The sequence below is a fragment of the Bos grunniens genome, chromosome 12 (assembly GCF_055505025.1).
Source record: "Bos grunniens cultivar Pamir isolate PY7600 chromosome 12, Bosgru_T2T1.0, whole genome shotgun sequence".
Taxonomy (NCBI): Eukaryota; Metazoa; Chordata; class Mammalia; order Artiodactyla; family Bovidae; genus Bos; species Bos grunniens.
This window is the reverse complement of record NC_141176.1, coordinates 18,786,214-19,939,646: the sequence shown is the minus strand read 5'-3', so window position 1 is coordinate 19,939,646 and position 1,153,433 is coordinate 18,786,214. Positions and strand designations below refer to the sequence as shown.

The 1,153,433-nt window shown below is 41.0% G+C and overlaps 16 protein-coding genes, 7 long non-coding RNA genes and 2 pseudogenes across 133 annotated transcripts; 13 read left to right on the top strand and 12 right to left on the bottom strand.

The window, feature by feature from the left end:
• Positions 1-57,845: 57,845 nt before the first annotated feature.
• LOC147361479 (uncharacterized) lies at positions 57,846-59,572 on the bottom strand (the record flags this gene model as incomplete). The annotated part of the gene is made up of 1 exon (XM_086330773.1): positions 57,846-59,572. A coding segment is annotated over one exon (618 nt), but the record flags the coding sequence as incomplete, so codon positions are not given.
• Positions 59,573-59,991: 419 nt separating this feature from the next.
• LOC147361477 (uncharacterized) lies at positions 59,992-155,751 on the top strand. 5 transcript variants are annotated; one of them, XR_015137973.1, is made up of 8 exons: positions 106,570-106,949; positions 112,849-112,939; positions 120,086-120,149; positions 131,370-131,432; positions 147,385-147,504; positions 150,400-150,594; positions 152,603-152,669; positions 153,210-155,751. It is a non-coding gene; the product is annotated as an uncharacterized LOC147361477 (long non-coding RNA). The 5 variants fall into 5 exon arrangements; XR_015137974.1 differs by lacking the exons at positions 106,570-106,949; positions 131,370-131,432 and adding an exon at positions 59,992-60,129; XR_015137972.1 differs by lacking the exon at positions 131,370-131,432 and having other exon boundaries at positions 106,564-106,949.
• Positions 65,864-184,658, bottom strand: KCNRG (potassium channel regulator). 8 transcript variants are annotated; one of them, XR_015137968.1, is made up of 6 exons: positions 184,367-184,658; positions 183,714-183,825; positions 169,475-172,950; positions 88,624-88,745; positions 87,795-87,911; positions 65,864-66,650 (listed from the first exon to the last, which is right to left on the bottom strand). XR_015137968.1 is itself a non-coding variant. In XM_086329142.1 (5 exons), exons 3-4 carry the CDS (start codon positions 170,050-170,052, stop codon positions 88,661-88,663), a joined length of 663 nt encoding a protein of 220 aa, XP_086185268.1. In that variant the 5' UTR covers positions 170,053-172,950; positions 183,714-183,825; positions 184,367-184,658; the 3' UTR covers positions 87,542-87,911; positions 88,624-88,660. The 8 variants fall into 8 exon arrangements, 4 of the variants coding, with proteins under 4 accessions (XP_086185268.1, XP_086185267.1, XP_086185269.1 ...); XR_015137966.1 differs by having other exon boundaries at positions 87,795-87,895; XR_015137969.1 differs by lacking the exon at positions 65,864-66,650 and adding an exon at positions 77,342-78,293.
• Positions 95,674-106,545, bottom strand: LOC147361478 (uncharacterized). Its single transcript, XR_015137979.1, has 2 exons — positions 106,211-106,545; positions 95,674-96,481 (listed from the first exon to the last, which is right to left on the bottom strand). It is a non-coding gene; the product is annotated as an uncharacterized LOC147361478 (long non-coding RNA).
• LOC147361476 (cysteine-rich protein 1 pseudogene) lies at positions 164,059-164,579 on the top strand (annotated as a pseudogene).
• On the bottom strand, positions 171,707-184,658 carry TRIM13 (tripartite motif containing 13). Of its 3 annotated transcripts, none has more exons than XM_086329137.1 (3): positions 184,367-184,658; positions 183,714-183,825; positions 171,707-172,950 (listed from the first exon to the last, which is right to left on the bottom strand). In XM_086329137.1, exon 3 carries the CDS (start codon positions 172,943-172,945, stop codon positions 171,722-171,724), a length of 1,224 nt encoding a protein of 407 aa, XP_086185263.1. In that variant the 5' UTR covers positions 172,946-172,950; positions 183,714-183,825; positions 184,367-184,658; the 3' UTR covers positions 171,707-171,721. The 3 variants fall into 3 exon arrangements, with proteins under 3 accessions (XP_086185263.1, XP_086185264.1, XP_086185265.1); XM_086329138.1 differs by having other exon boundaries at positions 184,378-184,658; XM_086329139.1 differs by having other exon boundaries at positions 183,944-184,489.
• A 2,700-nt stretch (positions 184,659-187,358) lies between these two features.
• On the top strand, positions 187,359-190,920 carry LOC147361473 (uncharacterized). Of its 2 annotated transcripts, XR_015137978.1 has the most exons (3): positions 187,359-189,346; positions 189,484-189,578; positions 190,619-190,920. It is a non-coding gene; the product is annotated as an uncharacterized LOC147361473 (long non-coding RNA). The 2 variants fall into 2 exon arrangements; XR_015137977.1 differs by having other exon boundaries at positions 189,346-189,578.
• Positions 190,921-216,392: 25,472 nt separating this feature from the next.
• SPRYD7 (SPRY domain containing 7) lies at positions 216,393-236,473 on the top strand. Of its 2 annotated transcripts, none has more exons than XM_086329145.1 (5): positions 216,393-216,728; positions 222,386-222,502; positions 224,933-225,099; positions 229,584-229,686; positions 233,998-236,473. In XM_086329145.1, the coding sequence occupies exons 1-5, from the start codon at positions 216,623-216,625 to the stop codon at positions 234,093-234,095; spliced, it is 591 nt and encodes a 196-aa protein (XP_086185271.1). In that variant the 5' UTR covers positions 216,393-216,622; the 3' UTR covers positions 234,096-236,473. The 2 variants fall into 2 exon arrangements, with proteins under 2 accessions (XP_086185271.1, XP_086185270.1); XM_086329144.1 differs by having other exon boundaries at positions 233,477-236,473.
• Positions 236,474-239,460: 2,987 nt separating this feature from the next.
• Positions 239,461-246,860, top strand: LOC147361471 (uncharacterized). 2 transcript variants are annotated; one of them, XR_015137980.1, is made up of 2 exons: positions 239,461-239,599; positions 244,651-246,860. It is a non-coding gene; the product is annotated as an uncharacterized LOC147361471 (long non-coding RNA). The 2 variants fall into 2 exon arrangements; XR_015137981.1 differs by lacking the exon at positions 239,461-239,599 and adding an exon at positions 239,838-239,962.
• Positions 246,861-291,989: 45,129 nt separating this feature from the next.
• Positions 291,990-389,857, top strand: KPNA3 (karyopherin subunit alpha 3). Its single transcript, XM_086329133.1, has 17 exons — positions 291,990-292,123; positions 341,415-341,459; positions 364,037-364,126; positions 364,317-364,346; positions 364,436-364,488; positions 364,608-364,703; positions 367,604-367,689; positions 368,559-368,645; positions 369,005-369,174; positions 370,261-370,305; positions 379,683-379,814; positions 380,734-380,862; positions 383,994-384,098; positions 384,197-384,268; positions 384,428-384,590; positions 386,494-386,588; positions 387,293-389,857. The coding sequence occupies exons 1-17, from the start codon at positions 292,055-292,057 to the stop codon at positions 387,389-387,391; spliced, it is 1,566 nt and encodes a 521-aa protein (XP_086185259.1). The 5' UTR covers positions 291,990-292,054; the 3' UTR covers positions 387,392-389,857.
• On the bottom strand, positions 325,511-326,480 carry LOC147361470 (deoxyribonuclease TATDN1 pseudogene; annotated as a pseudogene). Its single transcript, XR_015137964.1, has one exon. The product of XR_015137964.1 is annotated as a deoxyribonuclease TATDN1 pseudogene (transcript).
• Positions 389,858-398,422: 8,565 nt separating the features above from the next.
• EBPL (EBP like) lies at positions 398,423-427,347 on the top strand. Of its 3 annotated transcripts, XM_086329136.1 has the most exons (5): positions 398,423-398,694; positions 417,761-417,817; positions 419,378-419,447; positions 425,004-425,142; positions 426,793-427,347. In XM_086329136.1, exons 1-5 carry the CDS (start codon positions 398,524-398,526, stop codon positions 427,031-427,033), a joined length of 678 nt encoding a protein of 225 aa, XP_086185262.1. In that variant the 5' UTR covers positions 398,423-398,523; the 3' UTR covers positions 427,034-427,347. The 3 variants fall into 3 exon arrangements, with proteins under 3 accessions (XP_086185262.1, XP_086185260.1, XP_086185261.1); XM_086329134.1 differs by lacking the exon at positions 417,761-417,817 and having other exon boundaries at positions 398,436-398,694; XM_086329135.1 differs by lacking the exons at positions 398,423-398,694; positions 417,761-417,817 and adding an exon at positions 413,640-413,854.
• Positions 427,348-445,305: 17,958 nt separating this feature from the next.
• On the bottom strand, positions 445,306-451,316 carry ARL11 (ARF like GTPase 11). 2 transcript variants are annotated; one of them, XM_086329130.1, is made up of 4 exons: positions 451,033-451,316; positions 450,890-450,961; positions 450,525-450,605; positions 445,306-450,242 (listed from the first exon to the last, which is right to left on the bottom strand). In XM_086329130.1, exon 4 carries the CDS (start codon positions 450,222-450,224, stop codon positions 449,646-449,648), a length of 579 nt encoding a protein of 192 aa, XP_086185256.1. In that variant the 5' UTR covers positions 450,225-450,242; positions 450,525-450,605; positions 450,890-450,961; positions 451,033-451,316; the 3' UTR covers positions 445,306-449,645. The 2 variants fall into 2 exon arrangements, with proteins under 2 accessions (XP_086185256.1, XP_086185257.1); XM_086329131.1 differs by lacking the exon at positions 450,890-450,961 and having other exon boundaries at positions 449,234-450,242; positions 451,033-451,254.
• Positions 451,317-457,852: 6,536 nt separating this feature from the next.
• On the bottom strand, positions 457,853-458,366 carry LOC147361466 (PIH1 domain-containing protein 1-like). The gene is made up of 2 exons (XM_086330771.1): positions 458,030-458,366; positions 457,853-457,959 (listed from the first exon to the last, which is right to left on the bottom strand). The coding sequence occupies exons 1-2, from the start codon at positions 458,364-458,366 to the stop codon at positions 457,853-457,855; spliced, it is 444 nt and encodes a 147-aa protein (XP_086186897.1).
• Positions 458,367-475,223: 16,857 nt separating this feature from the next.
• Positions 475,224-545,428, top strand: RCBTB1 (RCC1 and BTB domain containing protein 1). 35 transcript variants are annotated; one of them, XR_015137940.1, is made up of 15 exons: positions 475,224-475,312; positions 494,207-494,282; positions 494,396-494,565; positions 495,086-495,236; positions 503,935-504,101; positions 507,507-507,665; positions 510,572-510,679; positions 511,157-511,299; positions 512,289-512,479; positions 516,520-516,646; positions 519,264-519,415; positions 523,516-523,646; positions 531,054-531,217; positions 531,497-531,676; positions 543,426-545,428. XR_015137940.1 is itself a non-coding variant. In XM_086329109.1 (14 exons), the coding sequence occupies exons 5-13, from the start codon at positions 504,078-504,080 to the stop codon at positions 531,192-531,194; spliced, it is 1,176 nt and encodes a 391-aa protein (XP_086185235.1). In that variant the 5' UTR covers positions 475,224-475,312; positions 494,207-494,282; positions 494,396-494,543; positions 495,086-495,236; positions 503,935-504,077; the 3' UTR covers positions 531,195-531,217; positions 543,426-545,428. The 35 variants fall into 35 exon arrangements, 22 of the variants coding, with proteins under 22 accessions (XP_086185235.1, XP_086185218.1, XP_086185214.1 ...); XR_015137943.1 differs by lacking the exon at positions 543,426-545,428 and adding an exon at positions 532,444-533,311 and having other exon boundaries at positions 494,419-494,565; XR_015137942.1 differs by lacking the exon at positions 543,426-545,428 and adding an exon at positions 532,444-533,311 and having other exon boundaries at positions 494,399-494,565.
• Positions 541,257-575,867, bottom strand: PHF11 (PHD finger protein 11). Of its 12 annotated transcripts, none has more exons than XR_015137955.1 (13): positions 575,230-575,867; positions 568,465-568,586; positions 559,559-559,666; positions 553,960-554,093; positions 551,264-551,496; positions 549,339-549,373; positions 549,071-549,142; positions 547,797-547,852; positions 546,879-547,066; positions 546,438-546,486; positions 545,343-545,474; positions 543,927-543,998; positions 541,257-541,996 (listed from the first exon to the last, which is right to left on the bottom strand). XR_015137955.1 is itself a non-coding variant. In XM_086329114.1 (13 exons), the coding sequence occupies exons 2-13, from the start codon at positions 575,321-575,323 to the stop codon at positions 541,857-541,859; spliced, it is 1,197 nt and encodes a 398-aa protein (XP_086185240.1). In that variant the 5' UTR covers positions 575,324-575,449; positions 575,581-575,704; the 3' UTR covers positions 541,257-541,856. The 12 variants fall into 12 exon arrangements, 8 of the variants coding, with proteins under 8 accessions (XP_086185240.1, XP_086185241.1, XP_086185246.1 ...); XR_015137954.1 differs by having other exon boundaries at positions 546,879-547,061; XM_086329114.1 differs by lacking the exon at positions 551,264-551,496 and having other exon boundaries at positions 546,879-547,061; positions 575,230-575,449; positions 575,581-575,704.
• LOC147361464 (small ribosomal subunit protein eS28) lies at positions 570,170-570,524 on the top strand. The gene has a single exon (XM_086329129.1). It carries the CDS (start codon positions 570,206-570,208, stop codon positions 570,413-570,415), a length of 210 nt encoding a protein of 69 aa, XP_086185255.1. The 5' UTR covers positions 570,170-570,205; the 3' UTR covers positions 570,416-570,524.
• A 7-nt stretch (positions 575,868-575,874) lies between the features above and the next one.
• Positions 575,875-618,915, bottom strand: SETDB2 (SET domain bifurcated histone lysine methyltransferase 2). Of its 19 annotated transcripts, none has more exons than XM_086329080.1 (16): positions 618,188-618,874; positions 614,952-615,305; positions 609,138-609,354; positions 608,096-608,221; positions 606,695-606,760; positions 602,803-602,899; positions 598,631-598,853; positions 598,290-598,536; positions 593,380-593,496; positions 590,172-590,341; positions 587,925-588,144; positions 587,314-587,413; positions 585,859-585,952; positions 583,430-583,755; positions 579,697-579,785; positions 575,875-579,134 (listed from the first exon to the last, which is right to left on the bottom strand). In XM_086329080.1, exons 7-16 carry the CDS (start codon positions 598,683-598,685, stop codon positions 579,017-579,019), a joined length of 1,536 nt encoding a protein of 511 aa, XP_086185206.1. In that variant the 5' UTR covers positions 598,686-598,853; positions 602,803-602,899; positions 606,695-606,760; positions 608,096-608,221; positions 609,138-609,354; positions 614,952-615,305; positions 618,188-618,874; the 3' UTR covers positions 575,875-579,016. The 19 variants fall into 19 exon arrangements, 18 of the variants coding, with proteins under 18 accessions (XP_086185206.1, XP_086185212.1, XP_086185201.1 ...); XM_086329086.1 differs by having other exon boundaries at positions 579,697-579,780; XM_086329075.1 differs by having other exon boundaries at positions 598,290-598,507; positions 618,188-618,868.
• A 71-nt stretch (positions 618,916-618,986) lies between these two features.
• On the top strand, positions 618,987-736,915 carry CAB39L (calcium binding protein 39 like). 7 transcript variants are annotated; one of them, XM_086329127.1, is made up of 13 exons: positions 618,987-619,036; positions 628,137-628,285; positions 628,916-628,990; positions 647,428-647,565; positions 660,762-660,902; positions 664,519-664,683; positions 670,409-670,527; positions 679,589-679,757; positions 684,715-684,774; positions 689,918-689,983; positions 700,715-700,858; positions 732,397-732,567; positions 736,717-736,915. In XM_086329127.1, the coding sequence occupies exons 5-12, from the start codon at positions 660,801-660,803 to the stop codon at positions 732,553-732,555; spliced, it is 984 nt and encodes a 327-aa protein (XP_086185253.1). In that variant the 5' UTR covers positions 618,987-619,036; positions 628,137-628,285; positions 628,916-628,990; positions 647,428-647,565; positions 660,762-660,800; the 3' UTR covers positions 732,556-732,567; positions 736,717-736,915. The 7 variants fall into 7 exon arrangements, with proteins under 7 accessions (XP_086185253.1, XP_086185254.1, XP_086185251.1 ...); XM_086329128.1 differs by lacking the exon at positions 647,428-647,565 and adding an exon at positions 623,642-623,710; XM_086329125.1 differs by lacking the exons at positions 732,397-732,567; positions 736,717-736,915 and adding exons at positions 623,642-623,710; positions 709,861-712,152.
• Positions 732,751-763,939, bottom strand: CDADC1 (cytidine and dCMP deaminase domain containing 1). 2 transcript variants are annotated; one of them, XM_086329111.1, is made up of 10 exons: positions 763,749-763,939; positions 762,600-762,697; positions 757,985-758,059; positions 754,755-754,932; positions 751,460-752,029; positions 747,380-747,429; positions 744,311-744,480; positions 742,493-742,682; positions 739,938-739,998; positions 732,751-736,091 (listed from the first exon to the last, which is right to left on the bottom strand). In XM_086329111.1, the coding sequence occupies exons 1-10, from the start codon at positions 763,828-763,830 to the stop codon at positions 736,018-736,020; spliced, it is 1,548 nt and encodes a 515-aa protein (XP_086185237.1). In that variant the 5' UTR covers positions 763,831-763,939; the 3' UTR covers positions 732,751-736,017. The 2 variants fall into 2 exon arrangements, with proteins under 2 accessions (XP_086185237.1, XP_086185238.1); XM_086329112.1 differs by lacking the exon at positions 757,985-758,059.
• A 35-nt stretch (positions 763,940-763,974) lies between these two features.
• On the top strand, positions 763,975-772,154 carry LOC147361459 (uncharacterized). Of its 4 annotated transcripts, none has more exons than XR_015137960.1 (4): positions 763,975-764,215; positions 766,440-766,611; positions 769,430-769,566; positions 771,438-772,154. It is a non-coding gene; the product is annotated as an uncharacterized LOC147361459 (long non-coding RNA). The 4 variants fall into 4 exon arrangements; XR_015137962.1 differs by having other exon boundaries at positions 766,440-767,269; XR_015137961.1 differs by lacking the exon at positions 771,438-772,154 and adding an exon at positions 770,169-770,695.
• MLNR (motilin receptor) lies at positions 770,711-773,702 on the bottom strand. The gene is made up of 2 exons (XM_086329113.1): positions 772,624-773,702; positions 770,711-771,820 (listed from the first exon to the last, which is right to left on the bottom strand). Exons 1-2 carry the CDS (start codon positions 773,510-773,512, stop codon positions 771,450-771,452), a joined length of 1,260 nt encoding a protein of 419 aa, XP_086185239.1. The 5' UTR covers positions 773,513-773,702; the 3' UTR covers positions 770,711-771,449.
• Positions 773,703-781,810: 8,108 nt separating this feature from the next.
• On the top strand, positions 781,811-787,011 carry LOC147361457 (uncharacterized). The gene is made up of 2 exons (XR_015137935.1): positions 781,811-781,987; positions 784,156-787,011. It is a non-coding gene; the product is annotated as an uncharacterized LOC147361457 (long non-coding RNA).
• A 3,440-nt stretch (positions 787,012-790,451) lies between these two features.
• FNDC3A (fibronectin type III domain containing 3A) lies at positions 790,452-905,392 on the bottom strand. Of its 12 annotated transcripts, none has more exons than XM_086329054.1 (27): positions 904,907-905,044; positions 890,956-891,116; positions 883,986-884,123; positions 865,191-865,266; positions 839,231-839,307; positions 826,214-826,451; positions 823,240-823,509; positions 822,095-822,153; positions 820,559-820,716; positions 818,587-818,646; positions 817,239-817,377; positions 815,067-815,120; positions 812,678-812,802; positions 812,131-812,305; positions 810,469-810,555; positions 807,788-807,926; positions 807,200-807,268; positions 806,295-806,413; positions 804,818-804,923; positions 804,555-804,730; positions 803,077-803,190; positions 802,234-802,383; positions 801,855-802,138; positions 801,541-801,753; positions 799,090-799,256; positions 797,776-797,903; positions 790,452-792,967 (listed from the first exon to the last, which is right to left on the bottom strand). In XM_086329054.1, exons 2-27 carry the CDS (start codon positions 890,956-890,958, stop codon positions 792,653-792,655), a joined length of 3,639 nt encoding a protein of 1,212 aa, XP_086185180.1. In that variant the 5' UTR covers positions 890,959-891,116; positions 904,907-905,044; the 3' UTR covers positions 790,452-792,652. The 12 variants fall into 12 exon arrangements, with proteins under 12 accessions (XP_086185180.1, XP_086185183.1, XP_086185181.1 ...); XM_086329057.1 differs by having other exon boundaries at positions 890,956-891,113; positions 904,909-904,984; XM_086329055.1 differs by lacking the exon at positions 904,907-905,044 and adding an exon at positions 904,353-904,610.
• A 90,434-nt stretch (positions 905,393-995,826) lies between these two features.
• On the top strand, positions 995,827-1,151,980 carry LOC147361455 (uncharacterized). 7 transcript variants are annotated; one of them, XR_015137933.1, is made up of 5 exons: positions 995,827-995,965; positions 1,017,168-1,017,237; positions 1,138,948-1,139,009; positions 1,139,408-1,139,508; positions 1,151,730-1,151,980. It is a non-coding gene; the product is annotated as an uncharacterized LOC147361455 (long non-coding RNA). The 7 variants fall into 7 exon arrangements; XR_015137929.1 differs by lacking the exon at positions 1,151,730-1,151,980 and adding an exon at positions 1,147,896-1,148,158; XR_015137930.1 differs by lacking the exons at positions 1,138,948-1,139,009; positions 1,139,408-1,139,508; positions 1,151,730-1,151,980 and adding exons at positions 1,046,420-1,046,495; positions 1,062,002-1,062,204.
• Positions 1,151,981-1,153,433: the final 1,453 nt, after the last annotated feature.

The window sequence follows — 1,153,433 nt, the reverse complement described above, 5'->3', positions numbered from 1 at the left end:
TCAAGCCAAGGTCAAAGAGTAAATGAGAGCAAAACATTCAAAATGATATGAAATTTTCATTCACCAGAATTCTGGGGCAAGGGTAGTTTATGTTCACAAGGAAACCCACCAGAGCTAGAGAGTACACATTCTAGAGGAAATGAGTGTGTGGTGTGGGAGAGCACACCCAAAAGTGCACTCCGCATGGAACAAGAGAGATTTTCACCATTGTCTTGAGAGAGAAGCTGGTGGAAGGAAAAAGGTGCAAAAGGAAATTTTAGGAAGCTTTCTGTATGATTTCACTATGTGAAACTGCTATATTGATATATTTTAAAAATAAATCTTAAGGTAAATATTTACATTATTGTTCAAGGTTTCTTGAGTTACCTTTTGTTGAAGGTTGTACTTACAAGAGATTAGAGCTATGCAAGGAAGCCTGGCTTTATGTGAGTTTCATTTAGACAAAGCCCATCTTCAGATTTCAACGTATTTCCCAAGTCCCTGTCAGGGAAGACCTTTCCTTTTATTATAACAACTGATGATCCATGATAAAGAGAACATGAAAAGATAGAACTCTGGTGAAATCTTAGCTTATTTTTAAGACTTTTAGTGTCTTGTGGCATAGGCATTCATCAATCAACTCTAAAAAAGCAACGTGGAGCTTGTCCGATGTTTTAACTCAGGGCATGGCTCTAAGTTTCCTCCATTATGTACCAGATCAACAGTAAGGTTCTATAGACTCTATACAGCACATGTAGAGAAGGCAACAAATACCAGCTCCAACTATATTCTCATCACCTAGGAAGACTAGAAAATATTTTACATTAAAAAGGGAACACAGGGGCTTCCCTGGTAGCTCAGTGGTAAAGAATCTGCCTGCCAATGCAGGAGGCACAGGTTTGATCCCTGATTTGGGAAGATCCCATGTGCCATGGAGCAACTAAGACCAAGTACCACAACTACTGAAGCTGCGCTCCAGAGCCCAGGAGCCACAGCTGCTGAGCCCTTGTGCTACAGCTACATGGCACGAGGAACCTCTAGGAAGCTTGCAGCCCTAGAGCTCATGCTCCTCAACGAGAGAAGCCACCGCACTGAGAAGCCCACTCACCGCAGCAAGAGAGTAGCCCCTGCTCACCACAACTACAGAAAGGCCTGCGCACAGCCAAAAGATAAATACACAAAAATTATTTAGAAAAAAAGAAAAGGAATACAGCATGTTACCAGCCTGAATTATATCACAAAAGGCACCAGAAAGAGAAACCAGACGTTACTATAGTGTAATATCTTACGGGACAGATTCTAAAATCAGCTGCTGCTGCTAAGTCGCTTCAGTCGTGTCCGACTCTGTGCAACCCCATAGACGGCAGCCCACCAGGCTCCCCCATCCCTGGGATTCTCCAGGCAAGAACACAGGAGTGGGTTGCCATTTCCTTCTCCAATGTATGAAAGTGAAAAGTGAAAGTGAAGTCGCTCAGTCGTGTCCAACTCTAAAATCAGCACTTAGGGTTAAAATTACATAGGATCAAGATGACCCTAGAAAATCCCTAAGGAGGGCACCATGTAAGGAACACACAGTCCCTCAGTTCAGGCCAACACACCCGGATTTTCCTCCAAAGGTAAAACAGATGACCACGGTTTTGGTTAAAATCAGAGACCTGGCTTCTGTTTAGGGACTATATGGTAACAACAATATGTTATATCAATCAATATCAAAACCCCACTCAACAGGAGGAAAAATTCATAGCACGAGCAGCACACGGGAACTAAGACAACCGAGGGAAGGGCAGGCTGTCTTCAGTCATCTCCTGCATGTCCCAAGGCAAGCACTCACTGCGTGAGGAGGGAGCAAAACTTTCTAAGTATAATTCTATTTGTTTAAACTAAACATACAGTTGATATGATTCCAATCTATTCAGAAGAGAAAACATAGTGGGAAAGAAGACACATCAAAGTGGACTTGACCCTAATTAAAGCACTGAATTTGACCCGACAGCTGAAGACTCAGCGTCACTCACACTAAGTTTGCATGAATGTTTAGTCTCGCCAGCAAATACACTTTTTTGAAATCCAAAAGATACCGAAGTTTCTTTGAATTCTCAGAATTATCCTGAAGGTGGAGAAAAGAGAAACCACCTCCAGAGTAGACCCTGGCCCAGAAGAGTTTAAGAGAAGTCACGCTCTGTTTTCCACTAACTTAACAGAGTTGTGGCCCCATGAAAACCAGCCATGACGCAACATGACAGACACAAAGCATGTTCTAAAAAGCTGAGAAGCAAGAGAAGAACACTTCCCAGTCCCAGAGTCACCGGCATGCGAGTTATCCAAAGATCGCCGGAATAAGATGTACTGTGAACACAGCTGATTTTAAACCCCCTGGGTTACAAAGCATGAGAAGCCCATCTCGGATATTCTATGAAAGCCCTGTGGCCACTGATGACCATCCCACCTACCCAAGCATCTGGACAGGAAAGGCTAAGCTACAGCCAGTTGTCTATGTCTGCATTTGAGAGAAGCTGCATAGGGATCTGATTCTTTTTTAAGTTATATTAATAGTTTAATCATCATCATCATCATTATTACAATTACCACTAATTATCTCTTTATTCCCACTGTCCACCACAAAGCCCAGTATGCAGTAGACTCAATCAAATAGAACTGTGGTTAACATATTAACTATGATTCGTCCAGAACTCTGCTGTCCAATACAATAGCCACCGGCTATATGTGGCTATTGAGCACTTAAGACTGTGTCTAGTCAAAATTAAAATGTTCTGTAAGTTTAAAATACACATCTGAGGTTGAAGACTTAGTATAGAAAACAGAAAGCAAAATATCTTATAAATAATATTTTATATTGATTACGTGTTTAAATGATATTATTTTGAATCTTTCAGGATAAATAAAATGAATTCTTTTTTTTTTTTAACTTTACAATATTGTATTGGTTTTGCCAAATATCGAAATGAATCCGCCACAGGTATACATATGTTCCCCATCCTGAACCCTCCTCCCTCCTCCCTCCCCATACCATCCCTCTGGGTCGTCCTAGTGCACCAGCCCCAAGCATCCAGTATCGTGCATCGAACCTGGACTGGTGACTCGTTTCATACATGATAGTATACATGTTTCAATGCCATAAAATGAATTCTTAAAAACAATTTTGCCTGTTTATTTTCACTTTTCAAAATGAGATTGCAGTAGAACTACCATATAATCCAGAAATTCCACCTCTGGGTATTTACCTTAAGAAAACAAAAACACTAATTGAGAAAGATATAGGAATTTCCTGGCTGTCCAGTGGTTAGGACTTGTGTTTTCACTGCCAAGGGCCCAGATTCAATCCTAGCGGATCTGATTCTGAAGTACCCTCATTTTTGTGTCCTTTAATTACCATCAGTCAAGTCCAGCCTAAGAATTCGATTCCCAAACCAGTCCTTGTCTCTTCCCCTGGGTTAGAGAAGAAAAGTCAGGACAACGATGGGACTAGCAGTGATGAGGGCGCAAGGGATGAAGAATTAGGGTCTGAGAAGATAAACAGAAGTGGAGGCTGCCACTAGAGAGGCTGAGCCAGCAGTAGCATGACTGCTGCCCTCGGCTGCCCCAAGCTATCCATTCAGCAAACACTGGTTGAGCGTCTATTGTGTGCACAGTACCCTGCCATGCATTTCTCATGTTTGACTGTCTTAAGAGGGGATTGTTTTCAGTGTCTTTTTTATTGACACCTCCAGTTTACTGGCTAAGTAAGCAATGACCTTCCCTTTCCTTACGGCAGGCCACAGTTCTCACCCCACCTTTATGCAGTCAGGCTCCTGACCCCAGAGGCAATGAAAAGAGGCCAGACACAGCTGTAAGCCAGGGGAATTGCCTCCAATATGGTTGGAGCTTCGAAATCAAAGCAGGGACTGGGTTCACGAAGTGTTCAGTGGTAAAACAACGCTTCATTTTCACTGCAGATCCCTGGAGGAACGTATTTAGCACAGAAATTTGAGAACACTTGGATTATTCACTAGAGCTCAAAAAGGGAAGCCAATGAGGGTAATTTACAGTATTACAAGAGATTTTCAAGTTCAGAGATCAAGGATGGAGTCTATAAGATTGCAACACAAGTTAACATAAAGCAAGGGTTGTATGCGGTGAGGCTGACAGAGGATCCACTTCATCTTCTGAGGGAAGAAAGATGCCTGCAATCCAGTTGCCATTTCTCAAAAAGACCGTTTCCTGCCTGCAGTTCAGGAATTGAAGAAACCGTTGTTCCTAAGCCACAGAATTCATCTTTTCCTTGATCTAGCATAAATGTGCCCATCTGTGACAATGCACTTTTGGGCAATTAGAAAACAAGATCAAAGACAAGGAAATCCCAGTCACTGTCTTCTGAAAGCTCTCCTCAAGACTGAGACCATGGTCTTTGCTCTCCTTGACACTGTTTATTGATTTTTCTTTCTTTTCTGTTAAAAACTATAATTATTAAAAGAAAAATAAAGTAACCATGAGCATTGATAAGCTATTGTCCCGATGTACTTGTACCTGCATGAGACAAAGCTGAAAGCAGATAATTTAAAATACATTATTGACTAGAGATGAATTAATATGTCTTTTGCTATTTGAACATTTTTGACCAGAGATGTATCAATATGTTTTTAGAGAGTGATATAATTAACATCACCATGAGCAGTTGTTAGAGTTTAAAATTGATCAAAGATTCATTATACAATTCATTATTGTCATTATCATTTACATTTTGCTCCATTATGCATATATTGTATATATTATATACATATATTATATATGTTATATATTATATATTATAATATATATTGCATATATTATATATTATAAACATATATTATATATTATATATATTATATTATTATATATATATTGCATATATTATATGCATATATTATAAACATAAGATTTTCAAAAATGACGCACCACAAAATTTTGAGTAAAGAAGACTTTTTCAGTGAATTTTATGCAGATACTTTCTCTGCTTGACATATATACTAGTATCTCAGAAGATGACAGTTCTTCAAAATATAGTTCTGATTCAGACAATATGAATACTAGGCCAACAAAAAGATAAAAAACCTTAGCGACTGATTCTGATACACGAGGTGAAAATGAAACTCACAGTGTTGGAGGATGCTCCTTTGCTTGTATAGACGAGTGGATTGAAGACAATATTTCACAAAAGTTAGGAAACTTGACAGGTATGTCAGGTGTAACTATGGTATGTAATAACCCTCAAAGTGTTGGGCTCCCAGGTGGCACTAGTGGTAAAGAACCCGCCTGCTAACGCAGGCGACGTAAGAGACATGGGTTTGATCCCTGGATCAGGAAGATCCCCTGGAGGACGGCATGGCAACCCACTCCAGTATTCTTGCCTGGAGAGGAGGACAGAGGAAACTGGGGGGGGCGGCTACAATTCATAGGGTCGCAAAGAGCTGGACACAACTGAAGCAACTTAGCACACATGCACACAACTCGTAAAGTGTTAGTGAAATAATAGAATTAATTTCTGGCCAGCCAACATAAAAATCACTGGCCACAGGCATTAGTGTCTGCAAAAATCCCCCAGTCAGTAATGAGTTAAAAGCTTCTAGACAGGGACTGCAAGAAAGGGAGAATAGAAAGCAGAATCCAACTCCTTTCTTACCTCAGTAAATGTTTTGGTCCAAAACCATCCCTCTCAGTTAGTCTGGTTATTTATCTCATTAAATGAAGCAATAAGCCACAGTAAAACCATCAAGCACAGCATAAAATAACTTATCAGTATTATTACTCCCTGGCCTTGAATCTAAAGAGGAAGAATAACTTAACGGTGCTAATACTGAGAAACAAAGAACTGCCAGCTGTCTAACTAGAACCTATAGTTTATTTACCATCCGATTACAGCAGAGGAAAAAGACATCTTAAGCCCAGTCCAAAAGCCTAAAACAGAGAGTTTGAGGTAAAGAGAAAAGGAGCTTTGGGATAAGAGATGAGAGGATTCCAACCCCTTAAATATGGATTTCCGTGGAAAAGACAAAGGAAATATAAAAACAGAGCAGCCGGTATCAGAGTGGGAAGGACTGGGAAGTAGGGAGGAAGCATCCACTGTGAGAACTGCTGAGGAATGTCTGAGGGACACACGTCCAAGGTGCCAGATCTGCACCCTAACTCCCATGCCGGCACACAACTCCTTCCACACACACATCCAGAAGTAAGCAGAGGCGACCCTGGCGGAACACCATGAGCACATCCTTTGAGGAGGGCCAGGGCAGCCAGAGGGCGGGCAGACACATGAAGCGAGTCTGCCTCAGAGGGGGGCCGGGGTGCTTGGTGGAAGAGCGCAGGTCCTGGCAGACATGGTCGGTATGAAAAAATTTCCTCTGCCCAGAGATAACGTGGCCAGTTGTGACAGCCTAAGACCCTGCCTCTTTGTCACCCTCCACGCTTGGATGCTGGGTCTCTGTGTAAATTTACATCCAACAAGGTTTTCCTGTTCCTATTATTTGAACAGGAAGGATTTGTGCATCTGAACCAGAAGGAAATTCACCAATTCTGTACAGTTCTACTGTACACAAATTCTACCAATTTCTGACAGATCCCTCCTCAGCTCTTACTTTATTATAAGCTAGTAAGGTGGCTCAGACGGTAAAGCATCTGCCTACAATGCGGGAGACCCGGGTTCCATCCCTGGGTCGGGAAGATCCCCTGGAGAAGGAAATGGCAATCCCCTCCAGTATTCTTGCCTGGAGAATCCCATGGATAGAGGAGCCTGGTGGGCTGCAGTCCATGGGGTTGCAAAGAGTCGGACATGACTGAGCGAATACTCTTTAAGCACACACACACCATTGTCTACGTGTGTGTTAGTTGCTCAGTTGTGTCCGACTCTTTTGCAACCCCATGGACTACAGCCTGCCAGGCTCTGTCCATGGAATTCTTCAGGCAAGAATACTGGAGTGGATTGCCATTCCCTTCTCCACACCATTGTCTATAAGAATAAACAAATAGGGACTTCCCTGGCAGTCCAGTGGTATGACCTCTCCTTTCAGTGCAGGGGGTACAGGTTCAATCCCTGGTAGGGGAGCTAAGGCCCCACATGCCTCAAGGTCAGAAAACCAAAACATATAACAGAAGCAGTAGTATAACAATTTCAATGAAGATGTTAAAAATGGTCCACATTAAAAAAAATAAGGGAGAAGGCAATGGCAACCCACTCCAGTACTCTTGCCTGGCAAATCCCATGGACGGAGGAGCAAAAAAATAATAACAGAATAAACACAGTAAAAGTCCTTCTAGCCAACCTGCCCTAAAGACTATATATTTAACAGGCATGAAAGTCCTATACATACAAAAGACATAGAGCTCTACGTCCTCGGGAAAACATACAGGCGGACACCACAGCATCTTTAGTTCTCACAAGCCTGCAGGTTTCTTCTCCTACCAATTTCATGGTAGGCTTTCCAAGTATCAATTGGTAGTGAAGTTGTGCCATTTGTACTTACTATAATGATATAATTCAATTAAATATTGTATGAGCTGGTGAAATATGAGTAGAGAGTTACATCTGAAAAAGCAAATCAAGTTACTTTAAATAATCAATAAAGATGAGTTTCTAAGAAAATCTGCTCTTAAATTGGCTGTGAGTGATACAACTATCAATGACAGAGAAGTAGCATAAAAGTACACAAGGACTCTGCACTCATCACATCACAAGTATCTTCAAGTTCTTGCTCCTGTTTAAAGAAACTGAAACCAGAAATCATAAGTAATTCATTTTGAGTATGATTTATGTAAGAGAGATGATATGAATAATTAGCAGGCCCATTTTCAAAGAAAATGCCTTGACCTTATACTAAAAGGTTGGCTAACTGAATGTATAGGGCTATATTTTAGTTTAAAAGATGCATCTGCATCATTTTCTGAAGTCAGTTCCATGAGGAGAGACACCAGTTCTATTTTGTTTACTGTTGCATTGACAGCACTTATCTCAGGGACCAACATATACCAAACATTCAAAAAATATTTGATTCATAAATAAGTGTTGAAGATGAATATTCTACATCTAATATTCTATCTATAGGTCAGGACCCAGGTAGGGGAGAGCAGTGGATATAGGCTGTGAAAACTGCACCTGATTCTGTCTGTAAGAAGGAATTCATCGAAGACGTCTGAGCAGTTGAGTAACATGACTGAAGTAAGGAGTAGGAAGATTAACCTGTCTGCAATTAGTAGGATATGTTAAAACAATCTAAATGTCCTGTCCGTTGATGGATGAATGGATAAACAAAATGTAGTTATATACATAAAATCTGTGTGCATGTGTTCAGTTATGTCCAACTGTTTGCCACCCAAGACTATAGTCCACCAGGCTCTTCTGTCCATGGAATTTTCCAGGCAAGAATACTGGAGTGGGTTGCCATTTCCTTCTCCAATATACATACAATGGAATATTACTAAACCTTTATAAAGAAGGAAATTCTGACACATGCTACAACATAGATGAACCTTGAAAACATTATATAAGTCAAACAAGCCAGGCACAAAAGGAGAATGGATATACTAGGAGTTTGCATTTTTCCACATGACTGGAGCAAAACATTTGACATGTACAAGATTAGAGTTAGAGTGGTTACCAGACGGAATATGATGAGGAGACATGGCAACTCGGATAGAGTTGGGACTTGGCACTAGCGTTTGAATGAGTCTAACTAAAATGTTCACAGTCATTCATGGAGTTAAAAAAAAAAAGAGGAGAAACTGATGACAAGATGATCCAAGAGGCTGATTTATAAACAAAGGGTTTAACAAAAAGAAAACGTCAAAGTTTTCAGCCTGGGACTGGAAAGATGATGGTACCATTAAGAGAAAAGATAGGACCAACAGAAAGAAGTAGTTTAGAAGTTAAAATGATTTCCCTCTTTACACACAAAGTTGGAGGTGAGAAAAGAAAAAAAGCAAGATGGGAAAGTCCAGTAAATAGTTAGAGGTTTCAGTAAGAGATTTAAGTAAGTGATACAAAAAAAAGACAGCTAGTTCAGTCTACCAAAGGATGCTGAGGACATCGCCCTCACTACGTAGTGGCTGGTGAATTAATAATGACCTCCAGGTAAAAGACCCATATGGGTACAGCGAACATACTGCCTCCTTTGCCAAAGACTGATCACTACCACAGAAACAAGCTATTGAAAGGTTATGAAAAAACAACAATGCATACATCCCCTGGTCTAAAATCAAGCACATTCTATTTAGATTATAATATGCTGAAATAATTTTTTGAAGGAATTGCTGTGCTGTGCAAGCCGTGTCCAGCTCTTTGAAGGAAATAGCTATTTTATTTAGTTTCCTTTCTCTATCAATTTTGGCAGGGAATCTTTGCATTAAGCTTCCGGCATAGCAGAAAGAGAGGAATCCTTGTAGTCAGACTGACCTGGATTCAGTATCTCTGCCATGTACTGTCAGTGAGAAGCTAAAGTAAATGACCACCCCATATCACCCCATCCAAATTCAGGTTCTCATCTGGATGTCCTGTCAGGGTTGGGGGTACTATGGGTAAAATGTGTAGCACGTACTATTTAAACAGTTCATAGTTATTTTAATGAAATATCCCCATTGTCTATACATCTTCTAGAATAAAGAAGATGAGGGTCTGAGTTTGAATGTGCCAATGCCAAAAAAACTTTGGGTAGTGGAACATGAACTTGGCATCCTCTGGGCCAAGGAGATGTTCAGATTTGATGTTTATTTGGTTCTTCTTGTGATTGTTTTGGGAGGTTTGGGGAAAATGGGTGTCAAAAACGTGAGAAGGTGTTTGAGAAATAATTTTTGAGACAGATTTCCTTGGGTGGACTAATAGAACCAAAGGAGAAAACTTTAGAATCTATACTCTCAACTTTTCAATCCAGTTTTCTGAATTACTCATCTGAGATTTCTTAGTCTAATAGCAACATACATTCTAGCACCATAATGTATGAAGGATTGTCAGTATCCTATTCTTTGGCATTATTATTATTCACCTAGTCATTCAACAAACAGGTACTGATACAGAATTAGAGTAGCAGGAATGCAAAGAGGAATGCCACGTTTCCCATGCCTTGGAAGAACCCAGAGTCTAGGGCGGAAAAATAGAACAGATGAAGCATTGCTCCTGTCCAGACATTAATACTCTTACCAAGACTCCTGGTGTAAGTCTCCTGATAAAAAAGCCCACTTGTAGAGTCTACCGCAGCTTTTAGAAAAATTTGGTCTTATTATCAGTTGATAATTGCAAACTATTACAACCAATTACTATATCCTTGGTTAACCGATGCATATGTAATAATTATAATTATCACTTTCAGTGTATGGAGAAAGATGGGTGGTAGCAGTTAGCAAGAAAGGAAAGAATGAGGAATGAGCCGTCAAGTTACCAAATAATTCTGAAGCTCCGCTCTACTTAAATATGTATTCTTCAAACAGTATTCTTTGAAGAACCGAGAATTGACAATACTACACAGCCGCTCCAGCAGGAATTGTTGCGACTTTTACTATCTATGCATTTCAATCGACATGTTAAAAAGGACCGACTCATTCTGCTCACTATTATTTCATAACTATACCCTTTTTTCCCCAGATATCATGCCAGCTCCTTAAGGATAAGAATTATGTCTTACTTTCCTTTTGAGACTCCTATGAGCCTAGAGTAGGTTTGAATAAATGCTTGCTTAACCTAATTAAAATAAATTATGTATGGGCCTTGAAATCCTGTGTCGGTTTCATTATATTGTAGAACACTGCCAAATTAGTAATTAAACATGCCACCCTTGGTTAGTACCAGATGATTTCTCTTCGTTGTTTTTTAATATCCAAAGTGCTCCTTTTCTCTCTTATAGCCGGTTCCTACAACTTTGGAATTTACAGTATTTTCATATTTCCATAATGACACCTGCTGGTAGGAGAAGAACGGATGAACTGCAGGAATTTTATTCAACTAGCTGTAGCCAGTCATGCTGCAGTCTGAAGTAACTAACATTCCTGAACATACAAAGAGTAGAGCTCAGTGACTTCAAATACTCAAGCACTAAAAATTTGACAATATAAGGTAAGTACTATTTCTTTTCCAACCAGAATTAAAACTTATCCCAGTAACCTCAGCTCAAAGCAAAACTGCTGCAATCGAGAGTAGTTATTATTAAGGGCCTTAAAATTATCAATTAACTTCTGTTCCATAGTCAAAATTTAAAATATGGCTGTCTGAAACAATCATTCTTTTAAATTTTTCTGTTGTTTTATATGAGTAATTAATAGATCAAGGTTTAAGTGGCCCAGAAGACAACGAATGGGGCATTTGTCTCTGGTAACCTGCATGTCTTGTCCGTTGACAGAGCAAACCCAGCAACCTCTGGACACACTGCTGGAAGCTTAGCATTAGCCCCAGGTCTCCTACAAAACCCAATAAAGAGATATGGCTGCATGGTCCTATCTTCTGATCAGGGCCACGGTGATGTCTGCTCACGCCCGCAGTCCTCCGCACACCCTTGCCACAAGGTGTACATGGATAAATATTCTTAAACAAGTGTGTGTCTGTCTGTGTGTGTTTAGCAGCCAAATAGACTAGATCCCAGGTAGATCTCACCCAGACACCATGATGTCAACCAGATTAAGTGGGTTGACTTTGACAACCTGAGTGAGTTTATTTCACTCAGTAGTTCAGAAAACAGGAAAATTAACCAAGATAGTCTCAAACAAATTTGGATAAGCTATATGCACCCAGCTTTCTTTAATATGCAGAGGGTAAACAAATAATCCATTAAAACATGTATTACATAGACTCTTTCTTACTTGACCAACAATTCCTCTTCATTAGAAATCAGTCATGTATGACAGTTACAGGGGGACAGAGGTAATCTCAAAAAACAAGTTTTCTTTCTAACTGCCAGCAGGTTAGAGTCCACACTGCTTTTCACTCAGCTGAGAGTCTACTTGTGATTTTTTGGTCTTTACAAGTATGCTAATTTCTCAGACGACCCTGGACTTGCTTATGTAAGAAAAGATGGTTTCTTTTACACCAAGAAGGAAGAGCTTATCAGCAAAATGTGTGAAGTAGACCAATTTTGATTTCCCATTTGAAAAATATTCCCCTTCTTCAAAAATATCATGCCAAGAGACATAATATTCATGCTTATTAATCAAAAGCTGCAGTTTTTTTTTTTTCAAAAAGGGAAACCCTTTGGGCACTTTAAAAGTCTTTGTTTTTAATTCTACTGTATATAGATTATAAATCGATCCGATAGATACTATGAACAGCTACTATGTTAGCCCTGGTAGGAACTGCAAAAAAAAAAAGGTATTCTTGGATCTTGCCCTTGAAGAAAACAGTTCACGGTCCAGCATGACAGACGTTAGTCAGTCTGCTCTGCGGGCTGACTGGTACCCTGACAGCAAGTCAGGATGCAGCAAACTCTGTGTTTCCACTTCTCACTCCCACCACCCAGAGACTGTCTGCATGTATGTGGCTGAAGCAAACCTATCAGGAGGGTTGTGCTGTTTGTTCCAGGGCACACCCCAGAAAAAAGCTATTTGATCATGAGGACACCCCGCAAACTGCAAATCCCAGTTCCCAGATTCCTATATCTCATGAGAACCTAACACATGGTTTGGGGCTTCGCTTATCAATATTTTTTGATTGACAGATGAAGTTTTTAAGAAAAACTTCAGTGATTCAGAATCATCTAATCCTTGAGCCATATCAAACAAATATGAGAAAGAGTGTGTGAGTGTGCAAGCGTGTGGTATGTGTGTGTATGGTGTGTGTATGTGTGTGTGTCAGACACACTGAATTGGAACTTTCAGCCCAATACTCTTCACAACTGATGAAAGCACTTCATTCTTTGCTTATACTCAGAGAAAATATTGTTGTGATTCATTTTGTCTCAGGCTTGTTAAAGACAGGAATCACAGGGGAAACCCCAGAACTCTTTTTAATATCCTTATATCAAAATTCATTTTGAAAAGACAAAATATTTCCTCCCCTGAGTCCCTGACCTCAGATAAACCCATGAACCATTCCAGAGAGAGAGAGGGAAAAAGGGGAAATGAGATTTATTGAGTGCTGATCACATGCCCCACACTGTGTTAAGTATTCTTTGAAGTCTTACAACCATCTTGTGAAGAAGGATCATCCAAACATTACAGCTGAGGAAACTGAAGTTCAGAGAGGCTAAGAAACTTGCTGAAGCCACCAGCTTGTAGGTGGTAGAATCAAAGTTTCTCCTTCTATTTCAGCATGGAGCCCCGCCCCCGCCCCCCCCCCCCGCCACACACACACACACACACGTACTCCCAGATCCCACTGAACACACACACATAGGAGTGAAGGGATGGAGCAGAGTGGATCCAGGCTCTACAGGGCCTAAAGCTCATACGAACATTGTGACCCTGTCAACTCCAAACTGACACTTGCCATCTACCTCAACAAGGGGTAAACCATGCTGCTGCAGCTGCAGATCCACAACACCCCCTGCAAGGAGTTCAGGGTGCAGAGAAGAAACGAGGCATTCTGTCCTCAGGGAAGGGGGAGGAGGGACTGGCAGGACAGGTCTTCAGATAGTCCGATATTTTCCGGAGCTGATTTTATGAGCTCAGTTCTTGTGTCTCCTCCTAGAAAAACACTAAAATCCTTCATGGTGATGACTGCTCCCTCATGACTAGCAGAAATTTTCTGAAAAAAAAAATGTGTCTGATTTCATGGGCTCCCCCTTCACCAAAATCACATATATACTGACCGTCTCCCCTGCCTCTTTGTAGCAGTTTCTCAGAGCCATCTGAGGTGCTGTCTCCTAGGCTGCAGTCCTTCTTTTGCCCCAAATAAAACTTAACTCTCACATTGTGCATTTTTTAAGTTGACACCCTCTTTAAGGAAAATAAAATACAAGATTCAATACAAAAATGAATTATGGAGAATGAGTAATTACACATGTTACAATTTTTTAAGCTTTTTTTTTTTTCCACATGGACCATTTTTAAGTCTGTATTGAATTTGTTACAATATTGCTTCTGTTTTATGTTTTATTTTTTTGGCCACAAGGCAAATGGAATCTTAACTCCCCAACCAGGGATCCAACCCACACCCCCTGTGCTGGAAGGCAAAGTGCCAACCACCAGTCATCCCACCAGGGAAGTCCCTACAATTCTTTTAAACAATGACAAGTACCACAAATAATTTCTTTCAATTTCCACTTCTGGATTTCAAGACACATACATCTTTCTGGTCACATCTGAATTTTTGTATGAACAATAATACTGGCAAAAAATACAAAACTAATCTGAAATTAAGACAGACACAAGAACAATTCTAACGTTTCTACATTGCATTGAGTTATGTAACAGAAAAATTGAATTCCTCTTATGCCACGTACTGTGGCTTGTGTGTGAGATGTGTGCGATGAATGTGTGTGAGAGTTTTGTCACCTGAACACTAGTTTCTCAGAGTGTTTCTCTTGCTTTGGTGGCAGTTTTGTGCATCTTTCCCCACAGAAACCAAGTTTTGTTGGGACAAGATGCAATAGATACAAGAAGATGAGACCCAGAATAGGATGCAGGAAACATGCACCTTCTCCCACAGACATTCTTGCTGTACTGCCTACAGCCTGCGCCCTACAAGCACAAGTGTTCTAACAAAATCTATTCCACACTATTCATACACACAGTGAGTTCATAATTGGATACTCAACATAATCAACTATTTTCCAGACAAGAGAACATCAATCTTCTTCTCACAACTTTATGTCTGCTGAAGGTAAGAATTTTCCGCAACTGAACTCAAACCTTGCTTCCAACCTTCTTTTCCCTCCACGTGCCCCTGTACTTCCTGTGATGACTGCTGGAGGACTGGCTCATAGCCTTAGGACCTCTGGTGCTCACCTTGGCTCCCCATCCATGCTGGTGAGCATCCAAGGTGGTAGGAGTATTCATAGAAGCCTTTCCTCACCTAAAGTAAAATAAAGTGAGATCACTCAGTCGTGACCTTTGCGACCCCATGGACTGTAGCTTATCAGGCTCCTCCACCCATGGGATTTTCCAGGCAAGAGTACTGGAATGGGCTGCCATTTCCTTCTCTAGAGGATCTTCCCGACCCAGGGATCGAACCTGGGTCTCCTGCATTGTAGGCAGATGCTTTCCCTGAGCCACCAGGGAAGTCCCATCTAGTTCCTCACCTAGTTGGTTATAAAAGGGACTGAAAACTACATAAAACTATCCCACTAAATGATCAATACTTGGATCCCCAATTCAACTTCCTCTTAGCCAGATCCAAAATACACCCATCACTCAGATGGCAGCTGACAAATGGTGACAGAGAGGAAGTCAGAGTAGAAAGAGAAGGTGATCTTGAGTAACTGCATTTAAAACATCTTGCTTTGCAGGCTTCGCTGGTGGCTCAGTGGTAGAGAATCTGCCTGTCAATACAATACAAGTGGGCTCAATCCCTGGTCCGAGAAGATCTCACATGCCACAGAGCAACTAAGCCCGTGCATCACAACCACTGAGGCTATACTCTAGAGCCCGGGAGCTGCAATACTGAACCATCGTGTCACAAATACTCACGCCTTAGAGCTCATTCTCTGCAACAGGAGATGCCACTGAAACAAGAAGCCCACACACCACAACCAGAGAGTAGCCCAAGCAGCAACGAAGACCCAGCACAGCCAAAAAGAAATAAATAAATACTGTTTTTTTAATCTTGCTTTTGCAAAACTTAGAAACACACATAATCCTGTGGACACACTGGTAGCAGCTTTTACAGAGCTTTCATTATTTGATTGCTGGAGCCTGGCCGCTGGTATGAAATAGACCGTATTATAGAAAAACAGAGTTGGAAGAGAAGCAATCCAAAGATAGGACATTGATGAGTCTAACAAAGCCTCTGGGTGTCTCTATACACCTGTAAGACTTGGTTCAAAGTAGACGACAAGTAAGGAAAGAAGAGTAAAGGTCCAGCAATCGTCCATGCTTCAGTGATTTTAACTCATCATTGACCAGAGAAATGTTTGCAAAAAGTAATGCCTGTGGTTGGCAATTTTTATTTTGGTCAGTCAAAAATTAATTATGTTATTTCTCTAACACTTTGTGGGTTATTCCATTCAATAGTACTTGTACACCTGACACACCTCTAAAGCCTTCTAACCTTTCTGAAATGTCGTCTTCCATCCACTCTTCTGTAGAAGCAAGGAAGCATTCTCCAGCACATGCATTTCACTTTCACTTCTGTATCAGAATCCATCACTGGGGTTTTTTATCTTTTTGTTGGTCTAATAGTCACATCATCTGAATCAGAACAATATTCTGAAGAACTATCATCTTCTGAGACATTCTGACACATGTCACTTGGACAATCAGAGAAAGTATTTGCATAAAATTCACCGAATTCTTCACTCAAAATTTTGCAATGTGTTATCTTTGAAACCTTTTATGTTTATAATACACACAGAGTTGGAACAAAAACCTAACGAAGCCAAATGTGAATGATAATGACAATCACACATTGTATAATGAACTCTTGACCAATTTTAAGCTCTAACAACTTCTCATGGTGGTATTAATTGTATCACTCTCTAAAAACACATTGACACAATGGAATATTACTCAGCCATTAAAAGGAATACATTTGAATCAGTTCTAATGAGGTGGATGAAACTGGAGCCTATTATACAGAGTGAAGTAAGCCAGAAAGAAAAACACCAATACAGTATACTAACGCATATATATGGAATTTAGAAAGATGGTAACGATAACCCTGTATGAGAGACAGCAAAAGAGACACAGATGTATAGAACAGTCTTTTGGACTCTGTGGGAGAGGGCGAGGGTGGGATGGTTTGGGAGAATGGCATTGAAACATGTATAATATCATATGTGAAATGAAACGCCAGTCCAGGTTCAATGCATGATACAGAATGCTTGGGGCTGGTGCACTGGGATGACCCAGAAGGATGGGATGGGGAGGGAGGTGGGAGGGGGGTTCAGGATGGGGCACACGTGTACACCCGTGGCGGATTCATGTTGATGTATGGCAAAACCAATACAATATTGTAAAGTAATTAGCCTCCAATTAAAATAAATAAATTTATATTTAAAAAATTATAAAATAAAAACATATTGATACATCTCTGGTCAATAATGGAAGCATAGTCAGCCAGCGAGATTGAGAATCCTCCCTAAATGTTGCCTCCACACTCCACTTTTAAAAAACTTCAGGCCAATATGGTACAGTTCAATAATTAAGATTACCTTTTTGGCCTTTTTTTCTCCCAGAGTGGTAGTTTCTTATCTTCCTCACAGGCATGTAAGGATCACTTTGTAGAAACCTTAGCAGGACTATTGTCTCACACATTATTTTTAAGAGTCTGCTAGAGGACTTCCCTGGTGGTCCAGAGGTTAATAATCCACCTACCAACACAGAAAACATGGGTTCGATCCCTGGTCCAGGAAGATCCCACATGCTGTGGAACATCTAAGCCTGCGTGCCACAACTACTGAGCCCCTGCTCTAGAGCCTGGGAGCCACAACGAGAGAAGCCACCGAAATGAGAAGCCCAGGCACTGCTAGGTACACCCCAGTGAAGACCAGCCCCTGCTCGCAGCAACTAGAGAAAGCCCGTGCGTAGCTATGAAGAGCCAGTGCAGCCCCAGATAAACAATTCATTAAATTGCTCACAAATGTGTATACATATACATATATATATGTATAAATATATAGAGAGAGAAAGACAGAGAGTCTGCTACAGACTGAAAGTTTGTGGTTGTTGTCTTTTTCCCCCTCTTGTCAGCTTATCAAAGCTTACATGTCTAATTTCAGGGGAGGCAAATCGGTTTCCATCAGATTGGAAAAACAAACATGATCCCTCACAAAAAGTGTCAAGTCCTTTTATTCCATTTGGTATTGTGTGAAGAGCTGATCCTTCAAAGGGAAATATCCATTAATTTCAGCTCCTAATGACACACAAAACTGACCCCACAGGACTTGAGGGCTTCATTTATATGTCTTATACAAACAATGCCTCCCTCCCCTCCTGTTGCTACCTGAATTTGGTGTGATGGCCTACGGAGCTTGGGAATGCCTCTCTTCCCACAGATATTCTGCACGCAAATCTCACAGTCTTGCAGACTTCTCCTAACTGCCATAACCCAAACGCCTAATGCAAGCTTTTCTGACAGTTGTGAAATTGAAAAAAAAAAAAAACAACAACAACTTGCCATGCTTGCTTAGGACTCTACAACAGAATCACATCACACTTCCTCTTGCCATAATGCTGGTTCACAAAAGAAAGGGAACACAAAATGTATTTCCTGTCTACTGTCAACCAGAAACACACATACATGCTTCATGCATACCCTTTTGAGGAAATACTGTTATCCATATTTTTTAGATAAGGAAACTGAGGCTCAGAGAGATTAGAACATTTTCTCCAAGATCTTGTAGCTGTGAAGCAGCTGCGGGAGTATTCAAACAAAAGCTATCTGACATCTTTTTCTCTTAATTTTTTGTTTATTTTTGGCTGCACTGGGTCTTTGACACTGCCCAGTCTTCCTTCAGTTGTGACAAATGGGGGCTACTCTTCATTGCAGGGTGTGAGCTTCAGTAGTTGTGGCACATGAGCTTGGTTGCTCTGTGTCATGCGGGATCCTCCCAGGCCAGGGATCAAACCTGTGTCTCCTGCGTCAGCAGGCAGATTCTCAGCCACTGGACCACCAGGGGAGTCCAGCATCTGACATCTTGTGAAGTGGTGCCTACAGCGTGGGGAGACCATGGGCTCTGGGCTTAGCTCATGGCTCTGCACAGAACAGCAGTGTGACCTGCTGTCTCAGTGAGACAGAGACGGTGCCTCTTTGCTTGTCATAAAATAGGGGTAAGAATAGCACCCACCCAGGTTGAATGGTGGAGGGTGGAAAAGGCCAGCACTTCAAAGATATCCAGTAACTTTGCTACTTTCTCTCCTCAACTTTCTTGGAAGCAGAGGCAACACCTTTTTTTCTTATCTTGCACGCACCCAGCCCTTAGTAATTATGTGTGAAAATGACTCCTGTCACGTCTAGTGCTTTTTGGCATTTTCCAAGGCCACGCTGGTATCCCCATGCTCCAAATATTAAAACTCTCATTTTAATAGACTGATTGGATGAAACACCTCACACGACAATGCGAATAAAGTATGAAATGGATGTGAGAAGCATTTTGCAATTTATTGAACTATCAGTTCCAAAATCTTTTTAATTTTTTTTAAAAATTTACTTGTATTTTTACTTTTTTGGCCACCATCACGCAGTAGGGATGAACCTGAGCCCCCTGTAGTGGAAACGCAGAGTCTTAATCACTGAACTGCTAGGGAAGTTCCCAGCATCTCTTTCTCGTTAAAAAATATATTTTAACCCAGAAGAATGTAATAATCAAGTTGTCACACATTCTGAGCAGCATCAGGCCCCTACAATAGGCATGAATGGCTAGTAAGTCAGAATTACATCCAATCCAGTGCTGCCCAGCTTCTATGGTTTTAAATCAGCTAGCTGCTCAGACACTAACCTAAGAACATGAATGCTGAAGCTAGCCTCTAGCCATAAATAAAGGCTGCACCAGTGTGAGAAATAGGATTGGGCCTGCAAAGACACATTTTGGCAAGAATTGGTCCACTTCTCCCCATTTCTACTCCAAATAGCCTAGTCTAAGCTACCATTATCTTTAGCCTGGAATTCTGTAATAGCTTCTCAGAGGAGCTTCTCCTCATCCTGCCCTTTCATCGATTCTCATACTGCAGCCATAACTTTTAAATACCAAATCAGACTCTGTCAGTCTCCAAGTCTCCCACAGTTCTTAGAATCAAAACTAAACCCTTTTGTTAGTTTGGAGAACAGTATGGAGGTTCCTTTAAAAACTAAAAATAGAGCTACCATATGACCCTGTAATCCCACTCTGGGCATATATCTAGGGGAAAAAAAAAAAACACCATGATCCAAAAAGATACATGCACCCCAATGTTCACTGCAGCACTGTTTACAACAGCCAAGATACGGAAGCAACCTAAGTGTCCATCACAGAGGAGTGGATAAAGAAGACGTAGTACATACATGCAATGGAGCATTACTCTGCCATTAAAAAGGATGAAATACTGACATTTGTAGCAACATGGATGGACCTAGAGATTGTCATACTGAGTGACATAAGTCAGACAGAGGAGAAATATTGAATGACATCCCTCATATGCGGAATCTAAAAAGAAATGAAAGAAAACTAAATCCTTCATTATGACCTATAAGGCCTAATGAGATCTGGCTTCTACTTATCTTTTTATTCAGTGAATGAAAGAATGTGTAAGATATAGCAATGCTCCATTTATCTAGCACGAAGTTCAGAATGTCTTGTATACGATAGGTGACTTCATTGCTCTCAATTAAACTTTATGGAACCGGGGCACTTTCCTGGTAGCTCAGACGGTAAAGCGTCTGCCTGCAATGCGGGAGACCCCGGTTCGATCCCTGGGTCAGGACGATCTCCTGGAGAAGGAAATGGCAACCCACTCCAGTATTCATGCCTGGAAAGTCCTATGGACAGAGGAGGTTGTTGGGCTACAGTCCATGGGACCACAAAGAGTTGGACATGACTGAGCGACTTCACTTTCACTTTCAAACTTTATGGAAGTCCATTGTTCCATGTCCGATTCTAAATGCTGCTTCCGGCTTAGACAGAGAAAATGGCATGTAGAGAGCCATGAAGAGTTGGGAAAGAGAAACTAGGAATCTAGGGAAAAGTAGATACAACCACTAGGAGGAAGAGAGAAAAAGAAATCAGTGAAACGATAAAGAATGGGGCAGGGAGGTGAGAGAAGGGAGGAAGTAAGGGGGAAGCCATATGTGGCTCTTGTCTCTCCCTGCCTGAAACAGCTGCTTAACTGGAAAAAACAGAAATTAAAGTAAGTCCCTGTGACCTCAGACAGACCTGTGCATCCAGGAATGATCTGCAGTACCTAGAAGAGCATATATGTGTACTCAGTTCTCTGGGCTGGTGGACAGAAAGAAAGAGCTACTGTTGGTTAATATTCCACCATCACTACCTTCATCTGCATTTCTGAAAATGAGTTTCCTGTCACTCCCCAAATTTCCATAGACATTGACTCACAAGAGCAACAGTGCATGAGCCAAGAAGTAAGAGGTGAGCCAAGAAGTAAGAGGTGAGCCAAGAAGTAAGAGGTGAGCCAAGAAGTAAGAGGTGAGCAAGCCTTCTTCCATTCTTCTCATCCCCTCTCTCAGAGGGCTTGAGTCACTAAATGAGAGGAACAGACTATAGGTATATTAGCTATTTAAATAATCCCACTGTTCCTTTCTCTAAACTACTAACTCATTAGGAATATATGTATTACATGTTGTTGTTGTTTAGTTGCTCAGTCATGTCCAACTCTTTTGCTACTCCATGGACTGTAAGCCGCCACTCTCCTCTGTCCATGGGATTTCCCAGGCAAGAATACTGGAGTGGGTTGCTATTTCCTTCTCCAGGGGATCTTCCTAACCCAAGGATCAAATCTGCATCTCCTGCATTGGCAGGCAGATTCTTTACCACTGAGCCAACCTGGGTTTCCCCATATGTATCATATACTATCTTATTATTTCCCTGATTCAAGGATGCCTTGTCTCTAATACCAAATGGTCTTACCCAAATGTGGAATCTAAGGAAAACAGAAAAAAAAAAAAAAACAAGCTTACAGATTTAGAGAACAAATTAGTGGTAGCCAGAGGTGGAGTATGGTGGACTGAATGAAATAGATAAGGAGGATAAAAAATACAAACTTGCAGTTATAAAATAAATGTCATTAGAATATAATAAATAGCATTGAGACTATAATTAATAACACTGTGTCACATATTTGAAAGCTGCAAAGAGCATAAAAGGTTTCAATATAAGAAAAAACAATTTTGTAACTACATATGGTAACAGAGGGGCTTCCTTGATGGCTCAGCAGTAAAGAATTCGCCTGCAGTGCAGGAGATGCAGGTTCGATCCCTGGATCTGGAAGACCCCCAGAAGAGAGCATGGCAACTCACTCCAGTACTACTACTGGGAAAAATCCCATGGACAGAGGAGCCTGATAGGCTACCATCCATGGGGTTGTAAAGAGTCGGACATGACTGAAAAGTGACTGAGCACGATGGTGACAGATGTTGACGAGAATTACTGTGATGATCATTTGCAATAAATACAAAATAAATACAAATATATAATCATTATGTTGTACACCTGAAACTAACATAATGTTGTTTGTCAATTGTACCTCAATGCTCTTAAATAATAAAAATAAAACAACCCATCTTTTGAAAAAGTGGGCAAAAATTTTGAATAGACACATTACAAAAAAAATAAATAAAAGATACCTTTTCTCTCAATAAATTATAAGTTCCTTGAGGTATTCTCTTCATTTCTATGGTATTCACCATAGCACTCAGCACACAGTGTCAGAAACACAGCAAACATTCAAGAAAAAATCATTGCACTAAAATGTCATTTAGTGTTCTGTTGTCTTTAAAAATCTTCTCTCAAGAACATAAGAATTTACAGTCTGACATTTGAGAAAAAAAATTAAGAATTACAGCTAAAATGTCAACAGTAATTCCAATAAATCAATGCACTCAACTTTTCTGGAAAAAAAAAAAATCAAAAAACAATCTGTATAGCTGGTCTACCACAGCAAAATACATTCTGATACCCCATTATGTGAGCAGTACTAATAATAGCTCATCCCGTTGCCATGTAAACACTGAAGAGCTAGCCCATCAATAAATGTGCTGGAAATGCTGATCCAAGTCTAAAAATATCACTTCCTTTTCTCTTCAAGAAGCAATTTTCCAGGTTTATACAAATACGCAAGAAGGATACTTAGGGCATTCCGTGCTCCTGTAGAGTCATAAACTCTTGTAGATTCATTAACGACATCTCCCAAGCTCTTCTCACTCTTGTCAGGACTGGACTGGGTTGTCACTGTCACTGCTGATCTACTTAATTCTCAAAAATGCAGCAGAATCTATGGCTGCAATGACTGACCGCTTGTTCCCCTTGGACCTGTGGCAGAAATCATTAAATGATGGAATGCCTTCCCCTGAGTCTGGACTTGGCTTCAGAACTTCTCCTTGAGCCAGCACCCCAACCCAAGCAACCTCAATCAAGCAGAGTAAAGACTTGAGATGCCTTTTCCCACACACAGGCAAAGGTCTTCTAATCTCCCATGAAGAGCTATTGTAAAGACCAAATTCCAAAAACATATAGTAAAAATGGAAAATAGAGTTTAAAAAGAGATTTTTAAAAAAACAAAGAAAAACAAAAATAAAAGCATAAAAAACAAACTTTAAAAATTGAAAGAATAATAGTAAAAAGAGCAACAGAAAAAGAAACAAAAAATAATAGTAATAACATTAATAATGTCTTCCTGATGTTCAGCTATCAATGTCCTTGCCCCCACAGTGAGTCATAGCCAATCCCTGCAAAGTGGCGATGGCATGAATGGGGATATTGGGATTGACATATATACACTATTCAGTTCAGTTCAGTTGCTCAGTCATGTCTGCCTCTTTGCAACCCCATGAGCTGCAGCACCCCAGGCCTCCCTGTCCAACACCAACTCCCGGAGCCTACGCAAACTCATGTCCATTGAGTAGGTTATGCCATCCAACCATCTCATCCTCTGTTGTCCCTTTCTCCTCCTGCCCTCAATCTTTCCCAGCATCAGGGTCTTTTCAAATGAGTCAGCTCTTCGCATCAGGTGGCCAAAGTACTAGAGTTTCAGCTTCAACATCAGACCATCCAGTGAACACCCAGGACTGATCTCCTTTAGGATGGACTGGTTGGATCTCCTTTCAGTCCAAGGGACTTTCAAGAGTCTTATCCAACACCACAGTTCAAAAGCATCAATTCTTCCGCGCTCAGCCTTCTTCACAGTCCAACTCTCACATCCATACATGACTACTGGAAAAACCATAGCCTTGACTAGACAGACCTTTGTCGGCAAAGTAATGTCTCTTCTTTTTAATATGCTGTCTAGGTTGGTCATAACTTTCCTTCCAAGGAGTAAGTGTCTTCTAATTTCATGGCTGCAATCACCATCTGCAGTGATTTTGGAGCCCAAAAAAATAAAGTCTGACACTGTTTCCACTGTTTCCCCACCTATTTCCCATGAAGTGATGGGACCAGATGCCATGATCTTAGTTTTCTGAATGTTGAGCTTTAAGCCACATCTATAAGTAAATAAGTGAAAGTCACTCAGTTGTATCTGACTCTGCAACCCCACGGACTGTACAGTCCATGGAATTCTCCAGACCAGAATACTGCAGTGGGTAACCTTTCCCTTCTCCAAGGGATGTTCCCAACCCAGGGATCGAACCCAGGTCTCCCACATTGCAGGCAGATTCTTTACCAGCTGAGCCACAAAGGAAGCCCAAGAATTCTGGAGTGGGTAGCATATCCCTTCTCCAGCAGATCTTCCTGACTGACCCAGGAATCGAACCGGGGTCTCTTGCATTGCAGGAAAATTTTTTACCAACTGAGCTCTCAGGGAAGCTCAATTATCTGTAAGTTGATAACTAATGAGAACCTACTGTATAGCACAGGGACCTCTACATAATGTTCTGTGATGACCTAAATGGGAAGGAAATTCAAAAAAGAGAATGCATATGTATATACATATAGCTGATTCACTTCGTTGTACAGCAAGAAACTAATGCATTGTAAAGCAACCTCAATTAGAAAAAAAGATTTTCTTTTCTGGAAAAATTATAAAACAAACAAAAAGACCAAACTTCAATTCAGGTTGTAAAATAGGTTGCATTTGTCTTCAGGGATCTTTAACCTCCTTATCAGATTTACTCCATTGTTTCTGTCATCCTCTACCCCAACAAAGCCCCCACATCTAGCACGTGTATGCTAAATCAAGCTGCCAAATTTCTGTGCTTTGTGCTTACCCCTGGCCTCCCTTCCACAAACGTTATTATATTCTCAGGACCTTTATTCCTCCAACTTCTTTTCTATTAACACCTGGATATCTAGCATCCTACTCCTCCCGGACCTTTCTTTCTTAGTTCCATAGATAACTGCTTAGTTAGTCAGACAAAATCACCTCAGTTAGTGTGCTAACACTACAAAGGGTTAGTTTGAGTTTTAGCAGGGTTCTTCTTGGAAATAATGCCCTGGGATGGGGTATTTTTAGAGCTTGGTGTTAACTAATGGGGCAGGTTTTAGAGCTTAGTGTTAACTGGCTGGAAGAGAAATTTGGGGGCCTGCTCCCTCTCATTCCTCTTTGATTTTCTGAGTGCACTCAAGAACCGTTTGTCAATCAGTCACTGCCCTTGGTCTTTTCTAGATCTATTTCAGCAAGTCAACTTAACCACTGCATAAGTACATAGCCCATGATAGGATATATAATACTAGGTAGCTATTAAAAATCATGCTCTAGCACTGAATTTGTTTAAACAGTAAACATTTGTTAAATTACTAATGTGCCAGCTATTGTGTGAGACTGTAGGAATAAAAAAGTGGATACAATACACTGCTCTCCAAGGAGGCAATCACTCATGAAAAGAAACTACAATGAAACAGTATTGATTATGATCCATGTTCTAACTAGTTATAATTTTGGCACAGAGGAGAAACTGATTCAGGGAGGGTGGTATGTCAGGGAGGTCTGAGCAGAAGTGATGATTCTTACAGGTACATATGTGCATGCTAAGTCACTTCAGTAGTGTCCAACTCTTTGCGCCCCTATGAACTGTAGTCTGCCAGACTCCTCTGTCCATATGATTCTCCAGGCAAGAATACTAGAGTGGGTTGCCATGCCCTCCTCCAGGGGATCTCCCCCATCCAAGGATCAAACCTGAGTCTCTTGTGTCTCCTGCATTGGCAGGCGAATTCTTACCACTAGTGCCACCTGGGAAGCCCCAGTTCTTACATGTAACTCTACTCTATCCTCTGTAATGACCTATATGGGAAAAGAATCTAAAAAAGAGTGGTCTTATGTATATGTATAACTGATTCACTTTGCTATACAGTAGGAATATAACACTGTAAATTAACTATACTCCAATAAAAAACAAATTTTTAAGAACCCAACCCAGGAAACATGTAAAAATTCCTAAGAAAACTTTAAGTGATTGGAAATTTTAAAAAGCACTTGATTTCTGTGGTCTTTGGGCATGTGCTACCTAGAAGACTTTGCTAGCACCTTCCCCCATCCTCTCCAATTTTAAATCCTGTCTCTATAAGCATCAACCTGCCAGAAGCTGAATAAATTAGCTATCCAATACCACTTAGAATAAGTGGCTTAATGTTTTCACCAGATCTGAACAGGCCTAGACAACAAGGAGTGGGTAAGGATGAGCATGTATTTTCATTTCTTTCATAAGCCTTATTCTCTGTGGACTGGTTGTTTCTAAAACTACACAGAGAAAGCTTTAACTGCATGAGTAATTTTTGTTTTGTGGTATATTATTCTTCACTTTCAATCATGCGACTCAAAACTGACTTACAGGATTACAAGAGAGTAGTATAAAGTTTCTAATAGAATTCAATGGCCCTTAAGTAAAAACATGAACACCATCAACTGCCGTTATCCTGTGCAATGGCAGAAAACTGTCAAGCCCAATTATGTGAAAACGCCAGAGAACTGTTCAGACAAGCTCCTCACCAAGACTTGCCATTGCTCATACGATGCAGGATGCTTAAGATCAAAACTTTAATGATGTTACATTGGTTTTCTGAATATAAAACAGCTTTTCAAGTCAGTTCAAGGTAGCATTCTCTGCCCTGGTACATGTATTAGGATAAACATTCTAATAGTTACTCCTAGAAGGAAGATCATAGAAGCTACTTTCCAATCAAGATCTGTACATTTCAGGTGAAGCTGGAGAAAATTTTTGAGGTAAATTCACTAACGAAGAGTGATTTGAAAATGCAAAATATTTGAGACACACACGTGTATCCCCAGCTATCCATCCTGTTTTATTAAATGTAAATCCATTTCTTTGTATACTTGTTCAATTGAAATTTAGGAAAACTATTAGATTAATATTTGGCATATAGTAAATGCATTAAAAAATGTTTGATAAATGAATGACTTTTTACACATTCTAAAGAGTGCCAATAGATGTAGAAAATTCACACATGGAACCATATCTCATTTTCCTCAAAAATGTTATTACTACTCTTCCGTGTTAATTACTCTCCTTAAGGAAGTTTCTCTTTTTGAAGTGTTTTAAGGCATTTATCTTCCCAGAAATGAATTAAATATTAGTTAAGCATCTGCACATTTATAGTATTTAGGTATAGCATCTATTTTTTCCCTATTTTACAGGTTTCCTAAAATGTAGCCTGCCAGTGTTAAGTCATTAGCAGACAAGGATAAAAACTCACAAGTTTTGTGCTTTAGTTTATCTCATAGTCTGCTTCACAGCCCAACCAGGTCTCATAATGAAAACCCCCCTCAGCCAGTGCCTCCAGCACTTAACTTTTCAAATACAAATGATTTGGCCAATATCACTATGATTTAGAAATGTTTTCCTCCCTGTTGGTCTCAGCCATGATCTCCTCTGGATATAGTTCAATTAGATGCCTTTTCACTTTTTTCACAAGCAGCCTGTTTTTGTAAAAGTTTGAAAAACTTTGAAAAAGTACTATAAAACGTTTTCACTGTCAATAGGAAAAAAAAAATGGATTGCTGGAGGCAGACACAGCTCCCCGTAGAGCTAACCTTTTGATCCTGGAATCCTTTCATGCACTTAAGTCTTCTCTAGAGTCAATGGGAGTGTTGTGTATGCAAGGGCTGCAGGATCAAGTTCAGTCTCTTCTTTAGTACTCTGTAGCCAAGTGGGGTAGCCAGCTGAATCTGGTTTAGTTAAAAAAAAAAAAAGAAACTTTCCTGATGCTTTGAAGTTTTTTGGGCGGTGTAATAATATCAGGATTTGTAGGAGGTTATTTTGCATAATCCTTAATAAGATATTCTTATGGCTTCAAAAAGTTAGTGGGATAAGAGATGCAAGATGAAGTATTTTTTTTTTAAGTTTTCTGTAGAAATGACCCAAATGCATTTCAGGAAGATGTATAAAGTATAAGACTGTCCAACTGTGTGTCTAGGCAGGAATGCACCTAAAACCATTCCTGAAAAGATGGATTTCTACCCTCTTTTTAAAAGAAAGAGATATAATATCCCTCAAAAAGTCTCCATGAAGTAGAATGGTGGTTGCCAGGAGTCAGGGGAAAGGGAGAATGGGAAGTTTTTGTTTAGTGGGTACAGGGTTTCAATTTTACAAGATGAAAAGAGTTCTGGAGATGGATGGTGGTGACAACCACACAACAATGTGAATGTATTTAATGCCACTGACTTAACGCACTTAAAATAGTTAAAATAGTAAATTGTATGTTATGCATATTTTAATGACAATTTTAAAATATATTTAAAATTTAAAACTGACTCAATGGACACGATTTTGAGCAAACTCTGGAAGATAGTGAAGGACAGGGAAGCCTGGCGTGCTGCAGTTCATGGGGTCCCAAAGAGTCGGAACACCACTTAGCAACTGAACAACAGCAAACACTTATACAATTTAGAATCAGGAAAATTGGAACTCTGTTAACTGGACAGTTCCTCCATAGTTTGCATTCACTTGTTCATTTTTTTCCTTTTAACTAAGTGCAAAATACTCTGATGAGCAAAAGCAGTTTGCTGGAGGATTCTACTATGTGTAATGGATTAAGTATCCCTGTGACTAATGCAGTTATTTGAATTGAAACAAAGCACTCTTTCCTTTAATCCTTATCACCCTAAACCCACAAGTACTCACTGATGAGGATGTTTTTCCAAGCAAGGCGAGAGGGCTGAGCAAGGTGTGCCAAGTGGAAAAGGGAGCTGAAGAAGAGGGAAGTACAGGGGCACATCCCAAGCTGCAAAATCTCTCTGCTGGAAGTGAGTTCACTTTATTATTACCAAGAAACCGAGCTTCATTTTCTGGCATGTTGGTCTGGAAAATTAAGAAATTAAACTAACCCCACTGGACATAACCTACCTACTGTTTTTAAAAACAAGCACTTTATTATCACTCTGTGGAAGGGTACTAAAACCCTTGTGATTTATTCATATTGGGAATTCAGCAGCAACTTCAGTCTGAAAAAAAAAAATAGCCTCACTCAAAAAGTGATTGTCTCAACACTATATATGAAATTAGGAGGGAGTTTCTCTCTAATTAAATACACACACACACACATTACAGAACCCTGATGATAAAGCTGAAAAAAACAAACAGAAGAAAAGTAAATTTTTTTCAGCAGTTGGAAATAAAGTGTTATTTTAATATGCATAAATAAGAAACTGATTTTTCCCCACTTTTTTGGAACCCAGATATTAAACAACATAATCTTTGCTCCAGATGACTGCTGTCTCTTTAATAAATTCTTAAAACTTCAATTGTGGTCCTCAAAAAGACACTACATTAAGAAGTAAAATCTCCAAATTCTCTTCTTTGCTATCTCTGACAAATGAGGACTATGGGTCTATATGTTCACTTACCAGTATACCTGACTAAAGAAAGTATTTTGTCACCTGTTTGGGATACAGTTTAGGATTATAAAATTAGATGACTTCAGCGGAATAAAACAGGTCTCTCTCTTTCAAGAAAAACCACTGGACAAAGAACACACAATGAATAATGGCCAATAATTATGCAAAGACATATTCATATTCAGTTTTGCTTGTGATGTAAGCCGTGCAAATAAATCCAGTAGAGCAATTTTTCTATCAAGAAGGCAAATTTTAAAAGACTGACAATCAGAGCATACGGGAGAATGTGTGAAAACAGATACCTTTGTGTACTATTGATGATGGTATCAGTTCAGGTCAGTTCAGTCGCTCAGTCGTGTCCGACTCTTTGTGACCCCATGAATCGCAGCACGCCAGGCCTCCCTGTCCATCACCAACTTGAACAACTTGAGCATAAATTTAGTGACTCAGCAAGTTTATCACTATCAAACTGTAAAATATTTCCATCTTTTGACCCAGCAATTCTAAGCAATTTGACCCACTTCTAAGAAGTTTCTTTAAACAGATCATTGTACATGGGAACAAAAATGATACAAAAAGATATTCATTGCAGTGTAATTTACTATAGTGAAAAATTGGAAATAAACCATGTCTATTAACAGGAGATTGGTTAGGACTGCTCTGGCGATCCAGTGGTTAAGACTCTGTACTTCCAATGCAGGGGGCATGGGTTCAGTCCCTAGCTGGGGAAAACTAAGATTTCATGTGCTGAGTGGCATGGCCAAAATAATAATAATAATAATAATTAAAATTAAAAAACAGGAGATTGGTTAAATAAATTATTGTTCATCCATTCAACAACTATTGGTTAAGGGCCTATTGAATGCCAGGCAGCATTCTATACACATTATATACATAAGACATCCAGTAAAATAATGATGAGATCTGTAGTTATTAGTATAGGAAAAGATTACAAAGCAGTTTTTTGGTATTATTTCATTTATGTAAAAGGGCATGTAAAAGTACATATTTATATGTGAACATAAGTATATTGAGAAACATCTGTAAGGATGATCACGAATGTGTTACCATACTACCAGCATTATCTCGGGGTCTTTTTTGTTGTTAACCTCCATACTTTCCTATACTGTTTGAATATTTTCTAACAAAGCTACTTTATTTTTATAATCTAAAAATATTAGGAGTATATTCATTTTGAAAGGATCAAAAGAGAACCATCGGTACAATTTAATCATATTAATATGCAGAAGAAAATACCAGACAGCCACAGAATTCCAGAATCCAGCTGCAGTCCTAAGAAGTAAGATGAAAAAGCAGATGCTTGCCCACAAGGATGAGGTAAATAGGGATGAAGCACAAGGGGTCCATAGAACTCAAATGCACAATGCAGCTGAATGTACTCTACTAAACTAGAAATCCAGGCCAGCAAAGTCCCCAAAGACTATAAAGCCTAAAAACTAGTAACAATAAACATATCATACACAGGGCTTTTATATAACTTGCATGTTATTCGTGTTGAAACGATGGTCCTTTAGCAGTTTATAATACTGCTTTTTAACTTGATATATCATTCTTTTTTCCTTTAAAAGTGATCTCTCATGAACCCTCCCCTTCCCTTTAATCCTCCAAAACAGTGTTTAGGCTGGGCAGGTAGGAAATGTATATCTTAATTAAAAAGCTAAAATATTCTTGCCTTTACCTGCCTTTTCAGTATCTTAGACAAAGTATCAATGTATATCAACAATGCAGCCATATTCCAAAATAATTCCTTTTTACCTTCATGAGCAGAATCAACAGGATGTGAATCATAAAAACAGATAGAGAAACCATAACACAGAATAATATACCAGAACTCCTGCTAGAAATTCTCCCATGAATCTACTGCATCTGAATATATGAATAGCAGGCCATATGAATAAAAGGACAGGAACATATGAGCCCGTCAGATCTATTAACTGTTAGGGACCAACATTCACAGATATCTCATGTTATATGCATATTGCAGTTACTTAAAAGTCTGGGCTTCTCTTGTGAGGTGTTCTAAGTATTCAACTTGGGATTTTTTTGTTATTGTTATGTTGCTCTTTACTCTTACTGGGTTACTTTGCATTTTTATACCTTGTACTACACATGCATCATAAAACACCAGCTTTCTGAAACCTGTATAAAACTTCTGCTCCAGGTCTTTAAGATGGAATCAAATCCCAACAGTAAGCAAATACCTTGCCTTCACAGTTTTTACGATAAAAATTGAAAACGAAACTTGAAGACGTTTAGTTCAAACAAAACAAACAAGCAAGTACTATAGTCTGGTGTCCTGGGCCAACTCTGAGTTCTGAACAGCAAGCTTTCTTGACCACAAAGAAGTCTTAAGAATAAGTGTATGTGTGCACAGGTGTCAAATGCTATCATGAACCCAGAAGATGTATCTAACAGTCTAGCTCTGCTCAAAAACTGTATCAAGATAACCCACCAGCAAGTTTTGAAGAACTGAAAAAGTATTCTGTAACATATGACCTTTCCAATTAGAGAGAGGGCACATACGGACTACTGACCAAACCCAAGCTTCTGGCTGTCGCTGTTAGCAAAGCTGAAAGACTTGCTGACTTAACTAAGTTACCTGGGCTGGAGGCATCAAGCTTTCTCTGACTTCTTGCCCTTACTTCCTCATTTGTTATATTCTTTAGATGAAAAAAATCCAACTTTAAGCAGCCTGCTGGTGTTCCTGAATAAATCAGGTTTTATAGACCTAAATCGGAGAAGGCGATGGCACTCCACTCCAGTACTCTTGCCTGGAAAATCCCATGGACAGAGGAGCCTGGTGGGCTGCAGTCCATGCAATTGCTAAGAGTTGGACACGACTGTTGACTTCACTTTCATTTTTCACTTTCATGCATTGGAGAAGGAAATGGCAACCCACTCCAGTGTTCTTGCCTGGAGAATCCCAGGGACGGGGGAGCCTGGTGGGCTGCCATCTATGGGGTAGCACAAAGTTGGACACGACTGAAGTGACTTAGCAGCAGCATAGACCTAAATATCTTGCAAGAACAAAGAAAATTCAGCAAGCCCTAAGACTATTAGGCTGACCAATTAAATTTTTTTGGATGCTGACCATGTTAATATGAATAGGTCTGGTTACCCTTATCGGGGAGAGAAAGGAAAGAGTTCAGGTTTCTGGACTTTGTATTGACAGTTCCAAGCTAGGCAGTGGGGTGGGAAATTGAGCACAAGTCCCGCCTTGCCTGCCAAAGCGTGTCCATCTGCAGTTGCTTCTTTATGAATCTTTGTGAATGGGGCATTAAAGGCAATGACTAAAAGAGAAAGAATAGTTCGTGTTCATTAGTCTGATGCTGCACGGTAAAATGTTACTTTCATTTTCTTTAAAGACATTTTTGTAAAATGATGTCAGAAGGAAAGTTTAAAACACAGTTTTAATCTCAAAACTTCTTAAAACAGTTGAAAGAGAGAAATCTCTAGGCTAAAAATGCAGTAGTATAATCTTTCATCTGAAGTGTTCAGTTTACATTTGATTGTGTATGTGTGCACGTGTGTGTGGTCGTAATCAGTTATTAGTATTGATTCAACCTCTTATTGTAATTCTATAGCAATAACTGTGTTTGAAGCAACCAAGAATATTTTATTAGCCAGTATACAAAATTTTAGTACTTAAAACTGAATAAATATTGTCAAATCTCTTAAGTTGTGTCTAAATGATAAAATAAATTTTTAAAAATAGAAAAATTCAATTCAGTAAAAGTATCATCCTAGCAGTTTGGTTAAAAATAGCACACTGAGTTATTTTGGCTAATGTGATTTTACTTAAATTCTTATGGTAATACGTGTAGTATTTACTACTGTCACGGCAATGCAATTTAGGGATTATTAATAAGCTTAGAAAAACTCTTCCACAGTTTTAAATGAGATAGCCACTCCAAGATTTCAAGCAAGCCTACAAATCTAAAATTCTAATAAGTTTATTAACAAGAACTACATGGAACGCTTCTTTGGAGACACACACATATTTCTGTATTTCAAAAATTTTAAGAAAGAAGCAGTTTTAATGAACACACAGAAATTATATTGCTGAGGAAAAAATAGTATTTGAGGCAAAGAAAGAAAGAAGAAAGGAAGGAAAGAAAAAAAGAAGTTACAAGGGTCCCTCACTTCATAGACTTTTCCCTTATTCACTCAGAATTCTTTGAAGGGGGCTAATGTATATTTTTGCCTGTGACAAGGCAGCATTCTTTACCTCCTTCCACTCCTGGCCCAATCACTACTTCCCACCAAGTAATAATTAGATACCAAGAAAATCAAGCCTGTGGCAGTGTGAACACTGGCTCAGCATCCGCTAAAACAGTTGAAGGCAAGAGCTAACCTGGCACTCTTCCATACCTTGTCAGACTGAGGTCCAGCTGGCTTGGTGTAGGGACCAGCAAGGGGCAGATCATCTGGTTGATTCTCCAGGGCCCTAGGCAAGACTCCACCTCTTTAAACCATTCCTCCCACATCAGTTTCTGACTTATTTGCAAACATCTCCAGAAAGAGATTTCACGGTAATCCATTCCAATGCTTAGCAAACCTCACTTTAGGGAAATGCTTCCCTGTGTTCAACCTAGCTCCCCTCTGCTGAAGTTAGAGACCTTTTCCTTTTGTTCTCCTCTTAGCAGCAAAGAGAACAGCTGGTCACCAGTTTCCATACAATAACCCTTCATATGCCCGAAAAGTTTTATTAAGCCACCCACAAGTTTTTCTCTTCTAAGCAAAAATAATCCTGGCTCCTTTAACCCTCATATAGTCCTATTTTGTCAAACTTTTGATTAATTTCTTCTTTCATCTGTATTCTCTTCCTGCTATAACTTATACAATAAATTCCTAGAAAACAGAAAGTGAAATCTGATAACATATACACACTGTGTGTGCTGTGCTTAGTCACTCAGTCGTGTCTGACTCTTTGCAACCCCATGGACTGTAGCCCACCAGGCTCCTCTGTCCATGGGGATTCTCCAGGCAAGAACACTGGAGTGGGTTGCCATTTCCTTCTTCAATGCATGAAAGTGAAAAGGGAAAGTGAAGTCGCTCAGTCGTGTCCGACTCTTAGCGACCCCATGGACTGCAGCCTACCAGGCTCCTCCGTCCATGGGGTTTTCCAGGCAAGAGTACTGGAGTGGGGTGCCATTGCCTTCTCCAGAGTTACGCACTACTATATATAAAAGATTGAAGACAGAAGGAGAAGGGGGCAACAGAGGATGAGATGGTTGGATGGCATCATCGACTCAGTGGACATGAGTTTAAGCAAATTCCAGGAGATAATAAAGGACAGGGAAGCCTGGTGTGCCACAGTCCATGTGGTCACAAAGAGTCAGACACGACTGAATGACTGAACAGCAACAAATATATAAAAGTTAATTAATAAGAACCTACTGTATAAACCAAGGAATTCTATTCAGTGCTCTATCTATAATGATCTCTATGGGAAAAGAATCTAAAAAAGAATTGAGATATATATATATATGTGTGTGTATATATATGTATGTATAACTGATTCACTTTGCTGCACAGCAAAAACTAACACAACATTGTAAATAAACAGTACTTCAACAAAAAATTAATTAAAAAGTAAATAAGAAATAAAAATGAAATCTGAAAAGTTGAGTCCATTAAAGTGGACTGAGGAGTGAGTTTGAGGATTGTAAAACAAGGTGTGGGGATGATCAGAAGGGGTGACAGACAGAAAACTGGAGAAAGATACTGAAATGTAATTCCTAAAGCCAAGATAGTCTTAGAAATGTCTTAGTCATTCTAAATTTTCCACCAATATTTTTAAAATAAACATATAAATGTTCCACAATTGCTTATAGAGTCACTGCATTTTCAAGACTAACATTGGATAACTTTTCATTCATGTTGCAAGTTTTGTGAATGTCAGTCTTGGCCAACACTTGGAAAACATGCTGTCTGAGGCACCCTTCCACACCATGCTAGACTGCAATTAAACAGCTAGATAATATCAGCTGTCCAAAAGAATGCCAATCTCCAGTAACTCATCAGCTAGTAAATACTGAATGCAAATGTTAAATCACACACTGAAATGCATGGTTTGACGCTATCCCAATCTTTCATCAAGACAGATAGCATGATTGATGCCTGACATGATCATTCCTTGTCCTAAGGTGGTCGATGTGCCTTGCAATTTTGATCTAAATCCCAGATGGCAGAAAATGTGAAACTGTTTCTTAGAGCACCCTGGGTGTGTCTCAGAGAACGTGCCATACTTAGTACCCCGAGAGTTCTCTTTACAAGTCTTTTTCTCAATTTTTATTAAATAAGAATACAGTAAATGCATTCAAGTATACAAAGTTAACCTTTTTATTCTTGATTATGACAGGATACTTAAAAAAAGAAAAGCAGTTTTTGGAAAATTGAAAATGAAACCTGCCTTACTTTGTGGCCTCAATAAAGTGAAATAAGGAGCTTCCCTGATGGCTCAGTGGTAGAGTCTGCCTGCCAGTGCAGAGGACATGGGTTTGAGCCCTGATCCAGGAAGATCCCACATGCCGTGGAGCAATTAAATCTGCGCACCACAACCACGGAGCCTGTGCTCTAGAGCCTGGGAGCCGCAACTATGGAGCCCACGCACTGCAACTCCTGGAGCCTGTGTGCCTCGAGCCCCGTCCTCAGCAATAAGAAAACCCACTGCAATGAGAAGCTCACTCACTGCAGCTAGAGAGTAGCCCCCGCTCTCCACAACTAGAGAAAAGCCCTCTCAGCAACAAAGACCCAGAATAGCCAGAAATAAAAATAAATAAAATTATTTTAAAAAAATAAAGTGAAATACAGATTATGTACACTTTGTCAAGACGCTGCTTCTATCATGCCAGTTTTGACAAAGTGTGGTGTTCTGCACATTCTTGTTTCTCAAATATCACATTTCTGCCTCAGAACTGTTTTTTTCTTAAGGTGTAATTTTTCCCAAAATAAACGTGGTTCCATTTGTATTCCCCAACTGTAAATCCAATTCTGTTCTCAAGAATCAGTAAGGCAGGGCACTTTAATAGTTGTATGCACACTCCTGCATCCATCAGTGAATTGTGTATGTGAAAGTGTTTTTGGAATGTGTCTTTAATTTACCATACTGTTGTGTGGACACGTTGGTCGGTCACTGGTTGAGAAGGTATTGAGCTACTCCTCAAAAACAAATTGTTGCCATCTGTAAAATAAGTGACTAAAGATATTAGTTCAACAATGAAATTCAGGAATTCAAAATCTTTGAGGCAGAGATACTTTTAATATGCAAATTTGGCTTTTTCCCCCCTCCCCACTTCCAATCTCAGCATACTGAAGAAGGATCAAACAGCAATAACTGCAAAGATGAGTTCATACCTCCCTCGGGGAAGCCAGCGGTGAAGTTCTCAAGAGGCCAGCGCATCTGCAAGGCATGCAGAGCCCAGGGGTGCCAGAAGTAGGGTGGGCTCCTTCAACGTGTGCCTTCCGGTCAGACCCCTCTGACTCCCACCGCTGTGAGTTTAAGGGAGTAGCACAGGAGCTGACACATAGTCAGAGTCAAGAAATCTGCACATGTATACCTGTGATGGATTCATTTTGATATTTGGCAAAACTAATACAATTATGTAAAGTTTAAAAATAAAATAAAATTAAAAAAAAAAAGAAATCTTTGCTGAATAAATGAATGAAAAAATAAAGTCACAGATTCTAAGCTATATCTCACTGGTACCAATATTTTACTATAGTGGAGAAACTCAGGCAAAGAAGAAGAAAAGGCCTGTCTGTATGGGCAAAACTGAACTTGGTGGTTAGGGGTTTTCTTTTCCCACTTGTATTTTGACCACCGAAATTAGTGAAGATACCATGGAGTGTTAGGACCCTAAACTGAATTGCTCATTCACATGTTATTTATTAGTTGCCTATCCTGTTATGGGGGCTTCCCTGGTAGCTCAGCTGGTAAAGAATCCGCCTGCAATGCAGGAGACCCAGGTTCAATTCGCGGGTTGGAAGATCCCCTGGAGAAGGGATAGGCTACCCACTCCAGTCTTCTTGGGCTTCACTGGTGGCTCAGACAGTAAAGAAACCACCTGCGATGCGGGAGACCTGGATTCGATCCCTGGGTTGGGAAGATCCCCTGGAGAAGGGAACAGCTACCCACTCCAGTATTCTTGACTGAAGAATCCCCATGGACAGAGGTGCCTGGCAGGCACAGTGCATTGGGTGGAAAACAGTTGTACACAACTGAGCAACTAAGCACAGCACAGCGCAGCACGTCCTGTCATGAGCTACGTTACCTGTCCAGAGTTATGCGGGTTATTTAATTCCTCCAGGGCCAGGAGTCAAACACAAGTATCCTGGCTTAGGGTTGAACCTGCTCCCCATTACACCACGACCTCAATTCCTTTGTGACTAGTTACTGCATTCCATTGTCATAAACAGAACCCCCATGGAAGAGTGCTATATTAAAATGTTGTTGGCTGTGTTTCAAAACATTGCCCATTTGGGAGCTCTCTTTTCTAGGAAAAAGGCATAGCAATAACTCCAGTGTATCTCCAGTCACAAAATCTAAAGACCAGGAAAATATTCAACTAAAATGTAATGCATTTTTTTAAAGACTGAATGAAATTGTGGTTTGCAACTAATGGTTACAGCTTGCTAAAACTTAAGTGCTAATGTGTGTTGTTCAATGCAAATAAAATATGGTTACCTTTACTGTTAATATTTTTAAAAGGCTTTGGATCTTGGTAATTTTTAACTCCAATGTATTTAAATTGCTATTCATTACACCGGCTCTCCATTGGTCCCCTGGCCCTCCAACAATGACCCTTCCTCTAGGATAAAGTGCCCTGTCCTCCAGTCTTGGACTCTCTTTCCCTTCTACTGACAAAGATTTTTAGAAGCTCAATCAAACCAGAATCTAGTTCTAAAATATGAATGACAATGTCCTTTAACAGGTTTCATTTCCAAAGGACCTTATATTTTAATAGAAGAGGAAACCTAAGCCAGCCAATTTCAAAATTTAAAAGAAGAAATATATAAATTATTAATCTATGAGTCCTTCATACTAAATAAAAATAGAAATATAGCATAGTAAAACTTAAAATTCCCAAGCGTCTTTTACAAAGTCTCAACAGAAGAATCAAAGATGATCAAGACACCAGAGATTTTGAATTGCTTTTTTTTTTCCTATACTTTTTGTTAACTGACACTTTTTATTTTATTTGGCTGCACCACAAGGCATGCGGGATCTTAGTCCCCCGACCAGGGATCGAACCAGCATCCCCTGCATTGGAAGCACAGTCTCAACAGCTGGACCGCCAGGGACGTCCCTTTTTTTCTTTCACTTTGAAAAGAATGTCCTGAACTAAAATTGAGGTAAAAAATGGCATAGTGATGATGAAATATTTGCTTTAAATTTTGACAGGTTCTGAATTGGAAATGGACAAAGCTTCTCATATATGGTTTTCAGGAATATAAACCAAAATGATCTTTCTGTAGGAAAACTGTCAACAAGTGCCAAAAATCACAGGGCCTTCCTGGTGGCTCAGACATTAAAGAATCTGCCTGCAATGTGGGAGACCCAGGTTCAATCCCTGGGTTGGGAAGATTCCCTGGAGAAGGGAATGGAACCCACTCCAATACTCTTGCCTAAAGAATCCCATGATTAGAGGAGCCTGGCAAGCTACAGTCCATGCGGTGGCAAAGAGTCAGATACACTGAGTGACTAACACAAATCAAAATGACCTTTCTGTAGGAAAACTGTCAATAAGTACCAAAAATCACATTTGACGCAGTCATTTTACATCTAGGAATTCATTCTAGGGAAATAATCAAAGATGACCCCAAAATTTGGGTATAAGATATTTATAAAATAATTTAAAATCAACCACAATGTCCATCAATAGGAGACTGATTAAATAAAATTGGTCAACCCCATGGATGGAATCACTGTGAAGTCACTGTGGTAGGGTAATTCTGGCTATACATACTCTAGAAAATATCCACCCCGTTGACCATTTTGAAATGTATAGAAATACTGAATCACTATGTTGCATACAGGAATTAGCATAGTGTTGGAGATCAATTATATTCCAAAAACAAACAAACTCACAGAAAAAAAGAGACCAGATTTGTGGTTACCAGAGGCGAGCATAAGGGGAAGAGAGCCTGGATGAAAGTGATCCAAGGGCACAAACCCTAGTCATAAATATACACTAGGGATGTAGTATACAACATGATAATTAACACTGCTTATGTTACATACAAAAGTGATTAATAGAGTAAATCCTGAGAGTTCTCATATCTCAAGGAAATCTTTCCTATTCCTTTACTTTTGCATCTATATGAGATGATAGCTATGCACTAAACTTACTGTGAAGATCATTTCACAATGCATGTAAGTCAAATCATTATGCTGTATACCTTAAACTTTTACAGTGCTGTGTGTCAATTATACTTCAATAAAGCTGGAAGAAAAAAATAAAGAAACCATGCACCCATGATGCTGCCAGAAAACTCACAAAGTGTAAAGTGGCTTGAGTGAAATGACCTTATTCAGAAAAAACTCACATACACATACATTTATATACTTACATTTTTTAATGACCATAAGAATATACCCCAAGCTTTAAATAGAGTTACCTCCAGGGAATATGATGGAGACAAAGTGAGTCGGCAGTGTGTGAAGAGAGTTTAATTTTCTGCTTTATGAAACTAGTTATTGCTTAAATCTTTATATCTGGCAAATATCTGTTTTATAGTTCAAACATGAAAATAAACAGATTTCAAAAATTATGTTTCAGAATAAGGACATGGGAAGCAACTCACAATGTTTTCTCAAGTGAAAAAAACACAAAACAGCATAACCAATGTAAAAATACTTTATAAACTTTGTAAAAATAAATCATATATGGCATAGAATGTAAGAGAAATAAAAAGAGCCGAAGGAATGAAAATATATCAAAATATTATTGGTTAGTTCTGAGTAGTGATATTAAGATTCTTTTTTTTTATTTTTCTGAATTTCATAAATGTTCTGCAATGAACACAGCATAACAGAAAAAAGTAAATGTTATTCTTAATACATTAAAATTTTTTTCAAACTGTCAGTTCAATAAGTTAATGGTATTTGCTTTTCTAATGCTAAGATGTATACACTCTGCCAACACTGACACTCACTTTAAAAGCTAAAGCAGTGCTATTCTGAAGCTTGAGATGTCAAATTTCTACAGATAAGCATCCTTGTAGCTCACTACAATGTGCTTGTTCTAATAAAGACATAAAATATTAGACAAAAGAAGTGACCTTACGTGGCTGACCGACATGCAGCTAGCGTAGCTGAGGTCCAAAGAGTTAAAGTGGTTTTCCAAAAGCTCAAATCTTTTCGTTTAATGGAAGGACTGAGACGAGAATTGATTCTCCCAGTCCAGTGTTTTTCCATGACATGAGACTGCTATGTTTTTGGATGAGAATCACTAAAACCACAACAAAAATAGCACTTTAAGAAATATACAGCAAAAGGGCAAATGTGTACGTAGTTTCAGGGAGAACTGTTAAATCCAGCAAAACTCCAGGTTCCATTCTCAAAATGCCATTGGCCTTTCTGAGAATTCTATCTAGGAAAAAAAAAAAAATGATTAGATCGGACCTAGAAGAATACTTACAGGAAACTTGATTTTTGTTTTAATAGTAACACAAGTCAAAGCTTAAATGAAAACATCTGGTTTCACTTTCTTTACTGATTATGATAGCTAGAGATTCTGAGACATCAAGCATGACTCTGTCATTTATTTGATATGCAAATAAAGTTCTTGGCTTGAGTGTAAATCTCATACTTTCAGTTGTGCCCCTTGTAGCTAATTATTTTTTATATCCCCCCTTGGGTCCAAAAAAGTTAGAGGTAGAGTTAGTCATTAAGAAATGCATCCTTCCCACAAAATGCCTACAGGCACTATTCCCCCCTACCAAAAAAAAAGTAGACTTTAATTAATTAGAATCCAGATCACTGGGATAACTGCCAATTCTACTTTTTTCCCACCCTTCCACAAAGGTTGTGACCCAGATCTCAGGAGGAAAGGCCAAATTTGGGGGCAGGGGGTAGAGACAGGGAAGAGGCAACCACATGGCAGAGGCATCAGATTATACCACAGCAAGGAAACAAGTCACTCGTTAGGAGCTGAGTACCGTGCTAAATGAGGGTCAAAGATTACCAGGTTCAGATGAGAAACTTGGGGTTGTTCCCAAAGGGATCAGACCCCCGGAACTGTTCTCACACTGCCTGGCTCTCACCAAACACCCTCTACACATACACACACAAGAGAACAAACAAAAACATCCAAAACTATCAGCCCTCTCATTAACCAGATAGGTTTGGGCACTTTCACCCGGCTAGTGAAAACCTTGCTTTGGTTCTGTGTATCACAACACAAAATGAGTAATTCTGGATCTCAGTGATGAACTACTACTTTTGGGACTTGTTGCAACACATCCTCATACTTTGAGAGCCTTAGGCCTATCTTTTTCTCCTAGTTGGGATCTGTGCCTATATTCACTGACAGTCACAGGGTACAAGAGTATGACTGTGCATTCATTCACATCAGGCAACATGACATTTCAGAAAATGGGGGCCTAGAAGGGCCCTCTTCCTCAGTTTCTATTTCACCAGACCTAGATATAAAATGGATAATTCCATCTGAACCAGAAAGAGACACTGAGAAGAAAACCCAGATAATAGAGTACAAATACCTTTCCATAGTCAGTCACAGTCTCACTTCACAATACTCCTCAATTTAGTGTAAAGGAGGAAATGGCCAAAATATTCCTTTATTTATTTAAGCAAACAGATACTAAAACAATGGGGGGAAAGAAATGACCCACAAATCACAATTAATTATTATTTAACTTTTAAAAAATAAACTAACCAGTTCATGTAGCTAGAATTTTTAAAAATATGTCCTTCAACCTCCTTTTATGAGATAAGGGCAAATGAATAGTATTTCAACTGGCAACAGGATATTATAATAGGCAACTGCCAGCTTATACCAACTAAATTTGTATGTATTAAGCCCAGTCCCCACATTTCCATGTCTGATGCTGCACAATAGCAACTGTTGCTTATAACCCATTGAAGTTCACAGTAATAACTGTGATGTGCTAAAATGGCTACTAAATAAATCAACTAGATTAAATCCTATTAGTATCATCATGCTGCTCGAGAGAACCCATATTTTTTCTCAGATTTTAATTGATCATAAACTGGCAAGCCACATACGATAGCAAAGTCCTATTAGTTTAAAATAGCCCCGTCCTGAACATTTAAAACCACACTGACTTAACCCACTACGAATATGACAAGTAAAACAGAAAAGAGACCAAACCACACTGACAAACCAGGAAGCTCTATTCACTGCACTGTCTCATCATCTAATATTACACGCTGAAATATTTAAGAATGTCCCGACTTTTACATCTGTCCAGATCTCATATCCGTAAATAGACATAAACTATTTTCCAAGTGCAGAAATCAAGCTAGTTTCTTTTATTCTAGCTTCCTGAGAATTCTGACCACTACTCCCCACCTCCCTCGACTACTCATACATTTTCACCACTTGAGACATTGCAGGGTGAGGGAAAGAGAAAGAAAGAGAAGTCTCATGACTTCTGAAATTGGAAAGAGGAATTAAGTTCTAAAAAGGAGAAAGAGAGTGGCAGTTTTGCTTAATGCAAGGATTGAGTAGAATATTGTTGTTTAATTATTTTTCAAAAGATACACTCCAGTGTAACAGATAACTGAAGTAATTACTTTTTTATTTCAATGACAGTACTTTTCATTTCTAAGATTTATAATCAATTCTATTTTGTATTTACCTATTTTTTTTCATTTTTGTCTGGTGTCGATTAATAATTTGTTGGTGTTTAAAAATGGGGAAAACAAGATACACTCTTTTTGGCCATCTCTTTATTTGATTTATAAGAAATGAAACTGTAATGTAATGAAACTTGACCACACAAAAATCACTTTGCTTCACACACCTGACAACATCCTACCCCCCTTGCCCCCCAAATCATAGCTCGAGTGATAGAACCTCCTTTGTACTCCTAAGTATGAAGCAAACTAAATGTTAAAATGAAGAGTCTAACACGGTGGAACTGGGAAAAACACAAAGTGGAAATCTATCCCACTTGCAAAACTAAGTAAAGTATATGTTAAGGAAATGGGTAATTCAGGGAACCAGAGTATTTAAATAAATTCCCAGATGTTTGTGCTACTGTCTGAACATTTTAAAAAGGAAAGAGCTTTTCATGACTTCACGACTCCTCTCATTCTGAAGATGATTTCAAAGGCCCCAGCATTCAGCAGAGAAAGTCTGTTCTCAGAGCCGTCAGGTTCCTGCTGCGTCTCGGGAACCACGAAGTTTCCAAGAACCCACAGAGAAAGCTCAGGCCTGAAAAATGTCTAATTTTGACCTCCCAATCCCCAGGTCTGTGTTTAAATAATTCACGATTAAGGTGGATTTATGAAGCTCAGATAAAGTCACATTTCATATTTCCCCAATCGATATTTCAAAACAAAACAGTACTTTTAACATTACCTGCATGGACAGGACAGTCATAAATCCTCACACCTTCCCCTGCACCTCACATGCCTCCACTGGGAAGCTTTAACTACCTCTGGCATGCCAATGGATGTGGTTAAAAATCAAGCAGAAAACGCCCAAGTGTGCACACTCAGCTACATGATGTTCACTGTCTAAGACTGAAAAAATTTTTTCTCAAACAATTTTCACCCAATTGAGCTTGCCTTTCTTGCCTGTAAATTGCAATACTGCCAAGTTACAAGTTAAAGGTTCTGCCAATTTTTTAGTTTCGCAAGCAAAAAAAAGAAAGTCAGTGTACTTTCCCTAAATGGGTAATGTGTGTATATTGAGTTAACACTTGGTTATAGCAGTATACCACAACTACATATGGAAATCTTGTTCAAATTTTCCAAAATAACACACACACACACACACCACTTTTGTGTACAGATCATTAAAAAAAAAGTCAAACCCAGACTGAACTGAGAGGACTGGGAAAGATATTGTTTGTAAGCTGTAAGTGATAATATCCACTGCCATCATTGATGCAATTTAGGCAGAACAATTTACCACCCTCCCAGAGCTTTATTCTAATGTGACTCATATCACACATGTGGTCAAATGACTAGTTTCAACCTCCACACAAACAAATTTAACTTCTAGAGAAGTCCCCAAAGCAAATTCACAGCCAAAGACAGACTCAGTTCAGAAGTGGTGGTGGTCATGGTGGAAGAAGTTCTTCTGGGGTAATGTCCCATTTAGGCCCAAGCATGAAGCTCTGAAATCAAGATGAAAACACTCAGAACACCCTGCAGGCATGAGGCAGCAGCCAGAGCCAGCTAATCAGCCTTCCTCAGACAATGCTGCATTTTAAGAAAAAGCAAAATATTGAGATAGATTTTTAACTGTAAATATCTGAAAAATATCTATACTACATCCAGAGCTTTAATACCCTCCCTTTCTTCCCAAAGTTAGGAGAGTGGTGTGCTCACTATCAAATAACCAGTACAGACCATAAATAGCCAGACTGTCATTATAGGGTGAGTAGCAAGAACTTGCATCCATTGTCAGCAGGAGTCCAACCATTCCGGGGGGTCAAAAGCCTTATAAAATATGCATTCCTTAAATACTGAGACACAGACACACAAAGATTAAAGGATACTCAGTGTCACGCTCTCCAGACTAGTGAAAAAATGGAAAGCAATCCAAATGTTCAACAATAAGAAATTAGTTTGATAAAATGTGATACTTTCTTCCATAGATTATAATGTAGAAATCTAAAAATGATGTTATAGAAGAATACTTAATGACATAGGAAATATTCATGTACATTATTTAATGATAAAAGCAAGTTTAAGATACATTAGGATGTGATCCTAATTTAAGAAAAAAGACTACTGTATAGGGCTTCCCTGGTGGCTCAGTGGTAAAGGGTCAGCTGCCAATGGAGGAGACATGGGTTTGAATCCTGGTCCAAGAAGACCCCACATGCTGTGGAGCGGTCAAGTCCGTGCGTCACAACTACTAAACCTGTTCTCTAGAGCCCATGAGCCCCAAGTACTGAGCCCATGGGCCCCAACTACTGCAGCCCAGGCACCCTAGAACCCCTGCTCAGCAACAAGAGAAGCCACTGCAATGAGAAGACTGTGCACCACAACTAGAGAAAAGCCCACACAGCAACAAAGACCCAGCAGGGTCAAAAATAAATTAATTTAAAAAAATGTTTAAAGACTACTGTATAAAGATACGCTTAGAATGATAGATACCAATAATAGCATTATCTCTGGGTAATGACAGGAAAAAGTGATTTTTTATTTCCTTCTTTGTGCTTTACTGTATTTTCCAAACTTTTTACAGTGAAAATATATTATTTTCATCATCAGATAAAAAACAAATTTTATTTTTAAACTTAATCACGTGAGATTCTTACAGAGAAACGGTCTCCTTTTCCTTTCTGTCCTGCTACTGCCACCGTTGTATACAAAGCAGCCTGCATTCGGCCAGGTTTCCTGACTTCACCTGGTTCTTTTCATGACTAAGTCAAGTGGGAACAGTCCTAGAGGAAATTAGACTGTAAAAACCAAATGCTTCATAAATTCATGTTCAAAGAAGGCAAGCGGGACCATTACGTGGCCAAAAGAATTTGCAGATAAAAATGAGCCACTACATGGATTATTTACTTTAGTCTTTACTGATTAAAAAAAAAAAAAATTGGCAAGATTTGCATTTCTCAATTACATTTTGAAACAGAAATGATGACATTTTACTCATTTATTCACTCAGTCATTGTCTTAGTCCATTTGGGACTGACACAGCAGCATACCAAATGCTGGGTAATTATAAACACAAGAAATGTATTTCTCACTGTTTTGGAGACTGGGAAGTCCAAGGTCTTGGTGCCAGCAGAGTCAGTGTCTGGTGTAGGTCAGCTTTTTGGCTCATAGACAGAAGTCTTTTGACTGTAGCCTTGCCTGATGGAAGGAGCAAGGAAACTCTCTGGGGTCTCTTTTACAAGGGTACTAACCCCATTCATGAGGGCTCCACCCTCATAATATCATCTCCTAAAGACCCCATCTCCAAAATACCCATACATTGGTGTGGGGTTAGGTTTCAACAGAGGAATATGACAGAGAGGATACATTTAGTCCATAGGAGTCATCAAACACTGTGCACTTATGTGCCCACACAGTGCCAGGGCTTGGAACACAAGCCCAGTCCTTGGCTTATGTCCCTCACAAGCTGCTGAATTCACAGCTGCACTTGCGGTTTTCAGAGAACCCACCTCTTCCTCACCCATCCTTTTCTTCAACCACAGCAGTTCTTTATACGTCAGCCTCCCATTACAGTTTCATTGGAATAAAAAGATTCCTTGACCTAAAAAAAAATAAAAGAGCATTTGGAACTCTCTACTCTTATTTAATCAACTAGATGGAGTTGAGTGGCATCCACTCACAAATTTTAAATGAACTCACGGGTAAAACTATCAGCCAAAATGTTCCCCAATATAATGTGTTATAATTGTATGTCATCATCATCATCTGTTTTGAAAATTTCCTGTCAAACTTTCCTATGCTTTAGCACACTGAATTCCCTAAGTGGGTTTGAATTCTTAACTTTTGATTGTAAGGTATAACCACATCCCAGTTAGGCACTGGGGGACTATTTTCCTTTAGGGCACTTTGACTGTAATCAAGTGGTCTAGTTATTTTCTCCAAATTCTGGTCTAGAACTAGAATAAGAGCTATTGGAGAATTTGTTTAAAATGAAGCGTCAGGCCCCACTTCCAGAAAATCTGGTTCTACAAAAGTGAGTGGGATTTTATGTTTTTAATGAGCCATTTCAGTATTCTTGCCTAGAGAATTCCATGGACAGAGGAGCCTGGTGGGCTACAGTGCATGGAGTCACAGAGTAGCACATGACTGAGCAACTAACACTTTCACTTTCACTTTTCAATTAGCGGCCCAGGTGTCTTCTAGATTGACAAATACTTTGGGGAGACAAAGGTTCTAGCCTTGGTGAGGGAGGTGCAGAATATTGTTAGATCTCAAGAGACCTTGGGCCTCTCTTCTAGCACATTTTCATAATCTACTGCTTATATGTTCTCTTTCACCCACTAGATTTGAAGCCCCTTTCTGAAAAGTAACTTGCCGCAGTTTCTGTGTCTACAGGCTCAAGGCAATTGTCTATGTCCAATAAACGTTTGGCATTACAGTAATTAATAAAACAAAGAACAGCAATAATTCATCAGATTCTGATCCTATTAGGCTAGAAGCTTTTTTTTTCCATCAATAGATTATTAATAATAAACTTGCTATTAGAGTTTATATTTTTCTCTTGTGAGAGTCAATTAAGCTAAACAATTAGGATTAGCTTTAAGAAAAAAAAAAAATTCTTACAGTGCTTTTGAGTTTTAAGAGTACTCCATGAAGTAAACAGGATAAGAATAGTTATCCAGCTGTTTTAGTTGAGGACACAGGCCAAGGAGGGATAAAATGACTAGCAAGTACTCACAATTTTTAGTATTTGCACAGTCAAAAATGCAGTGTGTTTTAGTGAAAATACATACTCTTCATTGCTGTGTTTGAACTGGAGCTCTGCCATTCACTAGCTGTGTAATCCTGAACAAATTATTTAAATTTTCTGAGCCTCTATTTTTTGTGCAGATACACTACACACAGGGGCAAAGAGCAGGCTTGTCTGAAGGAGTAAATATGTCTAGGAGAGTGCTGGGCGCATCAACCCAGGGAGAGTGACCTAGAAACTACTAACTGGGGAACAAAAAGAGAGTTTCCATTTAAATACAAGATAGAAGACTATACATATGTGTTTCTCTGTATAATAAAACCAAGTTAATACATCAGCATCTCTTTATTCTGAAATTTTTCCAGCAAACAAAGATGGTAAAAACAAATTAATCACATGTGTGAATTCAATCTGTATGAAACATTCCTACATATTGTAATCTCCTTAATTTTTATATTGGCAACCCTGTAATAATTAATAGATACTATAAGTTCACCCAACCCTATTTTTTTCCACAGGGATTGAAAGCCCTCAGATGTGAATTCTCTTAATATGATTTTCTTTTCAAGGCTCATCACCTTCCGGGTTGGAAAAAGACCTCATGAGAAGAGTAAACAGAACACAGACTTGAAGTTAGGTAGCTCTGCAACTTACTTGCCAAGTGACCTTGCATAATAAACTCACTAGGCCTCAGTTTCCTAATCTATATAATGGAAATATAAACACCTACTTCATGGAGTTGTTATGTGGGTTAGAAAAGGCAATGTATGTGACGTGCCTATGAAACACAGTAGGCACTCAAAAAGACCGTGATGCTGGGAAAGATTGAGGGCAGGAGAAGGTGACGACAGAGGATGAGATGGTTGGATGGCATCACCGACTCAATGGACGTGAGTTTGGGTAAACTCTGGGAGTTGGTGATGGACAGGGAGGTCTGGCATGCTGCAGTCTATGGGGTTGCAAAGAGTCGGACACGACTGAGCAACTGAACTGAACTGAACCTGCCCCTGCCAAAATGCTATGAAAGGATTCAGTAGCTCCAATTAAAGGTACAACATCTAGGTATTTTCATAATTAAGCATGGGAACATTAATGTAACATTTCTTAAACTCTAGTTAGTTGCAAGACTTTTCCTTTGTCCCTCTAGAGCAGAGTCATTAGCTTCGAGTGGTCCTGAGACTCCCAAATGTCAGGAAGGCTCCAACATTTTCTGAGAGGAAAAGGACTGTGTCAATCCATGAAAGCTTTCTCTTTCCTATGAATATTATCCAAATTTCTCCATGGGACTTCTCTGAACTACTCCAAGCTAACTGCCCCCACTCCATGATCTGGTTTCTGAGAGTTTAAAGCCTGCCCTGTCTGCTGCCCTTTATATATCAGAGATGCAGAACAGCTTGTATTTATTTCTCTGTATCTTCCATTGGATTGAAAATTCATGTGGTTAGAACAGTGTCTTCCTCACTATTTTAGGGTTCACCTCAAATATAAATTTTCTAACTGCAATATTGTCACAAAATTTTATATTAGATGAGTTCTCTTAAAATCAGTTTTTAAGGGGAATTCCTTGGAGGTCCAGTGGTTAAAACTCAAAGGCCCACGTTCAATCTTTGGTCGGGTAACTAAGATCTCACAAGCCTCAAGGCATGATCAAAAATAATTTTTAAAAAATTTTAGTTTTAGGGGCTTTTTCTTTTCAAGGTCTGAAATATTAACTATGCGGCAGAATAGGCATAGATATGTTTTATTTATCTATATATGCACTTATATTGGGCTTCCCTGAAGGCTCAGATGGTAAAGAATCTGCCTGCAATGCAAGAGACCCAGGTTCAATCCCTGAGTGGGGAAGATCCCCTGGAGGAGGAAATGGCAACACACTCCAGTATTCTTGCCTGTAGAATCCCATGGACTGAGGAGCCTGGCAGGCTATGGTCCATGGGACCACAAAGACTTGGCCATGACCCAGCAATTAATAGTTGCACTTTCACTTGCCTCAGCAGATGGTAGCACAGAATACCAGGCCCCTTAATAAAATAGAAGTGAATCTTTCAAATCTTAACACCAGAAGGGAAATGTAGAGGGCATCTGATCTAAAGCAGCACCAAGGCCTCCGCAGCATCATTTCCTGTGCCACCACCAGGAGGGCCCAATGATGCACTGCTCTCCCTTTAAACTCCTCTCTTGGGTCCAGGCTAATCACCCACCCAGTCCTCTTCTCTCTATGTTCCAGAAATGTTGAATTTCTTGTTGCTGTTGTTCAGTCACTCAGTTGTATTAGACTCTTTTGTGACCCAATGGACAGTGAAGCCTGTCAGGCTCCTCTGTCCATGGGATTTTCCAGGCAAGAATACTGGAGTGGGTTGCCATTTCTTTTTTCTGAACTTCTTACAAACAGCCCTAAATCGTCCTGCTCCCTTCATCATATATGCGCCCACGTGTCCCTTTTCACAGCATATTTTAATTGCCTGTTTTTTCTCTATATAGAGAAAATTGGATGGTAAGCCTTGTGAGGACAGGAACTGTCCTATTCATTATCCCATTCCTGCTCCAGGCATATAGTAGGCTCTCAATAACTATCTGTTTAAACGAATGACATCCTTTTGGCAAGATTTTCAGAAACACTTGACTAAAGAGTAAACAGAAAACAAATGGGAAGGGATTAAAATACAAGAAACAGCAGGAAAACAGAGATTTGCCATCCTGGTTTGGTCTCTGGGAGCTGGGGCTTTGCCCCACCCACCTTTAGACTGGGCATATCCACCTTGTCTTCCTAGTCCAAGCAGCAAAGCTCCACAGGCCTCTTTTTCTCTGGGAGGAGGCTGCCCTTACCACCCCCAGCCCTCCACACACAACTCGGGCCCTCCCCCTCCTCGCCCTGCCTCCCTGCTGTCTTCCAGGTAGGCCTCTCACTCGCATCAGACATCTGGCAGAGAAGCCCACTCCCCGCACAGTGCCAGTACCGGACCTCCCCAGCAGGCGCAGCAGCGTGTGGGACACACAAGGCCCCAAGAAGGAGGCACAGACCTAACGGGGCGAAGCGTGAACAGGCCTGTGGCCAGCTCACGTGAGGTTAAAGAGGAACAGCTCAAATTCACTTCTACAGGCAAAAAAACCTAGAGAATCCTAAGAAAGCAGTCGGCCTGGAGTTCACCGCAGATCTGGGAAACTTGTGTCATTCTTTTTTGGTGGAAGCAGAAACCTGACTCTAAACTAACCCCTGCCCAGCGGCCACTGGGGCCTGGAAATACCCCTGTGAATTCTCCGCGTCTAGGCCGGGGCTTGGGGGTTCCCTGCCATCCGGCCATCTGCAGGGGCCTCCCTGAGAACCAGGTCGGCCGCAACTGGACGACCTGCGGCCAGACTGCGGCCCGCACCCCGAAAGCAGAGGCCGCCGCGTCGCCCGGGCTGGGAGCGCCTCGGGGTCGCTCGGGCCATGCCCGGCGTGGCCGCTGCAAACTCTGACGCTCCTGCGACCCTCACCCAGAACGCCTCCGCTTACCCTCCGGACCCGTGGGAACAGAGAGCGCCTCTCCGCCCCTTTCCCCTCCCCTCCAGACTGGCCTGCGCCTCGAAGTTCGAGAAGCGGTTCCCCCTGCGCGCCTCTCACTCCAGGCCGAGCTAGGAAGCGCCTCCGACTTTGCCGCGGCGCCGGAGCCCGCGTGGGCTGCCCTCGGCCGCCGCTGCTCTGTGACCCCGGCTCCGCGCGCGACGCCGTCCCCGCTGCCCCGCGCCCCTCAGTGCGAGGCCCGCCCGGGACCCCGGGGGTCCTGGGAGCCCTGGCCCGCCCGACCCCATGACCCTCCAAACCAGAGAGCCCTGGAGTTATTCCGGGCCGCGGGGGTGGTGGAGCATGAGGGCTCCATTCACGTCTCGGTTTGCAACAGTAAGGACCTGTCCACCCCAGCGAAGGCCAGCCAGTGACCCCGCCGGCCCTTCAGGCGCGGCGTCCAGTTTGCGCGAAGTCCAGTAACCATCAACTGCTACGTTCTGGGAAGGATTTTGAGTAGGTGCGGGGCTGAGCCCCAGACAGCAGCTCCGGGCCGGACTACAAATCTTTTTTATCCGATCTGACCTGGATCCGTGGCTCTGAACTTAAAGTGACCTCGGCGGCTCGCCTTGGGCTCTGCACGAGCGGGAACCCCGGTGCAGGGGAGGGGCTTGCAGACCACTGGAGGACAAGTAGGGGAGTATTTGTATGGTGGGCTTCCGTACGGGGTATTTTTCTAGAACGAGATGTATAGATCTCAAAAGTAAAGACCTGGTCCCGAAGCACGACCGCGCCCCTAGGTCTCTCCACAAATCGCCCCTAGCGCTCGTCAGAAGAGGAGACTGGTGCCCCAAGTTTTCCTCCAGCGCGGCGCGTTGAACTTGGGCGCAGCGCTGCAGAAGCGCACGCTGTGCCCACGCGCTCACCTCGGCGCGAGCCACGGACCAATTCGGCGCCCAGGTTCTCCGGCTCCGCCGACGGGGCAGCCCGGCTCCAGGAGGCTGAGACCTGCCACAGACATCAAGGTCACCCGTCGTGACCCCCCTCGTCGTCATGTAGGAGAAAGGGCCAAAGAGCTGCTCGGGACACTTTTTAAAAATACTTAACAATTTGAAAGATGAGCCTGAAAGCGGTGACTAACGTGCGGGAATTCTCTGTTGTTTAAAGAGCAGTGCAAACTTGCTAGGAAACTCACTACGACGTGACTGTTTACTCCGGGCGAATGGGCCCCAAAGGAAATATGCCCGGACCAGATGACCGGGCGAGATCCCCAACGCCAGCCGCTCCCGGCGACTCTCCTCCCGAGAGTCAGACACCCGGGAGGGACGTGCGGGCAGGTGGGTTTCCTTCGCCCGTGAGTGCTACAGCCTTCTTTTCTATTTTCTCATTTTATTTTTTTAAATTAAAAAGAGAGAGAGAGCGCACAAGTCTTAAAAGTGGATAGCCGAGCAGCGTCCGGTAAAATTTGCGCTATGAAAAATATGAGGTCTAGATAGATTAGTGTGTGGGTGAAGGCTGCTCTAGCAGAAACGCGAGAAATGAGCAGGAGCCCACAATTTTCGTTTTTACTGTAGAAATCGGTAAACGAAATCGAATGGTAATGGTTTGCCTATTACGGCCACTGAGAAAGTTCGAAATAATTTAATGTTTCGGATTTATACGTATGTAATCACTATACTTTTTATTTTGTCTAGCTATTTCCATTAAGTTTTAATAAGCTGTTAAAGTTCCCTGGGTAAATTTTGTGAGGGTTTTTTTTTTTTTTTTTTTTTTGAGTGAGTGGAGATTTCATGAACCAGAAGCGAAGTTTGAGCATAATTTCCTTAGCCACTGGGAAGTCTGTATCTCCTGCCAAAATTTCCAAGGATGTGGAGAAGAAAAGAAGACGAAATACTCATTGAGTACCTACTATGCGCAGACACCCTGGTAGAACTGGCTTTACAAATTTTATTTCATAGTAATAATTGTTGATCACTAGGTGCTCTTTTCAAAAAGACCAAACCCTTTCTTCTGCATCCAAGACCTCAAGTGGACAGCTACCATAATTTTATTTTATTCGCAAGAATTTCGTTTTTATTACTTCCTTCTTCGAAGTGACATTATTGCCAAGGTTAATGGAGAGATCCATGTTTAATGATATTAAAGTCTGTTGGTTTAACTGATTACAGCGTTTAGTGCTAATCCTGTGGGGGAGGGGGGAGTAAAGGTGAGTCAGCACTCACCGAATTTCTCCTAACTCTTTAGGTCCGTGTAAAAATAAAGAAATCTTTATTATGTTTGGCAGGAGAGGGAACTTGTAACTAGGAAGAGAGCGCCGTCACTGAAAGCAATGGGGGGTGGCGAGGGAAACATGCAAACCAACATTTTTCCGTCTCTGTGGATCAAAGGAACCGAAAACATGACTCGTTTTGTAAGGACGACGCAAACACTGTGGCTTATACTGACCATTGACAGAGGCTGAGTTAGACTAGAGGCTTCGTGTGTTACAAAGGATATGATGAAGTTGAGTATCAGGAGCTTTAAAAAAGAGAGAGAGAGAGAGAGAGAACCGAGTTGACAACCAGATGAAGTGGGAAAGAAGGGGAGGAGAATACACCCAGGAGCCTGAGCAGGCAGGTAAATCATCAAAAATTCAGTTCCTGCAACTAATGAAAAAACCAATCTCACTGTACTCCAGGGGAAATGGTTCGCTGACGCAAGGCTCGATGGTGAGTCTATTTGTCGTGCTTCTTTTCCGGACTATCAAAAAAAGTTATTTCGAGATTCAGCCAAATGTTTTGACTGGGAGACTGAAAACGGGACGAGGAGTTTCCTGCCGTTACGTCCGAGCCCGCAGCTGGGCCCAGCGCCGAGCGCGCCCCGAGCCGCGCGCCTGCCGCCCCGGGCGGCTCAGAAAGGGCACTCCCCGCTGCCCTAGGAAGAAGCGAGCCCGAAGTCAGCCGGCGGGGGCTGCTCGGTTTCCCCGCGGGACCTAAACTGCAGCCTTCCTCCGGAGGAACGCTCCTCTAGTTTTGTTCTGGAAGGGGAAATGGGCTCAGCTCTTGGAGAGCTCTCAGGATTCCCTGTCGCTGGACAAACCTGGAAACTTTGGGAAGTACTATACTGAGCTTCTCCGGTTCCTGAGTCCCTTTCTATCTTCGTTTCCAGGGCTAAAGGGCCGCTTGCCGAGGAGGGGTGCTTCTTTAGTTTTATTTTTTTTTTCCACGTAGACTGGAGAAGCGCCGCCGCCCGCTCCGAAGGCGACTTGCCGACCTCAGCGCCCTGGGCTCGCGCGGCGCACCGCCCGCCCCTCCGCGCCCGCCCGGCCCCGCTCGCGGAGTGCGCGCGAGGGGGAGTATCGTCTCCTCGGGCTGGAGCTCGGTGCCAGGACGCTTTCCTGACATAACCCTGCCCCAGGGCGGGCCAAGACGGGCACTAACCATTGCTTAGCTTCCCTACTGCCGCTCAGGTCCCCACTACGACCGGCAACTGCCTTGAAACCCACCCCCAGTGGCAGACACTCTGGCCTCACACCTCCCCTTGGTCCCCGCTTTCCCGGCCCTTTCCGGGGATCCCACACCCTCACCCCATTTCTCCCGCCCGTCGGGGGCGAACACTGGCACCTCTCCTCGCGCGCATTCCGCCGCGCCATTTTAACCCCTTCGACGTTTCCGCTGCGGAGGGGGCGGAAACGGAGGAAACCCATCCTCCCCACCTCACCCCACCCCGCCCCACCCGCGCGGGCCCTCGCCTAAGGCAGCCCGGAGGGGATTGTGAAACAACCCGGTGGCGGGCGGGGGTGGGGGACACGCTACCTCCGGGCTCTCCAAATTTTGGCAAAATCTCGGGAACACTGGTGCTCCCCCAGGACAGTTTTCTTCGCTTCGCGGCAAGCGCGAGGTATCCGAGTTTCTCGGCACCAAAGGCGAAGAGCCTCTCCCTTTCCCCAGCCCCTTTAAGGACATCTGATCTTCAGTCTCTTAACTTTCTCCTCGGGTCTAACAGCTTCGTCAGCCGCGGAGAGCGACCCCAGGCGAAGCCGGAAAGGGAGAAAGCCAGGGTGTGGGGCTCATCCAAACCCGGGCGCCCCGAGGTTGGCTGAGGCCCTGCGGGCTCTTGAGCAGGAGGAAGCCCCGGGGGATCTGAGCGGGGCACGTTGCCGCGCCTGAAACAGGCGTTCCCTTTTCCAGATCATATTCCCCATAAAATCTAAAGCCAGATGCATCGCTTGGGCAAGTTCCCATTTCACCGCGAAAAGCACGGATTTGTTTCCAAACTGGACTCCAAATCGAGGTTTATGGTGCGGGTTCCAGTGGCCTGCGCAAGGTTGGGGTTTCGATGCCTCAAGGGACTGCCTGGGCGAATAACGTTTTAGATACTCTACCCCAGGCAAAGCATCATTTGCGAATGCGGAGATTTAATTTTAAAAAAAGGCGGGTGGGGGTGGTGCGAAGTAAACACAACTACGGGCTTTCAAAGCCGTGTGTGTACTTTTTAAGTGAGGTGGAGTATATAAAAGATCAATTTCATCTATAGACGCCCAGTTTAGCAAGATAACCTGATGGAATCTGTTTCACAGAAATAAGTTACAAGGGGGGAAACTTGCAAGAAAGTGAGAACAGTGGCCACATATGAAACCAAAGGGCGAGCATGGTGAAAGCAGGCATTTTAATCACCCTGTTGAGTCAAAAAATAGCTTTTGCTGAGTTGGCTTTTTTTTTTTTTTTTTTTTAAGAAATAGACTCCTTCCCAAAGTAATAGCCTTTGAAATAGGGTCTGAAATAGGGTCTATTTCACCTGCAAGTTTCCTCTCATTGTATAAAGAAATTCGGGTGGAGTGGGCCATGTTTTTCACAGAACTTTCTGGTATTCGCAGTTGTGGTGAACAGGAAAGGAATAAAAACGAACATAATTAGTCTGGGATTGACTACTGCCTATTTCCGGTATAACATCAGCAGGAAATTAAGACTGCCTTCCCGAGGTTCGCTTATAATAATTCAATTTTGCATCTTTTAAAAGTATAGCCGTTTTTTAGTCCTTTGGTGAAATGAATAACCAGCGATGCAGGACCTAAACAATGCACACAAGCACACAATTCCAAGTCTACTTATTTAAGGAGTGAAAAGGTGCGGCGCGAAAGCGCCCCTGCACGGGTTGAGGTGTCACGGCTGTGGGCTGCGCCGTGTATTAGGTGCCAGTGAGAGAAAGCACAGACCCAAACTACTCACACAGAAAACTGTTTCCACGTTTGACTCATTTAGGATCAAATGGTATTTTTAACACTTGCCAAAACCCACAGCTATTGCGACAAGAAAGGTGCCAGGCAAGAATGAAGTTAGTTGTTTATTAGGGCAAGGTGGGGCTTTTCGCACTTTTGGCTACATAAGTGTACCCGAGTGACAGGGTGAGCATCTTGCAGGCCACTGTCCCCGTGTTGGTTCATTGCAAGGGAAGGTAGGGGGAACGGGACGCCTTTTAGCAGATCAGACTCTGGCTGTCACCCGTGGGGGGCGGGGGGGGGGGGGCGGTGGTTAACTTCACTTCGTAAAGATACTCATCCTCTTCTTAACTGAAGAAGTCTGAGGCCGCGAAGGCCGCCCACAGAGGCCGCGCCTTGTCCAAATCTGCTCAGGCCGCCTTTGTCCCCGCAGTGACTACCGAGAGGGAGGGGGGCGGGCGCGGAGGTTGTCACCAAAGTTTCCTCAAGTCTTTATACGGCCAAGAACTCTGGGTTTTGCGGGTAAGCAAGCTGCCTATCCAATCTGAATGGAGCGACAATTCCGTGGGCCTCCGGTCCCCGGAGGCCTCCGCGCGCCCTCGCCCGCCCCGGCCTCTCCCCCGGATCAATCGCCAGGGGCCAAAGCTCGCCCCCGCGCCACACTCCTGGGCCTCTGGGTCCCCTCCGCTCGGTCCCAATAAGTCTCGAATTTCAACCCAAGACCCAGGCCAAACTTTCCCTTCGGGGCTGGTATATTCTCACACGCGGACGCCTTTCCCAGGGGGAGGAGGAGCGATGGCGCTCCGGGCAGCTCCCGGGGACCCTGCGGGGACCACCCGCCACCCGGTTTCCACGCAGCCCCCGTGCCCACCCTTGCCTCCCGACCCCAGACCTTGACCTCCCACGGCCGTGCTCAGGGAAGCCGCCGCGACTGATGCGCCCCGGGTGCTTTCGTTTTGCTTTCGCTCCCTTCTCTCCGCAGCTGGGACGACTGCGGAAGAACAAAATGGGGGTGGAAAACTCGTGTCCTGACAAAAGTGATGGGGACACCGCTGTTCCGTCCCAGGCTGGGCGGGGAGAGGGGGAGGCTCAGGCTGAGGCCTGGGTACCCTTGTCCCTTGCATGGGCGAAAAGGGCCAGGAGGCCCTGGCTTGTTTTTTTCGTGTAAAGAAACGTGATTTGTAGATACTGAAGCAACAAAGTTGGCGCGGAAACGAATTCGCCTGCTTAGGAGGACTGTGTCTTGCAGATACAGACGAATAGGCAGGGTAGAAAGGCCGGAAGAGGGGCGGCCGGAGCCTTTCACTAAATTGGAAGGAAACCGAGAGAGAAGGTTCGAGAGCCGGGATCCGGCTCCCACCCCAAGCTCTGAGTACCATCAGGTGTGAGGGGGCACTAACGCCCCGTCCCATTTGCTGCTCGTCCACTCAGCTCTGCGCTTTGGAAAAACCCAGCAACCACTGCACAGGCTCGCTTCACTTTATCTCGCCTCTCTCTTTATGGTGAGCAAAGCACATGTATCCTGAACTGATTAACTCATGGCCTAAGGTCTCCCGCTTAAAAAAAAAAAAAAAAAAAAGCCAAACCTGGGAAGATTTCTTAAATAGAGGCAAACTTGTTGCTGCCCCGAGTGGCCCGTGCGAAAGCTCTCCTAGGTTTGCACGCGCCCAGCGCAGGGCCGGGAAGTGCCGCTGCCGGGCGAGGGCCGGGGCAGAGTCCCGCCCTCCTCCCCCGGCGGCCTGCACTTGAGCCGGAACGAGGGTGAATGCGAGGGAACAGTCTCTCCAAACTCCTTAGAAAATAACTCTTGCAGACTGTTTACCACACTGTCCAGCTGCCCAGAAAGGTCCGACGCGTTTCCTGCACTCGTCCCAGCTCAGTTCGAACTTTTCTCCACCCGTGATCTGAAGGCTAAATTATTTTTATTCCGACTCTGAAAAGTTAAACTAAGATCTAAATAAATCACTAAGGGAAATGACCGGAAGCTGCGAAGGTAAATTACACTCAAACCAGCTACTTGCACTTGTTTTTTTTTTTTTTTTTTTAAATAAGGCCTTCCTCTAGTATTGACCGCCCTCCTTGTTTACATCTAGTTCAGGAACAGAAGCTTTAGGCCAGCAAGGGAGCTCAGTTTCATTTCGGGGCGTATGGCGGGGCCTATCACTTCGTCATGAGGTTTGAGAAGAAAGTTCGAATGTTTTTTGTCACAGATCTAACTTCCAGTAACTCCTCAGAAACTCCAGTACCCTCACGGCGGCTCAGATCTGCAAAACTCCTCGGTCCGCAGATGTCCGGGAGGCAGTTAAGTTGAGCTCGCGCGACGCCCCGCTGCACCTGCGGAGGAGGCAGGGCGTCTCCGCGCGTCTCGGAACGGCCGCACCGTACTTCCCGCGCTCCGCCCGCCAGCCTTCGGGCGGCCGCCAGCCACCCCGGCTTCCCTCGGTCACCCGCCCGCAGCCGATCGTGCGGGGGAGAAAAAGGGAAAGGGGGACTGGCATCCTCTCGTCTGGGGAAGCGGGAGCGCGAGGGCCCAGTCAGGCCCCCGGCTCGCAGCGAGGCCCGAACGCGCGCACACTCGGCGACCAGGGCGGTGGCGCTCCAGAGAACGGGCGGGGTGGTGGTGGCGGGGAGGTTTGAGGAGGGCGGAAGCGCCGAAGGCTGGCGAGCACTCTTGAGAGTCGCGGACCCCGGGTTTCCCCGGGTGACTAGGGTGCGGGTGCCCACGCTGTGCGCGACGCCTGGGTCACTGGCTGGAGCCCACGAGCCAGGCGCACAGCTGAGCTAGGCGGCCGCCGCCACGGAGCCTGGTGGGCGGCGCGGAGCCCCGGGGAGCTGGTTTTCCCGGGCGGGCACGTGACGGGGTTGGCAGCGCTCTGGCCCGGGCAGGGAGGAGGGGGAGGCGGCGAGCGGGAGGCCGGGGGCGGGCGGGCGGCTGGCGCGCTGTGTACTTAGGTCGTGTGCTGGGGCTTTTCTCTCCCAGGAGCCGGCTGGAGGAGGGGAGGGGGGAGGGGCCACCGCTCCGCCTTCTCCTTTTCGCAATGTTGACGCAATCTATAAATAGTGGAACAAAAGGACCAACTTCCTCGGAGCTTTGCTGAAACTGCACAAAAAAATCGAGCTGGGGGGTTCCCTGATCCCTGGCGATGGGGCGGGGAGCGCGGCGCCCGGGGGAGGGGGCGGGCGCGGCAGCGCGGGCCCGGCCGAGGGGGGACACCTGGCTGAGGCATTGCCGCCGCCGCCGCCGCCGCCTCTCCGCGCGAACCCAGGGCTCCGGTCCCTGCGCGGGCTCGAGAGCTCGCCCGGATCGGGGGGTCTTCCTCCTCCGCCGTTGACAGGTCAGTCCGCACCGCCCCTTTCTACGCTGGGTTTACTCTTCCCTCCCCCAAGCCTCTACTTTTAGAAGGGAATAAAGGGGGAAAAAATTAGAGCGAGGCGCAGCAGTGACAGCCACCCAATCTGGAAGCCCAGCAGTGCACGGCGGGGTGGCCGAGGGGCTCCGGAGACAGTCAGCGCCTGGCCCCCCTAGTCGTACAGCCGGTGGCCGCGCCGCGGCCGGAGACGAAGCCAGGACTAGCTTGCGCCGCCCAGGCGGCGAGGAGTGGAGGCGGGAGCGCCGCGGGGGCGCGGGCGGGCGAGCGAGCGAGCGATCGACGGCGGGCTCCCTGCTGCAGCTCCTGCCTGGGATACCGAACCCCCAGGGACGACGGGCCAAGACCAGGGGGCTCTGAGCCCAGCTCGCCCCCTCGGACCTCGGACCTAGCGTCCCCACCTCGTCCCGCGCAGCTGCCGTGGGAGGGCTGAGCGGAGAAGCGCTGTCGCCGCACGCCACCGCACACCCCTGGCTCCGGTGCCCACGCGACCCGCCGCGCCGGCGATTGAGGGGAGGGGGGGCGAGGTGAGGACAGAAGGCAACGCTTTCCTCCGGGGCGCCCGGACCCGAGCGCGAGCACCCGCCGCGCCGCCGTGGCGGTTACACTGGGCGCGGGGGAGGGGGCGGAGCTGGCGCTGTTGACAGCCGCGCTGGAGCGGGGAGGGCGAAAGCTGGGGAGAAGCGAGTGGGGGAGGGAGCGCGCGCTCGCGCGCGCGGGGTTCGGCTGGGATGGGGGGGGTCACGTGATGGGCAGACGCCCCCGCTACAGGCTGACAGTAGGGGTGACGTCACCATCCCCTGACTGCAGGGGGTGGCACTTCCGTTCCCCCCCACCAGCCCCCAAAGCGGCGGCTGCAGCCATTTCGAAGTGTGGGAGTGGGCGGGCGGGAGACGGGCGGAGGGGGTTTTCGTTGCCACCCCAGCTCCTGACTGCGTCCCCAGCTGCCCGGAGCCCCGGGCCCGGGCCCAGAGCGGTGGCTGAGGCCGCCCTCCCCCGACGCGCCCCATTGTGTGAGCGGGCGGGCCGGCACCGCGCGGAGGCTGGTGCCGGCCCCCTGCGGCTCCCAGCTCCGGAGGGGGCGGGGACGGCCCCGGACGGTCAAGGCCAAGTCTTGCCGGGTCCCGAGAGCGCCCGGCGCGCTCCTGAGGTCCGACTCTGAACTCCAGGCTGGGACATAGGCTGCCGTGCCCGCGTTCTCCGACAGCCAGGTGTTTGGGGACCCCGCTCAGCGGCGCAAGCCTAGCGTCCAGCCTTGCGGGTGTGTGACAGGCGTTTGTCACCGTTCTGGAGGACTCGATTCCAGCAGTCGTTATAAAGCTATTTGGGGAAACTCCGGGTTTTGGTGACTCAGCGCGGTAAGCGCTATTTATAAGTTGATGCGTTAGTAGCAGGGAAATACACTTCGCTCAGATCCGTCCACCCGAGGAGGGAAAAGAGCTCTTGTTTCGAGGCAGCAATTAAGGCTTTACTTTTTCTGAACGAGTAAAAGGGTTGACTTTGAAAAGCCTGTGCTGTGAGAGAAAGCAGACCTCACAAGTACACAGTGTAAAAAAGTAGGAGCGTCTTCCTGGGTAGATGGAGAATTTTAAGGACACTTCACGATGTGTTAGACCTTTTTTGGGGGCGGTGATGTTGCGTGAACCAAGGAGAAACAATTCAGATAAATGACCCAGCAATCCTAGTAGATGGCAGAATATCAGAACTGTTTATTAATTTCAGTATTTGTTAAATACACCATTTGTGGCTGGGCGTAAGATAAAGGAAAATGGGATGATGCTGAAAATTCCTGTAGGAAATTCTCTTAACAGGAAGGTGTCTGTTGTATTTATCATCAAAACTCTGGGGCAAATATAAATTACATGTTTGCTACCCAATCTCTCTCTCCTAAGAAAGCACTACAAAAGTGTATACTACAGCCTGGAATGATTGTTCAGTGTAAGTGCTGCACAAACAATTTTATTAGTCACTGCTTGTTTTACAGGTTTTACTTCACGGTTTTATTTTCTTCCCACCTCCACCCCAGTTTGGAAATCCAAGAGGTAGATGCTAAGAGAAAGAGCAGTTGCTAGCCTGGCTTCAGGAAGGCAGGAATTCACACCCAGCTTGCTTGGCCTGAATAGCTTTCTGTAGGTAGCTGACCTGAGGTGCTTCTTAAAAGAAAGAAGACAGTTTCCTGGATGGGCAGAAGTTAGACCAGCTAAGGAAAGAGTTTTCCCAAGCTGAATAAGCAAAGTAGCAGGTACAAAGGCCTGTAGTGAACAACTACAGCCAAGTAAGAATGGGTGGGCTGTGAAAAGGGAGAGAAGGGAGGCTGGACGAAAGGCCAGGTCACACAAGACTTTGTAGTCCAAGCTGGGGAGTTTGGAATGTAGCTTGAGACCTACAAGTTTTTAGCTTTTGGGGGCACGCATACCCTTTTGATGGAAAAGGCAATGGCACCCCACTCCAGCACTCCTGCCTGGAAAATCTCATGGACTGAGGAGACTGGTGGGCCGCAGTCCATGGGGTCGCAGTCCATGGGGTCGCTAAGAGTCCGACACGACTGAGCAACTTCACTTTCACTTTTCACTTTCATGCATTGGAGAGGAAATGGCAACCCACTCCAGTGTTCTTGCCTGGAGAATCCCAGGGATGGGGGAGCTTTGTGGGCTGCCGTCTATGGGGTCGCACAGAGTTGGATACGACTGAAGCAACTTAGCAGTAGCAGCAGCAGCAGCAGCAGCAGCATACCCTTTTGAGAACCCAGGGAAAGCAATCTGGTCTCTCTCCAGAGTAAAAAGCACCTACAGACCTCAACTACAATTCAGCATACAATCTCAAGTGTTTACTCTGTGTGTAAATGATTGGGCCTCAGGATTTAAACCTACAGAAAAGGGAAAACCATAAAAGGATTTTGTTTTTTTAATGGAGATGCATGGTCAGGTATGAAAAGAATACAGGTCCTTGAAAAAAATTACACCAGTTGGGGTCCTGGAGACAGGAAGATGGAAAACAAAATAGCCTGTGATCTAACAATCAACTAGGACCACTGCTGTATACCCAGTGGCAGTGGGGATAGGAGAGGCGTTCAAGAAAGCTAATTTGAAAGAGTTGGTGGAATGGGAAAGTGACTGACAGATCAAGGGATCCCCATTCTGGTTTGGGCTGTGGACTGGGAGGAGAAATGGGCCTCTGGTGCAGGAGGAAGAACTCTGTTTTGCTTCCTTGAAAAGGAATGAAAAGCTGTGGCTGAAAATCCACTGAAAAGGCTGTGTACCCTTCCAGCGAAAAAGCACCTTCCCAAAGATTTGAATTCAGAAGGGACATGAGGGCAGGAGAGGATAAAATCTTGCTTTCCTCTCTTTTTAAAAACTGTGGATAGCCAGAGAAGAAGAAAAGGAGAGATAGATGGAATCAAGCTTTGTTTTTGCCCTGCTCAACCACTAGACCTTCAAAGAAAGAGACATGAGCTAGCATGAATTCCCATAAGGGTGGTATTTGTTTCTCATGGCCCTTCGAAACCACACTTAATCATACACAGTTAGTACCCAGAAGTGCTTAAGATCTCAGTCTGGCTAGGGAAACAACAAAAAGTGAGGGGGAAGGTTTCCCAGTTGTCACAGCTAACCTGAGCTAGAGATTTAATGGAAGCAGGAACTCAGATACAAAACAAACCACCCCCAGAACGTAATGGTTTTAAAAACAACACTTGCTCATGAATATGCAGTTACGGGTAGGGCTCTGTAAGACAGCTTGTTTCTAGTCCACAGGGAGTCAGCTGGGGCAGCTCATAGGCTAAAGGCTTGCATCATCTGAAGGCGTGTTCACTTTCCCATCTAGCAATCCCTGCTCACAGATGGCTAGGATCTTAGCTAGGGCTTTCAGCCAGAACACCTGCACATGGCCACTCCCTGTGGTCTGGGCTTCCTCACAGCATGGCTCTGGGCTCCAAGGGTCCCAAGACAGAGCCAAGTGAAGCTGTAGAACCTAATCCTAGAAGTGCTATCCATCACATTCTGTTCATCTGAGGCGTAGCACTTAAGCCATACAGATTCTAGGAGAATCAGACTCTGCCTTTTACTGGGAAGAGCGTCAAAGAATTTGCCATGTGTTTAAAATCACCACACATTTTAACTTCAGATAAACAGATTTAAACAATACGTTGTATATAAAAACTCTTTAAACATATCAAATAAATATCCTTTTTTGATATTAGAATGGAATATAAAAATCCAAGTATTTCATCATTACAGCAAAGCTAACTGAGAGCCAGTCTGAGTGGGCAATCTCATAATCTTCCCCCCTTTTTCTCCTGCATGACCATTCCCCTCCCCTCCAGGTCAGGCCTCCATATACAGACTCCTGTCTCTACAAAGCTAGGTAGGACACTCCCAGTGGCTGCACTTTTCAAAGAGATGATCAGGTCCTAAAAGTTTTCCACTGCCTCCTTAAACTGTCCCTAACTGGACATTACTGGCTCATTGGCAAGACCATCAGTGACTTCTCAAAGTTTAAAAGCAAAATGCTATGGAGATTATTCCATTAAGTAATTTTATAATAAATTCATGTTATATAATTAAGACAGAATGACAGTTCTTAAAAAGGGTTATACATTTTTAGATATCAAGATCTTTTTTACTTGGGCTTGTTGATTCATAAAACTCAGTATAATTCTAAAGCGATGGTTGAGGTTTTAGGTATAAGAATCTGCATGTTTCCTTGAAGTGACAGAAAACTTGATTATGACCATACAAAATTGGAATAGCTCTTCTTTCACTTTTACAATGCCTACTGCCTGAACTGCATGACATACTGTTATTTGGTTGGTAAAGGAGCTTAAGAGTTCTCTAAGGAACTGAAAATACCTTTCTCTATTTGATCAAGATAAAATAGTCTTTTCTTATAACCTGGTATCTTTTTAAATTCTCCCAAAGCTGATATTATTACAGTTTATATACCTTTGATGTTCTCATAGAAAACTTCATGACTTAAAGAAGGAATAGTGCTTAGGCTGTTTTAATAATTCATACTCTCCTAAGGGGTGTGCTCTATACATTTAGGTAATTTTGCATAATTATTTATAGTTCTATTGGGTCAAAATCACACTGTGAATTCATGATGTACAGATTTTAAAATAAGCACATTTAGGTAATGAGCAAATGTACATTTATGATTGCTTTGTGTTATATTTCATAATTTTTGAAGTAGCAAGCACTTTTAAAAAGTAAAATGAATCAATATCTTTGTTTTTAAACTTCCTTATATGGCAATGATAAAAAAAAATTTGACAGTGTTCACATTAAACTAATAGACTTTGTTATCAGGCTCCAAACTGTTCCTAATTCTCAGTGACTTCATAGCTACCATGGAGGCAGCCCAAAGGAGCTTAAGTAAACACTTTAAAATTACGTAATGCAGTTCCGAAGGAGGAACAACCCCAGCCAAACTGTGCCATATAGTTTTACAGATGCAATTTTGCTGTTTGCCAGAATGCTTATTAACCTATCCACAGAATGACTTCATAGCAGAGATAACAAGTAAGGAAGCTGGAAGTGAGCCAGTCTGTTTCTAGGCCTCTTGAATGAAGGCAGGGTTGTGGAAATTATTTCAAAGTAGTTATCCAGAGAATGTTTTTCTTAACCGTATAGACTAAGTATTTCGAAGCATTCTGAAAAGTTCTCTAGTAAAAATGGCACCTTAAGCAATAAATTCAATATGATTTCCGTAAATAAAATACAAGTTTTTATTTTACAACATAATACAAGATGTTGCTGGTTGATAGTAATATTGCTCTACTACTACATTAAGAAATGAAGACTACATGTGTCTCTTCCCTCTTGGACCTCCCTCCACTCTACCCCTACCTCCAATCCCAGCCATCTAGGTCATCACAGAGCATTGTTTTGTGGTCAGAATATGGCCTGTACAATTTCTCCTTTCTTGTACTGTGTTGAACTTCCTTTATGCCCAAGAAATAATTAATTGCATATATATTTAATGGAAATGTAAAAAGAAGCAGTATTCTCCATTTCTATAATGGAAAATCAATTTATATACCTATTAAGCTTCTTAAATGATCATAATAAAACTTTCCTGTTTCTAAAAAAAAAAAAATTAAATACAATCTTACTTTTTATTAAGTAAAATAATTTGGATCCTTTTTTATGTTCTTTTTTCCTCACCTTTCTATGTGTTCAAAATATAATTTATCTTAAATGCTGCCAAAGCCAATAACAAAATATATTTTCTTCAATATCTTGGCAAGGCTCTATAAAGAACTGTAAGTCCCTAAAATGGTAAAGTTATTAATATGAGTGTATGAGCAAAATGCAACTTTATCTAAATTACAGAAAGAGTCTTTCCATCAGATTGGCAGAGACTGAAAATAAGTGCTAATAACTGTTACTAAGAATGTAATTTACACACCCATCTATTACTATATTACCTTTCTGGAGTCAAAAATGTCTAAATCTTTGATACAGTAGTTTCACTTACAGGAACCAATCCTGAAAAAACAAAAAATCATATGAAATCAAAGATTTATATATGCTTATGACAGTATCTCTAGATGGGAGACCATCTGAATATTCAATAGTAAAGGAGTGATAAACCAAGGTACATCAATCTAATGGCATTTTTGTAACCACTAAAATACTGAATACCACAGAGAAATGCTAATGTTTAATTTAATGTACAGATAAATCTTTTAGGTTATAAAACTATTTCTCCTCAAGGGTTGGGGGAAAATATACCAAAGTATAGTATGTAATTATGGTAATTTTTACCTTTTTTTTTTTTGCATTTTCTAAAATGAGCATATATTTTCACCATCAGAAAAAAATCATTAAAAGATTTCTTCCCAAATACATAAATCAAATGACACATATTTACATTCTTATAACACTAAGATATTTAATAGTCATACAACAGTTACTTTTTACATGCATCTTTTTATTTTGCATATATATAACAACATCTGCCAGTGAATGATCTCTGTTTCTAAAACTATATCAGATCAGATATAAGCAAATAGAGAGTATTATTTGAAGGGTATAACTTGAGGAGTAATGTTTGGTGGAAAAGTTTATTTGGGGAGAACTTTGGATAGTCAAAATCCATCTGGAAAGCCATAATGGCTGGACCAATTTTATATCATAACTTTTATAACAATATTTTTTATTTTCAATTGTGGTAAAAAAATACAGTTAAACACATAACGTAAAATTTACCATCTTAACAATTTAAAAATGTACAGTTCAGTAGTATTAAGTGTATTTGCAGTGTTGTATATAATAGTATTTTAAGGATAGTGTTTCTATTGGTTTCATAAAAACAATACATGTTCTTTTATAAATAATTCAAACAATATAGAAAGTTACAGAAAGATTTTTAAATCTCTTCAGATCCCAGACTTTACCATCAGTATTAAGTGATCATCATGGCAGGCATATTTCTATGCACTTATACAAATAAATAATCTTATTTAAGATGAGAATGTGTACACTTTTAAAATATTTTAAATATTAAATTTAAACTTATTTGAATATGGTAATACTATGATAAACTGAAGGAACTGCTGAACTTCCAGAAAATTTGTTTCTTTGCAACAAGAGATCTTATTTCCTAAAATATCCAGTTTAAAAAATTAAGAGTTTGGAGACTTTTTTATCTGTATGTTTTCAATTTAGAGACACAAGTTGACTGCTGTGAAAAAATATATTATTTTGGTCATTATTTTAAGTGAAGGTTTTAATGTTTCTGTTTTGTAACTTTAACTTCCTTTGGTCATTTGGTCATGACCTCTATTTTAAAATCCAGTGGTCACAACACACCTCAATTCTTAATTCCTACTTACTAATTTTGATTCATCACTTATCTGCTCTTCAATAAGTAGTTTTGTTCTTTTTCCTACCAGGGATTCATGGATGCTGTATTTGCCTTTCTCAGTCAATTTCCGAATGACACTTATTTAGATATCATAGTTTGGGGTCTTGCTGGCTTTGCCTTAAAACTGCAAACAATTTTTGCTTTGAATATTGCTTAGAGGAAGTCTAAGGCCAGCATGATTTCCTCCCTCTTACATGTTACTTAGTTTTCTAGCCTAGAGGTCTGAAGTTCTTCCTTCATTCTTCATTGTTAATAGCTTAACCAGTATATATCTTGATAACGAATATTTATGTCCCTTTTTCTTTGAATATGTTATTCTGCATATTCAGTTCTTTCATAATTTTGTGGAAATTCTCTTCTGTTAATCTTTAAGTGGTTTTTCTGATTCACTTGTTGCATTATGTACTCAGGGAGTGGAATCCAGCTATATTGTGTTGTCTTTGTCTCAGTTGCATACTATCTTCTTTGCAATTACCTTGGTCCACTTTTCTTCTGCATTTTCACTGCAATTCACTATTAAATTCATTTGTCAACTGGAATGTATTGAGTGCCAGCACCAGTGGTAAATGAGATCACATCCCATCCTTAGTATGAAGCAATGGAGCTTTTACTTGAGAATAGGGAAGGGAGAAATAAATATAACAAAATCAGGTAATGATCATAATAAGAAACCCAAGTAAGGAAAGGGAGGGTTGTGGGCAGGAATCATGCATTTTAGATAATGCAGTGAGAGCAGGTCTCTCTGAGATGACACTTGAGAATAAACGTGAATGAAGCAAGGCAGTGAGCTAGGCAAAGACCTGGGCAATGCAGAGGCAGAGAAGAGCAAGTGCAAAGGCCCCATGGAAACGCAGAGTGTTCAAGACAGAATGATAAGAGCCAGATGAGAAATCAGAAACTGGTGAGAGATGAGATCAGAGAATCACACTAGGTCACAAAAGAGGCTGGAGGCCTGAGAGAGGAGGCTGAATTTTGTTCTGTGACAAGGAGAGGGGGACCATATGTGCTTTAGAGCAGGCATCCCAAACCTCTGGGATCTAATGCCTGATGATCTGAGGTGGAGTTGATGTAGTAATAATAGAAATAAAGTGCACAGTAAATGTAATAAACTTGAATCATCCCCAAACCACCCCTCACCCCTGGTCTGTGGAAAAATCATCTTCCACAAAACTGGTCCCTGACGCCAAAAAAGTTGGGGACCACTGCTTTAGAGGAGGCACTCTGGCCTTTTGCTAAGTATTTCAACAACAGTAAATTGAGCATAAAAAATTGATCAAGTGTTGTCTAACCGAAAAAGGAAAAGGGGAGCACTAAGATAAGAGAGTAATAACTTCAGGAAGTCATCTAGTCCTGGATTAACCGAGGAAGACCTGAAGTTACTAGAACCCAGCTTCCCAGTTGGTGCTAAGGTAAAGAACCCACCTGTCAACACAAGAGACGTTAGAGATGCGGATTTGATCCCTAGGCCGGGAAAAGCCCCTGGAGAAGGACATGGAAACTCAATCCAGTATTCTTGCCTGGAGAATCCCCATGGACAGAGGAGGCTGGAGGGGGAACAGTCCATAGGGTCGCACAGAGTCAGCCAGGACTAAAGCGACTTAGCTCGAGCACGAATGCACAGGAACCAGAAGCAGGGACTCACAGAGCTGGAACCCTGGCCTGGGGTAGGAGGTGTTGCCCACTTACTAGTAGCTCTGAGAGGGTACGCTGAGGCTGCTTCCAGGAGAGTGGAAGATGGTTGAAATTTGGGGCTAACTGCTGCTGTCAGGTGAAGGTCTACAGTGGGCAATGCCGGCAGGTATGGAGAGTCAACGAGGAGGAGCACGTTCTTTTTCTGTCTTCTTACTTTTAGTCTTTTATCTAATGCCTCTTACAGACTATAGCAAGAATTCAGCTGAAAAAAGTAAAAATGTAGCTTGCAGAGGCCCAGCCACAGCAGCACAAAGCAGAGTAGGGAAGGGTTTATTGCTAAAAGTTAACAGTCTAATAACTAGAACAGAGAGAAATTCAGGATGACCTCTAGGTTTCTGTCTTGAGCAACTGGATGAAAATAACGCCATTTATTGACATGGGGAAAACTCAGGGAGAAGTAAACTGAGAGGAAAAAGAAAATCAATGTTTGGGTATGTTATTGCCAATTTACTATGTAAATACAAACAAATGCAAAATTTATCATTTTCCCCAAATCTATTTCCTTTAGCCAGACTATTCAGATCTCTCATTCATTAATCTTTGTATTCCTTTGCTTTTGTTTTTTAATTTCTTCAGTTTTTGACTGGAGGATAATTGCTTTACAATGTTATGTTGTTACAATGTTATAACAACATGAATCAGCTGTTAAGTATACATACATCCCCTCCCTCTTGAGCCTACCTCCCACCCCCACCCCCACACCCTCCACCCCCACGCACCCCTCATCACAGAGCACCAAGCTGATATTTCCCACAAGCTACCTATTCTACACATGGTAGTTATATATGTCAAGGCTACTCTCAATTCATCCCACCCTCTCCTTCCCCACCCCGTGTCCACAAGCCCATTCTCTACCTCTAACATGTTTGTTTTGAATGAATTAATTTTGAGGTCCTTATTAGATATATGAGTGGAGTTCCTGGGAAGGGAGTTGGATATGAGTTTGGAGCTCAACAAAGGTATTAAGGATAGAATACAAATTTAAGGAGTCCTAAAAAAACAGACAAACAACATTTTAAAACCAGAAAAACTGAATAAGATGACTCAGGGAGGGGCAGGGAATGAAAATTGATAAAGAAAAAAAGAGGGGTGAGGAATATGCATGCCTGGGAGTCCCAAACATTTGGGAAGAAGAACATGATCTGGCAAGAAGGTGATTGGTGATCTCAACAAGAGCAGTTTAGGTGGAGCTATGGACACAATAATCTAATTAGAATGGATTGAAGAGATTATATACAGTGAGGAAGTGGAAACTGCAAGTACAAACAACCTTTTAAAAGTCTACTATAAGGCACAGCAGAAAAAAATGGGCTCCTACTCACCATGAAAGCAGAGGGGGATATGAGATCTAGGGTGATAGTATTTTTAGAAGGGGAAGTAGTATAGTATGTTTGGAAGTGGTGGTTTAGTCGCTAAATTGTGTCTGACTCTTGGACCCGCCAGGCTCCTCTGTCCATGGGATTTCCCAGGCAGGAATACTGGAATGCGTTGCCATTTCCTTCTCCAGGGCATCTTCCTGACAAGGATCGAACCTGTGTCTCCTGCATTGCAGGTGGATTCTTTACCGCGGAGCCACCAGGGAAGTACTGATTGGAATAATCAAATAGAGAGAAACTGAGGATGCAGAAAATGGAGGGGATAGTCACGGGACACAATCCTTGACTGTGTAAGAACGGGTGGGCTTCAGGACACTAGTGGAGGGGCTTGCCTTACTTAAGAGCAGGGCTCGCTAACCCTTTACAGAAGACAGTTTATTTGAGTACAGATGAAGGCAGGTCGATAGGTACAGTGTGGGAAAGATGAGTTTATCTTGTGAGAGCATCTATTTATCAATAAAATCAGAGTTTGAAGTGAGGAGCAGGGAAATGTGGGAGACGTAGGAGAGAGGAGAGGAGGCACCATCATCTTGATGAACTGACTAGAGGATGTGCTCCAGCTGCCAGTCTGTTTTTGGTGATTCTGATTTCCAACCATGCTTATTTCATTTCTTGCTGTTCCAAATTTATTTATTTTGAAATGACAGTATTACTTTGGCCTTCACTGGCTTAGGTAGCAGACATTTTCTTTTTCTTGCTACTTCTGGTAATGCTTTTAAAGGAGTTTTTATTGTTCTTTCTTTTGCACAAACTGTTTTGTCAGGTATTTGGGGAGGAAGATTTTGTGATCTGCCTTCACTCCCCCATCTTTATCCGAAAGTCTAGAATGTTTTTAAGTAGACTGCACTTCATGTTTTTTCAATTCACCCTATATATAGTAATGTGACATAAGAAATCATAGTAATATTATATATTGTATTATTATAATAGCCACTGTTTACTGAATGCCTGTGTGCCATGTACTATACTGGGCATTTACATACATGATTTCTAAACCATAACAACCCTACAAGGTAGGTATTGTCGCCAGTTATTTCCACAAGAAACCTTTTTTACTGGTGGTGTCAGATCACAGAATCTTACTTAAAACTCATAGCTAGCCAGTATAAACAAGGTAAGAACCAATTTTTCTCCCTTTGTGTCTGTAAAAAATTAGCACTTAAGAGGCTGTTCTTTTTGAAGTACAAAATAATACTTTGCAAAAGCGCACCACACAAACTAAGGGAGATTTTATGGACAGCTTTTTGACACCAGACTATATCATTAATCTCTTGGTGGGAGAGTTGCTAACTGACAGATTCAAGGAACTTGGTAAATCAATTGAGGTGTCCCTTCTCTAACCATATCATCAGCAAACATACTGAGAGCCTGCTATGTTGAAATAACTAGTAAATTATACTAAACCACTATAATTTTACAAGTTATAGGATATGTATCAGTGTTTGTTTTGGAAACTCCATTATTTGGATTTAAGTAATATCAAACTTTTCTTCTGGCAACAATATTTATACTCATGTGATGATACTGAAAACATATCACTGGGACATAAACATATCTATGCCAAGTAATAGGTTTCTTTTTCTGATTATAAAAGTAGTACAAGTAAAGAAAAATTTGAAATTATGTTTAAAGAAAAAATATTTTTCTTTATTTTAGGGAAATATAGATAAAATAACCAATAATTCCTTTATTTAAAGGTAACTGACTTACAGTTGACGTATTTCCATGAAGTTTTTTAAGCATATGAAGTTTAAACTTTTTTCCTCAGTCGCTGACTTTTTTCATAAAAACTTATCAGAAATGCTTCCTCAAGTCATTTAAAACTCTTAAAATTTTCAATGGCTGCATAAAGATCCTTATGTGGAGTAGGGTTTCGTTAGGTGGTCACTTACACTATTTTCCTTACTTATAAACAATGTTGCTGTGAACTTTTTATGCATAAATATATTTTAGCATTTCAGATTATATCTTAAATTAAGATCAATTCTTAGAAATAGACTACATGGCCAACATTTTTAGGCTTCTTCATCTATAAAAATTTTGCTGTTAAAAAAAAATCTCTTAATTCTCTACATACATATATATTGAAAATAAGCCTGAGGGAAAAATGTATGAGGCCTACCTTTTAAAATCGAGATTAATATTTAAATTTAGGCTCAGTGTTTTTGTTTTGCTTTGTTTTTAATATCTTACCTTTAAGGAAAAATCCACTCTTCAAAATATTATTTACTTCTTTTCATCAGGTTTAAAATTTACACAATTTGAGATAGGAGTTTAAATATTTACTTTTTTCAGCCTAATGCTTCTATTTTTCAAGGTATTACCATTTCTTTTTTCCTATTTCCAAATATGTTCTCCCAGCAGTGTTGCCTCCAGACTCATCAGTTCAGTCTCACATTTGACATTGACATTGACATTGACAAGTTGCTCAGTCATGTCCGACTCTTTGCGACCCTATTGACTATAGCCTACCAGGCTCCTCTGTCCATGGGATTCTCCAGGCAAGAACACTGGAGTGGGTTGCCATTTCCTTCTCCAGGGGATCTTCCTGACCCAGGGATTGAACCAGGGTCTCCTGCATGTACACCACTAATTCATGGTATAAGTGTACACATGCATCTGTGGATAAAAACCTAAATAAAATTACAGATCATGGTCATTCTCAAATCTAGCAAATTTGGCACAAGAGTTTAAGAGTACCAAAATTAATATTATAAAACAGTTCAAAGGTATTAGACTGAAATGCAGAGCTATAAATGGGGCACATTCACCCAATTCTAAAATTAATTTACAGTGGTGAAGGAATCACAAAATTTGGAAAAACCTCCAGAAGAAATCAAAGTAAATAAGGAGTACTACTTTTTAGTACTACCATTTATTAATTCACTTGACTAATTAAAGATGTTCAATACTTACTGAACATCTTTTATATGTCAAACAGTTGCTAGGAGGGAGCAAAAAGATACAGGCCTGCCTTCCTGGAAGATATATCCTAGTGGAAGAGACAGGCAAAAGCAAATGAACAAATAAGTAAAGGTCGTAAGTTGTAATCTAGTCGCTTCTGTTACTCAGTATTATTCCTGTAAGACAAAGAAGTGATCTGAGTTTCTACCCCCCAAAATTTTTAAAGCAGTACTAAGTTAAAAAACTGAAGATTTAGAATTATTAAGAAATGGATCTCTACAGATATTTTATGACCCTTGTTTATGATTCATCTTATTTAAAATATTTTAGATATTTTATGACTCATTCCCTTGTACCCTACACACTCCCTTGCCAAAAGTATCTAGTCTGACTCTACCTCAGTTGTAGCATATTACAGTAGAAGGTGTGTGTATGTGCTCAGTCACTTAGTTGTGTCTGACTCTTTGTGACCCCATGGACTGTAGCCTGCAAGGTTTCTCTGTCCATGGAATTTTCTAGGCAAGAATACTGGAGTGGGCTGCCATTTCCTTCTCCAGGGGAATCTTCCCAACTCAGGGATCAAACCCACGTCTCCTGCATCGGCAGGTGGATTCTTTACCACTGAGCCACCTTTAAAAATGTGCCAAATTTGGGGAGCAAGGAAACCCAGGTTTTAGCAAGTAGCAATGCTGATACTGAGATCTTTGGTAAGATGTTTAATTTTCTGGTGTCAGTTTCCTTTGCAAAATGATGAATTTTGACTAAATGATGGCTAAAATCCCTTTTGGCTTTAAAATTCATTGTCTATGCATCTGTCCTTAAAACCTTTCTTCTGTTATGCTCCTATTTATACTGGGGATGGGGGAGGAAATAGCATGAAGAATACAGAGGTTGGAAAGAATAAGATTGATTCCTGTTTGATAGCAATAAAGAATCTATCTATAGTTTATAATGATCATTTCCCCATGTTATTTAATTTTTTAAAAACATGTTTATAACATCTGCACGACATTCCAACAAATGGATATACCAAAATTTATTTATGTATGCCTTCGTTTTAAAAATTGTTTTCCTAATTTCTGCAATTATCTAAAGATATTTAAAATCCATACTTTACTGGTACTCAAGAGTATGGCCGGCTCTCACTATGTCTTGTTCCTTTTGCAGAAAATAAAGTTACTGTGATTCCTTCTCATCTACTCCAGCCTATACATGGCTTTCTCTTAACATAAAAACTCCACTTCAGACAACGATCTACAGCCTGTCCTTTCTCCTTTCTAAAACAGCATCACCCCTGAGTGAAGGCCGTATTTCTGCAGCTCTCCCAAAGAAAAAGAATGTGAATTAAAGCCAATTCTGTGCCTGCATCAAGTCTGGATAATGTATATTTTTAGTTTTAACGAAAGCTTAGATCCATGAGATTAAAATCCCTACCAGCAGACAAACAGGTAAAGATTCATTTTTGTCAGCTATAACAAAAACATGATTTAGCACTAAGTCACATATGACTTAGTTAACTCTGGCAAAAGTTAACTGTGACTTGGGTGATTGGCCATAATCCTGAACTTGTTAAAGCATTAATTGTTATGTTGAAACATTAGAATGTAAGTATACAATTTGAAGTAAAACTTAAATTTTTAGCTGCTAAATTCAGCAAACAACTGCACAATCTGCTATTTAGGGTTGCTTTTTTTTTGTAATATGGTATATATTATTTCAATAAATGTCAAATTCTGCACTGCTTTGATACTTCATCCACAGAGTAAAGGAATCAGAGAGGTGACAAAGTGCTTTATAATTACTCCAAAAAATATCCTGAGTGAGTTAAAAATCTTTCCAATTTAATAGTTTTTGTTTGGGAAAAGAGTAGAACCTCTGTTGTACCTCTTGGATTGTGAATTGCCGCAAGTTAAACATCTTTTTTATAATTTTAAGTTACTTTTAAGCACCTATATAGTATCAGTTTGGAATCTGAAAGAATACTCACATTAACAATTATTTCTACCAATAGCTATGGACATTGTAGTTACAGATAGTAGAATTTTAGTGAAGGGATCTTTGGGGTCATATAATCCAGCTCTCATCTTACAGATAAGGAAAATGAAGCCCAGAAAAGTTTTTATAATTTGTAACAGTAAGCTTGGCGAGCAGAGGGGAAGAAGGCTCCTAACACACTCTTCTGGCCTAATGCATGCCAGAGGGTAACAGGTTTTAAGAAAGTCTGTAGTTAGCTACAGTTGAACAACTCTAGGAAAAAGACCTGCTTTGGTTCCTAAATACACATTTTCCCCTTAAGATTCTTACTGGATGATCCATTCCACCTTAATTTATTACCACAAACACAAAAGGGAAGTGTCTTTACACAAATTAATGCGCCTACAAAATAAAACCCAAGAGAGAAGCTGGAGTTAGTTTGGCAGAGCTACAGTGTTACACAATGTCTGGGGAGGACCTTTATACATATCCATATGTATACATACTGTAGCCTCTTAATTGTGCTTAAGGAAATGGCACTGACATACATTGTGGGTGTAAACGTTGCCCGCAGGAGTTGTACATCACACATGGACACTGCAAATATAAGTTTTGTATATTGAATTAATTAAGGAAGGCTAATTGCCAAAACAGATCATCAACACCAAAATATATCATGGCTCAAGGACATTTCTTGCTAAAATAAACAAGCACTACAGTAATTACTTTTCAAGGTCTTTCCATACCGTCGCTTTCAGAATCAAAGTTCCAAGGTCACCCTAAGGGTCTTTTCTCTTTCAGCCTGTAGGAAAGTGAGTTTTTTAGGGGAGAGTCTTCCCAGGTGACACCAGTGGTAAAGAATCTGCCTGCCAGTGCAGGAGATACAGGAGACGTGCATTCAATCCCTGGGTCGGGAAGATCCCCTGGAGTAGGAGGTGGCAACCCACTCTAGTATTCTTGCCTGGAAAATTCCATGGACAAGGAGCCTGGAAGGCTACAGTACATGGGGTTGCAAAGAGTTGGACCATGACTAAAGCACACATGCGTGCGCAAGCACACACACACACTCCAAGTAGACCATGACTAAAGCACACATGCGTGCGCAAGCACGCACCCGCACACACACACATACACACAGACACACACACACTCCAAGTAGTACATGTTAACTTCCATTCTCATTCTATTGGCTGTAACTTAAGTCACATGTCCACAGCTAACTGCACGGGAGGCTGGAGATAGACTTATGTGTATGGCCCAGAAGTGAGAGCATGGATTTTGATACTAGTTAACAGTCACTGCCCACTTGGGTGCTCACTCTCTCCACATATATACATACACAAATTCTAAAGTCGTCACCAAAATTAAATTAACTCATATAATTATGCTTCAAATAGAATAAGTTAGTAGTGGAAGAAAAGGCCTTCTACTTAAGAATTAGATTCATCTCTACCCTTTCCCTCCTTCAGTTCAGTTCAGTCGCTCAGTTGTGTCCAACTCTTTGCGACCCCATAGACTGCAGTACGCCAGGCCTCCCTGTCCATCACCAACTCCTGGAGTTCACTCAAACTCATGTCAGTGATGCCATCCAACCATCTCATCCTCTGACATCCCCTTCTCCTCCGGCCTTCAATCTTTCCTAGCATCAGGGTCTTTTCCAATGAGTCAGTACTTCCCATCAGGTGGCCAAAGTATTGAAGTTTCAGCTTCAATATCAGTCCTTCCAAAGAATATTCAGGACTGATTTCCTTTAGGATGGACTGGTTGGATCTCCTTGCTCTCCAAGGGACTCTCAAGAGTCTTCTCCAACACCACAGTTCAAAAGCATCAATTCTTCAGCGCTCAGCTTTCTTCACAGTCCAACTCTCACATCCATACATGACCACTGGAAAAACCATAGCCTTGACTAGACAGGCCTTGGTTGGCAAAGTAATGCCTCTGCTTTTGAATATGCTATCTAGGTTGGTCATAACTTTCCTTCCAAGGAGCAAGCGTCTTTTAATTTCATGGCTGCAGTCACCATCTGCAGTGATTTTGGAGCCCCCAAAAATAAAGTCTGTCACTGTTTGCACTGTTTCCCCATCTGTTTGCCATGAAGTGATGGGACCAGATGCCATGATCTTAGTTTTCTGAATATTGAGTATTAAGTCAACTTTTTCACTCTCCTCTTTCAGTTTCATCAAGAGGCTCTTTAGTTTTTCTTCACTTTCTGCCATAAGGGTGGTGTCATTTGCATATCTGAGGTTATTGATGTTTCTCCCAGCAATCTTGATTCCAGCTTGTGCTTCATCCAGCCAGCATTTCTCATGATGTACTCTGCATAGAAGTTAAATAAGCAGGGTGACAATATACAGCTTTGATGTACTCCTTTTCCTATTTGGAACCAGTCTGTTGTTCCATGTCCAGTTCTAACTGTTGCTTCCTGACCTGCATACAGGTTTCTCAAGAGGCAGGTCCCTCCTTCAGGCAGAACTAATTGTTAATTAATGCAAAACAACAGTCAACTGAAATCTCAAAATGAGGGAAAAAAGCAAATGTTTGCAAGAATTACCTTTTTTATACATCTATTGTATCAAGACATATATATGTATGAGATATAGAAGGAGGTTGGCTTGGTTTCGTTATCCCATCACCTACTCAAATTCAGGACTAAGACTTACAACTGGGCTGTTTGTTTTAAAGGCACAAAGCCATCAAGTTCCCTTTTAATTATGAATAAATGATGTCTGAAGATATTCAGCTTTTTTTACACAACACAGATAGTAATTCTATAAATAGTAAATTTAGTGTGGTTTTTTTTTTTTTTGAGTAAGTTGCCATTTTAATCCTCAAAACTGTTCCCAGTTAGTTTTTCACAGAAGCACTGCATGGCTGCACTTCTGAAATCATAAACAGGAAGTATGATATGTAAATGTCAGTAAAACTAAAACTCAATCCTATGGTTTGATATTTTTCTTCCTCTCATATTACCACGTTAATGTCTGATTTTATGTGTATTGTACTTAGACCAATTACATGAAGGCAAACAGTAATTCATTACCTGATCAGTTTTATTTGGCAACCTAACTGTTTTGGGGGGCATGGAAAAAACACGTGGAATAACCTAAATGTTGTTCATTTTCATGGAGGAGGGAATGGAAATGACCGGAAAACTGCTGTTGATTTTGCATTGTTAGAAACTGCTTTCATGCATAGGTTGCACAACTTTATTGTTGCCAGAAGACAGCGTAGATGGAGGAGGAGGCCAGAGAGTGAATGAGTCTTTAAATACTTGAAAACCTATTACAGAAAGCATTTTTACAGTGTGCACCATCTTATTCCGATCTTCAGTAACTCCTTGAATGTGTTTCCCTACATTAATTCTGTTGTGAGACAACTAAGGAGTTGTTTAAGTAGTGCAAAAATTCAGGATATTATCTCTGACTTCCCTATGAAGAAACTATGGTTCTTTCTATAGTTAGTATTTTCTATGTAACACTATTTCAGTGTGTCTGCTACCTGAACTTTTCTATGGAAATTCCAAGAAAAAGATTAAAATTGACCAGTCCAGTTTGTGTATTACCTTAAATATTTCTGGAGAAATGTTACCAACATATAAATGCTGCTGTAAGTCTAAAATGTTTTTCTTTAGGAAACCATTCCTGACCTTGTTCTTAAACCGAACACTGAAGGAATGAATTTACTCAAAGTCACACAATATATGAGAGAAAAAAAAAAACACCCAGAACCTATGTATCTAAACTTCCTTTCAAGGCAGATCACACAGACCTAGAGAATATGTTTCACAAGGAGGCAGCCTGCCTACCTACTGAGGGTCTACCTTTCTGCAGCACACGAGGCCCTGCTGAATTGCACATATGGTATTTGACACTTGAGGCATTATCTTCTAGTTGAAAATACAACATACATAGAATAGATACAGGAATATGTGAAATGTAACATAATAAGAATATACTAATCAAGTACAAGCTACAAATAATTGCTATGGGGATGTGGAAAAGTAACTTAAAACTAGATGGCTAATGGACAGAAGTTTAGTGGAATCAGAAAATCTTACATAGATGTTTTGAAAGTGCTGATGGGTTTGGATTCCCAGAGAGAAAAAATAACCATTCATTTACTCATCAAATACCATATTTACAAAGTGCTTCCTGTATGTTATATGCTAGGCACTGTTCAAGGCACTAGAGATGCAACACTACACAAAACTGCTACAGAGCAGGACCAGGCAGGTCATCTCACAGACATGATGGGAACAAGAACACAAATATGAGAGTAGCGAGAAATTAAATACTGGGTCTGAAATACTCAAGTAAAAAGTGTTAGTCACTCAGTCATATCCGACTCTTTGCAACTCCATGGATTATAGCTGGCCAGGCTCCTCTGTCCATGAAATTTTCCATGTAAGTATACTGGAATGGGTTGCCATGCCCTTCTCCAGGGGATCTCCCCAACCCAGGGATCAAACTCAGTCTCCGGCACTGCAGGCAGATTCTTTACCATCTGAGCCACCTATGTGCTTAAAGTCTCCAGCACTGCAGGCAGATTCTTTACCATCTGAGCCACCTATGTGCTTAAAAAAAGTGAAGTTGCTCAGTAGTGTCCGACTCTGTGACCTCATGGACTGTAGCCTACTAGGCTCCTCCGTCCATGGAATTTTCCAGGCAAGAATACTGGAGTGGGTTGCCATTTTCTTCTCCAGGGGATCTTCCCGACCCAGGGATTGAACCCAGGTCTCCCACATTGCTGGCACACACTTTACCATCTGCGCCACCTGGGAAGCCCAAGTATTTATGTGCTTAAATACTAGGATGTTTCTAAATGGGAGAAAGATGTTTGGTGCGCCTTGAACTCCTTTTGTCATTATGGTCAGAACGAACTGCTTTCCCTTCTCAGTTGGTCAGCTCTCTTAGCCTCTTAGATATAACTTTATTACAACCAGAATAACACAAGTCAAATAACTACTACCTACATAAAGATTCCCAGCTGAAGTGTGCAGAGAGCAAAAAGGGAAAGAATGGCTAGTGGAAGTTCAATTTTATGGCTCCTTTTATCTTTCCAGTGGTTACTATCATATATTATCAGTCTCTTGCCAGAAACATCTCCCACTTGGTGTTTGTCTGAGTTGTGATTCAATTCCTGAAGGTTCTGCTCTCCTCCTTTCAGGTAGAATCGCTGAAAGGAGACTCCATGTAAATTCCTTTTTGCTACTGATACTTAAACAGGTTTTCTTTATTCATCCAGCAATACTTCTTTACAGACTGTTTGATGGAAAGTATTCTGTGTTTTATGTAAGCTAGTGGGGAAGAGGATAAGATGGGATGGGGGACTAGGGAGACTACAAGAGGCTGCAATACAAGAGGCTACAATATAAATGACAATTAAGAGCTTGGATTAAATGGGCAATTTTCAAAATGCAAAGGAACGTATTAAGTACCAATGTAGAGAAGTACTAGAAGAACTAACAAGTGTAGCAACTGTTTACCTATGGGAAGTAAAGAAAGAAAGACAAGGGTGCCCACTTTCACCATTACTATTCAACATAGTTTTGGAAGTTTTGGCCACAGCAATCAGAGCAGAAAAAGAAATAAAAGGAATCCAAATTGGAAAAGAAGAAGTAAAACTCTATTTGCAGATGACATGATCCTCTACATAGAAAACCCTAAAGATTCCACCAGAAAATTACTAGAAATAATCAATGACTATAGTAAAGTTGCAGGATATAAAATCAACACACAGAAATCCCTTGCATTCCTATACGCTAATAATGAGAAAACAGAGAGAGAAATTAAGGAAACAATTCCATTCACCATTGCAACGGAAAGAATAAAATACTTAGGAATATATCTACCTAAAGAAACTAAAGACCTATATATAGAAAACTATAAAACACTGGTGAAAGAAATCAAAGAGGACACTAATAGATGGAGAAATATACCATGTTCATGGATTGGAAGAATCAATATAGTGAAAATGAGTATACTACCCAAAGCAATTTATAGATTCAACGCAATCCCTATCAAGCTACCAACAGTATTCTTCCCAGAGCTAGAACAAATAATTTCACAATTTGTATGGAAAAACAAAAAACCTCGAATAGCCAAAGCGATCTTGGGAAAGAAGAATGGAACTGGAGGAATCAACCTACCTGACTTCAGGCTCTACTACAAAGCCACAGTTATCAAGACAGTATGGTACTGGCACAAAGACAGAAATATAGATCAATGGAATAAAATAGAAAGCCCAGAGATAAATCCACGCACATATGGACACCTTATCTTTGACAAAGGAGGCAAGAATATACAATGGATTAAAGACAATCTCTTTAACAAGTGGTGCTGGGAAATCTGGTCAACCACTTGTAAAAGGATGAAACTAGACCACTTTCTAACACCATACACAAAAATAAATTCAAAATGGATTAAAGATCTAAACGTAAGACCAGAAACTATAAAACTCCTAGAGGAGAACATAGGCAAAACACTCTCTGACATACATCACAGCAGGATCCTCTATGACCCACCTCCCAGAATATTGGAAATAAAAGCAAAAATAAACAAATGGGACCTAATTAACCTTAAAAGCTTCTGCACATCAAAGGAAACTATTAGCAAGGTGAAAAGACAGCCTTCAGAATGGGAGAAAATAATAGCAAATGAAGCAACTGACAAACAACTAATCTCAAAAATATACAAGCTACTCCTATAGCTCAACTCCAGAAAAATAAATGACCCAATCAAAAAATGGGCCAAAGAACTAAATAGACATTTCTCCAAAGAAGACATACAGATGGCTAACAAACACATGAAAAGATGCTCAACATCACTCATTATCGGAGAAATGCAAATCAAAACCACTATGAGGTACCATTTCACACCAGTCAGAATGGCTGCGATCCAAAAGTCTACAAATAATAAATGCTGGAGAGGGTGTGGAGAAAAGGGAACCCTCTTACACTGTTGGTGGGAATGCAAACTAGTACAGCCACTATGGAGAACAGTGTGGAGATTCCTTAAAAAACTGGAAATAGAACTGCCTTATGATCCAGCAATCCCACTGCTGGGCATACACACTGAGGAAACCAGAAGGGAAAGAGACACGTGTACCCCAATGTTCATCGCAGCACTGTTTATAATAGCCAGGACATGGAAGCAACCTAGATGTCCATCAGCAGATGAATGGATAAGAAAGCAGTGGTACATATACACAATGGAGTATTACTCAGCCATTAAAAAGAATACATTTGAATCAGTTCTAATGAGGTGGATGAAACTGGAGCCTATTATACAGAGTGAAGTAAGCCAGAAGGAAAAACATAAATACAGTATACTAACGCATATATATGGAATTTAGAAAGATGGTAACAGTAACCTGGTGTACGGGACAGCAAAAGAGACACTGATGTATAGAACAGTCTTATGGACTCTGTGGGAGAGGGAGAGGGTGGGAAGATTTGGGAGAGTGACATTGAAACATGTAGAATACCATGTAAGAAACGAGTTGCCAGTCCAGGTTCGATGCGCGATACTGGATGCTTGGGGCTGGTGCACTGGGACGACCCAGAGGGATGGTGTGGGGAGGGAGGAGGGAGGAGGGTTCAGGATGGGGAACACATGTATGCCTGTGGCGGATTCATTTTGATATTTGGCAAAACTAATATAATTATGTAAAGTTTAAAAAAAAATTAAAAAATAAAAAAAAAAAAAGAAAGACATAACCTAAGATCGCAAGTTTGAAGGTTCCAAAATATGTGTTATCACCAACAATAGCCAAGAAATTTGGAAAAAATAGCTTGAAGGAAAAAATGAAACTAATGTCAGATCTAAGCAGGATATCACTAGAAGACAGAGGACTCAAGCTTTCCTGATAACCTATTGGGCCTGTTGATGTACATGTGAAAATCAGTATTATATAAAAAACAGATTGAAACCCTATGGGCTAAAAAGGGAATGCAATAAACAACATCAAATGGCTGTGTATGATGAGGTAGCAATTTCAAAAGAAGTAACCCGGCTTTGGAATCTTTCCTTCAGGTCAAAGATGCCCTTTACTAAACATTCTCTCCTTTTTAGCAGACCCCTTAGTGAGTGAGAATAATAAACTTAATGAATAAAATTAAAAGACTTTGTTTCCCTGGATTATCTGTAGATAGTAAGTAGGCAGAGCTAGGATTTAAGTCCAGATCTGTTTGATTCCAATGCTACTTTTCTTAACTAATAATCTACTTTGCCTCCAAAAGTTATCTAAAAACAATACATAAACAAACAAATAAAAATTGTTTGGCTATCCTAGATCTTTTGCATTTCTATATGAATTAATTTTAGAATAAGCTTAACTTTTAAGCCTACTAGAATTTTGATTTGAATTGTATTGAACCTTTAGATCAATTTGAGAACAGACATATTAATATAAACCAATGAGTCAGGTAAATCTCTCCAGTTACTTAAGTCATCTTTAATTCTTCTTAGCGCTGTTTGCTCTTTTCAGTTTTTAGGACTTTAGTGCTTTTTTTCAGATTTATTCATAAGAACTTATTTTTTATGCTACTGTAAATGCTGTGTATTTTTCACATTTCCATTTTCAATTGTTTGGTGCTAGAATGTGGAAATATAAATGATTATTATATATTGATTTTATATCCCACTGTCTTGCTAAACTCAAGTTATCCTAGTAGCTCTTCATCAGTTCCACCAAGTGGAAGAGATGCATGATTTATTGTTGTTTAGTTGCTCAGTCCGACTCTTTGTGACCCTATGGACTGCAGCCTGTCACGCTCCTCTGGCCATGGGATTTCCCAGGCAAGAATACTGGAGAAGGTTGCCATTCCCTTCTCCAGATCTTCCCAACTGAAGGATCAAACCCGCATCTCCTGCATTGCAGGCAGATTCTTTACCACTGAACCACCTGGGAATCCTCCTAGATGGATGATTATATCAGTTTTATTTCCTCTTTTCCAATCTAAATTTCTTTTTTCCTTCCTGATTATACTGGTCAGAACTTCCAATACTGAGTAAAAGTGGTAAGGGCAGAAGTCCTTGTATTGTTCCTAATCTCAGGGAGAAAGCATGCCATCTTTCGTCAGTAGATATAAGGTTATTTCACGTTTTGTGTAGATACCTTTTATCTGACTGAAGAAATATCCTTGCATTCCAAGTTTGCTGAGTTTTTTAAAATCAGGAATGAATACTGGGTTTTGTCACACATTTTTTCTGCATCTGTTAAGATGATCAGTTTTTCTTTTTTAGTTTAAAATGGTGAATTATACTCATTGATTTTTGAATGTTAAAACCAATCCTACATTCCTGAGATAAACCCAATAATAATACTATCCTTCTTATATATGGTTGGATTTTATTTGATGAAATTTTGTTTAGGATTTTTCAATTTATGTGTATGAGGAAGACTGGCCTGAGTTTTCTTGTTATGTCTTCATAGTGTTTGAGTATCAGGGTAATGCTGGCCTCCAAGAACAAGTTTGGAAGTATTCTCTCCTCTTCACTTTTCTGTAAGAGTTTATGTGTAACTGGTATTATTTTTCTTTTCCTAAATGTTTTGGAAGGATTTGTCAGTGAAGCCCTATGCACCAGTTTTCTTTGTAGGAATGTATATATATAAAGTGAAAAGTGAGTAAAGTGAAGTCGCTCAGTCGTGTCCGACTCTTTGCGACTCTGTGGACTATAGCCCCCAGGCTCCTCCATCCATGGAATTTTCTAGGCAAGAGTACTGGAGTGGGTTGCCATTTCCTTCTCCAGTATATAAATTATTTATTTATTTGGCTGCATCAGGTTCAGTAGTTGTGGTGTGGGCTTAGTTGCTCTGAGGCGTGCGGGATCTGACTTCCCCACTAGGGACTGGACCTCTGTCCTCTGCGTTGCAAGGTGGATTCTACCGCTGGACCACCAGGGGAGTCCCTGTAGGAATGTTTTAAACTAATAATTCAACAGAAAAATTACAATTCAGGTTATCTATTTCTTCTATTATATCTATTTCTTCTTGAGTAAGCTTGGTAATTTGTAATCTTTCAAGGACTTTGGCCATTTCATCTAAATTGCTATTGTTGTTTGCCTAAAGTTGTTCATAATATTCCCTTATTATCCTTTAAGTACCTGTAGAATTTGTAATGATGTCACCTCTCTTATTCCCGATTACCAATCTTCCTGATATGTGTCTTATCTTTTTTTTTTTTCCCCGACCAGTCTGGCTAAAGGTTTATCAGTTTTACTGACCTCAACGAACCAAGCTTTCATCACACAGATATTCTCAATTGATTTTTGTTTTCCATTTCATTGATTTCCACTTCAATCTGATTTATTTCGTGATTTTTTTTTTTTTGCTTCTTTGTGTTTAATTTGCTCTTCTTAAGTTGAGGTCATTGCTTTGAGGGTTTCTTTTTTTGGTATACTCTAATACAGGCATTTCATTTATTCAGAATTCGATAATGTATTTTTATTCTCCTTCAGTTCAAAACACTTTCTGATTTCACTTTTGAGTCCTTTAATCAATAGATTATATTTGTTTCAAAATATTAGGGATTTTCCAGTTAGCTTTCTGTTACTGATTTCTTATTTAATTCCTTTGTGGCCATAATATACTTTGCATGATTTGGCTACTTTAAAATATACTGGGACATATTTTATGACCTAAAACAGAGATCAGAAAAATTTTTCTGTAAAGGGTCAGGAAGTAAATATTCTAACCTTTGCAGGCCAAAAACTCTGTCAAAATTTTTTTGTTTTTCCAAGAAACCTTTCAAAATATGAAAACCATTCTTAGTTCACAGGGCAATATAAAACCAAGCTAGATTTGGCAGTACGGCTGATAGTTTGCTGACCCCTGGCCTAGAATATGCTCACTCTGGGTAAACGTTTCGTGTATACTTGAAAGGGAATGTGTATTCTGCTATTTTAAGTGGAATGTTCTAGGAAGTCAATTAGGTAATATTGCTGGATAGTGTTATTTAAGTTTATTACATCCTTGTTAGGCTTCAACTTTTTCAAGCAATTATTAAAAGAGGCATACTGAAATCTCTGACTATAATCGTAGATTTTTCTTTTTCTCCTTGCAGTTCTATCAGTTTTTGCTTCATATATTGTGAACCAACTGTTATTTAGGGAATAAACATTTAGGATTGTTATGTATTGCTGATTAACTGGCCCATTTATTATCATGAAATGACACTCATTATCTCTTGTAATATTTTTCACTTTGAAATCTTACTTCTTTTGCTATGTTAATCTGGCCACACCAGTTTTCTTTTGACTAATGTCAGCATCAGCATAGTATTTTCCATCCTTTCATTCTTAACATTGTTTTGTATATAAAGTGTTTTGCTTTTATCCAATCTGATAATCTTTGCCTTTTAATGAGGATTTTTAGATCACTTACATTTAATGTGATGATTGATATGCTTAGATTTAAGTCTATCATCTTGCTGTTTTCTGTTTGTTCTATTTACCCTATGTTCCATTTGTTTATTGTTCCTTTTTTCCTTTTTCTGCCTTTTTTCAGATTGAATTTCTTATGGTTCCATTTTTTCTCATTTGTTGGCTTACTATCTAATATTGTTTTATTATTCTACTGGTTGTTTTAGGGTTTATAGTCTGTATATATAACTTATCAGTCTACTTCCAAGTGATATTACACTACTATATGTACAGCAAATATCATACTCTTATTTTTCCCTTCCTGGACTTTATGCTATTATTGTTTTCATATATTTTACTTGTGCATGTTGTAACCCCCATAATGTATTATTTTTTTTAAAACAGTTGATTATCTTAAAAGAGAAGTAAATAGAAAAAAATCTTACGTAGTTACCTTTTCCAGTGCTCATCATCCCTTTGTGTAAATCTGTCTTTTCACCTGGTATCATTTCTCTTCTGTCTGAAGGACTTCTTTAACATTTCTTGTAGTGTAGTCTGTTGAAATTTCACTCTGTGAATTTTCAGTTTCTGTAACACTCTCAGTTTCAATGTGGGTAAACATTAATTAATCGATTCCCTGCCATATACTACTATAAATAGCCTTGGCTAAACTGTAGGAGAAAGAACTGAAAACGAATGTATTGTACAACCATGAAATAGCCTAGAACCTTGCCTGTACAAGTCCAGCTTTGGGCAATTGGAACTTTAAGTATTCCAGGGTTTTAAAAGTTGAATAAACTTGGATCATCTTCTAAAATATCTATTTTACTCAGAGATTTTGAAAAAAATTATAAGTATTATCTTTATATTAACCATAGGACTATTATGGTATATAATGTACTTTCATTTTAAATTTAAGACACAGTGCAAAACTAAAGAAAATTAAAAAAAAAAAAAAAGAAAATTCTATCTTGGGAGCCAGATTTTGGGGCAGGTATTCACTCTTCTCTGCTATTAACCAAACTTTTGTGGAAAAGTCTGAGGAGCAGTGACTTTGATATTATTCGTGATTTTTTAAAACCTTTCCTAAAATTGGATGCTGTCAACAAATGTAGGTTATTCATAGAGATTTTTATTTAATTTGAATATGTATTTCTAAATTGACCACTATATCCTGTTATTCAGCTCATGAATCATTTCTTATTGTACTCATAAAAAGTATACTTGATTCCAAGTTTTTAAAACACCCATCACTATTCCCATGAAGGAGAACTTTTACTTACCAGTTCTCACTTTGGCTGGTCAGTGTGCCTGCATCAATCAGAACCTGCAACATTGTCCAATTTTCTGATTCCAGTCCAGGATAGAGTAAGAATGCACATAAACAAGCCTGTTAGAAATAGGCCTAAAATAAAGATAGAAAAAGTGTTAGTCGCTCAGTCACGTCTGACTCTTTGAGACCCCATGGACTGTAGCCCACCAGGCTCCTCAGTCCATGAAATTCTCCAAGCAAGAATACTGGAGTGGATAGTCATTCCCATCTCCAGGGGATCTTCCCAATTCAGGGATCGAACCCTGGTCTCCTATATTGCAGGCAGATTCTTTACCATCTGAGCCACCAGGGAAGCCCAAAAATAAAAAGGCTCATTATGAAGACCTACCAGAAAATCCAATTCTAAGATTGCATTCTAAGTAAATAAGTCAAAAATTTAATTATTTTATTGTTCCTTTTAGCAGTAGAGAAAAATTGGCAGGAATCAATAAAGACTCCCAAATAAGAAACTGCTTATTTTACAACCTAATATTCTATAACAGAATACTTATTCAGTCATTAAAGTATATTATAGTTGAATACCTTTTCCTCAGAAATACATATGAACAAAAAACAGGTGTGAAAATTTATTCACTCCAGGTACTCCCTTAACACCTGCTTTTTACCTTTTATAATCTCAATTCTCAACTATTCCATTTTCCTTCAAACCACAATCTTTCACGTACCTTCACATCATTTCCTATCCAGCCTAGATTCCCAGGCTCATCAATCTCTCCTGCTTATAACCTTGCTCCCTCTCCCATTCTTTATAGCATGTATTATATTTTTACTCAAGCTCACCTATGTGTTTATCTTTTTTGTATCCTTTATCAAAAAAAAAAAAAAATCAAAAGTATCAGCCATGAATCTCCATTTCAGTCCCACAATTTAAGTTACACATGTAACCATCTTTGCCTCCTCTCTAATCTCAGAGGAAGAAGTATTCTTCCTTTTCTTTTCCAGCTCAGTTCCTCTACTTACACCCTTGATCCCGTTTCAGTATTGAATATTTCCTCATCTCTTAAGGTCTTGCTTTACCTTTATCCCTCCTATTTTTTTTAATCCCTTCTCTTTTTAATCTCTCCTCTCTGCTGTCTCTTCCTCACATTTTATAAATATGTTAAACTCTTTTCACTGTAGAATCTCCTCCATCTTTTAACTTCCTCCCTACAACTATCATTCTTTAATTCTATTTTGAGTAAGAGATGAAAAGTTTTGGAAATTCCCTGGCAGTCCAGTGGTTAAGACTCAGCGCTTTCACTGCTGGGTCCCTGGGTTTGATCGCTGCTCAAGGAACTAAGATTCCTCAAGCTGCATGGCGTGACCAAAAAAAAAAAAGAGAGAGTGAGAGCTGAGGAGACTTGGAATAATATAAATTTAATATAACCTCTCTCAATTTTAATATACTTTTAAACTCAACACAAACAGAATTCTGCCTCCATCAGTACACTGAATGTGCACTGCAAACATTCTGGCAAACAATACTAATAACAAAACTGCCGTCTTGTTTTTCAGTTTATTCCACTCGTGTTTACTGTCTGACCCTCCTGACTTCTTTCCTTCTGAATCTTCTCGCCCATCGGCTTCACAAGCACAGCTCAGTTGGTGCTCCCTTCCCTTCCTCTGCTATTTCTTATCGGTTCTTTATCTTCCTCCTCTTAATTTGTCCATTTATAATGCTGGTTCTCATTTCCTCTCCATAAATTCCATCTCTGTGAGCAATGGCATCCCCTGATTTTAACTATCACCTATTTAATGATATCTGCCTTCAGCCAGGCCTTTCTCCTCAGCCTGAGACACACAGATGCCGAGCTCCCTAGTGAACTTCTCTAAGTGGATACCCCACTGGCATTTAATCTTCCATATTCAGTATGTCTTCACTGAGTTTCTCATCTCCCTCCCCTTTCCTAGTTTTCCATTTCACACTTTTACATATATACACATACATAGAAGCCCCATTCCTCCTCCATTTGTCTCTATTCCAGTAAAACTGTACTGTACAAACAAGTTGGGGACTAGGGAGTCGTTCAAGACTCTTATTTCTATTCCAGGCATAACATCCCAGCACAAAATCTCATTATTTCCCTCCATGGCTATAAAACTACACAAAAATACTTCCATTTATTTAAAAAATAAAATAAAAGCACATTTTCTAACACTCCCTCTAGTATTTACACTATGGAACAACAATCATGTTATCTTAGTAGCAAACCATGAAGGTTTTATGTTGTTATTTAGTCACTAAGCCATATCCTTATCCTGGTGGGCTGCTGTCTATGGGGTCGCACAGAGTCAGACACGACTGAAGTGACTTAGCAGCAGTAGCAGCAGCAAGCCATATCCAACTCTTTGTGACCCCATGGACTGTAGCCCACCAGGCTTCTCTGTCCATGGGATTTCCCAGGCAAGAACAATGGAGTAGGTTGCAATTTCCTTCTCCAGGGGATCTTCCCAACCCAGGAATCAAACCCAGGTCTCCAACATTGGCAGGCAGATTCTTTACCACTGAGCCATCAGGGAAGCTCTATGAATGTTTATATAGAAATATATATAGCTGGCACTACTTCCAGAAAGCCTTGTTAATACCCCTGTACCTAATGGTAGTTAGCACACAGCAGTTATTGCTTAACTCTCTGTTCATTTTTGAATAAAGTAAATGTGACATATTTGAAGTTATCTATAGTAATGATTAAGCTGCATTTTACACAGTTCAATAAATGACAGGACTCATATACTATTTTATACTTAGGGAGGAAATGTTCAAAAGTAAGTTCCCAGATCCAGTTTTAAGGGCAAATAAAAGTTATACATAAAGTATCTTTACATCAAGTAATTTAGAAGAAGCTTTGAACTTTATTATAATTAACAAAGCAAAGAAGAACTAAAAAGCCTCTTGATGAAAATGAAACAGGAGATTGAAAAAGCGGGCTTAAAACTCAACATTCAGAAAACTAAGATCATGGCATCCGGTCCCATCACTTCATGGCAAATAGATGGGGAAACAGTGGGAACAGTGACAGACTTTATTTTGGGGGGGCTCCAAAATCACTGCAGATGGTGACTGCAGCCATGAAATTAAAAGACACTTGCTCCTTGGAAGAAAAGCTATGACCAACCTAGACAGCATATTGAAAAGGAGAGACATTACTTTGCCAACAAAGGTCCGTCTAGTTAAAGCTATGGTTTTTCCAGTAGTCATGTATGGATGTGAGAGTTGGACTATAAAGAAAACTGAGCACCAAAGAATTGATGCTTTTGAACTGTGGTGTTGGAGAAGACTCTTGAGAGTCCCTTGGACTGCAAAGAGATCCAAGCAGTCCATCCTAAAGGCAATCAGTCCTGAATATTCATTGGAAGGACTGATGCTGAAGCTAAAGCTCCAATTCTTTGGCCACCTGATATGAAGAACTGGCTCATTGGAAAAGACCCTGATGCTGGGAAAGATTGAAGGCAGGAGGAAAAGGGGACAACAGAGGGTGAGATGGCTGGATGGCATCACCAACTCGATGGACATGAGTTTGAGCAAGCTCCGGGAGTGGGTGATGGACGGGGAGGCCTGGTGTGCTGCGATTCATGGGGTCACAAAGAGTCAGGCACAACTGAGTGACTGAACTGAAACTGATATGTGCTAACATTTTTCACATCTAAGGATTAAACTTTAGGAATCTCAATTTTATATAATAGGAAAGGAAACTGAGTATAAGTAGAGATAGATGAAAGGACCGTTAGATTTAGCTACATGCTATAAGAATTTCTTGTCAGGAAAAGGTTTCCTATCTACTATACTCTATCAGTGGTTTTGCAGTTTATTAGAAGTACTGCAGTTAAGTCACACCAGTTTGGGGTTGTTTTGCCAACAGCATAAACATCTAATTGTAAAAACCCCGTGTTTATAAAAATACATTTTCCAAAAGGGGAAAAAAGTTCTTTGGTTAAGTATATGTGTACTACTTCTCTACATGGAACACTGACATGAATTTAATCTTCTGTTTCACTTCAAACATTATTTTTCTTTAAGGGTTTCTTTAAAATTAGCTATGTGGTCTGTATATACCATCCAAGTTCACTGGGTCAAAAGTTAACAGTATGGGGTCATCAAGTAAATTAAATGTTAACAGCAAAAATTAAAGGACTTAAATTAAAAACATAGGGCCTAATCCTATGATGAAGAAAAGTAAGGAAAAAGTGTTCCCATAAGAGCCATAAACTGTTCACCTATTTAAAATAAATTACTTCTTCAGAGCTGCCTTAAAAAGTTAATTTGTTTAAAACACGTAAGCATTTCTTTGCCAAAAGAGAACATGAGGCATTTTATTCTCCTTATTTCCCTATATATTTCTTCTATAAGAAATAATTTTTTACATATTAATAATAGAAATGTAGTATGAAGCCGAACTGGTCACATGGCCTCAGTCATATCTCCTAGAGCTCAGAGAGTTCTAATTTGACTTCTGTTTACTAGAAATGAGTAAGAAATGAATGTCAATAGATTCTTGTCCCCCTCAACTTCTAGGAAAAGGTTCTTCCCAAGTCAAGAAAGCCTCTGAGAAAGCCATGAAATTTTTTTACTCATTGTAAAGTTTACTTATCGTGTGTGCCTACTCAGTCGTGTCTGACTCTTTGCGACCCCATGGACTGTAGCCCACCAGGTTCCTCTGTCCATGGGATTTTCCAGACAAAAATACTGAAATAGGTTGCTGTTTCCTCCTCCAGGGAATCTTCCTGATCCAGGGATTAAACCCACATCTCCTGTGTCTCCTGCAATTTCTTTACCACTTCACTCAATGTGAAGTTTATTTATTAAATCTCTTCAATTTTTCTTTGACACAGAGTCAAGAATATACCCATTTTTATTATTTACCAGTCCTTTGTATTATTTAAACTGTTCCTCAAATACATACATTTTAATGGCTAGACAAAAAGTTTACCAACCCCTGTATATTTCAGGCCATATATGGTATAAGATCTACCATTTGGGGTGTCACTTTTTAAGATGGGCTCTGTTAAACTGGAGAATAACCAGAAAAGGAAACCAAGAGTATGAAGTGTTTAAAATCATAAGCCACTAAAGAAACTAAGGATGTTTGGAGAGTAGAGGTTCAGTTGTCCTCATGGTTGAAAACACTAATGGTCGTACTTAAGGGGTTATCACATATAGATGGGAGTGAATTTGTTCTCAGCAGCTCCAGGGGGCAATTACAAATAGGTGTGCTTTAACTAATAAAAGTCTATGATTCCAAACATGAATAGGCTAACTTTCCTTTACTATGAAAATTTAAATTATTTTAAAACAATATTTCAGAACACTATATTTAATATATCATCTGAGGTCAACACTTTCACACTAATTATTTAGAAGGTAGATAACTGAAACAAATGGGTTTATCCCTTTCCAAGTATCCTTATTGTAATGGGTTGGGAGCAGGGTAATTCATACTTCTTTAATAAATATTACCACTAATAACTGTCAGTTCAGTTGCTTAGTCGTGTCCGACTCTTTGCAACCCCATGAATTGCAGCATGCCAGCCCTCCCTGTCCATTACCAACTCCCGGAGTTTACTCAAACTCATGTCCATCGAGTCAGTGATGCCATCCAGCCATCTCATCCTCTGTCGTCCCCTTCTCCTCCTGCCCCCAATCCCTCCCAGCATCAGGGTCTTGTCCAATGAGTCAACTCTTCACATGAGGTGGCCAAAGTATTGGAGTTTCAGCTTTAGCATCATTCCTTCAATGAACACCCAGGACTGATCTCCTTTAGAATGGACTGGTTGGATCTTCTTGCAGTCCAAGGGACTCTCAAGAGTCTTCTCCAACACCACAGTTCAAAAGCATCAATTCTTCGGCGCTCAACTTTCTTCACAGTCCAACTCTCATATCCGTACATGACCACTGGAAAAACCATAGCCTTGACTAGACAGACCTTTGTTAGAAAAGTAATGTCTCTGCTTTTGAATCTAGGTTGGTTAGAACTGTCCTTCCAAGGAGTAAGCGTCTTTTAATTTCATGGCTTCAGTCACCATCTGCAGTGACTTTGGAGCCCAAAAAAATAAAGTCTGAAACTGTTTCTACTGTTTCCCCATCTATTTCCCATAAAGTGATGGGACCAGATGCCATGATCTTCGTTTTCTGAATGTTGAGCTTTAAGCCAACTTTTTCACTCTCCTCTTTCACTTTCATCAAGAGGCTCTATTTCTTCTTCACTTTCTGCCATAAGGGTGGTGTCATCTGCATATCTGAGGTTATCGATATTTCTCCAGGCAATCTTGATTCCAGCTTGTGCTTCATCCAGCCAGCATTTCTCATGATGTACTCTGCATATAAGTTAAATAAGCAGGGTGACAATATACAGCCTTGACATACTCCTTTTCCTATTTGGAACCAGTCTGTTGTTCCATGTCCAGTTCTAACTATTGCTTTCTGACCTGCATATAGGTTTCTCAAGAGGCAGGTCAGGTGGTCTAGTATTCCCATCTCTCCAAGAATTTTCCACAGTTTATTGTGATCCACACAGTCAAAGGCTTTGAATAGTCAATAAAGCAGAAATAGATGTTTTTCTGGAATTCTCTTGCTTTTTCAATGATCCAGTGGATGTTGGCAATTTGATCTTTGGTTCCTCTGCCTTTTCTAAAACCAGCTTGAACATCTGGAAGTTCACAGTTCATGTACTGCTGAAGCCTGGCTTGGAGAATTTTAAGCATTACTTTACTAGCGTGTGAGATGAGTGCAAGTGTGTGGTAGTTTGAGCATTCTTTGGCATTGCCTTTCTTTGGGACTGGAATGAAAACTGACCTTTTCCAGTCCTGTGGCCACTGCTGAGTTTTCCAAATTTGCTGGCATATTGAGTCCAGCACTTTCACAGCATCGTCTTTCAGGATTTAAAATAGCTCAGCTGGGATTCCATCACCTTCACTAGCTTTGTTCGTAGTGATGCTTTCTAAGGCCCACTTGACTTCACATTCCAGGATGTCTGGCTCTAGGTGAGTGATCACACCATAGTGATTATCTGGGTCATGAAGATCCTTTTTGTACAGTTCTTCCATGTATTCTTGCCACCTCTTCCTAATATCTTCTGCTTCTGTTAGATCCATACCACTTCTGTATGGACATGCCATTCCTTTATCGAGCCCATCTTTGCATGAAATGTTCCCTTGGTATCTCTAATTTTCTTGAATGAATTTTAATTCAGTCCTACAATCTGCGGCCAAGAATACAGAAGCAAAACAATTTCTCATGTAGGGAAAAATCCTAACAGAATCAGAGTTGAAAATATGTATGCATCTGTCCTAAGCCACTTTCAGAAACTAGGGCTCAAAACCATGCAAAGCAAATTTCCCCAAACAGAAGTATATCTCCTGATCCATGTGTAAATTTTCTCCCATATAACTAACATGGATATACTCTAAAAAGAAACTACTCTAAAAGTAGTTTCTGTTTTTTGGTTTTTTTTTTGCCTTTGATGACTTTTAAAGGGTCCTCCCCAAATATTTATGTATAATAAAGTACTTATAAACTGATACCTAATTAACTAAAGCATATACTTATGAACCATTTAAGTACCTTCTGAGGAGGACTGTATCATTGTTTAATCAATTTAGTTACAGGGAAAGACTATCAAAGTTACTTCACAGAACAAAAATATTATCAATATCTTAAATAAAAAACATACTTGCATTTTAAAAAGGGAATGTAAATGGGTGAATATGTGGGAAGAACTCATCACATTGCCAACAAATTTCAGTGAATGTTGTACAGGTTTATGACTGGAGAACTAGATGCTATATCTAATGAAACAGCTGTTGTCCATTTTGAGGTCTGACACTTCACAGACCTAAAAAAAAGACAAACAGTACTTTCAATGAATTCGTTAAACAAAAAAGTACAGAAAATTACCTAGATTTGGTATTTTTACCAATATATACAATATTTTATCAATGTATGTATATATACAAATATATATACACTCATCTGATTAGAGGCTTAATTTAAAATTTCCAGGTAAATATTAAATTTGAAAAATTAAAAGCTAATAGTAGAAACTAAATAGCCATGGATAGATATATGACACAGATAAGAAACATTTTCAAAGTAGCCATTATTGTTAAGCCTTATTCTCTTTTCTTTTTTTTATGAACTTTTTATTTTGTATTGAAGTATAGCCAGTTAACAGTACTGTGACAGTTTTAAGTCAACAGTGAAAGGACTCAGCCATACAGATACATTTATCCATTCTCCCCCACCGCACCCCATCCAGGCTACCACATAACATTGAGCCGAGTTCCATGTGCTATACAATAAACCTTATTCTTTTTGCCTTATTATAATTCTTCTAGTTTACTAGTTATAATATTCCTAACATTTTTTAGGGAAAAATTCCTAAGCATAGCTATTTTTAGCATGTTTTAAATATATGATAATCATCAAGTACAAAACAGTCTTAGAACACTTTGTCCATAAGAGTTACTCAAAAAACATCAATTTATTTCAATTAGAAAACAGACTTCAGGATGGACATGTGCACACTACTATATTTAAAATGGATAACCAATGACAACCCACTGTATAGCACAGGGAACTCTACTCAACTCTGCTATGTTTATGGCAGCCTAGATGGGAGGGGAGTTTGGGGAAGGATGGATCGTGTATGGCTGAGTCCCTTCACTGTTCACCTGAACTATCACAGCACTGTTAATTGGCTATACCCCAATACAAAATAAAAGGTTAAAAATAAAAATAAATTTAAAATAGAGCTTTTACAATCAATATAGAACAAATATTTAATATTTTATATCCTTACCATTTTAACTCACAGATTAGAAGAACACACAGAACATAAGAGAGTAAAAAAAAAGGTAATTCTCAATTTGTTCAGGTGGCAGAATAATTGGTGCTAAGTACCATTCATTCCCATTAATCTTTATTAGGAGACACAAGAGACCTGGGTTCAATCCCTGGATCAGGAAGATCCCCTGGAGTTGGAAATAGCAACCCACTCCAGTATTCCTGCCTGAAAAAAATCCATGGACAGAGGAGCCTGGCGGCCACCATCCATGGGTTTGCAGAGTTGGACACGACTGAGTGAGTAAGCAGAACTGTGCTGCAGACACAGACAAGGACATGGTCTAGGCTGTCACGAAATTCTCAGAACCAGGAACTACATCTCCACGTGTGCATACTCACTACCACAACCACATATCAACACACGCAAAGTCACTGTTTACATACAGCATTCAATATTTTCCTATTTGCTGCTTTAACAATTACCATAAATTTAGTGGCTTAAAACAACAGAAATGTATTATTTTTACAGTTTCAGAAGTCAGAAGTCCCAAATGGGTCTCAGTGGGCTAAAATCAAGGTGTAGATAGAGCCTCTAAGGAAGAAATTTGGAGCCTCTCTGGAGCCTCTAAGGAAGAATCTGCTTTCTTGGCTTTTCCAGCTTCTAGAGGTTGCCTTCATCCCTTGGCTTGTGGCCTGCTGCTATCTTCAAAGCCAGCAATGGCTGGTTGAGTCTCTCCCATCTTACCACTCTGACACTGACTATTCTGCTTCCCTCTTCCACATCTAGAAAAACTGTGGAATTATATTGGGTCTACTCAGATAATTCAGGATAATCTATTTTTAGGTCATGTGAGTAGCAACCTTAATTCTGTCTGCAACTTGAATACCCCTTGCCACATAACAACATATTCACAGATTCTAGGGATTAAGATGTGGACTTCTTTTGGAGAACTAGTATCCTGCCAACCATATAAATGAACCATTTTCCTCTGCTTTTCTTCAGGAACTCCATCGACCATCATCTAACTCTAATAAAATTACATGCAAACAGTTCACACGTGCACACAATTCCAGAGACGGGGGGCCCTGCAATTATAAACATATTCTGAACGTTTAAGAATCACTGGACTAGCTCATAGAATATCCATGTTCCAGAGAAGGATCGTTTGATAGTATCAAAATGCCAAATTTTAGACTGGCATTTTAACGTGTATATTTTTAACTTTGATCAGAAAACCTTGATATGGGTTGAAAGTTTTTTCTTGTATTTCCCCTCTATGTATTTTTTAAAAGTAGTTCTAATCATCCTAATTACACCTCTACATCTTGCACTTATAAACAGTTTTCCAGTTGGTATGCATCATTTTGTGATGATGCTGATAGTAAATCCAGTCATTTCCCCACAATTTACTTAATAATCTTACTACTATTGGACATTCCAACCCAATCCTCCCTTTCTGCTACTTAGTACTATATTTAATATTCTTGGCATCTTCCTGTATAGATCTTTTCCCATAGTTCAGATTTATTTCATCTAGATTCCTGAAATTCGAATTTCTGGCAGGAAGATGAATATTTCTATCACCCTTTTTATTATTGCTAAATTACTTTTCAAAAGGCCTGCTTTAACTTACATTGCCACCAGCCTTTCCTCACTCATACCATCAATATGAGGGGTTTTTTAAATGGCTTTTGTGCACTGAAAAGAATATTCAGAGGTCATTTAAATTCTTATCAAAGTTATGAATTAAAAAACTTAGTTCTTCCTTGACTTTTAAATTCAACTTGAAGCTCTGGTTAGTCTTTGTAAATTTTACCAGCAATCACTTTCAAGGAGGCTTTTAAAGGTCTCTTGAATATTTAGCTTTTAGAATTTTATAACTTCTATAACTTCTGCTTTCCTTAAGTACTTAAAGCTGGATTAATAAACAAAACCTCTCCAAGAACTTATTTTAAAAAGAAAAACAAGAAAAACCTGTATTTATTTTTCTTCTTTCGCTGTGTATTTGTTAACCGTTCTGTTTTTCTTTAGACCTCTTATTAACCCTTTATCTGCTTTATATGTTAAAAAATATTTTTTGATTTGTCATGTGTCTTTACCATTTATAGCAAAATTTTTCCTGTGTATATACATTTTTTATGTAGCTAACAATGTTCTCCAAGATTCTGTGTTGAACCTTTCTATCATTCTACATACCTCCTGCAGTGATCTCATTCAATCCCACAGTTTAAACTACCATCTACAACTACAATTAGTCAAGTTGTAGTAAATAGATAAAATACTAGTAAATCTACAGATAAGAGCGCACACCAGAACTTCCCCTAAAGTTCCAGACTTCCAAATCAAAACACCAATCCTAATATCCAGTTATCTCTCCAGAGGATGAGAGGATTGTACTTAACCCAGAGGCATATAAAAATCAACATTTCACACGTCAAAATCCATCAAACCTGTTCTGTTTTTTCCTATCTCAGGAAATGGTACACCAGAAACCAAGAAGCCCTACTACCATGCTTCCTTCTCTCTCTCCTCCATATACAAAGGCTCCTAAACCTCTCTAGTCTTAGCTTCAACTTTCTCCATCCTAGCTTACTCTGCTTTACCATATGGGCATTGAATTTACTGGTCCTTTTGGCACAGGACATTAACATATGCTCCTTTTTTTCCAATTTTTTGGCCTACCTAATTCCTAAGTCTCAGTTTAACTGTCCCTCCTTTGAAAGTGTTAGTTGCTCAGTTGTGTCTGACTCTTTGAAACCCCATGGACTGTAGCCCACCAGGCTTCTCTGTCCATGGGATTCTCCAGGCAAGAATACTGGAGTGGGTTGCCATTCCCTTCTCCAGGGGATCTTCCTGACCCAGGGATCAAACCCCAGTCTCCTGCATTGCAGGCAGATTCTTAACCATCTGAGCCACCAGGGAAGCCCCCCCCCCCACCCTGCCCACTTAGAAAGGCCTTATAACTCCAGTGTTAAGTCCCCATTGTGTATGCTTTCATAGCATCCTATATTTTTCATGGCATCCTGTACTTATCACAATGGTAATTTGTATGATTATTAACGTAATCCTCTTTTCTCTTAGTAGACTACACCACAGAGAGAGGAACTGTGGCTGTTTTTCTCACCCCTAGATGCTCAGGACCTTAAATAATACATAACACAGTGTTAAGTCGCTCAGTCGTGTCTGACTCTTTGTGACCCCATGGACTATTGCCCACCAGGCTCCTCTATTCATGGAATTCTCCAGGCAAGAACACTGGAGTGGGTGGCCATTCCCTTCTCCAGGGCATCTTCATGACACAGGGTCAAACCCGGGTCTCCTGCACTACAGGTGGATTCTTTCCTGACTGAGCCACCAGGAAAGCCCTACATAACAAGAATAGATGCTAAACACTTACCTGTAAATAGTTACACATTAAAACTGGAGAAGTAAATCCAGTTTTGTTTATACTTCATTTCACCATCATTTCTAATCTGTGCTTCAAGTACTTTTTATCTCTTGCCTGGATACTACTAATACCATAGCCTCTGTAGGACTTTCTATCACTGCTCTTGCACTTTCTAATCTGTTCTCCAGTACCCTTGTTAAAGTGAATTTCTAAAATATAAATCTGATATTACCTATTGGTTTCAGATTTTTCAGTTGCATCAATATAAAAGTGACATGTAAGGAATGGTGCTGCTGCTGCTAAGTCGCTTCAGTCGTGTCCGACTCTGTGCGACCCCAGAGATGGCAGCCCACCAGGCTCCCCCGTCCCTGGGATTCTCCAGGCAAGAACACAGGAGTGGGTTGCGATTTCCTTCTCCAATGCATGAAAGTGAAAAGTGAAAGTGAAGTCGCTCAGTCGTGTCCGTCTCTAGCAACCCCATGGACTGCAGCCCACCAGGCTCCTCCTTCCATGGGATTTTCCAAGCAAGAGTACTGGAGTGGGGTACCATTGCCTTCTCCGGTAAGGAATGGTAGAATCTACTAAATGATAATGTAGCAGAGAAATTCAGAATGAGATTGTAAAACTAACATAGTAACTCAGATGCTTCTTACATGTTAAGTGGAAAAAGACAAAACTATTTCACATTGTGACCTTATAAAATTATATTTATAGACATTTATTAAGGGAACATGAAAATTGCATGTGAATTGTGATTTGACTTTATTCAGAACTTTATAAATTGCTATATCTTCTCAGTTATAATAAATTTAAAATTAAGCCCATGTTATTAACAGATACATATATTAGTATATGCATATTTTAATGTGCATATACACATATATATTTCCTAACTCTGTCTCCTAAAAGGTCCAAGAAGCAGCAATGAACCTAACCTTGGTCTCTAAGACCATCTTCACTTAGAGGAAACAGGGTTATTTAGAGAAAAAGCTAACTCCAGGGTTATGGCAGGAGCTAGAATTGAAACATCTTACTATACCGGAAAGCAAGTAAGTATTCCCAGAAAATGATGTAGGCACACCACAAAGGCATGCTGCTGCTGCTGCTGCTGCTAAGTCATTTCAGTCGCGTCTGACTCTGTGTGACCCCAGAGACGGCAGCCCACCAGGCTCCCCCGTCCCTGGGATTCTCCGGGCAAAGAACACTGGAGTGGGTTGCCATTTCCTTCTCCAATGCATGAAAGTGAAAAGTGAAAGTGAAGTCGCTCAGTAGTGTCCAACCCTCAGTGACCCCATGGATTGCAGCCTACCAGGTTCCTCTGTCCATGGGATTCTCTAGGCAGGAATACTGGAGTGGGGTGCCATTGCCTTCTCCGCCACAAAGGCATAGGACCCAGAATAAAGGTGCTCCCACTAGCTGAATCTAGGACAATTCAAACACCAAAACTAATTAAATACAGACTTTAAAATAGAGGTGAAAGGTCATGATGTGTGTGACTTACCTTGAAATGGTTCAGAAAAAAATGTACAAAATATACACATACAAATATAGATAGAACACAAGGAAACAAAATACAGAAGTGGAAAAACACAGGAATTCATAAGTTAATTGCAGATAATAAACAGAGGAGAAGAAAGGGCCCTCTGTTTGCAGTAGAATGCTGTGGACTGACTGGTCAATATCAAAGGACTTAACAGATTTGTTGAATCATGTTACAACCATCATTGTAAAACTATATTGGCAGTAACATATCCTAAATTTAAATGGGAACTTTGATGAGTAAGATGTATCTTCAAGTATTTTCCGACAGATTGGTTATTTGCCAGGAAGAAAAAAAAAAACCCAATAAACCAAACATTGGAAAATTCTAGCCACATAAAGACCAGATAATCAAAATAAACATCATCGGTGAGGGACATATGGCTATCACATGCTTCCAGAAGTGGTACTCAGAAGGACGCAATATCACCTGTGCCATAGTCTAGTTAAGAATGCAAAACCTCAATTTAACTTAATGAGGATGCATCAGACAAAAAACAAAATAAGGAATGTTCTCTCTAAAAGGAGGGTGGAGGGAGAAACTATATTTAAGAATGTCAAAGTCATAAAAAATAAAGAAAGGCTGTGAGAGTGTTCCAGTAAAAGAAGCTAGAATCAAGACCCACTAAATGTAGTACCTGACCTCAGATTGGCTCCTATATTGAAGGTGGAAGTGCTACAAGGACCAACCTACAAAATGCCTGTATCAATGGTAGATTGAAGTGTTTTTTCAATGTAAATTTATGAAGTTGATAGGAAATACAAGTATTTAGGGATCAAGGGCCAAGATGTATGTAACTTAACCTCAAATGGTTCAGAAAAAAATTGCATATAAAGAAACACATATATTTGGAGAGAGACAGAGAATTTGCAAAAGAGAAGTAAATGATACCAGTGTTCTCTGAACTATTTCTATTTTTGCAACTTTTTGTAAATTTGAAATCATTTCCAAGTAAAAAAAGTTTTTTTAAAAAAATTAAGTCCACCTCAGAAAAACAAGACCAACAGGAAAATAAAAGCTATTTATGTAGCTTTTACATCTGTGCAATTTGCATCTATGCAAATTGTTTTTAAAACACCACCAGAGTATACTGAGTTTTCAGTTTACTGTTCACAGTGTTTTAAGAGGCTTCATTCTTCCTTAAAAGATGAACAGACCTGTAACTTTCACAGTTTATCTAAATAAGCTAATATGTTGAAGCCAACATTCCATCAGTTGCAGCGTAGGCTTAAGAAACAGCAGGAGAGAAAAAAAAAAAAAAAAAAGCATTGAAATTACAAGACCTCTGCTCTCCACACTACCCATATTTACCATTCATTTGCTGGTGATTGCATGGCAGTTTCCAAAGTAAAACCTCAAATTTTAAATTATGACTTCAGTTTTATGACAAGTCAAGAAGAGTACGCAGAGAAACAAACTAGGTGGGTGGAAAGGGGTGGGCGTAGGTTGGCTAACTCTTCACTGTATTGAAGATGAAAGAAAGCTGCAAACTTCCGCCCCAATTGAGTCCCTAAATAATTGAGTCCATTCTTCTCATCAAGTGTATCACTGTGTGAAGTATTAAAGTTCAAGGAAGGTGTTCTTAACTAGTTTTTTACCTGTGAATCTGAAGATCTGAAGTAAAAGTGCTTTTTTTTTCTTTGCTTTCCAGTTCGGGAATTTGCACCCCCTTGTGGTCAAACATAAAATTATTCATTTTCAAAACCATTTTTTTTTTTTTTCCCGTTTGGTTTTTTTTTGTTCAGGCATAAGAACCAAGTTACTTGATTTTGTTTTCTCCCATGTTAGTGAATCAAGAAACTTTAATGAAGGATTTTAAAATCCTTTTTTGTTAAATAGGATCTGAAACAAACAGGACTTAATTCTTCTAAAAGTGACCTCTATATAAACTTTAGTCTGTGCAAAATGGAGACAATAATTACACCTACCTCATGAGTTACTATGAAGATTCAAGGAGAAAATGGATATACATGCTTAGCTGACAAACAGTACCTAGTAGGTACTCAATAAATGTTATTATTTATTAATATCAGCACTTTAGAATTCTCCTGACAGAATAAATCTTAAAAGTGGATGGACTGGATAAAAATTGTACCAATTCATGATGTTCTAGTACAGTCTTGCAAATGAGTTCCCCCAAATATACCACGTATCCAGACTGCAGCTAGTTGATTCTCTCCACAGGTATATTGTTAAATTACAAACAATATGTATTTATCTCTAGATGATATAAATTTGGATGGTTTTTATAGAGTGGCCTGATTTTTCCCCTTTTCTCCCTTTAATAATTAGAGCAGTAAAACTATTCCATTTTCATAGGTTACTCTTATGGAATGGCAAAACAAATTAACATCTTTATTCATCTGACAGAAATTATCACTCCATTTGGCAAAAATAATTTGCCTGGCTGATTTATCATTTTAAGAGGCTCTTGAACACAAATGCTAATTCCTAATGGCCCTAACTGTAATCTGGTCTTTGAAACACCTCTAAAGAAACCATCTTCAAAGATTAGTGTTAATGACTGACCCACAACAATAGCTAACATTTACTAATATACCATGCACTGTTCAAATACCTTTAATATATTAGCTCATTCACATCCTTAAAACAACTGGATGAAGTATTAGCATTAATCCTTTTACAAAAGATCAAACGGAGAAAAAAGTAACTCTTGAAGGGTCACAAACCTAGTAAATAACAGATGAACTCCAACCCAAGCAGTTTGGTTCCAGAGTTCATTCACTTAACCAGTGCACAAAAAGTACCATAGAGATGTAAGTCACATACTATGCAGCCATGATACTACTTGATGATGTCAAATTATTAAATTATTAAAATCCATTTCTCTTCTGATTGTACCTCAGTAACGCAAACCATGCTACCTTCTCCCATTTCCTTCCTTCTTAGTACTTGAGGCATTTTCACACTCGTCTAATTTTAACTCTCACAATGATGTATGTCTTTGTATACTCAAAACATTTATGATTCATCACAAGTTGTTTTACAATAAAAACTAGGAAAAGGTGTAACAATGCCCCAGATTTTTAACTGTTGGATTCTTTAGAGAATTCATAATAACTTGGGATCAGGAAAAAAGCAACCAGTTTTAAAATAATCTTAAAATGTAATCATTTAAGATCAAAGGGAGTCTTTTTTTTTAATCTTAACTAGCCTGGCAACAGGTGAAATAATTCTCTCAAGCAAATGAATAGTTAAAAGGTTTTTAAAGAAGGTATTTAATATTGACAGCTTATCATCTTTTACCGTCCTACCACAGTGCCCAGTTTTTTTGACATTGGATAGATCTGCCGAGGTCTTGTGCTTCTGTTTAGTAGTTTTAAGACTTTGAGGAGAGTTTCTTAATCTGAATCTCAGGTATCCTCTTGTGTAAAATAAAGATAATGCCTACTTCACAGAGCTGTTGTGGGCAATAAACATGATCATTCCGTAAAGCGTTTAGTTAGCACCATGGCAGCCCAGAGTAGTCAATACAATGTATCTAGTTGTTATTACTTTACCAATGCGTGGCACAATAGAAACCCATCTTTGCTAGATTAAGCTCCCTTACCAACCTTTGAAAAAATCCCACTAAGTGATCCCCAAAACTGCCCATAACCCATTCACCTTTCCAAACTCCGGCAGAATGCTTAAGAACGAGAAGACAGTGAGAGACTAGATTCAATCAAATGTTGCACAGCAAGGTAGAGAATGACCCGGCCTCCAGAATCTGACAGATGCGGGCGGACTCGTTCACGTGCTTGCTACCTGTGCTACCTTAGGGAAATTACTTAAACTCTTTGGGCCTTGGTTTCCTGGTCTGCAAACGGAAAATAATAACAGTACCTACCTCACAAAGTTGTTTTGAGGCTTAAGTGCGATAGCTCCCGTAAAGCGATGACTTACAGCAAGAGCTCTGCAAACAGGCGGGGCTGCTCTAAAGTACACGTGTATCCATACACACGCTCCCAGACACATTCCGTTGTTAGGAGTTTAGACCCTGGCAATAAGCTGTTTCTCTTTTCACCTAAGCTGTACCCCTGTTTGTTTTCGTCGAACAGTAGAATAAATGTCTACCGACTGATAATGTCACCTATGGACCCTCAGGCCCACAGTCCCCACGGCCCCTCCAGCCCCGCGGCTGAGCACAGGAGCTGCACGCACGCGCAGGAAAAGAGGTAGGACTACCGCGGCTGAGGAAGCGAAGGGAGATCGGCGACCACGCGAGGATTCTGCGCATGTTCAAGGCGAGGGGGGTAGGAGTAGGAGTTTGCGCATGAGCAGAAGTGTCGGGAAAGCTAGCGTAGTGGGGGTTAGGAGGCGGTATTGACAGCTGTGGAAGTAGCCCGCGTTCCCGGCATGCCCCGGGGCGGCGGGGTTGGCTCTAACGAATTTGAATGAGGAGCCTCAGCGCTTTCGGCGCCATTTTCGAGTGATGCCTGATCTCATCAATCTAGCGGCAGAGACGGAGTAACCTGTCCGAGACTACAGCGCCTTTAAGACTCGGCCGAAAAATCACTAAAAAAATCCCAAAAATTTACTTAGAGCAAAGGGCACTTGGCGGAGCCTCGTCAGGGTTGGCGCAGCGGGTAAGAGCCTGTAGAAGTAGCAGAGCGGGACTCGGGAGGTGGCAGTGGTGGGACCGGCAGGCGGTGGGGGGTGCAGGGAGTGGGGCAGTGGGTCCCCTTCATTTTAATCGCAAAAAAAAAAAGTGCAAGGAGATAGGGTTGGGGGGTAATTGGGTTGTCTGAGTGGGCGGCGGCGGGCGGGATGTGGCGGGAGCGCGGAGAGTCGCGGGCGTGGGGGGAGGGGAGCTGCAGTTTGAGCGGGACGCGGACGCGCTGCGGCTCAGCGGCCGCCGCCCAGCGGATCTGTCAGCGGGACCCCCGGCCGGGGCCGGGGCCCCGGCGCGCTGGGGCTCGGCCGGCCGCGGCTCCTTGACAGGCGGAGGGGGACGGGCGCCCCCTCCCCCGCCGTGGGCGAACCGAGCCGTCTTTTATCGCAGTTTCCCCGGCCCGCGGCGGCCGTCTTCCCGTGACAAGAAACTTGAGGTCGGGGGAAAATTGAGGACCCGGCGTAGCGGGTGCCTCCGGTCCGACACGCGGACAGTCCTCCCCGCGGGACCCAGCCGTGTGTATTGTCGTCTGTGACGCCAAAGCGGGAGATGCCCTCGCGATGTGAGTCTGTCCACGCCGCCCTCCGGCTCCGCGCCCCTGGGTCCCGGCAGGGGTAGCGCTGACCCGGGTCTGGCTTTTCCAATTTGGGCAAGATGGGGCGGGGGCAGGCTTTTGAGGTTTTAGCGGGCTCCTAGGAAAGATGCTGGACTTTCGCTTTTTGCTCGGGATTTTGGTCGTTTGCTCTCACGGTGTCGTCCTTTCTTGGGGCGGGGGGGGGGCGGGGGAGTGTTCTTGGGTGAGATGAAAGATGGGGCTTCGACCTTGCGATTTCCTTCTCCCAGCCGCACGTTTCTTAGAAGACTTTTTCCTTCTCCAGCCTTTGAAACATGTCGCAAGGGGAAAAAGGCAATCTTTGAAACTGTTGATGTTTTCCTCCCGAAAAGTCTTTCCCCGGAGAACTTAACGGTAATTTTGCAATCCCCACCTTTTCTTGGGAGCGCTCTTGACTTCGAGGCGGAGGGGAAAGGGCTGTTATTTGCCTTTCCCTTTAGTGATTTTTTCCTCCTCGTAGTTTCTACCAATTTTTGCTCGACTGCACTTGAATGATTTGAGCCAGTGACGGCTTTAACTTTAATACTTTATAGGTAGATAATGGCCTTTGTAAAATTCCTCATTAAAAATGTACTGGATCTTAAATCCTTTTCTGCGCTGAAGGCACCCTAGATTAACCCTTTGCTGGTGTGATGTATTGCGTATGGGGCGCGCGACTCTGGGTTGCGAATATGCAGGAGTTGATTTTTGCAGCAGCTATTCAATTGTTCGAAAAAGAGGAATAACGCTTTCAGTCACACACTTCTTAGGACTGCCTGCCTAAAGTTTACCTCCCCCACCCCGCCCCTGGAATTGATGTAACGATTGATTGAGTTCTTATTTCTGTGAAGATTGGGGGACCCGCCCTCACTTAGAATCTTTCCCCGAAGAGAATAGGAGAGCGCAATGTGATGTTTTTCAAATGGTGTCTAACGGAGCTCCCAAAACACCGAACTTGTTACCCCCTGATTGGCTGGAAGGAAGCGGGACTGGGGGGTTTGAATGTTGAACACTAGATTATAATTCTTGACTTTCCAAAAAATTACACTTTTAGAAAACCACGTAATGAAACGTTAAGACGAGGAATTCAAAAGCTGGTGTGTAGTATTTTTTTCGTCCATAAAGGATTTTCGAGTGATTTTTAAATGTATATTAAAAGTAAAACCTAGAGAAGACAATTTTCGCAAAATTGTAATTCTGCTGGCTGAGATTACAAGACTTTTATATATTTGCCCCTGTTCTCTATTGGTTAAAAACTGAGTTTGGGTGTTTTTTTTGTTCCTCTGACAGAAAATTTTCATCTTAAGCTACATGTATTTGTCAGATGCAGATTACGGAAGAATTGTTTCTTTTATTTCCATGAAAAGAAACTTTAATTTTCTTAATGTTAAGAACGAGCTTTTCCACATTTCCCACAGAAATTGAATACATTTTTTAAACGTTTCACAGATAATTTTAAATATATAGGTTTTGCTAATTTAGCCATTGCAATTGACTTAAAACCTTATTTACAAGAAATATATGTTGCTTAATTTAGGCAATACAACAGGTAAGTAGCACAGGTGCAGTGTGTATGATTTCATTCATAAATTCATTATGAAGAAATGTATAGCATACAACACTGTGGATGTGTTGTATTTGATTTTCAGTTGATTTTTGTTTGATGTTGCTTGAGACAACCGTCAATGTATTTCTATTTATTACAAAGCTTGTCATTCCGTTTAATTGTATCTTGATAAAAGGCGGGTGTGGTTTACAAAGAAAATCAGTTAACTCACTGATAAACAAGATAGCCATAGATGGGTTTTGAAATATTTTTTAATAGAAATTTATACTTTTTATGACTAGTAATTGAAATTTTGAAACTTAAAGAGTTTGTATTCTCACATTAGGTCAAATATACATTGTTAGAAAATATTCAGATGAAAAGATCCTAGGACTTTTTTTATAAATCTCTGTAAATCTATAAATATAATTTATGTTAATAAGTGGAATAGCTGAATTTATAAATCATACTATTTTATATTGCCTTCAACACAGGGATTAGAACGACACAACCTATGTTCATTACTTTTTTTCAGAGCTGTTTATTTTGAATCATCTGTTGAAAATTTCATGAGATGCTAATTATCCTCTCTAAAATTTGCTTTAATGAAATTGTATGAAACTCTATTTCTATTTTTAATGTAATTTTACCTAAAATACCAGAGTCAGTAGGTTTTGCTGTTTTAGGTTTTGAGCTTTAATTTTCATTCAAATTGTTATGTGACTTGTAGAGTTTTGAGGGTGGGGTGGGGAAAGACTTTATAAATTTCGCCAGGCTGGTTAAATTTAACCATACTGTTTTGGTTTATGGGGTTTTTTGTTTGTTTTAGGAGGTGATAGGTGCGGGATTGTTACATTTAATACATCTTGAAAAGAAGTGAAGAGATTCCTTTATTGTAAATACTACACTGAAGCTTGAGAACACACTAGCACCTAAATAAAATCCACAGCATTCACAATATTTTCCCATTTACATGGTGCTAGTAAGAGGAAGATTTTGGTTTTAGGCTTGTGGGCATGTAGATAGTAGTTTCAACAGATGTATATTAAGTATATTAACTATATTTCTCTGCAAAAATGGACAGTTCTAATTTATTTTTTACTGTAAGGACTAGAAAAGTCTTACATTACCACAGGAAAACAATGGTGAGGAAAAGTGTTGATATGTCATTCAGCTCTTTTTAAAGCTATGTTTGAATGTTTTGGGGCAGAGGGAACTAGAGAAGGCAAGGTCTTCCTGGTAGCATTGATCTTCATTTGTTTGCCCTTCATTCTGTTTTATAAAAGTCCAGTTTTAGACTTTGTGTTAATGCTGATAAGTTGTCTTAGTTGTACATTTACAAAATGTAGCCTCAGGTGTTTGTGTGTAACACAGCTTTTTTCCTAATCAAATTAATAATCACTTTTAATGTTCATCTAGAGCTAAGGATGAAAATTTCAAAATAGCTTTCATATTCTGGAGCCCTTCTTTCATCATGCTTTGTGTACTGCGTTTTTGTTTGTTTTTGGTTTTGTGGAGACATACATATTTTTATCTTTATGTAAAGCAATATGTAGTAACTGTTCAGAATGTCACAAAATAACTTCAATCAGAAATACTAGTCAGTTGATTTGGTTTACAAAAAGAAAAAGAATGCCCAGTGACTATATTAGATATTTCTTCTACATGATACATAAGCTTTCTCCAGTTAAAAATATCAGTATAAACTTACACACGATTTTGAAATTTTATTCTATAAAAAATTTGTCTACTCTAAAATACTGGCCTAAAATTGACTGTCCTTTTTTTTTTCCTTTTGTTAAATGAAGCTTGAGTAATCGTCACTGATTTCTCTTTAACCCTTTTTTAGAAGAAACAGAGTATGTGTCTGATTATAACTAGAAAACACCATCTTAGAAAGAATTGTCAGAGTATTACTATACATGTAGTTTTACTTTGTTTTAATTCAGCAAACTTAGAAACACTATGTGCCAGGCAACAATTTTGGCATGTTGTTAAAATTCAGACTATGACTTTCTGAGATTTGGTAGCCTCAAATCCCTTAAGACCAAAGGAAATCAATAATAAACTACCACTTTTCTTTCAAATAAGTGTCAAAATGAGATTAAGCCACTTTTGCATTTTTTACAAGTGACAGTACTAGAACTTTAAAATCATTATTAATATTAACAGAAGTAAATCAGTTGTAGAGTATCACATTACTAATATGTGTTTATGGATTTTTCTTATTAATTGCATGAACAAATGACTCTAGAACCTTCCTAAGAACACTGCTTTCTGGTAGGGAAATGATTTTCTCTTGCCTTTTTTTTTCTTTGCCTGTTTTAAAGATACTTTAAAGCATCTTTCTTTTAGAAGGATAAGTTTAAAGTAGTAGAATTGATATTAAATAGATATGTGAATTTTAGTCAATATTTTTTATCAAATTCTGAGACATTAAATACACTTTTGTTTAATCCTGTCCCATTTCACTAAAGAGTCTTTGTACTGGAAAGACTTGTAGGTTCAAAGTGTAAAAAGCTGTATTTTGTAATAGATTTGAATTTTACTATTTCAAGATTTTTTAACATCTTTTTTATCATAAACATTTGGTTTAATATTTGTCTTCTGTCTGAACCTCTTTGTACTTTATTATTTAGTATTTTTTCTTTCCCTGCTATTTAAAATCTTAACATTTGGCATGGAATACATATTGGCTTCTTCTATTATTCTGTGATTTTTAAAATTAAGATAGCTTCATTTTCTGTATACTCATATATAGAAAACTGTATCTTTTGAGGAACACTATGTAGAAATTATTCTAGTATTTTTAAATGTCATGGTTTCAGGATTAGTGTTTGCAAGTTATATATGTGTGTTTTTTGTCATTAAACAATCAGATATTTGGCTTCAGAGGATTAAAGGATTGTTTTATTTTAAATAAAAGTGGAAAACTCAGTGTTGTGGTTCACATATATGTATTATAAGCCTTTAGTAATTAACTAATATTTTTATACAGTTGATCATCACTAAGTTATTAAGATTCAGGTAAAACAAATGAAAACACCCTTACATACATATAGTTACACCACCTCTACTTGGACACATTAAACAAAACAGTAGCTCAGCATTCATCCACTTATTACTTACAAATATTTTAATATGTCTTAAAAGTAAATGCTAAATTTTCTTCTGTTAGATTGTAACATCTTAAAACATTTGGAAACAGCAGTGTTATTATTCAGTCAGGCTTGACAAAAGACTAAAGTTAAAAATAGTGGTAATTTCTGTCATTAAAACATAATTTGGGAAGAAAAGTAGTTAAAATTTTGTCTCTATCCCTTGAAAACTTTTTAAACTGTGTGGATTTTATGAGTTTAAGAAGCATTGACAAACTATATTTCTATTTTCTTTATGGAGTCATCTTGACCAGTCCCCTAACAACTACCTACATAAATACACACACTCATCTACACTGCTTTCAAAATGAATGCCCTAAAGAGAAATGAAAGCAGAAACATATTAATCTGATTTGTTTGAAGAGGCTTCGGATGATAAAGCATATCACAGGTGTTTCTAATCAAGATATTTCTATTTTTAAAACGTTATTGTCAAGTTAGGGTTTCTTTGAACATAGGCAAAATTGGGGTTGTTTTGAAGATCTTACCTCTGTGTTCAGGGATCAACTGTGAAACTGCAGGAGGCGGAAATCTGTTGAGTGTCTTCATGCTATAATACATGACATTTTTATTGCAGGTTTTGACCTTTAGGAGAGAGCCAGTTCTGGAGAACAAGCTAACTTCTTTGATTGAACATATAATGCATTGGAACATAATAGGAGATTAAGGTACACTAATGAATTTTAAAAGCATACAATTTTATATCCAATATAATTGAGCTAGACAGTTTATAAAGCTAGAACTTTTTGCTAAGCTAAAATCAATAAAGATTTATTAATAGATAGAAATCATCCAGTGAAGTGGCCACAGTTGAGTTCTCTTGATTTATTAAAACTTCAGGTTTTTTTAATGTATATATAATTAATGTTCTTATCATTTGGTCTTTAGTCCAACTCCAAGTGAATTTACTTATTCTAAAAATGAATGTATATATATTTTTTCTTTTTTCTTCTTAAGGTTATTATGACATTGTTATATGTAAAAGACTTAAATAGTGGATTTTTCATGTTATAAAATGGTAGATTTAAATCAGATGGAATTTGGTGCTTTGCTTTGCTCTTTGACAGGTATAGTAGTAGATGGAGCTGCAAAATCAGATAATGAGAATATTTTAAGAGATTTGAAGTATTCCAAGTACTGTCCTAACCAAAAGTGGCAATTTGGTTGAAACTGAAAAACCCACTTTCCTAAGCAGAAACTAGCCTCTTACTCATAGGACTCTGAGTAAAATACTTAAATTGTTCATATCAAAAGTTGCAAACGGTTTAAAAATAAACTGTAGGATTCCAAAACTTCCAGTGACTTGTTGTCTTTACCTCCAAAATACTTTATCACAGATAAAATGATTTATACTTTTCTAGCATGTTTATTTGCTTTGAAAGAAGATTTATTTTATAGTTTTAACTGAAATTTTCAGATACTTACCTAATAAAATTTTGGCTGTCTTCTGAATTGTAGTCTGGTGTAGTGATAACTCATTGAACAGTATTACAGTGTATTCTTTGGTTAATTTTTGAGTAGTAAAGTATTACATGAAAAATTATTAGCCATAATGTTTTTTAAAATGCTATTTGCTAAATAAAGTGAGGTTTACTAAAAAAAAATTACACACTAATTTTTTTTTTAATTTTTTCACCTAAAAAATGCTTGCTTTATGTATTTAAGATACAGGAAATTACAAAGTAAGAAAAGTGTAATTTAGTCTTAAGAGTGAAGTGTATTTATCATATGGTCCTAGAACTGTTTTTATCTTTAAAAAGTGTTTTTTAAAAAATGTTTTAAGTATATTATCAGATGTGTGTTTTAAAATGTTTGAACATTGAGATACATATCAAAATAAAAAATCAGATATTTCTGTTTCATTTGATAATCCAGGAATGTGAATCTGTTAACAGTTATCTTTAAGTAAAATGTTAAAATTTGATAGAAATCAGTTTGATATAAAAGTGAAGTTCAGATATTGGTGTCATTGTACTGTAAAGTGGTTGCTTGAGATAAATACAAGATGCAGAAAGTCTTTATAACTTTACTTTGAGAATGTGAATTTTTAAAAAGCAGCTTAATTTGGATAGAATGAAAATGACTACAGTTTTTTCTCCTTTAACTTAACCAGTGTATTCAAGGTGAGAGAATATGAAAATGAAAAGTAAAAAATACAATTTCTGGGGAAGAGTGAAAAAATATAATTATCTAAGAGGGAAAAAAAATCCAAGTTCAGCTTATCACCTTCAATCAAGATATCTTTATACACAGCCTTAAAGGGGGGAAGAGAGACAGCTTTTGAGTTTATATTGTGAAAAAGATGTAAATCCACACAGTTATTCCTAATTTAGAGAATTTATGATTTGTGATCTCTGAAATTGTCAAAACTTACTGTTTGGATACAAGTATTCAGAATTAGAAAACTGTCCCATCTGTATAGCTTATAAACTTCCAAATTTTTAGCTTAGTTAAGAATATCTAAAAGAATTGTGCAGATATTAACCGTTTTATTTGGTCAGTTCTTCAGAGTAAGAAACTTTAACATAATTAGTAGTGTGTGTTACTTTAGGAGACAGGTTAATAAGGGCTTTTACTGCTGTATGTGATTGGCTATCCTTTAACTACCCCTGAAAGGACATTTTGTAAGAATTTTGGCTGTTTTAAATTTACAAACCTGGTTATCTATCTAAACCTTAACATGTAGTTCTTTATAACAAGATAAGATGAAAAGGATTTATCCTGTTATATTTTTTCAGTGATTTGTCTTATTTGTGAAATATTTATATTTTTGGTTAAATGCATTTTCAGGATTAAATAACGTTTATTTTAAGGAAAATCCTTAGCTTTTCATAAAATACAGTTATACTGTCAGTGTTCTAGTTTTATTGAAAGAGTTATCCTTAGGGGAAAAGAATATTTGGATAAACTAGAATAGAGGCAATTTAACGTATCTACATATGAAGGGACTTGAAATTATTCATTATTTGTTACTGATGTATAATGCTGGCATATAAGGATAACTTATATTTTAAAAAGTTTGTCAGCTGTAACCATTTTCTTTGAGGTCTACCATGTTGCCAAGGATTCATTAAAGAGTAGATAGAATTTCTTAATGAAAAAATTTTTAATGTTTATTTGAAGTAGTTTTTGTACATGTATGTTTTCTTTTTTGACTAGTAAATAGATCCTTAATCTGTTTGTTTTCTTCATATAGACCTAATGTATCAGAATTGTATTTTCTGATGAGTATTTTCAAAAAGCACTGTTTAATTAATGTCTGGACTTAACTTTTTTTTAATAGCATTTTGAAGTAAAATTTCAGTTCTCAGCACCACAAACCACTTTTTATATTTCATTAACATATGTGATTTGGCTTAGTTTTACTTTCCTATTTTCATGGTTAGAGTCACTTGGAAGAGAAAAATGCAGCCTGATTCAAATGTAGTTACTAAGACTGATTGGGTAATAGTTTTTTTAATTTATTACTGTTTCTAAATGTCTTAATTTTTTAAAATTGTTAATATTTGCTGTTATTCTTTTTTATTGAAAGCTTTCATACTAAACAAATATATTTAATAATTTTGTTATCCTGTGATCCTCAGAATTTTTTTAAATTAATTTTGTTATTAATATTGTTATTGAGCTGCTGCTAAGTGGAAAAATTACTTTTTCTCTTTTGATAAAAATTAAGATTGAGGTTTTTAATAAAGTATCCAAATTGTAACTATTACTTTATCTTATACTTTTATTTTAATCTCACACCTAGCCTTCTTGACTAGCTATTTAAACTTACCAGCCAATTCTTGCATCTAAAAAATTTACAAATGTCCTAATTTTTCTGACTTAAGTATTTTTCAGAATCAGAAATACTTAAGATGTTAAAGAATAAAATTTTTTTTTAAATTTAAAATTATGAGTCCGTAAATAGAATCACATTTAAGTTTAAAGATAATTTGACAGAACAAATATTTCTGTTAGTCATCAATTGATATTATGTACTTACTAAGTTTTTAGCTTTGTATTACACATTCAAAGGTTAATTACATGTGGAAAGTTTTTTTAATAATTGGAGTTTTTGTAAAAGCTTCTGGGGTAAAATCTTACTTGCTAATAGTATCTGATGTCAAACATATGATGCTGATTAGATATGTGGAACCTGGGAGACTGGAGCTCTTTATAGGCATAATATAATTTCATCTCTTGATTAAAGTTTAGATACTTTCTTATATTCTAGAATAACGGGTAGGGTAGATATTCTTTATGAATTCACCCTGAACCTTGTTCACACTCTTCTGAGAATTTTGATAATTAAGCAGTTAAATCTAAACTAGGAACTGAAGTGTCATTAAGGAAAAAAATTAATGATGTATGTAGATACATTACAGGTTCCCTTTCTAATCAAAACACCGATTTTGTCTTTAATTCTCTCTCCATCCCACTTTTTAAAGAAAAAATTGCTTCTTACTAATATTATCATGTAGTGATACAGGCAGACCTGCTAGATAGGTTGAGCTGAACCAGTTTTTCCTTCTGTGTGCTAAGTTGCATGTGCTTTTCTCAGCTTGCTGCTTCAGTAGCAGCAACAGTGAATAAGTATCACCAACAGCCCTTGTTCTTGCTCTTCACAGTTTGGAGCAGGGACTGGGAGATTGCTGCTGCTTGTCAGCTGTTGTACAGAATAGCATCAATATGTAATAATGGTGGCCAATGGAGCCTGCACCCACCAGCTTTTACAGACAATGTGGGAAGGGCCCAACTATCAGTGAAACCCATATATAGTAAAATGAATACATTCTTTGACGAAAAGGTATTTTCTTCCCAAAACAACTTAAAGAGAACAGTTAGAGGCTTATAGTTCTCAAGACATTGTATTTTACTATTTACTCTGGTTTTATTTTATTTTATTTTATTCAGTTATTTACATGTGTTTGAATGGAAAACTGTCTTGATTCTGAAAGTATTTATGGTATGTTTCATGCTTTTCACTTTTAAGCTGGTAAGCTAGAATAAATTATTAATGGTTGTTGATGACCCAAGTTAGGTAATACACTGAGGAAAGAAAAGTTGACTGTGGTGTCATAGGAGTGTTTATTTCACTTTGGGACCATATTCTAAGCCCATAATGCCTATATTTTATAGCCCAGTCTAAACAAGGCCAAATTTTTTTTTATTTCACTGTAACTAAAAAGAACAACAAACTGTGTTGCTTGGGCATTGTGTATACAGACAAGGTGGGCTACAGGTGGAAGCCCATAAATCTTTACTTTTTTATATTAGTAAAATAATGTCTTATATCTGAAATTAGTATTTGGGAAGTTAAGATAATTCTCAATCTTTTGGAAATAAGACTGTAATTTCAAGTAGTATAGAAGAGTTGTTTTTACTTTTAATTATTTGAATTTGCAAATGTATATAATCTAAATGCTGTGTATGTATTTTTCTCTTTTGTTTCCAAATTCAGTAGGTTGTAGCTAAAGGGAAGTGAATATTGGATTTCTATTAAAGTTCAGATTTCACTTGTAACATTCTTGGAAAACTTATAAATGAAGGTTTTAGCATATAAGCCTAGTGCCCCAGTTCTTAAAGTCCAACATTTACATAGCATTCATTCTTTTGAAAAGATAATCATGGGGTGTCTTTTTGTTTGGTTGGTTGATTTTTGTTTTTTTTTTCCCCCTAATACTACAGTGTTTCATTAGTATGCTGATGTAATTTAACAGATAACATTAATTACTGTTACCTATCCTTAACCAAAAAAGTGTGTTACATAATGCTTTATATTGGAAACATCTTGTTATTACTGCTAATTACTGTGTAAAGTGTCTGTGAACTACCTATACCAGAATAACCTAGAATAAAGCATTTTTCCAGATGTGTTGAACCAGAATCTGTGGAGCTGGACTTAGGGATCTGTGTTTTTTTCAAGTGCTAAGTGAGATGTTTTGTCGGGGGTTTTTTTTTGTTTTGTTTTCAGAAGTATCACATGTGAGAACACTGCCCAAAATTATTTAGGGGAGGATTCTTCACACCAATGAGCCATTTACATTATCTGCTTTTTTTTTTTCCCTCTAAGCTCAAAAACTAATTAATGAATCTTATCATTTCTTACACAGTAGCTCTAAATCAAGTCTTGGTATTTCTTCCATTGTTAGATTATTCTTTCATATCATGAAAACTTTATTTTTGTTCAAGTACCTTGGGCCAAATTTTAAGTTTGTTTGTTGGTATATTTAGTATACTTCTGTTTAACCTGTACTTGATGAAAACAGAAGGAATTGATCACTTGAATTTTTTAAATTTCCATTTAGGTAGTAGCTGTTTATCTTAAATGTACTTCTAAATATGTATTGGAGAAAATTCAGAAAGGGAACCTTTCATATGCTGCTTGTGGGAGCATTTGGCAACACCCTGCTAAAGGATGAAAATATACATAGGTTTTAGCTCAACACTTTCATTCCTACATGTTTTATATAAACTCAGACATTTGTAGTAAAGGCTTATTTATTTTTACTTTTAATAGAAAAAAATTGAAAGCAATGTAAATGTTAAGCAACAGAGAATGGCAAATTGTGACATAGTCATGTGATGAAAAATGTTTGTTATCCAGCTATTAAAATGAGAGCCATGTGGATCACCACAGATGAATGTCTTCTAATACTTGAATTTGTAGTAATAGTGTAAAAGGATGCATAGGAATTAAATACCAAATTCAGGATTATGATTATGTCTTAGAGAGGGAATGGGATCCAAGGTATGGTACAAAAGGGACTCAGCTATATGTAAAGTCTTTTATTAAAAAAAATAAAAGCAAAGTAAGCATGACCAAATATTAGAATTCAATACAGCTTCATTGGAAGGCCAAGGGTGGGATATGGGGATTCATTTTACTATTCTGCTGACTTTTCTGTGGATTTGAAGTATTTATTTTTCAGATAAGTTTTTAATATGTACAGTCATGTTTGGTGAAGATTCTCTATAGTAAGATGTACAATTGGAATTCTGCATTAAGAACATGGATTTGGGTTTATTGTATTCTGTGTCTTGTAAGTGTTTAACAGTTAGTTGGTGTATAAACTACAACTTATAACCATGGCCCACAGAAATCAAACATTCTAACCAACTTAAGCTGCTAGGATATTTTAAAATTCTTTTATTTTTAAAGATGAGCTCTACTGTTTCCTTTCTTTGCCTGCTGGCATTTAATCTTCCTACTCTTATAACTAAAGGACGACCATGGAAACAGTTTCTCTTTTTTTATCACTACTCTTTCATTTACTCTTTAATTCAAGCAATTTCATGACTCTGTTTTCTTTGGTTTTGACCATAGATCATAGCATACTGTTTTCAGAAATTTCTTCATGCATCTTAAGCTCCAACTTAAGCTTAGTATTTATAGTGTATTACAGTAGAATTCTTGGAATTGGGTAATATATGGATTTGTACTTTTCATGTGTATGTGTGTGAGAAAAAGAGATTGTTAAGTGTGGAGGTATGGTACTGAATTTATCTTAAAATATCTGCAATTATATGATGTCCTCCAGAAGCCTCAGTGTATTCCAAGTTAGACATTAAAGTATGAGTTTTAGTTACATTTACAGATTCAACTTTTAAACTTCAAGAGGGTAATAGTAATAGAGAAATGAATTTTAAAAATTAGTGATAGTACTCTGAAATGAAATACTAATATATAAATGCTGCTAGGTATTTCTAACCTGTATTTGTCCTGTGCTACATAAGGACTAAAAAACGATGATTGTCAACTTGCTGAAAATTTTCTAACTTATATAATGTGATCAAAGTTTTTTGAGGCTTTCTTGGTTTTTTTTTCCTAGGTTATTAATAAAATGAAGACCATAGTATAACAAGCCCCCTACTTAGCCCTGCAGTTCTTACCTTGTAAGTATTAACTGACTGCCCTCCTACCATTGCTATAAAAAAGTTACTGTTTGGCATTATGCTTTGGTTTATTTCTGAATTTTTTCCTACTGTCCTAGAATGATAACTTTCTAACTTTTTCTGGCCCCCAACATGTTGAAGTTTGATACTAACTTTCTCCATTTTAGAGCACAAATAATGCCATTGCCTTGGGTAAGTTTTCTGTCTTGGAAAGGATTTTACAGCTCGGCCCTCCCATCTCTATATCTGAGAATCATAATTTTAAACCCTTTTCCTTCAAAGGAACTTACAAATAAGTAGTAGTCTACTTATTGTCATCATTATTCAGGTTTACTAACAGTTATTTTGTGGTTTTAGAAATTGGAATGTCCTCTCCACCTGAGAGTTATTTTCATTTATCTTACATTTCACTAGATTATACTTCTGACTTCTTGTGACGTGCTTAAAATTTAGCTGTTAAACTTCAAGAGGTGGGAAAAACAGGAAGGCAATCCCTTTTCCTTCCTTTTATATATACACATGTGCACCTCCTTCTTAGAATAAGAAACATTTTTACCTTGATTCATTTTACTTTTGGGAAACTTACAAATGCTAAGGGAATAATTCTAATAGATTAGCTAAAATTAATATCATATCCCTAGAAAAACTGTCGAAAACAAGGTTATGATAAATGCCCAATAATGTCCTTGAATTTGAGACACTGAAATCAGTTACCAAAAAGGTTAGTTATCATGTATTCCTTCAGTTAATTTTACATTTGTAAACAAAAAATTCAAGTGCTCCTGTTTTTTTTTCTTGATATTGAGGGATGGCCCTATTTAAATGAAAACTAGTGCTTCAGATGCTTCTCTTACATTACCTCATACCATTGCATTAATGACCCAGTAAATAACGTGTATGTGTCAAGGAGTGACTTTTTATCATAGATCAGGCATTGAACTCAGTAAGTAGTTTTAGGGTGGGAATGAATTAAATATTGAAAATATAATAATAAGTCAGTTTGAAGAGTAGTAGCCAAATGCCATAGATCACTTCTTTTTCTAATTTTTTCCTTTTATATTTTTGTTTCTGGAAAACTAGAATGGAAACCTTTGCAAATCCCCAAAGAATCCTATATAATCCAGGCTTGGGTTTCATAATTGGTCCCTTGGAAGCCAGCTCAGCTTTTTCTTCAACTTAACTCTTAGGAAAAGAAATCTTTTCAATTGGTATTGCACTCTTACTGTAGACTGGAGGGCAGTACACTTTTCAAAAGGCAGTAGATAGCATTTAATTTCCAGTAGATTTGTAAGTACTGATGATGTCACATTCTTAAGCTCATTTCATCTGTTTTATTAATTTCTAAGCAAGCAGCTTTTCTTGGATACTCTCCAGCCTCTTTTAAAACACAGGTCATTTGCTATATTTCATAGTTGGAATGCTTTCTCTTGTTTCTTTAGGTAATATGCCTGGAGTTCCCTTTAGTCTTAGATACTAAAATAGTGATGTTTCCAATTAAACTATACCCAGAAAAATAGGCCCATAGTGACAGTGGTCATTGATTCTTCATGGTGGTGTGTGTATTCCTTCTCTCTCTCATGTTTATTTTAATGCCATTGTTTCTTTAAGGTATTTTTTTTAGCTATTTACTTGTGGAACATAGATGTTCCAGAAGTTATGGAATAGTATTGTTTCATATGTTTGATACTGTAAAAAATGATAGTGTTTTGGATTCATTTCTACAAGTTGAGTAGAGATTAAATATTTTTCAAGTTTGGTTTTCAGTTTTAAACTCTTAAACTTCTGTTGCTTAACATAAAATATTCAGAAATAGTCACACTTCGTCCTACTTTTTTCCTTTCTTGAGCTATGTTTTTGATTTTTATATATTTCTGTTTTGTGAATTTAAAATAATATATCATTTGGTGCAAAATAAAATAGCATCTTTAGGTTCATTGTCAGCAGTTAATATTATTGCTTCTGTCTCTTTAATCTACCACAAAAAATTTTGACCTTGACTTCGTAAATTAGGAAGATCTCCTGGAGTAGGAAATGGCAACCCACTCCAGTAATCTTGCCTGAAGAAATCCCATGGACAGAGTAGCCTGGCAGACTACAGTCCATGGGGTCACAAAAGAGTCGGACACAACTTAGCAACTAAACAACAACAAATACCACTCATGAGGAAATTTTAATTATCTTGAATAATTTTGCAATGTGAATATTTCTGGGAGATGTGTGCCAAAAGAGGAAAAAAACAAATTGCTCTTTTGGCACTTGGATTAGTAAAGGATATTATAATCTGAAGCAGAAAATGTTATAGGGTGCTAGGTACTGTCAGAATTTGGTGGTGAAGAAAGATTTGCAAACTTAATAATATCATCAACTGATATTTAGTAAACATCAAATCTAAACTTTTAAAGCTATATATATTGTTTTATAATTTGTGAACAGAGATAGTTCATGATATGTAACAGCCATTTTCCAGTCATTGTTCAAATAACTTTTTGAGAAGCAGACAATGCTTAACCAAATACCAGGTGTTCCTGTTCTCAAATTTTGTTTATTTGACATATATATGTTTAAGAGAATGGGTTAAATTTGAGCTTTAATGATTAAGGCAATGCTGTGTTTTTTATCTCGCTAGAATTATAGCTAAAATTTGAATTCTAACGCCAAAACTATAGAAAGGGAGTAAATACATTGTTCTCCCACCCTGAACAACTTCTCAGCTCAAGATGGATGACTCAAAGAAGAATAATAGAAAACATACTATTTATGAACTGACTTTGGATGTTTTCTTAGGAAATGAAGGCAAGGCCGAATTTAATAGCACAAGCCTTGATTTAAGTAAGAAATAAGTACACAAATCTAATGAACTCTATTAGTATAATAGCTAAAATATTAGCATAATAGGGATTTCAAGTTCTAAGCATAAATATAGTAGGTAACATCCCAGACTGTTCTCTGCAGTTTTACCACTTGCCTATTTGTCTGAAATTTGAGTCTACAAAATTACCTCTCTGTAAAAATAGGAATAAGTTGAATGCAGATTGACATAATCGTATATCCAGTTGTCTGCAATCACACGACTTTTTGCCTAGACTGTCAGTTGTACTCTTCCTGTTACTTCCGATAAATTTATTAAAATTGCTTTCAGTTTTATTTTCCTTAATTTGGTTCTACAAGTTGTTTCTTATGCCTCTGGAATTTGGTGCTCTATAGTCAGAACTTAAAATTGGCAGTTTGTCCTCCAAATCCTTAATAAGACAGGTTAGTAAAATGCAGTGAATTTTTTTATAAGTCAGTTTTTAAATTGGTCTGTATTCATCTTACTTTAGCCCTCAGAATATTAGAATTAGAACCATAATAAATAGACTTCTTCCTTAGTGTTATAAATTGTATTTATATCTGTAATAACTCTGTGATAATAGAAAATAAAAGTCTTGTAAGGGAGCAGGTTTCAGTTTAGCATATAACTTAATTTTGGGCCCTGATTTGTCTTCTAAAAATAGTTTTTGTATTTTGAGCTAAACATTCCCACGTCCTTACACTGGTTCTCACAATATGAATTCTAGACCATTAGTATCCTGAATATTTCACTTTGGATCTGCCACATTTGGGCAGTATTTCTTTAAAAATACTGTCTATAGAACTGAACCCAGCATACTCAGTGTGGTTTGAGGTACAAAATACAGTATGTGTCTTATGAATAGGATACTTAAATTATGTATCCTGATTCCACTTTCTGTTTGTCATCAGTACTGTTGGTTCATGTTGAATTGTAGGCCACTAAATCCCTAAGTCTGCCAGAAGTGTATTTCAAATCCTACTGTAAATTTGGATTCAGCAGGTTTTTGTTGAATACTTGTTCACTTCTCGATGTGCTCATTAAAGTTTAAGATTTTAGAGTCTTAACACCAGGTTCATGAAGTAGCCATTAATAGGTCCGTTTTACAAAGAAGAAACTGAGGCTTTGTGTACTAAAATATTTTATCCAAGATCTTGACTTATAAGGGACAGAGCCAGAGTTCCATCTTGAGTCTTCTGGCTCCAAATTGACCGTTCTATTTAGTTGCTGCCTCAATAAATTACTTCTAACTTTATCAATGAAATTGCTCATTTCATTGATAAAGTTAGAAATGTAGAAATTGACCAGTGACTTCTACTGCAGGATGATTTAAGAGTTTAGGAGATATGTTTAGAACTTTTTAATATCTTTGTTAAATACAATAATGCTTTATGTAAAAACTATATGAATTGAATTTAGAGCAGTGTCAGAAAGTAAATGTACCTAAGCAAAAATATTAATGAAAACAAAATATGAGAGGTGAGGGGGGAAAAATCATTAACTTATGTTAAAATGCATAATTTTTGTTCTTTTGAAATTCTTGTTGTCTGTTATCTAATATTAAAAGAAAGCTAATTTAAGTTATGTAAATATTTCCATTTACTCAGATTCATTTTCAGATTGACTTAAGCGAGACATTTATTTTACCTCACCTTTCAAAATGACTTTTTTTTCTTAGAAGATCGTAAGAATGAAAAGTTGATACCTCAAAAGCCAGTAGAGATACTTAAGAGCCTGCAGGCCAGAATACAAACAACCAGACTTGGAACTGAGAACTATTGTGTAAAGATTAAAGGACAAGAACTGACTGGTTCTGTTTCCTGAATTTTTTAGATTTTTTTTGGTTCTAAGTTTAGTCATCAGAGTTCCTTTCGTAACTGCTTGGTGAGGATGTAGGCACTGTGATGTTTCCAATGGACTGGGATATAGGAGTGGAGGAATGGCATGGTTTGTACCAGCAAGCATTGCCACATAGCTAGTCTTAATTTGCAAGGAGGATAAGTATGAAATAATGAAACCAGTTATCTGCTCAGCACAGTATTCAGTCCTGGGAGTAATTGTCTGGATTTAAAACTTATTATAAATGGATAGTTCAGTTCTTCAGAGAGGCTGAAGAATCCACTAGAGAAGATAGACTTAAGTTGTCCTTAAATGTATGAATAAATGGAAGGGGGTTTAATAAGTATTTTAGCCTCCGTTAGTAGGTTTGATGAAGATTCAAAGAGCAGGTAGGAATATTCTCCTTAGTGGGGGAAAGAACTGGAAAATAATTTATTACAAGCATCTGAGTTCTCCCGGGAGCCTTCACATAGTGGGAGAGGATAGTCACTACTCAAATGATGAGTAATTGTGTTTTTTCCACTTTCTACTCAACTGGTGACCACAGTAGCATCAGGCTTGATTGGTCTTTTGTCTACTCAAATAGTTTGTATGCTTCTCTACTTATAGGGACCCCTTTCCCCTAAGTATATAGGCACCATACCTAGAACACACTAACAAAATTATTAATAACCTCTTACTGTAATGATACCTAGCTTAAAATTTCTGGTTATTTCAAAAATATCCACGTAAGGCATTTGGTTGTCACGGCTCTTAAAAGAAATGTTTTAACTTGAATTGTGGAGTGTTTTCATTGGTGAAAAATAGGAAACACTGGAGAGGGCCTGGTTATACATTGACACTAGGCAGAAAAATGGGAGAAGGCAGTGGCACCCCACTCCAGTACTGTTTCCTGGAAAATCCCATGGATGGAGGAGCCTGGTAGGCTGCAGTCCATGGGATCACTAAGAGTTGGACACGACTGAGTGACTTCACTTTCACTTTCCACTTTCATGCATTGGAGAAGGAAATGGCAACCCACTCCAGTGTTCTTGCCTGGAGAATCCCATGGACGGAGAAGCCTGGTAGGCTGCAGTCCATGGGGTTGCACAGAGTTGGACATGACTTTGGCAGCAGCAGCAGGCAGAAAAGTACACACTCCACTTGGGAAACCACAGATACATTCTTGAATGTATGAGTTTTAAGAAGTTGTGTTAGGTAACCAAAGACAGAAAGTCAGGCTGAAACACAGTTGTAGATATCTTGTACCTAGACCTCATTTTAAGGTATGAAATTATGAATGGCAAAGAAATTGATGAACTATAATCTCAAAGAAAGAGCCAGTTAGTTTTATTGACCAACTGAATAGATTGACAGAGGATAAAAAAAGAATAGTAATGGGTAAATATTCATAATTTGAATGTAAAAGAGTAATGAAAGAAAGTTAAGATAAACAGCATATTTATTTGTGTTCTCATCAAACTTTTTATATTGCATTCTTTGGCTGACATGGTATATTTATAATTCATATCTAGGGAGTAGAGAGAAGTCAAAAATTAAAAACTATTTAAAAAACTAAGGATATATAAGTATATAAGGATACTATTGTTAGTATAATGATAAAATGATAATATTTTGAGAATACTATATATATGGGGCTTCCCAGGTAGTGCTAGTGGTAAAGAACCTGCCTGCCAGTGCAGGAGACATAAGAGACACAGGTTCAATCCCTGGATCAGGAAGATCTGAAGGAGAGCATGGCAACCCACCCCAGGATTCTTGTCTGGAGAATTCCATGGACAGAGAAGCCTGCAGGGCTACAGTCCATAGGGTTGCAAAGAGTCGGACATGACTGAAGTGATTTAGCGTGCATGCACTATATGTATATATGTATACTTAGATATATATATAGTTCTTGTATAAATACATATATCTCCTGACTTTTTTGGAATAAATTATTTAGATTGAAATCCACTTCATACACAGTTTCTAGGTAATCATTAATTTCTTCATTGGAAAAAGGTGGCAACAGTACAACTTTATATTCACTTAAACTGAGTTTTCTTTGAATTATAAAACAGGCTTTCTGGATTATATTGAAGCAATATCTAAATATTGCTTCATTTCAAACCTGTTCTCAACACTGAATTTTAAATGTATCTTATCTAGTTAATAAAATCTTTGTTTTTAAGCATTTGTATCCAAAAAAAACAAGAAAAGCAAATTTTAATCTGTTGTCTGTGAATTTTATTTTCTCCAGGTATAATCTATATATCATACCACTTGTGTAGTATTCCACTGTCCTGAGCAGGAGAGTCAGTCTGTGCCCCAGGGGCTAAGTATCACCAGCTCCTTAGAGGTTTATATGCATAATCTGAAGCATACTTGAAGTAATTACTATTATAAATTGTGTTAATGCCAGATTAAAAGTAGAACTATTTGAAAAATCTAAAGTATTTTAGTGACACATAAAGAATATATATAAACAACAAAGTAATGTAAATATTTCCATGACACGTATTAGCATCTGAATGTCCCTAACATGTGACAATAGAACCCAAAAGTAGGCAATTATTATAAATGGAAAGGAAAAAATCAGAGCTTATCAGCCTAAGAGATTATTGTTGCTGTTGAACACAAGTAAAGAGAAATGTACCTTCCCCTGCTGGAATTGCTTCACTGGAATCTTTCACTTTATTAATGTGTTTAAATAAAGGATTTCCATATTTTTCTGGCATGTGGAAAGAAATGTTTTCTAATATTTTAAGTTTTTCAGGCTTTCAAATAGAAAGCTGTGGTTTTTAATTATCTCAGAATTAAAAATAGATAGGAAAAGATCGTGTTTATTAAAACATCAGTGATAAAATTGCAGTATTTTCACAGAAAAGTAGTAATGTTAAGAGGTGAAATTGAGAGAAATTGCAGAGTTGGTTTGCTGATAGGAATGATCCAATAGAGAAAAAAATTAAAGATGTAAGGGAAAGTGCTACAGGAATATCTTTAAGTTATCAACAGAGGATAAAATCTATGAAAGGGGCAGGATTGGTTGTATGAACAGTGATTGTTCATCCATAATACAAACAAGAAAGAGTTACATGGGCACAGGCACATATATCTGTATTGCTGTGGTGGAAATTGGCAGAAATTCTCTTCTGATACTTCCTGTTTTCTGAATGAAAGTGAGGATGAAAGGGAGATGTTGGAGGTTTGAAGGGAGAGACAAGACACCTGTCTGATGTTTTTCTAGAAGAACGAAAGGACCAAGATTACCAGATATCTGTGAACCAATTTTAGGTATAAAGAATTTAGAAAGTAAAATTATTTCTGTTCACAGATGACATGATATATGTAGAAAAACCTTGATCCTAACATACACACACACACACACACAAACCTGTTGCAATAAGCAAAATCAGCATTCAAAAATCAGTTGCATTGCTATGCACTAACAATGAATAATCCAGAAAGGAAATTAAGAAAACAGTTCCATTTACAATAACATCAAAAAGAATAAAATGCTTAGGAATAAAATTAACCCCGATGATGAAAGATTGGTATACTGAGAACTATATAACATTGCTAAAAGAAATTTAAAAGATACAAATAAATGAAAAGATATCCCATGTTCATATATTGGGAGTCTTAATTTTGTTAAGATGAAATACTACCCAAAGTGATCTACAGATTCAGTGCCATGTGTATCAAAATCTCAATGACATTCTTTGCAGAAGGGGACTAGCCAAAATTTTGGAAAAAAAGAACAATGTTGACGCTCTCAGAGTTCCTGATTTCAAAACTTGATATAAAGCTATGGTAACCAAGCAGTATGGTACTGCTGTAAAGTCAGACATATAGACCAGTTGGAATAAACTAGAGAAACCCCTAAAAGTAAACTAGAGGCCCCAGACCCCTTGTACATATATGTTCAGGTGATTTTCAACAAATGTGCTGAGACCTTGTGGAAAAGGGCAGTCTTTTCAACAAATGGTTTTGGCAAAACTGGATACCCAAAAGAAAAATTAGATACCTCACATTATATACAAAAATTAACTTAAAATGGGTCAAAGACTAAATGTTATTAGAACTAAAACAATAAAACTCTTAGAAGAAAACAGGGGGAAAGCTTCATGACATTGGACCTGTATTTCTTGGATGTGACACCAAAAACAGAGGTCTTATGCAAAAGCTAAATTGGGCTTTCATCAAAATTTAGAACTTCTGTGTGTTAAAAGATACTGTCTATAGAGTGAAAAGGCAACTGACAAAATAGAAAATATTTGCAAGTCATGTGTCTGATAAGGGTTAAATATCCAGAATATATCAAGAGCTTCTGCAACCAAAAAGATAAACAAAAACCTCAGTTAAAAAATGAACAACAGACGTGAAGAGACATGTGTTGGCAAAGATGTAGAGAAATTGGAACTTTTGTACAGTGCTGATGAAAGTGTAAAATGGTACAGCACTATGGAAGACAGTATGGCAGGTCCTTAAAAAATAAGAATTGCTATATGATCCAGTAATATATAATGGGGTATACACCCAACAGAATTGAAATCAGAACTCAAATAGCTATTTATATACCATGTTCATAGCAGCATTTATCGTAATAACCAGAAGATAAAGCAAATATCCATAGATTCAGTTCAGTTCAGTCACTCAGTCGTGTCCGACTCTTCCCCATAAATCGCAGCACGCCAGGCCTCCCTGTCCATCACCAACTCCCACAGTTCACTCGGATTCACGTCCATCGAGTCGGTGATGCCATCCAGCCATCTCATCGTCTGTCGTCCCCTTCTCCTCCTGCCCCCAGTCCCTCCCAGCATCAAAGTCTCTTCCAATGGGTCAACTCTTCTCATGAGGTGGCCAAAGTACTGGAGTTTCAGCTTCAGCATCATTCCTTCCAAAGAAATCCCAGGGCTGATCTCCTTCAGAATGGACTGGTTGGATCTCCTTGCAGTCCAAGGGACTCTCAAGAGTCTTCTCCAACACCACAGTTCAAAAGCATCAATTCTTCAGTGCTCAGCTTTCTTCACAGTCCGACTCTCACATCCATACATGACTACTGGAAAAACCATAGCCTTGACTAGACAGACTTATGTTGGCAAAGTAATGTCTCTGCTTTTGAATATGCTATCTAGGTTGGTCACAACTTTCCTTCCAAGGAGTAAGTGTCTTAATTTCATGGCTTCAGTCAGCATCTGCATTGATTTTGGAGCCCAGAAAAATAAAGTCTGACACTTTCCACTGTTGCCCCATCTATTTCCCAGATTAGTGGATAAATAAACTGTAGCATTTACCCAATTGAATCTACTCAGCCATAAGAAGGACATAAAGTCCTTATAAAGGACATATGCAATATGGATGAACCTTGTTATGTTAAGTAAGTCAGACAGTAAAGGACAAATACTGTATGATTCCTTTTATACAGAGTACCTAGAATAGGCAAATTCAGAGAGACAAAAAGCAGTGGTAGTTTCCAGGGGCTGAGGTAATAGAGAAGTGAGCAGTCTTCAGTGGGTACAGTTTCAATTGGTTCTGGATGAAAAGGTTCTGGAGATGGATGGTGTGATGGTTGCACAACAAAGTATTGTACTTAATGCCACAGAAGTAAAATGGTAGAATTTATATTTAAAAGTAATTTTTAAAAATGATAAGTGAAGACATTGTAACTGAAGTTTTTTAAAAGGTTCATAAAACTGTTTACAATTTGCAGTATTCACACTTACATTTTTCAAGTTTGGCACACCTGGCTTAGTTTCAAATACATAGTTTTAGGGGAATTCCCTGGCAGTCTAGGGGTTAGGACTCTGTGCTGTCACTGCTGAGGCCCCAGGTTCACTCCCTGAACTAAGATCTCATAAGCCATGTGCAGGCCAGAAAGAAGAAATTAGCTACATATACTTTTAATGGGAAAAGATTCACAAAAAATGTGAAATATGTGATGGTTATGCTTTGTATATACAATTAGATATTATTAGGGAGGGGCACATTTCAAGTGCATATCACCTGTCTAGAATAGATGTAGTATGGCTTTAGCATAGACATTTTAGTGATTAGAAAACTGGAATAAAAGAAGTTGCCAGACCTTGAGCTAGAGTGGTGGTAGTTTTATGATATCTTTCTGAGAGAAGTAATTTCATATGTATGTGGAAACTGTTTAGGAGTATACTTCCTTATCTGGTGAAGAGTGAGAACCAGAGAATAGGAAAATCAACAACCACAGGTTTCCTGTTTTATTTCTCATCTCTGGATACAAAATGAACTTGTTTTTCCAAGACTTCATTTATTAAAGTTATTTCCTATATAAAATGTTATCCAGCTCTAACAGGATAACTAATAGATAAATATTCAAGGTAAAATAATATTTGAGTTTTTTAAAACAAATTGAAAGAAAGTTAGTTTTAGGCCTCCTATGTATTTTTACTGTATTTATTACTAAATATTTCACATGATCTCCTTTTTTCTCTTTAAAAGTATATTTGCATTTGACTAGCTTAAGTTTATTGAAGCTTAGCTTTTGTGTGTCATTTCTTATTTTTCCTTTGACATGAAATCTTACCTACTTGATGAAGATGTCGTTTGAGAGGTGTACTGCAAGGAGTTAAATGCTGTTTGTAAATAATGCTTTTACAAAGGTAAAGACCAAATTTTATGAATTCGCTTCTGTTTATAAAAGAAAAATATAACTTCATATATTTTAATGCATTCAAAAATTTGACTATTTAACTGTATTGACTTAGTAAGTTGACACAGGAAAAAAAACGATTTTCTGTTTCTCAATTATACATCTTTGTGTTCCTAACTTACAGCAGTGTTCTTCGCATGTATTTGGCTTTCCTTAAATATTCAGTGTAGGAATAAGTTTTATTATGCTGCTCAAAAGCGTCCAAGAAATAACTATTTATATCTGCTATGTTAATATTAGAATCTTTAAACATGGGTTTTTCAATGTATTTATCCTCTTTTTCTGAAAGAAAAATTTTTTCGTATCTTTAGGTGCTCATGTGTTTAAAAAAAACAAAACCTTGGAGTAAAGTAGCAGCACATAATGGTTTGTGGATTTTGAAAAGGTGCAGGCCATATTGTGCTGCCTCAAAAATACAAGGATCTGATCTTCTGAAGAAAATATATTTCTTTTTATTCATAGCTTTTATGATAGCAATGTCAGCAGTGCCTTAGCAGCACGTAAATATTGGTGTTAAGATTCTAAAATTATCTCCAGTATTAACTGTGCTGCTGAAGTAAGGTTGGCCATACTCTACAGTCATATTTCAGCGTATATTAATATTACCAATGTATTTTCAGCTTTATTGATAATTAATTTTCAGTATTATAGTCTTGTTATATTTCATACGATTGAATAAAAATAAGTTAGTACTAACTTTTAGATGTGTATTAAAAGTGTTGTGTAATTTAATAATTGTGTTGAATGCCATCAAGAGTTTATTGAAAGCTCATACAGATTCAAATAAATTTGTTTTAATGTATATTTATATTCAGTTTAAATATTTTTATATTTAAATATTTTTACTTCAGAACAGAAATACTACTTTTCCCTTTCTCTACTTAAGTGAAATTAAGACATTTGCTTATCTCACAGATAAATATATATTGTAAAAAACACATTTTGAACAGAACTTAGAGGATAATTTTTAGTAATATATATTCTGTTATAAGGGAAAGGGGAAAGTATCCAAATATGTGAATTAAATTCCTGAAATCCTATGTTTCAAAGATGCACTTAATCATAACTTTAAAGGTAGTAAAGACCTTACAAATGACCAGTATATTTGTTGGATAGCTCAAGAAATGGAAACTCAAGTAATTTGCTACACTTGCAGATTAAGATATTAAACCTGTGTCTTCTGACTTTATACTGTCATATTGGTTTTTTCTTGTTTTTACTAAAAAATTTTGTTTATCCTTAGCCACACATTCTTATTTGTAAGTAAAATAAAAAACATGAAGGCCTTGTTTGGTCTTTTAATATCTAGTATTTAACTTTAGCATAAGACCTACAAAAATTGTTATAGTTACTAATTTTATAGATGCAAACAATCAAAATTTTAATTAAAATTTGAAGGAAAATGTTTTCTTTACCTTGTTCCTTATTTGTTGATGTTTAATAAGTCATTAAACTAAAAATTGATGTTCAGGATAAGAAGAATGTGTTTGTGTAGGTACCATACTCCTGGTCTTATTTTCTACAAAGAAATATCTCACTCCTTTAAATTGTAACCCAGCAGAAAATCTATAAAATACAAGCAGTTCTTAGAAAATCATTTCAATTTTAATTGTCTATTTTGGAAACCCTTAAAGTATTTCAGATGTAACTTAAGGAATTGTGTTTGAGCATCTTCTGTTTAAATTGTAATTTCAAGGTAAAGAAAATTACTTATTATAAGAGAGTTCTCATTTTTAAGAAAAGTCTCACTTTTTCTCAGCAAAATTTTCCCCCAGAATAAAGAAGTAATACACTACATTGGCTAGAATCAAATGCCAGCTTTTACATGGAAGTAATACTGCCTTAGGACTTTTAAAAATCATTCACCAAGCTTTTAACCTGTTTCCTTTATTTCATCTCAGCCATTTCATGAAAGACTGTTACAAATATACAATTTTTGGTTCCATTAAAAATATTTCAGGAACTAATATGTAGATACTTAGAAATATTTATTGAATGAGTTGCAGAGTTGTTCTGTAACCCCTGGAATTAGATTTCTATTTTGATTTTATTTTCCTTAATGTATTTGAAGTCAGATTTTAGAAAATTGTATTTTGTCTAATCTGCCTTCTAAATGCATTTTACTTTTACTAAGTAAACCTTTATATCTAGGTGCTCAAGATGTGAAAAAGGATCATTTGGGGCTAAATAAAAACTTGAATCCTGAGAATGGATTAAAGAAAAAATTGAAATATTGGGAGAGTAAGAAAGTATAGAAAAACTGTTGCATTGAAATTTATTATAACAGTATGCAGCTCCTTTCCAGTCTCTTAATAGAGAACAGGAAATAGCCTGTCGATACCTAATGAAACACTCATTTAGGTAACTCAACAGGACTTAAAGTCTTATTTATAAGGGTTAATATACTTCCATCTTTGTGTAATTTTGAAATACGAAGAGCAAATGGTAAAATGAAAGTTACACCCTTTCATGTTAGTGTTAATATGGCCATTTATTTTGCAGAGAAGAAATAGTTATATATGGGTGTATATTAAGATTTCATTTTTTCCGTCTTCTTTGGGAAAAAATTCTAATCTTTTTTATTCAAGTTTAAGTTGATGCCAAATAATTCCAGTATTGAGCATCTTAAATCTGTTACTTGGATTATGGATTGAGTTTGGCGCTAACTCAGAGGACTACAGGCAAGTATTCAGGAGATAGCCAGAGGGATATTTTAGTAGGTGAACAATTTATTTCACATACTGTGTTCAAATTCAGGTATCTTAAGATCCCATATATGTAACATAGAATTGAAAATTTGATCATAGACTAAATATCATATTTAACAGTAAAGATTTTCTTCAATTAGTCGTGTGTCCTTTTAATTGTTAGAATTAGAAGTGTTTTTAAACCACCAAGTATCATTAGTGGTATCCTTGGTTAGTCATAACTGGATTAAAAGGATTATACTTTAATAAACTTTGACCTCTAAGTGTTTTTATTTATTTAGAAGTTGACATTCTAAATCATTTTTTTTTTCCTTTTGCAGGTGGATATTACTAGCCCTTATTCATGGAAAAAGTTTTATGCTAAGTGTTGTTTTTCATTGAGTATTAGCAAAAAGGAGAAAAATTAATATCCTAATCTTTTGAGATTAGATTTGGCTGTAGTAAGTAATATTTAGACCAGTTATTGGGTTGGCCAGAAAGTTCGTTCGGTTTTTTCCATACGCTGCCTCTAGTAGCACTTAGTTGTCTTTAAACTTCATTTGAAACAACTTCCCTAGATTGTATTGTATACAATTGTCATATCAGAGTGCATTTGAAAAGAAACTTAATCAAAATTGGCAAATTTTTGTGTAGCTATTTTAATATTGAAGATGGAAGAAAACATTTTCAGCATATTGTGCTTATTTCAAAAAAGGTAAAAATGCAACTGAAACACAAAGATTTGTGCAGTGTGTGGAGAAAGTGCTGAGGCTGATTGAATGTGTTAAAAGTTTGTGAAGTGTCATGCTGTAGATTTTCTCACTGGATGATGCTCCATGTTCAGGTAGACCAGTTAAAGTTGATAGTGATCAAATTGGGAACAATCAGTGTTATACCATGCAGGAGATAGCCAACATCCTGAAAATATCCAAATCAAGCATTGAAAATCATTAGCACCAGCTTGGTTATGCTAATCGTTTTGATGTTTGAGTTCCACATAAGTTGAGAGAAAAATCTGCTTGACTGTATTTCGACATGTGCGATTCTCTACTGAAACATAACGAAAACTGTTTTTAAAACAAATTGTGATGAGTGATTAAAAAGTGAATACCATACAATAATGTGGAATGTAAGAGATCGTGGGACAAGTGAAATGAACCATCACCAACCACACCAAAGGCCAGTCTTCATCCAGAGGTGATGTGTATATGGTGGGATTGGATGGGAGTCCTCTATTATGAGCTCCTTCCAGAAAACCAAACAGTTAATTCAAGGTACTGTTGCTAGTTAAACCAACCGAAAGCAGCACTCAACGAAAAATGTCCAGAATTAGTCAACAGAAAATGCATAATTTTTCATGAGGATACTGCAAGACTGCATGTTTCTTTGATGACCAGGCAAAAACTGTTGCAGTTTGGCTGGAAGGTTTTGATTTATCTGCTATATTCACCAGACATTGCACCTTTTTGTTTTCCATTTAAAGTTTTTACAAAATTCTCTTAATAAAATTTCAGTTCCCTGAAAGGCTATGAAAGACAGCTGGAACAGATCTTTGCTGAAAAAGATAAAAAAAATTGGGGAAGAGGAAATTATGAAGTTGCCTGAAAAATGGCAGAAGGTAGTGGAACAAAATGAGGAATACATTGTTCAGTAAAGTTCTTGGAGAAATGAAAGATGAGTCGTTTTACTTTGAAACCAAAGGAACTTTTTTGGCCAACCCAAACACTTGCATGTCTGGAAGACCATCATCAGTACATTTCCAGCTAAACATTTTTATTTTCTTACCTCTTATCAGGGATTTCTTATTTTTGTTTGAGCTCCTTTAATGGAGAATTAATTTCTCCAGTAGAATTTAAGAATTTATGTTCTTACCTGGTTTATTTATAAAATGTATCCCAGAGATTTCTGATATCTTTTTTTTTTTTTTAGGCTATTTGCAGTGAAAAAAATGTTGGCAAAATAAATAAGTTTAAACTTGCTATGTTAAAATTACTGTGCAGTGTGATAAATTAGTTGATGAGTTTTTGTTTGTATTATACTGAAACTAAATTCAACATTTATAACTTCTATATGGGTCTGTTTCTTGATTATTAATACATGGGATTCATATAAAAATACATGAATAATACATTTATATTAGCATATTGATGAGTATAGGTTCCCCTTAATTCTGTTTAACTTCAATAATCTGATACTATATTCTTATTATAAGAATATATTACTTATTAATAAGAATTATATTATTCTTATGATTACGTTCATGTTTTGCAAAAATGTAAACTGCCTAGAGAACCTTGTTTATGCTATAGGGTTAGATTTTGAGACACTAAATGTTCTTCAATTTAATTAACTTGTTACTAAAGTTATTCTGTATATCATTTTATAATTTAACCGCTTAGCATTAATTAATCTTTAGGAAGTAATTTTAAAATCACTCCAAAGTTTTCTTATTTCCACATCTCATTATTTTATAATCTTTAGAAATGCTTATATTTATGAAAGTAATATTTTCAGAGATATTAATTCTTACAGCACCACTAAAACTTTTTTTTTCCCTTTGGACTTTAATACATATGCTAGTAAACTATAGGATAATTTTTTGTTTTTGTTTTTGTTTTTTAAGTTTTCATGTGATCACTTAAATGCCATTTTAGCGTGAAACAACAAAGCGTTGCCCTATAGTTAGAAGTAGAGAAAGAGTAGGTACATCGTTTCTTAAGATAATTTGTACATTTTCACATAGTCTGTGCAGATTTTTGTATTGTATTTCCATAAATGTCTTTTCTGTCTTATGTTTAACAAAGAGCATTAAATAGATTTGAAGCATTTATATAGAGAGGACTACAAATTTTATTACAGGCACTGAGGATCAGCACTGAACAAAGCAGATAAATTCCAGCCCTTATAGAGCTTACAATTTTGGGAGTGAGGCATGAGTGATAGAATACATAAAAAACTGATAGGTGCTAATATGTGGTATGTCAGGTGGTGGTAAGTTCTATGAAGAAAAATAAAGCTAGGGGAGTGGGAGGAATGGGTTAAACAGGTTTGGAAGGCAGGAAGGCAGATGTGTTTTTCAATAGTGTGGTCAGAAAATTCCTCACAAAGATAACATTTGAATGAAGACCTAAAAACTAAAGGAGCAAACCTCTAGGTTTCTGGGAGAAGAGCCTTTCAAGCAGATGAAATAACACCTACAGAGACCTTGAGGCCGAAACGTTTTTGGTGTTTACTAAAAAGAGCAGCAAGAAGGTTTGGATGGCTATGATCAACTATACAAGAGAGAATAATAGCTCATAAATTAAAGTTTCTAGGAGCCAAATTTTACGGCTGTTTAAGCTCTTAGCTTAACATACAGATTTAGTTTTCCTTCCTTTAAAACTACCTTGAGGGTTATGTGAGCCTCAGCCTATTTGACCTTCGTAGGTAAGAGTATTTTTTTTAGATCTGACTCAGAACCTCCATCTGAGACCATTTAGAATGTAAAATGTTTAAATGGTTGGTTAATAGGTATACGTGTGATGATCAGGTTTTTATGAACTGTGTTTTTTGTTTTTACTTGCTCAGTTTAGCCTAGTCAAAGCTTAGCTAAATGAGTAAATGACATATTTGTAATGTACTCAAACGAACCAAAATTGATTCCTCCATTCTAGTAATTGCCCCCATTCTTCTCACTTATTCCAATTCTGTTAGCATTTTAGCTAAGGACTTACTTGCCTGAAAGTGTTCATCCCCTATGGTATGTCCCACTAATTTAATCTTCCTAATGCACTGCTTTTGCATATAGGATAAAATTCAGACTTATTGTACCTCATAATCTTGCCCTAACCTTCTTGAAGTTTTTCCATTTTTTTCAAGCAAACTAGTCCTGCTCCATCTGTTTTTCTGTCTCTAATTTCAGTGCTCTTATTTATGCCGTTTCACCACCCCAATTCTTCCCCAATTTATTCCTGTACAGTTTTTAAATGCACTATGCTGAATGTTCCATGAGTTTAATAGTTTGGCATTATCCCTCCTTCCCATGTTACAAAAAATTTATCCCTGTAGCTCTTAACCTTTTTCTCTCACTTAACAAAGAAATACAGCATTTCTATCATTAATTTCACCTCATTTATTCATGTATATATACCTTTTATAAATGTACTGACAAGATGAAGAAAAATATTTAAACTTAAGAAACAAAGTGAAAAAAATTTAAACTTAAAAAGCAGGTAGACTAAGACATCCAGAATTTCAGAACACCCAAAGTTCAAATATTAATTTTATGCTGACAAATGATACAGCTGATTTTTTTCTCAGTTATATGAAAATATATATACTACATACAGTGTGGACTAGTCATATTTCTAGGATTTTAGCACACTAAAAGAATTCTTAAAAGTATGGATTCTCTATTTCACTTTGCTAATATGGTAAGCGCTGTTGATAGAGCCATTTAAGAAGTAGTCCATGTGTTTGTTGTAGTATTGTTTATAATATTAGAGGATTGGAAGAGTTCTTAAAGTGTCCAGTAATAGACTGATTAACATGCTGAGTGGAATACTGTGCAGCTATTTAAAATAATGTAATGAGTATTTAATGAGCTAGAAACTTCCTGGTTATGTGAAAAACGTTACCACATAGTATGAATCATTAGAAGAATACATATGCTAAAATGTTACTACTGGTGTATTATGGTGTGAGGTAAATCTTGTTTTTTTATATTATAAATAAACATGTATGATTTGGGGGGTGGTATTGGGAAAAGATTCTTGAAAAATCAAAATACTTGAAGCAGCCTTACCACTTAATCACCTGCTTTGGAAGTCCATAAATGGAAAACCTAAGTTCTTAGGGGTTCAGGAACTTGAGAAGTGATAATGAAGAATTAACTATTTGGGGAAGAACTAAACAGGTAATTTCAAATATCAAATAAGTTTAAAATCTGCCGCGGGGGAGCAGTCTACTCTGTTTCTTGAAAAGCTTTGCTGTCATTTCTCCCGTCTTCCAGCCCCCAAAACCTGAAAAGGTAAGTATAAGAAAAGGAGTGGCTTTTAATTTTGGAACTATATTAATAAACTAAAGAAAAACAAATCTGGTTTATAGAGATTTAATAGCACAGCGAAACTGACTTTCTGATCTTAAAAGGATTTTGTCTTTTAAAAAGTTTTTAGCTTTTTTCCACCATAGAACTAATGTATAGGCATAGAAACCTCAAAAAAGGCAAAAAATTCTGTTTAAAAATTATATTTTTATCATCCAGTGAGAATTACTATTATTAACAGTATGTTATTTCCTTCTAAATGTATAGTTGGATTAGCAAATTTATTTCCTAATTTGTAACTATGCCAGGAGCTGGAAAGAACATCATGCTCTAGAAGAGAGACGAGATAATGCTGCTGGCTCAGAAAGTTTTTCTTGACGTTTATCTAAAATACAGTTGACCCCCAAACAATGTGGATTTGAACTGTGGGAGTCTTTATTTTTCTCAATAAATACATGCTACAGTATTGCACGGTCTACAGTTGTTCGAATCTGAGGATGCAGAACATAGGTGTAGAGGCCAACTAGAGTTACGCAAGAGGCGCTAGTGGTGGAGAACCTGCCTGCCGGTGCCGGAGGCGTGAGAGACATGGGTTTGATCCCTGAGTCAGGAAGGTCTCCTGGAGAGGGGCATGGCAACAACACTCCAGTATTCTTGCCTGGAAAATCCCGCGGACTGAGAGGGGAGCTTGGTGGGCTACAGTCCATGGGGTTGCAAAGAGTCGGACACGACGAGTGGCTTAGCACACGAGCACGTACATGGATTTTCAGCTACAAGGTGGGTCAGCTTCCCTAACCCCCTTGTTGATCAAGAGTCAACTATATAGGTAAAAACCACCAATCTTATCATCTCTTCCATAATATTTTACTGTAAAAATGCTTAAGTTTTTGAACTTCCTCAAGATATTTGAGGAGAAAATGCATCTTGTTTGCCATCTGGCTTCCTCTTCCACACCTGCCTGTCATCCCCAGTACCTTTCCATTGTTTGAGAGCCTTTCTGAGACAGGGGAGGTCATTGAAGGATTTTAATTGGGAGAGAGAAATAATTACTGAAAATTGTACTGTTCAAGATTTGCTGAAGAAAGTCTAAGACCAGTATAGTAATTAAGTCCTGTGCTGTTTATACCCCAATAATTACATCAAATTTATCAAAAAGCTGAGCTGGTGTTCTAAAATTATGGGATTCACATTCAGTATTCAAAAAACACTTAAGAAATTTGGATTGAAACATGACTGGTTATCAGAATGTAAACATGACACGATATAAATTCATAATGTATGACCTGTTACAGCAACCCGTTTAGAGAGCAAAAATTGTCTCAATCTGTTTTTCTCACATTTCAGTATTTTATAATTTAAAACTCTTAAAAGTAGTTTAGATTTAGAATATGACAATTTAGCTAATCAATTAAACTTGGAAGTTTAAAATCTGACAGAGGAGGGGTGTTTGTCTCCAGAACTCACCTGCTACAGGTGTCAAGTTAGACCCTCTGTTGTGCTAGTTTTGTCACCGCTTTAGTTGGCATTGTATCCTTGAAAAAAGGGAAAGCACCCAAAAATGCTCAAGTTCATCATAAGCCCTCAGGCCAGTTTTTAAAATACAACTCTTTAGGTGTATTTAGTTATAAAACTCAAGGAATTTGGATTTTTAAAAATTGATGACTAAATTTACACGTAGTTATACTCTTCAGAAAACATTCGTGATGAGTTTACTTCTCTATTTCTCAAGATATTAAATTCTTTTAAGACAGTAATAAAGGGAATTGCAGACGTTTTTGGGGGTAACCAAATTAGTATGATTTGGAATTTAGGTAAAAGTCCAACAAGTTTCAAAACTAGCATGAAAATTCTTCATTTATTTAGGCTTATAATTTATTGCTATATGCTAATAAACATTTGTTCCCCCAAACCACTGTTGATTTAAAGTCTTGGTGCGTGTGGCTTGCGTAGACCTCATGCAGAGGTAGCAAATGTCCTAAGGGGTTCTTGAAGGTATTGAGAAGCTTGCTTGAAGAACAATATTGAGACCTTTTTATTCTGTATTGCAAAATACAGAAGGGCAAAACTGAGGAGATGGAGTTTCAAGGGGGTGCAAATGTAAGCTCCTAAGTAAGGATTTTCTACCAACTATTGAAGTGTACATTATGGAAATGGACTGCTTTACCAGAGACCCCAAGAGGGATGAAATTGGAGGGAGGAGTAGGATTTAAACATAACATTTGAGATGAAGAAAATCAGTACATCAGCTTGAACAAACGTGCCTTTAAGAGCACATGTGCTAACTATCTTTGACTAAAGGACCCTAGGGAAATTTCTGGATTCTTTTTAGGACAGTTTTTACTGAAAACCATTATCTTAACTGAGTATATAAGAAAAGTTGAAGATCAAGATTTAGAGAAATGTGTCTCACTTGTCTTAAAACTATGAAAATGTTAACAATGAGCTACTAAAGTTGGAATATAAATTTTAAATACTAAAAACAAGTTGGCATTTGTTTTCAAGAAATACTTTATCAAGGCTGTTGAATAAATCCAATATAGAACTGGATCATTAAGTTTTCATTTTCCTCTTAAAACTTCAAAGGAGAATAAAGTTGAAGACATTGGATAAACAAGAAGGGGCCAATTCTAGAGAAATTCTTAAATCACAGTTTTGAGAGGGCAGTTAACTCATAGTGTCAATGGAACATTCTTTGATGTTTATTTTCTAGGGTGCTTGGATTTTTCATAAGACTGCAGAGCCATAACTTGGGCTTAGAATCACTGCTTTTGGAATTCTTTATATGTAGCTTCAACTGGAGATTTTACTACCTTACCAGACACATAGGTGCTCAGTTATTAAGTGGAGTGTTCCTAGGAAGATCAGTCTCACTCTGAAATCAGCACTGGATTGAGTTGTCATCTGTCATCAAACATACAGGAAACAATTCTGTAGTATAGTTGCTAGTCTTTTGAGCCCACATCATAGTTGAGGCTTGAGTAAATAGTGCTATGAATTGGCTGAGATGATTTTTACATCTTTTAATGCTGGCTTCTTAGTTTTTACAATTCAATTAGCTTTCAGACTACTATGGTTCTCTTCCAAATTTATAGAGAGATTCTTCATAGACAGTTAATACAATAAGTAACATCAGCCCTTGCACACTTGTTAATGTTTATTTGTCCCTCTGGGAAATAGGCCAGTAAATTTTTATTTTGAGTGGTTATTTTAGTAAAAGTAATCCAAATCAAATCAAAACATTGAAATATCTACCCCTTGGGTTGTAGATATGATTTCTTTTTAACTGCATATAGAAACCACTCAAGCTTTAGGTGCTAATAGTGACAGAAATTACTGACACATTGTTTTTATCCTTTGCCAGAAACTTTTACATTTAAAAATCCTTTCAATTCTCATAAACCACCTAATGGAGGAGATATATTGTTTCTCCCATGCTGTAAGGAAGCTGAGTCACAGGGAAATAGATTGCCTGCTGCTGCTAAGTCACTTCAGTCGTGTACGACTCTGTGCAACCCCATAGACGGCAGCCCACCAGGCCCCACCGTCCCTGGGATTCTCCAGGCAAGAACACTGGAGTGGGTTGCCATTTCCTTCTCCAATGCATGAAAGTGAAAAGGGAAAGTGAAGTTGCTCAGTTGTGTACAACTCCTAGCAACCCCATGGACTGCAGCCTATCAGGCTCCTCTGTCCATGGGATTTGCCAGGCAAGAGTACTAGAGTGGGGTGCCACTGCCTTCTCCAAGTAGATTGCCTACTGTCACAGAACTAGTTGAAGGGGGAGTCAGAATTGAAGTTCAGTTTGATTGCAGAGCTCATACTGAATGAACTACAACCTCTGTCCTATAGTTAACAAGAGATAGAGGAGACAAAGTGGAAGTTAAGCCCTAAAAGGCTCAAAATGACAGTTACAATTTCTGAAGAATGTTAAGATAGATTTGTATGTGGAAGTACTATACTAAGCACAAATTAACTTCTGAAGTACTCCATGATACTGCTACTATCACACTGCAAGGACACATTCTCTGAGAGTGGTGTTCTGGTAACACTGGACCTGGGTTTTTGTGTGTCAGCCCTTAATAGCAGTGTCCAGCTCTGAGAAAACTGCCCCACCTAACTGTCCACAGCAAGTCTGCAAATCTATAGGTCATATTTGGTTGTACTGCTATTAAGGCATCCTAGCATCAAACAGCATTGTTATCTCACTTAATGTGTCTCTTGAGAAGCTAATCAAAATCTAAGAGAAAATAGAACTTTTGTAACTAGAAGGCTGCAGAAAAATTATACATTTAAGTTGTAAACTTATTTTGCAGATTATCCTAAGCTGTGAAACATACCATTTTCTTTGTATTTCATGTCAATTTAAAGGGCTTCTGGCCGGCTTTATCATCATTAACTTCATTCTGTCCTATAGAGCAATTCTAGGCAGTATCACAGGTTCTCACTGAGCCTTCAGAAATACTCTGGGGTATTGTCTCTGAAGGGCGACCTCCTCCCACCCTCTTCACACACACACACACAAAATTAACAACTCCCTTTTCTACTGTCATCCCTATAGTCATTTCATTATTGCTTATGTTACATCATATTGTGATTATTTCCCTTATTTCTCTATGATTAGCCTATAAGCCTAATAGGCTTGAGCCCAGACTATCTTAGCCCATTTAGTGAGCCCATAATCTCATGGAGCACTCAATATCATGTTAATTCCCTTCATAATTGTTGAATGCATTGATAGCAATAATGCATGATACCAATATTAGGATGACTACTCAAAACAACTGGCTTGTTAGATAGCCAGAAGTTAGATCCTTTCAGTAGAATTTTCCTAAGATCAATTAGATCAAATGTATTTCCAGATCACCAGTATCACAGTTTCATTGAAGGATCACAGGGAAAGAGAAATGAGAAACATGAAATAGTTCTTCCCAGCTAATAAGGTTTATATTTTATACATAAAGTAAGTCTATGAAGGCTCTTTATCTCTTACTGAGATGATGCATTAGTTAAGGCATAAAGAATTTCACAGAGTGTGTTTTGTCTTCTAGGTAATAAACTTTGACAGTATACCTGATGTAAGTCTTAGGAAAACTGTGTGGTAGGTTGAAGTGGCTTCTGAGATGTTCTTCCTGAAGTGTTACAAGAAAGCATTATGGAGGTCAGGAATTCCAGTTAGCTCTGTTTCCATCTCAAGATTTGGGGTTTTATAAAATATTAAGTAATTTTAAAAGTATTAAAATTATTTGATGGCTATTTTCCCCACTTTATCATTCACCTGACTGACCCTACTCTCCATTGCTTAAGACAGCCAAATCCAAATCAACCTTGCTTACACCAATGAAGTTATATTAGTTTGTATGTAAGAATTCAACCATAACAACTATTTATGACTGTCTCTGTTCCTCATCAAGAAACAGTTTTCACTTTCATCTTTGCCACTGAGGTCATAGGGTGTGACCTTTTTTCCTAGCACTGTCTTCGTGTTCTTTTCTTGCTGATCTCCCAGACTCTAACTTTAACCAGCTTCCTGAACACACAGTACTCAGCCTCTAAATGCTGCCTGCCTAAATTCATGGCATTCAGCTGCTTGACCCTGAATTGGGAAATCATCTGACTTCTGGACTCTACATTCATTTGGAGGACCCAAATATATTCCCAAATTAACTGAAGTTCTAGCCTTATAATACTCTGCTTGCTCTCAGATTGATTTTGCATAATGGTCTCTCACTCTTCATGGTTAAAATGCCTTCCAAACTAGGCATGACCTACCAAATATTGGGGTGTTTTATAATTAACAGACCTGTTCATCGATAATATTCCTGATAGGTCTGCACTCTGAGATTTATTTTTAAGATGTTTTCTAAAATTAATTGCTCACTGCCAATAATACCCTCATTTTTAAATAAGGAAAAAGCCTAAGATACTGTTGCATTAGTTTAGGATTTTGACATCAAGATTCTAAATACAACACATGGCAACCGTTAGTTACCTTTAAATAGATAACTGCTCAATGGAATTTATCCAGAGACCTGCGAAAGGAAGCATGGGAATGATGAAATCAGCATATAACCTTGTCTTCAATCTAGTATGAAAATTCCTTATTTTGGCAAAGTTTACTTTTCATCTTGTTTCATTTCCTGTCTTAGTATGATAACCTTTTTATATGAAACTGCTATTTTAAATTTTTGTAGTTTTCATTTGTTCATGTGTAGAAATGTGTAATTTTATTATTTGTGATATCTGATGTATTTCAAGTAACAATTTCCTTATGCATATAAGAACTTTAAAATTAAACTGAAAACATACCTGACATGGAGTAGATTTCCCATAAACATTTAAATTAATATTGAATCAATCTGATTTGTTTAACATGGTGGTAAGTCAGAATTTTTAGAATTCTGTTATCAACAGTCTTACAACTTTACAACCTCTGTTTTCTAAATGTTTACTTTTAATATTCAGTAGTTTTGTATTTAATTTCTCATAGTTGAAAATATGAAACTTCTAGAAACAAAATTTTTCTAGAGTAAATCTTTTTAGACTATGTGTTTGGTTCTGTTACTGGCTCCTAAGGAAAAGAAATTGCAATAATCTAAGTCTTTCTAAAAAGAAATAATTCAGGATTAGGATTCCTATAAGAATTAAGAATAAAAAAAAAAAGAATTAAGAATAATGTAGAAAATCAAGAAATAAGTTAGGGGTGAAAATGTCCATTAGATTAATTTGATGATTCTAGACATGAGAATCTGTAAGTTATTTTCTCTCATTTTGTCCTCATTTTTAAGTCTCAAACAATGAAACTTCCATCACTTGAATCTCATTCAGTAATGTATGTAGCGCTATTTATTCATTCAAGTTATTTTATTCAGAGGCATTTGCCTCTGATACTAGTCTCTTCAGTGTCATCAAAATGAATTTGATTTAGATGATAATTAAGCATGTAGGAGAAACATAAGTTTTCCCACTGATTTGAAGATCATGAAATGAAGCAGAACAAAAAGTTATAATTTAGTATAATAAAGTTCCTATTTGTGAATGTTGTCCTAAAGAAGTGTTTAGTATCGCTTGGTTATTTTGCCAGGGGAATGACAATGTAAACAGAAGCTTAAACTGTCCTATCCTAGAGAAGTTAAATGTGGTCATATTCAAATACTTAAAAATTGGCTTGGCTTAAAGTTGTGTGACCTTAAGTAAATTGCTCTCTTCAAGTCTCACTGTAAATTTTAAGTAAAAGGTCTGTCTTGTCCTTTTTTTTTTTATATATAATCCTAGGACAGAGTCAGTCTACAATGTATTTTATAAATAATTCTGTACACTAACATGTTACTCATTAATCTTGCAGACTTAGGTAGAAACCTCAGTTATCACCTTAGAATTTTGGATATTATATATTTACCTTTTCCATTCTAGAAAAAATTTTAGATTTTTTCCCCCACACTTTTGTCAGATTGTATCCTTGACTATATGAAACATAGCCAACAGAAAGAAAAACAGCTCCATGGAAACTTGGAGAAGGAGAGGCACACACTCATTCTTATTTTTAAAAAATAAAAAATTTTAATGTTTATCAGATACAGCATTTAATTGAATTAATGGGACAATATGAAAGTACTGGATATTTATTCAACTGGTGTTTACAATGACCTTAAACCTTGTTTGAATATTTTGTAAAGCAGTAATAAAAATTATAAAATTTCAGTATATTTTGTCTTAAGCAATATGCTGAATGTTAAATTTTATGTAAGGATCAAGTCATATAAAATATTATAATAGGTATAGAAGTTTCAAGAGTAGTATTTAATGTGTTTTAAGCCATAATGTCCAAAGGGTGTTTGGTTATAATTTTTCTTAAAGTTGACTTTTTTCTTGAAATAGAGTTCAAGAGACAAATTCAGGTGGATTCAATTTGAAGAATTCCAGTTTCCTTTAAGCAAAATTTCACTTTATTTCAAACTAAACAAAATTACATTGTATTTGTAATTTGACAACACACTTGAAATGTATACAGTCTAAAGGATTCAAATTTCAAACCTTTTGATTTAATCTATTGGCTGTAAGCAAGGCCACAACCAAGTATTAATACTTGTAAATCTCCTATTGCAAGAAATTGTATCAGAAGGAATTGGATTATCAAGAATGGCTGCTATGTTTTGTTCTGGGCTGTGTGGCATGAAGGATCTTATTTCCCCAATCAGGGAACCCATGGATCGAACCCGTGCCGCCTGCAGTGGAAGCGCAGAGTCAAAAGCACTGGACCACCAGGGAAATCCCAAGAATGGCGACTGGTTTTGATCATGGTTATGTACATAACATGTGTATGTATGTTATATACCTTACCAAAGTAGAGCAGGACAGTTTTATTCATATGCAAATCTATTTTTGAATAGTGTAAAAATCTGACATGGTGATAATTTGAGGTCTATGCTGCTGCTGCTGTTAAGTTGCTTCAGTCGTGTCCGACTCTGCGACCCCATAGACGGCAGCCCACCAGGCTCCCCCGTCCTTGGGATTCTCCAGGCAAGAACACTGGCGTGGGTTGCCATTTCCTTCTCCAGTGCAGGAAAGTAAAAAGTGAAAATGAAGTCACTCAGGTGCTCAACTCATAGCGACCCCATGGACTGCAGCCTACCAGGCTCCTCCGTCCATGGGATTTTGCAGGCAAGAGTACTGGAGTGGTCTGCCATTGCCTTCTCCGTGAGGTCTATAAATAAGAGTGAATATAATTTCATCCCATCAAAAAGCTATTAAAATAATTCTTAAAATGCCTTAAAAGTTTTCTGTTTACATTTTTCAAGTGAGATGATCTTTTATTATTAAAGACCTATTCTATGCCCAGTACTTCACAATAGTCTAAAAAAGATGGTCACTGTCTGCAAAGAACTTTTAGCCTAGCTGGTAATATTGTACTGACTTACAGGAAACAACTAGAGAAGAGTGGAGTGTAAAGTCTGTCTTACGAACTTGAAGTGGGCAGTAGAACCTCAAAGAAAATGTGGATCTAGACAATGGAAAAGACTTCTTAGAGGAGGTGGAAAATAAGCTCCTATCTATTGAAAAATAGATAGGATTAACTCAATGAAATGAAAGAATTGGAGACTTAGTGCAGAAAACATGAAGAAAGTCATGATCAGGTAAGGAAGAGTAGTTGCAGTTTTAAAACAGATTGGTTCTTGGGGAGATGGTAGGGAAATAAGTGTACATGTTTGAGATTGTTTTCCTTCCTCTGCATAATGTGCCCTAATTTCTAATTGAAGAAAATGAGAGTATTCAGATTGCCTGCAGTCTCTTGAAAAATAAAAATGTGATCTGAAGGAAAATAAAACATGAGTTGTAAGAAATATTAGAAGGAAGCCTAGGCTTAAGTTAGATCGGATTACCCTAAACATTGGGCAGTCTAGGCCTTTAATTCAGCAAATCAAGTGAGAAATCTTGAGAGGAAGAGGTTGCATGGCCAAAAGCCTACTGTCAGGGATACTTTTTGCCCAGTTGAGATTGACTTTACCACTACAGAAATGATTATGAGTTAATACTGCAGTAGTGTTGTTAAGCCAAATAAAAACATTACTCCTTTTCCAAACCTCTAATTTTCATCCACCCTTAGCTCAAATTATTTACTCTTAGGATGTGCTTTCCCTCATCTTTAGCTATCTAAATATTTTTAGGGTATCTAGCCCCTGCATGAAATTTTCCCAGTTCACTTTTCTCTTCATACAGAAATATTGTTTCTCTCTTTTTTGCTCCTATACCTGCCCTAGAACAATTAATACATCCTTCTTTATGGGTAGAGGGTTTTGTTTTTTTTTAAACACATTAGCACAGATTAGTTTATTTGGCACCTCTCCCAGGTAACATCCTAACCCAGTTAAAATGCCTAAGAAGTGATTCTAATGAAATCTGATCATGGGACGGTCCATCTATTTTATTTTTCATTATATACTCTGCAAGATGCTTGATAAATGCCAATTGATTGCTGAAAATCAGTAGTAATTTGGAGACAGTGTGTTCTGGAAAGGCTGAATACCAGCTACATAAATATAAAAATGCCCAGGCTCTTACCTGGTAATTTAGAAGTCCTACGAAACTTTGAGGCTATTAGTGATCTAGCTGATCATCTAAAACTTTCCAAGAAAGTATAATTTAACCGTATCCTATTGGCTTTTATTTGTTGTCTCTGAGGAGATGGACTTCCCTGGTGGCTCAGCTGGTAAAGAATCCTCCTGCAATGCAGGAGACCTGGGTTCCATCCCTGGGTTGGGAAGATCCCCTGAAGAAGGGAACAGCTACCCACTCCAGTATTCTGGCCTGGAGAATTCCAGGGACTAGTCCATGGGGTTGCAAAGAGTCAGACACGACTGAGCGGCTTTCACTTCACTGAGGAGATGAGGCTCTCCCAGTGGCTTAGCAGTAAAGAATCCTCCTGTAATGCATGAGATGCGAGTTTGATCCCTGGGTCAGGAAGACCCCCTGGAGACAGAAATGGCAACCCACTCCAGTATTCTTGCCTGGGAAATCCCATGGACAGAGAAGCCTGGCGAACTACAGTCTGTGGGGCCTTAAAAGAGTAGGACACAAAACTGAGCCACTAAGCACACGTGCACACCCTGAGGAGACGGGAGATGCAAGTAGAATGAAAAGTCCTTACGTTAAAAGATACTTCTCAGAAAAAAAAATTCCGAGAGCCAGCATTACTATAATCACAAAAATAACTATTGAACATCTGCTACAATGCTTTAAAGTGATTAGAGTTAATGGTATGCTTCTGAATCCCTCTGCTTACTAGAGCTACTTTATTGACTGAAATGGGTTTTCTTATAAACTTTCTTGGACAATTTTATAAAAGACTATCCAAATCACTTGAAAAAAGCTTTCAGAAATAAAAGAAAAAATTGTGGATCAAATATGGAACTTGTTTGTTTTCTGCTAGGACATTTAAGTTATAATGTGATAAGGATTTATTTTTATGTACCCTTAGAGCTTTTATATAAAACCTATAGGACATTTTTGTCTGATTTCCAAAACCTATATATAAATTACATTTTTTTTGAAAAGTCTAATGTTGCTTTTGGGTTTGATTTGGCTTTGAGGGAGGTTGACATATTTACCAGACATATTTAGCCAGCAGTCAGGAATTCAACCAGCAATTAAATAATGATTCCCATGGTGAAGCAGTTTCCCCTTTATACTGATTTGCATTATGACCTGTTTTCTAGGCACTTATTTTGACATCACCACTGCCCCCATCAAAAAAAAAAAATCGTATCTTGTGTACCTAGACCATGTGGAGAAAGGACTGAGACCAGAAGCAGAAAACAGACATTGTCCATACAGAGCAAAGTGCCAGACAACAGCTCGTTCTAGTAAAAGGCAATAAAGGCCACATGTGATGATCTCCTCAGTTCAAAACTGTAAGTAACTAGGGAATTGCAGGGGCATTAGACAGATGTCTCTGCTGACTCAGTAAAAAATGTCTTCATTTTGTAATTTGTGGCCTGTACGCTTGTAAATTAAGATGCTTTGAGTTGTCAAGTACTGGACTTTTCTGGTTTGTGGGTAAGATCCTAAGCCAAAATAGAATGCAGTATTCCCCCAAAAGTAACTTGGGACCTTTGCCTTAAGACCCAAGGCAAAGGTCACATGAATTTAGATAACTAGGTTAGAACTAAGTCACTGGGCCTTGGCCTAGATATTAGGCAAATTAGGGGACTTTAGTCTTGATAGAGCAAGGAATAGGGAGATGTTATGGCCTCTTGAAACCAAAATAATAAAAACATAAAATAATGGAATTTTTAGAAATTAAATCCAGCTCTACTGTATACAGAAGGATTCTAAGAAAGTCTGTTGGCAACAAAACTGGGCATGTGACTACTGTGGTGATCTAGGACTGAAGAAAACCTGAACAGAATACTGACAATGAAAATGGAGATAAGAATAAATTTAAGATATTTCAAAAGAAAAAAATTGCACAACATCGTTATGAGTTGAATAAAAGTGGGTGTCAAAAGTAACGTTTTCTGTCCTGGAAGACAATGATAGTATCACTGAAAGAAGAGAGTTAAGAAAAACTAATTTGAGAAAGAAAGACGTTGAGTCCCATTTTTGTAATATTGAATTTAAAATGATATCCAGGCATTCTTTTGGAATTGCTTTGATTAAAAGTCACTGAATATACAGAACTAGAATTCTGTGTAAAAGTCTGGCTGGAGAGGCAGTGTCAGTTACCCATTCAAAGCTGATACGGGTAGACAAGCTAACTAAAGATCTTTATTAAAGCCAATATATCCCTTTCTTTTAAAAAGAAATACATAAACACCTACATTTATGTAAAAAAAATATTTGGGTATGTAGTCTTAAATAAACATTTCCAAAATGAAATTAAAACCTTTTTTTTTTTCGAGTGTCATATCTCAAGCTTCTGCCTTTAGGAAAATTCCTACACTTGTATCAGTTATGAAAGTCAATAACTAAAATGTGTTCATATTCTTGAACCTTCCCTTTTCTTCTATTCACTAAACAAAATCTTTCTCACTGTTACACTGAAGGAATGAAATTGAGAGCTTAAAGTGTAAACAATTCAGTCAGTTAAAACTGTAAAATTGACATAACTTTAATTTCTCAAATGGAAAAGCATGTAATTAAATTGTGGGAAATGTGCTGGTCTCCAATTTCAAGAAACAGTGCAGCACAAAGGCCTGGCATTCTGGCTGAAGAATTGTAATAATAAACAGAAATTTGAAAACCAGGAAGACAAGTTTTCCAAGACAGCAACTGTGGCATTTCAAAAGAGGTATAACAAGAAATTCCAGAAGATGGTCAAAATAGGTTTAGATAATTGAGATTCCTTATTTAAATACTTGTTTTTGATGGAGAAAAACAGTTAAGAGGAGATTAAGCTAAGAGGTTGAAAACATTTTCTCCTTTCGCCCTAAATTGGGTTTGCTTCTGAAGAAAAGCGTTAGCCAAAATAATCAAATAGAGATTCAATACTGCTTAAATTGCACCCAGAAATTTAAAAAGTGACCAAGCAAAAAAAATTTTTTAATTAATTGAAAGTAGTAATCTGGTTTTCTAGAAGTTAGACCTTGCTTTATAGGATTCCTATTTAGAAAGTCAAAGTGTCTTGATTGGTTTCCCAAGTAATTACATGCCCATCATGAGACAGAAATATATTACTCTACATTTTAAATTTCTAATATATTCTACTTTAATGATATGTAAGGAAACCTAAAGTATTAACATGTGCTTCCAAAATAGCCTTTTAAAAACTCAGTAATATGTCTTCTGAATATACTAGAATCTTTTAGACCCTTTTACCTAAATCTTTGAACCATTTGATTAATCCAAATTCAATGAACCTATGTCTTCAAGTCAAGTTATCCAGAACTGGGAACATTTGTTTCTATGTTTCCATCCTAGTTACATCTGACTTACATGCCAGGTCTGATGACTTCTACTATCTTTTCATGACTTCTAAATTATGGAGGTAAGTCAAGATTTAATATTGACTGTAGTCATGTAACATTCATTCTGAACTTGTATTCCTTTAATATATTTAATTACTAAGCATTCTTGTAGCATTACACTTTCATTAGCATATTATGGTATATCCTAGTTTGGCTTGGCTATTTTAAATGTATAATTTTGCATAACTTTCAACTACTTAGTACTTCTATATACATCTATATATATCTATATACATCTCGATTTTTGTGTGGTTACCCATATAAACTTCTCATAGACAAATACCATGGGTTTCTTTCTGTAGTCTTTAACTTGAATCAACTCATTCAGACTCTTCATGTAAAATATCACTTGTCTTTGAATCTACTGTAATTCTTGTTTTTCCAAGTGGATGTTTACTGAGACTATAGTGTTCCAAATTTTTCACTTGAGTTCAGTAAGAGTGTTAGATGTCTATCACTGCTGTTCAGTTGCCAAGTCGTGTACGAGTCTTTGCAACCCCATGGACTTTTGTTAGCTGCCTCCTGTACAGTATTACAAACCTCTGTCCATTGTTCTTCAGGGACTCTGTTCACTGGATCTAATCCCCTGAATCTATTCATCACCTCCACTGTATATTCACCTCCACTGTTTGGCACTGTGGGGGAATATAAAGACCAGTATGAAGCACAATCCCAGTCCTCATCTTAAAAGAATTCATGGAACCGCAGACATTGCAACCAGACTTTCTTGGGGCGTTTTTACAAGAAGGGTAAGATAAACCTCTCCTATTTGGCTTCCAACTTGGGAACCCAAAGATACTCACATTCTTACCAGAGTGTGAAATGAGAAAAGTAACATGAAATACAAACACTTGGTGGTGTGTTTTACTCAACTGGCAGAGTAAAAAAAGCCACTTTAAAACAATGATTTCTGGATTTGAGGTGTTGGTGTGAAACCTGAAGGTACAGAAAACTCTGTGATTAAGTCTTAGGCATATTTCAGTTTGGGGAATTAAGTCCTATTTATTCTGCTGTACTTTGTTGCTTATTTATTGTGTGTCATGCTTAATACTCATTTCCCATTCACCATGTAAGGGGTTAGCTTTTTATCTATTAAAATATTTGAGGGGTTGGATTGACCTCATTGCTTAGATAAATATTAAGGCATTTTCTAAGCTTAGTAATTTTGAGATGATGAGTCTTTTGGTGAAATTTGTACCAAACTTTTTATCTCTAATAGATCCAATGGAAGACCTAACAATTCAAAAAGTGTAGTTCAGGGACAAAGCTGGTGAGCAATTATGTTTTTATGATATTGTTGATATTCCAGAAATTAAGTAACTTATAGTAATATATTTTCATCTCATCTCTTTACTTCTTAAACTTTTGCTTAAAACACTAAGTTTGATGTTACACTGGTGTTTTCCATGGGTTCAATAGCTCCAGGAAGGTAATAAAATTTCCCAAATTTCCTTTTAAAAATTTCCTCTTACTGCCTTCTGCATTGCTTAATGTGCTGTTACAGAGTAAACTTCCCCAACACAGAAGAAAAATAACAGTAGAATATGGGATATTTAAAAGTCTTAGCAAGTCTTTTATTATTTCACCAAGGTCTCTGGTAATGTGACCATTTCTGTTGTTCATGATAGAAAACCAGTACAAAGATGTATATAACTGAGCTGATATTTGTTAGATATAAACAGCATACAAGACAAATTAGAAACAGCTTACAATTCCCTAAGTCATATATTTCTCAAACTGCTTTCCCTTGACCATTTATATTACTTCAGACTCCTGATTTCACGTATATTTTGAAGTGAAAGTCACTCAGTCATGTCCAACTCTTTGTGATGCCATGGACTTTACAGTCCATAGAATTCTCCAGGCCAGAATACTAGAGTGGGTAGCGTATCCCTTCTCCAAGGGATCTTCCCAACCCAGGGATTGAACCCAAGTCTCCCACATTGCAGGCAGATTCTTTACCAACTGAGCCACAAGGGAAGCCCAAGAATACTGGAGTGGGTAGCTTACCCCTTCTCCAGTGGATCTTCCCAACCCAGGAATCGAAGCAGGGTCTCCTGCATTGCAGGTGGATTCTTTACCAACTGAGCTATTAGGGAAGCACTTCAAATTAAGTTTGACTTTAACATAACTCAGAATTCTTTGCAATTATGACTTGTATGTTAAATTCAAGAATAAAATTCAACACTAGAGCTCCTTTTCAGAAAATTTTTTTAGGAAGAACTTCCAGCCACTTAAAAGTTTACATTGTTGAGATTCAAGAATAAGCTAAAATCCTTAGTGCCTTATCAGAAACGAAACTTTAGGTGATAGAAAGAGGCTGAAACAAACGTAAGTGGGAGAATGAGGGAAGCCCAACTAGATGGACAAACCATGCTTGGTGATGATTCTTCCCTATGTATCTGAGATGGACGGTTACGAGTCTGTGATTTGATCACCAGAGTTTTCAGTTTGGTTGACCAACACAAACTTCTGCCATTATTTTCTTATAATTTCTTATGATTTTCTTATGATCAGTTCAGTCAAGAAGTTAAGTGATACCCATATGAATAAGTTAAAGTCTTCTATTTCCCCTAAATCAGGCAAGAGTTTGAATTTGTCTGTGGTGCATCTAACACATCCCTGTTTGCTTCCAACCGTGTGCCTGCCGCCCTTTCTAAAACAAGACCCAGTTTTTTGTGCATGTTGATGGCTTACTCATCATGCCCCACTCTTTGTTGGAGTGAAGACAAGAGACTTACTGAGATAATCTTGACAGACATGGCTCCAGATATCATCTTTAAAATATTTACTAAAATAAGAAACTCAATCCACTCTGAAAGTACACTTTTCCTAGTCAATAATATATAATTTTTAAATTTTGATAATTTATCTCATTCTAAAAACCGCCGGATTGTGAACCCATGTCTTTTGAGGAACTATTTAATTAAAAGCCTAAGTTAATTTAAACCCATCGTCAATGTTATGACTTGTAGTAAGCTCTAGAAGGGAAGACCTTGTTTTGCTCCTTGCGGTATCCTCAGTGTCTGGAAGAGTATTTAGCATACAATGTCAATAAATATTTTCTGACTGAATTAATTAAATATATGTATTTTACATGTTTTCATGGGTAATGTTTCTATTCAGTTCAGTTCAGTAGCTCAGTCGTGTCCAACTCTTTGCAACCCCATGAATTGCAGCACGCCAGGCCTCCCTGTCCATCACCAACTCCCGGAGTTCACTCAGACTCACGTCCATCAAGTCGGTGATGCTATCCAGCCATCTCATCCTCTGTTGTCCCCTTCTCCTCCTGCCCCCAATCCCTCCCAGCATCAGAGTCTTTTCCAGTGAGTCAACTCTTCGCATGAAGTGGCCAAAGTTTGGAGTTTCAGCTAAAGAGAACATTTTATTTCTCATCTCAAGCTAGTTTCTACAAGTTTAATGACTAAGAACACATTAATAGCAATTTAAACATTTCCTGTCTTATTCTTTGCCAATCTGTAGTCACAGTATTTTTGCTTCACTATTCTTTTAACCAGTTATCAGTCTTTAATAATCTTCTCAGCAAAGCACTATAGAAAATTAAACAGTGTTACATATATAGCCATGCCAACTTTACTCAGCTAGTTAAATCACACATTCCCCAAAACTTAGCAGAATGGAAATATTGTACTCTAGAATATGCTAGTGAGAAAACCAGACCAGACATATCCCCAAAACTAAGATGGCAGACTAAAACAATTAAGTTGACTTTTCTGCGGTAAAGAGAAGAGTACTACCAAAAACAAAACACTCATTCATAAGGCTTTTTTTTTTTTCTTATTTGGGTCATTATTTTCAGTTGCTAACTTTAACATTACTGGTCTTGAAGTATTTTTCTCTTTTCCATTATACATAACCTCTTGAGGTACTACTAGGAGACTTCTGAAAAGATCTTTCTTCCCTATAGCTTGGTACACAAATCTATAAATAATTACTAGAAGTTTCTGGAATGTAATTCCTTTGCTAAGTGCAAGGATTTCACAGGAAAGATGGTAGGGTAAAATTTGGATCAGTATGAGATAATAGGCCATCCTATGCCAAAGCAGTCCCCTAACCCTGGTATCTACACATAATCTTTCAGGCATGGCTTTTCTTCCCTTTTTAAAAAAGACCTACCTGGTCTGGTGAAAAGTAAGTCTTCCTCCTACATTTAAACCACATTCACTTAGTTCTTTCTCCACAGGTGACCATATCTTTGCTGAAAATTCCTGAATATATATATATGTGTGTGTGTGTGTGTGTGTATTTTTCTACAAATGGAAACTACATACTGTACATAAAGTAGAAATATATTTTTTTACTTTATACATTGTCTTACACCTTGATTTTCAACTTATAAATGTTTGATAATCCTTCCTTCTTAGTTTATAAATTGCTGTCTCATTCATTTTAAAGGCTGCACAGTATTTCACTGTGGCCCATAATTTATCCATTGTCTATTGATGAACTCTGAGTTTATTTCTAATTTTTGCTGTTATGATGATACAGTTTCTCACTTGAATATAAGTTCATTAAGAATAAGGATTTTTGTTTTACCCTTGTTTTAAATCTGAAAACTTAGTGTCCAGCAAATGTTTAACAGATGTTTTTGAATGAATGAGTTTGTACTTTTTAAAATGGTGCTCAACTGCTTCCACTCAACATTTTTTAACCCTTTTATGTGCAAAGTACTTGGTGCTCTATTTTTTATTATTTTTTTTTAGTGTTTAAATTATGAAATTATGACACATTTACAGGAGACTTAGAAAAAGAACAAGTTACATATCAGTTCAGTTCAGTTGCTCAATCGTGTCCTACTCTCTGCAACCCCATGAACTGCAGCACGCCAGACTTCCCTGTCCTTCACCAACTCCCGGAGCTTGCTCAAGCTCATGTCCATTGAGTCGGTGATGCCATCCAACTATCTCACCCTCTGTCGTCCCCATCTCCTTCTGCCTTCAATCTTTCCCAGCATCAGGGTCTATTCCAATGAGTTAGTTCTTTGCATCAGGTGGCCAAAGTATTGGAGTTTCAGCTTCAGCATCAGTCATTCCAATGAATATTCAGGACTGAATTCCTTTAGCATGGACTGGTTGGATCTCCTTGCAGTCCAAGGGACTCTCAAGAGTCTTCTCCAACACCACAGTTCAAAAGCATCAGTTCTTCAGTGCTTAGCTTTCTTTATAGTCCAACTCTCACATCCATACATGACTACTGGAAAAACCATAGCTTGGACTAGATGGACCTTTGTTGGTAAAGTAATGTCTCTGCTTTTTAATATGCTATCTAGGTTGGTCATAGCTTTTCTTCCAATGAGCAAGCATCTTTTAATTTCATGGCTGCAATCACCATCTGAGTGAAAAAGTCTGTCACTGTTGCCATTGTTTCCCTCTATTTGCCATGAAGTGATAGGACTGGATGCCATGATTTCAGTTTTCTGAATGTTGAGTTTTAAGCCAGCTTTTTCACTCTCCTCTTTCACTTTCATCAAGAGGCTCTTTAGTTCTTTGCTTTCTGCTGTAAGAGTGGTGTCATCTGCGTATCTGAGGTTATTGCTATTTCTCCCAGCAGTCTTGATTCCAGCTTGTGCTTCATCCAGCCTGGCATTTCACATGATGTACTCTGCATAGAAGTTAAATAAGCAGGGTGACAATATACAGCCTTGATGTACTCCTTTCCCGATTTGGAACTGCCTCTGTTGTTCCATGTCCAATTCTAACTGTTGCTTCTTGACCTGCATGAAGATTTTTCAGGAGGCAGGTAAAGTGGTCTGGTGTCCCATCTCTTTAAGAATTTTCCAAAGTTACATATAGTTCCACTATATGTTATAATTATTCTTTTAAGTAGATAATTAAGATTTTTAGTTGGAGCTTCAGTATCAAACTCTCAAAAATTAATAGAATGAACAGACAGAAAAGTAGAAGGATATAGTAGACCTGAGAAATACTATGAACCAATTCAACATAATTAAGATTTATACAATTTTCACACAACAGCAGGATACAAATTCTATTCAAGTTCCCATAGACTATAAACCAGGAGACACTGGAACATATTCAGGGACATAAAACAAGGTACAAAAATTTAATGGTCTAAAAGTATTGAAATCATACAGAGTCTGTTCTCTTACCACTGAAGAATTATGTTAGAAATCTATATATATATATCAAGGGGGGTTCCATGGTGTAATGGTGAGCACTCTGGACTCTGAATCTAGTGATCCGAGTTCAAAAAATCTCAGTGGGACCTTTCCACCTCGTTAGAAATCTATATCAAAAGATATTTGAAAATAACCCTCATATTTTCAAGTGTAATGTAACAATTACCGAGAGATCTTTGACTTAGCCATTGAAAGCCTCAATAAAGTTAAAAGACTGAAAAAACACAGAAGGTGATTGCACAGAAGAAAGCATTTAAATGAGAAATTAATAGCAAAATGAGTAACTAATATCAAAGATACTTTGATAACTCCATGTGTTTGGAAAATAAATGTCCACTTTTAAAGGATGAGTGTATCTAAGAAGCCATAACAAGGAAAATTAGAAAATATGTGTAACAGAATAAAAATGAAAAGAGAATTTGTTGCATGCAACTGAAGCTGCTCAATGCAACTAAATACAATATGGAATCTTGAATAAGGAATGAAACCAAATAATGAACATTAGCATAAAATTGTGAAATTTAAACAAAATCTGTACTTTAGTTAATAATACTATATCACATGTTAATTTCCTGGGTGTTTTATACAACATAGTATTTCTCTATATTCTCAGAATTGAATTAGAAGTTTCAAGCTTCATTCAAAAAAATTTCTTAAAGCACTAACATAGTAAGCTTTCTAGGCTTTTAGCAGTAGTACTAGATGCCACAATAAATGGAACTATCTAACCTTTGAGTGAATATAAATTAGGAACCTAGCATTCTATTCATACTTATTCAAACAATTGGAACCAATATGTCATAAACTTTTTAGCCAGGCAAAAATTCCTAAGTTTTCTAAAATATGTATATTATATATATTATATAATGTATGTATATTTTATATATATATATACAAAAGAGCTTTTCTACTATACTTGATAAAGGCTTGAGAAAGAATAAGAGATGGAGAAGTTAGAAAACATAAACTAAATTATATGGGAGCACTGAAATAGAAAAAGTGAAACAAAACTAGATAAAAGATCATATAGTTGTTTTTAAACATGGCTGCTCATTAGAATCACATCTAGAGCTTTAGGGGAAAAAAAACAATACCTGGGCATTTGTATTTTTTTTTTTAATTCCAAGATAATTCTAATGTGCATCTGGATTTTAAAAAATGATTACAGGTTTTTCTATTAAATGGTAGTTTTAGTGAGATAGAATTCTACTATTTCCTGTTGACCAATCATGATACAGTGGTATTAAGATGAGTAATAGTTACATAATCACAATAGTAAAAGATGTTTATCAGTTTTCAATCAATAACCAGACAAAAAATTAAAATAATTGCAATTGGAAGCCATAATGGAAGCATGATAAACCTAACAATATAAAATAATTACAAACAATTTAGCAAGTAAGTAGAGTGATGTGATAACTGAAGGTGCATACATGCACCTGTTTTCATCCACCCAGCCAGTCTGTGTCTTTTGGTTGGTACATTTATTCCATTTACATTAAGGTAATTATATATATGGATGATTTTATTACCATTTTCTTAATTGTTATGTTTATTTTTTGTAGGTCTTTCCCTTCTCTTGTGTTTCCTGCCTACAGAAGTTCCTTTAGCATTTGTTGTAAAGCTGGTTTGGTGGTGCTGAATTTTCTTAACTTTTGCATGTCTGGAAAGCTTTTGATTTCTCCATCAAATCTGAATAAGAATCTTGATGGGTAGAGTATTCTTGGTTGTAGGTTCTTCCTTTTCATCACTTTAAATATATCATGCCATTTCCTTCTGTCTTGTAGAGTTTCTTTCAAGAAATCAGCTTATAACCTTATAACCTTATAAACTTCCCTTGTATATTATCATTTTTCCTTTGTTGCTTTTAATATTTTATCTTTGTCTTTAATTGTTTTCAGTTTGATTATTATGTGTCTCATTGTGTTTCTCTTTGGGTTTATCCTGCCTAGGACTCTTTGTGCTTCCTGGACTTGGTTGACTATTTCCTTTCCCATGTTAGGGACATTTTCAGCTATTATTTCTTCAAATATTTTATCAAGTCCTTTCTCTCTCTCTTCTATTTCTGGGACTCCTACAGTGTGAATGTTGGTACATTTTATGTGGTCCCAGAGGACTGTTAGACTGTCTTCAGTTTTTTTTCATTCTGTTTTCTATATTCTGTTTTGCGGCAGTGATTTCCACCATTCTGTCTTCCAGGTCACTTGTCTGTTGTGCTGCCTCAGTTATTCTGCTCTTGATTCCTTCTAGTATATTGTTCATCTCTGTTTGTTTTTTAGTTCCACTACGAACTAAAAAAGTTCCTCTAGGTCTTTGGTAATGGAGAAGGAAATGGCAACCCACTCCAGTGTTCTTGCCTGGAGAATCCCATGGACGGGGGAGCCTGGTGGGCTGCTGTCTATGGGGTCACACAGAGTCGGACACAACTGAAGCGACTTAGCAGCAGGAGGTCTTTGGTAAACATTCTTGCATCTTCTCCATTCTGTTTTTGAGATCCTGGATCATCTTCACCATCATCATTCTGAATTCTTTTTCTGTCTATCTCTACTTCATTTAGTTGTTTTTCTGGGGTTTTATCTTGTGTCTTCATCTGGGACATAACCCTCTGCCTTTTCATTTTGATTAACCCTCTGTGATATGATTTTTGTTCTGGCTGGCTGCAGGATTATAGTTCTTCCTACTTCTTTTGTCTGACCTCCAGAGGATTAGGCTAACAGGCTTGTGTAAGCTTCCTGATGGGAGGGACTAGCAGTGGGAAAAACTAGGTCTTGCTCTGGTGGGCAGGGTGTGCTCAGTAAAACTGTAATCTGATTGTCTGCTGGGTCTGTGCTCCCTCCCTATTAGTTGTTTAGTCTGAGGAGACCCAGCCCTGGAGTCTACAGGCTCTATTGTAGAGTTAATGGTGACCTCCAAGAGGGCTCAGGCCAGGGGCAGCACTTCCAAGGACTGCTGCTGCCAGTGCCCCAGTCCCTGTGGTGAGCCACTGCCAACCCACACCTCCACAGGAGACCCTCCAACACTAGCAGGTAGGTCTGCTCGGTCTCCTGTGGGGTCACTGCTCCTTTCTCCGTGGGCCCCGGTGCATGCAAGATTTTGTGCATGTCCTCCAAGAGTGGAGTCTCTGTTTCCGCAGTCCTGTGGAAATCTTGTGACCAAATCCCACTGGCCTGCAAAGTCAGATTCCGTGGGGATTCCTAGGCATTTCGCTGGATCCCCAGGCTGGGAAGCTTGATGTAGGGTTCAGAAGCTTCACAACAGTGGGAGAGCTTATTTGGTATTATTGTTACCCACTTTGTGAGTTGCCCACTCAGAGGACTATGGGATTTGATTTGATTTTGATTGCATCCCTCCTGTCTCATTGTGGCTTCTCCTTTGTCTTTGGATGGGGGCTATGTGTTTTGGTGGGTTCCAGTGTCCTCCTGTTGATGGCTGTTCAACAGCTAGTTACAATTTTAGTGCTCTCATAGGAGGAGATAAGTGCACATTCTTCTACTCTGCCATCTTGAATCAATCCCCTCTCTTTATTCTCTTTCATTTAATGATTTCCTTTCTAGATGTTTATCCTAATATTTTAAATGACATATATATATGAGGATTCCTACAAAAGGACTCATTAAATCAAAGTAATATATGAACATTGAATGTTAATATTAATAGAAGTTATATTCAAAAGCTTTCCACCAGAGTAGGTGATAATTGTTAACAAAGGTATTTCTTTGTTTAGCACCAAGTGTTTAGCACAATGCTTTTACACATAGTAGAATTAAAACTGAGTGGATCAAGCTCACATTCAAGTGAGAAAAATTTGTTTTTATGATGGCATGTAAGTCTATACAGAGAAAAGGGCTGCTTTCTACACCTAGGAAAAGAGGAAAACAGGCCTCCAAGAAGAGGTGCAATTGAAAGTGGGTCACCCATCTTCCATCATTATCATCACTGATAGTTATAGAGTGACTTCCATGTGCCAGGTAATGTGCTGAGTATTTTACATTATCTCCTTTAATTTTCACATATCCTGTAAGGGAGATATATTATCCTATCAGTTCAGTTCAGTTCAGTTCAGTTGCTCAGTCATGTCCAACTCTTTGCGACCCCATGAATCGTAGCATGCCAGGCTTCCCTGTCCATCACCAGCTCCCGAAGTTCACCCAGACTCAGGTCCATCGAGTCAGTGATGCCATCCAGCCATCTCATCCTCTGTCGTCCCCTTCTCCTCCTGCCCTTAATCCCTCCCAGTATCAGAGTCTTTTCCAATGAGTCAACTCTTCACATGAGGTGGCCAAAGTACTGGAGTTTCAGCTTTAGCATCATTCCTTCCAAAGAAATCCCAGGGCTGATCTCCTTCAGAATGGACTGGTTGGATCTCCTTGCAGTACAAGGGACTCTCAAGAGTCTTCTCCAACACCACAGTTCAAAAGCATCAATTCTTCGGCGCTCAGCTTTCTTCACAGTCGAACTCTCACATCCATACATGATCACAGGAAAAACCATAGGCTTGACTAGATGGACCTTTGTTGGCAAAGTAATGTCTCTGCTTTTGAATATGCTGTCTAAGTTGGTCATAATTTTCCTTCCAAGGAGTAAGCATCTTTTAATTTCATGGCTGCAGTCACCATCTGCAGTGATTTTGGAGCCCAAAAAAATAAAGTCTGACACTGTTTGCACTGTTTCCCCATCTATTTCCCATGAAGTGGTGGGACCGGATGCCATGATCTTCGTTTTCTGAATGTTGAGCTTTAAGCCAACCTTTTCACTCTTCTCTTTAACTTTCATCAAGAGGCTTTTTAGTTCCTCTTCACTTTCTGCCATAAAGGTGGTATCATCTGCATATCTGAGGCTATTGATATTTCTCCCAACAATCTTGATTCCAGCTTGTGCTTCTTCCAGCCCAGCGTTTCTCATGATGTACTCTGCATATAAGTTAAATAAGCAGGGTGACAGTATACAGCCTTGACGTACTCCTTTTCCTCTTTGGAACCAGTCTGTTGTTCCATGTCCAGTTCTAACTGTTGCTTCCTGACCTGCATACAGGTTTTCTCAAGAGGCAGGTCAGGTGGTCTGGTATTCCCATCTCTTTCAGAATTTTCCAGTTTATTGTGATCCACACAGTCAAAGGCTTTGGCATAACAGAAATCAATGTTTTTCTGGAATTCTCTTGCTTTTTCTATGATCTAACGGATGTTGGCAATTTGATCTCTGGTTCCTCTCCCTTTTCTAAAACCAAGGATATTTATTTATTATCCTCATTTGATAGATAAAAAAAAGCTGAGGCACAGAGAGTGACTTGCCCAAGCCATGTAGCTAGTAAATGACTTAGTTGGGATTAGACATCAAGCAGTCTAGTCCAGCGTTCTGGTCTGTTCCCACCCAGCCATCTGTCCCAGACTCAGCGCCTCCATGCCCGTGTGCCCCAAGTGTGACATGGAGGTATACTTTGGTGAGTGGGTGACCTCCCTGGGGAAGGACTGGCATCAGCCTTGCCTGAAGTGTGAGAATGTAGAAAGACACTGACCTTGGGGGAGTCATGCAGAACATGAAGGCAAGCCCTTTGGCAACCACCCCTGCTACACAGCCATGTTTGGACCCAAAGGCTTTAGGCACAGTGGAGCTAAGAGCCACTCTTTCAAGTAGACCCAGGTTTTGAAGATCGTATCTTCAACTGCCTGCTGGGCTGGTGCCCTCCAGGCTGATAGCAGGCCTTCCCCACAGGCACCTGGGGCTCCCCTGCAGACCCTCATCCCCTCAGTAAACCCAGATATTTGGGAGGGGGGAAGACATCAAGCAGTCTGATTCCATAGCCCCATATTTTTTTTTTTTTTTTGCTACATTGGGTCTTCATTGGTGCACATGGGCTTTCTCTAGTTGCAGTGAGTGTGGGCTACTCTCTACTTGTGGTGTACAGGCTTCCCATTATGGAACGTAGGCTCTGTAGTTGTGCTGCGTGGGCTTAGTTGCTCTATGACATATGGGATCTTCCGGAACCAGGGATCAAACCCATGTCCCCTGCATTGGCAGGCGAATTCTTAACCACTGGACCACCAGGGAAGTCCCTCAATAGCCCCTTCTTGAATGCTTTATGTGTTCATGAAGAAGAGAAAGGGAAAAGAGGCACTGACGGTAGAAAGAACATTCACCAAAGCACCAACTGCACCATGTTGTTTAGAGAGCAGCAGGTAGTCAGTGTGGCTTGAGCATTAAGGTACGCTTGCCCAAAGATGGCTTGGTGGAAGGCCAGAAAGATAGACTGAGCACATATTTGACTAACATATGTTCCCTATATATGGAATTTCCAAACAGGAAGATGGCTATTGCTCTGGCATGAGGGTAGTCTCTGATTTCAGTGTTTTGTTCATGGCAAGAGCGTCAGGCTTTTTTATCCTTTCGAAACTATAGCATTCAGTTCTGTCTTCAGAGGATACTGTTCTGGTGCCGACCAGATGGAAGCCTTCCATCAGTAAAGTGTCAATCAGTAAGCCAAGAACATTAGTTCCGTTGGCCAGTTTTCGGTTATCAGGTTTTATGGAGATATACCTAGGACACACAAAAATGTTCAGTTATGAAATATCCCTTTAATAACTAGCAAAACTAAATATATGTTTGATTTATAACTTCAAATAAAGGCATAATACCACTTTTATCAGGTTTTTTTAAAGACTTCATTTATAAATCTAAGCCAGTAATTTCAGGCTACTGAAAACAGAGACCCTACTGTAATCTCCAAAGTCATTTTAATTCCACATTTAGGAATATAGCTAACACTGATGAAGTCTCACTACGCAATTATTTCCTGGAGCAAACAATTTCATCAAACAATTAAATTAGCTTTTGATTGTTATATAATTTAACTATTTCCAGTTTTTCTTTTTGACTTGCTAAATATTGTTTAATTTAATTAATTGATTCAATCATTTTGATGAATACTTGATCCTTTTACAGTTTCCCCCTAGATTTAATTTTACTCATTATCAGCACTGACATTACAAATTTTCTCCTGTGACTTTCTGTTATCGAAAGCATTTTTTCAGGTGAGGTTTTGCAGATATTAAATGTCAAGATTTTATTGTCAATTTTTCTCAATAACTATCCATAGTTGAAGAGCAAAACAAAGGATCTAAAAGGACTCTAAAGTCAAAGTGACAAAACTTCCTATTTCCTAGAAAATTCAATAAAATCAATACACATAAATCAAGAAAAAATATATACCTTAACTTTCAGATTGTGCTGTGCTTAGTTGCTCAGTCATGTCTGACTCATTGTGACCCCATGGACTATAGCCTGCCAGGCTCCTCTGTCCATGGGGATTCTCCAGGCAAGAATTCTGGAGTGGGTTGCCATGACCTCCTCCAGGGGATCGTCCCAACCCAGGAATCAAACTGGGTGTCGTGCACTGCAGGCAGATTCTTTAGCATCTAAGCCACCAGGGAAGATTTCTTTAATAATGTCAACATAATAATACGTTGCTTTAATAATGTCAACATAACATATCCACAAAGATACAGCTATATTGCCCCTTATCTACCATCCAGGATGTTTTTTATGTCTTTGTGTCCTCCCACATGACATGAGTCTGAACAAGCTCCAGGAGTTGGTGATGGACAGGGAAGCCTGGCATGCTGCAGTCCATGGGTTCACAAAGAGTAGGACACGACTGAGCGACTGAACTGTCCTCCCACCATTTGTTTATGAAATGTGGGGGAAAAAAAAAAGGCTAACTTAAATTAGTTCCAGGCTGCCACCTAAACTGTCTGTGGTTTTATGGGATAAAAAGAGCCTTGGGGACACCGCTAGCCTCCTTTTAATTATGATTGATAGACTGGTTACTGTAGTTCACATTTAGAAACTCGTTCTAGACAAAAGAATTCAATAATGTAAGAATTATGAAACTACAAAGTACATACCCAAAAAATGTTTATGTTTAATACAGCAAATTTTTAACATTAGTAAATGATTTCATCTACCCACAAGCCCCAGATCTTGATTGTAGAGCCTAGAAACATTTGTCAAAGAAAAAATGTTACAGAACATCTGACAAAATTAAGATGCAAGTAGTATTGTTGTTCAGTTTCTAAGTTGTGCCCAACTCTTTTGCAACCCCATGTACTGTAGCCCTCCAGGCTCCTCAGTCCATGGGATTTTCCAAACAAGAATACTGGAGTGGGTTGCCATTTCCTTCTCCAGGGGATCTTCCTGACCCAGGGATCGAACTCACGTCCCCTGAATTGGTAGGCGGGTTTATCACTGAGCCAAGTGGAATGTACTTGCAAGAAATCACTGGGCCTAAATATCAGATTCCCTAAGATGCCAAGTTGAGAAATGGAAGATTTCAAGGCACAAGAAAAAGAGAAAAGAAACTAATGAGAAATGGAAAATCAAAACTTCTTTTAAAAACTTAAAAGGCAACTACGCGTCTCCATTTGAGCTAGTTTAAAAAGGAAAAAACAGATAGAATATGCTACCAAAACTCTAGAGTCCTGTGACCATAACTTGAGCTTGATAATGTGGTATCATGAATGGCCCTCTGCAAGATGCATGCCAAATATTTTTAGTACTATGAACTTAAGAGATAATAACTGAGCAACTTGCTAGGTTACCAAGACCTCAAAGTGATAAATCATATTAGTAGAACATAACTGAACAGCTGGATGATATATCAGGCTCTGAGGAGCCATTCAGGCTTACTTCTCCACTTTTCACCTTCAAAAAGAACGTCTGAATGGACATATTCAGACCAAGGAGTGAGCAGGAAATAAAAATGATTGCCAGCTAAGTGGGATATACCTAAGGTGGGCCTCTTAAGACCAAGAATTTTCATCTGATGACGTAAACTCCCAATAATGTCACCAGATTTGGGTTATCTCGGTTCGGTTCGGTTCAGTTCAGTTCAGTCAGTTGTGTCCAACTCTTTGCGACCCCATGGACTGCAGCACTGCAGCCAGGGGTCCCCGTCCATCACCAACGGCTGGAGCTTGCTCAAACTCATGTGCGAGTCAGTGATGCCATTTAACCATCTCATCCTCTGTTGTCCCCTTCTCCTCCTGCCTTCAATCCTGGGTTATCTACCTCTACTTTGAAATTGTAGTTACAGAAAAAAAAATCACAAACTACTTATCAGCTGAAAAAATTCTAAACTTCAAACACTGAAAAGAATACCAAATATGGTGATGCATTTAAAAATCTAATTTTAAAAATCGCTTCTAGTTTTAGAGTTATCTATTTTGGAATTTAAGTATAATGCCATTCTCTTATTAAGATGAAAAAAATCTGATTTGTAAAACAAACACTAAACGAGAAGGGAAACTACTGTCACTGTACACACACAAATATCCCAACTTGAGTTTGTTTTTCAAGATTACAAAAAGATTAATTTCAAGATTACATTTTCTCCAAATGTGTAGTTTTTAAAGATCATTTAGTATTTCCAGGATATCTTCTTACTTTGCATGTTTCTTCTTGAAATCAATTATACCATTTTTCCTTATGTTTTTAACTTTTTAGAAAGGGATCCCCAAAGATCTTAATCACACAAATTTTTAAATAAAAACTGGTAATTCCCCTTTTGTTTATTTTAGTGTCCTACCAATTGTGCACAGAGCTATCTTAAAACATTTTGAGGTGAAGATAGCGTCTTAGGTTTTCTCCACAATCAGCATGTTAATTTAACTGGATCCCTTTCCCCAAAATGACATTTCATGAAAAATAGATTATAAAGTGTGAAAACTTAAGAACTGTCATACTGCCCAGGGTTTTTAAGCTGGTATGCAGGACCCTGGGGTATGTTGTGGGAGAGGTAAACGTTCATTCCTGGTGTCTACTGCAAAAGTTAATATCCCAAAATATCTACCTTTACCCCCAAAAAAGTATATTTTATTTAAATACTATCAGTAAAGAACATATACAGACTTTTTCTCCCTCCTGAAAATTCAAGCCAGCTTTCACAGTTAGTAAAATAATAGTGGGACCACATTAAGACATTTTTAAGGGGGAAAAGACGTGTCCGTGACAGTAGAGTGAAAAGCAGCCTGAGGGTCCAGCCAAGAATAACAGGGGGAGAAAGTGAATAACTGACTCAGAAGCAACTATCCTTAATATACTGACAGCCTATCCCAATATTTTGAGTTGTGCAAGAGTGCCAACGATGTAACAGGAGACCAGATTTGCCATGGGATATATCTGCCTTAATGGTGTTTAAGAAATAAAGTGAAATAGAGAAAAATTAGTAGCCAAATCAGAACGGCTGAAAGAACAAATACACATAGAGTGTAAGGAAATCAAGACAAACTGTTGAGCCTTTACTATACGCCAGCAACCAAAAGAAACCCGTAGGATAGAAAAAGGCATCTCATTCCATGGGGGTGGAACATAATCTATGAAAATTATTTCCTCCTACAACTTGAATGACCATAGACCCAGTTTTCCCTGAACTACTTTGATTTATTCCTGTTGTCCCATGTAATAACAATTCTTTCTTTCACTCTGAAAAGTACCCCAATCTGGACAATAATTATCTGGTCATTCCACCCAACTCTACTGATTCCCTCCCCTACTCCAAAAAAAATTATTTTCAGTCATCATTTTTTCTAAGAAAATTCAGGCATGAGAAAATTTCAGTTTTGAGGAGAAACATTAGGAACTGCTATAGAACAGAGGCTTCAAAGTACAAAATACCTGATTCTTGTTTGGTTGTCAGTAGTGCTGTCAGAGCCGCATTGGAAAACCAGGTCATGGTAAGATGGTCTTTGTGGAGGCAGTGGAAGTAAGGTCATCTGAGGGAAAGAGTTACTACTTGAGGCTGGTGCGGAAGGTTGTTCTATAAACACTGTAATCCTCCCAGTTAGCATCTCAATTGTTTTGCTGCAAGAGCCAAACACCCTGAAGAAAGCCTGAGTATTTCGGCTTAGGAAATGTACCTCCACAAGAGCAGGTCTTGGCTGTAACTTGTGTTCTTGGTTTAAGAGGTCCACCAGAGGATTGAGTTCATAGAATAGAGCCTCTCTCTGAAGTCTAAGATGGTCTGAAAAGTCAGTGGGTAGTAGAAGTTGCTGAGTTCTCAAAAAATCTAAGATGAAACTAAATAAAACACCATCTCTGTCCACAAAAATCTGGCCATCAACCATCTTGAATTCTTTGTCTCTGCCGTCTAACATTCTCATCAACCGAGAGCCAGGAAACTGCTGTAAGGTGGAAGACTGTGTGGTGAATACCTTCCCTCCCACGTTCAAAGTGACCAGTTCCTGACCACTCATTCTTCTCTTGCTTCCAAGTGAAGGCCACAAACCATCAGACACAGCCTTAGGAACCTGTAAATCAACCTTAACCACAATGTTAGTTATATATGATTAAGAAATCCAGGGGAGGGGAAAATAACAGAAACAGAGACCTAAATTTCCAGGTAACTACTGTTAAAGCAAATAGTGTGTCCATAGCCGTGTTTACAAATTTGAGAGTTGCTTGGGAACCTGCAGTATACAAAGTGAAAAAGCAACAGATGAGAAACTGGATAGTTCAAGGAAACTGCCAATTGGCCTGAGAACAGGGGACAGGTACAGTATCCCATCTAAAAAGAAAAATCCTTCATAAAAACCTCTTATAAATATGTATTCAAATATATTCTGGAACCAGAAAACCATTCAGCCTCTCCACACCGCGTATCTACTCGAGTCCTCATGGCAGAGACACTTTATAGAGAAACATCTTAATTTCTTACGACCCCTGTAGAAATTTAGTGGCTAAATTCTAGATTGACCGTTGGGGATGAGGCAGTCATTACCTCAATCAGCAGCTGAAGGTGACTCCTCTTCTCATAACTGCAAAGATTCTTCTGTACTTGAAATTTAGTTGCCACCTTTTTTGCCCATCCCTGCTTGTATTACCTCCTCTTAACCAAATTAATGTACTGGGGTGAACACCCTCTGGGCTGTCAAGGAATGTCTTGCCCCTTGACAGAAATAAGTTTGACTGAAAGAGGTTCTAAGTCACTTCCTGTTTTCATCTGAAGCCTAAACAAGGTGAGAAAAATTACGTATTTTTCTTCTGTGGGAGATAGGGCATCTTTACCTCATGTGAGCAGCCAGGATAGTACTAGTGTTGAGCTGGTTTACTTTGTAATAGCTGATAGACTGCTTCATCTACTGTCAAGTGAGTCTCACTGAAGTTCTTTAAACAAGTGGACTGGTTGGTTGTACAGTTGCCATTATATTTTGGAACAACACTTAGTTGCCAGTAAAAAGGAGGCCTTCCCACTTCCTGCTTTTGCCATGTGTTCTTTTTAACCCATGCCTTGTCTTACACAGTCACTAACACTTCTGTAGTTTACCACCAAATTCCTTTGGTGATAAATTTACAAAACCTAAAAGCAGATAAAAGGCAAACTGAAATAAATCTCCACCCTCCTAAAAATGTCAGCTTAGCATAAGAAAATGCCAGTTTTTGTTTACATGAGATTTACATTGTATTGAAAAAGGAAATCAACCGTCTGCAGAAAAAGCTGCAAATTCAATCCATCTTATCTTATTCCTTTTTTAAAGAATGTTCACTCTCAAAAAACAAAAAAGAGTTGTTTTACAAGAGTAGTCTTTATTACATGCTTAAAAACAATCATTACACTACCTCATCAATACAGTATTAAATCATGTACTCTCTTACCCCCTCCTTTCATAGCACAAACATAACCGATACTGGGGATAGGATGCTAATTTCAAAAGCACCTTAAAAAGGAAGGAGGGCTGGAGACTAAACTATTAAATTTCACTTTTATCTTTATGCTACCTAATTTCAACATGTATAAGACATTATTTTTGAAAGGAATATTTTTAGAGGGCGATATCTGACTGGAATTTTAACCAAATCTGAACTACCACTCTATTCTAACAAATTTCTAACAAAAGACACAGAACTATGTACTTGAAACAGATTTTATAATAGTTTATATTTGCACACAAATTCTGCCACATTGTTCAGCACCACCAAAGTAAAACTCTTCAATCTTTCACTGAAAATGAAAAGCCCATCTGTCAACTGTTCCCAGTAAAAAACTGATTGTTCTACAAAATCAGCTGATCTAGTCAGGTAGGAACTAAAGTTTGAAAGATTATCTTTCCAAGTTGCGATTTCATCAAATAGAGACCATTCTAGGAACATGGTGGGACTGAAGAAAATGAGAAGGCCAAGCAGAATGACCACCACAAATAACGGATAAAGTCTCCAGGGAATCTTGCTAATGAACGTGCCAGTATCTTGAGGCAAGGAAAGTTTATCCACGTCCACTAGTTTTATGTCTTCCCACTGACTGGTATCAAAGTTCTTCATCAAAGGGCTTGAGGGCAAATTTGAGGGAGGCAAAGGAGTTTCCTTGATGACTTTTATTTTCTCCCTGAACTCCTGCATCTGCTGCAGAAATATGATGGGTTCTGACACATCTTTGAAAGCCTCAGCAATGTTAAAGGCCATTCGCTGTTCCTGCAAGATGGTGTTGAGTTTGTTGATCTCTGGGTCATAGGCCTGCATCACTGCAAGTTTCATGGTCTCAAAGTCAGACAGGATTTCATTCTTCTTCTGATCTAACGTGTATTGTAACTTCTCAAAAAACTCCTTCACTTTATCCGAATCTTTAGTCAGCAACTGTAGAGACTTCCTTTTGCTAGTTTCCAAGGTATCCAAGCGAGAAAGGGCATCTCCCCGACGCCAGGTCTCAAAGCTCTGGAAGAGGGACTCAAAGGCGTCCCTTTCCTGAGCGTAGGCATCTTCGATAGAACAGAAGACGTGCTTGGTGTGCTCACCCCGAGTCGCACAGATGCCACAGATCAGCTGCATGTCAGTCAGGCAGAAAATGTTGAGAGGCTGTCCCAAGTGTCCTTTGCACACTGGCATTTTGGGAGAGACCTTAATCTTGTTATACTTTTCCACAATACCCTTCAGGGAGTAATTAACCTGCAGGCTGTTGACTCCCGTCGCTGAAGTTTCCTTCCGGCACGTGGGGCACTTAAATGGAGAGGATCTCCACAGGGAATTCCGCACATTCCCCTCTAAGATCCCTTCTAAGCACTTTTTGCAAAAGTTGTGTGAGCAAGGCAAAACTCGGGGATCATCAAACAGACTGCAACAGATTGGGCACGTGAGGTCTTCTTCAAGCAGCTCCATCACATCTACCAGAGAGAGAGAAACATTTTATTTTACACTGGGAATCCCCTCCATTTGGACTATGAAATAATTAGAAGAAACTATCTTCACAGCCATTAAAAAATGCTCTTGTCACAGAAATAACTGGTCAAGCAAAGAAAATAAGAGAAATTTGGGACGGGAATGCACACCAAAGCAGATTTCATCTGCTGGGACTAGAACACACTCCTTATCAGTGGGGCTCCCTGCACACAAGGCCTTTGTGTGGGCTTTCCAACAACAGGCATTGGCTGAGACAGGGCGAGGACTGGGACAACTGCAAGTTGAGCCAGCAGGGCCCAAATGCTTGTTTTAAAACAGAGCTGACTACTAGCTGTCAGAAACAAAGCCACTCAGTGTCTGAGCAGAATGAGCTCTTTAGTCTGGGCCCACAATTATAAAATGGTATGCTATTTAAAGAAAGAAGCAGAGATATAAATCCAAGCATGTTCTCTCACAGAGACTTTTATTAAAAACTGGCACATTTTCCTATTTCAAAGGCAAGATTACAATTATTAAAATCAGGGGTAAAAACATAAAATGAGAGAGCTGCAATTCATTCTTCCCTAGAGAACTAAATGGATATTTTTTAAAACCACTGGGACAGTAATCAAAGCTGTCTGCACTGTCTGGAGCAATCAGTTCTCAAGGTGCAGTGGGGAGAAACCTGGGCGACCCTAAGGCTCTTCCAGGGCACCTGTGAGGACAATACTATTTTCATAGTAATACTGAGATGCTATTTACCTTTGGCACAGTGTTGACACTGTGCTGTTAAAAAAGCAATGGTAAGCAGACACAGCTGTGGCCTTAGCAAGAACCAAACAAGACCACAAGTAGCCCCAAACTGGATTCCTAATGTATTCTTCACCACCACACACCCACAGCTGGGGCAAAGGTGAGGGCAGCCAGTTTCAGTTTAGAATATTCTTGATGAAACGGTAAAAATTATTCATTGTACTAAATTTATGTACATGTCTTTTTAAATCTTTCATGTAACAAAATATGAAGTAACCACAAAGTATTTCTATTGCATACCAGCAGATACTGTCTGAAGCAAAAGCAATTAGGCAATTTAGCCACAAGCTAATCAGCTGCTTTTTCCAGGGAACGCCATTTTTATACTTGAAACAATGAATGACAAACTGTGGGTGTGGAGACTATCTGGCAGACATTTTTCTGAAAACAAACAAAATGAGCCCATCACTTCAAGGGAAACAAATGACAGTTTCTCGCCAATGATAAAAAGTTGAATTTTTAAGTGAAAACTGGATTTTGGCAAACATAGTTGCCACTTAAGAGCTTGACAGTTTACCATTAATTAAAGACTTTTCCAATGAAACAACTGGTAATATTAACATGCGTATTGTTTTACGACAGAGATCTTTGTATAATGAAATATGTCGCTGTTTGGAGATCTACTGGAGAAGGAAACGGCAACCCACTCCACTGTTCTTGCCTAGAGAATCCTGTGGATGGAGGAGCCTGGTGGGCTGCTGTCCATAGGGTCGCACAGAGTCAGACACAACTGAAGCTACTTAGCGTGCGTGCGTGCATTGGAGATCTACATTACACAGCGAATTAACTGGTTCAAATCACCAATGCATGTTACAGGTCATGCCTGGGTAAAAGATCAAAAGACCAATATGTTAAAAAAAATATGATTTCAGATTTCATACTTCAACCAACTATTAACAAACTACCACTTGTTGAGTTTTGGTATAGTATCAAAGAAGAGTGATAGTTTTCCGAAAAGGGCATTAAAATATTCCTCCTTTCACCAACTACGTATCTGTCCCAAGCCAAATTGGGATTTTCTTTGTGTATTTCAACCAAAATAACTGATTGTAATAGATGTAATGCAGAGATACAGAAAAGATTCCTGTTGTTGTCTACTAAATGGCGATTCTTGACAGAGATCTCTAAATATGTAAACCAAGGCCACCCTTCTCACAATTGTTCTGAAAAGTTATTTTTCACAAATTACTTATGTTAACATGTGATAGGTTTATTGTCATTTTAAATGAATTACCTTAAATTTTTTTCTCAGTTTTAATTTCAAATACACATGTAAATAAAAGTTCTTGGGAGCCTCAGCTTTCAAGTGTAAAGGGGTCCTGAGACCAAAATATTTGAGACCTTTGAACTAGAGAATACTAATTCTCATTTCAAGTTTATTCTTTTAAAATGTATATTTTAAAACTTTTATCCCTAAAGTTTTAGAAACAAAAATAGCACTAAATATGTCCCCATTCAGTTCACTAAGATAAATATATCCTTCAGTATTTATCACATTACCACCAAAGTAATGTACAATTTATGAATAATAAATAAATAAAATAGGGTCTACTAATTTCTATGTCGAGGAACCAGAGATCAAATTGCCAACATCCACTGGATCATGGAAAAAGCAAGAGAGTTACAGAAAAACATCTATTTCTGCTTTATTGACTATGCCAAAGCCTTTGACTGTGTGGATCACAATAAACTGTGGAAAATTCTGAAAGAGATGGGAATACCAGACCACCTGATCTGCCTCTTGAGAAATCTGTATGCAGGTCAGGAAGCAACAGTTAGAACTGGACATGGAACAACAGACTGGTTCCAGATAGGAAAAGGAGTACGTCAAGGCTGTATATTGTCACCCTGTTTATTTAACTTATATGCAGAGTACATCATGAGAAACGCTGGACTGGAAGAAACACAAGCTGGAATCAAGACTGCTGGGAGAAATATCAATAACCTCAGATATGCAGATGACACCACCCTTATGGCAGAAAGTGAAGAGGAACTAAAAATCCTCTTGATGAAGGTGAAAGTGGAGAGTGAAAAAGTTGGCTTAAAGCTCAACATTCAGAAAACGAAGATCATGGCATCCGGTCCCATCACTTCATGGGAAATAGATGGGGAAACAGTGCAAACAGTGTCAGACTTTATTTTTTTGGGCTCCAAAATCACTGCAGATGGTGATTGCAGCCATGAAATCAAAAGACGCTTACTCCTTGGAAGGAAAGTTATGACCAACCTAGACAGCATATTCAAAAGCAGAGACATTACTTTGCCAACAAAGGTTCGTCTAGTCAAGGCTATGGTTTTTCCAGTGGTCATGTATGGATGTGACAGTTGGACTGTGAAGAAGGCTGAGCGCTGAAGAATTGATGCTTTTGAACTGTGGTGTTGGAGAAGACTCTTGAGAGTCCCTTGGACTGCAAGGAGATCCAACCAGTCCATTCTGAAGGAGATCAGCCCTGGGATTTTTTTGGAAGGAATGATGCTAAAGCTGAAACTCCAGTACTTTGGCCACCTCATGCGAAGAGTTGACTCATTGGAAAAGACTCTGATGCTGGGAGGGATTGGGGGCAGGAGAAGGGGATGACAGAGGATGAGATGGCTGGATGGCATCACTGACTCGATGGACTTGAGTCTGGGTGAACTCCGGGAGTTGGTGATGGACAGGGAGGCCTGGCGTGCTGCGATTCATGGGGTCGCAAAGAGTCAGACACGACTGAGCGGCTGATCTGATCTGATCTGAATCTCTATGTCATCTTATAACCAAAAGTAAGTAAACACTTTTGACAGTAATTTTAAGAATCACAATTGGACCTACAATGTAGAAGACTTAAAAAATAAGCTGAACTTGCAGGACTAATTGGTTTATGGTCTTCGGTTGTAAGAGATATTTGTATAATACATATATATGTGGAACTGGGGCTTCCTTGGTGGCTCAATGGTTTGATCTCGGTCGGGAAGATCCCCTGGAGAAGGAAATGGCAACCCACTCCAGTATTCTTGCCTGTGAAATCCAATGGATAGAGGTGCCTGGTGGCCTACAGTCCATGGGGTCGCAGAGTCAGGCACAACTTAGCAACTAAACAACAATGTAGAACTAAAGTAGAGTATTCTGTCAGAATGTAGTGTTACATGGCAAAAATGGTGATGAGCTTATTTTTCTGAAAAATCTTTTGTGACATGACAAATCATCTTCGAAAAGCACTGGAAAGAGAATGGCTTCAGAGACTGAGGTCAGTGTGCTGAAAGGTTATCAAGCAGTTATAAAACACTCTCTTTAGAGCAAAGAAAGAAAACTTCATGACCCTCCACCACTAGTCCTGGTTCCATCACCTCCCCTGCTCTCTAACATGTTTCACCTAGAATTATATTTTGGAGTACGCAGTAGAAACAGGAAAGTAGCGGCGGCAGCATTCAATAAAGTAAACCTAATTTACTTTTCCTTGCCAGGTTAATATTTCCAGAGAATCCTATCTAAGCATGTTAAATAACTAAAAGGAAGAACAAAGGATACCAAGTTTTGTCATGAGAAGGAGAAAAAGAGACCCAAGACAAAGAAACTTCCAAGTATGATCAAAAAGAAAAAAGGAAAATGTCACACACAGGAAAATTTAGAAATAATAGTCATCCCAAAGCCATAATCAATTTACAGCTCTTAAAATGAACCAGAGAAAAACGTTATTTGGAAAGTCCCTTTTCTAAAAAAATTGCATCAAAACCATAATAGAACCTGTTATTTCACTTTTAGTGATACAACTTATAAATTTTAGTTCATAATTTAAAGATTTTCATTTTAATCCACATTAAAACAATTTTATTGTCTTAGCTTTATACTCAAAACCTTATGTCAAAACTCTGTGAGCAATTCCCTAGCTGACTTTCAGAGGAAACTGAGATATATTAGCCTAACAACCCAAGAAACCATGGCAAGTTTGTTGCCTTTAAAGTTTTAAAGGAAAACAATAAGGTTTTTAGCCTAACTAAGAGAAGGGTATGCTTAACAGTAAAGGAACTTACAGCTTCTTTTCTTAAAAGTGTGCTAACACATAAAAATCTAAATAAATCACCTGAGCTTACTTCTTTGACAAAACTAAAATATACATCCCCCTTTTAGGGGGACAAATATAGATGTTAAGAAACTTTATTATGTGAACAAAATTTTTGTTCACCAGTCATAAAATTTCAACTTAACCAATCTCAAACTAAGTATATAAAGGCAAACAAGTTTTCCAAGATTCATTTCTTCTTTTGAATTAAAAACTTCCCAAGTTGTTTATTTTGGCTGCTCCACACAGCTTGTGGGATCTTAGTTCCCTGACTAGGAATTGAACCTGGGCCTGTAGTAAGGAAATCGCAGAGTCCTAATCATCACACTGCCAAGGAATTCCTAAAAATCTCCCAAGTTCTATACCAACAAAGAAAGTAGCTGAGTATATAACTAGTTACCTACCACCTCCTCTGGTTTTCAACTTCATTTGTCTACTATATTTATACTTTAAAATATACTTTTTAATTTATGGAGAATAAAACTCCTTTTTGTACATAATTCTATGAGTATTGACAAGTGCAGTTGTATAACACCACCACAGATTTATTTTTAAGCAAACTTTCAAAATATCCACTCAAGGAAGACTATAAAAACTGTTTGATCAATACTACCTTGAGTAGGTATATATTAATAGCAACAAGAGTCTTTAATACACCAACCAGAATACTTTTAAAAGATAGAAAAGCTAACAGTTACAAGCTTCCCTGATGGCTCAGACAGTAAAGAATCTGCCTACAATGTAGGAAACCCAGGTTCGATCCCTGGGCTGGGAAGATCCCCTGGAGAAGGGAATGGGTACCCACTCCAGCACTCTTGCCTGGAGGATCCCATGGACAGAGGAGCCTGGCAGCTACAGTCCATGAGGTCGCAGAGTTGGACACGGCTTTAGACTAACACAACCCAAGGGAAAGGAGTCATAAAACACAATTAAAGTTGACTTCTCCCTCCTGGAAGCCTTTTTGTTTTTATATGCTCAACTCAAAATGATTATAAATGAAGAGGTGTTCATTTTATTCACTCTTAAAAGGTAATTTTAATAAAACCTTTTAATTAAAAGAACCTTTTCTATTAAATCTTGGCACTTCATTAGTTGACAACAATATAAAGTTCAAAATAATAGCCATGATTTTTTCCCCAAATCCCATTAGAGAATAAAAAGATTATACCTTGTATCTTAGAAATTTAAACCTGATTTCCATCCTGCTTTGATCTTTGAATTCAGAGATTTCAAAGCAGTATCTAAATACCTAACAAGTAACTAGATAGAAAATACTGAAACTCACTTCACAGACAAAACTAAATTATGTGAACTCTACTAAACAGCCAATCATCAATCAACCTTATTTTGGAACAAAGTATAGAATAAAAGAGCTCACCTTTTAAAAACTTATGTCCTCTAATCCCACTAGTTAATTTTATTTTCAAATAGTATACTGATAATTTAGTAAGAGATCCACTAAATGGTTTCTTGAAACTTACTGAAGATGTATTAACAATAATTGAGTCTAGGTGGAGGATGTAAGGATATCTATTGTAGTGTACTTTTAATTTTCAGTATATTTGAAAATTTTCACAAAAGTTGGAAAAAAAAACTCAACAGTGAGACCAGTTATAAGAAAATCATATTGTGCTAAAAAGGTAAAACTTTAGAAATACTAGCTGACTATGATAAGCCTCATAAAGAGCTTAATCTGCTGTAATATTTTTTTATCTTTTATAAAATTAAAAGTATCTTATTGGAAATCTCTGGATCCAGGCCTATGAGTAGACTGACATACTCATTTTTGCTCTCAATCTATGACCCTGGACAAACCACTTACACATGTTAAACTGTGTAAAACCTCATTGAAAAACTGTTTTGAAAGTTATCTAAGATATGAAAACTATTTACCAAGTTGTTTTTTTTTTAAGTACTCTTTCAGTATGTTATTAACACTTCATTCTGGCTTTTAGAGACTGTGCCAAAACATGATCCAAACAGGATAATGTGAGATTAAGAAAAAAACAAAATTTCTGATAACTTAAAAAAGGAATATGAAAATTAATATACCAAGTATAGTATCTAAAATAGCTTATCTAATTGTTACATGGCCCTTGCAAACACCGTATAATTTACCTTTGTGTCCATATAAGACATACCTTTTCTGGCACTGTCCTAGAACAAGTGGCAGTAATAAGTAAATAAGTAATAATAAGTAAAATTTCCCCCACAGTATTTCTAATAGGATTCCTGATTAGGGCAAAATAAACCTAGTACAGAAAGTCTAGCAGCTTAGAAGCCCTGCCTACTCACAATGTTCACAAGTTTTTGGACTAAGATGACATCTCAAAACCCAAAAACTAGGTCATTACCTTCATAGTCCAGACAAATTTGGAAAAAATTAGTTTTTTCCTTTCCTTCATTCTCTTCTCTATGCCACTCTTTTTCCTTGACTCCTTTGTTTATTCTTCTTTTATCTCATCTTCCCCATTCTACTTCAAGGAACATAATCTTTTTGATTTCCTCTTATTCCCTCCTTATCTCACACCTTCTCTTTCTTACGTGATAGTCACCCAAGATATTATTCTGTAATCCTGTTAATCAATAGCATTAAATCAATAGTTCTAGGACTATGAGCTAGATCAGGTATCACTATCCTATTTATGAACAACTATTTAGAAATCTATGAGGCCATCTAATGGTATGGAATCCCAGTCTCTCCCACCCAGATGAAATCAATTAGAATAAAATGAGGGTCTGAATTTCAAGGAAACATAATATATGGCCTAAATTATTCTCCTAGTCTGGTACCAACCAGATTCAGATTATTTATCTTTACCTGTTAAGAGTTAAAATTAACTTAAATTGGACTACCAACAAAGGTTTTATGAACCAGATGTGTCTGGTTTCTTTTCTCCCAAATAAATGTAAAGAGGTTTAAATGAAGGTGAAAAAATTTTAGAACAAATCTTCTTTCGCAACAACAAACTTGGCAATCACTAGCCTAAATTATTATCCCCAACTGATTGGTATCTACTAAAAGTTTTCATTATCTAGCCCTGCATTTGAGGTTAATGCCAGCTTTCAGAAAAGTACTGTCAACTCAGTACACAGCAAGCTAGATCTGGTAAGTGAAATCACGTAGTGTGTAATACTGCGCCAAGAGAAAAAGGGTTATTTTGTGGCTAACTGATCAGTACTACCTACCAATAAAATTGGTCTGAACCAAGTTCCCTTTGTTCAGTGTAGAATTACATACACATTTTATTCTAAGTAAAACTCATCTAGAAAATATTTCAAATAGAAAGCTGATTATGCTAAACTTTAAGCAATTTCCAGGTTGGCTATATTCTATCCACTATGCTGACACTCCGCCCTCCTATTCAGTATATGCACATATTCAGGGGAAAAAAGAAAGAGCTCCTCTGGGAATTTTAAAGGGTTGGCCAGGCTATTGCCAAATAGGATACACTTGTGCTTATTCCACAGGAAAGACAATGATTTAAACTACTGGCAAAAATTTTCAGTTCCACTCTTCCTTAGAAATGTATCTACATCTATAATGCAAATGAATTAGAAAGCATCCACATTAAGGGAATCTGCTTGGATTCCCTCAAGGGCTTAACTGGAGTGTAACTATTCTCTATGTCAAAGGACACCTGTTTTTGGTTAACTGTTAGGGGTGCTATTCCTCTAGTACCTAAGAGTTTCAAGGCAAGGTAATGACAGTAGCAGTGTCTTTCATGAATACAAAAATGGATAATCCAACGATCTAATGCTGTTTTAAAAGATGAAATATTAAGTAAAAAATCAGTTCCTGCCCTAAATTCCAAAATATAGCACATTTACAGAGGTATTATCATACAAGATGTGATAAATGCCTTACAAAAGGACATAGAAAGCTGACACCATACTAATGTTGGAGAGGTTATCCATACAAGTGGATTTTGTTTTTCTAAAATTGTAATTTGTGATTACAGAAAATTCAGGAAATATAGGGAAAAAATTACCCATGGTCATATTGCCAAGAAATAACCATTATTATTATTTTGGTGTATTTCGTCTAACATTATTTTGGCATATTTCTTCCAATCTTGTGTGTGTATGCACACCATATTTTAACAGAACTGGTAGCATAACATAACTCTGTGTCCACTTTTTCCACTTATTTTATTACTTGCATTTCCCCTATTGTTCCCCTATTCTTTTAAAAGATGATCATCTATCTTATGGATATGCTATTTCCTACTGTTTAATTTGGGGGGATTATAACATTTTAATGAACAATGTAGCAAAGTCTTAGTCCAACACTCTAATTATTTCCTTAGATGGTTCCTTTAAGTGTATTGTCAGGTGAGTCAAAGAGTAGAAACATTCTCAAGGCTCCTGAAAAAACTGCCAAGTTTCCCTCTAGAAAAGAGTACACCACTTTCTGCACTCTGACCAGTGATGTATGATGGTGCTCCACCTCTCCAAGTAGTTCCTGACCTTACAACAGAACCATACTTTTATAGAACTTAGTTAAAAAAAAAAAAAACAAAAAGAAGAAAAAGGCATACTTTACCATACCTACCTAAGTTTAAAGTATAAAACAGTTTATGGCAGTTAATATTAGTATGTGTCTGCATATCACCAATACATAGTATATGGTGCTAAAAGTTATGGGATAAGAATAAAACAAATACTGGGCTTAAAAACATCTTGGCAGTCATTTAGCTAAACACCTAACTTTACAAGTGAAAACAGAGCCCCACCCAACCCTGCAACTGTACACAGCAAGCAAGGCATAGGACCTGAGTTGCCCAATTATGAGACCTTAGCACTATCCGAAAACTGGGTCAAGAATTCAGGATCCTCACTCATTAAATGGAGACATCTAATCATGAGTTCCCTAAATCCCTTCTAAAATGCTATAATTTTTACAAAGTAGGTTGTAACAGATTCTCCAGTGAAGAAGGGTAAAGAGCACTGAAACTGCATCTAACTACCTAGTTTTCCAAGCACTAGTTCTCCCCTTCATGGAATCAGGATTTTTACAATACCTACCTCATGTTCTTGGAAAGATTAAGTAATGTGTGACAATCTTGTAAACTATTGACCTACATCAGTGTAAGGTGATTTAATTAACATATGTGTGTAGATACTGTAAAAACTATAACTACACATTTAGTGTTATGTTAGAGCATGAGTGTATAAACCAAGAAAAGTCTAAGACAGTTGGACTCTTTTGAACTATAATTTTAAGGGAGGGCAAAGTGTTACATAGCATAGTAGGTGCAAAGCACCGTTGATGGAGATGGGCATAGCTGTGGGCATAGCTGAACAGCTGTGGCAGAAGTTAGGGCCAGGTAACCAATACATGTAGAGAATAAAAATAACCTGGTGTTACAGAAAGACTTGCCAGAGAGGCTTAGTATGTCAGCTGGTGCAAAAAAAAAAAGACAGTATTTTTAGGGAAAGACAGGAGAGTATGAAGAAATAGATCTTCTTACTGTTCAAGACACAAGTATAACCAATTAATCAACAACTCCATCAAGTTCTACCAGAGGGACTGGCTATGTAAAAGAAATTCTGCTTTTAAAATACCTATTATATAAAGGTCTCTAGGGTCAGAAAACTCAAGCCCTATCGTACAAACCCAAGCAGTGACACAGGAAGTGGAAAAAAAAAAAAAACAACCCTATTTAAAAGCAAAAGTGGTTGTAGCCTCTTTTCCTTTACAATACAAATCTTTGGATTATGTTTCAAATAACTGTCATATAAAGTGTCTAAGTATTTAATCTATTTTTCTGGGTTTTGACAAAATATGAAAAGAACAAAGACCATTTATGAGGATGGGAACACATACACTCAACAGAGTTCGATTTTGAAAGGTTCTGGGCCTGAAGACATTGGGTGCTTTTCTGCTTAATGTAGGGAAAAGTATTGTAGTTTACCTCTGTCAATGCAAGCCAGGAGTATTGGTCAGGTTACTGTTTCCCAAGGCAAAGCAATCAGGTTTTGGTTTGTTTTTTCTTCAGATCGTGACTGGTAATCAAAACGAGGCTACTGCAGAGAAAGAACAAAGAAAGAAGAGTGTTATGCATTTATCTGCACAGGATCCTTAGTCTTGACCCTCACTTTTTTTTTCAATCATCCCCCACAAATAAAGCCAGCCGGCAAGGACCTGGTGAAAAAGCCATGAGCCTGGGATAGCCTGGCGATCTTTTGTGCTAAGGAGCTTCACGGCTAGGGCGCCCTCCCCCGGCACCAGGCAGCCTCCCCACGTTCAGTGCCAGAGGGTGGTGGTCGCGCGCTCCGACTCTGGTTCATGGTCGCCTCTTCTTTTGTAGGCGATCCCGAGGAGCCTGCGGTGAAGCCAGGAGCGCTTGGTAGCGGAGCAGGTTTCCTGGAGTCCGGCCACACTGGCCCGGCCCCCGGCCGCCCACCCGCACGCCGTTCCCCCCACCTCTGGTAACCGGGCCCGGCTGCTCTCCGCGGAGACCAGAGCGCAGACCGAGCTCTCCGCCAGCCCCCACGCACGCAGGTGCCCGCCCAGCCAGGGCAAGTCCCCACCCCGCTTCCCCAGGAGAAGCCGGCCAGCGCGTACTTATCTCGGACCTCCGGGGCCGGTGGAGGGGAGCCTCCGGGAGCCGCGCAGTGGACAGTCCTCCGGCCGCGGGTACCGCGCGTTTACGAGGCGGGAACGGCTGCAAAATGGACTCGCGGCGCCGACGGGCCCCGCCCCGACGCCCTCCTTCCCCAGGCACTTCGGTCCGCCTCCCCCGCCGAGCCGCGCCTTTGTTCCGCCTTCCGCGGCTCGCCTTTCCCCCGGGGAGGGAGGCCGCGGGTGAGGGCAGGCGGGAGCCCTTCCGGTATCTCCAACCGCCGCCTGCAACCGCCTCCGCGTGCGGCGCGCGGCGCGCGGGGCCGAGGGGCGGGCTCCCAGCGGCGCGCTCCTCTCGCTTCCTCAGGGCTGCGCGCGCCCGCGGAGCGCCGTGCCCAGGGCGCCGGGCCGGGGACGCGGAGCGCGCGGACCCGCGGGCTGGGCCCGGGCCGAGCGCGGGCGACGGGAGGCGGCGTGGTCCCCGGTGGAGCCGCCTGGGAAGGAAGCCGGCGCACAACGAGATGGTTGGGTTTGGATTGTTGTACTTTTTTTTTTGTTCGTTGCATTTTTAGGAACAAAAAAAAAAGCCCAACCCTTCACACCGCTTCATCTGCATCTCTCACGACCAGAAGCTCGCCTCAGCGGCTTGGGGGAAACTGAGACGGCTGTCCGCCTGCACCCCACAACCCGGGGTGGGTGGGACGGGCACTTGCGCTGAGACCAAAGCCAGGGCTGTAGCCAAGGGCTCCAGCCAGAGCACAGTCAAAATACTTAACTATTGCCGCCCCCGTCCTCCCCATCTATTTCTTTGCAGGCTTTAGGCTGAACACGAGGGACCCAATTCAAGGTTTCTTTTTAGAGAAAACACCACTGTCCTTTCTTTCCTTTGGAGAGAAAGAACTTAAATACAATTAGCCGCTAGTCTGACTCAGTATTCTGACGTCCAGCCCCCTGTATAGGGACATTGTCTAATAGCAAAGGCGTTAAGCACTTTCAAACGATCAATTACAAGATTACAAATGTGAAAGAATGGCTTCTCCCAAACTCGCAGCCTTGAGGGATGTGAAGCAAGGACAAAAAAAATCACAGAATATCCCCTGGGGTTGAGTTTGTCTGTGCACTGGAAGTCTGTGCTTTGGAAGTAGAATTCCTGGAGAAAAGGGTTGGTGCTTGGGCCCAGTAACTAACACTGCTTACTTAGCTCAATCGCTATAAAAAGCTCCTCCCCACTCCAAAATGTCCAGTTCCTGACCATGCTTAGGTCCCATAAAACCCAGTTTTGTGTGTATCTGTTAAACCCAATTTTGCCTTTGAAGAATATGTTGCCGTCAAATATAGTCACAATCTGAAAGTTGAGAAATATGATTTATTCAGTGGGAATTTTTAGGACTTCAAGCCTGGGAGACAGCATCTCAAGTGACCCTGAAAGAACTGCTGGGGGTGGGGGAGGGTAGGGAGGTCAAGTTATAGAAATTTGCAACAAGGGGCAGGTAGTCTGAACATCAGAAGAATTGTTGTGAATTAAAGAAAACCAAGGAATTTAGTGTTTTCTACATACCAAAAGATGCAAGCGTCTGGGCTCACTGAAAATCATTCTTTTCATATGCATCTCAGCTATCTGGGGCCATATCCTGTTTTTTCTCAATGCTCACCATAGGGAACAGCTGCAGCCCAATGACTGCCCTGCAGCAGGTATTATTTTCCTTCCTGGTTGCCCTGGATGGCTGGAATCACTGATAACTGTGACATCCTTGTTTATTGATATGGCAGGAAATACTCCATTTCTCAAAGAGTTCCTATATTTATGGCATTTTGTCTTCATAAGAACACTGTGGAATGGCTATTGTGATCTGCAACCTATAGATGAGGAAGCAGATGAAGTGATAATTCCAAGACAAAAAACAGGCAGAACTGAGTCTCTGAAGTCATATTCCAGGTACACAGTCTTTCTATAGCAAGGTAACTGTCAGTACGAAAACTGCATCCCAGTCTCCTACTAAATAAGTGTTATTTTAAAAACCCCTGTTTGTATAAACATTTTCAATTACCCTAATATTAAAATGATAAAAGAGTGAAAAGTTATTAATTCATAAATCAGAAATGATCCTTATGTAATTATATGATACTCATGTGTATCTGGTTGGTGGTGGTGATTTAGTCGTTAAGTCATCTCTGACTCTTGCGACCCCATGGACTGTAGCCCACCAAGCTCCTCTGTCCTTGGGATTCTCCAGGCAAGAATATTAGAGTGGGTTGCCATTTCCTTCTCCAGGGGATTTTTCCCACCCAGGAATCGAACCTGGATCTCCTGCATTGCAAGCAGATTCTTTACCAACTGAGCTGTGAGGTAATCTCTCTGGTTAGTGGTAGATATTAATAAATAAACTTCTGGCCAAGTAAATGAACACATTGGTTAAATCTGTGTAGAAATGCTTGATTGTCTTAAAAATTAACTACTATGAAAGCATTGTGTATTAAACTCTCAAGTGTAGAAAAATAGGGAAGGAAGAATAACCTATTTTCCCTCCCATGGTCCTAATTTTGTAAAATAGACAATCAGGCAATCACTACATGTAGTACTACTAGAAAAAGAGAATTACTGTTGGATTAAAACCTGCATACACAGCACCATCTTTCCTGGAAGAGTACAATGTAACTAGATCCCACTGGAGATAGCACTAAGGGATTGTCAAAATGCTTGTCACACTGGAATTTCCTTCTATTGACTGTTTTTCAAATAATAGACTAAGCTTAAGATTGGAATTCTTATGTTAGCATAGCAGTAAGATAGAGTCTTATGTAGGTTGATCTTTCATGAAGAAAAAGTATTTTTACAGGTAGAATTCCTTTCTGGTTTTTTTTTTTAGTATTTTTATTTATATTTACTTTTTGGATTTTCGTTGCTGCATGGGCTTTCTCTCGTTGCAGTTGAATGGGAGCTACTCTCTAGTTGCGGTGTGCAGGCCTGCGGTGGCTTCTCTTGCTGTGGAGCTGGGGCTGTAGGCACACGGGCTCGGTAGTTGTGGTGCATGGGACTAGGTGCCCTGCAGCACGTGCGGTCTTCCCAGACCAGGGCTCAAACCCATGTCTCCTGCATTGGCACGTGGATTCTTAACCGCTGGACCACCGGAGAAGTCCCTAGAGTTTCTAATGTTATGTATTTGAAATATATAAATAGTCTTATATTTTGTGATTTATTTCATGCTGTTGCTTTTGTCCTGAGCCTTGGCGAAGTTAAAATTCACCAGCATTCCTTACACCTTTCAAGACATGTGATCAGATGTTAGATAACAAAAGGGACAGCACCAAATTTGGTGTACACGAAAGTGTAAACTGTCAAGAGCTGGGAACATCTAACAGTTAAGACTGGAGCAGTTATGTGCAGGCGAGGGGCGCTGGTGAGCCTCCTTGGATATACTGGAACATTTCATTACTATTCTATCCTTCCCTTCCCAACAGCCACCGAAGTCATGAATGCAAGCCCCAACATTCCCCAGCAAGAATTCCTGGCAATACAAGGCACTGACATTGCAAGGTGTAGCAAAAAGAGCAGTGACTTTGGAATCAGTTCTGCATCCAAACTCGAGCTCTGCCATATACAAGTTGTTCAAATTACTAAGCATCTCTAAGCCTCAGTTTTCTCTTCTGTAAAATGGGGGTCACGTTTCACTTGATTGGGAAAATTAGATAATGTACAAAGCAACCAGCATGGTATCTGACATATAAGAGGTGCTTAATAAACAGCTGCTACTGCCATATGGAAGAAGAAAACCATGCCAGTTTTGAATAACAGTTACTTTGGATTTGTGAGCGTCAAGCACAGCAATCTTAAACAGAGGTAAACTACCTATACAGTAGAGGAAAGTAAAGCGTTAGTTGCTCAGTCGTGTCCGACTCTGAGGAAGCTGGCACCATAATTTCTGCTTTTTTACACCCAGTCCAGGATGGCCTTTTAAAGGCACAGATCTTTCTACTGTATCTTCTTCCTTGTGCTTAGGGAAAGGAGAAGAAAAAGAAAAAAAAAATACCACTTAATGAAAGGAAGACTTTGCAGTGTTTTTTAAAGCTTTACAATTTCAGTGAAATTGTTGGAACATCCAAAACATTCCATTAAAAGGAAAAAAAAATCTACCTGTAAACATACATTTATCACCAGAGACAGAAACTTACCTAAGACTTGGGTGAAATTAAAGGAATTAGTCCTTGGTTGGAAGAGAATTCCAGGCTCCATGTATTTCAATTGCACAGTGAAGATGGTTTATTAAATGGAGCAAACACCAAGACCAGTTAGCTTTGGGAGAGAATGAGAGATACTTAAGCAACAGTAAACTTAGCTTGTAGTTGTGCCATTTCTTTAGATGGAAAGATAATTTATAAGAATAAAGTAAAATGTCAGAGGTAATTAAGATGATATTAACATTTATGGGCTTCCCTGGTAGCTCAATTGGTCAAGAATCTGCCTGCAATGCAGGAGACCCCGGTTTGATTCCTGGGTCGGGAAGATCCACTGCAGAGGGGATAAGCTACCCACTCCAATATTCTTCGGCTTCCCTGGTGACTCAGCTAGTAAAAAACCTGCCCGCAATGTGGGAGACCTGGGTTCGATCCCTGGTCAGGAAGACCCTGGAGAAAGGAAAGGCTACCCACTCCAGTATTCTGGCCTAGAGAATTCCATGGACTGTATAGTCCATGGGGTTGTAAAGAGTCAGAAAGTGAGCAACTTTCACTTTATAATTTTATACTCAGGACTGTGCTGGGCACCAAAGGCAATAAATGAGGAATTTCCCGTTGGTTGAAGACACAAGTCTTAAAAGCATGAACTAGTATAGTAATAGTGGCTGCTTAGGAGCCGATGTAAGTGGTGAAAACAAGATCAGAGGAAGGCCTGGAAGCATCATAAAGATTTCAGAGGGGAGGTGGGAGTCCAACAGAACCTTTAAAGATCACAGGATTTGAAGATGAGAAAGAGGAAGAGCATTAGAGGTAAGGAACACTTCAGGGTGGGAATGAACTTCACTGATACTAAGTCAGTGAGGGGCATGGCTTAGTTTGGGGGAAAAAAAAATTCTGAGGCCAAATTGTGGAATCTTCTGATGTCAGAGTTGAACTTCATTCTGTAGGAAACGGGAAGCCGCTGGATAATAGTATATGGCACTAACAAGATGAAAACAGAATTGTAGGAAGACCCATCTGATAACAGGAGCCAAGACCTAAGGTAGAAGAAGTTTCCTTTATTTTAATACTTTTGAGGTTATTGAAAATTATAGATTTTTTAAAAATGCAGTTAGGTACAACTGAGTGACTAAACAACAGTAACAATGTATATAAAAGTACAACATATGTTAAAAAAAAAAGGCAAGTACAACATGTGTGCCTAGGTTAAATCCCATTGAACCATTTAATTTCAAATATATTGCTTATTAAAGTTCTCAACTTGTAAATAAAATGGAAGAAGAATTAACCATGACAAATATCCTCCTAAAGTCCTCTGAGGGGAAATTATATGTGTATATATATATATGTATATTTATATGTCAATTCTATATAATTTATCTTACTGTAATGACCTTAACTATATTGTATGACTAATGTTAGTATATTGTAAATATTAATTACACTTTAGAGTATTCCACATTAGAGCTTTAAAAATCATTACTTTGAAGCATAATGCTCTATTTTGATATTTTAATAATGATTACATTCAATTATGTTAATTTTTTATAAATTTAATTCCCATACATGTAGAATTTTTTTCTTGATAAAGAGTTATTTTATGGGGGCCTTAAGAAATGATTCATTCAGGTAAATATTTGCAGTTTTTAAGAGAACTTGATTTGCAGAAACTGTTCAGTTTGGAATTTTTGTGTTGAGTTCATTAATCATCATGTGCTCTAGTTTTCTCTTGAAAATGTCAGTTATAATAAGAAATAGGAAACTACTCTCACTCTGTTCTATGAGACATTTTTAGAATATGTCTTCCACAAATAAGGGTACAATAGCTTTATATTATAGTTTTAAATAACTGGTAGATTTCTATAGTTCCAACACACTTTCTTTATCTCAAGTAAAGGCAGTAGTACATCTCACAGAACTTTGGCTCTGAAGATCTAAATTTATCAGGTACCTACCTATATAGCACTGCATGAGAAATACATGCTTCTGTTTTTTAATGAGTCCAGTTGAGTCTCTCTGATATCAAAGCATGTAGTAATAAATGCCTTGTCAAAAATGTATTTATCTTATTGGTTTCCCTAGTGGCTCAGTGGTAAAGAATCCACCTGTCAATGCAGGAGACAGGGGCTCGAGCCCTGAATCGGAAAGATCCCACATGCCATGGAACAACTAAGCCCGTGTGCCACAACTACTGAGCCTGTGCTCTGGAGCCCGGGAGCCACAGCTGCTGAAGCCCACGTGCTCTAGAGCCTGTGCTCTGCCGCAAGAGAAGCCACCGTAACAAGAAGCCCGTGCACCACAACTAGAGAGAAGCCCACGCAGCAACGAAGACCCAGCATGGCCAAAAATAAACATAAAATTATTAAAAAATATATATATACACATATTTATCTTATAATGGTCTTGTTGTTTACAACACTATCCTGGTTGTGGCTAGAATGTGGCCAGGTCTCCAGGAGCTTGCGCTGGATCTAAAGCAGCCCACACTCCTCCCAGTCACGGCAAAAGACACAGACAGTCCAGAAGACGCATGAGACTTGTCAAACAGTAGGAGCCCAGGGTGGGCATTTGGGGAAGGTCACTGACCTCTGGGTTGTGAAATTGAACGGACAGTTTTTTCAGTTCTCATTTGCTTTGGTCTCTTGGCAGTTCTCACTGACTCTTCCTTAAAAAGCCCTCTTTCCCTGGCCTTTAGTAACATCATGTTCACACCCAGTTTTTCTTTTTCCAACTCCTGCTGGGTTGTCCTTTTGTATCCAGAATGTAAGTTCTAGAATCCTTTGAACATTCAGGTTCAGGACACTCTCCAGACTTCAGCTATCACCTAATGACTCTCACGTTCCCTGCCAAGCAGAGATCACAAACCGATAACCCTCAGTCTCATCTTCTTAAGTTTATATACACTTTAGGGAGGTGTGGCCCTTTTTCCTCTTCCACAGTCCTCCTCTCTGCAAGCGTTTGAGTTAGCCCTTGTGTTGCTCAAGGTTCCTTCTGTTCTTCCAGATTCACAGTTCCCACTCCCCCAGTTCCTTGTCTCCCTAACAAATGCCCCTCGCTGGGCCCCACATTCCTCCTCCTTGTCCTCATCCTTCAAGCACAGCACAATTGACACATCCCAGGTTAGGTCTCCAAGATTTTCCAGGCCAATGTCAGATCCCTCTTTTTTTTTAATCAAATTAACTTATTTTTGGCTGCACGGGGTCTTCATTGGGGCACATGGGCTTTCTCTTAGTTGCAGCAAGCAAGCGTTACTCTCCATTGCAGAATGGGGGTTCCTTCACAAGAAAAGCCACCGCGATGAGAACCCCAGCACCGCAACTAGAGAGTAGCCCTCGCAGCAACGAAGACCCAGCATAGCCAACATTTTTAAAAACAAAAATTTTTTAAGTTGTATCACAATATACAAGGATGCATATTTTTAAATATAACATGTCAATCGTAGAAATACATGCTGTCAACTGCTAGTTGGGGATGAAACTTTCCAATCTGTCTTCCTCCTTTCCCCAGGAAGGGGTTATGATGAGGGGTGAGAGCTGAGACACTTGAGAGGCCTTGCCTGGCCTGGAATCCAGAATCTTCTAATCACCAGCAGTGGCACATTTAACAAATCACTTATTCTGGTCTTCAATTTCCTCATATGTAAGACAGAGGTAATCACAGTCCCTATTTCATAAAGTCATTTGAGTGTAAATTAAGGCCATGCCTGGGAAGCACTTGGCTAGTATGGAGAAGCACAGTGCCCAGATGTGTTCAGTTAGCGTTTATCATCATTGTTGTCATCTTTATTATTGCAGATATGAATCTAGACATCTCTCTCTCTTCCTATAATGAAAGTGTTACATATAACCAGGGCCACCTCAGAGTAGGGGAGGCTGACGGGTTTTCTGCACTCTCCCATTGGTGTGCCGATGAACAGTTAACATTCAGCTTTGGGCAAGGATAGGGGGTGGAGAGCCATACTTTATACTCTTTGCCATTTTCCATGTTGTAAATTCTCCCACCATGGCTGATTTCAAGCTGTCAATGTGAGTTCAGTGAACTCACATTGGGAAGAGTTATCAGAATTGGGAAGAGTTATCAGAAGAGTTGGGGAGAGTTATCAGAATCAGTTCTCAAGTCCTATGAGCCTGCTTCAATACACCCAACAGAGAATTTATCATCTTTTCTGCTGCCTCTTCGTTCACTGCTGAAACTAGGATCTGATCCATCTCAGGCAGAGGACTAGACATACCTATCTGATGGGCTCCTGCAGAGGTAAGAGTTTATTTATGCCTGGAAGATAGAGGAAGTCTTCAGATCTGAAACCCAAGCAGGGCTCAGACCCAGCTTACCAGGGTGCTCATAGCAAATGACACTTTCTCATTTGTGATGTTCCCTTTGTCCCTGGGAGATCTTGCGTGTGAGTGTGGGTGTGGCCACAGTCTAGGGTAATATACTGTTGTCTTTGGTCATGTGGCCATAATGCCTTCTTAAGAGCATCAGCACCTTACTTATTTTTTTTCTTTATTATTTACTTTTATTTTTAGCTGTGCTAGGTCTTCATTGTTGCTAGCGGGCTTTTGCTAGTTGTGGCAAGTGGGGGCTATTCTCTAGTAGTGCTGTGTGGGCTTCTCATTGCAGTGGCTTCTCTTCTTGCAGAGCATGGCTCTAGAGTGCAGGCTCAGAAAAGTTTAGTTGCCCCAAGGCATATGGGATCTTCCCAGACCAGGGATTAAACCCATGTCCTCTGCATTGACAGGTGCATTCTTAACCACTGGATCACCAAGAAGTCCCACCTTACCTATTTTTAAGTTGTAGTATTTTGCATTGCACTCTTTCTATTGATACTTAAGATGTTCAGGTAATCATTTTATCATCTTTCCACAGTTTTATAGATACCTTCTGATGGCTGCATAATTCCATTAATACACCTAACTGTTGAGTTTATGAAAGGAAAAAGAACCAGGAGGCAAAAACCAAGAAAAGGAACATAGATGGAAGAAAAAGAAAAAAAAAAGAATCTCAAGAACTGAGTATATTCATAACTCTTGACAAGAAAAGTAAGTTGAGCTCTGGAAAATAACCCTCAAATCTTACAATTAGGTTTCTAATGCTTTCAGGAAAAGAAGGTTCACCTCTGGATGAGGGGCAGAGGTGGGTAGGAAGAGAGTAAAGTGCCTTACCTTGTGTAGAAGGCGCAGTGGAGAAACCGAGGCTGGAGTGGTTCACTGACCTGCTGAGGGCCACACAGAGCAGATCGCCCAGCCAGGCTTCACCCCACCATATTCTGGAGTGAATGAGAATTAAGGAAGTACATACAGGAGGTATGAACGATTCTTTCTGGAAGTAGGATGGGGAAAGAAGAGAAAGAGCAATAACTAAATAGAGTATAGGGACACGGAATCACTGCTTTTTAATAATAAATATAGGGCTCACTGGGGCTTCCCAGGTGGCGCTAGTGGTAAAGAACCTGCCTGCCAATTCTGGAGATATAAGAGACATGGGTTTGATTCCTGGGTCGGGAAGATCCCTTGGAGGAGGGCATGGCAACCCATTTCAGTATTCTAGCCTGGAAAATTCCATGGATGGAGGAGCCTGGCAGGCTACAGTCCGTAGGGTCACACAGAATCAGAGACCACTGAAGTGACTTAGCACACACAGCATGCATAGTGCTCACTTCCTCCTAAGTTGCATTGAAAAAGATCCCAGTGAGGGCAGGGCCAGAAGCAGACAGACCACAGAACCCTAAACCCTGTCCTGGAGATGTGTCTGTATTGGAAATCTCACCCTGATTGTCTTTGCTCCATCAGAGCCTCCTCAGATTCATCCCTCCTTTGATAGCTGAGGCCCAGACGTGAGATGACAAAAGGCATTTCTTAATATCTCGTGGCACAACCAAGTCAAAGCCAGAAAGCTTAAATGGCTTTTCTCAAGGCAAGAGCAATGTTTCCTGACCTTGCCGGTCACAGAAACTGTCCCAGACTCTCATTTAAATATACAGAATGTCAAGAGATTTGGATTCGGGTCTATGTTGGTGGAGGATGGGAGCGGGAGCTGAAAGTAAAGTCAGTTATCCTTAAATTCGGCAGTTTTGGGTATCACTGTACTGGCAAGTAACAAAGAGAAATAAACACAGTGGCATAAATCCCCATGGTTCGGCTCACAAGAAAAGGCTTACTCATAACCATGCTGGGGGTCCTCACCCTGCCTCTGTGGTCTGATGCTACCTTGGCACATGCTGGCTTAATCTCCAGCCCAATCTGGGCACAACAGAGGGAGGTTCGTTGCCAAAATTATAAAGTGGCAGGAGAGGAGGGAAATGGGGCTTCTTCTGTTCCTAATCTTTCGAACTGACTATTCGTTCCTAACCAGCACACCAATCCAGACAAGGCCCGTCCTTACCTACCTTGGGTCTCCCTGGTTGCTCAGCAGGTAAAGAATCTGCCTGCAGTGCAGAAGACCCGGGTTCCATCCCTGGGTTGGGAAGATCCCCTGGAGAAGGAAATGGCAACCCACTCCAGTATTCTTGCCTGGAGAATACCTTGGACAGAGGAGCCCAGAAGGCTACAGGACATGGGGTGATAAAGAGTTGGACATGACTGGGCAACTAATATCGCCTACCTCATCCCCTTCTTCTCTGTCCCTCCAGCAGGCACTGGTGGTGGCAGCCATCCCCTCCTACAGGCTTCTCAGTCTTCGGGAGGGTGACCTGGGAGAGTCCCAACCTACTCCTAAGAGCCCAGAGTTCTCTCAGGTTTGGTGTCCGCTTTTATATTCAAAAGGGCCCCAGTGTGGATGATAAATTCCTTGTTCATGCTGCCTGTGAACAGAGCAAGAACAAAAACACAAGTGCATGAAAGCAAGAAGGAGTCTGCTAACAGTTTACAATGACTTCCATTTATCAAGCAAATCACTCAGTCATCTCAATTAATCTTCACAGCCACCCCATGAGGGAGCTCTGGGCACAGGGGTTTTTGCAGATGAGGAAAGTAACAGGGTTAAATGACTTGACCGGGGTCACCCAACTAGGAAGAGCAGAACTGGATTCAAACATCTATCTGTGCGACCCCAGCTTATGCTCTAAAAGGGGACTGCCTGCCTCCTCAGGCCATGTGGACACCAACCCACCGATTTCTGAATGTGTTAAGAAACAGAACTTTACCCAGAAAGTTGGTCGGTTGGTTTCAACATTAAAGGAGCTCTCTCAAGTTTCCTATTTTTCATCTTACATTTGCAAGTAGAAATCTATTTCTGCAGCTGTGTGTATAATTCAACTCTTGTTTCTGTAACCTAATTTGAGAGAACACGTCCAAAAGCAGCAATGACATCTACCAAAGCACAGTTTGACTCAAGTGGATCCAACCAATTTGCAAATGGAAAATAACACTGAAGAATAAGTTTTAAATCACAAATGTGGCTGCTTCAAGTCATCCTTCGTGAAACTAAAGATGTAAGTGTAACCCAGAAAATGGTTCAAAATCTTTGCTTTACATATGCATAGTTTAGTCTTCTAAACCAGTTGCTCTCCCAGAAAAGACAACTTAAAGTTGCACCCTTTGCTTTCACCACCAGATTGTCTGCAGTTTCCCTTTCTTTTTTCCTTTTAAAAAAAATGGGTATTTTTTTCATTTTTAATTCCAAAGCACTGCCTTTTAAAATATACACGTATATATGTATTTTTTGCCTGCACCAGGTCAGAGTTGTGGCATATGGGATCTTGTTCCCAGACCAAGGATCAAACCCAGGCCCCCTGCATGGGGAGCTCCAAGTCTTAGCCACTGAGCCACCAGGGAAGTCCCAGCAAAAGCATTGCTTTAATGCATTTTCTTTGAAAAAAACAGACAAACTTCGATCAATACCCCAATTTCAGACCTGTACATTGTACACTGTTACTGGCTTGTTTTAGTCCTTCTGTTTTTCTATCCACTATCTGCTAGCCTACATATTTCTTTTTTTCTTTTAATTGAAGTTTGGTTGAGTTACAATATTATGTTAGCTTTAGGTGTACAGCACAGTGTTTCGGTATTTTTGCAGATTATGCTCCGTTATAGGTTATTACAAGATAATGCTTATCGTCCTACATATTTCCTTGATTATTGCAAGCTCTGGACAGAAACAATTCGCCCAGCATTTAGAATAGTGCCTGGCACGTACGTAGTGAGTGCCAAGTCTCTTCAGTCACGTCTGACTCTTTGTGACACTATGGACGGTAACCCGATAGACTCCTCTGTCCAAGGGATTCTCCAGGCAAGAATACTGGAGTGGTTTGCTATGCCCCTCTACAGGTGATCTTCCTGACTCAGGGATCGAACCCATGTCTCTTGTGCCTCCTGCATTGCAGGCTGATTCCTTACTGTTGAGCAACCAGGGAAGCCCTCAATAATTCTTTGTTAAATGAATGAAGGCTTTGCTCATGGCAACCAGGAACCAGATCATGTAGGGCCTTGTAAGTCCTCCACTTTATCTTAAATGTGAAGGAAAGTCGTTGGAGAGTATGTGGTCTGACTTACAGTTTTAAAAAATTACTCTAGGACTTCCCTGGCAGTCCAATGGTTAAGACTTTGAGCTTCCAATGCAGAGGGCATGGGTTAGTCCCTGGTTGGGGAGCTGGAGAACTAAGATCCCGAATGCCATGGGCTGTGGCCAAAAAATAAAAATAAAATTAATTAATTAAAAAGACCATGCTGGCTGTAGTGTGGAAGAAAGATTATATCGGGTAAGAGTGACCTGGGGGCAGTTAGAGGCTAATGCAACATCCAAGCAAGAAAGATAATGAGGACTTGAGTTAGGGTGAAAAAAAGGTCAGATTTTTAGATATATTTTGGTGTTACAGATGGCAGAACGTGTTAATAATGAGCGTCTGGGAGAGGGAAGAGGAATTGAGGATAACATCTACGTTTTTGGTCTCAATACTTATTCTTCTTGAGCCTGTTTCCTCTTCGGTAGTATGAGGATAATTAGAGCATCTCTCTGTTGGGATTATTGTGAGAAAGAATAGAGGACCTTGATGGCTCACACAGCACATGGTAAACCCTCAGTAAATGTTAGCTCTTCTGTTGCCTTAAAGATAAGCATTTCCTAGGATTGCAAAAATATGCACCCCACAGAGACTGAGGGAAAAAAAAATTGTTTTGTAGAGTGTACCCTCCCCTCCCAAGGGACAGGTATTTATTTAACAGAATACTTAGCATCAGTGTTGGAATGGTTTACTTGTGCACAGATTCCTAGAAGAATTCCTCACATCTCAAACGGCTCACAATTCTCCTTTAAGTAGTGCTGTCCATTTAACATTTAGCAGAAAGAGTAAATAAAAGGTGAAATTACAAACCTCTGCTGATTAAAAAATCAATCAAAATATAACAAAAAGTACATCTGAAATAATAGTGATTAAAAAAAAAACAAACTATTTGCTGCATTTTAATACATCAGAAACTAAAATACCACACTGTCCGGTTCAGCACAGGACGCCTGGCAACCCTCTTTGTCAGTTGTAACTTTCTGCAAAGCCAACAACCAACTCTTTTTGGCTGCATTGGCCTGTCCTTATTTCCCCCTGGAAAACTGTTTTAAACTTAGCACAGATAACATTTTGCCTCTATTACAATTAGCAGCTTCTCTCAACGGGTCACCTGGCTTGGCAAGTGCTTGTGGGGGGTGACCCAGTATCTTCTTTCAAAGCCTCCCAGTGGTGGCTTCCAGGTAACATGTGAAGAGATATCTGTGGGGAATTTAGGGGTTCCTTCATGCTCCTCAGGGACTTTCCTGCTGGCATCTTCTTCTGCCTCAGCAGATCTCCCTGATTATTGGTTATCTGAGCCCTCCACCCAACTAGAGACCAGCCTTTCTTCTTCGCAGACAGCCTCTCAGCCCTGCCCCCTCACAGCCAAGGCCTTTCAGGGACCCTTTTCTCTTCCTGAAGATCTCCACTCAGTCCTCTCCTCAGGTGAGACCCTAGGACATTTCTTCCATGTTTTCCTGCTTTATTGACTACTATTTATTTATTGACGTACCAAAGCCTTTCACTGTGTTGATCACAACAAACTGTGGCAAATTTTTAAAGAGATGGAAATACCAGACCACCTTATCTGCCTCCTGAGAAACCTGTATGCAGGTCAGGAAGCAAGAGTTAGAACTGGACATGGAACAACACACTGGTTCCAAATCGGGAAAGGAGTACGTCAAGGCTGTATATTGTCACCCTGCTTATTTAACTTATATGCACAGTACATCATGCGAAATGCCGGGCTGGATGAAGCACAAGCTGGAATCAAGACTGCTGGGAGAAATATCAATAACCTCAGATGTGCAAATGATACCACCCTTATGGCAGAAAACGAAGAGGAATTAAAGAGCCTCTTGTTGAAGGTGAAAGAGGAGACTGAAAAAGGTGGCTTAAAACTCAGCATTCAGAAAACTAAGATCATGGCATCCAGTCCTATCACTTCCTGGCAAACAGATGGGGAAACAATGGAAACAGTGACAGACTTTATTTTTTTGGGTTCCAAAATCACTGCAGATGGTGACTGCAGCCATGAAATTAAAAGATGCTTGCTCCTTGGAAGGAAAGTTATGACCATTCTCGACAGTATATTAAAAAGCAGAGACATTACTTTGCCAACAAAGGTCCATCTAGTCCAAGCTATGGTTTTTCCAGTAGTCGTGTATGGATGTGAGAGTCAGGCTATAAAGAAAGCTGAGCGCTAAAGAATTGATGCTTTTGAACTGTGGTGTTGGAGAAGACTCTTGAGAGTCCCTTGGACTGCAAGGAGATCCAAGCAGTCCATCCTAAAGGAAATCAGTCCTGAATATTCACTGGAAGGACTGATGCTGAAGCTGAAACTCCAATACTTTGGTCACCTGATGTGAAAACTGATTCATTGGAAAAGACCGTGATGCTGGGGAAGATTGAAGGCAGGAGAAGGGGTGACAGAGGATGAGATGGTTGGATGTTATCACCGACTTGATGGACATGGGTTTGAGCAAGCTCCGGGAGTTGGTGATGGACAGGGAAACCTGGCATGCTGCGGTCCGTGGGGTCACAAAGTCAGACACGACTGAGCAACTGAACTGAACTATTTTCTTGCTATCCTTCTACCCAAGTAGGGGGAGCTGCCTCTTCTGCACTCTTGGAGCTGCTTTGATCTGTCCAGCGACAGCCCCTGAGAGCTGGGCCTGACTGCCCCAACTTGGGCTTCAGCTGGATCCTAGTGGCCTCTCACGGGGCAGGGACCCCCCTACTTCTACTGGCTGACCCTGGAGTCCAGATGTCCCACGTGGCCTGGACAGACTATCCTTGATCATCTTTCCTGCCAGCCACTCCCTGCAGCCCCCACAGACAAGCCGAATACAACAGTGGCTGGCTCAGATAGAGACACTCAGGAACAGGGGAGGAAGCTGATGAAGAATCAGCTCCAGAAAGAAAGTTGTGGTTCCTCTGAAACAGCAGACTACAAGGGGGCAGTTACATTTAAAGTCCTCCAAGCACATGATTCTCCGAAGATTTGGGCATTTGAATTTGGGGTTTCTGTTTTGGGGTTTTTTTGTTGTTTGTTTGCTTTTTTAGCCGCGGCACACGGCATGTGGAATTTTAGTTTACCTGACCAGGGATGGAACCTGCGCCCCTGACAGTGGAAGCCCGAAGTCCTAACCACTGAACCACCAGGGAATTCCTGGGGTTGTTTTTTAATTTTCCAAAATGAGAAAAAAAAGATTGTCAGATGACTTTTCTGCACCCTGGAAACCAGAGCCTCACCTGGAATCATAATGTAAAGCTTCAGACTCAATCTGGTGGACAGGTTCATGATAGATTTCCCCTAAAAAAGATATTATTAAAGGCCAACTTCAAACCTTTTAAAAAGTACCTATGAAATGTGATCTACATTCATGATTAAGATAGTGTTTTCAAAATTTTATGAATTTTATTTAACAATTATTATAGTAATTTTTTATGTACCAAGTATGATCCTAAGAGCTTTACAAAATTAACCTATTTAATCCTTAAACTAATGAAACATTTACTATTATTAACCTCATTTATAGGTGAGAAAATTAAGTCACAAAGAGGTTAATTAACTTGCACAAGGTCATACAGCTAATAAGTGACAGAACCAAGAATTCAAACCCAGTGACCCTGTATGCTGAGGTCACTAGGCTATGCTGCCTCTATTAAGGGCCTGAAAAATAGATAGATAGGTAGATGTGCTGTGCTGTGCTGTGCTTAGTCACTCAGTCACGTCTGACTCTTTGTGACCCCGTGAACTGTAGCCTGCTAGGCTCCTCTGTCCAGGGGATGTCCCAAGAAAGAACACTGGAGTGGGTTACCCTGTCCTCCTCCAGGGGACTGAACCCAGGTCTCCTGCATTGCAGGCAGAGATGGATAGGTTTTTAATATATATTTATCATATATAAAATATATACTGTGTGCTCAGTAGCTCAGTCGTGTCCGACTCTTTGCAACCCCATGGGCTGTAACCCACCAGGCTACTCTGTTCATGGAAGTTTCCAATGGAATGGGTTGCCATTTCCTACTCCAGGGGATCTTCCTGACCCAGGGATCGAACGCACATCTGCATTGGCAGGCAGATTCTTTACCACTGAGACACCTGGGAAGCCCCATAAAATATATACTATATGAATATATTTTTGTGTATAAATGTTATATTTTATATAGGTACATGTGTGTGTGTGTGTGTGTGTGTATGAGAGAGAGCAGGATTGTAAGTGCAGTTTTCCAAATGGCCCTCTTTTGGGGTGTTTTCAAAGCATGGCTAAAACCCAGAAAACTTCTATATAATTTTTCTGTAGCTACATCCTCTTGAGGAGACTAGGGGACTGGATTCGTAAACGTTGGCTTCTCCTCTGACAAACGAGGTGGCTAAATCAGAAGAACTAGTTCGTCAAGTGAGTGTAAGAAGCGTCCAAATGCAAAATTATTCAAATTTCCTAGAAGGCTGACCAGGTAATTTTCCTCTTTAGATCTGACTCTGGGAGGTGTCCTGACTCAGTATTTCGGTAAGCTAACTCTGGACACACTTCCAGATGACACCACCCTTATGGCAGAAAGTGAAGAGGAACTAAAAAGCCTCTTGATGAAAGTGAAAGAGGAGAGTGAAAAAGTTGGCTTAAAGCTCAACATTCAGAAAACGAAGATCATGGCATCTGGTCCCATCACTTCATGGCAAATAGATGGAGAAACAGTGGAAACAGTGTCAGACTTTATTTGGGGGGGCTCTAAAATCACTGCGGATGGTGATTGCAGCCATGAAATTAAAAGATGCTTTCTCCTTGGAAGGAAAGTTATGACCAACCCAGATAGCATATTACAAAGCAGAGACATTACTTTGCCAACCAAGGTCCATCTAGTCAAGGCTATGGTTTTTCCACTGGTCATGTATGGATGTGAGAGTTGGACTGTGAAGAAGGCTGAGCGCTGAAGAATTGATGCTTTTGAACTGTGGTGTTGGAGAAGACTCTTGAGAGTCCCTTGGACTGCAAGGAGATCCAACCAGTCCATTCTGAAGGAGATCAGCCCTGGGATTTCTTTGGAAGGAATGATGCTAAAGCTGAAACTCCAGTACTTTGGCCACCTCATGTGAAGAGTTGACTCACTGAAAAGATTCTGATGCTGGGAGGGATTGGGGGCAGGAGGAGAAGGGGACGACAGAGGATGAGACGCCTGGATGGCATCACCGACTTGATGGACGTGAGTTTGAGTGAACTCTGGGAGTTGGTGATGGACAGGGAGGCCTGGTGTGCTGCAATTCATGGGGTTGCAAAGAGTCGGACACGACTGAGCGACTGAACTGAACTGAACTCCGGACTATTCTTGTGCCTTTTGGACTAAATATAATGCGAGTTTGTTCTGCTCAATAGTTCATATTCTAATACTTATGTGCAGGTTTAAGTTTAAATTTCTAGGGTCTCACGCCTCCGGATTCACCAAAAAGGTAACGCTCGAGTAAACAAGTGGGGCGTTCTAGCTACTGGTGCAACTGCGCCCCCTGCCGGCACTGGGCCGGCAAGCCGGCCTCATCAGGCGGCCTCTGCAGCTTCCCCCAGCACAGCGCAAACTTTAGCCCTTCCCCTCTTTTGCAGCTTTCCAACCAAGCCAAACTGGCTTAGCGCTGCCCCGAGCTAAGCACAAGTGCACTTAGCGCTGAGCATCTAAGGTAAATCAAAGCCTCGCAGCCTTAAAGTATCTCACGGTCTATCGGGGCACACCCGAAGCAGCCCATTAGAATGCAGCTGCAGCCAGCCTCCTGCCCCATACGATCACAACCACAAGTGGCACGCCAGAGCCTGAACCAAACAGCATAGTACAATGCCCTTTTGTTGGAAAGGAGGACTATGACTCACCCCATCATTTTCTGTGTGCGCAGAAACCACGGCCTGCACAGGAGCGACCAGGCCAATCGGTCGGTGCTTCGCTGAAGCCCCAGGTTACCTGGAAGCTGTCCCATAGCGAGCTCTCTAGGGTGGGCGCCAGAGGGACTGCACAGAAAACTCACGATTAAGGTTAACAGGGGCCAGGAGGAGATCTATGCATTCGGATATTAAATTAATAAGTAACAAGTGCATTAAAAATATGTGACCAAGACTTCTGATGCATTAATAACAAGATGCTAGCTTAGCTTCCCAACTAGACTTTGTTGGATTTTTTAAAAACAGAATTTTATCTGTTTGTGTTTTTCAAACTAGGCCAAGAGGCCTCCTCAATTTCTAAAACACAAAAATTCTTTCTGTTCCTCTTCTAAACCCAAATCAGACTCTGGACACACCCAGGAGCTCACTGTGTCTTTTAGTTAACTCTCTGTCGCCTTTCACTTGAGAGAAAGTTCTGCCGGTAACAAAACCTGCTATACTAGCCAAGAGGGAAAAGGACTTGAAGGAAGAGGAAGAACACATTTTTAATAATTGTTCTCAAATCATATGAGGATAAAAAGTAAAAGAAGTTGAGAAATATGCCACTCCATGCAGGAGTCACTCTGGACAAGTGTTTCCAAGCTATGGCCTATAGGTTAGCCATCATGGCAACCAAAGGAGAATGTAATTACAAATGAGGACCTGTGAGGAGTGTCTAAGACGGTTCCCACAAAGGGTACAGTGGAGAAAAAAAATCTGTGCAAACAAAGAAAGGCAACACTGGAAACTCATGAGAGCAGAGAAGAAGAAAAAGGTGAGAAGGGAGAGAGAATGAGGTGGGAAGCAGAGAGAAGGTGTGAGTGTGGGTAGCCACGGGCAGGGTGCATCAGTGTGAACATCTCACATTTATAATTTAATGTAAGTAATGCGTGGCTTTGTAAAACAGCAGGCAAGAAAAGAAGAACTTCAGTGTTCTCATACACATAGAGTAAATATGTGAAAATGCAGACAGTGCAGAAGAGTATAATGTAGAAGTGAAAGTCTCTCCCCCACCAACAAACAGCTGTTAATGGTGGAGCAGAGGTGCAAGGGGTGGGGACAGGCAGGAGGCCAGGCAGCCCTGAGACAGCAGCTAGAGGCCAGCTCTGGACATTGTGGTTTAAACCGAAGGTTTTCAGCTAATGGCTTCACAGGAAGCCCTTACACAGGATTCCCCCACCCCTAAAAATCCTCGCCTATTTCTCAGCAAATGTGAGAACTGTGGCCAAAAACAACAGCCACCTCCCTATTTGATTTAATCAGAAAAAAACCAAACACAACACCTCTATTTTTATGCATGCCTGAAATGTTAAGAATGTACCTGTAGCAAATTTGAACAGAGAGCATTAAGCTTTGTTATGTACTTAAACTGAGAGAAGGTGTGTATGCCGCTAAGTCACTTCAGTCATGTCCAACTCTGTGCGACCCCATAGACGGCGGCCCACCAGGCTTCCCCGTCCCTGGGATTCTCCAGGCAAGAAAACTGGAGTGGGCTGCCATTTCCTTCTCCAATGCATGAAAGGGAAAAGTGAAAGTGAAGTCGCTCAGTCGTGTCCGACTCTTCGCGACCCCATGGACTGCAGCCTACCAGGCTCCTCCGTCCATGGGATTTTCCAGGCAAGAGTACTGGAGTGGGGTGCCATTGCCTTCTCCAGAAGGTGTGTATGACAAATATACAAATGTCACTCTCAGGACCTGGGTCAGGTGGTGTGTGGTAGTAAAAGCTGACCAATTATGTCATATTTATATCTCTGTCCTCTGTCCTAGTTCATAGGAGGTGACAGTGGGAATGAAGATGAGGCTGGAGAGGAGGAGGTGGTGGAGCCATGTCTTATGCCTGGTGATAAATTAAAATGCTGAATTTCCACAGGTATGTTAGGATTTCACACATCCCATAGAGAGGTTAAGATAGCATTTTCTCATATAGTGTTAACATAAAATAGTTAATCCTGAAGAACAATTAACATATTACCTATTAAATAATAATAATGCTATTTATGTAATAAATCATGAATAATAGATATTTATCAGAAACAGTCTCCTTTATACAGTTATAAATGAGTTCTAGTTGTTATTTTAATAATAATCCTTTATATAATAATTCTTTATGAATTATTAAAGTACCAGTTTGACCTTTACCTGGAATATCTAGCAAAGTTAGGACTTGAATAGTCCTCACTGTATTGTACATACTGTATCTCTATATAGTTTCTGGGGCTTCCCCGATGGCTCCCCCAATTGTAGGCGGATGGTAAAGAGTCTTCTACAGTGCAGGAGACATAGGAGACACGAGTTAGATAAGAAGATCCCCTGGCGGAGGAAATGGCATCCCACTCCTGTGTTCCTTGCCTGAGTAATCCCACGGACAGAGGAACCTGGTGGGCTACAGTCAATGGAGTCACAGAGAGTCAGGCCCAACTGAGCACATGGCACATAGTTTGTTAGTTGGTTGATTTATAACCTGCTTTGTTGAACAGGAGATTTAAGATTGCCCAGTGCCTTTCACATCAGACATGCTAAATAGTCTCCAACTGCACGCTGTTAGGCTGTATAGAACTATATATATCACCAATGCAATGAACACTAACTTGGGCAAACTCCGGGAGATGGTGAGGAACAGGGAAGCCTGGCACGCTGCAGTCCATGGGGTTGCAAAGAGTCGGACATGACTGGGTGACTGAACAACCACAAGTATATACAAAAAATATATGCCAATTAGAGTGATCATAATGTTAGATGACTATATTTGAATACTATTAAATACTAAAACACATGGTAACTGAAATGGTTTCTCTCTCTCTATCACACACACACACACACACACACACACACACATTGTTTTTAACCCCATAGCTTTTCTGAACAAAAACAGAAGAAAAATGCAGAAAATATAAAGCCAAGCTGGAGTAGGTCCTATGCAGTGAGCTCTTTGGGGTCCCTAGCAGAGACATACATCCCAGTCTGTTCACAGTCATCCAGAGTAAGACAGCTCAACAGGGACGTGAAGACTTGAGAAGATTTAGTCTTCTCAGCGTCGTCCTTTCAAAGAACTATCATCAGACTCCTTTTGATTCTAAAGAGAAAAGGATAATAACACTGTTCTTCTTAGGGAGCTAATTCTCTCTGACTGAAGTAGTCAAACCACATAGCTCTTTCTGTTTATTTACAGTGTTGTAATTGTATAACAGGATAGAAGTACCAATGCATTCAATAGATAGAATACTCTTTATTTAAAATAGGGAAGGATTTCCTAGAGGAAGCATAAAATTAAGAATGTATGATAATTTTGTAAACTATCCAGGTGTAATTACCATCCAATAAAAATAAAATATTTCATAATACTCTTAGTTTTCACTAGATATTGGTTTATAAGTCATGGTTCTATTGTTTACCTTGTCACAATAAAGTCCTTAAAACCAATATTCTTTATTTGTTGATATGTACTAAGTGGAAATCTTTATAATCCTGGGATTTTATGTGCAAAAAGCTGCCCAGGTAGGCCCCAGCTCCGGGTGTGCAGTACGTACAGGCCGCAGGAGCATCCTTGTGATCCAGGGGCCTAGGTTGGCTGGATCTTTCTCAAGGGACCCAGAAATAACACAGCTAAAAGTGGAGAAACAGAAGCTAAGATCTCAGCTGATAAGATGGGCCTTGCATGAGGTCAGAGGACAAGTAGTCATCAGTAAGAGAACAGTAGTGATTAGAACTGGAAGTTGAGAAAAAGAACAAGGCTTTATGAGGGCTAAATCAGCTAAAACAGTTCAAAACTAAGGCTCTGAAGGACAAAGAGTGTAAGAATATTCCCCATCCCCTGTTTTTAGTCACTGGTTTAGGGGATGATTTAGGGGGTTCCCAGGTGGTGCTAGTGGTGAAGAACCTGCCTGCCAATGCAGGAGACATGAGAGATTCGAGTTCAATTCCTGGGTCGGAAATATCCCTGGAGAAGGGCAGGGCAACCCACTCCAGTATTCTTGCCGGGAGAATCCCACGGACAGAGAAGCCTGAGGGGCTAGAGTCCATAGGGTTGCAAAGAATAAGACATGACTAAAGTGACTTAGCGCACATGCAAGCATTACTGATTTAAATTTACACTGAGAAATTCATGGCCACAAGCAACCAAAATGATGGTGATGATGGTGGTGGCGGCATGATTGGTGTATTTTCTCCCTGAGTTCCAGACGTGTGATGCAACAGCTCTTCATCAAGAGTTGGTTGCTTGTCCGGTTTGATTGAGAAATCACTGTCACAAGCATCAGAAAAACTCAAATAGTGCATTCTCTCCACGGGCCTACATGGGAAGTAGAAGGTAGCCCAATGCACAAGGAATCCAGTGGCATAAGATGATGACAGTTTAAGGGTCCACCTCTCTGTTGGAGTATCTTACTCCCCTACAGCATCTGCTTTAGAGCTGGATTTGCCACTGGGACCAGAAATGCTGGCTGTTAGTCCTTTGGGATCTAAAGCTGAAAAAGGGAGAATCAAGGGGACTAGGAATTGTTTCTGCATTCTAGGGAATGTGGAAGATTTTGCAGTTTCTTTTTTGTAAATTGGAGATACGACACCACCACCACCATCACCCGGCCCTCCCCCCTCCCCCCACCAAAAACAAAAACAGAAACTCCTAGGCTCTAGGAGTGGAGTCTTGTAGCACTCAATGGATAATGTGGTCCTGTCAGTTTTAGCCTCAGCCAGAGATGAAGGAACTAGCATTTCTGATAGAATTAAGAGATCGAAGATACTGTTTACTGAAAATAAGCCATGGATGGAGGATTCAGGGAAACAGGGACAAAACTGTATCCTCTACCTAACAGGGCCGGGTTCGCAGAAGGTGAAGATAAGCATTTGAAAACGAATAAACAAATAGATAAACCAGAAAATCAAAATACAGGTAACTAATTTTAAGTAATAAAAACCCTGAGAGATCAGAATCCAGGAAATTAGATTCCGTCTAAAAGGCTATCGAGCCCGGAAATCAGAATACAGGTCTAATCATTACAGTGGCTTCTTTTGTGTTTCCTGCTGAACTAGGATGGCATGAAATTTATAGATTTTTTTCCCCAAAACATTTTATTATGAAAATTCACAAATTTACAGCAAAGTTGAGAGAATTTTATAGTGAATACTGTGTAATTACCACCTGGATTCTACCATTAATATTTTACTATACATGGGTTTTTTCAGTTCAGTTCAGTCACTGAGTCATGTCTGACTTCTACCCCAGGGACTACAGCACACAGGCCTCCCTGTCCATCACCAACTCCCGGAGTTTACTCAAACTCATGTCCATTGAGTCGGTGATGCCATCCAGCCATCTAATCCTCTGTCGTCCTCTTCTGCCTCCAGTTTTTCCCAGCATCAGGGTCTTTTCAGTTCAGTCAGTTCTTCGCGTCAGGTGGCCAAAGTATTGGAATTTCAGCTTCAGCATCAGTCCTTCCAATGAATATTCAGGACTGAATTCCTTTAGCATGGACTGGTTGGATCTCCTTGCAGTCCAAGAGACTCTCAAGAGTCATCTCCAACACCACAGTTCAAAAGCATCAATTCTTCAGTGCTCAGCTTTCTTCATAGTCCAACTCTCACATGACTACTGGAAAAACCATAACTTGGACTAGATGGACCTTTGTTAGCAAAGTAATGTCTCTGCTTTTCAATATGCTGTCTAGGTTGGTCATAACTTTCCTTCCAAGGAGCAAGCGTCTTTTCATTTCATGGCTGCAGTCACCATCTGCAGTGATTTTGGAGCCCAAAAAATAAAGTCTGTCATTGTTTCCACTGTTTCCCTATGTATTTGCCATGAAGTGATGGGACCAGATGCCATGATCTTCGTTTTCTGAATGTTAAGTTTTAAGCCAACTTTTTCACTCTCCTCTTTCACTTTCATCAAGAGGCTCTTTAGGTCTTCTTCACTTTTAAAATTTTTATTCATTCATTTATGTATTTTTGGTTGTGCTGGATCTTCATTGCTGTGCACAGGCTTTTCTCTAGTTGTTGAAAGTGTTCTCTAGTTGAGGTGCTTGGGCTTCTCACTGCAGTGGCTTCCCTTGTTGCAGGGCTTAGGCTCTAGGGCTTGGGCTTCGTAGTTGTGGTGCACTGTTTACTTGCCCCTTGGCATGTGGAATCTTCTCAGACCAGGGATTGAACTATGTCCCCCACATTCACAGACAGATTCTTAACCACTGGACCACCAGGGAAGTCCTGCATGCGGTTCGCATGCATGCTAAGTCACTATAGTTGTGTCCAACTCTGTGCAACCCTAAGGACTGTAGCCCACCAGGCTCCTCTGTCCATGAGATTTCCCAGGCAAGAATACTGGAGTGGGCTGCCATTTCCTTCTCCAGAGGATCTTCCTGACTCAGGGATCAAACCCGTGTTTCTTTATATCTCCTGCATTGGCAGGTGGGTTCTTTACCACTAGTGCCACCTGGGAAGCCCAATATAATCTCTGCTGCTGCTGCTGCTAAGTCATGGCAGTCGTGTCCGACTCTGTGCGACCCCATAGACGGCAGCCCACCAGGCTTCCCGTCCCTGGGATTCTCCAGGCAAGAACACTAGAGTGGGTTGCCATTTCCTTCTCCAACGCATGAAAGGGAAAAGTGAAAGTGAAGTTGCTCAGTCGTGTCTGACTCTACGTGACCCCATGGACTGCAGCCTACCAGGCTTCTCCGTCCATGGGATTTTCCAGGCAAGAGTGCTGGAGTGGGGTGCCATCGCCTTCTCCGAATATAATCTCTATATACCCTCAAATGCTGAAAGATAACACTGGAAGAACACCTGCTTCAGAAGCAAATAGTCCTAATATCTGGTTCTAGCACTTACTAGTTATGCTTTTGCTTAAGTTACTTAATCTTTCTGAACCTCCATTTCCAGATCTTATAAATGCAGATCATAATTTTTACAGTGATGTTATGAGGCTTAAAAACAGATGAGAAACATTGGTGTCTTGGTGATTAGTATTAACTCACATCCAGTTGCATTAACCAGAATAGTTTACATTTTTTATTTTCATGTGAATTTCTTAGATGAACATCATATATGCATATGTATAGTAAATATATTCATATATGAAAAATCTTAGTTGGCTATTATTTCAAAATGGCTAATATATAAAAGATATGGTAATATTCAGTTGATTATTTGAAGTTGTGTTCCTAACTTTGCTCACAAATAAAATACCCATTGTGCCAATATGCCTTTCTAGTGAAGTAAAAAAACCATCACGTACATTTTACAGGAAATATTGATAAAGTTAGCAAATTATATAATATTTCTAATATTTAAAGGAACGTTGTTATAAAGCCATCATACTCTGATTGGAATTAGAATAAATCTTCTAATTAAAAGGACAAAAGTCTTGTTGTCCTTTATAGAATGGCACAATCACAAAATGTGATTGTTTGAGCCACATAATGTTGGAGAAGAATTTATTTCTTTATCATTGCTTATTTCATTAAGCAATGATACAGTTTTGATATAAACCATTAAGGTAGTAAGAGATGTCAAAAATCACCTTTGTGATGAATTATAGTAAATATATTATAAGCAATATAGTCAATATATTATGGCAATATATTATTATTACATAATAATATGTACATAATTACATAATGTATGTATAATAATATACACATAAAATATGTATATATGTACACAATATACATCACATAATTATTACATATATTACATATATAATACAATTATATATGTAATTATATAATAAATACAATTATTACATATATTACATAATATACATATATTACATAATAATATATTGACTATATTATATAATATATTAATATATTATTATAAGGGGCTTCTCTAGTAGCTCAGATGGTAAAGCATCTTCCTTCAATGCAGGAGACCTGGGTTTGATCCCTGGGTTGGGAAGATCCGTGAAGAAAGAAACAGCAACCCACTCCAGTATTCTTGCCTGGAGAATCCCATGAACAGAGGGGCCTGGGAAGCTACAGTCCATGGAGTCCCAAAGAGTTAGACACGACAGACTGACTAACACTTCACTTTACTTCACTATATTATAAGCATATGAAAGTAACCTATGTGATTATGAAGTTTTACTGACTATATATAGAAAAAGAAATGTCATTTAAAAAATTATTAACAATAGATATATAGGGATTATCAAATGGTGGAACCCTTAAAAATCATTTCATAGAAAAAGTATATCCTTTTGCAATGTTATTGTGTATGCAGCATATAACATACTAAGCTACTTTGATTAGCAATCAAAGCAGAATTTATAGCTAACCTAAAATGTAACACTGGCTCCTTCAAGTAATTCATTCCAGTGTTTATCAACAAAGCTTATTAGCCAAAAATCCCAGTGAAAGAGTCCATAAATCAATGAATGTGGCCGTCAATGCTGAGAGATTTCTTGAACAGATACAAAAGACACTCACCGAAAAGGAAAAAATTGATAAATTGGATCTAATTATAATTAAGAACTTCATCAAAAGACGCCACTAAAAAACGAAAAAAGAAAAAAAGCCGCAGACTGGAAGATGTTACTGATGCAAGTTCACAAGTGGTGTGCCCAGTGCACAGCGAGGCCAAACAAACCCAAAATGTTAGAGTTTGGAGCAGAGAAAGTTTTATTGCAGGGCCATGCAAGAAAAACACGTGGCTCGTGCTTATAACCCCCCAGACTCTCCTGGTTTGGGGGGAGAAGCTTACATGGGCAAAACTTGGGGTGAGGGCTGCTGGGTATGAGACTTTCTTCTGATTGGTTGGTGATGAGGTAACAGGGTGGTGCTCTAGTAATCTGGTACTCTCCCTGAAGTTGCCAACCTCCACTGGGTGGGGATTTTGGTTCGGGTAGAACTCAAAGATATTGTTACCTATACCTCTTGAGGAGGCACCAGGGTCTTGCACTATAATTTTCCAATTGTTCCTCCTTTGTTTCTACATCCCCTTACTTCCCTGATTAGCAACTGTTTGAATCTGCTCTTTGGTATTCAGGAAGGTCTAGGAGACAGAAGCCCTTTTCCTGCAAATAAGAAAACAGGGGACATAGAAAGGCTTTTGTGCGCAGGAGGGCCCCACAAGGGTCCTGCTTGCTTTCAAGATACTCATAATATCTTATATCTGACAGAAGACTTTTATCCAGAATATATTTAAAAACTCTTACAAATTAATAATGAATAAACAACAATTCAGTTGTTTAAAAAAGGCAGACTTAAATAGGCACTTCATGCTCAAGACAACCTGCTTTATCTTCCACAGAAGAGAAGGGGATTAAGGTACACATCTTCTAGGTTGAAAAAAAAGTAAAAGTGTTAATTGCTCAGTCATTTCTAACTCATAGTGACCCCATGGACTGTAGCCTGCCAGGCTCCTCTATCCATGGGATTCTCCAGGCAAGAATACCAGAGTGAGTTGCCATTCGCTTCTCCAGGGGATCTTCCCAATCCAGGGATTGAACCCTGGTCTCCTGCATCGCAGGCAGGTTCTTTACCATTTGAGCCACCAGGGAATCCAGGTTGAAAGATTTTGGTAAATCACATTTTTTTTATTCCCTGGCATCTTATTTATATAGCACATGCTATTGTTGTTTTTTTTTTCCTTCCTTTTTAATATTAAAAAATTGTTCTGCTTTATCCCCTAGTATTCATATTTTCCTGTACTTTTATGAAATACCTTTTTTTTTTCTTTTTTATAAGTCTGAAATTATTTCAAAATAATAAGTTTTTAAGGAATGGCCTGGTTGGACATTTTTTTTACCTAATTTAAATTATTTTTCAATTAGTTTTTCAATTAGTTGCTTGCTCAAAATGAAATACCTTTATTTTACCCCATTTTATTTTCCCTTCCTATGTCAGATCTCTTATATTTCCCATCTGCATCCTGGCTTAAGTGTCTTAGAAATTTAAAGTACTAAATGTCCTTTTCTTTGGGCCATTTAGAGACATCCTATGAAGGACACTGCTGGAAAATATTCAGTGGTGCTGCTGACAGCAAAGCTGCAAGATGACTAGTGTCCGTGTGTTGCAAGTGAAAGTTTCTCCGTGTTATTTGTCTTGTTTTTGGTTGTTGGATATAGGTAATACACCTTATAATTCAGCAAACCCAGATGGGACGAGTGCAACTAATGCCAGGTGCATTTAAACATCAACTTCTGAGGTAAGGAAGAGAAGGAAGTAAATGAAAACAGGGTATTGACTCTTAAATGTGACACCCTAGGGAGGCTGTTTGCATAGTGGTTAAGAACACAGACCAGATTTGCCTGCATTTGAATCTAACTTCCTTTATTGACTATGTGACTCTGGGCACATTTCTTATCTTTTCTTTGCCTCAGTTTTCTCATCTTTAAAGTTGGAGGACAGTTTGACCTCATGGGGTTATTACAAGGATTAATTTAGTTTATTAAAAGTACTTAGAACATTGCCTGGCAATAGTAAACACCACATAAATGTCAGTTACTATCACTCAAAATTATAATAATGAATAGATGAAGGCTCCAGAAACATTTTTAGTTTTTAGAAGTCTGAGGTTTTTTGTTTTTTTTTTTTGTAGTGTTTTTGATTTTTAAAAGATCACCAATGGGGCTTGGATTACTCCAAGAAAAAAAAAGTATGGCTTAATACACTGATAAATGAGTTTTTAAGAGAGAAACCATTTTGTATGACCCAGTACAAGGAGTAAAGTTGACTCACAGGAGATGTCTGGCTGGCATGAAAACCATTAAAGAAAATCCTGAGCACGATGTTGACCTCAACTCAGAAACACATGCTTTACATTATCATCCTATCACTTCTTGAGCTCCTGGCATGTGTCGCTGAAACAGACAGACTTGTTTTTGTAATTTTTTTCAAGTAGTCATTCTCTGTTATTGCTTTTGATTTAGATAAATGACCTTCTAACTAACTATTGGGAAACCTTTTGTAGACTTTATTTGTGATGGTTATGTAAAGTGATAGCTGCGAAAGACTGTCAAAATCTCTCCTAACAGTGTGCTTTTCCAAAAGAAAGGCCAATTTCTTTGAAAGTAATAATGAAAGGATAATAGAATCCCAGATATAAGAAGGAATAAGGTCTGTGAGCTCATGGATGGCATTCATCTCCCAAGACAGGAAAGTCTGTCTCAGGAGCTAACCGGTTTTGCTTGCTTCATACCGCTGAGTACACTTGAGTAGCTACAACGGGAACAAAGTACACTGGGCAGTGCCCCAGCAAATGACTTTTCTTGCCAGGAAAGACTAGGGCAATTCTGCCTCTACAGTAAAGGCTGATTCACAGCTGTATAAGAGTCTGGCTTTTCACTGAAGATGTGACTACCTTGAATGGCCTGAATGTTCATTATATGTTCAGTATATGTACTACTTTTAATAGGGCTTCCCCGGTGGTTCAGCAGTACAGAATTGGCCTGCAATGCTAGAGACACAGGAGACGTGGGTTCCATGCTCTGGGCTGGGAAGATCCCCTGGAGGAGGGCATGGCTACCCGCTCCAGTATTCTTGCCTGGAGGATCCCATGGACAGAGGAGCCTGGTGAACTACAGTCCACAGCATCGCAAAGAGCTGGAGATGACTGAGCACGCATGCACGCACGCACTACTTTTAATAATATTTCTGAATATTTTACCTTATAACAACTCATTTTATTTTATTGTCTAAACACATGAGTTATGGCTGCTTATGGCCAATTCAGAGATTAATGAAACATACAAAAATAAAGTGCACACCTGCCTTTCGAACTGAGAGCACATTTTAGAGGATTGTAGCCTTAATTGCAAGAGTCAGAACTTCAGAATTTGAAGCAGCATGATCTGGTGGAGCAAATACAGGCTTAGGAGTCAAACTGATGGGCTTTGAATCCCACCTTATTTATTTCCTAGTCATCTGTGTCTACCCAAATTATTTAACTCCTCCAAGCCTATTGCTTCATCTGGAAAGTAGAGGCAATATTCACTCTCAAAGGTTTCAATAATTCAATTAGATATACATGTGAAAGAGTGCCTGCCTCACACAGAGACAGAAAATTTTTGTCTCTGCAACATTCTTTTCAACTCCCCACTCCTTCCCAATGGGAAAAAACTAGAACACTAACACTTCTCAGAATATTGGTCAAAGTTTTCAGTAAAAGAAAATTTCACATGTAAAGTGACTACCAAGAAAATAGTTTATAGGCAGTGAGGGGTTCAATCATCATCTTGATTATTAATCCTACCATAATAAATCTCCAAGTACAAAGTGCTCAGTTGCTTCAGTTGTGTCTGACTCTTTTCGACTGTGTGGACTCTGGCCCTTCAGGCTCCTCTGTCCACAGGATTCTCCAGGCAAGAATACTGGAGTGGTTTGCAATGCCCTTCATAAGTGTTATAATGAAAACACCATTTGTATAAACATCAGAGACACAGGCCCCTGAAAATTTTCTCCATTAAGGATATTTGTACTCAGGTCACCAAAATGTTGTGTAGAGGAACCCATTACATTGTAAGAGGGTATTCTGCGTCGGAGTTTCCAGGACTTGAAGCCTAGGGAAGCCTTCAGGAAGGAAACCTTGTTTGGGAACAGAGGTTTGAGCCAGATTAATTTCAGGTTAATTCTAGATAGTCATCCCACACCATCTCCAGACGCCAAGTGGGATCTGAAGATGGAAAATAGATCGGGGCAGGTGATCTACGTAAGCACGAAGATGACGGGTAATCACCAAGGGAGATTCCTGTGTGGAAACAGGAAAGAACAAGCGGTAGAAACTGAATACTTCCCTCGGAGGCCCCGCATTCTTCCCACTACCTCCAGGTTCCCATCACACTCATCAGAACCCCATGCCCAGGAGGAGGATGAGCTTGGAAGAGGCAGGTCAAGGATCGCCCTCCCACCCTGCCCAAGGGGTCCCTCCCAGAGTAGCCTCCTGAGCGACTGCGACCGCGCGGCACCCGAAAGTCACGACGAAAAGCTCATCTCTGTACCTAAAATGCAGCAGGACCAACGACTCAGAGCGCAGGATGTATATTCACAATGCAATCATTAACAGCCATTAATCCTGGGCCCTGTGCATCGGTTTAGGATTTGAGAACACTCTTCAGAAACCAGTCACGGTATGGAGGGTGGGGGTGGGGGCGCGTCAGAGGCTCTCGGGTGGAGGCATAGTTTTCTCAGTCCTGGGTGCGCGGGGACAAGCTTGGGGCTCTTCTAAATCGGCTCCCGTTCCCCAGCCAGATTTGCCTCTGTCAGCTCATCTCTAAAGATAATGTTTAAGGTGAGGAGAGCACAATTTTAAAGATACAGCACCCCAGGACCCCTTAGCGTACAGTGAAATCGGCCAAGCTCACGCATCCCTCAGTTATCAGGACACACAAGCTGGCTTTGCAAAGGAAAAAAATCCTCCTACGCGCCAGCGCGCGCAGTCCGGCTGTCCTCCGCCAGGCCGCCACCCGCTTCGCCACGCCACGCTACGCCACGCCCCTAGCCCCGCCCCCGCCGTAGCCCCGCCCCCAGAGCTCCGCCCCGCCCCGCACGCTGGTCTTCCGTATCTTCCGCCCAGGCAGGCTTCTTTTCATCCTGCGCTGCGCCCGCCCCGCCTGGGGCGTCGCGGTACCCGCCTCCGCGCTGCGCACACACCTCCCCCATCCCCGCCGCACCTACTCCGGCGCTCGGGCGCGGGCGGGAGGCGGAGCGGAGGGGTCGGGGGCGGTGTCGCCTCAGCCCAGGAGCTGCAGGCACCGGCAGCGGCGCCGGAGGTCCCCGAGATATGGCCGCCTCGGTGTTTTGCTGCCTGCGGTGCTGCAGAGATGGCGGGACGGGCCACATCCCTCTGAAGGAGATGCCGGCCGTGCAGCTGGACACGCAGCACATGGGTAAGGGCCCTCCCTTCCCCAGACCCAACGGCCCACCCCTGGTCGGGCGCGGCGGGTCGGGGGCAGCCGGGGGCGTCTCGAGGAGCCCCGCACGCGGCCGGGCCCCTGCGGGCTCCGGGCGTCGTCCCCTGCCCCTCGCCCTGCGACGCTGCCGAAGACCCGGGTCGGCGTCGCGGATCTCCTCCGGACTCCGGCCGACCGCACCTTGGCCTGGTGTATTCAAGCAGCCCGGTCCGCTCCTGTCTTGGGGAGATACGGGCGTCTGGACCTTACCGTTCCCACAGGAATCTCTGGGGCGCCTCCTCCCGAGACTCGTCAGACGTCCCCGGCGTGGGACGCGGGGGCGACTCGGTTCTCCTATCCCGCCGTCGAGCTTCAGTCAAATACGCACATGTTGAGAACACTTAGCTGTCCTGGCTCCTTCCTCTGCCCTGACAGCTTTCTATTCGCCCGTCAATTATCGGTTGTTTGCTCTCACCTCCTAAAGTCAAGACGAGGCAAGTTGCAAAAGCCTAAAGTCACAGCTTAGCTCAGGACATGTCATTTCAACAAAAACCTCCCCTGTGCGGCTCCTCCTGAGTCATGCTTAGAGGTGGTGTAATTTCACCTGGCTGGCTTCTTCCTAGCAGGTCAGGCTATTGCAGAAATAGCGTGTTGCTTCTTCCCATCTATGGTTTTTCCTTTGAATTTCAAATGAGCCTATAGCTTCTCCTTCTATAACATTCTCCTCTTCTCCTCTATAGCCTCTCGCCACCTTATTATTTCTTTTTTAGACTTGTCCCATGTAGTTCCATGCTTCTGGAGTGTGTTTCTAGGGGATGACATTTCCCACTGTAATTATTTCAAAGTACTGTCTTTTTGCCGAATTATTCTCTTCTAAATATACATCTGCACTTTTAGTTTTCCCCATATCTCTCTTTGACTAAAGGACAGTGCATTGAAATAACAAAGGGAATTCTTAAATATTTGTAGCAAAACCCTCTCCTGCCCAGATTCTTTATACTCTGAAAATACTCTGCTCATTATATTTTTCTTTTTTTCACTTTCTATAGCATGTACTAAATAACAAATGTGATAATTGTTTACCACTTTGTATGTGGGTTTTTACTTTTCATTCTTAGATCTCCCAAGTGTAATATAGAACCCCAATACATAACTATGTATGTAGGTGTACGTATATCTCCTTGAATTATTTCTTATTCATCATCACTTATAGACAGAGGTCCAAATTCTGTGATTTCTCTCAGGAAATGTTTCCATTTCATGTATTCATTCACTCAACTGATATTTATTGAGTGACTGTCAGATGGCAGGCATTGTTTTATATGCTGCTGCTGCTGCTGCTAAGTCGATTCAGTCGTGTCCGACTCTGTGCGACCCCATAGACGGCAGCCCACCAGGCTCCCCCGTCCCTGGGATTCTCCAGGCAAGAACACTGGAGTGGGTTGCGTTTCCTTCTCCAATGCATGAAAGTGAAAAGTGAAAGTGAAGTCACTCAGTCATGTCCGACTCTTAGCGACCCCATGGACTGCAGCCTACCAGGCTCCTCCGTCCATGGGATTCTCCAGGCAAGAGTACCGGAGTTGGGTGCCATTGCCTTCTCCGGCAATGTGCTAGGAACACAGTAAAGAAAAATCACACATAGTTTCTTTCGGGAGGTTATGATCAGCTTTAATTCTTTCTGTCTCTTCTTCCAAACTCCTGGATTACTACAATCTACTCTTTAAAGTATGACTTCCCTGGTGGCTCAGTTGGTAAAGAATCTGCCTACAATTCGGGAGACCCGGGTTCCATCCCTGGGTCGGGAAAATCCCCTGGAGAAGGAAATGGCAACCCACTCCGTATTCTTGCCTGGAGAATCCCATGGATAGAGGAGCCTGGTGGGCTGCAGTTCATGGGGTCACAAAGAGTCGGACACAACTGAGCGAATACTCTTTTAAGTATTTGTTTTCTCTGGTCTCTTCTCCACGGAGAGCTGGTCACTGGTACTCGTTCCACTATGTTCTCCTTTTTCCAAAGCTGCCCCGCATCTTTCAGTAGAGTAATATCATCCCCTGATTTTCTTCCTGCGTGGAAACTTTTTCTTAACCTGTCTTCCAAAAACTTCAAATTCTTCAATCACAGAAAAAGCCTGATTTTAGAAAACAAATAAGAGGAGAGGCTTATCAAGTTAGGAGTAGGTTTCAAGCATGAATTGATCTTAAGTTGAAATATGAGAAGCCCACTGAGTGAATATGCATGTATTTGGATATGTGAAAGGTTAATATGATTGCTTTTTTTTTTTTAAGTCTCTGTGTTTCATATGCAAATAAGTGTTGTCTCTTTCAAAGTTGTCACTTATATTGGTAATGCTACATCACCTAAAGTGATTTGAAATTCCTCTTGGAATTTTCTGTGATGTAGTTTTTATAAATATCTTCTTTTTTACCACAGCCTCCATATTTAATTGTGATTTGGTTTTTTAGAAATACAGAACTTCCCTGGTGGCTTGGGTGATAAAGAATCTGCCTGCAATGTGGGAGACCCGTGTTTGATCCCTGGGTCAGGAAGATCCCCTGGAGAAGGGAATGGCAGCCCACTCCAGTATTCTGGCCCCGAGAATCCTATGGACACAGGAGCATTGTGGGCTACAGTCTGTGGGGTTACAAAGAGTTGGACATGACTGAGTGACTAATACTTTTTAGAAATGAATGTCTTCCAAGGTAGCTTCCTTGAAAGGGATGTTATTCATTTAGAAATGTCTAATGCTTTTTAAAAAATACTCTTTGGCTATGTTTATATATTTTCTGACTGTACTCAAATTTTCCTTGACTCTCTAAACAGTCTTGATAATAAAACTGTACAAATCACACAGATCCAAATATAGGATATCTTTGTACTTAAAAAAGAGAAATAGAATAGGCTTGAAATAATTCCCTAATGATTCACAAGCAGTGTAGAATGTTCTCTGAATATATCCATCTTTATGTATAGAACATCTCAGTACCTAGCAGAATGCCTTGGAGATAAGAAATGATATTGAAGTAAGAACATAATAGCGTATTCAGATTTGGTTGTTTGGGTTCAACTCAGAGTTATATGTAAGAACCATAAAGTATTGCTGGGTTTAAAAAAATACCATGTATTTTCATAATTCTTGAAGTGTTTTTTCACTTAGGGTGCTTTCAGTTACAAGCAGTAAAACCTACAACTCAAAAATTGTTGAAAAATGAAGGCAATTCATCGGTTTGTGTAAATTTAAAAAGTAAAACGCAGCACTAGCTTCAGAAAAGACTCAGTGCTGCCAAGGACTGGACTCTTTTATCTCTTTCCCCCATCAGCTGTTGCTTATTCGTGAAGGCTGGCGTCCATGACAACTTGCAGCCTCTCCCTGTACTATCGGCTTCCTCATGTGAATCCAGCAAAAGCGATAAAATCTTTATCCCTTCATTCTCTCTGCAAAAGTCTTGAGACTATCTCTGATGGTAGTGCTTAGGTCACATAACCGTTTTTCACTCAGTCACTGTGGCCAAGAAATGTGGAATGCACTGATTGACTTAACCCAGGTCAAAGCTGTAGCCCTGAAGCCAGAGATTGAGTCAGCTTCCTTGGAACTGTTTTGATCTCCAGAGAGAAGTTCGTTGGGAAAGAGAAAACAGATGCTACATGTCCACGACAAGTACTTAGCAGAGCATATTCATTCATTTCCGTATCAGTTATTTGTCGAGCGTCTGCTGGATGCCAAGCACTCCATGGTCTTTGCTATTAAGGAGGAGCTGGGCCCTGGTTGCTCACCAGCAACTGCTGGAGATCTGTGAGGCAGCTAGATGTAAATTATGTATAAAGACACTGTCCCAGAATTTGCAGTTTAGCATTTTGTAATTAGGGAAAAAAAAGGATGCTAATGAATTTTTAATAATCATATAATAGGATCTCGTGGACTTCCCCAATGGCTCCGTGGGTAAAGAATCCAATTACAATGCAGGAAACCCAGGACAAGCAGGTTCAATCCCTGGGTCGGGAAGATCCCCTGGAGGTGGAAGTAGCCACCCATTCCATTATTGTTGTTCCATATATAGAAAATTATATAGACAGAGGAATCTGATGGGCTACAGTCCCTGGGACTGAGCATGGACATAGTGCAATACAAAGGATCTTCGTTTTACCTTCTATAAGAGTGTCTTTAATCAGCCCATTTAGAATTGTGGTAAAGTCTTGAAAATGTGGTATTTCTCATGTGTATTTGTCCCAAATAATTTTTTGTTCAAGTATCAATTCAACGGTGAGTTGAGAGACCTGCCTCTCTGTTAGTACATTTGTTACTATTTTCTAGTTTTATTTTACCCCCTCTGGAAAGAGGAGTTCCCTACAGTTCCCCTAACCAGATCTGCTTGGTTTGTAAACTTATTAGCAGAAGAGTTATACTGATTACAGATCTTGGGAGTCTGTCATGGGATAGTTATGGGATATTTCTTACAGATAAGCATTTTGTTAAATTTCTTCATATTCTCTGATATGCTTTCCTAAATCAGTGTTTGGAAAAGAATGGGTATTGGAGTCACATGATCAAGAGATTGTTTTTCTCACTCTCATCTATCAAATGTTATTTGAACTAAACTAAGATTTTCCATGAGAATAAAATGCATTTAATGATGTTGAAACCTTGTTTACATCTTTTCAATGTGATTAACAGCAACTATTTTACAGATATTTTTAAGATCCTAAAATTGGCATTTTTCCATGTCAGCTATTTCAAGAACATAGATGTATGTTTCTTTCCATGGTTCATTACTCTTCAGTTCTTACTTGACCAATGCACTTGCATAAGACCTTGTACATACATTCATTCAGCTTTTATCAGGTTGTTTTTTTTTGGATTGAACTGAAAATTGTACTGATTGCCCAGCTTCTTTTAAGTGTTTCTGTTTTTATTTAAATCAAGAAATTTATGCCGTCATCAAATTGATTCACTGGCTAAAATGGAAGAAAGTCTACTTCAGGGAGTTCCCTGGTGGCCTAGTGGTTAGGACTGTGGGCTTTCACTGAGGTGGACCCAGGGTTCAGGGAACTGAGATCCTACAAGCCGCACAGCACAGCCAAAAACAAAAACAAAGTCTATTTCTACCTTAAAAGTGTTTAAAATATTCAGTATGTATGTTAAAAAAATTCAGTATAATACAAAATTACTGTTTATTTGAAACTAATTAAACAAAATTTATAGCCACAAATTAATATTAAATATAAATGTTCTCCCAGAAAAAAGTGAATTAAATATTTTAAATAATTTATCATTATTTCATATTTCAAAGTATATATAGCCTTCCTATTTTTTGGAGACTAAGAGTTAAAAGTGAAACAGAAATTAACCTTGAGGGACTTCCTTAGTAGTCCAGGGGTTAGGAGCCCACCCTGCAACGCAGGGGACACAGGTTCCATCCCTGGTCAGGGAACTAAGATCCCACACGCCATGGAGCAACTAAGCCCGTGGGCTGCAACTAGAGAGTCTGGGCTGCAGTGAAACATCCCACATGACGCAATGAAGATCTGTTGTGCCACAGCCAAGACTCAATACAGCCAAATAAGTAAACAGTAAATCAATAAATATCTTTTAAAACTTAACCTTGATTGTTGGGTAAGAGAATACAAAACTTTACACAGTGTCTGTATTTTTTGTTTAGGAACTGATGTTGTCATTGTAAAAAATGGAAGACGAATATGTGGAACGGGAGGTTGTTTAGCCAGTGCACCTTTACATCAAAACAAAAGCTACTTCGAATTCAAAATCCAATCCACAGGTTGGTATAATGGTACTTGACTGTTAATACTCTGAATGTGAGGAGGAATCTTCAATATACGGAAAAGATTAATGAGGTCATTAAAAAAAAACAACTCTTACTTAAAGCCATTTTCACTCACATCTTCTTGTGAGATCCTGGTTTCATTAGTTAATTTAGTTATATTAAGTTCAGTTTTCTCATCTATAAAATGGATTACAGGAGCTGCCCTTCCTGCTTCATAGGAGCTGTATGCATGAAAGTGTCTTAACAGCAGTATGTACTGGTTCCATTTAACACACAAGCATTATTACTAATATGGTTAATTAGCGGGAGCTAGATGAACCATTTCATTTGGTCAAGCTTGTAAGGTGTAGACTTTTGCTGTTTTATCTTAGGATAAAATTAATCTTATGATCCTAAGTTTTTCTCTTAACTCTTGTTAAGATTCCCTGATTCAGTGTCTTCTGAAGCGATTGGCAGATTTAGAATTTTGGTAGAAGTCTAAAGTCTCTTTAAAATTTTTTAAATACGTACACCTGAAGCTAACACAATACTGTAAATCAACTATGCTTCAATTAAAATTTAAAAAAAATTTTAAATTATGAAGTTTCTTGTATGGCAGTTCTACGTGAGTATTATAATAGTTATTATTAGTTAACTTGTGGCAGTTTTGAATATGGGGGAATTTTTTAAGGCTTTATTAGAAAGAAACCTGTAGTAAAATATGGCATGAGTAATATAGGTACAGAACAGTGAAACTAGAGTGGAGTAAATTAATTCTGCTCTTAAATGAAAAAACATAAAATATTCCTCTGGGACTTGTTTTTTAAATTGTTTTAAATACTGATTTTTCTTAAGTGTGTAAAATAAATATAAATCTGTCCTCCATTCCATTCTTTTGTAAGTTAACTCACTGGCTGCAAAATGTCTCTGGTTACCGTAATTTTCTCAAGTATAACATACCTTTTCTCAAGAGAAGTGAATATTTCCTTGAGCCTTAAATGTAATACAGATTTCTTTGTGGATTTTCTGTAAAGGATGCTATCCTCAAAGATATTTCTACAATAGTGTGTTGGAGTTTGAGGCTTTGATCCCTCAAGGAAAGCTTCAGGCAGTGTGCCACAGGGTGTCATCATGCACAGTTCCTCAGGAGGAAGAGGACGCTGTAACCCTGTCTAGAGCTGTTGTCATGTGAAATTAGTATCATCCCCTACTGGCACTCTTGTCTCACCTTGGAGGATAAATTATAGAATCAGATTATTTAGGAGGCCAGGACAGTGAAGTCCAGACATGCAGCTTTCTGATGGCCTCACTCAATCCAGGAAAATGGATTGACAACATGGTCTTCAAGCATTCTTTAGAATTTCCCCTGATTTTGATAAAAACCAAGAAGGAAACAGTTTGAGATGTAATCAGGAGCTTACATATTCTGTTAGACTGAAAAGAAGAGAGCTGGTCTCTTTAAAAGTCAACTTAGACCAAACGGTTTTAAACTCATGGACTTAAGGTATTGGATAAGAAAATGATTTTACATTTTATCATTAATTTTCTCTTCTCCATAGTATTGACCAGGTCATATACATTATTGGTCACGTATTACAGATGCAAAAACTAAAGAAGTAATTTCCTGCTTCTCAGAGGTGGTGCTTGAAATAGAAGCCGAGGCTATTTAAATTCAATGTGTGGCTTTTTAGTAATATTTTGGGGGAATAATAATAATAGTAATGACAATAGCTAGCATCTTTTTAAAAAATACTTCCTCTGTGCTTTACTTATCCATTAAAAAAAAATACAGTGTTCCAGTTATTTTACTTGGATGATCTTGCTGTATCTTCTGATAACTTTAAGAGGCAAGTACTATTAGACTCGGAGAAGGCAATGGCACCCCACTCCAGTACTCTTGCCTGGAAAATCCCATGGGCGGAGGAGCCTGGTGGGCTGCAGTCCATGGGGTCGCCAAGAGTCGGACATGACTGAGTGACTTCACTTTCACTTTTCACTTTCATGCATTGGAGAAGGAAATGGCAACCCACTCCAGAGTTCTTGCCTGGAGAATCCCAGGGACAGCGGAGCCTGGTGCGCTGCCGTCTGTGGGGTCGCACAGAGTTGGACACGACTGAAGCGACTTAGCAGCAGCAGCAGCAGCACTGTTAGACTCCATAGTTTGCAGGTGAGGAAACAGAGGTTACGTAACTTGCCCAAGATGACATAGCACAAGCAGGATTTAAACCAGGCAGTACAACTCCAGAGCCCACTTTTATCTCCCAAGAGATGTAGTACATCATTTGCAAACTACTTGAAGAAAAAATTTTTTTAAGATTAACAAAAAATAATTTAGTGATCATATGCCACTTTCTTTATAAACAATTTACACTGTCTTTTAAAACAACAACTTTCATATTTGTATTCTTCAGATTTGGGGAGCATTTAAATTATTATATTTTTCAGGAATCTGGGGTATTGGCGTTGCAACTCAGAAAGTTAACTTGAATCAGATCCCCCTTGGCCGAGATGTACACAGTCTGGTGATGAGAAATGATGGAGCCCTATACCACAACAATGAGGAGAAAAACAGACTGCCAGCAAACAGCCTTCCACAGGAGGGAGACGTGGTGGTGAGTTTCCTCGTGGACTTGTTTTCCACCGTGAATTATTCAACCTGAACTGCTTTTAGTATTTCTAGTTTTGCCTGGGAGTTTGTGGTCCAAATTCCAGAGCACGGGGATTGGATCTAATGAGGTAGTTCATTTTCCAAAGAGCCCTTGATGTCAATGCTGCTGTCTTACATAACTGCCTTCTTTCTAGAGCTGCACTGGCCAGGAAAATCACCACCAACCCTTATTTCCATTTAGGAGAGTTTATGACTGGTTGGCTGCCAGTCAACATCTCCTGCCACTCTCACATAAAAGAAACCTTGGCCCACAATTTTAAAAGAACGCTGACCCTTACGTTAGAAAAGATTAGGTATTTTTGCAGCTGGAGATCTCTTAGAGAAGACATTTATTACTTAATTTGTTAGGAACTTCTGTTAAAGAATTACCACATTTTTATCAGGAGTGTTGGTCCTTGTTAAACTTAACCTGGTTAAACTTCCTTCACTTTCAGAACTCTTTCAAGAACTGGCTCAAAATCCTAAGGGTTGATTGTGGAAAAGTTTTTTTTTTGGAAAGCAGGGGATAGAAGGAGTTACATAGTATGAAGGCTTCTCGGTTTTTATTCCCAACTAGATATATTCAAGTCTTTGCCAAAGCCATCCTATTGAAAATGTAATCCAGAGATCCCTTTCTGTCTTTTTCAGATACTTCTCACAGTGTTTTCCAAGAACCTTATACATTGAATTCAGGCCATTAGCTGTTGAGAACAGAGTTCTTGGGTCTCCTTTAGCAAGAGTGTCCTTATACACAGAGCCTTGGGTTCCTTGCTCTTATACCAAGTTGAAAGGAATCTAAAGAATGAGAGTTTCTAATCCTTGATAACAGACAAGGTAAATCCAGGTTACTGAATTAAAGAAGTATACACTATTTGGAAGAAGATGAAAAATAATGAGGAAATGAAAGCTTTTGACTATGATCTTTCTTCTCTTCAGTTTAAAAAAAAAATTGTGAAGAACAGTTTTTAAATAGGTAAATTATAGAAAGTGTTTTTTCCCCCCCAAATTAACTAAAGAAAACAAGGAAACCAAAGACATCAACCGTTTTTAAAATCTGCTTTTCCTCGTTCTTCCTTTTAAATAGTTGGTTCTGCATATATAGATCATTGCCAGATGCCCGTAATGTGGAACACCCTATTCAAGGGGTTATTTCATGAAAGAGAATCTTGAAGTCAGGTTGATGCTGTCAGCCTGCTTATACTAAAAATGAAATTCAAACATAAAGGATAATCCGGGTAACTCCCAGGTGGGTAGGACTCTGTGCTTCCACTGCAGAGGCCCCGGGTTCCGTCCTTGGTCAGGGAACTGAGATCCCATGTACCGCATGGTGAGACCAAAAGAAGAAGAAAGGATAATCAGTAACAAAAGGTTTTCTTTGTTGATGTACTGACTTGTACTGTGTGTTGTTATTTCCTTCCTGTCTCGTTCCTTAAGATGATTGGCACTTCATATCGACAGACTTAAGAATGTCATTTTTAGTCTGTCAGCATTATTAAATTAGACTTTGAGTTTTTATGCCCATTCTGATAAAAGGAGGGCTCAAAAAGATGAAAGATGAGCAGAATCCTGAAAAGTAAAGCAGTATCCCACGCTAATGGCTGTATCTTCCTAGTTTAAACACTTGCAAACAAATTTCACCAAATTGCTGACAATAGCGTAGGAAAGCTGGAATGAATTATGACAGTAAAAACATTCTCATATGTGTAGAATTTCAATCATATACCATTCTCTGAGGAAAAATCAAGAAAAATAAGCTTTCAACATCCAACCAAATGATTATGTTTCTGTAATAACCATACAGGATCAGCAGGGCCTACTGCAGCACCAAGGAGGCACACCTGAGACAGCCTATGCTTATTTTTACCTTTTGTATATAGTTTTGAAAAGTACAGATTACATTTTTAAGTTGCAGTTTTCAGTTTAATTTCAGAGAAGGTGAAATAGGTGGTACTATTATTATCATTTTACAGACCAGAAGTTAAGTAATTGCTTATTCAGAGTGACCCCAGGATTACAGTCTAATTTCAGAGTCTGTTCACCAAACCTGCAAATACTGATAAATCCTTAGAACACATCGGGTTTTTGGTATCATTATGAGAGAATCAAACCTAACATCTAGAACAGATAAAAGGGCAGATTAAGGGAATTCCCTGACAGTCCCGTGGTTAGTACTCCGTGCTTCCGCTGCAGGGGGCACTGGTTCAGCCCTGGTCAGAGAACTAACATCCCTCGGTGTGGTTTCTCACATCCTTCCTCACGTCTTTCTTTGGTATTGTCTAGTTGGTTTGGTCTAGTCGCTCAGTCGTGTCCAATTCTTTGTGACCCCGTGGGCTATAGCCTGCCAGGCTCCTGTGTCCATGGGATTTTCCAGGCAAGAAGACTGGAGCAGGTTGCGATCTCCTTCTCCAGGGGATCTTTGATACTGGGTATTGGGTATTGTCCCCTGGAGAAGGGAAAGGCTACTCACTCCAGGATTCTGGCCTGGAGAATTCCATGGACTGTATAGTCCATTTGGGGTCGCAAAGGGTCGCACACGACGGAGCGACGTTCACTCACTCACTCACTCATGGGGTATTGATGCTGGAGGGTGGGGTTGAGAACTTGCAATAGGTTATGCTGCCACCAGGTGGGGAAGGTGCCCAGATCATAACCTGTTAGTCTGAGCTGCTGGATTTCCAGTAAAGAGGGTTACATGCTGCTTTTTATGTAATCAGGTTTTTAAAATGAAAACAGGTTTCTTCACTAAAAAGCGAATCCTGGCGATCACTTTATTATTTAAAGTATTTAAAGTATTATTTAAGGTATTTAAAGTATTTATTATTTAAAGTATTATTTACATATTATATTTAAATACATACACTGAAATAAAGCAAAAGCAGTTTTATTTATCTTTCTCAGTGTTTAGTCTAACCCTGGCTTTGCTAAGATTTGAGGAGAATCTTTTATAGCACTTAACCTGTTGACTTATCTGGGCCTTTGCTGTCTTAACTGGAAAGTGAAGGATTTAAGACTAGATCATCTGTATGGTCTTTTTCTATCTATAAAAGCTTTTAGGTTCATATAATTTATCCACAGTCAGAAATCCTTCAAGTGGTTGCTTCTTGATCTATGATGATTTCTCTATTGAAAGGTCTCTGTTGTCATTCTTGAAAGGAAAGCTCTCCGTCTTCAGCTAGTAAATACTGTACAGAGTTTTAAAGAGAGTTTTAAAAGTGTAAAAGTCTTACAAGCTTTGAATTGCATGGCAATTAAGAATAAGTTTTCCAAAGCCATACTGCATCAGTTTAAATTCCAGCTCTGCCACTTCCTAACTGTGCAACCTTAAATAAGTTATTTAACTTCTCCTATGCTTTAGCTTGGAGAAGACAATGGCACCCCACTCCAGAACTCTTGCCTAGAAAATCCCATGGACGGAGGAGCCTGGTGGGCTGCAGTCCATGGGGTCCTGAAGAGTTGGACACGACTGAGCGACTTCACTTTCACTTTTCACTTTCATGCATTGGAGAAGGAAATGGCAACCCACTCCAGTGTTCTTCCCTGGAGAATCCCAAGGACGGGGGAGCCTGGTGGGCTGCCGTCTATGGGGTTGCACAGAGTCGGACATGACTGAAGCGACTTAGCAGCATGCTTTAGCTGCCTCATCTGTAAAGTGGAGATAATAAAAATACCTAGGATTAAATGAGTAAATATGAAGTGTCTAGGGTTTGGTACATAATACAGGTTGTTTTCCACAATGTCAATAATAATAATTGTAATTTTGTACCATTAATAATATACAAAGTAATATATTTTTATTTTGCTGTCTTTTTAAAGTCTTTTGAGCTGTTGTTTTTCTGTTTTCCACTTGATACTAATTATCAGTTACATGCAGTTGTAAATACCCACCTTACCTTAGTAATACATTTTACATATTTGAAACCAAGGTAAAGAGATAGAGAAATATATTATTTCTTTTTGAAAATAAATTGTATAAAGACAGTTCATCACAACTGAAAACAATGATAGGTAATAATCCCTAATGGTGAAAACTTCACTGTTTCCCCCCTTTGTTATCAAATTCTACATAAAGCAGTGTTTTCTATGTGAGTTTAAAAGGTCTCTCTGTTTACAGTATATAGTACTTATATCATCTTAATATTCAGAATATAAAACCCAGATTATCTGAATAAAATACTAGGATTTAGTTTGACCCCTCGAATGTGGACTCATGGGATTTTACTTTCCCCTCCCCCCACATAATCACCATTACTGTTTTTTTCTAGCTCAATTCAAATAGATTTCTACCAGATTGTAAACCCTTAATAAAATCTGTTATGGGAAAAAAAAATCTGTTGTGGTCTTTTGCTTAGTTTTTTGTTTCCATGCTCCCCAGTTAGTGCCTTCTGACTGTTCAGGTTTTTATGGAACATACATATTTTTCCTCTTTTTAATATTTACTTTGCTTTCTAGGGTATTACATATGACCATGTAGAATTAAATGTATATTTGAATGGAAAAAACATGCATTGTCCAGCATCAGGTATACGAGGGACAGTGTATCCAGTTGTTTATGGTAAGTGAAAATATTTCTAAACATTATTAAATGTATGTTAACTTTTGCTTGGCATTTAACTTTGTAACTATCATTCAGAAGGCTGGACAAATTAATAAGGACCTTTGTATATGGAGTATACTCAGTAGGTTATCACAATCCCTCTTTGCAGGACTAAGGAAAGTTTTTACTTCCTTTGTATTAAAAAAATCAACTTGCTAAATACAATGATTATTCTTAAATATGCAATAGCCATATTCCCTTTTAGATCATTTAATCTTATATTCCAGAAAGTTTCAAAAACTTTACAGAATTTTCAAAAAGGTATGCCTGCTAATTGTTAGAAAGGGTTAGATGAACAGAAAATGTAATTGTAAAGAATATTTTGAAAGTAGAGATGGGAATTCCGTGTAGATTGAACATTGGTTACCTTTACAAAATCGCCTAAATGTTAAAACTCTTCTACTTTCAAAAGAAATAAAAAATGAAGAAGAGAGTGATAAAGGCACTGTACTTATGTGTGTTTCCTATAAAGAGAGACACCTTATTTTTTAGGGATACATATAAAATATTTTAGAATAAAATGATATAATGTCTGGCATTTGCCTCAAAACAATATAAGGAGGGGAGGTGAAGAACAGAGGACTGACTGTAGGGAGGAGAGGAAACCTGTCTGGCTATTAGCCGACAATTGTTTGAAGTTAAGTAATGGATACATGAGGGTTCATTATTCTGTTCTGGTTACTTCCACATGTTTGGAATTTTCTGTAATAAAGGTAACTGAGTAGAGTCATCTCTAAGTAACCCTGTTCTTAGAGGTATACTTGTACAGAAACTATACTTACACATACATGGCTTAGTTCAGTTCAGTTCAGTCGCTCAGTCATGTCCTACTGTTTGCGACCCCATGAATCGCAGCATGCCAGGCCTCCCTGTCCATCACCAACTCCCGGAGTTCACTCAGACTCATGTCCATCGAGTCAGTGATGCCATCCAGCCATCTCATCCTCTGTCGTCCCCTTCTCCTCCTGCCCCCAATCCCTCCCAGCATCAGAGTCTTTTCCAATGAGTCAACTCTTCGCATGAGGTGGCCAAAGTACTGGAGTTTCAGCTTTAGCATCATTCCTTCCAAAGAAATCCCAGGGCTGATCTCCTTCAGAATGGACTAGTTGGATCTCCTTGCAGTCCAAGGGACTCTCAAGAGTCTTCGTTACTCCATTACTTAACTTCAAACAATTGTCGGCTAATAGCCAGACAGGTTTCCTCTCCTCCCTACAGTCAGTCCTGTTTTTCACCTCCCCTCCTTATATTGTTTTGAGGCAAATGCCAGACATTATACCATTTTATTCTAAAATATTTTATATGTATCCCTAAAAAATAAGGTGTCTCTCTTTATAGGAAACGTACATAAGTACAGTGCCTTTATCACTCTCTTCTTCATTTTTTATGTTATCAACTTTAAATCAACAAGTGTATGATTTTTCTGCCTGTGGTATTAGTGGATTGTAAACCATTTTCTCATTTAAATTACTTTAAATAATTAAGAATTTGAGCCATAACAAAAACTAATGGTTAACTTTTTTATAGTAACTTACCAGAAAAGTAACAGACTTTGTTCAGAGTGGCAGAAAAGTATACAGTAGCAAATATAAATATTTAATAATTTGATATAACAACCAAAGCCTGTGCTTTAAAGTTTTCATTTATCTTCTTTTTCCCTAAATACTACTTTTCAGTCCTTCTACCTTCTTTATCTTTGCATGAAAGGTGAATTTTTAAACTTGATATAAGTTAGTTTGCTTGCAATAATTGATAACCCTAAAAGTAATGTCTTTATTTACTTAAATGGAAATGGTAGCTTAATATTTGAAACAGTTTAGTCTGAGAAATAAATATCAGTAAAATTTTAGACTGAGTTACACAAATGAAGATAGCAAATGAGATTTTTATTCTAAATTGTTTCTTTGATTTGGCATTATTTTTAATGCAGTGAAGTTTATGTAGTAATATATTTTATAAATTGAAATTGATAGCCAGATACTATCAAAGATAAAAATAAAATTCAAATTCCCTTGAGTGAGTGAATGAAATCACTCAGTCGTGTCCAACTCTTTGGGACCCGATGGACTGTAGCCTACCAGGGTCCTCCATCCATGGGATTTTCCAGGCAATAGTACTGGAATGGGTTGCCATTTCTTTCTCCAGGGGATCTTCCTGACCCAGGGATCGAACCTGGGTCTCCTGCACTGCAGACAGACGCTTTACCCTCTGAGCCATCAGGGAAGTCCCAAATTCCCTTACCCTTTGCCTTCTATCCTATACCGAATCCTAATTCTTTCCACTTGTTCATACTGTCAGTCCTTATATTCAACCTGTGGAGAGACAAAACTGAGTAACAGTGAAGAAAAGTTTGTTCATAGTTAGGACTTCCAGCTTCATCTAAGTTCTCTGTGTTTTTTACATCTCTGCACCTTCTAGACTTTCATCGTTCTTGAGTTCCCTGTTCATTTTCTGTAGATCCCTCTTCCACTTTATAGAGAAACAGTCCATCATGGTGAACTCCAGCTTCCCTCCCCCACCTCTTAAAGGTTTTCTCTTCCCATCTTGTCTCCTTCCCATACCATTTTAGAGGAAGTGGTGCCCTTCATGTTTAAAAAACTCAGTCTAGATTTCAAACTTCCCAATTCTGGGACCTTATTGTCAGTTATTTTGTCTGTATCTCATGTCATCAACCTCGTTCTTCAATGCCTGTAAGCATTCTAAATCATTCTTATTCCAATATACTCTCCCTTAAACTTGTACCCCTCACCAGGCCTGGGTTTACCCTTCTCTATATGCCTGCATTTCCTGTAAAATAGCTTTTGTCTCTGTTTATATTGTATCGTCAACTACTGTGGCTGCCTTACACCACTTCACTGAAACCACCTGTGTTAAAAATTACTAGTGATGTCATGAATGTCACATCTAGTGCTTAACTTTTTTCCTGCATTGATAATGAAATATAAATTATTTAGTAATGTTCGTTAAACATATATACGCAACTTAACAAATAACTATAAAGTGAAACCCACATCATCACTATACTCAAGATAATGAACATACTTGTCACCCCTAAGTTTCCTCCTGCCCCCTTGCCATGCATTCTGCTCCCCTCTCCCCACCCTACCCCCTTGTAGTCACTGTCTGCTTTCTGTCACTACAGATTATCTTACGTTTTTAGAGTATTCTATAAATCATACAATTTGTATTTTTTTAATCTGGCTTCTTTTACTCAGTGTAATTAAGACTCATCCATGTTGTAACATGTACCAAGAATTCATTGATTTTTATTACCAAGTAGTATAGTTCATTGTGTGGATACATCAGAATTGATTTTTCCCTTCTCCTATTGTTGGATATTTAAGTTGTTTCTAGTTTTTGGCCATTACAAATAAAGCTGCTGTGACTATTCATGTATAAGCCTTTGTGTAGATATATGCATTCATTTCTCTTGGATAAATACTGATTTAAAAAAAGGAAAACAAAAAAACATATAGAAGCTGAATAAGGCCTGCAGGCTAATTAACAGTATTGTGTCAGTGTTAGTTTCCTGGTTTGGACATTGTACTGTAGTTGTGTGAGATGTTACCACTAGGGGAAGCTGGACGAAGGTTACCCAGGAATTTTTGTATTGTTTTTGCTACTCTTTGTGAATCTATCCTTTTTTAATAAAATATTTTTTAAGAAGTAAATTATCTTAATGTATAAAATTGAGAAAATACAGGTAGGTAAATAAGGAAAAACTCAAATTACCTATATTTATATCATCTAGAAATAATCATCGGAGAAGGCACTGGCACCCCACTCCAGTACTCTTGCCTGGAAAATCCCATGGATAGAGGAGCCTGGAAGGCTGCAGTCCATGGGGTCGCTAAGAGTCGGACACGACTGAAGCGACTTCACTTTCACTTTTCCCTTTCATGCATTGGAGAAGGAAATGGCAACCCACTCAAGTGTTCTTGCCTGGAGAATCCCGGGGACGGGGGAGCCTGATTGGCTGCCGTCTATGGGGGTCGCACAGAGTCGGACACGACTGAAGCGACTTAGCAGTAGCAGCAGCAGAAATAATCATAATAATATTTTGATGTATTTCCGTTCAGTGTTCTTGACAGATTTTATTCTTCACTGTGGCTGTTTTTAACCAGTAGGATCATGTTTTGTAACCTGGATAGCAGATGTGTTTCTTCTTCTTGTGTGTTAATTTTATGGCATTATGCAAACAGTTTATAAGTATTACTCATTCAGTTTAAGGTGTTTGCTTCTAATTTATTTTCTTTCTTTTTCTGTCTCTAGTTGATGACAGTGCAATTTTGGATTGCCAGTTCAGTGAATTTTATCATACTCCTCCACCTGGTTTTGAAAAGATATTATTTGAACAGCAGATCTTCTGAATGTATTTGTTTTTGAAACTTGTATTTCTGCACTGTTAAAAGTGTTTACCATTTAATAAAGCTTTACCTGACGTATAAATGAAAATATATTCTTAAAAATATGCTTGTTAATATTGTCTAAGGAACCAGTGTATACACTATACCACCCTGAAGTTGTGATTTAAAATACTTAGGTTTTGTGATATGAAATCAGCATTTGGGGTGGTTTATTTAACTCTTATTTAAATAAATATAACTGTGGGTTTAATTAACAATATTAAATGGAAATATGTGTATAGATATTTAAAAGGGAGTCTTTCTTAGTGTAAAATATTTGTATTGATAGAGACAGTTGGGTGGGTTTTGTGGTCATTCTGATGTTCAGACCTTATTAACTGTTTTAAGTCTGCAGTCCAATAATTTTGTGTCTCAGTGTCTTTTTTATATAGAGTATAACAAAGTGACAAATTTATATTATTGGCAACTTCAGTTTTGGCAATTTATTTACTGTAAAATGTACCACTTTAAAAATGTTAATTGCTTGTTTTGTTTGTATGCCGTTGTTTTTAATTTCCTTTGTGAAAGGAGATAAATGTGGTAGTAATTATTGGAGCATTTTGTTGAAGACCATCATGCTGTGTTACTTCAATACCTGCGTAAGTGGTGGTTGACTGGTGACCGTGTACACAGCAGACGTTTAGAATAGTATGATGCCTTCAATTTAAATGGAAATGAGGTTATTCTTTTAAGGATTTTAATTTAAATGTGCATTTTTCTGTAAGGAATAATAAAATAATAGTAATTAAGGACTATTCAGTACTATATTAAATACACGTTCTTCCTGTTTTGTTTAATTATACTGTAAATTCACTTTGCCCTTGATTATTCAGAAGTTCAGAAGTAAGTGAATCCTCTCCATGACCCTGACTGAGCCTTTGCTTAGTTTTCAGGAAGAATTGCTATCCTTTAAATACTACCCTACAAAACTGAACAAATCACTGTCCATATCTTTGGGACAGTCTCCTTTCCAGATAGGCCAGGCCAAGGATACATACATTTCACTCATTTATCACATGAAGCAGTATGTCATACCAGAAAAACATGGCTTAAGAATCAAAGGAGACCTGAATTGTAGTTTTGCCACCGGGTCCCATTATCTCTTCAGGCAATTTCCTCAGTTTCTCTGGATGCAGATTCCGCATTTATAAAAGGGATAGTCAGACCCTATTGGTAAGATTCTGTAACTGGTTAAAATTCATATGCAAAACACCCTCGTCATCATCTGCACGTGATGAGGCAGCGTCTTTGTTGACTGCGCTCAGTGGTTTTCACAGTGGGGCCCTTAGACCAGCAGCGTCAGCCTTACCTGACAACTTGGTAGACGTGGACACTCAGGCCCCCCCAAACCCATGGAATCAGAAACTGCTGGGGACGCACGCAGGAATCTGTTGGAACAAGCCCTTGAGGTGATTCTGATCCACGCTAAAGATTGAGAACCACTGCTCAGGAGAGAATTCTTTGAGAATGATTGCCTACTATAAATTTTCTAAGGATTTAAGACTATTGTTGACACATAGACAAGAGAGTCCTGCATGATATTTATTTATTGTTTATTTGATAGATAAAAGTAGAACAATTGTTTTTAAAACATAGATATATTTGAGTAACATATTTACATAAATCCCAGATTTAACTCTGTAGATACACAGAATTGAACTAACTTTATTATTTATGTATTTTTGGCTTTCTGACCTTGTAATTTTAATTAGTAAAGAACATGGTTATTTCAGAAAGAGATTTAATATAACTACTGCTTGCTTTCTTTATAATGTTACCTACCTCCGAATTATTTTTTTAAGAGCTAACCTTTTTTTTTTTAATGATCGTGTTCTTTTCTCAAGACTATCTTTGCTACCTCTAATCACACTGAATAGATAACAGTACTAAAATCAGTATATGAATTACATCCATGACAACAGTTTGATGAAGTCTAGATGTGCTTTTAACCTCTAGCTATCTAATTTCTCATAGGAAAATTACCTGTAACCTCAGTCTTACCTTGAGAAAAACATCAGATTCCTAAAGGGGCATCCTACAAAATATTTGAGCAGTAGTCCGCACTGTCATGGTCATCAAAATCAAGGGAAAAAACAAGTAAATGTAATGTGCACACCAGGAACAGAAAAGGATGTTAGGTAAAAACTAAGGAAATCTAAATACATCATGCACTTTAGTTAATAATGTATCACTATGTTTATTGTAATAGATGAACCATAAAAATGTAAGATGTTATTAACGGGGGAAATTGGAAGAGGGGACATATGGGAACTCTGTACTATTGTCTCAATTTTTCTGTGAATATAAACTGTTCCAAAAAATAAAGTGTATTTAAAAACCTACATTCAGCTAGAAGAAAATTAAAGGCTTTCTTGAAGACAATAGAACATTAGTATGGTATATACTTACAGCACAAGTATTCAGTGATAGCTAAATATACACATAGATGGGACATAAAACATCCTTGTATTTTAACACACAAAAAAACCTGCATTTGTTCCTGGCTGAAGAAGCTGTCCATTGTCTTGATTCTGTTTTTCACAGAAATCCACTTGTTCACACTGATGTAGCTTTTTATACTTACACTGAAAATTAGTCAGTGATTTATTATCCATGTTATTTTTTCAGTGATTTAAACATTGCAAGAGACTTGTAATGGCATATATGTGAAACAATGAACATCTCATAAATAAGTTTACAGTATTAAAAGCCAGAAAAAGATACTGGCTTTTAACTGCTGTCAGCTCACTGGTTGAGATTATTTGAATATATTTCCCACTTGGATTACAAGCTATTATCATTTAAGAATGATACAAAATATACTTTAAGGCTTTTAAAAATCATTAACAAAATCAGAAACATGTATGATAGTGTTGCTCACATCTTTATTTTTTCTTTTAACTGCATATTTACTTAATGTAAGTCTAGGTATGGACCAGCAAAAGCATAGCTGAAAATGTGAGTGCAATCTTACACTATTCTTGATAAGCTACATTAAATTAATAATTTCTTTTGATAATGTAAAAACACTAGATACTGTGAGAAGAAAATTTATAATCAAAACTGTGGGAACTTTCCTGTACATAGTACTCATAGTGAAAGTGAAAGTCGCTCAGTCATGTCCCACTCTTTGCAACCCCTGGAGAATCACATAGATGGAGGAGCCTGGTGGGCTGCAGTCCAGGGGGTCCAGAAGAGTCGGACATGACTGAGCGACTTCGATTTCACTTTTCACTTTCATGCATTGGAGAAGGCAATGGCAACCCACTCCAGTGTTCTTGCCTGGAGAATCCCAGGGACGGGGGAGCCTGGTGGGCTCACTTTACGACTGAAGTGACTTAGCAGCAGCAGCAGCAGCAGACTCTACAGTCCATGGAATTTTCCAGGCCAGAATACTGGACTGGGTAGCCTTTCCCTTCTCCAGGGGATCTTCCCAACCCAGGGATCGAACCCAGGTCTCCCGCATTGCAGGAAGATTCTTTACCAGCTGAGCCATAAGGGAGGCATAGTACTCATAAGTGGAATGTAATTAACTACCACTTATATTAATTTGCAATATTTATGCAATCTGATAGAGAAATACTTTGGAGCTAAATGGGCTGTTCTCATGAATGAGTGGAAATAGAATCAATTAATTGTCATCCAGTAGGATATGAATAGGAGAAGGCAATGGCACCCCACTCCAGTACTCTTGCCTGGAAAATCCCATGGACGGAGGAGCCTGGTAGGCTGCAGTCCATGGGGTCGCTAAGAGTTGGACGCGACTGAGCAACTTCGCTTTCACTTTTCAGTTTCATGCATTGGAGAAGGAAATGGCAACCCACTCCAGTGTTCTTGCCTGGAGAATCCCAGGGACGGCAGAGCCTGGTGGGCTGCCGTCTGTGGGGTCGCACAGAGTCAGACACGACTGAAGCGACTTAGCAGCAGCCAGCAGCAGCAGGATATGAATATCCTTCAACTTGTTCTTTTAAAAAAACCAGGACCAAATTATTGAAATAATATAAACAGCAATGTTAGATACAATTAGCAATATAAATGAATCACATACCATCCAAGATTTCTATAGAAATTTGAAGGAAAAACTGTCCCAGTATTGGCTGAAATGCATAATCTGTAAGTCCATAGGAATCATTACAATGTAGTCATTCAAACTGAATCATTTATGTGTTGTGTTTCATAAATACTCAAAGGCAATATTCTGTGCCCTCAAGGAACTCTGCTAATTGTAATTCATTCATAAGTATGGCTCTACAATACCCAAGATGTACTAGTAAAATTTTTCCCGTAGAGCCATACTGATGAATGAATCATTTCTTGTATCATATTTATGAATGAATTACAATTGTATGTATAATATGATCCACAGTCCAGTAGGTGGGACCTCGCTCTTTCACTGCTGGGGCCTGGGGTTCAATCCTGTCAGGGAACAAAAATACATTCCTCAAGTGTGGCATCGCCAAAAAACAAAACCCCAAAGGCTTATGCATAGGAAAAAATATATACTATACACCAAAATGGGAATAAGATTACAGGGAACTAAGTCTTTCACTGCAAATTTATCTGATAATTTTTTTTTTTTTTTACAATTAACATACTATTTGGGAAAAAAAAATAATTTTAAATAAGAGAAAAGTGACTGGAGGAAGCTCTGTGCACTAGAGAACAGGGGATTTTACATTCACACTGAAAAAATCTAAAAGGCTACAGTAAAATCACAACTCAAGTACAGGATATAATGTGTTTCGTGACAATTCATCTTAAAAGATGCAGAAAGTCTAGTTGATGCCATGCCTGGCACCACTATAGACCGGGTCCCCAGGCCCATGGAAATAAGTGAGCAGGGAGCCACACGAGGAGTAGACCAGTTCCAGCAGACACTGCACTTGAAATCAAGGACAGGGAGAAGCCAGTGAAGGCCACCGGACTGCTGAGCAGCTGCTTAATTAATCCATGCATCCATGAATGAATGGTCATTGAGGATGTTGGTAATGTTGGAAGACTATATTTAATCCACTGAGCTATTGAAACCAAAATGACTTGTGAAATACTAGTCATTTGAAGGAGACTAGAAATAAAGCCCCCCAAAATCTAGAGTCACATGTGTCATTCTCACACATGTATTTCAGCAGACAATCATAGATGTGTTTCAGATATCTGATGGTTCATCTCTTTAAATAATGGGTAAATTTGTTTTCTGTTGTCCTGCAGGCAGAGTTATTAGAAGGTAGAGGGAAGCAAATTTCCATTTAAGATGGAAAAGAACTTGCCTATTTAGTTGACTATTGAAACTGCTGCCTTGCAAAGAAATGAACTTCTGGTCCCCGGAATTGTTTTAACCGGTGTTTTTAAGATGTAAGTTTTGTCCTTATTCAGGTATGGTGAGCAGGGGACTACTGCCAGTGAAAAAAAGATAGTTTGTTACTGTTCCGAAGAGGAGAGGGCACGCCATGCCACACAGGGACCCACAGGTAGGCAGAAGGAGCATGGGGAGGTGTGGGCATCAGCCCGTGTGGTTCCCATGGGCAAGGCAGGGTAAGCACACTCAGGATTGTGTGCTGTGTGTGCTCAGTCGCTCAGTCGTGTCCAACTCTGTGTGACTCTCCAGGCTCCTCTGTCCATGGGATTCTCCAAGCAAGAGTACTGGAGTGGGTTGCCAATTTCCTTCTCCAGAGAATCTTCCTGACCCAGGGATCGAACCTGCATCTCCTGTGTCTCTTGCATTGCAGGTGGATTCTTTACCCACTGAGCCATCGGGGATTGGCTAGTGTGAAGAATTTCAGCAGGCTCTGGGGTATAGGGGCTGTCCCAGCTGTCTGGTACCTGGCCCTGGGGTGAGTAGGACAAGGGAATATTGATTGACATGAATGTAAGAACCAGTTGGGAAAGTGGGGCTCTGGATTGGTTGGCTTGCAAATGAAAGGCAGACTCCTGGGGTGAGTTGTTTGCTGTCTCCAGGAATTAACTAACCCTGGGTGAAGCAGTCCCTCCTCTGACAGTAAGGCTCCAGGAAAGAATCAGGAATACAGAAATAAGAAAATATAATTAATACAGAGGCTAGAGGATTATCCCAGAGACCTCATAAATATGGCTCCTCCTGGGTTAGAGACCAAATGAAATGCTTTCTAAAACTCTGTGATTCCGATTCACTCAGACTATTGCTGAGTCTCCAGACAAGTTAAACTGAAAGCAAGAAAATAGGAGATGTGGAATCTCCAGGGATCATGTAAGGATTCGTCACATTAAAATTTATGTTAATTCTGGAAAGCGGTACTGCTGTGTGCTCAGTTGCTCAGTCAGTCATGTCCAACTGTGACCCCCATGGACTATAACCCTCCACTCTCCTGTGTCCATGGAATTCTCCAGGCAAGAATACTGGAGTGGGTTGCCATTTCCAACTCCAGGAGCTCTTCCTGACCCAGAGATCAAACCTGCGTCTCCTGCGTCTACTGCGTTGGCAGGCAGGTATCTTAGCACTGAGCCACCTGGGAAGCCCACCCCTAACAGTAGAGGCATCCTGTTTGTCTTGGATGATTAAGTGCTTCCATTACTTCTGCCACTCTGAGATCCAGTATCCTCAATAGAATCGGAGAGACTATCAGTGGTGGTATCTTTTACTGACTTACCAAGGGGAGCAACCACAGAGCTCTCCTTTGAGAGAACTGGCAGGGGCTCCACTCATGAAAGCATTCATTCAATGCTTTCGCGAAGCAGATGCGCTCTGGGCCTTGTCATGGAGCAGGACTGAACAGCAATGTGATGAGAACAGTGAAGAAATATTTTGTACCATCTTCTGGGCTCTGTTGACAGTTGAGTAACTTTTCCCTAATATTATGGGCTGTTTAGATGTTGTAGACTTTTTAGAGCATGGCAGAAGATTACAGAAAGATATTAGGATATTTCTTGAATCAAAGCCTCAGGAGGGCCAGATCTTCAGCTGCCTTTATCCATGTCTTTTCTTTTTAAGATTCTGTCATCATTATGCCATGTTTCCCATCCTCAGTCTTGGGTCTCCCCATTCACATTCTAGAAAAACAAGCCAGTTTCTCTTCTGTTTTATCAGTTTTCCTGGAGCCTCCACTGACCAAAGCCAAATTCAGTTTCAGATTCAAAGGCATGCTTTTAACTGGCCTGCTTAGCAAGTATTTTGAAGAGCAAAGAACTTTCACATCAGTTTCCACAAATACATCCAACATCATGCAATAAGCTGGGAACAGTGCTTGGGGAATTACCCAGTGGTATGTATAAACCTGAACAGGCTGTACTCACAAGGAAAAATATGTGATTTATCTAAGCATAGTAAATACTTCAGAGCTTAGATATCAGAAAAGGAATGTCTCATGTAAACAGTAGCAGTGGCTATCCCTATAGCAAAATTTCTAAGCATGAGAATACATCAGATTTTTCTAAAGAACATTTGCTTAGTCATAGAAGAGGGAAAATTTTTGAAAAACATATTGCCCTTTTTTTTCTCATGTCCTTTTCTTTACCATAAAATTACTGTGCACTGAATTTCAAGACCAAGGCCATATCATTAAAGCTGTCGAATTTTGCAAATTCATACCATGACAGTTTGGTGTTCCTCTCCTGGCAGACTTCTCTCTGGCCAGGGATGGAACCCAGGAACGCTGCACTGGCGCACTTAGCCACTGGACCACCACGGAAGTCCCAGCCACACCTTTAAAGGAAAAATGTAGTCTTCCATGCAGTCAGGTGAAACAGAAATGTGCTCTGTCAACTCTGTCTTCACTTTCGCCTACAGAATGTGGGGCCCTTGAAGTGCCTGGCATATATCGTTTTTAAACCAGCTCCGTCATTTCAAAAGCAGATGGTAGGAGTATTTGCCGAGAAGCACATACCTGAAACATTACGTTTTGATCCATGAGCGGTGAAGATTCCGTTTGCCTGTTCTCTTCCACTTGGATTTTGGGCCTTATTCCTGTTGTACCCCCTGATTAATACTTATTTTCTCAGGGTTGTGGTTTCGTGGCTTTTGGATGTCACTTCTTCCCAAGTGACTTGCTCTCCCTGCATCTCTAAGAGGATCCCAGCAACTTATGCCCTTCCTTTTTCCTTTTCCCATCTACTAAGTGGCTCAGACGGTAAAGAATCTACCTGCAACGCAGGAGACCCAGGTTCGATCCCTTGGTCCCGAAGATTCCCTGGAGAAGGAAATAGCAACCCACTCCAGTATTCCTGCCTGGAGAATTTCATAGAGGAGCCTGGTGGGCCACAGTCCTTGGAATTGCAAAGAGTCGGACACGACTGAACAACTGTGACTTAAGTTAACTGCGCTTTAACCTGTTGGTCTTTGAGTCCCTGGATTCCTTTGTTTCAGTCAGTGGAGCTTCCAACCAAATTGGCACACTAACTCCCAAGCAAGCCAACCTGCATGCTAGTCATAGAGTTAACTTGGAAATACTGTTCTAACTTCCAGACCTTTATGAAAATGAAAGTGAGTTAGACACTCCTGTAGATAAACCATCTTTATTTTGATTAGTATTTTGCTGGTATATCCTTTTGCATTCATTTACATATAGCCTTTGCATTTTCCTTATGCTTTAGGTTCATCTCTTGTTAACAGCACATACTTGGATTTTTTAAAAAATCCAATGGTCAGTCAGTCTTTTTCTTAAACTGATTAATTTAGTTCATGTATATTTGCTGTAATTATTTATATATTTGGACCTGCTTCTGTGATCTTAGTATTTTATTTCAGTCTGACTCACTTTTTCTGTACTTCCTGTTAACCCTTTCTTTAATAAGTATATATTCCCCCTGGTGACTCAGATGGTAGAGAATCTGCCTGCCATGTAGGAGACCCAGGATCCATCTCTGGATCAGGAAAATCCCCTGGAGAAGGGAATGGCAACCCGTTCCAGAATTCTTGCCTAGAGAATCCCATGGACAGAGGATCCTGGTGGGCTACAGTCCACGGGAATGCAAAGAGTTGGACACAACTGAGCGACTAACACTTTCACACCCCTAATAAAAGCAAGGCTTTACTATACACTCATATCTCTTCATCTCTAACCCCAGACCTATATTACGTTGCTCTGTGTGTGCATGCTACTTTGCTTCAGTCGTGTTGGACTCTTTTGTGACCTCGTGGACTGTAGCCCACCAGGCTCCTCTGTCCATGGGATTTCCCAGGCAAGAATATTGGAGTGAGTTGCCATTTCCTTCTCCAGGGGATCTTCCCCACCCAGGGACCGAACTCGTGTCTCCTGCAGGTTACACTGGTACATTGGCAGGAGGGTTCTTTACCACTAGCACCACCTGGGAAATCTACATAGTGTTACTACCTACACTTTAATGCCAGTTTATGGGAAATATATATTCTTTTTTTCGGAGAAGGCAATGGCACCCCACTCCAGTACTCTTGCCTGGAAAATCCCATGGATGGAGGAGCCTGGTGGGCTGCAGTCCATGGGGTCGTGAAGAGTCAGACACGACTGAGTGACTTCACTTTCACTTTTCACTTTCATGCATTGGAGAAGGAAATGGCAACCCACTCCAGCGTTCTTGCCTGGAGAATCCCAGGGACGGTAGAGCCTGGTGGGCTGCTGTCTCTGGGGTTGCACAGAGTCGGACACGACTGAAGCAACTTAGCAGCAGCAGCAGCAGCAGCAGCTATTCTTTTAAGTCAAACAAATTTTACCTGTATCTCTTGCAGCACCTACAAGATTTTCTCCCCACTTATTTTAAGCTCTTTGTCCAAAACAGTTTCCAGTGTAGTCTTTTTGTGAAAGAGGCTGGTTCTAATTTCTGTCCCCTCAATATTTTGAAAATACCACTCCACTATTTTCTCTCTCTCTCTCTCTTTTTTTGGGGGGGGCATGTGGGACTTTTCCCTGACAGGGATTGAAACCATGCCCCCTGCAGTGGAAGCTCAGAGTCCTCACCACTGGACTACCAGGGAATTCCCTCCACTATTTTCTTAATCAGTTGTTGCTATTGAAAAATTTGATGCCATCTGACTTCTCTTTTTGAGATATTCTCTTTCCCTCTGCTGTACTTTAGAATTTTCTCTGCTTCTTTGAAATTCTTAATTTTACTGTAAAATATCCTGGTGTGGAATTTTTTCATTATTTCTCCTCTATAACTCTTTCAATCTTTCATCATTTATAAGTTACAAAAAATTATCTCAATTTCTCCTCGAACACTTCTTCCTCTTCATTTTATTTTTCCTCTCTTTCTAGGACTCTTCTCAGTCACATGATAGTATTCAATACTTCTACTTCTATCTTCCAAATAACCTAGCTTTTAAAAAATATTTTATATCTCTTTGTAAAATAAAATTTAAAATATTTTATATCTCTTTCCTCCTTCCTTCTGAAAGATTTCCTTCACCTGGTCTTCCAAGTTGCTAATTTGTTCTGCAGCCCTATCCATTCTGTTATTCATCCACCTGATGTGTTCTTTTCAACTATTATTGATATATTTTTCACATCTAAGATTTCTTATGTTTGTTTTCTTGTTTTTGTTTATATTGCCATATATTCTTTTATCTTTTTTGAAGGACAGTTTTGCTGGATATGGCTTCCCCAGTAGCTCAGATGGTGAAGAATCTGCCTGCGATGCAAAAGACCCATGTTTGATCCCTGGGTCGGGAAGATCCTCTGGAGAATGAAATGAAAACCCACTCTAGTATTCTTGCCTGGAGAATTCCATGGACAGAGGAGCTTGGCAGGCTACAGGCCATGGGGTTCCAAAGAGTCAGACATGATTGATAGACTAACACTACAACTACTACTAATCCAATATGACTGGTGTTTTTAAAAAAGAGGAAATTGGGGGACAGACATGCATACTGAATGAAGACAGTCATCTACAAGCCAAAGAGAAAGGCCTGGAAAAGATCCCTCCCTCAGGGCCCTCTCAGGAAGAACCAACTCCATCTTATTTCAGACTTCTGTCCTCCAGAATTGTGAGATGATACATTTCTGTTGTTTAAACCACCCAGTCTGGGGTTTTTTGTTATAGGAGTCTTAACAAATGGCCTCCCTGGTGGCTCAGTGGTAAAGAATCCACCTGCCAATGCAGGAGACACGTTCGATCCCTGGGAAGATCCCCTGGAGGAGGAAATGGCAACCCACTCCAGTATTCTTGTTTGGGGAATGCCATGGACAGAGAAGCCTGGTAGGCTACTGTCCGTGGTTTCATAAACAGTTGGACATGACTGAGCGACTCAACAACAACAACAGATTAACACAAATCTCAACTTCGGCATGTTTCAACTGTGCAAATACCTTCTTTTAGGGTGCTTCAATTGCCTCACCCGAAAAACAGAGGATAAACCTTCCCTCGCAGGGCTGCTGAGAAGTTTAAACAAGATAAGGCTAAGTGAAGAGCACCCAGTTCCCACACTGGAACAGAGTAAATGCTCGGTAAATATTACTTGAGTCTTTCCTTCTTGAACAAACCAAGTATTTCTTTCAGTTTACCCGACTGTGGTCAGCTCAGCAGCCGGGGGATGCAGCCTGGTACCATCGAAAGAATCCGCTCGAAGCCCTTGGAAAACACAGAAAAAGGCTTTGACAGCTTTGGGCGGCCCCTCTTCACCCTGTGCCTTTGGCCAGGGGTGCCCCTAAGGTTTCTATTTCGCCCTGTGCAGGAAGAAACCTGTTCCGGAGGACGGCCTCTAGGGGGCGCGCTGTCTTCAGAGCTCGAGCCTGGACTGGCCCCTCGAGCGAGGCAAGGTGGCTCTGAGACCTCGCGGAAGGCGCGTCCCCCTTCCTCCCCGCGCAGTTTGCTCTCAGTAACTCCGGGAACCGGAAACCCCCTCATTTTCCAGCCCTTCGATGAGCGCGCACAGATGCCCCGTGTGCTATATCCCTTACTCTGGACAAACCTGTCTCACAGCTAAGTTAATGCTCAGAGAGGTTAAGTAACTGGCCGAAAGTCACGCAGCCAGCGGACTAGAACCCATCTCTTCCCGACTCCAAAAGCAGCAAAACATCTTTGTGGCCCAAGAAGCGCCAAGTGTTCAGTTCTCCAAAGGGAGCCAGGTGACTTGCAGACCTAATCATGGACCCACCAAAAGACCCCAGGGACAAGAGAACCAAAACAGCCTTTATTAACACTGTCCTTTTCTCCTTGGAGCTTGCTGTTGCTTCTGAAGCCCTGTGTCTCTGCCTCTCTCTCTACCTCTCCAGTGGTGATTTTTTTTTTTTTTTTAAGCTGCCCTGACTCATTCTGAAAGTGAAGTCATTGGAGGTTAATTCCTTTTCCTTCTTTTCTCCTCAGATGGTTGATTTTCACAGCCACTCCAAACGAGTGTTCAGGACAGTGTAGGAGCAAATGTTTTAACTGTTTATTGCCTCCACTGAAGGAGTCAGGACACATTAAAAAACAGCAGTAGTGACTGCATGTAATTGATGGCTGATGTCTACACTGCTGGGCAACAGCAGGGTTTTTCCTCTGAGACATAGTCTCCCATGCCAGAAAAAATAACCAGTGTAACATGATGTTCCTTGACACTGAATTTGTACTCCGAGTCTGTCCAGGTGATATTCTCCAGCTCCTTCGGGCAATTGTTCGTTCACCCACCCACCCATCCATCCTGCCAACAGTTGGGAGCCCAAAGCACGCACACCACGGAGCCCTGAACCTTGACGGTATCTGCCTACAGGACCATTGTGATCCAGCAGAGCAGCGCTCACGGGAGAACTGACACCAAGCCCATATTCAGAAAACACTCTTTAATGAAGGCCATGCTCATGCAAAAGATGTCAGTTCTTTCTGGACTTTTTGTTGTCTGGTCTTGTGTCAGTTCTTTTTTTAAGAGTATAGGAGTGGGACTTCCCCGGTGGTTCGGTGGTTAAGAATCGGCCTTGCAGTGCAGGGGACGGAGGTTCAATCCCTGGTTGTGGAACTAAGATCCCACGTCCCACGTGCCTTGGGAGCAACTAAGCCCGTGCACTGTAACTAGAGAGTCTGTGGGCTGCAAAGAAAGATCTATCATGAAGCAAGGAAGATCCCGAGTGATCCAACTAAGACCCAATACAGTCAAATAAATAAACAAATTTTTTTTTTTTTAAAGTATAGGAGTGAAGAGAGGAGCAGCTGGGAGGCTGGAATTCTGTTTCTCTCTGTTACACTCACCAGTCCCAATGTGGTCTTGTGGACAAAGCCCTGGCTTTTTGTGTTTGTAAAGCAAGGAACACAGGCTCCTTTCTAACTCTGCTAGACTCTCATGTCACAGACTGGCATCATCAACTGCCGCAGCCTCCAAACAACTTTAGTATCTCTTCTGCCCACAGCAGAGTTCACAAGCCTAATGCTCTCTGTGTGCAAGAGGTACTGCATCTCAGTGAACCCCTGGAAAACAGACTCCTGGGCCAAGACAGCCTGCCTGCCCCCCATCCTTTACTATGCATTTATTCTGTAGGTTAGTGGACTCAGGGAGGCCAACCTGCCTCGGAGGCCCTCCCCAGGCTCTTGTTCAAACATGCCACCATCAATATCTAAGTAAAAGTGATTGGGTGTCATGGAGAGCAAAGACACTTAGAAGGTGCTTGAAGGTCATAACAGAAGAGCAGAAAGTCTTCAGAACAATCCTGGTGCCTTGGAATCTTGACACATAGACACCAAAATGTCAATTGAAGGGAGGTAGAGGCTGGAGCTCACAGAAGTGAGGTAACTTGCTGAAAAGTGACTAGAACCCAGGGACCTAACTCCTCTGGATTCCAAACTCAGTGCTGTCTCTATCAGGCCACCAACTATGAGTGTGAAATACTGACACTTAGCCAGACCGTTGGAGCTTCCCTGGTGGCTCAGCAGTAAAGAATCTCCTGCAATGCAGGAGACCCCAGTTTGATCCCTGGGTCAGAAAGATCTCCTGGAGGAGGGCATGGCAACCCACCCTAGTATTCTTGCCTGGAGAACCCCCATGGACAGAGGAGCATGGCGGGTTGCAGTCCAGGGAGTCACAAAGAGTTGGACACGACTGAAGCAACTAAGCAGCTGCAGCAGCAGCAGCCAGACTGTTAGAGAGCCACGGATGACACGTCACATGACTCCCATCCCATGGGGCCCTGTGCAGCAATCCTGCATGAAGGCATCTCCAACTTCCTGCTGAGAACTACTGTGGTTTTTACCCACAACTTTACTTCCCACCAAAACCTCCCCAGAACACATTTGCCCTGTGTCACGGGCAGACCTGAACTTTTGATCTCACCAGCAAATTGGCGTCTCCACCCTTGCCTTTCTTGTGCAGAAGACTCCATCTGTGCTTTCCTTTCTCCCAGAAACCTGCCCCTCAAACACACATCCCTTACTCTGTCCTGGTCCTTCCTCTACCAAAATACGGCTCCATCCTCTCTCTCTCCACTGCCCTAATCAAATCACCATGTTCTTTAGTCTGATTTCAACTGACATCTAATCACTGGGAGAGTTTACATTAAAACTCAGGTTGCAGGGCTCCCAACCCTAGAGTTTCTGATTCAGGGGCCCAAGAATGTGCATTTTCATAAGTTTTTGGTGAAGCTGAAGCTCCTGGAGTCCACTCTTTGACAAACTGAGCCTCCTTCCAGTCTTCTCTGTATAGCAGTCCGAGAAGTCTTTGTGTGAAAATCACTCAGTCGTGACCGACTCTTTGAGACCCCATGGAGTATACTGTCTATGGTATTCTCCAGGCCAGAATACTGGAGCGTGTAGCCTTTCCATTCTCCAGGGGATCTTCCCACAACCCAGGGATCGAACCCAGGTCTCCCACATTGTGGGCAGATTCTTTACCAGCTGAGTCACAAGGAAAACCCAAGAATACTGGAGTGGGTAGCCTATCCCTTCTCCAGTGGATCTTCCCGACCCAGGAATCGAACTGGGGTCTCCTGCATTGCAGGTGGATTCTTTAAAAACTGAGCTATGCAAAATCTCATTTGGATCATGTCACTTTCTTTGCTCTGTTAGTCTGGTCAGGCCACTGTAACAAAATACCATAGACTGGGTCACTTATAAACAAAAAAATTATTTCTGACAGTTCTCAAGACTGAGAAATTCAAGAACAATTCTGTGTCTAGTAAAGGCCCACTCTCTTTTCTCTTACCCTCTGTCTTTTCTCTTACTCTCATGTGTGGAAAGGCCAAGGGAGCTCTTTTATAAGGGCTCCAATCCCGTTTAGGATGTTTCAGGTGACTCAGTGGTAAAGAACCTGCCTGCCGATGCAGGAAATTCGGGTTCGATACCTGGGTCAGGAAGATCCCGTGGAGAATGGAATGGCGACCCATTCCAGTATTCTTGCCTGGGAAATCTCATGGACAGAGGAATCTGGCGGGCTACAGTCCATGGGATCACAAAAAGTCGGACATGACTTGGCAACTAAACAACAACAATCCCATTCATGAGAGTGAAGCCTCATCACCTTCTGAGGGCCCCAGCCCTGAATACTGCCACATTAAGGGTTAGGATTTCCACATATGAATCTAGGGGGGACACAAACATTTGGTCTATATAGCACTTGAAACTCCAGTACTTTGGCTGCCTGATGTGAAGAGCTGACTCAATGTAAAAGACCTTGATGCTGGGAAAGATTGAGGGCAGGAGGAGAAGGGGGCAACAGAGGATGAGAGAGTTGGATGGCATCACTGACTCGATGGACACGAGTTTGAGCAAACTCTGGGAGATAGTGAAGGACAGAAAGCCTGGTACACTGCAGCCTATGGGGTCACAAAGAGTCAAACACAAGTTGGCCACTAAACAACAACAAACTGGTCTAAAATCCTTCATGGTTCTCATCACGCTTAGGAGAGGGAATTATGTCTGTATTGTGTCCCTGGCCAGCTGCTGGCACAAGTTCCTTCAGAGTCCATGCCACCAGACTAAACCCCTGGCGCCCTCCAGTTGCCTTCACGTTCAGCCTCCTTGTTCCTTAAGAACTTGAGTACTGAACTCACCATCTTCATCTTCACCAACCCCTTCCGTCACTATTTAGGGAACTTTGGCCTCTATGTTCCTGACCTCCTTACCTCGAGTGGTCTATAACTTTCCACCCTGGTGGACCTTGTCGTCAAATGTAAGTCTCGATTTGAAGCCCCCGCTTCTTGAGCACCTTTTCCTCTCCTTCTCGCTTATTAGTTCTAATGCTCCCATCCCAGCAATTCTCTGACGTCATCAAGGCCCCTGACACTGGCCTTACCATTTTTTCATCCCCGTCATAGCTTAGTTTTTCATGTCCTTCCTGACTCAGCTTTGGGTAAATGGCATATTTTTTAAGAGCACTTCCTCATAAATACCACTAATGCTCGGCTATCCCCTGCTCTATCCCTGTAGCCAAGCAGCCAGAAGAGAACACTAGCTGGGGTGAGTGTTCTCACTTTAATTCCTGGCCACAGACCCCATCACACTGCCCACAAGTCCGATCTATTTCCCTTCCTGGATCAACAGCACAGACATCACTTTTGCACATGCAGAAGCTCAGGCCCCACCCAGACCTCCTGAATTAGGATGATCTAAACTTTAACAGGAGAAGGCAATGGCACCCCACTCCAGTACTCTTGCCTGGAAAATCCCACAGACGGAGGAGCCTGGTAGGCTGCAGTCCATGGGGTCGCTGGGAGTCGGACACGACTGAGCGACTTCACTTTTCACTTTTCGGTTTCATGCATTGGAGAAGGAAATGGCAACCCACTCCAGTGTTCTTGCCTGGAGAATCCCACAGACTGAGGAGCCTGGTGGGCTGCCGTCTATGGGGTCGCACAGGGTCGGACACGACTGAAGCGACTTAGCAGCAGCAGCAGCACTTTAACAATGTCCCCAGGTGATTCATTTCTGCATCAAATGTTCAGAAGCACTGCCCTGGTGGTTTGTTTTCTGAAATTCATTCATCATCTTTCTCTTTCTCCTCAAACCTCCTGAACCCCAGTGGCCCATCACTCAGCTCACAGTCCACTGAGAATGCTGGACGCAGTCGTATGAATTCAGCTGTCCATCACATCCTCAACCTGCTTCCATCTGTAGGGTCCCAGCTCTGTAGGGGGACTTCCCTGGTGGTTCAGATGGTAAAGCATCTGTCTACAAAGCGGGAGACCGGGTTCAATTGCTGGGTCGGGTGGCCTCCAGATTTCATCCCTTTCGCTCCCGTATCCCTGAATCATGAGATGCGTGTGCTATGTCACTTCAGTCGTGTCCGTGGACTGAAGCGACCCCGTGGACTGTAGCCCGCCAGGCTCCTCTGTCCATGGAATTCTCCAGGCAAGAATACTGGAGTGGGTTGCCATTTCCTCCTCCAGGGGATCTTCCCGACCCAGGGATGGAACCTGCGTCTCTTACATCTCCTGCTTTGGCAGGCAGGCTCTTTACCACTAGTGCCACCCGGGAAGCCCGCTCCTTGGCTACTGGACATGTTCTCATCCTGTGATCCCACATCCTGCTCCTACCGCCCACCTCTTAGCTTCCCAGCAAATCTCTCAGATTCCCTTTCCTGCTATGTTCTCATGGCTCACTCGTTCTCTTCACTTAGGTCTTTGCTCAGCCACCCTTTATAAAATCTCTCTCACACACACGTTTTGATTATTTTTATAATGTTTGTCTCCGCTGGCTGTGTTCTCTGTTTCTTTACTGTCTGTCTCCCCATACTGGAGTCTCAGCTCCAGGGCATGGGGTCTTTTTCTGTTTTGTCTGTGGCCGCATCCCAGGGCCTGACAGTCACTCATATTGCATAAATGAGTAGGAGCTAGGCTGGAGTGTCGCACACCAGAAAGAGACAGGCTACCAAGAAGGGCCCTGGAAGCCCAAGACCTCAGGGACCCCTTCATTTGACAAGAGGTGATGGGACAAATAATATGTCATTTTCTGCTCTTCATTGCTTTCTTAGGACTGATTTGTTGCAAGGATATAGAAATGTACTTGTCATCTCCAGTGAAAAGGAGGGAGACAGTTGTTATAAGATAAGCAGAGTCTCACTGAATCCCGGAGGAGAATTCAGAGGGGCCTCAACTGGTGGAAGGTCAGCAGGTGGTCCCAGTAAGTCTCCCCTCCCTATATTCCCATCCTGGTGCACGGTCCTCCTACACCAACCAGGCCTGACGTGTAAGGAACGAACAGGATCGTGGAAACAGCGGTCTATGTGTGTGGCTTCTGAAGTTAGATCATAAAAGACACTGTTTTAGGTCACTCGCCCCAGGGGAAGCCAGCTGCTGTCTCCCGAGGACACTCAGGAGTTCCCGGGGAGTGGGGGCTGGAGGGTCAGTCCACACGAGGAACCTAGGCCACAGCTGGTGCTACTCAACAACCTCCAGAGCAGCCCTTGGAAGCGAACCCTCCAGTCCTCCCCGAGCCTCTGTCTCTGCCACTCCCTTCTCTGCTGTCTCGCTTTCTGTGGGTAAATGCCCACAGAAATGTTTAAACCAGTCTCCCTCTTATCTCTGCAGGTGAGCCTTCTTCCTGCTTACCTTGTGACATACAAATGGCAAAAAAAAAAAATAGTTGCCAGTTGTTGGTCTACTCCATGAATAGGCCAGCTTTTACTCTAAAGGGCCAGGTGGTTAAATAATCAGACTTTGCAGATCCTGTTGCTTCTGTTACAACTATTTAACTCAACTCCACGTCTGTAGCGCAGAAGCAACCATGGACAATACCTAAGTGAATGTGTGTGGCCGTGTGCTGATAAATTTTATTTACAAAGTCAGGGGCAGTGAGCTGGATTTGACTGGAGAGTTGTGGTCTGCCAACTTCCAGTCTTCAGGACATCACCGTTCCAGGGCCCAATACCATCTGATGGGCTAAGCCTGAGGCTGGTATCCCCTGTGTGTGAATCAGTTTTGGCCGAATAGCAACAGTGAGACCAGATGAGTTAAGGGAGGAACAGATTTTCTAAGAAAGAAATGGTGCTGATCAGCAAATAATGTGCATCTTTTAGCACAATCACATTCAGTCAGTTCATTAACTGACCATCTGCATCGTGCTGAGCAACTTTGATTGGATATGGGAATATGAGTGATATTACATGCCCCACAATAGGAGCTATTATGTATCTCATGCTTCAAAGTGCCAGGCTGGCCATTAAGTACTTTATACATGTTGTCTCATATAACCCTCAAAGCAAAAATGTGAGGAAGTTAAAGCTCAGAGACATTAAGTAACTTATTTAAGGCCATACAGTAACAAGGGAGCCAAGCTGCCCTTGACTGTAGAAGCCAGAGCTCTTAACCATTATGACTTGGGCTGTTCAATGCTGCCTCTCAAGTTCCTTGAATTCTTGCCCTCTGAGAAGAGCTCGTAGTTGCCTTGGACTTTTTTTTCTTTTTTGGTAAATTCTCTATTTTTTTGCAAATTAGTTTTGAATCCTTTGGGCTGTTAATAAAACCAATTATGTAATCATGCCCTCAATTGTTAATAGAGTGACTCTACAATTAAAAGTGACGTTGAAGGGGGCCCTGTTAGTTGGGCAGAGCCTGCACCTGGCCAACTTCCTGGCATGTGGGATTTGTGGGTCACTTGCAGACTGGCTGTCCTTGTGGCCTGCAGCTGCCGTGGCGTCTCACAAAGGCCCGTTTAGGAGCTTTGTTGAGGAGGCTGGGGATCCCGCCCCAGTTCATTTCTCATTGTCTCCCTAAACTCTCAAAAATTGCAACATGAATAGACATTCTAATAGTTCACTTGCATTATTTTTCAGCGAATTAGAAAGCAAATTGCAGTGAACTAAATATGTAATTTCCCAGAAGAGGCTCCCTTATTCTTTCAATCATGGAACATTTACATTTTTTTTTTTTAGCTGCTTTTTCAGGGAGCCAGTTAGCCATATTAGAATTAAAATCTTAGAGATTTACATCGTTGTTTTCCTATTTAAGTTCCAAATCCTCATTAATAATATCTACTAAGAAAAAATATCCCAGAACACTGTTATATTTGTAATAATAGCATTTTTGTTTCATAATTCTGAAGTTACATATCAACGTGTGTGTGTCAGTCGTGTCCAACTCTTTTCGACCCCATGAACTGTAGCCTACCAGACTCCTTTGTCCATGGGATTCTCCAGGCAAGAATACTGGAGTGGGTTGCATATCTTCCTCCAGGGGATCTTCCCAACCCAGAGATCGAACCTGAATCGCCTGAATTACAGATGGACTGTTTACTGCTTGAGCCATCAGGGAAACCCCTGCAAATCAATAAAGAATTATACTATATCATTTAACTTTTTTTTTTAAGATTTGACCGTGTAATTGTGGTTCTGTTTCAAAAACTAGAGGTTTTGTCTTGTAGACACTGGTAGATTGAAAAACCTGGTGGGGCTTCCCCAGTGGTCCTGTGCACTTCCACTGCGGGGGGGCACAAGGTTGATCCCTGGTTGGGTAAATAAGATCCCACATGCTGCATGGTGAGGCCAAAAACCAAAAAGCGCCAAAACACCAAGTCTTCTCTGGAGTAAGAACATTCCCCCAGAGCCTTAAAAGTTATCTCTCCTTGTATAAACGAGGTCCTAAACTCAATAAAATAATAATAATTGGGGAAAAAAGTGCTATGCTAAGTTGCTTCAGTCGTGTCCAACTCTGTGTGACCCCATGGACTGTAGCCCACCAGGCTCCTCTGTCCATGGGACTCTCAAGGCAAGAATACTTGAATGCTTTGCCATGCCCTCCTCCTGGGGATCTTCCCCAACCCAGGGATCGAACCCATGTCTCTTAAGTCTCTGGCATTAGCAGGCAGGTTCTTTAGCAGTAGCGGCACCTGGAAACCTCCCCCACCTTACACCCTCTTAAAATGCTGCCATTGCCACAGAAGGAAGCCAAAGTTTTGAAAGGTAAGCGGTCACATGGAGAGAGAATCCCAGCTGACAGCCAGCACCAAGTCCCCTGACAGTGAGGCATCTTAGGTTAGACCTGCCCACCACACTCAAGCTACTTGATGCCCTTGCCTGTATGAATCACTTGGGGGAAACAGAAGAATCACACAGCTGAGCTCAGCCTAAATTGCAAAAGTAAGAGCAAATAAATTGTTGTTGTAAGCGACTATGTTTTGGGGTAGCTTGTTATAAATGGATACAAGCAAACGTGTGTGTGTTTGTGTGTTAAGTTGCTGCAGTCGTATCTGACTCTTTGTGACCCTATGGACTATAGCCCTTGGGATTCCTCCCTCCATGGGATTCTCCAGGCGGTACTGCAGTGGGTTACCATGCCCTTCTCCAGGGGATCTTCCTGCCCCAGGGATTGAATCCACATCTTTTAGGTTTCCCGCATTGGCAGGTGAGTTCTTTACCCCTAGCACCATAGCAGACACACTGAAATATTTATGGATAAAATGACATATCATCTTGGATTGACTTAAAAATAATCTGGTGGTAGAGATAAGTTGGTGAAGGTATAGTTGAAGACTAGCTGTGAATTAATAATTGCTGAAGCTAGATAATAGATGTTTAGGGGAATTCACTGCTTTATTCTCTCTCCCTTTAAAATTTAAAAAATATTTGGATATGTTTGAAATTTCCCTGATAAAAATTTTTTTAAAGTAAGTCAGTTTTTAATACTTCAAACCAAATAGAAAATTACCTATGTAGTATATTATAACTTAAACTAATTTAAGTCTCGGGCTCACCTGCATTGGGAACGTGGAGTCTTAACCACTGGACTGCCAGGGAGGTTCCCTAAACTTAAACTTTAATGTTGAATATTAGAAGACTTCATGTCAGATTTCATAAAAAAAAAAAAAAAAGTAGGATCAAAACCAAAGAAATTAGGCTAAGAGGAATATAAGGTGCAAAGAAAGGGCAGGAAACTTAAGCTGTCGGTTCTTGTCATCAGAGGCTGAATGGGCGCTGTAAATGTGCATGGCTGCCATGTTTTTTAAGCCTTTATTGAATTTGTTAGGGCTTCCCAGGTAGCTCAAATGGTAAAGAACCTGCCTGCAGTGTGGGAGACCTGGGTTCAGTTGCTGGGCTGGGAAGATCCTCTGGAGAAGGACATGGCAACCCACTCCAGTATTCTTGCCTGGAGAATCTGATAGACAGAGGAGCCTGGCAGACTACAGTCCATGGGGTCTCAAAGAGTTGGACAGGACTGAGTGACTAATGCTTCACTTGAATTTGTTACAATATTGCTTCTGTCTTATGTTTTGGTTTTTTGGCCCATGTGTGATCTTAGTTCCAGACCAGGGATCAAACCTGCACCCCCTGCCTCAGAAGGCGAAGTCCCAACCACTGGACCACCAGGGGAGTCATGGCTTCCAAGTTTTACAAGTAAATGTTAAGAAAGAAGCATTGATGCAAACTATTTTGCAGTCACCTGTGTGTCAGACTCTATGCTGAGAACTGGAGTTGTATCAGAGGGCTCATCCCAACCTTCCTTATCTGCCCTTGGACACACTGTAATTTCTTTTTGTGAGAAACTCAGTGCCCAGGGTCTGGTCAGGTGCACACACAAGTGAGGTGGCTACAAGGCGAGGGCTGTGGAAAAGCGGACTTTCTTCTGTCTTCTTTACTTTCACTATTTATCTTCTCTATGCCTTATATGCCCCTCATTTTCTGCATTGCTGTTTTCTTTGGTATTTAGTTTTTTCTTAAACGGAAACATTTAAACTCCTTTCTCATTTCTTTTGTGTATATTTTTCAGCTATTTGCTTTATAGTTGCCATGGAGATTACATTTGACATCCTGAAGTTATAACACTTTAATTTGAATTTATGCCAGTTTAACTCCAACAACATTTAAAAAAACTCTGCTCCTTTCCATCTTCATCCCACCACCTTTTGGTTGTTGATGTCACAGAATTTATACATTGTAGGGGTGGTGTTCATTCACTCAGTCTCATGTCTGACTCTCTGCCACCCCATGAACTGCAGGACACCAGGTTTCCCTATCCTTCACTGTACCCCAGAGTTTGTTCAAACTCATGATCGTTGAGTCAGTGATGGCATCCAACCATCTCATCCTCTGTCACCCCCTTCCCCCTCTTGTTTTCAATCTTTCCCAGCATCAGGGTCTTTTCCAATGAGTCGGTTCTTTGCGTCAGGTGGTCAAAGTATTGGAGCTTCATCTTCAGCATCAGTCCTCCCAGTGAATATTCAGGGTTGATTTCCTTTAGGATTGGCTGGTTTGATCTCCTTGCTGTCCAGGGGCCTCTTCGTTCTGTAGCTGACCATGATGTAATTATTTAATATTTCTGGTTATTTAATATAACATTCATGTCATAGTCAGAGTTTAATTTTAACAATTCTCCTCTAAGGACTGTTGACTTGTAATCTTGAAACCATGCATATTTACTGCATTTTTTAAGATATTTGTGGTAAAGAATGTGCTTCACTTAAAATTATCAACACCATGGTTTTTCTAGAAGGTTGAATTTGTTTACCAGCTTCGTCATGAATATCTGCTGAGTAGTCCTTACTGATCTAGTTCCAGTGTAAGTTCAACAGAAAGCTTTTGTAATTAGATAGGCAAAGTATCTCAGAGTATCCTTCTTGTCTCCAAAGGGAATTTTGCAGCAGCAAAAGTAAAGTAAGTCAGTGGTTCTAATAGTTATTGTTAAAGCACAAATCAAACTCAGATCCATCTACATCAGTGTAGATAGTTTGTGTGAGATTGCTCAAGAAGGGTGAAGAATGAGAGGAAAAGAAGGCCTTGAGCAGAGCATGAGGAACAGAACCTGCGAAAAATCTATTAGAGACCTCTGTGCCTGCCTCAAATCCTCATGGCCCATCCTTGCTTATAAACTTCAGTCATTTCTGCGGCAAACAGTCAGGCACGTAGGTCCCAACAGCCCCTCCCCTCGGCTGCCAGTTGAATCTTTGGATTTCTATGGGGATGGAGGTGAGGACTGCCACCACCCATGGCATGCCTGTGGGGACCCACTGAGCCAACCAGATCTGCGTGAAAACTTGGAGGTACAAGGAGTTACCCATCTTTAGGCAAACTTGGAGCCTCTGGAGGCAGCCTGACAGTTCTGAGGTCCATTCTCCCTAGCAAGTCGGTCTCCCTAGCAAGTCGGCCTCCCCAGCGGGGCCAACTCCCAGTTGTCCACAGCAGTGACTGGCTTGACAGCCACTCTCTCCCAAACCCCACTCTCATTCCTTGGGGCCACTTTATTTTTTTAAGAATTTATTTATATATATATATATATATATCTATTTTTATCTTTGGCTGTGCTGGGTCTTTCCTGCTGTGCCCTGGCTTTCTCTAGTTGCAGCAGATGGCGGCTACTCTCTAGGTGAAGTGCTTGGGCTTCTCATTGTGATGGCTTCTTTTGCCATGGAACACAGGATCGAGGGCACGCCGGCTTCAGTACTTGTGAGGCATGGGCTTAGTTGCGCCCATGGCATGTGGAATTTTCCTGGACCAGAGATTGAACCAGTGTCCCCTGCATCGCAAGACAGATTCTTAACCACTGGACCACCAGCGAAGGGAAGCCCCCTCCTTGGGGCCACTTTACAAAAAAAAATTACATGTGTATCTGTCTCAGGGTCCAAATAGGTTAAGTAGAAAGCACCATGTATTCTATTCTAATGCATATTTATTTATTTTGATGGCACCACAGGGCATGTGGGATCTTAGTTCTCCAAACAGGGATAGAATCCGTGCCCCCTGCAGTGGAAGTCTTAACCACTGGACTGCCAGAGACGTCCCAGTACTGTGTTTTTTAAACAGAAAAAATTTATTCAGAGAAATGGTTTCATGCATGATAGAAGAAGCTGAGAAGCCCACAGGGGTCGGGGAGAGGGCAACAGAGAGACTGCAGTCTGAAGACATTGACACCTCTGGGCAGGAGAGACAAAGTACTGAGATGATGGCAGCCGGGTCTAGAAGACAGAGCATCACAGTGGGCCTGTCCAGCAGGAGCTGGGGCCCTAGAGGATGTACCTTTGCTGCCAGAGGTGCTGCCCTCCACTTGCAGCAGGCAGAAGCTGGCTGAGCTAGGAGCCAAGGAAATGCAGCCTTCAGGGGTCAGCTCACTGCAGCAGAGAGAAGAGCAGGGGTAGGCAAAGAGGGGAGGCAGGACAGACCGATTTGGACTGCCACAAAGGAACTGTCAAGGAAAGTCAGCAAAAGAGCCTGAGACTGAATGGCCAGGGAAGCCTAAATTGCTCCAGTTTCTTTTTTTTTTTTAATGTGCTTTGTAAGATTAAAAGAATCTTCCCATATGTTTCTTGCTGCCAGCTGAGGAGGCCTGGGAGCCACAACAGTCCAGTGATGGTGAGCATATCGAGTGCCTAGGTCTTGGTCTATAGTATGTATGTAGCATTCTTCAATAAGAAGTAGGGCTCCTCAGAGAAATGGCTGATTCTTGGACTCAAGCAAGAGCTATACAAGGTGAACCTGGAGCATGTTGTAGGGCTGGAAAGTAAAGTGTCAAAACAAACCTGGGACTTCACTGGTGGTCCAGTGGTTAAGACTTTGGGCTTGCAACACAGGGGGCCCATGTTCAGTCCCTGGCCAGAGAACTGAGATCCCGCAGGCCATGTGGCATTGCCAAAAGATTAAAAAGAAAACAACACACACACAACAAAATAAAACAAACTGCATGATGGTGTGGGTATGTGAAAGGGACAAAGGAGTCAAATGAAAGAGCCTCTAGGGACTTCCCAGGCGGTCCAGTGGCTAAACATCTGTCTTTTAATGCAGGGACACAGGTTGAATCCCTTATCAGGGAACTAAGATCCCACGTGCTGCAGGCGACTCAGCGTATGGACCACCACAACTACTAAGTCCGCGTGTCACGACTAAGACCCCGTGTGGCCAAATAAATCAATAGATCCTTTCTTAAAAAGTAGACTTCCCTGGAGGCTCAGACGGGAAAAACATCTGCCTACAATGCCGGAGACCCGGGTTCGATCCCTGGGTTGGGAAGATCCTCTGGAAAAGGAAATGGCAACCCACTCCAGTATTCTTGCCTGGAAAATCCCATGGATGGAGGAGCCTAGCAGGCTACAGTCCATGGGGTTGCAAAGAGTCAGACAGGACTGAGCGACTTCACTCACTAATGGCCAAAGTTGGAGCATTTGAGCAACAAAATAAAGTGGCACTGGATTATAACCCAAAGTATAAAATAAATATCCAGGAGTCTGTACTGATGTAAATACGTGATTGAGTAAATAGACACGGGAGTGGAGAGACACATCTCCCATGCGGAGAATTCCTCCAAAATTAAGTAGATACTCAGCCCTCCAGGAGGTGGAGCTTAACTCCCACTCCTTCAAAGTGTGCTCAACTCTGACTTTCTTCCAAAGGGTGCAGTGTGAGAAGGGTGGGGGTTGGGGGGATGAGCACCTTTAGAATGGAGAAACCTGGCAAACACTGCCTTCACCAGGTGATCAAGGTCAACATCAACGGGGATAAATCCCATTGAGAGTCTGTATGCTTGGTATGGCGTGATGAGAAGGACACTTGATCTTTCAGTCTTCTTCCCCAAAACCCATAACTCCTGTCTAATCAGAAAAAAAAAAAAAAAATTCGATGAATCACAATTGAGGGACATCCTACACAAGAGCTGACCAGCACTGCTTAACAGTTAAGGTCATTCAGGTCAAAGAAAGTATGGGAAACTGTCACAGCCAAAAGAAGCCCAGAGAAATGTGGCAACTACGTGTAATGTCAGATCTTGGAATAGAAGAAAGGACATAAGGTAAAAACAAAGGAAAATTGGAATGCCGTATGGACTTTAGTTAATGATAATGAATCAGTATTGGTTCATTAGTTGTGACAAAATGCCATATTAATGTTAGATGTGAATAGTCAGGAACACTAAGCACAGGTCATGTGGGAGCTCTTTGTACTATCTTTAGATATTTCTGTAAATCGAAACAGTTCCAAAATTTAAAAATTAAAAATAAGGCCCGCCTAAGTGTAAAACTGTGTATCAGTTGGTTCTCCAGGTGTTAATTGAATGCCTTGTCTCGACAGACCAGGGCTGTAGGATCTGATAACATAACAGATTCCTTCCCTCAGTAAACACACAGTCTGGTATGATGCAGGTTAGGCTAAGTCCTGTCTTTGCAACCCCATGGACTGCAGCACACCAGGCTTCCTGGTCCTTCACCATCTCCCGGAGTTTGCTCAAGCTCATGTCCATTGAGTCAGTGATGCCATCCAACCATCTCATCCTCTGTTGCCCCCTTCTCCTCCTACCCTCAGTCTTTCTGAGCATTTCTCAATCTTTCCCTATGCATTTCTCAAGTCTTATTTGGGTAACAATTTTTTCTTCTTCTGATTCAATCTCTCCTTCCTCTAAATTGTTTTATATTTCTATTATCGCATATTTCTATTATTTTATGCCTTCTATGTATTTCTGTATTGTTTTATGCCTTCTATGTATTTCTATTATTATTTGATACATACCAAATTTAATATATATGAAATTTGATATATACATATGTGTGTATATATATATATATATATTTTGGTATATTCCAAACAACATATATATATTATTTGGTATATACCAAACAATATATCTATTTTTTGGTATATTGTATATATTGGTATATATCCCAAATCATATGTCTATTATTTGGTGCATATGTGTGAGCTCAGTCGATTCAGTTGTGTCTGACTTTTTACTGCCCCATGGACTGTAGCCTGTCAGCCTCCTCTGTCTGTGGGATTCTCCAGGCAGGAATACTGGACTGGATTGCCATGCCTACCTCCAAGGGGATCTTTGCCACCCAGGGATCGAATCCTAGTCTCCTGCATGGCAGGCAGATTGTTTACCACTGAGCCATCTGGAATTCCCTATTATTTGGTATATATGTATTATTGGTATACACCAATATTTATCTATTATTATTTGGTATATGCCAAATTTGATATATAAACTCCAGAGAGAGACTTTCCAAGCATGAGGAACCTCCCCACAGTAGAGGAAGGGAGCAGAAAGGAACACAAAGAAGCAGAGGCAACCCAAAACAGAAACAATAGGAAACTCAGTTATGCCAACTGCTGCCAAGGAGAAAAAAATCAGGGATTAGTGGATATAATTTGGACAGATTGCAAAAGAACACAAGACTGGGAGGCAGAGGCTTTAATGATTTGAGTGAGGACTTATTCTCCTGAACACTAAGTTCAAATAATAATGATGGTGAAATCGATGATATAAGACTTAGCTTATTGGGTTACATCTATTTGAATCACCATCTTTATTTTTCTCCTCATTAGTTTTCAGTTTAGATTATTGGAAACTCACTTTACTTTGAAAAGTGTCCCTTTTGCAGGGGGGGAGATACCCAAAAAGCGACAGAATATGAAGCCCCATGAGGCTTGGCATATCTTTGTATCTGCAGTGCCTGGCTTAATACTCAGCTCTCTTGGTTCAACCCTAATCCTTTTGACCCTTTTTCCTCAATCATATTTTGCTGCCTGCTCTTCCATCTACTAAGTTAGGAGTCAGAATTGATGGAAGAGATACACAGAAATGTGGGAAAATCTGTACAACACTCCGGTAATATATTTGAAAATGTAGAGGAAATCCATGACTTCCTAGTAAAATATAAGTTACCAAAATTGATCCAAAAAAAGAAGAAAATCTAAACCAGTCAATACTCACAGAAGAGAGTAAAAGAGTGATTTCAATCTAACCTTTGAAAAAGCAGTGGGCTCAGGAGATCTGGGTCCTATCTACCCTTTAATACAGAGTTATTGCAAAGTAGCCAGTGATGTTACTGGCCTGCAGTTACTGGAACCAGTTACTGGAATGTGACTGAAAGAGTCTTCTGAGGATACCCAGGGATGACTATTTCACAGAGAAAAAAACTAAAAGTCTCAAACATTTTATGAACTGATCATAATCTTAAAATACAATCAAGATACCCACCCCTCCCTCCTGAAAAAAATAAAAAGAAGAAGGGAAGAGGAGAATTCTCGGTGCAAGAGACCCAGCAGGGAACACGGCAGAGACGGTATAGTAGACTGTGTTCTAGAAGAGGGGGACTGACTGTAGCATACAAGCAAAGCACTGACAGACACTGAGAAGTTTAACTGGAGCAACGCGGTGGAGAGTTCCAGGGGTGAGGGCGAATCTGCTTCAACTGCTATTAATGTATACTTTTTTAATCCTCTGCAAATCTGCACCCTTTCCCCCCCAATCAACCCACAGTTTAGCACTTCCGTCTCAGATTGTCTCTGAAGCCCTTTTGTTACCAGAAAGTTGGGTTTACCTCTTGATGGATATTGAGCCGATAGACACAACCAAGCCAAAGAGTGGGAGAAGGAAGGACTTATGGTTACCTGCAGCAAATAAGGCTTCCCGGTGGTACTAGTGGTAAAGAACCTGCTTGCCAATGCAGGAGACAGAAGAGATTTGGGTTTGATCCCTGGGTCAGGAAGATCCCCTGGAATTAGAAATGGCAACCCGCTCTAGTATTCTTGCCTGGAGAATCCCTGGACAGAGCCTGGCAGGCTCCACCCCGTAAGGCTGCAAAGAGTCAGACATGACTGAAGTGACTTAGCAAATAAGAACCCTTTCCCAAAGCAATGTCTCCCCAACAGCAACACTGAGGAGGTTTTAAACTAAGGGTATATGCATATTCATAAGTGGGCTTGAGCAAAGGACCTGGTGGCTCAGATGGTAAGGAATCCGCCTGCCAATGCAGGAGACCTGGGTTCGATCCATGGGTTAGGAAGAGCCCCTGGAGAAGGAAATGGCAACCCACTCCAGTATTCTTGTCTGGAGAATCCCATGGACAGAGGAGCCTTTGTGTCCATGGAATTGCAAAGAGTAGGACATGACTGAGTGACTAAGCAGGCAGGCAGACACATGCATATTCATCATGCGGATTGAGCAAAGAAGAATTCAGCACAGAATTGGAGCAAAAAGGTTGACAGTGTCTACGCGTGAGTTGATTGAAGTCCAAAGGGTCAACATCATCATTCTGTCCTCCATCTGGGTTCAGTTCAGTCCATCTGGGTGGGGGGCCTTAAATCCTGCAGAATTTAAAGGTATATTGTTATGCATATTCCTTGAGGAACAGGACACTGCCCCAGGGCTGCCCGATTTTTTCTTGACTTTTTCTCCCTTCTTTGTACCTCCCCTCTCCTAAGATGATTAATTACTGAGACCTGTTCAAGGGCAAGCTTTGTGGCCAGGCTTAGATCCCAAAATGGCTCTATGTCAAGAAAGCCATTCCTGGTTCTCTTTCTTCAAGGATCCTCTCATCTATCTCTTACACTAGAGCACAAGACTGCTTTAGCCCTCTTCCTATCACATGATAATTGCACAAAAATGGCTAAGTTCCACAAAGGCTCTCATCTGACCCTAACTATAGCACTGAAGCAGCCGTTAGTGTTTCCCGTTACCAAGGAAGACACCGGTTCAATTTGCCCAGGGCCGTTGAACTAAATAATGGTGGAGATGAGATGCTAACCTGGGTCTTTCCTACTCAGTAACTCCAGGTCCCTAGAAACGCTGTTGATAGGAGGGGTAAAGTGAAGAACAAGCCATGAGCCACCAGTGATTTGGCTTCAGCTAGTATCTTTCCCGCCTTTTCTCTTGATCTTTCTCCATTCAAAGCTAATGGCCATTTTGGTTTTAACACGATTAAAGCAATTCTAGAATGAACTACCAAAAAGTAGCAACTGAGAGAGGTTGCTTTCCAGAGTAAGATTTTATTAGGATTAAATCCCAAATTCAGGCAGACCTGACACTGTGGTTTATTCATCTCCCAGAGAAGGGAGCAAGCTCCTCTATTTCCTGCTCCTCACCAAGAAGGCAAGAATTGGAAATGAGATGTTGCAGAGGTGGGGACCCAAAGCCTCCAGCCCCTCACTTTGCTGGGCTCTGATCCCCTGTGCCATCTCCCCAGCCCCCTCAAGAAGACAGGCAACCTTTGTTGAAGATTTGCATGGTGATGCCACAGCCCTCCAAGACTGCAGCGGAGACTCCTTGGACCGCCTCCAGAACTGGAGGTAAGTGCCCTGGGCATTCTAAACCAGCACATTCTCACTTCCATAATGGTGTCACAGCTAGGATGTAATTCCTAAGTGTCAGGGAACTTAAGTACTTCACAAATTCTTTCAAGCGTGATTGTCTCTAGGTGTCTATTGACACTTTTTCCAGTCTCTTTCTCCCAAGCCCGCCCCTGGCTTTAAAACCTTCCCTAGATCAATGTATCCCTCTGAAAGCCTTCCTACCTTCGATTCTCATCTGCAAGTCCTCCCAGGAAGGCCAAGATCAATCAATCAATTGGATAGCATTGACTTTCTAAATGCTTTCTTTAGTTTGTTTTTTTTTTAATTAATTTTTGAATAGATGATTCATGTACATTCCAATAACTGCAAAACAACAATAAGGTATGTAGGGAAATGCATGTTTCTTTTCTCTCTCTGTACCAATCTGTCACAGATTCAGAAACGTTCTGTGCCCTTCTTTTTCTTTCTTTTTTTTCCTGTTGTTGTTCAGTTGCTCAGACGTGTCACTTGCCACCAGGCAAGGCTTCCCTGTCCTCCACCACCTCCTGGAGCTTGCTCAAACTCCTGTCCATCGAGTCAGTGATGCCATCCAACCATCTCATCCTCTGTCGTCTCCTTCTCCTCTCGCCCTCAATCCTTCCAGCATCAGGGTCTTTTCCAACGAGTAGGCTCTTCCCATCAGGTGACCAAAGTATTGGAGCTTCAGCTTCAGCATCAGTCTTTTCAATGAATATTCAGGGCTGATTTCCTTTAGGATTGAAGTGGTAACATAATGAATACTCTGTTTTTCACCTCAAATGCCTAGGGGACAGGTCCAAATCCATTCAGGTAGATTTGTCTAAAGGAATTTGTGGCTGGAAAACATTGTATTTTATGGATGAACTTGTTACCAAACAAAGTTCATGTGCCCAGGATACAGTGAGGTCAAACAGACTGAATTATGAGAGTTTGGAGAAAGGTTTATTGCAGGGCTAAGCAAGGAGAACAAGTGGCTCATGCTCAAAAACCTTGAACTCCCTGATGGTTTTCGGGGAAAGGTTTTTATCAGCAGATTTTGGGGTGAGGGCTGCAGGGTGTGTGGCTTTGTTCTAATTGGCTAGTGGTGACGTAAGAGGGCGGGGCACATTTTTGATGGTAAGAGGCTCAAGGAGATAGCTCTGGTGAAGGGACAGGCTGTCCTTTATTTGACATGAAACTTCATTAGGCTTGAAAGCAGAGACATTACTTTGCCAACAAAGGTCTGTCTAGTCAAAGCTATGGTTTTTCCAGTAGTCATGTATGGATCTGAGAGTTGGACTATAAAGAAAGCTGAGCGCCAAAGAATTGATGCTTTTGAACTGTGGTGTTGGAAAAGACTCTTGAGAGTCCCTTGGACTGCAAGGAGATCCAACCAGTCCATCCTAAAGGAAATCAGTCCTGAATATTCATTGGAAGGACTGATGCTGAAGCTGAAATTCCAATACTTTGGCCACATGATGTGAAGAACTGACTCATTGGTAAAGACCCTGATGCTGGGAAAGATTGAAGGTGGGAGGAGAAGGGGACGACAGAGAATAAGATGGTTGGATGGTGTTACCGACTCAATGGACATGAGTTTAAGTAAACTCAGGGAGTTGGTGATGGACAGGGAGGCCTGGCGTGCTGCAGTCCATGGGATCTCAAAGAGTCAGACACATCTGAGCGACTGAACAAAACTGAACCAAATGGTCCCCTTTCCCCTTGCCCACCTCTTTATTTCTGGAGCCTACAGGCACTTAGGCCCAAGAAAACGGGCCAGGTGGGGAACTGGAGGTGTTCCACTAAAGGAGAGATTTGTCTCAATCTTTCCCTTATTGCTCAGTTGGTAAACAATCTGCCTGCAATTCAGGAGATCCTGGTTTGATTCCTGGGTTGGCAAGATCCCCTGGAGAGGGATAGGCTACCCACTCCAGTATTCTGGCCTAAAGAATTCCATGGACTGTATAGTCCATGGGGTCGCAAAGAGTCGGACACAACTGAGCAACTTTCACCCTCACCCTAACCTGTATCAAAGTGATCATTGTTTTCAATTATTATGAATTCACTTTAATTGACCTTTTTGTGCCCCGAGGAGAAGCTGAGGCAGTCAAAGTTGGGGAAAAGTGGGGTCGAATGAAGATGCGAGGGGGAAGTCTCCTAGGTAGGAAGGCTGACGGTTCTGACATGAAGGACAATAAGAAAGTGGGGAGAAGTGGATATGAGGTAGATTCCACCTAGAATGACTAGGGCCCCAGCCCCACAGTTACTGCCACACCCCCACTTTAAGGCAGCCCATTCCCCTGCACCTGTCAGCTCTGAAGCCACCCTTCTTGCCCTTGACACCCAAGTGAGGGGGCTGCCCTGGAGTGATATTTCCTAGGAATGAAAAACACTTCCCTAACCCTGCCTAAGGGAATGCTCTGGTTTCCATGCTGAGATGGCCTGAGTGTTGCCCTGAAGATCAGAGACACAAAGCTGCATGCCCCCCATTCCGGCCCAAGGAATATTGGGGCCATATTGTTTGCCCCTCGTCCAGTAAAATGCACCTGGAGAAACCTTTATTGTTTATGATTTACTTCAAGATAAATCTCCCTGGGGACTAGTGTGTGTGTGTGTGTGTGTGTGTGTGTGTGTGTGTGGTGGTTTTGATTTCTCCTCTAGGCATGGCTAGTTACTCTCTTTAATCCACTGGTCATCCTACTTGGAGCTTTCTCAGTGGCTCAGTGGTAATGAATCCACCCGCAATGCAGGAGACACGGATTCGATCCCTGGGTGGGGAAGATCCCCTGGAGTAGGAAATGGCAACCACTCCAGCACTCTTGCCTGGAAAATCCCATGGACAGAGGAGCCTGGTAGGCTATAGTCTATGGGGTCGCAAAGAATCAGACACGACTAAACGACTTCACTCACTCCAGTATTCTTGCCTGGAGATCCCATGGACAGAGGAGCCTGGCGAGCTACAGTCCATGGAGTCGCAGAGTCAGCCATGACTGAAGTGACTGAGCACACATCCTACTGGACCTATCCTACTTCCTTTTAAGGCAGTTGCTCACCCTGTCCTCCTTGAAACACTTTCTTTTCTGTTTTTAATGTACTGAAGGAAATCCACGTTATGTTTGGAGCTCTTTCCTTTGTAATTGTACTTATCTAGTTGTTTCTGGCTGTGTTGGGCCTTCATTGCTGCTCCGGGCTTTTCTCTAGTTGCAGCAGGCGGGGAGCTGCTCTGTGGTTGTGGCGCTCTCAGGCTTCTTGCTGTGGTGGCTTCTCTTATTGCAGAGCACAGGCTCTAGGGTGCATGGGCTTCAGTAGTTGCGGCTCCCGGGCTCTAGAGCACTGGCTTAATAGATGTGGTGCACGAGCTTGGTTGCTCCACAGCTTGTGGGATCTTCCCAGAGCAGGGATCAAACTCCTGTCGTCCTGCATTGGCAGGTAGATTCTTTACTACTGAGCCACTAGAGAAGCCTGGAACACTTTTAGGACCACACATTCTCTGCAGTTTCTGGCCGTCTGCCAGGGCACTCCTGGACCTTAAAGCACCGAAGGATCAGTCCTCAACCTTCATCCCCCATCTGCCTCATCTCTTCGTGTTGTCTCAGGGCTTTAAGTACCGTCTCTGTACCGAGGACTCCCACATTTATCTATACAAGCAGGACCTCTCCTCTGAACTTGAAACCCTTCTATCTAATTGCCCACTTGACAGCTCCAGTATCTTATTGGCTGTCAACACCAACAGGATTTGTCCCTCAAAGCTTGCTTCTCTGGTTTTCTCCCCTATTTTAGTAAATGGCAATGCCACTCTGAAAGTTTTGGTTTGTACCAAAAAAACACCCCAAACAAAACCAAAAATGATACAACCCTGGAGAGTCATCCTTGACTCCTGTCTTTCGTATAACCTGTCTCACTCAGCTTATAAACCACAGTCCTTCCAGTGGCCCATGAGTCTGACAAGTGTGTGACTAAATTAGTCCTGTTTCCAGGGCTATTTGATCAGAAAATAATGGGGTAGGGTGAGCTTATATTCCCCACAAAAATCTAATTTTTGGAGTCTACAGATGTTTTCCAGAGGCATCCAATAATTGAAAGACTAGATGGCTTAGGTCGGTCACAATAGGCTTATTTCCCCTCAGTTCATTTCTTCAACAACTATTTACTAAGCAGCTACTCACAGCCAGACCCTGCTCTAGATGCCACCGATACATCTCTGAACAAAACAGAACTCTGTTTCTCGATAAAGGACAGAAATGGTATGGACCTAACAGAAGCAGAAGATATTAAGAAGAGGTGGCAAAAATACACAGAAGAACTGTACAAAACGATCTTCACGACCCAGATAATCACGATAGTGTGATCACCAACCTAGAGCCAGACATCCTGGAATGTGAAGTCAAGTGGGCCTTAGAAAGCATCACTACGAACAAAGCTAGTGGAGGTGATGGAATTCCAGTTGAGCTATTCCAAATCCTGAAAGATGATGCTGTGAAAGTGCTGCACTCAATATGCCAGCAAATTTGGAAAACTCAGCAGTGGCCACAGGACTGGAAAAGGTCAGTTTTAATTCCAATCCCAAAGAAAGGCAATGCCAAAGAATGCTCAAACTACTGCACAATTGCACTCATCTCACATGCTAGTAAAGTAATGCTCAAAATTCTCCAAGCCAGGCTTCAGCAATACGTGAACTGTGAACTTCTAGATGTTCAAGCTGGTTTTAGAAAAGGCAGAGGAACCAGAGATCAAATTGCCAACATCCGCTGGATCATCGAAAAAGACAGAGAGAGAGTTCTAGAAAAACATCTATTTCTGCTTTATTGACTATGCCAAAGCCTTTGACTGTGTGGATCACAATAAACTGTGGAAAATTCTGAAAGAGATGGGAATACCAGACTACCTGACCTGCCTCTTGAGAAACCTATATGTAGGTCAGGAAGCAACAGTTAGAACTGGACATGAAACAACAGACGGGTTCCAAATAGGAAAAGGAGTACGCCAAGGCTGTATATTGTCACCCTGCTTATTTAACTTCTATGCAGAGTACATCATGAGAAACGCTGGACTGGAATAAACACAGGCTGGAATCAAGATTGCCAGGAGAAATATCAATAACCTCAGATATGCAGATGACACCACCCTTATGGCAGAAAGTGAAGAGGAACTAAAGAGCCCCTTGATGAAAGTGAAAGAGGAGAGTGAAAAAGTTGGCTTAAAAGCTCAACATTCGGAAAACGAAGATCATGGCATCTGGTCCCATCACTTCATGGGAAATAGATAGGGAAACAGTGGAAACAGTGTCAGACTTTATTTTTCTGGGCTCCAAAATCACTGCAGATGGTGACTGCAGCCATGAAATTAAAAGATGCTTACTCCTTTGAAGGAAAGTTATGTCCAATCTAGACAGCATATTCAAAAGCAGAGACATTACTTTGCCAACAAAGGTCCATCTAGTCAAGCCTATGGTTTTTCCTGTGGTCATGTATGGATGTGAGAGTTGGACTGTGAAGAAGGCTGAGTGCCAAAGAATTGATGCTTTTGAACTGTGGTATTGAAGACTCTTGAGAGTCCCTTGGACTGCAAGGAGATCCAACCAGTCCATTCTGAAAGAGATCAGCCCTGGGATTTCTTTGGAAGGAATGATGCTAAAGCTGAAACTCCAGTACTTTGGCCACCTCATGTGAAGAGTTGACTCATTGGAAAAGGCTCTGATGCTGGGAGGGGTTGGGGGCAGGAGGAGAAGGGGACGACAGAGGATGAGATGGCTGGATGGCATCACTGACTTGATGGACGTGAGTCTGGGTGAACTCCGGGAGTTGGTGATGGACAGGGAGGCCTGGCGTGCTGCGATTCATGGGGTCGCAAAGAGTCGGACACGACTGAGCGACTGAACTGAACTGAACTGATGTATAAAATAGTTAACTAATGCGAACCTACAAAAAACAGACAAAAGTCTCTGCCCTCTTGAAACATGCATTCTAGTGAGTAAACAGACAGCAGATAAAATATCAACTAAATTACATAGAATTAGTCAGCACGTCGTGGGAGAAAACTCAGACAGGGAGAAGTGTGGAGAATACTGGGGAGGGCAGGGGTTCCGTGTCCCATGTTGGATGAGGTGTTCAGAGATGGCCTCACCGAGTAGGTGACATTTGAATAAAGGCCTGATGGACATGAGGAGTGAGCAGTGGTGTTTGGAAGAGTGAGTGACAAGCGTGGGAAACACCGAAGGCAAAGAAAGGGCCCTCGGCAGGAGGTTCTCTGTTCTTTTTAGCGGAGGCAGGTGTGCCAGGAGTGAAGTGAACCAGGGCAGTAGGAGGAGATGAGAGCAGAAGTGGGGCCTGTCTGGCTCTGGCCATGGAAAGACCCACTCACACGGCAATCCCAGGAGCAGGAAACACTCCATCACCCGGCATGTGGCCACTCAACTGTGGTCACTAAAGGGAAGCAGGGCTTCTGTGGGTCATCACTGATTCCAGATCTGGGGCAAGAAATGAGCATTTTGTCCTTCTAGAAAGCAAGGAGGCTTTCAGAGATGACAGTTGTTGTTCTTCAGTCTCTCAGTCATGCCCGGCTCTTTGGACCCTGTGGCACGGCAGGCTCCTCCGTCTATGTGATTCTCCTGGCAAGAATACTGGAGTGGGTTGCCATTTCCTTTTCCAGGGGGTCTTCCCAAACCCAGGGATTGAACCCTGAATCTCCTGCATTGCAGATAGATGCTTTACTGCTGAGCCACTGGGGAAGCCCTTAGAGATGACTGGGTTGTATCCAAAAGACTCAGGTCAGGAGCCAGTGAAGTTAAAGAGACTCTCAGCATTCAAAGATGAAATAATTTGAGCATCTCCAATGGATTGAGATTCATCAAATATATTAAAATTTGTGAGTTTATAATTATACCAGGAGAAAAAAAAAACCTCCTCATAGGTCACCTTTACAGGTTGCTAAGGAACCGACTCATCACTCTGAACGCTGGTTTAAAAAGGGAAAGCTGAGCATTTGCCTAGTTTTTTCTATATGAACTATATCTCAGGATAGCTGAATTGTTGTTGAGGAAAAGTTCTTGTTTCAGAAGCTTTCCAGCTAGTAGATGAAGGAGGAATGCTGGGATTAGAATACCGTATGTCCCTAATCGCTAATGAGATAACAGATGTAAGCAATGATCATCAGTGCCTGTTAAAAACTCTCAGGGGAAAAGCTTATGGGGCACTTTTAAATGGACGGATCAAGCTGGCAGTGCCTGGATTCACTCGCCAATCCTAGTATCACAAAAGATGAGACAAGCAGACACCACGTGATGCTGATGCGACGCAGTCAGAGGTTCACAGCACCAGCTATAGAGTATCCTTGTCAAAAAATGGACCCTGAGATAGTTACGGACTTTGGGAAGGTCCTGTACACACTGCCATATTTAAAATGTGTAACCAGCAAGGACCTACTGTGTAGCACAGGGAACTCTGCTCAGTGTTGTGTGCCAGTGGGAATGGGAGGGGGCTTTAGGGGAGAAAGCATACCTGTGTATGTATGGCTGAGTCTCTTCACTGTTCCTGTGAAACTACCACAGCGTTATTAATCGGCTCTACCCCAGTACAAAATAAACAGTTTAAAGTTTGGGGGAAAAAGAAAGGGACCCTGATCTAGTCACGATGTAACCAATACTTTTCAGGAAATGCAGGGCTTAGGGAAACGCGTTGAATGTTGCCACAGGGATGCAGTCAGCAAAATGCAGAATGTAGGTAACTGCAAAGTATCCCAGTTTTCCCAACAAATAAAAGGAAAGAAGAAAAGAAGGCAGGACAGTTTATTTAAGTGACAAGAGACGTAGAGGATATTTAAACTGACTGCAATGTATGGACCATAAAATACTAATTTTAAAAAGCTGTTAAAAAATAATGAGAAATTTCGAGTATCTGAACACTGATTGAATATTTGATAACATTAAGGCTTTTTAAGGTATGATGATGACATTATGGTTATGATTTTTTTAACATTTATGTGTTTATTTGGCCGCACCAGGTCCTAGTTCTGTCTTCACTGTGGTAGGCGGGATCTTTAACGGCAGCATGTGAGGTCTTGTTCCCTGACCAGGGATCAAACCCCGGCCGCTTGCATTGGGAGTGTGGAGTCTTAGCCATTGGACCACCGAGAAAATCCCAACGGTTATGATTTATTCTGAGTCCTTATCTTTTAGAGACACACTACTAAAATATGTGTGGATAATATGATGTGAAATCTGGGACTAATTTCAAAATAATCCAGTTAGATATAGGAAAGTAGGATTTCCACATGTCAATAATTGTTGAGGCTTGGCAGTGATCCATTACATTATTTTCTCGGTTTTGTATTGTTTGAAAATGTTCCATAATACAAAGTAGAAAAGGAAGGGGGGACCATGTACAGAGGAGTCATAAAGAAAGACTTTCCATGACACATGGGGATAATAATCCCTATTTTCTAACTGCAGTGCCAGCACGTAAGTCATCTCCAGAATTTATTATTGTTTAGTCGCTCAGTTGTGTCTGACTCTTTGCAACCCCGTGGACTGTTGCCCACCAGGCTCCTCTGTCCATGGGATTCTCCAGGCAAGAATACTGGAGTGGGTTGCCATTTCCTACTCCAGGGAATCTTCCCAACCCAGGGATGGAACCATGTATCTTACGTCTCCTGCATTGGCAGGCAGGTTCTTTACCACTATCACCACCTGGGAAGCACAATTCAGCTTTAGTAAATGTTAAGTAATATTAAAAGCAAATGAACAACAACAACAACAAAAACCAAACAGCATTACTTTTCTCCTGGAATTTAAAAAAAAAAAAAGTTTTGACCAAACCTCCAGAAATGTTCCTTAAGCAAAATATTTTAGTTTTCCCACCCTGTATGTGTGCTTTCATGCTGAGTCGCCTTAATCCTATCTGACTCTGTACACCCCTGTGGACTGTCGCCCACCAGGCTCCTCTCTCCGTGGGGTTTCCCAGGCAAGAATGGAGTGGGTTTCCATTTCCTCCTCCAGGGGATCTTCCCAACCCAGGGATCGAACCCTCATCTCTTACATCTCCTGCATTGGCAGGCGGGTTCTTTACCACTAGAGCCACCTGGGAAGCCCCCCTGAGTATGTCAATAATAGCATTTATAATCAGCTGCAGTATATATCTTTAATGCTTTTATTTTACACCCCTGCTTCCAGATATTTGTCTTGAATAAATCCTGCAGCATAATGAAGTGCCTCAAAATCACAGATTATTTTTCATTCCTTTGCAATTCTCTACACTGTTGAAATGCTACTGGCTCAAGCACGGCCACTGATTAAGGCTGGTGTCGTCAGGTTCTGTTGTATTTGACTCCACTCATGTTAAACCACTGGCTGTGCTGTGCTGTGCTTAGTTGCTCAGTCATGTCCAACTCTTTGCTAGTCCTGGTATTAAAAATAGCCCAGATTTATCTTTCAGGATTATCACCTAACTTTGACATGTCTACTGTGCTTCACAGAAAGAGCTTCACATAAAGAAAAGTGAGGCAGGTTTGGGACAAGAATTGTGTTATTTTGCGGCTATCATTTATCATAGGTAAAGTATGGTGATTTAATGAAGATACTCTCTCCAATAGGGCTTCCCAGGTGGCGTGGTGGTAAAGAATCCCCCTGCCAATGCAGGAGATGCTAGAGACGAGGGTTCAATCACTGGGTCGAGAAGATCCCCTGGAGGAGGAAATGACAACTCTCTCCAGTTTTCTTGCCTGGGGAATTCCATGGACATAGGAGCCTGGTGGCCTACAGTCCCTGGGGTCCCAAAGAGTCGGGCACAGCTTACCAGCACGCAGCCATGCCTTCTCTCCAATTCTAGCTTAAATTTCGTCTGGAAGAGCCCAGTAGGTTCTGTCGGCAGGAAAAGGGCTCTCTGCTTCTGCTTCTGCAGCGGCCCCTACTGGTGCTCTAGTGCAGAGTGGCTGAGACTTCTTTTCCTTGCCCTGGGAAAGAAAGGATGTTCTGTTTTGTAAAGTACTGAGGGACCTAGATGGGTCAACACTTCTCTATTAATATAAAATGAGATTATTCACCAGCTGTTGTTTCACTTCTTTCATCAGAGCCATTGAAATGTTTGCAAAATAGCAGAGGGTTTCTGATGGGAGGAATCATTGTTCAAAAGCCAGACCACCCAGAGGGCACTTCATGTAGTAGGCTTTGCACCCAACCTTTGCAGAAATTCAGTAATGTATTAAAGAGTTTTTTATGATGGGTCTGTGCCATGGGGAAACCACAGCTCCTTCCTTTTTCTTCCCACTGACTTCTTTTTCCCTGTTATTTCCCCCTTTTTTCTAGTATGACCATGTGTGTGCATGTGTGGTAAGTCACTTTAGTCATGTCCAACTCTGTGAGACCCTATGGACTATAGCCTGCTGGTTTCTCTGTCCATGGGATTCTCCAGGCAAGAATACTGGAGTGAGTTGCCATGCTGTCCTCCAGAGGATCTTCCCGATCCAGGGATCAAACTCACGTCTCTTGAAACTCCTATATTGGCAGGCATGTTCATTACCACTAGTGCCACCTAGGAAGCTCTGTGTTGCCTGCTGCCGCTGCTGCTAAGTCGCTTCAGTCATGTCCGTCTCTGTGCGACCCCATAGACGGCAGCCCAACAGGCTCCCCCGCCCCTGGGATTCTCCAGGCAAGAACACTGGAGTGGGTTGCCATTTCCTTCTCCAATGCATGAAAGTGAAAAGGGAAAGTGAAGTCGCTCAGTCGTGTCTGACTCAACGACCCCATGGACTGCAGCCCACCAGGCTCCTCCATCCATGGGATTTTCCAGGCAAGAGTGCTGGAGTGGGGTGCCATTGCCTTCTCTGTTCCTTCTCCATAGGTCTCCCTAAAAATCTATGGAAAGGAGTTACTAGATAAAGTAAAAACAAGTCCAGTTAAAGAGATAGTAAATGTTTGGATATAAACTTTGTCTTTTTGAGTCCATCTCATGACCTACTGTGTTCTTGATTTTCATAGACTCATAGAATGTTATCCAGGATGGGAGGGAGGAGACCAGAGAAAGAGATACACAAGGAGAAGCATGCTCCTCAGGCTCCATGTGCACTCGAACCATGTGGGCATCCTGGCTTCCCTGGCGGCTCAGTCGGTAACGAATCCGCCTGCAAGGTAGGAAACTGGGGTTCAATCCTTGGGCTGGGAAGATCCCCTGGAGAAGGAAATGGCAACCCATTCCAGTATTCCTGCCTGGAAAATCCCATGGACTGAGGAGCCTGGCAGGCTCAGTCCATGGGGTTGCCAGGAGTTGGACACAACTTAGCAACTAAACCACCAACTACCTACCAGGTCTGGAGAGGGGCCTGAGAACCTGCATTTCTGAAAAGCAGTCAAGGGGATAGACAACTCTTTGAATGCAAGTGTCTGAGTTCAGTGGTGTTCCCGTTTACATTTTTCAGTATGTCTGTAAATTTGCCCAAGATTTAGAAAATACAGCCCAAACAGATAGTCAGAGTGGCAAAACTATTCTCCCTAAAACTAAATTCCTTAATAAATACTTTGTTGTAAAAATACGTGTGAGAATAGAGCATCATTCAGTATCCATTAAAAAAAAATGGTTCTCCTCTCCTTTCTACTGATGGATCATTCAACCTCGATGGCCATTTCTGTTGCTTTTCTGTTGAAGTGTAAATACAGGAAGCCTATTCTGTACTTGGATCCAGTGTGCTAACCTATAACTACCTTTCCCGTGAAATAATACTTTCCAAGAATGAGTTTCCTAGACACATCTTGATCACGTACGTGACAGGGAAGGTCAGGATCTGGGTCTGTTAATTAGGAGCTGAATGACCTTGGACAAATTGCTTAACCTCTCTGATTCTTAGTTCCTGCACCTAAAACAAGAAAGGAGAGTGGAGGAATTAAAAATTTAAAAAGAACATTTTTTTTGAGTGGAAAAATAGGACTACCTATCTCACAGGATTATTGTAAGCTTTAAACAAGATTATGTATGCAAATTACTTGCTGCATTATTTGAAGTAAGTACATGAGCCACGTGAAGTGTTCCATAAGCCGAGTTTCAAGACAAATGAAACCCTGAAATTTACATTTAGAATTGCTAAAATGTTTTCCTGTAAACCATTTGGAAGGAAATCTTTCCAAAACATTTCCCACCCCCCTACCTTGTGTTACGGACTTCCCCTGGGGCTCAGTGGTGAAGACTTCTTTGCCTGCAATGCAGGAGCCGCAGGAGATTTGGGTTCGATCCCTGGGTTGGGAAGATCCCCTGGAGGAGGTCATGACAACCCACTCCAGTGTTCTTACCTGGAGAATCCCTATGGACAGACGAGCCTGGTGGGCTACAGTCCATGGGGTCGCCAAGAGTCGGAGATGACTGAAGTGACGTAGCGTGCACGCACGCACCTTGTGTAACGGTGTATTCCGAATCCAGTTTAGCTCTTCCCTCGTGACTCAGGGTCCTGGTTTTGAAAGTGAGTGACCGCCCTGTCCCGGAACACAGGCATGGCCTCAGCCGGGGCGATGACGCTCTTGGCCCTTCTCACAGCCACCCTCCTGGCCCTTTCCCCTGCTAGCACTCCCGCGCCTTCTGTTCATACTTCCACAATAGCTCTTACCACATGGAGACCAAAATATCTGTCTATTCAGGTTTTTGGCCTCAGACCCTGTTGCTCGGGGCCAGGGCCAGGCCTTCAGTAAGTGTTTGCTGTTGAACGAAGAGCTCCCTAGGCCCCACTTACAGGGTTGGATGTCAGGAACTCAGAAGCATGGCTTGTGTTCATTTATTCAGACACTTTAAAACGCCTCCATGTCCTCAGCCAAGAGCTGAAAGCGCTGCTCTATTTTATCTTTTAAAGATAGCCAGGGAGGGACAGAAATTGTATTCCTCCTTAAAACCTTGTGATGGTTTTTAATTATTGCAGGGCCAAGAAGTTATTTATCCTTCTGGTAAATTTTAAACCGATTCTGTTTTTTTGGTTCTTTGAAGATGCTTCCCTGGTCATTCAGCAGTGAAGAATCTGCCTGCCAAGCAAGAGACGTGGGTTTGTTCCCTGGGTCAGGAATTTTTCCTGGAGAAGGAAACGGACAAGCCACTCCAGTATTCTTGCCTGAGAAATCCCATAGTCAGAGGACCTGCTGGGCTGTAGTCCATGGGGTTTCCAAGAGTCGAACACGATTGGGTGACTGAGCACTCTGCACGAGGCTGCTGCTTTCATTGGCAGCAAGGCCACTGAAGCCAGGCAGCCCGGGATTCGAACACTGATCTGCAGTTTGACTCCTGTTTGAAGCCTGTTTGACTCCAGGCTTTGATGCTGAATTTCCAAATCTGTACGAGGTTATAAAAGTTTGCTGAATGGCTACGTGTGTGGAGATGGCAGTAAAGATATTTCCAGAAGTCCTCTTAGGGAGGAGTTTTAACATTTTCTGCTTTGAAAATCCCACTAGGGTTAGGGGCAGGAGTAGGACTCTAAAGAGCCTCCCTGCGTAATACTAGACTGCTGTGAACTAGAGTTGCAGGGAGCTTCACCTTTTAAACAGTCGGGCATTTTACTTTGCAGAGCACAGAAATGAGCAGGATACTGAGCTGCTTCGTATGGACAAGACTGGTGGTTAATTTCTCAACAACAACTCTCCCTCCCCTTTGTCCTTACTGCCAGAACCGTCTTTCCAACTCTAGAGGCTAAAAACACCAGTATTAGTTACTACAAGCCTGTGACTCAACCCTGGTGGATGAGTTTAAAGATAAATCTTCTGAGATATTTCTGGGAAACGTTTTCTCTTCTGATTTAGGGTGGGAGGCAGGGGATGTGGTGAGAAATGCCACTTTTTCTGCGTGTACGTGTAGTTATATGCAGGTAGAATTCCTCCAGCCATGGCAGCCATCTTGTGACCACGGGCAACAACTCTGAGGATGAAAACTTACATTCTGTGAATGGCAAAGGAAAACGGCAGGAAGCCCCTGGGCTGGTGCTTGATGACATCGTTGTGCTTCTGAATTAACCAAAGCTAGAAATGATATTTCCAGTGATAATAAACTTTATTGTTTAAGCCATGTTTATATTGCATATTCTGTTACCTGTTACTTATTCAGTATAAAATTGAGGCGGCTAAACCTTGGAGATGGGAGAAGAAGAAGGAGACTTGACGGTAGCACAGCAGGAAAGGACATCAGAGAAAAGCCACTTCTGTTGAGACTTCTATTGGATGTGCAGTGTAGAACTCTGTTTCATGTCTTTGGGGAGGCATCAGCAAATTTATATTGCTTGCGAATAGTTTTGGTGCTAATGGATTGTTATGGGGGACTTGAAGAAGGGTTGAAATCTACATCAAGAATGGTGCGTGATGGTAAATTCCCTGGTGATCCAGTGGTTAGGACTAGATGCTTTGAAGGAACTAGGTCTGGGAACTAGGATCCCGCAAGCCCAGTGATGTGGCCAAAAAAAGAAAAAAAGAGTGGTGCTTAATGAAAACAAAGACCTGGGAGTAGCCTTCATACCTTACATAACTTCTGGGTTGTGTAGGGATTAGAGATCCATCTGTCAAGCATCTAGAATGATGCCTAGAACTTGGACATATATAATAAATTATATCTATAAATTATAGATAAATTATAGATATAATAAATTTATTAAATTATAATAAATTATGGACATATATAATAAATTACAGATGTTATTATTACCTTGTATTTTTAGTTTTAATTTTACTTTTTGACTGAGCCACGCAGTTCATGGGATCTTAGTTCCCCTACTAAGGACTGAACCCGGGGCCCTTGGCGGTGGTTACGGAGGTCTAACCACTGGTTTGTCATTGTTGTTTAGTTGCTAAGTCGTGTCTGACTCTTTTGAGACCCCATGGACTGGAGCCTGCTAGACTCCTTTGTTCATGGGATTACCTAGACAAGAATACTGACATGAGTTGCCATTTCCTTCTCCAGGGGATCTTCCCTACCCAAGGATCAAACCCACGTCTCCTGTTTGGCAGGCAGATTCCTTACCATTGAGTCGCCTGGGAAGCCCCTTGTGTGTAACTGCTGGACTGCCAGGGAATTCCCACTAGTGTTATTATCTCAGCTCCTATATATGTATCCAGAAAGGAGGCAGAAATTTGATGCTCTTGGGTGGGGCTGTAGTGGAGGGCAGACTACGTGGTCGGCTTTGAGAAGAAGGTCTGTGAAAACAACAAGGAGCTGAGCGTCCCTGGCAGGAGCCCTGGCAGGTGCGCAGGGAAATCCCACAGCAGAGCTACTGTGACCCTACAGGTGGGGCAAAAGGCTGAATGCAGAGGCTAGAGGTGGAGGCAGATGGGGCGTTATTACTCAATGGGTGTAAAGTTTCAGTTATGAGAGATGAAGACGTTTGGGAGATCTGAACACAGCAAGTGCACCTAACACTATTCTGCTGCACACTTGAAAACGGCTAAGATGGTAAATTTCGTGTTATGTGTTTCTTACTACAGTTTAAAAAAAAAGGAGGGGAGGACCCCAGTTACTAGAACTAAAGCCTACAATCAGAACAGGCTCAACAGAAGCCTGACAATTGTTTGGAGAGAGGCTTCCTGGATTTCCCCTGATTAGTAAAGGACGGGTTCCAGAGCTTACCCTCAAGCTGCCATGTAGAAGTCAAGTTTCCTCAAGAGTGGAATAATACTTTAAGACTCTCTTGTTTCTACTCCAGGGGATCTGGGTTCCATCCTGGTCCAGGAACTAAGGTCCCGCATGCTGTGTGGCATGGCCAAAAAAATAAAAATTAAAAATAAAGGGTGGTATAATACTGTGTGGGCTTCCCAGATGGTGCTAGTGGTAAAGAACGTACCTGGCAGTGCAGGAGACACAAGCGACGTGAGTTCGGTTTGTGGGTCAGGAAGATCCCCTGGAGGAGGGCATGGCAACCCACTCCAGTAACCTTGCCTGGAGAATCCCATGGACAGAGGAGCCTGGTGGGCTACAGTCCACAGGGTTGCAAAGGGTTGGATACAACTGAAGTGACTTAGCAAGCAAGCAAGGATAATACTGTGCATGTGTGTGTGTGTGTGTGTATCTATACATATAATATCTCCTTCTCTCTGTGCTTTTGTGTGCGTGCATGTGTGTATCTCCTTACCTTATTTAACCTCTCAAAAGGGCCTTGGGTGTCAACCTAATTTATCTGGACAGCTATGGGGAGCCTTCAAAGCTAGGGACTTGCTTTGGTCATTGTGTTCTGAAAGGACGTAGAATAAATACCACTCGAACTGAGGCTCTAAAGGTTATTGTGGACGTTTGCACCTACTTTCTTGCTCTTCTGTTCTGGCACAGGACTGGCACGTCTCACATAGGAGCTACTCCTGCAACCTTGGTCCCAGATTGTGAAAAGACACGGAGCAGAAGCAGAGCCTTTACCAACGTGGCGGCAGACATGATACCAGAGTAAGGAACACTGGTTGTTACAAGCCACTGGAAGTCAGGGAGTCCTTTGTTACTATGGTAAAGCTGACTGATACATCTGGACAATCACCTTTTGCGAACACACAGGATGGAGAAAAATAATGAATTGTTGTTTTAAGCCACTACATTTCAGGGTCGTTGTAAGGCAAAAATAGATAATCGAAGCATTCTATAGAGAAGGAAGGCTAACTTGATCCTAGGCAGGGTAGAAAGAGAGAAGATAAATTTGAGGAATATTAAAAGAGTGTGTTTGAACTCTTTTGATCACTAATGATAAAACTTGAGCAAAAAGAAGAATCTTATTGGCTAGAGTTACTGAAAAGGAGTGAGGATCAAATGATGTCATGGGGTTGTTTCTCTCCATCTCTTGACTACCTTTCCTTGGTTGGATGGGTACCCTGGACTCTGAACAGCGGATTCCAGCAACTCTGAGTACAGCTTCCACAGCCTCATGTCTTCCAAGGTTCAAGTTCAGTTTTCTACCGACCTTCTTGTCTGATCCTGCCCACAAAGGTCCTGAGATTCACTCTGAATAGACTGACTGAGGTCAGAGCCCACCCCTGAGACGTTCCCTATGACAGTGGCTGCAGAAAAGGATGTATTTGTTATGGGTCTTTCTGTTGAAACTCAACCAGGTTTTTTTGAAAGGAGAATTTATTCAATGATATAACTTAAAAAAAAAGAGAGAAAATTTCATGAACGATTCCAATTTCAGGTGCAGTTTGAATTAGATCCAAAAGAATGTGTCCAGGATTTATTTCTTGACTTTTAAAAATTATGGCCAGCTGAGATACTCTTCCTATAGAGGATTTTGAAAACCAAGGAGAAGTGGGTTTGATGACAGTAAGAGGCTACCATCAGGTGTTTGTTTTTTTATTTTTTGGTCACACTCTAGGGGTGTGCAGGATCTTAGTTCACCAGGGATCGAACCCACACCCCCTGCAGGGGAAGCAGGCAGTCCTAACCACTGGACCACCTGGTAAGTCCCTTGGAGTTCTTCTTCCTAATTGATTTCTACAAACAACCATAGCTGTATTAGTCTTGCTGTATGATCACAGGTTTGTGTATAGTAAGGAATTGTTTAAGTTCATTTGTGTTCCAACTGCCCCCAGAGGCAAGATTGTAAAATGAATCCAGATTGCCTGAGCTTAGATCCTGGCTCTCACACTGAGTAACTGTATGACCTAAGGAGAGTCTCTACTCTGTGCCTCAGTTGATCTGTCTGTAAAACGGGATCAACCAAAATCAACCCTGAATATTCATTGGAAGGACTGATGCTGAAGCTGAAGCTCCAACACTTTGGCCACCTGATGCGAAGAGCCAATTCACTGGAAAAGACCCTGATGCTAGGAAAGATTGAGTACAGGAGGAGAAGTGGACAACAGAGAATGAGATATTTGGATGGCATCACCGACTCAATGGACATGAGTTTGAGCAAACTCCAGGAGACGGTGAGGGACAGGGAAGCCTGGCAGGCTGCAGTCCTTGGGGTCACAAAGAGTCAGACATGACTGAGCAAATGAACAATAAAAATGGAAAATGGTACTATCTACTTACCTTGTACACTTGTCAGTTATATATGTAAATCACTTAGGACAGTGCTTAGAACATGTTAAATGTAAATGTTAGTTGCTCAGTCGTGTCTGACTCTTTTGAGACCCCCATGGACCATAGCCCACCAGTCTCCTCTGTCCATGGGATTCTCCAGGCAAGAATACCGAAATGGATAGCCATTTCCTTCTCCAGAGGATCTTCCTGACCAAGGGATTAAACCCAGGTATCCTACATTGCAGGCAGATTCTTTACTTATTCTCATTTCCATAGTAAACAAATGAAGTAAACTAATGACGACAGGTCTTCAGAATTATGGCTATTTCAAATGGCAGGGCTTGGCTCGGTTCAGATTTTCCTTTGGTAGTAAGAGACTGGAATTATATCTGCTCATACTGTGGGTCAGAAGACATTCTTATGGTATTTTTCTACGTATTTTTAATGTATTCATCTGTCCCATCCCTTTCCCCATTAGTTGGGTTGTCTAATGTTACAAGAGAGAAACAACTCATTAGACTTCCCGGGTAGTCCAATAGGTAGAAGCCCGCCTACCAACCCAGGGGGCGCAGGTTTGATCCTTGCTCCAGGAAGATCCCAGGTGCTGCAGGGCAACTGAGTCAGTGCACAACTACTGAAGTCCGTGCTTTAGAGTCCGTGCTCTGCGAGGAGAAGCCCATGCACCCCAGTGAAGAGTAGAACCTGCTCACTGCAACTAGAGAAAGCTTGCTCGAAGCAGTGAGGACCTGGCACAGCCATAGGTAAATAAATACATTTTTTTAAAAAGAGAGAAATAACTCATTTTATTGTGCTCCTTTAATATGAAAGAAAACCTAAGCAAAGCTCTACTGAAGTCTAAAGAGAAACAAACTAAAGATTTAATTAGAATATTTTTCAGTCTAGCTTTGAACAATAAGGACCAGTTATTGTCCCCTATCTTTTTATCTTCTCATTGCATAATCTCACTTCTCCTTTTTCTTTTTCACTTTGAGAAGCTTAGAAAAACCGGAATTTCCAAATGAGTGTGACGTTAGCAATTCATATCATGATGAGTTGTAAGTTACTCATAGCTTCTCCTGGTTATTTTTGTTTGGGTTGGTCTGTGTAGTTGTGGTTGATAGAACAATTGTTCTGTGAGTCTGGAATTATCTTGGCTCTAGCAGCTCGCATTCCTATCTGTAATGTGTCCCTCTGTGAGAGTGGCAGGGATTAAGTTCTATGGGGACATTATCCACAGCTCTCGGTTTTGGAGGCTGTTATAGCAGGCTCCATATTGATCTGAAAGTAGGGCAAGTGGATGGGGCTGGAGAGAGGCTTAGATAAGTTGAAGTACTTTCAAAAGTCCTAGAGTGTGCAATTTGCATGGGTTTTATCCCCAAGCTAAAGGGTGGTGGGGAGAGGGAAGTGTGAATTTTGTCTCATTGCTCTGGAAGGCAGACTTGGATCACCAAGAGGATTCTGTTCAAATGCGAACATCTGCTGAACCTGTTCCTGAATTAAATTTTAGGGATGGTTTGGGAATCAGAAATCTCCTGGGTCAACTTATGGGTTTAAATAGCTACCCACATCTTAGGTTTCTCCAGGGCAATTCAACTTGTTTTCTCTTACAAAAGTTGGATGTCATAAATGAAGAAACAAAAATATGTGTCTGAGGACTTCCCTGGAGGTCCAGTGGTTATGACTGCGCTTTTACTGTAGGAGACGTGAGTTTGACCGCTGGTCAGGGAACTAAGATCCTGAATGCCTTGTAGCACAGCCAAAAATTAAAAAGAAAGAAAGTGTGTACTGTGATGTTTTTAATTTTTAAAATCTTTTTAAAAATGTATTTAAAATTGGAGAATAATTGCTTTACAATGGTCGTGTTGGTTTCCGCTGTAGAGCATGAATCAGCTCTAAGTATACATATATTCTTTCCCTCTTAATTTCAAAAATCTTTTTGAATAGCCAGCAAGATTTATTGAATATTCTTGGCCTGAAGAAAATATTTGTTGGTGTTGAATTAGAGTCTCAAAAAACTTGTATTTTTGATCCCTATACACTAATACTTTTTTAAAGCAATTAAAATGTGCTGGGCATTAACTGACTATGGGTGTAGGTATTAATATTTCTAGCTCTATAATGTAAATAGCTGAAGCTTTGGAAGTTTAAGAACTTTCTTGCGATCACAAGTCTAGTAAAAGATGGGAATTGAACATGTTTGCTGCATGGTGCTAAGCCGGTTCACTCACGTCCGTCTCTTTGGAACCCTACAGGCTCCTCTGTCTATGAGATTCTTTAGGCAAGAATACTGGAGTGGACCCACCAGGGTCCTCTGTCCATGGGATTTCCCAGGCAAGAATGCTGGAGTGGGTTGCCATCTTCTTCTCCAGGGATCGAGCCAGAGTTCCCTGTGGCAGCAAGCGGGTTCTTTACCACTAGCGCCACCTCAGAATTTCGAACAAAAGTCTGTCTGTTGCTAAGTCTGCGTCCTGGAATTTTCTGTGGTAATGTTCTATGTCTCTGTGTTCCAGTCTGGTACCCACAGTATTGGTGGCTTTTGAGGACTCGAAATGACATTTGTGTGACTGAGGACATCAGTTGTTTTTTTAAAATATTTCTTTATGTATGGCTGTGCTGGATCCTTGTTGCTGCGGCTTCTCTAGCTGTGGCAAGCAGGGGCTGCTCCCTAGTTGCGGGCTGTGGGCTTCTCACTGCAGGGGCTCATCTTGTTGCAGAGCGTTGCCTCTAGGTTGTGTGGGGTCAGTGGTTGTGGCGCACGGCCTTAGCTCCCAAGCAACTTGTGGAATCATGGGATCGAACCCTTGTTCCTTATTTTGGCAGGCAGAGTCTTAACCACTGAATCACTAGGGAAGTCCAGAAATCAGTTTCTAATTTTATTTAATTTTAATCAAACAATTAAATTTGAATTTAATAGCCACCTGTGTCTAGTGGCTACACATAGCTGTAGGACATCACATTGTTTGGTCTATAAACACAGGCTACTGTGGACTCATGCATAGTAGATCTGGACATCGAAGACAGCAAGTGAGCAAGTAGTTGGAGAAAAAAAATAACCTTTTATGCAAATCAAAGTCATTTAAATTGCAGATTTTAAAGGAAGGTAGACCTCAAAGTTAAAAAACTCACAAAATATAAGTAGGGAAAACTTCTTTTGGAAAGCTTTGATAGTATATTTTATTTTGTTGTTGTTTAGTTGCTAAGTCGTGTCTGACTCTTTGCGACCTCTTGGACTGTAGCCCTCTAGGCTCCTCTGTCTATGGGATTTCCCAGGCAAGACTACTGGAGTGGGTTGCTGTTGCCTTCTCCAAGGATCTTCCTGACCTAGGAATGGAACCTGCATCTCCTGTATTGGCAGGCAGATTCTTTACTGCTGAACCAACGGTTATTAATATATTGGCAGTGTTGATTATAAGGGATATCAGTTCAGTTCAGTTGCTCAGTCGTGTCCGACTCTTTGCGATCCCATGGACTGCAGCATGCCAGGTCTCCCTGTCTATCACCAATGCCTAGAGTTTACTCAGACTCATGTCCATTGAGTTGGAGATGCTATCCAGCCATCTCATCCTCTGTTGTCTCCTTCTCCTTCTGCCTTCAATGTTTCCCAGTATCAGAGTTTTTTCAAATGAGTCAGTTCTTCCCATCAGGTGGCCAAAGTATTGGAGTTTCAGCTTCAGCATCAGTCCTTCCAATGAATATTCCATCTGATGGAAGGGCTGATTTCCTTTATGATGGACTGGTTGGATCTCCTTGCAGTCCAAGGGACTCTTCAAGAGTCTCCTCCAACGCCAACTTGGAAACAGGGAAGAAGTTCTGCCTAGAACTGTATTCATACTGCAAGATTCAGTCCTCTAGGTGTTTTCATTTAGGGAATCATGAATAACCCAAATATCATAGTAAGGACAGAGGAGTATGTTTACAGTCAAACAATTTAACCAAGCTTTTTTGACTTTTACTTTCAGGCTTCTCCTACCTCCAATTATCCTGTTTTCCATGAATGGTTTTAGAGCTGAATATTTACAAATTGGAGCCTTTGCTGCTCAATATTAACAAATAGGCTAGGTCTCCTACAAAGAGTGATATACAAACAAAACATAGATGCCTACTTAGTGAAAGTCTACGTGATAGCCCCTTTTCTATCTGACCCCTGGATTTATGGTTGTTACGAAAACCTTGGCTTCTTTGTACACTAGTGCTGAGTCAAATCCCGGAGGCAGAGTTTTGGGTGAAGTAGAAAAGGATATCTTTATTGCTTTGCCAGGCAATAAAGTTTTTTTGATTACTTAATTAATTTGGGTGCACCTGGGATTTGTGGCAGTGGGATCTGGCTCCCCTTCCAGGGTTGGAACTCCAGGCCCCTGTCCCCTGCACTGGGAGTGCAGAGTCTTTGCCATGCACCATTAGGTAAGTACCACGTGAGTTCCTTCTTGGATCTGTTGTGTTTGTGTTGCCCTTTGGATATTGTCACCTGACTGTCCGCTGGGAAGGCAGGCAGTGGGTCAGAGGAAGAAGGAGAGTGTGACCGACTCTCCAGGCAGAGTGCCTTTCCCTCCTGTCTCTGCTCTGCTGCCTACTCCCCTGTCCATTAATGCAAGTACCTGATGAAGACACTGTATGGGAGGTGGTGGACATTCAAAGTATGTTTGGAACAGAAATCCATTTGAAAGAAGAATTGTCAAAAAAAAAAAAGTTGTCAGAAGTTTTAGGACAAAGAGGAAGAGTAGAATGGGGGAAAAAAGGAGATGGTGGCTGACAGAGAGACGCCCCAAATTTGAGTCACTGGTGACAGTCATTTCCCAGAGAGTAAGGACTTCAGTGAAAGGACCTCTTGATGAAAGTGAAAGAGGAGAGTGAAAAAGCTGGCTTAAAACTCAACATTAGAAAAACTAAGATCAATGCATCCAGTCTCCATCACATCATGGCAAATAGATGGGGAAACAATGGAAACAGTGACAGACTTTATTTTCTTGGGCCCCAAAATCACCTCAGTTGGTGACTGCAGCCATGAAATTTAAAAATGCTTGCTCCTTGGAAGAAAAGCTATGACCAACCTAGACAGCATATTAAAAAGCAAAGACATTGCCAACAAAGGTCCGTCTAGTCAAAGCTATGGTTTTTCCAGTAGTCATGTGTGGATATGAGAGTTGGACCATAAAGAAAGCTGAGTACTGAAGAACTGATGCTTTTGAACTGTGGTGTTGGAGAAGACTCTTGAGAGTCCCTTGGACTGCAAGGAGATCCAACCAGTCCATTCTAAAGGAGATCAGTCCTGGGTGTTCACTGGAAGGTCTGATGTTGAAGCTGAAACTCCAACACTTTGGCCACCTGATGGGAACAACTGACTCATTTGAAAAGACCCTGATGCTGGGAAAGATTGAAGGTGGGAGGAGAAGGACAGAGGATGAGATGGTTGGATGGCATCACTGACTCGAGGGACAGGAGTCTGAGCAAGCTCCGGGAGTTGGTGATGGACAGGTGTGCTGCTATTCATGGGGTCGCAAAGGGTCGGACACGACTGAGTGACTGAATTGAACTTGTTCTCAAGGTCTGTTCCAGTGTGGGGTGGAGCCAGGACAGGGAAAAGAAGGGAGACAAAAAGTGGGCGAGGGTCTGGCTACCATGCTTCTTTACACAGACACATTCTGAAGCAGAAGTCCAAAAAGGCAGGAAATTTAAATTCAGACTCAGACTTCCAGTAATGGAAGCACATTTGTCAAAGTTTAGAGTATATTTTAAGCTTGGAAGCTGGATTTTTACCTTTAAAATTGTAGACATGTGATATATAGACTTCTGTTTGGGATCTTGTCCTTGTGTATTAGGAATCAGCAGCTTATAAGGGTCTTCCTGCTGTGAGCCTTGACACCCATCACACATTTGGGGGATAACTTTTTTTATTGTCTGTCTACTCTGATAGCTCTGAAGTTATGTGAAGGCAGGATACCAGGCTGTCTTATTTACAAATATATCCCAGTGTTAGTGCAATGACTAACACATGGTAAGTACTCACTAAATATGCCTAAAACTCTAAAATGATGACTTACATGGTTGGTGATAGCAAGTAGGGTGAAGAGAAGAGGCAGAAATGGGCAGAGTAATTGGAAAAGAGAAGTTTTTTCGTGCTGCGATTCACGGGGTCGCAAAGAGTTGGATACGACTGAGTGACTGAACTGAACTGAACTGAACAGAGCTTGAACAACAGTGTGCAAGTTTCCCTTCAGTCAGAGAAGTGGCAAACGTGCAACATCTACTGCCTTAAGAACTAGAGTAGCAGTAATCTATTTATTCATTCTAAGCTTTTGGTGTTTTTTTTTCCTCCCCATCAAATGCGTGTTTGGACCATTTGGCCCACAATGTGAGGGCCTGGAGTTTTTAAGTGACTTATTCCCTAAAGTGCATTAAAAAACATGAATCTACATTTTAAAACAAAGGAAAAAAGAACCCAGCTTTTTGGTTTCCCTTGAAAAATTGGACCTTTGGCAAGCCTGACCCACAGTCCAATATGGCAAGAATGGTCTGAAGCCTTTAAATAAACCTGTGTTTATCAACAGGCCAATATCCACCATTTACAAAAATGGCCCAGACATAGCCAGGCCAACAAAGGCCTCTGAATTCATGACCTCTGAACCTCAGGTTCTCTGCTGCTGCTGCTGCTAAGTCGCTTCAGTCTTGTCCGACTCTGTGCAACCCCATAGATGGCAGCCCACCAGGCTCCCCCGTCCCTGGGATTCTCCAGGCAAGAACACTGGAGTGGGTTGCCATTTCCTTCTCCAGTGCATGAAAGTGAAAAGTGAAAGTGAAGTCGCTCAGTCATGTCCGACTCTTAGCGACCCCATGGACTGCAGCCTACCAGGCTCCTCCGCCCATGGGATTTTCCAGGCAAGAGTACTGGAGTGGGGTGCCATTGCCTTCTCTGCTCAGGTTCTCTAAGTCTCCTTTATTTTGAAAGAGTATCTTCTTCAATCTTTGCATGGTTATATTTCTCCCAACCTTTGAATGACCTCAGTGTCAAATGTTGCTTGTATCTGCCAGAGATTCTGAAACTAAATTATTTCACATACATTCAAAGAAGGACACCTGCTCCAGAAAGCAACTATTAGTGTTATGGATTCAAATTTCCCTTAATCAATTCCTATGATGACTCTAAAGGGAGATGCTAGACTAGAGAGTCTATGGATCAGGGCTCAACTACTTCTTGAATGCTGATATTATGTATGGTGGTGAAGCAGAGGTATTCAGTTCAGTTCAGTTGCTCAGTCGTGTCCAACTCTTTGTGACCCCATGAATTGCAGCACACCAGGCCTCCCTGTCCATCACTAACTCCTGGAGTTCACTCAAACTCACGTCCATCGAGTTGGTGATGCCATCCAACCATCTCATCCTCTGTCGTCCCCTTCTCCTCCTGTCCCCAATCTCTCCCAGCATCAGAGTCTTTTCCAATGAGTCAACTCTTCGCATGAGGTGGCCAAAGTACTGGAGTTTCAGCTTTAGCATCGTTCCTTCCAGAAAAATATCTATTTCTGCTTTATTGACTATGCCAAAGCCTTTGACTGTGTGGATCACAATAAACTGTGGAAAATTCTGAAAGAGATGGGAATACCAGACCACCTGACCCTCCTCTTGAGAAACCTGTATGCAGGTCAGGAAGCAACAGTCAGAACTGGACATGGAACAACAGACTGGTTCCAAATAGGAAAAGGAGTACGTCAAGGCTGTATATTGTCATCCTGCTTATTTAACTTCTATGCAGAGTACATCATGAGAAATGCTTGGCTGGAAGAAGCACAAGCTGGAATCAAGATTACCAGGAGAAATATCAATAGCCTCAGATATGCAGATGACACTACCCTTATGGCAGAAAGTGAAGAGGAATTAAAAAGCCTCCTGATGAAAGGGAAAGAGGAGAGTGAAAAAGTTGGCTTAAAACTCAACATTCATGGCATCTGGTCCCATCACTTCATGGGAAATAGATGGGGAAACAGTGGAAACAGTGTCAGACTTTATTTTTTGGGCTCCAAAACCACTGCAGATGGTGATTGCAGCCATGAAATTAAAAGACGCTTACTCCTTGGAAGGAAAGTTATGAGATATTGGGGATACATAAATACAGGAACTGCCAGGGTGGAGGTTGCAGAACGGGGCCCGGGACGATGGTGAAAAAACAGACGCTAGAGGGCTAATCAGTTCAAGTAATTATTGGTTATTCATGACGTGCCAGGCACTGTATTAACAGACGGCTTCAGCAGTAGACCCACCACTGTCGCTACTTTTATTGCGCTAATTCCGATGCGGCAAACCAGGTAACACACACACATAAACACACATATAACATACATATGTATGTGTAATATGGAGATAAATGCTAATTATAAAACCAAAGCAGAGCAAGGGAACAGCAAGTGAAGGTGGGTGCTGTCGTAAGTGACCCCGGCCAAACAAGCAAAGGAGCAAAGGAGGAACCGTGGATCCGTTTCTAATTTTCTTGGAAGCCTCCTTCGAAGCCCCGCCCCCTCCCTCCCAATAAGCGCAAGAGCCGTCTCCGGGGAAGCTCCTCCCACGCCCCCGCCCAGAGGCGGTCTTGGGGGCGGAGCCCCGCGCCCAGGCTCTCCAAGCGCCCCGCGCAGAAAGCCGCGCGCTTAGGGTTCCCGGCATTCTCTGGGTGCTTTTGCAGGCTTAGAAAATTACCGCCGCCGAAGAATGGCATGCTGGGAACTGTAGTTTCCGGCCGCAGCCTCGCGTCTGAACGGGCAGTAAAAAGCCGCCAAGTGTGGCTCCATTCGTGGCACAGGACTGGCAGCTCCGAAGGGTTGTAGGAAGGGCTCTCTGGAGGGTGAAAGAGTGGGAGGGGAGATCACCCCGAGAACCGTCAGGCAAGTCCAGCTGGCTGAGCATCCAGGCCGGAGGCCGTCACGTGACTCCAGCCCCCTCCGGCGCCCGCGGCTCTCTTCAGCGCCGTTCCCGCCCCGCCCCGCCCCTCGCGTCCATCGGCCCGAGCTTCCCCCGGCGCTGCTGCCACCTCGCGCTCGGAGGCGTCACGGAACGTGCTCGCCTCTCCCCCTCCCCCGCCCTTCCCCACTCCCGCCCTCCCCCACCTACCCCTCCCTCGCCAAGACTCGCCGCCGCCGCCGCCGCAGCCGCAGGAGTAGCCGCCGCCAGAGCCGCGCGCAGCCATGGCCGAGAACCCCGGCTTGGAGAACCACCGCATCAAGAGCTTCAAGAATAAGGGCCGAGATGTGGAGGTGAGTGTGCTTCCGCGGCGGGGGGGCCCGCCCGGCTCGCCCGCCCGGTCGCGCCGGCCCTGAGGCGGCGGGGAGGGGCGGGGGGCCGGCGCGACCGGGCTGGTTCTCGCCGGCCCGCGGTGTGTCGGAGTTGGCCGCCGCCTCCCGTCCCTGCGGCCGAGGGGCCGGGCGGTGGGAGGCGGGCCGGGCTGCAGCCGCCACTGGCGGCTGCCCGGTGCGGAGACCGGGAAATGCCGGGGTTTTCGGCCCCGTCACGCGGGCGCGGCCTGCTGTCGGCGAGGAAGAGGTGTGGAGCTGAGGCGGGGTCTGCGGGCCGGGGCCTCGCGCGCCGGGGATGCTGCGGCCGCGGTCTTTCGAACGCCGCGCTGAGGGGGCGGCGCGGCTCTCGCCCGGCTCGCGGTGCAGTCTCCCGCCCGGCACGGCCCCCTCAGAGCCTCCAGCGCTGCCGCACATGGAGCCTCGGCTCCGCCGGTCCCCGCGCCTACCTTCGGCGAGCCGGGCCCAGGCGGGCGGTGGCGGCCCGCAGAGGGGGGTGGGGACCAGCTGGGTAACCGACTTGTTTGAGGGTGGCGGGTGGGGGAGGGTAGGATGCGCCAGGACCATTTTCTTATAACCCGGTGCGGTTCCCCGGAGCAATCGTGCTGAGCTTCTTCCAGTTCGTACTCTCGTTAACCGCTGGCATTTGGAGCATGCCGAAGGTGGACAATAGTTTCCCGTCTATTGTGTGGAGGGCTTTGGAAGAGACGTTGTTCCGACCTCCGATCCCAGGACCTGTTTTCTTAGCCTTTTCTTGTAGCGGAGGGGGTGTGCATAGAAGGATCATTCCTTTGATACGTTGTACTGAAATAAAGAGGCTTGGAGGGCCTCTTGCTGTAAGCTGGTAGAATGTCCAAGTGGTTGCAAAACTGTAAACATTCATCGCGGTCACTCAGTTCGTTGCTACTCAGCATGTTGCCATTGTCTCATTAAGGTGACATTAGCAGGTACTGTTTGCAAACTCGGCTTCTGCAGGCAGCGCTAGAGGTCTCTCTGCAGCTACTGAACGCTGTGTAGTGTGGTGCACAAACTTCCCTGGGACTCTGACCTCTGGATTTGCTAGGGGGAAGGTGTTTCAGGTCCACAGCCTCCTTTTCTAATACCAGGTGACACAATTTGCAGTTTTGTCATTCTTGCTCAGAGGCCAGAGTGACTTAAGAAAGTGTGCATTTTATCCTGTCTTAAAGAGAGAAGGTGGTGGTGGTGGGGATACGCCATTCAACGTTCTGTTTTGTAGAAAAACAGAAAACTCAGGCTATTTTTCGGAGCTGTCAAATTAAATACTAATTAGGAAATACCGTGGAATTCCCATTTGACTGAGACAAATAAAGGTCATCTATGTCTGTCGTGGTCATGATTAAGCTTCTTTTATGAGAAATACTTTTAAGCAAAAGTGAAAGTTAGGAATAGCAACAAGAAATTTGGGGACTGCTTCTGATTTTTGGTCCACTTGATGATAGGAGTTAATTTTGAACTTTTCCCATCAGTATTTGTTCTTGAAGCTTACACCAGTTATAGAGCAAAGCTTAATGTAGTTTGAAACATTCCGGTATTGTTTGGTATTGTTTGTATCGAAGTAATTAACAATCTTTCCGCTTTTGGGTGTTGGTGCAGGTTTTGTCTTTTTTTTTTTTTTGCCTCTGTTGCGTTCTGGGAACTCAGTGATAACCTAGAAAGGACTCCTGCACATAACAGGCACGGTAAATGGCTGCTGATGATCAGACTGTGACCACTAACTTCTCAATGCGTGAAAAAGATGCCTGGTTGCTAACTAAGCCTTCCAGCCTGAAAGTATTGATCACAGCATTACGATTCCCAGGATACAGGAAGGAAGCTAAGGCATGAAGTAGCAGACATTGAAAGGGTAGTTCCACATGGCAGGCACTTTACTAAGAGCTTCATTGATAACCGCTTTTAGTTCTTAGGACAACTTTGTGAGCAAGGTGTAGCATTATCCCCACTTCACAGAAGGAAAGTACTTAAGATGACGAAGCTCAAGACTGCTTGTGCAGGCTGCACAAGGTCATGGAGTGGGTATGAGCGTTCATTCATTGTCTGTTGGGTATATAAGGTTGCTTAGTCTGTACCTCAAGGAGTTTACTTTGACAGTTCAGCAGGAGTGCAGGGAAGTAAACCGATCACTACAGTGCAGTAACATCAGTAAGTGTATGCTGAGAACGCGTGAGAAGATCCTGACTTGGAGCTGAGCAGTCAAGGGAGATGTTCTGTTGATTCCTAGTGGATGGATGGGAGTGAGTAGATCCTGAAGGATGCAAGAAAGTTGGCCTGGGAGAGGGAGAGGGCAAGGAAGGGGCGTTTCAGACGTCAGGGAGCAGTAACTGAAGAGTCCCAAGAATGTAGGGCTCTTCAGTTACCATTGTAGCTGGACTGCTAAGAGAGAGGGATGCTAGAAATGTGACTAAAGGGTGATCTGGGGTCAGATCTGCTCAAGTGCCTTTATTGTGGAATTTGGTACAACTGACACTAGACACCTTATCTAGTTTAGTCTTATCCTTTTTAGAAACTATTACCCTAGAAACTTAGGTTGCAACTTAGCTCTGTGACTAAATAGTAGTGATTATCAGTCTGTTTAAAAAACAGTGAAATATACTTTGATGAGCTATTAATCATTCCTATCTTTTCTCCTACAGAATAGATAAAAGATAAAACATTATAGATTATATAGCCAGCCAATACACAAGTTAAGATGCTAGGTGCAAGAATAAAACACATATTTTCTTTAAAAAAAAAAAAAAAAGTGTGGAGTTATGCCAGGGAATTGTGACTAGGGAGGAGGTTGAAGAACGCAGTTTCATAGTCATTCAATTGGGAATGGCTTCATAGACGAAAGATTGGGAAATTTTATAGAACGGATGTGCTAAACTTGCACTGGACACACAAGGAATTAGTGAATAAAGATCTGGGTGAAAAAAAGAAAAGTTAGATGAAGGAGGGAAGAGATGGGACTTTAAGGTTGCCTGTCGGAGCAGGCAATGGCACCCCACTTCAGTACTCTTGCCTGGAAAATCCCATGGACGGAGGAGCCTGGTAGGCTGCAGTCCATGAGGTCGCTAAGAGTCGGACATGACTGAGCGACTTCCCTTTCACTTTTCACTTTGACGCATTGGAGAAGGAAATGGCAACCCACTCCAGTGTTCTTGCCTGGAGAATCCCAGGGATGGGGGAGCCTGGTGGGCTGCTGTCTATGGGGTTGCACAGAGTCGGACACGACTGAAGCGACTTAGAAGTAGCAGTAGTGGTTTGAGAATATTTTTGTGGCAAAAAGTTGTTGATACGAAACTTCTTGATAAGGAAATCTGAAGAAATTTCAGAGTAGGGTTAGGAGGTGTAACATGATAACAGCCTGGAAAAAGGGCAGAGATAACTAGAATAAATTTTGGAGGAAAGGTACTGTTACCCATATGTATGGAGGAATTTGCCAAAAAATTAAGATCGGGGATGGTCCTAACATGGAATGAAGATTTGAACCTCCTCCCCTTCCTTTCTCTTCTTTGTAAAGCTCGGTGGAGAGAGAGGAGATAAAGGTTATCCTGAGCTTTATAGATGGAAGTCGGGGAGGGAAGGTCAGCAGTTCAAGGCTTGAGTGGGGGGAATGGATTTTGTATCTAAAACTAGGAAATACATAATGAATTCCATTTAGTGAATACTTATAAATCAGACTTGCAGGTAATTGCCACCTGGGTCAAATGTTCACTTCAAGGATGTGATATTTTAATCTGTGACAGAAACGAATGATTATTTAAAAATTCTTAACATTTATTGAATGCTTACAGTGTACCTGTTCAGTTCAGTTCAGTTGCTCAGTCGTGTCCGACTCTTTGCACCCCCATGAATCGCAGCACAACAGGCCTCCCTGTCCATCACCAACTCCCGGAGTTCACCCAGACTCACGTCCATCGAGTCGGTGATGCCATCCAGCCATCTCATCCTCTGTCGTCCCCTTCTCCTCCTGCCCCCAATCCCTCCCAGCATCAGAGTCTTTTCCAATGAGTCAACTCTTCGCCTGAGGTGGCCAAAGTACTGGAGTTTCAGCTTTAGCATCATTCCTTCCAAAGAACACCCAGGGCTGATCTCCTTCAGAATGGACTGATTGGATCTCCTTGCAGTCCAAGGGACTCTCAAGAGTCTTCTCCAACACCACAGTTCAAAAGCATCAATTCTTCGGCACTCAGCTTTCTTCACAGTCCAACTCTCACATCCATACGTGACCATAGGAAAAACCATAGCCTTGACTAAACGGACCTTTGTTGGCAAAGTAATGTCTCTGCTTTTGAATATGCTATCTAGGTTGGTCATAACTTTCTTTCCAAGGAGTACCTGTACCAAGTATCAATTCTTTATATGCATTATTTAGTCTTATGAAGTATGTATGTATTATTATCCAAGGAAGCTTGAGGCTTAACAGTTCTCAAGTAGTTAGCCCCAGGGCCTTGGATGGTTTATGTGACTGTGTGCAACTCTTTGTGACCCCATGGACTGTAGCCCACCAGGCTACTCTGTCCATGGGCTTTTCCAGGCAGGAATACCGGAGTGGCTTGCCATTTTCTTCTCCGGGGACAGTCCCAATCCAGGGACCACTGCGCTTCAGGCAGAACCTAAACTTATAATGAAGCCATGTGACACTAAAGCCATAACTCTTGCTTACCGTGCTTTACTGTCTCTTCACTGAGTAGAACCTAAGACATGACTTGTATGATGCACATCTGAAGGTTAATAAATGGGGAAAATAATTAGGAAATCTTAACTATACCAGAGAAATCCCTGTTCTTCCCAACCCAGGGATCAAACCCAGGCCTCCCACATTGCAGGCTGAGTCTTTACCAGCTCCAGCTTTACCAGAGCCACAAAGGAAGCCCGAGAATACTGGAGTGGGTAGCCTATCCCTTCTCCAGGGGATCTTCCTGACCCGGGAATCAAACCAGGTTCTCCTGCATTGCAGCAGATATTTACCAGCTGATCTATCAAGGAAGTCCTTTTCATTATTTTAAAACCTTGCTAATAAATTTTTTTGACATTCAATGTATCATTTTGATTTATTTACCTTTTATTTTTTTTAACTCTTGCAAAGTTTGCCTATAGTAAGAAGCTAGTTTGTTGGTTTCACTGAAAATAGTAACTCATGTTCTTGGCCTTACCACTTAAACTTTAGGCTTCTGTTTCTTTTGTTTATTTTAAAATAATTTTTTAATTGGAGGATAATCACTCTAAAATGTTGTATTGGTTTCTGCCATACATCACCATGAATCAGCCATAGGCATACATGTGTCCCTTCCCTCTTGAACCTGCCTCTCACCCCATCCCATCCTTCTAAGTTGTCACAGAGCACCAGGTTTGAGCTCCCTGCATCATACAGCAAATTCCTTCCTGCTATCTGTTTTACGTCTCATAACGTATATATTTCAATGCTGCTGTTGGTTTGTCCCCCCTCTCCTTCCCACATTGGGTCCACAAATCTGTCTCTGTGTCTGCGTCTCCGTGGCTGCCCTGCAGATAGGTTCATCAGTACCATCTTTCTAGATCCCACATATATGTATCTGTGATATTTGTTTTTCTCTTTCTGATTTCACTCTGTATAATAGGCTGTAGGTTCAGCCGCCTCAATAGAATTTACTCAAATGTGTTCCTTTTTATGGCTGAGCAATAGTCCATTGTATATATGTACCACAACTTCTTTATCCATTTATTTGTTGATGGACATCAACCTAGGCTGCTTCCATGTCCTAGCTATTGTAAATAGTACTGCAGTGAACATTGGGGTACATGTGTCTTTTTCAGTTATGGTTTCCTCAGGGAATATACCAGTAGTGGGATTGTTAGGTCTTATGGTAGTTTTATTCCTGTTTTTTTTTTTTTTTCAGGAATCCCCATACTGTTCTCCATAGTCGCTGTATCAATTTACATTCCCACCAACAGTGCAAGAGGGTTCCCTTTCCTCCACACCGTCTCCAGCATTTATTGTTTGTAGATTTTTTGATGATGGCCATTCTGATTGGTGTGAGGTGATACCACATGATAGTTTTGATTTATATTTCTTTAATAATGAGTGATGTGGAGCATCTTTTCATGTGTTTCTTAGCCATCTGTATGTCTTCTTTGGAGAAATGTCTGTTTAGGTCTTCTACCCACTTTTTAATTGGGTTGTTTGTTTTTCTGGTATTGAGCTGCATAAGCTGCTTATACCTTTTAGAAATTAATCCTTTGTTAGTTGTTTCATTTGCTGCTGTTTTCTCCCGTTTTGAGGGTTGTCTTTTCACCTTGTTTAGTTCCTTTGCTGTGCAAAAGCTTTTAAGTTTAACTAGGTCCTATTTGTTTATTTTTGTTTTTATTTCCATTATTCTAGGAGGTGGGTTATACAGAATCTTGCTGTGGTTTATATCAAGGTTATACAGAATCTTGCTGTGGTTTATATCAAGGAGCGTACTGCATATGTTTCCTCTAGAGTTTGATAGTTTGTTTATTTAATCGGAGAATAATTGCTTTACAATGTTGCGTTGGTTTCTGTCACACAACAGTGTTAATCAGCTATAAATATACATGTATCCTTTCCTTCTTGACCCTCCTTCCTTGGCTTCAGTTTTTAATATTAGGGCTAAATAAATATTTTCTTATCCTCAAATTTAACTAGCACTAATAAACTTGTTTCTTTCTTTGAAACCTCTATTGGCAAGAGACATACCTGCCTAACTGTTCAAGCTTAAAATCCTTATCCTCAACTTTGATTCCCTTCTTCCTTGCCTTCACTTATCTGTTAGTCGTCTGACGAGCCCTCATATTTTTGTCTTTGTTTTCAGTCTTAATACTCTGCCCTAGTGTCGGCCGCTGTCGTCGTCACCTACACAGCTGTGGCAGTGCCCAGGTTCCCCTGGGTCTTCCTCCCCGGTGTAGCTTATGGATTGATCTTTCTGAAGTCTTTCTGTAGCACTTTTCTGGCAATTCATCCCATTGCATTCAGGATAAAATTTAAAGTCCTTAGTATGCTACACTTAATTTTACAAAAAATCTTGCCTTTTCTGCCTTACCTACCACTTCTTATACTTCCTATACATTTTGTACATTTGTATACATTGCTGTATACTTGATTTTGCTGTCTGTTTAGTGGGGCTCACTCTGACAAACTCTTTCTTCACTCAGACTCCTCCATACTGTGATACACCAAGATTGCAGTTCCTCCAGATATTATTATAGTTCCAAAAAAACCCTTCAGCAATTCTCCACAGGGTCTTTCTTGACCAGTAATATACTTAGTACTATTATTCTCTATTTTTTTCCTTCCCTCTAGTGCTTTTCTCTGAGTTTTCCTTTACGTCTTTAGTATAGACTGCTGTGACGTACAACAAATTCTCTTGTGTGTATAACAGCTGTTAAAGTGGTGTCTGTCAAGAAGCCCACTGAGTCTAGGGACCTTGGGTTATGACTGGTCATTTATTGACTAGCACGGACAATTTATTTAATAAGCACTCTTTAAGAAAGATTAGATAATATAGTTGGGAGTGAAAAGTACAGTCTAAGATATTAATAATTTCTTTTATTATTGACTTTATGGCATTAATACTGTTGTCTGACCCTCCATTGACAGTCTGTTCTACTATAATATATTTCTGTAATGTAAACTAGTTCATATTTGAATGTTAAAGAGGAATGATGTTAGTTCATGCAAAATTCATGTAGGCTAATACTTGATTTTTACCAGCACATGAACAGTTTAGCCCTCCCAAATAACAGGAGTTGAACACAAGTAGTTGAAGTACAGAAACAGTTGAACATAGCAAGCCCAGGAGTATGCCTGTTGGCTCCCATGTGTTCTGTCTTAAAGGTGCTTATTGTTCTAACTGTCTTGGTGTATTTCCCTCTTTCTTCCTAATTTTGCAGAACATGAAGTTTTTCAGAACTCTATATGTCCTATAGCAGATACACTATAATACACTATAATTATCTTTTCTTGAATTCACTCTCTGGACATATAACCTCTCCTGGTCCTTCTGCCTCATTGATTATTCTTTTCGGGTCATCTTTGCCAACTCTTCTTTCTACTCAGAGTATATGCGTGTCTTGAAGTTCTGTCCATAACTCACTTCTCTATGGACTTTTTCTTGTCCACATCAGAAGTTGCCTTAGTTTTAACCACCATTTCATTGTGGGGAGTTTAAATCTGTTTTAATAATCTACTGGAAATTAATCATATGAGCATCACATCAGCTTCTTAAGCTCAAAGTGTTTAAAGCCTTTGCTTTTTTCTTTTTTCTGTTTATGGCATCATCACTCTCACCGTGACCTGAACTTGAAATTTGAGAGCTTTCCTGGACTCCTTCCTCATCTTCTACGTTCAGTCAGATGCCAGTCATGTAGCTTGATTCTCTGCTGTCTCAGGATTTGGGCCCTGCCTCTATTCCCCTGCCTCCAGCCTACTTTCAGCCTTGTTACTTCGCATCTAGCAGTTTAAAAGTTGCTTACAAAGTGGGGTTCTTGCTTCAATTCACGAGGCTTTTCAGTGAGCCTGACACCTGATTATTTCTCCAGGTTCCGTGTCCGTTCCTCACCCCCCCAGCCCCACGCCTTTAAGCTCTGGCAGCACTGAGCTGCTTATGCGTAATCTGGACTCCTGCCCTCCCCTGCTTGCCCTGCTATTTCTATTCTAAGGGCTATCCTGCTGACTGGAGTCTCCTTCCCTGCCTCCTGTTGCCTGGCTAATTCCCACCCCTCCTAAATACTCATCTCTTCTGAGAGGTCTTTCTGAATCTCCCTTCATCCTCCAAGGTTGTTAGCAACCTTTCTTCCCTCACTGTGCTTGGAAAATTTTTTTTTTGTTTTTACTTTTTTAATGTTTTTATTATGTTTTATTTGTTTCACCTCTGTGTACCTCCATTGCATTGGTTGGAACAAAATAAACATTAAAATGTCTCCTGAATGAGAACATTCATTGTAATTTTCCTAAAGTATGTTTTCTTTTTTTTAACTGAAGCGTTCAATCTTACTTCCCCACAAAAGCCCAAACTTTTAATTTGATAGGTTAACTCCAATACTGTGGCCACCTGATGTGAAGAACCAACTCACTGGAAAAGACCCTGATGCTGGGAAAGATTGAAGGAGGGAGGAGAGGGGGACGACGGAGGATGAGATGGTTGGATGGCATTACTGACGCGATGGAAATGAGTTTGAGCAGGCTTCAGGAGTTGATGATGGACAGGGAGGCCTGGCGTGCTGCAGTCCCTGGGGTCGCAAAGAGTCAGACATGACTGAGCGACTGATGTGAAAAAATATTGAGAGATTAAGACACATGCATAGTAGAATTTTCTTATACATCAGACATGATAATTTATAATTTATTCCCAAAGACTTTGGCTACTTCTCTAAAAGATAATGCATTCTTAAATAAATAGCACATCACCCTGACACAGTTAATCATTTCCTGATAATGGCTAATGTAATCCACATTTAAATTTCCCCAGTTGTCCTTTAATTTTTAAAAAAAAACATTTGGTTGTTAGAACCATGCCATGATTATACAAGATCTGATCACATTTGGTTATGTCTCTTAAGTCTCTTTTAATCTAGAACAGGCATCTCCCACTGTGCTTTTCATACATAATATAAAATTTACCATTAATATATATACACATAAATATAAAATTTATTGTTTATATATACATAATATAAAGTTAACCAATTTAGTGTACCTTCTGTGGCATTAGGTACATGTACATTGTTGTATAACCTTTCCCACTGTCCATCTCCAGGACTTTTCATCTTCCTCAACTGGAACTCTGTCTCCGTTAAACAGTAACTGAAATTTCCCCTCTCTCCACTCTCTGGCAACATCTCTTCTGTCTTTATGAATTTGACTGTTTTAGGAACCTCGTATAAGTAGAATCATATAACATTTCTCCTTTTGTGACTAGCTTATTTTACTTGGCATAATGTCTTCAGGTTGATCCATGTTGCAGCATGTGTCAAAATATCCTTCCTTTTTATGACTGATTAGTATTCCATTATATGGACACACCACATTTTGCAACGTTTATCCACTGATGGATTCTTGGATTGCGTTTATTTTTCCGCTGTTTTTCCCCACCATTAAAAAAAAAATGGCTTTAATTTGGTGAAGGAAGAAAATCAGATCCATTTTCTTATATTTAGTCAAACCACATGAAATTGCCATTTTTACAGTTTGAAGCTGCCAAGTATCATCAAATTCCTATGGTTCAGCTTATTAGGCTGTCCTAATTACTGGCCACAGTGGGCCCCTCCCACAAGCTACAACTGTCTAGGAGCAACTTTAGTGAGGCCATTCAGCCAACCTTCAGCGGAGTGGTGGTCATCAGGCAGAGAGTAAGGCACATATATTTAGGCTTGGAGAAGCTGTGAGAATAAGTCAAGTTCACACAGTTAGTGGAGAAACTGGAACATGAACACACAGCGTTTGGTTCCATGATATCTGAACCATGGTATACATGTGTCTCTAGCCAGTCACATGTATCTAGCCGTGAAGATATCCCATGTCCAAGGTAAGAGAAACCCAAGTAAGACGGTGGGTGTTGTGAGAGGGCATCAGAGGGTGGATACACTGAAACCATAATCAAAGAAAACTAGTCAGTCTAATAACACGGACCACAGCCTTGTCTAACTCAGTGAAACTAAGCCATGCCCATGGGGCCGCCCAAGATGGGCGGGTCATGGTGGAGAGGTCTGGCAGAATGTGGTCCACTGGAAAAGGGAATGGCAAACCACTTCAGTATTCTTGCTTTGAGAACCCCATGAACAGTATGAAAAGGCAAAATGATAGGATACTGAAAGAGGAACTCCCCAGGTCAGTAGGTGCCCAATATGCTACTGGAGATCAGTGGAGAAATAACTCCAGAAAGAATGAAGAGACGGAGCCAAAGCAAAAACAGTACCCAGCTGTGGATGTGACTGGTGATAGAAGCAAGGTCCGATGCTGTAAAGAGCAATATTGCATAGGAACCTGGAATGTTAGGTCCATCAATCAAGGCAAATTGGAAGTGGTCAAACAGGAGATGGCAAGAGTGAACGTTGACATTCTAGAAATCAGCGAACTAAAATGGACTGGAATGGGTGAATTTAACTCAGATGACCATTACATCTACTACTACGGGCAGGAATCCCTTAGAAGAAATAGAGTAGCCATCATGGTCAGCAAAAGAGTCCGAAATGCAGTACTTGGATGCAATCTCAAAAACGACAGAATGATCTCTCTTCGTTTCCAAGGCAAACCATTCACTATCACAATAATCCAAGTCTATGCCCCAACCAGTAACGCTGAAAAAGCTGAAGTTGAACGGTTCTATGAAGACCTACAAGACTTCCTTTTAGAACTAACACCCAAAAAAGATGTCCTTTTCATTATAGGGGACTGGAATGCAAAGGTAGGAGGTCAAGAAACACCTGGAGTAACAGGCAAATTTGGCCTTGGAATACGGAATGAAGCAGGGCAAAGGCTAATAGAGTTTTGCCAAGAGAATGCACTGGTCATAGCAAACACCCTTCCAACAACAGAAGAGAAGACTCTGCATGTGAATATCACCAGATGGTCAATACCGAAATCAGATTGATTATATTCTTTGCAGCCAAAGATGGAGAAGCTCTATACAGTCAGCAAAAACAAGACTGGGAGCTGACTGTGGCTCAGATAATGAACTCCTTATTGCCAAATTCAGACTTAAATTGAAGAAAGTAGGGAAAACTACTAGACCATTCAGGTATGACCTAAATCAAATCCCTTATGATTTATACAGTGGAAGTGAGAAATAGATTTAAGGGACTAGATCTGATAGAGTACCCGATGAACTATGGATGGAGGTTCGTGACGTTGTAGAGGAGACAGGGATCAAGACATCCCCGTGGAAAAGAAATGCAGAAAAGCAAAATGGCTGTCTGGGGAGGCCTTACAAATAGCTGTGAAAATAAGAGAAGCGAAAAGCAAAGGAGAAAAGGAAAGATATAAGCATCTGAATGCAGAGTTACAAAGAATAGCAAGGAGAGTTAAGAAAGCCTTCCTCAGCCATCAATGCAAAGAAATAGAGGAAAACAACAGAATGGGAAAGACTAGAGATCTCTTCAAGAAAATTAGAGATACCAAGGGAACATTTCATGCAAAGATGGGCTCGATAAAGGACAGAAATGGTATGGACCTAACAGAAGTAGAAGATATTAAGAAGAGGTGGCAAGAATACACAGAAGAACTGTACAAAAAAGATCTTCACAACCCAGATAATCATGATGGTGTGATCACTCACCTAGAGCCAGACACCCTGGAATGTGAAGTCAGGTGGGCCTTAGGAAGCATCACTACGAACAAAGCTAGTGGAGGTGATGGAATTCCAGTTGAGCTATTTCAAACCCTGAAAGATGATGCTGTGAAAGTGCTGCACTCAATATGCCAGCAAATTTTGGAAAACTCAGCAGTGGCCACAGGACTGGAAAAGGTCAGTTTTCATTCCAATCCCAAAGAAAGGCAATGCCAAAGAATGCTCAAACTACCACACGATTGCTCTCATCTCACACGCTAGTGAAATAATGCTCAAAATTCTCAAAGCCAGGCTTCAGCAATACGTGAACTGTGAAATTCCAGATGTTCAAGCTGGTTTTAGAAAAGACAGAGGAACCAGAGATCAAATTGCCAACATCTGCTGGATCATAGTAAAAGGAAGAGAGTTCCAGGAAAACATCTATTTCTGCTTTATTGACTATGCCAAAGCCTTTGTGTGGATCACAGTAAACTGGAAAATTGTGAAAGAGATGGGAATACCAGACCACCTGACCTGCCTCTTGAGAAACCTGTATGCAGGTCAGGAGGCAACAGTTAGAACTGGACATGGAACAACAGACTGGTTCCAAATAGGAAAAGGAGTACGTCAAGGCTGTATATTGTCACCCTGGTTATTTAACTTCTCTGCAGAGTACATCATGAGAAACGCTGGACTGGAAGAAGCACAAGCTGGAATCAAGATTACCGGAAGAAATATCAATAACCTCAGATATGCAGATGACACCACCCTTATGGCACAAAGTGAAGAGGAACTAAAGAGCTTCTTGATGAAAGAGGAGAGTGAAAAAGTTGGCTTAAAGCTTAACATTCAGAAAAGTAAGATCATGGCATCTGGTCCCATCACTTCATGGGAAATAGATGGGGAAACAGTGTCAGACTTTATTTTTGGGGGCTCCAGAATCACTGCAGATGGTGATTGCAGTCATGAAATTAAAAGATGCTTACTCCTTGGAAGGAAAGTTATGACCAGCTTAGCATATTAAAAAGCAGAGACATTACTTTGCCAACCAAGGTCCGTCTAGTCAAGGCTATGGTTTTTCCAGTAGTCATGTATGGATGTGAGAGTTGGACTGTGAAGAAAGCTGAGCACCGAAGAATTGATGCTTTTGAACTGTGGTGTTGGAGAAGACTCTTGAGAGTCCCTTGGACTGCAAGGAGATCCAACCAGTCCATCCTAAAGGAGATCAGCCCTGGGATTTCTTTGGAAGGAATGATGCTGAAGCTGAAACTCCAGTACTTTGGCCACCTCTTATGAAGAGTTAACTCATTGAAAAAGACCCTGATGCTGGGAGGGATTGGGGGCAGGAGGAGAAGGGGACGACAGAGGATGAGATGGCTGGATGGCATCACTGACTTGATGGATGTGAGTCTCAGTGAACTCCGGGAGTTGGTGATGGACAGGGAGGCCTGGCGTGGCTGCGATTCATGGGGTTGCAAGGAGTCGGACACGACTGAGCGACTGAACTGAACTACTGAGTATGTCTTTCTTTGTGGTGTTGATTAACTTGTTTTTCTTATTTCTTACTACCCTCTGAGTTTTCTGGAAACTGGAGGTTAGTTTTAAAGGCTTAATTATCTTTAAGCATTCTTGATTTTAAAAAACTCGTCAGTTGGTGATGCTGCGTTATATATTCCAATAGTGATGTTAGACTGATCAGGTAGTTCGGATGATAATGAGTAGTTTTATGTTATTATGTCAGAGTTACCATAATTGGCGAGAAGAATTTTAGTTGTTTGGGTGAAATATGATAAAGACTTGAATGTCATTTGAAATGAAAACGTCTCCTGACTTTTTGGGTAGTAAAGGAGTTAGAAAATGTATCTAGAGAATCTCACTGCAAGGTCAGTGATATTCTTTTTCCATGATGACAGCACTCCTACATTCACTTTTTTTTTTTCTTCTTAATATAAGGTTTGGCTGTATTCTCATTTCCAAGTCTCTGTTCCTTTACTTTGAAAGTAAAACAGTATTAAATAGTTAAGGACAATGTAGCTATCCTTTGTGGTAGTTTTGCCATTAAGAAAAAAATTGTCACAGCTTAGGATACCAACATAAACAATTAAAACATGGTAGAATAAATCATGACTATATTTACTTGGAATTAATCATTCCAAACTGTTGAGTTTTAGGGGTTATGAGTTTTTTTTTTTTTTCCTTAGAAAAGTTTTTTTTGGCTGTATTGAGTGGCACGTAGGATCTTAGTTCCCTGACCAGAAATTGAACCCCGTGCCCCCTTCATTGGAAACTCTTGAGTCTTAACCACTGGAGTGCCAGGAAAGTCCAAATTCTATTTCTTTACATGCCAGGTTTTTTTTTTTTTTTTTTTAAATACTGGTGTTTCTAAAAATGTTCTATGCATGAAATTCTAGGCAAGTTCGGTTTGGTAGGAGAGACTGGCATCTAAGTATATATATACCTAGTGTGCAGTGTAAGTTCTGTGATACAGGTACAAAATTTGCAAAGTACTATGAGAGCATGGAGAAAGGGAATGACTTTATCTGGGGAAATTGAGTAAGGTTACACAGAAGATCGCTCTTGAGCTAAGTCTTGGAGGAGGAATTTGCCAAGACGTAAAGAAAAATAACATGAATAACAGTGATTACATCATAAAGTGTTAGAAGCGTGGCACGTTCAAGCACCAGTTGGTTTGGTGATCTTACATCTATTCCCCCTTCTTCTGGAAACAACATTCTGATTTCACCTTTGAAGCTACTCTTCTTTCATTGGATACCTCTTGGTGGAAGTTTTAATCGAAAGCTCCTGCTTCCTTTGGTTAATTAAAGTGTTTCACTCTTTCTGGATAACACAAAATTAGCCAATCATATGCTATCCCCTGGCATGTCTGGTACTGGAACCTAAGTGATTTATCCTAGTGAAAGTATTGTGAAGAAATCTTCCATTAATTCCTGCCACCTACATCTTTGGAGGTGCTTTCATCCTGATTTGTTCATAGATCTCATTCTTTAGCTTTTCCTTTGGTTCTTTGAATTTTTCTGTATTTTTCCAGTAACTTCTCTTCTGTCTTTTTGCTTCTCTTTTATATCTTAAATTAACTGAAGTTGTTTTTTTTTTTTTTATTGTTCGTAACATATCTAATTTAAGGCGATGACTGTCCTGGTTTGGTTAGGACTGAGGGAGTTCTCAGGACACGGGACTTTCAGCGTTGAGACCAGGAAAGTCCTGGGCAAACCGTAACAGATTGGGTACTCTAACTGAAACAGTTTAGGAGTAGGGATAAGGAGTTTCGGGAGTCAAACATTGTTCAGATGGAAATAGTCAGTATGTAGTTGAGAATCACCTGTGCAGAACTAGCTTGCTTCACTTATTTCAGTCAGCAGTTATCTGACTTCTGAACTGTGAGGGATAAAACGATGAAAATATTGATCATGAAGTATTGTTGAGCATTTACTGTGTACAGGGGACTCTGCTTGTAAGAATAATCGTAAATAACCCTCACAAGATTGCCATTATACAGATGAAGAAAACGAGTTAAGTCATTCATTTAAGAAGATACAATTAGGATGAGGCAGAGCTTGCGTTCAGTTTTAGATTTCCTAACTGAAAATCCTGTGCCCCTTAATGACCATTCTCCTACTTTGCCTCAGGGTCCCTGCTCAAGGAGACTAGAACGGAAACTGTAAAAGCAAACAAATGATTAAAATGAAGTTAAATGGAGAATACACTGGGCACACAGGGGACGAGTGTGCGTGAGTCAGAAGAGGCTTCATGGAGATGGCTGCTTAAGCTGAAGCTAGAAACGTGTGTAGTTATTTGGTAGTAAATCTTGGGTGGTCCTGAAAGTAATAGAATCATATGCTCTGGGGAACTAAACTCATTTAGTATTTCTTACAGGTGGAGTGATTAGAAAGCTGGAAAAGATAGGCTGGGGCCAGATTGTGAAAAAGGCTTCCCTGGTGACTCAGTGGTACAATCCGCCTGCTAGTGCCAAAGACCCAGGTTTATCCCTGGGTGGGGAAGATCCCCTGGAGAAGCAACCCACTCCAGTATTCTTGCCTGGGAAATTCCATGGACAGAGGAGCTTGGTGGGCTACAGTCCGTGGGGTCGCAAGAGTTGGTCGTGGCTTAGGGACTAACAACAGCAAGATTGTGAGAAGGCTTTATTGTGGGGAAAATTTTACATGGGGTGGTGAGTTTTGTGCATTGAGAAGGATTGCTTTATTTGTACCATAGGTGATGGATTGGTGAGAATGAGAAGAGAGCTTGGAAGGAATAGGTAGAGAACTCTCAGGGGTCTCAGAGAAGGATTGTCTGACTGATAGCACTGGCATTGGGTGGCAAAGGCAGGAAGTTGTCAGGACTATTTACCTTCTAGAAGAGAGGTTAGTAAACTTTTTCTGTGAAGGGCCATAATGTTGTTAAAAGCCTAAATACTTTGGGCTTTGAGTGCCGTGATGTTTATGTCACAAGTGTTCAACTCTGCTGTGAGCATGGAAGCAGCCATAGACGATAGGGAAACAAAGCTTATTTACAAAATCGAGTGGAGGGCTGATTTGGCTCACAGGCCCTAGTTTGCCTACCCTCTATTCTAGGATGATGTGGCAAAAATTTGGAAAATAATTCAAATGGTGATTAGAGTGTTTAAGATAATGTATTAATATATATGGGCTCATAGGGATAAGAAGAAAAGAGGACTTGAAGCCAAGAACCCCAGGAACCACATCATTTTAGAGTACTAGTGAAATTGCCACTGAAGAATGAGTCTGCAAGAGACTTCCAGCAAAGTGTGGCATCAGAACTTTAGGGGACAGGAGTCTCCTGAAGGAAGAATATCAGTTGCAGTATTAAATGCTGCAGAGGACAGGTATGATGAGGACCTGAAATAAGCTGTTCATTGTCACTGGAGACTAGTTAACTAAGTGGAAAACTCCGAGAGTGGTGGAGGCTGGGAGCTGAATTATAATAGGGTGAGAAGTGAGTTAGAGATGCAGTAGTTAAAATCAGTCAGTAGAAACTCAATTTAAGAAGCTTGGTGCTCATGGGAAGGAGGGACCATAGGTCATCTTGAGGAGTCAGTATGGGAAAAGAATTATTTTTGTTGTTTCTCAGTTTTTGAGAAGTGTGGGATTGGCTACTGTTTGTAGGCTAAATGGAAGAAACCAGAGCAAAAGAGATTTAGGGACCTAACTAGCTAGAAAAGGAATAAATGATTGAGTCTGGCATACTGGGGAGCTATTAGGAGGTGAAGTAATAGATACAAACTGTGGTTAGGTTTGGAAGGGCTCTCAGTTGGAAAGGACTTGGAGAACTAGAGCTAGAAGTGAGCGTGGGCTGCAGTAGGGCGGAACAGATTATGGCTGATGGCCTGTGTTTTCTTTGACAAAGTTACCTCCAGAGAATAGAGTCTAAGAGAGGTAATACTTGAGGTTAAAGATTTTGGGGGAGTGCAGACTACCTGGCAATGCAGGCCTAGCTGAGATAAGTACAGTCATCCCTTGGTATTGCAGGGAATTGGTTCTAGGAGCTCCCTGAGACACCCAAATCCGTGAATACTCAAGTCCCTTTGTAAAATGGCGAACGTAGTGTAATGAGTACATTTGGCCCTTAGAATCCAGGCAGACCGATGGTACTAGAGTGTATTTTGGTAACAGTTGTGAACGGTTTTCAGTTGATTGTGTCAGATTTAGCTACGAAAGCATCCTGAGTTATAGTTAGAATTGTTAGTTAAGCCAAATATAAAGTGTAGAAATCATACTCACTTGAATCATTAAAAAACTGAACTAACAAGATGCAGAAATTGAGTCTGAACCATTTTTCCCACAGATATGGAAGCTGGGGGTGTAGAGAAGTAAGGAATGTTGTTCACTCACCTAGCTGATAACCAGGTTTTCTGATTCCAGTACTTGGGTAACACAACATGCTTAAAAACAAAATCTGTAGTTTAGAAAACTTGAAAACATACAATAGTAGAATAGTTTATGGAACTCCTGTATACCACCTTAAAACAGTTAATAATTTTTGGCCAGTCTTGTTTCATTTATATTCTTACCCACTTTTACCCTTCCCTGGAATATTTTGAAGCAAATTCCAGATACCCTGTTTTGTTTATCAGTACTTGACATGATCATGAACTCCTTATTGGAGAATTCAGGCTTAAATTGAAGAAAGTAGGGAAAATCACTAGGCCATTCAGCTATGACCTAAATCAGATCCCTTATGATTATATAGTAGAGGTGATGAATAGATTCAAGGGATTAGATCTGTTAGAGTGCTTGAAGAACTATGGGAGTTGATAACATTGTACAGGAGGCAGTGACCAGAACCATCCCAAAGAAAAAGAAATGCAAGAAGCAAAGTGGTTGTCTGAGGAGGCCTTACAATTAGCTGAGAAAAGAAGAGAAGCGAAAGGCTAAGGAGAAAGGGAAAGACATACCTATCTGAATGCAGAGTTCCAGAGAACAGCAAGGTGAGATAAGAAAGCCTTCTTAAGTGAACAATGTAAAGAAACAGAGGAAAACAATAGAATGGGAAGGACTAGAGATCTCTTCAAGAAAATTGGAGCTACTAAGGGAAAATTTCATGCAGAGATGGGCTCAATAAAGGACAGAAATGACACGGACCTAACAGAAGCAGAAGAGATTAAGAATAGGTGGCAAGAATACACAGAAGAAGAGGTGGCAAGAATACACAGAAGAATTATACAAAAAGATCTTAATGACCCAGATAACTGCGATGGTGTGATCACTCACCTAGAGCCAGACATCCTGGAATGTGAAGTCAACTGGGCCTTAGAAAGCATCACTACAAACAGAGCTAGTGGAGGTGATGGAATTCCCATTGAGCTATTTCAAATCCTAAAAGATGCAGCACTGTGAAAGTGCTGCACTCAGTATGCCAGCAAATTTGGAAAACTCAGCAGTGGCCACAGGACTGGAAAAGGTCAGTTTTCATTCCAATCCCAAAGAAAGGCAATGCCAAAGAATGCTCAAACTACCACACAATTGCACTCATCTCACACGCTAGCAAAATAATGCTCAAAATTCTCTGAGCCAGGCTTCAACAGTACATGAACCGTGAACTTCCAGATGTTCAAGCTGGGTTTAGAAAAGGCAGAGGAACCAGAGATCAATTCTCCCCTACCAGCTGGGTGTCCTAGAGTTCAACAAAGTTCTGATGTCACCTATCTGGAGATAGCCTCAGATTCAATAGGCTTCCCTGGTGGCTCAGAGGTAAGGAATCTGCCTGCAATGCAGGAGACCTGGGTTTGACCCCTGGGTTGGGAAGATCCTCTGGAGAATGGCTACCCACTCCCATGTTCTTGTCTGAAGAATTCCATGGATAGGGGAGCCTGGTGGGCTACAGTCCATGAAGTTGCAAAGAGTCTGGCACAACTGAGTAACACTTTTACTTCACTTTCACTTCCAGTTTCCACAGGTCATTGATTTAGTACAAGACTGCTCCCCACCCTCATCCCTGCCTGTTTTCTAATCACCTGGCCACAAAACTTGTGTTGGAATACTTTGGCATACAGAACCCAGAAAAACATTTTACTTACTAGATTATTGGTTTCGTATGAAAAGATATAACTCAGGAACAGCCAGAGGTAAGAGATGCATTGGGAAGGTCTGGGGGAAGGAGCAGACCTTCCATGGTCTCTTCTGAGAGACCCCAGCTCCCCAAGTGTTCACCAGCCTGGAAGCGGTCCAGACCCTGGCTTTATATGAGAACATGATTGATTAAATCATGGACCATTGATGATGGTACTGGATCTCCAGCCTCTCTACCCCCCTCTGGAGTTTGGGGGGTGGGGCTAAAAGTTCCAACCCTCTAATCATCCGTCTGGCATCCAGCCCTCAACCTTAGGTTACCTGTACCTCATTAATATGACTAAAGACACCTTTACTGCTCTCTTCAGTCTTCATTTGTGTCCAGCTCTTTGTGATGCTATGGACTGTAGCCCTCCAGGCTCCTCTGTCCATGGGATTCTCCAGACAAGAACACTAGAGTGGGTTGCCATGCCCTTCTCCAGGGAATCTTCTGACCCAGGGATCGAACCCCCATGTCTTTTGTCTCCTGCATTGGCAAGCAGGTTCTTTACCAGTAGTGCCACCTGGGAAGCCCACTTAATGCTCTCTTTATTTAGGAAATTCTAAGAGTTTTAGGAACTCTATACCAGGAACAGTAGGTAAAGACCAACTATGTATTTCATATTATAAAATCACCATATCATAGTCAGATATATTATTATACTTAAAGAGCCCAGAATAATAATTATATACTCAGTTAAAAACACACTTTTGATATGAAATTTCAAAGTAAAAATACCCAGTATTATACCACAGATTTATAGACCAAAAGGAACCTTCTTGGTCAGTTGTTTGGGGTTGGGATGTGACAGGAAATTAATAATATTTTTAATAATTTTTTTTCCTCTTTTCAACTAAAAAGTAAAGTAGAGGAATAATCCTGTCTGTCTCAAAATAGGTTGATAATAGCAGGTGTTACGGAGAAGGCAATGGCACCCCACTCTAGTACTCTTGCCTGAAAATCCCATGGACGGAGGAGCCTGGTGGGCTACAGTCCATGGGGTCGCTAAGAGTCGGACATGACTGAGCAACTTCACTCTGACTTTTCACTTTCATGCATTGGAGAAGGAAATGGCAACCCACTCCAGTGTTCTTGCCTGGAGAATCCCAGGGACGGGGGAGCCTGGTGGGCTGCTGTCTATGGGGTTGCACAGAGTCGGACATGACTGAAGCGACTTAGCAGCAGTAGCATCAGCAGCAGGTGTTAACTTTTAGCTTCCAAAAATGGTATATAGATTATTATGGAATGAGGAAACTTTATGGAAAGAAAGCCTTTTTCATATTTTCAGTATTTTAATAGTGAATATTTTTTTAAAATGAAAATGACTCCAATGCATCTATACATCATATGAAAGATGTTGAAACACTTTGTGTCTCTGAAATAGCCTTTGATGTATTCTGATTTATTATTCCTTGACTGCAAACACACACACACATTTTCTTATTAAATATAGAAGCATTAAATCACAGAGTCAAGTGGGACAGCGGTGAACTTGGGTTATGGCCCCTTTCTTTGTTGGAATAGTGTATGCTCGCTCTTTGCATTCCCTATCTCAGAATTGCAGAGGGAAAGATTCAGTATTCCAAACATCTTTGCAGTGTTTCCAGAGGATATTCGGGTTGACACTGTTGTCATTTTTCTTTAGTTAGGATAGCAGCAGAGAGACCGAGATAGAAAGCTGAACAGAGTATGGAGGAAGGTAGCTGGACAGGCATTGAAATAATTAGGTTCCTCTATAAGTTCCTCTCAAAAATTCAGATGTGCAGGAGAAAAGTAGGTAGCCTGAAAAGGATGGTCATGTTGGCTAAGTGCTGGTCTGTACATAGACAGTACAGATGCATTCGTAGATGGGAAACAGCCTAGATGTAGATACTGCATGATGTGTGTAGCAGAGAGCCATGGACTGTGCTGTACGTGGACTGTGGTATCTTCTTGGAAATTGAACTAATTTTGTTAACTTGAATCTAGTTCCGTGAGTGTCATGTGTATGTATATCTTAGTTTTGGAATAATGTATAATTAGGAGTATTTATTGAGACCTTTTTTCTTTTTAAACTTTGCAAAAATTAATTTTTAATAACTAGCAACTGGTGTTTTAAAACATAAGTAGAATATTTTGGGAATGGTGCTGTGTGATATTAATTTGTGTACTAATTTGTATTAGTAGTTAATTATTCACTTGTTAGTATATTCTACTTACTATTAAAAATTAAATACATTTTAAAGGAGAAAATGAAACCTAAATCATGATTCTAAATATTAAGGCTCTCATACTATTTAATAATAAAATGAAAATTCATTCTTGTATGAGAATAAATTCTCACTGCCCAAAATCCTTTGGTATGAGTGACAATTTAAAATGCTTCCTAATCTCCACACACAATTTAAAGTTACTGTTATGGTCTGTGGCTGGTAGCAGCAGTATTTTCAGTATTGTGCTGAATTCTGGGAACATTGTTTTTGATTGGAATTAAAGAGTTGATACTTGGATGTTAAGAGTTTTATAGTAAATGGGCATTTTCTTCTGTTTTCTAAGTTTTATGATTGTAGGGCTCATGCAAACTAACATTTTTGTGTACCCTTTGAAACTTTGGGAAAGTGGGATAATTGAGTGTTGAGCTAAATTAATCAAATTTTGGAATACAGAAGGAGAAAGTACCTGGAGCATACACTGATTATGGTAGTGCAAACAACATTGTCAGTGAATATGACTCAACACAAGTTCAAATTTAATGTTAGTTATTCAAAGTGAAGTGAAGTGAAAGTCACTCAGTCCTTGGAATTCTCTGGGCCAGAATACTGGAGTGGGTAGCCTTTCCCTTCTCCAGGGGATGGTTATTCAAACTACCTTTTAAAAGCAGTTCTAAGAAAGATTTATTTATTTATGGCTGTACTCAGGCTTTCTCTAGTTTTGGCAAGCAGGGCCTACTCCCCAGTTGCTGCCCAGGGCTTCCCGTCACAGAACATCGGCTTTAGGGCACCAGCTCAGTCATTACGATGCACAGGCTTAGTTGCTTCTAGGCATGTGGGATCTTCCTGGACCAGGGATCTAACCCGTGTCTCCTGCATTGGTAGGTGGATTCTTAACCACTGGACCACCATGGAAGCCATGCTTTTTTTTTGGTATTATGGAGTAGAGGGAAGTAAAACTGGATGAAACAAGTTCTCTGCCTTCAAGGGCAATTTAATCTAAGAAATAAATACAGCTGTTGGTAACTATAAGATTTTGATTGTTTAATAAAAGTGAAGGTGGTTTGGGTACACAGGAGGGACAGGTGAATGCTGGCCTTAAAAGATTTGACAGAACTTCATAGTGGAGATGACATGAATGTTTCCTGGTTTGCACAAGATGTGTAGGTTAGATATATGTTTAGCAGAAAGAGTTTTTTTTTTTTAATTAAGCTGATTTCTTGATGACAGTGTACCTGTGACCCTCCCTCTAGTTTGTTGCAGTGGCCCCGAGTGTCAGCATGGCGGTCTGTTCTCTCAGTGTTTCTGGTCTGTTGTGTTGTCCTAGGGGTGCCAGCTAGGGGTCTGGGTGGTGGAGCCCTTGTGGCTTGTCCCTTAATCTCACTGCTTCACAAATATGTTTTGTGTGTGTGCGTGCACGTGCCCGGGGGTGTACGTGCCATTATGTGAAGGAGGCTGGGAAGCACTGTTTTAGATTACTTACTATTCCTCTTCTGGTAAAGAGTTCTCTGGTATATAGTTTTGCTTTTGTGAAAACAGCTAGAATAGTTTCGTAAGAAGAACACATTCTAGATAAATGATATTAGGTACCAGTGCAGACAGAATCTTCTAGTAAACCAGGTATTAGTTCCATGCAGTGATTAGGGGGCCCTAATTCCCAGCTTTGTATTTATGAACATGATGGCATTAAGTGAAGATTTGATGTTTGTGGGCATGGCCACACTTTAAATAAATGTGACCAAATTACAGTATACCTCCATGTGCTTTTCTTCTGGTAAACATAGTAGGTATTGGACCTATTTCTGAGAAAACTATACTCCTCTCAGCAGGACAGGTACTTCTCAGGAAGGGAAGTTGGGCAGATTTGCTTATGGTAGGGACAGCCTTGAGAGGAAGTCCAGAGCTCCTTTCTAGTAAGAGGCAGAAAAGGGAGAAGGAAGCAGAAGGGAAAATTCTGAACTTACAGCCTGGAAGAAAGCAGGCATCTGGACACCCAGTCCTAGGTTTTACGCCCTAGTTGTGACTGCCTGGAGCTGTTGCATTCAGGATAGAAGTGTAGATTTTGGGGGCTAGTGTGACTTGAAATACACCCCCCTTATTAAAGAGGAGAAATTGGGGTCCCAACTTTCTTATCAGTGAAAGGGACTAAGATATGGTAGCAAAGGGATAGTTTTGGTGCTGCAGACTTTCAGAGTACAGTTACTTGTTGCTTGTTTTGTTTCTTGATAGTGAAGTAGAAGATACCTGGTGTCTGGAGGGTAGTTTAGGGATCTTGAGAAAGATTCGCCACCTTCCCAGTCTTCTTACTCAGTTCCTCCGCCTGCTGCTGCTGCTGCTGCTAAGTTGCTTCAGTCGTGTCCGACTCTGTGCGAGCCTATAGACGGCAGCCCACCAGGCTCCCCCGTCCCTGGGATTCTCCAGGCAAGAACACTGGAGTGGGTTGCCATGTCCTTCTCCGCCTAGTAAACTTCAATAATGTGTCTTTGGCTATATAACAGTACTGGTTAGCCATTTAAAGAATAAGAAAAGATTAAAGAACAGACCATACCAGCACTCTTTTAAGCTGGACTGTTGTCTTTTGGTGGGATAAAATATATATCAGAATTTATGGTTTCTCTGCAGCTAGGGAGCCAGCCTACATTCAGCCTGGAAGTTGTTCTTTTCCAGCATACATGTAAGGAGCTATTAATGGCCTTTCACCATGAAGATAATTTTATGTGCTGGTATTTAAATTCTAAGTAGTTTGTTTTTAATTACTATTATAGAAAGATGAAATATTTCCAATTTTGAGCACTCCCTCTAGACAGGAAAGAAACAGGGAAGTCCTTTTATTCCAAAATTGGGATGAGGAAATAAATCTATTACTGGTAATGTGCAGATACCAAAAATAGTCTTAAATCTCCTAAGAAATTCAGTAATAGAGGTATCAGAGAAAGACTATAAAATAAATATTTTTAAATGAATGAATCATATAAGAAAGAATCAGAAGCATTAGGGAAAAAAACCCAAGATATTACCAGAGTAGATCAGGCATACTTGAAAAGGACTTAATGTAGCTAGAAATGAAAGAGGTAAAAAAGAATCAGTGATATTAGGTACTCAGTGGACAGAAGTGACAGGATTTAAAATTGGAAATGCTTATTACAACCTATAGAAAAGGGAAAAAGGACATACATGACTGCTTGCTTAGTGATACAAACTGTGCCAGGTTCTTCTGTTAATGTTTATCTCATTTAATTCTCAGAACCACTTTTTGAAGTAGTTTTAATATCCCACTTTTAAAAGAGTACTGTCGTTTACAGATAAGGTAAAAACAGTAGATGAAGCAAGATCAGTGAGCAAAATGATGAACTCTGCTCTGAATATGCTAAGGAATTTGTGGGGTGTTTGCTGAAGTGATCCAGAAAGACGCTCAGCTCAGGAGAGAGATCTGGAATTAAAGTTTTAAGCTGCTTCATTTCCCAGGGTTATTGGACTTGCAGAATATACCAAAATCTGTTTATTTCCTAACACAATTGTTTATTTAAAGGATGATGGCTAACGGGAACTATAGTTGAAGGAATTACTCAAGTCTGACATCGAAATTTACTGTCTGTTGGCCACCTTTCCTTCTGTGAAAATAAGCCTCCTTTCAGGTATTCCCTCCCTGCCCCCGTCGTACATTTTATTCATTTCTCATGGGTAGCTGCTTAAAAAAAATTTAGTTGTGCATATAAACTGTCATCAGATGATGAGAATAGTTTTTAATGTTATTTTAAACTAATCTGATGTTTTCTCGGGGGATTATGCTTGAAATGAGGTCTTCACATATGATTAGTAGTACTGTTTTAACAGTTGATCAATCAGAGTACTGGTTCATTAATTAAGACTGTGGTACTGGTATAAGGAAAAACATACAGATCAATGGAATATAATTTAGACTCCAGCAATAAACTTACATTTACAGTAAATGGGTTTTCAACAAGGGTGCCAGTGCTGTTCAACAGGGGGAAATGGTCTTTTCAACAAAAAATATTGGGACAGCTGAGCTGGATATCCTCAAATCAAGGAATGAAGTTAGGCCTCTGCCTCACACTCTTAGGTGGATCAAAGACCTTTATGTAAGAACTAACATATTAAAAAAACTTCAGGAGAAAAAAGGTAGGTGTAAATCTTTGTGATCTTAGATTGGGCATTAGTTTCTTGATGACAACATCAAAAGAACAAGCAACCACATAAAAAATAAACTGAACTTCATTAAAATTAAATATTTATGCTTTAAGGGAGATCATCAAGAATGAAAACAAGCCCACAGAAGGAAAGAAAGTATTTGCAAATCCTCTCTGATAAGGGACTTATATCAAGAATATATAAAGCACTCTTAAAACTCAATAATAAAAGACCAGCCCAATTCAAAAGTAGACAATAGACTTGAATAGACATTTCTCCAAAGGAAGTGTGGCCAGTAAGTAAAAAGATGCTAAACATCATTGGTCACAGTGAGATGCCACTTCATGAAACCCACTAGGATGTCTAAAATAATAAAAGCAGATTATAACAAATGTAGTTGAGAATGTGGTGAAATGGAAACCCTCATCACTGTTGGGATTGCAAATTGGGCTTCCCTGGTGGCTCAGATGATAAAGAATCTGCCTGTAATGCAGGAGATGAGGGTTCAAACCTTGTTTAAGGAAGATCCTCTGGTGAAGGGAATGGCTACGTACTCCAGTATTCTTGCTTGGAAAAGTCCATGGACAGAGGAGCCTGGCGGGCTACAGTCCATGTGGTCACAAAGAGTTGGACATGACTGAGTGACTAACACTGTCTCTTATAACTGCCGTAGAAAACAGTTTGGCAGCCTCTAAAGGTTGAACCGGAGAAGGCAATGGCACCCCACTCCAGTACTTTTGCCTGGAAAATCCCATGGACGGAGGAGCCTGGTAGGCCGCAGTCCATGGGGTTGCTAAGAGTCGGACACGACTGAGCGACTTCACTTTGACTTTTCACTTTCATGCATCGGAGAAGGAAATGGCAACCCACTCCAGTGTTCTTGCCTGGAGAATCCCAGGGACGGGGAAGCCTGGTGGGCTGCCGTCTATGGGGTTGCACAGAGTCGGACACGACTGAAACGACTTAGCAGCAGCAGCAGCAAAGGTTGAACATTGAGTTACAGTATGATCCGGCAAGTCCATTCCTAGTTTTATACTTCAAAGAAATAAAGACATGTTTCTCCACAGAACTTACCTGTAATAGTAAAAAAGTAGTGACTGTGAAACTCGTTGTGTCCGACTCTTTGCAATCCCATGGACTGTACAGTCCATGGAATTCTCCAGGCCAGAATACTGGAGGGGGTAGAAATAATCCAAGTGTCTCATCAGCTGGTGAGTGGATAAATAAAATATGGAATATATCCTTATAGTGGAATGTTATTCAGCAACAAAAGGAAAGAAGTACTGATAAAGGGAAACAACATAAATAAACCTTGAAAACATGCCAACTGGAGAAACCACCCACCAGAAAAAAAGCATATACTGTATAATTCCATTTATATGACCATTTATATTCCAGAAGAGACAAATCTTTAGAGGCAGAAATAGGTTAATGTTGCAAAGGACTGAGGTGAGAGTTGTGTAGAATCAGGAGGTGACTGCTAAAGGAAATAAGGTTTCTTTTTGTAATGATGAGAATATTCTAGGGACTTCCCTGGTGGTCCATTAATTAAAACTCTGTGCTTCCACTACAGAGGGCCTGGGTTTGATCCCTGATCAGGTACCTAAGGTCCTGCAGGCCATGTGGTGTGGCAAAAATTTTTTTTAAACAGGAAAATGCTCTAAATTTGATTTTGGTGATGGTTGCACAACTCTGATTGTACTAAAAACTGTTGAATTTGTACACTTTAAATGGCTCAGTTATGGGCGTGTGAATGATATCTCAATGTTGTTGTAACCACCACCACCAGAGGAACAGTGGTTCCACTGTGGAACCTAGACTGTATGGAGGCAGGCGGAACAATATACTGTACTATTTTAAACACCGGACAAAAACACTTTCCTATAAAGATTAACTGGATGTTTCCTAATACAAATGTTCATAACCTTGCTGAAAAGTTACACACCATACATGCTTCAGAATTCATCAATAAACAAACCCAGATGATTCAGAGTTAATAATATAAAGTTGGTAATTGAAGCCATGGAATATAATATTCTAGAAGGGGTTTGTAGAGGAAGTAGATGAATGGCCTGCAAGGTTGTAGACAGAGCCTACAGGGAGAACTCCATAGAGGGACAAGGGAAGGAGGCCATGGAGGAGGACGGCACGGAAGTCGAGGGAATAGGAATGAATGGGTAACAGTGTGCTCCTGCAGAGGCGCCACAGACGGATTTGTTTCACGAATAGAAGATTGCTGATGGTGTTCGCAAAAGCAGTGTTAGTGAAATTTTTTTGGAAGCTGGCTAAGTGAATGGAGTGAAGAAGTGGAAAACACTGTATACTGTTCCTTCAAGAATTTTGGCTAAAGAAAGACAGTTGTCAAAAGAAAATGTAGATTCAGGAAGAGCTTTTTTTTTTTTTTCAAATAAGATGAGAGAGACTTGAACAAACTCATGATGATGAGAAATAGAGCTTGGAAAAATGGACAAGGGGGTAACTGATGAAGAAAGACACTGTGGTTGTGATAGGATGAAAGAAGAATGTTCAAGGATGCAGTTGATTGGGGATGGAATTGAGATTTGGAGGTGCAGTGCATGATAGGAAGTTGAGAGAATTGCTACCATCTCATGGTTCCTGTTTTCTTAATAAATAGAGAGCCTGGTTTTCTTCAGAGAGGAAGGAGAATAAGGAAAAGGGGTCTTGTGGATAGTAGCTTTTTTGTGCAAAACTACCTAAGGAAGGCTGGAAAACTATCCAAATAGCAAGCGTTGGGAGTTTAACTGAGATTAGAGACCTGGAATTGATAATGCCCATATTGGAGGCTGAGGTTTGTTTTCTTTTTTTTTTTTCTCTTTCAGCGCTTACTAGCCTGGCTTTTGGAGTAAGACTTGAAGTGAATCAAAGTTAGCTTTTTAGCGGGGCAAGAGGATAGAAATTCAGGGGGCAGAAGTGTTGAAGAATGAGGACTGTGTAAGAAGGAAGCAAAACAGGAAGGGGTTAATAAAGTGGGGGAAAATCAAGGGCTGAGGGTCTAGGTAATTTTTGTGGATCTAAGTCAGTCTGTCCAGTGACTAATTAACGGGAAGTTGTCTAGTACCTTAATTGGATCTGTGGAGTGTTTTGCTGCCAGGGTCAGAGATTCTTCAAATTAGAGGTCAGTGTACATAGTGTTTAAGGGGAAGTCTACCCATTTCATATTAAAATGTTGAATATTCCAGAGTTTATGAATGAAGTGTAAAGCATCCAAAATTTATCCTAATTTGACTGGCAGATCTGTGGTTGGTTCTTGATGAAAGGATTGCTGGAAACTTAGGAAAAAGAAGAACTGGTGAGCCCCAGGAACAGGCTGTTAGAAGGGTTGTTGAAGATACCAGGAATGTGGTCAGGACTTGGTTTGGAGAGGAACACTAAACCAGCTTCTCGTCTTTGCTGATTATAAGGGCACTGGTGACATGAAAATGGGCACAGAGTGGCGTGGTACATGGTGTAAGTTCTTCTCCACAGCTCCGCGGAAGCAGTGGTCTTGAAGTGTGTGCAGGTAGATGAGACTGACTGACACATGTGGGACATGGGGACATCGTTAATAATGACGGTAGCTAATGTTCTTGCGGGCTGTCTGTGCCAGGCACTGTCCCCATTATGCAAACTTTTAACATGAACTTATTTGTCGATGTAATCCTATGAGGCATTGTTATCATCATTTTATAGATAAAGAAGTTAAGATGGAGAGGCCAGTAACATTTCGAAAATATCATCCAGTTTGCATGGGGGAGCCTGAATTTAAACCTGGACCACTGACTCCAGAGCAGGTGTTTCTAACACTGTGCTGTGCAGTTATAGGGTAGTGCTCCAATGTCATTTGTATAATATGTATTTAGTGTGTGTTGAATAACTTACATGAAACCTTAGAGGAAAATTGTTTGGTATGATATGGATGCTTTCTAATTTAGTGATAATTTTGTTCGTTATTTTCTGAGAGAATTAAGCAAGAGCAGTGGTTAAGAGTGTGGTTCCAGCAGCATCAGCATCAGTATCATCTGGGATCTTGTTGGAAACAAATTCCTAACCCTTACCCAGCCCTGCTGCTTGAGAAACCTGGGAGCGGAGCCCAGCAGTGTGTTGGTGTTTGTTTCTGGCCTCACTGAGTCCTCACTGTGGCGCTCAGGGCGGTGAGCGGGGGCTGCTGTCTAGTTGCCATGTGGAGGCTTCTGATTGCGGAGGCTTCTCTGTTGCAGAGCACGGGCTCCGGGGCCTGAGGGCTCAGGAGTTGTGGTGCAGGGGCTTAGTTACCCCAAGGCATGTGGGATCTTCCCAGAGCAGGATCGAACCCCTGTCTCCTGCATAGGCAGGCAGATTCCCAACCACTGGACCACCAAGGAAGTCCCAGTTTGTGTTTTAACAAAGCTAGTTTATTTTACTGGAGGCTAAAAATTTGAGAGCTACTAACCCAGAGCAGAGCATCGTATCAGAAGGTAAATTAGAATTTGAATTAGCCTTAAATGATACTGAGATTGTCAGTGTTTTCTGGATCACATTCTGAGGATTGAAATCTGATGTGGATTTATTAGCATTAGATAGTCCCTGGTGGCTTAGACGGTAAAGCATCTGGCTACAATATGGGAGACCTGGGTTCAATCCCTGGGTCAGGAAGATCCACTGGAGAAGGAAATGGCAACCCACTCCAGAACTCTTGCCTGAAAAATCCCATGGACAGAGGAGCCTGGTAGGCTACAGTCCATGGGGTTGCAAAGAGTCGGACGTGACTGAGTGACTTTACTTTCACTTTTCACTTTCATGCTCTGTGATTGCAGTTTGATATGTTGATTCTACTGGTCACAAGTGAAATGGAAGCAAAATGTCCGTGGATCACAGCTGTTGACAGCTCACAATGCTTGGTTGTATATCATTAGTGCTATTTTCTTTCCTTTAAACATTTTAAAAAATTGTGTAACATTTGATATACAAAAATAGATAATGTAGATATGTTTTGAAGAAATAATAAAACAAATATCTGTGAATCCAATACTAAGTTTAAGAACTGGAAACAGAAGCTATCTCTCTGATCACATCCCTAGCTTTCTATCAGAAGTAAATCCACAGTCTAAGCAGTGACATTCTTGTCTAGTTCTTCTGTCGCTGTACTGCCCGTGACTGGGCTGAGGGACTTGTACCCTAGACTTTGGGCCTCTGTGTTGTAATGAAAGTGCATGTGTGACTCCAGAGCCAGAGCATGTATTTCATTCCGTATATATACACACATATACAAACATATATAAAAAGTAATCCACTGTCATAAATGTGTGTAATTCATTACTTTGCTTTTCCTGATTATCGTACATGTCTGTATCCTGAAATAACATAGTATTTACTTTTGCTTGTTTTTTTTATAATATGAAATATTCATACTGTATAATGTGGAAAATAAAAAATTTTTAGTTGTTTTGTTCATGTAACGTTAACAGTTCTAGATTCATTTGTGTAGCTGTAGTTCATTCATCCTCATTGCTGAGTAATGATTGCCTCACAATTCATTTATTTTCCTTTTAATGAACATTTGAGTTGCATTCAGTATTTTTGTTTCTTGCTATTATTATAAACCAATGATACCAGAAACCACTTACATTTATCTCATGATGAGTATATGCAAGAGTTTCTGTAGGATTTATACCTTGAAATAGAATTGTTGTGTACTTTAGTATTTTCATCTTTACCATATTTTAAAAATGCCAAATTTTCTCCCCAAAATGATTGTACCAACTCACCAGTTGCTCTACATCTTCATGAACACTTGGTGATATAATACCTACTAATGTTTTGGCCACCTCATGCGAAGAGTTGACTCATTGGAAAAGACCCTGATGCTGGGAGGGATTGGGGGCAGGAGGAGAAGGGGACGACAGAGGATGAGATGGCTGGATGGCATCACTGACTCGATGGACGTGAGTCTGGGTGAACTCTGGGAGTTGGTGATGGACAGGGAGGCCTGGCGTGCTGCGATTCATGGGGTCGCAAAGAGTTGGACACGACTGAGCAACTGATCTGATCTGATCTGATCTGATTCATGCTCCAGGTTTCTTTCCAGCTTGGCTTCTCTTTGCACTTTCTGTGTGACATCTTTCAAAGACCAGAAATACTAAATTTTAATGGAGTTATTCTTTTGATTTTAACATTTTTGTGTTCTACTTAAACTTTTCTCCACCCAGGGACTGTAAAGGTATTTTTCTTTAAAAACTTAAAGTGTTGATTTTATAAATTTTCAAACCATCTGGAATTGATTTTTCTGTATGGTGATATAGTAGGTATCCAGTTTCTTTTTTTTCCCTCACATGGATAATTATTTGGCTCAGGACCATTTATTAAATGGCCTGTCTTTTTTTTACTAGTAGTCTGCAATACCATCTCTATCATACCAAAGTCTCCATGTATGTTTGGGTTTATTTGAGGGATCTCTTCTTTTGGTGAATTTATTTTTTGCTTTAATCTGTATATACTTTTATATCTTGAAAAGTTAAAATATTGTAAAATTACAGCTAAACATCATTAATAGAAGTAGCTTGGTGTAAATGTCCAGTGTTCACACATCCCCAGCAGTATTTTATGTGGCATACAGGCACACATTCTAGTGTGTGTAGTGTTGTTGTTCAGTTGCTAAGTCGTGTCTGACTCTCTGTTAGCTCAGGGACTGCCGCTCTCCAGGCTTCCCTGTTCTTCACTATCTCCCTGAGTTCGCTCAAACTCATGTCCATTGAGTCAGTAATGCCATCCAACCATCTCATCCTCTGTTGCCTGCTTCTGCTCCTATCCTCAATCTTTCCCAGCATCAAGGTCTTTTCCAGCGGGTTGGCTGTTTGCATCAGGTGGTCAAAGTATTGGAGCTTCAGCTTCAGCATCAGTCCTTCCAATGAATATTCAAGGTTGATTTCCTTTAAGATTGACCATTTTGATCTACTTACTGTCCATGGGACTGTCAAGAGTCTTCTCCAGCACCACAGTTTGAAAGTATCAGTTCTTCAGCACTCAAGCCTTCTTTATAGTCCGACTTTCTCACATCTGTACATGACTACATTATAGTTTGTTTGGATCAGTATTCATATAAGTTCTATGTTCTGTGATTGGTTGACATGTCTCTTAAATCTCCAATCTGTAGGTTCCTGCTCCATTTCTCAAGCCACCACCCCTCCCCCTTTGCCTTGTTGTTTGAGAAATGGAGTTGTTTATCCTGAATTTTGCTTGTTGCAACTTCTTTTTTTTTTTAATTGAAACTTAAGTTTTATCATGATATTTTATATACATGGTGGGAAAATGGGAGACACATATCAAGTACATATCAGGAAAAACTATTTTAATAGTGTTGTTATATAGTGTATTGGCTAGTTCCAGTGGATCTTCATCTCTTACTGCTGACTTTATCTCCAGTATTTGAATTATGTGGCAGGGTTCATTTCTGTCTTTCAAACAGTGCCCGTTTTCCCACTTCTTTTTGGTAGGAAATGAAGTTTTTATATATTTTGATCCAGCATGTGTACTTTTGACTCCACACCAAGGTGCATCAGTCTCAATCATTAATTTTTCACTAGGTATTGATTTATAACTTCCAAATCAGCCTCAGTTTTCAGTGAGCAACCATTAAACCCTATATAGAGACCCAAGTCCATCAAAGCAGCTGCTGCTTCCTTGGTACCTTCAAATGAATGCACCACTCCACCTACACACCGATCTCTGTTTCTTCTCATTATATCCAAAAATTCAGCATGTGAGTTCCGACAATGGAGAAACATGGGTAATTTCGTTTGTTCTGACAGTTCAAACTGTTTTTCAAAATACTTGAGCTGAGTATCTTTGGAACAAAACTGTAGTCGGTCAAAATCAAGTCCACATTCCCCTATGGCTACAACTTTCCCTGTTGCTTTCAGCAAGATTCAGCAACTCCATCAGGTAATGATCAGGGTCATTCTTTTCGAATTCATCACATCTTGTAGGATGACACCCAACGGTGCCGAAAAACATATCATTTGTTTATGCCAAATGCAGTGCATCTTTACTGTCTTATAGATTTCCACCTGTAATCATAAACTTTTTAACACCAATCTGAACAGCTCTCTCTTTTCCGTCCTTTAAGTCATCTTGATGCTTTTGAACCACCCTATAAATTCCTCTGAACGTAGGATCTGTCAAGTTGATACCAATATCCACAAATTTGAAATGACTCATGACTGCAGCCCCAGGTTCTCCTCGACATGGTTGCAACTTCTTGATGTTTAGTATGTCCTTCTGTTCTTTTCATTTCCTGTAAATTGGTTGTTAAATGTAAAGGCTTGGTATGTTTTATTTATTAATTAATCTCTTTGCAAAGATTGATTTGTATGTGGTATTATATACTGCAAAAGAAAGATCTTGAGATAAAATTCACATACATTTTCACATCTGCTCAGTGGCTTTTAGCATATTCGTACTAAAAGTTGTACAGCCATCTCCATACCCAATTTCAGAATATTTTCATTACCACAGAAAGAAATAATATGACCTTTAGGAGTCATTCTCCATTCTCCACCCCCCTTCAACGAATCCGCTTTCCATCTCCATAGATTTGCCTATTCAGGACATTTATATAAATGGAATCATATAGTATGTGGTCTTTTGTGACTGACTTATTTCATTCAGCATAATGTTTTCAAGGTTCATTCATGTTTTTAGTATGTGTTAGTAATTCATTCCTTTTTATTGCTGAATGATTTTCCATTGTATGGGTATACCACATTATATGTATCCATTTGGTGGGGCGTCTAAGTGACTTCCACATTGTGGCTATTGTGGATTGAGTTGCTGTGAACATTCTGGTACAAGTTTTTGTGCAGGCTCTGTTTCCATATCTCTTGGGTATATACTAGGAGTACAGTTGCTAAATCATGTGGTGATTCAGTATTTAAATTTTTGAGGAACTCCCAGACTGTTTTTCAGACTATTGTGCAATCCCACCAGCAGAATGCCAGAGTTCTGATTTCTCCACATTCTCACCAGTACTTATCTGTCTTCTTTATTTTATCCATTTTAATGAGTATCTCGTGATTTTGTTTTCTATTTCTCTGATAGCTAATTATGTTGAACATCTTTTCCTGTGCTTATTGGCCATTTGTTTATCTTCTTTGGAGAACTGTTTATTCAGATTCTTTGCTTACTTTAAAATTGTGTTGTTTTATTATTGAATTGTATGGGCCTATTCTGGGCTTCCCTTGTAGCTCAGTCGGTAAAGAATCTGCCTGCAGTGCAGGAAACCCGGTTTCAATCCCTGGGTTGGGAAGATCCCCTGGAGAAGGAAATGGCAACCCACTCCAGTGTCCTTGCCTGGAAAATCATGGACAGAGGAGCCTGGAGGGCTACATTCCATGGGTCCCAAAGAGTCGGGCACAACTGAGCGACTAACACTTACTTATTTTTTCTAGATACATGTCCCTTATCAGATATATAATTTGCAAATCTTCTGTCTCATTCCATGGGTTGGCTTTTCACTTTCTTGGATAATACATAATTTTTATTGTTGTTGTTCTTTAGTTACTAAGTCATGTCCAACCCCATGGACTGCAGCCCGCCAGGCTCCTCTGTCCTTGGGATTTCCCAGGAAGAACACTGGAGTGGGTTGCTATTTCTTCCTCCAGTGCATCTTGCCGACCCAGGGATTAAACCTGCTTCTCCTGCACTGGCAGGTGGGTTCTTTACCACTGAGCCACCAGGTGGTGGTGGTGGTGGTTTATTCGCTTAGTCTTGTTGAACTCTTGCAACCCTGTGGACTGCAGCACTCCAGGCTCCTCCGTCCATGGGATTTTCCAGGCAGGAATACTGGAGTGGGTGGTCATTTCCTTCTCCACTGGATCTTCCCAACCTAGGAATCGAACCCAGGTCTCTTGCACTGCAGGCACATTCTTTACCGACCGAGCTACCTTTTTCCTGCAGGGAAGCTCATAATTTTTATTAGGTGATGCATAGTGAAGGGCAGGAAAGCCTGGTGTGCTGCATTCCATGGGGTCACAAAAGTTTTGAACCCGAGTTAGCGACTGAACCACAAACAACAGTGCTGGATTATTTCATTTCCTGATATTAGCAACCGTTGATGATCACTGCCTAGATCCATTAATTTGTTAATTGTAAAGTGGTGTATTTGAATTCTATAGTTCCTTCTTTGTAAGAATTCTGAGATTGAAGTTAATGTTCCTTCAGCTCATTGAAGATACTAATTTCACCGCTCTGGGGCTTCTATTGCTTTTCAGAAGTCAGCTTTGTCATGAATACCTTGAAACATGGATGACTCAGTTGGTGGCAAATTTAGTTATTATTGTCCCAGAGCTATTTTTTTCTAGTTTTATCACTACTTGACAGGTCAATTTTATATCCTTACGTAGTCCCCTACCTCCTCCCCAAATAAAATTTATACATTTGCTTCAATTACTGTATTTAGAAGGAGCAAGTATATAAATACCTGTATTGCAGAGGATTTTAAAAACAGGTTTATGTTAGTACGGTTTATATCCAGTATAATTTACTTACTGTTAGTATAAAGTTTGATTTTTAGTAAATTGTTCAGTTGTGCAGCCATCACAAAAATCTAGTTTTATTTATTTTTTATTTTTTTTTTATATAGGTCTTTAGTTTCTTTAGGTAGATATATTCCTAAGTATTTTATTCTTTCCATTGCAATGGTGAATGGAATTGTTTCCTTAATTTCTCTTTCTGTTTTCTCATTATTAGTGTATAGGAATGCAAGGGATTTCTGTGTGTTGATTTTATATCCTGCAACTTTACTATAATCATTGATTAGTTCTAGTAATTTTCTGGTGGAGTCTTTAGGGTTTTCTATGTAGAGGATCATGTCATCTGCAAATAGTGAGAGTTTTACTTCTTCTTTTACAGTTTGGATTCCTTTTATTTCTTTTTCTGCTCTGATTGCTGTGGCCAAAACTTCCAAAACTATGTTGAATAGTAATGGTGAAAGTGGGCACCCTTGTCTTGTTCCTGACTTTAGAGGAAATGCTTTCAATTTTTCACCATTGAGGATAATGTTTGCTGTGGGTTTGTCATATATAGCTTTTATTATGTTGAGGTATGTTCCTTCTATTCCTGCTTTCTGGAGAGTTTTTATCATAAATGGGTGTTGAATTTTGTCAAAGGCTTTCTCTGCATCTATTGAGATAATCATATGGTTTTTATTTTTCAATTTGTTAATGTGGTGTATTACATTGATTGATTTGCGGATATTGAAGAATCCTTGCATCCCTGGGATAAAGCCCACTTGGTCATGGTGTATGATCTTTTTAATGTGTTGTTGGATTCTGATTGCTAGAATTTTGTTTAGGATTTTTGCATCTATGTTCATCAGTGATATTGGTCTGTAGTTTTCTTTTTTTGTGGGATCTTTGTCAGGTTTTGGTATTAGGGTGATGGTGGCCTCATAGAATGAGTTTGGAAGTTTACCTTCCTCTGCAATTTTCTGGAAGAGTTTGAGCAGGATAGGTGTTAGCTCTTCTCTAAATTTTTGGTAGAATTCAGCTGTGAAGCCGTCTGGACCTGGGCTTTTGTTTGCTGGAAGATTTTTGATTACAGTTTCAATTTCCGTGCTTGTGATGGGTCTGTTAAGGTTTTCTATTTCTTCCTGGTCGAGTTTTGGAAAGTTGTACTTTTCTAAGAATTTGTCCATTTCTTCCTCGTTGTCCATTTTATTGGCATATAATTGTTGATAATAGTCTCTTATGATCCTTTGTATTTCTGTGTTGTCTGTTGTGATCTCTCCATTTTTGTTTCTAATTTTATTGATTTGATTTTTCTCCCTTTGTTTCTTGATGAGTCTGGCTAATGGTTTGTCAATTTTATTTATCCTTTCAAAGAACCAGCTTTTGGCTTTGTTGATTTTTGCTATGGTCTCTTTTGTTTCTTTTGCATTTATTTCTGCTCTAATTTTTAAGATTTCTTTCCTTCTACTAACCCTGGGGTTCTTCATTTCTTCCTTTTCTAGTTGCTTTAGGTGTAGAGTTAGGTTATTTATTTGACTTTTTTCTTGTTTCTTGAGGTGTGCCTGTATTGCTATGAACTTTCCCCTTAGGACTGCTTTTACTGTGTCCCACAGGTTTTGGGTTGTTGTGTTTTCATTTTCATTCGTTTCTATGCAAATTTTGATTTCTTTTTTGATTTCTTCTGTGATTTGTTGGTTATTCAGCAGTGTGTTGTTCAGCCTCCATATGTTGGAATTTTTAATAGTTTTTCTCCTGTAATTGAGATCTAATCTTACTGCATTATGGTCAGAAAAGATGCTTGGAATGATTTCTATTTGTTTGAATTTACCAAGGCTAGCTTTATGGCCCAGGATGTGATCTATCCTGGAGAAGGTTCCATGTGCGCTTGAGAAAAAGGTGAAATTCATTGTTTTGGGATGAAATGTCCTATAGATATCAATTAGGTCTAACTGGTCTATTGTATCGTTTAAAGTTTGTGTTTCCTTGTTAATTTTCTGTTTAGTTGATCTATCCATAGGTGTGAGTGGGGTATTAAAGTCTCCCACTATTATTGTGTTATTGTTAATTTCTCCTTTCATACTTGTTAGCATTTGTCTTACATACTGCGGTGCTCCCGTGTTGGGTGCATATATATTTATAATTGTTATATCTTCTTCTTGGATTGATCCTTTGATCATTATGTAGTGACCTTCTTTGTCTCCTTTCACAACCTTTGTTTTAAAGTCTATTTTATCTGATATGAGTATTGCTACTCCTGCTTTCTTTTGGTCCCTATTTGCATGGAAAATCTTTTTCCAGCCCTTCACTTTCAGTCTGTATGTGTCCCCTGTTTTGAGGTGGGTCTCCTGTAGACAACATATGTAGGGGTCTTGTTTTTGTATCCATTCAGCCAGTCTTTGTCTTTTGGTTGGGGCATTCAACCCATTTACGTTTAAGGTAATTACTGATAAGTATGATCCCGTTGCCATTTACTTTATTGTTTTGGGTTCGAATTTATACACCATTTTTGTGTTTCCTGTCTAGAGAATATCCTTTAGTATTTGTTGTAGAGCTGGTTTGGTGGTGCAGAATTCTCTCAGCTTTTGCTTGTCTGAGAAGCTTTTGATTTCTCCTTCATACTTGAATGAAATCCTTGCTGGGTACAATAATCTGGGCTGTAGGTTATTTTCTTTCATCATTTTAAGTATGTCTTGCCATTCCCTCCTGGCTTGAAGAGTTTCTATTGAAAGATCAGCTGTTATCCTTATGGGAATTCCCTTGTGTGTTATTTGTTGTTTTTCCCTTGCTGCTTTTAATATTTGTTCTTTGTGTTTGATCTTTGTTAATTTGATTAATATGTGTCTTGGGGTGTTTCGCCTTGGGTTTATCCTGTTTGGGACTCTCTGGGTTTCTTGGACTTGGGTGATTATTTCCTTCCCCAGTTTAGGGAAGTTTTCAACTATTATCTCCTCAAGTATTTTCTCATGGTCTTTCTTTTTGTCTTCTTCTTCTGGAACCCCTATGATTCGAATGTTGTAGCGTTTAATATTGTCCTGGAGGTCTCTGAGAAAAATCTAGTTTTAGTCTACTTCCATTAACCCCCAAATTCCCTTCCTGTCCTTTTCTGAAATTATCTACTTTTATTGTAGAGATTCGTAACCTGGAGTTTATAGAGGCTTCCTGATGGCTCTAAAACCACATGAAATTATATGCAAACCATATGTCATATAGGGCCTGTGTTTTTAAAAAGGCAAAATTTTAGTAAAGTATTAATTATACGAGTACATTTTAGAGTTGTCTGGGGATATACAAATTACTGTGTTGAAGGTTACAGGAGATAGTATGACTGTGCCACTAACTGGATGCACATTTAGCTTCATGATTTTTTTTTTTATTACTTGAAGTTTCATTTTGTCATACACATATATAATTCATTTTCATACATTCTGAAGTCATATGTAGCCTAATTTCCTTGAGCTCTCTACCTTATTTCTTCCCTGTTCCCATATATTTATGTGTGAAATAGTCCTAGGTGATTCTTTCTGTATACTTTTTGATATTTTATAGGTTTGTATTTTTGTTATGGTGGCTAGTTAGCTTTATTTGGTTTCTTCTCTTTTAGTTATTATCTATTGATTCCCTGTTATGTACAGTTCGGAAATTGATTATGACTTCTCCCCCTCCTCCTCCTCAGCATCTGATGTAAAATATATCTTTTTATTTTTTAGTTTTTCTTTGTCTATCTATTGATCTTTTTTCTTTTTTGGTAGTTTGTGGCTGTACCGCATAGCTTATACGATCTTAGTTCCTGGACCAGGAGTCTAACTCACGCCCTCAGCAGTGTAAGCATGGAGTCTTAACCACTGGACCACGAGGGAGTTTCCTTTAAAGGTTTAAAAAAATTGACCTTTATTTTGAGATAATTGTAACATCATATGCAAATGTAGAACGTAATACGGAGAGACCGTTTATTCAGTTTCCTCCAATGGTAACATATTGTAAAATATTGATATATATACAGTCAAGAGCTTCTCCATCTTCAGCTGCAAAAATTGTAATCAACCTGATTTCGGTATTGACCATCTAGTGATGTCCATATGTAGAGCCGAAGATGGAGAAGCTCTATACAGTCAGCAAAGACAAAACTGGGAGCCGACTGTGACTCAGATCATGATCTCCCTATTGCCAAATTAAGACTTAAATTGAAGAAAGTAGGGAACACCACTAGGCCATACAGGTATGACCTAAAGGAAATCCCTTACAATTATACGATGGAAGTGATAAATAGATTCAAGGGATTAGATCTGATAGGTGCCTGAAGAACTATGGACGGAGGTTTGTAACATGGTACAAGAGGCTGTGATCAAAACCATCTCCAAGAAAAAGTAATGCAAAAAGGCAAAATGGTTGTCTGAGGAGCCCCTACAAATAGCTGAGAAAAGAAGAGAAGTGAAAGGCAAAGAAGAAAAGGAAAGACAGCCATCTGAATGCAGAATTCCAAAGAATAGCAAGGAGTGATAAGAAGACCTTCCTCAGTGATCCATGCAAAGAAAGAGGAAAACAATAGAATGGGAAAGACTAGAGATCTCTTCAAGACAATTAGGGATACCAAGGGAGCATTTCATGCAAAGATGGGCACAATAAAGGACAGAAACGGTATGGACCTAACAGAAGGAGAAGACAGTAAGAAGAGGTGACAAGAATACACAGAAGAACTATACAAAAAAGATCTTAATGACCCAGATAACCACAGTGGTGTGATCACACCTAGAACCAGACACCCTGGAGTGTGAAGTCAAGTGGGCCTTAGGAAGCATCACTATGAACAAAGCTAGTGGATGTGATGGAATTCCACTTGAGCTATTTCAAATCCTAAAAGATGATGCTGCAAAAGTTCTGCACTCAACCTTCCAGCAAATTTGGAAAACTCAGTAGTGACCACAGGACTGGAAAAGGTCAGTTCTCATTCCAATCCCAAAGAAAGGCAATGCCAAAAAATGTTCAAACTACCACATAATTGCACTCATTTCATATGCTAGCAAAGTAATGCTCAAAGTTCTTCAAGCCAGGCTTCAACAGAACGTGAATCCTAGAGATTCATCCAGGCTGTTGCTTGTATCAATAGTTCATTCATTTTTTAAAAATGTGTTTATTTTGGCCACACCACGTGGAGTGCAGGATCTTAGTTCCCTAACTAGGGATCAAACCCAAACCCCCTGCAGTGGTAGCGTGGAGTCTTAACCGCTGGACTGCCAGAAAAGTCCCTCATTTCTTTTTATTGTTGGGTAGCATTTTGTGGTATGGATGTACCAAAATTTCCTTTAAACTACAAAGGATGTCTAGGTTCCAGGTTTGGGCTGTCATGAATGAATAAAGCTGCTACCAACATTTATGTACATTTATGAAATATAAGTTTTCATTTCTTTGGGATGAATGTTTAGTAGTTGCTAAGTCCAGTGTATTTGCATGTTTAATTAAAAAAAAAATGATTTTCCAGATACTGCTTTACATTCCACCAGCAGTGCCTGAGTTTCTCTACATCTTCCTCAGCGTTTGGTATTGTCTCAGTTGTTTAATTTAGCTGTTCTGGTAGGTGTGTAATAATATTTCATTTGGTTTTAATTTGTATTTCCCTAATGGTTAATAATATTGAACATCTTTTCATGGATTTATTTGCCATCTGTATATCCTCTTTGATGTAATATCTCTTCATTTCTTTTGCCTATTTTCTAATTTAATTGTTCTAATATGCTAAGAGTTCTGTATAATAATGTCATTGACAATATTTAATTTTCAGTTTCTACATGGAAGCTTTTCATCCTTTCCACATGGAAGCTTTCTAAGAGTAAAATTTTAAAATTTTGATAAAGTTCCATTTATTGGTTTTTCCTTTTATGGATCATGCTTTTAGGGAAAAGTCTAAGAATTCTTTGCCTAGTTCCAGATCCTAGTTTTAAATTTCAACATGATCAGTTTGTATGAGGTATGAGTCTTCAAGTTGAGGTTCATATACTTGTCTGTTAACATCTACCTCAATACCATCATCTGTTGAAGAGTCTAGCTTTCCTCTGTTGAATTATTTTCATGCCTCTGTCAAAAGGCGATTCAGCATGTTTGTGCAGGTCTGTGTGGTTGGTGTTCTCTGTTCTGTTCCTTTGATCAGTGTATGGATCTCTCCACCTGTATCACGCAGTGTTTATTACTGTAGCTATATAATAAATCTGGAAGTTAGATAGACTAATTCCTCCCACTTTTTTTCCCACGAAGTTGTTAGCTATTCTAATTACTTTGGCTTTCTACATAAGCTTAGAACCGTATTATCGGTATTTGAAAGGAATTGTGCTAAATCTGTATATCATTATGAGAAGAATTGACATCAGCTTGAGTCTACCAGTCCATGAACACAGTATGTCTTTACATTTTTAAGATTCTTAAATTCCTTCATCAGTGTTGTTTCATTTTAACATCTGTATCCTGTACATGTATTGTTAGGATCATACCTAAGTATTTTTTTTGGAGAAATTATTAATGATATTCTTTGTATTTTTCATTTTGATGCCCATGTGTGCATTGTTAGTTTATTGCTGGAGGAATGAGGCTCCCTGACTTCAGACTCTACTACAAAGCTGAAGTAATCAAAGCAGTATGATACTGGCACAAAAACAGAATATAAATCAGTGGAATGGGATAGAAAGTCCAGAAGTAACCCCACACACCTGTGGTCAATTAATCTATGACAAAGGAGACGGGAATATACCATGGAGAAAAGACAGTCTCTTCAGTAAGTGGTGCTGGGAAAACTGGACAGCTGTGTGTAAAAGAATGAAATTGGAACATTCTCTGAGGTAGTTTTGATGCCCATGTGTGTAGACATACAAACTGACTTTTGTGTTTTTATCTTGTATTCTGTGACCTTGTTGAGCTCATTTATTAGACCTACCCTACATAGAGATGTCCAGAGGCATTTTTCTTTTCTTTTTTTGAAATCCATTAGTCTTTCTAATGTATCTTGGTATTGGTTTTTCTGGATTGATTTCCCAGTACTTTGTGTGCTTTTTCAGTATTTTATTTCAGGTCTTTTAGTTTTAGAATTTTTCTTTTTTAATTATTGTCTTGTTATTTCTAATAATTTTCACCTTCATTTCTTTTTTATTAAAATTTTATTTCCTTGCACATTCTGTATCTCTTGAGCATTATCTGTTGTGTGATTGTTTGTGGCCAGGTTTTCTTTCTGAAATTTTCAAAATTTTCAAATTCTTTCATTTCTGTTACCTCATTTTTTAGTTTTTCTGAATAATAATGTTCTTCCACGTTTTCTGTCGTTCTCTAGGATATAATTTTTACCTGTTGTTTTTACCTGTTTTTACCTGTTGTAATGGGTCATTCTGTTCCTTGTGTCTTATGACATAGAATTTGACCCCAGTCCTTTCATGTTGTTCATTTTATGATACGTTTTCCTGAGCTTTTCGGAGTGAGGGAGGGGTCAGGGTAGATTTTCTAGCCATGCTACTCTAGACCCCCTTCTTTTTTTAAAAATGGTTTTATAAATATATATATATATATATATATATATATTTCTATTTTCTGAGATCTGGCTCTTTTTCACTCACCCACTTTCATCTGGATCCTCTCTCTGTTTTGCCCTAGTTGTGCCTGTCTTAATCACTTGGAATTCTTCTCCCAGAAATTTCGTTTCGGTTACAGGGCTTTTCCCAGGAAGGAGGACTTCAGCCTCTTGTTTGAGTCTGCTCTCATCATTTCTTAGACTGTTTCGTCCCTTTCATTTGCAGCTATCCTCAAACTGCCTTTCTAAATTCTAGAGATTCGTGACTTGGGGTTCTCCTCCTTCAGTTACCCAGTTACTTCTGCCCATTTCCTTCAGCAGATATGCTAAGAGCATGTCAGTCCTATAGTTGGTGATTTAACCAGATTTAACCTTCTTGTATTTGAGAATTCATGGGTGTGCCTTATCACCCATTGTTGTAGATTTTGTCCGTTGGGTTTTGGTTTGACTGTCCTGGTAACTTTTTTTTTTTTTGGTGAAGTGAAAGATTCTAGATTAAAAAAATTCATTGAAAGATTTTATTCAAGAGAATTGCAACACAGGTTTGCATTAAAAAAAGAATGCTCTGGCTACATTATGGAAAACTGGTTCAGTGCATAGGAGACTAGTTAGGAGACTAGTAATGATCCAGTTGACATGATGGTGGCTTAGTAGTCTAGGATGGTGGCGGTAAGGCTGGAAGGTTTGAATCCTATTTTGTTGACCTTGTTGGATGTCAGAGAATTGCAGAGTGAGTAGACAGGGACGATCTACCAGGATTGGGGCTCTTGAACTGTTTGGGTGGTTGCACTGTTTCCTGGTACTGGGGATATTCATGGAAGCGTAGGTGGTGGGTTTTTCTGTGGGGGAAGATCAGGGAGCAGATGTGGTATTTATAAGCGCTGAGTTTGAGGCCTTGCAGTAATCTGTCCCCTATCCCTAAATTTACACATAGGCACACATATTTTAATTCTTCATTGAGCCCTTTCCTGACCCTCTGATCATGTCTCTTTCTGATATAGAACTTTATTATTTATTTTCCTATCTTAACAATTAACACATTTGTATTACTGCGTGTTATTAGCATCTTTTCCCTAGACCAGCTGCTGGCAAACTTTTCTTAAAAGGACAGGTAGTAAATATTACAGGCTTTGAGGGGCCGAGAGACAAAAATAAAGGTATCATATAGACATTTACTATCCTTTATACTGTAATCACTTAAAAATGTACAAACTATTCCTGTGGGGCCCTGCAAAAGTAGACAGCTTGCCAGAATTGGCCCACAGGCTACGGTTTGCTGACCACTGTACTAGACTATTGGAGAAGGCAATGGCACCCCACTCCAGTACTCTTGCCTGGAAAATCCCATGGACGGAGGAGCCTGGTAGGCTGCAGTCCATGGGGTCGCTAAGAGTCGGACACGACTGAGCAACTTCACTTTCACTTTTCACTTTCATGTATTGGAGAAGGAAATGGCAACCCACTCCAGTGTTCTTGCCTGGAGAATCCCAGGGACGGGGGAGCCTGGTGGGCTGCCGTCTATGGGGTCGCACAGAGTCAGACACGACTGAAGCGACTTAGCAGCAGCAGCAGCAGCAGCAGCAGCAGCAGCAGCACTAGACTATAATTGCTATATTTGCCTCCTAGTTGCAGGCATGTTGTGTGGAGCATTTAGGTTGGATTTAGTAAATTTCTGAAGAAAGAGTGAATATTGTACTTACAGATTTGAAGCCCAGGCGAGAGAGCAGAATAGATACTTGGGAGTGGTCTTCAAATTGTAATTGAAGACGTAAGAGTAGATGAGATCACTTGGTAAGAATGTAAGGAAGGAGAGGCCCTAAGATGAAGCCTTTTTCTATAACTTAAACAGAGTGGAGAGTAAATGATGACTAATTCAAAGGTACTTGTGCCATAGATGATAGTACCTATTGCTGACTGACCTAAGCCATTTGGCCGTTTACACCCATAGGTTCTTTTGGATGAATAGAAGGCCTTTAACTGTATAAATAGGTGAGGGTAATAGGCGATTTTCCTTAGAAATTTTACTACCAGTGAGTTATACTATTATTATTATTGTTGTTTTTGGCCATGCTGTATGACTTGTGGGATCTTAGTTCCCCAATCAGGGATTGAACCCAGGTCTTCAGTGAAAGTGCTGAGTCCTAACCATTGAACTGCCAGGGAATTCCCAGTGAGTTATAATAAAATAAGCCTTAGACAGAATTTGCTGTTAATTCTTACACAAGTGTGTCTTGGCGAGCAGTCACAAGAAGTCATGGAGCTTGTTTTATGAGGTTAGCTCTTTTAGATCCTGAACTACCACCTAGCAATAAAACTTAACCCTGAAGGAGACCTGGGTTCGATCCCTGGGTTGGGAAGATCCCCTGGAGAAGGAAATGGCAACCCACTCCAGTATCCTTTCCTGGAAAATCTTATGGACAGAGGAGCCTGGTGAACTGCAGTCTATGGGGTCGCAAAGAGTCGGGCACGACTGAGCGACTAACACTAAGACACCAGGAAGATCTGACTAGAATTAGGGAACAAAATCTTTCAAGATGAGGTGGGCCACAGAATCACTTAGACTCAAAAACTTCTCTGTAGGGCTTGTCAGATTCTTAAACTGCAAACAGGTAAGACTCAAGGCACTTGTACAGTATACCTAGTTAATCCATATGTCTTGAACAAATCCAGTTCAGCAATAAAAAATCATTTCCAACATCTCTTACGTTAATTAACAAACAAGTGTCTAAATTCAGAAGTTGATATTCGAAGCACTTACTAATTGGGAATTAACTCCTGATTTGGGCACTTCACATGCTAACTAACCTCCTCTGAAGTGTAGATTCTTCATTTATTTAGAGTATTTTAGAAGTTAACCCACCACTTCTAGCCTTGTTGAAGTAGTATTTTGATGGAAATTACAGTGTGGCAGTAACTTGATCATATTTTCGAAGAGATAGGCTGCCTGAAGCTTTTTTGTTGTCTACTATCTTGTTTTTTTAATTAATTAATTAATTAATTTATTTTTGACTGCGCTGGATCTTCTTGCTGCCTTCAGGCTTTCTCTGCTTGTAGAGAGCGGTGGCTACTCTCCAGTTGCCGTTCATGGGCATCTCTTTGCGGCGGCTTCTCTTGCTGCAGAGCACGTGCTCCCGGGCTTCAGTAGTTGCAGCACATGGGCTTAGTTGCTCCGCTCCAGGTGGGATCTTCCTGGACCAGGGATCGAACATGTCCCCTGCGTTGGCAGGCGTATTCTTAACCACTGGACCACCAGGGAAGTCCTTGTGTACTCTCTTTAAACAGTTTGTAAACAATTGAGTGTAGTAGTTATTACAATCAGAATACCTTTCTCTTCCAGTTTTAGTTAACGGTTGGATTAGGCAAACAGTTTATACAGGCAGATTTTGACTATTGGTAGTTTTTCAGGTGAATAAAGACAGCTTTCTTTATAGAGTGATCAGATAACACTTCATTAATATTTGTATTTGCTCAACATTTATTATAATTTGTATGATTAGTCAATACATAAAGCATTCTCTGTATTAATAGTGTTGAAGCCTAAACCCAGAAACATTAAATATAGAATTATATTCAGGGCTCTTTCTTTTTAGTGTTGAACCTTATTAGAAGTAATAGTTTTAGCAGTTTCTCTTTCCATCACATCCAATAAATGTTACTAATTTGAATTTTGTTTGGCAGTTTCCTTTACATTAAATATATATCTGTCTTTAAGCATGAGTTTATATCTAGATTAATATTTCAGTGTATTTAACAAAGTTTATAATTTGGGTTCCATGGGATTCTTTTTCCTACAAAGAGATTAATTTATCACTGCAGTTTAAGAAAACTTGACAGAGGCACAATAACAAAAGATCATTAAATAGAATAATATTAATAACATATTGCATCTAGCAGTATATTAAAATAATAATACACCATGACATGTGGCCTTTAATCTAAAAATGTAAACATTTACTGTATTTGTATATGTAATCAAATAATCCATTATATCACTGTGTTAAGGGGAGAAGGGATATATGTGCTGTCCTTAGTCGCTCATTCATATCCGACTCTGCAAAACCATAGACTGCAACACACCAGGCTCCTCTGTCCATGGGGATTCTGCAGGCAAGAATACTGGAGTGGGTTGCCATGCCCTCCTCCAGGGGATCTTCCCAACCCAGGGACTGAACCTAGGTCTCCTGTGTTGCAGGCGGATTCTTTACCAGCTGAACTACCAGAGATATCTAGTTATTTTAATAATTGCTATTAAGACATTTATGAGAGAGCCTCTTAGTAAACTTAGAAGGATACTTCTTTATCTTTTGATACAAAATACCTGTCTAAAGTTTATTTTCATTTTTATGTGATTTTTAAGGTCATAACTGACTAATTTACTTTTTTGAAACATCAATTGTTTGAGATAGACTACATTAGTTGCAGGCATAAAAAATTGGTTCTGGCTGACTTAAAAGCAAAATCATATTGGAAGACTATGAGGTAGTTCATCGACTGAGTAGAGACACCAGGTAACTAGGAATATAGCAAGTTCAGAAATAGGCATGGCTCACTGCCTTGTCCAGATACTTCCTTTGGTAATTAACATGCTTTTTAAAAAAATTTCCCCCTTTCTATTTTGCTCTGAGTTCAGAGTTACAGGGAAGAGTTCTGTTGGCAGAGTTGGAGCTCATGCTGTTGATGCTAGGAGAGAGTGAGATGATTTTCTTTTTTCTTTTTTTGGAGATGCTTTAATAGATGGTCCATCAAGACTACACAGTGGAGAGTATATAATTCCCCATAGAAACCTGGGTGCAGTTAGGACAGGGGCATGGGTCTTAGGCAGCTGAGCTCTGTCTCCCACTCCCCACAGAACTAAGCAACAGGTATCCAGTAAAATAGATAGGAGTTTTGACTTTTTAGCTTCCTATAGTTCATCATTTAAAGTCTAAAACTGATTAATCCTTAATCTTTAAGAATAAAATCTAAAAAAAATAAATGCCAGAGACCTTAATTTATACTAGCAGTATCAATATTTAGATAATGAAATTTTTGTTTTTCTTACAGACAATGCGAAGACACAGAAATGAAGTGACAGTTGAATTGCGAAAGGTAAGAGTGATTTGTGTTTAATTAAAAAATAGATTTTTTTCTGATGTTAAAACTTTGTATAACTTGAATAATGAAAATACTATGGCAGATTAGTGGGCATCCCTAAAACTATACAGCATAGAAACATATGGTTAAATAATTTATGATGGTATACATTTTTAGTACCTTCCATTTATTGAGGTGTTAGGTACTGTGTGAAGTACTGTCCCACTGTCATTGAAATTCTCATAACATCTGGTAAAGTTAGATACTGTTTGTTAAAGACATTTAGAGAAATAAATAACAATAGAATAACCTTATATTCTACCAGTTGGATGCAACTGCTGTTAAAAATTTGTTTTGTTTTCTTCCATTACTTTTGAATTGCCCTTGATTAGATTGTGTTTTTATGCAAGCACATTTTATTTTTTTAAGCACATTTTATTTTAAGCAAATTTTAATTATCAATTAAGTAAGTACACATAATAAATTCTGTCTATATACCCACGTACATTTAAAAAATAGATTTGAAACTTCTAAATCTGTGTGTTTGTCTTAGGTTAGATTTTCCTCATCTGATTCACTCCTAAAACTCACATATTATCTTAAATCTTCCCAGTTTCAGAGAAAGACTATCTTGATTCAGAGAGTACACACTCTCTTAGTGAGTCACTAAAATTAAATGGACTTCCCTGGTGGCTCAGACGTTAAAGCATCTGTCTACAATGCGGGAGACCTGGGTTCAGACCCTGGGTTGGGAAGATCCCCTGGAGAAGGAAATGGCAATCCACTCCAGTACTATTGCCTGGAAAATCCCATGGACGGAGGAGCCTGGTAGGCTACAGTCTATGGGGTCGCAAAGAGTCGGACACAACTGAGCGACTTCACTTCACTTAGTACATTTATTTACTCAGTAAGTCTTTAATACCCACTTTGTGTCATGAATTTGTACTCAGCATTGATATTATGCTACTTGGTATAGTATATAGTTCCTGAGATCCATTCTTCCATACCCCTTCTGACCCATTTTTTATTAAATTTGAAAAATACTTGCTAATCTCAGTTCTTTCGACTCCTTAGCTTCATGGATACTCAGAGATTAACCTCAGTGATTTGTCAGTTTTCAGATCGTTGGGTCATTTGGACCAGAGAACTGAACTAAGCCTTAGCTTTTAATAAAGTGAGTGAGGTGAGCTCCTTGCCAATCTTAAACACTTTGGACTTAGCTTCTTTTTCTTTTTAACTTTTTATTAGCACATACATACAAAATATCAACACAACTTAAGTGTACAGCTTGATGAATTTTCACAAAGTGAACACATCTGTATCCTAAGGCCCCTTCACAGTTAGTGCTATGCCCCAAGGTAACCATTACCCTGATTTCTAGTGTTATAGGTTATTTTGCAGATTTTGAACTTTATATAAATGGAATAGTATGTGTCCTTTTGTATTTGGTTTTTCATTCATCTTGTGAAGATCATTCTCTGTAGGAGAGCCACTAGGAATAAAATTGAAATTAAATAATTATTCATTTTTTGTTAGCTCTTCATATTACATCAACTCTCTCCCCAGATATAAGCCTTCATTTTCCCTTAACTTTTCATGCTTGGAATACAATTCTGAGACTTTAGTATTGGTCTTGGTATTATTCAGAATTCGCTCCTGTTTTAAGCTTTTTAGCTCTTCTGATACGCTTATAAATCTAAGCTTTTATATTTACTTGGTGATTTGTTTCTCTTATATTAATAGTTGTGCTCCCTCTGTATTTAATTTATAGAATTAAAGTTTCTTCCTTGCCAGAGTACATCTTTTCTTAATATCCACCTTGGTTTCTTTGGAGATCACTTTTTTTTTAAACTTTTATTTTATATTGGAGTACAATTGATTAACAATGTTGTGTTTGTTTCAGCTGTACAACAGAGTTATTCACTTAAACATATACTTGTATCTGTTCTTTATCAAATTCTATTCCATTCAGGTTTTTAAGAATACTGAGCAGAGTTCCCTGTGATATACAGTAGGTCCTTGTTGGTTGTGTGCTCAGTGGCTTTAGTCCTGTCCAACTCTTTGCAACCTTGTGGACTGTAGCCCACCAGGCTTCTCTGTTCTTGGGATTTTCCCAGCAAGAATACTGGAGTGGGTTGCCATGCCCTTCTTTAGGGGATCTTCCTGACCCAGGGATCAAATCCGTGTGGTGGTTGTGGTGGTGGTTTAGTCTAGAGACCTCTTTCTTAGCTCTTCATTTTTTCCCTTCTGGATAACATTATTTCCTTTCTAATTACTCTGATTAATTCCTGAAAAAAATGCTTGTAGGATGATCAAAATAAAATTAACTGAAGAAATTTCAGGCAGTTCCTTATTTCACATTTCCGAATTCCTTGAGTAAGCAGCAGAAAGTGACCCCTTCCTGAAACAAAGCATAGACTTCAAAGCTTAATTGATTTTGATGTACTTCTTCAGAGGTGTGAAGAGCCCTTCAAAAGAAGATTCTTCCACTGTTTAAGGACAAAGTGTCTGTCTTTGATTTCAGCCTTGTTATCTCTATTGCTCCATTGAGGAGAAAATCACAGCATTCTTATTACTGACACTGAGATTGTTGAAAATACAAGGGAGCTAGTTCCCAGTTTCTTAGATTAGCTCTACACGTTTCTACTAGATGGTCAGCTTTTAAATTGAATATGTTAACCACACTCCTCCCATCCAACCCCAGCTTCCCTCACCCCAGTACTCCTAGGTCTCTTCCCCAGCCCATCTCAAAATGCTTAGTCAGATTTTGGACATGTAGTTGAAAGTGTTAGTCACTTCATTGTGTCCACCTCTTTGCAACCCCATGGACTGTAGCTCCTCTGTCCGTAGAATTCTCCAGGCAAGAATACTGGAGTGGGTTGCCATTCCCTTCTTCAGAAGATCTTCCCAACCTAGGGACTGAAGCTGGGTCTCCTGCATTGCAGACAGATTTTTTTTTCTACCGTCTGAGCCACCAGGGAGGCCTGGCATGCTGCGATTCTTGGGGTCGCAAAGAGTCGGACACAACTGAGCGATTGAAATGAACTGAACTGAGCCACCAAGGAATCGCAGACATGTAGTTGGTAAATGAAAGTGAAAGTCACTCAGTCATGTCCAACTCTTTGCAACCCCATGGACTATGCAGTCCATTCTCTAGGCCAGGATACTGGAGTGGGTAGCCTTTCCCTTCTCCAGGGAATCTTCCCAACCCAGGAATTGAACCCAGGTCTCCTGCATTGCAGGTGAATTCCTTACCAGCTGACCACAAGGGAAGCCCAGGAATACTGGAGTGGGTAGCCTGTCCCTTCTCCAGTGGATCTTCCTGACCCAGGAATCAAACCGGGGTCTGGAATTGTGATATCTTAAATTTTTACTTAAATTTACATCGCTTATTGAAATTTTACGAAAAACACTTTAGTTATAGAGTAGTGCTATTCAGAAGACCTGATCTGTGACAAGTCAGGGAGCTTGTCTCAAAATAGTAAACAAATCTAAAGCAGAGGAATGGATCAGTGAGCTGGAAGATAAAATGGTGAAATTAACTTCTGAAGAGCAGAATAAAGTAAAAAGAATGGAAAGAACTGAGGATAGTTTCAGAGACCGCTGGGACAATATCAAACACACCAACATTCGAGTTATAGGGATCCCAGAAGAAGAGAAAAAGAAAGGATATGAGAAAATTTTCAAAGAGATTATAGTTGAAAATTTCCCCAGCATGGAAAAGGAAATAGTGAATCAAGTCTAAGAGGCACAAAGAGCCCCATACTGGATAAACCCAAGGAGAAATATGCCAAGACACATACTAATCAAACTAACAAAGACTAAACACAAAGAAAAAATATTAAAAGCAGCCAGGGAAAAGCAACAAGTAACATACAAGGAAAGCCCCATATGTTTAACAGTTGATCTTCCAACAGAAACTCTGCAGGCTAGAAGGGAATGGAAGGATGTATTTAAAGTACTAAAAGGGAAAAATCTACAACCAAGATTGCTGTACCCAGCAAGGATCTTATTCAGAATTGATGGAGAAATAAAAAGCTTTACAGACAAGCAAAAGTTAAGAGAATTCAGTACCACCAAACCAGCTTTACAGCAAATGTTAAAGGGACTTGTATAGTCAAGAAATACAAAAGAAGAAAAAAGATCTACAAAATCGACCTCAAACAATTTAAAAATGGCAATAGGAACATATATATCAATAATTACTTCAAATGTAAATGGATTAAATGCTCCAACCAAAAGACACAGACTAGCTGAATGGATCCAAAAACAAGATCCATATATACGCTGTCTTCAAGAAATGCACTTCAGACCTAAAGACACATATAGACTGAAAGTGACAGGATGAAAAAATATATTCCATGCAGATGGGAAGCAAAAGAAAGCTGGAGTAGCAATCCTCATGTCACACAAAATAGACCTTAAAATAAAGAATATTGCAAGAGATAAGGAAGGACACTACATAATGATCAAGGGATCAGTCCAAGAGGAAGACATAGCAATTGTAAATATCTGTGCACCCAACATAGGAGCACCTCCATACACAAGACAAGCACTAACAGACATAGAGGAGAAATTGACAGTAACACAATAATAGTAGGAGACTTTAACACCCCACTCACACCAATGGACAAATCATCAGAACAAAATTAATAAGGAAACACAAGTCTTAAATGATACAGTAGATGAGATAGATCTCACTGATATCTTTAGGACATTCCATCCAAATGCAGAAGAATACAAGTGCACATGGAACATCTCCAGGATAGACCACATCTTAGGTCACAAATCAAACCTCAGTAAATTTAAGAAAATTAAAATCATATCAAGTATCTTCTCCGACCACAATGCTATGAGACTAGATATCAATTAACAAGAAAAAGCTATAAGAAACACAGGGGAGATTAAACAATGCGTTTCTAAATAACCAGCAGGTTACTGAAGAAGTCAAAAGGGAAATTAAAAAAATTTCTAGAAACAAATGACAAAACACGACAAAACCTATGGGATGCAACAAAAGCAGTTAAGAGGGAAGTTTATAGCAATACAATCCTACCTCAAGAAACAAGAAAAACATCGAATAGACAACCTAACTTTACACCTAAAACAACTGGAAAAAGAAGAACAAAAAACCGCCAAAGTTAGTAGATGGAAAGAAATCAGAAAGATCCAAGCAGAAATAAATGAAAAAGAAATGAAAGAATAAAGATTAATACAACTAAAAGCTGGTTCTTTGAGAAGATAAACAAAATTGACAAATCCTTAGCCAGACTCATCAAGAAAAAAAGAAGAATCAAATCAACAAAATTAGGAATGAAAAAGGAGAGGTTACAACAGACAATGCAGAAATACAGAGGATTATAAGAGACTATTATGAACAACAATATGGCAATAAAATGGATATCCTGGAAGAGATGGACAGATTCTTAGAAAAGTTCAATCTTCCAGGACTGAACCAGGAAGAAACACAAATTATGAACAACCCAATTACAAGCACTGGAATTGAAGCTGTGATCAAAAATCTCCCAAAGAACAAAAGCCCAGGACCAGATGGCTTCACAAGAAAATTCTCTCAAACATTTAGAGAAGAGCTAATGCCTATCCTTCTAAATCCTTCAAGAAACTGCAGAGGAAGGAATACCTCCAAACTCATTCTACAAGGCCACCATCACCCTAATACCAAAACCAGACGAAAACAACACAAGAAAACTACAGGCCACTATCACTGATGAACATAGATGCAAAAATCCTCAACAAAATTTTAGCAAACAGAATTCAGCAACACATCAAAAAGCTCATACACCATGATCAAGTTGGGTTTATTCCAGGAATGCAAGGATTCTTCAATATACACAAATCAATCAATGTGGTACACCATATTAACAAATTGAAAGATAAAAACCATAATGTAATCTAAATAGATGCAGAAAAAGCCTTTGACAAAATTCAGCACCTATTTATGATTAAAACTCTTCAAAAAATGGGCATAGAAGGTACCAACCTCAACATAGTAAAGGCAATATATGATAAGCCTGTAGCAAACAGAATTCTCAATGGTGAAAAACTGAAAGCATTCCCCCTAAGATCAGGAACAAGACAAGGGTGTCCACTTTCACCATTATTCAACATAGTTCTGGATGTCCTAGCTACAACAATCAGAGAAGAAAACTAAAAGGAATCCAGGTCAGAAAAGAAGTAAAGCTCTCACTGTTTACAGATGATATGATACTATTCATAGAAAACCCTGAAGATAGTATCAGAAAATACTAGAGCTAATCAGTGAATTTAGCAAAGTTGCAGGATACAAAATGAATACACAGAAATCACTTGCATTTCTATATACTAACAATGAAAAATCAGAAGGAGAAATTAAGGAATCAATCCCATTCACCATTGCAACAGAAATAATTAAATATCTAGGAGTAAACTTACCTAAGCAGACAAAAGAACTGTTCACAGAAAATTGTAAGACACTAATGAAAGAAATCAAAGACAACATAAACAGATGGAGAGATACTCCATGTTCCTGGGTACGAAGAATCAATATTGTGAAAATGACTATACTACCAAACGCAATCTACAGATTCAATGCGATCCCTATCATTACCATTGACATTTTTCACAGAACTGGAACAAAACAATCTCACAATTCATATAGAAACAAAAAGACCCTGAATAGCCAAAGCAGTCTTGAGAAAGAAGAATGGAGCTGGAGGAATCAACCTTCTTGGCTTCAGATTATACTACAAAGCTATAGTCATCAAGACAGTATAGTACTGGCACAAAAACAGAAATACAGACCAATGGAACAAGGTAGAAAGCCCAGAAGTAAACCCATGCACTTATGGGTACCTTATTTTTGACAGAGGAGGCAAGAATATACAATGGAGCAGAGATAGCCTCTTCAATAAATGGTTCTGGGAAAAGTGGACAGCTACATGTAAAAGAATGAAATTTGAATACTTCCTAATACCATACACAAAGATAAACTCAAAATGGTTTAAAGACCAGAAACTATAAAACTCTTAAAGGAAAACATAGGAAGAACACTCAGTGACATAAATCAAAGCAAGATCCTCTTTGACCCACCTCCTCAGTTCAGTTCAGTTCAGTTGCTCAGTCGTGTCCGACTCTTTGCGACGCCATGAATTGCAGCACGCCAGGCCTCCCTGTCCATCACCAACTCCCGGAGTTCACTCAGACTCACGTCCATCAAGTCAGTGATGCCATCTCATCCTCTGTCATCCCCTTCTCCTCCTGCCCCCAGTCCCTCCCAGCATCAGAGTCTTTTCCAGTGAGTCAACTCTTCACATGACCCACCTCCCTAGAGTAATGGAAATAAAAACAAAAGTAAACTAGTGGGACCTGATTCAACTTAAAAGCTTTTGCACAGCAAAGGAAAGTATAAGTAAAGTGAAACCCTAACCCTCAGAATGGGAGAAAATCATAGCAAATGAAGCAACTGACAAAGGATTAATTTCTAAAATATACAAGCAGCTCACACAACTCAATGCCAGAAAAACAACGCAATCAAAAAGTGGGGAAAAGACCTAAACAGACATTTCTCCAAAGAAGTCATACAGATGGCTAACAAACACATGAAAAGATGCTGAACATCACTCATTATTCAGTTCAGTCGCTCAGTCATGTCTGACTTTTTGGGACCTCATGAATTGCAGCACACCAGGCCTCCCTGTCCATCACCAATTCCTGTAGTGCACCCAAACTCATATCCATCAAGTCGGTGATACCATCCAACCATCTCATCCTCTGTTGTCCCCTTCTCCTCCTGCCCCCAATCCCTCCCAGCATCAGTCTTTTCCAGTGAGTCAACTCTTCACATGAGGTGGCCAAAGTATTGGAGTTTCAGCTTTAGCATCATTCCTTCCAAAGAACACCCTGGACTGATCTCCTTTAGAATGGACTGCTTGGATCTCCTTGCAGTCCAAAGGACTCTCAAGAGTCTTCTCCAACACCACAGTTCAAAAGCATCAATTCTTCGGCACTCAGCTTTCTTCAGAGTCCAACTCTCACATCCGTACATGACCACTGGAAAAACCATAGCCTTGACTAGACGAACCTTTGCTGGCAAAGTAATGTCTCTGCTTTTCAATATGTTCTCTAGGTTGGTCATAACTTTCCTTCCAAGGAGTAAGCGTCTTTTCATTTCATGGCTGCAGTCACCATCTGCAGTGATTTTGGAGCCCCCAAAAATAAAGTCTTACACTGTTTTCACTGTTACCCCATCTATTTCCCATAAAGTGATGGAACCAGATGCCATGATCTGGTTTTCTGAGTGTTGAGCTTTAACACGCTAATTATTAGATAAATGCAAATTAAAACTACAATGAGATATCAGATATCACCTCGCACCAGTTAGAATGGCCATCATCAAAAAGTTTACAAACAATAAATGCTGGAGAGGGTGTGGAGAAGAGGGAATGCTCTTGCACTGTTGGTGTGAATGTAAATTGATACAGCCACTATGGAAGATGGTATGGAGATTCCTTTAAAAACTAGGAATAAAACCACCATGTGATCCAGCAATCCCACTCCTAGGGATATACCCTGAGGAAACCAAAATTGAGAAAGACACATGTATCCCATTGTTCACTGCAGCACTATTGGCAGTAGCTAGAACCTGGAAGCAACCTGGATGTCCATCAACAGATGAATGGATAAAGAAGTTGTGGTACATATACACAATGGAATATTACTCAGCCATAAAAGAACACATTTGAGTCAGTTCCAATCTGATGGATGGACCTAGAACCTACTATAGAGAATGAAATATTCAGAAAGAGAGACATAAATATCATATTCTAATGCATATATACGGAATCTAGAAAAATGGTACTGAAGAATTTATTTACAGGGCAGCAGTGGAGAAACAGACATAGAGAATAGACTTATGGACTTGAGGAGAGGGGAGGAGAGGGTGAAATGTATGGAAAGAGTAACCAGGAAACTTACATTACCATATGTAAAACAGATCAGTTCAGTTCAGTCACTCAGTTGTGTCCGACTCTCTTGTGACCCCATGAACCACAGCATGCCAGGCCTCCCTGTCCATCACCAACTTCCAGAGTCCACCCAAACCCATGTCCATCAAGTTGGTGATGCCATCCAACCATCTCATCCTCTGTTGTCCCCTTCTCCTGCCCTCAATCTTTCCCAGCATCAGGGTCTTTTCAAATGAGTCAGCTCTTTGCATCAGGTGGCCAAAGTATTGGAGTTTCAGCTTCAACATCAGTCCTTCCAATGAACACCCAGGACTGATCTCCTTTAGGATGGACTGGTTGGATCTCCTTCCAGTCCAAGGGACTCTCAAGAGTCTTCTCCAACACCACAGTTCAAAAGCATCAATTCTTCAGTGCTCAGCTTTCTTCACATTCCAACTCTCACATCCATACATGACCACTGGAAAAACCATAGCCTTGACTAGACGGACCTTTGTTGGTAAAGTAATGTCTCTGCTTTTGAATATGCTGTCTAGGTTGGTCATAGCTTTCCTTCCAAGGAGTAAGCATCTTTTAACTTCATTGCTGCAGTCACCATCTGCAGTGATTTTGGAGCCCAGAAAAATAAAGTCGGCCACTGTTTCCCCATCTATTTTCCATGAAGTGATGGGACCAGATGCCATGATCTTTGTTTTCTGAATGTTGAGCTTTAAGCCAATTTTTTCACTCTCCTCTTTCACTTTCATCAAGAAGGTCTTTAGTTCCTCTTCACTTTCTGCCATAAGGGTGGTGTCATCTGCGTATCTGAGGTTATTGATATTTCTCCCAGCAATCTTGATTCCAGCTTGTGCTTCCTCCAGCCCAGCGTTTCTCATGATGTACTCTGCATATAAGTTAAATAAGCAGGGTAACAATATACAGCCTTGACGTACTCCTTTTCCTATTTGGAACCAGTCTGTTGTTCCATGTCCAGTTCTAACTGTTGGTTCCTGACCTGCATACAGATTTCTCAAGAGGCAGGTCAGGTCTGGTATTCTAATCCCTTCAGAATTTTCCACAGTTTGTTGTGATCCACACAGTCAAAGGCTTTGGTGTAGTCAATAAAGCAAAAGTAGATGTTTTTCTGGAACCCTCTGTCTTTTTCGATGATCCAGTGGATGTTGGCAATTTGAGCTCTGGTTCCTCTGCCTTTTCTAATTCCAGCTTGAACATCTGCAAATTCATGGTTCACGTACTGTTGAAGCCTGGCTTGAAGGGTTTTGAGCATCACTTTACTAGTGTGTGAGATGAGTGCATTTGTGTGGTAGTTTGAGCATTCTTTGACATTGCCTTTCTTTGGGATTGGAATGAGAACTGACCTTTTCCAGTCCTATGACCACTGCTGAGTTTTCCAAATTTGCTGGCATATTGAGTGCCGCACTTTCACAGCATCATCTTTTAGGATTTGAAATAGCTCAAGTGGAATTCCATCACCTCCACTAGCTTTGTTCATAGTGATTCTTCCTAAGACCCACTTGACTTCACATTCCAGGATGTCTGGCTCTAGGTGAATAATGACACCATTGTTGTTATCTGGGTCACGAAGATCTTTTTTGTATAGTTCTTCTGTGTTTTCTTGCCACCTCTTCTTCCTGTCTTCGCCTTCTGTTAAGTCCATACTGTTTGTGTCCTTTATTGTGCCCATCTTTGTGTGAAATGTTCCCCTAATATGTCGAATATTCTTGAAGAGATCTCTAGTCTTTCCCATTCTATTGTTTTCCTCTACTTCTTTCCATTGGTCACTGAGGAAAGCTTTCTTTTCTCTCCTTGCTATTCTTTAGAACTCTGCTTTCAAATTTGTCTTTTTTCCTTTTCTCCTTTGTCTTTCGTTTTTCTTCTTTTTTCAGCTAATTTGTAAGGCCTCCTTAGACAACCATTTTGCCTTTTTGGGTTTCTTTTTCTTGGAGATGGTCTTGATCACTGCCTCCTGTACAGTGTCCGAAACCTCCGTCCATAGTTCTTCAGGCACTCTGTCTATTAGATCTAATCCCTTGAATCTATTTGTGACTTCCATATATTTGTAAGAGATTTCATTTAGGTCATTCCTGAATGGTCTAGTGGTTTTCCCTACTTTCTTCAGTTTAAGTCTGACTTGGGGCTTCCCTCATAGCTCAGTCAGTAAAGAATCTGCCTTCAGTGCAGGAGCCGTGGGTTCGACTCCTGGGTTGGGAAGATCACCTGGAGAAGGAAATGACAACCCACTCCACTATTCTTACCTGGAGAATTCCATGGACGACGCAGAGTCGGACACAACTGAGCAACTAACACTTTCATTTTCATTTTGCAATAAGGGGTTCATGATGTGAGCCACAGTCAGCTCCCAGTGTTGTTTTTGCTGACTGTATAGAGCTTCTCTTATCTTTGGCTGCAAAGAATATAATCAGTCTGATTTTGGTATTGATTATCTGGTGATCCCCATATGTAGAGTCTTCTCTTTTGTTGTTGGAAGAGGGTGTTTGCTGTGACCAGTGCATTCTCTTGGCAAAACTCTGTTAGCCTTTGCCCTGTTTCATTTTCTAGTCGAAGGCCAAATTTGCCTGTTACTCCAGGTATCTCTTGACTTCCTACTTTTGCATTCCAGTCCCTTATAATGAACATCTTTTTTGGGTGTTAGTTCTAGAAGGTCTTGTAGGTCTTCATCAAACCATTCAACTTCAGCTTCTTCAGCATTACTAGTTGGGGCATAGACCTGGATTACTGTGATATTGGGCTGCCCTTATAGCTCAGTTGATTTATCATCTGCCTGCAATGCAGGAGTCCCGGTTCAATTCCTGGATTGGGAAGATCCCCTGGAGAAGGAAATGGCAACCCACTCCAGTATTCCTGCCTGGAGAATCCCATGGACAGTAGATCCTGGTAGGATGGCGAGAGTTGGACACAACTTAGCGACTAAACCACCACCATCACTACCACTGTGATACTGAATGATCTGCCTTGAAAACGAACAAAGATCATTCTGTTGTTTTTGAGATTGCATCCAAGTACTACATTTTGGACTCTTTTGTTGACTATGAGGGCTACTCCATTTCTTCTAAGGGATTTTTGCCCACAGTAATAGATACAATGGTCATCGGAGTTAAATTCACCCACTACAGTCCATTTTAGTTCACTGGTTCGTAAAATGTCAATGTTCACTCTTGCCATCTCCTGTTTGACCACTTCTAATTTACTTTGATTCGTGGACCTAACATTCCAGGTTCCTATGCAGTATTGCTCTTTACAGCATTGGACTTTCCTTCCATCACCAGTCACATCCACAACTGGGTGTTATTTTTTCTTTGTCTCTGTCTCTTCATTCTTTCTGGAGTTATTTCTCCACTGATTTCCAGTAGCATATTGGGCACCTACCGACCTGGGGAGTTCATCTTTCAATGTCATATCTTTTTGCCTTTACATATTGCTTATGGGCTTCTCAAGGCAAGACTACTGAAGTGATTTGCCATTCCCTTCTCCGGTGGACCACATCCGACCGTCTTGGGTGACCTACACAGCATGGCTCATAGTTTCATTGAGTTAGACAAGGCTGTGGTCCATGTGATCAGATTAATTAGTTTTCTGTGATTGTGGTTTTCATTCTTTCTGCCCTCTGCTGGATACAGATAAGAGACTTCCTGATAGGAGAGACTGACTGAGGGGGAAACTGGGTCTCATTCAGATGTGTGAGGCCGTGCTCAGTAAATCTTTAATCCGGTTTTTTGTTGATGGGTGGGGCTGTGTTTCCTCCCTGTTTTTTGACCTGAGGCCAAACTATGGTGGAAGTAATGGAGATAATGGGTGACCTCCTTCCAAACATCCCCTGCAGTCAGTGCCCACCCTGCAGCAGGCCACCGCTGACCCACGCCTCCGCTGGAGACTCCTGGACACTCTCGGGCAAGTCTGGGGCAGTCTCTAGCTGAAAAATGGCAGAACTGAGTTTTTAAGCATTGTGCTATAATGCCTCTTAATGTAAATATTTAAGTTTTTTGATGTACTAAGTGGCCGTTCCATGTGGTTCAAACAGTTGTCAGAAAACAGAAGATCTAAGAAGTATTAAGTACATATATGAGGCAACAGATTAATAATGGATTTCTAAAGGAACTTTAAAATGGATCTAGTCTGTGTGTATGTGTTTGGAGATAAAGTAGGTATTGCAACTAGGCCAGTTTCCATATCCTCTGAGCTCCCCTCCCACTTGATTAAAGAAAAAGATACCTTTTATAGATGCTGAACTTACTATAGCACAGTCTCTAAGAGGGTAAAGATCTCTAAGTGACAAGCAAAAGGACAGTTGAAGTTGCTGGTTTTGGTGATTAATCACATCACCAGCAATCTGCCCATGGATTGATCATCTTAACTTTGGTTGTACATATTTTTTGTTAAGAGTAAAGTATAATTTCATGCCCTAGGATGCCCAAAATGAACTTTGTTAAGATGATTTTAATTTGGCAATGAAGGTTGTTACTTAATTCTTGATAAAAGAAGCAACTTACTAAGAAGCTGTTGTTCAGTCACTAAGTTGTGTCCGACTCTTTGTGACCCCATGGACTGCAGTACCCCAGACCTCTGTATCCCTTAGTTGTTATAACTGAGAAGCTATAACAACACTAAACTTGGGTATGCCCAGATATTAATAAATGTAAGCCAGAATTGACACAATCACAAGGAGAAGTTTGTCCATTGTTGGAGAACTTTTAAATACACCAGTTAATAAGAGATAGGTAAATAACTTAATTTGAAGTATTAGATATCTAATATACACATATGAAGCACATGCATATTTGAATATTGCTTTTGTGAATAGTATGTAGCCTTAGTTGCTGCACTGTGCCGTGAGGTACCATGGAACTCTAGTGAATCAGAGGAATACCTTTGGATATTCTAAATTTTTATGAGAAACACAGTGACACTTAACATTTCAGATACCACAGAATCATTCATTACCACAGAACTGAAATAGTTCATAATTTGACCACTAGATTGCACTGTGTTTTTTTCAATTACATATTTTGTCTAAGTGAAATAAAGATATTTTCTTTAAACTTATGCGTGCCTTGGCACACCTCCCCTCCCAAATTACTATTAACTTGTTTGGATCTAACTATTTGATAAAGAAAACTGTTGGGTATTGCTTTTGGCTTATGCTATGTACTGAAAAGGTTTTGGAAACTGTGTTATAAAGCAAATGTCAGCTAATTTCAGTGTTGTACAGACTTTGTTCTCTGATCATGAAACAATTAAATGAGAAATCAGTGAATGAGAAAGTTACCAAAATCTCATAATTGTTGGGGAAAAGTAAGCACTTCTCAATACCTTGAGCATCAAGAAATCCTAATGGAAGTTAACTAACACCAATATATGACCAATAGGAAGATGTTACATGTCAGAACCTGTGGAATTGAAGAGTTACCTTTATAGGAGAAATTTATAGCAGGTAGAGGGGAATGAACAGAATTTAAAAGACATGTTAATTCATATGTAGCATTATTTTTTAAAAATATTAGTACATTACTTCCCTGCATAGTATAGATCCCCTGGAGAAGGGAATGGCTACCCACTCCTGTATTCTTGCCTGGAGAATTCTATGGATAGAGGAGACTGGCGGGCTACAGTCCATGGGGTTGCAAAGAATTGGACACGACTGAGCAACTAACACTTTCACTTTCACATCACTTAGTTTTTACTGCATGACAATACTCTTGAGAGTCCATTGGCTAGCAAGGAGATCAAACCAGTCAATCCTAAAGGAAATCAACCCTGAATATTCATTGGAAAGATTAATGCTGAAGCTCCAGTACTTTGGCCACGTGATGTGAAGAGCCAGCTCATTGGAGAAGACATTGATGCTGGGAAAGATTGAGGGCAGGAGAAGAAGGGGGCGACAGAGGATGAGATGGTTGGATGGCATCACCAATTCAATGGACATTAGTTTGACCAAACACTGGGACATAGTGAAGGACAGGGAAGCCTGACATGCTTCTTCTATCCATGGGGTTTCAGAGTCGGACATGACTTAATGACCGAACAACAATGAACCACTCCGAAGCCTAGTGGCTTATTAACAAAATAGCCATTTTATTCCACTGACAATTCTTTGGGTTGGCAGAGTGGTTCTTCTGGTCTGGGCCAGTTCACCTGGTCTCTGCTTGGGCTCCTTCACTCAGCTCTGGTCAGCTGGTGGGTTAGCTAGTGACTGGATGATCTAAGATGGTCTCATAGAAGTTTCTTACTATTGACTGAGACCTTAGTTGTCTTCCACATAGCCTCATCCTGCAACAGGCAAGCTCACAGTTGTTCACCTGGTGGCTCTAGAATTACATAAGCAGCAAGAGAGGACATGCTTGGATGTGGAGAAGCTTTTCAAGTTCATTTACTAAACTCAAGTCCATTGCCAGAGCAAGTTACATGGTCATACCTGGAATAAATACAGGACCAGATTATCCAGAGTCATGGATATGGGAAGGGGAATGATAATCATTTTCTAAAACAACCACAATTTGAATATGAACAATTTTATGCCAGTAAATTTGAAAACTTAGGTGAAACAAACAATTTCTCAGTGGAGAAATTTAAAATAATTTACCCAGCTTACTTAAGAAGAAATTTAAAAATCTGAATAGATTTTAAAACAATTAATTAAATCAGTAACTAAAAGTGTAACCTCTCTTATCGCCCTGAATAGAAAAAGTACTCACAGAGAGAACTCCAGCAAACATTCAAGGGACTGACAATTTCAGCCTTAATGATTTCAGAGAAGGTAGAGGGAACATTTCTCAACTCATTTTATAAGGTTAACAAACCATAACACCAAGTACCAGGCAAAGACAGCATGAGAAAAGATGTATATAAGCTAGTTTCACTTATGAACATAGGTGGGAAAAAATCCCTCATAAAGTATTATTAAATTGAATCCAGTAATGAATATACATACATATTTAAATTCCAAGACAGGTTTATCCCAGGTTATAAGTTGAACATTAAAAAGTTCTGAGTTTAACATTAAAAACTCACAATTTACCACATTTATAGATGAAAGGAGAAAATTATGTGGCCATTTCAATCGATTTTTTTAAAAAGCACAGTTTAATAAAATTGAGCACCTATGTGTGTCTGAAAAAGAAAAAGAAAATTTAGCAAATTAGAATTAGAAAGGAGCTTCCTTACAGCAGACATAATATATAATGGTAAAATGCTATCCTGGATTGGGCATCTGTGTACAGAGGAGGATTTAGTTGTGCTTATGCTTTTGTATTACTTTTGTGCCTGAAATACCTGGGAGAGTAGGAGGAATAGGGGGAGTAAGATCCCTGAAAGGCCTTTGGAAGCTTAATTATTCAGACTCTGGTAAAGTTAGAGAAAACAGAGGATGAAAATAGAATCAGGGTTAGAATAATTTTTGTTTTGTTTATCTGTCAAATCAGTCAACTTTATTGAAACTTTTTAAATGGCTTAAATTCCAAGAAGTGTTAAAAATTACCATATAATAGATGTTGTTGTGAGCTACACAGTCAAAGGCTTTCTTGTAGTCAGTGAAGCACAAGTAGATGTTTTTTTGGAATTCCCTTGCTTTCTCTATGATCCAACGAATATTGGCAATTTGATGTCAATTTTTTGGGCTCCAAAATCACTGCAGATGATGACTACAGCCATGAAATTAGAAGACACTTACTTCTTGGAAAGAAAGCTATGACAAACCTAGACACTATATTAAAAAACAGAGACATTGCTTTTCCAACAAAGGTCCATATAGTCAAAAAACCTATGGTTTTCCCAGTAGTCAGGTACAGATGTGAGAGTTGAACCATAAAAATAACTTGAATGTCAGAGAATTGATGGTTTAGAATTGTAGTGCTGGAGAAGACCCTTGGAGTCCTTTGGACAGCAGGGAGATCACACCAGTCAGTCCTAAATATCTGATGAATATTCATTGGAAGGACTGATGCTTGAAGCTGAAGCTCCAATACTTTGGCCACATGATGCCGAGAGCCGACTCATTGGTAAAGATCCTAATGCTGGGGAAGATTGGAAGCAAAAGGAGAAGAGGGCAGCAAAGGATGAGATGGTTAGATGGCATCACTCACTCCATGGACATGAACTTAAACTCCAGAAGATAGTGGAAGACAGGGAAGCCTGGTGTGCTGCAGTCCATGGGGTCGCCGAGAGACAGACACAACTTAGTGACTGAATAACAAACAATAATGGATTTTAGGGTTAACTGTGTTGTAAGTCACAAAGTGAAAAGCGTACATTTTTAATTTGGAAAAAATTTCATACTTGCAGTTTGAAATTCAGAGTTTCAAGAATAGTACCAAAAACATACAGCACTCAGCACCCAGCTTCCTTGATTCTTGGCATTTCCCCATATTTGCCTTATTCTTACTTTCTCCCTGATAAATAAATATATATATTTATATAACCCCCCCAACCAGTTAAGTTGTGGCATGGTGCCCCCTTACACCCTTAGTACATTATTTTCATATATCTTCCAGTGTAACCACAGTTCTTTTTTCAAGTTCACATAAATTTTTATCTAATCCATAGACTGTCACTCATACTTTGCTAGCTTTTTCCAATAATATTCTTTTATAAATCCAAGATCCAGTCTAGGATTAGACATTGCAATTAGTTATATCGTCTTTTAAGTCTCCTTTGATCCAGTAGTTCTTCAGTCTGTATCTTTCGTGACAGTGTATTTGAATATATAGACTGATTTTTTAATAGAATGGCCAATTTAGGTTTGTCTGACTTTTCTCAGATGGTTGTTATTACTACTATTATTTTGCCCAGGAGTACCACCAAGATGATACTGTTTTCTCAGTACATCGATGAGAAGGCATACTGTGTTGATTTTCATTTACTCTTTTTTCCTTTTAAACTGTATTTGAAATTAAAAAAAATTTCTTTTTCTTGGCCTGCAAGGAGATCAAACCTGTCAATCCTAAAGGAAATCAGTCCTGAATATTCACTAGAGGACTGATGCTGAATCTGAAGCTCCAATGCTTTGGCCACCTGATGCGAAGAACTGGCTCATTGGAAAAGACCCTGATGCTGGGAAAGATTGAAGGCAGGAGGAGAAGCAACTGATAGCTGATTCACTTTGCTGTATACCTGAAACTAACACAACATTGTAAATCAACTGTCAGTTCAGTTCAGTCTCTCAGTCGTGTCAGACACTGCAACCCCATTGACTGCAGCACGCCTGACTTCCCTGTGCTTGCTCAAACTCATGTCCATCGAGTCAGTCATGCCATCCAACCATCTCATCCTCTGTTGTCCCCTTCTCCTCCCGCCTTCAGTCTTTCCCAGCATCAGGGTCTTTTCCAGTGAGCCAGTTCTTCACATCAGGTGGCCAAAGTATTGGAGCTTAAGATTCAGTATCAGTCCTTCCAATCAGTGTTCAGGACTGATTTCCTTTAGGATGGACTGGTTGGATCTCCTTGCAGTCCAAGGGACTCTCAAGAGTCTTCCCCAACATCACAGTTCAAAAGCATCAATTCTTCGGCACTTAGCTTTCTTTATAGTTCAACTCTTACATCTGTACGTGACCACTGGAAAAACCATAGCTTTGACTAGACGGACCTTTGTTGGCAAAGTAATATCTCTGCTTTTGAATATGCTGTCTAGGTTGGTCATAGCTTTTCTTCCACGGAGCAAGCGTCTCTTGATTTCATGGCTGCAGTCACCATCTGCAGTGATTTTGGAGCCCCCCCAAAATAAAGTCTGTCACTGTTTCCATTGTTTCCCCATCTATTTGCCATGAAGTGATGGGATCGGATGCCATAATCTTAGTTTTCTGAATGTTGAGTTTTAAGCCAACTTTTTCACTCTCCTCTTTCACTTTCATCAAGAGGCTCTTTAGTTCCTCTTCATTTTTTGCCACATGGGTCATGTCATCTGCATATCTGAGGTTGTTGATATTTTCCCCGGCAGTCTTGATTCCAGCTTGTGCTCCATCCAGCCTGGCATTTTGCATGATATACTCTGCGTATGAGTTAAATAAGCATGATAACAATATACAGCCTTGACACACTCCTTTCCCGATTTGGAACCAGTCTGTTGTTCCATGTCCAGTTCTAACTGTTGGTTCTTGACCTGTGTAGGGATTTCTCAGGAGGCAGGTCAGGTGGTCTGGTATTCCCATCTCTTTCAGAATTTTCCACAGTTTGTTGTGATCTGCATAGTCAAAGACTTTGGCATAGTCAATAAAGCAGAAATAGATGTTTTTCTAGAACTCTCTCTCTGTCTTTTTCAATGATCCAGTGGATGTTGGCAATTTGACCTCTGGTTCCTCTGCCTTTTCTAAATCCAACTTGAACATCTGGAAGTTCACAGTTCACGTACTTTTGAAGCCTGGCTTGGGGAATTTTGAGCATTACTTTACTAGTGTGTGAGATGAGTGCAGTTGTGCAGTAGTTTAATCATTCTTTGGCATTGCCTTTCTTTGGGATTGGAATGAAAACTGACTTTTTCCAGTCCTGTGGCCACTGCTGAGTTTTCCAAATTTGCTGGCATATTGAGTGCAGCACTTTCACAGCATCATCTTTTAGGATTTGAAATAGCTCAAGTGGAATTCCATCACCTTCACTAGCTTTGTTCATAGTGAAGCTTCCTAAGGACCACTTGACTTCACATTCCAGGATGTCTGTCTCTAGATGAGTGATCACACCATTGTTGTTATCTGGGTCATGAAGATCTTTTTTGTATAGTTCTTCTGTGTTTTCTTGCCACCTCTTCTTCCTGTCTTCGCCTTCTGTTAAGTCCATTAGGTTTCTGTCCTTTATTGTGCCCATCTTTTCATGAAATGTTCCCTTGGTATCACTAATTTTCTTGAAGAGATATATTTGCTGTTTAAGATTTTATTTTCCCCCATATAGGCCATTACAGAATTTTGAGTAGAATTCCCTGAGTTATACATATTTTTCCTTTACTCGATTATAATCTTTGCCGTTTGATCAGGACATTTATCTGCCCAGTTTTCTCTCTGTAAATTAGTAAGTATTCTGTGGGGAGCCACTTGAGACTATAAAATATCAGTGCATTATTTTCATATTTGTGAGATGCATCAATTTGAAAATAATGTAGAATTAATTATTTGAGTACATACTAAAATGTGCTGTGATATAATTTGAAGTTGGTAATCTCTTAAGCATTAACATACATGTAAATATCTAGTTTAAACATTGTTACTTATACATAGCGCAAAAGTAAATATCATGCATATAACCCAGTAAGCCTCATCTGTCTCTAGTTTTTCTAATTGATCTGAGTTTTAGCATCAGTATTAATACATCTTCAGTACCTTTCTGTTGTAATCAAACTCTTGTGTAAATATTGAAGACCAGAAGGTAAAGCCTTGAACGTTTTAAATTGAAAAGAATCTTAGATATCATAGTCTTTTTATCTATTTTTACTTAATTCTGTAGACAAACTAAAAAAAAGAAAAATTGTCATTTACCCAGTTATATATTAGGTAAAATGGCACACTGCCATTACAAAGAGTTCAAATCCCATAAAATGTAGAAATAAGAGTTTAAAACTGAGGTAATAGCAAGTAGATGACATTTTTGCTAGTGAGTTCCCATTCCTGCACTCCCAATAAGTGGGATACATACAAATCTTAACATTTGAGCAATAAACCCTCATTAAGCTGGCTTCTTAAAAAATGCATTGCTTCAGGCAACCATTAGCAGTAAGTTGATGAAAGCTAGTATACTGGTTGAAATATATTTGCTAGACCTTTATAATAAGAGAAGGAAATCGCAAGCTACTCCAGTATTCTTGCCTGGAGAATCCCAGGGACACAGGAGCCTGGTGGGCTGCCGTCTGTGGGGTCGCACAGAGTCGGACACAACTGATGCAACTTAGCAGCAGCAGCATAATAATTTAAAATTTGAATCTTTATTACAAATTAGGAAGCACAGTATTGGTGAAAACAGTTGCTGCCTAATAAATTGTGTCTGTGTAAGAGTGCTGGCCTTTAAACCAGTTAATTTTGTTACCAAATCCAGAATGTGGCCTGTCATTGATTTGTAATCAGTTCAGTTCAGTTCAGTTGCTCAGTCATGTCCAACTCTTTGCGACCCCATGAATCGCAGCACACCAGGCCTCCCTGTCCATCACCAACTCCCGGAGTTTACTCAGACTCACGTCCATCGAGTCCGTGATGCCATCCAGCCATCTAATCCTCTGTCGTCCCCTTCTCCTCCTGCCCCCAATCCCTCCCAGCATCAGAGTCTTTTCCAATGAGTCAACTCTTCGCATGAGGTGGCCAAAGTACTGGAGTTTCAGCTTCAGCATCATTCCCTCCAGAGAAATCCCAGGGCTGATCTCCTTCAGAATGGACTGGTTGGATCTCCTTGCAGTCCAGGGGACTCTCAAGAGTCTTCTCCAACACCACAGTTCAAAAGCATCAATTCTTTGGCGCTCAGCCTTCTTCACAGTCCAACTCTCACATCCATACATGACCACAGGAAAAACCATAGGCTTGACTAGATGGACCTTGGTTGGCAAAGTAATGTCTCTGCTTTTGAATATGCTATCTAGGTTGGTCATAACTTTCCTTCCAAGGAGTATAAGTGTCTTTTAATTTCATGGCTGCAGTCACCATCTGCAGTGATTTTGGAGCCCCCAAAAAATAAAGTCTGACACTGTTTGCACTGTTTCCCCATCTATTTCCCATGAAGTGATGGGACCGGATGCCATGATCTTTGTTTTCTGAATGTTGAGCTTTAAGCCAACTTTTTCACTCTCCACTTGCACTTTCATCAAGAGGCTTTTGAGTTCCTCTTCATTTTCTGCCATAAGGGTGGTGTCATCTGCATATCTGAGGTTATTGATATTTCTCCCAGCAATCTTAATTCCAGCTTGTGCTTCTTCCAGTCCAGCATTTCTCATGATGTACTCTGCATATAAGTTAAATAAGCAGGGTGACAGTATATAGCCTTGACGTACTCTTTTTCCTATTTGGAACCAGTCTGTTGTTCCATGTCCAGTTCTAACTGTTGCTTCCTGACCTGCATACAGGTTTCTCAAGAGGCAGGTCAGGTGGTCTGGTATTCCCATCTCTTTCAGAATTTTCCACAGTGTATTGTGATCCATACAGTCAAAGGCCTTGGCATAGTCAATAAAGCAGAAATAGATGTTTTTCTGGAACTCTCTTGCTTTTTTGATGATCCAGCAGATGTTGGCAATTTGATCTGTGGTTCCTCTACCTTTTCTAAAACCAGCTTGAACACGAAAGTTCACGGTTCAAGTATTGCTGAAGCCTGGCTTGGAGGATTTTGAGCATTACTTTACTAGCATGTGAGATGAGTGCAATTGTGCGGTAGTTTGAGCATTCTTTGGCATTGCCTTTCTTTGGGATTGGAATTAAAACTGACCTTTTCCAGTCCTGTGGCCACTGCTGAGTTTTCCAAATTTGCTGGCATATTGAATGCAGCACTTTCACTGCATCATCTTTCAGGATTTGAAATAGCTCAACTGGAATTCATCCATATTATCCTTATAAAGAGATTTAGTGTTTATTTCACAGTTGGCTGATAAAGTTGAAACAATTTTAATGATGTTTTCATTAGCAGCAGCCTTTAGAACTTAACTATTTTATTGGTTGTCTTTCAGAACAAAAGAGATGAACACTTACTGAAAAAAAGAAATGTTCCCCAAGAGGAAAGTTTAGAAGATTCAGATGTTGATGCTGATTTTAAAGCAGTAAGTTAACGTTGCTTATAAGGTGTTGTAAAAGTAATTTTTATAATAACTAGAGAACTTTATTCTCAATCTTAAGACTAATTTTACAATGATAATTAGGGTATATTGACTCTTTAACTTCAGTAAATACATTAATTAATGTAATTTTGCTATTAAACTCTGTGCTGAACTATCTTTTTTTCTTTTTAAGCAAAATGTAACACTAGAAGCTATATTGCAGGTATGTTATTATTTTAATATTCTCTTTTTGAAGTATTTTGAAATTGATTTTTTTTTTTAAATTTCTGAAATTTACACTTGGTGTTGCAGAATGCCACAAGTGATAACCCAGTGGTCCAGTTGAGTGCTGTCCAGGCTGCAAGGTAAGGATGAATTTGTCCAGAGAGAGAATTATGTCACACCTGGTCTACAAGTAGTACATTGTTACTTTTGTTCATAGTTTGAAAGTTATAGCAGTTAATTTCTCATACTTCTTTTCTAGAAAGCTTTTATCCAGTGACAGAAATCCACCAATTGATGACCTAATAAAATCTGGGATTTTACCAATTCTAGTGAAATGTCTAGAAAGGGATGATAAGTAAGTATGGATTTGACTCCCTGTTCACTTTTTTCAGCCAACTGAAAATTTGGGATTATTAAACTAATGGGTTCCATTGGGTTTTGCCTTATCACATTTTTCATTTGTCATGTATTTTAATGTAATTTTCTAAATACTGTGATAATACTCTGCAGACCTAAGTGCTTTTCTTTTTAGTTTATGAAGTATGTGTGTGTATTTTCTAGGAAAATTTTAACGTCTGTTTATTGTCTGTTCTAAATTGTCTCAAACATTTATAGTCTTCCTTTGTTAGTTGGCTTTTTCGTCAGTAATGTTTTAAAACAACCCAAATAGTGTTTGAGTCATTCTTTGCTTATGAGTCTATATATAGATTAACCTCATGACTTGAGTCAACATGAATGGTTTCCAGAACTGAGTAGCTCTTTCTTTCCCTGGGAATATTCCAGCTGATCCCCTGATACTCTGTGAAGTCTTTAACAGAACTCCAGCCATGATTAGTTGTCTATCATCATGGTTTTTATTTGTGGTAAATTAAAAATAAGAGGGCAGATTATAATTTCCCAAAATAGAAAGAGAAAAACACCACTTGGTGTGTTTTGAGGTACTGGCCCCATTTCTACTAGTGTTTGGAGAGATCTTGGTGTGCTAGATCTTAAACCTCATCAGTTTGAGTTAACTGGGTAGAATGTAAGTCTGAACCCCAAAATACATTGAAACAGAGGCTCATTTTTCTTTTAAGGAGCATTTAGACTAAAACTTGGGGGTATTTTGCTAAATATTGTCTATGAGATTTTCAGGTGACTAGATTAAAATAGTAGCATTATAAATGTTTCCACTAAGAGTTTTTATTATTTTAAAATAGTTCATTCTTTTTCTATTACGTGCCACAACCATCTCTCCAAAAGCCCTTAACACTTTTTAAATACTATCATATATATTTTCTATAAGATTTATTTAAGCAAAAATAAGTTTTATTTTAGTTATAAAAAAAAAAATTGCCTCTACCTTTAGGGCCCCCTTTCTTTTTGGCTCGAGCTGCTTTTCTTTTTTCTTCTTTTCTTTTCCATTTATTTATTTATTTTGCATTTTTGTCTTTGTCATGGGCTCATTTGTATGGGTGTGTCTGTGAAATGTAGCTTGTATATATAACAGAAGAAGAGTATGCTGAAATATATACAGACATGTGTAACTACCACTGAAGGTAAAAATAGAAAATTTTCAATGGTTTCAGTCTGACTTAATCGATTTGTTATGGGAAATTGTGTCATAATATAAAAGACCGAGACTGGAGCCGAATAGACCTTGGTTTAAATCTAGGGTTTGCGGCTGACCTAAACCCAAATAGCATTTGATGCTTAGGTACCTAATCTATAAAATGTAGGTGGTTGCAAGGAATGAAAATAATATATACAAAATACCACATAATACCAAGCATATAATAAATGTTTTTTATTGTTTACTTACTGCGCTCATTTTATTACTTATTTTCTCTATCTTATCTCTCTCTTTTTAAATTATATCTTAGAAGACTTTCCCTAGCTTTGTAATTGTATTTTCTACATCTTTCTGTTTTCTCATTTCAGGCCCTCATTGTCAGTATTTTGCCAAATCATCTGTCCTAGTTTAATAACTCTTTCTCCTTCCAGTCTGAAACAACATAAACTATCTCATCATCTTTGATCTTATCATTCCTTTATTTCTCCTCAACTTTGATACCCTCTTATTTCTTGCCTTTTGCCAAAGTTCATCATGTATTGATAGTTCTTGTCTGCTACTTCATTGTCTGGTCTGTTCCATCTTTTTAACCTCACTGCTTGCTATTATCACTGACATTTTTTCTTCTTAAAACCTTTTCCTTCTCTGATCTCTCTAATCTTTTGATATTAACAACCTCACTCTGTTTCTTTGATATTTATAGAGTTTCTTCTAAGTTCCTAACCTTTGGCTTTCCTTGGTTTTTGCCCTTTCCCACCTCCTCCCACCTTGGCATTCTGTTTGAAAAGAAATGATGTTTTTCAGCTATCTACCCTAACTTAACATAGATAATTTCTTCTTAACAGATTTTTCCTCCATCAGCCTTTGACCGTTTTTATCTCTTCTTCATGGACTTCAACATTGTTTTCTTTACTTCACTTTTCAGTAGCACTCTACGCTTGGTATGTCTGTAGAATGAATTCTAAGTCCTGAAGCCTGAGATTTGAGTCCCGCTCCACACACACCACATTGTGACTTGCCCTTGCAGTTCTACCCCGTGTCACAGCGTTGCGTACCTTCTTGGCTTCAGCTCTCGTGGTCTCTATGTTGTCACTTGCACGCATCATGATCATCCCAGCCATGGTGGTTTTATTTGTATTTCCAGTTGTCAGTGCCTTTCTTTCTTTATCACTCTTGGAAAACCTAGTTCAGTTTTCACTTTCTTTGTGAAGTCTTCCATCACCATTCTGGGTTATAATGATCTTATCCTTTCAGCAAAATTATGTAGCCTTGTAATATCACTGGTATGTGAAGCAGGTGATGTAGTGGAGTCAGAGCTTTAAGACCTGTCTAGAGGTTGTGGCAGTGATTCAAATGAGATGATGAGGGCTTCAGCTACCACAGTGATATTTTGGATGTCACTATAAATATAAAAAATATTTAAGAGGTAAAATTGATATGACATATTGGTTAGATATCTGTGGGAGAGAAAGGGGTCAAGGAAAATAATGACTGGCTAAATGTTGCAATACCAATGAACCTGAAGAAGTGAGTTTATATTGACTGACTTTGAGAGCAAATGAGACATTCAAGTGGAAGATACTCAACAGGCAGTTGGACGTAATGAGGCGAAATTCAAGGACAAGGTAAAGGAGATAACCATGTAATCTGTGGGTCTTAAATGGTAGTTATGTGTCTAAAGATTTTTTTTTTGTTTTTTACAGTCCTTCATTACAGTTTGAAGCTGCATGGGCATTAACTAATATAGCATCAGGAACCTCTGCACAGACTCAAGCTGTTGTACAGTCTAGTAAGTAAATTAATTTATTTACTTGCTGGACCTTCTGTCATTTGTATGAAATGTGCTGAACAGGAAAATCTGTAGAGACAGAGAACAGAGTAAATGGTTGCCTAGGGCTGGGGGAGAAGGTAAGAGGATTTTCTGGGTATGGGATTTCTTTTGGGGGCAGTAGAAATGTTGTCAAATTAGATTGTGGTGATGACTACACAACTCTGTATAAACTCTAAGAACCTTTGAATTATACACTTAAACAGATAAATTATATCTCAGTAAAGCTGTTAAAAGTTTGAGTCAATTTTAATTTAAACATTCAATAATACAGGTCGTGCAGAGATACAGCTAAAAATCCTAGAGGTAGTATACAACATACTGAAATTTTAGGAAAAAGTGATCTGCCTTATACTTAGTTCTCACCTGAAATGAATATGATACCAGTCTTTTGGAATTTGAGTTAGTTCATAAATTATGTGTAGAGTAAGAAGTATAATGATAAATTATCTTGAAATATAAGGTAGGCTTGATATGGGTATAATCAGTTCTTTAATCCCATATCAACAATTGGAATCATATTGACTAAAGTATTCTAAGGTAGAAACCTTTTTTTAATGAATTGCAGGAAAAGCATCATGCTGTTGTTTTCATTTAATATAATCGCAGTTCTAGGTACTGTCAATAAGTCTGTTGCTTGAGACTAGGGGAAACAGTAAAATGTAGCATATTTAGGGTAAAGGTATTTGCTACATTTATTCATTCACTGAACTATAATTGAGCAACTCTAGTGTACCAAACTCTGTGTATATTTCATCAACTTATTTAGGCTGAAACCTGTGAACTCTTCAACATTTTGCAGTATAAATGTTAGTTTTTCTTTCTTATAGATGCCGTACCTCTTTTTCTAAGACTTCTCCATTCACCACATCAGAATGTTTGTGAACAAGCAGTATGGGCTTTGGGAAACATTATAGGTAAGTTGAAATTAGGTTTGAAAACACTCCAATTAAGTATCTTAATTAACTTTTTTCCTACATTGGCCATTACATACTATGTTTCCTCTAATTGTAATGTGGGTTGACTATCTTCTTGCTTCATAAATATTAACTTAAGATTGTACCTCTTTAGATGGATATGCAATTTGTTATCCAGGACTGGTAGGTTAAATTTGTGTTCCCCAAATCAAAATCTGGAGAATTAGCAACAGTTGATGCCCTTGACTGATGGTGAGGAAACATAGAACATCAGTGTCCCAACATGAGCCATTGCATACATTTCAGACTTTCTCATCCTGAATGTAATTTTTTTTTAAATACAATTTTCATTTCTGTAGGTGATGGTCCTCAATGTAGAGATTATGTCATATCACTGGGAGTTGTCAAACCTCTTCTGTCCTTCATCAATCCCTCCATTCCCATCACCTTCCTTCGGAACGTCACATGGGTCATTGTCAATCTCTGCAGGAATAAGGACCCCCCACCGCCTATGGAGACAGTTCAGGAGGTAAATGAAGAATTGCAAAGGCCAGATGGTATATTTTCCCTATGTTTATGCTTTAGGTTTTCATGTACAGGGAATGAAATAACGCATATACTGATTTCATTGCAGGTATGAGATATTTAAGTAATGTATCATAACTTAATTTTTGACTTCTGTGAGACTTGTGGCACCTGACCAAATACAGTCCACCTTAATTTAAGAAACCATAAATTCAAGCAGAAAACTACAAAAGAAGAAAATAAAATCTCAGTTTTATTACTACATTGAGTTGTTGATTTAACACTAAAAAATAAGGGATGGCTGCTGATAAAACTAGTGTACTTATATGCAAATGTTCTAGAGTTAAATTGCTGTGTTAAATCTGCTAATTAAAGCAGAGTAAAATCTTTGCTCTTTACATCTGATTTGTAAATGGATCTGAGTATTTTAAGTTTTATAAAATCCTATGTAACCTTTAATCACTTGACTGTATAGAGAAATGTTGACTGTGAATCTGTAATCCTTATGATTAGCATCATTCACCATCTTCTGCCTCCTCTTGCCCGTATGGAAAGGGTACTTAGTAATTCCCCCCACTCCCTCACAGATTTAAAGAAGAGATTTGAAATGTCTGCATTCAACAGACTTTATACTGGGCATACTTTTCTTGACTAAATCTGAGGTCAAAAACTTCAATTTGACTCAAGTAGTTCATTAAATAAAATCTTAGTTTTAAGCAGGTAAGTGGGACAGTGAGATCAGTTTTAAGAATGGCTTTTTAAAAATAACTATATACTCGCATCTCCACTGTTTCCAGTAGACATATGTCATAAAGAATGTTATTGAAAACAAATGTTTTTCCTTTAAGGTACATTAGTCTCTGTCAGACTTAACTTGATTATTTTAATTAAACATTTGAAATATTTTTTGGTGTTTCAGGTTGAATGTATTGTATTTTAGTTTTCCTAATAGAGATTCAAAAAACTTAATGTTGTTTTTCTTGCCCTCAAATAGTATTTACTGCTTTTTAAAAAAGTCAACAGTTACTTGTTTTTGCAAAGACATTTTCGTCCACTCTAGAGTTACTTATCATTTGTTTTCTTTCCTCAGATTTTACCAGCTTTATGTGTCCTTATATACCATACAGATATAAATGTAAGTAAAGCAGAACCTTAGTTTTGGAATTTGGTTCTTAATGAGACTGAAAGGGTTATTTATTCTTATGCTTTTAATAAGTGTCACCATATATCCTAATAATTTGTCAAGCTTCCACAGTGTATGTGGAAGAAATGTATGTTCTGTTTTCAGAAATAGGATTAAGGTTAAACTGAGTTTATATCTTAAATCATTCAGATAACAAAAATACTAACATTGGAGAAATTATCACATATGTAGTTAATTTAGTTATTTATATCATAGTATTTTTAAGTATCAATATTTATAAAGTGGTAAAAGCTTTATAAAGCTCCTTCATACTTAAAAAATTTTTTTATTTGATTTTTGTAATTGGTAGTCTAGATATTATTATCCCCATTTTTAAAGAATAAGAAACAGCCTCAGGGAAAGGTTAAGTGACTTATTCAAAGTTGCGGAGCTTATAAGGGTCAGTGTCGATATTTAAAACAGATCTTCTGATAACAGATCTTGTTTACTTCCTATGAAACCATACTAAATCCTAGGCTATAACCTTTTGAGCTACAGTATTGAAGAATATCAAGTATCGCTTTAAATGCAAAGGTATCTTTAGATTATTTGTTCATTATATGAGGTTTAGTTAAGCACTTACTGTATATATTCTGGCATAGTTTGTTTCAGGCAGTCTGAGAATTCTCCTGATTGTAGCAAGGCTGAATGTCAATTCTTCCACAAAGTAAAACAATGGATAAATTTTAGAGAATTCAGAACTGACTCTAATGTTCATCCAGCGTGAATTTGGCTTCTAATATTTCAGTTAAGATCTCTTCCCATTTGTATGTTTGTGTTTTTGTGTATCTTTGTTTACACATAATATTTATGTGTGTGGGTGTCAGAATTATGTGTGATTTATCATTGAGATGAAGAAAATACATCTTTGTTAACATTTCTCAAGAAGCAATATATAGTTCCTATATACGTACTGAACCACACATTTCCCTAGTTAATTTTAGGACTTTAAGTTCTTAGGAAGGAATCTTTTTTTTTTTTAGGAAGGAATCTTTTAAAGGTAACTGAAGTAACTTTTTATTTGTGAAGTGTTAGCCTGAACTGTCATAACAATTAAGTGAATCCTGTTTAGTTATATACTGTCCTGTTTTCAAAATGGATATAAAAGTGACTTAGCAATAGACATAAGATAATAAATACCTTAGAAGAAAGGAGGAGGAGGTAAAATTATTTTTTAAAGTGTATTTGTTGTTACTGAATGCTAAACTTAGTCCTAAGCTTTCTGAAAGCCAAAATTAAAAGGAAAATAAGCAAGATACCTGATGTTTCCACCAAGACTTCCCCTCCAGGACATTAGGGAATTGATTGTAGGTGAATAAAAGCTTCCACCACCTATTGGTCTTGTTTATTTGAAAGCTAGAGGTATTAAAGTAATGAAGTTCTCTAGTTTTAAGTATATTTATCGAGTTTAACAAAATAGATTGTCTCACTTAGGCAGAATTGTGCAAAGAATTATAGGCACAAAAATGAAGAAGACGTAGAGACTCTGTCCTCTAAGATGTCAGCATTAGCAGCAGGTAAAAAGAGTGAACGAAATGGGCTTTTGTCAGTTGCTTGCTGTACTAAATCTATTTCTGTAATCTCCTTTGATCTTACCAGCACCCTTATGAGATAAATTTTGTTCTCTTATTTTACTAGTAAGGAACTAGTAAGGAAATTGAAACTCAGTAAAGTAAAATAACGTAAGGGTCATACGATGAATAAAAGCCATGGCTGAGAATTAAAGCCGAGTCAAGGCCTATGCTGTTTTGTACCATGATCACATAAGGATACAATATGTGTGCAAACAAACAAGAAAAGAAAACAGAGAAATCACCAAAATGAATTATCAAAGCACATGTTCTTTCTGGCAACCAGAAAGCTTCACTGAGAAAGTAACTTTTGAAATAAGCATTATAAGGAGAAGGATGGTGGTAGAAGTGTTGTTAGAGGTGAAAAAAGATAGCATTTATTAAGGGTTTTAAGTGTGCCAGGCACTGTTTTTTAGCACTTTTTCATATATTAATTTATTCCTTAGAAAAATCGTGATTGGTTACTAAAATTGTCTTCATGTTACAAATACGGTTAAAAAAAAAAAAGGCTAACTAATTTGTGTGTAGTCGTACAACTAGGATGAGAAGGATTTTGTCAAGTTGAAAAAGTTGTTTCAGGTACCAGAGGAACTATATTAAGAATTAAAGAGAATACATGAGCATGTGGAGAATCCAGGTGGTTAATAAACCGAAACATTTGCTTAAATTACAGAGTTTCGTATCTTGTGTTAGGGAGTTTGGACTTCTCTTGTAATCAGTGCAGAGTAAGTAAGATTTTCAAATAGAGGAGTGATACGTTCGTGTCTGTTATAGTCAGACACTTTGAAAGCGATAAGGAGGATGTGGAATAGGGCAGGTTTGAACATAACCTGGCCTATTTTGCTATCATGGTAGGTTTGAGGGACTTGATGAAGATATGAACCCAAAGTGGTAATGGGTAGGAAAGATAAAGTGAGTAGAACTTCAAGAGGAAAGAATCAAAGAGGAGAAGTGAAAAAGTAAAAGAATAGCATTAAAATAAAGACTTCATTTGTGAGACTGTCATTTGTGAGACTGCTGGAGAAGCTGTGTTGGGGTGTAGGGAGAACTAGGTGGCTTATGGACATTAATATGCTTATATGACATTAGAAGAACTACGTACTGACTCTGAGAACTAAAGAAGAAATCTGGACTGATTCAGGTCAATCTGTGTTCATTTTCTTTCTAGTTATTGTTCTTCTTAAAGTCAGCGTGCAGTTGCAGTGATTCTGCAGCATTTGGTTTTCAAAAAGCATTGTCCTTTTTGAAGTTACTCATCCATGGTTTGATATGTCCAGACAATTTTGAGTGTTACCTAACATTTGATACAGATCTACCTTGCTTTGCTGCTGGTACAAATGAAATCAGTCAGTTGTGGCAGATTGGTTATATGCTGAGACATGATGGGTAGTGACACCTGATCATATGTCAGGGGTCCCTGAGACCACCTTCAAGTTCAGTGATTTGCTAGAAGGAATCATTGAAAAGCTTTTACACTCATGCTTATAATTTATAGCAAAAGAATACAGATTTGTTTAGGGGAAACTGTCCTTTCCCTCCTGTGTAGGAAAAAACCCCAGCTCTTCCCTGTGGGTCTGTCTCCTATGTCTCTCCTTTACTGCAACACAGAACACTTCACTTCTCATACTTCTGGTCGCCAGATGTGTTGCAGTAGGGATTTGGGGGGAGATTCCCCACAACACCAAGTGAGTATCTGCAATCCACTGGATATCCTACAATTTAATTCAGTTCCAGCACTAACCAGAGATAGTGTCAGATCTCACAGGTCAAGGACTCAGTCCCACGTGGTGGCCACCTCTTCCCCTAACCCACAGGCACACTTCAGTTGCCAGTCACAAAGTCAGACCGGTGCTTCTGACCAGCCAGCTTTAAATTGGAGGTTTAATGAATAGAACCAAGACCCCCTCCTTGGGTTCTATTAATTTGCTAGAGCAGTTCAAAGAACTTAGGTAAACAGTTATATTTACTAGTTTATTAAAGGGTGAAGCTCTGTACAGTCATCAAAAACAAGACCAGAAGCTGACTGTGGCTTAGATCATTAGCTCCTTATTGCAAAATTCAGACTTAATTTGAAGAAAGTAGGGAAAAACCACTATACCATTCAGGCATGGCCTAAATCAGACCCCTTATGATTATACAGTGGAAGTGACAAATAGATATAAGGGATTAGATCTGATAGAGTGCCTGAAGAACTGTGGACAGAGGTTCATAACATTGTACAGGAGGTGGTGATCAAAACCATTTCCAAGAAAAAGAAATGCAACAAAGCAAAATGGTCATCTGAGGAGGCCTTACAAATAGCTGAGAAAAGAAGAGAAGCAAAAGGCAAAGGAGAAGGGGCAAGATATACCCCGCTGAATGCAGAGTTCCAAAGACTAGCAAGGAGGGATAAGAAAGCTTTCTGAAGTGAACAAAGCAAAGAAATGGAGGAAAACAATAGAATGGGAAAGACTAGAGATATCTTCAAGAAAACTGGAGATACCAAGGGAACATTTCATGCAAAGATAGGAATGATAATGGACAGAAACAGCAAGGACCTAATAGAAGCAGAAGAGATTAAAAAGAGGTGGCAAGTATACATAGAACTGTACAAAAAAGGTCTTTAAAAGTAATTAAAATACCTCAGGAATGCTGAAGACTTCATTGACACATGATTAATCTGATTACTAGCTGAAAGGAAAAGAGTATAGTCATTGACTGTTAGTGACTGTAAAAGCCAGGCATTTAACCATAGAAATCTAGAAAATGGGCAGGTGGCGGGGGGGAGAATATTAGATGGAGGAGTTGTAGAATAGCAGAAGCAGTTCAGATGGGAAAAGGCAATGAAAGTTACAATTACAAATATTAAAGCAGCTGTTAGTCTGCTTACGTAGGTAAGGAAAGCAAACTGCTGAGAACAAAGAAATTTGAATAGTCTGATAATCATGTGCTGTGAATTCAAATTTTTAAAGCATTTTAAAAATGAGATTTTCATTGAAGGTCCAATATATTATCAAAAAGAAAAAGGGTGACTAGAAGAGTCTGCAGTTTCAGGGGACCTGAGACCTAGCCGTAGCTTACTTTCTCCCACTAGCCTCTGAATGTTGTCATGAGATCCCACCAAAAACCTTGAATTGATTTCAGCTTAGAAAACTTAAATATTTCATTTTTCTAAGCTACTGTGTATTAGGTAAAAAAACGATTTTCTGCTAATAGAAGGGAGCTATAATGGAGGGAGCAAAGTTAGATTTCCTTTAGCAACCTCCTAAAACATCACAGGCCAAGGCAACCAGTATTTTTATGCACAGTATTCCATTTTGTGGCTAAGGTTAATTCAAATATCCTACTTGGGGTAGGCAATTAGTCCATTTCTTGAATTTTGCAAGTATGAATAATGTAGCAGGGATTAATCTTATGTATTTTCATGTTGCTGGAGGTGTATTTCAGGGTAAATTCCTAGAAGCAGGATAGCTAGATGAGAGAGTGAATGCACTGTAATTTTTGTTATGCACTACCAAATACCCTGCATAAGGCGGTGCCATTTGCATTCTCAGCAGAAATACATAAAAGTGACTTTCTCCTTAGCCTTGCCCATAGAATGTACTGTCACATTTTAAATTTTTGTCAGTCTGTGAGAAACGGTATTTCATTTTTAGTATGTGTTTCACTTTCTATAAGTGAAGTTGAACTTGATTTTGTTGAAGAGCCATTTTTGCATCTTTTCAAATAGCCTGTTTATCTTTTGTTGCTCATTTTTAATCAAATTTTTCGCCTCTTTTTCTTAGCGTATAAGAGCTCTTTATGTTTTAAGGACGTTAGCTCTTTACTTTTGATATATATTTCAAATATTTTCCTAATTTGTCCTTTGTCTTTGATATATTTTGCCATGCAGATTTTTTCTTTTTATATAGTCAAATTTATCAGCCATTCCTTTTGTTGATTTAGATTTTTATTCCTCGGTTACAATGTTTTATCATGTTAAGGAAATGTCCGTAAAATCCCATTTTGAGTGTTGACCTCAGAAATGAGTGTTGGAATTTTTCAGTGTCTATGGAGATGATTATATGATTTTCTGTTTATATCTATTAATACGACATACATAGATGTTCCTAAAATTGAATCATCCTTGCTTTCCTTGAATAATTCCACTTGATTATCATATATTATTTTCTTAAGGTAGTATGAGCTCCTGTTCACTAATATTTTATTCAGAATTTTTATATCACTATTTACCTGAATGATATTGGTCCACAGCTTTTTTAATGGTGTCTTCATTATTATATTTTTACCACATTTAAAAAACATTATTCTTCATTTATTTTCTGTGCTCAGCCTAGGGTCTGTCTGATCTTTGCAGACTTGGTAGCTTTTCCTGTTGAAGCCTTTTGGGTCTGGATACTTTGTGGGATTAGTTCCTTGATAATTTTCTCTCGCTATTGAAATTGGTTTAAGTTCTCTTGTCTCTGCTGTGGTCAGTTTTTTGTAAGCTGTTGTCCTAGGAAATTATTCATTTCTTCTCAGTTTTCAACTCTGCTTGTATGTAAGTATGCAGAATAATTGTAAGATTTTTTTGAGGGGTTTAATTTACTGTTTCAGGGTTATTTTCTTCATCATTTCTTATTTTGTACATTTGTGCTCCCTCCACCACTTTCTCTAATTAAGTTAACAAGGACTTTTCAAAGTTTTGTCAAAGAATCAGGATTCCAGTGTTTTAATTAGATCTGTGGTTTTTCCTGTTCTTTACTTCATTTCTTTCTACTATTGTTTTTGTTGTTTCTTTTTGCTTTCTTTTGGTTTACTCTGTTCTTTTTCTAGCTTTTTGAAATCGATTTTCATTCTTTTTAAGTTCTGTCATATACATTTTTAAGGCTGTGAACTTGCCTTTGAACACTGCTTTACATAAATCCCGTAGCTTCTGATATATGGTATTTTCATTATAATATTCTAGAAAATTTTTTTGTATTTTTTAATCCAAGAGTAAGACTCTTAAATTTCCATACAGTATTTCATATTTATTAATATCTAATTTTATTGCCTTGTAATAATCTTATAGTATTTCTGCTTTATGTAATTGATGTTTACTTTGAACCTGATTTTTTTGTGCCCTGTCTGCATGTTATATTATCTATTATCAAGGTTTGAATTTCAGTATATATTTATAAAATCTGTATCCTCATTTTTTTGTCTACTTGACCTCATACTGACAACAGTGTAAGGTCTTTCATCAGTATATTTTTATTTTTTCTTGCATCTTTTTAGTTTCACCTTTATAGTGATATTTATAGGGTTATTTGGTAAATAGATGTCTTTAACAGTTATATCTTCATTGTAAATGGTGGGATTTTTAGCTTTATAAAGTAGCCTTTTTTATTCTTTGTAATGATTTGTAGAATGAATTATACTGGTCAGCTAATAGGCTTGTAGTCTCAGCTTTCTTATAATTTACTTGGTGTGCCTTTGCTTGTCCCTTTATTTTTAGCCTTTCTGAATGACTTAGGTGTGTCTCTTGTATACAGTATAGAATTGGGTTTTGTTTAGGATCGAGTTTGAAAGTCTTTTTCTTGTTGCAGGTGAGTTAAGCCTGTTGATGTTTGGTTTCAACTCTGTCCTGTTAAACTTTGAGTTATAATTTCTGTGTTTTATTTTCTACTTAGTGTTCTTCTCTCTTTTAAAAATTTCTTTTGGTATTTAGGAAAGTTTGTTTTTCTCGCAATGTTACCTTTATACTTAAACCTTTTATAAGTCCCCCCCCCCTTTTTTTTTTACTATCTGGTTTGACAAGTTTCAGTGGTATTTTTTGACTCCTGTCTTTACCCATAGAATAAGTGACTGGCTTATTCTACTTTCACTTTTCTCTCACCTCATTCTCCCATTTTTGAATCTAGGTTTGTGGCTTTTGCCCAGTTTGGGAAGTTTTCTGTCATTATTTCTTCAGATACTTTTTCACCTCTTTCTGAAACTCTACATCTTTTGTTAATCATCCTACATGTTCCTAAAGCTCTCTTCATTCTTTGCCATCTTCCCCTTCCCCCCATGGATGATTTATATTGATCTGTCTTTGAGTTAGTTGATTTTTTTTTTTTCTTTCTCTTCTACTTCCAATGAGTTTTAAATTTTGATTATTGAGTTTGTTAATTTTAAAATCCATTTGGTTCTTCCTTATGTCTCCTTTTTATTTGCTGAGATTTTCTATACTTAATGTGTTCACAATTGCTTGGTAAAGAATTTTTATGACAGTTACTTTGAAATTCTTGTCAGATAGTTCCAACATCTGCGTCATCTCAGTATTGGCATCTGTTGACCACCTTTTCCCTTTGCAGTTTAAATGATCCTGGTTCTTGGTATGATGAGTTATTTTCAGCTGTAGCCCACATTTTGGGTGTTGTTATGAGACTCTGATTTCTATTTAAATCTTGCTACCTATTAATGCCAGACTGAGGAGTAGACAAGCTCTGCTCCACACAGCATCTTTTCATACCCTCCAGTAAGGAGGTCTTCCTTGTGGGGGTAGGATGGTAGATGGATACAACTCTCGGGCATACCTTCTGTCCTCTCATTTTTGAAGTTGCAATATTTCTATTTTTCTGAAACATATATCATTTAAAAAGTATTCTTCCACTCTTATCTTCCCATTTGTGTTCATCTTTGATCTACAGTGAAATATTTCTTCACTTATTTCTTAGTTGAAAGAAGCTCATCCTCTGGTAAGGGTGTCAGCAGATTTTTCTGTAAAGAACTGGTAGTAAATATTGTAGGCTTTTTTGAGCCACATGGTCTCTGTCCCACTAATGTGGAGTAGCAAAGGATATGTTACTGTAAGCTCTTCACTCCCCTCTCCTCTTCTCTGAAGTCTCACATAAGCTTAAGACGGGAGGTCCAGACAAAGGACAGAATTCATTTTTTTCTCTTCTTACAGGTAATTTGACATTTGTAGCATTCTCAGACTCCTAGTAATGTTGAAGGTGTGGGCTATGTGTGGTTTTACATGCCCTTATTAAATAGTATATTTTTTTGAAGGATGCATGGAGAGATTTGAATTGAGACGGCAGTATTTATTTTAGAGCAACAAATGTCTTATAATAGGAAACATCTCTGGATTTCACATGAGATCAGACCTGTGCTTACATTCCTCTGTCAAGACACCAAGGAAAACTACTTATAAGCTCTCTGACTTTGAATGAGTCAACAAACCTGAGCCTGGTTTTTGTTTATTATTTGCAAACTTAGATGAGTGTAGTGTATGGTTTATACTGTGTGCTCTTCTGCTGGGACATTTTTCAAGAGATTTGCAAATAATTAACTTTTTTCCCCTAAAGTTAAAATGCCAAGTCATTTATCTGTTTAATAGTCTGAAAAATTACATTGTTAAACGTGTTTGAAAACTACTAACATGGATAAATGATCTTTGGGGGCTCTTCTAGACTTGAAGCAGCATGGCATACTGGTTTCATTCTGTATATAAAGTATTTCCTTATGATTATTGGGTATTCAGTTTGTGGGAGCAGGAAGAATTCCTTTTCTGCCTATTTTTATCTACTTAATATATAGATGTGGAAGTTGGGGTAGAAGTTGGCCCGGACTTCTGTGCCTCATTTTTGTGAAGAGTGACCTGAGGTAGCCATTGAGAAAGTTTTACCTTGTATCAGCTTAGCAGATATTTTTGCTACCAAGCTAAAACAAAATTTAATTACTTTTTATGTCACCGTCTCCTAAGTGTGTTATGTATCTTAAGTATTCAAACAAATACATTAAGTGGCCATTCTTTTTTATTTCCTGCAGATTCTCGTGGACACTGTTTGGGCACTGTCTTACCTGACAGATGGAGGTAATGAACAGATACAGATGGTTATTGATTCAGGGGTTGTGCCGTTCCTCGTGCCCCTTCTGAGCCACCAGGAAGTGAAAGTTCAAGTAAGTGTTAAGTATTTTTCTTACTTGTATAAAATTTGTACTTTCTGTAACCAGTTAACTTATACAGTCAGGCTTCAGTTCTATCTGTATGCACATTTCTTCAGTATTTCTTCTGCTATTTTACTGAATCTGATTTTGTTGATTTCTAAATCTTTATCTCATCCAGATTCTTTGCTGAGTTTCAGACTCATATAGCCAATTGTCTTTGAGTCCTTAGACATAACTGCCAAGAACCTCCTTCAGTAATATTGTTATTATTTCAAGCAGGCAAAAATGAACATACCGTCTTCTCCCACAAACCCACTCCTCTTCATATATCCCCTATTAATGGACAGCATAGTCCAAGCTAGGAACCTTGGTATTCTTCCTCTTGTCTCCGCTCCATTTCAAAACCTGTCAGTCCTTACTATATAGCTTTCACATCTGGCTTCTCCTTATATCTAGAGCCACTCATTTAGTTCAAGGTTTATTTTCTTTTCTCTGGATAACTGCATTTCTTTCTCTTTCTCTCTCTCCCTAATTTCTCATCACATCACTGATAGATCTGTTCATCCCACTTCTGCCAAAATGACTTTAGATAGAAATCTGTACCCATTCCAGGCCTTTATTAAAATCTTTCTGTGGTGCCAGTTTACTAATAGATAAAAATAGCTATGAAAAAAATGGACCTTTACATTTTTTTATTTTAATCTTTTCTCCAACAATTTTTCACATAATTTTTCCTATATAATTCCAGTTTTCACAAAACTGTTGTTTAAAATTCAGAATTGCTTCTCAGTTCTATAAAATGCTTTGTGTAAGTATGCAGTAAGTTTTAATCATTCACCGCTTGCATTTTTACATTTTCTCAGGATTATAAAAAACATAGAATCAGTTTCATCATAAACAAATTTATGGAAAATATTTTATCCCCACCCAGACAGCAGCACTCAGAGCGGTTGGCAACATAGTGACAGGTACAGACGAACAGACCCAGGTTGTTCTCAACTGCGATGTCCTCTCACACTTCCCAAACCTCTTATCACACCCAAAAGAGAAGATAAATAAGGTAAGGCATAGAACAGCCCCATCAATGCATTTCTTTCTCTTTGTATATCTCATTTTTAACTACCTTCTTGTTTCGATTGCTTTTCATTTGTGATTCTCTTCAAACCACTCTGGTTAATTTCACATCACCTCTGCAGTTATTTTCTTTCAGTTCTTAATTGCCTGCTGTAAGTGCTGCCATGATCATCACAGAATAAAATTATTTTCATTTTAACCAGTGTTTTTATTTCAGTATATTGAGCAGTAGCAATGATCAACAAATTAGTAGCCACTAGGTGGAAAGAACATATGAAATTTTCCATTGGGAGGCTATTATCTTTTTCTTTTGCTGGTGTTTTTTATAAACAAATAGATCATAATTTAATTTCCCTACAAAATTAGACTGAATGTAAAACTACAGTGCCTAAATTAAAGGATCATTAAAATTGTTTTCTGTTTGGTTTTTGTTTTTTTAAGATTTTAAGCTTACGATATAAACTTACTGTTAAACATGTGCTGAAGTACTTTAGTCTTCTTGTCTAGCTTATTTCACATTGCATGTTTTCAACATTCATCCATGTTGGAGCTTGTATCAAAACTTCATTCCTTTTTATGGCTGAATAGATACTGCATTGTACCTATATACCGTATTTTGTTTATACATTCATTTGTGGATGTACACTTTTGGATTGTTTCTACCTTTTGGCTCTTGTGAATAATGATACTGCTGTGAACATTGGTTTGAGTCCTTGCTTTCAGTTCCTTTGCGTGTATATCTTTATGAGTAGAATTGTCCAGTCATATGGTAATTGCATGTTTAGCTTGTTGAAGAGCCGTCAAGCTTCTTTCCATAGCAGTTGCACCATTTTACATTCCTGTAAGCAGTGTTATGAAGGTTCTAGTCTTGTTTTATATATATATAGTTTATTTATTTATTTATTTGACTATGCCAGGTCTTAGTTGCAGCAGGTGGGATCTTCAGTCTTCATTAGAGCATGCGGGATTGTTCATTGTGGCATGTGAAATCTAGTTCCCTGACCAGGGGTCAAATCCAGGCCCCCTGCATTGGGAGGGCAGGGAGTCTTAGCCCCTGGACCATGAGGAAAATCCCTCCAATTCCTTTTTTTAATTATTATTGTAGCCATCCTGCTTGTTTTGATTTACATGTAGTATCTGCCTGAAATGCCACCATTCCTCAGACTAACAAAACTTCTATTTATATAGTTCCTTAACTAAAATTTGATAGTTGAATTTTTATAGAAAAGTGTGTAGTCAGAAATCACATTTTGTAGGTGCTTTTGTTCCAATGAGCTTCCCTGGTGGCTAAGGTGATAAAGAGTCTGTCTGCAATACTGAAGACCTGGGTTTGATCCCTGGGTCGGGAAGATCCCCTGAAGAAGGGATCTTCTGAAGAATGGCTACCCACTCCAGGATTCTTGCCTGGAGAATCCCATGGACAGAGGAGCCTGGTGGGCTACAGTCGATGGGATCGCAGAGTCGGACACGACTGAGTAACTAACACTTTCACTTTCAACTTGTTCCAATGAAGGGAAAGAAGCCAGAGTCTTTTAGACTCCAGGCAAATATACGTGATTTTTACAGCTGAATGTATTAGTATTCTGTAATGGGAAGCAAGGCTGAGAAGTGAGGAAACTGGACAGGAGTAGGTAGAGAGGTTCTGGCCTGGGATCTGATATACTCTGAGTGAAGGTATCATAGGGGAAAGGAAAAGGGTTTCTATAGATAGATATCTCCTCAGCTTCAGCAAGGAGGTAGTTGTTGCAGAAGTTTTCCACCTTGAGTGTTTGTGTTATTTGCGTGTTGGTTACATCATAGTTCTTTGGAGGTGTAAGTTAACAACTTGTTTTTTTTTCCCCCTCAACCTTTTAGTTTGAAAATTTTCAAATGTGCAAGAAATTTGCAAAAATAGTGTAGTGAAACACCCTTGTACTCTAAAACACCAGTTAACCAGTTATTGATATCTCACCACAATTGGATGGCAAAAAAGTGTACAGTCTTTTTCTTTATTTATTATTTAGGCCATGTGCCAGGGCTTGTGGGATCTGAGTTCCCTGACCAGGGATTGAACCAGGCTGTGGTGATGAAAGTGCTTAATTGTAATTACTAGGCCTGTGGGGGCTCTCCTATAATCTTTCAGTTGTAGAGGAAGAAGAAGATAGTACTTTAACACTAAACTTAGAAATAAACCTGTTTGTTCATGACATAAAGCTCTAAGGTTACAATAAAATTTGTCATATAGATCATTCTTAGACTAGTTAGAGACTTAAGTTCTAATATATTTTGCAAATAAGTATTTTTACAATAAAGCAATTCGTCTTTCTTAGAAGTAGTTTTAACAAAGTATGAGGAAATTCTATCTTCTATTTATTTCTGTCATTTGTCTTTTAGAGCAGGGATCCCCAGCCTCTGAGCCAAGGACTAGTACCAGTCCCTGGCCTGTTTGAAATTGGGGCTGCATAGCAGGAGGTGAGCAGTGGGCAAGCGAGCAAAGCTTCATCTGTATTTACAGCTGCTCCCCATTGCTTTCCTTACCGTCTGAGCCCCACCTCCTATCAGAAGAGTAGTGGCCTTAGATTCTTGGAGCTTGTACCCAGCTGTGAACTGTGCATGCGAGAGATCTAGGATGTGAACTCCTTATGAGAATTTATTGCCTCTTGATCTGAGGTGGTGGTGCTCAATAAATACAATGCCCCTGAATCATCCCAGTTGCCACCCCTGTCTGTGGGAAAGTTGTGTTCTACAAAACTGGTCCCTGGTGCCAAAAAAGTTGGGGATCACTATTGAGAGGGAGCTCATGAAGCAAAAATGTGAGGTCCTTGCGTAAAGATTTATTGTCTGTTTTATTCACTGCCATGTCACCACTGCCTGAAACAGTGCTTAGGGTATAGTCCTAAGCATCTGTATTATTGAAGGTTATGCTAGGTAAATGGGCCAAGGTATTCTGCTTAAAAGTTTCCTAATAGGTTTAAAATGGAAGATACTGTATTGCCTAATCACCTTTAGATGCATTTGCCTTATTGTAACTGAGATGGTTTTGTTATTATGTATGTAAACCACATTAAAGTAAGAGCATAAGCACATTAAAGATACAGTTTTTCAAATAAAGGTGCCTTGTATTTTATTTAATTATAGGAAGCAGTGTGGTTCCTTTCCAACATTACAGCAGGCAACCAGCAACAAGTTCAAGCTGTAATAGATGCTGGATTAATTCCTATGATTATTCATCAGCTTGCCAAGGTCAGTCATTGTTATGAGTTCATTATGTCTGTTAATATGTTATAACCAAGACTTTTTGAGCAAAAAATTCATTTCAGCATTTCTTTTTAAATCTTTAGGGGGACTTTGGAACACAAAAGGAAGCTGCTTGGGCTATTAGCAACTTGACGATAAGTGGCAGAAAAGATCAAGTGAGTCTGGAAAAAAAAATCTTATGATTGTTAATACTGGGAAGTGCACTTCTCTCTTGTGTTCAGGAGTTTCTGATTGTTTATAAGCCCTGTCCTGTATTCCTTTGGAGGAAGAGGTAATTATATAAATAAGAGTATCTCTTCTCTTTTGTTGTCTAGGTTGAATACCTTGTACAGCAGAATGTAATACCACCATTCTGTAATTTATTGTCAGTAAAAGATTCTCAAGTTGTTCAGGTGGTCCTAGATGGTCTGAAAAACATTCTGATAATGGCTGGTGATGAAGCAAGCACAATAGCTGAAATAATAGAAGAATGTGGAGGTAAGAGGGTTGATTAAAGAAAAACAGTTGAGCTGTGCAACTCTGAAACATTAGTTCCTTTAAAGACAGTTAATTTGAAAGAAAAGTGCTAGGATACATTGCTATTAATATCGTCTGAGGATGTTGCTGTTCTTTATTTGCTATGTTAGTAATCCAGGAAGATTTTCCAGAACACAGCTGATTGTGAAAGTCACTCCATAACCTTCTTAGAGTTTTACAGTGCTTTTTAGGAAACACAGTTACTCCTCTTGAAGTCATGTTGCATAAGATTAAGTGAAAACAAATGTGATAGCATCACTGAATATTCAGACAGAAAGTGTTTTCTTAATAACAAGAAGAAAATATCCTAGAGATGTTAAGGAGTCTTGTCCATGGTCAGAGAAGTAGTTTGTGGTAGGAGCATAGTTAAAAGCCAGGTCTTCATACTGTACTACTATTAATTCACTTTTCATTTTGTTTTTAAGATGTCTTATTAATGCATATATATAGAATTTAGAAAGCTGGTAATGACGATACTATATGCAAGGCAGCAAAAGAGACACAGATGTAAAGAACAGACTTGGACTATGTGGGAGAAGGCGAGGGTGGGATTATTTGAGAGACAGTATTAAAACATGTATATTACCATATGTGAAACAGATGACCAGTGCAAGTTCAATGCATGAAACAGGACACTCAAAGCCGGTGCCCTGGGAGAACTCAGAGGGGTGGTGTAGGGAGGGAGGTGGGAAGGGGGCTTCAGGATGGGGGGGGCACATGTACCCATGGCTGATTCATTTCAATGTATGGCAAAAACCACCACAGTATTGTAATTATCCTCCAGTTAAATAAATTAAATTTTTTTAATTAATTCAAAATTAAAATAGGAATAAATAAAATTAATGGAACTAATTTTTTTTTAAGATGTTTTACTTTTTAAATAATTTGAAACAAGCATTGTAGTCTGATTCAGAACAATTTAACCCAGAAAGTTTGAGCTATAAAATTGTTACTCCAGCTTTTTATCAGTATAGTTGCTTCTGTCTATGAGATAAATACTTATAATTAGGGTACATAGTTACTTAGCATTTTATGATTTTATAAAGCACTCTATATACATTATCTTTGATACCCATTTTCCCATTTTTCTGGTTTGGATGTTACTATAGAAAAAAGTTAAATTTTTTTATATAGTAACTTAGGTTTGTTACTATATTATATAAAAAATTTTAAAAAGCAATTATTTTGAAACTACTTCAAAATAACTTAGCTAAAAAGACATTAAAGGAAGAATAGTATTGAGGATTTAATGGAGTTGCATCTGATATATGGAGTAAATATTTTGGGAATATAAATAAAGGCATTCTACAGTTAACTATTCTGAAAAAATATTCCCAAATTGATGTGGCTATATAGGAGATAAGCACCCTATTTCTTTTTTTTTTTCCAAGAAATCACTTCTGAATTTAAAGTTTTGTCTTCTATTTATGTCAATCTTTGAGTAACATTTGGAAAACAAAAAGATAAAAAAATTATTGTATGCAGCAGTATGATTATACTAAAGGAATCTTAGGCTGGGGGAGATCTTGATTCTAGTCCTGTCACTCACTCGCCATGTAACCTGAAACAAACCCCTTTGTATCTGTGCCACACTCCCATATCTGTCAAATGGAGAGTTTAGGTGATTTTTAAACTGCCGGCCTCAGGGAACAGGGTACCTCAAGGGCTTCTAAAGAGGCAGAAATTAGTGGGGTGCTGGTTCTCTAACCAGAGCAACTCAGGATTTTATCTGTTTTTTAGATGAACGATCATCTTTGGAGGGTGGTAGGGAGGGTGTTTTTAGTTCTTTAAGATGTTTCATGATTAAATGATTTAAGCACAGTTTCTTTATTAGTATGTATTTAATTATTTTAATTATTATCAGGTTTGGAGAAAATTGAAGTTTTACAGCAACATGAAAATGAAGACATATATAAATTAGCATTTGAAATCATAGATCAGTATTTCTCTGGTGATGATGTAAGTATATATTAAAGTATAGTGTGTCTACATGTACATTAAAATCTGTACGTAAAGTAAGTTTACTAAGAATTAATTTTCCTTGACTAAATTGATACTGTATTTCTGTCACCTTTGCTTTTGTAATTTGTTAAATGGGAAGAAGTAGTAATTATAGAAATGATGTATGTTCAAATAGGTAAAATAAATCTACAGATACAGGAACTTAAGAATGGGGCAGTTTTTCAATGTTCAGTTTTAAATTGTTGAATCTCTTGTTATTCTTGTCTGTGCTGGGTCTTTGTTGCTGTGCAGGCTACTCCCTAGTGGTGGTGCACGGCTTCTCATTGCGGTGGCTTCTCTTGTTGCACAGCACAGGGCTGTGGGGCACGTGGGCTTCAGTGGTTGTGGCTCCTGGTCTCTAAAGCACAGGCTCGGTAGTTGTGGCACACGGGCTTAGTTGCTGCACAGAGATGGGATATTCCCACATCAGGGATAGAACCCATGTCCCTTGCATTGGCGGGCAGTTGGTGTCTTTACCTTTGAGCCAGCAGTGAGGCCCTAAGTTGTTAAATTTCTTAATAGCATTGTTGGTTTTCTTAAAATATTTTTAGGTAATAAAAACATACACACAGAATTCTTCCCTGAGAAGTAAATCAACTCTGCTTACACTGTAATGTATAGTATCTTAACATAATGAAAATTCTTTTTCTTGATTCTTGTAGATTGATGAAGATCCTAGCCTCATTCCTGAAGCAACCCAAGGAGGTACCTACAACTTTGACCCAACGGCCAACCTTCAAACAAAAGAATTCAATTTTTAAATTCAGTTGAGTGCAGCATCTATCCCACATTGAATACGAAGCACCACCAGATGGCTACCAAAATGACAAGAGCAACAGCAACCGAAGGCTCCAAAACATACATGCCTCTTTGTTTTGATGCTTCTGAAGCAAGCCATGTCTCAGTCACTTTGCAGTTGCCGAAAGTCACTATCCACATGGACTGTAAATGCATATGCATGATTTCCTAAACTATTTTAGAATTCTCCTTAACAATCTTGACTACCCTATTTTCCCCCGTTCCCTGGTGCCACACGCTGACATCTGCAATCTCCATTTTAGAATATTCCATAGTGGTGGCATGTCAGCTGCCCACTTGATACTCCTTTGGAAAATGGTGCGCTGTGGATCAAGACACTTTGGTATGACACATACACGCGTTGGAAGACTTTAAAGAGGTGCAGTCTGATCTGAGCCTCCATCATTGTCCTCCACAAACATATTTTCATACTCTTTATGTGGAAGAATAGATTTTAAAAGTACAAGCCAAATGATTTTCATTGGTGGAACTGACACAAACAAAAAGTAACTTAAAAAAAAAGAAACTTGGTTATTGATTAAACAGATAAGTTTTAAAAAACTGTGCTTCATCTACCAGTAATTGATGTGTTTATTATCTGCCTCAGAAGCCAGGGTTGGAGGAAGGACTTTAGCTATGGATGGTAACGCTTTCGCCATTATACCTAATTTTTGAGAACAGCAAGCCCTATTTGACCACTCACTTCAGCCTGTGTGTTCCTGCTGTTTTGAAGTAATCAAATGCTGTGCATGGTATTTTACCTGAGCTGCAACCTGTTACGGACTTGAACTTCTGTTTAAGTTGAAAGCAAGAATCCCTGACCATAAAGAAAAAATAAATAAATGAAACCCAAAACCACAAAGGTCTAAAGTACCCATTGGTGATATTTAAAAAGAAAATCTTGCTTTCAGCTTTCAGGAGTTAACATTTTTCATTTTAAATTGATAATTGGATATGGTTGATTTATATTGGGTTTAAACTGTGGAGCTTTCATGTTTACTGTAATTTAGTCTTAAAATATTTTTTACTTAGTAACCAGTGCTTTTGATAATGTGGTTGGCAACAAACCAGCAACTATTAGAAGTGTCATAAAACTTCATTCTTTGAGTATTGGAAAGTTTACTCAGATCCTACTCTAAAAGCATATTCACATATAAAAAGATGTAGACAAGGATCTGCCTAGAGGAGTAATCTGCAGTTATTTAGCATAAACCTGATTTGCAGTGATCTTCAAGTAATTCTGAAAAATCTGGTATTACTGTGTAAAGTCATTGCTTTTGGTAAATTGTCCGACCCAGTTATTAACGAAAGAATATGGATTTGAAAATTTTTAAACTGAACAGTTTGTGCTGTCACAGGAATGGTTTTGTTGCTATTGTTTACTGGGTATAATTTCCCAACGCGTTGATGTGAAGGGATAGGAAATCTAAACTAATTTAGTTGTCCGATGGGAGGGGGGTGTATTTACTGTGATGAAGATGAGACACGTGCCATCAGAGCTTTGTGAATCAGCGGGGTGTTTTCACTGGTAAACAACACATAGCAGGTGTGCATTCATTACAAATATATGTATCTGCCAAGGTGGAGCCACTTTAAAGAGTGAGTTTTGTCTTGTATCTAAAGTGGATACAAGCGTATGTTTAAAATGCAAGATTTTTACTTGCTAGAGAATCTGTTTTAATATAGTGGTTTGGCCTCTGATTATTTATAGGTTTTATAAATTTTAGAATCAATTTCTCTTTAAGGTGGCTCAGACTTTTCAACTCTTGTGCACATAAAATTGAGTTGAAGTTCATTGTGCCTTTTTTTCTTTATCCAAATTTTGAGTTAAAGCTTCATATGGTAACTGCATCCTGTTCAGACACCATGGGCTAAATTTTTGAAACTGTGTGGTGTTCACTAAAAGTAGGAGTAATAAAGTCAAAGCTAATTAAGGTCACAAACTTCGGTGAAACCCTTAAAGTCCAAATCTTCTTGATATTGTGAATTATACCCCTTCCAGTTTACTTCCTTGGACTCCCCATAGTTACTGACAGTTACCTTTTAAATTTTGCACACATTGAGACTGAATTGGGCCTCTACTGTGCCGACTCCTATTTCCTCTTGTGTTTTAAGTGCAAACTAACATAAGTGAACATTAGCATCAAGTAGTGCAGACGTCCGTGTGCATTGGCTTGATCCAGTTTGTTGTGACCTCTCGGTTTGGAATTGGAATTGCACCATTTCATAGACAAAGGAAACTAAGTATATTGCTGCACTTTTACGTTTTCAAAACAGTGTTGAAAATTTGCATTGTTTTTATTTTTTTTAAACTCAGTTAAAAAAGACTAAAACGTTCTTTCAAAAGAGGCATCTAAATGTGTTCCTAATTTTGTATATGGGCTTAGGTTTTGTAACCAATAAAAAAGCTGCTATCAAATATGATAAAACATCGAAGAACTTATTTTTGAAAGTATCTGAATTTCCTAGTTTTGTTTTCTATGTGGTTAAATTTAAATTTGGAATTATTTTCCAAATATCGGCCCCAGTGGAGGTGAATCATGAATTACTTTCACTGTATTTTAATATCTCCTTTCCACTGGAGCAAACTAGGATGACCAGCAACAATGCTAGATTTAAGAATATTGTGTAACATAAGAAGTACCAAAGTCTACACTGATTTCCAAAGCTGCTGTAGACAGTGACAGAAACAATAGAAACTTCTTGTTGCACAGGCTTGAGGCCAGAAGTCAGGGTGGTGGCTGGGGCTTGCTCTCTCGAGGGAAGGATCTTCATCTCTTCCTGCTTTCGGTGGTCCTCAGCTGGTAGCTGCCTCTCTAGTCTCTGCTCTCGTCGGCACAGGGTGTTCTCTGTGTGTCTCTGGTTTAAATGCCGTAACTCACAGAAAGCCATTTCAGATGATTGTGTAATTGTGACTTTCATGAAACAAAAGCTGAAACTTAAGGCTTATCTAATCTTTGAAAACCAGAACTTTGCAAGATAGTAATTGAAGTAAACCTAACAGTTTTAACCTGTTAGATAGAGGTTGTGGCTCTAAATGAAATCTTGGATTATTTAAAAGAACAAAGGATCAGCCAAACTTTACTTTTGTATAATGACACTCCAGATTATTTTTGAACAAACTCAGTGTATGAGAAAATAAATTACACTACTCCTATTTAATCTTGCCATCATGTACTTCACAAGGGTTGTCCTTTTGAGAAGATTATTGCTGGTAAAAATTTATGGATGTCAGTTGTCTAACAATGATGGTTATGAATCTTCTTAACCCTAGTTGACCTGGGGGTTTAAATCTATTTGGAGAAGGGGAGTATAATTTCTGTACGTTTTAAGGCATATATAGGCCAAGGAGTGCTGTCTTTAATCTACCACTCATTTGTCCAAAGTGTAAAAGGAGCTCTTCACATAAATGATGTATTTTGTTAAATAAATGAAAAACACTGGTAGAATGATTCCCAAAAGCACAGCATATAGATGAGGCTCTATCTATACATACTTGTATACGACTGACCCTGGAACAACATGGGTTTGAACTGTGTGGGTCCACACATATGTGGGGTTTTTTCAATAGTAGGTACTGTAGTACTGCACGATCTGCTGTTGGTTGAATCCTTGGATGTGGAGCCACTTACACAGAGGAACTGCTGTATGGAGAAACTCTGTATATGGAGGGCTGACTATAAATTCTAGGCAGATTTTCAAATATTCAGAGGGTCAGCACCCCCAACCCGTGTTGTTCAAGGGTCAGTTATATAGATGGACTCAGTACTTAAGACAAAGTGTTTAGGAATAGGAGTATTCACATCCTTCATCTTGTTCAGTCCCTAAGTCGTGTCCGACTCTTTGCAACCCCATGGACTATAGTGTGCTAGGCTCTTCTGTCCTTCACTATCTCCCAGAATCTGCTCAAATTCCTGTTTGTTGAGTTGGTGATACTAGCTAACCATCTCATCCTCCGTTGTCCTTTTCTCTTCCTGACCTCAGTCTTTCCCAGCATCAGCACTGTGCTGTGCTTAGTCACTTCTGTCATGTCCAACTCTTTGCAACCCCATGGACTGTAGCCTGCCAGGCTGCTCTCTCCATTGGGATTCTTCAAGCGAGAACACTGGAATGGGTTGCCATGCCCTCCTCCAGGGAATCTTCCCAGCCCAGGTCTCCTGCATTGCAGTCAGATTCTTTACCATCTGAGCCACCAGGGAAGCCCAAGAATACTGGAGTGGGTAGGCTATCCCTTCTCCAGGGGATCTTCCCGACCCAGGAATCATTTGGGTCTCCTGCATTGCAGGCGAATTCTTTACCATCTGAGCCATCAGGGAAGCTTCCCTGGTAGCTCAGGTGGTAAAGAATCCCTCTGTTACTCCCCAGTAAACTCAATTTTGCTGGCTGATGGCATAACCTTTAACTCTGTGTTCATTAATGGGTTGACTCGGGATTTTTTTTCAAACTTTCTCAGCATCAGAGTCTTTTCCAATGAGTCAGCTCTTTGCATCAGGTGGCCAGAGTATTGGAGTTTCAGCTTCAGCATCTGTCCTTCCGATGAATATTCAGGATTGATTTCCTTTATTGACTGACTGGTTTGATCTCCTTGCAGTCCAAGGGACTCAAGAGCCTTCTCCAGCACCACAGTTCAAAAGCATCAATTCTTCGGTGCTCAGCCTCAGCCTTCTTTATGGTCTAACTCTCACATCCATACGTGACTACTAGAAAAACCATAGCTTTGACTATATGGACCTTTGTAGGCAAAGTAACATCTCTGCTTTTTAATACACTGCCTTTTTCTTCTAAGGAACAAGCATCTTTTAATTTCATGGCTTCAGTCACCGTCTGCAGTGATTTTGGAGCCTAGGAAAAAGTCTCACTGCTTCCACTTTTTCCCCATCTGTTTGCCATGAAGTGATAGGAATGGATGCCATGATCTTAGTTTTTTGAATGTTGAGTTTCAAGCCAGCTTTTTCACTGTCCTCTCTGACTCTTATCAAGGGGCTCTTTAGCTCCTCTTCGCTTTATGCCATAGAGTGGTATCATCTGCATATCTGAGGTTGTTGATACTTCTCCCAACAGTTGTGATTCCAGCTTGTGACTCATCCAGCCTGGCATCTCGTGTGATGCACTCTATTTACCCATGAGATCCCTCAGCTAACTTTAACGTATATCAGGGTTTCTCAGACCCTTCAGTATTGACATTTTAGGGAATTCCCTGGTGGTCCAGTGGTTAGGACTCTGCACTTCCACTGCCGAGGGACCAGGTGCGATCCCTGGTCAGGAAACTACGATCCTGCAGGCCTTGAGGTGTGGCCAAAAAAAAGAGAAAAATGGACATTATAGGCTGGGTAGTTTTTGATTGTGGGAGGCTGTCCTGTGTATTGTAGGGTGTTTAGTTGCATCGTTAGGCCCTGCCCACTAGACATTGTAGCACCTCTGCGCTTCCCATTCTGGACAGTGAAAAATGTCTCAAGACACAGCCACGTGTTTCCTGGGGGCCAAAACTGCTTGTTGTGTGAACGATTGGCCTAAATCAATTTAGCTAGGAAACTTCACTCAAATGAGAGCCTAAATCATGCCTTCTGTTCTATGAACAGTGCCAGGTCTTTCCCCCACCCCCCACCCCCAGAAACAGAAGATAAAAAGCGGAAACCTCCTCCCCACCCCCACCAAAAAAAAAAAAATGTGCCTTTTCTTCAATCTCAGTTTTAGGAGAAATCAGCACATTTCCCAGATCCCACATGAGAAGTCCTGGCAGTCCTGAGCCTATCTACTGCAAAGGGCTTAGGAGGATGGGAATGTGGAGTAGTTACTCTCTTGCATGCATCCTGTGGCTAAAAGAAGTTGTGAATGTGTGCGCACACCACTAGGGAAGCCCAGTTCGACCAGTTGCATCCAATTCTTTGCCATACTGTGGACTGCAGGCCACCAGGCTCCTTTGCCCATGGAATTTCCCAAGCAAGAATACTGGAGTGGGTTGCCATTTTCTCCTCCAGGGGATCTTCCCAAGCTAGGGATCGAAACAGCATGCCCTGTGTCTCCTGCATTGAAGGTGGATTCTTTACCACTGAGCTACAAGGGGAGCCCTAAAAGTTGTGTGAAACAGCCAAATGTGTGGATTGCCCTTTGTTTTTTCAACACTTGCCTGTAGCAATGTGTTTGAAACATTCTTAGTTGAAGAGCTTGAAGTTTTCTGGGAAAGCTGGGGTTGGAGCAGAGAAACCCCTAGCATAGTTTGTAAAACACCGCTTTGAAGCATTGTGAGAGATTGGCCTCATCAGGATACTTCACAGGTTTATTAAAAATGATTAAAAGCAGGGGATCTATGGCTGTTCTATAAAGTATGTGCTCCCTGCAGGGCCTTCTGCAACATCCGTTTTCCCAGCCCTGAAGAACTGCCTACCATCTGCCTTCTTGAGTAATTCTTCTTTAAAACTGTGGTTCCCGGAGATAAATGGGGCCTTGTGCCAAATGATGTGTGAAGCCTCAAGGGAAACCAGGCATCTTCACAGCGCAGTGGTTTTACTTGATGTAAGAAAGACAGTTTTATGGTACTACAAACCTAGGTGTTAGTAAAGGACACATTTTGCATAATGTTTTAAAGACAAAATCAGGTTTTGTTTTTGAGAAAGACCATTTTGTGGACACATTTCTGCAGGCTAGGAGTCAGAAGAGTTGGAGAAGCAAAGGCACTCCCAAGTAGATCTACTTACGGACTAGCTTTCATTGTGACTGTCTTAATATTGAATAGAAGTCCCCACTCTTAAAGAACCATCATTATAAATGAACTGTTCTTGATTTTGAGTATAGACTTTAATTATTCCTGTATAGCAGACGAGACAGATCTCTTTTTATTAACTTCCTTTCTCAACCTGAACACTCCATGCATTTCAGCCATCCTGCTTTAAAGTCCTTCCTGGACCTGGTTCCTCTTGGCTTCGTGCATACCAAGGACCCCGTGTATAAAGTGTGCTTTGGCTAGTTTCTGGGTACAATGGAATGGGAACATTCCATTATCTGGCCATTTAATTCTGTTAACATGGAGGAGACTGTTTCAGTTACTTTACCAGCTTCATCATCATTAGATTTGTGATCAGGTAACAGCCTCAGTTCCCTTTGTTTTCAGCTCTTTTTAATCCAGTAGTTTGGTGTTTACAGTTTTCAAACCTTAATAGAATTTATAAATTTCACTTTATTTGATTTCAGCTCAGTTTTCTTCATAATAAGAACAGATTCCATATCTGTATGCATCCTTTCCATGGCTTCAGTCATTTTTTTATAAATAAGAGTTTTGAAACTAAGCCTTTAAGAACATTCAAATACTTCTTGAGCATCCTATCCCCTGCCAGGTCCCGTGCTAGGGTGCAAGGTCCACACACACAAATAAAAGTAAAAGCTGGGACAAATGTTATACAATGATACGTAATAGAGGGAATTGGCCTGGTTAGGAAGGTGATAATCAGGCTGGCAGTGAGTTGTCAGTAAATGCCAGCCTCTGGCATGAATGCTTAAGAAGTACCAACTCGGCCCTCAACATGTCTGTGATGAAGATTCTTATTATCAGGCAGACAGAAGTTAAAGTCTCCAAAAATTACACAGCTGATAGTGGTGAAGGAAAAGCAGGAGTTAATTGGGCAGATTCACTGGAAAAGCTTTTGTGGCAGACGGAACAGTACAAAGTAGGAAGAAGCATGGGAGTCCAGGTAGCGAAAGGAAGTACAGCTGGAGCCAAAATGATAGTGAAGGGGAGGGCTGCCAGGGCCAGGGGAGGGCTGAAGAGATAGGCAGGTGCCAGACCCCCACCTGTAAGGCATATGAAGAAGTTTTGATATTCTACAAGCAACGGTAAATCATCTTCATTAAATAAGAGTGATGATAGAAGTATTGTGTTTAATAACAATCATTGGCTGGTAGGGCAAGCACAGGAAATGTACTTTGAGTTTAGTAATGTGTACAGGTTGAAATAGTGAGTGTGAAGCCCTGAAGCAAGAGGTGGTGAACAGGTTGGTCCATGAAGTGGTTGAAAGAAAGTGTCCAACTCTTAGTGACCCCATGGAGTGTAGCCAGGCTCCTCTGTCTGTGGGATTTCCCAGGCAAGAATACTGGAGTGGGTTGCTATGCCCTTCTGCAGGGGATCTTTCCAACCCAGGGATCGAACACGGGTCTCTGGCATTGTGGGCAGATTCTTTACCATCTGAGCCACCAGATGGAATCCAAAGATACTGGCAACTGAAACAGGAGCAAGCGAAGCTTAGATCAGGAACTGGAGGAGAGGAAGATATCAAGGATGATTTCTGTGTTTCTGGGTTGCTATAACTGATGAATATTAAGTGGCATAAAAGATAATAAGCAACACTGAGGGGGAGTTCCCTGATTCATTGGTTAGGACTTGGCGCTTTCACTGCTGTGGCTGAGGATCAATCTCTGGTCGAGGAACAAAGAACATGAAAGCCTCACAGTGCAGTCAGAAGAAAAAGGAAAAAGCAATAGGAGAGAGTCAGACGCATGCAGTAGAGGGTGATGAGTTCAGTTCGGGTTGAGTGGAGTGGAGACACGCAAATGATGGTCAACGCTGTAAATACTGGTCTGGGCTCAGAGGAGAGGGCCAGTGCTAGAGATCTGAATCCTTGTTTTGGGGATTATTAAAACAGGAAGTGCAGGTCATCCCTGGGTATCCATGGGGCAATGGTTCCAGAAGCCCCTGTGTGTACCAGAATCCATGGATATTCAAGTCCCATTAGTTTGCCCTTCCTATCTGGATTCAAGGGCTGACTGTTCAGTTCAGTTGCTCAGTTGTGTCCGACTCTTTTCGACCCCATGGACTGCAGCATGCCAGGCCTCTCTGTCCATCACCAACTTCCAGAGCCTACTCAAACTCATGTTCATCACGTCGGTGATGCCATCCAACCATCTCATCCTCTGTCGTCCACTTCTGCCTTCAATCTTTCCCAGCATCAGGGTCTTTTCCAATGAGTCAGTTCTTCGCATCAGGTGGCCAAAGTACTGGAGTTTCAGCTTCAGCATCAGTCCTTCTAATGTACATTCAGGAGTGATTTCCTTTAGGATTGATTGATTGGCTCTCCTTGCAGTCCAAGGGACTCTCAAGAGTCTTCTCCAACACCACAGTTCAAAAGCATCAATTCTTCAGCTCTCAGCTTTCTTCACAGTCCAACTCTCACATCCATACATGACTACTGGGAAAACCATAGCCTTGACTAGATGGACCTTTGTTGGCAAAGTAATGTCTCTGCTTTTTAATATGCTGTCTAGGTTGGTCATAGCCTTTCTTCCAAGGAGCAAGCATCTTCCAGTTTCATGGCTGCTGTCAGCGTCTGCAGTGACTTTGGAGCCCAGAAAGATAGTTTGTCACTGTTTCCATTGTTTCCCCATCTATTTGCCATGAAGTGATGGGACTGGATGCCATGATCTTAGTTTTCTGAATGTTGAGTTTTAAGCCAACTTTTTCACTCTCCTCTTTCACTTTCAAGAGGCTCTTTAGTTCTTCTTTGCTTTCTGCTATAAGGGTGGTGTCATTTGCATATCTGAGGTTATTGATATTTCTCCCAGCAATCCTGATTCCAGCTTGTGGCTTCATCCAACCTGGCTGACTGTAGTTGTCTGTTAAGCATCTACTCAAGGGTCAAAAAGCAAAGGCCTTGGGGACACTTCACTTGTGGGTTCTGGCCTCGGCCCAGTCACTGAGAGTCCTTAGACAAGTTACTTAAATCTTATTTGAGCCTGTTTCCACATTTGTAAAATAGGAGGACACACACAGGGTCCAAGGGTTGTAAAGAAACATAAAATACCACATGAGCTGGCTCAGCTGTAAAGAATCTGCCTGCCAATGCAGGAGACAGGTTCCATCCCTGGGTCAGGAAGATTCCTCTGGAGAAAAAAGGCAACCCACTCCAGTAGAACAGAGAAGCTTGGTGGGCTACAGTCTCTGGAGTGGCAAAGACTCGGACACGACTGAGCAACTAAACAGCAACACAGTAAGTACAACATAAAACACCGCAGGTAAACTATCTGGTACCAAACTGCTGTGACCTACTGCTCCTCTCGCCCATACTTATGGTGATTTTGGATCTTTAAGGATAGTGTTAGAGTAAGCCATAATGTCTACTGATGGTTGCTTGCAAGGGCTTAATTAGAATATTTTGTCCCTAAAATTCTACCCCCCCCCCACCCTCTACTTCCTCCCTTCCCCCACTGCAGGCTATTGGCAAAATTTCCAACAGCTAGACTTCACTTCTTGGCTTAAGGCTTTGAACCCTGTTAACGATCACACTGCATCAAAAGGTGTGGCCCTATCGCCAGCCTTTTGGGCGTGGTCTGGGAATAGGTGGCTTACGTTTACTCCTTGGAAGGAAAGTTATGACCAACCTAGACAGCATATTAAAAAGCAGAGACATTACTTTGCCAACAAAGGTCGGTCTAGTCAAGGCTATGGTTTTTCCAGTGATCATGCGAGAGTTGGACTGTAAAGAAAGCTGAGCGCCGAAGAATTGATGCTTTTGAACTGTGGTGCTGGAGAAGACTCTTGAGAGTCCCTTGGACTGCAAGGAGATCCAACCAGTCCATCCTAAAGGAGATCAGTCCTGGGTGTTCATTGGAAGGACTGATGTTGAAGCTGAAACTCCAATACTTTGGCCACCTGATGCGAAGAGTTGACTCATTTGAAAAGACCCTGATGCTGGGAAAGATTGCAGGCTGAGAAGAAGGGGAGGACAGAGGATGAGATGCTGGATGGCATCACTGACTCGATGGACCTGAATCTGCGTAAGCTCTGGGAGTTGGTGATGGACAGGGAGGCCTGGCGTGCTGCAGTCCATGGGGTAACAAAGAGTCGGACACGAGTGAGTGAACAGAACTGGGGATAGGTCTGGTTTCGGCAGTTAAGAAAATTGGTGAGCATGTACCTGAGTTGAGAAAACGTCTGGCTCTGCTGTCTAGGTACTCCGCGGGGCAGCGGGGCGGGAGGCGGAAGCCTTCTTCCGCCCCACCCCCTCGCCGCGCAGCCCCGCCTCCTCGCCGCGCAGCCCCGTTTTCCCGCTCCCTGCTCGCGGGGCGATCCCAGTCCAGGTGCGGACAGTCTGCGCTGGGAGTAGGAAGCATGCACGCGGGCGGGGAGCTGGGCGCCGCGGCGGGCGGCTCGCTGCTGCTGTGCGCCTCGCTGCTGGCGGTGGGCTGCGCGCTGGGCCTGCGCCTGGGCCGGGGTCGGGGGGCGGCGGACCGCGGGCTGCTCGCCTGGCTCTGCTTCAACGCCCTGGTGCATTTCGCGCTGGTAAGTGAGTGTCCTCGCCTGGGCCCCGAAAACGCGGGTGGACGCCGCCTCTCTTGAGACCCTTCCCTCTAGTTTCCAGGAAAGAACGCGGACGCCAGGGACGCCTTGGCCGCCCCGGGCCCTATGGCGGGAGACCCGGGAATCACCTGGAGGCCGTGGTGCCCGTGGCCTTTGGCCAGATACTGCACCTCTCCGAGGTCCCAAGGCCGTAGCGCAGCTTCCTTGGTGGTGCCAGTTTCTCTACCAAATTAAAACTAAACCAGGAAAAGCCGAACATTGTTATCCCTCTATGGTGCTCTTAGTCGGATTGTAAGCTGTCGAAAGGCCTTGGCTTGCTTGACTTCGTAACCTGCACATAGATGTTTAAGATAATTGAGAGTTTTTGAATGACCCAGAGGCAGTAGGGAGGGGTGACGAGGTACGCTGGGGCCTGAACCAAAACCCCAAACCCGCTCCCAAATACTAATCACCATTTATTGGGTAACTACTGTATGCAGGCCCAGTACTGTGTTTAAAATTTCTGACCTGCGAAAACCCCATAAGTCACTTATTAATGTCCCCATTTTACAGAGAAACAAGCCCTGCAAAGTTAGATGACTTCACAGTGCCACACAGCTGGCGTGATTTTCGGAATAACTTTTATTAGTCTGACTCCAAAGCTTGCACTTTATTTCATGCCAGGCTTTAGGAAACTTGTCCTTAAAACTTCAACTCACTTTTTGTTTTTAAGGGAGTCTATTGAAAATGCCCCACTTCCCATGCACACACTCTTCTTAAAGCCTCTTGTTAAACTAGGCAAAATATCTTTTTCCTTTTTTTGCCAATTTGACCTTGGTTAAATCTAGGCAAACCCAAAGCTAATGTGAAGCCAGGGTCTCTACAATCGGTTCTCCTCCCTATCTGGTGGTTTCAATCAACGGAGGATAGAAAATACAAGAAAAAAAAAATTTCAGAAATTTCCAAGATGAAATTGCCCCCCTCTGCAACTCCCCCTCCTCACCCACAACTAGTTACATGGTATTTACCTTGTATTTACAGCTACTTATGTAGCATTTACATAGTGTTGGGTATTAAAGGTGAGCTAGAGATGATTTAAAGCCTAGGGGCTGCTGTCCGTTTATATGCAAATATTACACCATTTTTACAGAAGTGACTTGAGCATTTGTGGGTTTTGGCATGCGTGGGAAACAGTCCTTGTCTGAGGGAGGACTGGAATATAGAGAAAGAGCAGAGTTTTGGATAACCACCTAGGGCTGCAGATGTTTATCAGTTGGATATATGCACATATCAGATACTGCTGGAGGGAATGACGAAATTCCTTCTTTCCTAATAGTCAACTTGTGGAGGTTGTAGACAGTAAATAGTTCCCTCAACTCCTTTATTTATAGAATTGATTTTTTTTTTGCTGCGCGGGGTCTTAGTTGCAGCACATGGGATCTTCGGTCTTCGTTGCAGCATGCAGGATCTTTAGTTGCGGCATGCGGGATCTAGTTTCCCGAGCAGCAATCAAACCGTGGCCCCCTGCAATGGACCACCAGGGGAGTCTCTAAAGAATTTGTAAGCCGTTGCTGAACACAAGGTGTCCAAGGAACAGGGGCAATAAAACAGGTTACAAGGCCCACTTAAAGTGTATTATATTTTAGACACACAAAAAGGGTATTAAAACACTAAAACATACACCCACATGTTCACCACCTGGTTTAAAATTAAAGTCTGCTTTACAAGCACCGACTGCCAGGAAACACTGGATACATCTCCACTTGGCACCTTGAGGTGTAGCCCCATGTATGCCCCACTCTCCTCCTTTATTCTGAAGGAAATTCTTCCCCCCACCACCACCCATGGACCCATCTTGTGCTGTTTACCTGTCTCAGCTGCAAAACATCCCACTGTTTGAGTGTACCATACCATACATACCTTGAAGTGAAAGTGTTAGTCGCTCAGTTGTGTCTGACTCTTTGTGACCCCTTGGTCTATAGCCTGCCAAACTTCTCTGTTCTTATAATTCTCCAGACAAGAGTACTGAGGTGGGTTGCCCTTCCCTTCTCCAATGGATCTTGCCAACCCAGAGATCAAACCCTTGTCTCCTGCATCTCCTAATTGTAGGCAGATTCTTTGCCATCTGAGCCACTGGGGACCTGAATACATTCCTTGAATACATACAATAATCCCTTAATTCTAAAAGGCACTTTTTTTTTTTGATATGTTACAACAATCAGTGGCATAATTACTGTGGGTTATTTTATTGATGTATTAAAATATATATTTTAAATTTATATATATATATATTTAAGCTTCCTTATGGCTCAGTCAGTAAAGAATCTGCCTGGAATGCAGGAGACCCAGATTCGATCCCTAGGTCAAGAATATCCCCTGGAGAAGGAAATGGCAACCCACTCCAGTATTCTTGCCTGGGAAATCCCAAGGACAGAGGAACCTGGTGGGCTGCAGTCCATGGGGTTTCAAGAGTCCAACACGATTTAGCCACAAAACCACCACTAAAAAATATTTATTCATTTGTTTGAATGCACCAACTCTTAGTGGCAGCACCCGGAGTCTTTTACTTGTGGGATTTGAACTATTTGAGCAGCATGTGGGATCTAGTTCCCTGACCAGGGATCGAACCTGGGCCCCTTGCATGGAGAGTGCAGAATCACAGCCACTGGATCACCAGGGAAGTCCCTGATATTTTATGTCTCTGGAATTAGGTTGTATCTTTCAGTTGATAATGAAATATGATAAAAGCACACCCATTAATAATGTCTGGTTAAGTTGACTATTTACACACAATGCTTCAACCAGCGTCTTGGTACACATATCTTAGAGACTGTGAGAAGGGCTCTTAAGTGGTTGAGGCCTACCAGGCAAATGCATGTCCATATTATCTTTGAGATGATTGGGAGTTTGTTGTGAGAATACCCAGAAATGTGGGTGGAGCTAAGATTTGAATAGAAAGACTGAAGGAGGTCTGAAACCCCAGCTCACTGCTTCCCACTGGAACCTGAGCTGTCTCTCCTCACCCCTTTTGACTTGACTTCTCAAGTTGAGGCGCTGTCTGGGTCTGTTGGCCAGCATAAAATGCCGAGCTCCCCTGTTGCACAGAGATTCAACCAAGCATTGCCAGAGATGGTTCAGCTCCCTGATGTCCAATCAGACACTGGTTACCTGGGGCTGCAGCTCGGACCTTCAGTTCATCGGTTATGGCCGGGATGGAGGGCTGGTTGGTTTCCTGTCTGATGGGAGCCACGGTGACATCCATGAAGAAATCAGTGGTTTGGCTCACCATTGCTCAAAAGGTGCTATGGGTGTTTCTTGCCCTGGTGCTTCATGGGTTTTCCCTCATCTGTGATCTAAGTATAGCATTCTAGGCATGGCCAGGGGGCTTCCCAGGTGGCACTCATGGGAAAGAATCTGTCTGCCAATGCGGGAGACACAGATCCAGGTTCAGTCCCTGTGTCAGGAAGATCCCCTGGAATAGGAAATGGCAACCTGCTCCCATATTCTTTCCTGGAGAATCTCATGGACAGAGGAGCCTGGTGGGCTACAGTCTATGAGGTCGCAAAAAGCTGAAAACAACTGAGTGACTGAGCACAGGCGTGGCCAGAGCTGGAGGCAGGGTGTGTATGCCTGTTGGGGGAACATGTGGAAGTCCAGATTGATTAGAATGGAAGATTTACATAGGGTAAGACTCTAGCAACACGTGTCCAGCTGATATCTGCAGACCTAGCTGATTATCATCGGCTTTGATTTCTCTTTCTTTGTCATGACTATAGTCCTCTGTCAGTATTTATGGTGGATTGCTTCCATTACCCCCTGGGATACTCAGATCCACAAATTCTTAAGTCCCTTAGAAGGGGGACAAACTGGAAAGAGAACTTGAATTACAGATAAGGCTTAGAGTTTTATTCTGTGGAAGGAAGCCATGAAGTGTTTCAATCAAGGAAGTAAGGTGGCCAAAGCGGATCTTTCAAAACATAATTTGGTGGTGGTGTATCACGTCACAGGGTAAGGGGGCTGAGATTTTACCTTTTCGGGTGAAGTTAGCCTTGTTGATTGCCCAAGCTCCACAGGGCAAGGCAGTGAGGGTCAGATGGTACTTGCACAGGCTGGGGGCACATTACAGAGAGGAACACCCCCCAATTAGGTTCCCATCTTCTGTGGAGCTGCTGGTGACCTGCTCCTACTTCTCTCTAGAGAAAGACCTTATCTTTACTCAGGAATGTAAACAGATCCTCTCTGAGGAAGAGGAGGTGAGGGCTTTATCTTCACTACCCTGAAACATCTCAGGAAGGAGAGGTCTCTAAGCCCTACTACTCTGGAATGTCTCCTTACGTGCATATTCTTTTTTTTTTTTAATAGATTTTTTTTTTAATATGTTAGTTTTTCTTTTTAGAATAACTTTATTTATTTTTGGCTGTGCTGGGTCTTTGTTGCTTTGCAGGCTTTTTCTCTAGTTGCAGTGTTAGTTGCTCAGTCATGTCCAGCTCTCTGGACAGTCCGACCCCATGGACTGTAGCCTACCAGGCTCCTCTGTCCACGGGATTCTCCAGGCAAGTATACTGGAGTGGGTTGCCATTACGTTCTCCAGGGGATCTTCCTGACCCAAGGATCTTGGTTGTGGCGCGTGAACTCTAGTTGTGGCATGTGGGCGCCAGAGCCCGTGGGATTTAGTAGTAGTTTAGTGCTTAGGCTCAGAAGTTGTGGCACTGGGCTTAATTAATCCACACCATGTGGGTTCTTAGTTCCCTGACCAGGGATCAGACCCACATCCTCTGCACTGCAAGGCAGATTCTTAACCATGAGACCACCAGGAATATTCTTAAATTCGTGTGAATGCCTGTGCTTAGACACCCCAGCCAGACATTGCAAGAATAGGAGATCTTTATGGAAAATTGTCTCCTAACAGATGCAGAGTGGATTGGAAAGGATAGTTCAGGGCAAGAAGATCAGCTAAAACCGATTGCAGTATTTTAGGAATGAGAAGAAAGCTGAGCTTGGGTGGTGATGAAAGTTAAAATGAGGAGAAAAGCGAAATACAAGAGACTTTGCAGGGAAGAATTTTATGAGTCAGAGTAACCAGTTATATATACATCGGGAGTAGAGATGATCTTGGGGTTTAGAATTTGGCTGGCTTGGATAATGTTGATAATGTTAACAAGGACAAGAAAGTCTGATTTTAGAACTGTGAATCTGGGACTCCAGGGTGTAATTGAGGGGAAATGGTTGGAAGGCGCTGAAAATGTAAGACCCGTTGGAGAGGCAGAGTCAGGGTGGAACAGAGAGTTGGAAGTTCCTCACTGGACTGGAGGAGCGTAGGAAGCCCTGGGGAGAGTGACTTCCGAGTAAGAGAAAACAGAACGGTGAAAAGCCTGGGGATGACAGCAGAGTCTTTTGATATTGCTATTGAACAATCAGGAAGAGGAGGATCCAGGAAGAATCTTGGGGGCAAGGCCAAGAACAAGATATAGTGCTGGGTCCTGGGAGCTAAAGAAGGGAATTTCAGCATCACCGTGAAATGTGCAGCACTGTTACAAAAATAAAAAGTTCAAAAAAGGTGAAGGCTGAGCCTTCTGGAACCAGCCGTCAGGAAGTGGATGTAGATGGCATTGCTTGAATGGGGGCACCAGCAGCCAGGGGCAAGGGCTTAGCAGGTGGGGCAGAGGGGAAGTATATGCCAGACTTGCAGGAGATTTGGTGGTGGAAGGAAGGACAGTGCAGGAATGTGCCGACTTGAAGAAAAATGGACAGACTTAAGAGCTGTGAGTGTAAGTTGCTTTTTTAAAAAATTTGTTTTATATATAGAGGTATTTTTTTAGCTGCACTGGGTCTTTGTTGCTGCGTGGGCTTTCTCTAGTTGCAGAGAGCGGGGACACTCTCTAGCTGGCGTGCGTAGGCTTCTCTTACTGGGGAGCTCGGGCTCTAAGCTTGTGGGCTTAGTTGCCCCACAGCACACGGCGTCTTCCCCGACCAGGGATCGAACCCATGTCCCCCGCATTGACGGATGAATTCTTAACTGCGGGACCGCCAGGGAAGTCTGTGAGTCTAAGTTTTAATTCAGGGACCTTACTGAGGACTGTGAGTGGCCCAGGAGACAGTCTCTCAGGAGCTCAGAAGAAGCTGCCCCCAAAAGATAGGGGAAAAGAAAGAAGAAAGAAAGTTAGTCACTCAGTCGTGTCCGACTCTTTGTGACCCACCAGGCTCCTCTGTCCATGGAATTCTCCAGGCAGGAATACTGGAGTGGGTTGCCACGAAAGAGCTTATATATGGGTTTTGGCTAGGGAAGACATGCAGTCAAGCACACATCCTCGATAAAAAAAATCACTGCTGGTCACAAAAAACAAGATAGCTCAAGGTAACAGTATCAGTGCTTGTCCAACCATACATGTGAAGATGCTTGAATCTGGGTTCATGAGAATTCCTCCTGAGATGTGCATCCTACAATCTCTGGGGCCTGTTTTTCTGAAGCACAGTGTGTCTCATGCTGCATTTCACCCCGAGTTCTTCTCAGGGAGCGCGGTCCGTCAGCAACTGCAGCGGCTGTTGACTTCATCCTCACAGAGCTGGGTGCTGATCAACACCCTTTATTCTTCCTTGTTTACAAAGAAAAGTTCAAAAGATGCGGCAAGAGCCAGGGACTTGGGGTTTAAGGTGGGAAGGTCTGAGCACATGTGTGAGCAGGAGCCTGGTCCAAGGGAGGGTGGACGGCAGAGCTGTGTGCGGGCCCACGTGTTGTCTGGCGTTGCCCGGCCGCATGAACCGAGGGGAATCGGATGGGCCTAACTCTGCCACTGGTCCTCTGCTCAGACCCCTAGGCTAGCCATTCCCACCCTCTCATGACTGTGGAGCAGCACTTGGGCTTGTCCATCAGGATGCAGGACGGTTGTCACGGAACATCTGGGCTCTGTAGTCTCTCCATTCATTCTGCCTTAACGCCCAAGCGTCGTCTTTCTTCAAGAAATCCTGAGGCTGCTTACCTCCCTATTAATGGTGTATTTTGAACATTACCCTTTTCTGTTTCACGTTGCCATCTGTTCTTTGCCTTCATGGCAGTAACTTCAGCTTCTGATCTTGGGACTTTCTAAAATTGTCTTCCTCCCACTACTTTGTCATGAGGTCTGAAGTTGCCTTTTAATTGGCCGTCTGTTGCTGGCTCCTGTTTTCCTTTCCATTTTTGGCATCATTATCTTCATCAGTTTCGCTCTAAGATAGATATCCTCTCTGGTAAATGAATTCATAGTCCTGTGCGGTTTGGTAAGCCTGGTGAATCACAGTGGGTTTAGCTGTGTGTTAAGAGTAATGGTTCACTGGTTAATTTTGTGTGTCACCTTGACTGGGCCATGGGGTGCCCAGATATTTTGACAAACGTTATTCTGGGTGTCCTGTGAAGGTGTTTTGGTTGAAGTTAATATTTACATCGGTAAAGCAGAATGCCCTCCGTAACACGAGTGGGCCTCATCCGATCAACTGAAGGCCTGTCGTCCAGTTGCTCTGTCGTCCCGACTCTGCGACCCCATGGACTGCAGCATGCCAGGCTTCCCTGTCCTTCACCATCTCCTAGAGTTTGCTCAACTCATTCCACTGATTCAGTGATGCCATCCAGTGATGGCATCCAGTGATGGCATCCAGGATGCCATCTCATCCTCTGTCGTCCCCTTCTCCTTCTGCCCTCAATCTTTTCCAGTATCAGAGTCTTTTCCAATGAGTCAGCTCTTCATATCAGGTGGCCAAAGTATTGGAGCTTCAGCTTCAACATCAGTCCTTCCAATGAATATTCAGGATTGATTTCCTTTAGGATTGACTGGTTGGATCTCCTTGGTGTCCTGACTGGAACAAAAACCTGGTCTTCCCTCTAGTCAGAAAGAAAGCCTCCTACCTGGGAGACATTCACGCTGGGACATTGGCTTTTTACTGCCTTTTGACTCAAACTGAAACAAGGGCTTTTCCTGAATCCCAAGCCTGCTGGCCTTTGGACTAGATCTGTACCATTGGTTCCGCCTCTTCTCAGGCCTCTGCTTGGGTTAGAGCTCCATTGGCTTTCTTGGGTCTCCAGCTTGCTGACTCAACCTCAGGTCGTGGGACTTGTCAGCCTTCGACAATTGCTTAAGCCAGTTCCTTATGATAAATCTAGGTAGATATATAGACATACATACACATAACTTTAGGTACAGATATAATCTCCTGGTGGTTCTGTTTATGGTGTCAAAGCCTAAAGAATAGCGCCCAGAATGAGCCACTATCCATTATTTAGGGTGGTAGACAGTCCTCGAACTTCTACAGATCAGGATTCAGTCTGTTTTCTGACATGATGAAGAATGTTCCTTAGCAATTGGGATGGCTGTCCATGTAGCCACATCTCAGAATGACGTATTGTTCCTCCTTTCCACAAAATCTGAGTGCCTGCTGGGGAACCTGTGTCTAGATACAAACAAAATAGATGACCCTTGTCCTCTCAGAGTTTATGGATTAGCAGATTTTTTCTTATTATTTCATGTGGAAAATAATATTTGTTAATATAAATATTAATAATATTTATTAATGTCACTCGATATGAGAAATTTCTCATATGAGAAATTTCCTTTGCAGATAAGGGCTAGGAGAAGCTTAGTTTCTTTTTAAAAAATTGGTCTCTTTCTCTCTGATGGCAAGAACAAAATAAATGTTTCTCCTTTTCACTTTGGCTGCTTGGATGCTCAGAACCATATTTAAGCTCTATAATAACAAAAGATAGTCTACATATAGATGTTTTTATTGTCCCTGATCCAAATTCTTATGTATATTTTACCATTTAGTGGAATGTTTTTTGTTGTAATTAACCTAAAATCTTTTGTAAAAGGAGAAAGCCTGTAAATATTTCAAAAAGTTTTAATGCAACTAAACTTACTTCCTTTGAAATAAAAATATTCCAGGGAAATATCTTTTTTCTTTTATAACACTAAACACAATTTGTAACTGTTTTGACTTCTTCTATCTCGAGAACCTGGCCTGGTGCCTGGTTTGTAGGGGCTATTCTGGAATATTTGTTCATACTGAATGAATGGAAGAATGATTCTTTGCATTTAATTTTTAGCAGCATCTACCATTTGCATTTTAAGCCTCTGATTGCTCAGATATCTAAAATGTCAGTTCTTGGACTTCCTTCGTGGTCCAGTGGTTAAGACTGTGCCCTCCCAGTGCAGGGGTCATGGGTTCGATCCCTGCTCAGGGAACTAAGATTCCATATGCTGCTAAGTCACTTCAGTCGTGTCCAACTCTGTGCGACCCCATAGACGGCAGCCCACCAGGCTCCCCCGTCCCTGGGATTCTCTAGGCAAGAACACTGGAGTGGGTTGCCATTTCCTTTTCCAATGCATGAACGTGAAAAGTGAAAGTGAAGTCGCTCAGTCATGTCCGACCCTTAGCGTGGACTGCAGCCTTCCAGGCTTCTCCGCAAGAGTACTGGAGTAGGGTGCCATCGCCTTCTCCGAAGATTCCATATGCCACAAGGCAAAAAAAAAGTGGTTAAAATGTCAGTTTTTTTTCTATGTCAGACAGTCTTTTAAAACAAAATTTGTTTAAATTATTTATTTCCACAATAATTGTAAAAAAATAACATATCTACAAGGAAGAAAAGTTAAAATTACCTAGAGATAATTATTGTTAGTATTCTTAAAAATAGTCTTCCAGAATTTATATGAATATATATATCCATACAAATATTTTTCAGGATCCTTTTTGAAAAAATGGGATCATATTATTCATTCTTTGTTGCTTTTTTTCCATTTAGCTGTGTTCAGTGGCCGTCTGTATGAGTCTGTTGAACTATTATTAATACCTCATAAATTTAAATAACTGCTTAGGATTCCATTATACTTCATGTATAATCTTTTTCACCAATCCTAAATTGTTGGACTTACAGGCTTTTCCCAGTTGCTGGCAATTACATAGAATGTTCTCTGTATATTTTTATGCACTTGTCTTAAGTGTTTACCCAGGATGAATCCTGAAAAGTATAGTTGCTTGCTTTAAGGGAAGCTAAGAGCTTCCCTGGTGGCTCAGTTGGTAAAGAATCTGCCTGCAATGCAGGAGACCCGGGTTTGATCTCTGGGTTGGGAAGATCCCCTGGAGAAGGAAATGGTCACCCACTCCAGTATGCTTGCCTGGGAAATGCCGTGGACAGAGGAGCCTGGCGGGCTGCAGTCCATGGAGTCACAAGAGTCGGACATGACTGAGTGACTAAACCAAGGGAAGCCAGTGTTTGAAGATCCCAGAAACATGATCCCCATTTGTAGTTCCATCAGCTGCTTTCCCCCAGTCGTCCAGTAGGAGATAGCAAGATTGTGTATCAGGTACCTCTCAGATCTTCTTGGCTTCGTCTGATCCTTGACCGTTTGCTCTGCTTCTGCCACCATGACGGCAACCAACTCCAGCTTCACTGGGTCCCATCCAGGCACCTTCTGCTTCCAGCCCCTGCCCCAGGCCCCTCACATGCCACTCAGGTGTGGGGTCCTGGGGTCCCACTCGGCTCCCACATCCCTACCCACGGGCTGAACCTTTGACAATGATTTTTGGGAACCACAGGATAAATTCTTCCTTCTCACCCAAGAGGAACTCCCCAAAGAAGCAATAGTTCATACAGTCTTTGGACAAGTATAAGATTGAGACATCAGTTAGCTTGTTACTAAGCAGCTTTACTAAGTTGCTAAACCCACTAAGGTAGCCTCCTACCTGATTCATGCCTCTCCTTGGTCCCATTTCCCATTTCTCCTCCTCTGCCTCCTTGGGATAGTGATCCCCGTAAAAGTAGAACACAGTATAATACTTCCTCGCTTAAAGTGAGGTCATGAGCATGGACTTTCTCCCAATAATGACTGGTTCCTTATAAAGGAGGGAATTTGGACACAGGGCGAGAACGCCACGTGAACTTGAAGGCATCGATCAGAGTGAGGCTCCTTCATGCCAAGGCACACCAAAGAGTACCGTCAAACCCCTGGAAGGTATAGGGGAGAGGGGCAGGAGACAGAATCCCCCTGCAGCCCTGGGAAGAAACGGCCCTGCTGACAGGTTGATCCTGCACACCAGCCTCCAGATGAGGCACAGTTCAGTGCTTGCGGTTTTAAGCCACCCGATCTGTGGTACTTTTCTGTGGCAGCCCAATCCAACGACTGCACCATGCTTCCTGGCAGCTTGACTTTATTCAGAGTGTCGACTTGTTCTGGGCCTCTCCTGACCTCTCCTACGTATTCATTGTCAGAATCAGATTGGCTTCACGCCCTCTTTCTGAATTGGTGCTCTCGGAGAATAAGAATGTTGTCACGGGCCCAGCTCGGGTCTGTTCAGGTTGTGATGTTTTGCAAGGGCTGCTTCGTAGGCCAGCCGCCAGCCTGTGCGCTGACTGCCTCCTTGTCGCTCCCGATCCTTGGATCCGGGCACCTGCAGCCGAAGGAGCGGCTGTCGCGGTGCAGACCCTGGCCCAGTCCGTGGCGGGCACAGGGTGCGTTGTGCCCCACACATCCAGAGGAACGCCCGGTACCGCGTGTGGAAAGTGAGAACGTTGCCATAGTCTGGGAGTGGCATTCAGGAGCCAAGTAGCCCAGTCTCCCCCTGAAATAGGACTTCTCTCATAGTCCAGACAGATGTCCTTGGGTCAGCCACCTGTGCTTGAGAACGTTCAGTGGGTGCCATCTTTCCCAAATAGAATAGCTCTAGTTACAAGAAAATGTTGCCTTATGTTGAGCTGAGACTAGCCCCCTTGAGATTTCTTTGGGTCCTACTTGTGCCATCTTCTGTAGCCCAAAGGGAAGCTGAGCTGCAGCTCTGCCGTTTCCCACGGCGTGGTTTCCTGGCTCTTTTCCGCCCTGTCACTCACCTTCACTCACACCACAGGCTGCCTTTCAAGTGCTGGTTACTCGGTGCTGTTCCAGAGGAGCTCTGACTCAAGAAGCCTGGGGCAGAGTGGGAAGGCGGGGGGAGCACGGGCTTTGGGGTCCGACAGGTGTGCTGGTGCGGCCGGCTCTGTCTTTTCCCACCTGTGAAATCCTGGGCAGCGCCCCTTTTCCCGCTGGAAATCCTTTCTGTGATGCAGAAGGGAAGGAAGAAAGATATGTGCGTTATGAAATAATCGTGGTGCTTTAGTGACTCAGTTGTGTCCGACCCTTCGTGACTCCATGGACTGGAGCCTGCCAGGCTTCTCTGTCCATCAAATTTTCCAGGCAAATTTGGAAACTGGAGCAGGTTGCTGTTCCCTTTTCCAGGGGATCTTCCCAACCCAGGGATCAAACCCAGGTCTCCTGCATTGCAGGCGGATTCTTTACTGACTGAACCACCAGAGTATGTGCATTAAATATGTGTGAGACATACACGCTGAGGAGGCTTTGCAGAGCATATACAGAAAAACCAGAATTCTCACTATAGTGATTTCCCCTCTTTACTGCTGCTGCTAAGTCACTTCAGTCGTGTCCGACTCTCTGCAACTCCATGGACTGTAGCCTGCCAGGCTCCTCTGTCCATGGGATTTCCCAGCCAAGAATACTAGAGTGGGTTGTCATGCCCTCCTCCAGGGGATCTTGCCAACCCAGGGATCAAACCTGAGTCTCCTGCAGCTCCTGTATGAAAGGCAGATTCTTTACTGCTGAGCACTGGGGAAATTATTTCATTGTTTACTCGTACTTGTATTTTGCATTAAACTCTTTTGGCAGCAAAGAGAAATAAAAAGCAAAATAATGTTTTTTGTTTTTTTTTTAAGGGAGGGAGGGAGAAAGGAAACTTTCTTTCTGGGTTTCCTTATTGTGTTAGTCTCTTTAGGCTGCTGCAACAAAATGCCACACACGGGGTGGCTTATAAACAACAGAAATTTCTTTCTTACAGTTTTGGAGCCTGAAAGTCTGAGATCAGGACCCAAATTTGAGATATCTACCCCAAATTTGTAGACATAAAGTATGGAACTAATATTTTCTTCGAATGCTTGTTGAAAGAATTAAATAAACTTGGTAATTTAGGGCAGGTCTCCTCAAACTTGACTGTGCCCAGGAATCTCCATAAGTCTGGACTAGGGTCTGATAGTCCACACCAGCTCCCAGCTGGTGCTCGAGCTGTGGTCCGTGAACCATATATGAATAGCAAGGATGAAGGGCACTGGGCACAGTGCCCAGAGCTTAGCAGAGTTCAGTAAATGTTCATCCTTCCTCTGTCCCTTTTGTGACCCCTCCTCACCATCCTTCTTACTTGGATTAAGTTTTAATTTTCATCCAATCCCTAAGTAATCATGTGATAATACACATGTCCAATAAAGATGAGCCTTGGAAGGTTTCAAATCTAAGAAGTAACTGCCTCAGCAAAGGAGGGTATATTCTTTAAAGGGGAGAAGTGGTTTTTAAGTCCTAAAGCAAACACTAAGCTGCCATGTTGTAGGAACAATAGAACTTGTGTGGCTGTGTGGTACCCCAACTTCTGAAAGGGCCAGCATGGTCCATTGTTAATGTCGGGCAACAGCCCGCCTGCTAGGACCGAATGGAATGGTTCCATCGAATGGAAGTCATCGCCTCATTAAGCGGATGACAGCTGGGCAGCATATATTTATGAAGTCAATAAAGCCTTGTCATTGAGGGGCTGTAGGAGGCTGAAGCAGCTGATCCTTCCAGAAACAATGATGTGTGCTGTTGCCATGACATGGAAAAATCAAGTCCGATTAGGCTGAGGTTTTATGAGTCAGATCAGTAAATGCTAATACATTTTGACAGGATTTACGTATTGATTCTATTCTTACTCCACTTTATTCTCCCACTCTTAATGCATTGCAGTTTTTCTGGCTCTTCGTTCACACACTTTTTTTTTTTTAAACCTTGCAAATATATTTAACTATAAATTCAGGCTTTACAAATACAAACACAAATTACAAGAAGAAAATGTATGTTCTCTTATTTCTATAAAGCCTATAAAGGCTTATAAAATTTTTTCTTTAAGGGTGAAATGAGTAAATTGAGCATTCTTTACCAATTGGTCATTGAGTTATAAATAGCAGAAACTTGCCCAGCTCAAGCATGTTTCTAAAATCTGAGCTTTGACTTGTAGCTGTCTGAAAGTCTATAAAATGCATTGTTAGAACTACATGTCTGGAACACATTAAGTGAAAAATGAGACCAGCCTTTTTTTTTCCCCCACTTCAAGGCACGTGAGATCTTAGTTCCCTGACCAGGAATTGAACATTGGAAATACAGAGTATTAACCACTGAACCGCCGGGGAAGTCTTGCCTTTGTTTCTTAATTTATTTGCCATGATTCATTTTAGCTTTTAAGTTGATTTTGTTAGCAGCTCAATTAGACAGTATAGTCCAGTCCCATTTTAGAGCATTTAATATGAATTAAATGGTTTTTAAACCAAAATTCCTGATACATTGAACTTAAAATCTTTTAAGTCAATAAACATTGTGGAATTGTCCTCATCACCCTCTAGGTTGATAGTAGGAAAACTAATGGCAGGGAGAAAGTATTTTAAATATTTGTAGCTATGTAATAACATATACATGAAGAATTTCATGAAGGCTACTGTGGAACTCAAGCAGTGATGTCTCTGGGGGTGAGATTGGGGATTGGGAAAGAAAGAGACTTTTACCTTTTACCTTATAGCTTTTTGTAAATTTTTTTTAACTTACAGCACGTATCACTTCAATAATTTTTAATTGTTAAAATGGTAAAACAGCAGCCCACATTACCAGAAAGGATGTCGGAAGAGTAAAGAAAAGTGTGACGGAAAGTCAGCATGCTGTGGGGGTTGGGAGCACCGATGTGGGGCAAGGACAGGTGAGTTGTAACAGGAAAAGAGCCCTTATCAGGGTGAGCCCTGGCAGTAAAGACCTGGCCTGCCAGTACAGGAGATGCAAGAGATGCGGGTTTGATCCCAGGGTCGGGAAGATCCCCTGGAGGAAGGCATGGCAATCCACTGCAGTATTCTTGCCTGGGAAATCCCACAGACAGAGAAGCCTGGTGGGTTACAGTCCATGGAGTCACAGAATCGGATGCAACTGAAGCGACTTAGCATGCACACACAGAGTGAGCAGAAGCCCACTCTGCAGCTTCTCTGCAGACTTAACTGGACAACACGGAGAATTCACTCAGCGTGTCACCTGGAGCCAGGAGGACAGGGGGCTAGCATGTCGATGGCTGTTCTTTCACCAGAAGGGCACAGGTAATTTGAAAAGGGTGTGCAAACACCATGACCATTTTCCCTTTCTTTTTGCGATCATGGCCATTGGCTCTCCTTGCTTTTTATCCTTGGTGTGTGTGTGTGTATCCGTGTGTGTGTAGGACACGTTGAGGCTGGTGAGAAGTGTGAGGGCAGAGGACCTCTGGGACCATGGGGTCCTGAGTCAGGAACCCAGAAACGCAAGGGACAGCAGTTCATTTTTGACAAAGTGCTGTATGTTGTTGTTGTTCAGTCAGTCATGTCCAACTCTTTGCAGCCCCATGGACTGCAGCACGCCAGGCTTCCCTGTCCTTCACCATCTCCGGGAGTTTGCTCAAATTCATGTCCAATGAGTCAGTGATGCTGTCTAACCATGAACAGTATGAAAAGGTGCTATATATATTTTTTTTTAAGTATTTATTTATTTTATATATTTGGTTGTACCAGGTCTTAGCTGAGGCACATGAGCTCTAGTTCCCTGCCGCTGCTGCTGCTAAGTCGCTTCAGTCGTGTCCGACTCTGTGCGACCACAGAGACAGCAGCCCACCAGGCCCCGCTGTCCCTGGGATTCTCCAGGCAAGACCACTGGAGTGGGTTGCCATTTCCTTCTCCAGTGCATGAAAGTGAAAAGTGAAAGTGAAGCTGCTCAGTCGTGTCCGACTCTTAGCGACCCCATGGACTGCAGCCCACCAGGCTCCTCTGTCCATGGGATTTGCCAGGCAAGAACACTGGAGTCGGTTGCCATTGCCTTCTCCGCTAGTTCCCTGACCAGGGAGCAAATCTGGGCCCCCTGCGTTGGGAGCGTGCAGAGTCCTAGCCCCTGGGCCACCAGGCAAGTCCCATGTATCTTTTTTTAAATTAAGCCCTACTGTGAAAAATTTTAAGCAGGCACAGATGTAGAGAGACTAGTGTAATGAGCAGGTTTGGTGTTTTCAAATTTTGCTGCACTTGCTTCGTCACTTTTTTCTTTTTCTCCCTCCCTCCCTCCCCCCGCCCTTCCTTTTTCTTTCATTATTGCTGAAGTATTTTCAAGGGAACCCAGACCTCCTGTCCTGTTGCCCCTACATCCTGAGTGAGTTTCTCTGTAAAAATTCAGGCTGTGCTCCTTAGGGGACAGGTGTCTGCCTCTCAGACAGTGGTAGGAATAATTGCACTCACTCCGAAATTCTTGACGACAGCCTCAAGCCCAGTCAGTCAGTCAGGGAGTCTGCCCTGGGGGCTGCCACGAGCTTGGCCTTCCCATGACTGATGGCTGGTGGCAGGTGAGGGACGCACAGCCCACTCCTACTTGAAAGGCTGGGGCTTAAAAGGCTCTGACCCCACAACCCTCCAGGGGCCCCCTTCCTCCGCGCCTGGCCCTCCACTGACGGCAGTCCGCCCGGGCCACCGCTCAGTGAGGTCAGTGGACCAAGTGCCGCACTCAGGGCTTCCAGTCAGTAAGAGACACTCTGCGAAAGGTGAAGATCTAGCCTAATTCTGCTCATGACTCTCTCATTCGTTCAGTTCTTCATTCATCAAACATCTGTTGAGAGCTTTACTCTGTTGCTTTCTATTGATGAGGGAGTTGAAACTCAGAGAGGTCAAGGTAGCAGGGAATATAAGAAATAAAATCTGCTGTGGTTTTTTTTTTTTTTTGGCTCACTCACCCAGATCTCCAGCCTGCAGCACAGGGCGCTTACCCCTCCACCTGTTCAGGCCCTCCTTCCCAGTTAAGCAACACCCTACTGATGGCCTTTGCTGCTTACCAAGCACCTTTCATCTGGTCCTTAAAATCTCCAGGTAGCTGTTGAGCTCAAACATGAATTTTAGTTCTGGCTGGCTAGTTCTTCACCATATAGTATGATTAAAGACTTTTGGAGCTGATAACCTTCCAAGTTTATTCTGCAAGTTAGTATAAATTTCATCTTCCAGAGCCTGGAAATAATTTTAACAGGGAAGAAAAAGCGCTTTGTGGTTCATTTGATATAAAATACGAATTCATGGGAGGAAGTAAGTCTGTTTCCATTCTCTAAAATTCTACAGGTAATTTTGGCTCTTGGCAAATAGTAACTAGTGTTTCCAGTGACTTTGATCTTGATCTTAGATCCAGGTCCCCATCCTGCATTTACCCACAGAATTCCTCCTGAGGAAAGAGCCAGACAGGATGTCAGGGTCCCGGTTTGCAGATGGCTCCAGTTGAAGAGGTTGCTCGTGGAAGTCATGAGATCAACAGTCTAATTTTGGGAAGTCCTTTATCTCACAGATAGGTGGACTGAGCCCCACAGAGAGTCATATTCAGCTCAGCCTCATTGCCCCTACTGGCCAGTCCAGCAGATGTATTTTTGTCTAGAAAGTTCCCCAGTCATGCCAGGGAAGAGATGTGGACTTCCTACGGCTCTGCTAAAAATAAAAAAATCAGCTGGTGAGAATAAGGAGCTACAAAGTAGACAGGGAGTACTTCTTGTTTAAAAACATTATCTCGTGTAATTTTTTTTATCTCCTTTAAGGACTAGGATTTTCATATATGCTCTGAAATAAACCACACTTACCTATTAGGTAACTTACAGAATGTTAAGAAAAGGGAAAATATAGAGCTTCCCTGGTGGCTCAGTGGAGAAGAATCTGCCTGCCAATGCAGGGACACCGGTTCGGTCCCTGATCCAAGAAGATTCCACTTTGCCGTGGAACAACTAAGCCTGTGTGCCATGGGTGCTGAGTCCATGCACTGCAGCTACTGAGGCCTGTATGCCTAGAGCCTGTGCCCCGCAGCAAGAGAAACCGCTGCAGTGAGAAGCCCTCACACCTCAAGAAAGAGTAGCCCCTGCTCGCCGGCAACTGGAGAAAGCCCGAGCACAGCAATGATGACCCTGCACAGCCATAAATAAATACATAAATAAATCTTTTAAAGGAAGAAAAGAGAAACCAGCTTCAGGCCTCTGTTCAGCAAAGAATGGAATGGACAAGAAGCTGTAAGATTATGTTAATGAGATGGGGAGAAAGTAGGGTTTCTTCTCTCAATTAGAGAAAAAGAAAGGCAATTACAAACTGTGGCATAAACCAAAATATAAGAAAGTCCTGGCCCAAAGTCGAAGGAAACTAAAATGTAGCATGATTTTGAGAGATGTATGAAGGTAAGAAAGAATATTCCATTTGCCACATTCTTCTTAAGTGACAGAAATACTGATTTGTAGAGTAAGAAGTTGTGGCCTCTTCCAATGAACACTGTTTATATAATAGCCATATTGTCAGTAGAGCATTGATTGACTTTTCAGCTTTGAGAATCTACTTACAGATAAAATGAGGAAGACAAATACATTTACAGAACAAGAATGGAAATACGATCAATCTCAGCAGTGTACAAAGTGAACAGAGATTGAGAGAAGTGGGGAGGAGTGGGAGAGAGCTTGCTGGGGGTTCTCATACTCGCCTGATATCACAGAAGTCCATATACTGCACAGCACTGATGAAGGAGTCGGGTGAGGTTTGAAGCTTATTCCTGAAGTTACAAATTCGGGATAACTAACCGAAGAATTAAAGAGAACTCGGCTACAGTCCATGGGGTCGCTAAAAGTCGGACACGACTGAGCACCTTCACTTTCACTTTTCACTTTCATGCATTGGAGAAGGAAATGGCAACCCACTCCAGTGTTCTTGCCTGGAGAATCCCAGGGACGGGGGAGCCTGGTGGGCTGCCGTCTATGGGGTCACACAGAGTCGGACATGACTGAAGCGACTTAGCAGCAGCAGCATGTAGCTGTTAAAAGAGTTCAGAACACGCCACTCCAAATTATTGCCACTTTGGCATGTTGAGGATTTTGAACAGAAGGCAATTGAGAGCAATAGATGCGGAAGGGCACTCTGATCTCCCCGCTTTCTAGCTCAAATCAGGTCTTTGAATTTCCCTTGAGAAAGGTGCTCTCCCTTTACCAGGAGGAAAAGAACATTCATTTCACTGTGGACTGGGAGTCAGTGCTGAAATGGTATTGTGTAAGTAGCCCGACTCAAATAACCCTTGTCTTCTGTTAGTTTCTCCCCATGTATTTCCTGGGGACAGTACTCCTCAGCCCAAGCCCCCTGGTCTCTTCACATCCCTGCAGTTACTGGTCTTTGGGTAAAAAGGCGTATGCGTTTTGGGGCCTGACAGCTTATTCAGGTTATTTTCCTTTTGAAGATTCCCATGTACATGTCAACATAGTAAATCAAATGTGTATGCTTTTCTTTTTAATCCATTTATGTCAATTAATTCTTAAACCAGCTTACAGAACCTAAGAGGGGAGGAAGAAGTTTTTCCTCCCCTACATTATCAAAAATTGGATGGAGGGAAGGGAAGGGGAAACTATAATTTATATCGTAATTTTTCAGGATGGGCAGTTAATAGTGGGCCTTCCCCAGTAGCTCAGCTAGTAAATAATCCACCTACAATGCAGGAGACCCCATTTAGATTCCTGAGTCGGGAAGATCCCCTGGAGAAAGGGTAGGCTACCCACTCCAGTATTCTTGGGCTTCCCTGGTGGCTCAGACGGTAAAGAATCCACCTGCAGTGTGGGAGACTGGGTTCGATCCCTGGGTTGGGAAGATCCCTTGGAGGAGGGCATGGCCACCCACTCCAGTATTCTTGCCTGGAGAATCCCCAGGGACAGAGAAGCCTGATGGGCTACAGTCCATGGGGTCTCGAGTCGGACATGACTGATCGACTAAGCACAAAAAAATAGAAATAGTAATATAAGTATAAAGATAGTTGCCAGAACTACAGTTAGAAGTGGTTAAAACTGGTAGCCTCTGGGAAGTTTTGTACTAGAAGTGAGCTTAGGGTTTAGGCAGAGACACTGTTCTGATGTCATATAAGTGATTGTTTTGGTAAAAAGAAACCAAAAAAAAGTTGTATTGACCAGCAACAAAATTTTTTTAAAGGAACAACATAATCAGATATCTTAGAGAATCCTAGTTAATCCAGTTTTTGAAATCTTAGGCAAAGGAACATTTCTCTGATGAAATGCTAAATATAATTGCAGAGATTTCCTTACCCAAAATTTTAAATATAGCCTGTAAGCATTTTTAATTTTCCTGAATTTGCCCTTACGCAAGAGGAAAGATCTAGTTCCTGCTCTGATAGTGATACTTAAATACCATGTTTGTTAAGAGAGATCTTGGGGTTTTTTGGAGGTGAGATGCAATGAAGTACTCTGAAGTACTTCTGGATTAATCCAGAATTCAGCTTATTTACTATAACATTTAGACTCTTGGACAAAATTTTCAGCTTATTTTTTTTCCCCATCTGAACACACCTCTGGTTTTAGAATGCCAGTCACTGAAAACTAGCACTTACTATATGAACATTCACTTCGGATGGATTCATTTCCAAGGTCGGCCTTCACCCGCCCCTGCCCATAAACACTGGGATTGCGCGGTGCGGGGCTGAGGGTGCTGGCCGGGACGTGTGCTCCTGCACGCTGGGCAAGGGGTGCTGCCCGCACAGGGGTGTGCCTTCGGTGCCATCCTTTGGGTGTGATGCTGAATTAGAGCATGTTTTCCTTTTCTTCTCTCTAGGAAGGCCCTTATGTCTACTTGTCTATGGTGGGAAACATCACAGACTCAGATGCCTTGATCGCTTCATTGTGTGAGTAGTGTAAAATGCTGGCACTGCCACATGTGGGGGGTCAATTCCAAGTACGGCTGTCCATTAAATGAGTACCTATATCCCACGTTGTATGATTCTGTTTGCATGAAATGTCTGGAAGAGACAGATCTATGGAGAGAGATGACAGATTAGTGGGTGCGTGGGGGTGCAGGAAGGGAGTGGGATTTGGCCAGAAATGGGGAATGACTAACAGTGGGTATAGGTTTCTTTTGAGAAGTAGAAACTAACGTAAAGTGAGGTTGTGGTGATTCAAATCTGGGAAAGTACTAAAACTTGTTGAATTATACACTTTAAACAGATTTAAGAAAAAGCAGACCTGGCACATGGATTATATCTCAATAAAGCTGTATTTTAAAATGTTTGCAGTGAGTACAGATTGAGGAGTCTGCAGTATTTAAACTGGGTGTTTTCCATACTTTTAACGTTTATTTGTATATAAATGTATATATATTGTACAGGCTTCCCAGGTGGCTCAGATGGTAAAGAATCTGCCTGTAATGCGGGATACCTGGGTTCCATCCCTGGGTCAGGAAGATCCCCTGGAGAAGGGCATGACAACCCACTCCAGTATTCTTGCCTGGAGCATTCCATGGACAGAGGAGCCTGGTAGGCTACAGTTACATATATGTATTCTAGTAGATAATTTCCAGAACTCTTCCTGCTCTACAGAGATATTAACTAGTTTTCCTTAATGATCCAGTGGTCAAGAATCCACCTTCCAATGCAGGGGACACAGGTCCGATGCCTGGTTGGGGAACTAAGATCCCATATGCCTCAGAGCAACTGAGTCCATGTGCTGCAACACAGACCCAGCACAGCTGAACAGAAGGACACAGATTGCTTGGGGTTCTTATTAAAATGCAGATTCTGATTCAGAGGGTCTGGGGTAAGGCCTCCTGGATATTGATCTGTGGACTGTCCTTTGATTTTGGTTCACCAGGATGTAGAACTTGTTAAAGATGGTAAGGAAGACTTTATTCCACAGAGACCACAGCAGTGGGAAAGAGATTGGCTCAACCCTTAATACAGGGACATGTGTTCATGTTCAGTCACTCAGTTGTGCCCGACTCTTTGCAACCCCATGGAGTATAGCCTGCCAGGTTCCTCTGTCCATGGGATGCTCCAGGTCAGAATACTGGAGAGGGTGGCCATGCCCTCCTCCAGGGGATATTCCCAACCCAGGGATCAAATTCACGTGTCTTACATCTCCTGCATCGGCAGGCAGGTTCTGTCCCACTAGTTCCACCAGGGAAGCCCCAAAATGGAATTCTCCTGGGCAAGAATAATGGCGTGGGTTGCCATTTTCTTCTCCAGCGGATCTTCCCAACCCAGGGATGGAACCCAGGTCTCCTGCATTGCAGGCGGATTCTCTACTATCTGAGCCACCAGGGAAGCCCTAAATACAGGGATAGGTGGAGATTTATAGGCTGGGAACAGGGTCGGAGTCAGTGGATGGAAAATTATTAAGAAGAAACATCAAGGCTTGGGGACTGATGATAGACTCAACAGGATCCTTGCTAAAGGCAGGCCAGGGTATTGATATAAAGGGTGGGGGATGAGGAATTAGATTTGATATCAGGAGTGATTGGTAATCTACACTCCCTGTTTATAGCAGCAGTATCTATTATACAGCAGCCAAGACATGAAACAACCTGAGTGTCCACTCACAGATGAGTGGATAAACAACCTGCATTGTATTTATCTGACTCTTCAACCCCATGGACTGTAGTCCGCCAGGCTCCTCTGTCAATGGAATTCTCCAGGCAAGAATACTGGAGTGGGTTGCCATTCTCTTCTCCAGGGGATCTTCCCTTCCCATGGATCGAACCTGGGTCTCCTGCATTGCAGGTGGATTCTTTACCACCTGAGCCACCAGGGAAGCAGAATATTATTCAGCCATAAAAAGAAGGAAATCCTGCAGTTTGTGATGACAGACTTTGAAGAACATTATGCCAAGTGATAGAAGCTAGACAGAAAAAAATGAAAACGACAATATCTCATTTTTATGTGGAATTTGAAAAACCGAAACTCATTTTAGAGAAGGATCAGATTTGTGGTTACCAGAGGCAGGGGCTGGGGAGAGGTGGAATTAGATGAAGATGTTCAAAAGGTACAGACTTCTAATTATACAATAAATTCTTACTAGGGATGTAACGTATGACAGAGTCAATACAATTAACACTGCGGTGTGGCATTTATAAAGCTGTTGAGAGGATAAATCACTAAGGTTACTCAGCAGGATTCTTGGGCTGAGCCCAGAACCCAAGGTGCTGGGGCCTTTTGGAGAAAGGGTTTCGGAGGAGGCTGACCTGAGTTTGGTTAAGAAAAAGAATCGCCGCCCCTCGCGTCCTTGTCTCTGCCCTGTGGCAAAGGCCGCAGCGTGGCTTTGCTCCTGGATGCCTCCTGCAGCTCTGCCTGTGCGTCTTTCTCTAAACCTCTGCCCGGGCCTGGCGGTCAGTCACAGGAAAAAGGACGAGGATCACATTAGGTTTGTTAATGCTCTGCTTGTCCTTTCCCTCCCTTTATAGGCGTTGAACCTGCAAAGAGATGGTCAAAGTTAAGCGGTAGATGAGAGGCCAGAGGTCTGGTCCACTGGGGCGGGCAGATAGCAGGACCTGCCGCTCCCCCCGGCCCCCACTTTCACATGCATGCACGCGCGCACACACATATCCTGTCTCCTTCAACTTGCTGAATTACCTTTAGTTTCAGACACACCAAGCGCGCTCAGCCCCAGGCTTTTGCTCAAACTTTTCCCCTGAAACACCTCTCCCTCCCCTATTCAGGGCTCGCCTCCTATGATTTAAGACCTGAGATTTTTTGTTTGTTTCTCCATTAAATGCACTTTATTTCTGTAATTCAAATTATTTCTTAGCACAAGTTCCATAAGAGGCCGTTTGATTTAGGGAGTGAGAGCTGTGTTTCAGTTCATACACACTTCCGCAAGGTGGGGGCAACTGACGCACCACTCGAGGGTCTATGTGGGGCTCGTGTTAAGTGACCCCCTCCTCTAACTGGCCCTTGAGACTGGACCGGGAACCTTTTGGGACAGAAACAAATGGTGGGCTGGCCACTGATCTGTGGGGTGCTTATCCTCACTTCATCGCCTTGATTGCTGGCGGTTGGACGGCATCCTCGACTCGATGGACACGAGTGTGAGCAAACTCCGGGAGATGGTGAAGGACAGGGAAGCCTGGCATCCTGCAGCCCGTAGGGTCGCAAAGAGTCAAATGCAACTGAGCAACTGAACACCAACAGTGGAAGGTCTGGGAGTAAGAGAAGAGCCTGAGATTCAGATCCAGGGGTGCGTGTGCCTTGACTCCTGGCAAAATCCAGAGGCCCTCAAACACCCTCAGCGCACAGCCCCTCCCCACCCTGCTTGCCCGTATAATGGAAGTCTAGACAAGCAGCCCCCACCCCCACCCCCTCCCGGCTCGCAGACCAGCACGCCGCCTGTGTGTCCCTAAGGAGCCGGCTTCAGTGCCCTGCCAGCGCTCAGAACTACTCCAGCAGGCCAGCCACGTTGCCCGTGGGAGCAGGGCTCAGCCACCCTGAGTGCACAGCCCGCCCCCCACGGCCCCCCCCTCCCCTTTCCCTCTGTGTCCTAGTACGGCCCCCCTGTGGCCCCCCGTGGCCCGTGTCCTCCTCTCCGAGCCTGCGAGTCTCACATCACCGAGGAGCCGCCGTCAGCCTCATCCGTCCAGTGTCGCCCGCCTGTTGTGTGCTGAGCCGCCCCATGAGCCCAGGGTGGACTCTCTCCCTCCCCTGTAGGGTGAAGAGGAGGTGATCCGAACCCCTCATCTCCTGGTCTGTGCAGTGCCTCCCTGGCCCCATTCTCTGCCCCCGTCACTTACTGCGTGAGCCACCAGCAGGCAGACTTTGTGTTCTGTGCTAGGCATTCTTGAGGTCTAGCACAGAGGCGTCTATATGCTACTTCCTGGTGGTCCAGTGGCTAAGACGCCCCACTCCTGATGCCCCGGGTTCAATCCCTGGTCAGGGAACTAGATCCACATACTGCAATTAAGAGTTCCTGTGCTGCTCCTAAAGATCCCGAGTGCTGCAACAGAGACTGAAGATCCCTTGTGCCACAGCTAAGACCCAGCACAGCCAAATAAATTTTTTTTTTTTTTTTAATGAATGAATAGGGTTATTTTTGTGAATGTCTGAATACCCACTAATCTCTTCGCTCCTAAAGCACTGACCTTGCACTTATGATATTTTCTTAGATTTTGGGTACGCTAGGAGCTGTATCCCACCTGTTGTATCTGTGTTTAAAGGGAAAACTTTTACTTTCACTGTTAGCTGTTTTCCGGTGAGGTCACGGCTGGCAGTCAGCTCAGGACAGGCTGGACGCCTCTGCCAGTTGTGTCTGCCTCTCACAGACTCTCCACTCAGCGTGTCTCTCTGTGTTATCTCATTTAATAGCTCACTCTGTTTACTGGCCTGTCCTTTCCCTGAGGACAGCCTTTCATCAGAAACCTCTGTCCCCAGCCCCGGAGGGACCCTAACTCTAACCATTAAGAGACTGTTGTTTTGTGCTGTTCAGACCAATCAATCAGATCATGTAGCTAATTTGGGACCATTCATAGCTTTCCTAAGTTATGTGAGAACCGTAGTTGAAGCAAAGAGGTGGGGGCTTTGGGGTATTTTTTTCCCCCACTGGTTATGTGAGATCTTAGGACCAGCATGTATTACTTTGGCAAACAGAAAAAGAAAGAGATAAAGACAGAGAAAAAGAGGAGGGAGAGGAGGAGGAAGAAAAGAAGAGAGAAGGAGGGAAGGAAATATGACTTCATGCAAGGCCCGCGGTCCAGGCCTTGCATGAAGATTCTCTGACCTCATGGTGCTTTCTGGAAGAAACCATCCTGATAATGGGGTCTGAAAAGATTTCTTAGTGCACACCTACCCCCGGGTCAGCACAACTGGGGCTTTTGTGGTGGCTGTTGTTAGTGAATACTGTGTCTGTAGCAGACTGAAATGCCCTCTTTGTCCATTTCAGATTCATTCTGTAGTCCAGGCTGTGTTGCTCCCCTCCCCTCCTTGCTGGCCCCTCAACACTCAATTCCTCTTCAGTTATTAATAAACGTGTTTTTATAAACATTTCCTGAACAGTAATTTTCCCACGTCTGACTAATATAAACTTTATATTGAAATTTTAAAGTTAGGAATTATAATGCATCTACCAAGATAATTATTAAAGATTACTTTGCAAAGTCTGACTGTGTCGGATTGGTTTAGAATTCTGCTGCTTATGATGGAAAAGGAGGAGGTGAAGAAGCCACACCTGTGAAAGCACTTTGGAAAATGCAAATCATTTTACAAATGTAACGTGATGTTGTTATCATCACTTGTGTCCGGTGGTAATGGGTTTTTGTCTCAGGACCCCTCTTTCCTTCCACTAAGGCATCATGAAGACTGTAGAGAGGATGGCAGTTCAGTTATTCTTTTTACCTCCTCCAAATGTGGTGGGGGGAGGTCATTTCCACCAACTGTCCTAAAAATAGTTGCCAGATGAGTAACAAAGTGTTTTGTTTTTAGGGAAAGAATATGGCAAAGCTGATGCAAGATGGCTTTATTTTGATCCAACCATCGTGTCTGTGGAAATTCTGACGGTCGTCCTGGGTGGATCTCTGGCACTGGTCCTCGTTTATGCCATCGTCAAAGAGAAACATTATCGGTAAGTGCTCTTCCCTATCCGGCTGGAAAGAGGAGAAACACCAGCTGTCCCGATGCCAAAGTGACATGTGGAGTGGATGACGACCACCGTTCTTTGTTAGACGAAAAGTGGAGTAGAAAATCATCTGATATAGCTTAATTTCGGATCGGTCAAAATAAAAAACACTAGAAATATGATGGTAGTGACAACCTCGATCCTGTATAGACAAGCACAGTGTTAGCAGCTTTGAGTGATTGGCCACCAATATTGTGGAAAATCAAAGAGTAGTTATTTTCATCCTCTGCCCCCAAATCATTCTAGAAACTTCTCTTCCACCTGTCACAAAGAGAAGTCTCTTATGTAATTCTGAGCTGGACATGCAAGATAGCAGCTTACAGAAGGTATGAGGAAGGCAGAAGAGTGGGGAGATGGAGGAGAAAGACGGCAGATTAGCCATCCATCAGTCAGGCCCTGAAACTGTGGGCTCCGCCCCCTCCCTCCATTTCCTTCCTGTCCTCCTTAGGGACAGGGTGACCTGGGACGAACAGATTGCTTTCCCGGGAATGAGTCCCAGGGAATGGTTTTAGACTCCTGTCAGCTGGGCACAGTGGTATTCCATTTCCACCATCTTGTATCAAAGAAGCCTGTGTAAAACTTTGTCATGAAATTTCAGACTTGAAAGAAACCTCAAAAGTCATTTAATGCACTTGCCCTCACCCAATTTTACATAGAGAGTTGGCAGGAAAAATTTCCTTCTGGGTGCCTTGTAGTTGTTCAGTCACTCAGCTGTGTCCGACTCTTTGTGACCCTGCGAACTGCAGCGTGCCAGGCTTCCCTGTCCCTCACATCTCCTGGAGCTTGCTTCTGGGTGCCTTACATGTCCACGATCGTGGCTGTGGGTCTGCCACGTTTACCCATGCGTTTGTTATTTCAAACACTTTCACACATATGCATGGCTGAATATGCACCAGGCGCAGTGCTTTATCTGCACATCTCATTTAATCTCCACAATATTATTCGAGATGGTTGTCGTTTAGTCGCTACGTCATGTCCGACGCTACAGACCCCATGGACTGTAGCCCGCCAGGCCTCCTCTGTCTGGGATTTTCCAGGCCACAGGATTGGAGCGAGTTGCCATTCCCTCCTCCAGAGGATCTTCCCGACCCGGGGATTGAACCCCAGTCCCCTGCATTGTCAGGCGAATTTTTTACCACCGAGCCACCAGCGAAGCATTATTCAAGGAGGGGACTATTATTAGCCCTTTTCCAACAGGGGAGATTGGAGCTCATAGGTTCACATCCAGGTCTCTCTTTCGTGACTTCACTAAACTTTCCAAGATACCCAAGAGACCTTCTTTAACTCCGAGCATAATCTAGAGAGGGTGCTGTTGCTTCTCCAAGGAAAGTGTTTCTTCGTCGTGTCCGACTCTTTGTGACCCCATGGGCTATAGCCCGCCAATTCCTCTGCCCGTGGGATTCTCCAGGCAAGAATACTGGAGTGGGTTGCCATTTTCTTCTCCAAAGGAAAGCATGGGTCTTCATCAGTGATCAACTTGCCCCATCAAGGGAGCTCCGTGCGAAACCTGAGTTCCCACTTCAGGGAGGTGTTCTGCTGTGGGAGATGATGTTGGTACAGCTGGCAGTTTCATCACTGTCTCTTTCTCTCTAACAGGCATTTCGTACAGATTACCCTGTGCGTGTGTGAATTGTATGGCGGGTGGATGACCTTCTGCCCAGACTGGCTTATGGGAAGCCCCAACCTCAACACCAACAGTTGGCTCTACTTTTGGGTCTATCTGGTATTTTTCAATGGTGTTTGGGTTCTGATCCCAGGACTGTTACTGTGGCAGTCATGGGTAGAACTCAAGAAAATGCATCACAAAGGATCTAATTCACGCAAAAAGTTTCAGTGAATTTTCAAAGTCATAAACACTGTCAGCTTGCTTTATGAGATTGAATCCTTTTTTGTTGGGCCAAAATGTAATGCATTCCAGTCTGCGCTTTTCTTTTTCTATTGTCATTTTGGAACAACCTAATTGATTTCAGTGGAATCAATTTCAAATGGACTGTAAGCTTGATGAGTTTTTGCTGTTGTTGTTTTTTCCAGTTAAATGGCAATACAGGGAACAGAATAAGTTTTAAACAGAATAAAACACATTTAATTATATCCTTTTATGGCTAACATTAATTGTTCTACATTAATAAAGCCAATTATCGTGAAATGCCATAGAGCATGTTATATTAATTTTTTATTTCAAAGAACTTGTTGTTGCTTCCACTTCTGATCTTCCCACCAGTCTTTTGGTTACTAAAGTGAAACCAGAAATGAAATGAATGCTTCTGTTTTGTGTTTGTACTGTATCAAATTTGTGAAGCCAACAAAAAAATGACAGTAGAAGGAGTTTATGAGTGGGTTAACTCCTCATGGGTGAACACTGGGGTTTCACTAACAGCTGATTAATTTATATCTGTTCTCTTGCAAGGAGGAAGATTTGAAATAGCTTACAAAAATACGATAAAAAGTAAATCAGGAAATAGGAACATAGGGAAAGTAAGAGTGAGAAATAAGATGAAGGTAAAGTTAATATGCAGAAAGGCATGCCATGACGTCGTGTGTCATTGATACAAGTGACACATGGATTTGACATTTGCCTTCAGTACCAAGAGGGAAACACTACCACACGCTGTTGCAGGAAACACTTTTTTGGCAAATGTAGCAGTTCTGTCGGAGGCGGAGGGCGGGTACTCACCTTAACTGGTTCAGCACCTGCTTTTCTTGGAGCCTCATAGCTCACGGATGTATTCTCTGCCTAGGAGGCTTGCCTGGCACATATGTACGCCGGGCACTGGCTCGGCCGTCGTGGATGCTGTCACTCAGCTCAGCCTTCATTCCGCCTCTGCCTCGGTTTCCCCTTATCGTGCAGAGAGCTGCAGTTATGGTCCTGGAGGCCAAATTGGTTTCACCTTTGGAGGTATTTGTGAGAGGTTTGAAGGGTGAAACATGGAGACCATTTTCAACTGTTCCTTTTCGTTGTTGTTTTTCTGTTTTCCGGTGACAGGGAATGTCTATGGAATTCTCCTGCTTAAAATACCTAGAGTAATCGCTGTTTTCTAGGCTTATATCTTGAATGATACTTGACTACGATATTTGTTGAATACTGAATGAATATGGGCAAGTATGCTTGAGGAATATTATATTAGCACATTAAAGACTTTAGAAGTTCTGCAGTAAAGAAGCGAGATTAATTTGTTAAGCCCAACTTTCCCCAACATATATCAGACCACTTTAACAAGTGGGATGGTTGTTTCATGGAACATCAGGTAGGGGGAAGCTCTGAGTAACACAGTCCAATTTTCGTGGGATTAAAAACAAACCAGTAAATAATTAAAGTACCATTTAAAAAAATGTCATTTGGTATAGCATTCTAATATTTAGGGGAAAACAGAAAGATATTCAAGTCTTACACAGAAAACAAAGACAACTATGAAACACTGAGAGAAGTTAAATAAGACCTAAATAAGCAAGAGAGATATGCCATGTTCATGGATTGGAAGGCTTAATATTGTAAAGAAGGCAGTTCTCCCCAAATTGATCTATAGATTCCATGTAATCCCAATTAAAATCCCGACAGATTTATCTGTTTGCCATTTGTTAAATAAGTTGATTTTAAGATATTTTATGGCACTGCAAAGGGCCAAGAAGGCTAAGACAACGTTGTGAGAGCTCAGAGCCAGAGGACTCACTCTACTAGACATTAAGTCTTAGTATAAAGCTGCAGTAATTACGGCAATGTGGTGTTGGTACCGGAAAACCAGTGAGTAGACAGACCCATGAAGCAGACTAGAGAGACCAGAGACAGACCTTCCTGTATGGACTCTGGATTTAGGACGAAGGTACCACTGTAGAGCGATGGGGAAAGGATACTCTTTTCAGTAAATGGTGCCAGGTCAGTTGCATATCCATGTGGGGAATATGAATTTTGATCCTTACCTCACACCATGCATAATATCAACTCCAGGTGAATTGTTGATTTTAATATGAAAGGCAAATAATAAAGCTTCAAGAAGAAAAAATAGAATATATCCTTTAAAAAGATCCAAAACCAGTGGTAAGTTTGACTATTTTAAAGTCAAGTGTTGATACTTTGGATTATCAAAATCCACCATTAAGAGAAAAAAAAGGAAGCCAGAAGGTGGAAGACATTTGTAGTACATATAGCTGACAGAAGACCCATCCCAACGAGTAAATCAATTAGACAAAGACATGCAATTTAATAGAGAAAAGTTGATGAGATAATCTGACTAAATACTTCACAAAAGAGAAGGGATTTGGGGGAATGATAATTAAGGCCACAAGATGTTGCTGTGTGCTGCTGTGGTTGGTCACTCAGTCATGTCTGACTCTTTTCAGCCCCATGGACTGTAGGCCACCAGGCTCCTCTGTCCATGGGGATTCTCCAGGCCAGGATACTGGAATGGGTTGCCATGCCCTCCTCCAGGGGATCTTCCCAACCCAGGGATCAAACCCAGGTCTCCCACATTACAGGCGCATTCTTTATCTACTGAGCTACCGGAGACCTGTTAAAATGGCTAAAAATGAAAAGACTGACAATGATGAGTGTTGGTGAAGACGCAGAACCACTGGACTTCTCATACCCTGCTGGTGGAATGTAAAGTGGAAAACTGTTTTGAAGTGAAACTGAACGTGTGCATGCCCTAAAACCCAGCTTAGGTATGCTTCACAGAAGTGCTTACTCTGTGCACCAGAACGGCAGCATCATTCATTATAACCCTAACCAGAACCAACCTAAATGAATAAACTGTGGTATATACATATAATGGACTGTAGGTACATACAGTGAAAATTGCAATATGAAAACTTAACAACCTACTTCTCATAATAACATGGATACATTGCACAAAAATAGTTATAAGTAAAAGAAGCCAGAGCAAGAGGGTACATATTGTATGATTCAATTTCTGTAAGCTTCAAAAGCAGATAAGTAGGGGAATTCCCTGGCGGTCCAGTTGGTTAGGATGCCTTGCTTTCACCGCTGAGCTGGAGGGTTCAGTTCCTGGTCAGGAACTAAGATCTCACAAACCACACAAGGAAAAAAGTATTAAGAAAAAAGTGTAAAAAAAAAAAGAAAAAAGTGTATACATGTCAATTCCCATCTCTATGTATAAAAGAAATAACTAATGAGAACAAAGAACTCTATCTACATAGAAGGAAATCCCAAGAAAGAGGGGATATATGTATGTATATAGCAGATTCACTCTGCTGTACAGCAAAAACTAACATTGTAAAGCAACTATATCCCAATAAAAATTAATTTTTAAAAAAATGGATAAAACTGTGGTGTTGGAAATCAGGACAGAGGTTGCCTCTGGGGAAGAGGGTGGAGATAGTGATGGGGAGAAGTCACGAAGGGGCTTCTCAGATGCTGGTAATGTTTTATATTTTTCATTTGAGTGGTTGTTATAATTTGTGATAGTTCATTCAGCTGTACCTGTATGAATGGTGTACTTTTCTCTATGTATGTTACACTTCAACTTAAAAAGTTTATTTGTTGAGATTACTGGTATAAAGACCTGAAAAATGTCTCTCCCAGGTCCTCGTGAAGAGAATGCTGTGTCCTTTACAGCAGTTTGAGAACGACTAGGGCTGTTCTAACAGTGTCCCCAACATGGCTGAAGGCAGGATGCCAGAGAGAGTCTGAATCAGCCTTTCTATGAGGGATTACTAGTTGTTTCCAGTACTTTGCTGTCTGCTGATCTGGCTCAAGCCACGGGTAAACAGAATAGAGAAAGATGGACGGGCTTACATATCATGCAGGCAGTCCTAAAAATACTGAGCTTTTGCTGAGTATTGGATGGGAGAGAAATGGAGGTTATAGACTCTGACAGGACCTTGGGGGACAGATACATTTTACTGCCAAGTAAGGACCTGAATCTTTCAGCCCTTCGGTGAATGGGAAGGATTGGTGTATCCCTATGAAGTCTGAACAGGTCACTGTGACAGGGAGCTAGGGGCAAGGTGACACAGGTAATACTGTATTTCATTAACTCTAAGATAGATATTTTCCACCCACATTTTAGAAATGAGAATGCATTTTACAGGTCATGTGTCATAATTGAGTTGGCCGTGTTTTTTGTTTCAAAAATATAATCATCTATAATTGATTGCATCTTGAAAGTGAAAGTCGCTCAGTCATGTCCGACTCTTTGCGACCCCATGGACTGTCCAGTCCATGGACTTCTCCAGGGCAGAATACTGGAGTGGGTAGCCATTCCCTTCTCGAGGGGATCTTCTCAACCCAGGGATTGAACCCAGGTCTCCCACATTGCAGGTGGATTCTTTATCAGCTGAGCCACCAGGGAAGCCTTATGGCATCTTAAAGTCAAATAAGTCACTACCTTCAAATTGTTCCTCTCTTCAATTGTGAATATGTCCAACTACTTGGATTCAAATATGTCTTAAGTCTAAATTTTACTTCGGACCTTAGGAATCATTTACTCCAATATCTGCCCCACCCCGCAGCCCCGTTCCATCACATTTGTTCCCTAGGAGCTGGCCACAGAAGGCATATTTTGATGATTTGTCTATCAAATGATTTGCAATGAGTTATGAATTGCTTATATTAAAGGCAGCTAGATTCCTGCAAACCCTAACCCTAACCCTTTCTCAGTGTTTACACCATAAATTTCCTCTGCGCACTCTTCCTTTCCAAGTAATGCTGAGGCAAATATCAGCATAATCCATCCAAAATCAGAGTCTAAATGATGATGTTTTCTTGTATTTAATTATGTCAGTTCTACAATCCTAAAGTGCTAGCACTGAGGCTTTAGGAAAAGTCTACAGGCTGCAGCATTGTTCAGTCGCTGAATCATGTTCGACTCTTTGCAACCCCACGGACTGTAGCCCGCCAGGCTCCTCTGTCATCCACCATCTCTGAGATTGCTCACGTCCACGTCCATTGTGTCGGCGATGCTATGTCAGTTCAGTTCAGTTACTCAGTTGTGTCCGACTATTTGCAGCCCCATGGACTGCAGCACCCCATGGGGTCGCAGAGAGGCTATCTAACCATTTCATAAAACTTTGTCCAAAAAAGGCTTGACGGAAACCAAAATGCACAAAGTTTGGAGAAGAATCCTTTGTTTTCTTTCTTTTCAAAGTATTCTTAAAATCCATGTACCGTTGTTCATTATGAAAGCTTGGATCTAAAAATAATTTATAATGAGAATAATTGGATAAAGCTTTGAATGAGAAAGGTTAACTGTTGCTGTCCTTACTCTTGTAAAACTCCCTCAAGGTCAATAAACACCCTGGCAGGCCTCCTCTACTCACTGTCCTTTTAGAAACTCTACATCTTTCCCTTTCCACTGCCTTGACAGTCTGGCTGACCCAACATAACAAAACCACTGCTTCACTGTAGGATGCAGATTACATCCATTAATTCATATTAAGGTGCTGGTAACTGATAGTGGTTGGATGTATCATCCTTCCCAGATGTTTTTGCATTAAAAAAAATACAATTGATCCATGCCTGTTGATAAAAATGGAAAATCCAGATAAGCAAAAAGAAAAATAACCCCCAGTATCATCAGACAGAATCGCTATTACAAATTTAGTTTCCATTTCTCAAGCTGTTGCCTGTGCATGTATTAACATCGGTGGGAGAGGATACTTTTAACATGTGAAGAAGGGTTTTAACCTCCCCGCTCCCTTCCTCTCTCTCTCTTGCCCCAGATTTATCATCCAGGAACTAGCAGTATACTATACTTGTCCACACAGAACCAACTGGATAGAATTACAGAACATGCCCCCATCCTTGAGAAATTCATGCGCTCACAGAGGCTGATAGGTAGCAGTTATCATTTATTTTTGGAAACCAGTTTCCTTAGATGTTTATGTCCACACAGATCAAGTTGACATCTTAAAATATTGGATTGGCCACCTCCCAACTCTTCAAGGGAGGGATCAAGTGTGCTGAGCGTGCTGCAGTGCTGGGTTTTAGGTGTTTAATCCCTTCCCCTTTGGAAGCCTCTCTCAGTCCCCCAGTCAGAAGAGGAGGACTCTGCATACTTGTAGCCCTTGTCTGTGTCACTTAAGTGGCCTCGTATTGTTTTGTTATTTTTGATATCCACCTTCCCAGCTGCACATGGGCCCTTCAAGGCCACGCTTAGAATCTTAGAATCATATATTGTTTAAAGGGGCCTTGAGCGGGGAGTAGGGGAGGATGAATTGGGCGATTGGGATTGACATTTATACTCTTCTATATATAAAATAGATGACTGATGAGACCCTACTATGTGGCATGGGCAACTCTACTCAATGTTCTGTGGTCACCTAAATGGGAAGGAAATCTAAAAAATGGATGTGTGTATATATGTGTGTGTGTGTGTGTGTGTGTGTGTGTGTGTATAACTGAATCACTTTGTTGTACAGCAGAATCTAACACAACATTGTAAAGCAACTATACTCCAATAAAAATGTTTTAAAAGGGGGGTGGGGCCTGGGTAGGTTCAGTTCACACACAAGGAAACTAAGGCTCAGAGAGGTTGGATAACCTGCCCAAGTCCACATAGCTTTTTAGTGAACTAGAACCTAGGTCACTTAAAAGTACTTTTAGGGACTTCCCTGGGAGTCCATTGGTTAAGTCTTCACCTTCTGATGCAGTGGGTGCAGGTTTTATCCCGGGCCTGGAGCTAAGATTCCATGGGCCTCCTAGAAAACATAAAATGAAGCAATTTTGTAACAAGTTCAACAAAGACTTAAAAGATGCTCCACATCAAATAAGTACTTTTTCAAGTCCAACCTGTTAGACATGTTGCTGGAAGCCTGCAAGCTATGAAAACCGTTTAGCTGTGTGGATTTTTTTTTTTAAACATTTCCAAATTTTAGTCCCAGTTTTTTTTTTTTAATTTTATTTTATTTTTTAACTTTACAATATTGTATTGGTTTTGCCATACAAAACCAAATGAATCTGCCACAGGTATACACGTGTTCCCCATCTTGAACCTTCCTCCCTCCTCCCTCCCCATACCATCCCTCTGGGTCGTCCCAGTGCACCAGCCCCAAGCATCCAGTATCGTGCATCGAACCTGGACTGGTGACTCGTTTCATATATGATATACATATTTCAGTGCCTTTCTCCCAAATCATCCCACCCTCTGGATTTTTTAATGGTCAAAAAAATTCAACCTCAGTACATTTTTGATCATCTGGGTCTATTCCTTATACTTGAGGAGCCTCTCAATTTCATTGTTCTGTGTTTTTAGTTAAAAAAATAAGTATTTTGTCTTGGCCTCTCGTTTTCTGATTTGCTGTTTTGTGCTGAAAGGAACCATGCACAGATTTTTGGCATTTCTTGGTTACATTCTGGGAGTTGGACTGCTTTTGGTCCCAGGGCTGCTGGAGGTGGGGTTGGTGCGATCTAATCACTAAGAACTGGAAGCAGGGTCTCACTCAATTGGGTCGCAGGAATTGGGTGGGTCTCATGTGCGTCTGAGCGCCCACAATTTGAACTGTCTTGGTAAAGTCATTGCCTGTAGGGAGACGGGACTGCAAGTTCATGCTCCCTGCAACAGCGACATCTGGCGGCCGTGGGGGTAATTTGAGAGGCTGATCTGTGGGTTCTGACGGGATGCCCTGATTGTATTTATTAATAGTAAAGCAATTGTCACTGTGGAAGCCACTGCCCTTTCCCAGGGAACCCCGTTTCCTCCCGTGACACGCCCACCTCTAACCACCCCACACCCAGGACGCACCTGCAGCAGCTTCCTGCCTCCTGGGGCCCCTCTCCTCCTAACCCCACTGACTGCCTGGGTGCGAAGAAGTGGACTTGGGCCATCTGGCAAGGGTCAGCCGCCTGCGGCCATGGTAGGCCAGGCCTGGCCTGCGTTCTGGAGCTTGAAGGCCAGTGATTTACTGCCCGCTTGGGCATCAGGTGGCTGGGGTATTTTTAGTGTCCCACTCTGGAAAGTGTCAGTAGTTCACTAGCCCGAAGTTCTGTGTAGAAAGGGTTCCGTGATCATGATTGAAATCTGTACACTCTAATCCTGCCTGCCTTGCTTTTGTTGTCGTTCAGTCGCTCAGTCGTGTCCGACTCTGCGACCCCATGCCCTGCAGCATGCCAGGCTTCCCTGTCCTTCACCATCTCCCGGAGCCTGCTCAAGCTCATGTCCATTGAGTCGGTGATGCAGTCCAACCATCTTATCCTCTGTCGTCCCCTTCTCCTGCCCTCAATCTTTCCCAGCATCAGGGTCTTTTCCAATGAGTTGGCTCTTCGCATCAGGTGGCCAAAGTATTGGAGCTTCAGCATCAGTCCTTCCAATGAATATTCAGGGTTGATTTCCTTAAGGATGGACTGGTTTGATTTCCGTGCAATCCAAGGGACTCTCAAGAGTCTTCTCCAACACCACAGTTCTTGCTTTAGAGCCTGGCTATTCCTGTCATCATATTAAGGGCTTTGAGATGTCCTGCAGTGGAGAAACCTGTGTAATTCCATTAAACCTAGCACCTCCCAAGCTTGTTGGACCATGGAACCCTCTTTTCAGGCCAACAGCTCTTCACAGCCTTCAGAACTGGTGGTTTACAGATCCCAGCTTGGGGAGCGCTGGCCCACATGCCACAGCCACGTCGTGAGAGCTGTCAGCTGCCTTGACTCGTGGCTGCATCGGCACCCCAGATGGCATCTCCTTGGACGCCAATTGCTCCCAAAAGTGAACCTGAGCTCATCGTGAGTCAGCCCCGCCTGGACCATTGCCCCAGTCCTAATCCCGCTCCGCCCTAGCTCTCCACCACCTCCCAGCCTGCCTGGTAGCTGAACCATTGGGAGGCAGCAGGGGAGAGAGGGGCCCCCCACGCCTCCACATCTGTTGCAATCCTCTTCCTCGTGTCCCCCTCCCCCCCCCCGCCCCAGATCAGCACCCAGAGGGCGCTGCTTGCTTTGAGGCCAGAGCCCCTTAGACAGCAGTCTTGCTTTTTCTTGCTTTCTGCCTTCTGAGTCCTCATCCTGTGTTCCCCAACATCTGCTGGGAACGCCCTGGGCCTGGGAAAGAAAGTGAAAGTGTTAGTTGCTCAGTCACAGCTGACTCTTTGTGACCCCACGGACTGTAGCCCGCCAGGCTCCTCTGTCCATGGGGATTTTCCAGGCAGGAATACTGGAGTGGGTTGCCATTCCCTTCTCCAGGGGATCTTCCCCACCCAGGGATCAAACCTGGTTCTCCTGTACTGTGGGCAGATTCTTTACTGTCTGAGCCACCAGGGGAGCCCCTGGGCCTGTGAGGAGCCTTTTATTAAGTGACTCAGTCCCACAGTCCTGACTTGGAAGACTTCAGCCCTGGCCACCCTGGCTGGCCATTCTGAGAATGTATTACCCTTTTTTTTTTTTTTTCCATTAAATCCAAGCAAGATGTGAACCACAGCCTTTGAATCTGTGAACTGGTCCTTTATCCCTGGTTTCCCTCCTCTTCATATCCCCAGACCCCCACGTTTTTGGTTGAGTCCCTCCCATTGGCAGTCCCATTCCAAGCAGAGATGGTTCTTCAGGAAGAGCGAAGGTGGTCTGAGTGTGGTTAAATCCCAGGGGTCCTGCCAGCTGAGGTGCATGCCCCCTCTGCTGCGTGCTGTCTTCCTCCTCTCTGATTTGATCAACATTGTATACGAATCTCTGTTTTAAGTCCGTTCTGGGATCTCTGGCTTCCAGAACCCATTGCCTGCTCTCCATTCTTAACTAAAACCTACTCTCAGCATAGTATCTAATCTGTATGTTCACATTAAGTTAGAATCAACTGAACACCCACAAGATGGAAGAGAGTTTTATGGCCAGGCACTCCTCCTGGGAGCACCAAGGAATCTTAAGAATTCCAAAAAGCAGTTTCACACAAAACTGAGAAGTAGCCATTATCACTGCATCTTCCCTCTCAACATCCATATGCCCCGGGCGTGACCACGTTTATGTCAGACTGTCCTCTGTAAAAATGTCAAAGCACATGCCAAGTTTGTAGGACATTTGTCATCCACCACCCCTGTCTGAGGTTAGTTCTTTTCTTAGCTCGTAAATGATTGAAGACTCAAGCTCTTTTTATGATTTGACCTTGGGATACTACCCTTGAGCATTATTTTATAAACCAGTGAAATCATGGTATAAAACTATAGATAGGTGGTTTCCAACATTTAGTGCCTGTATTAGTCACCCAGCACGGCGGGGCAAAAACACACAGCAATCTTCTTAGTGGCATGCAGTGGTAAGCGTTTATCTTCGGAGCCCTGTAGGGGACCAGGATCTGGCTGATCCCGACTGGCCTCAGCTGGCCGTCTCTGCTTGGGCTGCAGTGGCTTCAGGTCTCTGGACTACTTAGTAGGTTTTTGTTTGTTTCAAAATTATTTTATCTTTGGCTGTGCTGGGTCTTTGTTGCTATGCTCAGGCTTTTTGCCAGTTGCAGTGAGCAAGGGGTACTTTCTGGCTGTGGTGCGAGAGTTTTCTCATTGCGGTGGCTTCTCTTGATGCAGAGCATGGGCTTAGGAGGGCGCAGGCTTAGGAGTTGTGGTCCATGGGCTTAGTTGCCCCTTGTCATGTGGGATCCTCCCAGAGCAGGGATCGAAGCCACGTCCCCTGCGTTGGCAGGTGGACTCTTAACCACCAGGGAAGTCCTTGGCGGTTTTGCTCTCCATGCCTCTCCTCCTCTCCTCCTCGGACAGCAGGCTAGCTGAAGCTTGTTCTTCTGATGGCAGAGTCAGCAGAGGGAAACCCCCACGTGCAAACACTATTCAAACCCCTGCTTGTGTCTATCTGCTGACAGCCCATTGGCCAAAGAAAGTCACATGGCCAACCCCAGTGTCGACAAAGGACACTCCATCCACGATGAAGCCATAGCAAACGTGTGGATGGAGAAAGGAGTGAAGAGTCGGGGCCAAAAATACCACCATGCTCACCGGTGGCACACAAGAAAACGATAAAGGGCTTCTTCGGCCAGTTGCTGCTAGCAGCGTTTTGTTGCAAAGGTGCTTCAAGGAGCCCAGCCAGTCCTGAGAAACTTCTGGAGGTTAAACAGCTCACAGGCTCCCTGTGGTCAGAGAACCAGGTGACCACCCTGCTTAATCCAAGTCAGCTTCTGGTGGGAGAGGGCAGCCCCGGAGGGCAGATGAGGAGGGAGCGGTCAGCAGAGGTGTAGAGAACAGAGCAGACAACCAAAGAACTCTTCCACAGCTCAAGGGTGTGAACCTGTGTGCTCTGAGGCATTGAAAAGCAGAGGAAAGCAGAGGGCAGAGCCTTTGGGCCAGCCAGGTGAAGGTCAGCGCTAGCCGAAATCTGGACAAGAAGGAATACCAAATAGGCAGGGTTAAGACCCTTACTCGAGCCCTACAGTTAGTTGGGTTTAGATGCTTAAGTGGCTGACTTTATTTTTTGGGGCTCCAAAATCACTGCAGATGGTGATTGCAGCCATGAAATTAAAAGACACTTACTCCTTGGAAGGAAAGTTATGACCAACCTAGAGAGCATATTAAAAAGCAGAGACATTACTTTGTCAACAAAGGTCCATCTAGTCAAGACTATGGTTTTTCCAGTAGTCATGTATGCATGTGAGAGTTGGACTATAAAGAAAGCTGAGTGCCGAAGAATTGATGCTTTTGAACTGTGGTGTTGGAGGAGACTCTTGAGAGTCCCTTGGACTGCAAGGAGATCCAACCAGTCCATTCTGAAGGAGATCAGCCCTGGGATTTCTTTGGAAGGAATGATGCTAAAGCTGAAACTCCAATACTTTGGCCACCTCATGCGAAGAGTTAACTCATTGGAAAAGACCCTGATGCTGGGAGGGATTGGGGGCAGGAGGAGAAGGGGACGACAGAGGATGAGATGGCTGGATGGCATCACTGACTTGATGGACATGAGTTTAAGTAAACTCCGGGAGTTGGTGATTGACAGGGAAGCCTGGCGTGCTGCAGTCCATGGGGTCGCAAAGAGTTGGACATGACTGAGCGACTGAACTGAACTGAAACAAAGTTATCCGTGATGTTCTGGTTGCTCTTGCCTTATTTAGTATTTAAAATTTAGTTTTCATTTTTATAAAAATCATACAGGTGTCTAGTTTAAGAAGTGAAATAAAACCCAGAGGCCTATAATGGAAAACAGCAGTCTCCTGCTTGGGGCTTCCCTAGTGGCTCAGACAGTAAAGAATCTGCCTGCAATGCAGGAGACCGGGGTTCGATACCTGGGTTGGGAAGCTCCCGTAGAAGAGGGCATGGCAACCCACTCCAGTATTCTTGCCTGGAGAATCCCATGGACAGAGGAGCCTGGCGGGCTGCCGTCCATGGGGTTGCAGATAGTCGCACATGACTGAGCCTCTAACACACAGTCTCTCAACCAAGTCTTAATTACTTCTCCCCAGAAGCAGCTGTTTTAGCTGTGTCTTGTCATATTTTCTCTCTATTTTCCCCCAAATTTATGTTGCTGTTCCTTGATTTTTCAACCTTACAAATCATCTGTTTTCCTACCTTGGAAGAGAATTATTTAACCCTCTCACACTCTCCCCCATGCTCCACCCACACACATATTTTCCTTCCTCCATCCTCCCAGTAGAGCCATTTTGGTTAAATGAACATTATAGTACTTATATTATTATGACTTCCGTTGAGTATACTATATTTCCTTATGGTGCAACTTTTGTTTCCCCAAGAGGTTTTTTTTTTTTTTTTTGGTCTGTTTGCTTGGTTTTCTCTTGATAAATGCTTATCAATAATACAGCCCTAAACTGTCAGAGCTGCAGATTTCACTGATGCGATCGAATAGATAAGAGGAAGCCGTTGGGTTTTTTGGTAGGTTTATCTGCAACATCCTTCTGGGAACCACGCATTCTCTTGTTTCCCTCTATACTAATTGCTCTGGAGGCGGGCACAGAGCTGGTTTCTCAAAACTCCTCTGCTTCCCTCTGGTGGTGAATCTCACAGTGCCTGCATCCCTGATCTTCATTCAGGTTATTCTCTTGAAGGAGCGTGAAGACCAGTACCCTTCCAATAAAAGACGCACACATTCTCATTTATCTGAAAATGACATTCTGTCCTCATAAATGATTGATAGCTTGATTGAGTGTAAAATTCTAGGGGGAAATAATTTTCCCTCAGAATGTTTTAACTTTCCATTTTGAAATAATTTTCAACTTAACAGAAAATTGCGTAAACATTACAGAGTTCTAGCTAACGCCTTTACCCAGCTTCCCCTGATTCTAAGATCTTACACAGCCGGGATGCACGCAGAAGTCTACATCAAAAGAAAAAAGAGGCAACTAAGCAATTAACTTCAGTCCACTATGGTAACAAGGTGGCAGACTGTGGATCTCACCAGTTTTTCCAATAATGTCGTTTTATTTTCCAGGATCCAATCTAGGACCTCACGTTATACTGAGTTGCTACATCTTCTTAGTCTCCTCCATCTGAACCGGTCCTCAATCTGTCTCTTTCATGATCTTAACAATTTTGAAGAATACTGGTCAATTATTTTATAAAATGTCCCTCGGTTTGGATTTTTCTGATGTTTTATCATGATTCGGTTGAGCTTATGGACTTTGGGCTGAGAATGCCACCGAGACGACGTGCCTGTCTTCCTGCCTCATGTCAGGGCTCCATGCTGATCTATACTCACTACTCAGGATGCCCACCTTCATCACTTGGCTAAGTAGTTCATGCTCGGCTTCTCATTCTCATTATTATTTTTCCTTTTATAGTTAGTAAAAATATTGGTAGACATTCTCGAAGATAACACAAATATCCTGCTTGTCCTCAAAGTTTCACTTATCAAATTTTAGCACCCACTGGTGAATCTTACCTATAAATAGTTATTAATATAATGTACTTAATAGTAGTTTTCTATTTGCCTCATTCCTCTTACAGTCATTAATGAAATTCTGTTGTAAGATGAAGCTGTTTCTTCTCCTCCATGCATTTAGTCATTCATTCAGTTATCTGTCTCAGCATGCACTCAACAATATTTCTTTGATCCTGGGGGTTATCATACCACTTTATTGTTCAAATTGCCCTCTGAATATTGAAGGCTTTGTTCCATTATCCTTCCGGTTTCAGTATTGCTGTTAAGTTTAATGCTATTCTGGTTCTTGACCTTTAGAATGTGGCCTGTCTTTTTTAGGATGTTCTGAAATTGAACAGTATTGTGCTCATGTTTATAGCATGCATTTGTATCGGGCAACTCCTTCGACTTTTTCAAGCTGGAAACTCACGTGTTCTGAAAAATGTTCTTGTTTTATTTATCTGATAATTCACCCCTCTGCTTTCTCATTCTCTCTGAGTTTTCTGGGACATCATTATCCCGATGCTAAACTTTGAGACTAATCCCCTAGTTTTCTTATGTTTTATTTCCCAATTTTTCCTCCTTTATCTTTTTGTTCTACTTTTTAGGAGATTTCTACTTCTACTCTGTCTTCCAACTTTGTATTGGATTTTCAGTGTAGATTTCCAAGAGCGCTTTCTTGGTTTCTAAATTTTTATTTATAGCCATCTTGCTTCATGGATGTGAGATCTTCTCATATTTCTAAGGAGATTTATCATTTGGGGGAAGTTTTCTTTTACTTCCTGCAATGATCTCTCTCTCCTCTTTCCTCTGAGTTTTTTCCTTTCTCTCTCTCATACTGGAGACTTTTTCTCAGATGTCCTGTCGTCCTTTATTATCTGTTCTATTTGAGTAAGGCATTATCACTTCTTCCCACTGGAGCGATCCATCACTCACTGCCTTCAGCAAGAGATGGAGCTTTGCTTCCCCACTAGTGAGATAATCAAACGCTGTCCCCTGATGAGATGCAGCATGAAGTAGAGAATATCACCTTCCTGTGTCACCAAAAACATCTGATCTGAATCTCATCGCACCTTTAGACCTGACTTCACTTGACAGCATTTACAAGTGATACGGGGACCAATTAAATGATACACGACACAGTCAGACACATCAGCTCTGAGACGCTTCTTTAATGAATGACCTGGTCCCTTCAAAATATCACCATCGTGGGGCAAACAAATGGAAGGAGGGCTGTTCTAGGAAGGAGAATAAAGAGACATAATAACCAGATGCAATGATATTCTAGGGACAGTGTGGGAAATTTGAATATGGATTGAATATCGGAATGTATTTGGGAACTATTTGAAATTTTCTCAGGTGTGATAATGCATGTGGGTTAGAGCTGATGAGATCCTTATTCTTTGAATAGAGATACTGAAATACATATAGGTGAAATACAATGTCTGCAGTCATTTTCAAATGGTTCAGAAATATACTATATGTACATACCTTTATCTAAAGATGAAGCAAATATGCCAAGGTGTTAGCAATTGTAGTACTTAAGAGGTGGGCATATGGGTGTTCATTATAGTATTTTTTTTTCAGCTTTTCTGTATGTTTACATTTTCCATAATAAAAATGTAGGTGGAGGAAAGAGAAAGATACCAGAAAGCTTCCAGAAGCTCGTGTGAGTCCTGGCTCATGGGAGGCAGGGCTGATGAACTGGTGAGCCAGCTGGTTCATCCGGGGACCTTCAGATGCCAGTGCTGTATCTTCTCTCCAGCCAGCCAGTTCCGAGAGAGGGGCTCCCAGTTCCCACCTCCCTGTGTAAACCTCGCTGCCAGCCCCTGGGAGCTGGAAGCGGGAGGGTCCAGGCAGCCTCACTGGTCCATTCACACACTTTCAAGGAATTTTTGAATAGATGTCTCATCTCATCCTCAACTGGTAACACCTCCAGAGAATAAACTGAAAGCATCCAGTTGTCCAGACTGAATAAAATAGCAAAGGAGGCTGAGGATATGTCTCTCCATACAGACTTTCCACAAATTATGTTTCCTTTGTTGCTTCATGAGAGCCCAAGTCCTGAGATGTCCTGGGGTTTGTGTCAGAAGGACTTGCTTGTGTGAGGCTGTGTAGACCAAGGTTTCTGGGCCACACTTCTGCAGAGGTTCAACTTCTGCTGTGTGACCTGGGACAAGTTGTTTAACCTCTCTGTGCCTCATCCCCCAAATCAGGCTGGAAACTCTCACATTGTTGGGGGATTATGTAGGTTAATACACCTTCAACACTTAGACCAGGGCAGTACAGAGTGAGTCCTTCGACTGAACACACACACACACACACACACACACACACACGTACATACATCCCAACCCCCAGCAACTTATATTTCCACTTTCTTTGGTCTGTGAATCACTTTCTATCTTCTGTAATCTTAGTGCTACCTCAAGCCTGCCAGATTTGCTTCTGCTTTCTTTGTCCCTGTGGGCTTTGGCGTTTAAAAGAAAAATTCCTTTATTGTCCCTCCTGTCAGGTATGGGGAGACGGTAGAGTCACATGTCTATGCATTTCACAGTGTGGAACCACAAGTCTCAACAGCTTGCTTGCTTTCTCTGTCTCTCCTGAAGCAGCGCCCCCAGGTAGTACATTCGTCATAGTCTGGCCTGAGCTCAGAGTGTAGCAGGCAGAGCCGGGGGAGAAAATGCCAGGCTTCTTACTCAGGTGTCGATCCAGCTCCTAAAGTTCTGTCTCGAAAACGCTGAGAAGCGCCTCGGGATGAACCTGCTGGTTGCATGTCCCATGAGCTCCTTTCTGAAATCCCCTGAGTCACCAACACTGACTGAGGGGAAGGAAGGGTGTGTGATGGGTCCACCCTGGAGCTTGTGTAAAAACCTCGTGACCCGTGGCTGTGACAGAACCTGACAGCCAGCCAGCTGCTCCGCCCCACTGCCCAGAGCTCCTGATTCCTGGGGATCACCTGATCGACCCAGAGAACTCAATCTTGTCTTCAAAGTGGTAGAAAGGGGCACCTCTGCACATGACTTCCTTGAAGAGTTTGGAATGCTGGTTTAATAGAATTTCTCCCCAGGCAGGATAGTTGTTGTTAAGTCACTAAGTCATATCCGACTCTTTGCAACCCCATGGACTGCAGCACGCCAGGCTTCCCTGCCTTCACTGTCTCTCAGAGTTTGTGCAAACTCGTGTCCATTGAGTCGGTGATGTTAACTAACCATCTCATCCTCTGTCACCCCCTTCTTCTCCTGCCTTCAATCTTTCCCAGCCTCGGACTTTTCAAATGAGTTTGCTCTTCTCATCAGGTGGCCAAAGGATTAGGCCCACAGAATTTTGATCTTTTTCTGCTTGGGTCATGACGTTGTCCTTTTACACACAGAAGCCCTGCTCAAAGTGTACGATGTGCTAAGTTGCTTCAGTCGTGTCCAACTCTTTGCGACCCTCTGAACTGTAGCCCACCAGGCTCCTCTGTCCTTGGGATTCTCCAGGCAAGAGCACTGGAATGGGTTGCCATGCCCTCCTCCAGGGGGTCTTCCTCCCACTCACTCAGGGACTCTCCCATCTTGGCTCAGCCTCTGCCACGAGAGGCGTGGCCTGAACAGTCTCATCATTCCTGCTGTCTGACTTGCATTTGTCTGTCTGTGGGGGCGGGGGCTTCTGTGTGGGGCCCCACTGGTCTTGAGTTGCATCAGGTGGGCTCTGAAGCAAGACAAGTCTTTATAGAAGTAACTGCACCGCATGACCTGAGGTTGCAGCTGGGACGCTGCGGGTAGCGGAGGATGAGAAGGAAGGCAAGATCCCGGCTCACCCATGTGCTCAGATGGGGGGCCTGGCCCACTTTAGAGGACACAGCTGCCCCAAGCCCCCACAGGAGGAGGTGAGTGCAGAGATCCTTGAGGATGGACAGCCCCAACCTTAAAACTCAGCAGAACCCAACCAAAACCCAACTCCTATGGTTTGTAACTTTCACCGAAGGATCGCTTCTGTCCAAGAGGGGAGGCAGAAACATCTTCAGAATCTGAGTCAGAGGGGCTCCCCTGACGACTCATTGGTAAAGAATCCACCTGTCAGTGCAGGAGACATGGGTTCGATCCCTGGCCTGGGAAGATCCCTCCTGTCTCGGAGCAACGAAGCCACAACTGTCGAGCCTGTGCTCTAGAGCCCACGATCCATAACTAGAGAAGCCACTGCAATGAGAAGCCCGTGCACCGCGACTAGAGAGTGACCGCTGCTCACCACAACTGGAGAGAAGCCTGCGCAGCAAGGAAGACCCAGCACAGCCTAAATAAACGTAAAAATCAGTGAGTCAGAGAGGGAGAAGCTCAACCCATATTCAAAGAGGTAATCGGCTCTCCAACGTGAAATAAATCTCACTGTATACAGTGTTTGCAGAAAGAAAAAGTTCATTTTATATAAGAAGGCAATAGACATGTGCTTTTCAGTCACATCAGCTCCTGCACCTCCTTACTCCTGCTCATGGGTTAATGGAAGGCAGGTGGATCTTAAAGGTGTGGGTGATTTGAAACACGCAAAATACCTCTCCCATAAGGAGAATACCTTTTAAACAACAAAATAAAACAGAAGGTACAATTTGTTTTTTCCTAAGGTTCCCTGTGTTGTAGCTCTGTGGTGTAAGTACATGTATATACCCATATGTGTATCTGAGCAGAAGAGCAGGAGGGAAGCCCCTCTGTCTGCCCTCTCCACGTCCCTGGTGGGCTCCGGCTTGACTTGGGAGGGGAGCCAAAGGCTGAGGCCATCCGACTGGCCACACTGCCCCACCTTCCAGTTTCCAGCAGCCAGGAGAGTAGAATTCCCAGTCCTACCGGCAAGATTCTAAAGGAAGAGGGGGTTCCACCCTCCCTCCAGACCCGCCATGGTTGGAATGGAAGCAGGGGGAAAGATGGGAAACCTGGAGAAGGCAAAGCCAGCCACCACCTGTGTGCCTTAGGCCATCCTGCTCTCCTCTCAGCCTTTTCTGGGACCCTGGCAGGTGCCTAACAACATGGCAGATGTTTTCCACTATGGAGTCATAAGTGTTGAGTAAACTGTAGTCAGAAAAAATGTTTTAATGTAGCCTATCATTGAACATTAAAAAAAGAGAGAGAAATCCAGGTGGTAGAAATGAAGGGGAAAAACCATAGCCAAAGCAGTTAAGTGAAGCCTGGAGTCCAAGAGCATCTTAGAGAAGCCAAACCGAGATTCTAGGGACTGGGCTGCAGTCGTAGCATCTGCATGGGGATGGGAGATGTGGCCTCACTCTTGTTTGGAGGGGAGAAAATTTTGCTCTGAGATCAACAGAAAAGCAAGAGCATTAAAGTGGCACCCCCCTCTTAAAAGGGGATTAGAAAAGTCTGCTCACCAGCTCAGCCAGCCATGTGAAAGCAGATGGTCTTATCTTGGGATATGAATGCAAAGAAAAGCAGTCGTCTGTCAGAAACTTCATCTCTGGGGCCTGGCTTATGAATTAGTAGAGTTCAGATTTCTACTGCCTGGGAGGTCTGTGAGCCCCAAGCGGAGAAACTAACATGATATCTGGTCTCAAACAATCAAAAGCCCCAGCATCTAGTAGACAGCTGATGGGAAACCCCTCTGTGTAGAAACCCTGTCACAACCCAGAGCACAAGGCAGTCACACGGGAAAAGCACACCCTGCTGAAGATGAGCTCACCATGAAAACAGGACAAATCACGTGAGGAGATGAGCTTCCATGAACAGAAACCAGCAGATACCTCCAGGGGGTCCTGGGTGCCCCAGGGTCTGCAGATAATGACAGTGTGAACAGAGCTATAAACACATTCAGACCCAGCAGAGCCCAGCGGTTCTGACCCCTTCACAACCTGCTCCTCCCGTGTCCACCTTCTCAGTTCATTCCAATCCCACCTGCCACATAGGCTCAAAACCTTGAATGTCTTCGAGTTCTTCCTCTCTCAGCCTTTTCTCTTAAAAGTGGCTCTGAGTGTTCTTGTCTTCCTCTCCTCTCCTCTGTGACTGTGACAGGCACCCACCAGGTTTCCCTGCCTCTCCATTCCCAGTGTTCCCACTTCTCTTTGTTTCACCCCTACACTGCCACTAAATTAGCCTCTTAAATGGAAGCCAGACAGTTTCACTTATCTGAGACCAACTCCTGATGATGAAAATCTAAGCCTTCTCATGTGTGTGTGTTAGTCACTCAGTCATGTCCAGCTCTTGGCGACTCCCTGGACTGTAGCCCATCAGGCTCCTCTGTCCATGGAATTCTCCAGGCAAGAATACTGGAGTGGGTTGCCATTTCCTTCTCCAGGGGATTTTCCCGACCCAGGGATGGAACCTGGCTCTCCCACATTGCAGGTAGATTCTTTACCATCTGAACCACAAGAGAAGCCTTCTCAACTTGGATCTGAAATTTCTCTCCATTAAAAAAACAATAATAACATGTATTCATTTATTTGGCTGTGCCAGGTCATCGTTTCAGCATGTGGGATCTAGTTCCCTGACCAGGGATCGAACCTGGGCCCCCTGCATTGGGAGTGTGGAGGCTTGGCCACTGGATCACCAGGAAAGTCCCTCCTTTTGGTTTTGTTTCCTTTTATAATACATACCACCTCCCACCCCCAACCTCCTGTTTCTGTTTTGTTTTGGGTTTTTTTGGCTTATTCCTCATGCCTCCAAACAATCTCTTTCCTCTGATTAGACTGCTCCCCCATCTCATCTGCTAATCAAATGTCAACCTTGGCTTAAACCTCCTAGAAGCACAATGTCATGGAAGAACGCAGGCATCATCAAGGGCTGGAACATCTGGTTCAAATTCCAAAAGTGTCACTTAAGAGCCGTGCCTCAAGCAAGTCACAACCTCTCCGAGCCTCAGTGTCTAATTCTATAAAATGGGAAGGATACCTACTTGGCAGAATTGGGAGAGTTAGAGATCATCTCTTGTAAGGGACTGAGCACAGAACTGGCCCCAGCACATGCACAGTAAACTCCCATCCTCACCTTTTCATGGGAATCATGTCCTCTGCTTCCCCACCCAGAGCTCCCTGAGCCTGGAGACCTTGTTCCCTTTCTCTTTGCATCTTTGTACTTTCCTGAGTCCAACACAGGAAGTCTTGAAACACATCAACTGGCAAGAGGTAGAAAAAGCCAGGCACATCTAAGCTGCTGTTAGAAGGGGAGACTTTGGGTAGAGAGACCTCTCAGACATCAGAGGGGTGTCGAGGGCCAGTTGTCACATGTCATTCCACAGAGGGCAGAGCCACCGTCAGGAGCTCTTAGGAGGCTGATGGAACCCAAGAGGGAAAGAATATCCAACATTTAGAGCTGTTTAACATGAGAGCCGGTACCAAATGGAAGCAGCTTGCTATTAAAAAACTCAGATTATAGGAAGTATTCCTGGGTTGGATGAAGGATAAGAACAGATTGGTGCTTCTTACCTTAGGGAGTCACAGGTGCCTTTGAAAATCTAATGAAAGTTTCTGATCTTTTTGGAAATAATTTCAGGAGCTTCATGGATCTTAGGTAAAGATCACCCCCCGAGGACCCTTCTAGGATGCTATGTTCAACTTCCTCTTTCCCTGTAAATAGGGAGAGGTACACTGCTGCTCTTCATATCTTCAGAATTCACGCCTCCCATCTGGAGACCCTGCTTCATATCTAAAACTCATTGCCTTTTGCCACTAATTCCATGCTCGACATATTTTTGATTAAGTGAATGAATAAATGGATGAATGAAACTGATTAATCTGATCTTTAAGGGAATCTATACATGACAAGGAGAAGAAAGAGAAGGAAAACAGAAGGAAAACAACAAAGGGTTCTGGAAAAAGACCAGCACAGGATAACAAAAAGGTGGAGAAGGGCTGTGCATCCATGCATTCACGTTCAGTCGCTTCAGTCATGTCTGACTCTTTGCGACCCTATGGACTGTAGCCCGTCGGGCTCCTCTGTCCATGGGATTCTCCAGGCAAGAATACTTGAGTGGGTTGTCACGCCCTCCTCCAGAGAATGACTAGTCAAGGTCAGAGAAGGTGATTGATTTTGGAAGGTCTGAACTCCCAGCCTCTGTCCAGGGCTGAGTGCCCCAGCCAGCTTCTAACCCGAGGTCCTTTGGAAGCAGGCTTGACTCTGCTGGCCCTGACTGCTTGCGATTTAGGGGGCTACTAAGGACAATCACTCATAAGATTGTGAACATGTCCAAGTCTGATATTCTGATCTGATTTTGAAATCTCTTTCCCTCTGTGAATTTAGGTCTTAATTATTCGGCAGCCACTGGTTCTGTTATTATAGTTTCTCAGTTCACACGTGGTAATGATGAGTTACTAAACGAATTATGTTGAGGTTTTTTTTTTTTTTTTTCTTTGTTGTCGTTTAGTCGGTAAGTCATGTCCGATTCTCTTGTGAGCCCATGGACTGTAGCCCGCCAGGCTCCTCTGTCCACAGGATTCTCCAGGCAAGAATACTGGAGTGGGTTGCCACTCCCTTCTCCAGGGGATCTTCACGACCCAGGGATCAAACCCATGTCTCCTGCGTTGCAGGCAGATTCTTTGGAACCACCTGGAACACTTAGAGTCAAGAGTAGCTGATTCGCAACATAAACACCGGTGACAATAAGTCCCAAGACTTAAATATTGTGTCTGAGCCTAGGAGGGTTCCTTGTTTGATAAACAGAACTTGAGGTTCTCTCCAGGATTAGCTGGTGTTCCAGTCTGTAAGAGCAGAGAAGACAGGCTGCTCTGCCCAGATCGAGGCTCTCAGGTCTCCCGACGGCCGCCCCCTGCACTCACCTGGAGACTCCGGGGGCTGCGGTAGCTCAGGAGACGCCTCAGGCTCCCCAGGGCCTCGGGCAGCCCCTCGCCGGTGAGGGCACTGCAGGCCCGCAGCTGCCAGCAGAGTCCCGGGAACCTCTGCAGGCCTAGCCTGTTTCGGATCTCGGGCAGCGGCAGGGCGTGGGGTGCCTCGTGCTTGTTGGCCAGCACCAGGAGAGGGACGCCGTCCAGGTGGGGGTCCTCCAGGACCTCCGTGAGCTCAGCCACTGCCTCGGGCAAGCGGGCCTCGTCTGTGCTGTCCAGCACAAACACGAGGACGGCCGTGCCCTCCAGGTAGTCCTTCCAGCTGGCCCTGAGTGGGCTCTGCCCCCCGACATCCCAGAGGGTGAGGCACGCCTGCCCGGGGGCCTCGAGGGGCTCCACGTTGAAACCCACGGTGGGCAGGGTGTCCACCAGCTGGTGGCCCTTCAGTTTGTACAGGAGCGTGGTCTTGCCGGCCGAGTCCAGGCCCATCATCACCACCTGGGCTTCCGCCCTGTGGCTTCGGGAACTCACAGACCCCATGGGGGCCACTGCCAGACCCTAGGGGAGAAAGGCCAGGTGCAGTCGTCAGAAGGAACACAAATCCGTGTGGGCCATGGGAGAAGGGCTTCTACACCCAAGGTAATGTCCACAGTGTCATCTTTCAAACCCAGGGAAGTAGGGCTGTGTGAGTCAGCATCAGCTGACCTATCTCTGGGGATCGGGGGGAGGGGTACCTGCTGCAGAGAAGAGACCAGGGTCTCCCCCTGAAGACATGGAACGTCAGCTCCCATTCCTATGTAGTTAAGGCAAGGAGGCACAACCCACTTCTGTTAGACAAACCTGGTTGAGTAGAAGTGACTGAAGGATGTCTTCGATTCTTGCTGGTCCGTGGCTTCGAGCCTCTGGTGTCCACCTGGAAGCCTAAACCCCAAAGGGAAGTTATCTCGGGGCCAGTGCACTGAGAAAAGTGGGCAGGGGGCTGGTGGTGACTTCTGCAGCCTTTGGAACCACTGCGCCCCCGCCCCACCCAGGACCAGGCTGCCACCCCATTAAAAGTGCCTATTTATAAATCCTGCTGACTGGAGGCAAAGGAACCGGTCAGAGCAAAGTGGTTTCCTCCAGTGGCTTACCCACATAAATTACCTCCAGAACATTATACACGTTTTTGAAGAATCTCAAGTGTTAAGACCAAGACCTGTCCCCACCTTAAGTCCCAGGAAACCTTGGCTGGAACAGGGGAAGGGACATCTCAGGCCCAGGAATAGATTTCAGCTGCCCTGTGGAGGAAAATGAGATGCCCTCAGTTCAATCCCCAGGCCAGGGGTAGAAGCGTTAAAATGACAATTACCTCAGAGTTACTAGGCTGCCCCTCTGTGTGGTCCTCCCAGGGCAGCTGCTTTCAGTCCTGAGAGGCTAGTATAGTGTGAGAGGATGGGCCGGTTCCCCTTTTTCTTCTTCCTTCCCCTGGGGGGCGGGGGCGGGGCCGGCTCTGAGCCCCTCCCCCGACGCCGGGGCTCCCAGGAGCTTGGCACCCTGGGTGCCGCCAGGATGCCCTCTGCCCTTCAGCTCTGCCCTAGGAGCCCCGGCGCAGCTCCCGGGTCTCTGCAGCTCAGACTCCGTAGGCAGGAGGGCGGGCGCCTGGCTTGGAACCGGGTCATGTTCAGCTGCTTCTCTCCTGCTCCTCCTCTCAGGATCTCAGATCCCCTCCAAGCAGAAAGCTGAGAACTGGACCTTTTCTTTCAGCTCATGCCTCCCTGTGCTTCTGGTGCCTGGAGATTCTTTCGTTTGCTTGGAACCATATGTGCTGAAGAACTGCCTAAATAGTATTAAAACGGTCTTAAAAAATAGGTCTAAATTCCATATATATGCGTTAGTATACTGTATTGGTGTTTTTCTTTCTGGCTTACTTCACTCTGTATAATAGGCTCCAGTTTCATCCACCTCATGAGACAGCAAAAGAGACACTGATGTATAGAACAGTCTTTTGGACTCTGTGGGAGAGGGAGAGGGTGCGATGATTTGGGAGAATGGCATTGAAATATGTATAATATCATATATGAAACGAGTCGCCAGTCCAGGTTCTATCCACGATACTGGATGCTTGGGGCTGGTGCACTGGGATGACCCAGAGGGATGGTATGGGGAGGGAGGAGGGAGGAGGGTCAGGATGGGGAACACATGTATACCTGTGGCAGATTCATTTTGATATATGGCAAAACCAATACAATATTGTAAAGTTAAAATAAAATTTAAAAAATAAATTAATTAAAAAAATAGGTCTAAAGTGTTGAAAGTAAACCTATATATATAATATATATATATTTAAATATATAAAATATAAAATTATATACCTATAATTTATATAATTATTATAGATATATAATTTTATGGTTTACCTTATATGTGAAAGTGTTTAGTCACTTAGTTGTGTCTGACTCTTTGCAACCCCATGGACTGTAGCCCACCAGGCTCCTCTGTCCATGAAATTCTCCAGGCAAGGATCCTGGAGTGGGTTGCCATTCCCTTCTCCAGGTTTAACCCAGGGGTTAAACCCGAGTCTCCTGCATTAGGGGCAGATTCTTTACTATCTGGGCCACCATATATATATGCATATATATATATAAATGAGTTTGAGCAAGCTTCAGGGGTTGGTGACGGACAGGGAAGCCTGGTGTGCTGCAGTCCATAGGGTTGCAAAGAGTTAGACATGACTCAGTTACTGAACTACTACTACTATATTAAAGTTAGAAGTTTAAAATTTTATTTAAAAATTATAAAGTTAAAATTAAGGACGATTAAGCAGCTTTGGAGAAGGGGATGGCACCCCACTCCAGTACTCTTGCCTGGAAAATCCCATGGACGGAGGAGCTGGTAGGCTGCAGTCCATGGGGTCGTGAAGAGTCAGACATGACTGAGCGACTTCACTTTCACTTTTCACTTTCATGCATTGGAGAAGGAAATGGCAACCCACTCCAGTGTTCTTGCCTGGAGAATCCCAGGGACAGGGGAGCCTGGTGGGCTGCTGTCTATGGGGTCACACAGAGTCGGACACGACTGAAGCGATTTAGCAGCAGCAGCAAGCAGCTTTCTTTTTTTCCTGAACAGTGTCACTATATTTTTCCCAGTAGAAATGATGCCCCCAGAAAATAGAATTTTCAAAACATTGGCCGGTCAGAAGCCCTTGCTTCTGTAGCAGATCCTGATTTGGATCTGGAGCATCAGTGATTTGGCTCTCATAATGGGTGACAACTCTGCTTTCCGGTACATTCTTTCATTAAAATGTCAGGAACCAAGCTGGGGGTTGTGATTCTCTCATCTTACCAATGAAGAAACAGGCTCAGACGGGATAAATAATTTGCTCATGATCTTGCTGAGGTTTATAATTCATCTCTTTCTTTTTTATCACATCGTGTTACTCACCAAGGAAGTGCTTTGTAAATGGCAAGCATCTTATTGTGATGACTGATATCATCAGGCTGCTATATTTAATAGGAGGAAGCAACTGGGAAAAATCAGAAAGCTAGGCAGCACTGTGTTGTTGAGGTTACTGTTGTTTTGTTCGTTTGTGAGTCTGTGGTGTGGCTACCGTGGTCTTGCATGGGCTGTGTGTGTGTGGTAAGGGGTACCACACCTTCCTTGTATCAGGAAGGAAATACTCCCCCAAAGCCTCCCAGTCAGTTCTGACATCTCATTGTCCGAGAGGATGAAATGACTTGGTTTGGCCAGGCAGGGTTCACCTCTGAACACACTGTCTCTGTTTCTCAATAGCTGAATAAAGTTGCACTAGTCTAAGCAAGAAGGAAGTGAGAATAGTGTTCAGTGAGCAGCAGTGTCTGCTGTATTTCCCCAGCATTCCATGGTAGAAGGTTGTCTTCTTACAGCACATGCTTTGTTCCAAGATTGTCTTTAACGAGAATTATTAGTGTGTGTGTACGGGGGTGGGGGGAGGGCATGTCCCAGGTGCTCATACTTGGTTGCTTAGATAGCTCAGTCGTCAAGTCCAAAGAAAAGAAATCAAAGGAAATGCTGCAGTAATTCTTGCTTGCTGTCTAGCAAATGAGAGACAGCAGAAGAGTGAGCCTGGAATCGTGAGGCACCATCATACAGTAGGAAGAAGGCAGATTGACGAACTAGAGATCTGAATTCGAGGCCCAGATCTGCTACTTCTATCTGTGTTGCCTTGGGTCAGTTATTTAATCTTTCTGAACCCCATTTTCTAATCTGTAAAGCAAAAAGGTAGGACTAGGTCATCTCTAAATTTCATTCTGCTCTAATATTCTATAAATACAATTCGATTTTTTGAACTTTTTTACATTGGCGTGTAGGTGGTTAACAATGTTGTGACATTTTCAGGTGGACGGCAAAGGAACTCAGCCATATATATACATGTATCCATTCTCCCCCAAATTCCTCTCCCATCCCGGCTGCCACAGAACAGATTCAATGCAACACTTTATTGAGCAGCTATGAGCAGTGCTCTGTATACTCTATCAGGTTTTTTTTGTTGTTGTTTTTTTGACTGTACTGTTCAGCATGTGGAATCTTGGTTTCCTGACCAGGGATCAAATCCAGGCCCTTGGGAGTGAAAGCATCCTAACCACTGGACTGCCAGAGAATTCCCCAATTAAAAAAAGTAAATCTTTCAAAATGCATCTGCATGCTTTATGAATGGGAGAGGTCAATGTTACTCATGCTTATGGAGACTAGGATATCATGTAATAGAATTAGATACAGAGTATAATATTGTAGACTCTTTAAGTGTCTGTATTTAGCATCACAAAGTGTACTTTGAGTTATTATCACTTTGGCTGACTTGTGTTTTACATTTACAGCACAGCTCATCTTCCAGACCTTTTCCATGTTTCTAGTTTCCATTTTACTGAAAACACCATCTCTCCACCATGGTGGAGCTGGGGGAAATTTTTGTGCCTGTCTCTCTTTGCTCTCTCTCGCTGGATCTGAACAGAAATAGTATCTTGGCAGTGGATCTTTGTCACTTAAAAAACACACAGGAAAAGGAAACAGCAGTGGGTGGTCTGCTCTTTGAAACTGAGAAAGATCTGAAGAATGTTAGCTTCGCACTCAAGCTCCTTCAGCTTCTGCTTTTACAATATTTGCAGGAAGTTTCCTGACACCGTGGCCAGAGGCTGTCTTGTGAAAACACACAGGAAGGCTAATGTGGAGGCCAAGAGAGACGTGTGTGATGAGCTTCAGCCTTGGTCCAAACAGGAACTGATGGCAGGGAGGTTTTGCTACTTTTCTTCTAAGGTTGTTTTAATATGCAAAGTAGGCCGTTGGCAGCAGCTGCTATTCAATCAGCCACATTTCCTGAACTGGAGAGTGTATTTTTAGTTGGCAAGAAAAAAATCACTTGATTAGGAAGGAGTGTGGAAGGTCACTTCTCAGAAACTCCAAGCAGCACTTGAGACTTTTCTCCATTTCCCAGATGACTTCCTGTCACTCTGGGCAGCAAGCAGCAAAGTGTTTACTTCGATTTTCTTCTTTTTATTAAAAAGCATTACATAAGTGATGATGAATATATTCTTCTGTATGAGAGTCAAACAATATAAAAGTCTACAAGGTGTAGCTCCTAAGTTCAACCCCCAAATCACTACTCCCCTTCTCAGAGATCATTAGAATCCACAGTTCAATGTACATTTTTGCAGTTATCCTTCTATGATAGGCTTATGTATTTTGGAGCACATGTCTATTTTATTACTTATTTTTGTTTGGTTGGGCCTTTTGTTAAATGTAATTGTGATGTCTGCAACTTATTTATTTCATCTAACAGTGTGTCTGTGATTTCTTCATGTTGGTACATGTACCTAATTATCTGCTAGTTAGTCCATATACCTAGTTGTCTACCTAATTATCTTCTGTTATTATTTTAAATAAGAATTTGTTAAATAATGAGAAGGCTGTAAGAAGTATAAGACTAAAATGCAGGAGAAATTATGTGACTCTGAGATTTGCTTGTCAAAGGAGAATAAGTGGCTTGGAATATAAATATAACAAGATTGGCCATAAATTGAAAATTGTGAAGCTAGGTAGATCAGGGGTATATGGTATTAGTCTTTGCATTTTACATACATTTGAACTTCTCCATAGTAAAATATAAAAAAAAAATAGAAGAGGTATAAATTATATATAAAATTATGTAAGAGATATAAAACCTCTGATTCTGCTATAGCTCAGAAGCTTCTGGGACCTTGTCCGTCCCACAGTTTTTTTCTGCAAGAATTTGAAAGTTGCCCTCTCTGGAAGCCTCTGTTACCTGGGCAGATGCACATTGCCCTTGCTTTTCCCTCATTGTGCTTTGTAAGTACACCCCTGAACACACACAGCATAGTCACTCATATACTCACACCTCAAAGGAAACATCGTCCTAAACTGAAGTTTTTTTAAAAAAGAGGTATCACTGATTAAGCCCCTCACCTGTATCATATATGACATCTACATTAGTTTATGAAACAAGCGCAGATCTCACTAAGAAGGAACATAGATGAGGGCTCCCAGGGAAAGATGAGCCATGGAGTTTCTGAACCTGACTTTAGCTCCCTTGGGAGTTTTGTAAGAGCCCCTTCTGGGGCAGCTGGTGGGCACAGCCCTTTTTGGGAAGCATACGGCTCACTGTGGTTGGGGTAGCTGGCAGGCCTTAAGTGTGGGTCAGTACTGGTTATCCGTGGTCACTGGGAATGGACTGCTCTGTAGTTTTAGTTCTCAGGAGCTGGCGAATCAGAATACCTCTTGGGGTGCGTCCTCAGGGAGTGTCCTCAGCTGATCCTGGCTTCGGGGCATAGAGAGAAGAGGGAGAGACTTCATCAGCACACATTCAAGGCCTAGCAGCTACAGACGCGAATCTGAGCCAGGGTGGCCTGGGAGCGTTTTCCTCCAGGTAAAGAGAGTGTGATGACTGCAGAGAGCTTGATGGAAACAGCCCTCACTGAGCCTCTAAGAAACGCCACCTCGGTTGAAACTGGTCACTCTCCACATGGTCCGCACATCCTCTGTGAGATCCCCTTGAACTCACTCCCGTGTTCGTCCTCTGCTTTGGATTCCAGGTTTTCCCCTTTCTTGGGTCAAGTCACTCTGTTGTCTTTGATGGAGCATGTTTTCTTGGATGTGTGGGAGGTACCATTTTATGAGACCTTGAATCTCTGAAACTATTTTACTCTAGCAACCAATTTGACAGTGTGTCGATGGGTATGAAAGTCTAGGATGGAATTATTTCCTCTCAGGACTTTTTGTTTTGTTTTGGTTTTGGCCACATTGTATGGCATGTGGAATCTTAGTTCCCTGACCAGGGATCAAACCTGCGCCCCTTGCATTGGAAGCCCAGAGTCTTAACCACTGGACCACCAGGGAAGTCCCCCTCTTGAAGGCGTTGCTTCTTTATGTTCCAGCATCCACTGTCACTGTTGAGAATCTGAAACCAGACTGACTCTTGATCCATTAAGTGTGACCAAGACCCATTAAATGTGACTTTTTTTTCTCTCTGGAGATTCATAAAATCTTCTCTTTGTTCCAGGAATTCTAAGATTTCATAATCACGTGTGTTGATATGAGTCTCTTTTCATCCATTACACTGGAAACTTAGCAGGTCCTTCACTCCGCTACCTACTCCTAGAAGTGAGTTACTCTCAGTTCTGGGACATCTTCTTGATTCTCCTCTCCAGTTTTTATGTCTCTTGCTGGAAATCCTATTATTTAGTTGTTGAGCTCTGACTTATTCTCTAATTAAAAAACATATTTCCTTTTCCACACCTTTGCTCTTTTTTTGGCCATACCACGTGGCATTGGGAATCTTAGTTCCCTGACCAGGGATGGAACCCGTGCTCCCTGAAGGGGAAGCTCGGAGTCTTAACCACTGGGCCACCAGGACAGTCCCTTACACCATTGCCTTTCCGTTCTACTTCCAGGAAGATTTCTTCAACATTATCTTTTAACCCTTCTGTTATATTTTCTGGTTTTATCTATGATTTTTTTTTTTTTTTTTTAATGAGTGACTTCACTTTCACTTTTCACTTTCATGCATTGGAGAAGGAAATGGCAACCCACTCCAGTGTTCTTGCCTGGAGAATCCCAGAGATGGGGGAGCCTATTGGGCTGCCGTCTATGGGGTCGCATAGAGTCGGACACGACTGAGGCGACTTAGCAGCAGCAGGAGGTTAGAGATATGCCTTGGGGAAAAGGATCAGATAGGGGGTTGGGGGCGCGGGGGAACAAGTTTCTAGGTTCTGAGGGAGGGTGATCCCGGGTCCTGGAATCTTTGGTCCTAGGGAAGAAAGGATCATGGGGGGGTTGGCGGTGGGGGGTAGATTCCTGGGTCTTCTCAAGGCACTGACTTGCATCCAGTTCCGCATGTGGCTCTCCCAGACTCATGGGGATGCGAAACCAAGCCTGGTCTTCCTCCAGCATATGAAGCAGCTCATCCTCAGTCAAGTCAGCTGGTGGAGGGATGGAGGGAGAGTGACAGATGTTGATGAAAACCTTCCCTTCAGCTGAGTTGGTCTTGATGCAGAAACCAGGTTGAGGCTGTATCTGTGTGGATTCCGGTCTGCTTGTCTGGGCTTGCTGGAGCTCCTTGGAGGCCTGCAGCAGCAGCTTCTCAAAACGCCATGTCTCAGCGCCCATCGTCTCTGCATCGTTCAGCTCCGGCACCAGCATCTTCGAGTCGGCCATGGCCCTGCAACAGACCTAGGCGTCCTCAGCAACCCTGAAGTGGGGGAACCTTCACCGGGAACCGAACTCTGAGGCCTGCTTCCCGGCCCTCAACCGACTCCTGACACCCACAATTCTGTACGAAGATCTGCGAACCTGGCCTGAGACTAATTTCACTCAGACCAGATACTGCGTCAAACCTCTCGGGAGCCAGTATCTCTAGACTAAGTCTTTATCTATGATTTTTAAAAATATTTTCAAGGGCTCATTTTTGTTCTCTGAATTTTTGAAAATAGCGTGCTTATTTTGCATCATCTCTCTGAGTTTCCATGGAACCAAGCAGAATGAAAACAGGAGACCCTGAATCAGAAGACAAATGGGGTAACAAGCAGAGGGGTCATGTTCTTATTTTTTGAGTTGGGGTCTGATTCCTTTAAGGGAGCATGCAGTCTGTTTCCTAGCAGGGAGCCTGCTTCTACCTGGATCCTGTTTGCCACTTTGGAGCAGAATGCTGTCTTGTCAGTATGCACAATAATTGCATGGGGACCAAGTGAAGGAGCACAGAATGCTCACCAACGTAGCCTGTACGGTGGGCTATTAGAAAAGTCTCAATAATTATAAAAGAACTGGGGGCTTCACTGGAGGTCCAGTGGTTAGGAGTCTGCACTTTCACTGCCGAGGGCCTGGGTTCAATCCCTGCTCTGGGAACTAAGATCCCACAAGTTGTGCCTTGTGGCCAAGAAAAAGATGATAAAAGAATTGAAATCACACTGAGTGTACTCCTTAGTGTGACCACAGGGGAAATAAGGTAGCATTCCAGGTGGCTTAGTGGTAAAGAATCTACCAGCCATCATTCGATCCCTGGGTCGGGAAGATCCCCTGGAGAATGAAATGGTAACCCACCCCGGTACTCTTGCCTGGGAAACCCCATGGACAGAGGAGCCTGTCAGGGCTACAGTCCACGGGGTCACAGAAGAGTTGGACACAACATAGTGATTGAACAACAATAAGAAAGTAATGGACTGATACGTAGAAAAGCGCCCCCCGCCCCGACATTTTTGGAAATTAAATAACACACTTCTGGGACTTTCCTGGTAGTGCAGTGGCTAGGAATCAGCTTGCCAGTGCAGGAGACACGAGTCTGCTCCCAGATCTAGGAAGTTCCCACATGCCGAGGAGTAACTAAGCCCCAGCACCACTACTTCTGGGCCTGTGCTTGTCAGCCTGCAAGCCGCAACTACAGAAGGCCACGAGCCCCAGTCTGCTCAGCAACAAGAGAAGCCACCAAAATGAGAAGCCCGTGCACTACAATGAAGAGTAGCCCCTGCTTGCTGCAACTAGAGAAAAGTCCGCGCAGCAGTGAAGACCCAGTGCAGCCAAAAATCAGTAAATGATTTTTTAAATGGAAAATAAATAAATAACATACTTCTAAAACACCCATGGACCACCTAAGAAATTGCAAAAGAAATTAAAAAATATCTTGAGCCAAATGAAATACAGTATATCAGGATTTGTGGGTTACTGCAAAAGCCTTGGAAAACTCTTACACTTAAATGCCTATATTAGAAAAGAAAGAAAGATGTACAAATCAGTGATCTGAGTGCCAATCTCGAGAGAAAAAAATAAAAGCAAGCTAAATACAAAATAAGTAGGAGGAATAATAAAATAGAATGGAAATCAATTAAATGGAAAAAACAGAAAATTGAGAAAGTTGAAAAGATTAATAAAGTCAATAAATTGCCGATAAGACTGATGAAGAAAAACAAAATTATGAGGAACGAAAAAAGAGACATCACTGTAGATTTTAGACATTAAGAGAAATGATGAGAATTTTTTCTAACTTATTTTTAATTGAAGGATAATTCCTTGGACTGAAAGGAGATCCAACCAGTCCATTCTGAAGGAGATCAGCTCTGGGATTTCTTTGGAAGGAATGATGCTGAAGCTGAAACTCCAGTACTTTGGCCACCTCATGCGAAGAGTTGACTCATTGGAAAAGACTCTGATGCTGGGAGGGATTGGGGGCAGGAGGAGAAGGGGACGAAAGAGGATGAGATGGCTGGATGGCATCACTGACTTGATGGACGTGAGTCTGAGTGAACTCCGGGAGTTGGTGATGGACAGGGAGGCCTGGCGTGCTACGATTCATGGGGTTGCAAAGAGTCAGACACAACTGAGCGACTGAACTGAACTGAATTGCTTTACAATGTTGCGTTGGTTTCTGCCACACATCAACATGAATCGGCCATTGGTATACATATGTCCCTTCCCTCTTGAAGCTCCCTCCCACCCCATCCCACCCCTCTAGATTGTTACAGAGCCCTGGTTTGAGTTCCCTGAGTCATAGAGCAAATTCCCACTGGCTGTCTATTTACACGTGGTACTGTATATGTTTCCACGCTTCTTTCTCCACTCGTCTCACTCTCTCCTTCCCTGCTGTGTCCACAAGTCTGTTTTCTATGTCTGCATCTCCATTGCTGCCCTGCAAATGGGTTCATCAGTACTGTCTTTCTAGATTCCATAGATCTGTGTTAATATACGATATTTGTCTTTCTCTTCTGACTTACTTCACCCTGTATAATAGGCTCTTGGTGCGTCCACCTCATTAGAACGGACTCAAATGTTTTGATGAGGAGAATATTATGGACAACCTTATGCTGATAAAACCAACAACTTAGATGAGTTGAATAAATACTATTTAATGAATAAGCTCTCTTTTTTTCCTGGCTAACTTAAGTATCACCTTTGCTGCTGCTGCTGCTGCTAACTCACTTCAGTTGTGTCCGACTCTGTGCGACCCCATAGACGGCAGCCCGCCAGGCTCCTCCGTCCATGGGATTTTCCAGGCAAGAGTACTGGAGTGGGTTGCCATTGCCTTCTCCGAAAGTCTCTATCGTATTCTAATTCATATATTGACATGGAAACCTGGGTTTGAATGTTTCTGCCTTCTGTATTCCATTCCATCATTTGATTTCTTCCAAGAGCCAGAGTTCCAGGGAACAAGTAGGGAGCTGTATCACCCTTTCTAACCCAGCCTGAGAAGTCACACTAGGCCACTTCTGCTTTTTATTGGTTACAAGCAAATCATAAGCCTACCCAGTTTCCAAGTGAGGATACACAAACTCCATCTGTCCATAGGAGAGGTGCAAAAACATTTGTAGCTTTTTTTTTAAATCCATGCTATCTTTAGTGGTAATACATCTAATGTTTTCATTCAGTATAATATTTTCTGTCAGTTTTGCACAAATATCCTTTTAGTAAAAAATGGAGGACCTCCCAGATTAGATTATGGTCAAATATATACATAAAAATGGTTATCATTTGTTTTTCTCATAGAGAAGTTAGTGTAATTCACAGAGAATAGGTTTTTTTAACCATCTTATTTATTTATTTATTTATTTTTGGCTGTGCTGGGTCTTTCCTTAGCTGTGGCACATGGGGGCTACTTGCCAACTCTGGTGCTCAGGCTTCTCGTTTTGGTGGCTTCTTTGTTGCGGAACACATGCTCTAGGTACACAGGCTTCCGAAGTCGCAGCTCGTGGGCTCAGTGGTTGGCGCTCCCTGGCTCCAGAGCATGCAGGCTTCAGTATTTGTGATATATGGGCTTAGTTGCTCCAAGGCATGTGGATCTTCCCAGAGTGAGTGAAGTCGCTCAGTCGTGTCCGACTCCTTGTGACCCCATGGACACCAGGCTCCTCTGTCCATGGGATTTTCTAGGCAAGAGTATTGGAGTGGGTTGCCATTTCCTTCTCCAGGGAATCTTCCCGACCCAGGGATCGAACCCAGGTCTCTCACATTGTAGACAGACGCTTTACCGTCTGAGCCACGAGGATCTTCCCAGACCCTGGATCAAACCCAGTTCTTACCCACTCTACCACCAAGAAAGTCCTAAACAACTTTAGGACTTTTTTTAGATATCACTTTTATTTTGATAAATGCAGGGACAGGTCAGGGAAATGTCTGCTTGGCGAGTTACAACATATAAAGCTTGTATATTGCTAAAACTCTAGAAAATGGTGAACTCTGTCTAAATTCTGGCATTCCTTCTTCCTAGGGATGTGTTATCCATATTCAAAGAGTCTTTAGAAATCCCCGTTGCATGATCGGGAATTCTGTCTTCTAATCTGGCTCATCGATTCACTTCTGAGTTGTTGTTGTTCCCTTGCTAAATCGTGTCTGACTCTTTGCAACCCCATGGACTGTAGCACACCTGGCTTCCCTGTCCTTCACCATCTCCCAGAGTTTGCTCAAACCCAAGTCCATAGAGTTGGTGATGCCATCCAACCATCTCATCCTCTTGTCATCCGTCCCCTTCTCCTCCTGCCTTCACTGTTTCCCAGCATCAGTGTCTTTTCCAATGAGCTGGCTCTTTGCCTCAGATGGAGTAGACTGAGATTAATCTTCCTAGTTGTTAAATTTGTTTCTTTGTTTGTGAACACCAAAGTAAGTAATCCTCTTGTGAGAATGCCTAGGCCACGTTTTAAAAGTTGGTCACCCCTGTAGTAGGATCAGAAATATTGCAGTGGTTTTTAGAATTGGGTGAAGAAATGTATCCTGAAATTAAAAAGTACTTAAACCTATAGCATTGACAGAGGTGAGTGTGAATTTCTTATCAAAAGCATCATCAAATCTAGGTTGGTTAAATAAACTAGAAGCAAACACAGTAAATGGGAATAAAGCGTTTAACAAACGTTGAGTTTTGGCCCATGCCACACGGTGGCAGGCTTACTCTGTGTTATGCTTCCTGCTCATGAAGCAAATCTCAATGTTTGGATTTAAGTCCAGGAAACCACATCTTCCGGAGAAGGCAATGGCACCCTACTCCAGTACTTTTGCCTAGAAAATCCCATGGACGGAGGAGCCTGGTAGGCTGCAGTCCATGGGGTCGATAGAGTCGGACACGACTGAGTGACTTCACTTTCACTTTTCACTTTCATGCATTGAGGAAGGAAATGGCAACCCACTCCAGTGTTCTTGCCTGGAGAATCCCAGGGACAGAGGAGCCTGGTGGGCTGCCGTCTATGGGGTCACACAGAGTCAGACACGACTGAAGCAACACAGCAGCGTAGCAACCACGTCTTCTAGGAAGTTAACTTTTAGAAAGAATGGCATAAGTTATTGATTTGTCAAGACTATGTTTTCTTATAAAATGTTCTTTACAACCTTCCACCTCTAGAGGACATTCTGCCTCTAGACCTCAGTTTCTTCATCACTAAAAGTATGGGTTTGGATTACTTACAGTTCTAAAATCATCCTTTTCTTTTCTTTTTTTTTAAGTCTTCGTTGGATTTATTCAATATGGCTTCTGTTTAATGTTTTCGGGGTTTTTTTGGCCACTAGGCATGTAGAATCTTAGCTCCCTGACCAGGGATCCAACCTGCACACCCTTGGAAGGCAAAGTCTTAACTGCAGGACCACTAGGGAGGTTCTAATCAATTGCCTTTTAAACAAATTTAGATACCTTTTTTATTTTGATAAATGCAGGGAGAGGGCAGGGAAATGTCTGCCCTTTTATAACCTCTCTTAAAACTAAAAATAGCCTAAACATTCTTAATTTCATCCATACTGCAGTTAACTTGATAAGGAATATAGCTTTTCAGTTAGATTGCCTAGATTTGGATTTGAGTTTGTCATTTATACTGTTCATGGGGTTCTCAAGGCAAGAATACTGAAGTAGTTTGCCATTCTGGAAACAGTGACAGACTTTCTTTTCTTTGGCTCCAAAATCACTGCAGATGGTGACTGTAGCCATGAAGTTAAAAGATGCTTGCTCCTTGGAAGAAAAGCTGTGACCATTTTAGACAGCATATTAAAAAGCAGAGACATTACTTTGCCAACAAAGGTCCATCTAGTCAAAGCTATGGTTTTTCCAGTAGTCATGTATGGATGTGAGAGTTGGACTATAAAGAAAGCTGAGCACTGAAGAATTGATGCTTTTGAACCGTGGTGTTGGAGAAAACTCTTGAGAGTCCCTTGAACTGCAAGGAGATCAAACCTGTCACTGCTAAAGGAAATCAGTCCTGAATATTCATTGGAAGGACTGATGCTGAAGCTGAAGCTCCAAAACTTTCACCACCTGACACAGAGAACTGACTCATTGGAAAAGACCCTGATCTGGGAAAGACTGAGGTGAGAGCAGAAGGGGACGACAGATGGTTGGATGGTATCACCGACTTGATGGACATGAGTTTGAGCAAACTCCGGAGTTGGTTATGGACAGGGAGGCCTGGGGTGCTGCAGTCCATGGGGTCGCAAAGAGTCGGACACGACTGAGTGACTGAACTGACTGAACTATGTCATTTATTAACTGTGAGATAAGGGACCTGGCCTATCAAATTCCAGCTTCCTCATCTTTAAAGGACTATAAATTATACTCCTTTCGGGTGGATTTGTTAGGATTATATGGGGGGAAATGTATGTATGGCAGAGACTGGGCAAACTATTCATTAAATCATTCTTTTTGTTCCTGGGCAACCAGCTAAACCACATTTCACATCATCACCTGCAGTTAATTGTGGTTGTATGACCACATTCTGGCTAATGGAATGTAAGAGGAAGAGGTTCCTGCTACTTCTAGGCTCAGCTCACAAAACCTCCCATTGTGATCTTCACTGTTCTTTCAACTTCTGCAGTTTCCAGGAAGCTACTTCTTAGATGGCAGAGCCATCACCTTTAGGAAACGGAAGGGAACTTGGTCCTGAAATGGCGTGGAGGAGCGCTTCATGCCTATTACCAACACTCATTAAGGACTTTACGTGACTGAGAAATAAACCTCGATTTTGCTCAGCCACTGATATTTCTCTAAACTGGCAGCTGTCATTAACTAAAATAGCACTTAAAGCACTTATCACAATACACCTGCTTAATTAATATTCAGTTCAGTTCAGTCACTCAGTCGTGTCCGACTCTTTGCAACCCCATGAACCACAGCATGCCAGGCCTCCTGTCCATCACCAACTCCCAGAGTCCACCCAAACCCATGTCCATCGAGTCGGTGATGCCATCCAACCATCTCATCCTCTGTTGTCCCCTTCTCCTCCTGCCCTCAATCTTTCCCAGCATCAGGGTCTTTTCCAATGAGTCTGCTCTTCACATCAGGTGGCCAAAGTATTGGAGTTTCAGCTTCAACATCAGTCCTTCCAGTGAACACCCAGGACTGATCTCCTTTAGGATGGACTGGTTGGATCTCCTTGCACTCCAAGGGACTCTCAAGACTCTTCTCCAACACCACAGTTCAAAAGCATCAATTCTTCGGCAGTCAGCTTTCTTTATGGTCCAACTCCCACATCCATACATGACCACTGGAAAAACCATAGCCTTGACTAGACAGACCTTTGTTGGCAAAGTAATGTCTCTGCTTTTTAATATGCTGTCTAGGTTGGTTATAACTTTCCTTCCAAGGAGTAAGCGTCATTTAATTTCCTGGCTGCAATCACCATCTGCAGTGATTTTAGAGCTCAAAAAAGTAAAGTCTCACACTGTTTCCACTGTTTCCCCATCTATTTCCCATGAAGTGATGGGACCAGATGCAATGATCTTCGTTTTCTGAATGTTGAGCTTTAAGCCAACTTTTTCACTCTCCTTTTTCACCTTCATCAAGAGGCTCTTTAGTTCTTCTTCTCTTTCTGCCATAGGGTGGTGTCATCTGCATATCTGAGGTTATTGATATTTCTCCTGGCAATATTGATTCCAGCTTGTGCTTCTTCCAGCCCATCGTTTCTCATGATGTACTCTGCATATAACTTAAGCAGGGTGACAATATACAGCCTTGACATACTCCTTTTCCTATTTGGAACCAGTCTGTTGTTCCATGTCCAGTTCTAACTGTTGCTTCCTGACCTGCATATAGGTTTCTCAAGAGGCAGGTCAGGTGGTCTGGTATTCCCATCTCTTTCAGAATTTTCCACAGTTTATTGTGATTCACACATTCAAAGTCTTTGGCATAGTCAATAAAGCAGAAATAGATGTTTTTCTGGAACTCTCTTGCTCTTTCGATGATGCAGTGGATGTTAGCAATTTGATCTCTGGTTCCTCTGCCTTTTCTAAAACCAGCTTGAACATCTGGAAGTTCATGGTTCATGTATTGCTGAAGCCTGGCTTGGAGAATTTTAAGCATTACTTTATTAGCGTGTGAGATGAGTGCAATTGTGCGGTAGTTTGAGCATTCTTTGGCATTGCCTTTCTTTGGGATTGGAATGAAAACTCATCTTTTTCCAGTCCTGTGGCCACTGCTGAGTTTTCTAAATTTGCTGGCATATTGAATGCAGCACTTTCACAGCATCATCTTTCAGGGTTTGAAATAGCTCAACTGGAATTCCATCACGTCCACTAGCTTTGTTCCTAAGGCCACTTGACTTCACATTCCAGAATGTCTTGCTCTAGGTGAGTGATCACACCATCGTGATTATCTGGGTCATGAAGATCTTTTTTGTAGAGCTCTTCTGTGTATTCTTGCCACCTCTTCTTAATATCTTCTGCTTCTGTTAGGTCCATACCATTTCTGTCCTTTATCGAGCCCATCTTTGCATGAAATGTTCCCTTGGTATCTCTCATTTTCTTGAATAGATCTCTAGTCTTTCCCATTCTATTGTTTTCCTCTATGTCTTTGCATTGATCTCTGAGGAAGGCTTTCTTATCTCTCCTTACTATTCTTTGGAACTCTGCATTCAAATGGGTAGCTTTTCACAGCTATTTGTAAGGCCTCCTCAGACAGCCATTTTGCTTTTTTGCATTTCTTTTTCTTGGGAATGGTCTTGATCCCTGTCTCCTGTACAATGTCACGAACCTCCGTCCATAGTTCATCAGGCACTCTATCAGATCTAGTCCCTTAAATCTATTTCTCACTTCCACTGTATAATCATAAGGGATTTGATTTAGGTCATACCTGAATGGTCTAGTGGTTTTCCCTACTTTCTTCAATTTAAGTCTGAATTTGGCAATAAGGAGTTCATGATCTGAGCCACAGTCAGCTCCCGGTCTTGTTTTCGCTGACTGTATAGAGCTTTTCCATCTTTGGCTGCAAAGAATATAATCAATCTGATTTCTGTGTCGACCATCTGGTGATGTCCATGTGTAGAGTCTTCTCTTGTGTTGTTGGAAGAGGGTGTTTGCTATGACCAGTGCGTTCTCTTGGCAGAACTCTATTAGCCTTTGCCCTGCTTCCTTCTGTACTCCAAGGCCAAATCTGCCTGTTACTCCAGGTGTTTCTTGACTTCCTACTTTTATTAATTAATTTTATTATTTTTAATTTATTTTATTAATTAATATTAGATATTATTAATATCATGACTCTTAATAATCGACCAGGTGGATTCAAGGGAGGAAGGGGAAGGTTCTTCTGGGAAAATGTCTTTTCTTGGCTCCAACACTTTGTGATATTTTAATGCTTTTGCTCATGCCTATTCCCAGTTTTCTCTAATGAAATGCTATCTATCTTAAAGTCCAGATTAAATGTTGCATATTCAGTCAAAGACTTCCAAGGCATCCTGGTTGGAAATGATCCTAGTTACACTGAACTGTAACATTTATACAATACAAGCCTCTTCACCTTTGCTGTCTTCTACAGTAGGATGGCATCACCGACTCGATGGACGTGAGTTTGAGTAAACCCTGGGAGTTGGTGATGGACAGGGAGGCCTGGCATGCTGCAGTTCATTGGGTCGCAAAGAGTCAGACACGACTGAGCGACTGAACTGAACAGTAGGGTTTGGCATCCCTGGTGGCCCAGTCAGTAAAGAATCCACCTGCCAATGCTGGAAACATGGGTTCCATCCCTGGGTCAGGAGATGCCCTGGAGAAGGAAATGGCAACCCACTCCAGCATTCTTGCCTGGGAAATCCCATGGACAGAGAATCCTGGCAGGCTACAATCCATGGGGTCGTACAAAGTCAGACACGATGTACTCACTGAACCTCTACCACCACAGTAGAGTTTATTTTCAGGTGGATTTATATAGCTTCAGTTCAGTTGAGTTCAGTCGCTCAGTCGTGTCTGACTCTTTGCGACCCGATGAATCGCAGCACTCCACGCCTCCCTGTCCAACACCAACTCCCGGAGTTCACTCAGACTCACATCCATCGAGTCAGTGATGCCATCCAGCCATCTCATCCTCTGTCGTCCCCTTCTCCTCCTGCCCCCAATCCCTCCCAGCATCAGAGTCTTTTCCAATGAGTCAACTCTTCACATGAGGTGGCCAAAGTACTGGAGTTTCAGCTTCAGCATCATTCCTTCCAAAGAAATCCCAGGGCTGATCTCCTTCAGAATGGACTGGTTAGATCTCCTTGGAGTCCAAGGGACTCTCAAGAGTCTTCTCCAACACCACAGTTCAAAGGCATCAATTCTTCGGCACTCAGCTTTCTTCACAGTCCAACTCTCACATACATACATGACCCCTGGAAAAACCATAGCCTTGACTAGACAGACCTTTGTTGGCAAAGTAATGTCCCTGCTCTTCAATATGCTTTCTAGGTTGGTCATAACTTTTTTTCCAAGGAGTAAGCGTCTTTTAATTTCATGGCTGCAGTCACCATCTGCAGTGATTTTGGAGCCCCAAAAAATAAAGTCTGACAATGTTTCCACTGTTTCCCCATCTATTTCCCATGAAGTGATGGGACCAGATGCCATGATCTTCGTTTTCTGAATGTTGAGCTTTAAGCCAACTTTTTCACTCTCCTCTTTCACCTTCATTAAGAGGCTTTTTAGTTCCTCTTCACTCTGCCATAAGGGTGGTGTCATCTGCATATCTGAGGTTACTGATATTTCTCCCGGCAATCTTGATTCCAGCTTGTGCTTCTTCCAGCCCAGTGTTTCTCATGATGTACTCTGCATAGAAGTTAAATAAGCAGGGTGACAATATACAGCCTTGACGTACTCCTTTTCTTATTTGGAACAAGTCTGTTGTTCCATGTCCAGTTCTAACTGCTTGCTTCTCCCTAATTAGACTATAAACTACCTGGTAAGAGAGACTGTGTTTTTCTTTTTTCTTTTTTTTTATTTTGTATTTCCACCAGGAAAGAGTAGAGTATTGTGCAAATAATTATTGATACTTGACTCATTGGTGAAAAAAAAAGCCCCAAGTAGTAAATGAGATTCCTTCTAGCATTTTTTTTTTCTTTTGGCCACTGTGCAGCATGTGGGATCTTAGTTCCTGGACCAGGGATGGAACCTGTGCCCCCTGCATTGGGAGCATGGAGTCTTAACCAGGACCACTAGGGAAGCACCCCTCCCCAACATGTTGGTATGTATCTTTCATGGAGTTTTATAAGAATGAAGAACAACAACTGAGCACTAATTCATTGTTGAGGGACAAGAGTGGCAGATGTGGGTATTTTATGGTCAGTGGTTTTGGTTAGAGGAAATTTATAAAGAATAAATTAGTACCTGATTTTCCATTTTGAAACAAGGATGATTTTATATATACTACTAGTTAAACTTATTTTGGTTATTTGTGGGGGTTTTTTGGTCATTTATTCTTTTTTTCATATTTGCTTAAGATGTTTTCCTTAAAATTTTTTAAAGTTATAGGTGAAATTAACATTGTATATGTATCATAAGGAACTTAGAATATTTAATTCTGAATCCGCCTTTCATCTTCAATTTGATTGCTGTGTAATATTCTAGTTTCACCCTGTGCTTTATCCTCTAAAAATTAGTAATTTTCTTTAAGTATTGTTTACTTAGATTTACCAATGTAATCTACTAATTTCTTTACTCATTATTGATTTTTGTATTCGAATCCTTCCTCCTCGATTTATTTTTCTTCTTTTTGCAAGGGTCTGTGAGTGGAAAATTTGCTTAGTCTTAATTTGAACGCGTCTGTAGTTTTTTATCTTTATTATCTCCCTCCTCACTGTCAATTATCACCTGTGACGGTTTAGGTGACTTACCCAGTGGAGGGACTCAGACTCTCAAAACTCATGAGTTCCTGTTACTGTTTATCACGCCCTTCTCAGGCTGTACCCACTGCTCATGTCCATTTGTCGTCAGAATTTCCCAGGACAGTAGTAAGAGAGGTTCAAGTTGATTATCTGGGTGCCCCAGTACAGGCTTCCCTGGTGGCTCAGACAGTTAACAATCCGCCTGCAACGTGAGACAGCTGGGTTCGATCTCTGGGTTGGGAAGATCTCCTGGAGAAGGGAATGGCAACCCACTCCAGTATTCTTGCCTGGGAAAACCCACGGACAGAGAAGCCTGGCGGGCTACAGACCATGAGTCGTAAAGAGCGACTGAGCAACTAAGCACAGCACAGCACATTGTGTAACAGCAGAACATAGCTCCACTGCCTCTTGGTGATTAGTTACCCTCACCAGGACCTTACTCTTGCCTGCTGGTCCCTGACACAGGGGCCCAAAGTGCCTGAGCGGTGGTGTAGCTTAAAGATCATTGAAGACTCTTGCTGTGTTCCCTGGTAGAAATGTTCCCCCTCTGGGAACCAAGACCTGGGAACCAAGCCTGTAGTTACAGTTGTGAGGATGAGAAAGCAGAAATTCCCCACATGGGTCACCAGAATCAATGGTAAATAGGGCCACTCCCTATTGGATCTCATTTGATCTCATTTCCAGGTTTCCTATTGAGGATAACAGCACCACATAATGGTGATCGATTTAGAGCATTTTACATCCTGGAGGGGGTAGCACCCTGTCCTCATAGGGTATCATCTCCAAGATGGCAATTCAGCCAAGCTTTTGGCCGGCTGTTCTGTTGTTGACCAGGCCAGTCGCTTCAGGGTGCTATACCATGGGATAGGTCCACTGGATTCCATGCCCTTGTGCCCACTGGCCCGCCTCCTTGGCTATAAAGTGGTTCCTGGATTGGATTTCATATTTAAGAAGCTCTTTCATCTGACTAGGGACAAGGAAGCAATTCTAAACAGTGTGTTGGGTCACTTGTATACGCAAAGGTGATCTTGTGTGGGAGTGGTGTTGACATCACGAGAGCAGCAGTCTCACGCCTGGTCTCATGGCTGGTCCAGGGAGCGAAGCAGGTTTTATCTTTTTATGCCACCTGTTCAGCAAAGCATCTGCTTCAGCGCAGGGGGAGATATGAATCAGGGGAGCCATCTCCTTCAGCCAGGGCTAAGGTGCTTGTTTATTTAACGTGTTTGCGTGAGGGTCACAGGGAATTCGTCTGGTTCCTGGGGTGAGGGTGAAAGGGAATTAGAATTAAAATTCTTTTCCAGGTCTCCATTACCACTTCTTTCAAGCTTTTCTCCCCATTGTTTGCCATGTTTTTTCATCCCAACTGTAAGAGCAGAAATTATCCCCAAGGTAGTTTGATAATAAGGACTGAGGTTGTAGAGCTTGTTGTCACTGATCACATTCACCTGCTTGGTTAAGCTCATTGAAGAATCTCCCTCTAGATAAATTCTACCTTTTATTACATTTGCACAATCCTAGAAATTATGTCATCTCAAGTCTCAAAAACAATGATGTTGTTTTGAGAATGCCAGACAGATTTTCTGACTGTGTATTATATAAACAGGTAAGCAATCTTATATAGTGATCTAAATGTTCCCTAGTTAACCTTTATAAGAGTTGGTGGTTCTCTGGTTTATTTCTCTGAATCTTGACTAACCACGAGAAGAGAGAGGCAGAGAAGAAAAGGCGGAGACTATCTGAGTGCTCCCAGCTGTTTTCATTCTCTCAGGAGAAATAATATTCAAGTATTTAAGGAAGTAAGTGAAATCCCTTTTAATTTTGCTTGCTGAATATCAAGAACTTCCCAGTGACCTGTGAAAGACACGCGTCCACCTAGGGAACCTTTAGAAGACTTCCTTGGCCAAGAAAATTGTGTAAGAGGTGCATTTAGTCATGCATTAGATAGCCCAGCTGAAGGAAGTGGGGCTGGTTTGGCTGACCCACGCCTGACCCAAATGACACTTGGAGTAGAGGAGCACAGTGGAGGGGGAGCGGGTAAACAAAAGATGGTGTTCGGAGTTTGCATTTACCGAGAGATTAACTTTTGAAACGAAATTCTGCAGCCTCCGAGAGTGCTTAGAATGGCTCTCCTACGTCCCATCCCACCTTAACCTTACATTAACTATATTTCATTAGTTTACTGACAGACACTTCTTAACAGCATAGTCCTATATTAGCACAAACACCGGGATGGGGTATTCCCCGCTGCCCCCACCTCTGGAGATAAGTGCCCAGTTTCTTCCTTAAAGAACTACTGGTAAATGGAGTTCTTTTGCCCTGCAGGCAAATTTAGAGGGCCCTAAGATAATTTCTTTTGGAACAAGTAATTTTGCTGTTTTTAGGTAACAGTTACAGAGAGCTTTTGGAGCTGGAAAAAAAGAAATCACCCAGCAACAGAGCACAGGCTAATTTTAGGTGAAAAGACTATAATTTGTCTGATGGTAACTTACTCAATCCAATAAATAGTCCTAATAAATATCTGATTCTTTCAAGTACCTTAACGTTAACCTAATTAGGTGTCCTTTGTTCCAGGTGTAAACAAGGTCATCAAGTCCAGCTATGCAGGGTGACTCCCTTTTCTTAAATAAATAACACAGTTTCAGGCCTCCCTATCTTTGAACACATTGCTCTCTCTTCTGGAAGGGCTTTCCTTCCCTTCTTCATCTAACTACTTCCTGTCCACCTGAATTTGGTCAAACTTTTTTCTTAACCCCCTGTCTAATTCTTGGTGCCTCATTTGTGTTCATTTAGCATTCCGTATCACACTTTCATCTTGGACTGGAATAACCAAACTACACCTTCTTTGAGATCCACAAGCGGTCTTACTAAACTTTTCATTCTCCAAGATTCTGCAAACACAGCATCTGGCCCATGATAAGCAGTGAGTGCTCAGGAAATATTGATAACCCAAACCCCAAACTCCCATTTTTTTCTCAAACACGTTTTACAGAGAAACTGACTTCAGGGTCTTTGAGGAAAGTAGACCTCTTTTAGAATACTCACTGAGTGGCTGCTACCTTGGGGTCAAGCCACTTCATTCAGTGCAGATTGAGGGTCTTTATATAAACCTTCACTCCGTGGTATTGAGGAGCTACCACACTGATCATCACTCAGGGGATACTGAGGGCATCAAAGTAAGCCCAGAAGTCTTGTTTTAAAAGAGTTTATAATCTAGGAAAGAAGACAGGGATAATTTACTTCTTACCAGAATTGAATGGAACCTTCCTGAGCAATGTGAGATTTACGTATCAGAATAGGTACACTGTCCTAGAAACTACAGCTGACACCTCTGCCTGAACTTCAGTTGCTGCTTCATCAGGGGGAGGATGCAGGGTAGGAAGACAAGAGTGGGTTTTGACCTGGATTTTGAAAGATGAGTAGGAGACTGATACATACTGATACAGGTTGTTAAAGATAACAAGAACTGGACGGTGGTTAAGGAAGTAAGAACAATAGTTTATTCAGCAACTACTGCAAAGCGGAAAACAAACCTCACTATAGAACTGGACTGAATTCCCTTGTGGCAATAGCTTGTGATCAAAATCTGTTTTTACTTCTTTAACTACTGCTGGGCTCTGGTTTTCTTTATGGGAGAAGAGGGCATTCAGGGAATCTCAGACTGAGGCCAAAGAATGAACAAACAAAGAGGAGTAAAGCAACTTGGGGAAAACAGTAAGTAATCCAAAGAAAATTGAGCAGTCAAGGGAAGCAGGAATTCTCTGCAGCCAGAGCATGGAGTCGTGTTGAGTTAGCCCTGGAAGATGAGGAAAAGTAGGCATCTATTAGTAGATTAGCTGAGCTGTTTGGTGATGCTTAAAAAATGGTATGTTTTCCTATTTAAACGGGAAAAGTAAGTTTGAACAAAATTGCTTGGAAAGTTATGTTGTGCCAAGAAGTTGGGACTTTATATTGTGGAGCCAGAGAGTTTCCCCAGAGCTGCGCAGTACTTTATAAAGGTGACTGCACTCTCCATGCCTTTCCAGGTGGCTCGGTGGTAAAGAATCCGCCTGCCAATGTAGGAGATACGAGTTTCGGATACCTGGGTGGGGAAGATTCCCTGGAGAAGGAAATGGCAACCCACTCCAGTATTCTTGCCTGGAAAATTCCATGGACGTGGCAGGGGTGGGGTGGGGGCTACAGTCCACGGGGTCACAAAGAGTTGGACAGTCTGGACTACTGAGCATGCACGCGCGCACACAAACCACAGACCTGGTCACAACGGATGACAGGCTGGATGGAGCAGCAGATCGCATACTCACTTTCGGCCTCAGGTTTTTTTTTTTTTTTTTCATTTATAACAAAAATAAACAAAGAGACATTTGCCATCTTAGGTCCCTTCCCATCCTGACAGCCTGCATCCGAGGTACCTCTGCCTTCCTTCCATTACCGGGGCCCTGTACCTCCTCCCTCCCTGCTTCCTTCTGATCTTGGTGCAGGGGCTACTTTCTCTATTCCTGGGCCTTAGGTGCTTGTCCACCGGTAGATTAAATGAGAGACTGATGTTCGGGTTTGGGGGGGGCGGGGGATAGACTTCTCTGGCCTTTTGCCCCTGGCAGCACCCCTAAGTAATGCCCCCGTGGGCAGACGCGCTTTGGGGCCGGGAGAAGGGTTTCCAGCCGAATATGCTCTTCCTAGGTCCCTTTCGGGTGGCTGGACGGTCCCCTCCCCACGGCCAATATCCAGAGCGAGGGCGGCGGGAGCAGAAAGGCAGGACAAAGCCGCTGACAGTGCCGGCAGTCCCCGAGCGCGACAGGGACTCTCCGCAGAGCCTGGGGGCCCCACTCGGCTTCTCGGGGAGCCCCCTGCCCGCTGGCCCGGGCCGAGAGCCTCGGGGCTCCCAGCCCGCCCGGATCGCGGATTTGCCCGAGGCCGGCGGGCGGCGGCGTCACGTGAGGCGGCTCGGGCCGCGTGACCCGGCGGCCCGGCCCCCGGCGCCCCCTCCAGCTCCGCCCCTTCGCCCGCCACTCGGTAGAGGTTCTCGGGCCCCGACGTCTCCGAGGTCCTGGCGGCTGGGCCTGGTGGGACGGCGCGCGGCCGCGGCTGGCTTCCCAGGTACCCCGGCGGGGCGGGGAGGCTGGGCGCGGGCCCGAGCGCACGGAGGCCCCTTCCCCTCGCTTCGCCTTCCCCGAGGGCCCGGCCGGCGCGCCCCGTTCCTCCTGCGCACTGCCCCCGGCCCGGGTCCCCAGACCCCCGGTCCATCCGACGCTGCGGCCAGGCGGGTGATGGGGCGGCCGGCTCCGCGCCGTTAGTGCCTCTGCTAGCGTTTCATCCGAGGAGGAGGAGGGACGGGGTGGGGGAGAAGCTCTGGAAAGTTTTCCCGGGTCCCTCTCTTTCGGGAGCTGCGGAGACGACGTTTTGCTCGGAGCTGAAGTCTGGCAGTGCTCTGGGCGCTGGTCTGCGCGAGAGGAGACCTCCCCTCTGACTCTCCCGGTCCTCCCTCGGCCCTTGCCAAGATCTTCGCATCTGCTTCTAAGCCTCAGTAGGTCGCCATACTCTGCACCGTCTCCCTTTCCTCCGCAACACGGAGTCCACCAAAGGGGTTTTATTTAATAGGGACTTTGGTCCAGGAGTGCGATGAACTGAGTGAAAAGACATTTCTCTAGTCCTGCCTCGGTTAAGCTGCCTGCTTTATTTAAGATGACCGTCTAGGCACTCTCTATTCTGCTCTTGTAAGTGACTTTTTATGTTTATTTGCACGTGAGACACTCCAAAATCATCTGCTGCAGAACTCTGCATCTGAGGATTACAGTTTTATAAAGCAGTTTCATAACACTTAAGAAAACCCAGATTCATAGTCTTATTTGGTTTGGGCTTATTCTTTTTGGAGGGAGGATTATAGCTCTCGGAGGCAAAAACTGAGTTTCTGAAGCTGGTGTGTGTTGTAGACTAGAACATGGAAGTATCGAGGTGTATAATGCTGAAAGGAATGGGGAAAATGATTTGAACCTGACAACAGTGTGTGATGTGCTTTAAATTTTAGCAAGTATCTATTTGTAGTGAGCACAGGTGAATTTCATCTCTTTGGACTGCCATCAGGGTTGAATAGGTATATTTAGAGTCTGTTAATATGGCAGTTAATCTGTGGAATGGATCTCTTTTAATCCATTGTGCAAATACCAGTCCATTTATTAATACTTCTAGACTAGTCCTTTTTTCCTACCCTCCCTCCTTTCTGTTGAAGAGGAAGGGTATTCATCTTTAAAGAGATTTCTTCTGCAGTGATTTTTATGTGATCCAAACCATCAAGTTCTGAGAACTTCAGAAAGCAGGTAGCTATAAAAATCAGTGCTATCAAGTTTGCGGCTTAAAAAAAAATTCTTTAAAATTGTTTAAAGAGTTGCCTCTGTGTTCTATGTCCAACAAAAGCTTGGCTTCATTTTAATAATCAGCAGTTCAAGCTGGGAAGTCCAAGACAGTGTCTTCTTTTATCTGAAAGTCAGAGTGGGGAAAATGAAACAAGGGAAGTGAAAGACCTTCATTATCATGATTACGCTGCTCGTTCTGTGTGTACTGCATTAAACAGTAAGACAGGCAGGGAAAACAGGGTTTGGACCCTCAAGGAATGTCGAGTGCAGACAGACATTGAAGAAGAATGTACATCACCTGTAATTCATATCATCTAAAGAGAACAAGTTAATATTTGGGGTGTAAGTCCTTTAAAAAAAAAAACAACTTTTTTTGAAGTCTAGTTGCTTTATAATGTGGTGTTAGTTTCTACCATACAGCAAAGTGAATCAGCTATATGTGTACATATATACCCTTATAAGTTCTTTTTACAAAAGAGGTATATTGGATTGCTCTGTTCAGATAGTGAGATTTCATATTGTAAAAGGTACTGTGATACTCAAATTGAGTCCATTCCTGAGCCTAGACGAGCCCGTAGCAAAGTTGAGTAGCCAAATCTATTTGATTCTTAAGTTTGGATAGAAAGAGTTAAAGTAGCTGAGGTGACCTCTCTTCATATATATATATATATATATATTTAGTATAGATATGTTTTAAAAAAATGAGATCGTACCCATGCATACGTAATATATTGTAAGTTGTGAAATGACTTCAGAAAATGATGAATCCCATCCAGGGAAGGTTATACTCAGACCATTCCTGAAGTCTGATGGTCTGTCTCCATCCCACAGTCCCAGAAGAGAAGATTCCATGGCTTTTGTGAGCTTAGCATCCCAACGGGGAGAAAAGAATATTTTTGCCCCAATATTCTTTTTGATGCTTAAGAAAAAGTTTGAGTTTTGGAAATAAATAAAGTCTGTACCCTGTCTGGTGCTTCAATCCTGAATTCAAGTGGTATCTTGAAAACATTCAGTAATGCTGTCTACAGCTGTGGAAGTGTTGCAGAGGTGACTGCCAGCAACTTCTCCCATCCCTCCACTACCGTCCCTCCTCCCCTCAAGAGACGGAGTCTGTTTCTGCTCCCTCTGAACCTAGGCTTTCCATGTCACTTGCTTTGACCAGTAAATGTGGTAGAAGTGCTGTGAGTCAGTTCTGGACCTAGTCCTTAAGAGCCTGGCAGCTTGAGCATTTACTCTCTTGGGGGCCAACAGCTGGTATAGAGGCTTGAACTAGACTGGGTGGAGAAAGACCACCTGAGAAGGTTTATGTGAAGGAGGCCTGGCCTGTTTCAACCCTGGTTAAGCGCCCAGTGCCTGCGATCCCAGCTCAGCCCACTTAAAACACAGAATTGAGTGAAATAACAAATGGCTGTTGTTTTAAGTCACCGAGTTTTGGGATGGCACGTTACTCAGCAACAGATAACTGAAACAGCGTAGCACCTCGTGCAGTGAAACCCTGGGTATGGATCCGGTTCACGTGTAAGGCCGTCCCAAGATGGGATCCACGAGCACACTATTGTGGTCAACATACGCAGTGGCATGCTTTAAAGATAAGTCTCTCAATTAATTACATCTTTATTTCATATTACATAGGGATGCACTAGTTGAATTAAGTACAGTTTAATGAAGACTGTGGCTATGTCTGGTTGCTCAGCTGGTAAAGAATCTGCCTGCAGTACAGGAGACCTGGTTCAATTCCTTGGTTGGGAAGATCCCCTGGAGAAGGGATAGGCTACCCACTCCAGTATTCTTGCCTGGAGAATTCCACGGACAGAGGAGCCTGGTGGGCCACAGTCCATGGGGTCGAAAAGAGTCGGACACGACTGAGCCACAAAGCACAGCACGGCACCTGGCTGGCTATGTCTTGTACTCTCCTAGATGATGGTTAAGTCAAAAGACAGTTTCTTTTGTGTAATTGGTTGTTATTTGTATATATGATTGTTATTATCAGTCTTAACACTTGGTGATAGCAGTGTCTGACATGTTTCAGAGGAACTGCCCATTGCTGAGATGTCGGATGTGTGGTGTTCCTTGAAGTTTGCCACTTGATGAATGTAGCATCATCATCATGATTGTAGTCCTAAGTGCAGATGTAAGATCTGCTGCAGTGAACACAAGTCTGGAAAGTGTTTTGCTTTCAAGGGTCAAGGAGAGTGAATTGTATGCAAGCTGTCATTTCTAATGAATATGATATAGGACTTCAAAAAAGCACTGATGGATTTTACAGGGGCAGTTCTTACTGCCTTTTAAAAAAATTATTTATTTATTTGGCTATGCAAGTTCGTAGTCTTGGCATACAGGATCTTAGCTGTGGCACATGGAATCTGTTAATAGTCCCCTGACCAAGGATGGAACCCCAGCCCTCTGCACTGGGATTGGGAAGTCTTAGCCACTGGACCACCAGGGAAGTCCCATTATTGTCTTAAAAAAAAATCATCTGAGCAGCTTTTCATTCCAATTCTGATTCAGTTAAAAACAAAAAAAATCCGAAAAACCCTCTTTTCTGGAGAAGAAAATCTCATTGGAGATCAGATGAGTGCTTTTATAGACTTATAGTCTCCACCTCCACTGGACTCTGTATAGCATCTTTTTAGGTTTCCCTGGGCAGTGTTCTTTTCCATCCTCCCCCCTCCCCTGCCCCTTTTTAAAACATTTTTTTAATTTTTTTGATGTAGACCTTTTTTCAGAGAAGACAGTGGCACCCCACTCCAGTACTCTTGCATGGAAAATCCTATGAATGGAGGAGCCTGGTGGGCTGCAGTCCATGGGATTGCTAAGAGTTGGATACAACTGAGTGACTTCACTTTCACTTTTCACTTTCATGCATTGGAGAAGGAAATGGCAACCCACTCCAGTGTTCTTGCCTGGAGAATCCCAGGGACGGGGGAGCCTGGTGGGCTGCCGTCTCTGGGGTTGCACAGGGTCGGACACATCTGAAGCGACTTAGCAGTAGACCTTTTTTTTCCCCTTAAGTCTTTATTGAATTTGTTACAATATTGATTCTATTTTATGTTTTGGTTTTTTGGCGATGAGGCATGTGGGTCCCTGGCCAAGGATCAAACCTGCACCCCCTGCATTGGAAGGTGGGGTCTTAAGCACTGGACCTCCAGGGAGGTCCTACCCTTATTTTTTATTGGTTTGCTCCATCTTTTGTTGCTACCTCCCCTCTTACTTTCAACAGAAAGCCTTCCCTCTTCGTTCACAGGGAGAATTTATGAAAGAGAATGCGCTTAGATAAATATCAAACCCACAATGAGATACCACCTCACACCCACTAGGGTGATTATGATGACAAAGACAGACAATAAGATGGAGAAACTGGAACCCCCTACATTGCTGGTGGAACTGGAAAATGTAGACTCTCAGTAGCCAAGAGAGAACAGTAAAGAAGGAAATTACCTCCAACTTTTTAAATTCCTTTTCATCAGATCTGTCCTTCACTTTTCACATGCTCTCAAACCGTTGCAGCCTGGCCTTATTCACTCACGGCCTCCCTGAGGCGGCTTCTTCTTAGAGTTGCCAATAATTTTTGGTAAATGGAACAGACGTTTCTCAGTCCTCACCTTGTTTGGCCTCGCAGCAGCATTTGACCCAGACACTGCCTCCGTTGTGTCCCTAGGCTCCTGTGACTCTTCCTGTGGTTTTCCTCCTGCTCTGCCTCTTCCTCCCGCCTCTGTCACGAAGCCCTGCTTCTCCCTTTGCTTTTGGAGTTCCTTTGAGTTCTGTCCAGGACACTCTTCTCTTCTTACTCCACACGCTTTTTCCTGAGTGATCTCGTGCCAGATTTCCAAGTCTCCAATCCAGATCTCTTGCTTTTTAAAATTATTGTTGTTATTTTTTGAAGTAGAGTTGATCTGCAGTGTTAGTTTCAGGTGTGCAGCAAAGTGATGTGGTTATACATTTGTGTACCTGTCTATACAGCTCTCTTTCTTGATCTTTAGATTTATGAATCTGTCTATTCTACATACCCACTTTGATATCCCACAGGTAGCTTAAATGCCCAGAGTAGAATTCCTCATCTCCCCCTGAAACTTGCTGTGTTCTCTCCCATCGTGAGTGGTTGTTAAGGATCCCTCACTGCCTGAGCCGAGTGCCAGAGTGTGAGCCTTGGCTCCGCCTTTCCCTGATGTAGCTTCCTCCTCCCATTCAGTCAGTTGCAGAATGCTTTTGAATCTGTCTCTGGGTTGTTTTCTCCACTTCTGTTTACCTGGCATAGACTTCCATTCTTTCTTCCCTGGTTACCGCAGCCACCTTAGGCCCTGGGTGTGTCTCCTCCGTCATCCCCATCTAGTCTCTGCATTCTGTCGAAGTTTCCTTCACAGACACACATCTAATCATGCCACTTCCATGCTTAAGTTCCTTTGGTGGTTACTTGTTGCTCTTTGGATGGACTAAGCTTTTTGGATACACTATACGAAGAGCCGACTCATTGGAAAAGACGCTGATGCCTGGAAAGATTGAGGGCAGGAGGAGAAAGGGATGACAGAGGATGAGATGGTTGGATGGCATCACCAACTTGATGGATATGAGTTCAAGCAAGCTCTGGGAGATGGTGAAGGACAGGGAAGCCTGGCCTGCTGCAGTCCATGGGGTCGCAAAGAGTTGGACACGACTGAGTGACTCAGTAGCAACAAGCTTTTTGCAGCAAGCATGGCCACGCTGTGGTTAGCATCTATTTCTGTGCCTTGAAACCACCCCCTGCTGCCCTGATTCCATGAAGTTCTGCTGGGGGCGAGATTGGCTCTGTGTCTTGTTTACCTAGAGGACATCCAGTAAACACTTACAGAGTGAATATAGTGTGCTTCTGCCCATCCATTGCTGGGATTGTGGTTTGGCTTTAGGCCATCACAGGGCACAGGGATACTCTTCACGCAGTGGAGAGTAGTAGGTGAAATCATTTTAGAGATGTCCCCGGAGGAGGGGTTCATGACACCAGAAATAGATTTGAACTTGGGCCCATCCATTTTTTTAACTATTCACTTGTCTATTTTTATGCAGCCTATTTTGCTAAGTCTGCATGCTTGGTGCAACAAAGAATAGAAGCATAGAAAAAAATTATTTGTAGTCATGGAGATTTCTGGTTTCCTTTTGAAAATAAAAGTATGTCATAAAAGCAGCATAACTTCCGAACCCTAAAGTTATCCTCTTTTGTTGCTAGTGCTGTGTCCACTTGGGTGGTTTGCTTTGCTAACCTGAGTATGTGGCTTCTGTAAAATGATTTCTTCACTTACAATGAAGGGGCTGTCAGATTCCCAGGTGTCCTAGAAATGCCTCAAGCTTCTGTGCAATGACATGATTGCAGCCTCTTGGAGGATGAAGCTTAAGAATCGCTTCCTAGGCCATTATTGCACATTGAACTTCAAATCAGGTAACCTGTTGGTGGGTGAGAAGTAACAGTTGTCTTCTTCAATGAGTAATGGACTTGAATGAAGCTGATGAGGCCAAAAGGAATCGCAGTAAGTGTTAGGAAATTATAAGAGAGCAGTCATGCGGCCTTTCAGTGAAGGTAGGAGGATTACCGTGTCACCTGCACAGAGGCGTCTTGATGAGGGCTGGCAGAAACCCCTTTGGAGAACACTTCATTCTTAGGGTCCCATAGTCTTTGTGGAATTTGTCAAGTATTTGGGGCATTCTTTCTTACTCTCATTCTTGAGTGAGTGAGAGTCATTCAGTTGTGTCCGACTCTTTCAGACGCCATGGACTGTAACCCACCAGGCTCCTCTGTCCATGGGCTTTCCCAGCCAAGGATACTGGAGTAGGTTGCCATTTCTGTCTCCAATTTTCATTCTTGCCACACAGCAATACTGCAGAAAAGAGAAGGAACGACAGTTGTTCCAGCTGTTTCAGTATCAGTGTCTCAGCCAGTCTCTGAAACTTTGCTGTTTTGCAAGACTTATGTCAGAGAATAGACGAAATAGTTTTAAAGTGTATTTTTTAAAGGGTGAAGTAGTGAAAAGAATACCAATTTATCATTCTATAATTGTTTTTAATTTCTTATTAATTTGACTTGAATTTTTTAGCCAGTGCCCTTTCTTTCCCAGGATCAAGGCACCTGGGAAAGGTAATTATTAGTGTTTCTTATGTGTATTATTTTGTTGTATAAGAGTTTTGTGTGCAAATAAATTTGTGAAAGTGTGGGTTAAATGATTTTAAGTAACTTTTTTTTCACAGAAGTAAAAGATACTTACCAGTTTTCATCAATTAATAGCCAGACAAAAAAATAAAAGGTAATTACAGTTGCAAGCCATGATGGAAACATGATTAACCTAACAGTATAAAATAATTACATAACAAAAGTGTTTTTTTATTTAAAAGATTTTTGAGCTCATTCTCTGGAGGCTTGTCTGGACCTGGGAAATACGTTTGGTGTCGAGATCAGTGTTGTAGCATCTGCTGGGTCTCAAAAAGCTCATCAGAATAAGTGCAGAAGAAAACAGTAAGAGTATCATGTGGCTCTTCTGTAACTTCAGAGGTTTTCTGAATTGCTTGTGTTGTAGCATAGCTACAAGACAACAAGTTATAATAAAATTGTGCTTCAGAAAACTTTACCCCAAGCCCTAGAATTCCTCTGTTAGAAAGTCTTCCTAGAGTTGAAATACAATGTACTCCAAAATGGGGAAAGATGGCCACGCCCTAAATCTTTTGTGTTCAAATGGGAACTTACACCGATGACAAAAGGAGGCTATAAAAAAACACTTGTTCCTGCAGGAAACCTGGATGAGCTTCACTGAGGAAATGCTTTCATGTTGTCATATGCTGGAGAGAATTTGACTTTTGGAACTTCATATAACTGGTTTCTCGGAGATGTAATTTTTATATAGTTGTAACTGTTGTGCACATAATTTTTTTCCATTTACAGGTATCACCTGGCCTGTGTGTTGGCATGTTTGTCTCATTGCTTACTTACTTCTTCCACTTATATTTGCATTTTAGTTTTCCACTTACTAGGATTGACTTTCCGTTAGTCCTAGAGTTTCTCAGAGGCAGGGGTCATAATTGTATTGCTTTATGATTTTCCCCAGAATTATTGGTATGTGGGGTCAGAAGAATGAATATATATTATCATTTTGTTGACATTATCAAATGGTAGTGCTTTTTTGTAAGACATCGTAGACTTTATCAATATCTCATTAACTATAAATAAAGCCCTATTTTAAGATGGCCTAACAGCTAAACTTGGAGAAGGAAATGGCAACCCACTCCAGTGTTCTTGCCTGGAAAATCCCAGGGATGGTGGAGCCTGGTGGGCTGCCGTCTCTAGGGTCACACACAGTTGGACACGACTGAAGTGACTTAGCAGCAGCAGCAGCTAAACTGATAATTAAAATCATTACCCATCCAGTTTATGAAAATAGAGAAACCTTTACTTGGGATCTTCAGTTTGTATTATAAGTGCTCTAAAGTTTTTTCAATTAAAAAATCATTTTTCATATTTGCCATGACTGTTTCTGGATGTCGTCTAAACCTGGCTATGGCTGGTATGCTGAGGAACACATAGGGCATTTTAGATGGATTGTTCCAACACTCAGAGTCCTTCCTGTTTCCTGTGAGGATATCAGCTTCCGTGATAAAGAGTGATACAGTCTCACTTCATGCCCCGAGGATGACACCAGCCAGAGGAGTCAGAGTCTGGGAGCTAACCAGTTCTGCTGGGTGTCTCACTCTGTTATAATCTCTTTTCCTTAGCAAGCTTTCGGGTGAGCAGAAGACGGGTTGCGGGGGTGAAGTCCCATCTGTGACATCAGTCTCTTTTGTGCTAAATACATCTGGGTAGAGTTCGGGGGGTGAGGTCTTTGTGGATGCCGAGGGCTGGCTTACAAGGCGACCCTAAATTTCTGGTATCGTTTAGTATTGAGACCATTATTTGATCAGAAACTTTCAGTATGAAAGTTTTCCTGTATTATTTTCCTCCATTTCCTGTTTTTAAAAAAAACTCTAAACATTTTCAAATATATTTTTGCTAGATCAGTAAAACAGTGCCTTCCCGTACCTTCCCTTAACACTCGGTTCTTAGGGGGATCAGAAGATTGGCTGCTGCATACTCCTCAGTCTCCAGGTCTAATGCAGGTTTCTGTAATTGGAAGGTCTGTGTCTCTCCTCTTGATTGAATTTGCGTTCAGAGTGCAATGAAACAACCTTTTCTTCCCCGTGCCACCAACTCTGAGGGACAGTGCCAGTTGCTAGGAGAAGCCAGCCCAGGGAATGTGATACAGGTCTGTGGTCCTAGTGCATACAGAGTCAGTCTGTGGCAACACAGGATGTATATTCGTGTTTTTTTAGGATGTATTTTCTAGTGGCAGAGATAATACAGAGATCTGAGTGGGTTGGCATATTATCCTTTGAGAGTGTGAAAGTCGCTCAGTCGTGTCCGATTCTTTGCGACCCTAGGGACTCTACAGTCCTTGGAATTCTCCAGGCCAGAATACTGGAGTGGGCAGCCTTTCCCTTCTCCAGGGGATCTTCCCAACCCAGGGATCAAACCCAGGTGTTCTGCATTGCCGGCAGATTCTTTACCAGCTGAACCATAGAGGAAGCCCTTGAGAGGGTTAAACTCTTTAATAATCTCTGTTTCCATTTGTCTTTTTTGTTCTTTCATGTTTATTTTATATCCATATAGCCAAAAAAAAAACAAAACATTGATTCACCTATTAATGTACAATGAATGATAATTCATGCTGAACATATCAGTGCTATTTATGAGAAAGTATTTCCTAAAGAAAATAATGGCTAAAAATAATGTTGCAAAAAAAAAATCACTATCTTGTTGAACTTCACGAGTAACTATTTAGCGTAAAGGGCATGCTAATTACAACTCATTCTTTATGATTATCAGTCAAGTCCTGGAAGGACACGTTCATCATAGCATTTAGTTTGGTCTAGTTTGAATTGCTGTAAGTACTGGAAAGTTCTAAGGTTATATTTCTTTTATGAGTAGAAATGTTCCATTCACAATTTCCCTAACCTGAGCTTGCTTTCCCGAGACAGAATTATGACTATACTTTTCCTAAATTATTTTTTAGTTCTGAAACTCTTCTACATTTAACTTTTAAAAATAACATGCTTGAGTTTATTAATACAGGCTTGGTAGAAGCCCGTGGGACCTTTCTTTGATTTTTGAAAATTGTGGTTAAAATATGCATGACATTAAATTTAGCATTTTAAAACCATTTCTGAGTATACAGTTGAATGATATTAAGGCCATTCACGTGGTCATGCCAGTGTCACCACTCTCAGTCTCCAGAAGTTTCTCGTCATCTCTCCTGAAATTCTGTATCCTATTTACTAACACCCCATACCCACCTCCCCCAGGCCCTGGCAACCTCTTTCTACTTTCTGTCTCTGTCAATTTGAGTACTCTAGGTATCTCATGTAAGTGGACACATACAGTATTTATTCTTTTGTGTCTAGCATATTTTACTTAGCATAATGTCTTAAGGGTTCATCCTTATTGTGTGTTAGTATTTCATTCCGAGGCTGCATAACATCCCATTGTATACATGTTTATTCATTCCAGTGGGAACATATTTTGTCTGTCCGTTCATCTGTTGATAGACATTTGAATTTTCTATCTTTTGGTTGTTGTGAATAATGTTGCTTTGAACATTAGTGTACAGCTGCCTGCGACCCTGCTTTCAAATCTTTGGGGTATACCCTAGAAGTGGGGTTGCTAAATCATATGGTAATTCTGTGTTTGATTTTTTGAGAAACTTCCATAATGTTTTCCATGTTGGCTGTTCAGTTCAGTCGCTCATTTGTGTCCGACTCTGCGACCCCATGGCCTGCAGCACGCCAGGCCTCCCTGTCCACCACCAACTCCTGGAGCCTATTCAAACTCACGTTGGCTGTAGCATTTCATATTCACACCTTCTACACTTAAGTTTATATTAAAAATTCATTTTACAGATTTGCCAGAAGCATTCTGTCCCCCTAGGTAGTGAATTGAAGGTACAAATACCTCTTAAAACTTGTAACAGATTAGGATAAACATAGTTAAGATAACTAAATTTTTATTTTCATTTAAAATGCTTGTTTATTTTTTATCACAAAATATGTATTACAGAAATTTGGAATATAGTTAAGCAAAAAAAAAAATCACCTCTATCTTTCTAGAGAAGTACATTATACATGATACTTAAAAAATTGTATTCTTGTTCTATATACATTATACTTAAAATTGTATTCACATAGTACGTATTGTTTTATTATATAAGTCTTCCAGAGTACTTCTGGGTTTTGTGGGTTTCTTGGTTTGTTTTTGTTTTTCTCTTGGAAATAAGCACATAGTGTAGCTTTTGGTCAGCATCTTGCCTTGCAGTGCCCACTAACGTAGGACGGAAAAGCACTGGACTGTCGGCCTTAAGACACCTGGTTGTCACGGTTGTTCGGTTGCTGAGTTGTGTCCAACTCTTCTGAGACCTCCTGGACTGAGCACACCAGGCTCCTCCGCTGTCCCAGAGTGTGCTCAGATTCATGTCCACTGAGTCAGTGATGCTATCTAACCATCTCATCCTGTCATCCCCTTCTCCTTTTGTCTTTAGTCTTTCCCAGCATCAGGGTCTTTTCCAATGAGTCGGTTCTTCGCGCATCAGGTGGCCAAAGTGTTGGCACTTCAGCGTCAGTCCTTCCAATGAATATTCATGGTTGATTTCCTTTAGGATTGACTGGTTTGCTCACCTTGCAGTCCAAGGGACTCAAGAGTCTTCTCCAGCACCACAGTTCGAAAGCATCAGTTCTTCAGTGCTCAGCCTTCTTTATGGTCCAGCTGTCACATCTGTACATGATTACTGAAAAAAACGATAGCTTTGACTAGACGGACCTTTGTCAGCAAAGTGATATTTCTGATTTTTAATATGCTGTCTAGGTTTGTCATAGACAAGGAGGAGGTAATGGCAACCCACTCCAATATTCTTGCCTGGAGAATCCCACGGACAGTATGAAAAGGCAAAAAGGACAGCCTGGCTAATCACCGCTGAATACTTTACTAAGGTACATACTATCCAGGGTGGCTTAGGTTGAGTGGACCTAGTGAACCTAATGTGTGTGAAAATTCTTCCCTGTTAGTGTCACATCTTCAGTACATTCATTGGTAGAATAACTTCACAAGTTGCTATTTGAAGCATTTAATTTGTTTTTGAAAACTCCAGAGTGATGATTTAAATGAAACATAGTTAAACTGTTTATGTTCCTCTACAGTGACATCCATACAGTTACATGAAAACTGTTAGTACCTCTGCTTCACATTTAGGCACAGTTAGTAGATGTCATAGGACATCAGCATTGTCCTAACTAATGCCGCTTTTCCTGTGATGGATCCTTGTATTTCCCAGTCATTAAAAGTCACAGGGTTCTTCATTCTGGTAAGTGCATGGGTGCTAAGTTGCTTCAGTGATGTCTGACTCTTTGTGACCCTATGGATTGTAGCCCATCAGGCTCCTCTGTCCATGGGATTCTCCAGGCAAGAATACTGGCGTGGGTTGCCTTGCCCTCCTCCAGGGGGTCTTCTGACCCAGGGATCGAACCCGTGTCTCTTAGTCTCCTGCATTGACAGGCAGGTTCTTTACCACTAGCGCCATCTGGTATGTCTGATACAGATTTCATAAAAAGTTAAGTGGTTAATTTTTAGTGATTCTGCCTGCTTTGGCTTTTTTGATTAACACTTTATAGTTTTGTGATAGAGGGTGGAATGTTAAGTCTTTGAAGTTGATAGAATTATGCTTCTTAGTATGATTTTCTTAATAACCAGTGAAGATACCACTGCCCCCAGGAAGAAGAGTAATTAAATGTCTCACCACAGTAATCTAACTAATGATGACGATGGTCATTCTGAGCTAATCAGAAAATTCTAGTGGTATTTATATTTGCATTGCGCTGCCTCATTAAAGACACACCTCGAGCCCAAGCTCAGGACTGATTTGTGTCATGGGCAGCACAGGACAAGTGCTGGGTTTTGATAGCTCCACAGAGCTCTTAGAGAACCTTGTTTCGGTTCTGAAGATTCCCTGTTCGTGTTATCAGTTGGCCAGGTTGAGTCTAGTCTAATGAAGACCCACTCCGTGCCTTGGTCCACAACCCAAGGGTATTCTTTGTGTCACATGCTCTTATGACCTCTCTGAGGATGAAGGACACATGTAGTCTTCAGGGCCTGCCTTCTCAGTGGTTTTGGGGGGAATGAAGGTTCCAGTGACATTCCCAAGGTTTAACCAGGTAAATCCAGACAGAGGCATTTTGGGGAGTTGGGGGATGGATTTTTATTTTTATTTTTTTGGAGGTAAATTTCTTTTATATTTGAGGCATTTTGAAAAGATGCTGGTGTACATGTCTGAGACAAGGTAGTCAGAAGGAAGCCGTGTTGGGAGCAGTTCAGCCTTTGAAGGACTGATTGATGTTCTCTGTAAGAAGAGTCTCAGGAGTGGGTGTTGAATCCTGACTGCCCCGTAACCTGGGGAAGTCATTTCACCTTTGAACCTCTCTCATTACCTGGTGAGCGTGGATTATGGTCTCTTCCTTGTGAGGATATTGTGAAGATTAAATGAAATAATGCCTGTGAAGCTACCTAGCACAGAGCAGGTCCTTGATCCTTATTAGTTTCTGACTCCCTGCTCTTGCTGGTTTCGTTACCAGGAGTAAATTGCTTGCTTGGCTAGTGTCACTGCCTTTGTTTTCTCATGTGTTCAGAAATCCCTGGAGCTTATTCTTTGCATCTTGAACTGTAGATTTTTACAGAGCAGCTTTTTGGAAAACCCAGGCTTAGGAAGGTTATCACATCCCATGGATTGATTAAAAGTAAACCTGGGACTAGAACCCAGGCCTCAGGGCTCCAGTCCTTTGCACCAGGCCAGGGTTATTGGTAATGCTTTCTGCTTTTCTGAGGAGTGTGGGCATGGAAGATATATGCTTTGACTTTTTTATTGACTCTCAAGTTACCAGCATTTGGAGCAGTATCTCATAAAGCTTCAAGTCATTTAGCATGCATAAACTCAGTTCGTATAATGAGCTATCATTATGCGCGTTAGCTTGATTTTTTTTTTTTTTTTTTAGCAGATCACCAAACCCTTAGGGCAGAGCTGCCTGTAAACTGATTAATGACTTCAGAATAATTGCACTGCTGTCAGGAAATTGTATGACTTTGAATGGTCGTATCCTTTTGTGTTATAATTTTAAAGGTGGTGAATCATATTTTTGGCTGATATAATAATTCCCCATTTAAAATGTAATTGTATGTTACCATAAAGTATTAAATTTTGACACAGTTTGATATAGGTTTTGATTTAGTTCATATTCTAGAAGAATGGTGTTTGGATTTTCTTGGAATTTATGTACCTATATCCCCACTGTTTCATTTCTTGTGTTTTTCTCCCCTTATTTTGTAAGAGGCACAAGGCAGACCATTTGGGGGGGCATCCTTCTGTTACTTCTAAAAGCCTTTAAGACTGTCTTCTTAACATGCAAAGAACGCTTCTAAATCAGGAACTAAGAAAAGAATGACAGTCCAGTGGAAAAAATAGTGACTTTATGTAATAGGATGACACCTGGTCTCTTAATCATATGAGACTGAGAGGTGAAAGGTGCACGCGCTGGCTCCAGGTGGCATGATTTCAGGTCCTGAATCTTCATTACTAGTTTGAGCAAACTCTTAAAATCCCTTTGTCTCCATTTCCTCGTCTGTCAAGTGAGGATTAAATGAATTAAAAAATGTAAAATAACTTGGGACAGTATTTGGCACACAATACTCAAGAAGTGTTAGCTGTTGCTATGATTGTGATTATTTAAAAAAAAATTATCCCAACCTCACTCATCCTATGAGAAATTCAAGTTTAAACAAAGCTGAGACACATGAAAACACACTGTGAGCAAGGGTGCAGGTGAAGGGTGGTGCCGTACGTGGATGATTCTTTTATATTAATATATTGGTAGTGCTTTCAGTTCAGTCGCTCAGTCGTGTCCGACTCTTTGCAACCCTATGAATCCCAGCACGCCAGGCCTCCCTGTCTATCACCAACTCCTGGGGTTCACTCAAACTCACGTCCATCGAGTCGGTGATGCCATCCAGCCATCTCATCCTCTGTCGTCCCCTTCTCCTCCTGCCCCCAATCCCTCCCAGCATCAGAGTCTTTTCCAATGAGTCAACTCTTTGCCTGAGGTGGCCAAAGTACTGGAGTTTCAGCTTCAGCATCATTCCTTCCAAAGAAATCCCAGGGCTGATCTCCTTCAGAATGGACTGGTTGGATCTCCTTGCAGTCCAAGGGACTCTCAAGAATCTTCTCCAACACCGCAGTTCAAAAGCATCAATTCTTTGGCGCTCAGCTTTCTTCACAGTCCAACTCTCACATCCATACATGACTACTGGAAAAACCATAGCTTTGACTAGACGGACATTTGTTGGCAAAGTAATGTCTCTGCTTTTGAATATGCTATCTAGGTTGGTCATAACTTTCCTTCCAAGGAGTAAGTGTCTTTTAATTTCATGGCTGCAGCCACCATCTGCAGTGATTTTGGAGCCCCAAAAAATAAAGTCTGACACTGTTTCCACTGTTTCCCCATCTATTTCCCATGAAGTGATGAGACCTGATGCCATGATCTTCGTTTTCTGAATGTTGAGCTTTAAGCCAACTTTTTCACTCTCCACTTTCACTTTCATCAAGAGGCTTTTTAGTTCCTCTTCACTTTCTGCCATAAGGGTGGTGTCATCTACATATCTGAGGTTATTGATATTTCTCCTGGCAATCTTGATTCCAGCTTGTGCTTCTTCCAGCCCAGCGTTTCTCATGATGTACTCTGCATAGAAGTTAAATAAGCAGGGTGACAACATACAGCCTTGATGTACTCCTTTTCCTATTTGGAACCACCATATCTACTACTGCGGGTAGGAATACCTTAGAAGAAATGGAGTAGCCATCATGGTCAACAAAAGAGTCCGAATTGCAGTACTTGGATCTCAAAACGACAGAATGATCTCTGTTCGTTTCCAAGGCAAACCATTCAATATCATGGTAATTCAAGTCTATGCCCCAATCAGTAATGCTGAAGAAGCTGAACGGTTCTATGAAGACCTACAAGACCTTTTAGAACTAACACCCAGAAGAGATGTCCTTTTCATTATAGGGGACTGGAATGCAAAAGTAGGAAATCAAGAAACACCTGGAGTAACAGGCAAATTTGGCCTTGGAATACGGAATGAAGCAGGGCAAAGGCTAATAGAGTTTTGCCAAGAGAACGCACTGGTCATAGCAAACACCCTCTTCCAACAACACAAGAGAAGACTCTACACATGGACATCACCAGATGGTCTACATTGAAATCAGATTGATTATATTCTTTGCAGCCAAAGATGGAGAAGCTCTATACAGTCAACAAAAACAAGACTGGAAGCTGACCGTGGCTCAGACCATGAACTCCTTATTGCCAAATTCAGACTTAAATTGAAGAAAGTAGGGGAAACCACTAGACCATTCAGGTATGACCTAAATCAAATCCCTTATGATTATACAGTGGAAGTGAGAAATAGATTCAAGGGACTAGATCTGATAGATAGAGTGCCTGATGAACTATCGATGGAAGTTCGTGACAGTGTACAGGAGACAGGGATCAAGACCATCCCCATGGAAAAGAAATGCAAAAAAGCAAAAATGGCTGTCTGGGGAGGCCTTACAAATAGCTGTGAAAAGGAAGAGAAGCGAAAAGCAAAGGAGAAAAGGAAAGATATAAGCATCTGAATGCGGAGTTCCAAAGAATAGCAAGAAGAGATAAGAAAGCCTTCCTCATCTATCAATGCAAAGGAACAGAGGTACTGGTTTAGCAGAGGACGATTTAAAATAGCTGTTAAAGGTAAAAGAGCTATTAGATTTTGACCCTGCTGTTCTACTTTTAGGAATTTATCTTAGAAACATACATTAAAAAGACATGTATGTATGCAAGCAGTAGTTTTCAGTGTTGTTTATGTTAGCAACAGACTGGAAGTGACTTATTTCTGGTGGGAGACATTTAAATTGTTAAATTCATATAATGAAATGTGCTTTTGGAACCACTGAAGAGAGATGACGTACATGTGTTAATGATTCCAAAGATGTACTATTAAGGGGAAGGGGGAAGCTTTTACCCCCACACCCCCACACCTGCCATGTAAGTCTGCACTGTCTCTGGAAGGAATTAGAATCAACTGTGGTAGCAGTTGCCTTTGAAGAGAGGGTCAGGGAGGGGTGGTAGGGAGATTGACTTCCCTGTATCCTTTGGTACCATCTGGAACAGAAAAATGTTAACATGCCTAAGTGTTAGTTTTTCCCCTCTCTGAAGTCCTTTATGTGCTCCCACCAACACACACACACACACGTGTGTGTGTGTGCATGTACATATACCCTCATGCACACTTTTCAGAACAAATGTTAGTCCAGGGGTCCGACTGTGCAGTGATAAAAACCAGCCTGTGCTGGTGGTGGTTAACGCTTACTGAATATGCACTGTGATCCTTGGGGCATTGCAAGCATCTTACTCTTCTCATCCAAGCAGGTGCTGATGAGAAAAACCTCCCTGGGTGGTGGAAACTGAGGCCCTGGCTAAGTAAGCCCAAGACCCAGGGCTCTCCTATAGTTGCTGGCAGAGGTGCTGGTGCCAAAAAGACCTTGACTCATGAATCTGTTTTTAGAGATCTAAGAGAGTGAGTTGGAAGGACCATCAAGAGTTCTGAAAACTCATTAGAAAACCCTGGATGTGTCTGTCAACTCTTTGATTCTATTTCAGTTTCCAGAGGTGAGAGCCAGAATGGAAACTCACCTGGCTTGATAGATTTTTGTGCTTCGTGCAGCCCCCTGGAATCTCTAGAAATATTTTTGAACCCTCAGAGAATTGGAGCTAAGACCAAGATTCTTTGTGTGAAACTTCTTGAACAGATCAAATGTGTTTTACGGAAATTGGTAGATATCTCTACCTTGTATAGGATGCTCTTTAAGCTGATTGCTACTTGGCCTGAAGGCTGTAGTTATCAACTCTGACACCATGATGAGGGTGAATTGGCTTATCCTTGTGCGTATAACATTTCTCGGTGTGAAATGCAATGTGGTCTGTATATATGTAGAAAAGGTAGTCATATAAATTATGCATCGAATATGGTACTTTTCTTTTATGGTTTCATCCAGTAAATCTTAGGCTACTGCTTCTTCATATTTTTGCCACTCCAGGCTGTTGAGGGATGTTCCATTTCTATCAGTAAACAGTGCCTCATTGGGGCAGTGGTTTTTCTACAAGGGACCCAGGGGTCTTTTAGGGTATCCTGGGGGCAGTAGTGGAGAGTGGGAAGGTAGAGATAAATGATCCTGATTTTTATAACACACACACACACACACACACACTCACACTCACACTCTCTCTCACACTCTCCTAGTTGAGATGAGAATTAACTCTCTTAGATGAATATTGTAAGCTTTAACTTTATCTCATCACCCTGGAGGCAGAAATCCCTGATGAGACCTTGATTTCGCTGGTTGGCATGTCTTCTCTTTGTTTATCTGCTGTCAGATTGCACGTAAAACATGCCCGTGACCAGTGAGCCCTGACTTGTAAGCAGGCACGACAGACAGCTGGTTCTAGCCCGTGGTTCTTCTCGTTTCAGGAAAAGGCACAGCTTCGAAGGTGGAGGAAGGATTGGACACGGTGCTGGGGAACGTGAGCCGTCCATTTAACCGAAAGTAGGTGGTTTATTCCGAAATCAGCTTCTGTTTTCCTCTTTATCTTCGTGGTCTTTTTCTGTTTCGGTGAGTGGCTGTTTAATCTCTTCTGGAACCCTCTTTGTTTGTTACAGCAGAGATGTCGGCTCCTTTGTAGGAATTACTTGAAGCCAGAGTCATGGTGGACGTGGGAAAGTGGCCCATCTTCACTCTGCTGTCGCCTCATGAGATCGCGTCCATCCGGAAAGCTTGTGTCTTCGGCACCTCAGCCAACGAAGCGCTGTACGTCACTGACAGCGATGAGGTGGGCCTCTCCCAAACCCCAGAGCTTCCTTCTAGGGCTTTCCGGGAGGTTGAGTCTGCCATGTGCAGACTGAGAAAAGGAGGGCAGAAGGAGAACCTGAAATCCAAAAAGATGCTGTGTCTTTGATGTAATTTGTCTTTTCCTTCAGTTTCTTGATTTAATACCCCTCATCCCTGCTGCCCTTCGAGTTTCATTGCTTGTTGTTGCCCAGTAGCTTAGTCACGTCTGACCCCCTGACTGCCACACGCCAGGCTTCCCTGTCCTTCACCATCTCCCAGAGTTTGCTCACACTCATCTCTATTGAGTCAGTGATGCCAGCCAACCATTGAGTTTCACGGTACAGCCAAGTATTATAAAACTTAAGTAGGCAGCAGCGGTTGCATTTTAACAGCCGTATCAGTCTCTACCTATTTGCTGAGCAGTCAAGCTGAGCTGAAGCACGTCTTATGTTCAGGGTGGAGAAGGGACCCTTTGTGTAGCTGAAGGCCAAGTGACTCAGACAGAACTGTTTGTCTCCCAGGTCTTTGTATTTGGACTGAACTACAGTAGCTGTTTAGGAACTGGAGATAACCACAGTACACTTGTACCCAAAAAGCTGGAAGCCTTATGTGGAAAGAAGATTAAGAGTCTTAGTTATGGGAGTGGACCCCATGTTCTTCTCAGCACCGAAGGTAAGTGGCAACAAGTTCAGCTTCTTCTGTTTGTGGGAAATCGAGCGGTTAATTCTAACCTAAGAGGAGGTAGGGCTGTGCCACATACTGAGTTTCGAATGCTTTGTTTCTTAATTTCTGAGAGGAGGTACATAAAGCAGGTGAAAGTTATTAAACACTTCAGGCTCCCCCTTGGAACAGCCGTCGGATGACTTTGATTTTAAGCAAACTTCTGAGGTTTTAGACGACTTCTGTAAAGTTGTGGAAGATGACCCGCAGCAGACGAAGTGGTCCGTCAGCCCAGTTTTTCAGTGAGTTTTATTGTAGCATGGCAACGTCCAGGTTTTACTTGGTACGTTTTTAAAAACACAGGTGATACTGGTTTTACTTTACTAGTGTCATTTCCGTATCTTGAACTCAAGAAGCCTCAGTTCATTTCCTGGCATTCATGTGGCCGCCATATAGAAAAAAGCTGGGGTAGATTCTTCCTGCCTCCCTGAGACCACCAGAGAGGCCTCTGCGTTCTTCCCAGGCTGTTGATCTGCACCGTGGGTGCCCGGAACTCTCTGAGTCTGTCATGCATAACCTGGCTTCTTCCCTTCACGTTTTAGGCGCATGAGTTCCTGCTCTCTAGCTTTTTGTTGGGTAAACTAGGGTGCACGCGGGTGCGTTTGCGTCTCTGCCTTTCTGTCTCTAGCCTGGGGAATCACGGCTTCCTTGGGTGTAACCACCGGTCTTAGTATTGAGCTTTTTAGTTGCCTTTGACTGCCGTTGGAATCCAGCCGGGTTCTCGGCATCTTCCTCAGGCTGTGAGGTCCAGATGTGAGCATGACTAGTAAGAGTGTAACTGGCGTGGAGCATAATGAGGTGATTATTCCGCCTCTGAGTTGTGTGGTCCTGCCTTCTGGCATCACGTGGGCCCTTTCAAGCAGCTGCTGCTTTGCTGGCTGGCTCAGCTTGTCATCCATTGTGACCTAATGGTTTAATGTTTTCCTAACGCATTAATTTTTTAACGCGGCAATTGACTTCCTACCATAAAGTACTGAAGCGTTTTTTTTTTTTTTTCCCCAAGAGCAAGCATATTAAAACATATGCATGACCTTGGGAGACTTAACTTTTGGAATTATTTTTAGAGTTCAGATCCTGCAGTTTTAAATATCTTGAATGTTATAATTAAGATATAAATAAGCAGAAAGCACAAATATAAGTAACTGATTTTCTTGTGGGAGTAGTCTTCTTTTTGTTTTTAATTCAGTTTTGATTGTTGTAATACATTGTACATATATATGATACGTGATATATAGCATGTCTAATGTATGTATAATATATACATTTGTGTGTATTTTGTATCTATTTCAAGTAGTCATATAGTTCAAAAACAATTTAACACTTTAAACCATCAAACGTTGTATGACTTTTAGTAAAAACCAGCACGCAGCTTCATCCATCCTTACTCTTAAAAACCACTCCTTTTTAACTCCTTCAGGTGTGTTTTTCTGACTTTTAATCTCATGTTTTTAAGTTAATATGCTTATGCTGTTGGTTTTGAATGTTCATTTTAGGCCTTCTCCTGTGACTTTTTGTAGCAGCAGAAGGAATTGGCACTCTCTCTGATGAGCCTGATTAGCCTTCCGTCTGCTTACCCTGTCAGTATAGTGATGTCACCACGTGTCCACGTTCAGTTTTCATATTCCCAGGACTCAAACAGTGTTATTCACAGCTGAGCCATTCTCCTTTCTTCCACAGCTGTCTGCTTTCCTGGGCTTACTTTTCTCCCCATCTGTCATTAGCACGAGCTGGAAGTCCACTGTGTCGCCGCGTTGCTTCTGGGCACCTCTGAGCCCGTCAGGCCACTCCAGGTCACCCCATCCCCCAGCTCCAGCCTGGACTGGTCACTCTAAGCTGCTGCACACCTTTTGTCCTAGATCTTCATTTCACCATCATCCTTGGAAGTCTCTTCACCTTTGTCCTTACTGAATTGCTACGTTTTGTTTACCGTGTCTTCCTCCTTGGATTATACCCTCATGTGGGTGAGACACATTTTCTCATAGCTTCCCAAGAAAGGGATATGAGAGAAGTCTTTGAGACACCGTCTTAAAATGCCTTTATCTTCCCCAGGCAATTGATCCCTGACTTGTCTGCACAAAAAAGACAAAACAACAACAAAACAGCATTTTCCATGCCAATCCTTTAATAGTGTTTTGAGCATTTGCCTCTACTACCTGGTAGGCAGAGCTCAGTCCAGAGTAAAGGGTCTCTTCCTGGTAGGACCCATTTATAGCCCCCGAGGCTGCTGGCATTGTTCCAGTGTAATCCCCTTGCCAGCTCTGTTCGGGGGAATTTTCCCCATAGCCTTGTAGTCTCTCTTGTTGACAGAATGGTTCTTGTGCCTGCATTTTGTGGCTCTCAGGTGCAAGAGGAAGATGTCTAGATTCAACCTGTCTCTTCATCTCTGCAGGCCCCAACACCCATTCATTTCATGGCCCCAGGAGGCCACTCCAAGAGAGTGCACCAGACGGTCACTTGGTGGTTCCCATCACCTTCTCGTGATGGGCGTGGACACGTCCTACTGTAATGTGCCTCTTTAATTCCCAGAGTGATCGCATAGGGCCATGCCCCATGTGGGCATCCCTTTTCCAGTCCAGTTTCCATTGCCCATCCACCTGACCACACAGCCAGGCCATTGGTTGCAGCCGGTGAGTTGGTAAAGACCCAACCACAGGGGCTTTTCCGATTGCTCAGTTCTTGCGTCACTGCTGGGAAAACAGCCTGCAGTTCAGCCACTGAGCTGATTGTTCTTGCCTCCTTCAGTCAGTCTTGCCATCCACTGGTTTTAATGTGGCCACTTTCCAAATGGGAGAGTGTCCATTTGCCTTGGAACTGCGTCTGTAAGGCCAGCAGCTCTTGGTTGCTTGGTTAGAGCTTCACGGGGCACGTCCATAAGGCAGTGGGTTCTAGCAGCTTCTCAGCCGGCTCCAGAGTTGGTCCTCGATGAACAGGCTGCCTGCTTCATGATACAGCAGGCACCTCCCCACCTTACCCCAGCAGTATGCCCCCCCCCGGGTAAAACATTTCTGTAACCCTCTGGGCGCTGCCTTCCTTACTAGAGTGCTTCTCCAACGCCACCCAAGATGATGTGGGTATCTCAAGTTTCATGATTATTTTATGTCCTTCAGTCTTGAGGAATCTCAGTTACCACCCAGGCAACTGATTTCCTCTCAAATGGTGAGCAGCATCTGGGAAATTTCTGGTCTGAAATCCCAGTGGTCACTGCTGGGAGGTGCTCCAGGTTGGCTGTAAGCTCCTGGTGCAGAGTGCAGGTGGCAGATACTCTCAAGGTCATGTCTGAGTCAGTGCCTTTCCACCTTTCAGCAATGGGAGAGCTGCCACCCTCTGCTAACTCAGACATACCTGCTCTCATGCAGGACCCCACTTGGATCCAGCTGTCTTTTGGGCAGTCTTACAGATGGGGCTTCCTTGCTGGCTTAGTAGCGAAGAATCCACCTGCCAAGCAGGAGATGCAGGTTCAGTCCCTGGGTCGGGAAGATCCCGTGGAGAAGAGAACGGCAACCCACTCCAATATTCTTGCCTTGGAAATCCCATGGACTGAGGATCCTGGTGGGCTACAGTCCATGGGGTTGCATAGCATCGTACACGACCGAAGTGATTTTAAAAAGCCTGCTGTTAGTCCCCAGAAACCATCTGCCTTTCCCGCAGGCCACTGGGCAATCTTCAGTCGTTCAGCGAGTACATTGACCCCAGCGCCCCAGCTTGAATTACAGTGGTGAGCTCTTCTTGTCCACCGTGTGTTCTCTCTTTAAACACCTGTTTGGGCTCAGGCAGTTCTAGGGGTTCCCAGCCAGTGCCCAGTTAAAACTGGCCTGAGGGTGGATTTCCACACCTCATGTTTTAGGTAGGGGAAGCAGTCCCCAGTCAGAACTAATATCCATCCAGTAATACCTTCAGGTAAGAGAGACGGGACCACCTCACTCGGAGTCTGTTCCAAAACCCCACTTTCCATCCAGACTGTCACTTGACTCCTGTCCGCTGTTGCCCGTCCGCATCCTCCCATTCTAAGCTTGGCTGTTAAGACTTTACCCGCAGGCTGTGGAAGCACAGTGCGCTGGTCCTCTCTCCCCCTGGCTGTTTCACCCACACAGGTGCTTATGCCTTTGGGTGCCTGGCCAGCGGTGGGGCCAGAAGATCCTGGCCTTTAGGTCAGTTTTTATCGTGATCATCATTCTTATCCTCGCCCCAGGGCATTCCGGATCAATTTTCTTATCTTAATCATTACCTTCTAGCTTTTTGAAAAGTGAAAAGTTGCTCAGTCGTGTCTGACTCTTTGTGACCCCATGGACTGTAGCCCACCAGGCTCCTCTGTCCATGGGATTCTCCAGGCAAGAATACTGGAGTGGGTTGCCATTTCCTTCTCCAGGGGATCTTTCCGACCCAGGCATTGAGCCCATTGGGATTGAATACAGGTGTCTCCTGTATTATGGACAGATTCTTTACCATCTGAGCCACCAGGGAAGCCCTTCTAGCTTTTTAAATGCCTTTAAAACTGGGATAAATAGAGTCGACTTGTTTGGGGCCCTTAGGTGTTAGAGACCAACATGGGGTCCCTTTGGTCTACCAGACTGTGACAGTGCCATGGGCATCCCTTGGCTTCAGTTCCATCAACATCCCTCGTCTGGCACGGCTTAGGCTCGGCCCGGGAGAGCACGACCACACCACATCGATCAGTTGAGCCAAGGTGGAGCAGGGGGGAGGCATGGCGAGGACAGTCACCAGAGGGGCCGATTTAAGCCTCACCGGCAACCTCTGCCCCCCACCTCGCCTCAGGTGAGAGCGGCCCATGACCCCAAGAGGAGAACGCCTGACACGTGGAACGGAGCCCACAAGGCGGGGGTCGCGTATCAGCCTTCACTGGGTGCCTGCAGCGGGGAGCGCACAGGGTAGAAGACCCACGGCGCCTCGCCCCGCCGCCCTCGGGTCGCCCAGAAACCGGAAGTGGCACCACAAGTCGGGTCAGCCAGACACACCACACAGGAGCTGGCGCACAGGCCCAGGCGGGTGGCTCCAGTGGCAAGGGCCGAACCGGGCACCAGCTGGCGGCCCAAAGGCCCAGAGCCCCGCGTACATCCAGAGACCCAAAGTCCTTGGCGGCGGACACCGAAGGAGACCGTGTCAGCAAATGCCTTTAAAACTGGGATAAATAGAGTCGACTTGTTTGGGGCCCTTCGGTGTTAGAGACCAACATGGGGTCCCTTTGGTCCACCAGACTGTGACAGTGCCATGGGCATCCCTTGGCTTCAGTTCCATCAACATCCCTTTTATTGATCCCACTTGGTAATTGAAGACTTTTATTCTGCTGGGTTGGGTCCCTTGTTGCTCTCCCTTTGTCTTTCTCCATTTTCATAATTCCTTTCATGTTCTCTGTAAGATCCATATGAGGAAGTTGAGATAGCATATTGGATAAGGCATCTCAAACGATTTGATTTTGTATTCAGAGGTGAATACCCCAGGTATCGTAAAGCCAGTCCCACACGGCTTGCATATCAGCTGCTTCATCTGGGATGTTCCATTTGCCATTAGTAGGGGAGTTGGGAAATCCGTCTTCTCAGGATAAACACACTACTGTGGCTTTTATCCAGTCCACCACCCTGGTAGTCTCCTTGGGAATAACCTCCTGGGTCACGCACAGCCACGTGTGATGGTTCAGTAGAGAGCAGTGGGTCCTGCCTCAACCCACACATGCTCCTCCAGCCTGCAGCCTTGAAAACCACAGACACAGCCCTTATGTCAGTTGCACACACAGCCTGTGTCAGTAAAGGTTCCTCAGGAAGCCCATGACATCAGCCCTCAGAATGAGCCAGTTCCTGCACGCTGTACTCCCTGCCTTCGGTTGTTTCTTGGTTTCCCCTTCCCCTGCTGCTGCTGCTAAGTTGCTTCAGTCGTGTCCGACTCTGTGCGACCCCACAGACGGCAGCCCACCAGGCTCCCCCGTCCCTGGGATTCTCCAGGTAAGAACACTGGAGTGGGTTGCCATTTCCTTCTCCAATGCATGAAAGTGAAAAGTGAAAGTGAAGTCTCTCAGTCCTGTCCGACTCTTCACGACCCCATGGAATGCAGCCTACCAGGCTTCTCCGTCCATGGGATTTTCCAGGCAAGAGTACTGGAGTGGGGTGCCATCGCCTTCTCCACTGCTTCCCCTACGTTAACTATTTTCTCAGTTGACTCAGAGGTAGTAGAAGTAGTTTCTGTTAATCCTACATAATTTTCTCGACAGCTTTGAGGCAAATGGCTGAAGCTCAGATTGACCCAAATCTGAGCTTGAATCAACATCAGGGGCCCAACCCAGCACTTACTTTTATTTTCATTTTGGCTGTTATATATGAAATAAGCAGGGAATTGTTCATTTAGCGTGCTGCTTATTTTGCATTTCCTTATGTATCTGTTGAGCCAGTTCCTTAGGAGTTGGCTCTACTCCCATTTCTAAATTGCGTTGGTAACTTTGACCTTTAGTAACTGATCACAGCATGGCTGCAGTTTCGTACCATGGTGACTAGGTAGCTATCCGGGAGTCAGAGTTTCCTCATTCTTTGCTCTTTAATCTCTTTGTCTTCAAAAAACAAATGTCTGTGAGCCATTTGCAGGCTATCCCATTCCTGATATCAACTAAATAGAGAGTTCTTGATTGCAGTGTGTGTGTGTGAGAGAGAGACAGAGAGAGAGAGAGACAGAGAGAAGGTGTTCATTAATTCCTAGACCCAATCTGTGTATGTATATAGGCATTCCCACACCAAGAAGTTCAGTTCAGTTCAGTTCAGTCGCTCAGTCGTGTCCGACTCTTTGCGACCCCATGAATCGCAGCACGCCAGGCCTCCCTGTCCATCACCAACTCCTGGAGTTCACCCAAACTCATGTGCATCGAGTCGGTGGTGCCATCCAGCCATCTCATCCTCTGTCGTCCCCTTCTCCTCCTGCCCCCAATCCCTCCCAGCATCAGAGTCTTTTCCAATGAGTCAACTCTTCGCATGAGCTGGCCAAAGTACTGGAGTTTCAGCTTCAGCATCATTCCTTCCAAAGAAATCCCAGGGCTGATCTCCTTCAGAGGACTGGTTGGATCTCCTTACAGTCCAAGGGACTCTCAAGAGTCTTCTCCAACACTACAGTTCAAAAGCATCAATTCTTCAGCGCTCAGCCTTCTTCACAGTCCAACTCTCACATCCATACATGACCACAGGAAAAACCATAGCCTTGACTAGACGGACCTTTGTTGGCAAAGTAATGTCTCTGCTTTTGAATATGCTATCTAGGTTGGTCATAACTTTCCTTCCAAGGAGTAAGCATCTTTTAATTTCATGGCTGCAGTCACCATCTGCAGTGATTTTGGAGCCCAAAAAAATAAAGTCTGACACTGTTTCCCCATCTATTTCCCATGCAGTGATGGGACCGGATGCCATGATCTTTGTTTTCTGAATGTTGAGCTTTAAGCCAACTTTTTCACTCTCCACTTGGACTTTCATCAAGAGGCTTTTTAGTTCCTCTTCACTTTCTGCCATAAGGGTGGTGTCATCTGCATATCTGAGGTTATTGATATTTCTCCCGGCAATCTTGATTCCAGCTTGTGTTTTTTCCAGTCCAGTGTTTCTCATGATGTACTCTGCATATAAGTTAAATAAGCAGGGTGATAATATACAGCCTTGACGTACTCCTTTTCCTATTTGGAACACCAAGAAGTAGTGCTTAGATATTATCAGGGTGTCTAGGAATTGCACACAATTCTGATGCTATCTACGCAGAGATACAATCAGATTGCACAGGTAAGAGGCTCAGTCCCACAACACCACCCTCCACATGAGATGCTGGTCTTGAGCCCAGGTTGTTACCTGGGCTTCTGATTAACCTGCTGCAAATCCCAGGTTCCCTCCATCTCTCCTCGGGCTTTGTGGGTTTTGTTTTTGTTTTTGTTCTCCACCATGCCATGTAGCATGTGGGATCTTAGTCCCCGACCCAGGGGTCAAACTCAGGCCCCCTGCAGTGGAAGCGCAGATTCCCAACCACTGGACCACCGGGGAATTCGTGCTTTGGATTGGATTAATTTGCCGGAATGACTCAAGGAACTCCAGAAAATCGATTTACTCACTAGGTGACTGATTATTATAAAAGGATATGAATCAACAGCGTGAATAAAGGAGCCTCCATCCTTGTAAGGCTTGGTGTCTAACACAGTGGCATGTGTAAGTGTTCTGGTTCTCCAACATGGAAACCCTCTGAAAAGGGGCCAGACAACTGTCCCCTGAGGTTCTTAAGGAGGCTTCCTTATATAGTCATGATGGCTAAGCCATCAGCATTGGCAGTTGATTCAGCCTCTAGCCCTCTCCGCTCCGACCCACTTACCTTGTGGTTGGTTCTCCTGGCAACAGAGATGCCAGGAGATAATGTTCTTGTTATCAAAAGACACCCTCATCATTGTCAGCTCTAAGGAGATTCCTCCGGTTTGGGGAGCTGTGAGCCAGGGACTGTGGATGATGACCAAGTATACAAGAGCAATGTATTTTTGTAATCTGGATGACCAAATACATATTTCTTACAAATCACAATGTCACTAAAAGAAGTAAAGGTTAACACGAGTTGTACAGAGTCTGGGAGGAAAGTTCGGGGTCGGCTGTCTCTTCTCTGAGCTGACTGTGTGTGTGTGGCCCTCCTTGTGTAGATGGAGTCGTGTATGCCTGGGGCCACAATGGCTACAGCCAGCTTGGGAATGGGACGACCAACCAAGGCCTGGCACCCATCCAGGTCTGCACCAACCTCTTGATCAAGCAAGTGGTTGAAGTAGCTTGTGGCTCGCATCATTCAATGGCTCTGGCAGCTGATGGAGAGGTAAGTGCCCTGCTCTTATGCTTTATTGTTACTTTTATTTATTTTTAATTTTGGGGGGCCATTCCTCAAGGTATGGGAGATCTTAGTTCCCTGACTGGGTATCATGCTCCCTGTAATGGAGGTGCGAAGTCTCAGCCACTGGACTGCCAGGGGAGTCCCTCGTTCACTTCCCTGTAGCTCGAAGGGTAAAGAATCTGCCTGCAATGCAGGAGACTTGGGTTTGATTCCTGTATTGGGAAGATTCTCTGGAGAAGGAAATGGCAACCCATTCCAGTATCCTTGCCTGGAGAATCCATAGACAGAGGAGCATGGTGAGCTACAGTCCATGGGGTTGCAGAAAGTTGGACATGACTGAGCAACTAACACACACAAAAGACATATAAAAGTTACCGTCTTAACCATTTTTAAGTGTTCAGTTCAGTGACATGATGTATACTCACGTTGTTTTGCAGCCATCACCACCATCCATCCACAGCACTTTCATCTTGCAGAACTGACCTCTGTGCCCATTAAACATGAACTCTCTCCTTTTAGTTCCAGCCCCTGGCAACCCCCATTCTGCTTTCTAAGAATTTAACCCCTCTAGGTACCTCATATGAGTGGAGTCACACAGTACTTGTTCACTGTGACCGCCTTATCTCACCTAATATCCTCAAGGTTCATCCATGTGGCCACATGTAGTGGATTTTCATCCCTTTTTAAGGCTGACACTGTTTCATTGTTTATCTGTTTTGTTTATCCATTTGTCTGTTGATGAACATTTGGATCATTTCTACCTTTGGCCATGTGAAAGTGCCTTGCCTTTTTTTTTTTTTTTAAAGACCATATTTGTACTTGAACTGAATATCATGTGAACATAGCTGCCCTGGATACATAGCTAAAACCACCGTGAGAACAAGCTCCTTCTCTAACACAGCCTACGTTGTGTGGTCTGGAGCATTCTTTTGAAGACAGTAGACTGAATTCTTAAGGCAGTTAAGTCTCTTGCTTTTTGCTCAGATTACAAATCAGATGTGTATGACAGTGTTCTATACTGTCGTTTTTTTAATGACCTCTCCCCGCACCCTACCCCCAGGTCTATTTTGTTTTTCAGTAAATGTAGTGATGTCATAGCATCACTACCAACATTCCAGTAGGTTCTGTACAGCTTGATTTCCTGTCCCCCCCAGCCAAGTTCCACGCATATCTTAAATGTCACTCATCCCGCTGGTTCTATCATCTGGTGTCTTGTGTCATTTCGTTCCTCTCCATCTCTATCACCTTAGGTCGGGCTTGGCCATCTCCTGGACTGTTGCCGTGGGCTCTTCTGTTTCATAGCTTTTTTTTTCTTTTTTAAAATATTTACTTATTTATTTGGCTGTGCCGGATCTTAGTTGCAGCATGCAAGGACTTTAGCTGTGGGATGTGGGATCTAGTTCCCTGACCAGGGATCAAAGTCAGGCCCCCTGCACTGGGAGTACAGAGTCTTAGCCACTGGCCCCCCAGGGCAGTCCCGATCCCATAGCTTTTTCATTGGTCTACACTGTGCAGTGTAACTTCTCTGTCCACTGTGTCTTCGGAAATAAAAGTCAGATTCTGTTGTTCCCTGTTTAGTCCTTCAGAGACTTTAGAGTGATTTCACTAAGTGGGGTGAGCAGCTCGGTGAGATAAAGGTTTCGTGGCTGTGATGTGCTGGAGCCAGGCCTTGCACACAGCCCTGCTGCATGGAATCTACTGTTCCCAACCTGTTTCTTGGTCAGTGGAACCCCAGTCCCCATTTTTTTAAAAAACAAACGGCAACTGCATTGGTAGAGAACTTGGGCTATTTGAAAAGAAGTGCAAAAGAATGACGGTTGAAATTAGAACTTGCTAATTGTGCAGCGTGCATTCCTGGTTTATTGTAACCTTAAGCATATGCTACTCTGGGAAACTGGTAAATATAAATATTTACACTAGCTAGTCCTGTGAATCCAGTTAGTGAAGTGAAGTGAAGTCGCTCAGTTGTGTCCGACTCTTTGCGACTCCATGGGCTGTAGCTTATCAGGCTCCTCCGTCCATGGGATTTTCCAAGCAAGAGTGCTGCAGTGGATTGCCATTTCCTTTTCCAGGGGATTGAACCCAGGTCTCCCGCATTGCAGGCAGACGCTTTACCGTCTGAGCCACCAGGGAAGCCACTTAACAGGAAGTAATTACTTCGAGGGTTTTTTCTTTCTGTGCCTGTGAAATTAACCTGTGCCACATGTACTTTTTAAGATATCAGTGTGAGTTTCAAGACAGTCCATGGGCAGCCTCAGACATGTGATCTTAGGTAGAAAATGCTGACAGAGGAGAGAGAACAGAGACTCATGGAAGCCAGAACTCAGGATGTGTGAGGACCGCTTGCCACAGGCAAGTGATGGGGTGAGAGGGGTCCTCACAGATCTTCCTAGTGATGGAGGAAGTTATCTCCTCTGCAGCCAGCATCTGCCCTTGGCTCATTCTCTCTGGCCACACTCTTGTTTGACAGGCTCAGTTAATAATTAACTTGAAGGGATTTTTCATTTTGTTTTTCATCTTTAGCTTAGAGATCCATTTGTGTCTGTCTCCATTAGAAATATGGTTTTCAGGCTGTGGCTGATCACAGGCAAAAAGTAAACAGGATGCAGTTGAGGAGGGGAGCTGCTTGGAGATGACAGCCAGTGAGGACTCAGAAAACATTATCAAGCACAACTCAACATTCTAGAGCAGCAGTTCTACAGTTAAAAATAATTAAAAAAAAAAAAAGAATTTCTTAACAACCCCATGTCATTCCTGTAGGGACAGGCATCTCCTTAATACTTGTGAGTGTGACTGTGTTAGGAAGTGGAACTGTGATTAATAATTGTAATGATGGTGGGCTTGTGTCATCAGGAAGGGTCTATAGTATCGCCCACTGGTGATTAATGAGATAGAGGAAAGTAAGTATTGTTTGAAGGATTTCCATGGGGAAAAAAAAAAAGACTACACCCAAAGAGTTAGGCTGATTTTTGTTCATATCACTGATACTTACGTGGCACATACCTCATTTCCTTTGGATGCCAGATTTAAAAACCATAAAGAGCTACTAAAATTGTAGTGGCTGTGTAACAGTGTGGAGAGCGCCGCTAGACTGCTTGGGTTCATACTAGTAGTAAATCGTATTTACTAGCTGTGGAATCTCAAGCAAGTCACTTGACCTCTCTGTGTTCCCGTCTACACGTATACACTGGGGATGATAATAGTATTAATACCGACCCCAGGGTCATCTTTCAGGCTTCCTGTGAGGGTTCCTGTGTGTGAAGCACTTAGGACCATTGGCACGCTGTAAGGACTCATTCAGTGGGTTTGTTTTGTTTTATGATGATTATCGTGTGTTAGAATTTTCACCCTTACTCTTCTTTCTTCCTCTTTTATCCTTCTCTTGTGTAGGTATTTGCTTGGGGCTATAACAACTGCGGCCAGGTGGGGTCAGGGTCCACCGCAAACCAGCCAACTCCTCGGAAAGTGACAAACTGTTTACATATTAAGAGGGTGGTGGGCATCGCCTGTGGTCAGACCTCGTCCATGGCTGTTCTGGACAATGGTGAGGTGAGCGGTCTTCGCAACCCCCTTTCTCCTGTCCTTTTCTTTATGAGGTACGGGCTTAGATCATGGAAGGAAGAGTGCTCTGATTTGATGGCTCCATGGATAGTTAACTGATAGAGGTGCAACCACAGGCTGTTCGCTCCTCATTATGAATTTTTAAGTTCCAAGGTTTATCTGCAAGCAGAAGTTGAATGTGTTTTTGCCAGATTCACATAGCCCGATGCTTACAGGCATTTGTTTGTGATTTAATGTAGTAGATGAAAGAAGTTGACGTTACCGCTTTCTTCTAATGAAAGAGGACTCTTTTTTTTTTTTTTTTTTTAAGTGAAAGCTGGTTTATTTAGAGAGATAGACATTCCATAGACAGAATACAGCCTGTCTCATCGAAACACTCTGCAGACCGAGTGCGGGCCACCTCGGAAGGTGAGAGGCCCTGTGCGCTCTTTAAAGTTAGCTGACGGTGTTTATAAGCACTGATGCTAATGGGCATGAAGGCTCTGTGCCTGCCGGTGTCTGCAATGCTTGCCCCTAGGAAGAAGCAACTTGCAAATGCAGAATTTTTCATCCTGATGGTTATTAGCTACTTTTAAAAAACCCACCTTTCAGTGATCCTTGACCACGGTCACCTTTGAGCTGATGGTTATTTCTATAAAATTGTTGGTTGCAGCTTCTACTTAAATGGACCTGTTACCACTTGTATGTGTCCCAGTGCACAAACTTTACTCCAGGATACTTCTCTGAACGCGAGTGTACGGCATCCTGCATTGGGGTGTGAGGGTGCTGTAGAGTTTACTGAGTGCTCAGCTCTGTTAGCTGACTTTCTGAATCAAGCCTGATATTATGCTGGATGACTTCTGAATTCCTTGGGATAGTCATCTAACATCCTCCATCCCAGTATTTTCCACTTCTTTCTTTATTTTTTGAAAAACTTTTTTAATTTTTAAAAGTAAATTAAATTTAAAAATTATTATGTGATTAATTCAACAAAGGAAAACAAATAAGACATATGAAATAAAAAGTGAATGCCTTTCCCTCAGTTTTTTAATGGCTTGATGTATATCCTTTTGGACCTTTCTCTATAAATAGTTACATATGGGTGAGTATAATTACCTACTGCTTTTCTCTGCCAGTCTGCACCTTTTCTGCTTTAACAGCATAGATGTTTTACCTGGATCCATTGGCAGACCATTTATAGTTGCTTCCATTATAACCATTATAACAGTTGCTTAATTTTCTTTGTATGGATGTTGGTTTTCCATGACCCATATCCAGAACTCTTCTGATGGGCATTTCAACTTTTTTTTTTTCCATATTTGGCTATTAAAAACACTGTTGCACTGATTTTCTCTGTTACTGTTTGTGTGTATATCTTTGTACACACAAGTATTTCTACAGAATAATTTTCTAGAAATAGGGTACATTTTTTGATAGCTCTTGCCAAATTTCTCCCCAGAAGGTTCAAATCTGTTAGACTTCCAACACTAAATGTGCTTTTGGCCATATCTTGCTAGCACCCTGAACTCCTTGTCTCCTTTTCCCCTTGTCACAGGGATGTGGAAGGCCCTCACCCACGCCCATTTGCCCTGCGTTGCCCTGGGGTGTGTTGCCACCACACCTCGTGTTTCTGATCTGAGCCAGGCCTTCTGTCTGTTCCTGGCCAGGACTTCACCCTTTGCACACTGGCTGTTCTCAGCCTTCAACAGTCACTGTCAGACCTGTGCCCGGCTCTGCTGCTTTGAGCAGAGTGAGGGAGAGGCAGGTTCAGGAGATAAGCAGGTGGGCTGGCTGGACCCACCTTGGGTGGTGGTGGGGAAAAGACCAGAAGGAAAAGTAAAGGCCAAGGGATGAAGGGCCCAAACACAGACCAAGGAACGTGAAATGCATCCATGGATCTGCCACTGAAATATTCCAAAGCAGAGATTTGAGCAGAGTGACCCCTCTTGCTGCAGGTGTCTGAGGGGTCCCCACATTCTCCTGTGTCTCCTCCTTACACCTCTTTCCTCTGTCCCCTCTCCTGTGGTCCTGCCGTCACTGCCTTCGCTGGACCCCCATCAGAGCTCACTATCTGCCAATGGGAGATGAGTTTATGTCTTTGAGGTCTTTCTGCCTCTGGTCTTGCTCACCACAGTCACCCTTCATGTTGCTGCCTGCAAGATAGCTCCAGAATACAACTTTAATCATGTTAATCTCTGCTTTGGAATATTTCAGTGGCAGATCCATGGATGCATTTCACGTTCCTTGGTCTGTGTTTGGGCACTTCGTCCCTTGGCCTTTACTTTTCCTTCTGGTCTTTTCCCCACCACCACCCAAGGTGGGTCCAGCCAGCCCACCTGCTTATCTCCTGAACCTGCCTCTCCCTGGGATGAAGGTATACCTTCATCCGCATCTACCCTTTAGCCAGATCTGAGCATCTACCCTGCTCAGATTTCTGCTATCTAAAAAAATCTTTGCTTAACTTTCTTCCTATGGCTAAGTCCTTTCTCCTCTCTACCTGTAGTGCCTTGATTATATCTCTACCCCAGCACTTGCTGTCTGGCTGCAGAAGAATTGCGTATGTCCATCTCCCCTGTTCACCTGCTTCCAAAGACTTAATTCCTAGTACTTCTCAGAAAATCCTGAAATACAGTCAGTGATTAATAGTTGTTAATGAGCCTTAGGTTCCTCTTGTAGCAAGCAAGAATTAATGACTCGCCCAAGGCTATCCAGCTAGTAAGCTCTGGAGTAGAAGCTGCCGGATTCTGTCATCCCCATGCCTGAAACATCTGTTTGGAGATCAGTTGTAGGACCTCATTCACTAGAATAAGAGTGTTGGAAGTGAAAGAAATCTCTCATTTGTTTAGACGGATTTCATTTTTATCTCTTTCCTCCTACCAGCAGTTTTAAAACCCTCTTCTCCCCCTTTCTCTAAGGTGTATGGCTGGGGCTACAACGGCAATGGTCAGCTCGGCTTGGGAAACAATGGCAATCAGCTGACCCCCGTGAGAGTGGCAGCTTTGCACAGTGTGTGTGTCAACCAGGTATGTGTGGTGGGCTCCTAGCTGCTGCTCCCCGTCTGTCTTCCCTGCTCTGACTTGGACCATTGTGAGAATTTAGATCCCGGACCAGGGATTGAACTTGTTCCTCCTGTAATAGAAGCATGGAGTCCCAATCATTGGACCAATAGGCAAGTCCCAGAGAGTCACTCTTTTAACCAGACTTGGTGAACAGTACCCTGTGCCTTCATCTGCCACATTTATATTCTCCCTAAATTCCCATGAGGAGAAGCAAGACCATGGTGCTGGCACATTGGTCTTGATAATTTGAAAAGCTACTGGGAAAAAGCCAGTAGTCTCAGGTATAGGCTTTTCTAATGCTTTTTTAATGTTCCAGAGAATGTCAGTCCACATCTGATGATGAATTGGCATTCTGCAGGAGCTGGCTGTAATCTTTAAGTAGATGTTTCCCCTGCCCTTCCTGTTCTCCTGTTGATGGTAACCATGTAAATTTACTTGCAGATTGTCTGCGGCTATGCACATACTCTAGCACTAACCGATGAGGGCTTGCTCTATGCCTGGGGAGCTAACACGTATGGGCAGCTGGGAACTGGCAATAAAAATAACCTGCTAAGCCCAGCACACATCATGGTGGAGAAAGAAAGGTAACTTGGCGGTACCATGTCTTGGGATTGTGTGTGCATGGGGATTTGGGCCTGTGTGCTGGAGCGCTGGTGTTTGGCTTTGTAGCTCTTCGTTCGTTAACGTTCTCATTGTGAACGAGAGTACTGTACCAGTCAGCGTGAAGGTGAAGTTGACATGATTCTCTTGCAGCTTTCTCAGATGACCACCCGACATAACCACCGAAAGGCATTCATGCATTTTGGTGTATTGCCTGCAGACTTCCTAGTAGGGTCTGTCACCATGTTGAAATTTAAAACCTATTATTTTCCCTTTGAGCCAACTAAACTTTTAAATAAATAAAATCTGCCCTTGAAAGGCCATTATCTGTTTTAATATTGATTTGATTTAATGTGTGTTACTGGAATAGATGCTTAAGTGTTTGTTGAGCCATATTGTGAGTTCTTGCCCACTAAAGCTTTAGGATGTTGACTTCTAATTCTGGGACGCCACTTAAGAAGCATGCAGAGAAATGTAGTAAGTTTGGCTTGATGTCCCTTTGGATTGGGATATTCAGAGTCCATGACCCCTGGACCACTGCTTAGTCAGCCTAATGAGCATTCTGAGCCCCGATTGGGGGAAAGAGAGAAAGTTGTATGTGTAAGGAAATGGTTTATTGAATACAGGATTTTTTGCTACTGGGTAAGCCCCCAGAACTGCCAGGACATTTTTTTCAGTGTCTACTTTCCTCATTTACTGTGGTTGCTAGTCCGTTTTCCCAGGTTTTCCTCAACAGTATGCATTACTTGTCCTAACTCAGAATGAGCTTTGGGTGAGAACAGGGCACCAGGATGAGTGTAACCCAGAGCTGTTGCTCCAGTCTTTTGGTTTTGTCCGTATGACCTGACAGCTAACTTTCCTGGATCCTGGGCTCTTTGAGATGTTCGGAGCACAAAACTTTTACTTACCCTGTGTGGTGCGCTTGGGCTTCTGCGAAGCAAACATAACGTGCGTTTTTCTTAAAACTCTCCAGGGTGATAGAGATCGCGGCCTGCCACTCAGCGCACACGTCGGCCGCCAAGACGCAGGGCGGCCATGTGTACATGTGGGGCCAGTGCCGCGGCCAGTCGGTGACCCTGCCGCACCTCACGCACTTATCCTCCACCGACGACGTGTTCGCCTGCTTCGCCACGCCCGCCGTCACGTGGCGCCTCCTGTCTGTGGGTGAGAGAGAGCTCCGGCTGCCCGCCCGGACGAAGGGCACCGTCAGCGGAGCGCTGTGCCTGTGCGTCTGCTGGCTGTGGGCTCCGTCCGCTTCAGAATGCTTTATCCTCCTTTAGCTTTAAAACCCTTCCCCAAATTAGACTTGCATGATACTGTTTATTAAAATGCTATGGAATATTATATGAATTTATTATTTCCTCCTCTTGGGTGTTTTCAGTTTGAGGTGAAATTCACGTACAAAAATGAACCATTTTTAAAGTACACAATTCAGAGGCATTTACTGCCTTCACCATGTTGCTGAGCCAGCATTTACATCAAGCTCTGCAGCATTTCATCACCTTAGAAGAAACCCCTATACCCATTACGCAGTCACTCCCCATTCTTTCTCCCCCCCAACCACTGGCAGCTACCAATTTGTTTGTTTTGTTTTGTTTCTATCTATGGATTTACCAGTTCTGGATGTTTGCCTTAAGTGGAATCTTACCATGTACAACCTTTTGTGTCTGACTTCTTTCACTCAGTGCTTTTGAGACCCATCCAGGTTGTAACATAATACGTGTCAGTGCTTCTTTTTATGACTGAGTAGGAGAAGGACATGGCAACCCACTCCAGTGTTCTTGCCTGGAGAATCCCAGGGACGGCGGAGCCTGGTGGGCTGCCGTCTATGGGGTGGCACAGAGTCGGACACGACTGAAGCGACTCAGCAGCAGCAGCAGCAGTGTTGTGTTATATATATAGACCACAGTTTGTCATCTATCTGTTGATGGACATTTGGATGGTTTCCACTTTTTGGCTATTGTGAATACTGTTGTCTTGAACATTCATGTACAGATATTTGAGTGTGTACAAATATTCTTAAGTGCTTTTGTAATACTGAATTTATTATATAATTTAACGTGAACTTAAAAAAAAAATGAAGAACTTGTTAACTTTGTGGAGTTAATTCCACTTTTTTTTCTCCTTTTTTCCTTTCAACCAACCTCAAACTTTTTTTTTCCTTGGAGGAGAGCTAAGGAGAGATATTATGAAGGATAGTGGGGGACTTACCTGGTAGTTAAAGACTCTGTGCTACCACTGCAGGGGGCCCAGGTTCGATCCCTAGTCAAGGAACTAAGATCCCACCTGCTGCACAGTGTGGCCTGAAAAAGAATAAAAGGATAGTGGAATTCAGGGTGATCTTTGGTTACGTCATCTGTCCCTTTTCTGAATACTGTCTTCCTTCATGGGCCTGTTGTTGATCGAAAATGTGAAGCTGTCATCAAGCTGAGTAGCCATTAGCAGGATAATCTTGGTCTCTTTTTATTTCTTTTTTGTACCTTTTAGCCAGTGTATTTCTTTTTTTTTTTTTTTTTTAGTGTATTCTAAATGTATTTTTTCTAAATTGTTCTTTTGTTTATAATGCAGAGGGAATAAAGTGAGCCAGGAAACCCTGTGCTTGAAAATTAATACAGCTGTGACAGCATGGGGTTTGGTTGCTCAGCAGTTGATACTGAAGGTCTTGTAATACACGTCCAGCTCAGGTGCGTCAGGCAGCTGGGGCTGTCCCATCAACAGGTGACCAGTCTTTGTGGTCATGGGGAAAGATGTTTAGGAAAAGTAAAGCTGCTGCTCAACTTAAAGAAATGGAACCTTTCCAGATTCTCTAACTGTAATTCAGTGATTGTTTGCAGTGAATGTTGTGATTAGAGAAAATTTAGTTCATAGGACGGGACTCCTTGGCCATACTCACACATATGTATAGACCTGTACACATTTTCAGAGTCTCATATACCTGCCTAACCTGGACCTGTTTATGAAAGGGTTCTTGCATCTTAAAATCCTCATCTTGAAAAGACATTCTTTTCAGACCAAATGTCCTACCATTTTCTATTAAGTTTGGAAAAAGTACAGTCACTAAGTATATCTCCAGGTGACCTCTTTTCCTGTCCACCCTCTAAACGTCAGAAGTGTTTGCTTACTCACAGTTTCTGATCTCAGCAGAGTGCTGGGAAGAAAGTCAGAGGATGAATGGGTACCTCTGAAGAACAGTTTCTTCTCTGGAGGGTGGTACTAGTTGCCAGAAACCAAGGTGGTCCAGCCCTTAGGACGAGATGCAGGAGTTGAGGCTCTGAGAAGAACTGTGTTCTGGGTGGGGAGGGTGGGTAACAATCTAGGCTCTTGGACTCTTTGCCCATCTTAGTTATTTCCCATCTTTTCACTGGGGATTCAGATTACAGGGTCAGGTTTTTGAAAGAATATCCATCTTTCCTCCACAGCCAAGAGAGCTCTGCATCGTCAGGGTCAGAGGGGAGGCTGTAGGTTAGAGTAACAGGGCTTAGGCAAATGGTATTTCCTTAGGAGGGTCTGATAACAGAGCTCATGGAAAGCTCGTTGTTAGGTTTCAGCCTAGCTTTTAGCAGTTGCCCCTCTGTAAGAGTTGCCCTGGTGACAGCAGCTGCTGCGTCCTGGGGGAAGTCCTCATTTTGGGGAGTTGGAAATGGGTCTCCTGCCTCAGTAGTACCTTCATTCAGCAGTGCCAGTGAGGGTCTCTGGAATTTTTAAGTTTCCCTGTTAGCCAGCTGCTTCTCCTCTTTTCCTTTGTTTACACATGTAAAGCACAAGAAAGTATTGCATGAGTTTGTACACACGCCTTTAGTTTTCATGATAACACAGTTCTACTTACATGTAAGAATTAAATGTCCTTGCACCTTTTTATCAGGCAGTGTGACCACGGTTTAGTAAAGCCACTCCTCTTTTTTTTTTTTTTTTGCCACTCCTCTTAAGTACACATTCCTACTAAGTAAATTTGCTCTGCTTTCAGATAGTGTGTGAGGATTATTGTTTGTGCTGCATTGATTTTTAATGTTAAGAACGATGTTTAGATGCCAGGTAGGGAGGGAAAAGGGTCACCCTGGGAAGGAACACTGCTCTAGCGTGACCACTCAAGTGAGGAATGTGTTTCTTAGGACTCCTTGAATTGAATTTACCAACTCCTTGAAACTACCCTAAAAGCAGAGCAGAGGTGTCCAAAAGTGCTTCAGTGGAGGAAAACTGATCAATTCTCACCCTTAGATGAACACTACTCAAACTTTCGAGAGAAGAGTTTAGGTAAAATGACAATCTATAACCTTTTCTTTTCAAAAAGATTTTTTTTTTATGTGGACCATGTTTTTAAAGTCTTGATTGAATTTGTTACAACAGTGTTTCAGTTTTATGTTTTGTTTTGTTTTTGTTTTTTTTGATTTTAGTTTCCGAACTAGGGATCAGACCCACACCCCCTGAGCTAGAAGGTGAAGTCTTAACTTCTGGACCAGGGAAGTCCGCAGAATATACATTTTTAATGTCTAGCTTAGTTTGGAAGACCGGTTTTTGGCCTTTCCAAATATACTTTTTTTTTAAATTAATTTATTTTTTTATTGAAGGATAATTGCTTTACAGAATCCAAATATACATTTTTTTTCTTATAGTTTAGAAGGCAATGGCACCCCACTCCAGTACTCTTGCCTGGAAAATCCCATGGACGGAGGAGCCTGGTGGGCTACAGTCCATGGGGTCGTTTAGAGTCGGATACAACTGAGCGACTTCACTTTGACTTTTCACTTTCATGCATTGGAGAAGGAAATGGCAACCCACTCCAGTGTTCTTGCCTGGAGAATCCCAGGGACAGGGGAGCCTGGTGGGCTGCCGTCTATGGGGTCGCACAGAGTCGGACACGACTGAAGCGACTTAGCAGCAGCAGCAGCAGCATACACTTAGCGACATTTGGGTATCACCAGCTGCTGAGACCTTCTCATCTCGGGGACATCAAAAGCTATCTCCTGTGTCTGCAGTACCTTCATTCAGTGCTGACGACGGCCCCTGGAGTTTTTTGTCTCCCTGTTAGCCTATGAAATTTAATTTAATTTCTATGACATTGATTTTAATACTGGAAAGTTGATTTGTCGAGTAAGGGGTGAACTCTTCTGAGAAAAATCTAATGGAATTATCCATCGTGCTAGTCAGTATCTTTGTGAAGTCTTTCAAAGCTTGAGCACCTGTGTTAATGTGCTTGCTTCCTTCAGAGCATGAAGACTTTCTAACAGTTGCAGAGTCACTGAAGAAAGAATTTGACAGTCCAGAAACTGCCGATCTGAAGTTTCGAATTGATGGGAAATACATCCATGTCCATAAAGCTGTTTTGAAAATCAGGTATTTTCTCCTGAGTTTAGAGTCATCAGTAACCTTACTCTTTTGCAGTCTCCGTTTCCTTGTTATCCCACACAATGGAGACTAATAAGAACTAATCTTGGGAGTAGAGTGAAACAGCACACTTAATAATTTTGCATGTAGTATCAGTCCACTCGTTATTGAAAAGTTTTGCGTGTATGTTTGTGTGTGTGTGTGTGCGCACGTGTACACTCATGCGCCTTTTAGAAAAAGCATAATGTGGGAGTATTTTTCTGTATTGTTTGTTAAATGAAGTAGCTCATACATAATTATTTCCATCAAAAAAATTGTATATAGCTTTGAGAAAATACAAAGGCCCATCAGTGAAAAGTGTATATGTCTTCTTTTAGTTAAAACTTCCAGAGAAGGCAGTGGCACCCCACTCCAGCACTCTTGCCTGGAAAATCCCATGCACAGAGGAGCCTGGTGGGCTACAGTCCATGGGGTCACAGAGTCAGACATGACTGAGCGACTTCACTCTCACTTTTCACTTTCATACATTGGAGAAGGAAATGGCAATCCACTCCAGTGTTCTTGCCTGGAGAATCCCAGGGACGTGGGAGCCTGGTGGGCTGCCGTCTTATGTGGTCGCACAGAGTCAGACACGACTGAAGCAACTTAGCAGCAGCAGCAGCAGCAGTTAAAACTTCATTTTCCACAAGCAGAAAACTTAGGAATACTGGACTTTCTGGTCCTGAGAGACAACTAATTCCCAGTTGAAGAAATGTTCTCTAAATATGGTACATGGCAGGAGTTCTTTGTATAAATGTGAGGGAACTTTGTATTAATTAATAACTGGATGATTGCTCACTGAGGCTGCCATTCGAGAGAGAGGCACATAAAATCTGACCATTGAGAGTTAAACTGGCCATTTACGAGTCTTTTTTCAAAATTTAGTTTAACATCTATTTACAAAATAACATGTTTTTAGGGAACTAAAATGCTATGTCATTCATTGCTTTAAAGGAGTAAGTGTCTACACCAAAGTAGTAATTGAAAAGGTGAAGGGGAATTGTTTCTGTCTGAAGACCTGTGGTCAGCCCGTCGGATTTTCCTGCATAGTGTTCTGACTGCGTTCATCTATTAACCCTTGCCTGCTGCTGCTAAGTCACTTCAGTCGTGTCTGACTCTGTGCGACCCCATAGACAGCAGCCCACCAGGCTCCCCTGTCCCTGGGATTCTCCAGGCAAGAACACTGGAGTGGGTTGCCATTTCCTTCTCCAAAGCATGAAAGTGAAAAGTGAAAGTGAAGTCGCTCAGTCGTGTCCGACTTTGGCGACCGCATGGACTGCAGCCTACCAGGCCCCTCCATCCATGGGATTTTCCAGGCAAGAGTACTGGAGTGGGGTGCCATTGCCTTCTCCAGAACCCTTGCCTAGACAACTGTAACTTTTTCCCTCCCAGATGAGGTAATTTCCTTTGTAAGTGGAGCCATTCTTTCAGTATTCTGAATGGATATTGAACATATATTTGTGTTTTTCTACTGTAACTCATTTTAAAAAGGATTTGAAAATATGATTTAAAAAAAAATCATGAAGTATGTTATACTTTAAGAAAATCAAATATTCAGAAATCAGTTCCTCATTTAGGTGTATGTGTACATGTAAATACAATACAAAAAGACCTGTTTAGTTTTTCTTCAAATATGTGACTATCCTAGTGAGTGTCACAAATAAATTGGTAACAGGCTTGGAAGAAGAAGGGGAGCAGATGAAAGAAAAGGAACAAAGTTGGGATGGTGGCTGTTTTGAGGATGAGTCAGAAAAGAAGGAAAGTTGTCATGTACGGTAATGGAATAAAAATCCTTTTGAACATAATCCAGTTAACTTTTAAAACCATTTTAAGAATGTGCCGATTACAAAAATGGTGATTGCAAGAATGTGCTGGTAACATACAAACACTGAATCATTTGAGTGGTATTGATACATATCACGGAGAAGGCAGTGGCACCCCACTCCAGTACTCTTGCCTGGAAAATCCCACAGGCAGAGGAGCCTGGTAGGCTGCAGTCCACGGGGTCATGAAGAGTTGGACATGACTGAGTGACTTCACTTTCACTTTTGACTTTGATGCATTGGAGAAGGAAATGGCAACCCACTCCAGTGTTCTTGCCTGGAGAATCCCAGGGACGGGGGAGCCTGGTGGGCTGCCGTCTATGGGGTTGCACAGAGTCGGACATGACTGAATCGACTTAGCAGCAGTTAGCAGCAGCAGATACATATCAAAAGTTTGAACAGTCACTTTTGAGTTTCTTTTGAATTTCATTGTTTGAAATGCCCTTCTGTATAACATCTTTTAAACAAAACAGGTAAGCAAAAGCCTTAATCTGAATGAGGTCTGTCAGATGCAAACAGTGGTACTTGTTGAAGCGCTGGCTACTTTGAGGCTATGTATAGTTCTTACTGTTTTACTAGGCAATACCTTAAAGAATGAAAGTGAGTGTATGTAAAAGGTGAATATAAAAACCCTTGCATGTGGAATATATTTTGGTTTTTGTACGTGGAATGAATGTACTACTCAAATAGAGTAACCATCCCTGTAGTACTTGTTCATGCTTGCTCCCACCGCCTTAAGCAGGTGAGTTTTGCTGTTGTTTCAGGTGTGAGCACTTTCGATCCATGTTCCAGTCTTACTGGAATGAGGACATGAAGGAGGTGATAGAGATAGAGCAGTTCTCCTACGCCGTGTACCGTGCCTTTCTCCAGTACCTCTACACGGACGCAGTGGACCTGCCCCCGGAGGACGCCATAGGTACCAGCCGCGCTGGGACTGGCCACGGCACAGGGTCAAAAACATGTCTCCCAACTCTTACTGGGCTCACCTTGTGACTCAGCTGGTAAAGAATCGGCCTGCAATGCGGGAGACCTGGGTTCGATTCCTGGGTTGGGAAGATCCTCTGGAGAAGGGAAAGGCTACCCACTTCGGTATTCTGGCCTGGAGAACTTCATGGACTGTATAGTCCATGGGGTCGCAAAGAGTCAGACACAACTGAGCGACCTTCCCATACTCTTATAGTTCAATTAGTTGCTCAGTCATGTCCGACTCTTTGCCATCCCATGGACTGCAGCACACCAGGCCTCCCTGTCCATCACTAACTCCCGGAGTTTACTCAAACTCATGTCCATCGAGTCGGTGATGCCATCCAACTATCTCATCCTCTATTGTCCCCTTCTCCTCCTGCCTTCAATCTTTCCCAGCATCAGGGTCTTTTCCAGTGAATCAGTTCTTCGTGTCAGGTGGCCAAAGTGTTGGAGCTTCAGATTCAGCATCAGTCCTTCCAATGAATATTCAGGACTGATTTCCTTTAGGATGGACTGGTTGGATCTCCTTGCAGTCCAAGGGACTCTCAAGAGTCACCTCCAACACCACAGTTCAAAAGCATCAGTTCTTTGGTACTCAGCTCTCTTTATAGTCCAACTCTCACATCCATATGTGACTCCTGGAAAAGCTATAGCTTTGACTAGATGGACCTTTGTTGACAAAGGAATGTCTCTGCTTTTTAATATGTTGTCTAGGTTGATCATAACTTTTCTTCCAAGGAGCAAATGTCTTTTAATTTCATGGCTGCAATCACCATCTGCAGTGATTTTGGAGCCCAGAAAAATAAAGTCTGACACTGTTTCCACTGTTTCCCCATCTATTTCCCATTAAGTGATGGGACCGGATGCCATGATCGTGGTTTTCTGAATGTTGAGCTTTAAGCTAACTTTTTCACTCTCCACTTTCACTTTCATCAAGAGGCTTTTGAGTTCCTCTTCACTTTCTGCCATAAGGGTGGTGTCATCTGCATATCTGAGGTTATTGATATTTCTCCTGGCAGTCTTGATTCCAGCTTGTGCTTCTTCCAGCCCAGCGTTTCTCATGATGTACTCTGCATATAAGTTAAATAAACAGGGTGACAATACACAGCCTTGACGAACTCCTTTTCCTATTTGGAACCAGTCTGTTGTTCCATGTCCAGTTCTAACTGTTGCTTCCTGACCTGCATACAGATTTCTCAAGAGGCAGATCAGGTGATCTGGTATTCCCATCTCTTTCAGAATTTTCCACAATTTATTGTGATCCCCACAGTCAAAGGCTTTGGCATAGTCAACAAAGCAGAAATAGATGCTTTTCTGAAACTCTCTTGCTTGTTCCATGATCCAGCGGATGTTGGCAATTTGGTCTCTGGTTCCTCTGCCTTTTCTAAAACCAGCTTGAACATCTGGAAGTTCACAGTTCACATATTGCTGAAGCCTGGCTTGGAGAATTTTCAGCATTACTTTACTAGCGTGTGAGATGAGTGCAATTGTGTGCTAGTTTGAGCATTCTTTGGCATTGCCTTTCTTTGGGATTGGAATGAAAACTGACTTTTTCCAGTCCTGTGGCCACTGCTGAGTTTTCCAAATTTGCTGGCATATTGAGTGCAGCAGTTTCACAGCATCATCTTTCAGGATTTGGAATAGCTCAACTGGAATTCCATCACCTCCACTAGCTTTGTTCGTAGTGATGCTTCCTAAGGCCCACTTGACTTCACATTCCAGGATGTCTGTCTGTAGGTTGGTGATCACACCATCGTGATTATCTGGGTCGTGAAGATCTTTTTTGTACAGTTCTTCTGTGTATTCTTGTCATCTCTTCTTAGTATCTTCTGCTTCTGTTAGGTCCATACCATTTCTGTCCTTTATTGAGCCCATCTTTGCATAAAATATTCCTTTGGTATCTGTGATTTTCTTGAAGAGATCCCTAGTGTTTCCCATTCTGTTGTTTTCCTCTATTTCTTTGCATTGATCGCTGAAGAAGGCTTTCTTATCTCTCCTTGGTATTCTTTGGAACTCTGCATTCAGATGCTTATATCTTTCCTTTTCTCCTTTGCTTTTCGCTTCTCTTCTTTTCACAGCTATTTGTAAGGCCTCCCCAGACAGCCATTTTGCTTTTTTGCATTTCTTTTTCTTGGGAATGGTCTTGATCCCTGTCTCCTGTACAATGTCACGAACCTCATTCCATAGCTCATCAGGCACTCTATCTATCAGATCTAGGCCCTTAAATCTATTTCTCACTTCCACTGTATAATCATAAGGGATTTGATTTAGGTCATACCTGAATGGTCTAGTGGTTTTCCCTAGTTTCTTCAATTTAAGTCTGAATTTGGCAATAAGGAGTTCATGGTCTGAGCCACAGTCAGCTCCTGGTCTTGTTTTTGCTGACTGTATAGAACTTCTCCATCTTTGGCTGCAAAGAATATAATCAATCTGATTTCGGTGTTGACCATCTGGTGATGTCCATGTATAGAGTCTTCTCTTGTGTTGTTGGAAGAGGGTGTTTGTTATGACCAGTGCATTTTCTTGGCAAAACTCTATTAGTCTTTGCCCTGCTTCATTCCGTATTCCAAGGCCAAATTTGCCTGTTACTCCAGATGTTTCTTGACTTCCCAGTTTTGCATTCCAGTCCCCTATAATGAAAAGGACATCTTTTTTGAGTGTTAGTTCTAAAAGGTCTTGTAGGTCTTCATAGAACCGTTCAACTTCAGCTTCTTCAGTGTTACTGGTTGGGGCATAGACTTGGATTACTGTGATATTGAATGGTTTGCCTTGGAAACGAACAGAGATCATTCTGTCGTTTTTGAGATTGCATCCAAGTACTGCATTTTGGACTCTCTTGTTGACCATGATGGCTACTCCATTTCTTCTGAGGGATTCCTGCCCGCAGTAGTAGATATAATGGTCATCTGAGTTAAATTCACCCATTCCAGTCCATTTCAGTTCGCTGATTCCTAGAATGTCGACATTCACTCTTGCCATCTCCTGTTTAACCACTTCCAATTTGCCTTGATTCATGGACCTGACATTCCAGGTTCCTGTGCAATATTGCTTTTTACAGCATCGGACCTTGCTTCTATCACCAGTCATATCCACAGCTGGGTATTCTTTTTGCTTTGGCTCCATCCCTTCACTCTTTCTGGAGTTGTTTCTCCACTGATCTCCAGTAGCATATTGGGCACCTACTGACCTGGGGAGTTCCTCTTTCAGTATCCTATCATTTTGCCTTTTCATACTGTTTATGGGGTTCTCAAGGCAAGAATACTGAAGTGGTTTGCCATTACATACAGGATGGATAAACAACATCCTACTGTATAGCACGCGGAACCATATTCAATGTCCTGGGATAAATCATAATGGAAAAGAATGTAAAAGAAAATATGTTGTTCAGTCAGCAAGTCGTGTCAGATTGTTTACAACCCCATGGACTGCAGCATGCCAAGCTTCCCTGTCCCTCACAGGGAATATGCATTTGTCTCATGATATGCTCCGGGAGATGGTGAAGGACAGGGAAGCCTGGCATGCTGCAGTCCATGAGGTCGTGAAGAGTCAGACACAACTGAGCAACTGAGAAACAGCATGGTAGAGTATATAAGTGGATAACGGAGTCGCTTTGCTGTGCAGCAGAAATTAGCACAACATTGTAAATCAACTGTACTTCAATTAAAAAAAAATTCAGGAAGTATATATAGATATCACAGTTAATAATTATGGACACAGTTAATTTATGACTGTGGTCTTATTTTACTCTTTTAATCTTGAAGTGTAAGTTGCTAATGAATTAAGCGTATCATTTTGGAAACACAGGACAATTCGATTTTTTCCTCTTCCTTTGTACTATAGAAGAAATTGTATAAATGGAGTATAGGAGAGGTGTGTTTGGGAGGTGGGGAAGGGTCGAACTTAGAGAATTTATTTAGTAAGATTGAGAGTACTGTTCCCTAAGAAGCTCCTGCTGACTTATCTGTATAACTGTCTTCACCAAAATGAAATGTCTGTAGATGGTTGGAAACTATTATGAGCTCCATTAAGCATCCCATACTTTACTTTCAGGTCTTCTGGACTTGGCGACATCCTACTGCGAAAACAGGCTGAAGAAACTTTGTCAGCATATCATCAAGCGAGGAATCACCGTGGAGAACGCCTTCTCGCTGTTTTCCGCTGCGGTCAGATACGACGCAGAGGTAACGTAAACCAGCGCACGCAAACACGCCGCCCATAACTCCCCGGGGGCACCTTCCCGCCTTTTTTTCTCATGGGACAAGGAACATGATGAGTGACTTCACTTCTGTTTAGGGAATCACTGAATGGACTGACCCCTAAAAAAATGAAATCTGGCTTGCTTTATTCTCTGTTCACAGCTTCAAAAATGGTTCTTTCTCCTGTTTCTACCTAAGATAGGAAACTGGAGTCCCAGCAGCCCCACTGCAGGTTGGAATATAAAGAGCCACATCTCATGGGACTAGCAGACGGCATGTGATATTTCAAGTATTTCTCCAGGCGAGCGTAATATATTTTTTCTCAGGACCCACTGTGCTTTTGCCCCACTGTTGCCCTGTCATAAGCCAGGGCTGCCCTGTGATTTATCCCTGTGTTTGCTCTGAAGTTCTGTCATCATCTAATTGTCACTCACGGTTATTCATGGATGAAGAGCCTGTTCTGGACTCCTTTTTGTTCGGTGGTTTTTTATACGGGATTGATTCATGGATCTCTGGAGAGTCCCTGAGTGAATGGGCTGTTGGGAGCCTGCAGTTCTTTGTGTGCATTTTCTGGAAGTGAAGAGCCATGGTACCATCAGAATGTCAGCTCCCTCTGCGAAGGAGCTGTATCCCGTTCATCTGTGTGCCTTGTGCCCAGCACATGGGTGTCCAGTGTTTTTGAACTGAGTGAACACGTGAAGGATGCATTAAGGATAATTAGGGAACTGAAGGCTGAGATGGTTGGTTTCATGTCTTCATGGAGAATAAAAGTCAAAGAGCAGTAGCTTTGGTTGAGGTGTCTAGCTAAGGTTTGCACCTGAAATGACACAGTCAGTCTTTCATTTTATCATCGTGTGACCAGGGAGATCACCTGGTGTCAGAGAATTTACCAGACTCATGCAAAGATCTGCAGCTGCGGCCTTGGAGATGTGTTGGAGGACAGACTGCATCTTTGCTGCATTTGGGGATCAAAATGGACCATTATGTCTTGGGTTTTCAAAATGCATCCTATTTTTATTTCAGACTATATTATGATTATAAATATTTGATGAGGTCAGATATAGCTGATTTTCTCTGTGGCCTTTTCAACAGATGGGATGATGATCAAAGTAAATCATTTCTAATAGGAAATGGATGTCTAGTTTTTTTCCTACCCTTTCTTTGTCATCATGAACATCTCTATTAGCAACGCTGTTTCTTCAGATTTTATTTCCTCCCAGTGATACAATTTTAAATTGGTCCATGACTTTTCACTTCTTTTGGCGATTGACTTTGAACCTTCTGTGTCTCTCCATACTCCTTCTCAGTGCTCATGAGGTCTGTGTTCTTGGGATAAGGAGCTTGCTGACCAAAACCAGTCAGGACCACCTGTACTGTGCTGCGTTGCTTCCGTTGTGTCCGATTCTGTGCGACGCTATGGACTGTAGCCCCAGGCTCCTCTGTCCATGGGATTCTCCAGGCAAGAATACTGGAGTGGGTTGCCATGCCCTCCTCCAGGAGATCTTCCCCACCCAAGGATCCAACCCGCGTATCTTTTGTCTAACCTGCATTAGCAGGCAGATTCTTCACCACTGGGAGCCAGGACCACTGGGGCAGCAACTCGACTCTCGTTGCTGGAAAGTTCTTTCTCACCTTCAGCTAAAATCTACCCCAGAAAGTTTATGGAAGATGCCTTATGCCTACCCAGGCCAGGTCATTTCCTTCACTGGTTTTCACTTTTCTGATATAAAGTGCATTAGAAGCTGTCCCTTGTTTGAGACCACAAACATGCGTCACCAGAGTCTGTCCCATTGCGGGCGTGTAGTTGGCACTCAGAAGTACATGCTGAGTTAAGTGAACGAATGAATGTATTTGAAACATGTCACCATAAAGTTGTACTTTAAACAAAATTGTTAAACAATAACTCATAATCCTGTAAATTTTATGTATTCAATGTAGAGAAATTAGAAAATAGAAGGCAAAAAGCCTTCTTTTTAGGTTGAATTATTTTTTATTCTGTTGGGAGTTATATAATTGACTAATGTACCTTTACGTTTTATTACCTTAATACTGTAGAATGTAGAAATATATACATTTAGAATATAAAAATGAAGCCCACTTACTATATCTGTTAGTTGATTGGAAGCTGCTGCTAAGGCAGATTGGAAATTAGCTGCAAAATCTGTTATTTTCAGTGATTCAGCTTAGGGACCCTATGTGACTTTTCTTTCATTCTGTGAAAATGGGAGGGTGGAGACTCCCTGCCTCTCATATTTCTTCTTTTTTCTATAAAAATTACTGTGGTTCCTCCATGCTTCCTTTTGACAAGAGAATTTTGAAGCAAATGTACATATGTTAAAAGAACAAAAATATATTGACTCAATAGTTGTGAAGATTTTTGAAAGTAAGCTAATTGTTGTGGAACCCTTATATTATAGATGCATTGTCAAATTTTCTGCAAATTTTTAAAAAGTAAAGAAGGACTTAGAGAAAGAAGACTTACATATTCCTATAGTACAAACCTGAATGAGTGTTGATATCAGGGGAGAAAATGTGTATAAAACATTGTCTCGTGATAGTCCTGATCATGTTTTAGGTATAAACATTTTGAAATGCTTCTATTTATACTGTTTCTTTTCAGGAAATTTTTGTTTTCTGTGTCTGGTTGAACATTAGAAGAAACAGTTGGAGAGTTTTTTGTTTGTTTGTTTAATCAGATTAGAGAACTTTCCAGAAAATACTACTTTCTGAGCAGCTATGTCTTAAAATTTTGCTTTTGGTGGGTAGAAATAAATATGAGCCAAGAATCTAATTACAGAATTGATTTGGGGACATGATTTTTTTAAAACTTAGTGCTAATGCCAGATGGTCAGCATTTACTTCTTTTCTTAGGAGGTTAATTAAACATTTTTTGTGATCAGTAGACTACAGAATATTTTTTGAGTGTATGTTCAGTCACTCAATCATGTCTGACTCTTTGTGACCTCATGGACTGCAGCTTGCCAGCCTTCCCTGTCCTTCACTATCTCTCAGACTTCGCTCAAACTCTTGTCCATCGAGTCGGTGATGCCATCCAGCCATCTCATCCTCTGTCGTCCCCTTCTCCTCCTGCCCTCAGTCTTTCCCAGCATCAGGGTCTCCTCCAATGAGTTGGCTCTTCGCATCAGATGCCCAAAGTATTGGAGCTTCAGCATCAGTCCTTCCAGTGAATATTCAGAGTTGATTTTCTTTAGGATTGACTGGTTTGATCTCCTTGCAGTCCAAGAGACTCTCAAGAGTCTTCTCCAACACCACAGTTCCAAAGCATCAATTCTTTGGCCCTCAGCCTTCTTTATGGTCCAACTTGCACATCCATACATGACTACTGGCAAAACCGTAGCTTTGACTCTACAGACCTTTGTCAGCAAAGTGATGTCTCTGCTTTTTAAAAATTTTTTCCAATATGGTGAGACACTGAAATACTTTCTAAAAAAGGAAATCAAAACCCACTTTGATATGGAATGTTTTTGTACTTGATGTACAGTTGATCCTTGAACAGTGCAGGGGTTAAAGGTGTATAATTTACAGTCGACCCTCCGTGTATGTGGTTTGTCCAAATCCCTGGAGTCAGTCAACCTTGGATCCTGTAGTGCAGTTAGTATGTGCTGTTGAAAAATATCACCCTGGCAGAGTAGTCCTTCTGCAAAATGTCTTAGCACTCATGTATTTTAGCCTTGGGCTGTTAACACTGGATAATAACTCCACTGAAAGCTGCAACATCATTTTAAAATGTGGGTTTTAAGACTGTCGATCTTCCATGTTTTGTTACTAAAGAAAATCTGTGGAAAGAAAAACCAAGTTATTTTCAGAGTGTGTACAGTGATTGGAATAATGCGATGTTTAAAGATTGAGAATGAATTTATAAATGTAGATCTTCCTTCCTAATTAGAACAAATCTGCTATTTGATCTGCTTCAGAATCGCTTTATAATAATTCCACCACAGACAGTCATAAACATGGACTTTGCTTTCTGAAACACCAAGACTACCATATTATGAGATTCCTTGAATTTACACCCTTGCCCACTTTCATATTCCATAGGCTTGAGAAGGCGCTTAGGAACTTTTCTTACCTCCTGGCCAAATACTCCTTGTCCTTCTTAGAATTTTTTTTTTTTTTTTAAGTCCAGCAGTTCTATTATAGTTGACTTATTAGTTGGGTAAGAGTTGCATTTTTTCCCCTAGGTAATTGAAGATCTGATCATTTGCATATTGAGCTGAACAAATCATGTAGGTTCTTATACTATTTAAGAGTTCTCAGAAGGGCATTTTTCTAATTTTTCTAATTCACATATCACCATCAGCAGCACACGGGCTCAGGTTGCTGATTGAATCTGCTTGACTGTGCAGCTCTCTGGTTCATGGAAGTGAACATGCAGATTTTAATTCCTCTGTTCAAGTGCGTTCAGCGCTTCCTTTTCCGAAGATCTGCCTTAACCACAGTTTAATTAGTTATTTAGACAACTCAGATTTAGATTACTTTCAGTATTCTTTGGAGAAGGCAGTGGCACCCCACTCCAGTACTCTTGCCTGGAAAATCCCATGGACGGAGGAACCTGGTGGGCTGCAGTCCATGGGGTCGCTAGGAGTCAGACACGACTGAGTGACTTCACTTTCACTTTTCACTTTCATGCATTGGAGAAGGAAATGGCAACCCACTCCAGTGTTCTTGCCTGAAGAATCCCAGGGATGGGGAAGCCTGGTGGGCTGCCATCTATGGGGTCGCACAGAGTCGGACATGATTGAAGCGACTTAGCAGCAGCGGCTATATTCTTTAGTTAGCCTTTCGGTGTTTGAAACTATTAAACATTTGTTGAATGCGGTTGACCCTTGATCAACGTGGGTTTGAACTGCATGGGTCTACTTATACATGGATATTTTTCAATAGTAAATACTACAGTACTGTTAGATCTGTGGTTGGCTGAATCTGCAAATATGGAGGGCCAACTATAAATTATACTTGGGTTAACCCCCATGTCGTTCAAGGATCAACTGCACTGAGAAATCTCACCAAACTAAATGGAGGGGAAGACAAAGCAATTTGATAAAACTATTTTCATAGAGTTGTGAACTGACAATTTAGAAGCCCCATTTGTATACCTGGGGCTTCCCTGGTGGCTCAGATGGTAAAGAATGCCTGCATTGTGGGGGATCCAGGTTTGATCCCTGGGTCTGGAAGATCCCTTGGAGAAGGGATTGGCTACCCACTCCAGTATTCTGGCCTGGAGAATTCCATGCACAGAGGAGCCTGGTGGGCTACAGTTCATGAGGTTGCAAAGAGCTAGACATAACTGAGCAACTAACACTTTTCACTTTGTATGCCTGTGCTATATAAAAAAGTTCTTAACAGTTTATACCCCAGGTAATCTATACAATTAATAAACTGAATAAACTGGCTTTTTCATTATACTACAAATATCTTTAATTCCAAATTAGCAGATACAGGAGTGGTTAAGTTTTTTTTTTTTTTTGACTTTTTATTTTGTATGGGGTAATAGTAGAAGGGAGTGGCAGAGGATGACATGGTTAGATGGCATCACCGACTCAGTGGATGTGAATTTGAGCAAACTCCAGGAGATATGAAGAACAGAATAGCCTAGCGTGCTGCAGTTCATGGGGTTGCAGAGAGTTGGACACAACTTAGTGACTGAACAGCAACAACAAATAGCCGAGTAACAAGAGATGCTGTGATGGTTTCAGGCGGACAGTGACGGGACTCAGCCATACGTGCACACGTATCCATCTCCCCCAAACTCCCCTCCATCCAGGCTGAGAAGTGGTACGGTTTTGCAGTGTCAGAATTTAATTTCACCTTTGAACTTGAAATTGTATAATTAAAATTTAAATACCTAAAGATCCATATCTGATACATGACATGGTTTGAAGGACTTTTTATGCTGTGACTGGGTCCTTCTTTCTCAGATATATGTAGATAATAAACTAGTTATGTATTTTTGATAAATTAAAATGTGACTTTCATCTTTCTATGGGATGTAATTTAGTCCCTAGAGCTGTTTATTAACCATTGAGTTATAATACCAGGAGTAGTGCTTTTTCCTGAATAACAATGTGAGAGAGAATGTTTTATGTTGTAGGGCATTCAGCTGTCCATTTAGCTCACCAGGAGTCTCTTACTTCAAAACAAAACAAAACAAAGCCATGGATCCAGAGACTGCGCTAACAATCTAAGTGTGTTTTCAATTATCTGAGAATAGAACTCTGGCGGCAGCTGGCTGAGAGACTTCAGATGTGGTTTCTCTCTTCCTGGTTATATGACTGGAGAGGGTGCTTCTTTCAGCAAGGGACAGAGAGACTCGTAGAATGAGGAAGCATTTGTTTGCAGGGGTCTGAAGGGGGCATTTCTGTGTGGAAAGCAGCCCTTCCCCCACCCTGCCTGATATTCTCATTTGGTGGGAGCTGGGATGCAGGAAGCCAAGACCCTACAGTTTAACTGTTGTTGGGATCCTGGTCTGGTAGAACCCTGAATATTGACCTTCAGTATTGCTGGCCAGGTTACAGAAAGCGAGCTGTCAGACTTCACCTTTGTGCACGTTCCAGGTTACCTAGTTGATGTAATAAATGTATGTTCCAACGTTTGAAGGAACAAGGTCACAGTAGCATTTTGCTGGGGTGAAAGCATGTCTTAGCACAGGCACAAGTTGGCTCTTAAACTCTCAGTTTGCCACTTGTGTGTGAGACTTGCGCTGTGAATGTTGGTAGCTGGTGACCCTTCTCCTCTGATTGACCATCTGAGAAATTAGTGTGGTGGGAATTATAGTGTATTACTCCTTGTGGCTTTAAAAATGAAGACATTTTTATATAGGAGAGCATGAAAGTGATTTTAAGGTCTTTGGAATTTTTATTTAATTTTTTTTAATTGTTTTTTTAGAATTTTTATTTTTAATGTGTCACTTTAGGTTGATCATTTCATCATTTTTCTGTTTCTGAAAAGTCTTTTCTTCCCTTGAACCAAATGACCCACATCTTAATGCTTTTCCCTGATGCTTGAATGTAGTAAAACATATTATATGGACTTAAGTTGCTTTCAACTTTTTAAAACCATGTCTTCGAGTGACTGGATTATGTGATAATTGTGAAGAAACTGCAGCCCTACATCCCACAACTGTGTGTGTGTTTTGAAGAGTCAGACCTGAGTAAGGGAACCATTGCTTTTACTGTGTGATGAGAAAATAGTTGGTATTTTTTCTGCCTTGTACCTGTGGTCATGTGTTTGCCTAGTATGAGGTTTCTGGCCTCAAATCTCTTCTAGGGGAGGGTGAGAGCTTTGGGGTGAGGGATCTGGAGAGAAGGAATTCAATCAAAGTTAATTAAAAAAAGGCCTCTTCTTGTTTTTATTTTTGTTGTGTGTGTCCAGGATTTAGAAGAATTCTGCTTTAAGTTTTGCATCAATCATTTGACAGAAGTCACACAGACTGCAGCATTTTGGCAAATGGATGGCCCTCTCCTAAAGGAATTCATTGCTAAAGCCAGTAAATGTGGAGCCTTTAAGAACTGAAGCCCAAGACTGCTGGGTTTTGTGTGAGTGCTCTGGGGCTGGTGAAGGCGTGTCGTTTGTGCTCTATGAGGGATGTAATTCTGCAGGTAAAAAATAACAAACCATCACATGTCTTGCTCACATTGGGATACAGTTCTCTGTGTAGGGATATGTGAAGAGTGCACGGCTCTTCCTGAACCCATTTTAAACTATTTCCAGATGTGTGTATTTTGAATGTGACCTTAACATTTGGCTGGGACATTGTAAAGGGGTGAAAGTTTTGCTGGTTGGTTGTTTTTTTGTTTCTGTTTGTTTTTGATTAGAGGAACTTCTAAAGTTGGAAGCGGACGTTTGTGGCAACTCTCCTGGCTCATGTATCGGCAGCCCTTTTGCTCCCAGGAGTTGGGATAGTGCACGAATTGTGAGAGGCGTAGAGGCCCCCCCGCCCCCCAGAATGAAAAGTGCTGACTTGGGACTTGGCTGAGAGCTGCATTAGTCACCAGGTCTGTGGCCTCACTTTGAAGGGATAGTTAAGATCGTTTGAGGTTTTGTTTGTGTTTTTGCATCATTGATGACTTTTTTTAACTTCAAAATGATATTCAATTTAATATAAACCTATTGAAATGGTAATTACACAAAGCCGAATTTCTCAGTTAGTCAGGTTTCTCTTAAGGCCTAAGTACATGCAAGAGTAGTAATGTAGAACTATCTATGAAAAATTAATAATGGAAGAAACTTCACTTGGGTGAAGGTGAATATTTTATAAATCAGAGTCTCCACTTCTAACAGTGTTTTATTAAGGTTAAATTTGAGAACCCAAATTTAAATGCCCCCACCTTTTCCCCTATAAATGCTAATCATGTAAGAGGATAATAGTGATATATTCCTCATTCTCTTGCTTCCTAAATCATGGTTGCTGAATCATCAGATTTGCTATGTCTGACTCAAATAAGTAGTTCTTAAACCCAAGTTTCTTACAGGACTTAACAGAGTTTGTTTTGATTGGTTTTTATCTGTGCCAAATACCACCATACATTTTGCTTATTTGAAATTTCACCAGCTTTCACATTTGACTTTCCTTTTGGTCGTGTTAGGTATAATATTTAGCACAACTTGACTTTGAAGAAGGATCTGAATTAGGGGCGGGTGGTCTGGTTATGAAACGTGGCTCTGGGAGTAAGAGTGTTCAGTGTGTGTCTTTGCAGCTTGCTTCACGTGTCTGTGGAGCTTGCTTGGAGAGCAAGCCTTTGTTTTTCTCTCTGGCCAACAGACTCATTTCTCTCTGTGGAAGCTCCCCTGGTGAACTGTTTGCTGTTTGGAAGGTCTCCCATCTGAATTGAGACTAGATACATTTTCAGACTCAAATGAACAAGAGGGTGAAGAGATGCTGCAGCTACTGTTTTTAGCAAAGTTTCTGTGTGTGTTGGCGGGGGAGGGCCCAAAGATGGGAATTCATTGATGGGGGCAATAAACACAAGCCCAGAAATCCCAGCCCCCTTTCCTTGACCGTGTTGCAAGTGATCAAAGCCCAGTGAGTTACTACGTTAGGATTATTACTGCAGCATGATAGAATTTTCTTACTAGGTCGAGAAATGTACATTAATTTGATTATTAGCCATGATGGGTAGTATTTATAACAGTCAGTTATCCGGGCAAAGCAAGAACTTCAGTGTGTTTACTATTGCTCTTACTTGAAAAAAAACACTTTAACAAAAGCACAAATTAACGTAGTATATCCATTTCCATAGATAGTTCATTCAACAAATATTTGCCGAGTTCCTAATAGGTGAAGAACCACTTCTCAGATTACTGAGTTATTTGTATGAGTATGTATTCAGTGAAGAGAACAGGAAAAAGTCCTTCAGAAAGTACTTGTGTGTATGTGTTTTTTTTTAAATTATGCTCTCTTATTTTTCTACCTGGTTTTGTTAATCACGTCAGGAGATAAAAACTATTCTTTGAGTTGTTTTCTTCATCAGACATAATTATGAAAGCCGAAATATTTGTATTTCTTAAAATAGCCCTAAAATATACTCTTGAACTTCTTACTGGAACATCTGATACTCTAGTTATACAGGTTGTATTTATGCAGTGTTTAGAGTGACATGTTAATAAATAAAGCAGTCTGTTAAAATGGGCATCTAGAGTTATCTTTTCCCTCTCAAAAATCAATAATATGCAGCCTTAAAAAGGAAAGAAATTCTGACACATGCTGCCACTTGGATGAACTTTGAGGGTGTTATGCTCAGTGAAATAAGCCAGTCACAAAATGACAAGCCCTTTATGATCCCACTTACATGAGATCCCTCGAGCAGTCAAGGTAGATGGTTGTTGCCAGGGGCTGGGGGAAGGGGTCCGAGGGGTGATTACATAATAGGTTCAGAGTTTCAGTTTGGTAAGATAAAAAGTGTCCTGTGCGCAGATGGTACACAACAATGTGAATGACTTAATGCTGCTGGACTTAACCATGGTTAATACGGTAATGTGTATTTTGCAATGAAAAATTTTAAAAAAAGCAGTACTCTGATTCTTGGATATTAGGCTAAAAGCAGGTACCACTGTGAGCATTTCCCTGGTGGCTCAAAGGGTAAAGCATCTGCCTGCAGTGCGGGAGACCCGGGTTCGATCCCTGGGTCAGGAACATCCCCTGGAGAAGGAAATGGCAACCCACTCCAGTATTCTTGCCTGGAGAATCCCCATGGACAGAGGAATCTGGTCGGGCTACAGTCCCTGGGGTCGCAAAGAGTCGGACACGACTGAGTGACTTTCAACTTCACCACGAGCATGCTGTGTCTCAGCTATGCCCCAACCCCAGAAAATAGGCTCTAGCTTTATTCCTGCTGAAAGACACTACAGTTGAGCCATCACAGCGAAAAAATATTAATATATCCGGATCCTTTGGGGGACTAATAAATGAGGGGTGAGACATAGTCCCTGTCCTCAAGGAATGTGAAAATTGTTAGGAGAGAAGAGCGAGATTTAGGAGTAAACACCGTAACATTTAGAAACAGCTTCTCGTAAGTCATTGAGAAGAAACCCCGTCAGGTTAGTGTGAGAAGTACTCGTTCTGAAGGCCCTGTTGGTGCGGCACGGGGGCACACACACTGTCCTTTTAGCCCATTTCCAAAACAGGTGAGCGGCCCAAGCAACGGCTTAGAGGTGGGGGCTAACACGCCTTTCAGAACGTTACCGTAAGCAAGCTCGTTTGGTCAGAATGGAAAAAATAATCCAGGGCTCCTCAGGCAGCAGTGTTGGCAAGGGGAGGCCGTGTGGACACGTGTGGTGTTTGTGTGTGTGTGACGTGGATGAGAACAGTTATTTCCCACGATGCCAGGCCCTGTGCTTCACAAATACTTTGTTTTTGTTTTCTGGCTGCGCTGAGTCTTCGTTGCTGTTCGAGGGCTTTCTCTAGTTGCGGCACTCGGGAGCCTGTTACTCTTAGGTGCGGTTGCACGGGCTCTCATCGCAGTGGCGTCTCTTGTTGCAGAGCCCGGGCTCCAGGCGTGCGGGCTTAGCAGTTGGGACACTGGCTTAGCCTGGCGTGTGGAATCTTCCCTGGCCAGGGATCGAACCTGTGTCCCCTGAACTGGCTGCTGCTGCTGCTGCTAAGTCGCTTCAGTTGTGTCCGACTCCGTGCGACCCCATAGACGGCAGCCCACCAGGCTCCCCCGTCCCTGGGATTCTCCAGGCAAGAACACTGGAGTGGGTTGCCATTTCCTTCTCCAATGTGTGAAAGTGAAAAGTGAAAGTGAAGTCACTCAGTCGTGTCCGACTCTTAGCGACCCCATGGACTGCAGCCTACTAGGCTCCTCCATCCATGGGATTTTCCAGGCAAGAGTACTGGAGTGGGATGCCATTGCCTTACAGCAGGCAGATTCTTATCCAACGCACTACCAGAGAAGGCCCCTATGTTTTCTTTTTTAATGCCCACATTTTTGTACCATAGACTAGGCAGAATTAGGCTCAGATTAAATAATTTTTTCAGCAGTAAGCGACTGCAGAAGTGCAAACCCAGGTTCTGTTTTCACTTGTCCAACATTTGCCACCTGATGGCTGCCTCGTTCTTGTTGCTCTGTTGTGCTGAGTTACCACTGTGAGTGACCAGTGAAATCTGAAAGTAAAGTGGAGGCCAGAGGGTTTTTTAGAAATAAACGTCATGACATGAGAACTGTTCCTCAGATAAGCTTTGCTGTAGGATGTAAGATCGGGGAGGCAAGCTGAAGTTACAGCAGCATCTAGACGGGGGCAAATCTTTCTTCAGCAGGTCTAAGGTGGAGCCTTGGCTTTTTTATTCAGGTATAGTTGATTTATTTATTTATTTATTTTTTCCAGTTTCAATGGATTTTTTTTTTTTTCCAGTTTCAATGGATTTTTTTTTTCCAGTTTCAATGGATTTTTTTTTCCAGTTTCAATGGATTTTTTTTTCCAGTAGTTGATTTATAAGATTACTTTTAGATATACAGCATATTGATTCAACATTTTTATAGCTTATACTCCATTTATAGCTATTATAAAATCTTGGCTATATTGTGGTACAGTGTATCCTAATAGCTTATTCATTATAAAACATAATAGTTTGTAGCCCTTAATCCCCTAATGCTGTGTTGTGTCCAGCCCCTTCCCTCACCCGACTTGTAACCTCTAGTTTGTTCTCTGTACTTGTGAGTCTCTTTTCTGTTATAGTCACTAGTTTGTTTTAATTTTTAGGTCTCACATGTAACTGAAAACATACAGCATCCGTCTTTTTCTCTGACTGATCTCACTTAGCGTAATACCCCCCAAGTCCATCCACGTTGTTGCAAATGTCAGAATTTCCTTCTTTTTGATGGCTGACTAGGACACACCCACACCCCACATCTTCATCTGTTCATCTGTTGATGAACACTTAGGTTTCTTCCATATCGTGGCTAGTGTAAATAATGCTGCTGTGAATACTGGGGCATTGAACCCGGGCCACGGCAGTGAAAGCCCAAGTCCTAAGCACTGGATCACCAGGGAACTCCCCTACTTATGGTCTTTTTGAGGATAGCCATTCTGACAGGTGTGAGGTGATACCTCATGATACTTTTTGCATTTCCCTGATGAGTTAGCAGTGTTGAGCATCTTTTCATGTGCCTGTTGGCCATCTATCTCTATGTCCTTTTTAAAGAAATGTCCCTTTTGGTCTTCTATTTCAATCAAGATGGGTTTTTTTTTTAATGTTGAATTATATGCATCATTTACATGTTTTGTATATTAACCCTTTATCACTCATATCATTTGTAAATATTTTCTCCCATTCAGTAGGTTCTTTTTGTTCTGTAGATGGTTAATGTGTCTAGACTGCTGTGTCTAGATCAGTGTTTCCTTATAGATTTCCTGTCTGGATAATCTGTCCATTGATGTAATTGGGCTGTTAAAGTTCTCCACTATTATTGAGTTGCTGTCAGTTTTTCCCTTTATGTCTGTTAATATTTGCTTTATAAATTTAGGTGGTCCCGTGTTGGGTGTCTGTATATTTCCATTGTTATATCTTCTTTGATCCCATGATTGTTACGTAATGTCCTTCTTTACCTCTTTAACAATCTTTGTTTTAAAATCTATTTTGTCTGGTACAGTATTGTTTTTTGATTCCAACTTGCATGGAATGCCTCTCCTTCTTTTAACTTTGTCTCCGTGTGTCTTTAGATCTGAAGTGACTCTCTTGTAGGAAGCATGTTTTTATATCCATTCAGCTAGTCTCTGTCTTTTGATGAGAGCATTTAATCCATTTACATTTGTAATTATTGGTATGTTTGCAATTATTGCCGTTCATTAATTGTTTTGTAGTTCTATTTGTAGACTGTTTTTGTATTTATTTTTGTTTTTTTTTCCCCTTCTTTTGTTCTCTTTCCCTTGTGATTTAATGATTATTTTTAGTTTATGTTTGAATTTCTTTCTCTGTTACTGTTTTTTGGGGTTTTCGTTTATGGGTACCATGAGGTTTTTGTATAGCTGCTGCTGCTGCTAAGTCGCTTCAGTTGTGTCTGAGTCTGTACAACCCCATAGATGGCAGCTCGCCGAGCTCCCCGTTCCTGGGATTCTCTAGGCAAGAACACTGGAGTGGGTTGCCATTTCCTTCTCCAATGCATGAAAGTGAAAAGTGAAAGGGAAGTTGCTCAGTCGTGCCCGACTCTTAGCGACCCCATGGACTGCAGCCCACCAGGCTCCTCCACCCATGGGATTTTCCAGGCAAGAGTACTGGAGTGGGGTGCCATCGCCTTCTCCTTTTCTATAAGCAGTCTATGTATATGTATATGTGATTATTTTAAATTGTTGATCTCTTAATTTCAGATGCATTTTAACAGCCCTACAGTTGTACTCTCCTCCCCTCATGATGACTGTTTTTGACATATATTTTGAATCTGTTTGTCTTGTCCGTCCCTTCTTTTTGTAGGCATAAATGATTTTTACTGTTACTTTTGTCTTTTCTGGAGAAGGGCATGGCAACCCACTCCAGTATTCCTGCCTGGAGAATCCCAGGGACAGAGGAGCCCGGCGGGCTACAGTCCACGTGATCACAAAGAGACAGGACTGAGCAGCTAACACTAACGCTTTCACTTTTTGTCTTTTATCCTTCCTGCTAACTTTGTTCATGAATGATTTACTGTCTTTGCTGTATGTTTGCCGTTATCAGTGAGTTTTTTCCTTTTATAATGTTGGTGTTTCTAGTTGTGTGGCCTTTTCTTTTCCACTAAAAAGTTTCCTCCAGCATTTGTCGTAAAGTTGGTTTGGTGGCACTGAACATTTTTAGCTTTTGCTAGTCTGTGAGACTTTGGATTTTCATCAGATCTGAACGAGAGCCATGTCAAGAGGAGTATTCTTGGTTGTAGGCTTTTCCCTCTCATCTCTTTAAATACGATCATGCTACTCCCTTCTGGTCTGCGGAGTTTCTGCTGAAAAGTCAGCTGATGTCCTTATGGGAGTTTCCTTATAAGTAACTTGTTGTTCCCTGTTGCTTTTAATATTCTCTCTTTATCTTCTGTTTTTGCCATTGTAATTACAGTATGTGTGGTCCTCTTTGGGGTGATCCTGTTTGGGACTCTATGCTTCCTGGACTTGGGTGACTGTTCTCTTTCCCAGGTTAGGCAAGTCTTTAGCTTCTGTGTCTTCAGGTGTATTCTCGGGCCCTTTCTCTCTTCTCCTTCTGGATTCTCTATAATATGAATGTTAGTGTGATTGTTACTGTCTCAGTGATCTCAACTGCCCTCTTTCCATTCTTCTTTTCTGTTCAGTGGCAGTGATTCATTCCCACTACTGTCTTCAGCCCATGGACCTGTCCATCTATATCATCTTAGCCTGCCATTGATTCCTTCTAGTGTGTTTTCATTTCAGTTATTATATTCGTCATCTTTTGGTGGTTATGTTTTCTCTTTTTTAAGAACTTCTGATTTCTCACTGTTCATTTATTCTTATTCTCAGTTCTTTAGTCATCTTTATGATCATGACTTGGAACTCTGCCTCTGCTTCACTCTAGGATTGTATCTTTCATCTGGGATGAAGTGTTCCTCTGTCACCTCATTTTATTTAACTTACTGTGTTTATTTCTGTGTATTGGGGAGGTTGGTTATGTTACCTGACTTTGGAGAAGTGGCTTTTGGTAGGGGGTGCCCTTCTGTGTGGGTCTTTCTGCTGTGGCAGGCTGACCACTGAGGGCTGTCTGGAAGGTGTGGCTGGCCTCTGGTCTGATGGGTTGCCAGGCCCTGCCTTGTACAGAGGCAGCTGACCACTGGTTGGCAGGTGGATCACGAGGCTGTGGAACTCTGCGAGGCTCACCCAGGGGCTGGTGCTGGCTCATTGGAACCAGGAATTGGGTCCAGGAGATTCTGGAGCTGGTCCTGCCCCCTGGTGGCTGAAGCCAGGTCCTGGAATCTTGCTTCAGGGCCCTGGGGTCCCAGAACTGGTGTCAGACCCCTGGTGGGTATGGTCAGTTCCTGACACAGCTGGCTACAGGGTCTGGGGTGTCTTTTTTTTTTTTTAAACCTGTGCTGGGTCTTAGTTGCGGCATGAAGGATCTTAGTTGTGGCATGCAAACTCTTAATTGTACCATGCAAACTCTACTTCTCTGACCAGGGATTGAATCCAGGTCCCCTGTATTTGGAGTGTGGAGTCTTAGCCACTGGACCACCTGGGAAGTCCTGGGTCGGGGTGTCTTGAAATTGGGTTTATCTCCTGGTGGGCGGGGCTTGGGCCCATCTGGTCCAGGGACTGGTACTGGCCTGCTGGGGGGTGGGCTGTGGTTGTCCTGAGGTGGGTGAGGCTGGTCCCCAGGCTGGAGCAGGCTCACTGGTGAGTGGGCTGGGGCTCCGGGGAGTCTGGGGCTGATGTCTGCCCACTGGTGGACAGAGCTGGGTCCCAGGGTGATCAGGTCTGCTGTCTCTGCACCGGGGCCTGGCCCTGTGGCAGGCAGGGCTGTGTCCGGGGTGGCTCTGGGCTCGGGGGTCTTAAGGCAGCAGGTCTGCTGGTGTGTGGGGCTCTGTCTGAGGTATACCAGTTGTTCTGCCTGAGGTATACCAGTTGCTGCTGCTGTTTAGTCGCTGTATCCAACTCTTGCAACTCCATGGATTATAGCCCGCCAGGCTCCTCTGACTGTGGAGTTCTCGAGGCAAGAATACTGGTGTGGGTTGCCATGCCCTCCTCCAGGGAATCCTCTCGACCCAAGGATTAAACCCACATCTCCTGCATTGGCAGGTGGATTCTTCACCACTACGCCACCTGGGAAGGCCAAGGTCTCCCAGTACTGGTACCTGTAGGCTAGTGAGCAGGGGCACGGCTCTTACTGAGGCTAAAGCTAGAGGATTCCAGAATGGTGTTGGCCACTGGTCTACCAGCAGTGTCCACATGGTAGAATGAGCTCCCAGAAACGCCGGTTCTGTGTTCCAGGTGAGCTCCAGTCGCCTCCCAGCTCTCAGGGAGACACTTCACAATGAGCAGGCAGGTCTGTCCCAGGCTCTTTTCAAATTCCTGCTTGTGCCCTGGAGCATGAGTTCCTGTGTGCAGCCTTTAAGAGTGAATTCTCCGTTTCCCCCTGCCCCCTGGGACTCCCAAAGGCAAGCCCCACTGACCTCCAAAGCCGAATGTCCCAGAGGCTCAGATCCATTGTTCCTTGGAGAGAACCTCTCTGTGGGTCACTCACCCCCAAGTGTTGGTCTTGACTATATTGTGTGTTTGCACCACCACGTATCTGGTCATGGTTCTTTCTTTTTATCTTTAGTTGTAGAAAAGACCGTTAGGTACCTTCGGTCTCTTTGATCCATAGCAATACATAGTTGTGTGTGTGTGCGTGTGTTCACTCAGTCTCTCTGATCCATAGTAGTTCTTGGTGTGTGTGTGCACACATGCTCAGTCGTGTCCGATTCTTTGTGACCCCAGGGATTGTGCCCTCCAGGCTCCTCTGTCCATGGAACTTCCCAGGCAAGAATACTGGAGTGGATTGCGACTTCCTTCTCCAGGGGGTCTTCCAGTCCAGGGATCCAACCCACATCTCTCGTTTCTCCGCCATTGGCAGGCAGATTCTTTACCACTGTACCAGCTGGGCAGCAAGTTGTAATTTTGGTATGCCTGTGAGGTGAGGTGAGCTCAAGAGTCTTTCTACTCTGCCACCTTGTAATCTAAAGTATATATACATACATATATATTTTTTTGGCTTCTGTAGTTTGTCCTCTGATGATTCTGATGTGTAGCCAAATTTGGACACCACTAAGATTTTGCCCCCGGTTATTAGTGACTTGGGCTGGGGTTGCCACTACAGCAGGGATGGACATGTTCTTCACTTACGTCCTGCTCTTCAACAGGTATTTTTTGAGTGTATTATGTGCCAGATGGGACTCGGATCAAACTCATGCTGAAATGTAGCACTGCTGTGGATCAGATAGTGTGGTAAAAAGGTAGAAACGTGAATGTGAAGTTTTCAGAGGTCAGACATGAAGAGGACATAACATCTGAACTGTATATTGTTAGGTTGAGAAAAACCTCCAGAGAGGCCGGTTTTAAATGTTTATTTTGAAGATGATATTGTACTCACGTGGTGACTGTGGATGAAGAGAAATTTCAAAAGCAGACAGGTTTGGTAATGTATAATATAAAAATTTATTATATCAAAGAGGCATTATGGACTGGAACTAGTCTCAAAAGATAAAAACAGTTTATCCATTTAACGTTTACTGAGCATGCTAGCTGCTGGAAACGTGACAGGGAGAAAAACAGGAATGGGAGTTTCTGCCCACAGGCTGCTTACACGCCAGCGGTCTGATGTGCGATACAGTGGCTTACACTGAGAAGAGACGTGAGCAGAAAGGACGATCTCGGTGAAGACCTCACAGCAGAACGTGCAGAGGCCCTGGGGCAGGAGGACCTGGCGTCCACTTGGCTCACCGGAGTGGGGGAGGGGAGGAGGCCACTAAAAGATTTTTAAGAGCCATGGGAAGCATGGTCTAATTTACTCAAGTAGACTCTGAGGAATATCTTACTAGTGGGAGAGAGGTAGAAGATGACAGTAAGGAGGGGGAGGCAGATGTACCCATCAGCAAGAACAGGTAAGAGCGGGCAAGGACCAGAGACTCCCCGGGGGCCTGGTGCTGAAGGTGTGTGGCTTTCACAGGCCGGTCTCCAGCTTTCACCCTGTTTGCAACTGTGCTCGATTCCTGGCTTAGGAAATGGTGCTTCTTAAGAAGACAGGGAAGAATCTGAAGTGGAACTTGACTGAAGCCCAGAGCACAAGGTTTGTTTTAAGTCCTGGAGTAGCTCAATCTCTTCCTTCAGCTGCCGTCGCCTCTCTTCAGATTGATGAATTTGATTCTCTATCGCTGTGAGAAGGAAGGTATTCAGGTTACTCAGTGCTTCTGCACATCATGTACTGCTTCTGGCCACTTCTGAAAGTGCTCAGTGCACAGCCCTGTGCCCCAGTGAAAAGGGCCCAGTGTCTTGTGAATTTTCATGCCTTTGCTTCCTCTTCTAGTTCAGGATCGAATTCTAGTATTTATCACACTTAAGGCGGGTCCATAATTCTTGAAAATTTTGTATACAATTAGAAAAGGTAGCTTCTGTATATCTTTGAGGACTTGAAAGCAGCAACTGTATAACCTTCATGCTGCACATTATCCATTTATTGGGAGAGGATGTGGTTAGACTACCGAAGGTAAGGCAGATCTTTCAGACAAATGCATCCTAGTTTTAATGTTACATAAAAGCTTCTGGCTTTATTTAGAAATAGGAGTGCTTTTATTGTGGCAACTTAGAAGCTACTTTAGTTAGGCTTTATGAATTTATAATACTACTCAATGGCAATGTCATTTTTTTAAAACGTGAAAATGGAAGAATATTAAAATATATACATACATAATCTGTTCTTAGAGTATCTGTATATCTGTAGTTAACTTTCTGGAACATTGGAAAGGCTGAATTAAGCATGAGAGTTACCCCTTGGAGCGTCAGAAGTTAAATCTTCTAAGTTGGTTCTCATGCAATTCCAAATAGTGTCTCCTCCTAACAGTGTCTCTTCCTGGTGCTCACACCCCGCAAACAATACACTGTACTGCTCCCAACTGACTCACCTGGGTGCTGACATGTGCTAAACATGTCACTTTAATACGAAAGAAAAATAAACACAAACGAAAGTCAAAATACAAAATAAAGCGGTGCTTTCAAAAAAAAAAGGTACTCCCATTAGAAGTATGCAGACAGTCTCAAGAGACTGGTAAAAAAAAAAAAAAACACCATTGTTGGTAAATTAAAAACAACATTTTCCTGTCGATTATAAATGTAACACAAAATTCAAACAGAAATGTGTATTATGAAAACAAAAATGAGAAAGGCTTGTGCATACTGAGGGAGGAGTATGAACTAATATTTTCTTCACAGGGAAAGTATTTTAATATGTTTGCTGAAAAGACAAATACATCTCCGGAAAAGAACAGAGTGTAGGCCATTGTTTGTTTTCAACTTCAGGGGGAGCCCTCTGCCCCAAACCCTGTGCCCTCCGCGCCTGCCTGGGATGTGCAGGGCACAGCCTGGCCAGCTGTGTGTGGCAGCCTTGGTGGGGAAGTCAGGCAAGACCCATCAGTGTGGAAACTTAGCCTCTTTCAAAGGCATCTGAAACAGTGGTGAAAGGACCACTGCTCAGTGTTTTATGGAAAAATTATGTCTCTGTTTCCAGCAGGTTTTTTCAAAAATTTCTTGGCGGTTCTTTTTTGATGAACTTTAGAATTGATCACAACTTTCCCTCTCCCCCATTAGATTTGAAGATTAATGTTGGCAGAATTGAAATGTATACACATCACACCAAGTGAGAGGGAGACGGTGGCCTCATGATTGATATCACAGCCTCACCCACTCCTGCTGGTGTTCAAACATGGTGCCCAAATACTTCATTCTGCGGTCAATTTTTTTTTGTTGTTTCTACTTTTTTAAATGAGTTTTTTTCTGATTAGGAAAGTATTTTGTGTCTGTATTAAATGTGGAAAATACAGTGAGCACTAAGACAAAAGAAGTTACTGTAATCCAGCCACTTACGGGTACCTGCTGTTTCCATCATGTGCGGTTCTTCTGTGCACGTGTGTCTCTGTGTATATGTGTGTTCCTTCTGGGTGAGGGCTCATGTTTGTAATGGGCTTTTTAATTGAATGAAACTGAATTGAACATTCTTCCAGAATAGGACTTTCATCACCTGACTAGTGTTATATTATTTTCAGTATGGAAGTATTTATGAACTCTGCTGCTCAGTTATAACTCACATACCTGCTTGAAAGTTTACAAGTGTGTCTTCAAACAATCTACAGTCAAAAAGTGAAGTCCCGATTTCTTCATAGTCTGGAGAGAGAAAAACATTTTCAGTTTTATATAGACAGAAACACCTCACAGAGTAACCCCAAATAAGGAGCAGCACACAGAGCGGGCACCCCTTGCAGCCTGCAGCAGCAGCCTCCCCAGGGAACTTGCTGGAAATGCAAACTCCTAGCACCTCACTGGATCAAAAAGGAGCCACCGTGTTAACAAGCCCCCCAGGTGGTCCTAAGGGGCATGCTCAAGTTCACATGTGCTTGATCTAGAGACAAGAATAAGCAAACAGAAGAATTTAGTGCGTGATCTTTGGCAAATGTTTGCTTATAACTTCACTTTTTGGTTTTGTCCTATGGAAAAAAAATCCCTTTCAAATAATCATATATTTTACATTGTTCCCTAAAATATAGTCAGGCTTTTCCTTTTAAGACAGCTATGCTGCTGACCACCTGTGCCGTCAAAAATCCAGGCTAAACTTTATAGCCAGCCCCCCAAATATGCAGTTCCTCGATCTGTGGTTTTGCATCCACAGATTGGGTAGTATTTTATTGTGTAGTATTTACTGAAAAAAAAATCAGGTGTAAGTGGGCCTGTAAAGTTCAAACCTGTTATTTAAGTGTCAGCTTTATTTACTCACTCACTCCTTTAGGCTTTCCCTGATGGTGGATGAGCGTTACTAGATCATACATGCACAGCACTTTGGGCCTCCCTGGTAGCTAACTGGTAAAGAATCTGCCTGCAATCTGAGAGACCTGGGTTCGATCCCTGGGTTGGGAAAATCCCCTGGAGAAGGGCATGGCAATTCAGTCCAGTATCCTTGCCTTTAAGCTCCTAACACAGCTTATAAGAAGGGTACGTGGCTATATACCTGCGTGTACAGATGGAACTTAAGCCGCCAAAAGAGCTGTTTCGGAAAGGCATCTTTAAACCCAAATCAACAAAAACGTTAAAATCTCTTTCTTTTATGTTTTATAGTTTAAAAAAAAAGGCAACTAGCTTTTTAATGAACAGAATCTGAGTCAAATCAAAACTAACATAATGAATGCCGTTCTCAGATCTTAGTAGTGAACATGCTCAGTTGCGGGGAGGGGGCAAGTGTGTGAATGAATCTAGTTATGAACCTCTGGGAAAAAACATTAAAACTTCCAGGGCACCAGGCTATTTTTTTTTCTTTTACTACATTAATGAGTTTGTGAATTACTTACATCCTGTTGACTTACAGAGATCTGGATGAATAAACTTTATTAAAGAATGAGATAAAGAAGGAAAAGAAGAAACAGCATAGAAAATGTGTACTTTAGGGGGGTGTTTGTTTTGTTCACGATGTAGGTCTGTGAGACATCTCTGTATGTAGAAAATTTGTTACTTCAGTACCTGATTCTGCAGTGGTCTCATCCATGAGTCTTTCCTGAATCAAATGAAGTTTGTCTAATATTTCTTCAAATAAAGCGTCAAGAAGCCCTGCTTCTTTACATTTCTTGAGAAAAGCAGCTTTCACAATTGCGTCTAAGAATAAGAAAAGAACTTTAGAAGGACGTGGTGCGTCTCAGGGCAGCCATCCCACACACACACACTCCTTCAGGCTTTCCCTGATGGTGGATGAGCGTTATTAGGTAATACATACACAGCACTTTGGGCCTCCCTGGTAGCTAACTGGTGAAGAATCTGCCTGCAATCTGAGAGACCTGGGTTCGATCCCTGGGTTGGGAAAATCCCCTGGAGAAGGGCATGGCAATTCAGTCCAGAGGGGCCTGGCGGGCTACAGTCCATGGGGTCACAAAGAGTTGGACATGACTGAGTGACTAAGCACAGCACAGCACCTTTATCTTTTCTTCTAATTTCACCATAGCTCTTTTTTTTTCAAGCTGAAACAATGAAATGTTATAAAAAGGGAAAACAACTTCCCTGCTTAGAATAATGATGTAAATAGAATTTTCTAAAATTTAGCTTCAAATCTTTGAGATAATAGTCTCATTTTTTTTCTGTCACAATTGACTGTTTATCATTATGGAATATCTATTTCCTTAACTGGATACTGGAGTGGGCAGCCTTTCCCTTCTTCAGGAGATCTTCCTAACTCAGGGATCAAACCCAGGCCTCCTGCATTGCAGGTGGATTCTTTACCAGCTGAGCTGCAAGGGAAGTCCATTTCCTTAACAGAAAGGTAAAATTACTGGCTCAGCCTCCTGGGGTGCGGGGAGGGGATCACAGGGTGAGGGGCGGCGTGTCACTGGATGAACTCGGGCAACCTGGCTTCTGTATCCTTTCCTAATCTTGAAGAGCTGTGGACCATCCCACCCTGTTACCTTGATCTGTTGAGATTTTGATGGAGTGGATAGTGATGACAGAAGATTTCTACTCTCACAGTTCACTACTACAAGTCCAGAAGAATAAAGTAGGATACCAACTCTAAAATTCACGGTAATAAGTACTGTAAGCCATATTTGTTACTGAAAACTTATAGCAAACCTGTGTGTCTGCCGTCCTTTTCCTTCTTCAATGCCATTCTCTCAGGTGGCTAGGAGAGAAGAATCAAAACTACTTTACACTGATTTTTTTACTGTTGATACTTAATACAGTAAGTCCTCTACATATGAACAAGTTCCAGTCTGAGAGCGCATTTGGAAGTCCAATTTGTGATTCCAACAGTTAACCTAGGTACCCAACTAACACAATCAGCTATACGGTACTGTAATAGGTGTAGAATACTTTTCACAAAAATAATAAAAACATTTTTAGTGTTACAGTACCTTGAAAAGTACAGTAGTACAGTATAACAGCTGGCACACAGGGGCTAGCTGAGTGGAAGGAGGAGCTACTGACTGGAGAAGGGAGAGGAGGTGGGAGATGGTCTAGAGCTGAAGGGTCGGCAGTGGTAGGAGGTGGAGGGCAAGCCGCAGCTTCACTCACGCCTGAGGTTGAGGGCACAGGTTCTGGTTCCTTGCTGGATTCAATTCTATCTACCCTCTTGAAAAAGCGATCCAGTGTTGTCTGGATGGGAGCTCTCTTTTTCTCGTCACAGGTGACGGGGCAGCACGGGACTGCGTTCTGAACGGCTGCTGCAGCCTTCGCGTGCCGTTCTACGTTCGGGTCCTGTGCTTGAAATAAAGATACTGTACTACTGTAGTCTCTGTACTGTAAAGTGCACAGCAGAACCACCCCCTGTAGAGGGTGCACACAGGTGACAGTGTACGCCAGACAAGTAACCGGCTTATGTGACTGGACGTGCCAACACACGTCCTCGTCTTTGAAAGGGTGCAACCTGAAGGTTCATATGGAGGGGACTTACTGTATTGCATAAAATGAGAAGTTTTATCAAATTCAGTGATATGCCTATGGTGAAAGTCACGTCTATAGGCATAAACATCAAATGTATTTTTGTGTTGTCTAACAAAACCTTAAGAGGTGTAATAAGCCCCTCTTGTATAAAGGGTGAGAGGTGAAGGCTACTGGCTCATATTAATTTAGCTTATATGAGCTACTGCAAATCCCCAAAACATTTTCATATGCTTTACCCATAACAGGAATCCAGAAAATTATGAGTCACGTATTAGGGCAAATATGGATCCTGTAGCTGGGAAATACTTGGCTAGGTAAGGATGTTCCATGTACCATGTGCGCTCAGATCCTCACTGATTTGGTACCAGGGCACGTATTACAGGAGCCACGGGATGGTCACCTGGAGGTTATGTGCTTGCACACCCAAGACACATCCGACTTCTCTTTTGTATTCATCTTACCATCTATCATTGTGTCACCCAAAATTCAGAATGGTTTAAAAGACTGTATGGAGAAAATTAAAGCTGTAATAAAATGAAGTCAAATTACCTGTACATGATGACGTTTACTTCTTCCTCTTTTTCTTTTCACTCCTGAAAAGCAGGCTGAAAAACAAATTATGTAGACACTGGAATTCGTAAAGGAAAAGACTAATGCTTGACTGCATAAAGTGTACAATGTCAAACTTGGATATGTCAGACTTAAGACTAAATGTCTGCAAAACAAACGACAAAAGGGCAAATTTTAAAATATAAAAAGACCATGTGAATCAATATGAAAAAGGCAGCGTAGGCAGAAAAAAGGCAAATGGGGAGCTCTGGAGAGGAGGGTTCATTAAACAGAAAAACAACTTAGGTCACAGGACTGATCAGAAGATAGAGAAATACACTCAATTTCACCCAAAGTAAAGATATTCAGAGGAAAACAATTTTTCACTGGACAGATTAAGATGAAGATGTTTAATATATAAAGTTTGCAAGGATTTGGGTCATCGTGTGTACTGCTGGTGTGGCCTCTAGAAGATAACTAGCCAACAGTTAACCCAGAGTTTCACTCTGCATACGCTTTGACCCAGCTATCTACTTACAGGAAGTCAAACAGTATGGTTACATACCTGCACAAGGATGATTCCAGAAGAATACTACAGTATTTAATGTGATAGAAAAAGCTGGAAACAACTGTTTCAGCTATACAACTGAGTAAGATACACAGTGGAAGACTATGAAGCCTATTTTAAAAAATGAGGTAAGATCTACTCACAGCCACTGACAGGGAAGAATCTCTAAGATACATGAAGTGAAAAAAGCGAAGGACAGTAGTAGATATGTTTGTATACACAGAACACTTTTGGAAGAATTAAAAAAAAAAAAAAAAGGTTTCATCCAGGGAAAGGATTCATTACAAATGGTATTACAATTTGCTTTTGGAAACACATTATGGTCATCTTTTCCTGTCAGTAAACATTGATTGACAGTATTTTTTATAGTATATCTGATAAGTTGAAAGGCTAATGGTTGAAGAATGAGGGTAACTCATAGGTTTAGAGAGCATTGTTTAACACCGCACAATGCAGCTGGCAGGACAGGGAACTAAGCCTTTACCCAAGGGCTGACTCCCATGAACAGACAGCATTCCGGTTAAGTGTCGGCAAGACGGCTGTTCCAGCAGAACACAAAGGCTACCTAACTCTAAGCAGCCAGGACCCACTGTCCTCAGAACAGAAATGCTAATCATGCATTCTTAGGAAAATCGCATTCAGGGAACATACAGCAATTGATACTCATTTTAGAAGACGAATAGTCACAAAAGCCACAGCTTTTTACCGTGTCTTGGTTTGGTCTGCTCACTGTAGTGAGAATGGAAGACACCAGACAAAGGCTTCACCGATGGTAGATCTAGTTACAGAGAGAAATTTAGTCCATTATATACTGCACACTGCACAGGGACCAACAGCTTAATTTTAAAAGTATTTAACATTTTAACTCAAAAACTTGTATTTTAACTTACTGAGGCCAGTACATCAGATTATTCCATGTCTTACCTAAATGTTTACCTTTTTTAAACCCACAACACTGAATTTTAGATACTTACCATTTTGAGGGTCAGCATGTTGTTGGCAAAACACTCTGAAAACATGAAATTTCAGAGAGTCAGATATTTTGATTTATATTTTTAAAGTATTACGCCTATTGCTTTGTAACTTAAAAGGGAACTAACCTGTTTTTCATGAGGGCTTAACCCTAAGTATTTATTTTAAAAACAAAATTGCTGGGCTTCCCTGGTGACTCAGTGGTAAAGAATCTGCCTGCCAATCCAGGAGACACAGGTTTGATTCCTGATCCAGGAGGATCCCACGTGGCCTTGGAACAACTAAGCCTGTGTGCGCCACAACTACTAAGCCTGTGCTGTAGAGCCTGGGAGCCGCAGTTACTGAGGCCATGTGCCCCAACTGCTGCAGCCTGCTTACCCTACAGCCTGTGCTCTGCAACAAGAGAAGCCATCACAGTGAGAAGCCCCCGCTTGCCACAACTGGAGAAAAGCCTTTGCGGCAAAGACGACGCAGCACAGCCATAAATAAATAAAATCATTAAAAACAAAACTGCTGGGATTTCCCTGGGTTGTTGAGTGGTTAGGACTCTGTGCTCCCAATGCAGGAGGTGAGGGTTTGATCCCTGGTCAGGAAACTCAGATTCCACATGCTACATTAGCATGGCCAAGGGAAAAAACCCCAAAACAAACAAAAAATCGCTGCTCAAGCCTGCATTCGTGATTGACACACATCAAGTGCAGATGGAGCCCATACCAGCGTCCCTGGTGCCCTTGAACCACGTGGACCATCAACATGTTCTCTGCAGGGGTGAGTGCTGATGACATATTTTAAACATATGTTTATTACATAGGGGTCAGTGGGATTTTACTGTATAAAGATCCTGAGCAATCCAACAGCTAAGGCACAAATTTTCATCAGACTATACGAAGTTGCTTTTCCACAATAAGCACAAAATTGGACTTCCCTGGTGGTCCAGTGTTTAAGAACCCACCTGCCATAGCAGGGGACACGGGTTATTAATTCCTGGTCCAGGAAGATCCCACGTGCCACAGGACATCTAAGCCAGCATGCCACAACTACTGATCCTGTGCTACCCCAGCCCACGTGCTCCAACTGCTGAGCCCATGCGCCCAGAGCCCGTGCTCTGCAACAAGAGGAGTCACCGCGATGAGAAGCCCGTGCACCGCAATGAAGAGCGGCCCCTGCTCTCCACAACCAGAGAAAAGCCTATGCAGCAACAAAGGCCAGGCGCAGCCAAAAAGAAACAAGAAACTGAAACTGCAAGTTGCATGCATTAATCTGCGGGGCGAGTAGTTCTCTAACTCCACAGACATCGCCCCCAGATCTTTGATCTTCACAAGCCTGGAACTGATCAGCCATAGAAGAGAAGGAAGAAGTGCAGCTGCAGCAGAGGGGTGCTCTGAGTGAAGGAGCTGCCCTGGCCCCGGTTTTTTCTGCAGCCTCTGTTCCTCCTCTGCCCCCAGATCTTTAAGGTGCTGACCCCCAGATGCAGGGTCCCCCGCGCCTAGGAGAATGTATGAATTCTTCCCATCTTATACCAGTGCCCGCCTCCTCCATGCAGTTCTCCCAGCAAACCACCCCCCATCCCCAATCAGTATTAATCTCCTCATCCTTCGGATTCTGGTATCTCTGAGCACTTTTGTTTGCCAGGTATACTTAATTTTTTATGGAAAATTTCAAACAGAGAGAAGTGGAGATGTGATGAACTCCCATGCCCCCACCCATTTTCAACAATTATCAACTGAAGGCCAAGCCAGCTTCACGCAAGTCCCCTCCTGCTCCCATCCTGCCACAGGCTGATAGTTCTGACCTTCTGGTTCTCCCATGAGGTAATGGGTTTAGTCCACATCTTGTTCCTCTTTATATCACAGCACATAACAACGGGTCTTGTGTGTGACAGGCACTCTGAATGTTTCAATTCAATAAAAAATCAATGAAAGTTCACCTGGTACTTGATAGTGTCAGTCGCTCAGTCGTGTCCGACTCTTTGCGACCCCAGGGACCATAGCCCGCCAGGCTCCTCTGTCCATGGGATTCTCCAGGCAAGAGTACTGGAGCAGGTAGCCATTCCGTTCTCCAGGGGATCTTACTGACCCAGGGATCAGACCTGGGTCTCCTGCATTGCAGGCAGATTCTTTACTGTCTGAGCCACCAGGGAAGCCTGATACTTGATAAAAACTATGACAAAAAAGGATTATTTTATGGAGTCTCTCTTCAGTGGTTCTAATATATGATCAGTATTTTTTCAGACTTTAAGGTATAGCAGGAACTTCTTTTTGTTTGACCTTGTAGCTCTGCTAATAATAGTCTTTCACAGTGGGTGTTTCAGGACTTTGGAGAAGTCATAATAAAACAAGCTCTTTGGGAAGGTAAGTAATAAAAGTGAAAGAATATTACAACCCATGGGTTTCTCTGTAAATCAAATATAAAAAATATAAAATTAACATATTCATACATTTCCTGTCTAGTCTCAAGCAAGAAAATACCTATGGAACTTGTAAAATCAGAAGTCAAATTATTTTATAAATTACTTTAGACTTTTTGGAATGTTAGGTTTGCCCATATTTTGGCATATATGGCCCCTAAGCTTAAAGAGGATGTGGTGGCAAAGAGCAAAGTCTCTGGAGCCCTTTAGCCCAGCTTTGCTACTTGCCAAAAGTGTGGCCTGGGTACAAATTACTGTCCCTCAGGGCCTCAGTCTCCTCATAATAGTATGGGCATAACAGTATCTACCTTACTGGGCTATTATATGAGTTTTAAATGAATTAATCTTTGCAAAGTACTTTGAAGTATTCCTGGCGTAAAGTAAGTGGGTTATAAAGTTAGTGTTGGAAGATTTTTATAAAATTGGGGGGGGGGAGTCTACCCTCCATATGGAATTTTAAAATATCATTTAGGAATGTAATAGATCTTAAAAAATCGTATTAAAAGTAACCCTCTGGGAGGGATAAATTAGGAGTTTGGGATTAGCATATATATACTACTATATATACAACAGATAGCCATCAGGACCCACTGTAGAGCTCAGGGAACCCTGCTTAGTATTCTGTAACAACCTGTAATGGAAAAGAGTCTGAGAAGGCCTGAGCTGAATCACTTCTGTACACCTCACACTAACACAACACTGTAAATCAGCTATACTCCCAACTATAAAATAATAATCCTCTTAACACTGATCCTATTATTCGGATACTGTGACTGAAAAAAATGTATATATTTCCCTGAACTTTAAAATGTCCAGGACTTCCTTGGTGGTCCAGTGATAAAGAATTCACCCGCCAGCGCAGGGAACACAGGTTCGATCCCTGGTCTGGGAGGAGTCCGCATGCTGAGGGGCAGCTAAGCCTGTGTGCCACGACTGCTGAGCCTGTGCCCTAGAGCCCGTGTACCCGGGGCCCGAGCTCTGCAACGAGAGAGGCCACCGCAAAGAGCAGCCGTCTCAGCAACTCGAGAGTGGCCCCCCGTCGTCACAGCTAGAGAACGCCCGTGCGCAGCAACGAAGACCCAGCACAGCGAAAATAAATAAAATGTCCGGTTCGATCAGAATCTATTCACATGCCCCCAAAGAAGTGACAGGTGTCTCCCTGGCTTGTCCACGCTAGACCATCAGTCTCTGTTTTACTCCATCTCATAACGTTAAAAAGGTCAAAACTGTTAAGACCATTATATAACTTTCTTCACCTTTATATAACATATTCTACACTGCATCTATATATGAAAGAGTTCACTTACAATGACCTGAATCAGTTAACAACTGGCTTACTGATTTCCTCTGACTAAACTGTATAATGACTTAACTGACATCTTTCATCAGAAGGAAGATCAAGTTTCTCCGGGTAAAACAAATACACTTGTAGTAGATTTGAAATACGCCTCACTGTGTAAAAATTAACACGACAGAATAACTGAAAGACAAGGAGCAGGATCTCAAAGCCAAAACAAGTTTTTCTTCAAGGACTTGATGTCTGATAACTGTACTTGCTGCCTAGTTTGTCATTTTCAGAGGCTGTAGTGAAGAGGGTGGTGACATTAGTGGGAAAATGCATCCATTTGGAGACAAGATGGTATAGTGGGGACCTGTGACTAAGAAGGCTCCTTCCTGTTTGCAGACAAGAGCGAGTGTGGACTGGTTCCCAGCCTTGTGGCCACCTGTTAGGTCACTTGCGCCCCTATGACAAGCAGCACTTTCTACCAGGAAAGACACGGTGCAGGGAGAGCAAACTCCAGACAAAACCAACCCTGCTTTCCTTCTTACAACTATTGTTACTGTTTAGTCGCTAAGTTGTGTTCAGCTCTTGGTGACTCTGTGGACTGTAGCCCGCCAGGCCCTCTTGTCCGTGGGATTCTTTCTCCAGGCAAGAATACTGGAGTGGTTGCCCTGCCCTCCTTCGGGATCTTTCTGACCCAGAGACTGAACCCACTTTCACGCACTGGCAGGTGGGTTCTTTACCACTGAGCCACCTGGGAAGCCAGGGATGGTCTTTTGAAGTCAGGTTCCTAACCGGGCATCTCCCAAACCACATTCCTACTTGGAAAGAATTTGTATAAAACTAGCTTTAAAAAGTCTTCTCTTAATCTAACATTCCATATTCCAATCCACCCCTCCCCCAAATGTCGCTTTACAACAGTTTTATTAAATACTTATAAATTCCTGTACGTCCATCAGCTTGCAGAACTGCGTGGTCATTCTTGGCACAGAAAAAGTGGTAATTCTTGAAACAGGATTTTAAGTCACATCCCACGGTGGCTCCTTTTTTCCCGCAAAACGTGCATTTCTACAGAAGAGGAGATTTACTGAGTAAGCACCTGCTTTTTCAGAGTTTTTGTTGAAAATTAAAAGGCAAGAGGTCATCAAGTGCTATTTTTAAGCTGGCTGCCCTCATGTCCTCAGTTACAAACACTGGGTCCTGACACCTGGCTGCTCGTTTTGGAATTTCAGCACAACCTCAGCTAACTGGGATGTTTTGTAATGATCTGATCCTGTCCCCTCTCTTTAAGAGATTTCTAAAAAGCAGGGCTGGCAACACTGCCTGGCTCTAGGCAAGAGGTTCTGTAGGTGACACTGAGCCTGTGGCCAAGGGCAGCTCCAGGGGGTGCCCTAACAGCTGTGCCATCTCGAGCAGGCCCCTTCCCCTCTCCTGGACCTGCATTCTTCCCTGGGGATAACAGCACGTGTCTTATAGACGCTTGACTGAGGAGACATGAGAGAAAGGAAGGGAAACCTCTTTGGCATCTATGCAGAAAGGCCAAAAATGTAAAAAAAACAAACATAAAACTTCTGAAGAGTAAGTTTTTTCCTTACTTCAATTCATTTGATCTCTTGCCTCTGTATTAGTCTATTGGCCTGATAGGAAGGTGGGGTAGAGATGGCTAGAAGGACAGAAACCTAACCGTTTGGGGGAATCTGAGCCATGACCAAGGCTGGTTTATATCACGCTCTGGCTGCACGAAGTACAAGCGCAAGGTAACCACCTAGCAAAACAGGAGAAAGCTCACACAGTATCCCAAGAGCAGCACAAACAACTCTAAATAAACAAAATGCAAATATGGGAGAGCAATTAGATTGTGCGGAAGGCAGGATATGAAGTCAGAGTACAAAGAATGATCGTTTAACGTTGGGGGGGCATCTAACTAGATGCACAGAAAAGAAGTAAGAGTAAGATCCCTACCTCACAATATATTTCTCAATAAATTTCATGTGGAATAAGGCTTTATATAAAAAATAGGTTATTTTTAAAAACCTACTGAAATCTGGAAAATATGAGAAAAGAAAAAAAGTATAGTACTGAAGTGAGGAAGGCTGTCTAAGCAAGGCAGGAAACTCAGAAGCCACAAAGAAAAAGACTGATCTGACTACATAAGAAAATGTAAGCGCCACCTTTAAGGTGATAAGATACCATAAAAAGAAAAAAGGAAGACTGTTTGCTGCATAGTTGAAAACGGGTTAAGAATCTACCAACCCACAGAAAAACGGGAAGAGGCAAATCACACCAGAAATACAAACAGCTAATAAACATCAAATCAGAAGACGCTTGCTCCTTGGAAGGAAAGCTATGACAAACCTAGACAGCGTTTTAGAAAGCAGAGACATCACTTTGCCGACAAAGGTCCACACAGTCAAAACCATGGTTTTTTCCAGTAGTCATGTACAGATGTGACCGCTGGACCAAAAAGAAGGCTGAGTGCTGAAGAACTGATGATTTCTAATTGTGGTGCTGGAGAGGATTCTTGAGGGTCCCTGGGACAGCAAGGAGATCAAACCAGTCAATCCTAAAGGAAATCAACCCTGAATATTCATTGGAAGGACTAATGCTGAAGCGCCAACCCTTTGGCCGCCTGATGCGAAGAGCTGACTCATTGGAAACGACCCTGATGCTGGGAAAGATTGAGGCCAGGAGAAGGGGGCGACAGAGGATGAGGTGGTTGCATGGCATCATCAACTTAATGGACATGAGCAAACTCCAGGAGATAGTGGAGGACAGAGGAGCCTGGTGTGCAATTCATGGGGTCACAGAGTCAGACACATCTTAGCAACTGAACAATAAACACTGCCTCACCGAAAGACCACGGAGTCCCTGTTGACCTGGCAGGCTCTCTTCTAGGACAAGGGAAACAGGAGTGGATAAGGTACCTGCCATTATGAAGTAAACTTTGTGGTGGAGACAGACAATGATCAAATAAAGCCAACTTTAAAACAATGACATATGCTTTGTAGAGAATTAAGGCCAAGTGATAGAGTGTCTCTGGTTCCCTATTTCAAACTGGGTGGTCAGTGATACACAAGGCCTCCCTAAAGGGGTGACATTATAAGGGCTCCTAGTCTACATCAAAGCAGAGGTAAGGACATCGTCAGCAGAAGGCCTGTGTTCTTGTGACAGAAATGAGCTTCCGTACTGGCCAGCTTACAAGAGGGATGGGTAGTGTTGCTGGAACAGAGGGGACGCAAGGGGGAGAGTCTGAGCTAAGATCCAGGGGGCAACTGAGGGCTTGGACATATGGGCCTTATGAACCACAGTGATGAGCTGCAGTTTTATCTTCGTGCAAGGGGAGCATAAACACGCGTAAAGATGCTGTTCTGGCAGCTGTATGGAGGATGGGCTGGGAGGGGTGGGCGGGAGAGAAAAGCGGGACAGGTATCCACAGTGTTCAACAACCATCTGAGAGAGTGGGGTCAGACCCCACCCTGGTGGATGGGTGGTGGTGAGAGAGAAGAGGAGGGCGCAAGATCTATAGGGTGATGCTAATGGGCTTGATGCGGGGCTGGGGCTGCGGAGCAGATGATGGCGGACAAGCGATATGCTATTTGCAGAGGAGAAGCAGACAGCTGTGGATGGACCGTGTGCAGGTATGTGCAGGGGATGGAACTAGTTTTTTTCTGGGCCAGTTTAACGGGAGATGCAATTAGACATCCAGGTTAAGTATGTCAGGCTGGTCTTCAGGGCTGGAGATAAAAAGAGTCCAGGGATAAGAGTGGTCCTGAAGCCACGGGAACTGGATGAGGTCATGGAGGAAGGCTGTTCAGATTGATGAAGGAACCCAGCACAGGGCCTTGGGCACTCCAAACCTCACAGAGGGTGAGCAGAGGAGGAAAAACAGCCCAGGCACCTGGGAAGCAGCCTGAAAGGTAAGACATCCCAGCAGAGTATGTCCGGGACGTGAGAAGAAGGAAGTGCTGCAAGATGCAGGGCAGGGACCGGTGTGAGGGTCCTGCCGGAAGGTCACCTAAGTCAGACAAGTGACCCTGTAACTGACCAGCTTTTGGTGTATGAGGGAGGATTTTTTTTTAAAAGAAGACATGATCAGTTGATCATGTTTATATGCTGATGGGAATAATCAAGTAGAAAGAGGGGACGCTGATATGAAGGGGCAGGGGAGGAAAATGCAAGAGCCTAGTCCTCAGGGAGCGGGTGGGGGGCAGCGGCTCCAAAGCCCAGGTGCAGGGTTAGCTTTGACAGGCTGGAGGTCTGGGGACAGGGGGGTGGAGTATTTGGGAGGAGTTCTTGACTAATCGCTTCCACCTTCTCGGTAAGAATCAGGCAAAGAAATGTATACCACCAGGAGGGTACCCTAACTTCAGTGATGGCCTCCAGGTGTTTCTGATGTATCAGTGTTGTTCATCAGTTGTAACAAATGTCCCCTCTCGAGGGGCCTGGTGTTGATAAAGGGTGGGGCGGGATATGGGAACTCTCTGTACTGTCCCCTCAGGTTTTTTTGTGAACCTAAAACTAAAGTCTTATCAAAAAGAAAAACAGAACCAGGACTTCCCTGGTGGTCCAGTGGCTAAGACTCCAAGCTCCCAAAGCAGGGGGCCCTAGTTTGATCTCTGGCTGGGGAACTAGATCCCACACGCTCTAACAGTTCACACGGTGCAAATAAGACCCGGTGCAGCCAAATAAATAAATAATAAATATTAAAAAAAAAAAAAAAACCACCAAAACCCAACAGGCAGAGTCATCATCTTGGGAATGAGAAGTTGGGGTGGGGCAAGACTTAAAAGACAGATGAGAGGACATGAATCACTTCGTGTGGAGGGTGAAGTGCTGACGGTCTGTTTGAAGTTTATGGCTGTGAATCTAGGATCAGTGAGAACATCTGTGGGTTTTCTCGGGTTAACTGCTGGGCTGCCAGCACTACTGAGCTCCTGCAGACATCATACAGACGTGCTTCCCCAGGGAGGGGTTCTGCTCCGTGAGCACGGAGGGCGCCCGGTGGGGCGGGGAGGGCCGCAGGGGAGTGACGGCTGTGCTGGACCGTGGCCAGAGATCACGGAAGAGCCGCTGCAGCTGGGCTAGCCGGGAGGCCAGGACAGTGACTTAGGAGGGGAAATGGTCAGCTTCTCCAGGGGTCGGGGAAACGCAATGTAGAACTTGGTGAGACTGGCAAAAATCAACAAGGTCTGTGACACTCATTTTTGTCTAGGGCTGGGAGAAGCGCTCTTTCATCCACGAAGAACAGATGTATAAAGTGGTATAGTCTTCCTGGGGGTCATTTTGTCAGCACGTTTCAAAGATTTTAAAGGGAACTCTCTCTGACTCAGCTGTTTCTGGGACTGTGCCGCACAGTACCGCTCACACCAGCACGTAAGGGTGATGCACAAAGACGTGTACTGCGGCTTTGCTGTTCCAGTGGAAACCGGAGTCAACTCACCATCTAAGGGCAAGGGAGTGGCCTCACACCTTCTATTACATCTATATAATTCTGTGAGGTCAGTAAAGAGAATGCCAGGGAGAGTCCTATGCTTGTGGTTCTATGAACACACCGCATCTTCTTTCCGGCCTTCCATAAGCTTTTGCACGCCCTGTCCCCTCTCTCTGGAATTCCCCGTCTTCATTTTCACCCCCACCCCCAGCGCAGAAGGCTTCCTGAGCCCCAGCTGTGCTGAGCTGCCTGCTCACTGAGCGCCCAGAGCAGGCACATCTCAAAGTGCATCGGGTGCTGCGGAAACTGCCCCCGTATATGCTGACATCGCACAAGGACTAAAAGAATGTTTTCTGGGTCACTAACCTGACTGTGGGTCGTGGTGGTGCTGAGCGTGTCAGTGCTTATGCTTACTGTACTGCTGTCTAAGCTGTGAAGGGTGCTGTCACTGGGGGAGTCTCCTGCAGCAGCCCCGGGAGGGTAACTGCCCAGAGTGCTTCCTTCCCAGGGAGCTGACCCCAGCTCCAAGGGTAGATCCTGATTACGAACGGTCGCCTCTAGCAATTGGTGCAGAAAGAGAAATGTGGCCTAACTCAGCTTTCAGGAGGGCTCTTAGGCCATGCTTGGGGAAGAACTTTTTATAGACAGGAAGACGAAAGCCTGATGCTTCAGCAGCTGCCTGTGGCCACCCTAAGATCACAAAGGGACCAGCTGATGCTGTGGACAGCAGGGTGAAAAGGATGATGGGCCCTTGATGACATCATTGAGCCCCTGAATCAACCAACTCTGAAGCCAGTTTTTCCTCTGGCTAAGTGAGAAAATGAGCATTCTTTTTTTTAAAAGCCAGTCTCAGCTGGAGTTCCTTCTACTTTTAGCCAAAGCATTCTGACTCATTATCTATTGATACTTTGCTGATGAAATACATTGTAGCTTATTTTAAAATATTAATATATTCAATTGAATGTAAGTTTCCAATACAGATCCTACTTCTTTCAGCTTTCCAAGATAGATCTGTATCCCTGGTTTATTAATCAAATAGACTTTCTTTTGAAGGCATCCCCAAGGGTCTGTTCATCTTTCTAAGAAAATCATTCATACTTACCAACTTCCTTCCTCTCTTGATTTCTTTCTTTACTGATTCCACATCAAAATTTCTATCATTATTAGATGGATCATAGTCCTCACATTCCACAAGTGCCGAGGAATACAGCTGCAGATTGGGAAAAGAAAAACAATCCAGATTATGTACAAAGAAATGTTGAGAGCTACAAGTCAGAAAATGGTATCAAAAAAGTGTTCACCAGGAATGGAAGCTGACAAACTTTCGGGGTGTGTGAGCAGACCTCAAGCCACCCAGCTTTTCTCTGGGAAAAGTCCTGATCCCCGGGCATGTTTCACACTGCCTAACCCTGACCCTCAGTGGCTAACTGGACTTGGTCAAGGCCCAGATCCCAAGCTGGGCCAACCAAAGTTCCTATTCTAGGAAAGTTAAATAGGCTCTGAGGCACACAGTCAGAGAAGAGAAAGCCAGTCTACTGAGAGAGGGAAAACAAAAAATGAGGGCTACACAGGACGTCCCAGGTTCCTAAGGGCTTCTCAGCTCCTGTTTCTTGGCCCTGCCTCTGGAGCTGCCTTTCGGAGCCACAGAGGGGCTCTGCAACTCACAAAGCCTCTTATGTATTCAGGTTGGCTCGAGTTTCTAAGAGCTTCTTGAGACCAAAAGAATCCAAACTACTTCCTAATGAAAGACCAACATTACAGTATACTTAAATTATAAAGCGCATGAAAAACATTAAAAAACATTCTGACCTGACATAGGCAAAGATTTCTAATAAAAGCAGGAACTATAAAAAAGTTGTCAAGCTGGTCGGGACTTCCCTGGTGGTCCAGTGGTTAAGAATCCACCTTCCAATGCAGAGGACATGAGTTTGATCCCTGGTCAGGGAACTAAGATACCACATGCCATGGAGCAACTAAGCCCATGCGCTGCAAAAAGAGACTTCACATGTTGCAACCAAGACTCAACACAGCCAAATAAATAGATAAATATTTTTAAAAGTTAAAAAGTTGGAATTCATCAAAATTAAAAGTTTTTGCTCTTTGAAAGACATTGCTAAGAAAAAAGAAAGGCAAGCCAGAAATTGGGAGAAAATATTTGCAATTCATATACCTGACAAAAAACGTATATCTAGGGTATAGGAAAAACTGTTGCCACTCAATAAGACAATACAATTAAAAATGGCCAAAAGATCTGGACAGACACTTCAGAGAAGAAGAGTTACAAATGGTGAATAAGCACATGGAAAGATGCTCAAAATCGGTAACCCGCAGCCACAGCCACAATGAGATACCAGTACACACTCACCAGATCGGTTAGAATTAAAAAGACTGAAAAATAACCAAGTGTCAATGCCGGTATGGAGCAAATGAAATGCTTACACATTGTTGGTAGAAGTATAAAATAATGCAGTCACCTTTAAAGTTAAACATACACTTACTTTATGACCTAGCATTCCTCTTCTAGGTATTCACTCAAGAAATAAAAGTGTATGTCCACATTTAAAGAAGGCAAGAATATACAATGGAGAAAAGACAGTCTCCTCAATAAGCAGTGATGGGAAAATTGGACAGCAACATGTTAAAAAATGAAATTTGAACATCTTCTCATCATACACAAAAATAAATTCAAAATGGATTAAAGACCTAAGTGTAAGATGGGGCACCATAAAACTCCTAGAAGAAAACACAGGCAGGACACTCTTTGACAAAAAGCAATATTCTTTTTTATCTCCAAATGCAAGGAAAATATAAGCAAAAATAAACAAATGGGACCTAATTAAACTTAAAAGCTTTTGCATCAACAAACCATCAATAAGACAGAAAGACAACCTATTGAGTGGGAGAAAATATTTGCATATGATATGACCAGTAAGGGGTTAAAATACAAACAGCTCATAAAACTGAAGATCAAAAAAACAACCTGATTAAAAGATGGGCAGAAGATCTGAATGGGTATTTTTCCAAAGAAGACATGCAGATGGCCGAAAGGCACATGAAAAGATGCTCAGTATCACTGATCATCAGAGAAGGGCAAATGAAAACCTGAAAGAGATGTCACCTCACACCTGTCAGAATGGCTGTCATCAAGAAGACTGCACATAAATGTTGGTGAGGATGTTGAGAAAAGGGAACCCTGTGCATGGATGGTGGGAATGTAAGTTGGTACAGCTGCTATGGAAAACAATATGGAGGTTCCTCAAAAAAAACTAAAAACAGAACTATCATATGATCCAGCAATTCCACTCCTGGGTATGCATCCAAAGAAAATGAAAACACGAATTCAAGAAGATGCACATACCACAATGTTCATAACAGTGTTATTTACAATAGCCAAAGTGTGGAAGCAGACTAAGTGTCCATCAACAGACGGACAGATAATAAAGATGTGCGGTGTGTGACTCTTTGTGACCCCGTGGACTGTAGCCCGCCAGGCTTCTCTGTCCGGGAATTCTCCAAGCAAGAATACTGGAGTGGGTAGCCACTTCAGAAGATTCCTTCTCCAGGGGATCTTCCAGATCCATGGATCAAACTCGAGTCTCTCTCACTGCAGGCAGATTCTTTACTATCTGAGCCACTAGGGAAGCTCCTATATGTATATATAATATATACACACACACATATATATGTATGTATGTGTATATTTAGTATGCACACACACAAACGCACAATGGAATACTCTTCAGCCATAAAAAAGAATGAAATTTTGCCATCTGCAACAACATGGATGGATGTGGAAGGTATTATGCTTAGTGAAAGAAGTCAAAGACAGTACTTGTCATCACTTATATGTGGAATCTAAAAAAATAAACTAGTGATATAATACACAAAAAACACGCCTACATGAAGACACACAGTCAGATGTGCACAGCAGAGTTATCTTAAAATTCCCAGGTGGTGCTGGTGGTAAAGGACCCACCCTAATGAAGGAGACACAAGAGAAGCAGGTACCATCCCTGGGTTGGTAAGATTCCCTGAGGAGGGCATGGCAACCCACTCCAGAATGCTTGCCTGGAGAATCCCATGGACAGAGGAGCCTGGCGGGCCACAGTCCATAGAGTTGCAAAGAGATGGACACGACTGAACCAACTGAGCACAGCACACAGCATAGCCCCACAATGAAAATAATACATATGTCTATCAACAGACGAATGAATAAACAGATTAGGACAGATCCATACAATGGAATACTATGCAGAACTAAAAAGGAACAAATTACAGATACAAGAAACACCATGGAAGAATCTCCAAAGACTGTTAATGAGCAAAAGATGCCAGACACAAAGCATACATACTGGTTCCTTTCATATGAGATGAGAAAGACAGGTTCAACCTAGAGGTGCTGGGGCTGGGGGGGAAGTGGTTACAAGGAGGCATGAGAGAACCTTCTTGGGTAACAGAAATGTTCTACATCTTGATGGTGGTAGCGGTTACATTGGCAAATACGTGAATTCATACTCTCTGAACTGTACACTTAAAATGAGTGCTTTTTAATGTAAATTGTACCAACAGGGTTAACTGAACATACAAAATGAACATTAAGAGTATATTAAGATAAACATCACAATCAAATAGTGTTATTTTCAGAATGGCTTAACAGCAGAAAACAAACAAGCACATATCTTATAGTAACAAATTAAAAGGAGAAAACTTGAGACATGAAAACCAAACATATCAGAATCTTCTGCTATAAAGAAAGTTATTGGGACACTTGAACCTGAAACCTGAGTGGTCTGAGGATCAGGTGATAGTAATATATTAATGCTGAATCCCTGATTTTGATGGTTACATTGTGATTATGTAAATATCCTTGTTTGTAAAAAAGACACACTAAGTGTTCAGGAAAGATAATATATCGTGTCTCAATTTCCAATGGTTCTGTCAATGAAAATAATCAACGAACAATCTATAATAAGAATGGATTTGAGCCAAATGAAGGCCTAGCCCGGAAGTCCATTTCCCAGATTACTCTTAGAAACTGCTCCGCAGAAACACTGTTTCTAGTACAGTTTTATACCTTGTTAGAACAAAGAACATTAAACAAGTCAGCGTTACATTTCTTCAAAATTATTTTTTAAAAAAAGAAGAAAAAGAACAGACCAGCACATACGCAGTGAGTCAGTATGACCTTGGTACCTGGGAAGGGAGGTTTATCATCAACGAAGGACCTGTGTTGGCATGCCAGGAAGAGAGGCATTTAATCTTTATTTTTAACATGGACTTTTTTTACTTCTGGTCAATGTCCCCTTATCTCTAACAAATAAAGCAGATGTACAATGTATATTTGATAGGCCACAGAAAGACTATTTTAGTTAGCATAAAATTCAAGTTAACTCATGTATAAGCCAGAATGACTTTCCTGTATCTCAATATGTGAATAGTTCTTTGATCAGTTCCAACAAAAAAGATTCTTTGTACTGTATGTGCAACTTTTCTGTAAGTTTGAGATTTAAGAAAGTCAAAGTATGTATATAAAAAAAGAAAGCATCTAGCACTGTGCATGCCCAGAGAAAGAGAGGGAAAGAACCCAGAAGATCATTACAATAGATGCAGAAAAAAGCGCTTCATAATATTCAATACTTTAACTTGTAGAAAACTAAAAATAAAAGGGAGCTATCTAATTTTAATAAATTGGAAGTATTAAAAACTTAAATACAAATTTAATGATAAAACCTAGAAGCATCCCAGTAATATAAGAACAATCAAGGCTCACTAAAATGCTTCTAATCACCAGTATAACAAATGTTCTAGAAAAATGTGGTAAAATAAGAAAAAGAAATTAAGAGGCCCAAAAATTTATAGGAAAAAAAAGTCTTCATTTATAGATGAGGACTGCCCAAATAAAATATCCAAGTAAATCTGATTTTTAGATGCAAGAATTTGGCAAGATTTTTGGATGAGTTAAAAAAAAATCAATAGTGTTTGTGTATATCAATTATGTTGTCTAGTTGCTAAGTCACATCCGACTCTTGCAACCCTGTGGACTATAGTCTCCTCTGTTCATGGGATTCTCCAAGCAAGCATACACTGCAGCAGGCTGTCATTTCCTCTCCAGGAGATCTTTCTGATCCCCAGATTGAACCTGCATCTCCTGTATTGGCACGTGGGTTCTTTACCACTGAGCCACCCGGGAAGCCAGTATACCAATAATAGTCCATTTTAAAAATGTATTAACAAAAACAAAACAAAAACCAATGCAGGAATAGACCTGACCCAAAGTTCTGACAAAAATTGTTGGGCATTTTTGAAATTCATAAAAGATGTGGCTAATTGGAGAGACAGCCCTGTTAATGGAAAGACATATTGTGAGGGTGTCTATTTTTCCCAAATTTATCTATAAATTCCATAGAATTCCAGTTAAAATTCCAATAGAAATTTCTGTGAAACCTGATAAGCTGATCTCAAATTCAAAGTGCAAAAAAAAATAACTAAGGCTTATCGTAAAATCATAGTAATTAAGAGCACTGTACCAGCTCAGGGATACATAAGTGACCAATGGAACAGAATGGACAGCCAAGAAAGATATCTGTGCCCATATGACAATACTGTTAAGAGCAACAGGTAAGGATGAAGGTTCAAGAACTAGACATCTAGGTGAGAGTCCTGGCTCAGTCACTTACAGCCCCGCGACCTTGGGCAAGTCACTTAATCTCTCTGTGCCTCAGTTGTTCCACCTTTAGTTTGGGCGTAATTACAAAACCTCCGTCTTAGAGTAGTGGTGAGGGTGAATAGTTAAGCACAGGTAAGCTCCCAGAGTATTACCTTACACACAGTGGACACCAAATCATAATAACAATAACCATTATTATGACTACAGATCAGTAAGGAAAGGATAGTTTGTTTTTTAATAACAGTGCAGGAAAGTGAAAGTGTTAGTTGCTCAGTTGTGTCCGATTCTTTGCCATCCCATGGACTGTAGCCCACCAGGCTCCTCTGTCCATGGGATTCTCCAGCGAAGACTGGAGTGGGTAGCCATTTCCTTCTCCAGGGGACCTTCCCAACCCAGGGATTGAACCTGGGTCTCCCACACTGCAGGCGAGATAGAGCTGGGGGAAGTAGTTAATCACATGGAAAAAACAAAAAAAGTGAGAGAGTCAATTCCTAGGTAGGTTAATAAGAAGTCCAGGTTACTCAAAGAGGAGAGAGGGGGCTGGAGTGCCCAAAGAGGAGAAAAGGACAAATGTTTTTTTCTACACTGCTTTGTCTTAGTCAATATAACAATGAATCTTGCTCAAAGACATGTTTCTCCTTAACAAGAACCTTCTGACTAATCTTGTTATCTTAAGATGTATGTTGTGGGAGTGCATCTGTAAGACCCTTTATTATAATAAGGTATATAGCGCCCTTGCAAAGACCAGTGAGCGGGGTACTCTCCACCCCCCTTCTGATGTCTGTGTCAGAAGCTTTCTCTGTCCCTTTTTCATTTTAATAAAACTGCTACACAAAAGCTCTTGAGTGATCAAGCCTGGCTCCTGGTCCCAAAGCTAAACCATCTTCAGATACCAAGAATCTGGCATTGTTCACCATAAGCTGTCAAAAGTAGATCCCTGTTTTATATGGTAATCCAGATAAATTCAGTTGCATCAAAAATATCACTTCCCTTAATTATTTCAATCTTTCCTTTAGCTTTCTAATTTGTTGTTGTTTAGTAGCTAAGTTGTATCCAACTCGTTTGTGACCCACAGACTCTAACCCAACAGGCTCCTCAGTCCATGGGGTTTCCCAGGCAAAAGAGGGAGTTGCCATTTCCTTCTCCAGGGGATCTTCTCAACTAGGGATCAAACCCACATCTCCTGCATTGTCAGATGGATTCTTTACCAGTGAGCCACCTGGGAAGCCCATAGCTTTCTAATTTACCTCAGTCCTAAATGAGCTGTTTCTAAATCCAAAGGCATTCTTATTATCAACAATAAACTGATTAGCATAAGTTAAAAAAGAAACTAAATGAGAACACAATTTTTAAACTTTTTGGGAAACAGAACCTTAATATGGAAAAGAAATTTTTAGGGTGAAAATCCTACAAATTATAAAGGAAAATGATGAATGTTAATTACATTACAAGCTTCCATGCAACAGGAAGCACCATAAATAAAATCAAAAGCCAAATATATGATAAAGCATTGAATGTATTTTTATGTAAATATATGTAAGTGAAATTAAGATCTCAAAAATAAAATGTAGTCTCTGAACAGAAGTCACAGAATCAACAAACAGAACTGCAAAAAGAAAGCAAATAGAACCACATAGAAGAAGCACAGCAAGGGAGGTGCAAGCCCACTATGTCATCCAGGAACTGCAAATACAAACAAGAGACTATCTCACACCCATCTGAAAGGAAAACATTAAATTTCATAGCATCATGACAGACACCAAACCACAGACCCAAGGAGGAACTGTGAAGAGAAAGAAAAGAAAAGCTACAGGCTGGGAGAAAATACATAAAATATATCTGTCAAAGGACTTCTATCCAAAATACAAAGAGCTCTTAAAACTTAACAACAACAAGCTAATTAAAAACTGGACAAAAGATCTGAACAGACAACACCAAAGAAGATACACAGATGGCAAATAAATACATGAAAAGATGTTCAAAATCTCGTGTCATCAGGCCACTAATGATTCAGATACAAACAACATGAGCTCACTCATTTCGGGTGGGGATGTAAAGTGGCACAGCCACCGTGGAGGACAGTTCGGCAATTTTCTACATAATTACGCACACTTTTACCAGATCTAAATAAATAAATAGATCACACAGCACTAAGTGTTGACAAAGAAGAAGTGGAAGTCGAACTTGGCGCAATCCCTTTGGAGAGCAGTTTGGCACATTTCTTGAGGCGCAGAATGCACTCTTCCTGAGCCCAGCAGTTCTGCTTTTTGCTAAGTGCCCCCCAGATCAGAGGAAAGCTCCCATGAATTAGGAGACCTATCCAGGGATATTCATGGCAGCTGGTCAGTCACATAAAAAACTGGAAAACCCCAAATGATCATTCACTTTAATAGTGATTATACGGACTTCCCTGGGGGTCCAGTGACTAAGAATGTGCCTGCCAATGCAGGGGACTTGGGCTCGATCCCTGATCCGGGAAGATCCCACACGTCTTGCAACTAAGCCTGTGCATCACAACGGCTGAGCCTGCGCCCTGCGGAGCCTCTGCTCTGCAACAAGAGAAGCCCCGGCGCTGAGAAGCCCACGTACCGCCAACTAGAGAGCAGCCCCTGCCTGCTGCAACTAGAGAAAGCCCAGGCGCAGCAACGAAGACCCAGCACAGTCAAAAGATAAGTAAATACTAAAGAAAAACAAAATCATTTTAAAAAGACTAATTACAGTCATAAAATGGAATACTGTAACATTTAAAATTAAAGATTAGAGCTACTATCAACATGGATAAGTCTCACTAATCCACAGAATTTGATAGAAATTCTGTAAAGTCCAAGAACATATAAAACAATATCATATTATTGTTTAGAAATACTTAAATATGTGGTGGAAGCATAAAATTAAAAACACAACATAATAATAAGTACCAAATTTGTGTTGGTGAAGGAATGCCACGAATGGGACAGAGAAGGGAGAGTCCTTAACTATCTACGTTGTTTTTCCTTAAAAAAAATAAAAGCTGAAGTGAGTATCATATAATATCATTTAATAAGTCTGGGGTAGACATTTTATAAATGTCTATGGGTATCTGTTACATTTGAAATATTTAAAATATCTTTAAAGAAGCTTCTTCACCATAATTCCTTATGTTTGATCAGTTATAAATAAAACCAAAAGTAATCAAAAAATATTACTATCTGAAACTTTAAAACGAGAAAATATGCTCCCCAAATCCCCACTTAAAAGCCCAAACCATGGGCAGCCAATGTGTTGTTTTTTGTTGTATTCAAAGTACATTTATCTATTTCAGGATGTCCTTCCCTGAAGGACTCATGTGTGTTCAAACTTACCAAACAGTTTTCATGAGCAGCTATATTCTCTGACTGTGCAAAGTACAGGACACTACACTCGAGGTCTTTGGGGCAGAGCGCGCATATCCTTTTTTGCAACCTTTCTGCAACCTGGAAGACACCTACAAAGTAACATCCCTCATGAGAAATGGAAAAGTGGAATTCCTTGGTCTGTAACTCCTCCACCCATCTGAAAGGAGAGGGCTGGGCACTTGTTTTTAGAAGAGAGTCTTAGCTCCCAGGGAGAGAAAATTCGGGACCCAAGTAGAAAAGCACCTTTGCAATTATTTAAATTTTACTTTTGCATTTTTTTAATGGCTTAATGAAAAAAAAAAAAAAAAAAGAAAATATTTTATTTAAAATGTCCAGGGACTTTCTAAAAACTAAATAAATAAAAGATCTAAACATGAGGGACAATGGGGTTCCCAGATGGCGCTAGTGGTAAAGAACCCGCCTGCCAAGGCAGGAGACATAAGAGACACGGTTTGACTCCTGGGTCGGAAAGATTCCCATGGAGGAGGGAATGACAACCCACTCCAGTCTTCCTGCCAGGAGAATCCCATAGACAGAGGAGCCTGGTGAGCTAACAGTCCACAGGGTTACAAAGAGTCAGACACGACTGGAGACACTGAGCACACACAGACATGAGGAAACCCTTTGCCTAACAAACTTTAGTAGGAATTTAAATACAAAGTTCTCACATCACTTTCCTGCCCATAGGAAGTTCTCAATTATAATCATTGACATTATAAATCAATTGTATTCAAGAAATAATGCTCTAACCACCTATAAAAAAGAATTTAGATTCTTATATTATATTCAAAAATTTGGGGTGAATTAAAGAAGTAAATGAACAATGTACTTAAATGTGATGTAATCTAGCATTATAATAAATTAGGAGAGAAAGATACATGATAGGAAGCAGATTTTTTTTTTAAGAGAAGAATGAAGAAGGGAAAGAAACAGAGAGCGAGCTAGGAAGAACAGGGAAGAGTCAGAGACGGAGAAAAAAGCCAGCTGTTCCCAACAGCCCAGTTGGACGTACCAGTGGGAGACAACCTTTACTCTCTAATCTATTAGTTTGCTGTTAATTTGGCCACAAGCATCCATGTAGTATTTCTTCGCCCTTTCCAATGCTCATCCTCTTTATTCATCTGGTTTTCCATAGCAGAAAGCACTTTCAATTTTACCTTCAAATTTCAGTTCTGAAACAAAACTTCATTTAACGGTGAAAGGGTTTAATTTAGATGAGGTTAAACTGCTTAAGCACTTCTTAAAAGTCTTTTTGGTTACTCCAAAGTGGAAGATCTCGCGGCACCTCTCTTAAATCAGACTTTGCATCTCACACTGTCCAAAGACCTCACTTTGGAGCTAGCATTTGTTTCACGTTCAGATGAGTTTCTTCTTTAATTATCATCTGTTTCCTGGATTGGAGTTCTGCTTAGTGGGGCTACAGATGAGTGATCCTCCTGCTCCTATCAACCAAGAAAACAGGAGTGGGGGAGACTGAGAGAAAATGCCTCAGATGAAATGCAACCAGCGAACTGCTGCTTTTCATTCCTCTCCAACTACCACTGAGTTGGGAGCACCTCTTTGTACAAGAGTCACTGTGTTGAGGACTCTAGACCAGTGCTGACTGTAGAAACACCATGTGAGCCACAGGTGCAAATGAAGAATTTCTAGAAGCCTCATTTAAAAAAGCAAAGGGGGCTCTCCGCCCGACTGCCGCCGCGCCGCCATCATGGACACGAGCCGTGTGCAGCCCATCAAGCTTGCCAGGGTCACCAAGGTGTTGGGCAGGACCGGTTCTCAGGGACAGTGCACGCAGGTGCGCGTAGAATTCATGGACGACACGAGCCGCTCCATCATCCGAAACGTGAAAGGCCCCGTGCGCGAGGGCGACGTGCTCACCCTGTTGGAGTCAGAGCGAGAGGCTCGGAGGCTGCGCTGAACTTGTGACTGGGTGCTGGCTGTCTGGGTTGTCGCCTTGGCCCAGCAGGATGATCTGCTGTTAATAAAGTGTTTGTATCGTATGTAAAAAAAAAAAAAAAAAAGCAAAGGAGGGACTTCCCTGGAGGTCCCATGGTTAACACTCTGTGCTCTCCATGCAGGGGGCATGGGTTTGATCCTACTGGGGATCTAAGATTCCACATGCTGCATGGCAGGTCCCCCTCAAAAGGAAGTTGGTGAAATTAATTTTAATAGGCTTTATTCCATCAAATATATCCAAAATACTACCCTTTCAACATTTAATCAATAAAACAATTAATTCATCCTTTGTACTGAGTTTTGAAGTCCAGTGTGTTTAGTGCTTACTGCACGTCTCAACTGGACAACCCACATTTTCAATGCTCAAGAGGCAGAGGCAGACAGTGGCTACCGTATGGAAGATATGGTACAGATGGAAGAAGGTACAGCAGAGGATATAAAAGAAACATGAGACAGAACTGTTGACTGCAAGAAGCTTACAAGGTAAACAAGGAGACGCAGTAGCAACTAGGAAAGTAAAATAACAGAATACCTGGCACAGAGTAAAGTAGCTGTTGAGTAGGAAAGACCTCACTTTGGAGCTAGCATAAAATACATGCTATGGTAAGAGGAGGAAATGCTCCCTATAGGATGGGGTGCTAGCAAGGACACGGATTTGAGCCGGTACAACCTGGAGATGAAAAGGGGAGTCAAGGTGGGAGGGACGTTGCAGACAGAAGCACAGACGGGGGAAGAGGCCAAGAGGTCTGACTGGGAGACAGCCCATCAGCGGGACTGAAGAGGAGAGTTCGTGCAAAGGAAGCTGGAAAAGAATTTGAGGAACAGATGGTGAAAGGCTGCCAGGAAGGATTTTTGAGGAGGGGAATAACATGATGAAAGAGTTGTCTTAAGCTCCATTTCAGTACAAGGAGAGAAATACAGTGCACCTGGACAGAAGGCTGGATGTCATAATGCTGTCTGTTCTATCTCAAGTAAGGGCAAACAAAAACATGCTGCCTGCCATCAAGCCATCAGCCACTGCAGCCAAACCCCCCCCCCCAAAAAATGGGGTGCCCTCAGGGGAATTCAGGATGGTGAAACCAGAATACTTGCTCTAAATACCTACAATGCATTTCTAAGGAATAATTTCCATGAGCCCAGATTCTTGCCTCTTCCCATACTTAGAAAAGCTCTAAAATCATTAACTTGAGATTTTGTTATTAGCAGTAGTCTTCTGATGTTCAACCACATGTTTGTTTTCAGCAAAATCTACATATCCTGGCTCCTCCCTCACCTCTTCAAAGCAGTTCCTGACTCTGGCTCCCAGGCTACAGTCCTGAGTAAGGTCCCCACATGAAACAAAACTTGCAATTTTTAGGCTGTGTTTTTCTTTGGTTGACATAAGTTTTAGATTTAATACCATTTCAAGTTAAATCTCAAGAAGGTTATTTTAAAGAGGTTTAAAAATGTATTATTTGGAAGAATAAATGATTATGGGCAGTGAACAAAACTTAGGGAAAAATGAGAGAGTGTCTGTCTGATTTTAAGACGTACTATAAAGGTACAGCTGGGACAGAAAGTTAGATGACTGAGTCAAAAAAGAATACAAAGTGCAGAGAGAGATGAATCATCATCTCTAATTATGAATATAGGATATCACAAGGTGGCATTTGCGTTTCTTCTCTGGCACTGACATCCTTAGCCCATTCTTCTACTGGGTTAGTCACTATTTCCTTCCTCTTTCCTGACTTATAAGAGCTGTACTGTCTCCTGGTTTATCCAGGCTCACCATCACACATAGGAATGACTCCCAGCAGACATGTTTGTACTATGTGACTCTTTCCCTATGCAGCTGACAGTCCTAGAGGACCTACCTGCCCGTCCCAGATATACAGAATTCAGAATAGAAGATTTTAGTTCAGACTGGGCTGGCTTCTTGAAGAAGGAGATGTAAAAAACTGAGAAGCTGTGAGTGTGGCCATCTTCTATCCCATTAGCAGGAAAACTGGACCAAAGAAAGAGAAGAACAAAGCAGATATGCTCAGTGCTGTCAAAGTTTATGAAGACTTTTCAGGCCCTGGTTCCTGGCTCTTTCTGGAAAACACAACAGCATCCATGCTCCTGCGATGAGTCTGGTCTCCCTGCTTTCCAGTTATAAGCATCCCTTTTGCTTAAATGGTATCAGGTTGATTTTGCACTATTTGTAGCCAGCAGGCCCTAGTGAACACTGCCACTACCATGGCCTGATCTGTGTGTGCAGGCACATGTGCACCTGAGAGTGAGCTCTGGCAGCAGTGTGGAAAAGTGGACTGCCTTGCCCTCACTGTCTTTTATCTGGTCCAGTCTGATAAGCTCATGTCCCTCCTCCTGCTTTCCCTTGTCACACCTCCACTTCCTTCTTCACATTGCTGCCAGAGAGGGCTATCTACAATGTCCACTGTCCATGTTTCTCTCTTGCTAAAAACCCTTCTCTATCACCTGGAGAATAGAAACCAAGCTCTTTACATGCAGACTCACTGGCTTCTTCAGTGCGTGATGAGCACCTATTATGCATCCTTTTAGGCACTAGAAATAAAGCAGGGAATAAGATGTGAATTTCAACACTCATGAAACTTACATCCTAGTAGTAGAGACAGACCCTCAAACACATTATTTTCAGGTAGTAGTAAGTGTATGAAGAAAAGCCGAGCAAGGGAAGGAGGGTGAGATTGATGAGGGACGGGGGACGGCTCTTCTAAACAGGGTGGGCAGGCAAGGCTGTCTGTGGAGGTCACCGCTGAGCAGAGATTTGAATATGGTGGGGGTTTAGAGGACTCACAAGGCAGAGAGGGGTGGCAGGCATCAAGATGGGTAGGGACGGGATCAGATCAGGACACGGGGTTCACGGTAGCCACAGTAAGATTATTCTGGAAGCAATGAGACTACTGGAGGGCTTTGAGCAGGAGAATCATATTTGCTTTTTGTTTTATAAGGTCCTTTTGGCTACCGTGCAGTCCTGTCTGTACGAGAGGCTAGAGTGGAAGCCAGGAAACCCACAGTCTAGGCCTGAGATGATGGTGGCTTGGATGGTAGTGATAGAAGTGGCAAGAAGAGGTCAAGCTTGAGATACATTTTGTTGACAGAACTGACTGGTCTGCCTAACACGTGAGGTGGGAGGCAAGGAGGAAAGAGCGGCACTGAGTGTGGCACTAGGGTCTTGGTCTGAGCACCTGGGTGAACGGAAGGGGGAAGGCTGCTAGTGGTTGAGTAGGTCTGGAGAATGTGGGTGTGTACAGGCAAACAGGAGTTTGAGATCACTCCAGGCATTGATTAAATTGGTTATAGGAGTCTGGAGTTTGGGGGAAAGGTCGAGAAACAACCTCATCTCCAGTAACTCATCTTGCATTCTGTATGATCACTAGTGCTAGTGTTAAGTCACTCAGCTGTGTCCAACTCTTTGCGACCTCATGGACTGTATGTAGCCCACCAAGCTCCTCTGTCTACGGGATTCTCCAGGCAAGAATACTGGAGTGGGCAGCCATTCTCTTCTCCAGGGGATCTTCCCGACCAGGGATCAAACCCAGGTCTCCTGCATTGCTGAAAGAGTCTTTACCGTTTGAGCCACCAGGGAAGCCCACTAGCTAAATGCTCGCTGGCTAAAATGAAATAGTCAACATGTTGCTTCACTTGTGGCTGCCACACTTGATGTTTTGTGGCTGGCGCCTTTATTCGAGTCTTCATCTCTGGACTGCCCTTTCACCCTTTCTACCCCTGGGTGACTGACTCTTGCCTTTTAAAACGAAGACAGGGTGTCCCCTGAACACCAGGCTGAGCTGAAGGAGCCCCTCATTTGCGCCTCTGTGGTTCTCAGCAGCTCACACACGAGTTGCCTATTAGATTCTCTAGGGCAGGGTCTGCCTAGCTCATCACTGTATTCCTGGCACCTGGTCCTGAGCCTAAACTGGGAAGAAGGTCTACACGGGTTAGAAGACCCACACCTGTTGAACTGCAAGAAAGCTGCCCCCTCAAGAGGCTGCTGTCTCACTTAAAGACAGGGCCACAGACTTGAACTACTAAATGGAAAGGAGGGCATGGTTCCAAAACATTACATTCTCTGTGAAGTTTCCAAACTGCTTCCTGAAACCCAGCCAGCCCCACCCCCTCTCCCCGCCCGGCTTCTCCGGTGGCTCAGCGGTTTAAAAATAAATAAATAAATAAATAAATCCGCCTGCCAATGATCCGCCTGCCAAGATACCCTGGAGGAGGGCATGGCTACCTACTCCAGTATTCCTGCCTGGGGAATCCCTTAGACAGAGGAGCCTGGCGGGCTACAGTCCATGGGATCACAAAGAGTCGGACGCGATTTAGCGACTAAACAACTGATCCTGAGACCCAACTGACCAGTCCCTTCAAAAGGGGTCCACCTCCAACCTAGCTCCCCCGTCCCCCGGGCACTTCTCCGACCGCATTGTTTTAAAAGCGGGTGGAGCCGCGCTGGGAAAGGAAACCCACAGGCTTTTCTTTCGCTTTTCCCAGCTGGCTGCATTCCTAGCGCTGTAGGACCGCAGTAATGGGCTGTCCCATCTGCAGTGGGGGAGGCAAGGCACACGGTAAACGGAGGCAAACGATCGCCCCTCCGAGAGGCCCCGGGTAGTGGTCTGGGCGCGGGGCCGCCGGCGGTGGACGCCCGGGGGCCGCGGGGCAAAGACTTCAGCGCGGTCTCGGAGTGGGGGCTGGCGACTCCCATAAGGCGGCGACCGGAGAGCTGCCCTGGGCCCCCACCGAGCCCCATCCGACCGCCCCCGGCGCCGTACTCACCGGTCGGGAGCGGGACTATGTCCCGCGCGGCCTGGGCCTCGGACCAGCTGGCGCCGCGGGTCGACTCGGGCGCGGAAGGCCCGGCCGTGTCCATGTCTGCGCGCTGCGTCCCCGCCGCCGGAAGTCCGCTTTGGCGAAATCAAGCTGATGGATTTCCCCTACCGGGGAAGCGCACCGAGGCTTTGCAGACGGCTTCTCTACCTCCGAGTCTGAATTCGAACTGCTTTAAAAAAAAAAACGAATCACGCCAGGCGCTCCCCACCCTGTGCCCACTTATCCGATGGTCGGAGGAAAGGTGGCCGAAGCCCCTGGACTCAGCTGGAGAACTGATGGGTCTTCCTGAGGGATTACCCGTTATTTTCAAAAAGCCGTTATCACGTGGGGCTTCCCTGGCGGTCCAGTGATTGAGACTCCACACTTCCACTGCAGGGGGCCCGGATTCAATCCCTGATTGGGGAACTAAAATCCCACATGCCATGTGGCACAATCAAAACTAACACTCCACACCCCCCTCCCCCCCCCCCCAAATATTAACAGTGCAATGCCAGTTTCCAGTGGTCAGCCATTATTTCACTCACACACACCCCAAGTTTGGGCTGAATAGGTCTATCATAAGCGGAGGCAGAATTAACAGTACAATGCCAGTTTCCAGTGGTAAGCCTTTATTTAGCACCCATAATGTACACAGCACCATACAAGATGAGGTTTCTGGCGCACGGAACAAATACACAAAAGAACATAGACGCGGGTAATTAAATCGCAGTTACAAAATAAGTTGCTCTGTAAAAAAGAAACATGTAATAGCTGGTGGTTTGCTGAGGCAATCAAAGGAAAAACTTCTTGAAGTCTTGTTTTTTTGAGCAGGTTTTGAAGAGAGGAAAGGAGGCAAATTGGGGATAGAAAAGAGAAAGTGTTAAAAAGGATAACTTAGTCTTGACCAACACACATGAATTACAGAAGCAGGTGTGTGCAGCAGCAAAACGAGAGAAAAGGGCAGGCTCTGGCAGCAGTGCTTTGCCTTCAAGCGGTAAGACTGACTCATTGCCAGGCCAAAAAGTCCTAAAGAGACTGAAAAAGAGATTGAATAGCTCAGCTGGGCCAAGTGAAGCAGGTGAAGGGCCCCTTCCCCCATTCTCAGATCATAATCTCAGCTTTTCAGTGTTCCACTCTTGAGGAGGAGCAGACTGCCAAGATCACTAAGGAGAGCCTAAAACCTGAAAGACAAAGACCAAAGGAAACAGAAAAACAGAAACCTTGCAGGTCACAGAATATTCAGGAAGAAAATATAGGCATGAATGCCTGTGTGTGATGTACTATATAAATAGTATTTTCCAAGAGATAAGATACTGCAACCATGAACCAAAAATAGGATACTATTGAAAAACAAAATGTTCAGAGAGCTCTAGAAATAAAAAAATGAGACCCCCCCCCTCAAATAAACTAAGAAACCAAAAAACCCACCACAATAGACAAATTGGAAGATTACGTTGAGGAAATCTCCCAGAAAGTAGAGCAAGAAGACAAAGCTGGAAATTAACAGAGAAGGTAAGAAAATCAGAGAACCAATCCTGGAGGTCTACTGTCTGGGTAACAGGAATTCTAGAAAGAGAGAACAGATAAGTTGTCATTAAAGAAACACTTCAAAAAAAGGACCCTAAGAACAAAGTTTTCAGATTGAAAGATCCCACCAAGCACCTAGTATCAGGTATAATAATAGACCTTTACTGGGAACAGAACGCTGGGTCAGAGAGATTGCTGTAAGGTTCGAGAGAGAGAAAGACTGGTCACAAATATAAGAGAGAAAGAATGGCCTCTGACTTCCAACAGTCACTCTGAAGGCCAGAGGTGAAAACATTTTCAGATTTCAAAGCAGCAACACTGGAATGTAGTAGGTATGTTCAAAATTGGGTATGAAAGCTACTCACGAACTCTCTGCCCTGCCAAAACAGCAATCAAGTGTAAGGGCAAAAGAACATGTTGAAACATATAGTCTCATTTTTTCCCTTTCAAAAGGTATTGGACGATGTGCTTCACCCATAAAGTGAGAGTCATTCAGTTGTGTCCAACTCTTTGTGACCCCATGCCCATATGTGGCAGTAAATTAATGAAAGGAGAAATAAGGGGATTTAACTAGAAATAGACCTGACGTTGGAAAAACAAAGGGAATCTCTAGGATGCTGACGGGAGATGACAACTGGGAACCAGTACAGATGAAGGAGATCAAGATGTCAGATCTCTGTACAAATCTCCCATACTTTTCAAGTGTCATTTCATTTCAGTGCGTTGCCTAAAATTCGTGTATCTTTACTGTGACTAAATTAACTTCTCAGCTTTCCCCATTTGTCTATGACTGTCGGGTTACAATTTCTTGCTCACTTTCCTAGCTCTTTGGTTTTCCACTCTCTAAACTACCTTCAAGTTAAATTTTTATTTATTTCAATATTTTTAAGAAATTAAATCCGGTACAAACTTAGATTCTTGTTTGAAAGGTGCTGCTGCTGCTAAGTCACATCAGTCGTGTCCGACTCTGTGCAACCCCACAGATGGCAGCCCACCAGGCTCCTCTATCCCTGGGATTCTCCAGGCAAGAATACTGGAGTGGGTTGCCATTTCCTTCTCCATTGTCTGAAAGGTAACCAAAGGTAATTAAACCCAGAAGCAAGCTAAGAAAAAAGAAAAAAACAAACCCTAAAAAACCCAGAACTACTTCAATTACTCCTTTTTGAGCTAGTATTCCTATGCTGGTTCCAAGGGTGGGGAGAACTTCCTGACAGCCAAATGTACATCTTTGTTATAGATAAAGTTAGTTTTAACTCTTGGAGGCTCTCACCCCCTTTTCACTAGATGATCATGGTCAGGAAACCTACAGCAGAGTAAATCTTTCCCTTTTTCTCTAGGAAAATAATTTGCACATTATGCCCAGGAAACTCCAACGGTCTGTTTCAGACTTTTTCAACAGAATTGTTTACAACAATTCTTACCCAGCACCATCTCTTCTGGCAATAAATAAGCCACATCTGACTATTCTCTCAAGTTTCCTTTTCTTACGGTTCTACTCTGTTTAGAACAAAAATATTTCAGCTCCTCCAAGTTTGTATTCCCTCTTTTCCTGTGTTTGTATAGAAGGAGTGAAGAGAATCTGTGGAAAAGAGGTTTCATTTCAAAAAATGTGCCAAAACTTTCCCCTAGGAGAGTTTTCTCTTCTTTCTCACTCAAGTGGACTGACGGGACATTATTTCATGGAGCTTATCCAATTAATTTAAAATACTTGGAAGTAATTTGCATAATATTAATATTCTTCAGGCTCTGATGCCCAGCTTATGGCTCACAATGGTAAATTATTTGCCAGGAATTAAACATAAATAAATTTTGCAGGTAAAGAGGTGAAATTTGGCCCTGTGGGGCCCTGAAAGTCAAAGATAATAATTACAAAAGCAGTAAGAAGTGCTGAAATTAACTATGACATTTGTTCTTTTGAATACATAATTTACAAATAAGTTACAAATTATATAGTGGTATTTCATATAAAATATATACATCCATTCTACTCATGTATAGTTGAAGAGCAGTAAGAATAAAGAGATAGACTATGCGTATGAAAATGTCCCTATTTTGTTCCAAGCATTTCTAAGTAATGAAAATAAACTCTCCCAATAAGGGTAAACTGAGAGGAATTCTCTTGACAGATCGTAATGTAAATTAATTCCACTGACCACAGGGGGTTCTTTTGCATGGCCCTAGGTTCAGCTTGATCAGCTGATTTCATGAGCAGGTATTAACTACAGATTTATAATATTTTTCTTCTGCATTTATTAACCCCACATTGGCAGAGGATTTCTTTCTCAGGCATAGTCCCAGCTTCATAACCATAATCCCATGTTAGTTCTGTTCTTGCTTTCACATACCTAGAAAGTAGAAATTTTAAAAATAATCATAAATTATCCTGAATGAACCACATTTGATTATAATCAATTTTCATATTAACATCATTAACCCTCCTCAACAATATGGTTTTCTCTCTCCAACATCCACTACTTAGGAATGCTCTTTTTATTTGAGTTTTATTTCAAATCTACTAAAATCCCAAATAAGAAGAAACTTGTCAATATCCACAAGGGAGGAAGTGTGTTTTTAAAAAGAGTGGGCCCCAGCAATGCACTGAGGCCCGGGGAAGTAATCGGGGGTAGTTTTGACTTAAAAGATGTAGCATTCTGCATCATTTATTCTCTGAACTGAACTGGCTGAGACCTGCCATTTTTAGCCTTTTTGGACATTAATTCTAAGAGGAAATAAGAATTAAAATTTCAACTATTTAAAATTTTATCGCCTCTAAACAGTTTGGGATGACTGAGTATTCTAGGGTACCAGAGAGTTGGGGCTATAGCATATATCTTCTTTTAATATTTTTGTACTGTTATTTTTATAGTCACAATTTCAAAATTAATCATATTAAAAAAATTTTCAAACCTGTTGGTGAAGAACGCCACCAAGGGAAAATTTCTGTCATGTGTTTCTACAAAAACATTCTGTACCAAAAGATTTGGGCAACAACTATGCTGTCAACAAAAATAGACAAATACATGTTAGATATAGCATAAAGCCTGATACATTGTTCTTTGAAGCATTAGAATACCATTCTGTTTCCAACACATCTTATTTTTTTTTTCTGACTAGTATGCGAAATATCATAGCTCATTACAATTTTGATGGTAGGAATTCATTCAGAAAGCCGTTTTGACATTCTTACATCTTGCCAGTAGAAATGCAAAATAGTAAAAACTCCTATTTATCATTATTATAAATGCATTTATCTTTTGATTCAACAATCCAGTATCTGGGAGTGTATTCAACAGATATATCTGCATATGTATCCGCATAAGATAATTTACTGAACATTGTTTTCAACAGTAGAGGTTTTGAAGCAATGCAAATGTTTATCTAAAGAGGATTATTTAAACTTCTGGATAGCCACACATTGGAATCATATGCGCCTATAAGCAAAAAAAAACGAGGAGCTCTGTGTACTCATACAGAAAGATCTCCAGGGTATATTGTTAACTTAAAACACAAGGTGTAGGACACTGAATGTAATATGCTCTTTTAGCTAAGGGGTAGGAATAAGAACACATCCTTACATTTACTTGTATTTGCATAAAGAAAAACTATAATAATATACCAAAAAGTAATAAAAAATGATTTTACTATAGAGGGTGAACAAGGGCAGAGTACATTATTTTTAAAACAAAACAAAAAGTTTAATATGAAGAATATGTTATGACCTGAATTTTACATCAAACAGATCCTTTGGAAAGGGTATCTATGTAAGTAATTGATTTCTCTGCTGAACACAACCATTATTTATTGTTTTTCCAAGGCTTCTAACATGGTGATAACTATCTCCTATCACCACCATTTCAGTGTTATTTTGCTGCACATGAGCTGTTATTGCTACACAGTCATCTATCACCAGATTCATAAAGGGATCGAATCCCAGGAATATTCCTCAGACACACTGACCACTGTTAGATTTCAATGATAACTTCCCATCATCCATACATTTTTTTTCAGTTTGAGCCTGGTAAGCTTTACTCAGGGTACCTACTTGGCAGCGTCAGAGCTGCTGTGAAACAATTCTGTTTGTATTTTCTAAGGTGTTTTATTTAAGTTTTTAAATCACGAGAATGGATTATCTATGTAGAAAATTAAATTTAAAAAGACAGAAAAGCCTTTTTTTCTCCCCCTATAAACAAGGGGGGGATCCAGCTCGTGAGACCAACCATATCATTCCAGTGCAGCCACTATTCAACGTAACTGACTGAAAAGAAAGCCACTACCAGTCCTTTGCTAGGGATCATTCTTTACTCATCTCCTGGCTCTCCTGGCATGTTTAGTAGCTTCCAGCATGTTTGGCAATAGTGTAGAAGTAGTGAAAGTGCAGGAGACCCAGGTTCGATCCCTAGGTCAGGAAGATACCATGGAGAAGGGAATGGCAACCCACTCCAGTATTCAGAGAGGATTCTCTTGTTAACCAAGTGTCCTTCTAACTGGGAGAGAGAAAAAGAAAAAGGCCAAACAGATTTCTCTAGCAAGGAAAAAAAGTTCTTTGGTTTCAAAGATTTTCTGACTTGAGAGTACTTTTTCTTCTGATGGCACATGAATTACATGTAAGATTATCATGAAACATCAAACCATTCAAATGTCACATTTTAAAGAGGTGTTGAGGGAATTCCCTGGTGGTTCAGTTCTTATGACTCTACTTTCACTGAGAGGGCACAGGTTTGATCCCTGGTCAGTGAACTAAGATCCTGTGAGCCAAGTAGTACAGCCACAAATAAATAAATAGGTCTTGGGTTTAGCAAAGGAAATACATAAAGGAATCTTGGGCTATGCATGCTTCCCATTATTTTAAGGGAAAAGTCAAAGCTGCCCATCCCACTAACTGAACCCCGCAGAGAGTAAGAAGAGCTCTGATACAGAGCAAAGAGAAAAATTAAGGCCATATCCAGAGATCAGTGAACCTGAATGGACCTTTCCAAAGGATATGCGGAGGCTATCATAAAGTTCCCGTCCTGCTTCCATGACTCCTTGTCACCCTCCTGGGTAGGATAAGTCAGAACAAAGTGGAGCCCAGAGAGGAGGAGGAATGCAGGTGGCTTCTGCACGGTCCAGCTGGCCAAAGACAGGACAGTCTATACAGACACTGAGACTAGTGGTGAAGGTATTTTTCTTTTTTCCCCAGGAAAATTTCTGGGACTATACATTCTTTGAAAAGCATGTATGATGGTAGGAGGCAGGAGAGACGAGACTGGCAGTCTGATGGGAAAATCTAACTCCAATTCCACCCTACACAGTAGTTATGGCCAATAATACAAAGTTTCCCTCTCATCATGAAGATGCCAGGAGTCTTAAGTGTCAATGAACCTTGTGAAGTGAAAGTTGCTCAGTCGTGTCTGACTCTTTGTGACCTCACTGACTATACAGTTCATGGAATTCTCCAGGCCAGAATACTTAGAGTGGGTAGCCTTTCCCTTCTCCAGGGGGATCTTCCCCACCCAGGGATCGAACCCAGGTCTCCCGCATTGCAGGCAGATTCTTTATCAGCTGGGCCACAAGGGAAGCCCAAGAATGCTGAAGTGGGTAGCCTATCCCTTCTCCAGCAGATCTTCTCGACCCAGGAATAGAACCGGGGTTTCCTGCACTGCAGGCAGATATTTTTCCAACTGAGCTATCAGGGAAGCCCAATGAACCTTAAATCAGAGAAATCATAAATATTCCTCTATATAAATGAAAATAAGTCTCATTACATATATCCCAAACATATACAGAAACAGCAAATGACTATGGCTTAGGAATAAAAAAAGAGTAAGATAGTAAAATGCAATATTCTGATAAATAGTTTTCTGTACTAAGCCACTGCTGCTGCTGCTAAGTCGCTTCAGTCGTGTCTGACTCTGTGCGACCCCAGAGACGGCAGCCCACCAGGCTCCTCCGTCCCTGGGATTCTCCAGGCAAGAACACTGGAGTGGGTTGCCATTTCCTTCTCCAATGCATGAAAGTTAAAAGTGAAAGTGAAGTCGCTCAGTCGCGTGCGACTCCTAGCGACCCCATGGACTGCAGCCCACCAGGCTCCTCCGTCCATGGGATTTTCCAGGCAAGAGTACCGGAGTGGGTTGCCATTGCATTCTCCAGTACTAAGCCACTAAATCAATCAAAATTTAGTGAGAGCAGTAAAACATAAGTGCTCCCAACTAAATTTTTTTAATAGAGGCATTTCTGAATAAGACATTCTATTATATGACACAAAAGAAAAACTTATTCTATGTGCCCCATTGTTTTTTTTTTTTGAAGGAATGCATCTTAAAAGCCTTTCAATAAATATATATATATATTCTTACTTATAATTTCTTACAGTTTCTTTAAGCAAATGTTTACTGTGTGCTAGATACCATTTAAGCACTTTATATATAATACATTTAATCTTCACAACACTCTAGACAGTTATTAACTCCATATTATTGAAATGGGAAATACAGCCTGGAGAGGTCAAGTAAGACGTCCAAGGCCATGTAAGTAGAGGCCTGGGATTCTAATCCAGGTAGTGTGGCTTTGGAACCTGTCAGTCACATTTTCCTCATGATTTTGTGAAGAAACCTAGGGAAAAAATGTGTTTAGATATAGGAATCTCAGCCCACATACTCACATTAAGGAAGCGGCCCACATTTCCTTCTTTTGTGGCATCCAATAGAAACACATTCCCTTTATTGAACTTCTCTAGAGAATCAGATGAAGCATCCTTGGTTTCATTCGGTAACTCTTTACCACAAAAGACCTGCTGGTTTTGACATGCTGGAGATTTTTCCTCTTGGGGCTTTTGTATTTGAACCTCATTCTTGTTATCCAGTGTGACTGCTTGGTGACATGTGTCCCCTGGCGGAGTGTCTTCTCTACACTTGGTTATATCTATCACATCGGAATCAATCACAGGGTTGTCTTTACAATCTTCAACTTGGTTTGAGCTTGAGTCCTCTAATAAACATTTTGGAAGAATTGTCAGGGAATACAAATGGCTGAGCAATACTGCTGAGAGTAACAATACTAATTAAGTGCAAGTTGTGTTAATTATTGCTAATCCATACAATGTATTAAGGTACACAGTACTTCAATTTTACAAATGAAAACTCTGAGCTTCTGAAGGCTTAAGGGATTCACTCAACTAACTAGCAATAATAATGAGAATCAGAAATATCTGATTCTGAAGTCTACCTTCTTTCTACTACCTAACAGTATCTTTTTATGAATCTGTATACATGTTGCTTCCTGTTACTATAGTTAAGCTCTACTCCTTACAAATTGACTTCTCTTCAACTTTGGACTCTGCATTTAAATATATATATATTTTTTAAATATATTCTAAACAGCTGTAACAGAGAGGGTTTAGGGAGCATTTTAGGCCTTTATGATACCAATGAAAGGCTGGGGAGACCCTGATTAAGAGTCAGCCGCTCTAAGGCCCAGTAGCAACAACTACCGCTATGGGTTTTGTATATGTGTTGTTGCTAGATGATCATTCAGTAATTACACTTTTACAAACAACAATACTTTAGAAGATGAACTGCTTATTTTTCTTATCCAGTAATGCAAATAATTTTCCAAAATATTCAAAAGTATGAATGCCTGTCAAATGGAATAAGTAAAATTATTTATTGTTAAAAAGTCATTTGTGCCTCCCAATTCAGTGGCAGAAAGAAATTATACTTTTCTAAAATTAATGTTTTTGATGTAATCATCACTGTTTCTGGCTGCTTTTTCCTATCATAGGTTACTTGCAGTAATATTAATAACTGATTTTTTAGTGCCTGCTGTATGTACTATAGTGGTCAATGAAAACAACAAAAGAACCAAGAGCAATAGTTCTCAGATGACTTTCATACATTAATGGTGATATATGAGACTGTTGTCCCAAAATACACATCTTTGACATAAGAACTATTTTGAGCTAAGGGCAATTTGAGCTAAGCAGTAATACAGGAAAAGCTCTCAGTCCTCTCCTCTCTCTGCCTAAAAACAGGATATAAATTTACAAAGGTGTCCCTCTTTCTGTTAATACTAGGAAGGTGGGGAGTTGGGCGTGTATATGCCAAGGAAGCCCAAAGGGAGAAGAGGCCACGGTCAGTCAGTTCTTCACAAAGGGCCATGTCTCAGCAACATCTCCCCACTGAGGGGTATACTGAGATGTAAATGAACTCAAGTCCAGTTTTGTCAGGTTTTAATATTAAATTGGCTTCCCTTGTGGCTCAGCTGGTAAAGAATCTGCCTGCAGTGCGGGAGACCTGAGTTTGATCCCTGGGTTGGGAGGATCCTTGGAGAAGGGAAAGGCTACCCACTCCAGTATTCTGGCCTGGAGAATTCCATGGACTGTATAGTCTATACCATGGCAAGACTGGTAACACTGAAAGATGAGCACTCAGGGTAGCAATATTTTCACTTTTTGCTAAGCATCCTCTGGGGCAGCACTGGCTGGAATATTGCAGGAGAATGTCATGTCTTTATTTTTAAAGGAGCCTAAACAAAGAGTCAGGAAATGGCTGCGCTGGGCAGGGCTTCCACAGCCAGAGATGGCCTGTGAGTTGTCCACGCTATTCTCCTGCCCAGCATCAGGTCACAGTTGGCATCTAGACCAGGGGTCAGCAAACATCTTCTGTAAGGGGCCAAACAGTAAACACTGTGGGCCACCATCTCTGTGTGAGTATTCAGCTCTGCCACCATAGTGCGAAAGCAGAGACAATACTAAATCAAAAGAGTGTGGCTATCTTCCGATACATTTAGCAACACTGAAAATATAATTTCCTGTAAGTTTCGAGTGTCACAAAGTATTATTTATCTTCTCATCTCTTCTCAGTTATTTTAAAAGGTAAAAATTATCTTAGCTTACAGGCCATACATAAACTGGTGGTGAGCTGGATGTGGCCCATAGATCACGGTTTGTCGACCTCTGATCTAGACGTAGAGAAAGCCCTGTGATGAATGCAGCATTTTTGTAATAGTGTCTGAAAAAATGAGCTATGAGTATTGAGCATGAGAGACAAAAAGCAGAAGAGGCAGACAACCACAGAATGAAACAAAGCCTACTTCTCATTTCCTTGGCTTTAGAGTTCAGATGTACTTGAGCTGGATTAAGTTCCCCATTATCTTCTGAGGTGACAGACTCTGAGGAAGTAAATCCCTTAAAAGAAAACAAGGAAGATGTCTTTACTTTCTAGGTTAGGAAAAAGAATTTAAGTTAACAGTAAGGCCTCTTTCATCAAGTATCAATCTTCATAGGCTGCAGCAATTAGATTAGTTTTCAAAGACTCAAAGCTGATACCCTGAGGAATCTCTGACAGGATGGAGCCCTTTTAGCTGTGTTCTACTCCCAGGCACTTTCATGAGCCACAGCTATGACAATTATAAGGACTGTCAAGACATTCTTGAGGCATTATAAATTCAAAATAAAATACAAATATATCCGTCGGTATACCTCAATTCTGATACCAGATGATAAATTTGGCTTCCACTATAAGATGTGCAAAGATTAAAAACACTCTTTGGGTAGTTACTTGAAAGAAAAGGCTAAAGGAGCTGCCTATGTCCATGAGTTGAGGACACTGCAATCACTTTATATGGTAATGATAACTTTCAAAAAGGGGTATTAGGTTTAGCACAATGCTTGGCACGGAACACATTTGACCATTATTATTCTTTTCCATGGACTTCAACGTTCAACATGTGTTGAGCACTTAGCTGGGTGTCAAGCATTGTGCTACACTACGTTTCTGACATTATCTCATTTAACCCTCTTAATTCTGACATAGAAATTATTATTCTAATTTTTCAGAAAAAGAATTGTAGACAGAAGACGTTAACCAGCTAGTTAAGGTGCAGTGTTGGAGGGCAAACCAGGTCTATGTGATCTCCTGGCCCAATCTTCGCATAATGATGTGGTATTAAGGAGTTATCTTCTGTATGTTACTAGGCAGAGGGCAAGTATTTGTGTACCACCTACGTTAGAATTTTTTTTTCACCAACAAGCCATGAACTACCATTTTGTCTGCCTGTTCTGTTTCTTGCATCATTCTCTTAAGTTATAGTCTCTGACTAGCTATTCTTCTCAGGACAGACTGCAAAGTGTATCTTCACAGGCTATCATGTAAAGTGCTGCTTTCTGGATGACTCTCTCATTAGACTGCTTCTGTTCTTTCTCCTACATCTCACAACCATATCTCCTCAACCTAAATTACTCCATCCTTCTTTCTTATGTAACACTATCACTTTAGCTTCTTCCATGAATTCTTACACTGTATAGCTCTAAGTCTCAGTAGAATACACTGTCAGATCATGATCAACATTCTCCTTCTGTATCTAAGTTGGGAACATGCCAACCGTTACTTAGGATACAAAGTCATTAAAAAACATAGTCCTAACACTTCAACAGCACCACATTACAAAATAATAAAAGAAATCCTACACATCATTAACTAACACAAACAATTTGAATTAAGTAGTAATGTTCTCAGAAGGGCACCATCTATGTTTTACAGTTTTTACCATATTTTTCCCATTGTGTTGAATAATGACGGTCTTGGTTTTAGGACTTCTTATGACAGAATGATATCGAATTCTTGAAATGCTGTTATATTTCATTCCTCTGAAAAGGAAAACAAAGTTATTCTGTAAATCACTAAAAATGCTCTTTATTGTGCCCCGAAATATAGACAGCATCACTGTTATGTAAATATTCATTAGAAATTAATCTAAGTTATAACACCTATGCCTACTCCTCACTAGAATAGTCATATTTTAAAGCCAATCATTCTGGAAGTATATTTAAAAAACGAAGAAAACCTTTGCAAATAAAATGGTTATAGAAAATAAAAACAACTGCCAAAGTCATGACATCCATAAACAATCTGATTAAAGTCAAAGTTTTTAAAGATGAAGTTCCACAGATGGAAACTGAGAAAATACAGTATGTTGGTTAGATTTTTAAATTTAAGTGCCCTAGATTTCTCAGTGTGAAATTTACAACTGGGAAGCAAACTGATATACAGGAGATACAGAAGTTGGAGTGGAAAATAAGAAAGAAGAAAAAGAACTACTCTTAATTGGTATTAAACAGTATAGGTCAATCTTGACTGGGTTCCTATGATCTCACTCACGTAATAGGCTCTTTGGTATTATTATGGAGCTTAGGTGGATACTCCTGAGTCTCCATACTTCTAGGACGTGCTTCCAGTTCTATTGGGATAACTTCAACCTCACAATCTGCAACTTCTATTTTCCTCTTTCTGGAAAACATATTTTTCATAATATTCTCTTCTTTTCCATTTTCATCAATAGCATCAGGTTTCTCAGTGTCAGATCTGCTTAGTAATCTTCCTAAAAGAAAAAGTAAAAGAGCTAAATATGACAAAAAGTAATACAGTTACTAAGCAACAAAAGGGCATCTCTTCTGCTCTATTAGAACCGTGTATGGAACCTCATTTCTAGAATGAAGAGAAACATTAATTCATCCAAGAAAACTACTGTGAGAAATAATAAAAGACCAAGAAGAGACTTCGTATCTTCCAGTACATGAAAAAACGTAGGAACAAGTATTTGTCTGAAGTGGAGTATCACAGAAGACAAGAGATTCAGCTACAATATAAAACAATACAGATCAGAAAGCACTCTAGAAAATTAGAGAGGTGAACTCTAGTCTTACAATTATAGCTTTTGTGTCTAGTTATGAACGCTTTATCATTTAAAAACTTTATTTATAAAGTGATGTATTTAAATCTGTGGTGATATGTGCCTGTTCTCTTCTTAAGCCTTAATGTAATCAAAATGTTAGTCTGAAGTTTATGCATTTTCTTTCAAGGAACTTAAAATTACAGTTAATAAGTCAAAATTAACAGCTAGATTAGAGAGATACCCTTAGGTGCATTTTCTAGCAATGCAGATAAAGTCAGTAAATGATACTTCCTGGACACCATCTGGCATTTTATGGTAAGCTAACTTTTATCAAAGAGTTATTCTGAGAAACATGAGAGACAAATGTCCAGGCAAGTTGTGCAGTATTTGTGTCTGTAAGTGGGATGTGGCAGGGATCCAGCCGTGACCGTTCTGAACTCTGAGGATTCTTGCCCTCACTAAAGTGAACCTGGAATTCCAGATGAGGAGGACTGCTCTGGTCCCTGCTGCCTGGCACATCTCCTTCAGACTGCCTTGACAGCCACATTTCACCAACCTTTCTCACTTCGTGGTACACACACAAAGTGAGGACTTTTGCCTAACACTCTGGGGTAAAAGGAAAAGACTACTAGAGATGGACCTGTCTGGGCTGTGGGCTATAGCCTGAAAGAATCAGTAATTTGCATAACCGTTAACACACAGAGAATTGATGCTTTTGAACTGTGGTGTTGGAGAAGACTCTTGAGAGTCCCTTGGACTGCAAGGAGATCCAACCAGTCCATTCTGAAGGAGATCAGTCCTGGGTGTTCTTTGGAAGAAATGATGCTAAAGCTGAAACTCCAGTACTTTGGCCACCTCATGTAAAGAGTTGACTCACTGGAAAAGACTCTGATGCTGGGAGGGATTGGAGGCAGGAGGAGAAGGGGATGACAGAGGATGAGATGGCTAGATGGCATCTCCGACTCGATGGACGTGAGTTTGAGTGAACTCCGGGTGTTGGTGATGGACAGGGAGGCCTGGCGTGCTGCGATTCATGGGGTCGCAGAGTCAGACACAACTGAGCGACCGAACTGAACTGAACTGAACACATGGTGGGGAGGCTTTGCTCAGAACATGGGCAACTCTCTATAGAATCCCTGAAATGGAGTGAACTGCCTTGACTGATTTGGAGAAGGCAGTGGGGTAACCCACTCCAATACTCTTGCTTGGAAAATCCCAGGGACAGAGGAGCCTGGTGGGCTGCCGTCTACAGGATCGCACAAAGTCGGACACGACTGAAGCGACTTGGTAGCAGCAGCAGCAGCAGCCTTGACTGAATCATCACCTAAAGGTATTCATTATAACATTAACTTTTGTTAAATTCTAATAGCTCAAGATGTTGACGAAGACAGTCTCTGACCAATAATCTTTACCTTAGTAAATCATTTATTTTTCTATTTAAAAGTTTTCTTACTTTACCCCGAAGCATCTGCAGCCACAGAGACCAAAAACACATCTCATGCAGTAACCCAAGTTTTATCCTTTAGCCTTTCTTTTCTGGAACACCTGGTACCTCTTAACGCATGTCATCCCTTCAGTGCTCAATTTCCCAGTCACTTGCCTTCCTCTGATACTCCTCCTATATTGTTGCTCTTATCCTTGCTATAAGATCTCAGTAGCCTTGACTAGTAAAATGGAGATTCAGAAATGTAGATCTTACCACAGCGTAATGTGAAAGTAAACCTTTGCTTTACCTGAATAAATGCAAACAAACGTCCCTCTGTCAATGTCATCTAGACAGCGCACTCCCCATCCCTTCTTCTCAGTTTTGAACACTTGTAGCCTCACTTGAGGTCCATGCTGGACAACTCGGTTTTGACATATTCGTCGATCACACTTGCATAATAGGCTGCATTCATAAATGCTTGTCAATAAAATATACAAAAGAAAATCAATTAGACAAATTAAAAGCAAAAGCACTTTCTATTGCTACCTCGCTAATAATCACTGAGGGAAAGAGACTAAGCGTGAAGGCTCCCAGGGCTAGACTGCCTAGTTCCCATCACAGCTCCAGCACTCACTAGCTGTGTGCCCATGGATTTAATCTCTTTGTGCTTCAATCTTCCATTTTTAAAATGGGGATTATATGGTACTACCATGCAATACAGATTATATGGCATAGGGTGGTTTTGTGAAGATTAAATGAATTGGGTAAGTCAGACAGAGAAAGACAAGTATCACCTGATATTGTTTACATGTGGAATCGAAGAAAATGGTATAAATGAACTTATTTACAAAGTAGAAATAGAGTCAGAGATGTAGAAAACAGACTTAAGGTTACCACAGGGGAAATTTGAGGGGGGAAGGGGATAAATCGTTAATCAGGGTTGACATATACACACTGCTATATATAAAATAGACAACTAATAAGGACCTATTGTATAGCACGGGAACTCTACTCAGTACTCTATAATGGCCTATATGGGAATAGAATCTAAAAACAAGTGGATAGATGTATAACTGAATCACATTGCTGTATAGCCACAACTAACACAACATGGAAATCAACTACATTTCAATAAAATTTAATTTTAAAAAAAGATTAAATAAGTCAGTATTTACAAGGTGCTTGAGACAATGCCTGGCACAGAATAAGGGTTAGCTCTTTTAAAATGTCTCCCAATGTCTAAGAAGGGAAAATCTAGTAAGAATACTTTTCTGTTTGTCTTTTAGCAATAACCACCTTGAAAAGACGAAAATTCCCAATTCTCAAATGACCTCTGCACAGTATATGTCTTAATGGGGAAATGTCTACCCAAAGTAAGCTAACCCAACAGGGGTAAGAGTCAGAGGAAAAGCAGATGAGTGTCAAGTACAGTCTGCATGTTACATGTGTGCACTCTGACTTCCATTTCCAAAAATGATATACAGGCTTTAAAAAAAATTCTTTAATTTAGATTTTTGGTATAAGAAATTAATTCCAGCTGAACTATTTAAAATCCTAAAAGATGATGCTGTTAAAGTGCTGCACTTAATATGTCAGCAAATTTGGAAACTTGCCAGTGCCACAGGACTAGAAAAGGTCCGCTTTCATTCCAATCCCAAAGAAGGCCAATACGAAAGAATGTTCAAACTACTGTACAAATGTACTCGTTTCACATGCTAGTAAGGTAACGCTCAAAATCCTTCAAGTCAGGCTTCAACAGTACAGGAACCAAGAACTTTCAGATGTATAAGCTGGATTTAGAAAAGGCAGAGGAACCAGAGATCAAATTGCCAACATCTGTTGTCGGAAAGCAACAGAATTCCAGAAAAACATCTACTTCTGCTTCACTGACTGTACCAAAGCCTTTGACTGTGTGGATCACGACAAACTGTGGAAAATTCTTAAAGAGATGCGAATACCAGATCACCTTACCTGTCTCCTGAGAAACCTGTATGCAGATCAAGAAGCAACAGTTAGAACCAGATATGGAACAATGGACTGGTTTCAAATTGGGAAAGGAATACATCAAGGCTGTATATTTTCACCCTGCTTATTTAACTTATATGCGAAGTATATCATGAGAAGTGTCAGGCTGGATGAGTCACCAGCAGGAATTAAGAATGCCAGGTGAAATACCAACCACCTCAGATATGCAGATGATACAACTTTAAAAGCAGAAAGCAAAGAGGAATTAAAGAGCCTCCTGATGAGGGTGAAAGAGGAGAGTAAAAAAAGCTCTCTTGAAACTCAAAACCCAACAAAGATCATGGCATCTGGTCCCATCACTTCATGACAAACAGATGAGGAAAAAGTGGGAACACTGACAGGCTTTATTTTCTTGGGCTCCAAAACCACTGTGGACAGTGACTGCAGTCATGAAATTAAAAGATACTTTCTCCCTCAAAGGAAAGCTGTGAAAAACCTAGACAGTGTATCAAAAAGCAGACATCACTCTGCCGACAAAGTCTGTATAGTCAAAACTATGGTTTTTCCAGTAGTCATGAATGGATGTGAGAGGTGGACCATAAAGAAGGCTGAGGGCTGAAGAACCAATGCTTTTGAACTGTGGCAAAGAATTGATGCCTTTGAATTGTGGTGTTGGAGAAGACTTGAGAGTCCTTCGGACTGCAAGGAGATCAAACCAGTCAAATCCTAAAGGAAATCAACCCTCAATATTCAATGGGAGGACTGATGCTGAAGTTGAAGCTCCAATACTTTGGCCACCTAATGCAAAGAGCCAACTCAATGGAAAAGATCCTGACGCTGAGAAAGACTGAAAGCAAAAGGAGAAGGGGGCAGCAGAGGTTGAGATGGTTGGATGGCATCACCGACTCAATGGATATGAATTTGAGCAAACTCAGGGAGACAGTGAAGGACAGGGGAGCCTAGTGTGCTGCAGTCCATGGAGTTGCAGAGTCGGGAACAACTTAGCAACTGAACAAGAACAACAAATAAGAAATTAAGCATTCAGTTCAGTTCAGTCGCTCAGTCATGTCCGACTTTTTGCGACCCTATGAATCGCAGCACGCCAGGCCTCCCTGTCCATCACCAACTCCCGGAGTTCACCCAAACCCATGTCCATCGAGTTGGTGATGTCATCCAACCATCTCATCCTCTGTAGTCTCCTTCTTCTCCTGCCCTCAATCTTTCCCAGCATCAGGGTCTTTTCAAATGAGTCAGCGCTTCGCATCAGGTAGCCAAAGTATTGGAGTTTCAGCTTCAACATCAGTCCTTCCAATGAACACCCAGGACTGATCTCCTTTAGGATGGACTGGTTGGATCTCCTTGCAGTCCAAGGGACTCTCAAGAGTCTTCTTCAGCACCACAGTTCAAAAGCATCAATTCTTCGGCAGTCAACTTTCTTTATAGTCCAACTCTCACATCAACAATATTTATAAGACTAAATAGGCCACAATGATAAAGCACCCTCCTTCAAAGATATAAACACCCTGCAACAAATCCACAGCGTATCTTACCCAGTAGGTATCTGTCTCTCTAGTCTTTTATATTTATATCCAGTGGTTATTTTATTATTTGACAAGGGGCAAGTCTTGGCATTCCTTGCTGTCAGTTGAAGACATGCACATTTTGTTCTAGGAGGAAGACAATGTATGGAGAAGTCAGAATAAAAAAGCATCAAGTTAAGAGACTCTCTTGACAAAAGTATAAAGACTATAATTGTATTTAAAACAGTTGTTTGGCGCATGGACAGTCGAGACTTCTTCCCTAAATAAAATACACCTCTTTGAAAGACAACATTTACCACAAGTTCATAAATAAACTGCCCTGTACCTCGACTTGCTCATGAAATAGTTAACTATGAGTTTTAACATTTCAAAATGAATTCCTTTCATTTCCTATTCAGCAGAAGCTTCATTGTGAGAATTCTCCCAGGTCCGCCCTCCTACAATGGATAAACTTAAACATGTCAAGCTCAGAAGAACTTACATAGTTTTGTGTATGTTTTATATTATCTCTGTCTCCAATGACATAAAAATAGATTGAGGAGACTGATGCCATGCATCCGGCTATTTTTCATAGCACTGCTAAGCAGTAAACATGAAAACCTAAAAACAAATTTCCTCTCTAACTACTGAGATGACTATCTAACATGACAGGGACTTAACACTCTATAGGCGTAAGGAACCTGGGCGTCTCAGTTACAAACCTGATGTGTGACTACTGGTTAAAAACCTCTGACTCTCATCTCCTGTGTTAAATGGCAAGTAACTTAGATTGTTTCGTCTATGATTCACTTCAGTATTTTTCTGTATATATACAATACATGTCAGAGTGGTAACTACCGTTTGCAACAGAAAAAATAAGCAATATATTGACTGACTTGGATTCTATTTACAGATGTAGAAATCTATTGTTGCTTTTTCAATATAAGTTTGTTTGCAAAGTTTACAAAGTACAGACAACACAAACAATAACAAACACTCATTTTGACCAGACAGAATCAGCTGTCATCGTTTTGTCTAGTCCTTTCTCCGATGTATATACAGCTGACCCTTGATCAGCACGGGTTTGAACTACACAGGTCCACTTATATGTGGATATTTTTCAATAGTAAATAACACAGTACTACCTCATCTACAGTTGGATGAAAACTTGGATGTGGAATTATGGATGCGGAACCACTTATGTGAAGGGCCAATTATGTTACATGTTGTGTTTTCGAGGGCTGGCACCCCTAACCCCTGCATTGTTCAAAGGTCAACTATAATTTACAACATATATACTGTATAAATGATCTTCTTTAAAAAAAAAAAAGATAAAACTAAGCTCTTAAGAGGTTTGGTGAGGCATCCTTTATACTTTTGCATATATATTTACCCACAAACAATACAATGTATTGTTTTAAAAAATTACCATAGCTATTATCCTACAACTTGTCTTTTCATTCAATATAATGCTTTTGAGATCTACCTTCTTAACTTTTCCACAGCATTTAGAATCACAATTAAACTGCTTCTAGTTTTCAATACAACAATGCTGCAACATCCTTATTCTTATGTCCCTGTCTAAGCATCTTTTGGGTAGCAGCTTTCAAATATTTTTGACTATGACTCATAGCAAGAAATGTCTTACATTTCTAAGAAAAGATCCTACAAGAGGCATGCATATTTATATGTGTGTATATGTAAAGTAAGAAATAGCAGTCACATATAAGTACCTTATCACTGTACTTCCTGTACACATGGTACTTCCTGTACAATTTAATTTTTAAGATTCTAGTTACAGCCCTTTAAGTGATTTTACATCCTACTAAACTTAGAGCTTAATGATGCTAAAGCTGAAACTCCAGTACTTTGGCCACCTCATGCGAAGAGTTGACTCACTGGAAAAGACTGATGCTGGGAGGGATTGGGGGCAGGAGGAGAAGGGGACAACAGAGGATGAGATGGCTGGATGGCATCACTGACTCGATGGATGTGAGTCTGAGTGAACTCCGGGAGTTGGTGATGGACAGGGAGGCCTGGCGTGCCGCGTGCTGGGGTCGCAAAGAGTTGGACACGACTGAGCGACTGAACTGAACTGAACTGAACTGAAACTTAGAGCTTGGAAAACAATGCTCTAGGTAGAAAAATACTATTGCTGAAAAACAGGAGTGCATATCTTCAACTGCTGTGTAATTGTTTGAACACCCTCTTAACACCCCCACCCCCTACCATATAACTGGCTTGTTACAGAATTCTAGTTTTATATTTATTTTCCTTCAGCATTTTAAGCTAATATGCCTTTTTGTCTTCTATTTTTGATAAAAACTGCCCTGTCAATGTATTTTTTCTCTTTTCCATCTGCTAGCATATTTATTCTTTGCCCTAGATACTTGCAAAGTTGCATCATGATATATTTAAATGTAAGTTATCTTATTTTCCCTTCCTAGTACACAGTAGGCTTTTTCACTCTGAGGACTCCTATCTTTCTTCAGTTCTGGAAAATTCTCAGCTATTGTCTCTTTGAATGATGCTCTCTTCTCAGAGGTATGTTGGAATTTCTCATTGACCTTTCATATTTTTTAACCTCTAAGTTTTTTTTCCTCATATTTTTATCTCTTTGCATTCTGGGAGAACTCTTCAGTTTTGCTTTGCTATTCACTGATTGTTTCTCCAGCTATACCAATGCTACCACTTAGTCCCTCTACTTAGTTTTTTATTTCCATAACCATATGCTTTATTTCCCGTATTTCTAAATGGCTCTTTTACTTATACAGTATAGTTAAAAATAATCACCTCCTCATTCCATGGATATTAATATTTTATCTCTTTGGACATTTTAAACATACCTATTTTAAAGTCTCCTTCAGTCACATTCTACATTTATCTCTGATTCCTCAGGTGTGAACTCTGCCATTTGTTGGAACTTAGGCTGCCTTCATGATCCTAAATGCCTCTGTGTGCTCTGACTATGCGAGATTACACTTCTGTACAGGTTACTCCTGGGTGTTCCTCTACACTGGCTGCTCTGGATCCGACCTATGGGTTTTACAGCTCTAAGCCTGGTTGTTATCAATACAATTATACAATTGCAGGCCCTGTTATTAGCCAACCTCCTAGCCTTGGGTAGGTCCCTGTTTCTGCCCCCTTTCCCTGAGAGCTCGGTGCCCACTCTCCACCATGCATGAGACACGTTTAATTCCCATTCCCGTCAGGATTAGAATCCCTGGCCACAGTGCTTGTGTCCAATTCCAGATTCCCGTGAGCCTCAGCTTTTGCTTATTTTGTGACTTCTCTTGTAATTTGTGACCAAAAAAACGAACATATGTATGCTGGTGGTGCACGTTACATGGGGATTAGTTTCTATGGTCTAAGGCAAAAATCACACACCATCAAAATTATTCTTGAAAAACACCTTGTTAAACTAACCATAAAGTTCAGTAAACACTGTCCAACCCAACAGTTAGTTTTTTCCTTTACACTGAAGGAGACTGGGCTTGGCCAGATGTAGACAGGTTAGAGGCAACGCTTAAAAACAACAACCTATATTTAAACAGAATAAAACTTGGCACAGTGAGAGGTTTCCTCTATGACAAAACCTAAAGCAACTGGGCCAAACTGTATTTATGTACCTCATCTCACACTCCTAACTGACAGGATGGTTAAAAACTACTATCTATACAATTTAAATTAATTCTGTTTATCTCTCTCATGCATTTTCTTTTTCCTAGTATAGGCAGCTACATTTGCATTAAGTTAAATGTACATATTGCCTAGGAAATCCCATGGATGGAGGAGCCTGGTAGGCTATAGTCCATGGGGCTGCTAAGGGTCAGCACGACTGAGCGACTTCACTTTCACTTTTCACTTTCATGCATTGGAGAAGGAAATGGCAACCCACTCCGGTGTTCTTGCCTAGAGAATCCCAGGGACAGAAGAGCCTGGTGGGCTTCCGTCTGTGGGGTGGCACAGAGTCGGGCACGACTGACTCGACTTAGCAGCAGCAGCAGCAAATGTACATATAATGCAACTCTGTTCTACCGATGCAAACCTACAAATACCAGTAAATTATACACCTTTAAAACAAAATGGTTTTCAAAGTCTTGATATATTAGAACATGTTTTCATTTTTTTATGGAATGTCAATTTTAGGATCAGGACAGGCACCATTAACTGTCTAAAAAAGGAGCAAGGAAAAGATATGTGAAAAGTAAAACATGACATATAACAGTTAAGAGCATAGGAGAAGGAAATGGCAACCCACTCCAGTATTCTTGCCTAGAGAATCCTGTGGCCAGAGGAGCCTGGTGAGCTGTTGTCCACAGGGTAGCATAGAGTCGGACACGACTGAAGCGACTTAGCATGCATGCTTGCACTGGAGAAGGCAATGGCAACCCACTCCAGTGTTCTTGCCTGGATAATCCCAGGGACGGGGGAGCCTGGTGGGCTGCCGTCTGTGGGGTCGCACAGAGTCGGACATGACTCAAGTGACTTAGCAGCAGCAGCAGCAAGCAGCATAGGTTCAAATCCTAGTGCTTAAATTTGTTGACCTTACATTTGGTTTCTCAACTTCCTCATTTGTAACATGGAAATAATATTAACTACTCCATAAGACTTTGTGAGGACTAAACAAGAAAATAGAGGGAAAGCACTTGTCACAATGTTTGGCACAGTTACACAACATTAGCTCTAATTATTGCTATTAAGAGTTACAGTAACAGATTAAGGGAAAAACTTATCTCTGCAAGAAATAATTCCCAAATAAATAAAATAACAGGTGAAGAGTTTCCTTCCTATTGCTAAAGAGAGAGTGCATCTATTTTCAATTCTTGATGAACTGGTTTTAGATAAGACAGACAAACAAACTGATACACAGCAGCATTTCTTGACAAGTGCCCCTACATTCAGAAGATTTTTTTGAAATGCCATGTTCTTCTACTCACATGTCTATGCAGCCCTCAGAACAGTCACATGAATCAGTAAACATGTTGGAAAAGCTGTTTAGATAATATGCTCGTGGCCACATAGTCTTTCTGTACTTAAACTGTGGAAGTTTTCTATTGTCAATTTCATTACAGAAAGAAATGGGCACCGATTCCACGCCATTGCTAATATCCACATCAGAAACAATTTCTTCTTCCTTTGGGTAATTCCGAGTCAACTGAGCATAGGTATTGAAAGAAAAGTTATCTGTAAATAGAAAGTTACACTCTGTCTCAAGCAGGTAACGAAAAACTTCCTCCATGTTTCGCAGACTCCTTCCACAAGGGGTTTTATAACTCACGTGGAGTGCTGAAGAATGAGAGTTTGTCTTCGCGTGTCGTCTTTGGAAATGGCATTTGATTGGTAGCTGCAGAGGGTTTTCCCCCTTGAAGGTAAATGGCATTTTCATCAGACAGGAGCCAGAGCACTGATGCTTTTGGTAAGATAAATTTAAAGAAGATTCTTTTTCTCTAAAGTCTGCAACTTTATTTTCCATAGGGGGAATTTCCTGGTTTTCTGTAGATCTGTTTAAAATTAATTATTTATTAGAACCTCAAATTTATAGCACAATTCCCCATATTCAAAAAAAAACCACTAAGATGATATTTAATTCCTATATTAGTTTCTTCTCAGACAACATGAAAATAAGCCAGACCCTGAAATAAAACATCTATGTTTTGCAGTTATAGAAAGTTATGTAAGTGTTTTTTTTTAATCTTCTTCTGAGCACCTAATACATGGTATTTTTTTTCTAGCACCACTTCTTCAATGAGTGTCCAATAATTCAGTTCAATTCTGGCATTATCTACCTGGAGTCAGCATCAGATTCCACAAATTAAAGGGTTCAGTCCCATAAAACTGCCCCCAATCCAGATGCGAAATGCAATTTCCAGGTCACCACACTTCTGACCAATCCATGAGTTCCCACAAACTCCTCCTCTTTGTTAATGGGCTGGAAAGACTCACAGACTTCAGGAAAGCACTTTAACTACTATTACCAGTTTATAATAAAAGATGCACTCAGGAACAGCCAAATGGGAGAGAGGCATGGGGCAACGTAGGTAAGAAAGGGCATGGAGTTCCCATATGCCCGGTCCAAATGCACCCCCCTCCCAGCACCTCAAAGTGTCTGCCAACCAGGAACCTCCAAGAGCCCTGTTGCTTTTTATACTGGTTTAACTGCTTAAGCATGAAAGATTACATCACTTGCTACTGGTGATTATCTCCACCTGCAGCCTTTCTCCCCTCCCTGGACGCTGGGAGGTAGGGCTGCAAGGGCATCAAAGATTTCTTGAATGCCTGCTATGTGCCAGGTGCTATGAAAACAAAGATGAGAGCTCTGTGATCAAGGAACTTACATTCGTGGCAGAGAATTAAGTATTTATAATAAAGTATAAATGATTTTATGAATAATGCCATGTTAAATAATGTTATGGAAAGACATCTAATCTTTTATTTTTCTGATTTTAAGGTTTCTAATTTTATAATTAATTTTTAGGTTTGAGAGTTCAATTTCATCTGGAGTTTATATTGATGTAACATGAATATCTAACTTAAATTCTCCAAATGATATCCAATTGTTCTAGAGTCTTTTACTGAATACTGTAAAGAGTCCTTTCACCTAACTTTGACTTACTAGCTTAATATCTTTAAGTTTTTATAAATACACAAAAATGTTCTCTTATTTTCTAGACTCATTCTGCCTTTCGATTGAATTCTTTTTTTTTCTTTTGGCCATGCTGTATGGCGTGTAGATCTCAGTTCCCCGATCAGGGAAAGAACCCATGTCCCCTGTACTGGGAACATGGAGTCTTAATCACTGGACAATCAGGGAATTCCCTAAGTAACAAATTTTTAAATGAAAAACATGTATTTTCATTTTCTAGTTGCTGGAACCATCCTGAAGCCTAGTTTAGATATTGTGATTTCCTTCACTAGAGCTATGAGCAGCAGCACAGTGGCCCTAACTCTATCATCTTAGCTTGAAACTCTTAACATTTTCTAAAAAAACATTATAACGTACGGATAATCCAGAAAATATTTCTATAGTGCTCATTAAAATCATTGGTTTTCTGGTAATGGCTTCTTTTTAAGAACACTATTCATCATTCTCTTCTTTTTCTCAACCATTTGCCCTTTTCTTCTACATTTTGGGTAATCTTATAGATTCCAGACTAAACCTTTGGGTTCCTTAATAGCAACTTGCACAATGAATACTTTCTTAAAAAAAAGTTTGGGGTAAAACTGATCACTATACTACTATTTACATTAGGTAATATTTAGAATGATCTATCCATCCTTAAAGGAATGAATAAATAAAATGTATTTTCACATTACGGAAATCCAAACAACAGTTAAAGGGAATGAAACAGATCTATAACACAGCAAGCAACATGATTAGATCTCAAAACTAATGCTGAGTAAAGTAAGAAGGTACATATATGAATATTTATGTAAAATTTAACAACTATAAGTAACAGCACTAAATATTACTTATGGCTATGTAAATATTAAAAAAATGAACTAGAGAAATAACTGATGACAGTGACTGCTCATAAAGGCAGAGAGGAGAACAGAACTTTTTCAGGGTGAGAAGTCAGGTATGGCTCAAAGAGACTACAGTGTTTTGTTTTCTTTTAAAAAAAGACACTGGAAGCAAATACAATGAAATGTTAATAGCTGTTAGTTCTGGCTGCTGTTAGTATAGTTTTTGCTATACTCTTTTATATGTTCTCAATCTTAAAAATTCTCAGATAGTAAAAAATATTGAATGAGAATGCAGCTAAAAGATCAATGCAAATCTATCATATCCATGGACTACAATGCAATAGCACCTAATACATTAAAAATGAGGGAAGAAACAAAAAAAAAAGAGGTAAGGTTATGATTTTCCTTAAATAACTTCAATCTATCTTAGTAGTTTTTAAATAATACTGGGGTACATTCCATAGTAAAAATATAGTCTATTATGCATTTTTTGCTTTGTTCTTCCATTTTGCTTTGTTTTTCCATTTAACGTCTATCTTCTTAGCCTAGTCCATTTTAATAAGTTTTTGATTTCTTTATTTACTTTGGTATTCAGTATTTCCTTCTTTTTTAAAGACTGTGCCTGGAATTACTCTTTCCTTATTATTAAGTGCCAAGTTCCTTTCTACCACTTTTTCTTATAAAGCATTATAGTATATTCTGAGCTAGGAGCACTACTATTTGTCTACCTGGGATATATATACCTTTGGCTTTATTCCGTACTTACTGAAATAAATTCTCTTAAGCTCTCATAGCTTTGTTCTTTGTTTTGTTCTAGACTAATTTACTCTTGAGTGATTTACATAGCTACGGTGTGGCTCAGAGGGTATAGTGTCTGTCTGCAACGCAGGAGACGTGGATTTGATTCCTGGGTCAGGAAGATCCCCTAGAGAAGGAAACAGCAACCCACTCTAGTACTCTTGCCTGGAAAATTCCATGGATGGAGGAGCCTGGTAGGCTACAGTCTGTGGGGCTGCAAAGAGTCGGACACAACTGAGCAATTCCACTAGGGTTGTATAACCAGTAAACTAAGTGTTTCATTTCCCTTTTCAACTTGATTTTGAACTTTAAAACAAATAAATTATGTTTCAAGCTGGGTTCTGTGGCATTCTTTTCAACAAAATGTCATCAATTTATTTCTCCTATTTTTGGGGAAGGGGAATATGAAATACTGATGATTCAAGAAGTTCTTTGTTATGAAGGGATTAACTCAGCATATTTTCAAGAGAAAAAATTGTATCTGGGGTATCCTTAGTTCTAAAGTTTATTAAAAGATTTTATTACTTACAGATTTAACAAATAACCTATGTAGAGAATTATGAACCTACATAAAATACACAACTTTTAAAACTTTTCCAGAAGGGTAGGGGAAATGGATGGTTAGAGAGTTTGGGATGGACAGGTATACACTGCTATATTTAAAATAGATAACCAACAAGGACCTATTGTAAAGCACAGGGAACTCTGCTTAATGTTATATGGAAGCCTGGATGGCAGGGAGTTTGGGGGAGAATGGATACATATATATGTATGGCTGAGTACCTTTGCCGTCCACCTGAAACTTTCACAGCATTGTTAATCGGCTATACTCCAATACAAAATAAAGAAGATTTTTTAAAAAAAACTTTTCATGGGAAAGAATCCTTTTTTAATATATTTTCCCCTGGTGGCTCAGACAGTAAAGCATCTTGCTTACAATGCGGGAGACGTGGGTTCGATCCCTGGGTCGGGAAGATCCTCTGGAGAAGGTAATGGCAACCCACTCCAGTACTATTGCCTGGAAAATCCCACGGACAGAGGAGCATGGTAGGCTACAGTCCACAAAGAGTCAGACACGACTGAGCAACTTCACTTTATCTACTCTTAGGTCAAATGATTAGCAACAGTAAATCGCTTTCTGGGAGCAAAAGCACTAACAACATAAATAAATTTAACTTCTATACATACAGAGAGGTGTAGTCTTTTGGAAAGAAGTCTTCATATGATGTCGAGGGCAATGAACTTGACTTGTTTTCTTCTGCGTTCTTGGTCACAGATCTATGATCTACATGAAAAAATTACGAACAAGTTAAAAATGAGTCACTGTAATATCTAACTAATAACTCTATTAACTAGAGATATAAGGAGCCCTTAAATCTGAAACCATTAAGGTTTCAAAATTGAGGCAAAAATTAGGTATCAACATTTTCAAAAATATTAAGAAAATAAGATAGGATAAAATAAGACATAGAAGAAATTTCTACTGCAGAAATTCTAATTTGGCCCAAACTTTATCTGAATTTTAATCATCCTTTAAAGCAAACATCAAGTATCCCTATTTCTGCTTGTATTTTACAGAAAAAATAGTGTAACTCTCAGAGACTCTATTAAGGTCGCAAAATAGGAAGCCTTTACGTTTCTCTTGCTTTCTCATTATTCTATTACTTTCTATTTTTGTAGAAGAGGGAAAAGTATTTGGGCTGCTCTTTTTGTCTTTTCATTTGTTCATTCATAGTTCTCTTAGTCTCCCCTGTATCTTTCTGCACTTAATTTCATCTTGAGCCAGGATGTCCCTGGTTCATTCTTGTCGCTGTGTTTTCCAACTTCACCTATTCTTACTCTCTAACATGACTTCACTACACAAATAAGCTATGCAGTTAATGAAAAAAAGTCATAGATTTCCTGCTCTTATTTTGGAAAAAAAAAAGTGAATATGCAGAACAGTCTATGTTTGTTTTTTAAAAAATTGTTTTTAATCATGCTTTTTCCTATGCAGTGGTAGACCTTAATAAAAAAGTGATTCTTTTCCTGCCTTATTATTAACTTGCACTGGTCCTTCAGTGTAGACCAATCTTATTAAACAGAAAAAAAAAGTTTAAGAAAATAAAAGAATAGTTTAAGTTATAATCCAGGGTCATGTGTGTAGATGCATGTGTCGCTTCAGTCATGTCCAGCTTTTTGTGACCTTAGGCCACCAGGCTCCTCTGTCCATGGCATTCTCCAGGCAAGAATACTGGAGATGAATACAAGAATATTTGCCATGCTCTACTCCAGGGGATATTCCTGACCCAGGGATCGAACCTGCGTCTCATGCTTCCTGCATTGGGAAGCAGGTTCTTTACCACTAGTGCCACATGGGAAGCCCTAATCCAAGGTCATCCTTGGCTAACTGGAAAGCAAATATCCCTCTTTAGTTACTGAGGTAAAGAAAGAAGATTTAAAATCTGATAGATGAAGAGAGCTACAATAACTGATTAATAAATAAGTTTCGGCCAGTGGCTAAGACTCTGTGCTCCCAATGTAGTAGGGGGCAAAAGTTCAATCCCCGCTTGGGGAAGTAATAACCCAATGCCACATGGCACAGCCTTTAAAAAAAAAAGTAAGTTTTTCAAATTAAGAATTTCTGATTTTTCCCAGGAAATTTCTTTGAATGAGCCATATAATGCCATACTAACAGATAACAAATATAACAAAGGTATATAAGCATAGTCAGAAACAACATTTACCAAAAAACATGGAGATTTTATATTAACCATTAGATAAGAGGAGAAAGGAGAAATAATTTCTTTCAAAAAAACAGTATCCAGTTCTTTGTATAGGGATCAGATCAAATCAGATCAGATCAGTCGCTCAGTCGTGTCCAACTCTTTGCGACCCCATGAATCGCAGCACGCCAGGCCTCCCTGTCCATCATCAACTCCTGGAGTTCACCCAGACTCACATCCATCGAGTCAGTGATGCCATCCAGCCATCTCATCCTCTGTCGTCCCCTTCTCCTCTTGCCCCCAATCCCTCCCAGCATCAGTCTTTTCCAATGACTCTGTATAGGGTCATTGTATAGGGACACAGCAAATATTTATAGAATTATACACAAGCAAAGAAAAATCAAACGTAAATTAGTGGTTTGGGGAGTTCAGGCTGGATCTGGGATGGCTTGTTTTGACCTCAACACCAAGTCCTTTTGTTTCTCCCAGTCTTAGTATTCCTTTTAAAATAAATACTAATATGAAACCTAAAGTTTAATAAAGTTACTATGAAGTGTTTAACCCCTACATTTGCTAGTAATGTCACTACATAATTCCCTGATTACTTTAAAAACATTTGCTAGCTCTACCACTAGCAAACATATACTTCTATTTTGATAAATTTATTATACTTCAGATGAACATATAAAAATATGAAACTAGAATACTCTGCATTTCTACTAATGAAATCATTACTTTAAAAGAACCAAGACAAAAACCCAACTTACTTTCTTTTACTGGGGAAGATTATTTAGAAAGAAAAAAGCTGTTTAGAATTATTTCTTCTTACCACCTCTTGCACTTATAGGGTTCTCTCTTAGAAAACTAATCTAACCCCTTAAGGGTATGTTGATTCTAAGTACTACTGTAGGCCACTGGGAGAAAGACTGTTTTCTTGAAAGAATGTACTCTCTTCTGAAACTTTACATTAGCGACTGAAACTGAAAACATTTCTGAATAACAAAACCTTTCTTTAAAATAAACTGATGCATATACACAATGGAGTATTACTCAGCCATTAAAAAGAATACATTTGAATCAGTTCTAATAAGGTGGATGAAACTGGAGCCTATTATACAGAGTGAAGTAAGCCAAAAAGAAAAACACCAATACAGTACCGCATATATATGGAATTTAGAAAGATGGGAACGATAACCCTGTATGAGAGACAGCAAAAGAGACCAGTCTTTTGGACTCTGTGGGAGAGGGCGAGGGTGGGCTGATTTGGGAGAATGGCATTGAAACATGTGTAATATCATATGTGAAACAAATTGCCAGTCCAGGCTCGATGCATGATACAGGATACTCGGGGCTGGTGTACTGGGAAGACCCAGAGGGATGGTATGGGGAGGGAGGTGAGAGGGGGGTTCAGGATGGGGAATATGTGTACACCTGTGGCAGATTCACGTTGATGTATGGCAAAACCAAAACAATATTGTAAAGTAATTAGCCTCCAATTAAAATAAATATATATTTTAAAAAATAAAAAATAAACTGATGATGTTAAACCATATTTTCAGAGATTTAAAACTCTAAGGCTCCAAATTATGACAGTTAAAATGATTACAATCTGTTGAAAATATTTAGCAGTATTAAAATTTAGAAAATGTACTTCCTCAACGCTTTAGCAAATTGGTGATAGTCTAAGATTTATAAGCTAGTGATTCTGATAACTTTTTAATTAAAAAGTTTTTAAATTGAAGGATAATTGATAGACAGTGTTGTGTTTGTTATATAGCAATGTGACTCAGTTATATACACACACACACACACACACACGTATGTTCTTCTTCATATTCTTCTCCAATATGGACTATTATAGCATATTGAACGCAGATCCCTGTACTACACAGTAGGACCTTGTTTTTTACCTACAATAGCTTCTCAATTTTTCTTTTTCTAATCCTAGTACATCATCTTTGTTCAATTCCTTTAAAGTTGATACACTGATGTTCTAATAATAATCTAGAAATGAAAAAAGTTTCCATCAATTTATCTATACCAAAATATATCTTTCTAGCACTGTTCTTTACACAAAGCAGGTTTACAATGGTTTGGAGTCTTGGATTCTGTTTGTGCTTCTTATAGGAGAAGCTTTTTTGAAGAAGAGATACATTTGTTCTTCCTGAGAGGTTTAATAGAGTGTGCATTTCCTATCTCTGGATGGGCAGGACTTTTCATTGACTAGGAACACATGATTTCCATAACTTACCTATATGGATCCTGCAGTTTTATCTTAAACTGTCTTTGCTTAATGCAACATAATTAAGGCTGGCTTGCTTCAAAGCAAGAAAACAGCAGAGAATATTGTAGGTTAGGATTAGAAATGTACATACCCTTTATCAATGTTGAATTGTGGTTTATAATTGCATCTTTTACTAGAATCATTGCTTGGATGTATTCTGTTAAGGAAGGGAAAAAAGAATGAAAACAATCAGCAGCAGCATCACCTTTATTCAAGATGTCAGCTCCTGTGCTATGCAATTCACTGACACATACTTTATCTCATTCAATCTTTGGAACTCCTCTGAGAGGTTTTTATGAGTATCTACTTTAAAGACAAAGAAATTAAAAAAAAAATAAATAAAGACAAAGAAATTGAAGCTTAGAGGTTAGTAGCTTACTGTTTACTTCAGGTCAATCAGATAGGAAGAGGTAGAAGTGAATTCAAACCTAGATATATTAGATTCATGAAGGAATGAGAATATTAAAATGAAAGACAGTATTAATTTTGTAGACAAACACACAACAGATTAATGTCATAGAATATCCAAAAAGAATTAAGAATATCCTGGGGAAAACAAAGAATAGGAGGGGGGAAATTTTGCTTGAAAATCATGTATTCTGATGGAATGAAGGAAGTTTCCATATAAAAGTCTATATTCTACAACTACCTGGGCTGAAGACAAACAGAAAAAATAAAAACCTGGATGACTGAACTGACTGCCTACGTAAAATACAAGGTTTGCTCTCTGAAGACTACTAACGCAAATGTGTTTAAAGCAGGCAAAACATATCCATATATGTCTAAGCTGTCTCTGAAAGATTGGGTGATGGATAATCTGTTGTATTTTTCTGTATGTACCAAATGTTCTACAAGGAGCACATACTAGTTTTGTAATACACCCCTTCCACCCCCGCATAAAGATAAAGTGAGGAAGAGAAAAGTAGCCTGAAATAAAGAGAGATTTATTTATCTATTCATAATTTATTATTCAAAATAATCATCTTCATCCACTTTTACAAGTGTTCATGCTATGCTATGCTAAGTCACTTCAGTCGTGTCCAACTCTGTGTGACCCCATAGACGGCAGCCCAACAGGCTCCCTCATCCGTGGGATCCTCCAGGCAAGAACACTGGAGTGGGTTGCCATATCCTTCTCCAATGCATGAAAGTGAAAAGTGAAAGTGAAGTCGCTCAGTCGTGTCCAACTCTTAGCGATCCCATGGACTGCAGCCTACCAGGCTCCTCCGTCCATGGGATTTTCCAGGCAACAGTACTGGAGTGGGGTGCCATTGCCTTCTCCGACAAGTGTTCATAGTATAAAAATGAGTTTTTATAGAAACAGAGCATATACACAAAAAAAGCAAACAGAACTGATGTTAGGTTCTTAGAAAACAAAAGAAAATATTTTGACTTTTAAAAACAAATAGCAATACTGGAATTAGAACTAAACTGTATTACCAGTGGGTAATATTTAGCATTAAATGTGTTGAAAGTTTTTATTGCTTCATACCTTTATTTGTGGCAGACCCATCTTTGATCTTTTGTTTCAGTGACTGCAGCACATTTTGCACTTGTTCAAATATGAAATCCACTTTCCCATCATCTTCCAGCTCCATCCAGAAAGTTTTTGCATCACCTAAAGAAAAAACAGGTGAATAGCCTAAGAGCTCAACAGACATAGACTGTAAATTTTCTAAGGCACATGCTATTAAAAATCCACCTGGTTTCTAAATAAAATCAAGATTTAATTGGGCTATTACTTTCCTTCAGGAAAAAGATTTTCGTCACTGTTTCTTCTTTTCTCTTTTGGCCACATGATCTTAGTTCCCTGACCAGGGACGGGACCCGGGTCCTTGGCAGTGGAAGTGTGGAGGCCTAACCACTGGAGTCCTTGGTCACTATCTCTTTAGAAAGAATGAAAAACAAAGAAGATGACCTAGGCATCTCCCTTATTTCTGCTAATGAAAAAAAAAAAAAGTGTTGAAAACGTTAGTGAAACTATTTCTTGACTGGAAAACAGAAGGAATGATTTCATTCTGGGGTGGAAGCGCGCGTACTTATGGACAACTATACATTTAAATTTTTTCAAGGATGTAACCTCCAATAAGTATGCGAGTGGATGGTTTCAGAATGAAACATCTCAACAAGTGTTGAAATAATGAAATATCTAACACTGATGCTTTTAAAAATATCTTGGCTATCAACTTTTTAATAGTTATGTTGACTGAAGAAAAACAATCTAAAAGCTGCAAATTATATTTTATTTGGGGAACTACTGAGGACTACAGTCTGGGAGACAGCCTCTGAGATAGCTCTGAGAAACGGCTCCCAAGAGGTAAGGGAAGAGTCAGAATAAACAGTTTTTGCTGAGAGGTAAAAATAAAACATGCAATTAAAGACTGAATGATTACTGCCAATCACAAAGAACAGACGTCTCAATTTAACGATGTTAGTGCTTTTTTACGTCTAGGGAGATACAAGAGGCTGGGCTCACTGAAATTATTCTTCAGATATGCATCTTAACTATCTACGTCAGTATCTAGTTTTTCTACCTTCTGAATTCTCCTCAGGGAGTGCCACTAGGGGCGCATGTAGATGTTGGCTTGATGGCAGGCAGCACTCATTATCTTCTGAAGTGGCAATGTTTTTTGTTCACAGTGACATGAGGCAAAATAATGTTTAAAGCTTTTATAAAGTTATATAGATAAACCAACATTTCAGATGCTCAGCAAACTAACACTGTAATTAAAAATTTCCATCCTTTCACAGCTGAAAACAGAAATGTGAGAAATGCGATGAAAATAAACTGACAAAAGTCAAATCTCACACCATGTTTAAAAGTAATAAAAATACCCAAAATGTTAAACACAAATTATTTCTAAAATAGATAACATTAATGTATAAAATGCTTAAAATGAATTGGACCTTAAGCAGAGGAGGAAATGCACTGTAGACAGGTCACTTGAGAAGCCACTGGGAGGATTAATGAGCAGACAGCACAGTAAGTTGACCAAAAAATACATTTTCCTTCATAAAATTTAAACCCAGAACCTCCCAGTTAGTAACGGTGGGGAATTCTTCAAAAGAGGCTTAGACTTCAAAGTCCCAATTCTCCCTGGCAGTCATCTTACCCAAAGGGGACCTCTGGCTAATGAGGGCCGCTGCTCTCCAGCAGCCTCAGGAGGAGCACTGCTTCCCTGTTAACTCTCTGGCCTATTGTGTACTACACAAGACTAAGCCTACTTTTAATTCCCCAAAGCACAGTTCAGACAAAGGTTTCAACACTTAAAAAAAGAAACACAATGTGAAAAGGCAAAAGGGATGAGAAATGATGTTTTAGAGAAAGGTAGGGGCTGTTACAAGGAGGGCCTTGTGTGCCATACTAAGCAACCTTATTTTTACATGGAAGGCAATGGGGAGCCACTTAAGAGGCTTAAGCATCTTATCATTATGTCATTAATTTGTTTTTAAAAATCTCACTCACGGGGCAGTGGGAAAAGGGAGTCAAGATTGATTTCTCTGTTTCTGATTTGGTCAACCATATGTATAATACTGGTATTATTTGCAATAGTGAATAAAGGTAGAGCAACAAGTGAGAAATTCAAGCAGCATAGTTAAAGTGGATATGTAGGTTCCCGAGTAAGATCTGGTCCAGCTATACAAATTAATTTTGGAGTCAATAATACAAAAATTCTTGATTGAAGCCACAAAGGAGATGTGATTAGAGAGAATGCGTAGAACGAGAAGGGTTTTCTGTAAAACATCAACATGTAAGTGATGAGAATAAGAAAAAGGAATCATGGAGACTGAGAAGAAATATAGCAGCAGATACTTGAGTTGAAACTCAAATCAGCAAACTAATACTGCTGCTACTCGCCTCTAGAAATGAAGAATATCATCTTACAACTCCACTGTCTATCCAAGCTTGCTCCATTATTCAGCTAGATATTAAGATTTATTGCAAGAACATAATCATGAAGAGGTATGCACCACTGCAAAGAAGGAAGACAAGCAAACTATACAGTTATACTGTATGTCTTCTAATCTCACATGAGCTAGAAAGTCTTTGTAAATAGGCAACACTTATGAATCACATTGACCTGAGCTCATTTAGTAGATGAATATTTATGAACTGCTTACTAAACACATTGATAATGACCTAGGTACATGTATATGTATGTATTTATATTTCTCCATCCATTCCTTGAAGAGCTTCAGGGCAGTGGTCCAGAGAATCTCTAAGACACCTTCGAGCCTGTTATCAGCAAACTATAGTTTATGAATTCTTGGATATTGGGGCTTCCTTGGTGGCTCAGATGGTAAAGAATCCACCTGTGATGTGGGACACCTGGGTTTGATCCCTGGGTGGGGAAGATCCCTTGGAGAAGGGAATGGCAACCCACTCCAGTATTCTTGCCTAGAGAATCCCCATGAACAGAGAAGCCTGGCAGACTATAGTCCATGGGTCAAGAGTCGGGACATGACTGAGCGACTAAGCACAGCATAGCACAAATCCTTTCAGACAATACACTAGGTCAAACTATTTTAATAGTAATACATTATTTGCCTTTTTCTTCCCTATACTGACATTAGCTGATGGTTCAAAAGCTCTGGTGAATAAAAGTGCTGGAGCCTTAGTGTGAATCAAGGCAGTTGCACCAAACTACCAGTAAGCCATTGTATTGTTTACCACCAACTTCACTTAGGGTCCTTGATCAGATCAGATCAGATCAGATCAGTCGCTCAGTCGTGTCCGACTCTTTGCGATCCCGTGAATCGAAGCACGCAGGGCCTCCCTGTCCATCACCAACTCCCAGAGTTCACCCAAACCCATGTCCGTTGAGTCAGTGATGCCATCCAACCATCTCATCCTCTGTTGTCCCCTTCTCCTCCTGCCCTCAATCTTTCCCAGCATCAGGGTCTTTTCAAATGAGTCAGCTCTTCACATCAGGTGGCCAAAGTATTGGAGTTTCAGCTTCAACATCAGTCCTTCCAAGGAACACCCAGGACTGATCTCCTTTAGGATGGACTGGTTGGATCTCCTTGCAGTCCAAGGGACTCTCAAGAGTCTTCTCCAACACCACAGTTCAAAAGCATCAATTCTTCGGTGCTCAGCTTTCTTTATAGTCCAACTCTCACATCCATACATGACCACTGGAAAAACCATAGCCTTGACTAGGTGGACCTTTGTTGGCAAAGTAATGTCTCTGCTTTTTAATATGCTGTCTAGGTTGGTCATAACTTTCCTTCCAAGGAGCAAGTGTCTTTTAATTTTATGGCTGCAATCACCATCTGCAGTGATTTTGGAGCCCAGAAAAGCAAAGTCAGCCACTGATTCCCCATCTATTTGCCATGAAGTGATGGGACCAGATGCCATGATCTTCGTTTTCTGAATGTTGAGCTTTAAGCCAACTTTTTCACTCTCTTCTTTCACTTTCATCAATAGGCTCTTTAGTTCTTCACTTTCTGCCATAAGGGTGGTGTCATCTGCACATCTGAGGTTATTGATATTTCTCCTGGCAATCTTGATTCCAGCTTGTGCTTCCTCCAGCCCAGCATTTCTCATGACCATGGAAAACCATTTTTACTTAAAAGAAACACTAATAAAAATTATGGTTTTCTGACTGGGTGTTTGGTACACATTTTCTCAAACTTGAAGTACAAAAGTAATGGCAGTCATTGCTAATGATAAAATTCAAGCTACCAAATTAAAATTGAAAATTTAGAAAACTTGTATCTGCCATAAGTTTGAAAGGTTCTCACTAATTCATCAATTTTTGATGATTGATAGCAATATTAAGAAATGTAATTTTAAAATATTGTGATTAAATGTGTTAACATTTGGAAAAATCTGCATAATTCATTGCACCAATGTTTTCCAAGTGGCCAATGCATGATGTTATAAAATCATACACGTGTAAGAGACCCATTCAAAGTGCAAGACAAATCCATGGATTTTAGTGTAACAGTGTAAAGAAAGCTCACTGATAGGAATTCAGATTCCACACTATAACTAACCTTGAAGGAATGACTACTTGTTGAGTTTTGTAGTTGTATCAAATAAAAATTTCCATCATCATCTGAGAGGCTATTAAAAACTTGTCTGCGTGAAGCTTCATTTTCTTTATATATTTACCCCAAAGCCTCATATCACAACAGACTGAAGGCAGAAGCAGATATGAGAATCTCTCTTCTATTAAGCCAACTATCAAAGAGATTTGTAAAAATAAAAAACAGTGGTTTTCTCACTGATTTTTTTGTTTCAGAAAATAGTTCTCTCTCACATAATTTATATTAACATGTTGGGTTTATTATTTTAAAAACATAGGTCAATTACCATTTTTGAAGCTTCTCAATTTCTTAATATAGTAAATATGAACAGATATGAACCACATAAACAAAAGCTACTGAGGGTTTTAAATACTTTTAAGAGTATAAAGTAGTCCTGAAACCAAAAGAAGGCTTGAAACCACTGGTCTAAATAACTGTCCAGTGAATTAGGTACTACAATCTTTGTAACAATTCACCTATTACACACATGTTAAAGGGTGCTGAAACCATTCTGTACGCTACTGTAACGGTGTATACATGACATTATGCATTCATCAAAACCCACAGTACTTGAAAGCACAACGAGGGAAGCTTAATGTATGCAATATCATTTAAGAGGTCAGGGATCCCAGGAAGGCATGTATACACAACTCTGCTGAAGGGCTGGGTGGAAAAGATGCTGATTGAAACAACTTTGGAAATAAGTGGACTCTGTAAAACTACCGGCAAAAGGAACTTGCACAAGCACTGAGGTTTCCGACCTCGGAATCAGTATATACTTCTGATACTGCTATACATATATATGGGAATTAAGCAAATAAACAAGTGGATAACAGATAATGGGAATTTACGGATAAGCAAGGAGACTAGGTTAGCATACCCATGTGGTAATGGATTAGAGCCAGAAACATCAGTATAAACTCATGTTTAACTTAGTATAGTTAGAGATGGTTACATACAGAAATATTTATAGATACGTGCAAATACAATTTATATATATCTTGCTCTGTCAGTTGAGAGGGCCTATAGTCAAGATACCCCAAGAGCAACAAACACACCTACTGCCCAGATCTTGGTTTGTAATACCATCCTCCAATAAAAGGAACCAGGTAGGCTCATTCAAGAAACGGCTCATTCTAGGAAGATGGCAGGAAATATATGAGATCAACTTGGAGCATCTTTTAGTACCAGAAAATAAGAAAGTGCTAAAAACCAAAAACAAAGAACAAAACAAAAACCAACTGCACTGATGGGGTATGTCAAAGGGGGAGGAGCCTGACTGAAAGAGCTCCAATGCCCAATCCTGGGATAATCTGAATAACAAAATAAAAAAGTACTGGATTATAACCCCAAATATAAAATATGTATCCAAGAATCTATACTGATATAAATACATGACTGAATAAATACATAAATTGGGGAGAGGAGACCAATCTCCCTTGCAGAAGAATTCTGAATAATAGTGTGAGTATCCTGCTCTCAAAGAGGAGGAGTATGACTTTCCACTCCTTAAGTATGGCTGTACATAGTGATTTCCTGTCAAAAAGTAAGTAGGGAAATGGAGGGAAAAAGAGAGCAGTAATTTACAGTGGAGAAATCACTGAACATGATGTCAGCCAGGCTCAATATCAACAGGCGAGAAATCATGTTGATAACATGCACCCTTGACATTATGTGGTAAAAAATGACACTTTACCTCTATGGTCTTTCTCCCCCAAATAAAACAACCCCAGGTCTAATCATGAGAAAAAGAAATATCACTCAATAATTCTGATAGAGGGGCATCTTATAAAACACTTGGATACAAAATCTTACAAAAACAATATGTCTGAGAAACTGTTGTATCCAAGAGGACCCTAAGGAAACATGACAAGTAAATGTAATGTGGTATCCTGAATGGGACCCTGGAATAGAAATAGACATCGTGTAAGGAAATAAGAATAAACTATGAACTTTAGTTAACAATAATGTGTCAGTAACAATAACTGTAACAAATGTTATCAGCCAAATGTTAGATTTTAATCATAGGCAGAACTGGGTGCAGGGAACTCTGTACCAGCCTTTCAATTTTTCTGTAAAGTTTAAAGTTTTCTAAAAAAATAAAGTATAGTTTTTAAAGTACATTAAAGTACTCACTAAGCATTACAGATACATAATTAATTATAAAGTCCAAACTGTTGTTCCACGAGAATAAATCCTTAATTATAATTCAGGAAAGTCACGTGCAATGAAAAAACTTGAAAATTCGACAATTCAACTTCATTAAGTAGTCTATATACTTTTAAACATAGTTTAACAATGGTTTTTCAACCTACCATTTTTTTCTCCCATCTTTTGGCGCTGCTAACAAACATCAAATTCTTTGAAATTAACTTTATCAAAGAACTGAATCACTTTGATTGTAGAATATAACTGGAATCCAACTGTGGTCTCTGAAATTTGCAGTACTCAAAGAAAATATATTATACTGTTTTAAGCCGAATATTCTTTGACACCTGAATTTTAAACAGTGCTTGAAGAAACTTTCAGAAATGATTACTAGTCCAACTTAATGATCACTCCATGAATCCTTATCAAGTGAATACATACAGTTGTATCAGATCATCAACAGTATCTTTTTAAAAACAAAAATCAACTCCATCTTTTGGTCCATGAATACATGAAACATTCTGTAAGGAAACAATAAGGAATGGTAAATGGCATATTTGAAAATAATAAAATATATCAGAAAAAAAGGGCTGTTGTAACAATAGCTCTATCTTTTAAAATAGCATGAATTATCATGAAAAAAGAATACATATTAACTGGAAAAACATGCAAAATATCAACATTACAAATATTATAGAAAAATTCAAAACTACCTATTTAAAATATATGTTAATTAATATAAACTATCTCCATTTCATAAACCTTTAAAAACTTTTAAACGGGGCTAATAATGTTAATTACTTCAAAAGACTGTTGTGAGGCTGACTTAATTCCTTAGAATAATACCCGGCACATTACAAAGGACTCAATAAATCCTAACAGTTATTATTATTCTTTCCGTATATATACTTTAAAAACAAAATTTGAATTTTAGTATATATAAATTTTTATAATTTTCATTGATAATATATCTTGCACTTTCTCTCATCATTAATGTTTTCTTATAATATGACCTTTTAAGTGATTGTACAATATACTTTGGTCAATAATCCATTAAGTTAAATTATACTAAAGAATTTTAATAATTAAAATGTAGTAAGTTATTAAGTAAACTTCTATATCAGACATTTAGATTATTTCTATTTTTCCAATACAGTAAATAATGATGGAATATACTTTATGGCTATCCCTGATTATTTCCTTAAGATACACACTTAGAGGCAGAACTAAAGGTCAAAAAGAGGTCAGCACTTTTAGTCTCAGGATGTTAGTCAACACATGGTAAATTCTTCTCCTACTCCCACACCGAATTCACAGAAATCTTAATTTTTTAATTAAAAATATAGAATCATGCTGAAAATAAAAAGGAAATTATCTATAGACTGAGTCTGTGGGACCTCTCTGTGGAAAGCAAACAGATGGGAAGTTGCAAAGATAATGCCAACCACAAACGTACCATGGCAAAATAAAGAGCAGATTCTCTCACAGGAGATGAGTATATACAACCAAGAGTCATCAAACATCTGAAAAAAGTTACACCATGGAAGAGACTTAACAAGCCCACCAAACTGATGAATTGAATTGAATTAAAGAGAATTAACGGAGCATCCTGAAAATAATTTTAAAACAAATATTATTGTATTTAATATAAAAGAGCTAAAGAAATAACATACAATTCCGAAAAATAATTAACTGGATATCTTGGATATAAAAGTAGTTGTTAAATAAACTCAATAATTAACAGTCACAGTAACAGATTCAGATGAAGAGCCAGTTAGTAAGCTAGGAGACAAAGTTGAGTAACTCACTCAGAATACAGAGCAAAGAACTGGCAAAAAAAAAAAGGGGGGGTAAGTAGAAAGAAGACAAGGCAATAATGATCAAAAAATTCTTATAACTGGAAAACACATAGGCCACTAATGGTCCACTGAGTAACAAAATAAACTTATTAATACAAACCACTAGACAAACCATGGGTAAACTTCAGAACATCAAGAATAAAGACAAAGCCTCAGAAACTTTCAGAAAATCTAGATGATTTAAAATGAACGTTTATCAAACTGGTAATCAGACTTCTCATCAGAAATGTCGATGCAAAATGTTAAGGGAAAATAAGTCTGAATCCAGAATACTATTCCAGCCACCTTATGTTTCAACAGCAAGAGTTTAAAAACAAAAAAAGACTCTTACAGACACTCAAAGAGCCATTCAGAGACTCTGAAAGAAATGAAGAAGTACTTCATTAATAAAAACTAACCTAGAAGGAAGTACTGAAGTAAAAGAAACAAAAGTGAGCAAATACGTAAATAAAACACATTAATACTAGATTAAAAACAGATTTAAAGTGGGTTTTAATGACAAATGAAATAATGCTAGAAAATAAAACCACAGGAAACGTTTTTTTTTGGAGGAGGGACAGAAGGGGATTGTAAGATTACAGAAAGTAAAGTAAATCACACTAAGTTCCTTGTAGAGAGGATATCAATACGAACTAAATGTATGAATTGCATTAAAAATATAAAGGTGACACATTGTAAAGCAACTATCCTCCAATAAAAATTTTAAAAAATGTAAAAGTACAGTATGAAAAAGAAAACAGAACAAAGAAAACTTGGGGCTAACCTCATTTAAAAAGAAAAATGGAAAAATACAAAATACAAAAGATAGGAATAGAAACATCGTAAAAAAAGAGGATGTGAAAAAGGCCAATTATGTTAGTAATCACAAAAAAGGTTTTCTTCAGTAAATCTGCAGAATATTGTAAAGCATAGAGAAGAAAATTTAAATCTTTCATAATCTCATCATCCAGAGACTACCAATTTAACTTTAGATTGTAACAGTATTTAAAAATTTGTTCATATTTTCCCTTCTTTTTCATTTTGGCAGGAAAATAGTGTTTCGCTTCGATTTATGGTTCGTTTTCACCAATAGGCTTTTGTGAAACTGTGACCATTTCTTCTGTTATGTTTTAACAGTGATGACAGTAATGAACATTTATTGAGTATAAACCATGTGTCAGGCAGGCCTCTAAACACTTCCCGTGTTCTTACTAACCTGCGTAACAATCACGAGGGACAAACTGCAGCATGCCTGGTTTTCCTCACAAAGAGGCTAAAGCATGTTACACTGTACATGGCAAAGACAGACTAAGGAACCAAGCAGCCTGGTTTCTGAGCCCGTTTTTGATCCTTTTAATCTACCGCCTCATTCTTAACACACAGAGAACTCACTGCAGGATTTCACTTGCTGATGAGCACAATTACGTATTGTTTATTTTATTTCCTACCTATTGGGGATAACTACCTATTGGGTTGTGGTTAATGAGAGGAGCTCTGAGCATCTGCTCTCAACTCCGTGATATTGGGGAAACGATTTTATTTATTCAGCGTTTCTGTAGTCTTACCTGTGAAATGGGTCAGTGGTTAAACCACCAAGTTCTGCTTCTGGATTTTGGGCTGCAGTTCATTTTCCGCAGCCCCCATTACAGCTTCAGGTTCCCAGCTGCTTTAGAAATCACCTCTCAAGAATGTGTGCAACCGGATGACAAGAGACTGAAATGCGGGGGGTGAGAACTCAGGGCGCCCGCGGTCCCCCTCTTCAGCTCGGGACTGAACACGCGTCAAAGGGAGAAGGGAGGTCCCAAGGGCTGGGATCCAGGCGGCAGAGAGTTCCGCCGCGTTCCCTGGTCCTGGACCGAAAGAGCCTTCGGGAGGGCCACCCACGGCAGTTACATTAGCTCAGCTAACGCTTTCCACGCAGCCCGCGACAGTCGAAAGCTGCGCTCCGCCCGCCACGCTGGCGAGGCTGAGTTCCCCGCGCGTCGGACTCCTCTCCCACTCCACGCCGCCGAGAACCCGCGGCCTCAGGTGCCCCCTGGCCGGGAAGTACTTCACCGTTTACTAGACCTCACCTCAGCCAACAGTCCCGCCTCGCCTCAGCTGGGTAGGGAGGACCGCCCATATTTCTAAGGTCCTTGAACCCGAAATGGGAGGAGTAGGACATCGACCGCTCCCACTTCCCAGCCCCTAGCTCATTGGCTGCACACCCCCACCGGATTCCGAGCGCGTACAGCCTGCAACGCCTTAGAGGTTCCGAGCACGTACAGCCTGCAACGCGGCGGCGCTTCAGCGCGCCGCCTTCCGATTGGCTGTCAGAGTTCTCGGGTTGTCTCGCGCTCTCCTACTGGACCAATGCGGATATCCACAGTCGAGAGGCCGGCATCGCTGGAGTGGTGGTTCGTCTGTTTCCTCTGGTAGGTGTTTGGCTGCCATCTTGTGTGTGGCTGGGATTGGGCTGCTGGGCCTTTGGAACCTTACTCAGCGGTTCAAGCTGTAGAGATGTCCTGAAGAAGCAGTGGAGGAAAGTAGGGACCTTAGGAAACAGACCTGGAAGCTTCTTACCTCCCTGAAAGGGAAAGGTTTTCCTGGTCTGAGTCTCAGCCTTGACTGGAAAGAGAGATAAATGATGGAGGTGATTAGGATCACAGGCTTTGGTTTGTTATTGTCAGGGCTTGGCGTGGACTCTGATGCTTTAGCAGTGATCCCTTGGGTTCCAGGGAACTATTCTAGTAATCGTTGTCTGCGAAACATTCTGACAGTCAACCCTCTATACTGACAAGGAAGGTTGTCTGATGGACTGCCTGCCTGATTGAGAAAGGAACAAGACTGGTGATGGAAGAGGAGAGAGGGAGATACGACTATCTTTACGAGTCGAAAGAGACGTCTTCGTTTGATGTCGTTTGCGAGGGAGTGACTACTCAAGTGTTTTGCTTAACCTCTAAGGCCATCCTTTGGAAGCCGTGAGCCCCAGCTTCTGCGTTAGGGCAGTTTTATTCATTAGTGTACAGCCGGCACTCCTGCAGTGGTTGTTTTTTTTAAAGCTAGAACGTGGATGGCCTTTGCAGAAACAGAAAGCGAAGGAAGAATTTTGTCAAATCTTGGTTTTCCTGATTACGATCTGCTGAAGATTTGGGAATCTCAGGGTTAGCTTTGGCATGCTTGGTGGCTTCGTCCTGGGTAGGTAGAGGTTTGTGTAAAAGAAAGCATTTTTAACTCCCAAGCTCTATGAGATGGGAGGACAGAGGCAGGAATTACCTCCTTCTCCTCTTTATTATTTTTAAAAATCAAAGTAGAAAGCTTGCTTGGTTATTCATTTGAGGGGGAAATTATCTCAGATCCGAAAACCTAGCTAAAAGGCTAGTATTTTATTATTAACGTTAGCAGTTTTGATACTGAGAAGAAGCGAAGATACTGCCTTGAGTTTAGAAATCATTTATCAAGGTTAACTGGTAACCCAATCAAGTCAACAGTGCCTTGTATTTTGTGGCAGGAGTATCAAGGAGAACAGCAGTAAAATGTAAAATAAACAATTGAAAATTAATTTTCTTTAAAAATTTTACTTTTTATCCATGAATCTTAAAAACTTAAGTTATAAGAGTTCAAGTATCAGTAATTTATTATGGAGTTGATGGCTTAGGTACTAGGTGCGTAAGGAATTTTGGTATCTGTGGGGAGTTTTGGAACCAGTCCTTGGCTCTGGAGAACTATATAGGCTATCAAAGGGACTAGTGGCTAACAAACACCAGTAACAAAGTAGATGCTCAGTAAATGTTTGTGAAAGCCTTTGGATAACGATAACATGGTAATAGTTCTTGGCATATATTCAAAAATTGTTGAATGAATGAATTAAAAAATACAGCAATTGGGAGGTATGGATATACTTTTTTTTTTCAGTTCAGTTCAGTCACTCAGTCATGTCTGACTGTGTGACCCCATGGACTGCAGCACGTCAGACCTCCCTGTCCATCACCAACTCCCAGAGTTCACTCAAACTCATGTCCATTGAGTTTACTCAAACTTCTGTCCATTTTCTTTTCTTTAGCCTAACTAAAAAATAACTTTTTAGTCTGCTTTCCAGAAAACTTGACCTTCAGTTTGTTTTTCTTTTCCAATTTATACGTTAGAATAATACTAAGGACAGGTTCATAATTCTTTTTTTCTGAGGTCTGTTTTTGAGATCCTACAGTAGAGATAATGAAAATGAACCTTTTAAGTAATAATGCTCTATTTGCCATTTTTTTCTTGAAAGTATCCAGTCTCAGTAAATGATGCCAAACTTATTGCTTTCAGTCTCTTCTGCTGAAGAAAATTTATTACTCTTCTATTTTTCTTTTTAACACAACTTAAAGTCAAAATACTGTGTTTACATTTACTATAGTGCATAAATATGTTCTGTATATAAGTAATTTTAAAATAACAAATTTGGTGAGTATCTGCAGACTTTTGTTTGAAGAATATACTTCTCTAGATTTCATAATATATAATCTGAAGATCCATAGAAATGTTTTAAAATAACACTTTTGCGTGAACAATGTCAAGTGATGTTAAGTAAAAGTGATTTAACTTTGATTTAACTTTGATGTTAGAGGTTATTTTTTAACGCAGTCCCATATATACAAAGGAGAAGGCAATGGCAACCCACTCCAATACTCTTGCCTGGAAAATCCCATGGACGGAAGAGCCTGGTAGGCTGCAGTTCATGGGATCGCTAAGAGTGGGACGAGACTGAGTGACTTCACTTTCATGCAGTGGAGAAGGAAATGGCAACCCACTCCAGTGTTCTTGCCTGGAGAATCTCAGGGACGGGGGAGCCTGGTGGGCTGTGTCTATGGGGTCGCACAGAGTCGGACACGACTGAAACCACTTAGCAGTAGCAGTAGCAGCAGCATATATACAAATTTAGATTTTTTCCCATTATCAAGTGATACATAGTTTATAAAAGAAAATTTGATGACACCTTTTAAATATGTTTTGTGACTGTGGATTAGAATCTAACACGGCATTTTAAAAAGTCAATAAAAATTGTTTTCAGAACCTGTTTGGAATTCTTGCATTTGGTACTTAAAAATGCCAGAAGGTTTTATGTGTGAAGGTTTTAGAGTGATGATAAGCATTTCTTTTATATTATTATTAGAGTTGACTTAAATATTATATAGTTGCAGGTGTTCGTTGCAATTCAATATTTTTATATATAATACTTAATACAAAGTTAATATAAAATATTGACTATATCTTTTACTGAACCAAACGTGAGTCTGCTCACCTGCCATACAGCAAAGCCAGTTTATTGACAGTGCCTATGGTAAAGAACAGAGAAGGCAATGGCACCCCATTCCAGTACTCTTGCCTGGAAAATCCCATGGACAGAGGAGCCTGGTGGGCTGTAGTCCGTGGGGTCGCTAAGAGTCAGACACGACTGAGCGACTTCACTTTCACTTTTCCCTTTCATGCGCTGGAGAAGGAAATGGCAACCCACTCCAATGCTCTTGCCTGGAGAATCCCAGGGATGGGGGAGCCTGGTGGGCTGCTGTCTATGGGGTTGTACAGAGTTGGACACGACTGAAGTGACTTAGCAGCAGCAGCAGCAGCATGGTAAAGAAAAGTGCAGCGATTATTGCAGGCCCTAATAAGAAGTATGGGCAGCTCTGTTAAAAAGAGCCAGACTTCTGGGTGGTTTTCAGGGGATCGGTTTTAAAAAACAGCATTTCAAGGTGAGGGCTGCAGAATTCATGACTTTCTTCTGATTGGTTGGTAGTGAGGTAACAGAGTGATGCTTCAGAAGTCTCAATCGTCAGCCTTCCGGCCCTAGCTCATCTGGGGTCTAGTGCTTGAGGATGTAGTCACCATCCTCCACCTGCGTGGGGAGTTGGGCGGGGGGCTTAGTTCCCTGTAAAGATAGCCGTCAGGTTGTTATATCTGTCCCTTGAGGAGGAACTAAGACTCTGCTTTATCACTGATTTATTGTCATTACTTTTCTAGTTTAACTGCTTTTCCTTTGTTTCTGCATTCCCTCATTTTCATAATTAGTAACTGCCTGTGCCTGCTCTTTGGAACTCAGGGAAAGCCTGGAAGACTAAAGCCTTTTTCTACAAACACAGAAATGGGGAACATAGAGGGGGCTTTTGTACCAAGGAGGGCCCCCCAGGAACCTGCTTTGTTTCAGTACCTCCTTTTCTTTGATACTGCTTAATCTTGAGGGGAACAGGTGGGGACAAGAAAGGAAATAAAGTTCTGGTTGGAGAGATTAATCATAAACTCAGCAGAGGAACTCAGTTTTAGGGGGACTCAGTTTCATATTCTCTGTGCTATGCATTACGTTCTTGTAACTTTTTAGTTTTATACTTAGCAGTTTGTACCTCTCAATCCCCTTCACCTGTTTTGCCGCTTACCCATACCTCTCCTCTTTGGTAACCACTAGTTTGTTCTTTGTATATTATCTGTGAGTCTCTTTCTGCCTTGTTACATTTGTTTTATTTTTCGGATTCCATATATAAGTGAAAATACAAGCACTTTTTTATTTAAAAAAAAAAAAACATTAAAATGTGATAGGTTTTCCTCTCTGTAACTAAATTGCATATAACCATCCTTTTAAAATTTATTTTGAAGTACCAGAAATACTTTGATGGGCTTTGGAATTAGTTTTGACCATGTAGATGTCACTTTAGGGGGAACATTTTGAAATTTTCAGAAATATTTCTGTATTCTTCATTAATTTGATGTGTTTTACCATTATTTTTCTGATATTCAATAAGGTCCATTATGGGAATAAAACAATGTGACTAAAAATAAAAAATTATTTAAAACTTATAAAGATCATTCTATTGTATAGCTCAAAGAGCTATATTCAATATCCTGATATAAACTGTATTGGAAAAGAATATAAAAAATGTATACACATATAGCTGAATCAATTTTCTGTATGACAGAAAAAGACACATCATTGTAAATTAAATATTTCAATTTGAAAAAAGAAAACCTGTATAAAAATCAAAATGACTACCGCAGTTTGTGCTTTTCAGCTAATCAATGGAACTGATTGGATGTCTGAATCATGAGAATGTCCATTAACTACTGAAAGTGCTTCTGAGGTAAACACATGGTACATTTATACTTCACTTAAACGAAATGTTTAAATTATTATATATTTAGGGTTTTTTTAAAAGCATAGGGGAATTGAAATACTACTTCTTCCTTTGAAATCTCACTTGTTCCTGCTGTTCATTTTTGTGTAAATGAGCCCTATCTCTTAAGCACTTAACACACATGTCTCACAGCCTTTTGACAATTAGATCTATTCAATTTATGTACTACTCACCCTCTTTCATGTTCCTATCTTGATTAATGGCTTTTCAGTGGCTCAGATGTAGAACAATATTCTTTTTTTTTTTTTATGTCTGAGAGTCCAGACTTCTTTAGAAAAAGTGCAGCTTCACTCGCCCCAACTCGCCCTGTGTATGCTGGGTCTACCTGCTTGTAGTAAGACTCATATAATGGATTTCCAGCGGGAATCTGCTGGGAAAGGGGGATGAGCGGGGCCGCCATCTTCCCGCGGACTCGGGCTCCGAGCGCCGGCGGGGAATGGGGCGGGGCCGCGCGCGCGCACTGGTGCGAGGGGCGGTGCGCGCGCAGCCGAGCCCTAGAACAATATTCTTATGTCTCCCTTTTGCCCAATTTTATAATCTGTAACTTCAGCCTCCAAATGGCTTTCTTCATTTTCTACTATCACTGCCACTGTCCTGATTTATTTTAGGTCTTTTCTTTTTCTTAACATTTCATATGCCATGGTAGTATTGCTGCTGCTGCTGCTAAGTCGCTTCAGTCGTGTCCGACTCTGTGCGACCCCATAGACGGCAGCCCACCAGGCGCCCCCGTCCCTGGGATTCTCCAGGCAAGAACACTGGAGTGGGCTGCCATTTCCTTCTCCAATGCATGAAAGTGAAAAGTGAAAGGGAAGTCACTCAGTCATATCTGACTATTCGCGAGCCCATGGACTGCAGCCTACCAGGCTCCTCCATCCATGGGATTTTCCAGGCAAGAGTACTGGAGTGGGGTGCCATCGCCTTCTCCGATGGTAGTATTGACAAAGCCCATACTTCTTAACCTTAAATTTGTATTAGTTAAGACATAAGTTTGACTTCCATGACTGCACGCATGGAGAAAAGACCAAGTAAACTTGGAAAGAAAATCAGATAGGATTAGATTTTTTAGCAGTGACATTTTATGCCAGATGTTAACAAAGCATGGTGGTAGCTCAATGGTAAAGAATCCTCCTGCCAATGCAGGAGATGCAGGTTCGATCCCTGGATTGGGAAGATCTCCTGGAAAAGGAAATGGCGACCCACTCCAGTATTCTTGCCTGGGAAGTCCCATTGACAAAGGAGCCTGGCGGGCTGCAGTTCACGGGGTTGCAAAAGAGTTGGACACAACTTAGCTACTAAACAATAATAGCCCAACATGTTTTTAAAATTCAAGGAAATAAATATTCCATTTCTCACCAAACTATTAAGAATTCAGGACATCAACAAGCATTTATAAACATGAAACAACTCAAGGAATGTTGTTCCTAGGATCGCTTCTTGAAGAATATCCTGGAGAATTTCATATGTAATAGTGATTGGAATCATAATATAGTGATAGGATGGTATGTAAATGTTATATAATCTGATGTTAAAATACTACAACCTACAGAAAAAGGGAGGAGGAGGTGAGTGGAATTGCAAAGTAGAATAGTGGTCACTTGCTTCAAAGGAATGAGCTGTAAGGAGAAGGATAATGCTTGATGCTGACCGATGGGCAGAAACATGTTATAAATAAGTATACGTACTTAGATGTGAAGCACTCATAAAAGTGTTACAATACCAAGTGCAGAAGAGGAAGTTACTAATTTTATTACTGCTAATAGCAGGGAACCAAGGGTGTCTTAAAAAGGGCAGGGGAAAATGAAGAGTATTGTATAAAGCTATTACTATAGAGTTAACCCCTGATAACAAAATACACAACACTCCCCTAAATGTTAAAAGAAATACCTACCCTAAAAAGAGCAAAGAGAACAGACCATATAATGATGTGAACACATATTCTATATATTTTTATCTATACACACACAAAATGAATAGAAGGCGAAGCATTATCTCACTGCAAAATATATCAGATGTATTAATAAATGTGTATGGCTCAACTTAATGATTGTTGTATATGAAAGATACAGTTGTAAAAATCATAAAGGGAGTTAGTAAATGAATAATTTAAAAATAATAAGAGTGTAAGACATCAAATAAATGCAAATTTTTTAGAAAGCAGGGTTCATCATCTTAGTATTAAGGCAGAATTTAATTGAAAAAGTATTAAGGTGAAGGATATTATAAAATAGCCCTTATAAAGCTAAGGGCTATATTTACAATAAAGATTTTAAAAAATATCTATTTACCAAATGACACATCAATAGATATAAAGTAGAAACTGCTAGAGATGTAAGAAGGAACAGAAGCCTGCTAATAATAGAAGACTTTAACACGTGTCTCGACGTAAGTCAGGTTAAGTGGACCAGAAAAATCCTTAAGGTAGCTCTTACAGATTTGTATCAAAGTCTGAATCCATTAATAGAGAATATATCTTCTCAAGTGCACAGAGGACAGTTATAAAAATCTATATTAGACCACAAAGAATATCTTGGTTCCAGAATACAAAAAGTCAAAATTTTGATCACACATAGTAAGTCAAGAAAATAATTCAAAAATTAAAAAAAGAAAACCTGGCTCAAGGTTTTTGTAGGATACTGGTAACTTTCTAAATCCAAATCTCTCCATATATCCTTTTAGAAAACCACACAGATCTATAAGGAGCGAAAAGTAAATTACCACCACCCTTGCCTAACTATGCTATGCTATGCTAAGTCACTTTAGTCAAGTCCGACTCTGTTCGACCCCATGGATTGCAGCCTAACAGGCTCCTCCGTCCATGGGATTTTCCAAGCAAGAGTACTGGAGTGAGGTGCCATTGCCTTCTCCGGAAGAGTCTATAGATTAATCTATAAGTAGAAGGGATGGTGCCAATGATGGAGAGATTTCTCTATAACTTGTTTGTATAGTTTTGATCTTAGAATCATGTATGTTTACATATTCAAAAATAAAGAGGTAGAAAGAGAAATCTAAAAAGGAAATAAATTTACGTAACTATAAAGAATTTTGATGACGTAGCCACTCAAGAAAAGGAACAATTTTAGTAACTTTTTCTTTTAAATTTATTTATGGCTGCACTGGGTCTTCGTTGCTGCTCAAAGGCTTTCTCTAGTTGCGGTGCTCAAGCTTCTCATTGTAGTGGCTTCTCTTGATGCAGAGATGAGCTCTAGGGTGTGCAAGCTGAGTAGTTGCAGCTCATGGGATTAGTTGTCCCACAGCATGTGGGATCTTCCCAGACCGGGGATTGAACCGATATCCCCTGCATTAGCAGGCAGATGCTTAACCACTGGACCACCAGGGAAGCCCTAATTTTAGTGACTTTAGAACATAAATTCTGAACTGTACCTTGGCCCTCTGCATCTGCAGTGTCAACCAACCACAGATCGAGCATGTTCCGGGAAAAAAAAAATTCGAGAAAGTTCCAAAAAGCAAAACTTGAATTTGCCCCAATTTATAGAGCATGTACATTGTTAAATAATATAGAGATGATTTAAATTATATGTGTAATGTGCATATGATATATGCAAACACTATACCATTTTATATAAGGGATCTAAGCATCCATGGATTTTGTTGTCCATGAGGAGATTGGGCTGGAACCAGTCCCCCATGGATAACAAGAGATGACTGTACCTTAGTGGAATATATTCAGTAGTATAATTGTTGTTGCATTGCTATTTTTGAAGTATTTTATGTCTATTGTTGGGTAAAATAAGTGTTGCAAAATAAGTGTTGCTGCTGCTGCTGCTAAGTCATGGCAGTCGTGTCCGACTCTGTGTGACCCCATAGACAGCAGCCCACCGGGCTCCCCCGTCCCTGGGATTCTCCAGGCAAGAACACTGGACTGGGTTGCCATTTCCTTCTCCAATGCATGAAAGTGAAAAGTGAAAGTGAAGTTGCTCAGTCATGTCCGACTCTTAGCGACCCCATGGACTGCAGCCCAGCAGGCTCCTCTGTCCATGGGATTTTCCAGGCAAGAGTACTGGAGTGGTGTTACAGAATATTAATTCTTGAACAGAGCCACAGTAGTTTATCAGGGCTGTGACTTAGAAAATTTAGCTTGGAAAGTCCTTTGCTATATTGAGCAAAGTGGAAATGAAGTACAAAATTACGCAGAAAGACAGCTAACATAACAGAGTGCAGGTCACAAGGCAGGCTTTGTGCTAGGCACTATATATATATATATATATATATATATATATATATATATTTGACTCTTAACAGGTGTCCTTTGAGATTTGTGATACTATTTTCATAAGAGGATCAGAGATGTTGAGATTTAAACCCAGATCTATGTGATTCCAAAGCCTGTGTTTTTTCTACTACATTATTGCAGGATATATGCATCAACTATTGAGAAGAAAGAATATCAAGAGCTAAATGTTCTATTTAAACTGTAGTTGCTGCTCAGAAAATAAAGATGCCGACCCAGAGTCAGTGGTTTATACGTTCTTCATGCAAGAGCATTATACTAAAGGAGAGAGTGTAAGTTTTCTCTTATTTCTAATGGGAAAATGTAAACATACACACATGTACACGTGTACACCATCATATGGATATTGAGAGAAAAATTGTATAAAAGTTGCCATTGATGACTGAAATTAGTGAAAGATATGAACTAAAGCTATGGCAAAGCAGAAAAGAAAAAAGAATCTAGTAGTCATGGGTTTTCATGGTGCTTTTATCAGCAAAAAACCTTTCAAAGCTTCCCTTTGTGATATTTCAGAGCTCTTCTAAGCTTTGCACAACCTTTTTGTACATATTGAAGATGTGTAGTTTAGAAAATACTAGTTTAGATAAGGTGGTTTCCTCCTGTGTAAGGTGAAGGCTGATAGGGATTTCAGCCATATTAGAGTTCCTCTCATCCATACCACCCTTTCACATTTCTACTTATTTCCCCCAATGTTGAAATATTTTTATTTGGTTCAATACTACTTTTTAAAATGTCTACCAGTTAATCGGGGTAGGCTATTTTGATTTGATTTATTTCTATTGATCTATGGTGATGATGAAAATTCAATTTATAATTCTATGTACCTAATAACAATAAGAAAAAACTGTTAAAATTTCTATAAAGATTTTTTAAATTAAGTTTTTAGCTTTTCTTTTTGTCAGAACCTGTGTTGATCAGTGACTGTGGTGAAGGCTGAGAAAGTTGAAGCAAAGCTGCAGGTGATACAAACTACTAAGGTAAGCTAACATACTAGATTGGCCAAAAAGTTCATTTGGGTTTCTCCATATCATCTAACAGAAAAGCCTGAATGAACTCTTTGGCCAACCCAATAATAACTCAGTCAAGATTATAGGTGCCCTTGACAGACTTGTAGACTATCCTAACACACTAAAACAAGATTTATCAGGAATAATTATATATCCCAATTTAAATTGTACAAAGCAATTGCAGAAGTATTAAATAGATTTCCATTTCTGAGAATATGATAGAGAAAAGAAAGTGAAGTTGCTTAGTCGTGTCCGACTCTTTGTGACCCCATGGACTGTATGCAGCCTGCCAGGCTCCTCTGCCCATGGGATTTCAGGCAAGAATACTGGAGTGGGTTGCCATTTCCTTCTCCAGGGGAATCTTCCCGACCCAGGGATCAAACCCAGGTCTCCTGAATTGCAGGCAGACTCTTTACTGTCTGAGCCACCAGGGAAGATCATGATAGAGAAGACGTCCATAAAATATGTAAAAGAGTAGATTCCATATTAAAAAATCCTTTAAAATAAATGGATGAACCTATAAGAAAACAAAGGAAACTTTCTGGGGCTAGAAACCAAGCAAGTCTATTCTGTGAGGTAAACAAGCGATGAAATCACTGAATACTTTGGCGGCATCCATCAATTTCTGTTGGCATAGAAACTTGTACGTGGAGAAAAATGGAGACTTGGGGAAAATGCCTTGCGTTCTGCAAAGTGTAGGGGGCCTGTCAGAGACCATCCTGGAGAAGCATACAACTCTAGGTGGAATTGAAATCTCCCTGAGCAATTCATGGTTGCTACTGCTAAGTCACTTCAGTCGTGTCTGACTCTGTGTGACTCCATAGACAGCAACCCACCAGGCTCCGCTGTCCCTGGGATTCTCCAGGCAAGAGTAGTGGAGTGGGGTGCCATCGCCTTCTCCGGAGCAATTCCTGGTTACCAGCTCACATTTACTTGGATTTGAGGCCTTATTTTATACTATTTTCATGGTCTCTTAAACTCTACAAGTAGAGAGTTTTAATTTATAATAGACTTGGGTCTGTGACAGTTTTCAGAAACTGTCACAAATCCTCCATAGCGAGGATTATCAACCTAGTTATCAAATAATAATAGTTAAAATTCTAAAAAATAAGCTCATACACATTTTTTTTAAAATCACAAAACACAACAAGAGAGAAAAAATAAAAATACTTTGAGCTAGAGTCAGCAGAAACCAGAACTAAAACTTATCTACAGATATTTCAGCTATTAGAAGTATCCAATATATAAGATAAATATATTTAATAAAGAAAAGAGGGATTCTAAAATATAAAAAGTAACAGACTATAAAAATGGCCAGGCACACTAAAATAAGAACAAATTAGGATATCAGAAATGATAAACCCCATAATAAAACTAAGAAGTAAAGGTGTTAAACCCAGCATATAAGGCACAGTTAGAAAGAAACTATAGTTGACCTTGTGAATTTTTTTCAAAAAGTACCTACTAGAGTACTACATGATCTGTGGTTGGCTGAACCCACAAATGTGGTTACTGCAAGTACAGAAAGCTAATTGTAAAGTTAAACATAGATTTTTGACTGCATGGTGGTTAGTACCCCTAACCCTCCATTTGTTCCAGGGTCAACTGTGCATAGAAGGCCATACACAAAGAAAAAAGATACAGAAAAAAATAAAAGAAATTGTGAGATGAGTTAATAGAATAACAGGATATAATTTGTGCAAGAAAGTTAATACTAAAGTAGAAAAGATGAACTTCTCTACAGAGAGAGCATCATCCCCTTTGTAAGGAGATAAAAAAAAAAAGAACTAATTTCATTTAGTAAGTTCCCCAACTCATCACATAAAAGTCAGCACTTCCTCCTTGTCTTACTTGTTAATTCAAGACAAAGAACATAGTAGAACAGGAAAGTGATTCGTAATTAAAAAAAAATCAGTTGTAGATTTATTCACAAATATTTGCTGAGAATAAAGCAGGATAAAGCAGTGAACAAAACACACAAATTCCCTCCCTTTAGATTAACTTATGTTCTAGTGTCCTTAAAGTCAGTCAGGAAGTGAACATCAAGACAACAGCATGCTTTTTCCTTTCCTTTTCATTCATAACTTTCCTCAGCATGGGATTATAATGGAAATCCAGGAGTCTGCAGACTGTATCATATTCAGAGGATACAATAGTGTAGAGTGTGTACATTATGTGTATCAGAGCCTACATTTTTTTTAATGCCTATTTAAAGAGAAATATAGCTGCTACTTTTTAAAAAATGAAACTTCCTATTTACAAATGCTATGGTAGAAAGCTCAGTGTTTTTCTTTTTAAACTAGAACATTTATTGAGCAACTAATTATCGAAACCCTTAAGACCAACTGGATGCTGCCACAGCTCCTCTTTTGGGATTCAGTTCAGTTCAGTTCAGTCGCTCAGTCGAGTCCGACTCTTTGCGACCCCATAAATCGCAGCACACCAGGCCTCCTTGTCCGTCGCCAACTCCCAGAGTTCACTCAAACTCAGGTCCATCGAGTCAGTGATGCCATCCAGCCATCTCATCCTCTGTCGTCCCCTTTTCCTCCTGCCCCCAATCCCTCCAAGCATCAGTCTTTTCCAATGAGTCAACTCTTCACAAGAGGTGGCCAAAGTACTGGAGTTTCAGCTTTAGCATCATTCCTTCTAAAGAACACCCGGGACTGATCTCCTTTAGAATTAGGTGATGTTATTCAGGAATTCAAGCCTGAATCTGCTGTATACAACTTTTAGGTACCTTATTTAACTAGTGCCAGTGGCATTTCTTTTAGCCTTGGCACTCCAGTTATATTTTCTCTTGCACTTGGCAGGGTAGTCACATTTGCCACAGATCGATTTATGTCAGTAATAGGACTTAGAGCTATGACAGCGGTACAACATGTGTCTTATTGTGACATTTTCCGAACGACGTTCCCTTCCTCATCTCGCTTCTGATTATTACAGAAAAGAAGAGAGGAAAAAAAAGTAATCCTAAAAACAAAGAAAATTACTCTAAAATTTTCACTGTATTTCCTTCTGATTTTATCTGCATAAAAATTATATGTGTATGCTGCTGCTTGGACATGCAAATGGCTGTGTATATTGTGGTTGTTATTGTTCAGTCACTAAGTTGTGTCCAATTCTTTGCGACCCCATGGACTGCAGCCCACCAGGCTCCTCTGTCCGTGGAGTTCTCCAAGCAAGACTGTTGGAGTCAGTTACCATTTCCTTCTCCAGGTTGTATGTATATATGTAATTAAAAGTGAATTTGATGTATGTATATGGGTTTCCCTGGTAGAGCAATCAGTAAAGAAACTGCCTGCAGTGCAGGAGTCCCAGGTTCAATTCCTGGGTCTGGAAGACCCCCTGGAGAAGGAAATGGCAACCCACTCCAGTATTCTTGCCTGGAGAACCCCATGCACAGAGGAGCCTGGCAGGCTCTAGCCCATGGGGTCGCAAGAGTCAGACACAACTTAGTGACTAAACCACCACCATCACCATACTATATGACAGCTGATTCCCTTCATTGTGCAGCAGAAACTAATACCATATTGTCAAACAGTTGTATTCCAATAAAAAATGAATTTGAAATACTCATGTATTTTATCATTTAATTTTTATTTAGCATATTTTTCTTATATGAATATATGAGCCTTTCAAATGTTTTCACATTTGAAAATGTCAAATGTCATTTGTCAAATATCAAATGTCATGTCAAATGTCATATCAATTTGTTATGTCAAATGTCAAATATTTTGACATTCTATTAAATTCTGTAATAAAATGGTATCATAGCAGAATTTATTCAACCATTTCTTTTTTGTAGCTATTCCAGGCTTTCCTATCATAAATAACATTGTATTACATCACTGAATATCTGGTCATATTTCTGATTACTTTCTTTTTTTTTTTTTTTTTTTTTATATACATTTTCTCATTTTTTATTCGAAACAAACATGTTGATTACTTTCTCAGACTAGCTTTCTGTTAGTAGAAATGGTGTGTTAAAGAGCATAAACATTCTGAAAAATTGCTTCCTAGAAATATTCTTAGTGATTTTATTTTGCACAGCAGCATATGAGACTTTGTCTCACCGCATGGCGGTAGTCTATGTTTTAAAAAATCTTTCTTCTATTTCTTAGGAAGATTCTGTTTCTTATAACAGTTATGCTTCTTTTACTAAGGTGAAAACTTTCATCTACATGTTTGATTCTGTGTTGAAATGGAGAAATTGTCCAACTTTTAGTAGTTGGCACAAGAATTAGTTCACATTTTCTTTGTAAAGCAAGAGACCGTTGTGTGTTTATATTTAGTACAGATTTTTTTTCCATGTGGTCAGTAGTTATTAATAGATTGTAATTATTTCTCCTGTTCTAGATCATGTTTTAGAAGTCTTTAGATTTATGGTAAAATGTGTTTTATAAAGAAAATGGAATCCAACTATAGTTACTGAACCAATTCCATAGAGATTTTTCCATTCAGCATGAATGTTTTATTATAAGTTCTATGTATTTGTTTGCTGTCAATGGATTTGATGGAATCTGAAAATTAAATATCTTGTTTAAAAGGACTTTCCATTATTAACAAGCTTCAAAACATAGAAAGGGACACTTTGAGACAAGTTTCCCTTGACATTTTAAACTGAGTAATTTATAACTGAAGGTTTTCTTTCTCTTCATTCAGCCTTATCTTTCTTTGTCCTTTCTGTGTTCTTTTTAAATCCTGTTTTCTCCTTGGCTCTAGAGCACCAGCTTACAAATTGTACTTTTAAAGATTTATAATAGAAATAATATGATTTTCCAACATAGAATTTTTCATGTAGCTCTGATTTCAATAATTTGTAGCAAAGTGAAAGTTTGTAAAAACTTGGAAAATAGAAGATGACATACTTTATAAAAAGAGCAAACATGGGCTGAGAGTTGTTTAAAAGCTATATTGTGTTCGTAACTGACTCAAGAACTTTTCATTGAAGTATCAACTGTGGAAAAAGTAGAAAATGGCTCCAGCACAGAAGGGCAGAGAAATACGAGACTCATCACCATCTGACCCTAGTTTTATAGCACTCAGCCCATCTTTGTCGGTTATGATGCTATTGTACATTATACCTGAGGGTTCCATAACTTCTTTCTTACGTCATTCTCTGTTAGTCCTTAAACTGGAAGCTGGGAGAACACCACAGCATGTTTCTTGCCTAGATGGTTTTTGTGGTGCAGTTTTAAGTGAAGTGGTAACCATTGCACGTAGAATTGGATGTACGTGAATTACAGCCTTTAGCTTTTCTTCTTACTACATTTATGTGTTTTTGTAACCTCACTTTTCACTCTGCTCCAGTGCACATTCTGTGGCTTCACTCTTACTCTCCTGAGATGATTTTGAGTCCTTCTGAGAAAATGGAAGCAGTCATGTGCTTTGTAACTTCATTCCTCTTTACCTGGACAGTTTCTTTACTCACTTTCTCTTCCTTTTTCATTTTAGAAAGATATATATAATTCTTTGTGGGGGTTAAACTTTCCATTTACAGTCTTGATTCCATCTTCTGTTGTGGGCTTAAGACTCTTGCCTCATTAATTGTCCTCTTCTTATCTTGCATCTTCCTCCTATCTGTTCCACCCACTCAGTCTACTGAGAGTTCAAAGTTAACAACAAAAAAGCAACAAAAATCCCTTCAAGCTCTCCTTCTGTTCCTTATCAAATGCTTGGAAACAGTGTTATATGCTAGTGCCTTCATCAGCTCATCCTTAACCTCTTGCAGTCCTACTTTTGCCCTGGACTTGTTGTTGTGTGTCAGGAACTGTGAAGACTCTGACTTTTCGTTCAGTGTTCTGGGTGAGGCAGCTGAGCCATGCTACCTAGATCTGAAGCACTATTACCAGTTTCCCAGAAGGACTGGCTAGGAGTCCTCTTCCTGCTTTATGCTTTGCTATAGTGCCCATATGAGGCTTCCCAGGTGACTAGTGGTAAAGAACCTGCCTGCCAGTGCAGGAGACCAAGGAGATGAAGGTTCAAGCCCTAGGTGGTGAGGATCCCCTGGAGGAAGACATGGCAACCCACTCCAGTATTCTTGCCGGGAGAATCCCATGGACTGAGGAGCCTGGCAGGCTACAGTCCATGGACTCGCAGAGTCTGATACGACTGAAGCGACTTAGCACGCATGGTGCCATATGATCTGGTGATCACAACCTGGCTTTGACCTCTCTATCAAGAAAAACACAAAAAGGCAAAATGGTTGTCCGAGGAGGCCTTACAAATAGCTGAGAAAAGAAGAGAAGCTAAAGGCAAAATAGAAAAGGAAAGATATACCGATTTGAATGCAGAGTTCCAAAGAACAGCAAGGAGAGATAAGAAAGCCTTCCTCAGTGATCATGGCAAAGAAATAGAGGAAAACAATAGACTGGGGAACTCTAGAGATCTCTTCAAGAAAATTAGAGATACCAAGATTGCCGGGAGAAATACCAATAACTTCAGATACACAGATGACACCACCCTTATGGCAGAAAGTGAAGAGGAACTAAAAAGCCTCTTGATGAAAGTGAAAGTGGAGAGTGAAAAAGTTGGCTTAAAGCTAAACCTTCAGAAAAGGAAGATCATGGCATCTGGTCCCATCACTTCATGCCAAATAAATGGGGAAACAGTGGAAACAGTGTCAGACTTTATTTTTTTGGGCTCCAAAATCACTGCAGATGGTGACTGCAGCCATGAAATTAAAAGATGCTTACTCCTTGGAAGGAAAGTTATAGTTATGACCAACCTAGATAGCAAATTCAAAAGCAGAGACATTACTTTGCCAACAAAGGTCTGTCTAGTCAAGGCTATGGTTTTTCCAGTAGTCATGTATGGATGTGAGAGTTGGACTGTAAGGAAAGCTGAATGCCGAAAAATTGATGCTTTTGAACTGTGGTGTTGGAGAAGACTCTTGAGACCCCCTAGGACTACAAGGAGATCCAACCAGTCTGTTCTGAAGGAGATCAGCCCTGGGATTTCTTTGGAAGGAATGATGCTAAAGCTGAAATTCCAGTACTTTGGCCACCTCATGCAGAGAGTTGAATCATTGGAAAAGACTCTGATGCTGGGAGGGATTGAGGGCAGGAGGAGAAGGGGACGACAGAGGATGAGATGGCTGGATGGCGTCACTGACTCAATGGACATGAGTCTGAGTGAACTCCGGGAGTTGGTGATAGACAGGGAGGCCTGGTGTGCTGCGATTCATGGGGTCGCAAAGAGTCAGACATGACTGAGCGACTGAACTGAACTGAACTGAAGGGAACATTTCATGCAAAGATTGGCACAATAAAGGACAGAAATTATAAGGACCTAGCAGAAGATATTAAGGAGAGGTGGCAAGAATACACAGAAGAACTATACAAAAAAGATCTTCATGACCCAGATAACCATGATGTTGTGATCAGATACCTAGACCAGACATCCTGGAATGTGAAGTCAAGTGGGCCTTAGGAAGCATCACTACAAACAAAGCTAGTGGACATGATGGCATTCCAGTTGAGTTATTTCAAATCCTAAAAGATGATGCTGTTAAAGTGTTGCACTTAATATGCCAGCAAATTTGGAAAGCTCAGCAGTGGCCACAGGACTGGAAAAGGTCAGTTTTCATACCAATCCCTAAGAAAGAAAATGCCAAAGAATGCTCAAACTACCACACAGTTGCACTTATCTCAACGCTAGTAAAGTAATGCTCAAAATTCTCCAAACCAGGCTTCAAAAGTATGTGAACCATGAACTTCCAGATGTTCAAGCTGGATTTAGAAAAAGCAGAGGAACCAGAGATCAAATTGCCAACATCCGCTGGATTATAGAAAAAGCAAGGGAGTTCCAGAAAAACATCTACTTCTGCTTTATTGACTATGCCAAAGCCTTTGACTGTGTGGATCACAATAAACTGTGGAAGATTCTTAAACAGATGGAATCCCAGACCACCTGACCTGCTTCTTGAGAAATCTGTATGCAGGTCAGGAAGTAACAGTTAGAACTGGACATGGAACAACAGACTGGTTCCAAATAGGGAAAGGAGTACGTCAGGGCTTTATATTGTCACCCTAGTTGTTTAACTTATATACAGAGTACATCATGCAAAATACTGGGCTGGATGAAGCACAGGCTGGAATCAAGATTTCTGGGAGAAATATCAATAATCTCAGATACACAGATGACACCACCCTTATGGCAGAAAGCAAAGAAGAGCTAAAAAGCCTCTTGATGAAAGTGAAAGAGGAGAGTGAAAAAGTTGGCTTAAAACTCAACATTCAGAAAACGAAAATCATGGCATCCGGTCCCATCACTTCATGGGAAATAGATGGGGAAACAGTGGAAACAGTATCAGACTTTATTTTTTGGGGGCTCCAAAATCACTGCATATGGTGACTGCAGCCATGAAATTAAAAGATGCTTACTCCTTGGAAGGAAAGTTATGATCAACCTAGATAGCATATTCAAAAGCAGAGACATTACTTTGCCAACAAAGGTCCGTCTAGTCAAGGCTATGGTTTTTCCAGTAGTCATGTATGGATGTGAGAGTTGGACTGTGAAGAAGGCTGAGCGCCGAAGAATTGATGCTTTTGAACTGTAGTGTTGGAGAAGACTCTTGAGAGCCCCTAGGACTACAAGGAGATCCAACCAGTCAATCATAAAGGAAATCAGTCCTGAATATTCATTGGAAGGACTGATGCTAAAGCTGAAACTCCAATACTTTGTCTATCTGATAGGAAGTACTGACTCATTTGAAAAGACCCTGATGCTCAGAAAGATTGAAGGCAGGAGGAGAAGGGGACGACAGAGGATGAGATGGCTGGATGGCATCACTGACTCAATGGACATGAGTTTGAGCAAGCTCTGGGAGTTGGTGATGGACAGGGAGGCCTGGCATGCTGCAGTCCATAGGATCGCAAAGAGTCGGACATGACAGAGCGACTGAACTGAACTGAACTGATCAGCCTATATTTCAGGATTTTAGGGGAATATGAATACTTAAAAGCCCCCTTCCTTGTCCTACTTCTTTGGATATCACTATTTCCCCTAATACTTTTGGTTTGTAAGAATTGAAAGCGAGCCTTGACAATTAGATTACAGGTGTACGCAGGGTGCTCCTCACTGCTCTACAGTGTTCAATACTGTTATTGCACACTTCATATTCTTGATGCTCTGATTTTTGGTCATAGTGATAGTATACTCTTCTGGTTCTCCTTTCCTTCTCTGACTATGATTTCTTTAGTCACTGTTTTTCTCTATCACCACCTGTAGGTGTTCTTTAAAGGTTTGTTCTTGTCTTTCTTGTTGGTCTCTCATATTGCATTGACTTCCCAGGTGGCACAGTGGTAAAGAATCTGCCTGCCAATGAAGGAGACATAGGAAATGAGGGTTCGATCCCTGAGTCAGAAAGATCCCTTGGAGTAGAAAATGGCAACCCATTCCAGTATTCTTTGCTGGAAAATTCCATGAACAGAGGACCCTAGCTGCTAGCAGTCTATGGTGTTGCAAAGAATTGGACAAGAGTGAGCAGTTGATGAGCACACATTGCATAGGCAGCATGGGCGACCCCCGATGTATATCTCTGGCTCTATTTTCTCTCCTAGTTCTGTGTGTTCAACTGCCTCTGTAAACATCTATATCCAGAAGTCTTGCTGGCATCTCAAACTTGTTACATAAAAGCAAGTTGTTATTGTGTAAAGATTTGTTTTTTCTTCTTTGGCCCTTATTTACTTTGAAGATATTACCCATCTGCTCTCACATAGGCATGAAAACTCATCATCTTGTTTGTTCTCTCCATTACCACCTACATTTATTCAGGTGCCAAATCTATTGTCTCTGACACTCACATAGTCCTTTCCTTCCCACTGTGTAGTTAGTTTCATTGTCATCCTGCTGCTGCTGCTGCTCCTGCTGCTGCTAAGTCGCTTCAGTTGTGGCCGACTCTGTTCGACCCCATGGGCTACAGCCTACCAGGCTCCTCCGCCCATGGGATTCTCCAGGCAAGAGTACTGGAGTGGGGTGCCATTGCCTTCTCCACATTGTCATCCTGCTGCTGCTGCTGCTGCTGCTAAGTCGCTTCAGTCGTGGCCGACTCTGTGCGACCCCATAGACGGCAGCCCACCAGGCTCCCCCGTCCCTGGGATTCTCCAGGCAAGAACACTGGAGTGGGTTGCCATTTCCTTCTCCAATGCATGAAAGTGAAAAATGAAAGTGAAGTTGCTCAGTCGTGTCTGACTCTTAGTGACCCCATGGACTGCACCCTACCAGGCTCCTCCACCCATGGGATTTTCCAGGCAAGAGTACTGGAGTGGGGTGCCATTGCCTTCTCCACGTTGTCATCCTAGATTAGTGCAATTGCCTTTCATTTCATCTCCACCTATTTCTCTACCTTTTTGATTCTTTTTTACTCTTCTAAATTCATATTCATGAAAGAGTTTGATTACCTCATGGCTCTCCTTTGCCCACAAATTAACAGTTAAACTCATTAGCCTCGTATTACAAACTCTTCATAATCTGGTCCCAATCTGTTTTTCTTTTTACTGTCATTCACATAGCATTTGCTTCTGATAAACTAAATTATTGTTTGTTATTTACATCTTGTACTTCCTAAATCCTCTGTTCCTATCTCCATGTGACCAAATGGTACCCATCGTTCAGAACTGGGGTCAGTGCACCTTTTCTCTGAAACCTTCTGTGATTCCTCAAGATATAAGTATGGTTTGGCTCTCCTGAATGTTTTGGCATTTCATTAGTCTTTTCATTTGTGATTCATAACTTTTTGCCTTACACTGTAGTGATTTTTGGTACATGTATTATACCCCCTAAGAGAATGTGAATTCCTTATTTCACTCTGTATCCCCAAAGAGCATATTTTCCTCAGATGGTTGGATGAATGAATCCTATATATGGACATGATAAGAAAGTTGTAACAGGGCCTTGCGATTGTGTTCAGGGCCATTGCATATTAGTTGTATGGTTTGTCCACTGCTCAAAACTCCTGGCTAGGGAAGTGAGTAGGGCCTGGAATCCAGCTCACATTCCCCCTTCCCTCCAATCAGACTACGTGCCAGGCTGGTGCAGGGGTGCATCTGCCTGAAGAAAAGAATACTTGTTCTTTGCATGATGATGCTATAGTCTGGTTAGTCTGTGCACCTGCTTGATGCAGCTGTCCCTTTTTCTGACTCTTACCAAAGTAAGCTAGTAGCAACCCTGAAAGTACCGACAGTATTGACTGAAGTTCATTATGGGGACTACTTTGGGGACTTCCCTGGTGGTCCAGTGGCTAAGGCTCCCCGCTCCCGGTGCTGGGGGCCCAGGGTCAATCCCTGGTTCAGGAACTACATCCCACATGTGGAAACAAAGAGGAAAGATCCCACGTGTGGCAACTAAGACCTGGTGCAGCCAAATACATAAATAAATATAAAAAAAACTCTGCTTTGTGTCACATAGAAAGTATCCCAGATTTGTTTGTTGAAATGAAAGATGTGGATTAATCAAGTGTAAAATAAAGCACTGTTATAGACAGTCTCCTTGATAATTTGCAATTACTCTCAAATTCATAAATATTCTGGAACCCCTGTGATAGTTCTAGAACCTTTGAGATTTCTTGTACTATTTTACTTAGATCAATTGGCTAATATCCTGTTTCCCTTTCCCCCACCTCAGCTCTATCTTTTGGTTAGAGTAAATTATACTGGACTCCAGAGTGTCTGTACTCCTGTCTTGTGCTTTTTTAAAATGCTGCATCCAGGGAATTTCTTGGTGGTCCAGTGATTAGGAATCCATGCTTTTAATGCCAAGGGCAGGTTCAGTTCCTGATGGGGGAACTAAGATCCCACAGGCCATGTGGTGTGGCAAAAAAAAAAAAAAAAAACTGCATCCAGAATTCTTTTTTTTTTTTAATTTTAATTGGAGGCTAATTACTGTACAATATTATAGTTGTTTTTGCCATACATTGACAATAATCAGCCATGGGTGTACATGTGTTCCCCATCTGGAACCCCCCTCCCACCTCCCTCCCCATCCCATCCCTTAGGGTCATCCCAGTGCACCAGCCCTGAGCACCCTGTCTCATGCATCAAACCTGGACTGGCGAGCTATTTCAGAATTCTTTTAATTGAATTATTTTGGCCTGGTTGGTGTATAAGCCTTTTTTTTTTTTCTTTTTTGGACTGTGCTATGGCAAACTCAATGGACATGAGTTTGAGAAAACTGCAGGAGATAGTGAAACACAGGGAAGCCTTAGGGTGCTGCAGTTCAGCAGGTCACAAAGAGTTGGACCGATCCGAGAGACTGAATAACAGAAGTGTCATACAGGATCTTAGAACCTCAACCCAGGGTCAGACCCACCCTTCCTGCAGTGGAAGCACAGAGTCTTAACCACTGGACCACCAGGGAAGTCTCAAGACAAATTTAAAAGTCCTTAAACACAGAGTTAATGACTTGGTGTGTGGGTTATGTGTATCTCAGGGGCTCTTACTGTAGCACTTTGCATCTACTAAGTATTTCATGAATGAGGTTGACTACAAACTACCTGTGACCCCCTCCAAAGGACCTGCCTCATCTGAGAGTAGTCACAGAGAAACTTCAAGTTGGATGATGTACTTTTAGAATATAAGAGTTTTGTTTTTTTTCTTAATTTTGTGAGTGGATCGGTGTCTAACAGTTAACAGTTAACTAGATGCCAGGCATGTATGTATATTATATTTCACTTGATCCTCATAACTAGTGCTGGAGTGTATACAGTTGTATCCAACTTAAAGATAATATTGCTTATATACAATCTGTTTTCATTCAAGTCCGGGTCAGCCTAATTCCAAAGATTCTGTGGCCTATGAAACTAGCCACTTGATATAAGAAGAATGTTCACAATAGTTTATCACATAAAGCCCTTCAGAGGCTATATAGCTATATTCATTTATTAGTGAATAGATGTACGTAGAGATATATTTTATCCTGGCATTAGGGAAACAAGGTGGTCCTTCCTTAGACTGGCATGGTAGAGCTCACTGCTGAGACCTAAGTATTTTAGCTGCCACTGCAGCGCTGTACCAGCAGGGGGCCAGAGTAGTGCTCCAAATTGAGAAAAGGTCTGATGTTCTCAACTTTGAAAGATTGCTCCAGCATTTAGGAAATACAGCCAGTGGGCAGGATTGTCACCTAAATTCTGTAATCCAAGCTTCCTCCTTCCTAAAAAAAGCAGGACGAGATGGAAGCAGAATTAGCATGAGAACAAAAACAGACTAATGAAGCTTTGTTATCTTGCTGAAAATCTTTTAAAGCTTTCCAAATTTAGCCAAGGATTAGCAATTAATGGATAATTGGAAATGTGTTTTCATTCTATCAATTAACCCCCATTTCACTGCAGCTTGAACACCTCTAAAGCATTTATCATCTAGCATTTCCTCTATATTCTGCTTTTATGAAAACAATTTGAATATCTTTAAGCAAGTTCCAGGGAATTATGAAAAGAACTTGAGGTATCTGTGGTACGTGGATAGCATGACAAACTCCTAAGGTAGTAAATAGATTCTTTGCTTTGGGGCTTTCTTTTTGGCTTAAGACCATTGAAGAATGTTATTCCTAGGCTACGTGAATGTGTAGCTGTGGTATTAATATTTTGTATCTACACTGTAATCTTTAAGAAGAGAGAAAAATAGAGAAACAAAAGCATAAATGAGAAGCGAGGGGGGGAAACAGAGAGAAGTAAATACCACTTAAAAAAATCTTTAGTTCTCCAAATTAGCAAAATAATAGCAATAAGTTCACAATACTTGTTAGCATATTCAAATATATATATATATATATTTTATGGTGGTGAAAGTAACAGTCATTTCTGCTTTAACACGTTTTGAAAACACAGATTTGTTCCAATATGATTGATGTATTAGGAAACATTTGAACATAATGCAGATTTCTCATTTGCTTTTGTACAGTTTCATGAATGCAAAAAGCCACCCAGCTGAACCAAGCCATGGAGAAATACACAAAACACAGACATGCACACATCTCAAACACACACCAGCCATCTCTGTATACCTCATATTATGTGAGTCACATTCATCCACCTTTGGTGTTATAACTTTTCAGCTGATAACAGACAATCCTCCCATCAAGTACTAACCAGGCCCAACCCTGCTTAGCTTCCAAGATGAGATGAGATCAGGTGCATTCAGGGTGGTATGGCTATCAACAAGATAAATCCTATTTCCACTTTTGACATAATTCACAAGCTATAAGTCTAACATCCACCTCCACAAGCAAATATCAGGTCTTTTTCAAGGAAAAATGCCATATTTATTGTGGTCTTTATTTTATGTATTTGTTTATGCCATATTTATTTTATGTATTTCTTAAACCACTTGCTGTAAAAAAATGTGTTATTTTTATTAGGTTTCTACTTTAAGAGAAATAAGTATGTTTCTGATTACATTATTGAGTATTGAGCTCCAACCCAATTTCCCCCACAGTTTCTGTGGTTCTTACTGCATGATACAGAGCTGTGTAACGTGTTGATTTTTAGGAACACTTACCTTGTTTTGTAGTGAAACTGATTGTACATGTTAATTATAGAATATTTGGAAAACACTGGAATATATGAATGTAATCACCAGTGTTCTAGGACTTCCCTGGTAGTCCAGTGATTAAGACTCCATACTCCAAACGCAGGGGGCCCAAGTTCCATCCCTCGTCAGGGAACTAGATTCCACCTGCTGCAACTGAAAAATCAAAATTCCCACATGCCACAGCTAAAGATCACACATGTGGCAACTAAGACCCGGCACAGCCAAGTTAATATGCAAATAAGTAAATAAAAAGAAATATTAAAAGAAAATTTTTAATATTTTTAAAAAAATTACCAGTGTTCCAACTAACGTTAACATTTGGTATTATTTCCATATCCATATAAAAAGAAATGTTTGTGGAAAAATTAGAACAAAAATTGGGAGCTCATATTCTTTATTAAGCTTAGGATCTTGGATTTTTTAACTTGATATTATACAATAAATATATCCCCATTTCTTTAAATATTCTTAAGCAGTTTGACGATGATATTCTGTATGGATGAATGAACTCCACTCAGTATTCAGCAGGTATGCTGAATGGCCTGGGACTATGCTAATTGTTTGTACACTTGCTTCGATTGATCAATGCCCATGCTACATGGAATCCAATGATTAAATATAGTCAATCACGTAGTTTTGGACTTTCTGGGGAGGGTGTTTGCTATACGTAGTAGTGGTGGCTCAGTGGTAAAGAATCCACCTGCAATGCAGGAGGTGCGGGTTTGAGCCCTGGGTCAGGAAGATTCCCTGGAGGAGGGCATGGCACCCCAGGCCAGTATTCTTGCCTGAGAAATCCAGTTTACAGAGGAGTCTGGCAGGCTGTGTGTCCATGGGGTCACAAAGAGTTGGACACGACTGAAGCAACTGAGCACACACGGTGTAATAAATATCTCTGTATATGCTTCCTTGCATATTTGTTATTCTTAGAATGAATTTGTAGACATTGAATTAGTAAATGAAAAGGAATATGAATATTTTAAGCCTTTTACAACTTATTGTTAATATCCCTACAGGGAAAAGTTATGTTAGTTTACACTCTGTGTTAAAGTACTAGAGTTCTTGTTTTATTTTACCATCACCAACCTTAGAAGTATAATTAAAGCAAACACAAAATAAACTTTCTTATCTGTTTAGGTAACTACAGTGTTATTGATCAGGAGGGAAGATTGTGAGGAAAATAGAGGCTGACCCCTTTCCATAGAGAGTTAAATACAGAAAGATGTGGACCATGGGAAATGGAGTGATGTACAGAACTAATAAATAGGAATTTAATTAAGTAATAAGAGGTCTTTTAAAAAAAATGCATGCAAGATAAGGTGAAAGGAGGCTGTAAAATTTATGCCTTCTTGCAGTAAAACTTGTTGGCTGACCCAATGATATAAATAAAGTAGAAAAAAAGAGAAAATCTTATTTAAGACCTTCCAGATATCACTTCCAATTGCCAGATTTTAAGCCACCCTCCTCATGATATTGTAAATAAGCAAAGTTGCAGGTAAATGAAATGATCATTATCACTGAAGTGGAGTAATATGTGATTTCACAGAGTTCTACCTGGGTAGAATTTGAGTCACAGGATTTTGAGTAAAAGATAATGAACTCATATGAGAAATATGAGCAATTGTTTTGTGTGTGTGTGTGTGTGTTTAAATTTTTGGCCACACGGAGTGACATACAGGTTTTTAGTTCCCTGACCAGGAATCGAAACTGTGCCCCCTGCAGTAGAAGTGAGGAGTCTTAATCACTGGACTTCTGAAGAAGTCCCTGACCAATTGTTTTAGATTTGTCTTATATGTTGTTACAGGGCTTCCCAGGTGGCTCAGTGGTAAAAAAAAATCTGCCTGCCAAGGCAGGAAACATGGTCCCTGGATTGGGAAGATCCCCCCGAGAAGGAAATGTCAACCCACTCCAGTATTCTTGCCTGGGAAATCCCCCAGACAGAAGAGCCTGGCAGGCTACAGTCCATGGGGTCACAAAAGAGTCTGACACAACTGAGCAACTAAACAACATATACCATTGCAGGTCCTCTGGGACTTGCTTGTCTCATTTCAGCTCCGTGCAAACCCTCATGCAGGTACAATCTCACAGCTTCATCTCTCGTCCTTCTGCAAGCCCTCTGCTACCTGCCCCAAGGCTTCCCTGTGGCCACTGCTATGAGGTCTCCTCAAGGTCCAGACCCACACTTGTGCAACCCAGAAGAACAGAGCAGTTAAACTCAAGGGTAGGGGATTTAATGCCCTTTGGGGAAAGCCTTTGATCAAGAAAAGATGAGAGCCATAGGTAAATTCTTCCTCTTCCTTTTCCACCCTCCCACCCCCAAGCCCTAGGGGTGATCCTGAAATGCACTTTATATGGCTTCTAAGAGGCTCAGTCTGATAGATTTAACAGGTGGCCAGCTTGGTGAGGCATTGTCACATTGGCTGTCCTTCTTTGCTTTATTTCCCTATTCCCTCACTCCTGCTCACTGTGATTGGGTTTCTTATTAAAACAATTTGCATGAGCTTTTTGCTTCAGACCATGCTTTTGGTGGGGGCAAAAACACAGGCTACATGGACAGCAGCCAAAAGAATAGTGCCTGTAATTGACTGAAGCATATTGAATATATGAAAATTTGTGAACCTAATAGCCATAGTCAAAAGAAGAGAAGGAATTCCCCTACCAAAAAAACCCAGTCTCTCATTTGCAACCATTGAAAGTGAATATTAGGAGCCTCCTTCTCTCAAAATTGATGATCAGGACTTTCCTGGTGGTCCAGTATTTAAGACTCCATGCTTCCACTCCAGGGTGTGATCCATGGTCAAGGAACTAGGATCCCACATGCCACACAGCATAGCCAAAAAAAAGATAGTTTGCTCTATAATTATACATGTGTAATAATGAAAAAATGTTTTTTGTAACCTTTAGCTTTTAAAATTCTCACTGAAGGGGTGTTACATATCCTGACCGATAGTGCTTGTTTGTGATGAAGCGGGGAGGGATGGGGAGCATTTGGTTTGCACATTAACGGTATAAACCATTTTGTGTTTGGTGTTGTTTCTCTATGTTCTATGTAATTTCCTTTGTATAACTAATATTGATGCTAAATTTCAAAATATGCCATATTTTGAAAAATTTTTCACAAAATTACATTGAAATTATGAATACTCATTCTAACACCTCCCTTGCTTTTTAAAGAATCTTCTGAACTATAGTTAGATGCATTATTCATTGCATCACTGACCCCCTATCTCCCTTGCTTTTTAAATCTCAAGATTAAATTGCTAATATTGGTGTATTTACTTCCTACACTTTCTTATTATGACTGAAAATAGCATCTGCCCAGAGGAACTAGCATATTGGCAGATAAATCTGTTATTACTATCAACATGCCTTTGTTATTTACATTTTGAAACAAGATGGTCAGGGCAATTTAATCTGTTGACAAAACCCCATGCAAGTATAGGACTCAGAGGGGAAAAAATGTGATGAGAAAAAAATTTTGTTTATCCCTAGACTTTTTTTTTTTTCTTGGCCAAGAATTAAATTTGCCTGAACTTAATTGCTTTACGCACATTCTTGTGACATTGCATGATTGGGAGGGAGGGAGAAAAAGATGGAGCTGTGACTGTGTGGTATGTGTCTAAAAGCATGCATTAGAGGAGAGGAGAAAGCACAAGCAAGCTGGTTTGACCAGAAACAGAACTGCCTGTGACAGATTAAGAGACAAGCAAGGCTGGGAATCTGAGAGCAAGTAAAGAGAGTGGAAATTTACAGCTGCCCGGTGTGAGTGTTCAGTGAGCATTTTCTGCTAACGTTTTCCGGTGGTAACTGTTACTCTTCAAAGAGAGAGACAGAAAGTCAAGACAGATCGTGGAAAGTCTTTTCTCTGCCATGCTTTGGTAATAGGAGGCACCCTCTGTTAAATGGAAGATAAAGGCTGCTTCATCTAAAATGCTTTGAGCCCCAGAGAGAGCTGTCTTCAGCACCTCACCATGGGTCTACTTTTCGCTGCTTAGACAAGCCTGGACTTTTCTATAACATTGGGTGAGTTATCAACCAGGTTGCTTATCCTGGTTCACAGAAATGGAATTAGTATGATAAACTTTCGTTTAGTTGAGGTTTTACAGTTACTGCTTATAAATTTGTTTTATAAACCAAGCTGTTACCTCGTTTCTTTGTGCATGATGAACTGCTGTTACTAGGAGAGGTTTAAAAAAACAACAACAACTACAAAACAATACTTCTCTGTTGCCTAAGGCACTTGAATCATTACCAACTATTCTGTGTCCATGGAATATCTTATTTTGGAAATGGGTTTTTATTTACAGAGTGTTTCCAAAAATAAAACAGTGGCAGGATACCATTTTTCATGTTTCTCTTTCAACTGAATGAAAATTCCAAAGTTACCTCTATCTGTTTATTGTCAGTAAATTTAATATGATCATTGTGATGTTTGATAGTGTCAATTATTATAAATTGCAGCATTCCCTCATAATTCAATTAGGAATGTTAATGATGCCATTAATTAAAGGGATATGAAATTTGAATGTTGAATGCTTCAGTTAGACTCAAAGTTCTATAGTGAAAACAAAAATTAGATAATTTACGTCTCACACTTACCATTTGATACAAAATGAATGCACCTTTCAAATTAAGGAATAAGGAATAAGAACAGTTATTTTGTTCTCATAGATGGTACCAAACTCTCATAAAATATTGTTGTTCTGGTAAAGAACTGTTTTAATCAGTTGCATTTATGTATGTAAGCAGTAGAGCAGAGAAAAAAAGAGGAAACTCTTGAAATATGTATTCACATTCCAATAAACTTCATTTTACAATCTTAACAGAGGAGATTGTATACTAATTTTACACGTCTTTTTAAAGGCATCCATGGAAGGCATGTAATCGTTCTTCTGTGGGAAGAAGGAAGTATATATTGTTAGCTGCTAAAGTGAGTCATCGATTAAAGATGCATCTTTCTAAGCAAAGTTTCTAATCTACTCTGCCAGCCTCGAAAAAGATGTCCTTAGTTACTGATTCAAGTGAGTCCTTTAAGGCAGAACAACTTAGCAGAAGTGAAAACTTAAGCAGAATGTCAGTGAACAATTAAAAGGGTTTGTACTCGAGGTATAATGTAAACTGGCTGTACTTTCTCTAATAGTTCCTGTATGTGTTCAGAAGCCTGTAGAACAGGTTTTGTTTCATGGGTTTGTGTGTGTGTGTGTGTGTGTGTGTGTGTGTGTTTAAACCTGTTGACCTGTGTGTAAGAAAAAACTTAGCTGGTCTGTGGAAACCTTTTCCGAACTAGTATCTTGTTCTTGAAGTCAAAAGTAAATCCAAAGCAATTATATTTATATCACAAACCAAGTTTTACTTCTTTACAGAATTCCCCACACTCAGTGCTTAGACTGATAGAATTGCACATAGCTTCACAATCTTCAGAATAAGCTTTTATTTTAAACTAGTATTTCATTGATATTATCTTAGTAGTGGCACCATTTCTTAAGCCTATAGGATTGTAAATATATAGAAATAGAGAATAAGTCATCCTCAGATTCCAAGTGTTTTGTACCTTAGAAATTTATTTGTGAGTGGGTTTTTGGGAATTTAGGAACCATCTTCCCTGGGAAATGATTTAACAAATGATTGCTTGATTTTATTATAGTCTAAGATTATATTTTATTCACACTATAGAAAAACCATTGCCACCCTGAAAAATATTAGAAAATCAGTTATTGCAAATATTTGGACATGACTTAGCAACTGAACAAAAACAGCAAAAAATGATGAAACTAAATCTAAAAACAATTCAGGGTTGAATAAGACATTTTTGTTTTTCCTAAATATTAATACTTGAAGAAAAGCAATATGTTTATAAATAGCATTTCTGTGTACTTTTAAGAGCTTCTATTAACTGCACTGTTTATGAGACCTAATCTTTCATTAAAATCCGTGATTTTTCTTTTCCTTGTTACAGAAATATTTCTAGTCATTGCTTTTATACTTACCAGCCATTTCTAAGATCTAGCCCAGTATCCGGCACATAAGTAGGTAGCTAATAAATATTTACCACATGGGGACTGAACTCTTTCTTTGGTTCACAAAAATGGAACTGAGCAGTTTTTCCAACGTACCCCAAAAAGGAAAGGGGTTTAGGGGCACACAGTTTTCATTATGAGAAAGAGATGGCCCGTCAAGAATTGAATTTTAAGAAGCAGACAAAGCAATAGTAGTACAGAATAGGCCTAACTGTTAAAAGAGGAAGAAAAGACCATGGTGTCACTTAGTGACAACCCTGAATAAGTAGGGATGGTGATGAGGGGGGTAATTTACAAGCTTGGTGTCTTGAATACATGGGACATTCTGAAGTAAGGTGTCAACTTCAGACATATTACTTATTACATAAGTATTATATATCACTCTTACTTCAGCTCAGCAGATAATGGCATAATAACAATAATGGTATGCTTTGTAATTTATTATATCTGGGAAGGCAATTCCAAGTTATGATTTTGCAGTAGGGAGAGGCCTATTTGGGGTATAACAAATACAGTAGAACTTTTGTGTGAACTTTTTTAGTTTAAAATTTATATTTATTCAAATGTACCCATTTTAACAGAATGTTTCACTGAATGTTGAGAAATATATATACTCCTGTAATCTCCATCCCACTGATTTTTTAAAAAAATATTTATTTATTTATTTTTGGCTACATCCGGGTCTTACTTGCTATGCGTGGGATCTTCTCTGTGGCAAGCGAGATCTTTCAATTTGGTCAGGTTTAGTTGCCCCAAGACATGTGACATCTTAGTTTCCTGACCAAGGACCAAACCCATGTCCCCTGCCTTTGAAGGCATATTCTAAACCACTCGACTGCCAGGAAAGTACCCATCCCATTGATTTTTAAAAATGAAACTTATTGGCCCAATTATTTTCCCCCATAGATGTACTTTTTCATTGCATTATTTCTGTCTGTGAGTTGTATATGGAATAAAAGATAAAAGAATGGGAATTTCTGAACTTTCCTGAAATTTTCTTTAATGTGGCTAATTTTTTTTTTAGTTGAGAGAAGGTAACTGTGACTTAAGTTTAAATTAGCAAGCTCTATGGAAGACTTTTGGAAATGTTCCCCTTTTAACTTATCGCTGATTATAAAAGAAACCTATATGAAAGAAAAAAAGGCTCATTTTTTTTTAAAATTACTTTTAACTGGAGGATAATTGCTTTACAGTGCTATGTTGGGTTCTGCTGTACAACAAATTGAATCAGCTATATACTTTTATATATCTATCTATCCCCTCCCTCTTGCGCGTCCCTCCCACACAGCCCCACCCCACCCCTGCATGTCGTCACGGAGCGCCAGGCTGAACCCCTGTGCTGTGCAGCAGCCTCCCACTAGCTGTCTAGTTTACACATGGTGGTGTCTGTCTATACGTCAGTGCTACTCTCTCAGTTCACCCCACCCTCTCCTTCCCCTGCCGTGTCCACAAGTCCACTCTCTACATCTGTGTCTCTATTCCTGCCCTGCAAATAGGTTCATCAGTACCGTTTTTCTTGATTCCATATATATGCATTGATATGTGATCTTCATTTTTCTGACTTATTTCACCCTGTATGACAGACTCTGTGTTCATCCACCTTACTACAACTGAATCAGTTTCATTCCTTTTTACATCTGAGTAGTATTCCACTGTATATAGGTACCACAACTTCATTTTTCATTCATCAGTTGATGGACAAAAGATATGGTTTTACCCATGGAAATCCTGAGACTTTTCTTTAGAGATAAATTTCCCACTCCCTTAAGATTTTGTGGAAAACCTTTGAAGTTAGAACTGTTATTGAACAGTACAGTTGGAGATTAGACATAAAGGCCTAGAAATTCTCATTAGCTATTTCAGTTCAGTTCAGTCGTGTCCGACTCTTTGCGACCCCATGGACTGTAGCACGTCAGGCTTCCCTGTCCATCACCAACTCCCGAAGCTTGCTGAAACTCATGTCCATTGAGTCTGTGATGCCATCCAACCATCTCATCCTCTGCCAGCCTCTTCTCTTCCCACCTTCAGTCTTACCTGGTGTCAGGGTCTTTTCCAATAAGTCAGTTCCTCACATCAGGTGGCCAAAGTATTGGAGCTTCAGTTTCATCATCAGTCCTTTAAATGAACACCCAGGATTGATCTCCTTTAGGATTCACTGGTTTGATCTCCTTGCAGTCCAAGGGACTCTCAAGAGTCTTCTCCAATACCACAGTTCAAAAGCATTAATTCTTCAGCGCTCAACTTTCTTTAATGGTCCAACTCTCACAACCATACATGACTACTGGAAAAACTATAGCTTTGACTAGACAGGCATTAGCCATTTATTCCCCTTTAAAATACTTTAAAGGATACCATGAGGGCATTTAAGGCCCCAAATGACCTTTCTCCTAGCTTCTCCTTCCCCCTTTAAATGCAGTCCTCCCCACTTATATCATAAACATGTTTAGATGAGTCATTGGAGTGACTGACATTGGGTCATCTGTAGAGGTGCACACACGTAAGTTAGGAATATGAAATATTTCACTGTGTCTTAGGCAAAGGAATGCTGCCAAAATCTACTAAAAGTCTACAGGGCCTGAGTTGCCTGGGAGCAGAGCTGAATAATTTTTTTGGCTTTCTCTCCAGGATCTAAGCCAAGTACAACTCTTTAATGAAATTTCATAGCCAGAGTAACAGAAATCATTTGTTTGACTAATGCTTTGAAAAGACATGATGATCAAATATTCCACAGTTTGAACTTTAAAAAACGGTTATTTAGTCATTAAAATTTTCATTTATGAGAAGGTGTTTCCATTGTAAATGCATTTGCATGATCTATTAAACAAAGTTTGAAGAAAAAAAGAGAGAATTTTAAGGAAGAAGAAAATTAAATATTCATAATCCAGCTACCCAGAGGCAGTCACTGTTAACTTTTTAAAATTATTTCTTTCTGCATAAGTGTTGTGTATTTGTGGTTTTGCTTGCTTTTATGTAGTTGTCATTATACTCTGTATTATGGGATGGTGCTTTTAGCAGCCTGTACATTTTATTTCACATTCTTTGTAAACATTTTCATAGCCATATACTGTATTCCATCAAATCTAAGAAGTCATTGGTTGTAAGGCATACACTTTATGTACCACTAAGAAAGAAAACAAATGAACAAAAATACCCTGCCAGTTAGTATAAGGTTCCATCAATTATTAAGAGACATGCACATTTTAGAGATGTTGAAATGTGAAAAAAAAAAAAGAGTTGTAAAGATAACCATTATTAGTTTATTTTCTTAAGACAAACTGATAGAAACAGAATTACTGAGTCAGAGGTTATGATATTTAAAGGCTCTAGATCCATGTTGCCCAATCCCACCAATAAGAAAAGAGAGCCTGTTGCATCTCACCATCAATAGATAGAATATTCTCAAACCAACAAAGACACTATGTTGCATCATGAGCAAAATAGTCCTTCATTTTTAACTTTGTGTGTTCCCATTATAGAAAATAAACATGTACTATGTGTTTAACTATATTTCCTCCTTTGTGGTTTTCTAATATGTATACATTATTTCTTCATGATTTTCTTATTTGTTTTAGATCTCCTTTTATAATGATTTTAGCCCTCTGTCTTTCATAGTCATGTCACAGAATTCTCTTATTTGTTGTTTGCCTGTAATATTATTATTATATCCATGAAAATTCAAAAATTTTTAATTAAATTTGTAGCAAATTCATATTAACTGATTTGTCAGTCTTTTTTTTTTTTTTTTTTTTTGAGATTTACTTCATCACTTGTAAAATTAGAGAAATTATTTTATATCCAGAAGTTTGAAAGTCACTTACAGTCACTTCTGTATCTGGCCTGTTTTGTTCCATTGGTCTATTTTTCTTGTCTTACTGTTTTACTTATAGCACTTTATAACACTTTTAATTTCATTCCCCCGTAAGAAATCTTCCATTGTAAAATTTGTTATCCTTGTTCTTTTATATTCTTTTTTTTTTTTCTTTTATATTCTTGACTGAATTTATTTACTAAAAACTTTCTTGGATTTGTGACTGGAGTTGTAGCAAATTATGGACTTTAGGAGTAATTGACATTTTAATGATATTTAAATATTTAATATTTGATTTTTCTGTTCAAAAACAAAATGAGTTTTTCTATTCAGTTCCTTGCTTAGTTAGATGGATTTTTTCCCTCAAAAATCTGTTTATTGTTTCAGAAAAGAAGAAATATGCTCATTATAGGTAATACAGAAAAACATCAAGATGACAAATCTCATTTGGATAATATGAATTAACGTTAATTGAGCCATATTCCGGAAATGATCCTGTGGTTGTATACAGTTAAAAAGGTGGCTTGCTGAAGGATTGACTAGATAAATAGACATACCTTGTACATCTTTAAGTATATCTTTCATTTGTTAGTTTTCTGCCTCAGGAACAGTAACTATCCTTATGTTGGATTATTGCTGTCAATTTTCCATAGTGATAGATTCTTTACTTTTTATTTTGAGATAACTGTAGATAAGAAACGATACCAAGACACCCTGTGTACCTTTCATCTAGTTTCATCCATAGTGACATCTTGCATGCTAATTAGCAGTTAGTGAAAGTGAAGTAAAAGTCGCTCAGTCACGTCCGACTCTGCCACTGCATGGACTGGAGTCCGTCAGGCTCCTCTGTTCATGGAATTCTCCAGGCCAGAGTACTGGAGTAGGTTGCTGTTCCCTTCTCCAGGGGATCTTCCCAACCCAGGGATCGAACCCAGGTCTCCCACATTGCAGGCAGATTCTTTACCATCTGAGCCACCAGGGAAGCCCAACTAGCAGGTAGTGAATTAATTTAATGGATAATGATCAGGACTCTTTTTTTTTTTTTTTAATGATGTAGGCTAGAACAGATAGAATGGAAACTATCCAGAGTTCAGGTATTGTTTCATGAGACAATTATACAACCATTTATATACTCCTTTGCTCTGAGTCACAATATAAAGTGCATTTTTTACTATATGTCACTATTTTAAAAGGTGAGGGAGTTTCCTGGTGATCCAGTGGCCAAAATTCCTTGCTCCCAAGACAGGGGCCCGGGTTCAATCCCTGGTTGGTAAACTAGATCCCACATGCCGCAGCTAAACATCCCCCAGGCCTCATCTAAGACCTGGAGCAGCCAAGTAAATAGATAAAAATTTAAAAAAATAAACAATTGAAAAAAAAATAAACAATTGAAAACAATTAGATCTCAGAGAGTGAGTGAAATTCGCTCAGTTGTGTGTGACTCTTTGCGACCCCATAGTCCAGGGAATTCTCTAGGCCAGAATACTGGAGTGGGTAGCTGTTCCCTTCTCTGGGGGATCTTCCCAACCAAGGGATGGAACCCAGATCTCCCACATTGCAGACAGATTCTTTACCAACTGAGCCACCAGGGAAACCCAAATTGTGATATAGTCATAAGTGCATGCTAAGTCACTTCAGTTGTGTCCAGCTCTTTGTGACCCTATGAACTGCCAGGCTCCTCTGTCCATGGGATTCTCCAGGCAAGAATAATAGAGTGGGTTGCCATGCCCTTCTCAAGGGGATCTTACTGACCCAAGGATCAAACCTGCATCTCTTGCATCTCCTACACTGGGAGACAGGTTTTTGTTTTTTGTTTTTTTTTTTTTTACCACTAGCGCCACCTGGGAAGCCAATGGGATGCTCTGTAGCATGTAAGATAAATGTGAGATTTGTATCAATACACAAATCTCATAAACATAATGTTGGTGGGGGAAAGAAACTGACTTGTAGTACCATTTCTATAATGCTTCAAAGCACACACAACAATATCACATATTATCTGTAATATTAGTAAAAGTGTGAAAGTATGTATAGCTAGGGTACATGATAAATAGATACAGTATGAGCCAGAGGTGAATGGGATCGGAGAACTGAAGCTACCAAGGTGGTAGCTTGGGTTGTTTTAATTTTTGAGCTGGGTGGTAAATACACAGGAACTTGTTACATTGTTCTCTATTTCTTCTTCTAGATGCCCCAAATATTTTATTTAAACTAAATTAAAACACCTAGGGGGAAAAGCCGAGTTGAAGCATATTTTGATTAGCTTGGTGGTGTCTCAATCTGTTTGTGAGCCAACTGCTAGAGCCAGGGCAGTGGAAGAGATACTCGGCCCTGCCTGAGTCATGTTCTCACCCTCTTGCTAGAGTAGGTGGGTGGTGTGTGTGAGGTGGGGTGGGAAGGAGAGCAGAAAGGTCTATTACCAGAAAAAAACAGGTACCCAAAGTACCAGAGATTTTCTTTTCCTTTTCTGATTCAGTTATTTCTAATTTCATTGTTATTTCCATTCTTCTTTTTCTTTGAGATTTTTGAGGCAATTTCCTTTTTGACTTATTTCTTTTTATTCCCACATGAATGAATTGTAGATTCTCACCCTCCCACACCAAGGCTCCCTTTCAAGAACTATTTCTGGTTTTGTTGAGCTTTTGTGGGTTTGACTCCATCTCAACTTTTGGTAAAAATTTTACAAAGTGTACACAGCCTATTTGCACATAAATATGTTGGCCAGAGATTTAATTATGTGGTTATAGACTTTCCTTTCAGGACTCTAGATTCTCTCCGTGGCTTCATGACATGTAATTTTATGAAAGTCCAAAGACAATTTAATTTTGATCCTTTTTGTTGTTAGTCATTTTGTAGGAATGAGCTTTAAGAGAAAAGTGTTGGTTTCTTCTGAAAGCCACACTGAGTTTTGTTGATGTTGTTCAGTCGCTCAGTCATGTCCGACTCTTTGCAACCCCATGGTCGGCAGCACGCTGCAGCACAGTGAGTTTGGGGTCTCATTATTAGTCTCAGCTAGAAAAACCCTTTCAGTGATCACATTTAGATCTCTTTTCTACTTAAGCTGTTCTATCTTTGTTGCTTCTACTCCATGTTTCAGTTCCTTTTGCACTTGTTGGCTTCCTCTGCCTCTTTTCATTGTCATAATACGTGTTTTTATGGGATATAACACTGTATCTTCTCCATATTTCTATAATACTGGGTTGGCCAAAATGTTCATTCAGGTTTTTCCAATGCAGGATACACTACACACACACACACACACACACACACACACACACACGAGTACCTTATCTCCATCATTTTAGTTTGAGCTTTTCTGGTGTTCTGGCCAAACCCTCTGTGTGGCTGTCTCCCACTACATCGAGAACACTCTGAGGCTTACTAACTCTTGCATTTAGTAGTGCAAGGCCTCGAACCTTACAGGAACTCAGTAAATATCTTTTGACTAAATAGATATGGACTAATTGTGTACCTTTCAGTTGTCCTCAGTCGATGTTCTGTGGGGTCACTCCTGCCCTGCGCAGATCTGGATTGCCGTGCTACGTCTGCGGGTGTCTCTACACGTGTGTGTGTATTATGTGTTGCTCTTTTATCTTGACCAGTTCTCCTCTCTTTCTGTCTAGGTCCTTTCCGTTCCTACCTCCCCACCCCCAGTTATCTCTGTTCTGTCTCCTACAGAGAATGAATTCTGGAAGTAATCTTTCCAATTGGAGTCCACAGGACACTTACCCCCTTTTCTTGTACTGCTTTAAAAAAAAAAAAAACAGAACCTGTGTTGTTTGTTGTTTATTCTGTTTACTTACTTTGTAAATGGGAAAAGTACAGCAGGGCCCGTGTCGGTCATCTGGCATTTGTGTTGCTGCGTGGCTCAGTGTCACCACTAACCTGGAGGGCAAGTTGATTTTCAGTGCCCCAGATGGGGGCATTCGTCTGGGCAGTGTCTGTCTGTTGGACCTAACATGGCATCTTCTCTTGCTCCGGCTTCTTGTGTTGCTGAAATATAATGCATGTTCTAGAAACTCTGAGGTAGAATTTATGGAAAAATTACTAGTACCACGTTATCCCAGGGAGGCACCATTTTCAGAACTCCCCCTTACACCCTTTATCTTTGGCCTTGATAGATACTAAGAATTATACTCAGAATGGGTGTGGGCCAGTGATGAATAAGCAAGAGCTCACTGTATTTGGCCTATCTAATTTGAAAATATGATGCTCTATCTTTCTTTATGAATCAACCTTACAATATAAAGGTTCCTCAAAAAATTAAAAATAGACTGACCATATGGTATAGCAATTCAACTTCTGGGTACTTATCTGAAGAAAATGGAAACACCAATTCATAAAGAACTGTGCATCTTTATTGCAACATTATTTACAATAGCCAAGATAATGGAAACAACCTCAGTGCCCATCTATGGATGAATGGATAAAGACATGCTCTGTGTGTGTGAGGTGTGTGTGTGTATAGAACAGTATTATTCAGCCATAAAAGAATGAAATCTTGCCATTTGTGACAACAAGGATGGAACTTTGAGGGTATTATGCTAAGTGAAGTAAATCAGAAAAAGACAAATACCATATGATCTCACTTATATGTGGAATCTAAAAAACTAAGAAACAGAAGCCAAGCTTATAGATACACAGAATGGATTGGTGGTTGCCAGAGGCAGAGGGTGGGGTGTGGATGAAATGGTGGAAGGGGGTCAAAAGGTACCAACTTTCAGTCATAAACTAAGGAAGTCATGCTGCTGCTGCTAAGTCGCTTCAGTCGTGTCCGACTCTGTGCGACCCCACAGACGGCAGCCCACCAGGCTCCCCCGTCCCTGGGATTCTCCAGGCAAGAACACTGGAGTGGGTTGCCATTTCCTTCTCCAGTGCATGAAAGTGAAAAGTGAAAGTGAAGTCGCTCAGTTGTGTCCGACTCTTAGTGACCCCATGGACTGCAGCCCACCAGGCTCCTCCGTCCATGGGATTTTCCAGGCAAGAGTACTGGAGTGGGGTGCCATTGCCTTCTCTGAAGTAAGTCATGGGGATGTATTAAAAAATAAAATAAGGTAACTTACTTGGTACTAACAATATGTATGTGGGCTTTCTCAGAGCCTTTGGCAACATTTGTCCTGATATCTTTGTGAGTGAGATAGAAAAAATATGAGTTAAATGTTATGACAAGGTGAATTCACAGTTAGTTTAAAAAAACACTTATTAAAAACTTAAATGACATGTAAACAAGCATGATAACTTCTGAATCATAGTGGATCAGTTACCAAGTCAGAACTAGATTAGGATTTAAATACTTCATGTTTGTTTAGCAGATACGTTGAATGCCAGCGTTATAATTCTTGATCACAAACAACAAATACTGAAGAAAATTTTTGGAAGGATTCAGGTAACTCAGAGATTTGACAGAAATCCTAGGGAAGCAGATTTGGGAAGTAGGAATCTAGGGGGTGTAGTATTTAGAACCGTAACCAAGGTTATGCTGGATCCGTAACTGGTTAGAGTATTGCTGTCAGTTGCTGTTATATATTTGTGTGTAATATTCTTCATTGATTAATTGCATTATTGTTAATAAGAAAAATATGAGGAAAAATGGAGTTAACCCAGAAGTCTTTCTATAGAGGTATTGGTAAAATAAAATTTAATAAGAAATTACCAAATACTCCTAGTAATTGTATGTCTGTATAATGGATGTTGTTGTTGTTGTTCAGTCGCTCAGTTGTGTCGGACTCTTTGTGACCCATGGACTGCAGCACGCCAGGCTTTCCTGTCTTTCACTATCTCCTGAGTTTGCTCAAATTCATGTCCTCTGAGTTGGTGATGCCATCCAACCATCTCATCCTCTGTTGTCCCCTTCTCCTCCTTCCCTCAATCTTGCCCAGCATCAGGGTCTTTTCCAGTGAGTTGGCTCTTCGCATCAGGTGGCCAAAGTATTGGAGCTTCAGTTTCAGCATCTGTCTTTCCAATGAATATTCAAGGCTGATTTCCTATAGGATTGACTGGTTTGATTTCCTTGCAGTCCAAGGGACTCTCAAGAGTTTTCTCCAACACTAGAGTTCAAAAGCATCATTCTTTGGTGCTCAGCCTTCTTTATGGTCCAGCTGTCACATCCATACATGACTACTGGAAAACCATAGCTTTGACTAGACAGACCTTTGTCAGCAACGTGGTAACTCTGCTTTTTAATATACTGTCTAGATTTGTCATAGCTTTTCTTCCAAGGAGCAAGCATCTTTTAATTTCATGGCTGCAGTCACCGTCTGCAGTGATTTTGGAGCCCAGGAAAATAATGTCTGTCACTGTTTCCATTGCTTCCCCATCTATTTGCCATGAGGTGATAGGCCCAGATGCCGTGATCTTAGTTTTTTGAATGTTGAGTTTTAAGCCAACATTTTCACTCTCCTCTTTCACCAAGAGGTTCTTTAGTTTCTCTTTGCTTTCTTCCATTAGGGAAAGCCTAAAAAAATACTATAGCCCGAAAAATACTGTTTTTAGTACTCTTATAATTTGGTTTTAAAAATATATTTTTAGATATAGAGAGAAAAGTTAAGGAGGAGTATGTATAAAAGCTGATAACAGTTGTTACCTCTGGATCACTGGTTAATGGCAGCTTTTGATTAATTACATCATATTTCTGTAATGTTTGACATATTTTTGCTAATTCATGTAGAGCAAATGAATATGTTTCTCTTAACTGGAGCCTTTAATTTAGATCTTTTTCCCTAGCACATTTTTAGTATAAACAAGGTGATAATAGCTATATTTGGCTTTTTCTGCTCTATGCAAATAAATGTTCTCAAAAAGAAGAACTGATTTTTCTTTTCCCCTCCTCCTCACCTCCCCACTCCCAGCCATCATGGTAATCCTCATTTCATCAGTGAGTATGGCCAGCTGAATATTTGAAGAGTAAAAAAAATAAAAATAAACAGATTCTAAATAATTTTACATTGTAATTTTGTTATTGCTATTGAGTGGAATGTTTTAAAATATTGCTTTACCAGAGCTTGTTTATCTTAGTCTGACTTTTGTTTTACATGTTCTATTTTATCATCATTAATATCACCATATTCCTCACTCTCTTTAGTCAAAATATCTAGTTTTAAGTATCAGCTTATTCTCTAAGAATACTCCTTTTCCTATTCTTGCATAAATCTTTAATTTCTCTTATAAGAAAAATATTAAACTCTGAGTAAAAACTTTTAGGTAAACCTTTAAAAATATCTTTCTTGAAATATTTTACACTAACTTAAATTTGGCATGAAACTTAAAAATTGTTTTAGATTGATCGATTTTAATGTTCCATATTACTGAATTTGTTGGAAATATGACATTTTGGTATAACAATTTAATCATATTAAGAATTAAAATCATAATTTTTGTTGTTTACTTGTTTTTAGCGTTCTATATTGCATGAAGAGATTTCTATAGATGAAAAAATGCCTCTGTTTAGTAAATCACACAAAAATCCAGCAGAAATCGTGAAAATTCTGAGAGACAACTTGGCCATTTTGGAAAAGCAAGACAAAAAGACAGATAAGGTATGAGCTAAAACAATAATGTTATTATTAAAATACATGAATAGACCACAAGCCAATGTAAAAGCTTAATGAAGAATCCTAAACATGGTCTGCAATGCACTCTCAGGGTCTTTGTGAATACATTTAAATTGGTTTCAGGTCTTATGTCATTGATAATTATTGAATATGTTGTCTTGAACTCTTCATTCATTTTCTAGAGCCTCAGACCAACCTTGGATCCTCTAGAGTTAAGGAGTAACAGAATATTACTCAGTCATAAAAAGGAAAGGACATCTTGCCATTTGCAACAACTTGGATAGACCTAGAGGTTCACTATGCTAAGTGAAATAAGTCAGAGAAAGACAAACACTGTGCAGTTTCACTTATATGTGGAATCTAAAAAAACAATATTAAGGAGAAACAGTTATTGTCAGAGGGGAGGTGGGGTTGGGGTTGGGGGAAGGAACTGGTGAGGGAGATTAAGAGGTACAGACTTCCAGTTGCGTGGGTAGGAGAGTGTCGAGAATATAGTCAATAACCAAGTAGTGTCTTTGTATGGCCACAGATCATAACTAGACTTACATATTTTAGAAATGTATAGAAATGTAGAATCACTATGTTGTGTAACAGAAACTGACATAGTGTTACAGGTCAATTATACTTCAAAAATATATGAACAAACAAACTCAGAAAAAGAGATCAGATTTGTGGTCACCAGAGGCAGGGGTGTTGGGCAGAAGGAATTAGATGTAGTCAATCTTCCGGTTGAAAGGTAAGAAAGTACTAGAAATATAAGGTGCAGCATGATAAATGTGATTAACACTGCTGTATGTTATATATGGAAGTTGTTAAGAGAATCCTGAGTTCTCATCACAAGGAAAAAAATTTTTTTCTCCTCTGTTTCTTTAATTTTGTATCTGTATGCAGTGATGGAAAAACTTATTGTGATAAATATTTCATGATATATGTAAGTCAAATCATTATGCTGTACACCTGAAACTTACAGGACTTTATGTCAATTATATTTCAATAAAACTAGAAGGAAAAAATTCAGAATGGAAAAAAAAAAAACATCTAAAGGGTTTTACAGTTAAACATCTAACGGGTTATACTGTTAATACTTACACTGTGTATAATGTTATACATGAAGAGTAAAAAGTTTGTGTTTAAAGATCATCTGACAGTTTCTACTACGATGCTGCCTTTTTTCTCTTTTCGGCCACACCACAGCGTCATGTGGAATCTTAGTTCCCCAACCAGGGATTGAACCTTGCACTGGAAGCATGGAGTGATAACCACTGGACTGCCAGGAATACCCAGTGCAGCCTCCTTTTAATATTGTTTTAAAGTCCTACTGGGCAGCACTTCCTCATAGGAAGGTCTTTTTAGTATCTTAGATATTCCCTCAAAGGGACATTGAGTCCAACATATTCAGTTTGTCTCTAAAGTGACTGGGGCTTCCCTGGGGTCTCATCGGTAAAGAATCCACCTGCAATGCAAGAGACACAGGAGATGCAGTTTGACCTCTGGGTGGGGAAGATCCTCTGGAGGAGGAAATGGCAACCGACTCCAGCATTCTTGCCTGGAAGATCCCCATGGACAGAGGAGCCTGGCGGGCTGCAGTCTATGGGGTCGCAAAGAGTCGGACACGATTGATCACACCTGCACCCCCGCACCGACTGCATGCACGCTCTAAGACCCTTCGGTTCCCTCCTAGTGTAAACTCTAGAGATGTTCTTGCACATGTGCACCAGGATGCATTGTCAAGATTGTTCCTAGCATTGTTGTTCATAGTAACCCATCAGTGGAAACACCTCGATGTCCATCAACAGTGAAACTGAGAAGTTGCAGTCCAGCTATCAATAGAATAGTATACAACAGTGAATTTAAAGAAGTGCTGCGACATAGAGCAGGAAGAATGAGCCTTACAAATACAGTGCTGAGTGAAAGAAACAAATCATAAGAGGGTACAGGTGCTATTCCAAGTCAGCAGAACTCAGCTATGTTGTTTTGGGAAACAAACATAGATTTTAAAATAACCTGTAAAGAAAGGTAAATAAGTGATTGTCATCAAAGACATAGAAGGATTTACTTCTAGACTGAAAAGAGGGCATTCAAGGTGGCTTCTGGGATGCTAAAAATGTTCTCTTTTTTGACCTCTGTTTTGGCCACACAAGTGTTTGCTTTATAATTATTCTAAACTCTATATATGTTTAAAGTAATCTTCTATAGGTATATATCACAATTTAAGAAAACTTCTTACCTTTAATAAATTAAGGATTTCTTCAGTCATATCATGAAATGTATCTGGAAATTAATTTTTTAATTAACAACTACTATGAGGTAGTTTTTTTTAATTATTTTTGCCTTATTCTATTTCCTTCTTTAATTATAATGATTAGAGTACAATACTTGAAAGTACTAAAACTATACCTACTTTAAAATATTCAGCAAAGTGTTAACTAATTTGCCTGTTTGTTTTGCTTACCTGTTTTTTAAATTTTTTTGCTATAATTTCTTAGTATAATTAAGATACTACACAATCTACCATTTTAAAGTGTGCAATTCAGTGGTTATTAGTTTATTCAGAAGGTTGTGTACCCATCACCACCATCTAATTTCAGAATATGTTCAGCACCTCATTCTTCCCTCCCCAGGCCCTACTCACTGATATACTTTCTTCTCTGTAGGTTCTCCTATTCTTCTTCTAATTAATTAGTTTGGCTGCACTGAATCTTAGTTGCAGCACATGGAGTTTTTAGTTGTGGCAAGTGAACTCAGTTTCAGCATGTGGGAGGGCCCCCTGCATTGGAGGGTGGAGTACTAGCCACTGGACCACCAGGGAAGTCCCTCTCGTATTTTTCTTTATAATGTAGTGAGATTTTTTGCTTTTTTTTTTTAAGTTTCATAGATAACAAAGTGATCATGGTTATGTGTGAGGGATCAGTGGATTGACAAAGGTTATGGGTTTTGACAATATATGATTTTGTACCTATTCCATTTAAAAAATAAGAATCATAGGGATTTGTTGAAAATCATTAACAAAAGCTTTAAATAAGACTACTTGCTACTGATAAGTCTTCAACATGGATTGAATTTAATTTTCAAGAGTTAAATTTATAATTTATTACTAGCAGAGTTCACTATGAATATGATTTAAAGAAAGATCATTTCAATTATATTAACCAAGTAGAAATACTAAAGATCTCTCTTTTATAAATTAATTTCAGTAATATTTTCAAAAAAAACAAAAACAGTGCCTACTACATGGCTTTTGTTTGTTTGTAACTGTATTGAGTTCTTTAATCACAAATAAGCAGAAAATAGGTAACCAGTGGGAAGCTGCTGTATCGCACAGGGGGCTCAGCTGAGTGCTCTGTGATGCCCTGGAGGGCAGTGAGGGAATGGGGTTGGCGGGGTGTTGGCGGGTAGAAGGGAGGTTCAGGAGGGAGGGGATATATTGTACAGAAGAGCTCACGCAACACTGTAAAACAGTTATCATTCAGTCAATAAAAAATAATAATTATACAGAATTTTAAAAGTAAATAAGCAGGGCTCAAGAAGTGGTTTTTGTTTATTTGTAGCCTGAAATTTTTTTTTTTCACTCTTAACTATTAGCGTATATTTTGGTCCCTAGGCTTCAGAAGAAGTGTCAAAATCACTGCAAGCAATGAAAGAAATTCTGTGTGGGACGAGTGACAAGGAGCCCCCAGTGGAAGCTGTGGCCCAGCTCTCACAGGAGCTCTACAACACCGGGCTGCTGGTGACACTCATAGCCGACCTACAGCTGATAGACTTTGAGGTACACCATCTGCCAAAGGATGACAGTTGTGCTTTTCAATTTTTATACACATGACTACCAATATTTGACTGTCATTTTTTGTTACTGTTGTTGTTGTTCAGTTGCTAAGTTGTGTCCGACTCTTTATGACCCCATGGACTACAGCATCCCAGGCCTCCCTGGCCCTCACTTTCTGCTGGAGTTTGCCCAAGTTCACATCCACGGACTTGGCGATGCCATCCAACCATCCCATCCTGCTGCCCTCTTTTCCTTTTGCCTTCAGTCTTTCAGGGTCTTTTCCAATGAGTTGGCTGTTTGCATCACATGGCCAAATTATTACTATTTATATATTATTTAAAATCCCATTTTCTCCACTAAAACTTCTAAAATCACCTTAATCTTTTTTTTTAAAAAAAGCAAAAGGTATACCATAGTTAAGTTTTATGCAGCTAAGTAGTGAAGTTAATGGTCAATAATAATAAAAGATAACTTGAGTGCTTACTGAATGTTGTACAGTTTTTAAGCTCTCTTCTAGCTTAATTCTTTTCTTTTTAAGTTTTAAAAAATATTTATTTATTTGGCTTGCCAGGTTTAATTAGGGCATGTGGGATCTAGTTCCCTGACCAGGGATCAAACCCTGACCAGGTATTGAACCCAGACCCCCTGCATTGGGAACATGGAGTCTTAGCCACTGACCACGAGGGAAGTCTCTCATTTTATTCTTAAAGCAACCTGTATATGATCAGTACTATATTATTAGCCTTGATTTATAGATGAAGACTCTAAAGTTTAAAGATATTAATTTCCCCAAAGTCACTTGGTCACTAAGCGCCTAAGCTGAGATTCAAATGTAGTATCTCCCAGGCCTGTTTCTTTAATTAAAACATTTATACCAACGATTTAAGAATTTTTTTAATGCTACTAATATAGGATATTTCTCTCATTTTTTGAAAGCAGTTATACCTAATTACTGAAATAATATGTAAAACAATAATCTAGAAACATAAGGGGTGAATGTGTGTAAGCATTTTATTATCTATGGTATGTCTAACTTAGAACAGTGGTTTCTCAATGAAATGTGTGGTTGTAAGACACATTTCATGATGGAAATCTTGGTTTTGATTTGATTGTTGTTTTGCTACTACTATCAGGCTTTAGATACTGTCAGGTAAGCGCTTGGATCTCCATTAATTCTCAGAGATAGAAGAGAATGGAGATTTCTGAAGTAAATTGCTTTAGTTTTGTCACCGAGGAAGTAAAAGGAGACTCATTACAGTGATGGACCAAGATAAGGTCGGGGCTCTGGGGATGTGTGGAAATACTAGCTCACGGTTCTCTGGATGGCTTAGATGGAAGACAATTTTGGCCAACTAGAGCTGAGGAGCGGAGAAGGCAATGGCACCCCACTCCAGTACTCTTGCCTGGAAAATCCCATGGATGGAGCAGCCTGGTAGACTGCAGTCCATGGGGTCGCTAAGAGTCGGACACGACTGAGCGACTTCACTTTGACTTTTCACTTTCATGCATTGGAGAAATGGCAACCCACTCCAGTGTTCTTGCCTGGAGAATCCCAGGGACGTGGGAGCCGCCGTCTATGGGGTCGCACAGAGTCGGACACAACTGAAGCGACTTAGCAGCAGCAGCAGCAGCAGAGCTGAGGAGGAGGAATGCAGGGCAAGACTGCTCTGTGTGTTTGACTAGAAACAAGACTGTCTGAGGGCCCCCCAGGGCCCAGATTTCAATTCAGCCTCCCTTTTAGAAACCTCTGTCTTGTCTATGGCCATACCACTCTGAACGTGCCCAATCTTGTCTGATCTCCAAAGCTAAGCAGGGTTGGGCCTGGTTAATACTTGGATGGGAGAAACGTGTCTTTTTCTTCCTTCCCTGCCTTATCTGTTTCTCTAACTTTGACATTTTCTGCTCAATTATCTCCTTTCTTAGTTTTCCCTCTAGCTTGTCTTGTCTTTCTTCCTCCCCATCTTACTCCCTATTTCCCTTTTTAAAAATATTTTGTTTGGTTATTTATTTTGGCTGCACTGGGTCTTAGTTGCAGCATGTGGGATCTAGTTCCCTGACCAGGGATCAAACAAGGGCCCTGTGCATTGGGAGTGTGGAGTTTTAGCCACTAGACCGCCTAGGAAGCCCCTCCTCATTTCCTTTTTTAAACCAGACTTAATGGAATTAAAGTGTAGTTTTATCTTTGTGTTTATATACTTTCATGTTTCCTTAATTTAGTTTAAAATGAGGTATTATGGACATTTGTAGGAGCTGTGCATAGTGGGAAAACCCTTGACTTAGATTTAGAATTGTTTATGTATGGAGTCCCTGCTCTGCCATTTGGTAGTTAGCAACATAACCTCTTTGAGACTAAACTTTACCATCTATAAAATAGGAATAATATCAACTTACAGCATTGTTTTTAAATATTAAACTAAGTAAAATATATATACATATATGTGTTACGGAAGAACACTTAAATGTATATGCAAATATATAGATACCAAATAGTATATTCTCATCTTCTCTCCTTCTCAAACTTAAGTTAAATATAATCTGGTTTATTTTTGTTATAACCCTTGATGTCTGTTTCTTTGTTTATTATTTTAGTTTTAAACTTGGTTGGTGAGTGACCATAAATGGGAAACTCCCCTGCTCTTGGAAGATGGTGTTAGATTTCTGTAAATCTATTGTTTTGTGTGTTTCCCTGAAAGCAGCAGTGTATTAAGCTATTATCATCATTAATTTAGCTTGAGTTAGTGTATGAGATTAACCTAATCTGCAGTGGGATGCTGGAAGGACTATGACCAAGGTTGGTTATGTTTTGAAGACTGAGTCAAGGGTGAAATATTGTCGGGTCCGGTGACCTTGTGAAGCCTTGAGCAACCACAGAATAGACAGGCTCAAAGCGCTGGCCAAGAATTGAGGAGATGGGAGTACACCAAAGAAAAACTTGGTATGTTTCACATCTTTGTGTTGCATTGACTTAGGTAACAAAAGAGGAACAGTAAGAAAGTTTACTTCAAAATTATTTGGGAATTAAGTCATTAAGTTGCCTAAAGATGGACTTCTACATTATCAAGTAGAGTAAAATTTTACTCTCCAAAATCCTTGGGGAAAAATATTTATCTTTCTGAATATTTGAATTTTCCATGTAGCTGAAGATTAAGTTAACTCTTCAAATGGAGAGAGATAAGTAGATAAGTAGTATTTTTGTGGCTTACTTTACATTTTCTTTATAAAATGCATTGTAGACGTGCCTGTCCTCCAAAATGATGTACTAGATGTAATAATTTTCCCTGGTGACTCAATACTATCATTACAAAGGCTTGCTGTAGTGATAATTGCAGGCAGTTTTTTTTTTTTTTTCCCAGCGTTATTGAGGTGTAGTTAACCAGACAGCTCTTGACTTTGTTCATTCAGTTGTCACCTAGAACATAGTTATAAATGAATGTGATATTCAGTAGGTGAAGCCGTCCTCCTCAATCAAGCCCACAGAAAATAAATACTTATAAATGCTTCTTGGTTGAATGAATGAATGAAAAGCAGTTAAAGTTGAAAACAGTTTAGTTTTAAGCATTCCACCGATTACATACAGTATTTTCAGAAAGAATGCACCATTACGAGCATTATTAGACTACTTGCAGAAATGTACTGTCCATTTCTATGGACTAGAAGTGTTAAAGATCAGCCTGCAGGCAGCAACTTTTCTTCTCATGCTTAAAGTATCCACATTAAAAAGTGCGTTTTGCATGTTAAGTCACTTCAATCATGTCTTACTCTGTGCGACCCCATGGACTGTAGCCTCCTCTGTCCATGGGATTCTCCAGGCAAGAATACTGGGGTGGGTCGCCATGCCCTTCTCCAGGGAATCTTCCCACCCAGGGATCGAACCTGCATCTCTTCGACTGTAAAATCTTTGGTGTATTTTTATAACAGGAAAGGAAAATTATTTCTTTAGGGATGGGCTGCAGCTTTTGCCAGATAGCCTAAAAAGATGGAGCATTGCTTACAGAGAAAAACAGACCTTTTGTTTAGAAGACACCTACATGGGCTTTTTTATTCACTGTGAAAAGTGAGGTCTCCAGGCAGTGTTTGAAAGGAAAAGACTGAAAGAAAAGAGCTTAGATTCCTTTTGCAGAGTAAAATAACAGAAATTTGAGAAATGTCCTCTCATTGGCTAACTTTGATAGTAGAAGGAAATAGGAGATAGGAAAAGGGTATAGAGTAAGGGCAATTGAAGGCTCCAGAACCATGACAGAGGAAGGGGCTTAAGGAAAAAGATAAGCAGAAATGCTGAGGAATCTTTAATAATAGTGATATGTGGGGTTCAATTGGAAGTTGTTTCTGCAGTGCGCTGTAATTACCCTTAAACCCTTGATAAAGGAAGTATGTACTAATAATATGTTGAATGAAGGAGAAGAGGTGGTTTTCTACACTTGGGATAAACCATATATAAAACAGCTAGTTGAGGAAATAACTGGTTGTAGAAGGCAAGACAATGGACAAGGGTTGAGAGGAGCTAGGAGCAGGGGTTTGAAATCCAGAGCTGACCGCAGTGCTGGTGGCCCGAGGCGTTGGTTTAGATTGAGCTGCTGCTGCTGCTAAGTCGTTTCGGTTGTGTCCGACTCTGTGCGACCCCATGGACTGCAGCCCACCAGGCTCTTCTGTCCATGGGGTTTTCCAGGCAAGAGTACTGGAGTGGGGTGCCATAGCAGAGACTAACTCAGCAATCTGTGACAAACCCACTTCCTTCTTCAGAAACCAGGAGGAAAGTAGTGCAATGGGCTGAGCAAAGTACTGGAAGACCCTGCTGTGATGTGAGTAAGGGCTCATTAGAAGACAGACCTTTGGGTTACAGTTGTTTAAAAAGAAAACTCATTACTTTATAACCATAAATTTTTGTCTAATCCTTTAAGCCTTAAAGATGCTGACAGAAAAAAAAAATTACTTCAGCATATTCTTATGAGTTCCAAAAAAAAAAAAAGAGTTATGGCTGAGATTGCAAGCTTTCTGCTTTATGGGCTCAGGATCAAACTCAGAGCTATGGTTTTTGAGGTTTAGCCAGTATTCAAGACAGAGCCCTAGACTCTTTGATGTTTTGAAACACAGTGTGATAAGAGATCAAAGGATGAAAACGTATTGTATGTTAAGAGTCCATGCATTCATTTTAAAGGCAGGTGTGCCTTGCAGAAATAGGGTGGATACAGTCAACTGTTCGGGTTGAATTAGAAGGCAGCTCCAAAATGCAGAAAACTTCCTACTGTGATATTAATCACTAATGATTATTTCTTGCTACATTAAAAAACTAAAAGCAAAAAAAGCCCTCTAGAATCAGCTTCTCAATAAGCCAGTTTATGGTCCTAAGTTTTTGAAACTTTCTATCCCCTTAAGACCTTTTTCTGTTCCCCAACCCTAATTAAAAAGTGGTCCTTAATCTTTGATTTTATTACTGTAAAAATAGAGATCATAAAGCCTTTAGACACAAGCTTTGACTGTACTTCATGCATTTAATGATTTGAAATGCTTACTATGTGTGTAGGGCATTGATTTTATTTGGACTTGACTCTGGTTGTTTGTTTATTTTTGTACCCATCTTTAGACAGATGAAGTCAAAGAATGCACAGGTGGGAAAATATCATATTAAATGGACTGAGTATGTTTGTATATAAACAGCTTTTGAAATAATGTACATGCCATACAATTCACCCATTTAAAATATACAACTTAATGGTTGTTTCTTTAACAGGGAAAAAAGGATGTGACCCAGATATTTAACAACATCCTGAGAAGACAGATAGGCACTCGGATTCCTACCGTGGAGTACATTAGTGCTCATCCTCACATCCTGTTTATGCTCCTCAAAGGGTAGGTGGATGCTTTCCTTTAAAGTAGGTTTGAGTCTGGAAAAGTTGTTAAAAGTAGATAGCGTTAGCATCATTTCAGATATGATCAATTCCCTTTTGGATTCATATTTGCTATGCTTGAAGTCAGCCCTCCAAATCTATGTCTCTGTGATTGTTCAGGCTGCAACAAAATGCTTTCTAAGTAAAATTCCTTCCACCTACTGCCCCTCTTTCCTCCACTTTCCTGTCTTCTCTACCTGTTACATTATAGCTTACACTTCCCAATCCGCCCTCTTTCTGGCTGCCCACTTACCCTCTTTGCTTCACTAGTGGCTCAGATGGTAAAGAATCTTCCTATGAGAGACCCAGCTTCAGTCCCCAGGTTGGGAAGATCCCCTGGAGAAGGGAATGGCTACCCACTCCAGTATTCTTGTCTGGAGAATTCCATGGACAGAAAAACCTGGTGGGATACAGTCCACTGGGTTGCAAAGAGTTGAACACAATTGAGCAGCTAACACTTTTACATTCACACTTTACCCTCTTTACATAAAATTTAATCCCCTCATTACACAAATATACACAGACACGGATGCATACATACAATATCCTTCAATGGTTAGCTTCTATTCAGGTGACATGCTTTCATGTGGGGATAGAATAAATATCACTGTACATATATGGCACCACAGGGCAGCCAAAAACCTAAAGTCTAGTCAGGTAATAAAATCCCCGATTATGACTTTTTTATGTTTGCTCATTTACAAAGGTTTCTTGGGCATTGTGAGGCTACTGTAACTCCTAGGATCAGAAATATGGATGCAGCAAGGCTTGGGGATAGTAGCCTTTTGTCTTTTGTCTCCCCTTCTCTGTCTTTCTACTTTACCATTTTGAACTTCACATGCTATTCCATACCTAGTCCATCTCATCTGTTTTCAGTTCCCAAGTCCTTGTGCATTTTAAAATATTTAATTGTATCAAAATAATACATGCCACATAGTTTAAAAACCAGATATAGGGACTTCCTTGGTGATCTGGTGGCTAAGACTCCGCCTTCCCAATGCAGGGGGCCCAGATTCAATCCTTGGTCAGGGAGCTAGATCCCACATGCCGCAGCTAAGACCCGGTGCAGCCAAATAAATAACCAGACTCAACAAACAGCAGCTCTTTGCTTTTTCCTTCTCCATCCCTCAGTCCCATTTACCAAAGACAACCACTTTGATCTTTTTTATTTGTTCATCTGGTATTTACCTCTATATTATGAATTAGGAGCTTTTACTAAGTTTTGATTTGTCCATTTGAAAAATATATCTGTTAAATTTCTCATGGACTAGGTGACAATTTTGTTTTTCCACCACCATCACTACTCCATTTTCCTTCCCCTCACCCTCCCAATATCCTTTATCACAATTTTTTATTTCATTAAAAAGGCACATTTATATTATTATAGCTATGTAGTGTACTATTACTTTGTTTTTCCGTACAAAATATTGTTTTTACTGGAGAATTAAGTCTTTAAATTCTGGAAAGGGCAATATACTTGTATCATGTATTAGGGTAGTTTAAAAGTATAAGAAACCTTAAGCTTTATAAGAAATAGACCCCACAATGTAGTGGCCCCACTACAAGATAAATGTATTTTCACATAATCGAGAAGAACAGATGTTCTAGGTCAGCAGGGGTTCCTTCAAAGAGTGCTTCCTAAGATCACTTTGTTGATTGCCAGTTCAGCCCACAGGAAGGCAAATATACTTGGGAGAATCTATGAGCCAGGCCTGGAAATGGCTTGTATTACTCCCACTCACATTCCATTTGAGAGCACTTAGTCACTTGGCCTCTTAATTCTTAAGGGAACCTGAGAAATGTAGTTAGCGCCCAGGAAGAAGAGGAGAAAGGATTCTGCAGACAGCCTACAGTCTCTGCCCCTTAGTGTTTCTTTGAAAATGTATTCCCTTCCATATTCTCTGTCCTTACTTTCTAGACCTCCTGTTAGTCAAAGCAAAATCTCTGAGGTTGATTTCTTAATTCTTCTCTTTTCTGTTTGTCTTTTTGTCTCACTAGTCAGAAGATATTCTTAATTGTATCTTCCATTGAAGATAAACTCAACTGAACTTTCCTTTCAACTACCCTATTTTTAATTTATAAGAACTCTTTTTTGTTCTCTGATTATTCCTTTTTCTGGTCTCTTGCACTTATCTCTGTGACCTTGGGCAAGCCTCTGCAGCTTTCTACCAAGTCTCAGTTTCCTTATCTGTAAAGTAAGAGTAAAATTTATAATATTACCTTTGCACAAAATAATGTTACATTATATGCATTGTCAGAGAGATTTTCGTGTCCAGACAGGGTTCTGCTATTTACTTGCTAAGACTTTGGGCAAGTTACCTAACTTCCTTAAGTCTTGATTTCCTCACTGCAATCTGAAGACAATAATAATACCTACTTCAGTAGGTCATTATGAGTCTTTTAGTGAGGTAGTTTCTGCAGAGTTTAGCACTGAGCACATGGTACTCTACTTGGTAACTGCTAGTCTAAAAAATTATTATTACTATCCCTCTTAAGAGCTGCAGTTCACACTGAGTAAAATTTTGAACAAATATAATTAAGACCATACATAAGTGTCAGAATAATACTGTAAAGGGAAGTGTTCGTTTTCAGTTCAGGTAGATCTTCAAGATTTAATGGGATATGATCTGCATACCTGGTCATTGGTGGAAAAGGCTGAAATGATCAGTTTGTACCCCCATCTGGAGATTCTAAAATGTTAACCTAAAGCATTTGACATTATCCTATAGGAAACGGGAAGCCATTGGATTGTTTTGGGAGAAAAATATCAGATTTGTGTTTCAGCAAGTGAAGACAAATTAATAGTCATTTGAAGTTGGTTTATAGGACTTCCCTGGTGGTCAAGTACTTAAATTAATCTCTGGATTAAATTAAATCCAGAGATTAAATTAACTGCCAGTACAGGCAGGAATCTGTCTGCCAGTGCAGGGATCCCTCCGTGTTCGATCCCTGGCCCAGAAAGATTCCACATGCCATGGAGCGACTAAGTCCATGCGGCACAGCTGCTGAGCCCGCACGCCCTAGAGCCTGTGCTCCACAGCAGGAGAAGCCACGGCAACGTGAAGCCTGAGCGCTGCAGAGAGTAGCCCGTGCTTGGCGCAGCTAGAGAACACCCAGGCACAGCAATGAAGACCCAGTGCAGCCAAAAATAAATAAATTATTTTAAGTTCATCTCCTTTGAAAAAATAAAATGGAGTTAGCTTGTAAATTAGTGATCCCCTGACAATGCTGAAATATGTTGTCCTCCTAAGATATGTTGGAGAGCACATCAGCTGATGTGGAAGAGAAGTGGTGTGGATGGTTTAAAACGGTATCTTCCGCAGTGAGGTCATTATGTGAAAGGAGACGTGCAGCTCCACGAACTGCATTCTTGGAGTGGGAATTATTTGTTTGGAGGATCTCCTTTCTGTAGTTGCTGTCACTGAATAGCAGTCAGATGATGGCAACTGTCTCTATTATAATGATTCTTCCTTTATTTTGTAACCCAAAGTTTAAACTCATTCCTTCACGTCCTGCTTTATAGACACCACTTATTGAATGTTTGCTATGTGCCAGGTACTACATTCAGTGTCTTTACTTATGCTGTTTCATTTACTCCTTCTATCAATACTCTGAGGACTAGGTATTATCCTCACCATTTTACAGATGAGGAAATTTAAACTTAGAGTAAGGCTATTGCTCAAGGTTATATATACAACTGAGTGACAGTCAATTTTTCAGTCCAGGCCTGATTCTAAATTCCATTTTAACCATTAATATATCCTTAAAAAGATTTGAAGCCCTTCAGATAGGAAGGAAAAGGGAATTATAGAAGACCCTGAGGACAGAGTAGACAAAAAGGAAGCCTCAAATGGAATCACTGCACCTGAATCAACTTTCCCCATCACCATTTTCTAGGTTAGCTTGAAATGCCTGCAGTTTAGCTAGCCGTTTGGTATAAAGGTCAGCATTTTTACTGAATTATGTCTTGCAAAGTTGCTCGAAAACTTAGAACATAACTTTACTGGTGCACTCATATATCAAATAATGATGTTATTTAGGGATATGGTAGTAACATGCTATATTGGACCTAAGTTGAACCATAAAGAATGTAAGACAGAAAGAAGTTGATTCTTGTCTATCAAGGAGAATCATTTGGATATGGGATACAAAACTTGGTAAAAGGATTTGGAGCCCAAAGTTTATGAAAAGATTATTTAAAAGGACTTTCTCACTGTAGACAGACTTTTCTCCTGCCCCATGCAAATGACATTCCAGGATACTGAGAGAATTTGAGAATGAGGTTGCTAAACTGCTCTTGGTGATCCATAAGGAACCACTGCCAGTGGAAGATGTTTCAAGTCCAATATTAAAATAATAAATTTCTCCTAATAATCTTATTTTTAAAAATTTTATTGCAAAACTTTTTTCAACCATATACAAAAGATAGAAGAAAGAAATCCCATGTTCCAACCTTCATAACCATTGATATTTTGCTGTGTTTTTTTTCCTCTATCTTCCCAACACCCCTCCCTTATTTTTTTTTTTGTAGTATCATTATGAACTAGTGGACTTAGTATGTTTTCATACATCTTATATAATTGTACTTTTAATCAAGCATCAATTTTTAAGTATATATAAGATGTATAAAAAACACTAGGAAAAGTTTTATAAAGTATCTTTCAGCAAACACTTGGCCTCCTCAATATAATCAAGAAGTTTTGCTTCTAATCTAGAAACATTTGTTAACTTTAAAAATAACAAGCTAACACTGTCCACTGAAAAGGCCTAGAAGCAGTAACAACCCAATGTTAATGAGTATCCCTAGCATTCAGATTGTAGTTTCTAAGAACCATTTCTAACTAAAAGGAGCCAGAGTCCTTTGTTCAGTTCAGTTCAGTTCAGTCTCTCAGTCGTGTCCGACTCTTTGCGACCCCATGAATCGCAGCACGCCAGGCCTCCCTGTCCATCACCAACTCCCGGAGTTCACCCAAACCCATGTCCATTGAGTCGGTGATGCCATCCAATCATTTCATCCTCTGTCATCCCCTTCTCCTCCTGCCCCCAATCCCTCCCAGCATCAGAGTCTTTTCCAATGAGTCAGCTCTTCGCATGAGGTGGCCAAAGTACTGGAGTTTCAGCCTCAGTATCAGTCCTTCCAATGAACACCCAGGACTGGTCTCCTTTAGGATGGACTGGTTGGATCTCCTTGCAGTCCAAGGGACTCTCAAGAGTCTTCTCCAACACCACAGTTCAAAAGCATCAATTCTTCTGCACTCAGCTTTCTTCACAGTCCAACTCTCATATCCATACATGACCACAGGAAAAACCATAGCCTTGACTAGACAGACCTTTGTTGGCAAAGTAATATCTCTGCTTTTCAATATGCTGTCTAGGTTGGTCATAACTTTCCTTCCAAGGAGTAAGTGTCTTTTAATTTCCTGGCTGCAATCACCATCTGCAGTGATTTTGGAGCCCCCCAAAATAAAGTCTGACACTGTTTTCCACTTTTTCCCCATCAATTTCCCGGGAGAAATATCAATAACCTCAGATATGCAGATGACACCACCCTTATGGCAGAAAGTGAAGAGAAACTAAAAAGCCTCTTGATGAAAATGAAAGAGGAGTGTGAAAAAGTTGGCTTAAAGCTCAACATTCAGAAAACTAAGAGTCCTTTGTAGAAACGGCTAATGCCAGGTCTGTGTTAGGAAATGTACAGGATGGCCAGAGAGCAAGGAAATGTTCACAAACTAGTGGGAGCGATATCAAACGGACAGGGGTCATCTGGAAAAGGCCACTTTCGCTTTTGATGTTTTTCCTAGCTCTGGCTGCCCTTGTTTCTTCTATCAGGAGCAACAAAAGTCATTTTTCTCCTTACACAATATAATCTGCATTCTTAAACTGAGATATTCTTGCACAAGATCTTTGTTCAAATCATTTTATGTGTAATATTAATTTTGCTCACCACCAGATGAGATAAGTGTTCTTACACTTTGGCTTTTATTAAATTTGAAACAGATTTTCTGTGCTATTATTTGAATAAGCATGCATATAAAATAGTGTGCCTTCTCCACACTGACACAGTTAACTATACGGTCCAGACTTCCCGTGTGGTTTCCCAGATAGCTCAGTGGTAAAGAACCTGCCTGCCAATGCAGGAGATGCAGGAGACTTGAGTTCAATCCCTGGGTCAGGAAGATCCCCTGGAGTAGGAAATGGCAACCCATTCCAGTATTCTTGCCTGGAAAATTCCATGGAGAGAGGAGCCTGGTGGGCTACAGTCCATGGGGTTGCAAAGAATTGGATATGTCTGAGCTACTGAGCATGCGTGTGTGCATATGATCTAAACAGCAAATCAGAAGGAGGATATGGTTCAGTTCTATAAAATAATGGTTTACATTCATTGGAATAACTTCTATCAGCAACCTGCCACTAGTTAGTTGTTGTGGAGAACATAGTGATTTGTCATGGTCCTTGTCCTTGAGACCCTTATCCACAAGTAGAATAAAATAGATGAGGTAAATATTGATTCTTTAACCAAACCTAAGGATATTAATGTTCTTGGGATTTGAAACTTAAGGTACTTAACTTATGGAGCACTTCTTTATAGAGCAATCAATAAACTATCAAAAGTCAGTATCCTGGAGGATAGTCAGGTTGAAACATGTGAATTACAAGTTCCTTAAAGGGTACTGAGGAGAATTGGAAATTTCTTTATATATCCCAGTATATTCCTAACTGTAAGAAGTTGTCAGCTCAGAGGAATGACCGTTCCACTCTTGGGCGCAAACCACTAGGATGGAATGACCACTGTTCTGACCCAGAGTAGCATTTTGAAAAATACTCTCTTGGTTCTCAAGAATAAATAGTCTCTGCATCACAGATGGTTCCGATAAACTTCACCTAATGAAACAGGGGGAAAAAAAGGAACTAATTATACACGAAAGTTGCGAGTAGAAACTTTTTTTCTATAGTTTCCATTTGATTAGTTAAGAAATGAGAATGGCTAGAGGTCATACAGTTTTTTCTGTAAGCCAAAGTTTGTGTCTCATTAGAGACCTAGTATTAAGAAGTTTAATCAGAGTTTGAAGTTTACTAAGTTCTTTATACACCTTTGAGAAAGACATTATGCTAAGCACTCTCTGGAGACTAGGGTAAGGACAGAGGCAGGTACCAGTAAGACACAGATACCCCATGGAGATTTGCACAGAGGAGGAGAGAAAGTAACACAATGAGTAAAGCGTATCCTTAGCAATTGAGCTGTTTGTGATGAGGTAAAGGAAACAAACGTATAACCATTTATTGCAATGGGCCATACTAAAGAATGAGAAACGTGTTAAAGTGGAATTACAGACAAGCTATTTAGGAGTCTGAAGGCGGGGAGGGTGACTCTGAATGGTAGGTGATTGGAAACACTTCGAGGAGGAGGTGGCATTTGAACTAAGTTTTGAAAAATGAGAGAGAATCTTAGAGGTGAAAACTTATGGAGCAGGGCATTCTAGGTTGAGAGAAGGCCATACCCCACAGAATTAAGGGAGGTGATGGGAGATGAAATTGAAAGGTTAAGTTTAAAGCAAAATTATGAACGTCCATAAATATCTTACTAATAAGTCATTTTAGGATTTTAATTTTGTGCCCCTTACGTTTTTTTCTTTAGGTCAACAGTCTTTTTTTTTTTTTTAATCACTTCTTCAGTGCTCTATTACTAAATGACTGTTCTTCTCCTTCACATTTCAGAAAATGTACCCCTCTTTATGAAGGGGTACATCTTTAATAAAACCCACCTTATAACTCTTCCATGCATGCCAATAGGCTGATTTTCAAATTCTTCTGATAAGAGAAATTGCTAATACTATAATTTGGCATTTTTTAATATTCTACAAAGAATTGTACCTATCTGAATATATTAGCATTTAATGTTAACATGAGTTTTTCAGGGAATATTCAGATGATATTTGGGAATATTATTCCACATAAAAATGGGACAAAATGAATAAACACCGCCCTGGTTTAATGACTTCTCTCAGAGACCTTTCTTTGCTGTTTTCCCTACTATAATTATAAATTTGAAGTTGCCAAGTAGCCTGTTGCCTAAATTGTGGGAAAGAGGTTTTATTCTCAAATCTGAAGTTCATGTAAATATTCTTTTGTTATTCTTGAATCCTCAATTTCCCTCAGCCCAAATTTATTCCTCAACCTACCCCAATATCTACAAGCTCTGTTGACTCTTCCTCTGAACAATATCCATGACCTACCCACAGTCCTCTATTCTACTACCAGTGCCCAACCCAAGCCCCCATCGTCTCTAGCTGGGCTGCTGTTCCTCCTCAGTAGCTAGTCTCCCTGATTGTCCTTTAGCTCTGCAGCCCATTCTTTCCTGTTTTACAGAATTCTCCACAGGGAGCCAGAATGATCATTTTTAAAGTATCTGATCAGCTGTGTTAATTGCGTACGTTAAACTCTGCAAAGGCTTCCTCCCACATTGACCTTGGCTTACAAAGCTGCTGGTTCTTTCCTTGGACCCTTGCACTTTCAGTTCCTTTTCCTGGAATGCTCTTCTCCTTCCAGGACCACTTAGTCTAAAGTAAAACAAATTAAGGGGTCACACTGTCTAGCGTACCTATTTTATTTTCTTCAGTTTCATAGCCCTGAAGTATATGAAATTATCTGGTCATTGTTTATAGTCTGCTTCCTCTCCCACCAGACGCATTTTCACTAAATTGTGAATGCTAGGAAGGCAGTGACCTTGTCTGCTGACTGTTGTATCCCCAACAAAAGATACTGTTGTATCTTTTCTAATCGATTCCAAGATTTCTTTAAGTATGTCGAACTGTGAACATTTGATATCGCTTCAGATGCCTTTGCTACTTTTAAGGTATCCCCAGCATCTGAAATAGTGCCAGGCACAGTGTAGATATATAGTGGGTATTCAGTGAGTGGTTTTTGAATGGACTGTGACAGATGGTACCTATGCTTCCATTAACAGCAGTATTGAAATGGTTCTTTTAATACATAGTTCTCTCTCTCTCTTGTTTGTGCTTTAGCTATGAAGTCCCACAGATCGCCTTACGTTGTGGTATTATGCTGAGAGAATGTATTCGACATGAACCACTTGCCAAAATCATCCTCTTTTCTAATCAATTCCAAGATTTCTTTAAGTATGTCGAACTGTCAACATTTGATATCGCTTCAGATGCCTTTGCTACTTTTAAGGTAATTCCTTGTCCACCTCCCCGCCAACCCCTGCCAGAATCAGCAGGGTTATTTAGTTTCAGTACCTAAGTCACTTGGCTCTAAGAGGCAGTTTAATTTTAAAAACCAGAAAATTGTGTTTCTTAGACCTGAGCATAGCCAACCGTGTATGATATGGATCGTAAGAGAATTCAGTAAACAGAATACAATCTACTAGACCCGTCTGTCACATGGTGGAAAGAGCAACTCAACATGCTTGTCATGGGGCTTCCCTGGTGGTCTAGTGAGTAACAACCCACCTTGCAATGCTGGGGACTCTGGTTCAACCCCTGTTTGGGGAAGATCCCACATGACATGAGGCACCTGGGCACATAAAAAGTCTCACCTGGCCAAACAACAGTTGTGCAGTGGCTACAGATGAAGCCCTCAAGAGTCTATCCTAGAACACGTGGTAAGAGGGGCCTTGGTGCGACAAATATGAAGAAGGACATTTAACACAAAGGACCGTTCCATTTCTTTCTAGCAAATATTTGTGCTGAAATAATTAAGAAGGTGTTCTCTATTAGTAAATCCTGTAGTGCCTTTTTTTTTTTTTTTTCCCCTTTTCTATCTGATGACCTTTCACCATCATGGAAACAAGTTAGTTCCTTTTTTGAAAAACCATCGATAAGACTTCACAAATAGCTGTACACCTACAGCAGCTCTAATGAAGGGGAGAAAAGCAAATTCAATTCAGCATTTATTTCTGAAAATTTCCCAAAAGATTTTTCAACATTTAATAGAATAAACAAATGTGATAATAATATCTTGACATCATATGATCAACCCAATTTAACTTTCAGCACAATATTGAAACACAAAGATAAATTACGACAGTTTGTACTTGAGCGTATTTTTTGTTGAACTTAAGTCCCTGATAATCTAAATAACCTTAAAAAAAAAAAACTCCTAGTATGCTACTGATATTGAAAATGCTAATTTTCTACATTTTACCAAAATGCTGTGTTCAATATAATGTAATGAACACAAGTCCCTTTTTAAAAATCAATTAATTAATTTATTTTTGGCTGCACTGTGTCTTCATTGCTGTGTGTGCAGGCTTTCTGTAGTTGCAGCTAGCGGGGACTATTCTTCCTTGCAGCGTGAGGGCTTCTCATTGGAGTGGCTTCTCTTGTTGAGGAGCACAGTTTCTAGAGCAGGGGCTCAGTAGTTGTGGCACATGGGCTTAGTTACTCTGAGGCATGTGGGATCTTCCTGGACCAGGGGTCGAACCCGTGTCCCCTGCATTGGCAGGCAGATTCTTATCCACTAGGCCACTAGGGAAGTCCCACTTTTTTTTTTTTAAGTAACTGCTTTCAAAGGGATTTGTTTACTTGATTGGTTGGCTGGTTTGGGCTTTTGTTTTTAACTTCTTAGGCTTAGCCTCTTTTTTTGACCTGTAGGATGACTGTTCTTCAGTTTAATTATTGACATTTTACCATTACTGGATTATATTTCCTCATGGCCTTGTCTGCAAATTTTCCATTCCCCAGAAAGATTCCTTACAAACACAGTCTCTTCCATGCTCCCCCTCTAAGAATTGACATGGTAAAAAGTAGTTTGAATTCCATCTCTGTCTGCACCTGATTTGCTGTACATCTTTGAGCAAGTTAGTTAACCAACCCTTGGGCCTCATTTTCTTCATCTGTGAGATGAGGAACATAATTGCCTTTTTGCAGAGTGGTGCAGATTAGAAATAACCTATGTAAAGTGCGAAGCACACTCCCCAGCACACAGTAAATGCAGCTGCTGCGAGCTGCTGTGATCTTGGGTCCCTGCCATGGAACGTGTGTCTCTGTCATTTCACCCCAAGTTCTTCCAGGCTGTGCAGAATTCACTAAAATACCAACATCGATAATTTTTAGCATAAGACTTAGACCGTGCAGAAGCTAGTCCTGCCAAACAGAATTCTTAGGAGGTGGGATGAAAGAATACACTATTCTGAATACTTTTTAAAATTTTTTTTAATTTTTTAAAATTTGAATTTTAGTTTTCTTGGCAATTTCCTGGCTTTTTCCTTTTTTGGGGGGATCCTAGCTATTTTTTTCCCCACTCAGTTCTTTGATCTTTAATAATGCAACAACTGTATTTGTCTATTGTGTATATATACATGTGTGTGTGTATATATATACACACAGACACACATATATAAGATATTATAGAAAAATCCAAGTGGACGTTGTGGCCCACCCTATATATATATATGGGGGCTTCCCAGGTGGTGCTAGTGGTAAAGTACCCACCTGCCAATGCAGGAGGTGTAAGAGACACAGGTCTGATCCCTGGGTTGGGAAGATCCCCTGGAGGAGGGCATGGCAACCCACTCCAGTATTCTTGCCTGGAGAATCCCATGGACAGAGGAGCCAGGCAGCCTGCATACAGTCCATGGGGTCACACGGAGTTGGCCACAACCAGTGACTTAGTGCGCATATGTATATATGGGGCTTCCTTGGTGGCTCAGACGGTAAAGAATCTGCCTGCTACGCAGGAGACCCGGGTTCAATCCCTAGGGTGGGAAGATGCCCTGGATATGGTACAGTCCCTCCAGTTTTGTGCATGCATTATTATGTGTATAAATTTGAGGGTATATCTATGTATATATAATGTGTACACACTCACTTATTGTCTCCATCCACACATATATGTGCTGGAGGAATTTTTCCCTACCCTATTATATATTCTATTGTTGGAGTTTAAAGTTATTTTTTCCCTTAGATTTGAAGGAGCCGCTGCTCACAGAACCCCTCCTTATTTAATCTCTTTCTTTGGTGTAACACTAATGGAGGGTGAATGGAAAACCTTCACAGGCAGCACTTATCTGCCTGGTACTCTTTCCAGTGTCACCGTCGTTGCAGGTGTAGGGCCCGAGGCCACGGCAGATTGTGAGCCTCGTACTCAAGGCTGCTGGCATCGTAGGTGCAGATGGCATCGTAGGTGCAGAGCTCCATGGGTGCAGCCATCCAGAGTGCCTGCTGCAGCCCATGCAGAGACCTTTCTAACCTGAGGCAGCTCAGAAAGCCACTAGTAATGCTCAGGTGATTGGAGATGTGAAAACTGGGCATTCCAAATATTCACTTAGAAAAAGACTAAGGACTCCAAAAGTATGCTGTGGAACTAGGGGGTCCCTGATGTAGCAACTAGTTTGAATTTTGACTGGGATGAATTCCTTAGAGGGTTTTCCCATTTTAAAATCCCAGTTCCAGAACTGTACTGTTACATTCTCCTGGGGAAACGAGTACATGTCTCCATTGATAGGTCCAGTGGTCAAACAAGTTGTGATGATAAGTAATAGGAAATGAAGTTAATAGACAGTTTCATTATTTTGGGGCTTGAAATTATAGTGCAAGCTGATGAGGACCTACCGTATATCACAGGGAACTCTACTCAGTACTCTAGTGACCTATGTGGGAAGAGAATCAGAGAGTGGATATATGTGTACATATATAACTGATTCACTCTGCTGTACAGCAGAACCTGACACAGCATTGTAAATCAATTATATGCCAATAAAAATTTTAAAAAAGAAAAAAGAAAACTGTAGTGCAAAGTACTTTAAATATTTAACCTTTTATTGAAATAAAAATAAGTGAGTTTCACAACCCAGGACTCAGTGGCAACCTGGAGGGGTGGGATGGGATGGGAAAATGGAAGGGAGGTTCAGGAGAGAGGGGACATATGTATACTTGTGACTGATTCATGTTGATGTATGGCAGAAACCAGCACAATATTGTAAAGCCATTATCCTCCAATTTAAAAAATTGTTTTAAAAAGAAGTGAGTTTTACCGTTGTGGCTGCCTTCCTTTTCTCTGTGAGGTTATGTTGTGTATCTTGTATATACTGTTAATTAAATTAGAAGTTTTAATTAAATATGTATTAAAGCATAAGAATTTATTTTGGAAAACTTGAAAATTCATGTTGTTTTTAATTAAATTCTGCATAGTACCTAGGCAAGGCATTTAACCTTTAAGTACATTAAGAGGATTATCTGGGGCTTGTTTTCTTTTGACATCAAGGTGACTTAAGGTTATAATTTAGGTGTGAATTTCCAATCAAATGTTCCTTTATGCTTTTGTTCAGTTTCCTGGGAGTTACGTCTATAATTAGATCAGGCTGCTTGTCCTCAACTTTGAAAGGGTGCGTTGTGCTGCTTAGTAACTGCACAACACTTCACAGCCCACTAACCCAACAGCAGGACTAGGACAGTGCTGAGATAAATGTCACTCTTGTGGGACTTCCCTGGCGGTCCAGTGGCTGAGACTCCATGCTTCCGATGCAGGGGCCCAGATTCCATCCCTGGTCAGGGAAATAGATCCCACATGCCATAACTAAGGGTTTGAATGCTGCAACTAGAGATCCCACGTGCCACAACTAAGACCCAGTACAGCCAAATAAATATGTAAAATAAATATAGTTTTTTAAATGTCGTTCTTGTGCTTCTGAGAATCCTAGGCACCTCCATTTCAAAAGTGATTAAGAAGAAAACTAAAGGTCAATCATTGAAAAATCTGTTACCTTGTGAGATACGGTTTTAGTCCATTCAGAGTTTTTTGCTTTTAATAGTTATTAATGACATTTTAAAAGATCATCATAAGCTTTATTTGAATATTGATTGTATCATATTTACAATGTATAATTATGGGCTTGAAGAAATATAATGTAAGCTTGTCTCTTTGGTGGCGTTTGTTTCGCTAGTTAAATTATTTCTGTAATCTAACAATGATACGAATTTAAAGCACTCTGTTGTTGTTTTTTACCATGAAACAAATTGTATTTCACACCTTAAACTAAGAAATGGAAATAATTCTGGGATGTAAATGAAACTATTCTGAAATTGTTGTGCTTCAAATTAATTGACTTAGAAAATCTTAGAAGAAAAGAATAGATTTGTAAAATTTATTACCTATAATAATTTTGTTTCATTGACTGCTCTTTTTCTAGGATTTACTAACCAGACATAAAGTGTTGGTAGCAGACTTCTTAGAACAAAATTATGACACTGTAAGTAGAAGTCATTTTTAAGTCTCTATCTCATTCTTCCTTTCTCTCTCTCCTTCTTAGATCTCTTAGCACTTACTTCTATTTATGAGAGAAGTTGAAACCAACCATCCACCCACTTGGTTTATTACCTAGAAGTCAGATCATTAAGAAACTATGAAAAATAAAGGATAGCAGGAGATCAGGGCGTCCTTGTTTTTCTTATCTCTTCCTGTTGTGCTCTGGAGCTCCAGGAAACAACCAGCACCAGCTCACTTTGACCTTGACTTAAGAGCATCCACGTTGCCCTTAAGAGGCAGTGTATATGCACGTGCTAAGTCCCTTCAGTCGTGTCCGACTCTGTGCGACCCCATGGACTGTAGCCCACCAGGCTCCTCTCTCCATGGGATTCTCCAGGCAGGAATATTGGAGTGGGTTGCCATGCCCTTCTCCAGGGGATCTTCCCACTCAGGGATCGAACCCATGTCTCGTACATCTCCTGCATTGGCAGGCGGGTTCTTTACCACTCATGCCACCAGGGAAGACCCAGAATACTGGAGTGGGTTGCCATTCACTTCCCCAGGGGAATCTTCCTGACCCAGGGATCAAACCCAGGTCTCCTGCATTGCACCAGATGCTTTACCATCTAAGCCATATAGGGTACCCCACTGTTAATAAAATGAATCCTTTTACATGGTTGATAACTAGTTTCCCTGACTAGTAGAAATACCAAAATATACATCTGTCTTCCAGCTTCCTTCTCTAAGGGTGAATCCATCTCATCCTTTTGATAATCAGCCATCATTGTTACTGAACCAAACTTACCCGGCATTCAACAAAGCCAGTCTGCTGACACCGAGTTGTGGTGAAGGAAAGTCCAGCATTTACTGCAAGGCAATAAATGCTCAAAAGACTCAAATCCTGAATAGTTTTCCAAGAAAGGGTGAGGGTTGTGAGTGGACCGTCTTCTGACTGGTTGGTAGTAAGGTGACAAGGTGGTATATCAGGGGTTAACCTCATCAACCCCTTTGTTTCAACCAGTATGAGGTCTCCGTACTTGTGGTCAGTATACAGTTAACTTCTTCCACCTGGTGGGGATTTCAGTCTCTCTTAAACAACTCAAGGATATGACTCAGGATATTATCTATAGATTTTATGGAGGAACTAAAGATCCCTGACTTTATTTTTGGCTAAACTATTACTGTTTTGTCTTGCTTGACTGTTGTCCTTTGTTTCTGCATTTTCTCACTTCTCTGATTAAATTTGCTCTTTGGAACCTGGGCCTTGGAGGGTAAACCTTTCCTAGAAACAAGATGTACTTGGGAGGGTACATCCCTGGGATTGCCCTCAGGGTCCTGCTTGGTTTCATTATGTGACTCTTCTAGGAAGCTTTCCCTAACATACACCCTAACCCCCTCACCCCCAAACACACACACACTCTCTCTCTCCCTCCCATTCTTCTTTCTCACACGTTTTCCACATTGTATAATATTATTATGGTGTGTCTTTATATCTTTTTGTCTGGTTCATAAGCTCCCTGGGAGGCAGGAACCTTATCTGTCAAACACGGGTTCAGAATGCAGTACAGATTTATGTCTAGTTGCTTTGCTTCAGAATCCTGCTGAATCTCTTACTAATTATGATTCTGAACAAGTTACTGTGCCTACTAAAAAATGAGGATATTAATAATAGCTACTTCACAGGGTTGTTGTAGGAATTTGACAAGATTTAAGGTTTTGGGGATAGCACCATGGATTAATTTTTATCATGATTACTTACATCCCTAATACCTAACTCAGTACCATATATTTGGTGGTGTTAAATGAACATTAAATAAAAAGACCCGACCAAGAGCTGCTATGCTTTTGCTAAGTGTATCAGCAATAGAAACAGCATTCAGTTCAGTTCAGTTCAGTCTCTCAGTCGTGTCCGACTCTTTGCGACCCCATGAACCACAGCACTCCAGGCCTCCCTGTCCATCCCCAACTGCTGGAGTCTACCCAAACCCATGTCCATCGAGTCAGTGATGTCATCCAGCCATCTCATCCTCTGTTGTCCCCTTCTCCTCCTGCCCTCAATCTTTCCCAGCATCGGGGTCTTTTCTACTGAGTCAGCTCTTCGCATCAGGTGGCCAAAGTATTGGAGTTTCAGCTTCAACATCAGTCCTTCCAGTGAACACCCCAGACTGATCTCCTTTGGGATGGGACTGGTTGGATCTCCTTGCAGTTCAAGGGACTCTCAAGAGTCTTCTCCAACACCACAGTTCAAAAGCATCATTTCTTCGGTGCTCAGCTCTCTTTATAGTCCAACTCTTACATCCATACATGACCACTGGAAAAACCATAGCCTTGACTAGATGGACCTTGTTGGCAAAGTAACGTCTCTGCTTTTGAATATGCTGCCTAGGTTGGTCATAACTTTCCTTCCAAGGAGTAAGCATCTTTTAATTTCATGGCTGTAGTCACCATCTGCTGTGATTGTGGAGCCGAGAAAAATAAAGTCAGCCACTGTTTCCACTGTTTCCCCATCTATTTGCCATGAATTAAAGTAAAACATAGCACAGGCTTAGAGACAAAACTTTACATGATTTGTTGCAGTGTTAGTTTAGCTGCTCTAGACCAGTACTGTCCAGTTGAAACATAATGCAAGCCACTGTGTAATTTAAAATTTTGTAGTTAGCCACACAAAAAGATAAAAGGAAACAGATAACTCTAGGAAGTTATGGAATACCCTACCCATATCCTGTGTTTTCACATATCCAAATCATAGAAATTAAACTATGGCTTTCTTCTTCATAAATTGTTTGCTGCTCTTCCTTTGAGATTAAGAATTATCAATGTAATCATGAAATCAAAAGTGATTTTCATACCCTAAAATTATCAAGAGAAAATCCATGGAATCAATTAGAGATCTTTGATCAAAGTATAAAATACGAAGGGAGAAAAAGATTACTGCCAGATATATCCAAAAGCTTCAAGACCAGAAGAGACTCATATATTTTTGAATTTAGGGAACAAACTATTATAGTTTGTTAAGTATTAGGGAACAAACTATTATAGTTTGTTCAGAATTTAGGGAACAAGCTATTATAGTTTGTTCAGTAACTGTAGATGCTGGATGGAGTGTTAAAGACTCATTGTTGTTCAGTCACTAAGTAATGTCCAACTCTTTGTGACCCCATAGAGTGCAGCACACCAGGCTTCCCTGTGCTTCACTATGGAGATAGTGCATAGTTTTCTCAAATTCATTAGATGTAATATTTATAATAAATGAAAATAAGAGGACAAAGATAGCTTATGACAAAACCTGTGTATCAACTACTCATTTTTTCTATAGAATGAGTGGAATAATGTGCTGTGCAATTTGCACTCAAGGATAACAAGCAACAATTTGAGAGACCGTAAGCTCATTCTCTTTGACCCTTGTTTACCTAAATTTGTCTTCATAGTCACCTCTTGTGTAATTTAGTAGTCTCACAGATACTGAGCCTATTGCACCGACCTGAGCATTGGCTTCAAGAACTCATGCTCCTTAAACATTTCCTACTTGTTGAGTTTCTTATTTCTTTAGTAGTAAACCTGAAGCTGGAGAACATGATATATGACCTAAAATAATGAAACTGGTAACCTACTACTGCTAAGTCGCTTCAGTCGTGTCCGACTCTGTACGACCCCATAGACGGCAGCCCACCAGGCTCCTCTGTCCCTGGGATTCTCCAGGCAAGAACACTGGAGTGGGTTGCCATTTCCTTCTCCAATGCATGAAAGTGAAAAGTGAAAGTGAAGTCACTCAGTCGCATCCAACTCCTAGCGACCCCATGGATCGCAGCCTACCAGGCTCCTCCGTCCATGGGATTTTCCAGACAAGAGTACTAGAGTGGGGCCAAGCAAGTCGATAATACCTTATATGCATGTATTTACATTTTATGGTTACAAGTAACATTTACGACAATGTTTGTCTGATACATTTAGTGACCCACAAAGTCCTTGTGTTCCATGACAATCAGAATAAATAATAAATCCTTCAAGTAAAAGAAAAAAAAATTACTGTGACTTTAACATGAGCTCCATGATTTTGTTTTCTCAGTTTCTGAATTCCTCTTGGGCATTCTCATCAGTGTGCACAGCTTGTCCTCATCACTCATACCTGGCATTTGGTCTTCCAAGGACCCTTTGCTACCCTCCCCAGCCCCTAAACTCTCTTGCCTTCAGTTCTCTGCCAGGCTTGCCCTCCCACCCAAGTGGCCTCTGAGTGTGCCTGTGTGTGACCAGAGGCTGACACTGGACTTTCCCAGCTGCCGGAACTCTGTGTTCAACCGAAGGGCCTAGATTGTGTTTGATGACCAATCACACTAGGAAACGGGCCCCTGTCACCAGCGTCCCCCAGCTTCTGGGGAGAGTGGAAGTGCTCCCGAGAGGCCAGTTGGGATTCACACAGCCATCATGTGGCAGAGTGGCCCTGTTCCTCTACCTGTTCATGCTGTGAGTTTGCCAGTTTGATTCTTTATGAGTTGCTAAGTGTCTTCAATCTTTTCTCAAATTATCCAAAGACTAATAGCTACCAGCAAGACTGCATAAATGCATTTCTTTAAAATGGCATAAAATGAGTTATCCTACAGCTCATTAGATGAGTTAATAGATGCTTTCTTCAGGACTTCCCTGGAGTTCTAGAGTTAAGAATCTGCCTGCCCACGCAGGCAGTATGGGTTCCGTCCCTGGTCTGGGAAGATCCCACATCTGAGGGGCAATCAAGCCCCTGCACCAACACTACTGAGCCCATGCACTGCAACTAGAGAAAGCCCATGCACAGCAACGGAGACCCCAAACAGCCAAAGATAAAATAGATGTTTTAGTCAAAGTGATTTATTGGGAGGACTCAATTACTCCATTTTCCTACTCAATTTCTAATTTGCAGAACTAAAATAAAACAGAGGGAAGCATGTCTCTGGTGTCACCCGCCTCCTCGTCCCCCAGTGTCTCTATGAGTAAGTGAGGATGGAGAAACGGGGAAGCCTCCCCATGGACAAAGGCAATCCGCCCAGAGATACACAGCACAACTGCTGGGCTGGGCTGAAGGACTGGGGATTCACTTCCGAAGCAAACAGACTTAATGCAGAGAAATCACTGCTGGGTTTACATTCTTAATATTTCTTTTTTTTTTTTGTTAGATTTTTGAAGACTATGAGAAACTGCTTCAGTCGGAGAATTATGTGACTAAGAGACAATCTTTGAAGGTAATGTCAAATTTCTTTAGGTTAGAGTCTCCAGAAGTGGACATTCTTGTTCCTAAACGACTGGTTCAGTAGTGGACAAGTAGAACTTCCCCGGTGGTCCAGTGGTTAGGACTCTGAGCTTCCACTGCAGGGTGAGGTGTTTGATCTCTGGTCAGGGAGCTAAGATCCCGCAAGCCATTCAGCACCACCAAAAAACAAACCAAAAAATAGTGGGCAAGTAAATACAGAAAAGGTATTCTCTTTTTTTGTAACTTGAGAAGTATTTTCTATGTTATGACCGCGTATATTAGTCACTCAGTCGTGTCCAGCTCTTTATGACCCCATGTAGCCCGCCAGGCTCCTCTGTCCATGGAATTCTCCAGGCAAGAATACTGGAGTGGGCTGCCATTTCTTTCTCCATGGGATCTTCATTCAGAGATGGAACCCAGGTCTCCTGTATTGCAGGTGGATTCTTTACCATCTGAGCCACCAGCGAAGCATATGTTATGACAGTTCAGTTCAGTCGCTCAGTCGTGTCTGACTCCTTGCGACCCCATGACTCGCAGCACGCCAGGCCTCCCTGTCCATCACCAACTCCCGGAGTTCACTCAGACTCACGTCCATCGAGTCAGTGATGCCATCCAGCCATCTCATCCTCTGTCATCCCCTTCTCCTCCTGCCCCCAATCCCTCCCAGCATCAGAGTCTTTTCCAATGAGTCAACTCTTCGCATGAGGTGGCCAAAGTACTGGAGTTTCAGCTTTAGCATCATTCCTTCCGAAGAAATCCCAGGGCAGTACTTTGTAGCAAAACAAGCTAAGTGCCCTGCTTCAAATACTGTTTGAAAGTAACAGTAAAAGTATTAAGTACAGGGTAAGCACAGGATGAGGAGTGTGTGTTTGTATGTAACCAAACAGCATTTGTGATATGAGATTCTGTCTCCAATGAATTGCCTGTAGAAATGACTGTCCCTCATCAGACAGGGACCCGGCAGAGTGGAGCCACATCCATCCATGAGGGACCTCCCCTTCCTCAGTGGAGAGGTGCCTGGAGGCAGCCATTTTGCCCACATGAGGAGGGGCAGCTCCTGAGGGGGTGGGCATTGGCTGCAGCTGCATCTCTGCCCTTCAGATCCTACTCAGAGCTTCAAAAGAAGGTTTTTGGCAGATAATAATTTGATGTCTTTTGTCAAGCTGTTTATATGATGCTTGAGCTTACTAAATATTATTTTATATTATTACATATTATTATTTTATTATTTCTAAAATATATTATTTTTACATGTTGACATTATAGAACAGTGCATTTGTTTCTAAATGTTGGGTACAGTTTTAAGCTCAACAGATAAATCTATATATTATTACATATTCATATTCTATATATTATTTCTAAAATATATTATTTTTACATACTGACATTATAGAACAGTACACTTGTTTCTAAGTATTGGATGCAGTTTTAAGCTAAAGCAATAAATTAAATCTGTCTCGTAGTACACATTTGTCAGTTCACTGTCCCTGTGACTGTGTCGGCCTTGATCGCGCTCCCCTGTACCTGCGCCCTCGCTGCTCCAGCTTTACCTGTTGAGGGGGAGATCAGTGGACTATTTTCAGACAGTCATTCAGCACTCTTTACTAACTTTCTCCTTGTGGAGAAACCCATACGGCGTGATCCACATAGGAAAAACATACCGTGGGTACGCTGCTCTCTGTACTGGAGGTGAAGTAATGAGACGGAGCCTCAGGCAAAGGCCATCAATGCTGTGTTCTCCCATGTCCAGAAAGCTTGTTAAAAGCAGTTGAAGGGGCTTCCCCGGCAGGTCCAGTGGTTAAGAATCCACCTCGAAGTTCAGGGGACATGGGTTCAATCCCTGGTCAGGGAACTAAGATCCCACATGCCGTGGAGCAACTAAGCCCGCACACCGCAAGTACTGAGCCCACACTCCATGCCTAGAGTCAGTGTGCCACAGTGAAAGATCTTGCATGACATAACTAAGACCCTATGCAGCAAATAAATAAACTAATTAAAAGTATTTTTTAAAAAAGAAGCAGTCAAAGATGAGAGTACATCCTGTTGGGACAGCCATGTACTGAAAGAGTCAAGCCAGGAAAACTGCATTACAGAGGCAGAGGACTTTGGAACAGGAAACAGAGGTGACAATGCTCTAAAGGGCCAACGTATAGCTAATCGCTCAGGAATCTTCCAAGTCCTTCCTCTTTTCAGTGGGCATCTGTCAGATATTGGACCAAAGTAGAGAGGTTGATGTGAACTAAGATGCTTGAACAGATTTGGATCAAGAAAGCTGGGGTCATGGGCTTAGAGTTGATCCTCGCACCATTTCCCACAGTGATGAGAACTTGTGGCAGATTTTTCTGAGATTGACAGTCTCTAGGGCCTTCAGATCAGATCAGTCGCTCAGTCGTGTCCGACTCTTTGCGACCCCATGAATCGCAGCACGCCAGGCCTCCCTGTCCGTCACCAACTCCCGGAGTTCACTCAGACTCACGTCCATCGAGTCAGTGATGCCATCCAGCCATCTCATCCTCTGTCGTCCCCTTCTCCTCTTGCCCCCAATCCCTCCCAGCATCAGAGTCTTTTCCAATGAGTCAACTCTTCGCATGAGGTGGCCAAAGTACTGGAGTTTCAGCTTTAGCATCATTCCTTCCAAAGAAATCCCACGGCTAATCTCCTTCAGAATGGACTGGTTGGATCTCCTTGCAGTCCAAGGGACTCTCAAGAGTCTTCTCCAACACCACAGTTCAAAAGCATCAATTCTTCGGTGCTCAGCCTTCTTCACAGTCCAACTCTCACATCCATACATGACCACAGGAAAAACCATAGCCTTGACTAGACAGACCTTTGTTGGCAAAGTAATGTCTCTGCTTTTGAATATGCTATCTAGGTTGGTCATAACTTTCCTTCCAAGGAGTAAGCGTCTTTTAATTTCATGGCTGCAGTCACCATCTGCAGTGATTTTGGAGCCCAAAAAAATAAAGTCTGACACTGTTTCCACTGTTTCCCCATCACGCCATGAGGTGATGGGACCGTATGCCATGATCTTCGTTTTCTGAATGTTGAGTTTTAAGCCAACTTTTTCACTCTCCACTTTCACTTTCATCAAGAGGCTTTTTAGTTCCTCTTCACTTTCTGCCATTAGGGTGGTGTCATCTGCATATCTGAGGTTATTGATATTAGGCAAAGTTATAAAGCTGACATTTTTTTTACCCAGATATCTCCCTTCTTGGACTTTTTCCTGCTTTTCTTTCCCACTGTCCTGTCATCCCGTCCTACGCATGTGCCCTCATTCTCTTCTCAAGATGTTTTCAACCCCACCTGGTCCTGTTCCCTTGTTAATATTTGTAAAAATGGCTAGAGCAGAACCCATCAAATGGTAAGGACTGGATATATTTGCTAAAGAAAATTGAAGTAAATTTCATTAATAAATATTCTTCATCATTGTCCCCAGAGTTCAGTCTCTGGAAGGCACTGATCTACTCTAAATAAATAATTGGGACTAGAGTATGAGTTAGAGGGCTTCCCAGGTGGCTCAGTGGCAAAGACTCTGCCTGCCACAGCAGGATATGCACAAACAAAGCTAATGGAGGTGATGAAATTTCAGTTGAGCTGTTTCAACTCCTAAAAGATGATGCTGTGAAAGTGGTACACTCCATATGCCAGCAAATTTGGAAAGCTCAGCAGTGGCCACAGGACTGGAAAGGTCAGTTTTCATTCCAGTTCCAAAGAAGGGCAATGCCAAAGAATGTTCCAAGTACCACACAATTGCACTCATCTCACAAGCTAGCAAAGTAATGCTCAAAATTCTCCAAGCCAGGCTTCAACAGTATGTGAACCGTGAACTTCCAGATATTCAAGCTGGAGTTAGAAAAGGCAGAGGAACCAGAGATCAAACTGCCAACATCCATTGGGTCATCGAAAAAGCAAGAGAGTTCCAGAAAAGCATCTATTTCTGCTTTGTTGACTATGCCAAAGCCTTTGACTGTGTGGATCACAACAAACTCTGGAAAATTCTTAAAGAGATGGGAATACCAGACCACTTACCTGCCTCCCGAGAATCTGTATGCAAGTCAAGAAGCAACAGTTGGAACTGGACATGGAACAACAGACTGGTTCCAAGTTGGAAAAGGAGTATGTCAAGGCTGTATATTGTCACCCTGCTTATTTCACAAGTTGGAATCAAGATTTCCAGGAGAAATATCAATAACCTCAAATATACAGATGACCCCACCCTTACGGCAGAAAGCAAAGAAGAACTAAAGAGCCTCTTGATGAAAGTGAAAGAGGAGAGTGAAAAAGTTGGCTTGAAACTCAACATTCAGAAAACAAAAATCACGGCATCCAGTCCCATCACTTCATGGCAAATAGATGGGGAAACAGTGAGAGACTTTATTTTGCGGGGGCGGGGGGGGGGCCTCCAAAATCATTGCAGATTACATTGAAAGAAGCTTGCTCCTTGGAAGAAAAGCTATGACTAACCTAGACAGCATTTTAAAAAGCAGAAACATTACTTTGCCAACAAAGGTCCGTCTAGTCAAGGCTATGATTTTTCCAGTGGTCATGTATGGATGTGAGAGTTGGACTATAAAGAAAGCTGAGTGCCAAAGAATTGATGCTTTTGAACTGTGGGGTGGGAGAAGACTCTTGAGAGCCCCTTGGACTGCAAGGAGATCAAAGCAATCAATCCTAAAGGTAATCAGTCCTGAATATTCACTGGAAGGACTGATGCTGAAGCTGAAACTCCAATACTTTGGCCACATGATGCGAAGAACTGACTCCTTGGAAAAGACCCTGATGCTGGAAAAGATTGAAGGCAGGAGGAGAAGGGGATGATAGAGCATGAGATGGGTGGATGGTGTCACCGACTCAATGGACATGAGTTTGAGCAAGCTGCATGAGTTGGTGATGGACAGGGAGGCCTGGCGTGCTGCAGTCCATGGGGATGCAAACAGTCGGACATGACTGAGCGACTGAACTGAACTGGATTTGATCCCTGGGTCAGAAAGATCCCCTGGAGAAGGAAATGGCAACCCACTCCAATGTTCTTGCCTGGGAAATCCCATGGACAGAGGAGCCTGGTGGGCTATACTCTGTGGGGCCACAAAGAGTTGGACACGACTGAGTGACTGATCATACACACGCTCATGTATGAGTTAGACTTTTTCCTACCAGGATGCATTTACATTTACAAATCCAAGCCTCTTTACCCAGTAGATATATGATTAGTACAACCCATAATACACATTTGGTGGGTAGCAAAGGTGAGAAAGACACATTTTTCACCACCTGCTCCCCATCATCCAGCTTCTCTTCCTCTTTTTACCTGGTTCTGCAGCTGAAGACCTCAGCACTGTTCCCAGTGACACTCGCAAAGAGCATCTGACTTTGTACAGTATCTGGTATAGAAAGTCTCCTTTAAACTCTCCCCTTTTCGGGACTTCCCTTGCTGTCCAGTGGTTAAGACTTTGCCTTTTAATGCAGGTGGTGCAGGTTCGATCCCTGGGTCAGAGAACTAGTTCCCACATGCTGCAACTAAATACCCCGCATGCTGCACAGAAAGACCTGGCACAGCAAAGAAAGGCATTAAAAAAAAGCTCTTCCCTTTCAAAATGATTGTTACCTGCTCATTTACAGATGCCCCAGCCCACTCGTAAGGTCTCTTTCTTGTTCATTATTAATCCACCCACACAAACTGCATGAGCCATGATTCCTGCCTAAAATCCTTTACAGTTGACTATCTCACCAATATTTGACTTACAACGTGGTAAAACCAAGCATTGGTCAGACATTGAAAGGCACTAGTAAACGGCAGAGAAGGCATATCAAGAATGCAAGAATTGTTCAAATCATTATTGAAGATGTCCTTTTTGAATGCTAGATTCTAGGCAGAGGTATTGCTTAGATGGTCTTGTATCACTCTATTCAAGGAATGAACTCCTTAAATATTGCTTGCTCTTTTCTTCAACCGAAGAACATGGTTCTGGAGAATTCCCCCATGTGCTGGTGGGTTTTCCTTTGGGAAATTAGATCTGTGGTAGCAGTGTGTCCTGTTTTGATGTAAAAATGTTTATATCAATGTTTATATTCTGTAGTATTTTGCACATTGATATTTCATAATTTTAGAAAACAAGAGAGGTTAGATTATTGTAAGTGTATTTACTCACAGTACTGTGTAAGTAATGGACTGAAAACTAGGCTATTTTCTGATTCCAAAGTATTTGCTACCTGCTGCTTATTGTTAATCATATTCTAAATTTTTTGAACTATCTTGAGGTGCTTAGATTCCCGGTGTCAATAAAAAGTAATTAATAGAGAAATTCCTTTCACTCAGGTGACACAGCTTAGGAATCTATTTCTTATCTTCTTCAGAGGCCTGGTATTTAATTACTAGCAGGAAAGATTATAATTCAAAAGAAGCTTGGTGGAATTTTGGATTTGGGGATGGCTCTGATCAATTTTATTAAAATATAAAGTTTTTATTTTTAAAGCTCACATTATTTCTACATATGGTACATGGTTTCACTGTGTGCTTTTAAGCCTGTAACATGAAATTTAAAGAAACAGAAATATGAATCTTTTGCCATTTACTTAGTACAGTATTTCTTTATAATGCTTTGTATTATTATGAAATGCAACACTTTTACTATCAGTAGTAATGAATAGACTAATATCTAATGACTAAAAGACTCAGTGTTTTTGGCCAAGTGGTCTAACACAATTGCTTCCTTCTGAAAAGCAGTGAAATTATAGATTGATAGAATTTATATGTAGGCATCCCCATGTAATAAAAATTGAAGTGACTTTATCTGAACTTAACTCAAAATATCACTGCAATAAATATTTATTGAATGTGTGTGTGCAAAAATTTTAAATTTTTAAATGAAATTTCTCTGTGGTCAAAAGACCTTTTGATATGTGTAGGAGTATATGATGCTGCTGCTGCTGCTGCTGCTGAGTCACTTCTCGTGTCCGACTGTGTGCGACCCCATAGACAGCAGCCCACCAGGCTCCTCTGTCCCTGGGATTCTCCAGGCAAGAACACTGGAGTGGGTTGCCATTTCCTTCTCCAATGCATGAAAGTGAAAAGTGAAAGTGAAGTCGCTCAGTCGTGTCCGACTCTTAGCGACCCCATGGACTGCAGCCTACCAGGCTCTTCCATCCATGGGATTTTCCAGGCAAGAGTACTGGAGTGGGGTGCCATTGCCTTCTCCGGAGTATATTATATATGTGTATATGTTATACATATTATATTAAAAAAATATGTATCTACATAGAATTTATAGTTACACAGAAGCTATATATACATAAGTGTGTGTGTGTGTGTGTGTGTCTGTGTGTGTGTGCGCTCAGTGGCTTCAGTTGTGTCTGACTCTTTGCGACCCCATAGACCGTAGCCCGCCAGGCTCCTCTGTCCATGGAATTTTCCAGCAAGAATACTGGAGTGGGTTGCCATTCCCTCTCCAGAGTATCTTCCCAACCCAGGGATGGAACCTGCATCTCCTGCACTGCAGGCAGATTCTTCACCACTGAGACACCAGAGAAACCCATATGTGTGGGTATATATGCAGATAAATATATATGTATGTATCTGTATGTGTATCTTCAGAAGCTTCTTGCCAGTTTTACAACCTAGCATAATTTTTTTGAGAGTCTGGGAGCCATCCCCCTGGAATGTGAACATCTAGGAAGATAGCACTCCTGCCTCTCCATCACCGGAGAATTTAACCTTGGTCCTGCTCTTCAAGCTGTAACCATTTGCTTGTCAGAGCGATTAGAAAAGATTTATTATCCTCTTCATTAGTTGGATAAAAGCAGCTAGGTAAAACAAATGGCTACTTCCATGGCCGGGTGAATTCAGAGTGGACTAGGAAAGAGTGCTGTCAAGCCTTCTTATAGGGGAAAGAAAGGAAAGTGAAGTTGCTCAGTCGTGTCTGACTCTTTGCCACCCTGTGGACTGTATGTAGCCCACCATGCTCCTCTGTCCATGGGATTTTCCAGGCAAGAATACTGGAGCGGGCTGCCATTTCCTACTCCAGGGGAATCTTCCCAACCCAAGGATCGAACTCAGGTCTCCTAAATTGCAGGCAGACTCTTTACTGTCTGAGCCACCAGGGAAGGTCTCTTACAGGGGAGTGACCAGTTATCTTTCGTCTTGAGAGTTTATGTATGTACTGGATTATAACTGTTTGCCTGTATAAATGAGACAGGATTGTATGTCTTTTAATGTCTTCTGTGTAGAGTGCCTATAGCGTCATGCTCTGGATACACATATTCAGTGATGAAACTGCTTTCTTTCTTTTCTACACTTTGTGGAGAGGATTCTGTGTTGTTTGGACTTTATTTCCCCAACAGTATCCACACACCTCACACAGGTTGCCAAGGCTACTAACGTGAGCAGGATTTGACACATGCCCTTGTGAAGCTTGTATTCTAGATAAGTTTACCAGTAACTCTGTTCTGCAAAGCAGAGTAAGTACAACTAGGAAAAAGCAAAGAGCACAAAGGCAGGAGAGGAGATTCAGCTGAGGAGAAAAGTTGAGGTTGAGCTATAGAAATAGCAGGTAGAATGGTGGTTATAAGGTGAGGGGCAGGGGGATGGGAGATGTGGGGCAAAGGGTACACGCTCTGGTTATAAGATGGATGAATTCTGAAGATCTAATGTACAGCATGATGGCTATAGTTATTAATACTGTATTGTAGGTCCAGTGGTTAGGACCCCAAGTTTTCAATGCAAGGGGTGCAGGTTCCATCCCTGGCGAGTAACTGTGATCTCACATGCCACGCTTGCAGCCAAAAAAAAAAAAAATTCATAGTAATATTGTAGTGTATGCTTCAAAGTTGCTGAGAGTGGATCTTAACTAGTCTCACCACAAAAAGAGGAAAGGGTAACTACATGAGGTGATGGATGTGTTAACTCAATTGATTGTGGAAAATATTTCACAGTATGTACTCATATCGAATCTTCATGATGTACACTTTAAATGTATACAGTTTTGTCAATTACACCTTGCTAAAGCTGGGGGGAAATTGGAGCAAGGGGAGTTATGCCACAGAAGCAGAAGAATGAAAAAAAAATAAGTGAGGTGGTAGAGGGAGAGATGCAGTAGCAATGAGTCCAGTCACAGTGGGGTTTGTTTTGGATTTTTAAAAAATATTTTTGTTTATTTGGCTGCACTGAGTCTTAGTTTTGCTGTCCCTATGGTGAAAATAAAAGTTCAGCTATTTCCTGCCAGAGGGTCTTCAACTATTCTCGCTTTTGGCATTTGTTTTGAAGTATCTTAGTCTATTTGGAGAAGGCAATGGCTCTCCACTCCAGTGCTATTGCCTGGAAAATCCCATGGACGGGGGAGCCTGGTAGGCTGCAGTCCATGGGGTCGCTAAGAGTCAGACACAACTGAGCGACTTCACTTTCACTTTTCACTTTCATGCATTGGAGAAGGAAATGGCAACCCACTCCAGTGCTCTTGCCTGGAGAATCCCAGGGATGGGGGAGCCTGGTGGGCTGCCGTCTATGGGGTCGCAGAGTTGGACACAACTGAAGCGACTTAGCAGCAGCAGCAGCAGTCTATTTGGGCTGCTGTAACAAAAAATACCATAGACTGGGTGACTTAATGCACATTTATTTCTCACAGTGTGGATGCTAGGAAGTCTGAGATCAAGGGGCCAGCAGCAAGAAAGCTCCCGGGGTCTCTTGTGCAGGAGCACCAAACCCATGCATGGCGGCTCTACCTCATGTCCTGTTGGCCTGCCCAAGGCCCCACCTCCTAATACCATTGCACTGGGGATTATGATTCCAACATATAGATTTACAGGGACAAAAACCTGCAGTTCATAACACGGAGTAGTGCTGCATTTTAGGAATTATTGTCCCCAGAAAATGTTCTGTTTTGCTTTTTGATAAAAACTTGCTATACGTATTAAATTTCATATGGACTCAGGGTCAGTGAATTTTTTTTTTCTGGCTGTATATCAGGTTTTGTCATAAGATTTAGGGAGAAGGTAAGAGTCACTTAATATAGTCTGTTTTTCCAGTAAACTACCAAAGTATATTTATTGAGATAAGGGAGGTATCATTGTTGAGTCAGTTTTATTATTCTTTCCTATCTCAGTGCCTAAGGAGCAATACATTAGTGAGAATCACATTAAAGCAAGGGATAAAAATTATAAACTAATTTCTGGCTAAGTCTTGATGAAAGCTGCAGAGAGAGCTTTTGTTTGTCTGCACTGGGTCTTCGTTGCTGCGTTTCTCTAGCTGTGGCAAGTGGGAGCTGCTCTCTAGTTGGGTAGGCGGCCTTCTCATTTCGGTGTCTTCTCTTGATGCAGAGCACAGGCTCTAAGCTGTGAGGACGTAGTTGCCCCTGTGTATGTGGGATCTTCCCCGACCACGGATGGACCTGGTGTTCCCTGCTTTGCAAGGTGGATCCTTAACCACTGGACCACTAGGGAAGCCTGAAAGAGCTTTTTTTTTAAGCTGCAACAATGAATGGCATTAAAGAAAAACAAAAGACTCAGAAATGCATTAAGCACTAACTTTAGCAGGACGGTATGAAAAGTTTAAAAATAACAAGGATAACTACAGCCTCCATGCCTGTGCTTTAAGATGCACTTTAGGACTCTGATTTTTGTTTTTCTCGTCAACATTCATAACTTACATTTTGTTTTCTGGTGAGAAAGGAGTGGGATGTATTTTGAATAAAAGGACTCTCAGATTCTACTTTGATTTTGTGTTTTTCTGTAGCTGCTAGGTGAACTGATCCTGGACCGGCACAACTTTGCCATCATGACCAAGTACATCAGCAAGCCAGAGAACCTCAAACTGACGATGAACCTCCTCCGGGATAAAAGCCCCAACATCCAGTTTGAAGCCTTTCACGTCTTTAAGGTAAACAGCACCCTGCAGAAATAATGTGGACATTCCTTTTCCAGTTTCAAATGGCAAAATCCCTATTTTGGATCTTCCTTTTGACTCGAGAGAACATGAACTAAGCAGTCTGTAGGTTTTGCCTGACTTTAGGTGAAATTCTAGAGTTATTTGAGTGGATGCCTATTTGTTTCAAAAAGATTTGCTGACGAATCTGTATCTCGAAATACTTGCATCTTTTTCAGTAAGAAAATAGGTGGATACTGTTTCCCAGGAGTTACTAAGATAATTAGTGATTGAGCTAAAACCCAAACCCTGAGTGTCAGAATTTGAATGTTTCATTTCCGCCTTAAATGTTCCTTTGAACTTTAAATGAAACCGAAAGAAACACAGTGTACTACTCATTCCTTGCTTAGAAATATTTTAATGCATTTTAGAAGAACACTAGTCTATATAATACCTGCTTTTTCGAATATTTTTTCTGTGATGTAAGAGTAATAAAATCATCTCCTAGAAACTTTAAGCAGTAGATTTGTTTAAAAGTAGAGTAGGAGCTTCCCTGGTGGTCCAGTGGTTAAGAATCCACCTGCCAATGCAGGGGCCTTGGGTTCAATCCCAGGTCGGGAAGATCTCACATGCCGTGGAGCAGCTAAGCCTGTGTGCCAGCCAGGATGCCCTAGAGCTCGCGCTCCACAAAAGGAGAAGCCCCTGCAGTGAGAAGGCCGTGCACCGCAGCTAGAGAGTAGCCCCAGCTCACTGCGACTTGCGAAAGCCCATGTGCAGCAGTGAAGACCCAGCACACCCCAAAATAAATAAATAAAATCTTTTTAAAAGAGTGAAAAGAAAGTGGCGTCACTCAGTCATGTCCGACTCTTTGTGACCCCATGGACTGTATGTAACCTACCAGGCTCCTCCGTCCATGGGATTCTCCAGGAGAGAGTACTGGAGTGGGTTGCCATTTCCTTTTCCAGAAGATCTTCCCAACCCAGGGATTGAACCTGGATCTCCCACATTGTAGGCAGATGCTTTACCATCTGAGTCACCAGGGAAGTCAAATCTTTTTAAAAATAAAGTAAAAAAAATAAAAGTAGGGTAGGTGAGAGAAATCTAATCTATAATGCACTAACCGTGACTTAACTCTTGTAAAGATTTTAGTAAATTTTATTTTCCTGTGCACGTATGTAAACGTTTTTTTCTGCAGCTGAATTCACATTGTACACAGTATTGATACACTAATTTTATCACTTAATACTATACCATATGTGAACACTAATTCATTGTTGTTATATATAGCTTTTTAAAAGAGTCAGTAGTTTTACTGGTATCATAGTTTTTCACTGAGTATATGTAGTTTACTTAAATATTCCCATGTTGTTTATAGTTAGGCTATTTTCAATTTGAGGCTACAATGAGCATTTTATGTTTTGAGCTAATTTGTTTCCAATTTAAGGGTTATTTTCTTAGGATCAGTATCTAGAATAGAATTAAGGGTTGAGAGAGTTTCAACCTCTTTTTCTTTTTAAAATCTTTGTAAGGTATATTCTGTGATTGAATTTATATATATAAGTCAGAGACACAGCAATTTTTAAGGTGTGTAACTGTTGTTTTGAAAGGTAAAAAAAAAAAATTTAGTTCATTTTTCAAGCCACCAGATCTTTATTGTGCAAAAAACCACTAGAGCCATTCAAATCCCATATTAATTTGTAAATTCTATTTAATTGCATTCAGAATCCTAGCAAGTCTTTTTCTGGAACTTGACTAGCTGATTCTAAAATTTGTATGATAGAGCAATGGCCTGGGATTATCTGTGACAATTTTCAAAGAAAACAAGTTAGAGAAATCCATCCTACTATATATTAAGACTTCCTCTGGATTTATCATAAATGGAAATAATACTGTATTGGCATGGAGACAGATAAATAGAGCAACAAAACAGAGTAAAGCCCAGAAGTGAGCCTGTGCAAATATGAAAATTTGATATTTGGTAGTGGAGAAATTATAAATCATTAAAGAAGGGGTTACTGTTTCTTAGTTCAGTTCAGTTGCTCAGTCGTGTTGACTCTTTGTGACCCCACGGACTGCAGCACGCCAGGCTTCCCTGTCCATCACCAACTCCTAGAGCTTACTCAAACTCATGTCTGTTGAGTCAGTGATGCCATCCAACCATCTCATCTTCTGTCGTCCCCTTCTCCTGTCTTCAGTCTTTCCCAGAATCAGGGTTTTTTCAAACGAGTCAGTTCTTCACATCAGGTGGCCAAAGTATTGGAGTTTTAGCTTGAGCATCAGTCCTTCCAGTGAATATTCAGGACTGATTTCCTTTTTTTTTTTTTTTTAAATTTTATTATATTTTGATTTCCTTTATGATTGACTGGGTTGATCTTTTTTCAGTCCAAGGGACTCTCAAGAGTCTTTTCCAACACCAAGTTCAAAAGCATAAATTCTTCGGTGCTCAGCTTTCTTTATAGTCCAACTCTTAGATCCATACATGACTACTGGAAAAACCAGAGCTTTGATTAGATGGACCTTTGTTGGCAGAGTAATATCTCTGCTTTTTAATATGCTGTCTAGGTTGGTCATAGCTTTTCTTCCAAGGAACAAGCGTCTTTTAATGTCATGGCTGCACTCACCATCTGCAGTGATTTTGGAGCCCCCCCAAAATAGTCTGTCACTGTTTCCATTGTTTCCCCATGAACTGATGGGACCAGATGCCATGATCTTAGTTTTCTGAATGTTGAGTTTTAAGCCTACTTTTTCACTCTCCTCTTTCACTTTCATCAAGAGGCTCTTTAGTTCTTCTTTGCTTTCTGCCATAAGGATGGTATAATTTGCATATCTGAGGTTATTGATATTTCTCCCAGCAATCTTGATCCCAACTTGTGCTTCATCCAGCCCGGCATTTCGCATGATGAACTCTGCATCTAAGTTAAATAAGCAGGGTGACAAGATGCAGCCTTGACGTACTCCTTTCCCAATTTGGAACCAGTCTGTTGTTTCATGTCCAGTTCTAACTGTTGCTTCTTAACCTGTATACAGATTTCTCAGGTCTTAACCTGTATACAGATTTCTCAGGAGGCAGGTCAAGTTGTCTGGTATTCCCATCTCTTTCAGAATTTTCCAGAGTTTGTTGTGATCCACACAGTCAAAGGCTTTGGCATAGTCAATAAAGCAGAAGTAGGTGTTTTTCTGGAACTCCTTTGCTTTTATGATGATCCAGTGGATGTTGGCAATTTGATCTCTGGTTCCTCTGCCTTTTGTAAATCCAGCTTGAACATCTGGAAGTTCACAGTTCACGTACTGCTGAAGCCTGGCTTGGAGAATTGAGCAGTACTTTACTAGTGTGTGAGATGAGTGCATCTGTGCTGTAGTTTGAACATTCTTTGGCATTGCCCTTCTTTGGGATTGGAATGAAAACTGACCTTTTCCAGTCTTGTGGCCACTGCTGAGTTTTCCAAATTTGCTGGCATATTAAGTGCAGCACTTTCACAGCATCATCTTTTAGGAGTTGAAACAGCTCAACTGGAATTCTATCACATCCACTAGCTTTGTTCATAGTGATGCTTCCTAAGGCCCACTTGACTTCACACTCCAGGATATCGCGCTCTAGGTGAGTGATCACACTATCGTGGTTATCTGAGTCATGAAGACCTTTTTTTTATAGTTCTTCTGTGTATGGTTCTTAGGATAAGGGATTATTAATATAGAAAACTCCCATCCACTATATTCAGAAATAAATTATCAGTAGAGAGCTACACTTGAAAAGCAAAACATCTTTTAACTTTTAAAAGAAAAAATAAACCTTTTATGATGTTGGGGAAGGAAGAATTTTTAAAAAGAATTTGAAATCACAAAGCATAAAAGGAAATAATATTTGACATTTAAATTTAACACCTATTTGAAAAGACATCATAAACAAAATGAGAGAACAGGACAGAATGTGACACATAGAGTTGACAAATCATTTAGAAAAAAGCAAACAGTTAAATAGAAAAATGGGCAAAGGATACAAGTTGGTAACTTACAAATGAGGAAACCTGTTTTTGTTGTTTGTTGTTTAGTCAGTCAGTCGTGTTCGACACTGTGACCCCATGGCCCGTAGCCTGCCAGGCTCCTCTGTTCGTGGGATTTCCCAGGGAAGAACACTGGAGTCGGTTGCCCTTTCCTTCTCCAGGGGAAACCTGATTGGCCAACAAATAAAGGGGAAACCTGATTGGCCAACAAATAAGTAAAGATGCTCATCTCAGTGGCAATCATGGAAATGGCCATTAAAATATCAATGAGATGTCACGTTACATTTTTCATATTGCCAAAAATGTTTAGGTCTGACAATATCAAATTGTGGTAAGGCTGGGGGAACAGTAGGTCTGTACACTGTAAATTAGTGTTAATACAAGCACTTGGGAGAGCAGTTTAGCAAAATAAAGTACTGAAAGTGTCCATACTCTTCATTCCTAAAATCTCATTTCCTGGACAGTCTTGCTCACAGGCATAAGGAATTCTGTACCAAAATGTTTATTGCACATTGTTTAGCATGAAAATGAAAAAAAAAATGGGTATCTGCAGAAATTTAGGACAATAAATTGTGATATATTTATATAATAGCATATAGAATGGGTTAAAATTAATAGAGTTATATGGGATCAATGTAGATAAGTCTCAGAAACATTGAGTGGAATTAAGAAAGTATTAAAAGGATTTTATTTATTTAAAGTTTAAAAACATGAAAAACTATACTATGTATAGATTCATACATATGTAGTTAGTGTCTAAAAACCTGTATGGAAATGATAAATACCAAATTCAGGATAGCAGTCACCTCACCGGAGGGAGAATGACATCAAGAAAGAGAATGACATCAAGAAGTGTCTAATGGCCTGGAATTTTATCTGTAATGTTTTATTTTATTCAGATTCTGAAGGCACATATGGCGAAAATGATAGAGCTGACGGTGGGAACTTGAAATCTGCAGTGTTACTGCTGTGCTCTTCTCTGCGTTTGTATTATTTCATAAGGAATAAGCACAGATTGGATGGAATAAAAACAGGCTCTTGTAGGACAGGAAAACGCCTGCACAGTGTAAAATGACAGACCCTCTTAAGATCCTTCCTTTCTGACCGAGCAATTACAGAGGCTTGCCGTTGTTCTGTCATCCCAGCTCCCACAGAGTTTTACTATGCCATCGTAGGTGAAAACATGCTTCATATAATTTTGTTCCAAAATGCAGTATTATAGAAGTATTCAGTGGGTGGCAAAATAGAAATAACCTACTTCCATCCTGTGAGATCAGAATTTGGATCGTCTCATTATTGGACAGAGTAGGCACATTTAAAAATAGTCGGCCACTTGTTTACTTGCATGCGTATAAACTGGACGTGCCCCGGACCCTGACTTTCCTCCTCCCACTGAAGTGCACACTGAATTGTTTACTTGCCAAAAATAATATTTTGTTATTTAGAAGAAGAAAGTTATTTTTCAGTTTTTTCGCAGTTATTTATTAATAGTCTCTTTCCCCAAGTACCTCCCATAAGATACAGAAAATGTGGTCTAAAAATGTCTTCACCAGATTATTAATGGCCAGTTTACTAGCTTGCTTGAATCGTCCAAGGACTCGAATGAGATGCCATTTCACATTTTCTCTGCTATTGACGAACAAGGTTGTATGATGGGAAAGGACTGGCCGGAACGCAAGAGACCTGGGTGTTTGTTGTGGCCCAGTTGCCATCAGTGACTTTGGGCAAATCCATTCGGATCTGTTTCTTCACTTGCAAAATGTTAAATTAAAAAAGCTGAAGTTGGGGACTTGCCTGGTGGTCCAGGGGCTCAGACTGCAGGTTCCCAGTGCCCTGGGCCTGGGTTCGATCCTTGGTCGGGGAACTAGATCCCATATGCTGCAACCAAGAGTTCACACGCCACAACTCAAGAACTAAAGGTCCCACGTGCCACAACAAAAATCAAAGATACCACACGCGGCAACTAAGACCCAGCACAACCAAATAAATAAATAAAAATTTTAAAATGTTTAAAAGTTACAGTTAGATTAAAATGAAAAAACTCTGGGAAAGGTGGAAGGGAGGCTCAAGAGTGTGTGGATGGATGGATATATTTATACATAGAGCTGATTCATGAACAGCAGAAATAACAAAATATTGTAAAACAATTATACTCCAAGAAAAAATAAATAAACATGCATTTTTTTTTTTAAGTGTAATTCCAGGATATTAGGTTCAGGAGAAGGCAATGGCATCCCACTCCAGTACTCTTGCCTGGAAAATCCCATGCGTGGAGGAGCCTGGAAGGCTGCAGTCCATGGGGTCGCTGAGGGTCGGACACAACTGAGTGACTTCACTTTCATTTTTCACTTTCATGCATTGGAGAAGGAAATGGCAACCCACTCCAGTGTTCTTGCCTGGAGAATCCCAGGGACGGGGGAGCCTGGTGGGCTGCCGTCTATGGGCTCGCACAGAGTCGGACACGACTGAAGCGACTTAGCAGCAGGTTCAGGAGACCTTTGTCTCTATGATCCTGCCTCTTCCAGACATGCATCCAATATGAATTTAGGAATCCACTATGAGCTGGTATCTCTTTCCTTTCCCTGTTAGCTTCCTTAATAGCAAAGGACCAGACTGCCACTTTCTACTAAGCCATGTAAAGGAAGCGGGTGGTCAGTGCCTATCGGCTCACCACTCTCAGAGCTGCTGGAATTTGAGCATATGTGGTGCGTGAGTGAGAAGTCGCTTCAGTCGTGTCCGACTCTTCGCAACCCTATGGACTGTAGTCCCAGGCTCCTCTGTCCATGGGATTCTCCAGGCAAGAATACAGGGGATCTTGTGGACCCAGGGATTGAACCCCTGTCTCCTGCTTTCCTGCATTGGCAGGTGGGTTCCTTACCAGTAGCACCAGCTGGGAAGCCCAGTTTTGTCTCACTTATTGCATCTAGCCATATGCACAGAAAAAATGGGCTTCCCGGGTGGCTCAGCAGTAGAGAATCTGCCTGTCAATACAGGCGACATGGGTTCGATCCCTGTTTTGGGGAGATACTCTGGAGGAATAAGTGGCAACCCACTCCAGTATTCTTGCTTGGAGAATCCCGTGGACAGAAGAGCCTGGTGGGCTACAGTCCGTGGAGTCACAAAGAGCTGGACACGACTGAGCAACTGAGCACACAGCAAGCACTAGTCTCGTTGCGGTTTCCATTTGTGTTTCCTAGTGACCTAATGATGTTGAACTTTTTTTTCACATGCATATTGATAATTTATATATTTTCTTTGGGGAAATGTCCACTCAAGTCCTTTGCCCCTTTTTAAAAAACTTTGTGTGTATTTTTGTTGTTGCATTGTAAGAATTCTTTATATATTCTGGATAATAGACACTGGTCATATATACGATTTGTAAATATTTTCTAACATTCTTTACATTGTCTTTTCACTTTCTTGATGTACCCTTTGATGCACAAATGTTTTAAATTTTAATGAAGTTCGCTTTACCCATTTTTTTCTTTTCTTGCTCCTGCTTTTGATGTAGCTATGAAACCACTGTTAAATCCAAGGTCATGAAGATGTACCCATGTATTTTCCTCCAAAAGTTTTATTAGCTCTTATATTTAGGTTTTTGATAAATTTTGAGTTAATTTTTGTTTATGGTGTGAAATAAGGGTCCAACTTAATTTTTTTTTTTTTTTTTTTGGCATGTGGATTTCCAGCTGTCCCATGTTGAGTGTTTGCTTTTTTTAAATTATTATGAAAAGATGTTGGAGTTTGTCAAATACTTTTTCTGGATGAGTTAAAATGATCATATGGTTTTCTTTCAGTGTAATCATGTGTCATATTGACTTCCTAGAGCTGCTTTAACGAAGTACCATAGGCTAAGTGTCCTAAAACAACAGAAAGTCATTGTCTCTGCATTCTGTCGACTAAAAGTCCAAAATCAAGGTGTCAACAAGCTTGTTTCCTTTGGGAGCTTTCAGGGAAAATCTGTGCCTCTCTCCAAGCTTCTGGTGGTTGCCAGAAGTCCTTGGCACTCCTTGCCTTAGGATGCATAACCCCAGTCTCTGTCTCCATCTTTTTTGTTTTTCTTTTTAATGAAAGTTTATTCATTGTGTCTGAAGTAAAGCTGATTTTGCAGCATTTCTGCCTCCATCTTCACATGGCATTTTCCTCTGCATCTGTGTGTTTCTGTGTCCAAAATTTCCTCTTCCTCTAAGAATACTGGTATTAATAGTGGGGTTCAGGCCCAGCCTAGCCCAGTATGAACTCATCTTAATTTGATTACATCTCTGCTTCCAAATAAGGTCACATTCACAGGTACCAAGGGTTGGGGCTTGAACATTCATCTTTGGAGAGGATGCAGGTCAGTCCAGTACATGTGGTGTATTACATTGATTGATTTCATTACATTGAGCCATGCTTGTATTGCTGGGATAAATCCCACTTGGTTATAGTGTATAATCCTTTTAATATTATTCTGGACTTCATTTGCTTGTCTTTTGTTGAGGATTTTTGTATCTTCATTCATAAAAGAGACTGGTGTGTAGTTTTCTAGTGGTAGTTTTGTCTGGCTTTGGTAACAGAGTAATGCTAACCTCATATAACGAGTTAGGAATTATTCCCTTCTCTTTTATTTTCTGGAACAATTTGAAGTAGATTGGTGTCGATTTTTCTTTTAAAATGTGTAGAATTTACTGTGAAATCATCTGGTTCTGTTTGGACTTTTGTTGAGAGGTTTTTGGTTCCTGATTCAACCTCCTTATAAAAATAAAAGATCATAAGAGAATACTACAAATAATTGTACATCAATAAATGAGGTGACCTAGATGAAATGGACAAAGGCCAAGGAACATACAATCCACCAAAGAAGAAAGAGAAAATCTGATTCGTGGACTCTCATGTCACCTACACCGTGTTTTCTTCTAAAAGGGAATAAAATCGCAGGCTTTCTGTGTTCAATAAACCAAGTAAAGAATGAGACGCGGGAGGGACCGTGTTCCCAGGTGTGTGTCCCTTGACCTAGGTGTGTTTCTCGTGTCTCAGGTGTTTGTGGCCAGTCCTCACAAGACACAGCCTATTGTGGAGATTCTTCTGAAAAACCAACCCAAACTCATCGAGTTTCTGAGCAACTTCCAAAAAGAAAGGACCGACGATGAGCAGTTCACCGATGAGAAGAACTACCTGATTAAACAGATTCGTGACCTGAAGAAGGTGGCCCCTTGAAGTCCCACCAAGGTTCCTGCCACCGTCACCACCTCGTTTATTCAGTTCGTGTGACAAGTGTCATTCCAAAAAGTAGCCATTCTTGGGAAGGCTATGGAGGTGCCTGTTTTTCCTCAATCTGTCATTCAGGGTAGGTGGAATATAATCATTTGAATGAAAAAAAATCAATTTAGAATAATATATTCATTTTAACCTGTGATTATTTATATGAAATCAGAGCCATCGTATTGGGAAATTGATGAAAGCAACTTTAACCCTTTCTTAGTGAAAGGCAGCAAGGCTGTGGGCTTGCAGATGAGCCCTCAGTCACCACAAGCCACCAAGTACTGGGAACTCAAAGGGTGGATGTCACCCAGTCCTCCAAGAGGATTAAATTCTCAGAGGAGAACTGGGAGTTGGGGCAAGATGCACAAAACTGTTTTGCCCATCTGCAGTTGGACCCACAAATTTCTTAAAGCACTAAGAAAATAAGATCCAGTATTTTCAGCCATTCCACATTCTATTCCCTACCCACATCTTTTAACCATAATCATTCATTCTTAACTTCCTAGGAAACTGATATCCTCCTTTATGCCTATGACCTCACATTCCATCTCAATGAGTCTCCTCTGCACACCTGACTCATGGTACACACACACAGACACACACACACCCTACTCTGACCAGGTTAGTATGGAACCAACTAGGTATAGGCAGGACGGTCTAACAAGGATCACAGGCATGGAGGGCCCACCGGGCAGGACCTGCTCACTTAAAACTTATAACAGACGGTTAAGAACCGCAGCTCTAGCAGAAGTAATTGCTGTTTCACAGACTTCTATAGGGTTAGTGAATATTTGGAATATTTCATTCATACTTCTTTTTTTTTTTTCCATACTTCTTAATTTGGGAAAGAAGTTTTATGGTGAAAGTGTTTTTCAGAGTAAGAATCATTGCATCGAGATGCCTACTGTGTGTAAAACCACAGGTCCAGAGGGTCACACAGGGCTTTAGACCACTTATACATAAAGGAACACTGCAGTTGGAAGGACAAATGATTACATGCATGAAACATCCTCAAAGGACTAAAAAAAAATTTCACTCTAATTTCTGATCTGTCATTGTCATTTCACATCAGATTCTTCACTGAAAAGGTTTCTGTAAAAATGTTGGTCTCAAATACTCTCTTGCATACTAGGATGATCTATGAATTTGTGTTTTTTTAAAATAAAGGTCACAGTTTGTTTTCAGACATCAGGTGGACAAAGTGGAATTTTAAAGCTATATTTACAAGACATTAAAAGTATAATTGTTAGTCTGTATTTTTTTTTTAATGATTCTGTTTCCAGATCATGAATTAGTGCCTTCCATAGGAATCTTCACTTTTTACAATGTAGGGTACTGTGTTCTTGAACCAGATATTTCTCCAGCCAGAGAGGGGAAGATCCCTCTCCAGGATCCATGCTCTTGTAGATTTAGCATCTGAAGCATCACCTGGCGTGGTTTGATCCTTCTTGGCTACGTTTATCCCCGCCCCCAGCCCCAGCGTTGAATTCTGAGGCAGATGCTCTTGGGTCTGCGGGAGCTTCTTGTAGCAGTACTGACGAGTGCTGGGCCATCTGATGGCCTTCCATCTTGCATCGCTGAGGTCAGATTATTTTTATAACATTCCCTGACAGTCCAGAGTCTCTTCGAATCTGACTTTTCTGGTTTTGTTTGTTTAAAAGAGATGAGTGTAAATATTAAAAAAAAAGAAAGAAGGCCCAGCACTATTGGAAATGTATTTCTTTGCTTAAATACTGTCCCACACATCATGGGACATGTACTTTCAAGCGGAAAGCAAAGCCGTGTTAGAATTCTTTTTTTGATAAGTAAAACATATTGTATTTCCTCTGAGCTTGAATTAGCTCTTTCCTAGCAAACCCCTGTAATAAATGAAGTAGCTGGGGTTTTGCTGTGATACAAATTTGTAAATTATTAACGTGAGAAAGAGGGAGCCAAAAACTCACGGTTAAAGTACGTTTGCATAAAAGTCACTGTAAATATTGTGAGATTTGAGTTTCGAAAAGGTCATATTTAATAAGCCATTTCAAAAGCACACATTTAAATAAAGACTGACTAAATGAAAAGGTGCCACATGCTCCTTGGTTGGTTTCATCTCTCTCTGCGTGTCCTGCCCCTGTGTTCTTGTCGCCGCTCCAAACAAGGAAAGCACCAGGCTGCCCGGAGGCCCCACGTCCCCAGCTGTCCCATTCCCCGCTGTCCCGCCCCGTGAGGCTCTGTGCCCTTGACCGAGGGCTGCCTGTCAGGCAGCAGGCATTTCACAGCTGCTCCACTACAGCCAGAGTCATCCCCATTTTACATTTGAGGAAACCAGGCGCTGAGGAGTTTATCCCAGACAAAGAGGACAGAGCTGGGGAACAGAGCCACGGTGGCCAGAGGCCAAACTCCTGCTCTTACTCTTACCAGGGCTGTGAACGAAGGGCGGTCCTGGGAGTCTGCACTCATGCTATGCCCTCCCCGACTGCTGCCGGGTAGGCTTCCAGGGGTGAAGGTTCTAGAATGAAGCCAGGATGGATTGAGATCATATTGTGTTTGGATGGGGCTCTGGCTCAAGCCAGGCGTTTGCCCAAATGTTAGGATTATTATCGTGGGAGGAAAGGCCAAGAGGCACGCGGTCCTTGAGCAACCGTTCTGACTGCCAGCCTCTGTGGCTGCCCGTCTTTGGAGGGCTCTGGGGAGCAGTACCTACTGGAGGCGGGTGGGCAGCGAGCTTCCCAGTGCCTCTGTCAGCAACCGCACTAGCTGGTCCGTGTGACACACAGCTGCTCTGAGCCACAGTGCGATCTGGAAACAACATACGACCTGAAAGTGACTGGAATCATGTGAAGGAAAATGAAGTTCAAAAATCACTAGGATTTTTAAAATATGAAATGATAGTTATTTTAAAATAACTTGACGGGTCTTTCTAGTCTTAGAGGCACTTAAGATCTATATCTTTTACTTGTTTTTTTCTGTGTTATCCAAAAGAATATTGTATGTATGGATGAATCACCACCATCTTTTCATGCCTGTTCTTTCAGGAACGTTTTGGCTATTTTAATGAGGGCCCATAATGGAGAAGGCAATGGCACCCCACTCCAGTACTCTGGCCTGGAAAATCCCATGGACAGAGGAGCCTGGTAGGCTGCAGTCCATGGGGTCGCTAAGAGTCGGACACGACTGTGCGACTTCACTTTCACTTTTCACTTTCATGCATTGGAGAAGGAAATGGCAACCCACTCCAGTGTTCTTGCCTGGAGAATCCCAGGGACAGGGGAGCCTGGTGGGCTGCCATCTATGGGGTCGCACAGAGTTGGACACGACTGAAGCAACTTAGCAGCAGCATACTTAGATAAAGCCCGAAACAAAGAGAGACCTGGAAAAGCTAGACTTAGTCTTCCTAAGAAGACTGAAAAGACAGAAGAGGGCTGTGAACAAGGATGTGATTGTGTATTTTGGGTGGTTTTTTTTTTTAAATAATTTTATATATTTTTGGCTGTTCTGCGTCTCCATCGCTGCGAGCAGGCTTTCCCTAGCTGCCGCGAGCGGGGGCTACTCTAGATGCAGTGCGTGGGCTTCTCACTGCCGGGGCTTCCCTTGTGGACTACCACAGGCTCAACAGTTGGGGCACTCGGCCTAGTTGGTCTGTGGCATGTGGGATCTTCCCAGACCAGGGATCAACTGCATTGGCAGGCTGATTCTTTACCGCCCTGAGCCACTAGGGAAGCTTGTGATTTTATTTTTGACGTACAGAAAGTGCTGTTATGGGGCTTCCTTGGCAGTCCAGTGGTTAAGACTGTGCTTCAGTGCAGGGGGCGTGATTTTGACCCCTGGTTGGGGAACTAAGATCCCATATGCCATTTGGGGTGGCCAAAAAATTAAAAAATAAAAATACTAAAAAAAATTATTTTAAAAAGAAAGTGTTATTATATGACTACCTAATTAAAGCAAAGTACAGCAAAATGAGCAGCCTAGCCGGCGCTAAGCCTCTTCAGACACTCCTTTGTATCAGTCCCAGAGTTGACGGAGGAAAGCACTGACTCACAGAAAGGGTGAGTAACTTCACCCGATCAAATGGCTGCAGCAGAGCCAGGATTGAGGGCCAGGTCTGACCCCAGAGTCTAGGCTGCACGCCTGGGCCGCCTCCCTCCAAGCCTGCTCTTCAGCTCCACCCCCAGGACAGACACATCCTTCATCATGGCCCCCAGGGAAAAGAGGAAATCCTGCTGAAGGAGAACTCAGCAGGAAGATTTCAAAAGCTAGCTTCATTTCAGGGGGTAGCTTTGTTCCACGTGGTTGTCTGATGTTGGAAGAAGACATTAGACCTACATGTGGGACAAGAGATTCCATCTTGAACTTCTGGATCCTTTTGAGCAATCTCTTGACTCTGAAAAACGAAAGTGAAAGTGTCAGTTGCTCAGTCGTGTCTGACTCTTTGCGACCCACCAGGCTCCTCTGTCCATGGGATTCTCCAGGCAAGAATACTGGCATAGGTTGCCATGCCCTCCTCCAGGGCATCTTCCGACCCAGAGATCAAACCCGTGTCTCCTGCGTTGGGAGGTGGGTTCTTTACCACTGGCACCACCTGGAAGCCTGTGGTCAACTGCAGGATGGCTCAATTCACTGTAGAGCTCCCCTGGCGGAGCCCAGATTTGCAGCAGCTGAAGGAGAGGGTGCCCGGCTGGGGCTGGACCCTGACGACAGGCCCAGCCAGGAAGCCTGAGCTGTCATGGCTCCACCTGCCCAGTGAAAGGGTGGCTGCCACCTCACTTCCATTTGCAACGCTGCCAACTTTCTTTTGAGCCCAACCAGGCAGGAGAGGAGACCCTGGAAGCCTGTTGCACTCAGTTAAATGGACATGTTCCAGACTCCCCGTGTAGGTGCTGTACTGGGGGCTGTGTTCTCACATCCTCTTAGCATCTTACCCCTTGAGGACCTCTGGCTGGTTTTGCCTCTTAAATGACACAACAGGGTTGTGTGGAGTTGCTGGAACTACACAGACAGCAGGGAGAACCATACCTGGACTGTATCCCAGCTCCACAACAAGGATTCGATCTTGAGAATCACTCACCTTCATTTTCCTACCCGTAACACGGAGGGGAAAGAGCAGCTGCTTCACAGAAAGTCAGCGAGATTAAATCTGTGATGTGCCAATCCAGGGTCACTCCCATGTTGACTCCCGCAGCTAGCCCTCGGGTTCACGGCCAGTGGGAGAGGGAGTCACGCTCCAGTGTGGAGTCCGGGTGGAAGGGGCCACGGGCAGGAAACACATGTGGCCAGAGATGACAGGTGTGTGCCCTGAGCACTGAGCGTGTGGACACGGGGAGGGATCTCGGAGGGGAGCCTTCAGTGGCGCCTCAAGGGTTTAGGGCCATCATGGAGGCAGCTGGCGTTTCAGCAGGAAGTGACCTGCATCCTGCCTGTCAGAGCAGTGTCGGTCTGGAGGGCAGTGGCCTGGCCTGGGGAGTGCTGAGCGAAGGGGTGCAAGACAAGGAGGAGCCTCTAAGAGCAACTATGGCCGATCTGAGCCTTCTCTGGGTTGACCTGATTCCGGGTGCTTCACAGATACTAAACTCAAACCTTAGAACTTCCTGTGAGGCAAGAGCTCTTATGATCCAGACTTTACAAATGCGGGAACCAAGGCTGAGAGAGCGTGGGTCACTTGCCGGGCCTTGTCCGGTAAGCACGTGGTGGGGCAAGGTTCAAACCCAGGGGCCAGAGGCAGGAGCCTTGGAACCTGTGAGATAACTTAGGACTTGACATTGACTGGGCTTAGTTCCACATCCCTTCTCAAAGATCAGGGCGTTAAGAGCACGTGAAATTTGGCTAAAAGGATTCCTGGGAGGTGGCCTCTCGGGACAAATAAGAGACTGCTGTTTGAGGTGACAGCGAAGAGGAGATTCAGCTTGCTAATCCAGGTCCAGGTGCTTCTTTCCAGAAAAATATCTCCTCTAAAAAGTCACAGTCACCTGGCCCAGTGTGCCCAGTGCATAGAGATGCCATGTGAAGGACCCCACGACGCCCAGGTCAACTGGCAAACTGCAGCTTTTATGGAAGATGACAAATGACCATCTAGCATCATACGCCTTCAGGTTGGTTGGTTTGCGCTTTGGGACATGCCCACGTGACACAGAACACTTGGATAAACATGTAAAAAAACTCCCCGTGAACCAGAGACGCAGGTGTTCGATGTCAAGAAGACAACACGGTCGGATGACTGGCAGCTTCTCTTTCTTCCTGCTTCTCATCCAGTCAGTTCAGTTCAGTCGCTCAGTCGTGTCTGACTCTCTGCGACCCCATGGACTGCAGCACGCCAGGCCTCCCCGTCCATCTCCAACTCTCGGAGCTTGCTCAAGCTCATGTCCATTAAGTCCAGATGCCATCCAACTATCTCATCTGCTTCTCATCCAAGGACCTGCTGTATTTAAACCTTACCTTGCTTCAGTGCCCTTCCCCGCCCCCCACCAGCTCACTGGTTTCTATAAAAATAAAAGGAGATCTGGACTCACTGATCATCTGCTGAGAATCACATCAAGTTACATCAGCTCTGATTCGATGACTTGACTCAGTAAAACTTAACAAAGACCATAGAGCATTTAGAGTCAGTGCCTCTGGCTGAACAACGGTGGACCATTTCATACCAAAGGAATGTATCTACCAGGCCTTCTCAGGCCCATTAGACAATATAAAGGATGGGAAAGAGGAGAATTCCAGTCATGAGCCCACTATTAAACACGGTTCTGCTGCTAACATTACAGAAAAGCTGCCAGCACTTGAATCCAATTATCCATTTGCTTCTGTTACTGTTACCCTGATAGCTCAGTTTCTCTGCTAGCTCAGCTGGTAAAAAATCTGCCTCCTAATGCGGGAGACCTCAGTTCGATTCCTGGGTCAGGAAGATCCACTGGCGAAGAATAGGCTACCCACTCCAAGGCCCTTCCTTGGGTTTCCCCGGGGGTGGTGTTTGCCCCCAGGAAACCTGAAAGCAAGGCATAGTCACAAACTTTCAGGAACTGTATCATTTTAAAATATTTTTTTTATGTGCGGCATTTATTGAGCTTGTTACAAGATTGCTTCTGTTGTATGTTTTGATTTTTGGGCTTCCAGGCATGTGGGATATCAGCTTGGTGACCGGGGTCAAATCTACACTCCTGCATTGGAAGGCAAAATGTTAACCACTGAATTGCCAGGGAAGCCCCATGAACTGTAACTTCTAAATGCTCTTGGCTGGGATAGAGACTCTTTGGTGACAGTAAAGCCACCACATCTTAGTTCGTCCTGCTTACCTGTTGCTTTTCCTTATCATAAACACACACACATGCACACACATGTAAAAAAGGGGGTTCCAGAGCAGGTCAGGCTTATCTTTAGAAAGCCATCATCACTAGAAATACAGGCCAAGGCTTGAAAGAGACCCTCATATTAAAAAAAAAGTAATAAAGGTTTCTTCATTTTTGATGACTACAAAAGTCATTAAAACAGGTCAGGGCTCAGAATCTAAGAAAGATGTTACTATTTGCAGCCTGGTTTAGTGCAGTGGTTCTCATTTCTAATACAGTAAATATTTTTATTTCTTACACAGTAAACATTGATAGGTGGCTCAGACAGTAAAAGAATCCGCCTGCAATGCAGGAGACCTGGGTTCGATTCCTGGGTTGGGAAGATTCCCTGGAGGAGGGCATGGCAACCCACTCCAGTACTCCTGCCTGGAGAGTCCCATGGACAGAGGAGCCCGGTGGGCTACAGTCCACGGGGTCGCAAAGAGTCGGACATGACCGAGCCACTAAGCAGCAAACAGTAATCGATTTAACCCAAATAAATGAATCATTTGGGTCTTTAGTAACTTTTAAAATGGTTTTATTTATCTATTGGCTGTGCTCTGGGTCTTCGCTCCTGCATGGGCTGTTCTCTAGTTGCTCAGGCTTCTCATCGCCGTGGCTTCCACTGTTGCAGAGCACAGGCTCAAGAGTTGAGGCGCACAGACTTAGTTGCTCCGTGGCATGTGGGATCTTCCTGGGTCAGAGATCGAACCTGTGTCTCCTGCACTGGCAGGCAGATTCTTTACCACTGAGTCACCAGGGAAGCCCGGGTCTTTAATAAGTTTTGAGAGCGTAAAGAGGTCTTGAGACCAAAAATTCGAGAACCTCTGGTTTGGCTGAAACACGGTACATTTTGGAGTAAAACGATTTTTTAAGTTTGTTTTATCTCCCACTAGCTAGGTAACCTTAGAAATTTAACCTCAGTGGCCTTCCACTTTCTATGGGTCGAACTAATTGCCCTTGCAATTATCTGCTCAAGCATGTTTCCCTGATTACGTCTGTAGGGTTGGTTCCACAACCCCAGAACCTAGCACAGCATGACGCATGATACAGGACAGGGCCTCAGTAAATAACTGAATTGATCCGTTGATCGGTGGGGCAGATATGAGGATTACATGGGGCCATATGTGCAAAGTGCTGCTGAGGCACCTGCCTGTGGGCACGCTAAGTCGTGTCTGACTCTGTGTGACCCCATGGACCATAGTCCACCAGGTTCCTCTATCCATGGGATTCTCCAGGCAGGAGTACTGGAGTGGGTTGCCATTTCCTCCTCCAGGGGATCTTCCCCAGCCAGGGATCGAACCCAGGTCTTCTGCCTTGCAGGCAGATTCTTTACCATCTGAACCACCAGGGAAGCCCCAAGATACCTGGCACAAAGCAAGGGTCATAGGTATTCAGTAAATGTCAGATCTCTTTCCTCTCCACAAAGCTGTCCTCCGTTAATGCGCAGTTCACCTAAATAAAGTGAATATATAAAGCATTGGGTCTCAAAGTGTGGTTCCTAAACCAGCAACAGCAGTAGCACCTGAGAAATTGTCAGAGATACAAATTATTTGACTCTTAGCACTAGACTCACCCAGTCAGAAACCCTGGAGGTGGGGGCCCATGGCTCTACATTAAATATTGTTGGAAAGTATTGTAAAGGAGGAAGGTGGTTAGGCGGCTGAGAGGTGGAGTGTCCCTGCAGCAGGCCCTGGGACCGCACAGAGCCTCACCTCTCCCATAAGACGTGGGGGCCAAAGTTCTCCTAGACTAAGACGCTGCCCCCAGCTCTTCATAAAGAGGAAGGCGAGGCAATTGGGGCGGGAGAGTCAGAAGAAATGAAGTAAAGTGAAAGTCGCTCAGTCGTGTCCGACTCTTTGCGACCCCATGGACTTTTACAGTCCATGAAATTCTTCAGGCCAGAAGTGTCTGGTAACCAACTCCGCCTCTTTGGGGAGAGGTTCCACCAACCCCATCCCTGAACCTAGAGGTCTGAAACCGCCGGTGCTCTGGCGCCCTCTAGCGACCCATCGCTGTGGGGTCAGCTCTCGCCCTCCCTCCTGCCTCGGTCCTCAGCCCGGGGCCTGCTAGGGCCTTTGAGCACCTGCCAGGCTGATGCTGTTCCTCCTCTCCCTCTAAGTGCAAACAAGCGTCCTCCGGAGGTTTAGGATCTCTTGGAAAAGGAAGCTCTTTTGGTCAATACGCGTCAACCCTGAGAAGGTGGATTTCTAGAATGAACCTGCAATACTGTGTTTTCCTCCCGGTGTTTGCAAGAAGAAACAGCCCAGAGTGCAGTGTGCTTGATGGCCCCTCGCTGACAGCAGCCTCTGGAGATCAGGGGCCCAGGAAAGGCCCGTCCCCTCTCTCACGGCAGTGCCCTGGCTTGTTAGGCAGGGAGGCTCCCAGCCACAAGACCTGGGCCTCTCCGAGGGACCCTGACGCATGGGATCACCATGGCTCCTGGGAAGGTGGAGAGAGTGAGGGCTGGGCACCTGGCCTGCATCAGCTGTGTGACCTGGAATCATTTCCTGACCACTCGGTGCCTAGCTTTCCAAGCAGGACACAGAGGAGGCCCTGAACCAGAGGGAAGAGTTAGTCTCCCCAAAGAACTCCTTTCCCACGGGCCCCAAGCCAAGCACAGGTGCCACAGGTCATGAGCTGATGTGCAACAAGCCAGGGAACGCAGTCCAGCACCCCGGCCCCCGGCCCTGCCTGAGGGACCCCCTTTCCCTCTTCTGTGACAGCAACTCAGAGCTGGTCCCAGCATCCTGGGATGTCTGAACTGCACTGGTGTGGCCTTTTCCACACAGCTCGGTTTCCAGGTCATTCCGACAGGGAACAAGAGCACCTGCCCGGTGTTACAGCTGCAAGGTCCCCACTTTACAAACTGCCCCATGACTTTTACAGTTGGGAGAAGTAAACATCAAAGCCCAAGACCAGCAATCTTATGCATTGATGATGCAAGTAGAAACTGGGGTAACCTCTTTGAGGGTACTTGATAATATTCAAATTTCCTCAGAATTTTAACTTCTGGATATTATTCCACAGATATCCCTGTGAAATTATTTTGACACACAAGATACTTGTGCAGACGGCGAAGGTACAAGACTGGAAATGACTCACATTTCCATCAACAGAGACTGATTCAGTGAATTATGACAGGGCCATAAATTCAAATACACGGTTGTATTACATATGTGTATGTGTAAAATATAAACACATATGTATATATTTTAGTTTTGCACCATGTGAATGTACTACAGATTCTAGATATTAGTTTTCAAAGTACAAAGCATCACATCTACCCTTTTAGAATGGAAATTCTAAAACTGAGGAAAAAGAGATAAATTATCTGCTAGTCTTAAATAGTAGGATATGTGCACAGAACTCAGAAACTGTGTGTGTGTGTGTGTGTGTGTGTGTGAACTTGCCTAAACAGAACTGTGCTCTTGGGAACACTTCCTGGTACTTTCCTGTGAAATGAAAACTGTTATCTTGCTGATTGAGCTCATGGGGGTCATGGGATTTAAGATGACTGATTTAATCAAAAGGGTCACTTTAATTTAAGGGGGCTGATTGATCGAACGAATTTTGTGAAGAAAAATTGCTCATGCGCAGTTTTAGCTTTCTCTTTCAAATGTCACAGCTGAATCAACCAAGTCCACAGAGAAATTACATATATTTACATTTCAAAGGATGTATAGGGGAATCTTTTATTCTATCTTCAATGAAAGATCCATTCAAAAGGAAAAAACTTTCTAAAGTGTTAATTTTACAGGCCTGGCTCAGAACATCAAAAATACATTATAACTTTGTATTTTTAACTGTGCATTTATTTGGCTCTATTGGGTTGCAGCACGGGGCCTCCTCACTGGGTATTGTGGGAATCTCTCATAGCTGCCCAGAACTCTCTAGTGGCACGCAGGCTCAGTAGTCCCTTGGCATGAAGGATCTTAAATCCCCGACCAGAGAGCAAACCTTCATCTCTTGCATTGCAAGGAGGATTCTTAACCACTGGACAACCAGGGACGTCCCTAACTTTATATTTCTTATAACTTGGAAAAGTAGAGCTCTTTCTCCTTGGAAATACATGGAGAAAAATAACAATATTTCAGGCTCATGCTTGAAACCACCTTCGCAGGGTAAAGGTGTATTGACAAAAAGAGCTTCCTTCTCCAAGAGATCCTAAACGTCTGTAGGGCACTTCACGGCGCTTAGAGGGAGCGGAGGAGCGCAATCAGGCTGGCAGACGCCCAAGTGCTGGGGATGGAAGGCAGGAGGAAGGGCCGAGCGTCGGCTTTAGAGAGGACGGCCTCTAGAGGGCGCAGGGCACCAGCGGAGCCCACCTGCTTCTCCTCAGCCAGACCTCCAGGCTGCGAGATGCGGCTGGTGGAAGCCCAAGGATGTGCCCAGAGAGCAGAGGTTGGTTCCCGGGCGCCTCTGACTCTCCGGCCCAAACTGCTTGGCCTCACAGAGGCCCCTTCGGCATCCGATGGGTCACTTCCCCTCTGATCGGGTGGCTCAGGGGCTAGACGGGCTGACGGGCTGTTTCTGAAGAGGCAGGGCGCTGGACCCAGAACTACCTGGCTTGACTCTGGGACTTGCGGCTTGCCGGCGTGGGTGTTGGCATTTGAAAAAGGGGGGATGGGGGGGTGGCGGTCCTGAACGGGCAGCCTGTAAAGGCGGCGGTATTTTGGCGGGTAGGCTGTGCTCATCCCTGCGCCCTTTCTCTCGAGAGATCCCCCCCAAACTTCTTTCTTTTCCATCTGAGCCTCTCTCCTGTCCCCACACCCCTTCTTCCCTCAGCAGAAGGGTCTCATGTATCCATCTGTTGCCCAATCACTGATCCTAGACTTGGCGTCAAAAGCTATGTGAGGTGCTGGGATCAAGGAAGAGTTCCCAACTCTTGAAGTTGCGGGCTTAAGGGGCAGACAGAGCGGTGGAGCTGGGTTAGGTGACTAAAAGCCGCCCACCTGCCCTCCATTCCGGACACCTGGCGTTTAGCGCCCGGGGCGGGGCGGGGCCTGACAACAGACCCTGCAAGTGACTGGGGGCCCAGCGCCCCGCCGCCCGGAGTGGAGCTGGGGGTCACTGCAGAGCCCGAACTCCTCGCGCCGCGACTCTGCCATCCGCCCCCGCTGAAGCCCAGACCACACCTGGGGCCGCCCTCCAGGTGCGCTGGCCCGGATCCTGCACGGCGTGGGTCGGGGTTGGGGTGGGGGGCGCGAGGCCGACTTTTGAGGCGCAGGGGGTTCGCTCCGAGCTGCGGCTGCTCCTTCGGAAGAGCGGCCCCGCAGCACCTTCCGTTCAGTTCAGTTCAGGCACTCAGTAGTGTCCGACTCCTTGCGACCCCGTGGACCGCAGCACGCCAAGCCTCCCTGTCCATCACCAACTCCCGGAGTTTACTCAAACTTGTGTCCATTGAATCGGTGATGCCATCCCACCAACTCATCCTGTGTCGTCCCCTTCTCCTCCAGCACCTTAGTCCAGGGGAATGTGGGTCTCTCTTTTCGCCCCTTTGCCCTCTGCCCGACTGGCTCGGCCCCGCGTGGAATCGGGGAGCGGGCAGGACAGAGTCCGGGCTGGAGTCAAAGAGCCCCTCCTCCTGTGGGCCGGGAGTGTGTGCGGGTGGGTGCGGGGGGGTCCTGGGTCTGCACCCCCGGGGGCGGGATTCAGCCTCCTAACCTGCCCCCACCTTACAGTGGAATTTCCAGTAATACTTAATTGCCTCTCGAGTTCTCAGGCTTAAAATTGATCCATAGATTCGCAAGTCCCTTGATTTAGCCAAGTGGCTCTGTGCTCCTTCGCTGTTAGATCAAGTACCAGCGGGGAGGGGCCAGCGGATGCGACTGGAGGAGCCCCCGAAGCCCTGGGCTCAGCAGACTAAGGGCCGAGCCGCGCGGTCACAGAGGGCCTAGGGGTGGTCGAGGATGATAGTTAATTGTAAATGGAATTATTTTATTTCTTCCTAATATTTGGTCACTATTGTACTGTGATGCTGGGCAAGATTGAGGGCAGAAGGAGAAAGGGGCGACAGAGGATGAGATGGTTGGATGGCATCATCCACTCTGGACCTGAGTTTGAGCAAACTCCAGGAGATGGTGAAGGACAAGGAAGCCTGGCGTGCTGCAGTCCAAGGGGTCGCAGAGAGTCAGACACCACTTAGCGACTGAATGATAAAAGATTGTATTAATATGTAATGCAGCTGACTTTTGTATGTTGATTCTGACCCTACAACCTTATTGTACTTACGACTACTATTAATACCATTGGGGGCGGGGAGCCATATATAAGGTCACGTTTTCTGAAAACAGAAGAAGCAGCTTTACTTTTTCCTCTCCATTTTGGATGCCTTTCTATTTCTTATTTTCTGTCAGATTCCTCTGCTTAGGACTTCAGTACTGTCTGTAATAAGAGTCGTGAGTGTGGATAGCCTTATCTTGTTCCTGATTTTACAGGAAAAGCTCTGAATTTTTCACTTGGGATGGAACCCGGGTCTCTTGCATCTCCTCCGTTTGGCAGGCAGATTCTTTACCACTGCACGACCTGGGAAGCCCATATATCTGTTAGGTTTACTTTTCTAAGGCTTCCCTGATGGTTCAGTTGGTAAGGAGTCTGCCTGCAAGGTGGGAGACCCGGGTTTGATCCCTGGTTGAGGAAGATCCGTGGGAGAAGGAAATGGCTAACCCACTCCAGTATTCTTGCTTGGAGAATCCCATGGACCGAGGGGTCACAAAGAGTTGGACATGACTGAGTGACTAACACTTTTTACTTTTCGAAAGCGTTATGCAGGTCAGTGTTTTTCATTAACTTTCTGCCTGGAGATCTATCCGTGTTTACAGATGGGATATTGAAGTACCTTGCTATTCATTACTGCTCCTTTGTAGGTAGTTTTGTCATATTTGCTCTAAGTATCTACATGTTCCTGTGCTGGGTGCACATATATTTGTAATAGTCTCTTGATAATTTGACCCCTTTCTCACTGTAGGGAAACAGTCTTTGCTTCTTGTGACTGATTTGGATGGAAAACATGTACTAAGTACAGTTATTCCCACTGTCTTTTGGGCTGCTATATGCATGGAATATATTTTCACATCCTCTCACTTTAATCTATATATGTCCTTATGTTGAATTAAGTCTCTTGTAAACAGCATATTGCACGTTCTTTTTAAAATTACTGTTTTATTTTGGACATGCCGCTTGGCCTGCAGGATCCTTGTTCCCCAACCAGGGATAGTACCCAGGTTCCCATCAGTGAAAGTACAGGAACTTAACCTCTAGATCTCCGGGGAATTCCCTGTAGGTTCCTTTCTTAATTCAGTCACTTTGTGTCATTTAATTGGAGAATTCCATCCATTAATGTTTAAGCTGTTGATAAGGATTTTCATTGTTTTCTGTTTGTTGTTGTTGTTCTGAAGGAGGAAACAACAGGCTCTGTCTTGAAAGCAGTCCGCCTAGGGCCGGACTGTGGACTTTGAGCTACATGCACAGTATCTATGGAAACGACATACCAACGGGAAAACCAGGCCCCCAGAAGGAAGCACCCCAGGGCTCTCCATTGCCTAAAAGAATACCCTAATTATCTGTGTAACCAAAGAGAATCATACATTCTATTATGCTTACTGGGGTATGACCACAGGCCTACTGATAATTGTCCACTGTTAACTACCTAGGCTTAAGACATATGAATCACGGGTTAACTTTGATTTTATCTTTCTTTTTCCTTTGTTCAGACTAGTTTCAGGGAATTTGGGGTATATAAAGTTTTCACAAAAACTGGTCGGGGTCTTTGCCTAAGAGGAGACTCTGCCTTGGGCCTGCAGGTGTAATAAACTGCACTCTACTATCTGCATTGTCCTGAGTGAGTTTGTTTTCTGGGAAGCTGGCTACAACAGTTCCTTTAGGGTTTGTTTTTTTTTTTTTGATATGGTATGAATTAATTCTTTGTCTTTTGTGTAGCTATAGTAGATTTTTCCTTTGTAGTTTCCATGAAATGTATGTAAAGTATCTTGTATGTAAAATATATTTAAGTTAATAACTAACCTTTAATTTCATAAAATATTTCATGTAAACCATAAATTATCCTCAGAAAAATACTTATATATGTGTTTGTATATATATACACACACACAGACATACACAAATATCCATTACACATTTGGATATTGGTATATTTTTCTTTACATGTAAGATTTCTTATTATATTTAAGGAAGTTGTTTTTTCCTTTTCTTCAGTTATTTTTTCCTGTTTTATCTATATGAGGAGTTCATGATAATTTTATTCATATGAGCACTTTCCACATGTGGTATTAGATTTATTTTTATTTTCTTTTATACCTTTAAAATCGCAGCCTCCCTTTTAATATACCTTTTAACTGATGTGTCTATGTGAACTGTGTACGAAATACTTATGCTATAGTCTTTAAAATATTTTGTCTTATTTTCTGTAATGAATTTCCATCTGTTATTCGGACTTATTAGATATAGATCCACATGCTCTACAAATGGAGATGACTTTAATTCTTCTTTTCCAGTAGTAATTCCTTTACTACTCAAACTGTTGTTAGGGGTTCCTGTCTACTAGTAATCTTTCTGACAATTACAGGAAATTAATGTATAGGTGAACTCGTGGGTATTGGAGATTTCTTTGGGTACATAAGCGTTAATATCTTTTTTATTTTTATAATTGTTCCCTGTAATATTCTACCATGCTACTTTGTGTCTATCAAGTTGATCACATGCTTTTCCTAAATTTATAAGTCAATTAGTTATATTAATATATTTCCTAACAACCGAAACATTGGATTCTTTGGTGTTAGACTCACTTAATCTTGGTATAAAGTTTTTTCCTAAGTTAGCTTTGAAAGTGAATGTCAAAGTCACTCACTAGTGTCCAACTCTTCGTGACCTCCATGGACTGTAGCCCACCAGGCTCCTCTGTCCATGGGATTCTCCAGGCAACAATACTGGAGTGGGTTGCCATGCCCTTCTCTGGGGAATCTTTCCAACCCAGGGATCGAAGCTGGGTCTCCCTTATTGCAGGCAGATGCTTTACCATTTGAGCTACCCGGGAAGCCAAAAGTTAGCTTTATTAAGGCATTATTCATTTCTTCAAGTCTAATTGAGATATCAGCATACCACATTGTGTAAGTTTAAGGTCTACAACACAGAAGAACTGTACAAAAAAGATCTTAATGACCCAGATAATCACGATGGTGTGATCACTCACCTAGAGCCAGACATCCTGGAATGTGAAGTCAAGTGGGCCTTAGGAAGCATCACTACAAACAAAGCTAGTGGAAGTGATGGAATTCCAGTTGAGCTATTTCAAATCCTGAAAGATGATGCTGTGAAAATGCTGCACTCAAATGCCAGCAAATTTGGAAAATTCAGCAGTGGCCACAGGACTGGAAAAGGTCAGTTTTCATTCCAATCCCAAAGAAGGGCAATGTCAAAGAATGCTCAAACTACCACACAATTGCACTCATCTCACATGCTAGTAAAGTAATGCTCAAAATTCTCCAAGCCAGGTTTCAGCAACAAGTGAACCGTGAACTTCCAGATGTTCAAGCTGGTTTTAGAAAAGGCAGAGGAACCAGAGATCAAATTGCCAACATCCGCTGATCATGGAAAAAGCAAGAGAGTTCCAGAAAAACATCTACTTCTGCTTCATTGACCATGCCAAAGCCTTTGACTGTGTGGATCACAATAAACTGTGGAAAATTCTGAAAAAGATGGGCATACCAGACCACCTGATCTGCCTCTTGAGAAACCTGTATGCAGGTCAGGAAGCAACAGTTAGAACTGGACATGGAACAACAGACTGGTTCTAAATAGGAAAAGGAGTATGTCAAGGCTATATATTGTCACCCTAGTTATTTAACTTATATGCAGAGTACATCATGAGAAACGTTGGGCTGGACGAAGCACAAGCTGGAATCAAGATTCCCGGGAGAAATATCAATAACCTCAGATATGCGGATGACACCACCCTTATGGCAGAAAGTGAGGAAGAACTAAAGAGCCTCTTGATGAAAGTGAAAGAGGAGAGTGAAAAAGTTGGCTTAAAGCTCAACATTCAGAAAACGAAGATCATGGCATCGGGTCCCATCACTTCATTGCAAATAGATGGGGAAACAGTGTCAGACTTTATTTTTGGGGGCTCCAAAATCACTGCAGATGGTGACTGCAGCCATGAAATTAAAAGACGCTTACTCCTTGGAAGGAAAGTTATGACCAACCTAGACAGCATATTAAAAAGCAGAGACGTTACTTTGCCAACAAAGGTCCGTCTAGTCAAGGCTATGTATGGATGTGAGAGTTGGACTATAAAGAAAGTTGAGCACCGAAGAATTGAACTGTGGTGTTGGAGAAGACTTTTGAGAGTCCCTTGGACTGCAAGGAGATCCAACCAGTCCATCCTAAAGGAGATCAGTCCTGGGTGTTCACTGGAAGGACTGATGTTGAAGCTGAAACTCCAGTATTTTGGCCACCCGATGCGAAGAGCTGACTCATTAGAAAAGACCCCGATGCTGGGAAAGATTGAGAGCAGGAGGAGAAGGGGACGACAGAGGATGAGATGGCTGGACGGCATCACTGACTCGATGGACATGGGTCTGGGTGGACTCCGGGAGTTGGTGATGGACAGGGAGGCCTGGCGTGCTGCGGTTCATGGGATCGCAAAGAGTCAGACACGATTGAGCGACTGAACTGAACTGAACTGAAGGTTGACAGCATAATGATTTGATGAACATATATCAGGATTATCCCAATCAGTTTAGTGAACATTCAACACCTCATATAGGTATAAAATTCAAGAAATAGCAAAAAAATTTTGAGATAACTCTTATGTACTCTCTTAACAACTTTCATGTATAACATAAAGGGGTGTTAATTATATTAGTCATGTTGTACCTTAAATCCCTAGCACTTATTAATTTTATAACTGGAAGTTTGTAACTTTGGCTGCATTCATCCAGTTCCTTCTCCACCCATACATTGCATCAGTCAGTCAGTTCGGTCACTCAGTCATGTCTGACTTGGCGACCCCATGGACCACAGCATGCCAGGCCTCCCTGTCCATCACCAACTCCCAGTTTACTCAAACTCGTCCACTGAGTCGGTGATAACCATTCAACTATCTCATCCTCTGTTGTCCCCTTCTCCTCCTGCCTTCAATCTTTCCCAGCATCAGGTGATTCCCAGTGATTCAGTTCTTTGCATCAGGTGGCCAAAGTGTTGGAGTATCAGCTTCAGTATCAGTCCTTCCAATGAATATTCAGGACTGATTTCCTTTAGGATGGACTGGCTGGATCTCCTTGCACTCCAAGGGACTCTCAAGAGTCTTCTCCTACACCACAGCTCAAAAGCATCAATTCCTCGGCACTCAGCTTTCTTTATAGTCCAACTCTCATATCCATACATAACTGGTGGAAAAACCATAGCTTTGACTACATGGACCTTTTTGGCAAAATAATGTCTCTTCTTTTTAATATGCTGTCTAGGTTGGTCATAACTTTTCTTCCAAGGAGTAAGCATCTTTTAATTTCATGGCTGCAGTCACCATCTGCAGTGATTTTGGAGCCCCCCAAAATAAAGTCTGTCACTGTTTCCACTGTTTCCCTATGTAATTGCCATGAAGAGATGGGACCAGATGCCATGATATTAGTTTTCTGACTGTTGCACTTTTTCACTGTCCTCTTTCACTTTCATCAAGAGGCTCTTTAGTTCTTCACTTTCTGCCATAACGGTGGTGTCATCTGCATATCTGAGGTTATTGATATTTCTCCCGGCAATCTTAATTCCAGTAGTTTGAACATTCTTTGAGATTGGAATGAAAACTGACCTTTTCCAGTCCTGTGGCCACTGCTGACTTTTCCAAATTTGCTGGCATATTGAGTGCAGCACTTTCACAGCATCATCTTTCAGCATTTGGAATAGCTCAACTGGAATTCCATCACCTCCTCTAGCTTTGTTCGTAGTGATGCTTTCTAAGGCCCACTTGACTTCACATTCCAGAATGTCTGGCTCTAGGTGAGTGATCATACCATTATGATTATCTGTGTTGTGAATATCTTTTCTGTACAGTTTTCTATGTATTCTTGCCGTCTCTTCTTAATACCTTCTGCTTCTGTTAGGTCCATATTATTTCTGTTCTTTATATGCTCATCTTTGCATGAAATGTTCCCTTGGTATCTCTAATTTTCTTGAAGAGATCTCTAGTCTTTCCCATTCTATTGTTTTCTTCTATTTCTTTGCATTGATCGCTGAGGAAGCCTTTCTTATCTCTACTTGCTATTCTTTGGAATCTGCATTCAAATGGATATATCTTTCCTTTTCTCCTTTGCTTTTTGCTTCTCTTCTTTTCACAGCTATTTGTAAGGCCTCCTCAGACAGCCATTTTGGTTTTTTGCATTTCTTTTTCTTGGGGATGGTCTTGATTCCTGTCTCCTGTACAATGTCATGAACCCCTGTCCATAGTTCATCTGGCACTCTATCAGATAATTCCTTGATTCTATTGCTCACTTCTGTATAATTGTAAGAGATTTAATTTAGGTCATACCTGAATGGTCCAGTGGTTTTCCCTACTTTCTTCAATTTAAGTCTGAATTTGGCAATAAGGAGTTCATGATCTGAGCCACAGTCAGCTCCTAGTCTTGTTTTTGCTGACTGTGTAGAGCTTCTCCATCTTTGGCTGCAAAGAATATAATCAATCTGATTTCGGTGTCGACCATCTGGTGATGTCCATGTGTAGAGTCTTCTCTTGTGTTACTGGAAGAGGGTGTTTGCTGTGACCAGCGCATTCTCTTGGCAAAATTCTGTTAGCCTTTTCCCTGCTGCATTCTGTACTCCAAGCCTGTAACCTGGAGTACACTGCGTCTGGTAACCACAAGTTTCTCTTACTCTGAGTTCGTTTGTTGAACTATAATTGACCTATGACACTGGTAGTTCTGGTTGCCCAACGTAGCAATTAGATATTTCTGGACATTTCAAAATGATCAAGTAAAAGTCTGTGTATGTCATCTTATATAGGTAAGTATTCCGTAACTATTAACTACATTTCTCAAGTCTCATACCCAAGACTGTTGATTTGTTTGCAAGTCTGTACCTCCTGATCTCCCTCACCTGTTTCTTCCCTCCTCCCACTCCCCTCCCTGGTGACTACCTACTTTTTCCTCTGTATTTACAAATCTGTTTAGTTTTGTTATCTGTTCATTTGCTTTGTTTTTTAGATTACACCAATAATTGAAGTCATACAATAATTGTTTTTCTAAGTCTTATTCACTTAGCATAGTACCCTCTAGGTCTATTCACACTGTCTCAACTAGCAAGATTTCATTCTTTTCTATGGCCGAGTAATATCCTGTTGTGTATATGTATGTATGTATAATATTTATCCATTAATGGGCTCTTGGCTTGGCTATTATAAATAATGCTGCTGTGATTGTAGAGGTGCATATATATTTTCTTATAATTGTTTTGATTCTTTTCAGATAAATAACCAGAACTGGAATTCCTAAAATATATGGTAGATCTATTTTTAATTTCGAGAAATAGCCATACTTATTTTCCAAATTTTTCCACAGTGACTATACCAATTTCCTTCCCACCAAGAGTGAACAATGGTTACCTTTTCTCTGTTGTCATCTGTCATTGTGTTTTTGATAACAAAATATTCTGACAGCTGTGAGATGGTATCTTCTTGTAATTTTGATTTGCATTTCTCTGATGAGTGATGCTGAGCATCTTTTCATGTGCCCGTTGATCATCTGTATATTTTCTTTGGAAAATTTGTCTCTTCAGATCCCCTGCTCATTTTTTTAAACTGGGTGCTTTGTTCTATTAAAGTTGACTTTTATGAGTTCTTTGTATATTTGAGGCATCAACTCTATCAGATAATATACTGTGCAAGTAAACTTGAGCCTGAAGCCACCTAGTGGACCAATTCCAGCAGACATTTAATATGAACCAAAATACATGTGTTTTCTGTTTTCAAGCCTTTTTAAATATATAATCAGAAATAACAAATAGAAAGACACCCAAATGCTGTAGTGATGTTGAATAGATTTTAATTCTTTATCCCCAAAGATTGTGTTTTAGAAAATCTGTATTTCTCAGGTATGCCTTCCTCACCTTCATCATCTAAAAAATAGCCCTCAGCAGAAGAACACATACTCCTCTGACACAATATCTTTGGGGCTTATCCCCAGGGGAAAGATACATAATATTAGGGGGTGGCTATTTGTACTAAATGGGCTTCCCCGGTGGTTCAGCGATAAAGAATCTGCCTGCAATGCAGGACACATGGGTTCGATCCCTGGGTTGGGAAGGTCCACTAGACAAGGGCATGGCAACCCACTCCCATGGAGAGAGGAACCTGAAGAATCCCATGGACAGAGGAGCCTGGCAGGCTACAGTCCATAGGGTCGCAAAGAGTCAGACACGACTCAAGCAACTGAGCCCATTTATACTAAATACATTAATTTTTTTAAATGACTGCAGGAATTTCATGCTTAAGGCCAAAACATTACAGAAAATATGAAAGCAGAGAAGTGAACAAACATATTAATTTACCTCTGTTTATGCCCCCGAAATCATAACATGAGAGTGAAGTTTTGGCTTTCTCTGTTTTAAACATAAGCTCAGGACAGACAGAACAGAGGGCTCAGTGAGGACAGTCAGAGGCTCTGCCCGGGAACGCGCTGCGTTGCACGAGGCTGTGCTCTGCTCTATACTGTCCCGAAAGACGTTGCCCAGCAGCCCTCGTTGAATCTCGTGAGTCTGATTGACAGCCCAAACCTTGAAACTCATTCCAGTAGTGTAACCAGGATCATGAAACAAGGCCTTCAGAGTTGTGAGGTGGGCTGCGGGGCCGGGCGGGAGTGGCGGTTATTCCCAATCTAGAATTCTACACCCAACAAACTATCTAAATTGAGGGCAGAATAAAGACATTCACAGATACTCACAGCATTCAAACTGTTCCCCAGCAACGTCTGTTCTGACAGTCATCTCACCATCATGTACCTTTTCTCAGGGACCTTCTGAAAGATATGCCCGCCCAACTGAGAAAAAGTCTGGATTCTGGGGGTTCCAGATCAAGAAGGTGGAGGATGCCTCCGTCCCTGCCCTCCCCCACCCCAGGAGCGCTGCGGAGGGAGAACCCGGGAAGACAGCGGTGCGGAAGGTCCAGTGACTGATCAGCCAGGTGGGAGGCGGTCAGAGGCTCTGGGAGGCACTTCTTCAACAAGAAAAGCTTTTTAGGACACCCAGTGTGCTTGAGTAGGGAGAGAAGGTTACACAGCTGGGAGAAGGGTTTGGTTACAGGTTAGCAATAAAATATACAAAACCAAGGTCCCTGCAGCCCCACACAGGAAAAACAAACTTGAAATGCACGAAAATACATTTTATACAGAAAGTCATCACAGTACATAACGTGATAAAGCTGTGCGTAGCACTTACAGTCATAATACCAAACAATGAATACTGATGCAACCAAATTGAAAGAATATTAGGAGGATGGAGAGATGGGAAGTGTGTGCTGAGGAGAGGGAGGCGAAAGAAAGCCCTTCCATGATGGAAATTCAAAAGAAAATACCTAGAACTGAAACACTATTAAGAAACATGTGATTTGGAGACAAATACAAAGTCAATCAGCTAAAATCCTTGAGCCTGGTGGCCTCTAGGGAGGGGTGATACAGAAGACAGAGTGGGTCTTACTGTTTCAAAGAAAGGTTCATAGATCTGTTTTGCTCATTTTAAATTTGTAGGTGTAATTTTACTTAAAAAATGACTTAATTTACAACGATAGAAGTCTTTTATTACTGTCACATACATGTTAAAATCAGCTAATACGTCAACAGGTACAGGGCAAATAAGCACGGACATTAAAAACAAAACTGAAAATGTAAAGAGAGAAAAAAACCAAAGCTGATATGATTTTAGGGCCTTGTGACATCCTGAGCTAGACTTTAAGAAATCATTCACCTTCTGGACGCTTGTGCTTCCAGTTCTGCAGAGGAGTATTCTAAATAGATGAGATCTAAGTTCCTTTGAAATCTGAGTCTGTTTAAGTGCAGTAGTTGAATAGGGTAAACACATTTTATGGACGCATTTCTAAAGGGTATTCCATTTAAACAGGCCTTGTTTTCAACTGGTACTGATTATTAGGGCTTTTCACTTTTCTTATATGTAAAAAATATGTAATAATTTTAAATGATCACAGAAAAACCCCTTAATATAACACATGAAATGAAGGTTCTAAACTGTTCCTTGACTTAAGAAGCAGTAGTAACAGCCGCAGCTCAATGCTAAGCGGCCACTCTTGGCAATACCAGAACTTCAAAACATAGCTCTAAAGTGGGTTAAAAGCAGACTGCTGTGGTAGATCTGAAAGCTCAACTGTTCGTGCATAAACCGAGGAAGATTTATGAGAAGGTATATTCTCAAACTCATTAAGTAACTGAGGAAGAGAAACCCATGGAAAAGCCGAATAAAAGAAAAAGCGCTGGCAGTGATTAGATACAGGTAAACCCTCACATACCCCACCTAACAGCCGAGCGCCGAGCCAGGCCTGGGCTCACCCCACCTCCAGTCGGCAAAGCTGCTGTCCTTGGCAGTAAACAAATGTAGAGCTCTTTTTCAAATTATACATTTACTACGTCTTCCCAATCTTTGAAATTAATGGTGATGTATTTTTAAGGGCAAGTTCCGATTTCTCAGCCTGAGGGGTGACCCCTGTTGACTGTGGGTGACTAGATTTTAGGCTGCACTGTTGCTGCCCCAGGGGGCTCCTGGTGCAGGTTAGCAATCTCTGCATGAGTTCCCAATCGCTTCCCTTTCCTACTTCCCGGGGTGACCACCCATCTTCATTACTTTCTCAGATGTTCATCTCACCCCCACTGTTTGCCAGCCCACTCCCTGCAGCCCCTTCAGGGCCTCCACTTCTACGCGGCCTCCACTTCTACGCGGCCTCCACTCCTACAGGCCCTGCTTCCGTGACTCACCCGAGTGTCTGCCTGTCCTCCTATGTGTTCCTTCCACCACTGTTCCTTCAGTTACATCCACAGGGCAGTTCTCAACCTTGAAGGTCGTCAGAGTCACCTTCAGGGAATGCTGGCCACAGCCCCGGAGTTTGATTCAACAGGTCTGGGTTAGGGCTTAACAATGTGCACTTCTAACAAGTCCCCAGATGAGGCTAACGCTGTTGGTCCAGGGACCCCACTCTGAGAAGCACTATTATTAATACGTGACTTTACGCTTACATCTGTCACTAGACTGCAAGTTTCTTGAGGTCAGGGAGCATTTCTTACACGTCTCATCTCCAGGGTCTAGACAGTGTCCAGCAGTCATTCAGTCAACAAATATTTATTGAATGCCTGTCACATGCCAGACACTGTTGCAGGCACTAGATTCAGCAGTTAAAAAAAAAAATTTACACACACAACAGAGGCTAAGCGAGCTGCTGTCCAAACAGGGGCACCGGCCCACGTGCAGGGTGGCCTGTGCACTCTCCTGAGACTGGTAGGAGGCCCTGTGAGGATACGAGAGGCCCCGGGGAGAAAGTGGGCGACAGCCCAGGTGAAGCTGACTCCCCACACAGAGCCCGTCACACCCCAGGGCTGCCTGCGGGCCACTGGCCAAGTGGCTCCCTCCCTATCTCCAGGAAAGTACAAAGACTGTGCCTTCATCTTTGGGCTAATTTTCTGAAAGTTTCCTCAACAAATAAAAAATGAGAGGACTCATGAAGAAAAATCTGGAAAATAACTGAATTGACCATCATGTTCACTGTCAAGGCTTTCAGTATTCTTAAGGTTTGCAAATGTTTTTATAAGGCCTTCCATTCAGAGCCCTGAAACGCTCTCTGCTAATTATATGGAGGGGATAATGGGCAGCATTTATGAATGAATTCCAGACTAAAATATTTCTTCTCTTGTTAGTGGTTTCAAGAGTCAGTGAGATCAGAGAATAATATTGTCCGAGAATAATGCTATCTTCCTATTGCTGCCCTGAATCAGTCCAACAAGTGATCATGATTTTTACACACTGAAAGACTGAAAAAAAAAATGAATAACCCTGTTAGGAACACACTTTTATAATGGAGAGCAGGTCCACCAAATTCATTTTTATGACTCCAGGCTAATCAAGTAAATTCTGATTACCAGAAAGCTTTGGGTATAAGTGGGGCCTTTTGGTGAGTCACATATTGACTTAAAAATGGTCAGGTTGCTGTTTATTTCCCTGGAGTAGATTACTAATTATCACCTTCATAATCCAAAGGGATTAATATTTCTGAAAAGGTGTGTACTTCTCTGCTGAGATGTGACCTCCAATGAACCAGCCCCTTTGACTGGATCCCCTAAAGCTAAGACCAGGAGAAATCAATCCCTGTAGCCGACTGAATGGTCTCTTGAAATGATTGACACCTGCTTCAGTGTAAGAAAAGAACACATCACTATACTCTGGAAAACATACAAATAAATCTAAATAAAAATATTCTCCTTAGTATCATTCGTATGCTAATAATAAATTAGCTTCCTTTAAAAATTTTTTTCAACTATTTACAAAATCCATTCTTATTTTATGAGTTAACAAGGCTGGATTTTAAAAGTGCAATAAAAATTCTCAAGGCCTTCACTCCTTGTTCAGACACGACTTCTTAGTGGTTTGCAAGACGCAGCTTCTTGTTCTGGTGTGGTTCTTCATCCAGGGCTACGGATCCCAGCACGCCATCTGATGGTCAAGAATAACTTAGCGTCAGGAAAATGTCACGTCAAAGAAACGAGCATTTGTTAAAGTCAGAAGCTGTAAGATCAAAACAATGCTTAAGCTAAAGAGGAATATTTTAAAAATAAAAATGAAAAAGGGCATACTGATTTTATCTTTAAAATTCTCAACTGTTAAAGAACAGATTCTAGATAAGTCACTCACAGCTGACACAATGTACCTGACCTTTTACAAACTGGATTCATCGACAGTGTATAGACAACAATTCACAAAACTTTTTGGGAGGCAAAGTTATTACTGTTAGGCTGGAGGAGACAAAATGACCCGTCTGTTGTCCAAGGAGAGAAGGGAGTCGTCTGTGGGGCAGTGAGGTGTGAGCGGACACACCCCCCGCCGGAAGGCAAGTGGACTCATCACCTTGGTCATGTGGGAGACGGGCCTGGCTTCCACCTCGCCCCATGACCTGATTTCCCTGGCTTTCCTGGGACCACACTGTGTGCGTGTAAAGTGCACAATGTGATGGGTTTCAACACAAGCACACATCTGAGAAACCACCACCACCCTTAAGATGGTAAGTATACCCACCACCTCTGAGAGTCTCCTTTTATCCTGCTGCTTTCTGTCTTTCCAGGGATCTGCCTGCCCTCCAAGCCTCTGTGCTCACCTCGCTCTCCTAGTCTTAAGGACACCTGCATCAGGGTGCAGGGAGAATAGATCTGGAAAGCTTTCTCTCTTATTATGTAATATTGGAAACATTAAAAAAAGGAAGACTGTGTGTGATACAGATGGGAGTCCTAAAGCCTAATAATAAATTAACACTCAAGAACCTACTTTGTTGGTGTTCAGTCGCTAAGCTGTGTCCAACTCTTTCACCCCATGCTCCTCTGTCCTCCACTCTTTCCCAGAGTTTGCTCAAGAACCTACTACCCAACCCCCAAACTAGAATGTTACCACCTCTCGGGTGCCCCCCAGTCTAATCCCATCCCTCTATCCCCCTTATTCAGAGGTAACCACTGCGCTGAATCGTTGATCATTCCATTGCTTCTTAAAAATAATTTTGCCACATGTACTAACCAATACACTGCCTTCCTGTTGAACTTTACATAGAAGTTGCCTTATAATGTATTTAGTCTTCTGAAACTTGATTTTTTCATTCAGCATTATATTTCTAAGATCCACCCATGTTTAAGAATGTAGCTGTAGTTCATTTTACTTTCACTGCTTTATAATATTCCACTGTAATATTTTAATTTCCAGAGATAAATTTTTGTGCTAGTTCCAGTTTTTGCTTTTAAGAACAATGTTGCAATGAATTATCTATCTCTGTCTTTTCTACGAAACATGTAAGAATTTTCCTAGGGCATATGCTTAGAGGTCAGATTGCTGGGTCATGGAATAGACACATCTTCAGTTTTACAAAGATGACATTAAACTGCTTTCCCAAGGTGGCTGTATGCATTTTCAGTCCAACCAGCAATATACGAGTTTCTAAGGATCCACCTCCTCACGAGCACTCGGTGTCCTCAACTTGAATTCCGCAACTCTAGTAGGCACAGCAGTAGGGGTGTAAACGTTGCGGTGATTTTAATTTGCATTTCCATGACTGCTAATGAGCTTGAGCACTTTTTCATGTGCTTATTAGATGTCTGTGTTTCTTCTGTTGTGAAATACCTGAAACTATCCCGTACCCATTCTCAAATGAACTCAACCACTAATCAACCGTATATAACTGACAACCATGGACTACCTCAGCCAACAGTAGAATCCACATTATGCTTAACTCACATGGAGTGTTCACCAAGAGACCACATGCCAGGCCATAAAACACACCCTAATAAATTCAAAAGAATAGAAAGCATACAGTGTCTGCTCTCGGACCACAATATAATTAAATGACTAGTAGAAACATAACTGGAAAATCCCAAAATATATGTGGAAGTTAAATAATACATTGCTAAATAACAAATGAGTAAAAAAAAAAAAAAAACCCAAAAAACTCAAGATAAATTTTTAAATATTTTGAAATTTTGAACTAAATAAAACACGACTTATCAAAATTTGTAGCATTCAGTGGAAGAAATGCTAGAGAGAAATATACAGCAGTGAATGTATATATGAGAAAAGAGGAACGATCTAAAATCAATGGCCAGAATATATGAATCCAAATAACCAAAGTAGATTCGTGGTAGCCTGGGGCTGGAGGTAGGAGGAAACAGGGATGACTAATAAACGGGTAAGAGGAGTCTTTTTGAGCTGATGGAAAATTCTGAAATTAGGCAGTGGTGATGGTTACACAACTCTGAATCTACCAAAACCCACCCAATTCAGTACTTTAAAAGGGTAAATTTATGGTATATAGATTATACCTCAATCAAGCTCTTATAAAATTGAAAAACAGATAAGGATATTATTTACTGATATAAAAATACACACAAAAATACATTATATATTAACAAATTTTTTTAACAAGTATGTATTTGTTAAAAAATACATACAGAACACAAACCTGCAGTTCAGTGGACAGTCATAAAGCAAACACATTTAACCATCACCCAGGTCAAGAAATAAAGCACTCCCAGCAAAATGAAAGCTCTCCTCTCACCCCCTCACCACCACGACCCCTCCTCATCTCAGGACACCCCCCGACAGCACGTCTCCCCTTCCTTAGTGATCTAGGGACAGGGAATCCTGGCTACAAGACTCTTGATTGTAAGTGGCAAAAATCTCCTCTTTCATGGCTTGCCTTTGTACTCTTTTAATGCTATCTTTTGACAAACAGATGTTCTTTATTTTAACACAGATAAATGAATTCATTTTTTATGTTTAATGCTTTTTTGTGTCTTCTCCCTAACAACAGGGAATTATTAACTCACCCCCCTCGAACACTATTATTGAATACATATTCTTTAATCAGATCCATATTTTTTCATTTCCTTTTATCTTTAACCACTTTTTTCCCCCTGATAAATTTTTAAAAAGAAAGATGGAGTGGATATGTACTTTTTTTCCTGACTGCAAATTAAAATTTCACTACTTGAATAAAATAAAGCTAAGTTAGAACACAGAAAATCAGGATATTCACATAGACATTATTTTCATAAAGACTTTTATATTTACTGATTTTTCAGAGTAATCAAATCATTGTTATTATCAAGAAAATTTTACTTATTATATTGAATTTCTACTTACCTTGAATCCAAACAGAAAGATAACTAATATTTTAAAATAATATTGTACAGTAATAATTAATATTCAAAATAATATGCATGAAGAATTGCAAGGTCTCCTAAAGACTATATTGCATTAAAAATATGTGTTAATATATAAACAGTAAAACTCTGAAGACTAGTAATTCATTTATGGTAACTGTGATGACTCTTAATTAGATTATTAAAATAACCAGGATATTTCCATTCTCTGGCCAATCTGAGCTAATGTGGCTTTACTCTAACAAGAATGTACATAGCCTCATAATTTGGCCCTGGTTCCATCTGTATTAATTAGATGTATTTTTTCTTTCTAACTGCCCAAAAGGCTTTTGTTTTGGTATAGAAGAGCACTGTTGCCTATAGTCTCATATAAATTTAATTTATAAATTCAATTTGTGCATGATTATTTGTATTAAACTGCAGAGTCCATAGGACTACTCATTCATCAGCACTTCCCATGACATCTAGCATATAGTCGATACACAAGTGTTTGTGCACAAACTGAATGGCAAAAATCTAATCTGCAAAAAGAATATGCTCCACCTCCAACCACAGCAATTTCCAACACCTGATCATTATAAGTCACTATTTTTCTTTTCTTAGCAACAAAGTCAACCTCAATAAAGGACTTGTAGATACTTACTCTCTCTGCTTTCAGGCTCATTTTGCTCAAGAACACCAGTTCTTGATGGATTCAGTTGCCACTATAAAAGGACACAAACATTTTATGTATATGTTTAAGAAGGTTTTAATAAGTAGCATTTCAGCATTGTGCTTTCAAATATCAAAACAGCTTAAAACAGCAAGAAAAGTTAGTGTGTCACACCACCCAAGCCCTAATAACAACTCTGGACAACCCTGAATGATATGACTGCTGGATAAAGGATCAATATTCTTAGAGAATCTTATATATATGGTTTAGTGAGTATTTTTTAGGTGCTTTATATATTCCAGGCACTCTGGACACAAACAGAAAAGTCAAGTTGAAATCTATAAACAGTACTATTATATCTTTTGTACTTACTGCAAACTATAGCATATAAAAGTTATATTAAGTGCCAGAATTATCATTAAAAAGTAACACATGATTCTGGACAGGATCCTTTTGCTATAAAGAACTTTATTGGGACAACTGGTAGACCCTGACTGAACTCTGTGGATTAAATGGTAGCAACATATCAATGAAAATTTCCTGAGTTCTGTGGTTGTATTGTGGTTATGTAGGATAATCTACTATTTCAGGAAATACACAAGAAAGTATTTAAGAGTGACCTGGCATCATGGCAACAACTTAACTCTCAAGTATTTCTGGAAAAAAATTCTTCGTAGTATTTTTGTAACTTTTCTGCATGCTTGAGATTATTTCTAAAAAGAGAAAGGTTTTTAGGAACCAGAGTAGTTAAAAATAACCATGAGGAATTAAAGTTCTGAGTTTTCCACAAAACAATTACCACCTCAGCAGTTCTTTGGAAATATCAAATACTAGGCTAGGCTAAGTCACTTCAGTCGTGTCCGACTCTGTGAGACCCCATAGACGGCAGCCTACCAGGCTCCCCCGTCCCTGGGATTCTCCAGGCAAGAACACTGGAGTGGGTTGCCATTTCCTTCTCCAATGCGTGAAAGTGAAAAGTGAAAGTGAAGTCGCTCAAATCGCTTCTAATTTTTTCCTGATTTTTCTCATGAGAAATGCATGTGTATGTGTGTGCGCACGCACGTGTGTATGTGCCCCCTTCTTTTGTGTAATCTTAAACTATGTTCACCTCTATCTACTACTATCTACTACTGAATTTAAGTTGGCTTAAAGCTCAACATTCAGAAAACTAAGATCATGGCATCTGGCCCCATCACTTCATGGCAAGTAGATGGGGAAACAGTGGAAACAGTGGCAGACTTTATTTTGGGGGGCTCCAAAATCACTGTAGATGGTGACTACAGCCATGAAACTAAAAGACACTTACTCCTTGGAAGAAAAGTTATGATCAATCTAGACAGCATATTAAAAAGCAGAGACATTACTTTCTCAACAAAGGTCCATCTAGACAAGGCTATGGTTTTTCCAGTAGTCATGTACAGATGTGAGAGTTGGACTATAAAGAAAGCTGAGTGCCAAAGAATTGATGCTTTTGAACTGTGGTGTTGGAGAAGACTCTTGAGAGTCCCTTGGACTGCAAGGAGATCCAACCAGTCCATCCTAAAGGAAATCAGTCCTGAATAGTCATTGGAAGGACTGATACTAAAGCTGAAACTCCAATACTTTGGCTACCTGATGCGAAGAACTGACTCATTTGAAAAGACCTTGATGCTGGGAAAGACTGAAGGTGGGACAAGGGGACGGACGACAGAGGATGAGATGGTTGGATGGCATCACCGGCTCAATGGACATGAGTTTGAGTAAACTCTGGGAGTTGGTGATAGATAGGGAGGCCTGGCGTGCTGCAGTCCACAGCGTCGCAGAGAGTCAGACACAACTGAGCGACTGAACTGAACTACTGAATTTTAAAAAAAGGCTGCAGGAAGAGGTGGGTCAGGTACTTTCTTTTGTTAGCCACCAGATGGCACTATAGAACCAACTAATTCAAGGTCTGTAAGGTCAAGTTCTTCCCTGGTAGCTCAGCTGGTAAAGAATCCACCTGCAATGTGAGACTTGGGTTGGATCCCTGGATTGGGAAGATCTCCTGGAGGAGGGCATGGCAACCCACTCTAGTATTCTTGCCTGGAGAATCCCCATGGACAGAAGAGCCTGGCACAGTACAGGACAAGGTCAAGGTAAAATTCTCTCTTTAGAGATATATATTCATAAGGCAGATCCCAAGCTGAACATCTGTGACTAGGCAAGTGCTTGCACATAAAAATAAACTCAATGATAATATTTTGTTGAAACTCTTTAAAAGGGCAAGAATCACTAATTTAAAACATGCAGCAGAGTAACTTAACAACATGGGCTTCCCAGGTGGCTCAGTGGTAAAGAGTTTGCCTGCCAATGCAGGAGACACGGGTTCGATCCCTTGGTCGAGAAGATTCCCTGGAGGAGGAAATGACAACCTACTCCAGTATTCTTGCCTAGAAAATCCCATGGACAGAGGAGCCTGGTGGGCTACAGCCCATGGGGTCACAAAACAGTCAGATATGACTTAGCGACTAAACAACAGCTATCAACATAATACAAAGTATATTTGAAAAAAATGTGTATCTACTTACTGTAAATTTGCTGACACCTTCAAGTTCCCCAAATCTCATGTAAGAGATGTCTGCCTTCTTTTTTCCAACATCTACATCCCCTGCATAGATTTGTTTTATGCCTGCACCTTTAATTAAAGGTACACATTCATCACAAGGGCACTTGGTCACAAAAATCATACTTCTTTCTTCTGGCTTTATTTCTTGACACCTACAAAAATATATATACATATGAAAAAATTAGGAAGGTAGTTTCTAAAAGGGTAAGTTATGTTTTAGAAAAATCTTTGAACATTAAAATTGAGCCGTTTTGGAAACATTTACAACATTATACACAATAATGATCAAGCCTTATTCTTGCTGAATTAGTCGATGCCAAGATTTTCAGTATTTAGACAACAAAGGAAATGAAAACAGAGGGAATAATGCTTTCTAAGTAGGAAACTCTTTATAAAGCCAGAATTACGGGCCAGAACTAACGCCTTCCCTGAGAATGTGCCACATGTGATGAGACATTAAGTCATCGTGGTAGCCCGAAGGTCTATCTCTCATCTGGTGCCTGAGAGATATTTAATAAATGCTTACTAAATGGATTAATGTTAGAGTTCTGTTTTGAGTTATAGTTCCCTTACTGCTTTTACCTCACGTAGGGTAATTTAACAAACACTTGGATTTGACAAAATGAAGCAAGTAAATCTGTAATGAAGAGTTCAAGGGAAAAAAACCTGTGTAGTGAAATTTTGCACGCCGGGGTAGTTTAGGACCTAGGATAGACGAGTTGTACTTCCGGGTTCTGTGGTTTACAAAGCTCTCGTTTGTATGCTCCCCAACCAGCCTTCCGCATCCATGTCCTCAGTTTAGAGTCTCATTCTCTTCCCCTGGACCAGGGAAGCAGAATTGTATGCATCTAGCCTGTTCAAACCGTACACCTGCAACCTAAGTAATCATTACTGTAGCTCTGTCAGTGTCTTTCCATTTGTCCACTACTTCCAAAGGAAGACTAAACTCCAAGTCTCCCTTGTCAGTCCCAAGCTGGCCCGCGGTCCAGCCTAACTGGAACATCTATGTTGCTAAACACTCAAGCATTTCCTGTCTTCTAGCCCACTGCTATGCCTCAGGCAAGAATGGTTTCCCTTCAAGTAAGCATCTTCAATTGCCACATCCTACCAAAGCTTTAAAGCTCAGCTCAAATGCCAGTTTCTCCATAAAGGTTTTCCCTCACACTCCCTCTCCATTTATTGCAGCCCCTGAATTTCCACCCACTTTGTGTTGGCCCTTCCCACACAACTGACCATGTTAGGTTGAGTACAGTCTTATATCCCACACTGGACTATAAACTCCTCAGGACACAAACCATGACTCATACAGATTTGAATCTCCCAAGAGCACCCACTAAACGGTAAATGCTGAGGAATATTTGTGGAAATTATCTAAATTAACATTAGAAGGAGGTAATACCAGCGATAAGCTCTAACAAAAACTATGTTAAAGCAATTTGGTTCATAATAAAATCTATATATTCATAAATATATGCTCAGAATTTAGAAAACAAAGGTGATCTTATAATGCAGAAATATGCAAGACCCTAAGGACACACTTGAAGCAGTTTTATCCTGGAGAGAGAAGGAAGAAAGGAAAAAAGATTTGCTCTGAAGGCCTGGAGGATCCCTGACAATGGCCTCTGTCATGTAGCAAAAACCAAGTACAACCAGAGGTATACTTCTGAAAAGAATATTTCTTGGAATTTTTAAAAAGGCAATAAATTACAGCAAAATGAAAGCTAATTTCAACTAACCCTTGCTACATTTTATACAAAATACACGCAAACGGATTTCATACCTAAATGTTAAGGCATTCTGTTCAGCATGTACGATGTATCTGAATTTCCTTATTTCTCTGTCTTTCTGTTTGTCATCCATGTGCGGAAAGTCAGCATACTCGGATCCAACAGGAAAAGCGTTATAACCGCATCCTATGAAGTACATGGCGCCTGTGCCATCACAACTTCTCTATGGAAAGTGAGCAAACCAACAAAGCTGTGTTCAACATTCTGAAAAGGCATCTTACATTGTATCTTTAAAGCCTAGCATCACACTTTGTAGAATGGATTCACTTTTCCATAATACACAATAAAGTTATGGCAAACCTAGACAGCGTATTAAAAAGCAGAGACCTAGCTGACAAAGGTCCATATAGTCAAAGCTATGGATTTTCCAGTAGTCATGTATGGATGTGAGAGTTGGACCATAAAGAAGGCTGAGTGCTGAAGAACTGATGCTTTCAAACTGTGGTGCTGGAGAAGACTCTTGAGAGTCCCGTGGACAGTAAGGAGCTCAAACCAGTCAATCCTATAGGAAATCAATCTTGAATATTCATTGGAAGGACTGAAGCTGAAGTGCCAATACTGTGGCCACCTGATGCAAAGAGCCGATTCATTTGAAAAGACCCTGATGCTGGGAAGAGTTGAGGGCAGGAGAAGGGGACGACAGAGGATGAGATGGCTGGGTGGCATCACTGACTTGATGGACGTGGGTTTGAGCAAACTCTGGGAGACAGGGAAGGGCAGGGAAGCCTGGAGTGCTATAGTCTGTGGGGTTGCAAAGAGTCGGACACGACTTAGTGACTCAACAATGAACAACAGTGATAAACTGAGCCATCAGAAAAATATAGTATTGGATTTTCCTTCAGCAGGGTGATCTTGTCAAAGTTAAATTTCAAGCAGGCTGATCATCTCTAGTATATAATATCAAGACAGTCCTTCATTTTAGCAGTTAGTGAAATACCAGCTTAATTCACAAACTGTTTCACTTGACTCAGACATCCCTCCCTGATTGGTTATAAGACCCTAGAGAACAGAAACCATGTTTTATACCGTCTTTCTGGCCCTTAAAGCATACCTATTATAGTGGTCCATACAGAGCAGGTACTCTATATTATTATAAATTATTGTTAAGTTATTATATGCTCTGTGCTGTGCTAGTTGTTAGCAAATCAGAAATTCCAAAAATATTTTGAACAATTTCTGTTTGGGGTTAAAAATGTGCTATTATATACATAGTTGGAAAATCTATAATGTATTTTCCTTTCATCTTTATGTTTACTGAGCCTCTATTGTGTATATATGTGTGTGTGTATATATGTGTGTGTGTGTGTGTGTATAAATAATAGAACTTCCTACATTAAGTGGCATTTTTCTTTATCCTGGTCAGTGGCATATTAGGTGTTAATATGAATGCTTTATCAACTCTAAGAGTAAAATATTTAATAAACCAAACCTGTTCATAATAGTTTGGAAAATGCTATAAACCTCACTAAATTTCAATATATTAATATTATAATTACTCATATGATAGTATCAACAGTATCATATTTACTGTCTCCTAGCTCCATTCCTTCTCAACACATCCCCATAATTTCAAGTCCTCATCATCTTTTTTCTTAATCTCCCTACTTCCTGTCTAGCCCCACTTTATTTTTAAAATGCAAATCTGATCATTTTCCCACTTAAGATGTTCTTAGACTGCACTGTCCAATACAGTGGCCATTGGGCACACGTGGTCAGTGCAAACTGAGAGCGGCCAGAAGATGCCCCGGAGAAGGAAACAGCAACTCACTCCAGGGTTCCTGCCTGGGAGACTCACGGACAGAGGGGCCTGGGGGCCACGGTCCATGGGGTCGCAGAAGAGCCTGACACGACTGAAAGTGACTGCTACTGCTGCTGCTGCTAAGTCGCGGCAGTCGTGTCTGACTCTGTGTGACCCCAGAGACAGCAGCCCACCAGGCGCCCCCGTCCCTGGGATTCTCCAGGCTAGAACACTGGAGTGGGCTGCCATTTCCTTCTCCAATGCATGAAAGTGAAAAGTGAAAAGTGAAAAGTCGCTCAGTCGTGTCCGACTCTTAGCGACCCCATGGACTGCAGCCTACCAGGCTCCTCTGTCCATGGGATTTTCCAGGCAAGAGTATGGGAGTGGGGTGCCACTGCCTTCTCCAACTGAAGTGACTAAACAACAACAAATAAGTATAAAACACGCACAGAATTATAAAGACTCAATACTCCTCTCAAATGCAAAATATTTTATTAAAAATATTAACCAATATTTTTATATTGGTTACATGCTGAAATGGTAATATTTCTCAACAGGTGATTAAGTATATTCCTAAAATTAATTCACCTGTTCCTTATTTTTTTTAATGTGGCTCCTAAGAACTTTTAAATCATGTATGTGGCTTGCTTTTTATTTCTGCTGGTTAGTGCGATGCTAGGGCATCCCCACTGTCTAAAAGATAAAGTCTAAACTCTCCATGGTATATGAAGTTCTTCACGGTGCAGCCTAATGTTTTTGCTATTCTACTAGACATAGGACTCTGGACTCCAATGTGCCAAATCACTTGCATTTCCCCATATTCCTACGCACTACCTCTGCGTGTTGCCCTCCGAGTCCCACTAACTTGCTGTGCTGATGAACTCCTCCTCATTATTCAAGACTAATAGCAGCCGACCTCCTCCAAGAATGCGTTACTTATTTGTCCAAGCAGAGTAAGAGGCCTCCTCTATGCTCTCACGGCGTCATGTTATGATTACAGCTATATGCCCGTCTCCTTTTCACCTCCGTCTCCATCACTAGACTGTAAGGCCATGAAGGGTGGGATATGTGGCCTGTAACTCCCCACTGTTCACGGGGGCACAGAGTCTACCCTGTCCTGTGGAAGTTGAATGAAGGTTTATTAAATGAATGTATCTATCTAGAAAACTGCTGAAAGAAAGCGCAAATGTTTTTAGAACTTAATAAATAAATACCCTAATAAATATTAATCCCCATGGGTCAACAAAATGTCATACACTTAAGATCAAAATATGTTAAACAAAATCAAGTTTAAATGATTATAAAGAATTAATTTCACACTTACAGATTTTCCTTCCGCCCAGATGACTGCCCCGACTCCTGTTTTATGATCCTCTGAAAGATACATGGCATGTGACTCAGTGAAAACCAATGATCTGTTAGTTTCAGAAATAGATTTGTTTTTCCAAAAATAATAAACATGTATTTATTGAAATACACTTCATAAATGTAGCAGCAATCCTTGACAACCTCACTAATTATGGAAAAGTATGAGAATACTGTCAAGCATAGACTATGGGAGCTAGGGATGAACTAATTAAAGACAGTGTCACTGCCAACCCAGTCATAGACGATGTGTGTGCAGAGATCACTGCAGTAGCAGTGCCCACACTCGGGTGACTTCAAAGCTGTAACCAGACTTTAGGGTAACTTTACTCAATCTCCACCAAGTCAGGTTTTAAATACCTATTTCTAATAGATGATGAAAGTAAGACAGAAGTTCCTGAACTAATGGATTTGGTGTAATAAACCATTCACAACAATCAAATCTGTCTTCTCCTAGTATTTTTTGTACTCTATCAAGGAAAACACATTTCATGGATGTGTTCTTCCTATGAAAAAAGTTCAAACTCATAAACATATACCCTTATGGGCCTTCACATATATATATATATTGCTGGTAGGTACATGAAAGGAATTTTAATTTACACAAAATGATGTCCTTTCCCTGACCTTCAGAGTTTACCATGTGGGGAGAAGAATGCCAAGTTGTTGACGTGATGCTCGTTTCTAAATCAAGTGGTAGAAGTTATAAATATTAGATTAAAATTTCCCTGCAGAACCAATTGAATTACTCTGCAACAAGCAAAGCTGTATTTCTTTAAACTATTAACCTTAAACAGAAAATACAAAACCAAAATAGAAATTCTACATATTCAAAGTAAGTGATTAAGATTTAGGTCTCTTCACCCAACCTGCTTGCCTTCCTCTGACATGAAGAATTTCGTAACCAAGACTTCCGTTCCCTGCATACCTGAGTCCCTACACTCATGAAGCTCATGTCTGGTGTGGGAGGAAGGTGGTAACAAGAGTCTAAAAGCAAAGGCAGTGTGCTGGGCTATAAAGGAAAGGAGTGTGATGCCGAGGAACAGGGTGGCAGGAATGCAATTTAGAGGTGGAGACTGTCAGCAAAGGGATTTGGGGATAAACAAAGTCTTGTGCCTTCCAAGATCTTCAGAATATAACATGGTGAGAAAAGAACATAATTATGGCTTTATGCTCATTTCTAAGGCAAGTTGCAGAAGCTAAAAATGAAAACCTCTAAGTAAAACTGTACTTAATACATGCATAAATCTGGAACAAAAAATGAAAAACTCATAGAAATTCTTCAAATCCCAAGTTTTTAATTTTAAAAGTTAAAAATATTAACTTTATCTAGAGAGCTCAGGGCAGTGACTAACATATGGTAAAAGCTCAAAAAGGGTTTGCTAAATGAAAAAAACAGAGTAATATGATTTTAATGAAATAAGAATATCTATTTGCTGGGTGGGGGGGGCAGAAATTCTTCATATCAAGTCTACTTTTCCTACCACTGACACTAAGCATTCTTCATATTATTATTTTTTAGTCCAGGAGCCACCTTTTCTGTTTCAGTCTAAGGACAGACTAAATCTTGTCAAGAGGGGGAAAAAATGTGATTAAAAAAATTTTTTTCTTCTTTTTTTTTTAGAATTTTATTTATGGCTGTGCTGGGTCTTTGTTGCTGTCCAAGCTTTTCTCTAACTGCGGTGAGCGGGGGCTATTCTCTAGTTGCTGTGCGAGAGCTTCTCACTGAGGTGGCTTCTCGTTGCAGAGCATGGGCTCTCCTCTTGGCCGCCCAGGCTTCAGCAGCTGGGGCACACGGGCTCAGCAGCTGCAGCTCCCGGGCTCTACAGCACAGGTTCAATAGTTGTAGCATATGGGCTTAGTTGTCCCAAGGCATGTGGATTTCCTGGATCAGGGATTGAAGTCGTGTCTCCTGCATTGGCAGGCAGGTTCTTTCCACTGAGCCACTAGGGAAGCCTCCCAAAACATGATTTTTAAACTAAGCTCCACTGTTTAGCTAAGGTTAGTTTCACCAAGAGAATATACTTTACTACATGTCTTTTGAAATCGGAATAAAATTTCATCCATATACAATGGAGTAGGTTTCACCCAGCCCTCAAGGTTGGATGACAGATGAGGTAATTTCTCAAAAATCTTTTCACATCTGTAATTTTTATGTAAAACTTCTTTAAAAAAATTCTTTCATGTCTATAAATTGCTACCCAGGATCTGCTCATTCACAGGGTTTTCTCTGTATACCCTTGAAGGAAAGGTCAACTTGTAATCACTGAGCCAAACTCCTCGGACCCTTTGATCACCCAAAGTCAGAGGACTCTATGCTATTATTCTGGAACACAAGTGTGGTTATTTTCACTCCCAATACTGTGGTCACATCAGGGTTTGTCCAAGTGTGGTCCACAGACCAACTGCATCAGAACCATTGGATGCTTGTTCAAAAAGCAGACTCCTGACTCCCATGGAAACTCCCTGAATTAACCTCTCCAAGGGAGGCAGCAGAGTTGGGAACGTAGACTTCTCATGTGCATCGCCTCAACTGAAAGTTGAGAACCGCTGAGTTATGATTTGAAACAGTTAAGCCTTCTTGGCTATGTCACCCTACTTTCATCATCAACATTGTGTGGTTCAGGAGGAAGGCATGATTGTCAGCTTTGGAAAACACCTAGTCTAACGGAAAACAGGACATAAAAAGAAATAAAAACTCACACTTAAACCAGATAGTTAAGATTAGATGCCCTTCAGTTGTTTGGCATCATACAGTTTGTGCCTGTAGCAGAATCAAATTCTTTTAAGGTGATGATTAACCCTGTTGAATGTTGGAATCCCTTGCAGAATTTTAAAAATTCACAGGCCTAGGACACACCCACAGGGACCAGGCTTAGAGTGTCTGGGTTAGAATTTGAGCATTTGTACTGAGAACTTCCCTGGTGGCTCAGATGGTAAAGCATCTGCCTACAATGTGGGAGACCTGGCTTCAACCCCTGAGTCAGGAAGATCCTCTGGAGAAGGAAATGGCAACCCACTCTAGTATTCTTGCCTGGAAAATCCCATGGGCAGAGGAGCCTGGTGGGCTACAGTCTATGGGGTCGCAAAGAGTCGGACACGACTGTGACTAAACTTTCACTTTAAGTTTCTATGGTGACCCTGACAAGCTGCCTTTTGCAAACCTCCATTTTACTGAAATTACTTCAACCCGTGGTCTCTGTTGAGCATGTACTGCAGACCAGTGCATCTGTATGGACTTTTTCTGAAGATTTTCTCTATCCTCCTTCTCTTCTTGGAATAAATTTTAAAATTCCTACTATAGCCCACTCACCAGGCATTCCTCTGCTGCTCCTTCTGCCGGAATTTTCTTTTCCCTATTTCAAAGTCGCATTTTAAAAAGTGATCATCATTCTACTTTCAAAAATGTTATGTCTGGTAAGATGTAAAAACACTATTCTGTAACTGGAAATATAGATACCACCCTTTATCATGGTAAGGTAAAATTCCCAAGTAATATTTTCCTTCTTCACATACATACTCATGTACAACTTAATAAAGTTAAAAATGTTTGATTTCTCCCCTTGCTGTTTGAAAACATATCAGAAATTGGAAGAATCTGCCAAATTTTCTTCGATTCTACTGGTTATTTGAAATTCATATTTTAAAGATTTTTCTAAGTTTTTACTAAATATTGAATAGATATATTGAGTAGTTAAAAAAAGAGGAATAATTCTGGTTCTCTCTCTCTCTTTTTGTCCTTTCTCTAGTGGAGGGCTCATTCAACTGGGAAATGATAAAAGCAAGCAGCAGAAAGGGCTGAATTAGATCCTGATTTATAAATGCAGCATCCAATATAGGCCACAAGAAATCCTAAAACTGCTCTAAGAAAGAGTTGTCTACTCAAGGGTCTCATTAACTTCTCTATATTGGTATGAGCAGCAACACTTTAGTATCTAAGAGTCAATAAACGCTACGAGAAGTGAAATGAACACCACTTTATGTCTGACACAAATACGACCCCATCAACCCCGATTTAGGAACTAAGCGTGTAACTCACCAGTTCGATATGCCAGTAACCTGGCCTGAATCATGCAGTGCCTTGCAATTTCTTGTGGCAAACTTTGATTGTGAATTTCATTACTGTGTTCGGTGTTGCCACAATAAAATCCGTAGTGTTTAAAGTTGGGCACGCTGGAAGCTACTGCGGCCAGAAGAAGGACAAGGTCTTTCATGTTCTGCCTTAGATTGCTAAAGTACGGATTCTCACACAAGTTCTCCAAACCTATAGTCATCAGTATTTGCTTATGCATTTCTTCATTGGAAACCAAAAATATCATTTCATATTCTTTTATTCTCTCTTGTTTACATTCAGAATAAAAATCAAAGTTAGTGTCTGGCAATGTTTTGGAAATTTTTTGAATAAAGTCACATTTGTAAGAGGTCTCTTCTACAAACTGCACCATGTAACAGACCAAAGGCTGAAGTAAGACACACACGTGGGCCCGACTGTTTGACTTCAGTCTTTCCACTGCTTTGGCATCTAACTTTGCGTCTTCGAAACCAGAAGCCTCAGTGAGCAAACTTATTTCTGGGTCAGCAGGCCAATATGAAATTCGATTAACTCCAGCTGAAATAAAAAATATGAAAGTTAGTTAGCAGATGCCTGCCGAAATTAAGGGTTTTCTTGATAAATCCATCATATCATTGCAGTTGATCCTGAGGTCCCAGTGTAATAAATGTCTACTACCAAATCACCAGTAATATAGCCTGAGTGTTGGCAAACTATGGCCACAGGCCAAATCTGTCCCGTTGCCTACTTTTGTACAGCTTGCGGGTCAAGAATGGCTTTCACAGTTTTTAAATAGTTGAGAAAAAAAAGTACTTGTAACACAATGAAAATTATATAAAATTCAATTTTCAGTGCCCATAAAGATTAGTGGGAACACAGACATACCTAATCACTGACATATTCTCATTGTTTCTGTACTACAATGGATTAGCTGAGAGCTGAATAGCTGTATGAATACGATACAGCCTGCAAAGCCTAAAATACTCACTATGTGGCCCTTTATAGGAAATGTTTGCTGACAACAAAGCCCGTGGGAAGCATCTATGCAATCAATGGTTTTGCTAAGTGTGGTCCCAAAGCCCAGAGCTAGGAAGATGTACCAGAGTCCTCCAAGTAATGAAATGGCTGCTTCCAGAAATAGTGCAGCATAACTGATATTGACTAGAGTTTTGAACCTAAAATAAACAATTCATCCATGCATGAAAAATGTACTGGTACTTTAAACTCTTTCTCTGGGAAGCTCGTCTAAGAAAATATTTGAAGTAAAGACAAAAAATAAAAATTCATGTACGTATATGTTTAGTGCAGCATTGTTTAAAACCGTAAAAATAGAAAAAATCTAAATGGCCAAAACAGGGGAACAGTTTAACACATGACAGTCCTCCTCATAATAAAATATACAGTTATCCAAAACATCCACAAAGAATTTATAACGTGACGGGAGCAGGGAAGCAGGGGGAGAGGAAGAAGTGTGAACTGCTTTTACGAATACAAAATTAAAGACAAAACAACAAACTAGAAGGAACATTGTTCAGTCAACGTAGCAGAGGAATAGTTAGTCATTTTAACATGGGCTGCTGTGCTTAGTGGCTCAGTCGTGTCTGACACTTTGCGATCTGATGGGCTGTAGCCCGCCAGGCTCCTCTGTCCATGGGATTCTCCAGGCAAGAATACTGGAGGGGGTTGCCATGCCCTCTTCCAGGGGGATCTTTCTGACCCGCATCAAACCCAGAAGCAGGATCAAACCCAGCAGTACTACAGGTGGATTCTTTACCACTGAGCCACCAAGGAGTCCCATCTTTAACATACAGAGATCGAAATTCTTGAGAGCACATGTGAATTGACAAGAGAGAAAGTAAATTTACAAAAGAGAAAGCAAAACTGAATAACAAACATGAAAACAGTTTTAAATTTGTGTTTGGAACTGAACAACAAGATGCCAGATACAGAAACACATAAACGTTCATCAATTAATTAGTATTTAAAACAAAGAAACCCCTTTGCTCATGTCTCATATAATTTCCATTAGAAAAGGCATTTATTTTTTTATCATTGTGCCCAGAGGTGAATAGCCAGATGGCCCACAGGTTTTCTATATTCAAAATAATAAACATCTGAGTTGAACAAATGCACATTTCTATCTACTCCTTGCTACTACAGACTCTTACTGTGGCTTGGGCTGGAAGGTAACTGTGAAGGCCTCCTTTGAAGGAGGCTCTAGCATGTGACCACTTCTTCTGGAAGTGCCTATAGCTCAAGGGAACTCCCCTTACCACCAATCTGATCTTTACTCTCCTGCACTGGCAGGCAGATTCCTTACCACTAGCCACTTGGGAAGCCCATGTAAAAGATGCACCATTTTTTAAATAGGTAAATGGTCTGGATACATACCTAGGTGCAAAACAGAATCATAAACACAAAGATTAGAGAGGAGCCCAGTGTGTATAGATAGCTATACATTAATTCTTTGTGCTCCTCCTTCCAAGGGGTAGAGTAGTCACTGGAAGGCAGCCACCCAGCCAGGAATACAGTTCCCACAATGCACGCGAACAAAAATGATGTCTGTGACTTCCAGGCCAGGGTTTTTAAAAAACAGGTATGCTTTCTCTTGCTTTCCCTAGTGGCTCGATGGTAAAGAATATGCCTGCCAACACAGGAGACTCGGGTTTGATCCCTGAGGTGGGAAGATTCCCTGGAGAAGTAAATGGCAACCCACTCCAGTATTCATGCCTGGGAAATCCCATGGACAGAGGAGCCTGGTGGGCTACAGTCCCACGAGGTCACAAAAGAAGCAGACAAGACTTAGAGGCTAAACAACAGTAACAAAGCAACATTTTTTAAACATTCAAAGAGTCGGACACTACTTAATGACTAAACAAAAACATGCCTGCTCTCCTCTGTCTCTAGATACAGGAGAGGCCAGTAGGGATTCCAGGAGCTTACGACAGAAGATGCTGAGGCCCACACATCAACCACAGAATAGCTGGCTGCTGTTTGATAACACCTGCACTGGACTATTACATGCATGATGAGTGTCTAATATATTAAGCCACTGAAATGTTGTTGGTGTTTGTTAAAGTAGCTAGTATTAGTCTACCAGTACACTGAGGGTCACCTAACTAGTGACACAGCTGAGACCAGAATACATCTTTTCCGATTGTTCTTCTTACAGTATATCAAACTGTCTTCAGATACATATGTATATTTTAAAATTATATTAGGCAATTTGACTTGTTCTCAGATAAATGCTATTAATCCCCAACAAAGCCTTATCTACACTTACCATTTACAATCATTTTCAAACAAGCAGAACATGGCTTTCTGGAAAAATAGAGATCACAGTTTTTCAGCTTTGACCCATGTTTTATCAGAGCAATTTTCCCAGCATGTAAATCTTCACTTGAACAGTGGAGACCAACAATTTTCATATTTTTCACCACCACAAGACCAGTTCTCTTCACCTATATTAAGATATAAAATAGTAATTTATTTTATAATATCTAATGATCATCTCATGGATTATACTTGATGTATGAATAAAATGAAAGTTTAATTCTTCATCTGAACATAGTTTGAACAAATACACATTTCTCATTAGGTCCAAAAAATTTTCTGAAGGTTTAAAATGTTGACTTTACACCAGAAGTCTTCTAAATCTAGGCTTTCTTAACCAAACAAGCATTCAATTATCACAAATTTATCCTAGTAAAAAATGAATTACTTTTTACCCTAGTAAAGGGCAATAATGAAGTTGATTTGACTTGTTTCTTATAACATCTAGCCTAAGACTACTTAGTATTAAGGTTCTAGATAGTAAGAAGGAAAATTTTGGCAAACCTGTGATTTTACACATGGGTAAGTGAAGCCCAGAAAATTTACATGACTTTCTGAAAGACTCACAGATGGTAAAAGCCAGAACTAAATCAGAGGTCATCTTAAATTAAAAAAAAATTTTTTTAATTGGAATATAGTTGATTTACAATGCTGTATTAGTTACTGCTGTAAAGCAAAGTGATTCAGTTATACATATATACATTCATTTTTTTATATACACTCTTTTCCATTATGGTTTACAATAGGATACTGAATATAGTTTTCTATGCCAATTAATAGGACCTTGCTGTTTATCCATTCTATATAGATAAAAGTTTACATCTACTAACTAAAAAATTTTTAACTTATCATATTTTACTTTTTATTCTTATTTATTTACTTATTTGGCTTCAGCATGTGGGATTTTAGTTCCCTGACCGGCAGCTGAACCTGTGCCCTCTGCATTGGGAGCACAGTGTCTTAACCACTGGACCACGAGGGCAGTCCCTAAAATATTTTAAATGCTGACTAAAATAAGATAATTCTCAACTTCTTTCTAACAAATGATTCTACTAATTTTTAAGACTATGGCAGTCTAGACTAACGTGGTTAGGATTCACCTTCCACAAAAATATAGGTTATTTATAATTTTTAAAATGTTTAAAAACATATATTCAAGCTCAAGGAAAGGAAGACATAACCTCGGGTGTTAGAAAGGAGAGAGAACTCAAAGCGAGAGCAGTCAGCCACAGCCGTCTCAGCGGTCTCCCGCCCACAGTAAGGGCTGGGCTGACTTTTATTTTTCAGTCCCAAAAGCTGGGCATGGGCTGGAGGGCTAAAGAGTGGTTCCTTTAAACCTAAGGTGACCTAATTTATACAGATACTAATCAAAAAGGCAGCTGTAACAATATTACATCAGATAAAACACATTAAGGTTAAAAATCAGTTCTGCGTGTGCCACAAAATAGCTGTTTTCACAGCAAAAGATTCTGAAGGAAGGGACATAAAACTAATCCTTGGGTTCATAAGGGATTTCACAATATGAGGGGGACTTGGGCTGAGAACACAGTGTCCATTATTCCCTATTCCCTTTCAAAAGATTTTACTCTAAAGTTATTCCCAAGAGGACACGTTTGAACTCACTTTCAAGACGAGACCAAACTAAAAGAGCCAAGTTTCGGTTTCAGTTATGAGTATAAATTTCTGTAACAGTGGAAAATGAGACTCAGTGGAATATCTAAAAATCATTCTTAAAAAATGAAGCATTACTCATCACTTAATTTTTTTATTGGAACAATCTTTCAGGCTACATTTATCACTTTTTTGTTGAGAGTACTTTTTACTTTCGAAAATATCTTTTTTTCTTCCCATTTTGTTTCTAGCCAGGGCCAAAACCTCAAGTTTGAGACCAGGATTCTTCCATCCCAAATTTAAAGCCAATAAAGGCCTCTGTTGCATTCCATTCTGGGACTTCTGCTTACTCCGACTCCCAGAACTAAATCTTTGCAGTGAGTCACTGTTCTGGATCCTGATTTTGCTTCACTTCTCTAACATCTTGACAAGTCGTCTATGTAAACCTAATCACAGAGTTTTACAGTAAAACAGAAGTGAAAGAGGACAGTCTGTTTTGTATACATTCACTACTTTTTTCCTTTTTTCTTTCTTATAACTAAAAACATCTACATATTCTAAAACAAATAATTTCTATATTCTTGTTGGGCATTTTCAAGACTCACTCTCAGAAATAACCAGAAGTCTCCAGGAATGTACATCAAGGTAACTTTTTTGAACAACACAAATGTACAACAAGGTAACTTTTTTCAAAATGTGAATGTTTTGTCTCTACTCCACACCTGATGAATCACAGAGTCTCTCTGGAAAACCCAAAAGATTAAGATGGCAAGGAAATACCAGGCATATTAAAAAGAATGAGGCTCATCTGGTCAGGTCTGGGCTTTGATGTTACTCTACTTATAAGCTAGTAAGTTGGCCTGGTGCTGTTCCATAGATGCTAGCAGAAGACATCCTATGTCAGAAATGATGACTATGGTTCATGTACAGCAAGCAGGGCGAGCCTCATGTCTGCAACGGTCCCCTTGCCCACAAGGGGTCATGTGGACAGGCCTATATGGATTTCTAGACACAGAGTGAGCTAGCTGCGTCACAGGACAGGAATACTGCGCTCGGGAATTCTGCTGTGTTTTATTGAGAATAGTGCAAACCTGTTCTATGTCCCAGAGAGAGACATTACTTCAACCCTCAAGGTTACCTGCTGCAAACTCAACTCCTGAGAAATGGCCTGGGCAAAGCGAGCGAGGGCCTTGCATTCTTGCCAAGACCAGCAGGATGTGTTGGAGTTTGAGAGAATATGGAAGAGTGTTTCTCAACACATTCTATATGAACTCACATGGGAAGGTGACGAGAGTGAAATTTGAAAATGTTAAAAAAAAAAAAAAAAGAGCAAGATATAGGAACAGATTATAGATTATATAATCCTATCTGGTCTCACCTCCCCACCCCCAGCCTTTGGAGAAACATACATAGTCTTGTAAATGTATGATTTTTAGAAAGATACACAAAAACTCTCCTGGAAATGGGAATGGGGAACTTGAATATAAAAGAAACTTTTATTCTACTTTGTATCATCCCTTTTGCTTTGTTATTATGAACATGTCTTTTTTTTAAATCATAAAAATGCACCTGTTTTTTGTCAGCAGATACTCTGGCCATCTCTTCATTGTCTCCTAAGGGTCCATGCTTTCCTTCCTCCTTTTCCTAATTAAAAGCAGATTAAGGGGTGGGGGAAGGATTAGTACATAAAATGTGATTAATTCAATATTTCCTATGTAAAGAACAGGAAGTGGAGGAAGCAGTGATGTTGGTAATGAAATGATGGAGGTGTGGGGGGTGGTAGTGGTAATGCTGACTATGTACGATGATAATAATAATACCTAACAGTTACCATGTATCTGGTCCTAAATCACCTTCTTTAATTTTCCCAGCTTTTACAAAGTAGCTATGATTATTCTCATTTTCCAGATGAAGAAACTGTGGATAGAGATAAAATATCTCAACCATGGTCACAGAGCTAATAAATGGGTAAGCAGGGATCCGAGCCCCTAATCCATTGTCTTCATCATTATGCTACATTACTTCTGTCCTGGAAAGGTATGTGAGGTCTTTCAGCATAAAGATAAGGTCCCAGAGGACACCATGGGAAGAGCTGGGAGAGAAAGACAATACATGATGTATACAGAAACATGAGGGAACAATGCAGTTATTCTAAAGTCTTAATGAAGTAATATTCAGGAAATTTTAGATAAGTCTTACTTAACTGAAATTTAAAACTATGAACCAGTAGGAGAGAGAACTATTTTTAAATGACAGCCATGTTCAATAGTATTCTATTTCTATTCCAATTTTTTTTTTCAAATTTATTTAATTGGAGGCTAATTACTTTATAATACTGTGGTGGTTTTTGCCATACATTGACATGAATCCGCCCCGGGTGTACATGTGTCCCCCATCCTGAACCCCCCTCACCTCCCTCCCTAGCCCATCCCTCTGGGTCATCCCAGTGCACCGGCCCTGAGCACCCTGTCTCATGCATCGAACCTGGACTGGCAATCTGTTTCACATATGGTAATATACATGTTTCAATGCCATTCTCCCAAATCATCCCACCCTCGCCCTCTCCCACAGAGTCCAAAAGACTGTTCTTTACATCTGTGTCTCTTTTGCTGTCTCACATACAGGGTCATTGTTGCCATCTTTCTAAATTCCATATATATGTGTTAGTATACTGTATTGGTGTTTTTCTTTCTGGCTTACTTCACTCTGTATAATAGGCTCCAGCTTCATCCACCTCATTAGAACTGATTCAGATGTATTCTTTTTAATGGCTGAGTAATACTCCATTGTGTATTATTCTAAAAGTTTTAAGTACTTATGGTGTTTTTTTATTTTTTTCCTCCGAAGTCCCACTCATTTATCTAGTTTTAGACTGGATAACTAAAAATTCTTACTCTTTATACTATGTATACTTTGCTGAACAAACCTCAAGACACATTCATACAGTGTAAATATTTGACAACACAGAAAACTCAGATAACAGTTATATTCAGAAATGGTTGTAGTTAATAATTCCCTAAGGTTGGCAAAAATTATAATTTAAATGTCCAATAATAAGGAAATAGACATGTTACACTGATAGAATGGATTGTTATGCAATCATTAAGATGACAATAAAATGAGAAAAACCTAGAAGAAAACAGGTGGTAAGCTTCTTGACATAGGTTTTGGTAATTTTTTGAATCTGACACCAAAAGCAAAAGAGCAAAAGCAAAAATAAACAACTGGAAATACAACAAACTAAAAAGCTTGTTGAGTTGGAGAAAATATTTGCAAATCACATATCTGACAAAAGGCTAATATTCAAAATATATAAATAACTCACACAACTCAACAGCAAAAAAAAAAAAAATCAACAAATCCAATTAAAAATGGGCAGAAGCTGAATAGACATTTTTCCAAAGATATACAGATGGTCAACAGGTAAACAAAAAGATACTCTACATCGTTAATTATCAGAGAAGTGCAAATCAAAACCACAATGAGATATCACCTCACACCTGTTAGAATGGCTGTCGTCAAAGAAGCTAGAATTGACAAGTGTTAGGGAGGGTGTGGGAAAAGGGAACTCTCATCCACCATTGCTGAGACTATAAATTGGTTCAGGCACTATGGAAAATAGTATGGCGCTTCTTCTAAAAATTAAAAATAGAACTATAACATGAACCAGCAATTTCACTTCTGGGTATTTATCGAGAGAAGATGAAAACACTAACTTGAAGAGATATATACACTCCCGTGTTCACTGCAGCATTATTTACTTACAATAGCCCAAATATGAAGACAACCTCAGCGTCCATCAACAGATGAATGGAGAAGAAACATTGTGTGAGTATTCAATACACACAATGGAATATTATTTAGCCATAGAACAGAATGGAATCTTGCCATCTACAACATAAAGGGATCTCAAGGGCAATATGCTAACTGAAGTGAGTCAGACAGAGAAAGACAAAGACCATAAGACCTCTCTTATATGGGATCACAAAAGAAACAAACAAAAATCCCCAAGTTTTCAGAGACACAGAGAATAGGATGATGGTTGGCAAAGATAGGGGTGAGGGCGGGAGAAATTGCTGAACCACTGGCTACTCTGAAAGCATCAGACTAAGTCACCACTCCAGTGCTTATAACAGTATTATAACATGAGCATTTTCAATATTGTTAAGTCAAAAGGGCAGCATCCAGAATTAAATGATATCCAAGTAATAAAGGAAATAGAGCAAAAATATTGTGAAACAGCACAAAAATGTTAGTAGTCTCCAAGTGGTGCAATTATGAGGCATATTTTCCCTTCTATTTTGTAAATAATAAACATGTATTATTTTTGTAACACATAAAAATATTTTATTTTTAAAAAGACAAAGATTTTTAGAGTGTCAAAAGCAGTGTTTCCAATACAAGTACATATGAAATTGCATCTTAGAGTTTCTGTGGCTTACTATCTATAGCAAAAGCAAGATAAAGAATTTAATAAGTGAAACGACTTTATTACTTTAGCTTAGAGAACATTTTTCTTAATAGGAAAAAGATCTTATCAACTTTGTGAACATCGTGCAATTAATAGTGGAATTATTTATATAAATTAATGTGCCTGTCTGATGAAAAAGAACAAGATATATTTTGGGGTGTGTGTATGTGTGTGTGTGGTGTGGTGTGTATGAATGAATTAAAATGATACCAAATCTTTATATTAAAAAAGGTTCTTCAAAATTATTACTCAATTTGTAAAAAGCCCCGCTTTTAATTAATGTTTAACTGAAATACATTTGACATATAACATTGTAGAAAATTAAGGTGTGCATTAATTGGATAAATTTGTATATTATAATATGACTGCCATTATAGCAATAACTAGCACCTCAATCATGTTACACAACTATTCACTTCTTTCTAGTACTTGGAATAATTAAGTCCTAGTCTCTTAGAATGTTTGATGATTATAAAATAGTATTGTTTTCTGCATTCCCTGCGACTGTGCACTAGATCTCCAGGGCGTATTTACTACTCATAAGCCCGTACCCTTAAACAACATCTCTCCTGTCCCCTCAGCCCCCAGTAGCCACCATTCTACTGTCTCTGAGCCTGGCCGTACAGGACTTGTCTTTCTGTCTGACTTCCTCATTTTGTATAATGTGCTCAAGGTCCATTTACTGTGCTGCAAATAGGAGGACGTCCTTCCTTCTCACAGCTGAATAACACGGCAACGTAAAGTCCAGCTTTTAAACGCACTTTAAAAGGCTTAAATCTTAAACATTTGCTTCTGTCTTTTTAAGACAAATTTCATCAGCAAAAAAACCCCAAAACCAAAAAAACCAACAGCTTGGCAATCTTCTATTTTTATAAAATAATACTAAGCTATTAACAACTAGGAAGAATAAAGGACTTCAAAATCCATGAAGAAAATGAAGAACTTTCTCAAAGCCAATAATAGTAAGTGGTTGAAAAATAGGAAATAAAAATGCACAACATCTTAAATAATGTTTTATTTATAAAACATTTCACATAGGTATTGGGAGAAAACCACTCCGAGAACTATCATTTTATCATAAAAATTCCCTATCTACACATAGACCTTACACTCTTCACAAAAACTAACTTAAAATGAGTCACAGACCAAAACTATAACACTCCTAGAAAATAAACATAGGAGAAAACCTAGATCATTTTGAGTATGGCAATGACTTTTTAAATACAACACCAAAGGCATGATGCCTGAAAGAAATCAATGGTAAGTTGGACTTCATTAAAATTAAAAACCGCTCTGCAAAAGACAATGTCTCAAGAGAATGAGAAGACAAGTCGCAGACTAGGAGAAAATATTTATAATAGACACATCTGATAAAAGACTGCTCTCCAAAATATACAAAGAACTCTTAAAACTCAACAATAAGAAAACAGACAACCTGATTAAAACGTGGGCCAAAGACCTTGACAGCCAGCTGACCAAAGAAAACACAGATGGCAGTTTGAGAGGGTAACTGTTAATATTCTATTTTTAGTCTGGAAAGCGAAACCATCACAGCTATGAACTACAAGCATCACACTAAACCATGAGAGTGTTTTGCAATTTGAAGGCTTGGTGAGTTTGTTTTTAAGTGTGAAGGAAACTAGAGCAATAAAATCAGATTTCAGACCACCGCTTGTCTACAGGTTGAAAAACCATCTATGAAAAAAATTATACCTGAGATTTCTGTCTTTGGGTTTTCACTGCTGGGAAGAGTTCCATCCAGAGACTGAGCAGAGTGAAAAGGTTGACTTTAGAAAGCCTTGGTATTTCACCTACAAAAATAGAGGGCAAACACTTAAAACTTTTACTGATGATGAAAATAAGAACTAAGCTCACTGCCACCTGGGTGCTGCAGTCTGGGCTTCGCTGTTTTAGCAAGAGGCAGAGAAAAAGGCAATGGCACCCCACTCCAGTACTCTTGCCTGGAAAATCCCATGGACGGAGGAGCCTGGTAGGCTGCAGTCCATGGGGTCGCTAAGGGTCGGACACGACTGAGCGACTTCACTTTCGCTTTTCACTTTCCTGCATTGGAGAAGGAAATGGCAACTCACTCCAGTGTTCTAGCCAGGAGAATCCCAGCGACGGGGGAGCCTGGTGGGCTACCGTCTATGGGGTTGCACAAAGTCGGACACGACTGAAGCAACTTAGCAGCAGTAGCAGCAGAGAAAAAGGATTCGTGTGCAAAAGAATCAAAGCACTTTCTTATCAGAAAGTTTCAGCCTCAGCACCTTCCGAAGCTGGGCCCTCTTTCAACCCAGCAGAAAAAAAAAAAGTACAAGTGATGCACGTAGCTATGGGAATTATATATATATATATATATATATATATATATATATATATAAAGTTATGAAAAATCCTTGCATCAGAGATCACGGTGGAGCAACCTTTACTCTGAACTGTGATGAGGCGCTGCAACAAGGGCAGGGATTAGAACACAGAACTAAAAATACGGTGACCTTAAAAGGTAAGGGAGCTGAAATACAGGAAAGCGCTGCGTGCGGTTAATTTTGGAATCAAATTTTAAAAACAAAACAAAACAAAACACGGTTTAGGGAATTTTCAGGCTCGCCGATCCCCAGAAATCCCAGCTCCAGGTCCTGGGAGGAAAAAGTAAAGGGGAGTGAGGAGTGACCTCAACTTCAGAAGCCAGTGCAGCCGGGCCAGGAGATCCCGGTGACGGAGGGGGTGACGCGCCCCGGGCAGGGATGGGACACCCAGGAGCAGAAACGCAGAAGAGCAAGCAGGAAACCTGGAGTGAAACGGCAGGAGACGCGCAGAGCCAAGCGAGAGGCTGACGGCGGGAGCAGGATTCCGGGCACTCACCGGTCATACTGCCCGTCTGGGTGCTGACTGACCGTCCGGCCCCCGCGCTCTCCAGATTTTGCATCTGCCCCGCTTCTCTCATCCCCAGCCTAGCGGCCTCTGCTGCCCAGGAAACCTCTCACAGTCCTGCATGATCTTTGCCCCAACAACCCCACCTCTCGCCTCCTCCCAGCAACAGACAGGACGGTGACGGCTATCTCGGCGCGGTCAGATGACGCACGGCTTCGGCTGGCATTTCCGGGCGCCCTGTGTGACGTCACGGCGAGGCGCGGCAGCCGTGGCTTAGGGGCTATTCCTCCCTCGGCAACCCGGCGAGTAGAAGGGACACGGGGCCGTGAATCATTTGACGCTCGTGTTTGAGTTTTTAGGGCTTGCTGAATGAAGTTTGGTCGCTTGAGGATGTCTTGGCTCGAAGTCCCAAGTTGCGCACACTCGGCGAGGGCGATGAGGGTTTCGCATACATGAGGGTAGGCCCGAGAGTGAAGGAGAATTGAAGTGGAAGTCAGTGTTAATCACTCAGTCGTCTCCCAGTCTTTGCGACCCCATGGACTGTAGCCCGCCAGGTTGCTCTGTCCGCGGGATTCTCCAGGCAGGAATACTGGAGTGGGTTGCCACTTCCTCCTCCAGGAGATCTTCCCGACCGAGCGATCGAACCCAGGTCTCCTGCATTACAGGCAGATTCTTAACTGCCTGAGCCATTAAGATGGAAACTAGCCCCTATACAGTTAGTGGTCAGGGTCTCAGAGAGTTTGAGAGGCGAATGAGGTGGGAGCTGGGCGGTCCCAGGTGGTTATCCTCTAAGATTGGCCAGTCTGGGGCAACTTAGTACCAGGGACCGCCACAAGAACATTCTGCTGCTTCTTAAACACATGAAGACATTGAGGGTAGAACTGTCCTCAGGAAATTGATGGAGGAAGTGGCCCTTGGAAAATCTGAGAGGTATCAGACATTGTGGATTTGTGCTCAGTGCAATTTAGTTGTATTGTTTTATGTGTCCTAGGCATGACTCAGAATGAAGCTCCTCCCTCCCCCCAGTGACTCAGCCCATTTTCCGTCACCAACCTAAGCTGTTATCATAATTTGAAATACTTAAAAAATAGGCACAAAACCCGCTCCAAGACTATGAAAGCAAAAGCCAGCGTTATGAAAGTACATTGTTTTGTAAAAGACCGAAGAGAATTTTCAGTGTTGATGGATATGACGGTGGTTCATTGATTGTCACTGTTGTATAGTATTTCATTGTAGCTATATACCACAATTTATTTATCCATATTTGAGTCAAGAGACGTTTGCTCTATCTCCAGCTTTTTGCTATTGCAAGCAATGCTGCTTTAAACTTCTTTGTGTATATTTTCTTATGTTCATATGGATGCACTTCTTTAGAGACTATACTTAGGAGTAGAATTATTCTTGAGTTGTCAAGTTTTCCAGATACTGCTGAAAAGTTTTCCGGAGAGATTGGACCAATTTACATAGCTCTGTATCCCCACTAATTTTGGGGTATTGTCAAACTTTTAATGTTTACCAATCTGGTTGGCATAAAATGATATCCTGTGGTTATGATTTTCCCTGATTTCTACTTAGGTGCATTGGCCATACATGTGTCCTCTCTATGAAATCCCTGTTAACCATTTTTCTATTTGGTAGTTATTTCTTATTCATTTGTAAGCATTCTTTATACATCCTCGATACTCATTCTTGGGTGGGAATGTGTATGGTAAATATCTTCTCCCCATTTGTCACTTGCTTTTTCACTCAATTATTTTTTCAGTGCATAGTTCTTTATTTTAATGTGCCAAATATATGAATAATTTTCTTAGGTGGGTTTTGTATCTTTTCAAAAAGCATTTTTATACATTTATAAAGATATCTTTTATTTGTCTGTCAATTATATCTCAGTTTTTTAACAGTAACTTTTATATTTCCTCTAAAAACCATAAGTTTTTCCTTTCATGTTTATATCATCATTCATCTAGAATTTAGTTCAGTGTATGATGTTAGGTCGGGATCCACTTTCTTTTCCACTTGGATAATCAGTTAGCCCAGCATTATCTCCTTACTGATCTGCAGTGTCACCTCTGACATGTATCAAGTTTCCATATATACGTGTTTCTGGGTTCTATATTGTATATTATTGGTTTATTATACCTCTGCCCCTTAACTCCCCCCACCCCCCCCCAAAAAAAGCCACCTTATTTTCTTCAGGAGTATCTTGGTTAATCTTGACCCTTTAATCTTCCATGTAAGTTTTACTTATTTGTAAAATATTTATATATTTCTTTGGCTGTGCCGGGTCTTAGTTGTGGCATGCGGGATCTTCAGTTACACATACAAAATATTAGTTGTGGCAAGTGGGATCTTAGCTTCCTGACCAGGGATCAAACCACACCCCCTGCATTGGAAGGGCGGAGTCTTAACCACTGGGCCGCCAGGGAAGTCCTGGCAAATGACTTTTTGACCAACTTATTCAGAGAATGGGGAGAGAAGGAGGGAGAGACAGATGGAGGGGATGGAGGAAGGGAGGGAGGGTTATTATGTTTATCACAAATTTTCTTAAAAACTCAATGATCCCAGGTAGTGCGGTGCCTGTAAAGAATAGGTGCTCAACATCACTAATGAGTATCCTTCCCCGCTTTGTGTTTCATTTACTTATTCTTTGTAGATAACCCGGATCTCTTCCTTTTATTCTAGGTCCTGTTGATTGGGAACATTGGTCCCAGCAGTGTGTGTATTTGGATAGAATCCTCTTACAATAAAACATGCTGAGGTGTCTGTGCTGGATTTGTTGGTACTGGTGAAGTTTGGCAGAGACTGAATACCTGGCTTGTAGAAGAAAACCTACCTCACCCTCGGTCTTGCTCTGGTATGTGGAAGGCATACCATGACCAAGTACCATGCCTCCTGCACGCCTGGAGATAAGGTCACCGCAGGACTGACAGGGACCCTTGCTGGCCAGTGTGCCCTTGTACAGAGGATCGGCCCTCATGTGGTCATTTTAGGCAAGGATGTAACCATAAGCACCACCCTGAATCCAGAAATTGAGGTTTCCTAAAGAGTTCTTGGAAGGCAATTCCTGGCAGCACTTCAACCTCAAAGAAGCAAAGAGAAGCCAAAACAAAGTCCAGACGCCCTTCATGGCACATTTGCTTTGTTATGGAGGGCAGAGCTGCCAGAGGGAAATCACTTCTCAAGTTTTCCATATGTTGTCCCTACTGGTGTCCTCAGAAAAGTAAACTTGGTGCCACGTAGATCAATGTGCTACAAAGTAAGACTGTCCAGGGACCCTGAGGACGTCTGTGCCTCTCGAGGTGGACAGGACCGGCAGGCGTGCCTCACGAGGTGGGAAGGACCGGCAGGCCCGCCCCCTGTGATGTCCACGACCGTGCTTCGTGAGGGTCCCCATGTGTGCAGCACCGTCTGGACTGGGTTTGGGCGTTTCTGAATCAGCAGCTGAAGAGGTTCTCTGATGATTCATGTTAGAAGTCCAAGGACTGGAGGGAGGCGTAGGAAGGAGAGGACAGGTAAGGCAGGGAATAGGGAACTAATGCTGGGGGAATAGCTACTTGAATCAACTGTATAACAGTGACAGTGGTAATAATAATGGTATCTTACAGTACAGAGCGTTTTCTACCTTCCAGACTGTTGAAGCCACTTTGCATGTGTTCAGTGCTCAGTCACTCAGTCATGTCCAACTCTTTTGCGACCCCATGGACTGTAGCCCGCCAGGCTCCTCTGTCCATGGATTTCCCAGGCAAGGATACTGGGAATCGGTTGCCATTTCCTTCTCCAGGGGATCTTCCTGATCCAGAGATTGAACCCACGTCTACTTCGTTGGCAGGCAGGTTCTTTACCACTGAGCCAATTGGGAAGCCCAGTCCCTTTTACACATTCATTCACTCCTTCCAACAACCGTATGAAGTATGTATTTTTATTTTTATCCCTACTGATAGGAACTGAGACATTGAGTACCTTGATCAAGCAGACTCAGCTTGAGGGCTGGGAGAAAGATACAAATGCTCATCACTTCATTTAATACAACATCTATGATGCAGATTTTCATCATCTCCATTTTACAGGCAAGGAAGCTAAGGCCCTTGGACCAGCAACATCAGCATCATTTAGGAGCTTATTAGGAATGCAGAACCTTGGGCCCTACTTCAGACCTACCAAAGCAGAATCTGTACAGAACCACCTTTTTTTTCTTTTAAATCACCTGAAATTCTGCAGGCCTTTCTGATGTCAGTGCTTTTATTGGCCTGTGAGCTGAATCTGTGGTTCAGATGTATGACTGTAGATGATACAGTCATAAATTTCAAGGCCAAAAAGGCCATTCAAAAGTCGAGATGATTTCAACCCCATAACATGAACTAATGTTTCTAGAGTATTTTGTCATATACCTTGCTCAGTGAGTATTTGTGGAGTCAATTAATGAAACACAAACCCTTCCCCAAGGTTGGTGCCTCACTTGAAAAAAGCTGGGGGGCTCAAAGAGAGCTCTTTCTGGGGTCAGCGAGAGTTCCCAGTCAGGGCATCCAGGACACCATCTGCAGGGTAGAGGGAGGCCCAGGACTGAAATCACAGCCACCCATCACTCTCCAGTGACCCTTGACTTGAGACCTGTGAGGCCACTCCTCACGTCTTCCCATGATGCCTCTCCCTTTTACAGCTAGTGGTCAACTCAAGAGGACACTTTCTGCTGTGCTAGAGAACACTTTGGGGGTTCCCAGGTGGTGCTAGTAGTAAAGAATCCACCTGCCAATGCAGGGGACATGGGTTTGATCTCTGGGTCAGGAAGATCCCCCTGAAGAAGGAGATAGCAACCCACTCCAGGATTCTTGCCTGGAAAATCCCATGGACAGAGGATTTGATGGGCTACAATCCATGAGGTTGCAAAAGGTTAGACATGACTGCTGCTGCTGCTAAGTTGCTTCAGTCGTGTCCGACTCTGCGACCCCATAGATAGCAGCCCACCAGGCTCCCCTGTCCCTGGGATTCTCCAGGCAAGAACACTGGAGTGGGTTGCCATTTCCCTCTCCAATGCATGAAAGTGAAAAGTGAAAGTGAAGTCGCTCAGTCATGTCTGACTCTTAGCAACCCTGTGGACAGCAGCCCTCCTCCATCCATGGGATTTTCCAGGCAAGAGTACTAGAGTGGGGTGTCAGTGCCTTCTCTGTAGACATGACTAAACACAGAACAATTTTAGACCTTAGAACAACTTTTCAAATATTTTTGACTATGACCCACAATGAGAATACATTTTATGAACCATGAAAGATACCAACCGATATATAATTGCAAAAAAATTTTCACAACATAACAGTTGGCCTTACTACACATGATACACTGATTATTCTATTCACATTCCAATAAACGTGTCAGACTGCACTTATCTCACAGTCTGCCAAGGGATGAGGTGGGCATTTTGAAAGCAGGTGCCCAGCCATCCACAGGAGTGATGGAGTTCAGAGACTCCATCTCAGGGACCGAGTGCTAAGGAAGGGTGATGCTCCTTGTGACACCTGGAAACACACGTCTGTCACAGGAAAGTGTGATGCAGATCCCTCTTTTCTAGAATCTGAACAAGAAAGCTCAAAGGAGAGCTCTTTGCTTCTAAACTTTATACCATAAATAAAACATTATAAATAAAAACATAAAAGCATTATACTGTAAATTTTCCACAGGGAAGAAGCCACTTCTGACCGCCCCGGAGAGGAACTCCCTTGAGAAGAAAGACTGTGTGGTTGCAGCTCCAGCACATGTCCACTTAGTGCCACCAAACAAACGAGGGGCAGAGGCACAAGGCTGCACCGAGAGCACGGTGAGCTCCCCCAAGCAGTGTCCCCAGCAATAACTCAGAGCCTCCGACATGAACTTTTGTGATGTGTGACTCTTGGGGAGGTGGGTACAGCATGCAGTGTTTTTCTATCATAGCTGACCACAGAATCCTTTTTTCAAATGCTCTCTGAAAATCCGCAGAACACAGTTTAGGGACTGCTGCCCCAAGTGACCAGTATGCCTCCTCCACTAGTTGGATGAAGCCCAATGTAGACAGGAGGCTTCCTCACTGCTGCATGAGGGCAGGGCCAGGGCGTTAGGATGCTTCAAGGGGACTTGAAGGCATCACGTATATAGCTAATCACATGAAAAAGCATGAAAAAGGACCTGGTCAGCATGTGGAGCAGACCCTTGTTTATGGAGTCACCATTTGTAGCTCACAGCTGAGCTAGTTGTATCCTGCCTACCTCCAGGGGCCACCATTCACAAGACCCTGGCAGTGGCTGAGGCCCTTTGGAGTTCCCAGAGGCAGCAGCAGCCCTCTAAAAACAGGTTTATGTTTCAAACTGTAAAAAACGTTACACAGTTGTTGGCCAGAATATCCAGTACAGTCTCACCCTGACTGCATCCATTGTTGTTGTTCAGTCACCCAGTCGAGTCCGACTCTTTGCGACCCCGTGGACTGCAGCACACCAGGCTCCCCTGTCCTTCACTGTCTCCCGGAGCTTGCTCAAACTCCTGCCCGTTGAGTCTGTGAAGCCATCCAACCATCTCATCCTCTGTCGCCCCCTATCTTTCCCTTGACTTATGTTTTTCTGTAAGTGTAGCTTCTCAGGGTGGGAGTGGGTAAGGCTCTTAAGAGATCAGACTCAGACCTGAGACTTGAATCCATCACTACTTATCCCACCAAGCCAAGGCCAATAAGGCATATTAAAGCTCTAATCAATGTGATCAGCAGTCTCTGTGGAAGCCAAGTCCTGCTGCAGCTCCCTGCCCTCAGGCTTCAGTGACTAGGTTCTGAACAGAGGGTACTGTGCCTACAGTAAATGATTTTCTCCGAGCCTGAGAGAGGTGAGACCCCTGATCACTCGACTCTACCCAGAATTCCTTTCACTTGTTTCTAAACATTTTTGCTGCCATATGTAAACATTAAGTAATTTCTTGAATCAAAACCTCATTATCCTGGATTCCTTGTAGATGCACCATCACATTTATCTAAACATAAAACAAAAACAACACATAACACATATATCTAAAACAAAATACACCTCTGACCTCACAGGTGACAGTATTTATGGCAGCGTCTGTCTGGATTACTTGTTAACTGGAAAATGAGTGTCATATCCCGAGAATAGGAGAGTGAGGACTTAGAAAACCTCCCCAGAGCACATATGTGTGATGTGGGATTTTAGGAGGATGAAATGAACTTCCCCAAGGAGGTACATGAAAAGAAAGCCAGAGAGATTGGTACAGAATCATCCCACACCTTTGTTTAAAAAAAAAAAAAAATTCATGCTAAGTTGCTGACAAACAACCATTCTTTCTTGTTGTTTAGTTGCTAAGTTGTGTCCAACTCTTTGCAGCCCCATGGACTGCAGCATGCCAGGCTTCCTGTCCTTTACCATCTCCTGGAGCTTGCTCAAACTTATGTCCATTGAGTCAATGATGCCATCCAACCATCTCATCCTCTGTGGCCCCCGTCTCCTCCTTTCCCCAATCTTTCCCAGCATCAGGATCTTTAACAGTGAGTCGGCTCTTCCCATCAGGTGGCCAAAGTATTGGAGCGTCAGCTTCAACATCAGTCTTTCCAATGAGTATTTAGGGTTGATTTCCTTATATTGCAAAATGTCAACTACTCTTTCCAGTTCTCCCTAACAGCATCCGTTCCCCCCTCCCGATTCTTTTCTCCTACAGACCTGTTTTCCCTTAAGTCCCAGAGCCATGGGACAGGGCGCCGGGTTTGGCACTGCTGGTTGCTGACGTCTGCATGTTGGCGCTGTTCTCTGTGCAGCCAGCCCTGTCTCCGGCGGGGTTCCCTTCAGCCTCCCTGCTTCTGCAGAAACCTCTCTGTCTGGACCGTCTGGCCAGCAGCAGTTTCCAGGCCGCTGCTCTATACTTCTTGGAAATGAGGTTGTAGAGGATGGGGTTGATGGAGGCGCTCAGATAGAAAAGTTGCAGAGCAACGATGTTAAAGTACTGAGAGAAGTACATCATCTGGGAATCTTTGGTATTTATGTAAATGATTCTGCCAACGTGGAAAGGCAACCAGCACACTATAAACGCCAGAACCACCACCACTGCAAAACAAAACACAGGCACCAGAATTAGCTAAAGCATCCGAAAACAAGAGTTCCCACTAAAGCAGTAATTAACAGCGAAATAAATAAAACTCTTGCCTAGCCAGATCCCCACCCCAGAAAAACTACCAGGTTACAGACAGCATCGATGTTTGCTTTGAAATTGAATATTTGAGAACAACCAACAACAACTAAATATTCGCCTCATACATGCACTAGCAAGGCCGGACATAAACTAGAGTGATTTCTACTAACAAGTAGAAATCGTTTCTTTCCACAAACCTATTTCAGAAACATGTTCTCTATTTTCCGTTGAAAAGAAGTATGCAACGTCTGCACGATCTTTATTTATTTATTTATTTATTGATACGGGCACGATTCACTTTAGTCTTCAGATTAACATAACATTTAGTAAAGAAACTTTATCTTAACGTGAGGTATCCCGTCTTCTCCAGGGTTCTGTGAATAATTCCACATTTGTGGCATCTAAAGGACACAGCCAGTGGGCTTAAGAGCCTGCAATCATTCATCTTCAATCAGTCTAGCTCTCTGCTCACAGAAGCTTTGGAAAATAATAGTTATTTACCAGACCTGGCTATCCCATCGTCAGGGGGCTCCCTGGGTGACACAGAGCTCCTAGAAGACGGGAGATGGTTTTCTACGGAGACTGGAGGGACAAGCAGGTGGAGGCTAGGGTCGAACCACAAAAGGAAGCGTGGCCAGAAGGGGCGCCGAGGGCTGGGAGATCCGGGGAAGGGGCACCGGGCGGTTGGAGTGTTTGGAGCAGAGGCGGCGCCACTTACGCAGGACGCGGACCGTCTGCCGGTGGCCCTTCTCCCGGCCGGAGGTGGCCGGGCCTCGCAGCAGCCCGCGGCTCCTCCACAGCTCGCGCCCGATGAGCCCGTAGAGGACGCTGAGGCATAGGAAGGGCAGGAAGAAGTAGGCGGTGGTGACCCACAGCATGACGCGCAGCGCGCCCAGCTGCGCCGGGCTCGGCCGGCACTCCCGGCTGAACAGCGCGGCGGCGTCTGCTTCGGGCCCCGACGGCGGGGATCGCGGGGAAGCCAGAGAGGACCCCAGGAAGGGCGGCGGCAAGGCGGAGGGCCGCGCAGTGCCGTTTAGGTCCCGGAGCGCATCGTGGCCGGCGTCCTGCTCGACGCCCACCAGAAAGAAGAAGGGCCCGGCGGAGAGCAGCGCCACGGCCCAGAGCGCGGCGATGAGCGCGCGGACGCGGCGCCGGGTGACCAGGACGCGCGCCCGGAGCGGGCGGCAGACGGCCAGGTAGCGCTCCACGGCGAGCGCCGTCATGTGCAGCAGCGTGGCATAGGTGCAGCCCTCGCCCACGTAGAGTGAGAGGCGGCAGAGAAGCTGCCCAAACACCCAGGGCCGCGAGCGCCACAGGCGGTACAAGTCGAAGGGAAGCCCGAGCAGGATGAGCAGGTCGGACACGGCCATGCTGCCCAGGTATAAGTTGGTGGTGGTCCGCATGTCCCGGTAGCGCCCGATCAGCAGCACAGTCACCACGTTGCCGCTCACTCCGACGGCGAACAGCCCCAGGCACACGGCGGTCACAGGCACCAGCGCCCCCAGGGGGAAGGGCGAGCAGCGGCGCTCGTCGCACGGCAGCAGGGCGGCCCACGGCGGCTCCCCGGAGCCACGCGAAGCGTGGCTGCGGTTCCCGGGGCTGCTCATGGGCGCGGCGCGCGGGGCGGACGCACGGACGCGCGCGGTGTCCCCGGGGCAGGGCCGGGTGCCTAGCGCCTGGCCCCGCTGCGAAAGCGCTTCCTTCGGCGGTCTGGGCGCGAAGTGCGCGCGGAGCTCCCGCCGCCGGAACGGCTCGAGCTCCGCTGCACCGCGCGCCGGAACGCGACTCCGCGGGGTCCGCTTTGAAGGCTGAAGAGCGGGTGGCGCGCAGTCCCCGCCCCCGGCCGCCGCCCGGCCCGCCCCGGCCCCGCGGGCGCTCCCTCTCCCCGGCCCGTCGTGTTCCAGGCTCTTCCCTCCCCAACTGAACGCGGGAGGAGGCCACCCCGGACGACGCCTGCCCCGACGCGGGAAAGCGATTTCTGAGCCCCCAACCACGCAGGTTACTGCACCCAGCGGAGTGCGGGCGCTTTTTTGGGGTTGGGTTCTGAGAGGGACCTTCTGAGGGACCTCGGCTGGTGGCTGCGTCTTGACAGCTCGGGAGGGAGCCGCAGGACTAATAGCGGGAGGGAGAATCTAGAGCCCCTCCTGGGTTCTGGTAGTGGCTCGACAGCCGAGTCATCTCAGGACAGCCCCAGCCTAAGGGGCAACAGCCAGTTCTCCTCGTCTGTAAATTTTCAAATGGTGATGGAGTTGACCAAGTAATTTGAACGATCTCTTATGACTGAAATCTATGGACATGACTATGTCTGGTCATTTTAAGGGGCTTCCCTGGTGGCTCAGACGGTTAAGAATCCGCCTGCAATGCGGGACCCCTGGGTTTGATCCCTGGGTCCGAAAGATCCCCTGCAGAAGGGAATGACAACCCACTCCAGTATTGTTGCCTGGGGAATTCCATGGACAGAGGAGCCTGGCGGGCTGCAGTCTATGGGGTTGCAAAGAGTCGGACCCCACTGAGCGACAGTCACACAGGAGGAACTAAAATCCTGGGGGAAAGACTGAAAACAGTCATGAGTCCATTCATTGTGGTCTTGATGACAGTAGCTGACGCTGAGAGCTCAGAATGTGTCCGGTGCTGTGCTTTCCATTTAATTTTCAAGTCATTGGAACTGAGTTCTTTGTGGATGGACACCGTCTAGCGATTTTTTCCATCCATCCTACCGTGGTTTTAATCCTCAACTTCTTTTCCCGAGTTCCCTTCCTCTTCCTGGAACTGAAAGCAGGCTTTGCTCTAGCCTGGCTCCGCCTGCTCCGCTCAGCCCTTCAGAGGAGGGGTACCAGTCACCGCCCTCATCATCACTGTCCTCCTTGTCCTAAAGCCTATCTTTAAATCTAACCTCCTCACACTGTGCCCTCTCCAGCCCCTCCCCTCATTCATCCTCATTCTTGAGAATTTTGGTGCCAGACCTTCATTTTCTCAAGAGCTCCTGATATTAATAAAATACACACCCCTACACAATTCCTCTGCCTCTCCTTTCTATCCGTCGTCTTGTCCTCCACCTGGCCTCAGGCAGTGGCCCCTGTGAACACATCCCTTACGCCTTATCATTCCCAGGACCTTGGGGCTTGCCTTCATCTCAGTTTCAGCCACCCCAGATTCTGACCTCCACCCCCTGTCTTTCTAGCTCACTTTCTCTGATAACTTCTGCAGTCCTCCAACTGCAGGAGTTCAGTGGGACCTCCATTCAGCCTCTCCTCCACCCTGTCCCTCATGAGCCTCAACTCCACACTTACCGACTGTAACAAATTTAAACTCCAGGAGCAATATTAATGGCTTCCAGGAAAACACTCTCAATGCCTGTGTTCTTTTATTTCTGGTCTCCTTGGCCAGAGTAACCCTGGTGAAGCTGAACCCTCTGCTTACTTTGTGCAGGCTTCCAAGTATCTTGAGTAGAGTTGCATGTCTTGAAATTCACAACCTTTAGCTGGGGGCTTAGTCTTCTCCCACCATCCTCATCCTTAGCCTATTTCATTTGCTTTTCCCACCCTCCAGACCACTCTGTACATCCTCCTCTCTTCTTGATCCTCAAGACTTCCTTCCCATCCTCACACTCAGGTGGTGACCTTGTACTTTAATTCCTGGGAAGAATATAAACAGTTGGAATAGAACTACATGCTCCCATCACCACAGCCACCATCCCCCCAATCCCCAGACAGATGAATGAGTGGATGTTGTTGTTCAGTCACCCAGTCTGCCTCTTTGAGACCCCATGGACTGCAGCACGCCAGGCCTCCCTGTCCCTCACTATCTCCCAAAGTTTGCCCAAGTTCTCTTCCAATGCATCGGTGATGCCATCCGGCTGTCTCATCCTCTAATGCCCTCTTCTCCTTCTGCCCTCAATCTTTCCCAGTATCAGGGACTTTTCCAGTGAGTCAGCTGTTCACATCAGGTGACCAAAATACTTGAGCTTCAGCTTCAGCATCAGTCCTTCCAATGAGTATTCGGGATTGATTTCCCTTAAGACTGACTGGTTTGATCTCCTTGCTGTCCAAGGGACTCTCAGGAGTGTTCTCCAACATTACTGTTTGAAGGCATCAATTCGTTGACACTCCGCCTTCTTTATGGTTCAGCTCTCACAACAGTATGTGACCACTGGGAAGACCATAGCCTTGACTGTACGGACCTTTGTTGGCAGAGTAATGTCTCTGCTTTTCAATACACATACCCGCTTCCACTCTCTGGACATATGAATGACCTGAACTGAACTCTGCCCCTCGGCACTTCATTCACCTCCTCGAAATCCTAGAAATCACTCTGGAAGTTCTCTCTCACACGCATCATCAGATTTTCCTCCCTCTTCTGGATCGTTTCCATGTTTTCAGCAAAACTCAAAAGAGTTTCTGCATCCACTGTCTGCCCTTTTCCTCCCTTCCCCCTCCCTCTCTAAGCAGCGGAAATGTAATTTCTCCATCTCTAGTTGATCTGAACTCTCCCTACTCCCTCGGGTAGCAAGAAACAATTATCTAGCCTGCGTAAAGCATTGTCCGGTTGAATGAATTAGACAGCTCATCTCAGCAGTGCTCGGCCCTCTTCTCTCTGATGGCTTCCTCCTTCTGCCTCGTCTTTCCCTAAGACGGTCCAGGTGGGCGGGAAGCGAAGGTCAGGTGGCTTAAAGGGCCTTAGGAAACCAGGAGGGAGGGGGGTGCCTAGCTTTGTGTTGGTTCCTGGGGGACTGGCACTTGGTGGACTCCAGCTCAGGGTCCTCGTCCCCCTTGGTCACCAGGTGCTCTGCTGACCTGAAGGCAGAGGTCTGTGGCTCGTGAACCTGTGGTCTTTTTCTTTGACTCCTGTGATGCTCCCAGGAACATGTAGGTACCAGCTGGTAAGTACCAGCTGTCGGCTGTCACAGACTGCAGCCCCCACAAGTCTCTTTCCTTGGGTCCTTTCTGCTCCTTAGCCTCGTGGTCTGCCCACGTCTGCTGAAAGGCTCCCTCACCCATCTCCGCCACATGACAACTCTGAGAAAGACCCACTGGGGCTCAGAGCGTGTGTGCACATCAGGCTCACAAAAGCCAACTCCATCTCGTCTGTACTGCACACCTCTGTTCAGACCCTCCCTTGCCTGCTGTATTTTCTCTATGGAGCTTATGACCAACTGACCTGCTATTGAATCTACTTAGCTGTTTGTTATGTGGCCCCCTCCATCTCCCGACATCACATGCTCCGGAAGACAGGATTTCATCTTTCCCTAGTGCCCAGTACCAAGTGAGAATTCAATAAATATTTCTTAATCTCAGAGCATGAATAAGCCTCTCCAGAACAGGGCACCAGCTATTTTCTTTACAATTCCCTGCAGTTGAGAACAGTACTCTGATTACAGGGGCTGTTCAGCAAGCACTCCTTGATAATCTGGTTGGAGATAGAATACTGATACGGAGAATTTGATTCATGGACAGGTTTTTATTATGTTTTGGCTCAAGTATGACTTGGCCCCTGGGGCAGATCTGAACCCTATTATGATGGCTTGGCCTTCCATGTTTTAGGAAGAAATGGGGCCAGATATCTGAAGAATGACTAAACCCTCTTTCTGCTTTGTATTTCTAAGTCATCCACCAGCTCATGACGTTGTATTGCATTGGAGGAGAGGGAGAATTTTCAGTAGTCCAGGTGTCTGGCTCGGAGAAGGCAATGGCACCCCACTCCAGTACTCTTGCCTGGAAAATCCCATGGATGGAGGAGCCTGGTGGGCTGCAGTCCATGGGGTCGCGAAGAGTCAGACACAACTGAGCAACTTCCCTTTCACTTTTCACTTTCAAGCATTGGAGAAGGAAATGGCAACCCACTCCAGTGTTCTTGCCTGGAGAATCCCAGGGACCGGGGAGCCTGGTGGGCTGCCGTCTATGGGGTCACATAGAATCGGACACGACTGAAGCAACTTAGCAGCAGCAGCAGCAGCAGCAGCAGCAGCAGCAGGTGTCTGGCTACCCTCCTCCTCTACCAAATGTGAAGTATCCACCTTCACATTTGCTGCTTGTTGTGGCGGGGCGGGGGGTGGGGGGCAAAACTGAGCCTAGGTCTGACCCAGATCTCCCCTTGCTTCCCTGGAACCAAGGGCTGATGTCCTTAATAGGTATTTCACCCCTGGCTGGAAGCCTCATAGGCTGGAATATTCTGGGAAAAAAAAAATAGGGCGCATTTTCAAGTACCTGCATATGGTAACTCATTGAGTCTTTAACCACAGCCTTTTGGCGGTGCTTTCAGTAGTCCATTTTATAGATGAGGAGACCAAGGCACAGAGAAACTGCCTTAGGTCACGCAGCGGGTGAGTGTCAGCTTCCCAAGGCTGGAGGCACGACCTCTGTGCCAGGGCCTCTCGCTTGGTAGGCCATAGCACAGCCAGTCTTAGGAATGGTTCGTGTGATCGGCTTCTGCTTGGAAAGTATCTTTTAGTTCGTATTTTATAAACCAGATTTTTGTGGACAAATGGAAACAAGTTTTTTTTTTCAGTTGAAGTATAGTTGATTTGGGGTTTCCCTGGTGGTTCAGCAGTAAAAAATCTGCAATGCAAAAGACTTGAGTTCGATCTCTGGACGGGGACAATCCCCTGGAGAAGGAAATGGCAACCCACTTCAGCATTCTTGCCTGGGAAATTCCATGGACAGAGGAGCCTGGCAGGCTATAGTGCAGGGGGTCACAAGAGTCGAACATGACTCAGGGCTAAACAACCACCGTAGCTGATTTACCATGCTGTGTTAGTCTCATATTTACAGCGCCATCTCCCATGCTCCTGGAGCCCTTGTAGGGTTGAGTCATCACTGAGCAGGCTCCTGCCACTCAGCTTCACCTCACTCGGGAGCTGCCCTTGGGCCACAGCCTCTCCCATCTGCACAGGTACCTGGAGACTGGGCCACAGGAACCCAGCCTGGTCCTCAGGCAGAGTGAGGGGTCAGTGTGGAGGTTCTCCGCCCAGCTGTAACAGAGTAGAACCTTTGTATTCTATTACAGGTTAATCACTAAAGAGATGTTGCCTGTAAACGTAAATAGCCCACCTCTAAGGAGCCCTGCCTCCCAGGTAATGAGCGTTAAGCTAAAACACCTTTGGGTAGCTGAACCATCCTGACCAGGCCCACCTGTGAATGACTGCAGGGAGGAAGAAATGAACACATCCCCTTTGGAGGCTGACCTGGAACTGGACGTGTTTGTCTTTACTTCCTACGCTTTTAGCAAAAGAGAAGCCTGAATTCTGACTCGGGCAAGATGGCTCCCCAGCTTCTTGGTCAGCTGGCTTCCTGAATAAAGTTGCTTGATTGATTTGGCCTGTCGTGTGGTGAGTGGTACCAGCTTGGATTTGATAACAAATTTTGGTGCAGTCAGCCAGGAGCCTTGCTACTCATGGCTAGCTGGTCCCCTTTGGGGAATTTTCGGGTAAGGCCCTAGCAACTGCTGGGACCACTTGTCTTGAAAAATCTTCCCCAGAATGGCTCTGGCTGCCCCAGCGCTTGGCAGTTGGAGCAAGGAATCAGCATTTGGAGGCTGACAGGCTCCATATGGTAGGGTAAGTTGCTCTGGTGTGTACAGCCAGAAAATTTATTTCCTCTCCGTTTGGGGCTTTTCTCCAGAATAAGCCAATTTGTTTTGTATTTGAGTGGGGAACCCTGTTGGAGAAAGGAAAGAGCTGTTGGGCTTTTACCTGATTTGTGAGCCCGTTCGTTTGTTTCTTTGGGTGCTAGTGTTCATATGTGCCGTTTGTGCTTTGTCTTTTTTTTAAAAAGTTACTCACCTTTTAATTGAAGGATAATTGCTTTACAGAATGCTTTGTTTGTCTTGAATTTCTGTCTTTCAAAACGGAGAAATGTTTCAACTATCCCCGAAGAAAGTCCTCTGCAGTGCATTTTGGATCAGTGATCTGATTACAGCTGTGAACCCATGAGTGACAGGAAGATATTTTACTGAAACAAGGTGTGGCCACAGTGCCTGTTAGGATCTCCAGGAGGGGTTGAGGCAGGGTTATCTGGGCACCCTGGGCGCCTTGTACTGCTATCCTTGTGTTAATTAGGTCATTTAGGGTCTCCTACGTCATTGGCATATGTAAAGCCCCCAAGACCAAAATTGAGGGTTTATTTAGATTTTCTGATTGTCCTTTGGGTTTTTTCTTTTAATTTTGCTTGATACTCTTTCCCCATTTATAGCCAGCCCGCTTTTGTGATATTTAAAATTTTTTTTACTGATGTCAAGTGGAGGTAAGGAAAAGGAAAAAAAAAGCAAAGAGAAAACAAAGTCTTTTTTTTGTCCAAGAGTGGGATATTCCCAGGAAGAAGAGAAATCTTCCACTTGGTTCCTAAAATTACCGAAAGCTACAAATAGAAATAGATGTGTCTTTTCCATGAATGTTAGTAAGGAGTTTTGCCATCTAGACTGCTGCTGCTGCTGCTAAGTCGCTTCAGTTGTGTCTGACTCTGTGCAACCCCATAGACGGCGGCCCACCAGGCTCCCCTGTCCCTGGGATTCTCCAGGCAAGAACACTGGAGTGGGTTGCCATTTCCTTCTCCAATGCATGAAAGTAAAAAGTGAAAGTGAAGTCACTCAGTCATGTCTGACTCTTTGCAACCCCATGGACTGCAGCCTACCAGGCTCCTCCATCCATGGGATTTTCCAGGCAAGAGTACTGAAGTGGGGTGCCATTGCCTTCTCAGGATTTATTCTGACAGAAACCCAATTTGTATCCACTCTCTTTTGTAACTGATGGGTTATACAATGTTATACTTGATTCATGACTGAAATTTTGGAATGGGAGCTGTGTTTGTTTGTACATGTTACAGATGTCTGGCATTGCCAGAATTAATTTGTAAAAGAATTTAATTGACCCAAAGGAATTTAGGTTTCCCTGGTAGCTCAGCTGGTAAAGAATCCATCTGCAATGTGAGAGGCCCTGATTCGATTCCTGGGTCGGAAAGATCCCCTGGAGAAGGAATAGGCTACCCACCCCAGTATCCTTGGGCTTCTGTGATGGCTCAGAAGGTAAAGAATTTGCAATGTGGGAGACCTGGGTTTGATCCCTTCATTGGGAAGATCCCCTGGAGAAGGGAATGGCTACCCACTCCAGTATTCTGGCCTGGAGAATCCCCAGGGACAGAGGAGCCTGGTGAGCTACAATCCATGGGGTCGCAAAGAGTCAGACATGATTGAGTGACTTTCTCTTTTAAAGGAATTTAAGTGCTTAAATAAATACTCAAATATTTTTTAAAACACTGGCCAGAAGGAATTTCAGGTTCATGTGACCTAGGAAATATTCAGTATTGAATTAATGTCTGGTATTAAAGTTAGCTTAAGCTTGTTGGTTTGATTAATACAGACATGTTTTAGGTCATCAACATCAAGTATAATACTTTCATAGTGCCTAGGTTTGCTAGAAATCAAATACTGTAAGACCTTATTATTCCTATTACAGCAAGAAAAATAACAATATGACAAAGCTTTTAAGTAAATAGAGATAAATGACGTAAGAGTTTTAGGTAAACACTGTAGAAATAGCTGGGGCTTCCCTGGTGGCTCAGCTGGGAATCAGCCGGCCAATGCAGGAGACATAGGTTCTATCCCTGGGTTGGGAAGATCCACTGGAGAAAGAACTGGTAAACCGCTCCAGTATTCTTGCCTGGGAAATCCCATAGACAGGAACATGGAGGGACTGCAGTCCATAGGGTCCCAAGAGTCAGACATGACTTAGTCCCCAAACAACAAATAGGAATAATTATGTTTGGGGAATATCTATCTCAAGTAGTTTCTCTAGATTTATGTAACTTGAAATTCAACAAAGTTCAGTGAGGAGGATCCATTGAATATCTGGGTCATTTCAAATGGGATAAAATATTAGGACATTAATTGCTGGGCATGTCTAAGTTTACCTCCCTTTGCTTTCTCAGGAGAGGAAGACTAAAGCTCAAGTTTGTCAGTTAGGAAATGCGGTATGACAGTTTCCAATTCCTTGCTTCTTGGTTTTTCACTAGAGGTGAAGGTTTTAAGGTTCAGAATTGCAAGCTAACATTTCAGCATGCGAAGATACAGGACATGTGTTTTCAGCAAAGAAGGTATGAGGAATGAAAATGCGTTTTGCTAAAGCAAAAAAGGTGGTTTTGTCTTAGAGATGACTGTTTCTTTTTAATACATAAGTTTATTTTTAAAATTTTGGCTGCACTGGGCCTTCATTGTAGCATGTGGGCATCTCTTGTTACAGAGTGTGGGTTTAGTTGCCATGTGGCACTGACCAGGGATCGAACCTACCTCCCTTGCATTTGAAGGTGGATTCTTAACCACTGGACCATAGGAAAGTCCTGAGCTGACTGTGTCTGAATGGAAAAGAAAGTGAGGGATAGATTAATACAGATACAGAAATTGTAGAAGGTTCTTAGAGCAGGAGCACTGAAATAGTTTTGTGCGTGGTCAGGACTGGCTAAGATAACACTGAACTAAGAAAATGAATTTTAAAATTAATGTACAAAACCTGAATTTCGTTCTCTAAAGAGAACAAGATTTTCTTAACATATTGAACTGCTTTTGATAATTGTGCGTTTCCTTAAGTGTTCTGTATTTGTCATTGAGATACTTTTTTATCACTGGTTAAAACTTTTGATATTTCTGACAAACTGCCCAAAGATCAAATTCTAAATCAAGTTCATGTGACCTCAAGCTAAGTTTGAGGCTTTCCAAAGGGTCCCTGGAATACCTCAAATTATTGTCTCCACCTCAGAGGAATGTCAAGCTAATTAGGCTTGTTTGGTATGTTAAACTACATAAGACGCATTGTCAAATAAATGGTGATGAAATAGATTGTATCATAGAACTTCTTAGATTGTATGTATCGGTAAATTTTAATATACACATTTTAGAAAGTATGTGAGATTCCTAAAATTCTGATATATCCTGGTAAATTATAATGTTATAATTTTAGTAATTATTTTAAATTGTATGTCACAGAAGTAGCCAAGTGTCTTTTCATCCGCTTTGTAATCCTAATTGGTTGATGCCAAAGCAAAAAAGCATCTTTTTAATAGTTCAGTTCAGTTCAGTCGCTCAGTCATGTCCGACTCTTTGCGACCCCATGAATCGCAGCACACCAGGCCTCCCTGTCCATCACCAACTCCCGGAGTTCACTCAGACTCACGTCCATCGAGTCAGTGATGCCATCCAGCCATCTCATCCTCTGTCGTTCCCTTCTCCTCCTGCCCCCAATCCCTCCTAGCATCAAAGACTTTTCCAATGAGTCAACTCTTCGCATGAGGTGGCCAAAGTACTGGAGTTTCAGCTTTAGCATCATTCCTTTCAAAGAAATCCCAGGGCTGATCTCCTTCAGAATGGACTGGTTGGATCTCCTTGCAGTCCAACGGACTCTCAAGAGTCTTCTCCAACACCACAGTTCAAAAGCGTCAATTCTTTGGCGCTCAGCCTTCTTCACAGTCCAACTCTCACATCCATACATGACCACAGGAAAAACCATAGCCTTGACTAGATGGACCTTTGTTGGCAAAGTAATGTAATAGTTAGAGATGAGCAGTTGCTATTTATGGCTTTACAGTGGCTTTTGAATGACTCTGTAGCTATATTGGGGCTTCCCTGATAGCTAGCTGGTAAAGAATCCGCCTGCAATGCAGGAGACCCCGGTTTGATTCCTGGGTCAGGCAGATCCCCTGGAGAAGGGGTAGGCTACCCACTCCAGTATTCTTGGGCTTCCCTGGTGACTCAGTCATTAAAGAATCTGCCTGCAATGCAGAGACCTGGGTTTGATCCCTGGGTTGGGAAGATCCCCCAGAGGAGGGCACAGCAACCCAATCCAGTATTCTTGCCTGGAGAATCCCCATGGACAGAGGAGCCTGGAGGGAACATACAGTCCATGGGGGTTGCAAAGAGTTGGACATGACTGAGCGACTAAGCACAGCACACATAGCTATTTTGTAAAGAAGCAGGATTTCATCAGATTCAAATAGTTGTAGATAAAAAAAAAGAATTGATTAGAGATTCTAAGAATATTCATCACCTCCATTCAGTAATAAGTAGCCTGAACCATCTTCATCCTTTTTCCCACAAGATTCTGGAACTGACATTGACACTGGGGAATTGTAATAGGGAAGAACCTTTGTATTCTATTACAAATTAATCACTAAAGGGATGTTGCCTATAGGCTTAAATTATACATAAATGGCTCATTTCTGGGAACCCTGCCTCCCAGCTAATGAATATTGAGGTAAATACCTTTGTTCAGCTCACAGGAAACATCCTGACCAGGCCCACCTGTGAATGAATGCAGGCAGGAAGTAAGAAACACGTTCTCTCCAGCAGCTGGCCGGAACCAGGCAAGGTTTGACTTTATTCCCTTCCCTTTTAGTATAAGAGAAGCCTGAATCCCAACTCAGGCAAGATGGTTCTTTGGGACCCTAATCTGCTATCTTCTTTCTCGGTCTGCTGGCTTTCCAACTAAAGTCGCCGTTACTTGGCCCAACAACTGGTCTCTCAGTTTACTGACCTGTCGTGCAGCAAGCCCTGCGAGCTTGCACTCGGTAACACAATCAACAGGCTGACACCCCAAAGGCTGGGAGACACCTGGGGAATGGCATCGCGGAAAGCTCATTCTCTCATTGTCTGGCCTGGATCCAGGAAATTTGAGGACAAGGGCACCTGACTGGAGTGCCTGCATTATTCTGCACTTTGTCGTTTAGCTTAACGACTTATCTTGGCGCTCTTTCCAGATCAGTCAATGGGAGGCTACCTTAACTTCTTTTGCTATAGCTGCATATGGTATTCCATTGCGTCGGGTGTACAGTGTATTTAACTAGTCTCGCATGTTGCTCATTTAGGTCATTTCTGGTCTTTTGCTGGTACAAACGGGTCTGCAATGAATGGTGCTGTCCAGTGTGTCATGTCTGTAGATAAATATTTGTTAGTGGACGGCCTGCTCAAAGAGTGTAAACAAAAATTTAATTTCCCTTCATATGGAGTGTATAGCTTAAGCTCCACCAGCACGATCTTGTTTTTCTACAGTTATCAATGAATGGTGTGTAATCAAAGCTTTGCATTTTTGCCAGTGAGAATGAAAATGGTTTTTCTGGGTTTTTATTTTATGTTTCTTATTTCATTTCCATATTTCAGAACTTACATTTTCCTTATTAGAAAGATTAGCCCTTTTCTGGGATATTAGTGCAGATATTTCCTGGTTGGCTATTTGCTATAACTATTTTTGTTTACTGCTATACAGAAGTCTTTATTTTTATGGCATTAAAATGATCAGTTTTTGTGACTTCTATGTCTTGAGGCACAATTTGAAAGGCCACCACAAGTCCAAGATTATAAAGGAATTCTCCCATATCTTCTCATTTATTTTCATCATTTATATTTATAATCATTTGGAATTCATCCTGGTATAAGGTGTGAGATATGGCTCCAGCTTTAATTTTTAGGTGGCTACCCAGTTTTACCAATATCATTTGTTTTGGTGGTTTAGTCGCTAAGCTGTGTCTGACTCCTTGGGACCCCGTGGACTGTAGCCTGCCAGGCTTCTCTGTCCATAGAATTCTCCAGTCAAGACTACTGGAGTGGATTGCCATTTCTTCCTCCAGGGAGGAGTTGGATCTTCCCAACCCAGGGATTGAACCCATGTTTTCTGCTTGGCAGGCAGATTCTTTACCCATCGTTTGTTGACTTGTTCATTTTTACTCTACTGATTTGAGGTGCCAGCTTTATTAAGCACTAAATTCTTCTATGTACTTGGGTCTATGGGCTTTCCAGTCAGTTCCAAACAAATCTTTTCTGCTGGTATTACTAAGGCTTTATAATTTAGTGCAGCTAGTCCCCTCTCAGTGCTCTTTTTCAGCATTTTTCTATTTTTGTTTTCCCAAATGAATGACAGTGTACTTATTTACAGTAGATTTATACTATCTTTTAAAATTTGGTGTCCCTTTAAAATGTTATTGATGATAGTCGTAAACTGTGTGTGTTCTTTCTAGAATAATGTGTACTCCCTGGATCCTTTGTAGTTTTATACTTGTCACCCCTCTGAGGTAATTTTTAAAAAATTTTTTGGTTAATTCATTAGACTGCTTCACATCTCAGTTGCGGTACTCTGATCTTCATTGTTAAGTGGGCTCTAAAGTTGTGGCATGCGGGCTGTTACTCCTTGGCATGTGGAATCCTAGTTCCCCGACCAGGGATTGAACCCGTGTCCCCTGCATTGCAAGGTGGATTCTCAACCACTGGATCACCATGGAAGTCCCCCTCTGAGGTCATTTTGAGCCAGATTTACAATGATTGGAATCCATGTTGTTCATAGCATGACTGGATACTAGATTTCATGCTGGTTTTAAAGGTCTGAATCACATTTAGAGAATCATAAATTAATTCTATGAGTATTAGTACTTGAAAAAAGTGGAAGTCGCTCAGTCATGTCTGACTCTTTATGACCCCATGGACTGTAGCCTACCAGGTTCCTCTGTCCATGGAATTCTCCAGGCCAGAATACTGGAATGGGTAGCCGTTCCCTTCTCCAGGAGATCTTCCCAACCCAGGGATCGAACCTGGGTCTCCTGCATTGCAGGCAGGTTCTTCACCATCTGAGCCACCAGGGAAGCATTAATGCATGAATTTTCCTCACGATTTTTAGGTTGCTTTTCAGAATACAGGCTGTAAGGAAAAAGGTCTTATGCTACCCTATATGAACTTCTTACCGCACAGCTACTGTCATCGGTAAACTGAAACTGTAAAATGTAACTTCCTCTCCAACATCATGGGGTCATCCTAGAAACAGAGCTGGTAACTAGTGGGCAGGCCAAATCATTTAATAGCTATTAATGACATCCATAAAAGACTCCATTTTTCCAGGTACAACCCACCAACTAGAGGGGATGAGAACACCCAAGGACATCAGAGAAGTTGGAAAAGGAAGTGAGAAGTTGGTCTCTGTTCTTAAAAACGTGGACTTAATGACTAGGTCAAGTTATTTTATTGACTCAGTGTCCAGGATTCTCTAGTCATGTGCTATCTGTATATCAGTCTTTAGGAATGTCTTATAGTCCTTTCTAGAAATTGAGGTTAAAAAAGTCACTGAAAATGAACCATCTTAAAGTGAGCATTTCAGGGGTTTTTATTTTTGTTTATTTGACTGTGCCGGGTCTCAGTTGCAGCATGTGGGATCTAGTTTCCTGACCAGGGATCGAACCCAGGCCCCCTGCAATGGGGGCATGGAGTTTTAGCCACTGGACTGCCAGGGACTTTTAGCATAGTCACAATGCTGCACAACACCCACCTACTTCTGTCAAGTTCCAAACATTTCCCCAGTAAAACATCATACACGTTAAGCAGTTACTCTCCATCTCCTCCTTCCAGCTCCTGGCAACCACTCATCTTTCTATCTATATGGATTTATGTAGTCTTGATGTTTCCAATGAATAGAATCACACACGTGACCTGCTGTGTCTAGTTTCTTTCACTCAGCCTGTTTTCAAGTTTCACCCACGTTGTACTGAGTTGATCAAAAAGTTCGTTTTTCTGTTGGCACGGAGAAACCCAGATGAACTTTTTGGCCAACCCGATAGCTATATTTCCTTTTTGAACAAGTGAGCTTGTCTCACCTGTGGATGAATGAGTGTTTAAGAGAATGAGTTAAACCTAGGGCAGAGTGGGGGCTCAAAATGGGAATCAGTGTATCCAAGGATGAAATTTTGGAGGAAAGAAATTAGAGCTTTATGTTTGGTCTGAAATGCCTGTACCAGATTCTCTATGTACTTGGGACTACGGGCTTTCTATTCTTTTCTGTGTATGTGTGTGCTGGTATTATAAGTTCTTAAGGCTTTATAATTTAGTGCAGCTAATCCCCTCTCATTGCTCTTTTTCAGGGTTTTTCTGTTTTTGTTTTGTACCAGATTCTCCTAGTCTGATTTCCTTCTGTTCAGTTTTAAGAGGACTGTGAGCTGCTTTGGATGTGGTGAGGTGTTCAGCTTGACATTCAAGAAGTACTCAATAAATGCTATCATAAATGCAATTCAGTTCAGTTGAGTTGCTCAGTCGTGTCCGACTCTGTGACCCCATGAATCGCAGCAGACCAGGCCTCCCTGTCCATCACCAACTCCCGGAGTTCACTCAGACTCATGTCCATCAAGTCAGTGATGCCATCCAGCCATCTCATCCTCTGTCGTCCCCTTCTCCTCCTGCCCCCAATCCCTCCCAGCATCAGAGTCTTTTCCAGTGAGTCAACTCTTCACATGAGGTGGCCAAAGTACTGGAGTTTCAGCTTTAGCATCATTCCTTCCAAAGAACACCCAGGGTTGATCTCCTTTAGAATGGACTGGTTGGATCTCCTTGCAGTCCAAGGGATTCTCAAGAGTCTTCTCCAACACCACAGTTCAAAAGCATCAATTCTTTGGCGCTCAGCCTTCTTCACAGTCCAACTCTCACATCCATACATGACCACAGGAGAAACCATAGCCTTGACTGGACGGACCTTTGTTGGCAAAGTAATGTCTCTGCTTTTGAATATGCTATCTAGGTTGGTCGTAACTTTCCCTCCAAGGAGTAAGCATCTTTTAATTTCTTGGCTGCAATCACCATCTGAAGTGATTTTGGAGCCCCAAAAAATAAAGTCTGACACTGTTTCCCCATCTACTTCCCATGAAGTGATGGGACCAGATGCCATGATCTTTGTTTTCTGAATGTTGAGCTTTAAGCCAACTTTTTCACTCTCCTCTTTCACTTTCATCAAGAGGCTTTATAGTTCCTCTTTACTTTCTGCCATAAGGGTGGTGTCATCTGCATAGCTGAGGTTATTGATATTTCTCCCGGTAATCTTGATTCCAGCTTGTGCTTCCTCCAGCCCAGCGTTTCTCATGATGTACTCTGCATATAAGTTAAATAAGCAGGGTGACAATATACAGCCTTGACGTACTCCTTTTCCTATTTGGAACCAGTCTGTTATTCCATGTCCAGTTCTAACTGTTGCTTCCTGACCTGCATATAGGTTTCTCAAGAGGCAGGTCAGGTGGTCAGGTATTCCCATCTCTTTCAGAATTTTTTAATTAAAGTCAATTATTATCTTGATTTCCTTGAGTTTAGGGCTTCTCTGGGAGACAGCAGAGGATAGTGGTCAAGTTTGGGGGCGCTAGACCAGTCACACGGATTCAAATATCTAATCTTGGGTTTCTCACTTATTAGCCATGTGCTCTTTAGCGATAATGCTCTGTGCCTGTTTATTATACTTAATGGAGCAATTAAGAGGACTGTGAAATAACTAAGGTAAAACACTGAATACAACATCTTTAACACACTAAGTGGTCAATAGATGCTATTATGATTTCAATGGGTCATGTGGCTTTAAACTGTTTTTGAAACTTTCCTCTTGGCAAATTTCCCACAGCATCCTGTTATATATAGGATGAAAAATAGTCCTTATAACATCTAAACATCTGAAGGCACCACTGCAGACACTGAAGGTCTGCTGACCCCAACTATTAAAATCTTAGTTCTTCTTTCAACTTCTCCTTTAAGAGAGTCAGGGAGAAAACAAATGAGTAGAGGGACACGTACAGATTATTCTCAACCTGTAGTATTTAAAGGCTTTCCTGGTGGCTCAGACAATAAAGAATCTACCTGCAATGTGGGAGACCCAGGCGTTTAAAAAACACAAAGCACTACCTATGGTCACCTATGTTGATGGTAGGTGTTTAGATTCTAGGATGACAAGTGTTGGGTTTAGGAGACCCATTTCCTTTTTGCAGTCTGTTTGCGTAACTGAGCCACCATAGACATGGGATCTTCCTGCAGAGAATCTGTTGATGATGTTAAGGTAGATACACGTGTTGGAAACCAACCCACAAAATGCTTAAGCACAACATGCAACATTCCTATTTCCAATCTATAGGGGGAAAAAAAAAGCGAGGTGCCGTGGAACCGTGAATCCAGCATCCTATTCTTCTCAAGGGTGGATTCCAACTCAGTGGCTTCCATGCAGCAATGCCCCTACGTCGTTTCTCCTCTTCCCCAGCCTAACATTTTAAACTTTCTCATGGTGCCTACCATTGCAGCAATTATAGATCCTCTTGGATTTTAAAAAGCCATGTATCCCTGGATGAGGTCTGTGGGATGGAAATTTTGAGATAAATGAGAAGGGATGTTGAATGTCCCGGTACCTGTGAGAACTTTATAGTATTAAGTAGGAGGGAATGTTGAACCTTCTGGTGGCAAGCAGACCTAGTTCTGGGCCCCTGTAGGTGGGAAAGAAGGCAAAGAATGCAGGATAGGTGAGGAGAGGTCCGATTTTCTTTCCAATGGGAAGTTTACCTCAGACCCATCTTTATTCATTAGATATCTTGTTTTCTTTATATATAGATATATAATGAATTGCACAAAATCAGCTCACTAGGATAAAACTTGACCTTCTTGAATACGGATCCTCTCCTGTTGAAGATTTAATTATTTTGGGAAAACTGTTGTAAGCCAATTGCAAGAAGGGAGACCTTAACATTTCATTCTCCAAAAGAGGCAGCAAATAATGTTTATGAATACAATAAACATATCTCAAAAAAAGAATGATACAACTTTTATTTTCCATGGATTTTAAAGATATTTTTGCTACATAGTTTATGTATTTTTATGAGATTATATTTTTTCATCTGTATGAAGTTCATCCTTACACAATTTTAAGGTGATATGTTTGGTAGTGTATCTATAATCTTTAAAAAGTTTAGAGTTTTTGGAATGTACAGTATATGAGGTAAAATCAAGATTACATTAAAAATTGTTTCTCCTCTGCACTCATTTTACAGTGAGGCTCAAATGGCAAGTACACTATTAAATGACATTTACTATCAAAAATAGGAGTTCATTTGAGATACTATGAAAAACATAAGCCACTGTAACTGCCACAGTGGCACATTTTACCATTTTAGACATTCAACTATATAGAAATCTCTGGGCTATTACACTCAAACTCATTTGTACTGCCACATGTGGCACTTTTAAGAAGTTTCTAGAAAACAATCACTGTTTCGGGGGACGTTATCAGCCTACATATAAGAGATTAAATTTAAATAAAATGTAAACATACAGTATTTTATAGTGACAGATCATTCTTACCACTTGGGAAGGCCAAGTTTATCCATTTCTTTTTTGAACAAAAGTTAATGTTTTTTTTCTACAGCACAGATCATTTGACATAAAACAATTACAATACATGCCCATTCTAATAGAAGAAATTCTTCAGAGATCTTCAAAGCACAAGACATACGTCCTTTTTTTCAAAGACTGACAGAAGTGCTTAGTAATCACTAAAATGCTAACCTCAGCAACTAAAAATTAGTGATTCACTATCCTAAAATTCAAATAATAAATTAAAAAGGCTAGTTACAAGTGTTTTACAGATAACAGATGTGATAAAACAAGAATTTTAGATAGTTTCATTACAAACTGTATTATTACTGGCAGTCATGGACATCTATGCAAGATGTACAATGTGATACTTGACAAGATTCAATCTGATCATCCAATAACTCACAAATGCAAGCTTACAAAACATTAATGAATTATGTAACTGCAAAGTGCTCTAATGCAACATTAACCACATGCAATCAACAACTGGAACAGTATCCAAACAGACATTACATTAAACATTAGTTTTTCAAGAAAGAAAGCAGCTTGAAGTTTACTGGTGCAAATTAATTTTGTCTTCAGATTTGGTGCCCCAAACAAAAAGGTTAGGTTTGATTATGAATTCTGATGGTGATGGCAGTAGTTATGGGAGAAGCAGCAAAACTTACGGGAGTTCTTCAAAATTAGCCTCTACCAGATAGATGGAGTGAGAGTGTATGTGTGTGTGTGTATATATTATATATATATATTTCTACACTTGGTATATATAAAGCCATATGTACGTGCATGTCCTTATACACACACGTATAGTTCAAAGGCTCAAAAATAAGTCTGAAATTCAGGATTGATTATGAATTACTTTTAAAAAGTTAACTATCTAAAAGCCCTCTGTTCTTTTCCATGTTTTCAAGACCTGAAGATGTGTTTCTGAGTAAACATTAAAATATTTTTAGGCCAAGTAAACTGTCTGTGCTTTCTTCAAGTGACTTATCTGTGAATTCATGAATATATACTTGTAATGAAGAACTCCACATTTATCAAACAAGAAGCTTTTTTCCATGCATATTCTTTCATCCAGTTTTTGTCTGCTAAGCCCCTCCAGTTATTCATCATAATCCCACTTACCAAATTAAGACAAATGAGGAGGTAGAAATATAGCACTAGATTGCTTTCACAGCATCATCATACTTTAACATTTTTATATAGCATGTTAGTGTGAATTTTAACCATTCTGAATTTTTCACTAGGTAATAATCTTTAGAACAAACAGATCAGGATGTCACTGTTACACTCATGCTGACTGGTCAAAATATCAATTATATATTGTATTGTTGCCTCTCAGAAATTTTGTTTCACAAGAAGGCATGTCAAAAAAAAAAAGAAAACAAGAAAGAAAGAAAAAAAAAAAAAGAGCCCCAACCAAACAAAAAGCCAAAAATTGCTATTTCTGTGGCTTGCATTCTAATAAGGTGCCAGCCTCTACCTAGCAATATAAAGCATTAAAAATGGCCAAAATGATGTACTAGAGTCTCAATGCCAGTGCTTAATGCCACTGTTTTTGTAAAAGCAATACAGAAATAATTTTAGTACATGACAAAATAAAAGGTAATATTAAAAATAAAGTTATATTTTCACTTGATTACAAAGTACTGAATGATAAAGGCAATCAAAATGGAAAAGAACGCGAAGAGCACAAGAATGACGGCTGCGCACTGCTCGTCGCTGAGCGCCCGCCCGGGGCTCGTGCTTTCCACAGTGTCTCTGCTGGCGCTGGCTGGTCGTTCAGTCCTCTGAGAGATGAAGAGCACTGTCGTGCTGTAGGGACCGACGAGGTCCTGATGCCCCGCGGGGTCTTGGCACTGGCGAATGGCACACACGCGGAAACGATATTCACAGTTCAGCTGAAGGCTTGAATACCGGAATGCAGAGTCAGGACCTCTGTAAATCTGATAGCAAGGCATGAGGAAAAGAAGAACTGTATGTGAAGGCTGGGTAGAAAATCTGTGTTAAAACTGGCTAGGTTTAGAGTTATTTTTGACATGGAAGCTTGTGAGAGCCACTGCCTGGCTCTTTTAAACGAGATTTTAAAATACCTACATATTAAAGAACTCAGCTGTTTGCTGTATAATGGCAGGGGAAATCTGAAGAGTCAGGGTGTGCTGTCTGCCCTCGCAGAGCTTACAGACCAGCTGAGAGGGAAGCTGTGCCCCCAGAGTAGCTACAGAATAAGCACAGTCAGTCCACAGCATTTCTCTGGTTTCACCAGATGTAAGAAGTCAAACTTGTGTGAAACCATTCCATGAAAAGAGGAAGTGTCTGATCTTCCTCTCCCATGGTATCTTTGTAAAACTGATTTTCTGTAATGTTTCCATCAGATGTGATGAATGAAACAATAAATGAAAAAGGAGAGCTCCCTACAGGTGTCTGTGGCAAATCATTTTCTTTAAAGTGAGAGACCACTTAGAACCAAAGAATTAGATCTTAAAACCCAAATCCTCTGCTCAATCCCCCAGAAGGGCAATAAGAAGAATGGAATTCCACAGATTTTCAAGGCAGAGTGCCAGGGGCTGCAGGGACTGGGCTCCGAGCTCTGCTCTACCCTGCACATGCCGTGATGGTGTGACAGCAGTCACCCTGTAATTACGAGAATGAGGTCAACTAACATGTTACAGCATAGTGCCCAGCATATAGCGAGTGCTCAGTATACGGAAGCTCTCACTTCCATTACTGAATCCCTTCACTCATTCGCTAAATGAAAAGACCAAGACTCAGTGCTTTCCCAGTTGAGATTCCCCAGCTAGTTGGTGGCTTACAAGTAAGGTCAAGCAATTTTAGCTGCCTTGTTTGTATCTGTGTTATAAATCTAAATTTTTACATACTGGTTTGCTCCCAAAGGAGCAAGGTACGATCTTTCCCTCAATTTTGTGCCTCTAGCATATAATAGGTACTTATTAATAAAAGGCCACTATAATAGTACTATGTATATATCAAATGTATATTGGTAGACACTAAAAAGATATATAAATGAATTTTTATTGAAAAATGAATCTTTAAAAAATGCTGAATATGCCTTAGTCCTGAAGATGCAGATGAGCATTTCAGGGAGTGGGAACATAGAAATGATTTATGTCTCAGTGATGGTAAAAGGATGAAGTTAAGTAAATCAGAACACTGTATTAGAAAGCAGTGTGAAACAATATACATACAGTGGGTCAATTTAGTAAAAGTTAAAAAATATGTATTTGTCCTATAGGTACAGTGAATGATACTCATTTTTGCCTTTGAAGTTTTCTTTACTTTCCATTTGTCTCCAAATGATCACGGTAAAATGATTTGGGAAAAAGCCTCAACAAATGGCATGAGGGTGACAGGTGAGGCGATTTGACACCGGGAAGAGGACCATGTTAAGACACTAACTGGAAACTTAGGGCCACTTTACTGTGTGTATTTAAACAGTGTTTAAGGAATCCTGATCATAAGGCTGAGTGAGGGATTGAGGGAACTGGGCATGACAGGGGCTCTTGGTGATAAAAGCACAAGCTTTCAAGTGAAAGTGTTAGTTGCTCAGTTGTGTCTGACTCTGCGACCCCATGGACTGTAACCTGCCAGGCTCCTCTGCCCATAGAATTCTCCAGGCAAGAGTACTGGAGTGGGCAGCCATTCCCTTGTCCAGGGGATCTTCCCGACCCAGGAATTGAACCAGGGTCTCCTGCATTGCGGGCGGATTCTGTACCAGCTATCAGGGAATTGTTTACGGATACCGAAGAGTTTATGATAGTGATAAATTAGGACGAAGCTGGAGAGAAGAGACTGGGAAGGAAGATGATAAGATCGTTTTGTTTTAGATGTTGGGAAGATGTCTAAACAGGGAGACATCCTATAGGTAACTGCAGATACAAGACTTCGCTGAATGTGAATAAGCAAGAGTTCCCCGTGGCAGGCAATGACCACTGAGAGAAACTATGTCCCTGATGACTGCATTAAGCTCCTGGATCAACCTGTCTACCTACAGGGTTCTCTGTAAGAGGATTTATACTTTATACGCCAATTTGAATTAATTTTCCTGGTACTTGTAACATTAATGAGCTTGGACACAAGAACTGTCTCAGGTATAGACTCCCAAATGGGAATTATCTACTTTGAAGGTGGTTCTACTGTCCCCCAATATTTTTACTTCACCCTGTTATGCCACTTGAAATGCTGCTTTGGTTAAAAAGCACTTGCTTTAAAAAATGTATACACTGCTGGGAGGATCAAAGAGCCAGCAGACACTTGACTTTTGATATGAATTTTCCCAAGCAAAAAGTTTTTCTCCTAATGCCCATAAGGTCAGTTATACTGTGGAGATGAGAGTTACAATGTATGTGAGGGAGGAAGGCAAGAGTCAGGGCAAGAGTGTAATTTTAGAGAACTAGGCCAAGCCTTGGTGAGGTGCTACTGAGTGGGAAGTCTGGTCAAAGCCAATGACTGACCAAACAGGGCAGAAAAGGAAGAAGATAAACAACTCTAAGTGCGGTCTAGGGTCAGAAGTACTAGTTGCTGCCACACTAATTTGCTTTCAGACCCCTCAAACCAGCAACATTACAGGTTAAATAGGTTTTTATAGGCTCGCCTAGAAAGTCAACCACCAACTTTTAAAAAAATAATCCCCTTCTTAAAAACATCAACAGTTCCTACTGCTGTAGAATAAAGACCCACCAAGACCTGGCCTCCTCCACTCCACACTCCATTCTTGAGCCTTATTCAACTCACACTTGAGAGGTAACCAGCCCCCTCAAGAGTCCCTTCAGTGATAATCCTTTTGGAAAACATTCTAAAGTCCCGGGGTGGGGGGCGGGGAAATCATTCCTTTTTATAAAGTTATGTTTTATCTTTATTATGACCTTTTATTTGTTTGCTTACACAAAATGTCAATTATAGTATTTCTGCTTGCTTGCTAATGTGTAATAAATGGAAAATAAGAACAGTAATATTAATAATGTAGCCTCCTCAATTTCTTCATATGTAGTATTTAATACATATGTGTTGAAAATCAAGTAAATTTTAAGTAAAGTATTAAATTCCATGAATGAGATCAAACTCTTAAAAAATGACCTTCAAACTTTTGGTATTTGTCAGTAAATTATAAAATTATATAAACATTTAAAAGATTTAGATGAGCATATGTACATGCATATATATGATGAAGTTCTAAGGAAATCAGTTTTACAGTATGCTTACAATCTAAAGAGTGTTGATGGGGATAATTTAGCTTTTAAATTAGAATTAGCACTGCTGTTTCATGTAGTGATGTGTTCACATACTACTCAATATGGGATTCCTATTTCCTTTAAACATGTAGTGCAATTATATTTTCTTTAGTATTAATTTGATTTCTTCCTTGGAAGGAAACCTGCTTATCTGTAAATTATATTCAAATCCAATTATCATGTCAATTTGCAGATGACTTAATAAAGAAAACAACCACATTCCAAATTTAATCTGACCCTTTGGGGCCTTCTGTAATTTTGGTTAAGAAATTATGCTTCCATATTTAGCAAAACTTGAAAGGAAAAAATTATACCTATATTGAGAAGTAATCTATTATTAATAATTATAACAGCACAAGAATGAAATAAAATAGATGAATGACTGGTTTTTCTCCTGGGAAAAGAAAATACAAGGTAAGATACTAAATTGAAAACAACCCAGTTTAAAAGACCTCAAAAATCACGAAGTTTGACAGCAAAAAGGGAGAAGCAGATGAAATGCCTAAAAGAAATAAGGCCTTTGAGCTGCATAAAGACTTCTTTTATAAGTTATAATGAACACTGACAGCTCCTCACTTCATCGGCTATTCACTCTCTACCAGGAATCCGTCTTTGAAATTTCTTGGCTGGGAAGGGGATAGTTCCTCTAGGCTTCCATACAGCAACTCTGCACTCTAACTATGACTATTATCAACACTGTCCAAGCCTCCTCAGTGGTGTCTCTGCATCTGTCCTCATCCTACTCTAGTCACACTGACTTTGTGTCTGATCATGTAACTATTCTGGTCACAACCCTCCACTGGCTTCTCATTTCACGTGGAGTAAATGCAGAAGCGTGGCCTGTAACACCCTGCATGACCTCCATGCCACTCACAGACCCTCTCTGATTAACTCCCTGACCTCATCTATTATTCCTCCCTTTGGTCACACTGCCCCAGCCACAGTGACTTTCTTCTTGTCCATTAAATGTAACAAGCATGCTCCTACCTCAGGGCCTTTGCACCTACTGTTCCTGCTTTTTGGAACACTCTTCTCCCCATATTCACTTCCTTTGAGTCTCTGTTCAAATGTTACCTGCTGTCCTGTATGAAACAGCACTAGCTGTCCCTTACCCTAGTTCTCCCTACTCCTTTTATCCCGTTTTTTTTTTCTCCATTGTGCTCATCACTATCTAACACTGATACAGTGTTTAGTATCTCTTTTTTTCTGCTAGAATGTAAGCTGCATGAAGGCAAGGACTTTCTGTTCCGTGCATGTCCTGAGTGCCTGGCACAGAGTTCAATAAAGCCTATCAAATGAATGAATACTCTGTTTAAGTTCAGCTCATACCTAAAAGATTTTGCATCCTGATATACTGTGTAGTTACTAATCTTTGCAACACAGTAAGCACTGAACAAATGTCTTTGAATTAGGAAGATAAAGGTTAGTCAAATCTTGTACTGAAAACACGTTAAAGTGAAAAACGGTAAAAACATGTATCTATAGAATTATATTTTGACACATACCTGTTTGAACTCTGAATCTTTTCCCACCATAACCTGGAGACTGTAAATAACTGGATCACCTTTCATTGGCTGTAAACACTCCCATGTAATATCACAAATGTGATCATTTACTTTCTCTATTTTGGGGGCTGTAGAGAAGAAATATAAATAAAATCTGCTTGACTTTTCACTTGGCACGTCACACAGACATTTGTTTTAGTCAAAATCAACAGACTTTAAAACCTAGTTATAAACTTGAAGTAAGCATTAGTGAATGTTTGAAATTTGCCGAGAAATGGTCAATGGCTAACTCTTACTATCCTCCAGGCCATGCAATCTATAAGCATTACAATGCAGACTGATTAAAAGATCTGTCAAGAGAAGTACTGTTTTCACTGAGCTAAAAAGCTAGAGGTAGTTCTACAACATCTTTCATGGTACTTCAAAGAGCATAACTAGAACATGAAATTTTATAATTTAAGAAATTTCCTAAGAGAATGAGTTGAAAAACACCCCCAAATTCTTGACCACACATATGACTACCTCACTCAGTAGTAGGGTAGGTGGTGTTAAAACCAGCAATCTTCTTAAGGTTAAGAGACAACTAAACCAGATGAAGGAACGGAAAAATAACTTTGTGAAATCCATCAACATTATTAGAAGGCGTATTCAAGAACAATCTTGCTATTATGGGTCCAGTTAACAGATGGTGCTTTCAAGTATATGATCCAGGACACTGTACTAGAAGTGTTGTGATTTGTCCTCAGAGGGAAAGGAATTTTAGTTTTTTCTTGGCTAAATGCACAAAGTACAATACTTGTCAGGGTCATTGTAAAATAAGAACTCTGCTGAAATTAGTCTTAAATATATAATACATGCACAAATGTGTGAATGTGTATGTAAATTTGACTTAAAAATTCAAATTAACTGAGTATTAGGTTTTACTAAAACAGATGACCTCTCCCCCTGAAATTCAAATGAATGAAATAGCAATGACTCAAAACAACAAGAATTGTGATTTTTTAAAAATAATAATAGTGAAAATGGTAAATGGCCCTATTAGAAAACCAGCCTATCTATTCAATTTAGTACTTATGTTTATTTAAAAGATGAGTGACAAAAAACAGCACTCATTATTACTATGCCAGATAAAATAGCTTTTATTATTAAGTGAAGCTCCCAGTAAGTAGGCTTGTCTAGCTCATTTCCTTTTTATAATTTAAATTTAGACACATACTAGATGATAAATTTTAATTGTACAAAAAGTACATTATGAAAGAGCATTTAAAATTAATTTACTATTAAAAGAAAGTAACTTGAGGATGGAGAACTTACCTTTCAGGGCAGCTGGGACAGATTTTGGAGTAGTGAAAATATATTCTTGGGAAAGAGGACCTTCCCCTGCTTCATTACAAGCTTGAATACAGAATTTATAGGACGTCGACTCGTTAAGTCTTTGTACTTTGTATGTATGACATGGACCTCTGTATAAGGATACAAACCTAAAATGGAAATGACTTATGAAAAATAAACCTTGACTACCTTATGAAAAATGTTTAAAAACCACTAAAGAAGAACAGTCCGGACACTATTTAGCAGCAGTAAGTTACCCCTAGAATTTAACGCCACAGTGTTTTGCCACTCAATAAATCCTTATTTTTCATCAGATGGAAATCACAGAATTAGTTAATTTCCCAATTTGCCATAGTTTCCTGAAAATTTATTGCAAAATTTCATATCCAATCACAGTAACTGTTTCTTTTTAGGCTTCTGGTATCGCTTTGCTTCTGACTGCTGTTTTTTAATGTATACATCTTAAAAGATACTCAGAACATCACAATTTTCATTATCAATTATTTCTAACTAGAGTTACAGGCATACAGTTTGTCACATAAAAAAGGTAATTCCCTTTCCTAGGCATAATTTTAATTGATTTAGTGAGGTTTTCTTAATATTTACCTAACAGTATGAGATAATATTGTATATAATTTCCCATAAATTATCCACTTGAACTGTTCAATGCAAAGCTTAGTGTCATATATGACATACATATGCTGAATGTTCTCCAAAATTTTAATTGGCTGTTTTAAAAATTTTTGGAAATTGAGGAATGAGTTCTACATTAGAACTTACGTAGTTCTAATAGTCTGAAAATTGTAGTTAGTTTAAAATGAAGGAATACTTAATGATCGTTAGTAACACTGTTTCCAAGAATTGGATAAGCCTTGCCTTTTGAATCTCCATTTTTTTTTTTTTTAAACTGAGAGGATTAAAAAACCAGTGGCAAAGCCACTGTTGTAAAAAGCTGAACCACAATAAAAAACCTGTGGTCAGGGCATAGATGAGGTAGCATTCTGACACAATCCCACACAAATGTAAAGAGCTGTGAAAAATCAAAGGAAAGTAACTAAAGAAAGATATTAAATTGATTTATGAAACCTATGTGGTAAATTTACAATATCATAAAACACTTTAATTTCTTTATTTTCCACGAAGACCATAAAGCCATACCCCACACCCTGCAACAGTTCTCTAGATGCCAGCTAAACATTAATCATGCTTAAAGTTCTACAATATAGAATAATATCTACAATAATATCTACAATATAGACTAATATCATCTATACTTCATAGAATCTTTGTTCTATTATTTTTCAACCAAATACCAATTAAATCTGTTTCTAGTAAATCTTGCACAACCCTAAATATGAATTAATTCACCTAACAATAACAACATATATTAAAGATAAATGGCTATACCAAAAACGTGCAGCAAGGCAAAAATCTTCCTTCCAGATATAAGGTTACAAAGAGTACACAAATTCTGCCAGGAGCAAAGGCTAACATTCAGAGAGGCACAGATTTCAGGAAATAAATGATCAATACTATTTGCTCTGTGTAATGCTCTTATGATTGATACAGGATGTTTAATTCTGTACGCTATTTTAAATGTATAATTATTTCTGATAGGGAGTACTGATATACAAGTACCCTGAGTATTCCATTATTGAATATTTGGCTGACATACAAACCCAATGCAAAAAAACAAAATAACCTAGGGAAAAATTGTCATTAGTACTCTGAATCTATCAGAGATACAAATTTATTTCTAACAAATTGAGTGAAACATAAAAAACAAAAACAAAACAGAATTCTTAAAAGATTAAAGTATCAACTGAGGAAGATATATGGCATTGTTTATTTTGGATTTAATATCAATATACTGCCCTGGATTGGATTTTGAATAATTTACACTAATTACTTTGAGTAACACTATAATTCAAATGCATGATTTAGTGGAATAAAACAGCACGCATTTAATGAGATGGCAAAGGACAGAACAGAGAAGAACCTGAGTAGCCAGGGGACTGGACTATTTATCAGAGGGTCTAAGATCTGATGGTGAGGAAGTGAACTCCTGCATTCACATGGTGTTCATGCCGTGAGTGTGTGGAGGGTGAGACATAACCCTCAAGGATTTCAAAAATCTTATGCCAATCAACTGTTTACTGTAAAAACTACCTCTTGCTGGAAATCAGCATTGACGAACTTATTTTGCAGTAAAGATCGCTCCTTTCACTAGCCTGAAGACAGTGAATGGGTTAGAGAGCCAAAGAACAGATCCCCTATTTTCTTTCTTCACTATGTCTTCTGATGTTTCAAAAATGGCATACTTAAAAATTATTTATGAGAATTGTTTTTGAAAACAATTTATTTCTAGTGTTAAAAAAATTTATATACTTGAGACCTAAGAAACAATATAAAGAAGCAATTAGAAACACCCACCTTCCATTCTTATCCTCCATCTGAAGGTGGTACTGAACCGAATCTGTCGACAATGTCTTTGGGGTTCCTTCTCCCCACTTCAGTTTAAGGTTTTGGTGGCTGAAGGCAACGCATTCCAGACGAGGTGGGTCAGGAGGGAAGGGTTTTGTTTTTAATTTTATCATGTGGCTGAAAGGACCAGCTCCAAGGCTATTCAAGGCTTGAATTCGTATTCTAAGTGCCATGTTAAAAAAAAAAAAGGTTTAGTTTATGATTATTCTATTTAAAGTGTCTCTCTGGTCTAGGCAAAAATTAAGATAGTTTTTACTGTGTACCTGTATGTTGTATCTGGCTGCAGATTGTCTAGAATGTAGTTTGTAACCTTTCCCACTGTCAAGGGCTGTTTATCTCCAAAGTCTATGCTGTAGGCAAGGATTTCTGAACCATGATCACAAGGCTTTTCCCAGCTTATTGCAAGGCATGTAGATGGTGAATAATTGGGATTTTCTATATCATCATCACTTATTTCTTGAAGACAACTCACAATAGCAGGAACTGATGGTGGAGTCATACAGGCTACTACTTCACTAAAAGGGCCTGCACCCACAATGCTCAGAGCCTACAAATTAATAGAGCCCCAAAGTTAAAGACATAATTATGCAAATGCTCACAAAACACAAAACTCTAGAGTGACAAAACCCTGACCACCTTTACCTGGACTCTGCAATAATAGGTGGTTGCTGGTGAAAGTCCTTTTAATTCGTAACTGAGACCGGGTCCGCAGTAACATATCTGCATACTTCCTTCAACTCCTCCCCATTCCAATCGATATTCAGTGACATCAGTTCCATTACTCAAAGGGACCTTAAAGTTAAGAAAAGGGGATAAAGTCTTTTGTCTTAAGTTCTGATAGTGATTACATAGTTTGGGGGCAAAAATGTTATTTACCCAAGCACATAAAAAAGTGAACTGTTTTTGGATTTCTAAAAAAATGTTTAACAGAACATAAACTGTTTAATATTACATTTTTATTCATTAAGGCCACCTGAATTAAAGATCTGTCAAAAAATATAACTGTTTTCAATCAGACACAGAAATATGATTCAATCACTTTAAAGAGTATCTTAAGGTAAATACACTTTAAATAATTCTATTAAGTAATATAAATGTTAAATCATACAAGGATATTTTGTTAAATTTAAAGGAAACAGAAAATGTAATTATCATTATTGATTACTACTATATGCAGTAAGTATACTGGAGATAATAAACATGAGAGAAATAGTATACACTAATTCCTATGAATGTCTGTTCTGAACATGCACCATGGGTAAATATCTCAGTACTGAGACGGGGCACCACCATGAACAAGAATCTAAACACTTGTAAACATATACCTTATTTAAATACTTCAAAGAGAGAAAAGACTTTACTTTTTACCAAGTGGATTTAACTAGGACTTTACTCTTTGTATAATCTATGGAGATGAAATGAATAGTATCTTCATTCTCTTTTTTAATCATTTAAAGCAAATATAAGTGAAGGAAATGACAATACCTCCCAATTCACTTGTGCACAAGTTGCAGATCTGCATGTCACTTGAGGGGGCTTACACTGATCTGGTGGTCCAGGGGCTGTAGTAATATCATGTTTTTCTGAAAATGGCCCAAACTAGAAAAACAAATATTAATATCAGTGTTTTCATTTTTCACCTACCAATTGCACAGCTCTCCATAAATATTCACAGATAATTAAAATCATCATCCCTTTCCTTTAAGACTAATTAGTCATAATAAAATTCTCCTAAAAGAAATCACAGAAAGTAAAGATTTAATTAATGATCATGGAAGTAAATATGTGAGGTATTTTAAAGTTTCCTTTACTATAGTTTCTTCTCTTGCCCCTTATTCTTTCATCAATTGGTTTTTTGTAAGAATGGAGGGGAATTTAGGAATTAGGTCGAATAAAAAGAAGAAATCATGTCAAGAGTGAAGAAATGAATACCAATTAAAAGCACGAGAGATTGCAGGCATAAATTATAACTTAAACTTAAGTAACAGCTTCAATAGGGTGTAAAAATGCATTCTGTGAAAATATAGGGAACAAATATTTACTTGAGATGATTCTGACAAGTTATCACAAACCTGAAAACACAGATTAAAGACACTAGTATTAAAGATGCTACCCCGTGTCCTACAGCCTTGAGGGGCTGCCAAGATCATCCGAGTTTACTAAAGTCTGAAGTAATGGGGAAAGACTTGTCAGTTTAATTTCATGAAATTTTAATTATATTGTAGTTTTAAGAAACACAGTGCTAACTCAAAGTCAGAAGTGACTGGTTGGTCCTCAGAGAACTTTTATTTATTTATTTTTTTTCTCAGAGAACTTTTAATTCAGAGAGATGAGAGATGTCCCAGTTGAGCGGAAAGGGTTTTGGCTCCAGAGTTGGACAGAGTGACTGATGTCTCCCACTTTTTAGTGTGTGTGAGTGCTGGGGCAAGGAGTTTAGCTTTCCTGAGCCCCAGGTTCCTCAGCTGTAAAATGGAGATATCACCTATTCTGTCCATTTTATGGAGTTACACAGGTACAGAGATAATTAAAAACAAAAACAAAAAAATACACAAAACCAGAAATGCTTAGAATGTTAAGTTTTTTCCCTTTGGTAAAAAAAATGAATCACGAGTAGTTGTCAACTGGAAATAAACACTGCGTACAACCAGCCTCAAAACACTTACTTATTTCATCTTATGATCATGTTTCTCCTCTTCTTACTAAGTAAACTCCATTAGTACTGCCTGAAAGGCTCAGCTCAAGGTCAAAGTGTCACATATTAGTAATTGGAGTTTTAAAGTACTGCTATTCTGTAACTGTTAAGCTATGGTATATACTGAATTCTCATTTATCAACAGAGGCTTATTAAAAATTATAAAATTTGGAGTCACATGTTGAAAGCAAAATGGTCAAATAATGGGCACAATGACATGTTATATGAAATACCACTGGGATTCATAATTCAGTCAGCTCAGTTTTCCTACCCCCATTTTGTTAGCTGCACGTAGTCTGAAGCTGTAAGTCTTTCCAGGAAGAAGGTTGCTCACTGTACATTCTACTTCAGGACCTTGGTAAACTTCTCTGGGTTCATCTCTTTCTACAGGAGACATTTCCACCCCATAGCAAGAAATGGGTGATCCACCATTGACCTGAGGGGGTCCTAAAGGTGGAAAGATTCACACAGTTAAACAAGAGGAATATATTTAGTACCAACTTAATTATAATTTATTACCAAAATGAAAATTACCCCATCGTAACTGTATTTCTTTTGCTTTGGGTCTACCCTGTAATCTGGGAGGGAGGCATGGGCCAGGAGGCACAGCTGGAGTCTGCACAAGTAAAGATTCAGATACCTGCCAAAACAAAAGCAAAAACAAAACAAAAATGCCCCAAGCCAAATAATCAGACTGCTTTTGTTAAAGGAAAATAAGACAAACACAAAGACTGCACCAATAATTTGCATCTGAGTATCAAAAGAAAAGGAATAAAGTTCTGAATAAAATCAAATCTAATTAAATCATTAAAACACAAATTTTATATAGGCAAGTAAAATAAGGACAAGTATTACGTGCCTACTGGATATAAAGTTACCAGAAAAAAAAAAAAAAAAAAAAACCCAACAAAGAACTCTTTTCTTCTTTTCATAATTAAAAAAAAAAAAACTTTCCTCATAACCTAATGGACATTATTTTTGGTGTCCAAATGGATCTACAAATCTCTTCCAAAGAATGTTCTAACATTCTATAAATGCTATTTGCTGTATTTTTAGGAGGTTTAGACTATTTTGACCACTTGACTGTATTTTTCAACCTAAACGCTAATTTAATATTAACAAAAAATTCTTTTCTTTCATCCTAAAAATAATTTAAAAATCAGGTAAGTGTTCTCAAGTATTTAGCATCTTTCCAGGTATTTGGTATTACTTTTCATTTCTATGCTACTAAAAAAAACTTTTAGTTTTATTTTAAAAGACATTCTCTTAAAAGCACTGACACAAACTCAGTGCTATATTCATTATCTGCACAGTATTAAGGTTTATACTTAACATTTTATAAACAGTAAGGTTCACACTTAAGATTTCATATTAAAGAAAATGAAGCAATTGGATCCAAAGCCTGTTGCACAGGACTTGCAACTCAACTTCACTGTACTCCTATTTTCAACAAAATGCTCCTAATTCATTAAAAAAAATTACTTTCATTGCATTAAATCTCATTTGAAAAAAATAACAATTATGAATGCTCTAAGATACATTATTGGTTGGATTCATTAAAAATCACTCCTATTAAAAAACATTATACTTTTCCAGAACATTACAAATGTCTCATATATAATCAATGGCACATTTAAGTCCATTTCTGTCTCTAGTAAGAAATAAAATAATTGCCAAACTTTTCTGAAATAAGTATATATTTAGAATTTGTGTTTAAATAATGATTTTGTTTCTATTTCTGTTAGGTAGGGTTAATTGAGCATCATCCTAAAATTTATCTTTATAAAATTTTCTGCAATGTTTTTGTATACCTATTTTTTCCAAAGCTAAACAGCAACCAGACAACAGATATTCACTACAAGCTAAATACTACATTAGTCCAGTCTGGTCACTAAAAATTTAACCATCTGGGTTATACATTTTATGGATGTACTTCAATATTTGAGGTGGCATCTGATGATTTCATCTCATTTGACCAAACTTGAGAAAAGAGATCTACACTAAGTATTACCGCACTCTGTCCTCCATCACTGATGCAGTAAACTCGAAAACGATAGAAACAGCCTGGATTCAGTCGATCACAAAGATGTTCCCTAGTAGCGCCACTGTATATCATATCCCATTTGCTTCCTGTAAGATGGAAGAATTATGCTCCATCAGCGACAAGGTAATGTTTAACATTTTGGTATCAAGGACATGGCAGGTATCCTAGCTTCACTTCACTAAGTAAGCGTTTATGTAATTTGTCGGAAATGATTTAAGCCTGTTTTTTGAGTTTCCTGGAAATGATGTAATTTTCTTTATGTGTATAGCTTCCTAGACAAATTTGCATGGCTTTGTTGAAGTGAAATCTCTCTGTAACTCTGTACAGACTCTGACTTAGATCGATAATTTGCTTTTAATTAAACATTTTAAATGTGCTTACTGGCCCAGTAACAACATTATAACACACAAAGAATAGAAAGAACCAATACCATAGGAAGTTTAGTCTTAATTAAAAGACATCTTAATTTTTTGCAAGGAAATAGGCCATTTGATATAAAGATAAAAATGTGTGATTCAAGAATAAAGATCACTAGACAGAGAACTTATTACTAAAACTATTATAAGTTAAATTTTAGAAGATTTTTCTGATACATCTGGGTATAAATCTGAGTGAGCTAACCTTCCGAAGACTTTAGGTATACTAGAATTGAGCAATGCAAACCAATGAGGAAAAAATAAGAAAATGTAATAATGTAAGTATACAGCAGTCTTACATTTGAGTCACTGTATATCTGGAGATTACAACTTAGAGTGGGTCATAACAGGCAAAATCTTATCTGCTACAAACAAAGGAAAAAAATCAAGAGGAAAGAAAAGACATCACGTAAAATTTAGAACCATGAAGACTAAAGTTTTAATAGTTATTCTTACCGTTAGAACCTTCTGCCATTTCCACTACATATTTATTGATGGCTGCCCCTCCATTGTCTTTTGGTGGGTCTATCCAAAGAAGCAAAAGTGGCATTAGGCAGAGTATATACAATTCAAAAAATGACATAAACTCATAATAAACGGAACACCAAACTCAGGATTGCTCTAAAAGAAAGAAGAATCACCTGTAATGACTTTTTAAAAATTAATACCAGCACCTTATTTACTCCTGTTTTTACAGAAGCAGATTCTCAATAAATTTTTGTTTTAAATGAGTAAGTGATTTTAATTTCTCATGAAAACCAGAATGAGCCATGAAAACTTTAGCTATGAATTCAATACTCTTTCATCTCACACAGGCGGCCCCTGTTCAGAGTTCTACAGGTGACCCCAAGTTCTTCCTCCATCAAACCTGAACTTAGTATGTATCAGTACAATGCTCTCCATAAAGCAGATCATCAAACAGTGAGTCTTACATTTCTCACTGAGCTAACAAATCTACTCAAGTATCTTTAAAATGATCTAAATATTCAAATCATTTAAATCAAATATAAAAGTAATGACATACAAATATGCATAATATCTTACCCCAAGTTATTTTAAAACTATGTGAATGTATCTTTCCTTTAACTGAAGGTTTTACAGGGACTCCGGGTTTATCAGGACAGGTCGTAAACTCTACGACTTCACTTGGACTACTTTTACCTTCTGAGTTATAAGCAATAACCTATGATGAGAACACAAAGACATAATTAATGTCTGATACTTAATGATACTGGCTTAATGAACAAAGTGATGGGAGACAAAAAGGGTGAATCAAATGATTTATGTGAGAACTGCTTGTCTGCAAAAGGAACTCAGCACATATGAAGAGAATTCAGGTATAATCCCCTTTCGGTCAGTCCTGAAAATACAAGTGAGTCTAACATTTTGACACTAAACAAGAGTCATCACTGGAACAAGCTATATAATCTGATGATACTTGGCGAGGCTTGATTTAACTTATTTTTTTAACAGTCTTCAGGGATTTAAAAAAATGTCAGATTCTCTGAATTTCCTCTCTTTAAAAGATAAAGGTTAACTCCTCCTCCTTTTGAATTGTCCTTAATAACTTGCTTCTAACAAAGTGTGTAGCAGAAACGATGATGTATGTAGCTTCCCTATGGAGAAGCCCATGTGGTGAGGTTTTATAATTGTTAACTGAAGCAAAAATGCAATCCAACATCGTAAGAGGAAAACTGGAATAAATGTACATCTTCCTTAGATACTTTGTAAATTGTGTCAACATAAAAACTGTATTTGAAAATTAAAATGACCCAGTGCTATCAGAAGTTTTGAAAATGAAGCTAGTATACAAAATAAGTATTGCAGGCATACTGCTTACTGTCTGAGCCACCAGGGAAGCCCCAAATAAAACATAACAGATATAATTATGCACTACATAAACAAATTTCCTGATATCACTAAAATTTTCTTTCTTAGGTTCTCAAGGAGTAATAAAACTTTTCTTTTTAATAGTGAAAACACTTTACAGTGGCTTCTATCATTTATTTGGAATAATGTGTTTAAACAAACAATGGTAGGAAAATTCAAATGTTGAATTTGTCAACTAGTAAGCATCCTGTTACCTTTTTGGGAAAACCCCTGTACGAAAATGAAGGCTGGCTTATATTAAATTGTATATTAGCTAATTCAAGGCCCTGTCTGCCAAGCAATAGCAATGTGTATCACTGACCAAGTCAAAGATGGACTATATCCTAGAATGGATGCTTGGAAAGATTCAGGATTTCAGAAGAATCCTAAAGATTCTCACAGGAGAATTTTCAAAGCTTGCTATTGCTTCAAGTGAGCAAGAATGATATGTAGAGTCTCCAGGCCTCCAATGAGCAAGAATGACATATAGAGTATCTCTACTTTCCTAAAATAATTAAGTCTGAAGGCCATCAGATGGGATAGTGAGACAAGCACGTGTGCTGGGGGATGGACGAAGGTTGGGCAGAGGCAGCAGCATTCACCCTGCACAAACTCAAGTGCTCTGGATACGACTTTCGGGAAGGCTATGAGGGCAAGAGGGGTTTCATCCAGTAAGTAAAATACCGTGAACATAAACAGGGAAGAGTTTCTCACTGATGATGATGGGAGTTAGAAATAAGGAAAGTGAGAAAATCAGAATTAATCCGTGGCACTAGATCAAATGGAGGTATAGGGTGCAAACTCATGATTTTTAAAAACAGATATATATGTAGAAATATGTGTTCCTAAATGTAAAGGGTCTATGTGTGTCTACACACACACACACACAAAACATACACATGTACATCTAGTTCTTGGCTTTGTCCACTGAGAGGAGGCCTAGGAGTGGCAAAAATCCTATAGCATTAAGTATACTTACTACCCAGATCCTGACTTCTAAACGCCACTGTCTGCTTAAAGGACCCAGGTGCTCTGAGAAATGGTCAATGTCAAATTTGAAGAAGAGAAAGTAAATGATGAGAATGTAGTATGTGCCAGAAAGGAGGGGCTCAAAGAATGATGGGGTGGGGACATGTCAAAAAAATCAGAAGTCAGCTTGACAAGGGCTCCCAAAATCTAAGACAGTTTGAACCTCATAACTGATAAGTACAGTAACAAAATATAACCCACTCAGTAAACAGGAATCCATGAGTTCATACTAATATAAATGAGAAAGCTTTTCCTTTTAGTATAATGCCAACTAATCAATGTAGAAGAAATTTTAAAAACCACCACTTGGCAACCATTAATTATAGTTACTGAATGATTCAGGGCAAGAATAATCAATGGATGTTAAAACTAGTGGGTGAGACTTTGATGAGGAACAAGATATCTATACAGTATTTACAAAATACTTATTACAAAGGGAGAAATAACAACTTTAGAGCAAAGAAACATGGTAGATATCACCTTAAGTAGCTACTAGTAAGTGGACCACCACTTCAAAGAGCAGAACAGCATTACTTTTTTCTGATATACCTGCCAAAAAAGCATATTCTGACTATGTTCAATGACACCCACATTTTAAAAGATGTTTTGCTCACATTTTACAGAGTCTTGTTAAACATTAAGACTGCTTTGAACTTAAATACATAAAGTTTGAGAAGCATTATTATATAGTAAGAGAGTAAAACAATAAAGCTCACTAGAAAAGGCCAAAATATTTTAAGATTTAAAATTATGAGAATGAGGCATGTACTTAGTTTTAAAACAGAACAGTAAGAACAATAAACCTTTCAAGGGCTTTCAAAGCTTACCTTAAATTTATACTTTGTACTGCGTCGGAGATTTTTCACTGTGTAAGCAAGGTCTTCCCCATCATATTTAGGCTTAAAACCATATCCCTGGAAAGGGAAAAAAAGTCTTCATTAGACGGCTAACAGCAGAAATATGGGGAATAAGCAATATGTGAAAAGATTCAGGCCCTCTTCATCTTCTGCTGTGTGCAATGTGAGTAATGCCTGGTTGACTGTAATCTTCTCCTTGGTGTTTCTATCTTGAGAAGACAGATCAAGAAATGCTGCCGACCATTTGTAGGAGGATGAAGACCAGCACTTATCCTCAGTAAATACAGTAACCAAGGGAAGATCTTTGTGTTGAGGGAAAATCAGAGGCAGTGGTAACATCACCATCGGTAAGCTTATCCCTAAAACTAAGGTGAATTTCCCAGATGGACGTTGCAAGAATTAAACAAAACTGTAACTATTTAACATATTTAACTCTCCCTGAACACACACTTGTGTTTCGGTGAAAGATGAGTGATTGGTTGGGCTGGCAGGTTGAGATGTTATTTAGATTTGGCATTATTATTTCTAGCCCTAGGGACAATGCTTCACTTCTTTCACAATGTTATTTTTAAAAGTTAAAAAAAAAACACAAAAAACTGATATAATTCACAAACCATGAAATTCCCATTTTAAAGTATAAAAAACAATGGTTTACAGTATATTCATAAGCTTGTAAAACCATCATTTAATTCCTAGTTCCAGAATAAAGCCTAAATAAAGTACTTTGACTTTCTGGTTAGCAGTCACTTCCTCTCTTTTCTTATACACTAATATACTTTCTGTCTCTACGAATTTGCCAATACCTATATAAATGGAATCACATGATGTGTGGGTCTTTTGTGACTGTGCTCTTTTATTTAGCATGACGTTTTTAAGGCTCATTCATGTGTGGCATATGTCAGTACTCTATCCCTTTATATGGCTGAATGATATTCTACTACATGGATATAGTACATTTTGTTTATCCAATTATTAACATTAGTTGACGGATATTTCAGTTATTCCCACTTTTTGGTTATTATGATTAATGCTGCTATGAACAATGGGGTGCAGAGTTTTGTACAAACATACTTTCAATTCTTCTGGGTATATATCTAGGATGGACCTTTTCAAAGTAACTCTGAAAAGCTATGGAGCTATAGGTAACTAACAGAGGACAGTCTAACACTTGTTCAGCTCAGTGCTGTCTCACAGGAGATGAGACACTGTAACTGGGTAGTATCATGTGAGGCTCTTCAAAGTCTCTGTGGCACTCGGGGAGGCAGCATTTGCACACAGTTGGAGAATGCAGACACGCTCTTTTCTTATCTTTTACAGTTGCTTGGTCTAAGGCTGTGATGATCTTGCCCTCTCTTTATTCTCCCTAAAACATATATACTTACATGGGGTCTGTGTTGTTCCCAGGCACAAAATGCATATATACATACACACATAAAAAACAAACCCCCCTCCAACATGTTGAGAAAGCAAAAGACTGAGCTGTTCCTCACTTCCAGTCCTTTCCAAACAGTAACCAACCAAGGTTTCAAAGGGTCCGGGGAAGGAGCTAGCTATTGTGGCAGTATTTACTGTATCAGGATTAATGTCACACTAAAATGTTCTAAATATCCCATTTAAAATACATATACTTACTGAAGTTTCTTCCTCCATCTCTAAAATGTAAGAAATTCCTTCATCTGATGGCGTTCCTGAGGGTTTACTCCATTGTAAGGATAACCAAGTAACCCCAGCTTTAGTTAATACAGGACTTGCTGGCATAGATGGGGCACAGCCTGAGGTGTAATATAAGACTTCTTCACTAAAACCGCTGTTGAAACAAATGGTTTTTAAGAAGGAATGAAGAAAAGTTAATTTTCTAAAGCCAAAGAACACAGTTTTGATAAATGACATTTTTGGTGAAAATGATAAATTTGATAATGAATTATAATCCAATAATGTATCTTTGATGTGATAATATCTTTATGGTAACTAGGTCAGATACCTAACGATGAATTATTCTTTTAAAACTGCCATTTACATAATTAATTTTCTCTTATAGCTTTTGCTAGGTTAGTAACACATCTTAACCATATCAACAAAGTGATAATACACTAAGGCAGAATTTTTAGTGGTTAATTTGGACTGTAAATAATTTATACAAATGAACAGTCTAAAATACCTATATTAAAATGTATCTTACCTTGTACCATAGTCATTTTTGGCTGACAGTCTAAATTTACAACCCATTGCTGGTGACAGTTTAGTAATTTTAAATTGCTTCTGTAAGCCCATATAACACTGACAAAATTCTCCATTTCCTTTTCCCTAAAAGAAAGTTTTTATACATCACTGTACATTAATGTAAAAAGAAATCCACATTAATTCCTGACAGTAACATATTAGCTAGTATACATTTAAAGTCATCTTTGTTACATACATGTCATGAATCTCAAGAGAAGGTTGAGATAACACATCCTTTATACGATACTCATTGTTCATTAATGCAAATTAGAAAACCAAAGAGTAGGCATCTCTGTATAGCTTCTTGAACTAAACATACGATTTTAGAGCTGATGCTAAACCTCTGGCTTTTAATAAAAGAAACTCTTTCTGAGTATGGACCCCACAACTCTATGGGGTAGTGGCAGAAATTGGTTGATCTTCAATGTGAGTATCTGGCTGCTCTCCTTAACCTATGAAAAGTTTTATGCAAACAGTTTTAAAAAAGGTCCCTCCTGTGCATCTTCAAACCACCTGGATAGCTGCTAAACGTCCCTAAAGTAAACGCTGATGCTACTACTGATTAGATTTAACACTGAAAAAATATAAATAGATAGAAAAACTCCATTATATGTATTAAGATGGGAGAGAGAAAAGCTTGCAGTTCAGGACAAGTGAAGAGTTTCAGAAATTTAAGTGTTATATAAAATCGACAAATTTCTCATTTTCTACCCATTTCTCTTTATTGTGTGGTAGAGTGAAAGGATAGGGCTTCCCAGGTGGTGCTAGTGGTGAAGAACCCGCCTGCCAATGAAGGAGACATAAGAGACCCGAGTTCAATCCCTGGGTCGGGAAGGTCCCCTGGAGAAGGGCGTGGCAACCCTCTCCAGTATTCTTACCTGGACAGTCTCCTCAGAGGACCCCTGCGGGTGGGCTACAGTCCATAGGGTCACAAAAAGTCTGAAGTGACTTACACACACACACACACACACACACACACGTGAAGGGTGGTTACAGTGACCTCTGTCAGAGAAAATCTTTAGTCTGAATTTGGTTGCTTTAACTCTCATGTTAGTTTTAATAATGTTTATAGTTTATTCTATTGAGTTATCTAAATAGAAACTCATATCATCTCTAAACAATGATAATTTTGTCCCCCAGGCCAGCCACCATAGCTCTACCTCCTTTTTTTGATACTGTTTAGCTATAATTTCCTGAGTAATGTCAAATAAAGGTAGGAAAAACTGGTAACTTTGACTTATTTTTGTTTGGCTGGAAATGCTTTTATTGTTTACTGATAGTACTTCACTTAATACAAAACTATCAAATAAGGGATTACCCTTTTATTCCTAATTTGAGTTTTAAATGAAACTGGTAATAAATTTTATCAAATACTTGTCATAATTTATCAAGATGATATGGTTTTTCTTATCAAGGACTCTGATACTGCAATAGATTGCCTAATTCTGTATTCACTTAGAACTTCTGGAATAAAACTTCCTTGGGTTGGGCCTCATTACTGTTTTAATATATGGCTGGAATTTCTTCTACTCCCTCTGGCCCCTCCTCTTTGCTGCAGTGAAGCAGCAGGGCAAAAGAGAGCATGACAAATGACAGTAAAACAAAGTACTAAATAGCAAAGCCCAGGATGCTTGCTGTGGTAGGCCCCCAAAGATACCCAGATCCTGACCCCTGGGACCCATGAATATGACCTCAGATGGCAGCAGAGGATGTATAAATGTGGTGAAGGTCAGGCTCCTGAGACTGGAGAGATTATGCTGGGTCATCTGGGTGCATCCTTAATGGAATTACAAGTATCTTTTCTAGAGGAAGGCAGAGAAGGACCAGAAGATGGTCATGTGATAAGGGCAGCAGGGGGAGAAAAGGCAATCTGATGTGGCCATGAACCAAGTAATGAGGACGCCTCCAGGAGCTGGAAAAGGCAAGGCAATGGGTTCTCCTCTAGAGTCCCTGGAGTAAGCAGGGCTCAGGTGCCACCCTGATTCTGGCCCAGTGAAAGCCAGTTTGGATTTCTGATTTCCAGAATTATAAGAATAAAAGTGTTGTTCTGAGGCACCCAGTTTGTGGTAATTTGTTAAAGCAGTGACAGTAAACAAACATGCTTGCCTTTAAGGCTGATGTGAAAGAAAATATTCCATCAAGTTAATTAACCAAGTGATTGCTTTGCGGTTGGTTTAGTTGGAAAAAACTAAAACAACAGGAGGTCTGGTCAGTAACATTTTCTAAGAACACCATCAACTGACTCAAGCACCACATGAAATGAGGAAAAAATTATTAAACAGAAAGGTATTTCTGCCTGAAGGTATACATACATTTTAGGCTAATTTTAAAAGTTCAAATGTACTTACCTCATCCCATTCTAAAATAAAACTTTGGATTTTAGAGCCATTGTCACTAGGTGCCTAAAACAAACAACAAAAAAACCCCAAATGAGTACAAGTTAGTACGTTTATAAAAGGTATTGGTGATGATCTAATCTAAGGCATCTATTGTGCTATAGATGTTCTCTGGGATTTAGCCCTGAAAAATCTGCACAGAGAATACAGATATAGATGTACATCCTATAATCCTTTTAACTGCCAGAAAAGAAAGCAAAGCAGGAGGCTACTCAGATTTCTCTCAACTCTGAACAATCTCTTTTATCAAGAACTATCTTTTATCAGAAGGTTTTTTATCATCTTTAAGCTTCTGGGACAGATCCTGTCATTTTCATTAAAACTCAACTTATCAATACAATCTGCAAGTGATACCATGTAATACACTAAAAAGTAAAAGAGCAAGAGGAACTTCAAGGGTGCATACTATCTGGATCTCCACTTCTGGGCTCCATGTGTTGATTGCCTAAGACTGTTAATTCATCAATCTGTTACATTTTCAATGGTGAAAATTTCAGTTCTAGTCTTTCTCCCAGGATTTGGTCACTCTAGAACTAAAGAATTTCACCTTTCAGAACAATGAAAAATTTTATTTTTTTCTCCAGGACATTTTTTTTTGAGAGCCTATGATAATTTAAGTTTTTTCTATTTCTTTTTCCATCCTCTTTTTGGTAATTCCTTTAAATTTTATTTATTTTTAATTGGAGGATAATTGGTTTACAATATTGTGTTGGTTTCTTCCTCCAGGACTTTTGAATGTATTCCTGGATACCCATATAGATGAATACCTGTTTACAATTATTATAGCCTAGAACTTGATTCCATTTTCCAAGGTATCAGTGGTATAATTTTAACAGTGTATTCCCTTAAATGCAACTACTATGCAATCTGGGAAAGACTGTACTTAATTTTCGGAGAAGGCAATGGCAACCCACTCCAGGACTCTTGCCTGGAAAATCCCATGGATGGAGGGGCCTGGTAGGCTGCAGTCCATGGGGTCGCTAGGAGTCGGATATGACTGAGCGACTTCACTTTCACTTTTCCCTTTCATGCATTGGAGAAGGAAATGGCAACCCACTCCAGTGTTCTTGCCTGGAGAATCCCAGGGACGGGGGAGCGCACAGAGTCGGACATGACTGAAGCGACTTAGCAGCAGCAGCAGTACTTAATTTTATTCAGAAATTTACCAAGACCTATGTTAGGATTTCAGAAAATCATGTCACCAATGACAACAATGCCTGTTGTATCTAGGATCCAATTCTATCTAGTGTCTATCCACTTTATTACATCTTCTTGTGTAATATTGGGTCCAAATATTTATACACTAAAAAAAATATAAAGAAACTGCCTGTTGATGCAGGAAATGTAAGAAATGTGGGTTTGATCCCTGGGTTGGTTAGATCCCCTGGAGGAGGGCATGGCAAACCACTCACTCCAGTATTCTTGCCTGGAGAATCCCATAGACAGTTCATGGGGTTGCAAAGAGTCAGACATGACTGAAATGACACAGCATGCATTCCATTAGAAATAATTTTATTCCTCCTTTATGGCATCATATTAATATTTGGGTTAAGTTATTATGAATCTCATTTTAGGATAAAATTCAGGATACAAAGGCGTTATTACAAAATATAGAAAGCAGTTAGTTTGAGAAACACACATTGCAGTGTCATCACACATTCAGTATAAGGACTGCTAATTATAAGCCAATCTTTTCTGTTATATTTATGTTACGTAAATGTTATATTTTTATGTTTCTGTTTATTTTTATGTTTCTGTTATACATGTTATATATAACATATTTTATGTTTCTGTCATAAAAACGTCGTAAATATTTATTTTTCATAAAAATATGTCATAAAAACATATTTTATGTTTCTGTTATATATATGTTACATATAACATATATATAATTTATAACAATGTTTCTGTTACATTTATGTTACGTTTATATTTGTGTTATATAAGAAAAACTGATAAGAGTGTTATTTTAGGATATAAGGAACAAATGCCTATTTAATATATGTGAAGAGCAAGAGCAAGTTAGCTTAAACCTCCTTTTGTCTCCGAAAACAAATGAAGTTTAATAGTAAAGGGAAAAAAAAAAGGGAAACAAATGTCCAGTTGGAAACACTCTAGTCTTACCTTCCACTGCAAAGTAAGTGAATTTTTGGTCCGGTTGGCTATCCTTGGTGGATTAGGTATGTCAGGTTCACAGCTCAAGGTGGTAAAGGTTTCAGCTGCGGAAGGAGTTCCCTTTATAGAATTGTATTCTGCCTGGACTCTGTGGTGATAAAATAAACTGTGGTTTTATCCTGCAGAATCACTGTATCCTACCATTCTATAACATCACCTTTAAGTATGTGCAAGTCAGTAAAGTGCCCTCTAAATGTTCTATCGAGAAATACGCATATCAGAAATAAAGGGTAACCTTTAAAAAAAAAAGAAAAATAGAATAAACAAGTGGCTTTCATATTTTTTCTAACTGCTCAAAGAAATACATTTTAAACTATGACTGTCTCTGCAATATGTATTTATACATACGCACACATATACATCATACACACACATACACAACAAAAGTAGTATTCTGAAACAATATCCTTAATTGGGTAATATACTGATATTTTCTATTCCATCTGATTATATTAAAACAATTCTGACTATAACCCACAAAATTAATTTCATGATTCAACAGTGGTTACAATCCACAGTTTGAAAAATATTAGGTTGGATAATACTTAGGGTTCCTCCACAGGGAGTATAATTGAAGACAGTTTAATAGGATAATCTCAAGTACAAGTGTTCTTTTTAAAAATAGGTGACTGAATAAACTGTTATACGAGTCCCAGCTGGGGAGGCCCTATAGTCTAAAAAATAATTTTGTGAAATCATAATAGAAGAACTGTGCAGAGTAAAACAGTAGTATCTAAGCTATCCCAATTAAATGTTACCAAATTCTAGGAGTTTTAATATTCCAAACTCTTACAAAATAGGATGGAATAAATATACATAAGTGGAAATTATTATTTATGATTTTGCTTTGTAAAAATTTCAAAAGCTGGCACAGTCTTCCAGTGCTAAATCAGGTATTACAGATATAGTATACATATTATCTGTCAGTTCAGTTCAGTTGCTCAGTCGTGTCCGACTCTTTGTGACACCATGGACTGCAGCATGCCAGGCCTCCCTGTCCATCACCAACTCCCTGAGTTTACTCAAACTCATGTCCATTGAGTCGGTGATATATATTCATTCTAATCCCTAAGTCGTACAAACCAGGCCATTTACCCTTCAATATAACATTTGAGATAAATGTTTTTTGGGGGAATGTGTTGATAATTATAGCAAAAGAAAAATCAAAATCCACAAACTCCATGTTTTTAATCCAAAATTAATATTGAAATTATAGTCTAGACTTTTAAGGAAATCATTAAAAACAAACCCTATGCTACAATACATCACATAAAAGTAGCATATAGGAATTCCTTACTTTGCATGGTAATCTGTAGCTGGTTTGAGATCATTTAAAGTGACACTGGTTTCTTCTCCTCTGGGGGGAAAAAAGTAACATATCATTATTTGATAAATATAGCATTTTTAGAGAATGTGTTATGTATACTACAGTTTGTGGAATTTTATGAAATTATACTGCTTTTTACTTTCTTACTTGAAATTATACTTGCTTCTTACTTCGTGGTTCCCAACTGTAACCACATTCAGACTGTATCAATAAGCAATTTGCGTATTTAGGGTATATGCCACACTTAGGTATGTACCTGCATAACACTTGAAAACAAAAAAGTGTGCTAAGTAAATGGACTGTATAAGCAAGACTTTGTGTGTGTATGTGTGTGTGTGTAGTTAGGATAGCTATTCAGCTTAACTGAAGAAATAGAACCATTTTCAATTACTGGCATATAGTTAAAATACTAAGTAACACATGAAATCAAAACTGAAGTCAAAACTATCAAATTTTTACAAGGAGTCTGCCACTATTGGATTTTATTTAAAATATAAGGTGGAACTTTATTTAAAATGTTAGAATTTAATGAGTAGGTTTCTAAAAAGTGAGTCACAATTTAAGGTAAAGCATTTTCCATAGCCACTATTACATTTTCAAATATAATAGCACATATTTTCCTAATTATTTGCTACAACTATTATTTGGGCATGTAGCCAACAAGTTAGCCTGTTTTCTCTTCCTTTTCTTTTAAATCACTGTGCTCTGTTTCATTTCCTTCAGTCAAGTTTCGCTCCTCTCCACTTAATGGACTTCTTCCTCCCGTCCCCCTCCCACTTTCCTTCCAGGTATCCTGTTTCTCAAATCAAAGCCAGTGAACAGTATGAAAAAGGAAACATGTCTCACTGATGGAAGGACACCTTACTGAATCGGGGCAGTTGTAGTAGCAGCCTCAGAAAGAGACTTTAATTGGTGCAGGATAACGAGATGACTGAGGTTGACTAATGTCCCTCTTGTGTTCTCTGGTCAGGCTGCAAATGGAGATAAATTCTTTCCCTTAGGAAGCAGTCATATCAAACTAGAACAGCCATTAACACAAAAAAGAAACCTTTATGTTGATGGTCCTTTATTTAGCCCGTAGGTACCTTTGCTCTTTTAAGAAAATGAAACAAAATACACACAAGGGAGTCTCAACAAAGAGGAGGAGACCTTGTTACTAGATGGCAGTCACTGAAGCAGTTTCACTTTCCTTTCTTCCCCATACTAGCTTTTTTTTTTAAATACACCAAGAAGTTTGATTTATCCAGTGTTTTGTTAGTAACGATCATTCAAATGGCTAACCACGTCCTCCTTTACAATCTTCCTGGTGAAGTTATACAAGTTATCAATTTTACTCTTTTTCACCAGAATAAACAATTTATATATGAACAAGAACAGAAAAATAATTTATTTTACAGCTGTCAATCAAAAAGTCACAATTTTAGCCACTGAGACTTTCTAAGGTTTGTTGGAGTATAATACACTTTTGAACCAAGGAAAGAGAACATTTTCAACACACAAATGAGGAACAAGGATACTAAATTCATTTCACAATAGGACATGAGGTTGTATATGTAGGAATGAAATCCAACTCCCTAGAGGAGCAACACTGCATGAGTTCACAATGTAAGAGTTCTCCATTTCTGGTCCTGGCTTCTACATACTACAATTTATATTTATGTCTCAGGAATATGTGGATAGTGAAATATCTATTAGGGAGCCTATTGAAAAATAAAAAAGCTGAATGTGGCCAATGAAAGTGAATTATTCCAAGGGAGTTGTAGACAGAAATGTGAACCAGCTGGCATGTGGACTATTTACATTGAAATGAGAATCACCGGTCAACTTATAGATTCAAAACAAAAGCATGAAGAGGGAAAACAGCACAGAATTAGTATTAAGCTCTTTGTGATAAACCATTAACTTATATAACGGGAAGGAGTAAAACAAAACAAATACCTACACAAAAACACTTTTGTATTTCCCATCTTTTCCAGTGCTTGAGACCAGAATTTCATAACCATAGAGCTCTGGTACAGTGGTCTCATCTGTTTCACCATTTATGAGGCTGGAAGGTGGTGACCAGGTAAGAACCACTGTCCTTGCCTGGATGTCTGAGGCCTGCAAAAACATAACATTTAAAAGCTCTCTGAAACAACTGTAATGTGCACAACAAACAGCACAAAATCTAACAGGGTTTCAAGATTAAATAAAATTTATCTGTAGTTACTTACATAAAATGACTCACCAATAGAAACCTGCCCATTTGTAAATGAGATACAATCTGCCATGAAAGGGTAGATGGGTTCAACAAAGTTCAAAGACCATTTTTTTGGCTGTTTAAAACGATTACTGTAAACATCATATACAGTTGAAAGAATGGCAGAAAAAAATCACTTGTAACATACTTGAAAGGATTCATTTCCTCACTTTAGAAAGTGTCTAACAATAAGAAAAAGATCAAAACCTTAAAAGAAAAATTAGCAAAAGACTGGGACTGTCCAAAGAAATATAATTGAATCGTATTTAAAAAACAAAAATGTATCTAACTACCTTCATAATTAAACACTCTGTACAGAGCATAACTTTCTCTTCTTTTCATTTGTGTAAGTTTTTTACTGAAAAATAAGACCTCATCATTTGAGAAAAGTTATTATATTTCTTTTAATTACTAGTGAAGAACACTTTGGGGTCTTAATGGGTCTAAAAATTTAGTTTGTATGAGCATTTTACTTAATATTAATCTTTTATCTGATGGAAATATTTTTCCTATCAGAATGATAGCCTTTATTTAGGCTATTTTAAAACACACAGAAGCTTTCCAGATGGCGCTAGTGATAAAGAACCCGCCTGCCAATGCAGGGATGCAGGTTCGACCCCTGGGCCAGGACGATCCCCTGGAGGAGGGCATGGCAACCCACTCCAGTATTCTTGCCTGGAGAATCCCATGGACAGAGAAGCCTGGTAGGCTATAGCCATAGGGTTGCAGAGTTGTACACGACTGAAGCAACTTAGCATGCATGCATGTAAAATACACAGAAAATTTTATGTAGCCAGTTTTGCTGTCATACATTTTTCTGACTTTTTCTATTACATCTGCACACAAATAGTATTGGGGACTATTAACTTTCCTCTATGGTTTGATTTTAACTCTTTTTGCAACTGGAGTTAATTGGATGTATTTTATATGGAAATAACAATTTTTTTAAAAAATGATAATCAGTTGTACCTACACTCTTCATTAGATCTTTGCCTGGTCCAGTGATTTTGAATGTCATTGAGCATGTACTAAAACCTTGTTTAAAAAATGAACTGCTGGTTGAGTATTCTGCCACACTGATTAACAGCTTCGCTCTCCTTATGTCAGATCTGTATTGATCTATTATTACCGATCTCACATTCCTGACATATAGTTAAATTGTAAGTAAGCCCTGAACCTACCAAAATCCTTTGTGAATATACTAAATGTAAATGTCAAGAAAATACATGTGATACTTACCACTGGTTTGACAATGTTGGAAAGAAGTGCTTCAAAAGCTTTAGTTTCTTCATCTTTTTCTTAAAAAAAAAAAAAAAAAAAAATTGGAATAATTAAAAAAAACTTAAATGCAATCATTCTGCTCCCTTCACAATATGTCTTCTAAAACATGTAACAAGAGGTTGGTATTTGAGAATTTTATTTTCTAGTTTTTACTCCTTTAGTTCATATTCAGCAGTTTGTGGCTTTTTATAGAGTTGTTCTGCCTCAGTTTCTATTTCCCTTTTAACCATAATAACTACTTATAGTACTACTATATATAATCCTTTTAAAAAAATAAAGTACTCTCTCTTAAAAGTCCTTATTTGCCAATCTCATACCTCTTAATGACAAGTTAACTAAGCACTTGTTTCATATATGCCTTAATTGTGGTTCCCAAATAGGAATATAATTGACTTGACCATAACTTAAAACCACCATTGAAGTATCTGAAACTTTAGCTTAACTCCTCTGAAACATCAGTGCTGAAAAGAATGATCAGAAGGTCTCAAAAATATGGGAGAACATTTTAATAAATGTTTATATTACAAGCCAAGAGGCTGTGAAAGCACTAAATTGATGGGAAATAGAAATTTTAAAGAAAAGAAGTAGTGCTCAGAGTCCGTATAGTGGAAGTCACAGGTTAGAGGAAGGATCTAAGGGAAACAGAAAAGAACTTTTGAACAAAGAAATGGACAAGACTCTATCCTAACTATAACATTTACAGAGTACATAAATGGATTGGTGAACTACATAACTAGTTGCTATCAGGGAGTTGTATAAGAAGCTGAGAAGAGTAAGAGTTTTGATTAAAAACCAGTTTAGCCTTATTTAGGTTCAGAAAGAAGGAATCTGGATGAACTCTGAGTTTTCCTATCAAACAGAAATTTCCCGTGGTTAGTAAAATTTATGATATAGGTGTAAGTGTTAATTGAGCTTTCCCAAAATGTAAAAAAAAATACCCTAGTAACAATTCAGGTTCTAAAACTTACCCCTCACATTTAGACCGTATTATGCTATTAACCTACAGTTTATGTGAAGCATGATGAATGACTGAAAGGTCAGACTATATACTTTTAGTAGGTTAAATGATGATAAAAAGACAATTAGAACATATAAATAGTTACCTTCTATTTCTGTATCAACTTGTGCACCCCCTTTCCCCTTCCCTGACTTGTTCTTCACTGATCCTGTGTTCGTACCACTAGCATTCTGCCCTTTTGTAAGCCCATTATGTTCACTTATAGGAGAAGGGCATTTCTGGGGTGATGATGGTGGACTGCTCATCTTATCTTTCTGTGTTCCTTGGCGATCCTTTAATTTTTTCTGCAAACGTTCGTATGTTTTACTAGATCTTTCATCTCTAAAGTTGGACCTTCCATGTGAAGAGTGAGCATCTAAGAAGAAATAAAGTAAAAATCATTTAGAAAAGGTTGCTTTCTCCAAACACATTTATGGCAGGGGAAAAGAGTAGGAAATAAATCTATCATTATATAAAACTTATAAAATACTTCAAAGAAAAATCTTGCACAACACAAAGCTATTTCTGTGTCTCCACTAACTGAAGAGAACCAAGCTTTATGACTTGATTATAATTATAATCTTACAGATATTTATTTTCTTCTTCTTTTCTCAAGTATTAATCTCCATAGAAACAGCTTGGTCCTAAGCTATGACTGTCACAGGAGCGGAATAAGACCTGAACTGAGCTGTGTAGAGTTCTTTTATTCTACATTAATTTTAGCATCTCTTTCAACTTCAAACATCTCCTCTGACTAACAGTGGCTTTTAACAATGTAAAATAGTAGTATACTGTAATAGCTAAGATTTTTCTTATAATTTTCTCACATTAAAAAAAACTAGGTCATAATTAGGAGTAAAAAAATTTAAAGAGACTGATTTGTAGTATAAACTCATGCTATCAGAAGTATGTTTACTGGGCTACCGCACGAGACTTATCTGGGAATTTGTTATAAATGCAGAAAAACAAACCACACTCAAACCACACTCAGATCTACAGAATTAATACGCATTACTTGGGCAATAGAAATAAGTTTGAAAAAAAAGTAATATATGACATAATATGTAATATATCTACTACTTACAGGGTGTGTTGCATAATTTAAAATTTGTATTTAGAGTTATTTCTTCTACAAATTTACTAAGCTTGAATGAACAAGTACTGATTAAGTGCAAGGAAAACAGTGATGAAAAAAACAGATATAGTTCTTCAGGGGTTTACAGTTACATAAGGGAAAAAGACTTCTAAATAAACAAAAATAATCAAGTTGTGTTCAGTTCTGTGAAAGAAACAGGTTTTAGAGATTGACAAGGAAAGGTTATGGGAAGATCTCTGAAAGCTAACATCTAAAGCAAAAAAAAAAAAAACCCAAAGCAGCAGCAGCCTGCATGTAAAGGGGGGAAGAGCACTTCTGGGAGAGAGACCACCATGTGTACGGGCATTGAGGCAAGAAAGAGCTTGGTTCTGAAAAACCGAAGGTGGGGTGTGTGCATGGGAACAAGTAAGACAAGGCAGACTGAGGCCACAGAACAGGATCTTGTCCAAGGCAGTGGTTGGCAACCAGGCCCAAATGTGGCCCCCAGGAGTCATCTGGCAGTGTCTGGAGATACTTCTAGTTGTCACAGCTGAGTTGGAGGAGGGTGAGGGTGGAGTTGTGTGCTATTGGCATCTAGTGGGTAGAGGGCAGGGATCCTTCTAAACATCCTACAAAGCCAGTTCTGTCCTCCACAGTAAAGACTCATCCTTCTTCAAACAGTGCTGAAGTTGAGAAATTCTGGTCAAGGGGAAGGGTTTAGGATTTTATTCTAAATGTAGTGGAAAGTCACTGAACTCTATTAACTAGAAGAATGGTCTGATTTATATTTTAAAATGATTACTCTGGCTGAGTGTGGATGGTTGCGGGCAGGAATGACAGCGGAAAACCCACGGGAAGGCTGTTGCTCCAGGCGTCCTGACCAGAGGTGACGGGGGACTAAGTCTGAGTAGCAGTGGAGAAAAGCAGTCACATCTGGGAATCTTCTGAAAGTAAGATATCAACTGATGTGGGGGTTGAAAGAGGAGGAATCAAATTTGGTCATCTGGTTTTTAACTGTGCAAACTAAGTGGACAGCGGTACCATTCATGGAGATGAAGATGACACAGAAAATCAAGTTCCATAACTATGTTTAAAAATACTATAACTGAGATGTATGAGACACTTCAGTGGAGTTATCAAGAAGGCAGTTAGAGGAGTAACCTGGTGGCCTAGTGGTTAGGATTCCAGAGTCCAGGCTTTTAATTCCATGGCCTGGATTTAATCCCTGGCTTGGGAATGCAGCACAGTCCAAAAAAAACACCACAGACAGAAATAAAAACCTGGGGCTCAGAGGAGAGGTTTTTGACTGAAGATACAAATTAAAAAAAAAACTGTCAGTCTATGGATGGTATTTAAAGCCACAGGAAAGAGTAAGATGATTATTTTGTGTATATGTAGCTGTCTAGTCTTCCCAACAATTTATTAACTCCCTGAGGGCAGAGATTGTTTCGTTTTTTTCCCCCAGTATCTTATAGAACCTAGCAATGTTAGTTAGTGGCATCAGAGGCTTCAAAATTAAACAGCAGCATGATCACCCCTAACTAAAAAATTTCCTCAGAGAGCAGCAGGACAGACAAGTAGATCTCTTGTTTGAGTGTGTCCCCACTGAACGTTGCTGCACGATGTAAGTTACTTTCCCTTTCTGATTTTCTGTTTACTCACCTGCTTTGAAGGCTGGGCATGAAGATGACACATTTAACATGTTTTTTAAAGTTAATTTTTACTGGAGCATAGTTGATTTACAATGTTGTGTTAGTTTCTGCTGTATAACAAAGTGAATGGGTTACACATACACATATATCCACTCTTTTTTAGATTCTTTTCCCATATAGGTCATTACAGAGCACTGACTAGAATTCCCTTAACACAGTGTTTGAGTGACAGAAAATTATTGTGATAGTTACCATTTTTTGGTTTCTTTTATATAATGTGATAATAGCACCTATTATATCCAAGCAAAGACCAGCCAACTCCATAAAACAAGAATGCTTTCTAGATGTCTTACCTACATCTCCATATACTTGTGAAGACTGATACGGTGCCATATACTGCGTTGCCATGTCTCCGGCTCCAGTAACCGGTGAGTACATGTGGCGTGGTGGGGGGGGCATCATGGTTGGGACAGGAATGAAACCAGGTAGAGGAGGGTGTGGAGAGCGGTGGATGACTGTGTGACCACCAGGATGAAACTCTGGTGCCTGAGGAACCACAACAACTCTTCGAACACCATTGTCTTCAATAACCTATAAAATGAACAACAGATTAAAAGTTTCTTCCATAGGACGTAAGCAGTTTTTTCCAGATATGTGAGAGTAAAAATTATTACATCGATCAGAAGTTAATTAACAAATTTTACAGAACCAACATGAAAAGATTTTATTAAATACATTACATACATATGAATTAGCACCGAACAACATGAAGTAGTTTTTGTTATACAATGCAATATAAATCTTAAAACACTGACAAGATTGGCTAAATAATAATATACACAGTGAGTTAGGATATTTGGTATTTAGGTGTGACATGCATTTAGTGATACAGTTAAAATGTAGCAATGGGACCAAATGTCTCAAGGGACCTTCTGGTTTCAATATAACAGGGTCAGGAATTTCTTTCTTTTTGTGAGGTAGGGGAAAAATAAGATATGGAAAGAACAGAAATTGTGAAACAGCAATGGGGAAAAAAATTGGATCCAAACTCCCCAGATCAACTGTATATTGAATTTAGACATAAAACTCTTAGGACCACGACCAGAACAATTTTAATAGTTGAAGATCATGTCAAGGGAGGCAAAAACACTCCCAGTTAAGGAAAATCTCTGTGGCTCTAAGTCTTATGAGTAGAAGAAATTACACATTTCTACAAAGGGGTCACACTGTGGAAAAATATTTTTTAAAATGACAGATTTCCCTTTGAACCTCACTGGGACAAGAACAAACAGGAAGGACTAAAAAGATACAAGATTTTACCTCAAGATTAGAAATACTTCTACAAGAAGAGTTCTTTATCTTTTAGACTTAAATAATTACTACTGAAGTATAACAAACAGCTAATAACAGAAAATGATTAAAATGTAAAGTAGTAACTTAAAGGCAAATCCTAATATTTTCGCATTTTACTATCGAAGAGTAAGTTTTACTACGCCTAAACGAATAGCAAATTTTGTTTATAAACAAATGTGCTTGGTAAGGATGTTAGAAAACACAGTTACTTGGATACAGATAAGCCTAACTTACAAGTTAATTACTGCTTTAGGAAGAATATAGTTGCTATTAAATAGGTTATTAAACTTTCCCTGATGAAGTGTGAGATGACTTGTGAGATAACACGGAACCAGAAAAGCAAATGAATCACTGTCTTGATACACTCGGTGAAGACTACAACGTTTGTTTCCAGCACAATGGAGACCTCATATCCCATGTCTCCCTATTTAACCCAGTTCTGGATTCAAGCCTGGACAACTGCCTATGACTGGTGGAAACAACGTCCTATCTGGAACCCTAGCTGAAGATAATCTGGAATCTGTTTACCATTTTTCAGCCTCTAACCTATAGGAAGGGACCTGAGAGGAAGTCTGAAATGGATTCTGAGCGAGCCAAACCACAATGTCTGCCATTAACATACCACTTTCACCTTTATCAACTGTCTGACTCACAAATCTTAAATGACCTCCACTGCTGACAGGACTGCATGGTACACACTCTTCAACCTAGCGTTCCATCTGGTTCCAACCTCTCATTATAGCTGTCATCTTTCTTCCACACCAAGCTCTGAACCCTTCATTCCAGCCAGGCTGGTTTACTAAAACACCTATCTTCATACTTAACCTGCATATTTCTTTATCTTGTACCTTGGCTTATGCCATCTTCTCTTCATTTTACTTTCCCCCAGTCTGTACCTATGAGAGTCTCATCTATCCTTCCAAAGCTAGCACTAACCACCTCCATTCATTAAAACAAAATTTGTTTTTGAACAAGAAGATAGTGGTAAGTTAGGAGAGAAAAAACCAGTGACACGTTTGTGTGGGCACACACACTAACAGGGGCAGACGAACATGACAGCAAGTTAGTCATTTAGCACGCTGCACGGCAATAAACACGACGGGAAAAAACCACACACCAGGTGAGGGGTATCAGAAGTACCGCAAAAGGGGGACGGTCATAATAGAAAAGAATGATCAGGATAGGCCTTATTGGCAAAGTGAAATTTGAGCAGAGATGTGAAGGAATTGAAGGAATTAGCCAGGCAAAAATCTGAAAGACTGTTCTGGGAAGAGGGAACAGTCAGAACAAAGCCTTTAAAGTAGGACTGGTTAGGAGGAAGCCAGTGTGACTGGATCAGCGTAAAGGAGGAGAAAAGACAGAAGCAGATAAGATCAACAGATACAAAATGGTAGAGATGATGGCCAAGTCAGGCAGGTTGTACTGTACAGGCTATTAAAGACTATATGTACTCAGTGAGGTGGAGGACCATCACAGAAACAAGTGGTTTTCATTGAGGGGTGATTTTACTCCCTAGAGCAACAGTCTCCAACTTTTAGGAGGACTGGTTTTACGGAAGACAGTTTTTCCATGGACTTAGGGTAAGGATGGGTTTGGAATGATTCAAGCGTATTACATTTATTGTGCACTTTATTTCTATTATTATTACATCAGCTCCACCTCAGATCATCAGGCATTAGATCCTGGAGGTTGGTGACCCTTGCTGTAAAGGACATTTGGCAGTATCTGGAGTCATTTTTAGGGCTTCCCAGGTGGTGCTAGTGGTAAAGAAGCTGCCTGCCAACGCAGGAGACATAAGAGACGCAGGTTCAATCCCTGAGTTGGGATGATCCCCTGGAAAAGGGTATGGCAACCCACTCCAGTATTCTCGCCTGGAGAATCCCCATGGACAGAGGAGCCTGGTGGGCTACAGTCCATAGAGTTGAGTGTGAATGAAGCGACTGAGCATGCTTGGAGTCTTTGGTTGTCACACCTGGAACTGGAGGTACTATTTAGTGAGTAGAGGTCAGGGATGGCGCTAAATGCCCTACAACACAGAGGACAACCCCCCCACCCCCCCATAACAAAAAATTATTGGCTTACACTGTTTATTGTACCAAGATTGAGAAATCCTGATATATCTTTACATTTACTAGGGTTACTCTGGCTGCTGAGTTGAGGATAGATTGTAGGGCAAAGCCAAAAATGGGGAGATCATTCAGGAAGTCATTGTAGAAATCTAGGCAAGAGATGGTGGTGCAGGGTGCAGGGAGTGCAGGGAGTGAGAAGCTGCCCACAGTTAGCATATCTTTAAAGGCAGAACAACAAGCTTAGCTGATAATTCCACTGGAGAAGTGTGGAAAAGTTTTGGAATCATGGTATTTCACCAACAGTGAAAGGGAAAGCTATAGGTTAGAACAAGTTACTTCAGCAGAGTAGGGAGAAGATCTGGAGTTTTAGGTTTTGCATGTGTAAGTTTGGTAAGTCTGTAAGTGGAAATGTTGAGTAGGCAGTTAGATAATAGTGGCCTGCAGTTCCAGAAAGATAGGAAAGGACAAACGGGTAAGGGAGGAAGAAAACTTAAGAGTGTAGAGTTTGGTTATAGGTGGCTCCGTAGCGCAATGGATAGCGCATTGGACTTCTAGAGTTTGGTTAAGTATATCAGGGAGAATGGATCGATTTTGTTAAGTGTCGATGATAGGTTCAATAAGATGAAGACTAAGGACTGACCGTTGGATTTAGCAATTTGGAAGTCATAGGGACCTTGATGAGAGCAGTTTTAGCATAATCATAGGGGCAAAGCCTGAGTGGAGCGGATTGAAGAGACAAAGTGGGGAGGGGAATTAGAGAGCTAAATTTTCTCACAATTTTAGAAAGTTTTCCTATAGAAGGGAATATGTAGGGTGGTAACTGACAGTAGAAGAGTCAAGCAGCTTAAAAAATCTGTTGCTGTTTTTAGTGGGAGCAATTACAACATGCTGATATACTAATGAGCATGATCCATCAGAGAGTAAGAAACTGTGATGTAGGGGAGAGAGAGAGAGCTAGAGTAATGTCCTTGAGCAGGCAAAAGGAGAGGACAGTCAGGACTCCAGCTGGGGCACAGGATTTAGATAGGAGCAGAAAAGTCTGATCTAGATGAAAGAGAAGTACAGACTGATGAGATGAGAAGGTAAAGAATGTAACTTCAGATGCTGAAAGAGATGTGGGGTTAGCAGTCTGTAGTTTCCTTGACTGCTCTCTGTGAACCCTTTCCTAGATACCAGAATCTCAGTGTTCTCTCTTTCCTATCACTTCTACTACATTTATTCTCTATCATCTGTTTGGTATCCCTAACACTGTAGTATTTGTTAATTTTCCAACATGTCTTACTCTATAATTTAACTGTAAGTTTCTCAAGGGACATGTGTTAACTATTTAATCCTCAAAACAATGCTAAAATAGGTAGCATTATTATTTCCATTTTTTTTAGACAGGGAAACTGAGGCATAGAGATGTTAAATAACTTGCAATGTCACACAGGCAGTAAGTGGAGGAACTAGTAACTGAGCTCAGATAAACTGACTTCAATTCCATGTTCTTATTCACTTTGTTAGCACAAAATCGACAAATATTTGCCTCCTAGTGCCTTTTTAAATTTCACAAACACAAGTGAGATCTCATCAGTTAAAAAAGAAATGGCTAAATTGCTTATGAAATTAAAACCACTTTTCTGCTGAATAAGAACATTTCAAATATACAGATAAGCTGAGGGAAGGGAGACTGGGGAGTTAATTGTTTTAAAAGGTTGTGAAATGAGATTTCAACAAGAAACCTGACTTAAAATAGTCTGGAAGCCCCGAAGAGGGGAAACTCTCATGCACTACTGTTTGCTGTCCCTTGCAGACTCTAGCGGGAATCACATACCTTGCATTTCCCAACCGGAAGGAAGCTTACTTTACATACCCCAGCTGGAGGAAGGAAAAATTTTCTCCTTGCTTAGTATGGCCAATGAGAAACTACCACAACTAGCCTAATCAGAAGCAGCCATAACCCTCAACTCTCTTTCCTCCAATGGACTTTGCTCAAAAACCACCCCTTCCCAACTCCCCTCTTTTCGTTAAGAACGGTCCTCTTCTTTATTTTGGGAACTTGCCTATGGTTTGCCATAGTTTGCATGTCCCGCACTGCAATTTCTCTGCTATTCATGAATAACATCATTTTGCTGTTAACTATGTATTTTATTTTTAAGGTTGATAAGGTACAGAGTTCAGTTTTGCAAGAAGAGTTCTGGGGATGGATGGTAGTGCAACAGTGTGAATGTACTTAATACCACTGAACTGAACCTTTAAACCAGTTATATTTTTAATGTGTATTTTACAATTAAAAGAAAAAAAAAAAAAAACTAAGATACAGAGATTAAAAAAAAAAAAAGAGCCAGATCAGGATCAAGAGGGTGTGGAGAACTCCACCACTTCAAGAAATCATCTGAGCAGCCAGTAATGTCAGAGTGAAGCCAGAGACCTCAAACTATCCGCCTAGTCTCTAGCTGCCAAGAAATAGCCAAGACAATGAATTTTACACCAACAGGGTACAATGATGGCAGAGGTTAAGATAAAATCAACAAGTTCTAAGAAGGAAAAAAAGGTAAAATATAATCCACAGTCTATGTTAAAAAAATTAAAGACGATGAGATAAATGGAAATATCAACACAGTTTGACCACCTAACCACATACACCATGCAATATCTAATTAGACAAAAGCCCTGTTTTGTTTCCTTCACTGAACACAGACGTAATTGAGAGGGGCTGCAGAGAAAGGAGGTTGTGTTTGCTATCTGATATTTTATATTGTGCTCCAGAATGGACATTCCATGACAGATCTGTTCTGTATCCTGTTTTCTCCCCAATAACTGGTACGGTACATGTAGTGTATGACAGATGCTCAAAAGTTTGATGACTGATATGACCGGAAATAAATGCTATTGGTTCTACTCAAATCTCCCACCCCCCTTAACAATAGCTAACTACTAGGGTTTTGTGACCTCTTTAATTCCTACAACCTTTGCTTCCCTGCTACTTCTAGCAACCTACTTCTATCGCATCATTCTGAACAACTCCAAATTTAAGCTATTGAACAGTATTACAGATATTTCTGGCCATTCATCTAACAGATTCATCCAACATCTAACCAAGCACACAGCAACGTAAGCGACTACAACCTTTCTGTCCAGCTCTTACTGTGTCTTTTCATCCTCATCTAAACCTCTAAATCCCCTTTCAGTCTCTTACACTGCTGTCCATCTGTTTTGGTTGTTCTTTCCAGGAGAGACAAAGACTGAGATGAGACTTGTTTGTACAGTCTTTGAAAGATTTACTAACCTCATTGCTGTGTGCTGACATAAAGGCTCAGTGAAATACCAAGTCCAGCTCAAAGGAGTAATCTGAAACTTTTCATGATGCTGACACAGGCCCTTTCCCCATATTATGAGATCTCTCTCATCACCATAACAACCCACATTCCATAAAAAACAAGGAGCCATTACAGAAAGGCAGAAGGAAGGAACTTTTGGTATTACCTTTCAGGAGTCCCATTCAGGTTAAGTCTACATTATTTTCCTGATAATTCATTAACTTCATCACTAAAATATCAAGTGTTATTCTGAGCTGCAATGCCCTTAGGGACTACAAGTTGTTATTATTTGCCAGGAAACTAAGTTCCTTCTACACCTGTCACCATATGCTTTCTGTGTCATCATTTGTTTTCACTGTTTTTGTTTACTGTACTGTTTCTCCCTTTGGTGTCTGAGTTCAGCTGGCACATATTTCTGTCTCTATGCAGTATGTCAAATCACTCATAAATTTCCCTTTCTTATTTGTTAAACTGTAATAATCAAGTTCCTTAAGGTTATGTCTAAAATTATGTCTGTAATTAGAGAAAAGGCTAAGGGGAAACATACTAAATGTTTACAGAAGTGTCTCTGGGTTATAACACTCAATGGAATTTTTCCCCTACCCTTTTACATGTTTTCCAAGTTTTCCATACAATAATGATCAGAAAATGTACAACTCTATTTGTTCTTTATCACTAAATACATTTCCCAGTGGCTTGCTTGCAAAATTAATATTCCTTGACATTTAAGCTTCTGGTGAACAATTACATTTTCAGTTCAGTTCAGTCGCTGTCGTGTCTGATTCTTTGTGACCCCATGAACTGCAGCACACCAGGCCTCCCTGTCCATCACCAACTCCTGGAGTCCACCCAAACCCATGTCGATCGAGTCAGTGATGCCATCCAACTATCTCATCCTCTGTCGTCCCCTTCTCCTCCTGCTCTCAATCTTTCCCAGCATCAGGGTCTTTTCCAATGAGTCAGCTCTTCCCATCAGGTGGCCAAAGTATTGGAGTTTCAGCTTCAACATCAGTCCTTCCAATGAACACCCAGGACTACTTTATGCATAAAATTTTAATTAACTTTAGGCTCCCCCATCATATTGCAAGTACCTGATGATTAATAAAAATTTTTTAAAAATGATGATCCATTTTTCTGATCCAATAACAAAAGCTATGCAACTAAAAAATTAAGACTGACTATTTTCATTACAGCTACATAGAATGCTGAAGTATCAGAGAAATAGGGTACAAATATAAATTAACAATATTATAGAACTCTTAGATAAAAGAAGCAAAGAAAGTATAACAAAATTGGCAATTTTAACGGCAACTTTGGGCTTTGCAAATTGCAAATGAGAAAAACAAAACCAATGAATCCCCAAATTACCTAACATATAATACCCTGTCTGTTATTCTCAAAAATCAAGTTAAAATATATGTGAATTATTGATAAGTGCTTCTAAACTTGATGGCATTCATACAAACAAAAAATTTGAAGGTTGATTTATCCTGGGTAAATCATGATTTCTTCATTTCTACTTAAGTACTTTGTTAAATCTTGATCTTCATCTAAGATTATTATCTTTTGAATCTTTAATTTTTCGGCCTCAATATGCTCTTTGGTTTGTAGCATGATTACTTCCTCAGTGGTAGAGCTAGAGAGTCCCAACACTGGATTTCAATTTTTTAAAATTATTTATTTTTAATTGGAGGATAACTGCCTTACAACATTGTGTTAGTTTCTGCCATACTGGATTTTAGTTTTTGCAGTCCTTGCTTGTCTGACCAAATGTTTTAGGATATTTACATTTGCTGAATCCTGTTAGTGTATGTACTGAATTACATGATGGTATAGCAAAAAACATTGCTGGGAGGGATTGGGGGCAGGAGGAGAAGGGGACGACAGAGGATGAGATGGCTGGATGGCATCACTGACTCGATGGACGTGAGTCTGAGTGAACTCCGGGAGTTGGTGATAGACAGGGAGGCCTGGCGTGCTGCGATTCATGGGGTCGCAAAGAGTCGGACACGACTGAGCAACTGATCTGATCTGATAGCAAAAACATTACTTGACCCTCCTTCGACCACTGGCCTTCAGCAACAGATACACAGAAGGCAGGGATGGAGTTGATTAAACTGCTGCCCCAAGGGGAGAACAGTGTACAGAAGTCTAGAAAGAGACTGCAGATGACAGCTATTCCTGGATTTAGTGTGTGTGCTCCTTAGTTCCCACTGAGCCGAATACAACATGCACCTTATAACAGCCATCCATGTGTCTTAATGTTTGGTTCAACTCCCAGCTTTATTTTTGCTAATATAATTATGTTTGCTTATGCGTCAAATTTTGGACAATTACCAAGCTCTTAGCTGTGCCGAGAACTTGGCTCTTGGTAAGTATTTTCTAACATGAGAAATTGTGTATGTCAGGCAATAGGGGTTGTACTTCAAAGGTGATGTCAAAATGTTAGAATTCATTCTTACACACTAGGTACTTAAATTATTTCAATAATGATGAGAATAGATTTTTGTCTTTGGATTACCACTGTGTGCTTAAAAATGGTACATTTCCTAGAGACAATGATTACTGTTAAAGTTCATTCACTTATTTGACAAATATTTATGAAATACATACTGTATTTGAGTTACTACAGAACAAAAATAATAAAAGGTACCTCCATACACTCAAGGAAATTAAAATCCCGTTTAAGGAGAATATATAGACACACAATTATAGTATCAGGTACGTATATGTAACTAAAGAATGGTACAAATAACTTGATCTAGGTTCTCAAAGATGGGTAGAATTTCAAAAGGCAGAAATGAGGGAATGAATAACATTTCCCGGATAACAGCATTAAGAAAACCATGGAGAAAGAAGAACATCAAGTGAGCATATGAGTAGTCATGTTTGGCTGAAAAAATAGATAGGTGATTACATTTATCAAAAGAAGGGTACAGAGACAAACCAGAACAGAACCATGTTAAGGCCTTATGTGTCAAGAAATCTAGACCGCACTGAGTGGACAAGCCAACTAATGAGCACAGAAGTGAACAAATTCAAGAAGTTATATAGGAAGATTATTTTAGTGGCTCTTGCCCTAAAAATACAGCACTTCGGACTTCCCTGGTGGTCCAGTGGTTAACACTGTGCTTCCAATGCAGGGGGTGTAGGTTTAATCCCTGGTTGGAGAACCAAGATTCCACATGTTGTGTGGCATGGCAAAATAAATTTTAAAAAAGATACAGAATCTTAACTTGGATGACCATTTGATTGATTTACTAGTATTTATTGAGCCCTTAATACATGACAGGCACTGTACTCAGCACTGAGGAAATAAAGATGAATGAGAATTCTGTATGATCTAGTCTTACTATCTCTCTGACCTCATGTTTACTATAATTGTGCCTTAAGGACTCAGTCCAGCCGCAACGGCCCCCTTGTTCCCAAGCATGCTCTCATCTTAGGCCTTTTGCACCAGCTGTTTCTGTTCCCAGAATCCTCTTTCCCTGAATAAATGCATGGCTAACTCCCAAATGTCCTTCAGGACTTAGTTCAAAGGCACCTTTCCAATGATGCCTAGTCTGACAACCCTATCTTAAAATGTAACTAGCTCCGTTTTCTTTCTTTTCCCCCCATTTTACTCACCACCTAATACATTATACAATTTACCCATTTATTATGCTTTTTGTTTCCTTTTTCCCACAGAATGTAAACTACAGAAGTACAGAGGTCCTTGCCTCTTTTTATTCAAGCACTGAGAGTCCCTAACATGTAAGAGCACTCAATGCATATCTGTTGACTACTGTTAAATACAGGAACTGTATGAATTCATAATCTTCTCTTCTCAGGAAAGAGAATTTATTAACTAAACAATGTGAAAAATTTGTTAAAAGAGGGATATACATAATGTGCTATGAGAACCCAAACAGAAAGGCATGTGAAAAGGTTCAAGGAAAGTTAATTCTAGAAGGTCATAACTGAGTGAATTGAGAAGAGTAGAAATTTGCCATAAAAATGAAAGGTACTGTTAGCTGAGAGAACAGCAGAATTCCTACAACTGCCTTTGAATAATGTCTTAATCATCTTTATGTCACTAGCACCCAATACAGAGCTTGGCACATGATGCCATTCAACGTGTTTGTTAAACTGAGCTATGCTAGAGAGAAAAAACTATGTAATCCTCTTTAGGGAGATGGAGAAAGGTCTGAAAAGGAGTAAACAGAGAAGTAGGAAGAATCAGGATAGCATTACTTCAAGAAAATCTGGGGTAATCTGGGGTAAATCATATGAATGTTGTTTAGTTGCTAAGTAGTGTACAATTCCTTGTGACCCTACAGACTGTAGCCCGCCAGGCTCCTCTGTCCATGGGATTTCCCAGGCAAGAATATTGGAGTGGGTTGCCATTTCCTTCTCCAGGGGATCTTCCTGACCCAGGGATCAAACCCAAGGCTCTTGCATTGGCAGGCGTACTCTTTTACCACTGAGCCACCAGGGAAGAGTCAAATGTTCAGAGGTCAAAGAGGACTGTTGCTGTTCACTCACTCAGTCGTGTTGGACTCTTTGCAACCCCATGGACTGCAGCACATCAGGCCTCCTTATCCTTCACCATCTCCCAGAGCTTGCTCAAACTCGTGTCCATTGAGTTAGTGATGCCATCCAACCATCTCATCCTCTGTCGTCCCCTTCTCCTCCTGCCTTCAATCTTTCTCAGCATCAGGGTCTTTTCTAATGAGTCAGTTCTTCACATCAGGTGGCCAAAGTATTGGAGCTTCAGCATCAGTCCTTCCAATGAATATTCAGGATTGATTTCCTTTAGGATTGACTGGTTGGATCTCCTTGCAGTCCAAGGGACTTTCAAGAGTCTTCTTCAACAACACAGTTCAAAAGCATCAATTCTTGAGTGCTCAGTCTTCTTTTTGGTCCAACTCTCCCATCTATACATGACTATGTTTTTAACAAATGTTTAGAGGTCAAAGAGGATTATGCTGGAAGAAGGCTTTGGTGTAGTGTATACCAGAGAGTAGATTTAGTAGGATAAAAAAGGCAGGCAGGCTAAGGAGTCAGTGTGCTAAACAAAAGCAGAAATAATGAGCGGATTATTCTTCTGGAAAGCTTACAAAGTACTTTCAAATATGAAAGAAAGTGAAAGTATCAGTCACTCAGTTGTGCCTGACTCTGCGAACCCATGGACTGTAGACCGCCAGGCTCCTCTGTCCATGGGATTTTCCAGGCAAGAATACTGGAGTGAGCTGCCATTTCTTTCTTCACTTTCAACTATGTTATCTCATATATGTTATCATCTTATCTTACAGTGAGGACACTGAGGCTCAAGGAAGTTAATCTGTCCAAGGCCATGCAGCCAGCAAGGGTTTTAAACATGATATGGATCCAGCTTTTTGACTCTAATTCTCATACTATTTTCATTCTCCCCAGCATCATGGTCCTCTTTTGCTGTCATTCATATAGTGGGGTAGGCGTCACATAGTGGCCAGTGAAACTACCACGATAGCCCACCAGTATTTTGGCATAATCAGGGAGGATATAAGAGAGGAATTTTCTGAAGAAAAGTCCAAGTATAGGGGCTTCGCTGGTGGCTCAGTGGTTAAGAATCTGTCTTATTATATTAAGATATATCTTAATATAATTATTATATATTTAATATAATCATATATACATTAATTATATTTAATATATTAATATATTCTACTAAGATTCTGCCTTATTATAATGCAGGGAACATGGGTTCAATCCCTGGTCTGGGAAGATCCCACATGCTGCGGGACAGCGCATGCAGCCTGTGTGCTGCAACTACTGAAGCCTGTGCCCCTGGAGCCCGGGAGCGGCACCAGGAGAAGCCACTGCAAGGAGAAGCCCGCACATGGCAGCGAGCAGCAGCCCCACTCACCGCAACTCGAGAAAGCCTGCGTGCAGCAACGAGGACCCAGCACAGCCATAATTTAAATAAATAAATACATCTTAAAAAAATTTTCAAGTATAAATTCAGTGCTAGGATAAGAAACTGGCTATTTCCAAAAAGCTTTTGAAGCAATGAGTGCTGACTATGTAGGATCTCAGTAGCAGATATTGACATCTATAGATTTCACAGTTTTACTAAGTTTGCCTGTGCAAATAAGTAAGCTAAGTCAGAGCTTTTCAACTTGTATGTAAGAAAGAGCTACAGGTATGTGGTAATACTGATCCCCTTAGCCCTTAGGGTTGTAGGTCTACAGGTCTAAATTCTCTTGTACAGACCAGAATGTGCCATGCAATGATCATGGGCACCTGTGAACAAGTGTAAAAAAGAAGTTGGACGCACTGGCTTGGATTACTTTTAAGTAAATGGTTAATTTTAAAATGTTAGCATGGGTGCCTTTAAACCTTATGATATTAATTATATTATTCATATATCCAAGGAGAAAAAACTCTAAAATTAATTCTTTATTATAATTCACCACCCAAAGACAAGGCCAAATGATGAGTGCTATTAACTTAGTTTTTCCTCCTTTCCAAATAGCACTGAATGTGCTAAAATATTTGAAATAGATTTACCAAAGATATACTATACTGGGTAATAAGCTTTGGCACCTAAATTTTGTTTGCATTAAATAGTAACGTTACAATCACTCACACACACACATATAGACAAAAGTAACACAAAACATACCTGTGGGGCATAGCCAGGAGGCACATAAATCGGAGGCACAGAACCATTTGGGGACATCATTGGAACCTGAGCAGGACCTGAACAGATCACAGAAATCATGTATTAATCCTGGGTTACTTAACAAGCAAAAATGGAAAGCAATTTGAATTACATTTTGAATTCTTCATTTTAAACTAAACCCTTAAACTAATAGTGTATAACCATGAAAGGAAATTCAGATGATTCGCCTGCTAAAATAGAAATGTTTATCTTGTAAAGGGCACTGACTTCTCTTTACCTACAGTTGTGTTTTTCAAACCTGCCTGGTGATCATAACAGTCACCTGGGGAGATTTTTAAAGCACACCTTCTCTGGCAGTCTAGTGGTTAGGACTCTGCACTTCCACTGCAGGGGCTGCGGGTTCAATCCCTGGTCAGGGAGCTAGAGATTCTTGTTTAGTATGCTTGCAGTGTGGATCTTGAATCAGTGTACTTACAAATGTCCCAGGTAATTCCTGTGCAAATTGTGCAAATTAAGAAACAATGACCCACTGGAAAATCAAACCAAACTTTGCATATAAAATCAATGAAAAATACAAAAGGCAAAATTTGAAAAAACAATACGAAAAATCAAGAAAAAGTCAAGAGGAAGCAGCAGTAAGAGGAAGAATAGTTAGAAATTTGGAACTTGTTTTCTAAGGGTTAAAAATCTCTTTTAACCCTGTAATGCGTTAAGTCATGCCTTTAGGGGCTTGAGAACGTTACAAAAAAGGAATATACGAGTATTTACCCAAAGACACCTTTTTTGTTTCTTACACTGAAAAGTCCTTTTAAAAAAAAAGAAAACTCAGCTTGTCTTATTATACATTTCCTTTCATTTTTATAGTAATATCCTTTCCCAACAACTTTTTAAAAAGTTGTTTCATATCTAAGGATATATTTCTACTATGTATTTAGTAAACACTGAAGTATATGTATTTTTTAGCAACTGATGTAATGAGCTTTAAGAAATATGCTCTGATGCTTCTAAGAACAAGTAAGGCCTTCTTTATTTTCATATCCTTGGAAAACAAAAACAAAATTTTTCTACATCTAAGTCAACATTACCTATAAATTTACTAAACAATACTTGTGAAGTGCTTTACACCTCTAGGCAAGAGAGGCTTCATCCAAAACTCACCTTTCAACTTCTATATGCTGGACTCAAGAAATGACAGCAGTTTTAAAGTTATGCTAGTTTACTTCTGTTAGCTAATTTATAGAAACTATAGCAAGCTAGCTTTCTGAATCCTGAGGTCTGGCTTAGAGATTATTCACAATGTGTGAAATTTAGCTGAGAACCAGAAAGAGAATTCACTGAAAACTATTATCTATAATCTTAATAAAGGAAATTACTTTATTGTGTTTCTACTGTATGTGCCAGAGACTGGTTCCTTGCATATGTGGTCAAGTTTAATCCCTATTTCAAGTTATCAGAACAAGCTTTTGTTTTTTAGCCATCAGAGTAAAAAATAAATTATTACCAATTACATTTAAACTTATAAAACTACATAACTGCTTTGGGTTGCTCTTCTTTCACGAAAGATATGAATATATAAACACTAAGTAGTTGCAATTCAAACCATAATATACTTTGAAAGCTGCTAAGTGTTTATAATTTAGTAGTACAAAATTCTACTTTATTCTTTAATTATATCTAAGTGTGATTACTGAAGAGAGCTCAAAACAAACCTAATCTCAAATAAACCAGCAGTAAACCCATAACTAGTTGCAGTCCAGGAATAATCATTAACTCATATCCCTATGAAGTAATCTTTTCACTTTAGCAAGTGAATTTTCTAACCCTGAGGGAAAATGGTACAAGGTTATATTTTTTTCTTAAAAAAATAAAACAAAACACAACAAAAAACACACACACTTCATGTATAGCATTATTTAATATCTAAAATACTGGTGTGAAGTAACATGCAACACAACCTATAAAACTCCCATTGTATGAACAAAATAAATGCAGGTATTTATTTTGTTGCTTAGAACTACAATATTTACAGCACCATTTCTGTTGCTATTCCTGTCTATAGCAGCAAAACTTCAAAACCTACTTGATGATGCAGTTCCATCACCTCCTTAGTTCCAACAATACTTTTTAATTTAGGAGGTATGAAAAGATTAACTACAATCTCTTGATTAAGGGCAGTGACGGAGCTCCTGTCCCAGAGAAGAAGCTAAGTCTGTTACAGACTGTACCATTAAACACACATCTGGCAGGAGAGTAGCTGTATCTGAACCACTGTAGATCCACCAAGGAACTCCTTAATAATATATACGATTTGAGCAAAATCTACCACAAATCATATACCTATTGATTTTTAAGGGCATATTTCCTTTTCTAAAATCTTGCATAAGAGTAAACAACTCTATTTACCAATTGCCTTAAGAAATTTGAGAAGCCTCAATTCCTTAAAAATTGCCATCAATGATTTAGTAAAGACGGTATTTCATCTAGTAAAATGTCAACTCTTTTTAAATTTTTTCTTTATTAGCAGACATTAGCAGACATTTGATTAAAAAACAAAACAAAACGAGAGATCTGTCTGGGTTCAAATTCTTAACATGCAACGGGCTGCTGACGTGCCACACATTCTCTCACAAGCAAGCTTTCACAATGGCTTCCAAATAATCTGATGCCAATTTGCAGATTTTAGTTGTAAAAAGAAAATCCTAGTAAAGGCTCTGGAAAGGAATATTCTGTGGAATATAAAATCAACCCAGCTCTAAACAGAGTCTAATCTTTTTATAACTACATGGCCACAATGTAAAATTTTTACAGAGACAGATCTGGCATCTATTGAAAAACACACGGCATGACTTCAGAGTAATACAATACTTGCTACGTTTTTAAATAAAAGCAGAAGGTTCAAAACCAGTAAATCTTACCACTCATTTTGTTTTTACAGTAGCAGCAGAGAACAAGAAAATCCAACAAGGAAACAGCGTAGTACACGTTAACAGCTTTAATTGGAGAACCTCGGCTGCTGCTTTTTTTTTTTTTTTTTGCAAAGCTACGAGGAAAAGAGCCTTTGACCGAGTCACGTGACACTGACCACGTGACCTGCAGTGACCCGCGGAAAAGGAAGGGGGGTGGGGGGAAAGCAAGCGTTCCCTCTGGCAGTGTTTGGCATACAGTTAAAAGATTTCTACCGATTCTGCCCCGAATTTGAAATTTTTCAGACTGCTTTATGAACCAACTCAAAAGCTCATCAAGATATTCATGGAAACATAGATATCTGATGTAAAATAATTCCCTTTGTTCTCATTTTCCTCTTGTAACTAATAGGCCTGTGTGCTAAGTCGCTTCTGCCATGTCCGACTCTGCGACCCTATGGATTGCAGCCTGTTCTGCTCCTCTGTCCATGGGATTCTACCGGCAAGAATACTGGAGTGGGTTGCCACGCCCTTCTCCCGGGGATCCTCCCAACCCAGGGATCGAACTAGCATCTCATTAGTCTACCTGCATTGGCAGATGGGTTCTTTACCATTAGAGCCACCTGGAAAGCCCTAAACACTATCTACTAATTCAAATTTTATTACCCCAGCCGGCTGCTTTTCATTTATAAATTTTAGGACACATATAACACTTATTTAGAAGATTCACTCCTAAATGTCCTTGTGTAACTTGATGCACTCTCCATACTCATCCCTTAAAATTCTTGTGTGTATTGTGGGCAACCCTTATGGAAAGCCCACAGTACACAAAAGAATTATATACAGAATACAGGCTTGATCAACTTGTTCCTTAAGCATGGGATTTCTATTTCAGACTGGCATTTAACATCTCAAGTTAATAAACACTACCTTTTTTTTTTATTACTGGTTTTACTTTCTTTTCTTCTGATTTTTTCTTGTTGTTTCTAAAGGTTTAACCTGGACACTAATACAGATACTTGGTAGATGGTATTCTCACTCATGCTCATGAAATCTGAAAAGACAGGTCATGATTGGGGCTTACTTTACTCAAGCATGTGTAGAGACCAGGAAGAAGACTAAATGTTCAGTTATAAGAGAGGGGAATAAGACTGTAAGAACTTTGGAGGGCTTTTCATTACTTTATGGTGCTGTGTAGTTAAGGAAATTTATTTATAGCTAATACAAATATACAGGTAATGATAATGAATGTGATTTGTAATAAATTGAACAGTGGAAAGAAAGAGGATTTTGGCATCAAAAGATGTAAGTTTTAATAACAGCATCAATGTTTATTAGCAAGGCAATTTACTGCTCTTCTCTGAGACTCAGTTTCCTTCTATAAAATGGTTAAAACAATCAACTTCATAGCATTGTTGTGAGAATCAAACTAGATAAATTTAAAGTACCAAGTACACTGGCTGGCACCACTTAATAAATGATAGTTATTATTATAAGAATGGTCACTATGGGGCTTCCCAGGTGGCTCAGTGATAAAGAATCTGCCTGCCAATGCAGGAGACAAATGAGACATGGGTTCAATCCCTGGGTCAGGAAGACACCCTGAAGTAGGAAATGGCAACCTGCTCCAGTATTCTTGCCTGGAAAATTCCATAGACAGAGGAGCCTGGCGGGCTACAGTCCACGGGGTCGCAGTCAGACATGACTGAACACACACACACGTTTGAGAAAGTAATAATGGACAGGGTACTATTCAATGTTCTACATGTGTTAACTCAATCCTCACAATAATTGAAATAGGCATCACTTATAGGTAAGGGAATTGAAGCAGAATGCAATTAAGTAACTTGCCAAGAGCACACAATGAGGCAAAGCCACGATCATTTTAACAATAAGGCAATATTTTAAACATATATAAACCATGTTCAAAGACTCAGTCTTCCAAAAAGCTGGAAAAGAACTGGCAAGGGATAGCCTGGAGGTTTCAATAAATAGATGCCAGACATTTCAGAGGAGATAAGACACTGAAGTATCATTCTCACTAGTGGGGAAGGATAATTATTACCTTCTAAGTCTCACTAAAAGGCAAAGCTGCCCTGAAGAGCATAGCTTAATACCTAAAAGTCTTCTGGTCTCAACAGAATCTTCTCATAAATGTTGGATTCAGGCTCCCAGTAAATCCAACCATGCCTCTGATCTTTAGCCCCTAAACAAAAAGCAAGTCCCGGCAGCCCACTTCCTCATTTTGGCTCATGTTCTCACACAGCTGTGTTTCCGTTTCTTGACTCTTTCTTTAACGGATGATCTTCTCATTTCTTCCCATTGTGCTCACTGGAACATTTTCCTTGTTATAAATTCCCCTAGATCCTCAACCTTTTCACAGAACACCTGCTCATGGGCTTTCTTTAAATGAAACCCAGCTCGCCTCCAGGACAGCTTTTCCAGTAGCTGGTGGGAGCAGTGGCTTCTCATTCTCTCCTGAGGCAGGCTCCAGACACCCGGAGGGCTGCTTCCCAGCGCCACTGCTGTTACTGTTTCATGCTTCAGTTTCTTTTCCCTTGAGATCATGCCATAGTAATACAGGGTAACACACCACCCTCTGCCCCTTCTCACTGCTGTCATTTATTGAGAACTTCCGCATCATGTTCACAGTGTTTTTCCCAGCTCTTGCCCATCAGCAAGACGACTTCCGTGTCCAAGAAAACCTAACTTATACCTTTCTTGAACTCTTCTGTTTTGAGTAATGCATGTTCAATGATATATCTTAGAATTTATCACTTAGAGTTCCACTACAGGATCTCATCTTTGAAATGTTAAAACTTTCATATTTCAGTCTCTGGTCACTGTATCTATCATCTCACAAGTTGTCTTTCTTCTACGACATCAGGTCTTCCTCATAGTGATCTCCTATTTCTCCTGATCCATCTGTGTCTTCATGGCCTGATCTTTTTTCCCATCCATGTCTTCCTTTTACCTTGCCTTCACTAAAAATACCCAATTTTAATAAACCAGATTTAATTATTTTCTCATAGACCTGAACTGTAGAAATCAAATGTTATGTGGGCTGGCATGTTTATGAATTTAATTATATCCAACCTTAACTCAGCCATCAGCACTGCTCAGGAATCCTTTCATGAATTTATTCCTGGCTAATAAACTTATATGCTGTTTTCTACAGGGATTATCAGAGATCCCCACCACTCTTTAAGGATGTCCCCCAATTCAACCTCAACTACATACCTCAGCATAAAATTGAACTCTTTCAATGTTGTTTACAAACTCTTCTCACCTCTTCTATTTTCAGAAGAATCATTGTCCTTTCACACTGTATTAAAGCTATCTCCCCCCTTCTAGTCTTGATCTGATCTCCACTTCCTCCTCTACTGGGGTCTGCTTCAGTTCAGTCGCTCAGTCGTGTCCGACTCTTTGCGACCCCATGAACCGCAGCACACCAGGCCTCCCTGTCCATCACCAACTCCCAGAGTCCACCCAAACTCATGTCCATTGAGTTGGTGATGCCATCCAACCATCTCATCCTCTGTCGTCCCCTTCTCCTCCTGCCCTCAATCTTTCCCAGCATCAGGGTCTTTTCAAATGAGTCAGTTTTTTGCATCAGGTGGCCAAAGTATTGGAGTTTCAGCTTCAACATCAGTCCTGCCAATGAACACCCAGGACTCGTCTCCTTTAGGATGGACTGGTTGGATCTCCTTGCAGTCCAAGGGACTCTCAAGAGTCTTCTCCAACACCACAGTTCAAAAGCATCAATTCTTCAGCGCTCAGCTTTCTTTATAGTCCAATTCTCACATCCATACATGACTATTGGAAAAACCACAGCCTTGACTAGATAGACCTTTGTTGACAAAGTAATGTCTCTGCTTTTTAATATGCTGTCTAGGCTGATCATAACTTTTCTTACAAGGAGTAAGCGTCTTTTAATTTCACGGCTGCAATCAAAATCTGCAGTGATTTTGGAGCCCCCCAAAATAAAGTCAGCCACTGTTTCCCCATCTATCTGCCATGAAGTGATGTGACCGGATTCCATGATCTTACTTTTCTGAATGTTGAGCTTTAAGTCAACTTTTTCATTCTCCTCTTTCACTTTCATCAAGAGGCTCTTTAGTTCTTCTTCACTTTCTGCTGTAAGGGTGGTGTTATCTGCATATCTGAGGTTATTGATATTTCTCCCAGCAATCTTGATTCTAGCTTGTGCTTCCTCCAGCCCAGCGTTTCTCATGATGTACTCTGCATGTAAGTTAAATAAGCAGGGTGACAATATGCAGCCTTGACGTACTTCTTTTCCTGTCTGGTTTACCACCAGCGCCACCTGGGAAGCATGAGGTCTGTCTTCAGTACCCTCCTAACAAGATTTGGCTCTATCCCCTCACTATCCTCAACTACAGGTGCAGTGGTGAATACATTTTTCATTTTCCCTTTTGTACCTGATTATATGACAATTTTAACAAACAAAAGGCTCATGGTTTTTATTTTCTCAACACTGCCTCAATGTTTGCAGAGGGTTACTGGAGGCCTGGTGACACCAAGTGGCCATCAGGGGCATGAGCAACACATACTGCTGTGGCCACCGGCAGGAGACTGGAAGGAGTTCTGTCCTTAGCCCTCCTTATCAAAGACCACTCTGCTCTACTACTAGGTACCTTAACCGCCATGCTTGACCTGCTTCTGACAGGGGTCACGAAAAGAAAAATGGTTTATTCTAGTTGCCTTTAAGTATAATCACAGGTTAAAGTAAAAACAAGAGATAGACAAGCTGCTTAGAGGAGATAATGGCAGAAACTGGCAACACAAAATGATGGCCGATCATATACATCAGAGCTTATTTTAATGCAACTATTAATTATACTCTGTTAAAAAATGAAAAGTCTGGAACAAATGTTAAACCAGTTAGACATCAAGATGAGAGGAATAAACTGGGATTGTCCTAGACAAAATGGGACATAAGGTCACCCTATTAATAAGCGATGCTTATTTGTTAAGGTTACAAAACACCTGATAATTTTTATTCACATGAGGCTGGCAATCAACACAAGCCTATACAGTCTTGGAACTGAACTGAGTTAGTCGACTGTAATTTGATTGTATGTGTTTTTTTTATCATATATTTTTCTTAGTGTAACTGAAAGGTCCTTGAAAGTATGGACTCTAACACTAATCCTGGGCATTAGAAGTGACAACTGTAATTTGGGAAAAGAATGAAGTAGGAGATTAAAGAAAAAAGATCAAGGTAATTATTATTCACTGCTTTAGGGGCCTTTCTTTTCCTTGAAAATTTATTATTCCTTTTTAAGGCTGGATGAAGTAGACTATTAAAATCAGGGGTCTAAGGATGATTCAGAATTACGGGTAATTTCATTTATCTGTGTACAGGTAACTAAAAATTTCTATAATCAGACTTGCTAAGCATTCAGATGTATCAGTGACAAGCCTATCAAGTAGGAAAAGGATGAAGAATGACTATCATACTATGGTTAGAATCTATCTTTAGCACTAAATCAAGCTGTATATAGATAGAAAACAGTAGATATGTTTACCAAGCAAGCACCTGCTTCTAAACAAGAGTTATTTTTAGGGCTCTTGTTTAGAAAGCTACTAAGGCTCTGATATTAATGTGCGTGGATGCAGCAGGTTGTGAACATCACTATTTTTAGCACCAGTCCAATGTGAACAACCATGAATCATTCTTTGTTATCCTAGTAGGAAACAGCGCTTGGGATTTACTACAGCACATGAGGTTAACTAGGTCTCACTAACTGCACACCCACATGCTGACATCACACAGGCAGTGATATGGATCAGTGACGCAAATCCTGTCAGGATCAAACATTAAGGCCACAGAGGTTAAAAAAAAAATAGTGTCTGCATGGCAGGGCAGACCCGTCATCCAACATGTACAGACTGCATTAAATCAGGACTGCTGCCGATGAAGAGGCTTGTGTTAGTCCTTTTTACAACAGTTTAACTTTTTTATTTTAATTATAGATTTCCCACATACAGACTCTATATTTATCTTTAAGTTTCCTCACAGCTTCTGTGGTTTAAGGTCTGGACCTTTAAAACATATGTTAAGGCTCCGACAGCCACATGAGTTATCTGGAAAATGGCCTCCGTAGCCAGGCTCTTTAGACCAATCTTTTGAAGACTACACCACCACTAAGTATTTTATATAACGCATGCCTAACAAACAACACTCAGATTTAGATCTGAAGCACTACACCGTGGCCTCAGAGTTTGCTGCTCCCTCAGTCTTCTTCCCACCGTCACCTTCCTCTTTGAGCAGTTACTGTTTTCAGTTTTATTGGCATCAAAATATTAATTTCTTATAGTTACAGACAGATTGGAAAACATAGCTTATTAAGAATAACCATGTATCAGGTTTCAAAATACCTTCTCTTTGAATTATGCGTACCCACCTGGAATTAGAGATTTCATCTCCTGTAACAGGAACAGAACCTACCCCTGGAGATGTGCCACATTCCAACGTTCAGTTCTTCTGAAAAGGAACTTGGTCTCTACACGTAAAGCATCACCCTTCCTTCTCATTTCTCATGTTCTCCTCAAGGACTGTCACTTCCCAGGAGAACTGGTAGGCCGGAAGGAGATGAGAGCTGGAGGTGTTTCCTTCTATCACTGTTTGACATAATCAGGCTAACATGAAACCATGTCTTTCCCAAGCTTTCAGGCACCTGTTTTCATGTTGTTTCCTCAACTAATGGTGCTTTTTATGAGAATGTAAAAAAGGCTGGTGAGTTGTTGTTGTTGTTTTAGTGTTTGTTGGAGTATAACTGATTTACACTGTTGTGTTAGTTTTGCGTTTATTGCTGTATAGTTGATTAACCATGCTGTGTTAGTTTCGAGTGTATAAATCTTAATAGAGGTATTTAATGCATACAAAAGCAATTATGTGTCTACTCTTTTAAAAACACAAGTGTCTTGGCTATTATAAATAGTGCTGCGATGAACATTGGGGTACACGTGTCTCTTTCCCTTCTGGTTTCCTCAGTGTGTATGCCCAGCAGTGGGGTTGCTGGATCATAAGGCAGTTCTATTTCCAGTTTTTTAAGGAATCTCCACACTGTTCTCCATAGTGGCTGTACTAGTTTGCATTCCCACCAACAGTGTAGGAGGGTTCCCTTTTCTCCACACCCTCTCCAGCATTTATTATTTGTAGACTTTTGGATCGCAGCCATTCTGACTGGTGTGAAATGGTACCTCATAGTGGTTTTGATTTGCATTTCTCTGATAATGAGTGATGTTGAGCATCTTTTCATGTGTTTGTTAGCCATCTGTATGTCTTTTTTGGAGAAATGTCTATTTAGTTCTTTGGCCCATTTTTTGATTGGGTCATTTATTTTTCTGGAGTTGAGCTGTAGGAGTTGCTTGTATATTTTTGAGATTAGTTGTTTGTCAGTTGCTTCATTTGCTATTATTTTCTCCCATTCTGAAGGCTGTCTTTTCACCTTGCTAATAGTTTCCTTTGATGTGCAGAAGCTTTTAAGGTTAATTAGGTCCCATTTGTTTATTTTTGCTTTTATTTCCAATATTCTGGGAGGTGGGTCATAGAGGATCCTGCTGTGATGTATGTCGGAGAGTGTTTTGCCTATGTTCTCCTCTAGGAGTTTTATAGTTTCTGGTCTTACATTTAGATCTTTAATCCATTTTGAGTTTATTTTTGTGTATGGTGTTAGAAAGTGGTCCAGTTTCATTCTTTTACAAGTGGTTGACCAGATTTCCCAGCACCACTTGTTAAAGAGATTGTCTTTAATCCATTGTATATTCTTGCCTCCTTTGTCGAAGATAAGGTGTCTATATGTGCGTGGATTTATCTCTGGGCTTTCTATTTTATTCCATTGATCAATATTTCTGTCTTTGTGCCAGTACCATACTGTCTTGATAACTGTGGCTTTGTAGTAGAGCCTGAAGTCAGGTAGGTTGATTCCTCCAGTTCCATTCTTCTTTCTCAAGATCGCTTTGGCTATTCGAGGTTTTTTGTATTTCCATACAAATTGTGAAATTATTTGTTCTAGCTCTGTGAAGAATACTGTTGGTAGCTTGATAGGGATTGCGTTGAATCTATAAATTGCTTTGGGTAGTATACTCATTTTCACTATATTGATTCTTCCAATCCATGAACATGGTATATTTCTCCATCTATTAGTGTCCTCTTTGATTTCTTTCATCAGTGTTTTCAGCAGATGAATGGATAAGAAAGCTGTGGTACATATACACAATGGAGTATTACTCAGCCATTAAAAAGAATACATTTGAATCAGTTCTAATGAGGTGGATGAAACTGGAGCCTATTATACAGAGTGAAGTAAGCCAGAAGGAAAAACATAAATACAGTATACTAACGCATATATATGGAATTTAGAAAGATGGTAACAATAACCCGGTGTACGAGACAGCAAAAGAGACACTGATGTATAGAACAGTCTTATGGACTCTGTGGGAGAGGGAGAGGGTGGGAAGATTTGGGAGAATGGCAATGAAACATGTAAAATATCATGTAGGAAACGAGTTGCCAGTCCAGGTTCGATGCATGATGCTGGATGCTTGGGGCTGGTGCACTGGGATGGCCCAGAGGGATGGTATGGGGAGGGAGGAGGGAGGAGGGTTCGGGATGGGGAACACATGTATACCTGTGGCGGATTCATTTTGATATTTGGCAAAACTAATACAATTATGTAAAGTTTAAAAATAAAATAAAATTGGAAGAATAAAAAAAAAAAATTAAAAAAATTAAAAAAAAAATGGGCAAAAAAAAAAAAAAAAAGAAATAAAGATGATTGTAACTTAATCTTTTTGTTAAAAAGTGCCTTGGGAGTCAATGAAAATACTGAAGAAAAATCATAAGTAGAAGAATAAAAATTAATGAAAATAAAAAAAAAAACAAAAACAAAAACACAAGTGACAGTACACTACACACATTGTTCTGCACCTTAATAATATAGTTTGCTCGGAAAGCTTTCCATGTGGGCATATGCACAGGCTGCTCCAGTCTCTTAATGGCTGCATAGTACTCCACCATAACAATGTCCCATAATTTAACTATTTCCCTACTGATACTCAACTTATTTTCAATATTTTGCTATTACAAACAACGGTGTAATGAACATCTCTGCACAAACATAATTAATAGATGTTTCAGTATGTCAACAGGATAAATTACTAGACGTGAAATAGCTATATCAAAGAGAATTTGTTTTTCAAGTTATCAAATCTCAGAGTTTGTATTTACATTCTTATCAACACATCCTTACCAACAGTTATCAAATTGGGACTTCCTGGAGAGCCCTAAGACACATTACAAACCTTTCTTATGAGAAAGAGCTATAAAACCAAAAAGCATTTTGAACCTAACATGCTCAATAATAAATTAATCATCCCTATCCTTCTACCCAAACCAATTTTTTTTCTCTTCCTTGTATATGTTGCAGCACAGTGAAAGACACTGTCATTTATCTTTATGCTCAACTGACTATGAAATCTGTAAATCATTCTAGTTTCTTCTTACCCTCCACACTGAGTGCCTAGGTCTTATCCTTATTACTTATTTGCTTTTGTTGTTGCTATTTTCCTGCTTAAAATGAATCCTTCAGTGGCTCTTTGTTCCTTTCAGGATAACACCTGAACTCTTTAGCATGCTATAAAGGTATTTGTAACACACCCTATGGGGCTTCCCAGGTGGCACATTGGTCAAGAATTCAGCTGCCAATGCAGGAAATGCAAGAGATGTGGGTTTGACTTCAGGTTGACTGAGCACCTATTCCATTTTTAGTCTCATTTTCAGATACTCCTCAGTGTATTCTGTTTTCCATGATATTTCTTTTTTTTTTTTCTTTTTCATGATATTTCTTTATTCATACCTTTTCAGTCTCCTCTAATTTCTCTGTGCTATGCATTTGCACATGCTATTCCTTCTACTTCTAAGATATTTCTCAGTTATTTTTCCTCTTGGCTAAACAACTATTTCTTTAATCATCATCTTTTCCTGCACGTGCCTGTCTGTGTCCTCAGTCACTCAGTCGTGTCTGATTCTTTGTGGCTCTAAGGGCTGTAGCCTGCCAGGCTCCCCTGTACATGGAATTATCCTGGCAAGAATACTGGAGCGGGTTGCCGTTTCCTCCTCCAGATCTTCCCTATCCAGGGATCAAACCCGCATCTCTTGCGTCTCCTACACTGGTAGGTAGATTCTTTACCATTGTGCCACCTGGGAAGCTTTTTCCTGCACATGTGTGTGCCCAGCCGCTCAGTCATGTCCGACTCCGTGCAACCCTTTGAACTGTACTCAACAAATATTCCTAGCTGGGTTAGGTATGTCTCCTCTGGCCTCCAATATGTATCTGAGGATACTGAATTCCATCATAGTACATATCACCCTCTCGGTTTTAACTGTAGATTACTTGCCTTTCTTCCCCACTATGCTGTGAGGCAGGGTCTAAGTCTTTCAAATGGCTGTCAAGAATGAGCTGTTCTTCAGAATAGTTAGAGATTTGGGCAAATTCTCTTTCCAGGAAGAGAGCATGCACACACTTTTAAGTATCATGTCTTCTGTATTCTGGCAACACCCAAGCATGGGAGACTGAGTACAGGATGGTGAGAAATTCCAACATATTAAGACTAAAAATTAAGTAAAATATTGAAATATGATCTTTCATTGTAATGATAAAGAGTTTTCCCCCCAAAATTGAGGGATTATATGATAAAATGAAGCAGAAGAGGATGTCAAAGACAAGAGAACTTTGCTGATCCATAAATAATGGGAACAGGATTTGACTAAAGTTCACCTTCTAAAAGTGAATCAACATCCTTAAATAATGTTACTGCACATATTTTGAGATCAGAGTCGTATGTTAAAATTATGACTCTGGCAGACAGTAACTTTGCCTCTGGAGCCTTAGAGAAACTAATACAGACTTGCAAGGAAAACTTCTCCCACCACCCTTATTATGTTGTTGCCTGACTCTTACGGTTAATGGCAGCATGTTTGGATGTGCCTTAATATAACACCATAACCACAGTCAGAGGCAAAGTCATACTTTTATAAATATAAGAAGGGTCTGTACTAGACATGAAATTATGCCTCGTGTTAGCTGCTGTGACACAGGAAAATGAGAATTGTGAAAGAATGATTTTTTCCAGCCCTTTATTATCTAGGTAGGTACTAAAAATCACATTCAATATTGTTGCCATATAAAGAAAGGAACCAGAAAAGATCTTTTCTTTTTCCTGGGACAGTCTCTGCAATAGGTAAAAGGATATATAAATCAGATTATATAATTAATTCATGGTAGTCTCTTTATAACTTTATATAAATGTTCATTGAAGATTGTAGCCTTGTGTTGTCCCAGCTACGCTTTGGGGGCAAAAAAACAGAAATGTTTATGCCTAAGTTAGACTGCTTAATTAACACTTCCCTGAGTCCAAATTCGTGGTTGCAGTCACTACAGGGCTAAAATAAGATAACTCTCTGTATCAGTTTGTATTCAGTTGCTCTTCTCACCAGGAGATCCTTCCAGTGATGCTAACTTTAGAGAGTCTGGTCTTTATTTTTAATAAGGAAAGTGATCTTTCTAGACATTCTGACATAAGGTTAAGAAAAAGAATGCAAAGCACAAAGTAGGTCTGTAGTAAATACGTGTTCCTTTTCTAGCATCCCTTCACAGAATGATTTGGTTAAATAGAGGGGATCCAAACAAACACTTCTCCTTTCATAAATACGGACTAGCTTACTTATACTGGTACTTTTTTGGGGCTGACAAAAATCCTCAACATTTAATGGTTTTTGCCCTGGGTTCACATCTGTCCATTTGAATGTCAGAATTCTTTAAGCCAGTTCTAAATTATGGTATCAAATTTACACATTTCTTTTTTCCACCCCCTTGATTTCAAAAATTGTCAGACTATTACTAATATTATATACTTGTAAGCTTGGTATGTCCCATATTTTTAGCTTTCACTAGTTAAAAAATCACTTATCTGCACCAAAATGGTCCACCATTTTCCTTAATAAGCTCAGGGTCTCAGCTTAAAAAAAACCCAAACTCTAAATTTTATAAAATAAAATCAGGACTAAATTTTAAAAGAGTTACAACATTTATATGGTTATTTAAGCAATTAATATTCATCAAAATTATCAAGTTATACAGAAAACATAAACAAGGAAAGACATTCCTATAATCCTACCACATAGGGGCAGGCACTTGAAGGAAATGTGCTCAAATTACTTTTGATGCATATGTACTCATTAAAAGTAATATTTTTCCTTATTACAAAAAAGCTAATTATGTTGACACCCTCAGTAATGTATAATCAATAAAGAGACTTCAAGATTCAAGTCCTGATTAAACAAAACTACTAATTAATAATCTTTTTAATCTTCCATTTTGGGGAAATAAAAAGCAAAACCAGAGCTTATCCTTGTGTGTCCCTCAGGAAGTCTTTCCTAGTCCCTGGGCTGGTTTGGATGTTCCTACCAGAGCTTCTATAGCACCCTTCCTGTTTTCCTCCACCACAGCCCTTGTCTCATGTTACTGACAATCTCCCTATGAGATCACAAACTTTGTGGAGGGCAGGGATAGGGTCTATCTTACTCACCAGTAAATCCCCAGAGTTTTGGAATAGTAACTGTTCATATTGAGTTCATAATAATTTGCTAAATAAAAGAATGGCTTTTAAATGAAACCTAATATCCTAATCTAGACTCAGCAATTTACTCAGCAACTCAATCTTCTAAATAATCTACGCTATACCACCATACAGTTTTAATGCTTATAATGATTTAGGGCACTGGAAGATTCTAAATTATTTTCAGTACATTCTGTTCACTAAGGCTAAATTTAAGTGTTTATTTTGTAAATATTTTCAGTTACATGATTTGGAAAAATATTTTCTGGTTTTCAGTTAATCAGAAAGGTATTTTAACAAGAACACCTTGCCCCAGGTTAAAGTTTAAGGCATATACCTTACACCATACTAAGTTAGACTGCTTAATCAACACTCTAATAATATCATCTTTAGCAAAAATACTTAAATCCAACTGATGAAAATTTCTTCCCCAAAAGATGAGAAGGTAGAATTGAAAGATACAAATCTTCCTGTCAACCATCCCCATCATTTTAGGGTAATAAAAATTAAGATCTTTCTCAAGTATAAATGAAAAAGAACCTTTTCAAATTCTAGTATTTAGAGAGTTTGAATTCGCTCAGTCGTGTCTGACTCTTTGCGACCCCATGGATTATAGCCCACCAAGCTCCTCCATTCATGGAATTTTCTAGGCAAGAGTACTGGAGTGGGTTGCCATTTCCTTCTCCAGGGGATCTTCCCAACCCAGGGATCAAACCTGGGTCTCCCTCATTATAGACAGACACTTTACTGTCTGAGCCACCAGGGAATCCCAATATATAAAATACGGTACTATTTACTCCTTAAATTTCTTATGGTAGATTCTCTCCTCGAAGATCAATAAATGAAATGAAACATGCTTTCTCAGTGCTCTGAGGAAAAAATTATATCTTACAATGAAAAGTAAGAGGGTTTTTTTCCCCCTAGCATCATGTAGTACAACATACATAAAGCTATGTTGTACTTTTTGATAGGGTTGGTCTTAGGGTTCAGAGATGAATCTATAAAGTTCTTAGGGTATAGTAATTTGGTTTTGGATCTTTTGAAATAAGACACTCCCGTTTCTAGAATAGAATTTTGAATGACTTGTAGTAAATATATGAAAATATTTCGGAAAAAAGTATGTGGTTGAGAGAAGCTAACTATTGTTAAGTCATGAGTAGAGTGCCATCTCAGATACTTATGTTTGAGAAATGGCTGTAAAGTGTGGATTTTGCAGCCAGACTACCAGAGTTCAGGTCCCAGCTCAGCTGTTCAGTCACCCGAAACTGGCCAAGTTATTAACCTAGGTCTCAGTCTTCTTGTCCATAAAATGAAGGCAGTAATAGCTATCTCACAGGGGTGATAGGAGAATTAAATAGATTAATTACATTCAGAATGTTTACAAAAGTAACTGGTACAGTAATTGTTCAATAACCATTAGATAGTATCATACATGCTAATTAAATTATGTCACTTTCTGCCCTTTTAACCATTACTTGCAGTTCTATAGAGCATTGGTTTTGCAGTTAGAAATAAGTGCTGAAATAAAGACAACTTTGTTGCTTATTCCTAAAATAAGTCAAATAACATTTACAGTTTCTATAAATGCAAGGGACAGTTCCAGGTATTAACGGGGAAGGAAAGGAGATCTAGACACAATATGGTCTGTACCATAATCATTTGAGAAAGGCTAATGTGGGTCTAGACACCTGCATGTTTAAACTTCCCTGTTGAGTCTGATTCCTTGGTGAAGGGATGAAAATTTTAATCTTTACAGCCAGAAAGACCTTCCTTTGAGTCCCAGATCTTTCAGTAACTAGCTATGAGACTAACGAACCTCAAGTTTCTCACTCTGTTAAGGTTTAAGTAAGATTAATTGTACACACCACAATGCTGTCAGACAATGAGAACTCAATTACATGATTAGTGGTGGACTCTAAAACAGAAAAAAGACAAAAACCAGTAAGTGCCATATAAATCAATAAAAGACATATGCCAAGTTAGAGATATAGGCCAGACAATGAATGGAAAAGGAAACTGAGGAGTACTTTTTAACCCTGGGGTGGTCAGAAAGAATCTCAAGAGATGGGGAACTAGTTTGTACTGCGTTTTGAAGAATTGCAAAAAATTCAGAAAGCTCTTGTGTGTACACATGTGAATGCACACTCTTATGTAATTTTCAATGAAGGGGCAATGTAAACAAAGGTATGAGAGGGGTCTCTGTAAGAAATATATGGAGACTGGTGCTGTGCTTAGTCGTTCAGTTGTGTCCAACTCTTTGCGACCCCATGGACTGAAGTCCACCAGGCTCCTCTGTCCATGGGGATTCTCCGAGCAAGAATACTGAAATGGGTGGCCATGCTCTTCTCCAGGGGTAGAAACTGGAGTATCTACTAATTCTAGTATATCTGGAGTAGAAATTTCTGAAACTAAAACTAGAAAGAAAGACTGGAATGAGTTGGTGGAGTGCCTAGAAAATAAGGCTAAGAGTCCTATGCTGTATGAAATGAAAGAAGGCAAGGTTTTTTAGTTTGTTTTTAGCATAGTAATAAAAAAAAGTCATGCTTTAGGAAGGCCAAACTTGTAGTTACAGAAACAAATATGGAAAATAACATTTCTGTAAAGAAATTTGAATCCAAATCAATGTGGGACTAATGTGCTTATTAAAAGACCTCCCTTGTGGCTCTGCTGGTAAAGAATCTGCCTGCAATGCAGGAGACCTGGGTTTGATCCCTGGGTTGGGAAGATCCTCTGGAGAAGGGAAAGGCTACCCACTCCAGTATTCTGGCCTGGAGAATTCCATACACTCTATGGTCCATGGGGTTACAAAGAGTTGGACACGACTAAGCGACTTTCACAGTAACGTGCTCAAAAGGGCATGAAACTACTCAATTAGGTATGCTGCAGCTAAGTCGCTTCAGTCGTGTCTGACTCTGTGCGATCCCATAGACGGCAGCCCACGAGGCTCCCCCGTCCCTGGGATTCTCCAGGCAAGAACACTGGAGTGGGTTGCCATTTCCTTCTGCAGTGCATGAAAGTGAAAAGTGAAAGTGAAGTCACTCAGTTGTGTCCAACTCTTCTTGACCCCATGGACTATAGCCCACCAGGCCCTCCGTCCATGGGATTTTCCAGGCAAGAGTGCTGGAGTGGGGTGCCATTGCCTTCTCCGTCAGTTAGGTATAATACATACTTAAACAGATTTCTGTGACAAGTTTTAATCAAATCCAGTTAGAAAGTATAGCTCTCTAATGTGGCTATTTGTGAAAATTTCTCCAGTTTTTCAAGGGCTTTCCTGGTGGCTCAGATAGTAAAGAATCTGCCTGCAATACAGGAGACCCGAGTTCGATCTCTGGGGGAGGAAAATCCCCTGGAAAGGGAATGGCAACCCCACTCCAGTATTCCTGCCTGGAGAATTCCACAGACAGATGAGCCTGGCGGTTACAGTCCATGGGTTTGCAAAGTGTTGGACACAACCGAGCAACTAACATTTTCACTTTCCCCAATTTATACAGCTAGTCAGATTCATTTGATAAATTACAGTATCATCAGCCTTGGTTTCCTCATTTAGGAAGAAGCTGCTTCATATAAACAGTACTCAACTTATTAGAAAGTCAACTGGCAAAATAGGTATTTCAAATCCAGAATGTACTACTTCATGCTTTCAACTTTATAAATGGTAGTAAGGCTCTGCTATAATTAAAAACTCACAAAATAAGTACTGATATGGCCTAAAAAGTAGTTAAAATATTGTGCATGTGCGATGACAACAGAGTAGAATGACCTTTTTCTATTACTGTAAAATATATCAGAATGTATCAAATACTTAAAAATACCTTATATACTTAAGGTATATATATATATGTATATGCAGTGTATATACATATATATATATGTGTGTGTGTATATATATATTTGACATGGCCTCCACTGGGCTGAGGTCACTGACTAAACAAACTCCAAATGATGAAAATCTCAAGAGGGACAAGGAGGAACAGTGGAGAAATACTAATCACATTGGGACAGGTAAAATGTGGCTGAGGGAAGGTAGACAAGTATCTTTTGGGTAAAAATAAAGGGGGGCGGTTCTTATATACAATTCTTATATTTTACAAGATTCAAAAATGAAAAAGTATAAAAAAGAAGAGAAGAAAAACTTTCCCTTCATCCCTGTTCCCAATTTTATGCACCACCACTCCATAAGCAAACACTGTAATTATTTTTTGGAGGATCTTTGAAGATTTTCAATTATTATTATTATTTAAAATAGCCTGTGGCATCTATCAGTTGTTTTCTGGTATTTGTTCTTCACTTCTTCCATAGTAATAATCTTCTGAGTGTTAGCTGGATCCATGGGCACCTCATCCAAAGGCAACTTTTAGTTTTCTTATTTAGTTAGACATGAGCAGCTAAGCTATGGCCAGTGAGCATAAGTTACCTGTATAATCTCCAAAGTATGTCCTTAAAGAAAGAGGGCATATCTTTTATCTCTTCTTCTCTTCCTCTTTTCCATTCTGTCTGGGCCATGAACATTGGTGGTGAGCCACCATGGATCATGCAGACGAGTGTAATATTCTAGGGATGGCAGATCAAGATGGAAGTAACCTGAGTTCCTTCACTACCTATAGGGCAAAGAACTCCATACAAATACTAACAGACCTCTGAACATGACGCATGAGAGAAAAAATGTTCACATTATAATTGTCATAGTTTTCTATTGCTCTTTTAACATTAGCACAAACTTAGTGGTTTTAAGAAACACCCATTTATTAGCCCACAGTTCTGTAGTTCATAAATCCGTGTGTTGTATAAACTGGGTTTTCTACTCAGGGTCTCACAAAGTGAAAATCAAAGTACTGGCTAGGGTGTGTTCTCATTTAGAGGCTGGAGTCCTTTTCCAATCTCATGAGGCTGTGGTGGAATTGAGATTCTTATGGCTCTAGGACTAAGATTCTCATTTCCTTGCTAGCTATTTTACGCAATTATATTTCTAGGTCTTACATTCCTTTTGCCATCACCACTCATTAAAGTTTTTTTAATTGAAATTTTTATCACTTAAAAAAAAACAGAACTCACTGAACTGGTTGAGATTTCCTATTTTCAAGAGAACAACTTTAACAATAATATTTTATTCATTAGGAACATAAAGAATTGAAGACAACTTAATTTGCCTGAATTTTCCTTTTTTAGCATAAACATTGCAGTGTTCTCTTAACCAAGTCATATATAACAGTTTCTCTTGAAAAGTAACATTTAATAGCATTTAGGGACAATCTGGGACTATTACACAAAGTACTCAGGATGAATCATTCACTTAACCTAAAATGGGCTGAATTTATGAATGGATGATCCATTATGTTTCATTTTAAAAAACAAGACTCATTAATATTTCAAAATGAGTCTTTTGAGCCTCTCTAGGCAATGGCACCCCACTCCAGCACTCTTGCCTGGAAAATCCCATGGACGGAGGAGCCTGGTGGGCCGCAGTCCATGGGGTCGCTAAGAGTCGGACACGACTGAGCGACTTCACTTTCACTTTTCACTTTCATGCATCGGAGAAGGAAATGGCAACCCACTCCAATGTTCTTGCCTGGAGAATCCCAGGGATGGGGGAGCCTGGTGGGCTGCCATCTATGGGGTCGCACAGAGTCAGACACGACTGAAGCGATAGTAGCAGCAGCAGCAGCAGCGAAACTGATATTTTCATTTTAGAAGGAAAAATGTAGAGGACAAATTTTTTAATAGTGGATTTCCACCACATAGTTACTTATACTTTTAGAGTATTTCCTAAGGGTAGTTAAGCTTTCCTAAGTAATGTATAAAAGATATAACTTCTCCATGATTTAGTTTGTTAAATTATGAAAAAAGTAAATAACACCTAATCATATGGTAAAGAGACTACTACATATGGTTTGGACTTGAGTTAATTATAATTTCCATATACCTTAAAACTTCATGTAGTTCAGTCATATTTGTAGTAAAAAAAAAGCCCTTAGTCCAAAGATAATCAGTGGTCTTTTAAAAAATTCTTGGAATACTGATCTGAGTTTAGTTCAGTCGCTCAGTCGTGTTCGACTCTTTGCAACCCCATGAATCACAGCACGCCAGTCCCCTCTGTCCATCACCAACTCCCAGAGTTTACTCAAACTCATGTCCATTGAGTCGGTGACACCATCTAGCCATCTCATGCTCTGTTGTCTCCTTCTCCTCCTGCCTCCAATCCCTCCCAGCATCAGAGTCTTTTCCAATGAGTCAACTCTTCCCATGAGGTGGCCAAAGTATTGGAGTTTCAGCTTCAACATCAGTCCTTCCAATGAACACCCAGGCCTGATCTCATTTAGAATGGACTGGTTGAATCTCCTTGCAGTCCAAGGGACTCTCAAGAGTCTTCTCCAACACCACAGTTCAAAAGCATCAATTCTTTGGCACTCAGCTTTCTTCACAGTCCAACTCTCATATCCATACATGACGGCTGGAAAAACCACAGCCTTGACTAGACGGACCTTTGTGGGCAAAGTAATGTCTCTGCTTTTGAATATGCTATCTAGGTTGGTCATAATTTTCCTTCGAAGGAGTGTCTTTTAATTTCATGGCTGCAATCACCAGCTGCAGTGATTGTGGAGGCCCCCAAAATAAAGTCTGACACTGTTTCCACTGTTTCCCCATCTATTTCCCATGAAGTGATGCCATGATCTTCATTTTCTGAATGTTGAGCTTTAAGCCAACTTTTTCACTCTCCATTTTCACTTTCATCAAGAGGCTTTTTAGTTCTTCTTCACTTTCTGCCATAAGGGTGGTATCATCTGCATAGCTGAGGTTAATGATATTTCTCCCGGCAATCTTGATTCCAGCTTGTGCTTCTTCCAGTCCAGCGTTTCTCATGATGTAATCTGCATATAAGTTAAATAACTAGGGTGACAATATACAGCCTTGATATACTCCTTTTCCTATTTGGAACCAGTCTGTTGTTCCATGCCCAGTTCTAACTGTTGCTTCCTGACCTGCATACAGGTTTCTCAAGAGGCAGGTCAGGTAGTCTGGTATTCCCATCTCTTTCAGACTTTTCCACAGTTTATTGTGATCTACACAGTCAAAGGCTTTAGCATAGTCAATAAAGCAGAAATAGATGTTTTTCTGGAACTCTCTTGCTTTTCTGATGATCCAGTGGATGTTGGCAATTTGATCTCTGGTTCCTCTGCCTTTTCTAGAACCAGCTTGAACATCTGGAAGTTCACAGTTCATATATTGCTGAAGCCTGATCTACTTATTATTAAAATAAATTTAAGATATGGCATAAGATATTACCATAATTATGAATATCTAAAAAATTGAGAGCTGGTAGAAAAATTGTTGAATCTAATTCACACTAGTGCATCCTCATTTCACAGATGTGCAAAATAATGGGCAGAATTTAAGTAATCTACTGAAGGATATAGAATCAGAACATTTTAGACTTGTGAAGAACCTTTAAAGGCATTAACTCCAACCATCCACTGAAGAGAAATTAAACCTGCTAATGGCCCCATCAAGTGAAGACTCAGTAGATGCATTACCACCTACAAAGGCAGATGGGAAACTGATTGCTCCTGAGTCTCTCTGACAGCTCTGTTTATTACAAAGTTGTTCCTCATATTAAGCTAAATCTGTTTTCCTTTAACTCCCACCCACTAGTCCCAGAACCCAGGCTGACCTACTCCCAGACTTGTACCTTTAAAAATACACCATTAAGTAATTCATACATTTTGTTATTAATATTTCTTTAAAGTTTTATTGTGAATTTAGTAAGAAAAATTATATTTCATTCTGTGAGTTACAGTAATATAGCAAACAATATAGTGACCATGATATATAAAACAGACACTTAACTTCTAATAAATTTCAGGCATTTTTAATATCAAAGATCTGACAAATCTAACAAGATTCACGGGGCCTAAGGTGTAGTTTGTACACATGTCTCAGGGATTCTAGATTATCATAGCAGGTCACTAGGGGTCCTCCTTGGATGAAATCTTCCTCTCCCATCCCCAACAAACACATCCTGGGAGAAAACGGCCCTTATTTAAAACACGAATATTCGCAACCATTTAGTTTATGTTAGCCAAAATCTGGAAACAACTCAAAGGTCCCTCAACAAATGACTAAACAGACACAATATGTGGGTGTTCGTGCAATGTAACACAACTCAGCAATAAAAATGAGCGAACTAATGATGCAAGAACAACATGGACGGACCTCAAACGTGTTATACTAAGTGAAAAGAAGCCAAGAGGAAAATTCTGTATATGCTTTCATTTATGAGCTACTACTAGCAAAGGTAAAACTATAAAGACAAAAGCATTCTGAACAGACCTAATGAGCACAAGGATTCAGACTAGAACACAGAGGCCAGAAGTGCCAACATCTGGAGTGCAGAGAACTCACTCTAGGGTAACAGAGTTAGGATAATTGGGATACAGAGCTTGTAAGTATTTAACAAAATGTTGTTTTACTAAGGACCTAAATGTCATGTGGCTCAGTTTAGGAGAGACTTACTAACAAAATGCTCTGCAAAGGAGATGGCAAATACGAAAGAGCTGACTACGTGTGTGCTTATCCTCACCATAATCCCAAAACACATGGAGAACAAAGTGGTACTTCCTGGTGGGGACAAACGTTCCCTAACATCAGAAGCCCCTATAAAGGCAGGAAGAGTCAAGATCAGGTGTATGAGGAGAGAATGTGAGAGCAGAAAAGCAGTAATCAAGAGCAGCAGCAGTAAAGGGAAGACAAACAGGAACAGCGGTGCTGACAATAACCGCCCCAGGAGCAACAGTGCGGGTCACTCTCTGAGTTAGATGCAGCAGAAGCACCAAGAGTCCAGTAACCTCCCACCGGCAGACTAGAAAGTGACACCAGCAGCAACAGTGGTGAAACACACATCAGTAACTACTGAGAAGCTGGTCAGAGCTACCTGGAAACGAAAAGGAAAGCAGGGAGATTTAGAGGCAGAGGTAGCATCAATGGCATACTAACTCTAGTGGGTGAAGGGGCGCGGAATCAACACACCAGGGAACTGTCGATTAGCTCCTGACTTCTTGAGGTAAGGTGCGCTACTGCTTTCAACAAACCTGAATTCACTTTAACAATTTTTTTTTACACGTGAGAGTCAAATCATAAAAAAATAGCCAGAAATCCAGGATTTGGCTAAATGATTAACATCTAGGCATTATTTATGGCTCACTACATTTATATTTTTACATTAAAATTTCCATATTACCATGCAATCTTAATTGGTGCTCATATTGAAAACTCTAAGGCACTAAAATATCTCTGAGTATAAAAATATATTTTCAGTACATAGTAGTTACCAAGGCAAACAAGCATACCAATATACTTAAAAATATTTTAGCAGTTAGTTTTAATAAATATCAACAGCACACCTACTAAGCAAAAGGCATTATTTTAGCACAGAGAATCAAAAGTAAAAATGACACAGTTTTTGTTGTTAAGAAATCAAAACAGAAGGAAGCGAATACTCCTTGAACATTTTTATTAAATAAGGTTTTATGTACCAAGCTAAAGACAGCATCATTATTTCTATAAATTTTGAAGTTTAGTGGAAGTTTCTCTTACAAGTGTTTATTTCATTAGGAATTTGAATTAGTAAATTAGCTAGTGGGCATCCTATTTATACAGGTCTATTAGGAGCAATAACTATTCACTAGCTCAATTACTCTTTGAAATGTGCCTCTGCACAGGTATATTTGTTAAATTTAGGACTCTCATTCAGAGTACTCACTTCCAAAATTAACTAAGATTTTAGTTTAATTAACAGGTTACTTTGGAATCAAGGACTCTTCAGTTAGAATGAATGCTGGAACTTACACAACCAAAATTCTTTTACTACACAAGAATTATGTAGTAATTCATCCAAGCAGTACATGAGTACACATAATGATGGGTCTTTATAAAAAAACCTTTTAAAGATAAGATCTGAGCTCAGTCTGGAAGCACTTGGATAGGCTGGAGGTAGTGGTGATACGGATAAACTGTAGATAAGAACAGTACAGAAAGTATTCAATATAAAAAGGGTTCAGAGAGAGTGGATAAGCCAACTTAGCAGGACTAAAGGAAAACAGTATTGAAAGGAAAGTGGGAAAAAAGCAAGCAAGGATGATGAAATGATCTTTCAAAAAGACTAAGGAAACTGAACTGGATTCACCAAAGATTTTTGAGCAGGGGAGTGACATGAAGACCATTACAGTATATTAACCAAGAAACCCTGGGAAAGAGACAAATTAGGATGCTACTACAATAGTTAAGCCATAAAGTCTGCAAAGTTCGTGCCTTGGTGTGGTGGCAGTCAGAAAGAAAGGAAGAAACCACAAGCATATGACACTTTTATGTTATCATAAACTTTAGTCTTGTCTCAAAAGATAATAAATTACCATTCTTACCTGTAATGCACTGAAACTGTCCATCTTCTCTTCTTATTGTAAATGCTTCCCCTGGGTTAACTTGTACCAGAATAACCTTAAAATGAGGGGAAGAAGTATTAATTATAAGAACAGCAGATCAAATCTGCATATCAAGATATTAAACGTTGCAAGAGAGTAGATGTATGCTATTTAATAGGGAAGGAAAATGGGGACTACACATTTGCTGAAAAAATTAATTACTTCACTTTTCTGGAGATCAGACTTAAGCCAAAAGTAAGGGAATAAAAAAAGACACTGCACTGCTGACCTTCCAATTCCTAACCCCTTTAAAAAACCAGAGTTCGGATCTGACAGTTACACTACTCTCTGTCAAATTACCGAATAGGTTCCCTTCTCCACTCAGCTTCTTCCATCTCTTACATCCCCGTATCCATGCTGCCATTCTTGAGACCTCACTCAGTTCGCAGGACAGATCAGCCGGGCAGTTTTCTTTTGTCATTCTTTAGAGAAAATGCTTTTAATGCCTGGTTTCAGTTAATACTGTCAACAGGGGGTGAGTGGACAACTGATAAAAGTAACTGCCTGAATATTTGCCAATAGTTAACTTCTAGCTCTCTTACCATTTTGAACAGAGATACATACAGCTATTGTGCATTAAGTATTCTGAACTTAAATACTACTAATATTTATATTACTTCCTGAATAACAGATAAAACATAGGCTTGAAACATATGTTTTGGATAAGATGGCTACCACCAAAGGGCAGATTAAAGTTGACAATGACTGTAAATAATGCCATATCATGGAGACTTTACAAGTAGGCTATGACGATACATGGGCTTCCCGGGTAGCTCAGAGGTAACAAATCCATCTGCCAATGCAGGAGATGTGGGTTCAATTCCTGGGTTGGGAAGATCCCTGGAATAGGAAATGGCAACCTACTCCAGTATTCTTACCTGGGAAACCCCATGGACAGAGGAGCCTGGAGGGCTACAGTCCATGGGGTTGAAAAAGGGTCAGATACAACTTAGCGACTTAACAACAACATGATGATACATGCAAATACTAATACAAAATGGTACATAAATGTAACACAAAAAAGTGTAATGAAAATGTCCCTGATTAAAGTTATAACCATGCTTAGTATATACACTAATGAAGACCAGAAAAATCTAGAAAAATGTAATTAACATTGAACATTTCTTAAATTTCCTAATTAATAATAAAAAAAATACAGTGGCTTGGTGAAATTATGGAAGAAAACAGATAAAATTTAAGAGGATCAAATGTAAAATTATTTTCTTAAAGAAAGAAATAATTTTCAAAAAAAGCAAGACAGCAGAAAAAGACATCTCTGGAGTGAGAAAGAAAGAGAAGGACCAAGATGAATTGACAGATAACAGAAATCAGGAAGCCTGACATGAATACCTCTAAACAAACAGGGCATACAGCCTGGGGAAAGTCAGAGCTAAGGAAACCTGAGGTATCATTTAGTCCAACGCAGATTTATTTTTTTTTTTAAGTAAAATAAGAGATTATTGTTGTTACTGAAAAGTTACTTCATCTTACAAGACCATTCAAACAAACTTTCTCTTAAGGTAAACTCCCACTGCAGTGGACTTAAAACTTATCAACTAACTACTTAAAGTGAGGCAATTTCAAATGGACATTTACCACCTTGGAATCTGAACTACTACATAAAAGTGCCAAACTGTATCCAAATGTCAGGGCAGTCATTTATTAGTAATATCTACATGTATTTTAAAGGAAACACAATAATGAGTGAACAATTTTTTATTATTTTTATCAGCACAGATCTGTTGCTTTAAGGATATGCCCTCTAGCATAGGAGAAACGCACAAATTTATAGGACAGAGAAAGAACATACACTGGACACAATGTTTATAAGATTTCTCCTGAACTGATGCTGGACACCTGCCTGCCTCTTACTTTCCGTATTTTCCTGTACTGACCGCCCTATAGCTTTTCAGCTATCCGTCTGCTCTATTCCGTTCAATCTAGTATTCCATAGTCAGAAGTTTCATCATCTTCATTTCCTGGCCTATGATTTATTTACTATTCTCCAGCACTATCTGATACACACTTGACTTCTGCTGACATTTTCCTATGAGGAACTACTTCCTTCTTTAGGAAACACTACTCTTCCTTCAACAAGTTGACACCCTAAAGCAGAGTTAGGTAATTCCTGTATTAGAGACATAGCACTTTGTATATCCTTCTATTAAAATACTTGGTACATGACTGTATTCACTTGTTTGCATGTTGTCAACTCTGCTACAACACACATGAGCCCTTTACTTCAGTCTACTTATTTTTATACGCAGAGACTACAGAAGATGAAGAAATGTTTGCTGAATTAACTACTGTTCAGTCTCTAAATAGCTCCTAAATCTTTTCTTCTGGCTTTGAGAACAGGGCTAGCTGATAAAACTTTCTGTGATGATGAAAGTATTCTATAATGGTGCTGTCTGATAATAGCCTGTAGCTATATTTGGCTATACATGGCCTGAAAATGTACACAAGCGCTACTGAGCATTTGGAATGTGACCAGTGAGAATGAAGAACTCATCTTCTTTAATCTTCTTCATTTTAATTAAATAGCCACATGTAGTTAATGGCTACTGAGTATAGCTCTAGATTCCCCAAACTCCAAAATTATATTTCCAACTAATTTCTGGATTTATTTACCTTGATAAAATGCAGATACCCAATCTTATTATGTCTAAATTTAAATTCATTATATGATTTTCCTAAGAAATTAAGCCAGGAAATTGACTTCACAAACAAGTATGAACTACTTAAACATCAAAATGTTATTAAGCTGACTTCACTATTAAGAACTTTGAATCATGCTTTGTTCTTCACTGGATCCTGTCAATCTGTAAAGGGGCTGGCTGATGTAACACATTTCAGCTGAAGTCTACAAAGAGATTAATAACTGTAAATAAAAGGGCAGCTATCAAACTAATGAATTTGAGTTTAATTCTTAGTCCTATGAAGGACTTTTTAAACTCAGGTAAGAATACCAGCATATAGAGAAACAATTGAGATCTGTTAACCATTCACTCTTTTAACTGACAAGTAATTAATGAGCAAATACTAAACATTAGGCACGTTTTGCAGAGCTGAGAATATACAGATGAATCATTAAGGGAAATTAGTTACAGCCAATTACAATGCTAAGCTAGAATACAAGGTATGCAATATAATATGTGATAAACAGAAAATACTTTCTATTAGGGTCATCTGTCTTCACAATTGCTTTTTTAGAAATAAAGCACTATAATAGAAAAAATATGAATTTGGAATCAGACAATTCTATACTGAAATTCTGCTCTATTGCTTAATAAATGTGGTTTTTAGACAAATTATTTAAACTCCATGAACTTTAGTGTCCTCTTCTAAAATGTAGTGTTTTTGAAGGATTAACAGAAACACTGTATGTAAAATGCCAGCACAGTGCCTGACATACAGCAGACCCTCAAAAACAATTAACTTTTCCTTTAATTAGGGTTGTTTTGCATTTAATCTTTTATCTAGACTGTGGAATACTTCATTACAGTTTATGGCAGAATAACATTTCACTGTATCACATTTTGTTTATTCATTTGTTGATGGACATTTGGATTGTTACCACCTTTGGGCTATTAATAAAAAAGCTGTACAAATTTTTATATGGACATGTTTTCATTTCTCTTGAGTAAATACCTAGAAGAACTGCTGGGTCATAGCATAGCTGCATGTTTGATTGGGGAATTGCCATATTGTTTTCAAAGTGGATACACCAGTTTACATTCTCACCAGCAGCGTATGAATGTTCCAATTTTTCCAGGTTTTTGTTAACACTTGCTACTATTTGACTTTTATTCTAGCCATTTTACTGGGTATGGTTTCATTTGCATTTTTCTAAACATTAATGACATCATTAATTAAATTAACTGAACGTTAATGCCAACAAAGGTCCATCTAATCAAAGCTATGGTTTTCCACTAGTCATGCATGGATGTGAAAGCTGGACTATAAAGAAAGCTGAGCGCCGAAGAACTGATGCTTTTGAACTGTGGTTCAAAAAAAAAAGAGAAGACTCTTGAGAGTCCCTTGGACTGCAAGGAGATCCAACCAGTCCATTCTGAAGGCAATCAGTCCTGAATATTCATTGGAAGGAGTGATGCTGAAGCTGAAACTCCAATACTTTGGCCACCTGATGCAAAGAACTGACTGTTTTGAAGAGACCCTGATGCTGGGAAAGATTGAGGGCAGGAGGAGAAGGGGACGACAGAGGATGAGATGGTTGGATGGCATCACTGACTCAATGGACATGAGTTTGAGTAAGCTCCAGGAGTTGGTGATGCACAGGGAGGCTTGCCATGCTGCAGTCCATGGGGTCGCCAAGAGTCGGACACGACTGAGTGACTGAACTGAACATTAATGAAACATTACTGAAACATTAATGATGTTGAACAACTTTTAATGTACTTATTGGTCATGTACATACCTTCTTTGAAGAAATGAGCATTCAAAACCTTTGCCCAGTTTTTATTTGGGTTAATTGTCTTTTCATTGCTGAGTTCTAAGAGTTCTGTAAATATTCTGAATACAAGATCTGACAGATTTACAATGTTGCATCAGAAGCTCTTTTGAAAGAAGAAACGTGTTTATAGTTAATTTTTCCCTAAACTTGTGGTGTATCTTTTTCATTTTTGTTCAATATTCATGTTTGTATATATCTAATATTAGTACTGATACATAACTATTGATTTGTAAGGCTTTTTTTTTTCCAGTTTACGTCAGTGGCATCATTATATTAATATAATGATCATATATAATATCCCTCCTCTAATTTGCTGTTTTATGCACCTTTTTACTTTTTAAGATTTATCCATAGTAGAGGCTCATACAATGGAATACTGGTAATCATATTCTAGCATTCCATTGTATGAGGGCTTCCCAGGTGGCACTAATGGTAAAGAACCCACATGCCAATGCGGGAGACATAAGAGATACATGTTTGATCCCTGGGTTGGGAAGATCCCTTGCAGGAGGGCACAGCAACCCAATCCAGTACTCTTGCCTGGCTAAACCCATGGACAGAGGAGCCTGGTGGGTTACAGTCCATGGGGTATCAAGAGTCAGACACGACTGAAGTGACAGCATGCACACAGGCATTCTATCATATGAATCCTCTAAATCCTATTCATTTCTCTGTTAGATATTTATATTACTTCTTGTTTTCTTGTTATTACAAAGCAATGAACAGGCACGCACATGTGCCCTTGTATACATGTATAAGATTTTCTGTAAGATAACTACCTAGAAGAATATTATATTAGGTCTGCACTTTTTCAGTTTTATTAAATATTGCCAGGCCACTTCCAAAAATAGTTGCGCCAGCAGTGTATGAAGGATTCCACTGCTCCACAGACTTACTATATTTCAGGTTTCTTAATATTTACATTATCACTAAGGTTTTAATTAGCATTTCCCTTCTTCAAAACAGTTCCAAACTCCTTTTTCTCCCAAAACCCTTAATTAGTCCAGTGAATCATCCCCAAGAAGATAGGGTACTTTGTTACATACAGGCACTTTGTTGCCAACTTTGCAGCTAACATGAAATTCTTTCCTTATACTCTAAGCACTCATTAATGTGCCAGTTAAGTTTACCAATGGTTTTAGTTTTAAAAGATGAGTTTTTATATTACATAGGCATGTGTTAAGTCGCTCAGTCGTGTCCAACTCTTTGTGACTGCATGGACCATAGCCCACCAGGCTCCTCTGTCCATGGGATTCTCCAGGAAAGAATACTAGAGTGGGATGCCATGCCCTTTTCCAGGGGATCTTCCCGACCCAGGGATCAAACCTGGTTCTCCTGCACTTCAGGCAGATTCTTTACCGACTGAGCCATTAGGGAAGCATACATAGGTACACAGACCAATACGCGGTCAATTATATGTTTACAGATCCTTAGGAGACACTGGAATTGATGTTTACTAATAATAGGTATTTTATTTAGATATTCCCCAAGTAGAGGCATATCTATTTTTGTTCACACAAGAGGCATGTGGATATTTCCTTTAAAATTCAAATAGTATATATATCTATCATGATAATAGATAAAATGAAACAGACAGACAATTCCAAATGTTGATCTGACTGCAGAGCAAATGCCAAAAACATACTGCTTGTGGAACTGGTGCTGCCTCTTTGGAAACCTTTTTTTTTGCCAATAGCAGGACAGGAAAAAATAATCTTACCCTAGAGGGAAGCAGCAGCTATTTGGGGAAAATAATAGTACTCTACAATAAGGAAAAACTGAAGCAGTAATAAAAGCTTGGTGTTTGAGGGAATATGAGAGGAGTTCAATTGTATTTGAGGTATTGGGGATGTATAAGTAGAAATAAACAAACAAAAAAAATAGCAGTTACTACTTGAACATGTATTAATATATTCCCTATGACCCATGCACTCCATTGCATACACATGTGCAGAAGTTGTGTACAGGAATGTTCCTGAAGAATCACTTGTGGTAAGCAAAAACTGGAAACAACCCAATTTTCCATCAACAATAAATTGAAGCAACTAAGGCATATTTATAGGATGGAATATTATACAGCAAATACTATATATAGCTATGAATGGTAACAGGAATGAATGTCATATGTTGACCAAAATAATGCATACTGTATAATTCTACTTATGTAAAATTCAAAGACAGGGAAAACTAATCTTTGGTTTGGGGAAGTAAAAAGGGATAGATATTCTTTGGGAGAGAGGGAATACTTCTAGGAAGGATTAAAAGCATAATCCTTCCCAAGAGACTTCTTGGGATTACCTTTCAAATCCTTCCCAAGAAGCCTCTTGGGGGTGCTGGTAAAGTTCTATTGCTTGACCTGAGGATGGTTACAGGGGTTATGCTCCTTTCAGTTTTTTTAATTGGCCTGTACAGAAATGATTTGTGCACTTCTCTGACTTATGTTGGTTTTAAATAAAGACATTCTTAAAATCTTAAACAGTTCAGATAAAGCAAAATTTTAACCTCTTGCCAACAAGCTCCTCTTTCCTAAGAAGAACTACTGTTAATAAATGGATATATATGTGTACAGAGCTTTTCTTCCTGTGATATATGTGTATGTATACTTGGAATTGCATGGCTTTTTTCCTTTTTTAAATTGTTAGAACTTTTTTTTTAAGTTTAAAAAGTAATAAATCCACAAGATTAAAAAAATACTCAAACAGTACAAAATGTTGTATAAAATGTAAACTCTTTTTCTGGGGTCAGTCCCTGCTTATAATTTCTTGTATAATTTTCTGTCATGTGTTTATATATGTGTGCATATTTGTCTGATTTTCAAAATGTTCTTTTTTGAAATATCACATAAATGCATTTCAGGAATTTGACTCCTGGGCATTTTATCTGGCGGTTAAGTAGATATACAACAGTACTTGAATATAAAACAACCATAAGTATATTATTGAAAGGGAAACATTATGAGAACTGAAAAAGCAGAATTCAACTTCTAGTTCTACAAACATCTGTATAGTTTTTGACAAAAAAAATCTTGCTTTGTATTAAGCTAACGTAAGAACATACAAAAGATCATGGGAAAAATCATCTTTGTAAAAAGTCTCCTTTTCATTTAGTGTCTCTTATTACAGGAGTTTATAATCAGATTCACTTTAAAGAATTTTCAGTATCCCATGGATAAATTTCAGTTGAATGCATTTCCTTGTTTATTTAGTGCTGCTTACCAGTTACTCTTTATTTCTTCCTCACTTCAGTCCAACTTACATTTCTTAAAAGTCAACAATTCTTACATGATTCTGGGGCACAGGAGCTGACTAAGTACAGAATTCCTTAACTAGAGAATTAGGAATTATTCTAACTGTATACTATCCAGGAGTTAATTTAATAGAATATCTATTGTTTTTAGATCAGAGTCCATCAAAATTCCATGACCATTATGCTTTATTTCACTAAGATGCTGTTCCCTTTAGATTTGATGATTCTGTCTTCCACAACAGGTTTAAGTGTGTGTATATACTCATAAATATTTCACTAAAATAATGTAAAAATTTTAATGTTTTAAGTTATAGAAACAGCTAAGTGTCAGTACATTGCAGGGCTGCAGCAAGGTTTCCTAGGAGGTGGCATATGCTCTAAATTGGTGTCCAATATATGTTGCTGTTTCTCTCATAGCCAGTCCAAGTCCAAGAATCAAGGGATAAAAACGAGAGGGATACCACTCTCTTGCAATAAAAATATAATAAGAGATTATTATCCTGCAAGGTTGCTAGATATTAAAGCAATATACAAAAATAAGCTGTGTTTCTATTTACCAACAACAGAACATGAAATTTCATACACATGGATACAATTTATAACAGCTTAGATATACCAACTTGAACTTTAAGGACTGAAAAATTCAATACTGTAAAGATGTCAATTCTCTCCTAAGTTGATCTACAGATGCAAAGTAATCCAAATCCGAATCTCAGAAGGTTGTATCTGTGTATACTGAGAGGCTATTTCTAAAATTTGTATGTAACGTGAAGGCCAAGCATGTCAAAACACTCTCAAAGAACAACAAAGTGAGACAGTTTGCCCTACCAGATTGCAAGACGTTATTTAAAGTATCGGTGTGTTCTTGGCATAGGGATAATCAAAACAGATCAACAGAATAGAATTAATAAATCAGAAAAGATTCCACAGATTTATGGTAACTTAATTTATGGCATAAATATCACTGTGAAGCAACAGGAAAATGACAGTTATTTCAATAAATGGTATGAGATAATTTGATATACCTATGGAAAAATAATCAGATTAACACAATTCACAGAAGAAAACTCCAGTGGATTTTTGAATAAAATGTTCAAAGTGAAACCATACTTTTTAGAAGATAATGTAGAAAAACATTTTTATTACCTCAGTGTAGGGAAGAATTTTTTAAACAAACAAAAAATACAAACTCTAGATAAAAGAACTGATAAATGTGACTACATTAAAATTAAGAATTGTTCATCAAGATACTGAAAAGTATGATTATAAGGATAAGAGAAAACATTCACTACACTGCTGCTGCTAAGTCGCTTCAGTCATGTCTGACTCTGTGCGACCCCATAGACGGCAGCCCACCAGGCTCCCCTGTTCCTGGGATTCTCCAGGCAAGAACACTGGAGTGCGTTACCATTTCCTTCTCCAATGCATGAAAGTGAAAAGTGAAAGTGAAGTTGCTCAGTTGTGTCCAACTCTTAGCGACCCCATGAACTGCAGCCCACCAGGCTCCTCCATCCATGGGATTTTCCAGGCAAGAGTACTGGAGTTGGGTGCCATTGCCTTCTCCAATTCACTACACTGGTGCCTGATAAAAGGTTTATATCCAGAATATATACAAAGGGTTTTGACAAATCGAAAGAAAAAAACAGCAACAAACTAGGAACTGCCTAGATGTCCATTAAGAATAGAAGAGATAAATCAATATACTGTTGTAAATTCATACATGGAATCCTATACAGCAAGGAAAAGAACACATTTCAGCAACATACAACAAAAAATGAATCACCATGTTGGATAAAACCAGGAAGACACAAAAGATCAGTTATAGTAAAGATTACTTTAAAGATCAAGAATAGGCAAATCTAAACTGTTATTGCTTAGTGATATATATATACATAAAACTATAAAGAACAGTCTGGCAGTAATTCCCATAAAAGTAAAGGTAATGGTAACCTCCAAAAATGGGTATTGTGATGTAGAAGGAATACACAGGGGATTTCTAGGATGTTGGCAGTTAGTCTGGCTGGCAGTTATAAGAATTTATGTTTTATAGTCATGTGCTATATCTTTGTTTTATGTACTTTTCTATATATATAGGTTGTAACTTACAATTTAAACAGGTTTTGAAAAAAGTAAGCTGAGGGTATGTTCCCTGTTTTCTCAGATTCTCTTTCTGGCATCTGTTCATCACAGGACCAATTACTTTAACCATATTTTCTTATTTTCTGTGTTCTTGATGCTTTGGCATTTATGGTTGAGCTGGCTAGGGAAGAGACTGCCCATCCCAGGGCTAACCAATTCTTAGAAGTGGCAAAGGGCTCAGTCAGGAGCACACCCCTCACATGCAAACCAACCAATTACAAGTCTACAGATCCAACTAACCCCCTTACTGAACTCTTACAAGCCAGTATTTCTGCTGCTCTAAGTCACCCCAGGGCCAAGTAACAGGCAACTAAAGACCACCTGTATAGCCCCAAATCTGCCAGAATCATTTTTTTATTTTCTTGAGATTTAATTGACAAAACATTGTATTGGTAGTTTTAAGTGTACAGCATGATTTGATATGAATATATTACAAGATAATTACCACAGTAAGTTTAGTTAACATCTACCACCACACAGTTACAAGTTTTTTCTTGTGATGAGAACTTTTAAGATCTACTCCCTTAGCAACTTTAAAATATGGTGCTGCTAACTACAGTCATTCTGCTGTACATTACATTCCTAGGATTTATTTATCTTATAACTGGAAGTTTGTACATTTTGGCCATCTTTACCCTGTTTGCCCAGCACCCTAATTTCCCACTCTGCAATAACCAATCTGTTCTCTGTATCTACGAGCTCATTTAAAAATATATTCTATATAAATATTACTCAACTATTAGAAAGAATGCATTTACATCAGTTCTAATGAGGTGGATGAAACTGGAGCCTATTATACAGTGAAGTAAGTCAGAAAGAAAAACACCAACACAGTATATTAACGCATATATATGGAATGTAGAAAGATGGTAATGACAACCCTCCCAGTCCATCCTAAAGGAAATCAGTCCTGAATATTCATTTGAAGAACTGATGCTGAGGCTGAAACTCCAATACTTTGGCCACCTGATGTGAAGAACTGACTCATTTGAAAAGACTCTGATGCTGGGAAAGATTGAAAGCAGGAGGAGAAGGGGACGACAGAGGATGAGATGGTTGCATGGCATCACCAACTTGACAGACATAAGTTTGGGTAAACTCTGGGAGTTGGTGATGGACAGGGAGGCCTGGTGCGCTGCAGTCCATGGGGTTTCAAAGAGTCAGACACAACTGAGCAACTGAACTGAACTGAATGACCCTATACATGAGACAGCAAAAGAGACACAGATATAAATAACAGACTTTTGGACTCAGTGGGAGAAGGTGAGGGTGGGATGATTTGAGAGAACAGCACTGAAACACATATATTACCATATGTGAAATAGATGGCCAGTCCAAGTTCAATGCGTGAAACAGGGCACTCAAAGCCGGTGCACTGGGACCACCCAGAGGGATGGGATGGGGAGGGGAGTTCAGGATGGGGAACACATGTACACCCGAGGCTGATTCATGTCAATGTATGGCAAAAACAACCACAATACTGTAAAGTAATTACCCTCCAATTAAAATAAATTAATAAAAAAATGTATATTCCATATATAAGTGAGACCATACCATGTCTTCGCTATTGCAAACAATGCTGTAACAAACACAACACAAGGGTACATATATCTTCTTTGATACATGATTTCACTTACTTCAGATAAATACCAGAAGTAAAATTGCAGGATCATGTGGTAGTTCTATTTTTAATTTTTTGAGGAATCTCCATATTGTTTTCCACAATGTCTGCAACAATTTACATTCCCATCAACAGTGAACAAGGGTGCCCTGTTCTCCACATCCTTGTCAATACTGATTTCTTCCCTGCCACAATTAATGAACAGCCAATCCAAAGCTGTTTACCCTGTTGTGTCTTTCCTGAGAAAACACTAATTAATGGCTTTGGTCTAGGCTTTCTGCCTGTTTCTGCTTCCGCTTCCAGACCAAAATCTGGTATTTTCCCTGCGGTCCAGAGTGGCATGGCATGCTCTCTTCTTTCAGGAAATATAAGTAACACAAATTCAGTCTATGTCATTACTCAAGTCACCTCCATGAATTAAAATCCTGCAGGGACAAGTGAGATAAAATAGTAATGGAGATTTGTAAAATAACAATTAAAAAATTAATGAAATGGAGAAGATTCTGATAAAAACACTAGACAGGCACTGAGTTTTGAAAGACCTTAACCAAAAGTGTCAGTTTAGTTCAGTCATTCAGTCACGTCCAACTCTTTGCGACCCCATGAACTGCAGCACGCCAGGCCTCCCAGGCCACCAACTCCCGGAGTCACCCAAACCCATGTCCATCGAGCTGGTGATGCCATCCAACCATCTCATCCTCTGTTGTCCCCCCTTCTCCTCCTGCCCTCAATCTTTCCCAGCATCAGGGTCTTTTCAAATGAGTCAGCTCTTCACATCAGGTGGCCAAAGTATTGGAGTTTCAGCTTCAACATCAGTCCTTCCAATGAACATCCAGGACTGATCACCTTTAGGATGGACTGGCTGGATCTCCTTGCAGTCCAAGGGACTCTCAAGAGTCTTCTCCAACACCACAGTTCAAAAGCATCAATTCTTCGGCCCTCAACTTTCTTTATAGTCCAACGCTTGTATCCATACATGACTAATAGAAAAACCATAGCCTTGACTAGACAGACCTTTGTTGACAAAGAAATGTCTCTGCTTTTTAATATGCTGTCTAGGTTGGTCATAAATTTCCTTCGAAGGAGTAAGCATGTTTTAATTTCATGGCTGCAATCACCATCTGCAGTGATTTTGGAGCCCCAAAAAATAAAGTCAGCCACTGTTTCCATTGTTTCCCCATCTATTTGCCATGAGGTGATGGGACCAGATGCCATGATCTTAGTTTTCTGAATGTTGAGCTTTAAGCCAACTTTTTCTCTCCTCTTTCACTTTCATCAAGAGGCTCTTTAGTTCTTCTTCACTTTCTGCCCTAAGGGTGGTGTCATCTGCATATCTAAGGTTATTGATATTTCTTCCGGCAATCTTGATTCCAGCTTGTGCTTCTTCCAGTCCAGCGTTTCTCATGATGACTCTGCATATAAGTTAAACAAGCAGGGTGACAATATACAGCCTTGACGTACTCCTTTTCTTATTTGGAACCAGTCTGTTGTTCCATGTCCAGTTCTAACTGTTGCTTCCTGACCTGCATACAGGTTTCTCAAGAGGCAGGTCAGGTGGTCTGGTATTCCCAACTCTTTCAGAATTTTCCACAATGTATTGTGATCCACACAGTCAAAGGCTTTGGCATAGTCAATAAAGCAGAAACAGATGTTTTTCTGGAACTCTCTTGCTTTTTCGATGATCCAGTGGATGTTGGCAATTTGATCTCTGGTTCCTCTGCCTTTTCTAAAACCAGCTTGAACATGTCGAAGTTCACGATTCACGTATTGCTGAAGCCTGGCTTTGAGAATTTTGAGCAGTACTTTACTAGCGTGTGAGATGAGTGCAATTGTGCGGTAGTTTGAGCATTCTTTGGCATTGCCTTTCTTTGGGATTGGAATGAAAACTGACCTTTTCCAGTCCTGTGGCCACTGCTGAGTTCTCCAAATTTGCTGGCATATTGAGTGCAGCACTTTCATAGCATCATCTTTCAGGATTTGAAATAGCTCAACTGGAATTCCATTACCTCCACTAGCTTTGTTCGTAGTGATGCTTCCTAAAGCCCACTTGACTTCACATTCCAGGATGTCTGGCTCTAGGTCAGTGATCACACCATCATGATTATCTGGGTCATGAAGATCTTTTTTGTACAGTTCTTCTGTGTATTCTTGCCACCTCTTCTTAATATCTTCTGCTTCTGTTAGGTCCATACCATTTCTGTCCTTTATTGAGCCCATCTTTGCATGAAATGTTCCCTTGGTATCTCTAATTTTCTTGAAGAGATCTCTAGTCTTTCCCATTCTATTGTTTTCCTCTATTTTATTGCACTGATCGCTGAGGAAGGCTTTCTTATCTCTCCTTGCTATGCTTTGGAACTCTGCATTCATATCTTTCCTTTCTCCTTTGCTTTTTGCTTCTCTTCTTTTCACAGCTATTTGTAAGGCCTCCTCAGACAGCCATTTTGCTTTTTTGCATTTCTTTTTCTTGGGGATGGTCTTGATTCCTGTCTCCTGTACAATGACATAAACCTCCGTCCATAGTTCATAAGGCACTCTGTCTATCAATCTAGTCCCTTAAATCTATTTCTCACTTCCACTGTATAGTCATAAGGGATTTGATTTAGGTCATACCTGCATGGTCTAGGGAAATTTCTTCAATTTAAGTCTGAATTTGGCATAAGGAGTTCATGATCTGAGCCACAGTCAGCTCCTAGTCTTGTTTTTGCCATTGACGTTCACTCCTGCCATCTCCTGTTTGACCACTTCCAATCTGCCTTGATTCATGGACCTAACATTCCATGTTCCTATGCAATATTGCTCTTCACAGCATCAGACCTTGCTTCTATCACCAGTCCCATCTACAACTGGGTGTTGTTTTTGCTTTAACTCCATCCCTCATTCTTTCTGGAGTTATTTCTCCACTGATCTCCAGCAGCATATTGGGCAGCTGCCGACCTGGGGAGTTCCTCTTTCAGTGTCCTATCATTTTGCCTTTTCATACTATTCATGGGGTTCTCAAGGCAAGAATACTGAAGTGGTTTGCCATTCCCTTCTCCAGTGGACCACATTCTGTCAGATCTCTCCACCATGACTCGTCCGTCTTAGGTGGCCCCACACGGCATGGCTTAGTTTCATGGAGTTAGACAAGGCTGTGGTCCGTGTGATCAGATTACCAAAAGTTTACATGCATTCAATATTTTTGGAAGGTAAATGAACAGAAATTAGAGAAGGTAAAGTTAAAATAGGAAAGTGCTGAACCACACAAGAAACCAAAATATCTGAACTTTCCTTTTGTTGGTACCAATAGTGACTAGAACTAAGAGCATTTCATGTACTTTAAAGCTCAAATTCCCTAAAGCACACGTGGGGGTTCTAACAGGGTAGGAGGAACACTCATTAAGGGCTTTACCAAGAAAAGATACAATCTCAGATCAAGCACGTGCCTGAAGATGTGAAATGACACGGCCACTCTGGAAAACAGCTTGTCAGTTTCTTATAAAGCTAAACACAGATCGAGCAATGATGTTCCTAGATATTTATCCAACTAGTTGAAAACTTATGTCTAACCAAAAACCTACATATAAATGTTTAAAGCACTTTTACTTATAATTGCCAGAAACTATTAACAACCAAGCTGTCCTTTAATAGGTAAATGAATAAAGCAGTACATTCATACAATGAAGTATCATTCATATAATGTATTATTCATACAATACAATCATATAATGAATGATACAACAGCATCATTCATACAATAATAAAGAGAAATGAGCTACTGAAACAGCCACAAAAAGAAATTTTCTAGATCATATTGCTAAGCGAAAGAAGTTGGTCTGAAAGGCTACATACTGCATGATTCAAACTATAAGATATTCCGGAAAAAGATAAAAACTATAGCGACAGTAAAAATACAGCTATTTGCCAAAGTTCCAAGGGGTGGGGAGTGAGGGAGGAATAATGGAGCGTTGGGGAGTTTTAAGGAAGTTAAACTGTTCTTTATAATACTATAATAATGATACATAGTATTACACATTTCTCAAAACCCACAGAACTGTACAATGCCAAAAATGGCACCCCACTCCAGTACTCCTGCCTGGAAAATCCCACGGATGGAGGAGCCTGGTAGGCTGCAGTCCATGGGGTCGGGAAGAGTCGGACACGACTGAGCAACTTCACTTTCACTTTTCCCTTTCATGCATTGGAAAAGGAAATGGCAACCCACTCCAGTGTTCTTGCCTGGAGAATCCCAGGAACAGGGGAGCCTGGTGGGCTGCCGTCTATGGGGTTGCACAGAGTCGGACACAACTGAAGCGACTTAGCAGCAAGAATGAACCCTAATGTAAACTGTGGAACTTAATAATGTATCAACATTGGTTTATTGATACAATAATGTATCAATATTGGTTTTTATTGGTTTATTTATTGGGCTTCCCCGGTGGCTCAGATGGAAAAGAATCTGCCTGCAATGTGGGAGACCTGGGTTTGACACCTGGATTGGGAAGATACTCTGGAGAAGGGAAAGGCTAACCACTCCAGTATTCTGGCCTGGAGAATCCCTATGGACAGAGGAGCCTGGCAAGCTACAGTCCATGGGGTCACAAAGAGTCAGACACAACTGAGCAATTAAGCACATTGGTTTATTAATTGCAACAACTGTACCTATAAGATGTTAATAACAGGGGAAACTGTGGGTAAGATGTAAATGAGAAAACCTCTCAGCTCAATTTTTCTGTAAACCTAAAACACTCCAAGAATACAAAAAAGATGAATAAAATTTTTCAAACACAAAAAACAGTAAAGGTGCTGCCAGTGAAAATTAAAGATAAATGTCTATCACAGCTTCCCTAAAAGCAACACTAGCAGTAATGATGTCAGGAGTGATTCCTTCCAATTTAATTCATAAGCCAAAAGACCCACTATGTATGTGACATTGTATAAAATGCATTTGCTATAAAAAAGTGAGAAAATATTGATGAGTATTTTAGATAATCTGGATGGTCAACGATAAGAAAATTAATTTGATCTCAAGAGGTAGAACAGAAATCATCTCACATTCCCAAGAGGAAACAGAATGATATTCCCAAGACAGTAAAGACAAAGCACAACCTATCTGTTATCCTAAACTGTTAACATCATGCATGTACACGAGACTTCCTTCTGTCAGGAACTGTCTTCAGCTTGCCTCTTTACTCTGGGCACCAACCCGGTGGTGTCATATCACGAGAGGCAAGCTATTAATTTGGCCATGCTTGGCACAGCAGTAAGTTCCTGAGTTAAGACAGAGGGGTGTGTTGTCAACTGTTACCTACTTATTGCTAGCTTCAGCTCCTTACAGTCTACCATAGCTATGGGCCTATTTTGTTACACCTATACTTAGCATCAGTTGTAATTATTTCTCAGCTTACTATATCTGTTGACTTAAGTCCTGACTGACATACCTATAGAGTTTCTTCAGTCTTTTAAGCATTCATCGAGTGCTTCAATTCAAATTCAGCAAATATTTACTGAAGCTCATTTCACCCTCAAAGGTACACCTACTGTAAGCAGTTATTATTACCTCTCTCTCAGAGAGAAGTGAAGTAATTTGTCTTAAGTCACCCAAATCAAATCTATCGACCAATCCTATGCTCATTCCATTCACTGATATCTCTCCCCTAACTAGCAAAGAGTGCTAGTTAGAATTTAAGGCTTTATTCCACCTCTTGACACCTGACTTTTCAAAGCCTACATAAAAACCTGTCTTCTAGAACTACTGACTCCACCCGATCCTTCAAATCTTGCTCTAGTAAGCTCTTCTATTCCCAGCTCCTTTCTCTGTATCCGTCTACACAATCACTACTATATGCTAGCCATGGTGCTCGTAAGATCTCAAGAAAAATTCTGCCAAAAGAATCTCCTTTTGAAAGAAAAGAAAGAAAGAAATCTTAAGAGGGCATTCTGGTCTTGATTCAGCCTTTTGTCTTCCCTTTAACAGACTATACACTATAGGAGCTACATCAGTGTACTGTAATTAACTGCTTCAGAGATTCTTTCTTGTATTACACTATAAACAACTTGAAGCCAGTGATTTGCCTAAGGCAACAATGATAAAAGGCACTCCCAGAGCCTTAAAGTAAACGAATATCTGCCACATCTATTATTTTTAAGGGAGAAAAAAACCTGTTTAACAGACTTGAATTTTATCATAAAAAGCAACTTTAGTGACATGAAGTTGCTGCTAAAAGCTATCAGAGCACATGTGAAAATAAAAACCAGTGTATACTTTTCATACCACGTTTATTCAAAACAGAAAAGCTCACCACTCAATTTTTCAATAGCAAAGTGAACAGAGTAGTTCGTTATCTGGTAAGCAAATAACTGCCCACTGTAGATACTAAGTTTATAAAGTAACAAAATACAATTATATTTCTCTTAGTTTCCCAAGGAAGCAATATGAATAATGGAGCAAAAAAGCTTTGTGTGATCTTGGGCCTTTCTGAAACTCATTTCGTTTCATCTGCAATAGGGACAGGATTGCTGAAAAAATTAAATAAGATCATAAAGTTCTTAGCACATGTTTTTTCCCATAGTGAGAACTCAAATTGTTCCTTCTCTTCTCTCATTATTATTTATTATGTCCTTAATCTTTGTTTCCTTACTCACAACATTAAAATCCAGACCATACAAGGTAGCCGTGAGAATTAAGTACATCGCTTGGCACATCACAGGTACTTATGAAAGCCCATCATTCTCATCCCTTTAGGACTGCTGAGGGAATGAGGCATCAACGAAATAACAGAACTTTATTTATAAAGCCCTGGGAGAAAAACACACCAGGAATTGTGTGTTTGCTTTTAGAGGGGAGGGGGATTCTGGTGAGAAGAAAAGATTTTAATATAATGCAGGCAGTCATTTAATCATATAATTAAATCATGATTTCATAGTGATTTGAAGTAATGATCTATAATAACCATTGAGGCACAAGGTTAAACTTAGTTAAAAAACGTTCAGGGACTAGTACACTGTTTGCCTAAAGTAAAATGTTAAAAACAAGTTCAGTGGCAACTAAATAGAAACACAAGAAATTGAACGATTAATTAGTGAGACATTTTAGAAGCAGCTTCAAAAACAGTCTCATTTCATTTTCCTATGAAACCAGAACAACAGTGTGAACTGGATTTTAAAATATTAACAGGAACCCATTGTTGTGATGCCTCATTCTGTTCTAAATTTTGCATTCTTCTGAAAGAAATACATGTGTACTAGACATCAGAAATAAACATTTCAGTTTCCTTACCTGTTGTGTTCCATCTGCACTTACAATAGGGGCAGACAGAAGAGAAATATCACTACTTAAAATCTGAGTTGTATCCAGTAGTGGTGGATGTTCTGCCATTATCAGTAAGACATTAATATACCGGATAACCCTCCAACTCTGAAAAACAAAAATATATAGCCATTTGTATGTACATCCTTAAAAATACACTAAAATACAACGCATTCAAGATAAAGAGATATTCTGACTCTTTTTTCTGTCAACAGATCATTTAAGGAAACACATTTCTTGTTTACCAAACATCTGTCAATGTAGACAGCAAATCAAGATACGTTATCAGGAGCTTCTATTTAAATGCCATGTCTGTCTTGTCTGTCTCTCTATTCCTTCCATCTCTACATACCATTTATTTAATTTAACTGCCACTACTTTAGCTAAACCCTGGAATAAGAATTAAAATGCATGACTGAGTGAGGCAACTCTATCACTGATTCTTTTTAATTTGAGCCGAGAAGGTGTTTATGAAGAAACAATTAACTCTCATCACCCTATCAGTCTCTAGGAACTACACAAGAACTACAATCTTTTATTGATTCCTCAGAGCAAAACGGTAGAAAAATTTCTTCAGGATTAGAAAAAGAAACTTCAAATGTTAAGTTCTGGCTTTGGTCTCTGTCATTCTGGTTTTATTGTTTCTTCCTAAGAACCTTACAATAAGCCAAATCATTTCAGTGATGAAAGCTCATACATTTAGAACACTTTAACTGTGTACACAGTATCACCTGTTATATATTTTAATAAAAAGTAAAAGATTTGAGGTAGTATCAATCTACCATGTATAACATCAACCAATGTCAGCAAATTACATGTCAAAATGAGCACAACTGAGGTCAATCATAAATTTTATCAAATCTATACTGAAAGGTAAAATAAACATTGTTGGACGCTTGTAGTAGTCTACAATTCAGTAGGGTCAAAATGTTTAGCTTTCTTAAATGGAATTTTGTTTTTACTTATCCATCACGGCTGTGCTGCACGTCATGTGGGATCTCAGTTCCATGACCGGTATCAAACCCTCGCCCCCTGCAGTTTTCTTGGATTGCTTTCTTGTATGGCCATATTCACACTACATGCAAAGCAGTTGGTTTTATTTCAGCTTGCAAACTGGAAACTTCAGTAATGCAACTAAAATGTTGCATTTGGAAACCTAAAAGTTCCTTTCATTCCTGCCCTGTCAGCTTCTTTCAATCAATTTCTTTTAATTTTGCTACTACTCAGTTCCTATGTTCTCATTTTGTGACCACAAATACCCATTTGTTTTAAATTATGCATCTATTTTCACTTGTTTTTTTTTTTTAAATAAATTTGATATGCGAAAAAAAAGAGAAGTGATTTGTCACACTTGCTAATTTCTATGGAATGAATACACATTCCCCCACGGTCCATTCCAAGCCACCATGGTTTAAAAACTGACCTGAAAATGCCTGAATTTTTAATAATCACTTTTGTACATAAGTACAAGATGGCTCCAACATATCACTCTCTTTATCTATATGTCAATATTTGACCGTCTATGTGATAGTAATTTAATGTCTAGCAGTACTACTGCAAATTTTTTTCTAACTACTGTCAAATTAAACAATGTTTAAAAAATTGATGCCAGATACATTGCATATCTGAATGCAAAAGGTAAGACAAAAAGCTCCTAAAGATAACACAAAAGAAAATCTCATAACTGTGAGACAGAGAAAGGTTTTTTAAACAGGGTATAAATTATGTTTCTTAAATCATAAAGTAAAAGAATGACATACTGAACTTCATTAAGTACTATGATTCATTAAAAAAAATCTTTAAGAGAATGAGAAAGCAAGCCACAGAATGAAAGATATTTACAACATATATAACTGTAAAAGAGCACATATTTAGCAAATTCAGGCCTCCTAACAAATTGAGTTTTAAAAAAAAAAAGAAAAATGAAATGAGACCTGAATACACTCTTCACAAAAATAGAAATTCAAGATACCAATAAACATATGAGAAGATTCTCAAGTTCATTATTGAGAAAAAGTTAATTAAAATCACAATGAAATGCCTACCACATACTAGGATGATAAAAATGGAAAAGACTGATGATATCAAGTATTAGTGAAGCTACAGAGCAACTGACACAATCATAAGGAATGTGAATGAAAACTCATAAAAATCACTCTGGAAACCAGTTTGATATTATCTACCAAAATTGAACATGAATATGAATATTCTATAACCTGGCTATGATTCAGCTATTAGACTCCTGCTGCTAAGTCACTTCAGTCGTGTCCGACTCTGTGCAACCCCATAGACGGCAGCCCACCAGGCTCCCCCGTCCCTAGGATTCTCCAGGCAAGAACACTGGAGTGGGTTGCCATTTCCTTCTCCAGTGCATGAAAGGGAAAAGTGAAAGTGAAGTCGCTCAGTCATGTCTGACTCTTAGCGACCTCATGGACTGCAGCCTACCAGGCTCCTCCGTCCATGGGATTTTCCAGGCAAGAGTACTGGAGTGGGGTGCCATTGCCTTTTCCAATTAGACTCCTAGTATACACCAAAAAGAAATGCATGAGCATGTGTATCAAAAGATAAGTACATGAAGGTATATACAGCAGCATTCATCTTTAATAGCCCCAAACTGTAAATAATCTAAATGTCCCTCAACAGTAAATGGAACACTGTATCTGATTCATCCAACTCACTACTATACAGCAATAAAAATTTAATGGACTAGTGATACAGAGAACAAAAATGAATTTTACAAATACAATGTGAATGAAAAATAGACACAGAAGAGTACATACTGAACAATTTATAGAAAGTTTAAAAACCAATTAAATTTGTCTGGTATTAAAAATCAGGTAGTGATTGCCTTTGGAAAGGAAGAAAGGATGGGGACCGGGAGGGGCAGGAAGGCAGTTTTGGGGGTGCTGCTACTGTTCTACATCTTGACCTGGGAGGCTGTTACATGGTAATTACTAGTGTGTTATAAGCTTCCCTGGTGGCTCAGAGGTTAAAGAATCTGCCTGCAATGTGGGAGACCTGGGTTCAATCTCTGGGTGGAGAAGATATTCTTACCTGGAGAATACTCATGAACAGAGGAGCCTGGCGGGTTACAGTCAATGGGGTCACAAAGAGTCGGACGTGACTGAGCGACTTCACGTTCAGTGTATTATAAATTTAGCTGTATGCTATGTATGTACTTCTCTGCATATACTTCAATACAATTATTTTTTAAAGTTAAAATGAACACATGATCACCTCCATTGACGCAGAAAAAAAACACTTGATAAGATTCAACACACTTTCATGATAAAAATACTCAACAAACTAGGAACAGAAAGAAACTACTTCAACGTATTAAAGGCCATGTGTGAAAACCTCAGAGCTAACATTACACTCTGTGGTGAAAGGCTGAAAGCTTTCTTCTAGTCAGGAAAAAGGTTAGAATGCCCACTCTCGCCACACCTATTCATAGTATTGGACACAGTACTAGAAGTCATAGGCAAAGCAACTGGGCATGAAAAAGAAATAAGAGACATACAAATTGGGGATAAATAAGTAAAACTATCTTTGTTCACAGATGACAGGATCTTACATGTAGAAAACCCTAAAGATTTTTTTTAAAAACTTAGAACAAATAAATTTGGTAAAAATACACAATGCAAAAATTAATGCACAAAGATCAGCTGCATTTCTATACACTAACTGAAACAATCTGATATGTTTCAGGTACTTTTAAAAAGACTAATTAGGAATAAATCTAACCAAGGAGAACAAAGATTTGTATTCTGAAACCATGAAATATTGCTAAAAGAAATTAAAGAAGACACAAATAAATGGAAAGATACCCTGTGTTCAGAGTTAGAAGGCTTAATATTGTTAAGATGTCCGTAATACCCAAAGCAATCTACAGACCAAATGTGAAAGTGAAAAGTGAAAGTGAAAGTGAAGTGGCTCAGTCGTGTCTGACTCTTTGTGACCCGTGGACTGTAGCCTACCAGGCTACTCCATCCTTGGGATTCTCCAGCAAGAATACTGGAATGGGTTACCATTTCCTTCTTCAGGGGATCTTCCCCACCCAGGAATTGAACCTCGGTCTCCTGCATTGGAGGCAGACGCTTTAACCTCTGAGCCACCAGGGAAGATCACAGAGCAAATGTAATCTCTATCAAAATCTCAATGGCTTTTTTTTTTCCCAGAAAAATTCATTCTAAAATTCCTATGGAATCACAAGGAATCCAAAACAGAAAAATAATTTCGAAAAGTACAAAGTTGGACGACTCAAACTTTCTGATTTCAAAAAACATACTACAAAGCCATAGTAATCAAACAGTGTGATAATGGCATAAAGACAATACACCAATGGAATAAAACAGAGAGCCCAGGAACAAACTGTCACGTATATGGTCAAATGATCTTTGACAACGATGCCAAGACCAGTCAACAAGGAAGGGCAGTCTCTTCAACAGTGATGGGAAAACTGCATATTCACATGCCAAAAAAAAAAAAAGTTAAACCCTTGTCTTGTACACCACATTCAAAAATTAACTCAAAATGAATTAAAGACCCAAATGTGAAACCCATAACTCTCCAAGAAGATAACAGGGGGAAAGCTTCAAGACACTGGACTTGGCAATTGTTTCTTAGATATAACACCAAGAGTAAAGGCTACAAAAACAAAAATAGACAAATAGGACATCAACCTCAAATACTTTTTGTGCATCAGAGGACACACTGAATAGAGTGAAAAGGCAACCTATGGAAATGGAAAAAAAACACTTGCAAACTTAGCTCCAGTTGCTACAAAATACCACAGATTGGGAGGCTTAAACAACAGACATTTATTTCTCATAGTTCTAGAGGGTAGGAAGTCTAAGATCTGGATGCCAGCATGGTCAGGTTTTTGGTGAGGGCCCTTCCCCCAGCTTGCAAAAGGACTATCTTCTTTCTGTACCCTCACATGGCCGAGAGAGAGAAAGCCAAGAGAGAGAAAGCTCTGGTCTCTCTTCCTCTTCCTGGATTTAAAGGGCACTAATCCCATCATAGGGGCTCCACCCTCATGAATCACCTACCTCACAAAGGCCCTACCCCTTAATATCAACACATAATGGTACAGGGTTATGACATATGAATTTTGGAAGGACACAAACATTTAGTCCATACTAAATTCTGCCCCTGGGCCCCCCATCCCCCCGGCTCTTTTCATGTAAATTTAAACACACACACACACACAAACAACACATTCATTCCATCCCAATAGCCACAAAAGGCTTAACTCATTTCAACACAGAGTCTAAAATTGCACCTAAATCAGATTTGGGTGAGACCTGAGGTACAATTCATCCTGACACAAAATTCCTCTCCCACTGTGAACCTGTGAAACCTGTTAAGTTTCATGCTTCCAAACTGCAACAGTAAAATAGGCCTAACATAGACAGTCTCATTACAAAAGGAAGAAATCAGAAGGAAAGGGTGACAGGTCCTGAGGAAGTTCAAAATCTAGCAAGGCAAATACCATTAGATTTTTCAGACCAGAGAATAATATCTTTGGTTTCAGGCTCTGCCCTCTGGACCCTAAGGGGTGTGCTATCACTTCCAAAGATATTCCTTTCGCTTGGCAGAGTCTTGCCCATGTGGCTCTGCAAGGCAGAAGTTCCATTCTGTGAAATCAAAGTGGAGGTACCCTGCCCTTCAGGCCTGTGCACTCTGCCCTGATGACCCTGATCCTTTGGGATACTTCTCTATTCTTGAAGAGTAACACATGTTTAAAGCCTTCCTTCATTGCATTCTCCTTGCTTCCTTGAGTCTCACACCTGGCCCTTTAGCCCCACCTGGCAGTGTTTTTAATGGTATAATTCCATCTCTTCCTAGCTTCTGTTGAGATGCTGATTAAGTCCTTGGCTCAGGTCCACACTAATATCCTTATTAAATGGTTGGTGAGCCACACTCTTGGTGTTTTCTTCTGAAGGTGCTTTCTCATTTTTGCAACCTGGATAGGCTGAGAATGTTCCAAATACTTTTTAACTTCTGGTTCTTTTCTGCTTCACAAACCCTTCTTCAATTCATTTCTCTCTTTTCACATTTTGCTATACAGTCTGAAGGAATCAAGCCACTCCTTCAACACTTTGGTTAGAAACCTCCTCAGTTAAATATCTAGTTTTATCACTCACAAGTTTCACTTTCCACAAAATGTTAGAACATGAACACAACACCGCCTAGTTCTCCACTCCTTTATAACAGGGATCACCATTTCTCCATTGTCCAATAACAAGTTCCTCATTCTCATCTGAGACCTCATGAGAATGGCCATTACAGTCTATATTTCTACCAACATTCTGTTCATGATCATTTATGAATTCTCTAAAATAATGGAGCTTTTCTCCTCCAGCTCTCCTCTCTTCTTTCTAAGCTCTCACTATTTGCCTTTAGCAGTCCCTTAATGACAATTCTGGGCTTCCCTGGTGGCTCAATCGGTAAAGAATTTGCCTGCAAAACTTAGGCAACGCTCCACGAACCTGGGAGTAACTAGTTAGTGCAGTAGCTCTCGGGGTCCTCAGACTCAGAGGCTACCTTCATATAATCACATGTTTTGAGATATCCCTTTCCTATTCTGAAATTCACAGGTAATGCAATCTAACTATACAGATAAAAAATAAATGTGAAATACCACCTGTCACATGAAAGAGAAATCTAAAGAATATAACCTGATATATATGTCAACACGTACATGGTTAAACCGGAAGATAAATTCTACAGATTTCCAAAACACTTCATGGGGAGAACTAAGCTGGGTGAGACCACTTAGTGCTCTATTCTCGCCGGTGCTGGATGCTGCAACAAGTGATTGACAAGTAAGTTCTTTGTGACTTAGAGCAGGTTACTTTTTTCTCTGAGCTGGAGTGTCCTCATATTGAAATGAGAACACTGCTTATTTCACAGGAATGCTGCCTGTATCACTTACCATCACATACGAAGCACTTAGGACCACATCTAGCCCATAGTAGGATCTCAGTGAATGTTGATTCTCATCATTTCTTTCTTGGAGGGGTCAAAGTTACTGTGGGTCCAAGGGTTATTTGTCCTCTTTGCAAGGTATACCTGATTGGGCTTAGTGTTCTCCTACTGGGGGAAATGAGAAGTGGGAGTAATTCAAAGACCAAAATGTTAAAGAAACAGTGACTTTTACTGCTCTCCACTGCTCCCGCCCCTTCTCCAAGTAGGTGAAATTAACATGGGTCAAATTGCCCTTCCTTCTCCCCAGCTCAGTCTTTTCATGCTAGGGACCTTAGTTCCATTCAGTTGCGTCCAACTTTTTGCAACCCCATGGACTGCAACACAACTTTTTCTGGCACATACGTCAAAAGTTTGTCCAGCCTCTACCCATTCAGTTCAGTTGTTCAGTCGTGTCCGACTCTTTGCGACCCCATGAATTGCAGCACACCAGGCCTCCTTGTCCATCACCAACTCCTGGAGTTCACTCAAATTCACATCCATTGAGTCGGTGATGCCATCCAGCCATCTCATCCTCTGTTGTCCCCTTCTCCACCTGCCCCCAATCCCTCCCAGCATCAGTCTTTTCCAATGAGTCAACTCTTCGTATGAGGTGGCCAAACTCTACCCATTACCCAGTTCCAAAGCCACTTGTACATTTTTAGATAAATATGTTACCATTGCACTCTACTTATCATACCAATTACTGTCTTAGCTTGTGCTACTGGAACAAAATACCATAGACTGGGTGGCTTAAACACCACACATTTCTCACAGTTCTTGGAGGCTGAGAGTCCAAGATTAGGTGCCAGCACAGATTCTTGGTGAGGGCCCTCTTCCTGGCCTGCGAATGGCTACTCTCTTGCTGTATCTTCACATGGCCAAGAGAGAGAAAGCTCTGCCCTCTTCTGTGTCTTATAAGAATTAGTGAATCCATCATGAGAGCTCCAGCTTCATGACCCCATCTAAGCTTAATAATCTCCCAAAGACTCCACCTCCAAAAACAATCACACTGAGGTTTAGGGCTTCAAGATATGAGTTTGTGTGGGTGGGTGGGGGGAGGAGATATTCAGTGACAACACTACTAGGTTTAGAAACAGTACTGTTTTCTCACTCAGTCCCTGTCATAATTCTGAAGCTGTACTAGTTTCCTTGTGCATACACTTTATTTCCTAACCTTATTAACAGCCATCCATTCGACATGAATTTGTTCTATTTTAATGATGCTGCTGTCATAATGATAACAGTCGAGACCTAGAAGCCAAGGTAGATAACTCATGGAAATAAGCTTGGCTGGGGGTTTGAAACTTCAGCTCTACTTGTTCAAAAAGTATGTGGGAAAATACAAAGAAAGATCCTACTTGGATTACAGCCAGAGTGTAACTGACAGACACACAGGAAAATTATGTACATTTATTAATATATTGAGAAATCCAATATGTTTTTTTGGTCTTTTGCCTTGTCTAAATCAATGAAACTAAAAATTATAGGATTCCAAGGCCACACATGAAATCACAAGACTTTTATACACTCCAAGGTAGATTTAGTACATTTAAATCTACATTTTAGGATTACTTGAAAATATACATATGAATAAACATTAGGTAAAAGTATTAAAATTACAGTAGCAACTATATTAAGATAGTGGAATTACAGTATAACTGTTTTGTAATGTGGCTATGGTTATATCACTTTTATCAAAATTCTGATTTAAAAATGAACAGTCTCAAGAAGCCACAACTTCTCAAGGCAACTACAGAGTCACATCCAGCTGTAATAAACTATCTAAATACCCTTTCAGGGAAATTTCAAGAAATTCTGCTTGAACTTGGACTTTTATCCAAATTACTAATTCATCTGAACTGATATCCTAAAATGTTACTTTTCCAATTTAGATCCTATTTTTTTTCCAATGTCTGGACTTTTTACTTTCTAAACTTGACTGCTGCTGCTGCTGCTGCTGCTAAGTTGCTTCAGTTGTGTCCGATTCTGTGCTACCTCATGGTACATTAGATTAAAAAAGAGGAGGGGGAGCATTTTAAAATTCCCCTGCAGTGAAACTTACCAAGATGAAAGTCACAGAAATCACTATGTAAAATCTTATTATTTCTTATCAGAACCCCAAAACAAACATTTCACAGATCTAACAATAAGTACATGATGTTAGATTATATTTTTCCTAAGACTAATTAATTAAATTACCCTGTTTGATGTTAATGGTACTCCAGAAAAATGACTCTTAAAAATATATGTAATTTGGGACTTCCCTGGTGGTCCAGTGGTTGAGAATCCACCTTGCCACGCAGAGGATGCAGATTCAATCCCTGGTCAGGGAACTAAGATCCCACATATCGCAGGGCAACTGAGCCTACACATGGCAACTAGAGAGTCTGTGCACCACAAGTAAAGATCCTGCAAGATGCAACTAAGACTTGACACAGCCAGGGCTTCCCTGGTGCTCAGTGAATGCAGGAGACACAAGTTCGATCCCTGGTCTGGAAAGATACCACATGCCACGGAGCAGCTAAGCTCATGTTTCATAACTATCAGGGCTGTGGTTTAGAGCCTGGGAACGCAATCACTGAAGCCTGTGCACCAGTGTCTCCTGCTTGGCAAGCAGATTCTTTACTGCTGAACCACCTGGGAAGCCTGGATGAGGTTTAGGGGAGTGGTTTAAATATAACTGTACAGACTGGTAAGTGTCTTGCTTTTTCACATAAAATGTCTTAAGAGTTTTCTAAAGAAGTGTATCTGTATCTACTCCATCCTTTTTCATGACTATCTAATATTCTACCAGGGGGGTACACTGTAATTTATTCCAGCGATGAGCACGACATGCTTTCATCTTTCTTCATGTATTTCCCTTTCTTCAAGGAAAAATCATGTAATATTCTCTATGAACCTATGATATTATTTCTGTATTACAGATACACAGAAATGAAACTTTTGGTTTAGAAGTATACACTTTCAAAATTGATAGATACAACTAAACTTCTACCCTAAAAAGATAAAACTGTTCATACTCTGTTCAACAGTTTGAGTGGCTACTTTCCAATTTGATACTTAGCTAAGGTTTTCCAATTTTTGCCAATTAGCAAAGATTTAAAAATATCTTATCTCATCGATGTTTTACATTTCTCTTATTATTGCTGTTTGAGTATCTCTTCAAAACTGTATAGGCTACATTTCTACTCTTATGAATTTCCTACTTACATCCTTTCTCATTTTCTACCAGGTTGATTTGTAGGCACACCTTGTATACCTTGACTATTAACTTTGTCTATTACATGTCAAATATTTTAGCCCAGGCCACCACTGCTTGTCTTTTTTAATGCCATTTAAGTTTGACATCTCATTTGAAATGGCTTTCACTGCCCTGAAATTTTTTTTAAATTCATGTCTTCCAAAATTTTTGCCATTTTATTTTTTACTTACTGAATGTATTTAGTCCAACTGGAACTTAGTTTTGAGAGTGCCACAAAGTGAGTACTTAATTATCTTTACCTCAACAGGACAGCCAATTGTCTAACATCATTTATAGACTAGCTCTTCCATTACTCACTTGTTTATCATATAATAAATTCTTCTGTAACCATGGAGCTCCTCCTGAATTCCTTATTCTGTTCCTTTGATCAACATGCTCATTCCTACTCCAAACTCTTAATAATTATAATTTTACAGTATGTTTATCTTTTTTTAATTTTTTAATATAAATTTATTTATTTTAATTGGAGGTTAATTACTTTACACTATTGTATTGGTTTTGCCATACGTCAACATGAATCCGCCATGGGTATACACGTGTTCCCCATCCTGAACCCCCCTTCCACCTCCCTCCCCGTACCATCCCTCTGGGTCATCCCAGTGCACCAGCCCCAAGCATCCTGTATCATGCATCAAACCTGGACTGGCGATTCGTTTCATATACGATATTATACATGTTTCAATGCCTGTTTTTTATCTTTGAAAACAAAAGGTAAATTCCCTTTTGTTATGCTTCATGTTGAAACTTAACTGTCCATTCTGGTGCACTTTCTTTCTCAAAACTTGAAACATCAGTTGGTCAAATCCCATTTTAAAAATTCTGTTGGATTTCTAATTAGGATTACACTGTCTTTACTGAATAATTTGGTAATTAAGTTCTCACATTCAGAAATATACTATTCTATCAATTTAAGATCTTCTTGTACTTTTTTTCTTCAGACGGTACAACATATTTCTAAAAATTTCTTAAGTATTTTATAATTTAAGCTTCTACTTTTCTTACTGTTTTTCACAGTTGGTTATTGCTGGTTTATAAGAAAGCTAATGAATCTAAGTTTATCCAATAGCAACTTGATTTACTGAAATCTCTTTTTGATTCAAATAATTTTCTGTTGCCTCTCATATTTTCTAAGTAGATAATCATATCAATTGCAAACAGTAACCATAATATATTCCACCTCACTCCTCTTCCCCGTTATTTAGAGGTTATTTTTCTTGTTTCTTAATGTACTAGCTACTTTGACCAATGTTCCTTTCTTTTAATGAAAGTACTCTAACAGTTCACTATGACATTTAATACAGGTTTCTGGTACTCTCTTTACAAGATTATTTTTGGTTGATAAAAAGTTGTCAGGAATAACTGAATTTTAGAAAATGATTTCTTTTTTTTAACATCAAAGAGAGAAACATACTTTCCCCCATTAACCTATTAATATAGTGAATTACATTAATATATTTCCTAATACTGAATCAATATTACACTCCTGGAATTCTACATATCAGAACTGGTATGATTCAAAGCTAGGCTCTTGAGTCAGATGCTGGGTTCAAATCCCAAATCTTTCACTAACTAGTTATATGATTTTAAGCAAAAATGCTTATATGATTTAACTTCTTTGTGCTTCAGTTTCTTCATTTTAAAAATGATGACAATAATATCTACCTCAAAGAATCGTTTTAAGGATTAAGTAAACTAATATATATAAAGTTGTTTACAATAATATACAGAATACAGAAATCATTTAATACATAAATAATTATTATCATTTACTGAGTGCCTTACATTTGCCAGCCAAAAGGTATGCCGCATTATAGGGGTCAGCAAACGAAGACCTGTGCACTGAATCTGGCCTCCTGCCAGCTTTTATTGGCATGCGGTTATATCTAATATTTACAATTTATCTCTGGCTATTTTTAAGGCTCCTAAACCACAGTTAAGTAGTTGCAACAAAGTTCATATGGCCACAAAGCCTAAAATACTTGCTATCTGCTCCTTTACAAGAAAAAAACAAAACAAAATTGCCAACCTGTGAAGTACTCTTCAAACTCACAGAGTTCAGTCTAACAGATGAGACAGGCAAGTTAAAATATATATATACATGCTACAGTATGTTACATACACATTCATGATATTCTGAGCATACTGGGGAAGCATACAGCAGTTCAGTACTAAACTACAGAAAGGATTCACACAAGAAAAGAGAGATAAGAGAAGAGGTATTTTATTTACTTTTCATTTTAAAATATTTTTATATGCCTTTCCTTTTTATCCAAGTGTGTGAATTGCTACACAAAAGGAATACAATGTTGATTTCTGTGACATTCATATTCTAAGTATCCAAAACATTTAAACTTTTTAACAAATGATAGATATATAAGTAAATGGTGAGAACAAGAATTTGGATACCTAACAATGACTAGAAATGCCTATCAAAGGTCTAGATATATGTATCCCATGGCAAGTATTTTACTTGCCATGTTTAATAGGCTCTTTCTTTTTTAATCCCTATAACAGCTAATTCTAGGAGACAGATCCCTGTATTACCCCTCTTTAACATAAGAAACTAAGGTAAAGTAATATGTTCATGTTCATAACAGCCAGTAAGGTATAACAACCTATACCTGCCTAACATAAAACACAGGCTGTTTATACTACAAAGCTGGCAAGTGATGGGAAATAGATATAGTCAAAGAATTTGTTATTGTTTAGTTGCTAAGTCATGTCCGACTCTTTGAGACCTCATGGACTGTAACCGGCCAGGCTCCTCTGTTCATGGGATTTCCCAAGCAAGAATACTAGAGTGGGTGGCCATTTCCTTCTCCAGGAGATCTTCCCGACCCAGGGACCAAACCTGCATCTCCCGCACCGCAGGCAGATTCTTTACCACTGTACCACCCGGGAAGCCCAGCTACGGGATATCAGAGTACAAACTCTGAAGATAAAGACAGAATACATTATAATTGACACAGCAGGAAATGTAGTGTAGTTTAATTTCTAAAACTGAGCAATGATTTAAATAAATTTGTATTTTTGAAGGAACAGTCTGGAAGCAGCCTGAAGATGAACTAGATAGAGGGACAGCTGCCCACACATTCTACCCAAACTCTACTCTGTCACACACATTAGACCAGTTTTGGCCAGGTTCAAGTAATTGATAAAAAAATATAATTCTAGGACACTATGGCATTTGAGGAATAATGATCTGAAGTATTGGAAAGAGCTAGTCCTAATACAGAAGAAACAAAAATATATTTCATAAACTACTAACTAAAATGTAAGGGAAAATATATATTGCAAATGAAAATATGACATAGAAAAAAATCAAGTCTAAGAATGAAACTGTGATTGAGAATGGCTGTCACAAAAAAGACTCATAGACTTAAGAGAATGAATTTATGGTTACTGAGGGGAAGGGTGGGAGGGAGAGATACAATGGAAGTTTGGGATTGACATGTATACACTGCTATATATAAAATAGATAACCACCGAGGACCTACTGTACAGCAAGGGAACACTGCTCAATACTCTGTAACAACCTAAATGAGAAAAGAATTTGAAAAAGAATAGATCCATGTATAATTGATCTCCAGAGAAGGCAATGGCACCCCACTCCAGTTCTTTTGCCTGGAAAACCCCATGGACGGAGGAGCCTGGTAGGCTGCAGTCCATGGGGTCGCTAGAGTCGGACACAACTGAGCAACTTCACTTTCACTTTTCACTTTCATGCACTGGAGAAGGAAATGGCAACCCACTCCAGTGTTCTTGCCTGGAGAATCCCAGGGACGGGGAAGCCTGGTGGGCTGCCGTCTCTGGGGTTGCACAGAGTCGGACACGACTGAAGTGACTTAGCATAACATAGCATAACATAGCATAATTGATCTCTCTGCTGTATACCCGAAACTAACAATGCATTGTCAATCAACTATACTCTAATAAAAAAAAAGAAATCTTTGGAAAACAAAAAAGAATGGCTATCACAAGCCAACCAAAAAATTTAGAGAATGAAAACATAATAAAAATCACAAAAAATTATGTCTTCACTTTTATTTTTATTTAAGCCAATCTTAAGACAAATGGATTTTGAAGTAAATGAAATCATTACTCCCTTCAAGCCAGATCTCAACAAAAGTACACAGTTGTATTTGACATCTATTCCTGCAAAGAAAGCATATAATTACTTTTTAAAGAAAAGTCTTAACTGTGCTTTAAAATGTACTTAAACATCTGTTTAGAACTGCCAGAGAAGTAGGCAGATTTTTTTTTCCTCCTCACTAGGGAATTGGATTTCACTAAGATATTACTTAAATTGTTCAAATTATTCTGTTCAAATACATGTTAAAATGTGGATTCTGAAGAAGGAAAGCAGAACACGGTGACTTTCAGACATTTTTGATAGAGGCTGATTAACAATCTGTCAAATTTAGAGATCTTTTACACCAAGGTTTATTTCAAAGCACATATCATACTTATTTTGTATTTCTAACAACTAGCACATAAGCAATCTCAAGAAGTGAGGCAGGAAGAGATGGAAGTCAATCAGAATAGTTTCATCTGTAAAATCAGAGTACCACCACATATCTGGCAGTCTATATAGGATTTTAAAAAATATAATCAACTTTCCAGTCAGAGTTCAAGTGGATCTTATTACTATACATACAGAAATAGTCATCTACTTGGAAAAAAAAAAAAAAAACATAAGGAATTCACTTTTGCATATTTCTATCCCACTGTGAAAAGACTAGCTGAATTTCCTTTGAGTAGATCAGTATTCTCCTGCAAAGAGGAACACAGGCGTTGGATAGGGACAATGAAAGATTAATAAGAATGGAAAGAAAGCTTTTAAAATGTGCACCGTCTATGCCAAGAAGGCAGTTAAAAGTTTTGAGTAAACCAAATGTTTACTGGAATACTATTATTTACAGAACTTTGGAGGATAAAGCTTGAACTCGTGATTTCTGGTCTTACTAAAAAAAGATTGCACTGCTTCCAATGTAGTAGTATTAATGTAAAAACATATGGTACATTAATACCACCATGGTTTCCAACATCCCTTTGGATGCTCACAATATTTCTGTGGGGAAAACAGGATATATATTACTCTCCATTTTAAGAACTGGGAACCCAAGACTGAAAAAAAAAACACCTAATCTGAAATCATATGGCCAATAAGGGTAAGTTGGAACTAAAATCCAAAGTACTTTTATCTCCTATCTAGGAAACGGAAACAGCTGGAATAATGAAGCTGTTTCAAATTATGACAAAAGTGGGGTGGCAAAGTGAATTTTTAATTTCTCCTTAAAGTGAAATTTAAAAAGCTGAACTTTTATTATGTAGCAATTCACGAAGGCTTGAAATTTAGTTCAAAAGGTCTATAATGCCTTAAAACCGAAAACAGTACACACATACACAAAGCATGGAAAACGCTAGTACAAGTAAAAGGGCAAGAGTTAACTTCAGTTTGGGGGTTTTGTTGCTTTGTCTGCTTTTAATGTTTTTAAGAGGAAAAAAAGAAACTCTACTGATTTTACCCAGACAGCTCTCCATCTTATATATCTTTACTTTTCCCAACACCTAATGCTATCTCTGACATACAGAATGTACTGATTCAAAGAAACCTCTCATGCTATATTCTTACTTTCTTGATAAGACAAAATACAGAGTAACCCTAGCCAATTTTATTCATGCAATCATAACCTGAAGCACCACTATTTAGCTGGTAATGGTACATGAAACACAATGTGCTGAAGGAAACAGAACTGCCGAAACATACACCTATAAATTTAGAAACTTCAAAAGAGGTATTTCATGTAGAGGAATCTTCAAAATAACCGATACTTACCCTTTAAATCACTGTAACTTATCTCTAAACAATCATAATGAAAATATTTTAAAAGAGACGTCTAGGTCTTTTTTCTCTGCCTCAATCTACATGTGATACAATCTTTTCTTGATGACTCAAGCTCATCAATGTGAATGTCAATTATGTGACTCTTGGAGTTACTGAGGGATGTTGCAACTGCTCTACTCTTTACTAACTCCTCATCAACTACTTTTACAGACGCTGTTTCCTGCTGCCTGCTCCCCAATTGTCATTTGCAGGCCACCAGCATCCTAGCCAAGGCTTCTACAATGACAGCTGTAGTTTAAAATATGTACAACCTGAATAGGCAGTTGATATACTTAGTCTTATACAGATTCTAAATCAAGCCCTGGAGTAGCTATTTTCACTGCTCTAAGGACTAGCTCAAAGGCTTTTCTTCTTTCACTTCCTAGTTGTGAAACTCAGTCTAGGCAGTTGCTAGAAGTCTGGTCACAAAATAACAATTACAATAGAAGTTATTTCTGCATGTTCTCTTTATTTTTATCTTAACATATGGAAAAAGATAAATGATACTCAAAACACACAAAACAACCATGTAGACAAATGATGTAAGGCAGCTCACATTATGTGCTATATGGACAATTAACTAGCCAATTATTAGCCAACAGTCAGCAAAGTAGGCCCGCTGGTCAAATTCTGCGATTGGAAGAAACAAATAAAAAAGGATATTCAATAGAGACTATAAGTGGCCCACAAGGCCTAAAGTATTAGCTATCTGGCACTCTACAGAAAGTCCGCTGATCCCTGATCTAAGCTATAAACACACACATATAAAATATATAAGCTATTCTTCAAACATAAAGCTTAAGTTATTAATATGTCAAAGTAGATGCAGCACTCTTCCAGTGATGGCTTCACAATGATACGGGCAAACTGTCCTGTCCAGCCCTGCCTGTTCCTTTCTTGACCATGTCTTGGCACTTGGCCAAAATCTTGTCTTTAACCTTCTTTTCATCTTCCTCCTGATACTTACCCTCTCAGACTGGTCTCCTTGAATGTCCTTCCTTTTGCTTGATCCCGAAATCCTTCCTAAGATTCAAGTCTGACTTCTTCTGAATGCCTTCCAGGATCATTCCTGCCTTCAGTAGCCTCACTTTCCTTTAAATTCCAGTCCTTACCACATAATTTAATAAGGCCATCTTGTATTTTTTGTTAAGGATTTCTTGTGTGTTAGTCTAGTATCCCCAACTAGTCTGTAAACTACTTGAAGGAAGGAAACACATCCCATTGCTTTTGTATCCCCACTCTAATAGCTCACCATCGTCTGAGCATGTCATCTCCCCAGAGATGACACATGCAACTCTCTATCTTGAGGAAAAAAAGCCTGAGGCCTGGTAATGGATGATAAGTGATTGGAAATATCAAAGGAAGACACATACAAAGGAACTTGATGTAAGACCATAGATTACACCACAAACTTATAAAGTATATGTGAAAGGTAAAGCAAAACTACCACAGTGGGAGGATGGAGATAAGATCAAGGGATAAGGAGGCCACAGCATAACACTCTGAAATAAAATGAGGCCAAAATATTAAGAAAATACTAAAAGCTCTCAAAACAGGTGAAAAAAAATTGTCTTTCACCATTACTGGTCATTCATTTCTTTCAAGCAAGCAGCTCTCGACACTGATATCCACAGGGGCCATTTTTCTTTTTCTTTTTGCAATGTGATAAACAGAAGCACTGAAAAAGACTCAGTGGAATTGCAGGCAGAGCATTCTAAACCTTTGGATTTACAATATTGTGAATTTATTTGAAATCTGCTAGAGACTGCTCGAGGGAAAAAAGCAATCATTTATCTTTTGATCACCTGGCTAATAAAACTGGAAATCATATGCATAGCCCTACATCATTCTCAAAGACATCATCTAGACTCATTTTCATAGAAAAATGCAACAAGAACATTTAAAAAAAAAAACCTTAGATTACCTCATCAAACTGTACTTTAAAAATACAGGCAAAATAGAAGATGCACAAGCCTTGGGTATATACACATTAAAATATACAAATATTTTTTAAACAGACATAACTATTAACCATCAATCTAAACTAAAAACATAAATTAAATGCTCTTTACCCAAGTAAAGCTACTAAAGATGATGAGAATATTAATCATGCATCCCTGTTCTTTTCTGCGTTTTGTAGCCTCTCAATCCTGACCTCTGCCTGGCTGGTCAGAGAAGAGGAAGAAATTTTTTCTTAATCAGTAATAAAATATGCTCAATATTATACCATAGAACTTAAAAAATTAGAACATAATTATTAAATGCAGGAGAAAATAAATCAGCTTTCAGTTACTCATATAAAGGGGGAAAGTGATGACACAGATGACATCAAAAGATAATCCTAAATCTGTTTTTTTGAATGCATACCATTAATTTGGGAGAAGTAAATTACCCCTATGTTTGATTGAAACCAATGTTAACTAGCAGTTAATTTTTCCTAAACAGTCAATGATTTTTGAGGGTTCAGACAAAATGGAAAAAGAGGGAGTTCATTCAGAAGCATACAGGTGGTTAAAAGCAGCCAGCCTGAGATAAAAAAATTTTCAGTTAACCTACCCAAGAAAACTGAGACATGTTCTCTGAAAGGAAAAAAGAAAATTTCATAAAATTTACTATGATAGTGCTAAAATTCAGAAACAAAATTATTTATAAAAATTTTAACAAAAATTTTTTTTTCCTGTCAAGTCAGTACCCTCTCTTCCCACTAACTGGTATAAGTGGTGATGGCAAGAATTATCAGTGGGTTAAGAAGCTGAAAGCAAAATTTTAGGCACTACATTATAGAAGATGTGTTACAACCAATCCTTTTTATCACTGTTTTAAGTCCACCATCTGTCTCAGTGTGCACTTTTATCTCATTACTTGAGCAAAATCAAATCAACCGAGAAAATATCAAAAAGGCAGGAGATTCATTTCTCTGGACTATTTTTAGGTGATTTAAAAGCTTACACGATGGCAAGAACTACAGATTTAGCAAATACACGAAAACTAAATATTTATCCAAATACAAGATCATAGCCATAAGACTCAATTAGTTTCTGCCTAACATATGGCTCCAACTCCTGGGTGGCATATGTTTAGCACTAGTGCTGGTACTATCGTGGTGATAAAATATTATAGTAACAGTTCAACTTTTCATTCTTATAGTACAGAAAAAAACCAATTTTGCTTTCAAGAACTAAAAACACGGAAAGCAGCAAAATTGTTTTGCCGCTCAATTTCGAGTCCACAAATTACATGCACATGAGCTTTACAGAGTCAAAAAAAATCCTGTCAGCCTGGTATTCTTAGTTAATAGATGCTCAGACGCAAAGGTGTCCAAAGAAACTTACATGAAATTTCACAAAAGAAAATCCCGAATTTACGATTCCTAGCACCCCCACTATCCATTATCCACCCCCTACCCCTACAAAAAAAATCCCAAGGTTTTTTTTTTTAACGCTAACAGTTTAATAAAAGAACGACTTACATTAATTAAAATAGCCCCTTTTCTGCCCGCGATTTTACGGCTAAATTATGAGTTCATTTTCCTTTACCTAACACATGACGTCCTTCCACCGCCGTGTCAAAAGTTCAAAGATCCAGGTTGTTAAACAGGGCGAGGACTGCAGCCTGGAGTCCAACCCCCCCGCGACTGAACAGGTGGTTAACTCAGCCCGCTGAAGGAACGGCCAGGTACCGGGACCAGCCAAACAAGATCAAACACACCCGGGCGGGTTTTCGAGGTTTGAACCCCAACAGGCGCGGGGGTCTCTTCAGAGGGGCGTTCAAGTTCGGCGGCCGCCGGGCGGCCACAAGCCCGGGCGCTGCGGACGCTCGGCGATCCTCTCCTGGAGGGCTCCGGCACTCGACCCCCGCGCCGCCAGGAGCGGCGCTGCTCGCCGCGGGCCGCCGGCCAGGGGGGGCGGAGGGCGGACCGCCCGCGCCCCCGCGCCGCCTCCGCGGGCTGGTGGCGGGGCCGTGGCCGCGCCCCCGCGAGCGCCTCCCGGAGAGACTGGGGCCCGGCAGGTGCCCGACAAGCGGATGCGTCCCGCCCGCGGCCCACTCCCCCCGCTCGGCAGAGCGCGCGCCCCCAGGACGGGGTGGGCCGCGCCCCTCGACGGGCCCGAACCCCCTCTCGGTGCCCCGGCCCTTCACACTCAGCCTAACGGATTCCGTGACGCCTGCCCCGGGGCGCGACGCCCGCCTTTCCCGAAGGGAGCGCCCGCGCTCTCACCTCCGAGTCACGCCGCTCTGAGGCGGAGGAAGGCGGCTACCCCGGTGCCTCTTCTTCGGGTTCCTGATCGTCCTCGCTCCACCTCAGCGGCAGAGCCAGCTCTCGGGGCCGCCGCAGCCGCCGGCGCACTGACTGTTGGGGTGGTTTCCCGGCAGTGACGGCGCCGCCTCAGCCCCGCTCCTCGCTCCCTCTCCGCGTAGCTCCCGCTTTCTGTTTCACCCGAGGGACCGCGAACGCCGCCGCCGCCATGCTTACTACGGAGCCGGGAGGAGGAGCCCGGAGTCGGCTCGCCGAGTGCGGCTGCGCGAGCCCCGCCGACGGCGCCCCCGGCCGGCCCGGACCCCGCGTCCCCGCCCCGCGCCCGCGCCCGCCGCCCCGCGGGTCTTTCCCCGGAGCGCCGGGCTGCCGAGTAACCCCACCACGCCGCAAGCCCGGACGCCCACCGCCCTCCCGGGCTCCGGGCTCTTTCCCGAGGCCCGACTGCGCCCGAGTCGTCGTAGCGGCGACACTAGGGAAATGAGGAGTTAATAATGGACGTTCCTGGGACCACTCACACAATTTCTCAGTCCAAACTCTAAAAGGCTCCCTGTGAGGCGCACCGGGTCTGCCTCTTTCCGAAAGCGCAAAACTTAATGCCGGCAGGTGCTTTTAAAGACACTCCCCCGAGGAACAGGAAGCCAACCGAAGTGGGCTTGGATGTTTTCAATTCCAAACGCTTTAGTGCCCGGGATCTCCTCAGCAAGCAAAAATACTTAGATATTTACTGCAGTTGAAAATGTGGGGGTTAGTTTTTTAGTCTCTTCCCCAATCAAATCGCGTGGAATCCCATTACCTTAATTTGTGCTCCAGCCCGAAGACCTGGAAGGGAACGCAGTCGAGATTTCCCTGAACCTCCAGCGACTGGGGGCGCTGCAATAATGCCTGAGGGCTGCCCTGGGCTGCTTCCTTTTGCGGGTTCTACTAGAAGACTTGGGATGGGGGTAGTCCTTGGGACGGGGAGTCTAACCCAGGAACTGTCCCTTCAGAAACAATGGTGATGTAACCAGGCTTCTTTGTCTGGCTTTATTTCGGTTTTTTAATTGTGCTGCCTTTCAAAAATAGCAGTGCTTTTTTCTTCCACCTTTTAACAGGAATTCTCTGAAAATGTATTTATTCCCTACCTTCTTAAGGAATACAGTGGTTAATGAAATCCTTTGTTGATGACTGGCCATCAGATGCCATACCTTGGCCATAACCTAAAGTCCCAAAAGATTGCTGAGGTATATAGGGTCTCTACTTAGGTGATCTCTCTTTTTTTTTCTCTCTCTCTTTGGAATGTTCTCATCACCTTTTCTAATATCTGTTACTGCTGCTCCTCTTCTCATCTGCCTCTTGAACCACTCAGATCCTTCTTCTCATCCTTTCTACTTTACTGTTTATTTTTTACTCTTTTCTCCTTTCTTGTGTTCTTTATGGCGCCAGGTAATGATTGATGAGGTGTTTATATCCACAATCAGCCAATGAGAGATTTGGTTTCTTCCTCTTCTTCCCATCAGTAAATAGGACAGTGACTCTATATAAAATGGTATCTTGAGATATTTTCATTGTTGTTCACTCTCAAAAGTTCTTTTCCTGCAAGAGAGAGAGGTGTTTCCTTTTCTTAACTTCCAGATTTGGCCCTCTTCCAGACAATTGCTGGAAAGCTGATCTCTGAATAACTGAAGCATAACTCTATGTTTTAAAATAGGATTTATCAGAGTGTGGGTGAGTTGGGTGGCTTCTCCATATTGCTTCCCTAGCTCTATTTGGTCTGAGACTAAGCTACTGCTGCTGCTGCTGCTAAGTCGCTTCAGTCATGCCCAACTCTGTGTGACCCCATAGACGGCAGCCCACCAGGCTCCCCCGTCCCTGGGATTCTCTAGGCAAGAACACTGGAGTGGGTTGCCATTTCCTCGTCCAGTGCATGAAAGTGAAAAGTGAAAATGAAGTCGCTCAGTTGTATCAGGCTGGTAGCGACCACATGGACTGCAGCCTACCAGGCTCCTCCGTCCATGGGATTTTCCAGGCAAGAGTACTGGAGTGGGTGCCATTGCCTTCTCCCGAGACTAAGCGGCTGCTGCTACTGCTGCTGCTAAGTCGCTTCAGTCATGTCTGACTCTGTGCGACCCCATAGATGGCAGTCCACGAGGCTCCGCCATCCCTGGGATTCTCCAGGCAAGAACACTGGAGTGGGTTGCCATTTCCTTCTCCAATGTGAAAGTGAAAAGTGAAAGTGAAAAGTGAAAGTGAAGTCGCTCAGTCGTGTCAGACTGGTAGCAACCACATGGACTTCAGCGCACCAGCCTCCTCCATCCATGGGATTTTCCAGGCAAGAGTACTGGAGTGGGGTGCCATTGCCTTCTCCGCAAGACTAAGCTAGTGGTTTCCAAAGACAACTCTAAGTAATTTCCAAAGCTTCCTATTCAGGAGCTTTTTAAAAAGACAGAATCTTGTAATCTATCCCTCAAAATTTAATTCCTTTGGCATTGGGGTAGGGATGAGGGGGGAAAAATGTCATTTAAAAAAACTATATTATTAAAAATTATATTTGGGGCATGCCTACATGTATAGGCACAACAAGAAAGAACAGCTATTTTGGAGGAGACTAAGACATAATTCAGAATACCATTGAAGTAGACATAGATTAGTCAACAATATGCGATGCTGTAAGGTTGAGTCAAGTGAGGACTGGGGAATTTATGTTCTGTGGAGAGAATGAATCACACACATAAATAACCCTAGCATGGCCACCAGTATGAATTCTTTGGGAATCCAGAGAGGGACACTAATTTACACTGACTTTGAACAAGTCACGTCTCAGTGCTTCATTTTCCTTATCAATAAAAGTTATTTAAAATTCTCATCTTTCTTGAGCTCTGAGTAATACCCAACACTTGGATCACTTATTTCCTCGAAGAGTTCTTCTTCCTTTGGCACTATACGCGCTTAGCTTTTCCAGATACCTTTCTGGGTATCGTTTCTCTAATTCCCTCACAGATTCCTTCTCCTCTCCCTAACTGTTAAATATAGGACTACCTCACAATTTAGTCTGGGTTCTTTTCTGTTTTCGTTATAATCTCTTGGTCTGAACATCATCACCCACCCCAATTATTTTAGTTACCGTCAAAAGTTGATGATTACCAGGTATGTGTCTCTAGCCCTGACCCTTATCCTAAATTCCAAATCAACTGCTTCATTAACTTAGTCACTTGAAGTCTCAAAGTTACAAAGTTTAGACCAACTTAGTTGATAAACTCTTCTTGTTTTCCTTTCTCCTCATCTATGTGTGTGTATGCACATTTTAGTCGCTCAGTTGTCAGACTCTTTATGACCCCATGGTCTGTAGCCGGCCAGGATCCTCTGTCCATGGGATTCTCCAGGCAAGAATATTGGAGTGGGTAAACATTCCCTTCTCCAAGGATCTTCCCAACTCAGGGATTGAACCCAGATCTCCTGCATTGCAGGCAGATTGTTTATATTAGTGTTTATTATCTGAGCTATCAGGGAAGCCCTATCCTCATCTATCTAGTTGTTCAAATCAAACAGGCAGTAGTCACCCCCTGACATCTCCCTCAGATTCATTGCAACACCAAGTTCTGGCAATTTTCTCTCCAAAATCTCTCAAATTGACCTACTTCTTTCCTGTTGTCACCAATCTAATCTGGTCTCACTGCATATGATCTGAGCCCTTCCATCAGTTCTCTACTTTGCAGCTAAAACAGTTTTACTGAAAGCAAGTAAGACTATTCCTCTTCTCACATAAAACCCTTAAACAGCATCTCCCTGCTCTAAGATAAGACTAGCATTCTTAAGGTGGCCTAACAGCATGTGAGGTCTTGCCTTTTCTAGTCTGATCTGATACCACTCTCCCCTGGCTTCCTGTGTTGAAGACTTCCCCACCACCTTTTATATTCTCAAACATGCTGCAGTCTCAACAGCACAGGCTCTGTGCACATGACCTTCTTCTCCCTTTTAACTTGAGTATGGAAAAAGCATTTCTAACTTCCCAGACAAGTTCAAGACCCCTTGTTGATGAAGCCCTTCTACAACTAATGTACTTTTCCCTCTATGACCTACCTCAGTTTTTAGCATTTGGTTGGAGAAGGAAATGGCAACCCACTCCAGTATTCTTGCTGGGAAAATTTCATGGACAGATGAGCCTGACAGGCTACAGTCCATGGGGTTGCAAAGAGTCGGACACGACTGAGCACACATACGTAGCATTTGGTATGCGTATATACTGCAAATGTGTCTATTGTTCCCTTCAAGAGGAGAAGGACTGAACCTACTTTTGCTTACACAGTGCCTGGCATTTAATAGCTGCCCAATAAATATTTCTTAAATGAATGCTGTCCTCTGACGTTCCTTATGGCATTCTGGAAAGTTGTTGAATCATGCAATTAGGAGATCTGAGAGAGGAAACGTTTGTATGATTAGTGGAAAGAGATATGGTATACGTTGGCAGACAATTCTTCACAGAGCTGTCATACTTCAGTAACATCTAGTAAGCAGAGACACCAGCGGTTTTTCTCTAGACTATCTTTTCCAGATGTTTGTATATCAGATTTAGAAGGTTGAGATTGTGTTTCCCACTGGAGCAGGAGGCGCACCTTGTTTACCATCCAATATGATAACTTCTCCTTCTGTAGTGAAGGTTGAATGGGTTTACCTGTTCAGTTCAATCGCTTAGTCGTGTCTGACTCTTTTCAACCCCATGGACTGCAGCACGCCAGGCTTCCCTGTCCATCACTGACTCCCAGAGCTTGTTCAAATTCATGTCCATCGAGTCAGTGATACCATCCAACCATCTCATCCTCTGTTGTCCCCTTCTCCTCCCGCCTTCAATCTTTCCCAGCAGCAGGGTCTTTTCCAATAAGTTAGTTCTTCACATTAGATGGCCAAAGATTGATTTTGAAATGAAGTGAAGTCGCTCAGTCGTGTCCCATGGACTGTAGCCTACAACACTCCTCTGTCCATGGGATTATCCAGGCAAGAGTACTGGATTGATTTTAGATATAAGTAAATGGACACAGGGAGAAAAAATAAGTGGAGAAGTAAACTGAAGGTAGGATGTCTTAACTCACACAAAGATAATTAGTTACTGGAAGCGACAAGAAATTCCATCTTATTTAAAGGTTAAATATAAAGAGGGCACTTGAGTGAACAATCACTGTTCCTCCTTCCTAATGCCCTACCCTACCTATCCCCATTCTCTTAACTCAGGACCAGGCTTATTTGACACTTTGATCTAAGTGTAGTCATCTTTTATTTTCATATAGTCTATCTATGGGCTCCCCTGGTGGCTCAGTCAGTAAAGAATCTGCCGGCAATGCAGGAGAGGTAAGAGACCCTGGTTCAATCCCTGGATCAGGAAGATCCCCCCGGAGGAGGAAATGGCAACCCCCTCCAGTATTCTTGCCTGGGAAATCCCATGAACAGAGGAGCCTGGTGGGCTGCCATCCATAGGGTCTCAAGAGTCAGACATGACTGAAGCAACTTAGCATGCGTGCCAGAGTTAATTAAAACAACTATCCAGATTCCTTATTCAACAGTTCCTTAATTTAGAGAAGTAGTTGTCAACCTCCATAATAGTTGTCTTAGCCTTCATAGACCTCCTTTTTTTTTTAACTGCAAATATTGGAGCTTCAGCTTCAGCATCAGTCCTTCCAATGAATATTCAGGGCTGATTTCCTTTACGATTGACTCGTTTGATCTTCTTTTGGTCCAAGGAACTCTCAAGAGTCCTCCAACACCACACTTCAAAAAGCATCAATTCTTTGGTGCTCAGCTTTCTTTATTGCCCAACTCTCACATCCAGTCGTGACTACTGGAAAAACCGTAGCTTTGACTAGACAGACCTTTGTTGGCAAAGTGATGTCTTTGCTTTTTGATATGCTGTCTAGGTTGGTTATAACGTTCCTTCCAAGGAGCAAGCATCTTTTAATTTCATGGCTGCAGTCACCATCTGCAGTGATTTTGAAAATAATAAATAAAGTCTCTCACTGTTGCCATTTTTCCCCCATCTATTTGCCATGAAGTGATGGGACCAGATGCCATGATCTTCATTTTTTGAATGTTGAGTTTTAAGTGAAAAGCCAACTTTTTCACTCTCTCACTTTCATCAAGAGGCTCTTTAGTTCTTCTTTACTTTCTGCCATAAGGGTGATGTCATCTGTGTATCTGAGGTTATTGATATTTCTCATGGCAGTCTTGATTCCAGCTTGTGCTTCATCCAGCCCAGCAATTCACATGATGTACTCTACATATAAGTTACCTGTAGCTTATCGTAAAAGATGTAGGCTTCTTAAGCTTGAGGTTCTTCAGCTCTGATGCAAACCCACTGCATATGCAGCATCACCTGGGTTACTCCGTATTTCCTTGGCTGAGACCTGGGAGGCAAGGGAACTCTTATGAACAGGAAGCTGGTGCTCCTTGCTGTGAAAAAGTGAAAATCAAAGTCACTCAGTCATGTCCGACTCTTTGCAACCCCAGGGACTGTACAGTCTATGGAATTCTCTAGGCCAGAATACTGGAGTGGGTAGCCTTTCCCTTCTCCAGGGGATGTTCCCAACCCAGGGATCGAACCCAAGTCTCCTGCATTACAGGCTGGTTCTCCAGCTGAACCACAAGGGAAGCCCATGCCATATGTATTACACTCCTTTCACCCAGAAGATTCAGATCTTCTGCTAGCATCCAAGAAACTGTAGCAAGCTAAGTTATTAGCTTGCAAGGAGTGTAAAATCTCAGACCCTTCACAGCTCTTAACAAGCTACAATGCGTTGAAGTGAAAGAAAGAGATGAAAAGGTCAAACAGCAGGTGGAGATTTGTCTTTTGGGAAATTTGGGGGGAAAGTCTCGTGAAGAAGAGAGCTGGGACAAGAGATTGAAGTGGGAGCATTTTGCTGGTCAAACCTGAGCAACCCTGGGAGTCATAACTCAGAACAGAGCCAGAGAGAACACTGATTGTCATTTGCTCCTCTTTGGATAGGGAACTGTTGCAAGTCAGGAAGAGGAAAGGGAGGTAAAAGCAGTTGATCTGGAGGCACACCAGTTAAAGCAGTCTGAAGTTTTTCATTTGTCTCTGAGGGGTGTGATGTAAATGTGGGGGAGGAGATAAAGGCTTGCGTGTGAGAGTGCTAAGTCACTTCAGTCATGTCCTACTCTTTGTGACCCTATGGACTGTAGCCCACCAGGCTCCTCTGTCCATGGGGGATTCTCCAAGCAAGAATACTGGAATGGGTTGCCATGCCCTCCTCCAGGGGATCTTCCTGACCCAGGGATCAAACCCAGGTTTCTAATGTCTCCTGCATTGGCAGGTGGGTACTTTTACCACTGGCGCTACCTGGGAAGCCTGAGAAAAGCTTTGGAATCAGGTAAATCTGGGCTCAAATCTCAGCTCTATTTCTGACTGATTGATCGATCTTGGGCATGTTATCCTCCAGAGCCTCAATTCCTCACCTGTAATCTTAGGATAAAATATCTACTTTGCAGGAGTAAGTGGCATGATGCATGACAATGCCTGGTATATGCCCGGTGCTCAATAAATAAGTAATATTACTAACTGTATGATTAGGATGTCCTGGATAATTGTGTCCTGGTGAGGGTAGGAAAGTTCAGAACCTTCCTCAGTATTTCCAAAGACAGGAGTTGGTCAGAGTCAAATTTTGCTTCAAATTCTTGATCCTATTGCAATTTCCATGCTTCACTGCACTTTCCCACCCATGCTTTCTTGTGTGGATGAAATAGCTGCTTCCCTAAAAGCAAAGGAAACATGGAATAAAATAGAAAGCAACTTGACATTGAACGCTGGCCATTCTCATCACAGGAAATTTCTCACAGGCCATCATTCTCCTCAGATCCCACTCTGCCACTCTGTTGCCTCGGATCCTCACTCTGCTAAGAACCTCCCCCATGATTTTTTAAATTTCTGGGACCCGCCCCCCAAATCTGTCTTGGGACAATTTCCAAATTCTTGTTCAATTTATTACTCAGATATTTTGCTTTTTGTTTTCTGGTCCTCATTTGTATCCCAAATAGCTTCGGAAGCCTTATTTTCTTTTCAAAAAATAAAAAAGATCTATTCAGTGATTTTTGATAAAGAGTTAACTCTGTTTTACAAAAGTAGTTCTTAAAATTTGGCATGAATGAAAAACACCTGGAATGGCTTACTTAAAATATAGTGGTTCTACCATGTGTCCTCCACACAAAGATTTGGATTTATGAATTTATTTTATAAGCACTCCAAGAGCTTCTGAAAAAGGCAGTCCATGGGCCATACTTTGAACATCTTAGAACACCTCAAACAGCAGTCAGCTTTCACAAATAAGATGGTTTTTCTGTGACATGGAGTTAAACTAGGATTGACTTAGTTGTTCAAGAAAACTGATCGTCTATGGTTCAAGTCTTTCATGTTGTTTCTTTATAGAGAGACCAATTAGGAAAGACTAATTCCTAATGCCTTAATCACAAAATGATATCCTAATAGTCCAAATTTGTTAATGTTAGTGATATGATTTCAAAGCCATGCTACAGGAGACAGTCTTACTTCCAAAGAGGGAAAAGTCTTATCTGATTACTGGCCAGGACTTATTGAACAGGTTCCTGATTTGAAGGGGCCGTACAATAATAGCCAGATTATAAGGATTTTCTCTAGGTTGAGAAAATAAGGTTTTTGTATCTGTCTTTTAGACTGTCAACGGGTCTTTGATGTTTTGTACAGCTTTAGGAGGCAGTGATAGCAGCTCTGGAGTTGAACACACCACAATCATTATCCAGCATAACCAGATGACATATGAATCAGTTTTAAAGACAGAAGAAGGAGATAGCCATCTATAAGGATAATAAGGCCAAAGATGACTTAGGATTCAAAAAAAACTATCTCCAAACTACCTACCTTTTGTTTCTCAAAAAATCAAATTTCAAAACCAGAGCAATACTTTATCAAGATAACAATGGGATGTTAATCTGGAAAAAATAAAAATAAAATTTAAAGAAGTTAAGAAATGAAAATTCAGATAATCTAAATGCAATTGTCACCAAAGTTCTTCCGCAAACTTGAGAAGTAAATATTTAAACTGAGTTGCATTTTCAAAGTAACAGGCAAATCAACTATTTGTGGTAAGTAGAGCAAATATCTTTATATAATGTTATCATTAATTTTTACATATACAAGTGAAACAGGCATCTTTTAAATATACAATGAGGTATAGTAATGGGAAAAACTGATGCTGCTGCTGCTAAGTCGCTTCAGTCGTGTCCGACTCTGTGCGACCCCAGAGACGGCAGCCCACTAGGTTCCCCCGTCCCTGGGATTCTCCAGGCAAGAACACTGGAGTGGGATGCCATTTCCTTCTCCAATGCATGAAAGTGAAAAGTGAAAGTGAAGTTGCCCAGTCATGTCCGACTCCTAGCAACCCCATGGACTGCAGCCCACCAGGCTCCTCTGTCCACGGGATTCTCCAGGTGAGAGTACTGGAGTGGATTGCCATTGCTTTCTCCGAATGGGAAAAACTAGGGAAATTGTTTATAAATTGAATACTTTCAATGAGGTAAATAAAATACTAATTTAATTTCAAATTTTCATGTATAAAGTTTTTAAAAATCAAGACACATTTGACCTTTGATCTTATTTTCTCTTTACAGTGTACATCCAAGATATAAATCTAGTACCATTCTATTGAAAAGACAAAAACTAAAATGAATTACTAGAAGTAATTACCATTATTAAAATAAAGTAAAATGAAGAGATTCACTTTAAAAATAATGAAAGATGACTTCACCAACTACATATTTAGATTCAAATTAGAGAAACTACTGACTTAAAACATTAGAAATTCAGATGTAGCCCATTTTCTCAAGTTACAGCAAACTAAAATTAAAAACGGAGCTGTGGTAGAACTCGCAGAGTAGTCTCACCCTCTTCTCCCGTCCACCTGCAAATTTTTTCCACAGGATTCTAACAATCCCCAGGGATTTGCACAGGTACAGTCCAAGAAATTAGCCCTCTGAGAAACCCCGTGGCGTTCACTGACTTCCTCCTTCCCTCCCCTGCTGTACTGAGGTATTTTCTCCTGTTATTTCCAAACCCAACAAAACTCCCCCGCTGCAGTTCTGTCTGTGCCAAAGGGGCCAACCCCTAACTTGAAGGGCGCTCATGTCTGTACCAAGATACAGTTTGCCATCGGCACTATTTCCCCTTGCTCTTGTCTTTAGCTCCCAAACTCCCATGTACGTTATTGCAAAACATATAATTATATAATTTATTTGTAGCTCTAGGACTTAGGCATGAGTTCATGGAATAGACAACATGTTCCACTAAGCCTTTTTCTCTAACACTGGGCTATTGACCTTAAAGCGAACTTTTCGTACTTCTCTTCACTTAGGGTGAGTTGCTTTTTCCCTTCCTCTGTAAATAGACTGCTCTACTGCTTTGCTAATGTGCCCAAACATGCTCAAATCCTAGACCAAAAAACAGCTTAGCTCAAACTGTGACCCCAGCTACAAGAACAACTTCTGAACAGGGTCTTGGATGTTTAAGAGATGATTTACTATATTAATATTCTTAATAACAGCTTCTATTGAACATTGGACTTCCCTGGTGGCTCAGACGGTAAAGAATCTGCCTACAATGCAGGAGCCCTGGGTTCCATCCTTGAGTTGGGATGATCCCCTGGAGAAGGGAAATGGCAACCCACTCCAGTATTCTTGCCTGGAGAATTCCACAGACAGAGGAGCCTGGTGGGCTACAGTCCATGGAGTCATAAAAAAGTCAGACATGACTGAGCAACGAACACTTCACTTTCATTAAACATCCATATTAGACTAGGCATCGTACTCAACATTGAAAAAGAACAACTACTTCCTCCTAAGAATTTAAACTGATAATCCAAATCTGCTTCAGAGAGAAGTCCATTGCAAAAAAGTGAAGTGAAAATCACGTCCAACTCTTTGCAACCCCATGGACTATACTGTCCATGGAATTCTCCAGACCAGAATACTGGAGTAGGTAGCCTATCCCTTCTCCAGCACATCTTCCTGACCCAGGAATCGAAGCAGGGTCTCCTGCAGGTGGATTCTTTCCCCACTGAGCCATCCGGGAAGCTCTCCATTGCAAAGGAATCAATCAAGAAATATTTATAGAATGCCTTTTATATTAAAGGCTCTGTACAAAGAACAAATGCCTTGACCTTAACAAATTTACTTTTTGTGCTGATTATTTATGTTGTGCTCTCAGCTCCATGCCCACCCTTTCATATTCTGCTCTGGGATGCTGGGTCTGGGTCTGGAAACTACATTTCCCAAACTCCCTTACCAGTTACCTTCATCTTAGGGTCACCTAGTGGAGGCTGTGGTAATTAAAGAGATATTGGAAGGGTGGTAAAGGGGAGACAGGGCTTGCTTTCTCTTTGCAATTCCTGTCAAAATATAACAGCTCCAAAATAATTTCAATATCTTTGGGCATATTTAGACCAGCGATGCCACACCTCTCCAATGCTGCTAGGACTAGTCAACTTCTGCTTCCTTATTAGTGTAAACACCAGCCATACAACACCTCCCTCATCAGTTCGGTTCAGTCACTCAGTTGTGTCCAACTCTTTGTGACCCATGGGCTGCAGTGCACCAGGTTTCCCTGTCCATCACCATCTCCTGGAGCTTGCACAAACTCATGTCCATCGAGTCAGTGATGCCATCCAACCATCTTATCCTCTGTCGTCCTCATTTCCTCCTGCCTTCCATCTTTTCCAGCATCAGGGTTTTTTCCAATGAGTCAGTCCTTCCAATCAGGTGGCCAAAGTTATTGGAGCTTCAGCTTCAGCATCAGTCCTTCCAATGAATATTCAGGACTGATTTCCTTTATGATTGATTTGGCTGATCTCCTTTCAGTCCAAGGGACTCTCAAGAGTTTTCTCCAACACCACAGTTCAAAAGCATCAATTCTTCAGCTCTAAGCTTTCTTTATAGTCAACTCTCACATCCAAACATGACTACTGGAAAAACCATAGCTTTGACTAAATGGACCTTGTTGGTATGCTGTCTAGATAGGTCATAGCTTTTCTTCCAAGGAGCAAGTGTCTTTTAATTCCATGGCTGCAGTCACCATCTGCAGTGATTTTGGAGGCCCCCCCCCACCAAATAAAGTCTATCATGATTTCCATTGTTTCCCCATCTATTTGCCATGAAGTGATGAGACTGGATGCCATGGTCTTTATTTTCTGAATGTTGAGCTTTAGGCCAACTTTTTCACTCTCCTCTTTCACTTTCATCAAGAGGCTCTTTAGTTCTTCTTTACTTTCTGCCATAAGGGTGGTGTCATCTGTGTATCTGAGGTTATTGATATTGCTCATGGCAATCTTGATTCCAGCTTGTGCTTCATCCAGCCTGGCATTCTGCATGATGTACTCTGCATATAAATTAAATAAGCAGGTCGACAATATACAGCCTTGACGTACTTTCCTCATAGACCCAGGTATTAACAATACGAAGACTCTTCCCATAAGCAAGAAGTGTTTTCATTTAGTTCTCTGTCCTGCTCCAGCCCAACCCAGCAGTTTTTAGCTATTAATTCTTTCAGCATTACTGTTGCCCTTTCAGTTTTTCAATACCCCATGTGAGTGTGGTTTAGTCACTAAGTCATGTCTGATTCTTGCAACTCCATGGACTGTAACCCACCAGGCTCCTCTGCCCACAGAATTTTCCAGGCAAGAATACTGGAGTGGGTTGCTGTTTCCTTTTCCAGGGGATCTTCCTGAACCAGGGATTGAACCTGGGCCTCCTGTATTGCAGGTAGATTCTTTACCATTCCTGTTTCCCTTTCAGTTTTACAGTATCCATGTGACTAATTCCTTGAATTAAATTCCTCCATCTGAAATACCTAGCATGGTTTCTGATTTCCTGCCTAGACTCCTATTGGTAGATTTTAATCAGGTAGATTTAAAATACCTGGTCAAGGAGACAATATTTACTCATGCCAAAAAAAAAAAAAGAAACATTCAGAAAAATAACCTTTGAAATAAACTACTCTGATAAAATATCCTTCTGGGATTCAAAAAAGCAGCCAATCAGTTGCTATGGGTTGATCAAACACAGGCATCATGCCTTTTCTTTCTTAAAAAATAATTTTCTTTATTTGTATGGCTGTGCCAGGTCTTAGTTGCAGCATGTGAGCTCTTAGTTTCAGCTTGTGGGATCTTAGTTCCCTGACCAGGGATCAAACCCAGGTCCCCTGTACTGGGAACGAGGAGTCTTAGCCACTAGACCACTGGGGAAGTCCCATGCTTTTTCAATTAATTTTTTTTGGATTTAATCTTCAACAGTGTGATCAAAGTACTATTAGTTCTCATTCTACAGATGAGAAATACTGGTTCTGAGAGGTTAAATATATGCTCACATACAGCTAAGATGGTAGCAAAGCTGAGATTCATACCTAGGTCTGTGTATGCATCCTTTCCATTATTCCATGTTAGTTCAGAAGGGGTGATACTTGAGGTGGATCTTGAAGAATAAGCTTCAAATAGAATGGTCAGAGGAGAGCATTTTAGTGGAAACGATAGCTAACAAAGGCATGAGATTGGGGAAATGCCAAGTATTCCTGGGGATAAGAAATAAAACTTGTGCAAAAGTTTGTGATGAAAGCCATCACACAGGGCAAAAAAAGTAGGTTGGGGCCAGATTAAGAAGGACCTTGGGTGGCACATGAGGAATTTAGAAACCACATATTTTAAATCAGGGATCTGAGAAGTGAAATGGCAGAAGTGAAAAGCTGTTTGGTATTGTTGATTAATGGACTTCATCTCTGTTATTTGTCAAGCCGATGTTGTTACCAAAGGCTTTTTAAAGAATCAACAAATAAAAACAAGACAAGAGAAAAACCTTTATGGATTAACCATCAAAACAAGTGATTAGAAAAGGAATTTTAACTTTGCATAGATTTCAGGGTTAGCAAAAAAGCAAACATCAAGCAAAAAAAAAAAAAGAAAATCTTTTAGAGAACGAAACTGGTTTTTATCACAGAGGAAAAAGAAGAGTACTGTTTCTCCTTTGCTGTAAGGTAAGTCAAAGTCCTAAAATAATCTACATGGCCATGAAAAATGTTAAGGACTTTCTGTAGAAAGGTATTATTATTTGACTAATACATTTTTCAGGGATAAAATGAAGAAATATTAAAATGACAAGTCCGCAACCCTAAATTGAGAGACACCAATAAAGTGGGCCACCCATCAACCTGTCAGTGGACTATTATGTTCTGTTACAAACCTCTCCTTGAAGCAATTGGATTCAGACACATTATGGGTTAGATAGACTTTTGTGGGCTAGTCTGGAAATTCAACTGTCATTTATAACTTTGTTTCCATGGCAAAATGCCTTTACAAGTTCTAAACAGCAGACTTTCAAATTAACTTTTGGAATATAACCCATTTGCAACTTAGGGACTGCCTGTGCTTTGAATGTAGATTGTCTATTATAACACGGTTTTAACTCTACTGAATCTCAGAGGATTTCAAATTAGTATCTTTCTTTCAAATCCAATACCTTATTTGGGAAAACGGGATTTAAAATCGCAACCCACCTAGTGTGAAGAAAAGGCAAACCCAATGACTTTTTTTCCCATTAATGGTCTGATTATAAGGAAGCAAGCATTTTGTCTATAAGTAGAAAGAGTAAAATGATGAATTAAAAAAACACCTGAGCATTTATCTCATGAAGACAGTATTTGTTATCTTTTTGCATAGCTTTTCTCTACGATACAAAGGTAACTCAAAGAAAAGAACTGCATCCATTAATCTTAAAAAGCCTGCTTAAACTATGCTTAATGATGATCTTTGTATCCTGTAGGTGAAAATTTTCTAGACTAGAACTGTAGGGATTATTGCAGGAATTTTCCATTGAACACTACACCAAAAGATGTAGGCAAACACGTGTAAATGAAACCTGGTGTTAAATTTTTTCTTTGCCAGGGAATGAAATATTTGTTGTTCAGGAAAATGATATAAAACATTTGCCTGGATTTCCAGTTAATTTTACTCTTTCAAGTGATTTCTTTTTTCCTCTTTAGAAAGAATTGAAATAGATACAGCAAAATAAGAGATATTTCTCTTTTCTTTCAACTTGTACTTTATTGAAGACATTTATTTACTTAAATTTATTTTTAATTGGAGGATAATTGCTTTACAATGTTATGTTGGTGTCTGCCAAACAACCTGAATCAGCCATGTGTATACCTATACCCCCTTCCTCTTGAGCGCCCCCATCCCACCCAGCTAGGTTGTCACAGAGCACGTGGCTGAGCTCCTTGTGTTATACAGCTGTTTCCCACGAGCGATCTGTTTCACACATGGTTGTGTATATATTTCAATGCTACTCTCTCAACTGGAGACTTCTTTAAGCTTTTTAAATTTATAGCTGATAGTTTGGGACAGTATATGATATGAAGTTCTGATTTGCCATCAGTTAAAATGGTTTCCATTATCATTCTTAATGGTGGCTTATTTGTTTACCCCTGGAATTTTTGTTTGCTTCTTTTATAAACCAGGTTTCTTCCTGGTCTATTTATCATGTAGGTGGTAGGGATAATACCCTTTATGCTGCTGAGTCGCTTCAGTCGTGTCCGACTCTGTTCGACCCCATAGACGGCAGCCCACAAGGCTCCCCCGTCCCTGGGATTCTCCAGGCAAGAACACTGGAGTGGGTTGCCATTTCCTTCTCTTTATAGTGAGATCTTAATAAATATATCTTATATTTAAATCTTTATATTATATATATCTTATATATAATTTATATATATAAAAATTTATATATTTTTTATATTTATATATATCTTTATATTTATATATATCTTATATATAAAGATCTTACAAATACCCTTTATAGTGAGATCTTAAAAACATTTAAATTAAAATTTAAATTAAAAACATTTTTTTTCATTAGATACCCTAAGTATCTTTTGAAGCGAGCCTGACAGTTTGAAAATTGTTTTTTTTATTTAGAGTTTACCTGGTCCTTTATTTTCATCTGTTGTTTTCAAAATTCTTCATTTTGTATTTTTCATAATAACACTTGAAAGCCACCAACCTGGGAGTCAAAAATTCTGGATACTAGTTTACTCTTTCAACAAGTACTTCCTGAGGGCCTTTTTGTGTAGTTCATCCATTGCCATTCAGTTCTACAAATGTTTTACTTCTTATTGTGATTTTCTCTATGATCCATAGAGTTATTTAGGAGTACTTTTTGTTCTTTCCAAACATTTTAAATTCACGTTTTATTCTTGAATTTTAATATTTTTTATCCTGGGCAGAGAACATATTTTATACAAGAGTTGATTCATTGAAGTGGTTGAACTCTCTTTGGTGATGTATATGTAGTCATTTTAAAAAAAACATGCACTTGAAAAGAATGTATATTTTCTATTTGATGCAAAGATCTATTCATATCTATTGGCTTAAGCCTTTTAGTTTTGTTGTTCAACTCTTGAAAATTCTTATTAGTCATTTTGAGTTTGAGCTCTCCATTTAAAATCTCCCACTGAGATTATCAATTCATTCATGTCTCCTAGTAATTTAGTAAGATATTGCTTTAGAAATTTTGGAGCTATGTTTTAAAGTACACATTGGTTTCCCTGTTGGCTCAGATGGTAAGGAATCCTCCTTCAATGCAGGAGACCCGGCTTCTATCTCTGGGTCAGGATAGAAGGATAGAAGATCCACGCTTCCCTTGGAGGAAGGCATGGCAATCCACTCCAGTATTCTTGCCTAGAGAATTTCATGGACAGAAGAGCCTGGTGGGCTACAATCCAGAGGGTCATGACTGAAGTGACTAACACTTTCACACTACACGTTGAAGGTTGTTATATTTTCTTGGTGGGTCATTCTTATTATTCAATGTCTCTTTTATCTTATTAATACCTTTGCCTTAAATTCTCTTTTGGCTCATTTTACTTTTGCTATTAAATGCTTTTCTATTTGTCTGATTTAGCATACATCATTTTTCTCTCTATTTTTTTGTCTTTCTGTGCAGTTGTTTTATTTGTGTCTTGTATAAACATCTAGAGCCTATATTTTTATACATTCTGATTATCTCTATCATTTTATAGGTGAATGTAATTTTTTAATATTTATCGTGATTACTCATCTATTTAGACATATTTCTACACACTAGTATTTTTTAAATTGTATTTTTCTTTGCTTTCTCCTTTTCTGCTCTCTAATGGGTTAAACAAAGTTTTTCATGTGCCCCATAATTTTCTCTGCTGGCTTGGAAATTGCAGATTATTTTTCTGTTCTTGAGTGGATTTATTTATTTGTTTCTGTTTCTGTCCTCTCGCTGAGCACAGTTCCCGTTTTGGCAGACCTTGTGTGCATGCTAAGTTGTTTCAGTTGTGTCCGACTCTTTGGGACCCTATGGACTGTAGGCTACCAGGCTCCTGTGTCCATGGGATTCTCTAGGCAAGAGTAATGAAGTGGGTTGTCATGCCCTCCCCCAGGGGATCTCTCCAACCCAGGGATCGAACCCATGTCTCTTATGTCTCCTGCACTGGCAGGCTGTTCTTTACCATTAGTGCCACCTTGGCAAACTTTCAGTTCAGTTCGGTTCAGTTGCTCAGTCGTGTCCGACTCTTTGCGACCTCATGAATCCCAGCACGCCAGGCCTCCCTGTCCATCACCAACTCCCAGAGTTCACTGAGACTCACGTCCATCGAGTCAGTGATGCCATCCAGCCATCTCATCCTCTGTCGTCCCCTTCTCCTCCTGCCCCCAATCCCTCCTAGCATCAGAGTCTTTTCCAATGAGTCAACTCTTCGCATGAGGTGGCCAAAGTACTGGAGTTTCAGCTTCAGCATTATTCCTTCCAAAGAAATCCCAGGGCTGATCTCCTTCAGAATGGACTGGTTGGATCTCCTACTCTTTAGTAAATACAACTCCTCTGCTTTCTCAGTGCTCCCATTTTGTTACCTTTTTTTTGGGCTACATCTAAAGTTTTAGTGTATTTCTTAATTGAGCAAAATACATATTTGTGCATTAATTTATACTGTTATTCATATTTACTGGCATATTTTTAGCTATTTCTGTTCTCCATATTACATCTCATATCCTAGACTTTCCCTGTAAGTTCATTTTTCTTCTAGTGGAATGAAGCATGTACTTTAATAGCTCTTTTGGTGAAAATTTCGGTCAGGATCAAATGATTCTTAACCATATCTGACCTAGATACATCTTTTTGTAATTAGTATTTTGTAGTGCCTTCTTTACTTCATGAAATAAAATACATAGATAATATAACAGCAATACATAAAAATTTTAAGCAATCAATATAATGTCACAACTGCTTAGTAAAAGGAAAGGAAATTATAAAAAATAATGTGCTTCCTTGGAGGTCTTCCTTGGTAGTTAAGAATCTGCCTGCCAATGCAGGGGACATGAGTTTAATCCCCGCTCTGGGAAGATCCCACAGGGTGCGGAGCAACAAAGCCCATGTGCCACAGCTACTAAGCCAGTGCCCTAGGGCAGAAGAGCCACAGCTACTGAGCCTACATGCCACAGCTATTGAATACCGGGTGCCTAGAGCCCGTGCTCAGCAACAAAAGAAGCCACTACAGTGCGAAGCCCTAGAATCGCAAGGAAAAGCAGCACCGGATGGCCACAACTAGAGTAACCCTGTGCATAGCAACGAAGACCCAGTGCAGCAAAAATAAATGAATTCTTAAAAAGCACTATTTTTTTTAATGTAAATAAAAGTTTGAATACAACCACTAGAAGGCGTGATGAAGTAATCACATGCTTACATATACTTATCATGTTTAAGTTTGGATTTAAGGGAAGGAAAGCAATATTTAACTCAATATTATCAGTATTTTTATTTCACATTTTAATTTTACATTTTCTTTTTTATGTTATTTACTGCTTATTTTATATTTTACTTCATATTTGACATTTAAATAAAGAGGCTAAATATGTGTGCACGTCCATACATAGAATCATATGACTATGATAGCTACAGGGTGCAGATGTGTTGTTTATTGGGACTCAGATTTCTTCAATGGCCTTGCTATTGGTGACATAGTTTTCCAAAATAGTGAAAAATCTTTAGTACAAAGTTTTAAATGACACAAATTACAATGGTCCCTCTCTGAATTTGCATCATAGTTGTTTTTCTGGGTAATTCAACATATATTATTTTTATGATGCTTTTGAATTGTGGTACTGGAGAAGATGGAGAAGGCAATGGCACCCCACTCCAGTACTCTGGCCTGGAAAATCCCATGGGTGGAGGAGCCTGGTAGGCTGCAGTCCATGGAGTCGATAAGAGTCAGACACGACTGATCGACTTCACTTTGACTTTTCACTTTCATGCATTGGAGAAAGAAATGGCAGCCCACTCCAGTGTTCTTGCTTGGAGAATCCCAGGGATTGGGGAGCCTGATGGGCTGCCGTCTATGGGGTTGCACAGAGTCGGACACGACTGAAGTGACTTAGCAGCAGCAGCAGCTGGAGAAGACTCTTGAGAGACCCTTGGACAGTAGGGAGATCAAACCAGTAGATCCTAAAGGAAATCAACCCTGAATATTCGTTGGAAGGACTGTTGCTGAAGCTGAAGTTCTAATTCTTTGGCCACCTAATTCAAAGAGATGACTCACTGGAAAAAAACCTGATGCTGAGAAAAATTGAAAGCAAAGGGTGAAGGGGGCAACAGAGGATGAGATGGTTAGATAGCATCACTAACTCAATGGACATGAATTTGAGCAAATCCCAGGAGATAGTAGGGAACAGAATAGCCTGGCATGCTGCAGTCCATTGGGTCACAAAGAGTCAGATATGACTTATCTTATGAACAATTTTTGTGTTCCTATGTAAAAATGGAGATAGGTCTTAGGTTCAGAAGCTTATAGAGAGGATTTTCATCTCTATGTATATATAGTAGAACATTAGAGAGTCATTCAGGACAGAACAGTATTTTGTTGAATGGGACTTCCTCAGCATAGAGCTGACCATCCCGCATTCTTGGCCCGCCTGTCTTCTAATGACCAATAGTATCTTCCCAATTACTGTGATAACGCAAATTGCCTCCTCACATTTCTCACATACATCATAAGGGCAGTACTGCCCTATTTGAGGCCAACTCAACTAGTTAATCTCCTGGATAGTGGTTCTTCATGTTGGGTCCGCAGAAGCTCATGTGATTTCAGGAGATCTGTGGACTCCAAAAAAAAATACATAGACTTTCACACTTGATACAACATACTTTGTTGCTTTGTCAAAGACCACCATTAACGCTCTGTTCAAGCCCAGCAACAATAACCTTCACATTGCTCTATAACGTGAGAACTTATAGACCCCATCTATTTATCATTGTATAACCTATATAACTTATATCTCTCTGTATATAATTTATATACATTTGCCTGTTATATAGAACATTAAGAAAAGCATATAATGGTAGGGCAAATTTACTTCCTTCTTTCAATATGTTGATAACTATTTTTCAACATAATTGATGTACTTTGTTTTATGTGTTTAATTTAATTTAATTTAATTTAATTTTAAAACATTATTTTTAGGAGTGCCATATCTTCACTAGATTACCAAAGGGGTTTTTCACCCAAAAAGTGGATAAAATCTCAGAGCCAGGGCTTTAACATCTTCAAATTATTTGGCCTACATTGGCTCCATGGTAGGGGTTCAGAACCAAGACCTCAGTGAGGGAGTGTCCAAGAAGGAGTCAGAAGTCAATATAACTCAGAAATATAGTTAGACTGTACAAGATAGGAATACAAGAAGGTACTGATAAGATAATAGTCTCTTTGACCCAGTTTCTCTTCCATCAAGCTAGACCTAGGGTTCTCAAACTTTGGTGTGCCTAAGAATTCTGAAGAGCAAGTTCAGAAACACTGAGTTAGTAGAATCAGAATCACTAGGGGTTGGAGTATCATATTGGTGATATGAGTGATTCACAGACCAAACTCTGCGCAACCCGGGCTACACATGGGCTTCTTACACAATGTTTTAAAGGGACCAGTCGGAACCTGATATACATTGCATTTTCCCACTCCATTGCCCTGAAAAGTCCTTCTCTTATTCCATCCCCTTGATGTACTTTTACTTATCTGTTAAGCCTACTGCACAGGGAGACCCTATCTTTATTCCTTTCCAAAGTTCTCCCACCCCTCACATATTCCTTTATACATTTCTCATGCAAAAGGGGTTTTTATATTAAATTATTTGAACACCTGTGTCACTAGGCTAAGATCCTTGAGGGCAGGAAAATATTTCTATCCATCATGGGTTTTTTCCTTCTCATATCTTAGATATTCGTTAACTTGAACTGAAAATGAAGAAATTCTCTTTTCATTGAAAATTCTCATAGACTTTATTCTAAAATCAATCTCAAACTTTCAGACTTCTCTATCTATAGGAAAGTTTTATTCATTTTGGGGCACTTTGTGCTCCAGGAAAACTGTTGGAACAGGTCTTTAGATAGTTAGATATTTTCAGGAACTGATTTCATGATCCCAATCCTTGCATCTCCTCATATCTAGAAGAGCACTAAATCCCTTCATGGTGACATCAGCTGTTTGTGACTAGCAGAAAACCTTTGTAAGATAAGTGCTTAATTATGTGAACTCCTCCTTCACCAAAATCACATATATTGATCTCCCACTGCCTCCTAGGAGCCAGCTTCACAGAGCTGTCTGAGGTGCTGCCTCCAGGGCTGTAGTCCTCATTTTTCCCCAAATGAAACTTCACTGGCAAAAAAAAGTTTTATCCATTTCATCTTTTCCTTTCTTCGGTCAAGTTTCTTGGGAATATGTACATATACATTCACCAACGTGTATTGAAAATACCACATATTAGTTATTGTGGCAGAGATAGTTGCCTTCCTAAAGTGAGAATGCCCCTTCTTACAAGCAAGCCGCCAAGACAAAACAAAAACTCATATTTCCCAATCTTCCTTGCAGAAGAGGACAATCCTGTTCCCAATGCTGAGATGGGAACATAAATTATTGAGCAAGACCTCCAGGAAAACCCTTAGAAGGAGGACAGGTTTAGCTGGTTTGAACATTTTTGCCCTTTCCCTTTAGACCTTCAGCTTCCTTCCATCAGGAACATGGACACATTGTTGGGAAGTGAAGTGGCCATCTTGGGAGCCCAAAGTGATGAGCAGAGAAGCATGGTTGAGTGAAGGATACAGGAACCTGGACACTGATTACATCATGGAACTGCTGACCAGCCCTAGAATTTCTATTTCTCGATTTCTTGCAGCTAGAGAAAAATAAAACCCCAATTTATTCAAGTTATTCTTCCCTTTCTCTCTTGTTTCCCCCCCTTCCTTCCTCCTCCCACCCCTCCTTCTTTTCCCCACCTTCCATTTTTTGGGGGGTTTCTGCAGTAAAATGCAAACATTTGGCTGATAGTTACCTAGCCTCATCAATGAGTAAGGTTGCATTCCTGTGAACCTATGTTAGCGCAGCAGGACACTGAAAGAACTTGTTATTCAGTTCAGTTCAGTTCAGTCGCTCAATCGTGTCCGACTCTTCACGACCCCATGAATCGCAGCACGCCAGGCCTCCCTGTCCATCACCAACTCCCGGAGTTCACTCAAACTCACATCCATCAAGTTGGTGATGCCATCCAGCCATCTCATCCTCTGTCATCCCCTTCTCCTCCTGCCCCCAATCCTTCCCAGCATCATAGTCTTTTCAAATGAGTCAACTCTTTGCATGAGGTGGCCAAAGTACTGGAGTTTCAGCTTTAGCATCCTTCCTTCCAAAGAACACCCAGGACTGATCTCCTTTAGAATGGACTGGTTGGATCTCCTTGCTATTACTTGGTTGTTTATTTGACCACTATAGAGCTCAAATGGAGAAGGCAATGGCACCCCACTCCAGTACTCCTGCCTGGGAAATCCCATGGACAGAGGAGCCTTGGCAGGCTGCAGTCCACGGGGTTGCTAAGAGTCGAGCACGACTGAGCGACTTCACTTTCACTTTTCACTTTCATGTATTGGAGAAGGAAATGGCAACCCACTCCAGTGTTCTTGCCTGGAGAATCCCAGGGACGGGGGAGCCTGGTGGGCTGCCGTCTATGGGGTCACACAGAGTCAGACACAACTGAAGCGACTTAGCAGCAGCAGGAGCAGAGATCACATATATATTCCATCTGCTTTCTCCATGACTAATTTATAAAGTGGCATTTTTTCCGGGCTGGGTCTTTGCTGGCATGGTCAGGCTTTCTCCGGCTGCAGAGAGTAGGGGCTTCTCTCTAGTTGCGGTGCAGGGGCTTCTCAATGTAGTGGCTTCTCTTGTTGTGGCGCCCAGGCTGTAGGCCACAGGCTCAGTAGTTGTGGCCCTTGGGCTTAGTTGCCCCGTGGCATGTGGCATCTTCCTGGACCAGGGATCGAACCCATGTCCCCCTCATTGGCATGCAGATTCTTACCACTGGACTACCAGGGAAGTCCTAAAGTGGCATTTATAAAATCAATGTCATGTTTATAGTCATATATGGTGTGTGTATATTCAATAAGTATATATGTATACAAATACGTAGTTATTTAGATGTTTACCAAAGCCCCCAATAATTGACAGTGGTGGGATTTTAGATTATGTTTATTTCATTTCTTGTAATTTTATATTTTTCTTGCATCTCTCACATGACTGTGGATGTATGAACTTTTAATACCAAAAATAATAACACAACTTTTAAAAAGTTAGATATAATAGTAAGAACATTCGTAGTCTTAAAAACAAAACATCTTTCCTAAGAGTATTAGTTAATTAAACAACAACTGTAGGGATGAAGCAAAGGACAAGCTTTTAAGTCATCAGAAAGGATTTGGGCTCTTGTACTTGGGCTCCAGGAGGACCCTGGGAGCCCTGAGCTGCCACTGAAAGTCTGGCTGGACCACTGTGATGGAAAGGCCACATATAGGTCCATGCCCTACTTGAGCCCAGGCTTCTAGCCATTGTCACCAAGGCACCAGGTGGTGATAGAAGTCATCTTGGACCCTATCGACTCCACATGGAAAAGAAGAATCACCTGGCTGATCCCTGACCTACAACATCGTGATAGATAATAAAATGATTTTTGTTAGAGAAAAAGAGAAGATCTTGAGTTCTCACTATTCTCTTCTCTTGGGATAGTGGTCTTACCTACCCTGGAATCCACTTCGAAGGCTGGAGACTTACTGTCTAAGGGTGACTCTCCTCCACAGTGTCCTGGCCCTGCTTGGGACTGAGGGCATTGTGCCAGGGTTACTTTTTGTCCTGTCCCACCTGTTTTACAAGCAGCCATCTTAAAATCTTTCTATAGTTAAACACAGGAAGCTACTAAGTGATCAGTATGTTTAAGAAGAAGAATGGGGACATTGGATAAAGTAGACAGGATTTAAAGTAGTTCTTTTTTTTTTGTTTATTTAAAATTTTTTCATTGTTTATTTTTTGACTGTGCTGCATGGCATGTGGGATCTTAGTTCCCCAGCCAGGGATTGAACCTGTGCCCCCTGCAGTGGAAACAAGGAGTCCTAACCTCCGGACCACCAGGGAATTCGCTAGAGTAGTTCTAAAGAGAACATGTACTAGCATATACAATCATCACTGTGAAAATCTCCAGGGCTACAGTGTTGCAGCTTTTTAGGATTTTATGTAAACAGAATCTCCTGCAGTTACATAGCAACAGTGGTTTGGGAGGTACTCTGGGAAAATACAATGAAATGTAAGGGATACAGCTGTTTGAGGCAGGGTTCTCCAGAGAAACAGAACCAACAGGATATATATGTGGATGTATAGATATAAGAACAGATGTATTATAGGAATTGGCTCCCATGGTTAGAGAGGGCGAGAAGTTCCATGATCTGTGTCTGCAAGCAGAAGAACTGAAAGCCTAGGTGTCATTCAGGCCTGGTCTGAAGGTCTGAGAACCAGGGGAACTGATGGTGCGGCTATTGGTCTGAATCAAAAAGTCCCAGAACCAGGAGCACCAGGTGTGTTAGGACAGGAGAAAACAGAAGTGCCAGCTTTAGCAAAGAGAGAACAAATCTGCCTGCAGGTGGCACAGTGGTAAAGAATCCGCCTGCCAATTGCAAGAGACACAAGAGACTCGGGTTCGATCCGTGGGTCTGGAAGACCCCCCCTGGAGTAGGAAATGGCAACCTACTCCATTATTCTTGCCTTTAAAATCCCATGGACAGAGGCGCCTGGCGGGCTACAGTCCATGGGGTTGCAAAGAGTCTGACGTGACTGAACGGCTTTCATCATTTCATCATCCACTCACATGGGTGACAGTGATCTTCCTTATTCAGTCTACTGATTCAAATGATGTTTGTGATGACACAAGAACAAAAGAGCAGATAAAACCCAGGAAGGTCTTGGAATGCCAGGAACAGAAAAACCAGACTCTTATTGACCTTCCCTCCCATCCCCAATGATGTAACTATTAATGAATTTTAGGTCCTTCTGACCAGTATAACCTTCCCCACCCTTTCCCCATATAGGGAGAAGGTATTTGCCTTACTCTTCACCCCCCACCCAACATACCTACCTCATTGATTCAGCAAATGACCCATAAGACCCCTTTCCCACTCCTTACACCAGGGTATAAAAATGAATCAAGAACCCCTGTTCACTGTCGGCTCTCCCTGACTGTCAGGAAGCCAGCCTGCTGTGCTGGCAGTGACTCGCCCCTCCCCACTCTAATAAACTTTATTCTTCTTTCATTCTGCCTCGTGTCTGGAAATTCTTTTCCAACTCATGCCTGGACCACGATGATAATGTCTTCCAGAGATACCTTCACAGACACACCCAGAAATAATGAGGTTTTTTTGGTTTGTTTTAGTAACATTAGCCATCACAACATTTCCTCCAAGGACTTATAATCCGGCTTGAGAGGGCAAATATATTCAAGCAGCAAGATAACCAATAAGATTTCTGTCTTATATGCATATCTTATGTACAACACACGTATAATAAGTGCCACAGAATTTCAAGGATAGAAGACAATCACATAGGCCAGCATGATCTAGAAAGTGCCTGGAAAGAGCATCATCCTGTTGGTCCTTGAAGGTAGGCAGGAAATCTTACAGGCACACAATAGAACACCTTCCCTATTCCAAAGGAGCTCATTGAACTAGAAGTTCTTTACTTAATAAGAGTTAAGTAAAATTTTTTTACCCTTAAAAAATTTCCTACCCTATAATTTATATAATGTTTCTCTTAGCAGTGAAATTCACATTCCATGAAGTGTTATATATGAAGCACTGTAGGTAGTTTCTCAACAGAGGACACAGGTCTATGTATTTTAGATAAGGCTCAAGTATGTAGTCGGAGAAGGCAATGGCACCCCACTCCAGTACTCTTGTCCACTCCGGACACGACTGAGCGACTTCACTTTCCCTTTTCCCTTTCATGCATTGGAGGAGGAAAGGGCAACCCACTCCAGTGTTCTTGCCTGGAGAATCCCAGGGATGGGGGAGCCTGGTGGGCTGCCGTCTATGGGGTCGCACAGAGCTGGACACAACTGAAGCGACTTAGCAGCAGCAGCAGCAGCAAGTATGTAGTATGAAAAATAAATCCTTTAATCAGCCTGATCTAGAATCTGTTGTAAAATATTACATTTAAAACAAAACAAGAGAAATCCGAGACCTTTAAAGGCTTTTATTTTCTAAATACTTACTCAAATCTTTCTTTCTTATGTTAGTATTATTTACTTATAATGTTAAAAATTAGATGAATCCAATTCAGGGAACAAGAAGTCAGATTCTCAGTTTTTTCTTGGCTTAAATACCTTTTTCAGCTCCTGGCACAAGCTGTTCACACATGATAGTCTCAGTACTTAATTGCTGAATGAATAACTACATGAATAAAGAACAAGGAAGATTCAGAGGGGAAAAAAATTAGCAAAACCTGGTTAACACATTCCAGTAAATGTTTTGGCTGTTGAAATTGAAACCAAAGCATCTTGTTTAAGAATAGCTGGCTTAAAATTACATACAAAAAAAAAAAAATCAAGTTGCTTGATTTAAATGTACCTTGCTCTTTCTCATTAATGTACATACTCATTGTTTTCTCTAGTTACATTGCAACTGCTTTCAGGTTTAAACCTTCAGTCTTTTATTGTGATTCATTGTATGCGTGTGTGTGTGTGTGTGTGTGCGCGCGCGTGCGTGCCTGTGTGTGCTCAGTCTCTCGGTTTTGTCTGACTCTGGATTGTAGCCTGCCAGGCTCCTCTGTCCATGGAATTTTCCAGGCAAGAATACTGGAGCAGGTTGCCATTTCCTACTCCAGGGGATCTTCCTGACCCAGGGATGGAACCCACATCTCTTGTGCCTCCTGCGTTGGCAGGCGGATTCTTTACCACTGAGTCACCTGGGAAGCCCATTTGCACTTTTTAAAAACAAAAAAGGGACAAAAAAGGGTCATGAGGCCAACCATCACAACATATAAAGTGAATTAGCAATTCACTAAGCTTTTTTTTCCCCTTGCTTGAGCTTCTTAAGTTTTTTGCAATAAGCACATGTTCCTTTTGTAAAAAGAAAAAAAAAAATCCTAAATGTTTATTTGAAAATACAGTAGGTTTGAAAGGATATAAAAGGGTTCAGGATTTTAACCAGTCACTCTATGATTTTATGGTATGAGGTGATTGTAGATCAATTATTTCCTACCTATTTCCCACTCTCACTGCACTTTAACAAGTGCCATTCAGCAGTTAGATGAGGTTGGAGGTAAGAGGCTCCCCTGGCCTGCTGGGTACAGATTCTAGCAGGTAGTTACTGTATTTAAAACTCTTTGAAGAAGAAAGGTATTATTTAGGTATTAAGCATTATTATGAACATCCTGTCTTTTAAGAGCTCAAAGGAAAAGACAAAAGGACCTGTCCTTATTAGTATTTCCAATTAAACTGGGAAGGATAAATTATTTCCAAACCATCTAATCTTTCCTAAGAGTCCCCACTACCCCCGCTGCTACATTTCAGTCAAATCTACACGTGGAGAGAGACAGGAATCTAACCTCTAATTTTCCTCTTAGCTCTAATAAACACAGTTTATTACAGGGCTTCCCTGCATGTTTGTTTGTATCTTCGAGAAGTCAGGTTGCTTCTGCTAATGAGGTTTAACAATATGCTAGTAAGTGGTACTGCTTGCCCCTCTCCCCCCAGTTGAGTGAATAATACAAGAACATGCGGCTGTTTAGCTTGGGGTCTCATAAAGCATTGTGCAGGCCCTTTAACTGCAATATGGTGATGTATATTTGTCTAGGTGTTCCTAGAAGAGTCATATACTTCTAGAGATTAGTTACTGGGAAGTTTTTACCCTTTTCAGGGAATTAACAATAGTCTTCATCTCAGTTCACTCACTCAGTCGGGTCTGACTCTTTGCAACCCCATGGACTGAAGCACACCAGGCCTCCCTGTCCATCACCAACTCCCGGAGCTCACTCAAAATCATGTCCATTGAGTCGGTGATGCCATGCAACCATCTCATCCTCTGTTGCCCCCTTCTCCTCCCGCCTTCAATCTTTCCCAACAGCAGGGTCTTTTCAAATGAGTCAGCACTTCGTATCAGGTGGCTAAAGTATTGGAGTTTCAGCTTCAGCATCAGTTCTTGCAATGAATATTCAGGACTGATCTCATTTAGGATGGACTGGTTGGATCTCCTTGCAGTCCAAGGGACTCTCAAGAGTCTTCTCCAACACCACAGTTCAAAAGCATTAGTGCTTCAGCGCTCAGCTTTCTTTATAGTCCAATTCTCACACCCATACATGACTACTAGAAAAACCACAGCTTTCTAGATGGACCTTTGTTGGCAAGTAATGTCTCTACTTTTTAATATGCTGTCTGGGTTGGTCATAACTTCCAAGGAGCAAGCGTCTTTCAATTTCATGGCTGCAATCACAATCTGTAGTGATTTTGGAGCCCCCCAAAATAAAGTCTATCACTGTTTCCATTGTTTCCCCTTCTATCTGCCATGAAGTGATGGGACCAGTTAGTTTTCTGAATGTTGAGTTTTAAGCCAACTTTTTCACTCTCCTGAAAGAGGAGTGAAAGACTTTCATCAAGAGGCTCTTTAGTTCCTCTTCACTTTCTGCATAAGGGTGGTGTCATCTGCATATCTGAGGTTATTGATATTTCTCCCGGCAATCTTGATTCCAGCTTGTGCTTCATCCAGTCCAGCATTTCTCATGATGTACTCTGCATATAAGTTAAATAAGCAGGGTGACAATATACAGCCTTGATGTACTCCTTTCCTGATTTGGAACCAGTCTGTTGTTCCATGTCCAGTTCTAACTGTTGCTTCTTGACCTGCAAACAGATTTCTCAGGAGGCAGGTCAGGTGGTCTGATATTCCCATCTCTTTCAGAATTTTCCACAGTTTATTGTGATCCACACAGTCAGAGGCTTTGGCATAGGCAATAAAGTAGAAACAGATGTTTTTCTGGAACTCTCTTGCTTGTTTGATGATCCAGTGAATGTTGGCAATTTGATCTCTGGTTCCTCTGTCTTTTCTAAATCGAGCTTGAACATCTGGAAGTTCATGGTTGATGTACTGTTGAAGTACTAAAACCGCAATCACAGAAAACTAACCAATCTGATCACATGGACCACAGCCCTGTCTAACTCAATGAAACTATGAGCCATGCCATGTAGGGTCACCCAAGACAGACTGGTCATGGTGGAGAGTTCTGACAAAACGTGGTCCTCTGGAGGAGGGAATGGCAAACCACTTCAGTGTTCTTGCCTTGAGAATGTATGAACAGTACAGTATGAAAAGGCAAAAAGATAGGACACTGAAAGATGAACTCTCCAGGTCCGTAGGTGCTCAATATGCTACTGGAGATCAGTGATCAGTGAAGAAATAATTCCAGAAAGAATGAAGAGATGAAGCCAAAGCAAAAACAATACCCAGCTGTGGATGTAACTGGTGATGGAAGTAAAGTCCAATGCTTCAATAACAGCCTTAACTTGCCAGTTAAATTAATTGAATTATCAGACCCTTTGTGTGAATTCAGTTTTGACTTGGATGCTTACCCAGCAATCTCCCATAGCTTTCAACCTCTTGAGTTATAATTCCAAAGTCATCCAGCTTTAAACTGGCCAAAGAGCTCATGATTTGATAGAAATGATATTTCGAGGGATATAAATTGAATTTCAAAATGACGTTAAGGAGTTCCAAATAACAATCTGAATATCTGTCACAAGTACAATGATTCAGAAAAGGGTATGTCTAAACAGATTAGAGACTCAATAGAGAACATCATAAATTTAGACCAGATAATTAGAGGATATAATTTTTAGCCCAGAGGGATGTGTTTTGAATTCAACACCAGCTAGTTTTGGTAGAAGGTTGAGTCTGAATATTTCAAATGAAATGGCACCACATTAAATTATGTGTTCTAAAATAAGGAACTTTGTCCTCTTCATGAGAATCCCTGTTAGAAGTACAGTGTAATAAATTAAAATTTGAACTGCATACTAAATTGAAAGCATGAAATCCCATTTTTAATTACTTGAGAAATCAAGCGTTTGCAAAATCGTGGTATCTCAGAGGACTATTTTGCTTCCACATGTGTAAATGAATTGATTCCATAAAGACCCAGGAGGAGGAAATGGTGACCCATTCCAGCATTCTTGTCTGAAAAATTCCACTGATAGAGGAGTCAACTGGGCTACAGTCCATGGGGTTGCAAAGGAGTTGGACGCTACTGAGCGACTGAGCACGTGTAGAGACCAAATTTCTTGCCCCATTGCAAAATAAAGAGTTTCAAAAATATAGCTTCTTTCTGTATGTATGAATTTAAAAGCCTGAATGCATTTGCTAGTAGTCAGGCGGTTGTTACAGCAGTCTAAAATGAAGAGCTCACTGCACCCTTCCAGAAGGATCATCAGGAACCTGATGACATCATTTAGACGAGGGTCTCTTGAACCATGTTCCTGTCACCTGGGAGCTCTATTAAGGTGATGGAGACAGTCATCATGAGTCATCAAACTTACTGATCACAAAATATATAAGGGAGTAATGTTAGCATTCACCCTGTTAATGTGGGAAACCTACTCTTAAAAATAATTTGGGAGCCAAGGGTTACCTAATACTAATAGATACTCTCCCAATCTTGCCCTCATACTTTGGTCCCCTATCAGATTCTCTCTTCAGGAATAATACTCTCATCCCCCGGCTGCTGAGCACACTGGCTGCTTTCAGCTCACTCTGTATTTCTCACTGGAACTGCCCCCAAGGATCTGCTCTCACTAAGCAGCGGCTTGTGACGATGACTGGAGGATATAGAGAGAAAAGAACCAGCCCCCACGCCTCAGTATGGAACCACACCCAGCCCCAGAGCCCTTTAAAGGGTTGGCTGAGTGGCCAATAAAGGTTCGTCTAGTCAAGGCTATGGTTTTTCCTGTGGTCATGTATGGATGTGAGAGTTGGACTGTGAAGAAGGCTGAGCGCCGAAGAATTGATGCTTTTGAACTGTGGTGTTGGAGAAGACTCTTGACAGTCCCTTGGACTGCAAGGAGATCCAACCAGTCCATTCTGAAGGAGATCAGCCCTGGGATTTCTTTGGAGGGAAAGATGCTGAAGCTGAAACTCCAGTACTTTGGCCACCTCATGTGAAGAGTTGACTTATTGGAAAAGACTCTGATGCTGGGAGGGATTGGGGGCAGGGGGAGAAGGGGACGACAGAGGATGAGATGGCTGGATGACATCACTGACTCGATGGACGTGAGTCTGAGTGACCTCCGGGAGTTGGTGATGGACAGGGAGGCCTGACGTGCTGCGATTCATGGAGTCACAAAGAGTCGGACACGACTGAGCGACTGAACTGACTGAACTGAACTGAGGACTCAGTTGCAACAACTTTGCAGGTCAGCTCCTTTGCTTTTAACTTTGTTTTTCACTCCCTTATAGGACAATGTCCTGAAAGCACTCTCTAAGTGAAGTTTTTGCAGTTCACACCTCATCTACCCCTCTTCTCAGGGAAGCCAGTTTAACACAGAGATAGTCAAAATGCATGCATGCATGCTGCGTGCTAAGTCGCTTCAGTTTTGTCTGACTCTTTGTGATCCTGTGGACTGTAGCCCACCATCCTCCTCTGTCCATGGGATTCTCCAGGCAAAAACACCAGAGTGGGTTGCCATGCTCTCCTCCAGGGGATCTTCCCGACCCAGGGATCGAACCTAAGTCTATTACATCTCCTGAATTGGCAGGAAGGCTCTTTACCACTAGCGCCAAGTGTGGCCAGTTGTGTTGGCGAAAGCTGTGGCTGCTTAGATTGACTTTCTTGTCAAAATATTACTACCACCAACCTGTTCACTCTGGTGTTCAATATTATCATGGTCAAACCATTTCTTTGAATTAGTCATGAAGGCATGGGATATGTGGGAAAGTTGTGTAGCAGAAAACAATACCCACCGTGGAAGATAGTCTAATGTATAGTAAGACTGGATGAATTATAGGAAAAGAATAGGGAGGAAAGATCTCATGCAATCTGCTTTGAAGAAGTTCATAATGGGCTTCTCTGCACCCACTGGTGCTGGATTTATATGTGACTGAGGGAGGCATGAGGAAGGTGACAGCAGGGAACGGGTACCTGGAGGCAGGGGTATTGAAAGGAAGGCAGTGGAAGGGAGCAACTTCTTCAGTTCAGTTTAGTCACTCAGTCGTATCTGACTCTTTGCGACCCCATGGACTGCAGCACACCAGGCCTCCCTGTCCATCACCAACTCCCAGAGCTTATTCAAACTCGTGTCCATTGTGTCAGTAATGCCAGCCAACCATCTCATCCTCTGTCATCCCTCTCTCCTCCTGCCCTCAATCTTTCCCAGCATCAGGGTCTTTTCAAATGAGTCAGCTCTTCGCATCAGGTGGCCAAAGTATTGGAGTTTCAGCGTCAGCATCAGTCCTTCCAATGAACACTCAGGACTGATCTCCTTTAGGATGGACTGGTTGGATCTCCTTGCAGTCTAAGGGACTCTCAAGAGTCTTCTCCAATACCACAGTTCAAAAGCATCAATTCTTCGGCACTCAGCTTTCTTTATGGTCCAACTCTCACATCCACACGTGACTACTGGAAAAACTATAGCCTTGACTAGATGGACCTTTGTTGGCAAAGCAATGTCTCTGCTTTTTGATATGCTGTCTAGGTTGGTCATAACTTTCCTTCCAAGGAATAAGCGTCTTTTAATTTCATGGCTGCAGTCACCATCTGTAGTGATTTTGGAGCCCAAAAAAATAAAGTCAGCCACTGTTTCCACTGTTTCCCCATCTATTTGCCATGAAGTCATGGGACCAGATGCCATGATCTTAGTTCAAAATCTTGGCTTTAAGATGACTCTACAATGAAGCTACTCTAGACCACTCCTGCCCACACACATAGTTTTCTCTTTTGAATTCCTTTCACCACTCAGTTTATTGCTAAATTTTTGTCTTATGTCACTTAAATATTTAATAGGAGTGTGCCTTTCCTCATGCTTCTTTTGAACGCCTTATGGCACCAACACAGAACTATACATATAAGTACTGTTGAATGGATGAATGACTGGATAAACGTTAAGATGGAAAGTTTAACACATTAGAAACAAACACTTGTGATCCAAAGGTCCTCAATATACTGTTTTGGAAACTTTTAAATGTGGGATTTAACACAGTGTTTTGTTTTTTTTTTTAGCACAATGTTTTTGATAGGGAACAAGGGAGAGACATCATTTTATGTTGACCAAATCCAAACAGTATTTTTGAGAGGGCAATTTCAATCTCAAAATCATAACGATATCAGTATCTTGTCACAGGAAATAATAGATTCATGTAATTTCAGTATCTGCCACAGCTCAGTGAGAGCAAAGAGACTTACTGAAAAGTTACATGCTTTATGTAAACGCTGAGCAGTAAATGACTTCTTTTTGTTAGGGTATCTCCAGACACCCCCTCCTCCTGTTGAACACAAGTTTCTGCCTTGTAAGAGAACAAAGGTGCGGATGGCAGAGCACTTCTGTCTGGAGGCTGACCTGGCTGTAAACTGACTCCATTTGCAGACGAAATGACTCGGATCCTATTTCTCTTGGACAAAGTCTTGATACATTCCTTTCTTCCCCTTAATCCCACTGACCAAAATACTCAGGTGAAAACATTCCTAGGAATAGTTTGAAATGAGGATAATGACCATTTGCTTCTACCACACTCCACTTTTCCAGGAAAGATAATTTCTTCTTTAATTGATGCTTATTAAGAACAGTCCACAGTTACTTCTTCCTCCAAATAAAACATTGAACTAAAAACATTGAAATCAGTTTGCATGTATTCATAAAGTAAAAAGCTGTGGGCTAATGTCTATCATAAGATTATTTAAAACAGACAGAAATGTGAATGGCTGTAACAGAGAACCAAATAATGAAACATAAAGCATTTATGTTTGAAGAAACCTCCTTTGAACTGCAGCCACAATCCTTGAGGTGGTCTGCAATGACATTATTCATTTGAAACAGGACAAGCTATTTTGAAAAGACATTTTTAAAGTCACATTCAATACATTGAATCTATGTTGAAAAAATTATTAATCATTTATAATAGTAAGAGCTCAGTTATCTAGAAACATCAGTTAACCTGAAATGCATTTGTTACACTTTTTAGTTGGGTGATTCAGACAAGCTACAGGAAAAGCTGGTGAAGATAATAATTTAATATCACAAGCAACTTTCAGAGGAAAAGCTTTCTTCAAGAAAGAGTGAGCCCTCTTAGGCCCATGAAAAATATATGATTGAATTCCTGAAAGTTTTAACCCATTGAGCATGACAAATAATTTTGGCCAAGAAAAATCTCAGTAATGCTCCCATGGAATATTTCTTTTTTTAAACAAAATAGCTTTCTGATGAACTCACCATGTAATTCAAGTTACTACATGGATTAATGTTTTGCCTGGAATCAGGAAATATGAGTCAATTACCCTTTGGAGGACATATTTTAAAGATAGTGTTAGTTTCAGGGACTTATATGAAAGTCTCTTTTTTTTTCTGAAGATAATCAGGCATCAGAAATAGTTAAGTAAAATATACAAGTGAACAAGTAGAATAAAACAAAACAAAATGAAAATATCACTAGGATTACTAGAGGAAAATGGAGACCATGCCTTCAAATAATTGAAATAAGAGTTGAATTGTTCTGTCTGCACTGCAAGGGTGTTTCCCATTTGACCATAAATATTATAGTACAGACCATCTATGAGGATCAATAACTGAACTTGCATTTGTGTTGCACTGTCTGTAATCAACTCTTGTTTCTCAAAGGAATGCAAGTAAAGGTAAAAAAATGTTTACAGATTCATGTGATTCTTGACAGATTTCTCCACAAGGTAAATAATATGACAATAATCGGTAAATGTCTAATTGTACCTGAATCCTTTTGTTCTTTGGTGTTAGTCATTCAGTTGTATCGCACTCTTTGTGACCCCATGGACTGTTGCCTGCCAGGCTCCTCTGTCCATGGAATTCTCCAGGCAAGAATACTGGAGTGGGTGACCATTCCCTTCTCCAGGGGATCTTCCCAACCCAGAGATCAAACCCAGGTCTTGTGCATTGCAGGCAGATTCATTACCATCTGAACCATCAGGGAAGCCTTTGAACAAGAACAAAATGATGAACTAAGAAATCCAGATTGGTGGTTTGAGAAGGGAAGCTGGTCGAAGTTTTTATAGAGCATTCAACAAACTGACACATCCAAATTTGTGGGAGAAAAGGGAATTTACTGAAGAACAGAAAGACCACATTTGCATCCTTGTATATGTATCATGCCTGTGAAGGTAAACAGGTGAGTCCTACAGTCCCCTAATTAGAGCAGGCTTTGAATAGTTCTGAGAGACAGAAGTCTTTAGTCATGTGTGCTATATAATCTTAAAATTTTAGTCAAATGAGAGATTAAAATGACTCTTTTAAAATCAAATTCATTATTTGCCAAAAATCTCAATTCTTATGTGATTGTTCAGAGTATAAATCTTATTTTAATAATGTGTAAATGAAGTTACTCTCTTTACTGTGATCTATAAAATGCCTTCCACTACTTATTATTCATTACCTGGGAATAATTTTCTTCTCTTTGTGGCTCTATACCTTTTCTATCTTTAATCTAATTGTTCTGGCCAGCTGCTGTGATCTGTTGTGTCATGGGGATGGGGAGAATAATTTCTTAATTGGGGTCTAAACTGAAAGCAGCTTTTCCATTAGGCAGAAACATGGGTGCCATGGTGACTTCTGGGTCAGATTATTAAACACAATTGCGGTTACCCAAGGACGCTTATGCTTAAACTTTTCCATGGCCGATGTCACTCACAAGGTCAGTGTGTTATGAATCTTTCTTTTTGAAGCATTTCCTGAATAACAGTATCTCCAAATCTGTGTCATTAATTGCTTCTAATGGTCAAAGCCAGGACCTCCCACACTGACTTATTACAGATCTTAGTGGATGATAATGAGATTCAAATTTCATTAGCATGGTCCATGGGCTGTATCCTCTACTAGAAGCTGGGAACACAAGGACAGAAAGGCTTGTCTTGAATTGTCTCTTTCAATTCCCATTTCGCATGCACCTTTGCTATGTTGACTTCTATCAGGCTTTATATTCAATAAATATATTCTGAAATAGCTCTGCAAAGCTTATATTTGGGGGCCAGGAAGGAAGCCTCTCTCTCAAGGCAAGCAAAAAGGAAACTTCAAAACAAGCACTGCCAAAGTCATATACATTTCTGATGGACTTGGAGAACTCTTCATTTCAGGACAATGTTTGTACGTTAATGCAAGACAATCAATAAAGGGTTCAGGTATATTTCCTGTACTCTGTTCACTCAGGAAGAAAATCATGTATACATAAAATCCCAAGTGATTATCTTCTCCCAAACCTGCTCTTTTCCCCATAATCCTAACTCAGATAATGATACCAGCATCCCATAAAACCCAAGTCATTGCCTCTAGCATTGGTCTCGAGTCGTGTGGATTCTACCATCCAACCATTTTTTGAATCCATTCTCTGTTCTCTACCCTCACTGCCACTGAGAAGCTTTGAGTTTTCATCACCTCTGTCATGAATCACTGCACAGACCCGGGATTTCCTCATGGGCCCCATTACCTACAGTATGTCCCTCTTCAGTCTGTCTTCCTATACTCAAATTTGTCTTTTTAAGATACAAGTGTGATGGTGTCCCTTTCCTCTTTACAATGTTCATTGGCTCCTTGAATGGTGTAGCTCTTCATTTGATCTTTTATCTTCATTTCCCATTTCTTCCCTGGTGGCTCAGAAGGTAAAGCATCTGCCTACAATGTGGGAGACCTGGGTTCAATTCCTGTGTCAGGAAGATCCTCTGGAGAAGAAAATGGTAATCCACTCCAGTACTCTTGCCTGGAAAATCCCATGGACAGAGGAGCCTGGTCCATGGGGTTGCAAAGAGTCGGACACGACTGAGTGATCAAACTTTCACTTTTCCCATCTCTTCCCATAGTATGCCCTTTGTACTTCTCTGCCCTTCCATGTATACCTCTAATCTATGTGCAATGCCTTTGACCTTGTTTGCCTTGTTTTGTTTTAGTGTTTCAATGTCACAGCCCCTAATTCTTTTGCTGTTTTCTCTAACCAGAGAAGATTGTACTTTTCTTTGTACTTTCTGGTTACTTGGTATGTATTTCTAATTTAACTAATCATTTTATCTTCCAATTATTTGATTATGTTTTGTTTCTCTCTCCTACATGCTAAGCTACTAGAGACTTGTTGTTTAGTTGCTAATTCGTGTCTGACTCTTCATGACCTCGTGAACTGTAGCCTGCCAGGCTCCTCTGTCCATGGGCTTCTCAGGCAAGAATACTAGAGAGGGTGCCATTTCCTTCTCCAGGGGATCTCCTGAGATCAGGGATTGAACCTGTATCTCCTGCATTGGCAGATGGGTTCTCTACCACTGAGTCACCAGGAAAGTCCCTATTAGAGAGTAGGGGTTATCTTATTTGTTGTTGAATCTCCAGGCTTAACTCATTGATTGATCCAAAGCTGCCACCCAATCAATGTTGGATGAATGAAGAAACAAGAATTGATATGTTCCTGCAATTTATTTATTAGGTGTGTATGGAATATGGTGCCATCAGCAATGTGCTGGTAATGCATGATATTGATAGCAATAACATAGCCAGACTTTTCTTACTATGCTTTGCACTCCATAGAGGAAAGCCACAGATATGCATCTAATTTGCTTGAATTCTGGAGACGAAGTGCCATAATTCCCCAAAATATTGGATGAGAAAATTGTACATGGTTCAGGAGAACAATGTATTCTTTGACATTAGCTATGAAAGCTTTCAAAACAAAAATATAACTTCTCCTTGCCTCTGAGCTATTTTCCCTGGTCTCTTTCCTATGAGAGATCACATTTTTCTTTCTGTATGCACAGTATTTTTAGAGCACTCTGCTGTTACGGAGCATTCTGCAACCCCTAGTTAACCTATTTAGATCCCAGTGTTCTTATCTGTATGATGAGGCTAATGGTACTAAGCTGCTCTATCAGGGATGTTTGATTAAACATGTTTCTTGACATTGCACAGACCCTGCATACATCAGCAAGGGTTTTCAAAATAAAATGTTCTATATGCACAAAAAATTGTTTCATTTGGCATTGTCTTAAAGGCAAGCACATTTCCAACAGGAGTGTTTGCATCATCAGCAAACATTTCAAAATGGATCTAAGGTAAAAATTGTTATGACTGCAGCAGAAAGTTTTATTTGGAGTTGATAAGATAGGCAAGTATTTCAAAACATCTCCACCCATATTTTTTTGTGGGAAAAGCAAGGTTTGGTGGACTGTGAGGTAGTTTTTGCTCAGCATGCTGGTTCTTACAGGGAATTTTCTAATATTTTTAACTTCAAGACAGGCCTATGTTGGGTCATGTCTTTGTACAATGCCTTGACACTTCAAATAGGAATGGAGCCCAGAATTGTTGATGGCATGCCGTGCCCTGGTGATTTTCCTGTCATTTCACGGGGGCAAGAAGGCCTGCATTCATCTCTCATATGTGCAGAGCAAGATTGGCTTAGGTAGATAGAATCTCTTCTTTTACAACTCATTTTCCTGTCCATCTGACCTCTTCTTTACTTCTACCTTTTTTTTGCCGTACCACATTGGCACTTGGGATCTTAGTTTGCCAGCTGGGGATTGAACCTGTGTCTCTTGCAACGGAAGCATGGTGTCTTAACCGCTGGACTTCCAGGGAAGCCTCTACTTCTACTGCTTTTTGTGACAATGGCCAGTCTTTCTCCAAGTGAAAGGTAGCCCACACAGAGGAGAAGCCAGTAGAGAGAGGAGAAAATGAATGGAAATCAATAAAAAATATAAACAAAACATATCCTAGAATGCTTCCTAGAGGCTGAAAATTGGTAGCATGGACTCAGATCTTCCCAAAAAATGCAGAAGAATATTCCAACTCACATTCTCCTACCATCTGTTTCAAACCTACATTCAGTTGTCAATATGTGAATAAATGAGTGCCTCAGTAAAATTGGTGTGAAAAATAATGGCAGTTAAGCCAGGAGAAATAGCATAGATAAAGGTTCTGACTCCAGAAACTAGTTATAGTCAAGTTTTGATTAAGCTTGTTTTCTGTGCTTCCATAGCTTGACGCAACAGAATCGTCTGGAAATATTTTTAAACATTAAGAGAAACTCTTTTTATTGAAGCATAATATATATTTAAAATTTTTTATTAGAGTATAATTGCTTTACAATGTTGTGTTCGTTTCTGCTGTATAGTATACATCTTAAATGCATATATTTTAAGTATAAATGCTGAATTTTCACAAACTGAACACATTCATTACCAGGTCTCCCACACTGCAGGCAGATTCTTTACCAGTTGAGCCACCAGGGAATCCTTATTACTTATTAACAGAATTCTAATTTTCTGTTAGGAAAATTGTCAGAGAGACATGCAGTTACCTAGCTGCTACTGCTGCTGCTAAGTTGCTTCAGTCGTGTCCAACTCTGTGCGACCCCAGAGACGGCAGCCCACCAGGCTTCCCTGTCGCTGGGATTCTCCAGGCAAGAACATTGGAGTGGGTTGCCATTTCCTTCTCCAATGCATGAAAGTGAAAAGTCAAAGTGAAGTCGCACAGTTGTGTCCGACTCTTAGCGACCCCATGGACTGCAGCCTACCAGGCTCCTCTGTCCATGGATTTTCCAGGCAAGAGTACTGGAGTGGGGTGCCATTGCCTTCTCCGACAGTTACCTAGACTCAACGCTAAATCTTGACCTCTCTTGCAGTTAGGTGTAGGCATGTAACTAAAATATAGCCAATGGGATTTAAGCAGAAGTGTCATATGTGACTCCTGGGAAATCTTCAAAGGCTTGTGGTGTTCTCTTCTTGATCCTTTCCCTTTAGCTAGTGGCTGGAATATGGAAGCATTGGCTGGAGCTCAAACAGCCGTTTTGACCCAGGTCAATAAAGCCCATATGTTATGGTTGGCAGAGCAGAAAGCTGGACGGAATTATGTTCCTTAGAACTTTATGGATTTCATACCAACTCTGTAGTTAGTATCAATTCAGAACTTTAGAATAAAGTATTTCACGTTTTGGCTACTATTAATATGAGTTTTCTAATACTAAAGCTGAACCTAATCCCAACTGACTCAGGATTTTCCTGTTCTATATGTGCATGTCTGAAGGATCCCAAGAAGAGGTGGTGATCTCTCAAGAACATGGTGTTCTACTACTTGCTAAGAAACAACTGAGAGCAAATTTGGGTTTTGATAATCAATTCTTAAATAAAACAAATGTGTGCAATTTTGTACAGTAGGACTTTCTTTCCAGGAGCTATGTTAGTGACTGGTCTCTTTCCATAGTCTTCACAGGGCTCATGTCTTATCTGGTATCTGGAGCTCTTGGGTGACATTCTCCAGAGAGTGGTTCATTCTTTGCAGGTCAGTGTTGGCCTTAACATATTGTAGTTTTAGGGGAATTCTATGGGTTAGGGCTTCCCAGGTGGCTCAGTATTAAAAGAATCTGCCTGCCAATGCAGGATACATAGGAGATGCAAGTTTGATCCCTGGGGTGGGAAGATCTCCCAGAGGAGGACATGGCAACCCACTCCAGTATTCTTGCCTGGAAAATCCCATGGACAGAGGATTATAGCCCATAGGACTATAGCCCTATCCCTGGCAGGCTATAGTCCATGGGGTCGCAAAGAGTCTGAGACCACTGAGCTCACACACAGACAAGATAGATGGATTAGGGCAAGTTTCCAGCAGCAGTTAAGGGTACTGGATTCAATTCCTAAAGAGATGAAGCTGGCATGAGTTTGGCATATTGTCAAGTTTTAAGCCAAGACGAGCGGGAGTGGGCTCTCACTGCAACTCCAGTACCAGGGGGAGAACTGAGATGGGAACCAGGTTCTGGGATGGAGCTGAAGCAGAGGCAGGGAAGAGTAGCAGGTCCCCGGGCATCAGAATGCCCAGGATTGGCTGACTCTGGTGTGCACCAAGACCAGCTTCAAACCTCTATTGATCAGTGCCTGAGGTTCCTAATGTTTGTATACCCTCTACCTTGGTCAGAACTCAGACAGGGCTGAAGTTACTGATAAAAGATAGCACTGCCTGAGGCCGAAATGCATGAGAAAGATCATTGTCTGACTTTTTGCAACTTACTTAACTCTTCTTGGGCTTCCCTGGAGGCTCAGACACTAAAGAATCTGCCTGCAATGCAGGAGATCCCCGAGTCAGGAAGATCCCTTGGAGATGGGCATGGCAACCTACTCCATTATTCAGTCCATAGGGTTGCAAAGAACTGGATATGACTGAGTGACTAACACTCTCTTCTTAGCCTCAATTCTCTCTTCTGTAAAATTGGAGCTAATAAGACCTGGCTCAGAGGTATTCTATGATAAATTAAAAGACAGAAAGCTATGTGCAAGGAATTTGCAAATTGTGACAAGTTATACAAATGTAAATTATTATTACTCTCTGGGGAGAAGGATGGCAGCAATTTAACTGTGCAGAGCAAATCTCCCTAGCATTTAAGATGAGATGAATATAATTCATTCATCTGAAATGAAAGGGGGGTAGATTTATAGCATCAGGATATAATTACTAGATTTGTAATCTGGTCAGGAAACTTATGTCAAAGACATACTGTATTCTTATTTGAGAAAAATGCAAGGCTTTTCAAGAGATCACACGATGGACTTGTTTACCTTTTAATCATTTCATAGGCAATATGGTTTATCTTAGGGAAGCCATGATTCGCAAAAGTCCAGCTTATGATCTATGTGCATCAAGAACAGCCATGTTGAGAGAGATTAAATGTTGTGTGTTATTCAAGACAACCACTCAGCATCAAATACAAGAGTCAAGAGTGCTTGCTTTTTGCCATAAAACAGCATTGGGGCGTATAGGTTTACAATTGTATTTGTTGTAATAAACCATATTTTATAGGCAACAGGTGTAGCTGACTTACATCCTAAATTGTGTGAGGCTGTGCTGTCAGGCAGGCTCTAAAGGGATTTGGAAAGATTTATGAGACTGAGTGACAGCCAAGGTGATTCTTGAAATTGACTTTTTTAAGGTGTCATTTTGGTGAATGACAGGTTATAGTTACTAAAAAAAAAAAAACCCTCATAATAATAAGGAGTTTGTCTTTAAATGGCAGTAAGGCTCTTTAGTGGGGAGGGGGGGAAGCTCATTTTTAAACTAGAAATTGCTACATTTTGGACATTCGGCAAATCTAATTGGCTCTGAGCATGTGGCCTGACTTGCTCAGCCATTCAGAATCACTTCTTCCCCCAGCCAAAGGCCACATGCCTTCAAACTGGGTTATAATCTACTCGCCCTGCTTAAACAGAGTTTGCTCTTAATTAGGATCTTTTCGATTATTGCAATTAATTTGAAGACAAATGAATCAGCTATGCATCAAAGGAAGAGAAAGAGGAAAAAAATAAAAGAAGGAAAAATGTATTCCATGGTCTTGTCAAATGAACTTCTCTTTCCTTCTGTCATCCTGCTCAGGGGCCCCCATGCTTGCTCCTCTCCCTGAGATAAATCATTTAATCTTTACCCTCCTCTCATGTTTCAGACCGGTCAGCTAGTCTCACAAAGCTTGTCAGCATTTGAACTTAACATTTTCAGGTTGAATAAGAAGCATTTTTTTTTTCCTTTCATTTTTGATTGGTTGTTAAATACGATATCATAACTGTAGAGAAAATTTTAGAGGAAAACAAGGCCTGTCATTCTCCTTAAGGTAATTGTTTCTTTTGTATTTTTGTTACTAAGTCATTTGTTTATATGACAAATGATTATTGTGAGCCTTCAATAGCCCGAGCTCCATTTTAGACTGGGGATATAACTGGAAACAAACCACTCTGCCCTTCTGGGATTTTCATTTGAATGTGGGGAGAGAGAAACAAACGAATATTATGTCAGATGGTATTGAGGTCTAAGGAGACAAAACAGGGTAAGTGTTGGGAGTGTGAGGTTGGGTGGGGAAGCTATTATTTCCTTTCTATTTTCTTCCAACCACACACATACTCCCTCCGCACTCTGTAAGACCATGTAGAAAATGCTAACATGCTCCACCCCTCCCCCACAAAAAACCCAACCTATAAATATATATTTAGAGATACAGTCTAAACTTTATTTTTTGTAGCATTCATATGACATTTAACGTGACAACACAAATAAGAGTCTTCCCTGGTGGCTCAGATGGTTAAGAATCTGCCTGCAATGAAGGAGACCCAGGTTCAATCCCTGGGTGGGGAAGATCTGGAGAAGGGAATGGCAACCCACTCCAGTATTCTTGCCTGGAGAATCCCATGGACAGAAGAGCCTGGCAGGCTACAGTCCATAGGGTCACAAAAAGCTGGGCACGACTGAAGCAACTAACACTTTCACTTTCTTTCAACACAGAGAAGAGGTTTGATGCTAATTCTCAAATGGAGAAACTTGGAAGAAATAGAGAGATAAAGCATCAAATAAAAGAGGAAATTGGCACGAGACAGAGGAGAAAAAGTTCTAGTCATTAAAAATTTGCATTCACATCAAACTCTGAGAATTTGGGGCAAGACCAAATTATAGGATAGAGAAATCCTGAGATAAAGTTAGAAACAAATCAAGGAAGATTAAAAGCAGTTTATGTCAGGGGCTTCCCTGGTGGTCCAGTGGTTAAGACTTCACACTTCCAATGCAGAGGGTGTGGGTCGATCCCTGGTTCAGGAACTAGGATCCCACGTGCTGGGAGGCCTAAAAACCAAAACAGAGCAAACAGAAAAGCAAATGGAATGCACATAACAAAAGTTTTTTAAAGAGCAGTTTATGTCAGAGTCAACAGTCTTATCCAACCTGTGTACACTGATTGTTTCTGTTTTGCATAAAGTTCCTGCGTCCCCTCTGGTCCTAGAAAAGAGTCAGAAGGTTAAAAATATTGCGTTCTGCCTACCTACAGATGTTAGGACTATTAGCAATTTGAGAGATGCACTAACACCTTAAAATTGAAAAGTCTAAAATCAGAAGATGCTAAGCTCTGATATGGGCTTTTTCAAGAGTCTACGCCAAGTTGAAAGTTGAGTAGTTCAATTTTCTCTGCCCCCTTTAAATGCAAGTATATTTGTATATGGCTAATTTTCATTAAAATAATGGTTAGAATCATCACATGTAAGATTCAATAGCCCCCTTTACTCTGGGAGCCACCAAGGACCAGCAGAATGAGCTCAGCATTGGCAGCAGGCAGATTTGGATTTAAATCCTGGCTTTTCCAGGTATTCATTGACCTCAGGCAACTCAGTTCACCTCATTGGAACTATTTGCTAGCCAGTGGGGACATTTATGGTGCTGAAAATGATATGCATTCAAGGATCTAGTCTTGACTTGCACACACGAATGCTCAGTTGTGTCCGGCTCTTTGTAACCGCATGGACTGCAGCCTGCCAGGCTCCTCTGTTCACGTATTTTTCCAGGCAAGAATTCTGGATTGGATAGCTATTTCCTTCTCCAGATATAGTGAGTATTCAGTTAAAAGTAACCATTATTGGGACTTCCCTGGTTGTCCAGTGGCTAAGACTCTGTGCTCCCAATGCAGGGGGCCCGGGTTTGATTCCTACTCGGGGAACTGGATCCCATATGCTGCAACTACAAATCCCAAGTGCTGAAACTAAGACCCCACACTGCCAAATCAGTTAAAAAAAAAAATTGCCATTATTATTGCCGTGCTCATTCAGTATTTTAAAGATTTATTTACTTGAAAAATCTTACCATATTTGTATATTGATGAAGGCTTTTAGGTGTCCGAAGGACAATCATATAAAGTTTTTTGTTTCAACAGTAGCTTTATTGGATGTAATCCACGTTTCATAAAACTGATCCTTTTAAAGTACACAATTATGGGGAGGAAGGAGGGAGGAGGGTTCAGGATGGGGAGCACATGTATACCTGTGGTGGATTCATTTTGATATTTGGCAAAACCAATACAATATTGTAAAGTTTAAAAATAAAATAAAATTTAAAAAATAATAATAATAAATCAAAAAAAGTACACAATTCAGTAGTTCTTAGAATATTCACAGAATTATGCCACTCTCACCACTAACTTTAGAAATTTTTATCACCCCTTGATGAAACCCCATAACTTCTAGCTGTCACTTACTGTTCCCTCTCTCCCTAGCCCTTGGCAACTACTTACCTACTCTCTGTGTCTGTGAATTGGACTATTCTGCACATTTCATATAAATGGAATCAGATAATATGTGGCCTTTTGTGATTAATTTCTTTCACTTAGCATAATGTTTTAAAGGTTTAGACATGTTAGAGCATATATCAGTATTTCTTTCCTTTTTATGCCTGAATATTATTCCACAGGGTATTCCATTTGGTTTACCCATTCATCAGTTGATGGGCATTTGTATTGTTCCACTTTGGGGCTATGGTGAATAATGCTGCTATGAACATTTACATACAGGTATTTATGTAAACATATGTTTCCATTCTCTTACAAAGGAAACTTCTGGGTCATATGATAACTATATGTTTAATGCTTGAAGCTACTGCCAAACTGTTTCCTTTATTCTAAATGGCTAAGAAGTGGGTGATTCTAGCAGAGAAAATACAAGATGAGCTTGGGGCATCTGTAGTGCAAGAAAGCCTGGAAGTGCTAAAAAAATAAAAGATGAAGACATATTAAAGGGACACGGGAGCCAACCTAAAGGAGCTACCAATGACCTGGGACAATTAGAATGGCAAAGGGAACAGCACAGTGTTAGATCACAATCCAAATATAAAATAAATATGTGTTGGTTCACACTGATATAAATAAATGATTGCATAAACAGAGACTTCCCTGGTTGCTCAGTGGTAAAGAATCTGCCTTCCAATGCAGGGAAGCTTAAGCGCAGGTGCCACAACTCCTGAGCATGTGCTCTAGAGCCTGGGAACCGCAACTACTGAGCTCAAGTGCCGCAACTGCTGAAGCTGTCTTGCCTAGAGCCCGTGCTCTGCAACAAGAGAAGCCATGGCAATGAGAAGCCCAAGCACCACAAAAAGGAGCCCCCACTCTGCGCAACAAGAGAAAGCCCACGCAGCAGTGAAGACCCAGCACAACCAAAAATAAAGCAATCAGTAAAACTTAAAAAGTAATTGAATAAACAAATAAATAGGAGAGAAGAGACAAGTCTTCCTTAATGAAGAATTTCAAATAATATAAGTAGATATTCCCCTCTCCACAACGTGAAGTTTGAGTGTGGACTGAACTTAGCAACTTGTTGCCAAAGAATAGAGTATGCAAAGGAAAAAAATAGTAACTTTATAGAGATATCTGGCAACCCTATCTTAGCCAATGATCCAGGTCAGCATTACCAGCAATAAGTCATGTTGAGATCGTGTGCCCAGAAGGGCACCTTGCCTATGAGGTATTCTTCCCCAAGATCCATAACCCTGATTTAATCATGAGAAAACATCGTATAAATGCAAATGGAGGCACATTCTGCAAAATGCCTGATCAATACTCTGCAAAACTGTCAGGGTTAGGAAAGAAAGCAAAAGACTGGGAAACTGTTCTAGAGCAGAAAAGACAATGGAGACATGATTGACTGCCAAGTGGTGACTTGCTTGGGATTCTGGGGCAGGTAAATGACCTGAGCTGAAGGACTTCTCTGGTAGTCCAGTGGTTTAGACTCTGAGCTTCCACTGCAGGGGGCACAGGTTCAATCCCTGGTCAGAGAACTAAGATCCCATATGCTGTGTGGCACTGCCAAAAATTAAAAAAATTTTAAAAAAAGGATCTGAGTAGGGAAACTGATGACATCCAAATAAAGTCTGGAATGTAGTTAATAGTAATGTACCAATCTTGGTTTCTTAGTTTTGGCAAATGTTATACTGTAATGTCATATGTTGGGGGTTCCCTGGTGGCTCAGTGGTAAAGAATACAGCTGCCAATGCAGGATATGTGGATTTGGTCCCTGGATTCGGAAGATCCCCTGGAGAAGGAAATGGCAACCCACTCCAGTATTCTTGCCTGGGAAATCCCATGGACAGAGGAGCCTGGCGGGCTACAGTCCATGAGGTCACAATAGAGTCAGACACAACTAAACAATAATAACAATGTCACATGTTAACATCAGGGTTAACTGAGTGAGGGGTGTATAGGAACCATGTACTATCTTTATAACTTTTCTGTCAATGTAAAATCACTCCAAAATGAAAAGTTTACTTAAAAAAATAAATCCATTACATGTAAACATAAGTAATATGTTTTATTTGAAATATAACTATATGTGTCAACACACAAAAATCCTTTAATGAAAAAAGTCTAGTGAGTATAGGGATGGTTAGCCAGGATATTCAGATAAAAGAATTTGTCACTGAGAATGAATGCTAAGATTGATCTGAACTGGTGGCTTGCATGGATTAAATTTGCCAGGGAATTGCTTATCTTTCTATCAAACTATCTAAAGTTACAAGGTTGGCTGCCTAAACCGACAGCAGCTACTGCAGCAACAAAGATTTCGAGCATTTGATCTCTGGCATGGGGCACTTGGGGCACAGATCTGTTGTCTTCTTCTGTGGATTAACTTCTCTCTTTTCTTAAGCAGTATCAGCATTTACCAAATTAGTGAGTTAGGGTTACACCAAAGAAGATATTCATTTCTCTTGGCCTCCTTTGCCTGGGGTTGCTGAATATACTTTCCACATGCCTGCCAGTAGATCTCATTCCTAGTTCAGGACTCAGGTCTTGTGTAAACTGTGATGACTCCCAAATCTGGTTTCTCACACTTCCCCCTCGAGTTTCCGTATTTTGACTTTTTCTTGATGTAAACTGCTGTCCTACTGGCACACAACTGAAAAGACTGCAAAGTTAAACCTATTCTCTTGCTACCTTTCATTCCTGTTAAAATTGTTCCTCCACCAATATTCCCTTCCTGAGGTCTAACGACTCAGTGCTGTTGTGGTAGCACAAAAACAGCCATAGACAATACATAAGTAAATGAACGTGGCTGTGTTTCAATAATACTTTATAAAAAAAGGGCAAAGGTCAGATTGGGCCTAGGAGCTATAGCTTGCTGACGTCTGGTTTAAACCATAGCATTGGGTGAAATTGCCTGGGGCGGGAGGCTGCAAAGGCCAGAAGCTCTGGAAAGAATCCAGAGGAACATCAGTGTTAAAAGTTGTTGACTTGGGAAAGAAATTCAAAGGAGGAGAACGAAGAAGAGTAGTCAGAGAGGCAGGAGAAAATTAGAATATAGAAGTCTCCTGGAAGTCAAAGTAATGGTGTACCTGCATCATTAACAAATGCTTTCAGAGAGATGAAGGGCTTCTCAGGTGGCTTAGAGGTAAAGAATTCGCCTGCCAATGCAGGAGATACAGAAGACGTGGGTTCTATCTCTGGGTCAGGAATATCCCTGGAGGAGAAAATGGCTACCCACTCCAGTATTCTTGCCTAGCAAATCCCGTAGACAGAGGAGCCTGGCAGGCTACAGTCCATGAGGTTGCAAAGAGTCAGACATGACTTAACAACTAAACAAAAACAACATAGAGATGAAGTAGGAATGTTGGATCTGGGTGAAACCGGACATAAACCATCCTAAGACCACTGAGCTTTGTGTCAAAGGTGGACAAAATTTTGGAACTGGGATAATGCAAGCTGAAGTTCAACCATGAGTCCTAGACCATTCAAGGAAGATTGGGGTGAGAAGGAGAAAGAAGTCAAGTTCTTGGTGTATCTGAGATCCAGGGCTTGCTCAGGATGCATCAAATATTAGTTCTGGATAGCAAACATGTGCTTTGGAGTGGTGGAATTGTGAGCTCCATGGCTTTCCTTTTTAATTTTAAAATGTGGATAACATGTCTTAAAGAAGCATAAAGACATTGACTTAATAAGTTATCACTGTAAGACATCATTTCTCAGTAAGATAACAGTGTCTGTTGGTGGTTGGCCGTTTGGTCGCTAAGTCAGTACTATTCTTGCAGTTCCACGGAATGTAGCCTGTGGGCTCCTCTGTCCATGGAATTCTCCAGGTGATAATACTGGAGTGGGTTGCCATTTCCTTCTCCAAACACTGTCTATTGGCTTGGTCAAAAAGTTTGTTCGGATTTTTCTATGAAAAAATACCCAAATGAATTTTTTGGTTAAACCAATTCTTTCTGGTGGGGAGATTGGAAATAGAAAGTTTCTAGAAAGCTTGAAATCATGGATAAAAGCAAGCAACCAACCAACCAACCAATCCACCAGTTCCTAACTGTGTCTCTCAATTTCCTTCCCCAGCCCTGCTTTTGTAGGGGTGAGGAGGCAATCAGACAATTTGAGAAGAATTTAATTCCATACCACATAGCCCCCAAAATAATTTTCCGTTGTCATCCTCTAAGAACATGATTGCACTTGACATATCATAATTAGAAAGATAGCTCACAATAACCTATATGCACTAAATTGACTTTGAAATGGTTTTACTGACTGTGGGAATATAACATGCTTCCTCAGTGTACAAATACTGAGATGACCTCACATGGTTAATGATTCTGAACCTAAATCTTTCTTTTCATAGATTTGAGAAGTCATCTCAAAAAGAAAGAGCTGATAGCCTTCACTGGTAACCTCATCTCAAACATTTTATTAATCATTCACATGACCACATTTTTCAATTAAAAAGATACTCTTGTTTTTTCTTTCTCGTCTTTTTTCCACTTCTGCGACACAGACATGAGAGATTAACCACCTCAGAAACATCCTGAGGCTCAAATCACAGTAAAGCCCAAGAACACCCCATGACCCGGCTACCTTTTTTGTTCTAGGAACTCTGTTCTCTAGTTCTTGGAAAATATTAGAAGTGGATTAGTGTTACAGTCCAGTGTTTACTCGAGAGTCAAAAACAGAGACGCCGAGAGAGGCCTGTGACTGCTCATTTTGCCTTTTGATCAGTGGGAATAAAGCATGGTACTGACCATTTTACCTCATTAGTGGGGCGCACTGACCACACCTCTCTCTTTAATTCTTTCCTGAGTGAATTTGTAATTTGCCTTTGGTTTCTGCTTTTAAAAGAACAGATTGTGAAGGATCAAAGAGGAACTGGATAATGACAAGGAGGAAGTGGCAAGTTAGTGATATCTTTGTAGAAGGACTAGTAACTATACACAGTGTGATTAATCAGAATCAGTCTTCTGAGAAGTGACCAGAGATTAAATTCCAGTACAACAAACTCTAAGACTAAGTATCTTATTTATTCTTTACTTCTTGTCCAGCCATGAAGCTTTTATTGAGCATCTACTATATGTAATACTTGGTAAAAAAAAAGAAGTATAAAATAATGGATAAGAGACTGAGATCTTAAATGGGACTGTATATAAGTCCCTGATTCTACTATTTACTAATTGTACTGGGTTATGTCAACCAGAAACTTCAGGAAGTGACCTTATTTGGAATAAGTCTTTCAGATGTAATTAAGGTAAGGCTCTTAAGATGAGATCATCCTGGATTAGAAAGTGAAAGTGTTAGTTGCTTAGTCACGTCCAACTCTTTGCGACCCCATGGACTGTAGCCCACCAGGCTCCTCTGTCCATGAAATTCTCCAGGCAAGAATACTGGAGTGGGTAACCATTTCCTTCTCCAGGGGATCATCCCGACCCAAGGATCGAACCTGGTTCTCCTGCATTGCCCTAAATCTAATGACAATTATCCTTATTAGAAGCAGAAAAGGAGAAAAGACAGAGATACATAAGAAGGCTACATGAAGATGGAAGCAGGGACAGGAGTTCTGCAGTCCCAAGGCCAAGAACACCAAGGGCTGCAGAGAAGCCAAGAGAGAGGCATGGGAGGGATTCTCCCTCAGAACTTCCAGAGGGAATCGTCTCTGCCAACATCTTGATTTCTAGACTCAACACAAAAAAATGTGTGTTGTTTTGAGCCAACAAGTTTGTGATAATTTGTTATGGAAGCCCTAAGAAACCAATACACTAGATGTGACTTTGGGGTTAACTAACCCTCTATATTTTAGTCTCTGCCTCTATAAAAAGAAGAGGATATTATTACCTACTCCTAGAGTTATTGTGATGACTCAATGAGATAATACTTGTAAAGTGCTTCTGGCACACAGTGAGAGCTCCATATGTGTTGGCAATCATTATTACCGTACTTATGGTTCAAGTTGATTTCTAATTTATCAATATTGTGATTACTTGCATAATTACCTCCCTTGCCTTTTTTATTAGGGAGATCTTTTACCTTTAAAAGGAGTAGAAGAGGGAAGGAGAGGGCCCATCATGCAGATGAATCACTCCTCCCAATATTGTTAATTGCAGAAACCATATGGACCCCAGAACTTCTGCTTCTATGGCAAGAGCATAGTATACATTCCTCGAGGGGCTGCCAAAGGATTGGTTGGAGCAGTAAGGACTTTAAATATTGTTTACAGACTATAACTTTTATCAAGCTAGGTTATTTATATCTCTCTAAGTTGATGGAAATCCCAGCAGTCCTCCAGGGCAAAGATTCATAGAACCATGCTCCTTTCCCCTCCAAAAAAAAACACCCCTGTCTTAAAATTGTGCTTGGGGGAACTATTTCTCTAGGTCTTTTTAAAGAACATTATATTTAATAAAAGTCTAAAGTTTTTTTCATAAAGTTCTTATAGATATGTATTACATTTATTCTTAAGTTTCGAGCTTGCTTCTATTTCTAAATTATATTTTCTGGTTTGCTGAAAATTAAAAACATTTTTTTTCTTTTTATTGTTTTTGTTTTTGCTTTTATTTTTACTGAAGTACAGTTGATTTTCAGTGTTGTGTTAGTTTGCAGGAACTAAGATCTGGTGCAGCCAGAAAAAGAAAAAAAAAAGTGGTATAAATTGCCTCCAAAATCCAAAATAAAAGCCCACCACGTGTCGTGCCACTTTTTTAGTGGTTGGTGGTAGAAGGTGCAGCAACTTGTTTTTCTTTTTGGCCTGGATAGATTTCTCAGCATGTTCTAGTTCATGGGAATCCGGAAACTTTACTGAGGAGATGGGTGCCTGAATTTTCATGGGGTTCATCTTTCACCTTCTGGTTTACATTCTCACACATTTTCTCCATGTCTATGTCAGCACAATCAACAACGCTTGCACTTCTTTAAGCCATTTTCTCCTGAATCACCCTATGTACTTTCCCCTTTTGAACACGATGAGACCTAACCTTGTAGGTACCTGGTGACAACAAGGAACATTGAGGCAAATTCGTCAGGAGGATGAGTGGCACTTTATAAGGCAACGGCCTCAGATGACGTTATTATGGGGTATTCAAGCAAGGAATAGAGAGTCTCCGTAGACAGGAAGGGGCTTCCCTTGTGGCTCAGCTGGTAAAGAATTGCCTTCAGCGCGGGAGACCTGGGTTAGATCCCTGGGTTGGGAAGATTCCCTGGAGAAGGGAAAGGAGTCACACTCCAGTATTCTGGCCTGGAGAATTCCATGGACCATATAGTCTATGGAGTCGCAAAGAGTCCGACATGACTGAGCAACTTTCACTTCACTTTAGACATGTAGGGCAGGCTCCTTTTACTGGTGAGAGAATCTCGAAGTGATTTAGTAATGGTGATGGTGGCAGGGCCTGTGTGGGGGAGCTGGTTAAAATTCTCATCTTCTGAACCCAAGCAGACATCTCCATTCCAAACCTCATCTTATTCTTATCCAATCAATTCCTTCACTTTTACATTAGAGACTTAGGCAGACTGTGAATTCAATTTACATTGTAATTCTGCAACCTGTATTGTTAAATTTTGCATTCAGTTTTCAAAGATATTTGCCTGTGGCTACCAGAGGAAAACAACAGAATGGGAAACACTAGAGATCTCTTCAAGAAAATTAGAGATACCAAGGGAACATTTCATGCAAAGATGGGCTCGATAAAGGACAGAAATGGTATGGACCTAACAGAAGCAGAAGATATCAAGAAGAGGTGGCAAGAATACACAGAAGAACTGTACAAAAAAGATCTTCACGACCAAGATAATCACGATGGTGTGATCACTGACCTAGAGCCAGACATCCTGGAATGTGAAGTCAAGTGGGCCTTAGAAAGCATCACTGCGAACAAAGCTAGTGGAGGTGATGGAATTCCATTGAGCTATTTCAAATCCTGAAAGATGATGCTGTGAAAGTGCTGCACTCAATGTGTCAGCAAATTTGGAAAACTCAGCAGTGGCCACAGGACTGGAAAAGGGCAGTTTTCATTCCAATCCCAAAGAAAGGCAATGCCAAAGGATGCTCAAACTACCGCACAATTGCACTCATCTCACATGCTAGTAAAGTACTGCTCAAAATTCTCCAAGCCAGGCTTCAGCAATACATGAACTATGAACTTCCAGATTTTCAAGCTGGATTTAGAAAAGGCAGAGGAACCAGAGATCAAATTGCCAACATCCGCTGATCATTGAAAAAGCAAGAGAGTTCCAGAAAAACATCTATTTCTGCTTTCTTGACTATGCCAAAGCCTTTGACTGTGTGGATCACAATCAACTGTGGAAAATTCTTCAAGAGATAGGAATATCAGACCACCTGATCTGCCTCTTGAGAAATTTATATACAGGTCAGGAAGCAACAGTTAGAACTGGACATGGAACAGCAGACTGGTTCCAAATAGGAAAAGGAGTATGTCAAGGCTGTATATTGTCACCCTGCTTATTTAATTTCTATGCAGAGTACATCATGAGAAATGCTGGAGTGGAAGAAACACAAGCTGGAATCAAGATTGCCAGGAGAAATATCAATAACCTCAGATATACAGATGACACCACCCTTATGGCAGAAAGTGAAGAGGAACTAAAAAGTCTCTTGATGAAAGTGAAAGTGGAGAGTGAAAAGTTGGCTTAAAGCTCGACATTCAGAAAACGAAGATCATGGCATCCGGTCCCATCACTTCATGGGAAATAGATGGGGAAACAGTGGAAACAGTGTCAGACTTTATTTTTCTGGGCTCCAAAATCACTGCAGATGGTGACTGCAGCCATGAAATTAAAAGACGTTTACTCCTTGGAAGGAAAGTTATGTCCAACCTAGATAGCATATTCAAAAGCAGAGACATTACTTTGCCAACAAAGGTCCGTCTAGTCAAGGCTATGATTTTTCCTGTGGTCATGTATGGATGTGAGAGTTGGACTGTGAAGAAGGCTGAGTGCCAAAGAATTGATGCTTTTGAACTGTGGTGTTGGAGAAGACTCTTGAGAGTCCCTTGGACTGCAAGGAGATCCAACCAGTCCATTCTGAAGGAGATCAGCCCTGGGATTTCTTTGGAAGGAATGATGCTAAAGCTGAAACTCCAGTACTTTGGCCACCTCATGCGAAGAGTTGACTCATTGGAAAAGACTCTGATGCTGGGAGGGACTGGGGGCAGGAGGAGAAGGGGATGACAGAGGATGAGATGGCTGGATGGCATCACCAACTTGATGGATGTGAGTCTGAGTGAACTCCGGGAGTTGGTGATGGACAGGGAGGCCTGGTGTGCTGCGATTCATGGGGTCGCAAAGAGTCGGAACGACTGAGCGACTGAACTGAACTGAACCAGATATAAGAGATTCTTTCAGGGATAGAACAGAAATTACCCGATAATCTGTGACAAGCTGGAGTGTGTAGAGACCTGGAGTCGTAATTTTCTTTCTGTAACTGCTCCCTTTGCACTCAGAAGAATCCATTCAATGCCACAATCCTTGTAGTCAACATAACAATCAAGTGAAGCAATCATTTGTGTCTCCAAAGTACTTAATCGATTGAGAACTTATCATAACCAACCACAGGTATAATATGATTAACTGTACTACCAAGGCATGAATCACTAGTATTCACTGTAGGCACTACATTCAAGCTCAAGGACACAACCAAATCAGTCCCCTAAATCATAGTTTTAATAATTTCCCTTAGAAATTTCTGGTATTAATTCATGTGTAGTTGATGTCTCAGGAGACAGACTTTATACTTTATACACTATATACTGTATACACTTTATACACAGACTTTATACACAGTTATTTTAACAGAGATAATTTAATATAAAGAGTGATTAACTAGGTATTAAATTGATAATTATGTGGGACTTCCCTGGTGGTCCAGTGATTACGACTGCCTTCCAATGGAGGTGGTGTGGGTTTGAGCCCTGGTCACGGGAGCTAAGATTCCACGTGGCTCTCAGCCAAAAAAACCAAAACATAAAACAGAAACAAAATGTAACAAACTCAATCAAGACTTTAAAAATGGTCCACATAAAAAAAAAAAACTTAAAAAAACATTTATTTATGGCTGTGTCACGCCTTAGAGGCAGCACGAGGGATCTCTGTTGTGTCATGTGGAATCTTCAGTTGCTGCCCCTGGACTCTCTCTAGTTGTAGTACAGGGGTTCCAGAGCACACAGGCTCAGTTGCTCCGAGGCACGCGGGATCTTAGTGTCCCCACCAGGGATCGAACCCACATTCCCTGCATTGCAAGGCAGATTCTGAACCACTGGACCACCAGGAAAGTCCCAAAATAATCTTAAAAGAAAATTTTTATAACTAGGTAACAGAAGAGGTAGAACGAGAACACTAATACATCATGAAGACAGCAACTGCGGGGACAGTTTCCATCTTTGTGGCTGGGCAATCAAAGGGAAGAACCTGGAGTTATTAAAACTCAAAAATTTGGAGGAGACGCCTCCCACCGCCCCCCCAGCTGTGAGTAGGAACTCACACCACTGGGAAGGGGACACAGTTTGTCTGTGACGTCTCTGAACCTGAAGGAGAAGCCCTGTGGAGGTGGGGCCCAGACTCCTGAGGTGGGGACACTAGCCAGTTGGTGCTCGTGCCTCTAAGGGAGTGTAATGAGGTTTGTCTGTGAGTGTTGGAAAAATTGCAAACTCATTGAACTGCTGGAACGGGAAGGGACTGAAGTTGCCGGGATGTAGGATGATAGTCACAGGAGCCGGAAACAGACAAGAAGCAAAGAGGAAGCAAACAGGAAGTGCAAGTCCTTTCTTCTTCCTCCAGCCTTGCGGTCTCCCTCTAGTGCTGCCTTAAGGTGAGTCTGACAGGGAACCAGGTGGCAAAGCAGAAATGTGGTTTGCAAGGTCCTGGCATGGGCACTACAAAGCAGAGAATGGAAGGATATGTTCGAAGTTATGGGACAACTGTTCAGACCCCTGTTTGACTCTCTTTCTTACAATTTTCTTATTACCCTGAGTGAGTAATACTCTGAGACAGCAAAGCAATGAGAGAATTGAAGAAACATTTATTTACAAACCATTAGCAATAATTATCACTTTAGTAGAGGTAACTATTTACTCAGAAATCCAGTGTTATAAAACAAAAGCCTTTAAAGGATTGTGCTTATTGCTTATAAGAACTGGAATGTGTATCCCAATGACAGAAGTCTTGAAGGCTGGAAAAAAGGTAGAATTGAATTGTTTAATTAGAAGGAAAAATAATAAAGAAAAATGCAACTTGGAATTTCATTTAAACATAGATTTATTTGTGTTCTTATTGTGTAATTTGCAGCCATTTGACATTCTACTGATTCCTTATAAAATCTTGAAACTTACTGTGAGAAAACTCTTTTAAAAGGCAAAATTCAAATTTAATTGATACCACACTAATAGAGAAAGGCTCTCATTCTTTATAACTTAAGATACATTTGTTCCAATTCAGTGATTCATAGTAGATTCATGGCTGATGAAGTTCGCCTTAAAAATAAGGAACAAAATATGGAAACATTTTAGTCAGAGAGAAGTTTCCTACAGGGTCTAATTGCAAGGATTCTCTGTAATTAAATTGTTCTTAGTGTTGGCTTAAGTTTTAATAAGCTGATGTCTAACTTTCCCATGATTATCCTTATTCAAAACAAATCAGACTTAAGAAAAATGTTTTTTTTCCCCTGAAACTGCAGTGCATTTCAAAGACAGATATACTTAAAATGTATTCAAATTATAAAATGTAGTACCAAGTGCTGCATTTAGCCCTTAATGCATTTAGTATTTCCAAAGCAGTCTTACAACTTTTTTTTTTTAGCATTGTCATAAATCATAACACAGATGGTATTTCTTGATATCTTTCAGTCAGATTTCAGTCCTGTGTCATAGCAGCAACCTCTATCAATATGGTTTTTTGGTATGTGGCTTCATTTTGCTGTTGACAAGGCTGATATAAACAAGCTGTGTAATTTACTCTACTACTGAATAAATCACACGTGAACATTTAAGTTTAGCTGTGCCAGCCTGATAGTCTGGCAAGTGTTTTTGTCTGCATAGAGAATATTTGACATTTCAGCTCAACCCAGACAAACAAAAACAAATGTTTGAATTTATTCTCCTGTGTCTGGAGAAGAGTGAAATGTGGTTTAGCTCTAAGTTCAATAATGAGGTTAAGGAGTCATACTTTCTATGGGTCTTTCTAGGCAAGTTGTTTTTGAGGAAACCCCAAGTCTTCTCCTGATAAGGGAAATGATATCTTATGGTGATTTTGATGTAAGCATGAGTCTGTGATTGAAACCTAGGATGCTTGATTACCTATTGGTAAAATGTGTACATCCTGAACTTCTCTTGCTAGGAGGAATTAGTTAAGCACCTCCTGGGTATAGGAATGACACAGGACAGGTATGCCCAGAGTCTCTTACATTATTGAGGAGATGTTTTTGTCTTCCTCATTTCTTTAGATTCTAAGGTGACGGTTGGGTGATGAGTGTGTTGAAAAGATGCACATGAAAATATGCTCAACATCATTAGTCATTAGGGAAATGCAAACCAAAACCATAATGAGATAATACTTTACACCAGCTAGCTTGGCTATAATGAAAAGGAAGGAAAAATAAATGTTGGTCAGGATGTAGAGCAATTGGAACTCTCATATATTGCTGATGGGAATGCAAAGTGATACAGCAGCCCTAGAAAACACTTTGAAAGTGAAAGTTAGTCTCTCAGTTGTGTCTGACTCTTTGTGACCCCATGGACTGTAGCCTGTCAGGCTCCTCTGTCCATGGGGATTCTCCAGGCAAGAGTACTGGAGTGGGTTGCCATTTCCTTCCTCAGGGGAATCTTCCAAAATCAGGGATTGAACCCAGGTCTCCTGCACTGCAGGCAGGAGCCTGCAATTTACTATATGAGCCACCAGGGAAGCCCAGAAAACACTTCAGTAGTTCTTTAAAAGGTTAAAGATAGAATTAGTATATGATTCTATGTACATACCCAAGAGACCTGAAATAAATGTACACACGAAAGCCTGTATGTGAATGTTCACAGCAGTAGAATTCTTAAGAGCCCCAAAGTAGAGACAATGGAAGTGTTAATGGATGAATGGATAAAGAAAAGGTAGATCCATGCAATGAAACATTATTGAGCAAGAAAGAGGAAAGACACATGTATGTGCCAATACATGCGGCAGCATGGTTGAACCTTGAAAACAGAAGGCCAGCTGAAGGAAGCCAGATAGATTGTCCGATTCCATCTATATGAACTGTCCAAGTAGGCAAATTCATGGAAACAGACAATAGATTAGTGGTTGACAGAGATTTGAGGGTTGGTTGGTATGAGATTTCTTTTAGGGTAATGAAAATGTTCTGGAGTGAACAGTAGTGGAGACAAAACTTTGTGAATAATACTGAGAATTAAAGTTCGTAGTTTAAGAGGATGAACTTTAGGGTACTGAATTATATCTTAATAAAGCTAGTACTCCCCCCCTCCACTTTTTTCTTTTGTTTTGTTTTGGCTGAAAATCTTACAGGATCTTAATTCCCTAAAGAGGGTTTGAACCCACACTCTCAGCAGTGAAAACACTGAGTCCTAACTACTGGACCACCAGGGAATTCCCAATAAAGCCATTATTTAAAAGAAAAAAATAAGGTGGCATTCATTTCGGGTGTGAACCCCACACTTGCATGAGCCTAGAAGTAAATGCCTCATTAAATTTTGACCCCTGGGTATCTTGCTTGCCTCTCCCTAGTCTGGGCCCCACAGAGACACGATGGAACTCTGCCATTGGCCTGGTATTACATTTTGAGTCTTATCCTTTGTTTACTTGTACTGATTCATTTTCATAACCCTAATTCCCCACATTGCTATCCGCTGACTGGCCCTCCCCAGAAGCCTATGACCTCCTTTGCCAATCCTGATTGGAAGGTGAGGTCTGCACCTGTCTTGTTCTGAGGCAGCCAGGGTGCCTCGTGTGTAGTAGGTGTTCCAATACCTGTTGAACAGAAGCCATTTTCTTAGAAAATGTCATCCAATGACTTCCTATCACTTTCAAGTTAAAATTCATACTTCTTCCTGGGTTAGCATGTAAGGTCCTTGGGACTGTACCCTTATCAGGCTGTTCCATCTCCTGCTGTCTTGCTATTTGGAGCTCCTTGCATAATATTCCTGTTACATTGAACCTTTTGTAGGTTGCTGAATACATCATACTTTGGCCACTTGATGAGAAGAGCTGACTCACTAGGAAAAAAAAAAAAGACATGATGCTGGGAAAGATTGGGGGCAGGAGGAGAAGGGGACCCCAGAGGATGAGATGGCTGGATGGCATCACCGACACAATGGACACGAGTTGGAGCAAGCTCTGGGAGTTGGTGATGGACAGGGAAGCTTGGCGTGCTGCAGTCCATGGGGTTGTAAACAGTCAGACACGACTGAGCAACTGAATGACGATGACAAATGCTTCATAAGCTTTCCTTTCTGCCTTTGTATTTGTTCCTCCTTTTCCTGGAACATTCTCCCCCAGCAGTAGCTCAGATCCTACTCAATCCTTCTTCCTTCCCCCGTCCCTCATGGATGTCAGATCTGCATCCGAGTCTGTCTAAGGTTTTTTCTGCTGTCTCTGACTTCAGGCTTGTTCTCTTTCACAGACTTTTTCTCCAGCAAACCTCTTGTTTTCCTAATTCTCTTGTGGTATCTGCTTCTCCATGAACTTGAAGTAATAGACTAGCTTAACAGTCACACCTTCATTTTTATTCTTGCACTGGTTTTCACTCCCCCAGAAATTATACCGTGGGCCCTAACTGACATCATTCTAAATTTAATAGCTTAACTTTCTTTCCAGATAACATGAAGACTTCTGATTCTTACACTGCATTTGTTCACATTCCTCACCAATATGATATAAATGTTAAATATCTAATTCTTACTTTGTTTTAAACATTAATAATATAGTATTATTAGTATTATTAATATAGTAATTATTACTATATAAGTATTATTGTTGTTTCATATGATCTTAATTTACATTTATGTACATATTTATTATTTTCAATGCACTTCTTTTCTTCCATTTGCAATCACTTTCTTTTGGCCTGAAGTACATCCTTAAGCTTGGACTGTGAGGAGATCAAACCAGTCAATCCTAAAGGAAGTCAACCCTGAATATTCATTGGAAGGACTGATGCTGAAGCTCCAATACTTTGGCCACATTATGTGAAGAGCCTACTCATTGGAAAAGACCCTGATGCTAGGGAAGATTGAGGGCAAAAGGAGAAGGAGACAGCAGAGGATGAGATGGTTAGGCAGCATCACTGACTCACTGGACATGAATCTGAGCAAACTCCAGGAGATAGTGAAGGACAGAAGAACCTGGTTGCTGCAGTCCATGGGGCTGCAAAGAGTTGAACATGACTTAATGACTGAACAACAATAATACCTTAGCATTTCCTTCCTTGAGGTCCTGCTAGTGGCTGACTCTTTCTGTTTTTGTTTATATAATGTCTTCATGTTGACTTTGTTATTGATAGGTAATTTCACTGGATGTAGAATTCTAGGATGGTAGTTATTTTCCACAACTTAAGGATGGTGAGAACTGGAGAGCTAGAAGGGTGTGTTTGTTGACTGAATAATCCAGTGAAGCAAAGGGCTTGTGATAGAGAAAAATTTATTGAAATCAAGGAAAATCGGCAATGTCAGTTAGTTAGGAAATAGGGGGAAAGTAGGTTACATATTGGAGTTGCTGTGGGCAGATAAAAAAAACCTGCTTGGGTGTGGGTGGGTGAAGGAAAAGAATCAAAGAATTTCAATAAGAGATGTTTATCTATTCTTAGATTGGGAAGATAAGAGCCCAGCTGGAACTCCTATCTAGGCCAACCTAGCTACCTGCACACAGACCTCCTCCCCTCCTTCCTCTTCAGGGGTATTTCTCTCATGTATCATCAAATTTCCCCTTACCACTGGATAATTCTCAATGTTAAAATTTCTTTTTTTTTAAATTATGTATTTATTGTTTTTGGCCGTGCTGGGTCTTCGATGCAGTGCAGGCTTTTCTCTAGTTGTGGCTAGCGGGGGCTACTCTCTAGTCGTGGCGTGCAGGCTTCTCACTGCAGTGGCTTCTCTTCCTGTGGAGCACGGGCTCTAGGTGTGTGGGCTTCATTAGTTGTGGCTCCCAGGCTCTAGAGCACAGGCTCAGTATTTGTGGAGCATGGGCTTAGTTGCTGCTCAGCATGTGGGATCTTCCTGGACGAAAGGGATCGAACCTGTGTCTCCTGCATTGGCAGGTGGATTCTTCACCACTGAACCACCAGGAAAGCCCTCATTCTCATTAAAAAAAAAAAAACAAACTTATTTATATATTTGGCTGTACCAAATCTTAGTTGCGACATGTGGGATCTAGTTTCCTGACTAAGGTTCGAACCCAGGCCCCCTGAGTTAGAAGCATGGAGTCTTAGCCACTAGACCATCAGGGAAGTCCTGGATCATTCTGATTAGCATTCAAAGAAGTTATAGTGTCTTCCATCAAAATAATTGCCCTATAACTTCCCCATCCCTCTCCAACTACAGCTATGTTTCTCTCTCCCATTAATAATGTTTGACAGAATTGCCTCCACTCACTGTTCCTATTGATACTTTCATTTCTTCTCATCCTCCTTTGAATTTATCTCAATCAGGTTTTTGCCCCATTACTTCACTGGAACAGTTCTTCTAAAGACTGTTATCAATCGACCCACAAATTGCCAAATCTGCAGGTCAATTCTCAGTCCTTATTTTACTTACTCTCTTAGCAGCTTTTGAAAACAATCTTCCTTCCTCCTTGAAACAATGCCTTCCAGCACACCACTTTCTCACTTCCTCTATTCAACACCTCCTCTTAAAAGACTAATGGGTGTTTCACATGTAATATGTACAATATTTAACTTCTGATTTCCGCCTACAAACCTCATCTATCTCTATCCTTCCAGTTGCTCAGGCACTCAAGGTCAACTTTAATTCTTTCTTCATCTCACATCAAATCCATTGGCCAAATCCAATTGGTACCATCTTTCAAACAAATTCAGAATTTGACCACTTCTTCACCTCAACTGATGCCCTGACTGCAGCCACCATGATCTCTTCCCTGGGTTATTGCAAGTGTCCCCTAACTCTTCTTTCTGATGTTACTCTTGGCTCCTCCCAGCTCCTTGTCTTAGTCTATTCTCAGCACAGCAGCCTTTTAAAACCTAAAGATTCTTTTAAAATCAAAGGTTATGTCTTTTCAACATTTTCCATTGGCTTCCCATCTACTCCAGAGCAAAAGCCTCAGCCCCCCAGCCCCTATTACCTCTTTGATCTCTCCTACAGATCGCTGCTGGTCTCTCTGATCATATTGGTCTCCCAATTGTCCCTTGACCACACCAAGCCCACTTTTGTTCTAGGACCTTTGCATCTCCTTTTCTCTGTAAGACACGCTTTTTTGCCCTCCAAGAGCCTTATAGTTTACTCTCTCACTCCTTCAGTTCTCTGCTCAGATGTCACATTGTCAAAGAGGTCTTGCTTTTTAACCCTTTCGAAAATGGTACCTCCTCCCTTCACTCTCTTACATTGCTCCATGCTCATTTTATCATTGCCACATGTTATATTTGTATATTATCTGACTCCCCCTTCTACTATGACTGTGTCTGTCTTGCTTACTGCTATGTCTCCAAAGCCTAGAATAGTTTGAGGTACATTACTGGATGCTTTAAAAGTATCTGTTGTATGAACAAATGATTCCCTTCAGAGAGGAAAACAACATTGCAAAGTCACTGAAGTCCTTTTAGGTGCAGTATCCAGGACAACATCCATGGTGTAAGCTTTCCAGCCATGGCCAAGGATTTGGAATCCAGCAAAGTGAACTAAGAGCATGAGCCCCCGAGGTAGTGGGCTGTCCACGTGTTAGTAAAATAGCTAAAGCTGAATTAGCCCAGTGGAAATCTGAGGAGCTCATGCCAGCCTGTCACTTGTGTCCCGTGTGTGTTGAGTGTGGCTTCTGAGATTCCACCCTGCAGAACCAGAGTTGCTCCTGCTGTGATGTAGGGACGTTTGGTTGCCAGTACCATTTTGTGTAGGACTGGGGAGATGGGTGCAGTGGGATGCAGTTGAGTTGCTCCCAAACTCTTCTGTGTTGCTACAGTGATGAGATAAAGAAACCAGCAAAGAAAGTGAACAAGGTAGTTTATTTTTAATCAAATAAATATGCTGATCCCTCTGTCTCTTTTTAACATTTCAGCGCTATATCTGAGTGCCTTTGAAAATGATGAAATATTATTGGAATTTGACAGCTTAAGGCAACTAATATTTATTGAGTAATTAGCCTTCATCTGGATATTACAAGAGTAGGAATTGAATCAATCAAAATCACTAAACGTTGCCTTGAACAAAGCAATATGGTTTAATGTTTTAAAAGACAGAAATAGAACCTGGGTCATTGGTTCATGTAGTCATTGGATGTCCACTGTGGAGACCTCTGTAAGACTGACTGTTGACTTTCTGCATTCCTCGTGCTCAGAGCCTGGAATACTGTAGAGTTCTTTGTGAAATTGTTTTCCAGTCTCCCCTGCTGGTAGGGAGGCTGTTAGGCACTAAAGCCAATCTCTGCAGTGGAGAATGGTTTTCTCTCTAGAATTTTATGGTTTTGAGCAAATAAACCAATACTCAACATTTTCTTTTGTTTCTCTGTAATTCTTTTAGAGTTACCAACATATCTTTTTGATCTACTGATAACCATTCAATGTATTTTTCAGAGATATCAATAGGCTTTCCAGAGAGTCTACCAAGTTCTTTTCTGAGGCTGTTGATAAATAATCAAAGTAACAACATAAACGTTGTTTATGGCCACCTGATGCAAACAGCTGACTCGTTGGAAAAGATCCTGATGCTGGGGAAGATTGAAGGCAGAAGGAGAAGAGGGTGACACAGGATGAGATGTTTGGATGGCATCACTGATTGATTAGAAATGAACTTGGGCAAACTCCTGGAGATGGTGAGGGACAGAGAAGCCTGGTGTGCTGCAGTCCATGTAGTCGTGAAGTCGGACACGACTTGGTGACTGAACGACAACATAAACAAATTCCATCTCTAGCTCATTCCACTCCCAGAGAAAGGTCTAAGGAACTACAGAATAGACAAAATCTGGTCTGGTGAGGCCAAGAAAAAACTACAAGCAGGCAAATAGCTATTACCTGAATTCAAAAAATGTGTGCCCTCTGGGTAAGAATTAGAAAACCGTCCCATTCTTTCTCCAAGATTGACAGAGCTGAGCCTGGAGCACCCAGTTTGGTGAGTGGAGCCAGACCCATACTTGGCATCCCTTCCACCCTTTCTGGGCTCCTTGAGATCCCTTTGCTTGGGTGTAGTCACACGGTGCTGTTACCAGACCGAACTGGGGTCTGCTTGTTCACTAGGCAGCAAAGTCAATTCACTCACAACAGGTTGCGGTGAAGGAAAGCACAATGTTTATTGTGGGGTCAAGCAAGGAGTACGGGCAGTTCAAGATCAAAAGATCTGAATTCCTTGATGGTTTAGGCGGAAGAATTTTTAAAGGCAAAATTTGGGGTGAGGGTTGTAGGGTGTGTAATTTTCTTTGGATTGGTTGGTGGTGAAACAGTGGGGTGGTGCTCCAGGAATCTTGTCCTCAGCCTGAAGTTACCATCCTCCCTCCGGGCGAGGGCCTTAGTTCCTTTAGAAAAATTCAAAGACATATTTGTATGTGGATCCCTTGAGGAGGAACCAGGACTCTGTTTTATTGCTGCTCTATTGTTGCACAGCTTTTCCTTTGTTTCTGCATCCCCTTATTTCCCAATTAATAACTGTTTGAATATACCCTTTGGAACTCAGGGAAAGTCTAGAAAGCTGAAGTCTTTAACCTACAGACAAGAAATGGGGCTTTTGTATTGGGAGGGCCCCCCAGCTTTCAGTGGCTGGAAAGTTTTGAGTTGTTGTTCAGCTGCTAACCTGCCAAGGCAGAAGCCACAGGAGATGCAAGTTCAATATCTGGGTTGGGAAGATTTCCCTGGAGGAGGAAATGGCAACCCACTCCAGTATTCTTGCCTGGGGAATCCTGTGGACAGAGGAGCCTGGTAGACTTCACAGTCCACGGGGTCACCAAGAGTTGGACATGACTGAACATGCACGCAAAGACAAATCCTTGGCTGGGGAACAGATAGCTGCATGTTGAAGCTCCTTTGCTGAATTTTTCTCCAACAAAAATCCCAAGTGGGAGACTTCAAGTTGCAGGGCCTTAGTGTGTGCAACACAGGGTACAGTGATCGAGGGAGTAAGATGAATGCTTTGTTCTCAACACCATGTTTAAAATAGCATATGTTACTGTCTTCTCTAGATCTTTCTTGCTTGATCTTTCCATTGCACTCATCTATTTGATGGCCCACCACAGTGGTTCAGTTTCATAGCTTCTGCTTTTTTTCCAGTTTCCTTATAGGTCTGAACAGGTATATTTTAATAGACAAGCACATGGCTTACCGATGATCATACACCTAACGAGTGTACAATCCACAGGAATGGGCGCTTGTTCTCTTATGTCTTTTTTCAGAATATCAAGAAGTGTTTGATCTAAAAGCAAGGGTTCTTGATGAAACAAACCTGAGTTCAAGTCTCAGGCCTTTCCCTTACTAACTATGTGATTCCGGGAAGTTGCTAACTACAAGAGCCTCCTTTTCTTCATGAGGATTAAATAAGAAAGCATGTAAGTGCTCTATTAAGCCCAGGGCCTGATGTACAGCAAGCATTCAAACTTTAGAAGCTCTCTCTGTCATCATAGTTAATATAAAAAGTACCCTGCCCATGGCAGATCTTGCCAATCAATCATAGTATGTTCTACAGCTTGGCCTCAGAATACTTTCCAAAAGTAGGTTTTAAGTAGTCACTACTAAGGGGTTGGCCTGGTCAACCAGGCAAGGTTATTAATACTTGTGTAAATATAAGGTATCCTGTTGTGGGGACAGTGGGGTAGGGTGGGCCAAGCCAGGAAAGGCTGGGGCTAGAAGCCCACTCAGGGACAAGAAGGTGTGTTGGAACAAGAGGGAGGAGACAGACTTGGTACTGTGAGTCAAAAGTATGAGGCCACATCCTTAAAAAACCAAAGACAGAGCTCCTACCTGATCCAGAAACTCCACTCCTGGGCATATATTCAGAAAAGATGAAAACTCTAATTCAGAAAGATACATGAGATATATATGTATGAAAGTGAAAGTTGCTCAGTTGTGTCCAACTCTTTGTGACCCCATGGATTATACAGTCCATGGAATTTTCCAGGCCAGAATACTGTAGTGGGTAGCCTTTCCCTTCTCCGGGGGATCTTCCCAACTCAGGAATTGAACCCAGGTCTCCTGCATTGCAGGCAGATTCTTTACCAGCTGAGCTACAAGGGAAGCTCAAGAATACTGGTGTGGGTAGCCTATCCCGTCTCCAGCAGATTTTCCCAACCCAGGAATCGAACAGGGGTCCCCTGCATTGCAGGTGGATTCTTTAGCAACTGAACTATCAGGGAAACCTGATATATATGTATATACCACATCAAAAGGAAGATGTGGTATACGAGTTGAGTTGAGTTGAGTTGAGTTGAATTCAGTCACTCAGTTGTATCCGACTCTTTGCGACCCCATGGACCACAGCATGCCAGGCCTCCCTGTCCATCACCAACTCCAGAGTTTACTCAAACTCATGTCCATTGAGTCAGTGATGCCATCCAACCATCTCATCCTGTTGTTCCCTTCTCCTCCCACCTTCAATCTTTCCCAGCATCAGGGTCTTTTCCAACGAGTCGGTTCTTTGCATTAGGTGGCCAAAGTTTTGGAGTTTCAGCTTCAGCATCAGTCCTTCCAATGAATATTCAGGACTGATTTCCTTTAGGATGGACTGGTTGGATCTCCTTGCAGTCCAAGGAACTCTCAAGAGTCTTCTCCAACACCATAGTTCAAAAGCATCAATTCTTCGGTGTTCGGCTTTCTTTAGAGTCCAACTCTCACATCCATACATGACTACTGGAAAAACCATAACCTTGACTAGATGGACCTTTGCTGGCAAAGTAATGTCTCTGCTTTTTAATATGCTGTCTGGGTTGGTCATAACCTTTCTTCCAAGGAGCAAGCATCTTTTAATTTCATGGCTACAGTCACCATCTGCAGTGATTTTGGAGCCCAAAAAATAAAGTCAGCCACTGTTTCCACTGTTTGACCATCTATTTGCCATGAAGTGATGGGATCAGATGCCTGGATCTTAGTTTTCTGAATGTTGAGTTGTAAGCCAGCATTTTCACTCTCCTCTTTCACTTTCATCAAGAGGCTCTTCAGTTCCTTTTCACTTTCTGCCATAACGGTGGTGTCACCTGCATATCTGAGGTTATTGATATTTCTCCTGGCAATCTTGATTCCAGCTTGTGCTTCATCCAGTCCAGCGTTTCTCATGGTGTCCTCTGCATATAAGTTAAGTAAGCAGGGTGACAATATACAGCCTTGATGTATTCCTTTTCCTATTTGGAACCAGTCTGTTGTTCCATGTCCAGTTCTAACTGTTGCTACTTGACCTGCTTACAGATTTCTCAGGAGGCAGGTCAGATGGTCTGGTATTCCCATCTCTTTCAGAATTTTCCACAGTTTGTTGTGATCCACACAGTCAAAGGCTTTAGCATAGTCAATAAAGCAGAAGTAGATGTGATATATATAATGGAATATTACTCAGCCATAAAAGAGGATGAAATAATGGCATTTACAGAAACACGGATTGGCCTAGAGAATATCAAACTAAGTGAAGTAAGTGAGACAGAGGCAGCTATTATATGATATCGCTTATATGTGGAATCTAAAAAGCAATACAAATGAATTTATCCACAAAACAGAAACGGATTCACGAAGAAAACAAACTTATGTTTACCAAAGAAGGATTAATTAGGAGTATGAGTGTAACAGATATGAACAACTACAGATAAAATAGATAAGCAACAAGGATTTACTGTATAACACAGGGAACTATATTCAATATCTTGTAATAACCTATAATGGAAAATAATCTAAAAAATAAAACTAAACTGCTTTTCTGAAAACCTGAAACTAAAACAATATTGTGAATCAACTATACTTCAATCAAAAAAAAAAAAAATGAGTATGAAGTCATGCTGTTGCTGCTGCTGCTAAGTTGCTTCAGTCGTGTCCGACTCTGTGCGACCGCATAGACCGCAGCCCACTAGGCTCCCACGTCCCTGGGATTCTCCAGACAAGAACACTGGAGTGGGTTGCCATTTCCTTCTCCAATGCATGAAAGTGAAAAATGAAAGTGAAGTCGCTCAGTTGTGTCCGACTCCTAGCAACCCCATGGACTGCAGCCTACCAGGCTCCTCCGTCCACGGGATTCTCCAGGTGAGAGTACTGGAGTGGGGTGCCATCGCCTTCTCCAATGAAGTCATGATTAGGGGCCAAACCAAAGGGACGAAATTAAAAAAGAAATCTGAGAAGGAGAGCCAGAAAGAAGTTTGAAAATTCCTATGATGACTGGGAGTCTGGATGTTCAGTTAAATGCAGGCCCAGGGGAGAAGGAGGACAGTGAAATCCAGACAAAGGACTCCTAGAATGGTGACCTGCAGTTGTTGACATGAGTGTGAATCCTCCCAGCAGTGCCCCAAGCTATAACTTGGCTTATAGACAGGTGCAGGTAGTCTTCTGACCTTGTTTGCGACTGTGTGAAAGTGAAAGTGATAGTCGTTCAGTCATGTTCAGGTCTCTGTGATCCCATGAACTGTAGCCCACCAGACTCCTCTGTCCATGGAATTCTCCAGGCAAGAATACTGGAGTGGGTTGCCATTCCCTTCTCCAGGAGATCTTCCGGACCCAGGAATGGAACCGGCATTTCTTGTGCCTCCTGCATTGAGGATTCTTTACCTTCTGAGCCACTGGGGAAGTCCTTGTGACTATGTATTACTTACAGTATAAGACACGGCTACTTCCATGACCAGACTGCTGTTAACCCATTTTCTGGTACATAGATGAAGATAGTATTTGTTTAAGGTAAATGTTCCCTTATCTATCTGGATCCTCAGTTACAAAAGGAATCCATACATTTGATAAACAATCCCACTTTGAATTTCACAGGAAATTGAAATGTATTTTGGTCTTTTGAGCTGGACTGCAATGTGTTTTCCTATAGGCATATGCTTTACTTGGGAGCAAATGTAATCTTAGTGGAAGGATTCTACATTTAAAAATTTGAAGAAGTGTATAACTCAAATATTTTGTCCTACTGTCCTTGAGAATTCTAAGGAATTTTGAATATTCCAGTTCAGTTCATTCAGTCATGTTCGACTCTTTGCGACCCCATGGACTGCAGCACGTCAGGCCTCCCTATCACCGACTCCCAGAGTTTACTCAAACTCATGTCCATTGAGTCAGTGATGCCATCCAACCATCTCATCCTCTGTCATCCCCTTCTCCTCCTGCCTTCAATCTTTCCCAGCATCAGGGTCTTTTCCAATGAGCAGCTCTTCACGTCAGGTGGCTAAAGTATTGAATTGAATATCCCAGATTATTTTAAATCCTGAGGAGGTGTGAAATTTTTTTGAATATAATTACTATAATTACAGTTTAAAAAGATACCTGAAAAATGTTTATGTTTACCAATGTTTATTTGGTAAGTTAACCATTGCACAATATCTGTTCTTTGAAAGAATGACCATGAAGTCGTGAGCAACTGATTTTCAAAGAAGCATTGTTCATTTAGAGAAGATAAACAGTTTGTAGACAAACAAAGAGTTCCTCTTATAGGCTACATAACTCCATCTGAAGCTAGTTTATTGAAAATGTGGCAACATCATATGAGAAAGAAACCTCTAACCTGTGCATCCTTATCTGTCTCGAGGACAGTTTCTTTCCTTATAAGCTAGTTAGAAGGTTCTAGGGAGCCGGCCGTGGCACAGAGCTTGAGTGTATCCTAGACTAGGTTGCTCTGCCCTTTCCCTGTCCAGCTCTGTTTCACAGGGGCTGATCCCTGAAGCCTGCATCTCCCAGGCTTTCTTGCCTTTTGGTGTCTGACTCGATTTGGCCAAGGGGAGGCTGCGGTGGGAGATAGAAGAGCAGGAAGGAGATGCAAGGCTCTCTTCATCATCTTTTTTTTTTTTAAACATGTATTTTTAAAAATTATTTTCTCACTGCTGTGGCTTTTCTTGTTTCAGAACATGGGCTCTAGAGCACTGGATCAGTAGTTGCGGTGCATAGGCTTTGCTGCTCTGAGGCATGTAGGATCTTCCCAGACCAGGGATTGAACCCATGTCCTCCTCATTGCCAGGCAGATTCCTTTCCACTATGCCACAAGGGAAGCCCCCTTCTTCATCTTGACAGTGTCTTCTTTCTCCTCTCCTGGCATAGATAGCTCTCAGCCTCTTCCTGCTCCCTTGTCCCCTTATTCTTTATAAGCATCTCCTTCAATAAATATTTGCATCTCTGATTCCATCTCAACCCCTGCTTCCCAGAAAACCCAGACCAACACTGATATCTTCAGAGACCAGCAACAGGTCAGGGTTGACATTTTTGCTAGGAAAAACAAAACCGAAACATCACCATTCTGTTAAAGAAAGGCTTAAGATTTCACTTATTTTGGTAGTTATGTAACAGAAGGGAAAGGGGCAGGGCACCACTGTTGAAAGAATGACGTAGCCCAAGGATACAACATACACCCATTAGAATCAAACGGGACCAAGATGGCAGACAAGACTAGACCTTGATCCTCAATCAGCAAGTGAAATGACACACCCAGAGGCGCCATGACAGTTCCAAAGTGAAAGTCGCTCAGTCATGTCTGACTCTGCGACCCATGTACTATATAGTCCATGGAATTCTCTAGGCCAGAATACTGGAGTGGGGAGCCTTTCCCTTCTCCAGGGGATCTTCCCAACACAGGGATTGAACCCAAGTCTCCTGCCTGCAGATTCTTTACCAGTTTAGCCACCTGGGAAGCCCAAGAATCCTGGAGTGGGTAGCCTATACCTTCTCCAGTGGATCTTCCCTATCCAGGAATTGAACCGGGGTCTCCTGCATTGCAGGCAGGTTCTGTACCAATTGAGCTATTGGGGAAACCCATGACAGTTCCAAGGCACTATCAAAAGACCAGGGAGTAGGCGGTAGCCCAATTCCTGAAAATCTCCACCCTTTCTCCAAAATAGATGGAATAACCCTCCCACTCATTAGCATATTTTACCCAGCCTATAAAAACTAATCATACTGCATTTGCCCTCTGCGATGGCCCATACTCTGTTTGTGGTGTGTGCTTCTCTCTGAATCTGAATAAATCCACTTCTTACCTATCACTTTGTCTCTCACTGAATTCTTTCTGCAATGAGGCATCAAGAACCCGAGCTTCATTAGGTCCTGAAAACAGATACCATGGGTTTTGGTTGGGTTTGAGTCCCAGCACATGTGTTCAAGTTCCAGTCCAAGGTAAACAGTTTCAGTTAGACCAGAAATACCCAGATAAAGTGTCACGTTGTTTTATTTTTGGTTTATCTCAGGTCCTAAAGTGTTTAATTTTTCCTCCGACAGTGGGTTGTGCTGTGCACACTTATTGCACGAAGACATGAGGGCACAGCACAGTTTCTACGAGTTCTGCTTTCACTCAAATTGCCAGAGGTGTTGTGAGCAGACATTAGAGGAAAAAGGCAGCTGAGTCAGTGCTGTTTGTCCCAAAGGTCTTTGTGATAGGTGGAAAAAACAGCCCCTCAAAGATCTCCATGTCCTAATCTCTAATACTTGTGAATGTTACCTGCATGGAAAAGAGACTTGGAGGTGTGATTACATCAAGGAACCTAAGATGAGGAGATTATCCTGGACTATCCAGGTGGGCCAGTGAAGTCACCAGGGTTTTATTAGAGAGGAGGGCCAGTCATGTTACACTGCTGGTTTTGAAGATGGAGGAAGGGTTCACAACCAAGGGATACAAGCAGCCTCTAGAAGTAGAAACAAAGGCAAGGAAGTGGCTTATCCTCCAGAACCTCCAGAAGGAGTGTGGTCCTGTGCATACCTTGATTTCAGCTTCAGTTCAGTTCAGTTATTCAGTTGTGTCCAACTCTTTGCGACCCCATGAACCGCAGCACGCCAGGCCTCCCTGTCCATCACCAACTCCCAGAGTTATCCAAACTCATGTCCATGGTTAGATGAACCATCTCATCCTCTGTCATCCCCTTCTCCTCCTGCCTTCAATCTTTCCCAACATTTCAGCTTAGTGAGAGTGATTCTTGACCTCTGACCCCCAGAATATTAAGATAATAAATTTGTGTTGTTTTGAGCCACTGCATTTGTGGTGATGTGTTAGAGCAGCAATGGGAAACAAGTACAGTCCTATTCAGGCTTGTAATTTTATCTTCTTTGGCACGTCCTGACATTCAGCATTTACTCACAGGCTCTGAAAAGTTTCATACCAAAGATGTCTCTTGGGCCCATCTCTATGTCATCATTTCATTCATTAACTCAAAAATGTCAATGTAGCATAGTTGATTAAGACTCAACCAGGTTTGCACTTTATGGGCTTCCCCAGTGGCTCAGTAGTAAAATTCCACCTGTGTTGCAGGAGATGCTGGAGACTCGGGTTCAGTCCCTGGGTTGGGAAGATTCCCCTGGAGGAGGAAATGGCAACCCACTCCAATATTCTTGCCTGGGAAATCCCATGGATAGAGGAGCCTGGTGGGGTCGCAAAGAGTCAGATATGACTGAGCGCACACGACCACTGCCATTTCTCGGTTCTGTGACATTGGGCAAGTTACTTAACCACCCTGGGTTTCAATTTTCCCATCTTCGAAATGGGAAAGGGTTTAGAAAATTATGGGCTTTAGCAGCTTGGATGGGAGGGGTGTTTGGGGAGAATGGATACATGACTCCCTTTGCTGTTTATCTGAAACTATCACAGAATTGTTAACTGACTACACCTCAATACACGGAGAAGGCAATGGCACCCCACTCCAGTACTCTTGCCTGGAAAATCCCATGGACGGAGGAGCCTGGTAGGCTGCAGTCCATGGGGTTGCGAAGAGTCGGATACGACTCGTTTTCACTTTTCACTTTCATGCATTGGAGAAGGAAATGGCAACCCACTCCAGTGTTCTTGCCTGGAGAATCCCAGGGACGGGGGAGCCTGGTGGGCTGCCGTCTATGGGGTCCCACAGTCGGACATGACTGATGCGACTTAGCAGCAGCATACCCTAATACAAAGAGAAAAGATAAGAATAAATATTTATTCACACACACACATACATGTGTATGTATATGTATATATGACATTACGGCTTTTGGGCCAAACCCATCTTCTTGTCTCTTTTTACTAATACAGTTTACCTGGAACACAGCCATGTAATTTGTTTACATATTGTCTGTCTATGACTGCTTCCACACTATAACAGTGGTGTTGAGTAGTTGTGACAGAGATCATTTGGTTATAGTACCTGAAATATTTACTATCTCACCCTTTAATAGAAAGCTTGCAGATCCCTGAAATAGAATAGATATTATCTACATCATGGCATTTTTATGAAGCTGAAGTTAGCCATGAACTCAAGAGGAGTTCTTGACACATAATAAGACCTTAGTAAATACTAGCTAGTGTTTTTAATTCCATCATTGTATAATGTATTATTATCACCGTCATTATTGGGCAATTCAGCACCAACTCGACAGCAGACATTGTGGGTCCTCACTAGCCCTGCTGTCACTGCTGGGACTGACTCCTCCTTGAATCTGAACTACAGGGTTTCTCCTGGAGTTCTCTCTGTCCACATCAATGCCCACTTCCAGGTTTTGGGCTGCCTTTAGCCTAGACCAGGGGAGACAGTAGGGGGAAATATAAGGGAAATATAATTAATTCACTGTGGATTTGAGGGTACTTTGAAATCGGTTTTCTCCCCTAATCTGCCTATCACTCTTTACAGAATCCTCAAATGACTGCCCCATGCATTCTGTATTCAGTGAAAGAAACAGGTAGCATGTGCTTATTCCATCTTATCTGAAACTAGAACCTCTCCATGCAGTTTAGTATCGTAAATTTTAAGGCAAGATGCTAATTATTTCTGGGATTATTAAAAAATATTATGACTTGGTTCCTGTCTTTAAAAAGTTTAATGGAGGGATTTCCCTGGTGGTCCAGTGGTTAAGAATTTGCCTTTCAATGCAAGGTCGAAGGTTCAATCCCTGGTGGGGGAACTAAAATCCCACATGCCAAGAGACAACTAAGCTTGAGTGCCACAACTAGAGAAGCTCACGCAATGCAAGGAAGAGCCCACACTTTGCAACGAAGACCCAGTGCAGCCAAAAAAAACAAAGCTCGGTGGAAGGTAAGAGGTCAGGATAATCCCCACATGTCAGAGTTGGGTCTTTTTTTTTTTTCCCTGTGTATGTGGGGAAAGGTTAAAGAGTGGGTTGAGCTCTCAGCCAAATGAAACTAGTAGGGAGCAGGTTAGGGTTAGGGCTATAGTCCATGGGGTCACAAAAGAGTCGGACAGGACTTAGTGACTAATCAACAACACAATAAGCACCCAACATTCTCCACAGTAGGGTTCTCTAGTCAAAAGCTGTATTTTCAAGTGTGGCTTAGACTGGGAGGCTCCAGCAAGGCTCTGGATTCATTTCCGCTTGAAAACAGAAGGGCAGTGTCTCTGTTCATTTGGAATAGAATAGAATGGGCCTGAGAGAGGCCTTGACTGGGCTGTTTCAGCAGCAAACCTTGCAGGCTAGCTTACCTCACAGGTTCAGCAAGAGAAAAAGCCGAGCATGACTATCTATCTTTTATATCGCACAGTAAGTTGGCCCACTATTAAATACAGTGCAGTTAGTATTTAGTCTCTAATCAGATTGGCAATTCTCCTTCCCTTTGGGGAGGAGCTTGTAATAAACTGGAGAGAGGAATAAGAAATGTTATTGGACACTCCTTTATCTATGGGAGAATTTGACTTCCCAAAAGGGATGAAAGTGATTTTGTACATTTGAACAGAGAAACTCCAAAGGATATTAACCCATGTTAATACTTCCTGGATTTATGGTAGTAAACATAAATGAATGTCTGTTCCCCAGGCAATTTTGAACAGAGTCCAAACTTCCTCTTTAATACCTATGCTTGCCCAGAATTGTTTTCATAAAAGAGTGACAAACACATCCCTTGGTTGGTTTTCTCAAAAGCCCTCAAGTGAACTTCGATCTCCTCTGCAGGTCACGTCAGAGACAGCTGAAACCTTTAGGCCTTTCTGGAGCTCCTCAGGGCCAAGCTGAGGACAATTTGTGCAGCAGAATAAATAATGATAGTGATTGGTTATAATGCATAAAATAAGACAAATAACCAAGAATCCATATTGATGTTAATAAATAATTGAGTAAATAATGAAAGGGAGAGAGAGAACTGCTCTTCCTTATGGACTACCAGTTAAAGAATGGAGAAGGAATGACTGAAATAGAAAAACCACTCTTTTGCAAACACTTCTGTAATAGTTGTTTCAAGTACCATCAGTGGATGGTAAAATCAGCAGAGAAGACATCATGAGAAACAGATATTTGCACAATTTCCCTCTCAAGACATTCTTAATGTAAAAGGAAAATAGTAACTTTTATTTATTTTTTTAAAGACTTTTTTTTTTTTTGATGTGGACTATTTTTAAGGTCTTCATTGAATTTGTTACAGTATTGTTTCTATTTTCTGTTTTGGTTTCTTGGCTTCAAGGCATGTGGGATCTTAGCTGCCCGACCAGGGATGGAACCCACACCCTTTGCATTGGAAGGCTAAGTCTTAACCACTGGACCACCAGGGAAACCCCACATAGTAACTTTTAAAAGTATAAACCTGGCAGAAATCCCTTTAACCAAGTAATCAAAGTTAACATCACCACAATAAGACATGCAGATATCATGTACCTCCTGGTCTGATGCACTAAAAAGGTTGAACTTCTGTATTCTTGCCCCCAAAATGCATAAACTCAACTAATCACGAGAAAGATCAGACAAATTTAAACTGAGAGATATCCTACAAAATAACGGACTCTATTGGATACTTTCATAAAAGTCTGAATGACTTTTCCAAATTGAGTAGACCAGGAGACATGACGGCTAACTGTAACATGGGGTCCTGGCTTGGTTCCTGAACCAGAAAAAGGACATAGGTAGAACAACTGGTGAAACTGAAGTAAGATCTATGGATTGTTAGTTTTATTGTACCAGTGTCAATGTTCTAGTTTTAGCCATTTTATTACAGTTATGTAAAATGATAAAATTTGGGGAAGCTGAGTGTAGGGGATATGAAACTCCCTGTACATACAGTCCATGGAATTCTCCAGGCCAGAACACTGGAGTGGGTAGCCTTTCTCTTCTCCAGAGGATCTTCCCAACCCAGGAATCAAACCCAGGTCTCCTGCATTGCAGGCAGATTCTTTACCAGCTGAGCCACAAAGGGAAGCCCTTCTTGAAGTCTAAAATTGTTTTAAAATTAAAAGTTAGAGAATAAAGTCTTTCTGAATTCTGTGAAGAAATTCCCTCTCCTTTAGATTTATGCAATGAAGTAGGGCAGAAATTATACAGAAGATAAAAATTTGGTATATGCCATTAAATATTTTGTAGCATAGATTAGGTATATAATTTGTAATTGATGAAACATAGTCTATAAGTTCATTTTAAAAACAAAGTTGGATATTAAACCTTTAATTAGGAATTTAATGCCCTAATATGACTTTAAGTCTGTGAAGAAACAATTTTAAGCTTACATAATTTTGACTTAAGCCACTGTTTCTAGAATAGCAATCCTCTGCAAAATGGGAGTGGTCCACAACGAATTGTATTTGTCAGAGGCTAAGTAAATTGATAGAATCTGACTTGCAGGGAGGTTCTAACCATCTTGATTTTTTTTCTTTCTGATTACAAATCATCATTGATTTCGATAGATAAACTTAATTGCAGCTAAAGTGTGGCCATCATACTGAAGGACTTTGGGGCATATGTCATTATGCAAGAATGCTTTGATTAAAAACAATGGAAAAGAAAGACAAAACCTAATTCAGTTCTGGCTTCTGAGAATAATTTTTAATCTGAAGGTCTCAGAATCAACAGGGACATTCTTTGGGAAGATTCATTACCTGAAAAGACACTTTTGTTCATTCAGGAGCATGTATTACAAGAACCAAGGAAGACGTATGAGAACATGCCAAGACTCTCCAAAAGGAAATGACATTGGGCATAGACGTTATTCCTGTCTGCTTTGCATGATGAATGTATTCCCAGATCCTGTGCTACAGAATACCAATCTATTGATTTTGGGAAGCACAGAGCCCTTAGTACTGGGTAACAGGAATGGAAATGGTGTGATAGTTCGTGTGATGGTCAGTGTGTATGGAGGTGGAAGTCACTTGCAAATACTCAGGTGAATTTGTGAATTTTGTAAAAATGCTGGTTTATTTTCTTGGGCAACACTAATCATGAGTAGAAGCTAACTTACAGAGTGCTTGCTACCTGTTAGGCTCTGTGCTGCACACTTTCTGTGTAATTCATGTAATCATCACCGCAACCCTGCAGGGTAGATACTAATGGAGAGCTCTACTTTACAGATGAGGAAACTGAGATCTGGCAGTAATTTAACTTGCCAAGTGGTGAATCTGGGCGGCCTGAGTTATGCTTTTAGCCACTGTACTATATTTAATGTAGGGCTTCCCAGGTGGCACACTGGTGAAGGATCTACCTGCAAGTGCAGGAGACGTGGGTTTGATTCCTGGGTTGGAAAGATCCCCTGGAGAAGGAAATGGCTTCTCACTCCAGTATTCTTGCCTGGAAAGTCCCATGGACACAGGAGCACGGTGGGCTACAGTCCATGGGTCACAAAAGAGTTGGGCATGACTGAGCGACTGAGCACGCATACTTAATGTAGTTGAGGGTTTGGCTTCCTTGGTTTATTATGTTCACTTTTCTCTTCTGACCATATGCTAGCCATGTTCTACTGGTTCTGGATATATAGTAAGTACAATCAGCATTTTATAAGCACTTTATAAAAATTAAATCATTTAATTCCCATAACTAACTGGTGTGTGAATTTCAATGTCTTTGTTTTGCAAACTGAGGTTAAGTAAAAGTCCTAAGTCCCTAGCAATTAATTAGCCAAGGTGAGAGTAGCTATTAGAGAGACAGAACTTCTATTCTTCCCTCTCCCCTCACTTTTTTTTTCGCAAGCGGGATTCTCCTTCCCCCACCAAGGACTCAACCCAAGCCGCCCGCGTTGGGAGCGCACAGTCTTAACCAGTGGACGGCCAGAGAAGTCTTCAGGGCTCCTATTCTTTTTTTCTTATTTTTTTGGCTGCATCTCTTGACATACAGGATGTTAGTTCCCCGACCACGCACCAAACCCTGGCACACTGGGAACATGGAGTCTTAACCACTGGATTACCAGGAAAATCCCCAGGGCTCTGATTCTTAAACGCTGCTCTGTGCTAACTTTGGAGGATGTGGCAGATTGCTTTTCCTCACAACCCAAGTTTGTTCTCCCCCTTCTTCCCTATTGTGGAGTTTGGGGTGAATAAAAGGCCCCGCTGTAGGGGCTTTGTTAACCAGATGCCCTTGAAGTTAGATTTGGCCATTCAACTAAGCTCTAGCCAATGGAATGTAAGCAGAGGCGAGTCTTAAATTTCCATCAAAAAATTGGCCAGACTTCTCTCTTTCCTGTGGGGGAAAGCAGAGTTGCCAAGCTGGTCTGGATCTGTGGGACTGTGATACCAAATTTGTTCTGACTGAGGATAAGTCATAGCCCTTAAACAACTTCTCTCTCTCCCATCATCTGAAGTATTCTAATGACAAATGTTTCCTGCCTTCTGACAAAGATGTTTTGTTTTTTTTCTTACAGCAGCTCAACTTCTACCACAACATCAAATGGTTCAATAGTCAAGTACTAGAACCGAATATAATATTCCAAGCAGTCACCTATGAATTCGGGATCTAAGCATTCTGAGAACAACCGCTGCCTAGAGATGTTCTAGGTTCATTAGTTTGTGGACAGAAATATTGCTGTTCATTCAACTGTGATTTCCCAATGACCTGTGTAACTTTTATCATGCATCCATTAAAAATTATGGGGCAGAATACTACTTAATGACACAGAAGGGAAGATGTTCATGATATTTTCTAAGTGAAAAAAGTGCCTTCCAAAATGATAGGTCAAGTATGACCCCTGGTTTATAATAGTAGATCTCATTACATTGAGTAATTACAGATTTTTACTTCCTCTTTCTTGACTTATTTGTATTACAATATTTTTTCAATAAAATCATATTATTTTTATTAAAAAATTTAAAAGATGAAATAAAGGTGGAATGTATAGTATATATCTGTGAGTGTGAATATGTGTATATATGCTGGGCTGTGCTGTGCTCAGTTGCTTCAGTCGTGTAGAGCTCTTTGCAACCCTATGGACTATAGCCCACCAGGCTCCTCTGTCCGTGGGATTCTCCAGGCAAGAACACTGGAGTGGGTTGCCATTTCCTTCTCCAGGGGATCTTTCCACTCAGGGATCGAACCTGTGTCTCTTATGTCTCCTGCAATGGGAGGCAGGTTCTTTATCACCGGTGTCACCTGGGAAGCCCCGTTTGTGTGTGTGTGTGTGTGTGTGTGTGTGTATATATATATATATATATATAGCAGCTCTTTATGGAAAAAAATTATATATATAAAATTATGTATATAATGTATATGTAATTATGTGTATTTACGTGTGTATATATATATACACCTGTGTGAAATAGAGATGCTCTAACAAATTAAACTGAAAAATATCTTGGCTTAAAGAACTAGAGCTTCAGTTCTTGCTCATGTAACGGACCAGAGAGCAGGTTCCAAGGTGGCTGGTGGGGGCTCTACTCCCTGCAGTCATTCAGGGGCTCAGGCTGACAGAGGCTCTGCTTCATTGAATAAGTGGCTTTCAGGTCACCATAGTCATCTTCATTCCCACCAGCAGGAGTGAAGAAAGAGCCCAGAGAAATGCACATGGCAGGTTTTTTAGGGTCAGGCACACATTCTACTCACATTCCATTGTCTAGAACTCAGTCTTGCCACATCCAACCATGCCCCGTCGTCATCAACCTAAGACGCAATATCATAGTTCCCAGTTATTCACTCAGGTTGAATAAATAATTGAACAATATGACTTTTTATTTCTCATTGTTAGATTATTTTTTGGTTCAAACTTAGTGCTGCTAAAAGATAATTTATCAATTTTCCTGTCAATTTTTTTTTCCATAAAGAGCGGGAATAAGAATCTTCTCTCCCCAAAGATTCAGGACCTAGCCTGTTGTACTTCAGCTTTTAACAATCATATTGATTCACTTTGGTATTATGTTCTAACTAAGTTTCATTTCAGAGCAAGTGGCACCTATTATTTACAGGTCAGGAAAATAGTTGACATTCAGTCCCATCTCTGGGGTGAAACTAATGAATTGTGAGATTGGGTCATGGTGAATACATTACTCTGAAATTGTGGAATTCAGATGTTTGATATTTTCTTTTTTGAATCTCAGTTTGCTCTCTGTGACTCCCTGCTGTTTGCCTTTTGATTTTATAAATTGTATGAAATAAGCTCTTTGCATCCTCATATCTACCCTCGTCTTTTCTAACCTCTCCTCAAGTAAAAGGGTAGTTTGTTAAATACTGAACATAATCCAAAGAATCAAGTGAGATTGATTTCCTTGAGTGATGGTTACAATAAATTTCTTCTGATCAAGGATAACTCCCAACTCCTTAAGCAACTTCTCCCTCTCACCCAGTCTGAAATATTCTGATGACAGAAATGTTTTCTGTATTCTGATCATGTTATTCTGATATTGAAAGAGAGGAAGCAGTTAGGAGATGTGAAATTCTGAGTCAGGAGAGTAAGAGTGAGGGATGAATAGCCTTGAAACTTTAAGAATTAAGGTTAGGAAAAATGAAAGATTATGAACAATGTTTTGAAAGCTAATTCATGTCTCAGAGGACAGTGAAGAAAAAGAACCAAGATCTGAAATGTACAGATGTGAGAGTTGGACCATAAAGAAGGTTGAGCGCCGAAGAATTGATGCCTTCTAACTGTGGTGCTGAAGAAGACTCTTGAGAGTCCTTTTGACTGAAAGGAGAGCAAACCAGTCAATTTTAAAAGAAATCAACCCTGAATATTCATTGAAAGGACTGATGCTAAAGCTGAAGCTCCAACACTTTGGCCACTTGATGCAAAGTGATGACTCTTTGGGAAAGACCTTCATGCTGGGAAAGATTGAAGGCAAAAGGTGAGATGGTGAGATAGTATCATTGACTCAATGGACATGAATTTGAGCAAACTCTAGGAGGTAGTGGAGTCAGAGGAGCTGGCATGCTACAGTCCATGGAGTCAAAAAGAGTTGAACATGACTTAGCAACTGGACAATAATAACAACTGAAATGTATGGTTTAAACAAATAGAACTGCTTGTAAAAGTGGGTTTTCCAACACTCAAGAACCTATCAAGTCTTGTCTTCCTTCTCATGTCCTCCTTTTCAACATATCCCTCTCCATCATTCATAAATTCTCTTTCTTTTCTCTCCTTCTCCTTTCCCAGACTTTCTTACCTGTTCCTTTCACACACCTGTTTTTTCCTGGCACCATCCTCAACTCTCTACACCTCTTTCTCACACCTTAAGGTAGCCACAAAATGGAATGGTATAATCTAAAATACATACATTTATTTACAAATAATTTTAAGCTCTAAATGTCAGTGTCCACATTAGGATCCGGACACCCAAAGATGAACAAAGTATATTAATGATTCCTGATCTCAAATAACTCATAGTCTATGTGGTCAAATGCTTCCACTCTTTGGGAGTATGAAAGGCAGAAAAGATAATTTTACCAAGGAAAAGCTTCCCTGATTCTCCCTGGAAAATAAGGGGACAGGTAGGCTTAACAGATAATTAAGATTTTCCTAGGTAGAAAAGGAGGGAAAACACTTTCAGGCAGAGGGAACAGCATATAAACTCTTTTTTATTTTTCTTTGAAAAGAGATTTCCCAGTACTGAATGAATTTCTTCAAAAATTATCGAAGAGAAAGGATTTCCTTTCTTATCTATTCTGAGATACGTTACACTGACTAGTGATGTCAAAGCAAGATTTTCCTATCTATAACCCAGTTATTTAGAATTCCTATCTCTTGAGAACACAGCTGAACATCAAGCAATAAGCAGACAAAGATATCAGGGTAGCCAAGAGTTTCGCTGCAAAGTGTCTTGGATTAATGAAGAACCGTTCAGTCGGCCTCTTTCTGGTTATTACAGACATCGTTCTAACAAAGCAATCAGAGACAGTCATATGGGGTGAGATCAGAGAAAGACCTGAGAGTTAGACCTATTTCAGGCAGACTTACTAGGAGTTGTTGTTTAGTCACTAAGTTGTGTCTGACTCTTTTTGCAACCCTATTAACTGTAGCCTGCCAGGCTCCTCTATCCATGGGATTTCCCAGGCAAGAATACTGGAGTGGGTTGCCATTTCTTTCTCCAGGGGACCTTCTTGTCCCAGGGATTGAACCCATATCTCCTGCACTGGTGAGCAAATTCTTTACCACTGAGCCACCAGGAAAGCCCTTACTAGGAGCAGTAAAAAGTAATGGCAAGAACTCTGAGAGTCTAAAAAGAATCATAAAAACTAGCAGTGGGTTCCAAAGCTCCAATCACAGCTGCCCTGAGACCACTGCATGAGAAGTCAAAGAAGCTGGCCTGCTTTGGTCCGCTCTGCACAGTTAGCTAGTTGCACTGATGTTCTCAGTGATGATAATGGGTCATTTACAAAGGAGGTTAAATTCAGTTCCATGTGCTCTGCCTTAGAAAGCAGCTTATGATTAATTTTAGAAAAAGCGCCACCTAAGGTAGCTAAAATTTTCTTTTGAAATGTACTGCTGTATCCTAAAATAGTCTGCTCTATTAATTCCTTGCAAGGTTTTCTGATCTTACTATATATTCCTTAAAAATCACTCTACGTACATTTTGCCTTTAAAAAAAAAACTCCTATCTTAAAAAATAACTCTTTTAACTGTCTTTACAACTTAAATCAAGCAGTTAACTGGCAGGGTCGGGGAAAGATACAGGCACCAGAGCCTTCTTCCTGCCCGTCGGAGTCACCACCAAGCTTGGGTCTGCACAGAGATGAGCCGGAGCATGCTGCCTAGGAGAGGGGTAACATTCTAGGGGAAGGACCACATTAAACCAGATAGTTGAACATTTAATTTCAAATGAAAAATCAAAGTATGTTCAAAGCCCTGTTTACATTTAACCACCATTTGTTTATATAAAAGAATCACTGGCAGGGAGCCATCTTGGATTAGACTGAATCCCTGAAGCCTTAGCATGGCCACTTCTGAATATTTTGCTGAAGATCAGAGCCTCCTTGACCACTTCTTTCTGGATTGTTTTCTGCTGCTCAGTCTTTTGACTTGACTAACTTTAGGGACATGCAACCCATATTTGGAGCTTCCCTGGTAGTTCAGATAGTAAAGAATTTGCCTGCAATGAGGGAGACCTGGGTTCGATTCCTGGTCAGGAAGATCCCCTGGAGAAGGAAATGGCAAACCACTCCAGTATTCTTGCCTGGAAAATCCCATGGACAGAGGAGCCTGGTGGCCTATAGACCATGGGGTTGCAAAGAACTGGACACGCCTGAGCGACTAGCACTTTCACTTTCCTACAACACATGTTCATTTGGGGCTCTATAGGAGAAACAGGCAAGGAAACTGGGGTCAGGGCAGAGATGAAAGAGGCATTTGTCTTGCCCCTCCAAGAGTTTGGTGGGGCCCAAAGGATGTTCACAGAGAATTCAGGTCAAGGTATAATGTGAAGAACGTGATAAAAACTACAAACAAAATGGTATTACAAGCATTGGTGGAGTGAGATTATTTTCAGCCCAGCAGTCAGTGGCTTAGGGGTTGAATCAGGGAAGATTTTGTAAATGAAGAATATGGAAACTTAGTCTTAAGGCTAGGTATGATTTCAAAGAGGAAAGATGACAAGGAAGACTTCTCTGGGTGCTAGAGGGGGCAGTATGTGTGAAAGCATGGGGTTAAGAAAGCACATTATTATTAGAGGCTTCCCTGGTGGCTCAGTGGTAAAGAATCCACCTGCCAATGCAGAAGAAATGGGTTTGATCCCCGGGTGGGGAACATTGCACTTGCTGCAGAGCAACTTCTGAGCATGTGCTCTAGAGCTGGTGAGTCCTAACTACTGAACTCACATGTTGTGGCTACTGAGCCCATGCACCCGAGAGCCCAAGCTGCCCAACAAGAGAAGCCCCCACAAGAAGCCTGTGCACCGCAATTAGAGAGTAGCCCCCACTTGCAGCAACTAGAGAAAACCCTCCCACAGCAATGAAGACCCAGCACAGCCAAAAAAAAAATGAATAAATCTTTAAGAAAGGACACGTTAGGTTTCAAGAATCAGGTTTTGAAGTGTGCAAAGATTGAGAGGGATTGGTATCGGAAAGAACCCTAGGCAGGGAGCCTGGAGCTAGGCTGCGGGGTGCTATGCCTCGGGCCTCACCTGTGGGCAGTGAGATGTGGGGGAGGAACAGTTTGTGGCGCCTGCGTTATAGCCAGTGTTGCCGCCCAAAGTGGAAGAGCATCTGCTTCTTCCACGTGATTGGAGAAAGCTGGAGCTGGGAGCTCGAGGCTCGGAGCAAGAAGTGAGAAAGAGCAAAACAAATATTGCACAGCAACACATATATGTGGAATCTAGAGAAATGGTACAGATGGATCTATCTCCAAGGCAGGAGTAGGGATGCAGACGCAGAGGACGGATTTGTGGACATGGTCGGGGGGAGGGGAGAGTGGGACCAGCTGGGAGAGCAGGACTGACATATATACTACCAGGGAGAAAGCAGATAGCTAGTGGGAACCTGCTGCAAAGCATAGGAAGCTCAGCTCGGTGCCCTGTGACGACCTAGAGGGGTGGGATGGGAGAGGGGAGGGAGGGGATGTATGTATGCATATGGCAGATTCACATCATTGTATAGCAGAAACTGACACCACATTGTAAAGCAATTTATTTCAATTTTTTAAAAAGAAGAAGCTCTCTCAAGCACCCCTCCCTCTCAAGCCTCCCTTCTATCTCTTGAGGCCCATGGCTGAAGACCCCGTGGTCTGGGTGACCCAGCATGGCCTGTGCTCAGCTTCTGCGAAGCCCCTTCTCCACTACGTGCCCCCACTCCAGGAACACAAGCACCTTCATTCTTGAGCCCCACCAACACTGGCCTCTTTGACCACTACCTTAGGGTCTTCTGCTTCATGAATGAACTGATTTCAGCTCCCCCGAACTAGATATAAACTCCTGGAAGGCACGAATTGGTTCTTTTGCTTCTTTTGTTTACCCCCATTTGGTGACAGGTGCATAGTAGGCTTGCAAGAAAAAGGTCTTATTTTGTATACCAGCCCACTTTCCTCCCCACAAAATGGCTGAAGAAAGAGTATTAATACAGCAAGCTACTTAATCCTTTAAAGATTCCCAAGAAGAAAGCTATAGTTGTCAAATAACTTAGATGGTTTTCCTTCAATTAGCAGCTTTGATTGCATGCATATTTTTAGATTTCTGTTGAAGGTATAGAAGTCCCCAGAGTGCCACTGGCCGCTTATACCCACTTCTTGGCCAATATTTTTTTTACCAGGCCCTGAGTCATAGCTCTGAAATCAATTCCGCCCTTTACTGCAAAATCATTACAGGGCCAAGAAAAATGATCCTTGCTGTTTAATCAGCGGGGGTGCTGGAAAATCAGGAGACATTGATACTGTACTGTGTGATAAAGGTCTGAATGAAGTATGCCACCCAGAGACGTGAAGGATGTGATCATGTTCAATCTCAAGCCTGGCTCTAAAATGAACTCAAAGGAAATGGTGTTCTGTTGCACTCTGTGTAATGCACAGAATCACAAATTTTTTGCACATTCAATTTCTCGCAGAGTCTTTTAAATCTTTCTTACCCAAATAAAAAGAACATTCTAAAGATGAAGCATGATCATAAGAAACTGAACCTAGGTATAAAATGATGTCAATCTACTGCCAATTTTTTTGGTGTGCTATCCTCCTTAGTTTAAAAAATGAAGTTGGACTCCAAGAAAACGATGAGAGAGCAAAGATAAAATATTCCCCATGCAATCAGAAAAATCACAGAACTGAGGAGACTCCAGTAGGAAGACATCACTGTTCTTGCTGTATCATACAAGCCAACAGCTATAAGACTAAGGCTAGGGAAAGATGGGAATTCAAGAGCTGGGGAGGAAATGGGTCATTTCTTCATCTTTTCCTGGAAACCCTGATGCCTTAACTGGAGACCCTAAATGAAGGCTTGGTCACCAATTCCCAACTTCAGTACGTCAGAGCCAGGATGGAAGGGACCATAAGACATAAAGCCTGATAGTTTAAATAAGGACCTGCTTCTGGCCTCTTTATTTGGGGGTAGTTTTGGGGCCTGTAGAATCAGAACCTCTGAGCCCATGGTCAGTCTACAACTCCTTCAGGTTCATGGGATTTCCTGCTGTTTGCATTGTGAGTTACTGAGATCAGAGCCCTCTTTACCAACCATCGCAAATAGATGGGGAAACAGTGGAAACAGTGTCAGACTTTATTTTGGGGGGCTCCAAGATCACTGCAGATGTTGATTGCAGCCATGAAATTAAAAGACGCTTACTCCTTGGAAGGAAAGTTATGACCAACCTAGATAGCATATTCAAAAGCAGAGATATTACTTTGTCAACAAAGGTCCGTCTAGTCAAGGCTATGGTTTTTCCTGTGGTCATGTATGGATGTGAGAGTTGGACTGTGAAGAAAGCTGAGTGCCGAAGAATTGATGCTTTTGAACTGTGGTGTTGGAGAAGACTCTTGAGAGTCCGTTGGACTGCAAGGAGATCCAACCAGTCCATCCTAAAGGAGATCAGCCGTGGGTGTTCATTGGAAGGACTGATGCTAAAGATGAAACTCCAATACTTTGGCCACCTGATGCCAAGAGTTGACTCATTGGAAAAGACCCTGATGCTGGGAGGGATTGGGGGCAGGAGGAAAAGGGGACCACAGAGGATGAGATGGTTGGATGGCATCACCGACTTGATGGACATGAGTTTGAGTAAACTCTGGGAGCTGGTGATGGACAGGGAGGCCTGGCGTGCTGTGATTCATGGGGTCGCAAAGAGTCAGACAGGACTGAGCGATTGAACTGAACTGAACTTTCTGGATTGTTCCCATCAATCAGTCTCTTGCTTTGACTAACTTAGGGCCATGGAACAAATACTCATTTAGTACTCCGGGACACACATACTAGGAACTGGGTTGGGGGGAACTAAGATGAATAAGATATTTTTGTTTGTTTGTTTTTGCCCCTGGGTAGGTTTGGAGTTGGGGATGGGAAAGGATGATCACAGAGAATTCTGTACAAATACCTCTGTAACTAACCTATGCATAGGTTGCTGCTGCTGCTAAGTCGCTTCAGTCGTGTCCAACTCTGTGCGACCCCATAGACGGCAGCCCACCAGGCTCCCCTGTCCCTGGGATTCTCCAGGCAAGAACACTGGAGTGGGTTGCCATTTCCTTCTCCAGTGCATGAAAGTGAAAAGTGAAAGTGAAGTCACTCAGTCGTGTCTGACTCTCAGCGACCCCATGGACTGTAGCCCACCAGGCTCCTCCATCCATGGGATTTTCCAGGTAAGAGTACTGGAATGGGGTGCCCTAAATTAGCCTATGCATGCTCTCTTGCTGGGCCAGTGGAGATACTCTCTTTGAAGATCTTGGCCATGGAGCCCATGGAGAGAGAGGCACAGTAGGGTGACCAGGGAGCTTGTTTATTTCCCCTCCTTGACAATAAGGTACTAATCTTGTTTATCTTTATGGGTCTTGATCTGTGGGCAGTGACTGCACATACTGCTCTCTCAGCAATTATTTGCAGTTGCTGCTAATAATAATGGGGCTTTCCAGGTGGTGCTAGTGGAAAAGAACCCGCCTGCCAATGCAGGAGACACAAGAGATGTGGGTTCGATCCCTGGGTCAGGAAGGTTCCCTGAAGGAGGAAATGGCAACCTGCTCTAGTATTCTTGCCTGGAAAATTTCATGGACAGAGGAACCTGGCTGGCTACGGTCCACGGGGCCACTGAAGCACAGCCAAACAACAACAACAGTAATAACCATTTATACGCACCCAGAACTTTTCATGCATTATTTTCAGCAAATCATTATGAAAATCCTTCTGAAGTAGATACCACTATTTTCATTTTTCAGACGGGTCTTTCAGAGATCAGAAGCCCTACACAGTATCTGGATAGTATGTCCTCGTCATCACAGACAGACAAGGGTATGCTTTGGATAATTAAAAAAAGCATTGGTTTCTAGTTCTTTCATCAATTTATCCATTTAACAAACTCTTATTGAGTGCTAGGAGGCCCCAAGATAAGAAATAGAAGCAGAACAAAGTGTTTTAAGACATAGTTCCTTGTTTTGAAAAATTCCTTTTTATGCAAAGGAGATAGACACATGAACCAACAATTTTATTTCAAAGCCCTTAATGGGACTATTGAGCAGAACTACCTGCCTAATTAACAAGTTATGAAAAACACGGTATTCTAAAACATTTGTGATGCTAATTATGAGACTATTTACAAAAGTATCTGAAAATGGTTTAGGTGTAAGGAGATAAGTCTTTATTCTAATTATAAATTTTTTTTCCTGTGATACCGTTTTCTAAGATGATAGTACCGCTGTTGACGTTTAGTTCCCCCGGTGTTTTTGTTTTATAGAAACAACTTGATGGAAACCTAATAGCTCTTTCGAAACACTCTTTAAATTTTCTTCTTGTCATTCTTCCAAATACTTTCTCTCAGCACATTTTTTCTTTCAGATATTTTATGGTCAGCATTTTAGAGACAGCTTCCTTTTTAATTTGGATCTTGGCACCTTAAAAATAGGGCTTGATAAAGGAACGTGCTACAGTTCCTTCCGCAATCTTGAACTGCCTAAGACTGCCCTCTTAATAACGCTTCACATTTATCTTAGTACTTAAGAGTTTGCAAAGTGCTTTCCTATGCATTATCTTAATGAACCTTCTTGATTACTTGATGGGATAGGCTAGAAAGTATTCTTATTGCCGTTTTTATTAGTGCTACAAAAACAATACATGAAGACAGAAAACCACCCAACAATACAGACAATTACAAAATAAATTTTTTTTTAAAAAAAGGGCTTCCCTAGTGGCTCAGATGATAATAAAAATCTGCCTGCAGCGCGGGAGACCAGGGTTTGATCCCTGGGTTGGGAAGATCCCCTGGGGAAGAGAATGGCTACCCACTCCAGTATTCTTGCCTGGAGAATTGCATGGACAGAGGAGTCTGGTGGGCTACAGTCCATGGGGTTGCAGAGTCTGATGACTGAGCGACTAAAAAAAAAAATCTCTTCCCAGACCTTTCCTCATTTTCAACTGCTTTTCTTTTCTCTTCTGGTACTTTTCTCTATAATATCAAATAATAGCATTTGGTCATTTCTTTGCTTGTCAGCCTTAGGTAGAATCTAAGAATCTAAATGGATTCCTTTCTGTCAAAGTGAGAAATTTAGCTTATTTATAATACCTTCCTCTTTCACTCAACTTTTTGCTAGTTATATATTTATTTTAGTTCTTCATTGCATATCTTTATAATACTAAATAACATAGTGCTTAAAGTCTGGAATGCTTCATATTTCAATTTTAGAAAAAATAGATTTACCCATTTTATGGCAGATGAAGAATTTTCACTCTTTACCTCATCAAAGAATATTATCCTTTACCTCATCTCTCTCCCTTTTACTCCAAACTTCTATTAGTCCTATCATTACTTTGTATGTTAAGGTTTTAAATTTTTACCTTGTGTCCTGTAACTATAATTAATTCTTACATGCTTTGTCTATGGGTTGATTAAAAAAATTAAAACATGATACTTATTCTAATATGATTATGAAAATACCATGCACTGTATATAGTTCATGAGGTCAAAAAAGAGTTGGACAGGACTTAACAACATCTAATTAGTGATTAGTTACACAGCGGTGAAAGTAGTCTTGTAATTAAACCTATGTAATTTAAAGGAGAATGTTTAAGTGTCAAAGTCAAATGAGATGTAGGTGATATTGATTGTCCAAAATTGGACTACAATACCGCAATTTGGATCACATTTGGATCTATTGTTTTCTGTTTTTTTACAGCTTTTTGTTTTTCCTAGAGTTTTAAATTGCTTAACTTTTCCCCTATGTTGTCATTTCACTTTACAGCCATGTCTCAGCTGCAATCAGCATTGGCTTCTAAGAGCTAATAAGTGCCCACTTTTCCAGAGAATTGTCCTGGGCCTAATGGAAGCTGCCTTTCCAGGGAGGTTACCCCTTCTCACACAAGCCTGTAGCTGGTTGACTGTCTGAATGACTGACACCGGGGCAGTAGACCAGTTTACTGGGAGATGGGGCCCATTCTCTCCCGCAATTTGTGATCCCTATTTCCCTGTGGAGTTACTATACAGCTTGTATTGAGCAGAGCCACATTTTTGCTTCGTTTTTTTTTTTTTAATCTTTTATTATTTCCCTCATTCTCCTTCTCCAAAGAGCGTTTCCTCAATAAATCACTTGTAACAGAATCCTCGTCTTAAGCTCTGCTGGCATTATCAACTAAATATTTTTCCTCCTCAAAAATTTTTCTTTTGAAGTCCTGATCCCTGCTGTAATGGTATTAGGAGGTGGGGCCTTTGGGAGGTAATTAAGTTCAGATGAGGTCATGAGGTTGGAGCCCTCATGAAGGGATTAGTGTCCTTTTAAGAAAAAAAGTGTCCAGAGCCCTTCCTCTCTCTCCATCCAAACACACCACAAAAAAGTGAGTGAGCAAACAGCAAGAAATTTTATCTGCAAGCCAAGAAGAGGACTCTTACCAGACACCAAATCTGCCAACACCTCAATCTTAACTTCCCAGCCTCCAGAACTGTGAGTAATAAACGTCTGTTGTTTAACTCACCCGGTCTACGATTTTTTGTGACAGCAGCCCAAGCTGATGAAGACAGCTAGGATATCCAGTCCAAGACGGTTTTGATAGAAGTCCTCACCAAATCACTTACAATTACATAGTTGTTTTTTTTAAAACCTTACTATGTATTTTAAAGGAATCCACTTTCTTCTTGAATACATTTTTTGTTAGAATCCTCTGACTTCTAAGTTTGGATCAACTGCTCTCTAGGTATACCGTGGATCTAAAATACTGAAATTTCTTCGCCTCACTTCTGGGTTATATCCCCTAATATTTGTATCATACCGTACAGTTTCCTATTTCTTGGATTCCCTTTTGTGTTAAAAGAATATGTAATAAAATTTACAGCAATTGTCACAAAACTTGGACAGGGGCTTAATTTTGTGAGTCATAACAAGTATGAAAATCTGTTTTCACCGACGTTATGATTGACAGTTTGGCCAAACATATAATTCTTGTTTCAAAATAATTTTCCTTCATCCTTTAAAACGCAATTCTGCATTGTGTTTTAGTTGCTAAGGTTGCTGATGAAAAATCCAATGTCAATCTGATTCTCTGGGGGTGGGTAGGAAATCTATTATTTGTTCCTGAAGTTTAAAAAATTTTTTTATCCCTTTCAGTTTCCTGAACTTTCATCTATTTGGTCACTCAATGGGCTTTTTCACTCTGACAGCTCCAGCCTTTCTTCAGCTCTAGGAAATTTCCTTGAATTATTTTTTTTAATTGTTAAAGCTCCTTTGTTTTTTTCTACCTCTTTCTGGATTTCCTCTTAGATGCATAATGACTCTCCTGGATTTATCTTTTGTATTTCTCTTAGTCCCCACCTCCACTCCATATTTTAAAATTATGCTCTACTCTCTGGGAAGTTTTCACAATTTTACCTTCATCTTGGTGTCCTTCTTTGGGGCTGTTTTGATTTTTTTCTCAATTATGAGGACTCCTTAGCTTTCCATTTATATTTATGAATAAAGTACTAGATTATTATTGTGAAGATCCGGCACAACTTGCCCCTGGGGTATGTGAGGTTCATGGAGAGGGAGAAAAGTAGTCTGCTTCTATAATGGATGTTTAGTGTGAGCATGCTCAGTCACTCAGTCGTGTCCGACTCTTTGTAACCCCATGGACTGAAGCCTGCCAGGCTCTTCTGTCTATGGAATTTTCCAGGCAAGAATACTGGAGTGGATTGCCATTTCCTTCTCCAGGGGATCTTCCCCACCCAGGTGAATCATGCTTATTGTCATCTGCAGCTCACTTTTGTTCTCATATCTGCTAACTCTGGGCTTAGAGTTTCTTCTGATCTTACAGGGAGGAACAATTTCAGCTCCTGTCTCTGCTGCAGTCTCCTGCGTGGGTCCTGGGCTGTGACTTCCTCTCTCAACATGAGTCATTTCCAAGGCTTTAGTTTTTGATACTGTTATGGCTGTGTCCTCCTCATACATCTTTATTATTGATCTAAGGGATATCTGGGAGGACAGCGAGGTCAGCGTGTGTGTGCTTTCTACCCTCCTGAATGAGATCTTGATCACTGCCATTTTCTAGTTCCCAAAACATGGGCACTGAGTGATTAAATGCTTTGTCTAATAACTAGTAAGCTGCGGTGAAAACTAGAATCCCGGTTTTCTGTCACCTAATGCTCTTTCCATTTCTCTGTACCTTTTTACCACCTCTTGTCCTCTCAGTCCTTATCAGTGGAATTTGAGACAGCTGAGCAGGAATGTTTACAAGCAGATTTTTGCGCATGTATCTCATTAGAGCCAGATGTGAGAACAGATAATGTATTTGTATTTGCTCTGAATGTTTTTCCCGAGTCAGTGTTGCTCTCCCTCTCTTCTTGGGCTTATGCACAAACATCAGAGATAAAGAGATTTGGAAAGTTTTTAGTTTTAAAATCATTGTGAGTCACTTGCAGTAAGAGCTTTAAAATCAATTAGTTGACTAGGGGGAAAAATCTCTTTAAAAAATCCTCATTATGACCTGTGAACATCACATTTATTAGGGCCTAGTTTGGTTCTAATTTCTGAAAACTAGCTTTGTGTGGGATGAAGGAAAGATATATAAATTACTTTTGTCCACTGTGTAGTCAAAGCATACAACTCCCTTAACCTCATTCAGATCCACCTAATATTTTTCCTCTCGCAACCAGTTTTTGTACCCATTAATTATTAAAAAATGAAAGCTGGAACATGGAATTATGGCTGTTATTAGACACATAGGGCCTATTAAACAAAGTGGATTAAAATTTCTTACTTTCATTTTGAGAAAACTATGGTTAATATGAAAGAAATAGTGGATAAAGTAGGGATTCCTTTACATCAGGGAATCGGAGAGCAGAGAGTAACAATTCACTCATTCAATGAATGAGTATCTATTGAGTATCTCCTACTATATTCAGGCATTGTTGGAAATTTGGGACAAAAACAGATAAAATGGTGAGCATCTAGTAGAGAAGGCCTGTGTGACGCAAATAATATTGATGGTCAACACCGAAATCAGATTGATTATATTCCTTGCAGCCAAAGATGGAGAAGCTCTATACAGTCAACAAAAACAAGACCAGGAGCTGACTGTGGCTCAGATCATGAGCTCCTTATTGCCCAACTCAAATTGAAGAAAGTAGGGAAAACCACTAGACCATTCAGGTATGACCTAAATCAAATCCCTTATGATTATACAGTGGAAGTGAGAAATAGATTTAAGGGCCTAGATCTAATAGATAGAGTGCCTGATGAGCTATGGAATGAGGTTGGTGACATTGTACAGGAGGCAGGGATCAAGACCATCCCCATGGAAAAGAAATGCAAAAAAAGCAAAATGGCTGTCTGGGGAGGCCTTACAAATAGCTGTGAAAAGAAGAGAAGCAAAAAGCAAAGGAGAAAAGGAAAGATATAAACATCTGAATTCAGAGTTCCAAAGAATAGCAAGAAGAGATAAGAAAGCCTTCTTCAGTGATCAATGCAAAGAAATGGAGGAAAACAACAGAATGGGAAAGACTAGAGATCTCTTCAAGAAAATCAGAGATACCAAAGGAACATTTCATGAAAAGATGGGCTCGATAAAGGACAGAAATGGTATGGACCTAACAGAAGCAGAAGATATCAAGAAGAGATGGCAAGAATACACAGAAGAACTGTACAAAAAAGATCTTCACTACCCAGATAATCACGATGGTGTGATCACTGACCTAGAGCCAGACATCCTGGAATGTGAAGTCAAGTGGGCCTTAGAAAGCATCACTACGTCCAAAAGTCTACAAATAATAAATGCTGGAGAGGGTGTGGAGAAAAGGGAACCCTCTTACACTGTTGGTGGGAATGCAAACTAGTACAGCCACTATGGAGAACAGTGTGGAGATTCCTTAAAAAACTGGAAATAGGACTGCCTTATGATCCAGCAATCCCACTGCTGGGCATACACACTGAGGAAACCAGAAGGGAAAGAGACACGTGTACCCCAATGTTCATCGCAGCACCGTTTATAATAGCCAGGACATGGAAGCAACCTAGATGTCCATCAGCAGATGAATGGATAAGAAAGCTGTGGTACATATACACAATGGAGTATTACTCAGCCATTAAAAAGAATACATTTGAATCAGTTCTAATGAGGTGGATGAAACTGGAGCCTATTATACAGAGTGAAGTAAGCCAGAAGGAAAAACATCAATACAATATACTAAGGCATATATATGAAATTTAGAAAGATGGTAACGATAACCCTGTGTACAAGACAGCAAAAGAGACACTGAAGTATAGAACAGTCTTATGGACTCTGTGGGAGAGGGAGAGGGTGGGAAGATTTGGGAGAATGACATTGAAACATGTAAAATATCATGTAAGAAACAAGTTGCCAGTCCAGGTTCGATGCACTATACTGGATGCTTGGGGCTAGTGCACTGGGACGACCCAGAGGGATGGTAGGGGGAGGGAGGAGGGAGGAGGGTTCAGGATGGGGAACACATGTATACCTGTAGTGGATTCATTTTGATATTTGGCAAAACTAATACAATTATGTAAAGTTTAAAAATAAAATATAATTAAAAAAAAAAAAGAAGAGAAAGCATCACTACGAACAAAGCTAGTGGAGGTGATGGAATTCCGGTTGAGCTATTTCAAATCCTGAAAGATGATGCTGTGAAAGTGCTGCACTCAATATGCCAGCAAATTTGGAAAACTCAGCAGTGGCCACAGGACTGGAAAAGGTAAGTTTTCATTCCAATCCCAAAGAAAGGCAATGCCAAAGAATGCTCAAACTACCTCACAATTGCACTCATCTCACACGCTAGTAAAGTAATGCTTAAAATTCTCCAAGCCAGGCTTCAGCAATATGTGAACTGTGAACTTCCTGATGTTCAAGCTGGTTTTAGAAAAGGCAGGGGAACCAGAGATCAAATTGCTAACATCCACTGGATCATGGAAAAAGCAAGAGAGTTCCAGAAAAACATCTATTTCTGCTTTATTGACTATGCCAAAGCCTTTGACTGTGTGGATCACAATAAACTGTGGAAAATTCTGAAAGACATGGGAATACCAGACCACCTGACCTGCCTCTTGAGAAACCTGTATGCAGGTCAGGAAGTTAGAACTGGACATGGAACAACAGACTGGTTCCAAATAGGAAAAGGAGTACATCAAGGCTGTATATTGTCACCCTGTTTATTTAACTTATATGCAGAGTACATCATGAGAAACGCTGGACTGGAAGAAACACAAGCTGGAATTAAGATTGCAGGGAGAAATATCAATAACCTCAGCTATGCAGATGACACCACCCTTATGGCAGAAAGTGAAGAGGAACTAAAAAGCCTCTTGATGAAAGTGAAAGTGGAGAGTGAAAAAGTTGGCTTAAAGCTCAACATTCAGAAAACTAAGATCATGGCATCTGGTCCCATCAGTTCATGGGAAATAGATGGGGAAACAGTGGAAACAGTGTCAGACTTCATTTTTCTGGGCTCCAAAATCACTGCAGATGGTGACTGCAGCCATGAAATTAAAAGACGCTTACTCCTTGGAAGGAAAGTTATGACCAACCTAGATAGCATATTAAAAAGCAGAGACATTACTTTGCCAACAAAGGTTTGTCTAGTCAAGGCTATGGTTTTTCCTGTGGTCATGTATGGATGTGAGAGATGGACTGTGAAGAAGACTGAGCACCGAAGAATTGATGCTTTTGAACTGTGGTGTTGGAGAAGACTCTTGAGAGTCCGTTGGACTGCAGGGAGATCCAACCAGTCCATTCTGAAGGAGATCAGCCCTGGGATTTCTTTGGAAGGAATGATGCTGAAGCTGAAACTCCAGTACTTTGGCCACCTCATGCGAAGAGTTGACTCATTGGAAAAGACTCTGATGCTGGGAGGGATTGGGGGGCAAGAGGAGAGATGAGATGGCTGGATGGCATCACTGACTCGATGGACATGAGTCTGAGTGAACTCCGGGAGCTGGTGATGGACAGGGAGGCCCGGCGTGCTGCGATTCATGGGGTCGCAGAGTCGGACACGACTGAGCGACTGATCTGATCTGATGGTAACATAATGAACTAGGAAGACACCATGAAGGGAAAGTCCACACACAGAACCATGGATAACTGGGGGAAGGCAGTCAGAGAAGGCTTTTCTGAAGCAGGGACTAAATGAGTTCTAAATGGGAGGGAGCAGGGTCAAAAGGGAAGAGAATTTTAGGAAAGGGAACAGAAGATGAAAGGGCCCCACAACAGGAGGGGGCATGGTCTAGACTGAGAAGAGCCAGAGCAGCTGTAGAAGGGAGAAGAATCCACAGCACAAGAGCCCGTGAGCCTGGGCAGCAGGGAAAGACACTGAAGATGGTGTGGGGGTCTGACTGGATTTTTGCTCAGAAAAACCGTTCTGTATCATGAGGTACAAGCTGGGGATGGGCTACAGAGGACCTAGCAGGTCAGCTGGAAGACCATACTAGTAATCCAAGTGAACAATGGTGCTGACTTGGACAAAGGTCTTGTAGTCAAGATAAAAATGGGTGGATTCAAGCGATATTGAGACAATAGAATTTCTGGGGCTGGTGGTAGATTGAATACAGAGACAGTGTGCATCTGGACCTCAAGGATGACTGGTTTCTCACAGGTGGAGGAAACACCATATTTTGGGAGTATGGTGATTAAGATGAGCTTGAGAATGGATACTATACCAGCAGTTCAGAATGAGGGTTGGACTGCTGTATTTAAAATGGTTAACCAACAAGGACCTACTGTAAAGCACAGGGAACTCTGCTCAATGTTATGTGGCAGCCTGGATGGGAGGGAAGTTTGGGGGAGAATGGATACATGTATATGTATGACTGAGTCCCTATCATATCATTGTGTATCAGCTATACCCCAATACAAAATTAGAAGTTTTGTTTTTTTTAAAGGATGAGTGTTGGGATGAGAAATGGCTTTTTAAGGTAAGGGAAAAGATGGAAACAAAAGATACAGGGGTAATATAACCCAGGGTACAACCAAACTGGAAGAGCATGAGGAAAGGATTAGGGTACGCGGGAGAAGAGAAATGTGAGTAAGAAGTTAGAAAGGCTGGAAAGATAGGTTAAAGCTAGATTTTTCTAGAGCTGTGAGGGCCATCTAAGGAGTCTTGGCTTTATTTCTAGACAGTGGGCTCCAGAGATTGAGAAGATTAAAGTGAATGGAGCCATGGCTCTAAGATTTCAAGCCTGAGTGTGTAGAAGACTAGTGGGCTATTCTCAAGAATGGGTAAGACAGCAAAAACATGTGATTTAGAGGGGCTGATAGTGCTAAAGAATCTGCCTGCCAATTCAGGAGATGTAAGAGAAGTGGGTTCAATCCCTGGGTCTGGAAGATGCCCTGGAGGAGGAAATGGCACCCCACTCCAGTATTCTTGCTGAGAAAATCCCCTGGATAGGGAAGCCTGGTGAGCTACAGTCCGTGGAGTCACAAAGAGTTGGACATGACTGAGCATCTGAGCCCTAAAGGGGTTGTCAAGACAGCCAAGGAGAAACATTTACCAGGCATTTGAAAATACATGACCTGAAGCTCAGGATTGGAGGAGTGTATTTGGAAGTCATCTCCAAATAGTTAAAGCTGGGATGGGGAAAGGGGAATGTTGATGAAATCACTAAGGAATTAAGAGTAAGGATTTCAGAAGACAGACCCAGATGAGAATCTCAGGAAATGCATCATTCAAAGGGCATAAAGAAGAAGTGTTGTCAATAACAGGAGTACGGATGAAGCTGACGGAGAGGCAGGAAATGAGTGGGAGGGGAGTGACGTCAGTCAAAGCAGGGGATCAGCTTTGTAGGATGGGGATCAGAATTGTAGGAGGGACAGGGTTAATAGTGTTAAATGACTGTTCAGGTCATAAGATTGAGAAATCTGGGAAAAAGCTCGTTAGGCTTGAGGCAGAGAAGCAGAAAAGACAGGACCAATCAGAACTGAAGGGAGATAGGGACTGGCTCAGGAAATGCTTGTTGAATGAAAGAAGGCTGGAAAGTGGGCCGGCCTCCCTGCCAGGGAAAGCTCTCAGTGGTACCTCTAGAGCTTATTTTTTTATATTTTTCTTACTAATTGTATTTACTTATACTTGGCTGTCCTGGCTTTTCTCCAGTTGTGGTGCACGGGCTTCTCACTGTGGTGGCCCCTCTCCTTGTGGAGCAGGGGCTCTAGGGCACAAGGGGCTTCGGTAGTCGCAGCAGGTGGTCTCAGTAGTTTCAGCTCCAGGCACTAGAGCACAGGCTTAGTAATTATGGTGCACGGGCTTGGTTGCTCCATGCATGTGGGATCTTCCTAGATCAGGGACTGAACCCATGTCCCCTGCATTGACAGGTGGACTCTTCACTACTGAACCACCAGAGAAGCCCTAGAGTTTTAATTTGTAGCTGCGCATCTTCCATTGTTTTTGATTGTGTTCTGAAGACCATAAAATAATGCAGCCGGAATGATTATTCACCCCTAGGTCTTTTCTGGTCATTGTTTGATATTCAATGTAAAGTTATTGTAAAAGTTGTATTTAATCCACTGACTCAGTGACCTGGGAAGTTTGGCTTCCATTTAATGGCTGCACGAATGACTGATTGGGCTCCAGGTCTTGATGCAGTTGACATACTGATACCTGGCACTTCTTCCCACACAGGCTCCTTAGGTAGCACAGGAAACAGACAGGGATCTAAGGTACCTGTAACAGGAGGGCTTCTCTGACCATTTGTACTCTTTGGGGTGGATTACAGAAGCAAGGAAGGGAACTTTCAGATGTTACTAGATTACTTTCAGTTTAATAGAGAGTTCTTGTTGGAAATGCATCCAAAGGACTAGGATGAGTAGCTGGCTGTTGTCAGTAGGTGATTTGGTGGCTGCACAAGCTGCAGAATCTGCATAGCTACACAATAAGACATACTTACATTTCTGTATATGTTCTAGAAATGGAAATCTGCAATGGAAATGAAAGAGCATGGTTCTGCTGTAACATCTTCCTGACACTCCTAATCAAAGCACATCATTACAGCTGCAAATATCCATGGAAAGGGCAAAGACAGGGGATATGGGGAAACTAGTGTTTAAATCTCTGCCTTGCACCTATTAGTATGACCCTGGGGATGTTACTTCACATTTCTGGGTTTCAGATTTATCATTTAAAAGCAGGAAGTATGGGACTTCCCTGGTGGTCCAGTAGTTAAGAGTCTGCACTTGCACTTCAGGGAACATGGGTTCGATCTCTGGTCAGGGAATTAAGATCCCAAATGCTGCCTGCAGTTCAGCCAGTTCAGTTGCTAGTCTTGTCTGACTCTTTGTGACCCATGGACTGCAGCACGCCAGGCCTCCCTGTCCATCACCAACTCCAGGAGCTTGCTCAAATTCATGTCCATTGAGTCAGTGATGCCATCCAACCATCTCAAACTCTGTCGTCCCCTTCTCCTCCCGCCTTCAATCTTGCCCAGCATCAGAGTCTTTTCCAATGAGTCAGTTCTTCCCATCAGGTGGCCCAAGTATTGGAGCTTCAGCTTCAGCATCAGTCCTTCCAATGAATATTCAGGGCTGATTTCCTTTAGGATGGGCTGGTTGGATCTCCTTGCAGTCCAAGGGACTCTCAAGAGTCTTCTCCAACACCACAGTTCAAAGGTATCAGTTCTTCAGCACTCAGCTTTCTTTATAGTCCAACTCTCACATCCATACATGACCACTGGAAAAACCATAGCTTTGACTAGATGGTCCTTTGTTGGCAAAGTAATGTCTCTGCTTTATAATATGCTGTCTAGGTTGGTCATAATTTTTCTTCCAAGGAGTAAGCATCATTTAATTTCATGGCTGCAGACACCATCTGCAGAGCTGCATGGCATGGCCAAAATATATATTTTTTTCATTTAAAAATAAAAACAAGAAGTAACATGTTGATGACTCCCAAACTTCTCCCAAGCTCACTACCCTGATATTCAACTGCCTCTTGGACATTATGTAGGTGTTTCATGGGCAACTCAATTTGTTTGTCCAAAATCAAACTCATCTTTACCCCTACCCTGGATAAAACAAAGTATTGCTCTTTCTGCAGGTTTCTAACTAATTTCATAAACTGGAAACTTGAGTGGCATCTTTGGTATATCTTCTGCCCCTCTCCATTTTCAGTTCACCACCATGTCTTATCGACATCATTCTCCAGCTGTCTGTCCATCCTGACTTTCACTATAATACTGATGTTTTCCTGTCTGGACCTCTCATCTCCTGCCACTTGCCCTCTTGTATCTTATACTGCAGCCACACTGAGCTGCTTTTAGTCCTTGAGATGTACAATGGGCTTACTTTCCACTTGACCTTTGACACAGTGGTTCTCTTTGCCTGGAATGCTCTGGCCATATTGCATCCTTTTCTATCTTCTGCTTAAATGTTATTTCCTTTGGGAACCTTCACTCATCCCCACAGCCCTCTGGACCACTCACCAATTCCATAATACTTGTGATACTGCCCCTACTATAGCACTTGTCGAAGTCTATTTTGGAGACTTGACTAATTGCTTATTTTCTTGCTAAACCCTTAGTTCAGGAATTGTATCCATCGTGTTTACTAGTGGGGCTTCCCTGGTGGCTCAGATGGTAAAGAATCCACTTGCAATGCAGGAGACCCAAGTTCGATCCCTGGGTTGGGAAGATCCTGTGGAAAAGGGAATGGCTACCTGCTCCAGTATTCTTGCCTGGAGAATCCCATGGACAGAGGAGCCTGGCAAGCTACAGTCAATAGGGTCGCAAAGAGTAGGACATGACTGAGTGACTGAACAACAACAGTGGATTGTAATAATACTAAGTAGTATTTTTTGAGTACTTAATACGTACTAAGTACTTTACATGCATTATCTTGCCTAATTGTCATAACAATCCTATGAAACAGACATATTATTACTGTCTGTATTAGGCAAATAAGGAGAACAATGTTTAAAGAATTAAAAATAAAAACATTGTCCAAGGTCTTCTCAGCAGTGATTTTCCAAGATAGCTGCCAATGATCCTTCCTTCTAGTGGTAGTACCATGGTGAAGTCCCCTTTCACACTGAATCAGGACTGACCAGTGTGACCGGTAGAAAATGGCAGAGGTGATGGTCATGCAACTTCCAAGGCAAGATCGTTGTGGCCTCTGCCTTGCTCTCGTGGCTCACTTGCTTTGGAGTAAGCCAGATGCAAAGTCATCAGATCACTTAAGCTGCCTGGGGAGCCCATATGGAAGGAAACCAGTCTCCCTGCCAATAGCCTACAGCACCTTGCCATATGAGTGAGCTACCTGGGAAACAATTCCCAGGCCCAGTCTAGTCTTCAGCTGACTGCAACCCCATGAAAGACCTTGGGCCAGAATCACTTAGCCAAACTGCTCCCAAATTTCTGAACTACAGAAGCTGTGGAAGATGAAAAACGATTATTACTGTGTAAGCCTTACAGTTTGGGGGTAATTTGTTTCACAGAAGTGGATAACTCGTAGACAGTTCAGTGGCACGCATGTGTGCTAAGTCACTTCAGTCGTGTCCAACTCTGTGTGACCCCATGGACTGTAGCCCACCGGGGTCCTCTGTCTGTGGGATTCTCCAGGAAAGAATACTGGAGTGGGTTGCCAAGCTCTCCTCCAGGTGATCTTCCCAACCCAGGGATCGAACCTGCATCTCTTATATCTTCTGCGTTGCAGGAGGGTTCTTTATCACTAGCACCACCTTGGAAGCCCCAGTTCAATGGCAGAACCAGGATTTTCTCCCAGGTCTGACTCCAAAATGCTCTTAACCATGAGCGCTCTATTTTCTTACACACTCATTTTTAACACAAAGAGTTAAAAATGATAGTTATGCAAGCATCTCACAAACTTTCTGTCACAGATGACAAAACAGAGGCACAGAGAGATTTAGAAATTAATTGGTGAATTCAAGTTTTGACATCAGGTGGTCTAATTTTAAGAGCTGTGCTCTTTGTTACCATACTGAGCTAACATTATAATCAGAACAATCTTTCAGGAAAATTAATCTGGAGTTGGTCTGCTAGATGGAATGGAAAGGAAAGAGCATGAAAGTGTGGTCCTTGACTGGGAGGCTACTGTGATTATCAAAGAGAATATTATTTGAGAGAAATCAAGACCTCTGTCATGGAGAGCAACTCTGAAACTATTTCTCAAAGTATCTTTGAGTACTATTTTTAAAATAAAATTTTAATCTTTCATTGATATTATTTTTGTTTTGTTTCTTAAAGAATTGTTTATTTGCTTATATACTTTTGGCTATGCTGGCTCTTTGTTGCTGCGTGCAGGCTTTCTCTAGTTGCGGTCATCGAGGGCTACCCTTTGCTGCGGTGTGAGGGCTTCTCATTGCAGTGGCTCCTCTTGTTGTGGAGCAGGGGTTCGGGCTCAGCAGTTGGGGTGCATCAGCTTAGCTGCCCTATGGTAAGCGGGATTTTCCTGGAGCTACGATAGAACCCGTGTCCCCTGGTTGGCAGGTGGATTCTTAACCACTGGACTTCCAGGGAAGTCCTCTTTGATTACTGTTATTGCCTATTGAAGATTTGGATGGGCAGGCCATTGATCTTTAATAATACAATATTTCTCAAATTGCAATAATCTCTACTTATCACTCAGTATTCTAGAAAGAGATTAACCATGATCATTTTCCAACCGGAGAAGGCAATGGCAACCCACTCCAGTACTCTTGCCTGGAAAATCCCATGGATGGAGGAGCCTGGTAGGCTGCAGTCCATGGGGTCGCGAAGAGTTGGACATGACTGAAGTGACTTAGCAGCAGCAACAGCATTGTCCAACCTGACCTCCCAAATGGTGGGAGTTGGGCCAGCTGAAGACTGTTGTCAGCATACTCTATAATGTGTAATTTCTATTTTCCTGCAGCATTCAATATTTATTATTAGCTATATTTAATTTATTTTTTTAATTGGAGGATAATTGCTTTATAATGTTGTGTTGGTTTCTGTGGTACAGCAATGTGAATCAGTCATAAGCATACATATATCCCCTCCTTCTGGAGCCTCCCTCCCACCCACCTCCAATATTAATTTTTATATCAAAATATTTGTACTGCTGTTTTTTTAAAAAAAATTTTATGTTTTTATTTTGTATTGAGTATAGCCAATTAACAATGTTGTGATAGTTTCAGGTGAACAGTGATGAAATGAGACTTAGCCATACATATATATGTATTCATTCTCCCCCAAACTCCTCTCCTATCCAAGTTGCCACGTAACATTGAGTAGAGTTCCCTGTGCTGTACAATAGTCCTTACTGGTTATCCATTTTAAATATAGCAGTGTATGCACTCTGTTTTAGATTCTTTTCCCAGTAGGTTATTACGGAGTATTGAGCAGAGTTCCCTGTGCTCTACAGTGGGTCCTTGTTGGTTATCCATTTTAAATACTGCAATGTGTACATGTCCATCCCAAGCTCCCCATCCTGCCCCCAACACCCCTGGCAACCATAAGGTCATTCTCTAAGCCTGTAAGTCTCTTTCTGTTTTGTGGTTCCACTGTTTTTAAAAGAGGAAGGAGAATGGACCAAGATTTTCTGCCTTTAAGGTAAGCTAACAGATCAGTGATAATTGAAATGAGAAATCCTGGTGCAGGAAGAGAACTGATTGTGCTCTGTCCTTGGTAGAGTTTTGAGTCATTCATGCAGTACAGTGTCTGGAGAGTTCTAGTGAGTCATGCATTGCTAACTATGGCAGAAAATGTATTTTCTAAAGCTGTCTGTTATGACTCATGTCTTTCAGTGGGTATCAGCAGATGTTGGTGCCCTGTTGACCGGTGATTTGATAGAAAGTTTCTCAGAGGGATCTGTGACACAGTTTCCCTCTTGGATCAATCTGGCACGGGTCCTTTCATTCGGCTTGCAAGATGCTTGTATTAACATTATTTTGGGCTTGGTGTTAAAAAGATTGTTTAGTAACAAAAATGGAGCATTTGGATATTGTGGCAGCTGGGAGGAAAGCTCTTATTTTAAAATGAAACAACCGAGTGAATGTTTTTTACAGCGATTCATTCTTCATGTGGGGAACATTTCTTTGTATATATATTCTCTCTCTATTGGATACGTGAAGCAGTTTTGCCTTCAATATTTAGGGAGAATTTCCTAGTGAGCGATTTGGGAACAATATCTATAAATGATAAAGATAGGTTCCCCTGCAAAATAAGCAGTATGGAAACTATTAGGATTGAATGTTAGGAACCACTTGGATTCTACTCCTAACTGGGTCAGAGTCTGTGTATAACCTTAAGCTATTCACGTAATCTTTTTTAAACTTAGGTTTTCTGTCTGAAATAGTCAGAAAATTGCTTACCTATTTAGCCAAGGCAGAAACAATTTCCTGATAGGAAGATGACTCAGCAGCCTGAGGAGGCAATGTAGCCTCTTGTCCTGGAAGTCTTTGGGGAGACGGAGGCAGCCAGCTGCCTGGATGGATTAAAGTGTAGTGCTTGAAGACTGGAGACCAGAACACGCAAATGAAGCCTGACCTTTAGGAACAGTAAAGAGATGTAGTCATTAAGGTCATGTGGTTTGCCAGGCACTGAGCTAGATTCTGAGAGATAATGGTGAACCAGATGTACCCAAAGTTTCTGCCCTTATGATGTTTATTGTTAAAGCTGCTTTGTGCATGTTTGAGATGATTCAGAGAGAGGTTCTATTATTTTTATTATTTTAGTCTCTGGATCTGAGGCTTTTTTTTTTTTTCCTTTTAAAATATGGGATCATGCAGGGTCACTGCTCAAGAAATACAATGTGGGAGTCTTACAGGAGAGGAGTCTGATGTTGTGTGGGGTATTGCTAAAACAGGCCTTGTTTACACAGGGCTTAACTACCGCAACTCAGATGGGAGTAATGGAGTCACACTGGCATTGCCAATTACCTGAGATGAGAGTTGGGGGGAGAGTTTAACATATATCACAGGGACTTTCGGGTCAAAGTTAATGGGACCTCCACTGCCCACAGAGGGGCTTTTCACCAATGTGCTGATGTCCAACTTAGATGATGATTATGGGGCTGCAGGAATTGAACCATGGATTCTGAACACACGAGCCGTTCATTTTCAGTGGTCAGGAGCACGTCCAGTGGTGGTGTCCAGACAGTGTAGTGGTATCACTAGTCTTGCACCAAGGTTTTGTTTAGAGCTCACATCTTACAAAGCAGTAGTTCTTCCTACCTTAAGAAATTTGAAAGCTCCTTCTCTTGCTATTGTGCCTGTTGCTCATGCAGGGGAAAGCTGCCACAGGGGCTGAGATGAGGGTGGTGGAGAGAGAGCTGCAGCATCAGACAACAGGTCCTTTGAACAGATATCAACTGGCTGGGGTATCCCAAGTCTTTCAGTGTTACTGGCTCATTTGTTCCATTATAGTTTTAATTTTTTAATTGCAATATTTGCTTTACTAAAGTGGTCAGAACCGAACCCATGGTATCTCAGAGGTCTGCCTGTACCCCAAAAAATGGGAAGCTGAGTCTCGAAGAGATACTTGTAAACTCACATTCACAGACTGCTATTCATGATAGCCCCAAAGTGGAAGCAACCCAAGTGTCGGTGGACAGATGCTTGGACCAGTGAAATGTAATCTAAACATACAGTGGAATATCACTCAGCCCGAAGTGTTAGTCCCTCAGTCGTGTCTGACTCTTTGCGACCAATGGACGATAGCCTGCCAGCCCCCTCTGTTCATGGAATTCTCCAGGCAAGAATACTGGAGTGGGTTGTCATTTCCTTCCCCAGGGGATCTTTGTGGCCAGGGGTCAGGGACGGGGAGTTAGTGTTTCCTGGGGACGGAGTTTCAGTTCAGGAAGATGAGAAGGTTCTGGAGTTGTTGGTGGTTTGTGGCGGCTGCCCAGCAAAGTCAAAGTACTTGATGCTACTGAGCTGTGCACTTAACAATGGTTAAAATGGTACATTTTTAAAAAATGTGTTTTTACAGTTGAAAACTGCTGCCTGCTGTAGTTCTTCTGGCACAGGTACCCTGGGAGGAGCCCGGCTGGGGGGCCCAGTAGGGCCCTGTGGACCGCTGCTCCCTGCTTGGCTCCCACCATCCAAGGCCATGGACTGGCTCCTGGGGGTGCCAGCTCCCTCCCTGGTCTAGTCTAGCAGGATGAGGCCCGCTGGGGTTTGACTGCACCTTGATGTTGGCCTGAGACACCTAGTTGCTGATGGCGCCTTGGCCCTTGGCAAGGACATGCTCTGCGAGGCTAGTCCCAAGAGGCTGTGGCCAGGCCCTGAGCCATGGCTGCTACTGGATAAGCTCACGGGGGAGGTGGCAGGCAACGTGCTCTGTTCAGCCTACTGCATGGACACGTGGCTTGGATGGCTGCGGATCTGGGCCATGCCCACGGGATCAGTGAGGCTGCCCTGGGGAGTGCAGTTTCTGGGCAGAGCCACTCGGGGACAGACCTCGGGGGCCCAGCATCGTGCTCCGGGTTGGCTGGGCAGGAGCGGGGACTGCATGTTCTGAGTGGAGTCCCATATTGTGGCCAGGTAGACTGGGTTCCTGGGCAGGATCTCCTGGCACTGGGTGCACTCGGCTGCCTTGCCCTTGCTGAGGTCGTCCAGGGAGCACTGGGTCAGGTGGTGGTTCTTCTCCAGCACCTTCTGGATGGTTCACTGCATGATGCCCTCCCCTTTGCCTCTTGGCCTGGCCAGGGACACAGCAGTGGATGCCCCATTATAGTTTTTCAATTAAATGATTTTTAATTATAATTTTTAAATGAAAATGATTCCAAAGCCTATCCTACTTTCTCATGATTCTTTTTTTTTTTTTTAAACTGAAGTGTATAGTTGATTCACAGTGTGTTAATTTCTGCTGTACAGCAAAATAATTCAGTTATACATGTATATTACATTCTCTTTTATACTCTCTTCCATTATGGTTTATTTCAGGACACTGAATATAGTTTCCTTATGCTGTACAGTTGGACCTTATTGCTTATCCATTCTATATATAATAGTTTGCATCTGCTTATCCCAAACTCCAATCCATCCTTCCCCAGGCCCCTTCCCCCTTGGCAACCATAAGCTGTTCTCTATGTGAGTCTGTTCCATAAATATGTTTGTTTGTACCGTATTTTAGATTCCATGCATAAGTGATATCATACAGTATTTGTCTTTCACTTTTTGGCGTACTTCATTTAGTATGATAATCTCTAAGTCTCTCTGTGTTGCTGCAAATGGCATTATTTCATTCTTTTTTTATGGTTGAGAAGTATTCTGTTGTGTATGTGTACCACATCCTTCTTATCCATTCATCTGTTGATGGGCATTTAGGCTGTTTCCATGTCTTGGCTGTTGCGCACAGTGCTTGTGAACATAGGGGTGCATGCATCATTTCAAATTAAAGTTTCGTCTGGATATATGCCCAGAAGTGGGATTGCCGGATCATATAGTAATTCTATTTTTAGCTTTTTGAGGAACCTCCATTCTGTTTTCCATAGTAGCTGCACCAACTTGCATGCCCAGCAACACTGTAGAAGAGTTCCCTTTTCTCCACACCCTCTCCAGCATTTATTTGTAGACTTAATGATTGCCATTTGGACTGGTGTGAGGTGGTTTTGATTTGTATTTATCTAATAATTAATGATGTTGAGCATCTTTTCAAGTGCTTTTGCTCATCTGTATGTCTTCTTTAGAAAAATGTCTATTTAGGGCTTCTGCTCATTTTTCAACTGGGTTGCTTGTTTTTGTGGTGGTGGTGGTGGTTGAGTTTTATTCTGTTTGTATTTCATGATTCTTAAGGGTTTACATTTCTGAGATTCTACAACAAATGGTGACTATCTGATACGGGAATGTAAAAAAATCAAATCTCTTGCCAGAAATCAAATATTAAACTGTTATCAAGTCTTCGTTCTACACTGTCTTCCTGCTTCTTCTACAACTGGAAACACTAGGCTGTTTCTGGTGTTTGGTGTAAATGTCCCCAAAACTGTACGTAAGACTAGATTAGGAAAAGTCACCCTCACATCCGCCATCTTTAGAGCTGATAAATCCTGAGTAATGATTTGTAACTGTGAACCTGAAAATTTGGGGACATACTATGCTAAATTAAGGCAATCAAACTATAAACTCATCAGATTAGTTTAAACTATAAACCCATATTAGTCTGTTTGACGATACAGGCTAGTTCATTGGTATTTGCACTGTGTAAAGGAAGATGGTTTACACAAGGAAATACATTGCAAAGAACTCAGAAAATATTTGAAGGGAAGTTGTTGAGTTTGATAATAACAGCCACCAAAATCATCTCTCTTATTCCTTTGTCTTTGGTTCCTGGATAACAGTAATCTTCCCACTTAAATCTGACTCTCTAGGTACCACACAGAAACCAGTGAGAATGGGAATTCTAGTGTTCTTGATGGTTACATTTCTCAATGAAAAATAATAGATGTTCCAGTTTATATATTATTCTTTTGTGAATTTTATTAATGTTAACTGGAACCCTAAAGCCTAACAGTCTCTAGGCATACCAATAGAACAGACCCTTTAGTCATAAAGTTGAGGACTAGACTTTAAATGAGATGACCAAAGACACTGTCATCCCCCGAGACCCTGACTGGCTCCCAGCCTAGACAAGAGCTCTGTCTCAGCTTTCTTTTACTGCCACGTGTTGGATTGATAACATGCTTTGAGAAGGCAATGTCAGAACCTTAATGTTCTGAGCCAAAATCATCTGGTGGCACAGCCTGGCGACCTGAATATGTTTTTCAGTTGAAACTAGCACGTGGTCGCAGTAGTCACCACAGCAACGGTGTGGCTGGAACCCTTAGGGATTTTCGGCTGAGGAATAGGGCAGCTGTGAGGATGGCTTCTACTGGAATTAATGGTGACTAACTTATAGGATTAGCCTCCTGGGAATCCTTCATGCTTTTTTTCTAGTAGACATAAATACACACTGTGATTGTTCTTCAACATGAAACACTTCTCTTGACTTTCATTCGATACTACGACTCTTTTTCCTCTTCTAGATTTTACAAATGTTAAGTAAATCTTCATAAGGGGCTCCAATTTAAAGAGAGGGAGAAAGGTGAAGACTTTGTTTTAGGCTACAGAAAAACATAGGTTTTATCTCATTTCCAACCCTGCATTCCTGAGTTTTCCTTTTGTTATCTACCTACTGCATTGTACTTATCTCCAGATGGAAAGAAAGGCAAAAAAAAGATGTTAAGGGGAGTAGAACAGTGAACTTGAAGAGTTGTTTAGAATCTATTCTATGAAATCAGAGTCTTTTATGTTTTTTTTTCACACTATAGACATACCAGTGCTAACATCAAATTGAGAACACTGAAATTCATATCAAAAACCAAAGACTGGGGGAAAAAATCAGGAAAGCTTTATAACAGATTTCAGACATGTATTCAAAATTTTCCATAATGGCTTAATATTGGGGAAAAAAAGAAAGATAAATAAGATAGGTATCTGTCATGAGAGTGGTGGCTACAAAATTATATGAGAATAATAAGCAGTATTTTTCAATAGATTAGTGTTTGGAAATACATATGGAGTATATTGTCACTGAAAAATATATTATGTTGGAAAGTTATGCTTTTTATGCAGCTCTAAAGATAATTATGATTAGAATCTAGAAAATAGAAAATAACTTTGTTTCCCCCCCTGGCTTTGTTGAGTAAAATTGACAAATAAAAACTGTATATATTTTAGGTGTGCAATGTGATGTTTTGATATATGTATATCTTTTGAAATGATTACCACAGCCAAGTTGATGAAGATATTCCTCATTTCATATAGTCAGCACTTTTTGTTAGTGTGGTAGGAACACTTAAGATCTATTCTCTTAGAAAACTTTAAGTATGCAATAGTGTACTATTAACTATAGTCACCGTGCTGTACATCAGATCCTCAGAAATGAAGTCAGTGTGATAACCATTTGCTTATTGATTGCATTCAGAATTCAGTCATAACAACCTTTTTGGTTGTTAAGGTGCAGTGACGTTGCAGGTATTACTGTAGTGAATGTGAATAAAATATGCTTAACTGGTACTCTGGGCATCCCAGGTGGCTCAATGGGTAAATTATCTGCCTGCAACACAGGTTCAACCCCTGGGTCAGGAAGATCCCCTGGAGGAGGGTCATGGCAAGTCACCCCAGTATTCTTACCTGGAGAATCCTGTGGACAGAAGACCCTGGCAGGCTACAGTCCATAGGGTGGCAAAAAGTCAAACATGATTGAAGCAACTTAGCACGCACACAATTGATACTCAAGGAATGGTTCAAATTGTTAAAAAAAAACAAAAACAAAAAAAAACTTCAAGGAGCACAGATCTGAGAATGAAAGGTAAGGACATCTAGACACAGGGCTTATTGATGGTGTTTATCACATACTAATGTAAGTTCATAGACTGAAGTGAGGTGCCATCTTGGTGAAATAGACTATGGTCAACAGGGTAGAGCCAAAGATGGTGACTTATTTAAGGTGCTTGTAACTTAGAGCAAATAATTGACTCACCATGTGGGCTCTTAGTTCCGCAACCAGGGATTGAACCTGTGCCCCCTGCTACTGGACAACCAAGAAAGTCCCTAGGTGCTATTTGGAAAGGCTTCAGTTTAGTGATTAAAGAGATAGCCGTGGGGCAGGATAAAGGTCTGTCCATAAGGACTAGCACTAATGATGAATGTGGCCTGTTTCCTAGTTTAGCCTGGAAACGTGGCTTTCAAGTCTCTTGTTTTATTTAGTGTTTAATTATTGCGCCTCTGGAGTAAAACCTCTTTTAGCCCCGTCAGCAGTTGGTGACCCTTAAGTATATCATGCATTGCTCAAATAGCATTCCCAGAGATCAAGGAATTTGCACAAATACAAAATTAACAGGCATCTCTACTGAAAAGTTCACCTACCTGACACTTTCAGAGAATGAGATGGGTTTTCCAAATAAGGTCAGGACCTTCCCCGAGGTGAAGGGCCTTGGGCAACCCAGTCAGTGTAGGTTCCTGAGATAATCAATCACACTGGAAAGGAGACCCTCTGCCAGCATCTTTCATGGGCCTCTTGGATTATCTTTATTCAAGACAGAAATTTTTACACTGAATTTTAAAATGTTCCAAAATAGAAGAGTGTGGTGTAGCACCACCATGGGACCGAGGAAAACTGGGTCCATTGCCCTCCCCAAGGCATGGATCTAACTGGAATTTACCCTGTAAAAGGCCAAACTCATTTTAATTTAGCCATTGTTGTTCCAACATCTGCTCCCACTTCCTGTTAATTGCCTCTTTTCTAGGAAGAAGTGTCCTGAGAAGTTGAAACAATATCGTAAGTCCAGTTTCACTCTAGTAACACAACTGCGTGTGCGTGCTAAGTCTCTTCAGTCATGTCCAACTCTTGGCGACCCTATGGACCACTGCCTGCCAGGCTCCTCTGTCCTCGGAATTGTCCAGGCAAGAACACTGGACTGGGTTGCCGTGAGACATAAATCAACCAACCTCACCCCCAAAAGGGCTTACCACTGATTCTTCCATAATTCCAGTTTCCACACGGAAAACTACTTTCAGACATAAATTGCATTTTAACATGGGTTTTACTCATGGTTTTACTCTTTTTATTCATCTTAGATTACTGATATGAATGACTTCAAGTACGTAGTCACTCTTTCAACCATTTGTCTTTGTCTTTCCCAGGTGTATCTAAAGCTGTGAGGTGAGAGAATGAAATACTTGTGGGATGATGACTTGTTCTGTGCTTCCTTTTTATCTAGCCCAAGTTCTCCATCAAAGGATCAGAAACAAGCTTTGAGGAAAAGAAGAAACAAGCTCTGTTTGTTTCAGGTATTTAATAGTTCTTTGTTGGTTTGCACGATGAAGGATGTCAACAACCACTGTTGTATTTTTGTAAAGAAAATTTCTTCGAGTTAGACTATTTGATACTGGGTTGTCGATGGTGGCGGTCGGGGGTGGGGAGCCTGTTGTGGCCCCTCCTCGGGGGAGAAGTGTGTATTTCAGCTCCCCCCAACCCCCATACTACAGTCTATGATTTAAGAGTTTCAGATGACAGGAAGAGAAAGAAAAACGTCTGTTCTTTTCTCTTAGGTATTCTTAGAAATGCCAACTCATTTTTCTGGAGTATATATAGCACAGGTTAACAAGAAAATGAGTCACTTCCAGCCCTGCGTGGGAACTATGACACAGTAGTAGCACAGCTTCCTTACTGTAGCCTGCGAGCAACATCCTCTTGAGTTTTTAACGTCACAATTGAATTACCAAATGGGGACTGAGTGAGGCTAGGAGAAGGGCTGTCATCAAAGTTAATTGGATACACATTTATTATTTTTTTAATAAATATTTATTTTTCTTTTTTTAAAATGGATACACATTTAATAATAACATAAGGAATTATTGTGCTGAATGGCAATTAAGTATAAATGGTGCTCAGTCTACAGAACTGAGCTCAATTCTGAGTATACCGTGGGCAAGTGGGGCTCAATAGCCAAGGATCAGGGTGCGGGGGTCAGTAGATGGAAAATCACCAAGAGGAAACATCAGGGGTACAGAGGCATTCTGGCTAAACCAACTTGATAATATTTTTGCTGAAGGCAGGGCCCTGGGGATGAAGAATTTGTGCAGATATGGAGGGTGAAGTTCTTGGTCAACTAACATGGCAGCATTTTTGCTAAAACTAGGTGACGAAAAGATGGACACAGAATTTCAGTGGTTGGCTCCTAGTTGAGAAGAAAGTTCTGAGGAACCTGACCAAAGTTGGGTCAAGGAAATAGTCTCTTTTTTAAAAAATTAAATAATTAATTAATATATATTTGTGGCTGTGCTGAGTGTTCGTGGCTGTGTGGGCTTTCTCTAGTTGGGTCGAGTGGGAGCTTCTCCCTAGCTGTGGCGCACGGGCTTCTCACTGAAGTGGCTTCTCTGGTTGTGGAGCACGGGCTCTAGAGTACACGGGCTTCAGTAGTTGTGGCGCATGGGCTAACTTGCTCCACGGCATGTGGGGTCTTCCTGGACCAGGGATCGAAGCGGTGTTCCCCACATTGCAAGGCAGATTCTTAACCAGTGGACCACCAGCGAAGCCTGAGGAGATGGTCTTTGTCATGCCTCCTGTGTCCTGCCACAGTTCTCTTTTCTCTGAACCACTCACCCATTTCTGCTGATGGTCCCCAGTCTCTATATCAAATCTAAGTCTGGACAAAAGCAATCACAAGAATGGCAAACAGATTTCAGAGAGGCTAGCCCAGCTTGATTGGCAGTAGCTTCCAGCTCAAATGAAGAGATGCTATAGGATAGGAAAAGATGCTGCAGCCAGCACCCCCTGGGACATACCAAGGTTGATAAAGCTTAAGATTTGCACAGCTTACAAACAGACGTGACCACACCAACAGATTGTCAGGGCCTTGGAAGGGGCCTTTGCAAAAGAAGGGTCTTAAAGCTTAGCTTCCTGGTAGATCTGCCTCTGACTGAAACACAGACATTTCTCACTCTGATCCACACCCTAGATCTCAGTGGCCCATTGTTCTTGCAACTAATCCAAATTATCTTTCCTTTATGGCTAGTGCTCCTTGTGTCCTCCCTGAGATATCTTTGCCTATCGTGATGACATTTTCCTTTCCTCCTCTCTAATAATCAAGGTACCCAGACATCATTGTCATCCTCCTTCTCCTAGTATTTATTAAAGCCCTGGTGTACACCTGGCAAGGTATTAAGAACTTCTACTGTGTTATCTCTTTTAGCCCTCATAGCCACTTAGATGGCAGATACTATTGCAGTCATTCCTACTAGACTGAGTTGGGCAATGAGGCTTAGAATGGTTGGCCACTTGCTCAGGGTTAACTTGCTCAAGAGCCAGTAAGTGGCAGAACGAGGTTTTAAACCCAAAGTCTAAGTTCTTAACCCACCACGTAGTACTGCCAAAAGAATTAGTTTGGATTTATGGAATCTGTCTGCAGTGCAGAGACCCAGGTTCGATTCCTGGGTTGGGAAGATCCCCTGGAGAAGGAAATGGCAATCCACTGCAGTATTCTTGTCTGGAGAATCCCGTGGACAGAGGAGCCTGGCAGGCTACCGTCCATGGGGTTGCAAGAGTTGGACACAACTTAGCAACTAAACCACCACCATGAAATTTAAGGCAAGAGAGAAGAGAGAAGAGATGTGATAAGTCTAAAGCCCTTCCTTATGACTACATTAGTGGCTGTTTCCTTATAAGACAGTTTGGCCACACTTGAAATCAAAAGTACTTTGCTACCATGAATCTCAGATACGGCTTCCATCATTTAGTATTATAGCTTCAGTTTCTGTCTGTCCCTTTTGATAAATCTTGAGCTCCTTGAAGGAGCTCAGTTATCCTCTTTTATCTAGTGGAGGATTTGGCATCCAGTAGGACTCAATAAAATTTTGTTATAAGAGGGCAGCTGGGGAGTTTACAAGGGTTGCAATCAGAACATTGGTTTTGATATTTAATCCTGCTGCCTACAGGCTTTTTGATACTGGGCAAAGCATTTAACCTCTCTGGGGGTCTGTGCTGCTCCATTTCTAGAATATGGATGATTATTTCTTTAGAGCATTAGGGGATCTAAATGACCACATATATGTGAAGACCTTTTGAAATTTGCAAAACTCTACCTAAATGTGAAGTGGGCTTTCCAGCTGGCTCAGTGGTAAAGAATTCACCTGCCAACAACGCAGGAGATGAGAATTTCATCCTGGGTTGGGAAGATCCCCTAGAAAAGGAAATGGCAACCCACTCCAGTATTCGTGCCTGGAGAATCCCATGGACAGAGAAGCCTGGTGGCTTATAGTCCATGGGGTTGCAAAGAGTTGAACACGACTGAGCGACTAAACAATTACAACAAAATGTGAAGTATATCTGAGTATTGCTCCTGTTTTCAATGTCAGCTGCTGACACAATGCCTTTCCTGGCCCAGCATCCTGGGATGGTTGACAGTCTCCTAAGCTCATTTGTCTCCCCAGCACCCGGCAGTGTTCCTTCAGGGTGGTAGGTACTACTAATCAGTATTGCCCATGTCATACAGAAAATCTGCTTCATTTAGAGTTGACTGTAACAAGATTGATGGATTTGAGGTTTATATTCTTTCATGTCTTCTGCCCACGTTTGCTCTAGGTCCTAAGGAGATGTTAAATGAGCATAAATCTGGGTAACTATTAGGAAGAGGAAAGAAAGTAAGGGTCTACACAGCTCAGGTTGCAGATAATTGGCTTCTTAGCTATTGAAGGTTAAGTATAGTGACTCACCAAAGCACAATGTTCTTCCTAACAGTCTTTATCATCGACATTTAACTGGGTTTGCTAAATGCAGCAGAGAACATAAAAACCTTAGGAAGCTGACATCTGAAAAAGCTTTTAGAAAGGAATGAATAAAAGACTCAAGAATTTCTTCAAATTTAACATTCACCACAAATTCAGCCTTCTTGTGCTTTTATTTTTTCTTATAATCAACTTTTCATTTTGGAGAAAAGTTTTTCTTTTTTAAAAAATTCCCGTAGACTATATCTTCAATCATGACAAATTCTCTCAAGATATTCTGAACACCTACTACTCTGCAAAGATAGGTACGATTTACAACTGTCTTCTTTTCTTTTTAAAGATTTATTCATTCAAGTCCAGATGATGGTTTTACCAAAAGGATTTTAGCTATACAAAGCTAACAATGCTATATTTAGTATAAGCTTGACACTTTCTTTTGGACAATCATATAAAGAACAATATGAATATTGAGAATCATTAAATTGTATGTAGGAAAAAATGTTTACAAAATTATAAAAGTTCTCTTGACTCAGTAATTCTGTTTTTAGTAAACAATCTTGAGGAAATATTGAGGGAGATGGCATTTCTCATAACAGTGAAAAACTGGGAAAAACTGAAAGGCCCAACTTTTAGGGAGATGGTTAAATAAATTATTGTTTATTGAATAAACTGCAGCCATTAGAATGCTATTTTCCAAAAAATTAATTACAGGAAAAAATGCTTGCTAACATAATATCTAGTGAAAAGCCAAGTATATGTATTTTTATATTATAGGCATCCTACTTAGAAAATATATACATATTTATGTAGAAAAAAAACCTCTGTCCATGGGATTTCCCAGGCAGGAATATTGGAGTGGGTAGCCATTCCCTTCCCCAGGGGATATTCCCGACCCAGGGATTTGACCTGGTCTCCTACATTGCAGGAGGATTCTTTACCAGTTGAATCACCAAGGAAGCTCAATTGAAAGGAAACCCACCAATATATTAGTGATTGAGGTTATATTATTATATAATATAGTGATATTATATTATATTGAGGTTAACTGTGTGTAAGATTCATTTTTGGTTTAATTAAAAAATTTTTTTTTGTATTTCCCAGATTTTCTGCAATGAGAATGTTTAAAATTTATAATCAGACACATGTACAGGGGGAACACATGTACACCCATGGCTGACTCATGTCAATGTATGGCAAAACCCACCACAATATTGTAAAGTAGTTAGCCTCCAATTAAAATAAATAAATTAATTTAAAAAATTTACAATCATAAAAAAGAGTTACTTTAAACATGCCTAACACAATATTTATAGTTATTACACAGCAGATGGTGACTGCAGCCATGAAATAAAAAGATGCTTGCTCCTTGGAAGGAAAGTTATGACCAACCTAGACAGCATAATAAAAAGCAGAGACATTACTTTGCCAACAAAGGTCTGTCTAGTTAAGACTATGGTTTTTCCAGTAGTCATGTATGGATGTGAGAGTTGGACTATAAAGAAAGCTGGGCACTGAAGAATTGATGCTTTTGAACTGTGGTGTTGGAGAAGACTCTTGAGAGTCCCTTGGACTGCAAGGAGATCCAACCAGTCCATCCTAAAGGAAATCAGTCCTGAATATTCATTGGAAGGACAGATGCTGAAGCTGAAACTCCAACACTTGGGCTACCTGATGGGAAGAACTGACTCATTTGAAAAGACCCTGATGCTGGGAAAGATTGAAGGCGGGAGGAGAAGGGGACGACAGAGGATGAGATGATTGGATGGCATTACCAACTCAATGGACATGAGTTTGAGTAAACTCCAGGAATTGGTGATGGATAGGGAAGCCTGGTGTGCTGTAGTTCATGGGGTTGCAAAGAGTCGGACACGACTGACCGACTGAACTGAACTGAACTCAACACTGTCAGATTCTTACATTATGATAAAACATTGAAAGCTTTATATTTCTCCTGAGATGGCTTCCTATACATGTTTATTTCCTGATTTTGTATGTCCACTTGACTGGATAGACCACAGAATTTTCTGAAAGAGTTCCATAAATCCTTCAGCCCAATAAAGCACTTTCCATGTCCCCCTTTGTTGGGTTCTCAATCCCAATTAGAACAGACTGGGGCTGTGTGTAGGAAGGGCAGGAAGGACTGATGACCTAGTTTAGTGAAGAGAGGTTAGTAGCTGGTTATGGCAGGTCATGGGTTTCAATCCCAACTGCATCTGTCACTAGCCACTACGTCTCTGCAGCTCTGTTTCCATGCGTGGGTTAACTGACATAATGGTGGTTAGCGTGATGTCTGGCACTATAGTAAGCACTCAGTAAGAGTTAGCTTTTGCGTATGTGTTGCGTGTGCATGCTCACTTGGTTGCTTAGTCGTGTCTGACCCCCATGGACCAAAGCCCTCCGGGGGTCTCAGTCCATGGGATTTCCCAGACAAGAATATTGGAGTGGGTAGCCATTCCCTCCTCTAGGGGATACCTTCCCAACCCAGGGATCGAACCCCTGGTCCCCCTGTCTCCTGCATTGCAGGCAGATTCTTTACCACTGAGCCACCAGGGAAGCCCATAAAAGTTAGCTTTTACTGAACTTCAAAAGAAGTAGAACCCTTTCATCAACTCTGCAGGCAAGAGTTAGAACAATCTCAGCAGATGTAGTCAACTAGTTGCGCTCTTGGTAGGAAGGAAGCAATTAACGGGGTGGACTCTTTGTGTTTTGTTGTTATTGTGGGTGGGGAGGGAGGCAGGGCTCAGAAAGCCCCATAAGGGCTGTGCCCGGGGAAGCACAGAGTTGGAGGCGCCAGATCAAGTGTTGTAAAAGAAGATTCAATTTTGGAGGGGCAGTTTAGGGACAGAATTGGGCAGAGCTAGGTGACAAGTGTTTTAGGGACACCCGACTGGGCGTGTGAGAGCTGCTCACGTTCCTGAGTTTCCCAGACATCTTGGCCCAATGCACAAGGAGAGGAGGCCACCCCTGCTCTGGTCACTGTCCCCTCCTCTGCAGCACAATGCTTCCTTCTTCTGAACCTGCCTCTCAGGGAGAGTGAGGCATAGATAATTCTGGTCACACTGATGAACTACTTAACCTGGGGGGAGCCCTCCTCCCACCCCTCACCAGGGTGGAGTGTCAGGGACAACAAGCTGTGGAGAGCGTCACTCCTCCACTTTTTGCTGCCAAAGGTGATGGATGCTGTTTCGTTGGTTCAAAAGTGTGTTCACGTGCACTCAGGGGAAACGAAGCAGCGAGAAGCGTCCAGGCGGCAGAAAAGTCAGGAATTTGACATCTGTGGTTTTGAAGTGCTTAGAAAAAAATCAGTTCCCTGAATGGTTTGTAAAAGAGGATCCTTGTCCTCTGTGATAGGAAAATTCGAATTAAAAAGAAAAGTGACATGCTTTGGTAATACAGCATTGGAGAGTGAATTTTAGAGAAATCGGATTTCCTTTTTAAGGACGTCTGGGGAGTTCCGCTGGTTCTCGGCAGACCCAAGCAGCAGAATGAGGCTAAAATCAGTCTAATCATTTGCCACCTGACTGGCAGCTCAGCAGGACAGGAGAAAGGTGGTCAGCTCAAAGCCACCATTTGGCTTGGCTCATATGCAGTGGGTCAGGGACAAATTTCAGCCTGGGTTGACTTTATTTATACAATTCTTTTTTATCTTTGTTTTTACATTTCTTATTGTATAGCTATACAATATTATATAAGCTCCTGCTGCTGCTGCTAAGTCGCTTCTACAGGTTTACAATAGAGTTAGTTACAATTTATATATTTATATATAATTTATATATATTATAATTTATATTCTCCATTTATAGTTGTTATAAAATAATGGCTATATTCCCTGTGTTGTACAGCATATGCTTGCAGCTTATTTTATACCTAACAGTTTATACTTCCTGGTTGACTTTAAATAGTGCCTGTTCCAGCTGCCAGGCACTGATTCTCATTCTCATCTGAATTTAGTTGTAGTATCCTTTTGTGTGATCAGTTGCTCAGTTGTCTCCAACTCTGCGACCCCATAGACTGTAACCCACCCAGCTCTTCTGTCCATGGGATTCTCCAGGCAAGAATACTGGAGTGGGTAACCAATCCCTTCTCTAGGGGATCATCCTGACCCAGGGATCGAACCCGCAACTCTTACGTTTCCTGAATCTTTTTACCTCTGGTAAATAAGAATTGTTTCTCCAGTAAGAATCTGACATCAAAGGCCCGGATAATAATCCAGGAAAACTCAGGCCTCTGATGGAAATTGTGGAGAATTGGTAGAGGAGGATATTTACTTACGAAAATATCTTCTTTCCGCGGTTTGTAAATTGTGAGACAGGCAATGTCTTACCTGCTCCCTGACTCCAGGCCTTTCCTTTCATCTGGAAGTCTCCCTTCAGATTGTAACGAAATACTTTGCATTTGAAAAAGCTCTCCTACTGAATACTAACTTCTTTGGGATTTCAAGGCTTTTTCTTTAAGAACTCTGTTAAAATGCATGGGATTCCCAGGTGGCTCATTGATAAAGAATCTGCCTGCCAATGCAGGAGACTTGGGTTCGATCCCTGGGTTGGGAAGGTCCCCTGGAGGAGGAAATGGCAACCCACTCCAGTATTCTTGCCTGGAAAATTCCATAGACAGAGGAACCTGGCGGGCTATAGTCTGTGGGGTCGCAAAATTGGATATGACTGAACATGTTCGCACATTCAAATGCAAGCATTCCAGGAAGGAGCCAAGTCTGCAGTGCTGACAGTTAATACTTTATCACCATCAGTCAGAATCACTTTAGCAAACATTTACTGAGTCCTTCCTACCTACTTATTTATATGTTTATTTGTTCATTTGTTTATTTAAAAAGTCGGGTTTATTGAGGTATAATTTACATACAGTCAGGTTTATGCTTTTTAATGTACAGTTAGTTCCGTGCCTTTTGGAAAAAATACAGCAGTCATGTAACTAACCCTACAACCGCGGTATTAAACATTTCACTTTGGGGATGGTCCCAATGCCTGGCGACAGTGCACCTGTTTTCTGTCCCCTTTAGTTTTGCCTTTTCCAGTCCTTATTATTATTTTTTTAATGTTTTATTGGAGTACAGTTGATTTGCAGTGTTGTTAGTTTCTGCTCTACAGCAAAGTGAATCAGTTATACGTACACAAATCCACTCTTTTTTAGATTCCTTTCCCACACAGGATATTACAGAGTACTGAGTACAGTTCCTGTGCTATTCAGTAGATCCTTACTAGTTATCTATTTTATACATAGTACTGTGTATACGCCGATCCCAAACTCTGACTTTATCCCTCCCTTGGCCCTCTACCTCTGCTCTCCCCCTGGATAACCATAAGTTTGTTTTCTGTTGGTACGTCTGTGCCAGTCCTTATAATTTTTAAAAATAAAACACCCTGTCCTTAAAAAATGACCCCAAACTGTATTCGACTCTGTTTGCAGTCTAGCTTATTAACCATTTCCCCTGAGGAGAGTATGGATAACCCTCCAGACTCATTTCCAGTCTCTATAGCCAGCCAAACACTTGTTAACCGGGGAGCCAGTGAATGGGAGCTGGGGAAGGAGAGAAGAGACCAGGCAGGGTGGGCATGTTGGGGGCAGAGCCATTGACTTAGGAAGTACACAGTAAGTCCCTACACACTAACCTTCAAGCTGCAAACTTTCAAAGATGCAAACGTGCGTTCCATCAATGTCAAGCATGAGTGAAATTCCAGCTTACCCTCCTATTGCTGATGACCCTTCAGCTCTACCATCTCCCATCTCCTCTCTCTCCTCCAGCTCTTCTTGCCTGTTCACTTGATGCCAGCCCCTATATGCCAGCTGTTGTATTGTGCTACTATACTTCTCAAGGTACTGTACTGTAAGATTAAAAATGTTTTCCTTATTTTTTATGTTTGTTTTTTAATGTATTATTTGTGTGAAAAGTATTATAAACCCATTACATTACAGTAGTATGTAGCCAATTGTGTTAGTTGGGTACCAAGGCTAACTTTGTTGGACTGAATGAACAAATTGGACTTATGAATGCACTCTGGGAATGGAACTTGTTCTTATGTAGGGAACTTACTGTATTCATCTGGCCGCCAGCCCTGCAGGTGGGCAAGTCACAGAGCACTCTTCACCCGGGCTCCTGTTGGCCCTCTCATCCAAAAAAATAAAGCCAGGTCAGAGGCAGACTGTCAGCTTTATGAGGATGGATCCCCTCTCTTGGTCTCTATCATCCCCTTTTACCCATTTGGTGGCATCTGCTGTGAGTGACTCTGCTTGTGGTGGGTCAGGGACAGAGGAGGGTAGAATCATTCCCACATTTCTGGCCGCAGAGACTGGGTAGGTGATGGTGCCAGGAATAAAGGAGGAAAATGAGGAGAAATAATATTTTTTGCACTTCTTCCATGTCCCAAGCACACATGATTTCATTTAGTCCTCTCGTGCATCAGATGAGCCTCTGAGCCAGAGGCCAGTCCACGCCAGCTCTGTTCTCCCACCCCATGTTGCGCAGCATCGATCGTGACTGTGACTGTCGGTTTGCCCCTTAACTCCTTCCTCACCCTCCCTCTCTTTCCTCCTCACTGCTCTGTCTTCATTCAGTCTCATCATCTCTTGTCTGGATGCTTGCAATCATCTATTAGGATTCTCTCCACTCCAGCCTGGTCCTCATTTATCCCTTTTGTGGCTACAAGCTATTTTCCCCAAAAGCAAATCGGATCTTATTTGTTCCCTGCTTAGATTTCCTCTGTGACTTCCCATTATCCTCAGCGAAAAGTGACAACTCTCTGACTCCTGGTAAACAAGGACCCCTGATCCAGTGCAAGCCCCTTTCCCTATCTCCTCTATTGCACCCAGAAATCTGCTAGTTCATGCTCATCTTCTCCTCCTCCCTTTCCTAGCCATTCCCTGGACTGCACAGTTCTTTCTTGTCTAGATGCAATATTACCCTCTCCTGTTCCCTCTCCAAACATACTGTTGACCTCTCCTTCCCTTGTTCTTCACAGCATCTTGACTATGTTCTATTACAGCCTTTGTGTGTGCGTGTGTGTTCAGTCACTTACGTCGTGTTCCATTCTTTGCGACCCTATGGACTGTAGCTTGCCAGGCTTCTCTGTCCGTGGGGATTCTTGAGGCAAGAATACTTGGGTGGGTTGCCATGCCCTCCTCCAGGGGATCTTCCCAACTCAGCGATCGAACTCGAGTCTCTTATATCTCTTGCATTGGCAGGTGGGTTCTTTGCCACCAGCGCCACCTGGGAAGCCCCATTACAGCCCTTACCAGAGTTTATTGCACTCATGTGCTCACAGCTCTGCCTTGTGATCACTCTTTTCCCTGCCTTTCTTACAATTCTTAGTAACTGGCAAAATCCCACTTGGTTTTACTTTTTTTAAAGGATTTTAAAAAAACACTTATTTTTATATATTTATTTGGCTTTGCTGAGTGTTAGTTGCAGCACAAAGGACCTTTGATCTTTGTTGTGGCATGCAGGAATTTTAGTTACAGCATGCAAACTCTTAGTTGTGGCATATGGCATCTAGTTCCCTGACCAAGGATCAAACCCAGTCCCCTGCATTGGGAGCGTGGAGTCTTAGCCACTGGACCACCAGGGGAGTCCCTCAAGGACCCATTTAAATTCTTGCTCTCCACAACATGACTATCTCAAAGAGTTAAAGCTTGAACATAGAAAATTGGCTGATACTCAAGCCCATGCTGCTTCTACAGCATAAACTGTAGAGGCACATTTGGGAAGAAAGACACACCGGGGGTGTGTTGTATTTGAGATGCGTGGGGTCACTGAGGCGACTGTGTGTAGTAGACAATTGGAAAGGACAGCGTGTACTCGGAAAGCAGTTTGGGGTTGGTTTTCAGTAAATAACTCTGTTTGGTAGACCCGAAGCACGCTTAGCTTTGGAGGCTCTTTTCCACATCATATAAAATATATCAAAATAACTCATGTACAATATTTTAAATAGATAATCATATGAGTTACATTTCAGACCACTCACATGATTTAAAGACTGTTGATTAAACATTAATTTTTTTTTTTCTTGTGTTTGGCTGCACTGTGGGGGCATGCAAGATCTTAGTTCCCTGACCTGTGATTGAACCTGTGCCCCCTGCACTGGAAGAGAGTTGTCTTAACCTCTGGACTGCCAGGGAAGTCCCTGACTAAACATTTATTCATTTCAGTTTTCAGTTTTCCCCCCTTCCTCTTTTTTTTCCTTCCTCCTTCCCCTTCTCTCTCAAATATTTCCTTGACATTTGAAAAGATACGGTACTTCTTATACCAGCACCCAATAAGCTGTCCCAAATAAAGAGAGTTATGCCAATACAAGTATCTAGATTCCTCTGTAAACTCAGCCTCAAGGCAAATCTCTACTTCTCCCTGTAGAGAAATTCTGGTGTCTCTGCTGGGTTTGGATCAATGATGTTCCTTTATCAAATGAGAAGATGGCTGAGAAAATCCAACAGAACCCTAACATTTGAAGTATCTGACAGAGGAATAGGGGTCTGGAGAGAGGGCCAAGAGCCTAGAGGTATACCAGATAGTAAAGGGTGGAGGGTTTCTAAAAAAGAAAAGGTCAGTTTCCTTTTTAGAAAGAGGGAAGAGGGGTTTGGTATGAAAAAATGGAAAATAGTTCATTGACAGGCAATTTAGGAGCCATTGGTGGGCAAAGCTAGGTCATCTCAAGATGACACAGGAGAGGGAGCTAATTGAGCAGACCAAGTGTAGACAATATTTTAAAGACACTAGACCGTTAAGGGAAGAAAGGAGAGATACAGGGCATAACTAGATGCAATTGCAGTTTGCTTTGATTTGCGATGGGGAAGCCAAAAGATGCTTAAGGAGGCTGAGGGGAAGGAGCCAGTGGAAAGCATGAACATGGGCCATGGAAAGCATGAGTTATCCATACTCAGCGCAGGCCAACCCATTTATTTCTACTCAGTCCCACTGCTCCTGTACTCAAGGACATTGCTCCAGTAATGTTCTGTTTCTGTTACCTCCCAGTAAACCTCTTTCAAGGTGTTGTGTTGAGGAGGAAAAGAGAAAGCCAGGCAATGGCTTGAAAGGGGAACATGAATTCCAAAAATTTTGTTTTTAAGATGAGAGAAAACTCCATGGGTTTGTATGTGGCTGGGAAAGATCCAGGAGAAAGGAAAAAACTTGTGAAAAAAAGAAAAGTGAAAGTGTTAGTCACTCAGCTGTGTCGGACTCTGCAACCCCACGGACTGATGCTTCCCTGGTGGCTCAGACGATAAGGAATCTGCCCGCAATGCAGGAGACCTGGGTTTGATCCCTGGGTCAGGAAGATTTCCTGGAGAAGGGAATGGCAACCCACTCCAGTATTCTTACCTGGAGAATTTCATGGACAGAGAAGCCCAGTGGGCTACTCTTTGCAACCATGGGGTTGCAAAGAGTCATACATGACTGAACAACTAACACTTCCACTCTTCATTTTTTCACAAGTTTTTTTCACTTTTCCTGGATCTTTCCCAGCCACATACAAACCCACTAAGATTTCTTTCACCTTAAAAACAAAATCTTTTGAATTCATGTTCCCCTTTCAAGCCACTGCCTGGTTTCTCTTTTCCTTCTCAACACAGCACCTTGAAAGAGGTTTACTGTATTTATTGTCTCTAACTCCTCATCTCTCATTCTCTCCTGCATTAACTCTAGTAAGTGCTAGTGGGGTCGGGAGATGTGCCCACCTTTCTATTGAAAGTTCCCCATCAAGGTTATCAAAGACATCAGGTGGCTAAATTCAGCAGTCAATGAAAATCCTCATTTCCTGCTGATGTATTTGCGGCATTTGAGAGGTGTGATCACTCTTATCCTGACACACTCCGTTCACTTGACCTCCAGTCTTGTCTTTTTTGGTCTATACTCACTTCTATGGTGATTTCACCCTAATCTCCTGATTTAAATACTAGTCTGGACTTCTCCCCAGGGTTCCAACTTGATGATCAACTTCTCCACTTGGATGTCTAATGAGCATTCAAAACTGAGCTCCTGAAAGTCTACCCCATACCTGATCCTTCCAAGACCTTCCTCATCCCAGCAGATAACAACTCCATTCTTGCAACTGTCAAAGCTCAAAGCTTCAGAGTTATCTTTGACTCTTCTCTTATTCTCATTGGAGAAGGCAATGGCAACCCACTCCAGTACTCTTGCCTGGAAAATCCCATGGACAGAGGATCCTGGTAGGCTACAGTCCATGGGGTCACAAAGAGTTGGACACGACTTATTCTCATGCCCTGTGTCTATTAATTAGTAAGTACTGTTGGTGTCCATTCAAAATATACCCAGCATCTGATCACTTCCTGCCACCTCCACTGCTAACACCCTAGTGACTAGGGACTTTCCAGAGCACCGTATCTTTCACCTGGATCTGCTGCATCAGCCTCCTAGCTGGGCTCCCTCCCTCTACCCTTGTGTTTTTCAATCTAGTCTCAGCACAGCAGCCAGGATGTTCCTATTAAAGTGTAATTCAGGGACTTCCCTCATGGTCCAGTGGTTAAGAATCCACCTTCCAATGCAGGGGACATGGGTTCAGTCCCTGGACAGGGAACTAAGATCCCACATGCAATTAAGGCCACATGTTGCAACGACTGAGCCTGAGTTCTGGAGCCCGAACCACAACTAGAGAGAGTCCTGAGCACTGTAACGAAGAGCCCATGTGCTGCAACAAAGACCCAAGACAGCCAATAAATACATAAATACATTAAAAAATAAAAGTGTAATTCAGATCACATTACTTCTCTGGCCAAAACCTCCCATGGCTTCCCGGATCACTCAGAAGAAAAGCCAGCTTTGCCATGATTTCCTTTCATTGGCTCCTTCACATACCTTGAGTGCACATTTGTCTGACTCCAAGGTCTTTGTACTTACTTCTGCCTGAAATGTTCACTCCCTTGCCTCCTTCAGGGTTTTAAGCATCACCTTCTTAGGGTGACACCGACCCCTCTATTCAAAGTTGCAGCATTCTTTCCTGGATACATGACTTTCTATCCTTTGCTTTGTCTTTTCCTCGGGGAAAGGACTTCTATTTTATCCCCTGTGATTGATCCAGCACCTAGGCCCTTGCTTGGCACTTAGGATACTGAACGAATGAGAGCGATCCCACTGGAGGACAGAGGGATTATTAATAGATGAAGACTCAGAAGGGAGCACGTGGAAAGACAGATGTAACAAAAAACACTACATTTTTATTTAAAGAGACAGGGCAGAGTAGGGAACCAAGAAAACTCCTGATACCATCATTTGCACGTCGACTGAAGCAGATCAATACCAGTATGTCACCTTTCCTATGCATTTTTATTTTTTTAAGGCTTTTATCTCTAATTGTTGTGGGACAAAAACTTTGTCCCTCTGTTAAAGGAATTGCATGTGCTATTAAGAAGATTGGTGGAGATTTACTCACAAACCACAGAAGCCTTCTTGACCTTGACATTGTCTTACACCTGAGATAAACCAGCTTTATTCTTAAGACCTGTCATCCTGAAGCATAAAACAAGTCTTCTTTTTATTACCATTATTATTAGTAGTAGAGTGTTGGCTTGCCCAGTTGTGAGTCTGAACTCTAGACAAGAATGTCTAGCACTGGTCCCATTGTATCCTTTCCAGCTTTGGACCCAAGACTCATCATATCCTGAGGAATCAGAGCTAATGTTGCTAAACTCTTTTTCTTCTCTGAGTGTCCCTTTCTTCCCCTTCAACATGAAAATCCTGCCGATAATCCCCACAAACAATCACAAGCCCCAAATCACAGATTTTCTTTGACCTCAGGTCTTTAACACTTAACCATAAGGGAAGTGAGCAATTACATAACTGCTCAAGGACAACAGTAGGGGTAGGGGACAGCAAAGATGGAAGGAGAGACGACCATGAAGAAGACTGCATGCCTAAAGGAGTAAGCAGGAAACTGAGGAAGCTTGTCTGTGCTTGATTTTCTTCATCAGATTAATTTTGTTCTAAGTTTTATCTAAGTATAACCACGAACCCTCTATAAGAGCTAAGCATATATAAGCCACTTACGATATTGGTTTTATTACTTTGCACTCATCCCTCATATTCTTGAGACTGCATACTTTTTGCAACTAGAAAATAAAGAGGGAGTATTTTCAGGAAACCAAAGATAAGCATGGTCTTCTGTGGGTGAGGTGAATTCATAAAGTTCAAGGGATTTTAACCCTTGCTTCATCAGTAGATTACCGAGTATTTAGCAGGTTTCTGCTGTGAATGACTTGTATTGCTACCAAAGATAGATCACTTTGACCTTTTCATGCTTCTGTTTGTTTGAGCATAGTAACAAATGGGCTTCCCTGGTGGCTCAGTTGGATCCCCTGGAGAAGGAAATGGCAACCCACTCCAGTATTCTTTTTTTTGTTGTTTTTTTAATAACCACTCCAGTATTCTTGCCTGAAAAATTCCATGGACAGAGGAGCTTGGTGGGCTACAGTCCATGGGGTCCCAAAGAGTTGGACACGACTGAGTGGCTTCACTCACTTCACTGGTGGCACAGTGGTAAAGAATCTACCTGCCAATTCAGGAGACACAGATTCGATTCCTGGGTCCGGAAGATCCCCTGGAGAAGGAAATGGCAATCCAATCCAGTATTGTTGCCTGAGAAATCCCATGGACAGAAGAACCTGGTGGGTACAGTCCATGAGATCACAAAAGAGTCAGATACAACTTACAAACTAAACAACAGCAAAGGAGTAGCAAATAGGGATGAGATGACTGTGAGAAGCCATGGTGGTAAAAGAAAGCAAGAGATACACAGGCACCCTCGTTGAGGTTGGAAAGAACGGAAATGATGCAACATCAAAATCCTAAAATTCTCATTGTCTTTTGTTGATGCACCATAAGGACCTATATTAAAGGACTTTGAAATGAACTTGGTTTGGGGTCCACTCTAGTAGTTTTGATGCCAAATAGATTTTGACCTTTAGGTGTCTCCATTTCAGAGAAGAAAATTCTTGGAAGAGGTACCCTCAAAAAGATCAGTTAGACAACTCGGGCTACACATTCTTTCTTTGAATTCCGGTACTATCACAGGAACACCCTGTGATTGCTATTTGCTATGCAAAGCCTGCATGGTAGATCTAAGAAGATTGTTCTATTGACAATAAAATGTGACCATCATAGCCAAGTTCCTTAAAAACATACCAGATCAGAGTTTTCACACAACCCATAATTTATTACTCTGCACTGTCTCTTTTGTGGAAAATGAGAAGTTAATTTTTAAAACTCGTAAGTATAAAGGGTTATAAAGGTTGTATATTTCAGTTTTAAATACTGAGATTCTATTCTGTAATAAGACACAGAACAATAGTCTTAAGCCTCTAATTGTATAAAATGGAGGCATATTAAAGATTAACCTCATTTGCTTTCCTTACTGTGGCCCGTGTTTTATTTCTAATATTCTTTCCTAGTTGGATGTGGTCAAGATACTAGAGTTCATTCTATACCATGTAGCTGTAAGCCCCACAGTTGTTCCCACTGGCGGTGGATGGCTCTGTGTTACTGGTTTTGGTCACTTCATACTCATATGTAAGCTGTATTATTAATCTCAAGACGATATGAGGTCAAACACACACATTCAATGTTGGATTTGGACCTTGGGTCCTCTGCAGGATTTGAAATGTGAAATTTAATCTTTCAGTATTCTATAAAGGAAAAACAATATTGTTTCTTGTACAAATACAGCCCGAATAAAATTTGAAACTTCAGCTTCCTAGCACTAAGCACCCTCCCTCCATTAAAACATGGTTTCTTATCAAAAGAAATAAACTTGGAAAAGTCAGTTTGGTTCTAGAGAAATCCCGTGGTTTCTTCTTATATTGTATACGTGTTGAATGAGGGACTTGTTGAAAGGCATTGATCCCAAAATAACAAAAGAAGAATGGAGGAGAATTTATTATTCCCAGTGTTCTCTTTACTCTTCTTTCTAAGAGTTGGAGGGAGGGCAGTTTTTGTCTACATCAGACAGAAAACCAAACAGGTAAATTAGTTGGACATGCTTACTATTAATACTTTAAAGTAGCCCAAAGTCCAGGTTTCCCTGGAGAAATGCCCCAGTGAATATGTTAGGATTCTACAGACAAGTGAAATAGGGAATCCCCTTTTCATGGCTCTGGCCACATGAGACTTAGAAACAACAACAAAATGAGAAGCTACCTCTTGTCTCGTTTTCCCAGGGCTAAATGAATCCTATTTCCAGCTTCGTGTATAGCACCCACTCTGTAGCTATTGCCCTCTAAGCAGTCTATCCTGTCACCCCTACAGGGCAGGGCTCTAGGCTTGATTTCTGACCCTAAATGAGCATTTGAGATGTGAAGGACAACATATCACAGAAATGGACTTTCCAGTGAAAAGGAGACTTATCCTTTCAAATGAATTTGGATTTTACTTTCCTCTCCCCTGTCTCTAACTGTTTAGAAATAAGTTTAGTTTATTTTAAGAAACTTTGCACTTGTATGTCAGTAACAAAGACTCTCAGTTGAGACTTGAAAAATGCTTCCATGTCCCAACTTTTAAAGGAAATTTAGAGTCAACTCTCCATGAACTTGGGAGTAACTAGTTAGTCCAGTGGTTCTTGGGTTCCTTAGATGCAGAGCCTTCCTTAAAGAACCACGCATTTTGAGATATCCCTTTCCTATTCCGAAATGAAATTCACAGGTAATGCAATCTAACTATACAGATAAAAAATAAATGTGAAATACCACCTGTCATATGAAAGAGAAATGTAAAGAATATAACCTGATATGTATGTCAACATGTACATGGCTAAACTGGAAGATAAATTCTACAGATTTCCAAAACACTTCATGGGGAGGAGAACTAAGCTGGGTGAGACCACTTAGTGCTCTGTTCTCGCCCGTGCTGGATGGTGCAACAAGTGATTGACAAGTAAATTCTTTGTGACTTAGAGCAGGTTACTTTTTTCTCTGAGCTGGAGTGTCCTCATATTGAAATGAGAACACTGCTTATTTCTCAGGAATGCTGCCTGTATCACTTACCATCACATACGAAGCACTTAGGACCACATCTAGCCCATAGTAGGATCTCAGTGAATGTTGATTCTCATTGTCTTCTCGGAGGAGTCCAAGTTACTGCGAGTCCAAGTGTTAGTTGTCCTCTTTGCAAGGTTTACCTGGCTGGGCTTAGTGCTTTTCTACTGGGGGAAATGAGAAGTGGGAGTAATTCAAAGACCAAAGTGTTAAAGAAACAGTGACTTTTACTGCTCCCCACTGCTCCCTCCCCTTCTCCAAGTAGGTGAAATTAACATGGGTCAAATTGCCCTTGCGACTCCCCAGCCCAGTCTTTTCATGCTAGGGACCTTATGCAGATTCCAACTACCTGTCATGGGAGGTAAGGGCACTTTGCAAGCTGTTGTTAGGTGGTTGAGGCCTGGATTGTGATTTGGAAAGCAATCTGAAGTCTCTGCTTCTCTAGGATAAAGGTTTATGATGGTGAGCCATTTGTAGGGGCAGGTAGAGCTGGTGGAGAAGAAGAGAGGTGGTAAATAGTTCCTCCATTCTCGGCTATTTATGCTGTTAGCACCCTATGCTAACTATAAAGCAGAAACCAAGGAGGCTTTCTTTTTAATCTCTAGAAACAACATGCCAGTTCCTTTTTAAAACTAGTAGCCTCCAAATAAAATCCTCTAAAATATTTTGGAGGTGAAACATGCAGCTCTCTTAAGAAAACAATTCAGGCTATAGTCTATGTTTGCAGTTTGGGAAAAGATTATTTTTGTTGTTGTTTAGTGAACAGAGAGGAGATTTTAAAGTAGATGTTCTCCCCCCTGTTCATTTAGAGATCCCTGCAAACAATGATGTTTTAACCATCATGTTTTCATGTTTTAGAAAGCTTAGCAGGATGAAGTCCTTATTCTGCGTTGCCAAACAAGATCCTTTAAAAATTATCTGGAGCAGCAAATGTCATCCTCTATTTTATACCCTCATAAACAACCTCAAATGGATGAAAAGCACTTGTTGGGGGTGGGTGGAGGCAGGCCTCTCTCGTTACTGCCTCTTCTAGGTTTCCCTTCTCTGTCTGATTCTGCTTTTTGATAAGAGATCAGGTAACCATGACAACGCTGCACAGTGGAAGTCCTTTCATTTCTGTGCTTTACATAATTCTGAAAATAAATCTGCTACCTGTTTGACATTTGCTTCCTTTTCTTACAAACTTTATTTATTTTTTTTTTCCTTTAATCTTAGCACAGTATCTCCTGAAAGAAACTTGCTACTTCAGAGGATCTGCTTCCACCAATGTACTTCCTGTTGGTAGCAGGGTGGACTTTGCATTCTCTGGGGCTTGGATTCCCACTGGAAATTCTCCCCACACACACTTCAAACTAAATTGTAGCTCTATTATCCAGTTATTGAAGAGTAGCAAGACTGTGATGGTTCACGGGGATCTTTTCTGATTTCAGACTCACACAATTCAAGTCTATGTCATCCAAAGTGGCAGCTGTTGTTATTAGGCCAGTCCCTAGAACTCAGCATCACAGGGCTGGTTTCATAATGGACAATTCTCGTAGGAATCTTCCTAAAGTCCACGGTGGATTTGAAGCATTGGTTTTACACTCAGATTTTTGATAGTGTGAAAAGACAGTTTAACCTAATCTTCCTTGAAACATCAAGACTGAAATATCATTTAACATGTGATTCTTGACCATCTGCCCTTGCAACGAGAGTGTGTATTGTACACACTTGGAAATGTTAGAAAATTTTTTTGGAAATGTTAGAATTTTGTTGTTGCTGTTGTTGTTGTTGTTCAGTCGCTCAGTTGTGTCTGACTTCTGGAAATGCTATGGACTGCAGCATGCCAGACTTCCCTGTCCTTCACTATCTCCTGGAGTTTGCTCAAACGCATGTCCATTGAGTTGATAATGCCATCAACCATCTCACCCTCTGTCACCCCTTTCTCCTGCTGCCCTCAATCTTTCCCAGCATCAGGGTCTTTTCCAATGAATCTACTCTTCGCATCAGGTGGCCAAAGTATTGGCGCTTCAGCATCAGCATCAGTCCTTCCAATGAATATTCAGGACTGATTTCTTTTAGGATTGACTGGTTGGATCTCCTTGCAGTCCAAGGGACTCTCAAGAGTCTTCTCCAGTACCACAGTTCAAAAGCATAAATTCTTTGGTGCTCAGCCTTCTTCATGGTCCAACTCTCACATTCATACATGACTACCAGAAAAATTTTGAGCCATCCCCAAAGACTGATTCCTTCTTTTTCCCTCTCTCCCTCCCTTCTCTCTCTCTCCCTTTCTCCTATCAGTGAGAAGAAAGATTTGATTCCATGCTGTAAATTCTGGAGACTTCCAGACTTCCCCAGTAATGAAGTCTTCTCCTACAATAAAGGAAATGATTCAGTTTTTTTTTTTTTGGTTTTGTTTCCTACATTAATGGCTTCATGGAGATTCAGAAATTTGAATGCTGTATAGCTCTTGGTTGGATGGGAGGAAAGTATCATTAGGGTCAGAAGCAGGTCATTGTTTTGAAAGCAGACCTGGTTCTTACCGTTACACACTGATTTGGATTGTGTGCAGGCGAACTGTTATTGATTGGGTTTATTTCCCTAATGGTTGCGTTCTGCTCTCTTGGGATCTTTAATGTACAAGACACATAGAGCTTTCCCCTGCATGTCTGCCGATTAAGTGTTATTGAGTTTAATGAGTCTATTCAACAGCACCCAACTCTCTAGTCTTTACTCAGACAATCTCCTAGGAGTTGGAGCTCAGAGAAAGGACTGCAGAAAGAAACCTACTAATTTGAATAACCTTATATTTGCTTTCAAGTTCAGGCTTGTTCTCCCTGGAACATAAGACAGTTGGTGTGTAATTACATGAAGTGTAATCATATCACTGTCATTCAAAATGACTGGACATTCAAATGACCTTTATTTGAAACGACTGGGCTAAGTTCAGGGTCTCTGTGCATACTGCAGAGGTTTTGCCTTGACTAAAGGTGGTAGCAGAGAGTTAGAGTGAATCTAGCCTATTCAGCTCAGGGGGAAGGTGCCTTTTTCTAACTTCCCCAAAGACTCTGCCTATGATGGCTTTGGATGAAGTGGTTTTGGTACCTCACTGTTCACATTCAACCACCTGGGTAAACAATGTCTCACTGTTCAGTTCAGTTCAGTCACGCAGTTGTTTCTGACTCTTTGCGACCCCAAGAATTGCAGCATGCCAGGCCTCCCTGTCCATCACCAACTCCCGGAGTTCACCCAAACTCATGTGCATCAAGTCAGTGATGCCATCCAGCCATCTCATCCTCTGTCGTCCCCTTCTCCTCCTGCCCCCAATCCCTCCAAGCATCAGGGTCTTTTCCAATTAGTCAGCTCTTCGCATGAGGTGGTCAAAGTATGGGTGTTTCAGCCTCAGCATCAGTCCTTCCAATGAACACCCAGGACTGGTCTCCTTTAGGATGGACTGGTTGGATCTCCTTGCAGTCCAAGGGACTCTCAAGAGTCTTCTCCAACACCACAGTTCAAAAGCATCAATTCTTCAGCGCTCAGCTTTCTTCACAGTCCAACTCTCACATCCATACATGACCACTGGAAAAACCATAGCCTTGACTAGACGGACCTTTGTTAGCAAAGTAACATCTCTGCTTTTTAATATGCTATCTAGGTTGGTCATAACTTTCCTTCCAAGGAGTAACTGTCTTTTAATTTCCTGGCTGCAATCACCATCTGCAGTGATTGTGGAGCCCAAAAAAATACAGTCTGACACTGTTTCCCCATCTATTTCCCATGAAGTGATGGGACTAGATGCCAAGATCTTCATTTTCTGAATGTTGAGCTTTAAGCCAACTTTTTCACTCTCCTCTTTCACTTTCATCAAGAGGCTTTTTAGTTCCTCTTCACTTTCTGCCATAAGGGTGGTGTCATCTGCATAGCTGAGGTTATTGATATTTCTCACTGCAATCTTGATTCCAGCTTGTGCTTCTTCCAGCCCAGTGTTTCTTATGATGTACTCTGCATAAAGTTAAATAAGCTGAGTGACAATATACAGCCTTGACATACTCCTTTTCCTATTTGGAACCAGTCTGTTGTTCCATGTCCAGTTCTAACTGTTGCTTCCTGACCTGCATATGGGTTTCTCAAGAGGCAGGTCAGGTGGTCTGGTATTTCCGTCTCTTTCAGAATTTTCCACAGTTTATTGTGATCCACACAGTCAAAGGCTTTGGCATAGTCAATAAAGCAGAAATAGATGGGTTTTTTGGAACTCTCTTGCTTTTTCCATGATCCAGCCGATGTTGGCAATTTGACCTCTGGTTCCTCTGCCTTATCTAAATCCAGCTTGAACATCTGGAAGTTCACGGTTCACGTATTGCTGAAGTCTGGCTTGGAGAATTTTGAGCATTACTTTACTAGCGTGTGCTGCTGCTGCTGCTGCTAAGTTGCTTCAGTCGTGTTCGACTCTGCGGGACCCCATAGACAGCAGCCCACCAGGCTCCCCTGTCCCTGGGATTCTCCAGGCAAGAACACTGGAGTGGGTTGCCATTACCTTCTCCAATGCGTGAAAGTGGAAAGTGAAAGTGAAGTCACTCGGTCGTATCCAACTCCTAGTGAGCCCATGGACTGCAGCCTACCAGGCTCCTCCATCCATGGGATTTTCCAAGCAAGAGTACTGGAGTGGGTTGCCATTGCCTTCTCCCTACTAGCATGTGAGATTGAGATGAGTGTAACTGTGCAGTAGTTTGAGCATTCTTTGGCATTGCCTTTCTTTGGGATTGGAATGAAAACTGACCTTTTCCAGTCCTGTGGCCACTGCTGAGTTTTCCAAATTTGCTGGCATATTGAGTGCAGCACTTTCACAGCATCATCTTTCAGGATTTGAAAGAGCTCAACTGGAATTCCATCACCTCCACTAGCTTCATTCATAGTGATGCTTTCTAAGGCCCACTTGACTTCACATTCCAGGATGTCTGGCTCTAGGTCAGTGATCACACCATCGTGATTATCTGGGTCGTGAAGATCTTTTTTGTACAGTTCTTCTGTGTATTCTGGCCATCTCTTCTTAATATCTTCTGCTTCTGTTAGGTCCATACCATTTCTGTCCTTTATCGAGCCCATCTTTGCATGAAATGTTCCCTTGGTATCTCTAATTTTCTTGAAGAGATCTCTAGTCTTTCCCATTCAGTTGTTTTCCTCTATTTCTTTGCATTGATCGCTGAGGAAGGCTTCCTTCTCTCTCCTTGCTATTCTTTGGAACTCTGCATTCGAGTTCCAAAATATCTTCCCAAAATGGGAATATCTTTCATTTTCTCCTTTACTTTTTGCTTCTCTTCTTTTTGCAGCTATTTGTAAGGCCTCCTCAGACAACCATTTTGCTTTTTTGCATTTCTTTTTCATGGGGATGGTCTTGATCCCTGTCTCCTGTTCAGCTCAGATCAGTCGCTCAGTCATGTCCGACTCTTTGCGACCCCATGAATCACAGCACGCCAGGCCTCCCTGTCCATCACAAACTCCTGGAGTTCACTCAGACTCATGTCCATCGAGTCAGTGATGCCATCCAGCCATCTCATCCTCTGTCGTCCCCTTCTCCTCCTGCCCCCAATCCCTCCAAGCATCAGAGTCTTTTCCACTGAGTCAGCTTTTCGCATAAGGTGGCCAAAGTACTGGAGTTTCAACTTCAGCATCATTCCCTCCAAAGAAATCCCAGGGCTGATCTCCTTCAGAATGGACTGGTTGGATCTCCTTGCAGTCCAAGGGACTCTCAAGAGTCTTCTCCAACACCACAGTTCAAAAGCATCAATTCTTTGTTGCTCAGCCTTCTTCACAGTCCAACTCTCACATCCATACATGACCACAGGAAAAACCATAGCCTTGACTAGATGGACCCTTGTTGGCAAAGTAATGTCTCTGCTTTTGAATATGCTATCTAGGTTGGTCATAACTCTCCTTCCAAGGAGTAAGCGTCTTTTAATTTCATGGCTGCAGTCACCATCTGTAGTGATTTTGGAGCCCCAAAAAATAAAGTCTGACACTGTTTCCACTGTTTCCCCATCTATTTCCCATGAAGTGATGGGACCCGATGCCAAGATCTTCATTTTCTGAATGTTGAGCTTTAAGCCAACTTTTTCACTCTCCTCTTTCACTTTCATCAAGAGGCTTTTTAGTTCCTCTTCACTTTCTGCCATAAGGGTGGTGTCATCTGCATTTCTGAGGTTATTGATATTTCTCCCGGCAATCTTGATTCCAGCTTGTGCTTCTTCCAGTCCAGCGTTTCTCATGATGTACTCCGCATATAAGTTAAATAAGCAGGGTGACAATATACAACCTTGATGTACTCCGTTTCCTATTTGGAACCAGTCTGTTGTTCCATGTCCAGTTCTAACTGTTGCTTCTATGTCACAAACCTCCATCCATAGATCATCAGGCACTCTGTCTATCAGATCTAGTCCTTTGAATCTATTTCTCCGTTCCACTGTATAATCATAAGGGATTTGATTTAGGTCATACCTGAATGGTCTAGTGGTTTTCCTTACTTTCTTCAATTTAAGTCTGAATTTGGCAATAAGGAGTTCATGATCTGAGCCACAGTCAGCTCCCGGTCTTGTTTTTGCTGACTGTATAGAGCTTCTCCATCTTTGGCTGCAAAGAATATAATCAATCTGATTTCGGTGTTGACCATCTGGTGATGTCCATGTGTACAGTCTTCTCTTGTGTTGTTGGAATAGGGTGTTTGCTATGACCAGTGCATTCTCTTGGCAAAACTCTATTAGCCTTTGCCCTGCTTCATTCTGTACTCCAAGGCCAAATTTACCTGTTACTGCAGATGTTTTTTGACTTCCTACTTTTGCCTTCCAATCCCCTGTAATGAAAAGGACATCTTTTTGGGGTGTTAGTTCTAAAAGATCTTGTAGGTCTTCATAGAACCATTCAACTTCAGCTTCTTCAGCGTAACTGGTTGGGGCATAGACTTGGATTACTGTGATATTGAATGGTTTGCCTTGGAAACGAACAGAGATCATTCTGTTGTTTTTGAGATTGCATCCAAGTACTGCATTTCTGACTCTTTTGTTGACCATGATGGCTACTCCATTTCTTGTAAGGGATTCCTGCCCACAGTAGTAGATATAATGGTCATCTGAGTTAAATTCACCCATTCCAGTCCATTTCAGTTCCCTGATTCCTAGAATGTCGACATTCACTCTTGCCATCTCCTGTTTGACCACTTCCAATTTGCCTTGATTCATGGACCTAACATTCCAGGTTCCTATGCAATATTGCTCTTTACAGCATCAGATCTTGAGTCTATCACCAGTCATATCCACAACTGGGTATTGTTTTTGCTTTGGCTCCCTCTCTTCATTCTTTCTGGAGCTATTTCTTCACTGATCTCCTGTAGCATATTGGGCACCTACCGACCTGGGGAGTTCCCTCTTTCAGTATCCTATCATTTTGCCTTTTTATACTGTTCATGGGGTTCTCTAGGCAAGAATACCCAAGTAAAACAGTAGGTGTTGAGAGAGGGCATCAGAGGGCAGACACACTGAAACCATAATCACAGAAAACTAGCCAATCTGATCACACGGACCATAGCCTTGTCTAACTCAATGAAACTAAGCCATGCCATGTGGGGCCACCCAAGATGGCCAGGTCATGGTGGACAGGTCTTACAGACTGTGGTCCACTGGAGAAGGGAATGGCAAACCACTTCAGTATTCTTGCCTTGAGAACCCCATGAACAGTATGAAAAGGCAAAATGATAGGATACTGAAAGAGGAATTCCCCAGGTCTCACTGTTAGGATGCTATAATGATGAGCAGGGGAAATGAGTAAAAGATATAAGGTGGAGGTAAAAAGGAAAAATAAATGCACAGACATCTGAATATCATAACACATTATTGACTGGAGACATTAACGCCACAGGCATTGGTTTCTGCAAAAATCCCCCAGTCAATGGTGTGTTAACCTGACTGTTAGATAACCAATATCTGGTTGAATTCCAGATTTGGTGTGACCTGGGGGGCCTCTTTATGTTACTTATGTCTGTGACTTTGATTCCTCATCTTTCCTACCTTATGGAACTGTTGTGGGGCTTCCCAGGGGCACAGTGGTAAGGAATCTGCCTGCCAATGCAGGAGACACAGGAGACTCAGGTTCGATTTCTGGGTCAGGAAGATGCCCTGGAGTAGGAAATGTCAACCCACTCCAGTATTCTTGTCTGAAAAATCCCATGGACAGAGGAGCCTGGCGGGTTACAGTCCCTGGGGTGGCAAAGAGTCGGACACAACTGAACACACACTCACCTTATAGAGCTGTTGTGAGGATTCCTTGAGATAATGAACATAGAGCTCTTGGTGCAGTGCTCAGCAAACAGTAAGTGCTCAGTGAAAGTTTTCAGGATTGCCACTCCGCTCTCCCAGTCCCTGACTGTAATTTAGTCTTTACTGGCCACTTTGTAGGAGCTGATAGTCTGTGACACCACATGAGGTACAGGGAGAAGAGGAAGGGAAACTGGAGTGTGGGGAATGAATACAGCATACGGGATGGGACTTGCAGCATGTCGGGCTACAGGGGGGTTTAATCAGCAACACATTTAACCAGGAAGAATCTTTAAAACTCAGACTAGATTTATCTAGGTTTCTGTTCTGGTAATTTTTGTAAATCATATCTTATGATTCTAAATACACAAGAAATCTGCAGATTTCTCTGAAGGTGGTAAAGAGTTTGATTCTGATAATTTCTGCTTGTGAATTCAAAAAGTAGAGGGCAGGTTATATTTACACCTCTGTCTCTGACTACCAAGACTATCGCTCACATCAGAGGAGGAGTAATCTTCTGTCCCTTGTTGTTCAGTGTGGTCATCTGACCCCAGTGTCCACTATGGGCAACGACCATATAATACTCAAGGAAACAGGGCTGAGGCTCTCCCCTGTCCACATTTAAATACAGCATACGTATTTTTGTCTTCCAAACCTAACTGGAAACCAACTGGCTTTACAACCAGATATTTAGCCTTAATGGTTTCCCACGATCACTCTCAATGCTGTACTTATATACTATTTAAGTTCTCTAGTGAGGGGAAATTCGAGGCTTAGAAATATGCTTACTTGCTCTAAACAAAATGCCACAATGCCATCTGAAAACCCTTTGAGAACCATCTGAAGCAAATGTGTCTAACTTGGTTGAGTTCAATCCCTGGGTCAGAAAGAGCCCCTGGAGAAGGAAATGGCAACCCACTGCAGTATTCTTGCCTGGAGAATCCCATGGACAGAGGAGCCTGGTGGGAGCCCCTGGTGGCACAGAGGAGTCCATGGGGTCGCAGAGGTCACAGAGTCAGACACAATTGAAGTGACAGAGTACAGCACATAGGAATCCCTAGTTTTAAGCTAATTTGGTTGTTTGGGGATTTTTTTTTTTTTCCAGCCTCAAGAATAACAGGAAGAGCACTGGCCCAGAGTCGGACCTGAGCTGTAGAATCTGATCTGTTTCTAAGTGATCTTGGGCACAGTGTCTTCCAGCCTCAGTTTTGTCAGATGTGAAATGGGAGGTTGAACAATTGTCTTTAATAGGGCTGGCTTCACAATGAGGCCCAGTGTAAAACGAAAATGCAGGACCCCTTGTTCAAATGGCAGGAGCTATGAAAGGTATATAACATGGCACATTTCCTTTCTTCCAAGTGTTCTCAAGTTGTCATGGTGGTTTTTTTTGTTGTTGTTGTATCATGCTTGTTGTTGTTATTGTACCGCATGGCTTATGGGATCTTAGTTCTCTGACTAGGGGTTGAACCTGTGCCCCTTGTAGAGGAAGGGTGGAGGAGTGTGAACCACTGGACCACCAGGAAAGTCCCAGAGGTTTAAAATTTGCCTTTAAATTTGCTATTTAATGTCATTCTAAGTGAAATCAGAATTTTAAATTATTAATGTGAATTTTATCATTCGTCTTTACATTATGCAGTTTTTAAATACAAATGTGACAGCGTTTAACTTCTGTGGAATCACAATTTGCAATTAGAACATAGGGGTCACATGCGTATGTCTTTCATTCTTAGAATGGTGGGTACAGTGCACAAACCAAACTCAGCTGTTTTCATTTCACTTCTTGATATGAGTACCTCCGATTAACACCTTCTATCTTCACTTTACTGATGAGTAAGAAAGGATGCAAAGGAAAGGGACCCAGGGAGGGTCCTGTCTTTCCCTTTCTTCTATGTCGTCATCTTCAGCGGAAGTAGTGAGCCGATACACGGAAGTTACGCAAGTCTGAGGGGATGGGATAGGTTTTCTTGGTTGCTCCTACTCAGAACTCCTTTGCCATCTTTCTGTGTTGGAAGCGAGTTCCATTTCTAATAAAAAAGGGTGGTATCTCTGGGGCTGTCATTCCCCTCCCCTCACCTACTTAGTTGTAGAAGGAACTCGCTTACCTCCTGGTCCTTCTGAGCCTTGCAGAACCCCCATGCGTCGTGGGTCACCAGAACTCTGTGCTTACGGGACATCAGGAGTCTTTTTGCTGTGTGTGAAGGGGGCGGCAGGGGACTCTGGACACACATACTGCACGTCCCCCCTCTGCTCTGATATCCTGTGCAAAACAGAAGTAAAAGATGAAATAATTAAGAAGTTCAAGACGGATGGCAATCACAGAATAAAACAGAGGGTGGGGCCCTTCTGAGCAGCGGGGCTTTGTGTGGCTCCATAGGTTTCCCCAGCTCCCGGAGGCGGCCCTGATCTGGAAGTCTCTAGATCTCATATAATCATCTGATTGCATCATGACTTTATTCATTCCTGGACATGTTCTATGTTTGCAGAGTGACTGTTTAGAGTGACTCCAACTTAAGGAATTGTCGATCTGGTCATCACATTAAAGAAAGTCAGCCTATTAAGGTATACTTTATGTAACTTTGTGTGTGTTAGTGTCTCAGTCCTGTCTGACTCTTTTTGACCTCATGAATTGTAGCCTGCCAGACTCCTCTGTCCATGGGATTCTCCAGGCAAGAATACTGGAGAGGGTAGCCATTTCTTTCTCCATAACTTTACATAGGTATAATTCACTCACTGCAAATGAACAGCTTGATCATTTTTAGCAAATGTATCCAGTTGTGCACCTATCACATCAATCCAGTTTGAGAACACTGTCATCACGCCCTAAAGTTACTTGTGCCCACAGCAGAGCATTTCTATGCCCACCCAAGCCCAGGCATCACTTCCCATCATGAAATATTAATATAGCAGCCTCTTTGGACAAATTTGCAGTGGCAGTTCTGTGTCTATGAGGCAACTAGTGATTCAGACACAAGGGCATTACAGGAACATTGGCTCACATAAGGATACCCAAGGCATGGAAATTGATTGGAGAGGTTCCTGTGCCACTCATGAAGTACCTTTCAGTGGATTTAAAAACCGTGCCTGAATGCCACAACTAAGCCCTGGCTCAGCCAAATAAGTAATTTTTTTTTTAAAAAAGGTTTGCCTCCTTCAGACAGAGTCAGCTCCATGGCTTAGAAAGCTCAGCCTGGGCTACATTTTTATCTCCAATTCCCCCACGACCTACACTCAAAGCTTGGGGCTCCTTTGTCAGATACAACCTGCAGGTATAGCCCAGTGGTCTTAGGAAAAGTACTGTTATCAAGAGTGGGGAATGGCAGCTTAGACCCCTTCTCAGTACTAAACCTGGGTACCATATTAACTTTTCTGAACTTCTGTTTCCACATCTACCCAGTGAGGACAGTAGAATTTACCTTGCTGAGTTGTGGGAACAGTGTGGCAGGCGGCAATATACATTTAGAGGCTCCAAAATGTGCAGAGTGCTCCAAACTTAGCAATTGTTTTTACTGGCTGAAAAGTATTACAGGTGCTGTTATTTTCAGCACCGTATCCCAGGAGCAACAGCAATCCAGGAGTGTCTGGTTCCCTCTTTAACTCTTAAATTACCAACTGTTTTCTTTCTTTTTTAAAAAAATACTTATTTATTTAGCTGCACCAGGTCTTCGTTGCAGCACAGGGGATCTTTAGTTATAGCATTTGGGATCTAGTTCTCCAGCCAGGGATTGAACCCAGGGCCCCTGCATTGGGAGTGTGGAGTCTTAGCCACTGGACCACCAGGAGAGTCCTGCAAATGCTTTCAGCTGAGTTCATTGATAGACTCTACTCTCAACTCTATTTCCAATTATAGAACAAAACATTAATGGGTACCTAGAATTTCATTTTAAAAATTCAATCCATGGACAAGTGCTGAAATACAGGTACTCCAGGAATTTACCCTTCATTTTCTCCTTCCTATTTTTCCTTTCATTTAACCAAAAAACTTTGAAAATGCAAGAAAGGTTCTGCCAATAGCTAGTTTTTTCATGCTAGCCAAATCATTTGCCTTCTCTGGGTATCAATTTCTTCCTTTATGAAATGAAGAGTATGGACTATAGATATTCTAAGGGTTTCTTCCGGTTCTAAAATGCTGTGGTCAGTGCTTACCTCTGGGGAAGAAGGAAACACACTCATACAAAGAAAAGCCCTGGTCTATTTAAATCGAATTTCTTTTTACCATGTCTTTCTGTTCCTTTTTTTTTTTTCTATTTGCAATAAAATTTGTGGGTATTGTACCTGATCAGATCCCAGCTGTGATGTCACAGCAGGAAGGAGCATCAATCTTTGGGTCCCTCTCACTCCCAGTCTTTTCAGATTGTTGGGAAGCAGCCTCCTGGCTCAGTGTGGCTCCTGGGTGTCATCATGGAGTAAGTAGGGCAGGTTTGCTGTGAAAAGGGGAGAAGTGAGGAGTAGAGAGGGCAGAGTCTACACTGGGCAGATGATGCCCGCATGTGCATCCTGACAGATGAAAGTGCTGTAAGCATTTATCATTCTTGACTCTGAGTTGTAACAGGATGTGATTGCATTTATTGCTTTTTCTGATTAAAAAATAATTAAGGAAAGTTTTGCCCTTTTTTTCTTTTTAATTTTTTAATTGAAGGATAATTGCTTTACAGAGTTCTGTGGTTTTCTGTTATACATCAGCAAGTATCAGCCATAGGTACACCCATGTCCCCTCCCTCCTGAACCTCCCTCCTATCTCCCTCCCCATCCCACCCTTCAGCCCATCACAGAGCTCCAGTTTGAATTCCCTGAGTCATACAGCAAATCCCATGGGCTATCTATTTTACACATGGTAATGTAAATTTCTGTGTTATTCTCTCCATACATCTCCCCTTCTCCTGCTTCTCCTCCCCCATGTCCATAGGTCTATTCTCTGTGTCTGTTTCTCCATTGCTGCCCTGAAAATAAATCATCAGTGCCATCTTTTTATTTATTTATTTTTTTTAGTGCCATCTTTTTAGATTCCATATATATGTGTCAGTATATGGTATTTATATTTCTCTTTCTGACTTACTTCACTCTGTATAATAGTTCATCCACCTCATTAGAACTGACTCAAACTTGTTCCTTTTTATGGTGGAGTAATATTCCATTGTGTATATGTACCGCAGTTTCTTTATCCATTCATCTGTCGATGGACACCTAGGTTGCTTCCATGTTCTAGCTATTGTAAATAGTGCTGCAATGAACAGTGGGGTACATGTGTCTTTTTCAGTTTTGGTTTCCTTGGGGTATATGCCTAGGACTGGGATTGCTGGGTCACATGGTGGTTTTGTTCCCAGCTTTTTAAGGAATCTCCATACCATCTTCCATAGTGGCTGTATCAGTTTACATTCCCACCAGCAATGCAAGAGTGTTCCCTTTTCTTCACACCCTCTCCAGCATTTATTGCTTGTAGACTTTTTCATGATGGCCATTCTGACTGATGTGAGGCAGTATCTCATTGTAGTTTTGATTTGCATTTCTTTAATAGTGAGTGATGTTTAGCATCTTTTCAAGTGCTTGTTAGCCACCTGTATGTCTTCTTTGGAGAAATGTCTCTTCAGGTCCCTTTCCCACTTTTTGATTGGGTTGTTTGCTTTTCTAGGTTTTGCCCTTTTTATGAATGACATCTCTGCCTTGGTTTTTATAATGTGTGTGTGTTCAGTTGTTTTGTGTCCGACTCTTTGCGACCCCATGGACCGTAGCCCGCCAGGCTCCTCTGCCCATGGGATTCTCCAGGCAAGAATTCTGGAGTGGGTTGCCATGCCCTCCTCCAGGGGATCTTCCCGATCCAGGGATCAAACCCTTGTTTCTTTATGTCTCCTGCTTTGGTAAGCGGGATCTTTACCACTAGAGCTACCTGGGAAGCCCTTTTTAAAATGAAAAGTAATTAAAAAATAAAGATGACATGTCTGGAGAAGTGAAAGGAACTTTGAAAAGGATTCGTGTGCACTTCTTTCTTTTTAAAACTTTTTACAGTGGAATACACAAAAGCAGAAAGAATAACATGCAATAACAATTACCCATCACCCGTAATCAACAGTTATTCACTCTGGCCAATCTTGGTTTTTTCTGCAGTGTTCCTGCTACTCACTACCACTCTGTAGATTGTTCTGCAGTAAATCCCACACATCATATCAGTTCAACTCTAGTGCTTTAGTATGTATCTCTAAAATGTAAGTACTTTTTAATAAAAGCACAATCAGAATATAATTATCATGCCTAAAGAAGAGAACAATTGATTAATGTTAGCAAATAGTCACTAGTCATATTTTTCCAATTATCTAAATTTTTCCACAGCCTGTTTAGGATCCATACCATTGCTAGCAGTAAAGAACCCACCTGCCAAATACAGGAGACGTAAGAGACATGGGTTCGATCCCTGGGTCTGGAGGATCCCCTGGAGGAGGACGTGGCAACCACTCCAGTATTCTTGCCTGGAGAATTCCATGGACAGAGGAGCCTGTCCATAGGGTTGCAAAGAGTCAGATAACTGAAGTGACCTAGCATGCATGCATGCAAGGTCCATATATTGTAATCTGTAAATTGGTCTCCTGAGTCACTAATCCAGTGGTTCTCAAAGTGTGGGTCCCAGACAAGCATCATTAGTACCAGCTAGGATCTTCTTAGAAATGCAGTTTCTCTGGCATTAGTAGCCAAGACCTACTGAGTCAGAAACTTTGAAGGTGGGACACTGCAAGCTGCCTTCTAGGTGATTCTGATATAAAGTTTGGAAGTGCTGCTCTAATCTTTGTTTCTCTCTCAGTAGATCTGTTGAAAACACTGATTGTGTGGTCATTATACACTTCCCCATAGGTTGGATTTTGCCAGTTGTGTTCCTATAGAAATGCAACAATTGTTTTTTAAGCAAACGGAATGATAGTAAATGTGCTCTCTCCAAATGGATCAATTCACATAAGGTAGCACAGCAGTTAGCATAATGAGCCACTATCAGCCGATGGTATTAGTTACTGTTTGTTCTGCCGGTTTGAAAGTGTGACTAAGAGAAACCAATGGATGTTTGAAACTATTTGGACTTTATTTTTATTGTTAGAATTATAAATATCCCATTTTTGGACTTGTTAGCATGCCTGTTATGCCAAATAGCAGACTTATTAACACATATTAAAAAGCTGACACATCCAACGGCATGATGGCAGGTCAGCTGTTTGGCTCCCTGATTCCCACCTCCCTGCTCTCCTCCCAGTTTATAGAGTCTCTTGCCCATGGGTGATTCCATGCTACCAGAGTGATGTCATTGACTTGACGTCACTTGATTGCTGGCACAGTCAGCAGTCAAGAGCCAATAGGAGCTGGCTCCATCACACCACTGGCTCAGCCTTTTAGAATCTGGTCTTTATGGCCACAGTAACTTGTGTAGTTTAGGCAAAACTCACTATTTTCCTTCATCTATGTGAATCTAAACTAAGGTGCATGTGATAGTTGATTTTACTTGTTAACTTGGCTGGGCCACATGTCTAGATATTTGGTGAAACAGTATTTTAGGTATTTCTGTGAAGATGTTTTATGGAGGACATTAACATTTAAATCAGTGGACATTTAACATTTAAATCTGCTTGGAGTAAAGCAGATTGCTCCCTGCAATGTGGGTGAGCCTCATCTAATCAGTTGAAAGTCTTAAGTGAAGAATGACTTTCCCTGAGGAAGAGAAAATTTCGCCTTTGGACTCAAACTGCAACATCAGTTCTTCTCTGAGTCTCCAGCCTGCTAGCCTGTTCTGCAACTTTTGGTCTCACCAAGCCTCTACAATCTTGTGAGCCAATTCCTTAAAATAACCTCTCCCCTTCTCTTTCTCTCTCTCTCTCTGACTCCCTCTTCCCCTGCTCCTTGCTTTCTTTCTCTCTCCAAATGTATATGCATATACATATACATACACTCTGTTGGTTGATTCTATTTATGTTCCATAAAGCTAATTTTCCATAGAACTTAAATATTTTTTTTTTAAATTGGGTTGACCAAAAAGTTCATCCCAATAAAGAAGTTAGTCATAACTCTGACTTTCAGTTCAGTTCAGTTCAGTCGCTCAGTCATGTCCGACTCTTTGCGACCCCATGAATTGCAGCACGCCAGGCCTCCCTGACCATCACCAACTCCCGGAGTTCACTCGGACTCACGTCCATCAAGTCAGTGATGCCATCCAGCCATCTCATCCTCTGTCGTCCCCTTCTCCTCCTGCCCCCAATCCCTCCCAGCATCAGAGTCTTTTCCAATGAGTCAACTCTTTGCATGAGGTGGCCAAAGTACTGGAGTTTCAGTTTTAGCATCATTCCTTCCAAAGAAATCCCAGGGCTGATCTCCTTCAGAATGGACTGGTTGGATCTCCTTGCAGTCCAAGGGACTCTCAAGAATCTCCTCCAACACCACAGTTCAAAAGCATCAATTCTTCGGCGCTCAGCCTTCTTCAAAGTCCAACTCTCACATCCATACATGACCACAGGAAAAACCATAGCCTTGACTAGATGGACCTTTGTTGGCAAATTGGTCATAACTTTCCTTCCAAGGAGTAAGCGTCTTTTAATTTTATGGCTGCAGTCACCATCTGCAGTGATTTTGGAGCCCCCAAAAATAAAGTCTGACACTGTTTCCACTGTTTCCCCATCTGTTCCCCATGAAGTGATGGGACTGGATGCCATGATCTTCGTTTTCTGAATGTTGAGTTTTAAGCCAACTTTTTCACTCTCCTCTTTCACCTTCATCAAGAGGCTTTTTAATTCCTCTTCACTCTCTGCCATAAGGCTGGTGTCATTATAACCCTGTAATAGACTGAGATCTGTGATTGGACAAAGACTAATTTAAGGGCCATTTTCCCCCAAGCATCTTTCTATTGGCTTTTCTACAGCACTTGAAACTCCTACCTCATTTACATAAGGTGAGGCCTTGATACTTGCAGGCATACTCAGGTGCTAATTTGTGTCTGACTCTTTGCAACCCTGTGGACTGTAGCCCACCAGACTCCTCTGTCCATGAGATTTCCCAGGCAAGAATACTGGAGGGGGTTGCCTCTCTAGGGGATTTTGGAGATTTCCTCCTCCAGGGGATCTTCCCAACCCAGGGATTAAACCCGCATCTCTTGCATTGGCAGGCTGATTCTTTACCACTGTGCCACCAGGGAAGCCCCTAAGGCCTTGATAGCTCCTGTTAAAATATGGAGCAGGACAGCAATCAGGCTAGTATCAGCTGTCAGCATCTTAATGGGCTATATGTGCAGATTTTTTGTCCAATCACCCCTGAGAAATCTGTGCAGACAAGTTCTAAATGTGGTCCCCTGGAAGCTAGAAGTCCTCATGAAGCCCTATCTAGGACACAGGTGGGCCTCTGTTCACTAATTTATGTACTTGAGTACATCCCGACTAGCTCTGGAAAGGATTTAAGATGGCTTTCAAAGAAATAAGTAGTACAGCAAGGCCAGAGGGATTGAAAAAAAGTGAGGCAAAGGGAAAATGATGGTAGAAGATGGAACCGGGAGCAAGGGAAATGTGCAAATTAGATTTCCTGAAAGCTATGTGCTTCCAGAGGTGTGTTATACAATTGAGTTAAAAACTTCTAGGAGAATGTGTGAAGGGGGCTAAAGGGAGTCATATAACATAAAAGATAAAGAGTTAATCTGTTGCTTAGATAAGTCCAAGTCCTTTGGTCATTAAGGCCAGAGTGAGATTTCTTCAGTAGGTCTTCCAAGAGAAAACTCTGGATAATGTGAACAAGTATGTCTTTGCAACACCTTTGGACTAAATGAAGTGACTCACTTCAAAGGACCCCTTTGATCACACTCTTCACTTAGCCAAGAGGATTATATCGAAGTGCAATTCAGTAGAAGTACTTTTCAGGTACCTGCCATGATACATCCCAGGTGTAAAGTCACTAGTGATCTGGTTTCATCCAGGGATAAGTTATAAATTATCTAGCTCTTCTCAAGTGCCAGTCTGGCAGGCAGTGATGAAAGTTCCATGGGTTCATGATGAAAATTAAAAAAACAGTGCAGTCACTAGTGAATTTTCCATAACACTAACTTCCCATAAGACTTCAGTGTAAAATACTGTCCTTAAAAGAAAAAAAAAAGACTGTCCTTTTGTTATATCCTTACTTGGTAAAAATAAGTCAGCAACCTATGTCAGTAAACAGCATGAAAAAAAATTTTTTTTTAAACTAGCCTGTGAAATATAAAAATCTGGGAAACCACTGACCTAAGAGAATGGAAAGACACACAATCCTCCATGAATATTATTTTTCTCAGCAAGGCTTTTGGTATCTTCATAACTTGCAGCAATATGCTAGAAATCATACCCTCCGATGAATATCTGGTATGCAGCTCTCCAACGTTACAAGTCTAATACAAAACCATACGTTTTAAAAATCAGTCAATCTGGAGGTAGCACTGATATACTGTTGCAAAAATTTAGGAACCAGACAAGGACCATGCCTAACTGGAAACCACCGCCACTGTCGCTCTGAGTTGAACCAAGGGAGGGCTGGGCCAAGAGTGTCCTCGGGATGTTATTTTGAATGTTCACTACCTCACGGACATATAGGTGAGAGAGATTCCCAAGTTTTACACCATTGAGCACTGCTGCAATAATTCTAATTTGAGAATTATTTTAAAGTAGACATAACCAAGTAGACTGTTAAATATCTGAACCACACAACAGCAGCAACCAACATTGCCAACAAAAGCTACACAGTAATAAAACCTACAGAATCCTTTGCTTTGAGTCACTGGGCTTTTTTAGTTTCTCGAGAAGTAAGCAACTGTTTGTTAACAGATGATATCATCTGGTAGACAGGACGTGGTCCATATATAGATAGTTAATATTTCTTGGGGCTTCCCTGGTGGCTCAGAAATTAAGAATCCATCTGTAGTGCAGGAGACTCAGGTTCAATCTCTGGGTTGGGTAGATCCCCTGGAGAAGGAAATGGCAACCCACTCCAGTATTCTTGCCAGGAAAAGCTCATGGACAGAGGAGCCTGGTAGGCTGTGGTCCATGGGGTTGCAGAGTCAGACACAACTGAAGCAACTGAGCAATATTTCTTGAGCACTGTTTTAAACATTTTATGTGTAAATACCTTCAATCTTGACAACAACCTTATGAGATATGAATAATTATTATTATATCCCCAATTTACAGATGAACAAACTGAGGCCAAGAGCTATTAAATAAATGTCATCCAATGACTATGAGGTAGAACCAGGTTTCAAACTCTGGTAGAGTAACCCCAGAGACCATACTTAGAACAAGATGCTTCATTGACTCTGTAACTAGCTAATACATCTGGAGGAAGCTAGGAGTTGATTGCTAGAAATGATGCCTTTGATCTTAGGACAGTTCATTTGTGACCATTCTTTCTGGAAGTTACCAAATGACAAGGACAATTTTCTTGGAAGGCCATTTCTAGCCTGTGTTAATAAAATTGTATCATCTTCAGATAAGAAGGTGCTTCTTGTACTGTTCTTTAGAGTCCTTGACCTCAAGCTCATTAGAAGCAGCATCAAATTGTTTCAATATGAGCTGAAAACAAGGGGGATGGGGAGTGGAGTGTGACTCTGGGGCTCAGAACATATCTTCACTCTACACACAAATTTTTTTAAATTTTATTTTTAATTGGAGGATAATCAGTTTACAATATTGTGATGGTTTCTGCCATACATCAACACAAATCATCATCGGTATATACTTGTCCCCTCTCTCTTAAACCTCCCTCCCACCTCCCTCCCCATCCTACCCCTCTAGGTTGTCACAAAGCGCTGGTTTACACACAAAATTTTATTGGTTTGGCCAGGTCACCCCTGAATCTCTGGCTTATAGAAGGTACTGGGTGGCAACCTCTGTGTGAACGTCAATATCTGTTGTGTCTCTGTTGAATTCTGGTACTCTTACCCACATTGAATTCTATTCCACTGAGTCAAAGACTTAAGAAAGATTAAAAATAAATTGCAATCTCTCTTTTATTAGGCCTACCCAATGTCTTCCAAGAAAAGAGCATAAAGAATGGTCGGCAGCAGTTAGCTGTGCCTATTGCTGACCTCCTGGGATGGAGGCAGAAGCAGCAGACAGCTCATTATCAGTGTGTTCCCCTGAGTGCTGGGGGCCGCCATGTTGCACTTTCAGCCTGGAAGCCCTCCAATCTCTCACCCCAACCCCCGACTCCAATTTTTAAGTTGTCATCATGACAATACTCACTCCATGCCCTTCTGGTCTCTGGTCTGCTGTAATACAGGCTGTCTCCAGCCAGTGAGTCAATAGAAGTTCAAAGTATTTGCAAGTGAGGAAATCATGGTTTCCCAGAGCCGGTAAGTGTCTAGCTTTTGAGACCATTCTCCCCAATTTCCGTGAGTCCAAATATCTTTTTTCTTTCATTTGGCTGTGCCAGATTTTAGTTGTGCTGTGTGAACTCTAGTTGCAGCATGCATGATCTAGTGTCCTGACCAGGGATTGAACCTGGGCCTGATGCACTGGGTTTGCAGAGTCTTAGCCAACGGAGCACCAGGGAAGTCCCCTAATATCATGCTTCTGCCTGCAACCTTTGGGAAGAGTTTAATCTCTTTGTTTTGGGTTGCTCAGGGGATCTGTTCTCCTTCTACTTCAAATACTTCTTTTTCAACTCACACTTTTCTCTGATTTCCTAACCTAGGCTTTCTTTCTTTCTGACCAGCACTGTGGCGTCTTTGTTCTCTTTGACTGAAAGTCCTAAAAGTCTCAGAGTCCCTCCTGGGGAAAACGATCTTGTTTATCCATAGTTATCAGTCCTGTCATTGATGCAGGAACATGCAGTAAACTATCCACAAGAGGCCAGTACAAACAGTGGATGCTTCTCACCACAGGGGAGGGACAGGGATCCAGAAATAAAGCTACAGGGGCACAGAGGACAAATTTGCCTGGTCCCCAAATTGTTACTTTTGACTTGCCAGAGGAACATTAAACATTCACACACAGACTCATTCAACAAATGTTTATTGTAAAGTACTGTGCTCAAGCCAGTCATGGAGTTACTTGGGCTCTGCCTTTAAGGAGTTTTTGGTCTAGCAGGAAAACTGTGGCATGCATTGTACAACACAAAGATTATATTACAGGGACTTCTGTGGCAGTCAGGAGCAGTCCCTGTCTTCCAGTTAAGGGGGTGCAGGCTTGATTCCTGGTCCCAGAGCTAAGATCCCACGTGCCTCATGGTCAAAAAGCCAAAACATAAAACAATATTGTGACAAATTCAATAAAGACTTTAAAACATGATCCACATTTTTAAAAAGTCTTTAAAAAAGAGATTATATCATAGGCAGAAAGTGATACAGCTCTAAGAAATGTACAAATAAAGTGCCGTGGGTGCCTAGATTGCTTCACTGAAAAATCTGAAATGAATCAAAATTTTAAGAAGTAGGAATAAGGATTTATAGTGGGAGTGAATTTAAAGGTCAGCTAGTTCATCTGATTCACTTTGTAGATGTCACAAACTATCAAAATGCATTTTTTAAGAAGCGAGACACAAACCCAAGTTTATTAGTAATTATATTACAGAGCAAATGCACTAAGTTAAAAAAGAAAAGTATGTTAAGAATGGATTTCAAATACTTAGGTATTTTATTTTGGTTTTTATTTTTACTTTTGGCTGTGGTAGGTCCTTGGTGCCTGAGAACGGGCCCTCTCCAGTTGCCAAAAAAATGCATTTTAAAAAGTAAAAAAGGAGATATACAGTTTAATTGTGACAAAATTGGTCTAAAACATAAGCCCCTGCATTTCTAGCCTGGAGCTATTTTCTCTACACCAAGCAGCTTTCCCCAATAAGCCAAGAACATGTGGACCACAAATTGAATCTAAATTAGCAATAGCCAGCAAAGCTGTTGTTTTAAAAATGGGGATGACCATATTAATTGGAGAACGTCTCAGAAAATACGGGAAAGAACTCTCTGGTTATATTTGGCATTGATTCATTTCTTGTTATAAGAAACTACATCCAAAAGAGAGCTATAAAAATAAAGGAATAAGAAATGAGACCCTAAGAACGGTTATGGAAATCAGAGTTAGTCTGAAAAAAAGAATGTTAATGGGGGAATTCTTCAGCCTTCAGGGATCAGGAGGTCCCCCAACAGCTGTTCTCCATTTCTCCAGAAGGTAGAAAACAAGAGAAAATAGACTTGACTATCAAGCAGAAAAGATGAAGTCAGATGTTAAGGAACAGGCCCCTGATCTGAAGATTCTAATACACACAGACAGAGGAAACTGCAGGATCCTGTGGCTTGTCTTTCTCTTTCAGTCTCAGGAAAGGGAACCAACGCCTTTCCTAGAAGTTCTGTAGACCTGGCTGCAAGTGAGGATGGAGTCATTTAAACCTTTTAAGGATTCCTCCCGGTATTTGGAAGATTATTCCAACTCCAACACCCTTACTCTATTTGATCTTACAAATGAGGGGAAAACAAAAAGATAAAAATAAAATGCTGCTTAATATTTCCTGGCAATTATAAACAGAATTGTGGTGGTTTAATTGTTAAGTCGTGTCTGACTCTTTTGTGAACCCATGGACTGTAGTCTGCCAGGCTCCTTTCTCCATGGAATTTTCCATGCAAGGACACTGGAGTGGGTTGTTATTTCCTTCTCCAGGGGATCTTCCTAGCTCAGGGAAGAAACCCATGTCTTCTGTATCTCCTACATTACAGGCAGAATCATTACCACTGAGCCACCCGAGAAGCTACTGCTGCTAAGTCGCTTCAGTCATGTCTGACTCTGTGCGACCCCATAGACGGCAGCCCACCAGGCTCCCCTGTCCCTGGGATTCTCCAGGCAAGAACTGGAGTGGGTTGCCATTTCCTTCTCCATTGCATGAAAAGTGAAAAGTGAAAATGAAGTCGCTCAGTCATGTCCGACTCTTAGCGACCCCATGGACTGCGGCCCACCAGGCTCCTCTGTCCATGGGATTTTCCAGGCAAGAGTGCTGGAGTGGGGTGCCATTGCCTTCTCCAACCCGAGAAGCTGGAGCTACACAAATAGAGTGGGATCAGACATTTCCATAAGGTGTCTGATCTAAAATTGCTAAAGAGGGGTCTTGTTTTGCAAATAGCCATTTTGAGTCAAGGCTAAACATGAGACTGAGAAGGAGCCATGCTAGTTTCTCAAGCCTTTCCATGGAATTCCAGAGCCTTCCCATTCTCACTCTTTCCTTTCCCAGACTATCATTTCTTTTTTATTTTTTTTATTTTTAAACTTTACAATATTGTATTAGTTTTGCCCAACATCGAAATGAATCCGCCACAGGTATACCCGTTCTCCCCATCCTGAACCCTCCTCCCTCCTCCCTCCCCATACCCTCCCTCTGGGCCATCCCAGTGCACCAGCCCCAAGCATCCAGCATCATGCATCGAACCTGGACTGGCAACTCGTCTCATACATGATATTACACATGTTTCAATGCCATTCTCCCAAATCTTCCCACCCTCTCCCTCTCCCACAGAGTCCACAAGACTGATCTATACATCAGTGTCTCTTTTGCTGTCTCGTACACAGGGTTATTGTTACCATCTTTCTAAATTCCATATACATGCGTTAGTATACTGTATTGGTGTTTTTCTTTCTGGCTTACTTCACTCTGTATAATAGGTTCCAGTTTCATCCACCTCATTAGAACTGATTCAAATGTATTCTTTTTAATGGCTGAGTAATACACTATTGTGTATATGTACCACAGCTTTCTTATCCATTCATCTGCTGATGGGCATCTAGGTTGCTTCCATGTCCTGGCTATTATAAACAGTGCTGCGATGAACACTGGGGTACACGTGTCTCTTTCCCTTCTGGTTTCCTCAGTGTGTATGCCCAGCAGTGGGATTGCTGGATCATAAGGCAGTTCTATTTCCAGTTTTTTAAGGAATCTCCACACTGTTCTCCATAGTGGCTGTACTAGTTTGCATTCCCACCAACAGTGTAAGAGGGTTCCCTTTTCTCCACACCCTCTCCAGCATTTATTGCTTGTAGACTTTTGGATCACAGCCATTCTGACTGGCGTGAAATGGTACCTCATAGTGGTTTTGATTTGCATTTCTCTGATAATGAGTGATGTTGAGCATCTTTTCATGTGTTTGTTAGCCATCTGTATGTCTTTTTTGGAGAAATGTCTATTTAGTTCTTTGGCCCATTTTTTGATTGGGTCATTTATTTTTCTGGAGTTGAGCTGTAGGAGTTGCTTGTATATTTTTGAGATTAGTTGTTTGTCAGTTGCTTCATTTGCTATTTTCTGAAAACATCTTTCAGGTGTCGATGAATCCTCAGAATTATTAACTGAGGATGGCATAAGTCCCTGGTTCCAAAACCTGGGCATAGAATTATCTGGAAAGTTGAAAATAAAATATAAAAGTCTAGGTCTTACTCCAGAGCTTCTTATTTAGTAGGCGGGGGTGGCGGGGGGGCGGGGGGGGGGGTACTCTCCAGGTGGTCCCAATGACCAGGTCTAAGGATAATTAACTTGTGATATTTTCCTCTCCTGAGGTATTTTCACTTTAAGAAGGATCTCTTAAAGACCTCAGAGAGTTTCAAATCCCCAGTAATTCCGAGATGGTGAAATCCCTGCTGCAGGTGGTCAGAGAAGTCATTTTGGGGATTTCATCCCCTGAATTGTTCCACATGGACTCCACCTACTCTGCAGACTTGGTCGTGACCTTGGCTTTGCAAAGGGGAGTGTCGCCCTTGCATGGGAATAATTCTAAGGAAAGGAGCAGAACCGAAAATCCTGGGACAAGTGACAGCAGTCCTTAGGGAGGGATGAAGTGAAATGCAAGGCAGGCAGACCAGCAGACTGTTTTGGGGGCTCTGCATGGGTTGTGTAAACCCCTCTAGCCTGCTGTTTTGTATTCTTTTGTGAAATGGCCAGTTAGGTGTGGCCAGAAAAGGTGACAGCGGAAAGGCTCAGGAAAAAATAAAGTTTGTTATACTCACAGGTCCATAAGAGCACAGCACGCCACGCAAGGCTACATGGGAAAATCATCAGGGTAGCCAGGAGGCAGAAGGCAAGAGGGAGGGGAAACTTTAGCCCAGAGACTTTATTGGTGTTTCCTTGGCAAAAGCAACGCAGAGCAGGGTCAACAGTTTAGGATTGCCTACTTTGAGTAAGTTCTGTAGGCTTTGGGCTCTCGGGGTGGTCCCTAGAAGCCTGGAACTTGGCTCAGGGATGACGAAGGCAGAGGAATATTGCATTCTGGGGCCTGTGGGCCCCATAGAGGAAGTAGAGCTCTGGACGGGTTAGTTTGCATAACAAGGGCATGTTCCTGACTGGGTCCTTTTTCATGTCTCTACAAATTAGCTAGCCCAGGTAGACAGTCTCTCCCCAGCCAGAAAGGTTTTCTAAAGATGTCAAAACATTATAAAAAACCCAAAATTAAAAATATTTAAGGACAATTGGTTTCTTATCTGAGGGACTTTATCACTATTATTTTTATTTTATTTTTTACCACACCCCATGAGCTGGTCCCCATAGTGTGATAGGTTGCTGAAATTGTTGAAATTCTAGATTTGCCAATTTTCCTCCCGTCTTGAGACATTAAAAAAAAAAAAAAATTAGCTTAGGAAACTAAAGGACAATAAGAAACAAACCTGCAAGGAAATAGACTATGAATTGTTTACTGAACCTTAAAGCTCAGACTTTCAGCACTGATCCTCAGCCCGGACAGATAATCAGAGCTGTTCTGAGAAATTCCTTGCTTTGTAAATTGGAGTATTTGAGTATCACACTGACAGGAACTCAATATTTTTCTTGGAAGGATTTGGTCAGCCTAAACTGGCCGTTCATTAGTAAATGGAGTCATGCCCAGGTAGTGATTACCAGCTAGTGTTTATCTCAACTACAGTGTGGCAGAATCTTAGTTGTTCTTCTAAAAATCTCTTCTTCCCTTCTTATTAACTGGTCACCTAACTGCCTAGTTAGAGACTGAATTTCCCAGTCAACTTTGCAGCTAGCATGACTGTGATTCTATTGTCCCTCAATCAGTAAACTTGGGGATGATCTGATGCTAGTGACTTCAGCTTAAGCTAATTGAAAGAAAATTGCTTGCCTAGGACTCTCGTTCATTAAATGGAAAGCACACCTACCAGAGAGTCAGCTGCAGTCATGGAGAAGAGGCTAATGCCCCACGGGAGCAGATCAATGAGATGGAAGGAACCTGGGACCCTGAGGCATCTCCCAGAATCCAGCCAACCTAGCAACCGAAGTACTCCCCTTGGGACTTTTACAGAAGAAATAAACTTCTGTTTTATTTAAACCTTGTATTGTGGATCTCTTTGTTATGACTGCAGAGTCATTATCTAATTAATATACATAGTTATAAGTTGCCACTTTTTTTTTTTTTCTAGAAGGAATTACGGTTTTCACAGAAACAGAGAATCTTAGAATGTAGAAGACTCCCATGCAGGAGTCCCCTCTACACTAAGCCTTCAGGAGGTCACTCAGGCTCTCTAACCCTTTTGTGATGGGATCTATACCTCTTCACCAGGTGGCCCAGACCATGGGGCTGCTTTGTCTATACTGTGGATGAAGAATGTTGCCTACCATGTCAGTAAACAAAGGATGTTGTAGCCATCAAGCCACCAGCCTCTGCAGCTAACCCCAAAGATGTACCCTGAGGGGATTCAGGATGGAGAAAGCAGGATACTGGCCTTAGATAGTTAAGGTGCTTATCAAAGGAACAAGGTCAATAAGCCCAGGCTCCAGTATCTTCCCCTACACAGGAAAGCACTAAATCCGTTAACTTGAGATCTAGTTTTCTTTAATCAACAGTAATCTTTTAATGTTCCCACTACCTGCTTTTTCCTTTGTTTGGTTTTTTGCAAAATTCCTATATATCCTGGCTCCTCCCTGATCTCTTCCCTAGAGCAATCTGAGAGGCTGTCTCCTGGGCTTAAGTCCTCAGTAAATCCACTGAATGAAATGTAATCCTCAGCTTTTAGATTGTGCAGATTTTCAGTACACAATACTTTTATATCTTCCTCCTGTGGCCGACAGTGTAGTGTGTTGCTGCAAAACTAATTGGCCTATGAAACATGTAACCCCTCCCTCCCCTAAGTATGGTCTTGTAACAACCATTCTAGGAGATGTTCCTCAGATACAGCATTTTGGAGCCAAATAAATTTTGAAAATACTTACACTATACCTACCTCTAAAGAGTATATATTAATATTTCAGGTGTAGAAAAGTCTGAAATAAATTTGTTTAACTTGGTTTAATCCAGATTTTATTAAACATATTTGGCTATAAACCATCCCTAATCTAAAAAATTAATTTTTCCTGAATAATATCCATCCCTATCATGTAAAACTAATGTGTTCTATAAAACACATTTAGAAAATACAGATCTAACCCATGACCTGGCCTTAATTGGCACTGTTTCCTAGACCACTGAGCAGGTCAGTCACAGACACACAGAATGTTAACTCCACACTGGATAGAAAAATGTTGGAATTTGTTTATATTGCTTGGTTATTGGATGTGAGCCCAGTCAGTAGTAAACAGGAAATGTTTTTATTTGAGAATATAGCAAGAACTCCAGAGACAAAGGAAATACACACCCCAAATAAAATCCTTACCCAACAAACCATGAACACATAACTCAACTCTTCCTTCCCACAATTCCCTTTTACAGGGCTTACTAATAGAGAATCTAATCTTCACTGATAAGAAAACCTCGTTTGTCCTCTGTGTAATCTCAGCCTGGTTTAGTAGGAAGTGTATGGACTCTGGAGTCAAACAGCTTGATTTGAATTCCACGTACTGTCTTTGTGATTTTTAGAAAAAGTTGTTTATTCTAACTGAGGCTTAATTTCCTTTTTTATAAAGTGGGAATAAAAATACCTCATTATGGGGGACTTCTCTGGTGGTCCAGTGGTTAAGACTTTGTCTTCCAATACGGGGTGTGAGGGGTCGATCCCTGTAGGATCCCACATGCCTGGTGGCCAAAAAACCAAAACATAAAACAGAAGAAATATTGTAACAAATTTAAAAAAGACTTTAAAAATGGTCCACATCAAAGAAAATCTTAAAAATATCTCATGTTTGCAGGGATTAAGTAAGAATGCCAGCAGAGCCCCCACACAAAGCACCTGGCAAATAGTAGGAGTTAAAAAAAAAAGAATTATCTCAACTTCTCTATTCTCACCTCACCCTCCTCTTTGTAGATATTTCTATTTCAGATTGACCTTTCCATATATTTCGTTACTATAGGATGCGTGCCATATTCCTTAGCCAAATCCAAGAAATTTATTTAACATCTGTTTAAAATTAATAAATATAACTTGTTCATCTTGCTGCCCAGATAAAGTCTTTCTCTTCCAGATAGTTGTTATAGGATATGAATAGTTAGGCCCCCTCTTCTGTTCAATGAAATTTTTTGAGTTCTATCATTGAGGGTGCTATGGTGCCTTTTTACTATAATAATTGATTAATACTTGAAGAATATCAAAGACAGACACATTAACATTTTTCAACTAAATTGGATTTTCCCTCTTTATGGGGACAGGATATTGTGTCTATAATTAATTTTTCATTTATTCCCCTACAACTCTGTTTTAACAGATGTGAGCAGTAAGTGCCACTGAAAGTCAAAACTACACTTTGAGTAACCAAAGAATTTTTCAGGAACTGAAAGAGGTCAAAAGGTTAACTAATGGTTAGGGATTTGTTTGAAGTTCTGTTGGTTCATCACATTTGTAAAAGGCAAAAGTTTTGTTTGTGGCTATCATCGAGTAGCTTATGACAGACCCTCCCCTGAGCACAATTATAAGAGCTGAAGAGCAATTTTTAAAAGAACTCAGCTATTTGAAGATACCAGAAAACAACCATGGCAGCCAGGACTTCAAGGGCCAAAATTCCAGAGATAGCCCTTGACATAAGAATCTGATAAAAACGGAACAAGAAAAGAATGTTACAGGCTTTTCACACTCATGAGCCTAGTTGCAGAAATCATAAACAAAATATTAACAAATAGAATTCAATATTATATATAAAATGAATTAATTATCATGACCAAGTTGAGCTTATTCTAGGAATGCATGATTGTTTAACATTAGAAAAATCAACCAATGCAATTTTCTGTCTTAACAGAATAAAGGGGGAAAATTATATGATGATCTCAATAGATGCAGCATAATTATTTGGTAAATTTCAGCTTCCCAAAGGACTTGCAGAAAGCTAGAAACAGAAAGAAATTTCTTTAACTTAAAATTAAAAATGTTTCTGCAACAACCTACATCAAACTTTGTACTTAATGGGGAAATATTAAAAGCTTTCTCCTGAGATCAGTAATAAGTCAGAGATGACTGCATCAGTTCTAATCAACATTTTATTAGAGTTTCCGGGCAATGAAATCAGGACCAAAAAATAAAGAAATATCATAAAGACTTGAAAGGAATATATAAAACCATCATGATATGCAGATAATATAATTTAGTACATTGAAAACTCATAAAAATAAACTTAAAAAATGAATTTAACAAAGTCTCTGGATACAAGGTCAATATACAAAATTCAACTGTATATCTGAACATTAGAAAGAAACAAGCAGAAATAAAACTTTTTAATGATATCATTTATATTAGCATAAAACATACTTATTCAAATATGTGTTATACCTCTATATCCAAACCCACAAAACACTAGGAACAGAAATCAAAGAAGACTTAAATAATAGATTTTAGTCTTCTTAAATATACCATACTCATGGATTGAAAGACTCAAAACTGGAAAGCAGTTCTCCCCAAACTGATTTATAAACTTCATGGAATTTCAATCAAAACTTTGCAGAGTTTGTGTGCACATATGTGTGTTAACTGACAGATTGCTTCTGAATTTTACAGGGAACAACTTAGGGCCAAGAATAATCAAGACAATCTTGAAGAATCAAATTGGGAACTTATCTTGATGAATATAAAGACTTATACAATGCAACAGTAATTACGGGGGCTTCCCAGGTGGCGCTAGTGATAAAGAAGCCGCCTGCCAATGCAGGTCAGAGGTAACAGATGCGATTCCGTCCCTGGGTCCCTAGGTCGGGAAGATCCCCTGGGGGAGGAATGGCAACCCACTCCAGTATTCTTGCCTGGAGAATCCCATGGACAGAGGAGCCTGGTGGGCTACAGTCCGTGGGGTCGCAAAAAGTTGGACATGACTGAGTGACTAACACACACAGTAATTAGGACAGTGTGATATTATGCAAGGAGAGACAAACAGGTTAAAGGGGAAAAAAGGGTTCAGAAATAGAGGAACACCTGTTACGCCGTTTGATTCATAACAAAGATAACTACTGAAAAACAGTGGAAATGTATATAGTCTTTTCAGTAGATAATACTAAGCCAATTGGACATCTAACTGGAAAAAATAAATATTGATTTCTACTTTGCACCATTCATTACACCAATTCTAAGTTGATTGTGGACTTAAGTGTGAAAATAACATAGGAATGTAACATTGGAATATGCAAAGATATCTTTCATGGATTACCAAAAGTATTAGGCATAAATGAAAAAATGGATAAATTGGGATTATTAAAGTTAAGAACTTTACTAAAAAAAAGATGAGAACCAAAAAGCAAGCCTCAGATATGGCTATTTATAATACATATATCTGATATATCCAGACTTGATATGTGTGTAATCTCTTCAAGAAAATTAGAGATACCAAGGGAACATTTCATGCAAAGATGGGCTCTTTATTGAGACAGAAATGGTATGGACCTAACAGAAGCAGAAGATATTAAGAAGAGGTGGCAAGAGTACACAGAAGAACAGTACAAAAAAGATCTTCACGACCCAGATAATCACGATGGTGTGATCACTGACCTAGAGCCAGACATCCTGGAATGTGAAGTCAAGTGGGCCTTAGAAAGCATCAGTACGAACGAAGCTAGTGGAGGTGATGGAATTCCAGTTGAGCTATTTCAAATCCTAAAAGATGATGCTATGAAAGTGATGCACTCAATATGCCAGCAAATTTGGAAAACTCAGAGGTGGCCACAGGACTGGAAAAGGTCAGTTTTCATTCCAGTCCCAAAGAAAGGCAATGCCAAAGAATGCTCAAGCTACCGCACAATTGCACTCATCTCACATGCTAGTAAAGTAATGCTCAAAATTCTCCAAGCCAGGCTTTAGCAATACGTGAACTGTGAACTTTCCAGATGTTCAAGCTGGTTTGAGAAAAGGCAGAGGAACCAGAGATCAAATTGCCAACATCCACTGGATCATAGAAAAAGCAAGAGAGTTCCAGAAAAATATCTATTTCTGCTCTATTGACTATGCCAAAGCCTTTGACTGTGTGGATCACAATAAACTGTGGAAAATTCTGAAAGACATGGGAATACCAGACCACCTGACCTGCCTCTTGAGAAACCTATATGTAGGTCAGGAAGCAACAGTTAGAACTGGACATGGAACAACAGACTGGTTCCAAATAGGAAAAGGAGTACGTCAAGGCTGTATATTGTCACCCTGCTTATTTAACTTACATGCAGAGTACATCATGAGAAATGCTGGGCTGGAAGAAGCACAAGCTGGAATCAAGATTGCCAGGAGAAATATCAATAACCTCAGATATGCAGATGACACAACCCTTATGGCAGAAAGTGAAGAGGAACTAAAAAGCCTCTTGATGAAAGTGAAAGAGGAGAGTGGAAAAAGTTGGCTTAAAGCTCAACATTCAGAAAATGAAGATCATGGCATCTAGTCCCATCACTTCATGGGAAATAGATGGGGAAACAGTGGAAACAGTGTCAGACTTCATTTTGGGGGGCTCCAAAATCACTGCAGATGGTGATTGCAGCCAGGAAATTAAAAGACTCTTAGTCCTTGGAAGGAAAGTTATGACCAACCTAGATAGCATATTAAAAAGCAGAGACATTACTTTGCCAACAAAGGTCCATCTAGTCAAGGCTATGGTTTTTCCAGTGGTCATGTATGGATGTGAGAGTTGGACTGTGAAGAAAGCTGAGTGCCAAAGAATTGATGCTTTTGAACTGTGGTGTTGGAGAAGACTCTTGAGAGTCCCTTGGACTGCAAGGAGATCCAACCAGTCCATTCTGAAGGAGATCAGCCCTGGGTGTTCTTTGGAAGGAATGATGCTAAAGCTGAAACTCCAGTACTTTGGCCACCTCATGAGAAGAGTTGACTCATTGGAAAAGCCTCTGATGCTGGGAGGGATTGGGGGCAGGAGGAGAAGGGGACGACAGAGGATGAGATGGCTGGATGGCATCACTGACTCGATGAACGTGAGTTTGAGTGAACTCCGGGAGTTGGTGATGGACAGGGAGGCCTGGCGTGCTGCGATTCATGGGGTGGCAAAGAGTCGGACACGACTGAGAGACTGAACTAAACTGAATAACTCCTATAAATCAATAAGAAAAAATGGATATTACTACTCTCTCTCCTTTCCCCAAAAATGGACCAAAGTTTTCTGCAGGCATTTCACCCAGGAGGAGATCCAAATGGTCAACAGATGTATGAAAATGTGCTCCACATCATTAGTTATGAGGTAAATGCAAATTAAAGTCATGGTAAGAAAGCACCCCCCATGTACCTTTCTTAGGAATATTCTAGAGGAAATGTTCTGCTAAAGTTAGAAATTAAACCAAGACAGAGGATCCAGAAAACCAAAGAGCCTACACAAGATGGGGTGCCGGGTATTCCCGGGAGAATGGTCACTGGGGAGCACAGTGGAGACCAGTGTATAGCAGGTTGTGAAAACAGCTGGTCCAGACGGAAGCAGCTCAGAAGTTTCTGGGAGATCTGTCTTCAAGAATATGAAATTTGTTCCACACATTTAGGAGTTTTAAAATACAATATAGACACAACTATAGGGAATTTGAGTTGGATTTGTGATTATGCATGGAAAATTGGTCTTCCCAGGTGGCGCAGTGGTAAAGAATCTTCCTGCCAATGCAGGAGACGCAAGAGACCCAGGTTGTATACCTGCGTCAGGAAGATCCCCTGGAGTAGGAAGCGTCAACCCACTCCAGTATTCTTGCCGGGAAATTTCTATGGACAGAGGAGTCCATGGCGTCACAAAGAGTCAGATACGACTGAGCAACAGCACACATGCACACACATAGAAAATTTAGCAAAATAAAAACATAGTAATTATTAACTTCGGGGAAAAGAAAACAGAAAGGAAAAGCAATTATGATACACTTCATAGCTCAACTGTAAATAATATTTATGTCATCAAATTAAATATTGATTACCGATCTAAACAGAATTATAATATAACTACACAGAGAGAAGAGAGGATTGGAAAATGTGTGTTTTCTGTTTCAAGCTATACCTGAGACTGAAACAATAAAATATTTAGAGATATTAAAGTTAATGATAGAATCAGTTAAAAACATTTTTAAAAGTAACTATTTTGGGGGATTAGGAAAAGGAGGGCAGGTGAGAATGGCTATTTTTCGTAATAGTCTTGTAGAACTATTTGACTGGAAGCATGTTCAGTTCAATTCAGTTCAGTCGATCAGTCATGTCCGACTCTTTGCGACCCCATGAATTGCAGCATGCCAGGCCTCCCTGTCCATCACCAACTCCCGGAGTTCACTCAAACTCACGTCCATCAAGTCAGTGATGCCATCCAGCCATCTCATCCTCTGTTGTCCCCTTCTCCTCCTGCCCCCAATCCCTCCCAGCATCAGAGTCTTTTCCAATGAGTCAACTCTTCGCATGAGGTGGCCAAAGTACTGGAGTTTCAGCTTTAGCATCAGTCCTTCCAAAGAAATCCCAGGGCTGATCTCCTTCAGAATGGACTGGTTGGATCTCTTTGCAGTCCAAGGGACTCTCAAGAGTCTTCTCCAACACCACAGTTCAAAAGCATCAATTCTTCAGTGCTCAGCTTTCTTCACAGTCCAACTCTCACATCCATACATGACTACTGGAAAACCCATAGCCTTGACTAGACGGACCTTTGTTGGCAAAGTAATGTCTCTGCTTTTCAATATGCTGTCTAGGAAGCATGTTAAATTGTGCTAAAAATAGAAACAAACAAAAAAAGAAAACTATGGAAAGACCTGAATTTTCTGTGACCTGTAACTTCTCAGGACAGGATTTGTAAAATAAAGGGATAAGTAATCTTCTATTCTGGATGATCTCTGGCCCAATAAATTTGTGTTAAGCTGCTTAGTTCTAACTTCAAAATGCTTAACATCCCAGGAAATTATGTCAAATTTTAGACTTGGAAGGGTTAATGACGTCATGGAGATAAATCCCTCAGTTTCCGAACAGGAAACCCTGAGAAGCCATGTCTGTGCTTTCTTTACAGGCAGCAGCCCCTGAGTGGCTGGGAACACACTGGGACATGAGTATTCATCTCTTGATCCAAACACCCTTTCTATTTTACCCCAACGCCAGGGAGAGACCAAAAAATCGGAGAAGCATAACTGCCCTGCCCCGCCCCACCCGGCTGCCCCCAGTTCTTAGAATATCATTTCCTGTGGTTGAGCAGGAAAAGTCATTTGATTGAAGCCTCTCCCATCCACCCCACCCACCTCCTTGATAGATTTGTGTGTCTAACTCTAATTGCATCAAAAGGTCAAAGGCGAAAGAAGCCCATTTCTAATACAGAGATAAATCCAACTTCCCAATGCAGAGATTACACCAGAACCAATTTTATTGTGTGTCACCAAGCCTTCCCTGAGGCCATTAGTAATTTTCCAGACTTCGGTCCCACACTGAGTCTGCAGCTGAATCAATGCTGGGGTTATAACAGAGATGCAGAGCGAGCCCATAAAGCACAAGCCGATCCTCAGACGGTGTTACAGGCGACATTCTGCCTAGAGCACACTCTGTATGCGGTGAACCTCTTCCCTTCCCCCAGTCACTTTGCTGTGCTGGCCTGGATGCAAACATAAGAGGGACATCTAAGAGCAGTTACTAAGGAGACAAAACAGGTGCTTGGCGTGAGTCATCCTCTTTGGAAGGAATCTGGGTACATTTTCTAGGGTGGAAGCTTCAGTGGTGATTAATTCACTTTTGACATCCATTTTAATGCACAGGGGCTGAAGAATTAATTTCAAATTAAACTGTATGTTTTTTTTCCCCGCCACATTGGCAGGTGAAAGTAGAAAATGATTCACTGCAGTCTCGTCTGGGGTTACAAGAATCCCTCTGCTCTGCTGGGGGAAGGAGCGACAGAGGCAGAAGCTGCTGGTTGCCTAGATGGCTCTGCCTCTGGGCTGAGGAACAGCGTGGGTGACTAATCAGTCATTTGGCTCAGCAGAAAGAGCTGGGGAAAGGACCGGGTGTTAAAATGCTCCTAACCTGTGCTAAGTCCTACAGAACAGCCAGTCCCATTCAGGCAGTCAATCTTGATAAACCAGGTAAAGGATTTGGAATGGGAGACAGGGCTTCCGTGGTGGCACAGTGGTAAAGAATCCGCCTGCCAGTGCAGGAGAGCCAGGAGCCAAGAGTTCGAGCCCTGCGTCAGTAAGATCCTCTGGAGAAGGAAATGACAACCCACTCCAGTATTCTTGCCTGGAAGATCCTGTTAACAGAGGAGTCTGGTGGGCTACAGTCCATAGGGTCGCAAGGAGTGACTGAGAACTCACGCGATGGGGGTAGGAGACAAGAGAGAATACAGTTTAGATTTGACTTTCATCCTGGGAGGCAGCACAATCAGATCAGTGATAATTACCATCCCAAGAATGCCAGGTAATGGCTCTGGGTCCTCAACCTTTCTGAGCATGGGTAATATGGGAACAATGCCTGCGTCAAAGGTTGTTGTAAGGACTTACACAGAGCATGCTCCTAGAAAATTGTGGTATTCCTGTCCCTTCTCCTATGAGTTATGAACACAAGTTTAGATAAAAATCATAAATCCACCTCTAGAAAGGGGCATTTGGTCACTTGGAATGCTTAAGGAAACTCTAACCCCCCTAAAAGGAGTCCAAAATTTCTGCTCAAACACCTCTAGTAAAGAGGGAATTTCCATTTCCAGAAGGAAGTCCTCTTTTAAAAAAATTTTTGACTGTGCTACATGGCATGTGGGATCGTAGTTCCCCGCCCAGGGATCGAACCTGCAACCCCTGACTGGAAGCACAGAGTCTCAATCACTGGACCTCCAGGGAAGTCCCATAGAAAACAATATTTTAATCTTCTGATAATTATTTTGGGAAGTCCTTTACCTGTATGTCTCAGTTTGAGCCCCTAGGACCACAGAGAATAAACTAGTCTAATCACTTCCACGGGAAGCACAACACTTTTCTTCCTAACATGATATGCAACTTTCTCCCATCATTCTGATGGCTGTTTCTTCAAGAGTTTATAGCAGAGAACTGTCATCTAGCTACCTAAATCCATTCTTCCATCCCTTTGTTACTATAGAATTATAGTTAGGAGATTTAGTTAATTAGCTGAGCCACCCAGTTGCAATTCTTGGTCAGCACTTCAAGACGGTGGAAATGTCCTTCCTCTGCTCCCTCAGTTGTAACCAGGTCATTGTAGTAACCCTGTTTCAACACCATTGTTGTTGTTGTCGAGTCGTTAATTCATGTCCAACTCTTTTTGTGACCCCATGGCCTGTAGCCTTCCAGGTTCCTCTGCCCACGGGATTTCCCAGGCAAGAATACTAGAGTGGGTTGCCATTTCCTTCTCCAGGGCATCTTCCCAACTGAGGGACTGAACCCACATCTGCATTGGCAGGCAGATTCTTTACCACTGAGCCACCAGGGAAGCCCCAGTAGATGATAATGCCCTGGTGGATGACAAAGCAATGATTGTGGAAGGAACCTGGTTCTCCAAATGACCACATGGAACAGAGCCACTTACCATCTTAGAATACTCACCTGGTGCTGTTGATGCGAGAGAAGCAAGTTTCTTTTTTCCTTAAGCCATTGACTCAATAGATCTCATTGTATCAGCAGCCTGTTGTTCAGTTGCTAAGTCGTGCCTGACTCTTCGTGACCCCTTGGACTGCAGCACACTAGGCTCTCCTAGTAGACCCTAACTAAGACAAATCCTCTCCAGGTGTTCCCAAGAAATGGGTGCAATAATCAGGTGGTGGTATGGTTTCACTAGAGCAAAGCACTTATTTTTGTTTTGCCAGATACTATTGCATTTTACGAAAGGAATATAGGACTAATTATTCTTGTGTAGTCACATCATATTGGCTGTGAAAAGTGAAAGTCCGACTCTTTGCGGCTCCGTGAACTATATAGTCCATGAAATTCTCCAGGCCAGAATACTGGAGTGGGTAGCTTTGCCCTTCTACAAGTGATCTTCCCAACCTAGTGTTTGAACCAAGGTCTCCTGCATTGCAGGCAGATTCTTTACCAGCTGAGCCACAAGAGAAGCCCAAGAATACTGGAGTGGGTAGTCTATCCCTTCTCCAGTGGATCTTCCCAACCCAGGAATTGAACCGGGGTCTTCTGCATTGCAGGTGGATTCTTTACCAACTGAGCTACCAGGGAAGCCCTGGCGGTACAGTAAGCTAAAACCTTACAACATTTTTTCCTGTGTTGTTGCTGAACTGCACAGCCTCCAACCAATACTTGTGGAATGGGTTTTTGAATGCAAAGGAAATCCCTTATACTTATCATCCTTATTAAACCTCAACTTGACAGATAGAATCCATCCTCTAGTTTGCCAAGATCCTATTGTTTTCTGGTTGTCAGCCACTCTCTTGGTTCCTCCTCTCAACTTCCAGTGATCCGTATTTTTGAGCACCATGCCAGCTATAGCCTTTGATTAGCTTCATCTTTTGATACTTGGGTTAAGGACTAAAATACTTTACATATATTTTTCCTGCAAAAATGAACCTAGAGTTCTCAGTCTACATCTTAACAATATGATTATGATCCCCTGTGATGCAAGTAATAAATAATACTCATAGGGTTGCCCCTGATATGGTGCCCTACAAGACAGTACAAAAACGCCAGTGAACATCACCATGCTGGGAACATACTCAGTTCAGAGCCTCTTTCTTCTCTTGCAGGTGATGTCAAAACCTTGTCCACCCACAGGGGTACACTGCTTATTTCTAAATGGAAAAACGGTCCAACTCTGAGTTCCTTTTGTTCCTTTCTCACTTGTAGACATACATCTGCAGACACAAACTTATTAAAAAGTGTGTTACCATTTTAATTATCTGTCATCTGTAAATGGACACGTTAATGTAGCAAGCTAATTAAAAATTAACGACACAGCATCACTCCGAAGCTAAAAGCCAAGTTTTAGCTTCTAGTAATTGTTTGAGATTAGAGTACAGTTACTGAATAAAAATAGTCTGATTCTGTTTAATTCAGTAGAAATGAAGGAGCTGATGATACTTGCCAGAGGTAGCTGGAATTAGCACATAAGTTACCTTACATTTCTGTGTGTTTCTGTTGCCAAACACAATGCCAGTGCTGACCGAATACTGGGTGGGAGGCGCAGTCTTAGACTTGGACCTGTTCCAAGACCCCTGCTAGGCTCTGTGCTTCTGTAGAACCACTGCCTTCCCTTGCCCTTGGGCCCCACCATCGCCTCTTGAATCCCCAGGCTTATTAGGAAGTTTCCAGCTGGTTGTGCCCAGGACTCCAATGCTAGGCTAACTTAAGCTAGTGGCCTTCAGAAGGTAGATGTGATCCATACACAGAGGATCAAAAACGTACCAAGCCATCAAGGACATGATGGCCTGTGTTTTGAGTCCTGTTGGAGTGAATTCAGCATTACCAAATTTTAGGAGTCCCACATTGTAGACAGACGCGTTACTGTCTGAGCCACCAGGGAAGTCATAAATTTTAGGAGTAGAATGAACTCCAGAGATCCTGGAGGGATTTGGTATGCTCCCATAAACTAAGAACCTTATCAACCATGCCTGCAGCAGCATGGAGGTTCCATAAAGCATGACCTCTAAACTCCAGCTGTCATCTGTTAGATTCTTCTAGTTTCTCTGCCTTAGCCTCAGAGAAAAACACTTAAAAAATTGACCCATGGTGACTACTTAGGAAGTTCTTTCCATTTTAGGGCCTCTTCCACATTTATCTGCATAGCTTCCTTATGTGTCTTATTTTGTAATCTGAATAAAATGGTGTGGGAAATAGTAACTACCTGTGGTTTCTGTCGAAGCTGTGCCTTTTGCCACTAGCCCATCTTTTCTTTGTCTTGTTTTCCTATCCAGTTCCCATATGCTTCTCTGTAGACTGGGCAAAACCACCATGGTTCATTCCCAGCCGGAAGAAAACATTTCATCTTTTAAAGTTTTTCCATCGGATGATGTACATATCCAAAGCCTAATCTGGTCTTCCTCCTATGTTCGCTTGTCTTAGTGAATGGCACTATTATGGGTTTTTAGCTCAGAGATAATTTATTCAGCCATGTCCAATCTGCCAATAAGCCCATCAAAGGCATTCTTCATTTCTGTTACAGTGTTTTGTTTTGTTTTATCTCTAGCAATTTTTTTTTTTTATTCTTTCATAGGATTTCCCTCTCTCTGCTTACATTGCTCATCTGTTCTTGCGTGTTGTCTACTTTACCCATCAAAGTCCTTAGTATATTAATCATAGTTGTTTTAAATTTCCTGTCTGATAATTTCAACATCCCTACCATGTCTGATGTGTGTGTGTTTTGCTTGTAATTTTTCCTTGGTGCGTGGACAAGATGGACTGGGTAAAAGAAACTGCTGTAAATAATCCTTTACTAATCTGATGGTGACGTGTGTGTGTGTGTGTGCGTGTGTGTGTGTGGCGGGTGTGTTCTATCATCCTGTGATTACGTAGATCTCAGTGTTTTTAGTGCCTGTGTCTGCTAACTGTGAACTTTGCAAGTGTTTCTGCTTTTTCTTCCCCCTTTAGTGTGACCGAGTGGCTAAAGCAGTCTGGAGTTGGGTATTTCCCTTCCCCCAGGTCAGTTAGGCTCTGATCACATCCCAGCAGGTTAGGTCTGGTTAACTAGTTGCCCCTGAGGGCAGGCTTTGTTGAGAACACAGTGCTCTGACATGTTTCACAATGGTTTCTTTCCTCCTTTGGCTGGAGGCACAAGGGGATTTTTTTTTTTTCCTCTGATGTTTATTGTGGGAACCTGATCAAGCTCCTGGAGGTAAGTCTCACCATAATCGGGGCCCCTGTGTGACTGGCTCACCCTGGAGTTTTTAACTCTTGGAACTGTTCACTCCACATCTCCAGCAACTCACTTATGACAGTTCAGATTTTCTAACCCCACTACTGGCTTCCATAGGTTTCTTTATCTCTTCTTCTTTTCTTCCTATAATTTACCGAAAGCTGTATTATAAAAAATTTTTTACAATTCAGCTTGATATGGTGGATTAATGTTTTTATTTTTTATTGCAGAATGATCGCTTTACAATGTTGTGCTGGTTTCTGCCGTACAACAGCGTGAATCAATGTTGACTCAACAACGCGAGTCAACCATAACTATATACATATAGCCCCTCTTTCTTGAGTCTCTCTGCTTCCCCGCCACGACCCCACTCCTCTAGGCCATCACAGAGCGCCAGACTGGGCCCCCTGTGGAAGCGTCGGCTTCCCGCTGGCTATCTGTTTACACAGGACAGGGTGTGCATGTCAGCACTGCTGCCTCAGCTCGCCCCGCCCTCTCCTTCCCCTGCGGGGTCCACAGTCTCTTCTCTGTGTCTCTGTCTCCATTCCTTCCCTGTAAATAGGTTCATCAGTACCGTTTTGCACAGGTTTCTGCTCACAAGTTTCTGGCCCCATAAGCTGAACTGCTCTGCATTCTCTTGTCTCTCTAACAGTTTGCACTGTGTCCCCCTCTCTCATATGGATCCAAGAAGAGTTGGTGATTTTTCCGCCTATTCAGCTTGCTACTTGTTGTTAGAATTGACTGGGAACCCCCAAGCTCCTTACATGCAGAACTGGAAACTGACAGTCCTCTTGTTATGAGTTTTTAATGAGTTTGGGAATCCATCTAGTTGTGTGATTCATAAACTAGAATCTCATCTCCACATCACCTCCTGAGCCTGTTGACACTTACCTCCTAAATATCCCTTGGACTGTTCCCTTTCCCTCCTTTGTTGTCTCCACACTGGTCCAAGCCACCTCACCTCCTCACTGCTCTCAGCAACGCCCACTGTGGACCTCCTGTTCCACACACTGGAGCCAGAGCAGTACTTCCAGAGCAGAAATCTCTGTATTACTAACCTTCTTTCGAAACCCTTGTGGCCAAAGGACTGTGAGGCCTTGCCCATGGAAAGCCCCTAAATGGACAGAAAGAATTTCCAGATTCTGCAACAAAGATGCAGAAAAGTCTTAAATATAGCCCAGCAAGAATTTCATCACTCGGGATGGGTAATGTGGACTTCTGAGTCGGCAGAATTGTTTCCTTAACCTGGGTGGGCAAATAAATACCGGAAGGCTCACAGTTCAGGGCCTTTCACACTTAAAGGACTGACCTCTCTGATAGGCTGCTGACCACAGCTGATACCCTGAGAAGCAGAGAGGGAGACTCAGGAGGTGTCTTTTTTTAAGTCTTAATTGAATTTGTTACAATTTTCCTTCTGTTTTATGTTTTGAATCTTAGCTCCCAGCCAGGGGTAGAACACATACCCCCTGCACTGGAAGGCGAAGTCTTTTTTTTAAAAAATAATTCAATTAATTTATTATATTTTTTGGCTGTGCTGGGTTTTGGGTGCTGTGTGGGCTTTTGTCTAGTTGCAGAGAGCAGGGGCTAATCTCTAGTTGTGGTTCACAGGTTTCTCGTTGCTGGGGCTTCTCTCATTGCACAGTGTGGGCTCTAGGGTGCCCAGATTTCAGTAGCTGCAGCTGTGGGCTCAGTGGTTGCGGCACACAGGCCTAGTTGCTCCGTGGCATGTGGAATCTTCCCGGATCAGGGATAGAACCTGTGTCTCCTGCATTATTAAATGTGCATTAATTTTTTTAAACACCATCCTTGTAGAGAAGGGGGACAAAAAGAAGCAAATGTAGACAAATATGGGAAACCTATTGAAAATGTGCTCATTTTCCCAGTACCCCTCGACTCCCCCATCCTGCAACACAAAATCAGTGCAGCTCACGTTTTCATCAAAATTTGGCTGTAACTCAAAAAGCATTGGTAGGTGGATTCTTTACCACTGAGCCACCAGGGAAGCCCCCAGGAGGCGAAGTCTTAACCATTGGATCACCAGGGAAGTCCTGCTGCTGCTGCTGCTAAGTCGCTTCAGTCGTGTCCGACTCTGTGTGACCCCATAGACGGCAGCCCACCAGGCTCCACTGTCCCTGGGACTCTCCAGGCAAGAACACTGGAGTGGGTTGCCATTTCCTTCTCCAATGCATGAAAGTGAAAAGTGAAAGTGAAGTCGCTCAGTCGTATCTGACTCTTAGCGACCCCATGGACTGCAGCCTACCAGGCTCCTCCATCCGTAGGATTTTCCAGGCAAGAGCACTGGAGTGGGGTGCCATTCCCTTCTCTGAGGGAAGTCCTAGGAGGTGTCTTTTGTCCATGTTGTTCTTATATGCACCATGATGCTTCAAAGTTCTTGTGAGGGGAACTGGTTGGGGCTCACAGGTTTCATGGTTCCTACCCACAAGCCCAGCCCTCGTTCCAGGGCCTAAGAAACCTTTCAATGGTTTCTCATGACTCTTAGGATAAGGCAGACTCCTCAACTGTGGTCCTTGGCTGGGTTTTCAGGTTCCTGTCCTGCCCTGCTTCCCCTCCCTCCCTCTTTCCAGATCCAGTGACTTCCCAGTTCTGTGTATCTGCCACTCTCTCCCACCCCAGAGCTCTTCTTTTAGTCAGGGATACTTTTTTTCTGCTTTTCTCAGCTACATCACTTGCACACATCTTTCTGATCTTAGCTCAAGGACCATTTCTTCAGAGATGTTCCTGAGCTGTCTAACTACTCAAATCCCAGTGTAGGTTTTTATAGCATCTTATATCTTTTCCTGACGTTGGTCACCATTGTAGTTTGCATGTGTGCGTGCTAAGTCACTTCAGTTGTATCGGACTCTGTGTGATCCCATGGACTGTAGCCCCCCACACTCCTCTGTCCATGGGGAGTCTCCAGGCAAGAATACTGGAGTGGGTTGCTGTGTCCTCCTCCAGGGAATTTTCCTGACCCAGGGATTGAACCCATGTCTCTTATGTCTCCTGCATTGGCAGGTGGATTTTCTACCACTAGTAACACCTGGAGAGCCCTGTAGTTTGTATATCTGTATAATTATTTTATCAGTATCTGTTCCTCCATGAAGGCAAAGACAATGGCTTGTTTTGCTTATTTTCATTTTCTCTGTGCCTGGCTTGGTGCTTAGCCATGGGAGGCACTCAGCGAATGTAATGAGTGAATGAGTGAATGCCTGTGTATTGGTTATAAAGAGGAATCATTGCGTAACTGACATTTTCTTTCCTTTTTTTGGATGGGGTTTGGCTGTTCATCAGCAAGTATTTATTGACCTTGTATGAGGCAGAGAGTATTGTTTGTTGCTCTATTTTGTAATAGTCCCATGGTATGTGGTATGTGAATTCTGTGCTGTGATTCCAAGGAAGACAAATGAGGTATACAAATAAGGTGTAAGAGGCTGATCTTCTTCATCATCTTTATGCAAAATGCTAGCATAAAAGAAGTAACCAGAGACCAACAAACAAGTGATGAAATTGCTTCCAAAAATAACACAAGTTAGTGATGGAGCTCAGAATGATGGAAGGAAAGTTACCAACTGCTCCCTCTCCCTTCAGCCACTTTGTACATTTCTGTTAAGAGTTTCTCTGTTCTAGGTAAGTGTAGTGTGACCTGGGGACACACAGTGAGTAGTACGGAGGGAGTGTTACATAATACATCACAGGCAGCCAGTGAAAGTCGCTGTAAGTTTCTCTCACCGGGAGAGAGAGAGAGAGAAGCCATTCTCCAGCAGGGCCCTGGAGAGGGTCCCCATCTGCAGGCCTGTGACCCAACACAAAGGGAACAGTTGTCTCATTCCCCTGCTATAGGCTGCTGCTGGTTTAGAGGCATGCCCTGTTTTCACCACACATTAGCGTGGACTGCATGTCCTTACTGAGTGGTTGTGTAACAGCAAAAGTGATTCAAGGGGAATTTAAGGCAGAAGGCTTGTTTACCAAACGTTAGCTTTGGTCCGAGTACTGAGGCACTGATGTGTGCCATATGCAGCAACACAATTTTGTTGGCCAGAGCGGGCACTGTGTAGACAAATCTCCTCCTTCCTGGGAAGGAGGTTTGGCTGGTACAGAAGAGCCTGAAATGAAGGCTGAGCCTGAAGCCCTCCCTGATGGCCAGGAGAACTATAGTGAAGCAAGGACTCACTTGGTAAATATCCGATGCCTGTTGAACAGCATGTGTGTCTTACTGGAGAAATACTGTGCATCTTAACAGCATTTTTTTGTGGAGAACATGCTGTTTTGTTGATTGTTAAACCAGTTGCATAAGAAAACACACACACACTCTTATTTATTCCAGACGTCTACTGGAAACCCAGTGTAGTCTCATTTGGACCTGATTTCCAGGGATGGTAATAGACTATCTCTTCACACTTCACCTTCATTAAGTATTTTGGAGATCATGAAATTAACTTCCCAAATAGTTTTTAAAAACCCCAAATCACGGATGAGTCAGCCCCAGAATAATACCCTTTCAAAAGATGTGGATGAAGAAGTGAACCAAGGGAAGTGGGAATTTGTGAGGTATCATGGAAATGTGGAGTTGTGAGAATTTTAATATCAAAAAGATCAGTCATGGGTTTGAGAATATTTTTAATAGATTCTATTTTGTAGTTTTAGGTTCATAGCAAAATTGAGCAGAGTTTTCCCATATGTCTCAAGCATGCAGAGCCTCTATCATTCTGGATCAGTCATGGATTTTGAAACATAAGATAATGGGTAGGAAATGGCCATTTATTGATTTTGTCTGTCCAACATCAATGCCCTTCCATAGCATCCTGATTTCACTGGAAAGAAGTGTCCTTCCCCCATGGATATTGTCCTCATGGCATAGAGAAGACATCCCTTCCTCTAAGCCGCAGGGGTCCCCAACCTCTGGCATCTAATGCCTGATGCTCTGTAGTGGAGCTGATGTAACAATAATAGACATACAGTGCACAATAAACATAATGCACTTGAATCATCCCAAAGCCATCCCCCACCCTCCGCCCCAGTCCATGGAAAAACTGTCTTCCACGAAAGTAGTCCTCAGTGCCAAAAAGGTTGGGGACAACCGCTCTAAAGGAACCTGAAAGGAACCTACCCCTCCCTCTCCCTCGGGGTCGGGTGGCACATGATCTGGGCTCAACCGATCGGACTCACTGTCTCAGGAACTGGAATCTTGACAAAGTGTTGAAAGGACATGAGAAAGGGGCCACAGGGACCTGAAGCAGTGACCCACCGCACTGCGTGGCTGTGGCTCTTCTTTTACCTGGTCTTCTGGAAACCCTCGGTTCCTGCCGATTTTAATGGTTTAATGCCTACAGCCCCTTGTTGATTCTCTGAGCCCTCACGTCCTTCCAAGAAATGCCTTTGGCTTAAGATTGCCAGAGTTGTTGTTCAGTTGCTAAATCATGTCTGACTCTTTGCGACCCCATGGACTGCAGTACACCATGCTTCCCTGTCCTTCACCATCTCCTGGAGCTTGCTCAAACTGATGTCCGTTGAATCGGCGATGCTATCTAACCATCTCATCCTCTGTTGCCCCCTTCTCCTCCTGCCTTTAATCTTTCCCAGCATCAGGGTCTTTTCCAATGAGTCGGCTCTTTACATCAGGTGACCAAAGTATTGGAGGTTCAGGTTCAGCATCAGTCCTTCCCATGAATATTCAGGGTTGGTTTCCTTTAGGATTGACTGGTTTGAACTCCTTGTTGTCCAAGGGACTCTCAAGAGTCTTCTCCAACACCACAGCTTGAAAGCATGAACTCTTTGGTGCTCAGTCTTCTTTATGAGTTGCTGACTAATACGCAAGTGGTAAATTAGTAAGAAGGTTGTTGAGATGGTAAGACATTAAAAAACGACTCAAGAGTGTATGCTCAGGAGGAAACGGCAGGGCTGGGGAAATTCGGGGCCAGAGTCAGAGGGCGCTTTTGGGTCAGGTTTCCACGAAGATGAGAGAAATGAGAGATGGGAAACTTCTCAGGTTTCAAGGTAGACTTCAGAGTCAGAATAAAGCTACCTTACCTCCCCACACTGAGTCATCGAGGACATAAAGGAAAACAGCACTACTGTGGCAGCAAGACAGAAAAGACAAGTTTTTTCATAGTGGAATCAATATGGAAAATGATACATCGTGTTTGGAATAATTCAAAAAGTGAACCGCTTCCAAAAAAAAAAAAACCTAAATATAAAAAAAATGACTTCCCTCAAGGCTCAGTGATTAGGACTCCATGTTTTCACTGCCAAAGACCTGGGTTCAACCCCTCAATGGGGAACTAAGATCCCACAAGCTTCGAGGTGTGGCCAAAAAAAAAAAAAAAAGTGAATAGAGGAAGGTGAGGGAACTCAGAGATAAGCAAATAGGAGGCAGCAACTACCTCCCACCCTTGTCTGGAAGGACAAAAGAAGGAGGTGGTAGAACCATGGTGGTAGGTGGGTGGGACATGGGTGGGGGAGACTCCTGCACTGTGACGGCAAGAACTTTGGAGAGACCTCCTGACAGGTGAGAGCAGGAATTGCAGTCGATGTAGCAGGAGATGTAGTAACTCCCAGAGGTACCATTTCCGTGGTCTGGAGAGAAGGTAGGAAATGCACGGGCTTCTCCTCCCATCCTGCCTTCTGGTCTTCTAATGCCTGCCATTGGCTGAACCCTGCTGGTGACCAGGTGATGGGAATCTGGAATTTCAGCCTGCAGGGAAAGGCAGATGAGAGCCTATACACAATGACTCCACTGAGTAGAAATGTGGTTGTCTAGCTAGAGAGGCCTCCTAATATTCAAAGACAAGATCTGGAGAGGAGTCATATAACATGACTGAAACTAGAGCTGTCTGGAAAAGACTGCTCCTATTAATTTCCTAACAAATGATCACAAATAGATTGGCTGAAACATTACACATTTATTCTTTCACATTCTGGGAGTCAGAAGTCTAAAATCAGTTTCACTGAGCTAGAGTCAGAGTGTCACCCGGGCTGGTTTATTCTAGAGGCTTCAGAGGAAGATCTATTTCATTGCTGTTTTCAGCTTCTAGAGGCTGCCTTCATTCCTTGGCTTGTGGCCCCTTCCTCAAATCACTCCAACCTCTTCCTTGCATCATTACACCTCCTTCTTTGGCACTCACCTTCTGCCTGCCTCTAATAAGAACTATTTGTAATTCCGTTGAGCCTATCAGGAAAATTTAGGATCGTCTATCCATCTTAAGACCCTCAACATAGTCATATCTTCAGAGTTCTTGTTGCCCTATAAGGTCACATATTCGAAGTGTCCAGGATTAGGACATGAACATCTCTGGGGGCCATTACTCAGACTACCACATGTGAATACTTGGAGCTGAGTCAAACTATGGGTCTTCCTTGGGACTGGGAATAGTCATTCGTTTTACAGCTTGAGTCCTGAGATCTGGGTCATCACAGTGAGACAGGACACACTGCACTTTGCACAGGTGCTGTACTGCTGTGGAATTGACATCTCAGCGGAGAAGGAAGTTTGAGTGGGACTCTCAGAGGGAGGTTGTTTGGATTAAACATTCTCTTTGGTCCCTCTTTGGCTGAGTCACCCAGTTCAACATCAGGGACAGAATGAAACCACCTGCAAGGCCACCTCCTTTGCTTCATTTCCTCTTGTCTCACACCAGCTGTAAAGCTGCAACCACACAGCATGAAGAAGGTGTGAGAGGAGTGCAGAATCTAATTGGATCTGCCAGGAAGTGGTGTGGTCTACGAATAATCAGAAGAGAATCTACCATTCAATGAGGTACATGAGAAAATAGCTTAGCCTGGGTAAGGGTTTGAAAACTTGAGATCATCACATAAGGGAATGACATAAAGTATAACTTTAAACCTGGATCGACTCAACTCATCTGCAGGATATAGGATTTGACGTCTTTTATTGTCAAAGAGTCTATCCCCAAAAGGCTCAGAATGTCTTTCAGTGACTCAAAAAGAATCCTCTTAGATTTATTCATCCCCCATTCCTGCCTACTGACTTCAGATCCATGATCAATAAGCAATCTCAGGCTGCCTGAGATGATGATCCTGTTGTGGTCACTGGCAAGGCAATTGCCTCAACTCTCTATAGGAAACTATAAGATAAGAAGAACTGAAAGCAGAGATGACAAACCCATATATGAACACATGTGTACTAAGTATGGGAGTATTTCATGGGTGCTTGCCAATAAAAGTACATGTGATACCTTAGAGAATTTAGCGTATTAGAGAAACTGACAGCTTAGTCCTATGCCCTTGATTTAAAATGTATAATTGGTTTTGGGCTTGCCTTTTAAGCATAACGCATAAGAAAAATGGACCTTGCCTGTAAGTGGTATTATACTGTTTAAAAGGACTTACATTTTAATTCACTAGATGGACAAAAGTTTCTAATAATACTTCTGGTTGTAAGTTCTTCCCTTTAGGCATTTGAAGGGCTTAAAAAGCAATCAAATACAATACTTTTAAATTAACTTCTTTAATTAATTTCTTCTATAATTAATGAAGTTTAAAATTTTAAAAGGGGGAATTTCCTTGTTGTCCAGTGGTTAGGTCTCAGCATTTTCATCTCAGGGGGCATGGGTTCGATCCCTTGTCTGGAAACTAAGATCCCATAAGTGGCAAGGCATGGCCAAATAAATAAGTAAAATGTTTAGAGGGATCTGATTAAGTTTGTAAATGGGATTTATTGTTAGAATGTTCAGTGTGAGTGGATCAAGTACCCATCAAAGGCCTTCTTGTTTTTATTTTACTCAATTTACCAGACTTATAAATAGCCTAATAAGATTTTTAAGTGAAACCTCAGGCCATAATGTAAACAACATTTTAAATTTATCAATCAACTAGTTTAATTTTATGGGCTTCCCTGGTGGCTCAGTAGTAAAGACTCTGTCTGCCAATGCAGGAGATGTAGGAGACGTGAGTTTGATCCCTGGATTGGGAAAATCCCCTGGAGAAGGAAATGGCAACCCACTCGAGTATGTTTGCCTGGAGAATCCCATAGACAGAGGAGACTGGCGGGCTACAGTCCATGAGGTAGCAAAGAGTCGGACACGATTAAGCATGCATGCACATCAGTAGTTTAATTTTAAACTTGATAACTATTAATATTATTTCCTGTGCACCACTCCAGTATCAGAATACTCACACTGACAGCTCACAAACCTATATGGGAAAGCTCAGGGCTGGATTAGCTCAGAGTTCTCTCCAGCAGAAAGCAATTTAACTAGGATTACACTGATGGAGATTTCGAGAAGGCTGCCCAACACATAACATTTCATGTTGGAGATTTCTGATATGCTGCAAATCACATATCTACTCCTAAGCGTGGCCTTCAATTCATCCTTACCATTGTCACCTCTGTGTCAAGACCTGCCATTCTGTTCTGAATTGATCTGTTTGGTTGGTTTTCCAGCCACCCCCAAAACAAACTTGGTTCTCAAACTCTCTCCTTTATGGACATACCTCATCATGCTTCTACTCTGTGGGTCTGGAGCAACTGTTTGCTTTTCAGTTTTGCTTTGAAGTCTGTAGCACAGAGATTGATTCAGTTTCGCATCTCTCTCTTCAAGTTTACAGCTTGTTTATGATTTCCTACTTTGCATCTATTAGATTGTTGTCTTTTTTCCTCATCCTCCTGTCTGATTCATGACATTTTGCTTTGCTTTGGAATCAATCTCTCAGGAAGTACTTGGTGAGGTTTTGTGTTGATGACATAAGATGAACATGAACGGCATTTTGTGTTGCAAAGGAAAAAGGATTGCATTTGTGTATTTTGGAGTCATGCAAGGAAAGTGAGCTTCTGTATGATTGTGGGGTGAAAGTGACAGGATCTCGTCTAATTTTTAAGGCAGCAGGGAAAACAAATTTAGACTGAAATAGGCAGAATGGAGCTGAAAGGCATCCTATTACCTGAGCATTAGGGCAGAGAGCTAATCAATCTCAGACAGCCCCGCCAGCTCACATTTTCCAGGTCATCTGTCTTATCACTCCATTGTGTAACTCAGGACAATTCATAGCCTGCTCATGGTCATTTTGTATTTATGTTTTTCAGAGTATGTGCTGAAAAGCTCAAATTCAGCTGATTTTGCTGAGTTCCTCATGTGTGCATTTGTCTTCTTTTTTTGCCTTGATTATTTTGCAATAGGAAATTTACTCTGACTTTAGAAACCCGTCTGAGGCAGGTAATATTTGGGGATCTCACTTGAAACTGATACAAAATATACAAATATAGAGGGGGTTCCTCTATGGGTCAGAGGGTAGAGAATCCATCTGCAATGCAGGAGACACAGGAGATGTGGCTTTAATCCCTGAGTCTGGAGGAGGAAATGGCTACCCACTCCAGTATTCTTGCCTGGAGAATCCCATGGACAGAGAAACCTGGTGGGCTACAGTCCATGGGGTCACAAGAGTTGGACATGACTGAACACACACACACACACACATACACACATCCAAATATAGAATGAATGATGAAGTCTTAGGGGCATTAGCTTCATTTTCATCTGGGAAAATTGATCCACATTATTTCCACACTCAAGAGACCCTCACATTTATGATAAGGCACCCCCATATGAACTGCTCTTTCACAGGGAGCTTGTGTTTACATATGAGACTAAATAGTTCAGGAGATTGTTGTTTTGTTGCTCAGTCGTGTCCAGCTCTTGCAACCTCACAGACTACAGCCAGCCAGGAACCTCTGTCCGTGAAATTTCCCAGGCAAGAATACTGGAGTGGGTTGCCATTTCCTCCTCCAGGGGATCTTCCCAATCCAAGGTTGAATCTGCATCTCCCACATTGGCAGGCAGATTTTTTTTTTTACCACTGAGCCACCAGGGAAGCCAGGGAGAGAGCAGGGATTGCAGATAGAACAAGAAAACAAGATAGGCCATGAGTTAATAACTGTTGGAGTTGGGTGATGAGTTCATGAGGGTGCATCATACTGGCAACTTTTGTTTACACCTGGAAGACTCTGATGCCGGGAAAGACTAAGAGCAGGAGAACAAGGGAGCGGCAGAGGATGAGATGGCTGGATGGCATCACCAACTCAATGGACATGAGTTTGAGCAAACTCCAGGAGTTTGTGATGGACAGGAAGGCCTGGTGTGCTGTAGTCCATGGTGTCACAAAGAGTGGGGACATGACTTAGCAACTCAACAACAACATCATAATAACATAAACTTTAGTTTTCCCTACTGCTCAGAATATAGTCTAAACTCCCTGACAAAATTATCACTCTAAGCACTTCTCTGGTGCCCAGTGGCTAAGGCTCCATGCTCCCAATGCAGGGGGCCCAGGTTTGATCCCCGATCAGGGAACTAGATCTCACATGCCACCACTAAGATCCAGCACAGTCAAATAAATAAACAAATATTTTAAAAATAGAATAAATGAAAAGTCAGTTTCACCAAAAAAGACAATTTTGTTTAAGAAAAAAACAAACAAAAATTATCACTTCATGTACTTGAGAGAAGATATTCTTTGGGCAAACCATAAATCATGGTTTAAAATTTAAAAAATTATAGCCCATAACTAATTTACAGTCTTAAAAATAATTTGCAAATGGTAAAGAAAATCTGCATTTTAAACAATTCTTATCAAATCTAAAAATTTCCTCTAACCTCTTGTTAGCTGTGGCAAAAATGGGGTAATTTTTCACTAAAATTCTCATTCTCTTCTTCCTTGGCTACATTTCGTAGACTTTTTGCCTCTGGGTGGGGCAGTATGACTAGTGGCCTTTGAAGGAAGTAGAGGTGTCACCCACAGACCAGGCAGTTAAAAGTTGGGGTGCTCTTCCTGTGCAATCTTCTTTCAGTTCAGTTCAGTCACTCAGTCATGTCTGACTCTTTGCAACCCCATGAACTACAGCACGCCAGGCCTCCCTGTCTATCACCAACTCCTGGAGTTCACCCAAACCCATGTCTATCGAGTTGGTGATGCCATCCAGCCATCTCATCCTCTGTCGTCCTCTTCTCCTCTTGCCCCCAATCCTTCCCAGCATCAGGGTTTTTTCCAATGAGTCAGCTCTTGGCATCAGGTGGCCAAAGTACTGGAGTTTCAACTTTAGCATCATTCCTTCCAAAGAACACCCAGGACTGATCTCCTTTAGGATGGACTGGTTGGATCTCCTTGCAGTCCAAGGGACTCTCAAGAGTCTTCTCCAACACCACAGTTCAAAAGCATCAATTCTTCAGTGCTCCGCTTTCTTTAAAGTTCAACTCTCACATCCATACATGACCACTGGAAAAACCACAGCCTTGACTAGACGGACCTTTGTTGGCAAAGTAATGTCTCTGCTTTTTAATATGCTGTCTAGGTTGGTCATAACTTTCCTTCCGAGGAGTAAGCGTCTTTTAATTTCATGGTTGCAATCACCATCTGCAGTGATTTTGGAGCCCCCAAAAATAAAGTCTGACACTGTTTCCACTGTTTCCCCATCTATTTCCCATGAAGTGATGGGACCAGATGCCATGACCTTCGTTTTCTGAAGGTTGAGCTTTAAGATCCAGTGGTGAACCTCAGAGCTCTTCTAAGATGGCAGAACCTTTGACTCAAAGCAGCCTGGGCCCCTGAGTGATTGTGTGGAGCAGAGCTCCCTGCTGACACTCACTGGAGTGTGAAAGTGAAATCACTCAGTCATGTCTCACTCTTCACGACCAAGGGACTATACTGTCCATGGAATTCTCCAGGCCAGAATACTGGAGTGGGTAGCCGTTCCCTTCTCCAGGGGATCGTCCCAACCCAGGTATCAAATCCAGGTCTCCCGCACTGCAGGTGAATTCTTTACCAGCTGAGCCACCATGAGCAGTAAAAACATCTATCATGTTGAGCCACTAACATTTTGACGTCATCACTGCAGTTATTTTGCCCTGATTAAGATATTGTATAAGCATTAGTATTTGCTTAGGAAAATGACTCTGAATGCTAACTAACTGGCGTTTTCCCCCTCCAGAATGGTTTCAGTGGTCTTATAGCTCTGACAGTGTGTGGGGAAAAAAAAAGTTTACACACGTCCTTGCCAACATTGACTATTATCCTATTTAATTTTTTTTGCCAACTTATGTTTAATATAAAGAAGTATTTTATTCTTTGATTTTGCATTCCTCTCATTATTAATGAGGTTGAATATCTTATTTATATACAAGTTAACCATTCTGATTTTTCCTTCTATACATTGTTCGTTCATATGATTTGCCCATTTTTAAAATTGGGATCTCAAGTTTTTTTCTTATTATTTTACTAGTGTTCCTTGAAATACTAATCTTTTATGATTTTTTGACTTGCAAATATTTTTTCCCAACCTTACACTCAATTATTAAGTTTTTCTATTGTGCTGTTTGTTGAAAAGAATTCCTTAACTTTGATGTAGTCAGATCCATAATTTTTGTCTTGTGTTTAGTACTTTTGAAGTCTCTCCTGGGAAACTATTTGTACTACAATGTGACAGAGGTAGGATCTGACACTTTTCCATTTATATTTTTAATCAATCTGGAATGTTTCTTTGTACACAGAGTGAGTGAGGTAGGAATAAATTTCATTATTCTCATTATGTGAAAAAGGCCAGAATTTCCCACAGTATTTCCCATAGAAGATGAACCACATGAGATGTTAAGTGGGCAGCAGAAAAAAAAAGAGTTCCATGGTTAAATACATGCGAGATAAATCCGATTAAACAATGGCAAATACACTTTTACCCTCCATATCTTTTCTGAGTCTTTAATGATTGCCAGGAGAAATATCAATAACCTAAGATATGCAGATGACACCACCCTTATGGCAGAATGTAAAGAGGAACTAAAAAGCCTCTTGATGAAAGTGAAAGAGGAGAGTGAAAAAGTTGGCTTAAAGCTCAACATTCAGAAAACGAAGATCATGGCATCTGGTCCCATCACTTCATGGGAAATAGATGGGGAAACAGTGGAAACAGTGGCAGACTCTATTTTTGGGGGCTCCAAAATCACTGCAGATGGTGATTGCAGCCATGAAATTAAAAGATGCTTACTCCTTGGAAAGAAAGTTATGACCAACCTAGACAGCATATTAAAAAGCAGAGACATTACTTTGCCAACAAAGGTCCGTCTAGTCAAGGCTATGGTTTTTCCAGTGGTCATGTATGGATGTGAGAGTTGGACTGTGAAGAAAGCTGAGCACTGAAGAATTGATGCTTTTGAACTGTGGTGTTGGAGAAGACTCTTGAGAGTCCCTTGGACTGCAAGGAGATCCAACCAGTCCATCCTAAAGGAGATCAGTCCTGGGTGTTCCTTGGTAGGACTGATGCTGAAGCTGAAACTCCAATACTTTGGCCACCTCATGCAAAGAGTTGACTCATTGGAAAAGACCCTGATGCTGGGAGGGATTGGGGGCATGAGGAGAAGGGGACAACAGAGGATGAGATGGCTGGATGGCATCACAGACTCGATGGACATGAGTTTGAGTAAATTCTGGGAGTTGGTGATGGACAGGGAGGCCTGGTGTGCTGCGATTCATGGGGTCGCAAAGAGTCAGACACGACTGAGTGACTGAACTGAACTGAACGGATACATTTTGAACATTCAGGGAGATTCCATAGCAGGGTTAGGCAAACTACCCACCAGTCCATGGGCCAAAACTGGCCCGTGGTCTCTTTTTTTGTACAACCACAAGCAGTATTTGTCACATTATAAAAAGGTTGAGAAGAAGATGCAGCCAGGCAGGGGGAGGAAGAGAAGGAAGAGGGAGGCAGGAGGGGGAAGAAGGGGAATATGTAACAGAGATCATACGTGGTCCACGAAGCCTAAAATCTTTGCTGGCTGGCCCTTTCTAGGAAAAGTTTGCCCATCACTAGTCTAAAAGATGTTCAACATAAACTGATCCCAGAACCTTTAGGATGAAGGTGGTCTCATGGCACTTGATTTCTGCCACACAAATACCAGGAAGCACTGACCTCAGCTAGGTTGAAACCATATTAACAAAAGCAAAAAATCTGGTGATTTTTCCAATTAATTTGAATGCTGTAGAGTCACAAAATTATTAAAGATTTAGTTGACCTTATTGGTCGTTCAGTCACAACCTTCTACCCAAAGTGGGTCCAATCAATAAAAACACGACTGCAGAGCAGAAACACATCTGGAAACACCTCCACACACATTTCTTTCCCCGAAGCCATTCTGCCAACTACACTGACACTGCGGTCTGTCTGTGCTTCTGCTTCAGCCCACTCACTCTGAACTCTAAATTCTATTTTTATTTTTCCATTGCTTCGAGGTTGCTGAAAATATTGATAAACCTTCCATTTCACAGCCTTGCACTCCTGCTTTTTTCCTGAAATTGTTTCTTAAGGGATCTATCTAAGATGGTTTCCTTTCTATATATATTTAAAAACACTTTGAAAGAGACAGATTAGAAATCATTTACTATGTGAATTTCTAATTACTGAAAAACAGTTATGGGGTAGGACAATGGGACAAGAATCAACACAATGGACCAGTGGATAAGGTGCAGAAATTTTGAAGATGTTTATCCTCTTGACTGAATCTGTATAAAAGGATTCGCTGCCTTTTAGAGATGAACTTTGGGAAGAGACATGGAGAATTTAGAAAGTTCCCCCAATATGCAGCCAAAATAATTAGGTGGTTAAAAAGGAGTGTGAGGGGTACTTTGAATGTGAGCTAGACATGTATCCAAAGAATGAAGTTTCAGTTCAGTTCAGTTGCTCAGTTGTGTCCAACTGTTTGCAACCCCATGGACTGCAACACAGCAGGCCTCCCTGTCCATCGACAATACTTGGAGCTTGCTCAAACTCATGTGCATCGAGTCAGTGATACCATCCAACCATCTCATCCTCTGTCGTCCCCTTCTCCTCCTGCCTTCAATCTTTCTTAGCATCAGTGTCTTTTCCAATGAGTCAGTTCTTCACATCAGGTGGCCAAAGTATAGGAGCTTCAGTTTCACTATCAGTCCTTCCAATGAATATTCAGGACTGATTTCCTTTAGGATGGACTGGTTGGATCTCCTTGCAGTCCAAGGGACTCTAAAGAGTCTTCTCCAACACTACAGTTCAAAAGCATCAGTTCTTCAGTGCTCAGCTTTCTTTATGGTCTAACTCTTACATTTATACATGGCTACTGGAAAAAACATAGCTTTGCCTAGATGAACCTTTGTTGGCAAAGTAATGTCTCTGCTTTTTAATATGCTGTCTAGGTTGGTCATAGCTTTTCTTCCAAGGAGCAAGCGTCCTTTAATTTCACGGCTGCAGTTACCATATGCAATGATTTTGGGAGCCCCCCAAAATAAAGTATCTCACTGTTTCCATTGTTTCCCCATCTATTTGCCATGAAGTGATGGGACCAGATGCCATGATCTTCGTTTTTTTAATGCTGAGTTTTAAACCAGCTTTTTCACTCTCCTCTTTCACTTTCATTAAGAGGCTCTTTAGTTCCTCTTCGCTTTTGCCATAAGGGTGGTGTCATCTGCATATCTGAGGTTACTGATATTTCCCCCTGCAATCTTGATTCCAGCTTGTGCTCATCCAGCCCAGCATTTCTCATGATGTACTCTGTGTATAAGTTAAATAAGCAGGGTGACAATATACAGCCTTGACGTACTCCTTTCCCAATTTAGAAGGAGAAAAATATACAATTTATAGTGGTGAAAACTGGCAAACACTACCTGAACCAGATGAATAAGGTTAACTTTACCAGTGATGGCCTGTAACTGATTGTACCCCCATCACGATATGATGAGAATGGTACTTCACCTCTGTGGTATTCTTTCCAAAATCCTATAACCACAGTTTTCTCTTAAGGAAAGCAACAGACCAACCCAGATAGGGGGACATGCTACAAAATCTTTAACTCATATGCCTCGAAACCTATCAAGGTCAAGGGGGTGGAAAAAAAAACAAGGAAAAACTGAGAAATTTTCAGTGGAAGACAAGAACATACTAAGGAAACATGTCAACTAAATGCAAAGTGGTATTCTGGGTTGGTTCCTGGAATAGGAAAATAACTTGAAGGAAAACCTGGTGAAGTCAGAATAAGATTTGGAGTTCAGTTAACAGAACGTGCCAGCGTTGGTTTCTTAATTTTCACTAATGGAGTCTCATTGTGTGGGATGGTAGCAAGTGGGTGCTGGAACTGGGAGAGGGGAGTGAATATAGGAAACCTCTGTAATATTTTTACAATTCTCTTGCAAATCTAAAACTGTGCTAAAGTATGATAAGATGTTTATTTAAAAAATGAAATTGGAGGGGGAACAGAAAACATGTGAAACAGTGGTGAATGGTGATGGTATTAGGAAGTGTTCAGTTGTGGAGTGCAGACTGAATTCTTCAGGCATTCAAAGCAGAGAGAGTAGTAAGGGCCAAGGTGGAAGGTTTCATGGAGCGTTGGATGGGAAAATGAGCACCTTACAGATGACGGGGGCAACATGAGTGGATGGAGGGCTGAAGGCGTCCTGCTCAGGGACCAACGCAAACGAGCTCACCAGAGCTGTGTGGGCAGAGGTCAGAAGGAGATGGGTTTGGACAGGTAGTGTGAAGCCAGGCAGGGCTGGAGCTCCTGGATAGGAGGGGCTGCTCAGAACAGATGTGTCTGTATAAAACCACTGAGGAATTATTGGAAAGGAAAAGATCTTTATTGGCCAGAGGAGAGAAAGCATGGTTAATAGTTCTCTGCAGGCACCTTAATCATTTTAATAACTGGGAGGTGCAAATTATAAATGAAAAATAAAAGTCTTGTAATAGGTAAAGTGCTTTTTTTTTCCCTTCAATATTTGGCTGCACCTTGAGGCCAGTGGGATCTTAGTCCCCTGATCAGGAATTGAACCTGCACTCTTGGCAGTGAAAGCATGGAGTCCTAACCACTGGACCACAAGGGAATTTCTTAAAATGCATTGCTACGAAGGAGCATAAGCAGCCCTTTTGCATGGGCATGATGATCTGATTGTGTGCGGTAAGGGAGACTTAAATTAGACAAGATACCGTGCCTTTTGATTGAGAAGCCATTAAGTCTTAGAATACACCATGAGGGCTGGCATAGAATCTCTTACAGAGATGGGAATACAGATCAGGCTGGAGGGCTGGTGTACCTTGTCGGCAGGATAACCCTTTACTCCAGGTTTCTACCAGATCTATGGCTCTGTGATTTGAAAAACAGTTTTGAAGACCTGGGTCATGGCTCCTGGTGAAAAAAAATCAATGACTGTACAGGGCTTTCCCACTTAGCTTTTCATTTTTACATTCTTAGGTCAAGCTGGTGACCGTAACACTCAGGAAAATGATAGACTGCCCTGCTCAGAGCTCTGGGAAATCGGAGGAGAAATAGAGTGCGTTCCTTTGGGTGCCTGGCTCTTTGGGGCCTGGCCTATGGCATTCCTGCTAACCCTCATGGGCCTCACCAGCTGTTGATATGATGAATCCATTGCTTCTGATTCTGAATATGCTCTTTGATCCAGTCACTCTTGGCTACACATAGTCTGTTACAAAGAGCAGGAGCAGGCTTTCAGAGACGCAGAGAAGCTTCCATGAACATCTGCTGAGTCTCACAAGCTTCCGGTCCCAGGGGAAGGACATCATTTCTCAATCACAGCCTCTGAGATTTTTTTGCATCCATCCCATACAAGCAAGAGTTTTTCTGGTAGCTCATTTCCCTGGTATGCTTTCTGGAAAAGCAAATAAAACTCTCTCATCATCTCGACTTACACGCTCTTTCTGTTATCCACATGTTGCTGCTGTGAATAAGACATAGCTTGGGTTCCTACAGATACAGAGAGCCATGGAGAAGATGGGGGCCTTCTGGGTAGGAGCAGATGTGTTTATGTCCTAGCTGTGTCAGACTGATGGGGTCCTTGAGGCTGTCACAAGTGACACAAGCTGATTTTTTTCCCTTATCACACTGAGATCTCCCCTCCTGCCAACATAGCATCCTCTGGCCATCACAGCAGGCAGACAACACTGTTATCTTGCCTCCAGTCAGAGTGCTCTTTCACTGGCTCCCTGGGAAATGAGGTCTACCTTTACTGATGTCAGGGGGAGGGTAGGTAGGAGAGTGATGGTGGGGTCAGCAAGCTGAGCTGCTTCCACGGCTCCAGCTTAGAAGAGGGGTTCAGGCTCACCATTCCCCGTGGCTCCTGAGAAAACAAAAAGTGAAAGTTAAAACCACCACCTACTACCCATCACTGCTTCTGTGATTCATAGAAACTGTAGCCTGAGAGCAGCATATATACATCAATCACTTAAATGGAGGGTAGCATTTCAATGTTTTGTTTCATCTCTAACTTCTTCTCTACCCTCTTCCCCATCCCCACTTCCAGATGATGCTTTTGCCCTTCTCTTATTACTGACATTCTCTACACAGTGTTTGAGATGATGCTCGATAAATGGAGTAAGGTTGACTCTCCATGAGAAGAGAGATGTCTATTAAGATACAGCTATAGAATTCAAGCTCTTAAGGGAAATGGAACAAAATATCAACAGAAGATATTGACCACTGAATTCAGGGACCATATAATTTGGCAAGATGGAGGCCGTAGGTGGCCTTGCCTAGAGTAGTCACAATGGAGTGCTGGGGAGAGGATCTCAGTTAAGTTGGTTTGAGGAAGGAAAATGTAGGAAGGAAGTGGAGACACTGACCATGGGCTAAAGGTCATGTCAAAGGGCATGAAGTCAAGGGAGGGTTTTAGAGGCTACTAAAGCATGCCTGTCTGCTGGTGTTGATGCTGTTTGCTGATGTAGGGAAAAAGAGAGGACTGATGAGACCCATTCATTTCTTTTTCTTACTTTTTAAAAAAGCAAAGTCCGTTGAGAAGGATTCAATTTCACTTCATACTAGTTTATAACTCTGTCGGGGTGGAAATCATATCTGATCCACTTCTGCATTTCAAAAAGTGCTTGGACATCAGGTCCATCGGGGCAGGGATCAGGACCGCCTTTATTCTCATTGTGCCTGTTGTGGCATTGAGCAATTGCTTAAAGGATGACGGCGTGAGCACAGGCATGAGTGGGCTCAACTATCTACTTTATGGAGTTTCTGTCGGAAATTTTGAATCATGAACTGCCTTCTTTCCTCTGCCTCTGTCAGTTCTAAAAACTTTCTCTCTAAAACACAGACTCATACTCAGGAAACATTAAATTTAATATACACCTAGAAAAACAGGTTTGTTGCAAAGGAACCTACCTGTAAGTTTCAAGTTCCCAGTAGGACTGATTTTGGGGGGTTTTCCTCCATTAGGAATATCTTTTAGTTACAGTTTTCTGTTGTTTGGCCATGCTGTGCAGCTTGTGGGATCTTAGTTTCCCAACCAGGGATAGAACCTGGGCCCACGCAGTGAAAGCAGCACATCCTAACCACTGGATCTCCAGGGAACTCCCTCATCATAGTTTGCTTTATAAAGTGTGTTCTCACCTGTCATCTCAAGCTTTTATCAGTCCTGAAGCGAAGTGAGGGTCGGATATGATTCCCATTTTAGAAATGGGGAAGCAGAGACCCAGAGGACTTCAATTTCCTTGAGTTCACACAGCTCATTGCTGCAGATCAGGAACTTGACCTCAGATATTCTTGCTCTCCGTTTAATGAATTAGTATTTAAGTTCTCAATTTAGTAAGAGCTCTTCACCCACATCCTGTGACTCACAGGACCCACTCCTGTTTTTATTCCACTTGTCTCATTTCTGTGCAAAGCAATGACAAATCTGTATTTCTCCAGGGCGGGCCGTGGTTCATCAAAGCTTCTGCTGAGTTTTAACCTTTTCTAATACTTGAGGCAGATGGGACAGGCCATAGTAAGGCTGACTTTGCTTCATGGGAATTGCTGGGTTGGACCAGACACCATGCATCCAGCCTGGAGGCTGAATCCTCCAGTGGCATTTAGGGTTTTGTGATATGTGGGCTTCTGAGCAGGCAGGCAGGGGCTGAAGCACTACTGTTTACCAAATCAAAGCAGATGTTCCACTCTAAAAGGTGAGGTGGAGGCCCCTCCCCTCTGAAATCTGTTTTAAAATGTGTCAATCTGGGAAATGTAGGCTCCAGATACATACACCTGAGACTCTGTTACGAGACAAGCTTGACTAATGGGCTTCCCTGGTGGCTCAGCTGGGAAAGAACCCACCTGCCAATGCAGGAGACAAAAGAGACTGGGGTTTGATCCCTGGGTCAGGAAGATCCCCTGGAGAAGGCAACAACAGACACAAGAGCCTATTGTATCTTCTGGGAAATGAAATAAACATAAGGATAAACTAAAGACAGTGAATATTAGAGATACTGAGTTTAGATTCACTCATACATATGTCTAGGACATACTCTTGGTTAAGTGTTGGGCTGACATATGAGCACAATGAAGTGCAAGTCATTCAGTCGTGTCCGACTCTTTGCGACCCCATGGACTATATAGTCCGTGGAATTCTCTAGGTCAGAATACTGGAGTGGGTAGCCTTTCCCTTCTCCAGGGGATCTTCCAACCCAGGATCAAACCCAGGTCTCCCACATTTCAGGCGGATTCTTTACCAGCGGAGCAACGAGGGAAGCCTGACATATGAACACAGCAGATTCAATCGCACAAGCCATCCAGTGTTTACAGACCAGCCAATGTATTAAAAGACTCAAAATGTGAACAACTGGATTACATTGCTGCACTCTATCAACTCCTAAAGGGATATGTGGTTCTGTTTCTTTTGTTTTTCCTTTTCTTAATTTTAGTTTTATTGAGGCATAATTGACATAAAATTGTAGGATGTGCATAGTGTACAGAATGGTGATTTGATATACATTTACATTGCATGGGGCTTCCCAGGTGGCTCAGATAGTAAAGAATCTGCCTGCAATAACCCTGGGTTGGGAAGATCCTCTGGCGAAGGGATAGGCTACCCACCGAAGTATTCTTCCCTGGAGAATTCCATGGACAAAGGACCCTGGTGGGCTACAGTCTAGAGGGTTGAAAAGAGTTGGACACAACTGAGTGACTAACACTTTCACTTTTCATACATTGCATTCTTTATTTTTAATCTATCATAAAATAGAGTTAGCTGAAGCATTTAACATTGTCAGAAGTTGACCACTTCAGTGAAATAAGGATGTACATAAGAATATACATGCATTTCTATATACATTTTGTCTTCACCTAATCATGAAGGAGTTTAGTGGAAAAGTTGATGATTATTGAGCTTGAATCGACTTATTTCCTCCTTTCACCCTCTTTCCTCACACTGAACACACACTCTGTGTTAGACCCTTCTCTAAGTATTGGGGATACAGTAGTGAATACGGTGGACATGGCCCTTGGCTTTACGGAACTTATAGTTGAGGTGGGGAGAGTATAGTGGATGGGTTGATTGGAATTATGTAGATAATTATAGTGTTTGTAAAAACTGCATAGAAATGTTAAGTGTTTGAACAGGGAAGACAGAGCAATGGATACATTCAATGGATATGTGAGCTGAATCAACAGAGCTGGTGATTCATTCGATATGGGTGGGGGTGATATTTGATATGGGAGGGTAGGTGAGGGGTCAAGGACGGGACTGGATGATTAGCTGGATGGATGGTGGGAGACGATGGAGGAGGAACAGACTAGTAAGAAAAAAATCCAAGGGAAACTGGATTTTTTTCTGGGTGAAGATATCCTATACCGATTTCCCTTCCTCTCTCTCTCTCTCTCTGTCTCTCTCTCTCTCTCTGTCTCCCTCTCCAGTATCTTCATTCCCACCCCCCTCCACCCCACAAAGAAAAGAGAATTTCTGAAAGTCCTTTTTTGATTCCCCAAAAGAAAATTATTATCTCAATGAGCCAGAAAGACAGGTCCAGAAAAAGCCTGTTGTGCAGGCTTTTCCACTCCTGATTGTAAATGGCACTCTAATCTCACCCTTTGTAGGAACCATGATGGTGATCTGCTTCTCCATTTAATGGCCTGCCAGCCTGTCTTTTCCTTGTTATGTCCTATATTGTGAGCTTCCTGAAGGTCAGGGTAGCGTTCATTTTTTTTTTTTTTTGGTCTCCCTCCATCTAAATAGAGCGTGGCATTTAGTAGGTAACAATAATTATTTGTTGAATTGAATGATATGAATGCTGGCTACAATGAACTTGGGTTCTTTTATGCTTGCCTAGACTTTACATGATCTTCCTAAGCACTGTGTATTTCTGCGTGTGGCTCCTTTTAAGGAAGGGGTGTGTCTATCTTTCCAACCACTGCCTCTCCAATCCTGATATATGGTTAAGTTCAAAAATACTTGTTCAAGAGCGGTGGTTGCCAGATGGGAGGAGGGTTGGGGATGAGTCAAACATGAAAAGGGTTTTAGGAGATACAAGTTTCCAGTTGCAAACTAAATAAATCACGGGGATATAAAGTATGGCATGGTGACAAGGGTCAATGAGAGTGGAGAGCGTACTTGAAAGTTGCCGAGACAGTAAGTCCTCAAAGTTAACTTTGTGCGGTGACAGGTGGTAACTAGACGTACTGTGGCAAACATTTCACAATATCCACAAATATAAAACCTATACGTGGTATACCTGAAACCAATATAATGTTATATGCCAGTTAGACCTCAGTAAATTTGTTTTTTTTTTTAATACTTGCTCCATTTTTTAAAAGAAGAGGGCAAAGTTATTAAAAACCTCCAAAAGCATTCTGCATATTACGCGGGTAAGGGAACGACAACACCAACGAAGTATGCCACTGATGAAACTGAAGAGCCTCAGAAGTACTGCTGAGGTTTATTTTATATGTTTAATTGATTTATTTATTTTTTGGCTGCACTGTGAGACATGTGGGATCTTAACTTCCCAACCCGGGACAGAACTGATGCTCTGAAATGAGGAGTCTTAACCACTGGACTGCCAGGCAAGTTCCCACTATGGTTCATTATACAGTCGAGTGTTTTTACCCATAGGCTGACCATCTTTCGATTAGATGAGTTTGATTCAGATATTAGACCCTAAATTAATTTTCACAGTCAACAAGAATGGACAAATTTGACATTTTGATTCTCAAACTAGAAAGGATGGTGGCTTTTCTTCATTGGTTTTCAATGATGTTCTGCAGAGTCTTTGGGGTTTCTTGGAAATCTTGAGCAAGCCAGTTGGGTGGGGCTCTGACCTGTTACTTCTGCCTTCACACAGTGTACCTCATCTGTATTTATTTTTCTTAAGTACCTGTAAAATTTCCTTTGAAGAACAAGTTCAATGACTTTAAAGAAAAAAGAAAACCAAAATCCACCATCAGATAACAACCTAACACTGTTCTCAAATAATGATAATATTCCTACATGTAAATTTCTTGCCTGAGAAGTGATGGTAGCATCTGCTTATCTTTGGGAAACAACAGCTTAGTGTCCTAGAAAGTACACAAATCATTATCAGTTCAAACATCAGAAAGTTACAGATGTGCTTGTAAAATGCACATTTCTAACCATTGCATTTTTTCTTTTTTTTAACTTGTCTGTTTTCTGGTGTAGGCTTCCCAATGGCTTGCCTCTTTTCTTGTGTCTACTTTCCATTGTGAACTCTTTGAGAGCAGTAGCAATAACTTTGGTTTCTTTTGAGGTTAGCACAGTGCCGAGCACAATAAAGTTATACTGAATAAATAAACGGATGTTTGGGTGCATGAACGGATGGATGGACTAGTAGAAGAGTGACTGTAACGGAACACAAATGCCTGAGACTTGGTAACTTTTTTCTAATCCTGTCTCAGCAATCCTGTTTGGTAAGACCATGAATAAATTGATTTTGTATCTCATTATACTAAATATAAAAATTAAAAATAGAGTGTGTTTTGCAAATTAAGGATAATGAGTCACTGTTTCTTGGGAATAGAGAGTGCATGAACAAATTAATTACAAAGTCTTATGTTATTATCATTATAATGTTAATTATAAGATGTAGCTGCTGTTGATGAAACTAACCCAGGAAAGAAAGGTTATATGAGCAGTTGGTTCACATTTTGGGCCAATATTCTGGTGAACAAAATTATTGTTTATGACACAGAGGACCTCAGACCAAAGTTTGACAGAATATAGGCTGTATTGGGTTTCTGCAGATTCAGTAACAGCAATGACCTAGTAGCCAAAGGAGACATTGAAAACCAAGGCAGATTTGAAGAGGAAGAGCCAACAGTTGTGAAGGGTAAAGATTTCCATCTCTTGTCAACTGCTATGCTGGATGAATGTACGTCTGTATGAATAAATTTAGTAGAACTTATTAAGTTGTTTTCCTGTGCAAGAGCTAGTGCTGAAGGAAATGAGAGATGAGTTACTAAGTCAGGGGAGACGAGACATAAACATATAACAAAGGAAGTATGAAGGCCACAAGAGAAATAGTGTTCAGTGGGATGAGAATTCATGGGGAGGAGAGTAATCTTACTCTAAATATTGCTTATTACTTGGATTACTTATGCCTTGGTTTTCAAATAAAATAAAACCTTTCATCTTCTCAATAGAGCCGTTAGAATAAATAAATTTGTAGAGAGTATTTCTGGCAAAGGTATGCATTCCCCAAAGAAGGAGGCCATTTTCATACACAACTGTGTTTGTTCGTTGGGACAGCCGGCTCCATTTCGCTTCCATCATGTCATGAAGGCTCTTGACATTGCAAAGTTGTCCCTGATTCTGGGTCAAAATTGAATCATCAGATTGACTGACCTCGTCACACCATGTGTTTTGAATTAAAAAATTTGTGTGTGCATGTGTGTGTGTGTGTGTGTTTAGCACATGAAAACGAGGACTCCCCAGGCCCCACATTCTTTGTTATTCCTACATTTACCAATGTTTTCACAATTCTGTGAAAACAACGTATCTCTAATATATTCAAAGTACTCATTTTTACAAGGCAGGATATTAATATAATCCAGAAAGACTAAGAATAAGTTGATATGTGTACTCCTCCAAAAAACAACAATAACTTTTGACCTTCATGCAAATCTTTCAATTTGAAGGGGTTAGTTCAGTTTTCAATTTAGAAAAAAAGAATAGATGACAGATCTAAAAGAAAGTTTGAAGAAAAAGAGACATATATAATCTCATCCTAACTTAATACACGATTTTTTATTTTCATATCCACACATTATTTTTTTTTTCATGTCATTACCTTCCACTTATTTTTTTCTTCATGTCATTACCTTCCACTCATTCCTAACTCACCCTACTTGATTCTTCTTCCACCGGGCCACCAAAATTGCTCCTATCAAGTCACCAACGGCCTCAGCGACTTGCTTTCAGTCCTCGTTTGCCTGATCTGCCAAGAGCCTTCAGCACAGTCAAGGCCCCGTCTCTTTCTTCCTTATTCTCTGTGTTCCAACACTTTGGGTTGACTGACTTTGGGTCCACTGTGTTCTTTTCTGTTAATGGTTTCTGCCCTCTGTGTTCTCTGTTCTGTTTTACTTAGAACTCCTACTATCAGATCTCCTGGATTAATTCTCTAGTTTTCTTACCTTTAATGTCTGATTTCCTGTCCCTTTTCATGGCTGGGATATTCTCTTATCTCTCTGAGGATATTGATGATTTTTTTTTTTTTCCTTCTCCAAGCATAGTCTTTGTTTTTTCCAAGTTACTTTTTAACTGAGTATTTATTTTGGTCTTAGTCTTTCAAGATAACGACTGTCCATATGTGTGCTCACTTAGATGTTTCAGTAAGTTTGTAACTGAGAGATTGGGAGCTCTGAGAATGTGGATGGTATTGACAAAGCATTGTGGTTTGCCTGGGACTCCTAAGTTTTAATACTAAATGTCCCTTGAACTAGGGAACCCCTCAGTCCTAGCTAAGGTCACCCCCTGGATGTCAGATCATCTAGAGGGTGAACTGTCTGGAAAGTTCCTAGGGAGCCCAATGTCAGTGTCTTCATTTCCTTTTTCGGTGAGTTGGCAGATTCCCCAAAACATACTATTCCAATTTCCTGCATGGAGGTCAAAGCCCTGCCTTCGAACATTCTTGGACTTTAGTTGAGGGAGTGCAGCAGGGATTGTCAGCTTCCAATATGAAAATAGCCTCTTAATCTCACTTCAGCTGTGTCTGGATTTTCCTGTTCACTGTTTACTGAGTGCTTGCCATGTGGCAGGCACTGTTTTTAAGCACAGGAGAGGCTACAGAGGATAACACACAAAAATATCTGCCTCTGTGATGCATGTAGGAAAACAGGCAATCAGTTAATTCTTAAAAATTATGATTTGTCAAAAAGAGATAAATGCTTTGAATTAAAAAAAAAAAAAAAAAAAAAAACAGGAGTGAAGGAAAGATAGAGCTAGGGTGAAGTGAAGAGAAAGTCACTCAGTCGTGTTGGACTCTTTGCAACCCCATGGACCGTAGCCCATCCACTGGCAGGCAGGGTCTTTACCACTAGCACCACCTGGGAAACCCCTTATTTTATAAATAGTAGTAGGTATATTGGACACAACTGAGTGACTAATACTCACACATGCATATGAATTTAGGGCTTCCCAGGTGATGCTGAGTAAAGAATCTGTCTGCCAATGCAGGAGACATAAGAGATGCAGGTTTGATCCCTGGGTGGGGAAGATCCCCTGGAGGAGGGGATGGCAACCCACTCCAGTATTCTTGCTTGGAGAACCCCATGGACAGAGAAGCCTGGCAGGCAACTGTCCAGGGAGTCACAAAGAGTCGGACACGGCCGAAGCAACTTAGCACACACACAAACATATGAATTTAAGGCTATTTTAAATAGAGTGATCAGAGAAGATCTTACTGCGAGGATGACATTGAGCAAAGACCTGAGGGGTGTAGGTGGTGCTGGAGGAAGAGCCTCCCAAGCAAAGGGAATGAGCAAGGTCCCCGAGGCAGGAACGTGCCTGATGTCTTTGGGTATGGCTATAGCATGATGTGTGGGCTTCCCTGGTAGCTCAGCTGGTAAAGAATCTGCCTGCAAGGTAGGAAACCCCAGGTCAATTCCTGGGTTGGGAAGAGCCCCTGGAGAAGGGATAGGCTACCCACTCCAGTATTCTTGGGCTTCCCTGGGTGCCTCAGAGGGTAAAGTTCCACCTGCAATACAGGAGACCTGGATTCGCTCTCTGGGTTGAGAAGATCCCCTGGAGGTGGGCTTGGCAACCCACCTCAGTATTTCTGCCTGGAGAATCCCCATGGACAGAGGAGTTGCAAAGAGTCAGACACAACTGAGTGACTAAGCACAGCACAGCATTGCATAGTGTGAAAGGAGGTGACTAGTCATTTTAATTTTTATGTGTAAAATAGACTGCATGGGCTAAGAGAAGAACGAGTAACCCAGTTAGGAAACCATTGTATCACTCCAGTCAAATCATGGTAGTGCCTTGGACCAGGGTCAAACTGTGACCAAATTGCTGCTGAGAAATGGCTAGTTTCCAGATGTTTTCTGGATTCACTAATGGATTGGTTCTGAGGAGACAGCCAAAGGAGGGAATCAAGGATTGACTCCAAGGGTCTTAGTCTGAGCATCTGGAAGAATGGAATTGCTATTTACTGACACGGGGGAGATTATAGGGAAGCAGGTTTGGAAGAGATATCATGAGTTACGTTTTACATGCCATATTTGAGACATCTATGGAATGTATGTGTGGAGTAATAAGTGGCTGTATAAGTCTTGGGTTACGTGGTTCTGCACCCAATTCCAATGTGTGGAGGGGCAGCTCCCCCTGCCCTCCCACATCGTCAAGGAGTGCTGGGGGCGTCAGCTGGATGTACTATAACCCAACTCAATTCAGACCCCATTTTTGCAGAGGTGACTCAGGCCATAAAGAATCTGCCTGCAATGCAGGGTTTGATTCCTGGCTCAGGAAGATCCCCTGGAGAAGGAAATGGCAACCCCATCCAATATTCTTCCCTGGGAAATCCCATGGACAGAGGAGCCTGGTGAGTTACAGTCCAAGGGGTTGCAAAGAGTCGGACATGACTGAGAAATAGCATCAGACTCCACAGGCAAAGAGTTCAATCCCATAAGACCACTTTAGACTTCAGGTACCAATCACAAGTCCAGTTTGGTCCCTGCGCTTCTGACTAACTGGCCATAACTGAGAGGTCCTCATGACCCTGCTGCTGCTGCTGCTGCTGCTAAGTCGCTTCAGTCGTGTCTGACTCTGTGCGACCCCATAGACGGCAGCCCACTAGCCTCCTCTGTCCTTGGGATTCTCCAGGCAAGAATACTAGAGTGGGTTGCCATTTCCTTCTCCAATGCATGAGAGTGAAAAGTGAAAGTGAAGTCGCTCATTCGTGCAGACTCTTAGCGACCCCATGGACTGCAGCCTACCAGGCTCCTCCGTCCATGGGATTTTCCAGGCAAGAGTACTACTTGGGTTCAATTAACTTGCTAGAAAGGCTCACAGAACTCAGAAATCCTGTTTACTCACTAGGTTGCTTGTTTATTATTAAGGATATTAAAGGATATGAATCAATAGCCAGATGAAGAGATACATAAAGGGGACTTTGCTGGCGATCCAGTGGTTAAGACTTCACCTTCCAACACAGTGGGTGAGGGTTCCACCCTGGTGGCCAGTTAGGATCCCATGTGGTTCGTGGGCAAAAAATAAAACAAAACAGAAACAATATTGTAACAAATTCAATAAAGACTTTAAAAATGGTCCCTTAAAAAAAAAGACCTTAAAAAAAAAGAGAGAAAGAGAGAGAGAGAGATACATAGTATAAGTTTCCAAACAGAGGAGCTTCTGTTCTCATGGAGTTTTGGGGCCCAGCACAGTTGCAAGGAGATCCAACCAGTCCATTCTGAAGGAGATCAGCCCTGGGATTTCTTTGGAAGGAATGATGCTAAAGCTGAAACTCCAGTACTTTGGCCACCTCATGCGAAGAGTTGACTCATTGGAAAAAACTCTGATGCTGGGAGGGATTGGGGGCAGGAGGAGAAGGGGACGACAGAGGATGAGATGGCTGGATGGCATCACTGACTGGATGGACGTGAGGATGAGTAAACTCCAGGAGTTGGTGATGGACAGGGAGGCCTGGCGTGCTGTGATTCATGGGGTCGCAAAGAGTCGGACACGACTGAGCGACTGAACTGAACTGAACTGAACAGTGGCACATGGGAGCGTTCTGTTTCCTCAACCTGAAAACTCTCAGAAAACTTATTCTTTTTTGTTTTTTGATGGAGGCTTCATTACATAGGCATGATTAATTAAATCATTGACAATTGGTGATTGATTCAGCCTCCAGCCCTTCTTCATTCCCTGCAGATCAGTCCTAATCCTCTATTTCTGGTTGGTTACCCTGGCAACCAGCATCCATTCTTAGGTGCTTTCCAGAAGTTGCCTCATTAACATAACCCCAGTTGTGGTAGAAAAGCCTTTTGTGTGTGTGTGTGTGTGTGTGTGTGTGTGTGTGTGAATTTCACCTTTATGGCTCTGAAGTGGTTTTAGGGACTGAGCACAAGAGACCAAATATAACAAAAGATGCTCCCACTGCTCTTCCAGCTCAGGAAACTCCACGGGTTTGGGGAGCTGTGAGCCAGGGACTGTGGACAGAGACCAAATAAATATTAAAAATATATTTTGGTCATCTGAAGGACCAAATGCAAATTTCTTATAAATCACAATATTGTAGGTACTCAAGGAAGAGGCTGGAGACATAAATTCCAGGGATGGCATTTAAGGTCATGAGGCTGGGTGAGATTGCCTAGGGAATAATACAGATTGAGCAGTGGACTAAGCATGGAACGTACATCAACATTCAGAGGATGAGGAGATGAGAAGTAACTAGCTCAGGAAATCGAGAAGGAGGGACCAGTTAAGAAGATAGAGAATCAAGGGAGAGAATTATCTAGAAGTCAACTGAAAAAAAAAATGCTTCAAGGAAGAGTGATGAACTGTTGTCAGGTGCTGCTGGAAGAGCCCTCTAGTTCAGAGACACTTTGATCCATTTGGTCCAGAGAGCCTGTGGGGCATATTCTCCTGCACCAAACTGCCAATCATCTACCAGGGTCAGAGGAGGGACAGTCACCGGCTTGAGCAGAATAGGAAAGAATCATGGGAAATGGGATATCAAAGTGCTTCTTAGATTGTCCACACTTCCCTTGTTCCAGTGGCCCCCTCCAGTCATTCCACTTTTAAGTGAATACCACTGATTTCTGAGCCTTAAAAAGTAGCCTCCTTGGGACTTCCCTGGTGGTCCAGTGGTTAAGAATCCACCTGCCAATATGGGGAACATGGGTTCTATCCCTGGTCTGGGGAGATTCCACACGCTGTGGGGGCAACTAAGCCCTTGTGCTACGAGTACTGAAGCCCATGCCCCCTGGATCCTGTGCTCCACGGCAAGGGAAGCCACCACAAAGAGAAGCCTGTGCGCTGCAACTAGAGAAAGCCCTGGAGCAGCAATGAAGACCCAGCCCAGCCAATGATGGATAATACATATAACTTAAAAAAAGAAGCCTCCAATAGACTGATTCATACTTTGCCCCCACTGCCTGTTTAGGAATCTGCTCTCTCTGATGTGCTATGTCATTTACTTCTTGATGATCTACTACTTCCAGACTTCGCTAATAAAATTGCTATTGTCTCCTTTTACTCTGGTCCTTGTGGACTTAAGCCTCTTAAAAAGATCCTTCCACTGTCACTTAGGGAAGGAGTAATAATGGATGCACATATCCAACCCATCTTCTTCACCTGGAAGCTGTGATCACCGTTTTTGATGGTGTGAGGTTGTCAACTATCTGGGCGTATATCATTTACTTAACTGTTCGCCAATTTGGACATTTGGGTTGCTTCCAATGACACATAATACTATGCAGTAAATCTTCTTGCATATAACATTGTTCATGATTAGGATTTTTTTTTTTTTGCTCTGGATCAATTCCCAGAATGTAATAACTGGGTAGAGAGATATTAGAATTTGATACAGTAAAAGGCCGTATAGTGAATAGTTCAAAGCATAGTCTCTGGCGTGTAAGTCAGAGCGCCTTTGTCTAGATACCTGATCTGCCATTTGCTAGCGGTGTGACCTTGGGTAAGTTTCTTAAACTCTGTGTGTTCCAGTGTCCTCATCTGTCAAATAGTAATAATACTAGTAGTATTACTGAGAGGAGAAGGGTAGGTTAACACACGTAACCCCCTGTGACTGATACACAGTAAGTTAAGTCAATAAATATTCTCACTACCATCATTGTGATCACCATCATGACATTGATAAGTATTGCCAAGCTGCTCTTCAAAAGGGGATCAACTTCAATGCCATCAGCAATGTGTAACTGTGCCCATGTAAACACTTCTTTGCCAACCAAACTCAGTAATCATTGTAAAAGGCTCTTAAACAAGACTGTCTTAAACTCCTCTATAGTTTTTGTAATAAAAAAAATGGACTACAGGACTTCATTGTTAGTGTTCCGGTCTATACAAGGAAAATCTTAGCAAATTATGTGCAAATTCTGATACAGGGGCTTCAGATGGGGGAAGTCACATCATACTTGGATTTGACTTGAGCAAAATCAATTATATTCCTGGACAGGAGAAGGAGAAGAGAAAGAGAAAAAAATTTAAACCTATAGTGATTTTTTTCTAACCAATCCACTCAAAGAATATCTGTGAGTTTGAGATGGAAAGTTGAATGTGATTTTCCTCAGTTAGTCTGAGTTTTTTTTTTTCCCCCTAAACTTTTAATCTTGTATTGAAGTATAGACGATTGACAATGTTATAATAGTTTTAGGTGGACAGCAAAGGGACTCAGCCATATATATACAAATATCCATTTCTCCCCCAAACTCCCCTCCCATCCAGGCTGCCACATAACATTGAGCAGAGTTCCCTGTGCTCTGCAGTAGGTCCTTGCTGGATATCCATTTTAAATACAGCAGTGTGTCCATGCCTAACCCAAACTGCCTAACTATCCCATCCCCCTGGCAACCATAAGTTCGTTCTCTGTGAGTCTCTTCCTGTTTTGTAAGTAAATATGCCATTTGTAGTATGAGCATCTCATGTGGATTGTGATTATACAGTTTTAGATCGATTTTCATGCCACATGCCTCCCAGAGCCAAGACAACGTGGTTGGCCACTGTTTTGAGAGCTGCTGTATCAGTGTATTCCTAAGTGATGTTCAAGAAACACTTTGATCATGTGTGAGACTGTCACCACATCCAAAAGTCTGTAGACAAAAATGATGACATCATTTTTGGTCTGTGGCTTAACATTTTTTTTTTTTTTCTGTTTGAGGCTTTTGATATTGAACCAGCTAGGTGATTTTCACTGATGCTATGCTGGCTTTGGATCCAGACACACTTCCTTTCTTTGTTTGCCTGGCAAATTTAAAGCCATCCTTCAAGATTCAGCTCAGGCCAGAAGACTTCGCAGATCCTGTTGACACCTTAAGCCACTGTGTTCAGACCATCACATGCGGACCTCTAGTATAGCAGTTTTGAGTCATATTGTTTGTATGTCTCTCTCCACTGTTCTGTGAGCTTCTCCAAGACAGGGACTGTGTAGTAGCAATTTTTGTACCCCTGTGCTGTGCTGTGCTGTGCTGTGATTAGTCGCTCAGTCATGCCTGACTTTCTGCAACCCCAAGGACTGTAACCCACCAGGCTCCTTTGTCCATGGGGGTTCTCCAGGCAAGAATACTGGAGTGGGTTGCCATGCCCTCCTCCAGGGGATCTTCCCAATCCAGGAATTGAACCTGGGTCTCCTTCATTGCAGGCAGATTCTTTACCAGCTGAGCTACCAAGGAAGCCTAGTGAAATGCCAGGAACATAGGAGACGTTCAATACAAACTCTTGATTGAAGGAATGAGAAATGGAAATTGAGATAGAAGGAGAATCATGTATGGATGTGTCACAACATCCAGGGGAAATGAAAACTCATCAACAAGAGTAGTAGTAACTACTCACTATTAAAGACTAGCGTGGTCCAGTAGCTAGGAATCTGCCTTCCAATGCAGGGGATGTGGGTTTGATCCCTGGTTGGGGAACTAAGACCCCACATACCACCAGGCAACTAAGCCCATGTGCCACAACCAGAGAAGCCCAGGAGCTGCAATGAAGATCCTGAGTCACAGTTAAGACTCAATACAAAAAAAAAAAAAGACTCAATGCAGCCAAATAGACAGATAGATAAATTTTTTTTTTTGAAAAACAGAGACTATCTGTATTCTAAAAGCCCCATATGAATTATAATCTTTCTTGTAAATCATTTAACTTATTTTACAGATGAAGACAAGCCAGTCTCAGAAATTATGTATCTTGTCCAAAGTCCCCTGGCTAGGAAGATGGGAGCAAGGATTTGAACCCAGTTTGGTCCATCACTCTCTCCCAATTCCCTGATTTCATCCTATCAGAGGTAGAAGAGGAATCAAGTGGGATGCTCAGAAAGCAGCCACTGAATTTGGCTATTAGGAGGAACTGGGGACCCTTGCTGGTTTTAAGGGGCATACACCTATCTGTCCAACTTTATTTTGGACCCTGTGTGTCCAACTTTATTTTGGACCCTGGTAATGAAGCTCCTGGTCACAAAGTATGTTGTCAGAACACAGCTCTTCATTAACAGAAGTGCCATTGAGTATCCTTCAAAAGATCATCATGTTCTCAAAAGGAAGCACAAGTTTACTATGGAGATATGGGTCATGATGTTGCTCAAGGGACACAGGCCTGGAACTCAGGGACAACTAGGAAACATGTCCTTGCATCAGGCTGGAAGTGAGCCAGGTGCCTGAACAGAACTTTCTGGAGAGGACTGAGGGTGAGGGAAGAATGCACAGACATGGATGTGTGTGTTTGTGTGTGTATGGGGGGGTGGGGGTGGGGGGAGTTGGAGTGGGCAGGGATGGGTGTCATCCTTTGAGATGAGCGCCCAAGGACTGATGACGGCAGGAAAAGCTGATCTCTGAGCTAGTGAGAATGCATCTCTTTACATAGCACTGGGACAATGACTAAAGTCCACTTGCTTGCCTGATTAAAATATGATGCTGATGCACTGCTAAATGGAAGCTTGCTAAGTGTGAGTCATGATGACAAACCACTGTAACAAGAGATACTGAAACCCTTCCCCTCCTATACTCAAAGTCGTTGCTGGCGATGATGCTTCCAAAATTAAAACTCTCCGCAGTTCTTTTATTTATAACTTTCCTAAATCAAATGTAGCAGGGTGGTCTTGGCCCAACCTGTGTGGAAGTTGGACTGTGGAAACAGAGTGACTCCTTTTGGACCCCCAATAAGTTGTAGGTGATGGAGATGAGGACTTCCTTTTGGCTGAATGGAGAAAGGAGAGGTTGGGGGCTCAGGCACAGAGTTTTTAATGCAGAAAGTATGGACAGGATCCAAGAATTTGCATTTCTAACTAAAAACTTACCAGGTTGTATTGATGTTGCAGATCTAGGTACACTTTTAGAACCATTGATCTAACCATTGCTCTTGACTCCTGAGAACAAATACAGATAAGCTTACCATAAAGATACTGCTTAATCTGTAAAACCCACCAAACTCCAAGAGTTACAAATAAAGTCTTCACGTTAGCCACTACAAAAGAGTCACTCTCTCTCTCACTGTATTTCCAGGTTGAGACAATTTCCAGACAAGAGGTCCTTGAATAGAAGAAGGCCGTGACCACTTACAGAAGGAACATGCAATCGTCTGACGTGTCCTTTGTTGCATATCTTCCTGCAGCTTCTCCAAAGGGTCCTGTGGTCACTTACTAGAAGAAGAAAACATATCTAGTCTAACTGGAACATTAGACACTATCTCTAAGCAACATTAATTTTCAGGGACCCAGAATGCCACTCTCATCTACAGAGTGGAGGCTTATCAGGGCCACGCAACAGATGGAGATTTAACCTACAGTCACCTCACAGTAGACTCCGTAGTTATTGCCCTAGCTTTTTACTGTATTGATATCACAGATTTACTTAGCAGTCTTCAGAATCCCCTCACTGGGTCCCTGACCCATGGAATAAATCTATTCTCATTGGAAAGGTCAGTGAGAAACCTCTGACTCAGTAAATCAAATGCAATGCCTCATCCTTGATAAAACTGAACACATAAATACCATATTATAGACCTGAAATGATATAGGAGTGGGGTTATTTTCACATTCTCATTGGATTGCCCTTTTGGTAGTATTACAAGTGGTAGATTTTGGATCATGACAACAATTTGTTATAAGCTTAATCAGGGAATAATGACAAATTGGAACTGCTCTTCTGGATGTGGTCTCTTCAGGAAAGTGAATATATACATCCCATCCCGTTGAAGCATCCCATCCCATTGAAGCAACTTAGCAGCAGCAGCAACATACATCCCACGGCATCAGAAGGCAGCTGTTGATCTCTATTCCCCCAAACAGAAAATATGTGGAGTCGTTTGCTTTCACCTAGTGACTCCGGGAGATAGTGGAGGGCAGAGGAGCCTGGTGTGTTGTAGTCCACGGGGTCGCAAAGAGTTGGACATGACTTAGCAACTGAACAACGGGGAGGAGGGCAGTATACCTTTCGTGTATTGCCCAGGGACACATCAACTTCCTGTCCTGTGCCTCACAAGTCAGTCTGCAGGGGCTTTGATTATCCCTGTCATCATCTTACAGAAGATCACACCATTTCACCACACTGATGAGATAGACTTCTGGGAGCAGAAAGTTTCTGGAGCTCGATATACTTTGCTATGAATGAGGGGATTGGGAGACAGACAGTCATGAAGATACTAGGCTTGAGAGGCCAGAAGGCTGAGGCAGGATGGGATACCATTACAGGTCAACACCTTGTTGCTACATCTTGTAACCCCTGCCACTAAGGGAAAAGAAAACGCTTAGTGGAAATGTTTGGATTTTGTAGAAAACCTATACCACCTTTGGGTGTTCTGTTTCTGCTCACTACACATTGAAAGACAAGCAGCTTTAAGTAGAGCCGGGGGCAAGAGAATTCTCTCCAGCTGATTGTGATGGCAGAGCAACAAGGCTCCAAGGGTTTGTTTCGAAGTGTCACGTGGAATGAAGCCTGTAGGGAATCTCAAGGGGATTGCCACAGACGCGGTCCCTAAGGCTTTCTAGCAAGTGAAGGCACTGTTCACCTTTGAAAAACATCTCGTGCTTGCTGGTCAGCCCTGTTAAAGACTGATCGTGGGGGACGTCCTTGGTGGTCCAGTGGCTAAAAGACTACATGCTCCCAATGCAGAGGACCCGGGTTTGACCCCTGGTCTGGGAACTAGATCCCACATGCTGCACCTAAGAGTTCCCAGGCTGCAACTAAAAATGCTACATGCTGAAATGAAGACCTAGTGCAGACAAATAAATAAATTTAGAAAAGGAGAAACACTAATAATGGGACAATAGGCAATCGGGTCGTCTTGACTCTTCAGTTATATTTTTTTCTGTATTTTCTTCACTATGGTGTCATGTTCATATTTTAACTATTTTTCCTTTTTTCTCTTCCCATCTCCATGATTTTGAATAGAATAAGTTGGTAGTGGTTGCCTTAACTATTGTGTGTGTGCTCAGTTGCTCAGTCGTGTCCAATTCTCTGTGACCCCGTGGACTGTAGCCCACCAGGCTCCTCTGTCCATGGGGATTCTCCAGGCAAGAATACTGGAGTGGGTTGCCATTTCCTACTCCAGGGGATATTCTGGACCCAGGGATCAAACCCACACCTCCTGGGTCTCCTGCATTGGCAGGCGGATTCTTTTCCACTGAGCCACCTGGGAAACCCCCTTTAATTACCACTAAATCTTTACTCCTTTAATATCTAGTCCATAGGATGTTATCGGTATTCTAGAAAATCACCACAGATATTCCTCTTCTAGAGACAGAAGAGTCCCACTGAGACTTCCAGGTCATGAGCTGGATGCAGTCCCTGATAAGCTTTGGTGTTGCTATCTTTCTGAGGAAGGAGTGAAAGATTGTCCGACTGTGTGAGGGATGGTTACACTTCATCAGGTAGAAGCATTCGGGATGAAGAAGAGTGTCTGTTACTGCTGGATAGCCAAAGGGGTGGACGGTCGTGGGCGTTTGTTATTCCTACAAACAATACCTCAGACTCTGCTCAGTGCAAAGTGCAATACCCAATGCCCAGTGGCTGAAGCAGAACGCCTTCTCTATACCAGCTCTCAGGCCCGTTCTGGAGCCTTGCCCTTGTCTATAGCCGATCACAATTCCAAATGTCCAATGTAATTTTAATAAATTGCTTTTGTACTTACACCCATTTACATAGTTATTTTCTACTGCATCTAGCTGAGAATCCTGTCCAATCTTCTCATTAAAACAACTGCTGGCCACCTTCATAAATTAGGAGGGGGATTTCTTGGGTAATAGTTACAAACCTTCTTGTCACTGTATAGGGCTATCTCCCACTGCATATTAAATAAACTGACATTCTAATTCAAATACTGTTCTCTTGTAAGTTTGGTTTGCATGAATCCAACCTTCTGAGTCTAGTATGCTCTGGTTACATTAATAAAATCCCAGTGACTTTGTGACAGCTGACTATGAGGTTCTGTCTGAGTGGTGGCCTCTGATCTACTAAGATCTCTATCTCTTTCATCTTCAGCCCCCAAATCATGCCATGACTGCCTCCTGGAATTCACATCTCCAGGGTGCATTCACGTCCTTTCTCTCACTTATTCCCCTACAACAAGGCAGGCAGGCATTTTTACCTACAGCCTACAGGTGAACAATGAAAGCTAAGCATGCAACCAGCTGAGGCTTCCCTGGTGGCTCAGTTGGTAAAGAATCCACCTGCATTGCAGGAGACTGCCTGCAATGCAGGTAACCTAGATTCAATCCCTGGGTTGGGAAGATCCCCTGGAGAAGGAAATGGCAACCCACTCCGGTTTTCTTGCTTGGAAAGTCCCACGGACAGAAGAGACTGCCAGGTTACAGGCCATGGGGTCACAAGAGTTGGACACCACTGAGCAACTGAACCACCACCTCCATCATTCAACCAGCTAGAGATAAAAGAACTAAAGAAAAGATACATCAACAAACTAGTAAGAAGAAGATCAGAACCCAGAACTTGGGTCTTTGGATTCATGGATCAGCCTACTGCAGAGGGTGCTTTGCTTCGTTTATCAAATCCAAATCGGGCACAGTAAAGGGGGGGATGCCTGTATATGGAGCTGGTGCCATCCGCGCCCATCAAAAAACACCTGTGGAGATCGCAAGAGCTACTTCAGTGAGTGTGACTTACTTCTAGGTGCCTTGAGCTTCTACACCTTGTGTGCTCTGCTTGTTTCTGTTTCTGCTGTTTTGAGCTCCTGTTCTCTTTGCTCTGGTGTCCTTTGATTCTCATCTTCATGTAACTTTTAGGTTGCCCTTGCCATAGCCAGATTCATACAAAATCAACGCCACGAGCACCAGCACCCTGGGATGATACATTGAGCCCGCTGGGGTGTGGAAGCTTTCACTTTTCAGAACCCGGAGGGTGAAGCACAGAGGCAAGCCGGTTCAAAGAGGTTCTGTGTCTGCTAGTGAGAGACGTTTTCATCTCTTCACAAATGATTTATGCCAAGTAGACAGTAGCAAAAGTATGCAGATCACCACAGGAACAAAAGTCTCATGAAAATAAACCTCTCACTGAAAGGCTCCTTTTCTGAAAGTCTACAGAAAGGGAGCCTAAACCTTTTAGGCTGTTCAGGTACATGCTGTGCACATACATGGTTTTATCCCTTTTGAGTTTGCTTTTAGTTCCCACTCTGACTTTATTCTGGGACCCACCTGTCTTTGAAATTGCCACTTAATTTACATTGCCACCATCTGAAATTTACCAGCAGACCCTACACTACCTACATTATCCTTTCAGAAACTTAGAAGCCCTCAGTATTTTGTAGTTTGCTTTTTACATAGAAAAGCATTTCCAGGTTGTTTTTTTAAAATATTGTCTATACTTTAAAACCAAAATTACCAGGTTTCTATGACGCATAAGGTGTACTGTTAACCTCTAAAGAGAATCAATCAAGATTTTCTAGCAGCTCTTACCCTTGCTGCTTCCTCTCAGTGGCAGTGTTTTTCACTCAGTCATTTATTCAATTGGCATATATTAATCTTCTGCTAAGGTTTCATCCCTATATGAAATGGCATTGTGTCTAAAAAGGAGACATGAGGGGGACTTCCCTAGTGGCCCAGTGGCGAAGACCCCTCACTCCCAATGCAGGAGGCCTGTATTCAATCCCTGGTTGGGAAACTAGATCCCACATGCCACAGCTGAAGAGTTCAAGTGCTTCAGCTAAAGATCCCGAGTGACAAAATGAAGGTCCAAGACCCCACGTGCTGTGACGAGGACCCAGTGCAGCCAAAACAATCAACAAACAAAAATGTATATTTTTTAAAGAGGAGAAAAAATGATGCTTTCTAATTGGGATTTACCACCTTCTTGGGTTGTGAGCCACAACCGGAGCTCACATAGAATACAATGTAATCATATAAACACATCCCCTGTGTGTTCAGAGAAATAAAAATCATCTGTGTTTGCTGGTACATAATCTGTAGGACACACCCTTTCAAGGTAGCTCTAGTGATAAAGAACCTGCCTGGCAACACAAAGAGACGTAAGAGACACAGTTTCAGTCCCTGGCTCGGGAAGATCCCCTGGAGGAGGACATAAAATCCAAGGACAGAGGAGCCTGGTGGGCTACAGTCCATAGGGTCACACAGAGTCGGACACGACTCTGAGCAGCGCACCATCACTGACAACACCCGCTACCCTGCGTTGGCTGCGAGTTCTCTGTCAACCACTGGGGGCCCAGAACTTGACTCAGCTGGCGGCCTCTCCACATCCCTAAGTGCTCCAACTCTCTCCCTTTCAATTGCCACCAGGAAGGCAAACTTCCCAATCACGTGGCAGAAGCTGAGCCAGCCACAGCAGCTCACATCTATGAAATGCTGTATGACCACATATGCTGTCTTTTTTTCCAATCAGAGGGAGGAACTTTCATCTTTCTAAAGAAGAAAGGAACCATTTTTGAGGGGGGATCTATTAAGAATTTTTTTTTTTTGGTAACTTCTGGATGAATTTCTTTTCTAGTTTTACATTAAAGTCTAGTATTTCTCTTAGCAGGAGTTACAGCTTCAATTTAGATAAACTGGCTTCTGGGACACATTAATAACTTGAGTTCTCTGAAACTGACATGAATGGAAGTGGAAAGATTACATATTCACATTTGAGGATTTTAACTACAAGATGTAAACAGAAGACTTATTCGTTTAAATAGAATTTTGATGGGCCCTCGAATGCTTTCCACCAATGTTGTGGGTCATCTGTTACTTTTATTTCTGACCTTATCAACCCATCCTCCTTCCTCTCCTTAAAGTTCAAGTCAAACCAAGGGGTATGTAAACGGGCTGTGGTTGACCACATGAGCCCGAGTTTCTTTTCTATGGTTGACTCATCTGGCAAGGCTAAATCATTTTAGATTCATACAAGAAAGTCTGCTTACTTTTATTGTCTCCTTGAAAATATCAATCAAATTCAGATAGGGCCCTCTGCTGTTAGGCTTTCCTTGCAAATGGCCTCAGCTCTTAGAGGCTGGTATATTCCACCTCGAAGAACCCATAGCACATGCCACAACTTCAATAAAGTGGAAGTCGGTCAGGCAGTCCATTTATCTAATTTATCTGTCTATCCATCTTTCTATCTTCTGCTCAAACATGTATTGTTCACTTAACAAGCCATGCCAAACATAGTGCTGGGCATATAGATATACAGATGAATAACATGGAAACAGAGATACTAGTGTAGTAGGGAGAGAGATGAGGAAACACACTATGGTATGGGCTTCCCTGATGGTTCAGCAGGTAAAGAATCTGCCTGCAATGCAGGAGACACAGGAGACCTGGGTTCGATCCCTGGGTTGGGGAGATCCCTTGGAGAAGGAAATGGCAACACATTCCAGTATTCTTGCCTGAAAAATCCCGTGGACAGAGGAGCCTGGTGGGCTACAATCCACTGGGTCCAAAGAGTCAGACACGACTAAGCATGAGCATGGAAAGTATAGTGTTGGTCTCTGCTTTTAACTCTGTTTTCAGTCTTACATTTTGGTGCCTAGAATAGAGCAGGCACTCAAATCATTATTGAGCAAACTGGTGACAAATCACAGAGGCCAGTGTCGTTGGAGCGAAGTGAACGAGAGAGGGAGAACTGTGGATGAGGGCAGAGAGAAGGGAGGGTGGAACTGGGTGGGTGAGGTGTGGATGGCGTGAGGCTCTGTAGGGGATATAGGGCTATTACTCCAAGAAAGATGGGAAACAATAGAAGAGTTTGGGCAAAGGAGTGTCATGCTCTGACTTCAATTTGGAGTGTCCCTCTGGTTGCTGTGGGGAGAACAGACTGCAGTGAGAGCGGGTGAGAGGCTCCTGCAATAATCCAGAGGGGAGGGGATGTCCCTGGTGGTCCACTGGTTAAGCCTTCACACTGCCAATGCATGGAACACAGGTTTGGTCCTTGGTCAGGCAACTAAGATCCCACATGCTTGGCAGTGCAGCCCAACAATCAGGAAAAAAAAAAAAAGACAGGAAAGAGATGCTGAGGCTTGAACCAGCACTGCAGGAAGTGAGCAGCACTCAAATCTGGAAATGGTTTGACGGTATAGGCGATGGGATTTACTGGTAGATTTGATGTGAGCAGTGAAAGGACGAGAGGAGAGTCAGGATGACTCTAAGCTGTTAGGCCTGAGAATCCAGAAGGATGATGTCCCCCACCCCCAATATCTACCAGCTAACGCCTTACTTTCTTGAGTTTTCTGCCTAAGTGTCTCTTTATCATCAGAGGCCTTCTTTGACCGTGTGTAGCAATCATCAATGCTGTCACACACATTCAGTTCTCTCTTCTTAGGAAGATGGTACGACTGCTCTTTCCACATCCTGTGTAACTCAGGCGTGATCATGTGATTTATCTGGGCCAGTGAAAAGCGAGCAGAGAGGACCTGGATTTCACCATTTTCAGGTGAAATCCTTAGCACTGGTGCCTGCTTCCTCTCCTTTTCTTTAGCCTCTGCCAAAGCAATGTTTGCTTGGGAGCTCTGCTCAGTATTCTGTAATAATCTAAATGGGAAAAGAGTTTGAAAAAGAATACATACATGTATATATGTAACTGAGTCACCTTGCTGTACACCTTAAACTAATACAGCATTGTTAATCAACTATGTTCCAATATAAAATAAAAAAAAAAAGAAATGTTTGCTTGGGCTTGTCTTCAGAGTGAGGAACGTGGAGCTAGGCCCTAGATGACCCTCCATAATCAAGGAGCGTGACTAGAAGCAAATCTTTGTTTTAAAACTAAGATTTTAGGGGGCTGTTTTTTAATTGCAACATAAGCCATCTTATCCTGACTGATACATCACCCTAAATAAAACAGAATTCTCAACCCCTTCCTCAATCCCCCAGCCCTCTTACTTTTACAACATCCTAACAGTATACACAGGCAAAAGGAGAAGGGAGCAGCAGAGGATGAGATGGTTAGATGGCATCACTGATGCGATGGATGAGCAAACTCTGGGAGATAGTAGGGGATAGGGAAGCTTGGCGTGCTGCAGTCGCAAAGAGTCAAACATGACTCAGAGACTGAACAACAGCATAGTATATAATGATTTTCTTTCCTTTGCTTTGCATTCCCACCCCCTTTTATTTGAATGAATGCTCCATGAGGATGGAGACACAGTCTGATGTGTTCACTGCTGTCTCCAGCACTTAGAACAGTGTCTGGCTCACAGCAGGTTGTCAGGCTGCAACCACGGGCCTGCAAGCCCTGTCCTTGCCCAATCACAAGACCAAAGATAGAGCCCAGGGCCAGCAACAGAGACAGCAGTGACTTGATGGACGGGGGACTCACGTGTCTGAAGCAAAGACCTGGGGTGACACTCCACCGAGAAAGATGGTGGGCAGGATATAGCAGTAGTCTTCACTACTGGGGAAGAGGGAGATTACCTCTTATGGGGGTTACCAGGGAAACCAGCAGACTGGTGTGCCTTATTGCCCCATTGCTAAACTATCACAGGGTAGGTAGTGCTGATGTAAAGATTAGAACCATCGCTAGTTGGGGCCAGGGGCAAGTACACAGGCATTTACTGGTTAGGCCCCTGAAGAAGAGGAAAGGTCTATCAAGTGAGTAGGGTAGAGGTGAAGCAGCGACCGGTTGAACAGGAGCTGCTCAGAGAGCGAGAGAACAGCCATCTTGGGTGGCCTGCTCACACAGGTGCTAAGGAAACACTAGTTCTGTGAATGAACAAATGTCTGGCACATCAGGGACCACTTTCCAAAACAGACAGCACAGAAATTGTATCTCCATGGATGCACAGGAGTGTGCCAGCAGAAGGAAATAGACTGGGGAAAGACTTGGCCTGTCCAGGGAACCCTGAGGAGTCCAGCATTGTTAGAATGTGGGTGAGTAAAGACAGCTGTGGAAGGAATTAGGGTTTGGGGAGATGGAGTGAAGGAAGGAAGATGAGACTAGAGAGATAGGCTGGGGGTTTTCCCTGGTGGTCCAGTAGTTAAGAATCCGTTTTCCAATGCAGAGGACACAGGTTTGACCCCTGGTGAGGGAACTAAGATCCCACATGCAGAAGGACAACTAAGGCTGTGCTGCGACTACTGAGCTTAAACCACAACTAGAGAGAAGCCCACGCTCTGCAACAAAACGCTTGCGTGCTACATCTAGGACACAATGCAGCGAAATAAGTAAATAAATATTCTTTAAAAAAAAAAGAGAGAGAGAGGTTGGATCTAGTTTCTGAAGGGCCTTGTATGCCCTCCTAATACACTTGAACTTCATTTTTTGAGCAGCGAAGAATCAATGGAGTTTTTAAATTAGGAAGTGACAAGATCAGTTTTGATTCTGCCTGAACAAATTACTTTCAGGGAGAAATCTCTGCCTAGATAATATTCTCATTTCTCTTTGCCCATTGCAGCTATGTCACCCTTCATCAAATCATTCATTCGTTATTTCCCCCCAACAAATGTTTACTGCTTGTTTATGAACAACGTACTGTGTAAGCGGCATGAAGAACAAACAGGAGTAAAGGACGCTCCTTACTCTAAATGAGCTTTCCTAATCCAGAGTTCAAATCTAGCAACATAAAGGGTGACTACGCAAGCCATGTGAGCAAAATTCTGCACTGGGGTCTCTGGCCCCTGTGACCCTTTCTTTCCATCAACACATCCACTCTGGTTCCACATACGACATTCTCTTAAGTTCACTTCAGAGTTTCACAACCTTCTCTTCCAAAAGAAACCATCATTGTTTCATCATTGCTATCACCATCCTCAACATCATCATATCATCCTCACAAAACAGCAGAAAGTTAGCATTTATCTAACACTTGACAGTTCACAAATCTCTTTGATATACATTACCTCATTTAGCCCTGACAAGAACCCTAAGAAGTATTGTTATCATCACCTTACAAATGAAAAACCAAACCAAAACTAAGCATGCGGTTATGAGAAGTGGCAACTCGTCCAGAATCACATACTCAGAAGGGCCTGAAATCCAGGTCAGGTGAACAGAGAGAAGTAAGAAATGACCCACACCGCACTTGCAGATTTTCTAGCTTCTAGTTTCCCACTTTGTTTCTCCCTCAGGACAACAAATATTTTCTGAGCATCTATGATGTTTCAGACACAGCCTTGGGGCTGCAGAAGGAATGGTAAAAGAAAACACACAGGGTCTCTGCATTCTTGGAACCTAGCAGCGTTTATAGTCTGGCTTTGGGGGAGTGGGATGGGGAAGCAGGGGGAGCTTTCCCTTTTACTGCCACTCCTGACAAACTGGTGAGGGAGGGCTTTCTCCCAATTGGTCCAAGGACAGAACGGGCACCTGCTCACTGTTTCTCCACCTCTGCAGCAGCCCTCTCCTTAGCCAATGTGTTTGTTTCCTCCGGATTAAGCACAAACGTGCTGGATCCTGCTGTTTCTGCACTCTCTCGCTGGCCGCGGACTCTAAGGTGTTCTAACAGTCAGAAGGTGCTCAGAAAGTCTATGTTACTGGTCTCTTTCCTCACCACACTTTCCTTTCTGTGGCCTGAGCTACTTGAGTCTTGGTCACCTCTCAGGGCTGTCTATTGCGCAGGCAAGGGGCGGGGCTCGGTCACCAGGGGTGGAGCTCGGTCACCAAGGGGCGGGGCTCGGTCACCAAGGGGTGGAGTTCACAGCAAAAGCACCTTCGTCACCAGGCTTAGTATTCTGCACTGGGAGCCCCACCTGAAAGCATTTTGCAATTTTTTTCCGAGCTTACTGCTCAGCAAGCCTAGTTCTCTGAGCTAACAGCCATTTCTGACCCTGCCATCTCTTGCTCTTTAGTGCTTGTTCTGCTGCTCTTCCTCCAGGGCTGGGCTGCCCAGAGGGCACTACAGTCTGGAGGCACCCAGTAAACAATTCCTTATCACTAACATTCCCCCAGCCCCCCTGGAGATGTCTGCAGGTGACAGCGTAGCCTTCTGACGCCAGCCTGCGGGAGGCTTACTCTGCTATGCAGAATAATCGGCTATGCAGATTCTATCTAAAATGGGAAAAAATAATTTCTAACCACGGACTAGACTTTTGATCTGAAGGGTGAAATTAACGTGGCCAACCAGGCCTGAATTATCAGACTGTCTAGGTCTGGCCTGGGGACCTTAAATGACAATAGCAGAGAGGATCTGTGGCTAACAGGGGATCTGTGGGTGGTCTCCCTTGTCATTCAGTCGCAAAGGGTCGTATCCGACTTTGCGAGCCCATGGACTGCAGGATGCCAGGCTTCCCTGTCCTTCACTATCTCCCGGGGTCTGCTCAAACTCATGACCACTGATGCCATCCAACCATCCTCTGTCGCCCTCTTCTCCTCTTGCCTTCAGCCTTTCCCAGCATCAAGGTCTTTTCCAATGAGTCGCCTCTTAGCATCAGGGGTTCTCATAGTCATCACAGCTCACATTTTCTCACTTTCTGTTTGATCCATTTACTGACCCGGGTGACAATGGAAGCCGGGAACTGAGAACTCAACTGTTTGGCACTGGACAGTTCCTTACAGGGGAGGTGACACGGGTGTTTGTGGGGTTCAGACCATGCCTCCGTCTAGCTCTGTACCAAAGAGTCCCTCTCTCCACCCATGCATGGCCTCTGCCAGTGGGGCTAACCTGTGGGGAGCATCTGAAAATTCTCCATCCCTAAATCCTAAAAGCATGATCTTCCCCTGGGGCAGGTGTGGGGAGTGGGGGGTGAGCTGCAGTTATTGGAAGTGAGATGGAAGCAGGCAGAGAAGAGTGTAACTTCTTGTCTGGAAAATAAGCATGGTCAAGAGGTGAAACTCAGCAAGAGTGGTGGAAGAAAGGGATGGTGGTATGTGTTTCTTTTTTAAAAAAATGAAAATAACAAGATTTCCAATTATCCTTACAAACTCACTGTGAAAAAATTGGAAAATAAAAAAAGAAGAACTACAAAGAAAATACTCATAATGTGGCTACCCACCCCAGTGTTCTTGCTTGGAGAGTTCCGTGGACAGAGGAGCCTGGCAGTCTACCGTCCATGGGGTCATGAGGAGTCAGACACGACTGAGCCACTTTCACTTTTTACTTTCATAAGGAAAATGGGGCTTCCTAGTGGTGTGAGTGGTAAAGAACCTGCTTGCCAAATGCAGGAGATTTAAGAGATGCAGGTTCAATCCCTGGGTTGGGAAGATTCCCTGTAGAGGAGCATGGCGGCCCACTCCAATATTCTTGCCTGGAGAATCTGATGGACAGAGGAGCCTGGTGGGTTACAGTCCATTGAGTCGCAAAGAATCAGACATGACTGAAGTGACTTAGCACAGTCCTATGTAATATTTTGAAATTTCACTTTTGACTTTTTTCTCAGTCCCTAAATACATAAATAGGGACTTCCCTAATGGGCCAGTGGTTAGAACTCCACCCTTCCACTGCTGGGGGCCTAGGTTTGATCTCTGGTTGACCCTGGAGAAGGAAACGGCACCCCACTCCAGTACTCTTGGCTGGAGAATCCCATGGACAGAGGAGCCTGGTAGGTTACAGTCCATGGGGTCGCAGAGTCGGAAACGACTGAGTGACTTCACTTCACTTTGCGGAACTAAGATCCCATAAGCTGATTGCTGTGGTCAAAAAAAAAGAAAAAGGAAAAACAAAGAATTCATCATAAATACACAAATTCCTTCCTGCTTTTGAATATGCAAAATATTTCCAACTTTATGATGATAAGTAACTTGGTGATGAACATTTTTGTTCCCAAATATTTCCATAAATTATTTCATCATGGTGCCTTTCCTCATGACAGAGAATGAAAACATCCCAAGGGGAAATGAGAGTGGGTCTTTCTGGAAGTTGGATGGTGGGGAGACCCCCTGGGAGGAGGGCAGAAATGTCAGAGTTCACAGAGATCAAGAGCTTGTGTGCACTTCTGTCTCTTGTGTGCACTTCTGTCTCTTGTGTGCTTATACTATTGCAGTTTCAGACTATGTTCTTTTCGCTTTAGCTTGATTTTATTTGGCAATTGGCCAAAGCCTTCATTGTCCGGGGTATTATTGTGTGCATTGATAAACTCCCCAGGCTGCCCAACCCTTTTCTATCAGGGACAGGCGGGAAGATAAAATTGGCATTTCCCACACCTCCTGGTACTTAGGCTCCAGGATGTGGTTTGGAGGGTGCCAATCACAGGTAGAGGACTTCCCTGGTGGCTCAGTTGGTAAAGAGTCTGCCTATAATGCTGGAGACCCGGGTTCGATCCCTGGGCCGGGAAGATCCCCTAGAGAAGGAAATGGCAACCCACTCCAGTACTCTTGCCTGGAAAATCCCATGGACGGAGGATCCTGGTAGGCTACAGTCCATGGGATTGTAGCCTACTGTAGATCCCATCTACAGTCCATGGGATTGCAGAGTCGGACACGACTGAGCAACTTCACTTAATAACAGGTAGAACAGAGTTTGGAACCTAATCAGGAGGCAGAGGCGGGGGAGGCGGGGGCGGGGAAGGAGGAAGCAGGCATTCATTTTGCATTACAAATAAGGATCAAGCTCCATCTGCCTCTCCTCCCCACCTCCCCACAATCCTGTTTTCCTCCCTAACCCAACCCAGAGGGAACCAAAGCTATCAGATTGCTGTGCCCCTGGGTCGGGGAAGATCCCCTGGAGGAGGAAATGGCCACCCACTCCAGTATTCTTGCCTGGAGAATCCCACGGACAGAGGCGGCTGGGGGGCTACAGTCCATGGGGTCACAAAGAGTCAGACACGACCGAGTGACTGAGCACACACATACATACATTCTATTTTTGGTTTGATTCCCCAGTTTTGTATTATGATAAAATATGTGTATCATAAAATTCACCATTTTTAAGTGTACTGATCAACAGTATTAAACACTTTCATAACGTGCCACCATCCATCTCCAGAAGTGTTCCTTCTTCACAAACTAGTACTCCTCGTCTATTAAACATTAACTCCCCACTCCCCACACTCCCTGGCAACCACCATTCTGCTTTCCACCTCTATGATTTGGACTATTCTAAGCACGTCATATAAGAGGAACCATACTGCGTGTGTCTTTTAGTGGCTGACTTATTTCACTATGTCACTTAGCATAGCGTGCTGAAGGTTCATCATGTTGCAGCATGTGCCAGAATTTCCTCCCTTTTAAAGGATGAATAATCTTCCATTGTAGGGCTTCCCTGGTGCTTCAGACAGTAAAGTATCTGCCTGTAATGCAGGACACCCAGGTTTGATCCCTGGGTTGGGAAGAGACCCTGGAGAAAGGAATGGTTACCCACTCCAGTATTCTTGCCTGGAAAATCCCATGGACAGAGGAGCCTGGCACACTACAGGCCATGGGATCTCAAAGAGTCGGACACGCCTGAGCAACTGAACAACAATATTCCATTTTGCCATCTATTCATCCATCCATGGACACTTGGGTGGCTTCCACGTTTTAGCTGTTGTGAGTAATGCTCTCGTGAGCATGCTTGCAGGGTATCACTGATACTGAGGCCTGTAATGCTTATCACAGTCTCCGGAACAGTCTCGCACATTGCCCGTGGTGACACACGGAGGCCCTTACTACTCTTACCCTGCCCTCTGAGCTCATCTATAGATGGGGTTATTCTATTACAGTCTCGTGGGATTGAGATCATTTTGTCGCCACTGCAGGATGTGTCTGCTTTTGAGAGATGCCAATGCACTCCATGCTGCACTTTTTTTCCTTTAATAATTCTTTTGGGGAAATGAAAACCTTTATTTTGAGAACTTCAAGTACACAGTTGATTGGGTAGAGTCGATCTCTGTCTTTTTTTTTTTTTGGCCCCACGTAGGATTTCAGTTCCCCAACCAGGAATCGAACCTGCGTCTCCTGCATTGGAAGTTTGGCGTCTTAACCATGGACCACCAGGGAAGTCCCTGTGCTGTATTTCTAAACGGGCCTTTTGAAAGAAGCCCACCGCACTGTGTGCTCCTATCTCATAAGACCACTTGATACTTATAATTTAAGATGCTGAATATGGGCATGAGTTTCCTGCTAAATTTTTCCTGAAAGAACCACTTCTCTGTGTAATTGTGGATACTTCTACTTTTCAAAGGTTTTGCATATAAGAGGCGAAAATTAAGCTAATGCCCTCAAAATAGGAATTTTCAAATGAACTGAGTTATGCTGGTTAGCATGCTCTGTTTAAGGAAAAGGAATATATGTTCCCATTTTCAAAAAGGCCTTTTGAGAAACTCAGGCTATCACAGGATGGAGAAAGAATGTGACTGGGAGTCAGAGAGCCACTCTGACCCCTGCCCATTATTAGCAGTGAGAAAGAAAGCACTGTAATATTTCTTATATTTCTATTTACCTCTTAAGGTTGTTAAGCTTTAATAAGATCATGTATGGAAGTGCTGCACTCAGAGACATACCATTCATTCTTGTCTTCCTTCCAGTGTCATTCTAAATTCATCATCTATTTCTTGAGTACCAGCTCTGTGCCAGCAGGACTTGTATAGGCTTCAGGGTACAGGGACACGTCAGAGAGTCAGTCCCACCTTCGGAGCATTTTAATTAAATTAATTAATTAATTTATTTATTGGCCTTGCCACATGGCATGTGGGATCTTAGTTCCCCGACCAGGGATCGAACCCATGCCCTCTGCAATGGAAGCATGGGAGCCCTAACCACTGGACTGCCAGGGAATTTTCCAGAGGGTTTTTTAACTAGTGAGAAAGGCTATAGCTAAGTAAAGAGAATAATAAGTACGAAAATAACATTATGGCCAGGAGCCACACGTCCTAGCACAGAAAACGAGAGGGACCTTCACAGAGGGTTGTGTAAGCTGGGTCTTGAAGGATGGGAATGAGTTCACCAGGCAGGTGAGAAGAACAGGTGTGAAAAAGCAAAGAAGAAAGAGCACGGAGAATTCTAAAACTGATGAGTATTTTTCTTTCTTCTAGAGAATGCCTGGTCCAGAATTCTCACAGTTTCACCTCTGGCTGGCATCTGTTCAAATCTCTGGGCACTGCATTCAATGGAGAAGCCAGGGATTATGAAGGCCCGTCGCAGGCTGGAGCTTCATGCATGAGCCCAGGGCTCCATGTCTCCCTGGAAAAGACTTAGCTTGTCCTTTTCTCCCCGTTACCTTTTCATGGGAAAACTAAGTAAATCACCATGGTGGTGTGCGGCAGTCCTGCCTGTCACTGTTGATCATGAGAGATTTTTCTCTCTGGAATCAGATCATTTAATCTCATTTCTAAAAGTGGTGTTCAGGTATTGGGTGGGTGGGTGCTGCTAATAATAACAAATGATCAATGATTCTTCCAGCAAAGACAGGAGGAAGTCATCTAGTGGACAGAAAAGTCTGTTCCTCCAGGTCTATTTAATTAAGAAAATTCCAGAGCATGAATCAGTTTGTCATTCAAAGTGGCCATTCCCAAATATAGTTCTTATGTCCCTATGCTCTTTTATAAACCTCTGGCATCTGCCAGCTGCTGCAGGTGAGACAGGAATGTTTATATCCAGGCAGAAGGGCAAAAACATGATTGAAAACAAACAGCCTGAAGCCAGTGTGAAATACTGAAAGAAAAAGAAAAAGCACAATCAACTTTTTGCTGTGTAGTTTAAAAGTAACTCCAGTCCAGTTGTAGCTGAGAGATGACTCACCCTGTCCACAGAAGCATCAAGAGAGGCAAAGCAGGAGGGATGAACAAAAACAAGATTCTGTTTTACATAATTCTCATTTTCATGCAAAGAGCTATTCTGACCGCTCATGAAATTAGCCAGCAATTTAACTACCTCATTATTTAGAGTGTTAGGCAAAGTGCACCAGATTTTTCTAGATAAGGATTATGACAGCTGGTCAGTAAGAAGACTGTCATAGGCCATATCCTACCATCTAGAACACCAAGGAGTGCCCAAGCTCCTTCAGAAGCCTGGGAGGAGCCATGCATACAAATCCTTTGGTTGCAACTTGAGACCCACTCACATGACCTCAGAGAAGGGGCCCAGGAATCACTCCCTGATCAGGTGATTCACAATCTTGATTACACATTCACCTCACCCGAGAGGTTTTTCAAACTACTGAGACCTGGTTCTCACTCAAGAGATTCTCATTTATTCAGTGTGAAGTGCGACCTGGGGAGCGGGATTTTTTTTTTTTTTCTTTTAATGTCCTCAGGTAATTCTGACAGACAGCCGCGTCTGAGAACCACTGATAGAAATATATAAGAACCGGAACTATAACAGAAAGATTCCAGGAAGCAAAACAATCAGGGCTACCCGCATCACACGGCTTCAGAATTAGTCACGAGGTGTTCTGTGTGAATGGCGCCCCCTGGAGGGCAACTCTGGATGTGTACGCCTACAGTCGTATTGATGGTTCCTCCATCCTGTTCCTTGGGGACAGGGAAACTGATTGTTCCTCAAGTCTTGAACGCTGCCTCACGCTCTTTCATGATAGCTGTGTTCCTCGTCGCTTAAGTCTCTCCATTTTCCAATTTCAAACCTCTAAGAGAAGAGTTTAGTATAGCCAGCTCACCTTTTTAAGACAGATGACCAAAAAATGACTTGCTTCTGACCACCCCAATCCATCACGCTGCTGCTGCTGCTGAGTCGAGAGTGGGGCAACAAGTGGTGCCGGTCATTAAGGGTCAGAGCTTTGGGAACGAAATTTTCCCTCAGGAAGTGTGGGTAGGAAGGTGATGACTGGTATCTTTAACACAGTGAGCTTGGCAGAGGCTGGCCGATTTCATTCACAAGGCTGACTGTAGAATTAATTGAGCAAATTAAGACACTTTGAGAGTGAAAGTCTGCTACTAATAACAACAACATTGGGGGAATCCCTGGTGGCTCATTGGTTAAGACCTCATGCTCCCAGTGCCAGGGTTCTGGGTTTGATCTCTGATCTGGAAACTAGATCCCACATGTGACAACAATTAATAAAATGATCCTGAGGGCATAACTAAGACGTGGCAGTGTTCGTGGGTGCTGCCGCATCAGTCAAGTCAGACTCCTTGCAACCCTGTGGACTGTAGCTCACCAAGTTCCTCCGTCCATGGGATTCTCCAGACAAGAATGCTGGAATGGGTTGCCATGCCCTCCTCCAGGGGATCTTACCGACCTTGGGATCGAATCTGTGTCTCTTTCCTCTCCTGCATTGGCAGATGGGTTCTTTATCACTGGCGCCACCTGGGAAGCCCCAAGACCTGCTCAGCCAAATAAATAATATTAAAATAACAGCAATAAGAACATGAGGGCAGGAGGTATAAACTGAACAGTTCTGGGCAAAGTGCTACATATGGTCACCCTAGTTTGGCTTAAATTTTGATAGAAAAGGAGAGGAAAGGATCAAGATAAAATTTCAGGATATGGATATAGAAAGTAATCTTGTGTTACAGAAGAAGAACCATAGTGAAGACTATGAGGATGTGAATAAATATACTCAGGCAACTTCTAGGGCTTCCCAGGTGGCGCTGGTGGTAAAGAACCCACCTGCCAATGCAGGAGACATATAAAAGACTCCAGTTCAATCCCTGGGTTGGGAAAATCCCCTGGAGAAAAGGCATGGCAACCCACTCCAGTATTCTTGCCAGGAGAATCCCATGGACAAAAGAGCCTGGTGGGCTATAGTCCATAGGGTCGCAGAGTCAGACACGACCAAAGCAACTTAGCACAGCACAGCAACTTCTCCTATAAGGGATAGGAATTGCTGGGGAGGAGGGTCCCCTCATTAAGGTAGTTCTAGATATGCAAATTGCCCACCTAAGGTGTATTAATTTCCTAATTAACAAATTACCACAAATTTGATGGCTTAAAGAAATAGAAATAGATTCTGTCACAGTTCTAGAAGGCTAGGAGTCTGAATTCAAATGCCCCAAGGTCTAGTGAAGAAGACTCTGGGGAGAATCCTTCCTTGCAGTTTCTGGAAACTCTTGGCAGTCATCAGCTTGTGGTTGCATCAGTCCAGCATTCGCTTCTGCCTTCAGATGGCCATCCCTTCTTTTCCATCCATGTTGTATCCTCTTCTGTCTCTCATAAAGACCCTTGTCATTGGATTTAGGGCCCACCCTGCTAATTCAATAATATCTCATTTTAACATTCTTAATTTAATGACATTGGCAAAGACCCTTTTTCCAAATTAGGTCACACTCACAGACTCTAGGTGGACATTTCTTTGGGGAGCCACCCCTCAATCTACCATAGCAGGTGTGGACCTCAGAGGCAGCTTCACTTAGAACAATATGGTCTGAAGACAAACAAGTGCTCAAGAATCCATTTTCAGGCACCATATGTTAGATTCTATGTTGCAAGTAGCTGGAAACCCATATAAAATCGGCCTAAACAAGAAAGCAAACTTATGGGCTCATGAAATATCAAGATAGAGGGCTACCTTCAGGTGAAGCTTGAACCAGCAGCTCAGTCATGTTTCATTGCAAGCCTACAGTTCTCTCTCCATAGACTTAATTCCTTATAAAGCTAGCTTTTCACTTGTGATCCAACAATGGTAGCCTGTAACTACTGGAGCTGCAAATATTCTTGTTCAGGATCTCCAGGAAAGGAGAGTTTGTGCATACTTGTGCTTCAGTCATGTCTGACTCTTTGCAACCCCATGGACTATAGCCCACCAGGCTCTGTCCATGGGATTCTCTAGGCAAGAATATTGGAGTGGGGGTAAGGAGCATTTACTTTTCAGTAATGCAAACTGAATCACTGAAATTAAACCTGTTTGGCTTTCATTGGTCTGACTTGGCTTGAGGTGATGGAACACTCCTATGTCAATTGGGACTCACCTCTGGAGTTGGGATGGGGTCAATCCAACCTGAACTACATGACTAAGACCTAAGAGACTGTTTAAGAGAAGGAAAGTAATAAGGATGCTGGAGACAAAACCAGCATCAGGCATCACATAAAGAAAATGAGAAACTAATGACTGGAAGTAATATTTTTGGAGTGCTTATCATATACCGTGTGCTACACCTGAATTAGAGCCCATGTTCACAACAGCTGTAAGAGATATTGCAATGATCCCCACTTTACAGATTAAGAAACAAAGACATGAGGTGTTACGTAGCTTACTCAGAGCCACACAGCTAGTCAGTACATTATTCTGAAGGCACCAAGGACTGTCACAATCAAATGTATCTTAGAAATATCATTCTGGTAGTACCAAGGAGGAAGAACTGGAAGAATAAGAAGAGCTGCCAGGAGCCCAGTAATTCAGATCAGCGGCAATGAGGACCTGAACCAGAACAGGGACCAAGGAAAAGGAAAGTGAAGTCGCTCAGTCGTGTTTGACTCTTTGCGACCCCATGGACTGTAGCCTCCCAGTCTCCTCTGTCCGTGGGATTTTCCAGGCAAGGGTACTGGAGTGGGTTGCCATTTCCTTCTCCAGAGGATCTTCCTGACCCAGGGATCAAACCCGGGTCTCCCATATTGCAGGCAGATGCTTTACCGTCTGAGCCAGCAGGGAAGCCAGGACCAAGGAGGGAGAGAAGGAACCAGTGTGAGAAATACCGAGGAAGTAGAATCAGTAGGGGCTTCCCAGGTGGACTAGTGGTAAAGGACCCATCTGCCAATGCAGGAGACATAAGAAATTTGGGTTCGGTCCCTGGGTCAGGAAGATCCCCTGGAGGAAGGAATGGCAACCCACCCCAGTATTCTTGCCCTGAGAATCCATGGACAGAGGAGCCTGGGGGGCTACAGTCCATGGGGTTGCAAAGAGTTGGACACAACTAAAGCAACTTAGCATGCACACAGAATCAGTGGACTTGGTTATTGTGTGTAAATGCACCGAATAGGAATCATTCATGAGCCCCAGGTCTCTAACTTGAGTGACTCAGCTAATTCACTGCCATTAACTGAAATTGAATAATGGCTTATATTTACAGAGGGCTTACTTTATACCAAGCACTTCACTGGGACTTGCTCATTTCATCTTCACAATATTCTTCTAATGCTAAATGATAAACAACCGAAAAATCTCAGGAGATTCATCAACAAGCAATGTGTGTCTGTGAGTGGGAGACAGAGGTCAGCTAAGATATAGGTGAGGAAGTTTGGCTCTGCCTCACCTGTCTCTTATCCTCCTTTTGGGACCTCCACTCTTACCAGATGATAGCACTTATTGCAAAGATGTACCTACTCTAAGATAGTGTAATATTGACTTATTGTTGTTTAGCTGCTCAGTCATGTCCAACTCTTTGCGATCCCATGGACTGTAGCCCACCAGCCTCCTCTGTCCATGGAATTCTCCAGGCAAGAATACTGGAGTGGGTTGCCAAGCCCTCCTCCAGGGGATCTTCCCGACCCAGGGATTGAACCCATATCTCAGGTGGATTCTTTACCACTGAGCCACCAGAGAAACCCAATAGGGACAGATAAATAAAGCAAGGGAATTTTTCCCAAAAGAGAGTTGGTAAGGGCATGAATAAATGGAAACTTTGTCATTGTTATTGGCAGTATAAATCAATACAATCAGTTTATAGAGCAATTATACAATATCTAGTAAGGATATAGGTGTCTATGACCTATGACCCACCAGTTCCACTCATGAGTGAAAAGAACATAATGCTAGTTATATGAAAACCTGATTATGACAGAGGTGGCATTAAGAATCAGTGGAGAAAGGATGGGCTCTCTAATAAGTAGCATCAGTACATTACATCAGAGAAGGCAATGGCACCCCACCCCAGTACTCTTGCCTGGAAAACCCCATGGACGGAGGAGCCTGGTAGGCTGTAGTCCATGGGGTAGCTAAGAGTCAGACACGACTGAGCAACTTCACTTTCACTTTTCACTTGCATGCACTGGAGAAGGAAATGGCAACCCACTCCAGTGTTCTTGCCTGGAGAATCCCAGGGGTGGCAGAGCCTGGTGGGCTGCCGTCTATGGGGTCGCACAGAGCCGGACACGACTGAAGCGACTTAGCAGCAGCAGCAGCAGCAATATATTACATATAAAAAGTTGAAATTAGATACTTATCATATGCACAAAATAGATTTCAAGTGGATAAAAGATCTAAAATTATCTTTATGAGAATGTCTTATGAATTTGAGATGGGAAAGGACTTTTTGCAAAGTCACAAATCATTAAGGGAAACATTGATACATTTGATTATTAAAATTAAAAACCTCTGTTCAACAACTTACCCAAGCATCATAGCTAACATGGCCTTTAACTGACAATCGTTTAGTTTCCAGAATATATAGAGAACTTTCATAAATCTGTAAAAACAAATGCAAACTACAAAGTACTGAAACAGGCAGAAGATATTAAACAAAATATTTTTGATGCTTGAATTGCCGATATGCATATGAAAGTTTTCTCAACTACACTAGGAATCAAGGGGGAAAAAATTAAAATCACAATGAGATATTTCACTCCCTGTCAATGCGGCAAAGATGAAAAAGTCTGACGTTATCAAGAGTTGGCAAGCAGAAAAAATATTAACGTCATGGACTTTTATTTTTTAAGCTGGGGAATTTTTATGGATTAAAGGGAATTAAAGAAGACTAAAGATATATGGCAATTAAATACAATGTTCAATCCCTGATTAGATTCTGGACTGGAGGAAAAATTACGAAGAGCACTATTAGCTCAGTGGAGAACTTTGAATCTGGCCTATATAATAGGTAATAGAGTTATCTCAGTGTTTAATTTCCTGAATGTAATAATTACATTATGTTATGTAGGATAATATCTTTGTTCTAGGATAGATACATACATATTTAAATTTTTTTTTGTATTTATTAAATATCTTTATTTATGTCTGTATACATGTGTTTAAATATATGTATCATTTGGAAACAGAACACAAAAGGCCAAGAAACTTTGAAAAGAAAGGGAGAACAAATGTAGCAAAATGTTAGTAACTGTTGAAATAAAGAAGATACATGTGTTCATCGTAGCATTTTGGCAACATTTCTGTAAGTTTGAATTTTTTTTCCATATAGAGGAAGCAAGGACATGAAAAAATGGAAACCTTGACATTGTTATTGGCCATATAAATTGATACAACCACTTCAGAAAACAATTTGGCAATGTCTAGTGAAGTCAAAGATATCTAATTCTATAACCTACCAATTCTGCTCTGGACATATTTTTCAAATTGCACAGTAGATGTGTATAAGACAGGTCACTGCGGTATTGTTTTTGCAGGAGAAAAAAAAAAGAGGATAACAAAATGTTCACAAATCACAGAAAAACATAAAGCAACCATCTATTCTTAGAGTGAATGAGCTAGTCCTATGCGTATCAATATTTTAAAATCTCAAAAATAATATTATTGAGTGAAGAAAGCAATTTACAGAAAGATCAGTGCAGTAATATGTCATTTTTATACTGCTAAAACAGTTCAAAAACAGCACTAAATCTTGTTTATGGATTCATACATATGTAGTCAATGTTTAAAACTATTGAAGATGATAAACATTAAAATTCAAGATTGTGAAGAGAGACGGGGATGAGATTTGGAGCTTTTGCCCCCAAGGAATCTTCAGCCGTATCTGTAATTTACATCTTAAGAAGAAGAATTTGGGAACAGTACAGTGAAATGTTAACCTGTCACAAAGTGGGTGAGAGAGGAGAGATGTTTGTTACATTAGTCTCTCAATTTTACCATGAGCATAAAATATTCACAATACGTTTTTGAGATCTTTAGCAAGACAGGACCAGGAAATAGGCATTTTATTCGGCTCTTAGAGGAGGCATACTAAACACTTGCTATAAACTCAGGCGATGGAGCTCTCAGGAGAGGCTGATTTCGGAAAGTATCTCTTGCCAAGGCAGCCAGTTCACTGCAGTGCTTTGGTGCCCATGGGGAGCACTAAATTGACACTGGGAGCAGTGCTTTGACATTGCATCTCTATCGTCTAAAAACTGCACACATCTATATCTGCAAGGGATTTAGGACAACGGCTGTGAGCTTCAGCCCTACAGTGCCACACACCTAAGGGAAGACAAACGGCCTGAAATAAATTGTGAAAAAGCTTGCCGACTGTGGAGTTCCTCCCTGGAAGAATTCCCAGCCCTCACTGAGAATCAGAGGGAGCATCAGGAAAGGGGCCAGAGGGACAGCCCCCAACTCCTTGCTCTAAACAGGGATCTCTAGTCAGGCATACACAGGCTCCAAAAGAAGCCCCATGGGGGAAGTTGCCAATGTTGCTTTGACAGCCTCGGCCATGTCCACCGTCCCAGACTCGTGTCCTGTCTTGGAACATAGTTGAGAACAGGAGCTAACAACTGGGATTGCATGGACCCCCCTCCCCCAGCTCTTAAATACAGGTCAGTTGTATGGTTTAAAGCATCGGTCCCCAACCTTTCTGCCACCAGGCATGGGTTTTGTGGAAGACTGTTTTTTCCATGGAAGGCCATGGTGGTCCAGACGGTAATGCAAGCAACGAGGGTCCTACTCACCTGTTGCTGGGCGGCCTGGTTCCTAACAGGCCATGCACCAGGGGCTGGGGAAAGTGAAAAGTGTCAGTTGCTCAGTTGTATCCGACTCTTTGGGGCCCCATGGACTGTAGCCCGCCAGGCTCCTCTAACCATGGAATTCTCCAGGCAAGAACACCCCTGGTTTAAGGTGCTGCACTCTCCATCGTGAGAAAAAAACAGGATATTTAAGATCATTTGGTAAACGTGTGGAATGGTGAGCATCTCTTCTGTGACAGGCGCTGGGCTAGACTGCACAGCCAAGGATAAACAAGAGCAAGTCGGGTTCTCAGGAAGTCCAGTGCAGGAGGCAGACAAATGGGTCAAAGGCAGAAAGTGGAACGTTCCAGTGTTCCAGGGTTCTAGCTGTGACAGAGTCCCCCGGCAGCAGAGAAGAGACTGCCAGGAACGCAGATGGCGGCCATCGGGGTTCTGTAGAGGAAGCAGTGTCCGAGCTGATGACGCGTGGCCAGGAGCTCATGGGCAAAGCCTGCGTGTGTGTGAGAGCAACGTGAGCTGGGGCCCTGCCCTTGGAGGAAGATGGACAGGAGGGTTTCCCAGAGCCTTCAAGGCAAGCAATGCTGTATTTTTTTAATTTGTTTTTTTATTGGAGTATAGTTGCTTCACAATGTTGTGTTGGTTTCTGTTGTACAACATGAATCAGCGAGACGTATGCATATGTCCCCTCCCCCTTGAGCCTCCCTCCCACCCCTCTAGGTCATCACAGAGCATCGGGGTGAGCTCCCGGTCTGATACAGATAGCTTCCCACTAGCTATCTACTTTACACATAGTAACATCTTACTATATATTGCTTTCACTCTGTGGGGCTGGAGAAGCCTCTTGAGAGTCCTTGGACTTCAAGGAGAGCAAACCTGTCAGTGCTACAGGAAATCAACTGTGCATATTAAATACTTAATAAATGTTCATTATCGTTATTGTTGTTAATACTGTGTCCATGTTTCTGATACCTTTTTTAAAAAATGTCATGTCCTGTCAATGCTTTTTCACTCTATCTTTTGCATACAGCCACTAGATAGACCCCCCTCAAAACTTTGCTTCCTGTGTTTGTATCATGAAGAAAGTAGGTATGGACTTCCCTGGCGGTCCAGTGGTTAAGACTTCGCCTTCCAATACAGAGGGGCCAGGTTCCATCCCTGGCTGGGGAACAGATCCCACACGCCTTGTGAAGTGGTCAAAAGGAAAAAGGAAAGGAAAGGAAAGAGAAAAACAGGCATATTGGATATTCTTTCTCAAACCAGGGTTGCTCCCCTGGAGATCCTGACATCAGACTCCAGCTTCCACCCTCCCACCTCTGGTTAAGAAACCCCCACAGGGTCATCGCAGGCTTTTAAACAGGGAAGACACACAGCTAGATAAAGCTGTTTGCAGTATCACTTAATTATCTTGGGATCAAATTTATAACGTGTCCAAAATAGTCTATAAGCTCTTGGGTCTTCATTTGTCAATGGCCTGAATTTTTTATTTCTGAGGAGGTGACCCTCAGGCTTCCCAGGTCTATAGTACTACTCTGGGCCCAGGGACGGTGTATTTTATACGCTGTTGAAATAAGCCCTTGTCATTTTCTGGGCTAACACTCCCTGCATGAGTCAGTTATTCGTTTCCAAGCACTGCGGCCTCCGCAAGCCCTCTCAAGGGTCAGGCCACTCTCCTCTCCGAGGGTCCCCGGCTCGGCTGCCACCTAGTGGCGAGTTCTGTAACAAAGGGCTCTTGAGACACTCTTCAAATGCGCCCTTGGAAACGAGACCCTCCGTTGCTGTGACTCATTCCAGGATGACAGTGCAAAAGATATTTACTCATCTTCTTAAAAGATGAGTAATCGGCTTCTGGCTGATGGGAGGCTGTCTTTGAAAAACAATCCGATTTTGTTTTCTTCAAATATGAATGTCAGGATTTTCTAAGCAAATTAATGATTTTTTTTCTCTTCAAATCCACTCCTGCAGGGGAAGGGCTAGGCCAGCATTGGGGGAGGGGTGGGCGTATTGCGAAGGATTGTCAAGCCTTTAGAACGGGCTGAGTTCTGTTGTAAGCACTCAGAACATCTCATCTGATCCTTATTTCAATCCTGAGGTAGGTCCTATAATAAAAACAAAGCTAGTAATTATTATTTATTGTCGTTGTTGTTTTATAAATGAGGGAATTAAGGCTTAGGGAGGTGTAATATTTTTTAGCTGGACTCGGTGACAAGACTGGGATTCTAACCCCGGTCTGTCTGACACCAGTACCTGTGTTCTTGACCATCCCACTCCTAAATGATTATTTTTCTGCACCTGCCTGGTTCCAACATCAGTTCATCCTGCAAATATTTGTCAGAGCTTCCCAGGTGGCTCAGTGATAAAGAATACGCCTGCCAAGCAGGAGATGCAGGAAACAGGAGTTTGATCCTTGGGTAGGGCAGGTCCCCTGGAGAAGGAATTGACACCCCACTCCAGTATTCTTGCCTGGGAAATCCCATGGACAGAGGAGCCTGGTGGGCTACAGTCCATGGGGTTGCAAAAGAGTCGGACGTGACTTAGCAACTGAGCATGCGTGCACACAAATATTCGTCAAGACCCTAAATGTTTCTTCTCTTGCATGTTGGTTATTCACAGTGATCCAAACACACACCCTTCCCTGATGAAGCTTACAGTCTAGTGGGAGAAAAGAGAAAATGCTTTATAGCTTGATAAGTGCTGTGATAAGCTTAGCACAGGATGCTGGGGGCCATATATTTGAGTTGTTTACCGTGTAACCTGGGGGCAGTCAGGATAGACTTCCTAGAGGAGGTGACCAAGGTAATTCATACTGGATGAATGGGAATGGCACCCCACTCCAGTACTCTTGCTTGGAAAATCCCATGGACAGAGGAGCCTGTTAGGCTGCAATCCATGGGGTCGTGAAGAGTCAGACACGACTGAGTGACTTCACTTTCACTTTTCACTTTCATGCATTGGAGAAGGAAATGGCAACCCACTCCAGTGTTCTTGCCTGGAGAATCCCAGGGATGGGAGAGCCTGGTGGGCTGCCGTCTATGGGGTCGCACAGAGTCGGACACGACTGAAGTGACTTAGCATTAGCGAGGAAGGAGGGAATTAGAGAAGGATATTTCAGACAAAATAAGCAGCCAACACAAGTGACCTGAGGTCCAAGGTGGGAGCTGAGCACTGGGAGAACTCTTATAATTGGAGAGTTTCAGAAAGGGACCCAGGAGTTGGCTTATAGGGGTGCTGACTTTTGTTATCTGTGTCTGGCAGGATGCTGGCAACTTCATTCTGAAAGGAACACTGCTTTGCAGAGCAAAAGCTCTGAGAGAGAGGTAAGAAAGAAGCCTTCCCTTCCCCCTTGTAGCCTGAAACAGATGTGTGACTGTTGTCTTGAGCCTCAGCAGAAGCTCTGAGAGGCCTGATAAAGATGTTCTGTGTTAAAGCACTAGCTTCGGCCACAGTGGGCCTGGAGGACTGGCCCCATGTCATGTGGCCAAGACAGCACAGCACCCCATGTTACACCCTGGGTCAACCTCAAAGCCAAAGTTTGAAAGGATGAGTCTTGTTTTCCCTATTATTTATTTTTAAAATTTTGGGTCACACCATGGGACTTGTGGGATCTTAATTTCCCAACCAGGGTTTGAACTTGAGCCTCCAGCATTGGAAGGCAGAGTCTTAAACACTGGACCATGAGGGAAGTCCCTCGTTTTGCTATTAAACATAATTGCAGAGAAGAAGGAAACCACTGTGATGGAAGAGAAGGCTCCTTGCTGTGCACTGCTAGTACCTTCCACGGATGGTGAGAACCAACTACATGCTCTTCTCTAACAGGTGAGACCTTGGGAGGCCACCCTTCCTGCTGTTTTCTCCATGGTACTGCCCCCTTAAATGACACTTACTCCTTGGAAGAAAAGCTATGGGAAACCTAGACAGCATATTAAAAAGCAGAGACATTACTTTGCCAACAAAGGTCTGTCTAGTCAAAGCCATGGTTTTTCCAGTATTCATGTATAGATGTGAGAGTTGGACCATAAAGAAAGCTGAGCATCAAAGAATTGATGGTTTTGAATTCTGGTGTTGGAAAAGACTCTTGAGAGTCCCTTGGACTGCAAGGAGATCCAACCAGTCCATCCTAAATGAGATCAGTCCTGAATATTCATTGGAAGGACTGATGTTGAAGCTGAAACTCCAATACTTTGGCCACCTGAAGAACTGAGTCATTTGAAAAGACCCTGATGCTGGGAAAGATTGAGGGCAGGAGGAGAAGGGGATGACAGAGGATGAGACGGTTGGATGACATCTCTGACTTGATGGACATAAGTTTGAACAAGCTCCGGGAGTTGGTGATGGACAGGGAAGCCTGGTGTGCTGCGGTCTGTGGGGTCGCAGAGTCGGACACGACTGAGCGACTGAACTGGGCTGCCCCCTAGTGGCTTTCAGTATGACTAGCTGTTACTTGGATGCTTCTTGGGCAAACCCACTTTGCCAAATCATGAAGAACATCATTTACAGGTATGCAGTGTATTCAGTCAAGCAGATTTTGCTCCACACAGTGACTGGGCTATAGCTTAATCAGTTTCTTTCTTCTGTTTACTAGCTGCCTAGTGGGGCCGCTTCACTTTGGTGACACTTTTGACCTTTTTGTTAGACATTCCAGACTGAACCCTTTGATTGAGGTTGAACGGTTGTTCATAACCTCCTGAATCCCAGCCCCGTATTTGTTTGTTTGTGTTTCCATATTTTTCTGTGTCTCTTAACCAAATCTTCCCTCCCCGGCCCTTTCTCTCCTCATGGAGAATTTCTCCCTCAGTGATTGCATTTTCTTTAAGTCTTTGTAGCAGCAATGGAAATCTTCCAGTCTTAATGGCAGTGACAAGGGGCCATGTCATTAAGTCCCGAACAGGGGAATTTGTTATGGCAACTGGCTATGAAATAGCGAGGACTTGGCACCACTTTTTCTATTTGTGACTCATATTTAGAACCTTTTTAAACCACTTTCATAATGTGGTGGTTAAGAACAGTGACTTAAGTTCTGCCAGTTGAGTAATCTTAGACAATTTACTTAAGCTCTTCGTGCCTTCCTTTCGTCATCTGTAAACTGTCCTGAGACCAGTCCCTGGCCCACAGTAAGCACTGTTGAGTCTTTTTTGGGGAGGGGATGGTGGGCCACACTGCGTGGCATGCAGGATCTTAGTTCTCCGACCAGGGATCAAACCCACGCCCCATGCAGTGGAAGCACGGAGACTATTGAACCTTTGCTACTGTTCCCTTTTCTGACTACTTCCCGTGGTCCCTCTAACCTTGATCAAATCATCACTTAATTCTCTTGTGTTAGGCTTCCCTGGTGGTCCAGTGGTTAAGAATCTGCCTTGCAATTTAGGGGACACCGGTTCTATCCCTGGTTCAGGAAGATCCCACATGCCTCAGAGCACCTAAGCCCATGAGACACACCACTGAGCCCACGTGCCGAGCTACTGAAGCCCGTGTGCCCCAGAGCCTGTGCTCCACGACAGGAGAAACCACCGCAAAGAGACGCCCTTGTGCTTCAACTACAGAGTAACCCCTGCTCACCGCAGCTAGAGGAAACCCCTGCACAGCAATTAACCGTACTACAGGTAGAAAAGAGAGTTGAGAACTTAAACCAATTTTCTAAATACCGCTTTAGTTAATAAGATAATTACAATTACAGTTCCTTATTTTGCAGAAAATATTGACAGTATGCCATATCTAAAATGAAATTAATTCCAGATGAAGTAAAGATTTAAATAGAGAGGGAAAAGAAAGAGCATTAAGATAACATGTAAATAAACCCAGAAAATCTAGGGAAAACCTTCAAGAAAAAAACAGCACAGCCTAAATAAATAATTTAATTAAATATATATTTTTTAAATTTCCTCATGTGGAGGTTCGCCCTGTTCATTCTGGAGTGCCGTTCCTCGCTGTGACCACCCTATTCAAGAAAGCCCACATGAAGTAGGAAAGAGCCTGCTCGCACAGGCTCCTAGCTCATCCCTCCTACCCCACAAAACCACGCTCTCACCTTCTCTAGGGCCCCCTTCCAAATGCCCAGCTGTGGACTCCTCTACTTATATGGCACCCATTTTTCTCTTCCAGTATTAGTTCTGAACCCTCTCCAGTAATCTTGAGTAGTAGGGGTAAGTAATTTATACTGGATAGCTTTATATTAGAATTTGTAACTTACACAACGCTGGAGACCAGTGTCCCATGGTGTGCTATTTTACACTTTCTGTCTTGGAGTCTGCTCCGTTTATTTGTGAATTTCTGCACAGAGTTTGGATAGATGCCTACCTTGGTGTTTTCAGCATCTTCCATAAGCCTGAAATGACACGGCACGCCCATCACTTCCTTCTCTTCGAGAACTGCTCTGTGCAATAATAAAATGCTATTGCTTTTTAGTGATTTGTTTGTGACAAAAGAGCCAAAAATTATATCCTGCTGCAGAAAGATCATATTCGCCTTTAAAAACAAAATTCTATTTCTTTCAGGGGATAATTTGATTTTCTGTTTTATTCACGGATATTGCATTTTCATCTTTGTTTTCCTGAATTCTAGTATTTTAGTTCTCTCTGTTTTATCATGGAAGAGATGAGATTTTTAAGGCAAAAAATTTCAATGCTTGAGCTCGGTTTTATTTTTATCTTTGCAAGAGTGCAAGGGATAACATGGCCTTTCCTGATGTTAGCTCCTCTGCCTGCAGTAGGGACCATAATAGACTTACCTGGAAGATGTGCCCTAGCGGCTCTGCAGCTGGGAAATGTTAAGGGTAAGTTTACAGCCACAACTGTTGGCAACAAGAAGAAATACTGAGCTATTAAGAAAAAGACATGAATACGGTAGATATGACATCAGAGCAGGTTGCCATGGTGTACATTCTAGGATTGAGTCCCCTGGCCACTGAGTGATTTCAGTTCATATACACTGCCTTCTCATAGTTGGATGGGAAACTGGGAACCTCATATAGGGCCTCCTCAGTAAACGGGATCGTGTGTTTCCTGCTTGTGAGATCCCAGGCTTCCCTGTCTCACCCTCAGCTGGCGGTAGCCCTGGGTACTCCTTGAGAGCACTGTGTGTGAAATAGGTAGAGGCCACCTGGGGGTGCGTCTGCACATCTCCCACAGGGAACCCTTCGCCCCACCCTGGGCCTGCTGCTCCTGTGCCATCTCTGGCTCCCTCGAGCCCTTTGCTGTTGGGCCTTAACCCTCGTCAACTCTCACTTCTTTCCCTTCTTTCTTGCTGCTTTGGAGAGAAAAGATACATACATAACATTTGCTTTTGACACCTAATTCCATTTCAAAGCCCTTTGTCTTTGTACTTATCATTGGTATAAATGATTTTAAAATCATTATATTGGATTTTTTTTCCCAATAAAATTAAACATGTATAGGACCTGTATGCTACAACCACAAAATACTGATGAAAGAAAGGATGAAAGATATAAAGAAATGGAGAGACATACCATGTTCATATTTGGAAGACTCAATGTAATAAAAATGTCAGTTCTCCCCACACTGATTTGCAGGTTTAATGCAATTCCTATCCAAATCCCAGCAAAATTTTTTTGTAGATATAGGCAAGTTTATTTTAAAAGTGATATGGAAGGACAAAAGAATTCGAAGAGCTAAAGCAATTATGAAAAAGAATAATGTGGAAGGAGTCACTCTACCTAATTTTAAAACTTATTACAGACTATAGTACTCAACTTCAGCCATCCTCTCCACTCGGATGCCACACAAATCATGTCTACAGCCTGGAATTCATTCTCAATTGCTTTCTGGAATCCCCAGGAAGTTGCTGTCCATTTTTACCTTTCACTTGGGGTTGTCTCACCAGACCTCAAATTTAACTTGTTTAAGCCAACTGTACCAACAAGTTCCAGATTTTCCGCCTTCACCCTATGATGTCATTGTCTCGCTTGCTGTTTCTGTAAGCCTACTATCTGCTTGCTCTCCAACTTGCATTTATCTGTCCCTTATTTTTCTTTCCCTCTGTGGTCATCCTAGTTCCCATTCTTATGGTTTCATATCAGCTCTTTGTAATAGTCCTCAAACTACTGCCCCACCTTATATCTTCTCTCCTTAATGACAATCCCCTCTAAACACCACCACCAGTATAACTTTCCTAAAACTTTACTCTCACAATGCCATTTGTCTGCTCAAAAAACTTTCAGAGACTTCACTATTGAAAGGAATAAGCCAAACTCCTTAACTTAGAATTCAACCTCCTTTTTACTGAGCCCAATTAATCTTTGTAAGAGCTTCCCTGGTGGCTCAGATGGTAAAGCGTCTGCCTGCAATGCGGGAGACCCAGGATCGATCCCTGGGTTGGGACAATCTCCTGGAGAAGGAAAAGGCAACCCACTCCAGTATTCTTGCCTGGAGAATCCCGCGGACGGAGGAGCCTGGTAGGCTACAGTCCATGGGGTCTCAAAGAGTCAGACATGACTGAGTGACTTCACTTTCACTTTCTTTCTTCAGTCCTTGCAAACATGATTCCCACTGTTCTAAAAGAAGTGGACCGAGTAGGCTAGAGCACTCTCAATGCCTTAATCACCCTGGGGCAAATTCTCACTTGGGTGCCTTTGTTTCTTCAGCCTAAAATGCTTCCCCTGTTGACCTTTCTGCTTTCTCATTCCTGTAGATTCTTGAATGTCCCTCACAATTCTTAGTTTCCAGATACTGTCTCTGAACCTGCACAAACATTGATTTCTCTCTCACTGGCCACATTGCTAACACTGACCAAGTATACTTTCCCCATTTCATCCAGCACATTATGTCTGTATCCAGTTGTCTATCATAAGGACCCTGAGAACAGGGGCCATGACCTATATCACACACCAACTTACCTCGCACAGTCCTGCACACAGCCAGGGCTCAGGACACAGCTTTGGCACACTTATGTGTCTTGATGATAAGACTTTATAAAAGCTAAGTTGCTTTATCGTGTTTCATTCCTTCTTAACCTTGGGTCTAAGACTACAGACTACAGACTATGAAGAAACCATGGAAAATTCGATACGAAGTGGTTAACACTTGTGCCAATGAGCTGTTGCTTTTCTGGAATTATCTGAACACTGTCTCTCAGAAAGTGTCATGGTTCTGCCAGTGGGGTCCATATAAGTCCAGAATGAGAAGTGACATCCAGCGTTTGCATAGGACTGGCTTTTGCAGACATTAAATTCAATAAAGATGCAGGACTTAAAAGCAACACTTCACAGGGAACTCTGCTCAATGTTACGTGGAAGCCTAGATGGGAGGGGAGTTTGGGGGAGAACCGATGCATGTGCATGTGTGGCTGAGTCCCTCTGCTGTCCACCTGAAACTATCATAACATTGTTAATCAGCTATCAGTTCAATTCAGTCGCTCAGTCGTGTCCGACTCTTTGTGACCCCATGAACTGCAGCACACCAGGCCTCCCTGGCCATCACCAACTCCCGGACTTCACTCAGACTCACGTCCATCGAGTCAGTGATGCCATCCAGCCATCTCATCTTCTGTCTGTCCCCTTCTCCTCCTACCCCCAATCCCTCCCAGCATCAGAGTCTTTTCCAATGAGTCAACTCTTCACATGAGGTGGCCAAAGTACTGGAGTTTCAGCTTTAGCATCATTCCTTCCAAAGAAATCCCAGGGCTGATCTCCTTCAGAATGGACTGGTTGGATCTCCTTGCACTCCAAGGGATTCTCAAGAGTCTTCTCCAACACCACAGTTCAAAAGCATCAATTCTTCGGTGCTCAGCCTTCTTCACAGTCCAACTCTCACACCCATACATGACCACGGGAAAAACCATAGCCTTGACTAGATGGACCTTTGTTGGCAAAGTAATGTCTCTGCTTTTCAATATGCTATCTAGGTTGGTCATAACTTTCCTTCCAAGGAGTAAGCGTCTTTTAATTTCATGGCTGCAGTCACCATCTGCAGTGATTTTGGAGCCCCCCAAAATAGTCTGACACTGCTTCCACTGTTTCCCCATCTATTTCCCATGAAGTGATGGGACCAGATGCCATGATCTTCGTTTTCTGAATGTTGAGCTTTAACCCAACTTTTTCACTCTCCACTTTCACTTTCATCAAGAGGCTTTTTAGTTCCTCTTCACTTTCTGCCATAAGGGTGGTGTCATCTGCATAGCTGAGGTTATTGATATTTCTCCCGGCAATCTTGATTCCAGCTTGTGTTTCTTCCAGCCCAGCGTTTCTCATGATGTACTCTGCATATAAGTTAAATAAGCAGGGTGACAATATACAGCCTTGACGTACTCCTTTTCCTATTTGGAACCAGTCTGTTGTTCCATGTCCAGTTCTAACTGTTGCTTCCTGACCTGGATATAGGTTTCTCAAAAGGCAGGTCAGGTGGTCTGGTATTCCCATGTCTTTCAGAATTTTCCACAGTTTATTGTGATCCACACAGTCAAAGGCTTTGGCATAGTCAATAAAGCAGAAATAGATGTTTTTCTGGAACTCTTGCTTTTTCCATGATCCAGCGGGTGTTGGCGATTTGATCTCTGGTTCCTCTGCCTTTTCTAAAACCAGCTTGAACATCTGGAAGTTCACGGTTCACGTATTGCTGAAGCCTGGCTTGGAGAATTTTGAGCATTACTTTACTAGCGTGTGAGATGAGTGCAATTGTGTGGTAGTTTGAGCATTCTTTGGCATTGCCTTTCTACTCCAATGCAAAATTAAAAGTTTAATAAGAAAAAAAAAGACACTTTCAGCAGTTGTGAAAACAAGGACTAAGTGGTCAACACTAGTACTCAAACTCATTCTCACCGAGTCGATGACGCCATCCAACCAGTGGGGTCTGCGGATGAGCAAAGTCGTTTCTTAACACACACAACAGCCTTTACTTGGGAGACAGCTCCTTGGTGATGAGGTTTGGAAACTCCTGCAAGAAATGATACGTGTACCAACCAGCACAGCACAAACCCTTCAGAAGGCAGAGTGGGAGAGACTCTGATCATTAGCCTGCCCTGGCAGGCACTGAGGGTTCGTGCAGAGTGCTTGCTCAGAGAAGGGTCAAGGGAAACTTGGCTCCCTGGAAGAGAACACGAAAGACTAGCTTCCCTGTTTTGCCTGGCACCCCACCCCAAACACACACATATTATCTAATTTAATCCCTGTTTCAATAAAAGGAAGCAGCGTCTCCAAGAGGGTTAGGAAATGAACTGTCCGGGCTGTGCAGCTCCTCAAGAGCAGGGCCACGTGCATGGATGGTGTGCTAAGTTGCTTTGGTCGTGTCTGACTCTGTGCGACCCTGTGGACTACAGCCCGCCAGGCTCCTCTGTCCAGGGCTGCTCAGACTCAAGGGTTCTGTCTCTAGGGCTCAGGACTGCTCTGTTGCAGATGCAACACTTTTCAGAAGAACCTATTCACCCTCCGGCAGAACTGAAGCTGTGCCCTCAGCAGCCTGGGCTGGCTGGCTCTGAGGTGTGAGTTTCAGAGACACTAGGGGGCTGCCTGCTGACCCCCTAGACTCCCCCTCCCCGGCCCCCGCCGCACCCCCTATTACCAGAGACTTGGAATTAAAACCAAAACCAAAGAAACAAGTCTTCCCAGTCCTTAACTGGAGATGTTGCAAAATGCAAATACTGTTACAAAAGGTGGAAGCACTGATTTAAATTTGTACTAAAGGGAAAATAGGAAACACAGCCAAATGGGAAGAGCGTGGGCTTTGGAGTCAGAACTGAGTTCAAACCTGGCTCTCCCAGATGTGAGCTGTGTGGCCTTGGGTTTGTTGATTCACCTCTCTGAGCCTCAGATTCCTCATCTACAAAGTAAGAATTATACTACTTACATCTAAGGGTGAGCAGAGAGATTACACGAGAAGTGCACAGAAGTGACCAGTACAGGGCCTGGCACATAATATATGCAGAATCCATGATAAGCGTTCTTTTTATGACTATCACAACTTCTCAATATTTTTGAGTTCTGCAAAGTGTAATCTACAGAAGATAGAGAAAGGTGATCAGCTGACTTCAGTCCCACCATTTGGGAGCTCTGTAACCTTGGGCATATCACTTACCCTTTAAGCCCTAGATTCCTTACCGTAAAACCTGATCATTGTGAGGATCGAGGGAAATAACATGGTTTGTAACAGGAACATCTATGTCAATATGCAGGGAGGGTGGATATTTGAAAGTGAAGGGTAAACACAGTTATGTTTCATTTATGGTTATAACCTTACTGACTAGAGCACTAATTACAGGTCATAGAATGTTGATGGCAGAATCTTGGAGCAGCCTTCGGGAGTGCGGCTGTGCGCCTGCGCTACGCCGAGTTCGGGAGTGCGGCTGTGCACTTGCGCGGCACCGAGTACCAGCGGGCAGTTTGAATTTCGCTCCCGGAAAAAAAAAAAAAAAAAAAAGAATCTTGCCTGAGTTGTAAAGAAATTTTGTGTTAATGCTTTGTCTCTATTAGTATGTATATATATATATAAATAGACACATAAATTGTATAGACGTGTAATAATAAGTTGAGCGATGGTATCAGTTTGATTATGCATCACGTAAATCCAGCAATAATTTGTCCTTTTCTTTTGAACTTTTTATTTTGTATTGGGGTATGCAGAGAGCTGATTCATTTGAAAAGACCTTGATGCTGGGAAAGATTGAGGGCAGGAGGAGAAGGGGACGACAGAAGATGAGATGGTTGGATGGCATCACCGACACAATGGACATGGGTTTGGGTGAACTCCGGGAGTTGGTGATGGACAGGGAGGCCTGGGGTGCTGCGGTTCATAGGGTCACAAAGAGTCGGACACGACTGAGCGACTGAACTGAGCTGAGCTGAGCTAAACTGATAGCTGATTAACAATATTGTGATAGTTTCAGGTGAACAGTGAAGGGACTCAGTCATACATATACAGGTATCCATTCTCCCCCAAACCCCCCACCCATCCAGGCTGCCACATAACACTGAGCAGAGTTCCATGTGCTCTACAGTAGGTCCTTGTGAGTTGCCTATTTTAAATATAGCAGTGTATACATGTCCATCCCAAACTCCCTAACTGTCCCTTCCCCCTGGCAACCATGAATTCATTTTCTAAGTCTGTGAGTCTCTTTTTGTTTTGTAAGTAAGTTCATTCGTACCGTTTCTTTTTAGACTCCACATATAAGGGATGCCATACCGTATTTCTCCTTCTCTGTCTCGTTTGTCCTTTCCTTTTGAAGCACTTTCTAGCACTGCCCTCGGGCCAGTCTGGGAATAAGTGCTGCTGTACATGTTGACGCAAAAATACAGCCTGACACTGCAAAGCTGGGCCACCAGACACACACACAGATGGAGCCCTGAGGACACAGTCAGCTCTGAAGGCAGCTCGTCCCTGAACAGATCTGAAAAGCCAGGATGGGTATGAACACATTCGTAGACGTGGGCTTCCTGTGAGGCAACCAGAAGCCAACTCTGAAAAAGCCATTCGAGAGTTTTCCCAGACTGCAGGCAGATGCTGGGGCTCTGGGGGTGGGGCGTGGGGGGTGTCCGGCAACCCAGCCCCTCTTTCAGGATCCTCACAGAGTCTAAAGGAAAAGCACCCTCTCTCATCTACCTTCTTCCATCTGCTGTAGCAAGGTGCTTAGTGTTCATCACTTTGCCACAAATCCCTGGGCTGTGTTTTACTAACGGATTCTCTTCCCTCCAGAGAATTTGCTCGTCTGGCCTGGCATCCCTCACAGTGTTACTCCAGAGAAGTGAATACAGTCTTTTAGGATGCAAAGAAGTGCAATGAGGGGAAACACAGATTGTTTTATGGAGTGATTGGCCAAGCGGATGTAGTTAGCAGCTATCACGCCCTTGAAATATGAAAATTAATTAAATTCAATTTGATGAGTGAGAATAATCACTTCAACAGGCTAATTCGATAAATAACCCTTCACATAAGGGAAACAAACATTTCAATTTGGGGGATTATTTGGAGGATGGCTGAAATGCAAAACTATCCAAGTTTTGAAGAGAATGGTATTGACGATAATGAAGCGAGGCCTGAGGGTCAAACCAGCAGGACTCTTGCTTCTGACCACTGGGTGGGTTCTCACTTTCCACCAACTAAAAGTGTTCTGATCCCCCAGAGTGTATCCCCCCAGTATTCATGTCCCCTTGCTGCTGGAACAAATTACCAGGAACCTGGTGACTTCAAATGGTATTCACTTTTGTTCTCTTTCAGGTCCATAGATCAGAAGTCCAATATGGGTCCCACTGGGCTAAAATCAAAGGTGTCGGCAGGGTTGTCTTTCTTTTGGAGATTCTAGGGGAGAATCCGCTTCCTTGCCTTTTCCAGCTTCTAGAAGCCACTGACATTCCTGGCGAATGGCCCCCTCCTCCATCTTCCAAGTGAACAGCTTCCTATCTCTCTCCCTCCAACTCCTGCTTTCAGTTCAGCGCAGGTGCATTTAGCTCACATACATTTGTCAGAACCTACAGGAGTACAGCACCTAGTGAACCCTCAGGTGAGCTGTGAATTTAGGATGGTCATGATGTGTCTATGTAGGTTCATCCGTTGTAACAAATGTACCATCTGGTGGGAGATGTTGATGGCGGAGGAGGCTGTGGATATCTGGGAAAAGGAAGTATATAGGATATATCTACACCTTCTGCTCAGTATTTGCTGTGAACCCTAAAACAGCTTTTAAAAATTAAATCTTGGGACTGAGACAGTCAATTTCTAGGTAGATTGATAAGAAGTCTGGGGTCCCTGAGGAGGAAAGAGAGTTCTGGGGCTCTCGAAGAGAAGACAGGAGTCTGGAATTCTAAAGGAGGAGGAAAGGATAAACATCTTTTTTTTTCCCCCCTCTACATTCCTTAGTCTTAGTCACAGAAAATGTTTTTTTCTTTAAACCCAGAACTAATGATTAAACAACAATACAACTCAGCTTAAACTCTGTATAAGGATTATATAACAACAATGTATCCTGCTTGAGGACAGTTTCTCCTTCCTGTTATCTTAAAATGTATATTATGAGAGTGGGTCTGGTTCAGTTCAGTTGAGTTCAGTCTCTCAGTTGCGTCTGACTCTTTGTGACCCCATAGACCGCAGCACGCCAGGCTTCCCTATCCATCACCAACTCCTGGAGTCTACTCAAACTCATGTCCATTGAGTTGATGATGCCATCCAACCATCTCATCCTCTGTCATCCCTTTCTCCTCCTGCCTTCAATCTTTCCCAGCATCAGGGTCTTTTCCAACGAGTCAGTTCTTTGAATCAGGTGACCAAAGTATTGGAGTTTCAGCTTCAGCATCAGTCCTTCCAATGAATATTCAGGACTGATTTCCTTTAGGATGAACTAGTTGGATCTCCTTAAAGTCTAAGGGACTCTCAAGTCTTCTCCAACACCACAGTTCAAAAGCATCAATTCTTCAGCACTCAGCTTGCTTTATACTCCAACTCACATCCATACATGACTACCGGAAAAACCACAGCCTTGACTAGACAGACCTTTGTTGGCAAAGTAATGTCTCTGCTTTTTTAATATGCTGTCTAGGTTGGTCATAACTTTTCTCCCAAGGAGTAAGCGTCTTTTAATTTCATGGCTGCAGTCACCAACTGCAGTGATTTTGGAGCCCCCCAAAATAGTCTGTCACTGCTTCCACTGTTTCCCCATCTATTTGCCATGAAGTGATGGGACCAGATGCCATGATCTTAATTTTCTGAATGTTGAGCTTTAAGCCAACTTTTTCACTCTCCTCTTTCACTTTCATCAAGAGGCTCTTTAGTTCTTCGCTTTCTACCATAAGGGTGGTGTCATCTGCATATCTGAGGTTATTGATATTTCTCCCGGCAATCTTGATTCCAGCGTGTGCTTCATCCAGCCCAGCGTTTCTCATGATGTACTCTGCATAGAAGTTAAATAAACAGGGTGACAATATACAGCCTTGACATACTCCTTTCCCTATTTGGAACCAGTCTGTTGTTTATTGTAATAACTAATTTAAAAAGTATACAGCTTCCTTGCTAAGACTAGCAGATAGGGCGCTCTCTGCTCCTCTGATGTCTGTGTCAGAAGCGTTCTCTGTCCCTTTTCACTATAATGAAACTTTTCCCACACAGGAGCCCTGAGTGGTCAAGTCTGGTCTCTGGTCCTGAAGCAAAATCATCTTTGGAGATCGTGAATCCAACATCGTTCGCTGTAAGCTATCAGGACTTCCCTGGAAGTCCAGAGGTTAAGACTTCACCTTCCAATGCAAGCGGTGTGGGGAGCTAGGATCGCATCTGCCTCCTGGCCAAAAAAACCAAAAGGAATATTGCAACAAATTTGAGAAAGACTTGAAAAACGGTTCACATAAAAAAAAAAAAAAAAAACTTTGAAAAATAAACTAAAGTCTTGGGAGTTCCCTGGTGGTGCAGTGCTTAGGATTCCACACTTCCACGGCAGGGGGCACAGGTTTGATCCCTGGTCAGGGAACTAAGATCTTGCAAGCCAAGTAGTGTTGCTAAAAAAAACAAAACTTTTTTTTTTAAGTCTTTTAAGAGAAGAATGAGCTGTGTGATGTTTGTGAAAACATTAGAAGGTACTGCATTAAATCTACCTTATTTCAACTTTATATCCTGAGAGCTGCACAAATCCCTGCCCCTGGTGGGAGCTGAATCTACCACAGAGACCATAGGGCAGCCAGGGTGTGGTGAAGGTTCATGCAACTCAAGGTCACCTTCCCTATCAGCCCAGAGCAGAAGTAGGGAACCAGAGATGAGCAGTGTTCAGTGCCTTGTCAAGCACATCTGAACTGTCCCCCGAAGGCCCACTAGAACACTACAAGGGAAATATTAACGTCTCCATTTTTAAAATGAGAAGAGTAGGGCTTGGAGAGATTAAGTAACTTGCCCAGCTACAGGTCGGAGGGCCTGGATTCCAACGCAGGTTTGTGTGGACCCAGAGCTTATGCCAGGCTTCCCCCTCAAGTCAGTAGAGAGGAGAAGACAGTCCTCTGTGGGTGTTCTGAGCTCTGGATGTGGAAAACGGGCAGAAAAATGGACCTGCAAACCAGGAGCGGCCCCAAGGGCGGGGTTCAATGCTGAAGGTTGCCTTTCATATTCGTATAAAAGTCTGGTTGCTACTGGAAGAATTCCCATCCCTTGAAAGATTCCGGGGGTCCTTGTGGGCTCTCACCGGAAGCGGGAACCTGGGTCTAAGGCCGCCGCATGACACCAAGCGGTGCTGGAGCGGAGGCTGGCCGGCAGAGGGCGCTGTGCAGACACGGTGAGCTCACGTCTCAATCACAGGACCCTGCCCAGTTCAGACGCAACGAGTGCCCAGTCAAGGGTGGAGAGAGGTCACTTTGAATTAAGTTTGTTTCTTTCTCTTGAGACAAAATAACACACACCATATTTTCCAGAAATCCTTTAAGAGTGAAGTTTGCCTCTTGCAAAATTGCTAAACGTTGTGGGTTTCTTTCTCTTCCATAAGACTTCCTTTTGCCACAGTGGATGTCAGTAGATACTGCAGAAAAGTGGGTGGAATAGAGAACGCGGGCATGTCCAATCCCAGATCTGCCCCTTGTTAGAAGTGAGGCTTTTCTCTGAACCTCTTTTGTGTCTTCTGTAAGCTGGAGAGCAAAGGCTTTATCTTACAGTCTGTTCTGAAGACTAAAGAGCAGGCACAGAGGTAAGTACACAGTCTCTCAGTTTGCAATCATTTTGGTCTTATGACCTCTTTATAGCCTTAAAAAGTTGTCACTCAAAGAGCTTTCTTTCTTTCTCTTTTTTTGCCGTGCTGTGAGGCTTGCAGGCATCTCAGTTCCCTAACCAGGGAGCGAA

Excerpts from the sequence above, each read along its gene's own strand:
- CAB39L (XM_086329122.1), top strand. The coding sequence starts at position 660,801 with ATGCCTCTGTTTAGTAAATCACACAAAAATCCAGCAGAAATCGTGAAA. Across the intron at positions 670,528-679,588 it reads CTGTTTATGCTCCTCAAAGG|CTATGAAGTCCCACAGATCG; the intron begins GTAGGTGGATGC and ends TTTGTGCTTTAG. Across the intron at positions 689,984-700,714 it reads CTAAGAGACAATCTTTGAAG|CTGCTAGGTGAACTGATCCT; the intron begins GTAATGTCAAAT and ends GTTTTTCTGTAG.
- SPRYD7 (XM_086329144.1), top strand. The coding sequence starts at position 216,623 with ATGGCCGCCTCGGTGTTTTGCTGCCTGCGGTGCTGCAGAGATGGCGGG. Across the intron at positions 222,503-224,932 it reads ATTCAAAATCCAATCCACAG|GAATCTGGGGTATTGGCGTT; the intron begins GTTGGTATAATG and ends TATATTTTTCAG. Across the intron at positions 225,100-229,583 it reads CACAGGAGGGAGACGTGGTG|GGTATTACATATGACCATGT; the intron begins GTGAGTTTCCTC and ends TTTGCTTTCTAG.
- EBPL (XM_086329136.1), top strand. The coding sequence starts at position 398,524 with ATGCACGCGGGCGGGGAGCTGGGCGCCGCGGCGGGCGGCTCGCTGCTG. Across the intron at positions 417,818-419,377 it reads CAGTGCTGAAATGGTATTGT|GAAGGCCCTTATGTCTACTT; the intron begins GTAAGTAGCCCG and ends TCTTCTCTCTAG. Across the intron at positions 425,143-426,792 it reads GTCAAAGAGAAACATTATCG|GCATTTCGTACAGATTACCC; the intron begins GTAAGTGCTCTT and ends TCTCTCTAACAG.
- MLNR (XM_086329113.1), bottom strand. The coding sequence starts at position 773,512 with ATGAGCAGCCCCGGGAACCGCAGCCACGCTTCGCGTGGCTCCGGGGAG. Across the intron at positions 771,821-772,623 it reads GCAGACGGTCCGCGTCCTGC|TGGTGGTGGTTCTGGCGTTT; the intron begins GTAAGTGGCGCC and ends TTTGTTTTGCAG.
- CDADC1 (XM_086329111.1), bottom strand. The coding sequence starts at position 763,830 with ATGAGAGAAGCGGGGCAGATGCAAAATCTGGAGAGCGCGGGGGCCGGA. Across the intron at positions 752,030-754,754 it reads TTTGAAAATGATTGTAAATG|CTGGAGTTAATCGAATTTCA; the intron begins GTAAGTGTAGAT and ends TTTTTATTTCAG. Across the intron at positions 736,092-739,937 it reads TGAGCCTGAAAGCAGAGAGA|ATGGCGTGCTGGGATCCGTA; the intron begins GTAAGTATCTAC and ends CTTGACCATCAG.
- ARL11 (XM_086329130.1), bottom strand. The coding sequence starts at position 450,224 with ATGGGGTCTGTGAGTTCCCGAAGCCACAGGGCGGAAGCCCAGGTGGTG.
- KPNA3 (XM_086329133.1), top strand. The coding sequence starts at position 292,055 with ATGGCCGAGAACCCCGGCTTGGAGAACCACCGCATCAAGAGCTTCAAG. Across the intron at positions 364,347-364,435 it reads CACTAGAAGCTATATTGCAG|AATGCCACAAGTGATAACCC; the intron begins GTATGTTATTAT and ends TTGGTGTTGCAG. Across the intron at positions 367,690-368,558 it reads TCAAGCTGTTGTACAGTCTA|ATGCCGTACCTCTTTTTCTA; the intron begins GTAAGTAAATTA and ends TCTTTCTTATAG.
- SETDB2 (XM_086329066.1), bottom strand. Across the intron at positions 587,414-587,924 it reads AATACCAAAGAGCCTATTAC|AGGAATGAAATATAACAGCA; the intron begins GTGAGTGAGATC and ends TTTCCTTTTCAG. Across the intron at positions 585,953-587,313 it reads AACACAATGGGAAAAATATG|GGATTTACTTCCTCAGAGTC; the intron begins GTAAAAACTGTA and ends TTTTCTTTTAAG.
- TRIM13 (XM_086329137.1), bottom strand. The coding sequence starts at position 172,945 with ATGGAGCTGCTTGAAGAAGACCTCACGTGCCCAATCTGTTGCAGTCTG.
- LOC147361464 (XM_086329129.1), top strand. The coding sequence starts at position 570,206 with ATGGACACGAGCCGTGTGCAGCCCATCAAGCTTGCCAGGGTCACCAAG.
- LOC147361466 (XM_086330771.1), bottom strand. The coding sequence starts at position 458,366 with ATGGCCGACTCGAAGATGCTGGTGCCGGAGCTGAACGATGCAGAGACG. Across the intron at positions 457,960-458,029 it reads ACATGCGGAACTGGATGCAA|GACCAAAGATTCCAGGACCC; the intron begins GTCAGTGCCTTG and ends TTTCTTCCCTAG.
- RCBTB1 (XM_086329092.1), top strand. The coding sequence starts at position 494,440 with ATGGTGGACGTGGGAAAGTGGCCCATCTTCACTCTGCTGTCGCCTCAT. Across the intron at positions 504,102-507,506 it reads CTCTGGCAGCTGATGGAGAG|GTATTTGCTTGGGGCTATAA; the intron begins GTAAGTGCCCTG and ends TCTCTTGTGTAG. Across the intron at positions 507,666-510,571 it reads CTGTTCTGGACAATGGTGAG|GTGTATGGCTGGGGCTACAA; the intron begins GTGAGCGGTCTT and ends CCTTTCTCTAAG.
- FNDC3A (XM_086329054.1), bottom strand. Across the intron at positions 812,803-815,066 it reads TTATTTTAGAATGGGATGAG|GGAAAAGGAAATGGAGAATT; the intron begins GTAAGTACATTT and ends ACTTTCTTTTAG. Across the intron at positions 807,269-807,787 it reads TAGTTTTAAAATAACTTGGG|ACCCACCAAAAGACAATGGA; the intron begins GTAAGATATTAT and ends TTCTTTGGATAG.
- KCNRG (XM_086329140.1), bottom strand. The coding sequence starts at position 170,052 with ATGAGTGGTCAGGAACTGGTCACTTTGAACGTGGGAGGGAAGGTATTC. Across the intron at positions 165,341-169,474 it reads GACAACCAAACAAGAATCAG|GTATATCTCCATAAAACCTG; the intron begins GTATTTTGTACT and ends TGTGTGTCCTAG.
- PHF11 (XM_086329114.1), bottom strand. The coding sequence starts at position 575,323 with ATGGACACGGCCGGGCCTTCCGCGCCCGAGTCGACCCGCGGCGCCAGC. Across the intron at positions 554,094-559,558 it reads TCAAGAGAGGAAGGAAGTTG|AAATGCACGTTTTGCGGGAA; the intron begins GTAAGTATGAAT and ends CCTCTTCTGTAG. Across the intron at positions 545,475-546,437 it reads AAAGGACGGCAGACACACAG|ACGCAATTGTGAAAGCTGCT; the intron begins GTTTGCTATAAG and ends TCTTATTCTTAG.